At 33.3% G+C, this 1,153,433-nt stretch overlaps 15 protein-coding genes and 1 long non-coding RNA gene across 25 annotated transcripts in view; 7 read left to right on the forward strand and 9 right to left on the reverse strand.

The window, feature by feature from the left end:
- The first annotated feature begins 351,062 nt into the window (after positions 1-351,062).
- Positions 351,063-860,329, forward strand: LOC114342329 (cadherin-related tumor suppressor). Its single transcript, XM_050647448.1, has 11 exons — positions 351,063-351,336; positions 478,218-478,254; positions 545,088-545,118; positions 642,238-642,546; positions 666,984-667,217; positions 754,420-754,621; positions 787,254-787,441; positions 794,264-794,686; positions 802,665-803,178; positions 850,729-856,069; positions 857,525-860,329. The coding sequence occupies exons 1-11, from the start codon at positions 351,063-351,065 to the stop codon at positions 860,106-860,108; spliced, it is 10,137 nt and encodes a 3,378-aa protein (XP_050503405.1). The 3' UTR covers positions 860,109-860,329.
- LOC126878432 (serine hydrolase-like protein) lies at positions 580,155-587,353 on the reverse strand. 2 transcript variants are annotated; one of them, XM_050646444.1, is made up of 3 exons: positions 586,840-587,353; positions 581,869-582,414; positions 580,155-580,474 (listed from the first exon to the last, which is right to left on the reverse strand). In XM_050646444.1, exons 1-3 carry the CDS (start codon positions 586,934-586,936, stop codon positions 580,173-580,175), a joined length of 945 nt encoding a protein of 314 aa, XP_050502401.1. In that variant the 5' UTR covers positions 586,937-587,353; the 3' UTR covers positions 580,155-580,172. The 2 variants fall into 2 exon arrangements, with proteins under 2 accessions (XP_050502401.1, XP_028149124.1); XM_028293323.2 differs by having other exon boundaries at positions 581,869-582,424.
- On the reverse strand, positions 592,924-603,081 carry LOC114342495 (serine hydrolase-like protein). 2 transcript variants are annotated; one of them, XM_028293328.2, is made up of 4 exons: positions 602,855-603,054; positions 599,489-599,571; positions 598,456-598,989; positions 592,924-593,301 (listed from the first exon to the last, which is right to left on the reverse strand). In XM_028293328.2, exons 3-4 carry the CDS (start codon positions 598,904-598,906, stop codon positions 592,997-592,999), a joined length of 756 nt encoding a protein of 251 aa, XP_028149129.1. In that variant the 5' UTR covers positions 598,907-598,989; positions 599,489-599,571; positions 602,855-603,054; the 3' UTR covers positions 592,924-592,996. The 2 variants fall into 2 exon arrangements, with proteins under 2 accessions (XP_028149129.1, XP_028149116.1); XM_028293315.2 differs by lacking the exon at positions 599,489-599,571 and having other exon boundaries at positions 602,855-603,081.
- LOC126881836 (uncharacterized) lies at positions 719,927-725,182 on the reverse strand. Its single transcript, XM_050646443.1, has 2 exons — positions 724,758-725,182; positions 719,927-724,195 (listed from the first exon to the last, which is right to left on the reverse strand). Exon 2 carries the CDS (start codon positions 721,703-721,705, stop codon positions 720,308-720,310), a length of 1,398 nt encoding a protein of 465 aa, XP_050502400.1. The 5' UTR covers positions 721,706-724,195; positions 724,758-725,182; the 3' UTR covers positions 719,927-720,307.
- A 10,014-nt stretch (positions 860,330-870,343) lies between the features above and the next one.
- Positions 870,344-874,651, reverse strand: LOC126881837 (THAP domain-containing protein 2-like). The gene is made up of 3 exons (XM_050646445.1): positions 873,701-874,651; positions 873,405-873,585; positions 870,344-870,685 (listed from the first exon to the last, which is right to left on the reverse strand). The coding sequence occupies exons 1-3, from the start codon at positions 873,778-873,780 to the stop codon at positions 870,596-870,598; spliced, it is 351 nt and encodes a 116-aa protein (XP_050502402.1). The 5' UTR covers positions 873,781-874,651; the 3' UTR covers positions 870,344-870,595.
- Positions 874,652-874,745: 94 nt separating this feature from the next.
- LOC114342524 (mediator of RNA polymerase II transcription subunit 7) lies at positions 874,746-882,374 on the forward strand. The gene is made up of 3 exons (XM_028293339.2): positions 874,746-875,059; positions 878,038-878,306; positions 881,992-882,374. Exons 1-3 carry the CDS (start codon positions 874,868-874,870, stop codon positions 882,194-882,196), a joined length of 666 nt encoding a protein of 221 aa, XP_028149140.1. The 5' UTR covers positions 874,746-874,867; the 3' UTR covers positions 882,197-882,374.
- A 6,951-nt stretch (positions 882,375-889,325) lies between these two features.
- LOC114342534 (uncharacterized) lies at positions 889,326-917,147 on the forward strand. Of its 2 annotated transcripts, none has more exons than XM_028293355.2 (3): positions 889,326-889,534; positions 906,674-906,856; positions 916,925-917,147. In XM_028293355.2, the coding sequence occupies exons 1-3, from the start codon at positions 889,513-889,515 to the stop codon at positions 917,059-917,061; spliced, it is 342 nt and encodes a 113-aa protein (XP_028149156.1). In that variant the 5' UTR covers positions 889,326-889,512; the 3' UTR covers positions 917,062-917,147. The 2 variants fall into 2 exon arrangements, with proteins under 2 accessions (XP_028149156.1, XP_028149149.1); XM_028293348.2 differs by lacking the exon at positions 889,326-889,534 and adding an exon at positions 902,133-902,299.
- A 6,276-nt stretch (positions 917,148-923,423) lies between these two features.
- Positions 923,424-933,877, reverse strand: LOC114342556 (uncharacterized). Its single transcript, XM_028293374.2, has 4 exons — positions 933,497-933,877; positions 925,247-925,371; positions 925,116-925,186; positions 923,424-924,590 (listed from the first exon to the last, which is right to left on the reverse strand). The coding sequence occupies exons 1-4, from the start codon at positions 933,818-933,820 to the stop codon at positions 924,430-924,432; spliced, it is 681 nt and encodes a 226-aa protein (XP_028149175.1). The 5' UTR covers positions 933,821-933,877; the 3' UTR covers positions 923,424-924,429.
- A 1,086-nt stretch (positions 933,878-934,963) lies between these two features.
- On the forward strand, positions 934,964-974,849 carry LOC114342566 (protein arginine N-methyltransferase 9). The gene is made up of 6 exons (XM_028293385.2): positions 934,964-935,449; positions 959,429-959,808; positions 963,308-963,463; positions 966,935-967,524; positions 971,990-972,385; positions 974,519-974,849. Exons 1-6 carry the CDS (start codon positions 935,127-935,129, stop codon positions 974,819-974,821), a joined length of 2,148 nt encoding a protein of 715 aa, XP_028149186.1. The 5' UTR covers positions 934,964-935,126; the 3' UTR covers positions 974,822-974,849.
- A 3,777-nt stretch (positions 974,850-978,626) lies between these two features.
- On the forward strand, positions 978,627-1,008,204 carry LOC114342577 (uncharacterized). Of its 3 annotated transcripts, XR_007697031.1 has the most exons (5): positions 978,627-978,916; positions 985,724-986,166; positions 991,755-992,591; positions 1,000,687-1,006,606; positions 1,007,494-1,008,204. XR_007697031.1 is itself a non-coding variant. In XM_028293398.2 (4 exons), the coding sequence occupies exons 2-4, from the start codon at positions 985,733-985,735 to the stop codon at positions 1,002,944-1,002,946; spliced, it is 3,531 nt and encodes a 1,176-aa protein (XP_028149199.2). In that variant the 5' UTR covers positions 978,627-978,916; positions 985,724-985,732; the 3' UTR covers positions 1,002,947-1,008,204. The 3 variants fall into 3 exon arrangements, 2 of the variants coding, with proteins under 2 accessions (XP_028149199.2, XP_028149204.2); XM_028293398.2 differs by having other exon boundaries at positions 1,000,687-1,008,204; XM_028293403.2 differs by lacking the exon at positions 978,627-978,916 and adding an exon at positions 979,140-979,537 and having other exon boundaries at positions 1,000,687-1,008,204.
- LOC114342593 (serine hydrolase-like protein) lies at positions 1,008,057-1,020,504 on the reverse strand. Its single transcript, XM_050646447.1, has 4 exons — positions 1,020,385-1,020,504; positions 1,018,586-1,018,929; positions 1,016,188-1,016,721; positions 1,008,057-1,012,516 (listed from the first exon to the last, which is right to left on the reverse strand). Exons 2-4 carry the CDS (start codon positions 1,018,656-1,018,658, stop codon positions 1,012,212-1,012,214), a joined length of 912 nt encoding a protein of 303 aa, XP_050502404.1. The 5' UTR covers positions 1,018,659-1,018,929; positions 1,020,385-1,020,504; the 3' UTR covers positions 1,008,057-1,012,211.
- A 5,318-nt stretch (positions 1,020,505-1,025,822) lies between these two features.
- On the forward strand, positions 1,025,823-1,027,992 carry LOC126881841 (uncharacterized). The gene is made up of 3 exons (XR_007697032.1): positions 1,025,823-1,026,122; positions 1,026,758-1,026,915; positions 1,027,812-1,027,992. It is a non-coding gene; the product is annotated as an uncharacterized LOC126881841 (long non-coding RNA).
- Positions 1,027,993-1,031,429: 3,437 nt separating this feature from the next.
- Positions 1,031,430-1,064,130, reverse strand: LOC114342601 (serine hydrolase-like protein). 3 transcript variants are annotated; one of them, XM_028293424.2, is made up of 3 exons: positions 1,063,765-1,064,120; positions 1,040,932-1,041,541; positions 1,031,430-1,031,721 (listed from the first exon to the last, which is right to left on the reverse strand). In XM_028293424.2, exons 1-3 carry the CDS (start codon positions 1,063,826-1,063,828, stop codon positions 1,031,487-1,031,489), a joined length of 909 nt encoding a protein of 302 aa, XP_028149225.1. In that variant the 5' UTR covers positions 1,063,829-1,064,120; the 3' UTR covers positions 1,031,430-1,031,486. The 3 variants fall into 3 exon arrangements, with proteins under 3 accessions (XP_028149225.1, XP_028149233.2, XP_028149240.2); XM_028293432.2 differs by lacking the exons at positions 1,031,430-1,031,721; positions 1,040,932-1,041,541 and adding an exon at positions 1,041,992-1,044,098 and having other exon boundaries at positions 1,063,765-1,064,130; XM_028293439.2 differs by lacking the exons at positions 1,031,430-1,031,721; positions 1,040,932-1,041,541; positions 1,063,765-1,064,120 and adding exons at positions 1,041,992-1,044,098; positions 1,056,360-1,056,592.
- On the forward strand, positions 1,055,571-1,094,400 carry LOC114342623 (5'-AMP-activated protein kinase subunit beta-1). 3 transcript variants are annotated; one of them, XM_028293451.2, is made up of 5 exons: positions 1,055,571-1,055,610; positions 1,072,052-1,072,249; positions 1,075,372-1,075,661; positions 1,078,482-1,078,646; positions 1,094,078-1,094,400. In XM_028293451.2, exons 1-5 carry the CDS (start codon positions 1,055,586-1,055,588, stop codon positions 1,094,222-1,094,224), a joined length of 825 nt encoding a protein of 274 aa, XP_028149252.1. In that variant the 5' UTR covers positions 1,055,571-1,055,585; the 3' UTR covers positions 1,094,225-1,094,400. The 3 variants fall into 3 exon arrangements, with proteins under 3 accessions (XP_028149252.1, XP_028149249.1, XP_028149256.1); XM_028293448.2 differs by lacking the exon at positions 1,055,571-1,055,610 and adding an exon at positions 1,063,672-1,063,788; XM_028293455.2 differs by lacking the exon at positions 1,055,571-1,055,610 and having other exon boundaries at positions 1,071,936-1,072,249.
- Positions 1,094,401-1,100,447: 6,047 nt separating this feature from the next.
- LOC114342659 (zinc finger protein 28-like) lies at positions 1,100,448-1,112,040 on the reverse strand. The gene is made up of 3 exons (XM_028293474.2): positions 1,111,443-1,112,040; positions 1,108,726-1,109,494; positions 1,100,448-1,100,759 (listed from the first exon to the last, which is right to left on the reverse strand). Exons 1-3 carry the CDS (start codon positions 1,111,545-1,111,547, stop codon positions 1,100,503-1,100,505), a joined length of 1,131 nt encoding a protein of 376 aa, XP_028149275.2. The 5' UTR covers positions 1,111,548-1,112,040; the 3' UTR covers positions 1,100,448-1,100,502.
- Positions 1,112,041-1,134,631: 22,591 nt separating this feature from the next.
- Positions 1,134,632-1,153,433, reverse strand: part of LOC114342351 (neuroglobin-like) — a 688,855-nt gene continuing 670,053 nt past the window's right edge. The window contains exon 4 of the mRNA XM_050646450.1: positions 1,134,632-1,140,039. Within this exon, the coding sequence (XP_050502407.1) occupies positions 1,139,884-1,140,039 (156 nt within the window). The 3' untranslated portion in view covers positions 1,134,632-1,139,883. The remainder of the gene's footprint in view (positions 1,140,040-1,153,433) is intronic.

A 1,153,433-nucleotide genomic window follows, 5' to 3' on the forward strand; every position in this document is an offset into this window, starting at 1 on the left:
CTTTTTAATTTAAAATTTCTATCGTTGAATTAACTGATCCACCACTAATGTTAACGTAAGTGATAGAACGTCTATTGACGTCTACCTTTTTACAGACTAGAATATGGCAAAGGAGTGAAAAATAAGTAAAATATTCTAACTGAAATAACTATTATAATAGATTTTATGATAAGATGTAAAAAAAGAATTCGTGAAAGCATAAAGCAAAAAATTCAATGAATTATCTCTCTGTAGAGTCGGGCGGCGAGTCGAGTCCCACAGCATAAATTAACAATTAACCCGTTGTGCATCGCCCAAGGGGCCAGGGGGTTGTCGTCTTTAGCTCATTGTCCAACCATTTCCGGGAAGGTGGAAAAATCATCTCCTCTATGTCGGCAGGTGTAGGCACTAATTGTTTGGCTACAGTAGGAAAAATGAAAGAATACCCATAAACGAACATATAAAACACGCTGTATTTTCCTGTCACCGTGTCATACAAAAAATTGGCCAGCGCAAGTATATGTAATAATTATTATTACATGTACTTGCGCTGGGCAATTTTCTTTGTGACACGGTGACAGGAAAATACAGCGTGTTTTAAGAATACCCATGAACGAACATATTATGTTCGTTCATGGGTATTCTTTCATTTTTCCAACTGTATGTAGTTTTACTCCAAACACACTTGTACCTATCTTTTACTTCTTTATTATCTTTGTACAGTGGAACCTCGATAAGTCGGATTAATCGGGACCGCGGCCGATCCGGATTATCGAAAATCCTGGTTAGCCGGAGAATATGGTAAAAATTAATAAAATACTTATAAATAATAAAGAAGTACATATTATAATAATTGCAAAAACATGAAATACATATGCACAATACATCTAAATTACGTACAGTTGTGTACAGTATTGTTTATTTCTTGGTAAAAAACTCAGTCACAAAGTGAAAAAATGTTTGTTTTGTCTGATGAAAATCGGTCCGGGTTAGCCGGACTTCCGGGTTATCGAAGGCCGACTTATCGGGGTTCCACTGTAATATAGGTGTAGAATGTACAAATTTATTATGGACACGTCCAGAAGGCGAAAAAAGACTACTAAAGACAATCTTCGAGTTCTGCGACTTAAAAGTGGTTTTAGAATAGTTTTCGTACCAACAATCCACTCTTTTTGGTTATAGTAGGATATGATTTCTGCTTTATTAGTATTGAAATCATTGAGCTTTTGGTCATGCATTCTTTTTCTTAAAGTTCCTATCCGTTCTGGATGTTGATGATCATCATGGCAATCTTGACTTTGTTTACCGCATCGCTGAACAGTTCAGTGGTAGACCATTTTCGGAAATATTCTTCTTCTTCTTCTTCTTCTTCCTCTTTATAAGCAATTCTGCTTGTCCATTGGCGGATTGATACCTCTATGGAAGGTTGTCGCTCCATCTTTTGCGCGGTCGGCCGATACTTCTTCTGCCGATTGGTGATTTATCTATCTCTTGCTATTTTGACCACACGTGTCTCCCCCATTCTGGTTATATGGTTGTTCCATTCTTTTTTTCTATTTAGTGTCCATTCGTTTATACACTGTACGTTATATTGTCTTCTAATATCTTCGTTCCTCTTTCGATCTCTCAGTGTATTTCCTGTAATTCTTCTCAGTACTCTCATCTCTGCCGTTCCCAGTAGTCTTTGTGTTGTGGCTGTATCGGGTCTTGTTTCTGATGCATATGTCATTATTGGTCTTACACTGGCTTTATAAATTCTTGACTTCATCTCAGTGTTAATATGTCGGTTTCGCCATATAGTGTTATTAAGGCATCCTGCCAATCTATTTGCTTTTTGTACTTGATTTCTCACTTCTTTGTCTAGGTCTCCGTAACTTGACAATGTAATTCCAAGGTATTTTACTTCCATTACTTGTTCAATACTGATATCATCAATTTCTATTTTGCATCTGATTGGTTCTTTACTGATTACTAAAGTTTTAGTTTTTTGAGATGAAATTGTCATATTGAATTCTTTTGCTCTTATGTTAAATCTGTGGACTAATCTTTGCAGACTATCTTCATCTTGGGCTATCAATATTGCGTCGTCTGCGTAGCAGAGTATTTTTACTTCTTTGTTTCCCATTCTATATCCTCTTCCTTTGTTGACGTTTTTGATGATTTCATCCATGATTAAATTGAAAAGCAGAGGACTCAATGAGTCTCCCTGTCTTATTCCGCTGCCTATATCTACAGGTTCTGTAAGTTGTCCATCTATTCTGACTTCCATCTTGTTATTTTGGTAGATGTTCTCAATAGTTTTTATGATATCTAGAGGGATTTCTCTATTATACAGAAGGTGGATTACATCCCTGAGTCTTACTCTGTCAAATGCTTTCTTTAAGTCAATCAGACATAGAAATGCTGGTCTATTATACTCTAGTGATTTCTCAGTAATTTGCTTTATGACGAATATTGCATCTGTACACGATCTTCCAGTACGAAAACCCTGTTGTTCATCTGCTAAACTTATCCTCTGATTCATTACGTCTTGTAAGATTTTAGTTGTAAGTTTTAGGGTAGTATTTAACAAGTTGATACCTCTGTAGTTCTCTGGCTGCTTTTTATCTCCTTTTTTGAATAGTAGGATTAGTTCGCTCGTTCTCCATTCTTCCGGTATTTTACCGTGTTTTATGATTTTGTTAATTAATGTTGTTAATTGTTCTGTCATTGCTGCTCCACAATATTTCAGTAGTTTGTTTGGTATTCCATCCTTACCTGCAGCTTTTCTGTTCTTCAGCTTATCGAGTGTTTTTCGTACTTCCTGTGCACTTATATTAACATCTTCATCTGTGGTAATTTCTGGTGTTTCCGGTTCTAGCATTATTTGTTCTTCCTCTGCATAAAGCTTTTTTAGATAGTCAATCCATGTATCCTTTTCTATGTGTTTTGGTTCTATTAGTTCCTTTACCTCCATTCTTTGACCTCTTATAAAGCGCCATATTTCCTTTTGGAGACCATAAAAATCATGTTCCATTTCTTTCGAAAAACGTTCCCAGTGATCGTTTTTTATTCTTCTTACTACTGAATGTGTTTCGTTTCTTATGGTCTTATAATTATCGTATGCCTCTTGTGTTTTAGTTGACATGTATTTTAGGTAGGCTTTTTTCTTCTCTTTACATTTTTCCTTCACTTCTGTACAAAACCATGGAGTTCTTCGTCTTGGAAGCGATTTATTTTTATTAATGTTTCTTTCACCAAGAACTTCCTTGGCTGAGGCTAAGATATTAGACTTAATTTTTGCCCAGCTTTCTTCGACTCCGTCACTTTCTGTGATATACATGTTGCTGCTTTTTTCCGTTAGTCTTTTTTGGAATAGGTATCTGGTGGAGTCGTCCTGTAAGCTTTCGACTTTAATCTTGGTGGTGTATTCTGCTGTTTTGTTATCACATAGATGTGTTTTCATTCTGATTTTGCACAATACCAATTTATGATCGCTTCCTATTTCTGCTGATGTTAGTGCTCTTACATCCAAGATTAGAGACGGGTGTAACTCTCTATTCGACAGAATATAGTCTATCATAGATCTTTGTCCTCTAGTGTTTTCAAAAGTGTATTTGTATTGTTCTTTGTGAGGGAAAAATGAAATTCGGAAATATTGAAGCCAGGAAATGCGTCTTCTTCCCGTTCCACTTTTACCATTCACCTTCCCATTCAGTATAAACAGCTCGAGAAGGCCGTAACGTTCTTGATTTCTCATAACATGTCCTAGATATTCTAATTTTTTAGTTTTGATGATCATGAGAATTTCACACTCTTTCTCCATTCTACGCAGGACTTATACATTAGTAATTCAACCCAGAATATACGTAAGATGCGTCCATAACACCCTATTTCGAATATTTCGAGCCGATTCATACATGCAACAGTTAGTGTCCACGTATTTTGATTTTAATGATATGTCTCGACTATTGAAAATAGGTCTCATGCATTGAAGAAACTAATACGTAAATATAGTGGTTTTGCCAATTTTCTCAATGTAGGGAATCATTGTACATTCATCCCTATTATATTAACAATAGGAGCTAGACAAAAGCATTTAAGGGCTTATAGACAAAAATTCTAAAGAAATATGGCAATACATCCAGCAAAAATTGTAAGGTCTATGTGAAGGAAAAGTATGAAGTATTAAAGCCTCCACGAAATATAGAAAACCAAGTTTATTTTTGATGCCACTGTAGTGTGCGGTAAATCGTAGCGTTTCTGCTATAGCTTGCGGTCTACCTGTGTCGCCAAACAACACCATAATATTTTCTCAGAAGGGTTTGCACACAATAATGACAGACAACATACCGTGTGTATGCTGCATATAGATAGAGTATTTTTTTGAATTCTTGATTTGGCCACAGTAGAATGCTAAAGAATCAGTAGGGTCACTCCTCGAAAAATGATTTGTTCTCTAGTTCCATTTTGTGACAAAATTGTGAAATTCATCAAATATTTTAGTGCAGATGAATGATAGTTAATGGCATCCTACGTTTGCCGTTATTGGTCGTTATTGTCGCGCAGTCTAAATTTTGTCTCAGGAGTAGATTGCAAAATTTGAACTGTCAAAATTCGAGAGTGAAGTAACTGATTTTTTAGCATTAAACTATGATTTGGGTGCCTGCATGACTTTTTTAAGCTAGAATAATCAACAGCTTAAATTAAGGTGTATGAATTTCTTCTTTAATGACAATTAGGCTACGAGTATATCATTTTTGAATAATTAGGTTACATATAAATTGTTGTTGTAAATAGTTGGGGTGCATTTGTGAACAAAAAATATTTTTTTTCTTCAAGTTTTCTTACATTTCATTATTTTGTGCAAATCCTTCAGGAATTTTCAAATTGCGATCGGTACACCGTACACTATAATAGGTATATACACAGGTAGACCGCGATATAATATATATATACACAGGTAGACCGCGTCCTCGGGGTAGACCCCGTACTATAGAGGCATCATTTTTTTAAAGGTTTTTGCTTGAAATGTGACGAGTTTTAGTACGTTCTTTAAAGGTAAAAAAAAATATTGCAAAACTTCTAAATTTTAAAGAACCGCTTGGATTGACATGAAATTTGGTATACACATAGCTAACAAGTCAAAGAAAAAAAAGTGATATTGTGCCGATGTGTGCTTTTGACCTAGGGGTGAGTTTCACCCCCTTTTGGGGCAAACCAAATTTAAAAATATATGTTCGAAATAAGTCCGAAAATGGATAAAATTCCTAATTCTAAGCAACTTTTGCTCCATAAAGTTAATACTTTTCGACTAATTTGCGAGTGAATAATAATATGTTCATTTTTCTACAAAATAACCACGTTTTCAGACGGTTTTTTGCAAATAACTCAAAAAGTAAGTATTTGGTCGAAAAAAAAACTTCTTATCAAAAATATAGCACGTAAAAAATAAGTGAAAAACATGGTGTATATATTAGGTCCCTATACCTAGTAGAAGCAGAGTTATAGCCAATGAAAAATAGGTTCATATTCGTCAAATTCCAAATAGAACATTTTAACGTGCCATAACCAAAAAACGAAGCACTTCTTTGGGGAAAACTCATTTTAACTTTTTTAAAGTGTTTAAAAAATGTTTATGTTTGTTTTTTAAAAAAAATTTTAGCATCAAAAGTAAACAAGTTACGCTTAAAATAAAGTTGGTTCCTTTTCTTTTTCGTAAGAAATCGGGAAAATCACCCCCTAATTAGCATTTCAAATGAACTTAATTGTTATCACTTGATAAGTTTTTTACTCGCGTATGTATTGATCATATGATCTGTAAGTTTCATCGGTTCAAAGTCCTTATTTTTGAAAGAGCTGTAATTAAAAGGGCTTGAACGAGTCACTTACCACGAGTGTATGCAAATGTAGAAACACCGAATCTTAACCAATTTTTGTCTTACAGGAAAACAAAAAAATACAAAATATTCAAAAAAGTAAAGCCAACTTTTTTATTTTTTAAGATTTTTGGTATCTAACAATTTTTAAGTTATTTTGAAAAAAAAAACATTTTTTTAAAATTAAAATTTTTAAAAATTTTTCTTTTAAACCAAATTTTTTTAAAAATAAGCACTTTGAATCGATGAAACTTACAGATCATGTAAACACAACATAAGTGAAGTAACTTGTGAAGCGGTAACGATTAATTTCATTTAAGTTGCTAATTGGGGGTGATCTTCCTGATTTTTTTTACCAAAACAAAAGGGACCAACTTTATTTTGAGCGTAACTTGCTTACATTTGATGCTAGAATTTTTGTTTATAAAAACTGAAATAAAGCTTTTTTTTAAACACTTTAAAAAAGTTGTAATGTGTTTTCCCCAAGAATGCTTCATTATTTGGATATTGCACATTGAATTATTTTATTTGGAATTTTTCGAAAATGAACCTATTTTTCGTTAGCTATAACTCTGCTTTTGCTAGGTATAGAGACCTAATATATACACCGTTTTTTTCACTTTTCTATAGGCTATAGTCTTGCTAAGAATATTTTTTCGACAAAATGCTTACGTTTTGAGTTATTTGCGAAAATCCGTCTATCTGCGAAAAACGTGGTTATTTTGTTAAAAATGAACGTATTCACTTGCAAATAGCTCGAAAAGTATTTATTTGGTGAAAAAACTCTAAAACAAAAGTTGCTTAAAATTAGTCAGTTTATCCATTTCGGGACTTATCTTGGACATATATTTTTTCACCCCCGAGATGGGGTGAAAGTCATCCCCAGGGCAAAAGCACACATCGTCACCATATCATTTTTTTTCTTTGACATGTTAGCTATGCGTATGCCAAATTTCATTTCAATCCAAACGGTTCTTTAAAATTTACAGCAAAAACCGTGAAAGAATGTACTATTTTCTACCTAATTGTGAGTTATTTTTGACAGATAAGTAATACCTCCTATCATCATAACTGCAATTTTTGTTGACAGAAAAGGCACATACCTTTGTAACTACAATATGTTGAACCGTTATAAATGAAACCTGAGGAAGGCATATTATATTAAAAGTGGTGCTAACGGCATACTTTCAGAACGACTTTAACGACTACCCCTAGGGTTGCTTGACTTATTTTATTACTTCGAATTCTTTCAAGAACATCTTTTTAATAATCAACCTTTTAAAATTCCTGTCCCCGAATCCGTGTCCCCACTTAAATTTGAAATCGGGCTATTTCGTACGTGTGAGGAGACCGGGACCAATAATTGTTTAGCTGGTCCTGGTCTTATTAAAGTGCCGCTGCGATTTAATAAGGGGCGGAACAACAGTAGCGGTTGCCAGAGAGAGATAGCGACACCCACCGCCAAGAAAAATGGAGCGAGACAGTCAGATAATAACTACCTTCATATTTGATTAGTTGGATGAACGGTACATCCTGGTCCGATACGATGTTGTGGTTTTAGAGGTGGATGGAACTGTTACTTGTAATAGTTGAAGACCTACCACCTTTTTGTTAAAGAAGGATTGTACTTCCAATAACTAGGAAAAAACAGCATATTACGTAATTATAGTCACAATTCCTTAGAGCCATATTTACCAAATATAATAGGTATTAAAATAGAATCTTTATATTTTTAAAGCTGTTTGACTGTGGCATCATCATAAGGTATTTTAATATTTTTTAGGAATAAATCACATTCTTGTGCATAAATTTCTTCTGTACATAACTTTTGAATGCACCTTCAAGAATACTTCTTCTTCTTCTTCTTCTTAAATCAGACTACACTCGTTAGTCTCTGGTACTTGGTCGTAAGGCCTTTGTACCATACCCTGTTTTTTCCTTGAACTCCAACAAGTTCTGTGGCCTCAACGAAGGCCAACAGTTGTTATTTTTAGGATTTCTTCCGGTTCAAACCTCAGCTGACCAGTGAATTCCTGCCTTACACCACTTAGCACATTGCAATAACATAACACAATTCTTGATCTTGCAGTCTTGGTCTTGTTCTTGCGTTTTCGCAAGACCAAGACCAAGACCGCATAATTTTAGCAAGACCAAGACTTACCGTGCAAGACTTGAGCAAGAACAAGACTAAGCCTGCGAGACTCTTGCGTCTTGCAGTTAGAACTGAGGGTCGATTTAGGGAGTATATAAGTTCGGCTATATTCTCAGATACTCTATGAGAAACAAAAAAAATTGTAACAAAAATTTTGAAATTTGGACTTATGCGCATTACGAACACTACCATAAACATAGATAGCGAATCAAAATTCCATTAAAAGAACACTCGACACATTTGACATGTACTCAGAGGTCATTATTATAATGTAAAAATAAAATTTTTTAGTGCATTCTTTCTCAGCAGCCGACTTCTTTGCTCTGAAATTAATTGTCCTGGTTTTGAGAATAGTCGTCTTCTAATCATATTCATATAACACAACATTCCTGCGTTGCGACGCCTACAGTAATATCGAATATCGTATCCAAACTGTTTAAAAATATGTCACCTTAGCACTTATATAAAGGACATCGCACACATCTTATGGAAAATATAATGTCACTCAAATTCAATAAAATTTATACGAATAGATTCGTTTTAAATCAACGGTCAAATCTTATCATTGCGTTAACTCTATATTTTCAGTAATAAGAGCAGAAATTGATATAAATAAATCTGAAATCAAATGGATACGTACATAAGTTAGAGAGAGAAAAAATATTTTAAAACACCCAAATTGTCGGTACTCCATAAATCAGAGGATAGTTTCACTAATTCGCTTAGGCCCAGCGGGGGGTTTAAGCTCTTTTGAATAGCACCCAGAGCAATAATGATGGTAACTGACACTTTTACTGACTCAAAAAATGTGATTTCGATAAACTTTAATTGCAATTTGCGCCGTAATTAATCATAATTAAGAGTTGGCGCTGTGATAAGATTTGACCGTTAATTTAAAACGAATCTATTCGTATAAATTTTATTGAATTTGAGTGACATTATATTTTCCATAAGATGTGTGCGATGTCCTTTACATAAATAATTTTTTCATTAATAATTTTCTAGGAATCTAAACACCAGAAATCTTATCAGTATACATTATTATAGTAAGATTATTATGTATTGTTTCTGCTGACTGTGTTCTGTGTTATGAGGTCACTCGGCTAAACAAAATTTGCCGAAACAGCGCGGCTATTATTTATAAGTATCATAACCAGACAAAAGTATAGAGATAATGCCGGATATCGTGTAAACATACTACCGAAATATTATTTTGACGATATACACTTCTCCAAGAAATTAACGCACCTAAAAACGGGTCATTTTTAATGTCTCAAATTTCCTAAACCTGTTATCCAATTTAAGTGATTTTTTTTTTAATATTTCGTCTTATTCTTTATAAATATCGCAGTAATAATAGATATTGTTGCTAGACAGGTCAATTATTGTCAGTGTATACCGATCAAACTGTGTTTTTTCTCACTCTGTGAAATATTCTAGCATTATGCTTACTTATTATTCTAGCATTCAATAGCATACTGAAATTAAAGACCAACTATAGCCTCATATTTTCTTAACATTATGTTTTTTTATTCATTCGCTTATATTGGATAATAAAAAAGTTAGCTACTTTTTTAACTAGCCATGTTTTTCATCAATACAGAATGTTTTTCAATAAATATGGCAATGCTTTATAAATGCTTTGTTTACCAAATTGGGGGGGGGGGGGGTGTTGAAATTTTTCTTACAAACTGACGATTTATTTATTGCTCTAAAACCGGTTGAGATATGCAAATAAAATTTTATGGGTTTTAAGAGGTAATTTTAACTTTAGTTAGTTAGAACATAGGCAGGGATCACTTAGATCGTGGGTTCAAACCCCACCAGGTGTCAGTTGTTTAGATATTTATTAATTTAACTAGTCTTTACTATGGCTTATGATATTCAGGCTTAAAATGCACCTCTCTGTTACGTTGTTCTAAGATATGCAATATGCTAATGGGCAACTGCGAGACTTGCAAGACTCTTGCTGCAAGACCAAGACCAAGACCGGGAGCGCAATACCAAGACCAAGACCAGTTGTACTGGCGCAAGACCAAGACCAAGACTGTCTAATTCTCGTCTTGGTCTTGCATTTGGGCAACACTGAACACAATATGATGATAAGATGATCCATTGTACTTTCATATGTGATGGATTTCTGATTAAGAGGAGCAACTCCGCTCTAAATACCTTCAACTTCCATTTGAACTTTTTTGTGACAACGTCCCTGTCATCTTCCATTCCGTCGAACCTGCTTTAACTCTACTCACCTCTATCTATTTCCTTAATCCTTTAATTGCTGACGAAATGTGCCTAACGCGACCTGGGGTGGGATTCTGTGGGGAAGCCGTCATGCGCACTTGATAGTAGTAACGTTAAGACGTTTTTAGGCGTCATCAGTAGTCAAAAGGTTTTGCCAATAATGTACAAAATTACCTCTTTCGTACCCAATGAATTACAGTGAATGTTAAATCATCTAGAGCATCATTGTATTGAATCTCCCTTTTTCGATTTCCTGTGCAAATTATCTGGATGGTTTCCGCTGCCTGTGTCTTTGTGTACATAATATCTTCATATCAATATGGCTCTTAGGTTTTAACATTTTCTATCCACATTTTTTAATATAATTGGAGTTTGTTCTTCCTGCTACAATCCATATATTTCGTTTTCCGTTCATTTACTTCAAAACCTTTTTCTTTTGATTTGTTTTTCTATTTTGTTAAATATTATGTTTAGTTCTTCTTTGTCGCTTGATACTATCATTACGTCGGCTTCGTACGCTATTATTTGTGCAAACCTTCTGCATATTGTTTCTGGAACTTTTCTTTTGGTAATAATATTATCCAATATGTACTATTATAAAGACTGGGTAAGGCTGATAGCGCATCTCCTTGTCTAACTCCTCTTTAAATTTTTATAACCTTCTTTTCCAGCTTCTGATAGTTAACATTTGTCTAATGGTTTTTCTGTTTATCTAATTACGGTGTCTTCCTGTTTTGTGTCTTCATCGTCATCGTGTAAATTGTTAATATTCAATCCAGTGACTTTCATCTATTTGGTGAAGCATGAACACTTTTTATTAAGTTGTTTAAGATATTGGTATAGCGGTACTGCACTATTGTTATTGTTTCTGTTTCCATTTTCACTGTTTTCTAGTAAATTATCCAACCACTGTATCTTTTTAATTTTGCATATCTTCTTCTTCTTCTGCATGTGCCTTATCCGTTTCGAATGTTGGCTATCATTATAGCAATTTTAATTTTGTTTGCTGCGTTTTTGAATAACTCGATCCATGTTAGTGCAAACCATTGGCGTAAGTTTTGAAGCCATGAGTATTTTCTTCTTCCGGGTCCGCGTTTGCTCTCTATTTTACTTTGTATTATCAGTTGGAGTATATGATATTTATCATATCTCATAATATGACCGAGGTATTCAAGTTTCCATTTCCTAATTGTGAAAGAGATTTCTTTTTGTTTTCCCATTCGGCGCAATACCTCTACGTTGGTGGTGTGAGTCGTCCAGGATATTTTGAGGATACGTCGGTACACCCACATTTTGAATCCAGCTTCCTCATTAATGTGTCCGTTATTGTCCAGGCCTCTGCGCCATACAGCAAGACTGGAAATATGTAGCATTTTAGCAGCCGTATTTTTAGTGGGAGAGATATGGCGCAATCATTTTATTTTTGTTATTTCTTGGTCCAATTGTTTCTTCTGCTATGTTTACTACTGCTCCTTTGATTTGTAACCATTCGTCTCCTACACTATTTTATATTGGTGTTATTTTTAGTCTTTTGTCTAGTTTATTACTGTATGATTTTCTTACGCTTTCTTTTCCAGTTTTTTTCTATTTTGTAATTTAACTTCCTTTATATATTTCGTTATGTTTTGTGTGCGATATGTGTATATTTTGACAATAGTTGGGGTTCAGCAATAATTTTAATAAGTTGTGTTCAATTCTGCTTGTTTTCTTTTTGTGCACTTCATTTTACGTAACAGTCGATAAATTAATACATTTTCCTGTTGCGCCTTTAAGGCTTCTTTTGGTGGCCTACAAGGACTTTTTTGATTATATAAATCACTAAAAGAAATGAGGTATTGGTATAAATTATATTTTAATGTTAACCGAAGCAATACATTTATTATATTAAAATAAAGTAAAAATAAACCAATGAAATAGCCGAAGAAAACATGTAACTATAAGATATCTAGTTTCTTGAAGCAAGCGGTGGTTGTTACCTGACAAAGAAGCAACAGAAGAATAAAACAGGTATAATTCAAGCTCAAAAGGCCCTAGACCGAGTGTTTCGAAGAAGGGCATAAAGTAAAGGCTAAAATACCATACTTCAGTTTGAGATGTCAGATTAGAAGACAAATGGATCAGTGGTAGAAATCTTTGTGTGATACTAGAGGAGTGGCATTCTTATATAACTAGGAACTGAGTATTTTTGTTGTTAGGAATGTAATTTATGATTTTGACGGTATTTCGGAATTGGAAGGCTAAAGCCCAATGTATAATGCTCAAATGACTACATTTTATTAGTGTTTACGACATTCTGAACGGTTTTTCTGTAATCTTCTTCATCAAGGAAAAAGAAAGTTTTATAAAAAAATATGTGTATGTAACGGTAGTGTAGGTCATTATTTATTTAAATAGTGCTTATTAGTTTGATACTATACATCTATAAAAATGCAGTGTACTTATTTTTTATTATATATTATTCCAGATAAAGAAATAAAAAGCTAATACAACAAATATGGACACACAACACACTACCAGGGGCCTGATTCTAATTCATTTCGAGGTCGCACTACAATTTCGACCCCGCCATGATGGTCGCAATTTATAGCGATTCTTATTCATTTCGATATTAGTTACAACTGGGGATATTAACGTTATCATTTTGACACTGCTCAAAATTTCGGTTGGCGCTCCTGTTTATTGGATTTATTGGCTACGCAACCACCGCAACATTTGTTGATAGTCTGGGAAAATTATTGAAAAAATGCCATTTTTGGGAAAAGTTATTTACCAGCTATTTTATTGCTAAAATCGAATCTTAAGATTGCATATTAGTAATATGGGATGACAAGTTCGCAGAAAGTGTGTTATTTTATTTATAAACAAATTAGCACTCCTAAATCTTCTTTTTTTTTAATTAGTACTCTGTAATTCCTAAGATTTTTCCTTTAAACCAAAAACACCCAAATAAAAATTCACCGTAATTCAGTTCTGCACAAAGTTATTTTTTTCCGATTTCCTTCAACAAAAATTTTACTCGGAAAATCCGAGTTTTCCCAAAAAAATCTGCAGTTCTCAATTAAAATTTTAAGGAAGTAATTATTTATCAACAATTAAATAAATTGATGACATGAATCATTTTTTATAGTACATTATAATATCAGGAGGCTGGCGACAATCTAACCAATAGTTTAGCAATAATTAAAATGTTAATTAAAAAATTTCGGTCGAAATAATAACCAGAAAGATTATGATACACCAGAATAACCATGATTTTCGTATAAAAAGCACTATACCTATTCAACGTACTTTACAGAATTGAAATTGGACCATTTGAGCGGTCTCAGGAATGTTATAAAAAAACAATGTTTTGGCTTATATACAAATAGAACCCCTCAGAAAATATTAGATTAAATTAAATTAAGTTAACGCTGTTGAAAAGCTTTTCCAAGAAAAAAAAATGAATTGCGAGGAGTGGTTCCAGGTATAACCGGTCAAAACAACAGGATTTCAATCTTTGAACCATTATTACCTTTTTATTCCCGTCCTCTGTGTACATACAAATCTTCATATCTTCAAGACATTCATAACAAAAAAGATTAATGTCACCACGGTATTTAATTATTGATAAATATTTAGTTCCCTAAAATTTTAGTTGAAAATTAAAGAGTTTGTTTGGAAAACCCGAATTTCTCGAGGAAAATTTCCGCCGAAGGAAATCGGAAAAAAATTATGTGCAGAATTAAATTTTCTGAGTTACAGAGCAATAATTGAAAAAAGATTTCGGAGCGCTAATTTGTCTATAAATCAAATAGCACATTTTCTGAGGACTTTGCATAGCTATATTTTATAATATGATATCTTAAGATTTGATTCCAGCGTGTCCAGCAATAAAATAGCTAGTACATAATTTTCCTTGTTTTATACTAATTTTCCCAGATTATTACCTTACATCTTTCATTGTGTTGATAATTCACTTTGTGGAAATTCTCAATTATTATATTTCTAATTTAATACTATTCTATCTAATTCCTCCAAAACCAGCAAATTTCCATAAAACCCATCCATATAAATACCTTTAGCTTTAGTTTTCCTTGCAAGAAACAAACAAAACACATCTCCTAAACTAAACCTAACTATCGCTTTCGGCCATTCATTCATGTCCATGTCACAATAATTTCGACTCGAAATTATAATATCAACCACTTTTTTGGAGTCGCAATTAATTTCGATAAGTCGCTATTTTGTGACAACATTTCGTTAGTTCAACTAAAATCCACAAGGCTCGCACAGTCGCATTTCAACGTCGCCATATTGATTGCGACTTGTTTTGAGTCGAAATTTGAATTAGAATCTATAACAGGTCTATTACACCTATGTTTCGATCATCTGGACCAGATGATTGATATAAATATAACAGAGGTGTTATAGTGCCTCTCTATACAAATGGAGATCGAGAGGAGTGCGAGAATTACAGAGTAATAACTCTATTAAACACCACTTATAAAATTCCATCAAACATACTAAATATACATAAGCTTAATACTATTTTTTATAGAGGTTCTGAAAATGTTTTAATATATTTTCACTCTGGCATGACATAAATGTAGCATGGTTAAGTTAAATATTGTATTCATATGGGATTACATCATTATATGATAGAGCCCAGAACAGCTACTCAAACAAAAGTGCATCATTTCAGGAAGAAAAACCTGATATGAAAGATTATAACAAAAAATGATTATCCAATGTCAAGGAAGGAAACAATAAATCACCAAAAACATTCCAGAAATGCTGTCAAGAAGTTTAAGAGATGCCTATAAGCAGAGGAGTACTCCTAAGGATATGTACTGTCCCCTCTACTTTTTAATATATACTCAGAAGAGATGTATGTAGTACTGTGACAGGTAGGGAATGGATCTGAACACAAAAAAAAAACAAAAATCACGATGTATAATAATCTACGTTAAAGAAAAAGCTTTAGATAACGTAACCAGATGCAACTATTTGGGATATGAGCTAAATGACCAATGAGAGCCTTAAAATAAATGGACATATTGAGATGGCCAGAAGCGGTCTCAATAAGATGAAAGCACTATTACGTAATGAAAAACTGGGAATAGAAATTACAAGTAGAGTTGCCAGGTTTGAGATATGGTGGTACCGAAGAATGTATAAAATATCATGGACACAACACGTAAAAAACACAAAAACATTAAAAAAAGATAAGGAAAAATAAATAATTAACACCATGAAGGAATGAAAAATGAGCTATTTCAGTCATTTATTAAGAAATCAAAAATATGTGTTGATGCGACTGGTTATACAAGGGAAACTGGAAGGAAAAAAGGACCAAGGAGACGACGCACGCCCCGGTTGAAATATTTAAAGCAGTGGAGTTGAAAAATAACAATAAACTCTTCAGAACAGCTGCAGACTGTGTAAAATGGGCCATGATGGTCGCCAATGTCCTTAAAAGTTAAAGCACACGAAGAAGAAGAATGTATGGTATTTAAAAAAAAATTAAACAAGGAGTATATGGTAAAATAACCACCTCTGCTATCAATCTTTCAAGATTCAGTTTATGAGAGATAATTCCACAAAATTAAAGTTTATTATCGGCATCCTCTATTTTACCCCATTTAGAAAATGACTCTTTCGAGGAAGTACTTGATCTTGGCTGCTTCATTATGCTACACCCTGTACTTGTGCATGGTTAAATGTGTCTCCGGGCAGCGCGCAGTCTCAAAGAAGGTATAAATTTCATGCTGTCATATGTAATGGAAAATAACCGGGTATGCCAAAAATTACTCAAGGTTTCTTAGATGGAAATCTCTTCGCACCTTGAGCGTAATAACAGTTATACACATCGCGAATTGGTATCGCACTAATAAATTCATAATATGAAACGGTGTCTTCTGCGAAGGGACAAAATACCGGTGAAGATTGTCATTACCTTCGATTACCCCGTAAAAAATTAGCAAAAAAATCATAGCTGCATCAAGTCCTTTCATTTACTGGTTTGAGAAATGACACTTTTTATGATTTGGATACGCCCGAAGTCTTGCTTCTCAGTAGATATCTATTCAGTCCATATACTTTTTGCCTTTCAGAATTATTTCCTTTATTCGTTCTTTTCCGGTTTTCCCTATTGTTACTTCTAAGTAAAAAATCCACTAAAAGTGGATACAGTTTGATAGCATTTTATAGTTCTGTGTAATTAGATATTTCTGAGTTGTTCTGTCGTCCTTCCCCATCGTCATATATTTTGTGCTAGTTTCTCTCTAGCCCTGTTCTCCTTTCTTACTTATCTAATTTTTCAATGGCTCTTATAAGTGTCATCTTAGTTTTTGCTATGATGACTAGCTTATCTTCATATGCTATTACTTGAAGTTGATTTGTAAGAATGTCTTTGTTTAATAATTTTGTCCTCCTTATTATTTCTTCTAATAGCAAGTTAAAGAGTGTGGTTGAAATAGTCACCTTGTTTCACGCCTTTGTTTACTTTGATCTCCTTAGAAGTTATTTCATTGAAACTTATCTTTACTATGGTATTCTTTAGACTTTAGGCTCACTGTTAACATATGTCTTAATTTTTCTGAATTTGAAGATACTCTGGTTTTTCTATAGTTTTTGTCCGATTAATTGTATCAAAAACTCTTTTGAAATGTATGAATATATTACGTGAATTTCTCTGTTGTATTCTCTCAATTTTTGAATTATTTGCTTCAATACAACCGTTCTGGCATTTTCCATTAGAAGAATACCAAAACGAATATTAGGTAATTCGTTCAGCGCATGATTTAAATACTACTTTTTCAGTCCCAGTGTCTATCCGCGTTAATATTAAGTATACATATTTCACACGTTTTAGAAACTTAAAAAACATTTCATAAATTTTAAATGATTTTCGGGTATTAGTATCTTTTTATAATTTATTTGAAAATATATCATAAATTACAAAGAATTCATAGTTCTATTAAGAAATAGATTTTTTCTTCAAACGTCAAATAATGATGACATTACTTATCTAACTTGATCCTGTCAAAGTTTGATGTCTCCGCCGGCAGCAGTTTTTTTCCCATTTCTTTACGGCGGAGGGAAAAATGTTGTCATGGCAACAATATGAAACATGTCACAAAGCAACAATACAAATGTCATTAACAACAATTACACATCATTTTTATTTATAGTAATATTAAAAGTACAATTAGTTAATGAGGCATTTTCAAAATTGAAACCGTGCAAAAATGTTCCCGACTCTTGATACGCATTGGTAATTGTTGATGATACTGATAGTCGAGCACAACTTTCAGCAATCATTCCCGATGTTGGCGAATCATGAGGGTTTAAAATTTTTTGAGCATTATCGTTCTTATTTCTTATTGAATCCTCTATATATCCTTCGGCAACCGTGCTTGATTTCCAGCCCCCATGTCGTTTGAGGCATTCTAGATTTTGTTACGTTTGAAGAAAAAATAGTATACTTTATTCGACAAAGAAGCGACTTTTCTTGACTTGCCCTCTATTACGCGCCTCACTTCGTTCGGCGCGTAATATCGGGCGCGTCAAGAAAAGTCATGCTTCTCCGCCTCATAAAGTAATATACTATTTTCTACGAGCGTGCAAAAAAGTCTACTTTTCCGCACGCGTTTTAGTTTGGAAAGTTTTACTTTTCCGCACTGAATTTACATACATAATGTGCTTTTAATGCCCAATTGAATTATAATAATATAAATAATTTAATTCCAAATATTGCAGCTGCTTTAATCATTAAATATATATGTCATCAGGAGCTTCAGATAAAAATTTTGAAATTTCTTCTTTGGTGAAAATCTTTGCTTTTTTTGTCGTGAATCCTACGTTTTTTTTTCATTAAATGTGCTGTTAACTTAAAATCATCGCATATATGGACATTTTTTTTAATTTTTAATACTGCCTTGAGCACGGAATAGCGTGAACACAAAGTATTTGATTTGCAGATTTTGGATAGACTAATAAAATAAGCTAAAAACACTTCTTCTTTTAACCTATTTACACTTTTTTCTGTACACCAACTCATAAAAATGTTCTATTCTTTCTTGTACCTGTTTGCTGATTTGTCCCGTAACAGATCAAGATTATTGACAACGTCGAGAATAGCTGGGAGTAGTTCTTCGTTACTTGATAACATCTAAATCACTGAATTATTTTAAAATTCGTAAGTAAAGATGCGTGGAAATTTTAAAGTGTGTGACGTGCTTTTTGACAATAATTGCTTTGTTTGACATCGTTGCTATGACTTTAAAATATTAAAACCTGTATTGATATACACCATTCGATATTGCATAACAGGTATTTAGGCACCGCATTAACTTTAATTCCCGATTATTATAACTTATTTGCGTTATTTTTTAATCCAATTAATTGATTAAGATTTGGTCATTTTTTAAACGCTCGTAGAAAAAATATTGTTCCTAACTCTTGCGGAAAGTCTGTTTTCCGCACTCGACTGCTTGCCGAACTCCGCTTCGCGTCGTTCGCACTAGTTAGGAAAATAACTATTTCCACCTACCTCTACTGAAAGTATACGTTTCCAGACCTGGTTGTAGGGAACAAAGTTGTACTTTTCCTCCCTAGGGAGGAAAATATTTTTCCTCCCTAGAGAGGAAAAGTAAAAGTGACGTCATGGTATTTCATTCATGAAATATAACTTATTGGCGCCCTGTACAATATCTATTTTCTATTAAGTAAGTATCTATACATTTTAACGTTTATTTAAAAACTGTATTTTGCAGAATGGTAAAAAACAGTAAATTGTTATTCTGATTTAACAATGTTTACATTAATAATTTGACTTATATTTGACAGTTGACAGTTATATTGTACCTACTTGTTAGTTTTAGTTCTTATAAATTTTGTTGGTTAGTTACATAAATAAATTAAGTAAAAATGAAAAAAGGACTTGTTTTTTGAGGAAGGTGGAAAAACCATATGTATAACATGGGAGTAAAGTGCCTTTTCCTCCCTTGAATGATTACTGCCCTCCGCTACGCGTCGGGCAGTAAACTTCATTATCGGGAGGAAAAGTAGCACTTTCCTCCCTTGTTATACAAATAGCTATTGTATTAATCACGTGAAAAAAATCTGCACATATTTTGTTCCTAGTCTATTGGTAAAAATAATGGAACACAAAACAAGTTTTTGCAGACATGCAGACTAAATTAATAGTATTTTTTCTAGACTTGCAGAATAGATTTGTATCTTCTTAAGTATAGGGAGCGGCAGGCCAATATGTTAATGCACCTAAAAAAACCAATAATTACGATAATCATGACAATAAAACATTTGAAGGCCCCACATTGAAGTTATTTATAGTTTCGATATTGTCAAAAAGGAGCCCCGGGTGCGTTTCGGTGGCTGAGATATCAAAAACTCGACCAACCATTGTGCTTTTTTTCTTTAATTCGGACATTGGGAGTTATTTGTTATATAATTATATGGCACTTTATACTGTATTTTTTATTTTATTGGTACCTCCGCTGCCATAATTGCCTACCATGTGACTAAAACAAGGCAGCAAGAATGGCCTATAAATCAACAAGCTCCCCATAAACATTTAGAGAAAATTATAATGTTAGGCGATCAAATTAGTGAGGTGGTAAAATTAATTTGTACTTTGCTGGAATAAAATCGGAATGTCTGTCCGATTTAGATGATATCTTTGGTTGATTGTGATTTATATCGAATCGCTTAATTACTTATTCACAAGACAACCCGCATTTTGAAATTCTTTTACTTTTTCGGTGGTAACGCATAGTATTCGATGAGAGGATGTGGCGTCATATATTTAAGTGTGAACCGGGAAAAGGAAATTGTGTAAATTATGCAGTAGTATTTTTTAAACGCGTAGTAAAGTGCCCAGCAGTGATTTTAAATGCTGGTAATTATTATGATCCAAGAAGAAAAAACCACCAACCACTAAAAAAACAACAAAATGGAAGTCAGAATAGATAGACAACTTACAGAACCTATAGACATAGGTAGTAGAATAAGGCAGGGAGACTCATTGAGTCATATGCTCTTTAATTTAATCATGGATGAACCATCAAACACATCAACAAAGGTAGAGGATACAGAATGGAAAATAAAGAAGTGCGCCTGGACAAAGAAGTGAGAAATAAAGTACAAAAAGCAAATTAATTGTTTGGCAGGATGTCTCAATAACACTCTATGGCGAAACCGACATATTAACACTAAGATGAAGTCAAGAATTTATAAAGCCAGTGTAAGACCAATAATGATATATGCATCAGAAACAAGACCCGATATAGCCACAACACAAAGACTATTAGAATCGGCAGAGATGAGAGTCTTCTTCTTCTTAACGTGCCCTATCAAGTCCCCTTGACGTTGGCGATTAACATGGCGAAACTGTCTCTGTCTCGAGCTATTCTAAATAGGTGTTCTGCTTTCTTTATCCCTGTCCACTCCCGGATATTCTTCAACCAAGAGGCCTGCTTTCTACCAATTCCTCTGCGTCCTTCGATTTTACCCATCATAATAAGTTGAAGAATATTATACCGGTCTCCCCCTTACTACGTGTCCAAAATAGGCCATCTTTCTATATTTGATGTTATCAAGCAGCTCGCGGATAGCATTTGCTCTCTTAAGGACTGCCACATTTGTCAGCATAGCCGTCCATTGTATTTTCAGTATACGTCTGTGCAGCCACATTTCAAAGGCCTCCAAACGGTTAATGGTGGATATTTTTAATGTCCGTGCTTCGACACCATACAAGAGGACTGATCAAATGTAGCATTTAATCATGCGCTTTCGAAGTTGAAGTTGCAAGGTATCATTACAGAAGAATGACTTCATTTTTAAAAATGTCGTGCGGGCTATCTCGATTCTACATTTTATCTCTTTATCTGGATCTAGTTGTTCACTAATATGGCAACCAAGATATTTAAAACTGGGTACTCTTTGAATTATATGACCATCAACATATAACCGTGCATCTTGATGGGCCAAACGGCTAAATACCATGTATTTTGTTTTTGAACAGTTTATATTTAGGCCAAACTCTCTTCCCACTGTGTCAATGACATTTAAAAGGTGTTGTAATCCATTCATATCATCACTTAAAATAACTGTATCGTCTGCATATCTGATTTATCAGAATTCCATTAACTTTCACACCCCATTCCAAATTATGCAGCGCTTCCTTAAATATTCTATCTGAATATAAATTGAATAACAGTGGGGACAGTATACAACCCTGTCTAACACCCCTTTGTATTTTGCATATTTCTGTTAATTTTCCATTTATGCAAGCTGTCGCTGTTTGACGCCAGTATAATTTTTCTATGATTCGTACATATTGACTATCAACTCCTTTATCCTTTAAAATTTTAATTAATTTGTGATGTTGTACTCGATCAAAGGCCTTCTCATAGTCAATAAATACAGCAAAGACGTCTTTCCTTTGATCTCGGCATTTCTGCAATAACACATTTAGTGCAAAGAGTGCGTCCCGGGTTCCCAGTCCATTTCTGAAGCCAAATTGTGTTTCATCCTGGTCTTCTTCACATTTATCTCTGATTCTACTGTGGATGATACGTAGAAAGATTTTCAAAGTGTGGCTCATAAGGCTTACCATTCTATAATCGCTACAGTTTTTCGGACGTTGTTTTTTTGGTAGGGTTATGAATTCGGACTTAAACCAATCTTCAGGGATATCACCAGTCGAATAAACATCATTGAAAAGTTTGACTAGTATTCAAATGTTTTCCTCATTTATGAGCTTTAACATTTCTGTAGGTATGTTGTCGGGACCAACGGCTTTCTTGTTTTTTGCCAATTTTATAGCATGTAGTATTTCTGATTTTAGTATTTCTAGTCCTTCACCTTCATCTAAAGTCTCCAGTTCTTCGGGTCTATCATCATTATACAATTCATTTATATAATTATACCAGGTAGTTCGAATTTCGTGTTCGTCTATTATCATTTTTCCCGACGAATCGGTTATAGTATGTGGAGTTTTCTTATGATAAAGACCAGCTACTTCTCTAACTTTTTTAAACATATTAAACGGATCATATTTTTCCTTCAACTTTTCTTATTCCTTGCATTTATCCTCCATCCATTTTTCTTTAGCTACCTTTATGTTTTGTTTAATTAGTTTCTGTTTTTCTTTGTATTCTGTTTTGTTATCTTTCAGTTTTCTTCTCTGCTCCATCAATTCCAGGATTTCATCCGTCATCCATTGTTGTTTTTTGTACCTCTGCATCGTTGTTGTATATTTTTCCATTACTTTCCAGGTAAGATCTTTAAACGTGTTCCATATTTCTGTATTGTTTTCATTTGTTGAATTCTTTAGCTGATTATTCAGGTCATTTTCTATTAGCGTTTTGTTGAATGCTGATATATATAATTTTGGTGTTTTGGGGCTTTCTTCGACTTTTTTGAGCTTCACTTGGATGTCAGCTATTAGAGGGTTATGGTCTGAACCGATATCTGCATCAGGATATGTCGTTGATCTCTTGACACCATTCTTAAATCTCTTGTTTACTAGAATATAATCTATCCGATTTCTAATTATATGAAGTGAGTTATCTCCTGGTCCCTTCCATGTATATAATCTTCTTTTGTGTAATTTGAACCATGTATTTGCGATTTTCATGTCATGTTCTTGACAGAACTGGTATAATCTATCGCCTCTTTCATTGCTCTCCCCTAGTCCATATTCACCTATCAGGTCAGATCCTCGTCCTTGACCAATTTTCGCGTTAGAATCTCCAATAATATATGTGATTTCGTTCCTTCTTAGATTGTTAAGTGTGTGTTTTAATTGACTATAGAATGATTCAACATCATTGTCATATTTCTTTTCTGAAGTAGGGGCATATTAGGGTTACCATACGTCCGGATTTCGTCCGGACAGTCCGGATTTGAAAGACATGTCCGGATTGGCGTCCGGATATGAGAAATGTCCGGATTTTTTCTTTACTAAAAAAAATGGAAAACACTTGGGCCAGCGGTGGGAAATTTCATTCTGCGCAACACCTAATTAAGTTGGTTGCAATGCTTATCAACAGCGCACGAGCACTGAAGACAACAATCGTAATGTAATATTATTTTCTAGGTCTAAAGTATGTTAAAACATAGGTGTATATGTATTTTAAACTGGCAGATATTTTCGATATCAGTTGCATATTGTAGCGAAACAGCTGTACTTTTAATTGTGTCATATGCATTTCGCATAATATATGTACAATGTAGAGGTAGCAACACAATAAAATTCACATTTTACATTTTCTACAACCTCTTGGACTACCCCTGTCCGGATTTGGCCTTAATAAATTATGGTAACCCTAGGCATATATCTATTTACTATTTAATTAGAGTATCGCTAGTCTGTCGTTCACAGGTACAAATTTTTTTACATATTTCTTGAATTTAGATGTTATAAATATGCCAACTCCATTCCTATGATGTACGTCATCTTCTACACTTCCAGAATAGTATAGTGTGCCTTCATCTTGTTCACATGTTCCCGCTCCAGGCCAGCGGAGATCACTGATGCCCATTATATCAATTTTTAAGCGTTTAACCTCTTGAACTAAGTTACTGAGCTTGCCTGCTGCGTAGAGATGAGAGTATTGAGAAGAATTACAGGAAATACACTGAGACATCGAAAGAGGAGTGAAGACATTAGAAGACAATGTAACTTACAGTGTTTAAAGGAATGGACACTTTTTCTTCTTCTTGTCGTGCTTTCTTCTTTAGTGGAGGTTAGCACTAACATCTAAATGGAAAAAATTGATAGAACTAAACTAAATAGACATAGAAATAGAAATAAAAGAATGGAATAACCACATAAGCAGGACACGTGTCGTCAAAATAGCAGAACAAAAAGAAGAAAAAAAAAGGGATGCTCAGAACGAGACGGTTGGATGACGTGGAAGACGACTTGAAAACTATAAATGTAAGACAATGGAGGAGAAGGGCAAGAGAGAGATCTGAATGGAAAGGCATAACCAGATAGGCAAAAACCCATCCAGGGTTATGATGCCAAAAGAAGAATTATTATGGCCCATGTTCCATTGTAGTTTTGTTTTTAGGAGTAATATATTATCGTTTATCGAATATATTTGAACAGATAGAAGAAGTAAAAATATCTACAAAGAATGCTCAGCAAATACCCGGGATAAAACAGAAAACAAAGGGATAGGTATATTTGCCCCACAGGAGTACTGATTTAATTACAGAAACAAAAGTTAGTAAAGAGATCTTCTTCTTCATATACTTGTAAATCTGTCGATATGTTAATTCCGACATTGAAGTATTTCTTAAAAGGTAGATTGCCAGCTATCTTTCCATCTTTTTGGTGGTCTCCCCGGTGGACGCTTGCCAGCTGGTTTTCCTTCTAACGCAATTCTTGGTAGTCTGTGCTACCAAGTAAAGAGTTCATAAATTAGATTTCCTGTAGATTTTTCATCTTTCTCATGTCTGTTTTCCTCCTCTGTCAGTAGGGTTTTATTTTAATGGAATATGGAAACACCAGTCGTGTGAAGCAGAACGAAAACTGGAGTAATAATATAGACGAGAAATATCCACACTACGATAGGGAGGGGCATAAAACTTAGAAAATACAGAAAATCTGGAATTAACGGACAAAGAGGAGAATTAAAAAATAACAACATCAAAAAATACGAGAAGATTAAGCGAATGATTTCGAATAATATTAGGCAAATGTAGGAAAATGTAGCGAGACAGATAAAGAACTAGAGAAAAAACTTGACTTTAACCAATACAGAAAAGAAACATATCTTTTAAATATGACTTTTTTCAGATGATAAGAATTTACCGTCGCCAAAGAAGCGGTAGCCCTACATCAGTTAATGAAGCTTTACTACTTTCCCACCGTTTTCAATGTTAACATATATTGTGGCTCTTGGTTTAAATATGTTTTCAATATTAACATAAGTTCTTCCTTTTCAATTTTAGTTTGATGACAAACCAACCATGATACTTTACGTTTTGACTGATCAATGTTTCGATACCTGATAGACGTTAGTAAATTTTAAATTTTAGACAGAAACAAAATTTGCAAATTTCTGTTTCGCCTACATTTTGCCATGATGTCGACTTCGTCTCCAAAATAACAACACGGATATATTAATCGATTTCGCTAGAAGACAAAATATAGAGTGTTAAGCCGGCCACTCACTGTACTGCGGTATCATTCGACAAGATCGTCGATGATATCAATTTCTGCAGTACTGTAGCAGAGTGGCCAGTCTCTCTGCGGTTAAATTGTACGACTTCGTTGGATGCACACTCACACACGATCAAAAATTTTGCCAATTAGTCGAATTCGACAAAATTGAACGACGCCACAGTACCATGAATGGCCGACTTTAAACACAGTATTTTTTGTGAGAGATCAGACGGTAGAAGATCAGTAGGCCGTTAGAGAAAAAGATGGAAGTATGCTATTGAAGCCGATTTATCTAGGAATGGGGTACAAGACTGGGAAATGGAAACGCAAGATCCCCAAGATGGAGGGCTATAGTGGATGCAGTGAAGACTCATTCCGAGTTGTAATAGCAGTCAAGAAGAGAAAGACGATTTCGCTAGAAAGATAACAAGAGGCCAAACTCCATTATAAGAGCCTAGAAACTTGGAAGAATTATGTTAAGGAGCAGTTTGACGATAACGAAAGACAGTTGCAGCAAGAAAACCTTCCAGCTAGGACAATATAGACGTGTTTAGGCTAAACTAATTGTTGAGATAAAATTAATATCTGCATAAATAGGAAGAACCTCATAAAAGAGAGAGAGATGTACAAACATACGTTGCTGGTTGCAAAATATGAGACTCTTACCTGTAATATAGGATCTCAACACTATTGGTCAAAAAGCTTTTTCAAAGGGCACTAACAATTTATTGTAGAAAAAATACAAAATGGAGCAGAACTAGGATATAAAGAGAAATCATACATATAAACATATAGATTATACAGAGGAAAACAAAATAATGTTGAATGGGTTGCATGTGAGAGTTCATTTTAAATGAAGTAAAAGACAGACGTACTCTTAATCATTTATTGTAACTTCCAACGACCGGTTTCGCTCTCTAAAGTATGCAGAGCATCTTCAGGTCAACGGTTACAAGTCACCAAATGCTACAAATAAAAAACCAGAGTTAGAACAATGTCTGGTTGTAAAAGATGCTAAAGATCCATAAGATCAAGCCAATGTTGAACAACATACATAAAAGTAGTGAAAATAGCAGACAAATACATATTCATGTAAAATCGGGGGCGATAACAAACGTCCCCAAGCTTACAAACACATGCAGATGTATGCCGTCTATAGTCATGCAATTATAACGTGCCGTACTTACATTCGGATACAAGGAGCTACTACCTCAGTATTCATTAACATGATGTTTTTGCTTAAGTTATGCTAACGGGATATGGTGGAATAGACGGAGAATGTTGCAAAGGTAAACAAGTTTATGGGATTTGGGAATTCTTGAGGGTGAAGAGATAGTTGCTGAAACACAACCAACAAATCTGTGCCTGTTATTATGTTTGTGAAGTAAACTACAGTGAATGTCATATATACAATTTTTTAAAATGTGACGGTTTTATAACATTCACTGTAGTTTACTTCACAAACATAATAACAGGCACAGATTTGTTGGTTGTCTTTCAACAACTATCTCTTCACCCTCAAGAATTCCCAAATCGCATAAACTTGTTTACCTTTGCAACATTCTGCGTCCATTCCACCATATCCCGTTAGCATAACTTAAGCAAAAACATCATGTTAATGAATACTGAGGTAGTAGCTCCTTCTATCCGAATGTAAGTACGACACGTTATAATTGCATGATTATGGACGGCATACATCTGCATGTGTTTGTAAGCTTGGGGACGTTTGTTACCGCCCCCGATTTTACATGCATATGTATTTGTCTGCTATTTTCACTACTTTTATGTATGTTGTTCAACATTGGATTGATCTTATGGATCTTTAGCATCTGTTACAACCAGACATTGTTCTAACTCTGGTTTTTATTTGTAGCATTTAGTGACTTCTAACCGTTGACCTGAAGATGCTCTGCATACTTTAGAGAGCGAAACCGGTTGTCGGAAGTTACAATAAATGATTGAGAGTACGTCTGTCTTTTACTTCATTTGAAAACAAAATACTATAACTACAATAAGTACTTACGTGTGTAATGACTCGTTCAACAGTCTTTTGATTGTCTATGTGCACTATTTGTGTATCCAAACTTCAATGGTACGTAGATCCTGGCTATAGTGGTATGAGGAGGGGGTGGCAACGTTGATTGGGTCTAGATACTAAAAGCGATGCAACTTCTGAACACTTGTGTACAGAAGAGCGTACATTGAGGGTACTATTGAAATTCCTAATTGATTGCTCTTTCAGCAACAATGCACAATCTTTGTCAGATTGTAGAGAGTGAATTGGAGGTGGAGTGAATTGTACAGTGTGTACAAGGAAATTCTTGATGAACTCGTGAAACACTGCCAAATAGAGCTGTTGTTTGTTCAACGTCTTGATTTGGTCTTTTAAGTGGAGTAAAATCCGAGACGGATTTTATTGAACAGCAACAGGGAGGTTGCGTCTACTTCTTACACTTTTAAGAGTACGGCAACAGAGCAGGGCGCAACAGGGATGTTGTTTGTTGACCGCCTAAACTCATATTCAGGGTGAAAGGGTGCGGGTATCTGGTGAGAGTCTTTTTGAAACACAATGTCTTTTTGGATACACATTAAAACTAAACACTGGTTGTCTTTCATATGTTTAAACTGTTGACAGTGTTGCAGTTAAAGCTGGAGTTAAATACTTTACGGAATAATAATATTTTAAATAGTTTTATATGTTCGAAAATTTATTCTATCACTAATTTCGTCCCATAACAACATATACTAGGCTAATAATCCGATTAGTAAAGATTTAGAATCTTATTCTAAAAAGAACCTCTACCATGTATAAAAAGTTTTGTATCAAAAATCGGATAGGTAAACTGTAATAGTTCTAAATCGGTACCAAAGCCATTATAATGACAGGGGTTCAGACTTACAAACCATATGCTTTCAAACATAATTGATACTGTGGCCAAACGTGAACCACGTTTATGATGGTTTGGAAAACGATCAACCGATCATTATGCGGGTTCTACAAAAATCGTGCCCTATATTTTCGAATATTCAAATTTTTAAATTTCTTCAAAAATGACTTGGCGAAAATTTACCTAAAAAATTAGATAGTTGGTTTTGTTGCCCCAAAACTTCTACCAGGGTAAGTTTTAATGTTACACGTTCTAAGTGAACAGAAGAAACAAGTTATACCAATGGCATCCTGACCAATATTACAACTTCGATTAAGTCTCAATATAACACTTTTATATTTAAAATACGTGTTTGACCCACGATTTGTTTACCGTAAGTATACGTTGCTATAAAATATTACTTTAGCAACTTAAAATAATATGCGACGACACTTTCGATATAACTTTTTATTGATTGCTATACGTGTTTACAAGTCTAATTTTCGCTCGCTACTGAATACTACTAAAATTACAAAACGGCTCTCGATCAGAAATCCCCTGGTGGTGGGGAAAACAAAAAATGTCTATATGTGTCCTACAAAATTTCACTTTGGAAAAAAAATAATTAACTAATCGTCATCACTGTCCTTCTCAGAAGCAGACAATATCGCTTCACTCGCATAACTTTCCAAAGACCTACTTTCTAAAGAGGATTATGATAAATGTTACCCAGAAATATGGGTAAGAATGAATGTATTTTAATCGTTTAAGAGATTTCTGGAGAATAATTTACCCAAACTTTAAGAATGGTCTGATATGAATTTACATCGTAAAATAAAATCGAAAAAACTAAAATTAACTAAACTATAAGGAGAAAGAACAATACGTAAGAAACCGATTACATTTTAGTTTTCTTGTGCTATTTCTGGTGGCGAATAAAATATTGTCAATTCAAATTTCAGGGCATATATATTTCAATAATTGAAAATGCGTTGCAGAAGATTTATTGTCTGCTAAAAGCAGTTCCTTCCTATAATGTTCATAATTTTCTCTCTAAAACAACGTTGCACCAAATAGATGATTTTTAAAAGCTAAAGCCGCATCCTCACTGGTAAAAATTTGCGACAAACCAGCTGTTCGTCGCAAATATTTACGTCCTCGAGGTAAATTTTCGACGCACACAACGAACACGCTCCATAGGTTGTCGGTTTTTGAGCGAAGATCAAAGGATTTTCGTCGCATACGGTTTGCAGTGTTTAAGTTATTTCACACAACCTGAACAGACACAACCTTTCGCACAATGAACAATAAACAAATTTTCGATAGCCGAGCAGTCAAATTTGCGACGCAAATTCTTGTGACGAACCCTAAGTTCAATACAGTTATTCATCAGTTATAGTCACTTTCATTAACTTTTGAACGTAAATAACTAAATAAATTGAATTATTCTTGTCATTATATAATTTTATGTTAGTTTTCTACAATTTTTACATAATTTCTTTTTGTTACAGGTAAACGTTTACGAGTGCTCGGCTTAAATATCAAAGTTTGCGTAAGTAAATTTAAAACTTCGATACACAACGACCGTCTATTATGGACAGCCGATATAGGTATAGTCCATTGAAATGTTACATTTAGGGTTGCATTTCTTAGAGGAGTCAATTTTATTTTTTTTAATGTGTAGGGGAGTTCAGTAGAAGCTTAAGTTTAAGTTTTTGGGGTCGCTGCCCTGGTCCCCCGGCCGCCATCTTGGAAAAAGTGGTGCAAAGGGCTTTCGCGCCGTATCTCCTAAACTAGCAACCATACAGAAAATTTAATTACACATAAAATGTAGCAAATTAAATTTTCTACAATTTTATATGTATTACTTTTTATCGTCAAGTGACCAACAAAAAAGTTATAAACAAAAATAAGAGAAAAATTTGTAAGAAGTTTCCTTTTTTAGGTTATAACTTTTTTTCCGTTCATTTTACAATAAAATAACATCAAAGCGATTTTATAGAGGATTTCTCAATAAAAAATTTCCACTATATAGTTGTTTAATTTTATTTATTTATCTAGGTTTAACAGCGCTCCAAACTTGACCAGATTCTCGAATTCTCATAGGTATACAATAAAAACAAAAGCTTGGGTTTATTTTTCTATCTATATATTTATTTATTATGATTTTAACATTCATTTGCTATTATTAAGCTATTTTTGACCCTTTTCCCGGCCACCTATGAGGTAGAGTCTGGAGGCGCGTTTTTTGTGTGGTATCCCCGATAGGCCTAATCCAAGGACAATTTCTAGACAAAATAATATTATTTATTATTATATGTTGAAAAAAATCTATCGTAGTTATTATTTTTTCATGTTTTTCGATGGTCCAGGCTGCGAGTCAAGATCTGAATTAGTATCCGAGGTGAATTTTTGTGGTATAGTGAGAGTTAGAGTTGGCGTCATTGTCGGTATCTACCAATTCATTTTCTTCAATAATTAATATTGATATGTCCACGATGTTGCTGCAACTTTCACCACCACAATAGAAGCACACTGCTGGACATTTGTGGTCTGCTTTTCGGCAACCACATGCACTTCCAGTTTCCATTCTGCTAAAGATGAATTTCATAATCTCGGGGGTACTGGAGGCTTGGAAGTTTGGATTGGTATCCAAAATTTTCCATGCTTTTTGCAGCCCCAATTTTCTGGATCACAATGTTTACCGAGCCGTGACTGAATCTGGTGATACACTTGGAGTCTGTGGAAACGGGCTGCATCTTGTGTTGGAGGAAGTGAGAAGAGATTAAATGCATTTTTGAAGTTATACTTCTTTATCGGCGATATGAGGGTGAATTTTTATACGTTAAAACCTATGATCCCAGCGCATGCGCATTATAACTTTGTTCTGATTGGATGTTCAAATGACATGTCAAAAATTATTCAATATGGCGGCTGTGGCACAGCTGTAGTTAGATTATTTATGGTTGTTGCGTTTTAAAATTTGTGTGAAAAGAAACAACAAACAAAAGTTAGTTAATAGTTATACTGCCTTTTTAAATAGCTTTCATATACCTATATTTTTGGACTTTTGAACTATTTTGGACAAGGAAAACTCATTCTAATTTGGTAAGTAGTTTTTATTATAATCATATTCTAATTATACATTTGGATTAGGTTGAAATACAGTAGAGCGTCGATTTTGGGGGGACATAGGTGTTCGGAAAACCGATTTGTTCGGATAATCGAACTACAATATATTGATACATATTTATAGTCATACATATTTATCCACAAGTGAATAAAAGTCATATTTATATATCTACATATTTATTTATATTTTGATAATGACAACTAGCAACTAAACAAAAAAGTGCAGTCTTTGCAACAACATAATTATTTTTGGATACAATATTGAAGAAAATTGAAGATATTTTAAGCGTCAATTACTAACGCTTGCTCGGTATTCGAGTGCGGGACGCGGGAGTCGATAGTTCGAATAAGCGGTCGTTCGGTTGATCGACGTTCGGATAATCGACGCTCTACTGTACATTTATTTTCTCAAGAATGGGGATTTTAGAGAGAAATCCCAAATTAGGTCGCGATTTTTATTTTTAAATTATGATTTTTTGGCGTAGATTTATTTATCTAGTAGGTATGTAATGCTTTGATTTACATACTTAATTTGATTACCAACAAAAGTTCTACCAATCTTCATCTAATATATTGTTTTCTTACTGTTTTGTTATATTTTAATATTTTCTTCCACAAAATTTAAACTACATAATTTAATTATATTCAAAACAACTGTCAAACAGTAAAACGTTCAGTTACCCTATTTTTCCACATGACAAATAATGTGGAATTGGACGAGTGAGTCTAGGCTTCGATTACGAATCAAAGCGCCGCGAAATTCACGGGTTCGATTCCCGATGCAAGCTTTTATTTTTTTATTTTTTTATGCATTTTATGATTGTAAGTATATTTGTTATATAATTTTTTTTTCAGAAAATGCGTATTTAAAATTTTTGCCAACAATTATTATCGTTCAGAAATCATTTTTTCTTTGTGGCATTTTTCAATGTGTTTGTGTGCGTTTTATTTTTTTATTTTTTTTTTGAATTTTTGGTATTGTCTTAAAAATCACATAATATGTAGTAAAAGTATAACTTCTTACGTGCGTACAAAGTACACACACATTCTTTTTTTGTCACTGTTTTAGCGAATCGTTTGTATCTCAGGGTTTCCAGAGAATTGTCTTTATTTCCGCCATATAAAGGGACGAAAAACGTTCGCCTACAACAGTGAGTAAAGATGGCTCGACTTTCCCACTGACAAATAATTTTCCCTAGAGGTTTCTTACAAATAAAATAACCACTACTCATGATGCGCTCTTACAAAAAGCACAAAATGCTTATCTAATCACAAAAATATAAATTTTACCCACAAGACTCTCAATAGTATTATCTATAAAACTCAAAATACTTTTCACAATTTTTAATACGACTGCACGTGGTCAAACAGGTAACACAACTGTAAGAATAAGTTAAGTAGAGGGGGACCAACTGCTAAACCACCTAGGATAAATTATAATAAGAAAAGTAATAGCAGGCAGATATTCAGTCCGGTACGGAAGAAAAATGAAGTAACTGCAAATTTTGTCAATTCCTGTTGATTGCGCAATTAACTTCTAAAATACTATGCAAAGATGATACAAAAAGGCCGAACTGTAAAAATATGCTGAGCCACTATAGGGTAATTGCGTCGTTACTGAAATACGCGCTATGTTAGACCTTGCTTCAGATGCATAATGACACAACTGTAGATAGGGTTGAAAATGGGGCGATTAAATTAAGATAATGAAATTCGAACCAATATCGATGAAAATAAAAGCCATCGTTGTCAAAAAACAAACGTCATACCGATGCTCCTGGACGATTACTCTTCATTTAATCCCTATTTTAAATATTTAAAAATCGTTTTCTTTTCTGAAGAATTTTGCGGTTGCGTCATTCTTCTTCTGGACCGGCGAATTCGTCCTCAAACAACTTCTTGGGCCTTTTCTATATATGCTTAGGGTTCTAAGTTTTATAGTGGGGAGAAAGGTCAAAAATAGATTAATAATAGCATAGGAGTGTTAAAATCATAATAAATTGTATGAATAAAAAAATATTAAGATAGAAAAGTAAGCCTAACGTTTTGTTTTTATTGTATCCCTATGAGCATTCGAGAATCTGGTGAAATTTGGAGCACTGTAAAACCTAGATAAATAAATATAATTAAACACCTTTCTAGTGAAAATTGTTCGCTGAAAAACCCTCTACAAAATTGCTATAATGATATTTTATTGTAAAATGAACTGAAAAAAAGTTATAACATCCAAAAGGAAACTTGATAAAAAATGTTTACATATTTTTGTTTATATCTTTTTTGTTGGTCACTTGACGATAAAAAGTAATAGAAACAAAATTGTAGAAAATTTAATTTGCTACATTTTATGTTGTTTTAGATTTTTCGTAGGGTTGGTAGTTTACGAGATATAGCGCGAAACTCCTTTGCACCCCTTTTTCAAGATGGCGGCCGGGGGACAAGGGTGGTGACCCCAGAAACTTGAACTTAAGCTTCTACTGATCCCCCTACACATTAAAAAAATAAAATTGACTCCTCTAAGAAATGCAAGGTATGGCCTAAAAAATGTAACATTTCAATGGACTAGTACATATTTGATATAGCGATTAAAAAATTTAAAAACACAGTTTTTAGCTCCTTCACCTGTCGTAGAATGGAAATTATCAGCAGTAATATTGACCGAGTGACACTTTGACAGTTTTAATTTCTTAAAGAAATTTAGTCTCTTAAAGTCCTTTTAAATAGCTGTTTAGGGGAGCGGGTATGGTTTGACATCTTCAATTTTTTTGAATGAACGTGCATAACTTCAAGAACACTCTCTGAAAATTTCAGGTTGATCGGAGTGAACTTACCAGAAATATAGCATGTTGAATATCCCTACCTTCAACTCGCTTTGACGTGGTTTCGCGCCGGCACACTTGAGCGCAGTGAGAAAAGTTCAACAACTAGTGCCCTTCCCTTTTGTAGATTATTTCGCTATTCAAAAATATATTCCGGTGTGCATTACTTTACGCCAGGACAGACAAACAAGAATACGAAGACAAAGTTGTCAAAACTTTAAAACGCGTTTTTCTCAAAACTACTTTTTTAAAGGCTGTGGACATTGTAACTCAAGGAATTGACCAATCCGGCTGAAATTTTGCACATACTTTCTTTACGACATTTTGTGTGGTAACGCTGTTGAGGTATATTTGTTTTTATGCTTATTTTTTGTTACCAATAATAAATATATAATATGTTGATTTTTACCCATTTGTTACAAACTTCCAGTGATAATAATACTCAAAAATCGTTGAAAAAAAAACTCGACAGCGTTACCTCGATAAACCCATAAGCTAGTAAAATCTGTTTGAATTTTTGTTTCGCCGTTTTTGATGGCCACTACACCATCATCATTCATCATCATTCTCTTTGCCTTATCCCTATGCGGGGTCGGCTTCCCTAATTGCATTTCTCCACACAATTCTATCTTGCGTCATATCAATGTTAATCCCCTTTACCAACATATCCTGCCTTATCGCCTCCCCCCAGGTCTTCTTTGGTCTTCCTCTCCTACTCCTTCCAGGAATCTGCACTTCAGCTATTCTTCGTATTGGGTGATTAACGTCTCGACGTTAAACATGACCAAACCATCTTAACCTATGCTCTCTCATTTTGGCATCAATTGGTGCCACACCTAGACTTCCCCTAATATACTCATTTCTAATTTTATCCTTCTTTGTCACTCCACTCATCCATCTAAGCATTCTCATTTCCGCCACATGCATTCGTTGTTCCTCTTTCTTTTTCACTGCCCAACATTCAGTTCCGTACATCATAGCTGGTCTTATGGCTGTTTTATAGAATTTTCCCTTCAGCTTCATTGGAATTTTTCTGTCACACAACACACCACTCGCTTCTTTCCACTTCATCCATCCAGCCCTAAATCTACTGCATGCATCTCCATCTATTTCTCTATTACTCTGTAATACCGATCCTAGGTACTTAAAACTATTGCTTTTCACAATCATTTCACCATCCAAAGATACCATTTTATTTGTAGTAGCTCCATCTTTAAATGAACATTCCAAATACTCTGTTTTTGTCCTACTAAGTTTTAAACCTTTTTCCTCCAGAGCTTGTATCCACTGTTCCAGTTTTTGTTCTAAGTCTCTTTCACTATTTCCTACTAACACGACATCATCAGCATACATTAAGCACCATGGAATGTTACCCTGTAGTTTCGCTGTTATCTGGTCCAAAACTAATGAGAATAAATACGGACTAAGCACAGAGCCTTGGTACAATCCTACTTTCACATGAAATTTGTCAGTCTCTCCCACACCTGTCCTATCACTAGTCGTTACTCCCTCATACATATCCCTCACAATCTTTACATATTCACCAGGGACTCCTTTCTTATTGAGTGCCCACCACAGAATCTCTCGAGGAACTCTATCATATGCTTTCTCAAGATCAATGAATACCATATGAGCGTTTGTTTCTTTACTCCTGTATTTTTCCATCAACTGTCTTATAATGAAAATTGCATCTGTTGTTGATCTACCCTGCATAAAGCCAAATTGATTATCGGATATTTCGGTCTCTTCACGTATCCGTCTGTCAATTACTCTTTCCCATATTTTCATGGTGTGGCTAAGCAGTTTTATAGCCCTGTAGTTTGTACATTTTTGTATATCTCCCTTGTTTTTGTAAACAGGTACCAGTATACTGCTTCTCCATTCGTCTGGCATTTGTCCGACTTCCATAATTCTATTAAATAGACCTGCTAGCCACCTTGTTCCTGTCTCTCCCAATGCTCTTAATACTTCCCCAGGAATATCATCTGGTCCTACCGCTTTTCCTTTCTTTATTTTTTTAAGCGCTTGAGCCACTTCCTCGTTGGTTATTTTGGTGACCATTGCTGCTACTGTCTCCGTTGACTCTACAGGCTGTCTGTCAAATTCTTCATTTAATAAGCTGTCAAAGTACTTTCTCCATCTCTTTTTGACATCCCTTTCGTGAACTAGTATTTTATTATTTTCATCTCGGATACATCTAATCTGATTAAAATCTTTTGCTTTCTTTGCTCTCTGTTTGGATATTTTATATATCTTCGTTTCGCCTTCCCTGGTATCAAGTTGATCGTATAGGTTTGAATACGCTTCTGCTTTGGCTTTTGCTACTGCTACTTTCGCTTCCTTTTTCGCCACCATATAGTTTTGAAGATCTGTGTCGGATCTGGTTTCTTGCCACTTTTTATATAATTTTCTCTTCTCTTTTATTTTTCCTTGTACTTCGTTTGACCACCACCAAGTCTCTTTATCCTCAAACTTTTTTCCTGACGTTTTCCCAAGTATTTCAATAGCAGTCTCTCTAATACTACTGGCCATTTTTCTCCAAATTGTATTAGGGCTTCCTTTCATGTTCCAACATATTTTTTCTACTATTCTTCTCCTGATTAGACCTTTTTTCTCATCTTTCAGCAGCCACCACTTGATTTTTTGTGGTCCTCTCCGATATTTTTGTTTAGTTTCGCTTTTTATTTCGATGTCCAGAACAAGCAGCTTATGTTGTTGGCTTACTATCTCACTAACTATTACCTTGCAGTCCTTGCATTCACGTATGTCTTCTTTCCTTATCATGAAGTAGTCTATTTGGGATTGATGTTGTCCACTTTTTTAGGTAATAAGTTGAGTTTCTCTTGATGGTAGGTAATAAGTTGAGGTAATAAGTAGGATTTGTAGGTAATAAGTTGAGTTGATGGCCACTACACCGCAAAATCCATTTTTTATATGTGTCTGTAAAAATTTGCTACAGTTTTTTTTTCAATATTTTTCCTTGAAATTTTTTTTGAAGTTATACTTCTTTAGGCAAGAGGGTGAATTTTTACATTCCCTGGCGCATGCGCACACCGACAGTATTGTATTAGTCGCTCAAACGTTATACGGGATCTGATTGGGTGTTAAAATCATCTGTCAATAATTGTTCCATATGGAGATTATGGATAAAAAAATGTTGTGTATATTAGTTTTTATTGTTGTGATGGCAGAGAAAAAAGCAAGTTTAAATTTGTAGTGACGTTTTAAATAGTTTTTTAAAAGCGACAGGAACGTAATAATTGCAAATGTTTCAGTATCCTAATAAAGAATTACATAGGTACTCAATATTTGGAAAATTTAAAATGAATCTACCAAAATAGTATGTAATGCTTTGATATACATAATTTGATTACCATCAAAATTTTCTACCGATATTCACCTAATATATTGTTATTCCACAAAATATTTCTTTAATTCCACAAAAATCAAACTGATTTAATTAAATTCATATAAGTAATAAACAACTACTGCCAAAAAGTTTATGGTGTAAACGTTCAGTTGGTGTATATTCCCACATGACAGACACGCGAAGTTGGCGCAATGGGAAAGAACTTCGATTTTCGATTGGCGGGATCGACGGGAAGCGGTTTCGATCCCCAATGCAAGTTACTATCTTTTTATTTATTTTTTATACATTTTATGATTGTAAGTATATTATTATATAATTTTTTCAGAAAATACGTATTTAGTTAAAATTTTTGGCAACAATTATTGTTTAGAAATCATTTCTTTGTGGCATTTTTCAATGTGTTTGTGTGTGTTTTATTCTTTTATTTTTTTAATTTTTGGTATTGTTTGAAAATCATTTTTGGAAAGTAGTAAGTATTAAAATTAGTTTAATAGTTAAATTAAATATAAATAAACTGTTTAAAGTATTGGGACCGTGCAAGTTCGGCAAAGGGACACCTATTTCTACGCTCTGCAACTTTATTCGCACTTTTAATTATATTGGCCAATTATATTAGTCCTGGTTACTGGATAATTGTCAAGGCCATAGTAAAAAAAAATAATAAGAAGAAAAAATAAGATTCAGGTTATGTTATTAAAACGTAAACAATTGTATGTAGTAAATAAAATTAGTTATTTAAATGCAGTACTGCAAGCAAAATACAATTAATTAAATTTACCTTTATATAATAATTGCATATCATATCAATATTCTGGAGCAACATATAATTTTTCTTCTTCAATGACAGAAGATATGAAATGTACGTCAATTTGACAATTTCAATTGGACAGTATGAATTATTTAAGAAAGTTGCAATATTTCTCCGCTATTCGCGCACGATCGTTTCTCAATTCCCTTCCAAGTACTTGCACACCGCGAATATTGATTTCGTTGAAATCATATAATAGAAGTATAACCTCTTACGTGCGTACAAAGTACACACATTCTTTTTTTTTTTGTATATTCTGTGAATTGTACTTAATAAGACTATTTGATTCAAAAATAAAATAATTGTACCATAGTTTAAAAAAATTACAAAAATATGCTTGAAGTGTTAATTTCAAACCACACCCCCCTTAATTAAAATGAAAACAACGTTCAACAAAGTTTAGAACATTCAACAAATTTTTTCTGACGATCAGTGGATGGGAGGATGGGAGTCGGGCAGATGGTTCACTGTGTGTACTGTATATTGTACATATTTACCTATTGTTACTTTGGTAGAAATATATGTTGATAAAGCTAAAACGGAGAAAACATAAAACCAAATAAGAGGCATAGAAAAGGAGCACAATGTTAAAACGAGAGAAATTAAAACGCAACCTGATCAAGTATGATGGTGAAAAGTATTCAATTTGTAACGTAAATGTTGTAGCTAGAATTACATAGAATTATGCATATTTTCAGATTCCTTCAAAGTCATAATCACGCCAATAATTTTCATTCCTATGGGACATCAGAAATCGTAACTAAGTATAGTCTACAACCATTTCCTCGATCCATCCATCCCACGACTTTACAACTCGATAAACAAATGAATAATGTTCGGTTAGTTCGAGACGCCTATGACTATGAGTAGTTATTATTTTGTTTTTTTTTTCTTCATCTTCTATTGACCGCTGAGCAGGTTTGAACTCAGCGGGATTCCTAATGTCTGTGTCAGTTGGATTTCTAAGTTGTCGGTAGTAGAGGCAAAGATGGTCCAAAGTTTAATAATTTTGAGTTGTGGCTAACCTTCCGCCGCTGTAAAAATATCACAGTATTACTCGTTCTTTCTAAGGATTAATATGCTAAGTACATTCAGCCTTATAACTTATTTTTACAGTCTTATAAAGTCGTAAAGTTTTTCATTGTTCTGTATTTTGAATTTTTTGTCGTTTCCTGATATTTTTTGGATTTTTGTGGTTGTGGTAAGTTTTTAAAAATGGGAATAAGACCATATAAACCTAAATAAAAAAAAATATAAGCAAGGACCATTTGGTTGATTTTTTCGTTTCAAACTGTTAAGTTTAAATAATCGTCTTAAATATTTTCCAAATAGATCTCCAAAGATTAACACACATCTTCAATACAACAGCCAAGAAATACAATATGATAATATCAGCAGAAAAAACCAAATGTATGACAACATCTAATTACCCACTTCGATATAAAATCGAAATTGATGGGAAAGTAATAACGGAGTAAGAAAGGTTTAGATATCTGGGAACAGATATAATTAGTTACGGAGATGTTGAAGAAGAATTAAAACAAAGCTTAAAAGCAAGTAAAGCGGCGGGATCTCTTAATGACACAATCTGGAAGAACAAACACCTAAGACAAGACACAAAAGCAAGAATCTATAAAGCAGCAATTAGACCTATATTGACATGAACGGCTGAGACAAGACCTGACACATCTTAAACGAGACGACTACTATAGAAACAACAGAGATGAAAATACTTCGACGAATATCAGGGAAAGTCTGTTGGATAGGGGAGAAGCAAAAACATAAGAAGAACATGAAATGTAGAAGACATAAATGGATGGGTAAGAAAACGGAAACAGGAGTGGAGCGAACACATTAGTAGAATGGCAGAGGATAGGATAGTACGAATAGCACGAGATAAGTCACCAAATGGACGAAGAAGTATTGGCAGACCAAGAAAAATATGGTGCGATAATTTAAACAATTTAGGAGGCTAATATTGAAGAAGAAACAGGCTTTAAAGCCTACATACAAGAAAGAAGAAGAAGTCTTTAAAGATTAGTTAATACGCAGAAAAAGCTGTCAGTGACTATCAGGCAGGTCTTAGTAGGGGAAGGTCCGTTTCCACCAGGTTTTTATATTAAAGCAAGTACAGTGGAACCCCGATAAGTCGGCCCCCGATACCGATTTTTCTAAAATTTTTTATTTCATTAGTAGTTCCAAAATGACACAAAATCTAGGCATCGGTTAAAAAGTTTATTTGAAGAAAGTGTATTTTTTTGTTCTTCTTAATGGCGGTACAGGCTCGTTTTTTTAATATTGTATTTAATTACAGAGTAATTTCCACATATTAATATATTTTTCAAATTGGGCTCTGTACCGCCATTCTTTATTATATTACGAATACGTGTGCCAAATATCTCGAAAAAATATTCAAAACTACAGCCGCAATCTTGGAACGCGTTTTCGTTACCTGTTGATCGCTACTGTTTCCTCTTAAATAAAAAAACCTATTGTTACTACGTAATTGCCAATCACAACTAATAGTTCAGAGAAATAAGGGAAAAAAATATCGTGTTGGTGACACAACCCCCTCCAGGCTGAAACCAAATTTTTTGAGTAATATGGTCATCTACAATATTAACCTATATGTTTCCTGCAGCCGATTTTGATGATATACATAGTTATAAACAAATGAAGATCAAAAAACGGTAAATTTTCGCTTTTTTCGTCTATTACTAAAAAATTGGGCATTTTAAACAAATTTGAGAGTAATAAACTCATAAACCGTATAAAAAACTTCAATATGGCGTTCGCTGAATATGTCTATCCTTATTGGTTGCTTAGAAAATTGCCAAATAAATAATAAATTTTGAGTTTTTATAAATATTCATAACTCATGTAAAAATTAACTTAGAACCTTCTTATTACACGGAATGCTGAGACTTATGGTGCTTAAATCATAATCTAAATTTCAAAGCAATTGGTCAAATAGTTTAAAAGTTATTTAATTTGTTTATCCAAAATTAATTTTTTTTGCAACACTGTAAGTCAGAAAATGATGAAGTTAGAGTAATATTTTGGATAGTTTATGAAAGAAGAAAATTTACAGTATTTATTTAATTTAAAAAAAATGACAAAAAATAATTATAAATATTGCAAAATAATTTTGCAAAAACATGTGAATTAAAAAAATGGGGGGGCTAACTTTGTCCCTAAATGTCCTAGAACAGTTGTTTTTCTTTCTAAATGTGTATAAAAATTCAGTCTTTCTAAATGTGAAAAAATAATTTTTCTACGGGTAACGGTTAAAAAGTTATTCTAATTGTTTATAAGTAAGCAAAAAATCGACATGTTTTTGCAAAATAATTTTACACTGTTTAAAATAATTTTTTGTCATTTATTTTTAATTAAGGTAATAGTATAAATGTTCTTCTTTCATAAACTGTCTGAAGTATTATTGTAACCTTGTAATTTTCTGACTTATAGTGTTGCAAAAAAAATAAATTTGGGATAAACAAATTAAATAACTTTTAAACTATTTGACCAATTGCTCTGAAAATTAAAATATAATTTAAGTACAAGAAGTCTCGGCATTCCGTGTAATAAGAAGATTCTAAGTTAATTTTTACCAAAGTTATGAATATTTATAAAAACTCAAAATTTATGATTTATTTTGCAATTTTCTAAGCAACCAATAAGGATGGACATATTCAGCGAATGCCATATTGAAATTTTTTATACGATTTATGAGTTTCTTACTCTCAAATTTGTTTAAAGTGCTTAACTTTTTGGTAATAGACGAAAAAAGCGATAATTTACCGTTTTCCGATCTTTATTTGTTTATAACTATGTATATCATCAAAATCGGCTGCAGGAAACATATAGGTTAATAATATAGATGTCCATACTACTCAAAAAATTTGGTTTCGGCCTGGAGGGGGATGTGTCACGAGAAAACTCTTATTTCTCTGGACTATAACGAGACTGTGATTGCTCTCGTGTGCAGAATTTAGAAGTCTTTTATGTCGTACTTTAAAGGAGATCACGAAATCAAAAGCGTAAAAGATAAAAATCAGAAGCTAAAAATGTAATCACTTATTAAATCAAGATGGACTAATGCTGTTCAAAACAGACGGGAGTCAAACACAGAGCGAATGTACATATCCAATCATGAATGTTTATGGCTGATCAATAGTTAGCTAATGGTTATTTATGTACCATACCAAGTCAGTAAAGTTACTCTTTATCGAACGAGTCTGATATTATGAGCAGAGCGAGCATAGCGAGCGAGGCGAATAACAGACGAGTTCGATAAAGAGTCTTTACTGACGTGGTGCATACAACATTTTACCGCCAATATAATTTGATATTGGTTTTAACACTTACTTGCAATTTTTAGAATTTTAAGGACTTTTTAAATTTTAGACGTCATAATAATTTCATAACAGTATTGACAGATAACTTTTGCAAGATGGCCGCTTTCGATTTTTAATCGATAGTTAATATCAATATGGAATAATTACTAAATCAGTAAAGTTTTGATTTATTGTATATGAATATAATTACAAAATACTACAGAATTTCACATTTTGACATAAATTTAATTAACAATGTCATAAATTTTGTACAATATTTTTAATAATTAAAGTAATTAATTTGTAAGTTAACTCAAATAAATAATAATCGATTACTGTCATCGACCACTTATATTCAATTTCGATTAATCGCGGCAGGTAAAGTAAAATTCTTCTTTCAGTACAATAAAGTGTTACTTTACTGCCGCAAATGAGGGCAAATGAGTACAATAATGAATGATTTTAGTGACGATTGGCGATAAAAAATAAAACTTCCAAAAAGAGGATAATTGTGTAGACGCATAAAAACAACAATTCAGCTTGCCATCGTCCCACTACGAGTGAACCTTACAACGGAATTATCATCATCATCATCGTCCAGCCTTTTACGTCCAAAGTTGAACATAGGCCTCCACTATTTTCTTCCAGTTCTGTCGGTCGTGAATTACCTGTAGCCAATTACAAAGGAAAAAACAGGACATGTTCGTTTTTAAAATAAAATATGGATAATAAAATATTCTAGTTATAAAACGTTGACGTAAACTTAGACATATTCAAGCTTTATAAAACGACAGACATCAAACTGAAAATCACATTGCGCAATTGTTAAAATCTTTAAATCTTCTAACAGGTCGCTTGGATTTCGTGAGACACAATGTTTACGTTCTAAAAAAGAGGAAATTAATCGTAATCTGGTCAATAAACTGAAAATCAAGATGGCTGCCAGGTGATTACTGTTAGAACGTACCAAATTAGACAATAACTAACTTCATTTTTTAGATAAAGAAAATGTATTACTGCTCGAAAAGAAGATAATTAATAGACAATGCGAAAACGGCGGGTTCGTTGAAAAATAATATTTCCATGAGATTTTTTTGCATAATCACATTCGTGAGACATCTCAGAATAAGGTTTAAAAAGTCGCCCACGTGAAAAGTGGTCTAAATTTTTTTTAAAATTTTTTTTAATCAAATTGCAAAAATAAATATTTTTGGCCCGGACAATCTTTTTTAAGTGTTTTTGGACCATTCTGGACACAATAATAGTCTCTTATAATTATTCTCTATGATCGTTTTCGAGTTATAAGCAATTTAAAATTGAAAAAAAAAATGGCGATTTTCAAGGCTTAGTAACTCGGTTAAGAGTTATTAATATGAAAGTCAGCAAGTGACTAAATCAAAGTTTAAAGCACCCCCCGAAATTTTTGTCATTATTTTATTAGTACACTAAATTTACAATCAAGATGCAGTAGAAATAAACAAACCAAGACACGTTAAATGCTACTAGGAGAACTCCCGAATCATAATTTACAATGTATATAGAGTGTAAATCCCAAATCATGATTTCCAAGGTTTATACATTGTAAATTATGATTCGGGAGTGCTCCTAGTAGCATTTAACGTGTCTTGGTTTGTTTATTTCTACTGCATCTTGAATGTAAATATAGTATGTATAAGCATTGATTAATAACTACACATATGGCATAAGCTGTTATTTTTAAGTAATATTAATGAGCGCCATGCACATATTAATCGGCCGTCAATGATTAGTGCGAGAGAGATGGCATTCCGGCAGTCTAATGGGGCATCTTACTCACACTCACATGCAAACTCGCATTCCAAACTTGCGACCCCTGAAAAGGAAAAAGCTGAATAGGAAGAAGAAGCAGCTTAAATAGTAGGCAAATTATTATAGAAAAGTTGAAAATTACCATTAACATTGTATTTAATAAAGAAATGACTTATTTTGCGTATGAACTAAAAGAGAATCCTTTGTCGCTGCATTAAAACTCAAGGGAATTAAAAAATCTCAAGCGCTCGCTCGGGGTGCTCATAAACTACGATAAATGCAAGCCGCCTTAGAAAATTGTAAATATTTTAATCTGAAATTATACCTCTTTCCCACATACAATATTTACACTAACATTTAATTTCATCTCTGCGAGTGAGATTCGAAGATTAGAAAGACATGAAAAATAATAATCATTAATAAAAGACCCAAGGAATATTACGAGGAATTGCGCCGTGATTAAAATAACTTATCGAATTGACGCCTACTAGAAGCTGTATCTATTTTTCATACTATTTATTATATAGTACGGGTATTTTAATAATAAAATATGTTTAATAATAATTAAGATTTGAAAAGATATCTTTGTAAAGGCGGTAGAAATAAGAATTGATAAAGGAAACAGTTATTCCTAGGAACGAATGAGTTTCTAACCAAAATAAGTAGATTTCTAGCAATGAAATTTGGAGCAATTAAAAAAATTCAAAGAAATTGTTTACATTCATAATAGAAAATCACCAACCACTCGATCAGAGAATTCGTATTCATTTCAGAGCTCTTTTTAATATAATTTCCGATTAGACATTATGAGAATGTCTGGCAAGTAATCAAGAAGTACAACGTTAAATTACTAGCCACTGGGATGAATTGTTGGAGGAGGCCAGCAAGAAGATCTAGACTAGAACACCTAAGAAACGATGATATAGGCATAGGCAACAAATAGGAGTAGAAAGAACAAACATAAATGACATCGAATGACAACAGCTAGTATTGTACGACACGTGAGATGAATGGAGAAAAGAAGAGTCCATAAAAAAGTGTTCAATCGTTGTTTTAGTTGTCCAAAACATCTTTTAACTATTACACGCTCCTTTGTAAATAATTTGCCACAAGCAAGTTATGCGGGAGTATTCGGATATGTCTAAGGGGCACCATTAACCATGGTACGTCGCCATATTCTTCATCTCCTAACTTATTTATCTTATTTATCTTATTTATCTTATTTATCTTATTTATCTTATTTATCTTATTTATCTTATTTATCTTATTTATCTTATTTATCTTATTTATCTTATTTATCTTATTTATCTTATTTATCTTATTTATATTATTTATATTATTTATCTTATTTATCTTATTTATCTTATTTATCTTATTTATTTTATTTATCTTATCTCCTAAATTATTCCATTAGACGTCCTTAACTCATTTTTAGCAATGTTACAAATTTGTGAGTGGCTCCATATCCGTGAATCATGGACAGATCCTGGCCATGATGCGTCCACTAATATATTCTCCCAATCCTGCTTGAATTCCCGGATCACCTGCATATCTTAAAAATATTTTCATTTTATCAAAGTTACACATAGCCCCACCTCTTTTTTCGTCCGATTCTTCACCTAAAAGTTATTTGCGAAACTCAGCGATAGCTTTGCTACGATTAAACTGAAGTCTGGTATCTATTAGACCCCAAATTTACCCTAGAGAGCATAAAGATATTTTTATTCATATCAAAAATGAGTATATTCTCACATCAAACTGTACATAAGAGCACCTACTCAAGCCGAGTATCTACTTCTGTTTTTTATTCATACGGCATGGAGTATTTGCTACAAAATTTGGAGTATAAACTGCATTCTCATTTTTATTCCTACGAGCCATAATGGTAGTTTGTGATGTGTTGGAAACCTTCCGCAGGTAAGGTTGATAAAAGGTTAAAATGAACTTATGGAAGCAAAGAAAAGGAATGTCAAATAGCAAATAATTTCATAGATTTGAGTGGTTATGCCTATAAACTTATTCTAATTTCCTTTCATAATAAGCAATTAACAAAATGATATAATAAAAAAAATCATCATTTATATAAAGATTAAAGTGATCGCACTATAAATTTCTTTGCACATATTTTGACACAGGCGTAGGCTAAAATCTCTTATAAATACTTGTTAATTTTCGAGCTTTATCATTTTACAATGGAAATAACGGGAGCTGGGTTGTAATTTAGCGTTGCCCCGCCTCTTCTGGAATTAAATTGATGGTTCTTAAAGCTGACTCCAAATATTTAAACTCGTATTTAATGGTACTTTTATCAATTTATCTGGTTAACGTATTGTTGAGATCCCACTTAAACATGCCAAAAATGTATGAATGCTTGATCACAAGTAACAATGAACCATCGTTAATTATGTAATTTTTTTGTTAGTAGTGACTTTATGAACGCGGTTTTGATTGTTTAGCTCATTCAAAGAACTTGTTTGTCTTTTGCAGTGAATATTCTCAAATTTTTTCATAGTAAATTTTACTTATCTACTGGTAGTCTTTTCTATCATTCTTTTTATGTGGCCATACTATTATCGTTATTTATAGTTATGTAGCAAGATGCGTTGAGTACCATTTGTGTAGCAATTGCACATTGCGTTAGGGCATTTTTTATCAACCTTACTCCATTTTCGGATACAATTTTGTATCTTCAGTTATTGGAGGTAACTGCTGTCTTGGTCTCCATTAGAACAGTTTTGTAATTTCCACCAACATAATCTGTAGAAGAGGAAGTTTCAGCTCCGATTTTTTTCGTAATTTTCCAGTCAAATTACTTCTAGTAGACGTATACATAGACACACCAAACACGGAAAGACTTATTATCCAAGGAAAGGAAGAAGGCCGAATATCACGAGGAAGATATCCATTAAGATGGATCGGCCAAATTACAGCAATATGCAAAAGAGTAGAAATGTATGAGTTAATATAAATGACCAGCGATAGAGATCTTTGGAGACGGACAATACACGACTTTACGATGGCCTCTTCAATTCCTCCCGGAAGGTTAGGACTGTAGAGATAGATAGATAGAGAGAGACGGATACTTCTTAGCAACCTGTATCGTAGCAGTTGTCTCTCCAGAAGTGATTATGGTCGTGGTCTGATGAAGTTGCTAGTGTCAACACCCTGCTCACTTGTTAGTAAGTTTCCTTCTTTGAGTCCAGGATACGCACTCTCAAGGCACCTGAACTTTTTTGATGTTTTGTGTAAGAGTACACAAATCCTTCTCTATTATTGTTTCCTATCTCTATTCATTTTGTATGTACTGCTAAAGCTTTGTTATACGCTGGTCGTCTGTTTTGTACGTGTTAGTTTTGAGGTATTTCTTGAAGTTCTCCATTTTACTATTATCAGTTTGGTCTATTCGATTCTTATGCATATGGAAGAGATAAGGATCAGCACCTAATTAGTTCCTAATCCTCAAGTTACCTCCAATAGAATATTTCTAACGGTTGTTTTTAACATGCATTGTCATGTAGGTTTTCTTCTTCTTGTAGTGCCTATCCGTTTCGGATGTTGGCGACCATCATGGCAATCTGTACTTTGCACACTGCTGCTCTAAAAAGACTTGTGTTTGTTGTGTTGAACCATGTGAGTAGATTCTTCAGCCAAGAAATCCTTCGCCTTCCTTTCCAGCCATATCTTTCTAGTCCATATCTTTCGCTGTTTCTCATGATGTGACCGATGTATTCGATTTTGGCTGCTTTTATTGTGGTTAACTTTTTTTTTCTTTTTAAATTCTCAGCAAAACACCCTCATTAGTAACGTGGTCGGTATAAGATACCTTCAGGATTCGACGATAAAGCCACATCTCAAAAGCCTCAATTTTCTTGCAGGTGGCGTCTGTGAGAGTTCACGACTCAACTCCGTACAACAGTATAGGAAAGATATAACATCGCAGTAACCTGACTTTTATGGACAATGATAAATCATGACATTTCAATAACTTAGCCATTTTTTGAAATGCAGATCTTGCTTTCTCTATCCTACATTTAATTTCTATAGAATGGTCCCAGATTTCATTGACATTCGTACCAAGGTAGGTGTATGTTTTTACTCTTTCTATTTGTTGACCGTTCACACTGATTCGTCCAAATTACTGTTCCTTCTTAGAGATCATCATACATTTTGTTTTCTTAGTGTTTGAAAGTCCGTATCTCTGACTGACTTCTGTGATTCTGTTCATTAACTCCTGGAGGGCTTCAGAACTGTCAGCGAATACCACCGTGTCGTCTGCGTATCTTATGTTATTGATACATTCTCCGTTAATTCTAATTCCGGCTTCAACATCATCCACTGCTTCTTGAAAGATTTGCTCAGAGTAGATGTTAAACAGCAGTGGTGATAATATACATCACTGACGGACCCCACGTTTGATTTTTATATCGTCTGATTCTCCTGCCTCTGTCCGGATAGTTGATGTTTGATTCCAGTACAGATTGCTGATAATTCTTAAATCACAGGTATTTATTCCAATATTGGTTAGTATCTCCATCAGCTTGTCGTGCTTTACTGTATCGAACGCTTTATGTTAATCAATGGAGCATGCATAAATATCGCAATTTACGTCTCTACATCGTTGAAATAGCACTTGTATACTAAAGAACCAAACTGTGTACGGCTGATTTTCTCTTCGCACAGTCTATATCCTTTGACGTATAATTTTTAGAAATAATTTTAAAATATGGCTCATTAAGTTGGTGGTTCGGAAATCATGTAGGTTTTGCTACAGTACAATACTAGGTCTGGATCCCGCGTACCAAAAAAAGTTTATTAATAGCAAGCTGAAAATTTGTTAATAGCTTAACTGTGTCTTCATCTTGTGCTATCAACATTGCGTCGACTGCGTAGCAGAGTATTTTTACTTCTACTACTATTCTTATTCCATAGCTGGCTCTTACATAATCTTTCTAATGTCTCATTCTCTGCATTGTTCCTTAAATTGGCCCTTCGTTTACTATTCAATTCACATTACACTACAAAACTACTTCACATATTGGACAGTTTTATATCTAATACCCTAACTAAATAACAATTAGTTCCAAATAACCAATTAACTGTATATATTTCACGTAAGAAATGACTTGTTTTGTCTGATATCCTCAGACTGCACTTTCAAATCGTTTATCTTCTTTTTCTCTTTCTTTACAAAAACTAGTCCAATTTTCTTGACTGATAAAATTTTTCCCAGTAATTATCTCCGACTGCAATTTGCCTCGTGTTAGGTACCAAAATTACAATTGAATAGGCAATTTTTCGTATCGACTTTCACCGGTCAGCCGATGACACGATTTTTTTCGAAATAAACTGCCCATTTTTGGCGAGTTAATTAGGGATCTCTGGTACAAGAATTGATCATTGTTCCGACATGATTTGTGCGTTTAAGACAAAACAACGATAGCACTCATATCGCGAAAGTTGCTCAAGTGGAATTCGTAATGGAGAACACACAAAGAGATTTTAAAAAGTGAAAAGAATGTGAAAATTATGATGGCACTTAAAAGAGAGAAAATTGGTTGGTACTTTTAGGTTGGCCTACTTAGAGGGGAACAACTGTCCAAGTGTGAAACAAAAGTTACATAAATATTTAAAATATAAAGGTATATGTAGTATTTTTGCCTCGTCATCTTCATTAGATAGTGAAACTTTGCTATGAGACCACCGTAGCAAAAGGCTAATAATTACACTTCTCTAAGAAATTAAGACACCACCTTAAAAATTGGTCATTTTTATTGTTTCGAATTTCCTAAACATGTTGTCCGATTTAAGTGATTTTTTTAACGTATTAGAGCCTTATTCTTGAACAATATCGCTGTAATAATATTGTTGCCAGACAGGTAAATTGTCATTGTATACCTGTGAAATAAACTGCTCGTCAAAAGTTAGGGATATAGAAAATTCTGCTGAATTTTTATAGTAGATTTTTTCGTGAACAGATTAACGGATTCCGCTAATTTTTTTTTAATATTTTAGACTTTTCTTTAGTATTTACACAGTTATGCAAAGGTTTTAAAATTTTAAACGCATTCCAAAATTTTGAAAAATATATATAATACATTTACCACAGTAGGTAAATATGTGTGTAAAAGTTAGGCCACACGTTACTATTTAACTGACAGTGCTCACACCATTGACTGAATAAAAAATCTTTATTATTAATACTTTCTCCGCGACTGAGGGTATCTTATCAACTGTATTGTTTTTAGACAATAAATGATAAAATAAAAATATTGACAGTTCAAAAATGTGAAAATAATAACTTCATTGTGACACATTATTACACTGTGTGTGGCCTAATTTTGGGCTGAAAAACTCAAAAATAAATTACATTTTTACAAAATTTTGGAATATGTTTAATTCGTAAAATAATTTTAACAGTTGTTTTCAATACAGATTTCAATCCTCTACAAATAGTTTCTAATGTATTTTGATGTAAAATAATTAGGGAAGCAGGAATTTAACAGTTTAGAATTTTACATAGAGTTTGCTATGGCCCATTTTCCAATTCACCACCCGGTATAGCGTATAGATTGTATAAATGACAACGTGTGTATAAAAATATATTAAGATGAATTCACGGACACATTTACATTTATTATATAAGAAACCAAACAGGTTCTGATCCATCAGAAACTGTTAAAGTCCATCTCCGTGCGCCGTTTTGATTCTTCGAAAAAGTTTGTGTAGGCTATTTGAAAAAGTAAATGAAAGTAACGCTATCTGGTTTATTATGAGGTTTCTTTGATTCGACATGTTTTTAATGGCGTCTAATCTGAAGATGAATGGTGCAAGATACGTGATAGTTGTATGAGATGAATTTTCAATTTGGACGTCAAAAATCGTAAGAGGAGTCATACACCATCCAAAAAACCGATATAGTGCGGAGGAAAATTGCATATTCTTTTACCCCAGTTAATAAATACAATTTAGAATTTTAGTAATCATTCCTAGTGATAAATTTTTGATGATAGTGAATAACTTGTAATTCCTCTTAGGTTTAAGACAAAATTAACAGGCTTAATTAGCAAAATGGTGAAATTTTATTAGACAAAACGTAACAATTAATGAATACAATTTTGAAGTCGTCAAAGAATTTAAGTACTTGGGAGCGACCATAACATCTGAAAATAACTATGAAAAGGACGTGGCAGCCAGGATTATTGCAGGAAACAGGGCATATTACTCGTTAAGGACCCTACTTAAATCAAAAATACTCTCAAGACCAGCAAAAATAAGAGTATATAAGACAATAATTTGTCCCACAATAACGTATGGAAGCGAAACCTGGACTCTGAATCAGCGGGAAACAACAAAATTACTGGTACTTGAAAGAAAGATACTGCGGACTATCTATGGGCCTTGCAGAGAAGAGACAACAGGAGAATGGAGAAGAAGACACAATGATGAACTCCAGACAATATACACAATATACGGAGACGAAAACATAGTACGCTACATTAAATCAAACAGAATACGATGGGCGGGTCACGTACTAAGATCAAGTGACGAAAGACTTCTAAACGCCACATTCTGGGAAAGGCCCGATGGAAAAAGGTCAGTTGGTCGCCAAAGAAAGAGATGGAAGGACGGAGTAGCCAGCGATCTACGCAAAATGGGAGTACAGCAATGGGAAATAGCTGCTCAGGACCGACAACAATGGAGGGAAATAGTAAACGCGGCCAACACTCACATAGAGTTGTAGAGCCAAATGATGATGATGATGATGATGAAATTTTATTCAAAATTAATATAATTTTTTTTATTACCGGGACAGTGTTCTATTTTTGTGTGTCTTGACTAAATACCTTGTTACTAAATAATGTGGCTTCAATGCCTTTACAGAGTCTCTTACTAATCCGAACCTGAACTGAATACCAATTAATACCCAAGGTATCCGATCAATGCCACCAAGGCTTTAAAAACCTAATATTATTAAAATAGGAAGTGGTTGAATGCTCGAATATATAAATTTTTAGAAATAAAAGACAGATATCGAGTACTTAATTATATTTAATGCCCCTGGAGATGCTCTAGGAGCGAAAGTATACTTGGGCAAGATTAAGTAAAAGTCAGTGCTCGATATCTGCCTTTTATTCCTAAAATTAATATTATTAGTTAACATGACACCTTTTAATAACACCAAAACTGAACTACAAAACTGACAGCAAGCCATGATCCTCAATGAAACGGAATTTGCTATAAACTTGCAACATCTTGCACATTTCTGGTCACAATAGTTGTTCCTTCTGAGCTTTCTACCGCATTCATAAACCTTCCGACACAAAAATGACCAATTTTCTTCTATTGCATAAGTTTGAAAACCCAAATACGTCAAAACATATCACAGCAGATACATAGAAAAATACACAAAAAAAGCGAAGCTTTTTAACAAAATTTACAACGAAGGAAAAACCAGATGATTGGTTGGACACTGTTTATAACATTATCACAGAAAAGCAGCCCACCAGCACCAATTGTAGCGACTTTAGACTAATGAGGTTAATGAGCCACACACTTTATGAATTATACAATATGTACTGCATATTCCTTCTGTGCGAAAGTAGAATAAGCAATTTGTATGTAGAAATGGTCTAGTATTTAACTAGAGAGGCACTATTTTGCACGGTCATCTTGCAAGGTCTTGCATGGTCATCTTACAAAAAAGTTGTGGATTCCAGAATAATGTTTATGTTTGTTTGATGTACTTAGAAAAGGCATTCGACCGAGCCGCGAGCACAACATGATACACTAAAATTGATTGCCTGCTGCAGCAGTTGACCACTATTATGCAAGACTGCTAGAATACTTACAATCAAGTAGCCTCTAGCCAAATTTGAGATAGTCGTACTGAAAAACAATTCATTCAATGTGGAGTACGACATGGTTGTGTTTTGTCACCAGGTCTTTATAATTTAAATTTTGAAGAAATCTTTAGGGGTGCTTTGGACGACAGACAAAGGCTAGAGCGACAGAGCGACTAGGCTAGAGGCGACAGAGAGCAAGAGAAGTAATCAAGAATATCAGACATTAGTAAATTTAGTCAATGAAGCAAGTTATCGAAGAGGCCTTAAAATTAACATTTTAAACACGAAGTGAATAGTAGTTGGAAATATTCTGCCACAGAGAACGAGAAGGCAGAAAGGATATAGAGAAAAAGGTAAATTAAGAAATAAATAGATACAATGAGCTAAATAAATAAAATTATCAAAATATTTAAATATATAAATGTGTTTTTTCAGTACATCTCTTCTTATTGCACCAAAGTTAATAATATTTTTGCTCTATTTTAATTGTCTCCCTTTTTTTCTTTTAACTCTCATTCTATAATCTTGATATTCTTGCTTTAGTTGTGTCTGATATGACAGATATTATGTCATCTATATATAGTATATTTGAGCCATTACGCAGAAAATAATATGTTTGTATTGCTTGTTTAAATACGCATTCCTAATATATTCTGGATAATCTTGGAAGTATTGCGTACTTGTGGGATAATTATATTCTTATATAACGTTTTCTAATCTAACTGAATATATAATACACGATATATTTTATGTTAATTGAAAACATTTATTGTTTTCCTCACTTCTAATATTGCATTTCCATTGACTCCTTATCAAACAAACTTGTTCCAACTGGTCCTATTATCCTCAATTTACATCAAGAAGACATCGCACGGTACCGGTGTTTGTATCAATTTTTTTGCGCCATTATTTTCTCAAGCATGTTATAGAAACATTATGGCAACGTTAAAGCTTTGATGACAGTTAAGATAATGATGCGATTATGTTTGACTGCATTATATCCGAATAGAATACATTTCAAACTAATTTAATATGATATTTAGAAAGTTGTCTTACTAAACTCTAAGATATCAATACTTTTACTACGGTAAGTGCAAATTTAAAATAACTGCTCCGTAGATTTTACTTGTTGCCACATTTCGTATTTTCTCCATGTCGCCGGGAATTAAAAAAATTATTAATAATTAAAGAATTATTAATAATAATCGTCATCCATATAATAATAATAATAATAATAACGTTTATTTTCCATAAAAGTATACAATTAATAATAATACAATACTATACTTACATCACAATACAATAATTTAATATTACATTTATTTAATTGTTCTGTACTTTGTTCAAGGTAAATAAACAATAGTGCCCATTAATACAATGAAGTTGAGCATGGGCTTTTTTTATATTGCTTATTTATATTGAGCTTACATTAAATTTTTATTTAAGCGATTAAGCAATTTTGAATAATTTAACAATTCTATTAAGTTAAATGTTTTTTTTTAATAAGTGATTTTAATTAATTTAGCAATTCTATTAAAATTTTTTTTTACAAAAAGAAAAGAAAAAAACTGACAAAGGAGAGATATTTCATGCTTATAACAATTGATGCATATATTTCATCTGAGTCTATCAACTTTATTTATTAATTGGTTTCAAAAAGGTGGCTGAACATTTGCCTGTGATTTTGTTTCAAATACCGACTAAACAATTTCTTAATCATTTTCATGGAATTTATAGTGATTAGGTATGTTTTGTAAATTTCAGGGATCAAATTGTAGATTCTTCCCTGTAAATACTCAAAATGTCGTTTCCCAACTGTTTTCTTTGCAATATTTAATCTAACACAGGACTGTGCTCTTGTTCTTGTGTTGTAGGTATGCTCTAAAGGTGTAAGTAAATGTTTATTTTTGTATAAATTGGTAATTATAGTAAGAATATATAATTGTCTTGTATCTAACGTTTGAGATTCGCTATATTATCTACAAGTTTCATTGGTTCAAAGTTAAAATGAGTTTTGAAAAAAATTGGGTTTAAAATAAAACATTTTTTTTTTAATTTTGAAAAAAATCGTAATTGTTTATGGAATTAACTTAAAAACAATTAGAAATACCAAAAATCTCAAAGATTAATAAAATGTACGTTTTGCCTTTCTGAATAATTTTGATTTTTTGTTTTCTTGTTAGACAAAAATTGGTTATGCTATGGCTGTTCAAAATTGGCCTAAACTCGTGATTAGTTACTCGTTCAAGCCATTTTAACTACAGCTTTTTCAAAACGAAGCACTTTGAACCGATGAAACTTACAGATCATATAAATAATACATAGACAAAGTAACTTGTGAAGTGGTAATGTTAAAATGTATAATATGTGATGCTAATTAGGGGGTGATTTTCGCGATTTTTTTAACAAAAAATAAAAGGGACCAACAATATTTTGAGCGTAATTTACTTACTTTTAATAGTACAAGTTTTTTTAAAAAACAAAAATAAACCTTTTTTTAAACACTTTAAAAAAGTTAAAATGAATTTTCCCCTAAAAGTGCTCCGTTTTTGGGTTATTTCACATTGAAATATTCGATTTGGAATTTGACGAAGAAGCTCTACTTTTCATTTGCTTCAACTCTGCTTCTAGTGGGTCTACAGGCCTCATGTATACACCATTTTTTTCAATTTTTTATGGGCTATATTTTTGCTAAGAATATTTTTTTCGCTAAAATACTTACTTTTTGAGTTATCTCCGAAAACCCGTCCAAAAATATGTTTTATGTTGTTAAACATGAACATATTCACTCGAAAATAACTCGAAAAGTAATGACTTAGTGAAAAAACTCTATAGAAGAAAAGTTGTTTAGAATTAGTCATTTTATCCAATTCTGGGCTTATTTTGAATGCATTTTTTTTTCATCTTCGAGAGAGGGGTATTTCCCTCCATTTTTGTAAAATGGAGGGGATGTAGAATTGTAAACTTTTTTTATATAATAATAGACCATTTCAACTACCTGTTCCCAAATTTTCATCCTTTCTTTATTTTTTTGGGGTTAGATTGTTCTTTGATCGGGCTAATTAGTTAAATCTGACAGTTTTCAGAATATTTTTATATTTATATAAATAATAATATTTATATAAATATTTGCCAGAATATTAATATTTAAAATATTTTAAGGAAAAAATAAATAATTATAGAATACAATTTCACTATATAATGTCCGAATATACCAATGGCATAAAATATTTTATTTACGCCGATGACAAATTTCTAACCTAGAATTAAAATTGTCATTTTATTCGTTAACATTGTGAAAGTACTGTCACGATAGATTACTTTTGTTTCAAATGATCTTTATTCGCATCATGGATTGGTTATGAAAATACAATTCAACGAATACATCATTTTTGAAGTTCTATGTATAATAATCACGGACGTACGTTTTTTTCTGTCACTGCGAGCTTCATTCGTAAAAGCGAATTCGAAAAACTATGATGCACTGAAAGAAGGGTTTGGGATAAACTGTATCAAATGAATCTCTAGATACAACTGAGGATACTCTGGACAATAATAATATAGAAAAGGTCGATTCGTATATATACCTAGGACAAAAAATCGAAATATCAAAGCTTGACCTAAAGGTTGTTTTAAATATAATATTATGTTTCTTAGAATGAGCTGCATTTGGAAAATTACAAACAGTGTACTTAAATCAAACGAAATACTTTTAAGGCAAAACTTTCGTATTGCCGGTTTTGACATATGGAACTGAAACATGAGCTTTTAACAACAAGATAGTCTACAAACTCTAAGTAACTCAGAGAGCTATGAAACCGAGAATGCTCAACATTAAGCTCAGAAATCGCAAATCCAATGAAGAAATAAGCTTATCAAAAGTAACAAATTTAATCCAAAGAAATTTAGTCGCAGTTTGTCAATCAACAGATAAATAAAATAAGAAGTATTCACTTCAAAACAATTTTTGATTTTGTCAATTTAATTTGTGAATTAAAGATCTAATAATAAATTAGGAATCTACTAGACTAGAAGATCTAGAAATGACAATTTAACTAAAAAGCTCTCATATTTGTATTCCGGGGAAAATAGTGAGGACAGCCACTCTGATTAAAAAAAAAAAATTAAAAGAAAATATAAAGACTTACTGTTGTTCTGAAGCTATTTCAGTAATATTTTGTATTTTGACAACGGCACCCGATTTGGGCGTCGAAACGTTAATAAAATTATTTTTTTCATTTTAATTGTGGCTTATTTCCCATATAAATAATTAATCATAAAGACTTACCACGGGTTAATGGACGTTTTTGGGTTTGGTGGACTTACCACCAAAGCTAATTTTTTGAATATAATTAAGTAAGTGTCATCCTGTATAAAATTCTTGTAATGAAAATATCAATCGACGAGCATTTATAGTTGCAAGAGTTACGTTACATTACATACGCGTAATTGGGAGGTATGGTAAGTTACTAGTGCGGTTAGCCTTAGACCGGGATTACATAACCTAATATAGACAGAGACGGGGCATTCTCCGTTGCCCACGCCCGACTCTTTCTTTTCTTATTCGAGAATTATGTACTTGGTGCGAATACCACTAGCCTCAAGAATTTCTGAAGTGATCGGCGATTATTTGAATATATTGTGTGTATAAAGAATGGAGACATCTAGTCAAACAATCAGTTTTTTTATTATGCATATTTATTTAATAATCAGAAGATTTTGCATTGTGTGAGTGAAAGTGTTGACTAGATCAGGCAGTGCTTCTTATTAGCATTATATTGCCTTTGATGGAAGCATATTAATTGGCCATTATCTTTATTGCTAGTGCAGTGAAATTTACTGGTTATATTCATTATCTGTTGGTGCTTTGATAGTAGTTTAGACCAACTTCTTTTTATAATAGCAATACTAAATGATCTGTTGCACCTCAAATTTTAATTGCCAACAAAGCTTTTGGTTGCAGTTTTTATACCAAAATTATTGTGATTTACCATTCCTGAATTCGATAATGACTAAAGGGCGGATTATATGTATGAAAATATATGAAAATATGTAGGTACATATATATGTAAAGATTTTTTAAAATATATGTAAGCATTCGTCGAAAATATGTAATAAATAAATTAAAGCAATAATTATATAAAATATAATTATATAAATAATATATAATTATAATTTATAATTATATAAATATAATTATATAAATATATAAAATGAGTTAAAAACAAATACTCAGCAACTTTATCTTTACATGTTCTAGGGTAAAGGTTTATCTTTTATGAGAAAACATGTTGTGTGTTGTGTTTATATAAAGAGAAGCTTCGCTCCACATCTACTGAGGTAATAGGGGCATAATGGATTGTTTCAACAGGTTTCCATCAATAAACGTTTCTATATCAAAATGGCTTCTAACAATGTATGACACATTCTGAATAATTTTGAACCCTTCATTATTTTCTAAAACCTGCTTAAGCTTCCCCAAAACTTTTGTACAAATGTCGCCTTTTACTTTTTGGCATTCCTTCTAAAAATTTTCAATTAGTTTCACAGAATCAACTATAAGTTGCAACTTCTTTTCTAGTAACGTAATTGGTTCCAGGATAAAACTATAATTCGTTTTAATAAATATCAGACTTTTATGCACCTCCTTATTATCGAAAACTGCTTTTGATGATATGACAGCCTGTGAAGAGTCTGATATGTCGTTTTTTACGTTCTTTTTTCATAATTTTCAGCGTAAAAAATAGCTGCACTTAGCCATGTCCCCCATCGAGTTAATACAGGTTGGGGGGGGGGGGGGTAGCGGTACGTCGCGAAGTCTCTCTTTGTATAATTGAACTCTCAAAGGAGCCTTAAGGAACATCTTCTTTACATTGCTAATTAATTCGTTCACAAGAGGAAATTGGGCTCTGATAATCTGTGCAACTCATGTTAACTCCATGAGCTAAACAAGTAATATGAAAAAGATTCTGATAAAATATTTTTAAATTTTGCCCCACCTTAACCATAATGGGTAAGAAAATCACAAATTTATTTAATGGAATGGCATCTGGCAAAAAAAAGTTTGTCAAAGTGTCTTGAATGCATCGTGTAACAGTCAAATTGTTGGCTTTTTCAAGTTGTTTTAAAGATATTAAAAATGAGTTTCCTGGACCATGTTCCTATAGTGCGCCAATTAGCAGATGAATAATAGGTTTTTTCTAGCAAACAGTCAAACTAGTCAGAAACCGTCAGCAAACAGTTGGTCAGTGAGAAAGCATAATACAATCACCAGTGCTATCCCCTCTACTCGCGCTGGTCCACTATTCGCTGATGGTTTCAAACCGTTTGAAACTGATGCTAGAACAAACCTAATATATCTTATGCAGGCGTCTGTAGTTTTGTCCAAAATAACATAAAAGTAATTATCACGTGTGACTCCCCGTATTTGGATCATTATTGATTTATATTTAGAGTCGACACTTGATTTCCTCAACGTGGATTCATCCGGGACATTAAAGTTGCAATATTTTCCAAAAACCATCTTAGACGTTATTCAATTTTTTTAATGGAATGTTAGAAGCAACCGTTGCCTTGCACAGATCTTCAGCGTTTGTAATCGGATCGGCCACGATTCGTTTCGGGAGCTGTAAGTCTATTCAAATTATAAATGAAAAATAAATAATAGTCCATTTTCATGGATAGAAATAAACGGACAGGGCCTGCATAATTACATCTTAATGGTTTTCGGCTTTTCCATTGCAGAGTAAAGTGACGAAGATATGTAAATATATGTATTTACCACTGAAATATGCACTTTTTTCAAAAAAACTATAAATATGTAATATATGTAAAAATATGTAACTTACATATAATCCGCGCCCTAATAATGCTAAGGTTTCAATAATAAGGTTAATAGCTTAACGGTGTCTAGTTGGACAAACTTTGATGTACGGGAGTACTGGAACAGGGGAAGTTTTAATTGTGGAACAGGTTACAGTGTTACAGGTCTCGAACATCAGATAACGAAAACGTCCCATGTATTTTGTAGGACAGAACATCCAATCGATTTGTTACCCTTTCATTAAACTCTCATGCAAAAATCAGACTACTATTTACCACCTACATAATTAATGTCATTCGATATGTTCTTCGTGTTCCACTCATTAAAATGCCTAGTTGGTGACATACACCAGTCTGATTTAAACATGAGAGTTTAATGAAATGATAACAAATGAAAGTTCTGTCCGACATAATACATGGAACGTTTTCGTAGTCTGACGTTCCAAATTTTTAACCTGTTCCACAATTAAAACTTTCCCTCTCCCAGTTTTCCCATACATCAAAGTTTGGTCGACTAGACACCGTTAGCTATTAGCCAATTTTTAGCTTGCTATTAATCAACTTTTTTTTGGTACGCGGGATCCAGGTCTAGAAGTAATTTTTGGATTACACATATGTGGCATGTGGGCATATTTTAGGATGAAAAGTTTTCCTATGACGTTTGCTTCAAGTTTCTTTACTGAGTCACTACATATTTAACCTTGTTATGGATGTACTGGCGGAGAACGTAAGAGAGAATCCTTGGTCAACGCTCTTTGACCAACACGATATCCAGTGCAATACGATATGGAATGATATCGTGTTGGTAAAGGAAGAGCAAAAAAATGTTGGAGGAGAAGTTTGAGGGTTGGATAAGGGCTATTGAGGAGCGAGAAAGGGTAGCAGATCGAAAACGGAGTATATATGGTTTAGAAGAACAGGAATGGTTGGACATCGAATTGCTTGGGGAAAAACTAGGAGACGAATAGGAAGATTTAAATACCTTGGCTTCTACATAATGGAAAATGGTGCAATAGATCTAGAAATTGCCCGCAGGGTACTCCAAGCTCGAATAATCGGTGAAGGCCTTAAAGGAAAATGTACAAGAGCATGGTGAAGCCTACTTTAGTGAAGTGTGGCCAATAAAGTGGGTTCAGGAAAATAAGATAATGATAAGAACTGAAATAAAAATCTCATACAGAAGTAAAAACTTCAACTTGTATTCTGGTATAAAATCGTTTATTAAAAAACTATCTAAAAAGTTATCCAAATGGATTGCAAAACGTTTTCGTTCTAATTCAGAACATCTTACTGCCTAGAATGAAGTATTTCCACGTTAGATTAAAGCAAAAAGGTTAAAATTGTGACTATTAGAAAGAAAAAACATGTGGGAATACTTACATTCTGCTGAGTAGTTTGAAACTAGCACACTATTTAAGGTAGTAACCCCATAATATATGGTTTAAATAACTTAGTTTATTAAAACATGGTGGCTACAAGTCGATGTTGTTAGATATAATAGAACACATGCTCAAAGGGCAACATGGTTCCCTGCTCGAAAATGCTAGGTACTTGCCAGTTCAATGGGCACAGACCAACTGAAAAATTAGGAAATGGACATTTAATATGACAAGAGTGACATGACATGACAAGATAAAGCCAATTTTTGGTTAAAGCTTAAAAAGTGTAGTTTGGTTTTTGATTTTTAGTAAAATGTAAAAGTTGTTATTAAATATCTGAAAATGCGATTTAAATTATTTAAATATTATAATCTATTGTAAAGTCTTAATTAGCAACTCTATTCCAGAAAAACTTATGGATTTTATAGATTTAATGTGGGTATATTTCATGTTTCAAAATGTGACGTCATTGAAATAAAAATGTTACTGTGGATGTTGGGTAATACTAGAAGGGACTAGAGCAGGAACGATGTTATTGGGGAAATAGCAGGAATGACTACAGTCTCAAAAAAGATGGTTTGTGCAAGTCAGACGTAGACATTAGAACTATTTGGGAAGAAGAATAGATATGTTACAAGTTGGGACAAAGAGAGGTAGAGGAAAACTCAGGACAAGATGGAAGGACGGTGTGGCACAGAGAAAGGTTTAAACGCAAAGACGCAAAAGGGATGAGTGACGAAGAAAGAGTAAGGAAGAACAACTCCTGAAAAGGGGAAAAGGCGAGGAGGAAGAAGAAAAAGAAGTATGGGCATATTTTATATAATTCTCGTATGTGACCACGGCTTATTATCAAAATGCGATATATATATATATCTAAAACTTTCCTACTATTTCTTCAACCTAGATTATACGTTTTGGCGTGATTTCTCAGTTTTTCTAACAGAATTTTTCTAATAGTACTAAAGGACAGCATCTAAGCTAATAGTCTAAGAGCTAGTGAACCCTCCGACTAACGGTCTTCCTGCAAAGGCGCATTTAAATCAAAGCGAACACGAACGAACGAACGAAGGAACGAATTCGTAGATGTTCGCTTGGTCATTCGTTCGCTACAAAGTAGGGCCCTTTACATTGAAGCGAACGTTCGCATTCGTTGATGATCGGAAGTGCATATTGCCCGCAGATGTTTTTAAGATGGGCCAGTGCCAGTCACACATTGTGTTTAAGTTTATTTTCGTGTTTCTTGCTGGGTAAATTTTAATACAATAATAGCTTACAAAAATAGCAGGTAGCAGGTATTATACGCTGTTTGAGGGAGCTTAGAAAAAAAAAACATAATAAAGAACCAGCTTTCTTAAAATTCTTCATCGAAAAAGTTACTTGCTCTTGATATTATGACTATATTATGTTCAAATAATAAATTGTAAAAGTAGTGTATCAAAATAAATTTGCTTTTAATTAATTTTAGCAATTAATTTGATTTGGTTACCTCATTAGTGTTTCTGGGTTGAAATTTATCCAATAAAAACATTAGGCTTTTAAAAGCAAACCACTTCGATCCCTCTTTTTGTCTTTCTCGTCTAAATGATGCCAGAAGCTAATTCATTTTTTTAGTTCAGAGACATCACAACCCATTCCTGTAGAAATCTTAAAACAAGCATCAGTTTTTCTGTTTATTATTTTATATAGCTTCGATTTTGGGTTTCATAGGCATATTCCATATTGCAAAATAATGTTGTGTAACTACACAATAAACAACCCTCTCAAAGTAATGTTTGTAAATAAATTAAATCAGTACTTCTAAACGAATTCGTTCGCTACCGTCTATCCACTGTCCACATTGAACAACGATTTCCTTTGATGATTCGCTCACTTACCGACATCGGTTGGAACATGTGCGAATGCGAACGAATTCGTTCGGTCGTGCTCGATTCGCTGTACAAATACAAAAAAGTTAACGAACGAATTCGTTCGTTCGTTCGTGTTCGCTTTGATTTAAATGCGCCTTAAGGCTAGAAATTTGTATAGAGATAATTCATAGCACACCAAGGCTAAAAACCATGACCTGGAAGGCATCAGTCCTGTGACTACTAGTGAGTCCTGTAATACTAGTGACGTCATCCATCTGGGCGTGATGACGTAATCGATGATTTTTTTAAATGAGAGTAGGGGTCGTCTGATAGCTCATTTGAAAGGTTATTTAATTCTCTATTCAGTAATATAAACGTTAACATAATTATTTATACAGGGTGTACAAAAAATTGTTTCTTCTTTTTGTGTTTAATAAATTAGTTTAATAAATTTTTTTTGTACACCCTGTATAAATAATTATGTTAATGTTTATATTATTGAATAGAGAATTAAATAACCTTTCAAATGAGCTATCACAGAACCCCTACTCTCATTTAAAAAAATCATCAATTACGTCATCACGCCCAGATGGATGACGTCACTAGTATTATATGTATGCCAAAAAGTCCTAATTTAAAAATAAAAATCGACCTGTCTAATTTAAAAATAAAAATCGACCTGTCTGAGGATTTCCCTTCAAATTCGCTCATTCTCAAGATAATGAATTTATGCAAACTCAAACGTCCTCACTTATACTACAGTGCCGCTCCCACTTTAGTGCTCCCACTTATACTTCAGTAATCTTTCCCCTTGCCTGGCAAGGTCTTATGCGGTTCAGAATCGCCTGTCATTGTACACATTTCTTCTAAATGACTTACTCAAACACATACTTAAATTTCAACTTTACAGGAGAAAGTTTTTTTTCCCCTTAACTAGGCACTTTTCGATTCACCTGGTAGATACACGTGCAGGGCTGATGCCTGCCAGGTCATGGTTTTTAGCCTTGGTGTACTATGAAATATCACTATACAACATTCTAGCCTTACAGGAAAACCGTTAGTCGGAGGGTTCACTAGCTCTTAGACTATAAGAAGTGTATATTAAAACTTAAAAAGGGTAAACACTGCAGTTGGCTGTATATCTTTGATAAGACAACGTAGTATGAAATAAACAGTTCTGTTGTATGTGAACTTATTAATTTTTTTATAATTTATCCGAAAGATACGGGAAAACTACAAAAAACACAAAACATTTTCGGTCTAAACTGACTATCTTCAGTGTAAACGTCCAGTGTATATGTACAATATACTGTAGTAGGTGTGAAAACCTTTAAACCAATTTTAAAGATTTTTTTAAGAAATTCATATACCTACATACAACAGAAGTGTTTACCTACTTCATACTACGTTGAAATGTATATTACTGCTTGATACTTGAATTAATCATAGTTTGAGGTGTGCTTACAATTTCTGGCTTGTCATCTACCCTATATAAATTAATTTTTTTAAATATAAAATTAATAAGCAATTTCTAAAACGTGTATTTTCTATTTTTCTATTAACGCTGGTACCACACTGCTGTGGTATTCCAAGAATTATATGTCATGTTAATTAAATTTATAATAAGTTTTTGACTTTTTTCAATAACACATTTGTTATAATTGATTGGTGCTAGTGGAGATAGCTTAATATTGTCTCTACGAGCTAACTGAATAAATAAATAAATACACATACACTTAAAATAATATATTGTCAGTAAAAGCACGCAATTTTCAGATTTTCTGCAATTAAATTAATCAAAATTTGAAAAGAAACACTTCAAGCTCTATTCACAACATAAATTCGCAGATAGAAGATTCCAAAGGCAATTCTTTCGCAGACTTAACTCTTTTCTTCTTTGCAATTTTCTCAATAAAAGTACTAGTCCAACAGAATGTAATTACGGTGTTGATTGACGAAGACATTTATGACATACACCGAGAACCAATACAGTTAGTAATCCACTTCTTAACCGTGAGTTAATACAGCTTTATTCAATAGTAACTCATTAAAGTACAGCATTCTGTTCGTGATTTTTGCTGACATGCTATACGAGGTAAGCATAATTTTAATACGAACCTGCTATTGTTACACGAAGGTTGGACTAGTTGCTGAAATTTAATTTAATAAGTTATTTAATACATATGTATATACATATATTTATTAAATAACTTATTAAACATTTGCATCATATAAAAAATAATACTCCTGTTAAAATTGTTGTTAACAATGCAAAAACAGTTATGAATTTGTTCTCTAAAACAAAAACACCCTTGTCCCTTATGGAACAAGTGAATGTTGTCTATCACATACATTGTGCTGAATGTAACTCATGCTATATAGGCCAGACTGGATGTTCACTTAAAGGGTCGTTTAACCTCCCATTGGAGTGACATCAATCTATCGAAGCATTCTTGTGCTCTAGCACAGCATGCAATTAGTACAAAATATAAGCTGGACTTTATCGAAGCCATGATCCTATGCACTGAAAGCAACTATACCAAAAGGCATTTTAATTATATTGTTGGTTAACCCATTTACGTAGGATAATTTTTGTAGATAACTGGAACTGTTGGTCGGTTATCACATTGCCCGTCATATAAAACTATGTTGTCGATGAGTTGCTTGAGAATTTTGCTAGAATAGCACTTAATCAACAATATGTTTTTAAATTCTTTGGTATAAAGATATCATTGCTAATGTGCAAAATTTTTTTCTTTATCGCAAAACAGTGTTATGTTTTTGCTTTTTGAGTGCAAAATTTCACGTCGGATTCTCAAATATATCAAAAATGCCAATTTTTACGTTTTTTTCGTGATTCAGTCATTGTTTTAACAATATTTTGCTTTACTAAAGGCGGACCGAAATAAATCTTGTTTATTTCACTTATAAATCAAGAATTTTTTTATATGGCACTCTGTTATGCATTAGGTACCATAATTTTTCAATAGTTTTTCGCTAATTCTGCAATAAACGTACACAAATAAATCAGTAGAAAGTATATGTCTATTATATAAAGAAACAAGCGCACCAACCGTCTTAGCGAAAGAAACAATAAATTAAAAAATAGCGCTGAACACAACATCAACTACGAAAATGGTAACCTACCACGCAAATATATACCTATACAGTTAATTACTTACAAATGATATGTCTAGAAAGTTGAAAGAATTTGTTCTACTTATAAATAAAGTCAAACAACGATTGTGTAATGTTAATTCTGCAGTAACAACTCTGGAAACGGTGTTCTCCAATACGACGACTTGAGTTATTTATAGCCTTACAACCCATATAGTACCACGGTACCACACAGGACACGTTCAACAATAGCAAGAGAATTAGTTTCTGATCGCACACATTTCAGGAAAACATACAGACACTTCGTGTTCAACATAATTGGAATATCAAATAGAAAGAATCGAAGAGTAATCGCTATTGTTATATAGAAAGTTTTTTACAATAAAGAAGCAGAAGAACATATTGCTGAGAGACAAAGAAGTATGTATCAACGTACAAGCAGAGATGATGCTATGAATATAATCCGTGTAATGATTCAATTACTTAAATAATATACTGATGACCAAAATAATGCTACGCCTAGAAGGACAAATATTTTTTAAATATTTATTTATAGAAGTGTACGTTATAATATTCTTACTATTTGATCACATTATAAACAAACCATCATTATTTTCGTCAGAAAATTCATAATGAGTGGCTCCTCCTTAATTTTCTATACATTTAATTAGTCTATGGGGCATTGATCGAATTAAGTAGTCTACATCAGTGATTCCCAACCGGGGGGCGATCGCCCCCCGGTGGGCGATTTAAGATTTTCAGGGGGGGGATAGAGCGAAGGGGGCGATATGGGGGGCGATAGAGAAAAGGGGGCGATAAGGGGGCGTTTAGAATCCGGGAAACGAGAAATGGGTAGTTAAGAAAAAAAATACAATATTTCCGATCGGATATCCATAGGATAATAAAAAGTGAATGTGTATACCCGTGCAGGTAATATGGTAATAATAACACAAGCATCTCGTCTAGTAACAGAGGGCTATGAATCATGACACAATTTATTTCGATAGGTATAGTCGCCTCGAAAATGGACTAGAAAATTTAAACCGATTATAACAAAATTCAGTTTGGCAACATTGTGTAAATACCAAGTCTTCTCAGATATCGACAGAACCATAATTGAATCCAGACAAATTAAAATATATATTTGCCAAAAAACTGAGATGTTTTAACCAAATAATGTTTCAAATGGTAGGGGAGCCCAAGCGGGGATTTTTGCAGTTACTCGAGCGCGTCAGAAAATCACAGGGGAAAAAACCCTGTACCTGTAAATGTACCTCTACCATAAATATATTGGCTCTTCATCAAGGGTCTGAAAAAAAATCTATCCTTTCAAAAACCTATGTATTTCAAAAATCTAACGATTTGAGCGGGGTGTAACGAAATGGGTGAGTCACAAAGTTCCACAAAGAAAAAGCGAATATTTCGCAAAATGAACGTCAGATCGAAAAACCTCAAAAATACGTGTTCAATATTTTTCAATAATCTATCGAATCATACCAAACACGACCCCCTACGGAGAGGCGTGGGTCTAAATTTAAGATTTGAAATACGAACCCCGCAATATTTCGCGAAATGAACATCAGATCGAAAAGATGAAAAATGCAGGTATTCAATATTTTTAAAAAATCTATCGAATGACTTCGAAAGTGGGAAGTTACTTTAAAATCTTAAATTGGAGCCCTCATTTTTTTATTGCAGACTTGGATTTCTTACGTAAAAATAAGTAACTTTTTTCGAGACATTTTTTCGAATTATGGATAGATGGCGCCATAATCGGAAAAACGATTGTTGGAAATGAAAAATTAAATTAAAAATGGAAAGTCGCCCACTTATGGAAAGCTTGACTCAACTTTTTTGGTTTTAGGATCTACCCTTCACAACCCAATACTTTTCCATAAAGTTCGAGTAACTGAAAATTTAGCATACTTTCCTCCCCTACTAAAATTTGATGTGACAAATAATTTTTAATTCGATTCGCTAATTAATTTGTCTTTTTGTCCTTAAAAGTAGAAAAAACGTTCAATTTCTCTTGCGGAATAGTTGTTATAGTGTAATCATTTTAATTGTACTATGCGAATAATTAAACGAAATGAACCTGCAACTACAAGGGAAGAACATAAATATGGCCAAAGCGAAGGGAGTAGTCGGAGTATTTAGTGACCAACTATCTATTTTTGAACAAAATATGCAGAGAAGAGATCTGACCAAATTTTCCAACAAGAAATCCTCTTGTGGTTGTGGTAATTCTGAGGATCTTCAAACATATTGCCTCCACTTTCAAATATTGAAAGAAATCTGCAGCTCCGATTCCAAGATCTGACTAGTCTGAAAGTGCCAACTTGGTTTATCAATCCTTTTAGCGTGGAAGTTTCAACGGCATGTCCTTATCTTCAAGAAAGCTTGATTGATTTGGAACATGATGTTGAAATTGAAAGTCTGTTTCAGGAGTGTGGCTATGAAAGATTTTGGCCGCAGATAAAAGAAGTGTATCCAATCTTGAGGAATGCAATCAAATTACGATTATCGGCATTCCCCACAATATATCTAGTGGAGAAAGGTTTTAGTTCTGTATGCATATTGAAAAACAAACAAAGAAATAGGTTGGGCGTAATTTAAAGAGGGGATTTGAGGTTACTATTAACCAACATTAAGCCAGACATAAAGAAATTATGTGAGAGACACCAGTCACCAGACCCAAGGAAGCCATTACATATCGGTAAATAATTTTACGAAATGTAAAATTTTACGAAATGTAAAAATAAATAAATACAGATACGTACCTTTTTAGACAAGACGAAAACGGCGGGTTCGTTGGAAAAAATATTCCCATGAGATTTTTTTCCATAATCACATTCGTGAGACATCCCAGAATAAGGTTCAAGAAGTCGTCCACGTGAAAAGTGGTCCAATTTTTTTTTAACAATTTTTTTTTATCAAATTGTAAAAATCAATATTTTTGGCCCGGACAATTTTTTTTTTAGTTTTTTTGGACTATTCTGGACAAAAAAGTTCTCTTATAATTTTTCTCTAAAGTTGACTGTTTTCGAGTTATAAGCAATTTAATGAAAAAAATGAAAAATGGCGATTTTTAAGCTTGACAACTAGGTTAAAAGTTATTATTCTCAAAGTAAAAAAGTGACTAAATCAAAGCTTAAAGCCCTCCCTACAGGATCCTGAAGAAATTTTTGTCATTATTTTATTACTAAGCTGTTATTTTTAAATAATAATAATGAGCGCCATGCACGTGTTAGGCGGCCGTCAATGCTGAGTGCGAGAGAGATGCCATTCCGGAAGTCCAATTGTGCATCTTACTCGCACTCACATTTACAGCCGCGTCAATACGATCTAACCGCTCATTGTTACTAATTAAAAATAACAGCTTAGTAATAAATTAATGACTCAGATTTCTTCAGGATCATGTAGTGGGGGCTTTAAATTTTGTTTTAGTCACTTTCTGACTTTCATAATAATAATTTTTAACCGAGTTATCAAGTCCTAAAAATGGCAATTTTCGCGTTTTTCAAATTTTAAATTGCTTATAACTCGAAAAAGATCAACTTTAAAGAAAAAATATAAGAGCTCTTTTTTGTCTAGAATGGTTCAAAAAAAACTAATAAAAATTGTCCGGGACAAAAATATTGATTTTTGCAATTTGATTAAAAAAAATTGTTAAAAAAAATTGGACCACTTTTCATGTGGGCGACTTCTTGAACCTTATTCTGGGATGTCTCACGAATTGATTATGCAAAAAATCTCATTTGAATATTTTTCCCAACGAACCCGACGTTTTCGCCTTGCCTATTTGTACTGATTAATTATTTGTTTCAATTTAATTTTTAATTTGAGAGGGGGGGGCGATTGTAGTATTCATAACTGACGAAACATGTCTAAGGGGGCGATCATCGGAAAAAGGTTGGGAACCACTGGTCTACATCATATTGCGGAATACTCATCCAGTTTCTTCTAATGTCATGCCACAGCTCTTCTAAGTTTGCTGGAGGACGTGACAATCGATTTAGGTTTTGACCTACCATACCCCACAAATGTTCGATGGGTGACAAATCAGCTGATTTTGATGGCTACTTCAAAGTTTCCATACCAGATTTTTGTGTGAATTCCATGGTTTCACGAGCAATCTGAGGTCTTGTGTTATCCTGTTGAAAGATCGCATTTGAAATGGTTTGTAGGTACGGGTGTAAAACTGGTTGCAGTACTTCATTAATATATCGTCGAGCTATTACCATTGACATGTTAAGCGTAGACTCGGCATACTCACAAAAAAAGCGTAACGTGGAAACAGCATGGAAACAGTCGATTGGTAGTCTATCTATCTCTTTTAACCAAGCAATCCCGCGCATGTGACACACAAAGATGGCTAGACCACTCAATCCTATGTCGGCGTTACACCTCGATGCATTGAGTGGCATATCCCTAGCCAAGTCTATCCTTAACATGTCTCTGGCTATTACAGTGTTGCTATTAAGAACTAAATGTGATCTGATTCCCAAATATAGCACCCCATACCCTAATGCTTGGTTTTCTTGCTGTAGGATGTTCTATATTTCGTATCTTGATCTCGAAAACGTCTTACCCTTATGCGTCCATCAGAGCCATCCAAACAAAACCTAGATTCATCACTGAAACATTACATTACATACAGTTGAAAAAATGAAAGAATACCCATGAACGATCACATCAATCACATATTATTCAGATTATTAATAATCTGTCTCTCTCGTTTGTTATTTATGAAAAAAAAACAGCAAATGCAAAATACCTATGTGATTGGTGTAATCGTTCATTGGTATTCTTTCATTTTTCCGACTGTAACAAGTATTGTTAAGTGTATTTTTTAATTTGACTAACATAGTAAATTTTATTAATATATTAATCATTATATATAATATATATGTCTTTTCATATACCGGGTGGTGAATTGGAAAACGGGCCATAGTACGGACTCAATGTAAAATTCTAAACTGTTGAATTCCTGCTTCCCTAATAATTTTACATCAAAAGACATTAGAAACTATTTGTTGTAGAGGATTAAAATCTGTATTGAAAATAACTGTTAAAATTGTTCTACGAATTAAATATATTCCAAAATTTTGTAAAAATGTAAAACATTTTTCAGTTTTTCAGCCCAAAATTAGGCCACACACAGTGCAATAATGTGTCACAATGAAGTTATTATTTTCACAGTTTTGGACTGTCAATATTTTTATTTTATCATTTATTGTTTAAAAACAATACAGTTGATAAGATACCCTGAGTTTCGGAAAAAGTATTAATAATAAAGATTGTTTATTCAGTCAATGGTGTGAGCACTGTCAGTGAAATAGTAACGTGTGGCCTAACTTTTACACACATACCTACTGTGGCAAATGTATTATATTTTTCAAAATTTTGGAATGCGTTTAAATCGTAGAACGATTTTAACTTTTGATTTTAATGTTCAGTGAGCACGTAAAGGTTGGAATAAATTCATTTTCTTGAGAATGGACAATTTATGAAAAAAATCCCGAAACAGGTCGATTTTTATTTTTAAATTACGACTTTTTGGCATATATATCATACTAGTAACGTCACCTATTTGGGCGTGATGACGTCATCGATGATTTTTTTTTAATGAGAATAGGGGTCGTGTCATAGCTCATTTGAAAGGTAATTCAATTCTCTATTCAGCAATATAAACATTAACATAATTATTTATACAAGGTGTCCAAAAAATTTTTTTTGGATTAAATTTATTGACATAAAAAGAAGAATATGTGTAATTTATTTAATTCAAAATACATTTTACTGCTATCAGAAAACAGGAAAAAATGTTTATTTGACAAATAAAAAATATTATTTTTTGCAAATTCAATATTAAAGCAGACACCCACCTGCCTCTTGGCAATTTGAGCATTTAATTTAAGCTAAAAAAACTAATTCTTTTTCAAAAAAAAACATATTTCTCTGTTTTCTGAGAGCAGTAAAATGTATTTTGAATTAAATAAATTACACATATTCTTCTTTTTATGTCAATAAATTTAATTAAAAAAAAAAGTATTTTCGACACCCTGTATAAATAATTATGTTAATTTTTCGACCTCTATTCTCATTTAAAAAAATCATCGATGACGTCATCACGCCCAGATGGGTGACGTCATTAGTATGATATATATGCCAAAAAGTCGTAATTTAAAAATAAAAATTGACCTGTTTCGGGACTTTTTTCCAAAATTGTCCATTCTCGAGAAAATGAATTTATTCCAACCTTTACGTGCTCACTGTACTATATTTCAATTCTCTACAAATATTCTTTCATGACTTTTGATGTAAAATAATTAGGGAAGCCGGAATTCAACTGTTTAGAATTTTACATTGAGTTTTCTATGGCCCGTTTTACGATTCACCACCCGGTATATGGGGACTTCATCGATTATGTAAAGGATTTCGATAAGGTACAGCATGGAACGCTTTTGAACATATTAAGAACCTAAGGCAATGATGATAGAGATCTACGTGTCATAGAAACCTTGTATATTTCAATTCTCTACAAATATTCTTTCATGACTTTTGATGTAAAATAATTAGGGAAGCCGGAATTCAACAGTTTAGTATTTTACATTGAGTTTTCTATGGCCCGTTTTACGATTCACCACCCGGTATATGGGGACTTCATCGATTATGTAAAGGATTTCGATAAGGTACAGCATGGAACGCTTTTGAACATATTAAGAACCTAAGGCAATGATGATAGAGATCTACGTGTCATAGAAACCTTGTAAGTATTGGGAGCAGAAAACAGTCATAGGAGTCGATGGGAGATTGACCTACGAATATTATATTAAAAGAGGCGCCAGACAGGGATGCTTTCTATCAGGCTTTGCAAGATAAAAACTTTGTACTGAAAATCAATGGTGGATAAAACACGACATGCAGAGAAATGGGTTTAAAAATTAATGCTTCTAAAAAAATTCATGATTATTAGTCGCCAACCTCGAACCAACGCTTCCTTACAGATAGATCAAAAAAACATTGAGAGCATTTTTCACTTATGTAGCACCTTATGGTAGGGGAGCCCAAGCGGGGATTTTTGCAGTTACTCGAGCGCGTCAGAGTATTACATGGGGAGAAACCTTGTACCCTGAAAATGTACCTTTACCATATATTGGCTCTTAATGCAGAGGCGTTCGTTAAGGGGGGCCGAAAGAAAAAATCTATCCTCAGAAAAACTCGAAATTGTCAGATTAAGACAAGGTAAGTTAAGTACATGCAAAACAGTGTATATTTCAAAAATCTCACGATTTGAGCATGGCGTAAGGAAATGGGTGAGTCCCAAAGTTTCACAAGAAAAAAGCGAATATTTCGCGAAATGAATGACAGATCGAAAAACTAAAAAATACGTACTCAATATTTTTCAAAAATCTAACGAATGATACCAAACACGACTTCCCACAGAGAGGGGTGAGAGGTAAATTTAATATTTTAAATACGAATCCCGCGATATTTCGCGAAATGAACATGAGATCGAAAAACTGAAAAATACTTCTTCTTCTTTAAGTACCGTGCCCAAATTTTTAGGCGTGGGTAGCTTCCATAACAATTTGCCGATATCGTTCTCGATCTTGTGCGGCATGTAACAATTGATCTGCTGATAAGCCAGTCCATTGACGAAGGTTTCGGAGCCATGAATATTTCTTTCGACCATTTCCTCTTTTTCCTCGATCTTTCCATTGAGTATTAACTGCAGCATCCTGTATCTGCTACCTCTCATTATATGCCCCAGATATTCAAGTTTTCTCTTTTTTATCATCTTCATTAAGTCACCTTCGCCTTGACCTACTCTGTTTAAGACTTCTCTGTTAAAAATGCGTTAAACCCAAGATATTCTGAGCATTCTATGATATGACCACATCTCAAAGGCTTCTAATTTGTTCGTCGTGTTAACCTTCATGATCCAGGTTTCACATCCATATAGTAATACAGGATACACATAACATTTTAGGAACTTAATTCTTAGTTGTAAGTTCAGCTGAGAGTTGCTCAGAATAGATCTAAGTTTCATAAATGCTCCTTTTGCAATTTCTATACGAGTTTTAATTTCTTCATCCGGATTTAGTGTCTCGTTTATCCAACATCCTAGGTATTGAAAAATACACTTATTCAATAATTTTGGAAAATCTATCGAATGGCACTAAACACAACCCCCCACGGAGGTGGGGTGGGGGTTACTTTAAAATCTTAAATGGGAGTCCCCATTTTTTATTGCAGATTTGGATTCCTTACGTAAAAATAAGTAACTTTTATTCGAGACATTTTTTTGAATTATGGATAGATGGCGCTATAATCTAAAAAAACGATTGTTGGAAATGGAAAATTAAATTAAAAATGGACAAGTCCCCACTAAAATGAAAACCTTACCTAACTTTTTTTAGTTTTAGGACCTACTTTTCACAACCCAATAGGTCCCCAAAGCGATCGAGTGACTGCACATTTAGCATACTTTGCTCCCCTACCATTATGTAGTATATAATGAATTTTCTACAAAGCAATAAAGTAATTCAACCGGTGCTTTTATGGTTGGATGCAAAATTAAGACAATATTCTCAGCAGATCAGAAGGAATTGGAAGAAGGAAGAAACATACTTGGGGACTTTTTTAAAACATAAATTATATCTTTTAATTACCAACAAAAGAATGAGGAAATAACTTCAAAAAGGATTAGTTCCGTGAAATTAGAAATGATTTGATTAATTATTATAGTACCGTTATTTATAACATTCTTGCTATTGTACACTGCTCAAAAATCATAACACTACTTTATACAGGGTGTCCCAAAAAGATTGGTCATAAATTATACCACACATTCTGGGGTCAAAAACAGTTCGATTGAACCTAACTTCCTTAGTACAAATGTGCTCACAAAAAAAGTTACAGCCCTTTGAAGTTACAAAATAAAAATCGATTTTTTTCAATATATCTAAAACTATTAGAGATTTTTTCTTGAAAATAGACATGTATCATTGTTATGGCAGGAACATCTTAAAATAAAATTATAGTGAAATTTGTCCACCTCATAAAAATTTTATGGGGGTTTTGTTCCCTTAAACCCCCCCAAACTTTTGTGTACGTTCAAATTAATTCATTATTGTGGTACCATTAGTTAAACACAACGATTTTAAAACTTTTTTGCCCCTTAGTATTTTTTCTATAAGCGAGTTTTTATCGAGATGCGGCTTCTTTTTTAATATATTTACATAAAAATTGTATGGGGGTTTTGTTCCTTTAAACCCCCCAAATGTTTGTGTACGTTCCAATGAAACTATTATTGTGGTACCATTAGTTAAACACAGTGTTTTTAAAACTTTTTTGCCTCCTAGTATTTTTTTGATAAATCACCTTTTATCGAGATGTGGCTTCTTTTTCAAAATATACCTAAAAATGTAAATTATAAATAAATTTTCAGATTATTAACAGGTCTCCATAATCGTACTTAACCATATACAAATATATGTGGTGGATTCGACAAATACTCAAAATATCTCGATAAACTCTGGCTTATCGAAAAAGTACTGAGAGGCAAAAAAGTTTTAAAAACATTGTGTTTAACTAAAGGTGCCACAATAATAATTTAATTGGAACGTACACAAAAGTTTGGGGGGGTTTAAGGGAACAAAACCCCATAAAAATTTTATGGGGTGCACAAATTTCACTGTAATTTTTTCACTTGTGGAAGCTGCCACAAAGATGCCACATGTCCATTTTTAATGAAAAATCTTTAAGAGTGTTCGATATATGAAAAAAAAATCGATTTTTCAAAGGGGGAGTAACTTTTTTTGTGTGCACTATTGTATATAGGTAAGTGAGGTTCAATCAACCTATTTTTGACCCCAGAATCTGTGGTATAATTTATGACTAATCTTTTCGGGACACCCTATCTACAGTTCTAGTCAAAAGTCCGTACCCCCTCCTCTTATCTTTTGAACGGTTATACCTATAATAGGGAAATTTGAAGGGAGGAAATAAACGGACGTAAGCTTCTTAACTAGTCATGACAGGTGACGTAATAGTGACAGATGACGTTACAGAGCCACTGTGACCGATAATTTTAAATGGGACCTTATGACAAGTGATACCTCGTTTGAAAGGTATTCAAAATTCCTATTCAGTCATACAAATTTTTTTGGGTTTAAGTTGGTTTTGATTTTGGTAAATAAATTAAATAAATATAATATTGTAGTTTCGCATTTACTTAACAAAAATTCAAATATCCGCCTATGGTTTTTTTGTCAAAAAAAGTTGACGTTTTTCAATTATCTAGTAGTTTTTACGTCAACGTCAACCTTTTTGACAAGTAATCATAGGCGGAATTTTGAATTTTTATTAAATGAATGCCAAACTGCAATTTTATATTTACTTCATTTATTCATCAAAAATAGGTTAAACTTAAACAAAATTAGTATGACTGAATAGGTATTTGTAATACCTTTTAAACGAGGTGTCACATGCCATAAGGCCCCATTTAAAATTATCTGTCACAGTGGCGCTGTAAAGTCATCTGTCACTATTACGTCACCTGTCATAACTAGTTAAGATGCCTACGTCCGTTTATTTCCTCCCTCCAAATTTCACTATTATTGGTATAACCGTTCAAAAGATACGAGGGGGGGTACGGACTTTTGACTAACACTGTATATGAAATACAATCGGGAAAATGTAACTCAGAAGCAAAAAAATACAAACTAACTGTAAAATATAATAAAAATAATAAGGAATAAAATTGCGGAAAAGTTGTGTAGATAGATGTAGTGATGATAGACCAAAAAAAAATATCGGAGGAAACACCGAGGACTATCTCAAAAACGCAGTGGCATAACGGGGGGCGTTTGGTGTTGCAACCCCACTCCATTGGTATGTACTTTGAGCTTTATACGCTTAACACCATTACTATTCCATACCACCTAGAGACCCTAGAGACCCTCCAGTAGTTGTAACCCCCCCCCCCTTAGGATCATCTTGGTTACACCGTTGCAACAACGAACTAGATAGTACAGGAAAACTATTGCATTGTACAGGCATTAAATAGAGGATTCCTCAACATGAAATAAAATAAAACGAAGATGAAAGTTTACGAAACAATATAGGCCAACGTTGACATATACAGCAGAAAACTGGATTTTAAACAGAGAATAGAATTTAAGACACCAGAGTAGAATACAAGCAGCAACGATGAAATACCTCAAAAATGCGATAGGGACAAGAAGCAGAGACAAACTTAGAAATGAAGAAATAAGAAACACTTGCTTCACACATTTAGTATTGAAAACAAAAGTTGTCAGTGTTTTATTGTTAGATAAAATGAATTTTCAACGAGTAACGGTCGTAACCATCAACTTCTTTGTACAGGTATTGAATATAATACGTGAGCAATATTTTATAGAACACTTTCTATACCTACATAACACCACCGCAACAAATAGAAATCGAACAATAAACGCCCGTTTTTTCCGACCATTTACGATTTTGAGTAAAAATAAAAGTGACACCCATTGTGATTTACGTTGCGGCGCTGGAATGCAGAATTTTTTAAGGCTAGCACCGCCTACTATTGATCTAGATTTGCGTTTGCAAAAGCATTATATGTTGAATAATATTGTAAGCGACTTATTGGTTTTGTGCCGGGAGTCGATAATTGCATATTTCATGTTATTGGTCATTTGCATTGGAAGTGATTGCAGCATTTATTGCTTGTATACTGCACCAACAATGAAACTTGTTATGATGAAAGAATCGCTATCCGATCGGTACGGTATCTTTTGAAATGTATTCAGATTGCGGTGGTATTAATGATAGCCTAAAAATTGTGTCAGTCACGAAAAAAAATCGTTTTAAACTAGGATTCCATTCTTTTCTCCCCGTACTATTACGTATTTAATTAGGTACCTACCTAAAAAAATTAAATCTGCATAATTAGGTTAGGTCGTTCTAATACATACATATTTCGTTTGTTTAAAGTTTTCTTGGCGTTAGAAAGGTTCTTAAGTTTCTGTAATAATATATCACCTAAGAGGAAATGTTTGTCGCTAAACGGCAAAATAAAATATAATCGTTGAAAGTGAAAAGTACATTATAAGTTCGCGAAAGTTGGCCGAAAGTTTTGAGAGAAAAATTCTCAGAAGAATCTTTGGACCTTATCACGATTCTAATAGCAACCAATACCGAATGAGAACAAATGGTGAGGTCAAGCAGATATATAGCGCGAGTGACATAGCCCAAGAAATTAAATCTCAGCGTCTAAGATGAGCTAAACCACATTGAGATAGAAATTAAGAGCCTATATTATGATATTACTTCCTCGGGCAGTTCAATTATTTTATTTGTTGGGTTAGAGGACATTCTGGAATATTAGGAAATGAAGAAGTCGACAAATTAGCTAAATCTTCAGCATTAACCAAACGAAACATAAACAACATACTTCTACCCGTAACCGATATAGATAATATCAGTAAAAACAATTGCAAAAAAAATTGGCAACGTTTGTATAACCAAAGTACAACGGGAATAAATTTTAGAAATTGCCAACCACTAATTCCCAATGAGAGATGGTTTAAAAATGAGTCCAATAGGTTATTTATAAAAACATTAAATAGAATAAGATCAAATCACGCACGAACCCCAGCATATAAACACAGCATAGGTATCAGTGATAACCCAAATTGCGCCTGTGGTGGAATTGGAGATCTACAGCACCTCATATTGGAGTGTGTACAGTACAGACAAAATATTAAAATAATGTATGAAGAGTTAGTTGATCTAAATTGCCCTTTAACTATTAATTTAAATGAAATTATTTTTTCAAATAATAAGCAGACGTTAAAGTATCTTTACAAATATGTAACGTCCTGTAAATTTTAATTTTAAATAGGCTTAGGTAATAAAATTAAAAATAATTAAGCATTGCATCGCGATGGTTTGCCTTAAAAGAGGCAGAATGTTTATATTCACTTCAGAGTTGTGACTGCATAAACTTCACTGATGATGCATAAGGATGCTGAAATAGTTGCTATATGGAGATGGTAGTCCAACTCTGAATCGAATATAAACAAAACCTGCCTTGAACCCTTTTTTATCTTTTTCATTTTACTCAGTTTGTGAGTATTTAGAAACTGTCTTTCGGTCCTTTTCCTAGACGAAGAGAAGGTAAATGCGTGGCCTAAGTGTCCTCTATTTTCTTTCTCCTATTTTCGTCGTCTCTACGTGATTATATATTGTAAAATCCGGAGATATGGGATGCAGCCAGAAAGCAGTTTATTAACGAAAAGTCTTAGATTTAAAATATTGTTTATTATATTTTTATTTCAATTATTCTAATTGTTTAAAAAGTAGTAAACTTTGTATCTGGGGCTTTTCGTTGTTTTCCTCGTAATACGAGAGATGTCGCTAGATTGCGTCTCAAAAGGTGGGTTCATTGCATCGCGATGGTTTGCCTTAAAAGAGGCAGAATGTTTATATTCCCTTCAGAGTTGTGACTGCATAAACTTCACTGATGATGCATAAGGATGCTGAAATAGTTGCTATATGGAGATGGTAGTCCAACTCTGAATCGAATATAAACAAAACCTGCCTTGAACCCTTTTTTATCTTAAAAATAATTGTAAACATATCACACAAAATTGAAAAATGTATCCATGAATATTATAACACACTGTAAATTTAGATTATAAGTAGGCTTAGATGATTAAATTAAGTGTTATTGTAATACCATACAAAAAACAAATAGTCTGGCTAACTGGCTAAGCCAAAGCCATTATAAAATAAAAAAAGATGGGCTGGCCATGTCCATAGACTCCCTAAAGGCACGATTCCGACATCGATTGCAGGCGGCAGACGGCAACTGCAGGCGGCAGTTAGAGTTGTTATCATGACGACGTCATTACTTTGCACTATTAATTTGTATATTTATTAACAACTGCTGTCTGGCAGAACGACACTCGCTAATCATCATCATCATCAATGGTGCTACAGCCCTATGAAAGAGCCTCGACCTTCTCAAGTATATTACGCCAGTCAGTCCTATCCATTGCCAACCGTTGCCAGTTTGCTGCACCTATTTTTCTTCCATCCTCATCTACACCATCCTTCCATCTAAGTTTTTGCCTACCCCTATTTCTACTTCCCGCAGGTTGTGACATAAGGATTCTTCTAGGAGGGTTGTTATGCTGTGATCTTGCTAGATGTCCTGCCCATCTTAGTCTTCCTATTCCTATAAGAGATACTACGTCTTTACCACCAAATATATGTTTATATCTATGGTATACCTCGTAGTTGTATATATTCCTCTCAGGATCCTTCGTTCAAATATAAGTAGAAGGTTTTCTTCTACCTTGGAGATGGTCCATGTCTCCGATCCATATGTCAACACTGGTTGTATAAGGGTTTTGTATATGGTTATTTTTGTTTTTTGGCTTAAATTTCTGCTTCTCATATATCTACTCAGACATAACCGCTTCTTTAATATAACCGCTAGAAAATTTAACATGTTAATTTCTCCAAAAAAGACTAAATGCATGGTTATAACAGCAGATCTAATAAGGTGTAAATTAGAGCTGGAGGGTGAAATAATAGAACGTCATGGAGTTTAAATATCTAGGCATCACACTATGCAGCTACGGAAAGCTCGAAACAGAAGTGGAAGATCAGGTGAATAAAGCAAACAGAGCCGCAGGTTGCCTGAATGAAACAATATGGAGAAATAAAAACATCGGAAAAGAAGTGAAAGGCAGAATTTACAAAACAGTCATCAGACCAATAATGACATACGCGGCAGAAACACGACCTGATACAGAAAGGACAAAAAGAATGCTAGAAACAGCAGAGATGAAAACATTGCGAAAAATCGATGGTACGACGCTGTGGGATAGAGCTAGAAGTGCAGATATACGAAGGAGATGTAAGGTGGACAACATTAATAACTGGGTGAAAAGCAGAAGAGTAGAATGGAACGACCATATAAGTCGAATGACAGAAAATAGAGTAGTAAGGACGGCGAGAGACGGTTCCCCAATAGGAAGACGATCAGTGGGAAGACCACGAAAAAGATGAAATGACAACTTACTGGAGGCACACTAAAAAACAGACAGAGTAATGTCTACATTAAAAGAAGCAGAAGAAGAAGGATCCTTCGTTCAAATATAAGCAGAAGGTTTTCTTGGAGATGGTCCATGTCTCCGATCCATATGTCAACACTGATTGTATAAGGGTTTTGTATATGGTTATTTTTGTTTTTTGGCTTAAATTTCTGCTTCTCATATGTCTACCCAGTCCAAAATAGCATTTGTTCGCTAGGATTATCCTTCGCTTGATTTCTTCCGTCATGACGTTCTCCTTGGTGATCAGGGAGCCTAGGTATGTGAATTTGTCCAGCCCTTCAAAGGTAGAGTTATCAACAGTGAATTGGTGACCGATGTTTCTGGCTCTATTGTTGGGTGTTGATCTTAGTTTTCTGCTCGTTTACTTTCAGGCCCATCTTTTTTTTATTCAGTCGCTAATAATTTTGTTTTTAGTCGTCAGTCGCTAATAAATATACAAATTAATAGTGTAAGGTAATGACGTCGGTGACAACTCTAACTGCCGCCTGCAGTTGCCGTCTCCCGTCTGCAGTCGATGTCGGAATCATGCCTTAATAACCGCCTTGCCAAACTGGTCTGGGAGGAAGCTCCCACAGGAAGAAGGTTCTTAGGACACCCACGAATGCGATGGAGAGACAATATATGGTCAGATCTAAGAACAATGGAGCTACCCACTGACCCAACTATTATGGACGAAGGTTCGAGATGGAAGCGAGTTGTGCAGTCATCCAAGACCCACCCCGGGTTGAAGTGCTACCAGAAGAAGAAGAAAGTTGGCCGAAAAATATGGACCTGCTCGAAAAACTCAAATTAACGATATTATAAAAAATAAAAGTAAATGTTGAGGAAATATACAAACAAAACAAAAACAAAATACAAACCATCGAAAACATCTACTTCTTTTAATCGAATACAGGCAAAGATAAATGGAAAACTAACGCAGTTAATACCAGTACAAAGCGGAGTCAGACAAGGTGATTCGTTAAGCCCACTGCTCTTTAATATAATAATCGACGAAATAATAGAAGCAGTACGTAAAGGTCATGGTTAGAGAATGGGGAACAAAGAAATCCAAACATTATGATCTCCGAGATACAAGACGATCTCCAAAGATTAACACACATTTTCAATACAACAGTCAAGAAATACAATGATAATATCAGCAGAAAAAAAGCAAATGTATGAAAATATCTAAATACCCACTACATGTAAAATCGAAATTGATGGAAAAATAATAAAGCAGGAAGTAAGGTTCATATATCTAGGAATAGATATAACTAGTTACACATCTAAAACGAGACTACTACTAGAAACGACAGAGATTAAAATACTTCGACGATTATCAGGGAAAAGTCTGTTGAATAGGGAGAGAAGCGAAAACATAAGACGAGCATGCAATGTAGAAGACATAAATGGATGGTTGACAAAACGGAAACAGGAGTGGAACGAACACATTAGTAGAATGGCAGAGGATAAGATAGTACGAATACCACGAGATAAGTCATCAAATGGACGAACGAGTATTGGCAGACCAAGAAAAAGATGGTGCGATAATTTAAACAATTTAGGAGCCTAATATTAAAGAAGAAACAGGCTGTAAAGCTTACCTAAAAGAAGGAAGAATAAGAAGAAGAAGAAGAAGAAGAGGAAATATCAGTTATACACCGATCCAGATATGTATTCTGAAATTCGTTAAAAATAGACAGAGAGTTAGTAATTCAGAGACTTAGATAGGCTGAGCACATTAGGATACTTAACATTGGGTTGATGTCTTGCAAAGCCTAAAAACCATAACACACTGGTTATATGAGCACAAAGGTACAGTAGTACCCGCTAATCGGTTCTTCTGCAGGCTCATCTTCATCAGCCATGCAGGAAATGAATATTTGGTGTCTTGTAGCTTGCCTTAATCTAGAGATCCGCACAAGAATGCTACGTTGTTACGTTTTTTCTACTTTATTATACGGCATGGAAGCGTGGACAATAAAACAGTCCGAAATCAAAAAATTAAACTCCTTTGAGATGTGGTGCTACAGGAGAATCCACAGAATATCGTTGACTGAAAAAGTAACTAATATAGAGGTGTTACAAAGAATTAAGAAAGAATGTGAAGTCATAAAAACTGTTAAAATTAGAAAGATTCAATATCTGGGTCATATGAGGGGCGAGAAGTACGTATTGCTTAGGTTAATTATGCAAGGGAAGATACAAGGGAAGAGAAACCCAGGACGACGCAAAATATCCTGGCTAAGAAATTTGAGAGAGTGGTTCGGTTGCAGCTCATTAGAATTGTTCAGAAGTGCGGCTAATAAAGTTAAAATATCGATGATGATTTCCAACCTCCGATAGGGGAAGGAACCTGAAGAAGAAGAAGCTTGCCGAAACCTAGAAAATATTCGAACTCTTATGAATCCCGGTTCATCCATATTCTCATTAATTTGAAACTCATCGTCATTGTCTCTAATTATTTTATCTTGTATGTAAGACGGTGCCAGTTTAATTTGATATACATATCTCAATCGTAAGGTATTTTAGGTATTCTAAGTCGAAAACAGGAATGTTGGCAAACTTTGTGATTACGAAGCCTTTTCCATTGACCATTTCTCCTAATCAGATTATCAGTCTCAACTCTAGCTTGTACAAGATTGGGAATTAATAACCTCTGTAATAATTGTTGAGCATCTTCAGCTGTAGCACTTTCCATTGTACAATATTTTGTATTAAAAAGTTCATCATCACTGGCTCTAGAACCCCTGGTGGACCTCGGCCTGTTCAAGAATCAGCTTCCATTCCTTCTTATCCTTTGCCTTGGTTGCCTTAACACCCGTAACTCGTCTTTCACCTGGTCCTTAAATCGTACTCTGGGCCTACGTCTTTTCCTCACACAATCCGGTCTTTGGTTATAAATGTGTTTTGACGGCTCCATCTCGTTCATTCTCGTTAAATGAAGAACAAATTTTTCTTTAATTTTGGAGCATGTTACGGGTGGAATTACACCATCCTCCCCTAGATCCGCCACTGCTCAGTAGTATTCTAAACATAAGGCGGAGCTGCAGCTTTGCTGGTACATATTGCATAACTGAAGCATTCATGAAAACATGATAATTCTTACATCGCTCTAGTAGCACATTTTATATCGCACTACTTTATTTTTCTGAGGACTTTTCGGAGGTTTTCTGAAGACTAAAACACGATGCATCAATTTTTGGCCACGAATTCATATACAATACGCAAGTATGCATGAAGAAACTTATTCTTTCTTCTTCCAACAATAAATATTTTCGTTCACTTGACCGTGAATTAGTGCACTTAACGTAAACCGAGCACTCGAATCCAACAACTTCAGAAGTCTGTAGCTCGAGAATAGTAGTTATTCAGACTAGTAATACTACTAGTAATAGTAGTAGTTATACACATCGAGAAGTATCATTGACCAAACTTTCGGTAAATTTGACCGGGACCACTTTTCCATAAGGAGTGTTGCGGGATCCTTTTGTCTTCTTGATGTTCATTGATAGACCGTATTCTTGGCCACACACCGCTACCTAACTACATAGGTATATACCGAATGGTAGGTACATATTTTGGACATCTTGGATATTAGCCCACCCTAATAATATGTCTGTGTAGATATTGGCATTGGATCCGACCGTCACATGTAACACCGTTGCCGTATCCTCTATTTTTTCATACTATCACGTTACAATTTTTTGTGATATTATATTTGTGTGTGAAATGTATCATTTTTGTGTATTTTAGGTATGTTCTAATATGTTACGTATATATAGGTTTTTACTTGATTATTTTAAATAATTTATAATGTATAATTGTCATTATACCTAGTATAATGACGGAGAAGTAAACGTTATTATTATATTATTCTTGTAGGTACATTTAACATTGATTAAAATTATGAAAGAAATATATAGAAAACATCATGGCAACACTGTGACGCACAAACATAAAAATTCAGCCACATTCAGCTGTGCGTTACATAGGGTGGTTTAATATCCAAGATGTCCCATAATTTTATGTAGTAATATGTATTTTACTGTCTGTGCATGCACCCCAGCTAATAACTCTTAGTTTGCGAGTACATTTGCGTAAAAACAAAGTATATTGAGTATATTAAGTCTGAATGTACGCAATATTATTAACACAAATATATAATAAAACCAAACAATTTTTTAATAAGACATAAATATTCGAAGTAATTTTTAGCGATTCCTTCACCCGCAGTTCTTCTGCTTGATTGTGTACAAATGATTCTTGGAATTTCTCAGCGTGACGCAAAACACTCTAATATAAATGTCATTTATTCTTTTTACCTTTACAGGTTTAAGTAAGTTACGAGCTGCTGGAAAATCGATGTAGAAGATCGCTATCGCGGCCTTGTCCTTTCGATATCTTTTCGCTTTTTGCCTCTTTTTTATTGAGACATCATATTTTTCTCGCCGAGAACTTGGGAGCTCCGGGAGTTTTTTATAACTGAGTTAATTGTGACGTTTCTTTGTTTTCAACCGGAATTCCAGCAGATAAATAGGACTGATTGTGATCGTTGAGAATCGTATCTGAGAATCGTGGACGTTTGAGAAAACGACTTATTGGGAATGTAAGTCTAGTTTATTATATTCTAGTAAGTGTGATAGTAAAATTAAAGATTTTTGATAACCATTTAAGGAATATTTTCTTTTTTGAAAACTAGTTATGCTGTGATGTAGCCCTGTATAGGGATTTTAACAAATATACCTTTTATAAAGGATTTTATGGTTTTTTGTAATAAATGGTATACAGACAACTACAGGAAAATTTTTTCCTCTTGGATTTTCTTTTTTATTGTACTATGCCAGTTTATACCTTCTACATAAGTTTTATTAAACTTCACCTTACTTTTTTAAGTGCAGTCGCAAACAGAAACAAACTGCATAGCAGGGAACCTTCTAGCAATATTATTTCAAGCGTTATATGCCTGCTAGAATATATTTACAAATTTTGTAAAATATTTAACAAAGGAGTACGAAGTCAATATACAGTTGAGTCCGGGAATCTTTACCCGTGCGTTATCATTTAAAGCATACGAAATAAGTCGATGAAAAGTCGGAAATTAAAATTTACTAAACGCAATAGCAAGTCACTTATTGTCACTTGCTGTTGCGTTTAGTAAATTTCAATTTCCGACTTATCATCGACTTATTTCGTATGCTTTAAATGATGACGCACGGGTAAAGATTCCCGAACCCAACTGTATTTACTGTATTCACCTATTAGGAAAATCTTCTTGTTTTCAATGTTAAATATTATGTTAAAAATGTAACAGATATAATGTATGAGAGAAAACAGGCATCTTAAACAAATGATCAAGGACAATAGCAATAAAATTTGGGAAACTACATGCAATGCGATTGGCTATTATTTTGGAGGATAAAAATCAAGAGAAGCATGAAAACTGGTAAAAGCGCTGCGGATGGATACAAGCAATACCAACCAAAAGTTTATTTCAGGAAGGGAACACTACTCAAAGGAGTCCTAGAAGAAAGAGAAAAGGATATTCTATATTATAACGAGCGATCCACAATTATTGGGATCAAAGCTACCCTTGCAAAAAATTACGTATATCTTGTTTTGATCTGAAAGACCGCGGGAGTGTGACGTCACGGCCAACTGCGGCTATATTCAGTGTTGTTATGATCACTCTTCCAAACAAAGAATACATATTGAAAACACGTTAAAAAGATACCCAATCTCAAGACCTTTTAATTCGTATAAAGTTTAAATTTTAGTGTTTTTTTAAGTTTATAGTGTTTTTTAAGTTGACGTACATACACTGACAAGTATCTGTCAAAGTTGACGTAAACTGGAAAGTATATCTAGATTAATATTAGACATGCACTGTATAGCTGTCTCTGTCGTTCAGAGCCACCTATGGTGACAATAATTTTGGATCACACGTTATCATATATGTATTCACGTTCAAGGAACATATTAATGTGAAAGCATGATAGAACGAGCAGTAAAATCCATGAAAAATAATAAGGCACTGGGACCTGAATGTTGGCTTAGCACTGCTACCTGGGCACAGAGTAGTTCTGTAGTGTGGTTTAGTTGCGCTAAAGTCCTTCGAGCCCCATCTGCAAGTTTGGGAGGCACATCAAGCAAGACTCTCCTATACACCTACAAAACATACATAAGGCCATTTATCGACTACAAAGCTTGTCTCTATGCCTCACTCAACCACAGACACGGTGACACCATCCTTGGTTGTGATCGTAAAATCCTCAGAAAGTGCCTCAAGAGGCACTGGAGTTATCCGTCAGTGTTAGTACACCCACTCGCAAAATTTTCCCCCATAAAAGAGATAATTTGTTCTCTCGGCAACAAATATGTAACACGTACGATTAATGGTACAAATGTTAGAGCTAAGAACGTTCTGAACATCTCTTGCAATCTGCAAGGTCACATACTTACCAGGATTCCCAAAAACAAAGTTCCATTCCCTCCAGCCAATCTTCTACAATTTGCCAGAAACGAACTTCCTGATCAGTATTACGAAATTCTAGAGCAAATTCCTCTAATATATCACAGATAACATAAGCTGCATCCCTACACTCTGAATCCAAGAGCCGTTCCCGATTAGTGGCAGCTTGGCGTCCGGTTTGGGCAAGTTCATGGCAACAGTTCTTCTCCTTTTTAACCCCTATAGCTTCTGCGCTAAACAACACCACCTTCTAATGCCCCCGCTTCACTAGCAAATTTGCTTCTCCACTTACATCATGTTAATGTCCACACTTATGACCTACTCAATATCGTCCTTATACTCCTGAAAAGGAGTTTCTAGTACCCTGACACCCTGAAGAGACTTAAGCCTAAAGAAAGAAGCATGGATTACTCCAATTCGGAAAAAAGGCCTAAAAGACTACAAAAGATTGTGGAAACTACAGATTTATCTTAGTGACCAGTATGTTTAGTTAGCTAAAAAGGATTAAAAATTTTATCCGATGAGTTTGAACCGTATGAAATAGAGCAAGCAGGATTCTTAATTGGAAGATCATGTCTTCATCATATCTTTGCTATAACTCAACTGATTGAAAAAGTATCAAGGAATCAAGAGATCCATCTCTTATTTGTTGACTTAACAAAATCATACCCTGCTCACCCAATCTTATTCCAGTTTGGGACAACATTAAGTCATAGAAAATTCTCAAAAGATTAGCTGATGAATCGGTTACACATTATGAAAGTTCATTTCGAGGTTGAAGAATTAAACATAAGACTTACAATCCATTTATTATACCTTGGACGACCGGTTTCGAATGCTAAACTTTGCTGTTTATCGTCAGGTTTTCGAAAACGTTAGTTAAATGCTAAAATTACAAATTGCAACTACAAAGCCAGTATTATGTGTGCGTAGTTTGGAATAGTATATAAATTTTACTTACATGCCAATGCGAGAAAATGTATTTATATAGGTACATACTAAAGAACTCAATTTTTGAGCTTATTTGATTGTGAGTAGCCTTATTAGTGGTTTTGTACATAACACGTTCCTTTATGCAATACTTAATATAAACAGCTGTAAAAATAGTACCTATTACAACTTGATTCAAAAGCTTTGCAGATCTATATTGTAATAGTCCAAGTAGTATTGCGCAACACAACAATCACATCTTACAAAAACTGCGAACTTATCAAACCAAATGTAGAAGTCTCAAAACCCAAACAACGATTTTCAGAAATATGCTGTCACAATATGCATCACAATAGAACGTAGAACAATAAATTACGGGATTTATTTTGTTTATATTTTAAAAACCTTTTATCCCTACACCTCCAGAGTAGAAGGGATAAAGATTATATATTATTAAAAACCTTTTTATAAAATTAGCCCTATACGCGCGCCTCTGCTTTTTGTCTAATAAAGAAGTTTCGTAATCTCCCAACTGGTCCCCCACAGTTTTAGGCCGCGGATGAAATATATTCTTCTCCGTTTTTCTAGTTCTTCTTTTTCTTTTTCTGGTATCCCGCCGCGATCCAAATGCTCACCATTAATTTGGTAGCTTCAGAAGAATTTCCCAAAAGCCAGCTTAGAAGTTTATGATGTTCATTTGCATTAAATTCACATTAAAAAAATGGTAAATTATTTTTAACTAGCTGAACATCTTGTATATAAAATTCTCCTTTTTCAGTATCTTGTATAGAAGATAGGATTAGTTTTATTGTAGATGGGAATAAAAGTTTCTAGGATGTATATAAAAATCAATGATATGTATATATGTAGTAACTTTTCTACGAAATTCTTTTTACATCATTTTACTTGGCTTGGCATAGAGAAAGACATTTTTAAATTAAAAATGCCAAAAAAGAATATACGGTAAAACCTGTCAATACCGGCTAAAAGGTTTCTGCCCAGGGCTTTCACCTCTTTCCATTTTAACCCGTTGTCTTCTAACTCTCTGGTAATATTTCTTTTCCAGGATGTCATTGGTCTGCCTTGTTTTCTTTCTTTAGTTGGTTGGTAATCCAGGGCTTGTTTGGTTATATTATTATCATCTTCATTTTTCCTTGTGTGTCCAATAAACTTCCATTTGCGTCCATTTATCATTTTGGCTATCGGATCTTGATTAGTTTTTCTCCAAAGTTCCTTGTTACTTATCCGATTTGGCCAATATATTTGCAATATTCGTCTAAGACATCTACATATTTACAAATGTTTGACCCTTTTGTATAATCTTTTTCTCTAATTTCTAAATTTCTGCTGCATATAGCAAAATGCTCTTTACATTTGTATTAAATATCCTGATTTTGGTTTTGGTTGTTAACTTATTGAACTCCCATGTTTTCTTCAGCATATTAAACGCATTCTGGGCTTTAGTTTTCCTTCCATTCATTTCTTCTTCTATTCCACCGCTAGCATCAATTATTTCCCAGATGAAAAATTTATGTACATTTTCTACTTCTTCTTCTTCAATGAATATCCCCATTTCTCTTTCCGTACCTATTTATCTTCATAAGTTTGGTTTTTCTTGTGTTAATCTCTTATCCTATTTTCCTTGCTTCCCTGTTAATATACTCTTACAATGCATAAAACTACATCTAGGAAAAACAGTTGTTAACCTTTTTAAAGTATGCACACTATTTTGCGTAATAAATAATTTTCTGCGTCCTTCAATTATGTCATTATTTTTTTATGCAGAATTACTCCTTAAAATTTGTCATACTTATTTAAAAACACCCTGTATTGATGAAAAACAAGGCTAGTTGTTAAAGTACCTAACTTTTTTTATTATCCAACATAAGCGAATGAATCTAAAAACAGAATGTTGAGAAAACCTGGGGCTATAGTTGGGTTTTAATGTCAGTATTTTATAAATGCTAGAATAGTCCACAGGGTGACGCGAACTTTGAGAAAAAATCACAGTTTGATTGGTACACCAGGTATATAATACAATGATAATTGACCTGTCTAGCAACTAGCAACAATATTATAGCGATATTACAAAAGAATAAAGCTATATTATATTAAAAAAATCACTTAAATCGGACAACATGTTTAGGAAATTCGAGACATCAAAAATTACCTATTTTTAAGGTGGTGCGTTAATTTTGGTTAATGCGTTGTCCCTACATGCTGAGCGAATGCGGCTTTAGTCCCATGGCAACGCTCAATACAAACAAAACCTTGGCCATAGGGAACTTGCATTAAATTCGAAATACAGTAGGAAAAATGAAAGAATACCCATGGACGAACATATAAAACACGCTGTATTTTCCTGTCACCGTGTCACACAAAAAATTGGCCAACGCAAGTACATGTAATAATTATTGTTACATGTACTTGCACTGGACAATTTTCTTTGTGACACGGTGACAGGAAAATACAGCGTGTTTTATATGTTCGTTCATGGGTATTCTTTCATTTTTCCGACTGTAAATGGTATAAATCACAACAGAACATAATTTAGAACCTATATCAAAGATAAAAAAGTTTTGTTTGTCTTTCGTTTGGCCCCTAAAGACGACTAAAAATTCAACTTATACCAGCCACCCCAAAACGCATCGTGACGTCACGGGGTTGTATGTTTACATTTTTTCACCAATTGTATATATAATTTTAAATTAGACATTATAAATGTCAGTAAAAATACAGTTATGTGACGTTAAAAGTGTTTTTGATCGTTTGAGCTATTCATAGAAAATGTGTACTTTTACAATATGGTTTTATTTTCACTAGTAAACCTTCTTTCCTTTTCTTCAAAAACTGTATCAAACTCCAATCTCAACAAACTGGTATATATTATTACAACGACATACGATAAATGTTATTAGAATATATAAATATTTTTCCTTTATTCCCCGACGACAAGCTGGCCAAATACCCAAGTAGGTGGAGGCCAATAAACTAAATAAGAAGAATATACGTAAATATAACCATAAACGGAACCACATAGTTAAACTCTGTGACGTCACGGGTTGTTTTGAACTATTTTAAGATAAAGAAGACTTTAAATTTGTATTTCTAAGTTATTATGAGTTTTTGAAGCGTGAAATTTTGTAAATCTCATTTTTATGCAAAACTGAACATTATTATGTAATAAAAAAAATTTGCAAGTTCCCTATTGTCATAATTTTTTCGCTTGTCATTAAACGGCATCATATTTATCCAGCATTTTAATCTACTCCAAACGAGCAGATACCTACACAGAATAGTGACACTAGGTCTGCTCACCGTGGCTGTTCCAACCCATTAAAAAGTCTACAGTCCGCTCTCCACCTCAAAATCGAAAGGAACAGCCCATTTCAAATTTTGCTGCTTAGGTATATTATTTATTAATTCCCTATCAATGCAACAGCGCAAACACATTTACGCTATATTTGTATTTCTTTGGTATACCTCAAGTTTGTTATATGACACACCTTTAACAGTTCGAATAGAACTATAAATCGGTTAGCTCGGTTTACCAAGTTGAACTTCAAACGTCGAAGAAATGACCTGCAAAGCGCCATAAAACTCGGTCTGGACGTGTAATGAGAAACAGCCACATAAAATCTATTTTAACAATTAACTTAATAGCGCAAGTAAAAGTTATGATCGGCATGTTCTAACCAATCGAGAATGCTATTATATAATTTTATATCTCGCAAAGATTTTAATTGATGTGAGCCACGTCTCGGGGCGTTATTAGATTCTGAGGATTCTTCTCTAAAGGATGCGGGACAGTGAGGATCTTGAGATAGCGCTAGTTTAAATATAATCTAATCTTAAAATCATAATACAGGGGCATGCGAAAAGTTTAAAGAAAGCCAAATTTAACAACTATTAATTAAGAAAGGAGGTTGATTTCAAATGCAAAACTTGTTCTTCTTCTTATATTAGGCCTCTTGACCTGTTCTTAACCGATTTTAAGCTTGTACTCGTAGCTGTGATGTTGACTGTCAGCTACCTCGCCACCTTTTAAAGGGCCTTCCTATTGGTCTCTTGCTTTTTGGCTTTGAATCTCTGGCTATACGGGCTATTCTCTCGCTGTCCATTCTCGTCACATGCTGATTCCACGCTCGTCTTCTCTGTCTTGTCCACCGTGCGATGTCTTGTATGTTACACATAACTCTTATTCTGTCGGTCGGTATTCTGTCTCTCAGTGTTTTCCCAGATACTGACCTCAACGTTTTCATTTCTGATGTTCTCAGTATCCTCTTGCTTTCTGCTGTGTCACATCTTGTTTCTATCGCGTACGTCATAATCGGTCGGTCTTACACATGATTTGTATATGTTTACTTTCCCTTCCAGCCTCATATCTTTATTTCTCCAGATGTCATCCCTCAGACATCCTGACACGCAATTGGCTTTATTTGCTTGCTTTCGGATGCTCTCTTAACATCCCCATAACTACATATCTCGACTCCCAGATGTTGGGTGGACAATAAATTCCGCCTGCCCGCTGTTGGTTGGAGTAAGTAGCTTAGCAGCGGGTTGCCGGTCCCAAGCCCGGATAAAGGAAGAGGGTTCGAGGGTGAGACTAGCGACCTATCCCGGTAAAAACGAAAATGCTCATAAAACCGATCACCAAGCTTCGGAAAGACAACGCAATATGATTAAATACAGATTTACCAGGTCTTTTAAGTGGTCTGTGACTACAATTACTTACCGCCATTTGAAAAAAGTTAAATGTGTACGAACTCTCGTCTTGAATCACCTTATAACCCCCATAAAATTATTAACCTCTCAAAGATGTAGCAAACTGATCACCGGAATTTTTTGAAGACTCGTAAACTGATCACCTCGGATAGATAAACTCATCACCAGCATTTTTGCCCTAAGGCTCTAGTTCTAATGGGAAAGATTTATTGTTGCCTGTGACATTTTTTGTTTACGTGATAATCAATTAAATTCAGAAAATATTTAAGTAAATAAATCAGTAAATCAGACGTCTCGCGGTCAGTGGCTTATCAGACGTATCTGCTAATCTAAGCGAATTTGAAATCTGAACATTCTGCTGCTTGAGTTTTCCATAGAGAATTTTTTGAAAATTGAAGAGAAATCTTCTGTGTAAAAGGTATATTTATTTTAAAAACCCCCAATAAAGGGCTACAATTACAAAACAGAACGTTTTCGCTTTAAAGAGAGCATCATCAGTGTTCTTTGCAAGCTCTACATGCTAAGCCACCAAAAATACATGAGTTAAAACCCTTAAAATGTCGACTAAAAGTCCTTCATTGAAATGTGATCGACTACATCCTGACGATGGATGAAATTAATATATAACTACCCTAAGGCATTATATGACTAGTCCACGAAGCACGTGGGTGGTTCTTTGTAAATAAGTATACCTTTTACACAGAAGATTTCTCTTCAATTTTTTGTAATTAATGGTATACAGCCAGCTACAGGAAATTTTTGCTTGTGGATTTTTTGAAAATATTTTTGAACATGTTGTAATGATTAGTTATTTACATCGTTACTAAAATATTTATTCCAATAGGAACTAGGTATGCAACCAACTTTACAGACAATTGTATTGAAAGTTGCAGTTCATCGACGACAAAATTGGTAACTTTTGGGGAATTCGGAACCTAGAAGTTGGTTTGTGTGTCGATACAGCTTCCGGCTGACGTGATTGTCATTGCAGAAGGGGCTATTCGTCACTTCAATCTCGGCTGTTGTTGAAAGCACAACCATCACACCAGTGGCCATTACAAAGAATATAAAATTTTAGTTGAAATGTTTGAATAGAATATAAGTTTACGTGGGAAGAAGTTGTTTTGTTCTTGGTTGTTAAGTGTTTTGAAAAGAAGAGGTTTTTTTGTTTTCCAACACCTTTTTGAAGAGTAATGGGTATGTATTAAAAAATGATGTTTTTTCCTTAAATAAAAAATAACCCTTTTATTCATTTCAAATATCTTACATATATTATCTTTAAATGAATTGTTATTCTTCAATCATCAGATTTGCAATACTTCAATACCATCGCACTTATTTTTTCGACAGAGAAAAGAATTCTTTCTAACTATATACTTCCAGTTCAAAATCAGTTTGGAATCAATGACCATTCTCATTCTCTCCTTTATATAACTCCATAAAGTAATCTTGATTACCAGATTCATATTTACTTGTTCAAATACTTCCTTATAGTCGTTTAAAAAGGCTCTTTCCAGTCAAGGATAATCAAGGTCAATGATACTTCAAACATGTACATCAAACTCAATTTTTGACTTAGATTTTTTCTCTGTCAAGTTCTGATAAGGTGATACACCTTTTTGCAGAGGCCCTGTCTCTTTTGTGGTCAAGGCAATCAGCTGATCAAGTTTTTGTTTTTTAGCCACTGGTGGCGACCAAGATTAAGTCACTTTTTTTGGATATGGAATAGACAATCATTTTGGGTTCTTTTGGCATTGGATGGATTTTAGTTTTTTTGTTTTTTGGAGATAGTTTTCCCGGTGCTAGGAAGAACCTCCTTGTCGCACCTCATCGTCGTACCTTCTGGTTGGTGAGAAGTACTCCCCCTAAGGTAGGGAAAACCGGAAGATACCTTACTTGGCTCTCCCGCATCAACTTAACCGGAGTTTGGAGAAGCCACAGGCCTACTTTTTGTAGAAACGACAGGTTTTTATTATTAAAAATTACATCTTAAATTCTTTTACATAACTTATTTCAACTTTAACATTTTTTAATAACATAAATAATCTTAATAATCATATAAATTCATTTTTCTAAAATCAATTAACGTATCATAATCAATATTTTTCTTTTCAACAAATTTTATATGTCATTTTCATTATTGTATTTTTCTTATTTAAAATAGTCCGGAGATCATAACCTAACTGGTAAGATACTGTGCACACTATCTCGGTTATTATCACAATCTATCAGTATTGTCCGGTTTGTCATTCCGATCAGATGTGGGATTGTCAACCAATATTGTAATCCTCCTTAATAATAAGTTTTTGTACATACCTATTTAGATCAATTAACTGTCTTGGTATAATAAATTCAATACATTTCCTTTTTATACTGTAATATCTGTGTAATAGACAGGAGCGTACTAGCCTAGTACGTCAGGTGGTTAGCTAGTTTGTATAAAATTGTATATAGGGGTTATAGGTATTTTTTTTCATTAAATTTGTTGGTTATACATACTTATATGTTTTATTATCCTACCATTTTAATAGTATTAGTTAGGTACAGCAATATAGGTCACGTGGAGAAGAATATATTCAATTCTTCCCTGGCGCCCTTATACATTCTCTGCAATATCTTCTCGGTCAGTAGTTCCTTTTCATTTCTTTCCTTATTTTAATTTAGTTTCTAACACTCCAGTACTTCATTAGGTACCGTCTTATTCCGGGCGTGCAAATATGGCCTGATCCTCTCCTGAGTCCACTTGACACAGTCTCTTAAATATCCAGCTAGCCCATTTCTGTAAAACTTTAGTCATTTATTAAGCTATCCCATTCAAATAAGAAAACCATCCGTTACAATGTCTTGTGTACTGAAATATTGTCTTGTATACATTCGGTCTCGGTATTAGTTTCGAAGACATTTGAATTAAACCAATGTTAAGGCGCCTTTTTTGACGAGCTCTAGCTCCCTTGGGGAGCATTTTTCGATGATTTATGTCAAATCGGTATAAAACTCATTTTATGTAGATTTTGTAGTTTTCGTTTGCGAATACCATTTGTGGACACCTGTATACTGCAAAATATTGTTAAATTTCTTAAATGAATTCGATGTTACCAGAAAAAATCTGTTTTTACTTTTAGTTTTTTTACAAAACTTTAATAGTAGATTTTTGGATGACACACCTACACTGATGTACATTTATTTCAAGATAAATAATCGTATTTATATTTAATTCTTATTTGCGTTTAAACACCTTCTACCAATATCCCTAACTTTTGACGAGCAGTGTATTTCTGAAAAACTTAAAATCTCACGAAATTCGAAATTGAACCATACGGTCACGGAGTTCAAGAGTTGGCATAAACGAAAGTTATAAATTATCCATTGTTTTAAAGGAACCGGAATCTGGCATTTGTCAAGTTTACGAAAAATCCAGTCGGCCTTGCGGAGGCCATGTTAAATCCTCAATGCAAATGTTTTCGGTGGCATTACAGAATTACAGTCTGTTATATGTATTTTCGATAGCTTTTGTTTCATCTTTGTTTTATTCCTCATTGTTCTCGTTTTTTATGTGGTGTGTTTATTTTTTATCGATTTCTCGGAGATTGTTGACCGTGTCGGGCCTCTTAATTTGAGGCGATTAATCAGAATTCCATATAATCACATAAATCGTATTGGCCAAGTACGGAAAAAAGTCCAGGAATGTTGAACTGATAATAAACCATAGGCATTGTATTTGACCAAATAAATCGAAAAGTAACAGCAAAACAACAAATTTACAAATTAACGTACCATGTACGTATTTTTACTGTTTCCAACTTGAATTTTTATGTATGTATACTTAGTTGGTAGGTTGGAGTTTTTTAATTGATGTTTTGGCGGTATGTTATTATATTCCATCGTCTGGACTGAAATCAGAACGTGTTTTGCCTCCACTTTTCATTTTTGTCAATTTGTTTTAACCATACAACTTGTATGTATTAGAAATATAAGATAATAAAAGGTACAAATAAAAGATAAAAACTATTTTTATTTTAACCGAACCGAATTATTACAATAATGTATACAAAAAAATTAAGAGATGTGTTTCTTCTACCAAATATTCTAACAGACTAAATATCAAACACAAAACTAACACAGTTCTCACATTCATATGTAACTTGACACTTTTTCGCAATTTTACGCAAGAGGTATGTATATCGAATTGACTTTTATGCGTTCGGAGAAGTGGCCCACCCCTTGAAGACTGCATGTATATGCATACATATACATACTTAATGATAGTTAACGTGATTCATCTCAATTAAACCCCCTCTGTGGCTCAGTGGTAAGAGCGCCTACCTTTGGATCGAAAGGTCCGAATGATCGTGAGTTCGAATCTCACCAGGGTCAGGGATTTTTCGTTTATTATAAATTAATAAATGAAAATAGTTTCTGTCTTTGTGGGATCGGTACTCACCGGAGGGACCGCAGACGTTCGGATACAATTAGCGTCTCTTTGCAAAGACAATGACGTCGACTTTGCAAAGTAACAAAACACTTACTCAACACACACACACTACACATTACTCCCCTGAGTTAGTGATAAGTTATAGCCTAAAAAATCATTATGAAATTGACTGGCCAGTTGGTTGTGAAAACCAGTGCCAATAAAACACAAAACACACACATACACACATCTCAATTAAGGTTTTTTACGAAGGTTTTAATAAAGCTGTTATATTGCGCATTATTACAAGGTATATACGTAATGCAGTAGGTCGTAATTTTGTCTTTTAACGGTTTATGTCCCTTTTAAACTTAGCAATTTAGAAGTGGTCGTTATGATATATTTAGCAGTAAAGTAATGTTTTTATTCACCTTGGTTATTCATTTTTCCTATTATGGTGGGAGTATTCTTTAAAATAAAGGTAATGTACATAGACTACTGATCATTCGTTATCAGCAAATAGCAGCAAGAATTTGAAATTAGATAATAAATAAACTGCTCGTCAAAAGTCAGGGATATAGAGAATTGTGCTCATTTTCATAGTTGATGTTTTCGTGAACAGGTAACGGATTTCGCTATTTTTTATTATTTTATATTTTTCTTTTAAGTTTGCTTAAACTTTTTTTTGTACTTATACCGAGTGGAAGAAAAGAAATGTTTTTTTATGTTAAGTTTGTGACACCCTGTAGGGAGGACGACGTACAAATGTTAGTATACATCGGAATCGAATTGTAGTCTTATGTTTTGTGAACGTTTTGTTTTTTGAATGGTCCTGATATCTTTAGAAACAAAGAAAATAACTGGTTTTACTCTTTAACATGTGTTTTACCTGAAACCAAACTAACTTAACAAATAACAGTTAACAAAACGTAGGCACATAAAGTAAACAGTTCTTTTCGACATCTATAAGAGTTATTTATCGACCAGCTAAGCGATATACACAGCGCAACATAAGAGAGACGAGATTGTTTAATGGAGGCTCTTTGATGTTTTGGGTAAAATTCACTACGGGGTGGAAGCGTGGACACTGAAGAAAATTGACGTGAAGAGACGTGCAGATATATGGGATATGTGATAGGAGATAAATATCTAATACTCCAGGACTCCAGGTCATTATACAAGGAAAAATCCAGGGAAAAAGATCCATCCAGGGAAAAATATATCTGTCACTGGCATACTTCTAAACTTTTAAAGAGTTCTTACCCATAACTTTTTGGTGGCTCACGCATGCATGCTATTGTAAGTATGTATGTATACTTATAGTCCAGGGCGCATCTGTTTTGAGATGGACGTTGAGAGGTGACTCAAATTTTTTTGCAAAAATTTCTTGAAAATAACTCAAATAATAATATTTGAGTTATCCTCCCACTCAAAATGGTCCGGAACATTGTATAATCAAAATGTCAAAATATGAAGGAAAAATTCGATTTTTTCCTTCGTTTTATGATTATAACTATAAAAATATTCATTTCTGAGAAAAGTTGTACTGACATAAAAGTTGCCTAATTAAATTTCCTATAATATGAAATTGGTTAAAAATTTAAAAAATAGTCACCCTTGTTGCAAAATAGCAATAATTGCGAAAAAACCCATACAAAAACAAGTATTCGCATCTTACGTTTTTCAATCATTTATGCTATACTTAGGACCTTCATGTTTTACCCAAAAAAACTTTATGATATAGTAAAACAACACTGTAAATTTCATTAAGATCGGTGTAATAGATTTTGTAAAATAAATTTTGAAATCCAGCTTTCGCAAAAAAATTCATTTTTTTTTAAATATTGCAAGACTGAAAATAAAGCAGATAGCAAGTTTAATTTTTTTTTGCTTATAGAAGTGTACTGTAACTTTCATTTGCAATTTGCAAAATTAAAATCGATTGATTACCACGGCGACAGAAAAATTTTTAAATAAACATTAATTTTTGGTGCTACGCGCAGGACAGCGGTGTTCGATTAACACAAGATAATTTCCACCAAAATTTCTTTCAATCTTTATCTAATATATTATTTTCTTACTCTATATTTTGTTGTATTTTAATATTTTAATTCCACAAAAATCAAACTAATTTTTTTATTGTTTGTGAAATATTGTTTAAACCAGAGGTTCTCAATCTGTGGTACATGTACCACTGGTGGTACATAACATTATTGGCGGTGGTACACAAAACACAGAAAAAATTAAAATAGTAGTAGTTAGTATTGATAATATAATTTAAATATATAGGTGGTACCCAAAATAATAAAAATAACTGTAGGTGGTACATCACTCAAAAAGGTTGAGAACCGCTGGTTTAAACAATTGCATATGTTTAAAACTAATAAACTCTTATTCTCTAAGTTAAAATATATGAACAAAGAAAGTTGTTGCTAAAAAAAGTGTTATTTCAAAGGATAGAGTATGTGTTTTTATTTTGCAATAAAAATGTAATAAAAATTAAAATGTATCAATCATTATCAAAGGTCATTGGAATGCCCAATCAGAGCAAACTACAGTCGGAAAAATGAAAGAATACCCATGAACGATCACATCAATCACTTATTTTGTATTTGCTGTCTTTTTCTATAAATAACAAACGTTTGTTATAGAAAAAGTCAGCAAATACAAAATAAGTGACTGATGTGATCGTTCATGTGTATAGGGCTTTTCATTCACAGTCATTTGTTTCGAGCTTCTGTCAGATGTCGTATAATCCGTGTATATTAATATTATACACAGATTATACAACATATGACAGAAGCTCGAAACAAATGACAATCGATGAAAAGCCCTATTCTTTCAGTTTTCCGACTGTATGCGCTGTCCTGCGCGTAGCACCAATAATTAATGTTTATTTAAAAAAATTCCTGACGCCGTGGTAGTTAATCGATTTTAATTTTGAAAAGTGCAAATGAAAGGTACAGTACACTTCTATAGGCAAAAGAAATTTCAACTTGCTATCTGCTTTACTTTCAGTCCTGTAACATTTTAAAAAAATGAATTTTTTTTGCGAAAGCTGGATTGCAAAATCTATTGAACCGATCTTAATGAAATTTACAGTGTTGTTTTAATGTATCATAAAGTTTTTCTGGGTGAAATATCAAGGTCCTAAGTGTAGCATAAATGGTTGAAAAACGTAAAAGGCGAATACTTGTTTTTGTATGGTTTTTTCGTAATTATTGCTATTTTGCATCAACAGTGACTATTTTTTAAATTTCTAACCAATTCTATATTGTACGAAATTTAATAACGCAACTTTTATGTCAGTACAACTTTTTTCGGAAATGAATACTTTTAAAGTTATAATCAAAAAACGAAGAAAAATATCGAATTTTTTCTTCATTTTTTGACATTTTGATTGTTTAAACAATGTTCCGGACCTTTTTGAGAGGGAGGATAACTCGAATATTATTATTTGAATTATTTTCAAGCAATTTCTGCAAAAAAATTTGAGTCACCTCTCAACGTCCAAATGTACCAATATTTTTACAGATGCGCCCTGGTCTATTACTATTTTAGGGTTTAACACTGATGATGGATCACCTATTATTCCTAAAACGTTTTGTTTTGAGATGTAACCCTTATTGGAGTCTTTTTAATATAACTTTAAAGGATCTTGTATTTTTTTTTAATATACATTATTACATGATTGCATTACTTTTAAACATTTACATTGATGTACATTTTGAATAGCATTAAGACAATTCGAAATAAGATGAAACCAAATGATAAAAATGAATACCAAATACATACTTATACCAACGAAACCGATTCGTTGTATTGAAATTCATTTTTATGGGTACCATTCATATGGCAATAATCAAAATATCCACTTAAAAATGTGTAGGTATTTCAGACAGAACATCTGAATGGGTTAAAGACATCTCCAAATATCTCGACCCCAACGGGGGGTAGACTGTTTTAACTGAAATTTATTTAGGATATAAATTCGGCTGATTTACATCAGAATGTTTATATCGTGTTCGAAATGGTCTTAGTTCTGTTATTAATTTTTTAGTGACGGTCTGTCTCGTCTTGAAGGTTAAACAAATTGTTAAATTGTTAGAAAACACATTAATATTCGATAAAATGCTGTAGAGGTGATGATTAATTGGTAAAATGTACCAATTTTATTGATTAAATATTAACAACTATTGCTCACTAAATTTTTGACGTATTTAGGAGCGAAATTAGACAAATTGCGTTGTTTTTGAAGCTATGAACTAGACAAAAGACTTTTTAGTTTTGTTGTAAGAATTGAAACTACATCATTTGGTACCAAAGGCTTTAAATGGTATATGTTACAGTTCAAGTTGATTCTCAGTTAGAGTTGACTTTTCCTAGTTCGAGTCAACTCCAACTGAAACGAGCATTAAAAGTTGATTTGAAAAATTTAAATCAACTTTTACTAGTTGAAGTTGACTCTTCCTAACCCTTGTTAGTAAAAGTAGATTATACAATTTATACGAGTATAATCTCACGTGCATTTTTGATGAGTGTGCGTCTCTTTGTTTTGACCGTTTCAACTACTTATTAGCCTGTAACGTCACCCCCGTTAGGTAAATTATTCTGATTCGATTTTTTTGCACAAACTTACTCAAACAAATACATCCTTATAACAAATACACAGTGTCAGGCGGTACCGCGGTCGAAAAATTTTTTAACCAATTTTTGTTAACCAAATTCACAAAAATAATTCTTATCTACTCTACCTCATATTATGTATAAGTTTTTATTGTGGGAAAATTGTAAATATAGATAGCAGTACATGAATGGTTTAAAGTGTGCCTGAAGTAATGATGTATTTTAAATGGGATTTACTTTTTCGCACTGTTTTTTAGCACACTTTCATATAATCAAATATCCGTAACTTTCGCCTTGTCATGGTGATGACATGTGAGCAATAAATTACAAAAAAAGTTTTGACAGTTTTGTGGTTTGACAGAAGTTTGAATTTTTAAATGTCAAAGTTCTGAAAAATTGTAAAATAGGAATGTATTTCAGTGACGAAGAGTTGCAGTTTTTTTATTTGCTTTTTGGTAGATATAATATTGTATCAAACTGTGCGTGAAGTACTTTTTGCGCACTTAGGCGATGTATGTATAGCACTCGGCCCGCTCGTGCTCTAAACATCGCGCGCGTGCGCAAAAAGCATACTTCACGAACTGTTTTATAAATAACTAAGTATTTCACTCCGAATTTTTTTAGATTATTTTGGTCATTCGGAGCAAAAAAGGTCTCTTGTGATTTTTCTCTAAAATTGATAGTTTTCGAGTTATACGCGATTTAAAATATGAAAAATGCGAAATGACCATTTTTAAGGCTTAATAACTCAATTAAAAACTATTATTATGAAAGTCAGAAAGTCACCTAATCAAAGTTTAAAGCCCCCCCTACAAGATCCTGAAGAAATTTTTGTCATTATTTTATTACTAAGCTGTTATTTTTAATTATCAACAATGAGCGCTAAAAGCGTATTGAAGCGGCCGTCAATGTGAGTGCGAGTAAGATCCTCCATTCCGACCGTTCAATGGTGCATCTCAGTCGCACTCACATTGACGCCCGCCTCAATACGCTCCTAGCGCTCATTGTTAATCATTAAAAATAACAGCTTAGTAATACAATAATGACAAATATTTCCTCAGTACCTTGTAGGGGGGTCATTAAAATTTGATTTGGTGACTTTCTGACTTTCATAATAAAAATTTTTAACTGAGTTGATCCTTGAAAATGGTCATTTTCGCATTTTTCAAATTTTAAATCGCGTATAACTCGAGAACAATAAATTTTACAGAAAAATCACAAAAGACTTCTTTTGCTCCGAATGACCCAAATGACGCAAAAAAATGTCTGAAGTGAATTTATTTTTGTGAATTTGTTTAAAAAAAATTGTTTAAACAATTTTTCGATTACGGTACCACCTGACACCCTGTAGATTCGTTATAAGGACCTTTTTTGAGTAAGTGCAAAAGAATCGAACTGGAATAATTTACCTAACGAGGGCGACGATACAGGCTGGACTATAAATATCACGATTTGAAAATATTATACAGTAACATTTAATTTCTAGAATCGGTTGTTTGTGTGAATCAACTTTTACTAAATGGCATTGGGAAGAGTATACTTTAACTAGTTGGAGTCTACTTTTACTAGTAAATGTTGAATAAAAATCTTCATTTTATGTTTATAATCAACTTTTACTAAAACCAGCCGTTTGAGTCGACTCGAACTAGGAAAAGTCAACTCCAACTGGATAATCAACTTGAACTGTAACATATATACATTGTAAATTATGATTCCGGAGCGGACTGGGACGTTTCGCCGTCGCCGTTTCGCCGTCGCCATTTCGCCGTCGCCGTTTCGCCGTCGAGCCACTTCGCCGTCGGCCGTTTCGCCGTAGAGCCAGTTCGCCGTCGGCCGTTTCGCCGTCGCCATCCCGGCATTGGTTAAGTTTACAAGAACGTGATAACATACTAACTTTTTTTATAATAAATGTCGCAATAACGTGATAACATACTAACTTTTTTTATACTAAATGTCCCGGAAATAAACAATATTGAGAAAAGGGATTTCAATTTCAATTGTTTTTACTGTATCACAAATAAAAAACTTCATTGTGCAAAAGTGATAAGTGATAGTATATAATCGTTCGAATCGAAAACCATTCAAAACTTATATAAGTACAAGTAATGATCATCCCGAAATTATAAGTACGAATGCTAACAACGAAATGGCGACGGCGAAATGGCTCGACGGCGAAACGGCGACGGCGAAATGGCTCGACGGCGAAATGTGCTAGATCCTTCCGGAGTGCTTGTAGTAGCATTTAACGTGTCTTGGTTTGTTTATTTCTACTGCGTCTTGATTGTAAATTTAGTATATAACGCAAATGGACACCTATTACTAAATAGTCACCTTTCTGTGAGGTGTGCTTGTATTATCCATAGGTAGAAGAAGAATTTCCTGGCTGGGAAACTTAAGAGAGTGGTATAGTTGCATCTCAGTAGATCTTCTTAGAGCCGCCGCCAATCAAGTACGGATAGCTGTGATGATAGCCAACCTCCGATAGGAGAAGGAACTACAAGAAGAAGATAGCTACATAGGTTCGAGGAAATCTTTGTCATAGTCGTTTGCCATTGAGTTTACCTTCGACGATCAGTTTTCCTAGGGTTTCTGTTCTTCGCGCTAAATATCTGAGGTATAAGGTATTCATTTATGTTGACAGTTTAGACCAGAGGTTCCCAAACTATTTTTTCTCGTAGACCATTTTAAAAAATATACTGCTTTCGGTGGACCCTCTGCTGCTACATTTTTATCATATTTCCAATGAAAAACATGGGGGTAGGGGGTAAAAATAAGACATTAAAGGTCTTTTGCGTCTTCTTTTCTTTTCTCAAAATATCATTTTAAGTGATTTTACAGTGATTTGGAATCTATTTAAACAAATTTGCATTTTTTATCGTAAATTATCAATTGAAAAAATTGTGTTTTAATAGAAGAGTTATCCAAAATGTGATTATTAGGCATTATAACAAGTTTTTTGTTTTAAAACAAGTTGTTGATCAAACTTTAGCGTAGAAAATGATAAAATACTTTTTTTCCATTTTCCTCCATTCCCAAAATACATGTTCTTCTATTTGGCTGAAAATTTGCCCACAGATAGCCAAAACACAGGACTTTAATGGTTAAAAGAATTTGTATAGTTTTACAATACAAGAAAAGTTACATGCAATAAAGAGTCAAAATTATATAGTACAGTCGGGTTAGCATTTGATCTTGCATGCCGAGCTACCCAAGCAAGATTCTATTTTTCTAATCTTAAGGGGGTCAATAGTAGTATAAATTTAAAATCGCGAATAAAGGAGAACCGTTTTTGCTCAATATCTCCGCCATATTTAACTTTTCGACAACAAGTGTAAGGACTAAAGTTGTGGAAAATATGATTTCGTATCATTTATTCTATTATAAATTTTTTTTGTGCCGTCGATATTTTCACGAGTTATGGGGGAAAGAGTGACAGTTACAGCATAATTATTGAATTATCTCGTTTATTATTAGTTTTATAACAAAAATATACCTATACAAAAATGGAGAGAATTAAATTTTATACCATTTTTATCTCTTTCATGTTTTTGCTAAAATCAATATTTCAGGTAGTACGTATGAGGTAAAGGCGCGAGCATAAGCCCTGATTCTTTTTTAATATCTCCGCAATTCTCAACTTTTCGACAAAAATGGTAGGAACTGAAATTGAACCAAATAAATTGTGTTTACAATAATTAATATAATCTTCTTAACCATTTTTTTCGTATGGTCGATATTTTCCGAATGAATTGTACTTACAGTAGACGCCTATATTTTTGACTCTGATATTATTCCACGTATTTTTTTTGTATTGTAAAAGGATACAAATTCTTTTAACCACTTAAAGTCCTCTGTTTTGGCTATCTGTGAGCAAATTTTCAGTCAAATCGAAAGACATGTGTTTTGGAAATGGACGAAAATGTAAAAAACGGTATTTTAACGTTTTCTAGACTAAAATTTGATCAAAAACTTGTTTTTAATCAAAATAACTTATGATGCATCAACATTTTTGAGTCACTACTATTAAAATATTATTTTTTCCATAGATATTTTACAATAAAAAATGCAAATTTGTTTAAATAAATACCAAATGGCTATAAAATTTTCGTGGACCCCCACTCATAGGCGTAACCAGGGGAGTTTTGGGGGTTATAACCCCCCCATTGGGATGTACTTTGAGCTCTATACGCTTAACACCATAGCCCTCAGAGACCTTCCAGTAGTTGTAACCCCCCCCTTTCAGGTAGTTGTAACCCCCCCTTAGGATCATCCTGGTTACGCCTATGCCCCCACTTGCAACTTGTGAACCCCCATTTTTATTTCACGCCAACGTAAACCCCCGTTGAATCCCTTGTGGACCCCTGGGGGTCCACCTGGACCACTTTGGAAATCACTGGTTTAGACAATATTTTCTGTAAGGTTAGAATTCGAATGCATCTATTTTTCTTCGGAAACTTTCTTCGGACTTTTAACGTTCATGTCTGAGATGCATATTATGTAGTAATAGGAAAAATTAAAGTTTTTATTAGTTTTAGTTTACTTTGTTGGGATATTGCTGTTTTTCAATATACCAATTGGTTTTATTCCTTATTAATAATTGACATTGTCATATACAAATACGAAATTTCATAAGATTGAAGAAAAGAAACAAGCAAAATAAAATTGTGAACCTAGTTCGAAGCTTGTAATTCCGTCACAGAAAGTATATTATTTTGTAATTTGCTTTTACAGTAAAAGCATTTGTTTGCATTTGCATAACAACTGCAAAATGGATCTATTAGCTCTTTTAACAATAGCATCCTTAATCGGTACTTAAAGAACATTCTTCGTTAATTAAGACAAGAACATTTTCTATTTCGTTATCATTAAACAAACACTTATTACATAACAAACGCACAACCCATTTTTTACTTTCTTTGCTTGACCGTAGCAAAAACAAAAAGGAAATCATTTGATTTATTTCGTTCCCAACTTTCTTACTCGTAATTGCCGAAATCAAGAACTTGAAAGTCCATCATTATCAATCAAAGCGGACCATTCAGAAATATTTCCTGATTTCATCTAAATGATTTATATCAATAAATCTTTAATGGTGCGACCGTGCGGCAAAAAGAGAAAGGATGTTACGTCCACAAATGTACCTAGTCTTTGTTTCTGCGGAATAGTTTTTAGAAATTTTTTGTTATGATTTATTGAGTAGTGTAGAGACTAATTGAGTTGCAATTAAGTGCTTGAACTCAAGTATCATAACAAAACATTTTGTATATCACCATAGAGTATTAATTTATAAATGAAAGGTAAAAACGATCAAATAGGTAGAGTTCGTATATTGGTTTATGAGAACAAGCTCTTGCATAGGATTCAATTGTTGTCTCTATAAATAGAGAGAAAAAAAATAAAACACTAAAACACACGTCCTATTGTACGTTTTGTGTGATAGACTATACATTTTTCGATTTGACAAAACGTACGTTTTACTGTTTACACGCCACATTTTATTGTAGAAAATTATTTGTCCTATCACACAAAACGTACAATAAGACGTAGCGTGAAAACGACCCTCAATTTTTTCGATTCGACAAGACGTACGTTTTGCTGTTCTCACGCTACATCTTATTGTACGTTTTGTGTGATAGTATAAATCCTATACAATAAAATGTGGCGTGTAAACAGCAAAACGTACATTTTGTCGAATCGAAAAATGTATAGGATTTGTCCTAGGGAGCGTTCAAGTATTACGTAACGCAATTTTTGAGGATTTCTGACCCCCTCTCCCCCCATGTAACGCACCGTAACGTTTTTCTCTACCCCCCCTCCCCCTACCTAAACGTTACGTAACACCCAAGTGGCCATTTGAACCTAAATGGAAAACGAGGTTGCGAAAAGTACCGGAAACTTGGTAAAAGAACTTTGTTATTATTTTAATGGCATTTCAGGTAATAATAAAAACTTACAATCATCATTCAGCCTTAAATGTCCACTGCTGAACATAGGCCTCCTCCCCTCGTTTCCAACCACGTCTATCCTGCGCCGCTCTCATCCAGTTTTTATTTAGCTTTCTTAAGTCGTCAGTCCATCTTGTAGGCGGTCGACCGACGTTTCTCTTGTCTTCGCTTGACCTCCATTCCAATAACCTTTTTGTCCATCTCCCATCTGTCATTCTGGCAATGTGTCCTGCCCATCTCCACTTCAACCTGGGTAGCCTGTCGATGACGTCAGTCACCTTTGTTCTTCTCCTGATTTCTTCGTTTTTGATTTTGTCTTGCAGAGTTATTCCTAACATTGAGCGCTCCATTCTTCTCTGCGTTACTCTTAGTTTGGTAGCCGAGGCTTTAGTTAAGGAAGTGTTTCTGATCCGTACGTCAAGACTGGGAGGACGCACTGATCAAATACCTTTCTCTTTAGGCATGTGGGCAACTCACTTTTAAAAGTTTCTCTCAGTTTTCCAAATGCTGCCCACCCAAGAACGATTCTTCTATTCAGTTCATGTGTCTGGTTATCCCTGCCACTCGTAATTTCATGTCCCATGACATGAAATATGTTCAAAACTTACAATAATAATCTTTTATTATTAATTTTACATTTACATTTAATTTACATTTACATTTTCCCTACTTGGCCCCATCCTTACATACATTTTTGGTTTCATTCTTTATTGTTCTTCTCATGCATTCTTCTATTTTATCTTTTTTAATAAAAGCTTAAAATAAAATAACATTTTTATAATTTCAACATTTTATTTTGCTTAGTAAAAATTTTTGTATAACAAATAATATACGATGTTACCAATAGTTTCGGAAAAATAGTGAAAAAAATGTGTAAAACTTTTTGTTCTTCAACGCCCTGTATCGTGAATCCAAAATTATTTAGTAAGCAAACCCCAATTATTTTTTAATTTTTCACCTATCCTAGAGATCGTGTTACCTTTTTCTGAAACACCTTGTATATATATATAAGAAGGCACTTATGGAATAAAATTATTTCTGTCCTTGTTTTAAATAATTTTAAAAAACGCTGGGACCCGTAGATTTTCATATATAAAAATGTGTGCTTTTTAAACATAAATTTAAATGTACAGGATGATTCATGCAAGCCTAGCGTAGTCCATTATCTTTAATTTTAATTAAACACCCTGTATATTTTTGTTTTTAGAAGCTGCTTAACAACCTAATCTCAAAAATGTGTATTATGTAGGGTCTATTATGAATAATGCAAGGTGAAATTTTGAAATTATGTATGTATAATTTTCGTCAAGATGTTAATCACATAAAACTTTGAAATTAATAATTCAGGAATCACACTTTAAATAAGGGTATTATTTTTTAAAATATCTATCACTTTTCTAAACTAAATATCAATATAGTGGGTTTTGTATTTAATGCTTTTTATTTAGACATTTTTAAATAATTTGAAAATTTGCGTACATATTTAAAACATTTATGAATACCTACCTACTGCTGAAAACGATACTGCATGTTATGGACTTAAATTACCCATTTCATTTTTACCAAAATATAAAGTACCTACCTATCTATGCATCAGATAAACCCATAAATAACTCCGAGGGAACAGTTCCGGATAGTGGAAACATATGGTCTTTTGAAAACAAAACAATTCTCAACGAAAGAATCCCTTTAGGTTAGGCACTTGACATCATTTTGACTTGACCCTGAAAATCCTATGTCGCTAAACCATCAAATATAATATAGGTGAAGTGAAACGAAAGAAGATTATGCGCTGTTGGATGTTGGGCTTTGGGTTGTATAATATAAATGAGAAATGGTTTACATTTGAGCAAAGAATTTTTTTAGAGTTTTCGGTTGATTTTATACAGTTTTCAGTAGATAAGTAGATTGGAGTTGAAATCAGTAGGTTTTATACAGTTTTCAGTAGATCAGAGTTCAAATCAGTAGGTCTACTGAAAAATATGTAGACAAATAATATAATACAATTCAGGGGTCTATGTAAAACATAAAAGAAATTATGTAGTTTTTTTTATTAAAGTTAAAAAAGAATGTTACGTAACGCGCTGTTCGAACCCCCCTCCCTCCATGTAACGCCGTAACGTTTTACAAAACCCCCCCCCAAACTGCGTTACGTAATACTTGAACGCTCCCTTCACACAAAACGTACAATAAGACGTAGCGTGAAAACAGCACAACGTACGTCTTGTCGAATCGTAAAAATTAAATCCGCTTATTGACAAAACGTACGTTTTGTCGTACGTTTTGTATGACCCACGAAACGTACAAGAAAACGTAGCGTGAAAACGGACCTTAATGCTTTACTTCTAATGCATTTACTTCGAAAATATATCTATATATCTATCGAAAATTTTGTTTTAGAAAAATCTATCGAAAATTTGCGGTTGTTGGAAATGGACAGGAAAAACTGACAAAACAGCTTTGAGAAGGTCGAAGCGCAAATAGAACTATAGTATGTCTGATGATAACGATATGATTAATCTATAATAATATAACAATCATGTAGTCCTACGAATTTTTATTTTTTCTTCTAATAAATTAAATTGGGCAATTAGCTGAGACGACGTATTTGTGTGTATTGATTCTGTGTAGTAATTTATATAGGACTATATACTATATAATCTAACGCATGCCAAATATGTGCATTTTAATCACCAACCAGTGGCTCCTATTTTTATCTTTTTTTATATAATCACCAAGTAGCATGCCCAGCATATTACTTAATGCTCTGTATATCTAAATTCTAAAATCATTTAGATTAATTCTTATTTCATGATTTAAATTATTAAAATATTTTATAATTAACTTTGGTTTCTTTTTTTGCAGGTAAGCCCAATTTTCTAACGGAATAAATTTGTGAGTATTTAAGAAATCTGCATGTGATTAGATTCCTTTATATTTTACTTTTTATGAATATATTACTTTATAAAATATTTTCTATAATTGTGGACCAAAATTACCTTGTTATAGCAAAAATAATTAATTTTAAATTTCAAGTCTGACTGACAGACAAGATTGTATAATTAGAAAGCCAAGATAAATGCACTCAAGACGAAAAGGCTAAAAACCAAACGATACAAAAAAAAGAGCTAACAATGGCTAAACTGAAAAATAGAAAAGTACCAAGACTGGATAATATTGAATGAGCTGGTCAGATACGATGACGACACATTAACAAATGAAATACAAAATTTATTTGACAAGATTTATAAAATGACAAATGTACCAGAACAGCGGAAATAAAGTATAACTATCCTAGTCTTTAAAAAAAGGAAAAATAGACCCACAAAATTACAGAGGGATCATCTTTTTAAACACAGTTTCAAAGATATTTATAATAATTTTGGCATAAGAAGTATCACAGAGTGGCATCAATAAAGAACAGCAAGGATTCTGAGATAACATATATCCACCAAGGTGCAATATTCATTATAAAAAAAATGCCGAAACAACTAATGAATATTATTAAGTTGCCTTCATGTGCCTCATTGATCTCACGCGAGCCTTTGATAGGGTAAATCTTAGATAGTGTTGCCCAAATGCAAGACCAAGACGAGACTTAGACAGTCTTGGTCTTGGTCTTGCGCCAGTACACCTGGTCTTGGTCTTGGTCTTGGTATTGCGCTCCCGGTCTTGGTCTTGGTCTTGGTCTTGCAGCAAGAGTCTTGCAAGTCTCGCAGTTGCCTATTAGCCTATTACATATCTTTGAACAACGTGACAGAGATGTACATTTTAAGCTAGAATTTCATAGCCATAGTAAAGATCAGCAAAATTAATAAATATACCAGCGGTTCTCAATTTGGGGTGCATGTACCACTGGTGGTACATATCATTATTTGCGGTGGTACACAAAACGCAAACACAGCTAAAATCAGCACCACAATTATTATTATACTTAATTAGATTACCTAGCTAGATACCTATTTCAGTTAGTTGGTAACCAAAATAATAAAAAGTATTTTGTGGTTCATGACTCAAAAAGATTGAGAATTACTGGTCTAGACGACTACTGATACCGGGTGGAGTTTGAACTCATGATCTAAGTAATCCGTGCCTATGTTCTAACTAACTAAAGTTTATTAGAAACTTATATATTTTATTATATTAATACAGGGTAGAAAAGCCATATCCATGATGAACGGCATTCTGTGGGACCAGACAATATCTAAAGCGAACAAACAGCTCATATACAATAGCATACTTAAAAGTATAATCACATTATGGCAGTGAAGTTTGGCCACTGAAACAAAGAACGGAGAAAATGCTACTAGTAACAGAAATGGACTTCTGGAGAAGAGCAGCAGGCAAATCAAGAAGAGATCGGATACCAAATGAGAGAATATGAGAAATGATGGGAGTCACACCTACAATAATTGATGACATAAAAACAAAACAACTAGTATGACAGATGACAGGATCCCTAAGCAGATTTTTGCATGGACACCACAAGGGAGAAGAAAAAGAGGAAGGCCGAGAAGAAGCTGGAGGGAGGTAATTGAAAAAGAACTAGAGGAAAGAGAAATCCCTCCAGGTCTATGGTTAAACAGAGAAGAATGGCGGTTAGGAGTCGGAAGGCGTCGAAGAACCCTGTAAACCGATAGTAATAGTAGTAGTAGTGTATTTTATTATCCAATATAAGCGAATGCAATGTCCAATATAAGCGAAAATATGAGGTTATCGTTGTAATTTCAGTATTTTATAAATGCTAGAATATTCCACAGAGTGTGAAAAAACACACTTTTATTGGTACACCCGGTCTACAGTGACAATAATAATTGACCTGTCTAGCAACAATATTACACAGCGGTATTTATAAAAATAAGACAACATATTAAAAAATCACTTAAATCGAACAACAGGCTTAGGAAATTCAAGACATTAACAATGACCTGTTTTTAAGGTGGTGGAAAATTTTTTGGAGAAGTGTATATCGTTAATTTCGGTATTTTATTTACACTGTTCCTTTGTCTCGTAATCATACTTTTAAATAATAGTCGCGCTGTTTCGGCAAATTTTCTGTAACCCAGTGATCTCATAGCATAGGTCATAGCACATTCAGCAAAAACAATACATAATAGTCTTACTATTCTATATACCGATAAGATTAAATTTATTAGGTATATTTTTTATCAGCAAGGTGACATATTTTTAAAAAGTTTGGACACGATATTTGATATTACTATCGGCGGCGTCGCAAAGCAAGAATGTTATGTTATGATTAGAAGGCGACTATTTTCATAATAGGTCTGGATCCCGCGTATGAAAAAAAGTTGATTAATAGCAAGCTGAAAATTTGTTAAGAGCTTAAGGGTGTCTAGTCGGACAAACTTTGATATATGGGAACACTGGAACAGGGGAAGTTTTAATTGTGGAACAAGTTAAAAATTTGGAACGGTCAGACCACGAAAACGTCACATGTATTTTGTCCGACGGAACTTCCAATTGATTTGTTACCCTTTCATTAAACTCTCATGCAAAAATGAGACTGCTATTTATCACCTGTCATAATTCCTGTCATTTGACATGCTCTACGTGTTCGACTCATTATCATGCGCGTTTGGTGATAAATAGCAGCCTTATTTTTGCATGAGAGTTTAATGAAAGGGTAACAAATCAATTGGAAGTTTTGTCAGACAAAATATATGTGACGTTTTCGTGGTCTGACCGTTCCAAATTTTTAAACTGTTCCACAATTAAAACTTCCTCTGTTCCAGTGTTCCCATATATCAAAGTTTGTCTGACTAAACACCCTTAAGCTATTAACAAATTTTCAGCTTGCTATTAATCAACTTTTTTTTCATACGCGGGATCCAGACCTATAACCCGGACAACTAATTTCAGAGAAGTCATCTGATGGGAAGGAAAGAACAAAATATTTTATTTTTACATTGTAAACCTGAGTACGTGTCAAATGTGTCAAGTGTTCTTTAAATGGATATTTTGACTCGCTATGTATGTTTATGGTATTTTTCGTAGTGAACATAAGTCCAATTTTCAAAATTTTTGTTACAATTTTTTTTTGTTTCTCATAAAGTATGTAAGAATATAGCCGAACTAATATACATACTGCCTAAAACGACCCTCAGTTCTAACTGCAAGACGCAAGAGTCTCGCAGGCTAAGTCTTGTTCTTGCTCAAGTCTTGCACGGTAAGTCTTGGTCTTGGTCTTGCTAAACTTAGGCGGTCTTGGTCTTGGTCTTGCGAAAACGCAAGAACAAGACCAAGACCAAGACTGCAAGACCAAGACCGATTTTGGGCAACACTAGTCTTAAACTTAAACCATAAACAATTTTAATTATGGGGCAATTTAACACCGGGAACGGCACTTTTATAAGTGCAAACAATAAGCTGTCAAATAAGATACCAGTCTCAACAGGAAGCAAGAGGAGAGTATCAGTAACTTGATCTGCAGTTCCTTTTTGTTCGTTCCTGTAGGCACGTCTCTATAGCATCAGTTTCTGCTTGGAAAATAGTAGAGTAATTACCATTTTTCTTTTGCTAAGGGTTAGTATTTAGTATAAGTGAAGAGGGCCAGAAAACGAAGTCGATGACAGTATGAAGAGAACTCAGAAGATGTAAGTTAGCAATTTATAATAAATGTCAAGCAAGACATCTACTCAACTATTCAAGTGCTAATATTACAAGTATGTAATAGAAATCTAAAATAAGAAAAATATAAACACAAGAGATAACAGTGGATAGGGTATCAGCATTTCTTCGTGATACAATGTGGAGAAACCAATTTATAAGGATCGAAAGTAAAACATGAATTTGCAAAACCTGTGAGATAAAATGAGGAACAGCGATATCAGAACCCCGTATACAAAATGTTGTACAACGGGCTAGCTTCAGAAAGTGATTATAAATATTGCAAACGAAGAGAAATTAAATACCAGCAGATTACTCGCAAACCCCCAAACGCTGACTGGTTGAAAGTTGGACACCGGAACCTCCGCTGACACCGACTAAGCTGCGTTCAGAGTGGACGAGCAAAGAGCAAAGAGCAAACAGTGCACGTTCAGAGTGGACGAGCAAAGAGCAAAGAAGTGCTAATAGCGGGTAGTTACGCTAGACGAGAGTTTAGTTCTTTTCCACTCGGCAGTATGGATAGGAGCGGTAGGATATTTGCTCTTTACTCTCACAGTAGTCCATGTAGTGAGACCGCTCCCGTCTGAAAAAATTTCCGATTCGGTCTCTTTGTGGATTCCTATTTAATGATATTTTAAAATTTCCTTTAAACAAATATGAAGGGTGCCGGGAGGAATTTTTGGGCAGAAATTGTTTAAACAATTCTTTTAAACAAATATAAAAGATTACGTTTTTTGCTCTGGAACATATATTTTTAAGTTTTGTGGGTCATTCTAAACAACAAAGGTATCTTGTAAATGTTCTCAAAAATTGATAGTTTTCGACTTATAGGCAATTTAAAATCTGAAAAATGCGAAAATACGCATTTTCGAGGCGTAAAAACTCATATTTAAATTAGTATTTTTGAGGTTGCCAGATACTTAAATTGAAGTTTAAACATTGAGCTTCAAGACTCTGAAGAGTGATCGCGTCTAACCTTAATTTATACCGTTGTTTTTTAATTGTTAAATATGCGTGTTTATCCGATTTTTTTGCAGGTGCGGCGCGCTCTATTTCAAAAATCTCCTATTTTTCTCCGAAAATTATTTTTTATAGATTTTTTGGGATTTTCTAAATAAAATAAGTTTCTTAGCATTTTTCTCAAAAGTTAACAGTTTTAAAGTTATAAGCGATTTAAAATCTAAAAATGAGTTTTTTATTAACTTATAACTTTAAAACTATTAACTTTTGAGAAAAATGTCAAGAAACTTATTTTATTTAGAATGTCCCAAAAAATCTAGAAAAAATAATTTTCGGAGGAAATAGGAGATTTTTGAAATAGAGCGCGCCGCACCGGCAAAAAAATCGGATAAACACGCATATTTAACAATTAAAAAACAACGGTATAAATTAAGGTTAGACGCGATCACTCTTCAGAATCGAAGCTGAATGTTTAATCATCAATTTAAGTATCTGGCAACCTCAAAAATACTAATTGAAATATGAATTTTTAAGCCTCGAAAATGCGTATTTTCGCATTTTTCAGATTTTAAATCGCCTATAACTCGAACACTATTAATTTTTGGGAAAAATTAAAGATACCTTTTTTGTTTAGAATAACCCAAAAAACCTAAAAATATATGTTCCGGAGCAAAAAAACGTGATCTTTTGTATTTATTTAAAAATAGTTATTTATGAAACAGTTCGTGAAGTATGCTTTTTGCGAACGCACGCGATATTTAGAGCACGAGCGACAGCGGAGCGAGTGCTATACATCGCGTAAGTTCGCAAAAAGTACTTCACGCACAGTTTCATACAATATTTTATCTACTCTACCATAAACAAATAAAAAAACTGCAACTCTTCGTCACTGGAATTCATTTCTATTCTACAATTTTTAGAACTTTGACATTTAAAAATTCTAACTTCTTTCAAACCACAAAACTGTAAAAACTTTTATCGTAATTTATTGCTCATTATGTCATCACCATGACAACGCCAAAGTTAAGGATATTTGATTATATGAAAGTGTGTTAAAAACAGTGCGAAAAGTAAGTCCCATTTAAAATACATTGTTACTTCACGCTCACTTTAAACACTTCACGCACTGCTATCTAGAATGACAGTTTTCACAAACTAAAAACTTACACATAATATAACATAGAGTAGATAAAATTGTTTAAACAATTTCTGCCCAAAAATTCCGCCCGGTGCTCTTCAGATTTGTTTAAAGGGGACATTTTTAATAAGAATTGACAAAGAAACCGAATCAAAAATTTTTTCAGACGGGAGCGGTCTCACCACATGGACCAAAGAGTGGGAGCGGAGAAATCAAACTTGTTTGGTTTCGCCGCTTTGCTCTTTGCTAGCACTCTGTGTACCTCCATTTCCCAGTATGAGTTTGATTTCTCCGCTTTGCTCTTTGCTCTTTGCTCTTTGCTCGTCCACTCTGAACGCGGCCTAAAGCATTGTTTTAAAATAAGAAAAAGAAGAAAGATTTTGTTCATGCAGTTTATTATGTATTTTATTCAGCATAATAATAAATAACGAATAATTAAATTATTTTGATACGGTCTAAAGTATATTCACAAACCACTTCTTTTTGTTCATATTAATGTTTTCCTAATTTTTATATCGATGTTAATTATCTACTTGGAATAAAATATGTCTGAAACTTGTTTCACGCCACTGGTCAAGACAACCACCAAATGGGTTTATCTGACAAGCCATCTACCGTACGCGGCTGCAATTATTCTAAGTTGGCCCCTAAGGTGGTAAAAGACGGACAGATGCCTTGCAAAGTATCCGACAAAGACGCTAAATCATTTCGTAGTCTATAAAGCGATGGGGCGGGACAAGAAAAATCTTGGGGCACTTATAAAATAAAACCATTGCACACTGATATTCGCTACGACAATCGTACCGCGGGTAGATTCATCGGCGAAATTTGTGTCGATAAAAAGGCAAATAGTTTTTATTATTATTGTTACATAGTAATAAGGGCTGGGGTCATTAAGACCCAAAAGCCTATTTACAAGAAAAATGAAATAATAGTACATTACAAAATAATTATTTGCGAAAAAAAACTATGGAATAGTAGATTGTACACAATACTGTTCAGTATACAAACAAATAACAGTTTAGTTGGGTTTTAAATGCATTTATAGCCAGAGCATTAATAATTTCCGTTTGGAGACTGTTACACATACTAAAAATAAAATTACACAGAAAATGTTGATGCCTTATCGATGAAAAGTATTCCTTCTTCACTTTCAAACTATGTCCACGTAGTCTGCTGTGATCATCTAAAATAAACTGGTGTTGCAAATTTCCATATCCATACTTTTATTCCGGTTGGTGTATGGCGGAATTTAATTAAAACGACAAAGAAATAATGTGTACAACGAACGGTAATCTGTTTATTTATTTTGTGTGAACAAGCGGTGTGTTGTTGACCTATATCGACAATCGAAGGGTGTGTGTTGTGCAGACGCTGGTAGTAGACTGACTGGGTCGAACGAAACCCCACTGTTATGTCAACTGATTTGCGGTTTCTTAGATAAACCAGAGAAAGCCATAAATTGAGAAACTTTATGGATTTCAAGAATTTTGACATAACGAGGCTGGGGACATCGTAATAAATTAAGAAGTGTTTCTTTGAAAGAAACATTAATCTTATACAATCTGTTTAACATCTGCTCTGTATTTACATGTGAATTTATATGACAAATATTAGGTATGTCGTTTTGCGAAAAGTTATTAAAAATAAAAATTAAAATTAGCAGAAAATAGTAATTACAGCGTCATGCTATACTTTAAAATACGGAAGGTGATAATTAAGTCACCACGAAGTCGACAAGCTTCAAAAGTTGGTAACCCTGCTAAAGAAAGTCTTTGTTGGTAATCTGGCCTTCTTTGTTTGAAATATTCTGGTGGCTTTCTTTTGGATATTTTCGATAAGAGTTCTAGCGCGCACTGATTCTGGGCACCGAATTGTTCCACAGTTCTCCAGTAGGGGTCGGACATAAATTTTATACAAACGAATAGAACCCGAAAAGGATATTTTTGTTAAAATCTTATTATATAAGTAGATATAATTTACTATTCGCTTTTCTTTAAATGTTTGATATAATACTCCGACCAACTCAAATTTTCAGTAGTTGTTACACCAAGGTCACAATATGATCCCACAGTATCCAGTAAATGCCCGTCTATCGAGTAAGACAAACGCGGGTTATTTTTTCCCAAATGTAAAACTACACACTTATCTCTATTTAGAAGTAGCATCTAATCCGAACACCATTTGAAGATCGAATCAAGTCACTTTGTAAGTTTTGTCCATTCAAGAGTGGGTAAGCAAATATTTTTTCCACCTACCTCTACCGAAAGTATACTTTTCCGGACCTGATTATAGGGAGCAAAGTTGTACTTCTCCTCCCTAGGGAGGAAAAGTAAAAGTTACGTCATGCTATTTCATTCATGAAATATAACTTATTGACGCCCTGTACAATATCTATTTACTATTACGTAATTATCTATACATTTTAACGTTTATTTATAAAACACCCTGTATTTTGCAGAGTGGTAAAAAACAGTAAATTATTATTTTGATTTAACAATGTTTACATTAATAATTTGACTTATATTTGACAGTTGACAGTTATATTGTACCTACTTGTTAGTTTTAGTTCTAATAAATTTTGTTGGTTAGTTACATAAATAAATTAAGTAAAAATGAAAAAATGACTTGTTATTTGAGGAAGGTGGAAAAACCATATGTATAACATGGGAGTAAAGTGCCGTTTCCTCCCTTGAATGATACCTGCCCTCCGTTATGCGTCGGGCAAACTTCATTCTCGGGAGGACTTTCCTTCCTTGTTATACAAATAGCTATTGCATCGTCTTCGTAGAAAGCTTTCCTAGATTTGATATGAGATTCAATTTCCCTAGCATACAACACAAATAGTAGAGGGCCCAAAACAGATCGTTGTGGTACACCACTTAAAACTGGTTTTTTAGATGAAAACGATTTGCCAACTCATAACACAAAACTCCCGATTTGTTAAAAAATCATTAATCCACTCAAGAAGTTGTCAGCGAATGGTAAAGTGTTTTAGTTTATACATCAATTTTTTTCTTGATACACGATCAAATGCTTTTGCAAAAAGTCTAAATATATAACATCTACAGGTCGTTTTTTATCCCATGTTGCTGTCCATTCAGTAACATTCCACAGTAAATTAGTCATGGTTGATTGAATTTTCACAAATCCATGTTATTGGAGGGGAATAATCGTAGCTTTATCCTATTCAATCCTGGCCAACTGCACAGAATAGTACGGTATAGTTAGACCCAAACCCAGACATCCAAAGTGAAAGTTATCCTCCAACACCAAATTGTTCTATATGGTCCACATAATGTTCAGAAAAAAGTCACACCATTTTGAGCGTCGGGTTTCGGGGGGGAGAGGGGGGAGAAATCTGTAAATTCGTAGTTTTTTTAGGTTTTTCGTCAATATTTCTAAAACTAAGCGGTTTAGCATGAACAACCCTCTACACAAAATTGTTCAACATTAAATTTGAAATAAAAAAGGCCCTATGCATAATCCTTCTAAAATGAACGGTTCCAAAGTTGCGGAGGTAGTATAGTATAATTGGTCCAAAAAAAGGCCTAACCCAGACATCCAAAGTAAAAGTTTTCCTTCAACACCAAATTGTTCTATATGATCCACATATTGTTCAGTAAAAAGTTACACCATTTTGAGCGTCCGGTTTGGGGGGGGAGATGGGGGAGAGGTCGGTAAATTAGTAGTTTTTTTACGTTTTTCGTCAATATTTCTAAAACTATGCTTTAGCGGGAAGGAATGTTCTATGGAAAAAATGTTCTACATAAAATTTAAAAACAAAAAAGGTTCTATACATAATTGTTACAAAATCAATGGTTTCCAGAGTTACGGAGGGTGAAAAAGTGGAGGTTTTCGACACTTTTTATATTTACCGATTTTCTCCCCCCTCCTCCCCCCCCCCCCCCCGCAAACCCGATGCTCAAAATGGTTGTGACTTTCTTCTGAACATTATGTGGACCATATAGAACAATTTGGTGTTGGAGGATAACCTTCACTCTGGATGTCTGGGTTTTTGGTATAGTTATATTAGTCCAGGAACGGAAGCTTTTCACCTTGCAATTTTTACAGAATGGATCGATTTGCTTGAAAATTTGAGAATAAGTAGTGAATAGTCCAAGGATCAAAATCTATATGACGCGCGAAAGGGCGCTTTTTCTATACAGTTCTATACATTTTTTTTGATAAAAATTAATAGTTTCCGATTTATTCGCTATCGAAAGCGTTAGTTTTTATATCGAAAAAATCAAATGTTTTTCGATATATACTCATTTACCCTTCATTCAATTTTTGCTGTAGAAAAAATTTTTTCAAACCAAGTCCTTGGGAATTAAATAACCTACAGTTTCATATTAAAACATTTTTTTGTATGTCTGATGCTAATCTTTCTATTCTGAAGAAAATGATATTTACTACCAAACTACAAAAAGTCATTATTCGCTTTTAACTCAAGTTTTTTAAAAACTAATAGTTTTAAGCCAGTGAAATTTCTAGAATCTATTAATACATAATACATAAATAAAGAAGACTAAATAAGGCCAATGACTAAAAACACCGCTAACTTACATTATTGTGAGTCCAATTATTGGATTTCTCCATTTTTTTTCAAAAAAGTAAGTATATTGATTTTTTAAGCGCAACTTTTTTATTTTTTATCTTAGAAAGTTTGGTTGAAAAGAATTTTGTAGATTTTTATAAGATCTATAAGGCTGTTAATATTAAATTCTTTTAAAAACCTCAGTCGAAAATAGAGGTGACTTTTAAAGGGTTAGTAAAGGTTGTTTTTGCATGTTATTACAAGATTTAATTATCAATAGCTCACTCACTTTTTGACGCAGAAAAGATTTTTGCAAACCAAGTTCTTGGGAACTAAATAAGCTACAATTTCATATTGTAACATTTTTTCATATCTCTAATGCTAATCTTTCTATTCTGAAGAAAAGTGCATTTTTTATCAAACTACAAAAATTCGTTATTCGCTTTTAACTCCATTTTATTTAAAACTAATCATTCTAAGCCGGTCAAGTTTCTAGAACCTATTAATAATACACAAATGAAAGCCAAATAAGGTCAATGACTAGTTTTAATTAGGGTGGTGATTAGGAGGTTCTATCCTATCACTTTTTCGGTGAAAAAAAAAAATAAGGACTGGCATCGTCTTCATTATAAGTCACTTAATTTTTGAGCAAGAGACTTCTTTTGTATTTCTGAAGATAGACATTTTTAAATACTTTAAATTAGATTCAACAAGTTATCCTCGAAAAATGCATGGTTTATCCGTGTTTTGACTTTGAAACTACAATATTTAGCATTTGAAGAAGAAGAGCTAACATATAATAAACTGACTCGATTACTATTGGTCTTAAAAAAATTTTTAAAAAACCGTTTTGTTTATTTTTTCAAAAGGTACAATTTTGTTAATTAAAGTTGTTTTGATAAAACGAAAATTTTTGAGTTATTAGCAGAAAACTGATTGAAAATATTGATTTTTTTTAATACAAAACTAACATTTTCAATAGCGAATAAATCAAAAAACTATTAATTTCATCAAAAAAATGTATGGAACATTTTTTGCTTAGGAATTTTTTTACCAACTTTTGGGATCAAAATATAATAAAAAATGTCCACCCCCCAAGATGGGGTGGCAACCACCCCCATGGTAAAAGCGCCTTTCGTCATCATATAGATTTTGATCCTTGGACTATCCACTACTTATTCTCAAATTTTCAAGCAAATCCATTCATTCTGTAAAAATTGCGAGGTTTTGTCCCATTTTAAGCTTCATTACTTGGACTATATCACAAATACTGCCCAAAAAATATAAAAAGTATCGAAAACCTCGACTTTTCACCCTCCGTAACTCTGGAACCGTTGATTTTATAACAATTATGGATCCAACATTTTTTGTTTTAAATTTCATGTAGAACATTTTTGTATATAACATTGTTTACGCTAAAGCATAGTTTTAGAAATATTGACAAAAAACGTAAAAAAACTACTAATTTACCGGCTTCTCTCCCATCTCCCTCCCAAACCGGACGCTCAAAATGGTGTAACTTTTTACTGAACAATATGTGGACCATATAGAACATTTTGGTGTTGGAGGAAAACTTTTACTTTGGATGTTTGGGTTAGGCCTTTTTTGGACCAGTTATACTATACTACCTCCGTAACTTTGGAACCATTCATTGTAGAAAGATTATGCGTAGGACCTTTTTTATTTAAAATTTAATGTAGAACAATTTTGTATAGAGGGTTGTTCATGCTAAACCGCATAGTTTTAGAAATATTGGCGAAAAACTTAAAAAACTACGAATTTACCGATTTCTCCCCCCTCTCCCTCCCAAACCCGACGCTCAAAATGGTGTGACTTTTTTCTGGACATTATGTGGACCATATAGAACAATTTGGTGTTGAAGGATAACTTTCACTTTGGATGTCTGGGTTATGCCATCTTTTGGATCAACTATATTACACTAGAACGTGTTTGTGCGTGTCTTATCATCAGCCTGACAGGTAGGGATCCTCTTTGGATACCTAAAGTAATTTTCAGACCATTATTATTTATATCTAGCAGATCTTTGGAACACTTCTTCGAAACGTCATGACCGCAACAATAATGAAGAAAGTAGAGACCTTCGAAATATGGGCTTACCGACGTATATTACTTATATCTTGGACCGAGCACGTGACCAACAAGGAGATACTACGCCGGATAGGGAAAGTGAGAGAGGTAGGAATAACTATAAAGAAAAGAAAGTTGGAATACTTGGTTCACGTTATGAGGCATAGTAAAGATAGAGTACTTCAGCTAATTATCCACGGAAAAATAGACAGTAGAAGGGTTCCAGAGAGGAGGAGACATTCGTGGCTTCAAAACTAGCGGCAATGGTTCGGATTGTCGTCTGCCAAACTATTCAGGTCTGCCGTAAACAAAGTAAAAATAGCCATGTTAATTGTTAACGTTGGGAACAGAAAAAGCACATGAATAAGAAGAAGAGAATTAACAGGAGATCCAAACTAGAATAATAGCCTAATAAAATAAAAAAAAGTCAAAATGTAAATTCGTACAGGTTAAAACAAATATATCAAAGTTTAGGTGGCTACAAAAGATATTTTCAAGAAAGTATCCAAATCAAAAGGGGTCATTTTTGCAAAAAAAATTACTTTTTTAACTGCTTAGGTCATTCAATTACTAATGAAGGTCTATAGGATTGTTTTCTGCAAAGTTGAAGGGTAAATATTTCACATTAGACTTACTAAATTAAATTTGACCCTCTATTTATTTAAATAATTGTATATAAAACTTTAAAAACAAATTTGCAAACAATTATTTTTAGCGTTTTAAATAAGCACTATAAAATATCTTATTTTACAGACTAATTTGCGCTATGCAGCCAGTATTAAGCAAAAAAAGTTGGTCGAAAAATATTTAATATTTTTTGAGATATTGAATTTGTTTATTAAATGTTACTCTATTTTCAATTGAAAAAACGTGGTTGTTGCCAAAGAAATTTTCACCTGTATTAAATCTTATTATTTTTGGGATTTTCCCATTGATTTTTTTTTATTATTTTTATTTTTATGTATATTTTCGATAAATGTATTGATAAATTCAAATTTCAATTAAACTTCCCCCTAAAATGGCATTTGAAAATTATTCAAATTGTTTTTTTAATAACGTCGCGGGGATTAAGTATTTTGAAATGCCGTTTCGATAATTGGGTTCCTGAGAATTTTTTACTAATTAACAAAATTTTTTTGTCGTTTTTTTCTTCTTCTTTTTTTTCTTGGAGTTATATTACTACGGGCCCTTTTAGGGTTAAATTTTATTAAGAATGTCGAATCTCCGAGTTGTAGATTCTAGACCTAAAAATATTAAGATTTAACTAAAATCTCTTAAATAAAATGTGGCTACTTACTGAGTTACAGGGTATTTTATTTAAACATTTAAAAATTATTGTTACCAAGTACTTTAAAACTATTTGAGGTATCCTTATCATACTTGGCAGAAAGTGTGGCTATTATACACCCTACTAAATTGTGAATAATAAACGTTTCTAGCTAGTGCCAGAGGCGTATGACAGGGGATAGTAAATGATTGACCCTTTCCAAATATTGAATAACCAAATATGAATTACCATTTTAACGAAATTTTTCGATTCTTCAATACTTTGTATGTAAATAACTTTATTGTTATCGATAAAGTCATCAATTTGAGAGATTTTGGAAGTTTAAAATGGATGAATGAATGAATCAAAATAACTATGCCGTTTCATTTTCAACGTCCAATATCTCGAAAACTAATGACTTAATCGTTACCAGTAAAGAGTATATTATTTACATAGAAAGTATTGGAGAATCGAAAAATTTCTCTAAAATAGTAATTCCCTCAGTGGCGTAAAATTTGGGAAGGGTCAACCATTAACTATCCCCTGTCGTACGCCTCTGGTAGTAGCTAGAAACTTTTATTTATCACAATTTAGAAAACTGTATAGTATCCACACTCTCTGCCAAGTATGATAAGGATACGTCAAAAAGTTTAAAAGTACTTGGTATAAATTATTTTTAAATTTTACTCAGTAACTCAGTAAGTAGCCACATTTTATTTAAGTGATTTTAGACCAATATTAATATTTTTAGGTCTAGAATCTACAACTTAGAGATTCGACATTCTTAATGAAACTTAACCCTAAAAGGGCCCGTAGTAATTTAACTCCAAGAAAAAAAAAGAAGAGGAAAAAAAGACAAAAAAATTTGTTAATTAGTGAAAAATTCCCAGGAACCCAATTATCGAAACGGCATTTTAAAATATTTAATCCCCGCGACGTTATTAAAAAAATAAATTATAAACAAATTTGAATAATTTTCAAATGCCATTTTAGGGGGAAGTTTAGTTGAAATTTGAATTTATCAATACATTTATCGAAAATATACATAAAAATAAAAATAATAAGATTTAATACAGGTGAAAATTTCTTTGGCAACAACCGCGTTTTTTCAATTGAAAATAGAGTAACATTTAATAAACAAGTTCAATATCTCAAAAAATATTAAATATTTTTCGACCATTTTTTTTTGCTTAATACTGGTTGCATAGCGCAAATTAGTCTGTAAAATAAGATATTTTATAGTGCTTATTTAAAACGCTAAAAATAATTTTTTGCAAATTTGTTTTTAAAGTTTTATATACAATTATTTAAATAAATAGGTGGTCAAATTTAATTTAGTAAGTCTTATGTGAAATATTTACCCTTCAACTTTGCAGAAAACAATCCTATAGACCTTCATTAGTAATTGAATGACCTCAGCAGTTAAAAAAGTAATTTTTTTGCAAAAATGACCCCTTTTTAATTATTTAAACAATGATCCCCTTGTATGATTTGGATACTTTCTTGAAAATATCTTTTGTACCCACCTAAACTTTGATATAAAATTTGTTTCAACCTGTACGAATTTACATTTTGATTTACATGTAGTGTAATTTTATTTTACTAGACTATAAACCAAAATCTATTGGACCCTGTCGACGATCAAGTTTTATGTTCAGTTCAAGGCCACTCATGACAATTTATATTTTAGTACCCTCGTCTCCGCTTATGATCCCAAAATATGCATACATCGATATACATACATGGATGGCTCGCTTGATTTATTAAGACTGACAAGGGGGTACATTTAAAATTTGTCTCGAGGGAACAAATAGCGATCTTGAATATTTATAAAAAGTATTACGGCGATATCAAGTTGTTTTATTTTTTGCTTTTTCGCGACCATGATAAATTTCTTAATGCCTTGAAAAATTTAAGATGTCATAAACAATTTTATGGATGACGTTCGGAGTAGGGATGGGTAACGATTGGTTTTGTTACTAGGGGGAAAATAAAGTTGAGGTATTACATGTAATAAGTATGTATTATAATAATAATGATATATGTAGTAGAAAACAAAAAACAACTTTAGAATTTTCAGAAAGTCTAAGTGGATATATAATAATGTTGAATGGGTTGCATAATTAGACTTTCTGAAAATTCTAAATACATATTATGTGAGTTTATTTTAAATGAAGTAAAAGACATACATACTCACAATCATTTATTTGCTAATGACGACCTGTTTCGACACGTTTCGACCTCTACAATATTCAAATCATATTCAGGTCAGCGTTACAAGTGATTAAATGCTGGTTAAAATTCTCCTCTCCTGGTACTTACCAATTTTAAACTATTTGTTGTCTCGTCTGTGTAGTTTGTGATATAACCTGTGTTTTGCGTTAATTTATGTATTTTTTATTTAACAAACTTACTCAATGTAGATAACCACACTTTTTACTTATCTACTGCATTTCCATCTACTTTCAATTACTTAAACAATTCCTTTTCATATTTCTATTAACTTTAAGGTACTAGTACACAATATCTAACTCTTAGAGAATACAAAAAATATATCTTTTTTCATTTATGCACGTACACTAATATTGTAGAGGGCGCCAAAGTCGAGGCCTCGAAAAAAAGTAGTTTCGATGGCGGACAGTTAATCTCAGGATTGGGATATCTGAAACAAAAAAATCGTACGACATTTGAAAAAGGAAGGTTTCTTACGTGACAATTTACCACCGTTTGTGAAAAATTAGGCAAAAAAAGAGATTTTATGTAACTTTGAAAAAAGTTTGTGAAAAATCACTAGTTTTTCCTCAGTTTTTCATGGTTAAAAAATATTTATTTTTTATTTTTTGGTCAAATTGTAGTAAATTGTCACGTAAGAAACCTTCCTTTTTCAAATGCAGTACGATTTGTTTGTTTCATATATACCAATCCTGAGTTTAACTGTCCGCCATCATTTTTCGACGCCTTGACTTTTGCGCCCTCTACAATATTAGTGTACGTGCAATATTATATTGTACACGTGTAGTGTACAATATAAATGAAAAAAGATATATTTTATGTACTCTCAAAGAGTTGGATATTAATATGTAAAAAGTTTTATGTTCGTTTCTAATAAAGGTTCTGAGAAAAAAAATTCTTGAAAAAAAATGATTATTTTTGGTCTTCTAAAGTGTACTAGTACCTTAACTAAATTTGTCTTTTAACTTATCTTTCCCGTTTTAACCAATTTTTACAACCTGACTGACCTATTTTTTATTTGCTTACTTTTCTTCTTTTGTTTTCTCTACACAAAAAAGTTTTTCCAATATCAGGTACCTACATTGAGGTAAACTAACTGACATCCCATAGTCTTTTGACTGGGAACACACAATCAATCATTTATTTCCTATTTGCCTTTTCCTAATTACGACCTTTGCCTTCAGCTCAAAACGTTTAGGAATGACCTTTACAATTAGGTTACTAGTGCATAACCAGAGTTAATATTACTTCATCAGCATTTATTTCAACACAAACAATAGATAAACACACAAAGATCGAAAGATGGAATGTGGCGAAGTTGAAAGAAGAAAATAACCAAAGACAGTACCAAGTAGAATTAAGAAATAGGTTTCAGGTTTTGGAAATAAGTGAAAATGAAACGGAAGATGTAGATCAACGATGGAACTCCATAAAAACAACTATTACAGAAGCAGCAGAGAAATCTATCGGAAGAACGAAAAAAACAAAAAAGAAAAAATGGTTCGACGAGGAATGTGAAGGAACACTAAAAGAAACAAACAAAAGAAGAATTGATTATCTGTCAAACCCATCAGAAGAAAAACGTACACGATTCCACAGAGAGAGAGCCGTAGCTAGAAGAACACTTAGGCAAAAAAAGAGACAATATCTACAACAACAAATTGAAAAAGTAGAAGAAGAACACAGACGCAACCAAAGTAAAAATTTCTACAGAGAGATAAGACAACATAAGAGAGGCTCGTATATAAGGACAACCAACTTCGTGAGAGATAAAAGTGGAGAAATGCTGGCTGCCGAAAACAAAATAATAGAAAGATGGGCTGAATATTTTGAAGAGCTCCTGAATATCCAAAATTTCACTGATAAAAACAATGAAAATGGTGGAAACAACGGATAACATGAGTATCAAACGGCCGAATTAGAAATACCCCCACTAAGCATGGAAGAAATTACGCATGCCATAAAAACGCTTAAGAACGATAAATCCCCTGGTCTGGACAATATTGATGCCGAGTTAATTAAAACAGGCGATCATGAACTCATAAGTAAAATCCATCAATTAATAGAAAAGGCCTGGCAACAAGAAATAATGCCGAAAGAATGGTGTGGTAGTATTATTGTACCAATACACAAGAAAGGAAAAAAGGAATCATGCATGAATTACAGAAGAATCTCACTAATCAACACTACGTATAAAATATTGGCTTCGATATTATTAACAAGATTAGTACCATACGCCGAACAAATAGTTGGTGACTACCAGTGTGGTTTCAGGCCGGGCAGATCGACTATTGATCAAATATTTACAATAAGACAAATGCTTGAAAAGTATTGGGAATATAATCAGGACGTTCATCTGATCTTTATAGACTTCAAACAGGCTTATGATTCAATTAATCGTGCAACATTATGGAAGGCAATGATCGAGCTCGGCGTACCAAAGAAACTAGCTGCGGTAACACAAATGTGTGTAAGTAACTCCTTTGCACAAGTTAGAATAGGGGGAAAAATATCAAATGCTTTCTGCGTAAATTCTGGACTAAGACAGAGAGATCCGTTGTCCCCATAACCTGGCCTTAGAATATGTCATGCGAAAAATGTATCCAAAACTCAAACCAGACATAACTGCTCGGGGAGCAAAAATCATACTCGCCTTTGCCGATGACGTAGACGCAGTAGCACAATCAACATTAGAAATTAAGGATATTTTCTCGAGCTTTGAAGAAGCTGCATTAAACATCGGTCTAAAAATAAATGAAGACAAAACAAAATACATGGTCGTCTCAAAACAAGAACGACGGCGATAAGGCAAAATATTACTATAAACGATCATAACTTCGAAGTGGTTAAAGAATTTAAATATCTAGGAGCAACAATCACAAATGACAACAAATTAGAGCGAGAAGTTGAAACGCGAATAATGGCAGGAAACAGATCTTTCTTTGCAATGAAACATCTAATGAAGTCAAAACTTCTTTCACGAGGTGCAAAAATCCAGATATATAAGACCATAATACGACCAGCAGTCGCGTATGGAAGCGAAACATGGACGCTAACAAAAAGAGAAGTAAATAAATTTCTGGTGTGGGAACGTAAAATCCTTCGAATGATATATGGCCCTTGCAGAGACAGCGTGATAAACGAATGGATGCGCAGATACAATAACGAGCTAGAGTCTCTATTCGGAAAAGAAAATCTAGTCAGATTTATAAAGGCCAGATGGAAGAAGGTCTGTAGGGCGGCCTAGAAAAAGGTGGAAAGATGCAGTCAAAGAAGATCTAGAGAAAATGGGAGTGCGACAATGGGAATTAGTGGCACAGGACCGACAAACATGGAAGGCAATAATAAACGCGGCAAAGACTCACGAAGAGTTGTAGCGCCATTGATGATGATGATGATGATGCATTTATTAACAGTTTTATCCAAACGTTGTCTTTCTCACAACTAATAACCCATAACAATAAAATTAATAGTTTTCTCTGTTTAATAAATTAAAATAAAAATAAAACCTAAAATTTTGGCGTTCTTATTAACATCTTTTAGTATAACCAGGCATTGTTCTAGCTCTGGTTTTTCTTTAATTGTAACATTTAATCACTTGTAACGCTGACCTGAAGATGATGTCAATATTGTAGAGATCAAAACCGGTCGTCGTTAGTAATTAAATGATTGTGAGTACGTGTGTCTTTTACTTTACTTGATATATAATATTTTTTTGTTAGTAATGAACAGAGCACAAGAAATAAGTAAAGCACAAAGCCAAATTTTCCCTAAACAATATTTAAGTTAAATACAAGAAAATTTGCATGTAAACTTAAAGAAGGACCTTCTCTTTCACTCAATCCATAATTAATTATTTCAGATTCACGTCCTCAGTCTCCATCTCTTACTATCCCTCCAATTACTCTTGCTTAGCGAACTTTATGCTTTTCTTCCATAATAATGAAGATTTTCCCATTTTTCTTTGTTCACTACCGTAGTGTTTTCGTTGATCATCGCCCATCCTTTCATTCTCATTTAATGCCCAAATCATTGAATTTGTCTTCCTTCGATTCCCAGATTATTCATTAGTTGAAATTATTCTTGTAAAATAGTCCATTTATTCAGAATAACCCCCAATATGGGTGGAATTGTTGTCAAAGCATTTTGGTCATCTTAATTTGGATTATACGTCGGTTGAAAAGGTTATACATATTAATTTTTAAATTGGAATTTCCGTCCATTTCTTACACAGTAATTATCAAATTATCACTGTGTCCAGCAGAAAATATTTTGTATAACATATAGTTTACGTCACAAGAACATCTGCACTTAAATTACAAGTAACGCAATGTAGAATGGAGAGATTATTGTTGGGCATAACGTTGAGAGATGGGGTGAGAAACGAATGTGGGCAAAATAGAAATTTAAATAACCCCACACAGACTAGAATAGAATAGAACAGACTAATCCTAGGGATGATGGAGAACTAATTAACATGTGGTCATACACTTCGTCAAATCTATCATACATACATAGTCGTTCCTCTTCTACCGTTAGGTGCTGAGAGTGGTTCATCTAGCGTTTGATGAATTTTCTCCATTATTTTCTGTTCTTAGCCATTTTTGTTGCTTCTTGCGAAGATTTACCCTTATTTTTAAATATCTTTGCTGTCACTCTTCCACTCTTTTATTGGTCTGCCCCTTCTGTTTTCCCTATTATTCTAGCTTCCCACACTCTTTTCACTTGGCTGTTACTGTTCATCTATGTTATATGACCGAACCATGCTAATTTTTTCTCCTTAACTGTCAAAGCAACGGTTTAATTTTAAGTCGGTTTCTGATTTCTTCATTTCTGAGTCTGCCTTACCTTCTTACCCCTCTCGTTCTTCTGAGATATTTCGTCTCTGCTGTTTTTCCTATTTTTATGAGCGGGGCACGAGGATCATAAGGGCAATGAAAAAGTAGATGAAATGACCAAGCAAGGCTCATCAATAGCATTCGTTGCTAGAACCCTTCTGCAACGTTGCAAATACAGTAACAAGAACGGCTAAAAGAAAGAGGGTAGGTAGATCACAAATCTGTGATTCACCAGGACAAAGCAGGAACGGGCATGGTAGATGAATTCACCAGGATAAAGAGAGGCGCCACAGTTCATTATTGAACATTCGCCAAAATTTACGGCAGACCTAATAAACAAAGAAACAAAGAAAGGAAAACAGTCAAAGCCATAGTAGACCTGCTAACAAGGCACTTTAAACTGAATAGGCACTTGAAGCTGATATGATTGGCAGATGATGGCCTATGCAGATTCTATCACCTAGACCTAGAGAATGTCTCTGGAGAAGAAATCGAACAAGTCAGGCAAGTTAAATACTTTGGTTGTCTGCTGAACGAGGGTTGGGACACTGGGAATGAAATAAAGAGCAGAGTAGAACTAGCCAGAAATGCTTTTTTGAGACTTCTTATTTCAGACTGATCGCAAGTTGGATTTCAACCTCCGGTACAAGATGCTAAAGTGTTACGTTTGACCTGTGCTCTTGTACGGAATGGAAGCATGGACGTTCAAGTTAACAAACTTGAAGTGTTTGAACTGTGGTTCCTGCGTCGAATGCTTACAATATCATGGACGGACAAAGTCAGAAATGAGGAAGTACAGCGAGCTTCCAGAATAGGGAAATTAATTATGTTAAAAGTAAAAAGACTGCTCACTTGGGGCACATATATTACGAGCAGAAGGAAACACTTTTCAGAAACTGATACTCGGAGGAAAGATAGAGGGTAAGTCTCGGGACGTCTGGGACGTAAAAAGATGTCATGGCTGCGTAATACTCTCCAATGGACGGGAATCCACAGCTATGAAATGCTTCGTAATGCTACTAAAAACCAGAATATTGTTTAATTCTGACTATCTAACATCTCACCTGACAAGCAATGTACGGTGGACGCCTACGCAGAAATGCACGGTACCTTAAGAAGGAGAAGAAGAAATAGAAGTGAAAGAAATAGCAGAACACATCGTATGTTCGGTCCTTTGTATTATGCGAAGAAAAGCCACCGGCAAAGGGTTACATGGAAGGTTCAGTCTCGAAGTTGATCTCTTAAAAAAGGTCAGACTAGAGAATGTAATGTAGGACTAGAAAACCACAATAGATCTGAAAAGGTTGCAATGGTATATGCCAAAAACCATCTCATTAAATGTATCTATCTATCCTATGCTGGTGTTTTCTGCTTAAAATCCAGTGTTTCCGTCTGCATGTCAACGTTCCCCTATATATTGTTTAGTATATTGTTTCTTTGTTTTTCTTTGTTGTTCAGAACCTCTATTTACTTACTCGAATAGTTTTCCTGTACTCTCTAGTCTGTTAAGATCATCCTCCAAGCTTCCCCTGTTATTTATTACTGTTCCCATGTATGTGTATGTATATATTTATTTGCTTTATTTTTTATTGATTTATCACCAGTTTGATTAGGTCTTCCGTGCCTTTTTTCGTTGCTATTTTCATAATCTGGGTCTTATCATAATAGTACTATGTCATCTGCAAATGCGCAGATCTCCGCATTTATCATTTGCATGCTATTCCATCCTATACATAATTTTTTACATGTTTTCTTACATTCGAATATACTGGAGCAAGCGACTAATTGGACCAACTTAATACATTCTAAAAGTCATTATATCTATCATCTTCTCTCTGAATGGTTGAGCAAATTGTGCACATTTTTAAATAAAACACAAACGAAGGATGAAAATTGGAACTTCATTTCATTACTTTACCTTATTTCTTCCAATAATAGCCTTTAGTAAAACTCCTTTTATTAACGGGAAATCACCCACTGTGAGGTTCTTAGGTTGCCTTCCCGTCAGTGAACGAAATGACCGTTTCCAGACCAATCTTCATTTCTAATCGTTGTCGATAGCAAGCACAGAAGAGAAATTCCTTAAGCTATCGACGGTCCGACCTGTTCAAGAAGTCATCAGATGATAAATGAGCAATGGCTGGGCTGCGGCTAACACGAAAATTGCACTAATTTCGATGTATTATAAATTCTACAATAATTTGATGTGTTCGAAGATGGTGCGTGAGCAGGGTCGGGCTTAAGCATCTTGTTCGACATACTTTGCGGTCGAACAGAAAAAGTTGAGGTGCGATTATGTTGTTCGTATTTACATGAACGGAAGCTCAGCAAATTTTATTCAATTAACCGTAAACCGCCGCTTAGTAAGTAATGCAATAACAATGAAATTATTAAGTCATTGCAGTATGTCAGGGATACAACAAATAATATTTAATTTCATACTTGCACCGTGTATTTTACTATAATAATATTTTCATGTTTCCTCATAATATTCTTTTCATTTTATTTATTTGTGCTTGTATGTGAGTATAGCGTTAACATGCCTTTTAGGTCCATTGCTGGATGGATAATTTACATCGTTTTCTGTTCTTAGATGTCAGCTTCTAATCGCTGATTCCCATCTCTCTGATATCTTCTATCACTACATCTTTCTATCTCTTCCTTGGCCTTTCTCCTTTTTTCCCCATATATTCTCTCCAAACAATATTCTTCACTTGTCTATTACCTTGTATTCTTTCTAGATGCCCGAGCCATTCTAGTCTATGTTTTTTCACTACTTTTGTTACTGGAGGGTTAGCATACAATTGTACCCTTCTACATTAGTTCGTCTTCTTCATCTACTACTTTTCCACCAAACATTCTGCGAAGTATCTTTCATTCAGATGCTTCCAGTCTATTCTGTATCGTTTTGTTCATAGTCCATGTCTCGGCAGTGCATGGGGTTGTGGGTCTAATTATAGTTTTGTATACTCTTATTTTCGTATTTTTGACCAGATATATTTTTGGTCTTAATTATTTTGTTCATGGCCCCAGCACATCTGTTGCTATTGATTGGTCTCAGGTTTAATTTAGTTTCTTCCTTACATGTCTGGTCAATAAGGGTACCTAAGTACATTATATTCGTCCACCTTCTCTAATTGTACAACTGATCCATCCTCCACCTCTACACTGAGAGAGAAAAATTCTTGACATAGAGACCCTTTATTAATATTTAAGAAAGATCGACTTGGCATATTGCCTAAGAAATATATCTTTGTATGTAAGATATAATTTTCTAAAATATTTCAAATAAATTTTAATATACCCAAAGAAATATATATCTTAAACATTCATCAGAAAGAAATTATAGTTATCATAAGAATATATTTTCTTGGCATTACAAAACTCTTCTTTCTAAGTAATACTATTTCTTAGTAAGGCATATTGTTATCTAACCATTATTAAATAATGTATTTAATGTTAAGAAATATATTTCGCAGATATAATTGTATATTTAGAATTAAGTTATATTTCTTAAACACGGGATATAAAACGTTAGATATTAATACATACAAATAATTTCTCCATTATTAAACCACTGGCTTCTATACAATAATATAAGGATGAAGAGGCAAATCCAACTTCCTTAATTTTTCCTTCTTTTTGTTAATAGCACTTTATATATCAGCAATTACCTAAAACAAAACCGTTCTGTAGAAAGAGTAAACTTATTTTAACAAAAAAAATGTTTATAAGGATATAAGTATAAGTAAATACTTATTTTGACAAAAGGAAATACAAAAAAATCGAATACACGGCCTCACATAAAAACTATTAATTTTTTGGTATAAGAACGGTAGGTATCAGTAAAAAAGTCTACAATCCAAAAACATTTCTTGGCATTTCAACAAATAATAATCAATAGTATTTATAGTCAAGTATATTCAAATGGGAAATAAGCCACAATTTTACCTAAAAATGATATTATATTTTACCACATTTGAATATACAGTGGAACCCCGTTAACTCGGATTAATCGGGACCGCGGCCTATCCGGGTTATCGAAAATCCGGGTTAGCCGGAGAAAATGGTAAAAATTAATAAAATATAATATGCTTACAGATAAACTCCGTTATAATTGTCACACAGACACTGGTAAACCACGTTCGCATTCCACACAAAACCACACATACAAAGCGTCGTCAAGAGTCTCATTCTTAGCTTTATTAGCTTTGCACCGATTATCCAAACTGTCTTTTGTTATCATTTTGAAAAAAAAAAAATCTTCGATTTTAGTTCTATTTTTCTTCCAATCCGATACTGTAGATGTACCGACACCATATAATGCTGCAAGATTCACCTTTATCAATTCTACTTAATGCTTCTAGTTTCTTTTCCATTGTCACTACAACATTTTTACGTTTTGTTGCCCTTATAGACAAAAACACGCACACAAAATCTGAATAGATTTACGAACGATTGGAAGCGAACAATACGACTTTACTACACACAATACCGTCTCTGATGTTATGTTATTTAATAACAGTGATGACTAAGACCATTGTTAAAAAAAGAATATTAATGGTCTTTGTAATGGTATATGTAGTTCGAATTACACAAGTACCCATTATCTCTCAAATATTATATTACATAGCGTTGGTACAAAACCTCGTGAACCTTGAAAATGCGTATGTATAACCGAAATAAAATGAAGCCAAAAACATACGACTATTTTATTTGCTGCGAATTGCGCGACAGGGTCCCATCTGCACCCTGATATTTTCAGTAATGTCGGATTCAATCGTTTCGTTCGTATATTGACGTCACCAAATGAATTAATTAGGTTCACGAGATTTTGTAACAGCAATACATCTTTATTGTTGAAATTTTTGTCTGATAAAAATCGGTCCGGGTTAGCCGGAGTTCCGGGTTATCGGGGGCCGACTTATCGGGGTTCCACTGTACTTGATTATAAAAATGCCACAAGAAAATAGCTTCAGAACAACAATAGTATTTAGTTCAAACATGGCTTTACTTAACCTTCTTCTTCTTCTTCTTCTTCAGCCTGTGTTCGTCAACTGCTGGACATAGGCCTCTTCCATTTGCCTCCATCGATTTCTACTCTTGGCAATTCTCATCCACTGTTTGCCCGCGACTTGTTTGATATCATCTGCCCACCTCTTCTGCGGTCTGCCTACTCCTCGCCTGTTCTCTCTTGGTCTCCAGTTTGTTAGTCTCTGTGTCCATTTTTCGGGATTATCTCGGGCAACATGTCCGACCCATTGCCACTTGAGCCTTGTTATACGTTCTGCTATTACTTAACCTACACATCTTTATTTATTTTTTTCATTTTGTAAATTAAATATTAATTTTTTATCTGTATAATATTAAGTCACACACTAAATATTGTTTAGCCAAAACGTATGTAATTTTATTTATTTATATAATCTAAAAGAGACAGCATACCTAATCATTAAGACATTTTATCACGGGGAAGTATTATTAGTTTACATTTAAGATATTTAATACTTATTAACTTATTCTCAGTTTTCGGCAATAAAATTTCTTAACCATTTAAATCTTTCTTTTATCTTAACTAATTTCTCTACCACAATTAAATGAACCAAAATTTCCTCAGCGCAGCACTCGCTATGTTTGATATAAGTAGCGTTGAATTGCAATGTATATCGAATTATAGATATTGTATATCGAAGACCTGTATATTGTATATTCAAGAAACCTATTATAGTTTATACATAAGTATACACATTTTTAACAAGGTACTTACATGTATAAAGCTCTACCATTTTTGGAAGCCTCCAATTGGTTAATAGCTCATTTCTTAATATTGTTCTGAAGATATTACATCATATTATATCATTATGTCCGAGGTGGAAGTTCAAACGTCAATAAAATCATTTTTTAAGTTAAATTGTGGCTTGTTCCAGTTAGAATAATAAGCTCCATTCTTTCAGAGTTGTCCATCATTGTACCTAAAAGGCATATAAAGATATCATTGTGTGTCTTTTATAAATAACCATTCGGATATGCAAAAATATTATTATTATCTATTAAATTACTCAATTTAATTGCTTCTGTACGTACCTTCGAAATATCCGTTAATATTTTTTAAAGAAAACCAACAAATCCAAAATCCGTCTACCTATGAACATGAACTAATACCACGCCATCTTGTCAAACACTGACGATTCAATCACAAATAGTGAATAATGGTTAATCTGCGTATTTTTTGGTGGAAGAAAATCTCTTTGCAAGTAACATTTCGTCTTAGTGATAAAGTTTTTATTTTATTACACAGTTACTACAGAGGGTATTTCTGAAGAATTATTTCTTGTGGTTTAAAATATTTATTTCATTTCAAGAAAATTTCTTGTTCACAAATATAAATATGGATTAACCTAAAATATATTTCTTATACTGCAAAATATTTGTAGTTTTCAATTGAAGAAAACAAAACTTTAGGATAAGAACATGAAAATGTAACCATTAATGCATTTCTTAGTATTGAAGAAATTATGTGTAAGAAATTTTTGAGTTCTGTTTAAAAATCTCGTTTCTTTATACGTGAACCGGTATTTTTAAGGTTAGTATATGTTAAATTTTAAGAAAGATGGCTCAAAGAAATCAGTGTTTTAGGAGATAAGAAATTGTTCTCTCGGTGTAATTATTTAAAGGAGCTTCTGATTATTTTTCCATGTACTTGTATTTATTAACATTAACTTTCACTACTATTTTAGAGCTTTCCCAAACCAGTCTTTTTGCTGTACTTGCCAGTTCTTTTCCATTTCTTGCAATAATATATGAATTATACCATCAGCATACGCTAGCATTGGGACTCTCTGTAGAAAAGAGACCTATTCATCCCACCATCCCTTACAAATTTTTCTAGAACTATATTGAATGGCAAAGTAGACAACGGGTGTCTTGGCGAATACCTTTTTTCATTTCGAATTCTTCTGATACAATATCATTACATTTCACAGCACAAATGGTTTTTCTAATAATAATTGTCAATGTTTTGCCAATCTTACTATTTTTTTGGTACTTGGAATTCTTTTAGCGTTTCTATTAATTTGTTTCTGTCTAATTGTACCGTAGGCGGCCTTGTAATCGATGAAAATTACTTGTGCTGAATTTTATTCATAGCAATTGAGCAGCCTTTGTTTTAATATAAAAATTTGATGGGTTCTTCATCTCCCCCTTCTCCCTGGTAATTCTCTTAGAAACCCTAAAACCCGAGGAAGTGGTTTATTACGTCTACAACGATTACTTCTTCTTTATTTTGTTTTTTGTTTTATTCGTAATATAAAATAATCAAATTTTGTGTAAAATTCAATTAAACAATGGGATTGATTCAAATAGAAGAATTGGCACTTTGGTCAAATTAATTCTTTTGTCGAAAATAGTAACAATAATAGTACACAACTACTCATTTCATCATAATGATTATATTGCATAAAACTACACGCCATACATTGGAATTTATAAAATACCTACTCATTCTTTCTAGGCGCCATTGCCAAGGTGTTCAATACACTATAAAAAAAAATGGAACAAAATTAGAATGGACATGCAACCTTCAATTTATGTATTTATCTCAAAATAGTAATAAATTCGTTGATGGAATAATAAATCAAAGTAAAGTAATATGACAGAATACGGGAGGAAGCTGTAATTATTGTAAAATATGCACACTCAGAAAAATAAGATACCACCTACTATATTAATAATATTAATAAATACCATTTCTTTGGGATACATAAAAATAAAAAAGTTAAACATTGGTAGATACCTATAATACATTCAAAATAAAATTTTAGAAACATCTACCTGCTTTTACATGTTTAAGAATAATTATTACGACTGGAAAATTTTGTGGTCATACGCATAGAAAACTAACTAATTGTTATAAATTCGCTCAGGAACTCAAGAATGACGCACATAAAGTACTTTTAGTACTTTCCAACCTGAGAGTGTAATTTATATAGAACATGTAATGTTCTTGAACCTTTAAGTGAAGCCTAGAGCTTCAGTGAAAACGCGTCATCGAGTTTCATTTTGCGCTAATTGCAATGCTGGAGCTATTTTTTGGATTGTAACCGATACAATCCCTATTTCTAGACCTTATTTTTATTTTCTACCCTCTTTTATTCAGTCACGTGTAGCAGATCTTTGTTTCTGATGATGTTAGACCAGGAAATGCGAACAATTCTTCGTAAGCATTTACTAACAAAGGCCAGCAGTTTGTCTGTAAGGGTTTTTGTTACTTTCCAGGTTTCACATTTTTGTACAGTAGAACATCTTTCCATTTGTAGAGTAGAACAGACATAACATTTGACTGGAATATTCGAATCTTTGTCATTGTAGTATATTGGCCAGACCTCCAAATATGGTTGAGCATGCTGGAAACTTGTTGAGCTTTTCGTATCCTCATATGAATATCGTTTCCTCTACCTCCGCTTTCGGTTATGGCATTTCCAAGATACTATAATATTACTCGGTTGACTTTACTATTTTATTTGTACTGATTTATTATTTAATCACTAACTTATATTTATTTAAATAAAAAGACTTACTTTATATTATTCTATTTACTCTTTAATTAACACTTAATTACAAAACAATTGATAAAAAAAGAAACAAATAATTAAAACACATCTAATTTATTTACGACTACAATTTATTTGTACAAGTCTAAAAAACGCGCCCCATTAACTTGCACGACGTTCAATTTATAACTGAACTCCCTAATTCCAAATAGCCTCTTATTTATACAATACTCAATGCATCCCGAACACAAAAGAATTCTCCAGAATAAAAATAATATTTACATAATAACATCAAATAAACAACTTTGTCCAACATATCGATTAATCTCGAAAGGTTTTTGTTTACATCATAAATCAAACAGGTAATAAAATGAGGAAAGCAAAAATAGGCCGGAATCTTCGGCGGTCAATAAGGGTGTAGGAGTGTCACAATAAGTAACATTTTACACTTTAATCTACACGTTGTTAGTAGTTAATAATATGTTGTTTCTTGCATTTATTCTCATAGATTTGGATTTAATATTCTCAAACCTATTTTAATATCTTCAGTAGAAAGAGTCTCGAATTGGACAGCCACATCTTGAAACCTTTGTCCTAAGAGGCAGATATCATCGGCTCATTCTAGATTGCTTATACGAGTGGTTAACGTCTATTGTATCCCTCTAGTGTCGGAGTCTAGTTTGGAGAGAATATAGTCTACAGCTATTTTAAAAAGAAACAGAGAAAACACGCATCACTGTTGATCCCATTGTGTGCCACGCTGAATTTCGCCTCAGTGTAAATTGACTTTATAAAGGAAATTATTTTTTGTGGGATGTTTCTTAGCTCTAACATTCTCCATATATCAGCTTGAGATAAGCTGTCCAAGGGACGCATGAAATGGACAAAAACCATGTATAGGGGTGCGTTCGATGCAACCGATTGTTGCATTATTACCCTCACAGTATTAATGTGGTCTAAGCAGGAGGATTCTGGTCTAAAGCCTGCTTGATTAGCTCGAAATTCAACTTTGTTTGTTAACCTTTTCAATATGATGGTCGTGAAAATTTTATTTATGGTGGTAAGCAATGTTATTCCTCTTCATTCCTATATAGAACTTTTTTTTCCTCTTATGCCACTCTTATCGGAGATTGGAAATCATCAAGGCTATCTTAACCTTGTTTACAGCTGATCTAAAGTGTTCATTAGTGGTGCAGCCAACCCGCTCTCTCAAATTCCACAACCATGACATTCTTCTACGGCCTGGATTCTGTTTTCCTTCTGTTTTTCTATTTTTCTAAACAAACCGAATCTTTCTATTAAGTATTGATTTTATTAGTTTACCTTGCATCATTATCGTTCATATTTTCTTCTTGGTCTTTTTTGGCATGAACTGTACCTACGTGTTATCGAATTCCGGACCTGATTGCGCGAGAAAACTGGAACGACGACGAGGAACAACAACTAATATAGTAATGACCGAGCTACCGGTGTATTTTTACTCATTTATCAAAAAGATGACAGCGGCATTTTAAATTTTTTTCGTCGAATATTAAGGCGCGTCGTTATTAGATTTCAGACCAAGTGGTGATCTAACAAATAAAGGTAGTAATTAAGTAAGTACCTAAGCATTGTAATTAAGAAATGAGAACAACGGGAAAATTCGTGTGATGACTTTTACAATTAACGGGTTAATTAAGTTTGCAGGTATTGTAATGTATGGACGAAACGGGTCAAGGTTCGTTCCGCCCCCTTTGTTCACTCAACTTGATCTGGACGTAATGGTAGTGTCAGTTAAATTTAGTTATTTTGGGTGTTCGTGGTGTAATATCCATTAGTTTTGTAGATGTAATATCCCCATTTACATGAAAATGAGTTAATAGTATGTTATGCAACGAGCATTTAATGATGGTCATTATGATGTGAGTATGAGGGATACGACATGAGCTGCAAACCGGCGAATAATGTAGAGAATACGAGCATCATAATGCACTTACGTGCAAGTTGTAAACATGATTTTTTCTATGATCATTCACAACAAAAAAAAATATATATTCAATAGTTATTGCACGAGAGCTATAAAATTATCGATTTGTTTCCCGAGTGGCACTTTGACAGTTTTAATTTCACGACCCGAAGGGGAGTGAAATTATATCAAAGTGTCACGAGGGCAACAAGTCGATAATAATTTTAGAGATCGAGTGTAATTCGCTGAGATTATTTCATAAATAAAACTCTTTTTAAATCATCTTAACTAATATTTTATTGATATGTTCACCTGAATATTTGCTAAACCTGTTTCTTCTTCTTCTCTGTGACAAGTTGTAAAACATTAATTGTCATTAATGTCACTGAATGTTCATTTTGTGTAGTAACGAAGGGCATCTGACGTAATGCTTGACGACAAGATATTATCAAAAATTATCGTTTTCATTTTTATTGCTGTAGCTTTCTATTGGTCAGAATCTCCTATGAATGAAATAATCAAATTTATTTACCTATTTTGTAACAAAAATAAATTCAGTAGTTGATACGTTTATACACTTGAGAGCAAAAAAATCGACTCACTCGCTGAACTGTACACGTTAGATGTCTCGAATTTCCTAAACCTGTTTTCCAATTTGTATATGTACAAATTTTTTTAGTATGTTATAGCTTATAGCCTTATTATTTAAGTAACATTTTCTTTTTTGATTCAATTGCTTATGTTGGATAATAAAAAAGTTAGGTACGTTAACAACTAGCGATGTTTTTCATCAATACATTCTTATTTTCTGCTTAGTTTAATAAAAAAAAGCCTAAAGTAGGCTATGAGAAATTAGCAATTTAATGGATGTTTAATTGTTAACGGTCAAATAGTGTCTGGTTTGTTGTGAAAATTTGTAGATGTATTCTTTAAAGTTTCAATTAAGTCCGTATTTTTTTTTGTTGCTTGATGAAAATGGAACGCCCTACAAGGAATTTGACCCGCGATGAAAGTGTTCAAGCAATGATCTTACATAGGTAAACACTTAGCTACCATGCTATCGGCTCCTTATATTGGTAACAATTTTTTGCTAATGCACATAATGAAAGACCTCACGTTCACGAAGTGTAACCGAATATTCTGTCTGTAGTGTAACCGTGTATTCTGTCTCCTCTTTTGTTTAATTTTTATAGCGAAGTCATATTTAAAGAAGCTCTGTCGGACGTTAGTTGTGGTGTAGTGATCAACGGAAATACAATCAATAATTTGAGATACGCTGACGACACAGTGATATTAGCAGACAATCTTACAGATCTGCAACGACTGATGGAACGCACTAACCACTACTGCAACAGCTACGGACTTACATTAAACCTCAGAAAAACTAAATGGATGGTAATAACAAAAGATCCACACGCCAGGAATGATTTGGTTGTCAATAACACGGTTATAGAAAGGGTATCCTCCTATAAATACCTTGGAGCTTGCCTGGATCATACAGGCGATCAAACAAAAGAAATAAGAACAAGAATAGAAATAGCTAGATCAGCATTTAACAAGATGAAAATATTTCTCTGTAGTCGTGACAAATCTTGATCTGAGAGTGCGTATGCTGCGGTGTTATATCTTCTCCACTTTATTATACGGAGTTGAGTCATGGACCATCAAGATGGGCAGCATTAAAAACATTGAAGCTTTTGAGATGTGGTGTTACCGTAGAATGCTACGTGTATCTTGGGTGGACCACGTGACGAATGCCGAAATTTTACGTCGGATCGGAAAAGGATGTGAAGTTGTACTTACTGTTAAAAGAAGAAAGCTTGAATACTTTGGCCATGTTATGAGAGGTGACAAATACTCGCTGCTGAGACTGATCATTCAGGGTAAAATCAGGGGTAAGAGAAGTATCGGTAGGCGCAGAATATCTTGGTTAAGAAATCTGAGGGAATGGTTCGGCTGCAGTTCCATCGACCTATTTAGGGCAGCCGCCAGTAAAATAAGAATAGCTGTGATGATTTCCAACCTCCGATAGGAGACGGACTTGAAGAAGAAGAAGAAGAACCGAATATTTACAACATGTAAATCTTGAATTGGCCATCGCATAGTTCAGATCTTAACCGGATCAAACATTTGTGGGACATAATTGGCAGAAGACTACGACAGCGTTTGCCACGTCCTAGAACTTTACAAGAGGTAGAAAAAGTAGTTCTCGAGATTTGGAATTATAAGGCTCTAACATACAAAAAAAAGAATGTGAGTGTACTTTGTACGCACGTAAGAAGTTATACTTCTATTATATGATTTCAACAAAATAAATATACTTTCAACAGGTTATTTGTATTTTATTTAAAAATTAAACTAATTTTTACTTACTAGTTTCCAAAAAATTTTATTAAAACAAAACCAAAAATAAAAAAAATAGAAAACATACGAATTCGAACCGGGGATCTCTCGATCTTCGGTCACACGCTCTACCACTGAGCTGGACTCCCTTTACTTTGACAGATTACAAGATTTCTCATACATACTGAAAAATTTAATAGACCAAATGAAGTATACAAAAATAATTTAAATATTCTTACTATTATTATAAAATATCTTATTCCCGAGGAAGACAAATCCAAAGACACAAAAATTATAATAAATATATTTACTAAAAACAATAATAATATATTCCTTTCGCGCACACCTTATTTGCGCTACATAAAGACCATACTGTCGGTGTGCGCGCCAGGGAATGTAAAAATTCACCCTCGTGCCTAAAGAAGCATTACTTCAAAAATCACTCAAATCGGACAACAGGTTTAGGAAAATCGAGACACCTAACGTGTAAAATTCAGCGAGAGAGTTGATTTTTTTGCTCTCATGTATTTTGAATATTACAATTATTAAAATGTATTTGAGGTTAACTTTTCAATATCCCTATCGCACCAAAGCGTATGTATTCGACTTGACATTTTGGTGTTTTGTTGTTTGTGAATTATTGTTTTGTTGTTAAATGGTGACTTTGATTAATTCTTCTGTATTGTTGATGTCCATCAGAAATTCATTCAATGTTTCTAGTCCGTAGGCTAAATGGAGATGTAGATATCTGGACAAATGAAGCTCAAACTAACGGAGAGATGCTAACTTAAGAGACTATTCTTATCCAGATGATTGTCCGGAGCAGAAATGTTTCCTTCTTCTTGGTGAATGTTTGATTCATTGCATCATAAACATTGTTGGATTTCTCTTATTCTATCATTTATTTATTTCTCTATATTGACTGCCGCAGTGGTCTATTTTAATTCCTAATTTTTAAACAACGTCCGTTTGTTTGTTGCTTGTCTGCTAAGTTTATAAACGAATTTATTCTAGAGCACACCTTGTTTCAATCTGTTGTCATTTCATTCTACTGGTTGCTTAAGATGGTAGATGTTTTTGTGAAAAAGTTCGCTTGTGCTGTTTTGAATGTTCTTTTAATCTTTTTTACAATTTTTAAATATAAAATTTCAACCTAAGACCAAGTTTTCAAAAACTACAGAAGGAATTTTTTTTAATACAAAAAATGGGATCCCTCTCGGCGCTGACACGAACCGAGGCTGATTTTCAAGTTGGGTGCGTTTCGGTGATTTCAACTATTTCAAGCTCTGTGAACTGCTATTTTGTTTGACTATGACTATGATATTGCGAACAATGTGAGTGAATAGTAACTCAGGTTCGAGCCAATTGAACGGTTAATAATTTTAAACTGAAAACTTTTGAAAACTGTATGTATGTCCTACACTACTCACGACTTTTCAGTACTGTTTTACTTGCTGTCTATTAGGAAAGTGATTGCTATATATGTATTTCATTTGGAACGATTTCGAAAGTGGAAGTCGAGACGTCAAATAAATTTAATTTCTAACTAATATTGTGGCTTTTTCTCGGTTAATATAGTAAATTTAAATAAATACTATAAATTACAAGAATACCATGTATTCTTTTACATTTTTTTTCATTTAAAAAAATGTCTGAATTTATATGTATTATTTTAGCAGCAAATATTATTTATATGTTCATATTAAATACTTACGAAAATGCTTTCTGTCGCCAGTGGGGGTACAACGGCCTCCTTAATTCAGATGGACCTACCCAAGTTTTTTTATGTATTTTGACCCGTAGAACACGAACTTTTTGGGTAACAGTCGATCCGGATGTCGATAAGATTGTTATAAACACAGGACTTGAGGAATCACATAACAGCGATTTTTTGCAAAACAAAACATTTTTTTTTGTATTTTTTGGGTCATTTTAAGCAAAAAATGTTTTTACAAGTTTTTTCTTAAGATACTTAGTTTTCGACATAAACGCGGTTGAACTTTCAAAAAATCGAAAAATTGCAACCCGAATAACGTTTGATTGAAAAATAAAATAGGAATTCTGCTTACAGAATTTGAAAGTTCAAGTCAAATTCTATCGGTTTTGATTACTTTCATTGCTAAAAATTAATATTTTTATTGTTGAACAAAGCTATAAACACATAGTGATTTAATGATGATTTCAATGCTTTTCTCATTTGAAATCGAACGAGTAGGCGCGCATACAGCCAATTTCTACGTAGATTACGTACATTAAAACGCATGCATTGGGCACGGGAAACACTATGTGTTTATGGATTTGTTTAACAAATAAAAACTTAATTTTTAGCAATGCAAATAATCAAAACCGATATAATTTGACTTTAATTTTCAAATACAGTAAGCAGAATTGGTATTTTATTTTTTAATCAAAAGTTATTCGGGTTCAAAAATTGCACTTTTTCGATTTTTTGAAAGTTCAACTGAGTTTAACTCAAAAACTATGCATCCTACGAAAAAACTTGTAAGGCTATTTTTGCTGAGAATCACCCAAAGAATACAAAAAAATGTTTTGTTTTGCGAAAAATCGCTGTTATGTAATTCCTCAAGTTCTTTGTTTATAACAATCTTATCGACATCCGGATCAACTGTTACCCAAAAAATTCGTGTTCTACGGGTCAAAATACATAAAAAACTTGGGTAAGTCCATCTGAATTAAGGAGGCCGTTGTACCCCCACTGGCGACAGGACTAACAAGCAAATATGATTGCTTTTCGTGATTTTCATGAAAGCGTTGAATATTGCTAAAAAAGCAACTGTTATTAAAGTAGCAGCTATTTTTAACTGCTATTTTCATTGGGCAGTAGCAGAAGCAACTGCTATATCAAAATAGCGGGTCGTACATAATATATCTGCTTTCAAGTAAGCAAAACGTAAAATTTGAAAAATTAGTTGCTTATAAGCAATATTTTATTGTAGCATAGCTCTGAAGATGGCTTTGTAAACCGAAAGCGCTCAGCTAGGAAATTCATAAATTTTACCTACTTCAAAAATACTTTTCCTCTCCCAATCATTCCTTCAGTTGTCATAAGTGTGTACAAAAACATATCAGTATTTTCAATTGTTAATTATATGAAGATATTCTTTAAATTATTCTGATCAGAAAATATTCTCAACTGATACTCGGCATATACGCAATTCTAACTTATACTTATACCAATAATTATGATTTGATTTGATAAACCCTTGCCCGTACCAAATAAAAAATCTCGGAAACGCCTATGAGTATAACCTCGAAAGGCCAAGGCAATAATAAATTCAAAACTGAATCAGAAGGCGAAGCAATGGTTACGACAGTACCGAGAAACGCCAAAGTTATTAATCACATTTTTCAAAATGGCTAAAGAACGAGAAAGACGGGGAGAGAGAAAGAATGAGAGATAGTAATGCTTATTGGTACAGAACGTCTCAATTTTTCCAGAATAGTATTTATTACATCTTATTAATATCAATGAACGATATGTATGGCAGCGGTGTACAAAACGGCTGTAGACAGGATATAAATAAGCATCATAAAGGCAGAAAAGATCATCATATCCAATTGTGTAAATCATTGTTTTTGGCACAAAATTCATTGTCTTTAATTTTGTCAAAAATAAAATAATATCAAGTTGCCTATGGAAACAAAAGTTTGTTTACTTTGTCCAGTGTCCGTTGAGATTGAATACGATTCCTTCGTTTGGTTAATAATGCTTAATAATAATATGACCACAGTCTAAATCTCCTTTTATATTACCTATAAGTAAGGCCACGTTCGCATAACAAGCGCTTAAAGAATGTTTTGATAACGCGCGATTTGAACTAGGTACATACATTTTATTCGTTAATGGGCGTTTAACGTCATGGTGAACGTGGTCTTACTAGACTGCAAAAAGGTTCAACCCTACTCTAGTGGTACTTTTAGTGTGTTCAGGACAGTATTTTTATCAGATCATTTGTAATATTTTATGATATTTAATTTATTTAACACTTTTAACATACCGTAATTTAACTATCTAACCTAAATCATCCTTGCAATGGATTAACTGTGCAAATAAAATAAAGCATAATATTAAATCATAGATATGCAAAAGAGAATAATAGTATATTATTCAGCGAGCATATAATAGCAATAGCCATTACATGCAAGTAGAAAACCATACTTTTTCTACGACCTTTTTTATTTGGATTGGTAGAAAAATATAATCATCAACTGCTAACATTATTTAAAATCTAAAATTAAATTTTTCATAAGAAAACATATTTTATGCAACTATGCAACACTGTTAGAATTACCCCTCTAGTTATAAAACAGTTGTCTGTCATTAGTGTCATGGTATATAATGGCGGTGGCTTTGAAAAATAAGACATATTTTAAGTCAATTGCATGAAAAAGAACGTTTGCTCCCAATAAAAATCTATTGTACAATCAACAGTAAGTAAAACCGAATTCATTGTTATAAATTTCATATCCATACACCCTTTCACGCAATTAGTACCTTTGTTTATGTTTACCTTTTAATAACGTAAATCTTAAAATGTCAAATTTTGACATTTAAACGTAAAAAATATGCTAACCCATTGTTACAATTAAACAATCCTTTCAACATTTTTCGAAGTTATTTACGAAGTTATTTTCGAAGTTATAAATTACAATGATTATTTTATTAATAAACAAGTTTAAGTAATTTTATTTGCTAACAATAAGTATATTAAAAGTGCCATGAACCACTTGAATCTAACTTCAACCCGTGATTAACTTCAGCCCGTGAGTAATGAACTATTACTTACGGGTAAAGTAATGGGTGTTACTATCTATTCAAAAATAGTGAACAATGAGCATATTATTAAACGGTCGTAGAAAAAACAATTTATTGATTCGTTAATCAATTCCGATTAAACATGTTTAATAGAAACTTGCACGAAAATTATTATTTAACTCTCTCGTATTATTGTTTTATTTTATTAATTTGAAGTAATTTCACTTAAATCGACTGACAATACATGAGGAAACATACTCATAACAACTTTGAGCTGTAGACAGGATCTTAACCTTCTGTGTAGTCAACTCTTCAATACACGGAGGGCTCCATACTTAGCTGGAGGAAACGTGGTTGCCAATCTGGGCAAAACGTGGTATAGACTGGGATTACATTTAAAGCTAACTTGAAATTAATGTTGGAATTAACTTTGAACCACGATTGGATTATACTTGGACCCTAATTAGGTGAAAAGAAAAAACAAAATAAAAATAGACGAAGAAAACAAAAGTTAAAAACACAATAAAGAAATACGAAAGCTTTCAAAAATATCTTATCCCGTAATCCTGTGACAAGGCTCTACAAAAACATACTAATCGAACGTCGCTTATTTCATCTTGTACAGCGGAAAAATGAAATTAGATCGAGAAGATAGTCCTTTTTGTTGAGAAATATCTACAAAGTGAAAATACTGTTAATTATCCTGGAAGGTCTGAGAGGTTTTTAGAGAAAATATTTACTATATTTGTAAACAAAAATGGGTAGTTCTAATAATAAATTATTTGTACTCAAGCCGCGTTTTATTATACAAACAGATTATTAGGGGTAGCTGACCATTTTAACGGATTTTTTATTAGAAAGGCACTAGAGATTAGAGGCCAAAAATTATTTGGTGAGAAAATCTTATACTGGATTTACAGAATGTAATAAATTTAATAAACTGACGAAAATTGTACAGGCTATAACAACATATTTTTGACAAGTTACATAGTACAGGTACAGATATATGTTGTGTTTCTAATTATCATGTATTATATGTTTGACCACAAAAATTTGACCAATAACTGATATTTTTCGTATGAAGACTGTTCTGAAGCATCTTTAAAACATTTTATATACATACTTGAATTGTATTAATAAATAAGAATTTTAAAAGATTTCTATACAGAGGAGTAGAAGTTTTCGCGAATAAAAATGGCACGTCTGTAAGACATGCTGTAGCGTTTATCCCGATGATAACAGTGTTATTGCTTAAATAATAAAAATTAATTAACTGATTACCAGTGTCAGATTTATGAAATAACCCAAGCAAAATCGAATCCGCCCACACCCCGCAAATCCATCGGTTCAACGGTCGATAAAATCCAGTGGACGTGAGTGTGTGTATTTATTTGGTTTCTCGCAATACAAATTGTTAAGTTAATGCCTTCGAATGATCTGTGGCCAATGCAATTGCACCCATTGAGCTTGGGATTAAAACGAACAATAGTGTGATGATTAACCGGTTAAAATGCAAAATCCAATGAAGTAAAGGAAGTTTTGCAATTGACTTTGTTTGATAAAGACGACAAATAATATATTTTTTTATATTCACAAGGAAAAATGTTTTCCTGTAGCTGGCTCTATGTATACCATATATCACAAAAAAATTTAAGTAAAATCCTTTAGAAAAGGTAGGTACATAGTTTATTAGAATTTGCTAAAAAGAACTATTTGTATTTGTTGTTGTTATTGTTATTATTTTTTTTCTGACTATGTTAAGCTTTGTCCATAAAATTGTATAATTTTCAGTGACAATAAAGCATATTTCTATTCTATTCTACTACATCACATATGCAGAACGTTTTCGACCCTATTTATACCCACATATTTTCAATTTTTTACACTGATGATGATCTGTAATCAGATCGAAAAACCTTCTGCATATATGATGTAGTCCTTTTTAGGGAATTTTATTTTAGTAAATTATATACCATTTATAAAGGATTTTACCTAATTTTTTTTATATTACCATATGTTTTCCTAAGGTTTAAGAAGATAACTAAAAATCTAGATAAAGGAAAGGAAAGTTAGAAAAGTGAGATAGAAATCGGTTTTTTCTGGAAAATTTTACCGAGACATACAGTAGCGAAGGTGACATGCAGACCATATATTTACTTTTTGTTTGCTACTGTGTCAGTGTCATTAATTTCAAAGAACACCTGAACAGAAAACAATATATCGAAAGAGAAAATACCGAAATAAAATTTCTTGAAAGTTTCTTTCGACCAATCCATCCCTTTCCCCCACTTTTCCTTGTATTATAAGTAGATGGTATTCAGGTCCTCTAATTATATGGCCCAAGTATTTTGTTTTTCACCTCTTTATGATGTTTATGAGCATATGTTTAGAATTCATCATTTTACTTCATTGGAATTGTGTGAAACCTACGATATCTTTAGGATTCGTCGATAGCACCACTATCCGAATGTAATTTAATTGTAATTTTTAACGTCCATGTCGCATAACCATACAATAAAATAGATCACACATAACGTTTCAGGACCTTCTTGCGAATATACATCGACAGGTTTCTGTTACATGAAAGCCTTATGTGATATTTAGAGCCTAGTTATTTTCTCCTCATCAGAGCCAGAATTTAGACTTAACCAGCTGCTAAGGTATTTAAAATAGTTTATACCCCTCTCTGTGGCTCAGTGGTAAAAGATTCTACCTTTGGAACCAATGGTCGTGGCTGTCAAATGCTTGCTTGAAATCTATGAAAAGGGTGTGAAGTCGATATCATGTTCGTAACAATTCTCAATTGTTGATAATCTGCTAACCATGATACTCTAACCATGATATTATTCTTCTTTCAATTCCTCGCTTTCCAAATACTTTGCCTTTTGTGGTGTCACTTTTCTTCAGAATATGAGATATCCAACTTGTTTTCATTCTTCGAGCATTCTTTCTTCTTCCCTAATCCTTCTAAATAGATCATATATTTTTCGTTGCAGTTCTTGGCCGCCTCGTTTTATTAGCTCCGTTAGTACTTTGTTGGAGCAGTGTATTGTGATGTAACCATTTCGTCTTCTTTGTGCTTTTTTGGTATTAAGTAAGTACCTGTAAGGAATAGGAAACTGCAATCTGATCAGCAAATTCAAACAATATGAAAATAATAAAAGAGTGTGAGAGCTTCACAAGCTCGCTCAAGCTTCAGATATACTTTTAATAATAGAAAAAGATTTTGAAATAAAATGACAAATGAGGGTTTCTATTCTAACTGAGCATTGAATTCTACAATATAAGTAAGGATTAACTAGTTTTTATGGGGAATAAGCCACAATTTTACTAAAAAAAAAGATTTTATTAACGATTCGACGTCCAAATCGGATGCCGTTGTCAAAATACAAAAAATATACCATATTTTACAAAATTAAACAAATACTATTGTATATTTTTTGTATTTTGACAACGGCATCCGATTTGGACGTCGAAACGTTAATAAAATCCTGTTTTTAGTAAAATTGTGACTTATTTCCCATCAAAACTAGTGCCATTACAAGAATACCACAAGAAAATAGCTTCAGAACAACAATAAGTAAGGATATACTTCAGGTATACTTTTAAATAAAAAATATTTTTTTCTACAACCGTGTTAAAAATGCAATTTTTAGCACTCCACAAGAGCGTTAAAAATGCTACTTTAAGGCACTAGTGCTTTAAAATTTTTAAGGCATTGCAGTTAAAAGTGAATTGTCAAATTGTCAAACGTCAAAATATTTATATTTCATTTATCAACATTAATATTAATAGTACAACTTGCGCAATTTGAAAAAGTTGGTTTAACAGGTTTTTTAAAATTTAATTTAAACTTTATTATTGCATTTTTAATACGTTTGTAGAAAAAACTATTAAAATTTGTTAGAATATACAACAATAAAAGTAGATGTTATTCTATAGTTGTTATGATTTACGTATTGACAGTATAGGCAGTTTTGATGTAATGTCAAGAAAAATATAAAAATGGAATGTCAGTCAAGTTCAAGTAAAAGTTTTTGTAGGTATGTCCTGTAATTGAGAATGAATAAATTATAATTGTTGATATATAAGACGTTCGTAGAAAAAGTATTGTATGATATACGTGTTAAAAAGTACATTTTTAAGGCACTCATGTGAATTGCAGAATTCGCTTCGCTCATTCTGCAAACTTTCACAGGCGTGCCTTAAAATTGTACTTTTAAGACTTATATCATAAATAACTATTAATGCCATTAGGGTTTCTGTTCTAACTGAGCATGAGCATTGAATTCTCCAATATAAGTTTTACATAGTGTTAGTTGTTGTTCCCGCTTTCAGCCTCTTTAGATTCAATTAGTACTTTGTTGGAGCAGTGTATTGTGATGTAACCATTTCGTCTTCTTTGTGCTGTTTTGGTATTAAGTAAGTACCTGTAAGGAATAGGAAACTGCAATCTGATCCGCAAAGTCAAACAATATGAAAATAATAAAAGAGTGCGAGAGTTTCACAAGCTCGCTTAAGCTTCAGGATATGCTAATCTCGATCTAGTTCCATAAATTAGTGTGAAGCAGCGTGATACCGCCATTCAATTTCAACAATTTTCGATTGTGCACGATAGTCTTGCATCTGCTTTTTGTACTAATTGAAGAGTGCACGATGTAGAAAGTGCCACATGTTACAGAAGAGGAGAATGCATCGATAAACATAAATAAATGAAATGAATGCGCATTCCGACACAAAAACTGTAAACGACCGGTTACGTAACGATATAAATATTGTGAGAAAAAAATGTGGATTTACAAAAAATATGTAAAGTGACATAAAAATAATAGTGTACTTAAATTTAAACTGTGGATTACTGCGTTCTCGGCCGAGATATTATCTTCAAGTAAATTGATCAAGCGGACATCACAGAATTTTATTTTATTTTCAAGTTTTCTGATACCATCAGCTCATCTCAATTTTTACTACTCTATTTTTTCCTATCTTTTTAATATTTTACTACTAGGCATGATTTTAATTGTGATAATTCTTATAACTGCCTAAACTAAATTGATCTTAGTTTCTGCTTTTAGAGAAATGTTTATAAATTTGTGTTTTGAACACTATTCGCTCAATTTGAAATTTTTTGATCCAGATTTAAACCATATGAATCACTCTTCTCTAAGGAGAAAAAGAGTTTAGAAAATTCTAGGTATAGCCTGGACACTTTTCTTTTACCATTTTCTACTTATTTGTAATTCAACATCTTTATACTCAATAGATACTCAATATTTTTGTCAATATTGAACAATATTAAATATTGTACAATATACTAATCGTCTGTAGCTCACATTAAACCATCATTTGCTCCGAAAATATAAAGATACCCAGATGCAAAAAGTTTTGAAAATCACTTGGTTCAGCAATTCTTAAATCATTTAATAAATTTTCATGAGTGTACTTATTTCTTTATTTAAATTATTCCTTCATTCACCTGCGTTTATTTTCCTTCGTTTTTTTAATATATATACAACTAATGTAATAGCTTCACAACTTGCTGTCTTTTTCCACATGTTGACAGCACCAGTTTCAGTCGGGAACTAATAGTTCAGAGAAATAAGGAAAAAAAAAATAGCCTGTTGGTGACACAACCCCCTCCAGGCCGAAACCAAATTTTTTAAGTAATATGGACATCTATAATAATAACCTATATATTTCCTGCAGCCGATTTTGATGATATACACAGTTATAAACAAATGAAGATAAAAAAACGGTAAATTTTCGCTTTTTTCGTCTATTACTAAGAAAATAGTCATTTTAAACAAATTTGAGAGTAAGAAAATCATAAACGGTATAAAAAACTTCAATATGGCGTTTGCTTAATATGTCTATCCTTATTGGTTGCTTAGAAAATTGCAAAATAAATCATAAATTTTGAGTTTTTATAAATATTTATAACTTATGTAAAAATTAACTTAGACCCTTCTTATTACACGGAATGCTGAGACTTATGGTGCTTAATTCATACCCTAAATTTCGAAGAAATTGGTCAAATAGTTTAAAAGCTATTTAATTTGTTTATCCCAAATTTATTTTTTTTTGCAACACTGTAAGTCAGAAAATGATGAAGCTACAGTAATACTTTGGATAGTTTATGGAAGAAGGAAATTTACAGTATTAATTTAATTAAAAAAAAATTACAAAAAATAATTATAAATATTGCAAAATTATTTGGCAAAAACATGTGAATTAAATAAATGGGGGGGGGGGGGCTAACTTTGTCCCTAATTGTCCTAGGACAGTTGTTTTTCTTTCTAAATGTGTATAAAAATTCAGTCTTTCTAAACATGAAAAATAATTTTTCTACAGGTAACGGTTAAAAAGTTATTCTAATTGTTTATAAGTAAGCAAAAAATCGACATGTTTTTTCAAAATAATTTTACACTGTTTAAAATTATTTTTTGTCATTTATTTTTAATAATGGTAATAGTATAAATGTTCTTCTTTCATAAACTGTACGAATTATGATTGTAGCCTCATAATTTTCTGACTTGTAGTGTTGCAAAAAAAATGAATTTGGGATAAACAAATTAAATAACTTTTAAACTATTTGACCAATTGCTTTGAAATTTAAAATATAATTTAAGTACAAGAAGTATCAGCATTCCGTGTAATAAGAAGGTTCTAAGTTAATTTTTACATAAGTTATGAATATTTTTAAAAACTCAAAATGTATGATTTATTTTGCAATTTTCTAAGCAACCAGTAAGGATGGACATATTCAGCTAACGCCATATTGAAGTTTTTTATACGATTTATGAGTTTCTTACACTCAAATTTGTTTAAAGTACTTAACTTTTTGGTAATAGACGAAGAAAGCGAAAATTTAGCGTTTTTTGATCTTCATTTGTTTATAACTATGTATATCATCAAAATGGGCTGCAGGAAACATATAGGTTAATAATATAGATGTCCATACTACTCAAAAAATTTGGTTTTGGCCTGGAGGGGGCTGTGTCACGAGAAAAATCTTATTTCTCTGGACTATAATTTATTGTGCAATAATATTGCATCGTGTGGGTCGACCTACTAATATGATTGTACAGTATATTGTACAATATAATTCACGTTAATATTGACCGTCTAGCTAGAGGACGCTTTAAGGGGCGGAAAGGAGGAACAACTATCATTAGTAATTCGTCATATCCCGGCGAGAAGTCCTAGCTAACATTTTATGGTTATGGAGATATTTGAAGTTAAATATAAATTCACTATAAATCAGGTTTTTAAAATTTTCGATCACAAACTAGTTTAAGGTGTATTTACTGCTTTTATATTTATTAATCTGAAGTTACTAATACTTTGAAGCTACTCTGCTATGTATTTTGTGAAATACTATCAGTTAGTGATTTCTTGCATAAACAACAATTATTCCTCTTCATAAGGGTGGTGAAAAATCTATTGCCTGCAATTATAGACCTATTGCATTACTACCGGTACTCTCCAAAATTATTGAAAGACTCTTAAAAGCCCGACTTATGTCCTTTCTCGTTGATAACAAGATTTTATCACAAAATCAGTTTGGATTTTTAAATAATAAATGTACCACCGATGCCATGTTTTCTGTACTACATGAGGTTTATCAAGCATTAAACAATAATCTCCACACTGCCACTGTTTTTTGTGATTATGCCAAAGCTTTTGATTGTGTAAATCACGACATTTTGATAAAAAAACTAGATTTCTATGGAATTCGAGGTATTTCTTTGAACTGGTTTCAATCTTACTTGGAAAATAGGAAACAACTGGTTAGAGCAAATGATACAGACTCTAGTCTCAAAAATGTTGTATGTGGGGTACCGCAAGGTTCAGTATTGGGTCCTCTACTTTTCCTTATCTTTATTAATGACATCACTAGTTTAGAAATCGATGGAAAAGTTTTTCTTTTTGCTGACGATACCAGTATCACTTGGAGCAACTCAAATATCGCAACTCTTCATGCTACTATAACTTCTGATCTACTCACAATAAAATCCTGGTCAGATTCTAATTTACTCTCTTTTAACGTAGATAAAACAGTAGCATTACCGTATAAAGGAACTCTTCAACCCTTACCTCTTCATAACAGCCAGATCAGTATCGTTGATTCTGCCAAGTTTCTTGGTATTTTTCTAGATAGCAACCTTAAATGGTCCCTTCATATCGATGTGTTAAGCAAGAAACTATCCTCAGCTTGCTTTGCAATAAGATCTGTCTCTAAGGAAATGGATTTAGCCTCTTCCAAAATAACATACTTTTTATTGTTCGAGTCCCATCTTCGATATGGTCTGCCTTTTTGGGGTTTTGGTACAGCTGCCCAATCCGATGTTATTTTTAAATTGCAAAAAAGAGCAATCAGATATCTGTTTGGCCTCAGAAGAACAACACATTGCAGAAGCTACTTCAAAGATCACAGAATTTTAACATTACCTTCTTTATATATTTTAGAAACTGTTTGCTTAATTCGTAAACATCTACATGTTTTTCCAGAAAGACCTAGACATGACTATTCCACCAGAAATTCTACTTTTGACATCTATTTACCGATCCCGTCCAGTGAGTTAGTAAAGAAATCTATATTATATTCTGCAAAAAAACTATACAACCATCTCCCTCTACAACTTAAATCTGCAACATCTTTCCCCAAGTTCCGTAAAATGACTAAAGCCTATTTATCTGAAAGACCATATTATTCAATAGCAGAGTTTCTTAACCAATAACTAAGAAATTACAGTATTGTTATGTATAAGTAGAGTCTTAATCTATATTTGAGTGTCATATGCAGCAGCATAACTTATTAAATTACTTATTAAATTTCTTAAGGTAGATTACGCAATTTGCAATTTTTTTTTAAATTTTGCAATAGATTGTTACTGATTTTTATTTGACTTTATTATGTTTTATTTATATTGACGATTTGTATAATTTTAGTAAATTGTATTTGTTATTGTTTTTATTTATGATTCTTGTAAGCTTTGTCTATAAAATTGTTAAATTTTTCATGACAATAAAGCATATTTCTATTCTATTCTATTCTAACAATAATGAGGTTTGGTAATAACTATTTATTACATAATAATATAATTATTACATATTATATTATATTTTATTACATAATACATCGTAATAAGTTATAATAAAAAATATATTGGTTGGCTCGATTATTGTATTTGGTATATTATTGGCTGTTGGTAGAGAAGCATACTATCCATGCCGTTTCTCTGTTATAATTTCTTTTTTACATAACTTCATCAAGTCCACTTTTTTCTGGCTACTAATAGGCAGAACTTGATTGTAAGCTCTTTTAATATTAATTTATTTTAATTTAATTTAATTTTAATTTTTCCGACCTCTTCCGCATACATTCAGCACAATGTAGGACTCTGTGTGTCTATAGCGAAGTTTTATTATGTCTGGATTGGCTTTTTCATATCGCAAAGACTTGATTTTAAGCCATCTGACTATGTTACCATTCTCATCTTTCAGACGATTTTTAATTGTGCGTTTTGAGAGATCTTTAAGATCGAACAAATCAGAAAAATGCAGTTGTTTGACATGGTAGGGATTGGAGGAGCTTCTGTTTCGGTTTGATCTGACCCTTTTCATTATGTTCATCCACTCCATAACAGAACTAACAGACACATGCCTTTTTTCCCTTTCAATGGCACTATGCATGCTGTCAACTTCCATGAAAGAATGGTCGGATTCTAGGTATTTCTGTTCTATGATTTCAATATGAGTAGTTTGGGTCAAATACGACAGAAGCGCAGAGATGTGCTGATTGCGACTTTGACCCTCACAAGTATCTGAAAACAATGAAATCTCTGTAATATTCTCTGGAAATCCAATCATCCACTGCATTAAAGCTGTACTAATTTCATTGCTACCTCTTCTACCATTCACCTCAGACCACAGCATGCAATATGCTTCATTTGGAGACCGTGAGTCATAAACAGTGAAATTATAAAGACAGAGTTTACGACAGTAATATAACAGACTCTTCACCAGACAGTATCTGAAGAACCTGTAAGTCAAGCGTTACAGACATACATGAGGGGTCATTTTGAGATCTGATCTTATCTTCTTCTTCAGCAATTGTGGCCAGCCTTTTTCTTTCTAAGTGGGCGTTGTATATAGACAATTTTTGATCCAAGTAACGTCTGTGAGTATTTTTCCTACAATAATGGGACTGTATTGTAGAAAACATCTCGATATGTTGTTTCACAAAAGCCACATCTTCTGGTTTAATTTTATTATAAGGAGATTTTTTACCTCGTGTATCTTCTGCAGTTAGAACACCATCATTAGAATATTCAAAAGCTTTATTAATCGGATTGTTAAGGTTCTTTACTTAAGGTTATTCTGTACTTACTGTACTGTAAGTACTTACATCATTCAAGGCAAGTTGTACCAGCTTTAGGGATCGGGAACTCATATTTTTAACTATTAAACTTCAACAATTAGTTGTTATAACAATATCTAACAAGTAACGCCATCAAGAAATATTTTATTAGCGAAATAATACGTATTCACTTGCTAACTGCATATCAATAACTGAAAAATAGAAGAGTAAAATCAAACACAGCAGTGGTTTATTATTCTGGAAAAAATCACTAAGTGCAATTAATGAGTTTTGACGCATATCTCTACAATTTATTTATATGTAAAAAGTTACTAAGTCACTTACGTATTTTTGGCTGCTTAATATTTTCTGTATTAACGGGTTAGTGATTTTTCAACACACAGAAATAATCATTTAGTAACATATTTACCAAGTAGTGACTTTTATAATAAAAAAGATATAATGAATTTCCTTCGATCGGCGAAGTTAATGAGTTTTTTCACAAAATGTCAGTTAGTGACTTTTCGCCGGGATATGACGGTATGTAAAACTTATATGGGAGAATTCAATGCTCAGTTAGAACAGAAACCCTAATGGCATTTAAAAATCTTTTTTATTTAGAAGCGTACAATCCACATCAACAACACAGGCTTATTAGTGGATTGTATGCCTCCACATGTATGTTTATTAAATTCTATTTTCTCTTATATTCTATATTGTTATGATCTGCTTTCTATTACTTTTATATTAATTATTATTTATTTGATCAATTATTTAATTAACGCAAATCATACATAAAAATATTAAGAAAAAATCTCAGGGTGCCTTTTGTCAAAGAAAATTTATTTAAATTCTCTTAGGTTATACTTATCCTTTCTCGTGGTTTCAGTATCTCTTAGTTGATCCTTATCGGGATAAAATAGGAAAAGGAAATAAATAGAAAAATCATAAATAAACACATACAAATACCTTTATTATCAAAAGCAATGCTCTATAAATTTATCAATTAAATCCTGTGGGCATAACTGTCTAAAAGAAACTTTTACCATATAAATTAATCTAATTCAAACAAATAATTATCGCTTTGTTCTTGATACCCTTAATAAAAAAACAAGCTAAACAAACAAACTTGGTATTCTCAAATTACTTAAACTTCCTATTAAATTTTTGAAATGTTAGAATCTTAAATGCATATGCTTTTACGTAAAAACATTTTCCACCTACCTCTACCGAAAGTATACTTTTCCGGACCTGATTGTAGGGAGCAAAGTTGTACTTTTCCTCCCTAGGGAGGAAAAGTAAAAGTGTCGTCATGGTATTTCATTCATGAAATGTAACTTATTGACGCCCTGTACAATAGCTATTTTCTATTACGTAAGTTTCTATACATTTTAACGTTTATTTATAAAACACTCTGTATTTTGCAGAATGGTAAAAAACAGTAAATTGTTATTTTGATTTAACAATGTTTACATTATTAATTTGACTTATATTTTACAGTTGACATTTATATTGTACGTACTTGTTAGTTTTAGTTCTAATAAATTTTGTTGGTTAGTTACATAAATATATTAAGTAAAAATGAAAAAAATTACTTGTTATTTGAGGAAGGTGGAAAAACCATATGTATAACATGGGAGTAAAGTGCCTTTTCCTCCCTTGAATGATTACTGCCCTCCGCTACGCGTCGGGCAGTAAACTTCATTCTCGGGAGGAAAAGTAGCACTTTCCTCCCTTGTTATACAAATAGCTATTAACCTCTGATTATAAAGAAAATCTATCACATAGGTTATTGACTGACCTTTTTGATTCACACACAATGATGTCTCCTCTTGACCCAAACAGCTCCTCCTTGTTGAATATGTTAGGCTACCAATCAAAGCCCTCTCCGTTCTCAGCAAACAATCCAGCAGGATACCAGCAACTATTTCTCCAAAACACAAGCCAGGCCTCTTTTTGCCAGTACTCGTTCAATAAACTCCAAAACTCTCTCCTCTCTTTTTCTCAACAATAATCTCCTGAGACCAAAGTATCTTTTTTACTTGGTGTGACAAATAATTTTAATAATGATAATTCTTGTAACTTACTCTCTTGGACTTTACAGAATCAAAGAGGTATTTCTTCTCGATTTGATTTGTCTCTCGTTCCACTTTTCAGCTACTCGCACTATCAAAACAAAACACTAGTACTTGCTTCTGAACTACTCACGAAAACTTTTGACTGCTCCTCTCGGTTGCCGGTAACACGATAATCCCTCTTTCCAAAACTATCTGAAAATTCAACCTTCTCTTCTTCCCATTCCAAATTTCCAAACCAATCAGAGACATTTCTTCTTCCCCATTCTTTTTTTCATTCGAAACACCCACTCATACTTTCAAAAATATTCCTACCATCATAATAATTACTTTCCGGAAATTCTACAAAATTTACTCGGGGTTAAACAAAAAGAGATTAAAATTCCAAACTTTTTTTACCTTAATTTTCTAAGAACTAATTACCTATGGCTTCTTCCTTTCCCGTAATAAACAATCGGTTTAAAATAATAATCCTAAATAACTTTCACTTCACTTTTATTTACAAATGTTTTTAATATTCTTCATGGAAAAATTCATTAAGGAGAAACCACCTTGCGTGAAAGCTAACTTCTTATAAATATTTACAAATCAATATACAGGGTGTATCAAATTTATGTGCCCGCGTTATATTAAAAAAATTAAATTTTTATTCTATCTTTGATTGCCAAATTGATACACAATAGTATATTATATAGTTTTTTGTTCTAACCTCTTTGTATTATTTATCTCACAGTGTGAGACCGCAATAATATAGGTATATGAAAAATAATTATCGCTAAAACTCATCAAAGATCAACCGACAGCATACAACAAAAATTAAATAGTTTCTTTTAATAAAAATAAACGACGGCTTCTATGTAATGTGAATCAACAACTGCATGTTTAATTAATTTATAAGTATTAACTGTTCTTCTTCTTCTGCTTCTTCTTCTTCTAATGGCGCTACAACCCTTTGTGAGTCTTGGCCTGCTTAACAATGTTCTTCAATAGGGATGTTCACTAATTTTTAAATATAGTTAAATTCAATAGAAATTAGATTCAATAGATAGGCAAAGGTATATAAAAACGTAACAATCATAAAACTGTTTAAAAATGTATATTTTTCAAGATAAATGAGTTCATAATGTTGAATTTCTTGGAGGCTAGAAAAACGGTACCCTGCAGCGAGGCTACGGTCTGTGACGTCAGCAGTCGTAACGTCTTTGATCGACGACTAGTTTTGTATACTTATTTACTCAGTGTATTTGAATGTGCGCAGTTTTTTACTTATTTAATTATTAAAAATAAAGCCAAATAAGTGGTGTTTTGTTCCTGGGTGTGTAAATACATCAAAAAACAGTTGTGACAAGATTTTTATTACCGTTCCAGCCAATTTAAAACAGAAAAAGAAATGGTTTGTTGCAGCTAGAACTTAAAATAACTAACTTAAAGAACTAACTTAATAAAATAAACATTATAGAAGTTTTCGAGAGACTTTCGGCCCTTGGTAATAATGTAATTGTTCTTTCTGCATTTACATTTTTCAAAAATACTTATTAGTTTTCTCAGGATTCGAAAAAAATGAATGAATTTAAATAGCATTGGACCAAAATTTTGCACCTACCCCCTTAAAGAGTAAATGAAAAAGTTTCGGGACCTCAAATTTGTATTCCTTAAACTGGGATATTCCTAAAAAAGGGATTCTAATAATACATACAGTAAAAGTAAACCTTGAAATAACTACATGTGGATGTAGGTATGACTTTATATTATATTAAAATCATTAATAATTTAGTGAAAAGATTGGTTGAAAAATATTTTTTACCTTGGAACAGTTGTCAACTCGAAATACGAAACAACCGAAATAAGATCTAGAGTTGAAAAGGACATAGCAACATTTAACAACATGCATGAGAAATATTTTCACCCATTGCGACATAATATCTCTCCCACTAAAAATGCGGCTGCTAAAATGTTATTATTTCCGGTCTTGCTATATGGCGCAGAGGCCTGGACAATAATGGAAACATTAATGAAAAAGCTAGAGGCATTCGAGATGTGGGTGTACCCACGTATCCTCAAAATATCCTGGGCGACCCACACCAACGTACAAGTATTGCGTCGAATGGGAAAACAAAAAGAAATCTCTTTTACAATTAAGAAACGAAATCTTAAATATTTCGGTCATATCATGAGGCATGATAAATATCGTATACTCCAACTGATAACGCAAGGTAAAATAGAGAGCAAACGCGGACCCGGAAGAAAAGACACTCATGACTTAAAAACTTACGCCAATGATTTGGACAAAAATCGATCGAGTTATTCAGAAACGCCTCAAATGAAATTAAAATTGCCATGATGATAGCCAACGTCCACAACGGACAAGGCACATGAAGAAGAATAAAAATATTTTTAATACACCTAACCAAGGTAAAGTAATAACCAGCCAATGTATGTATACAATATGCATGCGTACAATGCATGCATACAACTTTCTCTATTTTTTTTTGTGGAGTATTAAGCATTTATTTTTTTAGCCTAAAGAAGACATGGAAAATTATATGGAATATACACTCAGTAAAGCTGTGGTAGATTTATTTTTTTACAAGATGCCAATAAATCATACACCATTGTTGCATCTACACTACAGTCGGTAGTTTATACGAATCGGCTTTCTGAAAACCTTCTTCCATTTTATTTGTTTATTTTTGTAAAACCCAAAATATGTCCTTACAAACAGTCTATCCATTTTAAACTAAACAAATTCACTATAAAACTCCACTTTAACCCTGATAAAACAAGAAGAGAACAAAATAAAATGACCTGAAACGTCAAACAGGTAAACAGTAACAGTATGAGAATGGCGCGCGCTTGGGGTATGCAACTAGTGACGTCAGGCCAATAGAGAAGCGTTCTTGAAATTTAAAATAATGCTAGATTTCTAATAAAGATTTTTTATAGAAAGGCTTTTTCAATTTTGTTGAAATTTTGGACAATTATTCCTAGGGTCTTTCTTAATCGTTTTACATGTTTGAAATGACTTTTTAATTTTTTGTGAACATCCCTATTTGAATACTTTTTTTCGTCACTGCCTGATGTTCATGGTTTTAAGATCCCCCTCTACGTCGTCTATCCATCTTTTAGGGGCCTTCCTCTGGTTCTATTTCCTTGGGGCTTCCATTTCTGGATTACTTTTACAGCTCGATTATCTGGCATTCTTTCTAGGAGACCAAGCCAGTTTAGTCTTTGTGACTTTACAAATCTAACAATATCTGCGCTCTGCATTAGTTCATCCTGCTCGTGGTTCATTTTAATTATCCACGAACAATCGCTGCATTGGGTTGGTCCAAATATCTTCCTTAGTATTTTGCGCTCAAATATTCTCAGTTGATTTTCATTAGTGGTTGAGAGGGCCCACGTTTCACATCCATATGTGACCACTGGTCTAATTACTGTTTTGTAGATTCTAAGCTTAGACTTACGATTGAGTAACTTACTTTTCATTAAGTCTTTGTATGCATAAAAGCATTTATTACCGCTAAGAATCCGTGCTTGTATTTCTTGGCTGGTGTTGTTGTCATTTATTATTAAGCCTAGGTAGGGAAAATTGGAGGCATAGTCGTAGGTATGGTTGTATACCTTCAGATTCTCATGTTGATTCGACTTTGTGCACTCCATATATTTTGTTTTGCTTTCATTTATATATAGACCAAACGTAGCAGCTTCCCGTTTCAGCTCTATAGCTTTTTCTCTTAATATCGTTTTGTTGCGGTTTGTTATGGCAACAGTATCCGCATATGAGCATATTTGCATACATCTTGTATTAATACAGTCGTTTATATCCAATTTTGTATTAACAGCTTCTAAAGTTAGACTAAAAAATGTTGTTGATAAGGCATCACCTTGACCAACTCCATTTTCAATATCAAATGCCTCTGTCATCTCCATCTCTTCTCACCATAGCTTTGGAACCTTCCACTCTTTTATATGCTATACAGTAGTTTTTGTTCTAATGTCACTATTTGTATTATTTTACTAGTGTTTTAAAGATGTCATACACGTTTGACTGTCTACTGTGAGACCGCAATAATATAGGTATATGAAAAATAATTATCGCTTAAACTCATCAAAGATCGACCGACAGCATACAACAAAAATTAAATAGTTTCTTTTAATAAAAATAAACGACAGCTTCGATCTGGATCTCCAAGAATGAAACTGCTGGCCGTATTTGGCAAATTATTAATGGTAATGTGAATCAACAACTGAATGTTTAATTAATTTATAAGTATTAACTATTGTGTGCTAAATAAGAAACAACATTTAAGAATCGGCGTGGATTATTTATGTGCGAATTGTTAATGGGTTCGTTCGAAGACGAGTTATGGACGTATTATTTTTGCCTTTTCTCTGTGTTTCGTGTTAATTGGTAAAAGGAATAAGTAGAAAAACAATGAAATCATTTTTATACTTTTAAAAGAATAATTAATAATAAAAAAAAGATGATTTTGTAATTCAATAATAGTAATTAAAACATGTTAATATGTTGACGAATGTAATCCTAATTTAAATTTAAAATATGTACCTACACTACATTTTTATCAGCTTATTTTAATTGGCCAGTAAATTGATCATACAATTTTTATACCAAGAAACAAAGAAAAAACTGTGTGATTTGAATTTATAAAGTTAATAACTACTACCAATCAAACTAGCGTTACTTTTTACACCAATCTGTCACCAAGGCATTCTAGTGCTCATAAATAAAGAGAATGATAGAAAAATGTGACCGTTAATTAAGAAATAAATAATACATCGTAATTGAAATGAAACTTTCGTAATGAAGTTTGTTATCTGGCGACTATAGAATTATCAACCTACATGAAATAGTTTCAAATCAAAGGTGGATTGGTATTTGAAAACGGCAGCAAAAAAATTGTCGCATGTCGTTCCTGAGAATTTGTTATAAATAATTCATACGTTGGTTTATTTACATACCATTTGCTCCCATGAAGTACAATTCATAAATCTGCCTCAACAGCAATGGGTCTGTATTAGACAATACCATTTAATACAGAGTGACACAACCAAGAAGTTTACAAAGGAAATTGTGGTTTCTTATTATTTCCCTTCAGAGCAGAGAGCTTTTGTTTCACTTTTTGCTTTGTTGTTTTGCTCTTCTTCAAAAAATCTGCATACTGTTTCGACAAGTAAGTCCAATATACAGCAGGGAGATACTGGATTTCATCAAAATAAGAAAACTGCAACACTTGGGTCGTATACCACGTGGTAACAGATATGACCTCCTAAAATTAATAATGCAGCGGAAAGATTCAAGGAAGGCGCAGCGTGGGTAGGAGAAAAATGTCCTGGCTGAGAAATCTCAGAGAATGGTTTGGATGCAGCTCAACTGAACTCTTTCGGGCTGTAGTGTCAAAAGTTAAAAGAGCAATCAGTGGCGGCCGGTCTGCGTCGGCAGTGCCGACCCACACATTTATAGATATAGATTTTTTTAATATTTGTATCTGTGAAGTAAAAAAAATCTGTCAGGTAATACAGACTAAATTTTATTCATGGTTTTTAAAAGGATTTGATCAATCCGAGCGTTAAGTGATCCCTGCGCATAACAGACTTCTCAAAAAATGAATGATCCGAGCCATTCATCTGACTTTTCGGCTAGCCGTACCCAACTCATCCGTAGCGTACGTAAAACTCAACGAAATACCAAGTCGATGAGCAAGCGAACATACATTCTCTCCGTAGGCATAAGCGGCAGGTACGGCACATTTTAAGTCTGCCGGTCGGTGTTTCATTTGGAGTCATCGGCAGAAATTGTCAAAAATAATCACGCCGTTTTACGTCGTTTAATTGATATTGTAATTTTTGTTGTCAGGAATTATCATTTAGTGGACATGATGGATCGAAGCATTTGTTAAAAATCAAAGTATTTATAGAGAATTAATAAAATTGTTTTAGAAATCTTTACTTTCTGATTCGAAGTGTATTCGAATACAGAATGAACTAATACACATAATCAAATAGTTACATTTTGAATAACGTTATTGAATCTGAGATTTAGAAAACCATTTGCTTTTCGCTGGAAGTAGATGAAACTTCTGATTATCATGTCATTCACAATGATCAATTATTGTTGTTCGGTACGCGTTACGTGATAATATTTATGAGAGGTTTTTAAGTTTTAGAGACGTGAGTAAAAGCAATAAGGCAGAATAGATTTTTGGTGTTTTAAAGAACAGACTAAAATTTTTTGATATCAAAAATAAATTGGTAGGGCAAACTGGGGCAATCTTATGACGGCGTTGCTGTGATGTGTGGTGAATTGAATGGTCCCCAGGAAAAAGTTAAAACTATTGCATCCCAAGCTTTATTTACTCACTATTATGCGCATATAATGAATTTAGTTTTTCATGTCTTTTCTTGCCAGTTTACTGCTTTAGAACAAATTTGTTTCGAAAACAAAGCAAACAGTTTGTCAGACGCGATGAAATTTTAAATCTCAGTTAGTTTTATCTAAGCAGATTATCTCATATCTCTGGTAGTTTTAGTATCTGTAGCAGATTTTCGTGAACAGCTTTTGGCAATTTTTGATTTTATTATCGAAGGCGACGATTTTGAAAGTGGCGATACCTCGATCCGTGAAGCAATCCTTGAGAACTTTATTAAATAATTACTCTTTTAATATTCTTTTAAATATTTTTAAGACAGAGTTTGCTTAAGATATTCATTGTTGTTCAAAATCAGTCAACTGACATTATTAATTCCAAAAATAGAATACGAAAGCTGGTGCAAAATCTCAGAGTTTCGTAATGATAGTAGTTTCCAATATATACGCAGTGACGTTTTGGATTCGCTTGACATTTCCGAACCATCCCAAAAAAGACAACGACATGATACATATCTCGAAAAACGAGTAGGTATATCTTGAAATTTTGGATAACTACTATTATATACAAATAGATACTCGTTTTTCGAATTTTAAGATTTGTAAATTTTTGACCTCTTTGACGATTTAAAATTTAAAAGTTACCTTCGCCAAAGAATTTCCAAGATATTTATTATTACAAGTTAGGTACTTAAAAATTATGCCGATCTAAATATTTTCAGAAAGTGGGATAAGTTACAAAAGATGTATGTATAATTCTATGTAGTAAGTACTGCAATTCATTACCTCAAACTGTTCATCAATTTTCTTATTACCACTAATTTTTGCCTCAAATAAACGGGATTTATCTCGTCTCAAAAGAATCAACACGTATTGTCGAAACACCATGAAACAAGAGAAAATGTCAAATGATGATTTAAGCCTTTTAGTTTGATGGTATACCTATATGAGGAGACAAAAAAAACCTTGCCGACCCTGTCTCCAAGACCACGAGCCGCCACTGAGGCAATATTGATTGCCAACCTTCCTCGCGGAGATGCCACGTAAAGAAGAAGAAGAAATACCTGATAAAAAACAGTACCAGAGAAAGGAATTAAGGAAAGTCTGAAAAACCCAAAAACAGGACTTGAACAACTCAGGATAGGCAGCTGAATACGAAAATAAATAAAAATGGTTAGTAACAATTAAAGTGAATTAAAAATATTAAAAGGACCGGCAGAATCAGAAAAATTTTCAAGGAAGAGTGGTCTCGCAACTTGGGACTATTTAGATACACAGGTACGACAAATTCCTTTTTTTGATTATTTTACCGTTTGTCAAAAGGAAGCTGGGAGAAGAGAAATTTCTAGGAAATGGCCAAATACCCCATGTTTAGCTACATTTATTTACTTTGCATACAAATTACTTTTTAAATACTTTCAAGCTCGATTTAACTATTTAGGTTTGAAATAATTACCACATAAAATTTTAAAATGTGTATACATACATACTACTAAAAATGCTGGTAAGATTCAGATGCTTTATATTACAGGTTAATTATAATATTTTATATTATTATGGTAAATGATTATGTACTTATGCATACAAAATATAGATATAAGAATTCCTTTTTTAATTGAATTTCAGAAGTTGTTTACATACAAATTACTCTCACTTTGCAGTAAAATAAGTTTTAAATATTCTTTTTCTTCTTCGGTTTAAATAATTCGGTTTTTAGCCTCAATAGACATTTAGGTCTGGATCCCGCGTATGAAAAAAAAGTTGATTAATAGCAAGCTGAAAATTTGTTAATAGTTTAAGGGTGTCTAGTCGGATAAATAGATATATGGGAACACTGAGACAGTGGGAAGTTTTAATTGTGGAACAGGTTAAAAATTTGGAACGGTCAGACCACGAAAACGGCACATTTATTTTGTCCGACAGAACAGACTTAAACTCTCCGAACAGAGATTAAACTCTCATGCAAAAATCAGACTGCTATTTATCACCTGTCATAAATCCTGTTATTTGACATATTCTACATGTTTCACTTAGTAAAACGCCCATTTGGTGATAAATATAGCAGTCTGATTTTTGCATGAGAGATTAATCTCTGTTCGGAGAGTTTAAGTCTGTTCTGTCGGACAAAATACATGTGCCGTTTTCGTGGTCTGACCGTTCCAAATTTTTAACCTGTTCCACGGTTAAAACTTCCCCTGTTCCAGTTTTCCCATATATCAAATTTTGTCCGACTAGACACCCTTAAGCTATTACCAAATTTTCAGCTTGCTATTAATCAAATTTTTTTTCATACGCGGGATCCAGACCTAATTGTCTGGCAATCTTTTCCTCGATCGTCCCAATGATCTTCTTTTATTTGGTGATTTGTCTTTTGCCATTCGTATTATTCTATTTTCTGTCATTCTTTCTATGTGTTGAAATGTGTTTTTTTTATGTTTATTTCATCATGTTTATTTCCTCTATACCACATCTCGCTCGTATTTCCTCACTTCTTACTCTGTCTTTTAGAGTTTGGTTTGTTATTTTTCGTAAGACTTTCATTTCTGCTGTTTCCAGCAGTCTTTTTGTTTTCGCCGTATCTGCTCTTTTTTCCGCTGTGTACGTCATTATCGGTCTTATTGTTGATTTATATATGCTGGTTCTCGTTTCCGTTGTGAGGTATTTGCTTCTCCAGATTGAGTTGTTGAGACCTCCTGTTGCTCTGTTCGCCATGTTCACTTGTTTTTGTACTTCTTCTTTCACTTTTTCGTAGCTTGACAGTTTTGTTACCAAGTACTCTGATTCCATCACTTGTTCTATTATTTTGTTATTTACGACCAGTTTACATCGTCTCAGTTCCGCTGATATCACTATCGATTTAGTTTCTGTTGAGATGACCATGTTGTATATGAGCGCCGTGTCTACGGATTCTTTAATTAATTTTTGTAGGTCATCTTCATTTTCAGTTGTTATTATGGCGTCTTCGGCGTAGCATATTATCTTTATTTCCTATTCTGCCATTCTATATCATCTACTTTTTTTTACCTTTCCTTATGCTTTCACCCATTATCAGATTAAATATTAATGGGCTCAGCGAATCTCCTTGTCTAATTCCAGTTTTAAATATTAGCTCTATAATTCTCTTTTGCTACATAATGTTTATAGTGTGGTTACCAGTACTAAAAGAAGAAGCCAACATGCCACAATTAAACCGTTTCAGAACTTCCAGTTCATCTTGCATTTCTTTTTCAGTTTATCATAAAATGTACAATTATACGCTGATTCCTTATTTTGAATCCTTAGTCCTCTAAATGGTTCTACAAAATGCATATTGTTGTTCTGAAGCTATTTCGTTGTGGCATTTTTATAATTAAGTATTTTCTATGGGAAATAAGCCACAATTTTACTAAAAATGAATTTATTAACGTTTTGAAGCCCAAATCGGGTTTCGTTGTCAAAATACAATTTTGACAACGAAACCCGATTTGGGCTTCGAAACGTTAATAAATTCATTTTTTAGTAAAATTGTGGCTTATTTCCCATAGAAAATACTTAATTATAAAATGCATATTATTAACATTACCTAATGCTTACAGGATAATAGACTTCAATGTCATGCGGTATAAAATAAAATTCTCTAGAGAGTTACGGCATTCATACAGCAGACTTTATTTAGTGTTTTCCTTTTCTAATATAATTTAAGTACTTCTTACTTTATTTATTATTATTCAGATTGAAATTTATTCTAAGGTTTCGTAGTTATGTACTTTTCACGACATTTTAAACACCGATGTCACGCAACGTTTTCAAGCAGCTTCTGTTTATGTTTATGTTTACAACGGTACCTCGCTGCTTCTAGTTCTAACTTTATGTGATTAAAATATTTCATGTTTAGAGTTTTACCATATCAGGTACCTAAAAATTGCTTCATCTTCCATACAACCTACTAAGTTACTAAGAGTCGCCATTTACCCTCTGTATATGAATCAATATCAATAGAATGTTACATGTTTCGGTATGCACTACTTCATCAGATCATCATCAACAGCTATTCCATCCATTGTCGGATGTAAGGCTGCCTGAGGGTGCGTTCACTACGGAGACCAAAGGATGGTATCCTAGCCTAGAGCATGGTATCGTAATCTTCGTATTCGTGAATTCTCCCATTTAAAATAATGCATTTATTTTACATAGCGATCGATAGTATAGTTTCGATCCCCAGGTAAAATAAATACATTATTATAAATGCGAGAATTCACGAATATGAAGAGTACGATACCATGCTCTAGGCTAGGATACCATCCTTTGGTCTCCGTAGTGAACGCACCCTCAAGTTGTGTTCACTACGAGGCGCCAAGCCTTACACGGATCAATGTATCGTACTGTCGGCAAAGGTACAACAAACACTGAGTAAATACGAAGGGGGACTACAACAATAGATACAAGGCAAGGATACAATCCATTGCTCTCCGTAGTTAACAAACCCTTAAGGTCGCCTCATATTATAATGCACGTCGCGTTTTCGTCACGTAGCGTTTCGTTTGCGAAAAATATAATTTAATGGTTTTTAAATTGAACCATTCATATTGTGCGTATAAGACACGTAACGTAGCGTATAAGACACGTTACGTCTGCGTTCGGTTCATTCAAAAACAATATTTTTCGGATGTTGACAGATACGGGTCGTTTTCCCCTTGTTGTTTATGTAGTTATTTCTTTGAATTTGATACCGAGTATTTAGACCGGTCAGTATCGTCGCCTTCGCTAGCGAAATTATTCCGATTCGATTTTTTGCACAAATTTACTGAAAGAGAGGTTCTTATAACATATCCACAGGGTGCCAGGCGGTGCCGTGGTCGAAAAATTGTTTAAACAATCTTTTTTAAACAAATTCACAAAAATATTTTTTCATTCGAGCAATATTTTTTTTTAGATAATTTGGGTAATTCTGAGCAAAAAAGGTTTCTTGTCATTTTTCTCTAAAATTGCGAAAAATCAAGGCTTAATAACTCGATTAAAAATTATTATTATGAATTTCAATAAGTGACCAAATCAAGTTTCAAACAACTTCTTCAAGGTCCTGAAGAGATTTTTGTCATTATTTTATTACAAAGCTGTTATTTTTAACTATTAACAATTACCGCTATAGTCCAACTGTATCGTCGCCCCCGTTAGCGAAATTAGATTTTTTTGCACAAACTTACTCAAAAAGAGGTCCTTATAACACATCAACAGGGTTCCGGGCGGTGCCGTGGTCTAAAAATTGTTTAAACAATTTTTGTTAAACAAATTCACAAAAATAATTTTTTATTAATAATTTAATTAAACCCAAATTAATAATAATTTGAGTTATTCTGGGCAAAAAAGGTCTCTTGTGATTTTTCTCTAAAATTGATTGTTGTCGAGTTATATGGCCATTTCCGCATTTTTACAAGATATGTTTTTTGCTAAGAATAACCCAAATTATCTAAAAAAAATCGTTCGTAATGAAAAAATTATTTTTGTGAATTTGTTTAATAAGAATTGTTAAAACAATTTTTTGACAACGGCACCGCCCGGCACCCTGTGGATGTGTTTGTTATAAGGACTCTTTTTGAGTAAGTTTGTGCAAAAACACTAATCGAAATAGTTTCGCTAACGGGGGCGACGATACAGTTGGACTATAGCGCTAATTGTTAATAACTAAAAATAACAGCTTTGTAGTAAAATAATGACAAAAATCTCTTTGGGACCTTGAAGAAGGGGTTTGAAACTTGATTTGGTCACTTATTGAAATTCATAATAATACTTTTAATCGAGTTATTAAGCCTTGAAAATGGCCTTTTCGCATTTTTCAAATTTTTAATCGCATGTAACTCGACAACAATCAATTTTAGAGAAAAATGACAAGAAACCTTTTTTGCCCAGAATGACCCAGTTTATCTAAAAAAATATTGCTCGAAATGAAAAAAATATTTTTGTGAATTTGTTTAAAAAACATGTTTAAACAATTTTTCGACCACGGTACCGCCCGGCACCCTGTGGATATGTTATAAGGACTTCTTTTTGAGTAAGTTTGTTTAAAAATATCGAATCGGAATAATTTCGCTAGCCGGGGCGACGATACTGCCCGGTCTAATTTAAAAAGTAGTTTTCGAGGCAATTTGTCATGTAAACATGTGTTGTGACAATAAACACATCTGCACCGCACCAAACTGAAACCAACGTAAACGTTCTATGTATGATAATGTGAATGGGCAGTCCGATTGCCGGTCTGCAAACGCTACGTGCCGAAAACGCGACGTGCATTATAATATGAGGCGACCTTTAGGGTTTGTTCACTACGAAGAGCAATGGATTGTATCCTTGCCTAGTATCAGTATCAATTGTTGTCGTCCCCCTTCGTATTTACTTAGTGTTTGTTGTACGTTTGCCGACAGTATACCTGGTATTGGATACATGGCTACGATACATTGATCGGAGTAAGGCTTGGCGCCTCGTAATGAACACAACTTTAGTAGGTGTGTCCATTCATATCTGATTGCTGTTTTTTGTATTAGTCCAGAGAAATAAGATTTTTCTCGTGACACATCCCCCGCCAGGCCGAAACCAAATTTTCTGAGTAACATGGACATCTATATTAATAATCTATATGTTTCCTGCAGCCGATTTTGATGATATACATAGTTATAAACAAATTATGAAGATCAAAAAACGGTAAATTTCCGCTTTTTTCGTCTATTACTAAAAAGTAAAGCATTCTAAACAAATTTGAGAATAAGTAACTCATAAATCATATAAAAAGCTTCAATATCGCGTTCGTTGAATATGTCTATCCTTATTTGTTGCTTATAAAATTGCAAAATAAGTCATAAATTTTGAGATTTTATAAATGTTCATAACTTATGTAAAAATTGAGTTAGAACCTTCTTATTACACGGAATGCTGAGACTTCTTGTGCTTAAATTATATTTTAAATTTCAAAGCAATTAAATAGTTTAAAAGTTATTTAATTTGTTTATCCCAAATTCTTTTTTTATTTCAGCACTATAAGTCAGAAAATTATAATGTTACAGTAACACTTCGGACAGTTTATGAATGAAGAACATTATTTATACTATTAACTTAATTAAAAAAAAATGACAAAAAGTAATTTTAAACAGTGTAAAATTATTTTGCAAAAACATGTCGATTTTTTGTTTACTTATAAACAATTAGAATAACCTATTAACCGTTGCCCATAGAAAAATTAGTTTTTCATATTTAGAAAGACTGAATTTTTGTACACATTTAGAAAGAAAAACAATTGTCCTAGGACAATTAGGGACGGAGTTAGCCCCCCTTTTTAATTCACATGTTCTTGCAAAATAATTTTGCAATATTTAGAATTTCTTTATTTTTTGTCATTTTTTTATATTAAATTAATAACAGGTGAACAGGGAAAGTGTACTTTTGAAGTGTGTAAAACAAATAATTCCTAGCTGAGCGCTTTCGGCCTATAAAGCCATCTTCGGAGCTATGGTCAAAAGGTTCAAAATACCACTATGAAGAGGGATGGATCCCATGTACGATATACAAAAAATACTTCTATTACTTGTGCAGTTTCTTAATGATGGAAAAAATATAGGAAAAAACCTTGTCTGTCTGTTGAAAAAAGGTGGTCAATTCTTGCTGTTCTTAGTCGGAAAAGTTAAAAAACATATATATTACAAGCACAAAGGACTTTCACGAAAAACTACATTACATATAACGAAAATTTGGTCGTGGTAAGGTCAAGAGACCTTACCATCTGATGTGTGCTGTGTCAGTATGAAGATTTCTTCATATGTGTCAATATGAAGATTTCTTCATACTGACACAGCACACATCAGATGGCAAAATTTCACGCCAATGTGTTTTGAATGCATTAATTTTGAAAAATTTAAAGGCAGAATGAACGATTACATTATTACCGAGGGCCGAAAGTGCCTGAAAACTTCTATAATGGTTTTTTTAATAAGTTACAGGTTTTGAAAAAAATAGAGAAAATTTAGTGTGATTTTTAATTTCAAATATCTCATTCAAAAGAAATTTTTGGCTATTCTAAGGGACTTTCGACCCTCGGTAATAATGTAATATTTCATTCTTCGTTTAAATTTTTCAAAAATACTTTGTCGAAATGTTTTCTTAGGAGTCGAAAAAAATGAATGCATTTAAAACACATTGCGTGCCAATGTCTACGCTCTTAAATAGCATAAATGAAAATGATTATCATCAAAATATAAATTTACAAAACTGAGACGGATGGATATAAAACTGACCCTTAATTACATGGAAAAAATAACTGATACTGATTTGTAGCGTGTGAGTGAATAATGTAACAGAAAATATTGGCCAATAAACAATTGTAAGAGGGAACTAAAATGGCTAATAAATCTATATAATTAATAAATTAAACATGCTCTAGTTAGTAGCCCATATTTTATAATTCTGATAAAAAAATTAACCTTCCTGGGTCTTGTTTTGGTGCTTCTTTTACTGGGAAAAATATTTTTCTTTCGCCATGCCTAAATAATAATGTTCAATAATTATATATGAAAAAATCACTGAGACTGATGTGTAGCAAATTAATGTAACAGGAAATATGGATGCATGAATGACTATAGAGGAACTCAAATCGCTACTAAATCCATATAATTATTGGATAAAACATGCTCTAGTTACTGGCCCATATTTTTCGAATTCTGTTAAAAAAATGGTACTTCCTAAGTATTGCCCAGAGAAATATGCAAAATTAAAACATATTCAGAACTTCGCAATATATACCTATAATAAGAAAACCCATATTATGTTTTCTGCAGACATTTCGGCTTTCTGTTAATTATTAAAGATTACTTTGTGATAACGAAATTTTTTGAATTTTAATTTACCATACTTAAATAAAAACATTTTATCTGTCAGGAGATAGAAAACCCTTTAGAATAGAATAGAAATATGCTTTATTGTCACTGAAAATTATACAATTTTATGGACAAAGCTTAACATAGAGTCAAAAAAAAGATATACATAACAATAACAAATACAATTTTATGAAATTAGATAAATCGTCAATAAAAAAAATATAAACAAGTTAAAAAATGTGAAGTAAAAATCACAACCAATATATTGCAAAATTACTACAAATTGCAAAATTGAACATACAACATATAATAAAACACAAACAAAGGAACTAATAAGTTTAAGCTGCTGTATGTGACACCCAAATATAGATAAATGCACTTTAGTTACTTGTACATTACTGTGATTTCTTAGTTAGTCATTAAGAAACTCTTCTACTGAATAATATGGTCTTTTAGATAAATGAACTTTTGTCATTTTACGGAACTTGAGAAATGATGTTGCAGATTTAAGTTGTAAAGGGAGATGATTGTATAGTTTTTTTTGCGGAATATAGTATAGATTTCTTTACTAACTCAGAAGACGGGATCGGTAAATAGACATCAAAAGTTGAATTTCTGGTGGAGTAGTCATGATGAGGCCTTGCTGGACAGACATGCATGTGTTTACGACTTAAGCAAACAGTTTCTAAAATATACAAAGATGGAAGGGTTAAAATTTCGTGATCTTTAAAGTAACTTCTGCAATGGGTTGTTCTTCTGAGGCCAAACAGATATCTTATTGCTCTTTTTTGTAATTTGAAAATAACATCAAATTGGGTAGCTGTACTAGTCCCCCAAAAAGGAAGACCATCTCGAAGATGAGACTCGAACTAAGAAAAATATGTAATTTTAGAAGATGCTAAATTGAGTTACTTCGAAACAGATCTTATGGCATAGCAGGCTGAGGCGAGTTTCTTACGTAACAAATCGATATGAAGGGACCATTTAAGGTTGCTGTCTAAAAGAATACCAAGAAATTTTACAGAATCAACGGTAGAGATCTGGCTGTTATTCGCAAGCAGAGGTTGAAGAGCACCTTTATATGATAATGCTACCGTTTTATCCACGTTAAAGGAGAGTAAATTAGAGTCAGACCAGGTTTTTATCGTAAGAAGATCAGAAGTTACAGTTGCATGAAGAGTTTCAATAGTTGAGTTGCTCCAAGTGATACTGGTATCATCAGCAAAAAGAAAAATTTTTCCTTTAAAATGGAGTAATCTAAATTTTTTGTAAACTAATTTGTTGCCACAGAAACAGCAAAATTGTTAGTTTGATTTTTGGATATAAGCATGATTTTTTTAACTTTTTTGTTTATAAGACTCTAAGACTTCTTCAGATTTCATGAGGTACCTATCCGTAGAGTTATCATAATCATGGGCGCCCATTCCCATGTACAGGGGGCCGTGGCCCCCCTAGCTTTTCGGGTGCTGTAAACTATATATGGTTATCCAAAGTATACAAAATATAATGTGCAACATCTTCACGTCTGCCCCGCCCCACTGAAAATTTTTATATGGGCGCCCGTGATCATAATATTATTATATTATGTCTTATATTATGCTATTATAAAAAAACATTTTTCCACCTACCTCTACCGAAAGTATACTTTTCCGGACCTGATTGTAGGGAGCAAAGTTGTACTTTTCCTCCCTAGGGAGGAAAAGTAAAAGTGACGTCATGGTATTTCATTCATGAAATATAACTTATTGACGCCCTGTACAATATCTATTTTCTATTACGTAAGTATCTATACATTTTAACGTTTATTTATAAAACACTCTCTATTTTACAGAATGGTAAAAAACAGTAAATTGTTATTTTGATTTAACAATGTTTACATTAATAATTTTACTTATATTTGACAGTTGACAGTTATATTGTACCTACTTGTTAGTTTTAGTTTTAATAAATTTTGTTGGTTATTTACATAAATAAATTAAGTAAAAATGAAAAAATGACTTGTTATTTGAGGAAGGTGGAAAAACCATATGTATAACATGGGAGTAAAGTGCCTTTTCCTCCCTTGAATGATTACTGCCCTCCGCTACGCGTCGGGCAGTAAACTTCATTCTCGGGAGGAAAAGTAGCACTTTCCTCCCTTGTTATACAAATAGCTATTTCCTTAACAAACAAACTATATTACCTTTATTATAGATAATGTAAAAAAACTAGCAATATAATAAAATACATTACATGCAGTGCAGATATATAATATTCCTAAAACCATAAAACTAAGAAATGTGTACTTTATTTTATCGATTTTTAAGTATAATAGAGCAATAAAATAAGATCGTTTAAAGACACTATCTTCTTTGCTAAAAAAAAAGTTATGTCGCCTATTTTACGACCGTGTTAAATACATATTTTAACAGTTTATTTTTATGATTCTATTATGTTCATCTTAAGTTGGTATTGGCATTGGCATCCTATGATACAGGAAATAGTATCTTTATGAAAAATAAAATATAGAGACTATCAAATATCATAATGTACCTCTATATTTCTATCTATTTTCCAACATGATTTATCTTTGTGCTCTGTTTATTCTAAAAGATATGAATTTATTTTATAGTTACAGTAAAATTCAATATCTTCTTTTTCTTTTATATAGACAGTACTGCCAGATTTTTTTCAACGGTGTATAGGTCAACTATACTTCTTTTCCCTAAAGGCGACTTGTCCCTGGCTATTCTTACTATTCTTGATTCAGAAATCCTTCTTATGTATTGATTCCACGTTTCTTTTTTGTTCTTTACCCAGGTATTTATATTTTCTACTCCACATATTATGCGTCTGATTTCCTCACTTCTTACCCTCTCCTGTAGTCCTTTTCCACCAATCCTTCTTAAGATTCTCATTTCGTTGGTATCAGTATTGGTGGAAAAGAAATGGACCTCGTAAATAAATATAAATAGCTAGGACATGAAGTTATGATACAGACCCATGAACTGAAGAGAAGAATCGGTCTTGGGTGTGCAGCATATGGAAAACCTAGGGAAACTTTTAAAAATTGAGCTGCCCACATGCCTGAAGAGAAAAGATATTTGATCAGTGCGTCCTCCAATTCTTGAGATATAGAGCAGAAACACTTACGTTAACAAAAGCCTGGGCTACCAAACTGAGAGTCACACACAGAAAAGAATGGAGCGGTCCATGTTAGGAATACCTCTGCGAAACAAAATATAAAACGAAGAGATCAGCAGGAGAACCAAGGTAACTAACGTCATAAAAAGAGAGACTAAAATGGAGATCGGGAGGACACATAGCTAGATTGACCAATGGGCGATGGTCAAAGAGGTAATTGGAATGGAGACTCGGAAAGCCAAGAGAAGCGTCGGTCGACCACCTACACGATAGACTGACGATTTAGAAGGCTAAATAAAAACTGGATGAGAGCGGCGCAAGATTGACGAGGTTGGAAACATGAGGAAGAGGCCTATGTTCAGCAGTGAACTTTTCAAGCTAGATGATGATGATAAAGTCGAACATTGTCCCAGATGTTCCCAGTTCAATAAACGTACGGATGCAAGTAGAATATTACCCTAAAACTGCAGTGGAACCCTGATAAGTCGCCCCCGATAACCCGGAATTCCGGCTGACCCGGACCGATTTTTATCAGACAAACATTACAACAGTAAAAATGTATGTAATATATTATTTGAGTGACAATGTGTATTTGTGTAATTTGAACTGTACGATAGTAAAAATGACTCATGGCACACGGCGGCAGAGCGACGTTGATTTACTCGGATTATCGGAAACAACAGGTACCTGTATTCCTTTATTTATTTCAAACTGTCTTAGCATTGTTTAAAAAAGACTAAAAGATTATTAAAAAAAAAAATAAAACAATGGTCTTAGTCTCCACTGTTCTTAAATAACATAACATCGTTCCGATTGTGACCGTATTGTCTGTAGTACAGTCGTACTGTTCGCTTCCATTCTGTTATCGTGATTCAAATGTTTGCGTGTTTTTTTGTCTACGTAATGGCAACAAAACGTAAAAATGTAGTGACAATGGAAAAGAGACTAGAAGCATAGGTATGATTGATAAAGGAGAATCTTTAAAAACAATTTCAGCATCATATGGTCTCGGTACATCTACAGTATCGGATCGGAAGAAAAATAGAACTAAAATCGAAGAATTTTGTTTCAAAATGATAATAAAAGACAGTTTGGACCATCGGTGCAAAGCTAAGAAAGCTAAAAATGAGACTCTCGACGACGCTTTTTATGTGTGGTTTTGTGCGGAACGGGAACGTGGTTTACCACTGTCTGGACCAATTATTCAAGAAACAGCACTCGAGCTGAATAAAATGTTGCCTGATTGTGAACCAAATTTCACTGCGAGTCAAGGTTGGCTCGATAGATGAAAAAATCGTCATAGAATACTCCAACTATCTATCGCTGCTAAGTATACTGTATTTTATTAATTTTTACCATATTCTCCGGCTAACCCGGATTTTCGATAACCCGGATCGGCGGCGGTCCCGATTAGTCCGACTTATCGAGGTTCCACTGTACTTACATTTTTGTGTACGGGCCAGGATAATTGGACGGCGTTATGCAGAAAGCTACCAACCCTCAATAGTGGCAAACTGAGATAATCAAGTTTAAGTTTTTATTGATTTAAAAAATCTGTAGGATATATTGCTACTAGTTTGTAACTTTTTTTTGACTGTGGATAAATATTTTGGTATTTTCTACATGTTCAAATATTTTAATTGTAAATCAAAAAGAGAAATGGCAAATTTTTGTGGGTTGGTAGGTTTCTGCATTTTGCAAAGTGGGAAATTAGTACCAACAATATTAAATAAAAACAACAGTAAAGTTAGAAAAATTATTTTTATTTACAGAAAGTTAAGGATATGAATATTTAACGTATTAATTTAATAAATTTTAATATTAATCTACTTCATCCACTTCAAAATCTAGATCTTCAACATTGACATTGTAACCCTCAACATCTTCAGTTATATTGGCACCCTGCAAATTTTGATAAAAAGTCAATGCATCAGCAGGAATAAAGTGCATCATTTCCTTTAACTTTTGTAATTTCGCCTCAGCGATAGGCTTTCCGTTAGGCCACAGTGGTATTAAATCGCTAAAGATTTCTTCGTTAGCAGTTCTACCTCGAGAAGATTTTTTGATAGAAATTTTTTGACACGGTTGTGAAAAATCGTGTTGTTGTATCATTAGCCTAAATGGGCCAGACTTTTCTATTTTGATTGACCTAATCTTCAACCAATTAATTTTTTCTTTATCTTCGGTCACTTTGCGATTAGCAATTTTTTTTCTCAATGTTTATTACGCCCCAAAAATCTTCGACGTGCATTTGGGTTACTACCAATGGTCTCTGCTTTCTACAAGAACACATGACCTCGATATAGTCATTTGAGTTATATAATGTTTGCTGTCGTTTAAGAGCCGACTCAATATCACTAAAATCAGTGTCGTTGGGCAAAGAACTATGACCAGAACAGAGATATTTTACGGTAATGCTTTCTAGGTTTGTGCGTGTCCCATGCAAAATTGATTTAAGAATAAGTAATAACTTAATATTTCGATTTTGCCCTAACGCAAGAATCACACCAAAGCGTAAAATGTTTGACTGCTGGAGTTAATTTAGTTGTAATATGTTTTATAAGGCAAGAGCCAATTTCTTGGGCGCCCCTTCCAGCCGAACCTTCTACCCAAACGTAGCAGTATCCTCTATTTTCTTTAGCACTGTGTATTCCTGCATTATGCACCTACAACTGACGCTTATAAAATACGATGCCTGTAGGTATTCTGGGAAGCGGTAGGGTTTTTTCCTAGTCAAAACTTAAACACTCTTTATCTGTTTGTTCAGTCACTATCTTGAAATAATCTTTTCTCATTTTCTGTGCCTCCTCTGCAACTTGCAAATGCTTCGTATGTTCCTGCTTGAAATCTTCTTTTTTTTTTCTTCATCCTTTTCATTATCTATTTTCATTTTAAAAGTATCGCAAACATTGCAGGTGTCTTTTTTTAATAGCTTTATTTTCAAATTAAATTTCGTGTAGATGTTCTTGTATGACATTAAGCTTACGGGATTGGTTTCTTCCTGCTTGTACATGTCATACATTTGTTGTAAAGTGATACCAGGTGGTAAATATTTCCCCTCTGTTTGTTCCCGACGGTAGTGTGAAATGTATTGAGGTATTTTATTAATATGACTAACAACTGCTTGAATTCGTTCATCTGCTAATTTGTTCTTGCCTCCCTACTTTAAACCTCTTTGATCACTAATAGGAGCCCGACCATGAAATTTCTTTAAAGCAGTGTTTACTCGAAATGCAGTTACCTTTAGAGTATTTATAAACATTTCTCTACACACTTTTGTGTCCTTTATTATATATACCATAAGACCTTTTTTTTCAATCTCGGATACACTAGCAGCAATAAAATTAGTTTGAGCATCATATGAATTCAGCGACCAAAACCTCTCAAATTCATATTTTCGACTTTCAACAGAAACATTTTCTGCACATTTAGATGTACAGTTACAATGGAAATCCCCAATATTTGCAGAAAGCTACCAACCCACTTGGATGCAAGTGGCGCTTTATTAAAATTCTACCAAGTGGGTTGGAAGGTTTATGTAAATTAAAAGTATACTACCAAGTGGGTTGGTAGGTTTCTGCAAATTAGAATATCAGATAAACTTAATATGTGGCTTAGCATTTTTATAGTTTTATAGGTTATATATTAATCTAGAGGTGGTAGGTTTTTACAGAATGCAGAACTCGTATTTTGTTGTCCAAATATGCATCCAACTCAATACCTGATATATTGAGGGTTGGTAGCTTTCTGCATAACGCCGTCCAATTATTGTAAGGACTGCCTGTCAGGTGGGCTATTGTTGCCTATAACCAGCCATTATAAATGATGTACTTTATGTAGGATAAGGATTACTTCTCGATTACTTGTCTCGAAAATTATAAGACGATAAACATGCAATATGTAGTGTACACGGATGTACGTACTTAGTATATCGATTATTTTTTAAGTAAAAAAAAGCCCTGCTATAATATTCTTCTATAAATAATCACAAAAACAGTTTAATTACTGACAACTTAACTGCCTGTGGGGATGTTGTGATTGGCATCACAATGTTACATCACGCTAAATCAGTGTAATGGGACTGTCAGTCATAATGTAATGACATTTTTTTCGTATAAGAATTGGTTTTGGGAAGAATTACAAAGAATAAGTTAGACACTAATAGTCCAGTAAATGAACGGGAAATTCGGCGGTACCGTGTAATTTTCAGGGGTAACTCCGAATTGCATGAAAATGTGGATTTAGGTTCTACAAAGTCAAAGTCTACTACAAGTCAAAGTTGAAATTGTGCCGTTGGTTGCTTTTAATTGGGGGATGACTGTCACCCCTTCTGGGGGGTGAAAAAATATACGTTAAAGATAAGACCGGAAATGGATAAATTGACTAATTTTAAGCAACTTTTGTTCCATAGAGTTTTTTACTTAAGTCAATACTTTTCGAGTTATTTGCCATTGAAAATGTTGATTTTTCGACAAAAAAAAAACTACGTTTTCAGACGGTTTTTCGCAAATAACTCAAAAAGTAAATATTTTATCAAAAAAAATATCCTTAGCAAAAGTGTAGCTTATGAAAAACCCAAAAAAATGGTGTATCAGTAAAGTCTATCAATCAAATAAAAACAAAGTTGTAGCTCATGAAAAATACGTTCTTATTCGTCTAATTCCAAATCGAATATTTCAAGGTGAAATCACCGAAAAATTAAGCACTTTTCGGGAAAAACCCATTTATACTTTTTTAAAGTGTTTATAAAAAGTTTTGTTTTAATTGTTAACAAAAGTTTTAGCACTAATCGCTACCGCTTTACAAACAATTTACTTACCTATCTATTTTTTATATGATCTGTCAGTCTCACCGGTTTAGAGTGTTTATTTTTGAAATGGTTATAATTGAGAAAAACTTGAATGGGTCACTAATCACGAGTGTATGCAAATTTTGAACAGCCATATCTTAACCAATTTTTGTCTTACGGAGAAACAAAATGAAACTAGCATAGTTATAATAGCAAAACCTACATTTTTTTACTCTTTAAGATTTTTCTTATCACTAATACTTTTTAAGTTATTTTAAAAAAATGAAATTTTTCAAAAATTTTTAGAAAATTTTTTTTACTATAAAACCAAATGTTTTCAAAAATAAGAATTTCAAACCAATCCAACTTACAGATCATATAAACAATACACATACAGTTAAAATAGATGGTAAATCCAAACGATCAATTTCATTTAGGGTGCTAAATAGAGGGAGGTTTTCACGATTTGTTTTACCAAAAAAAAGGACCAACTTTTTTTCAGTGTAACTCGTTTATTTTTGATGCTGTAAACTTTTGTAAAAACAAATAATAAGCTTTTTTTCGATACTTTAAAAATGTTTATAAGGTTTTCCCGAAAAACGCTTCTATCTTCGGTAATTTCGCGTTGAATTATTCGATTTGGAATTAGACGAATAAGAACGTATTTTTCATGAGCTACAACTTTGCTTCTACTCAATTTGTAGACTTTACTGGTACACCAATTTTTTCGTTTTTTTATAGGCTACACTTTTGCTAAAAATATTTTTTTCGATAAAATATTTACTTTTTGGGAAAAACCGTCTGAAAACGTAGTTTTTTTGTCGAAAAATCAACATTTTAAATCGCGAATAACTCGAAAAGTATTGAGTTACGTAAAAAACTTTATAGAACAAAAGGTGCTTAAAATAAGTCAATTTATCCATTTCCGGCCTTATTACGCGTTTTTCACCCCTCGAGAAGGGGTAAATGTCACCCCCCAAGAAAAAGCAACCAACGGCACAAATTCAACTTTGAAGTGGAGGGTAAGTAGAACGTAAATCCAAATTTTCATGCAATTCGGAGTTGCCCTTGGAAATTACACTCCAAAACGGTCATTTATTTGGCTATAAACGATAATATTGTATTTGTCACAGTTTATCATTTTTATAGTACTTTCAACATACCTTCTTATTTACTTACATTTCACGATAGTTTTCAAAGCTGAAAGTGGAAATTCATAAATATTAAACAAAACCAATACCTAGCAAATATTTTCTATTTTACCAAAAAGGCAAAGCCGTGCCCACATATATGTAAGTATACACAAGAATTTTCGCTTAATTCAACAAATTAAAAAACGGCTCCACTAGTTACAAAACAACTAATTGTATTTGCATTATAAACAAATAGAAATGCGTATATACAATAATTTCTAATAATATCAATTGGCATTCTTGGTAATTTTGTAATAACAATTTATACAAATTTGGCGTGAGTCGCTTGTTGTAGCGTTAAAAAATGCCAAGAAATCGACGATATAAGGCATCTGTGCTATCTTTATAAGAACGTTTGAACATTACAGTTAAAGCATTAAGGCAGTTATTATATACTGCTAGAGGTGCGACTAACGTGTTTTGAATTCTTTGCTTCGTAACAAACTGAAAATGAGAATTACAGCTATGCGTGCTATGGGCATATCCCTCCAAATGATTTAGCTTTTCTTTTATGTAAAATATCTGCTAGCCATGCATTGTTTTAATTTAGTGCGATATCAGTGTGTCTTAACGACTCTATGCATGGTTGAGTTTAGTTGGTTTTGAAAAATTTGGATACTATTTTCAACAAGGAAATAAAATCAAGTACCTACTGACTAGGCCGCGGACTATATATAAGTTACATATTTTTACATATATTACATATTTATAGAATTTTTGAAAAAAGTGCATATTTCAGTGATAAATACATATATTTACATATCTTCGTCACTTTACTCTGCAATGGAAAACCCGAAAACCATTTAGATGTAATTATGCAGGGTCTATCCGTATTTATTTCTAGCATTAGCTGAATAGGTTTCAATCAATGTTTCTAGGTACTATTTAAATGAGATCTTAACAAATCTTAATCTCCGCAAATTGAGTTGACCGACTTGGATGTGGGGCCTGGCATTAACCAGAAATAGTCATTAAATGCAAGGAATAAATGCAAGGAGGATAAATGCAAGGAATTAGAAAAGTTCAATGAAAAACATGATACGTTTAATATGTTTAAAAAAGTTAGAGAAGTAGCTGGTCTTTATTATAAGAAAACTCCACATACTATAACCGATTCGTCGGGAAAAATGATAATAGACGAACACGAAATCCGAACTACCTGGTATAATTATATAAATGAACTGTATAATGATGATAGACCCGAAGAACTGGACACTTTAGATGAAGGTGAAGGACCAGAAATACTAAAATCAGTAATACAACATGCTATAAAATTGGCAAAAAACAAGAAAGCCGTTGGTCCCGACAACATACCTACAGAAATGTTAAAGCTCATAAATGAGGAAAACATTGGAATACTAGTCAAACTTTTCAATGATGTTTATTCGACTGGTGATATCCCTGAAGATTGGTTAAAATCCGAATTCATAACCCTACCAAAAAAACGACGTCCGAAAAACTGTAGCGACTATAGAATGATAACCCTTATGAGCCACACCTTGAAAATCTTTCTACGTATCATCCACAGTAGAATCAGAGATAAATGTGAAGAAGACCAGGATGAAACACAATTTGGCTTCAGAAATGGACTGGGAACCCGGGACGCACTCTTTGCACTAAATGTGTTATTGCAGAAATGCCGAGATCAAAGGAAAGACGTCTTTGCTGTATTTATTGACTATGAGGAGGCCTTTGATCGAGTACAACATCACAAATTAATTAAAATACTAAAGGATAAAGGAGTTGATAGTCAAGATGTACGAATCATAGAAAAATTATACTGGCGTCAAACAGCGACAGCTTGCATATATGGAAAATCAACAGAAATATGCAAAATACAAAGAGGCGTCAGACATGGTTGTATACTGTCCCCACTGTTGTTCAATTTGTATTCAGATAGAATATTTAAGGAAGCGCTGCATAATTTGGAATGGGGTGTGAAGGTTAATGGAATTCTGATAAATACAATCAGATATGCAGACGATACAGTTATTTTAAGTGCTGATATGAATGGATTACAACACCTTTTAAATGCCATTGACAGAGTGGGAAGAGAGTTTGGCCTAAATATAAACTGTTCAAAAACAAAATACATGGTATTTAGCCGTTTGGCCCATCAAGTTTCACGGTTATATTTTGATGGTCATATAATTCAAAGAGTACCCAGTTTTAAATATCTTGGTTGCCATATTACTGAACAACTAGATCCAAATAAAGAGATAAAATGTAGAATCGAGATAGCCCGCACGACATTTTTAAAAATGAGGTCATTCTTCTGTAATGATACCTTGCAACTTCAACTTCGAAAGCGCATGATTAAATGCTACATTTGGTCAGTCCTCTTGTATGGTGTCGAAGCATGGACATTAAAAATATCCACCATTAACCGTTTGGAGGCCTTTGAAATGTGGCTGCACAGACGTATTCTAAAAATACCATGGACGGCTATGCTGACAAATGTGGCAGTCCTTAAGAGAGCAAATGCTACCCGCGAGCTGCTTGATAACCTCAAATATAGAAAGATGGCCTATTTTGGACACGTAGTAAGGGGAGACCGGTATAATATTCTTCAACTTATTATGATGGGTAAAATCGAAGGACGCAGAGGAATTGGTAGAAAGCAGGCCTCTTGGTTGAAGAATATCCGGGAGTGGACAGGAATAAAGAAAGCAGAACACCTATTTAGAATAGCTCGAGACAGAGACAGTTTCGCCATGTTAATCGCCAACGTCAAGGGGACTTGATAGGGCACGTTAAGAAGAAGAAGTCATTAAATCAACTATTATTTATTTTTCATTTATAATTTGAATAGACTTACAGCTCCTTGAACGAATCAGTATTGCTTTCTTGGACTTCAGTTCAGCGCTGCTTTTAGTTGAGTGTAAACGTGTTTAATAAATTGTTAAGAAAATGCCCAAAGTGAAATTTAATGTGCTGTGGATTAAACCGTACGCAGAACTTCTAAATGGAAGGTGAAAATGTGTTCTGCACGTCATGTTCAAAACTTGTAAGTAACTTTTAATGAAACAAAAGTTTGCATTTCGTTTATTTTTAATTCGCGTATTTATTAAACATAAATATATCACTTTAAATATTTATTCAATTTCTCCTTGCTTCAGATTAACGTCGATTCAGATTAACTTGCATCAGCATGTCAAAACAGCCAAACATACTGCAAATATAAAAAGGATTAGAAATGGGGAAAAAAGTCAACAATCATTGAAAAAGTGTTTTAATTCGGGTTCATTAAGCAACGATAAAACACAATTTAATGAAGATCTGTGCAAGGCAATGGTTGCTTCTAACATTCCATTAAAAAAAATTGAATAACGTTAATCTAAGATCATTTTTGGAAAAATATTGCAAGTTTAACATCCCGGATGAATCCACGTTGAGGAAATCAAGTGTCGACGCTATGTATAAATCAAAAATGATCCAAATACGGAAAGTCATACGTGATAATTACTTTTATGTTAGTGTGGACGAAACTTCAGACGCCTCTGAAAGATATATGTATTGTTCATTTGCTAATTGGCTCACTAGAGGAACATGGTCCAGGAAACTCATTTTTAATTTCTTCAAAACAACTTGAAAAAGCCAACAATTTGACCGTTACACGATTCATTCAAGACACTTTGACAAACTTCTTTTTGCCAGATGCTATTCCATTAAATAAATTTGTGATTTTCTTATTAGATGCTGCCCCATATAATATGATTAAGGTGGGGCAGAATTTAAAAATATTTTATCAGAATCAGTAACAACGAATTGTTTAGAGCCGCGGTCTCGAAAGAAAAAATCGCTTTGATGATTGCCAATCTTCGAAGCGGAGAAGGCACTTAGAGAAGAAGTAAAGATTGTTGTTTAATCTGAAACTATATTCTTGTGACATGTCTACGTTAAATCTGTTTATATGGAATTAAGCCACAATTATTGATTATACTGAAAATTGAATTTTAACTGTCGTTTGATGTATCGATTTCCACTCCGTAAATCGATATTACATACCTATTCGCGGTGTGCAAGTACTTGGATGGGATACGAGAAATGATCCTGCGCGAATACACCGAGAGAAAAAAATTCTTGACATAAAGAAACTTTATTAATATTTAAGAAAGATCGACTTGGCATATTGCCTAAGAAATGTATCTTCGTATGTAAGATATAATTTTCTAAAATATTTCAAATAAATTATACTATAGCCAAAGAAATATATCTTAAACATGATTGAACTATCACTTTCTGGCAAACTTCAAACCCATTTATCAGAAATAAATTACACTTGATGTTAATTAATTTTATTAGTCATAAAAATATATTTTCTACACATTACAAAACTATTCTTTCTGAGCAGTAATATCTCTTAGTAAGGAATATTATTATTTTACTATTAATAACTAATGTATTTAATGTTAAGAAATATATTTCGCAGAGATAAACGTATATTTAGAGTTAAGTTAATATTTCTTGAAAATAAAGTGATATTACATACGGCGAAATAAATCATTGTGTTAAGGTAAAATCATTATTTATTAATAAAACAAGATATAAAACGTTATTATTACATACAAATATTTTCTCCACTCTTAAACCACTAGCTTCTACACAAAAAAGGATGGAGAGGCAAATCCAACTTCCTCAAATTGTCCTTCATTTGTTAATAGCACTTTGTATATCAGCAATCCACTAAAACAAAATCGTTATGTAGAAAGAGAAAGAGTAAACTTACTTTAATAAATTTTTTTTATAAAGATATAGATATTTATTTTGACAAATTTAGGAAATACAAAAAAAACAAAAACACGGCCCCACATAAGAACTATTAATACTAATAATAATCAACCATATTTAGTTCAAACATGGCATTATTTAACCTACACATCTTTGTTTATTTTTTTGTTTTTGTTATTGAAATATGAATTATATATTTATCTGTATAATATTAAGTCACACAATAAACATTGTTTAGCTAAAACAAGAGGGAAAATACAACAAATGTAAAACATTGAAGCAGACATAATAATATGTAATTTTCTTAATTTTTATAATCTAAAAGAGACAGCATACCTAATCATTAAGAAATTTTATTACGGGAAAGTATTATTAGTTTACATCTAAGTCATTTAATACATATTAACTAATTCACGGTTTTCGGCAATAGCATTTCTTAACCATAAACATATATTTCTTTTAGACTAACTGATTTCTTTATCTCCAATAAATTAACAGAAAACATCCTCAGCGTTGCATTCGCCACGTTTGATATAGCGTTGTATTGTATATTTTTATAGAAGACGATATATTCAAGAAACCTATTATAGTTGATACATAAGTATACACATTTTTAAAAAGGTACTTACATGTATGAAGTTCTACCATTTCTGGAAGGCCCCGCAGTTGGTTAATAACTCCTTTCTTAATATTGTTCTGAAGCTATATATTATATCATTCTGTCCCAGCTTTAAATTGTGGCATATTTCCCAGTTAGAATAATAAGCTCCTTTATTTCAGAGTCGTCCATCATTATACCTAAAAAGCATATAAAGATATTATGTTTCCTTTTTAAACCATTCTGATACGCAACAATATTATTATTACATCTTAAATTACTCAATTTACTTTTATTTAATACCTATATATGTACGTACCATCAAAATATCCGTTAAGTTTTAAAGAACACCAATAAATCTAAAATCCATCTATATGAACATGAACATATCACGCCATCTTGACAAACACTGACGACTAAATCATAAATAGTTAATCTGCGCAATTCTTTTGTGGAAGAAAATCTCTTTGCAAGTAACATTTCGGCATTAATGACAAAGTTTTTATTTTATAACCACAGTTACTACAGAGGGTATTTCTGAAGAATTATTTCTTGTGGTTTAAAATATTTATTTGATTGCAAGAAAATTTCTTGTTCACAAATATAAATATGGATTAACTTAACATTATATTTCTTATACTGCAAAATATTTGTAGTTTTCAATTTAAGAAATAAAAACTTTAGGATAAGAAAATTAAATGTAACCATTAATGCATTTCTTAGTATTGAAGAAACTATCTGTAAGAAATTATTGAGTTGTGTTTAAAAAACTCGTTTCTTTATATGTGAACCGGTATGTTTAAGTTGATAGGATATGTTAACTTTTAAGAAATATTGCTCAAAGAAATCGGTGTTTTAGGAGAAAAGAAATTGTTCTCTCGGTGTAGCGGAAAAATGTTGCAACTTTCTTAAATAAATTCATATTGTCAATTGAAATTGTCAAATTGACGTATATTTCATACCTGCTGTCATTTAAGAAGAAAAATCATATTATGTTACTCCACAATATTGATATGACATGCAATTATTATATAAAAGTAAATTTATTAATTGTATTTTGCTTGCAGTACCGCATTTTAATAATCAATTTTATTTGCTACATACAATTGTTTACCTTTTAGTAACATAACCTCAGTCTTATTTTTTCTTCTTATAATTTTTTTGGGCAATGGCCTTGACAATTATCCAGCAACCAGGACCTATATGATTGGCCAATATAATTAAAAGTGCGAAAAAAGTTGCCGAGCTATGAAACCAGGTGTCGCTTTTCCGAACTTGCACGGTCCCAATACAGGCAAGATATCAACAAAAATAGCTAAACACATAAAAAAGAAAGGAATAACACCAGCTTTCAGAACAAATAACTTTAAATACATTAAGAACAATAAGAGCCAAAAGAAAGTAATTACAGAGTGGTGTATACAATTTGACATGTGACCGTCCAAAAACTTACATAGGTCAAACTGGCAGAACCTTTGACAAACGTATAGCAGAACATAAAAGGGCTTTCAATAATACACAAAGAGATTCTACGTACGCATTTCACCTTCTAGATCATAATCATTCTTTTAATGAACAGACTCAAATTTTACATAATATTCAAAATAAAGGCTTTGTTATCTTTATTAGAATCTATGGAAATTCATAAATTAAAAAATACAGATATGATGAATTTGTGACAAACAGCCCCCCACTCCTCAACCTATTCAATTAGAGATTTTAAAGTGCAGACACAATAGTAAACTACATCACTTGGGAAAGGTACTCTGTCGAAACAGCTGTAGTGACATTAACTCATAATAAATTTTGTGGATGTATTGAAAACATGGTGGATGTATTGAAGTTTTTCAGTATTTTATTGTTAGATATGTCAATCATATTGAGCAAGCAGACAGTACATCTCATACGCTTTTAAACGCTTGTATAGCATGACAGAAATTAAATTCCATACATAAAATAAGTTATCTATGCAATAATTATAATTAGAAAAATTATTATTCATCGCATATACCACTGTGCGTAAACCACAGAATAATTATAAGGAATCTAGGAATTCTATAAAAACTCCTGTCACATCCTTACAAGAACCGAATAACACAAAATGAATTTACAATTATGCCAACCTCATATATCAATCTAGTATGCTTATTGATTTTCGACTAGACACCTGGGACGCTCTTACGTGCATGCAAAAGTCTTGGCTTGACAGAGTAATTATTCCTTTCTACAAGGTCACCCATTGGCTATCACGAATAGATCTCATAAGAAGACATGTTCTGCGATTTTTCTTCGAATGTTACCGATTGAGTTTAGTAAATTCTTGTTTGAAGTTTATGTACAAGATCTAATACATTATAATTCTTGAAGATATGTTTATACAAAAGGCATATTGTTTTTAAGTTCATCTTTATCACCAATAGCGCTAGAACTGTTCGTGTGTCTTTGCCGCTGTTACTATTGCCTTTCCACTCTTCACGTTCTTCACTAACTTAGAGCTTCACGATACGATACAATATCGATACTTTTTAAGTATTGTGTTTTATATTGGTTATGTCAATGAAGTATCCTATCGTGTATTGATATCGCCAATACTTTCTTATAAAAATATCGTATTGATTTCGATACGATATCGATGAAATTAATGAAAAAACAATTCTTTATTCATTTCTCACTATCTTCAAAAAATCACTACAAAAAAATATATACAATAGGATAAATTACGTTGTAACCTCACAAAAAATATTATTCTTTATAGAGCTCTTCATCCATCTGTTTTCACAAATGCGTTCTTTGATAATTGTATCTTTTTCTATTCGTTAGTACCAGAGCTTCTTGGAGACTGCAGGTCTCGCAAGTTTTCAATTTTTTTTTTCAAAAACATCGATATTATCTGATGATTTTAAAAATAAAATATCGAAATTGATTGACTTATTGAGTTCATCGTTCTTCTCTCTCGCACTAATGGAGAGCATACGCGCTTGTGTGTCTTATAACTCTTATAATATTTTAAGTGTATAGTAGGCCTTATGCAGCACTCACGTGGCGTTTTATTGCTTTTTCTCGATATCGAGATTCTCAATAATATCGAGACAGGCGAAAGAGTATTGTATTGATTTCAGATAATGAGTATCGCATCGACATTAATATTGTTAAGGTATGTATTGTATCGGTATCGTATTGATTTTCGATACGATACAGATATTTTTATCGAATATCGTGAAGCTATTCACGATATACTCTAACTGCATCTTTTCACTTTTTTCTAGACCGTTCGCGTCCTTGGCTAGCTAATATTTTTTTCTCTGATGCGTCTTCAGTTGCTGCGTAAACTGAGAATATAGTTAAAAAATTACATTTACCCCGTCAGAAGATATCTTCAACTATCAATCTGTATTCCAAAATGTCAAAATAATGTATTTCCAATTTTGAACTTGTGGTTAATTGTTAATTAAAATGTAACTAAAACACAACACGTTAAAATATGGTACAATTAAAACACAACTCATAACTTTGAATTCTATCTAATATCTTGATTAACTATTTATAGGCCAGGAACCGAAGCTTTTCACCTCGCATTTTTACAGAATGGATCGATTTGCTTGAAAATTTGAGAATAAGTAGTGGATAGTCCAAGGATCAAAATCTACATGATTCCGAAAGGCGCTTTTACCATGGGGGTGGTTACCACCCCCTTTTGGGGGCGGAAATTTTTTATTATATTTTGACCACAAAAGTTGTTAAAAACATTCATTCTAAGCAAAAAATGTTCTATACATTTGTTTGATAAAATTAATAGTTTTCGATTTATTCGCTATCGAAAGTGTTAGTTTTGTATTGAAAAAATCAAATGTTTTTCGATATACTCATATACGATTCACTCAATTTTTGCCATAGAAAATTTTTTTTCAAATCAAGTTCTTGGGAATTAAATACCCTCTACAATTTTATATTGAAACATTTTTTCGTATCTCTGATGCTAATCTTTTGCTATTCTGAAGAAAAGGCCATTTTTTTCCAAACTACAAAAATTCGTTATTCGCTTTTAACTCCATTTTTTTTTAAACTAATAATTATAAGTCGGTCAAACTTCTAGAACCTATTTATAATACATAAATAAAAAAGTCCAAATAAGGTTAATGACTAATTTTAATTAGGGTGGTGATTAGGGGGTTGCTTGCGATCACTTTTTCGCGGAAAAAAAATGGGGACTGACATTCGTTTCATTATAAGTCACTTAATTTTTGAGCTAGAGACTTTTTTATTTCTAGAGATAGATATTTTTAAGTACTTTACATTAGTTTGAACAAGTTGTCCTCGAAAAAAAGGATAGTTTTCCCGTCTTTTACTTTCAAACTACAATATTTAGCATTTGATGAGGAAGAGCCAACATATAATAAAGTATAGCTCGATTACTATGGGTCATAAAGAAAATTACAGAACACGGTTTTGTTTATTTTTTCGAAAGGTACATTTTTGTTAATTAAAGTTGTTTTGATAAAACGAAAACTTTGGCAGTTATCAGCAGAAAACTTATTAAAAACATTGATTTTTTCAATACAAAACTAACACTTTCGATAGCGAATAAATCGAAACCTATTAATTTTATCAAAAAAAATGTATAGAACGTTTTTTGCTTAGAATGAATGTTTTTACCAACGTTTGCGGTCAAAATATAATACAAAATTTCCAATCCCGAGATGGGGTGGCAACCACCCCCATGGTAAAAGCACCTTTCGGCATTATATAGATTTTGATCCTTGCACTATCCACTACTTATTCTCAAATTTTCAAGCAAATCGATCCATTCTGTAAAAATTGCGAGCTTTTGTCCTATTTTAAGATTCATTACTTGGACTATTAGATGGGAAATAAGCCACAATTAAATTGAAAAAATAATTTTATTAACGTTTCGTTGTCAAAATACAAAATACTACTAAAATAAACAAAAATGTTGTTGCTAAGTAAAAAAATTCTTCTAATTTATTTAATCTGACTCATTTATATTGGCAATTCAGACGTATATTATACATTTTAAAGTAGAAGACTTTAAAATGATATCGCCAATATTTATGAGTTGCGTTCCTGGGACGACTTTACTAAAAGATAGTTCATTCGATTACATGAAATCAATCCCAACTCAAGAATATCCGTCACAAAAAAATCATAGCATGTGATCTGTCTTTAAAAAGACAACCAAATGTAACGATGACAGTAAAATTCTCGCGTTAGAGATTTCATAGTAAATTACGAGGGAAACCAGGAAAAACCTTGTGATACTATCCCGATATCGTAAGTATTTGGTCTTACATTTAATTTACTTTCAAAAAACTAATACCAAATTCTGACTTTAATATGTTTAAATTATAAATAATATTAATAATACATAGATATACAATAAGTAATACTAAAATATAAAATTTGTACTAACTCGATATGTTATTGACTTACTAATCGTGGTATTTTCTTTCTATTGACTTCCTCTTTCAGATGGGTAACCACTTCCTACTGCATTCTACTGAGGAATTTGCGACACAATTGGTTTCATTTAGCATAATTAGAGCTGCTTCTTTGATTCTTCTCTTTTTACTATCTGATTCTTTCAGGACTGTACTTGAATCTCTCCACTGAACTCTATGTTCATTATCCCATGCGTGTTGACATATTTGAGATCTATCAAATTCTCTATTTTTAATATAAGACTGATGTCCACTTATTCTTATATAGAATGCAGTAGGATGTGGTTACCCATACTGGAAGAGGAAGTCAATAGAAAGAAAATACCACGATTGGTAAGTCAATAACATATCGAGTTTTATAAACAAATTTTATATTTTAGTATTACTTATTGTATATCTATGTATTATTAATATTATTTATAATTTAAACATATTAAAGTCAGAATTTGGTATTAGTTTTTTGAAAGTAAATTAAATGTAAGACCAAATACTTACGATGTCGGGATAGTATCACGTGGTTTTTCCTGGTTTTCCCTCGTGATTTACTATGGAATCTTATTGTCATCGTTGCATTTGGTTGTCTTGTTAAAGACAGGTCATAATAAAATTATTTTTCAATTTAATTGTGGCTTATTTCCCATCTAAATAGTTAATCATAAAAATGCCACAAGGAAATAGCTTCAGAACAACATCTAATATCTTCTTTCTTTTACAGGTAAGCTGAGCTTATGAGATACTAAATGACTTTGGATCGTGTAAGTACTAGATATACATAATTATGTAATACAGATGTAATTGCTATTTCAAGTTAGGGACACATACTGTCCCCGGATTATATTCATTATAGTTATATTTATTTTCATCGACTTTACGTCGTTTAATTTAATACTTTTAAGTATGTAGTCTACAGTTTGAACCCAACAACTGTTTGGTTTAGCGGTTATTAGCGCAAGTTCTTCAAAGTCCACTGAAGATGGACTGATAAGTCCGTAAATGTTCGTTCTGAACAACTATTGTTATCCATTTGGATTTTTAATTTAATTTTTAGTTAAATATTTATACCAATTACAACAGAAGTTTTTTACTTCGATGTTTTTGTGAAGTGTGAAGTTTTTTAATAATATATATTAATATATTAATTTAGATCTATATTAAAAAACGTTTCTAATGAAAAGTAAATTAAATATTTATCTAACCCAACAAATAATTGAGTGAAATGAAAGGCGTATTTACTTTTTAGGCGAAAGTCTACACTTGATACAGTTAAACTTCATCTTCCGTGAACTGAATGCATAACTAACAATAAACAACGGTCATTAAATATAAAACACTTGACTAATTAACTCTGAATAAGTACCTGTTACTTTCTATTTCTACTCACGGATATCTCTTTTCAACCGTTTTATCCGAAAATTCCAATTCACCGATACAAACACTGCATTCTAGATTCAACACCCCGAACATTAATCCTTCGAGTATTATTGTCGGTATCTTTTTAAGAGAATACCTGACCCACCAGGCATAGATTTTTAATGGCACATACCCTGGTGGGTCTTCTTTAGGTGTACCCTATTAATGGATTTTATATTCTTTTTATGAATTTTATCAGTCTTAATGTTTAAGTTCACTTCCATTTGGTTAGCTTTCATTATTCTTCGATGTTGATGGTTATACTATTAGTGTAATCTGGAGACAGATTTCGAGGTAGACGACAAATATACAGGGGCTGTTCGATAAATAATTATATAGATTTTAAATAAACACATTAGGATAAAGAGTCCAGTAATGTTTGTTTAATTTTTATATTTTATTCTTCTCAACCATTTTCCATCTACTCCTTGCTGTAGGTTTCTAGCAATTGCTTTCATCTTTCTCTATCCTGAGCCAATCTAGTCCACCGTTTGCCTACCACTGCTCTTATGTCATCTACCCATCTCTTTTGAGATCTTCCCATGATTCTTGTCGTCCTCCTTGGTCACAGATCTGATATGAATGTTACGTGGCGCGAAAATGTATTTTCATTTTAATGAAAAACAAAATTCGAGTTTTGTTTTAAATGATTTTTTCATAATATTTGCTAAATTTGAAGTAAACGCGCCACAAAAGAGCTTCAATATTCACACTGTATCAAAGTTACTCTTTTGTGGCGCGTTTTACTTCAAATTGAGCAAATATTATGGAAAAATAGTTCAAAATAAAACAAGAATTTTGTTTTGTATCAAAATGAAAATACATTTTTGCGCCACGTAACATTCATATCAGATCTTTTGTAGCTGAAATATTGTATGGGCCACTCATTTTTACGGCGTTTAGTGGTTTTTTATTCTTGTAGATGCATGATGCGGTTATTTACTACGTTAAACAAGCAATTATTCTGGACCTCGGAGGTAAACTACACTCCGTCAATATGATGTTTTAAAAAGTTTCTTCAATCCACTTATTTTATTAGCCGGATTATACAAATTGGTGATATATTATCATTAGAATATGGTCATATTGTCTTTCAACCAATTAATGGGATATATCAGATTTTTATTAACATCCTAAGTACTCTAAACTTTGTTGCAAACACAGGCTAAACACAGTTGCTCGAAATGACATAGTGTAGTTTACCTCCGTTTACCTCCGACGTCCAGAATTATACTATCGTAAAAATAAAAGCTTGTTTGTTATTACTTGCATTTGACGAATAATCTGTTGGTACGCCACTGATGGAACCTTATGACATCTTGGCTATAAATCAGTCTCCCATTTAATGAGAAATTCTCGTCCAACAAGCAACGAGCAATTGAAAATGAATGATGCATTTCATATTTCTAAAAATTCAAAATCTTTAAGTTCAAAATCAAAGGCGGTAATGCACCGCAGGCAATAAAATAGAATACTAATTGATAATTATATATGAATATGGCGCTCTTGGCTTTTAAGAGGATTTAGTAGTAAACAAATACCATAAAGAATGTATTTAATGCATTATTATCTAAATGAATATAAAGAATTTTTATAAGAGAATAATTTCAATACATTTTAAAAATACAATCGTTTCTCAATGCAAATCTTTTCTTATTAAAACCATTACATTTACAGTTATATTAATTTTTACAATAATTGTAATTAGGTATTATAAAAATAAATATTACAAATAATTATTATTCTAAACAAATTTTTATTTTCAAAGCTCAACAGGCTTTGAAGCCCTATTGCTTAAAATAAAATTAAAGGTGACTTCTTGTCAGAAAGCCACGTGGCAGTCCTTACTAAATTGACTTACCATTCTCCTCAATTCATCTCTATTTGTTGCTCTTTCTTCAGAGTAATCAGAGTAATCAGAGTAATCAAAGTAATCAAAGTAATCAAAGTAGGTACAATAGTCGTTACTCGCTCTGATACGATTGGTACGAAGTAATCAGAGTAATCAAAGTAATAAAAGCAGATACAATAGTCGTTACTCGCTCTGATACGATTGGTACGAAGTAATCAGAGTAATCAAAGTAATAAAAGCAGATACAATAGTCGTTACTCGCTCTGATACGATTGGTACGAAGTAACGAATTAATCAGATTAATCAAAGTAATCTAAGTAACGATTTGCCTCTCTGTCTAGTAATCGTTACTTTAGGTATTCGTAAGTAACGAGTACTTTGTCACGAATAGTTACTTTTTCAACATCGCTACGATGTATATGTAATAACATTTGTACCTCCTTACAGGGTGTCTCAAACTTAACATAAGAAAAACATTCCTTTTCTTCCACCCCGTATAAGTCTAAAAAAAGAATTTGAGTTAGCCTTTGCACTACTGTGTAAATACTAAGGAAAAATCTAAAATAATAAAAAAGGTTAGCGGAATCCTTTAATCTGTTCACGAAAAAATCAACTATGAAAATGAACATAATTTTCTATATGACTAACTTTTGACGAGCAGTTTAAAATTCCACAATAAATAAAGCGTTAAAGGCGGGTACTTGCCTGTTGGGTCCACAAATGATACCAAAATATGCATAATTTTTAAACGCTTTTCTTTAGTTCAATCGTTAGGGTCAAATCTTTAGACGTTAATTTGACTGACTTTTCTTCAATGCAAATGAATGAAAATTTGCAGACATATGCATTCGCGGGAACGATATACGAATAGTCAATAAAAATTTTTTATGTTTATTAATTGTATAAGTAAAAAAAAACGATTTCAACGGAAAATGCTTAAATTCTCTTGTTTTTTACAATGTAGAAACTTAAAACTTTTACAGATTGTAGCTAATTATATGAACTATACATAATTTCACTTTTTACGTTAATTGTTTACGTTATGCTTCATAAATAAACAATCAAGTTTCAATTTATTTGCCGATTCCGACTACTTTTCATGTTTGTACATCATGTTTATAAACATCCTAAGCGGCGACGATTTTGAACGCTCATATCTTTGTTTATATAAACATCGGCGCTTATTCGTGTCAAATTTCAATACAATACGAAACAAAACTTCAACCAAAACTCGAATTAAAAAATTCGTGTTTTTAACGTAGTCTTAGAAAAACTACCGGTAGAGACGTTTCGTGCTATAATTACCATTAGAATTCGTCTTGACGTATTAATTCAAAGTTTGTTACGAACCCTTAAACATATTCAACGTTCATTTATAAACAAGTGTGTTTTTGTGACTATAATATAGGGACATATTATGTGCTGTGAATATAGCCTTTTCTTTAGATTTATTGGTATCTTTTTGTTTTTCAACACATCACTGAGTTTTCCTACTGCTGCCGAAGTCATTCGGATTCTTCTAATTATTTCTGCCGCCTGATTCTGTTTGCCTTATTCTGTGGCCTTATTACCATTTTATATATCCTTAACTTTGTTTTTCTCTATATACGAGTACATCCAGGTGCAAAAAAATCGATCCACTTAAAAATTTGGTCATTTTTGATGTCTCGAATTTCCTAAAGCTGTTGTCCGATTTAAGTGATTTTTTTACCATGTTATAGCGTTATTCATTAACAATATCGCTGTAATAATATTGTTGCTAGACAGGTAAACTATCATTATATACCGGGTGTACGAATCAAACTGTGTTTTTTTCTCAAAGTTTGCATCACCCTGTGGACTATTCTAGCATTTATAAAAGACTGCAATTAAAACCCAACTATAGTTTCAGGTCTTCTTAACATTCTGGTTTTAGATTCATTCGCTTATGTTAGATAATAAAAAAGTTAGGTACTTTAACAACTGGCCATGGTCGTCATTAGTACAGGGTGTTTCTAAATAAGTGCGACAAACTTTAAGGGGTAATTTTACATGAGAAAATGATGACAGTTTGCTTTATAATCGTATGTCCGCAAATGCTTCGTTTCCGAGTTACGGGATGTTAAGTTTTTTTTACAAACTGACGATTTATTTATTGCTTTATAGCCCAGTAAATGAACGGGAAATACGGCGATACCGTGTAATTTTCAGGGGCAACTCCGAATTGCATAAAAATTTGGATTTAGGTTCTACTTACCCTCCACTTCAAAGTTGAAATTGTGCCGTTGGTTGCTTTTACTTGGGGGGTGACAGTCACCCCTTCTAGGGCGTGAAAAAACATACGTTCAAGATAAGACCGGAAATGGATAAATTGGCTGAATTTAAGCATTTTTTGTTCTATAATGTTTTTTATGTAAGTCAATACTTTTCGAGTTATCTGCGATTAAAAATGTGTATTTTTCGACAAAAAAACTACGTTTTCAGACGGTTTTTCGCAAATAACTCAAAAAGTAAATATTTAATCGAAAAAGATATCCTTAGCAAAAGTGTAGCTTATAAAAAACCGAAAAAAATGGTGTATCAGTAAAGTCTATCAATCAAGTAAAAACAAAGTTGTAGCTCATGAAAATACGTTCTTAATCGTCTAATTCTAAATCGAATATTTCAAGGTAAAATCACCGAAAAATTAAGCACTTTTCGGGAAAAACCCTTTCGAACTTTTTTAAAGTGTTTATAGAATGCTTTATTTTAATTGTTTACAAAAGTTTCTAGCATTAAAAATAAGAGAGTTACGCTCAAAATAAAGTTGGCCCTCTTTTTTTTTGTAAACAAATCATGAAAATCTCCCCGTGTTTAGCTCCCCAAATGAAATTAATCGCTACCGCTTTACAAACAATTTACTTACTTATCTATTTTTTATATGATCTTTCAGTTTTGCTGGTTTAAAGTGCTTATTTTTGAAAGGGTTATAGTTGAAAAAGCTTGAACGGGTCACTATAATCACGAGTGTATGAAAATTTTGAACAGCCATATCTTAACCAATTCTTTTCTCACGGAAAAACAAAATAAAACTATCATATTTATAATAGCAAAACCTACATTTCTTTACTCTTTAAGATTTTTCTTATCACTAATACTTTCTCAGGTACTTTGAAACAAGTAAATTTTTAAAAATTTTTAGAAAAATTTATTTTACCATAAAACCAATTTTTTTCAAAAATATGCACTTTAAACCAATCAAATTTATAGATCATATAAACAATACACATACAGTTAAAATAAATGGTAAAGCGTTAATGATTAATTTTATTTAGGGTGATAAATAGAGGGAGGTTTTCACGATTTTTTTACCAAAAAAAGAGGCCAACTTTTTTTCAGTTTAACTCGGTTATTTTTTTGTGCTAGAAACTTTTGTAAAAAACAAATGTAAATCTTTTTTAAGATGTTTTAAAAATGTTAATAAGCTTTTCCCGAAAAGTGCTTATGGTAGGGGAGCCCAAGCGGGGATTTTTGCAGTTACTCGAGCGCGTCAGATTATCATATGCGGAGAAACCTGGTACCCTGCAGATGTACCTCTACCATATATTGGCTCTTAACACAGGGGAGTTCGTTAAGGGGGGCCCGAAATAAAAAATCTATCCTTAAAAAAACTCGAAATTGTCAGATTAAGATAAGGTAAATTAAGTACATGCAAAAGAGTGTATATTTTAAAAATCTGACGATTTGGGTGGGGCGTAAGGAAATGGGCGAGTCCCAAAGTTTCACAAGAAAAAAGCGAATATTTCGCGAAATGAATGACAGATCGAAAAACTAAAAAATACGTGCTCAATATTTTTTAAAAATCTCTCGAATGATACCAAACACGACTTCCCACGGAGAGGGGTGGGGGGTAAATTTAATATTTTAAATACGAATCCCGCGATATTTCGCGACAGGAACATCAGATCGAAAAACTGTAAAATATACTTGTTCAATATTTTTTAAAAATCTATCGAATGGCACCAAACACGACCCCCCGCGGAGGTGGGGTGGGGGGTTACTTTAAAATCTTAAATAGGGGCCCTCATTTTTTATTGCCGATTTGGATTCCTTACGTAAAAATAAGTAACTTTTATTCGAAACAATTTTTCGAATTATGGATAGATGGCGTTATAATCGGAAAAAAAGATTGTTGAAAATGGAAAATTAAATTAAAAAATGGCAAGCGCCCACTAAAATGGAAAACTTTACTTAACTTTTTTTGGTTTTAGGACCTATTCTTCACAACCCAATAGGTCACCAAAGCGCTCGAGTGACTGCACATTTAGCATACTTTGCTCCCCTACCATTAGTTTTTCGGTGATTTCGCGTTGAATTATTTTATTTGGAATTAGACGAATAAGAACGTATTTACCATGAGCTACAACTTTGCTTTTACTCAATCTATAGGCTTTACTAATACAACATTTTTTTCGTTTTTTTTATAAGGTAACAGTTTCGATAGGAACATTTTTTTCGATAAAATATTTACTTTTTGAGTTATTTGCGAAAAACCGTCTGAAAACGTAGTTTTTTTGTCGAAAAATCAACATTTTCAATCGCGAATAACTCGAAAAGTATTGACTTACGTAAAAAACTTTATAGAACGAAAGTTGCTTATATTCTGTCAGTTTATCCATTTCCGGGCTTATTTTAGACACGCGTTTTTCACCCCGCGAGAAGGGGTGCCTGCCACCCCCCAGGTAAAAGCAACCAACGGCACAAATTCAACTTTGAAGTGGAGGGTAAGTAGAACCTAAATCCAAATTTTCATGCAATTCGGAGTTGCCCCTGAAATTTACACTTCAAAACGGTCATTTATTGGGCTATTAAAACCAGTTGAGATAATGCAAATCAAATTTGATGGGTGTTAAGACGTAGTTATTGCACATTTTTTGACAATTAATAATTTAATATTCACCATTGGCGCGCAAACGGGTATTATGACCGATCATATTACCATTGTGCGCGCCAATGGTGAATATAAAATTCGTAATTGTATGTCAAAAAATGTGCAATAACTATGATTTAAAACCCACCAAATTTGATTTGCATTACTGAACTGTTTTAAAGCAATAAATAAATCGTCAGTTTGTAAAAAAATGAACGTCCTGTATGTTCAATTTTTTTGCATTTGCGGACATATGGTTATAAAGCAAACTGTCATTATTTTCTCATGTAAAATTACCCGCATGTATTTACAAACACCCTGTACTGATGACGAACATGGTCAGTTGTTAAAGTACCTAACTTTTTTATTATCCAACATAAGCGAATGAATCTAAAAACATAATGCTAAGAAAACCTGAGGCTATAGTTAGGTTTTAATTTCAGTATTTTATAAATTCTAGAATAGTCCACAGGGTGATGTGAACTTTGAGAAAAAAACACAGTTTGGTTCGTACACCCATTATACAATGACAGTTTACCTGTCTAGCAACAATATTATTACAGCGATATTGTTAATAAATAATGCTATAACACGGTCAAAAAATGACTTAAATCGGAGAACAGATTTAGGAAATTCGAGATATCAAAAATGACCAATTTTTTAAGTGGATCGATTTTTTTGCAAATGAGATTTGGATTTCATCAGTGGTCTTAGCCTAATCTGACATTTGGTTCCCATTCTTCCAGACCTTTCTGATCTTTCTTTCTTACGTGATTGTAGTAAAAGTTTCAAATTGATCCTCTATCTCGTCACCTCAAGTTTTTGTTTTCCAAGACAGTATTCCATCAGTTGATCGTGTTTAAAATCTTCCAATACTTTATTGTAGACTACGAATCAGATGTAAAAGTCAATAACTAAGTATACTTATTTCTTATTTAAATAAAAACAAAAGTATTAATTAGTGCTTTTTTGTGCCCTCGCCGTTACAGAAGCCCATTTGAGTTCCTGCCTGACGGTAACTGTTTTTAAAAACGAATAAAAGAAAGCTCACAATCTTAATCACAAACTTAATGTTTTGACAAAAATCCACAATTAAACCAGGACGGATATGTTTTGAGGTGGATGTGAGAGGTGGCATTCGGATTTTTGCAGATAAAGTTAGGTGACAATTTCAATAATTATAATTGACTTATGCTCCTTCTCAAATATGCCCGGAATATTAATAAAAACATTTAAATATTTAAAAATTTTGAAAAATATCGATTTTTTTCTACTTTCATTACTTATATAACTTTTAAAACGATTCATTTTGGAACAAAGTCGTACGGAAAGAAAATAAAGATAATAATTTATTGAATTTTGTATAATATACGACTGGTTTAAAATGTCTTAAATTATTACCCTTTCTGCAAAAAAACAATATGTAAATAGAAAATAAGGGGCCAAAAAACTGTTTTAATTCAATGTTTTTCAACCACTTTGGTTGCACTTGGAACCTTCATAATTGACTTAGAAAATTCTTACAGCATACTTAAACCGTCCACCAAATTTCATTAAAATCGACGTAATAGATTTTGCATAATAATTTTGCAATCTAAATTCTTTTAAAAGAGTTCAAATTTTTTAAAAACTTTCTGAACAAAAAGTAGACAATTTAGAAGTTTGCTAATTTTTTTTTTACATATAAAGAGATTCTCTACCTATCTAACACACTTTACTGAATTAAAATCGGATTATTTAAGCGGCCTCAGCACTGTTTTAAAGTTATAAACAACATTTTGGCTTATAAACAAATACAGTGAGGACGTTTAAGTTGGAATAAATTCATTTTCTTGAGAATGGGAGACTCTAGAGATAAATCCCGAAACAGATCGATTTTTATTTTTAAATTATAATTTTTTGGGTGTGATAACGTAATCTAAATATTGGAACTAATTTAATTCAAATTTTTTTTTAATTCAAACCCTATATATAGTTATAAACCCTATGTATAAATAGTTATGTTAATATTTATATTAGTGAACGCAAAATTGAATAGCCTTTCGGTTGAGCTATCACACTGCACCTATTCTCATTTAAAAAAATCATCGATTGCGTCATCACGCCCAGATGGATGACGTCACTAGTATGATATATATACCAAAAAATTAGAATTTAAAAATAAAAATCGACCTGTTTCGGGATTTATCTCCAGAGACGCCTATTCTCGAGAAAATGAATTTATGCCAACTCAAACGTTCACGCTGTATTTGTTATAAGCCAAAAAATTGTTTATAACTTTAAAACAGTGCTGAGGCCGCTTAAATAATGCGGTTTTAATTCTGTAAAGTGTATTAGATAGGTAGAGAACTTCTTTATATGCAAAAAAATTAGCAAACTTCTAAATGGTCTACTTTTTCTTCAGAAAGTTTTTAAAAAAGTTGAACATTTTTAAAAAAATTTAGATTGCAAAATTATTGTTAAAAAACAAAGCAAAGTGGTTAAAAAACATTGAATAAAAACAGGCTTATTTTGCCCCCTTATTTTGTATTTATTGCTATTTTGCAGAAAGGATAATAATTTAAGACATTTTAAACCAGTCGTTTATCATACAAAATTCAATTATCTTTATTTAATTTCCCTACGACTTTGTTCCAAAATGAATCGTTTTAAAGTTATAAGCAAAGAAAGTAGAAAAAATCAATGTTTTTCGAAATTTTTAAATATTTTAATTTTTTTATTAATGTTTCGGGTATATTTGAGAAGGAGCATAAGTCAATTATTATTGTTGAAGTTGTTACCTAACTTTATCTGCAAAAATCCGAATGCCACCTCGCACATCCAAAAATAGACCTTTTTTCACAAATCCGCCCTGGTCTAAATGAAAATTTTTAAAAAGCTTGGAATAAGATAGAAAGTAATTATCATGTTGATGAGGTAGGTACATGTTATATAGATTTTCCTCTCAGCTATTCGAAATAATAGTTCAAAATGACCCGAGGCCCTCAGCGACTGTTATTTAATTTAGCAATTATTTCTATATTTTCATAGAACGCAGAACCGTATTAGAAATGAGACGTCAACTACGGTAAAAGTTAATAAATCTGTGCATGTGGGCTGTGTTGGTCCAACTCGTACAACGTGAGAGCTATTGCGCTAGATGTGTAGAATAGAATGATATCAGCCATATTGGGTATAATTACACTAAGAAAATTATTTTCCTATACGAGTCCTGATAACTAAAATGTTCGGACAAAGGAAAATTTGTTGAAAACGTTCATCTTAACAACCTTGATTTTAGTTAGGGCTAAAATATGTAACTTGTAAGTGGCTAAATCACTAATGTGTATGCCATAAAAAACACCCTTGATTTTTGAATAAAGAACCAGATCAACAATACATTCAGGTATATCATTAATAACACAATATTTAAATTACTTGGTTTCTATAAACTTTGAATTGCAGTGATGACGGAAAAATAATTGAATATATTGCATAATGTAGTGTCAACTAAACTTTATGGGCCGGTTGTTCGAACGCTAATCAAAAATGGAATCAACTGATCATTATCAAATGTTTAATTGCTATTAACTTTGATTTTGTTGCTGAATTGTCACTATTATTACGATATATTTTTGGCAAAGTAACGTAAGTGACATTTTTGAAAATCATGTCTTTTCATTAAACTAACGCTATTATTAACATGAAGAGAAGTATCCATATTACTCAAATGTGGTCTCGAGCTAACCAGTTACAAAAAAACTCGAAGAGGTACCACAAGGTTATTTATTATTGTTAAAAATCATAAAAGGACGCGTTTCGGCTTTACACAGGATCAGCTTAAATACAGTTTACATCAGCTTAAATACAGGACATAGAAAACAACGGACTGACCTACAATGTAAAAATATCCAACATTACACATGAGAATAAAGCAAGTGGTGACAACGCCCACCTCAGTTAAGGAACTTACCAGAAAACAGGAACGAGGAAGAATCAGCTAGTTTACATTATATAGTATGGAGATGCACACACTTCATCATTAATATGTAGCTATTTATAGCATTTTGTTCTTATTGTACTGTAAAATCTTGAAGAACTTCAGCATGTAGAGGAACCATCATGTGAGCCGGTCAGGTGTAAAGACCTTCCGGTGAAAAGTCAAATTACTGTCAATGCTACATATTAATGATGAAGTGTGTGCATCTCTATACTATATAATGTAAACTAGCTGATTCTTCCTCCTTCCTGTTTTCTGGTAAGTTCCTTAACTGAGGTGGGCGTTGTCACCACTTGCTTTATTCTCATGTGTAATGTTGGATATTTTTACATTGTAGGTCAGTCCGTTGTTTTCTATATCCTGTATTTAAGCTGATGATGGCTTGTGTAAAGCCGAAACGCGTCCTTTTATGATTTTTAACAATAATAAATAACCTTGTGGTACCTCTTCGAGTTTTTTTGTAACTGGTTACCTCGAGACCACATTTGAGTAATATGGATACTTCTCTTCATGTTAATAATAGCGTTAGTTTAATGAAAAGACATGATTTTCAAAAATGTCACTTACGTTACTTTGCCAAAAATATATCGTAATAATAGTGACAATTCAGCAACAAAATCAAAGTTAATAGCAATTAAACATTTGATAATGATCAGTTGATTCCATTTTTGATTAGCGTTCGAACAACCGGCCCATAAAGTTTAGTTGACACTACATTATGCAATATATTCAATTATTTTTCCGTCATCACTGCAATTCAAAGTTTATAGAAACCAAGTAATTTAAATATTGTGTTATTAAATATTATATCATGTCTTTTCATTAAACTAACGCTATTATTAACATGAAGAGAAGTATCCATATTACTCAAATGTGGTCTCGAGGTAACCAGTTACAAAAAAACTCGAAGAGGTACCACAAGGTTATTTATTATTGTTAAAAATCATAAAAGGACGCGTTTCGGCTTTACACAAGCCATCATCAGCTTAAATACAGGATATAGAAAACAACGGACTGACCTACAATGTAAAAATATCCAACATTACACATGAGAATAAAGCAAGTGGTGACAACGCCCACCTCAGTTAAGGAACTTACCAGAAAACAGGAAGGAGGAAGAATCAGCTAGTTTACATTATATAGTATAGAGATGCACACACTTCATCATTAATATGTAGCATTGACAGTAATTTGACTTTTCACCGGAAGGTCTTTACACCTGACCGGCTCACATGATGGTTCCTCTACATGCTGAAGTTCTTCAAGATTTTACAGTACAATAAGAACAAAATGCTATAAATAGCTACATATTAATGATGAAGTGTGTGCATCTCCATACTATATAATGTAAACTAGCTGATTCTTCCTCGTTCCTGTTTTCTGGTAAGTTCCTTAACTGAGGTGGGCGTTGTCACCACTTGCTTTATTCTCATGTGTAATGTTGGATATTTTTACATTGTAGGTCAGTCCGTTGTTTTCTATGTCCTGTATTTAAGCTGATGTAAACTGTATTTAAGCTGATCCTGTGTAAAGCCGAAACGCGTCCTTTTATGATTTTTAACAATAATAAATAACCTTGTGGTACCTCTTCGAGTTTTTTGTAACTGGTAACGCTATTATTGTTCAGAAGGCACTGCCAAAGTGTAGTAAGCCTATACATATATTATGTTTAAAGTAATTCTAGGCTCACTACACTTTGGCAGTACCTTCTAAACAATAATAGTGTTAGTTTAATGGAAAAACATGATTTTCGCCAAAAAGTCACTTACGTTACTTTGCCAAAAATGTATCGATTAGTTATTCTTTGATTATATTATATTATTAGTTATTGGTTGATTATTTTTGTTGTATAAACGTCAATTTGATTGACGTTTATGCAACGCATCACAATGAATGATTAGTGTTTTACGTGTATTTGATATCTCGATTTGATTCCCATCAAGAAAATTGATTACAATCAACTGATCGGCGTACGAACAACGGATTTTGTTATTTGATGTGTGTTAAGGGGACTTGATTATGATCAACTTCTTGATTAGCGTTCGAACAACCGGCCCTAAGAATATTATCTAGTTCATCATCATCATCATCATCATCATCACTCAACCCGGATCTGTCCACTCCTGGAAATAGGTATCCCTCAGTATTTTCCATGTATTACTGTTTTGTGCAGTTTGCATCCAATTTTTGTCGATTCGTTTTTTGTCATCAGACCATCTTGTTGGCGGACGACCTCTACTTCGATATGCTTCTTGTCTTGGTCCCTAGTGTACTATTCGCTGTGTCCATCTGTTATCCGACATTCTAGGTATGTGCCTCGCCCAGTTCCACTTTAGGGCCATAATTCTTTGTAGGGCATCTGTCACTCCTGTTCTCCGTCTTATTTCCTTTTTGCGTAGTTCGATCCCTACGAGAAATACCTAACATCCAGCGTTACATGTTTGTTTCTTCTTCTTCTTGTAGTTCCTTCTCCTATCGGAGGTTGACTATCATCACAGCTATCCGTAACTTATTGGCGGCTGCTCTTGAAAGATCTACTGAGCTGCAACATGACTGTTTGGGTAACACAAATTTTATTTCTGACATACTTGGTTACTGTTAAAGTTTCTGCACCATATATAAGTACTGGCAACACGCACTGATCAAAGACTTTTCTTTTGAGACAAATAGGTAGTTCTGACTTTAGCTCAGCTTGCCGAATGCCACCCAACTGAGTCCTATGCGGCGACTTAGTTCTCACGTTTGCTTATCTCTTCCTATGCGTATCTCATAGGGCACTAAGTACTCTCATAAGAGGTGGTTTCTTCAATATGCATGCGGTTTATTGAAATTTTTTCGCTTAACACAAGATTTGTCATGATTTGTGTTTTTGTATGGTTGATTATTAATCCAACTTGTATGGAGGCTAGATATAGTTTCTCCAGATGCGTCAGCTAAAAGAATAATATCGTCAGCAAACCTCAAATGACTAAGTATTTCTCCGTTGACATTAATTCCTTTTTCACTCAGATTTGAATTCTTAAACATATGCTCTAATAATGTTGTAAACCATTTTGTCGAAATTGTGTCTCCCTGTCGCACTTCCCGTTTTATTTTAAATGCGTTGGTCTTTTTATCTGCCAGTTTCACACTTGCCATCGAATTTTGGTAGATGTGTTTTTTCATGTTTATATAGCGATGATTTATACGGCACTCTGAAAAGGCTTTTAACGTTTTTTGATGACTTATTGTGTCGAAAGCTTTTTCATAGTCAATAAATATCAGGACTAATGGCTCACTTTCATATTCAACGCATTTTCTATTAAGTTCTGAATTACTTATAAATGATAATTTGTGCTATATCGCCAGTCTTTCACTACAGCTAAAATGGGTCCTTTTAAAATCTGCACTAGGAAATATCACCATAATTGATCTTTGCTATACGTTCATTACATTAAATTTTGCATAATTTTTGTCTGATTAAAAGCAGTGCATTATTAGGAGTAAGTAGACAGCGCTTAGTTACCCAGTAATCATTTAGTATTTGCAATCCATCATTAACAGTTTTTATTGCTTCTTAAAAAGGGAACTTTCTTCCCCAAAGCTACTACTAAAAGACCATAGTTACTATCGTCGACGTATTACACAATCTGTTACAGTTTTCTGCGTGTACTGCGAAGAACTTTCATGTATATCCTGGGGATAGTGTTCGTGTTGCATATTACTAGCCAAACAGACGTATTTCAATTAGTGTGTGCATGAACCTTGCACTTTTAGTCTTTCCTTTTTCCGTTTCACTACGCGTGCGTAGCTGGAATTGAGTAGGCGATGGGAATGTCGAGAAATAGAAAATTAATAAAACCTTCCGACCTATGGGCTGTGGAAAATAATAATTAGCTATAAACTTTGATTTAATAATAAATGTATACCGTGTTTGATAAGCTGACTAGCTCCGAGGATTGAAGATGAGAAAATATGTCAGGGAATTGTATGCGTAAGTCATAATAGAAATCGAAATTTAACACTGGGTGTTCTATTAGTTTACTGTATTTCGACAGGATGAAGACATATGTATAGATAAATGCGTAGAAGCAAGAAATATATAAAAACAGAAGAGGAAGAAGAAATAAAGAGAAAGTTATTCCTATTTATGAGAAGGAAAATAATGATCATCTGGCAAATTTCACTCTGCTGACTCGATTTAAACCACCAGCATATTAAGTAGAACTCAGATGACGTAGACAAATGTAGATGGTACTCTACTGGAATCCCAATAACCCTTGGCTAGTAACACCATGGTTACTGGCAAGAAACCAAACGTTGGCAAGAAATTTCAAAAAGAAACTGGATGCGTTCGCTGCTCGAAAAGCCATAGTAGTGCTTACTATGACATATATGTATTGGCTGATACGTAGGTACTCTCAACTTTACATCCAGAATAAAGTACCGATTTACAAACATATATTGAATCTGATGTAGACCTACGGCCTTCAATTATGGGGCTGTAGCAAACAAAGCAATTATAGAAATTTAGAACCGAACACTAAGGACTATTAAAGGTGCTCCATACCTCCTTGGTATGTTCAGAATAACGAGAGCTTAAAGTCGAATCTATTCCAAATGAAATTAAGAAAGTCGCCATGAGACATAAAAAGAGGCTCCATCTCCATAAGCATCCCAACCATCAAGTACTTTAGCTTCTTTTCAACCAGCTCCAGATGCGAAGACTCAAGAGGACTAAACCGTTCGAGCTTGTGTAATGTGATAAGTTATGCAAGGCTTAGTTAGTGTTGTGCATTGTAGCCACAACAAGGACGTGAGCAGTTAGTGAAAAGCAGAGTCATTGCTGTGCTGTGTAGCCACAACAAAGAAATGGGCATTTCATGTCTTCATGCCAAAAAATGGATAAACCAGGTGACATCTAGATTACAAACAATTTTAGGAAAATCAGGATAAAGAAAAAAATGCTGATTAATCTTTTCGATTAGGTGTATTGTTATTATTTAAAAAAGTATACAGGGATAAGCACACTAATAACCGGCAAAATTGCTCAAAAGATGTAAAACATAATACATTGTGTAACAGAAAGAGATGAAACTAGTGGAGGTGGAAATTATCGTTATAAAAGTATTAATTAACATTACATAGTTTCCCACCTTTAGACGTCTGTGACAGGAGTATTAATTTTATAAAATTCTACTGTCACAGTGACAGTTGTCATACTCCTCTGATACGTCTAAAGGTGGGAAACTATGTAATGTAATGTTATTTTAGACGTTTATAACGATACTTTCCACCTCCACTAGTTTCATCTCTTTTTGTTTCGCAATGTATTATGTTTTCCATCTTTTGAGCTATTTTGCCGGTTATTAGCGTGCTCATCACTGTATATTACTAGTCAAACAGACGGATTTCAATTAGTGTGTGCATGAACCTTGCACTATTAGTCTTTCATTTTTCCGTTCCACTACGCGTGCGTAGCTGGAATTAAGTGGCGATGGGAATGTCGAGAAATAAAAAATTAATAAAACCTTCCGACCTATGGGCTGTGGAAAATAATAATTAGCTATAAACTTTGATTCAATAATAAATGTATACCGTGTTTGATAAGCTGACTAGCTCCGAGGATAGAAGATGAGAAAATATGTCAGGGAATTGTATGCGTAAGTCATAATAGAAATCGAAATTTAACACTGGGTGTTCTATTAGTTTCGGGATTTCTACAGTATGAAGATATAAATGTGTAGAAGCAAAAATATGGACAAAAGAAGAGGACGAAGAAATGAAGAGAAGGTTAATCCTATTTATGAGAAGGATAATAATGATCATCTGGCAAATTTTACACAGGTGACTCGATTTAAACAAGCGGCATTGGTTTCAATCTGATAAGCCTAAAAATCAGTTTGATTTTCAATAATCTTCTATAAACTAAAGATAAGTCTACAAATTTGTTTAGTTTCCAGTGATCTTATTAGGGCATTTAACTGCATTTACAATCATACATTAGGTAGAACTCAGATGAAGACACTAACAGCTATAACGGAATACATACTAATGAAAATCAACAAACGTTGAGATGGAGTACAAAACTAACAAAAGTATGAAAACCGCTTGTTAACAGGAGGACCACAGATTACCCGTAATAACCAACATATTATGGAACAACGTTCCACAATGGCGCTTATGAATGATAGAAAGGAGTACTACTTTAAGTTCATGGATCATCAAACTAATTAATCTGTTATTCACATTTCCCATCGTTGGCTTTTTGAGAAGTGGAATAAATGTTGAGAGTAGTCACTCTTTTGGTAAATGACCAGTCTCATACATATTGTTGAATAGCTTCGTAAGAGAATTTGGTGTGCCTCTAATAGCTTTAAAATTTCACCATGCACTTTATCAGGTCCTGGTGATTTCCTATCTTTAATTCGAGTAATGGACATTGGCTTCTTCGTTTGTTATTTCTGAGTCGTAGAGATAGTTCATTTCAGTCGATGTTCTTGCTGCATCTCAAATAATTCTTGCCTGAATTCTTTCCATCTTCTTAATTTATATTCAATTGTAATCAAAATCTATTATTCGATATCTGCAAGCATGCCTATATTGCGTTGTTTTTTGGTATTCTGTACATCTTTACTTAATATTTTTGTGCATATGAAAATCGTCGTGTATGCGTTTCAATTTCCTTACATTTCTCTATCAACTATGCGTCTTGTGCTCTTTCTATTTCCCAGAGTAATTCCTATGCAACTTTTTGTATTCATTGTTGTTTTTACCTTTTAATTTCCTTCGCTCTTTTCTATTTTGGACCTCTTTTTCTTATCAATTATTTTAAGTCTTATATTGATATTTGCAACTATAGACTATGATCTGAAAAGACATATCTGTTAGGGTGGTTCGAAAAAAACTTTTTTTTATATTTCAGATCGCTATAGTGCGCAAAAGTTGCCATTGGTATAGACTTAAAAAAGCACTAATTATTATTTGTTTTATTAATTTGTCTTCCGGTCGCGCAATGCCATCGAAGTTAGCAAAAATTGTGAAAAACCTTAATTTTTCATATATTTTTTTAACAGGACAGATGGTTTTAATTGCGTTCCTGTACAACTACTAAAAGTATGTAAAATCAATATAAATGGACTTATTATACATTTGTTTCATATCTTCCGGTCGCGCAACATAATACAAAATGAGTAAAATTAGTAGTTTTTGCAAAATTTCAAAGTTTGACTGTTTGGTACAATTTAATCATACGACTTTTAGAGATGGTATAGTTTAATTTAATTACGATAATATATTTAAAATCCAAGCATATAAAATAAATTTTGATATTCAAGTGGAATTCGGTCGCGCAGTTTCGTCAAAAACAGCAGACTACCGAGAGACGAGGCGAAAGTGACGAATGCCAGCGAAGCGCGCGCTACCACAAATAAAGATACATGTGGGAATACCTCTATAATGGTGTATTTGTCTTTTCCATTACCATTAACTGCCATTCCACCACCTTTTCCAATACTTAGATGAAAATACAACAGGCCCAATAGGATATTCCGGACCAATTGGAAAGGCCCTAGCTGATTGTGAAAGACTACCACTTATTGATTTTAATCCTATTGATTGTGAGATTCCAAAAGTTGACAAGCGTATTCTTAAGCTTGTCAACTCTTAAGCACCAATAATTGTACTTGCTTGAGATATCAGAAGTCATCAAGTCAGGACATTGTTCAGAAGACTTTGTAGTGGGTACGTGATCCTATCCCAACGTCACATTCAAGATGGCTTACTACTTCAAACCGAGTTTTGCGTTTCTACATCAGTGTGTCCAACCCTTCTGAAAATCTGGGAGAAATTGTCACATTCATTCTCAAATGTTATAATATGCCTATGTGGTTTGCCACAAAAATAAACCACAAATTCACAGACGGGCCTAGACATGATTACAAAATCATTGAATATTCAAGGTACTTACCAGTAGAGCTTCTTCAAGTTGTTGATCCCGTTTTACAACGGAATGCTTACTTTGGCCATCCCGAAAATTTACTTTTGGCTATAGTAACTGATGACAGAAACCATATCTGAGAGCTGGGCTTTAGGCGTATCATGAAGGAAAAGCAAGCAATATCTTAAAGTGACTCTATCAGAATCTTTAAACCACCAAACTTAAACTTTGAAGCTAAATAGTATTACGAAATTATCAAATGGAACACCAGTACACTGACTCCCCTCTACTGCTAAAATCATTGACTAATGAAGAGATAAAACAGTATGTGAGCAATGACTTCAAGCCTGTTATGAGTATAGATACTTTGCCATGCCATACACAGGCAGTTGAAAGATGCGTGTAAAGTGTGTGGACACAGTTCCAGAGACGGTTATATTAGAACCACATTATTAGGGCCACAGGTAGGGGCCACAGGTAGGGCCTTTCTAATCGGTCCGGATATCCTATAGATAGTACCTGTTGTATTTCCATCTAAGTATTGGAAAAGGTGGCGCAATGGCAGTTCGTTGTAATGGAGAAGACAAATACTCCATTGTAGAGGTCTTCCCACATGTAACTTTATTTGTGGTTGCGCGAGCTTCGCTGGCATTCGTCACTTTCGCCTCGCCTCTCGGTAGTCTGCTGTTTTTGACGAAGCTGCGCGACCTAATTCCACTTGAATATCAAAATGTATCTTAGATGCTTGGATTTTAAATATATTATTGTAATTGAATTAAACTGTAGCATCTTTAAAAGTCGTATGATTAAATTGTACTAATCAGTGTTGTCAACTTTGAAATTTTGCAAAAACTACTAATTTTACTCATTTTGTATTACGTTGTGCGACGGGAAGATATGAAACAAATGTATAATAAGTGCATTTATATTAATTTTACATACTTTTAGTACTTAATTCATGGTACAGGAACGCAATTAAAACCATCTGGCCTGTTTAAAAAAATTTTTGAAAAATTAAGGTTTTTCACAATTTTTGCTGACTTCGATGGCATTGCGCGACCGGAAGACAAATTAATAAAAAAATTATAATTAGTGCTTTTTTCAAGTCTATACCAATGGCAACTTTTGCGCACTATAGCGATCTGAAATAAGAAAAATTTTTTTTTCGAACCACCCTAATATCTGTGCGCCTGGATATTATGTTTTTGTTGAGGTGTTAGAATTTCGACACCTTTAGTTTATGTTTATGTTGATTAGCATTTTTTTCTGATTAGAATTGTGAATATGTACTATATGTACCTATATTACTATTACTTGTGATCAGTGTTGGATACAGTTCTAGAAAACGGCAAATGCATTAAATTTATTGCAATTTGTTGTCAGAGAAGGTCGACATGTCGATAACAAATAATGATTCAGATTACATTTAAATTGATTTAATGATGTATGCAAGACCCTAGGCGATATAATACAAGTTGCAGAAGTTAAACAAGAGTTGTTTTATAATCTAATACACAGGGGCGATATGAGACATTAGAAATTTCGAATATTTGCAAATTTTGTCTACTATAATGCTTTTGATTATTCAAAATGATCGGTTGTCCTTGTCCAATTTTATTACATATCGCGTCTATCATCTCTTTATAGGCCAAAAGCATTTTGTTAAACTAGGATCCTTAGAACAAAACCTATTAGATTTATCCCACTCTCCCCTATTATTGTAGTTTATGGATTAATTATTATAATACTGACAAGTTGTGGTAAAACTGAAACTTGTCCTATCGTAAAAGGAGTAATGGATAATTATGCTAGAATCATTTGAATACATAAAATTTTTAAGCACATACTAACTTATAGTCAATTATGTCAATAAATATGCATGGCCGTTGTGGTAATCTACAAGTTTAGTTAATTTATTAATTTATTTTATATATAAAAATAAAAAAAGGAATGTGCTCTAACTTAGTGGATACGTTCGTGCTTTATAAAAATATATGAATCAAGACAATAAACCAGAATGAATTTTTGTTCGCTCATAATTCGTATAAAGTAAAATAGAGTATAGACATATAAACGCTGTATAACTGATGGTATTACCTTTATAACTAAACCACATAAAACAACATCAAAAATGGGACACCTTCTCTGGTAACACCTCCGAGGCTTCTACAATTTGCAAACCATAACGGATGCTGAGACTAAGGAAGATGAGGAAATTTTACAATTTATAATTCACGTCCCATCTGCTCAGCGCGGTAAAGTTTCAACGAGAATGGTTCCCTTCGTACTTCAATCAGAGTAAACATGTAAATCAAAAATTAATAACCACTTTCAATTTCGTTGCAACACGAAACTACAGCCGCATCATTATTCTAGTCCAATCAGAGAGTGCAGCAAGCACCTCTACCGGTTTTGAAACTTATTAGTCTCTCATCAGGAGGCACATATGCTGCTCTCTGACCCCACTAGTACAAACCCCGGCGTGCAGTCACGGATTGCAACAATTGAAATGTCAGGGATGCCCTAGCGGCAACTGCTAGCCAAAACTAAGATTTCAATCTAATAGCACATAGAACAACATCAAAAGATGTTACTCTACATCCTACCAGATTGAAAACAATGGCACCCTTCACTGGTAACACCTCCGAGGCTTCTACAATTTGCAAGCCATAACGGATGCTGAGACTAAAGCCTAAATTCCCTCATCTTCCTTAGTCTCAGCATACGTTATGGCTTGCCAATTTTAGAAGCCTCGGAGGTGATACCAGAGAGGGTTCCCATTGTTTTCAATCTGGTAGGATCAACATCTTTTGATGTTGTTTTATGAACTATTAGATTGAAAACTTAGATTTTTGCTGGCAGTGGCCGCTAGGGCATCCCTGCCGTTTCGTTCGTTGCAATCGGTGACTGCACGCCGGGGTTTGTACTAGTGGGGTCAGAGAGCAGCATATGTGCCTCCTGATGAGAGACTAATAAGTTTCGAAACCGGTAGAGGTGCTTGCTGCACTCTCTGATTGGACTAGAATAATGATGCGGCTGTAGTTTCGTGTTGCAACGATATTGAAAATGGTTATTCATTTTTGAAAATCTGATGGGTTTGTTACACATTTTCCTTCGGTAAGTAGGATGAGGGCTCTTCTTTGGCTTTCTTCTTTTTCAAGTCTGTTTCTTCCATGATTGTTGTTGCATCTTTCTATTGTATTTTGTTTGTGCTCGTTGTACTAGGTATATTCCAGGCATGATATCTAGGTCAAATATGTCATGTTTTAAAAATAAATATGAAAAATAAGATTATACAATCTTCCCAGAATTATTAGAATATTTTTTTTTCATAACAATTCGTTTATTAAAAATCGAAACTTCAAGTATTAGTTGATTAAAAATATAATTTTCATTACGCCAATAATTGTGTAAACAAGAACGAATAAAAAAAAATAGAAAATAGAAAAGCACCTGGTTCTGATAAGATAAACAACGAACTGCTAAAATATGGAGGAACAACACTACACACTACTCAAATGGCTGCTAAAATTATTCGTGTATAGTCTATATAATAAATATAGGAGTATTTATACCAACAGAATACCAACGGAATGGAAGGAAAGTCTCCTGCTACAGATACTTAATCGAGGAAAAAGCGAACATGGCACATTACCAACAAGGCTTCCGGAAGAACCGCAGCATAATAGACAAATTTTTATTATCAGACAAATAATAGAAAAGTATGTTGAACATGGAAAACCAGCATAAATGTGCTTTGTAGATTTAAATGTGCTTTTGACAGGGTGAGGCGAAATGACATCTTAAATTTAAGCTGAACATTAGACCAACAGGTAATAAGGATAATTAATGAAATTAACAATAACAAGATCAGAGTTATAATGTCAACAGGAGAAACAGAATGCATAGAACTAAAAAGAGAAATCCGCCAAGGAGACTCGCTTAGCCCATTATTATTCAATATGGCGATGAATCAAATAATTCACGAAGTAAGAAAACGACATGGATAGATACCACATGTGAGTGCATAAAATTACGATGCTATGCCGATGATCCAGTACTAATTGTTGATAACGAGGATGGCCTACAAAGGCAGCTCCACACCTTCAATATCACAGCAAACAAACTTAATACGAGAATATCAGTAGAAAAACTAAATGTATAGTGATCAATAAAGAACCGCGTAGATGCAAACTTAAATAGACGGCAAAATTGTAGAACAAGTATTAGATATTACTGGTGACAGGAATATAAGAACAGAGACCACAAGGCAAGCCACAAAAGCAGCAAGCGTAAGTGGTTGCCTCTGAGAAACTATATGGAGAAGCAAATGTCTGACCACGGAAAGCAAAATGAAAGTATGCAAGACAACAGTAAGACCAATCCTAACATATGCAGCGGAGGCAAGGACCGATACAAGAGAGACGAAACAACAAATCAACAATATTGAAATGAAGAGACAGACAATGCAACAAAGTATACGCGAACAATGCAAAATTCAAAATATTAACAGGTGGATAAAAACAAGAAAAAAAACTGGAACGAACATGTAAACCGAATGGGAGCAGATATATTTTAGCGAACATCTGTAAAAACAACAAGCCTTATAGCAGAAGACCCGTTGGAAGGACGCCGAAAAAGTGGATAGGCAATGTACATTCAACAACAATTGAAACAGAATAAGAAGCAGACAAACAGGAGTAGTTCTATAATTTTACGCACTTCTTTTTTAGTCGCACGAACAAGTAGAAGAAGACAATAATTGTGGCTCAATCCCAAATACGAGTAAACATAATACAGTAGAACCCCGCTAATCCGAACGTTCGGCAAATCCGAACCAACAGAAAGTGAACAAAATTAAAAAATTTACGACAAAAACTTAAAAACATGTTTATTATACAGAGTAAAACCAGAAATTGAACAATGACGGATTAATAGGGCTTTGACAATTAAAAATTTCTTAAAAATGAATATGTACTTTATATATAGTGTTTATAAAGGTTACATATAAACTTACTTCAATTCTCTTGCAGTCAACTTAAGTCCAAAAATATTATCCACACTCTTGCGAGAACGTTTTGCGACTCAAAATCAAGGACAATGAAAGCTTTGAATTATTAGTTAGACTAACTTTCGGTTAATCCGAACTTTTCGGAATCCGAACAGGCTGTCCCCCCAATTAGTTCAGATTTGCGGGGTTCTACTGTACTAAAAAATTAGACTTTATGATTACTTTGTTAAGCCTACTTTATGATATTTAGAAAAATTAACCTGCATGCATTTGTAATTTTTATTGGATAATAGTGCTAAACCAATTAAAATTGACAATGGCACTGACGTAGGTCTACAAATTTATACTTTTTGTAAAGTTAACAAGTTTTGTACAACAAAACTTTGCATATAGAATCAACAACACATAAAATGTCTTGATAAAAAAATAAGTAAATGAGTGGTGACGATGCAAAAGGTTTTCACAGGGGCGGAATTACTATGGTACGGTTTAAGAGGCTGGTTCGTACTTTTGAACACGTAAAAATAAAAATATCGATATAGTTTTCTATGGTACTCTTAGAATTTCATTGATGAAAGATAAGGTGCCATTGCAAGAAATAATTTATTGTAAGCCGACGTCGAAGTCGCCATTTTCACATGGGTGGGACTAATAATAATTCAGGTACAGAAACCATTCGCAAATGATTCTTATAGGAACTTTTTCTGTCTATATAATCAGCCCTAAACATCCATCCTTGAATATAGGACTCCTCTTCCCTCTTCCATGCGTCTCTACCTTGGGCATTTTAACCATTCCATTTTGACCTGGCGTGTTTCTGCAGGTCATCTGACCATTTCATTTGTGGCCTTCCCCTTTTTCGTTTGTGGTTCCGCAGTCTCCAATGTAAAGTCATCTTAGTCCATCTTTCATCCTTTTACCTTAGGGTATGTCCGGCGGCCCAAGTAGCAAAATATAAACATTTTAGTTTTATTTAAGGTTTATAAAGGTTTTATTGTGGTAAATAAGAAGATTATGGTTTTAAAGTTACCTTGTAGATATACTGCCAGAACTTTAAAACTGTTAAGCATTTTTCACTAGTTTTAAAGTATCTAGTAAGAGTATCAACTAAGACTAATTAATCTTAATAGATAATTTGTCTTATTGTAGTTTTAAAATTGTTTATTCTCAGTTCACTTTAAAACTAATCAGTTTGGTGAAAAACTTCCGGACTGTTTGGTTTTATTAGATTCTAGTTTGTTACCTTTTAGTTTTATTGCAGTTTTAAAGATTCTCTTAATGTGACTAATAAAACGTATTATTCACACTACTTGATCTCAAGACTATTATGTCAGTAAAACATATGCCTTAAAACTATTTTCTTAGTTTTCTTTAAAGTTGCTTTCACAAAAGCAATTAGTAGGCTACATTAAAACCAAACGCTCTTAACTGAATCAATTTGGTTACCGTAAAGACTAAACTATGCTTCTTAAGTACGCAAGTACTTAAAATATAAACGAACTGGTCATTTTAAAAGAAAAATACAACACACACAGCACTATGACGTCTCGATTTTAGGTTAGATTCACAGTAAAACCGAGTGGCATTATTGATAGCAGCATTAAAACTAAACGGTTTTAATTGGAAAGTTATAAAATAAAACCATATGATCTTAACAATTCTCTGTCGATAGACCAAATAGTTTTATTTGGATTTCGGCCATACTGCTTTCTGGAGATGCTGAAAGCCATGATAGATTACAATATAAGGCTTACATAAAAATTATAAATAAGCGTCTTAAAGACATCAATTCGATTTATTTTAACATTAAAACATTAAAATTGTAGATAAAATTATTTTTCTTTCAAACTAATATTTTTCGGATTTAATTATTTTCATTTTATAATCGTCAAAAGTGAGAAATTTTAGGGGGCGTGAGTTATTTAGACCTATTTTTGTTAACATTATCAATAAAGTTGGGTACTCAAGTGTTTTTCTACCTTGAAAGTCAGAAATAACCAAGTACTTTTTATTATTTTATGGTTACAAATACGTATCTACCTATCATAACACATGTAAAAATTTGTTGGCCTATCTGGAATATAATATGGGTTTAAAGAATCATTTAATATGGTAAATTGACTTTAAAAGTCTCCATTTAAGAAACCTTTTTAAATTTGCTATAAAACTGTCTGCACTTAAAGTGTCTTTTAACATGGTTTTAAAAGCACCTTCACATCAGCTTTAAAACCAGTTGATTAAAAAAACAAAGTTTTAAAAAGGTTTTTATTTTTGGTTTTATTGACCTCTTTCAGAGTGGGCCCTTTTATGCTGAAAGCGGTTTTTTTGCAACCTTATGGTTTTAATTTTAGTTTTATTCTACAGTTTTAAAGAATCCTAAAAAGACTTAATAAACCCGTCCGGTGCTACTTGGGGAACTTCCATTAAGCTTTGCTACTTTGTTTGAGACATCTCTCACTTTTGCTTTGTTACGGATCCATTAGTTTCTTTTCCTGTCTGTTAGTTTAATGTTCAGCATTTGTCTGCCCATGGGTCTCTCTGTCTTTCCTTTTTTATTTTCCCTTTGTCTTTGTGTTTTTTACTTCCCATAATTAACTTTTGAGACAAACAATTTATTTCTAGCTAGACCAGCTATCAATAATTCACATAAAAAATAACATTTTTAAGATTATCTTTGAAGTCTTTTGGGCGAGTCCGTAACAACTTTTTGATTGACACGTTAATATAATTATCGCGAAGAGCGAAATTCTGATTCACAACAGACGTTAAGTGGGTACTCTTGTATAAATAAATTCTGTCAAGTTTATGCAGAGTGTTGGAATGCTGTTGTACGCAGCTTTTCTAATTACATATTTATTAAATATTCGAAAGACTTATACCTCAAATGGTTTCTGAAAAGAAGACGCGTCTAAAAAATCAACGGTGGTGTTGATTCTGTTTAGGATACGGTGATACTGATAATAGTGTTTAGTGGTTGATCTTGAGAATCCGTATTATCGAGCAACTAGAGCTCTGGTGCTTAAAGCTAATTAGAAAGGAATTTCCGGTGAGTATTTCAAGATTATATGGGAAATAAGAATATGATGGGGTGACAGGTGTAGGACAGACGGAGCAATTTCATATGATAGTACACTTTCTCAAGACTTATATTTATTCCCATTAGATTACTGTTGAATTCATATGTTGTATATTCCTTGATTCTTAATATAATACTGATGTGCTGGTAGTAGTGGAACATACTAAACGGGAAATAGAACAAAGACTAGAATAGTTTATGCTTTTGATGTGAATGGTTTAGGACCTGGTAGAACAAATAAAATATCTAAAATGCGCTCACTTGAAGAAGAAGGATATCTGTAATTATAGCCACTGCTTAACAAAACGAAGGATTGCTGAGCAGATCACCAAGAAAGATCTGGTGGGAAATGGTTAAGCAAAAGCCGTATGTTCAATTATTTCTCTGTAGTCATTTCTCACGATATTTTTTATGATCACTACAAATTTTTACAGTAATAACAAATACAAATATCTTGATATTATAATATTCTACCAATATTCAAAATAATCCGATTTTCAGATGTCAGAAAGTGTCCCTCTACCATTTGAACCGAACCGGTTTAGATTCAACCTTTATTGAAGCAAATTTTTAAAACCGTTAGTTCATCTATTTATGACTAAATTGTCAATATAAATATACCTAACTTGTCAAATCTAGCCAAATTAGGAAGCCAGTACAAATAATCCCGGACAAAAAATTTCCACAAATTATCCCCAGACAAAAAATCCCCAGACAAAAAATCCCCACAAAAAATCACCAAAAATAATCCCCACAAATCATCCCCGTACAAAAAATCCCGGACAAATAATCACCACAAATTTTTTTGAACAAAATAACCCCACAAAAAATGCCGGAATCCCCAAGAAATATTTGCTGCCGAATAGTTCTATAAAAGTTTTCCCGTGAATGCAATCGACTCAAATGTTTTTCATCCTCAGTGCATAAGAGTTATAGCAATCGCCATGAAACCTCTTTTTGGCACCAAAATAATGATTAGCAATTAAGATTAACCATGAATTGTAATTTCGATTACCTAATTTCGAATTCCAATTCCATGCCAAAAACAAATTTTACATGACAAAAGAGTGTGAGTTTTTTCAAAAATCGTGGAAGATATGGGGAATACGAATGAGCTAAGGCTGTGGGAATCATGTTGTAATTATTCGCTTAAATCTTTTGCTCTCCCTGCTTTGAATAACTGTTCAAAACATTGCCCATTCGTGATTATAACTTCGGTCCTGAAAACAATAATCTTGATTGTAATGCAAAAAAACCTGTTTATTTTTCTAAAGGACGGGCGCGCATCTTATGAAAAATATAAGGTCACTTAAATGCAAGAAAATTGCTCTACTACTAAATATCATTGCATCAGGTCTGAATTTTTTATAATAACGGAGTAAATTGTAAATTTCGATAAACTTCAATTCCAATTTACGCCGTTATTATATTATCGGAATGGAATTGGAATTCGAAATTTGGTAATCGAAATTACAATTCATCCTTAATCTTAATTGCTAACCATTATTTTCGTGACGAAAAACAGTTTCATGGTAATTGGAAAACTTTTAGAGAACTATTCGGGAGCAAATATTTCTTGGGAATTTTTTGTCCGAAATTTTATGTGGAGATATTTTGTCCAAGAAAAATTGTGGAGATTTTTTGTCCGGGATTTTTTGTGGGGATTTTTTGTCCGGAGATTATTTGTCCGGGGATTATTTTTGGGGATTTTTTGGGGGTTTTTGTCTGGGGATTTTTTGTCCGGGGATAATTTGTGGGAATTTTTTGTCTGGGGATAATTTGTGGGGATTTTTTGTCCGGGATTTTTTGTGGGGATTTTTTGTCCGGGATTTTTTGTGGGGATTTTTGTCCGGAGAATATTTGTCCGGGGATTATTTGTGGGGATTTTTGTCTGGGGATTTTTTGTTTGGGGATAATTTGTGGAGATTTTTTGTCCGGGGATAATTTGTGGGGATTTTTTGTCCGGGGATTATTTGTCGGAACCCCTAAATGAGCGCATAAAGCAGATGAGCAACAAGATTTCAGATGCAAAATTCATCATAAACCATATTACAGAGAGAGAATAGATGATAATATACGCGCATATCTATGTTTCATCGACTTAAAGAACACATTTGACAGAATTAGACTTAAAAATGTAGAACATTTCTTGTATAATAAAGAGATCACGATGGATATTATAAAAACAATTGGCATACGGAAAAAAGCACTACGTAACCCGGAACCTATAGATACAGGCAATGGAACAAGACTGGGGATTCACTAGGCCCTATTATATTTAATCTAATCATGGATAAAGTCAGAAAGAGCATCAATAAAGGAAGATGATACAGAATGGGAAACAATGAAATTAAAATTTTTATGCAGACGATGCAATTTGAAGATAGCCTTCAAAGACTAGTACACAAGAATTTGGAGTTGGAATTTTTCCTACACGAATAGACGGAATCTGACTGCATATTGTAGAGTCGCTTTCGTCTCTTTTATTCGTCTTCTCCCTGCCTTATAAATTGTAAAAGGCAGAGATTAAGGATGTTACCAGAAAGTGGTTCCACGAGAATTTCCAAATTTATTGTTTAGATCTGGAACTTCTCATTTCTCTTTAATTATTTTTTATTTTTGTAAATCTCTTTGTAAAATATCTTTCGGATATACTAATTAATAAAACTATTTTTCAAATGTAATTATTCCAAGAAAATATTCCGACCGCAGGGAAACTGAGTTGTATCTCAAAACATGAGCTCAAACACCTGCCCTAACATCAACACACCATTACAACGTCTACTGGTACATCAGTAATAATTTACAATTTTATTTATGATTGTGACACCCATTGCACTTAGAATTGAAATACCGTTTTCTCATCACAATAAATGTTAAAAGAAATTTAGTAAGCAGTTAAAGTTATAACAGGAGAGCACAATAAAACTTGACATGGTAATTTTCTCTGCAGTGGAATATGTCACTTACAACCAATGTTTTCCTCCCTTACTTGTCTCTGCGATTTGACGGTTTGAAGTATAACAACAGTATTAAATCTATTATACATGTATCGGAAAAGTCTAGGGATATTTTTTAGACAGAGGCATAATTTCTTCTTTAGTTGTTTTGGATAAATAATAATACTCGAATTGTTGTGATTAATTAATAGTATTTCATATACAAGAATATTTGTTGAAATATAAAAAATGACCAATATGCCTTTAAGTGAAATTAAATGTTCATTTATTATAAATAAAACTAGCCCAATAATTTGCATTACAGTTGTGGTATTCCTGGCATCACTCTAATCTTGCAGCGCGTTTGCCTCTGGAGATAGGTGGACATCTCATTGGCCTTCGACTGTGGTGATTGGTTTCATGGAAATGATTTCTTACAGTATCACTGCCTATGGTTATCTGGTGTGTCTGCTGCAAGTCGCTAATCAGTTCAGCTACTGTAATAATTGTTGGTTGTCTTCTAGAGGTTAACACTAAAATTAAGCTGCAGTTGTAACCAGTGACATGTTAACCGTAGACAGGGCATACTGAGCAAAAAAGTGTAACGCGCGGCAGTCGAACGGTGGTCTCTCTATCTCTTTTTACTAAGAGATACCGCTCATATGACGGACAAAGATGGCTAGACCACTCAAAATGAATATTGACTAATGGCGTCCTTTATATCTATAGTCTACAGGTTATTATATCCATGGTTGTAACGCCCTCACGTCCTGGATGGCGTTCGGCTGAATTTCAGTGTCACAAAAACGCCACCATAATCGACTAATAACACTTTGGGAAACTCCCATGCGCTCAGCTACATTAGTTTCCCGCTTGCCACCTTGAAGAAGACCTACAGCCCTATTCATCCCATCCAAAGTTAAATGACGTTGCTCCATGATTATGATAAAAAACAATATTTTCAATATACTAATTAAACAAGAACTTATAATTAGTGGTTTGTAAAATAATTTTGCTCTAAAATATTTTTGACTCTTCTCAGATTTCTGGAACGATTTTCAATAATCTAGTCACCTATAAATATTTAATGCATAGTACATTTTTGCTCCGTTTCTGCAAATTGAATAATATTAATTAAACTCGTCCAGTAAACGTTTAATTACAACTTAGATATCACTTAAAAACTGGTTAGCCCAATTTGCGGAAGATTAGTAGGCTAGTCACGATAGTATGAATTATAATAGATAGTTTATTTTTACCTTATCACTCTTCACTATTTCCAAGATAAACCATCATCTTAAATACCGTTAAAACGCTTCGCGAGACTGAATCTTTCAGTGGCGTTACATTTATAGTATGTATTACACTTTTCTACTTGTTTACATTTGAGACATTTTTTATTTATTTTTTAGAGTTAGTAGCTACACATCCATTCACATTACAACAGACGATCTCACGAAAAAAGAACGAACAAAATATTACAGTAAAAATGCAATAAAATAAAAAAGAATTAAAATATATAGAATTTAATAAAGATATAGTCGTAAATACATTTATTTGTGCCACTTAAAACACTTCCCCACTGATGCCAAAACCAATACAGCCCTATAAGTACACGACACAGTAATCTACACACCGTAGTCAAAGACAACAGGAGGATTGTCGAGAGATTTGAAAACCACCTAGAAAGAATTGCAGATTACATAGACAAGTAGGTAGAAAATAAAGATTAATACAGGCAAAATGCAGTTCATCGCATTTACACAGTAGACAGTATTAACTAGAAAAGAATTAACGATGAGAAGAAATAGAATCTAGTCAGAAAAGATCGGCAGGTATCTAGGAGCCCATTTCCACAAACGATTAACTTCACATAACACACCTAGGAAGTCATGAGAAAGGAATTGTCGACGAAGAGAATCAACACTACATGTACAGGACGAGTCCTCTATGGCAGGCCAAGAAGATTAAATTATACCAGGCCTACGTTAGAGCGGTGATATTATGCAGTCCCAGTATGGAGTTCAATAGCGGAGACCAACTGGAAGAAGCTTGTAAGAACAGAAACGGCATGCTACAGAGCCGTGGGGACCGTGGGGAGCCGTAAGGACCGTGAACAGGACCGGTAAATTCTTCCACCAGGCCACAAGAAGACTCTTTAAGACCAGAGATATTCTTGCCAGAAACAGAGTGCAGAGAATACATTATGAAACCCATAAACTGATCTACCATCTAATCAGAGTCTAGCCAGGTGATTTCCGAAGACAGCCAACGGTACCGTACCAAAATTAGCACAAAAACAGACGTCCAGGAGCCTAACAGCATAGACAATCAGACAGCTGGAGAACTCTGGGTGAGTATTGCCTTCCGGGACGGCTTTCTGCAAAACAGGAATACCAACCTATCAACTATAATATAATATATATTATATAATAAGCATTTTCACTGTATTCCTTCACTCAACCGTTTTCCCCAGTTCTTTCTGCTTTTCCAATCCCATTACTGCATATTTCTTCTTTCCATTGCTTCATCCACTTCATCTCTGAAATACCTTCGGGGTCTGCCTCTCTTCCTTTATTCTATCGGGCCCCAATCTGAAATTTTGTTTATCCGACGATTTTGGTCTGCTCTTCTGACATTTCCGTACCAGGTTAATCTCTTCTGTTCGGTGTGGTCGGTTATATCTGGGTTGATTCCCATTCTTTTATTTATATGTTATGTATTCTATCTTTTCTTGTTATTCTGCTGCTTCTCCTTAGGAATTCCAACTTTCTTCTTTGTTTATTGTCCAATTTTCACACCCATAAGTCCTCCAGACCTACCATTCTTGTCATGGTATTATATATTCTTCTTTCTGTTTTTATACTGATGTTCTTATCTCATAGTACTAGTTGTTTGTCATAGTCTATTATCTTCAGTTGTTCCTTTGTTTGATATGTATTATGAAACCTAATTACTTGTAGTTGTCTGTTCCTTTGATTTGTTTACCTTCGTCTATGTCCTGCTGTTTTATTTCTGTATTCTCCGTTGTTAGGTATTCAGTTTTCTTTAGGTTTATTTCCATTCGATTCTTTGTATGTTCCTATTCCAGTTTTCTCATCATAAAAGGTCATCATAAAAGTCATCATAAAAGGTCATCTTCGTCTTGTGTGATCACTATTTGGTCGTCAGCAAAACTTAAGATACATACTTATTCGTTCTTACTGGTATACCCATTTCTTCCATGGTTTCAGAGTTTTTTTTTAGAAATATTTTAAACCGGGTAAGGGATGTAGCAGCCCTATTGTAGCCCCTTTGTCTTCTTAAATGGACTGCATATTTTATTGCCCGTTTTGATAGCTACTCTGTTATTCTTGTAGAGTGGTTTTACTGCTTTTATTAATATTCGTGGAACTTGAATGTCTTCCACTGCTTCCCATAGCTTGGTTCTAGGTATCGAGTTTTCTCCTTTATACAGGGTGTCCCGGAAAATAGTGCGTTCCTTAAAGGTATAGGTAGAAGGCACCATCTAGAACAAAAAACTCTTATAACATTTTTTTCTAAATGCAACCGTTTGACCAAAAAATTAAAATACATTTTGGTATGAAAATTTAAATCTGACAACTATGTGCGGTACGCAAATTTAAGCATAGACAGTCCCATGTAAATAGATAGAAGATAGATAGAGATAGTAAACAGATAGTTTTAAAGAATGCTGTTTAGTTTAGTGTCAATGCCGAAAATGTTTTCGAATAGTGAGTGTATTACCTATTATGTTATTACCTATGTATGGTGTTTGTGAAAGGTTGAAACATCTATTCGGTATAATAATTATTTTCAAGTAAGTACAACTTAGTTATTTCAGTTCACAAGTAAACAAATTACTGAGACATTATCTGGTGTATTTAAGTTCCACTGTAAACTATTGAAACTATGTAATTCAGTTAAAGCCCTCAGCAATACTCAGCATTCAACCCATTTAAACCTTACTAAATACATAATACTAGTTCAGTTAAAAGATGTGTTTTTATGTTAAAAGATGTGTAATTCGTTTAAAATTATGCAATAGGTATTTCAATACATTTCAAAAGAAAATAATTTTAGTAAACAAATAGTAAATACATAAGTATTACCTACTATTAGGTTGGATTATTTTAAATACTGTATGTAAATCACAATCAAACGAGTTCTTATTATCTGTTATTATTCCGTAGTGCGTACGATGTTGCCAGTTTATTAAAATTTCCAAACATTAAAATACAGGTATATGGAAAACAATGTTAACTTTTTTTTGGAAACGGTTAACTTTAGAAAAAAATGGTATAGGACTTTTTTGTTCCAAATTGTGTATTCTCTCCATGCCTTAAAGGAACGCACTATTTTCCGGGACACCCTGTATGTATTTCTAATTTTTCTTTTATGATCTTTCCATACAATCTGCCCGTAGACGATATAATGCTGATTCCTGCTAACATTCAACGATGAATCACTTTAGAAAAATATAAAAAGGAAAAAAAAATGATACCTGTTTGTAAGATATTAACAGTAAATTCTTAAAATATCTTCTTCTTCTTCCTGCAGTATCGTCTCCTATCGGAGTTGGCTACCATCACAGCAATCTAAAATATCAACTTATGCCAATTATTACCATGCTTGTACGCCTCTGGAAATTGTTAGATTGTGACCAATAATTTAACGGCACTGCTATCAGATTTATCTATTTTCGAAATCGATTATTGTTAGACAATCGACAGTTAAAAAAGTAACATACTAAAGTTCGTGATAGGCCCCGGGTGAAAACGCAGAATATTTTCTAACCTTCAATTATTTGTTAGGTATGGTAGTACAGTTGGTCGAAGCGGTATGTTACATTAAACTACCACAGTTTCCCACAATAAATAGGTTAATGATTATCGACATTTAATGCCTTTGTTGTTTAATATTAAGGGAAAGACCACCCGTAATTCAGTAAAGCTAACTAGGTTGAAGAAAAACTTTGAATTAATTTTTAAAAACACTACTGTGCTTGTATTGGCCAATAGTGTGACCAATGCATTGCATTTGCAATCCTACTGCATTTCTAAAGTTTTCTCTTAAATTTTTTGTATTTTGCTACCCGTTTGATACACATGAATGAATTTCACACAAACATATTCTTGTAAAACAATACTACACTCTTATTACACAGAGGCTAAGAAGAATATGTTGACGTATACATTGTAGGACTAAGGAAGAAACATTTGGTTTTTATTTCGGTAAGATTAAGGTCTCCTTCATATGAGTGAAGGATTCACTGTGAGGTTAGGGTGAAGGAGTCACCAAATTGAATGAACTGCAACTTTTTATCGGATATTAACTAAAGAAAAATGAACTGAAAGAGCAATAGAAGATAAAAACTCCCATTTGCCGCACGTATCTTGGCTAAAAACCCTAAAAAATGGTATGATATGGTTGCAGCTCAAAACAAACTATTTAGAACGGTTGCTTGAAGAGCGAGAGTCGCCATGATAGTGGTTAACTTCCGTAATGGAGATGTCACTAGAAGAAGAAGAAGAAGAATTGAACAAGCAGTGATGTTTGAGATTTAATAAGCACACCTTGCAACAGTGGTTGAAAATAATCCTCCTGGTAGGAATCTAGTAGATGGATCATCTGATAGACGGATTTTTATTTGAATAGGGAATAGTACGTATGGACATGGACATGTTACTTTTTAAACGTTTGAAATAGAATAAAGTAAAAAAACGTGGATTAGGACTTAAATTTTTTATCCTCCACAATTCATCAACGATTGGTGTAAGTTGGTTTTGGACTCTTCCTACAAATTTTTTTATTTCTGCTAATTCGTTTTATAGAGGGCGGCGTAATATGCACCAGAAATTATCCATGCCTGTATTTTCTCTCTAAATGTCTATTTTCTCGCATGACATTTTTGATCTTTGGAGTAAGGACTCATTATCGGGAAGTATTTTCGGCATCTGGGAGATATACATATTTCAGAAGTAGCATCAGGAGTACATGAGGTATTTTCCGATTTTTCTATTATTATTATTTTTATTATCATATTGGAAATATTTTCAATATTCTCAATATCCAATATTCCTTTCTGAAGCCTGAGAAAGACTCCGAGCTACCGTCCGATAGGCCTTCGATGTCATCTGTATAAAATCTATAAACGACTTATTTTTAATTGCACCCAGGACCAATTAAATGCAAAAATAATTCCTCAACAAGCAGGCTGTAGACCAGGCAAACCCTGCACAGGCTAAGTACTGAATTTGAACATAAAAAAGGCTCCATACTTAGAATCGGAGGAACTTGAACCCCCAATCAGGATAAACATTGATTACCAATGGAATAGCCTGGGACTCAACGGGTTAACAATGGATTCCCAATCAAGGCATATCCTGGGACTAACTGGAGCAAATTTGGATTCCCAGTAAAATAATCCAGTGAGACAGTAATTAGATAACGAAAAACAGTAGATGCAAATATGAAAAAACAAAAGGTATCAAAAAAGGTCTGGCCCTTTGGCAGAGTTCTCGAAACACATATGTATAAATTTGCCGTTACTGGTTTATAACATTTCTTTAAGGATTATTCAGTGTGCCATTAAAACTCTTCTATCGATAATTATTTGTAATCAGAATATACAGATATTACGGTATTTTTCAAAAAGATAACTGTAGCTTATTATATCAAAACTACGTATATTATGTCCATATTAATTATATTTTTTGTTGTTTCAGGTAATAAACACTGGAGCTTTACAATTTTTGTAAGTATACACCAAACAGATAACATCTCTTCAAATCTCCGAACTTTAGACAGTTTATCACGTTTTGTACTCACATATATTTTAAATTTATGACTATCGCCAAGTTAGTAAAATATCATAATCGGCTTATGGTTATGTATAAGATAAGTATTCTGCCGGAAGATTTTTTTATCGAACGAAGCACAGAAAGAACATAATAATAACCCCTACCGTTACTGTACGGTGTGAAAATTGCATATATTTAGTAATTAACGTTTTTCGCGAAGATTTTTAATATTTCCCTATATTTACATGAGGTATGTCAGAATAGTTTTGGATTCAGCCGTATCTTAGACTCATTGCACACTTGCGTGTTTTCAAGTTGCGTGCACGCTGCGAGCAAGCTGCTTATTTTCAAGCCAAGTTTCCCGTCAATACGCATTTGGGCGATTTCTATATCTACATTAAAATCGATCGTGCGATCAACGTGTACTGAATGATTGCCCAGCACAGGCTGCCAAACCGCCTGACTTGTTTTCGAGCGGCGTGCACGTGGCGGCGTAGCAGAAACTGGCGTGCTCTAGGTCCACGCGGCTTGCAAGTCATAGGCGTGATGCACACTTGCGTGTTTTTAAGTTGCGTGCAAGCTGCTTGTTTTCAAGCCAAGGATATGTCAAGTTTCCCGTCAACACACATTTGAGCGGTTTCCCGGGGTCAATACATGCCAGAAATAAACAGCTCTGTATCTACGTTGAAAGCTATCGAGCGGTCAACGTGTACTCACTGATTGTCCAGCACAGACTGCCAAACCGCATGACTTGTTTTCAAGCCGCGTGCACGTGGCGGCGTAGCAGAAACTGGCTTGCTCTCGGTTCACGCGGCTTTCAAGTTACTTGCAAGCAGCTTGCACGCCGTGTGCAGTGAATAAGGCTCGATGCATATTTGCGTCTTTTCAAGCTGCATGCGATCGCTGGCGGTTCAGCAGTACGTAAGTTAAATTTATTCACTGCACACTCGAGCTGAGCCGCAGCGTGCAAGCTGCTTGCAAGTCACTTGCAAGCCGCGTGGACCGAAAACACGCCAGTTCACGTTATACACGTTTACCACGCAATGGATGTCAACGTAGATATAGAGTTGTTTATTTCTGGCGTGTATTATTGACCCCGAGAAACCGCTCAAATGTGTGTTGATGGAAAACTATCAGTTTTGCAGATAGTTAGTTAACGATAGAAGTGTGTCTCATACAAAATCAGTTTGTGTAGCATGTTCATTAACTCATGTACACGTTTATGATTTACCTAAATCTTTTTTTTACTTTGTAAATTCTGTTTTTTTCTCTCTTTTTTTCATGTTTAAAACCCTTTGTATATTGTTTTATACTGGCATTGTGCTTTTAATCTTTGTACCTTTGTATAGCCTTAGCGTACGGCTCCACGGGCGAGAAATTGACGCTAGCAATAGCCGTAAAGCGAACTTAAGGTTCCGCGCAACGGAAGAGGAATAGCCGAACTAAACCGACTACAGGATTTGTGCGTAGTTGGTTCAGTTCGGCTATTCCTTATCCGTTTCGCGGAACCTTAAGTTCGTTTTACGGCTACTGCTAGCGTCAATTTCCCGCCCGTGGAGCCGTAGCCTTACAAACATTGGATGTAACTTCATCCCTTAATCTATTATTTGGCTTTCCTCTTATCTGATTTGTTAAGAAAAATGAAAAAATAATAGCCAGAAACACACCGAATTCGATGAAGAAATGCACGAATTTGGACAATAGGTACATCAGTTTAGAAGTTTTGACACACGAATAAAGAAATGAACAAAAAAAAATTACGAAACGCCAAAAAGGGCACAACTTCGGAAAGATCAACTAATATAATATAGAATGTTAAACTAACGACTACAAAAAAGTAGGTAAAGATGAGTGTAACATCGTGTTTAGGGATTAAGCTCTTCCGTAATTTAATTAAACTATTTGAGCCTAATTATCAGCAAATTCAATTATCCAGTATTTAGTATTTCAATGTGTCTTCAATGTAATTATCGGATAAAGCATAAAGGAAATTCAAAGATACACTAATTATTTAATTGGCGCCAGATGTGCACACTTTCACACAGCACAAATTAAAATGGGTCTCTTTGGTTTTTATTAGTTAATTCTTGAACATAATCCCTTATTTACTTTGACGTAATGCCCGAGAGTGCGGAACACAGTAGCTTTGATCATTAAGCAATTTTACGAATATTTAACAAAGCTGTCTTTGAAGATTGCCCGGAAATTTTTTCGGTCTATTTCTACCAATCTAGGACACTAGACCTCTATTTAGTTCTATCAGGATTTACGTAATATCAAAGAAAAAGTTTGATTTTAATTTATAAAACATTTAAATGTTAAATTTTCAGTAGTAATTACACGAGAGCTCTAAAATTATCGATTTGTATCACAAGTGACACTTTGGCAGTTTATAATACCGATTTAATTAATAGTAATCATCCAGGAGCATCGGTATGGCGTTTATTCTTACAACGATGGCTTTTATTTTCATTCATATTAGTTCGAATTTTATTATCTTAATTTAATCCCCCAATTTTCAACCCTATCTACAGTTGCGTCATTGTACATCTTAAAATTTTTTTGTACAAAAAAAAAGATTTTTAAATAAATAGTATTCCGGTAGGTGTGAGTTGACGAAATTAACTAAAAAATAATAAAAATAAGTTAACGACGAACAGTGAAATATTTATTTATTTTGGTAACAAAAAGGTTACCAGCGGAGCATTTAAGCGGAGTAATACCAAAAGCATGGTTGAAGTCGACGTTTGTTGCTTTACCAAAGAAAACAAAGTCCGTATCCTGCAGTGATTTCCGAACCATCAGCTTAATGAGCCATATTTTAAAGCTATTTCTAAAAATTATACATCAAAGGATATATAGACTGTGCGAAGAAAAAATCAGCCGAACACAGTTTGGTTTTCGAAATGCAGTGGATACAAGAGAGTCTCCATTTAGTATACAAGTGCTATTTCAACGATGTAGAGACGTGAATTGCGATATTTATGCATGTTTCATTGATTACCATAAAGCGTTCGATACAGTAAAGCACGACAAGCTGATGGAGATATTAACCAATATTGGAATAAACACCTGTGATTTAAGGATTATCAGCAATCTGTACTGGAATCAAACATCATCTATCCGGACAGAGGCAGGAGAATCCGACGATATCAAAATCAAACGTGGGGTCCGTCAGGGATGTATACTATCCCCACTGCTGTTTAACATCTACTCTGAGGAAATCTTTCAAGAAGCATTGGATGATGTTGAAGCCGGAATTAGAATTAACGGAGAATGTATCAATAACATAAGATACGCAGACGACACTGTGGTATTCGCTGACAGTTCTGAAGCCCTACAGGAGTTAATGAGCAGAATCGCAGAAGTCAGTCAGAGATACGGACTTTCATTAAACACTAAGAAAACCAAATGTATGATGATCTCTAAGAATGAACAGCAATTTGGACGAATCAGTGTGAATGGTCAACAAATAGAAAGAGTAAAAACATACACCTACCTTGGTACGAACGTCAATGAAAATTGGGACCATTCTATAGAAATCAAATGTAGGATAGAGAAAGCAAGATCTGCATTTCAAAAAATGGCAAAGTTGTTCAAATGTCATGATTTGTCGATACCCATAAAAGTCAGATTACTACGATGTTATATATTTCCTATACTGTTGTACGGAGTTGAGTCGTGGACTCTCACAGACGCCACCTGCAAGAAAATTGAGGCTTTTGAGATGTGGCTTTATCGTCGAATCCTGAAGATATCTTATACCGACCACATTACTAATGAGGGTGTTTTGCTGAGAATTAAAAAAGAAAAAGAGCTGTTAATCAAAATAAAAACAGCCAAAATCGAATACCTCGGTCACATCATGAGGAACAGTGAGAGATATGGACTGTTGCAACTGGTCTTGCAGGGAAAAGTAGAGGGAAAGCGAGGACCAGGAAGGCGAAGGATTTCCTGGCTGAGAAATCTACGAAAGTGGTTCAGAGCAGCAGTGTGCAAAGTGCAGATTGCCATGATGGTCGCCAACATCCGAAACTGATAGGCACTACAAGAAGAAGAACAAAAAGGTGTTTTGCTTAGGTCTCGGAGTGCGGCTTGTTCGCATGCTGTGAAGAGACTTAAAAAAAGCCACAGATGCTAATCTGTTTGTGTTTCTTCTCTCTGACCAGATGGGCAATAAATTATTTAGATCTGGCAGATCACAAAACAGAAACACTTCTGTAGTTTAAAAACGATTGCATGTCCAAAGTGAGTTGTTGACATAATGGTCTGATATGATAATTAATTTATGGGGAATTCAGTTTGTTACACTGAACACACCAAAAACATATGGTTAGGGATGTATTTCGTTTTGTAAAACCATGTCTTTCTTAGCATCTGGTTTATATATTAACTGTGACTTTTATATGGCCAATATTATTTCGTTTTGAGAAAAAATTATTAAAATTAAAATTAGCAAAAATAGTAATTAAAGTGTATTGCTATACTAGTATGGAGTTTATTCTTACAACGATGGCTTTTATTTTCATCCCTATTGTTTAGAATTTCATTATCTTAATTGAATCCCCCTATTTTCAACCATATCTACAGATGAGTTATTATACCATGATAAGGAAAAAAGACATACGTGAATGCAAGGACTGCAAGGTAATAGTTAGTGAGACAGTAAGCCAACAACATAAGCTGCTTGTTCTGGACATCGAAGTAAAAAGCGAAACTAAACAAAAATATCGGAGAGGACCACAAAAAATCAAGTGGTGGATGCTAAAAGATGAGAAGGAAGGTCTATTCAGGAAAAGAATAGTAGAAAAAATATGTTGGAACACGAAAGGAAGCCCTAACACAATTTTAAGAAAAATGGCCAATATTATTAGAGAGACGGCTATTGAAATACTTGGGAAAACGTCAGGAAAGAAGTTTGAGGATAAAGAGACTTGGTGGTGTTCAAATGAAGTACAAGGAAAAATAAAAGAGAAGGGAAAATTATATAAAAAGTGGCAAGAAACCAGATCGGATATAGATCTTCAAAACTATATGGTCGGCAAAAAGGAAGCGAAAGTAGCAGTAGCAAAAGCTAAAGCAAAAGCGTATTCAAACCTATACGATCAACTTGATACCAGGGAAGGCGAAGCAAAGATATATAAAATGGCCAAACAGAGAGCAAAGAAAGCAAGAGATTTTAATCAGATTAGATGTATCCGAGATGAAAATAATAAAATACTAATTCACGAAAAGGATGTCAAAAAGAGATGGAGAAAGTATTTTGACTGTTTATTAAATGAAGAATTTGACAGACAGCCTGTCGAGTTAACGGGGACAGTAACAGCAATGGTTACCAGAATAACAAACGAGGAAGTGGCTCAAGCGCTTCAAAAAATAAAGAAAGGAAAAGCAGTAGGACCAGATAATATTCCTGGAGAAGTATGGAGAGCATTGGGAGAGACAGGAATAAGTTGGCTAGCAGGTCTATTTAACAGAATTATGGAAGTTGGACAAATGCCAATGGAGAAGCAGTATATTAGTACCTGTCTACAAAAACAAGGGAGACATACAACAATGCACAAACTACAGGGCTATAAAACTTCTTAGCCACACCATGAAAATATGGGAGAGAGTAATTGATAGACGGATACGTGAAGAAGCCGAAATATCCGATAATCAATTTGGCTTTATGCAGGTCAGATCAACAACAGATGCAATTTTTATTGTAAGGCAACTGATGGAAAAATACAGGTATAAAGAGACCAACGCTCATATGGTATTCATTGATCTTGAGAAAGCATATGATAGAGTTCCTCGAGAGATTCTGTGGTGGGCTCTCAATAAGAAAGGAGTCCCTGGCGAATATGTAAAGATTGTGAGAGATATGTATGAGGGAGTAACGACTAGTGTTAGGACAGGTGTGGAAGAGACTGTTAAATTTCAGGTGAAAGTAGGATTGCACCAAGGCTCGGTGCTTAGTCCTTATTTATTCTCATTAGTTTTAGACACGATAACATCGAAACTACAGGGTAGTATTCCAGGGTGCCTAATGTATGCTGATGATGTAGTGTTAATAGGAAATAGTGAAAGAGACTTGGAACAAAAACTGGAACAGTGGAGACAAGCTCTGGAGGAAAAAGGTTTAAAACTTAGTAGGACAAAAACAGAGTATTTGGAATGTTCATTTAAAGATGGAGTTACTACAAATAAAATGGTATCTTTGGATGGTGAAATGATTGTGAAAAGCAATAGTTTTAAGTACCTAGGATCGGTAATACAGACTAATGGAGAAATAGATGGAGATGCATGCAGTAGAATTAGGGCTGGATGGATGAAGTGGAAAGAAGCGAGTGGCGTGTTGTGTGACAGAAAAATTCCAATGAAGTTGAAGGGAAAATTCTATAAAACAGTCATAAGACCGGCTATGATGCACGGAACTGAATGTTGGGCAGTGAAAAAGAAAGAGGAACAACGAATGCATGTGGCGGAAATGAGAATGCTTAGATGGATGAGTGGAGTGACAAAGAAGGATAAAATTAGAAATGAGTATATTAGGGGAAGTCTAGGTGTGGCACCAATTGATGCCAAAATGAGAGAGCATAGGTTAAGATGGTTTGGTCATGTTCAACGTCGAGCTGTTAATCACCCAATACGAAGAATAGCTGAAGTGCAGATTCCTGGAAGGAGTAGGAGAGCAAGACCAAAGAAGACCTGGGGGGAGACGATAAGGCAGGACATGTTGGTAAAGGGGATTAACATTGATATGACCCAAGATAGAATTGTGTGGAGAAATGCAATTAGGGAAGCCGACCCCGCATAGGGATAAGGCAAAAAGAATGATGATGATGATCTACAGATGAGTTATTGTGCATCTGATACAAGGTCTAAAATGGCGCGTAGGTCAATAAAGACGCAACTACCCTGTGGTGGTTCAACACATAGTTACAGTTTTGTCGCTTTTGTATCATCTACACACAGTATTTTAGAAGTTAATTACGCAATAAATAGGAATTGATAAAATTTGCAGTTACGTCATTCTTCTTCCGGACCGGCGATATATTGAAATATACAGGGTGATTGATTAGTGTGAGGAAGCTCAGTAGATCTGTTATAGTAAAAATTAAAAAAAAAGTTATTGACAAAAATTGTAGGCAGCTTTAAACTCCACATTTTAAAATTAGTTACAATCTTACAGGGTGTTCCATAAGATGGTGGCAGACCAAACTTTTGTTTTTTTAAATGGAACACCCTGTATTTTATTTTAAATTTGAAATCTGCTTCACTTCCGCATCACAACAATGTAAAGTTTTATTATGTTATACCGGGTATTTAAAAAGTTATAACCAATATTACCTGAAAATCGTATCAAGTTTAACTCCCTCTATTATTAAAAAGGAGTATAGAAACATCGATCTATTGCAACCATAGTTTTTTAATAATTGTTATAAATTATAGAACATATTTGTTTTCATAATATTCGTTAAATCAAATACAGGGTAAGTCAAAATGCAAGTACATTATTTTCTTGGTAATTTTAAATAGAACACCCTGTATTTTATATCTCTATCGAAATGTACTACTATCGTACTTCAAATTTTATGTAGTACTCCCTATACCTAAAGTTATCAGTTTTCTAGATATTTTTATTTTTTCATCAAAGTATTAATTTGGTAGATATTTTAACGTTTACCAATAATTATTGTGAGTTGGCTATGATTGATTTGTCAGAAACTGACAGTTTGACATTATTGTTTATTAATTCAGTATTGGGATAAACCGTAAATTAGCAACAATTATTATTTAGTAATTCAGTAATTAATTCAATTTAAATTAGCAATAATGCATTTTACTACTGATGAAATGGTAGATATGATCTGGATTTTGGGGGAATGCAATAAAAAATCATTACTATCAGCTAGAAATTATCAATAACGGTTTCCAGATAGGCGGCAACCTAGACAAGATACATTTGAAAAATTGAAAGATCGATTTAACCGCACTGGTTCAGTGAATTATGAAAAACATGAACGAACAAAAACTAGTGTGACAGAGGAAAACGAAATGAGTGTGTTACAGAAAACCCACACACAAGTATAAGGAGTATTTCCAATGAACAAGAACTTAGTTACTACTCTGTTCAAAACATTCTATCTAAAAACAAGATGCACCCTTATCATATTCAAAAGCACCAAGAATTAAATAATGATGATTTTCAGAAACGAATAGTATTTTACTAATGGGCCTTAGAAAAAATTAATGAGCAGAGATTTTTTTGATTATGTCCTATTTGGTGATGAAGCTACATTCCATCGAAACGGTTCTGTTAAGAGGCATAACTTTCACTACTCTTCAATAAGTAATCCATACCACATAGTAAAACATAGTCAAACAAGATGGTCTCTAAATGTGTGGAGAGGTATCGTCGGTAACCATGTAGCAGGACCATATTTTTTTGAAGATAACTTAAATGGTGAGATTTATTTAGATTTTATCGTAAATCAGTTACCGATATTATTAGAAGAGGTTCCACTTAATATACGTGAACAAATGTGGTTTTTACATGACGGTGCTCCTGCGCACCACAACGAATTAGTACATGGTGAACTTAATGATCAATTTGGTGAAAGATGGATCGGAAGGGATGGACCGGTAAGGTGGCCCCCAAGATCACCAGACTTCAATAAAATGGACTCATTTTTTTGGGGTTACGTTAAGAACGAAGTATATAAAATACCTCCAACAACAAGGGATGATATGAAAAATAGAATCCGAATTGCATTTCAAAATATTTCTTTACAAATGCTTAGTAATGTAAGCAACTCTTTCAATGACCGCTTTCAAGTATGCATAGATGTTTTGGAAGATCATTTTGAACACCTTACTTAAGTAAGATAAGTTAAAATTACTGTTGTTTTTAATTTTCTGTGTTGTTATTTTTTTTTTTAATTTTCCGTCGGTTATTTTTTATAAATTTTGTTTGAAATAAATTGTTTTCTTTCTGTGTCGTTATTTCGTTACTGAATTGACAAATCTGTACATGTGACAAATCAATCATGGCCACCTCACAATAATTTATTGGTAAACGTTAAAGTATCTACCAAATTAATACTTTGATGGAAAAATAAAAATATCTAGAAAACTGATAACTTTAGGTATAGGGAGTACTCCATAAAATTTGAAGTACGATATTAGTACCTTTCGATGGTGATATAAAATACAGGGTGTTCTATTTAAAATTACCAAGAAAATAATGTACTTGCATTTTGACTTACCCTGTATTTGATTTAATGAATATTATGAAAGCAAATATGTTCTATAATTTTTAATAATTATTAAAAAACTATGATTGCAATAGATTAGATGTTCCTATACTCCTTTTTAATTATACAGGGAGTTAAACTGGATACGATTTTCAGGTAATATTGGTTATAACTTTTTAAATACCCAGTATAACATAATAAAACTTTACATTGTTGTGATGCGGAAGTGAAGCAGATTTCAAATTTAAAATAAAATACAGGGTGTTCCATTTAAGAAAACATAAGTTTGGTCTGCCACCATCTTATGGAACACCCTGTAAGATTGTAACAAATTTTAAAATATGGAGTTTAAAGGTGCCTACAATTTTTGTCAATAACTTTTTTTTGTAATTTTTACTATAACAGATCTACTGAGCTTCCTCACACTAATCAATCACCCTGTATATTGCCAGAAATCTGAATCATTAAAAGTTCTATAAAAAGCTCATTTCCCAGAACCACTACTTTTATTAGTTTAAGCGGTTTAAGACAGCATAAAATATCAGTTTCGACGCAATCCTTCAATCCTTGTTCTTCTCTACACGACCGTTGCCCGTTTATTTGCTATCTGCGACAAATTTTAATCTCTCAAAAAACAAAAGACCTTTTTCATTTCCTCTCAGTATTTGCTCTGAGCAATTATCATATCTGTGACATTTTTATAAGTTGTAAAAGAGGACGTCTGGAATGTACTAAAGAGGTGCTAAATAAAAGTAAATACAGGCTCTGTCAACTCGAGTTTTTCAGTTCAATAATGATATTTGCTTTTCTTTTTATCGTCGTTCTGTGTTGGAAGTACAGACCCTGTCAGACCAAAGACATGTTAATAAAAAGTTGTTTTGACGAATTCCCAACAGTTTTATAGAAATATTTTGCTCATGACTTCGCAGAAATAATTTTTGATTTTTTTAATAACGGTTTTGTTAGATTTGATCAAAAAAGTATTCTTTCATTGAGCGTTAGCCCATATTTTTTACTAATTTTTATCTGAATACCTGAATTCTACTTATAGGATAATGCTGGTGACATGTTACCAACTTGCCCACTTCTTCTTTTAATCACAGAGAAAATTCTCTATTCGCTGTGTGCAAGTACTTGGAGGGGATACGAGAAACGATCGTGCGCGAGTCGCGGAGAAACCTTGCAACTTTCTAACATATTTCATATTGTCAAATTGACGTATATTTCTGTCACTGAAGAAAATGGGATTTCGCAAATGCTGTTTTATAAATTGTAAAAATTATATGTTGCTCGACAATATTGATATGATGTGCAAATTATTAAAGCGAATTTAATTAATTGTATTTTGCTTGTAGTGCTGCATTTTAATAATTAATTTTATTTACTACATACCTGCAATGCTTACGTTTTAATAACATAACCTGAATCTTACTTTTTCTTCTAATTATTTTTTTGGGCTATGGTCTTGACAATTATCCAGTAACCAGGACTAATATAATTGGCCAATATAATTAAAACTGCCATAAATGTTGCTTAGCTATGAAACCAGGTGTCGCTCTTCCAAACTTGCACGGTCCCAATAGATCGGAATGCAGATTCCTTGGTATAGGTAATGGAATTTGGGAAGAGCTCTGACCTTGGGTCAGCCGATGGTGGTGGCTCCGAATCGAATTTAATCTAAAGCTGTCTTTCCTTCCTTCTTCTTTTAATGCTTATTTCTCCTATTGCTATTCCGTCATATTGTGCTTTTGGATGATAATAACAATTGATCATTTAGTAAGTTACCGGAGAGGCCTTAAAATCAACATTTCAAAAACAAAGTGGATGGCAGTTGGAAAGATTAATATAGATCAAGGTCAGCTTTCTCTTGATGGAGAGGCGTTAGAACGGGTAAATCATTTCAAGTATCTTGGCAGTTGGTTAAATGTAAATTGTGACTCTGATGAAGAGATAATGACTAGGATGGAAATATAACGGAAGGCTTTTATGACCTGGAAACCAATTTTATGCAACAGAAACCTGTCGATGAATATTTGAAAGAAGGTGCTGAAATGTTATGTGTGGTCTATTCTATTGTATGGTTGTGAGACATGGACGTTGAAAACCACAATGCTAAACAAAATAGAAGCATTCGAATTGTGATGCTATCGACAAATCCTAAAGATATCGTGGGTTTCGCACATTCCGTCTGCTCATAAGCATCGTAAAGAGGAGAAAAACAGAATACTTCGGCCATATAATTAGAGGACCTAAATACCATCTGCTTCGCCTTATAATACAAGAAAAAGTGGAGGGAAAGAGATGGATTGGTCGAAAGAAACTTTCATGGCTGCGTAATATTAGACAATGGTGTTGCTGCACAGTAGAATAATTGTAGAATAATAAAATTGTAAATATGATGACGGCCAACGTCTGAATACAGACACGGCACCTAAAGAAGAAGAAGATTAAAAATATAGCATCATTCAGTGTCTTAGTCAATCCATTTTTAAAAATGTTTCTAATTTTTTATATTTTTTCAAGCTGTCTAGTACTTAGCTACTTATCCTGTTTTAGCGAAAGGCCACAAGGGCGATAATTTACGGCACCGTAAGAGCAGTAAACCCATTGGTTGACTAACACCTCCACCAATTGTAGATGAAATAGGAGTTAGTCATCCAATGCCTCGTCAGGTTTACTGCTCTTACGGCGCCGTAAATTATCGCTCGTGTAGCCTTAGCCTTTAAAGCTTAAAATATACTCGCACAGCTTTGAAACAAATAAAAGGCTTTTCTACTTCGTCTTTATTGCACTCTTCAGCTATTTGTACTTGTTCGGCATCAAAGTTCGCTCTAACTGTGCAGAAACTTTAGTAATTTTTTAAGATCCTGTCTCTCGTACGGCGTACGAGAGACAGGATCTGTCTCTGACCTGTCTCTCGTACGGCGCTACAGCCTAAGTCGAACGCGTCCAAGTATCTCTCTCCCTGGTTGCTCTCCTCCAGTTATTCACTCTCAATATATCTTTAGTATCGGTTCTCACTTAGTCTATTGATTGACTCTTTCTTGATCTTCCTAGTGGCCGACGTCCCACCATGGTTCCGCCCGATGTTCTACTAGCTGTTCTGTCATTATTCATTCTTATATGGTGACCGAGAATTCTTTGTAATATTGGTATGACTCGTGGAATCTTATTCTCCATATACAAGTCAATCTTTTAAGGAAAAGGAAGTTTCTGTTTTTATTTGACTCAGAGTTGGACCACCATCTCCGGATAGCTATTTCTGCATCTCATGCGTCCTCGGTGGAGCTATGCAGACACAACTCTAAACCAAATATCAACAGCCTGCCTATTTAAGGGAAATCACCGCGAAGGAAGACGAAAAGCCCTAGATACAAAGTTTACTACAATTAAAACAATTAAAATAAATAAAAATAATAAACAATATTTTAAATCCAAGACTTCTCGTTAAGAAACTGCTTTCTGGCTGCATTACGTATCTCTGGCTTTTACAATGTATATCTAAGCACAGAGAGGACGAATATAGAAGAAACCAAATAAAAGACACGGTCACGTATTTACCTTCTTTTCGTCTAGGGAAAGGGCCGAAAGACAGTTTCAGGTACTCAAATCTAAGTAAAGATGAAAAAGGAAGAGCCAGTTTCTCTTTTTATTTGATTCAGAGTTGGACCACCATCTCCAGATAGCTCAATATTTTAAGATTACACACTGTAAATAACATCAAGGGGTAGGAAAATCCTTATTTTCCTAACCAGCAACGTTATTGATATACAGTGTATTAGGTATCTCTTAGGTCCCTACTTCCAAGAAGGTGACTTAACAAATAAGGAAAAAAAAAAGATATGTTTTGTATAATTCCGTTGTTATCATCATCCCATATCAAATAAAAAAATTAATATAGGTCCTGGTAGTCTTAATGTTCGTTATCTTTCAACCTGTTACTTTCATTGGTTAGAACTGCCTTGTACTTCAAAAATTTTCAATCGCCCATAAATTGATTAAAAATAAAGGGAATATAAAACAAAATAGAGAAATATTTCCCTCGAGGCCTTTTCATTTCACCTTAGGATGCTAAGAGAGAGTCATAAAACACTTTTATGAAAGCTGTTCGATAACAAATGCAAGACTCTAATAGCTTTTGGTGAGAGGATATAACTCACTAGATCATAGACTTTTTGTCGAAAGTCAGTCGTTCTTGTATTGTTTCAAAGAACTATGATATACAATCAAGTAATAATACGGGAAGTTATATTTTAAGAATGCATAGTTCCGTTAGAAGTTACAGATGCATTTAACATGATTTCTAATTTACTACTTTCTTCTTTCGGTAATAATAATTAATAATTAAAAGGGTTGGCAATAGGTGTGTTTATAAATAGTATGCTTTTTTTTATAAATATCACAAAAGAGTGAGAATAACTTGAAAATAATGCGACAATTTTTCGAAAACTTGTGTCTTGGCAATAGACACGAGTGCCCGCAGAGCTCGAGCGACTACTGCCGAATGGAAACAAGATTGAGAAACAATTTATTTTTACTATCGTGCGATATTCATAAGATTATTTTTTAATACTTATATACGAAATTCAAGTATTTGTAAATAAACGTTCAGTGACATTTATCACAATTAAAATGTTTTTCAACTTGTCAAAGTGAACAGCATAGTTTAGCAAATATTCAGACAAAGATATCAATAAAATATTAGTTAAAATTATTTATAAAAATACAGTATTATTCAAGAAATAATCTTTCCGAATTACACTCAGGCGCTTAAAATTGTTGATTTGTTTTTTCCTCGTGACAATTTGACATTAGATGCAGAACTAAAAGTTTATTATAATTCATTTATAATAATATTAATTATAATTAACCATAATTAAACATAATTAAACAGAAACAAAATACCTAAAAATTATTCCCATTATAATAATGTAGGTAGATTATTCTCGATATAATAATATGTAATCTAATTCGATAGAATTAAAAACGTAAATTTTTGCTTTTTTCGTCTATTACCAAAAAGTTAAGCATTTTAAACAAATTTCAGAATAAGAAAGTCATAAATCGTATAAAAAAGTTCAATATGGCGTTCGCTGAATATGTCTATCCTTATTGGTTGATTAGAAAATTGCAAGATAAATCATAAATTTTGAGCTTTTTCAGAATATTCATAACTTCTGTAAAAATTAACTTAGAACCTTCTTGTTACACGGAATGCTGAGACTTCTGGTGCTTAAATCATACTCTAAATTTCAAAGCAATTGGTCGAATAGTTTAAAAGTTATTTAATTTGTTTATCTTAAATTCATTTTTTTTGCACTTTAAATCAGAAAATGATGAAGTTACAGTAATACTTTGGATAGTTTATGAAAGAAGAAGATTTACACTATTAATTTATTCAAAAATAATGACAAAATAATTGTAAATATTGCAAAATTACTTTGCAAGAACATGTGAATTAAAAAAGGGGGGCTAACTTCATCCCTAATTGTCCTAGGACAATTGTTTTTCTTTCTAAATGTGTAAAAAAATTCAGCCTTTCTAAATATGAAATTGTATATTAAGTATGGAGAACGGTAAGGGTTTATACCGATCGAAGACAATTGTTTCGAATCCAATTATTGTCTGAGATCGGTTACCCTTAACATTCGACACGCTTATAACGTTTTTTGCACGATTGATACCATTATTTTTTTTTTTTTTTCATTTTATTAAGTGCAAATTTACAATCTACTCCAATTACAACACAGAGTATTTAGCAAATAGTAGCAAAGTCTTGAATCCTGGCATGCTTTGGGCACCATCCATCGATGGTTCTCCAATACACCTAATCAGTTAGGTCCTCTGGCCATGTCCTTTTCAGTCTTCTTCCCACAAGTAGCGGCTGGTAGAGTTGTTGAATAGTTTGACTTTCATGGGCGAAATTTCTTTCTTGGGCTTTGGTTGCCTGTAGTCTAATAACATCTTCGATGAATGGTATCCCAAGGTCATTATGGATAGTTATATTGGAGACGTACCATGGTGCATTCGCTATCATGCGCAGCGTCTTTGATTGAAAAGTTTGCAGTATTTTAGTGTTGCTCGGTTTGCTGCAGCCCCATAACTCTATACCATAACTCCATATCGGCTTTAGTATAATTTTGTATAATAATACTTTGTTTTCTAATGATAACTGGGATCTTTTACCTAGCAGCCAATACATTTGTCTGACTTTTAAATTTAGTTGAGCTTTCTTGGTTTTGATATGGTTCTTCCATGTCAGCTTTCGGTCCAAATGGAGTCCCAGGTACTTGACATCTGATTTTAAGGGGATAGGAATGTTGTTAATATGAACCTGTGGACAGTCGATCCTTCTTGTTGTGAACGTAATTTGTGAAGACTTTTCACCGTTTACTTTAATCTTCCATTTTGTTAACCATGTTTGAAGTGAACTTAAATAGTTTTGCAGTTTGTTAGAAGCTCTATCTGGGTTATCGTCTGATGTAAGGATTCCTGTATCGTCGGCAAATGTGGCCATAGTAATGTCATCATCAGCAGGTATATCAGCAGTGTAAAGGAGATAAAGGAAGGGACCGAGGACACTACCTTGAGGTACTCCGGATTGTATAGGATGATATTTGGAAAGTGAGGTATTTACTTTGATTTGGAAAAATCGCTCGTTCAGATATGATTTTAATATCAGGTATATTTCATTAGGCATATTCTTTTTCACTTTATACAACAGACCTTTATGCCACACCTTATCAAATGCTTTTTCCACATCAAGGAATACTGCCGCACACATTTTCTTTCCCTCTAAAGTTTCTTTTATATAATTTACAATCCTATGGCACTGCTGTATTGTTGAGTAGTTCTGTCGAAAGCCAAATTGATGGTCAGGTATTATGTTATTTATGTTTATTCTTTCGAGAATTCGGACTAAAAGAAGTCTTTCGAAAATTTTTGACATTATTGGTAGAAGGCTTATAGGACGATAGGAGGAGGGTTCTGTAGGCGGTTTGCCCGGTTTCGCAATCATAATTATTTGTGCGTATTTCCATTGAATAGGAAAGTGACACAGTCTTATCATGCTGTTATATACAATAGTTAGCAGGACTATCGCTTTTCTAGGCAAATGCTTTAGTACATCACCATTAATTAAGTCATAACCTGGAGCCTTATGAGGGTTTATTTTATTTATCGCCTTCCAGATCTCTGTTGGTGTACATGGTTTCAGTGGTAGTGATAATTGACAAGGAGCGTCGAGAAATGTGTATACTTCTTCATCTTCAGCATTGACTTCTGTATGTAGACTAAATACCTGGGCGAGGTGTTGTGCTAATGTGTTTGATTTTTCTTCATCAGTTTTTGCCCAGCTTAGATCCGATTTTCTAATTGGTGGAATAGATGTTATCGGTCTCTTGAATTTTTTGGTCGCTTGCCATAATGAATGGTCATTAGGTGTTAGGTTGGAGATGTAATATTTAAAAGTCTCATTACGGGCCTGGATTAAAGCTGTACGCAGTTGATGTGTTAACCGATTTAATTGTGTTTTATCCCGGGGATTCCTTGACCGCTGCCATTTGGCTCTAGTTCTTCTTTTTTCATTTAAAATTTCTTTAATTTGTAAAGGAATGTTATGATCATGGGTGGTAATTTTTTTATCATCTGGAGTTGACTTCCATGCAACATCTTGTATTACTTCTGTTAAATGTTGCACTGCTTTTTCTATTTCATGGGGTTCTTTAATTCGATGTTTTAAGTTTATATTTGTGTTAATAATAGCTTGAAATTTTTCCCAGTTGGTTCTTTTATTGCAGAGTTTTGCCACAGGTTCCTTCCAAATTACAGTTGTACTTAGTGTTATGATTATTGCGGTGTGATCTGAACTTAAATCAAGACTGGGTTCTATTTTGTAATGTATATTTGAGATACCTTTGATAACGGCAAAGTCTAGCAGGTCAGGAATCCTGTTTTGATCGGTCGGCCAATACGTTGGCTGACCTGTCGAAAGGAAGTTTAAATTATTTCTCTGCGAGCACGCCAATAAATTTCTACCCTTTGGTGTTATAAGCCTCGATCCCCATACGGTGTGTTTGGCGTTCCAGTCTCCAGCTGCTATAAATCGGGGTCCTAGTTCTTGAAAAAAGGTCTCGTATTCTTCAATTGATATGGAGTGTCTAGGAGGAGAGTAAATTGCTGCAATGGCAAGTGGCCATGTAAATGTTTCTATTTTTAGTATGGTTCCTTGTATTTTAGGTGTGGCGTAATTTTGTAGGAAATAGTGTTTAATAGAAGATTTAATAATAATTGCTGTTCCTGCGTGAGCAGTTCCATCAGGATGATGAGTAAGGTACGTTGTGTATAAAGGGATTTTTACTACTGTTCTTTCGGTTGAGTGTGATTCTGAGATGAGAAGAACATCTAATTTATTTACTTTTAAAAATGCTGTGATTTCCTGTACATGGTTTGGTAGCCCGTTGGCGTTCCAGGCGGCTATTCTAATTGATGGAGCCATTAATTCGTTATTTTACTAATGACTGTTGTTAGCATGTTCAGGATCATGCTATTTTGGTTCAGAAGTTGATTAAATAGATTTTTGAATTCATTTAAGAAGCTTGACATCATGTGTGTTAAATCTTCACCATTATTTGGTCTGTTGATGTTTCCTGAGGTTACTTGAGCATAATTCATTCCATTTTGCGCATATTGTTGAGCCATTTGGTGCAGTGCTGGATTGGGATTTATGTATCCTTGTGTGTTTCTAGGTCCAGTTGTGTCGTTATTCCTGTTCTTTGCTTTTAATAAGTCTCGATAAACAGTGCAGCCTTTATAGTTCGCTGGGTGGTTGCCCTTGCAAAGAGTACATGTTGCAGGTGTGTCTTTCGGCTTTGTGCAACTTTTAGTGTCGTGTGATCCTCCACATTTAACACATTTATAAGGTTTATAACAGTATGTCTTAGAGTGTCCGTATGCCTGACATCGAGTGCATTGCACAATGGTGTTCTTGTGTTTCGGAGCTTCTACTCTAATTCTGGTATTGTATATAAATTCCACATTAAAAACTTTATTATTGTTGTTTTTTGGTTCCAAATCGACGAAAAATAATGGTAGGGGCTCTTTTGTTACCCTGTGCCGGATGTTTAAAACATTTCTGACTGTGTGGCCTTGCCTTAATAATTCAGATTTTATTTGCTCTAAGGGTATAGAATGGTGTAAACCTCTTAGGACGACTCTATATGCTCTTTCTTGTTTGAGCTGATAGCTATGGTGTACTATTTTTTCTTCTCTCATGTAATTTATTATTTTTCTATAAGAATCGGGTGTTTTAGCATTTATTTTAACAACATTTTCAGGAAGAGTGGTAGTATAATATGTTTCATCTTCAGTAACTTGCGCTATAGAGTCAGTCATTGCTTTGTAGTCTATTACTCCGTAAACATAAATAGGGGGCGGCTTGGGATCTTTCGTTTGGGTATTTGGGTTGTCATCGTTTCTTTTACTGGTATGGATTTGGTTTGTATCTGCGTTTTCTTCTGAGAGAGTTTGAAACCTATTAGATGTGCTTACTGAAGCACCTTGCTCAGTAGTTTCTGCTATTTTTCTACGTTTTCTTTTTGATCTCGACTCTTTTAATTGTTGCCACGGACAAGCATTTGCATCACTTTCCATGTTTTCATCGTCACTTGATGAGGACGGTAGGGAATAATCTATTCCTTCTTCGAAAGTTTTTGAGTGTATCTCTGGCTGCGGAGGAACTGAGTTTTGGCTCATTTGAGGTAAGGATAAATTTTGGAAATTAGATGGATGAGTGTACATATTTGGAAGAGGTGGGAATTGATTTTGATAATAGTGCATCATGTCTGCTGATACAGAGTTGTGTTGTTGCATATATTGATGATTTGGTTGCATTGGTATCATTGTATTTGAGGGTTGATTCATTTGTGCATTATATATATTGTTGACTGGACCGGATCCGTTCCCATTTCCAGCCAAAAACATTTTTATAAATGGATGATTAATATTTCTTGTCTAGTGCAATTGAGTCGCACCCAAGAATAATAAAATAAAAACATTTGAAAATAAGTTGCTGATAAAAAGTCTATATAGTCTTTGTGTAATTCTAATTCTAATTAATAGTCTATTTGGACACTTTGAATTTGGCAAACACTTACCCAGCTAGTGGATAGTGTAATGTTCTTGCTGGACCACTTTCACTATTTTTAAACGATGCTAATTCACTATTTTTGAGGTATTCGTACTCAACAAACAATGGCTGATGTTTACCATATAGTGGGTCAACTGCACTTGATACCATTATAAAGTATAAAATTAAACATTTTCGTCATATTGACTAGTTTCATTAATTTTATCAAGATAGATACTGTGGTTGTTATGTAGTAACTAGGGTGCATAACAACAATGGAGAATTGAGTTTTTATTTAGTTGTCAATAATTTTAAGTACAATTTTGATTATTATAAATTAAAATATGAGCGAAAGTGAATTTGAAGAAATTGAACGGGCTTGGGAAGAAGGGTGTTCCGCAATTATTCCCGAAAAATCCAAAATCCGTTATCAAAATACCTACCAAAGTTTTAAAAAATGGTGTGAAGGCAAGAATTTAAGAATCGAAGAAAAAGTATATAAAACTTCGTCCATTACAAGTAAAATCAAATCATTTGTTCTTAAGATACGCCAAAGGAAAATGTTGTGCTCAAGTAATCGGGAAAGGGACAATCGGGGGCTGGCCTTCTCAAATTGCCAAATTCTTAAATTTGCCTAATTCCGAGAACTATACTGGCCATTCGTTCAGGAGGACATCAGCAACGCTTTTGGCTAATAAAGGTGATGATGTCCTCGGATTAAAGCGTCATGGAGGTTGGCGTTCATCGACAGTGGCAGAAAGCTATGTAGAAAATTCTCTTCAAAATAAAATAGATTTTGCCGAAAAAATATTGTGCAATACTAGTAATACTACTAATGTATGCGATTCTGCAGGAGTTTCTGTTAGAAGTGAAACCACAGCCCAAACAAGTGGGACTTCATTAAATAATTTAACAAATTGTACCATAAGTTTCAATATTAATAAATAATTCGTTAGTTTTCTTTATTCTTTCAAAAAATAAATTAAAATTAAGAGATTTTTTAACTCGACGGTAAGTGAATTACTTACCGTCGAGTTGGAGTACTTACCGTCGAGTTGGATTACTTACCGTCGAGTTGCTAGTAAATGTCACCTACTGACGTAAAATCTGTCACGGTAAACAGTCAAAAATGATCAATCGTGCAAAAAATAATATTTCGACGGGTAACGGTTAAAAAGTTATTATAATTGTTTATAAGTAAGCAAAAATCGACATGTTTTTGCAAAATAATTTTACACTGTATAAAATTACGTTTGTCATTTTTTAATTAAGTTAATAGTATAAATGTTCTTCTTTCATAAACTGTCCGAAGTGTTACTGTAACCTCATAATTTTCTGACTTTAGTGTTGCAAAAAAAAGAATTTGGGATAAATAAATTAAATAACTTTTAAACCATTTGATCAATTGCTTTGAAATTTAAAATAAAATTTAAGCACAAGAAGTCAACACCATTTTTATAAAATCTCCGAATTTATGACTTATTTTGACTATATTTATGTCCATACTACTCAAAAAATTTGGTTTTGGGCCTCTAGGGGGATGTGTCACGAGAAAAATCTTATTTCTCTGGACTATTCAGATGCTTTTTTCTTTTCCTTCCATTTTTTATTCACCTCTGTATAGAACCATGCAGTTTTTTGCTTTGGAAGAAAATTTATTTTATTTATTTCTCTTTCCCCCAGAGCTTCCTTGCTGAGTCTAAGATGTTTACTTTAATTATTGCCCTGACTTTCTCGACCCTATCGCTATCGATATAGCTCTGTATTGAAAAGAACATGGTCGATGTCCACTGGTATTTTCAATGGTATACCTATGTTGTTCTTTGTGAAGGAAAAAATGTTAATAATACGTAATTAATTTTTTGCAGAAGTCCGTCAGATCTTCTCTGCTTTCATTTCTGACATCCTTGTTGTATCATTGTTTCATCCCTGGTACTATATCATCACAAACACGGGTGTTAAAGTCACCTATCATGAAAATATATTAATTCTGTAAGATTTCGTTTATTGTGCTCTGGAGGCGTTCATAAATTTTCTGGAGTTGTCATCACATTTGAGGGCTTGATATCTAGTTTAACCAGTATGCGAACTATTCTTTCTGAAGCAAATTTACAGTCTTCAACTGGGTTTGCTAAGTTTCTGGTGTACTAATAGGGCGACTCCTTTTTTGGCTCTGGTTTATTTCGCAACACCACTATAGAACTATGTGTAATATCAAATATTGTGTACATAAAGGGTGAGTCATGAGGAACTGTACATACTCCTACCTCGTATAGAGGCCCCTATGGGGAATAACAAATGACCATTAAAAAGTATCTGCTCCCATTGTTTAATAATATACAGGGCGAGTTTCGGATTTTGACGGAAATTTGTATTCGTCATAATTTTTGAACGGTCAGATCGATGTGTCTCTTATTTTGGTCAATCGTTACACTATTACCACCTAATCAACTGATTTAGTCAAACTAGAAAAAAATCAGGTCCGGCTTTAAAAAATTAGTTCGTTTTGGTCTTAGAAAAAATTTCACCCTGTATATGCTTTTTGAAAACTCTAATATGAATTTTACAAATTAGACAAATAGGCCATTAAAAGGCATATTTATTTTTTCCCCACACTATTACGTAATTTTTTATAAAAAAATCAAGTTTGACTACGAATTAAAAGTTTGGTAAAGTGAACCATAGATTTAATAAAATTAACTTTTATTACAAAAATTACTTTTTTTTAAACAAATATTTAATTTATGTTACCACCCAATCAACTGACTTATTCAAACGAGAAAAAAATCAGGTCCGGCTTTAAAAAATTAGTTCGTTTGGGTCTTAGAAAAAATTTCACCCTGTATAAGCTTTTTGAAAACTCTAATATGAATTTTACAAATAAGACAAATAGACAATTAAAATGGCATATTTATTTTTTTCCCCACACGATTACTGAATTTTTTATTAAAAAATAAAATTTGTCAAAATCGCAATTTTACCATAAAAATAAAAAAAATTAAACAACGTTTTTCTTAAAATTAAAAGTTTCACCATTTTTTTTTCTATAACACGTCTAGATCTAGAACTCCCCATACACTTCTCTTTGGACTCTATAGTTTAGCCTAGACGTGATCAAATAGACAAATTTTACATTTTTTCACTTAATTTTTGCGATTTAACTTTGCAATTCACGAATCTGCACCTTTTATTTTTTTAAGTTCATAACTTTTACGAGAAGAAGACTGAAAGTTTACAACAATTTTTATAGTCTTCACAATGGTAAGAGATATGTGCCGTAAAAATTTCAGAAAAAAAAAATATTAAAATGGAACAGAGTTGTAGCGAGTTACCGTGATTTCATTTTTTTTTTCATTTTTAGGTTAAAATTCCCATTTTGACAAATTTGATTTTTTAATAAAAAATTAAGTAATCGTGTGGGGCAAAAATAAATATGCCATTTTAATTGCCTATTTGTCTAATTTATAAAATTCGTATTAGAGTTTTCAAAAAGCGTATACAGGGTGAAATTTTTTCTAAGACCAAACGAACTAATTTTTTAAATCCGGGCCTGATTTTTTCCTATTTTGAATAAATCAGTTGATTGGGTGGTAACATAAATTAAATATTTGTTCAAGAAAAAATAATTTTTGTAAAAAAGTTAATTTTTTTAAATGTATGGTTCACTTTACCAAACTTTTAATAATTATTCATAGTCAAATTTGATTTTTTTATAAAAAATTAAGTAATCGTGTGGGGAAAAAATAAATATGCCATTGTATTTGCCTATTTGTCTTATTTGTAAAATTCATATTAGAGTTTTCAAAAAGCGTATACAGGGTGAATTTTTTTCTAAGACCCAAACGAACTGATTTTTTAAAGCCGGACCTGATTTTTTTTCTAGTTTAAATAAATCAGTTGATTGGGTGGTAACATAAATCAAATATTTGTTTAAAAAAAATTAATTTTTGTAATAAAAGTTAATTTTTTTAAATCTATGATTCACTTTACCAAACTTTTAATTCATAGTCAAATTTGATTTTTTTATAAAAAATTAAGTAATCGTGTGGGGAAAAAAATAAATATGCCATTTTAATTGCCTATTTGTCTAATTTGTAAAATTTATATTAGAGTTTTCAAAAAGCTTATACAGGGTGAAATTTTTTCTAAGACCCAAACGAACTAATTTTTTTAAAGCCGGACCTGATTTTTTCTAGTTTGACTAAATCAGTTGATTGGGTGGTAATAGTGTAACGATTGACCAAAATAAGAGACACATCGATCTGACCGTTCAAAAATTATGACGAATACAAATTTCTGTCAAAATGCGAAACTCGCCCTGTATATTATTAAACAATGGGAGCAGACACTTTTTAATGGTCATTTGTTATTCCCCATAGGGGCCTCTATACGAGGTAGGAGTATGTACAGTTCCTCATGACTCACCCTGTATACTAAGTTATTACTTTTCTTTACTTAAACAATTATTTGTACGAACCCAGTAGTAATGTTTAATTTTATTTAAGTTTCATATAAAAAAGATATTGACTTGATCTGCATTATCAAACAGTAGCGAAAACGCTAGACCTTTAACCGGTTTTTGTTTTTTTTACTATTGTTTGGACTTAGTGGTTGTATAATGAAATATTTATCATAGTTGCAGACAGTCTAACCTGCCAATTAATCTTCGTTATTCCACCTTGTGTTAGGGTAACAAATGTAGTCAAGACGGTGTTTTACCGCCCACCACCCAGAGAGCATTCTAGGCCAGTAAATGGCCCTTTTGGACTGTAATTTTCCTCGTTACGACAGACAGGCTTAAAAATTTTGATTTAGGTTCCTCTTACCTCTTAGGAAAAAACTGAATTTATAAAGTCTGTAGACCCAATAGACCAGGAAGCAGAATAATTCAATTATTGTAGATCATAAAAAGTACATACACTGGGGTGCAAAATTAACCGGACACCTTAAAAATGGGTCATTTTTGATGTCTCAGATTTCCTGAACCTGTTGTCCGATTTAAGTGATTTTTTTGATATATTATAGCCTTATTCTTTAACAATATCGCTGTAATAGTATTGTTGCTAAACAGTTAAATTTTTATTGTATATCGGGTGTACCAATCAAACTGTGTTTTTTTCTCAAAGTTCGCATCACCCTGTGGAATATTCTAGCATTTATAAAATATTGAAATTAAAATCCAACTATAGCCTCATATTTTCTCAACATTTTGTTTTTTGATTCATTCTCTTATGTTGGATAATAAAAAAATTAGGTACTTTAACAACTAGCCATGTTTTTCATCAATACGGGGTCTTTTTAAATGAGTATGACAAACTTTAAGGGATAATTCTGCATGAAAAAATAATGACAGTTTGCTTTATAAACGTATGTCCGCAAATGCTTCGTTTCCGATATAGAGGGTGTTGAAATTTTTCTTAAAAACTGACGATTTATTTATTGCTTTAACCTTTAACTACCCGCGCATCAATTTATAACATAACTATGGGCCATTCCACGAACATACGCCTGTTTTGGATTATTTCGACAACGAATATTTTACTGTGCAACATAAGTAGTACGAAAGTAAATGACGCTAATAATTATTCCAATAAACAACAATGTAATTTGCAATTTACTTTCGTTCTTCTTATTTTGCACAGTAAAATATTCGTTGTCGAAGTAATCCAAAACAGGCGTATGTTCGTGGAATAGGGTATACACGCGTGGCGTACTTTATACGCCACAAGAAAATACACTTAAAAACAGCGGATTTCTTTATTTTTTTTTAAATACACTTGGTTGTTTGTTATAAACGGCTTCTCAGTAAGCCAATTGGGATTTATAACTGGAATCATGGAATAACTGGATTCCATGATAAATAAAATTACTAATAAAAAATTTTTTGAAATGTGATTTTTTTCAGGAGAAAAAGTATTGTTTATAAAGAAAAATATATTTTGTGCCATAATGACTAAAAAACACTTGAAATATGTACTTATATTACTACTTATATTAATATAATCGTGGCATATATTGTCCACCACCAGAAACAACAAATAATACACTGTAGATTACGATCTTCCCAGAACGCCGATTATAACTAAACTAAAACCAAATTGTTAAGCACATTCCACTGATAGGTTAGAGAGATAAACAAGGTCAAAAATTAAATTTTTAAATATGTTTGCGGTAGAATATAGTTAAAGGTTAAAACCGGTTGAGATATGCAAATGCAATCTACTGCGTTTTAAGACGTAGTTATTGTACATTTTTTCTCATACAAGTCAGAATTTAATATTCACCATTGGCGCGCATACGGGTAATATGACGGCTCATGTTACCCGTATGCGCGCCAATGGTGAATATTAAATTCTTACTGGTATGTAGAAAAATGTACAAGAACTGCGTCTTAAAACTCACCAAATTTCATTTGCATATCTCAACCGATTTTAAAGCAATAACTAAATCGTCAGTTTGTAAGAAAAATTTTAACATCCTCTATCTCAGAAACGAAGCATAAAGCAAACCGTCATTATTTTTTCATGTAGAATTATACCTTGAAGTTTGCCATACTTATTTAAAAATACCCTGTATTGATGAAAAATATGGCTAATTGTTAAAGTACCTAACTTTTTTACGGTCGAACATAAGCGAATGAATCAAAAAACAAAATGTTGAGAAAACATGAGGCTATAGTTGGGTGTTAATTTAAGTATTTTCTAAATGCTAGAATATTCCACAGGGTGATGCGAAGTTTGAGAAAAAAACACAGTTTCATTGGTACACCCCGTATACAATGAAAATTTACCTGTTTAGCAACAATATAATTACAGCGATATTGTTAAAGAATAAGGTTATAACATATTACAAAATCATTTAAATCGAACAACAGGTTTAGAAAATTCGAGACATCAAAAATGATCCATTTTTAAGGTGTCCGGTTAATTTTTCACCCCAGTGTATTTCAACTTAAATTAACCAAAAAATGAAGCACTCCTCTGAGAAAACTCATCAAAATGTTTTTAAAAAGTGCTTTATTTTTACTTTTTATAAAAGTTTATAGCATCAAAACTAAGCTAGTAATGCTCAAAATAAAGTAGATCCCTTTTTTAGTAGAAAATCGTGAAAATCACCCCCTAATTGCGAGAAAACTAAAAATCACTTCCTGAGAAAACTAATTGAAAAATTTAAACACAGAATGAAAGATTGCAATATTACCGAGGGCCGAAAGTTCCTGAAAACTTCCATAATGTTTATTTTAACAAGCTAAAGAGGTGAAAAAAGGAGAAAATTTAGTGTTATTTTTAATTTAAAATATTTTATTCAAAAGAACGTTTTTGGTTATTCTAAGAGACTTTCGGCCCTTGGTAATAATGCCATCTTTCATTCTGCGTTTAAATTTTTCAAAAATACTTCTCAGTTTTCTCAGGATTCGAAAAAAATGAATGCATTTAAAAATCCACGGGGAAAAAGTTTTCCTGTAGTTGGCCATATATTACAAAAACGAATAAAATCCTTTATAAAAGGTATATTTGTTAAAATCCCTAAAAAGGGCTACATCACAGAACTAGTTTTCGATCGGTTGAGCGATCATCATCAGTGTTTACGTAAATATAACATGCTAACCACCGAAATACAAAAATATATGGGCCCTTTAGAATTGATCCGTCATGGGAACATAGATGAATAATGTGAACTTAAACATGGATGTCTAAAATATCAAATGTATTATGCTTTCGTACCATTGAGCTCGAAATTGGCTTGTTCACATATGGATTATGAGTTGTTCACATGTTGAACTTGCTACCATATAGTCAACATGTGAACAAGTCAATTTCGAACAAAATATGACGTCACAAGAGTTAGTGTGCTTTTTCGATCGTTTGAAATGATTTAAATACAGAGACTATTTTAAATTTGTACTTCTAAGTTATTATGCGGTTTGACGAGTGAAATTTTGGACATCTTATTATTAAACGAAACTGAACGAACATGTACCTAATAAAACAAAAATGTGCAAGTTTCCTATTCGGTGGTGGCACGAAAATTTCACGGTATCGCCGTTTTTTACGTTCAGTAACAGGCGTATTCTAAAACCATCTTTAAAATGGCTGTTAATATGCCGATAAGCGGGATCCATACACAATTATCACAGATTTACCTATAGGGTTTTATTGCGTGGGACACAATGAGCAATATTCATTTTTCATCGCCAAGCCGCGAATAACAGTCTTATTAATTGAGATTTATTTGGTAACAGAAGGGAATATAACAATAGGGTAACAACGAAATCCATGCGTGTACTAATATTATAATAAATTCTAGATTCAATATACCTTGTATTCAAATCTTCAGGCATATAATGAAGGTTGTGCAAATTACTTGAAGTTTATGACGAGTTGCTAATTTTTAATAATTACAACAAATACGTAAACGTACGTAAACTTACATAAACGGATTTAGTTCGGAGAAATAAGGAAAAAAAATATCTTGTTGGTGACACAACCCCCTCCAGGTCGAAACAAAATTTTTTGAGTAGTATGGACATCTATAATAATAACTAGAGTTCGGATTTAAAAGCATAAAGAAACGCAAAAAAAGCACTTAAAAAGCATAACAATTTTACGAAAAAAAGCATTTAATTATACAAAAAAAGCATGAAAATAAGCATATAAATTTTGAAAAAGCGTTTTTTTTTTAAGAAAATATATATAATTATCTTTAGGCTTAGCTTAAGAACTAGTAAAGACCTATTATAAATTTAATAATAAAATAGAATAAACAAAAAAAAATAGTTATTTGAAAATCATATAACAATGAATTTAAAGAAGGGAATATGGAAAAATCCAGACCCTTTGAAAAGAGGATTCCCGTCCAGTTAGTCTAAATACGAGGACTGGCCAAGTACCTAAGAGGTGGAGGCCATGAAACTACAAGAAGAAGAAGAAGATAACTGAAACAAAAATGCTTTAACCTAATTTTTATCGACACGCTTTAGATGAAGGAAAATATATCATTTTTGTTTAAACCATGAAATAACTAATTACTCATTTAAATGTTCCATCGTAAAGTTTCGGTACCTATCACTCAAAACATTTTTGTATATCTAAAAGCTTCTTTCAACGTCCACACTGGTTATCGTTGCATATTTATACTTTGCCACTACTGCCGGATCCATTTATTTATAATCTTCAACGTGTTCTCAATTTAAAACTGAAAATATTTTCTTCATCTTTTGAAATCCTTCGTTTTTTGTTAATACATCTTTGAATTTTGTTAATATTATCTGAAAAATTTTTCCAGGGATACCTTCCATCTTTTTTTCAAAACTGTTTATTTTTTGGATCGACTCAACTAATGACATTTGCTGTTTCTCCAAACATTTTATTGTTTCACTCACAGAACAAAAGTTGCTTTTGATAAAAGCAAGATTGTTTTGTAATTATGTTTCACCTAAAACATCCTGACAATATTTTATCGATTTGCTAGCAGTCTCTTTAAGTTCCAATACGAAGCTTTTAAAATTTTCGAAATATTCGGCGTAGTATAAAGCTACATCTAACCATCTACCCCACCGAGTTAACACTCGTTCCGATGGTAATGGAGTGTTAGGGAATCTGTCTTTAAAAAGTTGCACCCTTAAAGGAGCTTTAATGAATTTTTTTTCCATTTTTTATTAACTCATTAACAAGTGGAAATTGCAGCCGTATAGTCTCAGCAACGCGATTCAGGCCGTGTGCTAAACACGTACAATGAATTAGATTTGGATAAAACACATTTGCTGTTTTGATCATATTATATGGTGCAGCGTCGAAAAGCATTAATGCTATTTTGTTGGTGGGCACAGCCTCGGGAAGATAAAAATTTGTTAAAGCGTCATTTACAAATCTTGGAACTGTATTGTTATGTGTTGCTTCTAGTTCTGTTGAGCACACTAAATAACCCTTCGTCAAGATTTCTTCGTGAAGTACACCTATGATTAAATTAGCGACGTATCTTCCACAAATATACGTAGTCTCGTCCACAGCAAACCAGGTGTAATTGTTTCCCACTAGTGTTTTTTTTGTGGTTATATTGTAAATGCAATTAATAACATATTTTTTCGCAGAGAACTTTCATATTATCGCAGAGTCAGAGTACTACCTTCGATAGTAGGTACTTTTCCAAAAATGATTTATAAAAAAGGGCTGTCAAAATGACTTATTTTTGCATATTTCATTCATATTTAAAAAGAAAATAGTCCTGCTTGTATTATTTAACATAAGCATTATGCTTAGAAATCCGGACTCTAATCTGGACCTTTATCCTGCAGCCGATTTTGATGATATACACAACTATAAACAAATGAACATCAAAAAACGGTAAATTTTCGATTTTTTCGTCTATTACCAAATCAAGCATTTTAAACAAATTTAAGAGTAAGAAACTCATAAATCGTATAAAAAACTTCAATATGGCGTTCGGTGAATATGTCTATCCTTATTGGTTGTTTATAAAATTGCAAAATAAATCATAAATTTTGAGTTCTTATAAATATTCCTAACTTATGTAAAAAACTAACTTAGAACCTTCTTATTACACGGAATTCTGAGACTTCTGGTGCTTAAATCATACCCTAAATTTCAAAGCAATTGGTCAAATAGTTTAAAAGTTATTTAATTTGTTTATCCCAAATTAATTCTTTTTGCAACACTGTAAGTCAGAAAATGATGAAGTTACAGTAATACTTTGGATAGTTTATGAAAGAAGAAGATTCAGGTAAATATTACAGTATTTAAAACAATGAGAAGTCTAGAGAACCGAAGACTTATTACGTTGAAAACAAAATTCTGGTGACAAACTGAATCCGAGCTTTCTACAATTTACAAGGCATGCGGACGATAAATGAAGAAGAAATATTTTTTCGCAATATCCATCTTTTTTCTTCCAGTTTTCTATAAGGCGAAGTAAATGGTATTTGAATTCTTTAATTATGTGTCCAAAATACTCCGTTTTTCTTCACTTTATGGAGTTCAGCAGCTGACGTTCAGTGTTTATCATTCTGATTATGAAGTCTTGTAAATTGCAAATTTAGCTTAGATCTAGCTTTGTTACCTTTATCTTTCTCCCTGTTAATAATACTCCTTCTGTCGTGGTCTACTTAGTCTGTGGGTAGTCACCCTGAACCAACCCTGGATGTGAAAAATTTTCTACTTTCTCTATCCTTGATTATTCGATTAGCTTCGTAATAGTCTTGGTGCATGGTAGGTTTTGTTAGGAGTTTATTTTTAAGAAATGTTGCTGGCTAAATGGGCTCAGCTCCCAAAGGCCATAAAAGAGAGAAAAAAAAAAAAAGTAAATTTTCGTAACATATTTAAGTAGTTTATAAACAACTCTCATACAATCTCGTTAATTAAAAGACTCATTCTTCCGGTGGTTTAATGATAGGATTTCTATTCTCATCATTTTACACTCCCGTGTCATCGAAAGTTCCCGTGTTTTGATTATAAAATAGCGTTTGCAGATATGAGATTAAAAAAATTAAAAACAGTAATGATAGCGTTCAAAACAAGCTATTAATTTCACTGCTTGGGATTTTTTTAGATAATTAACAATATGTCTATCTTCTTCACCAATAAAATAGCACTTTCTCTTTTTTATCGCACAATATACGTCCAAATTTGGATTTATACTCAATAACATAATTAATAATTAGGACATTTTTATTGATTGCAATCGATTGTGAGGCAATAAGAAGAAACGAAATGACCACTTGTGAGTCTTGGGTATTGTGCTTTACTGTAAATAAAAAAAAACAACTTTTAAGACGAATCACATCTTTATTCAATCCACTTTTCGTATATTATGAATGTATTTTCGTAAAGTTTCTATGCTTTAACCTTTAACTGTAACCCATCTCTTCTACAAACTTTGTATGCGATCGTTTAATAAATTGTCGGAAGTATTTTTTCTCATAATGGAAATTTATAATAGACCAATGTAACAAGCCTTCGTCAAGTTGGTATATTTGAATTAACTTCTTCTGTAGTAAACTTGAACATATTAGTATTAACCCTCCGTTAGTCGCTAGGATAAACGGAGCATCAAGAGTCGCTACGGTGTCAGAGACCGACAATTAAAAAAAAATAGTTATTGCTATAAAATTCATACAAATATTTTATATTGTGTATAGGAATGACTGAAAAATATTTTTGAATATTTTTTATTGAAAAACAACAGATATAAAATGAAAAACCCTAGTATAACAATTTGATCGATTTCATTTTCACTTCCCTCATCGTCAAAATAATTTTCATCGTCGCTAGGAACCATTTCCCATAATTCCAACAAACGTTTTTGTTCGGGTTCAAAGGACATCTATAAATAAGATTTGACCAAAACTTATCGATAAAATGCAATAATAAGATGCTAAATCTTTACCTGAACTGCAAGTTATGCCAATAAAATAATAACCACACCGTTAGTCGCTACGGAGTCTTGCACCGAAAGTAGCTATAAAACTCGCACAACTGTACCCAAGTAGGTAATAATGTATACTAACACGAGGTTAGTTGATAGGAAGAGGTACAGAAAGTGGCGATAGAAAAAACCAGTTAATTTGTAAATCCCGAATGAATAATTCTGTCGTCGGTGTGTGACACCGATAGCGACTAACAGAGGGTTAATTTCTTTTTCTTGAGATTCTAAACACTGAATAATTTTGTAGTGAACTTTTTATTTTAATAGTAAACAGTAGCGATCAACAGGTAGCAACAAAATATAACTTCGGGAGATAGTACATAAACTTTGGCAACAGTGGTAATCCTTGACATTATCTAAGATTAATATTTTGACAATATCATAGTCGCGCTAGATGGAAGTAATAGAAAACGATTTTATTATTAATAAATAGATATTTATAAAAATAAACCAAAATGGGTGAAAATTTTATGTTAAGATAGGTATTTAGAAAGGTATTTGCATGAAATATCTAATAATAAAACAATAATAAATAATCATTTTTTGTTGTGAAGCGAAACAAATTTCGATTTTCGCATAATTTTGGCACGGTTTTTAATCGACTTTTTCTGGAAGGTTTCACTTTATTTTTCGTTTGATTTACTTTTTCCATTTTGTTAAACTATTTATAATATTTTTAGAATAAAAAATCTTCCTAAAACTTTATATACTCGCATTAGAATTCGAAATATTTTTACGTAAAATATACTTACGTACCTACATACATACATATAACTAAAACTCACAATTAACAACAATCTATTCTTTCAAAGAGGCCAACAACTTATACAACAACAAATATATAATAAATTAACTATCAATAAACACTACTTTCCTATGAAACATCACTAACGAATTCTTAAATTAACACACTACTGCACTGAACAGATATCGATCAAGATGACAGAACAGATTAGAGAAAATCTGACGCAGGTTTGTCAAAATGACAGTGATAATTTCTCTATGTTGCGTAATTAGTTATTTAGTTATAATATGTTCGATTTCTTGTTAGAAATAAAAAATTTTTAGTAGTTCCAAAATTACACAAAATCTAGGCATAGGATAAAAAAGTTTATTTGAAGAAAGTTTTTTTTCTTCTTAATGGCGGTACAGGCTCCATTTTTTAATATTTTATTTAGTTATAGAGTAATTTCCACGTACTAACATATTTCTGAAATTGGACCATCTGTACCGCCATTCTTTATTATATTACGAATATGTGTGCCAAATATCTCGACAAAATATTCAAAATTAAAGCCGCAATCTTGGAACGCGTTTGTTGCTACCTGTTGATCGCTACTGTAGCCTCTTAATTCCAAAATGTACCCGTTGAGCTTCAAGGAAATATTTAAATACTTGACAACATTGCAATGGATTTAACGTCAGGAGCTCTGTCTCTTCCGCTTGACGATCGGAAAAGAAATGAATTATAATTATGTAATAATAGAAAATTTGGTCAACGTGCAACAAGCTACTTCTCGCTTGGCGTACTGCTTATATGAAAATAAAAATACAAATAACGTTAACTACAAGGATGAATACAAAGAAACGTAATGCTGCAACGTGCTTTTCAATATGCGATCGAATTTTAACTCAACAATAAGAATGTGAATAAAATATTATTGTTGTTGACGTCGATATATTTAGGCGGAAGAAATTGAAAACCTAAAAATGGAAATCAGCGCGGAGAAAAGTAAAATAATGATTATCGGCGAAACTGATATATGTGTATAAAAACGATATGAAACAATATGAAACAAAATACATATATGTATAAAATGGAAAATTATTGAGATAGAAATAGTTACAGCATATGAGTACCTACGAAGTATAATTACCAATGATGGTAAAGTAGACCTAGAAATATATCAAACAGAGCAATTAATTCGAACAAACTATACTACGCGCTAGCTCCAATCCTAAGCGAAAGAAAATGGACCCAAGAGAGAAAAATGAAGATATACAATACAGTGGTGATATCCACGTTACTATACGTAAGCGAAAATTGGACAGTGCAGAAAAAACGTAGTAGTAAGATAAACGCAATGAAGATGAGGCATCAAGAAAGCGATAGCTAAAAAACAAAATGGGACAGAATAAGAAATGAGCCAATAAGAGGAACGGCCGGACAGGAATCAATAATGAATCAAATAAAGAAGAGACAATTGAACTGGTATGGATACATGATGAGAATGCATCCCACTAGATTAACAAGAAAAATCTATAACACAAGGAGTATACCAAAAAAGAAAAGAGGCAGACCAAGGAAAGAATGGATACAACAAATTGTACAGGCGGGAAGGACTGATAGGAAAACACTTGAAGAAATGGAAATTTTGGCACAAGACAGGAAAGAATGGAAGAGAGGAAAGAATGGAAGAGATGGGTGAATAAGTAACGTAACGTAACTAAACCCAAATCCGACACCCTAAAGGGTAAAAAGAAGGGAAGAAAGAAAGAAAGAAAGAAAGAGAATTGAAAATAAATACTAGTTAACTCTGAATGTAGCAGTCTCAGACAGATCCTTATATTTGCATTCTGTTGTGTTTGGTACTCATATTATTCGAGCAGCAAAAAATGAAATTATTAGTTATGAAAAATAACAGTTTGCAGAATTGATGACATTATTTTAATTTTAATTTTAAAAATCGTGCTCTGTCTGTTTCCTTAAATATTATTCTTAACTTTTGACTGCGGTGCCTTAGGTATACTTTCAATATTTAAGCTAAAGATATTCAACTACCACAATAAATAAATTATACAGTTTTGGAAGTACAAAAATAATTTCGTGAGACCACGACTTGTTCTTCATTTACTTACATGGTTACATGGCGTTTTGTTTAGCTAACTATTGCATATATAGTTGATTTTTTCAGCAAAAGCAAAATTGCTCAATAATTTGCTGATTACAGCAGAAATAATTCGTATCTACTTATGGGAACAAACAGAATATCTGAATATTAACGAGTCGTTCTAGTTCTCCGGGCGATAGAGATTGTATTTTTTGACAAGTGACGACAGCATATAATCTTCTTCTTTTCATATTCTCAAGGAAGCCTAAACGACGATCATTTTATCGATAAACTGGGTCGAATATTCGCGAACCGTTTCCATAGACTTCACGTTTTCTCGTGATCGCATTGTATTAATAATGTCATCTCTCAAAGTTTCTCTTTGAAAAACTGATGCATACGAGAATGTAACAATAACAATTTATAGTTTGGCTGCTTCCCATGGTCTAACTCGTTAAATTCCAAACAAACAATGGCATTTAATAAAGAAAACATATACTTCAAAACCAAAACATACCTTATACGTAAACAATAAAAATATAATTCGAAAAGTAATATTTTATTAAAAAGGGTTCAAGGCAGGTTTTGTTTATATTCGATTCAGAGTTGGACTACCATCTCCATATAGCAACTATTTCAGCATCCTTATGCATCATCACAAAAAGTACTCTGTAGCAGGGACATTACAATTTCTTTAAAGATAAGACTTCTGAGATGCTACGTGTTCTCCGTATTATTCTATGGGTTGGAGGCTTGGCCATTAAAGAAGGATGTTTCGGACAGATTAGAAGCCTTCGAGTTATGGGCCTACAGAAGAATATTAAGAATAAGTTGGGTGGATAGAGTCACGAATATCGAGGTGTTGAGAAGAATGGGAAAAGATAAAGAGGTTTTAAATGCAATTAAAGTCAGAAAACTGCAATATCTGGGACATGTTATGAGGGGCGAGCGTTATAACTTGTTACAATTGATAATGCAAGGAAGAATACAGGGTAGAAGGAGTCGCGGAAGAAGACGCATCTCCTGGTTAAACAATTTGAGAGCTTGGTTTAATTGCACTTCTGCTGATCTCTTTAGAGCAGCGGTATCGAAAGTGCGAATTGCCGTGATGGTTGCCAACCTTCTTAGAGGAGATGGCACATGAAGAAGAAGATGCATCATCAGTGAAGATTATGCAGTCACAACTCTGAAGGGAATATAAACATTCTGCCTCTTTTAAGGCAAAACATCGCGATGCAATGAACCCACCTTTTGAGACGCAAATCAGCGACATCTCTCGTATTACGAGGAAAACAACGAAAAGCCCCAGATACAAAGTTTACTACTTTTTAAACAATTAGAATAATTGAAATAAAAATATAATAAACAATAATTTAAATCTAAGACTTTTCGTTAATAAACTGCTTTCTGGCTGCATCCCATATCTCCGGATTTTACAATATATAATCACGTAGAGACGACGAAAATAGGAGAAAGCAAATAGAGGACACTTCGACACAAGTAGCACTTCGACACTTCGAAAGCAAATAGAGGACACAAGTAGTAAACTTTGTATCTGGGGCTTTTCGTTGTTGTCCTCGTAATATGAGAGATGTCGCTGATTTGCGTCTCAAAAGGTGGGTTCATTGCATCGCGATGTTTTGCCTTAAAAGAGGCAGAATGTTTATATTCCCTTCAGAGTTGTGACTGCATAATCTTCACTGATGATGCATAAGGATGCTGAAATAGTTGCTATATGGAGATGGTAGTCCAACTCTGAATCGAATATAAACAAAACCTGCCTTGAACCCTTTTTAATCTTTTTCATTTTACTCAGTTTTTGAGTATTTAGAAACTGCCTTTCGGTCCTTTTCCTAGACGAAGAGAAGGTAAATGCGTGGCCTAAGTGTCCTCTATTTGCTTTCTCCTATTTTCGTCGTCTCTACGTGATTATATATTGTAAAATCCGGAGATATGGGATGCAGCCAGAAAGCAGTTTATTAACGAAAAGTCTTATATTTAAAATATTGTTTATTATATTTTTATTTCAATTATTCTAATTGTTTAAAAAGTAGTAAACTTTGTATCTGGGGCTTTTCGTTGTTTTCCTCGTAATATTTTATTATCGATGATATCAAGAGTTCCCTGAATCCCCAATTTTTGTATTCATTAATATTACCTAGTCACTCATGATGCCCAAGGTTTTCCTTGTTATATCAACGGAATCATCTGTTCAAATTCAGTAGAATCAAAACGATCTTTTAATATTATCATTAGCCCATAGTCGTTCATTGCTGAACATAGATCTTTTTAAAAACTTAAAAAAAAATTTTTTTTTAAAAACCCTCCTTTTAAAAACTTCAATTCAGATCTATTTTTTAATTTTAGTTCTTCTTTCTCGAAAAAAACAAGTTCTGCAAAACAAGTATGTGGAATAAGAAAGAATGGGAAGAATAATAAAAGAACTGGATGGTGGAATAAGGAAATAAAGCAAGCAGTAAAAAAGAAGAAAGAAATGTGGAAGCGATACATAAACACAAATGAAGAGCAAGACAGAGACGAATACAGAAGACAGAGAAATATAGTGAAAGAACTAGTAAAAGATGCGAAGAAGAAGAGCTGGAAGGAATTCGGTGAAGAATTAAAGGAAGGTTTTGGGAATAACAATAAACAGTTTTGGAATAAAATAAGAAGCACGAAAGGAACAAAAAGGAAACAAATAAGAGGAATTAGAAATCAGCGAAATGAATTGAAAACAAACATACAGGACATACTAACCATATGGAATAAGAATAAGCACTATAAAGAAAAATTCGAGGCAAGCAACCAACTAAATGAGGAGAGAGGACAGCAGGAAAGAGAAGAGGATAGGGACAATCGAGTAGACTAAATTGATATCAAAGATATTGAAGAAGGATTAGCAAGAATAAAGATTGGAAAAGCGGGAGATGCAGATGACATAAATCCGGAGATGATGAAGTACGTGGGAGAACGAGGCAAGTTTTGGCTACTGGAAACAATGAGGGAAGCATGGAGAACAGAAAAGATACCGAAATACTGGGAAGAAAATTTATTGATACTAATACACAAGAAACGAGATGAAACGGAATGTGATAACTATAGGGCTATATGCTTATCATCAGTTGCATATAAAGTCTACACCGGGATAATAGAAAGGAAGCTCAGGAAAGAACTGGAAGGAAAACTAGAAGAAGAACAAGCTGCTTTTAGGAAGGAAAGAGGAACAGCAGATAATATATACATCCTGAGAAATAAAATTAAAAGGAAAAACGAAATAGGAGAAGACTTATATATTACGTTTATAGATATTAAAGCTGCTTTTGATTCTATAAATAGAGAAGTAATATGGTCAGTAATGGAAGACCTACAAATCCCGCAAAAGATAGTAAGCGTGGTAAAAAGTACATATAGAAACGTACTTGCTAAAGTACAAATAAACGGAAACAGATCGCCAATAATAAACCTAAGGAGAGGAATAAAACAAAGGGACAGTCTCAGCCCAGTTTTGTTTATGTATATTAGTAATGGATAGAGTAATGAAGAGCGCTAAAAGAAAGTCATAGCAATAACAGGCAACAATAGGGTACAGGAATTTAGTACCAGTGAGAATGGAAGGATTACTATATGCAGATTACCTAGTAATAATAGCGGACAATAAAGAGAAAATGCAAAAATTAATCGATATCTGGGTGAAAGAAATAGAAAATTTGAAAATGGAGGTAAATGTAAAGAAAACGAAGACCATTATAGTAGCCTAAAAGAAGAGGGAAGAAATAAACCAAACGATATTTAGGTGCAAAAACGAAATAATAGAAACAGTCTCGACGTTTGAATACCTGGGAGTAATAATATCAGAGGATGGAAAGCTAGATCAAGAAATCTCATACAGGGCGAAAAAAGCAAATAATATCTATTATGCACTAAATAAAACAATATTTGGAAAGGAAAAAATAGATAAAGAAATAAAACTGAAGGTATACAATGCAATATCTGTACCAACTTTAATATATGCAAGTGAGACATGGGTAAATAATGCAAAAATAGACAGTACAATAAACGCAGCGGAGATGAAGCAGCTGAGAAAAATAGCAGGGAAAACGAAATTGGACAGAATAAGAAATGAAGATATTAGACAAAGACTGAAACAGGAATCGATAATAACCAAGATCCAAAAAAGAAAATTAAAATGGTATGGACACATTAACAGAATGGACCAAGGAAGACTACCAAAGCAGGCGATGAAATCAAAAAGATATGGTAAAAGAAGGAAAGGGAGGCCAAGGAAGAGATGGATCGATCAGATTATAGAAATTGGACAGGAAAAAGGAAAAACACGTCAACAAATGAAAGAGTTAGCAAAGGACCGCAAGAAATGGAAGATATGGATAGAGGATGAATAAAACCTCCGAGTCCCCTGAGGGGCATAAGGAGTTTCGAGAAAGAATTTTAGTTATGTGTGTTATAATTGTCTTAACACCACTTCTACGAAATTTCATCGTAACCAATACTATCTCCTAAAGCCGGTACACTACTAAACTATAAAAAACTTATAATAATAAAAATTGATTATATTGTGTTTCTCACGTTTCTTATCTCTAGGAACACGTCATTCACACAATCTCGATTCTACGAGATAATATCGCTGCGTAACCGTCCAAATTGAATTGCGAGTATCCTTTGTGTTCGTCCCAAAACCCGACAGGCCGTTGTTCGTGACGAGTGACGAATAAACAGCTCGTAAGTCGTTAGTCCTGCCGTACAAATTATACGAATATAGCGTTGACATACAGTCGGCTAGCATATGTGTATACTCTGGGCTAATTAGCAAAATTCATGGAAAAGTTATTTACCAGCAATTTTATTGCTGGAATCGAATTATAAGATCCTATATATTAATAATATAGGTATGCAAAGTCCGCAGACAGTGTGCTACTTTTTTTATAAACAAAATGGCGCCGACAAATCGTATTTTTTCAATTATTGCTCTAGAACTTCGAAGATTTTAACTTTTCAACTAAAACAGCTTAATAAAAATTCACCGCAATTAAATTCTGCATAGAGATATGTTTTTTACGATTTGCTCCGACGAAAATTTTCCTCGGAAAATGCGGGTTTTCCTAACAAAAACTCTAATTTTCAAATAAAGTTTTAGGTAAATAATTATTAATCAATAATTAAATAACTTAGTGACATCAAAGCTTTTTTGGTATAGATTGTAATTCCAGAAGCCGGTGAAAATTAAACGAATATTTTAGCAACAATTCAATTGTTAATTAACAAATTACGATCGCAATAATAAACAAAATAATCATGATACATTGATCAAACTTATAAAGATTATAAAGATGAGATGCTTGTTTAATATTTTATCGACAAAATATAAATTTTTCTTTTTTTTTGCATAATCTTTAAATTTTGAATAAAAAATAGTTATAATACGCTGGTCTAATTAGTAAAGTACAAAGAAAGGTTATTTACCAGCAATTTTATTGCTGGAATCGAATTATAAGATCCTATATATTATTAATATAGGTATGCAAAGTCCGCATATAGTGTACTACTTTTTTTATAAACAAAATGGCGCCGACAAATCTTATTTTTTTCAATTATTGCTCTATAACTCCGAAGATTTTAACTTTACACCAAAATCACTCAAATAAAAATTCACCCCAATTTAATTCTGTATAGAGACATGTTTTTCCCGATTTGCTCCGACGAAAATTTTCCTCGGAAAATGTGGGTTTTCCCAACAAAATCTCGAATTTTCAAATAAATTTTTTGGGCCAGTAATTATTTATCAATAATTATATAGCTTGGTGAAATAAAAGCTTTCTTGTTATAGATTATAAATTCAGAAGCCGGTGAATACGAAACGAATATTTTAGCAACAATTCAATTGGTAATTAACAATTTACAGTCGCAATTACAACCAAAATAATCATGAGACATTGATCAAACTTAGAAAGATTATAAAGGTGTGATGATTATTTAATATTTTGTCGACAAAATATAAATTTTTCATTTTTTTGCATAATCTTTAAATGTTTAAAAAAAATTGTTATAAACAAATTAACATTTCTCAGAAATTGTTCATTATATTCTAATTTAAAAAAATACTTAAAATGCGTATTTCATAGGTCTTAAAAATGAATGCTTTAAAAAAATTTTCCAACCATTTGCAAAAAAGTTATGAAACAGCAAAGTAAATATACGAAATCTCCGTTGTTTACAATTAGTTTTAATTGTTTCAAAGCTTAAAAGTGAGTCTATGGTACAACCTAATTACTCACAAAGAATGTCCAAAATTACTGCAATGGTTATATTTTAATCAAAGATTAAAAACACTTTTTTTTTTGTAATTTTTAGCGCAAACGTAGGCCTGATACAGAGTCGGAGCTAAAATGTTCACTCGAAGCGACTGACACGCAGCATGCATTATTTATTAAAAGTGTACATCACGCGGCCGGTCGTCGCTCCGAGTGAAAATGTTAGCTACAGTACTGTGTTACTCTACTTTCGCGCGTGTAAATTACAAAAAAATATATTTATAATCTTTAATTAAAATATAACTATTAAACTGATAATCGATATTTTTTTGTAAATAATTAGCTTGTACTTTAAACTCACTTCTACGCTTTGAAAGAATTAAAAAAATGTATAAACACAGTAGTAATCGTATGATTATTTTGATGTTTCATAACTTTTTTACAAATGGTTGCAAAAAAGTTTTAAAGCATTCGTTTTAAAGATATTTAAAATGCCCATTTTAGCTATTTTTTTAAATTATATTATAATAAAAACTTTCTGAGAAACGTTCATTTGTTTATAACTATTTTTTTTAAACATTTAAAGATTATGCAAAAAAATAAAAAAATCATATTTTGTCGACAAAATATTAAATAGGCATCTCATCTTTATAATATTTCAAAGCTTGATCAGTGTATCATAATTATTTTGGTTATTATTGCGACCGTAAATTATTAATTTACAATTGAATTGTTGCTAAAATATTCGTTTAATTTTCATCAGCTTCTGGAACTATAATCTAAACGAAAAAGGCTTTTAAGTCACCAAATTATTTAATTATTGGTAGATAATTACTTATCGAAAACTTTATTTGAAAATTAAAGATTTCTTTGGGAAAACCCGCATTTTCCGAGGAAAATTTTCGTCGAAGCAGATCGGAAAAAACGCGTCTCTATGCAGAATTTAATCACGGTGAATTTTTATTTGGGTGATTTGGGTGTTTTTGTTGTAAAGTTAAAATCTTCGGAGTTATAGAGCAATAATTGAAAAAAACACGATTTTCGTGCGCCATTTTGTTTATAAAAAAAGTAGCACACTATCTGAGGACTTTGCATACCTATATTATTAATATATAGGATCTTATAATTCGATTCCAGCAATAAAATTGCTGGTAAATAACTTTTCCCAAAAATGGCCTATTCTCCGATAATCAGCCCATACTAGTACCCGGCTTAACGTTATTTCCTGCAATGGTCTTTCCGTTCTACGTTTCGTCACTTGTAATTGACGTGCATATATCCTTGTGAGAGTACGTATCTTTGCGCCATATGTAAGAACACGAAGGACACACGGATCAAAGGTTCTTCTTTTTAACCTGATAGGTACAACACCTTTAAAAATACTACGCAATCTTCTATATGCAGTCTATCCCAGGGTTCTTCTCCTTAGCGGCTCAGCAGTTTGATTATCTCTGCTAATGTTTACCATAGTATGTCCGAGATATTTTCAGCTGTCAAGAATGTTAATTTTGACATTACATTACCTTCACACGATGGCTTGGAACTAAATTCGTCATTTGTATCTTTTGCTAATTATTATTCAGACCTACACCTTTCAGAAAACCCATTTTCCTATGTCACATCCGTTAATAATTAAAGTCCCAAGGAAAAACACGAATTTTATGAAATTCCCATTACCGATGATGCAAAAGCTTACATAGGTCAAACCAAAAGAAGAATTCAAAATCACATTTGGAATCATCCTGCTTTAGTCCGGAATTTAGAATTCACGTTCGTCCTAGTCCAGCAAAATCTCCATCTTTCATCAATGTGTTGGCGAATGTGCAAGGAAACATTATTTATGGTATGTGTTGGTTTGCGTTCAGTACTTCTAGGTAGGATTGAAAATCTACCCAGTTGGTGTTTTTTGACATGAGTCGAGGAGGGGGTGGGTTGTTTATGACTGTGGTATTTGTCAAAATATTAATATATTCTGAAAGAGTTTAAGTTTTTGGTTAAAATTTATAATAGTAGATATATATGCTGGATTCATTGGTTTATGTCTTTATTTGGAGACCATAGAGTCACAAATAAATGCAGAATAGTATTCCAGTTTTCCAGTAATAACTGTTTTGATAATAAAGTAGTATCCTCCAAATAAAAAATATTATCTTATCTGTTGGGAGCGTTAACTATGATTATAGGTCACGTCGTACATTCTGACGTCGCGGGGGACGATCTTATGTGTATGCTTTATGTGTGGTTTACAAAAACAAGAGTTTATTTAAAAATTTTCTATTAATTTTGTGCTAATGTATCAATACATTAATAGAAATTTGCTATAAATACCCTATATGGTAGAAAATGTCTGATATAATACATAAATATAGTTTAAATATAGAAAAATACGAAGAAATTTTAAGCTGAAGTGTGACGTCACGACTTTCATATTGTAATTTGTAAACAAAGGTTGAAAAGCCAGGATTTGCTTAATTTCAAGCCTTTTTAATTCCTATAAAGTTAAAATTTTGTTTCCTCTACTGCTTTTTCTGCTTAAATATAGTGTTTTTAAGATAATACCACCATAATTGGATCTTTTTATGAAATACAGTTTTTTAGTGTTATTCGCCAAACAAAGGTTAGGATCGTTTGTGAACCATTATATTTTGTATAATAAAAATGGTAATGTGCTTTGCCCCGGATTGTAAACACAACAACGAAAGAGGGATATGTAGATTCCTTGTGTTTTCAAAGGATCTGGTTGAAAAGAAGAGCTGGATTTCATTACTAAGGTAAGACAGTTTACAAGTTATGCCACCATGAGAAGCACTGTCGACATGTCATATCCCCTCCATGTTAACCCTCCCAACGCATAATGTTTTTATGATAATGATATATTCCAGATTTTTATATCTTTTATTAAAAACGACACTAGTGATTCAAAAAGCGCTCGAACTATAGATTGCATACGACAGAATGCAGCAATGTACTTCACCAATTAATTGAAAATTTCACAACAATGACTCCGTTTTCTTTTATTTTTACCCTCACGACAGCAACAGCTGTCAAGAGAAAGTCGATATGGCTGCGTGGGAGGTTTCGCGAGTTTTGTACATACAGGGTAAGTAGTTGATCGGGTAAAGAACATTACGTAAATTACTTGGCCGATACCTCAATCGATGTATATGGCACATTTTTGCCTAACCAGCTGGTTGGTTTTCTTGGCGTTTCTCTACGCTTATGGTAAAATGTATTTGCTGCGACTTTATGATGTAGATGTTGGTGCTATATTTGTATTTAAATTAGTATGTCTGAGGTCGTGTTCACAAATCCGCATTATTTTTAAAGTATCGCAATAAATTGATGACAAACCGGTTTGATAGACAATCTCACACCATACTTTTTTGTATTCGATTTAAATAAGTTTATTAAGCGTGTATATTGATATTTCTAGGACAGGAACTCCGTCGAGAATTACACAGTTTTCTTCTTCTATATATTTATGTTTCGTTACGTTTCTCTTGATTAGTTGATTTTGATACTACCCTTCAACTTGTCACTTTAAAACTACATGGACCGATATTCAATCGTGGATTCTAACTTGCAATATTTCAATAATTTCCATAGCTTTTTCTTGTTATCGACAACGATACATACAGATAGATACAACCAGTGAGACAACGGCCTAACCCACCATAAACCTTGGAGGTATTTTTTGAGTCCCTTTATCATTGAAGCTCCTTATTTATTTCGGCCCTCTTGATTAGGTTATACAGCCACGAGAGTAGTCTCTGTATAAATTTATGTTTCTGGTTTTCCTATTCAAATTTTAGAAAAAGATGTAATGTAAAAAGCTTTGTAGACATATATTTAGACATGTCTACAAATCTCTCTAGACATGTATGTACAAGAATTGTAAGTTCTCTCGAGACATATTATGTACAAAGGTTAAGATCTGTAGAACCTCCAACATGTCAATTGCAAAGTCCTCTTGGCTTTCGTAACACTCAAGTATGCAATCCTTTGAATCTTACAAGTCTCTCAGTGAGAATTTAGTCTTCATCGTCTTCAAAGGAATAAAATTTCCTTTGAAGACGATAGCCAGATCGTCTAAATATTCGATTACACAATAAAAACCGCTGTGTGGATATTCTTCCTCCTTGTGGACAACCACTTTCTATACTTACATTAATACTGGCTGCGTCCAATATGGATACAGTAATCCTCCCAATCACTCACTCAAAGCAAAATCTCTTTTTTTTTTGGACGACTATGTTATAGTCATTGTTTTTTATTATAGAGATACTTTGATCCCAAAGATTTGTATTCCCTTGTACTCCTGGTAGTTTTTTATTCATTGTTAATTTGCCAAAAAAATATTTTTTAATTTCTTTTGATAAAGTAAACAAGTGAGTTCGGTCGTTTAGAGGAATTCCCAAACCCCTTTAGTCTTTGTCTACATGATTTTAGATCCTATTCCAGATGTATTTTTAAATTTAATATTATAGAAACAAGCATATTATATTAACCAAATTATTTATGATTAATAAATATTTCTCATTGTTTGCAAATTTTTATTTCGTCTTAGCAAAGCTTGTCTTATTTTCTGGTGAGATTCAGCCAAAGGAAGGTTGGTCACAGGCACGTAGCCAGGAAATGTCCTTGAGGGCGGTCCAAACACAACTCAAATTTTAGATCCATATGCAAAATTTGAAAAAAACTATTTTAGCCCTAGAATACTAATACCGACTCTTAAAATATACGACGTCGAATTATTTTCTGCGAAATTTCTGAGCAACGGAAAATTCCAAGAACTTGGGTTACAGAGTTCTTTAGTACTAGAGTAACGTTGGTATATAAACGTCAGTTAAATTTTGTGCAGAATTGTGTGAATTAGGTATCCTGTCGTAATTTTTACGACGCTTTAGTTTTAACGATAGCACAACGATAGTAACATAAGCCGTCTATGTACAAGCATAAAGATTGCTATGCTTTGCGATTAATTCTCCAAATAGGTATATGATTGATGCCAGTCCCTATCTTTGCAAAAACTTTGATACCGGAGGATTACCTCTTACAAATTTTTATATGAAGGAATTGACAAAATCGGTCCATATCGAAAGAAAACGGACAGTATGCTACTTACGCCCTAGACGTCTAAGAAGAATGACAACAAACTTTTGTGTACAGTGTAAACGAGCAATCTGCGGACAAATGTTTCTAAATTTAAAATATTTTAACCATGTAAAACTTACATTTTTAAAATTTTTCAAATTACTTTTACTAAGTGCAAAATAGAATGTACGTAATCGGAATGTCGAACGGAATCCTATATTTTGTTAGTAGTCACTAACATCATCAGGGACGCTAAACTGATATTATAGCTACAATGGTGAAATTAGGTATTAAAAACAACTTACTAGGGTAAGACGTACATACATGACGACAATCTCACCCTAGTAAGTTGTTTTTAATACCTAATTTCACCATTGTATCTTTAATATGATTTTAGCGTCCCTGGCGATGCGCAATGTTAGTGACTACTAACGAAATATAGGATTCCATAGAATAGAGTAGATACACCTGGTCTTCTATAAAAAGTAAAAGGTAAAAGAATTTAAAATTCTGATAGAATATTTTCGTTTTTGGTAAATCTGATGTTTAAATTGGATATAAATTGATCCGTACATCCTGAATAAAAATAGAAATAACCCTAGTAAAAAATAATAATAATCTCGTTCACTAAAAAAATAATAATAACTTGGGGATAAACTTGCTGCCTTGGTACCAAAGCCGAGACAGTCCGGACCCCATGGACCCCTCCCTTGACTACGTGCCTGGTGGTCATTTATGGTTCAGCAGCCAAAAAAGTGTAAAACCATCTCTGTATCAACTTTCTTTATTATTTCCTACCAAACTTTTTTAAATCTCTAATTACGTGTATCTGACTTTCTGGTTACGAATGAAACGCATAAGGCCTAAAACTAATGATAATTTTCAAGTATTTCTGCAATAACTGATTGCCCAACATTTTTCATTAGGCTATCAGCAAGATATATCCTTTACCGCCTTTTAATCCGACATTATTTATACTCAGACATTATGGCCGGTTGTTATTAAATTAATACTCGGTATTTTCAAGAATGTTTCAATTAAGACTGGAAAAGCCTCATCTTAAAAACGTCTTCTTCTGCGAGAACGATCTTAACAAACATAAAAGTAATTGCCTGACAAAATTAAGCTAGTCGTGTTTTAGTTTGTCTGAAAAATTTAAGTTCAAGACAGTATTCTAATGAAGTTAAATATTTTTCCTTTCAAAAACATGAACCATTAAAAAAACTGGTCAAAGTTTCTCTAGAACGTGCTAATAATATAAAAATGTTGTTTATTTCCAAGTAAATGGCAAATACCTAACTCATGCCTTTTTGTCCTGTAGCACATCAGGCAGATCTCAATATTTCTCGACTTGCAACTTTAATAGTGGGACATAAAGTGAATTTAAAAAAGTACAATAATCTGCTGGAAGGATAAAAAAGTCTAAAAAAGTAAGCTTTGAATGATATATCGAGATCGGAGAAGAACGAGCAAGAATATGTTCACGCCAAGTTTGTTATTCAAGAAAGTAAAACATCTTTGTTTTCTGTGGGTGTCCAATCTAACACTTTTTGGGGATTCTTCTTTCCTCCCTCCATTAGTCTTACATACCAGCTGTTTTCTTAGGACGTCATCTATGATTGTTCTTTCTATTCCCATTTGTTGTCTAATGTCGTCGATTTTTATAATATGTAGATCTTCTAGCTAACCTTCTCTAAAAATCCATCTCAGTTGCTAGTAATTTAGTATTATACCTACTTCTTGGTTAATTGCCAGACTTCAGCTTCATAGCTTAATACTGCTTTTAATATTGTGTTGTAAATTCGTTTTTGTATTTTCTATTTTTATATGTGTTATTATCTATTAAAAAATAGTGAATAATGAGCATATTATTAACGGTCGTAGAAAAATTAATTTTTGTGTTTGCTTTGGTTATCTTCATGTTTCTCCCGTATCTAGTGGAATTACTCTATCGTTAGTTCAATGTTACAATGTTTACAACTCTTCTCGCACTCTTAAAAACTTATTGAATTATTAATTACACTTACTTTGCTATATAATTACTCATTTCGTTTCACTTTTTATCCATTAAAAAATATATAGCGTTAATGGTCAATCCCTAACAAGATTAGAAAACTTATTATTCTAAGCATGTTCTCTAGAGGCCGGTTTTCCATTCTCACTGCTAATTGAATTCTCTGGCATTAATTTACCATTCAATTCCCCGAACGCGTCAAAATCACGCGTTTTTGTTGCTTTTTCCAATACAAATGCATAATTAGGTTAAATGCCTTTATAGACTATACAGATTGTCCATCAATTTATTATCTTCAAAATAGAGAATAATCTTTTAATAGGGAACTTGCACATTTCTTTATTACATGTTCAGTTTTGTTTAAAAATGAGATTTCCAAAATTTCACGCTTCAAAAACTCATAATAACTTAGAAGTACAAATTTAAAATCTGCGATTTAAAATAGTTCAAACTACCCGTGACGTCACATAGTTGATTTTAGAGAAATATTCGGCACCAAATATTTCTTGGGGATTTTTTGTGGGGATTTTTTGACGGGGATTATTTGTCCGGGGATTATTTGTGGGGATTTTTTATCCAGGGTTAATTTGTGTGGATTTTTTGTCCAGGATTATTTGTCCGAACCCTAAAATTATAGATAAATAAACTATAACATTGTAGTAACTATGTTTATTAATATAACTTGTATATTCCATCAACGAACAAAGAAGCAGGCGTGCAGCATTGTAATAAATACCCGCTAAGACGAGAGAAAGCAAGAAAAAGAAAAGAACTTTATATTATTTATGAAAGTCATCACGAGGCCTCAAAGTTATAGTTCCAATCTTGCGAAAGCGGTTCTTTAGTCTAATAAATATATAACCATGTGTATTACATGAATAAGTGATAACTTAACATCAAATTAAAACGGATGCACGCGATCGTAAGGTTAAGTAGCCAAGTTCACGCTATTTTGGTATTTTCGAGGCGGGCGCACGCGCAGTAGGAGATCTATCGTTTAGAATTTTTAACTGTTTTATGACTTTCACATTTATTATTCGGTTTATAATTGGATAACTCCCGACTCCTTTGAATACATGAATCTCTGTTCTGTATAATAATATTCACAAGAATAAAAAACCTCTCAACCCGGTAAAAATGAGTGGCGCACACAATATTCCAGTTACAAAAGAGTCGATGTGAATATTACGTGGCGCAAAAATATATTTTCATTTTAATGGAAAATTCAATTCTAGTTTTATTTTGATAGCGTTTTCCATAATATTTGAGTGCCAACAATAGTGTCAACAAAATCAAAAATAAATTCTGTTATAAATAAATTTATAAATATATCTTATACAGGGTGTTTCATTAATAATTGTCCATATAGTAACTAGAGAAACCTTAGCACAAAATACGAAGATTTAACCTAAAACACTTAAATAAAGTTTGGTTCCTTACTGAGTTACAGGGTGTTTTATCTAAAAATTTGAAAATTATTTTTGCTCAGCATTTTAAAACTATTCGACGTATCCTTTTCATACTTGGCAGGAAGTATAGGTACTGTACAAACTACTAAATTATGTTAAACAAACGTTTCTGGCTATTACGAGAGGCGTACGACGGGGGAAAGTGAATGGTTGACCCTTTCCAAATTCTACGCCACTGGCGGAATTGCTATTTTAGTTAAATTTTTTGATTCTCCAATACTTTCTATGAAAATAATATACTCTTCATTCGTAACGATAAAGTCATTAGTTTTCGAGATCTTTGAAGTTAAAAATGAAAGGAGATGGTTATTTTGATTAATGTTGTGTGTCGCTTCATTTTTAATTTCAAATATCTCGAAAACTCATCATTTCATCGTTACGAATGAAGAGTATATTATTTACATAAAAAATATTGGAAAATCAAAAAATTACACTAAAATAGCAATTTCGTCAGTGGCGTAGAATTTGGGAAGGGTCAACTAGCCACTATCCCCTGTCGTACGCCTCTGGTAGTAGCTTGAGACGTTTGTTTATCTTAATTTAGTAGGGTGTACAGTACCTACACTTTCTGCCAAGTATGATAAGGATACGCCAAATAGTTTTAAAGTAGTGGGTACAAATAATTTTTAAATTTTAATCATATTAATTATGTCATAAATTAATCAAAATAACTGTGCCGTTTTATATTTAACTTCAAATATCTCGAAAACTAATGACTTTATCGTTACCAGTCAAGAGTATATTATTTGCGTAGAAAGTATTGGAGAATCTAAAAATGGTACTAAAATAGCAATTCCTCCAGTGGCGTAGAATTTGAGAAGGGTCAACAATTCACTATCCCCTGTCGTACGCCTCTGGTAGTAGCTAGAAACGTTTGTTTATCATAATTTAGTATGGTCCATAGTAGTTGCACTTTTTGCGAAGTATGAAAAGGATACGTCGGATAGTTTTAAAATGCTGAGCAAAAATAAGTTTTAAATTTTTAGATAAAACACCCTGTAACTCAGTAAGAAACCACATTTTATTTAAGTGTTTTAGGTTAAATCTTCGTATTTTGTGCTAAGGTTTCTCCAGTTACTATATGGACAATTATTAATGAAACACCCTGTATATCTTATATATCTTATATTATATGTTATATATCTTATAAATATATTTATAAATATATACATTTGATTCAATTGGTTTTTTATTATCACCAGAAAAATCAAATACAGTGTTATTTCATCATCATCGTCAGTGGCGTTACAGCTTTTTATAAGCCAAAGTCTTCGTCAGGATAATCTTCCATTCGCCCCTGTCTCTGGCAACTCTTCTCCATGCTCTGATTCTAATAATTTTTAAATCGTTCTCTAAGTTGTCTTGGTACCTTAGTCTCGGTCTTCCTCTTGCTCGTTGTCCTATCTGCCCTCTTCGGTCAAAAACTTCTCTGACTATGGCATCTTCCTCTCGTCTGATTACATGCCCTGTCCATCTAAGGCGTGCTACGTTAATGAATTTTACAACGTCAGAGGTTCTCCAAAACTTCTATACAACTGAAAGTTGTAACGCCTGTGCCACAATTCTTGATCATTCTCTTGATCAGTGACCAAGTGTCTGAACCATATGTTAGCACTGGTCTTATTAGTCTGAACCATATGTTAGCACTGGTCTTATTAGTATTTTGTAGACAATCAATTTAATTTTTCTAGGTATTTTTGAGGCCATCTGTTTTCTTAACCCATAGTAGGCTATTGATTATACTCAAAATAAGAGAGCTAAAAGGAACTACAACGCTAACAGGATTTTATTGTCTCATATTATCAAAGGATGTCTAAATTTGAAAAAACCGCGGAGTGCTACCATTTAAATTGGTGCGTTTTTGAGAAAGGGGTGAATTAGTCCCTAGGCACAGGGTGAATTAGGGAGAGTTCTATGCACTTATGGTACAAACACGTCTACAGTAAAATTGTTCTAGGTTAAATTTTCTATTGAAATATTACATTTTAAAGTCAAAAATATTTTTTTTTACAAAAATATATTCAAAATAAAAGCAAGAAAAAAACACGAAAGAAAGCAATTTTGTTTTTTGCCCCATAACTTTTTTCCACAGGAATATAGGTATAGGCATTGCTTTAGCAAATAATAACTTCCATCCTTCCTCTTTAAAATAAAGTTTGGTAACAGTCTCTAGGATTTACAGTTTCCGAAATAGAATTTTCCAAATTTCGTCACTCACAGCATTTTTGAGCTATTTTCCCCATTATTTCGCAAACATTGTTCTGTAACTTTTTTCTACGCATTTCTAGGTATATGCAATGGTGCATTTAGTAGAAAGAGAAGTCAATTACCTTTAAAATGGTCTATTGTATAAGTTTACACAACTCTTTTTAAGCAAGTTATGCTTTTTTAAGGTTTTATACTTTTAATGATTTTTAATAGTTGTAATGATTATTTTTTAAATATCTTATTATGACTTTTTTTCTTGTACATTTGGATATATACATTGTGAAATAAAAAAGCTTATTTCCTTTACTTTAAAATGGCGTATTACAAAAAAATTCTAGGACTATTTTTAAATAAGATATCCGTAGAATATCCAAGAGGGTATCCGTAATTTGAAAAAAATTTTAAATTTTTTTTATTTTTTTCAATTACAAGAATATAATTGCATATTATAACATAATTTTTAATTCCAAATAACTTTTCTTAATAACACTTTGCGATATTGTGAAACTAAAAGGTACTTTACTCTTGAGTGAAATTCATATTTTTTAACATACCTCGTAGACTATTGATAAAATTTTATATCTGATGATTGCATCTTAGGTTTTAGACTATGCATAGCATTTTATAAAGAATAATTTTTTTTTCATAAAGTTAATAATAAAAAAGTTTTCCATATGGTTCCAACTTAGTGGGACCTATTGCACGTGTATTATATGTCACATTTTAAAAAAGCATATTTTGTTTAAAAATAGTCCTAGAACTTTTTACATTATACCATTTTAAAGTAAAGAAAATAAGCTTTCTTTTTTATTGTACAATGTATATACCTAAATATACAAGAAAAAAAGTTATAATGGGAAATTTAAAAATAATCGAAAATATATCAAAAATCATTAAAAGTATAAAAGTTTGAGGAACCATATCTTGCTTAAAAATAGTCATACAGCCTTCTACAATAGACCATTTTAAAGTTAATTGACTTTTCTTCATATTAAATGTAACATTGCATATACCTAAATCTACGTAGAAAAAAGTTACAGAGCAATGTTTGAGAAGTAACAAGGATAATGGGCCAAAATCACTGTGAGTGGCGAATTTTGAAAAATCATATTTTGGAAACAGTAAATCATAGAGACTTCTACAACTCGTCATTTTTAATAAGAAGGATGGAAGTTTTTTTTCTGTGAAGCAATGTCTATACCTATATCCACGTGAAAAAAAGTTATGGGGCAAACAACAAAATTGTTATCTTCGTGTTTTTTTCTTGCTTTTCTTTTTAACATTATTTTTGTAAAAAAAAATATTTTTGACTTTAAAATGTGATGATTCGATAGTAATTTTAACCTGTAATAATTTTCCTGTAGATGTGTTTCTACCAAAAGTGCATAGAACTCACCCTAATTCGCCCTGTGCCTAGGGACTAATTCGCCCCTTTCTCAAAAACGCACCCATGTAAATGGTAGCACTCCGCGGTTTCTTCAAATTTAGACGTCCATTGACCATATCAGACATTAAAATCCCGTTAACGTTGTAGTTCCTTTCTACAATACATAATCAATAGCCTATAGTAACACTTATTGACGAGCACTATTCTTCTTTTAATTTTTTCACTGACATTGTTATATTTAGTTAGCGGCGAGCCCGGAGTGTCCCCAAACACAAAAAAGACACAGTTTGTGGTAATAACAAAAGCCCAACAGCGCCAAGAAAGTTTTTACTGAATCTCACCCCACCATGGCGAAAAGGGTTTAATTATTACCTTTTGCCCAATTGGACATAGGTGAATATTTTTGCGCATTACTTCAAAATATAATGCAAGGAAAAATAGAAGGAAAACGGAATCCAGGCCGTAGAAGAATGTCGTGGATGCGGAATTTGAGAGAGTGGTTTGGCTGCACCACTAATGAACTTTTTAGGTCAGCTGTAAACAAAGTCAGGGTAGCCTTGATGATTTCCAATCTCCGATAGGAGTGGCACAAGAAGAAGAAGAATATTTTTGGACCACACGCGTATGTCCGAAAGCAGAGAAATGTCCTTCAATATTAACAAACTAGTGAACTTTTAGGGCAGCTGGTTCTAAGATTTTGGTCTGGTTTTATAGTTACTAATAAACACGATATGAAGGGTTGTGCAAACGCGAAATAAAAATGTTAAGCGAACAGAACATTTATTAACAACAACGAGTTTAACAAATGCACGGAATTAACGATTAATTGTCTTAGTGGCGAAAGAGAGAGTATTTATTATACACATTAGGTACCGTCTTAAAATTTCGAGTACGAAGTAATCATTGCGAGCGGAAGAACAACAGAGCAACACACGAACTAGTCACCTTGGACCCTGAGAAGGGACTGCTAAGTTTTTATTCTAATCTGCATATTTTCTTAGTTCGCTAAGGGTAAGAAAGACACTTAACAATAGTGTATCCACATCCACAAATGTTTCTACCCTTGCGACCACCGAAGACGCTAAACAGCAACCATATTATGTCCGTTGTATCTTTTGTTCCTAACACAACACTTAAAAACGAAATTCTTAAATCTTATTATAGACCAGGGCACATCTGTAAAAACATTTGGACGTTGAGAGGTGACTCAAATTTTTTTGCAGACATTGCTTGAAAATAACTCAAATAATAATATTTAAGTTATCCTCCCTCTCAAAAAAGTCTGGAACATTGTTTAAATAATCAAAATGTCAAAAAATGAAGGAAAAATTCGATTTTTTTCTTCGTTTTTGATTATAACTTTAAAAGTATCCATTTCCCAGAAAAGTTGTACCAACATGAAAGTTGCGTAATTAAATTTCTTACAATATAGAATTGGTTAATAATTTAAAAAAAGAGTCACCCTTGTTGCAAAATAGCAATAATTGCGAAAAACCATACAAAAACAAGTATTCGTATTTTACGTTTTTCAACCATTTGTGCTACACTTAGGACCTTCATATTTCACCCAGAAAAACTCTATGATACAGTAAAACAATACTGTAAATTTCATTATTATCGGTTCAGTATATTTTGCAAAATAAATTTTGCAATCCAGCTTTCGCAAAAAAATTCATTTTTTCAAAATGTTACAGGACTGAAAATAAAGCAGGTAGCAAGTTGAGCTTTTTTTGCGTATAGAAACGTACCTTTTATTTGCAGTTTGCAAAATTAAAATCGATTAACTACCACGGCGTCAGGAATTTTTTTAAATAAACATAAATTATTGGTGCTACGCGCAGGACAGCGGATAGTTTGCTCTGATTGGGCATTCCAATGACCTTTGATAATGATTGATACATTTTAATTTTTATTACATTTCGATATAAATAAATTTGTTTATTGTAAAATAAAAACACATACTCTATCCTTTGAAATAACACTTTTTTAGCAAAAACTTTCTTTGTTCATATATCTTAACTTAGAGAATAAAAGTTTATTATTTTTAAACATATCCAATTGTTTAAACAATATTATACAAACAATAATAAAATTAGTTTGATTTTTGTGGAATTAAAATATTAAAATACAACAAAATATAGAGTAAGAAAATAATATATTAGATAAAGATTGGAAGAAATTTTGGTGGAAATCAACTTGTGTGAATCGAACACCGCTGTCCTGCGCGTAGCACCAAAAATTAATGTTTATTTAAAAAAATTCCTGACGCCGTGGTAATTAATCGATTTTAATTTTGCAAATTGTAAATGAAGGGTACAGTACACTTCTATACGCAAAAAAAAACAACTTGCTATCTGCTTTATTTTCAGTCCTACAACATTTTAAAAAAATGAATTTTTTTTGCGAAAGCTGGATTTCAAAATTTATTTTGCAAAATCTATTAAACCAATCTTAATTAAATTTACAGTGTTGTTTTAATATATCATAAAGTTTTTCTGGGTTAAATATGAAGGTCCTAAGTGTAGAATAAATGGTTGAAAAACGTAAAATGCGAATACTTGTTTTTGTACGGTTTGTTTCGCAATTATTGCTATTTTGCAACAAGGGTGACTATTTTTTAAATTTTTAACCAATTCTATATCGTAGAAAATTTAATTGCGCAACTTTTATGTTAGTAGAACTTTTCTCAGAAATGAACAGTTTTAAAGTTATAATCAAACAACCAATAAAAAAATCGAATTCTTTCTTCATGTTTTGACATTTTGATTATTTAAACAATGTTACGGACCATTTTGAGTGGGAGGATAACTCAAATATTATTATTTGAGTTATTTTCAAGCAATTTCTGCAAAAAAATTTGAGTCACCTCTCAACGTCCATCTCAAAACAGATGCGCCCTGGACTACTAGCAAATCATACAGATTGTCCCAACAAATTTAAAAGCGATATTTGTATATACATAAATACGAACCAATTTAACTGTTGTTTTCACAACAGAGAACAAATTCAAAAAGTTGAATAATATAAATATCTGGTTACAATAATTAATGAATACAAAGAAGAAAATAAAGCAAGAATACAGGCAAGAAATGCTTTCAACAAACTGAAAAAAAAAGTATTCTATAGCAGGAATATTACAATTTCTTAAAAGATAAGACTTCTGAGATGCTTCTTGTTCTCCGTGTTATTTTATGAATAGTAGGCTTGGATATCAAAGAAAGATGTTTCGGGTAGATTAGCAGCCTTCTAGTTATGGGCCTACAGAAGGATATTAAGAACAAGTTGGTTGGATAGAGTCACGAATGTCGATGTGTTGAGAAGAATGGGAAAAGAAAGAGAGGTTTTAAATACAACTAAAGTTAAAAAACTGAAATATTTGGGACATGCCATAAGGGGCGAGCGTTATAATTTGTTGCAGTTAATAATACAAGACGGAATACAGGGTGGAAGGGGTCGTGGAAGAAGGCGCATCTCCTAAATAGACAATTTGAGATCTTGGTTTACTGAACTTCTGCTGATCTCTTTAGAGCAGCGGTATCGAAAGTGCGAATTGCCATGATGATTGCCGACATTCTTAGAGGATATGGCACATAGAGAAAGATACGGTTCGTTCATGAATGGCGCCCATTGCTAGAGAGAGTTCTTGTTAACTGTATAGTGTAGGAAACAGAGGTTGAACCTTGCAAAATGGACAAAAGTCCGGTTGTATTTTTTTTCTGGCATATCAAGGGGTGCTTATTATAAGACTAACTTTTTCTGAAAAAATTTCGCCCCGGAACCCCCCTTTTCACCCCTTTAAAGGGAGTAATTTGTGGTTTTTGCGGAACGTAGCCCTTCCTGTACCTTTTACAAATAATTTGTTTTATAGAAATATGAAGGGGACTATATTTTCTACGATTTGTTTCTGACAGCATCTCTCTATCATCCACCGTTTAGCAAATGTGGCGCCCCAAAGTTGACAAGTTTTTAAAAAAGATGTTTTTAAAAAAAATATATTGTTCCCTAACTGTAACGGAAATTAAAAAAAATTCTGCGAAAATTATTCACAAATAGATGATTGATTTTTTGGTATAGGTTTCACTTAAGGGTAATTGAACTTTTTTTAATTACAGAGTGTTACATTTTAAAAAACACCTTTTTATACCATCTGAACCGTTTATGCTAGAGTAAAAAGACTTTCAGCGATTACCCATGTACTGGTGTTATTTACAAATTTGTATAATGCACCCCCATTTTTTCCCCGAAACCACCCCAAAAAAAGAAGAATTAATAAATAAAGTGATTTTCTTGGAATCCTTCACACACAATGCCCTTCATTAATATGCTTCATATATCATTTTGTGCACGTTATTATTACCCATGCATGGACACTAAAAGCGATTTCCTAGTGCAACCCCTGTAGCCAAAAAAAAATAAATAAAATGGGGGTTGAAAATTTTTTTTTTGTTTTTTGCTTTTTGAGCCATATGGGCATATGCTTCATTAATAGTGCTTTTCAAAAATATATATGGTTATTGCAACATCCCTCCAGAAACCACCCCTATCCTTGAAAATATACTGCAGAAACTACCCCTATACCTTGGCGAGCATATTTTTACGATTTTCTCATTACCTATTCATTTTTTTTTAAACAAAACTTATACAAGATTAAAGACCACTATTTACTCTCTAAAAATTAGGTCCTAGGTTTTTTTTTTCGTCATCTGTTCGTTTTATTGATAAAGTGCTTCTGTAAAATAAAACAATATGTTTTATTATAAATATATATATATATATATATATATATATATATATATATATATATATATATATATATATATATGAATTAAATGAAAAGATTTCTCTGGTATACAGAAGAAATCTTTTCCGTAGCGGACGCGAAAATGTAAATTTCAAAGTCTTCATAAAAGAGAAATTTACATTTTCGCGTCCGCTACGGAAAAGATTTCTTCTGTATACCAGAGAAATCTTTTCATTTAATTCATATAGATGTCGTACCAAGTGTACTGAAGTCTGGTTATTTTATTATTACCAGAAAGGCCAAAAGCATTTTCTTACACCTCGACCATCCACCTAGATGTTCCTGACGAGAGCTTGACATGAGCTCGAAACACGTCGTGTAGAATATCGGTGGTGGTCGAAGTGAAATAAAATGCAATTGCCGTTTCCTTTCATATATATATATATATATATATATATATATATATATATATATATATATATATATATATATATATATAGTGGATAGTGTGAGTTATTCGTAAGGGGATTTTTCCACATTCTCTATTTCATTTGTTTGATATATATATATATATATATATATATATATATATATATATATATATATATATATATATATATATATATATATATAACCATGTTATATATTTTTGAAAAGCACTATTGATGAAGCATATGCCCATATGGATTAAAAAGCAAAAAACAAAAAAAAATTTCAACCCCCCGTTTTATTTATTTTTTTTTTGCTACAGGGGTTGCACTAGGAAATCGATTTTGGTGTCCATGCATGGGTAATAATAACGTGCACAAAATGATATATGAAGCATATTAATAAAGGGCATTGTGTGTGAAGGATTCCAAGAAAATCAATTTATTTATTAATTCTTTTTTTTTGGGTGGTTCCGGGGAAAAAATGGGTGTGCATTATACAAATTTATAAATAGCACCAATACATGGGTAATCGCTGAAAGTCTTTTTACTCTAGCATAAACGGTTCAGATGGTATAAAAAGAGGTTTTTTAAAATGTAACACCCTGTAATTAAAAAAAGGGCAATTACCCTTAAGTGAAACCTATACCAAAAAATCAGTCAATTATTTTTGAATAATAGCCGCAGGATTTCTTCTTAATTTCCGTTACAGTTAGGGAAAAATATATATTTTTTAAAAACATCTTTTTTAAAAACTGGTCAACTTTAGGGCGCCACCCCCGCTAAACGGTGGATGATAGAGAGATGCTGTCGGAAATAAATCGTAGAAAATATAGTCCTCTTCATATTTCTATAAAAGAAATTTTTTATAAAAGGTACAGGAAGGGCTACGTTCCGCAAAAACCACAAATTACCGTCTTATAAAAAGTTCGAAAAAGTTCGTCTTATAATAAGCACCCCTTGATATACCAGAAAAAAAAATAAAACCGGACTTGTGTCCATTTTGCAAGGTTCAACCTTTGTTTCCTACACTAGTAGCATTCTCGTGATTCTGTTATTTTTTATGTAGTAATAAAGTAGTTTTTTAAGTGAAGCTTTGGTTTCATATGAATATGTAAATGTTGTTGGTAATATATAAACATTTTGAAATAAACTGTATTTATCACAATATAAAGAACAGAACATGTTTGCTTTAATCTTACCGACAATATTTTTCGTTAGTACTCAATTAAAAGTATAAAAATCTCTCGGAATTTCTCATCCTTAATTTATTTAACGATCTTATCTGCATAATTATCATTTTTTATAGACTGAGGGAAACATTCGGTAGACTTTTATTTTAAAAAATGTGAAGAAATATTTGGCCAACAAGGTGTAATTATTTACGTACTCCATCATTAACCAATTTACATAAATTAAATGATTCCGAATTAGATAAAAAACGTCGTACCTACTGTGGGTATAAAGTTTTAATATTCATCCGATAGTAAATGAATGTGGATTCTAAAATGCATTGATAAAAAACGCTGCAGGCTCATATTGCGATCGAAGAAAAGCGAATTGGTCGACGCTGTATCAAGATAAGCTGTGCTTAATTGGCAGCCCCAAAAATACAGAAAAGTAGATGAAAACATCAACATTTTATGTAAATGACATAAAATATTAAAGACGGGAGGCTTCTGACGTATCAAAATTCAGAAATACGTCGCTTTAATATTATGGTCCTTTGTCGATAACCTGAAGATAACACTGTAAGGCCTTGTTTAGATAGGGCGGTTTGCCAACGTAAACGTCGCGATTAACCTGTTTAAACCCTGGTAAACCGCGTAAAACTCGCGGTTGCATATGTACGATTATGAGCGATTGCATTTGTTTCTATTTTAACTTGAACCGCGGCGGTTGGGTTTTTCAGGTAAACCGCGACGTCGACGTTGGCAAACAGCCTGCATATAAACAAGCCCCTAAGGAAAAACCAGTTACGGTAGAATATAACACAATAATCATTTTTCTAAAATTTACGTATAGGCCATTGAAATGTTACATTTAGGGTTGCATTTCTTAGAGGAGTCAATTTTATTTTTTTTAATGTGTAGGGGGGTTCAGTAGAAGCTTAAGTTCAAGTTTTTGGGGTCGGCACCCTTGTCCCCCGGCCGCCATATTGGAAAAAGGGGTGCAAAGGGCTTTCGCGCTGTATCTCCTAAACTAGCAATCCTACAGAAAATTGAATTACACATAAAATGTAGCAAATTAAATTTTCTACAATTTTATATCTATTACTTTTTATCGTCAAGTGATCAACAAAAAAGTTATAAATAAAAATATGAGAAAATTTTGTGAGAAGTTTCCTTTTGGAGGTTATAACTTTTATTCCGTTCATTTCACAATAAAATAACATCATAGCAATTTTGTAGAGGATTTTTCAATGAACAATTTTCGGTATAAAGTTGTTTAATTTTATTTATTATCTTGGTTTTACAGCGCTCCAATCTTGACCAGATTCTCGAATTCTCATAGGAATAGAATAAAAAAAAATACTTTTCTATCTATAATATTAGTCGAGCGGCAGCAATCGTTATGCCGACCACGAAAATCAAATTTAAGGTGAACGACCAATTTTGGTCTATTTTTATGTTTTCGAGCTCGCTGAATTCGAATATAAAGTTTATTTTTATCTAGATTTGGTGGAACATGTTCAAAAATCAAATTTTATACAAAAATGCCGAAAATCAATTTTGATGATTTTTCAAATTTACGTCGCTGTATCTTTGGTTGCTGTAAATATTTCCTTTTGAACATTTTATTGTGTAATCTTTGAAGTATGTATGTAGATAACAATGGAATTTGTTCTAAATATTTAAACATATTAAAAAAAGAGTTGTTAGTTTTTAAACATTTTGTCATCATATTTCGTCAGCTTCATGCTTACTTAAAAAAGTTGAGTGACAAACTTTTTAGTTTATAATTTTAACCAACACCACAATAAAATATAATTCATGAAGAAGTTTTTTGGAAAATTTTAAGTCAAAATATACAATAGGAAAAAAAAGTTATGTTACTTCATAAACAAGCGGCACACCCCAAAAAACTCTTATATCTCGAGATCCTGACCACGGTGTGGTGAATGGCTAATTTTGATCATACTTTATGATTTTGATATAAAAAATTCGTTCTTTGCTCTTCTTAAGAATTTTGCAATATGCGGTTGCGTCATTCTTCTTCTGAACCGGCGAATTTGTCCTCAAACAACTTCTTGGGCCGTTTCTGTATATGCTTAGGGTTATAAGTTTTATAGTGGGGAGAACGGTCAAAAACAGATTAATAATAGCATAGGAATGTTAAAATCATAATAAATTGTATGAATAAAAAATATATATAGATAGAAAAGTAAGCCTAACTTTTGTTTTTATTATATCCCTACGAGCATTCGAAAATCTGGTCAAGTTTGTAGCGCTGTAAAACCTATATAAATAAATAGAATTAAACCAATTTATAGTGGAAATTGTTCGCTAAAAAACCTTCTACAAAATTGATATTATGTTATTTTATTTTAAAATAAACTGAAAAAAAGTTATAACCTCCAAAAGGAAACTTGTTAAAAATTGTTTACATATTTTTGTTTATATCTTTTTTGTTGGTCACTTGACGATAAAATGTAATAGAAATAAAATTGTAGAAAATTTAATTTTCCACAGTTTATGTTTAAACAGATTTTGCGTAGGGTTGGTAGTTTAAGAGATATAGCGCGAAACCCCTTTGCACACCATTTCCAAGATGGCGGCCGGGGGACAAGGGTGGCGACCCCAAAAACTTGAACTTAAGCTTCGACTGATCCACCTTACACATTAAAGAAATAAAATTGACTCCTCTAACAAATGCAAGGTACGGCCTAAAAAATGTAACATTTTAATGGAATAATATTGGTATACGTACAGAACGTATGAAAATAATAGCAGTATTTTAAGGTTAGATACCTTTTTAAGTTATGCAACATAAAGCTTCCAGCTTCTCAACATGTATCATAATATATCTTTTGTTTCAATCAAGTCTATAAACAAAAATAGAATTATGCAGTGAATATAAAAAAGCGACAAATTCGAACAATATCTACTTTCGATTCTTACGACAATTTCGACACTATAAAATCTATCAGAAACTCTCAATAATAACCAATAATTTCACGGTTTACTGTTTTTACAAGTTCCACGCCCGTATTCACTGCAACAAATTGAAATATATTTCATATCGATCAGGTTTCAGGTTTTTTCAGGCGATACATATCGACTTACCCCGCCGGGATTGCTCAACTGTTCCAGTTGTATAAGCTTATACAAAGGCAGCTCCGGGCTAGTTCATGATTCAGAATTAGAAACCGAAGACATGTTTACAGTTTACATTAATTTCTACTCCTGCATTTCTTCATTATCTCCGAGATTAAATAGGCCAGTAGTCTGAGTCCCACACACAGACATGATGCTTAATAGCGATTGGTTTATTATAACCCGGTCTATATAGACATTTGAAATAACAAAAATTTCCGGAAAGCCAAATTTTGGTGGAGAGCTAGGGTTTACCATAACAACAATAAAGTTTTAACAGTCCCATCGATCCCATGTGTGCAACAAAAGTTATTCGGGGTCAAAGGTCAAAATTTGAGATTTTTCGGATTTTTCTCGAAAACGGTAAGTTTTATCAAAAAATAACTTCGAACCAAAGTTGTAGATCTTAAAATTCTCTACAAAAATAGTCCGTACGATTGTTTTCCTAAGAGTTGTCATTCCTGAGATATCGCGATTCTAAGAGTCACATTATACATGACACGTTTCCACACCACCTCACCTACCTGTGAGGTAGTGTACTGGGCGCGTTTTTTACCGTGGTTTCTCCTGTAGGTCTACGCCACTAACTGTTTTGACAATTTTAGGATATTGTTCTGAAGCTATTTTCTTGTGGCATTTTTACAATTTTAACTATTTAGAATGGGAAATAAGCCACAATATTATTAAGAAATGATTTTTTATTAACGTTTCGACGCCCAAATCGGGTGCCGTTGTCAAAATACAAAATACTATTAATATAAACAAAAATGTTGTTGCTTAGTAAAAAAATTCTTCTAATAATTTATTTAATTTGACTCATTTATATCGGCAATTCAGATATATATGATACATTTTAAAGTAGAAGACTTTAAAATGATATTGCCAATATTTATGAGTTGCGTTCCTGGGACGACTTTACTGAAAGATAGTTCATTCGATTACATGAAATCAACCCCAATCAATTACTGGAATGCAGTAGGATGTGGATACCCATACTGAAAGAGTAAGTCAATAGAAAGAAAATACCACAATTAGTAAGTCAATAGTCGAGTTAGTACATATTTTATATTTTAGTATTACTTATATACCCATGTATTATTGATATTATTTATAATTTAAACAAAATTATAGTAAAGTCAGAATTTGGTATTAATTTTGAGAGTAAATTAAATGTAAGACCAAATACTTACGATGTCGGGATAGTATCACGAGGTTTTTCCTGGTTTTCCCTCGTGATTTACTATGAGATCTCTAACGCGAGAATTTTAATGTCACCGTTGCATGTGGTTGTCTTTTTAAAGACAGATCACATGCTATGATTTTTTTGTGACGGATATTCTTGAGTTGGGGTTGATTTCATGTAATCGAATGAACTATCTTTCAATAAAGTCGTCCCAGGAACGCAACTCATAAATATTGGCAATATCATTTTAAAGTCTTCTACTTTAAAATGTATCATATATATCTGAATTGCCGATATAAATGAGTCAAATTAAATAAATTATTAGAAGAATTTTTTTAATAAGCAACAACATTTTTGTTTATATTAATAGTATTTTGTATTTTGACAACGGCACCCGATTTGGGCGTCGAAACGTTAATAAAAATCATTTCTTAATAATATTGTGGCTTATTTCCCATTCTAAATAGTTAAAATTTTAGGATAATTTAAGGAAACAATACCGGTCAAGTTCTAGATATTACCTTATTATTGATATTGATTATTGATATTGCTATTGATTACACGAGTTTACAACCAATTTGCGACTCTGAATGCAAAATGCTGTTTTTTGTTAATTTTGTGCTCTTTGAATATGATTATGATGGTAAAAAGTTCCTAACATGTAAGATTTTTGAGTTATGATTTGTTCAAAAAAATCAGAAAAGAATAATTCTTATTTTCCCGAAAGCGACGAAAAGCACCTTATTGCATCCAACAAGCCGAATTACATGATTTAGTTCGAGACCTTCACTTGTTCAAAGGACATGCTTAACTCTTTGGATCTAGATTACAATGGTTTTTTTTAAATGGAATTTATTAGCCAGGACAACTTATAATATTTAGGAACCGTAACCAGGAGCTATCCTCGTTGTTTTTTACTATGCAGGATAAAATGTGTGTTTGTGGGAAAATTGGGATATGCACAAAATTGTGTACAAAAGAGTTGATATTATAGATTTTGTTTCTAGTTCTGAACTTATGTGTATATAAGTAGTATATAAGAATTTTTATAATAAACAGCCATATTCGATGCATTATATAACTCCAAATGTAACATTTCACCTGACCAGACAATGTACGGTGGACGCTTACGCAGAAATGCGCGTAGATAACTCAAAATATAGAAGAAGATAACTATATCAAAGAAGATAACTCAAAATATATACGTGGTGGAACATTTTGGTGTTTGAATTCGTATTCAGGACGCTTTAAATTCCCCTAGACAGCTATTTTAACATCAGTCGCAACTTTTTTCTGTTTATTTGTTGACTAGTGTTATTGGGTTAACTATTGTTTTGATTTCTTTAGATATTTTAACAGATTCATATTCTCGAAAGTCTACTTCAATAGTCAAAGTCTTCTTCGATTTCTTGACGCTTGTAATAAGTACTTATATTCACTTGAACTGAACTTTTAGCACTAAAAGAAACAGGTATATGAACAAGACCTACGGACAATACTGTAGCGATCGTTTAGAATAGACAATCCTGTTCTTTTTTAAACAATGGTATAGCCAAATGTTTTTCAAGGCCACGTGGATAGAGGAGATTCAGTTTGGGACTGATTATCTTTTGAAAAAATATTTTCAGAATAGTATAATATATTATATAAAAGAGACACAAATAGGCATTTATACTCGTCTTAAGTGCCTGATATGTATTATATACTGGCTTATATGTGCATATTATGTACAGTGGAACCCCGATAAGTCGGCCCCCGATAACCCGGAAGTCCGGCTAACCCGGACCGATTTTCATCAGATAAACATTTTGATTTTCAGTACATATTTTGTATTCTGACAATGACACCCGTTCTGGGCGTCGAAATGTTAATAAAATAATTTTTTCAATTTAATTGTGGCTTATTTCCCATCAAAATTATCAGATAAAAATTTCAACAATAAAAATGTATGTATGTAATATAATATTTGAGAGATAATGTGTATTTGTGTAATTTGAATTATACGATAGTAAAAATGACTCATGGCACAAGCCGGCAGAAACAACATGCACCTGTCTGTAGTATTGCTTTATTTTTTATTTCAAACTGTGTTAGCATTGTTTAAGAAAGACTATTTAAAAAAAGAATGTGTGTATACTTTGTACGCACGTAAGAAGATATTCTTCTATTATATAGGTAATTTCAACAAAGTAAATATACTTAACAGGTTATTTGTATTTTATTTAAAAATTAAATTAACTTTCTTATCTACCACTTTCAAAAATTTTTTATTAAAACAACCAAAAATAAAAAAATATGAATCGCCCAGGATTTGAACCCGCGTCATTCCAATCGCGGAGCTAACGCCCTACCAACTACACCAGCGAGGTCCTTCTAATTGACATGTAAGTTTCGGATATAATTACACAGCACGGCGACAAGTAGTGTAAAAATGTTATGTAGTGTAAAATAATTATTTTACTACAGAGAAAGACAAATCCAAAAACACAAGAATTATAATAAATAATACATTTACTAAAAACACTAATATATTCTTTTAATGACTTATTTGCACGGATACAGATACATAAATACCTATCTTGAAAGATTAGCAAGGAACTACATGCTCTCTGTGTGCGCAGGCGCGCAGATTTATGTATAATTTTACCCTCAATCGAATCGCGCCTAAACAAGAATATCTTCAAAAATTATTTTTTAATCAATGGTCTTAGTTTTCACTGTTCTTAATACATAATAACAAAACATCGTTCCGATTGTGACTGTATGAATACAGTATTGTATTGTTCGCTTCCGTTTGCTTAGGTTTGTGTTTGCGTGTTTTTAGTAATTTAGATGTGTAGGTACTGTGCTTATTTATATAATATATATCATGTTATTTCAATTCTAACGGAGTTTATCTGTAAGTATACCGTATTTTATTAATTTTTACCATATTCTCCGGCTAACCCGGATTTTCGATAACCCGGATCGGCCACGGTCCCGATTAATCCGAGTTATCGAGGTTCCACTGTATAATGTAACTTTTAAAATCGCGATATCTCAGGAATGGTAACGCTTAGGAAAAAATCGTAAGGACTATTTTTGTAGAAAATGTTAAGATCTACAGCTTTGGTTTGAGGTTTTTTTTTTGATAAAACTTATTGAGAAAAATCCAAAAAATATCAAATTTTGGTCTTTGACCCCGAATAACTTGTTGCACACATGGGATCGATGGGGACTTTTAAAACTTTATTTGTTATGGTAAACCCTAGCTCTCCACCAAAATTTGGCTTTCCGGCAATTTTTGTTCTTTGCCAACTATTTTGATGTCTAAGTTGACCGGATTATTAATAATATTCTAGCTTCGTCTCTTAATCGCAATTCTAGTGTATGCACTCTCTTGATTGATTTAGTAATTCAGTCGAGATATATGAAATAACTTGGGACCTAGACATATTTAAAGATACAGTAGACTCCCTCTATAACGAGAACTGAAATGGCGGACTAATTACCTCGTTATAAGCGGATCTCGTTATATTAGGTTCTTCGCGAAATGACGTTCTTCACCACTGAAATGTTTTGATGCCTCTTACGTAGTTTATTAGGTGTCGATGGTCGACCTTAACAATGAGACTTCGCCATCATAAATTGTAAATTTCCTACAATATTCAATATCGGTCGAAAAATAAACAGGAAGTTTATTACAGGCGGTGGAGTTTATTACAGCACTGGCCTTGAAAGGCACACAGATGTTGGGCATGTCTGTATACAGGCAGGTGGGGTATTTATTTATAACTATTACTGCGCTAAACACATTCTTCGATTTAATTTTTCCTCGTTATAACCAAAAGGCCTCGTTATAGAGGTGTTATAGCTTAACAGGAATTTCATGGGACATCTAGTGTACCTCGTTATAAGCGATACCTCGTAATATCCGTGTTCGTTATAGAAAGAGTCTGCTGTAGAATAAATACTTAAAAAATGACGAAACAGTTTTATATTGTTGATAATGAAGAACACGTTCCTCTTCGTCGTTTAACATAAACGTTTTTTTAGACTTCAAAATAACGCAAATTATGTAGCGTAATATTTAGAATGATCCATTGCTTTTATGGTTTACAGGCCGTGATCTGGAATTTGTTCTTTCTGACATTTTATATTGCTATTTTTGCTACTTCAAATGGGTAAAATCAACATGAACTGATTTGCCTTCATTAATTTTTATATTCCACTCCACCGTCTATTGTCTTGTTGCGTAAATGTTGAAAATTATCCCTACTTTCTCTATTATTTTGTCCACTGACAGCATAGCTCTACCATCAGCAAATGCTGTTATTTTAGTATTTCTTTGTTGAAGTATATAATGTGGGCATAACAAATGGTCCAAGCAAACTTTAATCAGAAACACCCACAACATCCACAACATAAATGCAGGAGGCCCTGCGGCGTCTTGAGACCAATTCTCAACATAATCTTTACAGCTAATTTCTGAACTGGAGAAGAATTCATAATCGCAACATTCGCAGATGACACTGCAATTCTGGTCAAAAACCAGATCCCATACAGGCAGCTGAAATATTGCAACAAAACATACATTTAATTGAAATATGGACTAAGAAATGGAAGATAAAGATCAATGAAGCAAAATCAGTTAACTTAGTATTTACTAAATGTCACAAAGAAACACCGAATATCTTATTTCATAACAAGAACATTCCTAAAAATGATGCTGTAAAATATATTGGATTACACTTTCACAAGAGGCTAACATGGAGAACACACATTTGGATGATGAGGAAGCATTTAGAACTGACATTCAAAAAACACTACTGTTTACTCGGCCGTAAATCCACAATATCTTTATGTAAAGGATCGTTTAAACACAGCGATATATCAAACAACTTATCAAGGTCAATCGAGTTGTTGCAACTTATCATTGTGTGTAAACGGTGCATCGCACGACTTATCAAAGTTGGAGTTGGGTTGAGGTTGGTATCAACTTATCACAAGGATCGAGTTGTTTTAATTTATCGTCGTGTCTAAACGGTACAGCGATTTATCATTGGACTTGGGTCGTATCAATTTAGGAGAATCTTACCGTATTAGAATTTATTTACATATATAATTAAATAATGTACAGGGTGATTGATTAGTGGGGTAAAGCTACGTAGATCCGTTATAGTAATAGATAGCAATAAAAGTTAATAACAAAAATTGTAGCCAACTTTTAGATTCACATTTATAAAATTAATTAGAATGTTACATAGGGTGTTCGATAACATAGTGGCAGAAATCATAGAGCAAAACAGCGAAACCAAACAAGTTTGATTTCTCCGCTCGCACTCTTTGTTATTTTTCCGAAAAATGAATCTCGATATTAGTTCTACGTTCTACAGTGTGGCAAAACCAAATGGAATAAATTCATTATTTCGTAAACCGACGACTAAAAAATCCGGACATATTTTTAAATTATGATTTTTTGGCATTTACATACTAGTGACGTCATCCATCTCGAAGCTGAAATAAAAAATATACATGCGGACCAATGTAAAAAAGGTCATTTCATTGTTGTCTTCTTACCGGCGTGAGAAATACAAAATAAGATTTACTATTTTATTTGGACATAAGTCACAATTCGAGTTTGAAATCAAGTTTACTTGACGTTTCGAGTTTCACTTCGGAAATCGTTATCAGTATATAAAAAAACATTCATAAATTAAAAATTTAACTTTTGTTTCTGGTGGGGCAACGCAGTTGGAACAAGCAGAATATTATAATTATTGTCACCGGAAAGCGAAAAAGGTAACGCACAACTTGAAAGAACTTATATATTTCTAACTTCGTTTCTGGTGAAGTAACGCAGTTGGAACAAGCAGATATATTATAGTTGTGTCACCGGAAAGCGAAAAAGGTAACGCACAACTTGGGAGAACCTATAGATTTCCAACTTGGTTTCTGGTGAAGGAACGCAGTTGGAACAAGCAGATATATTATAATTGTGTCACCGGAAAGCGAAAAAGGTAACGAATAACTTGGAAGAGCCTATAGTTTTCTAACTTCGTTTCTGGTGAAGCAACGCAGTTGGAACAATCAGATATATTATAATTGTGTCACCGGAAAGCGAAAAAGGTAGTCCCTGAAAACTATAGGTTTTTCCAAGTTGTGCGTTACCTTTTTCGCTTACCGGTGACACAATTATAATATATCTGCTTGTTCCAACTCGTTGCTTCACCAGAAGCGAAGTTAGAAAACTATAGGGTCTTCCAAGTTGTGAGTTACCTTTTTCACTTTCCGGTGACACAATTATAATATATCTGGTTGTTCCAACCCTGTTGCTTCACCAGAAGCGAAGTTAGAAAACTATAGATTCTTCCAAGTTGTGCGTTACCTTTTTCGCTTTCTGGAGACACAATTATAATATATCTGCTTGTTCCAACTCCATTGCTTCACCAGAAACGAAGTTAGAAAAGTATAGGTTCTTCCAAGTTGTGCGTTACCTTTTTTGCTTCCCGGTGACACAATTATAATATATCTGCTTGTTCCAACTCCGTTGCTTCACCAGAAGCGAAGTTAGAAAACTATAGGCTCTTCCAAGTTGTGAGTTACCTTTTTCACTTTCCGGTGACACAATTATAATATATCTGGTTGTTCCAACCCTGTTGCTTCACCAGAAGCGAAGTTAGAAAACTATAGGTTCTTCCAAGTTGTGCGTTACCTTTTTTGCTTTCCGGTGACAATTATAATATTATATCAGCTGCTTTTTCCAACTGTGTTGCTTCACCAGAAACAAAGTTAAATTTTTAATGTATGAATGTTTTTTGTTGATATTTTCAACTCAGGCGCTCCAAAACCAACAGGCGCTCCTTCAACTCAGGCGCTCCTTTTGTTGAAAAACCGACAGAAGTTGACGTGCCTGATCCCTTGATCACGCATTTTTAATTACTTTTTCTTTTGCGTAGACAGACGAATAGGGAATGTTGTATACAAATTAAAGTACGGTAATGGTACTTTTTAATAGTGATATAAAATACAGGGTATCCCATTTAAATTTTACTGAAAAAATAATGTACCTACCTACTTGAGTTTTAACTCACCCTTTATTAGATGTAAAGTAAATTAGCAATATCAATCATTTTTAAAAATTTTGACAATAAATAAAATATGGCATCAATAAACCATTGCCGTTGTGCTTATTTTTATTTATACAGTGAGTTGAACTTGTTACGATTTTCATATAAAATTGGTTATAACTTTGTAAATACCCTGTATAACATACCCAACCTTTATATTTTGAAAGTAACAGGATCTATTTGTTTACGATGAAAACTAGTTATAATTCATTGAAGGGTCTAAAAGGGTCTAATGTACACAATGGTCCCCTCTTCAACTTGTTGTGGTCAACTTATCGCAGCGTCATAAGGGTCGTTTAAACACAGCGATAAATCAAACAACTTATCAAGGTCAATCGAGTTGTTGCAACTTATCATTGTGTGTAAACGGTGCATCGCACAACTTATCAAAGTTGGAGTTGGGTTGAAGGTGGTATCGCATTGAATCGCAGCGTCTAAACAGTGTTTCAACTTGTCATCACAACTAGTTGCTGTGACTTATCGTTGTGTTTAAACGACGCTTAACAGCGTTTCAACCTCAACAAATCACAGCAACTTGTCATCACAACTAGTTGCTGGACTTATCGCTGTGTTTAAACGCCCCTTAACAAAAGATTAGTGTATCATAAAGCAATCATCCGGACCATCTGGGCATACGGGATTGAGCTATGGGGGACTGCATCAGATAACAACATATAGACCTGGATCCCGCGTACCAAAAAAAAGTTGATTAATAGCAAGATGAAAATTTGTTAGTAGCTTAACGGTGTCTAGTCGGACAAACTTTGATGTACGGGAACACTGGAACAGGGGAAGTTTTAATTGTGGAACAGTTTAAAAATTTGGAACGTCAGATTACGAAAGCGTCGCATATATTTTGTCGGACAGAACATTCAATTGCTTTGTTACCCTTTCATTAAACTTTCATGCAAAAATCAGACTGCTATTACTAATCAACATGATTCCTGTCATTTGACATGTTCTTCGTGTTCCACTCATTAAAATGCTCAGTTGGTGATAAACACCAGTCTGATTTTTGCATGAGAGTTTAATGAAATGGTAACAAGTCAATTGGAAGTTCTGTCCGACAAAATACATGGAACGTTTTCGTAGTCTGATGTTCCAAATTTTTAACCTGTTCCACAATTAAAAGTTCCCCTGTTCCAGTGTTCCCATACATGAAAGTTTGTCCGACTAGACACCGTTAAGCTATTAACAAATTTTCAGCTTGCTAGTAATCAACTTTTTTTTGGTACGCGGGATCCAGGTCTAATAGCAATACTAGGGCGATTTCAATCTAAGCAAAGAATACACCAACGTCGTTGGTGTATTCTTTGGTCCAAGGTTCTTCGTGCCATCACTGATATGCCGTGGTTCATTCAAAATGTAGACATTTACAGGGACTTGAAGATCAAAACAATGAAGTAAATAATCTATAAAAGCAGTGAAAAATATTTTAAACGACTGTAAAAGAACCCCAACCAGTTACCAGTGAATTTATTGGACAACTCCACACAACTAAATAGATTGAACATTAGAACCCCTCTTGACTTACCATTTAGAAAATAAGTGTCTATACTGAGCTTTAGTTATTAGTAATAAACTCACTAGGCATTGATAGTCATTGGACTAAAATTCGTACTTACATTATATTCGTTTAACAAAAGTACTTGGTGTTACTAATTATGCTGTAGGCAACAGATTGTGTTTTAAAACAAATAAAAAATAAAAAAATATATTCTTATCTGATCTTCTTTAAATCGAATTCCTCACCCAATATCTATGAGTCCTTCTATTTCTAGTAAGGACTTAACGGTAAGGTAATAACAAGCCACAACTTTTCTCCTATGATTTTTATTGAGATCTTGAAAATCCCATATAATTTACAAAGAAATGGAAGTTTGCTAAAAAATTTAGATACATATGGTAAAATAATTTTTGTTTGCATCTTCCAAGTTACAGATTATTTGTGACGCTGTGACAACAGTGCTGTCAGAGACACCTTGTCTCATGTGTGAGTAAACTCTAGATAGAGTCGCATAAACTCATGTAAGAGTCGCATGGATTCATGAGGTGTTTGAGAGAAATATCTCATATTCTGTGGAAACCATGGACGTATAAATAAAGATATCTTTATTTATACGTCCATGGTGGAAACATATCTGAAATTAATTCATCATGAGACAAAAATCTCAAGAGATTTTAACATTGGACACTTATTAAGCAAAACCAAGTATTATGCTATCAAATTTACATTATTATAAAAATACGGTATCTACTATTATACAATTTCCTATTTTTTTTTTAATTTGATTATCTCGTTTATTAATCACAATATACAACTTTTTTATACATATAAAAAAATTAATTAAAAGTTATGTTAACATTCATTGTATCAATCAAACGCTGAACATAATTTTACGAGTTTGTTGACTTTGTCTCATAAATAAGTCATTTTGAAACTGAAATATATCAGTAGTTGGAGCCGAACGTACCAGAGTGATATAGGAAGTTTAGAAAGTGATCATATTTTACCTTATAATTGCCCGTTTCTACTCTAATGAACCAAAACGTTGCTTATAGTATCAAGGACGTAGGTGCTCTATATGAAACCGAGGGAAACGACAATGACAAGGGTATTTGGTATCCGTGGCAATGTAGACATGAATATGTTTCACAACGTAGAATCATAAAAAAATTCTTATGAACGTGGAACAAAATTATTCACGTGTATATAGGTTTCTCAAGATATTTTCATAACTATTTAAAGAAGATTAACATATTGTTACGACAGTTCCGTGAAATTTACTAAACTTAGAAAAGTCCTTAGACGGAAAAAAAGATGTAATAAAGAAATCTAGAATATAGAAATCCTTGCTAATATAAAAATAAATTATATTGACATACTTCCAGAATTGAAAACCAGAATCAAAGAGAAACACAACAATTTCTGGAAGAACTCCATTCAATTGAAAGGGAAATGGTATGAAGAAATACAAAAATCATTCCCGGATATACCATGGTTTAAAAAGTTTCCATATATTGACAGAAGACACAACGAACCTAATAAGAATGAGAACAGGACATGGTATATTTGGAACTCATTTACATCGAATCAACATTAAAACACATCTATACTGTGAGAGTGGACAGGAAGAAGATCTAGAATCTAGACCACATTTTTCTTCATTGTCCAATTAATGATTAAAATCAATTCATGGGATATACGATATACATAAAGCGCTACAAGCTGCAGGAGCAGCTGACACTTCTAACATCAGTTATATTACAAAATATTAACAAAAAACAAATAGAAGTTTTAAATAAATTTTTAAGCATTAACAAGATGAACATATATAAATAAAAGATTATTTTAAAAGAATCTAACCCAAAGTTATAATTCTTTTGGATTCTTATAACCCTAAGGCTACGGCTCCACGGGCGAGAAATTGACGCTAGCAGTAGCAGTAAAATGAACTTAAGGTTCCGCGGAACGGAATGGGAATAGCCGAACTGTACCGACTACAGGACTTGTGCGTAGTCGGTTCAGTTCGGCTATTCCGTTCCGCGGAACCTTAAGTTCATTTTACTGCTACTGCTAGCGTCAATTTCTCGCCCGTGGAGCCGTAGCCTAAGCAACTTTTTAGACTGCGTAATTCTCCGCTGTTACCCTAGAGAGAGAAAAGTTTAAACTCCTTTATTGTGCTATGTGTGTTTTACTGAACGTCACCAATTCCATTAAATACAGCTAGAGCAAATGGCTGGAATGAGAAAGAAATGACAGCCTCCTTTGTGGTGTCGCTTCGAGGACAGGCATCTACGTTTTGTAATTTTAAATAAAGCGAAAGATGACAATTAAAATGCTAAAGGTTTCAAACCAAGATTTTCCTTAAAAAGTTAAGTATTTCCACATAAAACACATTCCTATAATTTGTTTTATAGGAGGTGGTAAATTACGTGGACAATCAAGCTTTTACTTTGTTTTCCTGCTTAAAAGTCTGGACCAATTTCGAATTTAATATCTGAAATATAAATTTTGACTCTTTGTCAGGAAAATTTTATTGTAGCAGGTTTTTTGGAACATCCCATTAGTTTTAAGGCGATTTATTCTCACGATTGTTAATAAATACTAAAACTTAATAAAATGTTGAATGTGTTGCATGTGAGAGTTCATTTTAAATTAAGTAAAAGACAGACGTACTCTCAATCATTTAATTGTGTACTTCCGACGACCGGTTTCGCTCTCTATAGGTTGCAGGACATCATCAGGTCACCGGTTACAAGTTACTAAATGCTACAAATAAAAACCAGAGTTAGAACAATGTCTGGTTATAAAATATGCTAAAGATCCATAAGATCAAGCCAATGTTGAACAACATACATAAAAATAGTAAAAACAGCAGACAAATACATATGCATGTAAAAACGGGGGCGGTAACAAACGTCCCTAAGTTTACAAACACATGCAGATGCATATTGTCAATAATCATGCAATTATAACGTGTCGTATTTACATTCAGATACAAGGAGCTATAACCTGTATTCCTTAACATGATGTTTCTGCTTAAGTTAAGCTAACGGGATATGGTGGAATAGACGGAGAATGTTACAAAGGTAAACAAGTTTATGGGATTTGGGATTTCTTGAGAGTGAAGAGATAGTTGTTGAAAGACAACTAACAAATCTGTGTCTATTATTGTGTTTGTGAAGTAAGATAGTGAATGTCATATATACAATTTTTTAAAATTGTTTACTATTTACAAAAAGTTTTTGATGGTTTTATTGGTTTTAAAGATTTATATTTCTACTTTTATTAAAGAATTTGTTTTTATTATTTTATTTATATTTATTAACAGACTTTTATTTATTAATGTATGTGTTAGTGCAAGATTGACAACGTTTGAATCCAGACGGGTAGAATGTGTATTATGTATGTTAGATGTAGATGTGCAGCTGTAACCTAAATTGTTAAGGCCAGTACTACTTAATGTTTTAATGAAAGGAGTAGTGGTCGTGTAAGGGAAGACCAATCAGAAAGCTTAAAAAACTTAAAAAGTTGTAGCTAAAATATAAATTAGCAGTCATATGTTAAAACAGTAATAAATGTTAATTAATAGAAAACAATGTAGGTACCTCGAACTGAGATATAAGTTAAAGGGTGGCGAAGTAGAGTAGAAAATAAAAGAATAGAAAGAAAGATAGGAAGTAAAATTCAGTTGTAAGTAATTGATTGCAAATTGTTACACGTTATAATTGCATGATTATTGACAGTATACATCTGCATGTGTTTGTAAACTTAGGGACGTTTGTTACCGCCCCCGTTTTTACATGCATATGTATTTGTCTGCTGTTTTTACTATTTTTATGTATGTTGTTCAACATTGGCTTGATCTTATGGATCTTTAGCATCTTTTATAACCAGACATTGTTCTAACTCTGGTTTTTATTTGTAGCATTTAGTGACTTGTAACCGTTGACCTGATGATGCTCTGCAACCTATAGAGAGCGAAACCGGTCGTCGGAAGTACACAATTAAATGATTGAGAGTACGTCTGTCTTTTACTTCATTTAAAACTTAATAAGTGAAAAATTAAAAACAATATTCAGTGGATGGAAGAGTTAAGCGCCAACTATTTCTAGAAGAAAAATAGGAAAATAAGAAGGAAAAAATAGGAAAACAGAATAAAATAATTTTTTAAAGAAAAATAAAATATGACGCCCATAACGTTATAAAGTACATATTATTATATAACGTCATTACCTATATAATTATGGTCGTAAACAAAGAGTTTATTTTTGATGGTATTGATTGGGGTACTACAAGTTTGGTACACATAATATGTCGTACAAGACTGTCGTCTCCGCCTCTGATTTTTGTAAATCGAATTCAGCTAGTTGTGATTTTGTACGCAGATCGTCTTATTTCAATCGAGGTATGGTTGTGTTTTCCAATTATCTCAAAAAATATCGTTATTTTATGCTGAGGGAGTTACGGATTTGTATTAAGGTCAATTTCGAAGAATGAAAATGAAAAGACATTGTTTATTTTTAAATGTGACATGTGAGAGCGTAGCCACGACTCGCATAATGTTGATGTATGTGTAGAAATATTGAGGTTAGAAACAAAGACGTAAAATAAAAATACTTGTATTCTTTTTGTTGCGAAATTTTATCCTCGTTTACTTCTATAATTAATTTATGATCTTGTTCTATTCTCCAGTTTTCTCTATACTATTGAAATTGGGATATCAAAATACAGAGAGGAATCCGCCAGAGTTGCGTGCTGTCTCCATTACTCTTTAATGTCTACAGTAAAGCGTTATTTAAAAAGCGTTCTCATCTTCAATAGAGGCTATATCATCAATGGAGACATTTTGAATAACTTACGTTTTGCAGACGATACAGTAATAGTGACGGATAATAATGATTTACAGAACGTAATAAAACGCCTTAACGAATGCTGTGAGGAATATGGGCTGAAGATGAATTTGAAGAACACTAAATGCATGATCATGAATAAATCAGCAGACGCAAATATCCAATTGATTAGTGAAGATGCTATACGCTCTGAGCTTCGCTGGTGTCGCTAACTAGTCGATTACTAATGCAAATTTCGCCAGAAATTTTTAAATTTAATATTTTATTTTTATAGCGTAATATTTACAACGCAAAAAAGTTATTAAATTGTAATCGATTTTTTTAAGATTTTGCTAATCATTTTGTTTGACGTTCTATTGATGAAATATTAATTTCTTACTGTTCTTACGATGTCAGTTGGACCAGAAGCATTTTTGGGGTCCGGTCAATAATTCTACGAAGAGCATAGAAATAAAGATAAACCATATAAACATTTGCTTGCTTCAAAATTGATCACTCCTTGTATTAGTCCACATGGACGCGGGTGTGGCTTACTACTTTCTAACGTATCTTATTGGGCAATACTGAAGAGTAATTGGTCAAATTGTTCGGAAGTGCTTAGGCTCAAATCATATCGTTATCTGGTCAAAATACCTTCTCATGTTTCAAAGGCGGCAAGCAATATAAACACTAAATAAACAGTGTCGTTGTCATAACTTACAATTATTTTATTTTTATAATACATTTTTTGTCTCATTTCTTTAGTACTTAAAAAATGAATAAGCACATTAAATTGCATTTGTAAGTATTATATACTTTTAATGATCAATTTTAAATTTTATTGTATTGTATTATACTGAAACTGTATTGTTTATACAGGATGTCCCATATATTATGCGAGATTTAATGACGTCAATTTGCTCAGTCCGCTGATTGGATAATGTAATTAATGGAATTTTTCATGTTTCATATTTTTATTTTTTCCATATTTTTCTTTGTATGTGTCCATGTCTAAGAGCCATATATGAGGAGAGGGAGTGTACATTGATTGGAGACTCTTGATTTTAGGTATTGAGGGTATTTTTTTTTTCTTTAGAATAAAAGACAGTTTTCCGAGTGATGCCCAGGCCAATCTTATTATTTTTTTTTATTTCTTCGGTCTGATTTTTTTTATTTAATTTAGTGATTTGTCCTAGAATATCTCTTTTACTTGCTTTATTCTTGTTTATGCCACTGTAATTATTGGTTCTCCTTGTTGATTGGTCATGGCTTTTGTTTTACTGTAAGCGATGTTCAGTCCCATCTTTGTCGATTCACTATCTAGTGCTTCCATCATTCTTGGTAATTCTTCACTATTTTCTGTTTTAATACAATGTTGAGATAATACCTATCACAACATGACAATAGGACGTCATAAAGATCGTCCTAACAAAGAGAGAGAGACTGTACTACTAAAGAGGTGCTGGTTCTAAATGTAATGTATGAGGTTATCTACAGTCGGAAAAATGAAAGAATACCCATGAACGAACATATAAAACACGCTGTATTTTCCTGTCACCGTGTCACAAAGAAGATTGTCCAGTGCAAGTACATGTAACAATAATTATTACATGTACTTGCGCTGGCCAATTTTTTGTATGACACGGTGACAGGAAAATACAGCGTGTTTTATATGTTCGTTCATGGGTATTCTTTCATTTTTCCGACTGTACCTGTATCTGTAATAAAGGGGGTGAGAGAGGGATATTTAAACACTAAGGTTTAAAGGAGCTTTTACCATGAGTACTAACATTTTATTAAGAGGAAATATATACAAAGTAGACTAAGAAAACCTAGGAGAGAAAGAGAACAAACATACATAAAACATAAATGCGTGGATGCAACACTAGTATTGATCCAGAGAAAACAAAATACCTACTACAAAACTACAAAAAGTACTTACGAGCTACCAATGAGTCTTTCAGTCCATGTACGCACTATATTGTCTGTCCAAAGTCACTTGTTCCACTATCCAGTCTGGAGACGATGTGGCAATGGTGTGGTTGAAGGCAACAGAGTGTTGCGTCTTACTTGGGCTTGAGAAACAGGTGAGTGATGCTACCTGACACTTTAAAGGTGCAAGAGATAGAGAACTGTTGCGTTGCTCGTAACTCTGTTGTCCCTGGAGGACGTATAACAGATCGAGAGAGAAGTTTTCACGATTCACACTTTACTTTATCCTTGACGGATTCACTTTTTAGCGTCGAGTCTGGCAACGGTGTGTTGCCCAGATCTCGTACTGATACACTTGAGTGGGGCGACGAGATGCTGCCCTGAGCTAGATTGATTCCACACTGCCCTTTTCTTTAACGGGCGAGTTACCCTCTTGGTACTTGGAGGGTGAGGGAGGTACCGGGATAGAAAGTTATTTTAAGGCACATGCCTTTTTAGGCGCACACATTAAAAACTAACACTAAACTTGTCCTTTGTACATATTGGCACTGTTGACAGTGTTGCAATCAAAAATGGAGCTAGAATTGAAAATATTATAAAATGTTCGAATAATTATTCAAACATACTCCCGGCCAGAGGGGCAGAGGCTAAACATATCCGGGAGGAAAGAGAAAGGAGAAACGACAAGTTGAGCAGGAGTCCATAACAGAGAAATGCACAAGAGAGTGATACCAAATATGAGAGTGACTAGTGACTATAGTGAAGTTATCCTAAAGTAGACTTATCCTAAACTTATCCAATAGGTATACTTAAAATATAAAACTAAAGTAGCTTATAAAACTAAAGCAGCTTAATGTAACGTATGTAATGTAACATTACGTACGAGAGAGAACCTCCATCACATATCTAGTAGATGCAGAGAGATAGAGGATGAGTTGGATGGCTCGGACCACATCTGCCATAAGTAGCCCTTGAGGTACGCCAATGTTTGCAAAGGTACTAAAAGAGCAGGTTGGGCGACTTTTGACAAGTCAGAGGTGACAGTGGCTATCATTAAGTGTAGTAAGTTCAAGAGAGAATAAGTAAATGTTGCAAATATTTTGAAGGAGCTGTCGCAAAATGTGTGGAGTTGAACATCTACAAACTTTTTATCTAATGCTAACCATCTGGGGAATTCTAAGAGGGGAATGGATTGAAAAACGTCAAGTAAAATTTTCTTTCAAAATCTAAATGATTAACCGTTTGGAGGCCTTTGAAATGTGGCTGCACAGACGTATTCTAAAAATACCATGGACGGCTATGCTGACAAATGTGGCAGTCCTTAAGAGAGCAAATGCTACCCGTGAGCTGCTTGATAACATCAAATATAGAAAGATGGCCTATTTTGGACACGTAGTAAGGGGAGACCGGTATAATATTCTTCAACTTATTATGATGGGTAAAATCGAAGGACGCAGAGGAATTGGTAGAAAGCAGGCCTCTTGGTTGAAGAATATCCGGGAGTGGACAGGAATAAAGAAAGCAGAACACCTATTTAGAATAGCTCGAGACAGAGACAGTTTCGCCATGTTAATCGCCAACGTCAAGGGGACTTGATAGGGCACGTTAAGAAGAAGAAAATTTTCCAATGACGTAACCATTCTGGACTGGGGATTGGTTCATCCCAACTAATGTTGGCCTGCCATAAACGTCGCAAGAGAATTTTGGAAGAGGCAGCCATATAACCAGCCAAGTTCATTGGATCGAAAGTCGACATTAAAATGGTCACTTTTGTTTTGGTGATTGACTGGCCTACATCAAAATTTCGTGGTGAAAATGAGAATGTGTCTGATAGTTGATTCCATTTAATGCCAAGAACATTCGGAGAGGGGTCACCCAAGTCATGAGTTAAGTGGGTGGAAGGGTTAAGACCGTGTCTTTTCAAGAAGTCTTTATTGTTTAAATCAAATACTAGTCTTACTGGAAAGTGTGGTAAATAATAATTTACCCTATTTTCAGAGGTTAGGGCTTTTAAGGGTACTCTTTTAATTTGGCCGTTGACTAAGTAATCTTGAGTGATCGTGCGGTAACTATTGAAGAGTTGTGGATCAGAGTGTAGTTTCCTCTCTAATTGGAGAAAACGAGCTGTAGCTGCTGGTAAAGAGCCTGATAAGTTAATATCATTAACAGGGCGGTTTAAATTTAACGAAACCTTGTATCGACTTACGGGAAGAATTTGTACAGATCGTAAAAATTAAGTTTCGGCGGGGTGTTCTGCATCTACAGAATCCTGAATATGTGGAAGCTGATCAGATTCGCAGCATCTCTCCACTGGTCTACCCAATACTTAATTAGACGAGAGTGAGGTATCAGAAACATTACTGATATGACATGTGACCAAATTGCTGAGATATGTGGAGTGTTGATATCCTTTACTAATAGCTGAGCTTGGAACCCTACCAAAAATGGTGTAACCGAAAAGAGTCTCCTGTAAAATTGGTAACTTGTGGCCAAGAGAGATTGTGTTATTTAAAAGAATATCCGAATACAAGTCAGCACCGAGTAAGAGATGAACCGGGCTGGGAATTGCGTATTGAGAATCCGCCAGAGTAACGGAACTAGGAATATCAATGTGCTTCGAGTTAATTCGAACTTGGGGTAAATATCCAGTGATACTCGGAACTACAAAGCAACTAGCATCTAATTTGTGATCTGTAGCTGCCGAAAAAATCTCCAAATGAGAAACTTGGTTAGAGGTGGACGTGCCAGAATTAACTCCGTTAATTTTAACGGTCTGAGAATCTGTGGTGATACCTAACTGATGTATTAAACCACTTGTTACAAAAGAAACTTGACTCGCATTGTCTAAAAGAGCTTTAACTTGGATTCTTTTACCAGAGTTGGAATAGAGATATACTGCAAGGGTACTCAATAAAACTATTGAGTCGCTATGTGTTGTGGAAAGAACGTTCGACAGTGTAACTGCATTTGTGCTATGTTGGACATTGTCTACAACCTCAGGAAATGAGCGGGAAGTAGACGGGTAGTTGTCTACCGAACCATGAGAAGAAGAATTCTGTGTAGCAGAATTTACATTACTATTCCGGGACCTTGATGGTTGAGAGTGAGCATGGGGTTGAGAGACTCTGATGTCCATATGTAACAGGGAATTATGACGTTGATGACAGTACAAACACGTTTTAGTGCTTGGACAGTCTTTGATTAAATGTTTACTCCCTAAACAATTAAAACATAATGAGTGCTGCTTTACAAATTCACGTCTAGAGGCAACATTTTGGGACTTAAACTCTTTACAAGCATAAATAGAGTGAGACTTGTCTTTACAATATCCACATGACCTACTAACGAAGCTAGAACGAGATGATGCCAAATCTTGATTAGCATCAGTAAGAGTGTGACATGAAAACTTTTCATCTTTGCTAACTGGGGGCTTGGACCTATTAGTGGTGATGGAAAGCATTTCCAAATGACGGACTCGATTTTCAATCGCACTCATAAATTTGGAAACATCTGTCTGCTCAAGTTCCTGTTCTTGAGAAAATTCCAATTGGCGAAGTGTAGCATTGTCTAATTTCTGGCTGATAAGATGTATGAAGACTAAATTAAACAGCTTCTCGTGTGAGAAATTGAGATTTGTTAGAGCTTTATATGCATTAGAGACGGTTGTGTGGAATTCCCTAAGCTGAGTGAACGTTGCATTATTAGGCAACCCTTTGGAATCAACAATCTTTGAGAATAGTTGTTTAATAACAATACGATTATTGGAATACCTATTCACTAATGTAGACAGTGCAATGCCATAATTGGACTCAACTAGAGCGAGGTTCTCTATCAACCGGAAAGGCTCTCCTTTTAACAGAGAACGCAAATAAATGAACTTTTCTATGGTACTGAGTGATGCATCTGCATCTATGGTGCTAGTAAATATCTGAATAAAGGTTTGAAAAGTGTTAAAATCACCATGAAAATTTTCTAATTGGATTTGGGGAAGCTTTATATTCCTTTGCGTGGGTATATTTGGAGGAGATGGATTACCTTGGGTAAAAGAAGTAGAAGAACTGCTACCATCAAGTTTAGCCAAATGTTCCTCCAGGTTGGTGAGCATTTTCAAATAAGCATCATCGATTAAGTCCGTATTTTCGTCATCTGCAACTCCTGACGAAATGATTTCGTCCTGAGCTTCCCAGTACGAACTGTATGAGTTTTTTAAATATAATATTCGATCCTTAGAAGCGTACAATGACAGACTAGACAGGCTATTCTCAAGATAGTTTTGCAATTTGGTTAATTTGCCTTTTGCAGTAGCTCTATTTTTCTTCGCTACCTCCATTTTTGATTGTCAAAATACAGACAAACAAAACAAACAAACAAAAAATAAATCGATATCAAATAAAAATAATATTTAAACTGCTCAAATGTAAATATATCAATCAAAACAGCATCAATTCAATTATTAAAATTGTGGTGTTCTACAAATATTTTATTATGTAACAATAGGTAAGTCTTAAACCAAACAAATAAAGGAAGAAACAGAGCGATATACCCATAAAATCTTATACAGAGAACAATGAAAAATAGCCAATAGGTCGACGGTCGACAAATAGCTACCCTAAAAGAGAGTGAAAGTGCCACTGTAAAAATACCGGCCTACAAAAATTTTACTTAACCATTCAAAAACTATTGATAAAGAGCTAAGAGAACACACATCTGTTTTGCATCGCCAGGGTTGATCTTTTAAACTACAAAATAACGAATTTTGAGAACGAAGGACACAGAACAGATGGCATCAAAAAATCAAAGCAGGTCGAAAATCACCAAAACTACTTCTGTTTGCTGAACTAGATATTGCGACGTTGTCAGACTTTCTGAACCTATCCGAGATCTACAGAAAATCTAAAAATATGGAAAAAATTACGGGATAAAAAATATAAGATATTTTTGTGAGACTTGAACTAAAGAGATAAAAGCGATTACAGGTAGATAAGCCTTGAGAGAACTAAAACAATCGAAGGACCACTCACTTAAGAGAGAGAGAGAGAGAGAGAGAGAGAGAGAGAGAGATTCGGGCTAAAAGATAGACCACTTACTACGCAACAGAGAGGCTACGAGAAAGAAGAAGAAGATCCGGCTCGAAGTGAACACTTGTTGAGATAATACCTATCACAACATGACAACAGGACGTCATAAAGATCGTCCTAACAAAGAGAGAGAGACTGTACTACTAAAGAGGTGCTGGTTCTAAATGTAATGTATGAGGTTATCTACCTGTATCTGTAATAAAGGGGGTGAGAGAGGGATATTTAAACACTAAGGTTTAAAGGAGCTTTTACCATGAGTACTAACATTTTATTAAGAGGAAATATATACAAAGTAGACTAAGAAAACCTAGGAGAGAAAGAGAACAAAAATACATAAAACATAAATGCGTGGATGCAACACTAGTATTGATCCAGAGAAAACAAAATACCTACTACAAAACTACAAAAAGTACTTACGAGCTACCAATGAGTCTTTCAGTCCATGTACGCACTATATTGTCTGTCCAAAGTCACTTGTTCCACTATCCAGTCTGGAGACGATGTGGCAATGGTGTGGTTGAAGGCAACAGAGTGTTGCGTCTTACTTGGGCTTGAGAAACAGGTGAGTGATGCTACCTGACACTTTAAAGGTGCAAGAGATAGAGAACTGTTGCGTTGCTCGTAACTCTGTTGTCCCTGGAGGACGTATAACAGATCGAGAGAGAAGTTTTCACGATTCACACTTTACTTTATCCTTGACGGATTCACTTTTTAGCGTCGAGTCTGGCAACGGTGTGTTGCCCAGATCTCGTACTGATACACTTGAGTGGGGCGACGAGATGCTGCCCTGAGCTAGATTGATTCCACACTGCCCTTTTCTTTAACGGGCGAGTTACCCTCTTGGTACTTGGAGGGTGAGGGAGGTACCGGGATAGAAAGTTATTTTAAGGCACATGCCTTTTTAGGCGCACACATTAAAACTAACACTAAACCTGTCCTTTGTACATATTGGCACTGTTGACAGTGTTGCAATCAAAAATGGAGCTAGAATTGAAAATATTATAAAATGTTCGAATAATTATTCAAACATACAATATATATACTTACAAGTCAAAAGTGACAATTGGAAAAATTGTGTAGCTCAAGTTCAAGTAAAATAAAAATATTATCTTGCTTTGTCACCAATATTAATGTCTTCTTCTTCTTTTCCTTCTTCTTCTTCTTGTGTAGACATGACTGTCTGTTTTTCAATGTGGCTCCAGTAAGTTGTCATTCCATCGTTTTCGTGGTCTTCCCACTTTGTTTTGGATCCCGCGTATGAAAAAAAAGTTGATTAATAGCAAGCTGAAAATTTTTTAATAGCTTAAGGGTGTGTAGTTGGAGAAACTTTGATATATGGGAACACTGGAATAGGGGAAGTTTTAATTGTGGAACAGGTTAAAAATTTGGAACGGCCAGACCACGAAAACATGTATTTTGTCCGACAGAACAGACTTAAACTCTCCGAACAGAGATTAAACTCTCATGCAAAAATCAGCCTACTATTTGTCACCAAATGGGCGTTTTAATGAGTGGAACATGTAGAATATGTCAAATGACAGGAATTATGACAGCTGATAAATAGCAGTTTTTTGCATGAGAGTTTAATCTCTGTTCGGAGAGTTTAAGTCTGACCGTTCCAAATTTTTAACCACAATTAAAACTGCCCCTGTTACAGTGTTCTCATATATCACAGTTTATCCGACTAGACACCGTTTAAGCTATTAACAAATTTTCAGCTTACTATTAATCAACTTTTTTTTTCATACGCGGGATACAGACCTAACTGATCGTCTTCCTATTGGGGAACCGTCTCTCGCCGTCCTTACTACTTTGTTTTTTGTCATTTGGCTCATGTAGTTGTTCCATTATACTCTTCTGCTTTTTACCCAGTTATTGATGTTGTCCACCTTGCATATCTCTCGTATATCTGCACTTCTACCTCTTCCCATATCCCATCGATTTTTCAAAGTATTTTCATCTCTGCTGTTTCTAGCATTCTTTCTGTCCTTTCTGTATCAAGTCGTGTTTCTGCCGCGTATTTAGGTATGTCATTATTGGTCTGATAACTGTTGTGTAAATTGCGCCTTTCACTTCTTTTCCAATATTGGTGTGGTAGTTATAAACACGACAAGTGTCGAATCAAGTTCTGAACACACGGATAGTAATATATTTCAACTTGTCAAAAATATGTCCTATGTATAGTATTTTTACTACAAAAGCGATATTACGTAGGTCAAAATTTTTGACGTAAGAGAACTGTCAAAACATTAGAATGTGAATTTTCATTATTGCCATGTTTATTATAAACATGGATATAATGAAGAGTCACATTCTAATGTTTTGACAGTTCTCTTACGTCAAAAATTTTGACCTACGTAATATCGCTTTTGTAGTAAAAATACTATACAGTAGTAAAAGTGATCTCTTCATTAGTCATGAATTAGACAATTCGACTGTAAGAGGAATTGTTCGTTTTAATGTATTTTATGTGTATATTCAAAGTGTAGTCTTATTTCTTTAGTTCTCAAATTAATAAGCACGTTAAATTTCATTTGTATTATGTATTTTTAATTATCTTTGGTGTCAATTTCATAAAGAAATGTGAACAGTTAACAACATTATTACTGTTTAACAAATATTGAACCATAATTTAAAAATAAAAGTTTACTCATTAATTTCTATTGCGCCGCCTATGTTTTACAAACGGTGCCGAAAATCGGTGTCGAATTTTGTTTTTATACTGGTCCAACTGACATCGTAAGAACAGTACTTTGGATACTTCCACAATTATCGTGTAGATGGCGCTTAGATTAATCTATATTTACATATTACGCATTATTAAAAAAACTTAAATTCAGTATTTAAAACGTAAGTATATTTAAGGTAAAAATATATGCCACAGCTTTGGCCAACTAATATTTTTTCCTATTAATGCTTTGACATTTATGTCAAATTTCCAGCCGAAGTTCAACGATTTGTCACTACTGGCGCTCACGAACTTTTATAAAAGTATCCCCTCTACGTACGAGCTCATAGCGTATTGGGACCGTGCTGAAGAGCGACACCTGGTTTCATAGCTCAGCAACATTTTTAGCACTTTTAATTATGTTGGCCAATTATATTAGTCCTGGTTACTGGATAATTGTCAAGCCATAGCCCAAAAAAGAATAAGAAGAAAAAGTAAGATTGAGGTTATGCTATTAAAAGGTAAACATTGTACTACAAGCAAAATACCATTGATTAAATTCACTTTAATAATTACATACCATATCAATATTGTGGAGCAACATATAATTTTTACAATTTATAACACATCATTTGCGAAATCTCATTTTCTTTAATGACAGTAGGTATAAAATATACGTCAATTTGACAATTTCAATTAACAATATGAATTATTTAAGAAATATATATTTAGTAAGTTGCAAAATTTGTCCGCTATACGCGCAGGATCGTTTCTCGTATCCCCTCCAAGTACTTGCACACAGCGAGATTGTGGATACCTACAAATACTTGGGAACATGGATAACAACAAATATAAACAAACCAAAGAAATTAAGACACGTATTGAAATAGCACGTGCATCATTAATTTATTGAACCTAAAAAATTTCTTTGCTGTCGGGATATAAAGTTAAAACTACTAGTCCTGTCGCCAGGGGGGGTACAACGGCCTCCTGTATTCAGATGGACTTACCCAAGTTTTTTTTATGTATTTTGACCTGTAGAACACGAATTTTTTGGGTAACAGTTGATCCGGATGTCGATAAGATTGTTATAAACCAAGAAGTTGAGGAATCACATAACAGCTATTTCTCGCAAAACAAAACATTTTTTTGTATTTTTTGGGCCATTCTAACCAAAAAATGTTCCTACAAATGTTTTCGTAAGATGCATAGTTTTCGAGATAAACGCGGTTGAACTTTGAAAAAATCGAAAAATTGCAATTTTTGAACCCGAATAACTTTTGATTAAAAAATAAAATAGCAATTCTTTATACCGCATTTGAAAGTTCAAGTCAAATTATATCGGTTTTAATTATTTGTATTGCTAAGAAATTATTATTTTATTGTCCAACAAAGCTATAAACACCTAGTGCTTGATTGATGTTTTCAATGATTTCTCATTTAAAATCGAACGAGTAGGTAGAGAAGGTAAAAGTGCAAGCGGGGCTATTTCTACGTAGCATTCATTAAAACGCATGTATTAAGCACGGGAAACACTATGTGTTTATAGCTTTTTTTAACAATCAAAAAATAAATTTCTAGCAATGCAAATATTCAAAACAGATATAATTTGACTCAAACTTTTAAAGGCGGTAAGCAGAATTGCTATTTTATTTTTTATTCAAAGGTTATTTGGGTTCAAAAATTGCAATTTTTAGATTTTTTGAAAGTTCAACCGCGTTTATCTCGAAAACTATGCATCTTACGAAAAAATTTGTAGGAACATTTTTTGGTTAGAATGGCCCAAAAAATACAAAAAAATGTTTTGTTTTGCGAGAAATAGCTGTTATGTAATTCCTCAAGTTCTTTGTTTATAACAATCTTATCGACATCCGGATCAACTGTTACCCAAAAAATTCGTGTTCTACGGGCCAAAATACATAAAAAAAAACTTGGGTAAGTCCATCTGAATTAAGAAGGCCGTTGTACCCCCCCTGGCGACAGGACTATACACCTTATGATGCTTCGGTGTTACGTGTTCTTTTTATGGCTTAGGAGCGTGGTTACTAAAATAAGTATATATAAATTAGTTGTACGCCTTTGAATTTTGGTAACACAGAAGAATTCTACGAATACGGATTCAAAGATTGTCAAACTTGGAAGTAACTGAAAGGATAGGAAATGTAGTGGAAATAATATTAACTATCAAAAGACGAAAATTTAAGTACTTAAGACATGTGATGAGAGGGCAAAAATACTTATTATTACAACTTGTTATGCAAGGCAAAACTTGAGGAAAGCGAACTGTGGGAAGACAAAGAAGATCCTGCCTTAAAACTTTGAGGGAATGGTTTGAATGCAGTAGTGCAGAACTATTTGGAGCGGCAGTCAACGGGGTCCGCATAGTCCTGATGATTTCCAACCTTCTATATAATAAGATGAAACTTGAAGAAGAAGAAGATTCCATTATACGAATTTTAGTACTTACTGTTTCAGCTAATATCGAAGTTGGTTTCCTCTGTGTGTTTACTTCAATACCAAACTCATTAAATAAAAAAAGTACAATTAACAGTAATAAAAGAAATCGTTTTTATCCTATTATATTTTAATTTGGTCGCCCGATCAGAAATACCCTATGGCTGTTGCAAGGCCGGTTTGAATTGGTTTCAAGAAACAAGGTGTGGTTAGTTTTTTAAGTTGTCGCATACCGAAATCAGTCTAATTCCACGGAAACAACCAATTTTTCAGATGATAAACGAATTCCACATTGGTCGTATTGTTGTTCAATGACAAGTGTCGTGTTTTGTTGTGGTAGGTTCTGCATTTAAAGCGACCGTTTATGGATATGTCACTTATAATTCTTTAATTATTTTTTCATGATTTCAAAATTGATAATTACAGTAATTACGCACAATCGATGTATTTTATGTATACAATACGCGTCTTTTGTTGTAGATATTTTGATTGTTCTTTATATTATAGTTTAAAATATTTGTTCATTTTCTGTAAAAAGAACGAGATGTGGCACAGAAGAAAAACCCAATAGAGTGTTTGGGCATATTATGAGAAATAATGAGAGATATGTTTTACTTCAGTTATTTAACGAAAACTGTCAACTGATAAGGGAGGCCCAGGAAGATGATAAGCTAAAAATCTAGCCCAATAAGCTAAGAAATAGTCAAAGCTAAAAATTGCCGTGATGAACGAATAAGCACCACAAGAAGAAAATATCTGTAGAATATTTGCAAAATTTCATCTTCACTTCATCATCTTCGTGAGCTTTCATTCTTCCATCCCTCCATGTCGAGTGCCTTTCTTCTCTATCTTCTCTATTTTTATTCCAATCTCCCTTAGGCAGATTATTTTAATGGCTTTCACCATATCCAAAAAGTCTCTAGAGTTTGAAATTATGTCGCCTTCTCCACAGACCCTGTTCGTTAACTCCACCATATATGGTCCTCAATACTTTCCTTTCAAAGATTCGTAGTAATCCTTCATCTTGAGTCGTCATTTATATTCAACTTTCCTCATTGTCATTTTGGTTAATTCTACTAATCCTTTTAGTATTCTAAATTCGAGCATAGCCCGAATATAATCGGGGTTCGTCAATAGTATGGTACGCTGCCTTAAATTCTTCGAATATGTAATGACAGTCTATGTCGCACTGCGACGTTTTTTGTAGTATTTGTCTGATGGATATATGTGACCAATGATAGATTTGTTTTTAAAAAAGCCTCTTTGGGAGGATCCTATTACATTGTCGGTATACTGTGCCAGTCGTGCTTTAAGTATCAGAGACAATATTTTGTAAGTTGTATTAAGAAGGTAAATCCATCTAAAGTTGGAACAGTCAATCACGTTTCTCTTCAATCTTCTGGTAAAGCTCGTTCTTGCCATATCTGTATTAATAGCTGAAAAGTGAAAGAGGGTTACAAATGTTTGACATTCAAATATTTCTGCGGGTAGTTTGTCTGCTTCGGTTGACTTGTTTCTGGCTAGAGACATTGATTTATTCATTTCTTCCAAAGTTAGTAGCTCAGTTTCCCTCTGTTCTACTTTCAATTCTACTCTCTCCATTAAGTAGCGTAGTAAACTGTCCCTGCCAACTTTTCAGTACTACTACCCTTTCGTTCAAAAGAATTCCATTATGAGCCTTGACTTGGTTCGCTTTTGAAAAGTTTTCTTTTTGTGTTAACTTATTTGTAAAATTTTCTGCCTTTTTCATCTTTTCTAATTACTGTCCGGTAATTTTTTGGTTGTAGCATACGTAAAAAATGAGGTTTTGTTTGGATATTTGCCAAAAAATATTAAACCCTATTTTCAACGTCCTTTTCCATTCCTAAAACATTATTTTATTTATTTCTCTGATATTATGTATATAATCAGCCCCATCTATCGTGAATCAAAATAAAATGTAAATAAAACTTTTTTGATTACTTTTTCACGAAGCTTCCGAATCTGTAATAAAAATAAAAAATGGGGTCAACTTTGAAATCTATTTAAGATTTTAAAGTTGCTCCCTTCCCACCCTCAGGGGCAGGATTGGCGGCTTGTGTTGAGTGTCATTTGCTATATTTCTGAAAAATATTAAACATATTGTAGTTTTTTTTTGTTTTTTAACTAGAAGTATATCTCTCGAGATATTAGACCGTTTCCATAATTTTCCTGGGGTATCAGGATAAATCATTTTTTTTCAGTTATCTATTAACAATTCCTGCCATCTATTAACCTTCGGAGTACGGAGATTATTTGACTTACTTAGATTACGAAGATGGGTCAAGCGTGACCCATTCTCATTTTATTTATAAGGATGTTTTAAATAGTCAGTATTAATAAACAGTATCTTTAATTTAACAAAAAACAAACAAACATAACAATTATAATCCTAAATTATTGTATTTAAATTTTTTAAGATGGTTTCCCATGGGTATATACTAGTTCGCTCCGGCGGCCAGATTTTAATACCTTACAGAAAACGGGCATAGGTAAATTCGCTCCGGCCATATATTTGAATACGTATACCCGTAAACAGAGACGGCTGCGATTTACGTGTACCTACAAACATATTAAAAATATTTTTCGAAATCCGAAGACCGGGTCAGGAGTGACCCGGCATCATAGATGTTACGTAGAGGAAAAACTGTAATTTGCATGTTCACGAATTATATACGAAAAAATAGATTGAAACAAATAAGGAAAACTTACGATCAATCGGATTTGTAAAAAAATTATTTCATAAAATATTAAGAAATAAGTGAATTTCGGGTCACGCTTGACCCAGTCTTCGTACTCCGAAGGTTAACAATTTTAAATAAAATGTTTCATATAAAAGTTACTTTTTGTTTATGAGCATTCCAAAATCTGCAATAAAAAATGATGTTCCTATTTAAGATTTCGTAACTGCCCCCAGCCCTGCCCAAAATAGTTTGGGGTGGGGATTAGTGTCCGATGTCATTCGATAGAATTTTGAAAAATACTGAACATGATGTGTTTTTCGATTCGGTGATAATTTCGTGAAAAATTCGACGGTCACGCTTTTTTGACACACCCGGTAGAATAAGTCATTAAGTTATGATCTACAAAGTGTCTTTTACGTACGGTTTGCATCTATGTAGACTCCTCTTTTTTAGTTCAAAATAATCTAGTTGCATAATAGAATCAAGTCGTCCGTTAACTCTTTCATTATCGTATTGAAACTGGATCTTGTTGCATGGTCTATAAATTGGCCTTGATACCAGCATTCGACATTTCCGTCTGACTGTTGAAGAAGCAATTTTCTTTCCTTACAATTTCGATTGGAATCTATAAGTGCCATTCACCTTGATATCAAATAATTAGGCAATTAAACGCAAACGCGTACATATAGTAAAGAACACAGAAACAAGATCGTTAAGATGTCAAAATAATGTTTTAATATTTATGTAAACTTATTTTTATGGAGTTTGTGATTTTGCGGTGTGTTTGGTACTATAGTTCGGTAGCAGTTTACGTTATTATATTATCATGAAATGAAACATTCTGCAAATTGGAGTAATGTATGCGAAAAGTCTTTCTTTTGTAGATTAACATTTATCATTAACACTAAAGAGAAAGAGGCTGTAAAATGTATTTTTAATCAAATTCTGCATAAAGAATGAATGAAACTATATAGGATATTTGATCAGTTTTTTCCTTTTATTTTGGTACATTTAGCATTATGTCAGCAAGCCAAATACTAATCGTTAATATCGAAAAGGGAGACATCCCATCCCTAAAAGTTCACATAAAAACCTACAAAAAGAGGCGTATTAGTCATGGGGCTATTTTTTATGGCTCATTTTTAATGTCAATTTGGGCACTATAATATCATCATCAACAGCTATTCCATCCATCGTGAGATGTAATCCTCCCTTAGGTATCTCCATTAATTTCTGTTCGTTGTTTTTTGCATTCATTAGTGGCCAGCCATTTGCTTAATGCCATCAGTCCATCTTGTTTGAGGTCTGCCTCTACTTCTCGTACTTGCTCTTGGTCGCCATTTAACAATTCGCTTCGTCCAACGGTTGTCTTCCATTCTTCCAAGATGTCCTGTTCAGTATCATTTTAACATGACAATCTTTTGATTATTAGAATAAATATTAGAGAGACTATAATAATTGAAAAGGAAAAAACAAAAATTTAAGAAACAAATCTAATTGATCAATAACACTAAAATCCGAAAATGTTTATAATAGGCAATTATAGAGAGAATATCGCGTATATAGTGCTAAAAAAATTACTTATAATGACACCATAGTGAGCTGTAATGTCAATTAATAGTATTAATTGACTGAATAGTATTAATTGACTGAATTGATGAAAAGTATTAATTCTTGTTTCAGGTAAATATCTGCACGTTCTTTAAAACGAAAAATTAGGTAAGATTATTATTCAATCAAATTCCATGTCGGTCGAAAATATACATCAAGATCTACATACAGATATACATGTTACATTTTGTAACCCACGAATATGTAGTAGCATAATTTAAGTGCTCCTGTTACGTTTATTTTAAATCATATTGATGATATGTCGCCTCTAAGTCACTTCGCTGTACAGCTACATTTACTCCTTCAGGAACTTGGTTCTTCAAGAAGCTTCTCTAAAGAGTTGACTTGAACTACGTCAAAACCATTCCCTTCAATTTCTGAGAAAGGATGTACGTGTACATATTTTGGTAAATTTTTTTGCACATTAGTTTCCTGCGTGATGGCGTCGTAGTATGCCGAATCTTTTACCGTGCATAGCATGTCCCAGATATTACAGTTTTCTTTCTATTACTGTATGCCTAATATCACCATAGCGCAGGACAAGTAGATGAAGACCTTAGAGATGGAGATTACTATAACAGTAGGTACATCCAGAACTCAAGAAGCATCCTAACATTTTAGCTCAGAAACTAAGGAGATCATCAGATAGACTACGACTCAAGCGAATTACCCCTACCTTGTCTCTACTAGATTATAGTGAAACATATAAGCAAGTCGTAAATAATTCTGTGCCATTGTTAAAATGCATGCATGCGTATATCACTGGACCTATAAGGTAAGTTGACCAAATAAGGCCCACTTAATGTTTGTTAGCTGTTTTTTGATAAATAAAATCACGATATAAATCTGAAAACCACAGAGAAGATAAATCACATATTTAAATTTAATATGAGATTGTTAAATTTTGTCAAATGTTTTATGAGTTGTTACTTTTTAGTCTTTAAAAAATGGTTGCTTCTGGGCCTAATTAGGAACACCATGTTCTTAATAAAGCCCACTTCATGTTCTTAATAAGGCCCACTTTTTAAATGTGACAATTATGCCTGGTTGCACCAACAGATCTTCGGCTCCAGTTTAGCCCAGTTCAGCTTATGTCGCATTGACGTTCCACGTCTTAAGCTTAAGGTCTATTGGTGCAACTATACATTAATCAAATTAAACAAAGGTGACATGTAGGACATTTATTTTGTAAAAAATAATAGGTACTTAAAATAATTATTGCAAACAGTCTGGACATATGAAAACTAAGTCTTTATCATCTGCTGAAAGTCCTACACACTCTTCATGAATATATCGTTTGCAGCTGTCACAAAGTCTCATATCCTTAACGACATCCTTATTGCAGACGAAACAATACCAACTATCTTTTCGTTCTTCTTTGTTTTTTGAGGTTTCAAGTGAGCAGTGTTTATTTTTCTCTTCTCCTTTTTTTAGTTGTTTTTTGACTATTTTTCCGTTTGCCAAGTTTTTTCCTTTTCTTGGTTGGTTTTTAGGGTCATTTAAACCAGCTTAATCAAACAATTATTTTGTGACTTCCTCTGCTCGATAGTTCAGGGATTTCTTTCTAGCACCTTTGCGTTTTCCAGTTTCCAATTCTGGTGTTATTAACACTGCGTTGAAACTTACTGACATTTCGTTTTCTTCTTCTGAGCTGTCATGTACTGAAAATTCATTGTCAGAACCGTCAGAACTCTCAGAGCTATCTTGCGTATTTTTCTCCTTTAGAGCTTTTATTTTCTTTTTTCTGTCTGGAGTGGAGCTGCCAATAGGATTATTCGTTGCGAAAGTCGAAGCTGATGGAATAGCAGAATCTTCTGAGTCTAATTTATTTTCTGTTATTTCTGATGGGCAAAAAGCTATGTCAGGAATGACACTCGGATCATACGGGTATATTCCCGTAGCACGAAAACCTGAAATAACATTTGATGCTGCAGTTGCTTTTGGCCATACTTTTGAGAAAATTGTGCCAAACGAAAATTTATTGATCGTTCGATCTGGTTTATTTGTCCAGTAGGTGATAACTTCGTCGTCCCAGTAAGATTCGACGGCTTTAAATACCGCCTGGTCCATAGGTTGCAGTTCATGTGTGCAATTACTTGGCAGGCAAAAAAGCGTAATTTCATGCGACTCGGCTTCATCAACAATACCTGCATCCAAATGGGACGATGCTCCATCAAAAATAAGCAGTACTCTTCCTATTGACTTGTACTTAGCAAAATGTTGTACCCACTTAATGAAAACTGGCGTAGTCATACTTCCTTTCTCGGTCATTTCAATAACTGTTCCAGCAGGAAGATTGTCATACCATTAATTCTTCTTTCTTTTTCCTTTGAACAAGATCATAGGTGGAATTATTTGTCCTATAGCATTTCCACAACCGACGATTGACACATTCTCAGCGTGCTCTTGCGAAATCAAATGAACTCGTTTGACACCTTTACGAGCATATACCTGTTGTGATTTATGAAGGTTTAGGCGGCCACCTTTCTCATCAATATTAAAAATGCGTTGAGGGCTTTGCAGGATATCAAGCTTCAACATAACTTCGCCGTAGCTTTTCAAAATAGTCTTTGACTATGAATCTGTTTAATTTGGCGGCTCTAGCTGGATTCATGAATTGAGATTTTCTTTTAACTACTTCGGGATGTCGATTTAAAAAAAGTTTGAGCCATTTTCGACTAGCTAAGTTTTTATCGAAAAAAGGTGCAGATATGCCATTTCTTTGGCAATATTCATGGACAAAACGTCTTATCACTGTTGATGTCAGAGGCATTCCAACGTCAGCTAGACTAAAAATTCTTCCACACAACTCAGATTCTTGGTGGGGGGTTAAACATGAAGGGCGCCCAAGTTTCTTTTCCGCTTTTCCACTAAGCAAATGATTCCTAAGTGTTCGACGGGCAATATTAAATTCTTTGGCGGCTGTTCTTACTGACATCCCATTTTTAACTGCTTGCAAGGCCAAAGCCATTTGTTCTTCAGTCCATAAAGCTCTAGGCATCTTAAGCTTTTTAGTATTCTTTCTGAAACAAAGTTAAAAACTTATAAAACGTGTTATTGTAGTGGTCTTAACAAGGCCCACCCGTAGTCTTAATAAGGCCCACCCGGGCCTTATTAGGAATACTGTAGGTGATCAATGTTTTTTTAGACATTACCATTATTTACGTTTTAATAAACATAAGGTAATTCAGGTACTATGAAAGTACAACTAATAAGTACACAAATGTCATGCAGAATAAAAAAAATCGCACTCATAATCGTATTAAATTACAAAAGCATACTAACCTCAATATTAGATTGGATATTTACCCATTGACCACTGTAAACGAATGATCATATAAAAGCGACAGTTCGCGTCGCTGCTCAACTTAGTGTAACAATTTGCACCTAGATGGCTCTACTGCGTCTGTACATTGCAGCATACTGCCATTATTTGTCCATCCTGAGGAATAAGGGCGAGTGGGCTTTATTAGAAACCGGGCTTTATTTGGCGAACCTACCTTAGAATAATTATCTTTAACTAGAATACGCTGACGTATCGGATCAACCTACGCATGAGTACTAGGTACGGCAATAGATGAGACCTTGCATTTCAGTGTTACTCATTCCATTCATCCCCACTGGAACGAAATGTGACAGAAGCTGTAGGACCCCCACACATCGATAGAACATGAGATCCGGCTCCATCTGAAAGACTGGTTATTCAAATTTGGTGGTAGTAATGTTTATCAGTATTTTAAGTAGACTTAAAATACTGATACACTATACTTGGAGGCATCGTTGCTATTGTCTGGGGCATTATGGGAGGGTAATTCATAGAGGTGAGAAGTACAAGAAAGAATTGATACAAAACAAAACAAAACAAAAAAGAAGCAGGGAAAGTAACAACTTTTCAAAATAGGGGCACCACTATTTTGAAATGTATGAATCCAAAAAAAAAGAAATAGGTTCTTCACAAAACAAAGACAAAAAGCAAATACATACATATTATTATAAGTATCGCAAAGTAATCGAATAAAGTAATCTAATCAAATTTTCAATTATAGGGTAACTAAATATCACATCAAATATCAATAAAGTTATATATTATCATAAACAACATAACCTAAGTCCTCTTTGCAATGGATTAACAAGTAATGACTATCCAATTAAATAATAAATACGAAAAACGAACCAAATATTTACTATTTAACTAATCCATTTCGATTTAAACATGTTTAAAATAGGGACTGTACAAAATTATTAATTAACGGTACCTATTTAATAATAATTATTATTAGTAAAGACATATGAAAATATTTAAAAAAATAACGCAACTATATTATTTAGTCTCTTGTATTATTATACAACTTTCTTACTTAAAACGTAACATTACTTGAATCGGTTTAGAATAGAAGGAAAAGTACTCACAATAAATTAGATAAATCTGCTAATCAGACCAACTAGATATTGACGTTTAATCAGGATAAAAATAGTTTCTCAGTGGACCAACCTGGGACTTATAACTACATGAAAACGAATTTCCAATGATGGCATAACCTGGGACTAACTGGGATATAAAAGGTATATAAAAAGATCTTACCCTTTGACAGGGGTCTCAAAACACACTTTTTTTTTTTTTTTTCGTGGAATTTATGGCTTTGGTGAGGACCAATTAGCCAGACTATGTCAGATTGTATAAATAGTTTGTGTAAATTGTTTCATAGTATCAAACTTGAGCATGATGTATTCATTTGTTTTGTTAGTAATATGTAGCATTAGTAAAGTGTAAGGTGTTTAATTTTTTTTTCCTTCCGCGCTAGAGCATCAACCCGGTTCAACGCCGCGGAGGTTTTAGCCCTCTTTGTGTGTATGTTTTTATTTTTTTTTTTGTTTTCTTTTTTTTTTGTTTTCTTTTTTTTGTTTTTTTTTTGTTTTGTTTTTTGTTTTTTTTTGTTTTTTTTTTGTTTTTTTTTTGTTTTTTTTTTGGTTTTTTTTAATTGGTTCATTTTTTTTACTTGGTTTATTTTTTTTTATTATTTTTTTTTATTTTTTTTGTATTCACCTTTTTTTTTCCTTTAATGTTTTACATTTAGTTTGTTTTGCAGAATTGCTTACAAAATTGGTTAGTAATTTTACAATTTTAGTTTACAGTTTATGATGTGTTGATGAAGTACATAAAGTATATTATTATTTCCTGAAAAAATAATACAATTTAGGTCTATTGGAAGGTTTATCTTGTAGTGAATTAAGTTTTTATATAGATTATTAATGTTTACAATATTTATTGGACATTCAAGTAAAACATGTACCAATGTACCCATTTTACCACAACTACACAGTGGATCGTCTGTAATTTTTATTTTGTGCTTATAATAAGGTGTTAGTGCATGGTTTGCACGTATTCGATTTATTGTGGCGACAAAGTTTCTGTTTGGTATTTTGTGAAACCATGGTTTTCTGGGGATCCTTGGCTGGTGTTTACAAAAGTTTGTTCCAGTTGTTGATGCACTGTATAGGTTTTGCCACATCTCATTTATTTTGTTCCTTTGATTTAAGAATAAATCGGACGGGGGTAGTTTAAGATTTAGTTCTTCTCCTGATGTTGGAGCTGTTTTTGCTAAGGCATCCACCATTTCATTACCTGTTATGCCTGCGTGTCCCTTTACCCATAGATATATGACGACTTTATTCTTGATGTGTATCTCATTATGTAAATACAGGATTTTTGCTTCAATATGATTAACTGATCTATTTATTTTAACATTTTTAAGTTTATCTACTGTACTTTTGCTGTCCGTACATATTATAAATTTGTCGTGGTTAGAGCCGAGTACGTATTTCATAGCTTGCACTATTGCTGTTAGTTCTGCAGTGTATATGGAAGCTTCCTTTGGTAAAATAAATTTTTTGTCAGTATTTTCCTCAAAATGGTAAAAGGCACAACTGGTATATTCTTTTGACTTTGATCCATCAGTGAATATAGAATCATAGTTTGGCCAGTATTTGTTTTTTGTTTCGTTGAACTTTGTTTGATTGATACTTGCTACTTCTTCACTTTCAAAATAGTAGGTTCTAATTTCACGTGAAAAAATTTGTTCAGGTGAGTAAATTAAAACTGGAGGGAGTTGGTTGGAATAGAGTATATCTGTAATGTCAGCTATTTCTGAGAAAGATTCTACTATGAGGGGGGTTTTCTTGAAGTGCCAGTATCTATGGGTCAAAACTTGAACTGTTAGTGACTGTACACTATTGAGGTAAGAAGTTTTTTTGAAATGGTTTTTATCATGAATTTTCTGCTCAATAGTTGTCTTCTTAGTATAAGAGGAGGTTCCACGGCTTCAGCTTGTATAATGTTTATGGGCGTTGACTTAAGATATCCCAGGCAAACTCTTAAGCATTTATTTTGTTGTATCTCGATTTTATTTAGATGTGTATCTGCTGCTGTTCCATAGAGTTGACTTCCATAATCCATTATTGATCGTACCATTGTTTTGTAGAATAGTAAAGCCGTATTTGGGTCTGCTCCCCACTTTGCTCTACAAAACGCTCTTAGGATATTTATAGAATTACTTGTTTTTTTGATAATTTGGTGGATACAGTCCTTCCATAATAGTTTTCTATCTAGATGCAGACCAAGATATTTTACAGAGTTACTAATACAGAGTTTATATTTTCCTATTGTTAATTGTCTTTGATAGTTGTTTCTGTTTCTAGAGAAAATACATATATTGGTTTTGGACTCGGATATGGAAAGTCCCATGTTGTCTAGGTATTTTTGGATTTTTATAAATTCAGTGTTGATATTTTCTATACATTTGTCCTCTGATTTGCTACTAGTGTAAATAACAACATCATCAGCGTATTGAATAATTTTAGACTTTTGTGATATAACATTTTCTATATCCATTGTGTACAGGCTGTAGAGGATTGGGCTCAGGATACTACCTTGTGGTAATCCAGATCTACATATTCTTGATTACGAAATTTCTTGATTTATCTTTAAGGAAACTGATCGATTAGAGTAAGCTGATTTTATGAAGTTGGCAAAGGAGGTTGGTAGACCAATATTGATGAGCTTCTCTTCTAGTATATTTATTTGAACATTATCATATGCTGAAGTTATATCCAAAAATGTGGCCAAAGTGCTGTATTTGTGTGTGAATCCTAGATAGATGTCATTTACTAGTATCGTTAGGGGTTCCAAGGAAGATCTTCCCTTTCTAAAAGCATATTGTGAGTCAGGTAATATTTTTTCATTTTCTAGCCAATATTCAAGCCTGTTCTTTATCATTCTTTCCATGGTTTTAAATATACACGATGATAAAGCTATGGGTCTATATGAATCTGCATTTCCATTCTGTTTTCCAGGTTTTTTGATAGGTACTATGATGTATTCTTTCCACATCGGTGGAAAAGTTCCACATCCAAATCGAATTGAACAATTCCAACAGGGCTTTCTTATGGTCTAAGGGCATTTTATGCAACATATTATATGAAATGTTATCCGCCCCGGGAGATTTATTATTTGTTGATTTATTGCAATGATCGAGTTCCCATAATTGAAATAACGATTGTAGGAAAGAAGTGTTCCTATTTACAGTAGCTATTTGTTGAGTAATGTTGTTTTCGACCCATGGAGGTGAGATTTTTGTGTGGAATTCGCTTATCCAGTCTTCTTTGGGGTCCATTAGGGGTTTATTCGCTTGTTTTCGGTTTTTATATCGGTTTACTTTGTTCCACACTTCTTTAATTGGTGTATTTTGATTTAGATTTTGGCAGTAATTTATCCAACTTTTTTCTTAGTTTCTTTAAAAGTTTTTTTAGCTACTGCATCAAGTCTTTTATATTCTGTTAGATTATTAAGATTTGGAGCCTGTGTGTAGGTTAAGAAAGCTTGTTTTCTTGCTTTATCAGCTATGTTACAGGTTTCGTTCCACCAGTCCTTTGAGCAATGATTTCTATTTTGTGCGTTTGATTTTCGTAACGGAATTGCTTTGTCGGCAGCTTTGTTAATATTGTCGATAATGCCCATTAGTGATGATTTTGGTTCTGTTGCTTCAAGGGTAGCGGTGTATACATCCCAATTAGCAGCCTTGAGTCTCCATATATTATGTTTTGTCTGTTTAATTTGCGCAGGTGGGATATTCCTTCCAAATTGTATGTGTATTGGTAAGTGATTAGAGCCATAAGGTTCTTCTAAAGTACACCACGTAATTAGTTGTGTCAGATCCTGTGTACAGAGGGTCAAGTCTACAGCTGACTTCTTATTGTTTGCTAATGTAGGTGATCCGTCGTTTATAATTACTAGGTTGCATTGTTCGATAGCTTCCAAAAGAATTTTGCCATAGATATCGTCATATCCATCGTTCCATGCCAAACTATGTGCGTTAAAGTCGCCCCCAATTATGAATGGTTTTGGAATTTGTTCCAAAAAGTTAATCCACTGTTGTAATGATATTCTAGTTCTCGGTTTAAGGTATACTGAAACAAAGTAAATTTTTTTATGTATATATGGAAAATTTACCGAGATACAAGTATGCTTAAAGTTGATTGTAGTTGAAATTGAGACTTCTTGGTATATTAAGTCTGATTTTAATAAAATGGCAGAGCCGCCGTACCCGTCGTCCCGGTCACAGCGAATATTGTTGAAGCCTTTAAAATTATAGTATTTTTCTGCTTTAAACCATGTTTCCGATAGAAGTGCAACGGAGTAGTTGCCCCTATCTAGTAGATATTCTAAGTTATTTTTATTAGAAACTGCCGAGCGGCAGTTCCATTGAAGGATATTTATTGCATGGTTGAGGTCTGAGAATGTGATGACGTGTTTCCATTTATAGTTAATTTGACTAAGTTTTCGAGTTCTTCCTTATTTATGTTTATACTTTTTGTTACTAAAACTTTTGTGACAATTTCTATAACTAATTCTAATATTGAATTTATCATGCTCAAGTCTGAAGGAGATGCAACTGGATTATTATTAATATTTCCCTTATAGTTAATGCTGTCTAATATTCCTCCCGTAGGTAATTGAGATCTAGGGGAAGATATAATTTCATTATGCAAAATTAATGTTGGATCTGGACTATTTGGTCTCTGTCTTTTGAATGTTCGAGAATTTGTACTATTTGAATTATTATTGTAGAATATATTATTAGTTGACATTTTGTTAATTGGATTTGATGGGAATTGGGTGGGTGTATAATTATTGGGATTTAATGGAGGGAAAGTTTTGAGGCAGGAGAGGTTTGTAGTTTGTTCCGTATTTATGGATGTTACTTTTGCATAGGAGTTTCTGGGGAACTGTTTGTTTGCGTCTTGATAACTAATATTATTGGAAGACATAGCGTCTTTAATAAGTTTTTGACGCTGAAATTCTTGACACGCGCTTAAATTTGTAGTAAAATGATCCCCCGAACAGTTAAAACATTTTGGAGTGAGATCGGTCTTTTTACAATCTTTTGAGTTGTGGGAATCTTGACATTTATCGCACCTAGCCTTGCTCTTACACTGCCCACCTGTATGTCCAAATCGAAGACAATTAAAGCATAATAGCACCTTTTGTTTGTATGGTTCGACTTCCTTTAGTACCTTGTTGATTGTTATATATTTTGGTAGCACTTGTGACTTAAAACTAACTACGCATGTTTTTGTTGGAATGTATTGAGTACCGTTTTCATCTACTTGTCTTCGATTTAATCTTGTGACTTGAAGGACTTCAAATTTACAGTGTAAATCGTACATTTTTATTCTGTTTTTAACATACTCTACTGAAAATTCTGTGGAAATATCTTTTATTACGCCCTGTCTAACTAAAAGAAACTTAGGAATGTATATGTCTAGATTATTTTTTATAAATATTGCTTCATTTTTTTTAGATATGATATAGTTAGCCGATTTATAATCTTTAAATTTTATACGTATTTTATTTCTTCCTACTGCGTCAATGCTTACAATTTTTTCATCAATTTCTTTAAAATTTGTGATAATAATGTCACCTATCCTTAACGCGTTTAATCTGCCTTTAAAATCGGGTGAATTATTTTCTAAATACGCGTAAAAAGGTCCTAGGTCGTTTTGTCGGTAAAGAAATTCCTCCCTTTTTGTTCCTACTTCTTTGTTAATGTTATTTGTTATTGAAGTGTGTACATTAGCAAAGTCATTATCGATAATGGGTTTATTATTAACAAGTTTTGTGGTACTTATCTGTGTAACTGGAACAAGATTTTGGAATCCTAATAGCTCCTCCTTTGAAGATGTTGCATGTTCTGTATCCATTTGTGTTTCTAAAACATTTTTATCGGGGGCGTCGCCCCCGCTAACTGCACTCATAACTTTTTAATGTTTTTATTCCGATTTCGCTTTTTTATTTGGTGTAATTAATTTACTTTTAAAGTTCACAAAATATTTATTTAAATATCTAATTTATAGACACCGGTTTTAAAAAACAAGCTTCTTTCCTACGCACGTCTGACTACCACGACGAATGGAAGCTAAGTGCAAAACACACTTAAAACGCTCTTACATCTTAATGCGTTGATTACGTCTGCACGTCTGAACTAAAAGTTATACCTTTTTATCGAAAAATATTGAAATAGACAAACGTACCGTTAGTGGGTGTTATTATGTGTTATTAAGTGTGTTTATTATAGATATTTTGGAATATTTAGAATAGTTGCAAACCAAAACGGGAAGAGACAGAAAAGCGGCACCTTTTAAGTAATTATAGCGCATAGATGAAGAGATTAGTTTCAATTTTTGCAAACAAAAGCCAACAGTGCTCTGACATTCAGAAGCATCTATAGATTATAGAAGCATCTGTATGTTATAGAAGCATCTATATATTATAGAAAGTTATACTTAATTAAATAATGCTTAAAAACAATAAATAAAGTCAAAAATATTACTTTACATATATTTTTATTGTTAAATAATTTCTGGGTCTTCTCATTCTCACGCAGCTTTATATCAGCCATCGCACTATAAACATATGTGTATAAATTGCGAATTGTGGAAAGAAAGTAACATTGACATTTTCAGACACGCCAATCGCTTTGGCATTGCTTGTTTTAATAAAGTAATAAAATACCCGCCGTTTGTTGTATTAAAATATAATTGACAAGTATAATAAATTATTCGAAAACAGAAATTGTTCATGACTGTGGCAAAAACTCAAAATGGTATTAGGTACTTATACAGACAGCGATTTTAAATGAAGCTATTGAATTATTGTTGATCGGGTATTGAAAATATCGATGGTAATTTAGGATGATTGATGATTAACAATTATAGTAATTAGGATTTAATTATTATTTTATGACGTGCGGTACTCGTCAAGTCGAGGAGTTGATACTCCCAAGGTCAGAGTATCGGACAATAAAAAGTACAAGTTTAGCACAAGTGTTACCTTCTTCTTCAGGTGCCATATCATAATTATCCGACATTGGAGATTACCATTACGCACGCTTCTCGATCTTCTGCAACATGGAATAATTTGTCTTGCATTTGACCATGATATTTGAATCCATTCTTCTTCTTCTTAACGTGCCCTATCAAGTCCCCTTGACGTTGGCGATTAACATGGCGAAACTGTCTCTGTCTTGATCTATTCTCAATAGGTGTACTGCTTTCTTTATTCCTGTCCACTCCCGGATATTCTTCAACCAAGAGGCCTGCTTTCTACCAATTCTACCAAATATTTACAATCTGTCCTTAACTAAGAACAATAGGTAAATTCTTTGACAAAAATTGAAAATTTGACCTGTAGAGGGAGATCCAGTGATCACCCTCTTTACATAAATTAAATTAAAACAAGTTAAAAGTTTAGTTATCACAGATTATTCGAATCTTCTTGCTAGGTCCACTACTTTGAATCTCTTCAGACGTCGTACATCATGTGGTCATCAGTGAGGTTGATGGCTAACTCGTTTGGATGAGATTCTAGTCTCTTGGAATATTTGTTGTAATATTCTGTTATTACTGTTTTTATGGATGGCACATTGAGGTCTTGCTCTATCACATAGTTTTGCACGTACCAAGGGGCATTCAGCATTGTTCTAAGGACTTTGTTCTGGAATCTCTGCAGTATTTCTAGGTTAGTTTGACTGGCTGTCCCCCAAAGTTGGATACCATAGGTCCACACTGGTTTTAATATAGATTTATATATCAGCAGTTTGTTTTCAATAGATTGTTGAGATTTACGACCGATGATCCAGTACATTTCTCGGAATTTTATTCCTAGTTGTTTTCTTTTTGTAAAAATGTGCTTTTGCCAAGTTAATCTCCTATCAAGATGGATTCCTAGGTACTTGACAGTATCGGTTTGTGGGAGTTGCGTTTCATTTAGTGTTACAGATGGACATGTTTGTCTTTTCATGGTGAACGTTACATGGATGGATTTACTCTCATTCGCATTTATCTTCCATTTTTTAAGCCATCTTTGTATATTATTAAGGTCTTTCTGAAGGATTCTGGATGCTGTATTTGGATCATGGTGAGAGGCTAGTACAGCAGTGTCATCAGCAAAAGTTGCACACGTTGTTCTGTTACTTGTGGGTAGGTCAGCAGTGTAGAGCAAGTACAATATCGGTCCCAAGACACTTCCTTGTGGTACTCCAGCTTTTATTGGTCTTAGGCTTGTGTATTCATTATCCTGCTTGACTAGGAAATGTCGGTTGGAAATATAGCTTTTTAGGATTTGATAAAAAGGATGGGGAAGGTTTTTCTTTAGTTTAAAGAGCATACCAGCATGCCATACCTTGTCGAAGGCCTGACCAATGTCCAGGAATGCAGCAGAACAATACCTTTTATTTTCTAGATCACTTCTGATGTGTTTTACCAGTCTATGTACCTGTTCTATCGTTCCGTGTTGTACTCTGAACCCAAATTGGTATTGGAGAATTAGTTTCCTTTCTTATATAACTGGAGATAATTGTTTAAGGAGAAGTTTTTCCAAGATTTTTGATAGAACAGGTAGCAGGCTTATTGGTCTGTATGAAGTCACCTGAGTTTTATTTTTCCCTGGCTTAGGTATGAGAATAATTTGAGCAACTTTCCATTGTTCTGGGTAGTAACCTCGCCTAAATATTGCATTAAATACTTGCGTTATCATTTTCAGACCTTTGTATGTCAATTGCTGCAGTACTTTCCCGTTGATCAGGTCATACCCTGGAGCTTTTTTTGGACTGATTTCATGCTGCATAATATTTCTAACTTCTTTAGTGGTGATTTTTTGTATAGGTAAGTCCATCTCGTAGGGCGATTCCAGGAAATCATTTATTTCTTCCTCTGTGTCACCATCATCCATGGGATGTGGATGGAATACATTTGTGAGGTGATTTGCAAATGCTTTGGCTTTTTCCTTATTATTTCTACACCAGTTTTCCTCTTGGTTCCGTATTGGTGGTATTTGTTCTTCTTCTTCTTCTTAACTCAGGCGAGACTCGTTAGTCTCTGGCACTTGGTCATAAGACCTTTGTACCAAACCCTGTTCTTCTCCTTAAACTTTAATAAGTCCTGTGGCCTCAACGAAGGCCAACAGTTTTCTTATTGGTAGTTTTAAGATCTCTTCTGGTTCAAACCTCATTTGACCAGTGAAGTTCTGCCTTACATCATCTAGCACACTGCAATAGCATAGTATGTGTATGGCAGTTTCTTCTTCCATTTCGCACTTTCTGCACCATGGTTCATTCACCTTACCTAGTTTGTATAGGTGATTTCTTAAACGACAATGTCCAGTCACCATTTCAGTGACCGTTTTGATCTCTCGTTTATTGAGGTTCATCAAACTGTTCGAGAGTTTTTTATCAATATTCTTGATTATTTTTTTAGTCTGGATTTGCCCTTGAGTGGTTCTCCATTTATTTTGATGATTCTTTATCAGCCATTTCTGAACCTCGTTTTTCATAGCATCTTTAGTGATGCCACAGAAAGGTTCTGGGCCTTCAAAAGTTTTTCTCGAGCCTTGTTTCGCTAACATATCTGCTCGTTCGTTCCCATGCACCCCTTCATGACCCGGCACCCATATTAAAGACACTTTGTTGTCTTTTGCCAGGTTATTGAGGAGAGCTTTGCAGTTTCTCACCAGTTTTGATTTGGTGAGAGGGTTCTTTACAGCCAGAATAGCCGATTGGCTATCTGTGTAAATGTTGATTCTCTTAGCTTTAGGGTCCTCATCAATTATTTCATCAATGCAGGCCACCAAAGCAAAAACTTCAGCCTGGAACACCGTTGTATGTTGACCTAGGCTGTAAGATTTATTATAGTTACATGTTTTCCCAAAGACTCCTGATCCAGTACCATGGGCAGTTTTAGATCCATCAGTGAACCATATTAAGTCTCCATTAATGTTTGGGACTTTTTGTTCTCTAGATGGTATAATTGTGTTAATCTTCTCAGTGAAGATTAGTTCTGGTGTCATCATATCTAAGTTCATCATAAAGATGTATTCCTCAAGTATAGTCCCAGTAATGTTTGTGTGGCTATTCAATACATAATTTGGCCTCCAAGTATTGTTTGCTTTGAGCCTCAGGATGGTCATAAAGGCTACCGCCGAAATATACAATTCCAGCGGAGGGAGACCTGTGATAGCCTCTAATGAAGCCGTTCCTGTACTATTCAAGGCTCCTGTTATATTTAGAAGCGCTTGTCTTTGTAGGGTGGTGAGAGTGGTCACACAAGATTGCAAAGCCGTCTTTCTCCACCAGAGTACTGACCCATAAGTAACTGTCGGTCGTATCACTGATGTGTACAACCAACATATCACCTTTGGTTTCAATCCCCAGGTTTTACCTACAACTCGTCTGCAGTTCCAGAAGAGTCGCTTAGCCCTATTGGTTATATTGGTAATATGAGTATTCCAATTGAGTTTCGAATCCAGGGTTACCCCTAGATACTTAACCTCATTGGTTCTTTCCAGTACCTCTCCAAATAATTTCAGCTCACTCAGTCCAGTAAGCTTCCTCTTATTTGTAAAGGCTACCAGTTTAGTTTTAGAAGGGTTCACGGAGAGGTTCTCTTTCAGACACCAGTTCTCTATGTAGTGAAGGGCATATCGCATCTGATACGCAACAGTGCTGGGAAATTTTTCCCTAGTTACTATCACGATATCATCTGCGAAACCCTGGACCCAGATTCCTTGGGCGCTTAGCCCATGAATCAGATCATCGACAACTATGTTCCATAATGACGGTGACAATACACCGCCTTGAGGGCATCCCTTAGTTGCCCTCAGATTTATGGTATCTTCATGCGTATCTGTGGATATTATTCTGCTCTGAAGCATCTGAATAATCCACTTGCATGTTGTGTTGTTGATTTTCTTCCTCACGAGTGCGCTTTGTATAGACTCGATTGAGGTATTATCAAATGCACCTTCTATATCTAAAAATGCAGCAAGGGCGACTTCTTTCTGATGCAGACTTCTTTCGAGTTCCGACACTAGATTGTGCAGGGCGGCTTCACCTGATTTCCCTGCCTGATACGCCCATTGCCGTTGGTACAGTGGATTTTCATTTAAATTGTTTTTCTTGATGTGTTCGTTCAAGATTTTTTCCATGGTTTTTAACATGAATGAGGTCAGACTTATAGGCCTGTAGGATTTTGCTAAGGTGTAATCTGTTTTTCCTGGTTTGGGAATAAACGCCACCCTTGCCCTTCTCCAAGCTTTGGGAATGTATCCCAGAGCATGGCTAGCTCTAAATATTGTGATCAGGGGACCCATGATTATTTCCAGACCCTCCTGGAGAAGCTTATTTAATATACCATCCGGTCCCGCAGTTTTATAAGGTTCAAAAGTTTCAATAGCCCATCTGACCTTGTGAGAACCAAAGATCTCGTCAGAGGTCAGCCAGTCCCTTTTGGTTGGGCTATTGTTTGCTTGATGATTGTTATTAGCAGTCAATTGCGTCGACCCTGGAAAGTGAACACTTAAAAGATGCTCTACAGCCTCCTTCTCTGTGTCCGTATACTTCCCATTGGGCAATTTCATTGACTTGGGTTTGTTAATGTTATCTCTTTTGAGGATTCTGTTAACCCTGGCGCTTTCAGGTACACTTTCAATGTTTTCACAGAATTCTCTCCAGGATCTTTCCTTAGCGGATTGGATTTTCTTATTATAGGTTTTCAGTTTAGCCTTATATGCTTCCCAATCACCTGATTTCTTCGCCCTATTGAAGAGCCGTCTTGTTTCTCTTTTGAGATCAGACAGCTCCTTATTCCACCAAGTTACTTGCCTGGGAGGGCGACTTTCTTTTAACGGGCAGTTTTCCTCATATGAGACGACTATTGCATGCTGCAACCAGTCTACTGCCATCTTAACCTCAACATTGTTTTTTGGCCTTTTAGGATAATTCCGTACCCTTGTTCCAAGATCCCTCTTAAAGGATTCCCAATCGGTCACCTTAGGGTCTCTATAGAACCTTGGTTCCGGTTTGACTGAGTTTATCTCAAAGCATATGTATGCATGATCCGATAAGGATAACGCATCCGACACATGCCAGTCAGATATTATGTTCCCAATCCCCATAGAGCATAGGCTTAGGTCGATTAGTGATTCTGCTCTTGATGTCCTGAAGGTGGGCTTATTACCCCTGTTCAGAAGATCAAGTTCAGTAGTGCAAAGGTACTCAAAAAGTAACTTACCTCTATTGTTTGTATCTCTGCTTCCCCAAATGATGTGGTGGGCGTTGGAGTCGACTCCAATGATAAGTTCTGTATGCTTATCATTGGTGTATTCTAGAAGGTTCTCTATGTTAGTCCCTGGAAGTTGTTCTTTACTGTCAATAGGAAGGTAAAGAGACGCAACAATCAACTCTGTAACCAACCCATTGCAATTCAGTTTAATTCTGGCAGCTGTCATGTCTCCCGTACAGAGCTCCATAACTGGTACCAGGTTAAGGTCAGATCTACAAAATATACAAGTTCTGATTTTATTGTCAGGTACTCCCAAAATTAGTTCCCATCCCTTAACATTTAATCCCCGTATCTTACCTTCATTTATCCACGGTTCTTGAATAAGCACCATATCAATGTTTTTCTCAGCTACTTCCTGGCACAAAAGTGCCGAAGCTGTTTTTTTGTGCTGCAAATTGATCTGTATGATCTTAATGTTGCAGTTTATTCATTTTTGGGGTCTCCAACAGACCCTCTTGTAATTTTTTCCACCTGCATAGATTCCCCTTCGGCCTCCTGCAGTTCGGAAGTAATCGTTGCAGGTTTTGGTTCCCCAATGTTCCCAGCCTGTCTTGCTTTACCCTCTTCCAACGGTATAATACTTGCTCGCTGTAGAAGGTAATAAGGCTTCCATTGAAGCCTTTCGAGCTGTGCCTCTGACTCCTTATCAATTCGGAGACTCACATGCAGTCCTCCGTCAGTTGCTGGTTTGGAACTCAGAATTGCCCAACGACTGGTCCTTAGTTCAGGATTTTGTTTTTCAATTCGTGCCAGTGGCACTTTCAGATCCTCATTTTTAGTCTCTGGAAGGTACATCAGTACACGCTTCGATTTTGGGAGTTCCTCAGCCTTAACGACCTTCCACTCCGTATTTTCTTCCAAGAAATCCTTTGTGATCTTAAAGGACTCCTCGTCAGCACATATCAACCCATAGTATCCATCCATGAGCCGATTACCTTCGTAACGAGGTGCGCAAGGAACCTCATCGATAAGTTTAATTAGGGCCTCTTTTATTGCCCCAACGTCTTTTTCCGTTACAGATATGTCTGGGTATTCTTTGGGAATTATTGCCGTCTTTATTCCCGTAAGAGCTGCTTTGTAGTTGCTGCTGAGCTTTTTGAAAGAGGCAGCAGCAGTTCTGCTCTTTTTTATTAATTTCTCCTCAGGAGTGCTTCTCTCAGACACAGTCCGCTTGACAGCTTGTGTGATTTCGGCATTTCCAGGAGTTTTATTTTGAGGTCTAGGAGGTAATTTGACCTTAGAAGTGTCAATTCCCTGTTCTCTCATTTTCCGAAGCTTTCTTCTCTGTGCCCCAGATATTTTTGGCCGAGAAACCTCATCCTCAGTATTTTTTAAATGAGTCCGCATTGCGTCCTCAGTATTTTTATTACCCGATGTGATGGGATTATTTTCTTCCAGATTCTGCCGAACAGTCTCAGTGGAAGTTTGATTGTTTGTTGGGTTCTCCTGCGAGACCCCTAGGGTTAAATCTTTTAAATTTTTGCATGGTTCCATATTGATCCCACGAGTATGGGAAAAATAAACTGTCCATACCAGCAGCGCTCCCTGTGCCGGTACAAGGCCTTAAATGAAAGGGGGTGTGGCCTGGTTCCCCCAGTCGACCGTTTGAGACAGTTCTATTTAGACACACAACTGCCATGCAGGCCTGGGCAGGGTACAATTACACCTTTACCTTGTGTGTTGGGGGTGTAGGTTTAGTGGGAAAAAGGATGAAGGAGGGATAGCATTTTCTGGTTGTACTCGGAGTGTAGGATAGATACAGCTGGTAGATAATATCGGGTCGGTTGACTATATATTGGCGATGTGAACAGTGCCGTAGAATGGAGATGTGGCAGTGAAGACCAGAGGGTCTTCTAATTAAATTTACGCCAGGGGAGTGGTACAACCAGACATGGGTGGGTTAACTTAGGGCGGGCTACTTCTTGGTCGCTGAAGCAGTTCATACATTCCTAGTCTCTCGAGTACCTAGGAAAGATTCCCAGATACTCCAGAGAGCTAAGTCGTGACAGGAACCGGTCTGGCGAGGTTGTTTCACATCCTTTCATACTTACCATGCATTAGGCCTTGCCCGTTTATAGGGGATGCCTTCTTTCATCGGAGAGCTCCTTATTAGGGAGATCCCATGCATTCGTACACACATACTTGATCCACTTCCTGCGCCAGACTACGGCCCTATCTGAACAGTCAGCTTAAGCCCCCGAACCAACGTCAAGGTCGTGAAGCCCCTATCGGGGGATGGATGTCCTATACCTAGGTCTAATAGTTTTTGCTTAATTTACAATTATTTAAATTCTTAATCTGTAAATCGAGTTTAAAACAAAAGATGTATCTCATTGTATGACATAGTCATTTTATGACAGTACGGTCTGATAATTATCAAAAATATAAACATCCGTGTATGATATTCAAATTTAATTGTTCCTAAAAATGAATAATCACGTTATCTACGAAAAAGTAGACATGGTACTTTGCATTGGGGAGTGTTTGCAAAATTGTATCTTACCTTCTTAAGTTTACGCTCAGAAGTATCCTGATAGAAGACATCCAAAAAAGGACGTTTTTGAGAGATTTCAATAGATTCCGTGCTACTGGTAATGTTGCATACGGAAAGTTAAATAAAAATAAACCAGTTATTTGTGATGACGTCAAGGAGCTTGATGTCCTGCTTTCTGTTACGGAAAATCCAAATACTAGTAAAGAAAAAATTTCGGGTAAATTGTAAATCACTTTAGTGACCATCCGTCAAATAAAATACCAAACGTCAGACCGCGTATTTTAAATTTAAGAAATATTTTCCAAAAATTTAATATTTCTAAACTAGACATTACGCTTTCGAGGTGTGAACAGTTTCTGTTTTGCAGCAGTTAAAGTTTGCCACTAGTTTAGGGTCTTAACCTAGCTAACAACCGCCGGTGTTGTTGCTTAAGTGTTTGCATATAGGTAAGTTGAGCATTTTTGCTTATATTTTTTTTAAGCGGCTTTCTTTTATGCTATTTTGCTTGCTCTTTTTATTTCTTTTTGCTTTCTAGTTATTAATACTTCATTGACTGGTTTTTTCTTACAATGAATGAGGAAAAGGGGGCTCAGTTCCCCCTTATCCTGATACTTCTTCTCCGGCTAAAATTGCAATGACTAATAATTCCGAAAAAAATCAAAATCAGACTTCCGACAATAATTCTCAGGAAGAAAAAAAGGTTAATACATACTCCGAAAAAGATCATGGACCTTTTGTAGTATATCTTGAATCTACAAATATACCGAATATAAAAATTGGCACATTCAATACAATTAAAATAGCTCGAGATATATTCAACCTCAAACTTAATGACGTTAAAAAAATAGATAGTAAAGGACTCAATAGAGTTTCAGTTGAATTTGCCAATTTTCACTCGGCTAACATGCTACTTAAGAACACTCAACTTCTAAATCAGGGATACAAGATATATATACCTTTTAACTTCGTAACCTGCAAAGGTATCGTCAGACAAATTGATACAGATATTGATGAAAAATAACTTCTTCGGTGTTGCGATACAGGAAATGACATTGAAATTTTACATATAAAAAGATTAAATAGAAGAGTAATTAAAGATGGAGTAACTTCTTATGAACCCACAGGTACGACACTATTTACATTTCGAGGCGTTATTATGCCCAAAACTGTGTTTTTTTTTATGGCATACCAAGACTAGTGGACACATATATTGCCCCAGTGACACAATGCTATAACTGTCTTAGATTTGGCCACACAAAAACAAACTGTAAAGGGAAAGAAAGATGTTTTAATTGCGGGGAAAACAAACATGAAGACGTATGCATGACAAAATGTTTTTACTGCAAGGACTCTCACAAATCTATTGACAAGAGCTGCCCAGAATATACAAGGCAAAAGAATATTAAAGAACTGATGGCGTATGAAAATTTGACATTTTTTGAGGCAAGTGAAGCCATTCCAAAATCATACATCTCAAATAATAAATTTATTTATAACCCGAGAGATTTTCCAAATTTTAAAAATAACAGCAGGCCGTTAGAAAATACTCCAAGTACCAGTACAAATAATTCTAACACCATAGAACCATCGCAACGAAGAACAAACAATTTTAGATCATCTACAGTAAAACGTTCCTTTCAACAGGTGGTTCTGAACTCCGACAACAAACGGAGAGTCGTGCAAAAACGTCAAGATAAGCAACCAAATGAAAAGAGTACATATACACAGCAATTAAGACCAGAAAAGCCAACCTCTTCCCCCACTAGCTCATTTTCTCGTTCAGAACCTTTCAAATCAAGAACCTCGGCTAATTTATCACAAAACTCCAATCAAGCCTGGCAATCCAGTGCATCGTAAAACTTTCAAAATATTGATACCTTTTCTTCAAATGACTTTTTAAACACATGCCTAAATTTTATTAGTAATACATCATCAGAAAACTTAAATTTACTTAAAAACCATTTATCTTCCCGATTAAACGTAGAGTCCTATATGGACCAAGAGGATAAATCTGATTCTGATTTTAATTAACTAAACATATCAAATCACATAATCATGAATTCAAAAAAGAAATTAAAAATTATTCAGTGGAATATTAGAAGTATTAAATCAAACAGGGAAAACATAACGAACTTAATTTTCAAAGAAGACCCTGACATAATTGCTATTAATGAAACTTGGCTTAAACAAGATTTTAATTTTTCTTTGAAGTATTATAATGTTGTCAGACAGGACAGAGATGACGGATATGGTGGAGTAGCCACTTGTATCAAGAAATCTATTATTTTTTCTACAATTCAGAAGTACAACTCAGACCAAATCCAATACATAACAACAAAAATTGGTAACTTATACATAATAAACATTTACTCCAATACAAATAATGCCATAACTCTTCCTTTCTTGAGCTCAACAATAGAAAACATACCTACAGAAAACTTAATTATACTAGGTGATCTGAACTCTCACCATCCCCTATGGGATAAATGTCCTACCAATAAGGGAGGAAAAATTATTTATGATTTTATTTTTGATAAAGAATTAATTATCCTAAATGATGGGTCAGCAACATTGTTTCAACCTCCTAATAATAATCTTAGCGCTGTAGATCTAGCCATAGCAAGTAATAATATGGCTCTATGTTCTACTTGTGGTGTCATACAAGATTGTGGAAATAGCAACCGTTTCCCCACCTTTGTCATAATAAACAACTGTGAGTTTAACAAAAATGATAGCATCTATACACAAACATACAAAATGAGAAATATTAAAAGAGCAGACTGGTATACATTCCACACTGGGATGATAACAGGAATGCTTGATTTACCGGTAAACTCTAATTACAATGAGTTTTTGGAGGTAGTTAATCAAGTAGCAGATAACTCAATTCCCTATAAAAACTGTAGAACACAGGGTAAACCTTCAAATCCGTGGTGGGATGAAGAATGTTCACTTTGGATTAAAAGCCGCAAACAGGCAATTCAAAACTTTAAACAATATGTTTCCTTAGAGAACTATATAAACGCTAAACGTATAATCGCCCAAACTAAACGAAACCTCAGAATTAAAAAAAGAAATAAATTATTTCTACACCAGTTTTCCTCTTGGTTCCGTATTGGTGGTATTTGTTGTTTCGGGTGTTTAATTTTTCTCGTGGCCTTCCAAAGGGAATATTCACTATCTGCGTTTGCTGATAAACCTGTAAGATATTCTTGTATTTTATTATTTTTGATATTATGCAATTGTAGTTTAATTTCCTTGGTGATTTTATTTAATTTTGTCTTGTTCTCAGGTGTTCTTTTTCTTCGCCACTCCTCCTTTATTTATTTCTCATTCTAGCAATCATTTCCTTTATTACAGTTGGGCAATGCACTTTAAATTCTGTTTGGTAGCAGTTAGGGGTAGCATACCAAGCAGATTCTTGTATAGATTTCTGAAGATTTTCTACTGCTGCGTAGATGTCCCTTTCTGTTTTCAATGGGATGTTTATGTCAATTAGTTCATCTGGTTTAGTCTTGAAAATGCTCCAGTCTGTTTTGTTACTGTATAGTGATGGTTGTTTAGTACTGTTTGTTATTTGTGCATACCATGTCGCGATTACGCTAGAGTGGTCAGAGGGTAGATTGTAACAAGATTCTACTTTTGCCAATTTAACATTAATTCCTTTAACAATATAAAAGTCGAGTAGATCAGGTATTTTTGCATTGTCGGTAGGCCAGTAAGTTGGTTCCCTTGTGCTGAGATAATTTGCATTGGTCGCGTTTATAGCTTTAAGAAGTTTTCTGCCTTTTGTGGTAATAATTCTGCATCCCCAGGAAGTATGCTTAGAATTAAAATCTCCTCCTGCTATGGATCTATTTCCTAATGTTTTAAAGAAATTTTCAAACTGTTCCGTTTTGTTATTGTGCTTTGGCGGACAGTATATAGCTAATACTGTTAGTGGGCCTAGCCTAGTTGATCTTCCACAACAATGCTGGTGGCCTGTAGATAGTGGCATTCATGTTTTTGTATTTCGTAGTGCTTTAGTTTATTACTAACTATTATTGCAGTGCCTCCATGTGCTTTTTCGTTGGGATGTTGCGTATGATAAGTTGTATAATAAATCGTGGAATATTAATGTGGTTTTTGGATGTAAAATGAGTTTCTGTAATCAGCATTATATCAATTTTTTGTGTGTTAATAAATAGTTTTAATTCTTCTACATGTTGACTTAAGCCATTGGCGTTCCATAATACTAGCTTTAGTAACTGAGTCATTTCTGGTTGAGAATCATGATTAGGAGGTTGAGCATAGTGCTCATTTGTTCCGTTAGTTTTTTTAACATGTCTTTCAGTTCTGACATGTCTGTGTGGTTATTAGTTTGATTTGGTATATGTTGTGTAGTAGTTTGGTTGGAGGCTTGCTGGTTAGGCAATTGTTGGTTTGGTTTAATTTTACATGCTGTACTTTATCGAATGCCTTTTCGCATTCTAAGAAGCATGCAAATATATCTTTTCTTTGATCACGGTATTTTTGCCACAGGATATTTAGCGCATAAAGTGCCTCCCTGGTTCCCATAGCATTTCTAAAACCAAATCGGGTATCTTCGCGATCTTCTTCACATTTGCGTCTAATTCTGTTGTGGAGTATTCTTAGCAAAATCTGAAGAGTGTGGCTTATTCTTCTTCTTCATGTATCCTGTCCTTTCAAAACGTTGGTTTGAATAGCATGATTGTATCAACACAATACCAATCTCGCAAGCTCTTCAACCATGAGGTTCTTCTTCGTCCTGGACTGCGTTTGACTGTGGCTTATTAGGCTAATTAATCGATATTCTTAATTTTCTAGCATTTTGATTTTTAGGTATTGCGACAAAAATGGACTTGAGTTTGCCAGTTTCCCGGACCTGAATAAGCTGTGTCCGTTCCAGGTGGCAATGTGTACTATCTTGCCACATATCTGGATTCTCTGTTCCCTTCCTTGGATCTCAATAGTAGTTGACAGGGGGACTCTTCGCACCCTCACCCCTTTTAAGGGGTGCCCTGGACTAATAGCCGTTTTCTTGTTTTCGTATGTCAAAATATGTTTGGGAAATATCTATAATGGGACGGTTTTCCCCTTGCCTTCTCTATTGCAGTACCACAAGCATTCAAACTGCTCCAGTCATGCTTGTGGTAGTGTAGTTTCAAGCCGATTCAGGTCATTTCTTCTGCGTCTTGAGCTGGTACTGATGATCTCTGCTGCCCTTCACCAGGGAAATAGATCTAATAGATCTAATTTTTTATAATACGTTTTCATTCTCAATAAAAATGGCAAATAAGAAAAAACTTTTGGATGAACGGGAGTTGACTGGCTTATAGAATAGTACTTCAAATGTGTTAGGTTAGCCTATACATATTATGTTATACAAAATGTTCAAAAAAATAAAAACAGGAGATCGAACAGGAAAGTTTAAGTATATATCCGGTAACTCTCTAATTTTGGAGAGCCGGTATTTTAATAAAAAAGGTGATCAGGAACAATTTTAATTTCTTCTTCTTCTTTCTTTAATTTCTCTATTAGTTTGATAATGCAGGTACTTACATTTGAGATGTACAAGCACTGGATTAAATACTTAACTTTAATTGAGACATGCTTTTATTAGAAAAGCGTCAGATTAAGTTCCGAAGATGGAGTTGAGGTCATTTGTTTTAGGGAAGTTTGGTATACAATTTTGGGTGTAGAAAAACTGATAGTCGCAGAATATACGATCTAGCAAAAAGACAGCATATATGTTGATCGCGTAGGGTGTTATTTAAGTTAGATGGAAATATATTAGAGTAAATTATTATTTAAATAAAATAAACTATTGTAGAAAAGACAATTTTCTACACGAACTACGGATTTGTTGTAGCCTATTATTTCCTGCAATCAATGGGATTTGTATAGTGACTTCTAACGGAACTTATCTCATATTTCTTTATCTAATTATTACTTAAAATTGTAGAAACGATTACTAAGAACTGTAATGAGCGAAAACTTCTTTGTTTTATTGTCTAGTGTGTTTTGTTTTATTGTTTTTGTAGTTTTACATATGTGTTTATTTAGAATGTTAATCTACGAAGAAATAACTGTTTTTGAGTTGTTAAAAAGTAGTCATAAATGTCAAAACAAGTATTTTAACGAAAAATAAACGACAATCTTTAACAAGATAAAATCACGAGATTCCCAGAATTCTAAACTTTATTAACAACCTTACAATGTAGAATAGTGTTAAAAAACAAATGGCCAAAAAAAGTCTTGTCTCCAACTTAATCACACCACGAGTAGGACCTCTGAGGAAGCCACACATAAAACCGAAAAGCACCAACGCAACACAAAAGCAAAAAATACAAAGAAAGGTCCAAAAAAGTTCTTGTTGTCCCACTAACCACTGTCACATCTCCTTTTTTATTGTTTCGTACAAACAAGGTGTTTACAAAGAGATGGGATTGCTATTTTTTTAAGTAACAGCGTATTATGGCAATATGGCTATTACTTTACGGTACAAAACGGTAGACCTACTTTTGCTTAAATATAATAATATAATAGATGTACTAATATACTGAGAATATTTGAGCGCAAAATACTAAGGAAGATATTTGGACCAACCCAATGCAGCGATGGTTCGTGGAGAGTTAAACGAGCTGGATGAAACAATGCAGATCGCAGATATTGTTAGATTTGTAAATTCACAAAGACTTAACTGGTTTGATCACCTAGAAAGAATGCCAGATAATCGCGATGTCAAAGTAATCTAGAGATGGAAGCCCCAAGGAAATAGAACAAGTGGAAGGCCCAGTAAAAGATGGATAGACGACGTAGAGGGAATCTTAAAACCATGAACATCAAGCAGTGGCGAAGGAAAGTATCCAACAGGGCAGAATTTAAGAACATTGTTGATCAGGCCAAGACTCACAAAGGGTTGTAGCGCTATTATAAGAATAAGAAGATATACTAATATATTTGCAAATGCGTAAATATAAGTACACTTCTCCAAGAAATTAACGCACGACCTTAAAAGTTGGTCATTTTTGATGTCTCGAATTTCCTAAACCTGTTGTTCGATTTAAACTATTTTTTAACGTTATGTTATAGCCTTACCTATGCTTTAACACTGTCGCTGTAATCGCACATAAGGGTCATATTACCCGTATGCGCGCCAATGGTGAATATTAAATTATTAAGTTTTTTCGTCGTAATCGTAATATGCAGTGTTCTTTATATATTTGGCTGATTTGTCTGTGCTTCCTTATTTATTAAAAAGTAGGTATCTTCATCTTCAACTTTGGACATAGGTCTTCCCCAAATTTTTCCATATCTGTCTTAGTCGAGGAAATGAAGCTGAAAAAATGGCAAAACCTCGCAATTTTTTCGTCCAGCATCGATTTGTACAAAAATTTGGGATTACGCTCATTACACCCTCTAGTTCATTTTCTATATTGAGCCGTTGTACGCTTTTGGTTTTTTAAGGGTGCAAACTACCCCTAATTGTAAAAAATTATAAAATAACATTTTAAACTATATTATTGTCAACATTTGGTTCCTATTAGTTACATAATGATTGTTTTATGCTTTAAGATACACTATCACAATATTTCAAGCCTTAAAACCACCCTTGTAGGAGCTATATATAAAAAATGTACTTATCCTAAAAGAATAATTTTGGCTTGCATCGATTTACATAAAAATTTGGGATTAGGATCATCTCACCCTGTACTTCATATTCTATATCATGCTTAAGGGCGTTGATTATTTTTAGGGGTGTAAACTACCCCTTATTGTCAAAAATTATATAAAAACATTGTAAACTTTAATATGGGTAAAATTTGGTTTTGATTGGTTAAAATAATGATTGTTTTATACTTTAGGATATAATATCATAATATTTCAACCCTTCAAAACAGTTACCCAATAACATTACAGTTTTTATAAGTAGATATTTTAATAGATCTATATACAAAAAAAAAGTAGAATTAAAGAATTACAAAAACATTTATTTACACAAAAATACGAATTTACAAATATGTACAAATACAAATAGTTTTTTAGTCATTTTCCAGTATACGAACCAGTTCTGTGGTATTATACATCCATTGAAAGTTATCCTTAAGCGGACTATCCGAATTTTTCGAAAAAAAAAATTGTTTTATAAACATAGCTCCTTCATTTTTGGCGATAAATTTTTTTTTAAATTGCTTTGTAGGAGTTTTAAAGAGTTATAAGACTGTGTAAACCAAATTCCGTAAGATCCCTTAGTTTTTAATTAGGGTGGGTTTAAAGGGCTCGAATAAGGGGGTGTTTGCTCGTAAATAGAGGTTTTAAACAGCTATATCTCGCTAACTGTTTACTGTAATGAAAATCTTCGCACAAGGGTATTTGAGTTATTAAATAAGCTAAAATTTAGTAATCTATCATTTTTTTCGTGTCTCCAGTATTTTCGGAGATATTTTGAAGTAAAAGCTGAAAAAGGGGAAATTCCAAAAAAATTTATTTTTCTTTAAACTCCAATTTTTCTAAAATTAGGCCTTTTAAATAGGTAAAACTTCTTGGGTGTATTGATAATATAAATATAAAATAAATTACAGAAAGGTGAAGACCAATTTTTAATTAGGAGGGTAGTTAGGGGGTTGTTTTTACTGATTTTTTCATAGAGAATAGCAGGTACCGACATTTTTTTTGATCATAAGTCGCTTGATTTTCAGGCTAGAAACTTTTTATTATTATTTTTGAGAGGCCTAGCTATATGCTTAAAAAAGATTATTTAAGTTTTCTTCGAGAAATGGAAGGTTTTTCCGTTATTTTACTTTGAATGTTTCAAATTATGCATTTGACGAAAAAAGCTAACTTTTAACATGCTGTATCTCGGTTTTTATTGGTCTTAAAGATATTATAGAAAAAGAATTTGGTTTGTGTTACCAAAAGATACAATTTTGATATCTACAATTTTTTTGATTAAATGCATATTTTTCGAGGTATTCTCAAAAAAACCCTCTAAAAAAGTCGATTTTTTCATCGAAAAACTGTTACTTTCAAGCGCGAATAACTCGAAAAATATTAGTTTTACGAAGAAAATGTAAAAAACATTTTTTTCTTAGAATTACTTTTTACATCGATTTACATTGTTAAAATGTAATAAAATATTCGCGCCCCCGAGATGGGGTGTCAACCACCCCCAAGGTTTTAGCGTACAGCAGCATGATATAGAAAATGATCCTTGTGCTATTCCCTACCTTCTGTGAAAATTTCAAGTAAATCCATGCTGGACGAAAAAATTGCGAGCCAAAATGCTTCATTTCCTCGACTATCTGTCCTTGGCTCCGCTCTTCCAGTGAGTTCCTGCAGGTTCTACAATATCGTCCTTCCATCGCATCTGAGGTCTTCCTCTTCTTCCTCTTCCTCTTTTCTCTTCTTCCGATCCTCGATCATGGTCCTTGATCTTTTATCTTCCTCTCTCGCATTGTGGCCCGCAAATCTCCACTTTAACCCTGTTATATGTTCTGTTGCATTTTTACTTTTGTTTTCTCTCTTATCCATGTGTTTGATTTTCTGTCTTAACAGTTTTATTCCCAACGTGGATCTTTCCATTTTTCTTTGAGTTATTTCTATTTTGTTTATATTTTGGCCTTTGTTAATGTCCATGTTTATAAGACATACGTTAGAACAGGAAGGATGTACTGATCAAATACACAAGTTTTTAGGTACTGTTGCATTTTTGTGCTTTTTAGTATCCATCTTAACATTCCAAACGCTGCCCACGCCAATCATATTCTTCTAATAAAAAAAAAATAAAATAAATAAAAAGTATAATACATATTTTTTAAAAACCGACGTATATGAAACAAAAAAAGTTCTCCAGAATGCCTCGACTTATTCAGAATCTATATGTTTTCGCACAAAAATACCAACGTTACAAGAGTTTACCAATCAAAACGTAACTTCTCAACTCTTCCAGCATCACATCTCTTTTTTTATTGTTTCGCATAAACAAGGTGTTCGGACTCAGATTTATGTAGGCTATCAGAGATTCAAATCTCTGATTCACCATTGAAGTGTTTAAACTTTCTATATATTTAACAATTAATTTTATGTACGAGCCTGGACGCGCTAGTAATTGTATTCAAATGTAATTTACATCTTTTACGAATGTGAACAGTGGTCAGAGTCGGAATCAGTAGCAGGAATTCAGCTTAGATGGATCATTGGCGCATTCGATATGGACTAAAAGAGTTTCAGAAATTAAAAAAGGGACAATAATGAACTCTTTTTTGTTATATAATCACTAAAACTGTCTTATGTTATATAATCAATCACGAAAATCGATATTCCATTCAGTCTAGATGAAGTTTAATTACTTCTTTCTATTCTTTATTCCAAAGTTTAGAGACTTCATCAGCCACAAACTTTTCTCCATATTTTCATAGACCATTCTGCAGTTCTTCCTTCTTCTTCATGTGCATATCCGTGACGAATGTTCATCATGGCAATCTTTATACTATCTGCAGCTGCGTGGAAAAGCTACACAGATGTTGGGTTGAATCAGGCTCTGAGGTTCTTCAACCAGGAGGTTCTTCTTCCTGGACCCCGCTTTCCAAATATTTTTCCTTGCATGATGGCTTATAGGAGGGAATATAAATTTTCGAGATTTAATGGTGTAGGGGAGACCGGGGTTGGTTGTTACAGATTTGGCTAAAAGAATAATATAACAAAAATTATTTTTAAGAAATGTATTTTAAATAAATCAAACAAAAGTTTAACACTTCTTTTACTTACTAAAGAACTGAAATTAAACTTAAACACTATTGAGTTAGACAAAAAGTGTAAAATATATGCTGACGACAAACGTAACAACCAACCCCAAAAGCATGGTTTGTAAAAAATGCTGAATAACTTTAACAAAACTATATTTATTGAGCAACTATATAATAAAAAAAAACATAATATACTCATGCATTTACACGTCAAAAGAATATTTAATATCATTATGAATTACCAAAGATATTAATACTTACTTCGGCACATTAAATTTTATTCGGAGGCATGAAAACACATAACCACACTCTACGGGATTATACGATGGACTGGCGCTGTGTCGTTTGGATATATTATAGGTAACAGACATGCGCGAAATTCTTCAAACTTGTTATGGAGTCAACGACTATTCGTAAGTAATAAAAGCGTCTGTAACAACCTGCCCCTGTAACAACCAACCCCGGTCTGCCCTATATGATATGTATAGGAATACTTCTCGGTTCTTCTTCATTCTTTTAAGGACCGCCTCATTTATGACTCGGTCAGTCCACGGGATTTTGAGTATTCTCCGAAATAGCCACATCCCAAATCCTTCCAATTTTCTGCACATATTTTCGTTCAAGGTTCACGATTAACCACCATAAAAAGGGCAGAGATGACGTAGCATCGCGAGACAGCTCTTCTTTACTGTTTGTAATTGAGAATATATATAATTAGTCGATTTTCACACATTCATAGAGGAGTGAGACATGGCGATACGATTTCTTAGAAGTTATTCACATTGGCTCTAGACCACTTTTTCAAGCAGCTTTAACTGGGAACAATAAGGTTTAAATATTCGTAGACGATGTCTGAGTCATCTCCGCTTTGCGGATGATATTGTCATAATTACTAGTGACCCTAACCAGCAACAAAAAATGCTTTCAGAATTAAGAAATGTTTCTGAAAGTATAGGCTTGAAAATAAATCTAACAAAGACCAAGATTCTTACTTTGGATGAATTATCAGTTATTGTGGGGGAGGAAGTGATAGAGTGGGCGAATATATTTACTTTGGTCATCTAATAGTTGAGCAGAGAAGACCAACACGTGGAAGTAGACCGAAGAGTCCGTATGACCTGAACTGCTTGCATGCTTTCAGTGATATCATACGGTCTAGCTAGAGTCAAGAGACAATTACGTTGGCAATAAAAGCCGCCAACGAAATGAGCCAACAAAATGAGACTAACACGGTGTGCAGTGGAACAACTTATACTGGGAATAGCTAGATCTGTCAGTTGTTTCATTGTTTCATTTTCGCAATAGTTACGATCGCCTTTTTAAACAGTGATATACAGCGTGTCTACTTAAGTTGGAAACATATGGGAAACTTTTTTGTTATGCATTTTACGAAAAAAAGTTATTCTTTATAAAAAGTTCTGCATGCTCTAAAACCTAAGATTCAATCATCAGATATCAAATTTTCTCAATATTATACGAGGTATGTCAAAAAATATGAACTTCGTTCAAGAGTAAAGTACCTTTATTTCTCTCAATATCGAAAATTCTTATTATGAAAAGTTGTTTGGAAATATAAACTAAGATCAAATATGCAATTACATGGTTCTAATTGGAAAAAAATATTTTCCAAATTTTTCTCAAATTTATTGATACTAACTTCGTTTTTATTTATTACACATACGATAACTCTTTTATTATTACTTTTACGAAAAAAAAGTATTCTTTATAAAAAGCTCTGTATGTCCTAAGGCCGAAGATGCAACCATCAGATATCACATTGTATTAATTTTATACGAGGTATGTCAAAAAATATGAATTTCACTCAAGAGTAAAGTACCTTTAATTTTCACAATATTGAAAACGGTTATTAAAAAAGTTGTTTAGAATTAAAAATTATGTTTCGATATGCAATAACATCCTTCTAATTGAAATATTGTGAAATATAAAGGTACTATAATCTTGAGCGAATTTCATATTTTTTGACACACCTCCTATAAAATTAATAAAAGTTGATATATCATGGTTGTGTCTTAGATTTTGGACCATGCAAAGCTTTTTATGAAGAATAACTTTTTTTCATAAAATGAATAATAAACGAGTTATCATATTTTTGTAATAATTAAAAACGATGTTGGGTATCCATAACTTTGAGAATTTTTGTTTTCCAATTAGAAGCATGTAATTGCATATTTGATCTTAGTTTTTAATTCCAAACAACTTTTTATCATAAGAATTTTCGATATTGAGAGAAATAAAGGTACTTTATCCTTGACCGAAATTCATATTTTTTGACATACCTCGTATAATATTGAGAAAATTTGATATCTGATGATTTAATCTTAAGTTTTGGGGCATGCAGAACTTTTTATTATAACTTTTTTCGTAAAATTAATAATAAAAAAGTTTCCCATATGTTTCCAACTTAAGTAGACACGCTGTATATAGCTTTTGCCATTTGCCACGTTTCAGGGAATTTTAAATTTCTCAAGAAACGTTCTAGAAGTTCAATGTTTATTTGGTATCTCTCTGTTACTTTACTATAGCATCCTGGTGCATTCTTTTAGGTCGTCTCCATAAGTTATTTGCTTTATTATACATTCAGTTTCATGCAAAGTTCATTTTAAATTAAAAGAGAACATATACAAAAAATTTCGGACGTCATCTATGACTATGACTATCTAAAACTTATTTACCTAAAATGTTCCCAATTCAAGTTATTAAGGGCGTAGGCGCAAAATTTCGCGCCAATGTGTTTTAAATGCATTCATTTCTTTTTCGAATCCTGAGAAAACTAATACCCAGTATTTCTGAAAAATTTAAACCCTGAATAAAAGATTGCAATATTACCGAGGGCCGAAAGTGCCTGAAAACTTCTGTAATGTTTATTTTAATAAGTTACAGGGGTGAAAAAAAAAAGAAAATTTAGTCTGATTTTTAATTTCAAATATCTCATTCAAAAGAAACTTTTTGTTTATTCTAAGGAACTTTCGGCCCTCGGTAATAATGTAATCTTTCATTCTACGTTTAAATTTTTCAAAAATACTTATTGGCTTTCTCAGGATTCGAAAAAAATGAATGCATTTAAAACACATTGGCGCGAACGCGGGTTCTGAAATTAAATTCATAAGATGACCTGCCTCGAAAAAGACGTCAGCTAAGTAGGCTATAATAGGATATATACTTTAGAAAGGAACTACACCATTAAAGGTGTTTTATATGATCAGTGAACCCTCAAATATGAAAGAACCGCGGAGTGCTATTTTGAATTTGTGTGCCGTTGAGTTTTTACGGATAAAGCTAACAAATCGTCTTACTATCATCATCGTCTTACCGAGGGGTGTGTGTAGGTACCGAGTGTTGTGGATAGATTTCAATTATCTTGCACTGGATTTTTTGTGGCCCATACGAATTTTGTTTTCTCCACGTGTTATGTATGATATATAATACAATAATAGTTTTGTTGAGTTTCTTCTTGTGAACAACTACTACATGTGCAACAATTCTGCTAGTACTGCTCTGGTTGCTGCTTTGCGTATGCAAGCAAGTACTAATTTCAGTTGAAATAGAGACTCTAGATCTGTTCAGTTAAGCAATACGGGAATATAAGCAGTCTGCTATTGTTCTACTTGTTATAAATATTTACTGCTGCTTTTATGGCAGAATTATACGTTAAAATAATAATTCTGCATGTTAAGTAATAAAGACCTCCAACGAGTTAAAGTATTCGGGTTATAATTTTATTGTGTGGTTTGTCATGAAACGCAAAGTAAGCAATAGGCGTAATAAAAAATATCTAAATTATACCTTAGCTGTTGCAGGAATAGTTGAATCGTATATCTACGAATAATACAAAAAAACTCACAATGAAGTAAAAACTTCTGATGTAAAATACATCTTTATTATATAAAAATACATATAAATGTACATCTTTATTATATAAAATTTAAATTATCCTCTTCTTCGTCTTCTTCTTTGGCATTTTCCCACTATGAGTTCGTCGTTTTCGTTCTCTACGGCACTATATTCTCCCAGTAACTTTCTCTGAGGTATCTTTGTATCCTAACATTTCCTATGTACGTCTTCCATCTCATAGCAGGTCTTCCTCTCCGTCTTCTTCCGGGAGGGTCCCAGTCCAATATTCTTTTCGCCCACCTGCGTTCTGGCATTCTTTGTACATGCCCGTACCACTGCATGGCTCTGTTTTCCAACTTTTTTGTAATTGAGCATTCTACTTTCATTCTGTTCCATATTTCCTCTGTTTTTATTCTATCATCTTCGGTGATTTGTAGATATTTTCACATAAAGTCCAATTCAACTTGTCCTTGGCCATGTGTATAGGGTGTATAATATATCCGCTCTATTGCATATGGTAATATTCAGCATTATGCTATGAAAGATCCTCTTTTCATATTATATGTCTTCTTTTTCAAATAATTATTCAATTCAAATATTGAATGGGTTGCATATGTGAGTCCATATTAAATGTAGTAATGAAACAAAGACTAACTCACAATCATTTAATTATACTTTGACGACCGGTTTCGATCTCTACATTATTCAGATCAGCTTCAGGTCGGCGTTACAAGTAGTTAAATGCTACAATTAAAGAAAACCAGAGTTAGAACATTGTCTGGTTGCACAAATGTTAATAGAAAGCTAAACCCGAAAACATTTTTGAAATAAAGGTTTGCAACTGTTGACAACTCAGAAATTCGATACATACAAATGCACACTTATGAATAACAGATACTCATAAGCATGCATAAGCAAATAGATGCTTGCAGTTTATGAATATTTGTTGAAAAAATTTTTTAAATAAAAACTAATGAAAATATTAATCAAAATTAGATATGCTTCCAAAATTCAAAAAATAATAATAATAGATAGTAATATTGCTCTGATCTACTTACATGCCGTTACAAGGGATGCGTTGCCACTTAGTTGTTAACATGTTAATACGTCCAACTTATGCTAATAGATTAGCTGGGAGAGGTATAGGGCAAACAGACATGTTACGTAGGTCAAAACACAGTAAATTTTTGAAATTTAAATGGATCCTGAAGGTAGATGCGTGCTGTGAAACAAAGGATGTTGTGTGAGACAGGAGAAAGACAATGCTCGAGTGGATGTGTTTTAAATGTAGCTAAGTTTGAAATCACTTTATTGTAGACTCTTTTACTAATGTGATGGTCTTTGCTCGCCGATGTTTTGCGATATGGGCAGAGGTCAAAGTATGGGAAATGACAAATAGGAAAGAATTTAAATTTATATTTAAATAGGAAAGAATTTAAAGAATTAAATTAAAATGTCTTGTTCCCGGTCAAAGGACTAAGGGATGTCACAAATTTAGTAAAAATTGTAGGTGCCAAACACCCTGAAATCTATGAAATGTATAGAATTATAAGAAGGCTAATTAGATGAAAAATGGTAAAAAATTGTAAAAAGAGAGTGGTTAAAAAACTGTAAAAAATAAAAATTGTAAAAAGATCGTAAAGAGGCAAGGTTATTTTGTTTGAGTTATTGTATGATGGAATATGTTCAGAGAGAAAGTTAATGGTAGCGTGTAGGCACTTACTTGAGAATAGTTTTTAAAAAATAGTTTTTAAAATAGTTTTTTAAAAACTATTCTCAAGTAAGTGCCTACACCCTACCATTAACTTTCTCTCTGAACATATTCCATCATACAATAACTCAAACAAAATAACCTTGCCTCTTTACGATCTTTTTACAATTTTTATTTTTTACAGTTTTTTAACCACTCTCTTTTTACAATTTTTTACCATTTTTCATCTAATTAGCCTTCTTATAATTCTATACATTTCATAGATTTCAGGGTGTTTGGCACCTACAATTTTTACTAAATTTGTGACATCCCTTAGTCCTTTGACCGGGAACAAGACATTTTAATTTAATTTAATTAAATTCTTTCCTATTTGTCATTTCCCATACTTTGACCTCTGCCCATATCGCAAAACATCGGCGAGCAAAGACCATCACATTAGTAAAAGAGTCTACAATAAAGTGATTTCAAACTTAGCTACATTTAAAACACATCCACTCGAGCATTGTCTTTCTCCTGTCTCACACAACATCCTTTGTTTCACAGCACGCATCTACCTTCAGGATCCATTTAAATTTCAAAAATTTACTGTGTTTTGACCTACGTAACATGTCTGTTTGCCCTATACCTCTCCCAGCTAATCTATTAGCATAAGTTGGACGTATTAACATGTTAAAAACTAAGTGGCAACGCATCCCTTGTAACGGCATGTAAGTAGATCAGAGCAATATTACTATCTATTATTATTATTTTTTGAATTTTGGAAGCATATCTAATTTTGATTAATATTTTCATTAGTTTTTATTTAAAAAATTTTTTCAACAAATATTCATAAACTGCAAGCATCTATTTGCTTATGCATGCTTATGAGTATCTGTTATTCATAAGTGTGCATTTGTATGTATCGAATTTCTGAGTTGTCAACAGTTGCAAACCTTTATTTCAAAAAATGTTTTCGGGTTTAGCTTTCTATTAACATTTGTGCAACCAGACAATGTTCTAACTCTGGTTTTCTTTAATTTTAGCATTTAACTACTTGTAAGGCCGACCTGAAGATGATCTGAATAATGTAGAGATCGAAACCGGTCGTCAAAGTATAATTAAATGATTGTGAGTAAGTCTTTGTTTCATTACTACAATTATTCAATTATTAATCGTTTGTCTTAAAGGAAAAGCTCTAGAGTATAAAAATGTGGTACATATATACTCCTTGTGATGTGAAGAATAAACCCTTAGGGTAAGAACATAACAAGTAAGTCGAGGTAGATGTGTAGGTCGCGGTAGATGCCACTAGTTAAGTCGCGGTCGATGTCGACAGCACATAGCAAGGAGGTCACCTGCGCTGTCAGTCGAGCTAGAACCACTATCAAGTGATGTAGTTTAATGAAATTTGAATGACAAAAATACTGTGCTTTTGCGATGTTGTGTCAGTCAAGTGATGATAGTGATGAAATGTCAGCTGTAAATAATCAGATCCTCCTTCATATTTCAAAAATTTACTGAATTTAATTACTTTAGAAATTCAAAAATAAACTGAATACAAAAGAGGGATTATATTATAAAAAGTATCAACTCAGATAGCGCAGTTAATGACAACTTGACTTCGAACGGACCAATCACAGAAAAGCATCCTTGTAGGCCGCGCAGTAGACATCCATGTAAAACAAACTCATTTTATTTTCAAAAGCAACGACGTAAACCTCCTGGATGGCATCGCGCTAAACCTCCACCGCGACTTACCTGCTCTGTTCTCTTCCATTCACTACAATGTGTTTGTTTTACATGGGTGTCGACATCGACCGCGACCGCGACCTCCACATCCACCTCCACCTCGAGTTACTTGTTATGCTCTTACCCTTATTGTCATATTCTGATGCCATTTTTTCTTGCGAGGATATCCTAGAATCATAAAGTTAATCAGAGCTTTTTATTGGCGTAAGAAATGACCCGATTCAATTTGGAATCAACATATTTTTTTCGCTTTCCCATGTTTTTTTTTTCATTTTCTTGAAAGAAAAGTTCTAGAGTGTTAATACCTATACACACGTTCGTCCTGACGGAAGGAAAAATCTAAAAATTTGTGTACGTCATCATCCGGAGGTACATAGGCTGACAGGCTGTTGCCTATAAGCAGAAACGACAATAATTCATTATTACAACATGTCTATTGCATTCTTAACACATTCGCGGACACGCTGTCATTTTATACACGTATTCTTATGGAGTAAATGACTTCATATGCAGTCATGACCGCGAATGTGTTAAGTTACTATTTTTTTCTTCTTTTTCTTCTTCCTTCTTGTATGTAGGCTTTAGAGCCTGTTTCTTCTTCAATATTAGCCTCCTAAATTGTTTAAGTTATCGCACCATCTTTTTCTAGGTCTGCCAATACTTCTTCGTCCATTTGGTGACTTATCTCGTGCTATTCGTACTATCCTTTCCTCTGCCATTCTACTAATGTGTTCGTTCTACTCCTGTTTCCGTTTTGTCACCCATCTATTTATGTCTTCTACATTGCATGATCTTCTTATGTTTTCACTTCTCTCCCTATCCAACAGACTTTTCTCTGATATTCGTCGGAGTATTTTCATCTTTGTTGTTTCTAGTAGTGGTCTCGTTTTAGATGTGTCAGGTCTTGTCTCCGCCGTGTATGTCAACATAGGTCTAATTGCTGCTTTATAGATTCTTGATTTTGTGTCTTATGTTAGGTGTTTGTTCTTCCAGATTGTGTCATTAAGAAATCCCGCCGCTTTATTTGCTTTTAAGCTTTGTTGTCGTACTTCCTCTTCAACATCTCCGTAACTGGTTATATCTATTCCCAGATATCTAAACCTTGCTTCCTGCTTTATTATTTTCCCATCGATTTCGATTTTACATCGTACTGGGTATTTAGATGTCATACATTTTGGTTTTTTTGGCTTTTTTCTATTGCTCTATATTATATTATTATTATAGCTTATTATTATAGATTACTATGGAGAGGATGCTTATTATACAAAAGAAGTATGGCGGGACTCGAAAACTGCTCCTTGTGTCGTACCCTACTTCACATTCAATTTGTCTCAACGATGCAAACAAATAGAGGGAGGTAGATTAAGGTGATGCCCTTTTCAAGATCGTGTCATGGTTTCTTGACAACAAAATCTTTTGATGGCTTGCGGTGACCTTCGCAATGCCCATTGTGCCATCTCTGAGATAGTGATGTTGAAAAAGTAACTATTCGTTACAAAGTACTCGTTACTTACGAATACCGAAAGTAACGATTACTACACAGAGAGGCAAATCGTTACTTTGATTACTCTGATTACTTCGTACCAATCGTATCAGAGCGAGTAACAACTATTGTGTCTACTTTGATTACTCTGATTACTTCGTACCAATCGTATCAGAGCGAGTAACGACTATTGTATCTACAACCAGTACACTTGATTACTTTCTAGCTAGACTGACCGGAAAAATGTGGAAATGATAATTTTTCTACAGTATGATCAACAACTTTAATTTTGTATGTATTGCATATTTTGTATGTATTGCATTGGTTTTATTAGAATTAGACCAGGGCATTTAGGGGGGGGGGGCATACAAAATACCTACCTACTGAGAAATACGATTTTCGATATGATTACCGGTACTTATATACAAAAGTAACAAAAGTGATCATAGTAATCAAAGTAACGAATGCTGTAAATTATTACTTGTTATATCGGATTACCTATACAAAATACCTACCTACTGAGAAATACGATTTTAGATAATATCATGATTACCTCATATATTATGATTACCGTTACTCAAATACAAAAGTAATCATAGTAATCAAAGTAACGAATACTGTAAATGATTACTTTATACGAAAGTAACGATTTGTACCGAATACTCGAAAGTAACTATAATCAACATCACTACTCTGAGAGTCCGGATTCGACACACACATAACCCACTTTAAAAATCTCAAAAACTTTTGATTTTATTTTCTTCGTGAGTGTTTGTGACGTGAAACTGCCGCATCCCTATTCATAATAATATTTTAACAAAAGAAAAAAAATAATCAGCCAATGGCGTATCAAAGATATTGGAATTTGATTAAATAAGTTTCTCTTTTATTTGTTACAGGTCCAAGAAATGTTTTTTCATAAATAATAAATTGTGGGTGTTATAACGAAATTAAGAAGAATAAGATACAATCTAAAAAAGTTCTATAAAGAAGATAAAAAATAGCATTAAACACCTTCTTACTACATACACACATAATGTGTTATAACTAGTCAAACAAAAGTGCATACATGTAATAATTTTCATTTGTTTCGTTTCTCATTTGAGACCATGATAGTCAGAGTGGTCTAACTGATAAGAGCATTACTTTACATAATAAAAAAGAAGGTGTGTGTACTTTGTACGCAAGTAAGAAGATATTCTTCTATTATATAGGTAATTTCAACAAAGTAAATATACTTAACAGGTTATTTGTATTTTATTTAAAAATTAAATTAACTTTCTTATTTAAATTTTCTTATTTTCTAAAAAAAATTTATTAAAACAACCAAAAATAAAAAAAATATATGAATCGCCCAGGATTTGAACCCGCGTCATTCCAATCACGGAGCTAACGCCCTACCAACTACACCAGCGAGGTCCTTCTAATTGACATGTAAGTTTCGGATATAATTACACAACACGGCGACAAGTAGTGTAAAAATGTTATGTAGTGTAATAGCTATTTGTATAACAAGGGAGGAAAGTGCTACTTTTCCTCCCTAGAATGAAGTTTACAGTAATCATTCAAGGGAGGAAAAGGCACTTTACTCCCATGTTATACATATGGTTTTTCCACCTTCCTCAATTAACAAGTCATTTTTTCATTTTTACTTACATTTATTTATGTAACTAACCAACAAAATTTATTAGAACTAAAACTAACAAGTAGGTACAATATAACTGTCAACTGTCAAATATAAGTCAAATTATTAATGTAAACATTGTTAAATCAGAATAAAAATTTACTGTTTTTTACCATTCTGCAAAATAGAGAGTGTTTTTAAATAAACGTTAAAATGTATAGATACTTACGTAATAGAAAATAGATATTGTACAGGGCGTCAATAAGTTATATTTCATGAATGAAATACCATGACGTCACTTTTACTTTTCCTCCCTAGGGAGGAAAAGTACAACTTTGCTCCCTACAATCAGGTCCGGAAAAGTATACTTTCGGTAGAGGTAGGTGGAAAAATAAGTATTTTACTACAGAGAAACACAAATCCAAAAACACAAGAATTATAATAAATAATAGATTTACTAAAAACACTAATATATTCTTTTAATGACTTATTTGCACGGATACAGATACATAAATACCTATCTTGAAAGATTAGCAAGGAACTACATACTGTCTGTGTGCGCAGGCGCGCAGATTTATGTACAATTTTACCCTCAATCGAATCGCGCCTAAAGAAGAATATCTTCAAAAAAAAGATAAGAAGCTAACAATGTTCGATTATTTTAGTAAAATTGTATGTTGACCAAGAATAATTCTGGGTCAACATACTATCACTAAAACAATCGTACATTGTTAGCTTCTGATCATTTTCTTTGATTATGTAAAGTAATGCTCTTATCAGTTAGGACACTCTGGCTCTCATGGCCCCATTTAGTCTTTATATATGTCCCATATTCACACTCCGTATCAACTTTGAACAAGCTACACAACTTTTTTCTATGCTGGTATTTCTGATTTTCGTCTGCCAGTTATCAATTCAAAATAATATAAGTGGGGAGTGGGGAATATTTTTCATCTATTTAAAGTGGTGTTCATAAAGTTCATAACCCGATTTTGGTTAGCTCAATCTTCTTTTAGGGTGAGTAGTTACAAATATTAAGTTTTATAATAATTTTTTGCTTTTTTTAGTTTAGTCTGTCTAACCTACTAAACCTCTATATGCCCATGCTTTCATGTACACTTTAATAAAGGCATATTTTCGGATTTCCACTCAGGAAATCGTTCTCAAAGAAATATTAAATATAATTTTGTTAAAAGCTATATATAACCGCCAATTGTTGTTGTTTGAAGTTATGTCATACCGCAGTCAACAAAATCGAGATTTCAATGCACTTTCCTTGATGGTTGTAGGTAACAGGCAGCTTTGGCTGGAAAGATATGAGGGTGGATGTTTTTTTATGCCCTTTGATACATCAAATTCCGATTATTGTTTGTATTTTGTGCAATATTCTATGTGTTATGTGATTCTGTGTTCGTAATAACGAGTTTTTGGGTAAAAATTGTGTGATTATGGATTGTGTGTTGTATTGTGTTGTTTTCTTGTTATTCACCTCTCTTTAAGTATTGGCAACCAAAGTCTGTTGCATTCTGCTGATGGATTTGGTACACAGTTTTCTTCATTTAGTAGGATAGTGGCTTCTTCTTTAATTTTTATCTACTTCATGTCTGTTTCCTTAATGACTATTGATTCATCTTCCCACTGTGGTCTGTATTCGTGTGTTCATCGTCCCAGGCATGTTTTCATTTCTGTGATTTCTCGAAATCCCTGTTTTTGATGTATGTTTCATAGTCGTTAATCCGAACGCTTAGTTGTCTTGCAGTTTCTTCCACATCGAAATTTATTTTATCAGCGGGTCTTTTGTAGATGCAATTCTTTGACCTCTGTTGTGTGTTGTTGGGTTTGGTTTTGGACAGGATAAACTTAAATAATCCACAAAACAACAGTTTCAGAACCTTATAAATTATGTTTTTGCAATTCTTGTACACAACTAAGATAAGACGGTCATCATCATCATTATCTTTGCCTTATCCCTATGCGGGGTCGGCTTCCCTAATTGCATTTCTCCATACAATTCTATCTTGGGTCATATCAATATTAATCCCCTTTACCAACATGTCCTGCCTTATCGTCTCCCCCCAGATCTTCTTTGGTCTTCCTCTCCTACTCCTTCCAGGAATCTGCACGTCAGCTATTCTTCGTATTGGATGATTAACGTCTCGACGTTGAACATGACCAAACCATCTTAACCTATGCTCTCTCATTTTGGCATCAATTGGTGCCACACCTAGACTTCCCCTAATATACTCATTTCTAATATTATCCTTCTTTGTCACTCCACTCATCCGTCTAAGCATTCTCATTTCCGCCACATGAATTCGTTCAGTTCAACATTCAGTTCCGTACATCATAGCCGGTCTTATGGCTGTTTTATAGAATTTTCCCTTCAGCTTTATTGGAATTTTTCTGTCACACAACATACCACTCGCTTCTTTCCACTTCATCCATCCAGCCCTAATTCTACTGCATGCATCTCCATCTATTTCTCCATTAATCTGTAATACCGATCCTAGGTACTTAAAACTATTGCTTTTCACAATCATTTCACCATCCAAAGATACCATTTTAATTGTACTAACTCTATCTTTAAATGAACATTCCAAATACTCTGTCTTTGTCCTACTAAGTTTTAAACCTTTTTCGTCCAGAGCTTGTCTTCACTGTTCCAGTTTTTGTTCTAAGTCTCTTTCACTATTTCCTATTAACACAACATCATCAGCATACATTAGGCACCATGGAATGCTACCCTGTAGTTTCGCTGTTATCTGGTCCAAAACTAATGAGAATAAATAACGACTAAGCACCGAGCCTTGGTGCAATCCTACTTTCACCTGAAATTTATGAGTCTCTTCCACACCTGTCCTAACACTAGTCGTTCCTTCCTCATACATATCTCTCACAATCTTTACATATTCGCCAGGTACTCCTTTCTTATTGAGTGCCCACCACAGAATCTCTCGAGTAACTCTATCATATGCTTTCTCAAGATCAATGAATACCATATGAGCGTATGTCTCTTTATTCCTGTATTTTTCCATCAGGTGCCTTACAATGAAAATTGCATCAGTTGTTGATCTGCCTTGCATAAAGCCAAATTGATTATGGGATATTTCGGTTTCTGCACATATCCGTCTATCAAATACTCTCTCCCATATTTTCATTGTGTGGCTAGTAGTTTTATAGCCCTGTAGTTTGTACATTGTTGTATGTCTCCCTTGTTTTTGTAAACAGGTACTAATATACTGCTTCTCCATTCGTCTGGCATTTGTCCAAATTCCATAATTCTATTAAAAAGACCTGCTAGCCAACTTATTCCTGTCTCTCCCAATGCTCTCCATACTTCCCCAGGAATATCATCTGGTCCGACTGCTTTTCCTTTCTTTATTTTTTAAAGCGCTTGAGCCACTTCCTCGTTTGTTATTCTGGTAACCATTGCTGTTACTGTCTCCGTTAACTCCACAGGCTGTCTGTCAAATTCTTCATTTAATAAACTGTCAAAATACTTTCTCCATCTCTTTTTGACATCCTTTTCGTGAATTATTATTTTATTATTTCCATGTCGGATCTAATATCTGATTAAAATCTCTTGCTTTCTTTGCTCTCTGTTTGTCTATTTTATATATCTTTGCTTCGACTAAGATAAGATAAGACGGTATTTATCATTTTTATGCTTTGAGCAGTTCTGTACAAACATCATTTTATCTATCATCATATATTTCCAAATCGACATACATACCGGAATACAATGTGTCAAATTAGAAAAGCAGTTAAAGTTTATGGGTTTATTTCTGCTAGTAATATTGAACGGTATGTGTTTTTTGTTGTGTATTTCCGACAATAATTTCTGTGAACATTTTCCCAAGCCGAGTGAATCGACTTCATTTTATTTTAGAGACTCATAATAGAACATGAAGTTTGCTAACATTTCGATGTGTTAAAATCGAATCGTGTTGTTTCAATGCAGATGGTGACAAATGGTGACATTTATTTTTCTTCATTAATATTTAAGTGGTTTTCCTTACTAGCTATAATTATATTACTATATACATACTCTTTTATGGGTTTCAACAACAATGCAAGTTGTACATATTCAATCATACATTTGCATTGCTAAAGTAGTCGTTTAGTAAAGAAAAGATTTAACTGACGAGAACTGTACGTCGTATTTATAAGCTGCATTTTTTTTAAGTAAAAAAACCTTTTACGTTATATATAATATAATAATATTATAGTAATTATGATTACTAAGCTTTTGGGAAGCAAGACGCGGTTAAATAAATATTTTAGCTTTAGATAATTCCACACCTAGAAAAAATCCGTAGTACCATTTATAGTACAGAAGAGAATTAAGAATGCATTTTGAAAATAAATGCATTTATACAGAGTGTCGCATTTAAGATGAAGACAGCCTCATAATTACGCTATCAAAACAAATACAGATTTAAAATTTTGCAGTCATACATATTGATGGTTCACATTTTTTTAACATAGTCAACTGAAATTTAAATTCTAAACGCGGCCTATATTGCTTCGCGGAAGTTAAATGTCGGAAAAAGTTATTTGGAAAGTTGTTCCAAATATTATTATGACCCTACATACCAATTTTCATGACAAAATTCGCACTTTTAGATTTTTCATTATTTGGCTGTCCCGTAAAATTTTCTGGGGTTATATTAAACTGGTGCAACATACGTTTTATGTCATCTTCACTTTGAGATATTGGTATGACATCGTCAGCATAGCAGATTTTAAGTTGTTTTTCTCCCATTTGGTACCCTTTTTTAGTTTTTACTTTATTTATTATTTCATCCATGATCAGGTAAAACAATAGATGACTCACGGAACCTTATCCCACTGCAAGTTTCAATGGGGTAAGTTAGTTCTTCTTCTTCTACTTTAATTGTGTTGTTCTGGAGATATTTTTGATCGTTTTAATTATTTGTAGAGGTCTTGCGTACAAAAAAAGAATGTGTGTGTGTACTTTGTACGCACGTAAGAAGTTATACTTCTATTATATGATTTAAACGAAATTAATATACTTTTTATTTATATTTTTAAATATTCAACTAATTTATACTTACTACTTCTCAAACATTTTTATTAGAACAGTGCCAAAAATTAAAATAATAAAAGAATAAAACACACACAAACACATTAAACAAGCCACAAATGATGTCTGAACATTAATTGTCGAAATTTTTTTTAACTAAATACGTATTTTCTGAAAATACAATTATATAATAAATATACTTACAATCATAAAATGTATTAAAAAAAACAAAAAAGAAAGTTTCTATTGGGACTCGAACCAGCGCTGATAAGAGCGGTTGGTATTGGAATTCATTCGCCTTCTCCGCTAAGCCACCGACACTATGTGTCATTATTTACGAAGATCGACTAACTAAACGGATTAAACTTGCGATATTTTGATATTTTGAAAATTGATCAAATTATTTTAATTTTGAATTGAAATGACTTAGAATTGAAAAAATACAACAAAACATAGAGTAAAAAAACAATATATTAGGTGAATATTGATAGAAATTTTGATGGTAATCAAATTATATAAATAAAAGTATTACATACTATGTATTTTGGCAGATCAAATAGGTAGGTTTATACCCATGATACATTAACAATTATTACGTACCTGTTGCTTTTAAAAACTATTTAAAAGTCACTACAATATTATAAACTTTTTTGTTTCTGTCCTCACAACAATAAAACTAATATATTATACATTTGTTTACCTTTACCTTTACCTCCAAACCACAGCTGCCATATCGGATAATTTTTGACATGTCATTTGAACATCCAATCAGAACAAAGTTATAATGCGCATGCGCTGGGCTGATAGGTTTTAACATATAAAAAAATCACCCTCTATCGCCGGTAAAGAAGTATAACTTCAAAAACAGAATACGTCCTTTAAATTAACCCCGTCAAATGCCTTCTTAAGGTCCACAAGACGGTTTGTTGTATTCTATTGATTTCTCTTAAACTTGCCTTATATTATATATATAAATTATGCTATATTATAAATATAGCATCGGTGCATGAGCTTCCCCACCTAAAACCTTGTTTTAGAAAAACATCAAAGATATAAAATATTTATAATTAGACTTAAAACAACATTTATAAAATAATAAACATTTTTTGTTCAGTTTTAAAGTAATTTTGCTTGATAATCTTTAAAAAATATTAATTGTGAAAACTATCTATAAGAAATGTATTATTAAATATAAATCAGCTCCACCACTGGTGAGCATTATTCGCGTTAATAACCCGACTATGAATTAGACAGGTTAACTTCAAATTAAAAAATACCTGGTCGTACACGGAACGTGAAATTGTGTTGTTTTGTTCTGTTAACATTTCATAGGCGATAACCATCAAAAATTATAATTAAAGTAAATTATTATTCTTGAGAAATATAATTACATCTCCATTGGAGACAGTCACAAACGCGTTCGACCCGGTCACAAAAATAAAATGGGAATGTTCTAAAATAATTACTGGAATTTAAAACAGTATGAATTTTGGGTGATGATCTAAGTCTTTGATTGCTTTAATGGTGTCAATGTCGATATTTTTTCAATGCTTTCCTCAGCTTTTGGTGTGACACGACACGATATCGTAGGTGTTTTTTAAGTCCTTGAGTCCTTTTAAGTCCTCAAGTTCTTAAGTAACAAAGTATGTATGTGCATTTCTTGATTCAACTCTGTTTTTCCACCACTTCGTATATACAAAGTGGTGGAAAAGCTGTAAAGTCTGCGTTTTCTTCAGCTTCTATATTGATTCTGCTGATGGTGCTGATAACCGAAATATCTCTGTAGATATGACAGCCATTGCTGTTTCTGCTTTATATATTTTCATAACTGTATACAACTTTTATTCTTCAGGCACTTCTGATTTTCTAATACAGACCTGAAATAGACGAGATGAGAGATGATAGTATAATGATTTCGTATTTGAATGATTTTTCTGGGATATTTTCCGGTCCATAAGCTTGTAGTGATACAGGTGCTAATCTTTTTTCTCATAGGCATCTTTCAGTGCGTCACAGTTTTTAGATTTCTTTCTAACGCATTAAATTGTATGTGACAGAAAAAAGGCACGTCCGTGATTACAGATATTTATAACATTTATTCTATAAATGAAATAAACACAATTGATTTGTTTTTATGCCAAATTGCAAATAAAATGTGACAACTGTCAGATTTAAGTAAAATGTCATGTTAGAATAAATGTTATAAATTTGTATTATCACGGACTTACCTTTTTTCTATCATTTGTGACGCACTGAGAAGTGCCTATGAAAAGGACCATATTATTTCTTATTTGTAGTCATATCGTAGTGTTTTAATCTGTTTCCATCTTTCCTTCTTTCTCCAAGGTATAAATTTATTTTGCTACACTTTCTCCTCTATTTTCATTTTCTCTTATACATAAGAGTATGGTGCAAATGAAAGCAATAAATTCGTTATTTCACAAGCCAGCGGCTTTAAGGAAAATTCCCGAAACAGGTCAATTTTTATTTTTAAATTATGATTTTTTGGCATATTTATATTTAATACTAGTGATGTCATCCATCTTGGCGTTATGACGTAATCGATGATTTTTAACCCTCGTAAGGCGTTGCTTGTACCCCATCTGTATATCAATGTTTTATATGTGAACGTTGGGGAAATTAATTTGAAAGATAAGACTTGAAAGAAAGATAAGATTTGAAAGATAAGAGGGACTTATTTATTATATATGTAGTACGAAACATAATTTTACAAAAAAAGTTCTCATTTTTCTTAAAAAAAATTATTATCGTCGCAAGACAAACACATAAAATTTTTTACAGAATGGGCAACACAAAGTTTTTAAACACAATACAGTTATGCCGGGACTTTCGGTCTTTTTTCTCTGACACAAGTAACACCGGCCTTGTCCCGTAGTTTTGTAAGCTCCAGGAAGAACATCGGTAACGTCCAATTCAGGATACGAAATTTTCATCATTTGCACCCAAAAGTCATTTTTTCAAAAAGCACGTAAACGCAAAGAGTTTTAAAAGCTGTAATGGGGAATACGTTTAGAATTGAATTTAATACGAATAAAAAAATTGACAAAAATAAAAAAATATATCAAAAAAGACAGGTGAGAAAAACGAGGTCTGGGGTGCAGCTGCACCCCGCACCGCCTTACGAGGGTTAATAAGAATGGGGGTCGTGTGCTAGCTCATTTGAAAGGGTATTCAATCATCTATTCAGTAATATGTATAAACATTAACATAATTATTTATACAGTACGTAATTTATTTAATTCAAAATATATTTTACTTCTGTCAGAAAACAAAAAAAAATGTTTATATTATTTGAGAAATAAACATTGCTTTTCGCTTAAATTCAATGTTCAAGCTACCACCCACCTGCCCCTTGGCAATTTGAACATTTAATTTAAGCGAAAAGCAGTGTTTATTTGTGAAATAAACATTTTTTCTGTTTTCTGACAACAATAAGATGTATTATGAACTAAATAAATTACATATATTCTTCTTTTTGTGTTACCCTGTATAAATAATAATGTTAATATTTATATTCCTGAATAGAAATAACCTTTCAAATGAGCTAGTTTACGACCCCTGTTCTCATTTAAAAAAATCATCGATTACGTCTCATAACGCCCAGATGGTTGACGTCACTAGTATGACATACATGCCAAAAAATCACAATTTAATAATAAAAATCGACCTATTAAGAGAGATCTTTTTCATTTTTAAAGTTTTCATAGAAAATAATTTTGTGGTGGAGAGAAAGGGTGGAGATGGCAATGCTTTGGGTTTGGACATGGTTGCCCCGGAAGTGGAAGACTGGGGATATCCATAAGCTCGCGTAGGTACATAATAGGTGTGCTATACTTGAAGTAGATCTATCCAGGGATCGCAGAGAAGTATCCACCCGCTATTCATTACTATCTATCAAATTCTATTTTAATTGATATCCTTCCAGATTTCTTTAACATCGATATTCTTACTCATCTTTATCTTCCTGTCTTGGATTCCCATGATATTAAAAATACCATCTAATTAAGATGTCGAATTTGAATCATGTTATCAACTTATTGAGTCGATTTCACCTCACACCTTATTCTACATATTTTATAACCAAGTATTCAATTAATCATTTGTTGATAATAACAAATTGAGGCAGGCATGTAAATGTTTAATACTATTTTCCTGTTAGCTGGCATTTCTGTTTGAATTGCAAAATTTGACATGTTAATCAGTATGCGATTCACACGTCCGCGACGCATACATAATAACAATTTATTACAATAATTCATGTGAAGATCAAGGGGAAAACTGTATGCCATGGTAACTCGGTGGCAAGGCCAATTGTGTTTAACAATCTATAATCTTTTTATAGAAGGGGAATTTTAATAAGAAACAATTTGTAGTGCAGTGATTAAGATTCTTTCATAACAAACTTTAAAAACATAAATAAAAGAAAATGCAGCAATAAGTTTTTTTATTATTTATTTACTTCAATTTAGAATCGCTCAACATAGGGTAATGGGTAAATGGGTTCTAAGTAAGAATAGGGCTTGTAGCACGTAGTACCATCCGTTGATGGTTCACTGGAAATGGATTACGTCTTCTGGCCAGAGTCGTTTCAATCTTGTTTCTATCAGCTGGTTGAAGAGTTCCCTTATCAACCGATTGGTGGTGTGTTCCGTGCTGCGGTTTCTATATTTCTCCGCAGCATGTCTAATGACTTCCGTTATACAAGATGTCCAGAAACTCTACCGACAAACGAAGACAGGAGATTTCTCAGATAATTTTAAGAGAATTTAACCAAATTCACCTAGTCCGAAAATACTTCCTAAGGGAGCTAGAGCTCTTTGAAGATGGCGTCTTGTAATTAGTTTTTCTTAAATACCTCCAGAACGCTTTTAGTCAGAAAAACGAAAATTGGTACACATATTTATCTTCCAGAGATAAATCGATTCCATCCATGGTGACTTTCTAGTACCAGTCATAGGCGTCCGTTTTGGGTGGGGCAACGGTTATTTCATCGCATAACTTTTTTGTCTTTAACTTTTAAGCACTTTTGATACTGGATTATTAAATTGTGAGGTATTCTAGTACTAAAAAGTACTCTTCATTTAAGTCGGTAGGTCACACCGTTTTCTAGAAAAATCGATTTGAAAATTTTTCGTTTCCTGAATTTGAAAAAAATTTTGAAAAATTAAAAAAAACGGTGTATTTTACCAAATTCAAGCAAGAGTAACTTTTAATACTAGAATACCTCATAATTTCATAATCTAGTGTCAAAAATTCTTAAAAATTAAAGACAAAAAATGTATGCGATAAAATAACCGTTGACCTACCCAAAACGGATGCATATGACCGGTACTAGAAATTCACAAGTAATAAAATCGATTCATCTCTGGAATATAAATAAATGTACCAATTTTCGTTTTTCTAAATAGTTTTTTTATTGAAATTTTTTTTTGACATTCAAACAACGAAAAATTTTCAAATCGATTTTTCTAGACAACGGTGTATCCTATCGACTTAAAGTGAGGGTACCTTTTAGTACTATAATACCTTACATTTTACTAATCCAGACTCAAAAGTGCTTAAAAATTGAAACAAAAAAGTTATGCGATAATATAACTGATGTCCTACCCAAAACAGACGCCTATGACCGGTACTATAAATTTGCAATTAATGGAATCGATTTATCCCTGGAAGATAAATATGTGTACCAATTTTAGTTCTTGTAAATAGAAGAGTTCTTGAGATATTTAAGAAAAACTAATTACCAGACTCCATCTTCAAATAGCTCTAGCTCCTTTAGGAAGCATTTTCGGACTAGATGAATTGGGTTAAATTGTCTTAAAATTATCTGAGGAATCTCCTGTCTTCGTTTGTCGGTAGAGTTTCTGGACACCCTGTATATGGAATGTTTATTAAGTCATTACGTAGTGTCTGATTTGAAACATACCATGGAGCAGCAATAATGTTTCTCAGCATTTTTTATTGAAATGTCTGAAGTATCTTCTTGTTTGATGGTTTTTTGCATCCCCATAATTCAATCTCGTATGCCCAGATAGCTATTAGTATGGCCTTATTATACTGTTCTTTTATTTTCAATTGACAGCTGCGATTTTTTGCTTACTAGCCAGCTCATATTTCTGATTTTGAGTTTCAGTTGGCGTCTTTCGGCTTGTATATGTTGGGGTTTCTTCGACTTGTGAATATTATTTGCGGACATTCGAGGATTTATTCTAGTTTTCCAATTCTCTAGCCAATTCTTGGATCTATCTCTGTGAATATTATAGCAGTATCATCTGCAAATGTTGCCCTGATTGTGTCATCCGTTTGTGGTACATCAGCAGTGTATATTAACTAAAGAAATGGTCTGAGTACGCGCAGCTGCGTCACTCCTGCTTTTACAACGCAATAATGTCGAAATTAGATCATCTACTTTGGCAGTTACAGTCCGTTCGTTAAGATAGGACTTAATATTATTACCGTATTATTTCTGACGATTCAATTCCATAAAGATTTTTTCTACTACTGATAAGTCTTGTACTTCATACATATGAATAACTTAACGTTTTTCCCATGACTGTAACAAAATACAGAATATTTTCTAATTAGTTATTTCATACTTACAGGTATGCATGAGTTAATTTATTACATCTGTTATAAATAATTATCCTGGTTCCGTGTATAATTCTATAAAGTTATGTCAGAGATAAGCAGTTGATTAAATGCTGCTACTTGATATTAGTCACTATCAAAACATAACCAAGCGTAAAAATATATGTTGAATTGGATGTCCATGAATCAGAATTAGTATAAATCTGTGGTCATATATTAAAGGTATATTCAAACGCTGCACGTAGGTATTCAAAGGTGTAGCATTAATCGTGGAAAATTTAATTAGGAGCTTTGTACACTTGACCGTTAAATCAATATTTAACATTAAATATAATCAAATATTTCATAATTATAAAATTTTTAAGTTCATCTGCGTGGCCAAGATCGTTCAAGAGTATTATCTTTTTAGAACATGGAGAACGATTTGAAATTATATTATAAAAACTTGTTTTTCTTCTTTTTGACTTGTTGTTACTCTTTTGTTTAGACATGACTGTCTATTTTTCAATGTGCCTCCAGTAAGTTGTCGTTCCATCGTTTTAGTGCTCTTTCTACTGATCGTCTTCCTATTGGGAAGCCTCTCTCACCGTCTTTACTTCTGTATTTGTTGTCATTTGGCTTATAAGATCGTTCCGTTTTACTCTTCTCTTTCTCACCTAGTCACTGTTCTGTATTGTTGTTGTTCCACCTTGCATATCCGTCGTAGATATGTATTTCTAGCTCTGTCTCATAGTCTCTTATCATCGATTTATCTAAGTGTTTTTTTCTTCTTTGCCATTTCTAGTATTCCTTTTGTTCTTTCTGTATTAGGTCGCGTTTCTGCCACGTATGTCATTACTGGTCTGATGACTGTTTTGTAAATTCTAGACACCTTTCATTTCTTTCCCGATATTGTTCTTTCTCCATAGTGTTTCATTCAGGTAACCTGCGGCTCTATTGGCTCTATTCACTTGATCTTCCACTTCTGTTTCAATCTCTTCGTGGCTAGATAGTGTGAGGCCCAGATATTTAAACTCGCATCGGTTGTTCCACTATCTGTCCCTCCAGCTCCAATCTCCATCTTAGTAGATTTGCTGTTATAACCATGCATTTTGTCTTTATTTGGGAAATTACCATGTTAATTTTTTGGCGGTTATATTATATTAGTGCAGCATACATTGTAAATCATCTTAACTTTGAGAGATTAGTATTGCGTCCCGACGCAATACTGCGTCGTTTGCGTAAAGCGCTGGTTTCCTCGAAAGCGGTGCCGACAAACTGCGACCGTAACACTGCGATTAATGACGTCATAAAAAACTGTACCATGCAAAGTAATAGCGGTGGTTTCCAAGGATGCGTTGGAAGCCACCTCTTGCTGAGTTTGCACATTCCATTGCCGCAGTGACGAACCTTAAATTTTTCACCGTAATCTGACGTAATACATCGCAGTGCTACGGTCGCTGTTTGTCGGTGCCGCTTTCGAGGAAACCAGCGCTTAAGTTGTTGTTCTCCCATTTGGTATCCTTTTTTAGTTCTTACTTTTTTTATTATTTCATCCGTGATCAGGTTTAATAGTAGAGGGCTCAGGGAATCTCCTCTCTTATCCCATTGCCAGCTTCAATTGGGTAACTTAGTTCTTCTTCTACTTTTATTTTTATTATGTTTTTTTAGTAGATATTTCCGATTGTTTTGATTATTGCTTATCTCTAGAGCTATTTGTCTTGCGTACAATAATTGCACGTCCAATCTCTCTTGCGTCTCTTAATATGAACCTGTCAAATGCCTTTTTAAAGTCCACGAAACATAAATATTCCGGTTTTTGTTTTTTGTATTCTAATGATTTCTCTTGCACTTGTCTGATTATAAATATAGGTCGGTGCATGATCTTCCCGACCTAAAACCTTATTGCTTCTTCTACTTTTGTTATAATTTCATTAAGTTTATTTGTAATCATTTTTTTTTTTGGTAATTTTAGTGTTGTGTTTAATAAATTTATTCCTGTGTAGTTCTCTGGATCCGATGTCTCCTTTCGAAGAGAGATATTAGGATGTTTGATCTCCATTCAGTACAAAAACTTTTTAACAGAAAATAGATCTCACATTGTTAGGCCGAATCAATTAAAAATAGATAATCAAGATGACCCACTTCCTAATGAAAAAAAGAACGTGTGTGTACTTTGTACGCACGTAAGAAGTTATACTTCTATTATATGATTTCTTAAAAATAAATATACTTTAAACAGTTTGTTTTAATTTTTTTAAACACCAAATTAATTTTGTGCTTACCGCTTTCAAAAAAATAAAAAAAATATAGGATTGCACTGGATTCGAGCTCAACACCTCTCGATCTCTGACCGAATGCTATACCAAATACGCTACGAGGACTGTCCGTATCGGTTCGGACGTACCTAATGACAATTCACGGTAACAAACAGACAAGGTGAATAAATATACAATAAAATGTTTTAATAATACTCATCTTACTCTTGAGGAAGACAAATCCAAAGACACAAAAATTATAATAAATATATTTACTAAAAACACTAATATATTCTTTTCACACTTTTTCTTGCACTGATATATTTATACATAACTAGAAAGATTTAGCAACTAAACGCCATACTGTCTTTAAGAAATTTGGGATGAGAATAAATATTGAAAAAACAGAAGCTTTAGTAATATCGAAAACACAAGAAAATATAAATGTTAAGTTGAATAATGAGACCATTACACAAGTTGAGGACTTCAAGTATCTAGGATCAACAATGAATGGGCAAGGAAATATAGAACCAGAAATAAACAGCAGGGTAATGAGTGCAACAAAATTATACTATGCACTAAATAAAAGTTTTATTAGGAAGAAAGAAGTAAGCCTGAAAACAAAAATGAAAGTATTTCAAACCGTATACGAGCCGGTGCTACTCTACGGTAGTGAAACGTGGACAGTGAACGACAACATCCGTAGTAAAATCCAAGCATGCGAAATGCGATATTTACGTGCGGTATCCGGGGTGACCAGACGTGATCGTATAAGAAATGAAGACATACGTGAAAGGTGCGGTGTTGGAAGGACCTTAGACAGACTTGAAACGAAACAGTTATCGTGGTTCGGACATATGGCGAGAATGAGTGAAGGTAGAACTGTAAAGAGTGTATGGAAAGCGGCATCTGACAACAAACGAAGAAGAGGCAGGCCAGCAAGAACGTGGAATGCAAATATTGGAAAGGCTTGCCGAAAGAGAAATATTGGGTGGAGAGAAGCAGAAAGACTAGCTACCGACCGAAAGGCATGGAGACGTCTGATTTCTCCACTTACCTCGACACCGTAAGGTACAAGAGGACGGCTTAAGTAAGTAAGTAAGTACGCCATACTGTCTGTGTGCGCTTGCGCGCAGTATTGTGAAATTTTACTCTCAATCGCGCCTAAATAAGTATAACTTCAAAAATCAAGAATTCTTTGAAATCAGTGAAAAATTAAGAAGTCACTAGATCTAGGAGCTATGTATATGCAACTCCAAAATATATACTTATAAATAAATAGAACTTTTTGATTTAACAAATGCCCAGATTTACTCAATCCTCTTCTAGTACCATCTACAGATTTCTGTAATCATTATGACCACTCTGAGTTTTGAAACAGCTATTCTAAAGAATTGTTTGGACCTACAACCATATTGTCTTAGATACCTCAGCCAAGATGTTCGTCTTCTTCCCACACATCTTTTGCCTTTGTGTTACGGGTTAAAAGTCGCTAAGCAACTAGAAACAATTTTTATAAATCAGATTGTCATAATTTTTGCTTTATTGTCACAAGTACTGGCCTAAATAATTATATAAATCAAGCTTCTATCTTGTCTTGAATATTAGCTGCTATCAAGCCATTTTTAAGTACGAAAAAGTATAGGAAATCAGGCATGAAGTAGCCTTTAGGTATAAATTGCTACCTGTCTAGTAAGTGTCATCTCTTTGTCTTTACCTGTCTAGTGTCTTATCTTGTTCACCCCGCACGACGGTGCGGGGTGCATTTGCACCCCACAGTCACTTTTCCAAAAAATCACGTAAACGCAATGGATTTTAAATACTGTATTGGGTGGAATGCGTTTAGAATTGAATTTAATGCAAATAAAAAAATGGACAAAAATCAAACAAAATTATTAAAAAATATAGGTGAGAAAAAGAAGCTCTGGGGTGCAGCTGCAACCCGCACCGCCTTACGAGGGTTAATTTCGCTACTTACGGACTTCTTCTCACATATCTGTGCCCAGATATGTGAAGGTATCCACATGTTTAATGGTATAGTTGTTTCTAGCAATATTTCCATTGTTAGCTGTTCTTTTGACATAACTTCGTTTTTGTTTCGTTTATTTTATGCACTCTCTTTCGTACTTCAGGATAAATTTCCTTGATCGCTTCCATTAGTCGTGGCTTGCTTCTACTAATTGTAGCTACATCATCTGCATATGCAGTAATTTGTACTGTTTTGGTATTTATATGGCCGGTTCAGGGCCGTCTCAACCCGGGGGTGCAAGGGGTGCGAGGCACCCGGGCGCCAAGTCCAAAGGGCGCAAGCCAAACACTTGCTAGGCTCAAACTTGGGCTTCTTGTCCTTAAAAAACTACAAATACCAAACATATACAAGTGCAAGTGCACTTTCGGTATTTTTTACAAAGGCTATTAATGCACTTACGATATGGAAATGAAATCTGAAACCCATTTAGATTATTCCGACAATAATTTCCAGAAGGTGACGCTTACACTATTTTGAATGTCGAGTGACAATGAACTTTTTTCTTTTTCTGTAGGACAAAAATTGGTTAAGGTATAGCTGTTCAAAATTTGCGTACACTCGTGATTAGAGACTCGTTTAAGTCCTTTCAACTACAGCCCTTTCAAGAATAAACCGGCGAAATTTACAGATCATTTAAACAATATATAAGTAAGTAAAGTAACTTCTGAAGCGGTAATGATTAATTTCATGTAGGATGCTAATTAGGGGGCGATTTTCAGCAGGACAAAATTTACCATTAAGAGGAACCCGTAAACGTTTGTATGAAGCGGATAACGGTAACTTTTTAAAATTAATCTAATGTATTTCCAATTTTGATAATGCGCTATCAGAACACATTGCACGAATTCAAAGTGTTCAGCATCATATTCCTCATTATCGTGGACATAATCAAAATGAAAAAATTAAATGCACAATTGTTGATCTTTTAAAACAACTTACTATTGTTGTTAGGTTTGTTTATCTCAATTCGTCAACAAAGCTTGCCGAAGTTAGAAAGCATTTTTTAGGTTTTTTACCGGTTACTGATACTACCGGACAAGTAGCATATTTATTATTATTTGTTAGAATTTTTGAAATTAATGAACATTGATTTAGATAATTTACGAGGACAAGGGTATGATAATGGAGCAAATATGAGAGGAAAAATATTAGCCTTCAAAAAAAATTTAAACATGAATCCTCGTGCATTTTGTGTTCCTTGTGTGGTTTACAGCCTGAATTTATGTTTTTTTTTGCGCCTCAGTATTACGGTGGAATGTCAAAATCATAATGAATGAGATACCCACTATTCTATTACATTAAAACCGCTTTTAAATACGCGATGGAAGAGTAGAATTGACTGATTAAAAATACTTCGTTTTAATATGGGGAATATTTATAGTGCATTATACTCAATTTTTGACAACAACAAATACGACAATGACACAAGAAACATTGCAAGCTCATTGATAACAAAATTAAGAACTTTAAATTTATCTGCTCTGTCGTGAACAATATTTTAGCAAAGGTTAATATTGTCAGCAAAACTTTGCAAACGAGCGATATTATTATTTCGGAAGCTGTTTGGTGCTGGATCAAGTTAGTAAAGATTTATCCAACAACCGTACTGACATTTTTTGTACTGTTCGTCCACGTCCCCGAAAAAAACTTTTCATTTACGAGGCTGCAAACGAGCCTCTTTTAGACTAAAAAACAAATTTTAAAATTAACTAATCTTATTATTTATTAAACATTGCCATTGAAAAATTAAGCAAAATATTTGAAATGTTGAGGGAACACTATATTGTTAGGATATTTTTTCTTTCTTGGAAAATATATTGAGTTGGAGAAACTCCTAAGAAAACTTAAAAAACCCGCAATGTTTAAATTTACAAAAAAAAATTAGCGCATAGAAATAGATCTGATATACATGGTGAAGATCTATTCCATGAGTTAGAATTGTTTCCAATATTTTTTATAAATAAAGACACAACTCCACTCGATATTTTGAGTTATATTTCTAATAAACTACTCTTCGTTTTCCCAAATCGTTTTACATGTATCAGGCAGGATATATTACACATTTCCAGTAACAGTAGCCGAAGGAGCGAAAGTCTTTTTCTAAACTTAAATTGATCAAAAAATTATCTGCGCTCAACAATGGGTCAAGACACCCTAGTAATAAAAACCTTTGCCAACTTAAAAAGCTAGAAAAGTAGACTTTTGATATAAGTATATTGTTATAAGATTGATCTTTTTTGAATACTGAAACCATGTTTTTTAAAAATATTATAAATAAAGAAAGCAGACACAATTAGTTTTAATTTTAGCGTACCTATAACCTATATAATCTTCTGACTAGATGGGGCGCAAAGATGAGTCTTGCACCCCGGCGCCGTGTATGCTTAAGACGGCCCTGGGCCGGTTACATACGTTTTTCTGATGACTGCCTCAAGAACTGGGTTTAACAGCATGGTTGATAGTGCGTCTCCCTGTCTCACTCTCACATTTATATCAAATAAGGAAGTCAGTTATCTATCTACTCTAACAGCGGTTTTGAACCCTGCAACGATATGCCACAAGAAAACAATTTCAGAATCTCTATCAATTTACAAAAAGGAGATTTCCTATTCAGTATCATCTCAGACATTAAAAATGTTTTGAATTAAAAAGCTTTAGAAAAAATGCGCAGATATCCATGTAATATGAAGAAAATAAACGGAATATAGAATTCAATAATTACTACAACTCTTACTTAAATTCTTTTAAAGCCTTTATTTAAGTACATAGTTCTAAAACCTGATAACTTACCTAACTACTAATAATTTTATTACAATTTGTAATAAACTTACAAGAATAAATAACTTTATTGTTTGTAATAATTATCCAAGATGTATTTTAACCCGAAGACCTCTTAATGGATCGTCATAAACACCTCATACTCCGCTCCCATACAACGAAGATGACCTACTGATGCGTAATTAATTCATCAACTTCCAAGCATGCAGGGAAAAGTTGCATAACGCGAGTCGTGGCGCCAGGTTTATTAGAAAAGAAACCTTGCGTAAGAAGCAGGGCTCTCGAACTAATAAACAATCCGTTCGCGACCCACTTTTCCAAGAACTTATCTAACGGCCGATAATGCAAGAGATCGCGGCGCAGTTGACATTGAAAAATATTCGCATAAGCCGACCGCAGGCACAGTGGGCGAAGAAAGTGAAACAATTAAAGGGGCAAGGTTGTGCAGACAACAAAACGTGGTGAAAGTTTCTACAATATCTGTAACTGAAACAATAATACCGTAACAACAATATATAAATAACATTTCACATTTCTGTTATTTATTTCCTATTGTCATTAATAGTGCAGTCACTGAAGGTGGATATGAGCTATTACCTCCGATTTCGTTGAACCTTTATCGATTTGCATGAATATTAGTGAGTGGATAGAGGATATCTCAAGGAACAAACGTGACATGGTGATAACTTGCTCTTTTGCCCTGGGGGTGGATGCCACCTCTTCTCGGAGGGATAAATTCTAAGCAAAATTTGTTACATAAAGTTATTAAAATAAGTCAAAACTTTTTGAGATATTACAGATCAAAGATTTTAATTTTTTGTGCGAAAAATGCATGTTTTTAACTGATTTTTCATCAATGCCTCAAAAACTATAACTTTTTACAAAAAAGTTATTATTATCAAAATTGAGGCTAATAAAAAAAGAAATAAACTCCTTACTAAAAAAACCTTTTAATGATGACTAAAAGTGAGTTATATGCAATTGAATGTATATTTTTTTCGGCGAGAACCCAAATCTAAATATTCAAGCTTCATTTTATAATATGAACTTATTAAACATTTGTCAAAGTACTTAGAAACATCTATCAAATGAGCCCCCGAACAAGTTGATAGCATTAAAATTTATGCTACAAAAAATTTTCAAAATTTATCTTTTAAAAATTTTTCCAAAAAATGTTATTGATTTTTTAAATAACTCCGTTAATTTGTACGCTATCAGGTTCACCTAAAAACCATTTGAAATTAAATTCCAAGGGCTACTAAACCACGGTGAATTTAATCTCTTAAACCCCTTACTTTTTTAAAAATAAAAGGTTAAGTGGACCCGGTTACATGGTCCTCACAGCAAAATTTAAGCTTCAAACGTTTCTATCTCGGTAATTTTTTACCTTACAGAAATAGTAAAAAGGTAAAATAGTTGATATAGAAAAAACTAAAATTTGGTAATATATCATGTTTTAGGTATAGTGAGTATTTTTGGAGTTGTTATCAAGAAAATATGAAAATTACCATAATTTTAAAAATTCTGATTTTTTTAAATTATATCTTTTTTTCAAAAATATGCATTCTAAACCAGTCGAATTTGTTGAAATCATTACTTATGCTAATATAAAGAAATTCTTGTAAGGATTACTATAAATTTAGATTTTTGTGGAAATACTTTACGTACGTACGTTTTATTTTTCATTTTTTTTCCAAAAAAACTCGAAAGAGTTCTCTTATTTTTATCATAACTTGCTGAATTTTGATGCGATTAACTTCTTCTGGAGCTCATTTGATAGGTATTCCGAAATACTTTGACAAATGTTTAGCAGATATATTTTATAAAATGCATCGTTTTCCCGTCATTCAAGCTTGACTACTTAAATTTGAGTACTTGTCGAAAAAAATATACATTTAATTGCCCATAACTCACTTTGAATTAACATTAGTTTAGTTCTGTAAGTGAGGAGTGTATTTAGTTTTTTATTATCTTTAATTTCGGTAATAACAATTTTCTTGTAAAAGCTTATAGTTTTTGAGTGAAAATCCGCTTTAAAACATGCATTTTTTTACGAAAAAATAAAATCTTTGATCTTTAATAACTCAAAAAATATTAATCTATATTAATAAAAGTCTAAGTTAAGTATTAAAAATGGTATACATTTTTATTCTATATTAATAACTTTATATAACAAATGTTGCTTAGAATTTGTTCCTCTATCGATTTATGGAATTATTTTTAATGAAATAATTTTCAGCCCCGCGAAGGGGTGACATCCACTCCCAGGGTAAAAGCGCAAGTTGGTATCATGTCACCTTTGTTCCCTGGGGTCTCCTCTAATTACTCACCAATTTTCATGAAAATCGACGGAGGTTCAACGAAATCGGAGGTGAAAACCTTCAGTGACTGCACTATAAAACTTCAAGGTGAATTCTTTTTGGATTTTCATTTTCATTCATTCAATCAGAAATTGATCAAATTTATTATCAGTTTATGTAGTAAAAAGTAATATTTACTTTCTATAAATTAATAAACAAAATATCAATAAAGATACATTATTGTAAATTAATTTAGTGAAGATCAATGGAAAGGTAAATTATAAATTATGATGATTCACTAAATATCATCAGTTCAACAAACCGCAACGTACTTTATAACTCTCCGCCAAATGCAATTTTAAACCCAAAGATCTTTTTAAAATAATTGCCAGCCATTATTAAACAACTGTGGACCACAGTCCAAATACTTGGGCTATGAATAATTGGTCCAAATACTTGGGCTATCATAATAGCGCGTTTCACACTCCAAAACATTTTTACACGCAATCTGATGAAAACTCCACTCCATTTACGACGAACAGCTCTTTTTACTATTAGCATACGCGGATGACATTGACATTGTGGGAAACACAGTCACCAATATAAAGGAGACTTAGATAAGTTAGAGGTAACTACAGGCAAAAAATCTGGTCTAAGGGTCAATGAATAGACAACTAAATACAATGGAACCTGCTTAATTCGAACTTCCATAATTCGAAATCTTCTTTAATTCGAATTTTTATTCTGGTCCCTAGCATTTCATAAGTAATGGTAAAAAGTCGTGAATAATTCGAATTATATTTTGGATAATTCGAACTTTTCTGCTATCTTTTCTGAATATCTTAGAATCTTTTGTCATTACTGAGAAGCTAAATTCTAAAAAGCAGCTAAAAATTTCGGATCTCTTTGGAAAAAATAAAGTCTGTCTTTTTTATACGTTGCAAATATTTTAATTGGTAGAATTTTGTAGCCAATTTATTTAGGTTGACAAAACTCGGGCAAGAATAGGAACAAAAACATCTCCAAGCGATAAAAATGATCAACTACTGTTGTTTTTTTGATCAACTACTGATATTTATCATTTGCAGATGTTTTTGTAGGTAATCCTTGTTTTTGTAGATCTATTATTTTTTAATTCGAATTTTTGGATAATTCGAATTTTTTTAACGGTCCCCTGAGATTCGAATTATCCAAGTTTCACTGTATATATGTATGTGCATTTAACAGACGATAGAGACGAGATAGAATTGGGCAAAATGATCACAATAGATCCACAGAACTTTGAAAAATTGTGCCCCACTGTCACTTATCTACATCAACAATTAACACTAGTTTTTTATTTTAAGGCTTTTTTATTCAAAGAAATTAAAATAAAATGTCATTAATATTATTTAGTCCATATTTTAATTTTATTGCAATAATCGACGCTCCAAGTGATTTGGAGCTTTGTACAATTCCTTCTTCTAATCATTTCTAATTCTTTCATCTAATTGATGGCGCGCAGTATCTCAAAGTAGCAAAATAATTATTGTTTGTAGGTGCAGTAGTGTAATAAAAAAATTCAATAATTTTTTGAGGTATTTTTGCAAAGACATCCGCGCTATATTTATACAGAAAATGAAAACGATACATTTTACATAATTAATTCCATTTATACCTTATTTATAAACCAACATGGGCGGGTCTGTATTAGTATTACATCTATTACCTAATGGTTGTTTATATTAATTTGAATTTTAACAAAAAGTTTCCGACCTTATATAGACATTAAGGAAAGCTTAATAACTTTATTTAGAATTGGAAAGTTACAAAACATAATCAAGAACTGTGTTTTTGGCGTATTAAGTTTCCCATAAACTTTATTGTGTAATATATTATATTAGTAGCACTAGGTAATCATCTTAACTGAGACATTGTATATTATAGAGTTTTATTGATGTCGTAAATATGATACATTATTTGAGGCTAAGTTTAAATATTTATTTTATTGCTGGCCTTAAAAAAACTAATTAATATTTAATATACAAAGTATAAAAAATAAAGTAATGTTGGCGAATTATATCTTCTATCGTATTAGTTTTATTACAGGTCAAAGGTTTGGATTACGTAGGCATATGCGAAAATGGTTTTTTATAAGCTTGCCTGGGAACGATCAAATCACACCTTCTCATAAATACTAGCTTAGATTCAATATTATTAAAGTCCATTCTAAATATAACTGTTGGACTATATAAAGCCCAACAAATATTAAGTCCAATAATTCCAAAACTAGTGAAACCAAAATCAACCGAAATATAGAACGTTGATTTTAACCCTAATAAATTACAATTTTGGGATTTTTGTGGAAGTAGCGGATACTGTTATAATTTTGACTTTTATACTGGCAAAAAAATCGCTAAAGAGATTGCGAATAATTGACATGTTAGATTGCATTTCTGAAACTATAAGCCACGAAGCCACTGGGTATTTTTTAATAATTTGTGTATCAGCACAAACGCAATTAAATCACTAAAGAGAAATAAATCCCCAGGCATTGATTCAATACCATGTGAAATACTACAGTTACTAGGTGACAAAGGATTACATATCATCCATTCTATCTGTGTCGGTGTTTGGAATTCAGGAAAATGGCCATCTGATTGGTGTACCTCAATTTATATCCCACTACACAAAAAAGGAACTACTACCAGATGTGAAAACTATCGCACACTGTCACTAATAACACATGTTAGTAAAATCTTGTTGCATATCATCAAACAATGTTGCATATCTACATTACCAAATACATCAGGAACAAGCGGGGTTTGTAAAGGGTAAATGTACAAGGGAACAAATCCTGAACCTGAGACAACTCATTGAAAAGACTAGAAAATTTCAAGTACCTATGATTATATGCTTCGTTGACTACCAAAAGGCATTTGATTGTGTAAGCTGGATAAATCTGTGGTCAATTTTAATAGAAATGGGCGCACCAATGCACCTGGTGACACTTATTAAAAATCTGTACCAGTTTAATATAGCGACAGTACGACTAGATCAGAAGGTTTCAAACCAATTCAAGATAGAGAGAGGTGTTAGACAAGGATACGTGTTGTCACCTGACTTATTTAACAATTATGGTGAACATGTCATGAGGATGGTTTTAGAAGGATGGGCCGGTGGAGTAACAGTAGCTGGTAGGAAAATCTCAAATTTAAGATTTGCTGATGACACTACACTTATAGCAGCAAATGAGCAAGAAATGTTTGATCTTCTGCGAATAGTTGAGTACGAAAGCAATAAAGTTGGTCTGAAAATCAATAAAGCTAAGACAAAAATAATGGTGGTCGACAGATTCGACACTATTCAACTGACTAACATGTTACAGGAATACCAGATAGTAAACACCTTTGTCTATCTCGGGTCTAGTATAACTAACGATGGTAACTGTGAAGCAGAAGTTCGGAGACGTATTGGTATGGCAAAAAATGCGATGAGTCGCCTAACTAAAGTTTGGAAAGACAGATCTATCTCTCAAATTTCAAGATGAGACTGGTGAATGCCCTTGTATTCACAATATTTCTACACGGAGCAGAGACTTGGACTCTTCGCGCATGCGAGCGACAAAAAATTGATGTCTTTGAGATGTGGTGCTGGAGAAGAATGCTGCTCATACCTTCGACAGGTCATAGGACAAACGTTTCCATTCTAAACCAACTCAATCTGTCCATAATATGTCTGCAACGAATTCTGCAATTCTTTGGTCACGTGGTTCGCAGAGATGACGACAGTTTGGAGAGATTAATTGTTTCTGGAAACGTTTCGGGGAGAAGATCAAGAGGACGATCACCAACTAGATGGTCTGACCAAATAAAGCATTCGGCTGGAAACTCATTCTGCGAAGCTCTTAGAGCAGCTGAAGATAGAGACCAATGGAGAAACATTGTTAAAAATATTGGAAGAAATCACGATCCTCAGTAATGGGGAAACGACAAGAGAGAGAGAGAACCAGCACAGATTTATCTCATTTACAAAAATGTGAATAGCGAGCAACAGAAACCTAAAGATGCGTATCCATACGTTGGTTCTACGTGCTCCAGGGAAGCGCATGCCGTATCCATTTGAGCAGATACACGGAGCAGCAACGTATGGATACGTACCTTTAGCGATATAGAAAACGAACCAAGAAGTATTGCGAGAAATGGGTAAAGAATAGGAAATAATAAACACAATAAAAATAATAAAGTTGCAATATATACGACACGTAATAAGGGGACAGCGATATGAAATGCTAAGGCTGATAATGCATGGAAAAATAAGGAGAGGAAGGAGTCTTAAGAAGAAGAGAGTGTCATGGTTAAAAAATTTAAGGGACTGGTTTAAATGCAGTTCCATACAATCCTTCAGAGCAACGTTAGATAGAGTAAAGATAGTATGACGATATTCAACCTCCGATTGAAGAATAAAAATAAAATAAAAAGGAAAAGATTCCTCTCATTGGCTGTATACCATAATAAACAACTTACTAAGGAAGTAAAGCTTCACTTGTAGGTAGATGGTATATAAATTTATTAAAAATTTTTATCTAAAAAGATCCAAATTGGATTGAAGTGGGTACATCACTAGTACAAGAAACACAAACGTTTTTGGACCAATCAGTCCATTATCAGGTTGAAAACTTTAGATCCAAACTAGACCAGTAGTTGGAACTAGCTACATAGTTAGGTCGAAAGACATTAGTAAAACAAGAATTAGGCCATTTCGGCTACAACAATGTCGACAATAAGTCGATGTTAAGTCAGTTTGAAGCCGAGATGACGACTCCTCTATAGTCTCATTAAAAATTTTTATATTCTTTTAACATCGACTTATTGTCGACATTGTTGTAGCCGAAATGGCCTAATTCTTGTTTTACTAAGGTCTTTCGACCTAACTATGTAGCTAGTTCCAACTACTTTGGATCTAAAGTTTTCAACCTGATGATGGACTGATTGGTCCGAAAACGTTTGTGTTTCTTGTACTAGTGTTGTACCCACTTCAATCCAATTTGGATCTTTTTAGATAAAATTTTTTAATAAATTTATATACCATCTACCTACAAGTGAAGTTTTACTTCCTTAGTAAATCAAGGGCGGATCCAGGGAGGGGGCCATGGGGGCCATGGCCCCCTCCGAGAATTTAATTTAAAAAATAGAAGTTTAAATATTTTTGTAGTTTTAAACACATACTTATATATGCACAAAACAGGGGATGCAGCTGTCTTCTGAACTATAATTGAACAAAAGCAGTAACGGAAGCTTCAAGAATGATATAGGATGTTTTGTAAATCAAAATATTGATAATTTTACAAAGTCACATTTGTTAAAACGACTTTGGCAGCCATCAATCGTATCATGTTCCATATTCTGTACACACAAAGAATAAAAAAGAAATTTAGCGTTACTTGGGTCACCAGCACTTAGAACAAAGGAGTTGGTAGGTACTTTCGCACATTAAAAAAGGGATTGTTTTGCAAGTATTGCGTTTTATTTTTCTAATAAAAATATGGTTTCAATAAAGGGATGACAACCAAAAGCCTTGTCGCGAAACCTTTAACATTTTTCGCCAAAGTCATGAGCAAAGACGGAACCATACAAAACCATGAAGTTATCGCAACCCGCAAAAGTCAGACATTAACCACGTAGACTCTCAGAGGTCTAGACACATACAAGAAAATAGAGAAAAACTACGACCAATAGTAGAGTCTATAGTGTTCTTAGGTCGACAAATTATTCCTCTAAGAGGCCATCGTAATGATGGCCTTCTGCTTCTGGAAGAAGATGCTGGACCTAGCAATGAGTGAATTGTTAAGGTTTCAAATAGCATCAGGAGATAAGACTTTTAAACAACATGTATCCATAGCATCTTCCCGAGCAACATACATTAGTAGCACCAATCAAAGTCAATTGATAACATGTTGTGGTGAATAAATGATTGAATAAATAATGAATCAGGTTCAAAGTGCAAATTTTTACCCTATCATATTTGACGAAACGGCCGACGTATCCTATGTGAAAGAGCTTTTTCTAAATTTGAGATACATACACAATAACAACATTCGTGAAGACTGTCAAGTTCATTGACGATTATGAGAAGATAAAAATAATTAGTGAAAATCAAGAATGAGTGTAGGAATCGGTACTGACCTTAATAATACTTTAAAAACGATAAGTTTTGAATGTATTTATGGCACTCAATAGTGTGTGAAAAGTACCTTAAAACTCACCATTGTAACCCAAATTTTTTAAAATTACCACCAGACCCCCCGGGTCACCCTCCCAAAAAAAGGTGCATGGCCCCTCCCGAAAATCGGTCCTGGATCCGCCCTTGTAGTAAATAAAAATAAGTTTCTAAATAAGTCCAATAAAGAAGAAGAATAAAGATAAGTTTATGATTTATCATATTGTATAAAAAACTTTTTACGCAATTTTATAATACATTTTCTACTTTTGGAATGTGTTGGTTTGGTTTGGCTTTACAATTTTCTTCTAGACATAGTCTCTGCTCTTCACAGTACTCCATGATCCCATCGAATTTTATGCCCGTAAATACTATAGACGTTGATATTCTCGATCCTCTTTCTATACTTCTTGTACTAAGAGTCAATTTCGAGTAGAGAACTGTTACAGATCGACGAAACTTTATTAAAGTAATACTTGACTTGTTGACCCTCTCTTAGAGAAGACATGAATTTACAATTATTCCATATCAATTAGTCGTATGGATATTGGCCAATATCAGTTTTTAGCTCGGATTTTAGTGGCATATTTTCCAAAAAACCCGTTGTGCTGATATGCCTCCTATATTCTATAAATATATTATATCCTTGCGGTTAAGAAATTAACGTTTTGCTTTAACTTGTGATTCCATCTACTTGCTCGTACGGTAAGTTGTGTATTATCAAAATTAGATGCTATAGTAACACACTTACCGTTCCATTCTACAAAAAGTATTTCTCCATTTACAAAAAATCCTAAATCATATGAACCACGAGCTTCTTTATCAAGAGTTTTTGTATCTTGTATATGACACTTCGCTAATATATTTAATTTAATTCGTTGATTATTAATTTGTCATTGTTTTCAGTGAGAACTGCTCAATTTTTTAGTGACACACTCACGGGTAGGAGGTTGGTCAATTAGACATTCCAATACAAGACTCAAACTGCAACAATAAAGACCGTCATTATAATCGCTCAAAAATTCATTTAATTTTCCTTAATCGAAAACGCGCTCACTTTGTTTAATAAACCATGCCATAAAGGAAACAAAAATGTAGTTCTTGACGTTTATGTGCCTTGTTAACTGAATGAATAAAAAATAAATTTGCCAAAATTGCTAGTGTATCTTCATATCAAGGTAATAAATATGTAAAATAATATCGGGCCAAGATGGTACTATCCTTTTTGTTTGCTTCAACATTTAATTTCGAGATTTCGACTTCATTATATTTTTGATAAAGGGGATACAACGAAAATATTTGTAATTATGTAAATAGTTTTAGTTTGTAAGAGAGAGTTTTTTCATTAGGGCCCGTCCATTAATCACGTGAGGCTCGATAGGGGAGGAGAGGTCCATAAAAAAATCACGAAATGTCACAATACACGTGATATAGGTGGTCTTAAACCTCTCCATGTATCACCAAGGGGGAGGGGGGTTAAAAAATGCAAAAAATAAACATCACGTGATTAATGGGCGACCCCTTATTCTGATCATGCAGTTATAGATGCAATTTATTAAGCAATTATAATATGCAGTTATAGTATGCAATTATAATATTTTTGAATTTTAAAACAAATTAGAGCATCGGGGCTAAAACGCATACATAAAGAATTAATAAGATATTATGTAAGTTACAAGGTATTAGCCTACTTGCTGAAAATATTTTCGATAAATAAGATTCCCCATATGCAGTAAAGAAAAAAGAAATATCCTAAAAATTAGACTTATTCTTCTTCTTCTTCTTCTTCTTCTTCTTCTTCTTCTTCGTGTGACTAGGATTATTCCTGTTTGTCTGCTTCTTATTCTGTTTCAGTTGTTGTTGACTGTACATTGTCTTTCCACCTGTTCGGCGGCCTTCCAACGGGTCTTCTGCTATACGGCTTGTCGTTTTTACAGGTGTTCGCTAATCTATCTGGTTCTATTCGGTTTAAATGTTCGTTCCAGTTTTTCTTTCTTGTTTGTATCCATCTGTTAATATTTTGAATTTTGCATCGTTACACTTCTGTTGCTTTGTCTGTCTCCTAATGATATGCCCGCTATTGATCTTAATACTTTCATTTCGATATTGTTGATTTGTTGTTTCGTCTTTCTTGTATCGGTCCTTGTCTCCGCTGCATATGTTAGGATAGGTCTTACTGTTGTCTTGTATACTTTTATTTTGCTTTCCATTGTCAGATATTTGTTTCTCCATATGGTTTCTCGGAAGCAATTACTTACTCTTGCTGCTTATGTTGCTTGTGTTGTGGTCTCTGTTCTTATATTCCTGTCACTAGTAATCTCTACTCCTAGGTAATTGAATTTCATTAGATACTTGTTCTACAATTTTGCCGTCTATTTAAAATTTAATAAAAATTAAACAGAAAACAAATAGCAAAATTAGAAGAGAAGCCGGTTATTAAGGTATAGAAAAAACAATAGAAAAAAAGGCAAGAATCTACAAAATAAAAATGGTATAAAATACTGAAACGGGCTATTGTATTGTAGAAGGTCAAAAGGATAATATTGAATAAGAAAACGAAGTAACGTCAGAATAAGAGTAGTTGTAAGAGGTTAGCTATAATAACTTATAGAACATAACAATATTATGATGTAATGGACAAACAGTTTGTATAGTAGGTACTGCAACGTACAAAAAGAGGGGAATACAAGAATCTTAAAACGATGTATTGAGTGGTAACAGCACTGGTAGCCACTGGAAATAAAAAGAAGATGAGGAAGATTCAGAATGTTAGATATGTAGGATAGATGAAAAAATAAGAAGATTGCAAAGACAGAGATGAATGGCGATTTTAAATCACATTATAAAAAAACATTTTAAAATGATTAAAATATATCACAGAAATGTTTTTCTTCTACTTTTTCTTCTTGTAGGATATGATCCTGTTTATTCTATCATCTCAGCTCTTGTGATATTGATGTCCAGCTGTCATACTACCTTTTCGAGTGTCCTCTTACATTATGTTTACATGACCTCTCCATTTGCGATATCCTGCTCGTGTCTATTGCACCAAATCCGGAACACCAGCGTCTCTAAATGTATCTTCATTCCTTATTCTTTTGGTTTTTAACTCAGCTCAGTTCCCCACTTTGTAGCCAATGTGGATTTCACTAACCCTTTCTATTATCTTTTCTATGATCATGTTAAAGAGATACGTACTAAGGCTATCCCCTACCTGATTCCTCCCGACATGTTTCTTTAGTCAGTCCATGTTCCACTTTTATTTTTGAAGAAATTCTTCTTTAATCGCGATTCGATTGAGGGTAAAATTGTACATAAATCTGCGCGCCTGCGCACACAGACAGTATGTAGTTCCTTGCTAATCTTTCAAGATAGGTATTTATGTATCTGTATCCGTGCAAATAAGTCATTAAAAGAATATATTAGTGTTTTTAGTAAATGTATTATTATTATAATTCTTGTGTTTTTGGATTTGTGTTTCTCTGTAGTAAAATAATTATTTTACACTACATAACATTTTTACACTACTTGTCGCCGTGTTGTGTAATTATATCCGAAACTTACATGTCAATTAGAAGGACCTCGCTGGTGTAGTTGGTAGGGCGTTAGCTCCGTGATTGGAATGACGCGGGTTCAAATCCTGGGTGATTCATATTTTTTTTATTTTTGGTTGTTTTAATAAAAAATTTTTGAAAGTAGTGGTAGATAAGAAAGTTAGTTTAATTTTGAAATAAAATGCAAATAACCTGTTAAGTATATTTACTTCGTTGAAATTACCTATATAATAGAAGAATATCTTCTTACGTGCGTACAAAGTACACACACATTCTTTTTTATTTTATTGCGACTGTTAAGTTTCCTGATTATTGCTATGTGTTTTTTATTAAATATTGTGTGCTTCATGATTTGAATTACGTCTTTAAATTGGACTTTCTAAACGCTTTTGTGAGATCCACAAAGCACAGGAATCGGATTTTGTTGAACTTTCTTTACTAGTTGTGGTAATAATATGAAGATCGCCTGGGTTTTAGATCTATTGAACCTGAATCCTTCTTGTTCTTGTGATATGCTTACGGTGGTTATTAACTTCTGTCACAGGATTTTTGTTAGCACTTTTGATGGAGATTGGAACAGCCTTATTCCTCTGTATCTCATCCTATAGAAATGTATAACTTTACTAAAAAATCTATTTATTTGTTATTTTTATAGCATTACTAATTTTATTTTTTCCATTGCAGGTTAGTCTACAAAGTTTATTAAGCAGTCTATAAGGACAATGACAGTAAGTAATGTTATTTTTAACTTTTTGGCATAATTTTTATTTAGACAGCATATTCGTAACTTATATAATATAATTTTCTGATTATCAATTTTGTATTATGATCTACTGTAGTTGGCATTGTTGATTGAGCACTCTGATCACCTAGAACCGACGTAATTCTTTTAGTCATAATAAATGTTCAATATTCATCTTGTTTATGTATTTTCACTCTTCTTTTATTAATCCAGTCTTTGAACTATATTAATGGCGTTTTATATTTGCCAATTTACCCAGGTCAGTGGAATGAAATACTCAGAATCTCACACAAGAGACGCGGTTTCAACCTGGATCGTACTAGATTACTGTGTTGTTTTCCTTTTCTTTTATAGGGATGCAAGGCGACGGTCTATGCATTGAAAGAAAAATGGATTGAGGCGTTCGTAATGTTTGCCTTTAGATAAATGTCCCATGTCTTTTACATGAAACATAAACCAATTTGTTTTTATCTGGTAGGGGAAAAAGAGACTGTTTAGGATAATCCAGAGAAGTATATTGCAGTGTCTGGTCTCTATTGCTAGATATGAGTGTTATCAGGCTGGCAGTTTCTGCATAGCTAAAAGATCTTTCGGAAGCAATCGACATTTTTGGATCCGTAGATCTCGTATAGTAATAGACAATTGGATGGCTAGCTTCCATATGGAGATAGCATGGAAAGAACAACTATGACACAGGACACGACTATTAAAAAATATATAGATATTACTAACTAATGTTTCTTAGTTAGCAATAGGAAATTTTCACATGCAGTCCATGAACTTTAACAACTGAATTTTTCATTAATTTCTTTACTCAGTTAAATATTTGGATTAAATGAGAAGAAGCAAATTTTATTAAGCTGGCACTAGGTCTAATAAGAAAAAGAACAAAGTGTTTTAATAGACTATATTAGTAGAAATATTGGGTGGTATGAATAAAAACGGAGTATAAACTCCTTGTATGTTCTCATGAGTATGAGCATAAAGTATAAGTTTATACTCTTTTTCGTATGAATAAAAATAATTTTTGATGTGACGAGTTTCTGCTCCCAATACATAAGAATACATAGATACTCTCTATTTAATTTTTAAACTTTTCAGAGTTTTGGAACATTTGAAACATTTTCTATCGACACCCGAACTTTATATTGAAGCATCGAAAATCGTTGTTTTAGTTGTCCAAAACATGTTTCAATTATTATATGCTCCATGGTATATAATTTGTTATAAGCAAGCTCTGCAGGAGTATATGGATTTCTAAAGGGCACCATTAACCACGGTGCTACGCCATATCCTTGATTTTTTAAATTTATTGAATTTGATGTCCTAAACTGATTTTTGTTAATATTAAAAATTTGTGAGCTACTCCATCTCCGTGACTCATGGACAGATCCTGGCTATGATGCGTCCACCAATATCTTCTCCCACTCCTGCTTAAAATCCTGGATCACCTGCATATCTTAAAAATATTTTCATTTTATAAAAGTTGCATGTAGCCCCACCTCTTGTTTCTTCAGATTGTTCACTCAAAAAGTTATTTTAAAGCAACTCGACAGTTTCTTTAATAAATCGATATAATACTTTAAAAGCCACGATCACACGTACTTACTTCTTGGTTTATAATATTTTTTTGAACGCAAATTAAACATGAACAAATAGCTTTGCCACGATCAAACTGAAGTCTGGTATCTATTAGACTCCAAATTTATGGAGTAAATTATCTTCCTATAGAGAGCATAAAGATATTTTTATTGATATCAAAAATGAGTATATTTTCACAAACTGTACATAAGAGTACCTACTCAAGCCGAGGATCTACTTCTGTTTTTTATTCCTACGACGTGGAGTATTTACTCCAAAATTTGGAGTATAAACTACATTCTCATTTTTATTCATACCACCCAATATTCTCTTGTCAAAGGGTTGAAGACTACAGATTGCTAATGTTATCCAATCCAATATACAATAACTACGTATATGTAATTGATGCTGTACATTTAGTATGTTTATTCTAGTTATCACTATCTCTACATAATTATTAACAATTTCTTTTTTAAATTTGCACCATATGAGAGTTTTTACTACCTGCATGAAAGTCTTGTTGACCTTTTATCTAAACGCTTTTTGTGAATATGCGTGTTCGGTGGATTTTCTAATACCTGAAATTTTACCTGCCATAAAATTAATTGGGAAATTAGTGGAAGGGACATGATCCACAAAACCAGTTCTTTCTCCGTGTTCTATGCCCATACCCATGCCCATGCCATGAATTGAATCCACAGAGAGAGAAGATAATGGTCGGAATTAAATTTCAAATCAACATGTGTAGTATTTAAGACTACAACTACAGAGGCGTAGGTAAAGGTCAAAGAGGTTGTTGATTAGTACATAGTTAGTAAGTGTATAATTAGAACACAGAGCAACACATATTATTTAAATATCCCTGATTTAGTAACCTAGTTAGTTTTGTGGAATTGTGTAATGTGTTAGCGCAGTCAATTGTATTTAATTTTTAATATAAAATAATATTTTAACATTGTCAATTTATGTAGTCGTTTACGACACTCATGGTAATGGCTGGCAGTATAGGCCTGGATCCCGCGTACCAAAAAAAGTTTATTAATAGCAAGCTGAAAATTTGCTAATAGCTTAACGGTATCTAGTCGGACAAACTTTGATGTACGGGAACACTGGAACAGGAGAAGTTTTAATTGTGGAACAGTTTAAAAATTTGGAAGGTCAGATTACGAAAACGTCCCATGTATTTTGTCGGACAGAACATACAATTGATTTGTAACCATTTCGTTAAACTCTCATGCAAAAATCAGACTGCTATTACTAATCAACATGATTCCTGTCATTTGACATGTTCTTCGTGTTCCAGTCATTAAAATGCCTAGTTGGTGATAAACACCTGTCTGATTTTTGCATGAGAGTTTAATGAAATGGTAACAAATCAGTTGGAAGTTCTGACCGACAAAATACATGGAACGTTTTCGAAGTCTGACGTTCCAAATTTTTAACCTGTTCCACAATTAAAACTTCCCCTGTTCCAGTGTTCCCATACATCAAAGTTTGTCCGACTAGACACCGTTACGCTATTAACTAATTTTCAACCTGCTATTAATCAACTTTGTTTTGGTACGCTGGATCCAGGTCTAGTAGATTACTGCGGGATCACGTGTAGCGCACGATCAGATACACTAACTAAGACAACAAACCCTTAATTGAAAGACCAGAACCATCGATTCGAGCTGTCATAAGAGGTGCATCTTTGAAAGGCTCTGAAAAAATGTGCTGACTTACGAATAATGGAGAAAAACGACGAGATATACGCAGGTTAAGATGATTTTTTTCAGATGTCAATTGTTTTTATACCCATTTCTACTGCAGATAATTGGTTTATCTTTGGTGTCTGCTGTCTGCACCAGAAATTTACAGTGGTGTCTTCTTCTAGGTCTCTATAAACAACTTGTTTGACTAGCATACGGTATAGGGTTAATAATTTTATCATAACATGAGAGAGGTGTCTTCTTCTTAAGGTGTCGTCTTCTTTGGAAGGTTGGCGATCATCATGACTGTATTCTGTTTACAGCTGTTTTAATAATCTGGTTAGACGAGGAATTAAACTATTCACTGAAATGGCGCAGCCAAGACCTTCTCGGTTTGGTAAAAAATCTTGCTAAATTTTGCTAAATCCGCACGATTTTCTGTGGAAGTTGGTATTTTGTTTATCTCATCACGTGGCTAAGACATCATAAATTTCGTATTTTGATTTCATTATTCAGTTCTGTTTCTTTTCAAAGTCTTCGCAAGTGTTCTTCATTCTGTCTACGTAAGATATTCTCAGGATTCTTCTGTAAAGCCACATCTAGCAAACTTCCACTTTTCTCATCATCGATTTAGTCATTAGTGGCTGCCTCTTATACCAGTTCTGTCAAGAACATGACATGATAATCGCAAATACATGGTTCAAATTACACAAAAGAAGATTATATACATGGAAGGGACCAGGAGATAACTCGCTTCATATAATTAGAAATCAGATAGATTATATTCTAGTAAACAAGAGATTTAAGAATGGTGTCAAGAGATCAACGACATATCCTGGTGCAGATATCGGTTCAGACCATAACCCTCTAATAGCTGACATCCAAGTGAAGCTCAAAAAAGTCGAAGAAAACCCCAAAACACCAAAATTACATATATCAGCATCCAACAAAACGCTAATAGAAAATGACCTGAATAAGCAGCTAAAGAATTCAACAAATGAAAACAATACAGAAATATGGAACACGTTTAAAGATCTTACCTGGAAAGTAATGGAAAAATATACGACAACGATGCAGAGGCACAAAAAACAACAATGGATGACTGATGAAATCCTGGAATTGATGGAGCAGAGAAGAAAACTGAAAGATAACAAAACAGAATACAAAGAAAAACAAAAACTAATTAAACAAAAAATAAAGGTAGCTAAAGAAAAATGGATGGAGGATAAATGCAAGGAATTAGAAAAGTTGAATGAAAAACATGATACGTTTAATATGTTTAAAAAAGTTAGAGAAGTAGCTGGTCTTTATTATAAGAAAACTCCACATACTATAACCGATTCGTCGGGAAAAATGATAATAGACGAACACGAAATCCGAACTACCTGGTATAATTATATAAATGAACTGTATAATGATGATAGACCCGAAGAACTGGATACTTTAGATGAAGTTGAAGGACCAGAAATACTAAAATCAGAAATACAACATGCTATAAAATTGGCAAAAAACAATAAAGCCGTTGGTCCCGACAACATACCTACAGAAATGTTAAAGCTCATAAATGAGGAAAACATTGGAATACTAGTCAAACTTTTCAATGATGTTTATTCGACTGGTGATATCCCTGAAGATTGGTTAAAGTCTGAATTCATAACCCTACCAAAAAAACAACGTCCGAAAAACTGTAGCGACTATAGAATGATAAGCCTTATGAGCCACACCTTGAAAATCTTTCTACGTATCATCCACAGTAGAATCAGAGATAAATGTGAAGAAGACCAGGATGAAACACAATTTGGCTTCAGAAATGGACTGGGAACCCGGGACGCACTCTTTGCACTAAATGTGTTATTGCAGAAGTGCCGAGATCAAAGGAAAGACGTCTTTGGTGTATTTATTGACTATGAGAAGGCCTTTGATCGAGTACAACATCACAAATTAATTAAAATACTAAAGGATAAAGGAGTTGATAGTCAAGATGTACGAATCATAGAAAAATTATACTGGCGTCAAACAGCGACAGCTTGCATAAATGGAAAATCAACAGAAATATGCAAAATACAAAGAGGCGTCAGACAGGGTTGTATACTGTCCCCACTGTTGTTCAATTTGTATTCAGATAGAATATTTAAGGAAGCGCTGCATAATTTGGAATGGAGTGTGAAGGTTAATGGAATTCTGATAAATACAATCAGATATGCAGACGATACAGTTATTTTAAGTGATGATATGAATGGATTACAACACCTTTTAAATGCCATTGACAGAGTGGGAAGAGAGTTTGGCCTAAATATAAACTGTTCAAAAACAAAGTACATGGTATTTAGCCGTTTGGCCCATCAAGATTCACGGTTATATGTTGATGATCATATGATTCAAAGAGTACCCAGTTTTAAATATCTTGGTTGCCATATTACTGAACAACTAGATCCAGATAAAGAGATAAAATGTAGAATCGAGATAGCCCGCACGACATTTTTAAAAATGAGGTCATTCTTCTGTAATGATACCTTGCAACTTCAACTTCGAAAGCGCATGATTAAATGCTACATTTGGTCAGTCCTCTTGTATGGTGTCGAAGCATGGACATTAAAAATATCCACCATTAACCGTTTGGAGGCCTTTGAAATGTGGCTGCACAGACGTATTCTAAAAATACCATGGACGGCTATGCTGACAAATGTGGCAGTCCTTAAGAGAGCAAATGCTACCCGTGAGCTGCTTGATAACATCAAATATAGAAAGATGGCCTATTTTGGACACGTAGTAAGGGGAGACCGGTATAATATTCTTCAACTTATTATGATGGGTAAAATCGAAGGACGCAGAGGAATTGGTAGAAAGCAGGCCTCTTGGTTGAAGAATATCCGGGAGTGGACAGGAATAAAGAAAGCAGAACACCTATTTAGAATAGCTCGAGACAGAGACAGTTTCGCCATGTTAATCGCCAACGTCAAGGGGACTTGATAGGGCACGTTAAGAAGAAGGCTGCCTCTATATTGTATACGACTTGTTTTATGGTTGTATTGTGGCTGCCTCTATATTGTATAGGACTGAACTAAGTCCAGTAAATTCCATGTATATTCAAAAGGAAGAAGTCTCTAGCAGACGTACACATTTTTTTCAGAACTCATAGCTTTTCTGCAGAAGATACACTCGCATTCTGTATGCAAAGCACAGCTTAGAGCATATATACCATTGTACAGAATTTGCAACGATTTTTAATGTGTGACTCATTAAACTTATTAGTCTGAAGTCTCTACATTTAGACACATTTACCTTTTTTGGTAATGACATGAACAGAGATTCTAGCCAGTCTAGGAATACGCCAAAATTTATAAACGGTCAATAGGATATCTTTTTTTTTGGAGAGTTTGATTTGTAAACATTTTTACCAATAATAATAATATTCTTTTTTTTAATTACAATTTATCCAAACTGCCTAAACATTTTTTTCAAAAATTAATTTAAGTTTATTTTGATTTAACAGGCACATTTTTTAAACCCCTTCCGTTTCCGGCACTGGTCTTCTTGGTTTCATAAATAAAAGATGCAATCCGTTCCCTTTTTATTCATAGGTATTTAAAACCTTTCTTTATATCAAAAAATGTTGGCTGTTGGTGTAGTGTTTATGGGTGTAGCTAATAAGAATTCAAATTTAAAGGTGTTTGGTTCAATATCGTACATACATGGTGGTTTTCCAAACCGCAATTAACTAAAACTAGAGTTTCACGATACGATACAATATCGATACTTTTTAAGTATTGAGTATTGTATTGGTTATGCTAATGAAGTATCATAACGAGTATCGATACCGACAATACTTTCTTATAAAAATATCGTATTGATATTGATTTCGATACGATATCGATACAATACTCGATAAAATATCGACATAAATAGGATTATTAAATATAATAGTTTGCCAATCTGTTGCCAAGCATGCCCACTTTTGCATGCATGGTAAATGGAAATTCTAAAAATATTACGAATATTTCTTATAATTTATAGATTCTTATAAAAATTGAATAATATGGCTAAATGCTTCTTTGAAAGTCGACTAATACTTACTATAATTCTGTATTGTTTAACCTTTAAACCCTACCCGGGGTACTGGAGTACCCCAAGCAAAATTAATTTTATTATGATTCTTGGAATTTTAAAAATTCAGCGCTGACCCTCCATCTACCTTCCTACAATGCTATAACGCTCGGCATAGTGTATCTGTATGTTTCGTTCAGTTGCTCCCGATACGCTAGGCTACATAGACGTGTTGGAGTACAGTAGTACTTGGCTTGGCCAACTTTAATAGTATATTTTCCGGAAGTTATCAAAGGTATTTTGAAGGAAAGTGGACCTAATGAAATTCAAGAAGAAACTCATGCAAATTCAGCCAGATGCAGTTTGTGAATGCAATCCCGAGACCATAGAGCTGAACGAGGTGCAATGTGTACAAAAAATTCATCTGCGCAGAACATCAAATTAAAGTTTGTCCTGGATGTTCTGAGAAACAATAATGTTCACAGAGTTATTAAAATCGTTAGTTCTATTTGTGTTAAAACGTTGTTTTTAATAAATTCATTCAAACATTACTTTTTGACTTGACCTTTTTGACTATTTTTTAATGGGATATTAGTATACCCCAGTGTAGTGTAAGTGTAATTTTAAATATGGGTAGGGTTTAAAGGTTAAAAACTATTTTTGAAAAGATAGGAAAATCCCGTAGATTCGGAATAAATCGCAATTTAGTATTTGTTGAAAATTATTTTTCCGTCATCATCACTCACTTCCACTTCAATATTGCCACAAATGCCACATGATATACACAGTGTAATCATTACAGTCATTTATTCACTCTCAAGAGTTTCAAGTTCAGGCTCTCGAGTGTAAAATATTATAACAGCTGATGCTTGGGTTGCAGATCACTTATACTTTTATGTAACTAGTTACGATCTGAATACCTATTCCACAAATTATAATCAAACAACTACTGAAGCGTTTTATTTTTTTTTTCTCGATATCGAATATCGATATTTTCAATAATATCGAGACAAGCGTATCGACAATAAAAGAGTGTTGTATTGATTTCATATAATGAGTATCGTATCGACATTAATATTGCTAAGGTATGTATTGTATCGGTATCGTATTGATTTGCGATACGATATCAATACAATATCGATATTTTTATCGAATATCGTAAAGCTCTAACTAAAACTAAAATAATCAAAAAACACTTTTTTACTTTCTTTTGTTTAAATTTTCTTGAGCACACATAGTGCACACACTCCATTTATCTCTTTTTTGTCGGTGGTTCTGTCATCTAATAGGAAAACTTTTTCTTGCCCTCCAATATGCAAGAATTCGTTTTTCTTTTTATTTATTTCCAGACATCATTTATAGTACTTTTCAATTAATTTTTCGGGTCCTATAGTTTAAATCGTTATAACCTTGAGCCAATATTACTTAATAGTTTGCAAAGTGTGACACTGGATACAAGCGACAGGTGACAAGAAGATCTTTTAAAAGGGAATTGCATTTAATATTATTTAATCAGCAAAAATGTGTCGGTTTTTGTTTGTTTTATTATGAACTAGAACATTTGAAATAACTAAACAGACCATAATGACGTAACAACGCAATAAAACAGAACAACATAATAAAAGTAAAAGTAGGGAATATCTAACTGACCCAATTGAAGCTGGCAATGGGTTAAGACAAGGAGATTCTCTGAGTTCTTTATTTTATTCAACCTGATCATTGATGAAATAATAAAAAAAGTAAGAACTAAAAAAGGATATCAAATGGGAGAAAAACAACTTAAAATAATCTGTTATGCAGACGATGCAACGCAATACTAAACTCTCAAAGGAACTTAATGTAACTGGTAGAAAATTTAACATGTTAATTTCCCCAAAAAACCAAATAATGCATGGTTATAACATCAAATCTACTAGGACGTAAATTAGAGCTCGAGGGTCAGATAATAAAACTAGTCATGCAGTTTAAATATCTAGGCATCACACTATCTAGCTATGGAAATCTCGAAACAGAAGTGGAAGATCAAGAAGTGGTTAAAGCAAACAGAGCTTCAGGTTGCCTGAATGAAACAATATGGAGAAATAAAAATTTTGGAAAAGAAATGAAAGGCAGAATTTACAAAACAGTCATCAGACCAATAATAACATACGCGGCAGAAACACTACCTGATACAGAGAGGACAAAAAGAATGCTTTACTGGAGGCACATTGGAAAAATAGACAGAGTAATGGCTCCACAGAAAGAAGAAGAAGACTACTCAATCGGAGAACTGTATTTTTTACCACCCTGTAAAACTGCTCCTAAAGGTGGCATAGAAATAAAAAGGTCTTTTGTAATGTGATATTATTTGGAGTAATGCATACCTACCTTTACTATATAAAAAACAAAAGGGATATAGCAGGAGAAGTGTTTAAACAAAAAGGGAAATGAAAACATCAGTGTAAGGTTATTGAGAGCCTTCTTATTGAATTTTGTGTTCGATGATGAAAAAATTTGTTAAAAACAACTAGTATAAAGAATTCTATTAATATATTCAGTCCAATCATTATTCACACTCACCATTAAAAGCGTTGAAAAACTGAAAAACTAAACTTTGAAAATTTTGGTTTTTTAACAATTACTAAAAATTTTAACCTAAGAATTGTGCCAATAACTGAGCGTTTGTAGGAGGACTCTAGATGCGTCTAACGGTGTATACCTCATATCTGGGAAAATTCGAATTTTTAGGTTATAGGCTTCATAAGTATAATCAAATCTATTTCTTATGGGGAAAACGGTTTTTCAAGTTCAATAATGCCTATAATACCTTCAGTTATTATACTTAACCTTGGATGCATCAGATACTACTTGTCAATATGTTTCAAACTCATGTTTAGTGATCAAAATCGGTTAAGCCGTTCAGAAGTAATCAAGCTCCAAAAGTATAATCCATTTAACCATTATTGCCGAAATGGTTTATGTAGTTGTAGTGGTTACGACGTTAAGATTGGTTGTGCAATCCGAGTTCTTATCCCAGCATATGAACTCGGATTGTCTTATCACAAGTCTGGTGTCGCAACTACTAGGTCATTTGGGCGAGAATGCGACAAAGGCGACCATTTATAACGCTTAATGTGTAATCGAGAAACATTACATTCAACTTCATACATTTCATTTATAAAAAAACTTTGAAAACTCCTGATACAAGAATAAAAAACCGCTAAACGCCGTAAAAATGAGTGGCCCATACGATATTCCAGCTACAAAAGAGCTGATATGGATATTACGTGGCGCGAAAATGTACTTTCATTTTGATGGAAAATAAAATTCTATTTTTATTTTGAAAGATTTTTTCCATAATATTTGCTAAGTTTGAAGTAAAACGCGCCACAAAAGAGCCTCAAAGTTACTCTTTTGTGGCTCGTTTTGCTTCAAATTTAGCAAATATTATGGAAAAAATCTTTCAAAATAAAAATAGAATTTTATTTTCCATCAAAATGAAAATACATTTTCGCGCCACGTAATATTCATATCAGCTCTTTTGTAGCTGGAATATTGTTACGCTACTCATTTTTACGGCGTTTAGCGGTTTTTTATTTTTGTATAATATACAAAAATTAATTATTTCACGAAAAAAATAAAACGTAAAAAATCATAAATGTTATTGATTGCCAAAAATTTCATTAAAAAGCAGTTCGGCAGTCAAATATAACTGTTGTTTAACGTTGAATTGATCTGATGTAGGTAGCCAAACCTAAAAAACCCAACACAATTATGGCAAGAGCTCTTTCAGTCATATCAGAACTATAATTTACAAAGAGGGATTGTTTTTCAGATTGATTAAGTACGAGTTTCGCTAGTATAATTTTCTCTTTATTTTAAGTATACGCTACACATACACACAAAATATACAGAAATATAAGCAATGCGAGAAATGGTATATTAACCTCAGTTGCTTTCAGGTGGATGCATAGTTGATGATTGTTAATATCATTCAGTTTAAAGGAAATATTTTTCCAACCTTTTTTAGTGGTTATCTTTAATCAATAAAGTTTAAGTGCTGGTAAAATCACCATATGCAATTATTTTCCTCCAAGAAATCAACCAGAGCCATCTTTTCTATTCCCTTCAAACACACTGAAAAGTCATATACTGCTTATTTTACGTAATATGTTGATCTACATTTATTTTTACCAAATTTCTAATAGTCTAGTATTTTTTGTTCTAATGATGTTTTAATACTGGGGAGATTCACCAATGTAAGGTCAATTGTGTCTTACCGTCATTGTGGACTGAAATTCTTAGTAGTTGAATCCGTCATTTCGAAAACAACACTTTGTTACAACATATAATTTTTTCAGGAAACGTAAAAATCTTTCCATTAACAGTTGGGTATTTTGAGGTAATACTTACTATAGTTTATATAAGTATTATGAGTTATAAATGCCTGTTTCTGAAAGACAAAAAAAAAGACCAAATGTTACTTAGTGTTTTTGATATTACGATTTTAATTTTGTGGATTTATGTTGTTTTCGAAACGAATCATAAGTTTTAATGTTGGTACTAAAACTTTAGCAAGAAACAGTCAAATTGCATAGAAACTTAATGGTCCTGGATCCCGCGTACCAAAAAAAGTTGATTAATAGCAAGCTGAAAATTTGTTAATATGTAGCATAACGGTGTCTCGTCGGACAAACTTTGATGTATGGGAACACTGAAACGGGGCTTTAATTACGAAACAGGTTAAAAATTTGGAAAGTCAGACTACGAAAATGTCCGTGTATTTTGTCAGACAAAACTTCCAATTGATTTGTTACCCCTTCATTAAACTCTCATGCAAACATCAGACTGGTATTTATCACAAACTGGGCATTTTAATAAGTCCGACACGTAGAACATGTCAAATGACAGGAATTGTGACAGGTGATAAATAGCAGTCTGATTTTTGTATGAGAGTTTAATGAAAGGGTAACAAATCAATTGGAAGTTATCTCCGACAAAATACATGGGATGTTTTCGTAGTCTGACGTTCCAAATTTTTAACCTGTTCCACAATTAAAAGTTCCCCTGTTCCAGTGTTCCCGTACATCAAAGTTTGTCCGATTAGACACCGTTAAGCTACATATTAACAAATTTTCAGCTTGCTATTAATCAACTTTTTTGGTACGTGTGATCTAGGCCTATAATATACATTATGTATGTATGTACAAAAAAAGACTAAATGTTACTTAGTTTTTTGATTTAAGTTTTTAATTTTATAGACTTATATTTTTTTTTCTAAATGTACTTTTTTGTCTTGCTAAAACTTTCTTTATTTTCAGCAAAAAGTCAAAATATACATAGAAACTTGCGTTTTAAACAGTAACTATATTGCTTTCACGCGAAATGGTTTCTCTCAATCTTGAAATCATCCTGGCGTCAAAAAGTCATTTTACTCAAAATAGGGACTTAAGCATGTTGTTTTCGAAATGACCGAATCAATTGTAAATATATTGTTCACTACTAATGGTAGGGGAACAAAGTATGCTAAATGTGCAGTCACTCGAGCGCTTTGGGGACCTATTGGGTTGTGAAGAGTAGGTCTTAAAACCAAATAAGTTAAGTAAAGTTTTCCATTTTAGTGGGGACTTTCCATTTTTAATTTAATTTTCCATTTCCAACAATCGATTTTTTAGATTATAGCGCCATCTATCCAGAATTCGAAAAAATATCTCGAATAAAAGTTACTTATTTTTACGTAAAGAATCCATATCTGCAATAAAAAATGGAGGCTCCCATTTAAGATTTTAAAGTAACCCCCATCCCACCTCCGTGAGGGTCGTGTTTGGTGCCATTCGATAGATTTTTCAAAAATATTGAATAAGTGTATTTTTAGTTTTTCGATCTGATGTTTATTTCGCGAAATATCGTGGGATTGGTATTTAAAATATTAGATTTACCCCCCACCCCTCTCCGTGGGAAGTCGTGTTTGGTATCATTCGATAGATTTTTGAAAAATATTGAGTAAAGTTTTTTAACAGTATATGGTTGACTTCAATTAGTGCGGTAGTAAATATTATTAAATTTATCTGACTTGGCCCATTGTTAAGACCAGTCCGGAGCGTTAAGCAAACGAGGTAGGCAGAATTGGTCTTTTGACAATTAACACTGACTAGACGGTACTCCTATAATAAAGCAAAGGATCCACAAAATTTACAATAGTTACGACGACAAAAACAAAAAAAGCGGATGTAAAATATATTGCTTCGCCTTATATAGGTACCCGAAATTAATATTTTCAAATGAGTTTTAAAATAAATTAAATCTATTTTAATTGCTAAGATTATAAAAAAACAAACATTTAAACATATTTAAATTTTACTTGAAACCGGGCCTTCTATACTATTATCGGTTAACCCAGGATGTTTATAGTCGGTTCTATTTGAAGTCAACCATTTACTGCTAAACAAACTTTACGTATTTTTAAGTTTTTCGATCTATCATTCATTTCGCAAAATATTCGCTTTTTTCTTGTGAAACTTTGGGACACCCATTTCCTTACGCCCCACTCAAATCGTCAGATTTTTGAAATATACACTGTTTTGCATGTATAGTCCGTCCGCTATAACTTTTCCCATGCGGTACGATTCATTTTCAATCAAATTAAGTCAAAACAGAAAGTGAAACGTACGCCGATGTGTGTAGTATATAGTATTCAGTATACAAAATGTATATACACATCGACGTTCGTTTCAATTTATGTTTTGACTTAATTTGATTGAAAATGAATCGTACCGCATGGGAAAAGTTATAGCAGACGGACTATACCTACTTAACTTACCTTATCTTAATCTGACGATTTCGAGTTTTTTTAAGGATAGACTTTTTTTTGCCCCCCCCCCCCCTAACGAACTCCCCTTCAAAAATCCCCGCTTGGGGATTTTTGTCTCCTACCATAAGGTTTTTATAAGTAAGTCGTTTTTAAAAATATTAAGTACAAAATAAAACAGTAATACCTACATTAATCCGAAGAATTAATATTTACTGATGTTTTTAACATATTGCCTACATAAAAAGGTTTTTTTTTTAGAGTAAATAGATACAGCTTCTACGAGATCATTTATGAGTATGAGCAGGACACGAAAATATTTTTTTATAGTTGTGTTTATAAATTTGGTAGTAAAAAACTAGTACCACAACACTCATCATCTTACACAAATTTTAATCATAATGGTCAAAACTTCCCACAGGTAGTAATTTCCTAGAACCCATCAAAAAGTTGTTACAACGTTACACGAAAAAAAGATCCAACTCGAAAGAGAATCTAGTTCTCGTTAAACTGGTCATCTCCTTCCAGAACTACAAATCATACAGAGTGTTGTACATTTACGTCAAAGAATGCGCAATTTATTAGCACGTAGGAGCTATAAAACAATCCAAAATGGATTTGAGAATACCACTAGGAACAAACAACTATTGACGCTTCAGTAGAAAGTTGTGATAAAATCAGCCTTAGCGATGATGTTATCAATGTAGTTATCCTCAGATATTTTTGTGCATTAACAATAAATATACAAGGAAGTTTATGGTTCTGAACGGTTCTATTTATTGGTTGCGGGGATTGTGTATGACAGGGTTGCATAAAGCAAACGAGGTGTGCAACAATGTGAATATATTCAATAAAAGTAAATGTCTTCTTGATATTTTTGAAAATGGAACTTTTGTTTGTCTAAATACATGACAATGGTTAAACGAATGGTACCAATAATTTTGTTAGGTTGATGTTTGTAATTTGTAAAAAACTTCATAAAATAGCCCATGCAGATTTTATCCCAGCCCAGATAATTTGACAGTCGCTAATAAAAACAAAATATCAATTTCCTATTTGGAACTTTTATTTCAAACATATTTCGATCGGATAGCCTAGCGGGACGAGCGGAGGGCTGCACATCACTTCGCCGTGATTAATGCGAGTTCAATCCCTAGCCTGGTGAACGAAAAACAAAAAGGCTAACGCAGCAGTTTAAAATTAATAGGAATCTGAGGTTTAGACTGGAATATACGGGCGTCTCATCGGCCTATGGGAAGCAGTACGGCAAGAGATAAGGGCTTGCGGCTCAGTTATACTCCCCCATGGATCCCTACCGGAAGGACGTGACGCCTAAATACCGGTGTATAATAATATAAACATTTCAAACATTTGGTTTGTTGATACTTCCAAATTTCTTAGATATAAACTTGGATACTTTTTTTCCCAAAAACACACAACGATTAGAAATTTAAAAGTTAAAATTGAAGGTGGATCTAGCTTCAGCAGGTTGGGGCTCTTCAAGAAGCATAACTTCTCTTTTAGTATAAAAGTAAGAATGCCTCGATGCTGTCTTCTCTCTCCTTTTTTATGGTATTGGACCTTGAAGGAAGATAATATGTCCAGAAGATTGGAAGTGTTTGATATGTGGCCATATCGTAGAATATTTAAGATCCCTTTGGACTGATCGAGTCACAAATGAGAAGGTCCTCAGAAGAATGAAGTAAAACCGAGGGATATGACCACCATCAAATCTCGAAAGTTACAATATTTAGGACACTTTATACAAAAAAACCAGATATGTTCTGCTACAAGCTCTTTTGCAAGGAAAAATATTTGGAAAGCGAGGTCCAGAAGAAAGAACAAAATCCTGTTTAAATAACCTCGAAACCTCGAAACCTCGTTCAACATACTGTATGTGCAGCTTTTCTGTGCTGCTGCTGACAAAATAAAGATTGGATAAATAAAGAATAAAAATAAAGATTGCCAACGTTCGTCGCGGATAGGCATATCAAAAAGAACAACATAATATAAGTCGTCAAGACAATAAATGAATATACAGGAACTGCAACGAAATGATACGAATAAAACTGGAAAACCTTTTGCTGATAATCATTCAGAAAATCGATTCAGATATCTCCTTCATTACGTTACGATTTCATCTTTTCATCATATTCTGCCTTTTTTTCTAATGTCAACAGTTCTGTCATGTTTAAATATCAGTCTTATAACGTTTTATCTACCCCTACTTTTGTGCGTATTTACAAATTTTTACTTTTTATCAACTAATTCAAAGTACTTTTATATTTTTCATTTGCAATTTTATTATTTTCCGTAAATTATCTATATATTTATTCCATTTAGTCTTCAACTAATTGACACATTATCTTTATTTTGGCTATATAATTTCCTTTATAGAATTTAAACTAGTTGTGACCAAAAACTGAATCAACCACCTCAGTCACTTGTCTTAGAATTGAAGTAGATCTGGGGATATTCCAGAATTATTGACAACGTTGCGCTGATCAGAAATGAATCTCCGATTAATTTATTAAACGACAGCGCAGCGAAGAAGCTCATCAACGGCCACTAAGCAATAAGAAACGCAAAAATGAGCATCAGACAATGTTTAACATAAATACAATGTATGCTTCTGTCGAATAAATTAAAAGGTACGAATCAGGTCCTCCGCGCCGAAAACGACAGAAAAACAAATTCCAACCGGTAACCATGGAAACAACCCGAAAAAACCCCATTGTTGACGAAACAAATTCAAAATGGCTGGCATGGACGTTGTCTCAGCTGCGAAGACGAAGATGTGGAGTAATTTCGTTTTTTGGCAGTGTGTGACAGAAATAGCCATCATCTTACAGAGTGGGATGGCCAAATAATAAACTTAGGTCCACACTTAAATGGTAATCGTTTCTATCGAACCAGTTGTCATTTTTATCAATAAAACAACCCTTAACTCATCTCAGATGAATAATGTACAGAACTGTCAAGTTATTATATAATCATCATCATCATCATCCTCCTCCTCCTCCAGCCCTTTGCGTCCACTGCTGGACATAGGCCTCCCTCATTTTTGTCCATTGTGCTCTGCACAATTATTAGATCACAATGGATATTATATAATAGTACCTACATATTAAATTATTCAAATACTAATTTTACTAACAAACAATTGATAAATATCTACTGTGAATACAGTTCAACTAGTGCATTGATCTTCATGAACAATAATTATGTCAAGTATTAAATGAGCTAAAAAAGTTTCAGTAAATGGCCAACTTATAAACCATATTAGATCTGCAGATGATACCGTATTGCTGACAGACAGTGAGCAGGAGCTCCAAAGGATAATGAGTAATGTAGAAACATGTTACAAACGGGTCTACCCCAAAATCCCGACAGCCACAATCCCGACTTCCAAAATCCCGACACGCCAGAATCCCGACAGGCCAAAATCAGGACAGGCCAGAATCCCGACAGTTTTGATAAGTTTTTTTTAGCATATAATTACATCTATTTCTTGTTTTTTGTTTATGGCCATTTGTTTTTATTTTGTGTTACTAAACAAACGTATTTACCATCGAATATGAACTAATTTTCTAAATAAAATTTCTAATATGGGTGTATGAATTAAATTATTTTTTTTGCCAATATGTATATAGTCCAATAATATGTATAATCAAATCCTGAATTCAAGTTTACTTTCATATAATAGATATTATCATGTCACTTACAACTTTCCATTTCAGTAAGTATAGCTTTTATATTATAAAATGAAGTGTCTAAATAATTTTTTCTTTTAAAATACATAATAATTAGTATATACCTGTATTACTAAGTAATATTTTTTTAATTTCAATGCTCTATAATATGATTTGGTATTGCATTTGAAAAGGAAACAATAAATCAAAAATGAATAACCATTTTCAATTTCATTGCAACACGAAACTACAGCCGCATCATCATTCCAGTTCAATCAGAGAGTGCAGCAAGCACCTCTACCGGTTTCGAAACTTATTAGTCTCTCATCAGGAGGCACATATGCTGCTCTCTCTGATCCAACTAGGACAAACCCCGGCGTGTAGTCACGGATTGCAACGAACGAAAATGGTAGGGATGCCCTAGCGGCAACTGCTAGCAAAAAACTAAGTTTTCAATCTAATAGCACATAAAACAACATCCAAAAATGTTACTCTACATCCTACCAGATTGAAAACAATGGAAACCTTCTCTGGTAACACCTTTTATACGGAAACAATAAATATTCAAAATGTAGTAGTCGGAATTTTTAGTTATGCGAGGATTGTTGCATGTCGGGATTTTGGCCTGTCGGGATTCGGGGTGTCGGGATTCTGGCGTGTCCGTGTTTTGGCCGTCCGGATTTTGGCTGTCGGGATTTTGGCTATCGGGATTTTGGCTGTCGGGATTTTGACTGTCGGGATTTTGGGCGTCACCGGTTACAAACATACCCATGGGCGCCCATATTCATGGGCAGGGTAAGCCGTGGCCCCTAGCTTTTCCGGCGCTTTAAACTATATATTGTCATTCAAAGTATACAAAATGCAATTTGTAACATCTTCACGTCTGCCCCCCCTAAAAATTTTTTAAACACGTATATGTTGCATATTTTTCTGAAAAATCCAAGACACTAAAATCGTCATCACTGTGGTCTATTTACTCAATGTTAGAAACGACATTATCTACAAAAAATGATATTGATATAAGTCAGTTCAAAAAGTTGACTGAATTTTTAAAAAAACAAGGTATTGGATATAAACTCAAAAAGTCAAAATCCTTTTTACAAAGCGAAATAATATGCAGATTTTTAAGCGAAGCCCGTGACGAAATACACAAGGTAAATTTTACATGCTGATTATTGTCAATATTTTAGTTTAGTGGAGGATTATTTTTTATATTTTTTTCTAATTATTAGAATTGCTGGTGCCTGTAGACGTGATTAATTGGTAAAAATGACTGTAAAGATATTGAAGACAAAGAATCTCTTTTGTTAGTTAGGTACTATTCCTGATTCAAAGGCACGAATGACTCGAGTTTTCACCATACAAGAAAATTATATTGGCAATTTAAGTTTTTTTAGAAAATACGTTGCCTTAAGACCTATGAATGAAAATACACCGCCAGATAATATTTTCCTTAAAATATACCAAGGGGGAGTGTTTCCATCAAGTTGTGGGAATGAATACTACCTATTGCCAAAATACCGAGCGAAATTGCTAAATATCTTAATCAACAAGACTGATATTTATACACAGGACACTGCTTCCGCCGATCGTCGCGACGGCTACTGTACTGGTAAACGGTGGAGGTGATATCACACAATTAAAGCGACACGGGGGTTGGAAGAGTTCGACGGTTGCCGAAGGCTATATAGAAATATAGATGATAATATTAATGAAAAAATTTAAACAGCAAAGAAAATTTTGCCTGGGTCATGGAATGGACAGATAGGAGATAATGCCAATCATCATCATCATCATCAGTAGCTCGACAACCCTTTTTGGGTCCTGGCTTGTTCTAGGATTTTCCGCCATTCTGTTCTGTTCCTTGCTTTGTTCTTCCAGTGGGTAATCTCAAGTGTTTTCAGATCTTGTTCCACTTGTTCCATGTATCTAAGTTTGGGTCTTCCCTTTGACCTTCTCCCTACTGGTGTTTGCCTCATTATATGTTTTGGTGTTTCGGTCTTCAACATCCGTTCAACATGGCCCATCCAGCGCAGACGTCCGATCTTTATGGATGTTATGACGTCGGGTTCGTTGTATGCTGCGTATAGTTCAAAATTATATCTTCTGCGCCATACGTCATTTTCTTTCACCCCCTTATAAATGTGTCTGAGGATTTTTTGTTCAAACGTACCTAAGAAGTTCTCATAGCTTTTCGACAGTGTCCATGTCTCTGATCCATATATAAGGACCGGTTTTATCAGGGTTTTGTATATTTTGCATTTGGTTTTTCCCGTGATGTTGTTAGATCTTAGATGTTTAATTAGTCCATTATATGTTTTATTAGCATTATCTATTCTTCTCTGAACTTCTTCGCTGACATTGTTATCTGCAGTAACTAGTGAACCTAGATATGTAAAAATGCCAATCATAATTATCCACAATATCGACCTAATATTCCTTTGGGGTCTGGAATAATAATTAAGGGCTGTACTCACTGAAAATGTTTGCCGGGGTCAACGAATGGGCAGATAGGGGATAATGCCAATCATAATTATCTAGAATATATACCTAATATTCCTTCGGGGTCTAGAATAATAATTATGGACTGTACTCACTGGAATTTCAATTTCCAAATTACAAAGTGAATTACTATTAATATTTGTTCAACATAATAAAGTTAATGATTTTTGAAATAGTTACAATAAAGTTAATGATTTAAAAATAGTTTCATTTTATTAAGTGATTGCAGAAAAAATGTTGAATGTATTACAAGCATAAAGTGACATTATTACTTTCGAGTAATTACCGCGCTCCGCTTCGCGTCGCGCGGTAACTATTACTTTCAAGCAATAATGTATCACTTTTCGCTCTTAATACATAAATAACTATTAAGTGTTTCAACAAATCACAAATAAGCAGGCAATTTAAATTTAATTTTTGCTTATAGTTTTAAACTAAAGTATCATAAAATAACAGTTAATACTTAAATGAAAGACAATTTTTTACACTAACTTCAAACCTATGTCAATCTTAAACCTTCCCACATTTCTAGCTGAATTAAAGCAAAGTAGTTTATTTATATCCTCAAACAATTACTTTGATGTCACGTATCGAATGATATCCTATTCAACGCAAATAATTATTATTTCCATTTGATTTAGCAGTACAATTTGCGCAACAAAGACTTTTTGTTGAAAGGAACATAATATACAGTGGAAATCTGGTAATAGATTTTATTGTTAGAAATGACGATGGGGAAACTTAATGGGCACACCAGCCACATGCCGCTAAGGAAATGAGTTCATTTTAATTTAAAGTTAGGTTTTGTCAATCAGTAAGTCTCGAAGGTAATATAAATAATTAAGTGTTTGTAAAACGCTGTAACGATATTTTCTATTTTCAGTTTGGTATTTAAACTATTGTTTGAGAGATAATGAACTCACCAGGGATTTTTAGAAATCAGTCGGTTAAATATATCGATGAAAATGGAAAGTAGGTACTTGGGTGTAAGCATTAACAATAATTAATAGGACTGTTCTTTGTAAATACAATAAAGAATCGAGAAAGCTAGATCGTCGTTCAAAAGACCATATTCTTAAAAGTTATGAATTATCCTCACCTTATATTCGCTTGTTTTGATGTAAATGCAGAGGTTTAATCGGTCAAATTTGTTGGCAAAAAAAATTCAGCTACTTCATTGATTTATTGAAAAGGTTTCGCTTTAACATTTTAAAAACTTTAGCACTTCACTACAAAATAAGATAAAGTCTATAAATATAAAATCTAGAATGGTGTGGTATATACTAACAAAACAATTTCTAGTTTGTTTTATGTGTTAAAAAAACTGTACAGCTACCAACATACAGAGCAACAATAAAAAGTAAACCGTGCACTAATGTTCAGTTATTTGGTGATCCGGTGATTTAAATTTCGCAGAAGGCTTCATTTAGTTTGTTCTTACACACAGTAAGACGAAATCCTACGACGAGATTTTGCCTATGCCAACGAGCTGGACACATGTGTGGATGATTTACAACCCCGGTGGACGCATCTAAGCGTTCGATTATTGACTATACGGGGTAGTTGAAAAATTTGTTCGAATGGAGGAACTGTAATGGCGGAACTATTTGAAGATTTGTTTACCTCACAATATAGGGTCTGATGTTATCTTATTTATTATGTAAGATGAGAGAGTGGTAAAACTTACTCAAATTATCGATGCCACTTCTATTGGATGGATGTTTAAGGATATGGCACATTTCAGGGAAGGATCGTTTTTGATAATTTTGTTGTTTGGTCAGTATTTTGACTTTTGTGAAGTCGATCTGATGTTTAGTGGAGATAACGTTTTGAGCAAGGGTCAAGAGAGTTTGGAAATCTTAGTGTCGCTTTTGTGAGAGGTTAGACGATCTTGAAGAGAGCGGCTAGGCTGGCCAATTTAGCTGCGGTTAGACTCTGTACAGAGTATATAATACACAACATTAATGTGTTCTAAAGGTGTCAATGGGGACTTGGAAAACAACTTTCTAACAGTTTTAGGGCTATTTAAACGAGTACGTTTTTAAAAGTTTAGTAAGCCTGTTTGTGATTTGTGGTAAATGCGAGAGAGACGTTAATTTTGTGGCTTGTTTAAGAGTGCTTGGAGAATTGTTTAACTGTATGCTCTTGGAAATTGATACTTCGGAAGCACCTAACAAGGACAGAAAATAAATGGATATATCAGAACATGGTTGTCCATACATAAGTACACACCAAAAAGATTATAGAATCTTTTATAATAATAGGGTCAAACCATTTTGTTTTCTCCCATCCCTTTGATCGGACTTGAAGTCTTCCGAATATATTCAAGTAAAGTTTTATTTTAACATCCACCAACAAGATAGTTATCTATATAATGGTTAAAATAAATACAATTGAATTTTTTTCAGTACTTTATACGCTTCAAAGACGAATCCTCCTTTATACGATACTAGCACCCAGCTCAAACGTAAAGATTCAATTAAGATATTTCCGTAAAATATTAACCAATAAATAATTGTTAATCGCTTACTAAGAGATAACAATTTTAATACTAATTAACACTTTATACTTGTTCTTAACGATCAAGTTAAAGATAGTGCTTACATCTTTAAGTCTCGCATTACATAAAATTGACTGTAAAGAAGTACAAGTGGGTAATGTTTTTGTCGTATCAATTCAAATTGAAGGAAGGATGTTTTTATCTATTGGAATAATTATTATGAACGTGTTTTAACAGAAGCTGATAATATTAACGTTTCATTTAAACGCAATAGCTGGTACCGAAGTCGGCAAAGTAGTAGAAAGCGAAAATTCTTCCGAAAATATTTTAGGCCTGAGAAATTATTTCTTGTATACTATGTTTGTGTGCAACAATCCTTTTATGTATATATTGGTGTGTTTGCCCAATATGTGTTGAATTGCAGTCTTTACAATTTACATTGCAAGCAACATCCGACTGTTGATCATAACATTGAGTTTAAATTTTGAAAAATATTTTCCGGATATTTTAGTTTAGACGATTTATGTTTTCAACATTTGTTCAGAGAATCCATTAACGGTTGTAAAATTCTGGTTGTTAATTATTTTTTTCTCTAAAATATCTTTAACTTTTTTTATATTTTTGGAATGGTATTGTGGACTGGAGCTTAAGAGGAAAGGAACATTTTGACGCCTGTCAAAAGTTTCAATGTATTTTAAATGTAATCATTTTTTTCGAATCCTTAGAAAACTAATAAGTATTTTTGAAAAATTTAAACGCAGAATGAAAGATTACTTTATTACAGAGGGCCGAAAGTCCCTTAGAATGAATAAAAATTTCTTTTGAATGAAATATTTGAAATTAAAAATCACACTAAATTTGCTCTTAGTTTCTCAACCCTGTAACTACTTAAAATAAACAATATAGAAGTTTTCAGGGACTTTCAGCCCTCGGTAAAAACGTTAAATTTCATTCTGCGTTTAAATTTTTCAGAAATACTTATTAGTTTTCTCAGCATTCGAAAAAATGAATTCCATTTAAATAGCATTGAAGCAGAAAGTTCGTACCCATCCCATTAATTGCTCTGTCTATGAAACGGAATACATTATTGTATGGCTTGCATGCAGTATGTCTTTTTCCCTTAGTATCAGTGTCTTTTATGAATTGTATACTCTCGTCATGGAAAATCCACTTTTAGCAAAAATCCACATTTCGTCTAAAGTCTAAATAAACAAATCAAGCGTGTTCTTTTTTAAAATTATTTTAGCTTCTGAAAAACTCAATTCTTTTGTGAATAACACTAACACTTTCACATAAGGCTTTTCTATTGTCTTCCATTTTGAACATAAACCCAGTCTGTTTCCAAAATCTTACCCTGGATATTTCGAATGTGTTTATCTCTAATTTTTAACACCGTTTCTGCATGTCAAGAAGGTTAAGATTTGACAGAGGCTAATTGCCTCTGTCAATTATTCTTAACCTTAGTCAACTTTTACAACATTGTCTTTTATTAATTAGGTTGTACTTATCATTTTAGGGCTCTTTAACACTGATGATGGATTACTTGTTAATCCGAAAACGTTTTATTTTGTGATGTAACCCTTATTGGGGTCTTTTAAATATACCTTTTACAAAGGATCCTGTATTTTTTGTGATTTATGGTATACAGCCAGCTACCGGAATTTTATTTCCGTGGATTTTTAATTTAATAAATAGGAAATGGCTATTGTTGGACGTATTTTATAAAGTTATAATGTACATTTTATATTTAGCTATATAATATAATATAATAATATAACTATATATAATATGTTATAATATATTTAACACAATATAACTTTATAAAATAAACACAATGTAAGTTATAAATTCCAATAGACACAGCACATGCGCTAATGCCACTGTCAATAAAAATGATAAAACGTCAAAATTCAATAGTAAACAAAGTATAAACATTGACCCATTGTTACAGTTTAAAATCCTTTCAAATTTTTTCGAAGTTAATTATTAATATAAATTACAATAATTATTGTTTAAATAAACAAGTTTAAGTAATTTTATTTACAGTTTATATACGACTAATATATTAAAATTGGCATGCACCACTTGAACCTAACTTCAGCCCGTGAGTAATGACCCGTGAGTAATGACCCGTGAGTACTGAACTATTACTCACGGGTAAAGTAATGGGTGTTATTATCTATTCAAAAATAGTGAATAATGAGCATATTATAAAACGGTCGTAGAAAAAAGGATGATTTTAATTCTATTTAGAAATTACTTGTTTCATATCCATTGGCTGTCGAGTGTCCGGAGATAATTCAAAACAATCGCCAACTCAAGAAATATATTTTACTATTATTACACTTAATATTAGTATAAATTCTTTCTTTTCAACAGCGTTTTAAAAGTAACAATGGTCACTGAATAATGTATGATGAAGTGGTAGGAATCAAAATAATCAAAACTGAAACTCTAACCATCTTTTAATTTGAAACATGTTATGTACGTTTAGATGATAGCCAAACTCAAATACTTCATTAGAACTATCCTGTTTTTGACTAAGCTTTATCTATTTTTTTTTCTAAATGTTCTTTCCGTTACAACTACAACTTCATTAATGTGTGTCTGAAATCAACACTCACTATCAGCCTTCAGTGTAGGTTCATTTAGCTGAGAAATTATATTTACAATTACTGCATCTGCATGTACTGACTTATCGCTGTGAAGTTAACATATACAGTGAGATAAAGAAAGCCACAACCATCCGGGAGTTATCTGCAGTATGGCATAATTGCGCATCTAATCAATAAGAATGATGGCATTATCCTGTTAATTTGTTCTTTTAATCGACGGAAGTATATTTCGTTATGTAATCATTTTAGCATGAATGATGACTGGTATCAGTAATATCTACAAGTATAAATGGGGTATCAGGCATACTGGTATTCTCTAACATTTAGGAAGGTGCAAAGGTATTCTTGATATATTTTGTAAAAACCAGCAAGCAATATGCGTGTAAAAACCAGCTAGCGTGGGCAATAAGCGCTGTTTCTGACCATGAAACTGATGACATGTAAAGTATCATTCCAATATAATCTCTTTTAAAGTTATCTAAACCTAAGTTAAACATTGTTTGTATGAATTTATAAACATTTGTCATTTGTCTTAAAAACTGACACTGTTTCACTATAGTTGACACTAAAACGATGTATGACTTCTTTGATGTATTCTAAACGGATATCATGTTGAATGAATTCGTCACTGACGTAGTAAGAAGCATCAACAATTGCTCGCAGTACATACTTTATTTTGGAACACCTGCAAGATGGATATGTTGGAGTTGCTAGCAGTTCCCCACAGCTGGATGCCGTAGGTCCACAAAGGTGTCAAGATTGTTTTGTATAATAATTTGTTGTTTAATGAGAGTTTTGATCTGCGACCGTTGAGCATGTTTCTTAGTTTGATGCCAAGTTGCTTGCGTTTTGTGAATATGTGTTTTGTCCAAGTCAGTCCTCGATCTAGGCGCATGCCGAGGTATCAGATTGTGGAAGTTGGTAATTAATAAATTGAACAAGTGGGCACGTTTCTCTTCGGAAGGTAAACGTTACGTATGTTGATTTCAATCCACCTGCTTTAATAAACCATCTTTTTAGCCAGTTTTGTACAGGCTAGTTTGCATATTTCTAGAGGCTGATGTTGGATCTGTGTGGGACGCAAAAATGGCTGTATCATCAGCAAATGTCGTATCAGTGGTAAATCGTGTTATTGGCACGTCTGCGGTATACAATAAGTACATGATTGGTTCAAGCAGGGTACCTTGTGGAACTCCTGAATTTATTGGATGCAACTCTGTATATTCACTTCCATGTTTTGTTTGGAAGTGCCTATTTGTCAGATATGATTTTAGAAGTTTAAAGTGGGGATGGGGCAGTAGCTACTTTAGTTTAACTTGCAATCCTTAACGCCACACCTTGTCGAAAGCCTGAGATATCGTATCGACGAAAACTGCTGGGCAATATATTTCACTATTCAGGTCCGTATTGATTTGATTTACCACTCTATGAACTAGCTCTATTGTCCCGTGTTTATCGCGGAACCCGAATTGGTGATCTGGAATAAATTATCTTATTTTCGTCCATTATAGTTTTTACCCTTTTAACATATAACTTATCAGAAATATTGGAAAGTATTGGCAGTACACTAATGGGTCTCCAGGAAGACAATTCTTCTGTTTTCTTCTCGGGCTTGGGTATCATAACGATCTGGACAACTATCCAGATGCTAGGGAAATAATTTAGTCGAAGTATAGCATATATTTACAATTTCTGCATCTGCATGTACTGACTTATCGCTGTGAAGTTAACACATACAGTGATATAAAGAAAGCCATGACCCATGACCATCCGGGAGTTATCTGCAGTATGGCATAATTGCGCATCTAATCAATAAGAATGTTGCTATTATCCTTTTAATTTGTTCTTTTAATCGACGGAAGTATATTTCATTATGTAAAACCAGCAAGCAATATTAGTTAAGTTTAAAATGTAACCGAAACAAATATACCTACAGATATATCTTCTTCCTCTTTATATGCTAGTATGCCTGTTCATTGGCGGATTGGTACCTATATGGAAGGTTGTCACTCCATTTTTTGCGTGGTCGGCCGATATTTCTTCTACCCATTGGTGATTTATCTCTTGCTATATGTATATTTTGACCTCACGGGTCCCCCATTCTTTTTATATGGTTATTCCATTCTTTTTTTATATTAAGTGCCCATCCGTTTATACACTGTATGTTTTGCTTCTAATATCTTCAATCCTCTTTCGATCTCTTAGCGCATTTCCTGTAACTTTTCCCAGTACTCTCATCTCTGCCGTTTACAGCAGTCTTTGTCTTGTGGCTGTGTCGGCGAATCATGTTTGTGACGCATATCTCATTATTGGTCTTACACTGACTTTATAAATTCTTGACTTTATCTCGCTGTTAATGTGTCGGTTTTGCCCTACAGTGTTATCAAGACAATCTGTCAGTCTATTTGCTTTTAGTACTTAATTGCTCACTTCTTTTTCTAGGTCTCCGTAGCTGAGCAGTGTAATTTCAAGGTTTTGTATTTCTATTATTTGTTCAATACTGATGCCATAAATTTTTATTTTATATCTGATTGGTTCTTTGCTGACTACTAGTTTTAGTTGTCTAAAATTGTTTTGCTCTTACGTTAAATCTGTGGACTAATCTTTGCAGACTATCTTCATCTTGGGCAATCGATATTGCGTCGTCTGCGTAAGAGTATTTTAACTTCTTTGTTTCCCAATCTGTATTCTCTTCTCTTATTGACGCTTTTAATGATTTCATTTATAACAGGTAACATACAGATGAATAAGTAAATAAATTAAGAATAGACTTCCATGAATTTCTAAAATTAATTTGAATTTTCTCATGTTAGGGTTATATGCTCGTAAGTACATATATCTAGCCACATGTTTATGTACTGTACAGTACTGACAGACAAAAAATACACAATAAACCAATAATAAGTAGAACAAGATCTAGGGAATTTTAAGAAATGTAAAAAACTGAGCTAGATATACTAGAGTAGAAGAGATAGAAAAATATGGATAGAAGTTATACCATAAGATTTGGATCAATAGGTCTTTTGTATTATTATATATAAATATATATAAATTATATATAAAGTTATATATAAATAAAACCTGTGGTAACTTGTCCTGATAGTGATAGATAATAATATACAGTGAGCACGTAAAGGTTGGAATAAAATCATTTTCTTGAGAATGGACGATTTTGGAAAAAAATCCTGAAACAGGTCAATTTTTATTTTTAAATGACGACTTTTTGGCATATATATTATACTAGTGACGTCACCTGTACGGGCGTGATGACGTCATCGATGATTTTTTTAAATGAAAATAGGGATCGTGTGATAGCTCATTTTAAAGGTAATTCAATTCTCTATTCAGTAATATAAACATTAACATGATTATTTATACAGGGTGTCCAAAAAATTTTTTTTTAATTTAATTTATTGGTATAAAAAGAAGAATGTGTGTAATTTCTTTAATTCAAAATACATTTTACTGCTATCAGAAAACAGAAATAAATGTATATTTGGTAACTAAATATTGTTTTTTTCTTAAATTCAATATTAAAGCAGCCACCCACCAGCCTCGTGACAGTTTGAACATTTAATTTAAGCGTTAAGCCATGATTATTTTTCAATACAAATAAACTTTTTTTTCTGTTTTCTGAGAGCAGTAAAATGTATTTGAATTAAATACATTACATACAGTCTTCGTTTTATGTCAATAAATTTAATCCAAAAAAATTTTTTTTTGGACACCCTGTATAAATAATTATGTTTATACTACTGAATAGAGAATTGAATTACCTTTCAAATGACCCCTATTCCCATTTAAGAAAATCACCGATGACGTCATCACGCCCAGATGGGTGACGTCACTAGTATGATATATGTGTCAAAAAGTCGTAATTTAAAAATAAAAATTGACTTGTTTTGGGATTTTTCTCCAAAATCGTCCATTCTTTAGAAAATAAATTTATTCCAACTTTTACGTGCTCACTGTATATAAAGTACTACAGCTAACTAGCCAAAGCTGGTGCTTAAATACTGAAATAGATTAATATAGAGAAGCAAAGGATCATAGATAATGATAACATAGACATTGATTTAAAATCATAGCAAAATACATCTCCGATGATTGTCATAATCCTCATGATTAAGATGCGTTTCCACATAAACTGGTTCTAAGAGACATTTAGCCATTTTTCGATTTCCTCTTTAGTACTATATATCCAGAAGGTTCTAATAGTATGTTCTGGAGAAAATTAACTTTATTACGAGGTTGTCTGATTTTTCTGTAAAATTAGTACATTTTTACGACTTACAAGATGAATAAAGCAAGATTTCTAAAAGAGCAATCTTGATAATCGTCTATTGTTTACTTCGTTATTGTGTAAGAAGTGTGAAAGGTGGGATCTGATGACTGCAGAACCATGACCGAAACGCCTACAGGCGTTGCTTAATACCCTCCGGCAATTTTCTTGATTTTTTTTGACCAGTCACATTCTGTGTAGAGGTAAATATGTTCTGTCTTAACGTACCTGTTTATTTTGTTCTATGTATTTGTGGAACATTTTTATTACATAAACGAGGATGTAATAATAATTATAGTCACATGTTGTGACGCCGCGCCGTTCCGTATAAAAAAAATTTGATTCGTTTTTTTTGCGGATTTCTGTTCAAAAATGTCCCCTTTAAATAAATCAGAAGAGCGCCGGGTGAAATTTTTGGACAAGCATTGTTTGAACAATGTTTTTAAACAAATTCAAAAGATTATTTTTTTACGCATAAAGAGAAAATACCAATACGCTTAATATATTGTGATGATTGGCATATTTAATTAGCACGATGGCAATGATTAATTTAATTAATACATAAATAACTTATTAAAAAAAACTAGTATGCGTTCTTCTGCGGAGATTCCAGGACTCCTGGACCTGTTGTGGAGGTTTTTATACAGGCCAGGCTCCACATAGTGGGGCCATCCAAAAGTCTCACAACCCAACCACTTATTCTAGATCGTAGACGATGCTCCATGTTGGTTAGTATGCTCACCGGCCACTATAGACTCCGACGGCACCGTCATCTGCTTGCACTGGCAGATGACTCACGGTGCCATTTATGTAATGAGGAGGAGGAAACCTCCTCACATGTCCTCTGAGAATGCCCGTCATTGGCCTATCATAGGTGGCAGATCCTGGGATCGGCATCTAGATAGCCGAACCAAATGAGGGAGTTGCCTCTTAAGGAGACTTGTGGCTTTCTGTGAGGCTACAAGGTTTCTGGGGGATTAGACGCTCTGGGTGGCATCGGCAGATTTGCAGAGACTGCTGATTCTGACAGACATGGGAGCCCGGTGCAGTCTGGGCCCCAGAAAGGCCGAATACCAGGTACCAGGTACCAGGTGATACAATAGACACGCCATAGGAGGTCTAAGTGTCTGAAAGATTCACAATTAAGCCCTGCCCGGTGTACCATACTATACCAAAGACGGACGGGGTCGAGTTCGCTCCCAATGGTAAGAATTTTACCTGAACTAAAAAAGGTAGAGTCCGAATTGGCTCCCATAGACAAAATTTATTTTACCTAAACATGTCTAAAATATCACTCAGCGTTGTCACTTCTTTCAAATTTTCTCTTTTTGTTAGAAACAGGTACCTTCCTAGAAATATCTATGGGAAAGGAGGAAGACCTAACCCTTCGGTCCTAACTTAACTTTCGGGTATTAGAGTGTAGAGCGCAAACCGGCAGATTTCAGCTAAGAGCGCAAAACGGTCGAGCGTATACTGGCCGACACCGATAATTTGTGTTAAAATTGCCACATATGCCAATGTTGAACTAAAACAAACTCTAAAAGTATTTGTCTAAAAGTATAATTTTCCTATAAAAAGTCTATATCACTATGTAAATTTCCTAAGCAGTATAAATATTACACGATTTGGCAACAATGTCTAATGTTTCCGCGATTATATGAGAGCCTACACGCATTCATGCGGGAGCCAATTCGTACCCTTCTAAAATATACCTGAACGAAGCGGAGCGAACTCGACTTCACCCCCAAAGAGTTCTCCCGGCAGTCTTCAGATTTGTTTAAAAAAGGGTAATTTTGAACAGGAACCCGCTAAGAAACTGATTCATAAACATTTTTCATACGGGAGCGGACTCACGACCTGGGCTATAAACAAAGTTTAATTTTGTTATAAAATAAAAGCGCGTTTTTCGTCCCACGTAACAGAAGACTAAAAAGCGTGCATAGGAGCCGCAAATTTTTCCTACATCATGTATGTAGGCATTCCAAACTAAAAAAATATGTATACACTTTCAGTCACCATATATTTTTTAAACTATATATACTAAGGATTTCCACAGTTTTCACTGTATTCCTTCACTCAACCATTCTCTCCAGCTCTTTTTGTCTTGCCAGTCCCGTTATAGAATAGAATAGAATAGAAATATGCTTTATTGTCATGAAAAATTTAACAATTTTATAGACAAAGCTTACAAGAATCATAAATAAAAACAGTAACAAATACAATTTACTAAAATTATACAAATCGTCAATATAAATAAAACATAATAAAGTCAAATAAAAATCAGTAACAATCTATTGTAAAATTAAAAAAAAATTGCAAATTGCGTAATCTACCTTAAGAAATTTAATAAGTAATTTAATAAGTTATGCTGCTGCATAGATTTGCTATTCCTGTAGATTCCTTCTCTCCATTGCTTCCTCTACTTCATCTCTGAAGGATCTTCGGGGTCTGGCCTCTCTTCCTTTTTCCTATCGGGCTCCACTCTGTTATTTGGTTTATCCACCGATTTTGGTCTGCTCTTCTGACATGTCCATACCAGGTTAATCTGTTCGATGTAGTCTATTATGTCTGACTTCACTCCAATTCTTCTCTTAATCTCTATGTTATTTATTCTATCTCTCCTTGTTACTGTGCAGCTTCTCCTTAGGAATTCCATCTCTGTTGCTCTTATTTTATTTTTGGTTTTCTTATTTATTGTTAAATTTTCTAGTGAAGATACTTCTTGTCATGGTATTATATATTCTTCTTTTTGTTTTTATGCTGATGTTCTTATCCCACAGTATCGGGTTCAATTTTTGTATGCAGTCTCTTGTTTGTCCTAGTCTATTTTTTATATCTTCCTCAGTTGTTCCTTTGTTTTAAAACCTAAATACTTGTACTTATCTATTTCTCTGATTTGTTTACCTTCGTCTATTTCCAGTTGTTTTATTTCTGTATTCTCCGTTGTAAGGTATTCAGTTTACTTTAGGTTTATTTCCATCCCATTCTTTGTATATTCCTGTTTCAGTTTCCTCATCATAAAACTGAGGTCTAAAAATTTTTCTTAGATTTTTTAAACTAAACGACACTAAATAAGTATACCTACATAATACTAACCTGTATGAATCAAATTCTTTGATGTATCGTTAATATTATAGAATTTGGAACAACTTTCAGCTGTCTGTCCGTTTTTGACAATTGTATATACATACATACAGTGTGTCAATTTTAAAACTTACAATGGGCTATATCTCACGAACAAAAGCTGATGTCGAAAAATGCTTGAAACCGTTTCTAGGAAAGTACGGGGGAACTAAAATGACATGAAAGAGAACTCACCCCCATCAACCCCCTAGGCCCCACCCACCACAACCAAAAAATTTTATATTGCAAACCCCTACTTGTGATACATCATTGAAAAGAGTATAAAAAATGCTATCCAATGGTATAAATAATATTTATACAGGGTGTTAATATCAGCCGGCTTTTTATGACTTTTATATTTGTAATGCTATCTCCCGGACTATTATTGTGAATGATAAATGTCCGTCGGTACATTTTTTTGTATAAAAACTTAATTTGCCGTTTTTGCAAAACAAGTTAAAAACATTTGTTTTTTGGTTTCTGTCAGATACAATAATTTTTGGTTTATTTGAGACCTTTAAATGTCATTCATTTTCATCATTTGTACGATCGGTACTGTCATTAAGCTGTAGTTGTCACAATGGTTTACAGTATACCTGAACGCGTGGAGATTATTTTCATATTTGCGTCCCAGAACCAGTGTTATTTACGAACAGCTCAAATATTTAATGAAAGGCATCCGGACAAGAATTTAAGTCACGCGTACGTCCGCGATTTAGTTGAAAAGTTTAGAGAAACGGGATCAGTGCAAAATAAAAAAAGGGATGCCCCAAGATTACTGAATGAAGCATCCCAAATTGAGGTCCTTGGAAATTTTGCAATAGAGCCTACTGCATCAACACGTCAAGTATCTGAATGACAGGACTTTCACATGAGTCGGTTAGAAAGGTGTTGAAATTACATAAGTTTCATCCGTACAAAACACAAATTCTTCAAGAACTAGGCGATGATGATCCAGACCGACGAATTGAGTTTTGTGAACTCATGACTGAAAGGATTCGCGTTGAACCGAGTTTGTTAAAAAATATTTGTTTCACTGATGAATGTACTTTTATGCTGAATGGTAATGTAAATAAACAAAACTGTCGGTACTGGAGTGATGCGAACCCGCATCGATTCAGAGAAGGTCATACTCAATATCCTGAAAAACTGAATGTTTGGGCAGGAATATTAGGCGATGCTATAATTGGCCCCTTGTTCATACCAGGCAATTTAAGTGGCGACATTTATCTCGATATGCTGGAAAACACCATCGAACCTTTAATTGTGCATGAACTAGAGAACCAAAGGGACGACCAAGACAACCTAGCTCTAGACGAAGATTTGCTGCACTTCCAACAAGATGGAGCACCTCCTCACTATGCAGCTCCAGTTAGGCACTGGTTAGATACTAACTATCCGAACAAATGGATTGGAAGGAGAGGTCCTATTGAGTGGCCACCGAGATCACCAGACTTACCGCCACCTGACTTTTTTCTATGGGGTTACCTCAAGTCAGTTGTTTATAAAACTCAACCTGCGTCACTTGAGGAATTGCGAGAAAGAATTACGCGAGCATGTCGCGCTATTACAAGAACAACATTTGTTAAAGTTCGTGCAGAATTTGAAAATAGGCTGTATTATTGTTTACAAAACAACGGAAGCCACTTTGAACATTTATTTAATTGACATTTTTAACAAATTTCTAGTTCAACAAAAACCTTATTAAATTTTTCATTTAAGCCAAAGTTTCACAATTATTGCTTCACCCTGTATAATTATTATTTATACCATTGGATAGAATTTTTTATACTCTTTTCAATTATGTATTACAAGTAGGGGTTTGCAATTTAAACTTTTTTGGTTGTGGTGGGTGGGGCCTAGGGGGTTGATGGGGGTGAGTTCTCTTTCATGTCATTTTAGTTCCCCCGTACTTTCCTAGAAACGGTTTCAAGCATTTTTCGATATCAGCTTTTGTTCGTGAGATATAGCCCATTGTAAGTTTTAAAATTGACACACTGTATATCAACTCGCTATTTTAATTAGAGGATATCTTATACGTATCCGGGAGAAATTACCAACGCCCTGGTAGCAACAATAAAAGAAATGTAATGGTGACAGCTTAATGTTCTATTATTTATTTAAGAAAAAACAAATATTTCCAAATTCGGCAGGTAATTAGTTAAAAATGCGATTGGTGTTAATTGGTATAAATATAAATATAAAATACATAAACATAAAAGATAAATATAAATGTAAAAATTTCTCTTCCGCTTAAATAATATATTATATTAAGGGAAAATGTAGATTTTTTTGGTAAAAAGTGAACGTATTATTTAAATTAGGTTTAAAATTGCTTTTTTATATTATTTTAATACTACAGATACTACATTCTTTCACGGTTTTTGCTGTAGATTTTAAAGAACCGCTTGGATTGACATGAAAATTGGCATACGCATAGCTAACATGTCAAAGAAAAAAGTGATATGGTGCCGATGTGTGCTTTTGCCCTGGGGGTGAGTTTCACCCCATCTCGGGGGTGAAAAGATATATGTCCTAATTTTAAGCAACTTTTGTACTATAGAGTTTTTTCACCAAATCAATACTATTCGAGTTATTTGCAAGTGAATATGTTCATTTTTCAACAAAATAACCACGTTTTTAGACGGTTTTTCGCAAATAACTCAAAACGTAAGCATTTTGCCGAAAAAAATTTTCCTAGCAAAACTATAGCCTATAAAAAAGTGAAAAAAACGGTGTATATATTAGGTCTCTATACCTAGCAAAAGCAGAGTTATAGCTAATGAAAAATAAGTTCATATTCGAAAAATTCCAAATAGAATAATTCAATGTGAAATATCCAAATAATGAAGCATTCTTGGAGAAAACACATTACAACTTTTTTAAAGTGTTTAAAAAAAGCTTTATTTCTGTTTTTATAAAAAAAATTCTAGCATCAAATGGAAGCAAGTTACGTTCAAAATAAAGCTGATCCCTTTTGTTTTGGCAAAAAAAATCAAGAAGATCACCCCCAATTAGCAACTTAAATGAAATTATTCGTTACCGCTTCTTTAAAGCTAAAGTAACTTAAAGCTAAAGTAACTCGTAAAGTTACTTTACTTATGTTGTGTTTATATGATCTGTAAGTTTCATCGATTCAAAGTGCTTATTTTTGAAAAAATTTGGTTTTAAAGTAAAACTTTTAAAAATTTTAATTTTGAAAAAAGTGCTTTTTTAGAGATACCAAAAATCTTAAACAATAAAAAAGTCAGCTTTACTTTTCTAAATATTTTGTATTTTTTGTTTTTCTGTAAGACAAAAATTGGTTAAGATTCAGTGTTTCTAAATTTGCATAAACTCGTGATAAGTGACTCGTTCAAGCCCTTTTAACTACAGCTCTTTCAAAAATAAGGACTTTGAACCCATGAAACTTACAGATCATACGATCAATACATACATGAGTAAAAAACTTGTGAAATAAATATTGTGGTTAGTATAGCGACCGTAAATTTTTAACTAACAATTCAATTGTTGCTAAACTGTTGATTCAGTTTCGATCGGCTTCTGGAATTATAATCTATAAGAAAAGAGCTTTTATATTACCAAGTTATTTAATTATTCATAAACAATTACTTATCTAAAATTTTATTTGAAAATTAAAGATTTTGTTGGAAAAACCCGCATTTTCCGGAGAAAATTTTCGTCAAAGTAAATCGGGGAAAACACGTCTCTATGCAGAATTTAATTAAGGTGAATTTTTATTTGGGTGTGTTTAGTGTAAAGTTAAAATCTTTGAAGTTGTAGAGCAAAAATTGAAAAAAATCGCGATTTTCGGGCGTCATTTTGTTTATAAAAGATTCGATTACAGGAATAAAATTGCTGGTAAATAACTTTTCCCAAAAATGGCCTATTCTTCGATAATCTGCCCAGAGTATTGATATTTATTTAATCTATTACGATCGTCTTGTCCTGGGAACAGCTCTGACCTAGTCGTTATAATTTAAAATAGTTTAACAGAAGTAAAGATTATCATTGTTCCATTTCTATGGGTTATTGCAATATATTGCGAGTTTGCACGACCGCATTTAAAATTCAATTAAATCCCAATTACTTTGCTCGTGTTATATTCAACTGACAAAGAGTCTTGTAAACGTCGCGAAGTATTCGGAAGGCAGCAAATAATAATAGCGACCGAGTACGGGTTGTATGAAAACTAGAATATAGCAGAAAATTTAATTCAAATTAGCACCAGGTTGCAGAATCAAGATTAACCTCAACAAATACGTTTGCACTAAACTACAACGAGACGAAGAGCACATTATTCTGCAAGCTCTGTGCCGGTAATTGACAATTACTGGTGACATTCCGAACTAGCCTTCATATCTCATAGCTGACAACACTTGGAAATACGAGCCGACGGCATTGAAATATGTGCGTATTGAAGAAGAAGAAGACGAAGAGAAAATAAACGAATTTCTTCAACTTTCAGTAAATGATGTAGGAGGGTACACTGCTCTAAATAATTAGATTAGATTAATGGATTTGCACCTTAACATTTTTTCATTTACACAAAAATAACATTTCCTGCTAGAAATATGTTAAATCTCTTCAATTTTGATAGTTTACTCAGAGAATATATTGGTACATATAGTACTTCCACTCTAACTTTTCCAATGCACGAAATTACCACGAACTACTTTTTATACTAGGTCTCTTTTTAACTCACAGAAACTAGTCGATGTCGGAAAGTTGGTCGAGAACACTTCGTCGAGATGGAAAATTAGTCGACAACATTTGGTCGACAAACAGTTGGTCGAATGCACAATTCATCGAATTTACAATTCGTCGGTGAACATTTGATCGAATGGATTTTTCATCGACAAACTGTTATTTATCTTGAGGATAAAGGGATTAATGGTGACAAATGAAGGATTATTGATTTTTATTTTTTTTTCAAGAGCTTGTTTAAATTTTCTGCTGTAGTCTAAAATGTTGATAAATATTAATTTAAAAGTACATACAGTAGGAAAAATGAAAGAATACCCATGCGTCATCGATGATATGCATACGAATCAAATCAAAAATTTCTAGTCAAAACAACGTCGAAACTAAGTTAATACTGTAAAAAAACGGATGTGACTACTACCCCACCTTACGATTTTTCACTACGTAAATGTGTCAAAAATTTTTTGTGATGTTATTCTTTTTCTGATAATACCTATATATTTATTGGAAACAAATATTACTTTTACTACCGTAATTAATTATTTGATATAGATTAATAATACAAAAATAACGAGTAAGCAAATATAGTATTATGAATTTCTCTATGTTAAATTTGCCGGACGTAAATAGTAACAGGAATTTAAAAAATGTCGTTTATGTCAGCTGCATTAAGTGACTTAAATGAAAGTAAACTTAATGAATTCAGATCAGTTTGGTATCAAGATAATTTTCCAGACATTATCTGCAAATAAATGTACATTCGTAAAAATATACTAATCTGTAATTTTATACACTATGATTGAAAAGTCACAGTAATATGTAGGTACACGTTTGGCAAACTCATAGACAGAAGTTAACCATATTGACAGATGATTACTTACAAATTTTATTGACTTATTTTAATTAAATAAATACTTACCAAACCAAAAATACAATATAATATCAAAATAGCTTTTAAAAGAACTGAGTTTATTCAAGTAAATACGACTGATTATTAAAATTTATAAACTCTACCGAACCTAACCCAGTTTCACTGTCAAAATGAGAGAAATTGAATCCGCCAGATTATAGTTGACCAGCACGATTACTTGAATAGTAGTTTATACAATCATTATCTCTACTGATGTTGAATGTTCTTCTAAGAATGACATTAGAAGTACAGAAATAGTCAAGTGTGAGTTTAAATTTTCTACTAAATTAATATAACCACGTTGAACAATTGTATCGCCGTTTCACTCTGTCAATTATAAATATGTAACTGCGTATGTCTTGGATAACGTTTTTGCTTAGTAGACAACACTTAATAATCTATCTATCTCGTTTGTTATTTATAGAAAGAGGCAGCAAATCCAAAATATGTGCTTGATATGATCGTTCATGGGTATTCTTTCATTTTTCCTACTGTACATATAAACTCATTATATTACATGGTATTCACACCCTTCCTTATCTGTGTTTACGATCCAAAGCATTAAGCCACATAAAGAGGTAAAGCAATAAACCTACTATAGTTATAGAAATGCTTTACTACAAATTTTTTAAAAATTTTAAATAATTAAGATTTAGAAAAAAAATTAACAAAACCCCCCAAAAAAAATTCAGATATATATAACACAATATTCCAGTTAACAAAATAAAAACCAATAATCCGTCGTTTGTCACCATTAATCCCTTTATCCTAAAGATAAATAACAGTTTGTCGACGAAAAATCCATTCGATCAAATGTTCATCGACGAATTGTACATTCGATGAATTGTGCATTCGACCAACTGTTTGTTGACTAAATAAATGTTGTCGACTAATTTTCCGTCGACGAAGTGTTCTCGACCAACTTTCATAGACCCGAAACTAGTATCGCAAAATTAAGCCGCTTTTCCCTAAAAATCACAATAGGTTAAACAAGGATAAACAATATCGAATGTCTTTGATAGCTTATGAATTTTGACGTTTATAATTTTCAATGACAGTGACAGTTTTTTGATTTATTTGCATTTATTGTTTATTTGGTTTTACATTTTTTTATAAAAAATAAATATAGGTAATATTTCAGTTAAATCAAGGAAGAGTTGCAATACTGACTTTTGGGTCTCGAGACAAAGACAAATATTAGTAATATCGTAGTGTTGATAACTGAATTTGTGAAAACTTTGCATTTGTACCACTGTTTCCCCAAAGGTTTGATATATTGAAAATATTGATTGTTTTTTTTTATGTAATTCACTCGATAGTTTTGTATTTAGTAGAACAATAGTAACTTTGTTGTTGTGATTTTTTTATTTAATTTATTTATTACCGTTCTATATTTATCTTTATATTCGTAATAGTCTGTATGGTGTTCAAGTTGTTTAATGTTGAGTCCATCAATTTTCTCAATTAGCGAAAAAAGATGAAACACTTCAATCAATTAACTTTATAAAACACGTTCACGGGATAATAGCCATTTCCTAATTATTACTACTGACACTTTGACAGTACGTATAAATATCACACATCGACGTACGTTTCACTTTATTGTTTGATTCAACTTGTTTGAAAATGAATCGTGACGCATGGGAAAAGTTAGAGTGGAAGAACTTACTATATTAAGGTAATTAATTCATTCCGGGCAGACGAAGAGTAAAAAGAATTTTGTAAACGACAACTAACAGATTTTGTAACGACCAATGAAACGAACAACTAAAAGAGTGAATGAAAAAAATTTAAATAAAAATATAAACAATACGAAAATAACTACGCACATATCTTTGTAGACCATTAGTTGTCGTAACCCGATTTTTCAATTTTTTACAGGCTATATTTTTGCTAGGAACGTTTTTTTTTCGATAAAATACTTACTTTTTGAATGAGTTGCCAAAAACCGTCTAAAAACGTGGTTATTTTGTTGAAAAATGAACATATTCACACGCAAATAACTCGAAAAGTATTGACTTGGTGAAAAACTCTATAAAACAAAAGTTGCTTAAAATTAGTCAGTTTATCCATTACCGGACCTATTTTGAACATATTTTTTTTACCCCCGAGGGGGGTGAAACTCACCCCAAGGGCAAAAGCACACATCGCCACAATATCACTTTTTTATTGTTAAGTTAGCTATGCGTATGCCTAATTTCATCATTAAAATTTACAGCAAAAACAGTGAAAAAATGTACTATACAGGGTGTTTGGTAAAGAATGGGCCATAGCTTAACCTTAGATTCCTGAGGTTAAAATAGGTTGTTTTAAGCTAACTTAGCTTAGTACGAAAGTTGATAATAACAGAAATACAGGGTGTCAAAGTTAAACTTTTATTTTATTTATTTATGAATATTTCCTGACAGGCATGACATAACAGCACGAGATTTGGTGAGTGGGGTTTTTTTGGGACGAGAAACCTAAATTCCCCACCAAAAATTATATTTTATCCAGAGGCGCCGCATGCGTCTTTCAGCGATAATTTAATACGTTCAAATTTTTTTTACCCCCATTCTACATAATTTTGAGATCAAAAATTTGATTTCCTTATTATTTTTACTTAAACAAATTTTACATTTATCTCACTAAACTCAACCATTTTCGAGATAAACGCATTTTACATCTACGATGCAAAATTCAATTGTTTGCATTTTATTATAGTTACTAAAAACTATTTGACATATCATTGTCATACTTGGCAGAAATTGTAAGTACTGTACACCCTTCTAATTTGTATTAAACAAACGTTTCTGGCTACTACCAGAGGCGTACACCGGGGGAACGGGAAGGGTCAACTATTCACTTTCCCCTTTTGTACGCCTCTGGTAGTAGCCGGAAACGATTATTTAACATAATTTAGTAGGGTGTACAGTACCTACACTTTCTGCCAAGTACTACACGGATATGTCAAATAGTTTAAAAGTATTATTTTTTTAAAATAATTCTTTCTTTATTTAAAATGTTAAGAAATATTTGTCCCCGGTACTTTAAAGCTATTTGATAAAACTACAATGAAATTCAAAAATTGAATTTTGCGTAGTAGGTTTAAAATGAGTTTATCTCGAAAACTGTGGAGTTTAGGGAGATAAAGTAGTATACCTTTTTTAAGTAAATTTAATAGAGGAATAACAGTTTCGATCTTAAAATTATGTAGAGTGGGGGATAAAAAAAATTGAACGTATTAAATGAGCGCTGAAAGATGTATGTGGCGCCCTCTGGGTAATATATAATTTTTGATGGAAAATTTAGATTTCTGGTCCCAAAAAACCTCCATCAAATTACCAAATTTCATGTTATTGGCCCATACCTGTCAGGAAATATTCAGAAATAAATAAAATAAAAGTTTAACTTTGAAACCCTGTATTTCGGTTATAATCAACTTTCGTACTAAGGTAAATTAGCTTATATCAACCTATTTTAAGCTCAGAATTCTAAGGTTAAGCTATGGCCCATTCTTTACCGAACACCCTGTATATTATGTATATTATGTTCTCATTTTCTGTTGGTTTTGAATATGAATAATAATAATACATTTTTGGAATTGTTTTGAGCATTGTATACACGAAATTCTGAAAAACCTGATAAAAGAGAAGAATAAATAAATGTCTTCAGCTGCTAGTCAGATTAAAAATACTTACGTTTGAAAGATGATTGGCTAGTGGAATCCAGATGATAAAACGGAATACTTTGAATCGTTTTATTAGAACTAGTTTTTCATTTTTATTTTGAAAGTTCGACGAAGGAATAACTTCTGATATGATATTTATAAGAAGCTTTAGATTATCAATTCATATCAAAAGAGAAACATATCTAACGGACTCTAACGTAAATAAATAAATAATAAGTTTGCCAAGCGGGACATTTTTTTTAAATGAATCAAATACATTTCAGTCGAGGCTGTATCGTCGCCCCCATTAGGTAAATTATTCCGATTCTATTTTTTTGTACAAACTTACTCAAAAAGAGGTCCTTATAATAAATCCACAGGGTGCCAGGCGGTACCGTGGTCGACAAATTTTTTAAACAATTTTTTTTTAACAAATTCACAAAAATAATTTTTGCACTTCGGGAAAGATCATTTGGGTAATTCTGAGCAAAAAAGGTCTCTTGCGATTTTTCTCTAAAATTGATTGTTGTCGAGTTATATGCGATTTAATGAAAAACGCGAAAATAGCCATTCTCAAGGCCTAATAACTCGGTTAAAAATTATTATTATGAAAGTCAGGAAGTAACCAAATCAATGTTTAAAGTCCCCCTACAAGATCCTGAAGAAATTTGTGTCATTATTGTATTACTAAGTGGTTATCTTTAATGGTGCCTCTCATGTAAGCCGTCCAATAGTGCCTCTCACTCGTACTTACATTGACGGCCGCCTCAATACGCTCTTAGCGCTCACTGTTAATAATTAAAAATAAGGAAAATTTTCCTTTCACCAGGAAAATGGTCCAAAAAGTTTTTCAATTAAATATCTTTTAAAAATATTTTTATTAGGTTGAAAAACTTAGACTTTCATTTAGCAGATGCCGCTACACACCCACTACCTTCACGTCAGTTGCAATGGGGGGACTAATAAATGTCGAAAATTTTTACCTGGAGTAGAGACAGCAGTCTATGCATTCTAGCCTCTAACTCAGCAACCAACTCTCTAGCTCAGCAAGAGCCTCTAACAAGAGGTGAAATCGTCGATAAGAGTGCTGGCCGCGCTCTCTAACCTAAGTAAAAATTAAGACAGTTTTGGCTTCGCATTGCAACTGAATAAAAATGGTATAAATTTTTATTTTAAAAGTAACAGCTTAATAATAAAATAATGACAAAAATTTCTTCAGGATCTTGTAGGAGGGGCTTTAAACTTTGATTTGGTGACTTTCTGACTTTCATAATACAGTAGAACGTCGATAATCCGGACGTCAAAAATCCGGACCGTCAATAATCCGGATTTGTATCTAGCAAAAATATCTGATTCCTTTAAAATAAATTAAGAACTTAGGTGCGAAAAACGAACCTCTACCGCAGTTCAAAAATATTTTACACATTTTTTAAAAGCCCAAATAATGTCTGATGTTTTTTACTGTACACATGCTGCTATTATAAATTAATTACAATACAGTGTTTGAACATAAAAAAAGTGTTTTGATTAATTTCACCTCTATTTTTAGACACTTTACTGTACAAGAGAAAACATACAATTTTAAAACGTTTGTTGTACTTTAATGTGTATACTGGCTTTTTTTAGGTAATTTCGATATTCCGGATAATTTGATAATCCGGATGGGGTCCGGTCCCAACTAATCCGGATTATTGACGTTCTACTGTAATAATTTTTAGCCGAGTTATTACGCCATAAAAATGGTAATTCTTGCATTTTTCAAATTTTAAATCGCGTATAACTCGACAACAATAAATTGTATAGAAAAATCACGAGAGACATACTTTGCTCCGAATGACCCAAATGCTCTAAAAAAAATTTATCCGGAGTAAAAACCACTTCAATAAATCAATTTTATTTGTAAACGGGCAAAGAATAAAAAATGAAACTTCTCCAGATTTATTCTACATTTTATTAGTAATTATAGCAATCTGCCAACCATCATTCAGGTTGAACTACAACAAAAAAAAATAAAACGGAAAATTGTAAGAAAAATAATGTTAAGAAAAGAAAACTAAAATATGAAACAATCTTAATAACGAGTGTTTCCACCTCTACAGTCCCACGTATAACAGCCACATATCGTCGGCCTATACGCTGTGAGCTCGTACGTAGAGGGGATATTTAAAAATTCGTGAGCGCCAGTAGTGACAAGTCTGTAAACGTTTACTGGAAATTTGACAAATGTCAAAGTGATTAATTTAAAATTAAAAATAAAAACATTAATTAGAAAAAATATTAGTTGGTCAAAGCTGTGTTATATATTTTTACCTTAAATATACTTACGTTTTAAATACTGAATTTTAAGTTTTTTGAATGTTCCGTAATATGTAATTATAAATTAATCTATGAATCTTAGCGCCATCTACACGATAATTGTGAAAGTATCCGAAGTAAGAAATTAATATTTCATCAATAGAACGTCAAAATGTTGGGGCTGCCCCAAGGATCAGTATTGAGCCCTTTGTTGTTTAATTTGTACACTGCTGATCTACATAATAGCCAAATTGAAAACTGCACTTTGAAGATTATACAATATGCTGACGATTTCCTTGTATACTCTTTTTCAAAAAAATTTGATAATTGTATACAAACATTAGGTAAAATGCACAACTTGTCAAACAATTGGTTCCAACAAAATGGATTTGAAATTTCCACAAACAAATCTAGTGTTTGCATTTTCACACGACACAACTTACCAAATATTGATAAATTACAATTAAGCAATCATGAGTATAGTTTTCAAACTTCTATCAAATATTTGGGGATGATACTTGACCGAAAACTAACATGGAAATCACATATTGAGTTTATGCTAAACAAATGTAATCAAGGAATAAATTTTTTAAAAGCAATTTCAAAAACGTGGTGGGGAGCAGATGTTGAAACATCATTACTTTTCTACAAAGCTTATATACGATCAATCATAGATTATGGTTTTGTACTCTATGGCTCTGCATCTGATCGGGTCCTAAGCAGAATCGACGTAACACAAAATACAGTTCTGAGGATTTGTTTAGGTGCTATGAAATCAACTCCAATTAATGCGTTACATGTCGAAGCTTTAGAGATGCCACTGAAATATAGAAGAGAATATCTAAGTAAAAAATTTATTATGAAATTACAACATAAAGATCCTTCCCTTCATATAAAAATAAGCAAATTGAATGAAGCTGATTTGACGAATAAATATTGGACACACAAGAATTCACCTCCACTTTGTGAAGCTTTTCGCAGTATGTCAAACTTTGATGTTACTTCTAATCCAGACGAAATCTTAGACTTTGAAGATTTTCCTTCTTTATTACATTTGGTAAAAGTAATTAAGCCAAGTTATCATGAAAATGCAGCTATCAGTCATAACATCTTAAGAAGTATCTTGGACGTTTTTTCGGAGTCTATAATTATCTACACAGATGCGTCGAAGTCAACGTTTGGCACTGGATGTGCCTTTTATGTCCCATCAAACAATACAGAAAAAATGTATAAAATAAATAATGCTTTCTCAATATTCAGCGCTGAAGCAATTGCAATTTATCAAGCTTTATTATATTTTATGAATACAGAAAATAAGTCTACAGTAATTGTTTCTGACTCACTTTCCGTACTGACAGCTATTCAGACAGTAATATTTCCAAGTCATAATTTAAACAACTATATCTTCCAAATTAAAAAAATACTTTATGAAATCTATAAAAAACGAAGAGAAGTGCATTTCCTATGGGTTAAAGCACACATAGGTATCACCTGTAATGAACATGTTGATTTATTAGCAAAAAAAGCCATCACACATGGATCGTTAACCGGACATAAACCTTCTAATCCAGATATATGTGCAATTGTTAAAAATGAAGTTAACGAACAATGGAGACGAACATGGAACGAATCTAGCAAACATAGTTCCTCACAATATGCGATGATTCAACCTAAAGTGCCTACTGAGTACTGGTTTAAAAATTATTTGGTTCCCCGCAGATATATAACTTCCATTATTAGAATAAAATTTGGGCACGCCTGTTATCCTTTTCATTTGGCGAAAATTAACATTTTATCTTCAAATCTATGTCTAGACTGTCAAAAAGAGGGAGACTTAAATCATATATTTTTTGAGTGCTCAAAGTATACTCAACAAACTAATAAACTAATTGAAAATTTATTAAAATATAATATATTTCCACCTCATAATTTATGTTACCTACTTTCTCTAAATAAGAAAAAAATATATGACTGTTTAATGGAATTTATTTGTAAAAGTAAAATCAACCTTTAAGCATTATCCACACATGATTATTTACCTTTGTTTTATCCCATATGTATTTACCTCCTATCCGCGACCTAGTCTAGTTATGTCTAAACGAAATGTCTTGAAGGGTCCCTAGACGAGAAGAAGCAAGTGACCCTGTCTTATTCCTACCTTAACTCCTGAATACAATAATTACAATATTAACAACCACCTTTACGGTAACGTTTCTTTATCTTTCTTATTTTTGTGTTGTTTTATATTTTTGAAATGTTTTTAGTTTTTAAAATATACTTATTGTGACTGGCTGAGTGGCGACAGCCCATGCCAAAAAAAAAAAAAAAAAAAAAAAAAAAAAAAAAAAAAAAAAAACGTCAAAATGATTAGCAAAATCTTAAAAAATCGATTACAATTTAATTACTTTTTTGCGTTGTAAATATTAAGCGATAACAATTAAATAATAAATTTAAAAATTACCGGTGAAAGTTGCATTACTAATCCGCTAGGAGCGACACCAGCGAAGATCAGAGCGTATACTTAAAATTAATTGCCGTATTTCATTTTGATCTAGTTCCCTCCAAATCTGGATCACCCTCTCTCCCACTTTCTGTAAGTTGTTTGGTTGGATCGGTGCCGCTCTTAATCGCCTACTAAGGATATCCCAAATATTTTGGATCGCTTTTATGTCCGGGCTACGTTTGGCCATCCCATAGTGTTAATTTCACCCGTGTTGAGCTGCCCCCCCCCCCCACTTGCAAAAATTAAAAAACAAATAGCCCTGATTTATGAGCTATTTATGAGCTCTCATATTCCGCAAACTAAAAATTTTGAGCTCGTTCCACTGAGCAGGAATTTAATACCCTAGTGGGGGGGGCTGAGTCAGCCCCCCCCACTACTTAAAAATAGGAATATTGAATCGGTTTTTGCGGCAGAATTACGAGCTATTTATGAGCTCTTGAAATTATATAGTTTCGATTTTTGAGCTCATCCCCTTCACCCCCAAACAACCCTTTAATTGATTTAACTTAAGAGAAAGATGCTGAGAAAACTTAAAATATATCGTATTGCGGATATAATTCATATAGCTTATATACTCTAAGAATAAACTATTAAATCAAGAGCATTCCGATTATTGAGCTACAACCCCTTCGCAAGAAAACCACCCTATCTTCCCGGCTTAAGAGAAAGTTGTACTTAAAATGCATTAAACTAATTATTTGGCGACTACATATCATTTAATAATTTATAAGCTTCCAAATTACGCGCATTTAGATCAGTAGATTGCAATTTATTTTGTATAGTGCAGTCACTGAAGGTAAAAATCAACGATTACCTTCAATTTCGGTGAACCTTCATCGATTTTCACGAAAATTGGTCAGTAGTTAGAGGATACGTCAAGAAACAAAGGTGACATGGTACCACCTTGCGCCTTTACCCTGAGGGTGGATACCGCCCCTTCTCGGGGGTGAAAATTATTTTATAAAAAATAAATGCACAAATCAATAAAAGAACAAATTAAAAGCAAAATTTATTATATAAAGTTAATAAAATAAGTCAATACTTTTTAAGTTATTAAACATCAAAGATTTTAATTATTTGTGAAAAAAATGCATGTTTTGAAAAGGTTTTTTGTAAATCACTGAAAAACTTTAAGTTTTTACAAAAAAGTTAATAGTACTTTAATTCGTATAGCTTATATTCTAAGAATAAACTCTTAAATCACGCGTCTTTCGATTATAGAGCTACAACCCCTTCGCAAGAAAACGACCCCATATTCCCGGCTTAAGAGAGAGTTGTTCCTAAAATAATTTAAATTAATTATTTGGCGACTACATATCGTTTAATAATTTATGAGCTTGCAAAATATACGCATCTCAATTATTGAATTGCCATTTTCTTTCTATAGTGCAGTCACTGAAGGTAAAAATCAACTAGTACCTTCGATTTCGGTAAATCTCCATTTATTTTCACGAATTGACAATAACAACTTGGGGTTTTAGCCTGGGGTATATGTCACCCCTTCTCGGGAGTGAAAATTACTTTATTAAAAATAACCCCACAAATCGAGAGAGGGACAAATTGTAAGCAAAATTTGTTATATAATGTGATTAAAATAAATCAATACTTTTTGAGTTATTAAAGATCAAATATTTTAATTTTTGGAAAGAAAATGCATGCTTTAGAGCGATTTTTCATAAATGACTCAAAAACTGTAAGTTTTTACAAAAAAGTTTTCATCACTAAAATTGAAGCTAATAAAAAATATAATAAATTGCTTACTTGAAAAACCCTTTAATGTTAATTTAAAGTAAGTTATTGGTAATTAAATGTATATTTTTTTCCGCGACTCTTAAAACCTAAGGGTTCAAGCTTAAATAACGGGAAAGAGATGCATTTTATAACACTTAGGTACTAAATACTTGTCAAAGTACTTAGAAATACCTATGAAAAATAAGATGCAGAAAAAGTTGATAGTATCAAAATCCGCTCACCAATTTTCGTGAAAATGAATGTAGATTTACCGAAATCGAAGGTACTAGTTGATTTTTACCTTCAGTGACTGCACTATAGAAAGAAAATGGCAATTCAATAATTGAGATGCGTATATTTTGCAAGCTCATAAATTATTAAACGATATGTAGTCGCCAAATAATTAATTTAAATTATTTTAAGAACAACTCTCTCTTAAGCCGGGAATATGGGGTCGTTTTCTTGCGAAGGGGTTGTAGCTCTATAATCGAAAGACGCGTGATTTAAGAGTTTATTCTTAGAATATAAGCTATACGAATTAAAGTACTATTAACTTTTTTGTAAAAACTTAAAGTTTTTCAGTGATTTACAAAAAACCTTTTCAAAACATGCATTTTTTTCACAAATAATTAAAATCTTTGATCTTTAATAACTTAAAAAGTATTGACTTATTTTATTAACTTTATATAATAAATTTTGCTTTTAATTTGTTCTTTTATTGATTTGTGCATTTATTTTTTATAAAATAATTTTCACCCCCGAGAAGGGGCGGTATCCACCCTCAGGGTAAAGGCGCAAGGTGGTACCATGTCACCTTTGTTTCTTGACGTATCCTCTAACCACTGACCAATTTTCGTGAAAATCGATGAAGGTTCACCGAAATTGAAGGTAATCGTTGATTTTTACCTTCAGTGACTGCACTATACAAAATAAATTGCAATTTACTGATCTAAATGCGCGTAATTTGGAAGCTTATAAATTATTAAATGATATGTAGTCGCCAAATAATTAGTTTAACGCATTTTAAATACAACTTTCTCTCAAGCCGGGAAGATAGGGTGGTTTTCTGGCGAAGGGGTTGTAGCTCAATAATCGAAATGCTCTTGATTTAATAGTTTATTCTTAGAGTATATAAGCTATAGGAATTATATTCGCAATACGATATATTTTAAGTTTTCTCAGCATCTTTCTCTTAAGTTAAATCAATTAAAGGGTTGTTTGGGGGTGAAGGGGATGAGCTCAAAAATCGAAACTATATAATTTCAAGAGCTCATAAATAGCTCGTAATTCTGCCGCAAAAACCGATTCAATATTCCTATTTTTAAGTAGTGGGGGGGCTGACTCAGCCCCCCCCCCACTAGGGTATTAAATTCCTGCTCAGTGGAACGAGCTCAAAATTTTTAGTTTGCGGAATATGAGAGCTCATAAATAGCTCATAAATCAGGGCTATTTGTTTTTTAATTTTTGCAAGTGGGGGGGGGCCAGCTCAACACGGGTGTTAATTTCTACGTCGTCTAGATAATTTCTTACTATCTGTGCAACTTGAGGTCTGGCATTATCTTGCTAGTAAGAAATTTTCGCCGATATAAGGGGCGAATAGTATAACATGTTGCCCCAGGATCTCCAATATGTAGATACCTTTCGGCTGTAACAGTTCCATTTTGTATGACCACTAGACCCGTACGTGCCGTCAAAGAAATACCACCTCACACCATAACGGATCCTCCACCAAATAATGTGGTGTGTGAGAAGTTACACTTACGCATCTCGTTCGTTGGGTCGTCGCAACATACGAACACGTCTGTTGTTATTCTACAAACAAAATCGGGATTCATCAGTAAATAGCTCTCGCTCCCAGTCAGCCTCTAACCAATTAACATGTTTTCTGGCAAAACGTAGCCTCCTTCTTCGATTCTCTGCAGTTAATAGAGGACTTCGGGCGAGGATCCTATACTAAATTCACAATCAAGATGCAGTAGAAATAAACAAACCAAGACACTTCAATGTTACGAGGAGCACCCTCGAACCATGATTTACAATGTATATACTGTTGTAAAATGTTTATGTGAAAATTTTGGAAAATAAATTTATATCAGAGACCACGAGATCATATATTTTCATCGCCCTGTATATGACCAAAAATTGTAAATATTATAATTTAGTTAGTAGACAGTGTTTTCGTGGAATGTGAAGTCTTTTTTTTTGAAAAATGGCTTTGGCAGAGCCAATTAGCCAGGAAAGTGAAGTCGTTAAGTGATTTGTTAATGGTTCTTTGAACGGATATACAATTATGCGATAAAAATTAGAAAGTACATTTATTTCGCGTTTGGACGAGAAGGACCTTTCGCTACATCCTAGGAGCAAGTGTGAGAGAATCGAAGGCTGCGCAATCCCAGAAGAAGAAGTAAAGAAGAAACAAAAAGTAGAGACCGACCGATTAATCGGCTTCGGCATCGGCTTCGGCCACCTTCGGCCAATATTTAAACCTTCGGCCAACATTCGGCTTCGGCCAAAACGAAGCCGAAGGTTTCGCCGAAGGTGGAATAATAAAATGCTCTGTCAGTATACTATACTATATAAATAATCTCTAAACAATATGCTTCGGCGAGTCTTTGATAATTTGAATATTATTTACACCCTATGTATTTTATAACCTAAACTAAAATGTTTTACAAACTTTCAGGTAAGTAGGTAGGATATAAATTTTAACAATAGGCCAAGATGTCTCAAAGATCTTCATTTGAATATTTCTCACGTAGGCGTAGTAAAATTCTGAGAAACTATAATAATTTTATGGTATTTGTTAAAACTCAAGATTACTGGTATTTTGACTACCTAAATATTAATGGCAAAACATCGACCATCGACTTACAATATATTTTTAGTCACCTTCGGCTTCGTCTTCGGCTTCGGCCGAAGGTATCCTACAGGCCGAACTTCGGCATCGGCTTCGGCTTCGGCCAAAAAAATCACATTCGGTCGGTCTCTAACAAAAAGGTTAGTCAGAATTTTTGTGAAACGGAGAGAGTTTGTTTTATATCCACACCATATTTGTTTATTTTTGTATTGAGCATTTCTATAGCATAATTTAGTCATTCCAAAATTTAAAGAAGAGATAAGTAATCAATTCAAAAGGAGAAAAGTAAATTTTAGTATTTTTGTAAGAATAGTCTAACAAATTATTTAAATAAAATTTTTGTTAAAACAAAGGAGATATCAGAATTAAAGCTTAATTTATTAGATGAGAAAAAGTTGCAACAGAATTAAATTTTAGTATAATTTTTAAATCTTATAGTTATGGTATATTGGATAAATAAAAAACATTCATAACATTTACATGACATCGAGTGTGTTTAATTTCCCTGTTTTGTCCCTGGATGAAGTAAGCAACTAGAGATACTAGAAGCCACAAACTTAAGGTAATGCATTAAAATTAAAATAGCCCTGAGAATAAAATTGATTAGAGAATTCAATTTAATTTTGGTGTTGTTCTACATAAGTAATAACTAAAATAATTAAGTAATTAATCAAAATAAGAATTTGCTGATCAATCTCATAAAAAGAGAGAAATACAGATCATAACAATACATAGAAAATCATAATTTTGGAGTGCTACTCGTAACATTGAAGTGTCTTGGTTTGTTTATTCCTACTGCATCTTGATTGTGATTTTAGTTTAGGTGTTAAATTGTATTCCCTAAGTCGCTGGCGAACAGTTTCAGTACAAATTTGTATAGCATGTAGTGTACGTCTCGAAGCTGAATTTGTCGAAGAGCAGAAATTCTTAAAAATCGATCTTAAATAGTACCTATTAGTTACCAGGTTTCGTCCTTGCTCTATTCTGAGAGTATGATCTCCTGTTTCGAGGACTCTTTCTAAAGGCTCGTTTTCAAGCTACGTCTTATTGTACGTTTTGTGTGTCATGCAAAACGTACGACAAAACGTACGTTTTGTCCAGTGTATAATGTGGCGTGTAGACAGCAAAACGTAAGTCTTGTCGACACACAAAACGTACAATAAGACGTAGCGTTAAAATTAAATCCGCTTATTCACAAAACGTACGTTTTGTCGTACGTTTTGCATGACACACAAAACGTACAATAAGACGTAGCGTGAAAAAAACCCTTTACATCCGTGAGACTGATGTGTGGGCCACATTAAGCGTCGTTTTCACGCTACATCTTATTGTACGTTTTGTGTGTCATTCAAAACGTACGACAAAGCGTACGTTTTGTCAATAAGCGGATTTAATTTTTTCGATTCGACAAGACGTAAGTTTTGCTATTTTCACGCTACGTCTTATTGTACGTTTTGTGTGTCGACAAGACGTACGTTTTGCTGTTTACACGCCACATTATACACTGGATAAAACGTACGTTTTGTCATACGTTTTGCATGACACACAAAACGTACAATAAGACGTAGCGTGAAAACGAGCCTTTATATCGACTACCAATTCTTCGGGACACATTAAATCTAGTTTAGGAATAGCATATACAAGGGGCTTGCAAAATGTAACATCATAATGGGAATTTTTATAAAATATTTTAATATTTTAAGTGATGCGTTAATTTCTTGGAGAAGTGTAGATATATACCTTCAACAATATTTACACGCTGTACAACGAAATGTCTGTTACCACAAGAAATACATTTTTCAGCCACTTTCTAATTCTAGTGTCACTGTCTCAGGTAATAACAGTAATACACTAATCTCATGACTCATAATAATTAATCTTTTTGTCACTAATAGTCCTCGATATCGTTCTATACAACGTAAGAGTCGTTACGAAACTTTCTACGGTCACCTCGTTAAATATCACATACTTTATCTTGTATATTTCCAAGGCAGTAAGCACTTTGGGTTGGAAGATAAGAAACAAGATGAAAATGAGTGTGATCTGGGCTTAGAAGTTGTGTGTAGAACGTGTGAATCATAATATGATTTAGTTTAGAAAGGACGTTATTATACAGGGTGATTGATTAGTGTGAGGAAGCTCAGTAGATCTGTTGTAGTAAAAATTACAAAAAAAAGTTATTAACAAAAATTGTAGGCAGCTGTAAACTCCACATTTTAAAATTAGTTACAATCTTACAGGGTGTTCCGTAAGATGGTGGCAGACCAAACTTATGTTTTTTTAAATCGAACACCCTATATTTTATTTTAAATTTGAAATTTGCTTCACCTCCACATCACAACAATGTAAAGTTTTATTATGTTATACCGGGTACTTAAAAAGTTATAGCCAATATTACCTGAAAATCGTATCAAGTTTAACTCCCTGCATAATTTAAAAGGAGTATAGGATCATTGATCTATTGCAACCATAGTTTTTTAATAATTGTTAAAAATTATAAAACATATTCGTTTTTATAATATTCGTTAAATCAAATACAGGGTAAGTCAAAATGCAATTACATTATTTTCTTGGTAATTTTAAATAGAACACCCTGTATTTTATATCACTATCGAAAAGTACTAATATCGGACTTCAAATTTTTTGAAGTACTCCCTATACCTAAAGTTATCAGTTTTCTAGATATTTTTATTTTTCCATCAAAGTATTAATTTGGTAGGTATTTTAGCGTTTACCAATAATTATTGTGAGTTGGCCATGATTGATTTGTCAGAAACTGACAGTTTGACATTATTGTTTATTATCAGTAACGAAATAACGACACAGAAAAGAAAACAATTTATTTTATATAAAATTTATATAAAATAACCGACGGAAAATTAAAAAAAAGATAACAACACAAAAAAAATAAAAAACAACAGTAATTTTAACTTATCTTACTTAAGTAAGGTGTTCAAAATGACCTCCTAAAACATCTATGCATACTTGAAAGCGGCCATTGAAAGAGTTGCTTACATTACTAAGCATTTGTAAAGAACTATTTTGAAATACAATTCGGATTCTATTTTTCATATCATCTCTTGTTGTTGGAGGTATTTTATATATTTCGTTCTTAACGTAACCCCAAAAAAATGAGTCCATTTTATTGAACTCTGCTGACCTTGGGGGCCACCTTACCGGTCCATCCCTTCCGATCCATCTTTCACCAAAGTTATCATTAAGTTCACCACGTATTAATTCGTTGTGGTGCGCAGGAGCACCGTCCTGTAGAAACCACATTTGTTCACGTATATTAAGTGGAACCTCTTCTAATAATATCGGTAACTAATTTACGATAAAATCTAAATAAATCTCACCATTTAAATTATCTTCAAAAAAATATGGTCCTACTACATGGTTACCGACGATACCTCCCCACACATTTAGAGACCATCTTGTTTGACTATGTGTTACTATGTGGTATGGATTACTTGTTGAATAGTAGTGAAAGTTATGCCTATTAACAGAACCGTTTCGATGGAATGTAGCTTCATCACCAAATAAGACATAATCAAAAAAATCTCTCTGCTCATTAATTTTTTCTAAGGCCCATTCCCAAAATGCTATTCGTTTCTGAAAATTAGCATTATTTAATTCTTGGTGCTTTTGAATATGATAAGGGTGCATCTTGTTTTTAGATAGAATGTTTTGAACAGAGTAGTAACTAAGTTCTTGTTCATTGGAAATACTCCTTATACTTGTGTGTGGGTTTTCTATAACTGCCATCAACACACTCATTTCGTTTTCCTCTGTCACACTAGTTTTTGTTCGTTCATGTTTTTCATAATTCACTGAACCAGTGCGGTTAAATCGATCTTTCAATTTTTCAAATGTATATTGTCTAGGTTGCCGCCTATCTGGAAACCGTTCTTGATAAATTCTAGCTGATAGTAATGAATTTTTATTGCATTTCCCCAAAATCCAGAACCTTACTTACTATTTCATGAGTAGTAAAATTCATTATTGCTAATTTAAATTGAATTAATTACTGAATTACTAAATAATAATTGTTAATAATTTACGGTGTACCCCAATACTGAATTACATAATAAACAATAATGTCAAACTGTCAGTTTCTGACAAATCAATCATGGCCAACTCACAATAATTATTGGTAAACGTTAAAATATCTGCCAAATTAATACTTTGATGGAAAAATAAAAATATCTAGAAAACTGGTAACTTTAGGTATAGGGAGTACTTCATAAAATTTGAAGTACGATATTAGTACTTTTCGATAGTGATATAAAATACAGGGTGTTCTATTTAAAATTACCAAGGAAAAAATGTACTTGCATTTTGACTTACCCTGTATTTGATTTAACGAATATTATGAAAACGAATATGTTTTATAATTTTTAGCAATTATTAAAAACTATGGTTGCAATAGATCAATGTTCCTATGCCCTTTTTTAATTATACAGGGAGTTAAACTTGATACGATTTTCAGGTAATATTGGTTATAACTTTTTAAATACCCGATATAACATAATAAAACTTACACTGTTGTGATGTGGAAGTGAAGCAGATTTCAAATTTAAAATAAAATACAGGGTGTTCTATTTAAAAAAACGTAAGTTTGGTCTGCCACCATCATATGGAACACCCTGTACGATTGTAGCTAATTTTAAAATGTGGAGTTTAAAGCTGCCTACAATTTTTGCCAATAACTTTTTTTTGCAATTTTTACTATAACAGATATACTGAGCTTCCTCACACTAATCAATCACCCTGTATACATATATTATTTCTGGTTGGCAAAGTTGTTACAAAACATCCGACAAATAATATAAAGTTTATTTACATAAGCTATACAGGAGATGTAAACATTAGTTGACAGCGATGTCGTCTTCGGAAACATGCGAGATGGCTATTTCGTTAAGTTTTTGAATATTTTTGGACAACAGTTACACTCAACGAAAAAGGTACGTAATATGAATAAAAATTTTAATTCAGACAACAAAAGCAATACTTAAAATTTGTCCAATTCTTGGTTTTATTGGAACAACAAAGCGATGTTCTTCAATTCATTATATTCGTTAGTTGATCTAATGTATTACGTTTATTAAATATATGAACATCCATTTATTAATATTACGAACACTGTTCACTGAGCCAACGAACACTATTCATTGAAACAACAACGTCGTTAATTGGCCGACAAAGACTATTCGTTGTGTCAATAACAGTGTTATTTCTCCTAACGTATTTAGTTTATTTTTACAATTATTTCCGTTTATTCTTACAATTAATTCCGTTCATTCCCACAATAAATACGGTTATTCTTACAAGGAATTCTGTTCATCCCTACTATGAACATATTTTATATTGATAATTACTGAATGCATTAGATCAATGTATGAAATTCATTGATTAATAATAATTTTACAAATCCCCCTTTTTTGTCCTAAACCTAATGGACTTTACACTGTGTGATTTCTCATATGTTTTCACTTATACAGTGCGCTGGAAAAAGTGTTGTCCCCTTATTAACTTATTTACTTTTAGCATATAAGCAAAACGCTCCGACAGGTCGATTTTTAAAATAATCAAAGTATATTATAACATCAATGTTTCGAACTATACGCGATCCCTCTTCAGGTGACAACCACAACTTTGTTTTTTTTTAATGGGAAAGTACATCATGTGACATCTTATTTAAAAGCGTTTGAAATAGTGATTCCAAAAATGTATAACACTTTAAATGTAATCCTTTTGGAAAGTGCAGGTGCAAAATTTCGATCGAATTCTTTTTAAACACATTCATCTTTTTTTTTTTGAAATCCTGAGAAAACTAATAAGTATTTTTGAAAAACTTAAACGCAGAATAAAAGATTACATTATTATCGAGGGCTGAAAGTCCCTTATAATAAACAAAAAGTTTCTTTTAAATGGTAAATTTGAAATTAAAAATCATACTAAATTTTCTCTTTTTCACCCATGTGACTTATTAAAATAATCATTATAGAAGTTCTCAGGGACTTCAGACCCTCGATAATAATGTCATATTTTATTCTGCGTTTAAATTTTTCAAAAATACTAATTAGTTTTCTCAGGATTCGAAAAAAATGAATAAGATAATAGACACACGAAAACTTCCTTCCAGTACGGACTACGAACTTGGAAACGAAATGAAATTATTCGGCACTTCGACAGAGGTAACAGCATTGTTTAACAAAGAACGATAAGGAAAAGCCGTTACATTTCAAATGGTCAAGCAAAACATTTATTGTTTCAACAACTTCGTTTATTGTTACCATGGACGCATTGATTGTGGTTATTAAACGCAGTAGTAGATTGATTAATGCATTCGTTGTCACAACAATCAGTTTACATCTATGGAATAATCAAATATTACTCTATATTAACAACATTTGTACATTGTTTTAATGAAATCTGTACGTTGTCACGATAAGCCAAGGTAATTACTTATCATCTACGAAATCAAGAAAGTGCTTTGCTGCCAGAATTACCATTATTTATTAAATATACGAAACTAACTTACTGTCTGAATAAATTCAGTGTTATTGATTAATGTACTCTAGTTATTTTCACAATTATTATTCAATCATTGTGACAATAACCAAATATATTGATCAATGTCTAAAAGTTCGTTGAAACAAAAAATTAAATTGGTGTTACAACGAAATACTATTCAATAATCACTGTTAATCAATATTACAAACTAAATTTTTTTGAGTGTATTTGTATAATCGCGTAAATTATTCATTAATTTGATTAGCATTATTTTTTCACTATCTATGTATTCATTGATTACAATAATTTATATAGGTACTATATTATGTACAATAAAAAATAATCGAGAAAAGAGAAAAAGTGTTTTAATAATGTACTGTTACTATGGAGCGAATAGAAAAATTTTGAACATCTTCAACAAATAAAATCGTTGTTGACATGCCGTGCATCTCTTATAGTCGAGGAAATGAAGCTGAAAAAATGGCAAAACCTCGCAATTTTTTCGTCCAGCATCGATTTGTACAAAAATTTGGGATAAGGCTCATTACACCCTCTAGTTCATTTTCTATATTGAGCCGTTGTACGCTTTGTCTTTTTAAGGGTGAAAACTACCTATAATAATTGTAAAAAATTATAAAATAACATTTTAAACTTTAATATTGTCAACATTTGGTTCTTATTAGTTACATAATGATTGTTTTATGCTTTAAGATATACTATCATAATATTTCAACCCTTAAAACCAACCTTGTTGGGGTTATATATAAAAAATTTACTTCTAAATTCTAAATACTAAAAGAACAATTTCAGCTTGCATCGATTTACATAAAAACTTGGGATTAGGATCATCTCACCCTGTACTTCATATTCTATATCATGCTCAAGCACGTTGATTATTTTTAGGGGTGCAAACTACCCCTTATTTTCAAAAATTATATTAAAACATTGTAAACTTTAATATGGGTAAAATTTGGTTTTGATTGATTAAATAATGATTGTTTTATACTTTAGGATATAATATCATAATATTTAAACCCTTAAAAACCACCCTTAATAACATTACAGTTTTTATAAGTAGATATTTTAATAGATCTATACAGAAAAAAAAAGTAGATTTAAAGAATTACAAAAACATTTATTTACACAAAAATACGAATTTACAAATAATATGTACAAATACGTGATCTCGTACACATACAAATAGTTTTTTAGTTATCTTCCAGTATACGAACCCACCGGTTCTGTGGTATTATACATACATTGAAAATTATCCATAAGCGGACTATCCGAATTTTTCGAGAAAAAAATTCGTTTTATAAACATAGCTCCTTCAGTTTTGGCGATAAAAAGTTTTTTCAAAAATGACTTTGTAGGATTTTCGAAGAGTTATAAGACTGTGTAAACTAAATTCCGTATCATTCCTTAGTTTTTAATTAGGGTGGGTTTAAAAGGCTAGAATAAGAGGGTGGTTTGCTCGTAAATAGAGGTTTTAAACAGCTATATCTCGCTAACTGTTCACTGTAATGAAAATCTATGTACAAGAGAATTTTAGTTATTAAAAAGCTACAATTTAGTTGTTTATAATTTTTTTCGTATCTCCAGTATTTTCGGAGATATTTTGAAGTAAAAGGTGAAAAATGGGAAATTCCAAAAAAATATTTTTCTTGAAGCTCCAATTTTTCTAAAATTAGGCCTCTTAAATAAGTCAAACTTCTTGGATGTATTTATCATACAAAGTAAAAGGAATTACAGAAAGGTGACGACCAATTTTTAATTAGGAGGGTAATTAGGGGGTTGTTTTCACTGATTTTTTCATAGAGAAAAGCAGGTACCGACCTTCTTTTGATCATAAGTCACTTAATTTTTAGGTTAGAAACTTTTTATTATTATTTTTTGAAAGGCCCAACTGTATACTTGAAAAACGATTATTTAAGTTTTCCTCGAAAAATGCAAAGTTTTTCCGTTATTTTACTTTGAATATTTCAAATTATGCATTTGACGAAAAAAGCTAACTTTTAACATGCCGTATCTCGGTTTGCATTGGTCTTAAAGATATTATATAAAAAGAATTTGGTTTGTGTTACTAAAAGATACAATTTTGATATCTACAGTTTTTGATTAAATGCATATTTTTCGAGGTATTCTCAAAAAACCCTCTAAAAAAGTCGAATTTTTAATCGAAAAACTGTTACTTTCAAGCGCGAATAACTCGAAAAATATTAGTTTTACAGATAATGTAAAAAACATTTTTTTCTTAGAATTACCTTTTACATCGATTAACATGGTTAAAATGTATTAAAAAAATTTCCGCCCCCGAGATGGGGTGGCAGCCACCCCCAAGATTTTAGCGTACAGCGGCATGATATAGAAAATGATCCTTGGACTATTCCCTACCTTCTGTGAAAATTTCAAGTAATTCCAAGCTGGACGAAAAAATTGCGATCCAAAATGCTTCATTTCCTCGACTATTAAGGTAGTCGCTCCTCCTTTATTAAAAACTAGTTTACTTATTAGTTTTTGGTAGAACTAGCACATTTGTTGAAGATATATCTATCTCAATAAAATTAATGGTTTGCAATGGCTCAAGTTCTCCTAGATTCTACTTTGCAAATTTCCATTATTTATTTTTATTATAACAACTCTTCAGCTATCGTGCAGAATTATAAACTATTAAACTAATATAAAATATCATATACAGGGTGAGTGGGAAGGAACGCGCCAAACTTTAAGGCTGTATAGTATACGTAAAAAGAATCAAAAATAACTCATATTATTCGATTTTCATTTGTTTCCGAGATACGGGGTGTTCAAATTTTTCTTACAAACTGACGATTTATTTATTGCTCTAAATTCGGGTGAGGTAACAAATGAAATTTGGTGGGGTTTAAGACATAGTTATTTCGCATGTTTTGACACACAATTAAGAATTTTATATTCATCATTGGCGCGCGTACGGGTTTCTGTCTGAAATTATTTAAAGAAAAAAAATAGTACGTCACTGAGATATTTCAAATTAAAAATTATTTTTGAATTCCCTGTTCAATTTCTGACAAGAAATCTGTCTTCCCCTTTGTTCATACAACGCTTCGTTTTCATGCAAAAAATAAAATATCTTAACGCTTACAACGTATCGAAATAAAATGTCTACACATTCATATACATAGAAACTTCGTCGAAAACTTTGTAAGCATTAAGATATTTTTATTTTTTGCATGAAAACGAAGCGTCGCATGAGAAAAAGGGAAAATAGTTTTTTTGCCACAAATTAAACGAGGAATTCAAAAAAGACTTTTAATTTGAAATATTTCAGTGGCATACCATTTTTATCTTTAAAAAATTTCAGACCATTACCCGTACGCGCGCCAATAGTAAATATAAAATTCTTAATTGTGTGTCAAAACATGCGAAATAACTATGTCTTAAAACCCACCAAATTTCATTTGCACACTTCAAGCGGTTTTAGAGCAACAAATAAATCATCAGTTTGTAAGAAAAATTTTAACACCCCATATCTCGGAAACAAATGAAAATCGAATAACAACATATGAGTTATTTTTGATTATTTTTACGTATATTATACAGTCTTAAAGTTTGGCGCGTTCCTCACCACTCACCCTGTATACCTAATTATGTATTCCAGTTTACGTGAACTTATTTTCAGCATCATTTCCTGATCGATTTATTTTAAAATTTATGTAGTAGCAAAGTTCTAGTAGCGACTTGATTATTACTTAATATTTAGAAAATTCCTTGCCGAATCACATTTATCGTTGACACTTTTACTTAAGTTATCGCACCATTAAATAAAATCTCCGTTTTATTGTTTTTTAGTAATCCTAAACGAATAAGACGTTCGCCTTATTAAAATCCCACAAATGACCGATAAATCCACATAAAACTTGTTAGTAGTACTTGGTACATTCTAATGTAATAGTTAGCAGCCAAAAGGTAATTAATAACATCGGTCTGTGATTATCCTGTCCTATAATATTCTTCTGTCGAGAGGATCAATAAAAGTCCACTGCAACTTTTCCGCACAAACAAGCCGACCCTATTAGTTCGAGAGCTGAAGAGCAGTTTAAACTGTTTTTTATCTGTAAGATATCTTAATTGTTGTGATAAATAACGATATTTTTTAGGTTTTAAAAAAACTTTATTAGATCGCATAAAATAAATGTAAAGGAAATGAAGCAAAATGAAGTCGTACAGGAAAAATGTCAGTAGACGTGTTTATCTTCTTTAGTGTATAACTTCATTTATATACCAGGGCGGATATGTTTTGAAATGGATGTGAGAGTTGGTATTCTGATTTTTGCAGAGAAAGTTGTGTGATGACACGCTTCAATTACTATTTTGCTAATTTTAATTTTTAATAACTTTTTCAAAATGAAATAATACGTTCCATTTTAAAATTCACAAACCATGCATAAAGGGCCTGTTAAATTTTAAGAAACGAAATATATCAGTATTCAGATAAAATGCCTTCTCAGCTTTTAAAACACCAGATCTTGATGGCCTGTTCAGTTTATGTATGGGAAACGCAAATTCCATAATAGATTACGGGACGATAAAGGGTCAGCCTCCTTATGTCAATAAATCAGTCTTCAACTTCTTTAAAAACCACAGAAATGTAAAACTAATTTTTTTAAAAAAAGATGAAGTAGTTTTCAATCCTAATAGCAATATTAATAATATTTAAAAATATTAAAATATTACTAAAAGATTTTTAAATTGAAAACTTATTGGTCCATTTCCTTGGTAACACCTCCATGGCTTCTAAAATTTGCAAGCCAGATGGATGCTGAAGCGAAGAAGACAAGAGGGAATTCAAAAAACTTACAATTCACGACCCCGTCTGTTCAGCTGGTAAATTCCAACAGAAAATGGACCTAGTTACTCAAAGAAGTAACGTTTTACTTTTAAAGATAAGTTTTCAATTTAAAAATCTTTTAGTAATATTTTAATATTTTTAAATATTATTAATATTGCTATTAGGATTGAAAACTACTTCATCTTTCAATTGCCAGATGACGCTAGTCACCTAGTCCATTCACGTCAGTTGCGGATAAACTCTCGGTGTTGGTCACTTAGAGTATGGAGTAGCAGGACTACGTTCTCTCCGATGAGACTCCAACAAGAGTCGAAAATCGTTGATTCAGAGTGCTGGACTGCGCTCAGTATTCTAAGTGAAAAATAAGATTGCTTTGCCTTCGCATTGCAACTGAATAAAAATGGAATTTTTATTTTATTTTTCTAATTTTTTTAGTTCATCCACAGGCAGTCTGACACAAACCCTCGTCCCGCAAAGAATAATAAACACTCTTACAATAGCAGGGGAGCAAAGTATGCTAAATGTGCAGTCACTCGAGCGTTATGGGGACCTATTGGGTTGTGAAGAGTAGGTCCTAAAACCAAAAAAAGTTAAGTAAAGTTTTTCATTTTAGTGGGCGCTTGCCATTTTTTATTTAATTTTCCATTTCCAACAATCGTTTTTACCGATTATAACGCCATCTATGCATAATTCGAAAAAATGTTTTGAATAAAAGTTACTTATTTTTATGTAAGGAATCCAAATCTGCAATAAAAAATGGAGGCTCCTATTTAGGATTTTAAAGTAACCCCCCACCCCACCTCCGTGGGGGGCCGTGTTTGGTGCCATTCGATAGATTTTTCAAAAATATTGAATAAGTGTATTTTACAGTTTTTCGATCTTATGTCCATTTCGCAAAATATCGCGGGATTCGTATTTAAAATTTTAAATTTACCCCCCATCCCTCTCCGTGGGAAGTCGTGTTTGGTATCATTCGATAGATTTTTAAAAAATATTGAGCACATATTTTTTAGTTTTTCGATCTGTCATTCATTTCACGAAATATTCGCTTTTTTCTTGTGAAACTTTGGGACTCACCCATTTCCTTACGCCCGATTCAAATCGTCAGATTTTTAAAATATACACTCTTTTGTATTATCTTAACTTACCTTATCTTAATCTGACAATTTCGAGTTTTTGTAAGGACAGATTTTTTTTTTTCGGGCCCCCCTTAACGAACTCCCCTGTGTTAAGAGCCAATATATGGTAGAGGTACATCTGCAGGGTACCAGGTTTCTGCCCATATGCTAATCTGACGCGCTCGAGTAACTGCAAAAATCCCCGCTTGGGCTCCCCTACCACAAGATATAAGCACGCCTTTTTAATCAAAAATAAATAAATATATTATTGCTCGTTGTGTTACACTTATTTTAATTCCATTTAATTGTTTCCGTAAACCACCAACGGAACAGATGTATTGTGACTTAAGTAATAATAATTGACTTCGTTGCTACGTCAACATGTGAACAACTCAATTGAGGGTCAGATGGTACCCGGGGCCTAATTCATGTGATATCTAATACATCCATGTTTATTTTAATAATTATAGTCAATGTTTCTATGACTGATTAAGTTTAAAGGGTTTTTACCCAACTATTTTCATTTTGGTGGTTAGCATGGGAGCTCCTTGTCAGCACTGATGGTGCTCTGTAATCAGATTGAACACTAGTTCTGCTTTTGTAATGTAGCCCTTTTTAGAGAATTTTAATAAATATACGAAGATTTTTCTTATTTTTTGTAATATATGGTATACAGCCAGCTACAGGAAAACCTTTTTCCTTGTGGACTAAAAATCAAAATATTTAAAAATTTCTAAAACATCGTTTTTTCTACTTTTCTTGCTTATAACTATAAAATGATTCATTTTGGAGCAAAGTAATGAAATCAAATAGAGCTAATTTAATTTTCCTATAAGATGCGACTCTTTAAAAATGTTTTAATTTATTATCCTTGCTGTAAAATAGCAATAAATACAAAAAGGGAGGGCACAAGCCTTATCTATTTTTTTATTTAGCTTAATGTCTCGAAAACTAATGGCCATTGGCATGGACAGTTGATTTTGCAATCATATACCTAGTGTAGTGTGTAGCGCGTGCGTTGATTAAATGTCTTGTTACTTTTAAAAGTCGACTTCATTGTCTTTACAAAGTGACTAAAAAGAATAGAAACCTGTTTTTTAACCATCTAGATTGCACTTAGAACCTTCATAATTCGCCTAAAAAATCTAAAAAATACAATAAAACATTCCACCAACTTTCATTAGAATCGATTTAATAGATTTCGCATCATACTTTTGCAATCGAACTTTTTTTAAATTGAAATGCTTTCAAATCTTACACAACGAAAACTAGATCATTTAGAAGTTTGCCAATTTTTTTACATATCAAAAAGCATTCCATCTAACATAGTTTATAGAATTGAAATCGTATGATTTTAACGTCCTCCGGTATGTTTTAAAATTATAAACAAGTTTTTGGATTATAAAAAATATAACTCAGTAATTATTACTAGAATAGACTCGGTAAGATGTTTCTTAAAAAAAAAAAGTTTAATTACGAGCAGTTGTTCCTGAGATACAACCGGTCAAAGCTCACTGGCATTTGCGACGAAGTTATAAATAATAAGATGGTAATCTTTGAACTATTACTTTTTTCTTTCGGAGATATCTTTCGATAAAAATTTTTATATCTTCAAGATATTTGTAACATATTATTATAATAATAAAAACGATCGGCATTGCGAGTGAAAAATACCAAAAAAACTAGGTTGAAGAAAATTGAATTTCAAAGTTCAAAATCGGAATACGTAAAAAATATATTTTCTCAGCTTTCAATGGATCAATTTTCTTCTTTTTTTAATCCAATGTAACTGCAATAAAGACACTTAAATAATGCATTAGAAAATAGCAAATATTTTTTAGTCTCGTTATAAATAAATAAATAAATTTATAACATATTATTAAGTAAAACTACATAATTTTCCTGTGTTGTAAACTTTTTTAGAAAAACTTACCTATTCTTTTTCTCATGATCATCTTTCAGTGCGTCACAGTTTTTCGATTTCTCTCTAACGCATTAAATTGTATATGACAGAAAAAAAGGCACGTCTGTGAATACTTTGGTAATTATTCTAGTTTGGTGATTATTCTAGTTGTCGATAGATGGCGCCATAATCAAAAAAGAATTATTTATTAAATAAAATAATACTATTATCAATATAATCTGTACAATTTATAAGACTATACAAATGAAAGAAAATACCATTTTGAAAATAAAATTTGACAACTGTCAGATTTAACTAAAATGTCACGTTAGAATAAATGTCATAAATGTGTATTATCACGGACTTACCTTTTTTTCTATTATTTGTGACGCACTGAAAAATTTTCATGAAAAGGAGAATAATATGTACCTTTTGATGCTGTCAATACAAATATTCTCTGTATGTGAAAGCTGTATAATAATTTAAACAATATAAATATAGTCGGTTGCGTTTCGATTCAATTCGAGTCTCTTACCATTCTGTTACACGTGTTTCTGGGTCTACCCGTCATCAGAGAGACTTGTAAGAAGAATGAACTGAATCAAAATGCACCGATTGATTGACAATTACAATAAAATAATATACTAAAGTATGCATTTAGCGCCCTCTAAAAAGAAAAGATCAATCTTTGTTTAAACAAATTAAATATTTTGTTTAATGTTTTTATGATAACTTGATAAAAATAAACTTCACAACAATACTTTTAATGTTATGTAGGATACGACTATCTAAATGCTATATTTGGCCAACTATGCTATACTGAGCAGAAACATGGAATTCTCCCTCACAATTCCAACCATGAACAAGATAGAGGCACGATGTGCACTATATCATTGTTTCCAAACATTGAGTATGGCACCATAAGAAGAAGATAAATTAGGGAAGAATAACAGAGACGATATTAAAAATTAAGTAAAAATTTGCCAGTCAGCTCTCTGACTATACGATTTTATTTAGCTAAAATACCTAACTGTTTCGAACTATCCTCTGTAATGTCATTTATGACAATTGTACTCGTACTAATTATGTAAAGCAGATATCGGCTCATTCTTATCGACCATCGTGCCAAGTGCAAGAATTTAAATTTGTAATTCACAGATGTTTAGGTAACGGAACATTCAATCTCCTTTTTAAATCATACTTATACGGGGCGAGGAGGCAAATTTTCACGTCAGCAATAAATGTATGCATTCTTCAGTTCAGGCTTCGCCGATAAAAGGATTGATAGTTGGAGTTCATTTAGTAGCCGATATGGTGGGAATATTTCATTAAAGCTTTTGTGTTGGTTTTATTTTATTAAACATAATATTATATTTTGTAAAATACGAGATGGATGAATGCTCAAATATATGAAATTTATGGAAATAAAAGGCGGATATCGAGCACAGGGGCGTCATTTGATAGGGTCAGGGAGGAGGGGCATTCGCCCCCCCCCTTCCGACCATGAAAATGACTGAAATTTACAAAAAATACTTCAATATTCATCATCACATCATATATAATATATTGTATATATAATGCTGGCCCCCCAATCAAAATTTCAAATGACGCCCCTGATCGAGCACCTGGTTTATTAAATGTTGCCCAAGTATATATAAGTTCTTTATGTTGCCAAGTATATATAAGTTCTTTTGCTCCTAGAGCATCGTCAGGGGCGTCTGAAATAAGCCAAAAAACGCCATTGTAAAAAAGAGTAAAAGTTGGAAAAACTTTGTAATAAAAAATTTATACAATAACGTTGTAGACTTCTTCTTAACGTGCACTATCAAGTCCCCTTGACGTTGGCAATTACCATGGCGAAACTGTCTCTGTCTCGAGCTATTCTAAATAGTTGCTCTGCTTTCTTTATTCCTGTCCACTCCCTGATATTCTTCAACCAAGAGCCTTGTTTTCTACCAATTCCTCTGCCTCCTAATATAAAATATTATATCGGTCTTCCCTTACTACGTGTCCAAAATAGGCAATCTTTCTACATTTGCATTTGCTCTCTTAAGGAATGCCACATTTGTCAGCATAGCTATTCATGGTATTTTTAGTGTACGTCTGTGCAGCAACATTTCGAAGGCATCCAAATGATTAATTGTGGATATTTTTAATGTCCATGCTTCGACACCGTATAAGAGGACTGACCAAATGTAACATTTAATCATGCGCTTTCGAAGCTAAAGTAGCAAGTTATCATTATAGAATAATGATCTCATTTTTTAAAATGTCGTGCGGGCTATCTCGATTCTAATTTTTTCTCTATATCTGGATCTAGTTGTTCAGTAATATGGCAAACAAGATATTTAAAACTGCGTACTCTTTGAAGTATAATATGACCATCAACATATAACCGTGAATCTTGATGTGCCAAACGGCTAAACAGCATGTATTTTGTTTTTGAACAGTTTATGTTTAGGGCAAACTCTCTTCTCACTGTGTCGATGGCAGTTGTAGACTTACTTCGTCAAATTAGGAAGGTATCCCACAATGTCGTAACATTTGTTTCATTTAAGAAATGATGGTAACATATAACATATAACAAATATAATAAGAAGAAGGTATATATACAAATATAATAATAATAACGTACCTACCACATAACTTCTACAAATGAAGTTGGCGATTTCTATCTGAGCAGAGGATAAAACAGAAAAATGTACAATATTGATCTTTATAGGACTTATAGACGATTAATAAGAGTTCTACTAGTCACTGAAGGGGTTACATAGGTCTTGCGGGTAAAAAAGTGACTTTTTAAAAAAATTATATCTCGAAAACTAAAAATTATTTTTATTTATAATTGGAACATGTAAAAGTATTGTACTTAAGGTACTCTCAAAAAAAGTTTCAGCCAAAAATATTCATTTTTGTAGAGTTGACTACAATTTTTCGGCAACAGCCCTTTTTCTTTGCGGTGGGCAGCATAACTAAGTCCAGTCTCATCTGAAATCAAAACATCAAAAGGTTTCTTGTAATTTATACCTCTGGCTAATAAATGAACGAACGAATTAAAAAAAATGAAATTTGAAGATTTTACATAAGTCTAAACACATTTTGGACCCCAATTTTTCTCATTTTTTCAAAAATGACCATTTTTAAAGTAGTTTTTTTTTATAAAACAAAAACAGCCAGAGGTATAAACTACAAGAAACTTTTTGATTTTTCGATTTCAGATGAGACTGGACTTAGTTATGCTGCCCACCGCAAAGAAAAAGGGCTGTTGCCGAAAAATTGTAGTCAACTCTACAAAAATGAATATTTTTGGCTGAAACTTTTTTCAGAGTACCTTAAGTACTATGCTTTTTAAAAGTCACTTTTTTACTCACATGACCTTTGTAAACCCTTTTAACAAAAGCGTTTTCACAAAGAAATTATGAATAAGTCCACCATTTAACACTCATCAGTTAAACTATTAACATATTATCGTTACGGCATTTTTAACTCTTCTCTCGCCCTGTATGTATAAGGCCCTCTCGGCCTGTGAAATATCAAAATACGTATCTCTAGACTCGTTAACGATCTCAGAGAAATGATACCAATCAGTGTCTCACAACGAATGCAAGTCATTCTTGTAGCTCTGGAGTTTGATTTGTTTTGCTTTAGTCATTGTTTCATTGGCGGGGAACCATATTTTTGATTGGTTTTTCTAAAAAAAAAAATCTTTCAGCTACTACACATCTGGTGTTACAAGAAATGTTTTATGTAAATCTTTAAATATACTAGTTTTTGATATTTAATGACTAAAAATCACTTTAAGGACACCCAAGTTTCTTCTGATCTATACTGGACTTTTAGAAATTAATCTTCTTAGTGTTAAAGGACAATGACACAACTTAACATACCTAGGTTGTGAAACTGTTTTCTTGTGGCATCGTGGCATGTCTAATTGAAGTATTATGTTTTTAAGGTTTTAGGTCAGAAAGATCATGCACCGACGCCATATTTATAATGAGACATTTATAATTAAGAAAAATTATAAGGATACAACAAACTGGCATATTTATGCTTCGTGTGCCTTAAGAAGGCATTTGAAAGGGTCAAATTGAAAAATGTTATCCATTTATTGTATGCAATAGAGATACCTCTAAAAATGATCAAAACGTTTAAAAATATATACCAGAACAACACAATAAACGTGACAGTAGAGGAAGAACTAACTGACCCAATTGACCTGGGCAATGGGATATCACAGAATTATTTCCTGAGTCCCCTATTGTTCGACCTGATCATGGATGGAAGAATAAAAAAAGTAAGAACTAAAAAAGGATACCAAATGGGAGAAAAACATCTTAAAATTATTTGCTATGCAGACGACGCAATACTAATTTCTTAAAGTTAAGATGATTTACAACGCATGCTGCAGCAATTTACTATAAACGACAGATTAACATGTTAATTTCCCAAAAAAGATAAGATGCAGGTGCAACAAGTGATGAAGTTTGAGTATCTAGGTATCACACTATCTAAATCAGGGATCAGGCATAGGCGTAACCAGGATTATCCTAAGGGGGGGGGGGGTTACAACTACCTGAAAGGGGGGTTACAACTACTGGAAGGTCTCTGAGGGCTATGGTGTTAAGCGTATAGAGCTCAAAGTACATCCCGATGGGGGGGGGGGGTTATAACCCCCAAACCCCCCTAGTTACGCCTATGGGATCAGGTGATTAGAGTAAACAGAGCCGGTGGTTGCCTGAATAAAACAATATTACGCCAGTCAATGAATGCAAAAACAGGATAATATAATTATTAAACAGGATAATATAATATTATTGCCTCCAAATTCTATTTTACTGCATTAATTTTAATGAAATTTTGTGTATAGCCTCTACTTATCTCCTAATTCAAAGTCTACCCTATGCCGATGTGTGCTTTTATCTTGAGGGTGGTTCCCACCTCTTCTCGTGGGTGGAAAATTGCTTGGTCAAAAAAACCACGGAAGTGGCTAGAGGACCTAATTCTCAGCAAAAACTGTTCTATAATTTATGTTTGAAAAGTCGATATTTTTGAGTTATTAGTGGTTGAAAATTTGCCATTTTCATTGAAAAATGTCGACTTTTCGGACGGTTTTAAAAAAAAAAACTATATAAAACATTTTTGTAGCTCATGAAAAATCAAAGAGTTTAGTTTCATAATAAATCTGCTAGTTATAATACAAAAAGAGATAGGTAATATATTATAGTAGGTGAAAAGAGATTTTTTTTGGTGCATGCTCAAGTCGGTGTGTTGAACTTAAAATAACAGAGAAATGGTCGATTTTAATGGTTACCAATATCTTTTATAGTGCTTGAAAATACGCTTAAAATGAGCACTGTTAAATGTCGATTACATCCAAACCAAGCGAGATATGGTGCAAAAAAATGACTAATTTATTTTAAGATAAAATGCGAAGTATAATAATATGTTACCCCTCATCCACTAGATTTAAATGCATCGTTTTACTTCTACAATACCTTTTATTACAGTGTTGTTTCTATGTTCAAAATGTTGGACGGGTTTAAAATTAATGGTTTTTGAAAAAAATAAGATCAAATTATAGAGAGTAAAACTATATAAAAAAATGTTTTAGTTTTTTTTCGTTAGATGCATAATTTTGAAGGTATTTGCAAAAAATCCTTCTAGATCTAACAGCAGCATATGATACTGTTTGGAGACAGGGATTAATATATAAACTGGCCCGTATTATCCCCTGCAGAAAGACAATTAACCTCATTGACAACATACTGACAAACAGAGCTTTCCAGGTTATAATGGGAAAAGAGACGAGTAGACAGATGAAACTTAACAATGGCCTTCCACAGGGTTCTGTCCTTGCCCCTTTACTTTTCATCTTCTATATTGCTGACATGCCTGAAACCGAATCTCGAAAGTTTAGATATGCTGACGACTGGGCCCTTGCAATAAGCCACCAGTCTTTAGAAACTACAGAAATCACTCTCACGAATGACTTATCCATCCACAGCGAATACCTTAAGAAATGGAGACTACAACCAAGTACTACAAAAACTGAAGGATCAGCTTTTCATCTCAACAACAAGCTGGCAAACAGAGAATTGCGAGTGTATTTTAATAACATGCTGTTGAAACGCAATAATTACTCAAAATACCTTGGGGTTACTCTAGACAGAACGTTCACATTCAGAGAACACCTGACGAAAACAGCAGCAAAATTGAAAACACGCAACAATATAATACAGATACTCTGCGGCACTACATGGGGGTCCACAGCATCAACTTTAAGATCCTCTGCTCTTGGCTTGATATATCCGGTGGCAGAATACTGTGCACCAGTGTGGCTAAATAGCAGGCACACCCACCTGGTCGACACCCAACTAAACCGTGCTATGCGTATGATAACATGCACAATTAAGCCCACCCCTACAATGTGGCTACCTACCCTTAGTAATATAGCACCACCCAACCTACGCCGCGAACATGCATTGGTTAAAGAATATAACAAAATAATGGACAGTCGCCAGCTTCTAGTCCACAACGACATCCCCGATATTCTTGGAAACCGTCTCCGATCTAGGTTACCCCCTCTACAATCTGCTCAAGCCCTGCAGCAATCCAACTTTGACTTAAATACCCGAGGAAATGAGGAGAAGATTGGGAAAGTAAGACAGATCCGCATTACTATAGTCTACCGGACATCATAGGAAAACCTAGCGAATTTGAACGTCCCCGTAAGATTTGGGCAGCCCTTAATCGAATTCGATCAAACTGTGGAAGATGTGCCGACTCCCTCTACAGATGGGGTAAACTTCCCTCGCCTTCTTGTGACTGCGGCGCTGCAAGACAGACGATCAGTCACATTGTTCAGGACTGCCCACGCAGAGCATACACTGGCGACCCTATAGACTTTGTAATGGCAACCGAAGGGTCAATCGAATATATAAAAAAACTGGACATCTGTTTGTGATGCAGTGTATAATGCATAAATCTAAATATAAAATAAAAATGTATACCATTTTTATTCAGTACTCATTATAGTACAGTACAGTATTCAATATTATACTTTACCTTTTAAATCTAAATATATTCTGTGATGTACTTAAGCCATACGCTAAATAAAAAAAAATAAATAAAAAAATCTGAGATTAAAGGTCTAAAATCTAAATAGTCTTATATAAAATGGAATAAAATAATTTATAGAATACATTATGGAGTGATAATATTTGTTTTGTTTTGGATTGAAAGCCGGTAATCCTAACTCAGGAAATATGCAAACTTAAAGAATCAAACTGGTGTTAATTGTAAGTTGTTGCCAACGAACGAAGAATTTATTTTTATTCGCTTGATAACATCAGTTATTAAAAAAGCTAGTTGTCATTTCTCATAAGACTATGCTACATAACACGATATAATGATTAGATCACTTGATAAAAGTATATAAAAGATGTGAACTCTTAAATAAAGCAACAACAGTTAGGTATTTGTCTGGTATACGAGTTGGTAAATACTGAAAGACCGAGTGCTTAGATTGGGACTTTACAGAGTGATTCAACGTTTTTCTTTGTTGTTGGCCAGTTGTACATTTTTTGCTGGTAATAAATGATCGTCCAAAATTACAGCAAGCTTATATGAAATATGTTTTATGCAAATTTTAATAGGAAACTTAAATTAGAGATATTATTATTCGTACATGAACAAATTACACAAATATTTTTTATTCGCAGTCCGCAAAACCCGTTATACCAACTTTATTATTCTTTTGTATTTAAAGATGTGTGAAGTATGGATTCATCATCATTATCAAACTGTTAATTTTAAATGATTGGAGTCGGAAAGTAACATAAATAAAAAAGTCTCTTCTCTCTCCCTCTGTTTTTTTTATAACTAAAAATAACTTCTTTTTGTTGTTCAATAGCTAATAATATGTGGCAAAAATTGCTCTTTTTGAATAATATCACAGCACTTGTTATGGTGCCTATCCATTCGGATGTCGGTGATCATGATGATTTCATGCGAATTAAAAAAAACTATTTTAAAAATTTTAATTAAACAATAAAGTATTTAACAAACAAATTGAAACTAGTTGTTTTAAAGTCAGTAGCATAAAAAATTTCAATATAAAACGAATAATGTTTAAATTGTTTTTATTTTTTTTTTATTTTTTGGTAGTTCGTGTTATCACCTCTAGTCCTTATGCAAGCTTCAGTTTGAGTGGGCACGCTCCTTATCAAATTATCAACATTTTATTTTGGTAGGTTGCTCCATTCTTCAAGAGCAGCTTGTACTAGCGGTGCGGTGTTTTGTGGATTATCCCGGCGAGCTCCAATTTTTCTTTTAAGCATATCCCACAAATAATCTATAGGGTTAAGCTCGGGTGAGCTAGCAAGCCACTCCAAACAAGGGATACCTTCTGCTTTAATGATGTCTCTAGTCACTCTAATGGTATGTGATGGTCCATTATCATGTATGAAAATTAAATTTTCTCCTGTTTTACCTCTCCAGTGCCTAACTACAGGTTATCAATATACCTGTGAGCAGTTGATTGGATGAAAATTAAAGGAGTTTTTTACGGATCACAATTCCTTTCCAGAACATTACACTTCCCCTTGTATATTTGTGAACAGATCTGACAGTTTTCGTTCTTGCTTGTCTTTCTCGACCTTTAAGTACACCATTTCGTGAGTCATCTGATTTTACACAAGTCCTGACCTTTTCTGAGAATAGCACATTTTGTCCATTCCCAATGTTCCAGTTTTGGTGGTGAATAGGGCTTTTCATTCACACTCATTTGTTTCGAGCTTCTGTCGTGTGTCGTATAATCCGTGTATATTAATATTATACACACATTATACAACTTATGACAGAAGCTCGAAAAAAATGACAATCGATGAAAAGCCCTATACACCAATTTAGGCGATCAATCTTCCCAAGTAGGGCAATAAAAACATTTTAGGTTTATTTTAGGTTCATAAAGGTTTTATTGTGGTAAATAAGAAGATATTGGTTTTAAAGTTACCTTGTAGATATACTGCCAGAACTTTAAAACTGTTAAGCATTTGTCACTAGTTTTAAAGAATCTAATAAGAGTATCAAATAAGACTAATTAATCTTAATAGATAATTTGTCTTATTGTAGTTTTAAAATGGTTTATTCTCAGTTCACTTTAAAACTAATCAGTTTTATAAATAACTTCCGGACTATTTGGTTTTATTAGATTCTTGTTTATTACCTTTTAGTTTTAAAGCAGTTTTAAAGATTCTCCTAATATGACTAATAAAACCTATTATTAAAACTACTTGATCTCAAGACTATTATGTCAGTAAAACATATGCCTTAAAACTGTTTTTGTAGTTGTCTTTAAGGTTGCTTTCTTAAAAGCAATTAGTAGGCTATATTAAAACCAAACGGTCTTAACTGAATCAATTTGGTTATCGTATAGACTAAACTATGCTTCTTATTAGAAACACTAAAACTTAACCCATAACCTCTTCTTTCATGTCCAAAATGATCGGCCAGTTTTTTTAGAGCGAAACAGTGGTGTAGTGTGTTGTAAAAAGTGGAATTACAGTTAGTATGGAAGAAATATGTCGCAAGTACCTAAAATATAAACGAACTGGTCATTTTAAAAGAAAAATACAACACACACAGCACTACAACGCGCGACGCCTCGATTTTAGGTTAGATTCACATTAAAACCGAGTGGCATTATTGACAGCAGCATTAAAACTAAACGGTTTTAATTCCAAGGCAACCTTGCTTTTTCGGCAATATTGCTTTCTGGAGATGCTGCAAGCCATGATAGATTACAATATAGGCTTACATAAAAATTATAAATAAGTGACTTTATTCCTGGTTGCACCAACAGATCTTAAGCTCCAGCTTATCTAAGCTCTACTTATAGATAGAGCCTCCTTGAGTATCACTTACGTTGCACCATAATTTTAGATTCTTACCTTTATAATCAAATATATCTATTATTATATTATGGTGTTCTTATTGTAATATATTATAATTATATTATATTAATTCTTATGATATTCTCGACTTAAGCTTAAGATCTGTTGGTGCAACCGGGCATCAAAGACATAAATTCGATTTATTTTCACATTTAAACATTAAAATTGTAGATAAAATTAATTTTCTTTCAAATTAATATTTTTCGGATTTAAATTTTTTTTATTATTTTTATTCTTTAATCGCCAAAAGTCAGAAATTTTAGGGCGCGTGAATTATTTAGACCTCTTTTTGTTAACATTATTAATAAAGTTGGGTGCGCAAGTGTTTTTCTACCTTGACAGTCCGAAATAACCAAGTACTTTTTATTATTTTATGATTACAAATGCGTATGTACCTATCATAACACATGTAAAAATTTGTTGGACTATATGGAGTATATGGGTTTAAAGAATCATTTAATATGGTAAATCGTCTTTAAAAGTCTCCATTTATGAAACCTTTTTAAGTTTGCTATAAAACTGTCTGCACTTAAAGTATCTTTTAACATGGTTTTAAAAGCACCTTCACAGCAGCTTTAAAACCACTTGCTTAAGAAAACAAAGGTTTAAGAAGGTTTTAATTTTTTTTTATTGACCTCTTTCAGAGTGGGCCCTTTTATGCTGAAATCGGTTTTATTGCAACCTTAAGGTTTACTTAAAAACCAAATGGTTTTAATTTTAGTTTTATTCTACAGTTTTAAAGCATCCTTAAAAGACTTAATAAACCCGTTCGGTGCTACTTGGGTTTGTGCTGCCTGGATAACTCGGAAACCCATAACTGTCTTTCGCTGGATACTTCTTGGCACGAACTCTTCTTCTTATCGTTTCAACTGAAATAGCTACATCTGTAGCTTCCAAAAGCTGCCTTTGGAGCTGCAGGTGAGAAATGGTTGGGTGTGAAATTAAAATTCTTGTTACACAGACGATGCAATATTGACGGCTCACAATGAAGATAGCCTTTTAAAGACCTTTTTTACTTTGTTTTTCTACTTGTTTACAAAGTTTTATTTATTTCATTGTTTGTGTTTTTTTATAGAAATAATGTTATTTAAGTTTTTTATTTTTATTGCCTTTTTCACATTTTTTTGTTTATAACACTAAATAAAGAGCTGATGCAGTTGTCAGTAAGGCCATCAATTCAACCAAATTTATTGACATACAAGACCCGAAAGTGTCTTTCAATGAAATAACTGAGGATTAGAAAAGTCATCCCCATTTTTGGTGAGTTGGATATATACCTGTGCCATCTTTGATTACTTCTAGGTATTTGATATACCTAGTTCTTATACCAAAATATGCATTACAATTCTCCAAGTTAAAATTTGGTAAATGTCAATACACACTTAAAAAGTTTTCTTACGTGAACTCCTTTATTAAACATGTATTTCTGTTTTAATAGTTAAAGATAATATAAGTAATAATTTTTCTTTTTTTTTTGCAGGTGAGTTCATAAAGTAACTTTTACAAAAAGGAGGAAATTATCGTAAGTTATTTTATTTTTATACTTTTATTTGTTCTGTCAGCCTCCAACTATCATCACTGAATGAAATTGAAGAAATAATATAGAAAACTGAAGTAATATATTGCCTTCGGTGCCAAGAATTAAAAAAAGGGACAACGAATATATGTCCTAGAAATTAGTATTGACATACTTTACCATCAGCATTTTCCCAATGTCGAGTCGAATTTTTCTTATAGTCATTGTATGCTATATTTGCAGTTACTAAAGCGTTATGGGACCAATTGAGTTGTGAAGATTGCGTCCTAAAACCAAAAAAGTTAAGTTAAGTTTTCCATTTTAGTGGGGATTTTCCATCTTTTAATCTATTTTCCATTTCCAAAAATCGGTTTTTCGGATTATAGCGCCATTTATCCATAAATCGAAAAAATGTCTTCAATAAAAGTTACTTATTTTACGTAAGGAATCCAAATCTGCAATTAAAAATGGGGTTACTATTTAAGATTTTAAAGTAACAGCCCCCCACCCTACCAGCGTGGGGATCGTGTTTGGTGTTGTTCGATAGATTTTTCGAAAATATTGAACACGTATTTTTCAGTTTTTCGATCTGATGTTCATTTAGCAAAATATCGCGAGGTTTCTATTTAAAATTTTAAAGTTACCCCCACCCCCCTCCGTGGGGTCGTGTTTGGCATTATTCGATAGATTTTTGAAAAATATTGAACACGTATTTTTCAGTTTTTCGATTTGATCTTAATTTCGCGAAACATTCGCTTTTTTGTTTGTTAAACTTTGAGATTTTTGAAATATACGCTGTTCTTCCGTGACCCGTCAAAATGGCCCGGTCAAAACAGCCCCGTCAAAAAAGCCCCGTCAAAATAGCCCGGATACAAAATAGCCTCTACAAAATAGCCCGCAAACAAAATGGCCCCGACAAAATAGATCGCACACAAAATAGCCCTGGTCAAAACAGCTCCGGCTCAAACAGCCCCTTAGAAAACACCTCCAATAAAAAGTTTTACCTTTTAACGGAGTACGGCTTATTTTAAATTACTATTCGAATTGAGAAATAAGCCACAATTTAACTTAAAAAATTTATTTTATTAACGTTTCGACTTCCACTTCGGACGTCGTTGTCAAAATACAAAATATTAATAAATTAAACAAAAATGTTGTTGCTCAGTAAAAAATCCTTCTAATAATTTAATTTAATCTGACTCGTCCATATCGGGAATTCAGACGTACAGTATGGTGCAAATGGAAGGAATAAATTCGTTATTTCGTAAACCCACGACGTTAAGGAGAAATCCTGAAATGGGTCGATTTTTACTTTTAAATTACGATGTTCTGTTATATATTATGTCATACTAGTGACGTCATCCATCTGGTCGTGATGACGTAATCGATGATTTTTTTAAATGAGAATAGGGGTCGTGTGCTAGCTCATTTGAAAGGGTATTTAATTCTCTATTTAGTAATATAAACAATTATGTAATTATTTATACAAGGTGTCCAAAAACTTTTCTTTAATTTAAAATATTTGACAAAAAAAAAGAAGAATGTATGTAATTTATTTAATTTAAAATGCATTTTACTGTTGCCCGAAAACAGAAAAAAAATGTTTATATCACAAATAAACATTGATTTTCAATAGTAATACCACTAGTGATTCAATTTTAGCGATAAGTCTGTCGATTTACTTCTAAACGAAACCGAGTTGCTTGAAAACACCACGAGTCCGTAGGACGAGTGGTGTTTTCTTTAAGCAACTCAGTTGAGTTTAGAAATAAAAGACAGACTTATAAGATAAATTAAATCACGAGTGGTATTTTATTAGACTATTTCACGAACAAAGTGATAGGTCAAAAATTCAGTAGAATGAGAGGATGGAATTTAATAATAATACATTTGATCTAGGTAACCCAAATCTACCCATTTTTTGAATAATTCACAATTAGTCATAATCATGAAATATTTATTATAACTATAAATAATTTGTTATAATTATTTTTTACCTATAACAATAAATAATTTGTACACGAAAAAAATACATTATTCTCGACTATAATTATTATAAACGGTGCAATTGTAAAAATTTTGAATAGTATGACCGTTATTAGGTGGATACAATGTATTGTTGCTATTATTACTTGATTTACTTGGAGTATTCCTAAAAGTATTCACTATGTTCTGATGATGTTCCTTTTGACGTATACGCTCTGAGCTTCGCTGGTGTCGCTCCTAGCGGTTACTAATTCAACTTTCACCGGTAATTTTTAAATTTTTTATTTAATTGTTATCGCTTAATATTTACAACGCTAAAAAGTAATTAAATTGTAATAGATTTTTTTAAGATTTTGCTAATCATTTTGACGTTCTATTGATGAAATATTAATTTCTTACTTCGGATACTTTCACAATTATCATGTAGATGGCGCCAAGATTAATATATAATTACATATTACAGAACATTAGAAAAACGCAAATTCAGTATTTAAAACGTAAGTATATTTAAGGTAAAAATATATACCACAGTTTTGATCAACTAATATTTTTTATAATTAATGTTTTTAATTTTAATTTTAAATTAATCACTTTGACATTTATGTCAAATTTCCGGTAAACGTTTACAGACTTGTCACTACTGGCGCTCACGAATTTATAAATATCCCCTCTACGTACGAGCTCACAGCGTATACAGCTACAATAATTTTTTTGGCAAACGTCAAACTTTGCTTTGCGATCGGTATCCATGGTTACGTCGTTGAAAACACGAAGCTGATAGACCAATCAGAATTAAAAGACAGTTGGTGTTTTCGCGATAACACAAGCTGTCTTTGGTTTGTGATTGGTCAGATTATGTGAAAATTTTAAGATGAGTGAAATAGTCGCTTAAATTAGATGTTCAAACTTCCAAGAAACAGAGAAGACAGGACTCGAGTTCTCTAAAAAGACCATTTTTATTTAATGTGGTTAAGATAAACATCTCAATAGAGGATAATTACCATTTCAGAAAAAAATGTATTTTTAAGGGATTATTTCATGATGAATTCTGAAATGAGCTTTTTTGTCGGGACTATTTTGTCGGGGCTATTTTGTCATAGGGCTATTATTTCGCGGCTGTTTTGTCTGTAGGCTATTTTGTCGGAGCTATTTTGTGTGCGGGATATTATATCGGGGCTATTTTGTCGGAGCTTTTTCGACGGGGCTATTTTGACGGGGTACCTTGTTCTTCATGTACTTAACTTACCTTGCCTTAATGCGACATTTTCGAGAAGGATATATTCTTTTTACGGACTGCCCCATAACGCACACCCCTGTATTAAGAGTCCATATATGGTAGGGGTACATTTACAGGTTACATTCTCCCGATGTGATTTTCTGACGCGCTCGAGTAACTGCAAAATTCTCCGCTTGGGCTCTACTACCACTATTTTTCTTTATTGGATTGCAATTAGTCCAGGTGGTATATGTTTTGAATTGGATAATTTTCAGAAGATCTATGTTTTGAGCTGGAATTACTGGGATACTGGGATCCAAAGATACTAGTAGACTTCAGAAGACCAAAAATAATAATTTTTTTAAGAATTTTTTTCTCAGAACCTTTATTAGAAATGAACATAAAACTTTTTACATATTACTATCTAACTCTTAGAGGATACAAAAAATATATCTTTTTCATTTATGCACGTACACAAATATTGTAGAGGGCGCAAAAGTCGAGTCCCCGAAAAATGATGGCGGACAGTTAATCTCAGGATTGGGATATCTGAAACAAAAACATCATACTGCTTTTGAAAAAGGAAGGTTTCTTACGTGACAATTTACCACAATTTGACCAAAAAATAAAAAATAAATATTTTTTAACCATGAAAAACTGAAGAAAAACGAGAGATTTTTTTCACAAAAATCTTTCAAATTTCCGTAAAATCTTTTTTTTGCAAAATTTTTTACTAACGGTGATAAATTGTCACGTAAGAAATCTTCCTTTTTCAAATGCCGTACGATTTTTTTGTTTCAGAGATCCCAATCCTGAGATTAACTGTCCGCCATCGGAACTACTTTTTTTCGAGGCCTCGACTTTGACACCCTCTACAATATTAGTGTACGTGCATAAATGAAAAAAGATATATTTTTTGTATTCTATAAGAGTTAGGTATTAATATGTAAAAATCTTGAAAAAATGTACTAGTACCAAACAAAAACTGCATAGAAAGAAAATGCGATTATTGACTGGCATTAACTGAAAATTTTCCGGTGTTTGAAAATTTCATATTTAAAATCCTTGTCGCCCAAAACAGCGGTTTAAAAAAAAAGTCAAAATCGACATAAGCGCGTTTTGATTTTGAACTCGCCAATTCACTTTTTGCTCGGCGCGCCGAGGAGCTACCTCCACCATAAATTTAAAAATTCTCTAGGCTATCCTAGTGGACCGAATTCAATTTTTTATCGTATGTTTGAAAGCTTGAACCTTTTTCTTTATATAAAAAAATATGTTTTAGGGGTCGAATAAATTTAAACGAAAAACTCAATTTTTGCACTTTTTACCCAATTATTGCTATTTTTCTATTTTTCAATTATTGCTATGGTCTGCTTTTCAACAGATCCCGCCTAGATTAAATCCCCTTTAAAGAAATTTCTTGTCTAACTGTCTCACATAAAATCTTCTTGTTGCCTTTTTGTTTTACTACTTTCAGAAATTGTGCACTCCTACCATCTTAACATATTTTATTTTCTCTCATTTTAACCACGGTCATTGTCACACGCCTAAACTAATTATACTTTATTTCTTCATGCTTGACAGCAGGATAAAAGGTCAGAGGTTGTAAACCAGTTAGAAACTGGTGCAATGCATAATTCACAAAAGGAGTTTATTTACTTTAATGTAAATACCTGGTGGAATGAACAGCAAGAAAACTACCCAACATTGATGAACGTATGCAAAATATATCTAATAAGACGAAAAGTGCATGCCCTTTATTTTAAGCAATAGATCCGAATACTTGATAGCAATACAATTTTAAAACGTTTGCATATACTTGGCTTTGTCTTTGTCACTATGTCCGAAGAATCTTGTAATCCATTTTAAACATATGTACTTTCAGAATACATACACCTGAAATTTTCAGAATAGCTCAGAGTTCGATTAAAATGTAATATTTAACAGCTTTTGTATAAATGCATTAAGAGTTATTTTTTATTTTAATCTATTTAGATTATTATTTTAATCTATTTAAACCATTTAGATCTCGTTGTAAATTGCGTAAATCGATGGCGGATCGATAGCTTAGTGGTAGAGCATTCGACTGCAGATCGAGAGGTCCCCAGTTCAAACCCGGATGTTCCTTTTTTAGTTTCCTTTAATTGGCAAGTTCATATGATATTAGCTATATTAAGGTATATCGCAATTATTCGTTCGAAACATGTTTCATTAATTTTTTACAATTTTAAACATTTTCTTTGATTATCATCAGCACCATGGCTTAATCACTCCTGGCAGAGTGTTGGGCTCTCTGATTCATTTGTTGCGGAGAATCAGTCCGCTGTTGTCTTTTATTATTATAGCAACGTGTGTGACTTGGCCCTGTCTACAATTTTCCTCCATTCTTTCCGGTCCTTACAACGCTCCTTCCAATTGTAGATTCTCAGCTTCTTTATGTCTCCTAAGACTTGATCTCTCCATTTTGTCTTGGGTCTTCCCTTTGGTCTCTTTGTTGTTGGTCTCCAGCCAGTTATTCGCTTTAGCGTAGAGTTTGGGTTAGCTCTTTCTGTGTGTCCCAGCCACCTGAGCCTTTGCGCCTTCACGAACCTGATTATGTCTTCACCCTGGATGACTTCTTTAATTTCTTCATTCGTTAATCTTCTAAATTCGCCTACACTTATCCTCACCGGTCCCATTATTCGTCGAATTATTTTTCTCTCTAAAATTTCTAACCTCATTTCATCTTTTTGTGTTAGGCACATTGTCTCTGCACCATAGGTGATTACTGGCCTGATTGCAGTCTTGTAAGTTTTTAATTTGGTTGTCTTACTAATGCGTTTTTCTTTCAAGAATTTTTGGTAGTTCCAGTAGGATGCGTTCATTTATTTCATCCGTTCTATCGTTTCTGGCATTCACCGTCACTCCCAAGTATTTGAAACGGTGTACTCTTTCAAATGTTTATGCACCAAGCTTAATTTCTTTCTCCATGTTCGTATTCTTTCTTGCGAACTTGAGGTATTTCGTGTTGCTTTGGTTTATTACTAGCCCTCTCTTCTTTGCTTCTTTATCTAGTATTAATATTATATTCTGCAAGGTTTTTAAATCTCTAGTAACCAGTGCAATATCGTCTGCATACGCTATCAGTTTAGCTGAAGATTCGATAATAGTTCCCGTAATTTTTGCTGCTCTTAATGCCCCCTCTATGGCAATGTTAAATAATGTTGTTGACAGGGAGTCTCCCTGTCTGACACCTACCTCCATTTGTACTTCATCTAACGGGCCTATCCTTGTTAAGATTCGTGCCTTAGATGCCTTCATCGTCATTTTAGACTTACTAGTTTTTCTTGAATACCTAGTTGATTCATATCATTAATTAGCTCCTCCCTTATTACACTGTCAAAGGCTTGCTGGTAGTCAATAAACAGTAAATGTAGATCTATTCCGTGCTCGTAACTTTTTTCGACGATTTGCGTTACAGTTACAATGTGTATTGCGTCTATTGTTGACTTACCTTCTCTGAATGCATGTTGGTATTCACCTATTTTTGTTCTTGTTTCTTTTTCTATTCTTTGTCTGATCAAATTAGCTAATATTTTGTACATTGTAATTAATAGCGTGATTCCCCTGTAGTTAGTGCATTTCGTCTTGTCGCCTTTTTTAGGGATTGGTGTTATCAGACCGCAATTCCAGTCGTTCGGCATGCATTCTTCTTCCCATATTCGTTCTATCAGCTTGTGGATTCTGTGGGCTAGTTCCTCTCCCCCTTTCTTAAAGAACTCATTTATAATGTCGTCTGGTTCGCCTGCTTTCCTTGTCTTTAATCTGTTTATGGTCGCCAATACTTCGTTGTATGAGGGTGGCTCTGATTGTTCTTCATTCCTATTTTCTGTTTGTTCTTCATTTTCTGCATTTTCAGCATCGTCTTTCTTTTTGAACAATTCTCTATAGTGTGTTTCCCATTCCTTTCTTCCAATATTTGCCGGTATCTTTTTCATATTCTGTGCTTTTATGTGTTTATATATTGTCTTGCATTATCGTTACTATTAGCTTCGAGTTCTAGCAGTACGTTTCAGCAGTTCAATCCATTTCTTCTTTTTAATTCTGTAACATTTGTATGACTCTTTCTTCTTCTCTTTCTAGTGTAGGAGATCTTCTTGTTTCCCTATGGCCAACCAAACCATCTGTGTCTTGCTTTGTCCTTGTCTTTACTAGCTTGTTCGCATTCTTCATGGTACCAATGTTTTCTTTTATTGTCTTCCATTAGTCCTATCGTCTCTTTGATTCTTTGATTATATGAGTTTAAAATTGATTACAAAATTCTTGCATGACATAGGGATTGAAACAACAATATAGTTAATAATTTTATATTGTGTCCCATATATAACAAAACCGTGGTATTATAAAAAGTACTTTTTTCATAAAAGTGTAATTTTTTAGTATTGTTGCACTAGACTTATATGTCAAAATATGTCAAATATTTAGCTTAATATTTCAAATCAAATACAGTCTAGTGGCTAGGATACCTGGCTTTTACCAATGAGGCTCGAGTTCGATTTCCGGAAATCGGAAATCCTTTTTGTTTTTAAAATTCACATTTGGATTTGAAAAATAATTGTTTTTATTATACTTTTTATATTGTGGCTTATAAGTAATAAAAACGTGGTATTTTAAAAAGTTCTTTTTATATAAAAGTGTAATTATTTGGTATTTCAAATATCTAGTACGTGTTCTCAAAAATCTTCGTCGTTGTCGAATAATAATTTTTTTAGAACCTGTGCTTTTTAAAGAGTGTCTATATTTTATTACACTTTTGTATCGTATTATGATCTCAAACACGAAATTCATCATCATTCTCTTTGCCTTATCCCTATGCGGGGTCGGCTTCCCTAATTGCATTTCTCCACACAATTCTTTCCTGGGTCATATCAATATTAATCCCCTTTACCAAACATGTCCTGCCTAATCGTCTCCCCCACGTCTTCTTTGGTCTTCCTCTCCTACTCCTTCCAGGAATCTGCACTTCAGCTACTCTTCGTATTGGATGATTAACGTCTCGGCGTTGAACATGACCAAACCACATCAACCTATGCTCTCTCATTTTGGCATCAATTGGTGCCACACCTAGACTTCCCCTAATATACTCATTTTTAATTTTATCCTTTCTTGTCACTCCACTCATCCATCTAAGCATTCTCATCTCCGCCATATGCATTCGTTGTTCCTCTTTCTTTTGCACTGCCCAACATTCAGTTTCGTACCTCATAGCCGGTCTTATGGCTGTTTTATAGAATTTTCCTTTCAGCTTCATTGGAACTTTTCTGTCACACAACACACCACTCGCTTCCTTCCACTTCATCCATCCAGCCCTAATTCTACTGCATCCATCTCCATCTATTTCTCCATTTCTCAAACACGAAATTATGTCAAAAAATAAAGTCATATGTTTGCTTTGGAATTAGAATTTTAGCAATCACTTAAAATTATGAGGACTGCACTTAAAAATAATGGTAAGAACATAATAATAATGATATTTATATCCTCTTCTTTTATATTTTCCACCTTTACTGTTCAACGTTCCAATCATAATAAATAACCTAACATCTAAAACTATCATCCCGTTTTAGAGCTAACACATTAGTGAACATCTTCTCTTTAACACAATGTAGCTCTATGAGACGTCGTAAGTTATAAAAATTTAATAGTTTGTCCATAAAAACTGTCGACAAACAAAGAATATAATAGCTGAAGTCGACATTCCCTCTTCGAGGTTTAAAACAAAAACGCTAATAAGCTACAAATCACCAACATCCTAAAATTTCATTCTCTATTCATTACACTGAAGACTCAAGGAATTATTCCGTAAACGATGATTTAAAGCCTTTAAAACAAACAATAAACCGTCATAGATGGAGCTGCATAGAGGGCGATAAATAATGAGGATTTACTACCAGTGACAGTGTCACTGCTTATTACAAGTTATTAGAAAGGGTTTCATATAAATTCCTCTTAATTACAAACGTTTATGTTACATCTTTTATTTTGGTTGTTACTGCATAAAATATCACTCGGAAATCTTTGAGTGAATTAACGCAAGTTTAATTATCTGATATTATTCTGAAGCTTTTTCTTGTCACATCTTATGCAATTTACTATTTTATTTATGAATAAGCCATAATTTATATTTGAAACTAAATTTATTTGAAAATATCACAAGGAAAAATTCTTATAACTGGCTGTATACCATAAATCACAAAAAATAAAAACCTTATCTTGTAAAAGGTATATTTAAAATCCCTAAAAAGGGTTCTATCACAACAAAACGTTTTCGGAATCAATATTCCATCATCAGTGTTATCACCTAAAATAAGTATAACTCTATAAGTACAAATGTGAGGTTTTTTGACAAAGGTAAAAAAGTTAATAGATAGTTATACTTACTGGTTTACATGCTTTAAGCCACCAAAATATACGGGTAAACACCCTTGAGTTGTTTTACATCCTTTAAAAATCTGACAATATAGGTAATGGAACCTCAACATTTTAAATGATCTGAGCAATCTACGGTCTTCGTTTGCCGGGAGAGTTTCTGGACATCCTGTATAATTATTATATGTGTAATACAGCTTTATATTTCTGGTTTGAGATTCATTCCTGAATACTCTAGGCTAGGAAATTTATAATAACGGCTGACATAAATACCATATTTATTTCGAAAGAATCTAAATTTACCGTATATGAAGTAAAAAAATCGAAACAATGATGTAGGTATGTATGTCCCCGTTCACTACACTACTGTTTCAAAGTAACCATAAACCATCATAGATGGAGCTCAACCACACGACGATAAATAATCAGAGTTTACTATCCGCGTATTTTCTGGTCGCATTGTTACCAACATAACAAATAGTACCCTTGACCTTCACAACCCGTCTGGGCATCTGAGGAACCCGACCGAACTAACCACGGTACCACAACAATGGTACCGGCAATGGTACTGATCGGTTTATTATTTTATCACCGCTAGTGGTTTATGGGATTCGTGTATTGAGCGGTTAGAGGTATTCTGAGGGGACATACATAAGAGAGACGACGTTTCCATTAATTATGGAAAAATAATTTAGTGTAGAGAAAGCGGTGGGTAAACCATGTAGAAATATTTTTTATATATTCACAATTTTTCGGTAAACTACATAGGTACATGATTCTGCTCAATCATTGAATTTCATAGTTGACAATGACATATTTATACATATTTATAGGAGGATTTAATCAGTTAAATCTGTGAAATTTGAGCATTCTGAGGATTTGAGATTCTGAATTTAACAATCCATGGAAGATATGCGTACTAGGTACTAGGGTATATAAGGAAAGACATTTTGGATTCATGACTAGGTGGCGCCCTTAAAGAGAAAGGACATATTAATGTGCTGGTAGGTTGCTTTTATACAGGGTGTCCCGAAAAGATTGGTCATAAATTTTACCACAGATTCTGGGGTCAAAAATAGATTGATTGAACCTCACTTACCTATATACAATAGTGCACACAAAAAAAGTTACAGCCCTTTGAAGTTACAAAATGAAAATCGATTTTTTTTTCATATATCGAAAACTCTCAGAGATTTTTTTTTTTTGAAAATGGACATGTGGTATTCTTATGGCAGCAACGTCTTAAAAAAAAATTAAAGTGAAATTTGTGCACCCCATAAAAAATTTAAATTTTATGGGGTTTTGTTCCCTTAAACCCCCCAAACTTTTGTGTACGTTCCAATTGAATTATTATTGTGGCACCATTAGTTAAACACAATGTTTCTATAACGTTTTTGCCTCTTAGTACTTTGTCGATAAGTCAGTGTTATCGAGATATTTTGAATATTTGTCGAATCCACCACATATTTGTACCTATATGGTTAAGTACGGTTATAGAGACTTGTTAATAATCTGAAAATTTATTTATAATTTACATTTTTAGGTATATTTGAAAAAGAAGCTACATCTCGATAAAAAGTGACTTATAAAAAAAAGACTAAGAGGCAAAAGTCTTAAAAACACTGTGTTTAACTAATGGTACCACAATAATAGTTTAATTGGAACGTGCACAAACATTTGGGGGGTTTAAAGGAACAAAACCCCCATAAAATTTTTACGTAAATATATTGAAAAAGAAGCCGCATCTCGATAAAAACTGGCTTATCGAAAAAATACTAAAAGGCAAAAAAGTTTTAAAAACGTTGTGTTTAACTAATGGTACCACAATAATGAATTAATTGGAACGTACACAAAAGTTTGGGGGGGGGAGGTTTAAGGGAACAAAATCCCCATAAATTTTTTATGGGGTGGACAAATTTCACTATAATTTTGTTTTAAGATGTTCCTGCCATAAAAATAATACATGTCCATTTTCAATAAAAAATTTCTTATAGTTTTCGATATATTGAAAAACAATCGATTTTCATTTTGTAACTTCAAAGGGCTGTAACTTTTTTTATGAGCACATTTGTACTAAGGTAAGTTAGGTTCAATCGAACTATTTTTGACCCCAGAATGTGTGGTATAATTTATTACCAATCTTTTCGGGACACCCTGTATAATCAGTCATTTTGTATTTTTTGGTTTAATATTCTTTTTAAAGGTTTATCTAGTGGTTCATTTGCAAATAAACTATCCATATCAAAATATTTTTATGATTAAATTTTTGGGGAATTCCAGTATTTTTTAAAATGTGAGCATTCTTTGCAAATGGTTGTACAATATCTTTTACAATTATGTAAAACCATTGTACTTTTTTTTTTTTTTTTTTTTTTTTTTTTTGGGAGGTGAGAATCTTCTAAAGACTTCTGGGAAGGTGTCCCAGGTGTGTTGGATTCAACTCTCTACGCCTAACCGTAGCAAGCCGCCTACCAACTAAACTCACCTCCTCTTTCTCCAACCGGCGGGCCAGGAACCGACCTTAGCGGGCATAGCTCTGACCCACCAGCTTTGCTCGTCACCCCATCTAGCACTCTCTGCGTGCGCTCTGTGACTGTCATGACAACCCGGTTTCGCCACCCCATCCACGCATGCAGCCAGCCAGGGTCCGTAAGGCAACCGACCTATCTGCATGATAATGGGTGAGGAGGCGCGACCACGCTATCATCCCATCCACCGTAAACTGGCAAAGAATTACTAAACAGCCAGTGAGAACAACTAAACTTTCATTCCCCACCCCCTGTAGGAGTGGCCCATTCATCTATACACTCACAACATAAGATATAAACACATGAAAAACAAAACATCTAACATTTACTAACACTAGGATTAAAAATCCTTTTATTTTAAAGGACACTGCCCCGGCAGAAGTGGGAGTTGTATATTGACTGCCCACCCCGGTCGGTGCAAAACGACACATGTTCAAAAGAAATACAAACAGATTATCTTTGTTGGAGTCTCCTCTCTCTTTCTTCCTTATGCTTCATCGTTTCAGTGACAAATCCAATGATCAAGTCAAACATTTTTTCATTCATAATGGCTTTATGCATTAATTCTTGGGGCTCACCCAGAGGGGACCCCATCCTCAGCTGCAGCGAGGTTCGCCCTGCATGATATACAGGGCATACGAATATCACGTGGTACGCGTCATCTACCACTCCACACTCGGTACACAGATCGTCCTCAGTCTTTCTTATACGATATGTATATGCCCGAAAGGATCCATGGCCCGTCAAAAATTGTGTGAAATAATAGTTAACGCGCCTGTGTCTGCATTCATACCACCTCACTACATCAGGGATAAGGGTCCTCGTCCAGGCGGCTTTGCCTGTTTCTCTTGACCACTGATCCTGCCAACTTTCCAGGCTTCTTCTTCTTTCTTCTGGTCCTGAACTTATAGCTCCGTTACCCCTTCGATGCATTCGTACCCTCTCCTCTGTCAGAATGTGCACCGGCACAGCTCCGGCCACTACCTGTAGAGCAACGGTTGATACGGTTCTGTACGCGCTGCACACTCTGATCAGGGGTTTTCTTTGTGCTCTGAGAAGCATGTCTCTGTATTTGGCTTTATTTACAACTTCATGCCATACTGGAGCCCCGTATAATATTATTGACATAATGGATTGTAGCATTACTGCCCGTTTGTGTGATCCAGGGCCTCCTATATTCGGCATTAATTTTTGTAGGACTGAGGTCCTTGCCTCCGCTTTCCGACATGCTTCATGTATATGTGGGCCGAATGACCTTCTGTCGTCGAAGATTATTCCCAAATACTTAACTGTTTTCTGGGGTTTTAGTTCGGAGCCTCTGAACCGAAAATTAATGTCTTTTCGATCCCGCCGTCCCCTCAAGATAATTATCTCAGTCTTTTCTACTGCCAATTTTAAATCGTTGTTCTCTATCCATTTCGCGGTTTTTTCTATTGCTGTGTTTACTTTATGTATGATGCCCCGATTCGTGTCGTCCTCGATTAGTAGGGCTAGGTCGTCTGCGTATGCTATTGCCCTTACTCCTAGTGTTCTATTTACCTCTAGTACCCCATTGTATAATATGTTCCATAATGTGGGTCCCAGGACTGACCCTTGGGGTACTCCAGCAGTCATATTCATCTTATTTTTCTTCGTTATGCATACGCTTCTTTCCGATAGGTAGTCCTTTATTATATTGGACATGTAATCCGGGGCCCCCAGCTCGACAATCCTGTCGATGATGAGGCCCCAGTTCGCCGAGTTGAAGGCATTTTTAATGTCCAATAGAACAAGTACCACCCACCTCTTTCTACTTATTTGTGCCGCGTCTCTAATCCAGATCGCTGCGTCTACTGCTGATCGACCTTTTCGAAATCCGAATTGTTGACTGGATAGAGCTCTCTCACTTGCCAATACCCCTTCCAGCCTCTTCTTCACAAGAATTTCATAAAACTTGCCAAGACAGTCTAGAAGGCATATCGGCCTGTAGGAGGATGCCGAGTCGGGGGGTTTCCCAGGCTTGAGTAGCAATACCAGATTTGCTTCCTTTAATTCCCTGGGAAACTCTTGATTCCGCAGTAGATTGTTAAATACTCTTCTGATCAAACCTGGTTTCTCTGTTGCTATTATCTTCAGTGCCTCGGGTGGCAGACCATCGGGGCCGGGAGCTTTACCCGATTTGATTTCCTGACCAGCGGCTTTTATTTCTTCCTCCGTAAACTCCTCCACTACCGTGGGGAAAATCTTCAAGAAAGCTTGCTCCTCCTTGGCAGGAAAGAGAAGTTCCGCGGATTCACGCCGCTGGTCTTCGTCTAGTCTGTATGGGGCGATCATTTTGAGAGACTTCATTGTTATTTTGTATGCGTCTCCCCATATGTCATTTTCTAGCGCGTCTATCAGATTCTGCCACCTTTCCTTTTTCTCTTTCTTTATTTTGTTGTTTAGATTCCTCTTCGCTGTTTTATATATCTCATTGAGCTCGGGGTTGCCCTGGCTTCTTGTGTAATTCCTCCGAGCTCGGAGGCACACTTCCCGTAGTTCTCTTATCTCATCCGTCCACCAATAGGGGGTTCTTTCGTTATTTTTTGTCTTTTCTGTGGCCAACTCAACGGCATTAGCGAGTGTCTTCCTAAGTTGGCCGAGATCTGTAATTGCATCTTCGTCGATTTTTTTAATCTCCGACAGGTACCTGTTTTTGTTTAATATTTTCTCTCTTCGACCTATCGGTTTTCTTAGAACCCTCCCTTTAACCATCACCTCGTACGTTATGTAACAGTGGTAGGTGAATAACTGTTCGTCGAGGACATCCCAATTTTTTATGCGTCTGGATAGCCTTTCGGTTGCAATGGTTACATCAATATGTGATTTGCTAGCCCCTCTTACGAATGTGGGTTTGTTGTTGTTGAGTACATGGAGGCTAGCCTGGGCTATCCATTCATTCCAGAACTCTCCCTTCTCATCATTCATGGGAGAGCCCCATGACCTAGATTTTGCGTTGATGTCCCCGACAATCATTATTTGCTTCTCTCTTGTAGCGATGCTCATTATTTCATCTACTTTTTGTTTGTAGTCTCTGATGGGTATGTTTGGAGATATGTAGCATGCCAGGAGACAAAAATCCTTCATCTTAATGAGAATATAATTTCCGCCCCTGACTATGCCACGCACGCCAAGATCTTTATTTCTGAAGAGCACCGCCACGTTTTTGTTTGTATCCTGCACCCAGCCACCGTCCGACGTTATTTTTTTGTTAGGTTCCGGGACGATGAGTAAGTCTATTTTTAGCGTGCAGGCTTTCGCGTGGACGAGATCGTGTGCCCGTTTTGCGCGGCCCACGTTCACCTGCATTATCCTTATACCAGGTTGATCCTTGAGGTTCATTTTTGGTTCAGTTCCCTAGAGAGTTGACCCGTATCCGTTTGTATATATTGAACACAATAAATATAAATAAAATAAAGGTGTAAATATAAAATGAATAAATAGGTAAATAAATAAATAAAAGATTAAAATGGTATACTGGACAATACACAACACACTAAGATTTTTAAAATTATATGTGAAATTAAATTTTATATAAATAAAATTTATATAAATAAAATGTGTATAGATAAAATTTTCAAATAAATCAAATAAGTAAATAAAAATATGTATGAATAAAATCGATAAATTTACCCTATAAAAGGTGATTTCCTGTTTCACTGGTGGGCTGTATACGGACCCACCTCCGTTCATCAGGAAACCACTTCTCACCCTTTCGCTTTTGTTTCTTTTAATGTTTTATGTGTTCCCTTTCCCCTCCCCTGCCGTACACCCACGCCCTATAGGCTGGGCATGTCATGCGGTCCATTCTATGACCCTCTTCCTTACAAGTTAAGCAGTACGCAGTGCTGCTACACTGCACCGCTGTATGCCCGTTTTTAAAGCAGTTGTAGCAGCATGCTACCCTGCTCTCCCCTGTGCACTCATAGGTGCTGTGACCATAATGGAGGCACTTATAACACCTTACTGGCGTATGGCGTTCCATTATGGGGCATATAACCCAACCTATTACTATCGTTCTATACCTCCGTAGCTCTTCTGCTTTTGAGGGGCGTACGGCTATGGTCGCCACCTGTTCCCCATGCCTATTTATACGTAGCGTTTTGACATCTATTTCGTCCTCGGGGATACCGGTATATGTTGTTATCGCGCTTATTAGCTGTTCTTCTGTAAACCCAGGGTCTATTGCCGTGATGGAAAAATAATTTTCTTTCTTCCGAACAGCCATGCTCATTCCCGTTATTTTACTGTCCATCTCCTTCTTCAGTTTCTCCGCTGCTCCCTTCCCCTTTAGTTTTACGAGGATGTCTCCCCCTTCTGTTTTTTTTAGCCTATTTACTTTTAAGCCAATCTTCCCTATATCAATTTTCTGATTCATCTCTTTTAATACATCAGTGTATGATTTCCCCCCCGTTTTGATTAGGAGCGCTTCTTCCTGCTCATGCCTCTCCCCTTTATCCATCTCCTTCCCTCTGATAACTATTTCCCATACTATATTTTCTTTTCTCCCCACAAATTCGAGAGCTTTTCTCACATCTTCCTTATTTATCTCGTTGTTAACGATGACTCTAACGGTTTCCGGGGGCTTCTCCCTTTTTTTTATTATATTTATGGCCTTTACAGCCATTTCATACATTCCCTGTTCACCCACTTTGGTTACATATGTGTACCACTGCCTCCTTTGGTTGGCCATAGAGCTTTTCTTTACATTTTCTATGTACTCTATGTCGCCCACTTTGCATTCCTCAATGATTTCTGCTACTTCTTCCCTGAGCGTTCTTATGACGCCCTCTACCCCTCCGTCTTTTATTTCGTTTTTAGTTATTATTATGCATTCTTTTTTTTCAATTGTCTCTTGCAGTCCCCCATGTTCCCACTTCGTTTTTTCAAACACCTTGTCCTCCCATTTCTTCTCGTGGATTTGACTAAAGGTGTCTATGTCTCCTCCCTTGTTTACAATTCCTATTATTTTTTCTGTTTCTTTTCTTTGTCTCTCTTGCTCGATCTTAATTTTACATTGTTCGCATCTTATATTTTTCTCCTCCCCTTGTGTTGTTTGATTTGGGCTAATTTTTCTGTTTTGCATAGAGTTAATTTCCCCTATGAGTTTTTTCATTCTTATTCTTTCGTCCTCTATTGGGCCTTCTGTATTAAGTATATCGAGTATTTGTTTCATTTTCCGTTGGACCTTTTCCCTGTCGGTTTCTTCTGGATATTTTTTGCTTTCTTCAAGTTTTTCTTTTTTGAATTTTTCATTTATCTCAAGGCTGTCCCCTTTTCTTTTTTTCATTTGCTGCATTTCTCTTCTGTCCTCTTCGTCGAACAAGAAGGCTGTTAAAACACTCTCCTCTATATCTTCCCAAGTTCCTCCCCTTTCTTCTTCCGTTTTTTCATCGTGACTTTCTGTGAAGGCTTTCGCTTCCAGGATTTTCACCGAGGGATCTTCCTCTTCTTTCTCTTCCTCCTCTTTTTCTTCTTCTTCTCTTGTATTAATTTCTTCCCCTACAAGTGTCGAGTGCTTTATGGCACCCGACCTGTTTAGTTTAGGCTGTTGATCGTGCCGTTGTAGCAATTCCCTTTCAAACTTTCTCAGCTCATCTTCATCTATTGTGCCGTCTTGCGACTGTTCTTCCCTATTCTCAATTTTACTAATTAATGCGTCGTCATTGTCCTTTTGCCTTTGGTCGTCGTTATTTTTTCCTTTAGGTTTTTTAGGTCGTAAAAAAACCTAAAAAAAAAAAAAAAAAAAAAAAAAAAAACCTAAAGGAAAAAACCATTGTACTACGGTGTAACTAATTTCCTTTTTTTAACTCTCTTAGTAAAATCAACTTGTACAAATAGTTCTGACAAATCAAGTCACCTCAATTATTTCTTCTACGCCTTGAACTGTTTTTTTAACACTTAAATGCCTCGCATTTCAGTGGCAACGCCCCTGCCAAGTAACCCGATACTAACTCATTGAAAGGCTTTTTTCTGAAGGTCTCAGCGCGAGTGCTGTTTTGTTATGGGCAATAAGAACATCACGAGGAATATTACTATCATTTGTTACCCCGCCTAGATTCTGATAATTCATAGAATGTCATTGGTGCAATTCCTGATGACATCTGCATAATGTATGGTAAACTACAGCGCTAATTACATTATTACTTGTCAGACCATTTGAAACACCTATTAAATTGATTAATTGCGAAAGAGGTCGAAAAAGAATGTAGGGAATTAAAGATGTTTAACGTGATTATTTGCTATTTTAGAATACGAGATACCTTATTTGGATAAGTGGAAATATCTGCTTTTTTACGTTCGTTCATACGGATTATAAAGATCACATATTTGTTAAATATGTAATAAGAAAAATCATTCGTCTTTGAAGATTACAAATAATGAAACAAAAATTTTTTAAAAAAGGTTATACGAATAGAGAATGTAAAAACTAAGTTGATATACATACCTATTACATTCTCGCCATGAAAATATTTTCTTCTAAAAGTTCCGAAAAGATTAGGACATGAACAAATGACTTAATCTCGATGAAGGAAAAATCTAAGTCTACACCTCCACCTGGTAGAAGAAGAGGACACTTCCGATTATTAAAAACAGTGTCGCCCATTTTTTGTGATCCATATTGGTATTCTTCTTTTCTTTTTTCTTTTTTTTTTGTTTATATCTATCGCGTGTTCCTCACCTCCCTAAACGACCCCGCCCATCATCTTCAACAACTGAGCAATAGTGCCTTCGAGTCACGAAGTTTTCTGAGCCTAGTTTTTAGTAGTTTGATTGGCTGAGTATGGTACATTATCAATAATCGTAATTCTGATACCGAGTATTGAACAGGCACTTTACCTATTAACAAATAAGTACCTATGAAGACGAACAAGATATGTAGAGTCATAAAATTATGAAATTTTTGGGAAATTAATGACATATTTCCTAACTTTTGCAGAAGCAATGACATATTTGCTCATTTTGTCCCCTTTAAGAGGGGATGTTTAAGAAAAATCCTAAAAAAACTTTATATTAGGTACTATAGTATATGATAATAACTAAAATCGTTGACAATAAATTTCTACTTTCTCTCGTAATTAGCATCCCATTTTTAGCCTTAACTAACTTTCAAAACTTTAAATACGTTTTCTCAACAATAAAGAAATTTGCACCTACGTCAGTGTTTTACCAAAGGTGCGATGCGGACGCTTTTGTCGAAATTTTCTATGACCGTTTTGCATAAATGTACAAGCTTAATTTCGTTGACGCAGCGTTGAATTTCCTCCTTGAATCCACAGGTAGTTGTAATATTGTTTTCATGGATCTTTGACTTCAATAACTCAATAAAAACAAATCCAATAGTGCTCAATCACCCCATCTTAGAGGCTAATTCTGATCACCTAAACGAGAGAGTTCACGACCAGGAAATAACTTACCCAGTAATTGAATTTTTCACGGGCTGTATGGTATGTGGCACCGTCTTGTTGAAACCACATGTCCTCATAGGGTTAATCCCAACATGAACCGCTCCATCGCCCTCTGTGTTGTTCGAATTTTGTTTGCGGACGTCTTAATGAGCGTTAGCATTTCCGCACCATAGGTTAGAACCGGCACTAAATATTGATCCAAGACCTTTCTCTTTAAGCACATGGGAAGAGCTGATTTGAAAACGTCTCTTAGCTTTCCATAAGCCGCCCAAGTCAACCCTATTCTACGTATTGATTCATTGGTCTGGTTGTCTCTACTTAAACGAATTTCGTGCCCCAGATATTTGTATGCTGATGTTTGTTCTATAGTGGACCCGAGAGTAGAACTCCCGGGTTTACACAGACTGAACTTTTAACTTTCAAAGAAAGAAAAAATCCAGTGTTAACTGAAACAAGTACTACCCCCATAGATGATATCGAGACTTTCTGGGGAGGTTTTAAAAGAGATATATTAGATACAGCTAAGCAAAGTCGCCAACCCATAAAAAAACAGTCGTAAACCATGGATCAGTGACCAAACATGGAAAATTATAGAACAAAAAAGGCAACTTAAAGTTGGCAGTTTTGATTTAAACGACTATCGAAGCTTATCAAGAGAAATCCAAAGAAATTGCCGGAAAGATAAAGGCAAATATGTGTCTAACATTTGCCAGGAAGTAGAAATCCACTTACATCGAAATGAAACAAGAGATCTCTTTCAGTAAGTAAAATTACTGGCTCGGGAATTCAAACCCAGAAATTACGCTATAGAGGATGAGACAGGTAATATGGTAAGCGATATGGATGCGGTTCTGGAGACTTGGAAGCAATACTGCACAGAACTCTATAAAGCTGAAACCTCTAACATTAATCATATAACAGCACTACAAGTCTCAACAACAACCCTAGAACCAGATATTCTAAGGTCTGAAGTCGATGAAGCCATAAAACACCTTAAAAGAAATAAATCACCTGGTTGCGATGACATCACGGCAGAACTTTTACAGAACATAGGTGAACATGGTCTCCAATTAATGTAGATACTGTGCAATCATGTATGGAGAATCGGCAAATGGCCCAGTGATTGGTGTACCCACTATTTACTCCCATTCATAAGAAAGACGTAACCACAAAATGTAGTAACTACCGAACCATCTCACTAATTTCACACCCAAGTAAAATTCTGTTGAGAATCATCAAGTGTCGCATGCAGACATACCTGGATAGACAAATACCACAAGAACAGGCAGGCTTCATGAAGGGTAAAGGCACAAGGGAGCAAATCCTTAATATGCGACAACTTATTGAGAAAGCACGAGAATTCAAAATTCCGATGATCATCTGCTTTCTGGATTATCAGAAGGCATTTGACTGTGTAGACTGGACAGTTTTGTGGAAAGTTCTACATGAGACGGGGGTTCCTGATCATCTGTCAGCTCTGGTGAAAAGCCTATATGAGAACAGTGAAACCAGAATAAGAATTAAAAACCATAAGTCCGATCCTTTTAAAATAGTTAGAGGAGTCCGACAAGGATGTATTCTATCTCCAAGTCTTTTTAATTTCTATGGGGAATATATAATGAGAAAAGCACTTGACAAATGGAATGGCGGTATTTCTATCGCACGAAAGAAGATCTTAAATCTCAGATATGCAGATGATACAACATTAATAACTGCATCCGAAGAAGAAATGTTCAGCCTGCTGCAGCCAGTGGAAGCCGAAAGCAATAGATGTGGTCTCAAGATCAATAAACAAAAAACAAAAATTATGATAGTAGATTATTCAAATTCACTTCAGACAACAGGAGCCTTAGACCAGTTTGAAGTGGTTAACGAGTTCAATTATCTAGAATCCTACATCAGTAATACAGGATCTTGTGAAACAGAAATACGTAGGAGAATAGGCATGGCCAAAAAACGCTATGAGTCGATTATCGAAAATCTGGAAAGATCGCTCCTTGTCGAAGAACACCAAAATAAGATTAGTACGTGCCTTAATTTTTCCCATATTTAATTACGGATCCGAAACATGGACAATGAAATCGGACGACAGAAAAAGGATTGACGCCTTTGAAATGTGGTGCTGGAGAAGAATGCTTCGGATCTCATGGACGGAACACAGAACAAATCACTCAATCCTCCAAGAGCTTAAAATTCAGACTCGACTTTCCTCTATTTGCCTCTCCACCGTCTTAAAAATTTTCGGCCATCTTGCAAGAAGAAGTGATGATAATCTTGAGAGACTTATAATTTCGGGAAACGTTGAAGGGCGCAGAAGTAGAGGTCGCTCACCTACTCGATGGACGGATCAAGTACAGAAAGCCAGTGGAAAAACATTCTCTGAATCCATGAGGGAAGCTCAGGACAAAAGCCGATGGAAAGAGATAGTTGCTCGTATTATAGGGAATCACGACACTCAGCAATGAGGAAACGACTGAGGAGGAGGATTGTTCTATACTTGTTCCAGCTATGTTGATGTTCTCACTTAGAACGAGGTTTGTCATCACCTGTGTTTTTGAGTGGTTGATCTTTAAACCCACTTGTGTGGAGGCATGGTATAGCCTTTCGCACATTTCGATTGCATGATGAATGCGATCTGTTATCACGACTATGTCGTCCGCGAACCTGAGGTGACTAAGTTGCTCTCCATTTATGTGTATGCCCTCTTCGTCTAGGTTTGCACGCTTACACATGAATTCCAATAATGTTGTGAACACTTTTGGCGAAATGGTGTCCCCATTGTTACATACATTGTGGCAAATTGAAATCCTGCGTGAATTTTGGAACACGCTTTATATAGATACCGACGAAATAAATTTTTTTCCAAATTTTAATTGGCTATAGTAAAATTTATTGAAATGTGTTCATTTTATTCTTCAAGCCCAACTGTAAGTACCTTCTTAGCAATTAGCTTAAGCCATGTAATATAAAAAATAGATTTATTTATAAAACTTTCAGTACAGTCAACTCAATACAGTCCTGTTGATAGAACAAAGACAGAAGTAGACCGAGTTGCAGAACAAGTGAATCATAAGAATGCCTGAAATGCACATCTTATCAGATTCTAACTGTTAGTTCGTTAGTTATTGTCTTCAAGCTGAGTGGATGGCCACGAGATTTGTATATCTTGAGACAAGTATTAGTAACCGTCGATGTAGAGCCATTGATTTCTGATAAGGAACTAAACTTTTAGAGCGGGAACGACGCAATCATAAAGGCATAGTTTTGTCTTTTGAAAATAATAATGAAAGGGGAAGATATAGAGAAATATTATTTCTCATAACTAATTAAGGTCCTTAAGGAATATTAAATGTACAAGTAGAGATGCATCAAGTCAAACTAGTTTGATTTTATTCAACAAACTTGACTTGACTTGAAAACCAAACTTTTTTTGTAAAAAAGTTTGACTTGACTTGATTTCAATATCTTTAGGTTTGACTTGAAATCAAACTTCTTCAAACAGTTTGAAGTTTGAATATCATATTGCGCAACGTGTTTATTTCCAATTCTAATTGAGAGCGTACCGACTTTTGTTTTGACTTATTTGGATAAGTCTGAATTTGCTACTCCGCAAATTAGATTGTAGTTCATATTATTAAGAAGTATATGCTTCGGTTGTTTATTACGTTCGTTTTGAAGTGTGTGCTTTGTGAAATAATATCTGAACCTGAATATCTTTCGGTTCAGAATAAGTACCAGATCAAATTGAGTCTGATTTTGAAGGTATTCCCAGTGCAAAAATTAAGAGAAAAAAATCTGCATACTTGTATTATGTAAAAATAAAGAACAGCGTTATAAAATGACAAATAGTCATTACTACTAATTCTTTAAGACGACATTGCAAAGTCGCAAAAAATTCATTAAATCTACTCTATCAAAAATGTAATATTTTGTTGTTCCTTCATAAATTTTTGTTAAAGGGGCTGTTCAAGTATTACGAAACGCAATTTTTGAAGCTATTACAACCTCTGTATCCCATCTGTACCTTCTCATCTTTTGTTGTGAAGAAAGGTCCAGCTATTTATTGCAAACATGTGTTACTGTGCTTGATCTGGTTAATACATGAGCGGAGCGTGAGGGGGGGGGGCAATAATTTCTCGTATAATACAATCTAGGGGTTCTCTTATGTAAAATATAAACGAAAGTTGAAAAGTTAAGAGATTGTGATTCCGTAGTTTTTTTTATTTAAGTTAAAAACAATGTTACGTAACGCGATGTTAGAAAAGGCAGATATGTTTCAAATGAGGACTTGCGAAACGGAGTTCGCCAAGCTTTTACGTCAGTACGAACATGGCGTCGTATCAAGTTGTGTTGCAACCATGGATGTATACACACCGATATTTTAGATAAATAAATAAGTAATAAATAACTTACAAACAAAATTATGTTATTATTATTCCCTCTGTAGTACATCAACAGAAATTCATTAATGTAAAGGGACTTTTCGGCCACCCTATACAAGGAGAACGATATTCTTTTCGACAATTAGTACTCGAAGAAAAGATAGAGGGTAAGAGAGGTCTAGGACGTAAAAAGATGTTATGGCTGCGTAATATTCGCCAATGGACAGGAATCCATAGTTATGACATGTTTTGAAATTCTGATAAAAACAGAATACATACTTTAATCCTGACTATCTAACATCTCACCTGACAAGATAATGTACGGTGGACGCTTACGCAGAAATTCATGGCACCTGAAGAAGAAGAAGAAAGAAGTACCTAAGGCTTTTCCCAGAAACAGTTGGAGTGATCTTAAAATATTTGTGCGTTTGATGAAAAAATTTTTATAAATTGCTAAATAATTTTGGCAATTAAATATTTACATATCAATGACCCCTAATGACCAAATACAGATTAAAATTAACTTACCCAGTGATTTAAACAGGAATGACAGGGATGCGTATTGTCGCCAGTTCTCTTTAATACCTACTCGAAAAGATCCTAAGAACTCTTGAGGGTGAAACACCTGGAATAAAGGTGAACCGAGTTCCCATTAACAACATTAGATATGCGGATGACACTGTCGTCTTAGCCGAAAATATTGAAGATCTTCAGATACTGGTTAACAGAATAGCGATATATAGTCAAGGATACGGTCTAACAATGAACATCAAGAAGACAAAATTTATGAGAATATCTAAAACTCAAAGAAATAACGAGAATCTCCTCATAAACGGAACCAATGTCGAACGAGTAGACCAATATGCACATCTAGGAACAATCATCAACTCCACAAACGATTACTTCCAGGAGATTAAAATTAGAATAGAAAAGGCTAGAGCGAATTTCAACAAAATGAGAAAAGTGCTCTACACAAGAGATCTAAGGTTAGGGCTAAGAGTAAGGTTGGCTAGGTGCTACGTTTTCGCGACTCTATTTTACGGAATAGAAGCTTGGACCTTGAATGCGGCATCAATGAAAAAACTGGAATCATTCGAGTTGTGGGTATATAGAAGAATTCTGAAAATATCATGTACAAAACACGTCACAAACAAAAAGGTTCTGAGAAAGATGAATAAAGAAATGGAAGTCTTAAATACAATCAAAATCAGAAAATTGGAATATCTGGGACATATTACACGTGGAGAGAGATACAACTTGCTCCAACTCATTATTCAGGGAAAGATTCAAGGAAAAAGAAGCATATGGAGACGCAGAATATCGTGGCTGCGCAACTTGAGAGAATGGTACGGATGTACATCAAATGAACCTTTCAGAGCAGCCGTCCCTAAAGTCCGAATAGCTATGATGATTGCCGACCTCCGTCGCTGAGATGGTACTTGAAGAAAAAAATAATGATTTCAGTTATTTATGATATAAGTGTTAAAAGTACAATTTTAAGGCACGCATGTGAAAGTTTGCAAAATGAGCGAAGCGAAAATTCTGAAATTCACATGAGTGCCTTAAAAATGTACTTTTTAACACGTATAGCATACAATATTTTTTCTACAAACGTTATAAATTTTAGTCCTGTCGCCAGAGGGGGTACAACGGCCTCCTTAATTCAGATGGATTTACCCAAGTTTTTTTATGTATTTTGACCCGTAAAATACGAATTTTTTGGGTAGCAGTTGATCCGGATGTCGATAAGTTTGTTATAAACAAAGAACTTGAGGAATTACATAACAGCGATTTTTCGCAAAACAAAACATTTTTTTATATTTTTTGGGTGATTCTCAGCAAAAAATGTTCTTACAAGTTTTTTCATAGGATGCATAGTGTTCGAGATAAACGCGGTTGAACTTTCAAAAAATCGAAAAAGTCCAATTTTTGAACCCGAATAACTTTTGATTAAAAAATAAAATAGCCATCCTGCTTACTGCATTTGAAAGTTCAAATCAAAATATATCGGTTTTGATTATATGCATTGCTAAAAATTAAGTTTTAATTAAGCCATAAACACAGAGTGTTTTCCATGCCCAATGCATGCGTTTTAATGTACGTAATCTACGTAGAAATTGTCAGTATGCGCGCCTACTCGTTGGATTTCAAATGAGAAATGCATTGAAAACATCATTCAATCACTATGTGTTTATAGCTTTGTTTAACAATAAAAAATTAATTTTTAGCAATGAAAGTAATCAAAACCGATAGACTTTGACTTGAACTTTCAAATGCGGTAAGCAGAATTGCTATTTTATTATTCAATCAAAAGCTATTCGGGTACAAAAATTGCAATTTTTTTATTTTTTGGAAGTTCAACAGCGTTTATGTCCAAAACTATGCATCTTACGAAAAAACTTGTAAAAAAATTTTTTGCTTAGAATGGCCCAAAAAGTACAAAAAAGTTCGTGTTCTACGGGTCAAAATGCATAAAAAAACTTGGGTAAGTCCATCTGAATTAAATAGGCCGTTGTACCCCCACTGGCGACATGAATATTTATAAAATACAATATTTTTGTTAACTGCTGAAACCATGAAACCTATGACCCGTAAAAGGTAGAACTGGTTGTCTACACTCGAGTGGAATGTATAAAAATTCTTAGCGAAAATATTATACCGTTACATAAACTTGTTTTTTCTACAAACGTGTTAAAAATTCAATAATACAGTTTAAATTAAATTTTAAAAAACCTTTTAAACCACCTTTTTCAAATCAGTCTCAGTGCCTTAAAATTTTTAAAGCACTAGTGCCTTGAGAGGCTACAGTAGCGATCAACAGGAACAAACGCGTTCCAAGATTGCGGCTCTAATTTTGAATATTTTGTCGAGATATTGGGCACACAAATTCGTAATATAATAAAGAATGGCGGTACAGAGCCCAATTTCAGAAATATGTTAGTACGTGGAAATGACTCTATAACTAAATAAAATATTGAAAAAAGGAGCCTGTACCGCCATTAAGAAGAAAAAAAAATAAACTTTCGTCAAATAAAATTTTTTATCCTATGCCTAGATTTTGTTTAATCTTGGAACTACTAAAAATTTTTATTTCTAACAAGAAATCTCCATATTATAACTAAATAACTAATTAGGCAACATAGAGAAATTATCACTGTCATTTTGACAAACCTGCGTCAGATTTTCTCTAATCTGTTCTGTCATCTTTATCGATATCTGTTCAGTGCAGTAGTGTGTTAATTTAAGAATTCGTTTTTGTTGTTTCATAGGAAAGTAGTGTTTATTGATAGTTAATTTTATTATATATTAGTTGTTGTATAAGTTGTTGGCCTCTTTGAAAGAATATATTGTTGTTAATTGTGAGTTTTAGTTATATGTAGGTAGGTAATTATATTTTACGTAAAAATATTTCGAATTCTAATGCGAGTATATAAAGTTTTAGGAGGATTTTTTATTCTAAAAATATTATCAATGGTTTAACATTAACAAAATGAAAAAGTAAATCAAACGAAAAATAAAGTGAAACCTTCCAAGAAAAAGTCCATTAAAAACCGTGCCAAAATTATGCAAAAATCGAAATTTGTTTCGCTTCACAACAAAAAATGATTATTTATTATTGTTTTATTATTAGATATTTTACGCAAATACCTTTCTAAATACCTATCTTAACATAAAATGTTCACCCATTTTGGTTTATTTTTATAAATATCTATTTATTAATAATAAAATCGTTTTCTATTACTTCCATTTAGCGCGACTATGATATTGTCAAAATATTAATCTTAGATAATGCCAAAGATTACCACTGTTGCCAAAGTTTATGATACTATCTCCCGAAGTTATATTTTGTTGCTACCTCTTGATCGCTACTGTTTACTCTTAAAGTAGCATTTTTAACGCTCCTATGGATTGCTAAAAATTACATTTTTAACACGGTTGTAGAAAAAAATATTTATTTATTGTTTGCTTACTTCCTATAAATATCAAGGTAATATTTTAATCATATGAAAGAACATGATCTCAACTATGTAATAGTCTTAAAGGTAATAGCCGAAACTGGATTTCTTATTCTTACCTTCATTATTGTTGCGATCAGAACTGGGGCAATCTTGCAACCTTGCTCTCGGAGTTGTCCTCGAGTAGTTTTAACAATGGGTTCAGTTGTAACAATCGTTTTTTGAGAAGCACGAGTTCATTATAAAGGAAAAGTGTTAAAGGTAGCTGGTCTATTGTTAAATATCCTGTTTAAACGATTTAATATCGTTATTAACAAGCGTGTTTCTGATTGCGTAGAGAACCTAAAGTGGGTGTTTAATGTTAACTTGCAGCTATACCTATTGAGTCTGTTATTATCGATTTAGATATATAACGATTACATTATATTATTATATAAAGATTAACTGTAACCATTTGTACCAGACGAACGTCTTAGCTCAAATTGAAATAATCAAAACCAATGGAATAAGTATTATTCCCAGGTTACAGTTCCATATCTTTCTAGCATAAATAAATTTCTGACCCACTGACTATTTTTTTCTAATATTCTCTATTATTTATTTTTCATTTTATTTTGAGGTTCCCAAAATATCAGTCACATTATTTTAGAAAAAAAATCCCAATTTTTGTTATTTGGCTCCCACTTTAAATCTGTAAATTATTAGTCTGGGAGATAGTGTCAAATTTTTACAGTGATTTTGGCACCGATTTTATGAATTTATTTTGGTGGTTAGTACTTGTACTTGTTTGATAACGAATATGTCTGTCAGCTGGCGCGCCTTCGGGGCTTTTAGGCAAAAAAAAAAGATAAAATATGAAAGTAGATGAAAAAACCCTACAACTTATATTATGTCAAATATCTATCTCCGTGCCTACATCCATAATGACCTAGTGGTTAGAATACCTGGTACCTGGCTTTCACCTAGGCGAGTCGGGTTCGATCTCCGGCTTCGGAAATCTTTTTTGTTTTTAAAATTGACATTTCGATTTGAAAAATAATTGTTTTTATAATACCAAGTTTTATTATTTATACGACACAATATATAGTATTTTTACTACAAAAACGTTATTACGTAGGTCAAAATTTTTGACGTAAGAGAACTGTCAAAACATTAGAATGTGACTTTTCATTATTGCTATGTTTATTATAAACACGGCAATAATGAAAAGTCACATTCTAATGTTTTGACAGTTCTCTTACGTCATAAATTTTGACCTACGTAATAACGTTTTTGCAGTAAAAATACTATAAAACAGTATTCTAACCACTGGACCATTAAGGATGTAAGGCACGGAGATAAATATTTGACATATAAGTTGTAGGGGACTCCTATCTACTTTCATATTTTATCTTTTGCCTAAAAGCCTCGGCTTTGAGCCAGCTGACAAATCATTTGTTAATAAGCTTTGGAACACCTAACTAAGTAAAAGAAACAGCCAGTGCCGGTTTAACCCAACTTCGGGCCCTGGGCGCCGGAGGTTTAGGGGCCCCCTTCATTGCTATTCGTTGTCAGTATTTTAACAAGAAAACACATGCATTAACTATAAAGGTCTATTGTGAAATCCATAAAATATTTTTTTAAACAAGCAAGAAGAATTAGCAAACGTAAAAAATAACCCAAAAAATACATTTAAAAACATAAATAAAAAACAGAAAGTTCCACAAAACAACACATGACAAGCAAAAAACATATTCTAAAAAATACACAAAGACAAAAATTAGATCACTTTTTTTCTTGACTTGGCATTCGCAAACTGTCATATAATATTATCACAATTCAGTTTCTCCAGTTCTTCACTCTCTATTACACAATAGTGATAATGCGTCTAGGTTTTCTTGACCCAAATTGAACCTTAAATATGTTTTTATTCTTTTTAAAGCCGAAAAAGACCGCTCGCCTGACGCATTAGAAATTGGTATCGTCAAATAAATTTGCAATAAAGTTAAAATATTGGGCAAAATTGCTTTTACATCCTGGAAGAATCAAATTTTTCATAAATTGTATGATGTTTATTCAAATTTTGGCGTAACGTTACAAAATGGGTAAGTTCATTACGCAAGTTCTATTTGGTTTCAGCAACATCGTTTTTATATTTCTCGCATAAAGTATTAATTGACGTCTTGACTTCTTACTTCTTCTTTATCTCTAGATTAAAAAAACATCTAAAAGCTGATGTTACATCCTTGTAACATTCAATTCGCGATTTTGAAAACAGCGACCAATTTTCTAGACTCTAGATTTTGTGCGACAGCGATTTTTTGTCGCTGCGACTACAAATCGCAAGTGGAGTGCTAGCCTTATCGCCGGACTCCACTTGCGATTTGTAGTCGCGCGACTGTTTTGTCGCGAAAATTGAACACATTGTTTTAAATACAAGTCAATCCATTTGCGACTAAATAATCGTGGATTGACTTGTATTTGCAACAATGTGTTCAATCTTCGCGACAAAACAATCGCGCAACTACAAAATCGCAAGTGGAGTCCGGCGCTTAGAGGCCACTGTATAATGCCAAATTGCAATTTTTATAATCACTTTACTTTTTAATGTTTGAAAGAGTGTGTACCTATTGTTTGGGCATTGGCATTTTCGAGAATAATCTATTCTTTATCTATAAATTAGATTTATGTATATCTATTTTTGTCTTTCGTTTAGCTATTTTAAAATGACTTATTTTGTTCCTATTTTAAAAGAAATTATTTTAAAGCCAAAAAGTGAGATACATTATTATTTAAGCCCCCCAATTCAAAATGAAATTATTAGAAACTAAAAAAACTCCGTTTGTGCCATTATTTTGGATACAATTCGAGACATGGCCATTGATTAATAACCTGCACAGTTTTTACCCACTACCTGGGTAGTTTTTAATCAATGATATGGCGAAATCTGACAACTTTCTGTAGTTTTTGAAAAAGGGCCCGCCACAAACACTGACACGGGGCCCCTGTGGGGCTAGGCTACGGCACTGTGTATAGGCGTGAAGAGATGTAACAATAGAACAAAGGCGTTTGGAGTGTATTGGAGTATCTGCGTATGAGATTTTTTTCGGAGAATATGTAAATTATATAGCGACTTTATTTTTTTATAATTAAAAGAAACAGGCCCCGTCGGGCCCCTACGGGGCCCGGGCCCCTTGGCGCCAGCCCCAAGCGCCCAGTGGATAAACCGGCACTGGAAACAGCCATGCTAAAATGCTCGGGTCAAACTTGAAGCTACCTCCCGGTCTATATGCATTCATTATACAAACAAAAAATAATAATGATCCTGCATCACGCTTTGTTTTTAGGGATGTTTTCAGAAAAAAATTGAATGTAACTTTTCATGCACGTTTATCTGACAGTTGTAGAAGATATAACGAATTTGAATAAAAAATAACAAACCCAAACTTTTGAAGTTACTTTGGCAAGCTTAAAGTTAGAAATAGAATTGCATCTTCAAAGGGCAGAAAGCCCACGTGCTGGAATGGTATCGGATTCAAAATTGGGTAAAATAGCTGAACGATGGAAATAGCCATGTAGAGAGCAATGCTAGGAATACTATTAGCAGGCAAAAAACAAAACGACTGGGTAAGAAATAAAACAAAAGTCAAAGACGCAGGACAACGTAAAGCCAGGCTAAAATGGAGCTTCGCATGTCATAACGCCAGACAAACAGACAATAGGTGGAATACCACGATACAACAATGGAGACCATGGTAGGAAAGAGAGCAAGAGGACGACCCCATATGAGATGGAAGATAACATTAGAACGATAGGAGGAACACACTAAAAACAGAAAGCACTAAACAGAAGCAAATGGAGAAAACTGGGAGAAACATATGTTCAAAATTGGACGAGTTAAAGGACAAAAGAAGAAGAGCTGAAAACGGTGTCACTGTAATAGCGTTTGATTTCATGTCTACATTATTTACACCTCATCTTTCAACTGGGGTATGTTACTACAAAATACAGTAGTTGTGAACATACTGCTTAGGTATCCACAACTTGTTAAGCAATAAGGTCCACATGTACGTTTGGCATGAAGCCATAGTATCTAGAGGACTTCAAGAGATTGGATCTTGTATACAGCAGTTATGTTAAAAACTATGTTAACACTCAAAATTAATTATGTATAATAACCAATGCCGAGGGCTGAATAGGAGTAATAAAATGTCTCTATTTTGTAATTACATTATACAAAATAAAATATCAAAAGAGCATCAAATTGAACGTACATTTTTGGTGTTGGGGCATTCATATTTTGCCTGTGACACCGTGACTTTGGTACCATAGAGAAGAACAAAAAACTTTTAATGATATTTATGTACCGGGATATTGGATTAAATTTGTTAATTATATCAAATAAAAAAAACTTAAATCGTCTTATTTTCAAAACAAGTTTTTACCAGTTAACCAGATATCGTCTTATTTTCAAAACAAGTTTTTACCAGTTAACCAGATAGGCCACTCTTGCACTATGCGCCTCATAATATGTAATATTGTTTTGCTTTTACACTTTTTCTCTTAATTAATACAAATAAATTATCACAATATGCAAACTTAACATCTATCTAAGCTATTACGTACTTTGAGACCTAACTGGAATGAAGTAGTAAAATATCCCAGCCATATTTTTACATCGTTATCTTCAGGATGTCGCAAGCGCTAAAAATATTAACAAGCCATCTTGTTCCGTCTCTTTTTAAAAAAATACAGTAGCTGTTAGTACAATAAATCCATTAAAGAGTCTACACACTTTATATTTACCTTAATGACTATTTAATTCAGTGTTATGTGAAGAGACAAGATCGCCGATAATGAGTATCTTGTTTTTGTTACTACATCAATCACTTAAGGTTTGTTATACTTCCAATTTAAAATGTTGCATTTCTCAATTATTATAATGAGCAAAAGAATGACACACGAAAAATTTGTGGCAAATATGCAACTAATTTAACACAGATAATTAAATAGGAATTCTCATGTACTCATATTCTCTTTTCAAGATGATGTATTTAATAAGAATAACATTAAAAATGTATAAACATTCTCACTTTCGTTGCAACCCGAAAATGCAGCAGCATTATATTCTAGATCAATCAGAGAGTGCAGCAAGAGTCTATACCGGTTTCAGGTTTTTTTGTCCTTCCATCAGTAGACCCATATGCTCTTCTCTCTGACTGAACTAGGATATCTCGACACGCGCTGTCCCGGATTACAACGAACGAAATGGCTGGGGTGTCGTAGCGACATCTGCTAAAAAACAAACTAAGTTTTCAATCTAATAATTAAAACGATAATAAATATTCTACATACCACCAGATTGAAAACAGTGGGAACCTTCTCTGGTAACAACCTCCGAGACTTTTAAAAATTATTAGCCATGCGGGTGCCAAGATTATTAGAAGATGAGAGAATTTTAAAATTTGTAATTCACGTTCCATCTGCTTAGCGTGGTAAAGCTCCAACGAGAGAAACATAGGTTCGTCCTACGTCGGAGACCATCTCTCATGCCTTCTTTAATGCCTTCTTTTAAAAGTGCCTATCTTCTGGAGATGTTGGCGACCACATTGACCCATCTTATTCTATTTACGGCAGCTTGAAATAGATCAGTTGACGTTAGACCAGTTCACTTTCTAAGTTTGGCCAGCCAGGATATACGTCTACGTCTAGGGCCTTTAATGCCTAGTCATGTTTAATAATCAAAGTCGGTTAAGCCTTTAGAAGTTATCGAGCTCCAAAAGCATAATCCCTTTAACCATTGTTCGTCGAAATTGTTTATGTAGTTGTAGTGGTTGACGCTAAATTTGATCGGGCAATCCGAGTTAATTTGCCGGAAAAAAGTATTAGGATGGCTGGGATATGAACTCGGATTGTGTTATCACAAGTCGAGTGATCCACTAGATCATTTGGGAGATAATGCGACCATTTATAACGCTTAACGCGTAATCGAGAAACATTACATTCAACTTCACACATTTAATGTATAAAATACTTTGAAAAACTCCTGATACAAGAATAAAAAAGCGCTAAACGCCGTAAAAATGAGTGGCGCATACAATATTCCAGCTACAAAATAGAATATTTTGCATACACTATTCCAGCGCATAGAATATTACGTGGCGCAAAAATTATTTTCATTTTGATGGAAAAAAATCTAGTTTATTTTAAAAGATTTTTCCATAATATTTGCCAAATTTGAAGAAAAACGCGCCACAATAGAGCCTCAAAATACACACTGTATCAAAGTTACTCTTTTGTGGTGCGTTTTATTTCAAATTTAGCAAATATTATGGAACAATTTTTCAAAATAAAACTAGAATTTTATTTTCCATCATAATGAAAATACATTTTTGCGCCACGTAATATTCATATTATCAGCCCTTTTGTAGCTGGAATATTGTACGCGCCACTAATTTTTACGGCGTTTAGCGGTTATTTATTCTTGTACTAAATAAACAAAGCTGTTGTTAGTTATCAAATTCAACAATTAAAACATGGCAGTGCAATTTTCGATTTCTGTGGTTTGTTTTTAAACCAAGAGGAGTGATTCAAATTTACGTGGTCAAATTCAAATTTAACTGTAATGCTTAACTGTTATAAAATTTTGATACTAATGACATTTATCAAATTTTGACACAATAATTGGAATTAGGTTAATTAAGTTATATCGGCGATTTTTTGTATTTTCTGCGTTATTCCTTTAATATTTAGATTTTTAGCCTGCATTTATATAAAAAGCAGTTGTTTTTAGAACTCTTTAGCGACATATTAATATAAGATAATATTTATATCCTCCTGGTTAAAAAATAAACCATAGTATGCAATTATCGGGTATAATATCACAAGACAGTGAGAATAAATTGAAAATAATGCGACAGTTTTTCGAAAATTTGTTGTCTGGCAATAGACACGAGAGCCCGCAGGGCTCGAGTGGCTATTGCCCAATGACAACAAATTTGAGTAAAAATGAAGCATTATTTTCTTATTTATTCTTACTGTCGTGTGATATTCGTAAGATTATTTTTTAATACGTATATTATGGATATTTTCTTAAATGTGACAGTTGTCAAAACTAGGAAATTGGTAAACAAAAATATTCTATCGGGAATTTTCTACAGTAGATAATTCTCAGTATAATTTTAATCTGATTGGACAGAATTAAACACGTGATCAAATATCTTACTATACGATTGGAAGTTAAAAATCATTAAAAAATAATGGCTGTAATCAAGCTATAATTGTCGACTAGACAAAAGGGAACTTGCATAAAATTTTAAATCCGAAAAAAATGTTATAAATCACAACAGAACATAATTTAAAACATGTATCAAAGATAAAAAAGTTGATTTTGTGTTCCGTTTGACCCCTAAAGACGATTCTAAATTCAAATTAAAGCAACTAGCTCAAAACGCGTCGTGACGTCATACGGTTAATGTTTACATTCTGCACCAACAAAGTAAACAAAATTGTATATAATTTTTAAATTAGACATTATAAACGTCAGTATAAAATACAGTTATGTGACGTCACAAGTGTTTTTGATAGTTTGAACTAGAAGACTTGTACTTTTACAAATTTTATTTTCCATAATAAACCTTCTTTTCTTTCCTTCAAAAACTCCAATATCAAGAAACTGGTATATATTACATTAGAATATAAATATTTTTCCCTTATTCCGCGACGATGAGCTGGCCAAATACCCAAATAGGTGGAGAATAATAAACTAAAGAAGGAGAAGAAGAATATACCTAAATATAACCATAAATATAACCATATAGTTAAACTATGTAACGTCACGGGTCGTTTGAACTATTTGACTATCGCAGTAGATTTTAAATTTGTATTTCTAAGTTATTATGAGTTTTTGAAGCGTGAAATATTGGAAATCTCATTTTTAAACAAAACTGAACTTTATTATGTAATCAAAAAAATGTGCAAGTTCCCTAATTTGGGTGAGTGTAATTTTCAGTAGTAATTGCAAAAGAGCTCTAAAATTCTATATTAATTTTAGAGATCGAGTGCAATTTGTTGCGATTATTTCATGAATAAAACTGTTCAAAACCAAAATTTTATTGTAATTTATTTATGTAATTACAAATTAGTACAATTAAACACACAGTTGTTATAAATATTTGACGGTTGAAAGTCATCACTTTTATAATTTTTAAAACATTGTCATTCATGTCACTGAATGTATTTTTTCATAGCAACGAAGAGCATCTGACGTAATATACTTGACGACGGGAAATTATCAAAAATTATCGGGTATAATATCACAAGAGAGTGAGAATAAATTGAAAATAATGCGACAGTTTTTCGAAAATTTGTTGTCTGGCAATAGACACGAGAGCCCGCAGGGCTCGATTGGCTATTGCCCAATAACAACAAATTATTTTACAATGCCCAATGACAAGCATTATTTTCTTATTTATTTTTACTGTCGTGTGAATTCGTAAGATTATTTTTTAATACGTATATTATGGATATTTTATTAAATTTGACAATTGTCAAAACTAGAAAACTGGTTGCCATTAAACAAAAACAATCTACTTAAAAAATTCTATCGGTAATTTTCTACAGTAGATAATTCTCAGTATAATTTTAATCTGATTGGACAGAATTAAACACGTAATCAAATATCTTACTATACGATTGGAAGTTAAAATCATCAAAAAATAATCAGTTTAATTTTTATTTCTGTAGCTTTCTATTGGTCAGAATTTCCTATGATTGAAGTAATCGCTGTAATTTTTATTTCTGTAGCTTTCTATTGGCAAGAATCTCTATAAATGAAATAATCTTTTTGGATGTACCCGTTTTTGTTATTTACTCTCATACTACGTAGTTTATTAAAGAGAACACCCAGTATATCCGGAGTGCACAAAGCCGTTAGCGAAAGCCGTTAACAGGGAGTTTTATACGGACTTAAACTTTACAGATAAACAGTCAGACTCTTTTATCTTTTCGGCAATTATTTCATCGGTCATCCATAATGGCCACTTAGCCGTGGCATTCTTTATTGTTTATCTGCGATTTCGACAAAACGTCGGAAAATTCAGTTTCTGGTTTTGTTTCCAGCGTTAATTAACGCGGTTGAATCAACCCATAAACATCACCAGATAGATAATCCAAAAAACTATCAGCGACCTTGACTGGAGTTGATCGCGTTAAAATAAATTGCGAATTTTTTATTACAGAAGAAGAAAAGTAAATTGATGAGGTTGTTAAATGCCCGAATGATATAAGAATAAAAGACAAGACAGTAAGAAGTACATTTCTAGTATCTGAAACAAATGATGATGTGCAAAGGAGATATTGTTATGATTGATGACAGAATAGAATACCAAGGTAAGCTCTAGAATAGCAACCAAGAGTGAGACACTCGGTAGCATAAAAACATAGTACATATCTATAATATTCATTTAAATTGAATTTGCATAGGTAAATGATGATTCTTCTTGTTCTTCTTTAGCCTGTTTGCATCCACTCCTGGTAGGGCAGTCAATGAGGGATTTGGCTCCGAATTCCATCCTACTGCATCGATTTACTTGATATTTCCACACTAAGTAGGGAATACCTCAAGAAACAAAATCTACCCTATGCCCATGTGCGGTTTTATCTTGGGGGTGGTTCCCACCCCTTCTCGGGGGTGAAAAATGTTTTGGTTAAAATAGCCACGGAAGAGGCTAGAGAACCTAATTTTAAGCAAAAACTGTTTTATAATTATTTTTTTAAAACTCGATACTTTTTGAGTTATTCGTGATTGAAAATTGGCCATTTTCATTGAAAAATGACACCTTTGCTGTCGGATTTTTGCGAATACCTTAAAAACTATGCATCTAACAAAAAAACTATATAAAATACTAGATGACCCGGTGAACTTCGTTGCACCTTAGATAGTGTGTCAGAATTAGATAATGTGTCATATGTTGATTCTAGATCAATTGCTTGAACGCAATTGCTAGAGATCAAGTACTCAAAATCAACCACTCGAAAATGAATTGTTCGACATAAAAATTAATTGAAATACAAATTGCTCGAATAAAAAAGAAAATGATATGTCCAAATATTCATTCATAATAATGCAAAGTTTGTAGGTACATAATAAAGATACATTTAATATGACAAATTATATGATATGCCACGTATACAGTACGTAAATCGTTCAGCTGAACATAGGGAACATACAATATAATATATATTTAGATACGTAAATACATACATTGTATTATTTTGAGATAATTGTGGTAACTGAGCTGTCTCGATGACAATATTTTCGGCCTCATATGAAAAGTGCCTAAGTCCCAGAATAAGCAAAAATGAGATTTTTTGCGCCATCTGATTAATATTTATGGTACGTATGCATAGCAAGGTAAAAAAAGAAAGAGTGTACTTTTTACGCACGTAAGAAGTTATACTTTTATTATATGATTGTAACGAAATCAATATACTTTAAATAGTTTATTTATATTTAATTTAAATATTAAACTAATTTTAATACTTACTACTTTCCAAAAATTAAAAAAATAAAAGAATAAAACACACACAAACACATTGAAAAATGCCACAAAGAAATGATTTCTGAACAATAATTGTTGCCAAAAATTTTAATTAAATACGTATTTCCTGGAAAAAATTATATAATAATATACTTACAATCATAAAATGTATAAAACAATAAAAAAATAATAACTTGCATTGGGGCTCGAACCCGCTTCCCGTCGATCCCGCCGCTCGAAAGTCAAAGCGACAAAGTATATGTCATGTGGAAATGTACACCAACTGAACGTTTACACCATAAACTTTTTGACATTGTGTTTATTTATATGAATTTAATCAAATTATTAGTTTGATTTTTGTCGAATTAAAATATTAAAATACAACAAAATATAGAGTGAGAAAACGATATATTAGATAAAGATTTGTAGAAAGTTTGTTCGTAATCAGATTATGTAAATTAAAGCATTGCCTACTAATAGGTAAGTACATTATTTTTTTTAGATTTTCCAAATAGGTATGAAGATAAGTTTTTATTGCAATACAACTGAAACATTTAGAATTACGTATCTGTGGCTTTTCAAAACTATTTAGAAAGTCACTACAATTGTAAATTTGATTTTATTTCTGTCCTCACGTCAATAAAAACTATTATAATATACAACATTTTTGTTTACCGATAACCTCCATATTGAACAATTATTGACAGATCATTTTAACACCCAATCAGAGCCTGTATAACGACTAATACCATACTGTCGGTGTGCGCATGCGCCCAGTAAAATAAAAATTCACTCCAAATCGCGCCTAAAGAGGTATAACTTCAAAAAGTTCAAAAAAGCCAATAGATGTCGCTAGAACCACAAAAAAGAATTCTATCCAACTCCATGGCGTTGATGACATTTGGAAACATGATTTAAATGTTCGAATTGTCTTCAGGAACAGATTAGAATCCAGATCTGTACCAGTTAGTATACCGTTTAATGGTTCCGGCGGTGTTTCAATTTCAGGAAGTTTCACCTTTCCTGATGCGCAACACATTCCGGCTGGCTCATTTTCAAATTTGAGGGCAATGCCGGCATTCTTTATCCATAGCACCAATTGTTACTTTTGAATGAGTATAATATTCAATATTTGGCTCATACTTGAATGCTAAACGCAGGAATGAATCAGACGTAAATACTCTATTTATCTGTTGGTGTTGTTGGTTATTGACCAGATATGCCAGATATGCGCCTCCGCCAAAATTTTGATTATTATACCAGAGATATGGTCCTTCGGCAAAATTTTGAAATATTTTTTGGTACATTAAAAATAGTAATCGTAAAGTTAAAACTTCATATTTTCACTGATTTTAGTACAATTTTCGCTTGTTCTTCTCGTGTGCTTAGTGTCGTCTCTCGTGCTCTCGTATTGTCCTAGGGCCTCGTTTTGCTATCTCGGAAACTAATTGAGCTAGAGAGACGATTTATACGCCGTTTTTTTCGCACTTAAGCAAGGAGTCCACCTGCGAAATTTCATGAAAATCGGTCAAGTGGTTTCGGAGGAGTTTGGCAACAAAGCCTGCGAAAGAGAATTTTATATATATAGATGTTAAACCACGAAATTTTTTTAAAAAAATAACGGTTAAAGACAGAAAAGTGAAAATTTAGGATTGTATGTATCTTTTGCTTCTGAATCATATAGAATTAAGAAAAATCGGTTTGTCGAAAAATAAAAAAAATTATTAGGGGGAGCAAAGCCCCCTTATGACGTACGGCTATGAAATATAGATAACAACCTACTCCCTGTCCGGTCGAGTCCACCTGCCAAATTTCATGAAAATCGGTCAAGCGGTTTCGGAGGAGTACGGTAACAAAGCCTGCGAATTAGAATTTTATATATATAGACTAGATGACCCGGTGAACTTCGTTGCACCTTAGATAGTGTGTCAGAATTAGATAATGTGTCATATTTTGATTCTAGATCAATTACTCAAAATCAACCACTCGAAAATGAATTGTTCGACATAAAAATTAATTGAAATACAAATTGCTCGAATAAAAAAGAAAATTATATGTCCAAATATTCATTCATAATAATGCAAAGTTTGTAGGTACATAATAAAGATACATTTAATATGACAAATTATATGATATGCCACGTATACAGTACGTAAATCGTTCAGCTGAACATAGGGAACATACAATATAATATATATTTAGATACGTAAATACATACATTGTATTATTTTGAGATAATTGTGGTAACTGAGCTGTCTCGATAACAATATTTTCGGCCTCATATGAAAAGTGCCTAAGTCCCAGAATAAGCAAAAATGAGATTTTTTGCGCCATCTGATTAAAATTTATGGTACGTATGCATAGCAAGGTAAAAAAAGAAAGAGTGTACTTTTTACGCACGTAAGAAATTATACTTTTATTATATGATTGTAACGAAATCAATATACTTTAAATAGTTTATTTATATTTAATTTAAATATTAAACTAATTTTAATACTTACTACTTTCCAAAAATTAAAAAAATAAAAGAATAAAACACACACAAACACATTGAAAAATGCCACAAAGAAATGATTTCTGAACAATAATTGTTGCCAAAAATTTTAATTAAATACGTATTTCCTGGAAAAAATTATATAATAATATACTTACAATCATAAAATGTATAAAACAATAAAAAAATAATAACTTGCATTGGGGCTCGAACCCGCTTCCCGTCGATCCCGCCGCTCGAAAGTCAAAGCGACAAAGTATATGTCATGTGGAAATGTACACCAACTGAACGTTTACACCATAAACTTTTTGACATTGTGTTTATTTATATGAATTTAATCAAATTATTAGTTTGATTTTTGTCGAATTAAAATATTAAAATACAACAAAATATAGAGTGAGAAAACGATATATTAGATGAAGATTTGTAGAAAGTTTGTTCGTAATCAGATTATGTAAATTAAAGCATTGCCTACTAATAGGTAAGTACATTATTTTTTTTAGATTTTCCAAATAGGTATGAAGATAAGTTTTTATTGCAATACAACTGAAACATTTAGAATTACGTATCTGTGGCTTTTCAAAACAATTTAGAAAGTCACTACAATTGTAAATTTGATTTTATTTCTGTCCTCACGACAATAAAAACTATTATAATATACAACATTTTTGTTTACCGATAACCTCCATATTGAACAATTATTGACAGATCATTTTAACACCCAATCAGAGCCTGTATAACGACTAATACCATACTGTCGGTGTGCTCATGCGCCCAGTAAAATAAAAATTCACTCCAAATCGCGCCTAAAGAGGTATAACTTCAAAAAGTTCAAAAAAGCCAATAGATGTCGCTAGAACCACAAAAAATAATTCTATCCAACTCCATGGCGTTGATGACATTTGGAAACATGATTTAAATGTTCGAATTGTCTTCAGGAACAGATTAGAATCCGGATCTGTACCAGTTAGTATACCGTTTAATGGTTCAGGCGGTGTTTCAATTTCAGGAAGTTTCACCTTTCCTGATGCGCAACATATTCCGGCTGGCTCATTTTCAAATTTGAGGGCAATGCGGGCATTCTTTATCCATAGCACCAATTGTTACTTTTGAATGAGTATAATATTCAATATTTGGCTCATACTTGAATGCTAAACGCAGGAATAAATCAGACGTAAATACTCTATTTATCTGTTGGTGTTGTTGGTCATTGACCAGATATGCCAGATATGCGCCTCCGCCAAAATTTTGATTATTATACCAGAGATATGGTCCTTCGGCAAAATTTTGAAATATTTTTTGGTACATTAAAAATAGTAATCGTAAAGTTAAAACTTCATATTTTCACTGATTTTAGTACAATTTTCGCTTGTTCTTCTCGTGTGCTTAGTGTCGTCTCTCGTGCTCTCGTATTGTCCTAGGGCCTCGTTTTGCTATCTCGGAAACTAATTGAGCTAGAGAGACGATTTATACGCCGTTTTTTTCGCACTTAAGCAAGGAGTCCACCTGCGAAATTTCATGAAAATCGGTCAAGTGGTTTCGGAGGAGTTTGGCAACAAAGCCTGCGAAAGAGAATTTTATATATATAGATGTTAAACCACGAAATTTTTTTAAAAAAATAACGGTTAAAGACAGAAAAGTGAAAATTTAGGATTGTATGTATCTTTTGCTTCTGAATCATATAGAATTAAGAAAAATCGGTTTGTCGAAAAATAAAAAAAATTATTAGGGGGAGCAAAGCCCCCTTATGACGTACGGCTATGAAATATAGATAACAACCTACTCCCTGTCCGGTCGAGTCCACCTGCCAAATTTCATGAAAATCGGTCAAGCGGTTTCGGAGGAGTACGGTAACAAAGCCTGCGAATTAGAATTTTATATATATAGACTAGATGACCCGGTGAACTTCGTTGCACCTTAGATAGTGTGTCAGAATTAGATAATGTGTCATATTTTGATTCTAGATCAATTACTCAAAATCAACCACTCGAAAATGAATTGTTCGACATAAAAATTAATTGAAATACAAATTGCTCGAATAAAAAAGAAAATTATATGTCCAAATATTCATTCATAATAATGCAAAGTTTGTAGGTACATAATAAAGATACATTTAATATGACAAATTATATGATATGCCACGTATACAGTACGTAAATCGTTCAGCTGAACATAGGGAACATACAATATAATATATATTTAGATACGTAAATACATACATTGTATTATTTTGAGATAATTGTGGTAACTGAGCTGTCTCGATAACAATATTTTCGGCCTCATATGAAAAGTGCCTAAGTCCCAGAATAAGCAAAAATGAGATTTTTTGCGCCATCTGATTAAAATTTATGGTACGTATGCATAGCAAGGTAAAAAAAGAAAGAGTGTACTTTTTACGCACGTAAGAAATTATACTTTTATTATATGATTGTAACGAAATCAATATACTTTAAATAGTTTATTTATATTTAATTTAAATATTAAACTAATTTTAATACTTACTACTTTCCAAAAATTAAAAAAATAAAAGAATAAAACACACACAAACACATTGAAAAATGCCACAAAGAAATGATTTCTGAACAATAATTGTTGCCAAAAATTTTAATTAAATACGTATTTCCTGGAAAAAATTATATAATAATATACTTACAATCATAAAATGTATAAAACAATAAAAAAATAATAACTTGCATTGGGGCTCGAACCCGCTTCCCGTCGATCCCGCCGCTCGAAAGTCAAAGCGACAAAGTATATGTCATGTGGAAATGTACACCAACTGAACGTTTACACCATAAACTTTTTGACATTGTGTTTATTTATATGAATTTAATCAAATTATTAGTTTGATTTTTGTCGAATTAAAATATTAAAATACAACAAAATATAGAGTGAGAAAACGATATATTAGATGAAGATTTGTAGAAAGTTTGTTCGTAATCAGATTATGTAAATTAAAGCATTGCCTACTAATAGGTAAGTACATTATTTTTTTTTAGATTTTCCAAATAGGTATGAAGATAAGTTTTTATTGCAATACAACTGAAACATTTAGAATTACGTATCTGTGGCTTTTCAAAACAATTTAGAAAGTCACTACAATTGTAAATTTGATTTTATTTCTGTCCTCACGACAATAAAAACTATTATAATATACAACATTTTTGTTTACCGATAACCTCCATATTGAACAATTATTGACAGATCATTTTAACACCCAATCAGAGCCTGTATAACGACTAATACCATACTGTCGGTGTGCTCATGCGCCCAGTAAAATAAAAATTCACTCCAAATCGCGCCTAAAGAGGTATAACTTCAAAAAGTTCAAAAAAGCCAATAGATGTCGCTAGAACCACAAAAAATAATTCTATCCAACTCCATGGCGTTGATGACATTTGGAAACATGATTTAAATGTTCGAATTGTCTTCAGGAACAGATTAGAATCCGGATCTGTACCAGTTAGTATACCGTTTAATGGTTCAGGCGGTGTTTCAATTTCAGGAAGTTTCACCTTTCCTGATGCGCAACATATTCCGGCTGGCTCATTTTCAAATTTGAGGGCAATGCGGGCATTCTTTATCCATAGCACCAATTGTTACTTTTGAATGAGTATAATATTCAATATTTGGCTCATACTTGAATGCTAAACGCAGGAATAAATCAGACGTAAATACTCTATTTATCTGTTGGTGTTGTTGGTCATTGACCAGATATGCCAGATATGCGCCTCCGCCAAAATTTTGATTATTATACCAGAGATATGGTCCTTCGGCAAAATTTTGAAATATTTTTTGGTACATTAAAAATAGTAATCGTAAAGTTAAAACTTCATATTTTCACTGATTTTAGTACAATTTTCGCTTGTTCTTCTCGTGTGCTTAGTGTCGTCTCTCGTGCTCTCGTATTGTCCTAGGGCCTCGTTTTGCTATCTCGGAAACTAATTGAGCTAGAGAGACGATTTATACGCCGTTTTTTTCGCAATTAGGCAAGGAGTCCACCTGCCAAATTTCATGAAAATCGGTCAAGCGGTTTCGGAGGAGTACGGTAACAAAGCCTGCGAATTAGAATTTTATATATGTAGATGTAAAACCACGAAATTTTTTTAAAAAAATAACGGTTGAAGATAGAAAAGTGAAAATTTAGGATTGTATGTATCTTTTGCTTCTGAATCATATAGAAATAAGAAAAATCGGTTTGTCGAAAAATAAAAAAAAATTATTAGGGGGGGCAGAGCCCCCTTTAGACGTACGGCTATGAAATATAGATAACAACCTACTCCATGTCCGGTCGAGTATACCTGCCAAATTTCATGAAAATCGGTCAAGTTGTTTCGGAGGAGTACGGTAACAAAGCCTGCGAAAGAGAATTTTATATATATAGATGTTAAACCACGAAATTTTTTTAAAAAAATAACGGTTAAAGATAGAAAAGTGAAAATTTAGGATTGTATGTATCTTTTGCTTCTGAATCATATATAATTAAGAAAAATCAGTTTGTCGAAAAATAAAAAAAAATATTAGGGGGGGCAAAGCCCCCTTATGACGTACGTCTGTGAAATATAGATAACAACCTACTCCATGTTCGGTCGAGACCACCTGCGAAATTTCATGAAAATCGGTCAAGTCGTTTCGGAGGAGTTTGGCAACAAAGCCTGCGAAAGAGAATTTTATATATATAGATGTTAAACCACGAAATTTTTTTAAAAAAATAACGGTTAAAGATAGAAAAGTGAAAATTTAGGATTGTATGTATCTTTTGCTTCTGAATCATATATAATTAAGAAAAATCAGTTTGTCGAAAAATAAAAAAAAATATTAGGGGGGGGCAACGCCCCCTTATGACGTACGTCTATGAAATATAGATAACAACCTACTCCATGTTCGGTCGAGACCACCTGCGAAATTTCATGAAAATCGGTCAAGTCGTTTCGGAGGAGTTTGGCAACAAAGCCTGCGAAAGAGAATTTTATATATATAGATGTTAAACCACGAAATTTTTTTAAAAAAATAACGGTTAAAGATAGAAAAGTGAAAATTTAGGATTGTATGTATCTTTTGCTTGTGAATCATATACAATTAAGAAAAATCGGTTTGTCGAAAAATAAAAATAAATTTTAGGGGGGGCAAAGCCCCCTTATAACGTACGGCTATGAAATATAGATAACAACCTACTCCCTGTCCGGTCGAGTCCACCTGCCAAATTTCATGAAAATCGGTCAAGCGGTTTCGGAGGAGTACGGTAACAACGCCTGCGAATTAGAATTTTATATATATAGATGTTAAACCACGAAATTTTTTTAAAAAAATAACGGTTAAAGATAGAAAAGTGAAAATTTAGGATTATATGTATCTTTTGCTTGTGAATCATATACAATTAAGAAAAGTCGGTTTGTCGAAAAATAAAAAAAAAATTTAGGGGGGGGGCAAAGCCCCCTTATAACGTACGGCTATGAAATATAGATAACAACCTACTTCCTGTCCGGTCGAGTCCACCTGCCAAATTTCATGAAAATCGGTCAAGCGGTTTCGGAGGAGTACGGTAACAAAGCCTGCGAATTAGAATTTTATATATATAGATGTTAAACCACGAAATTTTTTTAAAAAAGTAACGGTTAAAGATAGAAAAGTAAAAATTTAGGATTATATGTATCTTTTGCTTGTGAATCATATACAATTAAGAAAAATCGGTTTGTCGAAAAATAAAAAAAAATTTTAGGGGGGGCAAAGCCCCCTTATAACGTACGGATATGAAATATAGATAACAACCTACTCCCTGTCCGGTCGAGTCCACCTGCCAAATTTCATGAAAATCGGTCAAGCGGTTTCGGAGGAGTACGGTAACAAAGCCTGCGAATTAGAATTTTATATATATAGATGTTAAACTACGAAATTTTTTTAAAAAAGTAACGGTTAAAGATAGAAAAGTGAAAATTTAGGATTATATGTATCTTTTGCTTGTGAATCATATACAATTAAGAAAAATCGGTTTGTCGAAAAATAAAAAAAAATTTTAGGGGGGGCAAAGCCCCCTTATAACGTACGGCTATGAAATATAGATAACAACCTACTTCCTGTCCGGTCGAGTCCACCTGCCAAATTTCATGAAAATCGGTCAAGCGGTTTCGGAGGAGTACGGTAACAAAGCCTGCGAATTAGAATTTTATATGTATAGATGTTAAACAACGAAATTTTTTTAAAAAAGTAACGGTTAAAGATAGAAAAGTGAAAATTTAGGATTATATGTATCTTTTGCTTGTGAATCATATACAATTAAGAAAAATCGGTTTGTCGAAAAATAAAAAAAAATTTTAGGGGGGGCAAAGCCCCCTTATAACGTACGGCTATGAAATATAGATAACAACCTACTTCCTGTCCGGTCGAGTCCACCTGCCAAATTTCATGAAAATCGGTCAAGCGGTTTCGGAGGAGTACGGTAACAAAGCCTGCGAATTAGAATTTTATATATATAGATGTTAAACCACGAAATTTTTTTAAAAAAGTAACGGTTAAAGATAGAAAAGTGAACATTTAGGATTATATGTATCTTTTGCTTGTGAATCATATACAATTAAGAAAAATCGGTTTGTCGAAAAATAAAAAAAAATTTTAGGGGGGGCAAAGCCCCCTTATAACGTACGGATATGAAATATAGATAACAACCTACTCCCTGTCCGGTCGAGTCCACCTGCCAAATTTCATGAAAATCGGTCAAGCGGTTTCGGAGGAGTACGGTAACAAAGCCTGCGAATTAGAATTTTATATATATAGATGTTAAACCACGAAATTTTTTTAAAAAAGTAACGGTTAAAGATAGAAAAGTGAAAATTTAGGATTATATGTATCTTTTGCTTGTGAATCATATACAATTAAGAAAAATCGGTTTGTCGAAAAATAAAAAAAAATTTTAGGGGGGGCAAAGCCCCCTTATAACGTACGGCTATGAAATATAGATAACAACCTACTTCCTGTCCGGTCGAGTCCACCTGCCAAATTTCATGAAAATCGGTCAAGCGGTTTCGGAGGAGTACGGTAACAAAGCCTGCGAATTAGAATTTTATATATATAGATGTTAAACCACGAGATTTTTTTAAAAAAGTAACGGTTAAAGATAGAAAAGTAAAAATTTAGGATTATATGTATCTTTTGCTTGTGAATCATATACAATTAAGAAAAATCGGTTTGTCGAAAAATAAAAAAAAATTTTAGGGGGGGCAAAGCCCCCTTATAACGTACGGATATGAAATATAGATAACAACCTACTCCCTGTCCGGTCGAGTCCACCTGCCAAATTTCATGAAAATCGGTCAAGCGGTTTCGGAGGAGTACGGTAACAAAGCCTGCGAATTAGAATTTTATATATATAGATTTCTGTAAATTATAAAAAAAAAAACAAAGAGATTCGTTACTTCATAAATCTTCTAGTTAAATTACAAAGAGGGATATGGTATATGGTAGGTAAGAAGTGTTTGTTTTTTTTTGCTGCATGCTCAAATCGGTGTATTCAACTTGAAATAACAGAGAAACTGTCGATTTTTGGTGTATAATGATACTAATGACTTTTGTAGTGCTTGAAAAGACCTTTAAAATGAGCAATACTAAATTACGATTTACATTCACAGTAAGCGAGATATTCTGCAAAAAAGTTGATGACAAATATATTTTAAGAAGAAATGAGAAGTATATTTAATCCCTCATCCATCAGAATTTAAATACATCGTTTTCCTTCTACAATACTTTTTATTATAGTATTATTTCTATGTTCAAAAAGTTAGACTGGATTGAAATGAATGGTTTAAAAAAAATAAGATCAAATTATAGAGCGCATTAATAATTTTTTTAAATCTTAATTTTTCTCCATGTAACTCGAAATAGATAAGAGATACGGAAAAAGATACCACACAAAAATGTAGGGCTATTTCAGATAAAAATTTCCTTTTTGTTTTTCATTACTGTATCTCTTATCATTTTCAAGTTACATGGAGCAAAAGGAAGATTTTTAAGAAAATTAAAAAATGCTCTCTATAATTTGATCTTTTTTTTTTCAAAAACAATTCATTTTAAACCCGTCCAACTTTTTGAACATAGAAATAACACTATAATAAAAGGTATTGTGGAAGGAAAACGATGCATTTACATTTTGGTGGATGGGGGGTTAAAATTACTTCTCATTTTTTCTTAAAATACATTAGTTATCAATTTTGTTTGCAGCATATCTCGCTTAGTTTTAATGTAATGGACCTTTAGTATAGCTCATTTTAAAGGTCTTTTCAAGAACTACAAAAGGTATTAGTAGCATTATACACCTCAAATCGACCGTTTCTCTGTCATTTCAAGTTGAATACACCAATTTTAGAATGTACCAAAAAGCAAACTATTTTCACCTACCATATCTCTTTTTGTATTATAACTAGAAGATTTATGAAGGCAAGTGTCTCTGTGTTTTTTTATAACCTACAAAAATGTGTAATATAGTTTTTTTAGTTAGATGCATAGTTTTTAAGGTATTCGAAAAAAACCGTTCGAAAAGGTTTCAATGAAAATGGCCAATTTTCAACCACGAATATCTCAAAAAGTATTGAGTTTTCAAAAAAAAATTATAGAACAGTTTTTGCTTAGAATTAGGTTCTCTAACAAATTCCGTAGTAATTTTAACCAAAAATTTTTCCACCCCTAAGAAGGGGTGGGTTCCACCCCCAAGATAAAAGCACACATCGGCATAGGGTAGACTTTGAAATAGAATTCGGAGGTAATATCCTATTCTTGCTCCCATTGGCTGGCGTATGGACAATGGTCTTACCATGAGTTCTCCATTCTTCTCTGTATTGTGCTATTTGGTTTCTCCCCATTTTTGCTTTAATGTCTAGCCGTCGTTTTTGTGGTCTTCCTCTACTACGACTGTGTTCGCGAGGTCTCCAATGTACAATGTGTCTCGTCCACCTTTCGATGTTTTGTCGTGCCACGTGTCCTACCCAGTTCCATTTAATTTGCTCAATTCTTCGAATTACATTTTCCATCTTCGTTCTGCTTCGCACGTCCTTATTTCGTATATGTTCCCTCAGAGATAGTCCTAACATAGCTCGTTCGATCGCCCTCTGTTAGTGTCATCGTCTCCATTCCATAGGTCATAACTGGTATAATACAACTGTTGAATACCGTTTTCTTTAGATTGATTGGTTTTTTATTGTTTTTCAACACATCATTGCCATTGCTGCCGAGGTCTTTCTGACGTCTGATTCTGTTTGTCTAGTTTGATCGTGTGACCTAGGTATATATACTCCTCGACACTTTCGATCTCACTTCCATCTATTGTGATGTCTTGATTTGTTGGTGAAATTATTACAAAAATAATATTTTTAAATATTTAGAGTCGGTGTTACAGAGTAGTGGGTATATGAAGATGTATGCAAGTGAGTTAGAGCGAGATAAACGAAATGTAAGAAGGTGAGTAGGGTGATGCGTCAAATAAAGATTCCAATAAAACTGAAAGGCAAAATCTGCCATATAATCATTTATGATGTATGGCATTGTACGCTGGTTATTTCAGAAAGAAGAACATGTAGAACATGCTGAAATAATAATTATCAACGCTGAGTTTAAAGTTCCTACAAGAAGTAGAACAGGAAAAACAAACCTGGTGGAGGACCCACGGGATGGGAGACATATAGTTATTTATGAAACAGTTCGTGAAGTATGCTTTTTGCGAACGCACGCGAGTTTTAGAGCACGAGCGACAACGGAGCGAGTGCTATAAATCGCGTAAGTTGGCAAAAAGTACTTCACGCACAGTTTCATACAATATTTTGTCTACGATAAACAAATAAAAAAGCTGTAACTCTTCGTCACTGGAATTCATTTCTAGTCTACAATTTTTAGAACTTTGACATTTAAAAATTCTAACTACTTTCAAACCACAAAACTGTCAAAACTTTTGTTGTAATTCATTGCTCATATTGCCATCACCATGACAACGCGACAGTTAAGGATTGCAATTGCAGTTCGCAACAGTGCGAAAAAGTAAATCCCATTTAAAATACATTTAATTGTTACTTCACGCACACTTTAAATCCTTCACGCACTGCTATCTATTCGCGGTGTGCAAGTACTTGGAAGGGAATTGAGAAACGATCGTGCGCGAATAGCGGAGAAATATTGCAACTTTCTTAAATAATTCATATTGTCAATTGAAATTGTCAAATTGACGTACATTTCATATCTACTGTCATTGAAGAAGAAAAAGTATAGGTTGCTCCACAATATTGATATGATATGCAATTATTATATAAAGGTAAATTTAATTAATTGTATTTTGCTTGCAGTACTGCATTTTAATAACTAATTTTATTTACCTCCGACGCCCCTAAGGGGCATAAGGAGTTTCGAGAAAGAAGAATTTTATTTACTACATACAATTCTTTACGTTTTAATAACATAACCTGAATCTTATTTTTTCTTCTTATTATGGACTATATTTTGGACTATGGCCTTGACAATTATCCAGTCCCCAGGACTAATATAATTGGCCAATATAATTAAAAGTGCGAATAAAGTTGCAGAGCCTAGAAATCGGTGTCGCTTTGCCGAACTTGCACGGTCACAATAATGACAGTTTTCACAAACTAAAAACTTATACATAATATGACCTAAAGTAGATAATAGTATATTATGCAACGAGCGTTTAATGAAGATCATTATGAAGCGAGTATCGCGGCGAGTTTCGTATAGAGTACGAGCTTCATAATGATAATAAAATGCAAGTTGTATACACGATTTTTTCTATGATCATTTACAACAAAAAATATATTCAAATTTATTAATTTTGTAACGGAAACAAATTAAGTAGTTTGTCAGTTTGACAGTTTGTTTACATATTGAGAACTGGCAAAGCGTATGTATTTTGTATTTGACTCGCCATTGGCCACTGCGCGTGTGCCACCGTCATCGCGAATGCCATATCGCGATTCTATTGGTTAAAAATCTGTATCGTAATGAAAATCTGTATCATAATGAAGTTCATTATAATACAGATACAGGTAGTGAAATCATAATTGATATAATATTATAGTATGAGAATAGAAAATTAGTATATTATGTAACGAGCATAATTTATTGATAGTCATTATGATGCGAGTGTCGTATAGAATCCGAGCATCATAATGATAATTAAGTGCAAGTTGTATATATAATTTTTTTTATGATCATTCACAACAAAAAAATATATTCACATTTAATTATTTTGTAACAAAATAAATTAAGTACTTATATGATTAAATTAATTATTTTGTTGATACATTTATATTTTGAATATTAAAAATGAAATGAAATGATGTTGAAAATCATCTATTACGTCATCACGCCCAGATGGATGACGCCACTAGTATGAAATATGTATCAAAAAGTTGTAATTTGAGTGTGGACTCTTCTCTTTGGCCCACCATGTATATATCTTATAATATTATATTAATACCTTAAATATGCCTAATTAGAAGTTGTAAACGAAACAAAAGAATAATATGAAAATGTTTTTAATAATGTAATTTTAACTTTCGTGCTTCCAAGGTTTTTGTTGGTCCTTTAAAGGCTATCGTCATAACGGGTTATACTCGTAATCATTAACTCCAATGTATTCATCGAAAGCACCAGCATTTAGTTAGAAGAATAGCCTTTGTAATCTAAAGCAGAGAACGGTAATATGGCAAAATGGATTTAAATTGAATTTAATAACCAAAACTGGTACAATAAATCTGAAGTAGTCTTTCTTGTATAATCATAAAACCTTCAAAATCTCAGATTAAAATAATGTATTTGATAAACAGATTCCAATAAATATTTGATAAGCACTTGATACATGAAATGCTACTTAAAATTACTCCTTTGGTAGATTATCTGAGTTGAGCCGAGAGAAGGATTTACAGAAAGATCTACCTATGTAGATGGTTGGTTGGTTAAGCACATAAGCGCCGTTTCGAGGGGTATTAGTTTAACAAATACTAAATAAAAAATTTTTGGCTTGGTAAAAGGTATTTAAAAAGCACGCATAGGGCTACAAACATAGAAACAAAACGTTTTCCCTATGTAACAAGAGCATCATCAGTGTTACCTAAAATAAGTATAACCATATTAATTAAAGCAAAATGTTAAAGTTAAAATGATGACCAAGGTAAAAGCAAAGTTTGGTTATACTTACAAGAACATGGTGAGCCAACCAAAAAATACAAAGGTCAAAGCCTTTCAAAAACAGACTAAAAGTCTTATATAGATGCTAACATGGCAAAATCCGAGTTGGGAATATGGAATGGTTATGATTGGACACTAAACGAATACCAGGTTGAAAAAGATGATGTGAAGAGAATGGGAGAGATATTGACTACATATAGTTGTGTAAAAGTTGTGACAAATGGATGTTTTAAATATCGTTAAAATGAATTATTTGGGAGAAGATTTGAAGAAAGGATTAGATGATTATCGAAAATTGGGTGGCAGTGTGAATGTGGATAAGAAAGAAATAAAAGAAAGAAATAGGAACAGTATTAATGTAGATGAGAATAGTTAGGGGAAGCAATATTTCTCTTAACAATTTTACTCAACACTTATCTTCATCAGACCTCACTTTAGACATAGCTTAGATACTTTTATCCAATTGTATTAATTTTTCCTTGCCCTAGATGTTATTTAACATAAAAGGACAGAATAAAGAAATTTGGACTAAGCTTTTAAAACAACCAGTCTTTGAAATTTGTGTTGATGAATCCATCTACATCCTATAAACTCATAAACAAGTTTTGCATTTACAACATTTCACAGCATTTGATATCACAACCCCTATTTAGTTGTCTCATCTTTATTTCAGCCAGCTTTATCAGCCATCATTTGTGTTGGGTCACAAATATTAATTATCTATTTCCAATACAAACTACAAAACATACCTTCTGTATTTTGGTGTGCCTATCTTTGCTTCATCAATTAAAGTACACCTCATTGATGATTGCGGGTTTACAAATTCGCCAACTTTTTACATCGTAGATAATTTATTTTCACTAACTCGTGTATTTTTATAATTCCAACACACTAATGTTAGCTGTGATCATTGCTTGTACCATAAACAACTTTAAATTTAGTGGCTGCGTAACCAACATTTCATAAAACTTCAAGTTTCATTGACAATTGTTGCCCTGACATCGGACAGATTCGCTTTTGAAGTCTCATCTCTTAGTTGCCTGTCACCTCTTGTAACATAATGACCTACTGTTACCTATTGACCCACTTATCACGTGCGGGAGTCATGTTATGTTGCCGTAGGGCCGTAGCCATAAGAATTTTATCCATCCTTTGGATTTTGCCATGTTGGCATTTATATGAGACTTTTAGTCTGTTTTTGAAAGGCTTTGACCTTTGTATTTTTTGGTTGGCTCACCGTGTTCTTGTAAGTATAACCAAACTTTGCTTTTACCTTGGTCATCATTTTAACTTTAACATTTTGCTTTAATTAATATGGTTATACTTATTTTAGGTAACACTGATGATGCTCTTGTTACACAGCGAAAACGTTTTGTTTCTATGTTTGTAGCCCTATAGGGGCTTTTTAAACTAAATTAACCTTTTACCAAGCCAAAATTTTTTTATTAAATTTTACTTGTAATTACAGTAGAACGTCAATAATCCGGATTAATTGGGACCGGACCCCATCCGGATTATCAAATTATCCGGATTATCGAAATTACCTCAAAAAAGACCAGTATACACATTAAAGTACAACAAACGTTTTAAAATTTTATGTTTTCTCTTGTACAGTAAAGTGCCTAGAGGTGAAATTAATCAAAACATTTTTTTATGATTAAACACTGTATTGTAATTAATTTATAATAGCACCATGTGTACAGTAAAAACATCAGACACTATTTGGGCTTTTAAAAAAATGTGTAAAATATTTTTGAACTGCGGTAGAGGTTCGTTTTTCGCAGCGAAGTTCTTAAATTGTTTTAAAAGAATGAGATATTTTTGTTAGATACAAATCCGGATTATTGACGGTCCGGATTTTTGACGTCCGGATTATCGACGTTCTACTGTAATGGTATACAGCCAGCTACAGAAAATTTTTCTTTTTGGATTTTTAAATACTAAATGTATGAAATTGTGTGATTTTAACCAGAAAGTAAAATAAAGATAATAAAAAGATAGTATTATAACTTGCAGAATTATTGCTAATATTACTAGAGAGGGCACCACTATAGTATGCAGTCTACCAATAATACATGTAGCTCTATATTAGTGTGCGCTCTAGCGATCGCAATCTGAACATTCCTGAAGGATTTGCGCAAAATATCTTACAAAAATAGTATCTACTAACTTACAAAAAAAAATAAATAAAAAAAATATATCTAACCTAATTATTTACAAAACAATACAGCCTAAGTATTATTAACACGTTGGCTGTCGTGAGAGACAAATGTTGTGTCTCATGTTGTTGTTGATAGCAGCCGCGTGATACACCGCAGTTGTCTCAAAAGCATAGAAACTTGAGACTCGTGGCCATAGGGACCCACTTTTTTTAACATTATGGCAGTCAACTTGTTAAAGAAAACAATCATGCACCCTAATTTAAGTGAAAAAAGAAGTCAATGTTTCTAACTTAAAAAAGTCATGCAAGCACGCTAACCAAGAATTAAAAAAAATACTCTATTTATATATCTGTCTAACGTCTCTTAAAAACGCTAGAAACAGGTCTTCTTCATCTTTTCTCACAATCCTCCAGCAGTAGTCGTCCAAATGAGATTGGAAATTTTGATCGCATTTTGTTCATTATGCGAATCTTTGCATCTAACCACGACTGCTCGATCTCCTGTGTGTACGCTCCTGATGCAGGATCTATGTAGTGCCTTTGGTGGTTCACCGTCCGATGTTCGAATCGCAGTCAGATCAGGATGGATGACGGAACCTGCTTCAAAACTCCCTTTGGATAATAGGGACTACAGTTCAAATTCAATAGGATTGTCAGGGCAGACGTTTTGTAGTAAAAACCTGATGGTAAGAGGCTATATATTTATTTGTTTATTAGCCCTTATTTTGAAAATGTACACGCCATCATTGAACTACACTCGTCGTTCATCTCGGGCTCCTCCAGTGTGAACCTTCATAGAAGATGTCCAGAAGGTAGAAGAGTACCTACTCGATGATAGTGTACACACAGAAAATTCCACTAATTTTAAAGTATATTTTACTAATTTTTTATCCTGCGAAAATAAGAACCAGTTACGCCTATGCAATATTCAGTAGTCGGAAGAATGTGATGAAACTTCATTTGATAAATAATTCAGTTAATCTCTAAAGAATTAATAATGGATTGCTTAAATTGACTACTTGTATTCTGTAAGAAAATTATTTAAAACCTCAAACCATGTGCATTTCCTGGATATAAAAATATTGTACTAATATTTCTTTTCATGTTCGTTAAAAGTTACAGGTTTTCGGCCCACACTTAAAAAAAATTTGTACCTACTTCATGAGACTTTTTTTATTCAGTTATTCGTGTCGAGTCTGACAACTTTTATATTTCGGAAAATTTTCGGGAGGGGGATGTTTCGTAAATATAGAGGTTTCCGCAAAAATCAGCTGTGAGGGTATAAATTTTATGACTCTTTTATGATGAGTGCGCCTCCCTGTTGGAGGCGCACTGTGGAGTCATAAATAATAATGATTTTTTTGCAGGATTGTTTGATAAAAAAAACTTACAATTAACTGGTACTATTGTCCGACAATTTTTTAAACCTACTCTAGTTGTCGGACGCACCAAAGTTTAGAAAGCTCTATATTCACGAAACGGCCCCCGTCCCGAAAATTTTCTGAAATAGAAAATGAATAAGAAAAATCTCATAAGGGAGGTAATATTTTTTTAAATGGTGGGCAAAAGGAGTATTCGGTTAATTTTATTATTATTTTGCGATATTTGAATGTTAAAATAAATAAATTTTTAGTTAGTTAGATAGGTACTTAAAGTTTTTATCCGTAGTACGGGACAATCTTTGATATTTATGTCAAACCTAGTTCTGTTATATTTAACGATGAAATAATAAAAACTTCAAAATTATACATCAAAGAACAAAAATGTATTTGTCCTCTGTTTAATAATCCCATTAATAATAATAGGAATATAGTAAATAGGTAGCTCAATGCAGGTTAGCCTTGTAAGCATAAAGAGCGTGAAAAGCTTTGTAAATGTCTAATATCTGCTAAAAACCGTTGAAAAGTACGATTTCACGATTTTAATACTTTTTCGATGCTTTTTAAATCTTCCAATGCTCTTTAGAATCTTTTTAAGGCTTCTTCGTTACTTGATATTGCTTTTAAAAGATTTTTAATACTTCTTCGGCGCTTTTGCCTTATTTTTAACCATTAACACTTTTTTATGGCTACATAATTATGTTAAAAAGTGACTAAAAGCGTTAAAACACAATGGATAGGCGTAAAATTAAACGCGATAGTTGAGATTGAAGTTTAGGGTATATAACGCAAAATGCTATAAAGTTTGCTACCTGTTTACTATTTTGTTTTAGGGTTTAATAGTTTTTAATCAATGTTTTATTATTTTTAAAACGCTGAGTCTCTCTGAGTGAACAAAAATACTAATTTAGATCTATTGCTCATGAGAATCAACAAGGAAAGGGGCAGCAGAAGTCGGTTAAAGTGAAACTTAATGGTATAAAAATAAGTAGGTGCAAAATGTCGACTAACAAAATTATTAATCGATTTAGGAAACAAAGTGCAATATAGTGCACATGTCATAAGTCAAAATTGACAGTATAATTTTAGTTTAAAAGAAATTTATTTTGACATTTAGATTTCCACTTCGAAATGAAAATCTTTTTCTTCTTTTTGTGTAGACATGACTCTATTTTTCAATGAGCCTCCAGTAAGTTGTCGTTCCACCATTTTCGTGGTCTTTCCACTGATCGTCTTTCTATTGGGGAACCATCTCTCGTCATCTTTCCTACTCTGTTTGCTGTCATTCAGCTTATATGATCGTTCCCCTCTACTCTTCTATTTCTTACCAAGGCCTTGATATTCTAACTCTGTCCCATAGAGTCTTACCAACGATTTTTCTAAGGGTTTTTATCTTTGTTATTGTTTCTAGCAATATTTTTGTTCTGTCTGTGTCAGGTCGTGTTTCTGCCGCGTATGTCACTATTGGAGATCTATTCTCGGCGTTACAAAAAAAGACAAAATAACGAATCAAGACCTAAGGAAAAGATCAGGTATCACTGATGTCGTCAAACGTATAGCCAAGCTGAAATGGAATTGGGCAGGTCACGTAGTGAGATTAAAAGACTCAAGGTGGACCAGAAAACTAATTGACTGGCGCGCAAGAGAAGACAAACGCAGCAGAAGACGACCACCAATACGCTGGAAGGACGACAATAAACGAATGTCCGAGAAATGGCTACAAGACGCACAAAACCGTGGCGAAAAATGAGAGAGACCTATGTCCAGCAGTGGAAGGAAGAGGTTGCATGATGTCATTATTGGTCTAATGACTGTTTTGTAAATTGTGCCTTTTATTGCTTTCCCGATATTTGTATTTCTCCATATTGTTTCATTCAGGCAACCTGTGGATCTGTTTGCTCTATTCACTTAATGTTACACTTCTGTTACCTTTCCGTAGCTAAAATTAGTGTGACGCTTAGTGCTTAGATATTTATGGTGGTGTGTTGCTTAGTGCTTAGACATTCACCACCTTGTTGTATTATCTGACCCTCCAGCTCCAATTTACATCTTAGTAAATTTTCTGTTATAGCTGTATTAGCTATGCATTTTTTTTTTTTTTTGGAAACTAACATGTTAAATTTTCTGGCGGTAATATTAAATTGGTACTGCATACGTTGTAAGTCATCTTAACTTTGAGAGATTAGTATTGCGTCGTCTGCATAGTTCTGTTGTTATTTTCAGTTGTGTGTGAATTTTTTTTGTGTGAATTTGATGGCTTTGGCCGAGCCAATTAGCCAGACATTTTGTTATTTTAAAAACAATTTTTTTTTCAATCAAAGGAATTATTTCTGTATTTCTAACTCTAAATACATAACAAACTAACATATTACAATGATTATCTAAATAATACACTGTTTTGGTTGTAAATATTTTTTTGTAAATATTAATTTTTTTTGTATTTTTTTATGATATTTTTAATTTGTTTTTTTTTATTATTATTTTTTTAGTTTTTTTTTACTACGCTAAAAAATAAACCCGATCCAACATCTCTGAGGTTTACATCTTCTTAGTTTTTTTTTTTTTTTGCTTTTTTCTCTTTTTTTGCTTTTTTCTCTTTTTTTCCTTTTTTTTTCTTGTTCTTTTCTTTTTTCAATTATAATATACAGTAATTACTTAAATCTACAGGGTTTGAAAAATAATTTTTTCAGTTGTATTTCTTCTACAATACAATATACTTTTATTGTATTGTTCTCATTATAATTTATTTTTGGTTATTTTTAATTGAGTTTTGATTATTCCTAGAGGTATCTCTCTTGCGTACAATACAAGCGTCCAAGTGAATAACGTCCTTTAATTTGACTGATTTTTTTTTCTGTATAAGTATTCCGTGGATTCCGTATTTAGTTCTTCGACTCCGATTTTTGTTTGTGTTTGTGTGACTCTTGGGGTGAAGTATTTCATGATTTTTATTTTACATAATACTAGGCGATGGTCGCTACACACACGTGCTGAATTGAGGCATCTGACGTCGATTATTTTTGATGGATATACCTATATCGCTGTTAGTTATAACATAATTTATCATAGATCTTTGTTCACGGGTTTTATTAAATATATATTTGTGTTACACTTTGTAATTATTGTTTATTCTAAATTTGTTATTAATGCATAAGTTTATCATCAGTTCTTCATTTTAGTTTTTAACATTCCAATTGTATTTTTGCTTAATTGCAGGTAACACTTGGTTGCCTATTCGAGCGTTATAATCCTCCAGTATTATCATCTTCCTTCGGTGTAATAAATATTCCTTTGTAATTTTTGAAGGGAGGTATTATGATTCCTGATCTCAATTCTTGTGGCATTCTGATCTGTTCTATTATTTTTTGGATTAGTTTTAATAGTGTTTTTCAGATCTGGTCTTCCGTACTTCAGAAGTTCATTCGGTATTCTGTCCTCTCTTGGTGATTTTCTATTTTTTAATTTTCTTAATGCTTTCTTTACCTCTCCCTCTTGGAAGTCGAAACCGTAATGTCAATTTAAATTAATTTTAAAATAAAATTGTGATTAATTTCCAGTTAATTCGCATAATAAATTAGAGATAACATATAACTTTTTTGTTTGGCGGGTCCAAAAGGGTTAATCCCGTATGAAACTTTCCTTGCTTCTATTATTTCTTTAATGCTATACTTTTACGTTCAAGTCCCTTGGTATTATCTTTTTGTTCGCCTGTACGTGTTATTTCGATATCTTTATACTTTATCAAAGTATTAATCTGTTATAGCTTGTTTATATGCTTATTAAGAGGGTGAATAAAAGTACTTTAGTGAAAGCAGTAAAAAATAATTGATCATTTCGGTTTGCAGGTCCTGAAAACAGTAATCGTATCAATGTTTGCCGAAATCAAGGGTCATAAAAAAGAATTATTTCATGAACCCCCTTAGCGGTGTCAGCGTACCTCAATCTGTCTCGATGATCTCACAGCATGTGCCGCTCGGCTGTATTTCACCACGCGAAATTAGCCTCAAAACTTTTTATCATACCACCTACCGCTGCCATACATCACACAGCGAATCGTAGTAAAAAGCGTGCTCGAAATTATTGTACATTAAATATTCACAATTTAGGCATTATGCAAAAAGCTCCGAAAAAATGATCGTCACAGGAATCTGTAACGGCGGAATCGATAGATCACGGTCGATTCCAGCGCATACTTTGGTTTTGATAGAAAGATTATATCTGAACGTATCCGCGGGCCGCCGTTCCTTGCGAGATGCATTGCAACCATGAGACGGTAATAACCGTGTGTTGGTCAATGCTAAGTTCGAATGTGCTAAGGCAACAAGCAAGCGCACGGTTGTGCTGGCCGAACGATCAAATTAGCCATGCTATGTCATGTAGACAGTTGCAGCCGCGGGCTTTTCAAAGATTTTTCAACTTTTCTCGAAAATAAAACGACCTCAAGACGTTTATGCGTTTTATTCTGCCACATTGTTAAATAAAGTTTTACCGGCTCCGTTCACACGCAAATGAATTTTCTTTGTTAAAGATATACATATTTTTATGTATTTGGAGTTACTCTTCGTTTAATAATTTTGAAAGCATTATAATATAACTGGAAGAGCGGAAAAACTATTAATTAGTTTACAGGCAAAACCTTTTTCATGTTTATCAAATCAAGTGTTATTTTTTAAGAGTTTTATTTTATTTTTTTAAGAGTTTTAAGAGTTTCGAACCTCGAAAGTTCCTTTTACTTCCTAGAAAATGATTAAAGAACGTCATAGTAAAGATGACACATCTAATAAATGCTGCCTGCAGATTAATATAGCAAAAAAGCTGGATAGAAGCTATGGCGATACCAAAACCAGGAAAACCAAAGAAGTATACAATATCGCCCATTAAAAAATGAAGCCCATAATGGAAAAAAAAAACACTATGAGACAAATTCATCAATTTAGGTATACGATCCACATTTTGTCATACATAGAATAACCAATATAATACAGAATTTTTTCCAAAAAAAGAAAGTCTGCTTCATTATCTTCTACCTTATTTTAGCCAAAGCTTTTGTTAAAGTTTGGCATGCATGAAAGTTTAAACTACATATTGTACAATATCATTCTTACCTTAACAGTAGAAATAAATCTACAAGAATCAAAAATGAATAACCATTTTCAATTTCGTTGCAAAACGAAAATACAGCCGCATTATAATCTAGTCCAATCAGAGAGTGCAGCAAGCACCTCTACCGGTTTCGAAACTTATTAGTCTCTCATCAGGAGGCACATATGCTGATTTCTCTGATCCAACTAAAACAAACCCCGGCGTGCAGTCACGGATTGCAACGAACGAAATGGCATAGATGCCCTAGCGGCAATTGCTAGCTAGCTTCTAAATCTACAAGAAGTTTATACTGATTTGGCAGTTATTAGAACTAGAATACCTCACAAATGTGTGTTCAGTTCTTATTGAGAATTTATTAGAGCCAGAGTACTACAGCCTTAGTGGCCTACCGGTCTGATTATTGTGCGGAGGTGGGCTCCATACTGAGTAGGACTTCGCAAAGAAAACTAACAGCACACAAGAGAGCTCAAAGAACTACATCTACAAAATTCTCGGTGAATGTAATAATTTCTTTGTGGGAGAAAACTATACGTCAAGATAAACGAGTATGAAATATACATCAAAAACAGGAATTTCGACAAATCACAGATAGGTAAACATGCCTGGTATTACAATGAATATAGACTACAATGGAAAGATCTATCAATAATCGTGAAAGAAATATACATGCACTCAAAAAAAATTAGTTCGTAATATTAATTAACAGTGATTATTGAATAGTATTTCGTTGTAACAACAATTTGTTTCAACTAACTTTTAGACATTGATCAATGTATTTCGTTATTGTCACAATGATTGAAAAATAATTGTGAAAATAACTAGAGTACATTAATCAATTGAGTACACTCAATTTATTCAGCCAATATAGAGTAATATTTGATTATTCCATAGATGTAAACTGATTGTTATGACAACGAATGCATTAATCAATCTACTACTGCGTTTAATAACCACAATCAATGCGTTCATGGTAACAATAAACGCAGTTGTTGAAACAATAAATGTTTTGCTTGACCATTTGAAATGTAGCGGCTTTTCCTTATCGTGATACCCCGAGCTTCTCTGTGTTACCATTGTTTAAAAAAGAAATCTTTGTTAAACAATGCTGTTACCTCTGCCGAAGTGCCGAATAATTTCATTTCGTTTCCAAGTGTAGTCCGTACTGTAGTCTATTATCGTATTTATTTTTTCGAATCCTGAGAAAACTAATTAGTATTTTTGAAAAATTTAAACGCAGAATAAAATATTACAGAGTATTATCGAGGGTCTGAAGTCCCTGATAACTTCTCTAATGATTATTTTAAAAAGGCACAGGGGTGAAAAAGAGAAAATTTAGTATGATTTTTAATTTCAAATACACCACTCAAAAGAAACTTTTTGTTTATTCTAAGGGACTTTCAGCCCTCGTTAATAATGTAATCTTTTATTCTGCGTTTGCATTTTTCAAAAATACTTACTAGTTTTCTCAGGATTCCAAAAAAAAATGAATGCGTTTAAAAAGAATTCAATCGAAATTGTGTACCTACGCTCTTAAAAAGTTTTAAAGTGTTATACATTTTTGGAATCACTATTTCAAACGCTTTTAAATGAGCTGTCACGTGATGTACTTTCCCTTTTAAAAATTAAAGTTGTGAAACATAAAGTTCGAAACATTGATGCTATAATATACTTTTGATTATTTTAAAAATCGACTTGTCCGGGCGTTTTGCTTATGTGCTAAAAATAAGTAAGTTAATAAGGAGGGGGTACATAACACTTATTCCAGCGCACTGTATAAGTAAAATCATATGAGAAATCACACAGTGTAAAGTCCATTAGGTTTAGGACAAAAAAAGGGGGATTTGCAAAATTATTATTAATCAATTAATATCATACATTGATAGGTCTGGATCCCGCGTATGAAAAAAAAGTTGATTAATAGCAAGCTGAAAATTTGTTAATAGCTTAAGGGTGACTAGTCGGACAAACTTTGATATGTGGGAACACTGGAACAGGGGAAGTTTTAATTGTGGAACAGGTTAAAAATTTGGAACGGTCAGACCACGAAAACGGCACATGTATTTTGTCCGACAGAACAGACTTAAACTCTCCGAACAGAGATTAAACTCTCATGCAAAAATCAGACTGCAAACTATCACCAAATGGGCGTATTAATGAGTGGAACACGTAGAATATGTCAAATGACAGGAATTATGACAGGTGATAAATAGCAGTCTGATTTTTGCATGAGAGTTTAATCTCTGTTCGGAGAGTTTAAGTCTGTTCTGTCGGACAAAATACATGTGCCGTTTTCGTGGTCTGACCGTTCCAAATTTTTAACCTGTTCCACAAATAAAACTTCCCCTGTTCCAGTGTTCCCACATATCAAAGTTTGTCCGACTAGACACCCTTAAGCTATTAACAAATTTTCAGCTTGCTATTAATCAACTTTTTTTTCATACGCGGGATCCAGACCTATGAGCTAAAGTTGTAAGAATAAACGGAAATAATTGTAGAAATAAACGAAATTGATTGAATGCATGAAGCAGTATACGTTAGGAGAAATAACACTGTTATTGACACAACGAATAGTCTTCGTCGGTCAATTAACTACGTTGTTGTTTCAACGAATAGTGTTCGTTGACTCAGTGAACAGTGTTCGTAATATCAATAAAGTGATATTATGGTATATATATAATGAAAGTATTATATATTAATAAATGGATGTTCCTCCATTCAATAAACGTAATACATTGGCTCAACTAACTAAAATAATGAATTGATGAACATCGCTTTGTTGTTCGAATAAAACCAAGAATTGAACAAATTTTAAGAATTGCTTTTGTTATCTGAATTAACATTTTTATTAATATTACGTACCTTTTTCGTTGAGTCTGAAAAAGAAAAAAAACAAAGAAGCTGCCATCATCCTACCCAATAAAAGAGGTGTGCCAAACCCATCAGCGGAATGTAGCGCAGGCTTTGGTTACCAATACTAAAAGAAGATGTCAACAAGAAGGATATACCAACAATAAGATAAGAAAATTTTATACATTCATATGCAACATACAATGCACAATACGAACACTCACACAAACAATCGCAAAAAAGCGCAGAGAAATAATACAGAAACACACATAATCATCAGAATTGGATGTACCATAGGGCATAAAAAATCCACTCTAAGATCTGTTCAGCCAAAACATGGATGTTACCGTGGCCAAGTTTGTCAACCTTGATTTTGAAAGGACATACCTAATCTCCTCAACACCTTTGGCGATTATACACTATTTTTAATACAATTCTTTAATAATCTCTTAATATTTAAAACGATTTCTGGATTGGAAATCGAACCGTCAACAAATTTTTTAGGTAAAAATATAATAGTCATTACAATACGGTGGCTGATCCCATACAATCACAATATTTATAATAAAGTTTCTCTAATGAATTAGGGGAAGCTTAAAAATGACCAAAAAATTAACGACACGGCTTAGAAAAGATTTAGTACTTGTTGGAACAGAGTCTCGGCATAGAAGATGTTTTAAACACTTACACCTACCGAAATCATGGCCTAATACAAAAAATCTTTTAGTTCGTATTTTGAAAGGAACTACGAAACTAGACGCGTTGCCTGTATCTGTAATCTAAAAATACTAATCTATATCTACAGTTTTCTCATTTGTAATTCAATACACGTTTATGAGAATATTGTAATAAAATAAAAATAAACAACACACATAACAATAAAACATAAATAGCTTCATAAACTTGTCCGGACAAAAGTTTTAAACGCACATTCCAGAATCTATCAAAAAGAGAAACTCGAATATAGTGCTGACAACTACTTAGAATTCGGTAACCAGAGATGAATATCACACATTAATATCATTAAGATGTAGTTGTGAAAGTAATAAAAGTACTTTCCTATTGTAGTGCGTAGGCACACCTATACATCGTAACGATGTAAACACGTCGACCGAAAAATGACAACTGACTAAGACAGATCTCATGAAAAAGATAATGATCATAATAGTAGAAATATGTATAATGTGCTCCTAAAAGAATTGTCTATTTATATATCAATAATTTTAATTACATATCTGCCATTCTTCGTTGAAACGTCTTTAGTAGTGGTACTTTAAATTTTGACTTAAGTTAAACTATTGTAGTACTCAAGTTACTTACGTTATTATACTACTGTATAGCATAGTTCTGAAGATGGCTTTGCAAACCAAAAGCCCCCAGTTAAAAATTAAATATTTTCCACACTTTAAAATACATTTCTTTTTCCACTCATTCGATATAATAAAAGACGCAAAAAAATTGGGCTTATAATAAATAGGAAAAAGCCACAATACATTATAATGGGGCAAACAGATAAAGAAAAAAAGACAATTTCACATTCGAAGTAGATGGAGAAAATACATGCATGTTCGAAAAAGTTTCAGAATTTACTTGTCGGGATGTAAAAATAAGAAAAAGAAAAATTAGAATTTACAAAACAGTTAACAGGCCTAGAGCTATAGTTAAATCCATTCAAAATATGGCTGCTTAAGAAATTAAACATAGACCTTTTAGAAAGATGGGAGAGGAAGATACAAAGAGCAATATGGAGGTGTAAAAATAGATCGTCAATGGAGAGCAAGGAATAATAACGAACTTGAAGAATGATATAAAGAGCCAAAAATAACGACATTATAGAGAATTCGATATTTAGGAAACATTAAAAGAATTGGAAAGGAAAAAATGCCGAAGACGGTACTGTCACGAAAGGTAGTCTAAAGGGGAAGGACAAATATAATACCAAGAAATAGGCGGAAGGGCAACATATATGCAGACTTACAAACAAGGAATATTTATAATTTTAAAGAAAAAGCTTTGAACAGAAAACAATGGAAGGAAGTGGTTAAGAAATGTATGAAAAGATTATAAGAAATATTAAAGGTATATTATATAATCAAAACAAAATGACAAAATGTTATAAAGTTTAACAGACCTAGGCCTCTGTTCTTTATAAATAAATTAATTAATTACGTATAATGTTCTATCCAACTCAATATAAAATCTTTTACAATTTCTTCATTTTTGATAATATCTAACTAAAGTCTTTTTTTTTACAGGTTGGTGCATATTATTGATTTCCAGACATTTGTGAGTATATGAATACAATTTAATTATCAATAATGTTTTTTAAAGGTTTAGAATAAAAATTTACTACATAGATTTACCAAAAACGCTTTTGAGTCAATTTGGGGACAGTTTTTCTTTAAAACGAGTCTATGTGCTACTGTCTGTAACTGTGCTAGCTTAACACTGGCTTCTCCTAAGTCGTATGTTATGAAAACAATGTCATCGGATATGATTAAGTTTCTTTCCATCGATATTAACACCCTTTAAGTCCCACTTTAAACGCTTAAATCGTACTCAATGACTGTTATAAACAGTTTTGGCGACAAAGTATATCTCTGCAGTACCCCTCCGCCAATTTTTATCCTCTCAGTCATGCAATGACGGTTTACAGTTGTCGCGTTTTCGTATAAATTTCGAAAAATATTCGCATACCTGTAGTCTATTCTGCGTTCTGACGGGCTTTTAGGATAGCGACTGTTTACACTATATCAAGTGCTTTGCAGAAGTCAACAATAATAAGAACAAGGAGTCTATTATATTCAATATACTTTTCGTCTACAGTTTTAAGGCACTGCAAATGGGTATTTGTTCCGTAGCCTGATCAAAACTCTGCGTGTTCTTCTGACTGATAGAAATTAAGTTTTACTTTCAATCTGTTTGTTAGTATTCGAGTAAAGAGCTTGTATAGGTGGTTTAGTAAGTTATTGGGGTTATATATAGTTCTAGATCCATTAGTACTTTAAGATGCTAATCGGAAGTACTCTCAATCATATTGGAAGGTAAAGTAGAGGGCAAAAGATCAGTAGGAAAACGCCAGAACTCTTGGCTGAAAGACCTGAGGAGATGGTGTGACCATCCGCCATCCAGAAATCTTCGAAAGGAGACGGTACAATAAGAGGAAGAAGCACTTTGAGGCCTAATTTATCTCCTTTTGATGAAGGATGATTGTAACCGAATGTTTTAATTTATTTGCAATGTTTTCAGCATGAAAGCAAATCATGAATTCTGCTCAAAGACATCATAAAGAGCAGAAAAACAGAATATGTGGGTCATATTATTACAGGAACTGAATGCCATCTACTTCGCCTTTGAATACAAGGAAAAGTGAACGGACAGAGATGGATTAGTCGAAAGAAACTTTTATAGCTGCTTAATATTAGATAATGATATTGTTCCACAGTAGAATAATAATGTCGGGGAGCAGCCGATAGACAAAAAAATTTCAGGATATTGTAAACATGATGACGGCCAATATCTGAATACGAACACGGAACCTAAAAAAGAAGAAGGAATGCTTTGGTTATGCAGACATATATTAAAAAGTGTTTGGATTCGAAACATCAAAAGTGGAGCTTTTGGAGTGGCTAGTGGAGCTAGTTTTTGTCTCAATGAGTAAACCACCTTCTTTCGGAGATTCTTAGATGCTGCCCCATTAATGGGCCATAAATGGCTGTATTTGTTATGTATTCCACTGAACTGTAACTGAATGCCTAATAAAGATACACATACCAACAGTATTTTTTGCTCTAAATTTCCAATCTTTACCTAATCAAACTAATGGTTTAATTCTCTCTTGTTGTAATTAATTGATTAAATGAATAAAAAAGCAATTAATTATGGATTACAAAGTGTGCAATAGTTTCTTTCTAATCCATAATAGGGACGTGTGTCAAGGCTGTAAAACAAATTATTAGAGGATTATTCCTAAGCACACGCATTCGCCAAGCATAAGCATATTTTTTCAATTATGGTGCCGTTCTCTTTTTTATGGTGTTTGATTAATTGTTATAAAAAGAAAATTAATAAATTTTCTAGCATATATATTGTGTAAATTTATGAGCGAATAATTAATATTTATCATTAATTATAAAAATTAATTAATGCATAACCCACGCAGTTATTTGTTACTACTTATCACTTGAAAAGGTTCTGAAACTGGTTCGAAATGTCAAATAGCAGTTAAAAATGTTATTTTCATTACAATCAATTGTGGCTTAATTCCATATACATAAACATAATATTTTACTTATTTCTTGTTCAATTTTCAAAGGAAATGCAATTTTTTGCCAATCTGAGTTACAATACTTATAGCTTTTTCCGATAGCAAAGACCAAAAGATTTTAATTTTAATCGTTATAATTATGAAGCTGTTACAATTAAAAAGAGAGATACAAAGAATCAGAAATATGAGCCAATTAGGCATGGTCACAAGCTCGAGCTTAACTCGGCTCGGCTCGTATGACGAGCCTTTTCTTAATGAACTTTCCTTAATGAGCTTGCCAATATTTTAGCTAATACTTAACCCTTTTTCTAATTCATTTATTTCTGCTACCAGTGATACATTTGTTTGAGAATAAGTAATTCAGACTACAAATATGTATTCTCAATATACAGTGTGTCCGTGAAACATGGAATACTTTCCAGACGAGCCGACACGAGCCACGCGCTCAACTTGCAGCTCGAAGTTGAAACCGAGCTTCTTCTGTCGAACTCGGCTCAAAATCTGAAGCTTATCAAAAGCTCGGCTCGGTCTCGGCTCGAGTGCATCCCTAGAGCCAATCGCTAATTATCTAAGTCCTAAGTGAACTGACAGCTGATAACAGCACTGACTATTATTTATGGAAAGCCACAAGACGTCTCAAAAGACCAATTAATAATACAGAATCCGCCTATCAGGAAAAGTGATAGGAGTTAAGCATGCAATAATAATTAGTCTGGACAGATTATCGGAGAATAGGCCATTTTTGGGAAAAGTTATTTACCAGCAATTTCATTGCTGGAATCGAATCTCATGATTTTAAATATTCTGAGACACAAATATTAAAAGACACTGTACCTATCTAATGTACTTTACAGAATTGAAATTGGACTATTTAAGCGGCCTCAGGAATATTTTAAAATTATAAACAATTTTTTGGCTTATAAGCAAATAGAATATCTCCGGAAATATTAAATTAAAATAAATCATGAAAACGGTATTTCAAAAAAAGCGGCAGGACACTTCTTTTAAAACAAAAAACGTTTAATTGTGGTTCCTGAGATACAACCGGTCAAAGTTGACGGGCATAGGATCATAATTTTCGAACCATCACCCCTTTATTTTTGTCCTCTTTCTCCACACCAATTTTATTATCTTTAAAATACTCAGAACATATATAATTATAATAAAAACTATCGATATTACTAGTGAAAATTGCCAAAACTAGAAAAATTCAAATCAAAAATTAGGTTGGAAAAAATGTAATCTCAAAATTCAAAATCGGTATGCGTTAAAAAAATGCATTTTCTCGGCTTCCCATGGAGCAATTTTCTTCATTCTTTTTTTTTGTTCCCAAGTAACTCGAGAAGAGCCATCTAACTAACGCATTCTTAAATGTCAAAGTTCCTTTGGTTTTGTTATAATAAATTAATTTATTTATTAACAAATTTTTTAAATCTATTTAAATAAAGATTGTTCAAAGAACTATACATCTTTCAATTGAGAATGTTTCTGTTTTTAACGTTAAAAGGTACACTTTGTAGTGAGTAGCGAGGTAGTGAGTTTATCTAAAAAAAGTCTACAACTGAAAAAAATATGCAGCTTTCATTTCTTATAAATAAATTAATATATTATAACAAATCACAAGCAACTTTGACATTTAATAATGCGTTAGTTAGATGGCTCTGCTCGAGTTACTTGGGAGCAAAAAAAGGAATGAAGAAAATTGCTCCGTGGGAAGCCGAGAAAATGCATTTTTTTAACGTATACCGATTTTGAACTTTTAGATTACATTTTCTCCAACCTAATTTTTCATTAGATTTTTGCTATTTTTGGCAATTTTCACTCGTAATATCGATAGTTTTTATTATAATAATATATGTTATGAGTATTTTGAAGATATGAAAATTAGTGTGGAGAAAGAGGACGAAAATAAGAAGGTAATGGTTCAAAAATTATGATCCTTGTTCCGTCTTCTTATGGTTTAGTTAATTTTTGTTTCGGTTTTATTTTACATGTAGATGCATATCAGAACATTCCTAAAGCTTGGGTAAATTATTTTCCAGAAATATCTTAATAGATTAAAATATATTCATTCTTACCCATAGTTCTGGGTAATAATTGTCAATTGTATTCCTGATTCTCTTTATAAAGTTAGGTATTTGGAAAGTTTGTGCGAGGCAAGCTATGTTGCTGCTTTTTAGAAGGACAGTGATGACGATTTGTTAATTACGTTTTTTTTTCCAAAGTGAAATTTTGTAGAAGAGATAAAGACATTTTTGCTTTCCCCACCACACGGGATTTCTGGACGAGCGCTATTTGTAATTTTAGTAAGTAGTAGCGAACAAAACTTTGATCTGTGAACACCTCTAGCAATCAATAAAGAGTTCTATCGAAAAGTGTCGCCGAATATTATTTTAATTTAAAGTAATATTTAATAGCATCGTATATTCACGGTAAACTAATCGTGAATCAAAAAATCCTATTGCTTATATATTTGCCTAAATGTCTGTCAACTTTGACCGGTTGTATCTTAGGTACCACTCATCACAATTAACCGTTTTTTCTTTTAAAAAAGCGTTCTGCCGCTTTTTTTCCAATACCCTTTTCACGATTTAATTTAATTTAATATTTCCCGGGATATTCTATTTTTTTATAAGCCAAAAAATTGTTCATAATTTTAAAATATTCCTGAGGCCGCTTAAATAGTCCAATTTCAATTCTGTAAAGTGCATTAGATAGGTAGAGTGTCTTTTCATACGAAAATCATAGTTATTTTTATGTATTATAATTATTGTTGTTATTATAGCGACCGTAAATTTTTAATTAACAATTCAGTTGTTGCTAAACTGTTCATTCAATTTCCATCGGCTTCTGGAATTAAAATCTATACAAAAAGAGCTTTTATATTACCAAGTTATTTAATTATTGATAAACAATTACTTATCTAAAATTTTATTTGAAAATTAAAGATTTTGTTGAAAAAACCCGCATTTTCCGGGGAAATTTTTCGTCGAAGTAAATCGGGAAAAACACGACTCTATGCAGAATTTAATTTCGGTGAATTTTTATTAGGGTGTTTTTAGTGTAAACTTATTTGGGAGCAAAAATTAAAAAAACACGATTTTCGGGCGCCATTTTGTTTATAAAAAAAGTAGCACACTATCTGCGGATTTTGCATAGGTACCTATGTTTCTAATATACAATCATAAGATTCGATTTCAGCAATAAAATTACTGGTAAATAACGTTTCCTCGTATTTTGCTAATTAGCCCAGAGTAAATCAGGAAGCTGACAGATTTGCAGTATCATATAGAAAGTACGTTTCAACCAAATAACAGTGAGCCTGTATCTGATAGAATAGAATATGATCAATAACACATTGAAATTAAATTTACTAATCCGAAAGAGATTGCAACAGAAATAAGAGAAAATTTTATATCCTAAGAAAGCTCCCGGGTTTAACCTGATAACGAGAGAGGTATTAAAGCTATTATTTAAAAAGGCCATAATTAAACTTAATACCTATTTATTGCTACATTTAGGTCAAAATATGTACCTAAAATGTGGAAAGTAGCAGAAATGATTGTGATTTTAAAACCAAGCAAACCGCCACATGAGTTCAGAATCCTCTAGTCTTTTATTTATTTCTGTCTCTAGTCATTTTACTAATCTGATTTAATCTGTCTCTTTATTGGTTTTGGAAGTGAGCAAGATGACGTCATTGATAATTTTTTTTAAAAGGAACTTCTGTTACCATATATACAGAAACCATGACTTTGCAAAAATATTTCTGGCTAAAATACAGAAAAATCAACATTGCTGTTTAAAAAATACTTTTTAATCATGATTTTATTTAAAATATAATAAGTAGACATATAACTAAAAATATAAGATATAGCCAAGTTTTTTAACGAGTTCTTTATCGATTAATACCGAAATTAAAAATTATCTTTATTGATTTATTAATTAGTGGACTAATTGCACTATTTTCTGCAGAATCGGTACTAAAAAAACACACCGTCAATCAACATATCTCATTAACTTTAATTTAAATTGGATCACCCAGTATTTGAAGCGACAAAAATGATCAAAACGATCCCACAGACAGTGGTCATTCCATAGTGTCTCCAGATCTTCGTACGGCGAATTGTTCTGCGAAATCAACCGTTCTTGACTATTTGGCGAAAAAAACTTTGACCAGAAATGTGGTGGACATAATGGGGTACGAGTTATTCCGATGTTTTTGTCTGTATTAATTTTGTGATCGAATTTTTGAAATTCGCAAAACTACTTAAGATGATAGAAATGCCGAAGTCGTCGTTCGCAAGGAACGCATGGAAAAAACATTTACCTGTACCGGGAAAAGATATGTTAACCATTCTTTTATAGATTACAGTTTTTAGTAGAACTTGTTAGATTGACATACGTTTATCGTTAAATTATTTTTTTTATTTAGCTTAAATGCCTCGACAACTAGGGCCATTGGCATTGTACAATTGATTTCGCAATCAAATTATAGTGTAATGTGTAGTGTATGTGTTGAGCAAATGTCTTATTACTTGGTAAAGTCGACTTCATTGTCTTTACAAAAAGACGCTAGGTGTATTAGGGGAGTGCAATTAGGACGAAAATATGCATTGTTTCGGAAAAATTCAAACAAGCTTATATTTTTCTAAAACTTTTTTTGTTAGTTTATATACATGTTAAAGTAAAATGTTCTACTCGCAGATTTGGCCGCTAATTGTTTATTAATTGTTTAAACAATAACAATTGTTTTGTATAAGTAATTTTAAAAATATCGATAAATTCATTATTTTACTTTGATCAAATATGTTTTTATTTTGTTTTTGATTATGCTGAATCCAAATATGGCATTGCAATTTAAAAATTCTTGTACAGAAGCTCTTATAGAGTGTGTCTGCGTAGCTCGGAACCACATGGAAAACTTTTTTATTATCAATTTTACGAAAAAAGTTATTCTTAATAAAATGCTCTTGATAATCCAAAATCTAAAACTCAACCATCAGATATCAAATTTTATCAATTTTATACGAGTTATGTCAAAAATATGAATTTCGTTTAAGAGTAAAGTACCTTTATATTCCAGAATATCAAAAAATGCTATTATGAAAAGTTGTTTGAAATTAGAAACTATGTCTAAATATACAATTACATCATTCTAATCGAAAAAAAAATTCAACTTTTTCGCAAATTACGGATACTCATCATTTTATTACAATTATGATAACTATTTTATTATCACTTTTACGAAAAAAAGTTATTCTTCATAAAATGCTCTCCCTGGTCTAAAATCTAAGAGACAATCATCAGATATCAAACTTTTTTAATTTTATAGGAGGTATGTAAAAAATATGAAGTTTTCTTAAGAGTTAAGTGCCTTTATTATTCACAATATTTTAATTAGAAGGATGTAATTGAACACTAAAACAAATTTTTTAATTCCAAACAACTTTTCTTAATAACAATTTTCGATATTGTGAAATTTAAAGGTACTTTACACTTTAGTGAAATTCATATTTTTTGGCATACCTCGTATAATATTAATTAAATTTGATATTTTATGATTGCATCTTAGATTATATACGATGCAGGTATTTTATAAAGAATAACTTTTTTTCGTAAAACTGATAATAAAAAAGTTATCAATATGTTCCAATTTACGCAGACATACTGTATAAGAGCTAAAAAAATTTTTTGCTGAACATTTATTATTGTGGAAGCTTATTATTAAATGTATTTTAGGTAAGTTTTATAGAAAAAAGTTTTGATCACTTTGTATAAACATTTTTTTAGCTGGTAATTTTCGGTTTTTGTTTTACATTTTTGTTAGCTTTCTTAATTTTCTTAAAAATGAAATAGTTGATTTCATTTTTAAAGTAAAATAATTCAGTTAGTTTTAAAGATTACATCCTAAGCTTTAAAAAAGCACTTATAAAACTGTAATAGATCTGTTCAAACTTAAATAATACCGTCTTAAAGTGGTGGTAATTCTATAAAACTACGAAGATTTCAAAAATTACAATTTTTGAGACGTCATATCATTTGAATTAAATTTTTGAGATTTTTTTTGAATAAAACATCATTTAGTAAGATGCTTGAAAGATAAGTTGTGCAAAATTGAGAGTTTTATAAGAAAAATTGTATTAGTTACACATTTTTAAATCATTTTTAAACAAAATTCATGTAAGGCTCACTTTCCGCCCACACCGTACATTGATATGTCCATACATTTTATTTCTTTCTATTATAACCATAAGATGGCTTAATTATTCTTCTTTCATGTTCAATTTGTAAAATTTTATTTGATCAATTAGTTAAAGAATTACATTAAAATAACTCAACCGTGCACTTCGCCGTACGTTAGTTTGTCCACGTACGTTAGTTTGTACGCCAATGTTTGTGAGAAGGGTGACTTTAGCGTTATAAATAATAAATTATAGAAGATACAGATTTAATTTTAGAAAATTCTTTATATTCTTTATATAAGGTTTTTTTTGTAAAATATTCTGAATTTTTCAATGGTCAAGTCAGTTTTTTCTAAAATGTCTATTTTCGGAGTTATTTAAAAAACATCTGATTTCGTAGTTCATTTGTTTAATAAAAAATGAAGCACCCACTTCTCGAGTAAAACTTTTTGTTATGTTGTTTATTAAACATTTCTTAAGAGGAAACAGTAGCGATCAACAGGTAGCGAAAACGCGTTCCAAGATTGCGGCTGTAATTTTGAATATTTTTTCGAGATATTTGGCACACGTATTCGTAATATAATAAAGAATGGCGGTACAGAGCCCAATTTGAAAAATATATTAATATGTGGAAATTACTCTGTAATTAAATACAATATTAAAAAAACGAGCCTGTACCGCCATTAAAAAGAACAAAAAAATACACTTTCTTCAAATAAACTTTTTTATCCGATGCCTACATTTTGTGTCATTTTGGAACTACTAAAATTTTTTATTTTATTAGTAGTTCCAAAGTGACACAAAATCTAGGCATCGGATAAAAAAGTTTATTTGCAGAAAATGTATTTTTTTGTTCTTCTTAATGGCGGTACAGGCCCGTTTTTTTAATATTGTATTTAATTACAGAGTAATTTCCACATATTAATATATTTTTCAAATTGGGCTCTGTACCGCCATTCTTTATTATATTACAAATACGTGTGCCAAATATCTCGAAAAAATATTAAAAATTACAGCCGCAATCTTCGAACGCGTTTTGGCTACCTGTTGATCGCTACTGTATCACCTTAATGAAATTACAGAAAGTTATATCTTGTTTGATTTTTCCGAAGTGAAAATCTATATGCACTCCCCTAATTGACAACTTTGATTTTCTACCAAGCCGTTCATGTTTATCTATTTCATTTCGAGCTCTTCCCGTTTCTTTTTAACAGGATCTATATAAAGGTTGAAGAATGTTATGCTCCCTTTACACGGTCACACCGGATTGCTTTTGGTGGTGGCTCAGGAATGTTTTGGACAGGGATTTCTTTTGAGGAACATACGGATCTCGTCTTGATTGAGACGGGTGTATTAACAGCATAAATAAACATAACAAAAATCTTTTCAGGATCAAATTTCAAGGACAACTCGAAATCAAAACAATGGTTTTCTGCTAATGCAAGATAATGTGAGGCCACACATGGCAGGGATTATAAAACAGTATCTTGAAGATGTTGGTATTCCAAAAATGGACAGGTCTGCTCTAAGTCCAGACCTTAGTCATACTGAAAATATATTAAACCTTCTCAGAAGGTGTGTAAGACGTCGTATGTGTGCTCCAGCAAATATGAAGAGGTTCGAAAGGCTCTAATTGAGGAACGTACCATTTTTCTCCAAAGTCCTTTTCCTTATTTGTCCTTGTTTCTCATTTATATCAATAATAATGCCGGATTATGTTCTATGAGAGTAACTGACGCAATGCAAAAAGATTTACAAGTGATATTAATAAGAAAGAAATAAAAATACCACAAGGAAAAATTCCTGTACTGCTGTGTACCATAAATCACAAAAAATAAAAGCCTTATAAGCCAAAAAATAAAAAGGGCTGTATCACAACAAAACGTTTTCGGAATCAATATTCCATCATCAGTGTTATCACCTAAAATAAGTATAACTCTATAAGTATAACAAACGTGAGGTTAAATTTTAACAAAGGTAAAAAGTGAATAGATAGTTATACTTACAGGTTTACATGCTTTAAGCCACCAAAATGTATGGGTAAAAACCCTTAAATTGATAGTAAACAGTTGGGGTTACATTATATTATCTGATTTTAAAGGATGTTAAAAATATTTCCAGATTAACCCCTATTTTTATTACAATAAAATATTTTTAACATCCTTTAAAATCAGATAATATAATGTAACCCCAACTGTTTAATATCAATTTAAGGGTTTTTACCCATACATTTTGGTGGCTTAAAGCATGTAAACCTGTAAGTATAACTATCTATTCACTTTTTGCCTTTGTCAAAATTTAACCTCAGGTTTGTTTTACTTATAGAGTTATACTTATTTTAGATGATAACACTGATGATGGAATATTGATTCCGAAAACGTTTTGTTGTGATACAGCCCTTTTTAGGGATTTTAGATATACCTTTTACAAGACAAAGAAATAAAAAGATAAAAAATTTCTTATATTTTGTGGATGACCCGTTTTCTCTTACGCGCAGTGTATATAGGAATATAGGTACTTTTGTATCATAATAATGTCGGTATGCGTAGTCTTGATTAAGAGATCTTGATAAAGGCTGTCCAATTAAGCAAAAACAATAATTATTCCTTGCGACTACTTCAAGAAGCACAAAGACTATAAGTTACTTTTTTGTCTTTCATTGTGTTCATGCAACTTAATAATCCCGGGTATCTGTATAGACATAATGGTATCGTATGGTGGCTGTCCGGTTGATTTTTTCGAAATATATCAAATAAAGATATCTGCAAAGAAAATTCCAGCAAAATTAAAACTGGAAGGCGAGTGGTGGTTGTATATTTACGACATAAACGTTGCAAAATTATTGCATACAAGCACATAATTACATACGAGAAGGTACCTTAAGGCTCTAGGGCGATATTTATGTAGGCGATAGGCCTAAACGTAATTTTATCATCAATTATTTCAGATTTTAATACTCGATATCTTCAATATTTTAACCTTGACTTTTTCAAGAAATTACTGCCTCCGATGAACATACAAAGACAATGGCGGTAGCCATCAAAGAATCTTTTACAGTCACAGACAAAAATATTGTATATTATTATAATATTCGTTCTTTATGTCGTGATGGGCATCAGCAGGAATACTAAAATTATTCAACTTTATTATAAAATATATACGGTTTGCATTCTCTCTCCTCTGTCGTCACCACATCCTTCGTAAGGATGTGGTGACATTATGGTATTCGACGTATGGTTGCTATCCGTTCTTCTCTCCTATGCACCCAGTGTGCTGTATAAGAGAGAGATAGAGAGAGTAACCGGTGGTACTCTTTATTTTGTGCAACCTTCCTTGAGTTATTTTACCATATATTTTAACTTCAACCACCAACTCTAACCTTCGCAAATATGAACTAACACACTACTAGCTCATCTGCGAATATCCAATAATTCCAACTCTCTACTCTATGGTCGTTTGTGGAAGATCCCCGATCCCCATATGATTGATTTAGCGTTAAGGCTCCCCCAAACCAACGCGGAAAATTCGCATTACCTGCGGAATTCCGTACCGCATACGATTCGCATTGAATTGTTTCCACTGTGGTAAGTATACAAGTTCAGACAAGTACGATTTTCGTCGTTCGGGCATGCGTTTTGTCTGCGTATTTATTCGTCCGGAATCTTAGGCTAAGGCTCCACGGGCGACAAATTTACGCTAGCAGTAGCCGTAAAACGAACTTAAGGTTCCGCGGAACGGAATAGGAATAGCCGAACTGTACCGACTACAGAACTTGTGCGTAGTCGGTTTAGTTCGGCTATTCCTATTCCCTCCCGCGGAACCTTAAGTTCGTTTTACGGCTACTGCTAGCGTAAATTTGTCGCCCGTGGAGCCTTAGCCTTAGTTCGCACTCGACAGCGTTTTTATCAGTTTCGCAGTGGTTTCGCATGTGAAAAAATTGAAAATGGAGAGAATTATTGAGTTGGTTCGAAAGTATCCTATTCTCTATGACCTTTCTCATGAAGATTATAAAAATGTAAGGAAAAAGGACAAGATTTGGACTAGAATAGGAGAAGAAATAGGCGAACATGGTGAGTAGTTTTACGATTTGTATTGGTTTATTTTTCTACATCTAAGACTAAAGAAAAGCAGAGGCCTAAACAATACTATATTTACTGCAAGAAGAGTCCATTATTTTCATCGTGAACAATTTATTCATAGTCCTGAATTAAAATACGTGGCAAATTTTTCTCGAACAGAAAATGCCAGTCTTGCAGCTCTCCTTGGGTCATTGTCCAAATTTTGAAATGCTATAAGTTCAGGCTCTGGTGGATCTAAAAGTTCTATGAATCTATCATCACATTTTTTTGTCCTTAGAAAATTATGCAAAATACATGCAGTTTTCACAATGAGAATACTAGTATCAATTTTTGTTTCCATTGGTCTGTAGAATATACGCCATTTTTGTGCCAATATTCCGAAAGCGTTTTCTACTACTCGTCTCGCTTTACAGAGCCTCACATTATAATTTTCCTTGAAAATATCTGTTCTGCTTTGACTGGATGGAAAGGGCCTCAACAAGTATGGTTTTAGTGCAAAGGCTTCGTCTCCAATTAAGACATGGGGGAAAGTTCATTCTGGCCTGGGAGATTTTTCGGCTCAGGTACACCCATCTGATTTGTTTCAAATCTTCTTCCCATGTTGGAAGCTTCGAATATTCCACCGTCGCTGTTTTTACCAAAACCGCCAATATCAACTGAAATGAATCTATAATCTGGGCCAACAATAGCCATTAATACTGTAGAAAACTTATTCAAATAACACCAATAATTAGATCCTGTTTTGTCTGGACACTTGATAGTAACATGCTTGCCATCGATGCTACCAATACAATTTGGGAATCGCCAGGTATTTCTAAAACCTTCTTCAGATTTTTTCCATATTTCTGTAGTTGGTTCGGGCAAGTAAATATGTTGTAAATTTCTACATAAAGCTTCACAAACTTCTACAACTATGGCACTTACAGTCGAAAACCCGACTCTAAAACTATGGCCTATTGTATAAAATGTATCTCCGGTAGCCAGATACCTAAAAAAGAGTATTTTGTTTCAGGGGATGAGATTAAAAAAAAATGGAGGAATCTGCGCGATACGTACGCTAAGTACATAAGAACTAATAAAACTAGAACTGGACAAGCGGCAAGCGATAAAAAAAATGGATATGGGCAGATCATATGGAATCGTTCAAACCGTTCCTAAATTTTGCTAAGACTGCATCAAATGTCACAGATGTTGATACACAAGAATCTGAAGCATTCCCAAATATAGAATCACCCGAAAATATATTAACGGATGAAAAGTCCGCAGTACAGAAACCAACGTGTAGTAAAAATCTACTAACAACTCAGACAGATGATTCCCAGAATAAGATTCAACCCTCCTCATCGAAACCTACTCGAAATGAAGCTCATAGGGTTACTCTTTCAAATAAAACTCCTTCTACAGGCAGAACAAACAGAAAACGCAATTCTGAGCCATCCACATCTGTGAAAGATATGATCAGTTATTTTGAGAGCAAAAAGAGAGTAGTGCATGATGCTACCGATCAACTGTTTTTGGCTCATGCTTCTACGGTAAAATATTTCTCTCCTAGAAGGCAAATTGAAACAAAAATGAAGATTGCGCAAGTTATCATGGAGCAGGAGTTGCTTCAATTGGAGGAAAGTTCTTTGAATAGCCATCAATCTAGAGCTGAAAGTACAGACACCTATCAAAACCCCTCTTCCGTCGGAAGTATTTCGGTTGTATCCCTACCTTCATCAAATGACACTGCATTACCTAAACAATCCAATACTTCTGGGTTCTATGAAGTGAATTGTGAAAATAATTATATTACACTACACAACTTGGCGCAGAGTTGCAACCAAGCAGCTTCTCATAATCCATCAGTTTCCAACTATGTCAATTCCTTTGACCCTTACAATACATAAAGTATATTTTAGAGTTATTTTGATCCTTATTCTCTTTTACTGTAGTAAATTAATGATATAAATAATGCCTGCAGTTTTTTTTTTCATTTTCTTACCTTAATGTTATGGCCAACCGTTCGTCGGGAGAAATAGCTTCTCGGTAATTCGTGTCTGATTTTCTAATATCATTTTCTACAAGGTGCAACAGTTCATCGAAACAATCTATTGTCATTCTAAAATAAATGTAGCATATTTTATCGTCTTTTCGTAATTGAGGCATCAGCGTGTGATATTCCCCACATTTCAGTCTTTCTAGATTGATATCATGAACCCATTTTCTTCTTTTCCTAAGATTAAATTCATAATATAGTCCATATTGTTGTTTTAGGATAACTATAGATAATAATTTTACCTTGAATTGTCGTCCTCCATTGCTAACATTACAAGAGCTTCTTCTTCATCTGATGATGTATACATTTTTGTAAAGAATTGAGATCACTGAGTAGTATTCTTTGTTTTTCGTTGTCACCAACTCTTCTCAATACTAGACACATACGAGTATGACGCGAATATATTCGCTTCAATATGAAGTTCTTTACGAATTCCGTCAGGAATTCGACTGCGAACTTTCCGTCACGAATCCGCTGCGAATAATTAGCGTTGGTTTGGGGGAGCCCAATTTGGCGAAGTCGCCAGCAAGTGTAAAGTCTCGATGTGTTAGGGACTTCATTATAATATTCACTACCTGTTCTTGGTAGAGCATCAGGTTGATATTAAGATGTATGATGACCAATCATAGCCAGGCTTTCTATTTTAACTGACGCTAACAAATGCCCCTCTTTCTTGACAATCTTATGTGTGCACACTTTCTTATTCATTATAAGGGTTTACTTCATCGTAAGACTTTCTTATTCATTATGTATTAATATGATATTTTAATTTTGAAATTAGATAAAACAATAAACAAATTAATTAGGATCCAATTAGCAAATTCAAACAAAAAGATAATTTAATAAATTTTATTCCAGACGCCAGATTAATAAATAATATATGCTTTTCTTATCTCAGGGTTCTTAATTGAGTTCACAAAATACCTTTCCTGTTAATAGTGCTTAAGGAAAAAAAGAGGAGTCGAAGTAAATAAATAAAAGAAATCAATTTGTGCAATAAAATAAAATATAATGACCTAATACCTTGTAGATTTTCATACATGAAATAATTACCTTATAAATAAATGTTTCCCTAAAGTAACCTGTTGAAACACAATTAACAAAAAAATATCTTTAATAAAATTAGTTCATCAATGTCTATTTTCCACAATTTTCTCTGTACCTTTTGAAACGAATGTGCTTTAATTATTTCCCTGTCAAACAAACTCCTTCACTGGTTCTGTTTATAAAAACAAAAACTGTAGACAGTTCCCCATCAAACAAACTCCTTCTCTGGTTCTGCTTATAACAACCACACTCTAGACAAACTCCTAATCAATATTTATTGCTCCTGTTGGGCCAAAATTCTTCTTAGTTATGCTTCGTTCCAAGAATAGTAAATGATTTCTACTTACAAATACTGCCACTTTTTCATACTGCAACTCACAACTTTCAATAATTTTATTTGCACTACTTATCACGTTATCACAACAATACAATTTTCTTTTGTCCGCTTTTATTAAAAACAACTTGTCGGCACCTTCTTTTTATTCGATCTTTTCTTACTTGAAGTCAAACAGCAACTAACTATCTTCCTTTCCTTCGAAATCATTTCCGTCTCCTCATCCCTTCCATAATTTTTGATTCCCCAATTAAATCATTCTTTCTTTCACATTCAAACAAATTCCAAAATTTCCAAATTATCAAAAATCAACTACTTTCTACTTTTCATACTTGTTTACAAATCCTGCAAAACAAAAGGCCTTAAACTTTCTCCTAATACCCACTTAATTACTTGTTTCGTGGTAAGAGAAATTAATCCTTGAAAACGGTAGGTTGATAAGAAGACATCTTTCTATGCAACATATTATTTGCTTAAACTATTCTTAAAATCTATTGGTTTACATTGGAAATCCCCTTTCAAAATTAAATCTAAAGTCTCTTTTACACTGCACCAACATAATAAATTTAAACTATAAATCTAGACATAATATAACATAATTTTACAAATTTCTCTTCTTCTTCCTTTTCTCTTTACAGTTTTCTTTATATACCATTTCAAATGATAATAGTATATAGCGACATCTGCGTTTATATCAACTATCTAGCCTTTGTTTTTAACCATGTCTTATTGTATTAAGGCCTTAGAAACTAGGGGGGCTAACTTAGACAAGTAATGATAAAGCGGGCGGTTACGAATGAGTTTTGTCGGGTCCAAGAAAGGAGGCATGAAGCGTATTTATATCCACCACATCCGTAACTGGGCCCACCGCTCGTGGTGCTTGAGTGTTGGATGGATTCTTATCGGAATTCCAAAAACTGTTTGAAGTGCTGTCCTGAATTTAGGACAGTTCGTGGTGATCGTTCCCTTTTCACCGCAATTGAAACGGGAACCACTCTTGTCAAGCTCCTTACAGTTATCTTGGATGTGATCGAAAGCCCAACACCTGGGGCATCTAGACAACCTCAGCCGTTTTTTTTAGATTGCAGCGTATCATGCCTACGCGCAGGTGCTCCGTCTATAGGAGAATATCCGCGGCTGTCTTAGAAAAATCACTGAAGGCGCTTGCGCATCGCCTCTGCAATGTCTCATTTCTGAGATATTTTAGGATTCATCCCATGAACCAGACTGCGCCTAATAGTCACCAACCACACCACAACTAGCTGCAGGGCGACCATGCCCTTATTTTTGTTCGTTAAAGCAGCCTTCTTTTACACTATGATCCTTAACCATCCTCTGGATGCTATATCTTATCATGTTATTCTTTCCAGATAGAATCCAACAGTACTCAGGACATCTTTCCTAGTCATTTTATAAACTTCCGACATCAGTAAAAATCTTCTCTCCACTATAGTTGACAGATGATCAGGAATTTCCATCTTGTGTAGGAATTTAATAGGTAAAATATAGAAAAAGACAATATTTGTTTGCAGCTGGTTTTATTGTAACTTGGACGGCCGTTTTTGGACTCTATAATTTCAGCCCATCTTTAGGACCCGTATGAAAGGTTTCTTAACCATTAAAAACGAAATGTTACGGTTGTTATAGGTTTTCAAAATTTGAATATAAATTATGTCAATACTAAAGGTGCAACGAACATAATTATATGATATAACTGTATTATTATAAGTATGCTTACACAAAAATACGAAGGGAATGGTCTGAAGTAAGTGTACTAAGAGCTCGATTATGCCAGGGATTATGCCCAGGCATAGAATACAGAACTATATAATTTGAGCAAATAATTGCATTAAGGAATTTCTAATTTTATTTAAAATACTTTATTTACAGTATTTACTTTCTTTTGCTGTTTTGTGATTGCTTAAATGTTTATTTCCATATAGGCATAAAAAGCCAACATTCATAATGTCTTACATAATAATATATCTCATTATACTTATGATTCAAGTCAGTCGGTCGATAATGATATGCTTGTAGTCATGATTGTAGAAAGTTCTGTCAATTTACCACAATGAGTTTTGTCAACTACTTCATGTTACTTGTCATCAAAAGTCGTATTTACATACAAGGCTGTTTCTTATACGGTATATGCAAAAACTTGCTATTCCTGATAGATTTCTTTTCAATAAGATTTTTTTTAATAAAGGAGTCATTCAGATATATTGTGTGTACAAAATACCGGACATGTATTTTCTTAATTAATTATATAATAGTTGAAACAAAATCCTTACGACAAAAGAAAGGAGCCAACAGGTTGCTTAAATTATTAAAAACAATTTCAAGAAATTGAGGATAGCTTTAGAGGGACGGGTCCCGGTGAATTCGTAACTATTTTAATCCCCCGTTCTAATTACATGCCAATTGGTAACTCTGGCCCTCAGTAATTTTTCGGTAACCAATCAACTACCGGTGAATTCGTAACTAAACTGCGCGTCATAGAAAACGGGCACCCTAAAAAATGAATAATTTTTGAGATTGCGTATCTCCTAAACCTCTTATCCGATTTAGGTGATTTTTTGAATATATTATAGTCTTGTTCTTTGTCAATATCCCTGTAGTAATATTTTTGCTAAACGGGTAAATTTTCATTGTGTACCGGGTGTACGAATCAAACTGTGTTTTTTTCTCAAAGTTCGCAACACCCTGTGGAATATCCTAGCATTTATAAAATACTGAAATTAAAACTCAACTATAGCCTCAGGTTTTCTCAACATTTTGTTTTTTGATTCATTCGCTTTTGTTGGATAATACAAAAGCTAGGTACTTTAACAATTAGCCATGTTCTTTTTCAGTACAGGGTGTTTCTAAACAACTGCGACAAACTTTAAGGGGTCATTCTGCATTAAAAGATAATGACAGTTTGCTTTATAATCGTATGTCCACAAATGCTTCGTTTGCGAGATACGGGCTGTTGATTTTTTTCTTACAAACTGACGATTTATTTATTGCTTTAAAACCGGTTATGATATGCAAATGAAATTTGGTGGCTTCTAAGACGTAGTTATTGCACATTTTTTGACACACAATTAAGAATTTGATATTCACCATTGGCGTGCATACGGGTAATATGATTGGTCATATTACCCATATGCACGCCAATAGTGAATATAAAATTCTTGATTGCAAGTCAAAAAACTCGCAATAACTATTCTGTTAAAACCTACCAAATTTCATTTGCATATCTCAACCGATTTAAGCGCAATAAAATAAATCGTCAGTTTGTAAAAACAATTTAACATCCCGTATCTCGTAAACAAAGGATTTACAGACATAAGTTTATAAAGCAAACGGTCATTATTCTTTCATGCAGAATTGCCTCTTAAAGTTTGTCGCACTTATTTACAAACAACCTATACTGATGAAGAACATGACTAGTTGTTAAAGTACATAACTTTTGTATTATCCATTATCCATTATTATCCAACATTAGAAAATGAATCAAAAAACAGAATGTTCAGAAAACCTGAGGCTATAGTAGGGATTTCATTTCTGTATTTTATAAAGGCTAGAATATTCCACAGGGTGTTGCGAACTTTGAGAAAAAAACAAAGTTTGATTCGTACACCCGGTATGCAATGAAAATTTACCTGTTTAGCAAAAATATTATTGCAAGGATATTGACAAAGAATAAGGCTATAACACATTCAAAAAATTACTTAAATCGGATAACAGGTTAAGGAGATACGCGACATCAAAAATGACCCATTTTTTGGAGTGCCCGTTTTCTATGACGCGCAGTGTAAATAAAGGTATAATCTTTTAGACTTGAAATAAACATATGGAAAATATCTTTGCTTTTAAATTATCAGATGGATTTAAATAATTTATCATTCCTAAACATCTAAATATTGAATTTACAATTACTTGATAAAAACCAAGCTCGTGTAGAGCTATACTTGATGGAAATAATATTTATAACACGTGTTAATGAAACACTATAATATTGTTTCAATTATTTTATTAAGATATATTTCAATTTTTGCTATTTTCTATAGGTACATAATATAATACAAATATAATGTTTTTAAGCAAACCAAGAAACATTCGGTTTAGATTTAAGGTATTAGATTTAATCAATGGCTTCGAATTCACCTGACGAAAGTTTCAAGTTGGCAGGTCAGATAATAGAAAAGTTACGAATTGGCCGGTGTACATTTCGATTTGAAAATTTTTGTCATTAAAAGTTACGAGTTGGCGCGTGTCCAGAGGAACTTGGATTTTTATAAATATGTGCAACAAATAAGCAGTTTAATAAATATATTCATGGAAAGGCAATCTGATTGGACAAACATGAATTTATAGGAATATAAAATAAACACTTTGAGATTGTTAAACGAGGATCAGAAAACAGACACAATTTTTTAGAAAATGAACAAGCACATAAAAACTCTAAAATAGAGAATTAAATATACCAAAAGATACATAATGTGTATTTGCGGTCTAAAGATTAACGGACTCCAGGTAAAAACCAAATAACCAAAGAAAGTATAAAAAGTAATGGAATAATGTTAACAAATCGGATGATTTTAATAATAAAAGAAATCTATAAAAAAGAAAATGTGTGCTGAGAGTTCAGTAATCACCTTACGAAACCTTCGTAGATTGTTCGGAACTATGTATGTTTCTAAAAATTTACCTATATCTAATAAAATAGTAAAGATGAAAAACGAACATAATACAAATAACTTGTGCACTACTTTACCACAGTAGGACAACGCAACATTTGTATAGTCGCATTTACAATTCCAGAAAAATTTGGGGCCTAATGTAGCGCCATTTATTGGTTAATTACGGAAGGAAAACATAAAAAGAAAGAAATTGTGTAATTGACCCATAGATGGCACATGTAAAAACATTTTTCTCTATTAAACAACTATACCAAATCTTAGACGACGTATTTGATTTGGCAATGGTATTAAATAGCGAAAGAACTGGGAATCATAAGGCAAGGGGTCGCCAAATAACTTTTTTGACCAAAGATCTAAGAAAGTTTGGTAGTAGTCTGCTGTAGACTATTGTTAGACGTTATCATAAGAAACACTGAAAGTTTTTATTAGTCAGTTTGTACTCACAAAATTTCTAAGTAGTAGATAAATAAATCTTATCTAAGTGAAGTACTCTCTCCGAGAAAATAAATCGTCTTGAGATAATGGTACTGAAAACATTATTATTATAAACTCATTTGTAAACCTACCAGGAACTTCGAAATTCATAAACATTTTTGTGAATTTCTAAAATATAAAGTACTATACCAATTGTTTTGAAAATGAGCATTTATTATAAAAAGAAGTACATACAAAACAATTTTCATAAAAAAATATTGAAAATTAAACGATTTATACGCCATCAACTAGCACCGTGAAAATAAAAACATAGCTCCACTGCTGCAGTGATTGGGACTAATAGAGATCCCGAAACATAAAATTTCAAAGTTATTATTGAAATATAAGTTATTTTCCTATACCATCAACTAGGGTTTTTTGATAGGATGAAAAGTGTCGATTAGGCGGTTTTTGAAACTGAAAATGTGTTAGCTAATTTAAAAAAAAAAATCAACACTTCGTTATTTTTCCAAATTTTAATATTTTTCAAAAATCCTAGTTGATGGTATAAGAAATAACTTATATTTCAATAATCACTGTGAAATTTTATGTGTCAGGATATCTATTAGTCCCAATCACTGCAGCAGTGGAGCTATGTTTTTATTTTCACGGAGCCAGTAGATGGCGCATAATTCGTTTAATTTTCAATACTTTTTTTATGAAAATTTTCAAAACAATTGGTACAGTACTTTTTATTTTAGAGATTCCCAAAAAAAGTATATGAATTTCGTACCTTTACACTAGGATAGCCCCTTAAATATTGGTAAGTTCTGTTAATTTCATATAAATTGTAGTGACTACAGTGAGTCGTTCTTTTAATTATACCAGAATACAATCGAACGTATTATGCAATAGTGTAAATTTCATTAAGTCTTTAATATAATTTAGTCATGGAAAATAATATTAATATCCCATTATTATCAAATTACGACATTTAATAACATATTGTTATTATTAATCGAATTTATAGTTTTGCCAGCGGAAATTTATAGTGAGTAATGGAAATCAAACTAATATGTGACAATATTAATTTAGTTTCTAATATAGGACATTGCGAAAACTTCTTTAGCATAATTTCATATATTGAAAGAGAAAGTTCGTAGATATCCCAGAGCAGTATTTACAGAAGGAATCCTGGGTCTGTACAGAATAATGTAAGCGGTATAATATTGCACTTTGTATTAGTAATCTGTTGGTTAAACCGCGCTGGACATGATGCTGATAAAAATGATACAGATATCAAACGTCAGAAGATATTTTCAGGACATAATAATGTAGAAAATCCCTACAACATAAGCATTTGTCGATTACGAGAAAGCTTTTGATTCGGTAGAGCATGATACAGTTAAGTAGGTGGAGCACTAAGTCAAAGCCGAATAGACTACAGATACACGTCACTAATCAAAAACTACATCTATACGATTACACGAAGAAAAATTCAGCTTAGTCCGAGGAGTTAGACAAGGAGAAAATATTTCACCAAAATTGTTCACATCAGTTGTAGAGTCAATTTAAGAACATTCAATGGTATGATGTGGGCATCGATATAGATGAAGAAAGATTTAGTTCGTAATATTGATTAACAGTGAATATTGAATAGTATTTCGTTGTAACAACAATTTAATTTTTTGTTTCAACGAACTTTTAGACATTGATGAATGTATTTGGTTATTGTCACATTGATTAAATAATAATTCTGAAAATAACTAGAGTACATTAATCAATAACATTCATAAATGAAGTAAAGAAACACAGACTTACTCACAATCATTTAATAATACTTCGACGACCGGTTTCGATCTCTACAATATTCAGATCATCTTCAGGTCGGCGTTACAAGTTATTAAATGCTACAATTAAAGAAAGCCAGAGTTAGAACATTGTCTGCTTGTATCAAAATGCAAATAGAAAGCCCAAAAATTTTGAAAGGTATGTAACTGTTGACATTTCAGAACAATAACTGGTACATACGTATGCACACATATGAGAAACAGGTACTCATAAGCACTCATACGCACATAGATGCATGCAATTTATGACTATTTGTTAAATTAAGTTAAATTTTAAATTATTAAAAATTTTATAAAAAACTAAAAAACTATATAATTTTGATCCACTTGCATGCCGTTACAAGGGATGCTGTGTAAGTTCATCGATGACATGTTTAAACGTCCAGATTATGCTAATAGGATAGCTAGGTGAGGGACTGGGCAGGCGGACATGCTTCGTAGGTCAAAACACAGTGAATTGGAATGGATCCTGAAGGCAGATGTGTGATGTGAAACAGAGACAGATGTATTAGTTATGAGAAAGACAACGTTCGGATGGGAATGTTCAAAAATGCAGCTAAGGTGTAAATTGACTTATTGTAAACACGTGTACGATTGTGAAGGTCTTTGCTCTTAGGTGTATTGAGTGAACGAATAGTCTTCGTCGGTCAATTAACGACGTTGTTTCATTGAGTACTGTTCGTTGACTTAGTGAACAGTTTTCGTAATGTCAATAAACGTAATACATTTGAACAACTAACGAAAATAATGAATTGATGAACATCGCTTTGTTGTTCCAATAAAACCAAGATTTGAACAAATTTTAAGTATTGCTTTTGTTGTCTGAATTAACATTTTTATTAATATTACGTACCTTTTTCGTTGAGTGTAGTATTATTTTTTGTTTTTTATTTGTATGACGTAGTACATATTACAAAAACCATTGTCAAACTGTGGTTTAAAAGATTAACGGCACTCGAACAATAGTTTTTCATTAAATTTGAAATGAATAACTAGTTGATTTCAATTACAGTACAGTTGTATATGTATATGAATTTTTGATCTTCTAAGCCTGTTCAAGCAGCCGTCGTTCTGATTTACTATCAATCTTAGGTCTATGGATAGGCACCCACAAAGATAATGAACTGGTGGGTGATACACGCTTCAGTGCCACATTGTTTCTATGCAAATATTCCAGCAAGAAAATTGCTGGCGATTATCATAAAACTTTACGGGTTGTAGTAAAAACTTGAATAATAAAAACAACACACGCCTTCGTCGTACATAATTCTGGTGGTGTGGAATTTAAATACTTCCAAGAGGCGTTTTTTGGACATCAATAACAGTATCGATATGTTCAAGTTGACAAGCAATTATGCTATAAACGGTGATACCGGGGTTATTTAAATTCTAACTCAATTTGGGAAACACAAAATAGCACTGAAAAAGTTTGTATTGTTTTTCTTTATTTAATGGGAATTAAATACACTTTTTATTAATCACGCTTATATTGACGTTTCGATCCCTTCTTACCAAATTTTAAGAACGATCTCCGAAGTGGAAGACGAAACGTCAAAATAAACGTATTTTTAATTAGAATTGTGGTTTATTTTCTTTAACCCTTAACTTCTGACGTGAATGTTTCAGGACGTGGACTTTGACATGCGGTATGTCATACCGTTGCCTATTCTCCTTTGTTTTCAATGTGAATTTGTCTTTATTATAGCACTGTATTTGCTTTTATCTGTTTTTTTTTATATCAACTACGGAATGATTCTTCACACTGCTGTAGAATAAAATACTGCTCCAAATAGAATAAACTTTATTTTTTCAAGAAAATTATGAGCTCATGCACACTATTTTAAAAAATGGTGAAGGTTCTTTGAAAATCCTTTATAAACTGAATGAAAAAAAAACTTTAAGTATTGGTACCGTAAAATGGGGTGAATAGGAACAAAACTTTCCTAAACAATTACAATAATCTTCCTAAACATAAATATATATTATTTTCGTTGCGCTATTTAATTTTTTTCAAGTTGGCTAACGTGATATGGCTTTAGGAAATTTAGGTTTGTGTTGTTGGCGTCACTAGTTCCTATGTTCTCGGCGTGCAAACAAAGTCGTTAATTTTGAGGATATTTCTCATACTAAAAAACTTTCTCAGTAAGTACAAGAGTATTGTTTTTTTTTGTTTATTCTAACCTTTACAAAAATATAACATGATGATATTTTGATTTATCTGTTAACTTTTTTTGTTAACAACAATTATTACGGTTCACGTCACGATTTTGAGATATGTGGGGTGGATAGGAACATAATATTTACCGTGTTGCCATTCACCCCACATATTAGAAATTACTTTTTTTATCTAATATCTCCATAGAGTAAGTCTAAACGAAACAATATCTCATCTAACAACAACTTATACATATTATATTGATCCACACAAAGAGAATAGAAAGAACCATGCCTTGCAAAACGTGTTTCTAGCGGTTAGCTATCGTCTCCAATCCAAAACAAACTTCTATCAGGGTTCTCAACCACGCGTGATATTAATGAACACAATTTTTCCAATTATTATGGGCACTAATTATCAGCATCCGGCTCGAAGGACCAAATGTGAATTTCTTAAATTTGAAATAAATATTTATATGGTTTTTTGCAAACATTAGAACTGCTGACCAAAAAGTTTAAATGTATGTCAAGACGCAACAAGACCCATGAAGATTATGTCAGGCAGGAATGAATCCACAATAGCTAAAGACAAGTTTCCTAGACTATTAAAGAAACTGGTTAATAGTCTTTCAGAGAAAATGCCAAATTAGAGTTTAAAAAATACTTTTCATTTCAACAATATATTTTTCCAACAATACAAACTTTATATTTATTTGTGTATGTTACTTTACACCTTAGACACTTTTTACCTGTTTCTATCAAATGTACGAATAGGAACACCACAGTTTTTAATACAGCTGTTCCCATTCACCCCACTTGGTGGGGTGAATAGGAACACCAGGTTTTGATTTTTTTGTGATTAAAGTATTACCTTTTTAATTTATTAACATCTAAATGTCAAAAGAGGAAGGTAAGACCCAAATAACAATGCATAAGTTTTATGTTTGCAATATGTGTTAGTGACATTTTTTTGTTGAAAGTTGAAAACCGTTCCTATTCACCCCATTTTACGGTAACTCAAAAATAGTATAAAATATTGCTTTCCAGTTGAAGGTAGATCCACTGGATGAACTTGCTGCCATACTAATAGCGCAAGAATACACTGGACTGCTTTTAACTATAGAAACGTAAACATTGACATGCGGTACGTGATACCGTAAGAAAACTTTACGTCAATGTAGCTGAAAGACTAAACCATACTAATGTAGCAGTCGGGAGGAGGTACATTTACACACCACTTGAAGGTACACAGATGCTGTTACAGAAATATTTAATAAAACAGGTTTTATAACAAAATATATTTTTGGCACGGTATGACATACCGCATGTCAGCGCTTAAGGCTTAAATATAGTAGATAACATAAAAATGACACAAGGAAATATTTTCAGAATCAGTGAAAAAGTACTACCGCAAATAATAAAAATAGCAGGATGTCCATTAATTACATCTGAAGTTTTAATAATGTTTATGAGTAGTTCGGATATAGACTTTATTATTTCATAAATCAGTTTGTCCATTTTAAGTTGCAGATATCGATGGGTTTTTGACAAAACATCGTAACCGACAAAACGCACATTTTACAGGAGACGACTTTTTCTTCTACCGAATTTTTGGTTAATATAATTTAAATCTTGAACCTATGATAAATTAGTACATAAAAAAATTAATTAAGAGGAAACAGTAGCGATCAACAGGTAGCGCGTTCCAAGATTGCGGCTGTAATTTTGAATATTTTTTCGAGATATTTGGCACACGTATTCGTAATACAATAAGGAATGGCGGTACAGAGCCCAATTTGAAAAATATATTAATATGTGGAAATTACTCTATAATTAAATACAATATTAAAAAAACGAGCCTGTACCGCCATTAAGAAGAACAAAAAAATACACTTTCTTCAAATAATTTTTTTATTCGATGCCTAGATTTTGTGTCATTTTGGAACTACTAAAATTTTTTATTTCATTAGTAGTTCCAAAATGACACAAAATCTAGGCATCGGATAAAAAAGTTTATTTGAAGAAAGTATATTTTTGAAGTTATACTTCTTTACGGGCGTAATGACGGTGAAATTTTATATGGTAAAACCTAGCGACCGGGCGCATGCGCATTATAACTTTGTTCTGATTGGATGTTCAAATGACATGACAAAAATTATCCAATATGGCAGCTGTGGCACAGCTGTGGGACTGTGGTTTGGTTATAATGTATGCTTGTTGCGTTTTAAAATTTGTAGGAAGAGAAACAACAAACAAAAAGTTAGTTAATGGTTATACTGCCTTTTTAAATAGTTTTCATATTATATTTTTGGACTTATTTACATAGAAGAGATGATTGTTGCATGCCAATGTGAAAGCTCATCAAACTGTGACTAGTATGAGTGCCGCAGATCTCGCTTATAGCAAAGCTAAAGAATCTTTCACTGGTAAGTGTTTTATAAATAGTTGATCTTTTGTTATGATATTTGAACATAGCCACTTTGCACGACGCAAGTGATTGCGAAATTTATTAGTCGTTATACGGGCTCCGATACCTACCTTGAACCTACCAAAATACATAAGTAGTATGTAATACTTTTATTTACATAATTTGATTACCATCAAAATTTCTATCAATATTCACCTAATATATTGTTTTCTCACTCTATGTTTTGTTGTATTTTTTCAATTCTAAATCATTTCAATTCAAAATCAAAATAATTTGATTTACATAAGTTAAAAATGTCAAAAGGTTAATCTGTTTAGTTACACGATCTTCGCACATAATGACAAGCTGTCTCTGTGGCGAAGTTTTAATGTGAGTGAATCCCAATACAACGCAAATACCAGCCGCGTGGTAAGTTGGTTCGAATCTCAATAGAAACTTTTATTTTTTTATTTTTTTTTATACATTTTATGATTGTAAGTATATTTATTATATAATTTTATTTTCAGAAAATACGTATTTAGTTAAAAAATTTTCCGACAATTAATGTTCAGAAATCATTTCTGGCATTTTTAATGTGTTTGTGTGTTTTATTTTTTTATTATTTTAATTTTTGGCACTGTTTTAATAAAAATGTTTGAGAAGTAGTAAGTATAAATTAATTTAATATTTAAATAAAATATAAATAAAAAGTATATTAATTTCGTTTATAATCATATAATAGAAGTATAACTTCTTACGTGCGTACAAAGTACACACACATTCTTTTTTTTGTTCTTCTTAATGGCGGTACAGGCTCGTTTTTTTAATATTGTATTTAATTACAGAGTAATTTCCACATATTAATATATTTTTCAAATTGGGCTCTGTACCGCCATTCTTTATTATATTACGAATACGTGTGCCAAATATCTCGAAAAAATATTCAAAATTACAGCCGCAATTTTGGACCGCGTTTTGGCTACCTGTTGATCGCTACTGTATCACCTTAAAGAAAAAAAAACGGTAATATAACATTCTTTTATTAAATTATGTAACATACGATACTTTGTTAGACCTTGTGTGTGTAAATTTTAGTTGAAGCTTCTCGCTTATGATAAACATACGATAGTTTCTACAAGTTTGAAACTATGATAAATTAGTACATAAAAAATATTAATTAAAGAAAAAAAAACGGTAATATAACATTCTTTTATTAAATTATGTAACATACAATACTTTGTTAGACCTTGTCTGTGTACATTTTAGTTGAAGCTTCTCGCTTATGATAAACATACGATAGTTTCAAGGTATCAATCTATAAATAAATATTCATAAATAACGTAAGTATCTTAACAGAAAAAATATTATTAATAATAAAAATCGATTAAGAAAAATAAAATTTAATACGTATTTTAATCTGTGACATTCTGTGACACTGTACTAAATGATGTTCTATTCAAAAAAATCTTAAAAATTTTATTCAAATGATACGACGTAACAAAAAATGTAATTTTTGAAAACTTCGTAGTTTTACAGAATTACTACCACTTAAAGAGGGTATTACCCAAGTTTGAACAGATACTAAAATTTTATAGGTGTTTTTTAAAGCTTAAGATGTAATCTTTAAAATGCACTAAACTATTTTTCTTTAGACAGGAAATAAACAACTTTTTTTGAGAAAATTAAGAAAGATAAAAAAATGTAATACAATAACCCAAAAATATCATTTAAAAAATGCTTGTACAAAGTCATTAAAAAACCTTTTTCTGTACAACTTACCTAAAATACATTTAATAACAAGCTTAAAAAATTATAAATGTAATTTTTTTGAGCCCTTATACAGTAATATGTCTGCGTAACTTGGAACCTATTGATAACTTTTTTTATCTTGTTCAAGAGTAAAGTAGCTTTATATTTCACAATATCGAAAATTGTTAATAAAAAAAGTTGTTTGGAATTGAAAACTATGTTTCAATATTCGTTCTATATTGACTCCCCTGCATTTGTTTCAGGTTTCAGTGAACTTACTACAAGTTGATATATTTTTGTTGCAAATATAATGTTTATGATATTTGCACAAGAACAACTAAAAAACATAGGTAACATTACAAATTAGTAAATTAGACTTCAAATTCTATTAAAGAGATAATAAACCATAAAAACAAGTATTAAAAACTTACCGCATCTATTGAATAAGAGAGTCTATCAAAACTACCACTATTTTCGTTTTAAATTGTTCTAGCGAAATGTAATTTGCACTGAGTTCTAACACATTATTTAAGATAACACTGAGTAATCCTAACGGTCATTTTGGTCATTTAATCTTATCGTAAGCGGCAACATATGCAAACGCAACCGACAAGATTTATGGCGTTTACTATCATCTGTCGGTACTACCTTGCCGTTTACGATACCAAAGGCACAAAATGAGGTTGAAATGCGGTGGATACGATAAAAATTAAATTCAATTTTAGACACTTAGGATGTTATTATAGGAAAAATAATTTTGAATCAGCTGTAAACTATCGTAAGGAACCATTTAAGATAAAAATCCCATTTTCGGAAAATTAATGCTTACGATGTTTTGTCAAAAACCTATCGATATTACGAAATACCTAAGTATAGCGTCGATCGGGGATTCTAACAAATAATTTCTTGATTTGAGGTTTCTTGATACTAACATTCTCGGGCGTTTCGTAAATATAGAGGTTTCTAAACTTTGATGCGTCCGACAACTGGAGTACTTCTCATAATGTGAGACAGGTGTAATGGATTTTGACAAGAGCTAATGACCTTGTAAATAAAACGTAAACTTGTGTACTGCATCGACATGACTCATAGCTCTTGTCAAAATCCATTACCGCTATTTATGATTTTTTTAAGTGTGGGCCCAAGGTCTATGAGTAAAAATATCCCCTCGTAGATTCCAATCCGTATCTGATGAAATTAGGATCCATGACGAGCCCTGTACAACCGTAATTACTTACTCATTTTTCTTCATCGAAGAGTCCAATCGTCATTCAAAATATTACCAGTACAACAAATCAAACTCATCTTCGACCCAACAAAAGAACATCTTCCTATCCCGAAATAAAACCAACACATCCAAACAAACCAACCCACCACACACAATCCTTAATTCTTTTTTTCGTAAGGTCCAATATCGATAGTCGGGGAGTCCATCGAGCCCCCGAGGTGAACAATATATGATAAATAATCTTTGTAAAAAATATATGATCGAAATAAATGCCTAGATCGACTGCGGCGATGCCGCTTCTTCGTGAGTTTGAGAAAGATTGATGTATTCAGTGAAGGTTGGAGCGAGATGGGATATCGAAGAATAATGACTTTATTGATGTGTCACAGCCTGTAATGTTCACAGTAGATGTGCGCCGTGGCTGGTTGTCGGCAGTACTCAATAGTATTTGAGTAAAAAGTTAAAGAAAAATGTAGGACTTTATGCAAAACAAAAGTGGGTTGGCTATGTTTGCAAATTAAAATTTAATTAATATCGATTATAATCGAAGTGAAACCACCAATTTTAAAACAAAATTCATTTAAAAAATTCCAGGACACGTTTCGACATATATGTCATCTTCAGCTTTATAAATTAGGAGGAGTACATCTGAAATAACTCTTTTATAATAACTATTAAAGATCGCAACTGAAGTAATAAAAGAGTTTAAATATCTGGGGCGGTAATCACAGATGGACAACCACAGAGAAAAAGAGGTCTCAGCAAGAAAAGTTGCGGGAAATAGAGCATTATACTCCCTATTACCATTATGAAGATCTAAGCTGCCAAAAAGAAAATCTAAATTTAGATTGTACAGTACATGGAAGTGAAACATGGACTATACATCAGCGGGAAATAAATAAGCTCCTGGTAATTGAAAAGAAGCTTCTCAGAATGATATTTGGCCCCCAAAGAGATGAAGTGACAGGAGAGTGGAGAAGGCGCCGTGATGCTGAATTGGAGATTCTGTGGGATGGTGAAAACATGGTTAGACACTTGTTATACATATGAAAGCTAACCATACAGTAATACAGTATGGTGCAAATGTCTGGAATAAATTCGATATTTCGTAAACGGCGACTTTAAGGTAAAATCCCGAAACAGGTCGATTTTTATTTTTAAATTACGATGTTTTGGCATATATTTCATACGAGTGACGTCATCCATATGGACGTGATGACGTAGTCGATTATTTTTTTAAATGAGATTAGGGGTGGTGTGGTAGCTCATTTGAAAGGGTATTCAATTCTGCATTCAGTAATATAAATATTAACATAATTGTTTATACACAGTGTCCAAAAAATGTTTTAAATTATATTAATTGACAAAAAAAGAAGAATGTACATATATAATTTATTAAATTCAAAATACATTTTACTGTTGTCAGAAAACAGAAAAAAACAAAAAAAACTGTTTTCAGTCTGGTAGGATGTAGAGTAACATTACGTTGTTTTATATGCCATTAGAGTGAAAACTTAGTCTTTTGCTAGCAGTTGCCGCTAGGGCATCTATGCCATTTCGTTCGTTGCAATCCGTGACTGCAAGCCGGGGTTTGTTTTGGTTGGATCAGAGAGAGTAGCATATGTGCCTCCTGATGAGAGACTAATGAGTTTCGAAACCGGTAGAGGTGCTTACTGCACTCTCTGATTGGACTAAAATATGATGCGGCTGTATTTTCGTTTTGCAACGAAATTGAAAATGGTTATTCATTTTTGAGAAAAAAACTGTTTATTTGACAAATAAGCATTGCTTTTCGCTTAAATTAAATGTTAAAGAGGCAGGTGGTTGGCGGGAGAGGGTTTGAACATTGAATTTAAGCGAAAAACAATGCTTATTTGTCAAATAAACATTTTTTTCTGTTTTCGGACAATAGTAAAATGTATTTTGAATTAAATAAATTACATACATTCTTTCCTTTTGTAAATTAATTTAATTTAAAAAAAATTTTTTTTGGACACTGTATAAACAATTATGTTAATATTTATACTACTGAATACAGAATTGAATACCCTTTCAAATGAGCTACCTCACGACCCGTATTCTCATTTAAAAAAATCATCGATTACGTCATCACGTCCATTTAGATAACGTCACTCGTATGAACTTTATGCCAAAATATCGTAAGTTAAAAATAAAAATCGACCTGTTTCGGGATTTTTCCTTAAAGTCGCCGGTTTACGAAATATCACATTTATTCCAGACATTTGCACCATCCTGTATAAGATGGGCAGGTCATGTGGTAAGATCAGATTAAAAGAGATCAAACGCTAGAAGATTACTAGGCCGTCCTACCGAACCATATCGATAGTAGGCCAGATCCAAAGACGGAAGAGGAGACCTATATCCAAGGATGGATTAGATGGATGGTAGATTAGATAGATCAATTTTAATAACTTAAACTTTTATTCGCCAATTATATAAAATTATTAAGTTCATGGTTTCAAATTGATTTTTTTTAGTTTTCGATATTTTGATATTTTAATATCTCTTTTACAAGTACGTGCGAGAACACATAAATATAATGGCGCATTTGGTGTTTACTATAATAAGTCTGTAGCGTTGAATGTGTGTGGTCCAATAAAAAACTAATAAAACATGACAATTTTTAATGAAAATAAAATGGCAGTAAAAGTTTGATACTTTTCTATTCGTAAATCACTAAATGGTCAATACGTGTTCGGTTTCATTGATAGTAGTGTTCGTGGGAAAATATCTTCGTTCTAAATAACTGGCGTTGAACTTTTTGTGTTAAAACATTTGGAAAGACATAGTCGTCTCCAAAAATTTTTTAACTTCTAGAAAAAACTGGAATTATATTATCTATTCTATTATCATCTGTTTTTGATATTACTATTTTAAAAATTGTTCCTCTTTGGCCTTTGTATTAGTACTTGGTCGAGCTTGTGGACATATAATGTAGTACTAGTATTTCTCATTTTCTTTTTCGATTTTTATTTTTTGTATTCTTCCAAAAGGAAAGAATAATTATAGTTGAAGACCTTCAGAAGCTGTTACATGTTTTTGACAAAAAATGTATTCGTAATGTAAAGGTACATTTTGTATTAGCTTTTGCATACACTTCTAGGGATTTCGAGAAATTTCTTAAATCGAAAAATCCGTTATATTGAGGTCGTTATGTTAAGGTTACACTGCATGTAGATTAGAAGATGCGATTGTACTTATTAACTACAAATACCTACCAATAAGGTGTTGAGGAGTTTATGTATTATCAGAGTTGAGGTTGACATACTTGGCCATGGTGTTGTAGACAATAACCATGCTTTGGCCGAAAAGGTCTGAGGGTAGATGTTTTATGCCCTATGGTAAATCAAACTCTGATTATTCTGTGTTTTTGCATTATTTCTATGTGCGCTTCTGTGTATGGGAATGGTCGTCTTGTGTTATGTGTTGTGTGTTGTTGTTGTATATATATATATATATAAACAGATGAAATAGAGAATGTGGAAAAATCCCCTTACGAACAATTCACACATCCACCATTTCGGGCTGGGAAAAATTTTTTGAATAGAATCAAAGATCCAAACACCAGTTCTTAGAAATGTGTTTCGCCCTCTTCAACCCCTCTGGGCTCATCGGTAAAGATGGAGGTTGAATATCTTTAGACACATTCCAATCAAAAAACAACAATTGGATCTTTTGATCACTGAGTGTGTTTCAAAGATCTACATCTTATGTTTTAAACATATATTTTACTTACTTTAAGTAATTAGGGAATTAAAACTTGAGACTGTCATTGTTGGATTTGCCGTGGATTTACGCACCTTCTGTGTCTAGGTTTCGAATTGTTGTTTTTTGATTGGAATGTGTCTAAAGATATTCAACCTCCATCTTTACCGATGAGCCCAGAGGGGTTGAAGAGGGCGAAACACATTTCTAAGAGCTGGTATTTGGATCTTTGATTCTATTCAAAAAATTTTTCCCAGCCCGAAATGGTGGATGTGTGAATTGTTCGTAAGGAGATTTTTCCACATTCTCTATTTCATCTGTTTGATTTGGTACTAGTGGTCGTTAAACCATTAACCTTGGAACTTTTGATCACTGAGTGTGTTTCAAAGATCTACATCTTTTGTTTTAAATATATATATATATATATATATATATATATATATATATATATATATATATTATATGATTGAAGAGGTGCGTCTCACATTTTCTCATCCGCTATTGTTGATAGCTTGTTGTTCACTTGTTCTTCAAGTATTGGCAACCAAGCTTGCTGCATTCTGCTGATGGTTTTTTTACAAATTTTTCTTCATTTAGTAGGATGAGGGTTGCATCGTTAATTCTTCTCTTTTTCATGTCTGTTTTCTTCATGAATATTTATGCATCGTTCCATTGTAGTCTGTGTTCTTTGTCCTAGACATGTTTGCATATCTGTGATTTGTCGAAATCCCTGTTTTTGATATGTGTTTCATGCTCGTTTATGCTGGTGCTTAGTGGTTGCTCCCACATAGGTGCAGTTTCTTCCACATAGAAATTGCTGCATTCACAGGGTATTTTGTAGATGCAGTTCTTTGACTTCTCGTGGGTTTTTGGGTTTGAGTTGGTATTGTTATCTTCCCTTCGTGTGAGTGTTGCTAGACTGCTAGTCGTATTGTGTTGTTTTCTTTCTTATATCTTGTGGAATTCCTTGTTTATGACTATTTTTTGTTAAAATCTTTCTTAAAAGGTTTATTTTCTTCCTAAAATGCCTTTTCATTGGAGCAGGTGTTTTGGGTTGATTTGATAATTGCTTTTTCTATGTTTACGTTGTCATTTCCCAATATTTGAAAAAACTAGAATACTAACGATATACCAAATTAAATAAATAAAAAAAAACTTTCTAGTAGTTAAAAATTTATATTTTGGACTTGTTTTGTAAAAAATGTATAATATGACGTGCTACCAATTCCGGTCTGTTATTATGGACGTCGTGCTTTCCATCCACAAAAACAGTAGTTATGTTTTCAGTTTTCATCACTTCTTTAACCGTGGGTTTGAAATCTCTTAATAGACGCTGATTCTGTTTAGCAAGGACCATCAGAACAGGGCAGGAAAAAGAGGTCATCCTTAATAGGTCTCGCGCATAGCTAATGTCTTGAAGGGGGCCAATCATAAAGAAAACTCGTAGATCTGTTGTAAAGTAGTACCTGCCATTACCTAAAATAAACAAATTTAAATATTTAAATATAATATCGAATTAAAAAAACTTTGTTGAATTGGTATAAGTATTTAATTAAAAATTAAATTTAAAAATCCAAATGGATTACAATGATTATTCATAACGGTTTTCGGACTTATCAGTCCATCTTCAGTTAGGTCAAACTGGCAACAGGTGTATGTTTTAAAAAAAAATTATAGTGTGTAAAATTCTTTATTAAATTCAGCTACAGCACGACCAGTTTCACTTTGTATTTGAGATTTAGATGCCAACTGATTTTGACGTTTGGTTTCTCCGTTGACTGATATATTCCCATATTAATATTTCAATCAACGGTTTTTCCAAATTTTTTTAATTTTATTTTGGTAATATCTCCTCAAGTAAAATACCTGCACGGTACTAAAATAAAATTCAGAAAATATGGAAAATCCCAACGTCAATAACAGTGCCCATTCAAATCTCAAATACAAAGTGAATCGGGTCGTACTGTAATTACTTTCGGCAATATCACATGCCACATGCCATCATCAGAGCTTCGTCTTACAGGTCATAAATGCCTCACAGAAGAGAAATTGTTGAAATACGGCATATTACAAATTTTTAAAAATTAAATGCAGGGCTGGTCTAAACCTTTGATCTAGGGTGAAAACCCTTTCAAATATTAAAATTTTTTCACATCTAATGTGATTAGACTACAATGGCTACCGTATGGTGGCTACCATGTGGTAGCTGGCTATTTAACCCTTCAACTCTGACTCCTATATCCTAGTAGATTTGCTGTTATAATCACGCATCTTGTCCATGTGGTAGCTACCAATAGACCTATTTCCATCTTTTCTTTCTTATTTCCTTATGTATTGGTTCTTGCTTCATTTTTTCCATAAGTTTGAGTTTGTGATCCGGTTGGGCCAAAATATTCTTAAAATTTTCCGTAATCATTTATTAATGAAGGAATGAATCTTCCCTTCATATTTTCCGTCCCGACGTAGATAGGACAAAAGGAATGCTAGAAACAGCAGAGATGAAAACCTTTCGAAAAAACGATGGCAAGGCACTATTGGATAAAGCCAGAAGTAAAGATATCCCACGAAGATGCAAGGCGGATAACTTTAAGAACTGGGTAAGAAACAGAGGAGTAGAATGGAACGACCACATAAGTGAATTACAAAAAATAGAGTAGTAAAGATGGGGAAGATGGTTCCCCAATAAGAAGACGATCAGTGGGAAGACCAAGAAAACGATGGAACGACAACTTACACATTAAAAAAACAGAGAGAGTCATGTCTACACAAAAAGGGGAACATTTTAATAAATAAAATTTAACTAATTAAAGGGAAAAATCCCAATGGTTGGCTGTATACCATAGTTTAAATGATAATAAAATTTACTTTACCCGTCGGTTCCAGACATCGTTTTAACAGTGGTTCAGTGGCTTTTCTGGTTAAAACTTCGTCACCATATCGTCTCGTACTAACAATTTCAGCAATTTCATCATACGTATACTCCAAACCTTTCCCCTGTAATAAATACTGCCGCATTTTCTCCTGCTTCGACAGCATTAGTTTCAGGTATTTTATGCAGTCTTTAGCTTCCACAGTGAAGAAGTGCGACCCATCTATGGCTATAAATTTTTCGAACCTCTCAGGATATATTTTGCAGATCCAGAAACCACACAGGCCTCCCAGACTATGGCCGATGAAAATGTATTTGTCTTTATTAAAATAATCCATTATCATCTTTACAATTAAAATATAACCATTAGCATTTATCGGTATGGTCAGCGGAAGATGAGATGACTTGCCATGGCTTGGGAAATCTGTACAGATATAGTAGAAGTTTTTTGGTAAGAGTGCTAGCAAGTTGTCGAAACTACCTGCATTATCTCCTATTCCGTGGAACATAAGGACATGTTTGTGATGTGGTTCTCCCCAGGCTTTAACTAAAACAGGCTAATATATGGTTGCGAAAATATTTTATGTTTTTATACATAAAAAATATTGCGTCACTGTAAATATTGAGGTTAATTTTGTTATTTCAAATAATGCATTGGGATAAATAAAATGACAGAATGATTTGACCCCCAAAGAGATGAAGTGACAGGAGAGTGGAAGAGGTGCCATAATGCTCAATTGGTGACTGTATGGTACTGAAAACATCATCAAACATATAAAAACTAACCGGATAAGATGGGCAGGTCAGATAAAGACAGAGTGTTAAAGACAGTATCTTTTAAGAGAGAAACCAGACCGTAGAAGATAAGTAGGTCGTCCCAGAAAAAGATGGAAGCACGGGCCTTGTCCACTTTTAGTACAATTTACAGTTTAAAACCCTCAATAGAATTAGTCAAGTAATAAAATCTTAACATAAAAACAGTCTAAATAGAGTCTAAACAGTGCTTAGAAAAATAAAGTTAAAGTTAAAATAATAAACAAATACAACATTGATATATGAAACTGACAGGTACAAGATCATTAGTTACACGTTATTACAATATTGCTACACCATCACATTGAAAAATTTATATCACAATTTGCTTTAACAGGCTCACAAATTTACTAAAGCTTTCATTAAAAAAATCCAAACTATCAGCATAACAGTTAGCCATTCGTGACACTCTAGGTGTATAAGAATTACGGAGAGGGTATGGTTTGAAATCATAAATCAACATATCAAGCACATTTTTGTGATTTTTTTTGAAGCTATGGTACAATTATTTTATTTTTAAATTAAATAAACATATTAAGTACAGTTCAAAGAATATTTAGAAAAAAATTAAATCCAAAATATTGAAAAATAAGGCATTGGTGACAAATTTTGACAGGCAGCTCACAAAAAAATGGATTTTGCGGTGGACATCAGAACTAGTCACTCGATCATACGAAACAAAAAATTCAAAGAGATTTAATTAGCTTATGAGTTTCGCGAGGTCACAACGTTGATTTTATTTATTTTTAATGATTTTTGAATTGTTGGTATCACTCAGAAATCAAAAAATGAAGTCTTTGGTAAAATTTTTGTGAAAATCAACAGATTTATTATTGTTGAACAAGAAATAAGCAAAAAAAGAAAAATATCTCAACGTTGTTACCTCATGAAATGTCTAAAGAAAATCTGTGCAAAATATCAGCTAGATCGGCGGAGTAGTTTTTCAGTTACAATGTCCACCGCATTTGAAAAAGCAGTTTTGAGAAAAATGCGTTTAAAGTTTTGACAACTGCATCTTCATCTTCTTATTTGTTTGCCAAATCGTGAAGTGATGCACATTGGAATATGTTTTTTGAATCGAGGAGTAATCTACAAAAGAGAAGGCGAACAGTTGTTTAACGTTTCTCACTACGCTCAAGCGTGCTGGCGCGAAGTCGCGGCAAAGCGAGTCGAAGGTAGGGATATTCAACACGCTGCATCTCTGGTGATTTTACTCCGATTATTTTAAAATTTTCAGAGAGTATTCTTGAAAGTATACACTTTTATTTGAAATAATAAAAAAATTAAATATTTTAAACCATACCCCCCCCCCTTAAGGCCAATATTGGTTCTCCTAAATGGCTGATGAAATACGTTAACTGATCTGGTGTTTCTAATTGGAACTGCTAAGAACATTGTGGAAATCAGTGAAGGACAGTCAATCATGCTATTAATGAGTTTAAAAAATATTTTGAGATCTGCCTGATCCCTCCTCACTTTCAAAGTAGGCAGGGAAAATCTATCTTGTAATATTGCAAATTCATATGAAAACTCATTTACACGAGGTGTATTGGATTTATATGCTAGGTACCTAAGGAACTTTCTCTACACCTGCTCAATTCTGTGAATGTGTATAATGGGAGCTCCAAACTGAAGAACAATATTCCAACAAAGGCCTGACAAGACTACAGTACAGAGCAATCTAATAGCATTAATACTCCTAAAGTCATGTGTGCTTCGCTTAATGAATCCAAGCATCCTAAGTGCTCTAGAAACTATGCTCTGAAACCCTATGTCAATGTGATTGACAAAAGAGAGTGTGGGAGTCCATTGTGACTGCAAGGTCCCTAATAGATGAGACTTGGTACAATGGTATGGTGAGTATACAGTCCCTTTAATGCTGTATTCACAATTAATTTTATTAAGTTTTTTAGTAAAGGTTATGGAGTTGCACTTTGTGATGTTTAGATCCATGGCGTTGATCTCACACCACTCATCAATTCTGGCCAGATCTGATAGAAGTTTAAGACAGTCCTCTGGGTAGAAAATTTTAAGGTAGCATTTCAGGACGTCTGCAAAACACAAGAATTCAGCAAATCTAAAACAGTCCAAAATATCATTGACAAATAATACAAATAATTTAGCATTGAGGTACAACAATGGGAAAGGGAAGCACAAGGTCGTAGAAGGCTATAGTGGATACGGCGAAGACTCACCTCGGGTAGTAAAGCCAGTCAAGAAAAAGAAGATAAAGAAAATAAATATAATAATTACAGCAACAATACTTAAAAACAAGAGTGTTTGACCAGTGCATAATCCCAATTCTCACATACGCATGCCAAACATGGACCTTGACCAAAGCAAACATACATAAAATAATAAAGACACAAAGTGCCATGGAGAGAGAGATATTAGGAGTAAAATTAAAAGACAAAAGCAAAACAACTGGATAATAAATAAAACAAAAGTCAAAGTCGCAGGACAACATATAGCCAGGCTAAAATGGAGTTTTGCACGTCATAACGCCAGACAAACAGACAATAGGTGGAATACCACGATACCACAATGGAGACCATGGGCAGGAAATAGAGCAATAAGACAACCCCAGATGAGATAGGGAGATGACATTAGAAAGATAGGAGGAACGCCCTGGAAACAGAAAGCACAAAACAGAAGCAAATGGAGGAATATGGGGGAAGCCTATGTTCAAAATTGGATGAATTAAAGGGCAAAAGAAGAAGTACATAAATAAATCACAATAAAATTTTTGTTTTGAGCAGTTTTATTTATGAAATAATCTAACGAATTACACTCGGTCCCTTAAAATTACCGATTTGTATTGCGCTCGTGATAAGTAATTTCCCTCCCCTTTTTTCCCTCCCCTATTTTCGCAAGTGGCGACTTCAACCAAATGCATCCAAAACAGAAGTTAGTTGCTTTCACCTGAACAATAAACTTGCTGGAAAGGAACTCAACATACGGTTTGAAAATACCACACTTACCCACAACAAAACACCTAAGTACCTGGGCGTAACAATAGACATAACGCTATCATTTAAAGATAATCTAACAAAAACTGCCCAAAAGTTGAGTACAAGAAATAACATTATACAGAAGCTTTGTGGTACCACCTGGGGAGCATCGGCTTCCACTCTCCGCTCTACTGCCTTAGCCCTTATTTTCTCGACCGCTGAATATTGTGCTCCAGTTTGGCTACACAGCCCATACGTAAAAAAGGTCGACACTCAGCTGCACAGCACTATGAGGATGATAGCTGGTACAATTAAATCAACTCCCACCCAATGGCTTCCAGTATTAAGTCACATCCCACCTCCACATTTACGACGAGTTGACGCACTTACACGTGAATACAAAAAGATCATGAACAATATAGATCCGCCGATCCACCAAGATACCGAGGATGCACGAAATACCCGTCTCCGCTCTAGAAAACCACCAATAAAAACGGCAAGAATGATACATGAGGAGTTCAACATCACGAATGCATGGTCCCAAGAATGGAACGCATGGCAAAATAACATGCCCTGCATTACCCACAAGCCACCAGGTTTTGATCTTTCACGTAAAACATGGTCCACTCTAAATAGGATCTGAATCAGACATGGCAGATGTGCATACATGCTACATAAATGCGGAAAGAACTCTTCTTCTCAATGTGACTGTGGGGAGAACCAAACCATTGACCACATTATTGAAGAGTGTCCCTCAAGATCCTACAATGGTAGCCCTGAAGACTTCCTGTTTGCAATTTCAGAGTCAATTGATTATATTAATCCACTTGATGTTTGTTTGTAACTATTTAAAGTTTGTCATATACCTATATTACTAGTGTTTGTAATTTTGTTCTAAATGTGTTGTAATTGCCATACGATAAATATATATATATATATATATATATATATATATATATATATATATATATATATATATATATATTTATGTACAAATATATATATATATATATATATAAATCCCTCCCATTGGAAAATTAAAACTATCAAAGTTTTAAAAGGGATACAACTCGGTAATTTTAGAGCTCTTGTGTAATTATGTGATGATCACTTATGACAAGGAGGCTAAAGTGATGGAGCTTATGTTCCTTCCCTATAAGTGACAATATAAAGCAAACATTAAAATTAAAAGTTAGGGATTGACTCACCTGCTATATGTCCCCATGCAACTGGAATAGTAAGTTCGTTTATATTTCTACTTTCTTCGTTATTTTCGACCATGTCATTTAATGGCAAAAGATCCATAAACTAATGTAAATATCTGTGTAAATAGTAGTTTCCTTAAGAAATCTTATAATTGTATGCATGCTTTCGTTAAGTTCTATAAATTGGTCCAAAAAAATAATTATTATTAAAATCTATTTTTTGTCTGCTAATTATGTGAAATAGGTTATAATAGGAGTTTAATTGATAATGAGCTGCTTTATGCAACAAAAAATATTCATTTACCTATATATTAACATTAGCACCAGTTTGCATATGAATTATATTTACAACGTACACAACAACCTTTGTATTTAAAAAAAAAACTTACAGTGAAGTAAAAAACATAGTGTATAATGATATAATATTTAAAAAATATTGCTTTAAAAAATCTAAGTTTATCCATCGGATTCAGTCTTATCAGACCATCATCAGTAAAAAGATAGTTAGCAATTGAAACTTGGGCTTGAAAGGGGGTAATAACCTTTATATTACATATTAGATGTATTAAATTAAAGCGACATGATATCTCTCCAACACCACATCTCAAACGCATAAATTTTGGAGTTCTAATAAGCGAATAGTCGAAGTTTCTGTCCCATATTAGACCAGGGCGCATCTGTAAAAATATTAGTACATTTGGATGTTGAGAGGTAACTCATATTTTTTGGCAGCAATTGCTTGAAAGTAACTCATATAATAATATTTGGGTTATCCTCCCACTCAAAAAGGTCCGGAACATTGTTAAAATAATCAAAATGTCAAAAAATTAAGGAAAAATTCGATTTTTTTCTTGGTTTTTTGACTATAACTTTAAAAGTATTCATTTTCGAGAAAAGTTGTACCGACATAAAAGTTGCGTAATTAAATTTCCTACAATATAAGATTAACTGAAAATTTTAAAAATTGTCACCCTTGTTGCAAAATAGGAATAATTTCTAAAAAACCATAAAAAACAAGTATTCGCATTTTACGTTTTTCAACCATTTATGCCACACTTAGGACCTTCATATTTCACCCAGAAAAACTTTATATGATAAAACAATGCTGTAAATTTCATTAAGATCGGTTTAATAGATTTTGCAAAATAAATTTTGCAATCCAGCTTTCGCAAAAAAAATTCATTTTTTCAAAATGTTGCAGCGCTGAAAATAAACCAGACAGCAAGTTGAATTTTTTTTACATATAAAAGAATACTGTAAGTTTCATTTCTTCTTCAGCCTGTGTTCGTCCACTGCTGGACATAGGCCTCTTCCATTTGCTTCCATCGATTTCTACTCTTGGCAATTCTCATCCACTGTTTGCCCGCGACTTGTTTGATATCATCTGCCCACCTCTTCTGCGGTCTGCCTACTCCTCGCCTGTTCTCTCTTGGTCTCCAGTTTGTTAGTCTCTGTGTCCATTTTTCGGGATTATCTCGGGCAACATGTCCGACCCATTGCCACTTGAGCCTTGCTATACGTTCTGCGACATCAGTAATCTTTGTTCTTTCACGAATGTCGATATTTCGAATTTTGTCTCTCAAACTAATCCCTAGCATGGCCCTCTCCATCGCTCTTTGAGTTGTACTGAGCTGCTCTAAGGTTTTCTTTGTAAAGGCCATGGTCTCCAGTCCATATGTAGTTACAGGCAAGATACATTTGTCATAAACTCTACGTTTTAGACAAAATTAAAATTACAATTTGCAAAATTAAAATCGGTTAACTACCACGGCGTCAGGAATTTTTTTAAATAAACATTAATTTTTGGTGCTACGCGCAGGACAGCGGATACGTTCGCTCTGATTGGGCATTCCAATGACCTTTGATAATGATTGATAAATTTTAATTTTTAGTACATTTCGAAATAAATAAATAAATTTGTTTATTGTAAAATAAAAACAAATACTCTGTCCTATGAAATAACACTTTTTTTAGCAAAAACTTTCTTTGTTCATATATTTTAACTTAGAAAATAAAAGTGTATTATTTTTAAAGATATGCAATTGTTTAAACAATTTTTCACAAACAATAATCAAATTAGTTTGATTTTTGTGGAATTAAAATATGAACATACAACAAAATATAGAGTAAGAAAATAATATTAGATAAAGATTGGAAGAAGAGATTTTGGTGGAAATCAACTTGTGTGAATCGAGCACCTTATCCTGCGCGTAGCACCAAAAATTAATGTTTATTTAAAAAAATACCTGACGCCGTGGTAGTTAACCGATTTTAATTTTGCAAATTGAAAATGAAAGGTACAGTTTTCTTCTATTTGTAAAAAAAAATTAACTTGCTATCTGCTTTATTTTCAGTCCTGCAACATTTTGAAAAAATGAATTTTTTTTGCGAAAGCTGGATTGCAAAATTTATTTTGCAAAATCTATTGAACTGATCTTAACTAAATTTACAGTATTTTTTATTGTATCATAAAGTTTTTCTGGGTGAAATATGAAGGTCCTAAGTGTAGCAGAAATGGTTGAAAAACGTAAAATGCGAATACTTGTTTTTTATGTTTTTCCGCAATTATTGCTATTTTGCAACAAGGGTAACAAGTTTAACAATTTTTAACCAATCTTATGTTGTAGAAAATTTAATTACGAAACTTTTATTTTTGTGCAGCTTTTCTCGGAATTGAATACTTTTAAAGTTATAAACAAAAAACGAAGAAAGGAATCGAATTTTTCCTTTATTTTTTGACATTTTGATTATTTAAACAATGTTCCGGACCTTTTTGAGTGGGAGGATAACTCAATTATTGTTATATGAGTTAATTCCAAGCAATTTCTGCAAAAAAAATTAGAGTCACCTCTCAACGTTTATCTCAAAACAGATCCGCCCTGGACTATATAGAAATATTGAGAACACAAGTGCATTCACCAATCTGCTCTTGCTTATTTTCAGAGATACGTTTGTCTTTTCAAACTTTAGTTAGCTGCGACTTATCGCATATTTTTCCATACCAATCTACTTAGATTAAGATAACCCTAATAATTTTAAATATGCAAAACAACAATAATCTTCGCAGATAGGATTTAAGGCTTACAGGCACTAGTTACCAAGGTAGCATCATCCATTCCATTGACATCTCTAAACCATACACCTCCACAACGATTAATTTTAGTTAATTCGTAGACAATAACACAAGTTAACAGCTGCGTGTATTTGGGTATCAGTATACACGGTTAGTAGGATCATTTACGTAAAAATAAAAAGGGCATATAGCCTGCAGTCGTACTCGAATCTTTAGATGACGTCTTACAGAAGAATCTTTGGAATCTTCTGAATGGATCGTATAAGCAACAGAGAAGTCTATGAAGAAAATGAAGAGATAATATCTGGGTCACACAATGAGAAATCCATAGGGCTGTGGTCCATTACAGCTTGTATTGCAAGAAAAAGTAATAGACAGAATAGAGCACTGCACTGCACTATTTAGAGCAGCAGAAAATAAAGCGACAATAGCCATGTTAGTTATCAACATCCGTAGAGGATGGGTATATCTAGAGGAATAATACTAAAACTGCTTAGTGATCATCCGACTTTTCTACACAATATAACTCGATACGCTTTGATACCCTAACAAAAATTTGTTATTTTGTACTATTTGTTCTTAAACTTTTATCTAGGTTTTAACTTGCATTACTATACTAAAATCATAATAAAGATGCACTAGAAATAAACAGTGTGTTTGCCAATGAAAGTGAATGCCAAAGAATGTAGTGACTACCGAACCATAAGCTTAATGTCACATACCTTGAAAATTCTATTGAAAATCATCCACGCCACAATACACTCTAAACTGGAGCTGGATATTAGTGACACTCAATATGGGTTCCGCAATGGTATGGGTACCAGAGAGGCATTATTCTCCTTCAATGTGCTGACACAGAGATGTTTGGATGTTAACCGACCTCTTTACGTCTGTTTTATAGACTACAATAAAGCGTTTGATAAAGTAAAACATGATCGACTCATGGAAATTCTAAAAAATAAAAACCTAGATGAAAGAGATTTAAGACTAATAACACACCTCTATTACAATCAGCGAGCAATAGTAAGAATTGAAAAAGAAACATATGAAGAGATGGAAATAAAGAGAGGAGTCAGGCAAGGCTGCATACTGTCACCTCTATTTTATTTAATGCTTATTCTGAAGAGGTAATGCGAGAAACTCTGGAAGATGAAACAGTCGGCATAAGAGTAAATGGAGTCTTAGTTAACAACATCAGATATGCAGATGATACAGTAATAATTTCCGATAGTTTACAAGACCTGCAAAGACTCATGAGTAAAATAGTAAGGTGCAGTAGGGAGTACGGACTCTCTCTTAATATCAAAAAGACGAAGTTTATGAAAATTAGTAAAGACAACCATAATACTAACGAGGTCCTGATAGTATAGGGCCAGCAGATCGAAAAAGTAAAAAATACCTTACCTAGGAACACTTATAACAGAAAATAATGGCTACACCGCAGAAATCAAAGTCAGAATCGAAAAAGCACGTACTAATTTTGTAAAAATGAAAAAGGTCCTATGTAGCAAAGATTTAACATTAGCTCTTAAAGTACGCCTAACAAAATGTTACGTATACAGTGTACTATACTATGGAGTGGAATCATGGACGTTAAATATAGAGACAATGAGACGACTTAAATTATGAGGGTTTCCTGGGTAGATAGAGTTACGAACAATGAAGTACTGAGAAGACTAGGTAAAGAGAAGGAAGTTGAACTTACAATTAAAGAAAGAAAGCTACAGTATCTCGGACATGTGATGCGGGGCGAGAAGTATGGCATCCTACGACTGATAATGCAAGGAAAAATATATGGCAGAAGAAGCATCGGAAGAAGACGAATTTCATGGCTAAAGGAACCTGAGAGAATGGTTTGGATGCAGCTCAAAACAACTTTTTAGAGCTACTGCCTCAAAAGTTAAAATCGCTGTGATGATTGCCAAATTCCGTAGCGGAGATGGCACCTGAAGAATAAGAAATAAAGAAAATAAAACACGTCGAATGTTACGAGGAGCACTCCCAAATCATGATTTACAATGTATAAACTTTGTAAATTATGATTTGGGATTGCTTCTTGTAACATTCAATGTGTCTTGGTTTGTCTATTTCTAGTGCATCTCTATTATAATTGTAGTATAGTCGACTATGGTCGAACATAGAACAAAAAGATTCCAATGAAACTAAAAGGAAAGTTCTTTAAAGACCCATTTCATTGATTTAGTTTTCTATATCAATTAATGGAAATAAACCTAAAGAAAACTGAATACCTAACTACAGAAATAAAGCAGCAGGAAATAGACGAAGATAAACAAATCAAAGGAGCAGACAAGTACGAATAATTAAGTTCCATAGTATCAAACAAAGGAACAACTGAAGAAGATATAAAAATAGACTAGGACAAACAAGAGACTGCATACGAAAATTGAACCCCCTACTGTGGGGTAAGAACACCAGCATAAAAACAAAAAGAAATAATATAAATATATAACACCATGATAAGAAGTATCCTGGTTTATTAGTGTGAAAATTGGATAATAAATAAAAAAAACCAAAAACAAAATTAGAGCAAGAGAGATGGAATTCTTAAGGAGAAGCTGCAGAGTATCAAGAAGAGAGATAAATAAGAGATATAAATATTGGGAAAATAATGGAAATGAACTCAGATATAGGTTACATAGAACAGAAGAAATTAACCTGATACGGACATGCCATAAAAAACGTTGGATAAACAGAATAACAGAGTGGAGCCCGATAGGAAGCAGGAAGAGAGACAAACCTCGAAGATCATTCAGAGATGAAGTGGACGAAGCAATGGAAAGAAGAAATTTGCAGGTAGGGGACCGGCAAAACTGAAAGAACTGGAGAGAACAGTTTACTGAAGGAATACGTTGAAAACTGTGGAAATCGTTAGTATATTTATAGTTTGCAAGGTTAAAGTTACAACTACAAAAAAGCTTTTTTAAACGTGTTGTTAGCAATGGAATTTAGGGATTTATTGGATTTAAATAATTGTAATAAAGATTGATAAAAAGAACACGTAAATCTATTTTATTTTTCAGTTAAAAATCCTAAATACAAAACCAGTAATAAGTAAAAAAGCAACTATTACATTTTTGAATTTTGAGCTAATAAAAATTTAGAAACATGCGGTGCCACTAATTCAGGATTTTTATTGTGAACATCATGTTTGCCCTCAATGTATACAATATTGACATTTTTCAACTTCGGTAAGTGCTCGTAAAGTTTTTGAAAAGTTTTCCTTGGCCAGTCGTTTGATTTAGCGAAGATTATGAGAACAGGGCAGCGAATGGGATCCGTTTTGAGACTTGCCAGTTTATATCTCGTGTCGTTATATGGAATAAATGGCCATGATACCCGCGGATCTGTAGTCACCACAAATTTACCATCACCTAAAACAATATAATGTGTATTAGTATACTTAGATTTACATTATACAGGGTGATTGATTAGTGTGAGGAAGCTCAGTTTATCTGTTATAGTAAAAATTACAAAAAAAAGTTATTGACAAAAATTGTAGGCAGTTTTAAACTCCACATTTTAAAATTAGCTACAATCTTACAGGGTGTTCCATAAGATGGTGGCAGACCAAACTTATGTTTTTTTAAATGGAACACCCTGTATTTTATTTTAAATTTGAAATCTGCTTCACTTCCACATCACAACAACGTGAAGTTTTATTATGTTATACCGCGTATTTAAAAAGTTATAACCAATATTACCTGAAAATCGTATCAAGTTTAACTCCCTTTATAATTAAAAAAGAGCATAGGAACATTGATCTATTGCAGCCATAGTTTTTTAATAATTGTTAAAAATTATAAAACATATTCGTTTTTATAATATTCGTTAAATCAAATACAGGGTAAGTCAAAATGCAAGTACATTATTTTCTTGGTAATTTTAAGTAGAACACCCTGTATTTTATATCTCTATCAAAAAGTACTACTATCGTACTTCAAATTTTATGAAGTACTCCCTATACCTAAAGTTATCAGTTTTCTAGATATTTTTATTTTTCCATCAAAGTATTAATTTGGTAGATATTTTAACGTTTAATAATTATTGTGAGTTGGCCATGATTGATTTGTCAGAAACTGACAGTTTGACATTATTGTTTATTAATTCAGTATTGGGGTACACCGTAAATTAGCAACAATTATTTTTTAGTAATTCAGTAATTAATTCAATTTAAATTAGCAATAATGGATTTTACTACTGATGAAATGGTAGATATGATCTGGATTTTGGGGGAATGCAATAAAAATTCATTACTATCAGCTATAATTTATCAAGAACGGTTTCCAGATAGGCGGCAACCGAGACAAGATACATTTGAAAAATTGAAATATCGATTTAACCGCACTGGTTCAGTGAATTATGAAAAACATGAACGAACAAAAACTAGTGTGACAGAGGAAAACGAAATGAGTGTGTTGATGGCAGTTACAGAAAACCCACACACAAGTATAATGAGTATTTCCAATGAACAAGAACTTAGTTACTACTCTGTTCAAAACATTCTATCTAAAAAAAAAGATGCACCCTTATCATATTCAAAAGCACCAAGAATTAAATAATGATGATTTTCAGAAACGAATAGTATTTTGTGAATGGGCATTAGAAAAAATTAATGAGCAGAGAGATTTTTTGATTATGTCCTATTTGGTGATGAAGCTACATTCCATCGAAACGGTTCTGTTAATAGGCATAACTTTCACTACTATTCAACAAGTAATCCATACCACACAGTAACACATAGTCAAACAAGATGGTCTCTAAATGTGTGGGGAGGTATCGTCGGTAACCATGTAGTAGGACCATATTTTCTTGAAGATAACTTAAATGGTGAGATTTATTTAGATTTTATCGTAAATCAGTTACCGATATTATTAGAAGAGGTTCCACTTAATATATGTGAACAAATGTGGTTTCTACATGACGGTGCTCCTGCGCACCACAACGAATTAGTACGTGGTGAACTTAATGATCAGTTTGGTAAAAGATGGATCGGAAGGGATGGACCGGTAAGGTGGCCTCCAAGGTCACCAGAGTTCAATAAAATGGTCTCATTTTTTTGGGGTTACGTTAAGAACGAAGTATATAAAATACCTCCAACAACAAGGGACGATATGAAAAATAGAATCCGAATTGCATTTCAAAATATTTCTTTACAAGTGCTTAGTAATGTAAGCAACTCTTTCAATGACCGTTTTCAAGTATGCATAGATGTGTTGGGAGGTCATTTTGAACACCTTGCTTAAGTTAGATAAGTTAAAATTACTGTTGTTTTTTATTTTTTTGTGTTGTTATTTTTTTATTTTCCGTCGGTTATTTTTTATAAATTTTATTTGAAATAAATTGTTTTCTTTTCTGTGTCGTTATTTCGTTACTGAATTAATAAACAGTAATGTCAAACTGTCAGTTTCTGACAAATCAATCATGGCCAACTCAAAATAATTATTGGTAAACGTTAAAGTATCTACCAAATTAATACTTTGATGGAAAAATAAAAATATCTAGAAAACTGATAACTTTAGGTATAGGGAGTACTTCATAAAATTTGAAGTACGATATTAGTACTTTTCGATAGTGATATAAAATACAGGGTGTTCTATTTAAAATTACCAAGAAAATAATGTACTTGCATTTTGACTTACCCTGTATTTGATTTAACGAATATTATGAAAACGAATATGTTTTTATAATTTTTAACAATTATTAAAAAACTATGGTTGCAATAGATCAATGTTCCTGTACTCCTTTTTATTAATTATACAGGGAGTTAAACTTGATACGATTTTCAGGTAATATTGGCTATAACTTTTTAAATACCCGGTATAACATAATAAAACTTTACATTGTTGTGATGTGGAAGTGAAGAAGATTTCAAATTTAAAATAAAATACAGGGTGTTCCATTTAAAAAAACATAAGTTTGGTCTGCCACCATCTTATGGAACACCCTGTAAGATTGTAACTAATTTTAAAATGTGGAGTTTAAAGCTGCCTACAATTTTTGTCAATAACTTTTTTTGTAATTTTTACTATAACAGATCTACTGAGCTTCCTCACACTAATCAATCACCCTCTACATGATGTAGATCTAAGTAGAGAATCTTCTCAGAAACGGAAACAATGTCGAACAAGTAGACCAATATGCAATATATGCATATCTTGGAACAATGATCAACTTCATAAATGATTACTTCCAGGAAATCAAAATCAAAATAGAAAAGGCCAGACCAAATTAAAAAAAAAACAATGAAAAGAGTGCTCTGCACAGGAGATTTAACGTTGGAGTAAATAGTTAGGTTCGCTAGGGCTAGGTGTTACGTTTTCTCGACTTTGTTGTATGGAAATGAAGCTTGGACGGAAACACGTCACAAACAAAGAGGTTCTGAGAAAGATGAATAAAAAAAATGAAAATCTTAAATAAAATCTTGTTCTTTTCTTCTTCCTTCATGCATGTAGGCTTTAAAGCCTGTTTCTTCTTCAACATTAGCGTCCTAAATTGTTTAAATTATCGCACCATCTTTTTCTTGTTCTGCCAATACTATGATGTGTGTTAATCTTTGGAGATCGTCTTCTGCCTCGGCGATTAATTTGGCGTCGTCTACATAACATAATATTTGGATTTCTTTGTTCCCCATTCTGTAACCATGACCTTTACGTACTGCTTCTATTACTTCGTCCATTATTATATTTAAGTAAGAGCAGTGGGCTTAACGAATCACCTCGTCTAACTCCGCTTTGTACTGGTATAAACTGCGTTAGTTTTCCATTTATCTTTGCCTGTATTCCATTATGAAAGTAGATGTTTTCGATGGTTTGTATAATATTGATCGGTATGTTTCTTCTATACAGTAAGTGTAAGACGTCTTAGACTTAGATGCGATCGAAAGCCTTTGTCAGATCTATAAAACATGGATATGCTGGTTTATTGTACTCAATGGCCTTTTCTGTGATTTGTATCAGTACACATACGGCGTCTACGCAGGATCTTCCGGATCTAAATCCTTGCTGTTCATCTGATAAAGTTGTTAGTTTATTGATTTTGTTGGTTAGGACTTTTGTGATTAGCTTAACGGCGGTGTTCAGTAGATTTATACCTCTATTATTGTTGGGGTCTTCTTTGTCTCCTTTCTTGTACATTGGTATCATTATGCTGTTTTTCCATGTGTCTGGTATCTTGCAGTGCAATATTAATTTTTGTATAAGTTTTGTTATCTCTAGGTTTATATACTTTCTCCTTCGTATCTTAGAAGCTCGTTGGCTATTCCGTCGGGTTCTGGTGACTTTCTATTTTTGAGTGAATAAAATTTATGACTATCTCTACTTCCTGAAAACTGATTTCTATTTCGTGTCTTAATTCATGTACGTTATTGTGTTGATTATTATTTTTCTTTCCCTTAAACAGTTCCGTCAAGTATCTTTCTCTAAAAGATCCGTCAAGCATATTTCGCAGATCTCTGCCTGGGGGTTCGCCTGAGCTCGAAGACTGGGTGGATTGAGTAGCTCAGAAACCGTGTTTACGCTCACAGCCGGTCCCAAGCCTGGATAAAAGAGGAGGGGTGATGGGCCAGGTTAGCATCTTACCTATTGTAAATGAAAACAAGGCTCAAAGAACCGATATAAAGCCTCGGATCCCGACGGATCCTAAGATGACGAACCCCGCAAAGAAAAGGAAAACGAGAACGAAAATAAGCCCATAATCAGATTAGAAACTTGGAACATCACCTCTTTCAACAACAAAGACCAAGAGATAATAAAAGAACTGATAAATAAAGACATATACATTTATGCAATCCAAGAAACCAAGAAGAAAAGTAAAGGCCAAAGAGACTATGACCAATACATTTTAGCATATAGTGGAGTGCAGAAGGAAGAACGAGCTCGAGCAGGCGTAGGTATACTTGTCCATAAAAAAATTTAAATACAATCAAAACAAGAAAATCGGAATATCTCGGGCATATTACACGTGGAGAGAAAAACAGCTTGCTATAACTGATTATGCAGGGAAAGGATTCAAGGAAAAAGAAGCATTAGAATACGTAGAATATCAGGGCTGCGCAACCAAAGAGAATCGCACAATGTTCATCAAAATGAACTGTTCAAAGCAGCCGTCTCTAAAGTTCGAATAGATATTATTTTTAATAACCACTCTTAACACAGTATACAAAATATTTTCGAATATCCTATGTATATGTTCGTCTGAAGGCGTATTCAGAGGATCTTCTTCAGATGCGAATCATAAAGTGGTATTAGGTTTGGTCGATCAACAACCAAATTTTTTTACTGACACAGATACTGGAACAAATCAACGAATCCAATATAAATACCTACCAACTCTTCATAGTTTTTAAATTAGCCTAGGATAGTATGTTACGAAGTAAATTGTATGAAGCCATGGACGAATTCTACATTTCCGATAGACTAGTAGGGGCTACAATGCGTAAAATTGTCTGCAAAGTAGAAATACAGGGTGAACAATCACAGGCGTTTGAATCTGATTCAAGCGTGATCTAAATTTAAAAGGTAACTTACCTGTAGGCTCTAAACAACGTTTTAGTAATGGTTCAGCTGCCTCTGAGGTTAGTTTTTCTCCTTTATACCTCCTTTTCTTCGTAATCTCTAAAATTTCTTCATAAGTATAGCTGGGATTCAGCTTCTGCTGAAGTTCAACGGTTTTGTTTAATATGAGTCTAACATTAGTTATAGCGTCCTTAGGTTCTATGGGAAAGAACGGCAAAGCGTCAAGTGCTATAAGTTTATCTACTAGATCAGGGTATAACCTAGAAAACAAGTATGCTACTTGAGCGCCTAAGCTGTGCCCTATAAAAATGTATTTCTCTTTTTTAAAATAATCTGTCAGAAGTTTACAGGTCACTACATAGTTGACGGCATGAAGGGGTAACGCAGGAGGAAAATGGGATGATCTTCCGTGTCCTGGTAAATCTATACATATATAATAGAAGCTATTTGGTAAACGTGGCATCAAGTTGTCGTATGCTCCTGCGTTGTCAGATGTGCCGTGAAGTAGCAGAACGTGTGGATCATCTGGGCTTCCCCAAGCTTTCACTAAAATACAAAAAATTGTATGTAAATGTGTTATTTTTAACTTTAAAAAGTGGAAACGACTAAAAATAATGAAAATGTATCAATCTGGATAATACGAACAAGAATATTACAACAGGGAGATTAGCTCACCCTAACTATTCACCTTTGCGCTCCAAGGCATTTTTAAGAAACTAAAATGGAACACAAAAGTTATAAATATCTACGGAACACACTTATCTCACCTCTAATTTGCTGGTTACATAGTATTAATGAAGTAAATCACACTAACTGAAAACTTGTCTGCATTTTTAGCGGCGTACCAAAAGAAAAGAAAGCGACCAAGGGGGTATTTGTGTACACTTATTGACCAAAAATTAAAAAACAAAACAACAAATCGGAAGGATTATATGGAAGGATAGTAACTCCGAATCTTAACATTTACGGATACAAAATACTACATTAGGTATTAGGTATATATGCTCCAGATGAATATACTTCAGTACAAGAAGAAGATACTTACGTTCTACCAACTGCTGGAACACGTACTCTCAAACGTAGGCAATCAGTGAGAAATAATGATGATGGGCGACCTAAATGCAAGAACTGGAAGAAGACAAAATAATTCAGTAATAGGTAACTTCGGCGAAGAAGTGAAAAATAATAACGAAAATAGATTTTAGCTCTTTGCTTAATTCAGTAATAGGTAACTTCGGCGAAGAAGTGAAAGATAATAACGAAAATAGATTTTAGCTCTTTGCTAAAAGCTTTAGATATCATCCTGGCTATTTTTGTTGTATTCTCTTTGTTACTTTACCAAATAGTTATATTTTACTGCATCGGAATCCCGTCTTCATTTCTCATCTAGAGCAGCATTCTTATACTGCTTGCTTTTATTTTTCCCTATTTTATTACATTATGTTAGAATTCTTGTTTTCATAGTTGTTATCAATTAGCCCTTCTTTCCCATATTTCTCTCATTACCTCGATAGAGGTTTTTTTGGTAAATGATCCCAATATTTTTGTATTACATTCAGTTTATGTGATGATAAAATGTATTTATTATACTGTAAATGTAGAAGTCGGTAGACAATCAGAGATGCTTCCTTGAAGACACAATTCTGTTGTGGTACTGTTACTGTCAAAAAAAACTTTGACCCTAGAACAGGGAATCCATTCCTTACAATTTAGTATGTTGGAATACTAAATTAGAAAAAAGGAAACACTTTCCGCCCTGCCGGCTAAAACTACAGCATATGAGAAACTGTAAACTGTATAACGTTATATCAATATTAGGCCAGGGTAATAAGACAAAAATATACCCTGTTCGTGACACTTCAGCAGCCAGGGTACTGAAGCGTTTTTTCGACAGGTAATACCTATAGGAACAAATTATAACTATTTCCTGCGTAGGATCTGGCGGCCATTTTTATTTATAAACAATTAACTGTCAAAAAATGGCATTTTCCCCTTTTTTTTCAAATCAAGGGAAAACAGTGAAACTTATAATTTTTTTAGTACAAATATCTTCGACATTATGGAAAAAGCTTTAAAATGACGTATTACAAAGTTTGATATGCTCATTTATTGTTAATATAATTGCGAAAAAAAGTCGAAACTGCAAAAAAAATATTTTCTCAATAACTATTGTAAAAATTAGTATACAGCTTTGAAATTTTTGTCAAATGAGGGTCCTTTGGTGCTTAATATGTGATAAAAATTTTAAAGCGATTCATTCAATTGTTTAAATTTTATTCATTCATTATTCATTCAATTGTTTATCCCAGAGAGCATTTTTTTGCAATAACATAAGTCAGAAAAAAATGACCTGAGAGCCATTCCTGAGAGAAATGTCATTTCAGATAACCTACATATGTCTATACTGTCAATATTCCCTCTCAATAACAGAAAAACCAGACTTTAATTAAAAAATAAAAATTAGTTATTTACTGAATTGGGGAAATGTAGTGCTACCTCCCTTCTAAAAATTTTTACCCATTATTGTTATGTCTCTGTGTTTTTAAAATCCTATGTGTTATGTGTTAATTTATTTATTTATTTTTAAAACTATTCTCAAGTAAGTGCCTATTCCCTACCATTAACTTTCTCTCTGAACATATTCCATCATACAATAACTCAAGCAAAATAACCCTTGCCTTTTTCTGATCTTTTTACAATTTTTTACTTTTTACAGTTTCTTAACCACTCTCTTTTGACAACTTTTTTACTATTTTTTCATCTAATTAGCCTTCTTATAATTTCTATACATTTCATAGATTTCAAAGTGTTTGGCACCTACAATTTATTAAATTTGTGACATCCCTTAGTCCTTTGACCGGGAACAAGACATTTTAATTTAATTTAATTAAATACTTTCCTATTTGTCATTTCCCATACTTTGACCTCTGCCCATATCGCAAAACATCAACGAGCAAAGACCATCACATTAGTACAAGAGTCTACAATAAAGTGATTTCAAACTTAGTTACATTTAAAACACATCCACTCGAGCATTGTCTTTCTCCTGTCTAACACAACATCCTTTGTTTCACAGCACGCATCTTCCTTCAGGATCCATTCAAATTTCAAAAAATTTACTGTGCTTTGACCTACGTAACATGTCTGTTTGCCCTATTCCTCTCCCAACTAACCTATTAGCATAAGTTGGACGTATTAACATGTTAACAACTAAGTGGCAACGCATCCCTTGTAACGGCATCATTTAACTACTTGTAACGCCGACCTGAAGATGATCTGAATAATGTAGAGATCGAAACCGGTCGTCAAAGTATAATTAAATGATTGTGAGTAAGTCTTTGTTTCATTACTACATTTAATATGGACTCACATATGCAACCCATTCAATATTTAAAATATTTTTAATATTTAATTACATAAGGTGTTCAAAATTATCTCCTTTATGTACGCCTAAAACGATCATTGAATGAGCTACTTACTCTACGGAGCATTTGTAAATTAACACATCGAAATACACGTATTCTATTTTTCATCTCATCCCTTGTAGTTGGAGGTATTTTATAAACTTCATTATTAACGTAACCCCAAAAAAATCAGTCCAGTTTATTAAATTCTGGTGATTTAAGTGGCCACGCTACTGGTCCATTGAAAAATGAAAATATCTCGAAAACTAATAAATCTGGACATAGGGAATGTTATCAAAAAATTAAAGTACGGTAATGGTACTTTTCATTAGTGATATAAAATACAGGGTGTTCCATTTAAAATTACTGAGAAAATAATGTACTTGCGTTTTGACTCACCCTGTATTTGATATAAAGAAAATTAACAATATCGACCATTCTTGAAAATTTTGACAATACGTTAAAAAATATGGCATTAATAAACCATTGTTGTTTTGCTTATTTTTATTTATACAGGGAGTTGAACTTGTTACGATTTTCATACAAAATTGGTTATAACTTTGTAAATACCCTGTATAACATTAACAAACCTTTATATTTTTGTGATGGAGAAGTTAACAGGATTTCGAATTTAAAATAAAATATAGGGCGTTCCATTTAAAAAAACATAAGTTTGGTCTGCCACTATGTTATCGAACACCCTGTAACATTCTAACTAATTTTGTAATGTGAAGCTCAAAGGTGGCTAAAATTTTTGTTATTAACTTTCATTACTATCTATTACTATAGCGGAGCTATTGAGCTTTACCCTACTAATCAATCACCCTGTAGAAAGGAGAGTGTCATGGTTGAATAATTTAAGGGATTGATTTAAATACAGTTCTACAGAACTCTTCAAAGCAGCGGTAGATAGAGTAAATATAGTGATGGTGATATCCAACCTCCGATGGGGAGACGTCACTTACAGAAGAAGAAGGAATTAATATGATAAAAATATATGAAAATACCTGCTACATGTCCCCAGTGCACTGGAACATTAAACTCCTTAACAGTTTTACAATCCTGGCGGTTCAAGTTCATTTTCTATAATGTACACAAACTAATTAAAAGTAAAAATACACTTTAACAGTCCAGTTTACCTTGATGACTGATTATTGTAAATTATTAAAAACAGAAATGTTTTCGGTGAACGTTGTCTTAATAACTAAAAGTTAGGTTAACGAAATGTTATCTATGTAGATAACTAGTTTCACTTAATATTAATAAAAACAATCGATCACGTGACTTTAGATAAGTTGGTTACAATTTTCAAAGTAGATACAGATATTTGAATATATGGTAATGAATAATAATACGGTAATGAAAGATAAAATAAATTGTATCTAGAATAAAAACTTTAAATATTTTGTTATTTGATTGACTTACTCTTTTTCTTTTTTTTGTATCTTGCCAACTTGCGTTTTAACCTGGGGGTGGATGTCACTCCTTCTCTACAAATCTAAGCAAAATTTGTTATGTACTCAAAAGTATGTATTAAAATTAATCAATAATTAATGAGTTATTAAAAATTAAAGATTTATTTTTCGTGAATAAATGCATGTTTTAAAGTGTGCAAATAACTCAAAAATTACAAGTTTTTACAAAAAAGTTATAATTAAGTACCAGAATTGAAGCTAATTAAAAACTGAATAAATTCCCTGCTTAAGAAACCTTTTAGTAAATCAAAGTAAGTTATAGGTAATTGAATGTATTTTTTTTTCAGCGAAAACTCAAATATAAGTATTCAAGCCTACCTAAATAACGGGAAAACGATGCATTTTGTTAAAATATACTTACTAAACATTTTCAAATTATTCAGGAATACCTATCAAATTAATGAGCTCCAGTAAATTTGATATGGTGTATTCCACGAATAGGTCTGGATCCCGCGTATGAAAAAAAAGTTGATTAATAGCAAGCTGAAAATTTGTTAATAGCTTAAGGGTGTCTAGTCGGATAAACTTTGATATATGGGAACACTGGAACAGGGGCAGTTTTAATTGTGGAACAGGTTAAAAATTTGGAACGGTCACACCACGAAAACGGCACATTTATTTTGTCCGACAGAACAGACTTAAACTCTCGTAACAGAGATTAAACTGTCATGCAAAAATCAGACTGCTATTTATAACCTGTCATAATTCCTGTCATTTGAAATATTCTACATGTTCCACTCATTAAAACGCCCATTTGGTGAATAAATAGCAGTCTGATTTTTGCATGAGAGTTTAATCTCTGTTCGAAGAGTTTAAGTCTGTTCTGTCGGACAAAATAAATGTGCCGTTTTCGTGGTGTGACCCTTCGAAATTTTTAACCTGTTCCACAATTAAAACTGCCCCTGTTCCAGTGTTCCCATATATTAAAGTTTGTCAGACTAGACACCCTTAAGCTCTTAACAAATTTTCAGCTTGCTATTAATCAACTTTTTTTTCATACGCGGGATCCAGACCTAGAATATACGACTGTTTTGGATTATCGCGACAACGAATATTTTAGTGTGCAACATAAGAAGTACGAAAGTATTTTTCTAATAATTACTACAATAAACAACAATATAATTTGCAATTTACTTTCGTTCTTCATATTTCGCACAGTAAAATACCTATTCGTTGTCGCGATAATCCAAAAGGGGCGTATATTCGTGAAATGGGGTATAGAATCAAAATTTAACAAGTTATGATGAAAATAAGAGAACCGTTTCGAATATTTTAGGAAAAAGTAAAAAAATTAAATATACGCTATTTTCACAAAAATTAAAATTTAGGGTTATCCCTATAAGACTTTCTTTATTTTAGCATAAGTAATGACCTCAAAAATTTTGACCGGTTTAAATGCATACTTTTAAAAAACAAATACTATGATTTAATAAAATCAAAATATTCGATATTCGATAAATTTCAGCTCCCAAAATACTCGATATACGTAAAAAATGATTTAAAAGATAACCAAATTTTGGTTTTTTCCTTTGAAAAATATTTTACTTTTTTTATTATTTGTATGGGATAAAAATTAACCGATATATAAACGTTTAAATCGTAAATTTTACTGCGAGAACCATGTATCCAGGGCCCTTTAACCGTTTATCTGTAAAAAATAAGGGATTTAAAAGATTAAATTTAATATAATTTTATAGCCCTTGTATTAAATTATTTAAAAACGATTTAAAAATGATACTTCACTAGAAAAACTTTGACATGTCATTTACATTTTTATTGCCTTGGAAACCAAATCCACAGCTTTTTAAATAACACCATTTTTCTCAGTAAAAGTATTAATTTTAAAAAAAAATTAATAACTTGGTAGGTACCTATAGAACATTATATAACATATTTTTAAAAAATTGATCAAAAAATGGTTCAATAATCAAGGTGTTTTATTAAAAAAACAAAACTTTAGTGCATTCCGTTGTTCTGACTGACGCTGTATAATCTAAAATAATTTTAACTGTAGACGTCTTTGATATTCATCAGTTTTGTTATAAACATTTTTATATACTCCACAGTCGTCCGTAACAAAATAAAATCAGAGGTTTTGTGCACCCTTTATATAGTGTGTTAATTTGAAACGATGCCACCCTCTATAATTTAGTCCATACAGAAAATCTAAAAATATGCAAAAACACGCAAAATTTATTTGAGAGGTGTACTTTTTCCCTTTATAGACCAGTTTTTAACTAGATTACACCTACCCTCTAGCGGGAGCGGACACAACTCCCAAAAATTTTTAAGGGAAAGGGGGGTTGAGTAAAACCTCAATTTAAAAGTCGTTCGACTACCTTTTTCAAAAATACAACATACATTATATTTCTTTTCAGTACTTTTGGAAAAATAAACTAAAACCGTAAAGATATTAAGTCTCGAATTGAATTTTTTTGGAGTATTGGAATATTTTGAGTATTTTAGGAGTATTTTTTGGAAACATCAAGCAAAACCGTAAAGATAAGTATCTAGTTCAGAATTCCAAAATTTTTTTGGAGTATTGAATCCAAGATTTTTTCAAAAGTACTGAAAGAAAATATAACGTATGTGGTATTTTTGAAAAGATAATTTAACGACATTTAAAATGAGGTATCACTCAACCCAATATTAAAGATTTTGGGGTTGTGTCCGACCCATTAGAGGTAATTCAGTTGAAAACTGGTCTACAAAAGTGTTTTTGCATATTTTAGATTTTCTATAGAGACCAAATTATAGAGAGTGGCCCCTTTTCGAATTTACATATTGTGTATTTAATTATAAACCATTCATAACAGGTAATTAGATCAGTTTTAATTTTTATAACTATATCATTTGGATCAATATACCAAAAAAAACTTGGCTGTGGTCCTTGACGTTTTTTTACGTTTTTGTTGTTTATTTTTTATTCACTTGTTTTTGTTACTTAAATTGTGACTTCTCTGCCATTAGTGGATTCTCACATATATTTAAAATCTTTAGTTTCAGGCAAACAATGATTGTTTAGTTGCACTGGTGTACAGGTTACATAACAGACTGTAAACAAGTGAAATATACATTTTTTGACAACCGTGAGACCAGAATATACAGAAATACATAATTTAACAGGGAGAAACAATTAATAAATCGGAAAACTCAGTATCTTGCATTATTATATGAGACTTTCAAAATTCTAGTTTCAGTTCTACTTTTTGTCATTTTGACTGATCATTCTCTCATGATGGTATTGGCCTTTTGTATTTTTGGAGCAATTTTTTGCAGAATCTCTTGAAATTTGTCTTCGTTCAGTCTTAAGTGGTTTGTATATGAATCACAATCTTTCAAAGCTAATTTTTTCAATATAGTTTCACTGGCACCCCATTTATTTCTGCGCAATATCCAGGACCTGACCCACCATCTACGACCTTTTGTTTTCTTTTGATGCACTAGAATATTCTGTGTCTGTAACTTATTTACTAATTATTGTAAACATAAATACTTTGCGAACAACTGGTCTCAATTTTTTTAACACTTTTCATCACCATGGTAAAAAAGGTTTGGACTAACTGCATACTGAATGTAGCAAAACATGAAACGTGTGAATAAAAACGTCGCTTTTTATTTTTCATTATCAATGAATCAGTCAGATTGCTTCAGCGAAACTGACAAGTGAGAACCCGCCTTTAGCTCCAATCATTGCAGCAGTGGAGCTATGTTTTTTTCACGGTGCCAGCAGGTGGCGCATAAATCGTTTAATTTTAATCGTTAAATTAAAGTTTTTATGAAAACTTTTTTATATGTATATACTTCTAAAATGAATAATCATTTTCAATTTCGTTGCAACACGAAACTACAGCCGTATCATTATTCCAGTTCAATCAGAGATTGCAACAAGCACCTCTACCGGTTTCGAAACTTATTAGTCTCTCATCAGGAGGCACATATGCTGCTCTCTCTGATCCAACTAGGACAAACTCCGGCGTGCAGTCACGAATTGCAACGAACGAAATATCAGGGATGCCCTAGCGGAAACTACTATCAAAAACTAAGTTTTCAATCTAATAGCACATAAAACAACATCCAGAAATGTTATTCTACATTCTACCAGACATAAAACAATGGGAACCTTCTCTGGTAACACCTCCGAGGCTTCTACAATTTGCAAGCCCTAACGGATGCTGAGACTAAGGAAGATGAGGGAATTTTACAATTTATAATTCTGAGACTATGCTATATGCTTTATGATGCTTTATGTTGCTGAGACTAAGGAAGATGAGGGAATTTTACAATTTATAATTCACGTCCCATCTGCTCAGTGCGGTAAAGTTCCAACGAGAATGGTTCCCTTCGTACTCCAATCGAAGTAAACATGTAAATCAAAAATGAATAATCATTTTCAATTTCGTTGCAACACGAAACTACAGCCGTATCATTATTCCAGTTCAATCAGAGAGTGCAACAAGCACCTCTACCGGTTTCGAAACTTATTAGTCTCTCATCAGGAGGCACATATGCTGATGAGAGACTAATAAGTTTCGAAACCGGTAGAGGTGCTTGTTGCATTCTCTGATTGAACTGGAATAATGATACGGCTGTAGTTTCGTGTTGCAACGAAATTGAAAATGATTATTAATTTTTGATTTACATGTTTACTTCGATTGGAGTACGAAGGGAACCATTCTCGTTGGAACTTTACCGCGCTGAGCAGATGGGACGTGAATTATAAATTGTAAAATTCCCTCATCTTCCTTAGTCTCAGCATCCGTTATGGCTTGCAAATTGTAGAAGCCTCGGAGATGTTACCAGAGAAGGTTCCCATTGTTTTATGTCTGGTAGAATGTAGAGTAACATTTTTGGATGTTGTTTTATGTGCTATTAGATTGAAAACTTAGTTTTTGTATATACTTCTTTTTATAATAAATACTCATGCAAATTGGTGCAGTACTTTTTATTTTATGAATTTTGTACTTTTACACTAGAATAGTCCCTTTAAAAGTATATTCTAAATTGAATGTTTTTAATTACATTCCCTGTAATAATAAAAATGTTTTATCTGTTTAGCACTTTCTTTCTGTAAGTCACTTTGACTAAATATGGAAAAAAGCAAGTAACTCACAAGTACAACAACACGACAGACAGATAGGAATTGGGATTTTATTCTATAGCTACAGTCCGATTTCAAACATGCCCGGTAACTGCTATGAGTAAACGATACGTAGAAATATTCAGACAGAAGAATATTTCACTTGCGTCTAACAATTGAACGAGGAGAATGACATGACACCATCAACATTTAATGAAAGACTTGTAATCGCTACAAAAAATCGAGTAGGTACGAAGTTTATTGAACTTTAAACTGATGTAGGTATATGGTCGTACAAAACACAAAAGTTGTATACATTGTCTCAATGGTCGATTGAAATAAAGAAATCCATCACAATTAAAAATAACCTCAGAACAATGTTGAAGAGTAACTATTTATAAATTTTATATTTATATATAGTGAGGGGCAAAATTATGGAATACATTCATTTTTTTTAAGAATGGAGATTTTGAAGAGAAATCCCGAAACAGGTCGACTTTTATTTTTAAATTATGATTTTTTGGAATTTTTACATGTTCGATCCAGATAAGTAGTTTTGTTGATACCTAAGTCATCTGTGGTTATTCAGTTGATTCCCATTATATCTCTAATGCGTTTGTTGGTAATCCTTTCTTTTCTTTTCAAAAAATCCATTTCTATTGCTCTCAGCATTGCCAGTGTTCTTTCTTTCAGTGGTCATACCTCGCAGCTGTATAGAGTGCTACTTTTAACTATCATCATCATCAACCCGTACTCGTCCACTGCTGAACCTAGGTCTCCCTCAGCTCTTTCCACATTTCTCTGTTTTGTGCGGCTTACATCCAGTTGTTGACAATACTCTTCAGATCGTCAGCAAATCTGGTTGGTGGTCGTCCTCTGCTCCGTAGTGCTTCTTCTCGTGGCCTCCACTCGACAATACGTTTTGTCCATCGGTTGTCTGACAATCTGGCGACGTGTCCTGCCCAATTCCACTTGAGCGACCCGATTCTTTCGATGGCGTCCGTTGTTTTTGTTCTACGACGTATTTCTTCGTTTGGAATTCGGTCCCTCAGGGAGACAGCACTCCATAGCCCTCTGAGCTATGCGAATCTTGTTCACTACCTTTTTGTAAGTGTTAATGTTTCCGCTCCATAAGTGAGTACAGGCAATACTCATTGGTCAAAGATTTTCCTTTTCAGGCATATGGGTAAGTCCGATTTAAATACATAGCTCAGTTTACCAAACGCTGCCCAGGCTAAACCTATGCGACGTGGGAGCTCGCACGTCTGGTTATCTCTTCCCAACCAAATTTCATGTCCCATGTACTTATAAGATGCAGTCTGCTCAATACCCATTCCATCAACAACAATATTACGATTTAGCACCAGATTAGTCATTATTTGCGTCTTGTTGATGTTAATCTTTAGTCCGACCTATAAGTAAACGTCATATAACTTGTTCAACATTATTATTGCATCATCCATACGATCGGCTATAAGGACGATGTCATCTGCGAATCTCAAATGACTGAGCTTCTCTCCATTTATATTGATACCATATTCGTTCAGAGCTGCGTTCTTAAAAGTGTGTTCTAAAAGGGTTGTGAACAGCTTTGGTGAGATGGTGTCTCCTTGCCGTACTCCTCGCTGCATACAGAATTTATTAGTTTGTTGATCAGAGAGTCTTACGCTAGCCGTTGCATTGTGGTAGATATATTTTATCGTGTTAGTGTAGCGATAGTCTATTTGGCATTCTGTCAATGCTTTTAACATTTTCTGCTGGTTTATGGTATCTAACGCTTTCTCGTAGTCCACGAATATCAGTGCTAGTGGTTTGTTGTATTCCGTCGACTTCTCTATCAAGTTTTTTATTACCAGCAAGTGGTCATTAGTGCTACATCCGGATCTAAACCCAGCTTGTTCTCTAGGCTGATAGAAGTCTAACTTTTAACTATAGTTTTATATTATATCCTCTTTTTATTTTCTTTGCATTTTTTGGCTCCTGATATTTTTTTGGAAGTGTAATAATCTCAGACTTCAACCGTTCTGTTGCTATTTCTCCAGAATTACATTATGCTGTTAAGCATCTTTGTGGTTATTGCTATTGATTGGTTGTCCATTAATTTGATTAGTTCTGCTTGTATATTATTATCGGGGCCTGCTACTTTGACATTCTTTAGCTGTGTTATTACAGAATAAGCTACCTGCTGGAATGTCCTTGGTCATTCATTCACCTGTTCTTCTAGCTCAAAGATGTTATCTCTGTGATCTTCAAATAGTCTCTCTAGGTATTCTGTCCACGTTCTTATTTTACTTTTTTTTTGTTCCGTCTGAGTTCACTTGTGAGTTCCTTCACTTTTATATGTACATTGTGACTATCGTATTTTGACTGTAGAGTCTTAATTTTTTCGCATCTTTCCATTCCTTCTTTTTCTTTCGTTTCTCTGATTTTGCTTCTAATTGATATATTTATTTGTCGTTTTATATTTGTCTGGATCATTTTTGCCTTTTCTCCTTTTCCATTAGTTTTAAGATCTCATCTGTTATCCATGCTTTTTTTAATTTATCTGCCGTTAACTGTTTATTCTGTACATTTTGAACTATTTCTAAAATCTATTTGATCTTTTGTTTTTTGTTCGATTCGTAAATAATTGCAGTCACTTCCTCGTTTAAGGTGGCTTGGACCCTCATTAAGGTCTTTTAGCATACGTAGATCCAGGCGCGGATCTAGAAATTCATAAGGGGGGGGGTCAGACGTACCGCAAATATTTTTTTGTCCAGATTTAGCCATACGACTCACACTTACTCTAAGGATAAAATTCAGTCATCTCAGATACCTATGGTATCAAACGAATTGAGCTCTGGTTGACACAAAACAATAAAAAAAATACTTATAAACTAAATACAATAGGGGGGTCTATGGACCCCTTGACCCCCCTCTGTATCCGCGCCTGCGAAGATCGTATGACTGTGATTTTCTTTTCTGCATTCTTTTGAGTTTGACTTGAAGTATTTCCACCAGTGGAACGTGGCCCTTCTCCAAGTCTGCTTCAGGATAAGTCTTGACAGATATACTTACCTAAAGCTCTTTCGGAATCTTTTATTTACTAAAATGTAATCTATTTGATTTCCAATAATCAACCCAGATCTGATACCATAATAAATAGGTTTGAAATCTAAAGAACCTTTATCTGGATAATTTAAATGGTTTACTAACATAAGTTTTCGCTAAACGCTAAAAGAGTTTCAAGTACAAAAAAAAATAAGATTAGTAAAAGTCACACTTCGAAAAACCATTTATGCTGTGAAATAGTACAGTCTTAAAAAAATTCAAAGTGAAAAAAGGTGTTCGTCAAGGAGACCGTCAAGTCCGGAACTCTTTTCTACAAGAAATACCAATGCCTGGCGGTATGCTGATGATGTGGAAAAGTACTGACAAGTACGACAAAAAGACTGTTTCGGGCTAGCAATAAGATTAGACTGAAAGTGAATATAAATAAATCCAAGTACCTACATGGAAAATTGCGACGAAAAATGGAAGAAACAGCATCATAACACTTTAAAGTTAGAGGTGGAGTGTGGATCACAGGTAGAATTGAAGAGGGTGGACGAATATATGTATCATGTAAGAAAGAAGCAGGAATCCACCAAGAGCTGGAGCTATGGACAAAATAATTAAGGCTAAAAATATATTTGGTAATACAAAAATGAGAGTATACAAAACGATAATTGGACCCATAATGCTATACGGGGTCGGAGCATGGACTATTAATAAAACCATACAGAATAGATTGGAAGCCTGGGAAAGAAAGATACTTCGCAGAATATTTGGAGGAAAAGTAGTTGAGGAAGAACAGAGAAGACGAACGAACGAAGAAGTATATCAGCTGTATGCTAACCTACCTATATCAAAAATACAAACGCAGACTAGACTAGCTGGGTCATCTAGAAAGAATCCAGGAGAGCAGACAAGTCAAGAATATTGGCTGGAGACACCTAAAGGCAAAAAAAGAGAATTGGGAATCAGAGATTGGAAGCAGACAGATAAGAACAGAAAACGATGGAAATGATTCATCTAGCAATGAGCCTGAAGGCGCATTTAAATCAAAGCGAACACGAACGAACGAACGAAGGAACGAATTCGTAGGTGTTCGCTTGGTCATTCGTTCGCTACAAAGTAGGGCCATTTACATTGAAGCGAACGTTCGCATTCGTTGATGATCCGAAGTGCATATTGCCCGCAGATGTGATGGGCCAGTCACATTGTGTTTAAGTTTATTGTCTGTTTCTTGCTGGGTAAATTTTAATCTTGTTGGGTAATAGCTTATAAAATGCAATGTGTGTTCTGTAAGGAAAAAAATATGTCATATTCATAAATATAAGTAAAAATTTTGATACGACTTCAATAATTTCATATTGTTCTGTTTCTATTCTATAATTATCTATGTATTTAATTTAAACAATTTGATTTTAAGGCAGGCCGCACATCAAAGAAACATGAAACGTAAATTACGTTTCATGGAAATAAACCACTGCTAAACAAATATATGTCCGGCCGTTTATGAAACTCTCCGAAAATAAAAATGTGTCATGAGCATGAATCACACTCGTTTCATTGGTAGGCGGACTTTGAGATTTGTTTAGCAGTGTTTTCTTTTCATGAAACATGTTTTTCGTTTCATGTTTCATGTTTTTCGTTTCATGTTTCTTTGGTGTGCGGCTTGGCTAATAATTAAAATAAAATAAAAATTATTTCCAGACTCAAAAATATTATTATTCAGGTATTTTTTATTATTTTGTTGAAAATTTTGATGATAAGTTTTATTTATTAATATTTTATTTAAATCTGGCATTATCAACTAAAGTTGGAAATAAATAAAACGTCCAAAAATGTCTAGCAATTATAAATTCATATTTCTTCTTCTTCTTAAGATGCCGTGCATTTCTGCGTAGGCGTCCACTGTACATTGTCTTGTTTATAAAATATTACTGTAATTTATTAAAATATTATGTTTTTAGCATTGCAAAGCATTTCATAGCCGTGGATTCTTGTCCACTGGCGGTGGGGATTACGCAGCCATGACATCTTTTTTCCAGACCCCTCTTACCCTCTATCTTTGTATATCAGTTGCTGAAAAGTGTATCGTTCCCTCGTAATATATGCCCTAAGTATGCAATCTTCTTACTTTTAACATAATTAAAAAGTTCCCTATCCTGTAAACCCGCTCTTCTTAGTACTTAATCGTTTCTGACTCTGTCCGTCCATGATTCTAGGCATTGATACTAAGCATTCGACGTAGGCACCACATTTCAAACACTTCAAATTTGTTAATGGAAATGACATTTAACGTCCATGCTTCCATTCCGCACAAGAGCACAGGTCAAATGTAACACTTTTTAGCATATAAATTACTGGCAATAGATTTGTATTAATATTTCTAATAATGACAAAAGTATGACAAAAAAAATTATCTTCTTAAAATACTCTGGAATTCAACATATTTAGGTAGGTAAGTAGTACCTGTATAATGTGCTTCGAACTAATGCACGCAATCTGTATCAGCAGACAGGTAGTTGGTATTGTACGCTGTTTGAGGGAGCATAGAGAATAATATATTAAAGAACCAGCCTTCTTAAAATTCTTCCTCGAAAAAGTTGCTTGCTCTTGGTATTACATATGACTATATTATGTTCAAATAATAAATTGTAAAATTGGTGTATCAAAATAAATTTGCTTTTAATTAATTTTAGCAATTAATTTGATTTGCTTACCTCATTAGTCTTTCTGGGTTGAAATTTATCCAATAAAAACATTAGGCTTTTAAAAACAAACTACTTCGAACCCTCTTTTTGTCTTTCTCGTCTAAATGATGCCAGAAGCTAATTCATTTTTTTAGTTCAGAGACATCACAACCCATTCTTATAGAAATATTATATCAAGCATCAGTTTTTCTGTTTATTATTTTATATAGCTTCGATATCGGGTTTCATAGGCATTCTTCATTTTTATATAACTCAATTAATTGAAGTATCTTTTGATTGGTCCATTCCATATTGCAAAATTATGTTTTCACGTCTACACAATAAACAACCCTCTCAAACTAATGTTTGTAAATAAATTAAATCAGTACTTTAAACGAATTCGTTCGCTACCGTCTATCCACTGTCCACATTGAACAACGATATCCTTTGATGTTTCGCTAACTTACCGACATCGGTTGGAACATGTGCGAATGCGAACGAATTCGTTCGGTCGTGCTCGATTCGCTGTACAAATACAATAAAGTTAACGAACGAATTCGTTCGTTCGTTCGTGTTCGCTTTGATTTAAATGCGCCTTAAGAGGCATGTCACGCTATACATACAACTAAAGTGTTCGGAGAAAAGTACTTTACTTTTTTTTGTGACTGTAATTAATTAAAATTTACTACTTTGATAAGGAAAACAAATTTCTACTCAATAATTAAATCATATACGCTATTACACGTTTGGTAGGTATTTTTTACGATCAAGCAAATTCTTGATACAAATTCTAAGTAAAAAATCAATTCCTAAATCGGTACGAAATCTTTGGTAAAAAAATCTTTTTAGCATCGATGAATTGTCGTAGAAATCTCAAGCTCGCGAACAACTTTAAATATTTTGCTAATGATATCGCTCCAGGGTTGCCAGATGAAATTTCAGAATATCCCTAGACGGGAGCTTCAATTTCCCCTAGAAATCCCTAAATCGTATTAATTTGACCTAAAAAAGAAGAAATTGACAGATGACAGCTGTCAATTTAATTTATAACCTATTAAACACTATGTTTAATCCACTTTAATCATTGATTAGGTAATGTTTTAATGTTTACTTAGGAATATTTATGTCAGGGAACAATAAATAATGACAATAATAATAATATTTGAACAAAAAGATATTTAATAACAACAAAAAATGGCGCCAGCACAGTTTAATAAATCCCTAGATTTCAAAAAAAATCCCTCCAGCGCTCCAAAAGCTTCAAAAAATCCCTAGATTCGGGGAAAATCCCTAGACATGGTAACCCTGTATCGCTCATATCCAGTCCCTTTTTACTTTTCAGTCGCTTTCCGAGAACCAGAAATGTCAATGTTGCCGACTGGAACCAAATTGCAGTGGTTTCAATTGCTTGTAGATTTTATTATGACAATACAGTATTTTTATTATGATAATATAGTAGTTTTTTGCTTGTAATATGATACAAGAATAGTTTTCACTAGTTCTGTAAAAGTAGGTATCCTGCCCACTGTGGTTGTTTAATTATTATTGCAATAACTGCATGTATTATTTTACTACTGTTTAATTCTTATTGCAATAACTGCATGTATTATTTTACTATTTATTTATGTTTATTGTAAAGCTCGAATCACGCTATACAGTGATGAGCTCGCTAATAACCGGCAAAATAGCTTAAAAGATGGAAAACATAATACAGTACGAAACAAAGAGAGATGAAACTAGTGGAGGTGGAAATTATCGTTATAAACGTATTAATTAACATTACATTACATAGTTTCCCACCTTTAGACATCTATGACAGGAGTATTTTATAAAATTCTACTGTCACAGTGACATACTATCATACTCCTCTGATACGTCTAAAGGTGGGAAACTATGTAATGTAATGTTATTTTAGACGTTTATAACGATAATTTCCACCTCCACTAGTATCAACTCTTTTTGTTTCGCAATGTATTATGTTCTCCATCTTTTGAGCTATTTTGCCGGTTATTAGCGCGCTCATCACTGTATTCAATTCAATTAAAACATACAGGCATAGTCTTAAATATACCGGGCGCTGAATCGTAAAACGGCCCATAAGAAACTCAATATAAAATTCTGTGTTGAATTCCTGCTTCCCTAATTATTTTACATCAAAAGTCATGAGAGAATATTTGTAGAGGATTGAAATTTGTATTAAAATCAAAAGTTAAAATTGTTCTATGATTTAAACGCATTCCAAAATTTTGAAAAATATAATACATTTGCCACAGTAGGAATGTGTCTAAAAGTTAGGTCACACGTTACTATTTAACTGACAGTGCTCACACCATTGACTGAATAAAAAATCTTTATTATTAATACTTTCTCCGCAACTGTGGGTATCTTATCAACTGTATTGTTTTTAACAAAAAATGATAAAATAAAAATATAGGGCTTTTCATTCACCGTCATTTGTTTCGAGCTTCTGTCATGTGTCACGTAATATTAATATATCTACGACATACGTTATTGGTATATACAATAATACAAACCAAAGACGTATGACGTAGATATATTAATATTATGTGACACATGACAGAAGCTCGAAACAAATGACAATCGATGAAAAGCCCTATTGACAGTTCAAAAATGTGAAAATAATAACTTCATTGTGACACATTATTGCACTGTGTGTGGCCTAATTTTGGGCTGAAAAACTGAAAAATGTATTAAATTTTTACAAAATTTTGGAATATTCGTAGAACAATTTTGACAGTTGTTTTCAATACAGATTTCAATCCTCTACAAATAGTTTCTAATGTCTTTTGATGTAAAATAATTAGGGAAGCAGGAATTCAACAGTTTAGAATTTTACATTGAGTTTCCTATGGCCCGTTTTCCAATTCACCACCCGGTATACGAAAAGGCAACAACATTTGTCAAACTCATGAAACAAACTGAACCTATTAATATAAATCGGGGACTCACATGGGGGAGTTATACTGTGTCATCAAAATTTTTTACCATATGTTCCAGCTACTAACACTTGCCATTCTTCTAGTCATCTGCTTGAAGACCTTCACCTTCCATTACAACATTTGATTCTTTTATCCACGATCTTCTTGTTCTACCCCTCTTCCTGCGGTTTGTTGGGGATTCAATGTAACATTCTCTTAGGCCATCATCGATCATTCATCCTTTAAACATAGTCATGCCATTTGTCGATGTTTATACCCACATGTCCCATTTATTTCAGCCCGTGGTGTGCTCTGAATTGAAACCAAAGCAACAAATTCTGGTTACAACCTAAGTCCGAGCCTTCCATAATTTACAAATCAAACGGACCATAAATGTATAGACGTAGTACTAGTAAGTTATCCTGGTACATTTCCAAGCATGATCGAAGACCTGTAATTTGTCTGTAAGGGTTTTTGGTCACTTTCCAGGTTTCACATCTGTATAGTAGAACAGATATGACATTTGACTGGAATATTCGGAGGATCTTTGTCGTTGTAATATACTCGCCAGACCTCCAAACAGGGTTGAGCATGCTGAATCCTTGTTGAGCTTTTCGTATCCTCATATGAGTATTTACCTCCGTTTTCTCTCATGACACTTCCAAGATCCGTAAAGTTATCTACATTTTTAATCTGCATGTTGTCGATAGTAAATAGCGTGTTGTTCCTTGCATTTATTCTCATGGACTTAGTTTTACTAAGATTGATTTTCAAAACTATTTTATGGCTTCAGTGGAAAGTGTTTCCAATTGGTCAGCCACATCTTGGAACCTTTGTCCTAAGGGGCAGATATCGTCGGCGTATTTTAGATCGCTTAGGCATGTGGTTAACGTCCATTGTATCTCTCTTGTGTCGGAGTCTAGTTTGGAGAGAACATAGTCTATGGCTATATTAAAACGAAACGGAGAAATCACGCATCTCTGTCTGACTCCAGTAAGTACGTCAAATTCGTCACTGTTGATCCCATTGTGTGTCACGCTACATTGCGCCTCAGTGTACAGTGACTTTATAAAGGAAATTATTTTATGTGGGATATTTCTTAGCTCTAAAGTTTTCCATAGAGCAGCATGAGATAAGCTGTCAAAGGCACGTTCCAAATCAACAAAAACCAGGTATAGGGGTGTGTTCCATTCAACCGATTGTTTCATTATTACCCTCACAATATTAATGTGGTCTATGCAGGAGGATTCTGGTCTAAAAACCTGCTTGATTAGCTCGAAATTCAACCTTGGTTAATCTTTTAAGTATGCCATTCTGTAATAATCGTATAAATGGTAGTCTTAAGTAGGGATGGCGGTTATTGACAAAACACCGGTTTTCGGTTAAACCGGTTTTTTTAACTTACGGTTTAACCTGGCGGTTATAACCGGTCAAAAAACCGGTTATTCCAAAAACCGATTTTAGGTTTTTTGAATCAATATTCAATACCCAATAAGTTAAAACGTCACATTTATATTGCACTTTAGTTTGTGATATTCCATATGTATATTCCAACATAAAATCTCACAGTTTTCGATATATTTGAAAAAATCAATTTTCATTTGGTAACTTCAGAGAGCTGTAACTTTTTTAAGTGCACATAAATTTTGTACAAAGGTAAATAAGTTCGATCTATTTTTGGTCCCAGAATATGTGATTTAATTTATGACCTACCTTTTTGTTACACCTTGTATAATAATAAACTAACCAATGAAAGTTTCTGGTCCAAATAATACCAAATAATTGAAAAATACAAAAGTAATGAAATTAGGTACTTATTTAAAAGACTATAAACGTAATAAATATGAAGTAAATAAAACTATAACGTGTATACATGTATATGAATTATAAAACAAAAATGTAACATCAAAAATAGTAAAACTTTAAAAACAAAATAATGAATCATTGTTAAAATTCTGAACTGAATGTATTATTGTGATAAATATTTTTACAAATTTGTTGTATTTTCGAAAAAAAATCACATTTTATACAAGATACCCAAAACTATTTTATTTTTTTCATTTTTTTAAGTGATTCCACAGGGTCGTTTTTGTAGGTATAGCATTTATTATAATTATAAATAATTCAACTATCACTTCACATTCTGCACAGCACACTGCTGATTGATATTGATACTAATATATTTTAATATCTGTTTTTACTAGTATCCCCAATTCAGCAAAATGACGTGCTTATTCTCAAGTTCATCAAAATAGCTAGTTCAGCTTATCACATTTCTTAAACATATTTCAGTGAGCGTGAGAGTCATTAACGAATATAAACATTAAACAAATCAAGAATTATTGATGAATTTAAACAAACAGTATTTTTTCTCGGAATTTATTATTTTTTTATTATCCGGTAATTATTAAGGTTTTATTATCTAAAGTAACTTATCCGATTTTTCACCGGTTATTACATTAAAAAGAAAAAACCGGTTATAACCGTGACAAAAAATCAACCGGCAAAACCGGTTATTGCGAAGTAAAAAAACCGGTTTTAGGTTATAACCGGTAGGTTTTTCCCATCCCTAGTCTTAAGACCGAAGATTTATTTCATGTCTTATTAAATTAAATGTATTAATATTTTAGTCACCGTGATAGTTTTTCTTTTATTTGCTTAATTTTAAGAGACTAGAAAAAGAAATTTGTTATGCTATGATACGAAGAAAACATAGGTTCCGTTTTAAATATATTACATAATTTATGTTTAAAAAGAGGGTACTCAATATCCAAAATTAGCGAAAAGGCAGTAACGGTCGCATCACAAATAGTGAGGTACTGTTTCAGAAAAAAAAGAAGTAAGAAAAGTACAATACAAAAAATATATATAACGTGTAAATGCTAAGCAGTAACTTTGGCAACATTGATTCATCGGGTCGCAAAGTGACGAAAACAAGCATACTCTTAGTTAATACTTGCGGTCCTCATTAGTATTCTCCGCGAATTAATCCAAAAACAGAATTGCAAAAGAGACCGACTGTAGTGAAAAGAGAGGATGAAAGAAGAATACGGTTCTGAACATAGTCGCAGGCGGAGAATTATCACTGAAGGAAATATAATTTTTGAATATACTTTTTTGATTATTTCATTCATAAGAGATTCTGACCAATAGAAAGCTACAGAAATAAAAATTAAAGTGATAACTTTTGATAATATCCCGTCGTCAAGTATATTGCGTCAGATGCCCTTCGTTGCTACGAAAAAATACATTCAGTGACATTAATGACAATTAATGTTTTAAAAATTATAAAAGTGATGACTTTCAACCGTCAAATATTTATAACAGCTGTGTGTTTAATTATACTAATTTGTCTTCTTCTTCTCAACGTGCCCTATCAAGTCCCCTTGACGTTGGCGATTAACATGGCGAAACTGTCTCTTTCTCGAGCTATTCTAAATAGGTGTTCTGCTTTCTTTATTCCTGTCCACTCCCGGATATTCTTCAACCAAGAGGCCTGCTTTCTACCAATTCCTCTGCGTCCTTCGATTTTACCCATCATAATAAGTTGAAGAATATTATACCGGTCTCCCCTTACTACGTGTCCAAAATAGGCCATCTTTCTATATTTGATGTTATCAAGCAGCTCACGGGTAGCATTTGCTCTCTTAAGGACTGCCACATTTGTCAGCATAGCCGTCCATGGTATTTTTAGAATACGTCTGTGCAGCCACATTTCAAAGGCCTCCAAACGGTTAATGGTGGATATTTTTAATGTCCATGCTTCGACACCATACAAGAGGACTGACCAAATGTAGCATTTAATCATGCGCTTTCGAAGTTGAAGTTGCAAGGTATCATTACAGAAGAATGACCTCATTTTTAAAAATGTCGTGCGGGCTATCTCGATTCTACATTTTATCTCTTTATCTGGATCTAGTTGTTCAGTAATATGGCAACCAAGATATTTAAAACTGGGTACTCTTTGAATCATATGACCATCAACATATAACCGTGAATCTTGATGGGCCAAACGGCTAAATACCATGTACTTTGTTTTTGAACAGTTTATATTTAGGCCAAACTCTCTTCCCACTCTGTCAATGGCATTTAAAAGGTGTTGTAATCCATTCATATCATCACTTAAAATAACTGTATCGTCTGCATATCTGATTGTATTTATCAGAATTCCATTAACCTTCACACCCCATTCCAAATTATGCAGCGCTTCCTTAAATATTCTATCTGAATACAAATTGAACAACAGTGGGGACAGTATACAACCCTGTCTGACGTCTCTTTGTATTTTGCATATTTCTGTTGATTTTCCATTTATGCAAGCTGTCGCTGTTTGACGCCAGTATAATTTTTCTATGATTCGTACATCTTGACTATCAACTCCTTTATCCTTTAGTATTTTAATTAATTTGTGATGTTGTACTCGATCAAAGGCCTTCTCATAGTCAATAAATACAGCAAAGACGTCTTTCCTTTGATCTCGGCATTTCTGCAATAACACATTTAGTGCAAAGAGTGCGTCCCGGGTTCCCAGTCCATTTCTGAAGCCAAATTGTGTTTCATCCTGGTCTTCTTCACATTTATCTCTGATTCTACTGTGGATGATACGTAGAAAGATTTTCAAGGTGTGGCTCATAAGGCTTATCATTCTATAGTCGCTACAGTTTTTCGGACGTTGTTTTTTTGGTAGGGTTATGAATTCGGACTTTAACCAATCTTCAGGGATATCACCAGTCGAATAAACATCATTGAAAAGTTTGACTAGTATTCCAATGGAAAGTTTGTCAAACTGTCAAAATGTCAAACAAAAGTTTGACTAGTACTAATTTGTACTTAAATAAATTACAATAAAATTTTGGTCTTGAACAGTTTTATTCATGAAATAATCGCAGCAAATTGCACTCGATCTCTAAAATTATTATCGAATTATTGCCCTCGTGACACTGACATATTTTCACTCACCTTCGGCTCGTGAAATTAAAACTGTCAAAGTGTCACTCGGGAAAAATTCGATAATTTTAGAGCTCTTGTGCAATTACTACTGATAACTAACTGAGGTTGATTCAATTTACCAACTTTTACTTTTTGTAAGGGAAAAACTTAATAATCTGAAGGGACAGATCACAGGATGAATCTTCTTCTTTTGGTGAATATTTGATTCGAATATTGGCGATCATTCTGGCTATAATTATTTTATTAACTGATGCTTTAAATAGATTAGTTATTGTTGTGGAGAACCATTTCCTCAGGTTCTTTAACCATGATATTCTTCTTCTCCCAATTCCTCGCTTTCCGAATACTTTGACTTGAAGGATTACCTTCAGTAATCTGTATTTAGTGCCGTTTCTCATTATGTGTCCGAGATATTCTAACTTTCTCTTTTTAATGGTATACATCACCTCTCTTTCTTTCCCCATTCTTCGTAATACGGTCTAGTTGGTTATCTTGTCCTTCCATGATATCCTTAGGATTCGCCTGTATAGCCACATTTCGAAGGCTTCAAGTTTTTTCTACATTGCTTTAGTGAGTGTCCAGAATTCAACTCCGTAGTATAATATTGAGAAGGTATAACATAGTAGGAGCCTTACTTTTATCTCCAGATTAAGATTGTGTATTTTAAAGAGTTTGGCCATATTATTGAATGCACTTCTAGCCTTCTCTATTCTACATTTTTTATTTCTTGTGATTGATCCCATTGTTCGTTTACTATTGTTCCAAGATAGGTATACGGTTTTACTCGGTCCACTGGTGTATTCTTGATAAGCAGTTGGGCATCTCTAATTTTATTTTTGCTGATAATCATAAATTTAGTTTTGATATATTTACTTGTAGTTCAAATCTTTCACTTACTTCATTTACTTTGTTTATTAGTTGCTGTAAACTGTTCAAACTGTCTGCAAAAATAACGATGTCGTCTGCATATAGGATGTTGTTTAGGCGTGCTCCGTTTAGGGATATTCCATATTCGCAATTTTCCAAGGCTTCACTAAATACTTCCTCTGAATATAGGTTAAATAATATATGTTGTTCTGAAGCTATTTCCTTGTGGCATTTTTATGAGAAATAAGCGTTTGTTAAATAAATTGGGCGTCGAAACATTAATAAAATTATTTTTTTCATTTTAATTGTGGCTTATTTCTTAAATAATATAGGCGAAAGTATACATCTCTGTCTAACGTCTCGTAGTTCATCCTTCCCTTCCGTTGGTTCATCTCCAAGATTTGTTCTTATTATGGCTGATTGGTTCCAGTATAAATTTTGTATTACAGGATGAATAGATCATCTAATCTACCATCTACAATGAGATATTATCTAAATTACAAGATATAATCACAAATATAAAAAAGGAGGATGGGGTGAAGATCATCTCCTTATATCAAGGAAGGTTTTTTAAGTCTCATACCTTGTTTTATTAATTTCTAACAATTACACTAATATTTCTCTATAAAAACTTGTCTTAATCTAATAATGACCTCATCGTTGAATATATAGCACACTATCGTTTTCTTTAGCAAGAGATTGATGACGCCCATTATTCGCATCTTGTATTACATCACTTGTAATTACAGCAACTTTTATCTTGATTAAGAAAAGCATCAATCTCCCAGGTAAAGTCCTTCATTTTATCAACATTACAAATAAATTTAAAATATTGCTAAAAAATTTAATCAAACAAACGAAATACAAAATATATTTATTTACATAAACTGTTTGTGTTAGGCAAAGTGATTTAAGAATCTTATTTTTAACAATTAGGTCCTTTTCTTCTTCTTCTTCTTCTTTTTCCCCGGTAGCCATATTTTTTAAATTACTAAAATGGTTTATAAAAGGCTTTATATAAAAAGGTTTATAAAAGGCTAAAAAGGTTTATATAATATTTCGTTAAAATCCCCAAAAACGGCTACATCACAGAACGCTTTCGGAATAACAATTCCACCATCAGTGCTCTTTTTCTAAAATAAGTATAATCTTTTTAATGAAGACAAACGTACGGTTAAATTTTGACAGCTTGAAAATTACAATATGGTTATACTTACAGGTTAAAAGATGTGCTAGCGCCACCAAGATGTGTTGGTGAAAATGAAAATTCTTTAGATCTTATATAGTTGTAAGATTTTTTTATTATTGTATTAAAATTAATGTGATGTTTAAAATATTAGCGGATTTAACATCAGGTACCACAGGAATCTCCCCACTTGGGTTGCTTTACATATTGCTTAACATTAAATAGCAACTGAATTTAATGTCATTTTGAAGGATATCAGTAGTAAACTGTCAATGTACCATGAAATATGTAATAGTATATTAAGTATGGAGAACGGTAAGGGTTTTATACCGATCGAAGACAATTGTTTGGAGGAGGAGTGGAGCGACGACTCCAATTATTGTCTGAGATCGGTTACCCTTAACGTTCGACATGCTTATAACGTTTTTTGCACGATTGATACCATTATAAATTATAAAATTAAACATTTTCGTCATATTGACTATAGTCCTGTCGCCAGGGGGGGTACAAAGGCCTCCTTAATTCAGATGGACTTACCCAAGTTTTCTTTATATATTTTGACCCGCAGAATACGAATTTTTTGGGTAACAGTTGATCCGGATGTCGATAAGATTGTTATAGACAAACAACTTGAGGAATTACATAACAGCGATTTCTCGCAAAACAAAACATCTTTTTGTATTTTTTGGGTCATTTTAAGCAAAAAATATTCCTACAAGTTTTTTCGTAGAATGCATAGTTTTCGAGATAACCGCGGTTGAACTTTCAAAAAATCGAAAAATTGTAATTTTTAAACCCTAATAACTTTTGATTAAAAAATAAAGTAGCAATTCTGCTTACCGCATTTGAAAGTTTAAGTCAAATTATATCGGTTTTGATTATTTGCATTGCTAAAAATTTATTATTTTATTGTTAAACAAAGCTATAAATACCTAGTATGTGAGTGATATTTTCTATAATTTCTCATTTAAAATCGAACGAGTGGGTAGAGTAGCTACAAGTGCAAGCGAGGCAATTTCTACGTAGCATGCGTTAAAACGTATATATTAGGCACGGGAAACACTATGTGTTTATAGATTAGTTTAACAATAAAAAAATTAATTTTTAGCAATGCAAATAATCAAAACCGATATAATTTGACTTAAACTTTCAAATGCGGTAAGCAGAATTGCTACTTTATTTTTTAATCAAAAGTTATTCGGGTTTATAAATTGCAATTTTTCGATTTTTTGAAAGTTCAACCGCGGTTATCTCGAAAACTATGCATTCTACGAAAAAACTTGTAGGAATATTTTTTGCTTAAAATGACCCAAAAAATACAAAAAGATGTTTTGTTTTGCGAGAAATCGCTGTTATGTAATTCCTCAAGTTCTTTGTCTATAACAAACTTATCGACATCCGGATCAACTGTTACTCAAAAAATTCGTATTCTACGGGTCAAAATATATAAAAAAAACTAGGGTAAGTCCATCTGAATTAAGGAGGCCGTTGTACCCCCCCTGGCGACAGGACTACTAGTTTCATTCATTTTATCAAGATAGATACTTTGGTTGTTAGGTAGTAACTAGGGTGCATAACAACAATGGAGAATTGAGTTTTTATTTAGTTGTCAATAATTTTAAGTACAATTTTGATTATTATAAATTAAAATATGAGCGAAAGTGAATTTGAAGAAATTGAACGGGCTTGGGAAGAAGGGTGTTACGCAATTATTCCCGAAAAATCCAAAATCCGTTATCAAAATACCTACCAAAGTTTTAAAAAATGGTGCGAAGGCAAGAATTTAAGAATCGAAGAAAAGACTCTATTGGCATATTTCGTTCAAAGACATATGCAGTTGAAAGCTCCTGGAAGCCTCTGGGCAGAATATTCAATGATTAAATCCACCGTTTTTCTTTATGATGGCATTGATATTTCCAAGTTTTCAACTTTGATCGCGTATTTGAAGAGAAAAATGTTGGCTATAGGCCTAAGAAGTTTCAATATTAATAAATAATTCGTTAGTTTTCTTTATTCTTTCAAAAAATAAATTTAAATTTAAGAGATTTTTTAACTCGACGGTAAGTGAATTACTTACCGTCGGGTTGGAGTACTTACCGTCGAGTTGGTTTACTTACCGTCGAGTTGCTAGTAAATGTCACCTACTGACGTAAAATCTGTCACGGTAAACAGTCAAAAATGATCAATCGTGCAAAAATGTATATATTGTTACTTTAGCCAAATAATTAATTTATAGTGATATTAAAAAATTATAGTATACTCTTCCCTAAATATAAAAGATGGAAAATGTCCAATGATTGTAAAAATCAAGTGGGACTAAGTTAATATTTAGGTTGTGGGTAGGCAATCATCAATACTTATTGCTGGTAGAATGTAATACAGTGATGAGCGCGCTAATAACCGGCAAAATATCGCAAAAAATTGAAAACATAATACATTTTGAAGTAAAATGAGATGGAACTAGTAGAGGTGGAAATGATCGATATAAACGCATAAATTAACATTACATTACATAGTTTCTCACCTTTAGACGTATCGGAGGAGTATGACAACTCTCACTGTGACAGGAGAATTTTATAAAATGCTCCTGTCACAGACGTCTAAAGGGGGAAACTATGTAATGTAATGTTAATTTATACGTTTATATCGATAATATCTACCTCTAGTAGTTACATCTCTTTTTATTTCACAATGTATTGTGTTTTCCAAGTTTTGCGTTATTTTGCCGGTTATTAGCGTGCTCATCACTGTATTCGCTCCGTGCATAACTGACGCGACACCTAGCGTAGTCGCCTGACATTTTTGACGACCACAATTTGACGTTAAGCATAATTACATATTTGACGCATGACATATGACATATGACATATTTGACGTTAATATTTAATATTTATTTACCATTTTTGATAAAATTTGTTATACAAACAATGACACTGGCATTAGAAAAATTGTCATATTTCGCCGCTACGGACGTTGGCATAGTTTCGTGTATCCCCACCATCGTAACGTACGGAGCGAATATTCATAGTATTAATATTGAATTATTAAACCTAAAAAATAATAAGTTCATGTATGTTTAACATCTAGGACTGGAAAAACTTTAAAAGTGTATGTACTTGTATGGTTCGATGATATTAATTATTATAGGTACCGACTGTAAGTTATTAATTAAAATATTTTTGATAGAAGTTATTAATTAAAAGTGGACCCAACAAAATCAATCAAGTTGAAAGGTTTGGTTTGGCTCAAGAAAAAATGTTATTCTAAATTGAATCTCTAGATGAGGGGTAGTAAGTTAAGGAAACTGGCAGCTCCAGAGGTATGGCATCAAAATATCAGTTCTATTTTGGGCTAAGGCCTTCACCTCATTCCAAGACTTTCCTTGACCTCTTATCTCGTCCATGATGGATCTTCTCCAGGTTTGTGGACTATCACTTTTCTTTTTCCTTGGTGGTTCCAGTCTAGGGCAGTCTTTGCAATACTGAACCTATTTTTTTTTTCGGAGTATATGACCGATCCAACCCCAGCCTGTTGGATTATGACAGACAGTCTGTGGAGTTAACGAAGACAGTAACAGCAATGGTTACCAGAATAACAAACGAGGAAGTGACTCAAGCGCTTCAAAAAATAAAGAAAGGAAACGCAGTAGGACCAGATGATATTCCTGGGAAAGTATGGAGAGCATTGGGAGAGACAGGAATAAGTTGGCTAGCAGGTCTATTTAATAGAATTACGGAAGTTGGACAAATACCAGACGAATGGAGAAGCAGTATATTAGTACCTGTCTACAAAAACAAGGAAGACATATAACAATGTACAAACTACAGGGCTATAAAACTACTTAGCCACACCATGAAAATATGGGAGAGAGTATTTGATAGACGGATACGTGCAGAAACCGAAATCTCCAATAATCAATTTGGCTTTATGCAGGGCAGATCAACAACAGATGCAATTTTCATTGTAAGGCAACTGATGGAAAAATACAGGAATGAAGAGACCAACGCTGATATTGTATTCATTAATCTTGAGAAAGCATATTATAGAGTTCCTCAAGAGATTCTGTGTTGGGCACTCAATAAGAATGGAGTCCCTGACAAATATGTAAAGATTGTGAGAGATATGTATGAGGGAGTAGCGACTAGTGTTAGGGCAGGTGTGGAAGAGACTGATAAATTTCAGGTGAAAATAGGATTACACCAAGGCTCGGTGCTTAGTCTTTATTTATTCTCATTAGTTTTGGACCAGATAACAGCGAAACTACAGGGTAGCATTCCATGGTGCCTAATGTATGCTGATGATGTTCAGTGTTAATAGGAAATAGTGAAAGAGACTAAGAACAAAACTGGAACAGTGGAGACAAGCTCTGGAGGAAAAAGGTTTAAAACTTAGTAGGACAAAAACAGAGTATTTGGAATGTTCATTTAAAGATGGAGTTACTACAAATAAAATGGTATCTTTGGGTGGTGAAATGATTGTGAAAAGCAATAGTTTTAAGTATCTAGGATCGGTATTACAGAGTCATGGAGAAATAGATGGAGATGCATGCAGTAGAATTAGGGCTGGGTGGATGAAGTGGAAAGAAGCGAGTGGTGTGTTGTGTGACAGAAAAATTCCAATGAAGCTGAAGGGAAAAGTCTATAAAACAGCCATAAGACCGGCTATGATGTACGGAACTGAATGTTGGACAGTGAAAAAGAAAGAGAAACAACGAATGCATGTGGCGGAAATGATAATGCTTAGATGGATGAGTGGAGTGACAAAGAAGGATAAAATTAGAAATGAGTATATTAGGGGAAGTCTAGGTGTGGCACCAATTGATGTCAAAATGAGAGAGCATGGGTTAAGATGGTTTGGTCACGTTCAACGTCGAGACGTTGATCACCCAATACGAAGAATAGCTGAAGTGCAGATTCCTGGAAGGAGTAGGAGAGGAAGACCAAAGAAGACCTGGGGGGAGACGATAAGGCAGGACATATTGGTAAATGGGATTAACATGGATATGACCCAAGATAGAATTGTGTGGAGAAATGCAATTAGGGAAGCCGACCCCGCATAGGGATAAGGCAAAGAGAATGATTATGATGACCGATCCAACCCCAGTTTCTGCACTTTGTTCGGACAGGTGTAGCATATCTTCGTTTCTGATGATGTTAGAACAGAAAATTCTTTATTGTCATTTGTTAGCAAAGACTTGCAGTTTGTCTGTGAGTTTTTGTCACTTTTCAGGTTTCACATGCGTAGAGTAGAATAGACATGACATTTAACTGGAATATTCGAATCTTTGTGGATCTTTGTCTTTGAATTATACTGGCCAGACCTCCAAACAGGATTGAGGATGCTGAATGCTTGTTGAGCTTTTCGTATTCTCATACAAATATCTTCTTCTGTACCTTCGCTTTCTTCTATGACACAACTGAACGTAACTTTGTAAAAATATTTATAAATATCGTACCTGTCGGCCATCGACTTGGGACGGCTGTGTTTTTATCGAAAAGGAAGAAGATAGGACATTCGTCTGTTGGTTGAAATGCATTCCGGCCGCCGGACTCATTTCTGCCGCTAAACGACGTCACCGGTCACTGCAAATATTTCAAAATCGTCGGAAAAAGTGCTCGCCGGAACGAAGGAGACTCATAAACATCCAAAGGGGAATGCCTTAAGGACCAGGTCCGGACATCTTAATGTACTTTTTCTGATATTATTGAAAAAAAGTATTTTTACAGTATTATATCTTATATATTCAATATAAGGCTTAAACGTAGATTAAGGAGATAAAGGTATGGAAAAAAGTTTATGGGCTTCGTCTACTATATCTTGCAGATATACTTTGTTATTTTATAAGAGGAGTTTGTTACTTTGTTGACTGGTGTATAAGTTTTGGTGGATTTTGCAGTTTACTAATCTTATAATTTAACGCAAAAGTGCAATATTATGAATAAATTTTAAAATATTTTTACCTTCTTATGTTTTTATCTTCTTTAACCCAAATATACCCAGAAAAGCTTTGACCTCATACTCCCAAACTTCTTCTTGGCGATCCTTCTGTGAAGCATATCGATTAGTTGATGACGGTATAAGCTTTAGTAAAAGTTACTTATCAACGAAAAGTGAAAACCATTCAGCGGAACGCTTAGAATCATATTTTGGAAGTTCCTTTTTCACCAATACATTGACTTGCATGTTTTCTTTTACCTAGTGATATGTAATTTTTCTTTGATCCTTTACCTGTCCATTTATCTCTCAGCTCTGTGAATGGAATGTTTTACTGAGAATTGGGTAACAATATGCCTTCGTCATTATTTTGCACATATATTTGAGAACGAGGTTATAATTGCGAGCTAGGTAAATTATCCATTGCCTTATTTATATCTCTATCAGTCTTCGTCTCTTAGGACATCACATGCATTTACTGGAGACTCCAAAGCAATACTGTCTACAATTTCTACTAAATTTTCATGATTTTCCAACATACCAAGCGCATCCTCCAGTTAAGCGCCTAATAATAAATAGTATATTTTCCTGGCGTACAATATTGTGTACACTAAAATGAAATAGCCCAACGCATATTGTAGAATAAAAATTTAATCAATTTCTAAATCTAAATAGAAATATATACGTGTTCTCTACCGATATGTACAAAAATATATATTTTTTCTGCATAAATACAGGGTGAGTCATGAGGAACTGTACATACTCCTACCTCGTATAGAGGCTCCTATGGGGAATAACAAATGACCATTAGAAAGTGTCTGCTTCCATTGTTTAATAATATACAGGGCGAGTTTCGCATTTTGACAGAAATTTGTATTCGCCATAATTTTTGAACGGTCAGATCGATGTGTCTCTTATTTTGGTCAATCGTTACACTATTACCACCCAATCAACTGATTTATTCAAACTAGAAAAAAATCAGGTCTGGCTTCAAAAAAATTAGTTCGTTTGGGTCTTAGAAAAAAGTTCACCCTGTATACGCTTTTTGAAAACTATAATATGAATTTTATAAATTAGACAAATAAGCAATTAAAATGACATTTTATTTTTTTCCCCACACGATTACTTAATTTTTTATAAAAAAATCAAATTTGACTATGAATTAAAAGTTTGGTAAAGTGAACCACAGATTTAAAAAAAAATAACTTTTATTACAAAAATTAATTTTTTTAACAAATATTTAATTTATCTTACCACCCAATCAACAGATTTATACAAACTAGAAAAAAATCAGGCCCGGATTTAAAAAATTAGTTTATTTTAGTCTTAGAAAAAATTTCACCCTGTATACGCTTTTTGAAAACTCTAATATGAATTTTACAAATTAGACAAATAGGTAATTAAAATGGCATATCTATTTTTTCCCCACACGATTACTTAATTTTTTATAAAAAAATCAAATTTGACTATGAATAATTAAAAGTTTGGTAAAGTGAACCATATTTACTAGAAACCAGATTTAAAAAAAATAACTTTTATTACAAAAATTATTTTTTTTAACAAATATTTAATTTATGTTACCACCCAATCAACTGATTTATTCAAACTAGAAAAAAATCCGGCCCGGATTTAAAGAATTAGTTCGTTTTGGTCTTAGAAAAAATTTCACCCTGTATCCGCTTTTTGAAAACTCTAGTATAACTTTTACAAATTAGACAAATAGGCAATTAAAATGGCGTATTTATTTTTTTCCCCACACGATTACTTACTTATTTTTTTATTAAAAAATCAAATTTGTCAAAATCGGAATTTTACCATAAAAATAAAAAAAACAAACAACGTTTTTCTTAAAATTAAAAGCTTCACCATTTTTTTTTCTATACCATGTCTAGATCTAAAACCCATAACACTTCTCTTTGGACTCTATAGTTTAACATAGACGTGATCAAATAGATCAATTTTACATTTTTTCACTTAATTTTTGCGATTTAACTTTGCAATTAACGAATCTGCACCTTTCATTTTTAAAAATTTATAACTTTTATGAGAAGAAGACTGAAAGCCTACAACAATTTTCATAGTCTTCACAATGGTAAGAGATATGTGCTGTAAAAATTTCAGAAAAAAAAATATTAAACTGGAACAGAGTTGTAGCGAGTTAAACCGTGATTTCATTTTTTTTTCATTTTTAGGTTAAAATTAAGTAATCGTGTAATAAAAAATTAAGTAATCGTGTGGGGAAAAATAAATATGCCATTTTAATTGTCTATTTGTCTAATTTCTAAAATTCATATTAGACATTTCAGAAAGCGTATACAGCGTGAATTTTTTTCTAATACCAAAACGAACTAATTTTTTAAATCCGGGCCTGATTTTTTTCTAGTTTGAATAAATCAGTTGATTGGGTGTAACATAAATTAAATATTTGTTCAAAAAAAATTAATTTTTGTAATAAAAGTTATTTTTTTTAAATCTATGGTTCACTTTACCAAACTTTTAATTCATAGTCAAATTTGATTTTTTTATAAAAAATTAAGTAATCGTGTGGGGAAAAAAATAAATATGTCATTTTAATTGCTTATTTGTCTAATTTGTAAAATTCATATTATAGTTTTCAAAAAGCGTATACAGGGTGAAATTTTTTCTAAGACCCAAACGAACTAATTTTTTTGAAGCCGGACCTGATTTTTTGCTAGTTTGAATAAATCAGTTGATTAGGTGGTAATAGTGTAACGATTGACCAAAATAAGAGACACATCGATCTGACCGTTCAAAAATTATGACGAATACAAATTTCTGTCAAAATGCGAAACTCGCCCTGTATATTATTAAACAATGGGAGCAGACACTTTTTAATGGTCATTTGTTATTCCCCATAGGAGCCTCTATACGAGGTAGAAGTATGTACAGTTCCTTATGACTCACCCTGTATAACAAATATTTAATTATTTAGCAAATCGTTTTCCAAATTCAGCCGTATTATAAGACTTATAATCTCTATCACAACATTATCGTCAGATATCACACAGTGAGCAATTCACAACTACACCTTATTGTTGGGTAAGACTTACTTGAAAGTATTTAAGACAAAGAATGTGCATATATTATGTACAGGTCAAAACATGTTTATGGTGTACAATTTATTGTACGTCAGGCACATCTGGGTTAAAAAAGAACATCAGTGTTACATATCTACGTGTTTTGTACCCAAATTTCAGAAAAATCCAACCATTAGAAGAAATGTAAAAAATTCGTAATATACTGGACTCCCACGATGTCTTCTGCACTCAAAAATACGTCTGGTCTCCGTATACTCCTAATGAGATGATTGCTTTCTTCTAGAGGGGTATCTTAGCTCAGGTTACTTGCAACTCGTGCCAAAATGGTGCTAGAGTCGATGTAGGATGAAGTAAACAAAGTAATATTTTTCCATAATGTTCCAGACCTCTTCTTTCTTCTTTTTCCTACTTTGAAACGAAAACGACAAAACAAAAAGGCGATAGACTACCCCAGCTAATTGAAAATACCATCCGAAAATAATACTTCAACCAACTGAGATAGCTATCGTTCACCCCAGCCTAGTTCAGTCTCTCAGGGTGTGTTCGTCTTATCCTAATCTTAGAATATGAACTCTGAAAATTTAGAATTGAAGCAAACAAAACAGTATTTTTAACTAATCATGTTTATTGTTCAATAAAGATATAATAAAAATATGACTTTCAAATGCATTAACAAATATATTCAAATTCTTTGCCAAAAACTAACAATTTGTAGATTATACTTATGGCGTTTGGTATTGGTTCGATGTTAACTTCTTTATGTTGAATGGTACTGCTGTTTCTGCAACTGGCGCTGTGTTTCTGAATGCTGTATTCCACCAGGCCCAGGTTGGTCGTTGCAGTCCAGATGATATGGTCCTCGTTGTTGTATCGCCGTCGATTTGAGGATGCTTGAAACTCCCGGAGGGAGAAAAGTGGTTTTATTCGCAAAAACTATACTATAAGATAAAACGTGTATAAGTCAAATATCAAGAAGTAAAACCAAGAAAGAGCCTTTGTTAAATAATCGTAAAAAGTAGTAATTGGAAAAGGAATAAAATAAAATTAATACTGACGGGACTAGTCAAATAATTTGATTAACCATGCATATATGTAAGTTAGAAAGAAATATGTATTTAAAACTGACGACGTGGTCGTAGACATGGAAGGTTAGGTATAGGAAAAAATGACTATAAGAAATTATTATAAAAAGCTGTATGAAAATCTCACCCCAAAGAATATTAAGTGCTGATGGAAAATGTTTTAATTTTGAAGCTTCTTCGGCTTTTATACCGAAATTTATTTTCCACCACCATACTGAGAATTGAGAGACGAAGTGTCACTGCCATGACAGTGGGACGTAGGAGGTGGCAGGCATGTTCCGTATTAAAAGACAGATATCTACAGAGTAAGGATATACGGGGTACGTTCAGTATGTTCAGTTGATGATTTAAATATAAAGAGATATAGTAAATAGAAGATAATAAAAGAGGGGGCCAACGAGTTTTTAGCGAAGAAAACTGGTAAAACAAATAGAAGAACATAATTACTAATGAAATATTAAAGAAAATAAAGTAAAATAATTATTTAAAAATAAAATATTAAATCTGTGACGTTTGTAATGTTACAACTTTATAAATAGGCTTATGCCTGTTTTACTTCGGTTTTTAGCTCAATTGACGTTGTCTGATCATCTTTTCCTCGGTGCCAAACTTGTATATGTTATAATGTGTATAAGATCGGGATATTTAGGGAGCCAAGGCAAAAAATCGAAAAATGGGCAAGCCTAATTGCAGCTGTATGCGGTCGTAAATTATCTTGTTGGAAAAGGGGGTTGAGGAGAAACCGTATTTAAGGCGAACATTTGTGGATCCATCACCTCCTGTATGTAACGCACGGCGTTCATGTTGCCTCTTATGGCCACTAAAAATGTCCTGCTTGTGTGATGCAGCCTTGCCATAAAAAATTGAGTATCTCGTCTTTCATCCATCTCGCTTCTCATCCTTCTCAAAGGACATCATCCACGGTCAAATAGAATCTGGATGAAAACATGCTAAGAATTTAAATAACTTGGGACAGTGATAACGAAGGAAGGAACATCGAAAACGGATATCCAACAAAAAATACCACAGGGCCTAAATATGGTATAAATACTAAACTCATTACTAGGGAGCGGATTTATATGCGAGCAATTTTGATGAAATATGCGCATACATATATGTATTCAGTAAAAACTTACGAAATATGCGCAACACATGCACAAAAATTAAAAAAAATGCGCATTTTGAGAAACCAAATATGTATCTACAATAAATAAAATGAATGTATCGATTTTCCACTATCTTCTTGATTTTTTTATGGTATCGTTGTAAATTTCTGGTACGTAATTTTTTTCAATGAACTTTCATCGCCCCCCCCCCTTTTCTTGCAATATATTTCCAAAAAACTTTTAACCATAGGATTTTGCAGTTTTTTTAAATCCGACTTAAATTTATATTGATCATTGGATGAAGTCATCAACGATTGTCTACTGTCAATGGGTAACTGATCAAAACTACTTTCGATTTGCTCATCTTCTTGCATTTTGACTTATGTAGTTCTGTCCCGACGTGTTGTGTAACCGAAAATTTTCGCTAAGGTGGTCTCTACGGCAATAACACATACTTTTTCAAACTGTTACTTAAAATGTTGAGGTATCAGCCAAATATTATTTATTAAAGAAAAAAGAGGAAGTAAGCAATCTTAAACTCGCCATTCTATTACATGCTTTGAAGAATAATTTCCATTGGTCTACAGAAGCTGGGGATAGATTCTGATCTGGGAATAAACCAGGCTAGAATCTTTCGGCATATTGCACTATTCACAAACAAAAGTACTTTTAAATAACTAAACATTCGCATTGACTGACTAAAGGTGACTAATTGTACTGATTTACGGGATCTGATTTAAATCATATTTAAATTTCCGTTAGAGGTAAAACCAGGAAGGATTTACAATAACGTAGAAACGATAGGATCCAAACAACTTTTATGGACCGGGCATATAGTACAAATGAAAGACAAAAAATGGCCAAAACAGGCCAACTATGTTCCAAGAAATAGAAAAAGGATAGGAAGACCAGCATTAGAGTGGAGAGAAGAAAACCAAGGAATATGTTAAATAATTTTCTGCAGCAACACGCATTCTGCAGCAACATGCATAATCACGTGGTCTTGGTAGGGAGCATGGAGCATGCTCATGCTATATCGCCATCCTTTTTTAAAGTCAGTTTACAGGACAGTCTTGATATTCCAAAAAACTATCAACTTCAACAGAGAATTTCTAAACAGCTCAGTTTTTACAAACTGAACATTACTGCCATCTAATGGGCGTTTGTGAAAATTAAAAATCTGGCAGGTATTGAAACTCTACCAAGAAGTTGAATAACCGGATATTTCATCGTCTTAAAAATTAACAGTGATCTATATGTTAATTTATGAATAATTTGATTTTCTCGACAGCGTTAAGAAATTAATGATGCAATCCTTTTAAAAACCTATAAAATCTATTATAATGTAAAGTTCTATCAATGCAGCGCCCATAAAACTGTCTCGTCTTTTACTCAATTTACAAAAGCAGAAAGGATTATAAACATATAGTGACCTTGGCTTTTTATTGAACTATTTGTTCGGTCACTAAATTACAAATTATGCAAAATATTGGATATAGGTATACCAGGAATACTAAATTAGCAAAATAAAAAGTATGCTACAGGATGCGTGGTTGATAGGTAAAATGAAATAATCTTGATTTTTTCATTAATTACGCTGCCATCACTGATTTGACTTTCATTTTTTCACTATTTGACTTTCATCTTTCACTAATTGCCTAAGTTTTTTCTCTAACTTGGCTAGAAGTTACTATCTTTTATATTTGAACAAAAGAAACTCATATCAATGAGAGTTGGTTAAGTGGCTAACTAATGGCCGAAAAAAATGCAACACCTAGAAGGACAAATATTTTTTTTAATATTTATTTAGGTTTCGACCTACCAAATCTCAGACATGTTCGATAGGTGACAAATCAGGCCATCTTGAGGGCTACTGCAAAGTCTCTATACCATATTATTATATGAACTCCATGATTTCACGGACAATATGAGATCTTGCGTTATCCTGTTAAAAAATCGCATTTGGAATGGTTTGTAGGTAGGGATTTAAAAGAAGTTGCAGTACTTCACCAATATATCGTCGAGCTGTCAGAGTGTCGTTAATAATAACTAGAGGTGATCTGCTTCTCAAGCATATATCACCTCATACCATAATGCTTGGTTGTCTTGATGTATGACATTTAACAGCCAAATCTATAATAGATACATCCCTCACATCGAAAACGTTTTACCCTTATGCGCCCATCAGGGCCACCCAAACAAAACCTAGATTCATCACTGAAGCAGACAAAATTTGATTGGCGATTCCAGTTTTGCAGATTTCTGCACCATTCTAAGCGTTGAGCCTCATTTGGTGGTGTCAAGGATAACACCAAAAGCGGACGGTAAGCTAACAGTCCCATTCCAAGTTATCTTTGATTACCTGTTCTTCTTGAGACTAGCTTTCCTGTAGCTGCAACTAAACCATCTCTTACTTGATGTGCACTATCCCGTCTATATCTGAGAGCAAATTACAGCCTTGCAATATTCTAGGACTTCGAGATACTCCACGACGACGCCGTTAAGTCTCATCATTGGACCACCTCCTCGAAACTCTTAACACCGTTGATGCATTCGCTTCAACCCTTAAGGTCGCCTCATATTATAATGCACGTCGCGTTTTCGTCACGTAGCGTTTCGTTTGCGAAAAATATAATTTAATGGTTTTTAAATTGAACCATTCATATTGTGCGTATACGACACGTAACGTAGCGTATAAGACACGTTACATCTGCGTTCGGTTCATTCGAAAACAATATTTTTCGGATGTTGACAGATACGGGTCGTTTTCCCCTTGTTATTTATGTAGGTATTTCTTTGAATTTGATACCGAGTATTTAGACCGGTCAGTATCGTCGCCCTCGCTAGCGAAATTATTCCGATTCGATTTTTTGCACAAATTTACTCAAAGAGAGGTTCTTATAACATATCCACAGGGTGCCAGGCGGTGCCGTGGTCGAAAAATTGTTTAAACAATCTGTTTTAAACAAACTCACAAAAATATTTTTTCATTCGAGCAATACTTTTTTTAGATAATTTGGGTAATTCTGAGCAGAAAAGGTTTCTTGTCATTTTTCTCTAAAATTGCGAAAAATCAAGGCTTAATAACTCGATTAAAAATTATTATGAATTTCAATAAGTGACCAAATCAAGTTTCAAACAACTTCTTCAAGGTCCTGAAGAGATTTTTGTCATTATTTTATTACAAAGCTGTTATTTTTAACTATTAACAATTACCGCTATAGTCCAACTGTATCGTCGCCCCCGTTAGCGAAATTAGATTTTTTTGCACAAACTTACTCAAAAAGAGGTCCTTATAACACATCAACAGGGTTCCGGGCGGTGCCGTGGTCTAAAAATTGTTTAAACAATTTTTGTTAAACAAATTCACAAAAATAATTTTTTATTAATAATTTAATTAAACCCAAATTAATAATAATTTGAGTTATTCTGGGCAAAAAAGGTCTCTTGTGATTTTTCTCTAAAATTGATTGTTGTCGAGTTATATGGCCATTTCCGCATTTTTGCAAGATATGTTTTTTGCTAAGAATAACCCAAATTATCTAAAAAAAAATCGTTCGTAATGAAAAAATTATTTTTGTGAATTTGTTTAATAAGAATTGTTAAAACAATTTTTTGACAACGGCACCGCCCGGCACCCTGTGGATGTGTTTGTTATAAGGACTCTTTTTGAGTAAGTTTGTGCAAAAACATCTAATCGAAATAGTTTCGCTAACGGGGGCGACGATACAGTTGGACTATAGCGCTAATTGTTAATAACTAAAAATAACAGCTTTGTAGTAAAATAATGACAAAAATATCTTTGGGACCTTGAAGAAGGGGTTTGAAACTTGATTTGGTCACTTATTGAAATTCATAATAATACTTTTAATCGAGTTATTAAGCCTTGAAAATGGCCTTTTCGCATTTTTCAAATTTTTAATCGCATGTAACTCGACAACAATCAATTTTAGAGAAAAATGACAAGAGACCTTTTTTGCCCAGAATGACCCAGTTTATCTAAAAAAATATTGCTCGAAATGAAAAAAATATTTTTGTGATTTTGTTTAAAAAAAATGTTTAAACAATTTTTCGACCACGGTACCGCCCGGCACCCTGTGGATATGCTATAAGGACTTCTTTTTGAGTAAGTTTGTTTAAAAATATCGAATCGGAATAATTTCGCTAGCCGGGGCGACGATACTGCCCGGTCTAATTTAAAAAGTAGTTTTCGAGGCAATTTGTCATGTAAACATGTGTTGTGACAATAAACACATCTGCACCACACCAAACTGAAACCAACGTAAACGTTCTATGTATGATAATGTGAATGGGCAGTCCGATTGACGGTCTGCAAACGCTACGTGCCGAAAACGCGACGTGCATTATAATATGACGCGACCTTTAGTGAAATTTCCCGTAAACCAAGACCGGCCTATTTCATGTCTACAATGCGTTCTTTTTCGGAAGTCGATTGAATGACGAAATTGCGGATGACCGCGAACTCTTGGCATTTTTAATTTTTTGGGTAAACCAGAAAAAATCCAAAATGACTAGAAATTACAAATAAACTAAATATAAATACATAAAAATTTTCCACTGTGTCGTTTTCAATATTTACATCTTATTTGTTCTTTTTCATATAGCATTTGTTTAATAACGCTTTTTCCGCTATTCCTATTTACACCAAAAAGCAATTTAGTCTTTGTGAATGAATGTATCGTTTTAATGGTTATAGAAAACGGCGGTTACTCCAACCATATTTCAAAATTACTACTTGACAGTTTTTGCCAGTTTTAACCGCAAAATTGAAGACGGTCGAAATATAAAATGATTTATGCTGTCAACTAACATACCAGCGGTATCTGTTGTCGAGAATAATAATATGCATAATTTTTGTGTCTTTTTATTTCGTCTGCATATGTTTTATAGGCGTCCTAGTTTGGCCATCAAAGGGATCCAAAAAAAATTAAATGAAAATACCGGAAACTAGCGTTTTGTGTGTCTTATGGGGAGTATGGTTTGAAATCAACATTTCAAGCACATTTTTGTCTTTTTTTTTAAACTATGGTAGAATTATTTTATTTTTAAATTAAATAAGCATAGGTGTTCAGTACAAAAATATTGAAACTAAATTTCAAGGCAACATATTGAAAAATAAGCCAATGATGGCAAATTTTTACAGACACCTAAAAAAATGGATTTTGCGGTGGACATCAGAACTTGTCATTGGATCATGTGAAACGAAAAGCTCAAAAATATTTTATTAGCTTATGAATTTCTTGAGGTAACGCTGTCGATTTTTTTTTAGTTTTACTTATTTTTGAGCTTTTGGTATCACTCAGAAGTCAAAATACCGAAATTTTTTGTAAAAAGGATGAAAATAATCATATTTATTATTGTTAAACAAAAAACAAAAACTATCTCGACAGCGTTACCTCACGAAATGTCCAAAGAAAATGTATGCATAAATTTGCGCATTTGTGTAAAGAAAATTTATGCATTCAGGTGGATCAGTCAAGTAATTTTTGAGTTACAATGTCCGCCGCCTTTGAAAAAAGCAGTTTTGAGAAAAACGTTAAAGTTTTGACAACTTTTATTTTCTATTTCTTTTTTGTCTGTTGAATCGTAAAGTGATGCATACCGGAATATGTTTTTGAATCGCGGAGTAATTTACAAAAGAGAAGGGAACAGTTGTTGAACGTTTCTCACTACGCACATGCGCGCTCGCGCGAAACTGCTGAAAGCGAGTCGAAGGTAGGGATATTCAACATGCTGTATTTTCGGTAATTTTGCTCGGATCAATCTGAAATTTTCGAAGAATACTCTTGAAGTTAAGTGTCTCCATATAAAATCATAAAAAAAAATCGAAAATTTCAAAATCTTCAAACTATACCCCCATCCCTTAAACAAACGTCAAATGTCTTAAGTAAACTGATTGAATAAAGGCATACGCACTGAATATGAATATGTACTTATACAGCGTATATTTACTAGAAAATAATATCTTCTTCTTCTTCTTGTATTAGGCCGCTTGACCTGCTCTTAACCGATTTTGAGCTTGTAAGCATAGCTGTGATGTTGACTGCCAGCTATCTCGCCACCTTTTAACCTTACGTGACTAACATTGGGTCTGTGAGACCGACCACTTAGAGTTTTTATGATTATATCCAAATAGTTAGTTATTAATCTTCGCCGTCATCAGTAGCTGCCTGATTTAGATGCCTGTTTTTAGTGTTGAAGTTTGAGACTTCAGTTTCAACTAATTATGCAATTATCGGCAAATATTCTCTCATAGACCCATGTTAGACCCATGATCTACTCGATGAAAAAAATATTTAGATTAACGAAAGACCGTTCAAACAAGTGCTGATAATTTAGTAACCCAAATGCCAGGAGTAGAAAGTGAACCTAGGTACAAGAAAACAGCAATGGAAATATTGAGGCTGTTTTTGACAAATCAGATGTTATGTGATTGTTTTATTTTCTTTGGCACTTTGCTAATGTTAAAGAGGTTTAATAATTTAAAAATAGGTATCATTTATGTTTAATTTTACTCCTTCAGGGAGTAAACACAATCCTACGCTTGAAAGTGTGTCAATGGAAACATTTTTTATGTCGGTCTCTGAGACCGGGATGTTAGCTTTAATGTTCAGAAAACCTATGCTAGTTGCGGAAGGTTAAAGGGCCTTCCTATAGGTCTCTTGTTTGTTGGGTTTGAATCTCTGGAAAATAATATACCAGATACCAGTGGAAAATCCATGGTTTTCATTTATATTTTATGGGAAACTTAGGTTATATTTATTGTACTCACCAATAGGACTTTTCATTTGTTTCGAGCGTCTCTCATTTATGTCGTATATTAATATTATTCACTTATTATACGACATATGACAGAGGGTCGAAGCGTTGAAAAGTCCTATAGCAATAGAATGATCATAGAAATTGTATTGTTTGTATGAATGTATAATGAATTATAAAATAACAATACCTAATATAATTTATTGTTTTAGGTCCAAATAACGGTCTTGGATAAAAATGACAGTCCACCGTCCTTCAAAGACGCTCCCTTGCACTTTTCCGTTTCGGAAGATCTTGGTCCTGGCCAGTCTATCGCGACGATCAAAGCCGAAGATCCAGATACGATTGGATCTCTGGATTACAGTCTCCTTAAAGGCGACGATGGAAAATTTTCTTTGGACAAAACCACTGGAGTATTGCGCTTGATAGATTCTCTGGACAGGGAAACTAAAGACGTCTACAAGTTGTTGGTGAGATGCAGTGATGGAAATCAGTTTACAGATACTGTTGTTTCTATTGAGGTAAGTGTGTATCTTATTATCACGTATATAGTATATTTCTTCATCTGATACTGCATAATTATTAACTATTTTGCAATATTAGAAAACTAACTTAAAATATTTTTATATATTTTTTCAACTTGTGAGATGCTTTCGAGGTATTCGACAGGGATGCGTGGTTTTCCCCTTTTATTTAACATTTATTCGGAAGTCATATTTCAAGAGTCTTTGGAAGATGCAGAGATGGGAATCAAAGTGAATAGAGTATTGATCAACAACATACGATATGCTGATGATGGTGTCTTAATTTGAGACAGCATAGTCGATCTTCAACAATTTGTCACTATAATCGGAGAATACAGTAAGCGAATGGGATTAGAGATTAATACCAAAAAGACCAAATTCATGATCATCTCCAGAAACTTGGATGAACTTGAAAACTCCACCTGAGAACGTGGCTTTTTGAACACTGAGCATCAGGCAGGGAAGTAAAATGTCGCATTGAGCAGCAAGCTCAACAAGCTTTCGTAATATTCAGGAAGGTACTGACCTGTTCATAGTTCGATCTTCAACTGAGAACAAGGTTTACTAAGTGGTACATATGTGCGGCTCTGCTATATGGCGTAGAGGGTTGGACACTTCAAACGAGGGATACAAACAGATTAGAAGCCTTCGAAATGTGGTTTTATCGCCTTATACTAAAAATGCCATGGACGGCGAAAGTCACAAATGTAGATGTCCTTAAAAGAATCAACCAAGAACGCCAACTTTTCGAAACCATCAAGAAAAGGAAAACGGCGGTCACATCATGCGAAACGAAAAATATAAGTTCCTTCAACTTATAATCTTCTTCTTCTTCTTCTTCCTCTTTATAAGCAATTCTGCTTGTTCATTAACGGATTGATACCTCTATGGAAGGTTGTCACTCCATCTTTTGCGCGGTCGGCCGATACTTCTTCTACCTATTGGTGATTTATCTATCTCTTGCTATTTTGACCACACGTGTATCCCCCATTCTGGTTATATGGTTGTTCCATTGTGGACACTGTACGTTACAGTGTCATCTGATATCTTCAATCCTCTTTCGATCTCGCAGTGTATTTCCTGTAATTCTTCTCAGTACTCTCATCTCTGCCGTTTCCAGTAGTCTTTGTGTTGTGGCTGTATCGGGTCTTGTTTCTGATGCATATGTCATTACTGGTCTTATACTGGCTTTGTAAATTCTTGACTTCATCTCAGTGTTAATATGTCGGTTTCGCCATATAGTGCTATTAAGGCATCCTGCCAGTCTATTTGGTCTTTGTACTTGATTTCTCACTTCTTTGTCCATTTCTCCGTAACTTGACAATGTAATTCCAATCGAGGGTAAAATTGAAGGAAAGAGAGGATAATAATAGGATGCAAGAAAATGCCCTGGCTCCGAAACATAAAGCAATGGACAGGGATTAACAACATACAATATCTGATATACATTGCAAAAAATAGAGAGTTAATAGAAAATGTAATCGCTAAAATCCATTAGTGGGTTCGCATCTGAAGAAAAAGAAGTGAGATGCTTTAAAACACATTTCTTTTTTGTCCTTGGTTGTGTATGCGCAGTCTTTTTGTTGTCTAGACTAAAGGCAATGTGTGGCGACACTAAGTTTGATGTGATAATTGTCTTTTGACATCCAGGTTTATTGTTTCTTCCAAGTATGAGGAGAAGGGTCCATGCTTGTCAACTAGATGTTTGTCAGTCCAGGGATTCGACAGTCTCTAACCGAAGAAATCTCAGTGAATTATTGATCTGGTGATTTGTCGACTCAGCATGTTGTTTATGTGCAGGTGTTCAGGGTAATTTACTATGATTAGGATATTTTTTGGCCGGCAATATCTCCAGACTTAAACCCTCTGGATTACTTCTTATGGGATTACGCAAAACAAAGAGTTTACCTGCAATGCCCGTGTGAACATATTGATCATTTGGAGACAATAACCTCTGACGCATGCTAGGAAAGGAAATCGCTTCCAATATGATAAAGAGTGTATTACTAGAATTTAATAAACGGGCCATCAAATCCATGTAAAGAGATGGGGGTTGTGTGAGGGCTCTAGTAAATTGAAGAAAAATAATAATGATTTTGTATCCAATACTGTTAAGAATATTATTTATTAATCTTAGAAATTAACTTGTTATCGTCTGATTAATGTGCACAATAAATTATTATGATTTAAATGCATTAATTATAATTATCCAAATGCAATAAAAATTCGTTACAGAACATACTAATGAACCGAAAGGTTATCATGTTTTTAAATAAAATGCCTGACATTTTCCTTATAACAAGTGTCAATAAACTTGCCAGTTATATAAAATTCATATTTTTTAACAAACGGCGTATTTGGCTGAAAAAATTTAATATCTGGTGGTTTTAGGTTTAGGTTTTAGAGTATGCAAAACTTTTTATAACCAATAGCTCTTTTCATAACACTAAAAATAAAACAGTTTCCCATATGGTGCCGACTTAGACACTTTGTGTCCCATATGGTAAAATAAATGCATTATTTTAAATGCGAGCGTTCACGAAAATGAAGAGTACGATATTATGCTGTAGGCTAGGATACGATGCGATGGTCTCCGTTATGAACGCACTGCTATACTTCACGATGAGGAACAGGAAGAAGTACTATCAACTATTGATCGGAACATTATATTAATCAGAACATATTACATCCAGTTCTTTAAAGTTTTGCCAGAAGAACAAAAATCGCAAAGCAAATATTCAGGAATGACCAGAGATAAACTGAAGCTAGTATCCTGGAACTTAAACGGAGTTACTGCATATTTGAATGTTGCTCTACGAAGTAATCACTCCGTATATGCCATACTAGTTAGACATATGAACATTTCCGATTCAATCTCGCGTTCCATTCATCGTTCATTTGTAAGTCCGAACCCTCACAATAAATCATACATTTTTTAGCAATTCTTCTTCAAGTAACATACCGAAACCAGACGTTGCAGCCGTAAGATTAATACCGTGGCATTTCATGTTTTGCATTTTTCAATTTCGCCAACGGTATCGACGATTGATACTTATGTTTGACGAGACTGTACTACAAGTGATCATTTCTGTTTATTAATGGCATACCAATATATTCTTGTCATTTGGTATGCAGCGAAAGCTTTTTATAAATCAGTTTTATATGCTGAGAAAATTAAATTCAGATTATGTAATTATAATCATCTAGTGGTATAATATTTTATGCTGTTTTCCACGATTAATATTCAGTACCAAATTGATGGTAGCTTATTAATGGGATACTCTCTGTCCTTTATTTTTTGCATCATTATTATTTTTTAGGGACTGATTATGTATATTTATGTATTGTTGTATTTCAAAATTAAGTTGAAAAATAAAGTAATTTTTACGTCAAAGACCATGGGACCATAAATTTTCAAGACTCTCTATAATATGGCAAATTTGTAAATAAAATAAACAACTTGGTTTCTCAGAGAAGAAATTCAAAATAATGATTAGTGTGTAGAAACTTTTCATGTATTATTTAAAATAACAACCAGAGGATAATTTATAAATAGACAATGCCTTTTGTATTGTCTTCCTCGAAGGCAATGGTTAATAAACATACCTTTGCGGCTTAAGATATAGGGTTTTCTGCTTGTAAATAAAATGGATTTTTATTGTGATTATCTCCTACAAACTTGCGAGAAACCAAATTTGTATACGATATTGTTGTGTTCTTACGAAAATAAAGTAGGGATGGCTGACAAGGGGTATAGCATGATATAATGAAACCAAAGATTTGACACCACGCAGCTCCTTTCAAATGTCAAGTGACGTCAATACGTGACGATCCCGACATTTTTGTCATTTGTTTTTGTTTGTTTCTGCTATTTATATAACAGGTTAAACATTTGGAAAAACTGGTTGACAGAAACGAGTTTAATTGATAGATTGAACAGATCGATAGACAGATCGATACTGAAATAATCTGAAATCTTACAGAATGGTGAAGATGACCATAAAAGAATCGGTAGATATGGAAACAGGAAGATATAACCAAAGAAATTGTGATCAAACTAAAAAGCCTTCACACAAATTTCCACTGCAGAACAAGTTACAGATGTGATGACCAAACCTCTAACGAAAATAAGATTTCACATCCTCTCAAAGACGGGACTGATGTAGATGCGAAAAACCTTTTTAATAACGAAAAGTATTGAAATTTAGTAGGTATTAATAAGGTTTTTCTTATTGTATTCAGTGAATGTCCATAATTACGTTAGTGTGATAATAATTTTAATGAAAACATCACTATTTTAAGTGCACATTTGCCTATTTTATTTTCAATAAATCCATAATTCACAAAAATTTATATCCATTACTTTATCACTACGTTTCGTAAAAAGAAATTTAACATAAATAATCCGTAATTTTGTTACCAGAATGCTTCCACTCTTCATGTTATCCGTAGGTTATTTCAAATTGGCGCCGCTAACTAGTCACGTATTGACGTCATGCGCAGAACCGAACGAATTTGAAACACTTTGGTGTCATATCTCCTGGATATAGTCAGAATGAATGCGTGTAATTCGCTATGCTATGGAAAACTATAGAGTATAGAGGGTCGATGTTAAAATGGAATGAGAGAATTTTTAACGATTGTGTTTTTACCAACGAGAACAAGTAGTCCAGTTGAAAGTGTGTAACAAGATTAGTGCAAGTTGAGTTAAGTGGGTGATAGCAGGATCGTGGAAGACGAAACGAGACCAAGTCGAGAATTCCAAATTCCTTAGGTCTGAAGAGTTTCCAGTTTCTGTAAATAAAGAAAAGAAGTATTATATAAAATTTGCACGAGGTACCGTGGAAGTTGGACATGGATATGGAAGTTGGACAAATGTCAGACGAATGGAGAAGCAGTATATTAGTACCTGCCTACAAAAACAAGGGAGTCATACAACAATGTACAAACTACAGGGCTACAGAACTACTTAGCCACACCATGAAAATATGAGTGAGAGTAATTGATACATGGATACGTGAAGAAACCGAAATATCCGATAATCAATTTGGCTTTATGCAGGGCAGATCAACAACAGATGCAATTTTCATTCTAAGGCAACTGATGGAAAATACAGGAATAAAGAGACCAATGCTCATATGGTATTCATTGCTCTTGAGAAAGCATATGATAGAGTTCCTCGAGAGATTCAGTGGTGGGCACTCAATAAGAAAGGAGTCCCTGGCGAATATGTAAAGATTGTGAGAGATATGTATGAGGGAGTAACGACTAGTGTTAGGACAGGTGTGGGAGAGACTGATAAATTTCAGGTGAAAGTAGGATTGCACCAAGGCTCGGTGCTTAGTCCTTATTTATTCTCATTAGTTTTGGACCAGATAACATCGAAACTACAGGGTAGCATTCCATGGTGCCTAATGTATGCTGATGATGTAGTGTTAATGGGAAATAGTGAAAGAGACTTAGAACCAAAACTGGAACAGTGGAGACAAGCTCTGGGGGAAAAAGGTTTAAAACTTAGTAGGACAAAAACAGAGTATTTGGAATGTTCATTTAAAGATGGAGTTACTACAAATAAAATGGTATCTTTGGATGGTTAAATGATTGAGAAAAGCAATAGTTTTAAGTACCTAGGATCGGTATTACAGAGTAATGGAGAAATAGATAGAGATGCATGCAGTAGAATTAGAGCTGGATGGATAAAGTGGAAAGAAGCGAGTGGTGTGTTGTGTGAGAAAAATTCCAATGAAGCTGAAGGGAAAATTCTATAAAACAGCCATAAGACCGGCTATGATGTACGGAACTGAATGTTGGGCAGTTAAAAAGAAAGAGAAACAACGAATGCTTGTGAGTAGATGGATAAGTAGAGTGACAAAGAAGGATAAAATTAGAAATGAGTACATTAGGGGAAGTCTAGGTGTGGCATCAATTGATGCCAAAATGAGAGAGCATAGGTTAAGATGGTTTGGTCAAGACGTTAATCACCCAATATGAAGAACAGCTGAAGTGTAGATTCCTGAAGGGAGTAGGAGAGGAAGACCAAAGTATACCTGGGGGGAGACGTTAAGGCAGGACATGTTGGTAAAGGGGATTAACATTGATATGGCCCAAGATAGAATTGTGTGGAGAAATGCAATTAGGGAAGCCGACCCCGCATAGGGATAAGGCAAAGAGAATGATGATGATTGCACGAGGTACCAAGTCGAAGAGAAAAATCTTTGGGTCCTAAAGATTGCTTTTGAAACGAGTCGGAGATTTGATTTGTGGAGAGAGTCCGAACGAGTGCTGTTTTGAAACAGTTGGAAGGAGAAACAGAGTTTGCAGAAAACGTTCGTAGAGATTACATTAAAGGTTAGATTTGTGTTGGAAGGATGGCTAGTAGGAGGGCATATCTGGATTAATTTCGTATAATGTGTCCAAAGTATTCTAACTTTCGAGATTTGATGGTGGTCAGTACCTCTCGGTTCTTCTTCATTCTTCTGATGAACTCCTCATTTGTGACCCGGTCAGTCCGCGGGTTTTTAAGAATTCTTCAATATAACCACATCTTAAATCTTCTAAATCGCGACATAAACGATCATTGTTACTTTTAAATTATTAATTTAAGATATGTTTTACTCATACATCTTAACTTCTAAAACTTCTAAACTTAAGTAGAATGAGCATTGTTGTATTGAGTATTTAATCTTCGATAACTGTAAAATATTTTTAAGGCACGTTGTTCATTAAGCCTACACTAGCATATAAATACATTGCGCGGCACATTGTCATCGTTGAAGTGACCTAGTTACTTAGATCTTTAAGATACCGTAGGAGTGTCTTAACAAGGTGTGAACAAATAAGTACCTATTCTTCTTTTAAATTTAATTAATAAGTACAAGGAATGTTACATTCAATTTACGACGACACTTTTATAAACTGTAGTTCGGCATTTATTTTTGTTTTGTATTACTTTTGCTCTTTACAGTTAGATTATGCATCTATCAATTCGTAGTATTTTCCGATTGGTTATAGCAGTAACCGTCACGTTGTTTTTCTTTCATTTGAAGAGTAGTACCTCTATCGATTGCCTTTTCTAAATCCTCGAAGTATGCAAAGACATATTCTACTTAAATACGGCATTTTTGTGATAAGATATTTATTGCAAAAAGTGCATCCCTAGTAGGCAAGCGGCACGCACGCCCAAAATGACCAGGTACTGACCACGGTGTGGTGAATGGCTAATTTTGGTCATCCTTTATGTTTTTGATGGTGCTCAAAACGAAAATAAGGTGTATTTTGAATTTTATATGGGGGAACATTGTCAAAATTGCAATTTTACCCTAAAAATAAAAAAAAATTAAATCACGTTTTTTGCGTTTAACTCGCCACAACTCTGTTCCATTTTAATATTTTTGTCTGAAATTTTCATAGTATATATTTCCCATCTTTTTAAAGACAATGATACCTGTATCAGGCTTTCAGTCTTATTCTAATAAAAGTTATAAAATTTTAACGTAAAAGGTGCAGATTCATTAATTGCAAAGTTTAATCGCAAAAGTTTAGTGACAAAATTAGTTTTTAAAATAGAGAGTAGTTTTCTGGAAAGGTTTAGATCAAAATGTTTTTTAGGAAATAAATGGTGCAACTTTTAATATCGACCATTTTAGTGTCGTAACCACTAGATCTTTTGGGCAATAATGCGACAAAGACGATTATTTATAACGCTTAACCTGTTATCGAGAAACATTACATTTAAGTTCATATATATTTAATTCATAAAAAACTTTGAAAAACTGATAAGCCGCGTCCTCACTGGTTAAAATTTGTGACGAACCAGGTGTTCGTCGAATATTTGAATGCTCGAGGTAAATTGTGCTAATGTGGACGTGTTCGTCGCATGAATAAATCGGACGTAAGAATTTTCGACGCACACAACTCACACGATCCATCGGTTGTCGGTTTTTGAGCAAAGATCAAGTACGTTAAAATTTGTCGTTAAATTTTCGTTTAAAGCAGTTAAGTTTGCGACCAAATTTCTAAGACGGACCATAACTTTAAAACACAGGTAAAAATTTACCAATGAGGACACGGCTATACAAGAATAAAAAACCGCTAAACGCTGTAAAAATTACTGGCGCATACAATATTCCAGCTACAAAAGAGCTGATATGAATGTTACGTAGCGCAAAAACGTATTTTTATTTTGATGGAAAATAAAATTATAGTTTTATTTTGAAAGATTTTTTCATATTATTTGCTAAATTTGAAGTAAAATGCGCCACAAAAGTGCTTCAAAATGTAACTGTATAAAAGTTACTCTTTGGTGTTGCGTTTTACTTCAAATTTAGTAAATAATATGCAAAAATCTTTCAAAGTAAACTATAATTTTAGTTTCTATCAAAATGAAAATACATATCTGCGCCGCATAATATTCATATCAGCTCCTTTAATCCAGGAACCGAAGCTTTTCACCTCGCAATTTTTACAGAATGGATCAATTTGCTTGAAAATTTGAGAATAAGTAGTGGATAGTCCAAGCATCAAAATCTATATGATTCCGAAAGGCGCTTTTAACATGGGGGTGGTTGCCACCCCATCTCGGGGGTGAAAATTTTTATTATATTTTGACCGCAAAAGTTGATAAAAACATTCATTGTGAGCAAAAAATGTTCTATACATTTTTTTGACAAAATATATTTCGATTTATTCGCTATCGAAAGTGTGTATTTTATATCGAAAAAATCAATGTTTTTCGATATATTTTCATTTATGATTCACTCAATTTTCGCCGTAGAAAAAATTTTTTCAAACCAATTTCTTGGGAATTAAATAACCTACAATTTGATATTTAAATATTTATTCGTATCTCTGATGCTAATCTTTCTATTCTGAAGAAAAGGGCATTTTTAACAAACTACAAAAATTCTTTGTTCGCTTTTAACTCCAGTTTTTTAAAAACCAATCATTCTAAGCCAGTCAAACTTCTAGAATCTATTAATAATACATAAATAAAGAAGAATGAATAAGGCCAATGACTAAAAACACCGCTAACTTAGGTACATTATTATACTTCGTATTGGATTTCTCCTTAAAAAAAATATATTGATTTTTAACCGTAACTTTTTCATTTTTTGTCTTAGAAAGTTTGTTAAACAAGAATTTTGTAGGTTTTTACAAGATTAGGCTATTAATATTAAATCCTTTTAAAATCCTCAGTAGCAAAAATAGGTGACTTTGAAAGGGTTGATAAAGGTGGTTTATGCATGTTATTACAAGTTTTAATTATTGTCAATAGCTCACTCAATTTTTACCGTAGAAAAAATTTTTGCAGACGAACTTCTTGTGAATTAAATAAGCTACAATTTTATATTGAAATATTTTTTCGTATCTCTGATGCTAATCTTTCTATTCTGAAGAAAATGGCATTTTTTACCAAACTACAAAAATTCATTATTCGCTTTTAACTCCATTTTTTTTAAACTAATCATTCTAAGCTGGTCAAACTTATAGAACCTATTAATAATACCTAAATAAAGAAGACCAAATAAGGTCAATGACTAATTTTAATTGGGCTGGTGATTAGGGAGTGGTTTCCGATCACTTTTTCGTTGAAAAAATAGGGACTGACATTCTTTTTATTATAAGTTGTTGAATACCCAGTAAAAATAAGCAACGGCAAATCTAGGGGATTTTTGTTATTGTATGATGTAGTTGGAAACAATGTTATATAAGTGTCAGATGTCAACTGTAAGCAAAAATATGTGTCAAAGAAAAATAAATGTTGATTTTGATGTTTAAGTTATTTGTAGAATTATTGAGTTTTCTTTTAAAATAAAACTGACTAGAAGTACTTCGGTGTTTAATTAACATCCACGCAATTCTGCAAAACATCAGGTTATGGCCCAGATCACTTGTTTCGTGAGTATTTCGCCAGTAAAAAAGTCAGTGTTGAAGAGCCTGTGTCGGTAGTTTGCCGCGGCCAACGAAAATAAAAAAAGAAAAGCTGAAAAAAAGGTGAAAAAGAAGCTCGAGTATATATACATAAAAAAAGAAAAACATAAATCCGAAAAATGGAAAATTCATCGGCTGCGTTGAAACTTAGTGGTGGTGACAACTGGGTAGCCTGGAAATTTCAAACAAGGGTAGTGCTAAAAAGCCGTGGTTATTATGACATAGTAATAGGAAAGTCTGTGAGACCGAGCACTACTGGAGATGACCAAAAGAAATGGGATGCTGGTGATTCAAAAGCACAAGAATTTATAGTAACCAGAATAGAGCAAGGCCCTATGACACACATTTTATCCTGTGAGACCTCGAAAGATATGTGGACAAAGTTGAAGTCTGTCTACGACAAAGAGTCAGAGGTGAGCATTCATTTAATGCAACAAAAGTTTTTTCTCTTGGAGTTTTCATCAGGTAAAAATGTTGCCTCATTCATATCACAGCTTGAAGAGATAAAAAATAAGCTAAAGCAAGCTGGTGAAGAGCTGTCCGATAAAATGATCATGACAAAAATACTTATGGCATTGCCAGAGGAATATAAGCATTTTCGATCCGCATGGGAATCCGTACCATCTGATAAACAAACCCTAGATGAACTTACATCAAGACTACTTATCGAAGAAGAGAGAAGTAAGTCAGCACAGGGCAGCACAGCATTGGCGATGAAAAGTGATACAAGCAGAGAATTTAAAGGGCAAAAGAAAACCAGATTAAAGTGCCATTTTTGTGGCAGAGGTGGCCATATTGCGAAAAATTGCTTTTTCAAGAAGAAAGAGAGAGATAATAATAGCCAGAAAGACATAAAAGTATGCAGTCAATGTAAAAGACGAGGACACAACTTACAAGAGTGTTGGTTTAATAAAAATAAAAATGAAAAACAACAGACAAGCAGAGAAGAAAATAAAATTGACAGTAATGCATTCATGGTATATACTGGGAGTAAGAAAAATAAAAATGAATGGTGCTTGGACACAGGAGCTAGCGAACATATGTGCTGGAATCAAGATCTGTTTGAAGAATTGATAGAGATAAGCTATAAAAAACAAGTAAAAGTCGGAAATGGAGAAAAATTACCAGTTAAAGGTATTGGAAAAATAACTCTATGGGCATTTAATGGTAAGAAATTTATAAAGTCAACCCTGTCAGATGTATTATTTGTGCCAGATTTACAATTTAATTTATTCTCAGCTGGATGTGCTTTAGATAAAGGTTATAAGATGTTTTCAAACAATGAAAAATGTGAATTTTATAATGACAAAGGAGAAATAAGAGCATTGGCAACACGGGATAACAAATTATACAAAATGTTATTCTCACAAGAACAAAACACTGAAACCTTTGCAAATATTTTAATTTCGGAACGCACCCCTAACGAAAACTTGTCTGACGGTCAAGTTCAAGAAAACAGCTGTTTAGTAGATGTATTTTTATCAGAGTGTAATTCTGCAAAAACAACAGAAAGTTTGAGAGTTTGGCACTGCAGACTAGCACATCAAAATACTACATATGTGAGAAACTTTTTAAGGCAAAATAACATTGATTTTATAGACGAAAAATTCGTGTGTGAACAGTGTTTAACAGGTAAACAACACAGAATACCATTCAAGTTAAGTGAATCAAGAGCAAGTGAGCCATTACAATTAGTGCATACAGACGTATGTGGCCCTATGGAAGAAGAATCTTTAGGGGGAAATAGGTATTTCCTGTTGTTAAAGGATGACTATACAAATTATAGGTACGCGTATTTCATGAAAAATAAATCAGAAGTTAAGAAACACCTTAAAAATTTTATATCATTAGCCGAGAGAGAGACAGGCTGCAAGATGAAAAATTTACGATCAGATAACGGTTTAGAGTTTATGAACCAAGAAATAAAGGAGATGCTTGACTATCAAGGCATAAAACATCAGAGATCAGTAGTGTATACGCCTCAGCAGAACGGTAGGGCTGAGAGGGAAAATAGAACCCTAGTTGAATCAGCCCGAACTATGATACAAGGGCAAAAGTTGAATAAAAACTTGTGGGCAGAGGCCATACATACAGCAGTGTATGTTTTAAACCGAACAGGCCCTAGTAGCATAAAAAATGTGACACCTTATGAATTATGGTACAAAAAGAAAGTCAATAATATTTCTACACTCAAGAGTTTTGGTTCTAGAGTATCAGTGCATGTCCCAAAAGAGAAGAGATTAAAATGGGATGCAAAAAATATGTTTGGTTTCTTTATTGGCTACAGTGAGGATGTAAAAGGTTACAAAATATTTGTCCCAGACAAAAATAAAGTTGAAATTCATCGAGATGTCATATTTTTGCCCGAGAAAACCATAGAAATAAAAAATGGGGAGACAGACATGAATAAAAACATACAGATGATATGTGAGGAGATAAAGTCAGAAGAAGATGACAGTGAAGCAGAAGAACTTCAAAATAATAGAGAAGAAAGCAGTGAGAGTGACCTCGAAACTGATAGCAGTGTTGAAGATGTGAATGAAATAGAGCAGGAGCATGGATATGACCTGAGAAGACATATAAAAAGACCCTCAAGATATGATGATTATGTTCTGGATGATGACGAAATGAGTTTGTTGACTTTTAGTGATGATGAAGAACCCCAGACGTATGATGATGCAGTGGCCAGTAGTGAGTGTAAAAATTGGAAGAAAGCTATGCAATCAGAAATAAATGCGTTGCTAGAAAATGAAACATGGGAGTTTGTGCAAAGTAGTGATGGTCAAAAAGTCATTGAGTGCAAGTGGGTGTTCAAGAAAAAGAAAAATGAAAATGGTAAAGTAGTGAAATATAAAGCTCGTGTGGTAGCTAGAGGTTTTCAACAAATTGGTATGTTTTTTAATGATATTTATAGTCCAGTAGCAAAATTACCATCAATAAGGATTTTCTTAGCCATGTGTAATACTTTTGATATGAAAATTCATCAAGTAGATGTTTGTAGTGCATTTCTAAATGGGGATATTAAAGAAAATGTTTTTATTTCACTCCCAAAGGGATTTAAAGAAAAAGAGGGCACTATTTGCAAATTAAGAAAATCCTTATATGGTTTGAAAAGTTCACCTAAAAATTGGAATGACAAATTTCATAATTTGATGCAAAATTTGAGTTTTTCAAGATCTGAATATGAATATTGTCTTTATATTAAAGTAAATGAAAAAGGTAGGATATACATTTTGCTGTATGTTGATGATTTGCTGTTGGCAGGTACAAATGATCAAGAAGTTGAGAAAATAAAATACATTTTAAACAAAAACTTCAAAATGAACGACTTAGGTCAAATAAAACATTTTTTGGGTATGTGCATAACTCAAAATTTGTCTGAAGGCAAAATAAAAATTAATCAAACTGTTTACTTAAAAAATGTTTTGAAGAAATTTGACATGTCAAGCTGCAAACCATCAACAACACCAATGGATAATAATTTTCACCACGATTTTCTCAAACGAAAAAAATCTGAGAGCATAGAGATAGAAAAGAAATGTAGAGTTGCTATAGGATGTTTGATGTATGCAATGTTATGCTCAAGACCAGATTTGTGTATAGCTATAGGTATATTAAGCAGGTATCAAACATGTGCAAGTAACGATTTGTGGGTAGCAATAAAAAGAGTATTGAGATATATTCAAAGCACAGTTACTATGAGTTTGATATACTATAAACATAAATATAAACAGGAAAATTTGATAGTAGGGTACTCAGATTCAGATTGGGCAGGTGACCGTACTGATAGAAAATCTACATCAGGATATGTATTCAAAGTTTTTAATTGCACGGTGTCATGGGCATCACGGAAACAGTCTACAGTCAGTTTGTCCTCTACTGAAGCTGAATATGTTGCACTAAGTGTATGTGTGAGTGAAGCATGTTGGCTAAGATACTTAATGTATGATTTAAAAATAAAACCTGATTATGTAGCGGTTCTAATTCATGCAGACAATCAAAGCGCTATAAGGGTTAGTAGAAATCCGGAATTTCATAAGAGACTAAAACATGTTGATATTAGATTTCATTTTGTACGAGATAAAATTAAGGAAAATATTGTTGTATTAAAATATCTTAATACAAGTGACCAACAGGCTGACATATGTACAAAACCATTAGGTTTAACTCTGTTTAAAAAATTTAGAGAGTTGCTAGGTTTAGAATAAAAAATTAATTTAGATCTAGGAGATTTACCGTTGAGGGGGGGTGTTGAATACCCAGTAAAAATAAGCAACGGCAAATCTAGGGGATTTTTGTTATTGTATGATGTAGTTGGAAACAATGTTATATAAGTGTCAGATGTCAACTGTAAGCAAAAATATGTGTCAAAGAAAAATAAATGTTGATTTTGATGTTTAAGTTATTTGTAGAATTATTGAGTTTTCTTTTAAAATAAAACTGACTAGAAGTACTTCGGTGTTTAATTAACATCCACGCAATTCTGCAAAACATCATAAGTCACTTAATTTTTGAGCTAGAGACTTTTTTTATTTCTGGAAATAGATATTTTTAAATACTTTAAATTAGTTTAAAGAATTTATCTGCGAAAAATGCACACTTTTCTCGTCTTTTGATTTTGAAACTACAATATTTAGCATTTGACGAAGAAGAGCTAACATACAGAGTTGGGATAAAGTATGGAACCAAGCAAATATCTTTGAAACGAAAAGAACAATATTGATGAAACTTTGCATGCAAGTACAGTGACGCAAAAGACATCTGATGCCATATTTTTGTTACTACTCCACTTCCGGTTTCACCGGAAATACTCTTAACTTATTTACTTTAAATGGGGCACCCTGTATATTTTTGCAGATTTTAAAGGAACTTTTTATTTTTAATTCATACATACCAAGTTTGGAAGAAAAAACTATTAAAACAAGAAATAAATCTCTTTACTGTTAAAAAATAGGTTAATTTATTTACGTTAGACCAATGATATTAACAATAAAAAAAATAATTTCAAATGTTGAAAGTGTTTGCTGTTCACCTCCTGACAACGTGCAAGCCTATAAATAAATTCGTGAATCACTTTTTGCAAGATTTCTCCACGTATTCACATTCATCAGTTATTATTTGTCTCAAATCCTGTAAGCATGTTGGTCGCCTAACGTAAATACGTGATTTTAGATAACCCAAAAAAAATCTAACGGATTCAGGTCCGGAGAACGAGCGAGCCACTCTATGAATCCTCTACGTCCAATCCATCGATTTGAAAAATTCACTTCCAAAAAATGAAAATTCACCATAACCGATTATCATTAATATTTCAATACGATCTTTTTCACTTAAATGAACCATTTTTAATACAACTTATTTCTGTCAATTAGTTCAGTAACAGTTTTACCTACTATACTAAATTCAAATAATTCATGCAGTGCATGTAAACAACAATTTTAGTATGCAGTATAGATGGTACTCGTTTAACTCAAGTTTAACCTGATGATGGTCTGCTAAGAACGAAAATGTTCGTGAATCTGTGATGTAAAATTTTTGTCCAACTTGGATCTTTTAAAAAAATTTCTTAATAAAATTTATATATACCAGCTACAAAAGGAAGTCTTTTTTACTTCTACAGTATTCTTAATTATCACCTAGTAAAAAAGTACAACGCTCACAGCTGTTCCTGTTCAGTCATCCGTCATTTCTACGTCCGATAAACTGTGAGTGGTCGCAGTACTTTGAATGGAATTCGAAAATCGATCAACAGATGTTGGAAAGTAAATCAGAATTTTTCAGTACCAACGAAGGGACATTAATAATTGTATAGTAGAGTATAATCGAGCTGTACCATCAACAATTACGGTTCAATGCACTGTGACTGTTAGTCTGAAATCTGCCAGATCTGCATCTGTAGTGGCAACTATGATAAAGTACTAGCCGAGGCTAGTTTCTTCTCTGTGTACCGGTAACGGCATAGTGTTTGTAGTACGGGAGGATTTCATCAGAAAGAGAAATCCATCGCACAAAATACAGAGGGCGCCCTCAAAATAGCAGAGGAGGAGAGAGTACGACCTTCAGCAATAATACACAATCACGAACAAAAATATTGCCTATTTTGAAATTAACAAATGAAATAAAAATTTTTTATTATTATCGAATGAAGATATTGATACATGCTATAAAGGGAAAAAAATTAAAAATTTATACTGTATAATATAAATTATATTATACAGTAAGGGAAAAACCCCTTACTGTATAATATAATATGTATCAAAAATGTATATAATTTTAAGTAATTTAGGTTGTTACAAAAAGATATTGTTTCTAAATATGCAAACAAAACGAAGGTTGATTAACGCAGTTTTGTTTATGTAACCTCGTAGAGGCTCACGTATAGTTTACTTTTCAAATTCCAAATTATAAGGAGATATAAATAGCCCACAGAGGGATTATAAAAATGAATATAGTATGTATTGTTATTATCAAGATCGTTACTATGCTAGTGAGCCGTCCTACGAGAAGGGTGTCCTGAAGGATCACCCCGAGAAACAACATCTTAGTAACCTTATGTTGATTGATGTTGTAAACCGTAAATAAAGTAATAAAGTTAGTGTCAGTGTTTCAACTCGACATTCCTACCCTGCAAGATTATCATGGCAATCTACCAACGTAGCAGCAACGTAACAATATACACCACACAACTAACACAACCATTCTTCAGAGGCTAAGAAAAGACAAAGAACTAATTAACACCGTAAAGAACAGAAAGTTGGTTGACTTCGGCCACATTATGCGTAATAATAACTATGTACCAACTTTTACAGTTGATTCTGCAAGGCGAGATTGCAGGCAAGAGAGGCCCTGGACGTATGATATCCTGGCTGGAGTCAACTGATTTATTTCGAGCTGCTGTAAATAGAATAAGATGTGTCAATGTTGTCGCCAACATCTCCAGAAAATAGGAGAAGAAGCAAAATATCTATAAAAATCTTGTTAGCTACAAAGTATACATTAGTGACAACATTTTTTTTTAAACTCAAGCTTATACATGTGTACAAAATTCCAAAACAGTCGGATGCTTGTAAGTTGCAGTTCGAACCAATTCGAAATTATATTATATTCGAATTGTACAGTCCTTTAAAATGACTCTGTCAAATGCCTTCCTAAGGTCCACGAAACATAAGTAGACCGGTTTTTGTGTTCTAATGATTTCTGTTGCACTTACCTCATTATAAATATAGCGTTGGTGCATGATCTTTCCGACCTAAAACTTTGTTGTTCCTCTGTTAGTTATAATTAACTAGTTTTGATGGGAAATATGCCACAATTTTACTAAAAAAATTATTTGATTAACGTTTCGACGTCCAAATCGGATGCCGTTGTCAAAATACAAAAAATATTAATGAATTAAACAAAAATTCACCAGAGAAAAATGTTCCTGTAGTTGGCTGTATACCATTTATTACAAAAACCATAAAATCCTTCATAAAAGGTATATTTGTTAAAATCCCTAGACATCACAGAACAGAACTAGTTTTCAATCGGTTGACCAATCATCATCAGTGTTTGCGTGAATCTGCTAACCACCAAAGTAAACAATATTTGGGTAAAAACCCTCATTAATTAATCCCTCATAGGAACATAGAAATAAGTAAAATATTTTTTACTTTGGTGGTTAGCATGTTAGATTCAAGCAAACACTGATGATGATCGGTCAACCGATTGAAAACTAGTTCTGTTCTGTGATGTAGCCCTGTATAGGGATTTTGACAAATATACCTTTTATAAAGGATTTTATGGTTTTTTTAAACAAAAATGTTGTTGCTTAGTAAAAAATTCTTCTAATAATTTATTTAATCGGCTCATTTATATCGGCAATTCAGAAATATATTATACTTACAGTTTAAAGTAGAAGTCTTTAAAATGATATTGCCAATATTTATGAGTTGCGTTCCTGGGACGACTTTACTGAAAGATAGTTCATTTGATTACATGAAATCAACCCCAACTCAAGAATATCCGTCACAAAAAAAAATCATAACATGTGATCTGTCTTTTAAAAGACAACCACATGCAACGGTGACAGTAAAATTCTCGCGTTAGAGATTCCATAGTAAATCACGAGGGAAAACCAGGAAAAAACCTCGTGATACTATCTCGACATCCTCGTTTTATATGGTTTTCCCTCGTGATTTACTATGGAATCTCTAACGCGAGAATTTTACTGTCACCGTTGCATGTGGTTGTCTTTTTAAAGACAGATCACATGTTATGATTTTTTTGTGACGGATATTCTTGAGTTGGGGTTGATTTCATGTAATCGAATGAACTATCTTTCAGTAAAGTCGTCCCAGGAACGCAACTCATAAATATTGGCAATATCATTTTAAAGTCTTCTACTTTAAAATGTATAATATATGTCTGAATTGCCGATATAAATGAGTCAGATTAAATAAATTATTAGAAGAATTTTTTACTGAGCAACAACATTTTTGTTTAATTCATTACTATTTTTTGTATTTTGACAACGGCATCCGATTTGGACGTCGAAACGTTCATAAAATCATTTTTTTAGTAAAATTGTGGCTTTTTTCCCATCAAAACTAGTTAATTATAAAAATGCCACAAGAAAATAGCTTCAGAACAACACTGCTAGTTATGATTTCATTCTCTCTGTTTGTTATCACTTTGGTTGTCAATTTTAGTGTTATGTTTAACAAATTAATTCTTCTATTTTTCTCCGAGTCCGATTTGTTTCCTTTTTTGAAGATAGGTATTAGGATGCTAGATCTCCATTCTTGCATTCCTTTGCTCTTATTGTTTTCTGGATCAGTTTTAATAGTTGTTTGGTTAGATCTGATCCTCCTTACTATATTAGTTTATTCGGTATGATGTCCTCTCCTGGTGATTTTCTATTTTTTAATTTCATTAATGCTTCCTTTGCCTCTCCCTTTTCAGTGTTTATTTCTTCGTTTATAGTCACTTCTGGTGTTGGTGTCTAAGCTAATTACGGGGTGGATCGAGAAGCTCTGCGGTTATCACAGTCAGTGCCAAACCGGATAAAATGTGGAGGGTGATTGGCAAGGTTAGCAACCTATCAATCGTAAAATCGAATATTGCTTAAAGAAACAAAGCCTCGAAACATAAATGTTATATAGTCTTATTTTCCAAAAAAAAAAATGGGAAAATGACATGCCACAAGATCAAAGACACCAGCATTTTGATTGATATTATTTTGCGTATCTATCTTTGTGATTTAATACATTCTTTGTAAGTGTAATTAATATTCCGACTACCAACTTGGTGATAAAAGGCGACGTTGACATTTCGGCTGCCCCAAGTAGAAACACTGTATATCCATTTTTTTCAAAATCACTTTTATTGCATTTTTGGATTTAGGGTGTTGTTATCTACCAATTACCAAGGAAGAAAAAAATAAAAAATTAGTAGAACCACAATTTAACATTGCTATGAAACACATTATATCACATTATATCTTCACTTCACCAATTTAAAACACATTATATCAATATCCCCAAGTATAAACACTGTAAATACGGGATATACAGTGTTTTTATTTGGTTTTTGGAATTTACAGTGATTTACCGTGTGAATCGCATGATTTACCTACATTTTACATTTGCCAAGACCCAAGACCATTGATATTTCCAAGGCAATTTTTAGTTGTTTGTTAGTTAGTGATGGTTATTGTGACAAGTGCAGAAGAAATTTCTTCTTCTTCTTCTTCTTCCTCTTTATAAGCAATTCTGCTTGTTCATTGGCGGATTGATACCTCTATGGAAGGTTGTCGCTCCATTTTTTGCGCGGTCGGCCGATACTTCTTCTGCCGATTGGTGATTTATCTCGTGCTATTTTGACCACACGTGTCTCCCCCATTCTGGTTATATGGTTGTTCCATTCTTTTTTTCTATTTAGTGTCCATTCGTTTATACACTGTACGTTACATTGTCTTCTAATATCTTCGTTCCTCTTTCGATCTCTCAGTGTATTTCCTGTAATTCTTCTCAGTACTCTCATCTCTGCCGTTTCCAGTAGTCTTTGTGTTGTGGCTGTATCGGGTCTTGTTTCTGATGCATATGTCATTATTGGTCTTACACTGGCTTTATAAATTCTTGACTTCATCTCAGTGTTAATATGTCGGTTTCGCCATATAGTGTTATTAAGGCATCCTGCCAATCTATTTGCTTTTTGTACTTGATTTCTCACTTCTTTGTCTAGGTCTCTGTAACTTGACAATGTAATTCCAAGGTATTTTACTTCCATTACTTGTTCAATACTGATACCATCAATTTCTATTTTGCATCTGATTGGTTCTTTACTGATTACTAAAGTTTTAGTTTTTTGAGATGAAATTGTCATATTGAATTCTTTTGCTCTTATGTTAAATCTGTGGACTAATCTTTGCAGACTAATTTGCAGAAGAAATTTGTAGTGTATAAAATATTTAAGTTTATTGTATTAATTATTTAAAATATATTTTTGAAATTAAACTGGGTGCTACCTATTAATTATCAAATATGAATAAAAATCGGGTAATATTTTGACCTGCTGAATTCGAATTTATATCTTTCTTTTGCGCCGGAAGTGACGAGAATTTATTATAAACAACTTAATTGTTTATGTAATTATAATTCGTAAACTAAAAGATATAAATAGTCTTTACAAAATGAATTTTGTTCTTAAAAAAATCTATAAAATAATGTTTGGTAAACCTTGACTAATAAAATTAGAAACACACTGCTGCAAAAACATTGCAAAATTACAGAATTTAGTCGATTTTTCACTTGTAAGTCGGCTGAATTTTGAGTAAGATAACTTTATAATAGCCCAAATTAATAAAAAAAACTACAAGAGGTAAAACTAAACCTTAATATAAATATTATATATACAAAGTTATAACAATAAACGAAATTTTTTTTATTAAAAACTGCATAATATAATTTGTTAATATAGAGTATTTAATATAATTTGTATAAATATGTACCGATACAGAAATAATAGAGAAACTTACTTCTTTGATGCCTGAAAATGGATGATCGTTTTGGCGTAATTGGTCAGTCTCAGAGACACTAGTGAACAAGCCTTTCCGTAAACCTAGATGACAGCAATTACATGACCCAGACACTGACCATTAAATTGTTGCAATTTGTTATATATTTGTTAAAGGAACTTGAATAAAGTATCATTTGTGGTACTTAATGTCTCTTTGGTTTCCCAAATAAAAACACTGTATGTGTTCAAAACCTAGTCAGGAAATAAAATTCAGACATAAAAATATTTACTGAAAAACAGGAGTATTTTTTACTAAATTAATGTGTGTTCACTTTTATTTCAAAGAAAATAGAAATTTGAAAAGTTGAGTCCTTTACGTTTTCTACTCTGGTGAACATTTTTCGAATTGGCGCTTAGAGTGTTTCTACTTGGGACAGCCGATTTCATTTATTATATTGAGATGCTCAATTGATTTTACTTCATTTAAAATTACATATCACCAAATAACTTGGTTACGGTATTTACGCTTTAGCTAAAATAAGCTGTAGAGATGAGTAGTTGGTCATCTCTAAACCTAGGATATATCCGGTGAAAATTCAAATATGTTTTTTAACTTTTCTGAAGTTTTAAGTACCTCATTCTCATATATTTAAGATGGACTCGTTAATCTGAAGGTATTTGCTGTCAAGCACCTGTACTATATACCTGCATTTCTCTGTTATAATAGTCGGTATACGCCTCCTCCTTCTCTGCAGGTTGAGTGGTGTCCGAAACGAGTTCCGCATTTCTTCAAAATATCTTATCAATCTCTCTTTGTTCTTCTTGCGCTTTTAATTAACGATCTATTGGCTTTTGATGTCGTCACGATTAGATGCTCGATTAGGAAAATCTCGAAAACAATTATAAGTCGGTTTTTTTGTATTCTCTTTGTAGGTAGTGTGTTGGTGGTTCTAAAATATCTAGAAACTGTGTTTGATTGTACTCGAGCTCTTTTAGATTGTTGATTAGATATCATCTTTTTACTTATTTAGGCTCTTTTAGCTTTGTACTACCTTTTGCCGAAAATGCTAAAGTGGATATGTGCTATGCTCCGTTTAAAAACAACAAAAAATCTTGTGTCACTTGTGAAAAGGAGGTTAAGTGCCAAAATCGCATTTTCGAGAAAACGCAGTTGAATGTTTCATAATTTTTTCAGAATCTACGTATTGATGAAATGCCAGTTTTAAAGACTTAAAGTTTGGCAGTACTTTTTTCTGTATTATTGAAATGTTTTAGTTTTTTTTTTATATTAATAATTATAACCTCTATTTTTACAAATTGTTCTAAATTATTTCTACTTAGTGCGTTTTATACTAATTCTATTAGTGTACAATGTGTTTTAAAGTACCTCAAAATGTTAGCAATTTTATGCTATATTTGTCTTGCTAGAGCTTAAAAAAATATGTAAACAATCAACAATAATACATATAATATTCCTTATGTAAATTAATGTTTTTTATTGCAATATATGTTACATACGCATAAGTAGAAAAGAAAGAAAAATGAAATCAAATTAGAACACAACAAATAAAATGAATACTAAATGAATAGGGTTTTTCATTCACAGTCATTTGTTTCGAGCTTCCGTCATATGTCCTAAAATCCGTGTATATTAATATTTATACACAGGTTATACAACATATGACAGAACATATGACAGACCTATAAAAAGTGTGTTTCTACAAAAACAAATAAAGGATTACTACATACCTAGTAAAAGAAGTTAAAAATAATTGCTTTACTATCATAAAATGCCTATCTAGAGTTGGGCATCGGAGTACAAGTCGGATGCATTACCCGAATTAAGGTCCTCATAAAATCTCCTGTATGTTGGATCTATGTACTTAAGCAAGTAAATCCAAGAGATATTTTTTTCATTTGGTATCATTCGTGATCGCTGATACCTAAGAGGGGGCAAAAGTTTTACAACCTTTGCTTGTTTCTGGAAAGGAATAGTTTTAAATTCTTCTTTGCCGAGTTTTAATTTATAAAAAAGAATTCCAGATTTATCTTTGCGGTATGTTAGCCATCTAACCTGACCCCAATGTATCACGCCATGTTAAGTTAAGATTCATCCCATGAAACTCTTGTGCTACATGCTCTTGTGGTAAGTACAAAAATATGTACATAACTCACATTCCACAAATATTTAGGTGACGAAAAATTTGTGCAAAGTGAGCTAAGAACACTTGACTCGCTTTTCGCAGGTAAAAGTTGTATTTTGAAGTTTCAACCCATGATTCACAGTGGAATATTGACCATAGTAATGGCGACATAGAAGATTTTTGGGGCCGTAAATGAAAATGGGCTATGGCGTCGAAGATACAACTTTTAACTGTATCAGTTATAATACACCGATCCAGATATTGTGAAATTCGTTAAAGTGCAGAGACTTAGATGGGCTGGACACATTGCTAGGATGTCAGACCACGAATACACTAAGAGATTAACATTTTCAAAACCAGAGGGCACAAGAAGTAGAGGACGATCACGAAGAAGATGGATTGATGATGTGGAAGAAGACCTAAAAATTCTAGGGGTCAGAAGATGGAGGGAAGTTGCCAGGAATCGACAGGAGTGACGACTTCTTTGCGAGCAGGCCAAGATCTACAACGGATTGTCGAGCCACTTATGATGATGAATAGCGACATAAAATAGCCCATTAGACACAAAGAAAGAGCAAAAAATAGCTTTCTGCTCTTAGCTCCAAATTCACAAATTTACACTTAACCCACTTTTCACAAGTGACACGTGACACCGAAATTTAAAATATTGATTCACGCTGCGTGACTAGTAACTTTTGATGCGTGAATCACGCATCAAAAAGTTACTAAAAATCTCTTTGCATTCTTCTTTTTTTTTTGTCGACTTATTATTTTACTCGTCACTAGATTTAGCAGTGTGTTTTAATAGCAGGAGGTTTATATATTATAGGATGCTTCATTGGCAAACGGAAATACTTAAATGGTGAATAGAGGTTCTAGATAGATATAAGTACCACATTTTATTGGCGCTAACGCTTTTTACAACCGAGCTACACGGTTTTTTATTGTAAAAAATTAGTAGAATCCTTTATAAAAGGTATATTTTATTTAAAAATTCCTTAAAGGGCCACATTACAGAACGTTTTCGAACTAAAAAGTTCATTATCAGTGCTGTTGACAGGTTTTTTTGACATGATTGACAAAATATAGTAGGGCAAAAACCTGTAAAAAGGAATGATGATGAACTTTTTAGTTTGAAACGTTTTATGATGTAGCCCTTAAGGAATTTTTACAAATTTTTTGTGATTAATGGTATACAGCCAGCTACAGGAATTTATTTTCCTTGTTCATTATGTTTTTTATCGATTTCGCTAAGTTCTTTCTGAATCCATAACTTAACCACCCTGTATATTTTTTGATATTTGATACACATATATGGTTAGAAGAAAAAACAGAACATTAAAATTTAACTCATTGTTACAGGTAACAGATACGAACGACAACCCTCCAGTTTTTCTTGAAAGCGCTTACTCCTTCGATATCCCGGAAAATGCTCCTAGAGGCTCCAGAGTCGGTCAAATTAAAGCCACAGATCCAGATCTGGGAATCAACGCACAGTTGACTTATTCTGTCATCAGTGACTGGGCAAATGATGTGTTTTCCCTTAATCCTCAAACCGGTGTATTTACTTTGACTTCAAAATTAGACTATGAGGAGGTAAGTTTATTTTCTTATGTTTAAATATTTCATTTTTGAAACTGTTTTCTTGCGCCATGTTACAAGCTAATATTGTATGTATATGTGATTTATAATTCGTCTTAAATTTAACTTAAACTATTAAAGCACAATGTGATTACATAAAATAGTATATTATTCAACGAGCATGTAATGATGGCTATTACTCACGATGATGAAGTTTGCGACACGAGCCGTAGGCGAGTGTCGTAATTCATCAGAGTGAGTAATAGCCATTACGTGCGAGTAGAATACTATACTTTTTCTACGACTTTTTTTATTTTACTTAGTAAAAAATTTAATTATCAACTACTCGAAATTGAAATTATTATAATTTACAAAAATACCTAAATGCTATTTACCCCTAGTACGTGGCTGAATAATTGGTTGCCTACTATTACTAAATTCCCATTTATTGTAAAAATACAACTAGAAATAGTCAATATAAGTTCTATTCGTTTCCGAAAAATATAAGCTTAAATTTGTACTTACTGTCAGTGAATCTAATAAATAGGAAATGGTTGTTGTCGGTGGACGTATTTCATAATATATAGTTATAATGTATATTTTCATTTAACTATATATAATATAATAATATATAACTATACATGATATGTTATAACAAATTTAACACAATATAACTTGAAAAACAAACACAATATTAGTTATAAATTCCAATTAACATAAACAAAATGCGCTAATGTCACTGTCACTAAATTAAATGATAAACGTCAAAATTTTTAGTAAACAAGATATAAACGTACAAAATATATTGACATTGTTACAGTTAAAATTCCTTTAAAAAATTTGCGAAGTTAATTATTGGTATAAATTACAATAATTATTGTATTAAATAAACAAGTTTATGTAATTTTATTTGCAGTTTATATACGATTAATATTAAAAGAGGCATGCGCCACTTGAATCTAACTTCAGCCCGTGAGTAATGACCCGTGAGTAACTTCAGCCCGTGAGCAATGAATTATTACTCACGGGTACAGTAATAGGTGCTATTATCTATGAAAAAATAGCGAATAATGAGCTTGTTATTAAACGGTCGTAGAAAAAGGTATTTTAGATCTTATTCTTAATAGTCTCTACTTACTGAAACATGTTTTGCTGCTGTAAAGGACTGTGGGCTAGATCACTGTTGGTATAGTCTCAACTTTGTCTCTATGGAGATGTTTTTTGTTCCGACAGTCTTCCTTCCTCTTGAAAGTCGCTTCTCAACTTCTTGGCTGTCTCCCCGTTTACTTGTTTGGGTTACTCCTAGATACTCAAACTCCGTCACTTTTTTGAAGCAATACTCAATATTCTCTCGTTGTTTGTGGTAGTTTTCAGTTGTGTTTCTTTATATTATGTGAATAGTACAGGGGGAAAACAAAGAATGTCACTTTTTCATGAATTTTGGCTTTTCTTGCCATGTGGTAGCAAAAACTGAGTACTATCGACTAGACTATCGATTCAGAACAAAAACCAGAAAGGTCAGTCTATATGAATTTTTTAAGAATTTGTATCCAGGCGAAGGGCCAGGATTATCCGCACGACACTGGACAAAAATAAGGAATGTTAGCAGTTTTTTGGTGCATTATTAAATAAATAAGTTAATATAATTATATTAAGATTATAGACTAATAATTGCTAGAATTCTGCTAAGAATCTCCTAAGTAGTTTTTAGATATCATAAGAATTAAACCTTTATTGGTGTTTTTCTCAATATGTATAAAATGTGACATTCCTTGTTTTTCCCCTGTACTCTTCATGTGGTCTACCCCATGTCCATATACTTTGTTATTTGCTCATGAATAATAAGTCCAGTTTGAAAATCTTCAGCAGTTCTCTTTCAAGTTTTGCCATTAACACTACATCGTTTGCAAAGGCCAGGACCTGGCTTCTTTTTAACTTCAAATTTTCCTGTTAGGCTTCCTTCTACCCTTACTCTATTGTCGGTCTACATTAAGGATACTAGTCTAATTATCTGTTCCGGAATTCCAAGTACTCTTAGAACCTGGTACGTATTTACGCAGTTCTTATCACCCAGTTTTAGTCTTGTTTGAAATCTATAAACAGGAGGTTTAGTTTTAACTGTTGCTCTTACTGTTCTGAGTCATTTTCAACTCGAATACTTGATCTATGCTGAATCTGCCCTTTTTGAATCCTCTCTGGTATTCATAAACCTGCTGGTTATAAGTGCCTTTCCAGTCTGCTTCTTATGGCTCAAAATCAAAAGTCAAATCTAATTTCTATTACTTTCACTTGTCGTTTAATCCCATATAAATACAATATAATATATTTGATTTAACTTATTGAACATTCTCAGTACTCATCATTATTTTTTATATTATAATATGCTTGTGTAGTAGTACAAAGCTCTTATTAATAAATACTAAGGTCTTTACCATACTATGTTGGTACGCCAATGTTTCTATGTTCTTTTAATTCGCTTGAAGAAGTGCGTTGGGAATTATTTAACTAAATAGCTCTTGCTCTCTCCATTTCCTACTCCTTTATCTAACAATCCACGAAAAAATGAGAACAAAAGAGAAACAACTCTAGTATGACTCTATCTATCATAGTAGACACAAATTTCTTAATTATCATGGCCGCTGGCGATTTTCGTTGTCAGCCGAGTGTGAATAATTTACATAAAAATGTGGTCGATAGCTCTTGCATAAGATATTGTGCGACTTCTACGCACTGAGGATTGCTTTTGCACAATGGTAATCGTAATGCATTGGGGGCAACTCGGTACAATGCTACATATACATATATTAACTAAATCAAGGACGTTTTTTGTTTAATTCAAGCCATATAAATAAACTAGTATATTTGAACCAAATATCATCTTGCAATAAAAGTGAAATCTTTATCACTATTTTTTTGAAAAACATGAAAACAATAAATCAACTTGACATTTAACAGCAGGAGATCCATTAATTAAAGCCGATCCCTGAACTAATAGTAACTTGAAGCTCTAAGCAACATTGAAAGATACAAAAGAACCCTTGAGAATCTAGATAATATAGAATCTTGCCCAAAATATTTACATTCACATGCGTCCTAAATCTGCTTACTCTCATCATAATTATTCTCTTTACCTTTATCGCTATGCGGGGTCAGCTTACCTACTTACATTTCTTGATAAGTTTCTTCATCATCTTGGGTCATATGAATATCAATCTCCTTCACCAAACATGTTCTGCGCAGAACTTCTTTAGTCCTCCTCTCCTATTTCTTCCAGGAACCCCCAGATGAACAACTCTGTGTATTGGCTGATTAACGTGTCGACGTTGAACATGGCGAAGCCATCTTAACCTATGCTCTCTTATGTATTATTTTCCCCGTGTTCCCTAATATACCTACTCATTTTTAATCTTGCCTTCTTTGTCACTCTACTCATACATCTAACCATTCTCATTTCCGCCATATGCCTTCATTGTTCCTCTTTCTTTTCAGCTACCCAGTATTCAGTTTTGTACATCATAGCCGGTCTTATTTCTGTATGATAGAATTTTTCCTTCAGCTTCATTGGAATTTTTCTGTCACAGAACACACCACTCGCTTCCTTCCACTTCATCCATCTAACCCTAATTCCACTAATGTATCTTGATATATTTCTCCGTTACTCTATAAGGCTACGGCTCCACGGGCGAGAAATTGACGCTAGCAGCAGCAGTAAAATGAACTTAAGGTTCCGCGGAACGGAATGGGAATAGCCGAACTGAACCGACTACGCACAAGTTCTGTAGTCGGTACAGTTCGGCTATTCCTATTCCGTTCCGCGGAACCTTAAGTTCATTTTACTGCTACTGCTAGCGTCAATTTCTCGCCCGTGGAGCCGTAGCCTAATATCTATCCTAGATACTTAGAACTATTACTTTTTACAATCATTTCAGCATCCAAAGATATTATATTTGTAGTAACCCCATCTTTACATGAGCATTCCCAATACTCTGTATTTTATTCTATTAAGTTTTAAACCTTTGTCACCAAAAGCTTGTCTCCACTGTACCAGTTTTTTATGGCTCTGAGGTTTGTACCTACATTGTTGTATATTTCTCTTCTTTGGTAACAGGTGGGTACTAATAACTGCTTCTCCATTCGTCTGGTAGTTGTCCAACTTCCATGATTCTATTAAATAAGCATGGAAGTTGGACAAATACCAGACGAATGGAGAAGCAGTATATTAGTACCTAAATCTGCTTATCATTTAACCATATACATATACTCTATTGAGAAATATGCCTTGATTTCGAAAGATAATCTTTAATTAATATTTTATTTTGGAAAAATTTAAAACATTTTTCCTAGATATTTTCAACACAACTTCCTTTCTGGAGGCGAAATGTCACATAAACAATTCACAATTTTACAGTTGATATAAATTTCTGTTTTTTAGTATGTAATTACAAAATGAGAATGATACATTAGTAAGTAAACAAATAAAATAGCTTAGTACCATCCGCCAGTATATTTGGATGCTACTCTCAAAGATTTATTTATATTGTTTAACTTTATTTGCCTGTTTTTTCGATTTCGCTTCTCTCCCCCAACACAGAAAACACCAAAGAATATCAAGTTCATGAGAAAGTTGAGAAAAAGCTATTCTACATCGGTCACATGCGAGTTCAAGTTCATTGTTTGTTTATTTATTTACACCCAATTATTTTTATTCGGATATTATTCACCTCGTTGTGGTTGCATAATTTTAAAAGGACGATTAACAATATCGTTCAATGAATTACATTTAATTCGTCTTACTAATACGTTTTATTGATAATAACTTATTCTTAATGTATTTAACTTATTTGTATGCAGGAAATAAGTAGAATATAGTACCTATGTTAATAAAATTATCATCATATCATTTCAACGTGATTTAGTTGTTTAATACAAATAAAAGAGTACTCTTGAACTATGCAGATAAGTGTTTGGTCAACAAGGAGCTTAAACACAAAAATTGTTCTCTTCTTCTTTTGGTACACCTGATTCCTGGAGGTTTACGATTAGTACAACAAAATATTTTATACTCTGCGCTACTCTTAGTAAATTGTTCAAGAGTTATGTCTGAACAAACTGGGGTTAAATACCCAATTTTTTTTAATTAAAATGTGTTCTTAATGACCTTTGTGGACCGTATTTATTCACCATTGATTTGGTTTAAAATCACACCCCATAAAGAGGCGGTAAAAAGTTTTATGTAATCCTTCAAGAAAGATTAAAATAATAAGTAGATGAGTTGATTAAGTACAGGTCCAAAATATAAATTTGTTATTAGTTTTATATCCTTTTCAACCACTCCTGTACTATATACTGCTTAAGGCATGAATCCACTTTTCGTGATCATGACGAAAGCTTTTCCGTAATCCAGAAACCAAATATATGTGCATATAATTAACATCTCTGGATCATCTCCTCTATTAGGAACAGAATTGGTTGTTCCAAGGCCCGTATTCCAAGTGTTCCAATACCATTTCTGAACCCTTTTGAGTTTTTCCCATATTCTCTTCACACTTACTACATAATCGGGTATTAACAACTTTGAGAGAAATTTTAAGAACACGACTCATTAGACTAATTGGTCGAAATTGATCGCATGATGAAACAAACTTCAGCAAACAATATGACAAGGGTCATTTTCAAACGGTTTTCTTAATATATATTTGGCATCATTTGATATGGCTTTATTTAGCCTACAAATATCAAACTGATATCCAAATCTTCCACCATATGATCGAGCAAATTTATTATTTTCCCCTCTATATTTTTCCCATGTTTGTATCCATTACATAACATAACTGAAGGGGTACATCAAAAATGGTGAAAACTAGGGATGGACTCGAGCCGTGCCGAGCCGAGCTTCTGACAAGCTTAAGCTCGGCTCTAACTTTCCAGCCGAGCTCGAGATAGAAAAATTCGTAGGTCGTGTCGACTCAGCTGGAATTTATTCCATATTTTATGGACACACTGTGTATTGAAGTACACATTTATAGTTTGAATTACTTATTCTCAAACAAAAGTATCAGTTGTAGCAGATATACATGAACTATAAGAAGTATAAGAGTATTAGCAAAAATATTGACAAGCTCGTCAACGAAAGCTCGGCTCGTTTCGAATTCAGCTCGGCTCGGATCCCTAGTGAAAACACATGAGAGGGATGAGTGGATGCAAAACATTGTTTTCTAACTAGCTACCTGTGATATGTTGCTTTGGGTAAACATATGTACTTTAAATTTCATACTTGGAAACTACGGTATTATCGAATGCATTGCAAATCTTCTGGCCAACTAACTCATTTTTCTTTTTTTTACAATCTTTCTTGTGGTTTCCGTTTTTTATTTATTTATTTTTATTTTATGTCACAGTTTCCTTTTTTCAATGTAGTTTTACTATAACTATTGGCTATCCATTTACTATTCATTACTTAAACAAGTGACAATTGACGGAAGATAACTTGCAAAACAAATGAAAATAAAACTAGTATTGCAAGTGTAAATTATTATCAGAGTTATTCTGCGAATGGACATTGACTCCGAAGCCAATAATGCTCAACTATTGATATCAGGGATTATGGGCAATATTTCGGGATTTTTTGTTTTGTAAATATACAAAACAATTTTGGCATAATATTTTGTTAGCCATGGGAGTATTATTTATTCGAAACATCGTTTCTTCATTTTTCTCATTCTTAATAAAAAGTTCCTTTTGTTTACTTACTTGCTTTGTATATTCCTCATTTACGCATTTAAATGGTTGTTTAAAGAAGTAATATATTCATTATCGCAGCCAAAAACAGTATCTGTAATAACATTGCACGCCAAGTTACATTGCTCCCATGTGGGTGCCAGTCAGAATATGTTACAGCTCTATTTCTTTTCCTATTCAATCGAAGTCATAAACGAATAGCCACTCACCGATGTCCATAAACCACTTCATCGCAACATTTATATGCATACAACAACTGGATAGATTTTTTTGGATCATTTTATAGTTGACATATGACATTTTTTCACACGATTTATACCAGCCTCGTGTGTGGTAACGAATTTAATTTGTATTCTAACATTATGGTGTTAACCATGCGCGTACTGAGAGACGTCCAACAGAAATCCTACACTTATGTGCCGTATTGGTAATAGAGAAAAAAGAGGTGTATCAAATAGCTCCATTTTTGACTCGTTTTATCCTAGAATTCACTTTACTTATAAAAAGGAACATATATGATCTAAGAGAGTCCATCGACAGTGATAGCTAAGATTTATTTTATACAATTTCTACTTTTTTTTGAGAAGAATGAATAAAGAAAAGGAAGTCATACTTACGATCAAAAAACGAAAACTGCAGTATTTGGGACACATTACAAGAGGCGAAAGATATGAACTGCTTCGAATAATTATGCAGGGGAAGATAGCAGGAAAAAGGTCCGTAGGAAGAAGACGAAACTCCTGGGTAAAGAATCTACGGGAATGGTATAGCTGTAGCAACAACGAATTATTTCGGTCAGCAGTTTCGAAAATACGTAGCCCTGATGATCGCCAACCTTCGGAACGAAGATGGCACTTGAAGAAGAAGACTTTTTTGCCTACTATGTTTATCACAATAGTTTTTAACAATTATTCTTATCTGTGGCATCATGCTTTCCAGTATTTTCAAAATATTACATATTAAGCCGCTGAAATTTTCTGAGGGTAAACTATGTTATTAGTACACGAAACTTAGCCAGTGTTATTATCATCAAATGTGTTCACAGGGCTTTTTTTATTGAGAACATTTATATGTTAACAACTTTTTAAATATACCTAACTTGAGTTAGAGTATTCTCCTTATACGAAGTCGCCATTAGCCACTAGATATAGAACATAATACTTTATCGTGTCCGGACATGTCATTCATAAATATATTATGTATGAGACTATAGGCGAACGGCAGCAATCCCTAAAATGACGTTTTACCGACCACGAAAATCAAATTTAAGATGAATGGCCAATTTTGGTCATTCTTGATGGTTTCGAGGTCGCTGAATCCGAATATGAAGCTTATTTTTGTCTAGAATTGGTGGAACATGTTCAAAAATCAAATTTTATGCAAAAATGCGAAAAATCAATTTTGATGATTTTTCAACTTTACCTCACTGTATCTTTATAGAATAGAAATATGCTTTATTGTCACTGAAAATTATACAAATTTTATGGACAAAGCTTAACATAAAGTCAGAAAAAAAAATAAATAATAACAATAACAATAACGAATACAATTTTCTGAAATTTGATAAATTGTCAATATAAAAAAATACAAGTTAATAAAGTAAAGAAAATAAAACAAAACCGATATATTGCAAAAATTCATAGAACTTGCAAAGTGAACATACAACAAAGTAAAATACAGACATAGGAACCAATACGTTTAAGCTGCTGCATGTGACACCCAAATATAGATAAGTTTGGTTACATGTAAATTTCTATAATTTCTTAGTTAGTCATTAAGAAACTCTTCTACTGAATAATAATAATATGGTCTTTTAGATAGATGAGCTTTTATCATTTTACGGAACTTGGGGAAAGATATTGCAGATTTGAGTTGTAAAGGGAGATGTATAGTTTTTTTGCGGAATATAATATAGATTTCTTTACTAAATCAGAGGACGGGATCGGTAAATAGACATCAAAAGTAGAATTTCTGGTGGAGTAGTCAGGATGAGGCCTTGCTGGAAAGACATGCATGTGTTTACGAATTAAGCAAACAGTTTCTAAAATATATAAAGATGGAAGGGTTAAAAGGGTTATCTTTGAAGTAACTTCTGCAATGTGTTGTTCTTCTGAGGCCAAACAGATACCTTATTGCTCTTTTTTTGTAATCTAAAAATAACATCTAATTGGGCAGCTGTACTAATACCCCAAAAAGGAAGATCATATAGAAGATGAGACTCGAACAAGGAATAATATATTAGTTTAGAAGATGCTAAATTGAGTTCTTTCGAAACAGATAACAGATCTTATAGCATAGCAGGCTGAGACGAGTTTCTTACTTAACAAATCGATATGAAGGGACCATTTGAGGTTGCTGTCTAAAAAAATACCAAGAAATTTTACAGAATCAACGGTAGAGATCTGACTGTTATTAACAGTTATTTGGTGGCTGTAAATATTTCCTTTTGAAAATCTTACTTTGTCACCTTTGACGTATTTAGATAACAATGAGATTTGTTTAAAATGTTAAAACAAATTAAAAGATAAGTTGTTAATTTTTGAACATTTTGTCGCCATATTTCGTTAGTTTCATGTTTACTTAGTTGAGTGACAAACTTTTTAGTTTACAATTTTAACCAACACAGCAATAAAATATAATTCATGAAGAAGTTTTCTGGAAAATTCTCACTCAAAATAAATGCAATAGGAAAAAAGTTATGTGACCTTATAGACGGAGCGGCACACCCCAAAAAACGCTTATTTTTCGAGATACTGACCACGGTGTGGTGAATGGCTAATTTTGGTCATACTTTATGTTTTTGATGCTGCTGAAAAAGAAAATTAGGTTTATTTTGAATTTTACGCTGGGAAACATTGTCAAAATTGCAGTTTTACCCTAAAAATAAAAAAAAATGAAATCACATTTTTTTTGCATTTAACTTGCTACAACTCTGTTCCATTTTAATATGTTTCACTGAAATTTTTATAGTATATATTTCTTACCTTTCTGAAGACAACGGTACCTGCTTTAATCTTTCTGTCTTATTTAGATCTTCCGTAATCTAGACTCCTAAGTATTTCATTTTGTCCACTTGTTCGATATCTTCCTTTTTTATCTGGTTAATTGTTATGACTTTACACCTCTTGCTGATCACTATGGTTTTGTTTTCTTTTTGTTTATTGTTAGTCTAGTCCTTATGAAACATAATACCAATAATAGACAAAAAAGTATATTGCTATAATTTTTAATCATTAAAATTCTTGTTCTTCAGATGAAAATCCACTATTGGATGTTAGCGATCACATTTTCCATTAACTCTCTATTTCTTGCAATATCTATCAGAGATCGTATGTCGTTAATCTCTATCCATTGTCTTATGTTGCGGAGCCAAGACATTTTCTTGCGTCCGATTCCTAATTAATAGTTTTCGTTTATAAATAATCATTACTGGAAAAATAATTTTTCTTGAATAAAGCAAAAATTAAACAAACTGGAACATGAAGTAAAAACCACTTCTATGTAAAAGGTATATTTAATAAAAATTTTTAGAATCCCAATGGATTCAATAAAATGAGTTCATCAGAACGTTTTCAAACCTATCGGTCCATCATCAGTGAATCTAAAATCAAATAAGTAATCCCACTATTAAAATTGAAAAGATGGTTGAAATTGTGAAAGTTAAAAAATGTGGTTATGATTACTTACTTGAATACTTGCAAAATAGCCCCAGAACCAAACAATGGTTGTGATTATAAATAAATCTACATTATGTTGAAATAAATTTAAAATGGCTAAACGCCGATGTTCAGGGATTAAACCTCTGGGTTCTACATTGGTAGAACTTACAGATCTCTTTCCACCCGATCGGCAGAACACAGTAAGAGAGATACCACTTCAGCTTTTTCACACCATTTAAAAGTCAATAAACACGAACTTAAGATTCCTGATCGGGTCCAGTTGATACACAACATTCAACAAAAAAATACACTCCGTTTAGACTTATACGAGGATTTGGAAATTGTCAAAGACCTAAAGAAAAGTCCCAATTGTGTTAACCGACAAACATCCCTTAACCGCAATTTTGTCCCCATTCACCGTCAATTATTTTCATAATTCCTATTACTTTGTTATACCTTCCCTTTTCCTATCCTATCTGCTATCTTCTTTATCCTATTTACACACTGTCAACTATCTTCTTCGTTCCCTTACTGGCTCCAAACTCCTTTACACATACTAATCATTACTAACCACATGAACCCTTCTTAATCAAAACCTAATTAATTTACCATACCCCTTCTCTCACTTCTTTCATTTCTTTTCTTCATTCAGTTCAACCCTCATACCCAACTTCTCCAATCTTTCTCTTTCACTCATTTCACCTATGCTTTGACCCTACATCACACTCCTTTGCTTTTTGTCTTTGACCTTTTCCAAATATATTTTATCTCCACATCTAACATTTCATCACTTTATTTCAGTTATCACAGTTAAACTCAGTCATTCTTTAATCAAATTATAACAATATTCATTCTCTTAATTTTGTTTTATTAATTCTATTTTATTCATTACTCCTATTGTTTTCTATACTAATTAAATTTTAGTTTGTATCAACTGGGCAACCTATTATCCTACAATTATTTATTATCAATTTTACATATTCACCAGTTTGTCACAAGAATTTTCTCAATTTCATAAAAATTGTTCCATAATAATTGCATTCCTGAATCATACTTTCTACTATCAGATTGACTATAAATATCTTAACTCTAATCTATTTAAGTTTTTTAATTTTCACCTACATCCAAATAAAAATTTCCCTTCTACCTATACAACCATCAATACACATACTGTGGACATATAAATTTCTTGATATAATAATATCCCTTTTCAAAATTTAAAACTTCTTCTATATCACCACTTATTTAATTTTATTTCTGTCATTACTACTAATCAGCTCACTTTATCATATTGAAATTATTTGATCAGGTTTATTTTATTTGATACAGTCAATTTGTAGTTACCTACAGTTAAAATAATTTTTATTTTGTAAAACACATTTTCTTTTAATTTTAAAAAACAATAGATTTAATTAACAGACATTTTCAGATATTAAAATCTTTACCATATCTTCGTCTTGGATCATGACTTTGTTTTTAAATTTCCTTGAAAATCGACTACCTTCTTCCTCAACCGTCAATGTCACATCAAGCATTTCCTTACATAGCTTTGACACTTAGTAGTCATCGTTGACCGAAGATGGTTGATTGGGTCCGCGGGTAGAGTTTCACCATGTTCCCAGAGGTTTAATCCCTGAACATCGGCGTTTAGCCATTTTAAATTGATTTCAACATAATGTAGATCTATTTATAATCACAACCATTGTTTGGTTCTGGGGCTATTTTGCAAGTATTCAAGTAAGTAATCATAACCACATTTTTTAACTTTCAGAATTTCAACCATCTTTTCAATTTTAATAGTGGGATTACTTATTTGATTTTAGATTCACTGATGATGGACCGATAGGTTTGAAAACGTTCTGATCATTTTATTTATGATTCATTTTATTGAATCCATTGGGATTCTAAAAATTTTTATTAAATATACCTTTTACATAGAAGTGGTTTTTACTTCATGTTCCAGTTTGTTTAACTATAAGGTATACAGCCAATCCAGGGAACTACCCCTTTAAAGCAAAAATTATTTACTCGGTTACAGAAATTTATGATAAGGAATATTTTACTTACAGAAACTGCGATTAATCTATTAGTATCCGTTCGTTTCTATTAATCTACGAGCAGTTTTTCTGTAATCTCTTTAGAAATATCAGTTATAGACATATAATCCGAACAATATATAGTGATTATAGCCAAAGTGTTAAATGCAAACGGCGGTGAGATGAAAAAGATTGGACTAACATGATAATCTATAATTCCCTGATCGGCCACTATGGCGTGAGCGTGAGCTACGGCTGATTCGTACCTCGTAATGAACGTTCTAGAATAATTATTACAGCTGTTAATTTAACTTACTCAAACGATCTCTTAGAGTAGTAAGATCTGCAGAAACGTTTGCTTTATATGATTCATTGCTCTTTCCTGCTTTTAACGTAGTACGCCAGCATTTTTGAAGAAGTTTCGCATGATTTAAAAGCCTGATAATTGGTTGGGAAGTGTATTGAAGAAAACGCTAATGGTTTTCTTGATTCATAAATAGAGCTATAACTTGTAATGTTGCCGGTTTATCGAATACTCTGAAAGTCTGAAATTAGCTACAAACGTTATCTCAAAGCGAAGATCGTAAATTGACACATCGGGTAATTATTGCCAGAGACGCCTTAATCTGTATTTCTATTGCATTTTTTACATTAACGTGGAAGTATGTTGGCATCTGGAGACAAAAAAAACTTTATTATGTTTATGTAGCTCTGTTTCACACCCCGCTTGATTAAAATAAGAGGGCGATAGTCTCTCAGCTAAATTATTTCTAACGGTCCTCGAATACGCCTCTAAAATGCTAAAGTGGGAAAATAGAGGAATAAAGTAGGTGGGGAAGTGCTCAAAAATCTGCGTTTTGCCGACGATATGGTACTTATTACCGAAGGTCTGGATGAAGCACAACAAATGCTATAAGAATTAAAAAACGTATCTTCAACAATCGTATCTTCAAGATGTACAAATCACAGCAAAATTATACTGTCGTCAAACAGCGACAGCTTGCATAAATGGAAAATCAACAGAAATATGCAAAATACAAAGAGGTGTCAGACAGGGTTGTATACTGTCCCCACTGTTATTCAATTTATATTCAGATATAATATTTAAGGAAGCGCTGCATAATTTGGAATGGGGTGTGAAGGTTAATGAAATTCTGATAAATACAATCAGATGTGCAGACGATACAGTTATTTTAAGTGATGATATGAATGGATTACAACACCTTTTAAATGCCATTGACACAGTGGGAAGAGAGTTTGGCCTAAACATTAACTGTTCAAAAACAAAATACATGGTATTTAGCCGTTTGGTCCATGAAGATTCACGGTAATATGTTGATGGTCATATAATTCAAAGAGTACCAAGTTTTAAATATCTTGGTTTTCATATTACTGAACAACTAGATCCAGATAAAGATATGCAATGTAGAATCGAACTGTTCAAAAACAAAATACATGGTATTTAGCCGTTTGGCCTATCAAGATTCACGGTAATATGTTGATAGTCATATAATTCAAAGAGTACCCAGTTTTAAATATCTTGGTTGCCATGTTACTGAACAACTAGATCCAGATGAAGATATAAAATGTTGAATCGAGATAGCCCGCACGACATATTTAAAAATGAGGTCATTCTTCTGTAATGATAACTTGCAACTTCCACTTCGAAAGCGCATGATTAAATGTTACATTTGGTCAGTCCTCTTGTATGGTGTCGAAACATGGATATTAAAAATATCCACCATTAACCATTAGGTGGCCTTTGAAATGTGGCTGCACAGACGTACACTGAAAATACCATGGACGGCTATGCTGACCAATGTGGCAGTCCTTAAGAGAGCAAATTCTGCCCGCGAGCTGCTTGATAACATCAAGTATAGAAGGATGGCCTATTTTGAACACGTAGTAAGGGGAGACCGGTATAATATTCTTCAACTCATGATGTGTAAAATCGAAGGACGCAGAGGAATTGGTAGAAAGCAGGCCTCTTGGTTGAAGAATATCCGGCAGTGGACAGAAATAAAGAAAGCAGAACAACTATTTAAAATAGCTCGAGACAGAGACAGTTTCGCCATGTTAATCGCCATGTTAATCGCCAACGTCAAGGGGACTTGATAGGGCACGTTAAGAAGAAGAATCTTCAACAATCGGTCTAAAAATTAACCTCAATAAGACCAAATTTATGACAAATTTAGTTCCCTAAACGAACACCTAACCATTCAAAATCAAGTGATCGAATTGACAGAAAAATACATAGATATCTCGGTCATGAAATCAGAATAAGCAAGCATAGTCAGACCTGTGAATTTCAACGACAAATAACACTTGCTTGGGCGGCGTATGGTTCACTATTAAGAGCCATTTAAGAGCAACATCCCGATAGCTATAAAACGGAAGACATTTGGCCAATGCGTTCTTTCTATTATGACATACGGAACAGAACCTCTCACGCTCACAAAAACAATAGCACTAAAAATGCGAGTGGTACAAAGACGCATGGAACGATAGATTCTCGGCATGACAAAAAAAGACAAAATAAGGAACCAAGACCTAAGGAAAAGAACAGGTATCACTGATGTCGTCGAACGTATAGCCAAGCTGAAATGGAATTGGGCAGGTCACATAGCGAGACTAAAAGACTCAAGATGGATCAGAAAACTTATTGACTGGCGCCCAAGAGAAGCGCAGTAGACCACCACCAGACCAACAGGTGGATGGACGACATTAAACGAATGTCTAAGAGGCACAAGAATGTCTGAGAACAAAATGTAATGTCTTCTTCTTCTTCTTATACTTGTTGTAGATCTGTCGATCTGCTAATTCCGACGTTGAAGTATTTCTTGAGAGATAGACTGCCAGCTATCTCTCCATCTTTTGGTGGTCTCCCCGGTGGACGCTTGCCTGCTGGTTTTCCTTCTAGAGCAATTCTTGGTAGTCTGTGCTCCTCCATTCTTTTTACATGACTGAACCATTCTCTCCGTCTTTGCCTGCTCCATCTGACTACATCTTGCACGCCACATTGTTCCCTGATGATGTTGTTTCGTATTCTATCTCTTCTTGTCTTCCCTGCTATTGCCCTTAGTGTCTTCATTTCGGCTGTTCGTAGCATACTTTTGGTTTATCGGTGTCTTCTCTTGATTCAATGCCATAGGTCATAACAGGTCTGATGCAAGTTTTATAAATTCCAACTTTGCTGTCCATTCTCATATATGGGTTATTCCAGACAACATCTCTAAAACATCCGGACAAGACAGCGGCCTTGTTAATTTGTCCTCTTAGGTCCCTGGTTGGGTCATGATAACTTGATAACTCTACACCTAGATATTTGAACTGGTTTAGCTGTTCTATGGGTTTCCTCTCTATTAAGAGCTTGCATCTAACTGGGTCTTTCGCAATGGTAATGCATTTCGTTTTCTGCGTAAATATGTTCATGTTGAGTCGTCGACATGCTTGATAGAATCGATAAAGTTGTCTTTGTAGGTCATCCTCGTCCCCTGTAATCAGGACTGTATTCTACTGTGGCCGATTCTACTGTGGCCGAGTCTGTATCCTAGTTGTAGCGATTCCACATTTTCTATTATTTCATCCATTAGCATATTGAATAGAAATGGACTGAGGCTGTCTCCCTGTAATGTAATGTACAGGGTATAAATGAGTATACACTAAACAAGAAAAAAAGAATGACACAATCACATCAGTAGTAGAATGGCGGACACAAGAATGATGTTAAAATAGCATAGGACAAATCAACAAGTGGTAGAAGATGTTTCGGCCTACCGCTCAAGAGATGGTGTGACAATCTTTCTTAGAGGTAACAATTCACTAACGAACAAGCAAAATTGCTTATATCAAGGAAGACAACAAGAAATATCAGTCGATTAAACAAAGAATGTATCTAACAATAAAACACTGAAAACCTTTGTTTTCTAACAGGAACTAACAGACAACTTGACCAATTTCTATCATATATTAATTCACTTCATAATAATATTGAGTTTACAATAGAAACAGAACAGAATAACTCCATAAACTTTCTAGATGTAACGATTTCCAGAATACACAACAAACTTGAGTTCTCCGTATATCATAAACCTACCCATACTGACACAATTATACACAATTCATCATCCCATCCTACACAACACAAATTAGCAGCCTACCATAGCATGATACATAGACTGACAGAAATTCCCTTGACAAAAAATAACTTCGAGATAGAACTAAACATCATTAAACAAATAGCAGTAAACAACGGCTATAACGAACAAACAGTTAACAAAATTTTAAACCAAAAACTCCATAAGAAAGCCCTGAAATTAGTGTATCCACCACCACAGAAAGAACCCAGTACCTTCTGCTCTCTCACATATACTGGCAAGATAACAACAAAAATAGCCAGATACATAAAAAAGAAAGGAATAACACCAGCTTTTAGACAACAACTTAAGCAAATATATTAAGAAAAATAAAAGCCGAAAGAGAAAGCAACTACAGAGTGGTGTGTACAAACTAACTTGTGGTGACTGTCCGAAAACGTACATCGGTCAAACTAGCAGAACTTTTGACAAACGGATAGCAGAACACAAAAGGGCATTCAACATTAGAAAAACAGACACTTCTACATACGCACTTCACCTTCTAGATCATAATCATTCTTTCAATGAAGAGTTTCAAATTCTGCATATTCAAAATAAAGGCCTTAACCTATCTTTTTTAGAATCTATGGAAATTAATAAACTGAAAAATACAGATATAATTCTGAATGACCAACTCGAGACAAACAGCTCCCCACTCCTCAACCTCTTCAGTTGAAGACTTAAATAGGCAAACACATTGTAAACTATATCACTTGAGAAAGGCACTCTGCCGAAACAGCTTAGTTATAATAAATTTTGTGGAAGTATAGAAAACAAAGGTTTTCGGTGTTTTATTGTTAGATAAAATGAACTTCCATCAAGTAACGGTCGAATCCATCAATTATTTAAAGAATGATTAATTTAAAAATAGATAAGTATTAAACCAAAAAGCTCCAAAGAAGAAAATCTTCGTCTAATAAAAAAGTGACGATAGATAAATGTATGGAGGATGGATAATATGAAATATAATTTACACTTATACTGTAAAAAGAAAAGTGTCGCTACAAAAAAAAAACAAAAAGAAAAACATGTTAAAGATCAACGTTTGTGAAATTTCCAACTTGTTGCACGTTTCGCAAGGAGCGTTAAAGTATTTTTATCTTGGTATATTATTTTTCTAATTTGTAATGATACTCGCAGCGATAAAGCACTGAACCTAGAAACCTGAAAAAAAAACGACAAGACGGATCTTAATAATTCCTTTTGCATTCGATTCGTGAATGCGCCAGGAAACTTTAAGACCCATGAGATAATATTGAAAAACTGCATACAAAAAATGCATTCTTAAAGGGCATCTCAAACAGACAATAAAAAAAATTCAGAACTCGTCAATAGGGCTTTTCATTCACAGTCATTTGTTTCGAGCTTCTGTCATGTGTCACATAATATTAATATATCTACCTCATACGTTATTGGTATATAACATTGATACAAACCAGAGACGTATGACGTAGATATATTAATATTATGTGACACATGACAGAAGCTCGAAACAAATGACAATCGATGAAAAGCCCTATTATCGGCGGAAATGAGTTCATTTTGTTATTCGGGAGGTTTTTGTGATCGCTGAAAACGAATATGACCTCGTAAGTGATCTATGGAGTACCTGGTGCCCAGGATGCCTACTGTTTACTTTGTCTTGTGGAGTTTTCGGCAAATTCATTAAAAAATTAGCCAAAAATCAGTACTCGGGGGGTTTTTGGGGTCGCTAACGACGAATATGATATCGAAACTGATCTCGGGAGTACCTGGTGCCCAGGGAACCTACTGTTTACCTCGTCTTGTGGAGTTTCCTCGTCAAATTCATTAAAAAATTAGTCAAAAATCATTACTCAGGGGGTTTTGGGGTCGATGATGACGAATATGACATAAACAGTGATTTTCGGAGTACCTGGTACCCAATGTACTTACAGTTTACCTTGGCTTCTGGAGTTTTCGGCAAATTCATTAAAAAATTAGTTAAAAATCATTTCTCGGGGGGTTTTTGGGGTCACTAAAGACGAATATGACATCGAAAGTGATTTTCGGAGTACCTGGTGCCCAGGGTACCTACTGTTTACCTCGTCTTGTGGAGTTTCCTCGGCAAATTCATTAAAAAATTAGTTAGAAATCATTTCTCGGGGGGTTTTTAGGGTCACTAAAGACGAATATGACATCGAAAGTGATTTTCGAAGTACCTGGTGCCCAGGATACCTACTGTTTACCTCGTCTTGTGGAGTTTCCTCGGCAAATTCATTAAAAAATTAGTTAAAAATCATTTCTCGGGGGGTTTTTGGGGTCCCTAAAGACGAATATGACATTGAAAGTGATTTTCGGAGTAATTGCTACCCAGGGTACCTCCTGTTTACCTCGTCTCTGGAGTTTTCGGCAAATTCATTAAAAAATTAGTCAAAATTCATTACTCGGGGGGTGGGAGGGGGATGGGGGAGCGGGAGAGGGGGGTTGGCGTCTCTGACGACGAATTTGATATCGGAAGTGTTCTCCGGAGTACCTGGTGCCCAGGGTACCTACTGTTTGCCTCGTCTACTGGAGTTTTCGGCGAATTCATTAAAAAATTAGTCAAGAATCATTACCCGGGAGTTTTTGAGGTCGCTGATGGCGAATATGACATCAGAAGTGGTCTCCGGAGTACATGGTGTCCAGGGTGTACCCTCGGAGATCGCTGGGAAAATTTACACTCAAAATAACAAAATTCAGTTTGGCAACACTGTGTTAATGTTGATAGTAACATATCTCTTTTAAGAAAAACGGAACTGTAATTTAGTCCAGACAAATTAATATATTTTTTTGCCAACAAAAATGAGATTTTTCAACCAAATAATGTTTCAAATATGATGTGCAAAATAATTTTTAATTGGATTCTGCTAATGAGCTTGCTTTTTTTGTCATTAAAGTATAAAAAACTTTAAATTTCATCCATTAAATCATTATCGTCTTAATTATTTTGATTGTACTAATATCCATCCACTAATTCGGAATGATTAATAGGTTGTTAAAACATTTTATCTGTAGCGGCTTCTGGAATATCTTAAAAATATCGAATTTTATTGATAAAATGCGCATATCCCACCGATCTTCGCTTCGATCATACCTACTGTTTATGTCCTGACTAATGATTTTTGACTAATTTTTTAATGAATTTGCCGAAAACTCCAGAAGACGAGATAAACAGTAGGTACTCTGGGCACCAGGTACTCCGGAGATTACTTACGACATCATATTCGTTTTCAGCGACCCCAAAAAAGACGAGTTCTGAATTTTTTTACTTTATTGTCTATTTGAGATGCACTTTAAGTATGTATTTTTTGTATGCATGTATCTCATGGCTAGGAGTCACAAAGTTTCCTGGCGCATTCATGAATCGAATGCAAAAAGAATTATTAAATCCGTTTTGTCGTTTTTTTTTTCAATGGTAAGGCAGATTTTAGTCCTTTATTGCTTTACCTATGATTATACAAAAAAATATTCGTCATTTCCGTACGTTGAGTATTTAGCGACATATTTTAACCAAGTAAATTTAAACATACATTCAAAGTCAGTGGCTTTCAGCATCTATCGTATCGTATTTTCTGGAAAAAAGTAGACCAGCGTTAATGCCGCAACAAACGACGACCTGATCAGACCAGACCGGCTTTTGTTTCGGGACGACATTCAAGCTGCACTTTCTAGTTTTTGTCGTCGAAAGTCTTGTAACTAGCGGTGGTACCGAACGGATCACGACACATTTGGCCCACGTTCAATCATTCTTCAATGATATTCTTTCACGTTTCATCAAAATATACCTGCCAACTGACAAATGGCCTTTTCGAAATATGTGCCTCATTACTTTGTCAAATACGGGAATAATTGGGGAATTTTAATATAATTTAACGACGAACACCATTTATTTTGGAAACGTCACTTTGGAGAATGAATAACCGTATATTTGGTTTAAATTAATTCACTACCTTAATCATTCTCAATCAATTTATAATCATGAGCAAATATAGTTATTTATGTTAGTCCAGGGCAATAAGGTTTTTTCCATGACACTCGAGCAGCCAGGGTACTGAAGCGTTTTTTCGACAGGTAATACCTATAAGAACAAATTGTAACTATTTCCTGCGTAGGATCTGGCGGCCATTTTTATTTATAAACAATTTAATGTCAAAAAACGGCATTTTTTTCTTTTTTTTTTCAAATTAATGGAAAATAGTGGACCTTGTGAATACTTTAGTACAAACAACTTCGAGAGCCTGGAAAAAGCTTTAAAATGACGTATTACAAAGATTGATATACTTATTTATTGTTAATATAATTGAGAAAAAAGGTCTAAATTGCAAAAAAATTAATTTCGCAATAACTATTGTAAAAATTAGTACACAGCTTTGAAAGTTTTGTCAAATGAGGGTTCTTTTGTGCGTAATATGTGACAATAATTTCGAAGCGATTCATTCAGTTGTTTAAACTTTATTCAAATATTTTATCTAAGACAGCTTATTTTTGCAATAACATAAGTCAGAAAAACAGAATGTTAGAACCATTCTGCAGGTGTCAAATGAAAGACCATAAGCTAAACTTTCAAACTTGTTTAAAAAAAGTTAATAAAAAATGCATTTATTAGTAATAAATAATTATGCAAAAGTCTCGTCAATTTTTCCTTATAAACAATTTGAATAAATTTCTTGTTATGGCCGGTACAAAAATTTTTTTACACATTCTAAAAGACGGCGTTTTTACACGAACTTTAAAAAAGTAAGTTAGCTTAGGTCAATTAGGGCCAAACCAACGAAGTAGAAGCATAAAATCCGTGCGACCTAAAATTGAAATATCAACTTCAAAATCCTACAGTTTTTTGTATCTTGGGAACCAACCAATGGATTTTAATGTTTTTTTAAGTGTACCTACTTTTCGCGTACTTTACAAATATGGAGTCAGTTGATTCATAAATTATGTAATAAACAATTTATTGTGTTTAAAAAAAATTATTTTTAAAAAAAAAAAAATTTTTATTGTGTTTTAGGTGCACAACTATAATGTTATGTATGTAATAATTGATAAAAAATTGTAATAAATATATATGTATACAGAGTGAGTCTGTAATTTGGAATAAATTCAATAGTTCAAATACTGATTGTTTTTTTTAAAAATACTCAGACTTGTCAATTAGTATTTCAAATCTTAATTTTTTACATACAATAATAATGTATACAGGGTGTCCCAATTTAGAGATATTACGTCATCGTTGATTTTCTTAAATAGCAACACTGTTATTTTGATAGCTATTTAGATAGGGCGTGTAAAGTTATACATAACTGCAAAATTTCAAATTTTATTTACTACCATTTACATGATAATAAAAAATAAAGTTGTGTCTATAATTTGGAATTAATTTAATAGTTAAAATACTAATTGTTTTTTTTTTTGAAAAATGCTCAGACCTGTCGATTAGTATTTCAAATCGAATTTTTTACATACAATAATAATGTATACAGGGTGTCCCAATTTAGAGATTTAAAATTATGTTTTATTATCTTGTAAATGGTAGGGAATAAAAAATTCATATATTGCAGTTATGTATAACTTTACACACTCTATCAAAATAGCTATCAAAATAACAGTGTTTCCATTGAAGAAAATCAACGATGACGTCATATCTCTTAATTGTGACACCCTGTATACATTATTATTGTATGTAAAAAATTTCGATTTGAAATACTAATGGACAGTTCTGAGCATTTTTCAAAAAAACAATTAGTATTTGAACTATTGAATTTATTCCAAATTACAGACATAATTTTGTTATTTTTTATTATCTTGTAAATGGTAGGGAATAAAAATTTGATATTTTTCAGTTACGTATAACTTTACACACCCTATTAAAGTAGCTATCAAAATGACAGTGTTTCCATCTAAGAAAATCAACGATGACGTCATATCTCTAAATTGGGACACCCTCTATACATTATTATTGTATGTAAAAAATTTCGATTTGAAATACTAATCGACAGATCTGAGAATCTTTCAAAAAAAAAACAATTAGTATTGGCGCTATTGAATTTATTCCAAATTACAGACTCACTCTGTATAAATTACTATATAAAAAAGAAAAATTTTAATAAAAGTGCGACTTTTACTCTATAAATTTGTTTAAAGTTGCAGTAATTTGAATCTTTTAATTGACTATTTAACAAATCATTAACATGCCTTAAACCCCCTCTGTGGCTCAGTGGTAAGAGCGCCTACCTTTTGATCGAAAGATCCGAATGGTCGTGAGCTCGAATCTCACCAGGGTCAGAAATTTTTTGTTTATTATAAATTAATAAATGAAAATAGTTTCTGTCCTTGTGGAATCGGTACTCACCGGAGGGACCGCAGACGTTCGGATACCATTAGCGTCTCTTTGCAAAAATAATGACGTCGACTTTGCAAAGTAACAAGACACTTACTCAACATACACACTACACACGACACTAGGTACCTAACTGCAAAAATTCACCGTACCTACCATGCCAATGGCCATTAGTTGTTTAGTCATTAGCTAAATAAAAAAAATGCCTTACATTAAAAATGTATGTGAAAACGTTATGAAATTATTATAAAAACAAACATTAATTTTTTTTATTTTCAAATAAGTACAGTGTTTTACATTTAGAATTGTGCACCTAAAACACGGTAAAAAATTAAATAAAATGTTTTTTTTTGTACTTTGTTTTTTTGTAATAATTTACGAATCAACTGACTCCATATTTGTAAAGTATGCTAAAAGTACATACAAATAAAAAAAAACTTTAAAATCCATTGTTTGGTTCCCAAGATACAAAAAAGGTAGGTGTAGGATTTTGAAGTTGATATTTCAATTTTAGGTCGCACGGATTTTTGTACGGAATTTGTACTTCGTTTTTGAAGCTTTAGTGACGACTCCCTTGAAGAGCAAATAAAACCCCAAATTTTTTTTATGAATACTTCGTGTCTTTGAAAGCGAAAGAGCGCTATTTTCGATCCTAATTTATTATAAACAAATTAGTTGTGAATTTTTAAAAAAATGTTGCTAACTTTTGCCCTAATTGACCTAGGCTAACTTATTTTTTTTAAGTTCGTGTAAGCAGGCCATCTTTTAGTTAGAATGTGTAAAAAAAATTTGTACCAGCCATAACAAGAAAGTTATTCAAATTGTTTATAAGGAAAAATTGACGAGACTTTTGCATAATTATTGATTACTAATAAATGCATTTTTATTAACTTTTTTTAAACAAGTTTGAAAGTTTAGCTTATGATCTTTCATTTGACACATGCAGAATTGTTCTAATATTCTGTTTTTCTGACTTATGTTATTTCAAAAAAAGCTCTCTTGCATAAACAATTTGAATAAAATTTAAACAATTGAATGAATCGCTTCGAAATTATTGTCACATATTACGCACCAAAGAACCCTCATTTAACAAAACTTTCAAAGCTGTGCACTAATTTTTACGATAGTTATTGCGAAATTATTTTTTTTGCAATTTAAACATTTTTTCTCAATTCTATTAACAATAAATAAGTATATCAACCTTTGTAATACGTCATTTTAAAGCTTTTTCCATGCTCTCGAAGATGTTTGTACTAAAGTAAACACAAGGTCCATTGTTTTCCATTGATTTGAAAAAAAAAGGAGAAATGCCGTTTTTTGACATTAAATTGTTTATAAATAAAAATGGCCGCCAGATCCTACGGAGGAAATAGTTACAATTTGTTCTCATAGATATTACCTGTCGAAAAAACGCTTCAGTACCCTGGCTGTTTGAGTGTCACGAACAGGGTATATTTTTGGCTTATTACCCTGGCCTATGTACCATGTCAGTAAAGTGACTCTGTATCGAACGAGTCTGATATTACTAGAAGAGCGAGCGCGGCGAGTAACAGACGAGTTCGATAAAGAGTCTTTACTGACGTGGTGCATACAAAATTTTATCGCCAACATAATTTGATATTGGTTTTAACACTTATTTGCAATTTACAATTCAAGAACTTTTTAAATTTTCGACGTAATAATAATTTCATGAAAGTGATGACAGATAAGTTTTTCAAGATGGCCGCTTTCGATTTTTAATCGATAGTTGTCAATATTGAATAATTACTAAATCGGTAAAGTAAAATACCAGCTTTTGGAATATGTGAAAATATTTTTTCTACGGATAAATTTTTTTTATGAATGTAATTATTACAAAATACTACAGAATTTCACTTTTTGACATAAATGTAATTGATAATATCGCAAATGTACAATATTTTTAATAAATAAAGTAAATAAATGTTAAGTGAATTCAAATAAATAATCGATTACTGCCATCGACCACTTTACATTCAATCTCGGTTAATTTGATTAAAAATCGCGGCAGCTAAAGTAAAATTCTTCTGTTAGTACAATAAAGTGTTACTTTACTTCCGCAAATGAGGGCAAATGAGTACAATAATTAATGACTTTAGTGACGGTTGGTAATAAATAATATTTATTCCAATATGTATCTTTTGTTGTTTTTTTGGTCGGAAATCAGGCGTACACAGAATGAGCTATATATGTATTTTATATACTGTATTTATCGCCAAGCGTCACTAAAGTCATTCATTATTTTACTCATTTGCCCTCATTTGCGGCAGTAAAGTAACACTTTATTGAGAGTGTTTATAAAGAGTCACTTTATTGACTTGGTATATAAATAACTATTATTTATTATAGAGTCATATTATGAAAAAAAATGTGTTTAGGGGAGGTTGTGCAATTGTGAATGAACGATAACTCCATAATTTGAAGATATTGGCGCGCAGGCGATCGGAATTGAAAGATAGAAGAATGTTTGGACATCTTGGATATTAGTGCACCCTAATATGTCAGTGTAGATTTTGACATTGGATTCGACCATCACTTGTAACACCGTTGCCGTATCCTCTATTATTTCGAACTATCACGTTACAATTTTTTGTGATATTATACACGAGCTGGACACCCTCAAAAAAGCGCTTAGTTTTCGAGATACTGACCACGGAGGGGTGAATGGCTAATTTTATTCATACTTTATATTTTCGAGGGTGCTGAAAACGAAAATGAGGTTTATTTTGAATTTTATTTGGGGGAACATTGTCAAAATCGCAATTTTAACCTAAAAGTAAAAAAAATTAAATCACTGTTCCATTTTAATATTTTTTTCTGAAATTTTTACAGTATATAGCTCTAACATTTCTGAAAACAAAGGTACCTGCTTCAAGTTTTTATTCTTATCATGATAAAGGTTATGAATTTTTCAAAGAAAAAGGTGTGGATTTGTGCATTGCAAAGTTTAATCGCAAAAGTTGTGTGACTAAGTTCAAAATTTAGCTTCTTAATCACGTTTATTTGAAAGTAGAGAGTACAAGGAAGTTTTCTGGTAAGTTTTAGATCCAAATGTTTTATAGAAAGAAAAAATAATGCATCTTTTAATGTCGACATTAGAAATCCCCAATATAACGCTTATTTTTTGAGGGACAGACAATCTAGGTCTAATTTCTCACCCTTAGTATTATCCTTGGATTATAAGCTTTTATTTGACACCTCATTTGTCATTCTACCTAGTATAATGACGGAGAAGTAAACGTTCATATTCTATTATTCTTGTAGGTACATTTAACATTGATTGAAATTATGAAAGAAATGGCATGGCAACACTGTGACGCACAAACATAAGATTCAGCTGTGCGTGGCTGTGCGTTACATAGGGTGCACTAATATCCAAGATGTCCGAATGTTTTGACCGGGATAAGACTCACGAAGAACTGTAAGCGCCATCACATGATGATATGCTTAGTGAGTCAAATGTATTCTTTTAATCTGATTACATATTTGGTGTCGCGTTCTAGCTTCTATCGAAGAATTTTGGAACTAAAATAAGAACCAATTGTAAAGGAAAGAACTTAAAGTTTACTTGTAATGCGAGATGAAAGAAATCGTTAACAGATTGGAGACTATAAAAATAAAAGAGAAGATTAGGTTGACCTATATTCTGTATTAATATATCAATACCATGCATTTTTATGTTCCATGTATCTATTTTATTTTGTTTTATTGAGTTATAGTAACTTACAGTGAAAGGTGAGGATTCGCTGGAGGTTATTAGGTGCTGGCAATAAAAACCGAAATGTATGAAAATCTTTCCGTCATCACGTGGTAAAATGCAATAACGAAAGAGAATAACTAATTACATTTTATTATCTGTGGCTAATGAGAATATTTTTCCTAAACTCATTTACATTATAAGCATGTGAGAAAATAATAAGCTTTTGTGTTTGATGTATACTACGAATACCTACTAATATTTTTTAGTGTGTGTGTGTTTCTTTTATTTTTCCTTAACTAATAATTTGTGCTTGTAAAAAAACAAAAGTCGCTTTAAGTAAAAAATTGTGTAGTTAGCTCTTATTCGAGTTATTAGAAAATTAAATGATTGGTGAGGTAGAAAGACAAACAACTATTCTAATCGGGAAATAAGCCACAATTTAACTTGAAAACATTTTTTTTATTAACGTTTCGACATCCACATCGGATGTTGTCAAAATACAATTTTGACAACGACATTCGCTAACTTTGATGATTTTCAGCAGCTTCTTGTCTGTACCAATTCTCCTCAGAACATTTTCGTTGGTGGTGTGGGTTGTCCAAGGTATTTTCAAGATTCTCCTATAAAGCTAGAGTTCAAATGTTTCTAATTTATTCATCAGCTTTATTTTCAGTGTCCAGGGAGTCAATTCTCGAGAATGATCGTTCCCTGAGCGTACACGCTCACGAACGAATGAAATTGAACGTATAGTTCCCGCAATGTTAATTCTCGAGGATATTTTTAACTACTCGCTCCGACGAACGTATTCGCTCATTTTAACAGATCTATAGATTTGGCATCGTGGTAAATATTATTGAAAAGTTTGTGTTCCATGTGATAAAACTGTTTCGGTGTTTATTTAAAACCTGATTTGTCACATTCATTCACCAAGATTGAAATATATTACATTACGAAAATGGAAAATGATTCCAGTTTAATAATTAGTAAAAGTCAGTAAATTTTCAATTTATTTCTTTAATTGTGAAAATAATTCATAATAATATAACAGTACTAATTAAATCTTATTCTACTAATTCAGGGTGAATTCTCAGGCCTTGTGGTATATTATAAATACATTCTGACCTAATAGGTAAAATGACCTTGATCTTAAAAAAAGATTTCGTGGCACATTTTGGCAGTTGTATTGAGTATTGATTCCAAATAAGTTCATCATGTGTAGCGCCTGGATAACGTGTATTTTCATTCATTATCTTATAATTACTACATATATCTAAAAGTAACTTATTTACTGTACCAATCAATTTTTGAAAGAATGTAAAATTACCAGGAATCTAACCTAAATCTATCATAAAAATGTCTTTTGCGGCCGTCTTCCACTAAAATTTCAGCTTCCTTCACAACACTCATCATATTGTCTAATATCAAATCTTCCACATTCATTTTCCCAAAATCTTATTTACAACATAAAAACAGAGTTGAGGTTAAGAAGAACGCCATTACTATTATCGAACGTATGATGAAGACCACTCTTTGTCGAATGATCACTTTGAGCGATGATTTCGAACGAATCGTTCAAGATTCATTCCTCCAGAATTGCATTTTTTAGAAACGTTCGCTCATTACGTCACGAACGTATACGTTCAGCGAACGATCGTTCTCGAGAATTGACTCCCTGGTCTCCTTTCCATATAAAAGTACGGACCATACATTGCAATGCAGAAAACTACATCTAAGGCTGATATTAATGCTATTGTTACAAAATAAGCTTTTCATTATGATAAAACCTTGTCGGGCTGCCTCTGTTGTCACTCTTACTTCTTGTTTATAATCAAGTTGATTGTTGAACCAGCAGCCAAGATATTTGTTTTGGTTTACGTACTCCAGCTGTTGGTGGTTCACGTATATTGAAAGGGGTAAATTTTTGTTCCTTGATATTTTCATAACTTTGGTTTTTTGCAGTATTGATCTTCACCTTCATTTTTCGCAACTCTCAGTAACCCTATTTAACAGTATCTGGAAACGATGGTCCGAATTAGTCATTAAAACTGTGTTATCTGTATAGCGGATGTTATTTACTCTTTGATCGTTTATCATGATTCCTTCTGAAGAGTGCGATAAAGCGATGGCAAATATGACCGCAGAGTAGACATTAAACAGTATCGGTGATAGCGCGCAACCCTGTATGATACCTCGTTGTATTTCAATTGGCCTTAACGTTTTACCATTGGTCTTTTTGATTTTTGTCTGATTCCAGTAAATAGCTTCTATAATTTTAGAATCTCTTTTGTCGACTCCGATGTCGTTCAGTCTATATATTTACAAAAGTAACCAAACTTGTATGAAGGTGTTATTTTATTTTCTTTAAAATTATGTTTTAAAGAAATCGGAAAATGAGACATTACCAGTTAGGTTAGATGTATTATGAATTACTTATGTGAGAGTGACTAACCAGCCCACAGAAGGAAGGCTTATTCCAAGACCTGCTCATTACAACTCATACAACAACTTATTACCCAGACAATAATCAGCACGATATAAGGTAGGAAAGAAACCATAAAATATAAATAAAATCAGCAGGATAAGACAACATAAGACAAAAACCATACATAACATAACCATATATACTAAGGTATGTAATACGTATTATATTCGTTGTTCTTTGTCTACATTCTATAAATGATCGTAACTTGAAAACAAAAACCACAATGAAATGAAACGCTGTTTGCTAAGTGAAATAGCGACGACGATGACACTTTTTCTAAGTCTCCGTAGTTATAGCAGGTGGGATTACATTTGGCATTTTTTCAGACACTTTATCCACTCCCCGTGTGCGGTAAAGAATTTAATTGATATTCCATACTGGCGCTGATACGTCGTCTTCTTACTCGATTAAACAAGTTCTTACCTCTTCTTCTCTTTCTTACTTCTTAATTGCCGCTTTTTCATTAACCAATAAAGCCGACCACTTTGTGTACCGATATTAGAAAATCGAATTCGACTACAATTGTTGTGCGTGATGCAAAACGTTTGCTCGCGAAAAAACGGCTTTATAACTCTGTTACGATCGAAGAAAAAATATTTATGATTGAGACGACCGGGTTAAGAGAACTTAACGTCCTTGTAGGTCAGTGGTGTTCTATTGGAACGGCCAGAGAAGAGAATACTCGCTTTGAGAGAAATCACCGGTTATATAAAACATACATGAAGTTTTCAATTAACAACCATACAATATTGCTCTCTAACTTAACATTTTAATTTGATTTAAAAAAAATGTTGAAAACTGAATATTTTGAATCACAGCTTGATATCATAATATCATTCACGAAGCGTGAACTTCTTTTTATAGGACATTGTTCTTCTTCTTTTGGCATCATAATCCTGGATGGGTCTTTGCCTGTCTGGTATTTTGCTGTATCGTGTTCTTGTCCATCTCACCACATCCGGAACTACTCCTTTTTTCTTAATTTAACCTCATTCCTTATTCTATCTCTGAGAGACATTCCTCGTATGGATCGTAATACTTTAATTTCTGTAGTTCCATCAATATTTTTGTAAGCAACTTTTCAGCTTTTGTTTTCGCTTCGTATGTTAGCACTGGTAGTACACATGCTTTATATATCCGGATTTTGCTCTCCACTCTCTGGGGCTACCTTATTGATTTATTTTTTCTCTTCCTCTGTAGCACATCTATCATACAATACATCTATTCCGAGGTATTTGAAATTCACTACTTGTTGTATTGTATGTTTGTTAACCATTAGTTTACATCTGATGGGGCTCTTGGCTATAACCATTGACTAGGTTTTTTCGTGGAATATTAACATGTTTAACTTGTGTGTTATTATATTGAGTCTGTACAGTGGGTGCTGGAGGTCATCTTGATTTTTTTCCATGATTATTGCATCATCCGCATAAGAAAGGGACTCAAAGTTCGGTTTCCCATTTTGTAGCCAATGTTGACTGCGACAAACGCTCTTGTGAGATCCTCATAACATAGGAAAAGAAAATGGTTGAACCCTATGGACTTCCCTACTAATGTTGTAGCTCTATTGATCCTGAATCCTTGTTGTTCTTTTGATATGTCTACGGTGGTACTAACTTCCATTACAAGATTTTTATTAACAGTTGGTATTGGTGTAGAGTACTTCAATGTCTTTAATTATTTCGTTTCTGTTCGTTCTGATAAAACCTATCTCATTTTTGACACTGCCATCTGGGCTTCTCCATGTCCATTTACGCTGAGGATTTTTATCGAAAAAGGAGTTCATCATGGATAAATTTTCCTGGTGTATGAAGTTTTTCTAGTGTTTCGCTGGTGTACACAATCTTTGTCCTCGTTCATTTCTTTCACCATATCCATAATTGTCCTTCACTACTTATGCGTCATCTTGTTTAAAGCCCTTTTTGCATTAAAATCGCCCATAATTATTGTGTAATATATGCTGATGTATCATGCAATGCTGTTTCTACACGGTCATATTTCTACACGGTCATGTTTCTAAACTCATATTTCTATCTGGAAAAAAAGTATGACAAAAAAAAAAGAGATAAATGAAGATGACAATAGTTATTTACTCTGTAAAAAAACTACCACGCCGCTGGTCGAAAAGTATTATTCTTCATGAAATAACGCCATCCTTGTTGACTTCACCGAGACAGAATATTTCATGAATAACTCGATATACCGACATTACAAAAATAAACCAAACAAAAAGACCAAACTATTGTCAAGTTCGCCTCGTGCCTATATCGTACTCAAAACTATGACGACTCTTTGGAAAAATGTCTGACTTATGATTGCTCGACGTTTTTCTGTATAAACAAGACCACCTATGATTGAGTGTCTCTTGTCATTGAGACTGGCACTGACCGTAGTCCAGTTTGTGGTCTGTTTTTACGTCTAAAAACAGAATTAAATGCTGAATCTATTGTTTACTAATATATATTATGTTACCTCAAGAAAAAACTACAAATTTTAGATGCAGTAGATTGAACTTTTTATTATGGTAGGGGAGCCCAAGCGGGGATTTTTACAGTTACTCGAGCGCGTCAGATTATCATATGGGGAGAAACCTGGTACCCTGCAGATGTACCTCTACCATATATTGGCTCTTAACACAGGGGTGTTCGTTAAGGGGGGCCCGAAAAAAACATCTATCCTTGAAAAAACTCGAAATTGTCAGATTAAGATAAGGTAAGTTAAGTACATGTAAAAGAGTGTATATTTCAAAAATCTGACGATTTGAGCCGGGCTGAAATGGGTCCGTCCCAAAGTTTCACAAGAAAAAAGCGAATTTTTCGCGAAATGAATAACAGATCGAAAAACTTAAAAATATGTGCTCAATATTTTTTAAAAATCTATCGAATGATACTAAACACGATTTCCCACGGTGACGGGTGGGGGTAAATTTAATATTTTAAATACGAATCCCGCGATATTTCGCGAAATTAATATTAGATCGAAAAACTGTAAAATACACTTATCCAATATTTTTGAAAAATCTATCGAATGGCACTAAACACGACCCCCCACGGAGGTGGGGTGGGGGATTACTTTAAAATCTTAAATAGGAGCCCTAATTTTTTTATTGCATATTTGGATTCCTCACGTAAAAATAAGTAACTTTTATTCTAAACATTTTTTCGAATTATGGATAGATGGCGTTATAATCGGAAATAAGGATTGTTGAAAATGGAAAATTAAATTAAAAAATGACAAGCGCCCACTAAAATGGAAAACTTTACTTAACTTTTTTTTGGTTTTAGGACCTACTCTTCACAACCCATAACGCTCGAGTGACTGCACATTTAGCATACTTTGCTCCCCTACTATTAAGAGTACCTATCCTTAAACAACAAACTATAGTAGCTGTAGAAAAATAATAATAAAAATGGTAGGGACATTATATTCTACGAATACCAGAAGATATAGGAGTTAGATAAGATAATAATTATCTACATACAATTATTGTAGCTTATTCCCAGTAAAAATAGTGAATTGTACTAAGTTGCTGCAAGAAAATATCTTCAGAACGACATCACTCGTTTAAAAGAAAACGGGCAAATCTAAATTCAAAACCTGAAAAGCCCAATTACAAGCTTATATTCTCTAAAACTTTTTTTGTTAGTTTATATACATGTTAAAGTAAAAAGTTCTACTCTCAATTTGGCCGCTAATTGTTTATTAACTTTTTAAACAATAACAATTGTTTTGTATAAATAATTTTAAAAATATCATTGAATTCATCATTTTACTTTGATCAAATATGTTTCTATTTTGTTTTTGATTATGCTGAATCCGATATGGCAATACAATTTAAAAATTCTTATACAGAAGCTCTTATACAGTATGTCTGCGTAACTAGGAACCACATGCAAATCTGTTTTATTATCAAATTTACGAAAAAATGTTATTCTTCATAAAATGCTCTGAATAGTCAAAAATTTAAAACTTTACCGTCATATATCAAATTTTATCAATTTTATACGAGTTATGTCAAAAATATAAATTTCGTTAAAGAGTAAAGTACCTTCATATTCCAGAATATCAAGAAATGCTATTATGAAAAGTGGTTATTATCAATTTTATGAAAAAAAGTTATTCTTCATAAAATGCTCTACCTGGTCTAAAATCTAAGATACAACTAACAGATATCAAACTTTTGCAATGTTATACGAGGTATGTAAAAAATATGAATTTTACGTAAGAGTTAAGTGCTTTATTATTCACAATATTTTAATTAGAGGGATGTAATTAAACACTGAAACATATTTTTTAATTCCAAACAACTTTTCTTAATAACAATTTTGGATATTGTTAAATTTAAAGGTACTTTACTCTTGAGTGAAATTCATATTTTTTGGCATACCTCGTATAAAAATAATAAAATTTGACATTTGATGGTTGCACCTTAGATAATATACGATGCAGAGTATTTTATAAAGAATAACTTTATTCGTAAAACTGGTAATAAAAAAATTATCAATAGGTTTCAAGTTACGCAGACATACTGTATAAGAGCTAAAAAATTTTTTTGTTGAACATTTATAATTTTTGAAGCTTATTATTAAATGTATTTTATTTAAGTTTTATAGAAAAAAGTTTTGATCACTTTGTATAAACATTTTGTTTACTGGTAATTTTCGGTTTTTGTATTACATTTTTGTTATCTTTCTTAATTTTCTCAAGAAGAAATAGTTTATTTCATTTCTAAAGTGAAATAATTCAGTGCATTTTAAAGAATACATCATAAGCTTTAAAAAAACACCTAAAAAACTGTAATAAATCTGTTCAAACTTGAGTAATACCGTCTTTAAGTGGTGGTAATTCTGTAAAAGTATGAAGTTTTCAAAAATTACATCTTTGAGACGTTGTATCATTTGAATTAAATTTTTGATATTTTTTTTTTTAGAGAAACATCGTTTAGAAAGATGTCTGAAAGGTAGGCTGTGCAAAATTGAGAGTTTTATAAGAAAAATTGTATTAGTTACACATTTTTAAATCATTTTCACAACCATTAGATAGCTAAATTATTCTTCTTTCATGATCAATTTATAGAATTTCATTTGATCCATTAGTTAAAGAATTACATTAAAATAACTCAACCGTGCACTTCGCCGTACGCTAGTTTACAGTGCGCCAATGTTTGTGAGAAGGATGACTTTAGAGTTATAAATAAAAAATTATAGAAGCTACAGATTTAATTTTAGAAAAATCTTTATAGAAGGTTTTTTTTTGTAAAATTTTCTGAATTTTTCAACGGTTAAGTCAGTTTTTTTTTACAGTTTATATTTTCGGAGTTATTTAAAAAAACATCTAATTTCGAAGTTCATTTGTTTAATAAAAAATGAAGCACCCACTTCTCGAGTAGAACTTTTTGATATGTTGTTTATTAAACATTTCTTAATGAAATTACAAAAAGTTCTATCTTGTTTGATTTTTTCCGAAGTGAAAATCTATATGCACTCCCCTATTAGCATTTTTGATAAAATTTGTGTGTGTTCGCGGAGACAGTCAGGGACTAGTCAATGACAAGTGGAGCATGCGCACTGTAAAATAATAAAAACAATACCGTTGATAGATAAATATACAAGGTATATTTACAATTAATTAATAATATTAATTAATTATTAATATACTGGTATATTTATCAATAAACGATAATACATTACATAAATTTAATATGGAATTAAAGTGCGCATGCGTTGTCGTGGAATAAAACTCACCGACACGGTCCGCGAACGAACAAAATGGCACTGACATTCCAAAAGTTGGCCAAAATTGTCATATTTCGCCGCTACCGACGCTGGCATAGTTTCTTGTATTCCCACCTTGGTCACGCACGGAGCGAATATATTTTTGTAGTATTATTGGTATTACTTTTTGCATATACTTATAGCTAATAAAAGCCAAATGTTGCATAAAAAGTAAATGAACTATATATGTTACCGTAAAAACCCGATTTCAGTTAAAACCCGAATTTACTAGGAAAAACTAGTTTTAACTGTGGGCTTTAGACAATTCTAGTTTTTATTAGTGAAAACTAGTACTATCAAATATTTTCAGTTAATTCTAGTTGAGACTAAGCATCTTTCAGAAACTAGTTTTTACTAAACGTTTCAGTAATTTCCAGATTCAACGAAAACTCGGTAAAAAATTTGCTACCCCGGTTGTTTGCAAATAATTTCTCTAAAACGTAAAATACTCTGGACAAGATCGTAAACGTAAAAAACTCAAATCTTTTTGACCACGTTGTTGTGTTATTGTCTTGCATCCAGGCTGCTAACATTTTCTTGATATCTTGGTTAGCTCGCTCGACTGAACCTTGACTCCGGCTGTGCCTTGGTTTTCCATTAACTAATTTTTTCTCAGGCCAGTACGACATTACCTCATTTATAATTGCATTACCGAACTCTCGGCCAAATGCATGGTGCGCCAAAAGTCAAGAATATATCCGTTAATAAAATTGATAAGTAACTTCTTCCGCCCTCTTACGTTGTAATGGTCTCAACAAAACAAATTTTGTTAAATGGTCCTGATAAACCATAATAAACTTGTAGCCGTGATCCTCTTGTGATTGCATTTCGATCAAATCTACCTAACAGCGACTATTCATTTCTGAATGCAATATAGGTTTCGACACAAGATCCCTCTTCGCTCTACTCTTCTTCCGTTGGCAGGTTTCACACATTAATATAAAATTATTGAACATATCATTACATTATATTTGCGTATTTTCTGGCGGTTTTAGTCTTCAACCTATCCCAATAGCAACCATAACCAATAGCAACGTTTAAAACCTCCATAAGCAATAGCAATAGCTTCAATTATGTCAAAAATGTCTTCAGCAGCTACATAGGTAGCTGCTGAAGTTAGATATTATGTCACTACCTTCACTCTATATATATGAGACGCTGATTGAAATTCATTCCAACAAAAGTAAGTTTAACATAAACTCCAACTTCCATGATCACCATACAAGATCGAGCGATGCTATTAGAGCACAACGTTTTAGGTTGACGAAAAGTATAAAAAACTCAACTGATGTTAGTTTGTACAATTTTTTGCCAGATGAAGTAAAAAGTCTTCATTTACAGTCATTTAAAAATAAAATAAAATCACACTTTTTAAAACATTGTTTTTACACAAAGACAGAGTACTTAGGTACCGCTTATAATACATTATAATAAGTACACTAGTTTGGTCAGGGTTTTTTTGCCGATTATGACGATATTTCATGTTTTTAAGTTTATTTCATGTCTTTACGTTTTTACATAGTGTGTTAAATTGTTTAAATTTGTTAATACCTGTTTGTATATCTGTTCATTATAATTTATAATATTTATCTTTTAAATTTTGTCAAAATTTTATAATGTAGGTACGTACTCTTTTGACTTGTCAAAAACAAAAGAAATTTTGTATATTTGATGAAATAAATTCTATATTCTATTCTATTCTATTCTATTCTATTCTATTCTATTCTATTCTATTCTATTCTATTCTATTCTATTCTATTCTATTCTATTCTATTATATTCTATTCATAATATTGACATTTCTTCAAGATTTCTAGTTTTAACTGAATTTACCAGTTTAATGTAGTTTTGACTAGTTAAAACTAGAATTGTCTAAAGCGCGTAGTTAAAAAAACTAGTTTTTCCTAGTAAATTCGGGTTTTAACTGAAATCGGGTTTTAACGGTAACATATACACATAATTATTCCGATGTGATATAAATGCCGACAAAAATCTCAGAAAAACTTCACCGATTAAATGAGATATAAATCTTTTCAATCGCTCGTTGCGACAGGCCTATCGGTGGAAAACACAGGCCATACTCAATCGGTAACAGTAGAAAAATTTTTAATAGATGGTAAGCTTATTCCGGTATTTTACTTGAAACGTCGCATCTAGAAGGGTTTGCTAGTAAAATAGTGTTTGTGTTGTATAACAAACTTATTTACAGAAGCGGTATACGAATCAAGTTATTTTTGTACCTTTCTTTTTTTGTTTGTTGAAGACGCTAGCAAGATACCCGATGAACAAATCATTTGGTTGTACTTGCTTGTTTATCTATCTTTCCAATGTAGAAAAAAGTGAAGTAAGGGCTGTATTCAGTGTGACAAGATAAGGAGAAGAATAAAATTTTAATGATTATAATTTGATTGTATTGAAATCAATGGTAGCTAATTATTTGACGAAAGGAAATTTCAATATTACACACAAAAATGGCTGCTCTAAAGGCACGTATCCACTATGTTGGCGCTCCTGCAACTGTTCCACATAGTGGACACGTTGGTGCTTTCGGATCATATAACAGTGCGCGATACGCCTCGCCGTTCCAATCGGTGGCGGTTTAGAGCGCAGGTTTAGAGGAGCGCATGCCGTATCGATTGGAGCAGTTGCAGGGAACGCGGAGCTCCAACATTGTGGATACGTGCCTTTATGTACAGCTGGTTTCACATGCCGTGTGCCGTGACGAGAATTTCTCAAAAAAAAATTTTCTAACTTAAAAGCTAAACGCGTTAAATCCTCTTTTTGTCTAAAATGAAATATTGAGCTTAACTAGTTCCTCATAGTCCATTCTGTAGGTACAACACTTTATTTAAAAACGAATTAATTCCAATACATTTCAGTTGACTAAGGCCGTCCGCACATGGGTCGATCGAAGCCACAAGTTCGTCTTGTTCATCTTGTACGAACCCTGTGGCACAAGCGATTGCTCTCCGCACACTAGTCGATTCAGTTTGCTCACATCTTCCAACCAGGAAGATTATATATATATATATATATATATATATATATATATATATATATATATATATATATATATATATATATATATATATATATATATATATTGATGTGATCTTTATTATTGATATGAGATAATATTCTTATATGTTACTTAATTTAATCAATGTATTAATACTAATCTAATTAATTAACCAGATCACATATCAATATGTTTTCAGTCTCAGGGCGAATTATAAATTAATTACTTACTTCCGTGGCTTCTAAATATTTCTTAATGGTTCCTAATCGGGATAGAAAAGAAAAGAGTAAAAAAAATACACATATGGGTTACAATTATAATCAAAATATTTTTTATTTTATTTAAAAGGCAATCAATGCTTAATATTTGCTATTTCTTATTATTCTTAAACATAACATTTACAAATGGGAATCTTATTTCCTTTTGGTTTTCAATTGAAAGTGTTTATTAACATTTAACTATTAGGAGTTATTAGGAACAACTCTATTTAAGTTTGATGAAGCTTTTCTGATATTATTGATTATGTTATTCAATTTTTTATGTGGAATTTAATACGAAAACCCATACATTCATGTCCAAACAAATGAGACTGACCTTTTCCTGGTGAACTGAAAATGTCCTCACACAAGACCCTTTCCTGCTATCCTTGGCTGCGATCAAACCTCGTCCTGGCTTCCAGTGATGTTCTCCTTTGAAAAACTAGCTCGAATAGCTCTCGTTCCTGCTTTTGTCGTGATGCTGTGTTCTACCTTTTTCGAAACTGCTATCAGCTACCGGGACACTCTGGGCTCAAGGAGGTTCTTTTACTCTCGACCTGGCCTACTTCTCGTTCCACGATAGATACTCCACACTCACGGAACTACACCGGCTTTCTTACTCCTCGAACACTACCGTCTACTACTCGACTTCACTTCTCGACAGCTCAAAACATTCTGCCCTCACTTTGTCATCCATTCCCCTACTTTCTAAATATCCCTTCCAGATTCACAAATCAATCTTCCACCACCAACTCTCATTCGTAATATTCCTCAAAACCAATTTTTAATCTTTCTAAATATGCTTAATGGATTTCAAAAGAAAATATTTAATTCCCATTCTAAAATACTTTCTAACTATTTATTTAGCATAGGCTAATGATCGAAACCTTCCGCGAAAAACGATAATGAACTATCATCTATTTCACTGAGTTTTATTTAGCATAGGCTAATGATCGACCTTCCGAGAAGAACGATAATGGTACGCGTCATTCACTTTGTTTATCTAAGCACATTGTTCCGAGTTTCGTACGCTTATTCTAATCACTTCTTAAAATTACATATAACAATTTGTTGTATACAGGTTGTTTTAAATTTATATGCCCGTGGTTGAGAAAATTGAAATTATTTTATATTAAATTGAATTTTGTTTATAATTATCAAAATTTAATTTTCATATCAAATAGAAATATAACAAATCCCCGCCTTGTATTCGATAAAATTTATCTGCATTTTTAAATAAATTTTCTCGAGGCAAAACCAACTCCCTGTATATTTCCTTACTTTAATCTACTTCTTATATCCTAACTTACTATCTACTTCATGTAATTCTGTCTTTTATTCGTGATATTTGTATACATCGTGAATATTATAAATTCCTCGGATCTTTTCCGAGTTCCTGTGCCTCAACTCATAACTATTTATCCCATTTTCATTATTCACGATGTACGGGCCTTCGAAAACAGGCATCAACTTTGCGCAAATGCCCCCAGGAAGATTTGATACTCGTAATGCCCTCACGAGTACTTTTTCACCCTTTTGGAAAGTCACTGGTCTTCTTTTTCTATTTTGTTCCTGTCTTTGGATATATTTTTCGTTGCTTCGCCGTAATCTTCTCTGTACGGTTTCAATCACCTGTTGATATTCTTTTGGCTCTTGGTCTTCCCATGGCCTTATCGGCAATACACCCTTCATGATGTATTCTGGGGTCTCTTTTGTTACTGTGCTCGGAATTGTATTTAGATACCTTTCTATTTCCGCCATTTTCCTGTCCCAGTGGCGATGTTGACCATCTGTTGCAATGCGAAGAAATTTCGTCACTTCCTGTATGAATCGTTCCGAAGGATTACTCTGTGGATGCCTGATGCTGACAAAATTTGTCTCTATTCCTCGTTCTCGAAGTTGTCCCTTGAAACGATCATTTCGGAAATACGTTGCATTGTCCAGTAGGATCTTTTTTGGTGTTCCTACTATGGCTATAAAATTGTCGATTTTTCTTAATATTTCCTCCCCCTTTGTGGTGCGGCAACTATATAATTTTACGTATTTTGAAAACACATCCACCATTACCAGAATATGTTTGTTCCTTTTAGTGGTCATAATTAGATCGCTTAACATATCTATTGCTACAATGTCTAGTTTGTTTCGGGCTTCAATATTTTTGGCAACATTTTCGTTTTTGAAATTCCGACTCTTATATTTTTGACATACATCGCACTTCTGGGTAATTTCCTTTGCAATGCGGTAATCCTGTCGGCTGATGTAATTTTCCCTAAAAACGAGCCAGACTTTTCTGCTACCGATATGCCCATTGTCCTCATGTAATTTCTTTATTATCTTTTCGGCCAATGTCTGTGTCACTAAATATAGTTCCTTTCCGTCTATTCTCTTAAAATATATGTCATTTTCTACTTCCGCTCTTCTTTTCTCTCTTTCCTCTAGGTCTTCTTGGTTTGTCCTTATCTCATTTAACGAATATATCCCTTCTTCTTGTATTAATCTATTTAGTCCCACCTGTAGAGTAATTGTTTCCTTTTTTCCCGTGTCCTCATCCCGTGTTAGAGCGTCGGCTATTATGTTGTCTTTTCCTTTTATATATCGGAACTCAAAATCATACTCCTGTAATAATAGAATACCTCTATGTATTCTATTATTTACTAATATATTCTTCATGATATGTACTAAAGCTGCATGGTCTGTTTCGATTGTGAATTTTGCTCCCAATAAGTAAAACCTCAATTTGTTTACGCAATATAGTACACTGGCAAACTCCAATTCTGTAACACTATATTTTCTCTCATGTGTTTTAGTCACTCGCGATATAAAACATATCGGCACTTCTTGGTCGTTTTGTATTTGAGACAGAACTCCTGCAAATTTTTGTATGGACGCATCGGTTCGGAGTATAAAAGGTAAATTGTAAATGGGGTGGTATATTTTCGTTCCTTTTGCGAATTCTCGTTTTAATGTTTCGAAAGCTTCCTCCTGTTCTTCTTTCCAATTCCATTTTATTCCTTTTTTAAGCAACTTTATCAGAGGGATTTCCTTTTGGCTCAAATCGGGAATCAGTTTTTTAAAATAATTAATCGTGCCAAGAAAACCTCTCAATGTTTTCAAATTCGTTGGTCTTGGGTATTCATCTATGAGCTTGACTCTGTCTTCGGATAATCTTACTGTTTTGGTGTCCAATTGAAAACCCAAATAAATGACTTCTTTTTGAAAAAATTGACATTTTTCAATGTTTAATTTCAATCCCGCTGTGTCCAATTCTTCCAGAATTATTTCTATGTGTTTCAGATGACTCTGAGTATCTTGTGAAAAAATTAATAAATCATCGATATAATGAACTATGAAATCTTCGTGGCGATTCAAAATGGTATGTAGAGCTCGGACGAGTGCAGCACAAGCACTCTGCAATCCAAACGGCACTACCTTAAACCGGTAGACAATACCATCAATAGAAAAAGCGGTGTAGTTTCTACACTTTTCAGCTAACGGTATCAACCAAAAACTGTGTTTTAAGTCAATTTTCGAAAATATGTGTGAACCGGTGATTCTTCCAAAAATGGCCTCGATGTTTATAGGTGATTCATATTGTGATACAGTGTGCTGGTTGATATTCCTGGCATCTAAACATAATCTCAATTCTCCACTGCTTTTCTTTACTATCACAATCGGGTTAACATACGGTGAATCACATCTTTCGATGATTTGATCTTCCAACATTTTATTTATTTCTTCTTTCACCTCTTGTCGATACTTGTATGGAATCGGGTAAGTCTTTGATCGAAAATTTCCCAAGTTTTTCACCTCAAATGAATGTTCGTATTTTTTAGCCACTCTGTTTTCCTCATTGATCAAATTTTCGTAGTTTCTTAACATCAACCGCAATTCTTTTTCTTTTCCTTCTCCACATATCAATTTTCTGTCTTTTTTCTCAGATTCTTCACACATGTTTACCGTGCATTCTGCATCCTCGTTTGCATATACCTCCTCTTCAAATACCACTGTTTCAATCATATTCTTTTCACTTTCATTTTTTAGCTTTATTTCTTCTTCTCCTGAGCCCGTCTCTTCTTTTGAGGAATCCCAGGTTTCCTTTGTTTCTGATACTCTCAAATTTTCTTCTTCTGGGCTCAACTCTTCTTTTGAGGAGCCACAGGTGTCATTTTCTTTTATCTTTTTCTGACCTTTTCTCCTTTTTCTTCTTTGTCCTTGCTTCGCTGCCAAATTCATTTCCACTGTTTGTTCTTTACCTGATTCGTCCGTATTTTGTTTCTCATGTTCCTTGTCCTGTTCTTTTTCTTTTTCTTCTGTTAGTTTCATCGTATTATTTTTAAAATCTATCACTACATGTTTTTCTGCCAATTCGTCCACTCCTACTATCATGTCATGTGACATGTTTGGCATTATTACACATTGTAGTGCATACATATTCTTGCCCAGTCGTACCATTACTCGTATGCCTTCATTTATAGTTGCCAATGTCCGTTTGTTTGCGCCCACTAAATTTACCCTAGGTATTTTATAAATTAAATTTGTTAAGTTAACTTCTTCTATTAGTTTTCTGTTGACCAATGTTATTTCAGATCCAGTGTCTATCATAATTTTAATTGGTTTCTCGTTGATAAATCCATCCACAAATTTTAAATTAACTCCATTTTTCTTTTCGTTGTTTCCTGCCAATTTAATAAACTCCTTGGGGTGACAAAAGATTCCTGTTTGATTTTTGGTTTTTAGTGAGCGCCGTCGTGAAAAGACGCCGGTTATATTGTAAATGTTTTGCATTATTGTAAATTTGCAAAGCATATGTCCTTTCTGATACACCCATCCTATCATTGTATTTCCCATTTTGCAATTCCTTGTTAATTTCCAATTGTTGGACCTTTCCCCAGAAATAATTCAAAAATTTTTGTTCAAATTGTTGCCAATTGCCGAATTCTTCTTCTTTACTATCGAACCATAGGCTTGCTTCATATTTGAGATGGTTTCTGATAGTTTCTTTTGCTGTATCGAAATTTCCGATGTGTTGTATTTTCTTTTTCAGGCTATTAATGAACGGCACTGGGTGTAATCTTCTTACATCCCCGCCAAACCTTATCTTCACGTCATCTGTGCTATGTATAACCATTTCTCTTCTTTCTCCGACATTTTGTTGCGTATTGATTTCCGCAATCTTTCTTTCCACTTCTTCTATGTCTGCTTGAATAGCGTTTTGCAACTTGTTTTCCAAACTTTCCATTTCTTTTTTCTGGCAATTCGTTAACTCCTTCATTTTATTTTGAATTTTCATTTCTTGTTCTTTCATGTGGTCCTTCATTCTCATTTCTTGTTTTTGCATGTGATCTTTAATTTTTATTTCATACTTTTCTATGCGTTCCTCTATTTTCTTATTGTTCTCTTCTATCGCTTGTTTTGTTTCCTGTTGATTGTCATCCATTTTTTTCTCCACTTTATCCATTTTCTGATCCAATTTTTGTTGTGTTTCATCCATTTTTCGATCCACTTTTCGTTGATTGTCATCCAGTTTTTGTGACTGGAGTTGCATCAGTTGTAATAGTTTATCTATTCCTGATAATTCTTGCTGTTCTGATGCCATGATTGTCGTGTCTAAAATATCTTCTTGGTCTGAATGTTCTTTTTGTTTTTTGTTGTCCTTGCTTTGGCTTCTTGTCACAGACATTTGTTTTCAAGAAGTATTATCCCCGCCAAATATGAAATTTTACTAGTATGTTACCAAGACGACTTTTTTTTTACCCAAATATTATAAATTGTCAATAAATATATCAAATGTAAATATCGTAAAAATAAAATATTAAATCAGTTATGTAAAATTTGTACCTAAAGAGATCTAAAATTTTATGTTATCAAATGTAAGTATCTCACTTTTTACCACAGGCATATAAATTTTCAAATACCGGCTTTACTCTTTCTATCCTTCAAATTTGCCACTAGAAATACTTTACAATGCTTTCCACGTTGGACGACAGTTGATGTGATCTTTATTATTGATATGAGATAATATTCTTATATGTTACTTAATTTAATCAATGTATTAATACTAATCTAATTAATTAACCAGATCACATATCAATATGTTTTCAGTCTCAGGGCGAATTATAAATTAATTACTTACTTCCGTGGCTTCTAAATATTTCTTAATGGTTCCTAATCGGGATAGAAAAGAAAAGAGTAAAAAAAATACACATATGGGTTACAATTATAATCAAAATATTTTTTATTTTATTTAAAAGGCAATCAATGCTTAATATTTGCTATTTCTTATTATTCTTAAACATAACATTTACAAATGGGAATCTTATTTCCTTTTGGTTTTCAATTGAAAGTTTTTATTAACATTTAACTATTAGGAGTTATTAGGAACAACTCTATTTAAGTTTGATGAAGCTTTTCTGATATTATTGATTATGTTATTCAATTTTTTATGTGGAATTTAATACGAAAACCCATACATTCATGTCCAAACAAATGAGACTGACCTTTTCCTGGTGAACTGAAAATGTCCTCACACAAGACCCTTTCCTGCTATCCTTGGCTGCGATCAAACCTCGTCCTGGCTTCCAGTGATGTTCTCCTTTGAAAAACTAGCTCGAATAGCTCTCGTTCCTGCTTTTGTCGTGATACTGTGTTGTAACAACTAGCTGATGATTTTCTGTTGGAGTGAATGAAAAGGGAGTGGTAAACTCCAACAGAAGTAGTAAAAAGAAGAAGATCTACTTAATGTAGCCAAAGGACAAAAATGTGTGGCTTCTCCGTTGAAGAAGCTGGAGTAACTAAAATACAACTTTGTAGTAGTATTTGTATGGAAGGATGCCAAGACAAAGAATATCGAATTGATACAGGACTAGAGATGAGAAATCATTAATAGATAGATATAACTTGAATGGCTAGCTAAATATGTATGAGAAGGGCCACTTGACACTCAAGGAAGGATTCGGCCAATTTGCACGGCTATTTTTGGCCAGACAATAGATTAAAGGAAGTGACAATGATGGCTCGAAAAGAAGATATGAAGATAATGTTCAGAAAATAGATAGAGTAAATATAATAATATACTGAAAATAGAATGAATTTTTGGGCGCCAGAAGAAGGATAACTAGGTTAACGCTCTTCCAGGTATTCTACGCTGCTATAGAGTATGTTAAATTTGTAGTACAAGTATGTGAAAAGTTATTAAAGATTATTAAATTATAAAATATACTACTAAAAATAAAGGAGTAATAAGAAAAAAAAAAATCACAATAAATGTATATTTATTGAATGTAACTACTAGATCTTTTTAACAATCTCTGAGTTAGGACAAGTAACTAGTGTGTAACTCTAACATGACAGGAAAAAGTGATACTAGTGAAAGTCAATTACAAAATCATCATACAACTATGATCTAAGAATACTCTTTATAAGGTTAGAAAAACTGACTACGGGTACCTCTAATACAGGAAGTACAACTTACAACTAGGTTAGTAGAACCCTCACCAAATAATAATTGTACGTTTATAATACGTACACCTTAATTAAATACTACCTGATACTATATATAACATATAAATACCTCACTGTGAGTGGGACAGGCACAAGCCTTATTGAATAAATAAACCTACGAGTGGATACACAGATCCTTTTCCTAACTCGTGGTTTATAATAGTAATAATAACAAGTGAAACCAAAAACTAATCTGAGGGATTAGAATCCAGAAGTTCATATGAATTTAATAAATTAAAGTTAAAGTTAAATAAAGTTAATAAGTTAAAGTTAAGTAAAGTTAATAAGTTCAAGTTAAATAAAGTTAATAATTACAATTTTGACTAATATGTGAAGTTAATTTTTAAAAATTTAATTAAACATATACTAAAATAATGGAATGAGTTTAAATAATTATACAAAAGTGGAACACAGCCTAAAAATAATCAAGATAAGAGTACCGACTACTATTATCAGGGAAAATATCTGAGCTCAGAAATTTATACCTTTATAGATTGCAGAGTGTTGGGGAACGCTATCAATTAAATATTATGTTGTAAAGAAAAAAAACCTATAAAAAATATAAAGCAGGAAAATTGTGTGTGCAATTGAACTATAAAAAAAAATGTACTAAATATCACAAAACCAGTCTGTCTTTAATAAGAGCACAGTAAATGTTCCCAAACAAACCACTCTTTCCTAATCTTGAAGTTGATGTAATGAGCACCCAAGGGTGCTAACTCTCGCTAGCAGCTGTCCTGCTGGAGGTACAGGAGAGGAAGACTGGTAGAAAGCAGCTGAAGGTACTCAAAACTGTTGGAAAGCAGCTGGAGGTACTCAAAAAAAAGAAAATGTGGAAATAATCCAGGCTGGTCGCCTATTGATTGTTTCTCTCTGTGTGGTCTGGCCTTGGTGTTGTTGTAGGGTGGCTTTAAGATTTCATGGTAGGTGCTAAAAAAAACACAGTGTGGTGTTACTACCAATCTACCAATGTCAAAAAAAAAGAAGCAAGAGATACGAGGAGGTGTTTTTATTCCTATGGGAATAAGAAGAAATAGGTCATTAAGTCCAAAAACTTGAATGACTAGACAGCTTGACCTTTTATCAGGTTGCTATCAGATGACCTTGGTCAAATAACACAAGTAATTTCCAATTGAAATACAAAATATAATTACTGTGAAAGAATATTTTATTATAATATATACACCGGTATATAGATATATTATACAAGGATGAAATATAGTAAGACTAAGCGATGGATACTTATTTGATCATCGTTCAAAAGATAGGAGTTCTGTAGACTTGAAAGGAATATAAAAAATGGAGTTTAAATTAGCTCTATTTTCCAACTGGAAGCACAAATTAACAACGAATATTGAATTATCTCTAGATGAGTTTGATCCATGAAAATAAAACATAAAAACCATGAAAATAGACTATGTGAAACTTAGTTAGCAAATGTCAAGGACTTCCAAAATGGCTGAATAAAATACTTAATAAAATGTGTATTTACCGGGGTAGAACTCATTGGATATAGTATGCTCTAAAATTCTTCAAATCCACTGCTGCTGGATAACTTCACTATACTTTTATTGTAATATTTAATCAATTTGGAACTGAGAATTAGAGGTGAATAATTGAGTCTAATGACCCCGCACACTACGATTCAGACCGAACACTCGAGAAACAATGGCAATCCAAGGCTCACGTTCACAGCTGAATCCTTCGTACCCCTCTACTAAGCATTGGCTGTCAAAGTGGGGAAACCAATGTTGCCACGTTTTAAATGTGACGTCATCAAGCATTTAAAAATTCTGAGATGGGTTTAAGTTCTATTTGAATAAACATTGAAAGAAAATAATTCTGAAAATAATTAAATAATATTTTGGATAGTTAAATAATATCTTCCCATCAATAATCGATTCTATAAGGGGCGGAACGTCACATTCCCTTTCAACCACCAGAAAAAAAATTTTATTTAAAAAAAATTTTTTTTTTTTTTTTTTTTTTTTTCAAAATATTAAACTAGAGTAGTAGTGCTTAGTGTATCATTCCCCGTTGATTCGCAAGATTACAAATAATCACCACTAATAATCAAGGGAAAGTAGGATGGTCACTGCAGCAAATAACGGAAATTGCAAAATATGACCCGAAGTCCTAGTAAAAGTGCTAAAGATGAGACATAATTTATAATGACAAATAAGTGTCGAATTGGCAGTAAATCCAAAGTTGAACTATCCATGGACATCAGATTTATAAGGAGTATATCCAAGGACGAACAACCAGGCAAAGGTGAGAGCCAATTCATACCATAACGCAAGTACATATACTAAAGTCACCAATGAAATCAATAACTATAATAAGTGAAGAATCAAACACTCAATCCTAAATTGGACTAGCAATGGACACCAGATTCGTAATAGCATATCCAGAGAAGAACAACTAGGAATATTTATAGAATAATTTTCACCAATACCAACTAATATAAATAGTGAACATACCAAAGGAATGCAAACACATTAACCAAAATAAATGTGGAATCAGACACTCAATCCAAAGTCAGACTATCAATGGACAACAGATTCACAAAAGCATATCCAATGAAGAACGACCAGGAAGATTTATGGACCAATTCACATCCATACTAAATCATATAAATAAATTAGGTCTACGTACACCCACATCCGGTAATACGAACCTATACAACCAAATAAACAAAATAAGTGAAGAATCGGACACTTAATCCAAAATCGGACTAGCAATGGACACCAGATTTATAGGAGCATATCCAAAGAAGAACGATCAGGAAGATTTATGGACCAATTCTCACTAATACTAAATAACTAACTAAATTAGCTCTAGATCTACCCTCATCCGGTAATATGAGCCTATCGAAACTAAATAGTAAAAATAAAGGATGAACTTATAAGTTCTATGACTCCATGGTAAATACAAAATATGACGGGAACGAGCTCCCAATCTTTCATAAGACTGTATATTCATGTGAACATACATAGGATTATCCAGGAGATATTCCTGAATCTAAGCAACAATTAATGCCTAAGGAAAGAAGAGGGAATCTACTAAAAAGAAAATCAATAATTTGTCCCAGTGGGTTAATCACTAACATTACGACTCTACGTCTATGGAAAGTCAAGCATCAATATACTATGAACTAAGAGACATAAAATAAGCAAACTAGACTTCCCTATTATCGTGTGAAAATGTGCCTGGAATATTTGGAACAATTGCACAAGAATGGTTAGGAAGTGTTGTACACCATTTCCCAACCAGAAATATTATCATGGATAAACATCTGCCTACTCTGACAAGAAAGACATGGATTACGAAATCGGATAGCAGTGATCAGTTGCTGAACTTCGAACCCACGTATTCACCAACTTTGAGCATTAACAGACTAGTTCATAAGAAGAAATATGAAGGACTCAAGAATTCATTTATAAATCAAAATTCCAAATTCATTCCAGAATCATCCTGTGGAGGAAGTAAGAATCCGAATTAATATAAAGTATTTAAGGTACCTGTGACAAATATCAATAAAGTAACCCAATAACAAATTAACAACCACAACTTCTTTCCAATATGGCAAATCCAATGACATGATATAAAAACAATAAAAAAAAATAATAGGTATGTAATCAAATATCCAAGATATAACACATAATCTAAGATATGGTAGTGTAACATAGCTCCATCTATATTAAGCAAGAATACTTGTATGAGCCCACACATCCAAATATCTTAATATATAATAATCAACAGCCCTTTTATTCTGAGAGGTTGAGTACAAAACTAAGAGTACAAGTGGAGGTTATTAACTTGGTAATACTACTGGCTGGATTAGTATTTGAGAATATTTGTCGATAATGACTCAAATGCAATCTATAATACAAAAAAAATAATAATAAACTCATACAAGCGGTATTACACAAGAATTCGGTACCTAATAACTAATACGTGAGAAATCATCAAGCCATGCCGAAGGATAAAAATTGCTATGGTCAGGCATTATCTGGTGATTAACAATTTAAACTAAAATACTATACCATAATAAAACTAATTAAAGGCAAACACAGGAAGATATTAGCTTAAACAACCCTGTTAAGCTAATCTTCTTCCGATGAAGTTGAAGAATCCACATCGTCCATGGTGTTGTCAGGCAGTAAATCCTTTACATGAAATTGACCAATTCGCTTATTAGTCGAATTGTCCTTTAATTCATAAATCAAAGGAGATATTACCCTTGAGACAGTACATGGGACATATTTCTGGCAAAACTTTGCAGAAATGGCATCACCCTTATTGGATTTGACAAAATTGCGCTTTAAGACTCGATCACCAACAAAGAATCGCAGATCTCGTTTCCTCAAATTATAGTGCTGCTGGTTCCTTAGGTAAGAAGTTTTTAACTTCTTCCTAATGTCTGCGAAAATATGAGGTAACGTCTGGAGATCATCTAAGCGATGAAGTTTCTCAGATATTTGAGGAAGATTTTCGGAATTGTCTGAAATTACACCAAAATAATCACCTGATAAAGCCACATTCCTACCAAAATTCAAATATGCTGGAGAGCACTGGGTAACTTCATGGACAGAAGTCCTTATGGCTTGAGCTATGGAATGAATATATTGATCCCAAGCTCTGTGATCAGGGTAAGTATAGGACCTTAGAGCTGTGACAATACTGCGATTTACTCTCTCAGTATGATTTGCTTGTGGATGGTAGGCAGCATTATAAAAGGTCTTTTGAACCTTATATTTAGCTAGAAGATCTTTAAAGGCCTTCGATACAAACTGAGGACCGTTGTCACATGACACAATTTGAGGAACACCATACACCAAAAAGACTTGTTCCTCCAAATATTTTAAAATTGCTGGAGTTGTGGCCTGGCGAAGGGGACAAACTAAAGGAAATTTAGTGAAATAATCCACAACTACCAGGCAATAGGTATTACCCTTGTAACTCCGAGGATAAGGTCCAATGAGATCCATTGAGATCATCTGCCAAGGAAAATTTATGTTCCTGAAGGAACCCATAAGTCCAGCCTGTGGTAGGTTACTTGGTTTACAAGTAGCACAAACCATGCATTTAGAAATGTACCTTTTTATAGACTTCCGCATACCAGGCCAATAATATAATTCGGCAATACGGTGATAAGTCTTATAAAAACCAAAATGACCCGCCGTAACTTCATCATGAAACATATGCAGAATATTTTCCCTATTTGGCGTAGGTACAACTATTTTCCACTCCGACATATTGGATAAGGACTCTATCGGACTTAAGATGTGTTTGTACAGAATATTATTCTCTACCTTAAAATCAGGATATTTTTGTGGGTCTTGAGTGACCCTATCAATCATATTCTGATACCACATATCAGGACTTAAAGAGGACAGATCTAGGACATTAATATCATGGACACGTGAAAGAGCATCTGCGACCACTACCCCGTTTGCCTTTCTATGGACAATCTTATATGAATAGGCAGCCAGTTTGCATATCCATCGAGAAAGCCTCTGTGAAGGGTTTTTCATACTATGAAGCCATACTAAGGAACTATGATCAGTAATTATAGTGAAATTACGACCTTCCAGATAATAACGAAAAGCTTCTAACCCATGGATGATAGCTAAGAGTTCTTTCTCCGTAGTTGAATAGTTTTTCTGGGCCTTGTTCAACTTCTTACTAGTGTACGCTATGGGGTGTTCGGAGCCATCTTTCAACTGAAATAATACGCCTCCAGAAGCTGTATTAGAGCAATCTGTCATTAGATAAAAATGCTCATCAAAATTAGGTGACATCATAACCGGAGCGCTCGTTAAAGCATCTTTAACGCGCCTAAAAGCTTCGTCAGCCTCAGGAGTCCAAGTAATGGTCTGTCCCTTTTTCCTGTTCTTCAAAAGATCAGTAAGAGGTGACAACAAAGTAGAGTAGGACGGTACAAATCGCCGATAATAGCCACACATTCCCAATATCCTACGGACTTGGGTGGTGGTCTTTGGTATAGGAAAATTTTTGATAGCAACTATTTTCTCAGGATCAGTCCTCAGCCCCTGGTTATCCACAACATAACCCAAGAACTTAAGACTAGGGCGACAAAACTGACATTTATCCAGATTGACCGTTAGATTAGCTTCCTTAAGACGTAAAAATAACTTATCTAAAATTTCCATATGAAGGGAAAAATCAGGAGTGACAACCAAAATATCGTCTAAATAATAGAAAACATAGGGCTCTAACGGTGGACCAATGACTAAATCCATCAGACGACACATTGTCTGAGGAGCAGAAACAAGACCGAAAGGCATGGTGACAAACTGGAATAATCCTTTACCACTGACAGCAAAAGCAGTATACTTCTTGCTCTCTTCACTCAGTGGGATCTGTAGGAAGGCCTTAGACAAATCAATAGAAGAGATGTATTTGGCATTCTGAAGTTTGCTCAAAATCACATCTATTCTGGGGATAGGATAAGCATCCCTGTTAGTTGTGATACTGTTTAGTTTTCGACCGTCAAAGCAGATCCTGAAGGATCCATCCTTCTTCTTCGTTAACCAGAGCGGAGAACAGTAGGACGATGTTGAAGGTTCTATGATATTTAAAGCAAGCATCGAATCTACTTCCTTTTCTAAATCTGCCTGCCAGGCTTGAGGTATGGGGTACTGATATAATCTGAAAGGAGTGGGATTTCCCACTTCGATAGTGTGAGAGATTAACGACGTACGACCTAGTTTGTCTTTTGAAGAAAGAGTAGTAAATTTAGAGATCATACTCTCTAATTGCCTTTGTTCAGAGCTTGATAAACTAGCAAAATCGTGAATAGCACTAAGGGTAGATAAATTAAATTCAGATATGGAAAAAGAAAAATCAGAACAACTTAAGGTACTATTGAAAGCATTGAAAAAGTCCATACCTAAAATTATAGAATTCTGCACGGAAGGAATAACATAAAATGTAATTTCCCTACATAAATCTGCCACTGTGATTTTAATTTGGAGTTTGCCCGTAATGGACTGAACTGTACCATCTGCAGTAGATACTTGCAAAGATGAAATGGGCATAATGGGAATACTAGAATTTTTCAATAAATTTAACGAATGTGCCCCTATCAATGAAATATTAGAGCCACTATCTAACAAAGCTAAACACGATTGTCCTAAAATTTGAATAGGAAGATATGGCCTATTATCATTTTGTTTCCTAACTAATAACGAATTAATATCTAGATCTAAAGTATTTGGTTGTCTACAACCGTTATATGGAACTAACCCAGACGTATCATCATCATTAACAAAACTAGAATCTAATATAGATAATGGAACCACATTACTATCACAATTATTATTGTTACGTTGAACACTACCAATCAAAGAAGCGTTTGTAAATGACCATCTGTGATCATTTGAATCAAGCGAATCTAACGTATTATCTATAGAAATAAATTTCTGGTTTAATTTTGTTTTGTGGTGTGTGCTGCTTTCTTGAACGACACCCCTTTCCCTTTTCGTGAAGATGGGTTTGGGTTGCTGGATGTGCTTGGTCCAGCAGTTTCGTTTGACGATGGGGTTTGATTCCCTGATTGGATGTTGGACGGAGAAACGTTCAGGGGACGGACCTCCGACGTGTCGTTTCCCGAACACTTAGAACAGTTTCTTTTAAGGGTGTTCTCTCGGCCACAACCATGGCAGAAAATACGATTTTGAGGAATCCCACAATTGTAAAATGGGTGACCAGGCTGATCACAATTCCAGCAGACAAGAGAACTAACAACCGAAACATTATGTTCATGACCCTTATTTAGCCAAGAACGTTGCCTAAAGGAAGTTGGCTGAGAAGAAGAGTTAGAAGAGGATCGAGATGTGGATGGAGGTTGAGAAGACCAGGATAACGTTTCCTCCAAACGTTTGCATTTTATAGTAAGGTCATCAATGTTCTGAATGTCCATAAGAGCTAATTGTTGATGATAAAAGGGCAATAGACATTTAAGGATGATTTTAATTTTAGCTAAATCTGACAAAGGAGTGTCTAAACGACTACACATACCTAATATAGTATTAATAAACATAGTAACAGATTCCCCAGGTTTCTGCTTATGATTCTTAATTTGATCTAATAAATCATCCTGGAATGAATACGGAAGAAAATCCGACTTCAACTTTTTAATCAGATCAGACCAACAAGAAAAATTACCCCTGTTATTCATAAACCATGTAAAAGCGGTCCCGGTGAACAACTCAGCAGAAGCAGCAAACAAATCCTCTTCAGAAACACCTCTAGATATTCGAAGACATTCAACCCTTTCTAAAAATGACATCACATCAGTGTGCTGTTTTTCACCTGAAAATGAAATACCCCATTTGTGTACTTGAACAGGTTTGGAGTACGTAAAGCTAGGTACATTGACTGAAGCATTAGGAGTAGAGGTAGCAATGGGGTTAACTCTAGAATCAAGTTCACCCTCTAGTGTTAATATTTTAAGAGAAACAGACCTCTTGAACGGTTCCTGTTCTTCAGAAGGACAGTGTAGCAAGTGTACACGGGCAGAAATATGGCCTAGACGAGATGTTAATCGCGCATACTCTGTATCCTTTACAGTTCCCCTAAACTTTTCGATTTTTTTAGACAAGCTGTCCAATGTTTCAGTGATTCCTTTTTGTTGTTCCTCAAAAGGAAGGGATACAGCTGAAATTTGGAGAAAACTTCTATTGCCAGCTTCTTGTTTCAAAGCACCTCTCAAAAGATTGCGTTTTTTATCGACAGTTGTCGACTCCTCTGGCATTATGTCCCGAATCTTTAATTCATAATCCAATTCATCCACCAGAAGATGTTCAGCTTTAAAAGCACACATGATGAGAGCAAAGTTATTGACAAATAGTCCAAAGAACAGAAATATGAAAAATATGAAAATATGAAAGTTTGCACGCAAAATATATATAATATAAACCGAGAAAATATCAGCAACACACCAACAAAATCAAAATAGCCAGCAAAAAAAAAAATATATATATAATGCAGTATATAATCTAATAAATAAGATCAAATAAATATATAAGATCAAATAAATGGATAAATAATCCAATAAATATTGTATACTCAAGTAAACCTACTACCTAAATACTGGAAGTAAATTTTTTTATTTATATGTAACTTACCACCACTCTAGAAAAAATATATATCTATAATAATAATAATAATAATCAACACTTAGTTGTACCTCCAACTATACCACTATGGACTGAAGAAATAAAATTGTTATATGAATTATATTATTAATAGCAATATTAAATATAAGTTCCCAATAAAAATTCAAAATCTAACCCAGAATGTAAGCTGCACAAACATATACTATAATGAGGTCCCAAAATATAAACAAAAATCAAAACAGCGTTTAAGAATACCTGATATGTATCAGAAATTAAAAATAAAATAAATAAGTAACAATATGTGTATAGGATACCAAACGGAAATAACAAAGAGATTTCAGATAAAAGAGAAGAATTGACCTAAATGAATACTGTCTCAGACCAAAAATAAAGCCACCACGTTGGAAAGCCGATGTAACAACTAGCTGATGATTTTCTGTTGGAGTGAATGAAAAGGGAGTGGTAAACTCCAACAGAAGTAGTAAAAAGAAGAAGATCTACTTAATGTAGCCAAAGGACAAAAATGTGTGGCTTCTCCGTTGAAGAAGCTGGAGTAACTAAAATACAACTTTGTAGTAGTATTTGTATGGAAGGATGCCAAGACAAAGAATATCGAATTGATACAGGACTAGAGATGAGAAATCATTAATAGATAGATATAACTTGAATGGCTAGCTAAATATGTATGAGAAGGGCCACTTGACACTCAAGGAAGGATTCGGCCAATTTGCACGGCTATTTTTGGCCAGACAATAGATTAAAGGAAGTGACAATGATGGCTCGAAAAGAAGATATGAAGATAATGTTCAGAAAATAGATAGAGTAAATATAATAATATACTGAAAATAGAATGAATTTTTGGGCGCCAGAAGAAGGATAACTAGGTTAACGCTCTTCCAGGTATTCTACGCTGCTATAGAGTATGTTAAATTTGTAGTACAAGTATGTGAAAAGTTATTAAAGATTATTAAATTATAAAATATACTACTAAAAATAAAGGAGTAATAAGAAAAAAAAAATCACAATAAATGTATATTTATTGAATGTAACTACTAGATCTTTTTAACAATCTCTGAGTTAGGACAAGTAACTAGTGTGTAACTCTAACATGACAGGAAAAAGTGATACTAGTGAAAGTCAATTACAAAATCATCATACAACTATGATCTAAGAATACTCTTTATAAGGTTAGAAAAACTGACTACGGGTACCTCTAATACAGGAAGTACAACTTACAACTAGGTTAGTAGAACCCTCACCAAATAATAATTGTACGTTTATAATACGTACACCTTAATTAAATACTACCTGATACTATATATAACATATAAATACCTCACTGTGAGTGGGACAGGCACAAGCCTTATTGAATAAATAAACCTACGAGTGGATACACAGATCCTTTTCCTAACTCGTGGTTTATAATAGTAATAATAACAAGTGAAACCAAAAACTAATCTGAGGGATTAGAATCCAGAAGTTCATATGAATTTAATAAATTAAAGTTAAAGTTAAATAAAGTTAATAAGTTAAAGTTAAGTAAAGTTAATAAGTTCAAGTTAAATAAAGTTAATAATTACAATTTTGACTAATATGTGAAGTTAATTTTTAAAAATTTAATTAAACATATACTAAAATAATGGAATGAGTTTAAATAATTATACAAAAGTGGAACACAGCCTAAAAATAATCAAGATAAGAGTACCGACTACTATTATCAGGGAAAATATCTGAGCTCAGAAATTTATACCTTTATAGATTGCAGAGTGTTGGGGAACGCTATCAATTAAATATTATGTTGTAAAGAAAAAAAACCTATAAAAAATATAAAGCAGGAAAATTGTGTGTGCAATTGAACTATAAAAAAAAATGTACTAAATATCACAAAACCAGTCTGTCTTTAATAAGAGCACAGTAAATGTTCCCAAACAAACCACTCTTTCCTAATCTTGAAGTTGATGTAATGAGCACCCAAGGGTGCTAACTCTCGCTAGCAGCTGTCCTGCTGGAGGTACAGGAGAGGAAGACTGGTAGAAAGCAGCTGAAGGTACTCAAAACTGTTGGAAAGCAGCTGGAGGTACTCAAAAAAAAGAAAATGTGGAAATAATCCAGGCTGGTCGCCTATTGATTGTTTCTCTCTGTGTGGTCTGGCCTTGGTGTTGTTGTAGGGTGGCTTTAAGATTTCATGGTAGGTGCTAAAAAAAACACAGTGTGGTGTTACTACCAATCTACCAATGTCAAAAAAAAAGAAGCAAGAGATACGAGGAGGTGTTTTTATTCCTATGGGAATAAGAAGAAATAGGTCATTAAGTCCAAAAACTTGAATGACTAGACAGCTTGACCTTTTATCAGGTTGCTATCAGATGACCTTGGTCAAATAACACAAGTAATTTCCAATTGAAATACAAAATATAATTACTGTGAAAGAATATTTTATTATAATATATACACCGGTATATAGATATATTATACAAGGATGAAATATAGTAAGACTAAGCGATGGATACTTATTTGATCATCGTTCAAAAGATAGGAGTTCTGTAGACTTGAAAGGAATATAAAAAATGGAGTTTAAATTAGCTCTATTTTCCAACTGGAAGCACAAATTAACAACGAATATTGAATTATCTCTAGATGAGTTTGATCCATGAAAATAAAACATAAAAACCATGAAAATAGACTATGTGAAACTTAGTTAGCAAATGTCAAGGACTTCCAAAATGGCTGAATAAAATACTTAATAAAATGTGTATTTACCGGGGTAGAACTCATTGGATATAGTATGCTCTAAAATTCTTCAAATCCACTGCTGCTGGATAACTTCACTATACTTTTATTGTAATATTTAATCAATTTGGAACTGAGAATTAGAGGTGAATAATTGAGTCTAATGACCCCGCACACTACGATTCAGACCGAACACTCGAGAAACAATGGCAATCCAAGGCTCACGTTCACAGCTGAATCCTTCGTACCCCTCTACTAAGCATTGGCTGTCAAAGTGGGGAAACCAATGTTGCCACGTTTTAAATGTGACGTCATCAAGCATTTAAAAATTCTGAGATGGGTTTAAGTTCTATTTGAATAAACATTGAAAGAAAATAATTCTGAAAATAATTAAATAATATTTTGGATAGTTAAATAATATCTTCCCATCAATAATCGATTCTATAAGGGGCGGAACGTCACAGTGTTCTACCTTTTTCGAAACTGCTATCAGCTACCGGGACACTCTGGGCTCAAGGAGGTTCTTTTACTCTCGACCTGGCCTACTTCTCGTTCCACGATAGATACTCCACACTCACGGAACTACACCGGCTTTCTCACTCCTCGAACACTACCGTCTACTACTCGACTTCACTTCTCGACAGCTCAAAACATTCTGCCCTCACTTTGTCATCCATTCCCCTACTTTCTAAATATCCCTTCCAGATTCACAAATCAATCTTCCACCACCAACTCTCATTCGTAATATTCCTCAAAACCAATTTTTAATCTTTCTAAATATGCTTAATGGATTTCAAAAGAAAATATTTAATTCCCATTCTAAAATACTTTCTAACTATTTACAAATTTTAATGACCTATTCTCTCTTTCAAATGAGTCTTATTTAGCATAGGCTAATGATCGAAACCTTCCGCGAAAAACGATAATGAACTATCATCTATTTCACTGAGTTTTATTTAGCATAGGCTAATGATCGACCTTCCGAGAAGAACGATAATGGTACGCGTCATTCACTTTGTTTATCTAAGCACATTGTTCCGAGTTTCGTACGCTTATTCTAATCACTTCTTAAAATTACATATAACAATTTGTTGTATACAGGTTGTTTTAAATTTATATGCCCGTGGTTGAGAAAATTGAAATTATTTTATATTAAATTGAATTTTGTTTATAATTATCAAAATTTAATTTTCATATCAAATAGAAATATAACAATATATATATATATATATATATATATATATATATATATATATATATATATATATATATATATATATATATATATATATATATATATATATATATATATATATATATATATATATATATATATATTTGATCTGTAAACAATACGGTATTGTTACATTTTTGGTATAATTTGTATACAATGAGCATTATACAATTGAAGGTATTTTTCTACTTCTCCAACGAATTTTATAATAAACACCTAAAACAGAAGTTCAGTGTTTTCAGAATTTTATATTACAAACAATATACTTCCAAACAGCTACTAGCATTACAGTCAACGAATATAACATTCACCGATCTTAAAAAAAAACTAAAATTTAATTTAGCGCAAAAATCAATAAAAAACGAAGGAAACAAAAAAATAAACCATGACTGGAAACGTACGTCTCACTCGAACTTTCTCGTGCGCTACCGATCGCAAGGGACGAGAGTCGCACAAGACGAGGAGATTTGCAATCCTAAACGCCCCGTCTATGGAGCTCAATGCCACAACGAAGGAACTTGAGTGGCGAGAAGAGATCTACGCGACTGGAATTGAGTCGACTACTTCGAACGCCGACCCATGTGCGGACGGCCTAACAGTTACCTTTGAAGCAAAACAGATAATGTCCGGGCTGCTTAAAGACCAAAACAGGTAAAGTCCGCAGCAATGATTCCAACGAATCATAAGCATGTTTTAGACCCACGTGAGGTGGCGTTACATTTAGAGTATCAGTCAGCAATCAGTATTTTATCACGACCACGTATTTCATCTGATCACGTGCTGTTTTGCAGTTATTATTAGTAATTTTATTGATATTAATTTGTCTCCGGAAATGGAACAATCCCCTTCAGTTGTAAAAAATTAGTATTTTCGACAAATTTTTGTGCGTAAGTTTAATTTGGACTTGTTTCACCTCGAGGCTATGTATGCTCGACGTGCCTGGAACTTTCGAAAAAAACAAATAAAACAAGGACCTGACCCTCTGCAAACCGCACCTTTAAAGCTACCCAACCTATTCACGAGAAACCATGTTAAACTTTGTTGAAGTTATACTTCTTTAGGCGCGATTTGGAGTGAATTTTTATTATTTTGCGCGCATGCGCACAGACAGTATGGAGTTCGTTGCTAAATGTTTTAAGTTATGTATGTATTAGTCCAAAAAAGGTGTGGAAAGAATATATTAGTATTTTTAGTAAATATATTTATTATAATTTCCAAATATAATATAATAATATAAATCCAAAGTATTTTTATACTTCACTTGGTCTATTTGACACTATGTCTGAGAAATCTTGTAGTCTGCACCCGCACAAACAAAAGGAGCATAGCTCACTGGTAGAGCGTTCGATTGAAGATCAAGAGGTCCTCGGTTCGAATCCGGGTGATTTCCATTTTTTTTTAATATTTGGTATTGTTTTAATAAAAATTTTTGGAAAGTCCTACGTAAAAATTAGTTTAATCTTTAAATAAAATATAAATAAACTGTTCGAAAGTATATTTATTTCGTTGATATCATATAATAGAAGTATAACTTGTTACGTGCGTACAAAGTACACACACATTCTTTTTTGCATTACCAAAAGTACCTAAGAAAAATAGAACTCTGACGCTTTCATTCGATTGCTAGAAAAATTTGCATAGTCCCAAAAGTACAGATCAAGATAAGTACTATTGACGTCAACTTTATATCTTCAATTTTTCTATTATTGCTGGTAGTTCTCAGTGCAAAATTTCTCCAAATAATTGGTTTGGCTTCATATGGATTGGACGAATCTCACCAAAAGGCTCAAATGGAGTAGAGTCATAAATATGTATTTTAGTGTCTGCAAAACTTACACGCATCGTAATTTAAGAAGGTAACATTTTTTACTGATGGTTGCAGCGCTCAAAACCAAAATAAAACTATGATTTCTATGCTACAGAGATAGCTGCACTTCTAAGAATGTTGAAGAAGTATAATAGATATACCCTATTCCACGAATATACGACTGTTTTGGATTATCTCGACAACGAATATTTTACTTTGCAAAATATGAAGAGCGAAAGTAAATTGCAAATTACATTGTTGCTTATTGCTTATTGTTGAAATAATTATTAGAGAAATTTACTTTCGTACTTCTTATGCTGCACACTAAAATATTCGTTGTGGTGATAATCCAAAACAGTCGTATATTCGTAGAATGGCCTATATTTCCGGTACGAGGCCATTGTTTCATACCACCGGACTTTGCGAAAAGGAGATCAACAAACAAGAAATTATCGAGAATCCAGATGACTAAGTATTGAAGTAGATGTTTTTGATTGGAAGCAATAGGTAGCAAGAAAATATTTTAAGCATTAGGTAATCCTTCAAAAATGGCTAACGACAATACCTTAGTTAACAAGAAGAAATTGTCTGATGTCAAAAGGCTTCTTTAATTGCATTTTGGGTCTGAGTAACAATCTAAAATGCTTAAACTTTCTCGTGAATATTTTTGATTTTTGTAAATGACGTGAAGTTGGTGTAGAGGTGGAAGAATATTTATGTGGCATAACTGAAGAAGCCCCAGAATTATGTGAAGATGTTTTTTTATTATTAAGAATGTAGTGAAATCATCATACAACATGTTTTTAACAATTTGTTATCATTTACAAATGAAAGCAAAACGAATAAACTCCATAAACTGAGACTCAAAATGCAAAAATCCTACTTTTGGAAGAAAAACAGATAAAATCCATTTTCAAAATAATAATTGCGCTCCTTAGAAATTTTTTGAGAACTCAAGATTTGTTCACAACAATTTACTCAAACATCTAAACATATTTTACATGTTTCGAAAATAAAATGTTATGAGATGCAGCTAGGAAAAATTCGAAAGATTTTTACCTAGACAGATTATACAGGGTGTTTCATTGGGAAACGGAAATACTTTAATGGTGAATAGAGGTCACCGAGCCGGTTCTAGATATACTGCATTTTTTGCCCTAGCAACTTTTATAACCGAGTTACAGGGTGTTTTATCGATTTTACCCATTTCTTTCCTAAGCCATAACTTTAGAACCACCCTGTATATTTTTTTGATATTTGGTATACATATGTCTCATTCAAAACCCAAACGACCGACATAGAAACCCTAAGAAAAATGCAGGTCCGTATTAACAAAAAATTATAAAGTAATTGTGACCTTAAAACAACACCCTGTATATTCAAATTTTGAAAATCTGTTTGCATATTTGAAAAGAGCACAAAAAAGTAAGTTTAATGGTTCGCTTCAATTTTTCGGCCAGACAATTTTATGACTTTAATTTTCAAATTATATTAAATTTTTTAAGAACTCTGACATTAAAAAGCAGATATTATTAACTTTTAGTTATAAATTATTAAAGTTAATTAATAAATACTCATTTTAAAAATAATCAATACTTATTTACCACATTGGAACGACCCAATTACTAATGACAAGAAAAATCCAGGTCCGGATTAACAAAAAAAATATAAAGTAATTGTGACCTTGAAACAACACCCTGTATATTGAAATTTTGAAAATTTGTTTGCGTATTTTAAAAGAGCATAAAAAACTGCGTTAAAAGGTACATGTCAAATCTTTGCGCAGATAATTTAATTACGGCAATTTTGAATTCATATTGATTAATTCTGCCAAGTTGACAAGAAGCTGCCAGAAAAATGATGAATAATCCCAATGTAATTAGAAAATCGATTCGAAATCTTTTAAAACGAGCAAGGAAATGCATTTTTTAATTTGAGCAACTGTTATAGTTTAAATATTTTTAATTTATGTTAAATTGTTGAATTGTTTAAACGAATTTTTCTTTATTAGATAAGTATAGCTGTTTTTTAATTCTTTACTAAATCATTAAAATATCCCAATTATCGAAATTCTAATTTTTAATGATGTGCATACAGCTACAAATCCAGAGAATCCATGAAGCTAACGTAGTAAATAAGTATTAAGTATTTAAGTATGGATTGATTAACATTAAATTATTAAAAGTTAATAATACCCGGTTTTAATCTCAAGAGTTCTTTAAAATTTCAATATAATTTTAAAATTGTTGTAATTAAATCAAGGCGACAAAATTAAAATGAACCTTTAATCACAGTTTTGTATGCTCTTTTAAAATGCGCAGACAAATTTTCAAAATTTCAATATACAGGGTGTTGATTCAAGGTCACAATTACTTTATATTTTTTTGTTAATCCGGACCTGGATTTTACTTGTTATTAGTAATTGGGTCGTTCCAATGTGGTAAATAAGTATTGATTATTTTTAAAATCAGTATTTATTCATTAACTTTAATTTATAACTAAAAGTTAATAATACATGCTTTTTTATGTCAAAGTTCTTAAAAAATTCAATATAATTTGAAAAAGAAAGTCATAAAATTGTCTGGCCGAAAAATTGAAACGAGCCATTAAACTTACTTTTTTGTGCTCTTTTCAAATATGCAAACAGATTTTCAAAATTTAAATATACAGGGTGTTGTTTTAAGGTCACAATTACTTTATAATTTTTTGTTAATCCGGACCTGGATTTTTCTTATTATTAGTATGTCAGTCGTTTGGGTTTAGAATGCTACATATGTGTACCAAATATCAAAAAAATGTACAGGGTGGTTCTAAAGTTATGGCTTTGAAAAGAAATGGGCAAAATCGATAAAACACCCTCGGTTATAAAAGTCGGTAGGGTAGAAAATGTAGTAGTATATCTAGAATCGGCTCGGTGACCTCTATTCACCGTTAAAGTATTTCCGTTTCCCAATGAAACACCCTGTAGAATGCAATTGTAGATGCTTCCATGTCGATCACCATCTATCACTTATCGGTCCCTTTGGCTTACAAATTGTAGAAGGTTCGGATTTTAAGTTGTTACTAGAATTTTATTTTCCGGTGTAAGAAATGTAATGCTTCTTTATTTTAGAAGTACAGTTGTTTAAAATATGTTAATTTGAAGTGACCACCGTTTTTTGCCCCTTTCGCAAAAGTCACATCTTTGTACTTACGGCGTTTTGCTTTTAAACACCTCACTTATTACGTGAATTTATTATCAAGTATATTGTTCATTATCACTCAAGCATATTAAAAGTCGACATAAAAACAAACCTCGTCTTTTATTACTAAATGAGAGTAAATACTTCAGCATACAGATCTGACTTTTCTCTAGGATACCATTGAAAAAGAGGTCGAGATAATCGCGCCGACTATTGTCTACAAAAAGTCGTTCTCATCTTGACGTACACTAACCAGCTGGTGATAGAAATAACAAATCTTTTATTATACTTGCACGTTATAGTCCCAACGAACTGTTTGTTAAAACAAAGGTGTAAATTCTGGGAAATATATTCCAGTCAAATATGCAATTAACGCGGTATACTATCATAGCGGTAGACTGTAGTGAAATTTAGGGATTTCATTTTTCAACAAATAAATTAAGACTTAACAAATATTATATTGTTTGCATTTATTGTAAGCAAAATGGACTAAGACGATGGACTATCATGTCTCTTATTTAACCTAGCACTAGAAAAAATAATTCGAGAGTCCCAGATTAATACGAATGGTACTGTCTTTAACAAATCAGTACAAATTGTCGGATACGCAGATGACATAGTCATCATAGGTAGATCCACAGAATCTCTGACTGAAGCATTTCGGTCATTAAGAGTATCTGCACAGAGAATGGGGCTAAATATAAATAGCAACCCGATCCCTACAATAATAATAATTGACGACCTAGAACTGGAAGGTGTCGGCACCTTCATATACCTAGTCACGCTGCTAACTAAAGATAACAATGTCAGTGAAGAAATTAAAAGAAGAATAGTGTTCGCCAATAAGTGTTACTATGGCTTAAGAAGACAGATGCCAAAACACTAATAAAACCAGTGCTAACTGGTTCAGATACAGATGGTTCAGAAACTTGGTCACCTACGCAGAATGACCAAGAACTGCTCAAACATTTCGAGCGAAAAATCCTAAGAAGAATATATGGAGGAATAAAAGAACAATATTTGTGGCGCAGGCGTTACAACTTTGAGTTGTATAGAAGTTTTGGAGAACCTGACATTGTAAAATTCATTAAGGTAGCACGCCTTAGATGAATAGCTTATCGAATCAGGCGAGAGGAAGATGCCATAGTTAGAAAAGTTTTTGACCGAAGAAGGCTGATATGACAACGAGCAGGAGGAAGAGCGAGATTAGGTACCAACAAAACTTAAAAAATTATTTAAAATCTATTGGAATTAGAACATGGAGAAGAGTTGCCAGAGACAGGGGCGAATGGAAGATTCTTCTGAAGAAAGCTCTGGCTCATAAAGAGCTCTGACGGCACTGATAATGATGCATTTATTGTAAAAGTGTATTGAAATTTTTCTGCCAACAGATACGAGATTTGTCCTAAAAATATTTGTAGTTCAATCATAACTCGCCGAGACAGAAGACGATCTCCAAATATTTGCACATGTCTTCAATACAACAGAAAAGAAATACAATAAGAAAATATCAGCAGAAAATACCAAATTTATGACAACATCTAAATACCCACTACGATGTAAAATCGAAATTTATGGGAAAATAATAAATCAGGAAGCAAGGTTTAGATATCTGGGAATAGATATAACCAGTTACGGAGATGTTGAAGAGGAAGTACGACAACAAAGCTTAAAAGCAAGTAAAGCGACGGGATCTCTTAATGACACAATCTGGAAGAACAAACACCTAAGACAAGACACAAAAGCAAGAATCTATAAAGCAGCAATTAGACCTATATTGACATACACGGCGGAGACAAGACCTGAAACATCTAAAACGAGACGACTACTAGAAACAACAGAGATGAAAATACTCCGACGAATATCAGGGAAAAGTCTGTTGGATAGGGAGAGAAGCGAAAACATACGAAGATCATGCAATGTATAAGACATAAATGGATGGGTGACAAAACGGAAACCGGAGTGGAACGAACACATTAGTAGAATGGCAGAGGATAGGATAGTAGGAATAGCACGAGACAAGTCACCAAATGGACGAAGAAGTATTAGCAGACCAAGAAAAAGATGGTGCGATAACTTAAACAATTTGGAAGGCTAATATTGAAAAAGAAAACAGGCTTTAAAGCCTACATACAAGAAGGAAGAAGAAGAAGAAGATCATAACTCCTAGAACAAAACGTTCTAACTCCTGTGAGGTACGAGCGAAATCACTCAACTCTTCATAAACTTACTGTACAGTGTACAGTGTACATATACCTCAGTTACTAACGGGAAGTTCATAATATTTTTGCTTTGCTTTTGCTTACATTGAACGGAGAGCTGAACTGAAAAAGATGAGAGAAATGCGAACAACGAATCTGTTTTCTTGTTGTAAACTCCTCAACCGTTATGAAAACTATGCAAATAATAAAGTTGTTTGAAGGTGAGTGTATTTTCAAAATAGAGATACAAGAATGGTTCAATCGGTTTAGAAATCGTCCAATTTTCTACTTTGGTGTCAACCTTCCGGTACAACATTGGAAAATATCGAATGTATCAGACGTAAGTTTGAAGAAGACCAACACCAAAGGCCATAATCTCTATCTTATGGCGTTACAGCCCAAATCGAACTGTGTCCTCCCCCAGCATCCGCCTTTATGCATCCCTTTCCTTAGCTGCTCTCTTTAAGTTATCCATGCTCAAAATTTTCTTTAGGCCATCAACCACATACCATAATAGACTTTGTTAAAAAGACTGGGCTGAAAGGGCCAGTTTATCCTAGGGATGAGCCACAACAGACCTCTTAAGTCAAGTTAAAGGGTGGTTAGATGCCCACTCATATTGAACCTCATAATCATCATCATGCAAGCTGTTCCGTCCACTGCTGGACATATGTCTCTCCCATTTTTCGCCACTCTCCACTTCGACCACTTGATTTTGGATGGTTAGGTGTTCGGTGGGAACTAAACTTGTCATAAATTTAGTATTACTGAGGTTCATTTTGAGACCCATTGTTGAACATACGTTTTCTAATTCTTATGTTGTGCTTCACCCAGATCTTTGGTTATATTATAACTTATAAGTAGGTACTATATCGTCGGCAAAACGCAGATGATAGAGCATTTCCCCATCTATTTTTATTCCCCTAGTTTAGTAAAATTGTTGTTACTGAATTTTTCCATGTTTCCGGTATGTAACAATCTGTTAGACAAAGGTTAAACAACATTTTTATTTGGTTAAGGAGGGCACGTCTGCCCATCTTTATAGCTTATATTTACGACTACATTTTCTCCTGGTGCTTTGTTGTTTTTCATCTTCCTGATCGCGTCCTGGATTTTGCACAGTGTGATCTTTGGCATAAGCTCTGAACCCTGGTTGATAATTTTGCGTGATGCGGCGTTTTAGATTCTTGCCGGTGTTCCATCGATGGTAATGGTAGGCCGTTGATGTGAGTGTGGGTATACAAAGAAATGACCAGCTGATTGCAAGCGCTGACGGTTCCATGGTTACAGTATACATATCTCAGTGCCAATGTACAGCTGGTTCCTAAAAAAACTGATACAACTCTTGAAGCGTATTTTGTAGAAAATTGAGCAGTGTATTTTAAAGGATAAATACTTATTATCTGATATACATACTGTCACTGTCACTGCCAAATCTTAAAATTTGTCAGATAACTTTGTTTGCTCAACCTCAAAAAATGGCTCTACATGCTAGCAAAGAACTAAAAGCAAGAATTGTAACGAAATTAGAAGATGGTTGGTCACTATCTGCCGTAACGAACCATTTTAACGTAAGCAGGACAACAGTTTTTAATATTAATAAAAGATGGATAGAACAAGAAACTCTCCAAAGAAAGCAAGGTTCTGGAATTAGTTATCTTTTAATTTGGTTACAATTCTTGCTTTAATATATTGCTGAGTTAAGTCGTTTGTTTTATTCCTTAATAATAATAAAAAACTATAACAAGAACGCTATTTTATGTAAAAACTATCATTTATATACTCTTTATAAAGTACAGGAATTCAAAATAATATCAAAATTTAGGCCTTAATAATTATTACAATTTATGAGTTAACCTATGTAATCAGTTGTTTGTTGTTTGTGTGTAGATTGTACATAGGTACAATGTGAATGGATCTCATGGGCTCATTGATTAACGACTTCTGAAGTCTTTCACAGAATTTGAAAAAACGGAAATTAGAGTACTTCAGACATTTGAGAAATAATGAAAAAGGTTTTCTAGGGAAAAATGTTTTGTGAACGGCCAGGTAAGATGACGTATTATTTAAGATTATTATCGCCTCCGTTATTTAAGAGCTTAATTCGATATAATAATTGAATTAGTCATTTTGAAAAGGGGTCATCTCCACTTTTTTAAATTTTACAGGAGAGGTAAAAAATTTTTATCTTTAGGAAAATAACCGTTTTTATGTATTTTTTGGTTTTAATATTTACTATACAAGCTGTTGAATATTTTAAAAATGTTTTTTTAAATTTTAAAATATCTAGAAACCGCATTTTTTTTAAGAGATGGCCCTTTTTCAAATCGAACAGGTATTAAAAGAAAAAATAGTCATTATAATGTGAATATTGTTTATTACACACATTGAACTGCTAAATACGAGCTGATGAATATTTTAAAAATTGTTTTTAAATTATAAAAGACCTAGAAACCGCAATTTTTTTGAAAACAGGTGACCCGTTTTCAAAATGAACAGATTATGTTGTAGAATGGGTTATCTATAGATGACCCCTTTTCAAACTGAATGGTTTGAAAAGGGGGTATGCTGTTCTTGCGGTAATAATGTTGAAATTTGACCCGTTTTCATATGGAATAGACGCGTCTATGTGGATTAAATACAAACTCGACAAAAAGTGGAAATGTAAAAAAAATGAAGATAGCCCCTTTTCATAATGACCGATTCAATTGCAGGCCTTTTTCGAGCAGCTGTAAACAAATCCGTAGACATCCGGAATGGATAAACAGCAGAAAAGGAAGAAACTCCATCCGCAGGTTTAAGCTATATACAGCAAATGTGAGAACATCGATTACTTCCTATTTTCCATTTATATTGTTCACTTTTCATAATGAGTGTCAGAGTTTCATATTTTAAGTCAATAAAAATAGTCGTCTACTGTGATTAATTTGGTGTCTTAGATTTTGCTACATATGTCATGTTTAGGGAAACTGATGTTACTTTAATATTATTCCCCAAGAAATGATTTCTATGTTCGCCAATGTCTAGCTGTGGTTTTATGACTATTCAAATATACGAATTCTCCGTCCGTATAGCAATTGAATGGTGAAGTATCTGCATAATGAAAATACGTGAGCTGAACGATTTCGTCTGAATTTACTAAGACCCATGTCGATGGGGCGAATGGGAATTTCTTTTTCGAATTCGCCACCGTGGCAAATTCGTACATTTTGTATGTGCATTGTCTTAAGCCTTTTCAAGGAGCTCGCTGAAACAAGCAGTATAGTGCAGTCACTGAAGGTTTTCACCTCCGATTTCGTGGAACCTCCATCGATGTTCATGAAAATAGATGAGTAGTTAGAAAAGATATCAAGAAACAAAGTGACTTAAAGTCAACTCTCGCTTTAACCCTGGATGTGGATGCTACCCTTTCTCAAGGGTTAAAATTATTTTATTAAAAATAACCCCATAAATCGATAGAAGTGATAAAATTATAAGTACAATTTGTTATATCAAGTTATTAAAACAAATCAATAATTTTTGAGTTATTAAAGATCAAAGATTTTAATATTTAGATAAAAATGCATGTTTTAAAGCGGTTTTTTATAAATAACTCAAAAACTATACAAGTTTTTACAAAAGAAGTTATCATTTCCAAAATTGAAGCTAATAAAAACTCAAATAAATACTGAGTTATAGGTGACTGAATAAATACGATTCTATAGCCCTCGAAATTACCTTTTAAATGGTTTTTGGATAAACCTGAAATCATAAATATTAACGAAGTTATGTATTCTAAAAAAACAATACTATATATTTTAAATATTACCGTATTTTTGAGTGCTTTGACATATTATTTAGTAAGTATATGTAAAATGCACCGTTTTCCGTATACATAATATGTATATATTTTTTTGGCGAGTATTCAAATCGAGGTATTCTATCTTAAATAACAGGAAAACTGTGCATTTTACATATACTTACTAAATAATATGTCAAAGTACTCAGAAATTCGGTATTATTCAAATCGAGGTATTCTATCTTAAATAACGAGAAAACGGTGCATTTTACATACAGTAGAAAAAATGAAAGAATACCTATGAACGAACATAAAAAACACACTGTATTTTCCTGTCACCGTGTCACACAAAAAATTGGCCAGCACAGGTACATGTAATAATTATTATTACATGTACTTGCGCTGGGCAATTTTCTTTGCGACATGATGACAGGAAAATACAGCGTGTTTTATATGTTCGTTCATGGGTATTCTTTCATTTTTCCGACTGTATACATACTTACTAAATAATATGTCAAAGTACTGAGAAATACGGTATTATTTAAAAGATATAGTATCGTTTTTTTTTTTAGAATACATAACTTCGTTAGTATTTATGATTTCAGGTTTATCCAAAAACCATTTAAAAGGTAATTGCTATAGAATCGTATTAAACTTTATAAAGCAAATCCCTTATTTTTTAAAGATAAAAGGGTAAATTGTCCAGGTTACATGGTTCTAGGCTCTTTTTTATTCTACAAAAATAAAAAACAAGTAAAATCTTTGCTAACATAAAAAAACTCAAATTTTGTCCTGTATCATTTTTTGCGTATGTCGAGTATTTTTGGCATCCAAAGAAAATGAAAACACGCACGTAAGAAGTTATAGGTACTTCTGTTATTATGATTTCAACGAAATAAATATATTTTAAACAATTTAATTGTATTTTTATTTAAATATTAAACTAATTTTAATACTTAAAATAATACCAAAAATTAAAAGTAACGTTAATAGTTCCGTCATTTTTTATGAACTGTAGCCTTCCGCAGTTCATAGGAGGACACTAAAGACGTAACATCTAAGAAGTCTTATGCGTATATTGATACTTAAAGACAAGTTGCACAGAATCTTCCTAAGACTGTTAAAAGAGCTTCTGGCTTTTTCAATACGAGTTTTTATTTCGTAGCTATGATCCCAAGTATCCTTAATGTTGCACAAAATACTACGGAATTTTACTTTTTGGCATAAATTTAACTAATAGTAACGTAAATTTTGTACAATATTTTTAATAATTAGGTAAAGTAAATAAATTTTAAGTTCACTCAAATAAATAATCGATTACTGCCATCGACCACTTACATTCAAGTTAATTTGATTAATAATCGGGGCAGGTAAAGTGAAAAATCTTCTTTCAGTACAATAAAGTTGTCACTTTACTGCCGCAAATGAGGGCAAATGAGTACAATAATGAATAACTTTAGTGACGGTTGGCGATAAAATAAATTTCACTCCTGAGAAGAGGAGGCATCCAGCCCCATGTTAAAAGCGCAAGTTGGCACCATGCCACGTTCATTTCTTGAGGTATCCTCTAACCACTCACCAATTTTCATGAAAATCGATGCAGGTTTACCGAAATCGGAGATAATAGTTAATTTTTCCCTTCATACACTGCACTATAAGCCTTTCAAGGAGCTCAGTGAAACAAGCAGTAACTGTACACGGTTATAATAAAATGGCGTGTTTTTGCTGATTGAATTTTGACGCTACGACTAATGCATTACCATAAGGCAATTTAAAATTTTAATTAACAGTTTCCTTCTATTTAGTTTCGGTGATTCTTGAAAAATAGTTATAAAAAGTATATATTTTTATTTTCTGGATACTCCAATTTACGTGGGAGTAAGAAACAAAGCATGTGCAATTTGCAATAAAGGCAGTACGCAAAATTAAAATATGGGAGCATAAAGAGACAAGCTTTTTCAACAAATGATCAACTAATTCAAGTAAAACAAACAAAACGAACTACGAATACTACGAACGAACGAACTACATAATATCTCTGCATGAAGACCAGCAAGGGTTTCGTATCGGAAGAGCGTGTACGAATGCAGTTTTCATAATAAAAAGGTAGATAAACGAAAAGTCACTAAAATACAACAAACCAGAATATATTAATCATCAATGGTACTACAGTCCTATAAAAGAGACTCGAACTTCCCAAGTCTACTACGCCAGTGAGTTCTATCCCGTGCCAGCCGTTGCTAGTTTGCAGCGCCTATTTATATACCATCCTTATCTACACAATCCTTTCCTTTTTCCTACTCAATCCTTTCATCTCAGTTACTTCCCAGAAGTTGTGACATAAGGATTCTTCTAGGAGGGTTGGTCTGCTGTGATCTTGCTAGATGTCCTCCTCATCTAGTCTTCCTATTTTTATAAGAGATACTACGTCTTCACCACCAAATATATGTTTGTATCTGTGTTATATGTCGTAGTTATACCTCCTCCTCCAATGATCATTTTCACAGATGCCACGGAATATTCCTCTCAGGATTCTTCGTTCAAATATAAGCAGAAGGTTTTCATCTGCCTTATACCACCCAGAAGACTGGTTGTTATTTTTGTTTTTTTGCTTAAGTTTCTGCTTCTCATATGTCTACTCAGTCCAAAATAGCATTTGTTTGCTAGGATTATCCTTCGCTTGATTTCTTCCGTCATGACGTTCTCCTTGGTGATCAGGGAGCCTACGTACGTGAATTTGCTCACCACTTCAAAGGTAGAGTTATGAACCGTGAATTGGTGACCGATGTTTCTGGGTCTATTGTTGGGACCAGCATATATTATTTGCCTGATATTTTTAAAGAAGGCGTTTAGTACAATAATAATTAAACGCGCTACATTATGGATGAAATCGAAAAAGGTAATATAAAGAATGACAGAAAAGGAAATCATCATTATAAAATTAAGCCCTGATTTGTCCATCGTTGAATATAGGCTTCCTCCAAATGTTTCCATCTTCTGTTCTGCCCCTCTGCTATACAGTTGCTCTCAATTCTTTTGAAGTCGTCGGTCCATCACGTTGATGGTCTTCCTCGGCTTTGCTTGTCTGCTCGTGGTGTTCATGCAAGCAATTTTCTGTCCACCTACCATCTTTCATTCTCGCAACATATCCTGCACATCTCCATTTTGGCCTTGTAATACGTTCAATAATGTCTTCCATAAAGAGAAGAATAAGATTGGCCTGGTCATCATTAAAAACTGTCTTATACTCTAAAGAACAGAAAATACCACGAATACCTAATAACAAGAGTCTTCAATCAACGTATACTCCCTGTCCTAATATGTGGCTCTCAGGCATGGACGTTTACAAAGAAAAATATGGAAAAAATAGCAAAGACAGAAAGATCCACGGAAAGACAAATGCTGAAGATTAAATTATCAGACAGGAAAAGAAACGAATGGATCCGTAAAAAAACCAAAGTGAAAGATGTCTCAATCCAAGTAGCAAAGCTTGTAAGTTCGCCGGACACACCCTAAGGCAGAACAATGAAAGGTGGACTAAGATGATTATACATTGGAGACAGTGGAACCACAAACGAAAAAGGGAGAGGCCACAAATCGATGGTAAGATGACCTGAAGAAATACGCCGGGTCAAAATGGATGCAAATTTACCCAGATAGAGAGGCGTGGAAGAAAGAAGAGGAGGCCTATATCCAAGGATGGATGTTTAGGGCTGATTAGATAGATATTCTTTTTCTCATGATCATCTTTCAGTGCGTCACAGTTTTTCGATTTCTTTCTAACGCATTAAATTGTATGTGACAGAAAAAAGGCACGTCCGTGATTACAGACATTTACAACATTTATTCTCGTTATTCTAGTTGTCGATAGATGGCGCCATAATAAAAAAAATATTTTTTTTAATTAGATAATAATATTACAAATATAATCTGTATAATTTATAAGACTATACAAATCAAAGAAAATACCATTTTATAAATGCAAGAAGCACATTTGATTTGTTTTTATTCCAAATTGAAAATAAAATGTGACAACTGTCAGATTTAACTAAAATGTCATGTTAGAATAAATGTCATAAATGTGTATTATCACGGACTTACCCTTTTTCCTATCATTTATTACGCACTGAAAAATTCTCATGAAAAAGACAATAGAATGTCTTCCACTTCTGTTTGTCTACAAACTTCCTCGTTTCTTAGTATATTCCCCAAGCTAATTCCAAGGATTTATCTCTCCATTTTACGTTGTGGCCTTATCAATTTTTCCGCTGATATTTTTGTGAGAGTCAACAATTAGGCTCCGTATGTGAGGCTTTCCTTTTTAAATTGATTGAGTTTGTGATTGATCCTTTTTAAATTGATTAAACACGTCTCTGATTTTTCCAAATATAGCCTAGCCTAAACTAAACTTATTCTTTTGAGCAGTTCACATGTTTGGTTATCTCGTGTTAATCTTATTTCGTAACACAAATACACATATCTTTCCACAACTTCTATTGGCGATTCCTCAATTTCTATTAGCTCATTAGGGATGAGATTTATCATCATTTTTCTTTTTCCATGGTTTATTTTCAAACCTAAGTCATCTGTTATGAGAACAATGTCATCGGCATATCAGAGATGATTTAGTTTCTTTCCACCCATGTCATTATCCCTTTGAGTCCCACTCTAATCATTTAAATGCGTACTTCATGACTGCTATAAATAGTTTTGGCGACAAAGTATCTCCCTGCCGCACCCCTTTGCCAATTTTTATCTTTTCAATCAAGAAATGAAGGTTTACAGTTGCCGGGTTTTTGTATATATTTCGAATAATATTCGCTTTCGAATAATCTTCGCAACAGTTGCGTTACAGAAAAGTAATACACTACTGACAGAAACATGAGTAAAAAAGATCTTTATTTGACATATATTGCTCCAAATGATCTTGACACCAGTGCTTTGATTAGCCAAGAGCGCGTAATATATACGACTTGTTAGTGTAAGCGGACGTTCCTGAATGCGACCGTTAATGGTACAATTTTCATATTACCAGAATATATATATCTTCCAACATTCAGGCAAAGTGAGTTAACTGTGCAACATGTAGGTAGTTTAAATAATAGCACCGTTACCTTTATTTAAATATGTAACTTCCTATTCAATCGGACTTTTTCTTGATGTAAAGCAAGAATTTAGAAATCTATTCCTCGTGTCCCGAACTGTTCATTTATCTAACAATCCTCATATGTCATACTCACCTGACATCCGTCCTCTGAACATAGCAGCCAATTCTGAAAAAGGTAATATCAAGAAAATAAACATAAATTCAAAAAGGACATTAACTCAATCGTTCGCATTCTATAATATTAATAGAATACAGATAGATTCGTTGACGAGTTTTTGTACGCATTGTCACCTACGGATAGGCAGCGTCAATATGTTGCAAGGCGTCCACTTTATTACACATAACACTATGTGCACTCTTCTTCTGCTCTTCCCCTGCTTCTCTTCCTCAATCGGTTTTATTTCCACCAGTTTTTCTGTTAACATTCAATATAATTTATAAGGACAGGATTCGCCCGACAATATTTATATATTTTTACAGCTGACAATGACTCTATTTTTAAGAGGCCCCATCAGCGCGCCATTAAGACGGAAAACGCGCTCCAAGATTGCAGCTTTAATTGTGAATATTTTGTCGAGTTGTTTGGCACACATATATGTAATATACGTCTGATACGTCTAAAGGTGGGAAACAATCAATATAATGTCAGTTTATATGTTACTAACGCTAAAGTTAACATCTCTACTAGTTTTATTTCTTTTTATCTCACTATTTAATACGTTTTCCATCTTTTGCGCTATTTTGCCGGTTATTAGCGCGATCATAACTGTATAGTAAATAATGGCAGTACAGAGCCCAATTTGCGAAATATGTTAGTATGTGAAAATTACTCTATAATTAAATAAAATATTACAAAAACCAGTCTGTTCCACCATAAGAGGAACAAAAAAATAGGTTTTCTTCAAATAAACTTTTTTATCCCATGCCTAGATTTTGTGTCACATTGGAATTACTAAAATCGATTATCTATAACAAGAAATCGAACTTAACTGACTGATTTGGCAACATTTAGCGCGCCTATGTGTATAATGATATTATTATCACAATAATATGCCTTCGTCTTATATAGTGTCACGTACTGCCGACGCACTGTTGCCAAAGGTTCGCAGAACTTTCGAAAAACGGTGTTATCGGTGTTAAACAAAAAATATATAAATCTAATAAATGATTAATCTCATTGAGATAATGCCACACATCGCTATTTGTAATGATACTCCTAATATAATATGCAGGAGGTTTTAACATAAATATTTTACAATTCGGCTTTCTTTACTTTTTCCATAGACTGCTACCTACTGACTGAAACTATCCCCTTTTCGTATCGCATGTACTGGGAATGAACGATTTATCTATTTGGTCTGCATTATATCGACAATGTAATTCAGTATTGTAAGTATTATAACAATAATAGTACGGGATCCGACCGAATATAGGTCGATCTGTACCCATCTGTTTGCCGGACGAAACATTTTTTTATTAAATTTTATGCATAGACAAATATTTCTAGAATGGGTTGCCTTAGGCAACTTGCCTATCAAAATCGTGTCATAGCTATCCTTAAGGGAGGCCATAGGAGTTAAAATCAATATTTCCAGACATTTTTTTGAAAGTATGGTAGAATTATTTTATTTTTAAATTAAATAGGCATACTCAGTACAATTCATAGATTATTTAAGAAAAAATAGGTACAAAGAAAACTATAGAAAAATAAGCCAACGGTGGCAAATTTTTAAAGAAACCTCAAGAAACAATGAATTTTGCGGTGGACATGAGAACTCATGGTTGGATCATGGTAAATAATAAATTCAAAAAGATTTTATTAGCGTATGAGTTTCTCGAGCTAACGCTGTCAAGGTTTTTAGTTTTATCGAATTTTTACTGTTTGCTATCACTCAGAACAGAAGTCAAAACAACGAATTTTTTTTTGCAAAAAAGTGTGAAAATCAACATATTTATTACTGTTAAACAAAAAATAAGCATAAAACAAAAAATATCTCGATAGTGTTAACTCAAGAAATGTCTAAAGAAAATATATATAAAATTCCAGGTGAGTTGGTCAAGTAGTTTTTGAGTTACAATGTCTACACAGTCTACAGGTTTTGAAAAAAAACGCGTTTAAAGAATTGTCAACTTTTTCAATTTTTTTTGTCTGTCAAATCGTAAAGTGATGCACACCGGAATAAATTTTTAAATCGCGGGGTAATTTACAAAAGAAAATGAGAACAGCTGTTGACCGTTTCTCACTAGGCTCAAGCGCGCTGGCGCGAAGATGCTGCAAAGCGAGTCGAAGGTAGGGAGATAGTGTTTAATATCCCTATCTTCGACTCGCTTTGCAGCAGGTTCGCGTCAGCACGCTTAAACGTAATGAACAACGGTCAACAGCTGTTCTCATTTTTTTTTGTAAATTACTCCGCGATTCAAAAATATATGCCGGTGTGCATCATTTTACGATTTGACAGACAAAAAAATTGAAAATAAAAGTTGATAATACTTTTAACGCTTTTTCCTCCAAAACTGCTTTTTTCAAAGGCTGTAGACATTGTAACTCAAAAACTACTTGACCGACCCACCTGGAATTTTGTATGTATTTTCTTTAGACATTCCTTTTTTGTTTTGTGCTTATTTTTTGTTTAACAATAATAAATATGTTGATTTTCACCCTTTTTTTCCAAGAAAATTCGTTGTTTTGACTTCTGAGTGATATCAAAAAGTCAAAAGTCGATAAAACTAAAAAAACTCGACAGCGTTATCTCGAAAAACGCATAAGCTAATAAAATCTGTTAGAATTTTTTGTTTGCCATGATCCAATGATGAGTTCTGATATCCACCGCAAAATTCATTATATTTTGATGTGTCTTCAAAAATTTACCACCGTTGGCTTATTTTTCAATATTTTTTCTTGAATTTATTCTTGAATAATCTATGACTTATACTGAATATGCCTATTCAAATTAAAAATAAAATAATTCTACCATACTTTCAAAAAAAAAATTAATTGAAATATTGATTTCAACCCCTACGGCTCCCCCTTAAGGATAGCTATGACACGATTTTGACAGGCAACCCACGCTAGAAATATTTGTCTATGTGTGAAATTTAATAAAAAAAATGTTTCGTCCGGCAAGCAGATGGGTACAGATCGAGCTATATTCGGATCTTAGACTACAACAGTTGTTGAAATATAAAAAATTAATCATTTTTTATTTGGTTTAATTAATTTTTGGTTTGAATATTTACTGAGTCCTGCTCTGTAATCAGCATAACTAAGAACTGGTTACTTTATCTGTTACCAATTGCTTATATTGCACAAATTCCAATATTTTATATCTAGGGACAATCACCATTTAGTAAAACGAACGAGTCTCATCTTTGCTCCGACATTTTGATAGGTGAGGTAAATTATGATCTTATAGGAAATATTCTATTAATTTTAGCTCGATTCTAACTTACGAATAGGCATAAATGACAATTGTAATTCTTCATTATTATGAGTCGTGCTTTTCGTTGATTATGTTAGCCCAAGAGATGGTGATTATGATTTCACATAATAGCTACTAAGTATAGGGTTTGTTAAAAGAAGCTGGATGGTCTAATATTAGGCGAAATATACATCGGATCCAAAAACCAAAAAGCACGTTTCCAATATTTTTTAAAAACGTATCGAATGACACCAAACACGACCTTCCACCTCCACCCTCCACCCATCACGGTGGTGCGGGGAACAACTATGAAATCTAAAAATGGGAACACCCATTTTTTATTGCAGATTTGCATTCCTGGTGAAAAAGCGGTAAAACTTTAGAACGAGTTGAAAACTACAACTATCTTGGCACAATAATTAATCACACAAACGATTACTCCAAAGAAATCAAAGTTCGAATAGATAAAGCACGAACAAACTTCAATAAAATGAGAAAGGTACTTTGTGCAAGAGAACTGAAATTAGACTTGAGAGTTAGGCTGGCAAGGTGTTATATTTTCTCGACTCTGCTATACGGGATCGAAGCATGGACATTTAACGCGAGTTATACAACGACCGCTACCATACAGTATATTCTACCACGTGGATTTAACACGAGGCTACCGCCGCGTCGCAGCGTTGAATATTTTGGACTTAATTGCGACGTACTGGACAGCAAGATCAGCAATTATAAAATTATAAAACTCCATGTAAAACTCAATATTTTTCAGTCTGATAAATAAATCTCAAAATTAAAGTCTAATTTAAGTGTTAAATAAAACTCTGATTTTAATGTGTAATAAAAGTCTGATTAAAATCTCTAATTAAAGTCTGATTTTAAATTATTACGTTGTTACTAAAATCTTTGTAAGTCGAAAATAAAAGTTTAAATTTGTGAGTTAAGTTTTAAAAAAAGTGTTTTTCCCAAGAACCTTCATAATTCGCGTCGACTGCTAAAAAGTTGGAAGCATTTGAACTTTGGGTTCTATATAGAAAGAAGAATCCTGAAGATATAAATGGACCGAGCATGTAACAAACAACGAAGTCATGAGAAGAGTCAACAAAAGAATGGAAATAGTGGAAACCATCAAGACACGAAAGCTGCAATATCAGGGGCATGTTATGCGTAATGAGAGATACAGCCAGGCCCGGCCCTAGGGATTTTGCCGCCCTGGACAAGATCGGTGACCGCCGCCCCCCTCCTCTCTTGGTAGACCCATGACTCACCACCTTCCTTCAGCGAGTGCCACCTTAAACCACGATTGTATTTTTATTGATGTGTATTTTGTGCTAAATTATTTAATAGGCCATTTTCCACTTTTTTTGAACGCTATATACTTAAAAACACATATATTTTGCAATACTTTCATAAAATTTCACCAGATTACTATACATAATATATTAACACGCTTTAATATCCAAAAACTCACTATCCATAATTAAACCATTACTTTTTTAAGTAAGTAGCACTTTTATTGCTTTAACACCAGAAAAGTCTTTTAATAATTCTCCAAGATCCAGGGACTCAGCTATGTCGTGTTCAATAGAGATTGTCGCTAGAGCTCTCAAACGTTCCAGGAATATAGTTGATCTTAAGTAAGTTTTTATTAGTTTTAGCTTTGAAAAGCTTCTCTTTCCAGAGGCACTGTCAATAGTAGGGTTAATAAAATCCTCAAAGCAACATTAACGTTGGGTGCGAAATCAAAATCATACACTCTAATCATTTTCAAGGTATCTAGAGGTGTAGGTACTCTTGGGCTTCACAATCGTGGAAAGTACTTTGAGTTCATCTTTTATATCAGCATAATTTAGATCTTTTAACTCATTAAAAGCTAAATCATCACATAGCTTAAAACATTTATCTGATAAATCACTAACAATTATATCCTGAGTTTGGTTTATATCGTAAAAAAATTCAAAAATTTCACCACACCTCTTGATTTGCTGAAAACCATCGCTTGCATGCATTAACGGTTGTGTCTATAATTTTTAAATAGAAGTTACTTTTCTCTTTCTTGCTATGACTGTGCCTCCGATTTTTGAGTTCTCAATTTCTAACTTTGATGCCTAGCTCTTTTGCATCATTGTATCTGTCAAATAGCCCTGGAATTTTAAATCGCGTCTGAGAGACTTAAAATTGATTTCGGTTTTTTTCTAATAAACCGACTTGATACACTCCCATATCGATACTCTGCAGTGATTTGCTGACTACGTTGATGTGAAGTAAAATGTTATGCCATTTTATCACAGAGCAAAGAAAAGTAAAATAACGGATTTTATTTGCCAAACAGCTTGCCTCATGAGCAACCGTTTTATCGTTGTTATTATTGGCAGTAATTTCTATAAGAGCATCGTAGATTTCTTAAATTTGGTATCTGATGAGAGTAATTGCATTAATTCTACTTTCCCATCTAGTTTCGGACAAACGTTTCAATGTTAGGGTAGAAATATGATTTTTCAGTATAGCCCAACGATGAGTAGATGCTGAGAAAAAGTTGTACATTTTTGTCGCTAAGGAAAAGGAAGAAACTGCAAAGTGTGCGACTTTAGCAGCATTGTTCACGACTAAGTTGAGTGAATAGCTAGATCTTGGGACAAAAAATGCTCTAGGATTTAGTTTCAAAATTCTGTTTTGAACTCCCAAATTCTTCTCTTTCATGTTTGCTCCATTATCATACACTTATCCTCTCATATTGTCCAAAGGCATTCCCAATCCATTCAGTTTTTGGAAAATAACTCCTGCAAGTCCCAAGCTAGTGGTTTCCGGTACAGGCACAAATTAAAAAACAATTGTTCTGCAATTTTAACACTTTGTGAACAGGAACCTAAATCAACAAAACGTGCAAGAATAGTCATTTGTTCCGACGGAAATATCAGGTGTACCTACCTACAATCTAAAATTATGCTATAATACTTTGCTGATTTCAAAAAGTTTAAATTTTATTTTTGATTTGGTCATGGAGGAGCTGAATAATTTCGTTTTGAATGCGTTTTCCCAAGTAGTGATGCTGATCCCACTATTCTTATGCGATGAAGGAGAAGGCGGTGTTGTCGATTTCCCGTCGAATATACCTTGCAATTGTGATTGTTCCACTTTGTAATTCTCGTTTTTACAGTTGCATTTTTGCCGCTCTTGTTCATAATATTGATTTTTTATAATTTTAAAAACATAATAATTTATCATTTTTTCAATTCCAAAAATTGGCTGTCCTCTAAAATTTGCCGCCCTTAAATCTGCCGCCCTGGGCAGCCGCCCAGTTCGCCCACCCCTGGGGCCGGGCCTGGATACAGCATACTTCAATTAATTATGCAAGGGAAAATACAGGGCAAGAGAACTGTAGGAAGGAGAAGAATCTCATGGTTGCGTAACTTGAGGGAATGGTACGGAGTACGGATGCACATCAATCGAACTATTCAGAGCAGCAGCATCTAAGATCAGAAAAGCCATGATGATTGCCAACATTCGTCGGTGAGATGACATTCGTCGCGTAAAGAAGAAGATTCCTCGTGAAAAAATTAAGTACTTAACATTTATTCGAGACATTTTTTAGAATTGTTGATCCAATCTTGGTTTAGACGTTGTAGTACTATAATCGAAAAAAAAAACGATTTATCGTGATACTCTAAAAAAATTATGGAAATGGCCTAAAATCTCTAGAAATACACTTTCAAATAAAAACCAAAAAACAGGTGTTTATTATTTTTCAATAATTTATTGATTGACACCAAACACGGCCCCCCAACCTCACTCCGAGGGGTGGGGTGGAATCTTAAATAGGCAAATCCATTTTTTTGTTACAGATTCTGAATCTACATGCTACATTAAAAAGGAAACAATATTTTATCTAGATTTTCATTAGATTCACTGATGATGGACCGATAGGTTTGAAAACGTTCTGATGAACTCATTTTATTGAATCCATTGGGATTTAAAAAATTTTTTTTAGTAAATATACCTTTTACATAGAAGTGGTTTTTACTTCATGTTCCAGTTTGTTTAACTATAAGGTATACAGCCAACCCAGGGAACTACCCCTTTTTAGTTAATATTTTATCTGATTTTTTCTGATTCGCGATATTTAAGAGTACCTACCAAATAGATGAAACACAAAAAATTATAAGAAAAGTAGTCCACTATAAAGAAAATGATTTATTTACAAGCTGTAAGAGTAAGAAGTAATTTGAAAAGGATTTTAATTTAAACGATGATATTTCCAACATATTACAAGATAATATCACAAGAGTGTGAGAATAAATTGACAATAATGCGACAATTTTTCGAAATCTTGTTGACTGGCAATAGAGTATTGCCGAATGGAAACAAGTTTGAGAACAAAACTGGAGCAATATTTTCTTATTAATTTTTACTATCATCGTGTGAAAGAGAGCAAGAGGCTAGTTGTAACAATTTTCATAAAATCAAATATATCTTGACAGCGATTTTCCCAATTATCACTAATAAACACTAAACGCCAGTTTAACTCTTTCTGAATAAAATTGAACTGAAGAAAAGTTAAAAAGACTGGTATTTATTAATCAACTAACATTTTACCAAAAAAGTGCATTGTTACAACTTACCCCGCCCTTGGGGCTAGTTGTAACACCTAATGGGGTAGGTTATAACAGTACGAAAATTCGAATTTTTTGGTAAATTTCGAATAAAATACCAACGTTGATCCTATTGAAAGATGTTGCTCGACTTAATAACGTGACTTCCAGTGTTCCTAAATATAAATGTAGATTTCTACGCATAACAGTTTGGACCAAATCTAGACCAACTGGAAAATTTTGAGACCAGCAAGAAGTAAATTGCTTAGCTCTAAGTTTCACGGTGGTAAGCCAGTTTTCGCATCTTCATGGGAATTAGTCCAAAATATATTTCGGCGCACTTCAGAATTATGAAGCAATTTTACTTTCTTCTTCGGCTGTAAAAATTATCCCTGTTTTAGTATAGCCCACTTCTAGACTCTCATTGTTTTTCTTTTTTTTATATATCGGTATAGAGATACATGACACAGTCCGAAAGTTTTACTTGCTTGCCTTATGCTACGTTGATTATCTAAAGCTTCCGCTAAAGCTAACTCGTAGACTTCACTTCCTGGATTTTTGAGTTGTCTTTTCTGATTTTCTTTTATATTGTCTCATTCTGGAAGAAAAAAACTAAATAATACGTTTTTATATTGTATATCATAAATTTGGTAAGATTCGCCGCAATTTGTAACATGTTACAACAAGCCCCAAAGTTTTGTTGTAACAAACCCCGTAGCACACTTTTTTATATTTATTAAAATAACTGTAAAAATGGCTTTCCAATCGTAAAATCGTTGAGCAACATCAAAGTACAACTAAAGTTAGAAAAGAAATGAACAACGAAAGTTTCATTTCCGTTTAAAACAGCGATACTCAAACTTTTTTTTCCTGGGCCACATAGTAGATATGGCCACAGCTTGCGGGCCGCAATCAAGATGAACTCCAGGAACAAGGAAATACAGGGTGTTGGTCAGGAGATGATCAAGGAAATACAGGGTGTTTTATTGGGAAACGGAAATACTTAAACGGTGAAAAGAGGTAAATGAGGCGGTTCTAGACATAATACATTTATTGCTCCACCGACTTTATAACAGAGTTATAATATCGTGTTTTATCGATTTTGCCCATTTTTTTCTGGATCCATAACTTTAGAACCACCTTGTATATTATTTTGATATTTGGTACACATATGTCACATTTAGAACCCAAACCACCCAACTACTAATCACAAGAAAAATCCAGGTCCGGATTAAACAAAATTATAAATCCATTGTGACCTTGAAACAACATCCTGTATATTGAAATTTTCAAAACTCGTTTGCACATCTGAAAAGAGCTTTAATGGAGCTTCCATTTTTTGCGCAGACAATTCAATGATTTAATTTTAAAATTATATCGAAATTTTTAAGAACTCGAACTTTCAAAACAAAAATTTCGAGCAAGAAATTGAAGCGAGAAATTAAACTTAGTTTTTCTGATCTTTTCAAATGTGCAGACGAATTTTGACAATTTGAATAAACAGGGTGTTGTTTCAAGGTCACAATTATTTTAAATTTTTTTTGTTAATCCCGACCTGAATTTTTCTTGTGATTAATAAATGAGTCATTGCAATGTAGTAAATAAGTATTGATTATTTTTAAAATGAGTATTTGTTCATTAACTTTAATAATTTATTATTAAAAGGTAATAATACCTTGCTTTTTAATCAGAGTTCTTAAAAACTTCAATATAATTTAAAATTAAAGTCATTAAATTGACTGCCTTACTCCCAAACACGCCTCAAACACATCGGCACACTATCAAATAATCTGAAAAAACACGTGAAATTTGACAAAAAGTTTGATCACAGGGCCCTTTAGTTGGACTTCGGGCCGTATAAAAACACTAGAGGGCCGCATGCGGCCCGCGGGCCGCAGTTTGAGTATCACTGGTTGAAAACAATAGCGATACCCAAAATTTTATAAGTGTCAAATTTTATATTACCTCATCCAAATGAAGCAAGTGCACAAAACTATTATTTGCAACTATCAGAGGATGACGGGCTAAACGGTGTCATTGCAGGGCGATAAGAGAATTGGATTGAGTCAGCTAAATTAGTTAAAAACGGCCAAATAACCAATGAAAAAGCCGTGTTACTACTTACACCTGTTACAAGCCCCTTGTTCTCCTATTAATTTTTTTTACATTTTAGTAAAAAATACTTTACGCTGTCTAAATTTGTCTTCTTTAAAAATAAGCTTAAATTTATAGCATCCTTATTTAATAATCTATTATAGCATCTAACTTATCTTTTCCATAATTTCAGCTCTTACACTATACACTCATGGAATAAACGGTTATAAATTTCTGATACAATGACAGGAAATGCCCGAGGATACTTATTAGACTTAAACACAATAAAGTGTCTTTAATGAAATGCTGACATTCCCATCCGAGTTTTTGTAAATGACTATTTGAAATAAGTTAAAAATGTTTATTATCGTGAATTATTAACAAAATGGTTTTAATTATAATCCTCTGAGGAAAATATTTTGTTTACTTTTAGAAAATTATTTATGTCTTAATTGCTTGTATCAACTGGGATTTAATTGCATAATATGTTATTTTTACTGGTGATGTTTAAGATTCTTATTCTGTTTTTAAATTGAAAGAAATAGCGACCCACAACACATGAGGACACTAAATAAGGACATGTCGAATGCTGTGAGAATAGATATTGGAAAATTTATCAGCGAAAGAATTTTACAGAACTGTAGAACAAAATTTAAGCATGTACGTGATGAGACGAAAAGTAGCAGTAATTAAAAAAGAATTCTTTAGCCAAGAGTGTACTTCACGACAAAAATTGTACTTTGGCAACAGATAGAACATACCGTAACCGGTAATTATTGATAAATATCCTTGATAAATATACAGAGTATATTTATCAATCAACGTTATAACTGTATTCGCGAAGCAAATCCTGGACTACAATATTGGGCGTTCGCGGTGGTCGAATTTTTTCCTCTAATCTCTAAACACCCTTCGGACGTAAAATTGGGTGTTTGGCACTGTGCTGTTTTTTTTTTATTTATCTGTTGACTATTCTGTTGACTATGTGGCGTCTTCACTATAACTGTGAACTGACTGAATGAACAAAATGAATTCATACTGTAGTGGGAGCACGCAAAATAGAATTCTATTTTGTTGACGTCACAAAACGAATTTCACAATGCGAGAATCGACGGTTGCTAGGCAACGTGACGTCACTAAAATAGAATTATATTTTGCGTGCTCCCACTACTAACTGGTGTGACTTTCGTATAGTTGTTCTTGTTGCGTACAAATTTTTCTAAATAATTACAATACTTAAATTATTTTATAGTTATTTGTTAATGTTGAAGCTTAATATTTTGTAATATTTTATTATACAGGGTGGGCCAAAGAAAACAGTCCACCTCGATATTTGGCAGTAGGTATTAGATTTTAAGGAAATGCCGAAACAGGTCGATTTTTATATTTATATTGCAATTTTTTGGCATATATTTCATACTAGTGACGTCATCCATCTGAGCGTGATGACGTAATCGATGATTTTTTTAAGTGGGAATAGGGGTCGTGTGGCAGCTCATTTGAAAGGGTGTTCAATTCTCTATTCAGTAATATAAACATTAATATGATTTTTTATACAGTGTGACCAAAAAATAATGTTTGAATTAAATTAATTGACGCAAAAAGAAGAATGTATGTATTTTCATTAACTCAAAATACATTGTAGTGCTGTCAGAAAATAGAAAAAAAAATATTTCGCAAATAAACATTTCTTTTCGCTTAAATTAAATCACAAACAGCCTCCCACCTACCTCTTGGCAGTTTGAACATTTAACTTAAGCCAAAAGTAATGTTTATTTGTCAAATAAACATTTTTTTTTGTATTTTCTGACAGCAATAGAATGTATTTTGTGTTAAATAAATTACATACATTCTTCTTTTTGTGTCAATTAATTTAATTCAAAAATTATTTTTTTGGTCACACTGTATAAATAATGATATTAATGTTTATATTACTGAATAGAGAATTAAATTATTTTTCAAATGAGCTGTCACAAGACCCCTATTTCCATTTAAAAAATCATAAATTACGTCATCACTCCCAGGTGGATGACGTCACTAGTATAAAATATATATTAAAAAATTGTAATTTAAAAATAAAAATCGACCTGTTTCGGCATTTTCTTAAAATCCAATACCTACTGCAAAATATCGAGGTGGACTATTTTCTTTGGCCCACCCTGTATTTTGTAATATTTTTCTTAGATGCGAGTATTCAGTTTATTGTGGAGTTTATTTCCACATTCCACGTTAATAATTAGTTAAATTAGACGACCTTTATAAAGTTTTATTGTTGTTTCAGGTCCAGCATTACATCCTTGTCGTTCAAGCTCAAGACTCTGGCCATCCTGCACTATCAAGCACTCTAACGGTGTATTGCAACGTCTTGGATCTCAACGACAACGCCCCTCTTTTCGACCCAATGTCCTATAGCAATGAAGTGTTTGAAAATGTGACCATCGGAACTGCTGTGGTGACCGTTAGTGCTACTGATGCTGATTCTGGTAAGTACTAATGGCATTAAAAATTTGGTTTCCTTGAAAGCGGCACCGACAAACTGCGACCGTAACACTGCGATGAATGACGTCAGATTACAGTGAGAAATTCAAGATCCTTCACTGCGGCAATGAAATGTGTAAACTCAGCAAGCGGTGGCTTCCAACGCATCCTTGGAAACCACTGCTATTATTTTGCGTGGTACAGTTTTTTATGACGTCATTCATCGCAGTGTTACGGTTGCAGTTTGTCGGTGCCGCTTTCGAGGAAACCCAAGTTTAAACCTGAGAAATTACCACTACACCGTTATAAATATTACATAAGCATTTAGACAAGGCGAAAACGGCGGGTTCGAAGGGAAAAATATTCCCATGGGATTTTTTTGCATAATCACATTCGTGAGACATCCCAGAATAAGGTTCAAGAAGTCGCCCAAGTGAAAAGTGGGCCAATTTTTTTTTAACAATTTTTTTTAATCAAATTGCAAGAATCGATATTTTTGGCCCGAACAATTTTTTCTTTAATTTTTTGGACCATTGTGGACAAAAAAGGTCTCATAATTTTTCTCTAAAGTTGATCGTTTTCGACTTATAAGCAATTTAAAATTGAAAAAAACGAAAAATGGCGATTTTCAAGGCTTAATAACTCGGTTAAAAGTTATTATTATGAAAGTCAATATATGACTAAATCAAAGTTTGAAGCCCCCCCTACAAGATCCTGAAGAAATTTTTGTCATTATTTTATTACTAAACTGTTATTTTTAAGTAATAATAATAAGCGTCATGCACGTGTGCGCTGTGCGGGGCTGTAAATGCTGAGTGCGAGAGAGAAGCTATTCCAGCAGTCCAATTGTGCATCTTACTCGCACTCACATTTACAGCAGCGTCAATACGATACAACCACTCATTGTTATTAATTAAAAATAACAGCTTAGTAGTAAATTAATGACACAGATTTCTTCAGGATCATGTAACGGCGACTTTAAACTTTGATTTAGTCACTTTCTGACTTTCAAAATAATAATTTTTGACCGAGTTATTAAGCCTTAAAAATGGCCATTTTCGCGTTTTTCAAATTTTAACTTGCTTATAACTCGAAAAAGATCAACTTTAGAGAAAAATTATAAGAGACCTTTTTTGTCCAGAATGGTCCAAAAAACCTAATATAAAATTAGTCCGGGCCAAAATATTGATTTTTGCAATTTGATTAAAAAAAAATTGTTAAAAAAAAATTGGCCCACTTTTCTCGTGGGCGACTTCTTGAACCTTATTCTGGGATGTCTCACGAATGTGATTATGCAAAAATATCTCATGGGAATATTTTTCTCAACGAACCCGCCATTTCCGTCTTGTCTAATTAGCATTTGCTTCTATCTAGCGGTTAAAGATATATTATGGTCCAAGTAATGAAGCTTAAAATAGGACAAAACCTCGCAATTTTTACAGAATGGATCGATTTGCTTGAAAATTCGAGAATAAGTAGTGGATAGTTCAAGGGTCAAAATTTATATGATGCTGCAAGGCGTTTTTACCATGGGGGTGGTTGCCACCTCATCTAGGGGGTGGACATTTTTTGTTGTTATTTTGACCGCAAAAGTTGGTAAAAACATCCATTCTAAGCAAATAACGTTTTATATATTTTTTTGATAAAATTAATAGTTTTCGATTTATTTGCTGCCGAAAGTGTTAGTTTTATATCGAAAAAATCAATGCTTTTAATAAGTTATCTGCTACTAACTCAAAATGTTTTCGTTTAATCAAAACAACTTTACTGAACAAAAATGTACCTTTTGAAAAAATAAACAAAACCGTTTTTTTTTTAATTTTCTTTAAGACCAATAGTAATCGAGCTATACTTTATTATATGTTAGCTCTTCTTCGTCAAATGCTAGATATTGTAGTTTCAAAGTCAAAAGACGGAAAAACTATGCACTTTTCGAGGATAACTTGTTCAAACTAATTTAAAGTATTTAAAAATATCTACCTCCAGAAATAGAAAAATAACCTCGAGCTCAAAAATTAAGTGACTTATAATGAAAAGAATGTCAGTCCCTATTTTTTTCAGCGAAAAAGTGATCGGAAGCAACCCCCTAATCACCACCTTAATTAAAATTAGTCATTGAACCTATTTGTCTTCTTTATTTATGTATTATTAATAGGTTCTAGAAGTTTTACTGGCTTAGAATGATTATTTTTTTTAAAAAACTGGAGTTAAAAGCGAATAACGAATTTTTGTAGTTTGGTATAAATGTTATTTTCAGCAGAATAGAAAGATTAGCATCAGAGATACGAGAAAATGTTTAAATATGAAATTGTAGGTTATTTAATTCCCAAGAACTTAATTTGAAAAAAATTTGTTTACGGCAAAAATTGAGTGAATCGTAAATGAGTATATCGAAAAACATTGATTTTTTCGATATAAAACTAACACTTTCGATAGCGAATAAATCGAAAACTACCAATTTTATCAAAAAAATATATAGAACATTTTTTGCTTAGAATGAATGTTTTTATCAACTTTTGCGGTCAAAATTTAATAAAAAATTTCCACCCCCGAGATGGGGTAGCAACCACCCCCATGGTAAAAGAGCCTTTCGGCATCATATAGATTTTGATCCTTGGACTATCCACTACTTATTCTCAACTTTTCAAGCAAATCGATCCATTCTGTAAAAATTGCGAGGTGAAAACCTTCTGTTCCTGGACTAATAATTATTGTTTTGATATATTGAGTTCTAACTATAAAGTGTATAAGAATGAATAATCTCCCTAAAAATTCCATTTTGCCAATATCTAGAGACTTAAACAAATCTCGCATCATCTTTCTTTTGAGTCACCTGTCAAGTGTCTAAATTACCCTAAAGTATAACCTCCACCTAAATTTTTTGGTCTACGTTCAGATATATCTTTCTATCCTTTAGAAGAAATTGTAATGTTTGTTCTTATTTTCAAATTTCGTTTATACTTTCAAATATTATTAATTTGATGATGCTTCTGGGGTTTAACTAATAACTGTCAGAAATCAGAAAAAAAATTTATTTCACAAATAAACATTGCTTTTCACTTAAATTAAATGTTTTAGGGAGGTGGCCGGTGGGAGCTGGTTTGAACAGTGTATACTTCTATCCTACAGCTCTGCTGGACTCCGATGTTTTAATATAGTAAAGATAGAGTGCAGTGAAATTTTTTCCAGATTTTGTTAAATTTCTTCCTGATATTGAGGTGTCAATTTTTTTTTTTTTTCTATGGAGAAGTGTCCTATTTTTTCTACTTTTATAATGTAATTATAAATAATTAATTTTATAATACGAAACATCCTTTTCGTGTGATAAGACGGAACTTTTAGAGTTAAACAGGAAGGCGAATATTTAGAACAACGACCAATCAAAGCAGGAATCCCACAGGGCAGTGTTCTGGGAAACGTAGGTACTACATTTATTGTATTCCTGTGACATCCCTGTTACATAAAATATTAAATTGGCCACATTTTCAGACGACACTGCATACTCATGTCAGTAAAACATTTGAAGAAACAGCTAGAGATTCCTAGAATGTAGTGAACAAAGTGAACACTTTGAATAATAAATGGCGCATAAAAATTAATTAAGGAAAATGTACCCATATCGATTTCACTTACAAAAAAATAAAATAAAAAAATAATCACCCAGTTAGACTAAACAATAATATCGTCCCGTACAAGAAAACAGTTAAATACCTTGCGCTACATTTGGATAGCAAATTAAAGTGGCAGGAACATATCAGAAAGAAAACTGTAGAACTGAAACCAAAAAAACAAAAGTTATATTGGTTATTAGGTAGAAGGTCACAACTTACAATCAAGAACAAGGTATTATAGTTTAAAAACAAACTCGAAAACCAGTATGGTCCTATGGTCTACAGTACCTACTAGCGAGAATAACATTGCTTGCCTCAAATAGTCCAAAACCGAGTATTAAGAAACAGTCAACGCTCCGTGGTATATCCGCAACAAAGATCTACATCGGGAACTTCGTGTAGTAACAATTAAATAAGAAATAAAGAAGATTGCCAAGGGTCACGAAAACCGACTTCATGGCCATGGCCATACAAATAGGAAACTGTTAGAACTGTTAGATAATCAAGACCTATCCGCAGGCTCAAACGCACCAAACCTTTTGAACGTGTGTAATAGTGATAAATGTATAAATGTCAGTTTAAATTCAAGCAGTGAACCTAGCCACAACAGTGAAGTGTGCAAATTCTCAGGTGAACAGTTAAGAATGCTATGCTATTAAAATAGCAGATTAGGTTAAATATAAAATGCTGGTTAATCCTTTAACCAGAATTGGACAAAGGACGATGAATAAAGAATTAAGGGATTTAACAATCCTTTAAGGATTGTTCCTTTAATAAAAAAAATATATCGTCTTCGCTCCGTAGTGGGACATTTGGTTGCCCTCTAGTCAACTCTAGTGCATGCAAAGTGAATCAGTTTGGTTATCCAGTGTAACCCAATTTTATTCTAACTGTTTAAAAATTTGTTACATCTATAATCATATTAAGTAAAATATGTTCGTAGGAATTCATATCAAAGTTAGTGTTTGCCCATCAACAAAAACGCAAACCATTTTCCTTAGCTTTTAAATAAATCTATTCGAACTGTTTATAGAAAACAAGAAAAGTAGCTAAACGCTGCTACAAAAATGTATCTCTAACCATAGAGAATAGTTAAAGGTCGTTCTCGTCAATCGTAGAATTTCCTGGTAATCACCATCCTCTATCGTATATGGTGACTCTATAAATGTCTGCCGAACACCAGATCTATTAACCAGTGTCGTCCTTCATATGGTCGTGTATCAAACTAATAGTTTTTTATGTTGTTTATAAGGGCATCGTAATGAACATACTCATACTGAGATTTTATGATTAGTTGGCACGTGAATTTGATAGTAATGCAAAATGCTATTTAAAGAAACGTTGTGTGTTTGTCCAAAAAGGTCGATTTCATACCCACAAACTGAAACTTGTTTTAATCGACAGATTTCGAGTCAGGAAACTGAGAAGGCTTTGTTTTCTTCAGTTTCCAGGATGTTGTTAATGGTTTTAACTTAACCTACAATTTTAATATGCAAATGGTAAAAACTAACTATTATCTAAGAAATTTCCATTGATCCTTCTAATTTGTCTTTAAAATAGAGTCACAAAATGGAGTGTGGTATTTTTTTCAATATCACTCACTTGACACCAATTTGAATATTTTCTTTCTTTTGAGCTTTCTCAAAGTCTTGTATTATCAACAAATATTTCTTCCTTTTTATCAGAGCCTTGTATTATCAACAAACTCAGTTCCTCGGTATTGTGGTGGAATTAGATACATTTCTCGCACATTAGGTAAAGTTGAAAAATCATCAAAACTGATTTTTCGCATTTTTGCATAAAATTTTATTTTTGAACATGTTCCACCAATTCTAGATAAAAATAAACTTCATATTCAGATTCAGCGCCCTCGAAAACATAAAGAATCAACAAAATTTGTCATTCACCTTGAAGTTGATTTTCGTGGTCGGTGAAGTTTCGGTATAACGTAATTTTAGAGCTTGCTGCCGCTCGCCTATAAAAGTGTTCACTTCAAAAAAGTATAAAAAAAGAGAATTCAATGATTTTCTAGCGGAATTAAGCATACATACAAAATCAACAGCCTATTTACAATTTTTATATCTATTAAAATATTTGAACTGTAAAATCTATCTTATACTTGTATAGGGTGTCAATTTAAAAAGTTGCCACCCCTATAATTTGGTCCCTATAGAAAATCTAAAAATATACAAAAACACGTCAAATTTATTTGTGAGGGGGACATTTTATAGACTAGTTTTCAATTAAATTACACTAACCCTCTAGCGGGGGCGGACATAATCCCCAAAATCTTTAATGGAAAGGGGATTGAGTGATACCTCATTTTAAAGGTCGTTCGATTATCTTTTCAAAAATACCAAATACATTATATTTCTTTTCAGTAGTTTTAATTTTTTTTATAATTAATTTTAATAATTAAATATCGAGTTCAGAACTCCAAAAATTTTTTTAGAGTATTGAACGCCAAATGGAATTTTTTTTTGGTGTTGAAGTATTTAGAGTATTTTTTTGAAGTATTTTTGGAAAAATCAAGTAAAATCGTAAAGATATTAAGTATAGAGTTCAGAACTCCAAAATTTTTTAGAGTATTGAGTCCAAGATTTTTCCAAAAGTACTGAAAAGAAATATAAGGCATGTGGTATTTTTGAAAAGGTAATTTAATGACCTTCAAAATGAGGTATCACTCAACCCCCCTTTCCATTAAAGATTTTGGGGGTTGTGCCCGACCCCGCTATAGGGTTGATGCAATTTAGTTGAAAACTGGTTTACAAAATGTCCCGCTCACAAATAAATTTGACGTGTTTTTGCATATTTTTTGATTTTCTATATGAACCAAATTATAGGGGGTGGCAACTTTTCAAATTGACACACTGTATATAACATTATTGTGAAAAAATTGTTAACTACATTTCTCATATGACTATCGCTCCAGCACTGACCGCTGACCACTATCATTTGACAAGATTGATCTTATCCATCGCGAGCAAGTATCTATCTAGTTGGCTAAATTGATTTTACAGTTTTCTATTTTAACGAGGGAATACCGAAGATTGCAGAAGAGCAGACGACTAAGATCGAGTTGTTATGCCAAAAACAGGGAGTAGCAGATAGACGTTAATATAACTGTTCGTTAAGTGCTCCAGAAGATTTTTAGCAGAAGTAAATTGTTTGATGAATTAAATGAGAGCCTTCGAAGATTGAAGGCTTTGTTTAACGAAGGTAGATATATTGTTTGTGCATTTACAACTAGTAGAAGAACGGTTTGAGCGCAATGGTAGTCGTAAATTTTATGATGTATTTTAGTATGGTAGATATAGAGGTGTGTCGTTCTCGGTTGACTGAATCCTTTGAAATGAATCTTTGAAATTAAGCAGTGAATTTTTTGGTTTTTGGTGAGTTTAAAATAACGTTGTACCCAAAGTAAAAGTATTAATAGAGAGTTACATCAGATGACAGAATGTATCATTAAACTTGTATGCTTCTAATCATACTATTTTCCTAATCATCGCTTTTATCCTTAAAAAACGTTTATCTATATTTATTTATTGATAAAGCGCAACAGGCCTAGGGCTAAGAAGTTTAATTATCCATTACAATATTTACTATTTACATTTATTTATATAAAATATACTTACTTAATATATCTTATGGTCTTTCCATATATTTCATTAAACGCTTCCTTCCATTGATTTCTGTCCAATACTTTTTTCCAATTCTCTAAATTATATTTTTTGTGGGTCTTCATATACGCTGCCCTTCCATCACTTTCTTGATCTACCTTCTCTTCTTTTTTATTGGCTTTCGTGAAAGTACCATTTGTGGGATTTTTTCATTTCCCATTCTTTCAAGTGTCCTAAATATCGTATCATATTTGGTTCGTTATATAATTCTTCAAGTTCTTTATTATTTCTTCTTCCCCGTTGACCGTCTATTTTCACACCTCAGTTTTGTCCATGTCAAAGTTAATCAATATTTCTTTTCCCTTAATTTCTCTTTTTAAAAAACGTGTGTAACCAAAATAATTTTATACTGCTAATTATCTAAGCATAATAGCAAATACCTCAGTTTTATGATGAAAAAACGGGAACAGGAATATACAAAGAATGGGATGGAAATAAACCTAAAGAAAACTGAATACCTAACAACGAAGAATGCAGAAATAAAACATCTGGAAATAGGCGAAGGCAAGCAAACAAATCAGAGGAACAGACAGGTACAAGTATTTAGGTTTCATAATATCAAACAAAGGAACAACTGAAGAAGATATAAAAAGAGACTAGGATAAACAGACGACTGCATACTAAAATTGAACCGAGTACTGTAGGATAAGAACATCAGCATAAAAACAAAAAGAATAATATATAATACGATGACAAGAAGTATCCTCACTTATGGGTGTGAAAATTGGACAATAAATAAGAAAACCAAAAACAAAATAAAAGCAACAGAGATGGAATTCCTAAGAAGAACTGTAGAATAACAAGAATATATATAAAAAATCCAAATTTTCATTTAATCCAAATTTTCATTTAATTTAAGAAAATGTCAGTGAATTGGTACATGGAACGTCCAGGGACTGATCCAAAACCCTGGAAAGTTACACATCATTGAAAAAGAAATGGCAGACCACAATCTTTCGGTACTGGGACTCTCAGAAACTCACTGGAGAGGAAAAGGGCATTTTAAAACAACTGCTGGCAACGTTGTCTATTTTTCAGGCCCAGATAACAAAAGTACAAATGGAGTCGCAATAATTGTACCCTCTAAACTTAACGACTGCGTAATTGGATATAATACTGTTGATGACAGGATAATATCCCTTAAAATGAGAATATCCACCAATACCCTACACCTTGTCCAGGTATACGCTCCTACAACAGCTGCACAAGAAGAAGACATCAACAGGTTCTATGGTCGTCTAGAAGAAACTGTTCGCGCTATTCCGAATCGTGAACTCGTCATAATTTTAGGAGATTTTAATGCCAAAGTGGGGTCATCTAATGAAAATATTGAAGGAGTGCTGGGCAAAAATGGACTGGGACAGAGAAATGAGAATGGCGACCATCTAGTGGAGTTCTGTGTAGAACAACATCTTACAATTACAAACACGTTATATCAACATCATCCACGGAGATTATACACATGGCGCAGCCCAGATGGACGAACAAGGAATCAAATAGACTACATCCTAATAAGATCAAGATAAACTCTCCAATTTAAGATTTGCTGATGACACTACACTTATAGCAGCAAATGAGCAAGAAATGTTTGATCTTCTGCGAAGAGTTGAGTACGAAAGCAATAAAGTTGGTCTGAAAATCAATAAAGCTAAGACAAAAATAATGGTGGTCGATAGATTTGACACTATTCAACTGACGTAACATATTACAGGAATACCAGATAGTAAACACCTTTGTCTATCTCGGGTATAGTATAACTAGCGATGGTAACTGTGAAGCAGAAGTTCGGAGACGTATTGGTATGGCAAAAAATGCGATGAGTCGCCTAACTAAACTTTGGAAAGACAGATCTCTCTCTCAAAATATCAAGATGAGACTGGTGAATGCCCTTGTATTCTCAATATTTCTATACGGAGCAGAGACTTGGATTCTTCGCGCATGCGAGCGCCAAAAAATTGATGCCTTTGAGATGTGGTGCTGGAGAAGAATGCTGCGCATACCTTGGACAGCTCATAGGACAAACGTTTCCATTCTAAACCAACTCAATATTAAAAAAAGGCTGTCCACAATATTATGTCTGCAACGAATTCTGCAATTCTTTGGTCACGTGGTTCGCAGAGGTGACGACAGTTTGGAGAGATTAATTGTTTCTGGAAACGTTCCGGGGAGAAGATCAAGAGGACGATCACCAACTAGATGGTCTGACCAAATAAAGCATTCAGCTAGAAACTCATTCTGCGAAGCTCTTAGAGCAGCTGAAGATAGAGACCAATGGAGAAACATTGTTAGGAATATTGGAAGAAATCACGATCCTCAGTAATGGGGAAATGACAGGAGAGAGAGATATAATAAATAACATAGAGATTAGGAGAAGAATGGGAGTGAACTCAGACATAATAGACTACATCGGACAGAAAAGATTAACTTGGTACGGATATGTTAGAAGAGCAGACCAAAATCGTTGGATTATCAGTTGAAACAGAATAACAGAGTGGAGCCCGATAGGAAGAAGAAAGAGAGGCAGACTCCGAAGATTCTTCAGAGATGAAGTGGACGAAGCAATAGAGAGAAAAAATCTACATGATGAGGACTGGCAAGACAGAAAGAGCTGGAAAGAACGGTTGAGTGAAGGAATACAGTGAAAACTGTGGAAATCCTTAGTATATAATAGCAAAGCAAGGTAAGAGGCGTTCAACAAAGACATGGGCTACCTCTCTAACTTTTTAGATAGAGTAGTAAAGATAGAGTAGTAATGACAACTGGCTGGAGGCACATTGAAAACAGACAAAGTCATGTTTACACAAGAAGAAGAGGAACAAGGAGATTTACGTTGATTCATTTTCAAGATTCGGTGAAAGACATCTCTACAGCACCCACGGGAAGACATCATATATAATTTATGGTGATATATCTCAAACTACAACGTTTAATGGATGTTTTCTAATCAAATGGCGTTGTTAGTTTAAATATGCTTTGTATGACACGTTTATGCCAATGTAATTATTTTGTAAATCCTCTGGCGTAATAGTTATAACTCATAAAGCTTCACAGTTTTTCTTTTGTATTAATATTACAAACATATAATATGTAATTAGATTGTCGACAAGTATGGTTAGTACAGTATAAATCCTGATGCACGTCATTATCTACGTCAGAGATCTAAATTGACATTGTAGCCAAATTAAAAAAAAACCTAAATTCATTTTCAATCAAATTAATTTTAAATAAAATTAATTATTGCAGAAGTGCATTATTATACTTTCTTACGTTCTTACATTTTTCTTGTAAAGATGTAGTATCCGGAAAATTTTAATTATTTTTTGATCTGTTTGTCCTTCGTCCAGTGTGTGTTTAATGTTATTTATTAGTTGCAATTTTTTTTTAAATTACTTTCTTGCCATTCAAATGTTATCTACATTTTGCTGGGATATCTTCCTGTTTTGACGAAATGCCCCTGATGATGCTAAGTTAGCGAAAGTATACTTGGGCAAGATTTGATTAAACTATATGCTCGAAATCTGCCTTTTATTCCTATAAATTCCATATATTCGAGCATTCAACCTACTTCTATTTTAATATATTTGACACTAACTAAGATGAAAAGTCAATATTGTGACAATATACTCAGGCGCGCTAAATGGAAGTAATACTCTCATTAGAATTCGAAATATTTTTACGTAAAATATACTTACCTTCAAAACTCACAATTAATAATAATCTATTTTTTCAAATAATCCGATAACTTAGTTCTATTACACAAAAATATAATTAATTAATTATAAACAAACACTACTTCACTATGGATCAACACTAACGAATTCCAATATCTTAGAAAATAGAAAATAATACACTATTGCACTGAACAGATATCGATATAGATAAAAGAACCGTGCTAGATAACGAGAATCGTGCTATTACACTTAAACGGTGCAGGTTTGTCAAAATGGCAGTGACTGTTTCTCTATGTTGCCTAATCAGTTATTAGTTATAATATTTTCGATTTCTTGTTATAGATAATCAATTTTAGTAGTTCCAATGTGACACAAAATCTAGACATGGGATAAAAAAGTTTATTCGAAGAAAGTGTATTTTTTTGTTCTTCTTAATGGCGGTACTTTTTCTTAAATATTTTATTTAATTATAGAGTAATTTAATAAAAATCGTCAAATATTATTTCTCCGCGTATATTATAAAATATCGATAGTGGCTGTAATTCAGGTGTACTTCTCTAAAAGATTCTAAGAAGAAACAGACCTGTGAGTTAAAAATTGTGTTGGTATCATGTAACGTTACTTGCTATGACGCGGATGACGTGCATCGGAATTTATACTGTACCAACTGTACACGAAAATAATTAAAATCAACAAATTATTGGTATTTTTTACGTTACGATAGATAGTAACATTTTTACGTAGAAGTTCTTGGTTTGTGGAACAATTAACATTTCTGAAGAAAAATGTACATACAAGTATATAAACAATGAGGTTTTTATTTTACACGGGAGTATAACCGTACAATGTACCAACGGGGCATAGAAGTAGCCAATTAGAAGATTTCTACGGTGTTTATTTCTTAAGTTGATTAATCTTCTTCTTACAGTGCCGTCTTCATAATTGAAGTTTGACAAATCAGTCTGTATATTCGACTATACTTAAACCTACAAGAGTATTTTTCTTTGCCCTTCGCTTTCATTTATGTTTAGCTATAATTGGAGTATCTCGATAACATTCCAAACCTGTATATCTATTTCAAAGAGGCTATATTATAAGTAGATAAACAAAACATGCTAAAGCAGTCATATTCTAACTTTCTTCTTTTAATCGTTTACATAATTTCTCTTTCTTTGGATTACGTCTATTCATGATTTGGATTACGTCTTTTAGTTGGACTCTGTCAAAAATTTTTGTGACATCTACAAAGCAAAGGAAAAAGGTTTGTTGAACTCTATGAACTTATCTACTATGTAGTGGCCGTAATATGAAGATCGCGTCAATTTTAGATCTATTGGCCCTGAATCCTTGTTTGTTCTTTTGATATGAATACATAGAGTCCGTACGAGAAAGCTAAAAGGTGAATACCAAAAAGCAGGACAATGAACTTAAAGAAAACATCTGCGAAGCAAGCAAGTAATTTGATTCAACCCGACCTGTGGGAGATGTCCACCCTATCGAAAAAGTACATTCGGGTGTAACAATTCATTGGGGCGAGGTGTTTTGACCCGAGTTCAAACAGGGATCACCCCACCTCGCTCCAATGCCCCAGGCCATCCCTTTCCCCCCCATAGCACGCTGATGCGCGATGAGGGCACAACTATCGAAGCCAAATGCTCTTCACAATGGAATCCTGGGTAATAAGATTCCATGTGGTACCCTAATCGAATGCAAAAAAATTAGGCTCAGCGTGATGCGCTCTATGCCTTTATCCTCTTACTTACTTAACCGCGGAACTAAAAATTGCTTGCTTGGGCCCCAAGCCATTGTACCAAGCCCAATTGAGCTCGGTCCAATGGCTCGGAACTCAAGATTTTTATGATTTTTTTGTTTTTGTGTGATTTTTTTGTTGGCTTGCGCCTTTTTTTTGTTTTTTGTGTTTTTTTGTTTGGCTTACGCCTTTTCCTCTATTTTCTACTGGTTTGCTTACCTGGTCGTGATGTTGGAGCTACGCTTTGGTTGCGTCTTTTCTTCGGCACTTGGAGTTTCGAGCTACGAACTAACTACTATCACTTTTATTTGTCTTATTTTATTCACTTTAATCCACTATGTGCTGTTTAGGACGTCTGTGCTTCCATCGGTGGAACTCGTCATACCTTAGCATCTCTCGCAGTATGTGACTTGGGTGGTGCTCCAGTTCCGCGAATTTGACCCTTGTCTTGTCTGTCATAATTTCGGTGACTCTCACCTGTTAAAGTTCTCTAAACAGGAATCTTTCTGCTACGTATCTTGGGACTCTGGCTGCTTCTCTTAGGCTGCTGTTATGGACCGCTTGTATCTTCTTTTTGTGGGTGTTACATACTTGTCCCCATGCGAGAGATGCGTATGTTAATACCGGTAATATTATGCTGTTTATTAGTCTTAACCTTGTTTTTAGTCTTAGTTTACTTTTTCTGCCTGTGAGTCCTCTTAATGTTGCTCTCGCGATGTTGGCCTTCTGGACTGTGGCTTCTACTTGTTTTTGGAAGGTTAATCCTTTGTCCATGATGACTCCTAGGTATTTAGCTTCATTTTTCCACTCGATGGGGGTGTTCTGCACCGTCAGCTCTTCTTCTGGCTGTTGTCTTATTTTCTTGTATAGAACCGCTTGCGTCTTTTCTGAGTTGATGGCTATCTTCCATTTTATACTCCATTCCTCGATGTCTTCTAACGCTGTTTGCAGGTTGGTCACTGCTATGTCTACGTTTCTATGTTTGGCCGCTATCGCTGTGTCGTCGGCGTAGAGGCTCATAAGGGTACCTGGTGTTCTAGGTACATCAGCGGTGTATATTGTGTACAGCAGAGGTGACAGGACCGCTCCCTGTGGTACTCCAGCCTCCGGATTTCCGAGCTCGGACAGGACTTGTCCTATCCGAACCCTGAAACTCCGGCCGCCTAAGTACGAGGAGATTAGCCTCGTCATCGCTCCGCTGTACCCGTAACCCCGCATTTTGTATAAGAGCCCCTTATGCCATACTCTGTCGAAAGCTTTGCTTACGTCCAGGAATGCTGCTCCAGTGTACTGCTTGTCGTTGAATCCAGCTGCTATGTACTCAGTTAGTCTGAGTACTTGTAGCTCGCTGGAGTGTTCTGCTCTAAATCCGAATTGAGCTTCTGGGATTATCTCTAATCTGTTTGTTTCCGCTTGCAGTCTGCTGAGAATGACTCTTTCCACTATCTTGCTGATCGCTGGAAGTAAGCTGATTGGCCTGTAGTTCTACGGGAATGTGTGGTTCTTGCCAGGTTTTGGGATCATAATGACATGGGCCTCTTTAAATCTGTTCGGGAATATTTTATATCTTAGTATCGCGTTCACTATGTTTGTAAAGTACACTATAGCTCTTCTGGGCAAATACTTTAGGGCTCTGTTTGTTATTTCGTCTAGACCAGGCGCTTTTCTCGGTGAACTGTTTTTGATGTGTTCGTTGATTTCTTCCGGTGATGTTGGGGGAATGATGTCATCTGAGAAAACATCTGCGCTCATGGAAAGAAACAACAAATCTGATTTTAGTGGATGACGGAAGTGACAAAGATGTAAGAACTCATCATCAATATCTTTGCCTTATCCCTATGCGGGGTCGGCTTCCCTAATTGCATTTCTCCACACAATTCTATCTTGGGTCCTATCAATGTTAATTCCCTTTACCAACATGTCCTGCCTTATCGTCTCCCCCCAGGTCTTCTTTGGTATTCCTCTCCTACTCCTTCCAGGAATCTGCACTTCAGCTATTCTTAGTATTGGGTGATATTGGGTGATTAACGTCTCGACGTTGAACATGACCAAACCATCTTAACCTATGCTCTCTCATTTTGGCATCAATTGGTGCCACAACTAGACTTCCCCTAATATACTCATTTCTAATTTTATCCTTCTTTGTCACTCCACTCATCCATCTAAGCATTCTCATTTCCGCCAAATGCATTCGTTGTTCCTCTTTCTTTTTCACTGCCCAACATTCAGTTCCGTACATCATAGCCGGTCTTATGGCTGTTATATAGAATTTTCCCTTCAGCTTCATTGGAATTTTTCTGTCACACAACACACCACTCGCTTCTTTCCACTTCATCCATCCAGCCCTAATCCTACTACATGCATCTCCATATATTTCTCCATTACTCTGTAATACCGATCCTAGGTACTTAAAACTATTGCTTTTCACAATCATTTCACCATCCAAAGAGACAATTTTATTTGTAGTAACTCCATCTGTAAATGAACATTCCAAATACTCTGTTCTTGTCCTACTAAGTTTTAAACCTTTTTCCTCCAGAGCTTGCCTCCACTGTTCCAGTTTTTGTTCTAAGTCTCTTTCACTATTTCCTATTAACACTACATCATCAGCATACATTAGGCACCATGGAATGCTACCCTGTAGTTTCGCTTTTATCTGGTCCAAAACTAATGAGAATAAATAAGGACTAATAGGTCTGGATCCCGTGTATTAAAAAAAAAGGGTCTCTAGTCGGATAAACTTTGATATATGGGAACACTGGAACAGGGGCAGTTTTAATTATGGAACAGGTTAAAAATTTGGAACGGTCAGAGCACGAAATCGGCCCATGTATTTTGTCCGACAGAACAGACTTAAACTCTCCAAACAGAGATTAAACTCTCATGCAAAAATCAGACTGCTATTTATCACCAAATGGGCGTTTTAATGAGTGGAATATGTAGAATATGTCAAATGACAGGAATTATGACAGGTGATAAATAGCAGTCTGATTTTTGCATGAGAGTTTAATCTCTGTTCAGAGAATTTAAGTCTGTTCTGTCGGACAAAATAAATGTGCCGTTTTCGTGGTCTGACCGTTCCAAATTTTTAACCTGTTCCACAATTAAAACTGCCCCTGTTCCTGTGTTCCCATATATCAAAGTTTATCCGACTAGACACCCTTAAGCTATCAACAAATTTTCAGCTTGCTATTAATCAGCTTTTTTTTTCATACGCGGGATCCAGACCTATAAGCACCGAGCCTTTGTGCAATCCTACTTTCACCTGAAATTTATCAGTCTCTCCCACGCCTGTCCTAACACTAGTCGTTACTCCCTCATACATATCTCTCACAATCTTTACATATTCGCCAGGGACTCCTTTTTTATTGAGTGCCCACCACAGAATCTATCGAGGAACTTTATCATATGCTTTCTCAAGATCAATGAATACCATTTGAGCGTAGGTCTCTTTATTCCTATATTTTTCCATCAGTTGCCTTACAATGAAAATTGCATCTGTTGTCGATCTGTCCTGCATAAAGCCAAATTGATTATCGAATATTTCGGTTTCTTCACGTATCCGTCTATCAATTACTCTCTTCCATATTTTCATGGTGTGACTAAGTAGTTTTATAACCCTGTAGCATTGTATAACTAGCCTGTAGTTTGTACATTGTTTTATGTCTCCCTTGTTTTGTAGACAGGTACTAATATACTGCTTCTCCATTCGTCTGGCATTTGTCCAACTTCCATAATTCTATTAAATAGACCTGCTAGCCAACTTATTCCTGTCTCTCCCAATGCTCTCAAGGGGAATATGTCAAAGACAGATTATCTTAAAATAGGGGATGATGAAGAAGATCCAGAGTTAGAAATTAAAACCACAAAAACATGTAAAGAATATAAATGTCTTGGATCTATATTAACTAAAGAAGGCACTACCAAAAGAGACATCGACAACAGAACGCAGCTGGGCAAAACAGCGGTAAACATTCTAAACTCTCTACTATGGTCTAAAGATATAAGATAAAAAACGAAATTGACAATCTATCACACCTTGGTAGAGCTTATTATGACTTATGGAGCAGAAGTTTGGCAGATCACGAAAAAAGATAGAAAAAGAATAGAAGTGGTAGAAATGGATTATCTAAGGAGAGGGTGTGGTATATCCAAAAAAGATCACATCAGGAATGAAGATATTAGAAAGAGGACAAATACTGTATATTCCAGAGTAGATGGAATTGAAACGAGACAACTGTATGCGGTATGGTCACATGAAATGAATGAATGAAGATAGATAGCGAAAGAAAGCTTCAAATTACATACCACAACAAATATGAAGAAGGAGGCCTTCAGTTGCCTGCGAAGAAAATGTACGGCACATAATGAGAGATAGGGCCATCAAAGAAGACGAATGGATGAAGAGAAAACGATGGCGGTTGAAATCCGAGAAACGGCAGAGGCTGTAGGAACCTCGCTTATAGATAGATAGAAATATGATATAAAAATGTTAAACAAGAAATGATTGCAACTCGTATTAATTAATTTTGTACAGACCTTTCAAAAGAGCTTCAATCGAGCCTTCAGATTTTTAATAAAGGTTTAGTCGTGTTTAATGGTCAATAGAATAAATCTTAAAAGCTATATTTTTATTGTATCTTCTTTGACAAAAGCACACACAGGAAATGCGACCGAATCACATCCACAGCACAAGCGTCGTTGTCATTCTCTGAACTTGAGGTCAGCAATGAATGCAGCGACACCATGTAATTATTACAAGAACTGTTAGTTTAAGCCGTTGTATATTTCCTAGACATTTCGGCTCTATAATCTTGCACTTGCCGATAAAAAGTCGAAAGTAGCATGCGCATTTGGAATAATATTTATCATAAATATAGTATGCTGTTAGATGTGTTTCACTGTGCCAAGAAATGTCCGTTTTACACGGCCGGGGATATTCGATAATCACGAGAGATTATTGCTTCTTCGTGACATGATTTTTTATAAAGATCGAAGAATATGATTAATATTTGAATTACTGTAGATCTAAAATACATCTTCTCTTCTGCTTCTTTTTATATAGACATGGCTGTTGGTTTTTTCAATGTGCCTCGAGTAAGCCGTTCCATCGTTTTCGTTTTCTTCCCACTGATGGTCTTTCTATTGGGAAACCGTCTCTCGCCGTCCTTACTAATCTATTTGTTGTCATTCGGCTTACGTGGTCATTCCATTCTACTCTTCTGTTTCTTACCCAGATATTAGTGTTCTCCACCTTGTATCTCCGTCAAATATCTGTACTGTTCTGCCATATAGTGTTATCATCGATTTTGCGAAGGGTTTTCATCTCTGCTGTTTCTAGCAATATTTTTGACCTCTCTGTGTCATGTCGTGTTTCTGGCACGTATGTTATTATTGATTGGTCTGATGACTGTTTTGTCAATTCTGCCTTTCATTTCTTCATATTGTTTCAGTCAGGCAACCTGCGGCTCTGTTTGCTCTATTCAGTTAATCTTCTTATTATTATTGAAACGGAATACGCGATGGACTACCCCAGCTAATTAAAACAATATTCGAAAATATTATTCCAATCATGCAAGATATTCATCGTTACACCCTCAGCTTAGCTCAGTCACTCAGGTGTGTGTTCGTCTTGTCCTAATCTTAGAAATGAACTCTGAAAATTTAGAATGGAAGCAAACAAAACAGTATTTTTAACTAATCATGTTTATTGTTCAATAAAGATATAATAAAAATATCTTCTTCTTCTTCTTTTTATATAGACATTACTCTGTCTGTTTTTCAATGTGTCTCCAGTAAGTTGTCATTCCATCTTTTTCGTGGTCAATAAAAATATGACTTAGTAAATTGCATTAACAAAAAATATATTCAAATTCTTGCCAAAAACTAACAGTTCTTGATTATACTTATGGCTTTTGGTATCTGATGGTAACTTCTTGATGTTGAATGGTACTGCTGCTGGTTCTGCAACGGGCTCTGGGGTTGTAGGTGTTGTATTCCACCAGGCCTACGGATGTTGGTCGTTGCAGTCTTGGTGATGTGGGTGCAGCATGGATGACATGTGCTCGTTGTTCTATCGACGGCGATTTGAGGGTTGTTGAAACTCCCGGAGGGAGAACGGTGATCTTATCCCAAAAACTAGAACAGTAAAACACATATCAACAATCAAGAAGATAAACCAACGTGTGCCGTCTGCCATTCTAATCGTCAGAAAGAGTAGCAGATGACAAGAATAAATTAAATGAAATTTAGATGAGGAGAATAGTTAAAATTTGATTACCAAACGTGCATATATGTAAATTAAAAAGATAATATATTTAAAACTAAAATATCAGAAACCATGCTTTTGACATTGGAGGTTAGATATAAAATTTTTTAGAAAAATCCGTTAGATTTAGAAATGTAATTACAAAAAAATAATTAGAACACAACTCACCCCAAGAGAATGAAAGTCTGGAAATAGATAAGGCCTTATAGGCTCATCTCTTTAAATAGATAATTTTTCCCTTCCATTTTGATTTTGTGTCAGCGAGTAGGGATGAAATGTCACTTTCATGACAGTACGACGTAGGCAGTGGCGGGCATGTTCCGTATTGAAAAACAGATACTTACAGAGTAAGAATATACAATGTACGTTCAGTATGATGATTTAGATTTTAGATGAAAAAAGATATAGTAAATAGAAGATAATAAAAGGGGATAATAAAAAAGGGTAATAAAAGAGGGTAATAAAAGAGGGTAATAAAAGAGGGTAATAAAAGAGGGCACCAAACAAGTTTTTTTACTAAAAAGCAAGTTAAAACGAATAAAAGATAATTATTAATGAAATATTAAAGAAAATAAAATAAAATAATTATTTAAAAATAAAATATCAAAGATGTGACGTTTGTAACGTTACATTATTTCTTATTGAATTTGCTGTTATAACCATGCATTTAGTCTTTTTTGACGAAATTAATATATTAAATTTTCTGGCGGTTATATTAAATTGGTGCAGAATACGTTGTATATCATTTTCACTTTGAGAGATTAGTATTGCATCGTCTGCATAGCAGATTATTTTAGGTTCTTTTTTTTTTATTTGGTATCCTCTTTTAATTCTTACTTTTTTATTATTTCATCCATGATCAGATTGAACAATAAATGACTCAAGGAATCCCCCTATCTTATCCTAATTGCCAGCTTCAATTGCGTCAATTAGTTCATCTTCCACTTTTACTTTTATTGAGTTGTCCTGGTAGATATTGTCGATCGTTTTAATTATTCCTAGAGCCACCTCTCTTGAGTACAATAAATGGATAACGTCCTTTAATTTTGTCCTGGCAAATTCCTTTTTAAGGTCCACGAAACATATATACAGTAGACACCCTCTATAACAAGAACTGAAATGGCCGATTAATTACCTCGTTATAAGCGGATCTCGTTATATCAGACAACAATAATATTGAAATGTTTTGATGCCTCTTACGTAGTTTATTAGGTGTCGATGGTCGACCTGAACAATGAGTCTTCGCCATCGTAAATTGTAAATTTCCTACAATATTCACTATCGGTCAATAAACAGGAAGAAGTTTATTACAGATGGCGGAGTTTATTACAGCACTGGCCTCGATAATAACACACATGTTGGGCATTTCTATGTACAGGCAGTTGGGTTATTTATTTATAGCCATTACTGCGCTAAAAACAGATAAAGAAACATATTCTTCGATTTCATTTTTCCTCGTTATAACCAAATATGCCTCGTTATAGAGGGTTACAGTTCAATAGGAATTTCATGGGACACCTAATGTATCTCGTTATAAGCGAAACCTCGTAATATCCGTGTTCGTTATAGAGACAGTCTACTGTAATATGCCGATTTGTTGTATTCTAATGATTTCTCTTGAACTTGCCTCATTATAAATATAGCATCGGTGCATGATAAGCATAATCTTCCCGACCTAAAATGTTGTTGTTCTTCTGCTAATGTTATAATTTCATTCAGTTTGTTTATTATCACTTTGGTTGTTAATTTTAATGTTGTGTTTAATTTGTGTTTAGATTCCTCTGTAATTTTGCGAGTCCGATTTGTCTCCCTCTTTGAAGAGAGATATTAGGATCTGTTATCTTCATTCTTGTGGTATTCTGTTTTGTTCTATTACTTTTTGGATTAGTTGTAATAGTCGTTTGATCAGATCTTGTCCTCCGTACTTTAATAGTTCGTTTTCTGTCCTCTCCGGGTGATTTTCTATTTTTATAAAATATAAAATAAAATTAGTAATATTAATAAAGACGTTGGTAGAAGAAAAAAAATTCTTGGAAGGCCGAAGAGAACTAATAGTAGTCACGTGGAATATTCGAGGATGACGGAATAAAAATACTGAAATAACTGGAGGAATAAAAATACTGAAATGAAAAAAGGGAAGTGGGTGGGACGAAATAAATGAAAGAATTTTGTGCTGGAACGGAATTAAGTTCCAGAGAGCTAAGATAGAGCTAAAAAAGCACACTCTATTATAGAAATCTATAAACCAAAGACTAACAAAGATACAATTTAAGATGTGTGAAAACTATTACATATTAATATGTACTGTACTTTATCGAATGAATTTTCGAAGTCCACGAAGCATGAAAATACATATTTTCTTTGATCACGGCATTTTTCTAATGGCATATTTTTAGCGCAAAACGTGCCTCCCTAGTTCCAATAGCATTTCTAAAACCAAACTGGGTATCTTGGAGATCTTTGGATCTCTTCGACAAGTATTTTTAGGAAAATCTTAAGAGGAAACAGTAGCGATCAACAGGTAGCAAAAACGCGTTCCAAGATTGCGGCTGTAATTTTGAATATTTTTTCGAGATATTTGGCTTACGTATTCGTAATATAATAAAGAATGGCGGTACAGAGCCCAATTTGAAAAATATATTAATATGTGGAAATTACTCTGTAATTAAATACAATATTAAAAAAATTAGCCTGTACCGCCATTAAGAAGAACAAAAAAATACACTTTCTTCAAATAAACTTTTTTATCCGATGCTTAGATTTTGTGTCATTTTGGAACTACTAAAATTTTTTATTTCATTAGTAGTTCCAAAATGACACAAAATCTAGGCATCGGATAAAAAATTTTATTTGAAGAAAGTGTATTTTTTTGTTCTTCTTAATGGCGGTACAGGCTCGTTTTTTTAATATTGTATTTAATTACAGAGTAATTTCCACATATTAATATATTTTTCAAATTGGGCTCTGTACCGCCATTCTTTATTATATTACGAATACGTGAGCCAAATATCTCGAAAAAATATTCAAAATTACAGCCGCAATCTTGGAACGCGTTTTTGCTACCTGTTGATCGCTACTGTTTCCTCTTATGAGTGTGGCTCATTACGTTAATTAATCCATATTCTGAGCATTTTCTGGTAATTTTTAGGTATTGCGTCAAAGATGGACTTGAGCCAGTCCGTGGGAATCACTCCAGATATATTCCATTAAAAAGTTTTACTAATACTAAAAGTTAATAGTCCACAGTACATCGCCCTTTTTGGAAATTGATTACAAAAGTTAGTTAAAAAATGATTCTAACTGCTTCGTTTGAGCGAGTCTACCACTTTCTGAAAAAATTCAGAGCGCAGAGCATTAACATATTTACGTTGTCGGACCAACGAAACGAGGCTGTAAATTTGTCGGACAAGAGATCGACAATCTTTATTAATTAAGTATAAGTACTTTCAATTGCAAACTAAGAGTTTTGTAATAACAAAACTCTTTTGCAATAACACTCAAAGAGTGACATCTTGCGGGTGTCGGACTCTACGGTCGCGCCCTCTTTTTTGTCTGACAAAAATAATTTATTTTTTTATTTAAAATTTTTAAAATTTTTGTAATCACAAAACCTAAGGTTTAGGGATGCAGCGTGCGGAAACGCGAACGACTGAACTCTGAAATTTTTCAGAAAGTGTTAGGCTCACTCAAACGAAGCAGTTAAAACCATTTTTAAGACTTTTGTGATCATCTTCCAAAAAGGACGATGTACTATAACACTGATGAAAAAAAACTTTAAAAAAGTGTATCCTATATTTTACAACTTTTACTGTAAGCAGAGATGCGTTAAAAACTTAAATTTATTAATTCTCATTTTGACATTTCAACGCCGTTGTCTGACGGTCATCATCGTATATATCCACCCGATTTAGACGAACATCACAGCCGACGAACGTTATTTTCTTCTTTTAATATCTTCATTTGACAACCGACTTTCGTTTCGCCCTTCACGGCCCAAAATTAGTATTTAATGGAGAGCATAGACGTGCCTACATAATTCAGAGAGGAGTCTACGTAGAAGTTCTTAATGTAAAACTATAACTAAGGAACGCTTGATTAGAACAACAGTAGTAGAAAGTTTCATCTACGGTTAAACTGCGTTTGAAAAATGCAGAAATAATTCTTCTTCTTCTTCTTCCTTCTTGTACGTAGGCTTTAAAGCCTGTTCCTTCTTCAATATTCTTCTTCTTATGGTGCCTATCCGTTACGGATGTTGGACACTAACATGGCTATTTTGACTTTGTTGACTGCTGCCCTGAAAAGTCCGGTAGTGGTTAAGTTAAACCATTTTCGCAGGTTATGCAGCCAGGATATTCTTCTTCGTCCTGGACCTCTTTTCCCATGCACTTTACCTTGAAGTATGGTCCGAAGTAGGTCATATCGTTGTTCATTGCGCATTACATGGCCCAGGTATTCCAGTTTGCGACGTTTTATGGTTACGACTAGTTCGCGCTCTTTACCATTCTATGTAGGACTTCTTCGTTGGTAACTCTGTCTATCCAGGAAATCCTCAAAATGCGTCTATAGCACCACATCTCAAATGCTTTGAGTCTCTTCAGTGATGCTTCAGTTAAGGTCCATGACTCCACGCCATATAAAAGAACGGAGAATACGTAGCACTTTAGTAAACGAATTTTTATTTCCAATTTTATATCGTGACTGTTAAAGATTTTTTTCATTTTGACGAAGGCTGATCTTGCTTTCTCGATCCTTATCTTAATTTCCGTCGATTGGTCCCACTGTTCATTTAAGTTTGCACCCAAATAACAAAAGTTGGTGATTTGTGTTATAGGTTGTTGGTTAACTAGTAATTGACCAGGTGGTATCCAATTTTTGCTTATAACCATGTATTTGGTTTTTTTGATGTTAAAATCAAGCCCAAACCTGCTACTTACTTCTGCCACCCTGGAGACAAGTGTCTGCAGACCTTCAAGACTGTCTGCAAAAATGACAGTATCATCAGCGTATCTTATGTTGTTCAATCGTTCTCCGTTTATAAGTATTCCCTCGTCTATGTCCGTTAGCGCTAGGTTCATAATGTGTTCTGAATATGTATTGAACAATAATGGGGACAATATACATCCCTGTCGCACACCTCTTTTTATCTTTATGTCGTCTGTTAACTGATCCCCTACTCTAACAGCTGCAGTTTTTTCGTAATAGATATTGTTTATTATACGGCGATCTCTGCTGTCTAGACCAATTGAATTTAATATTTTCATCAGTTCGTCATGTTTTATTCTATCGAACGCTTTCTGGTAATCAACAAAACACACATATATATCACAATTCACGTCTCTACATCTTTGAAAGAGAACTTGTATTGCAAAAAGTGCCTCTCGAGTACCCAATGCATCCCTAAAGCCGAATTGTGTGTTTGTCATGTGTTCTTCACACTTTTTATATATTCTTTTATGTATAATTTTTAAAAAAGTTTTCAGGAGATGGCTCATAAGGCTTATTATTCGATAATCTTCACATTTTTTGGCATTGGGTTTTTTAGGGATTGTTATAAAAGTTGATCTTAGCCACTGTTGGGGTATTTTTCCACTTTGGTATATTTTGTTGAAGATCAAGGTAAGTCTTTTTACTTCGTCTTTATCCATAATTTTTAAAAATTCTGAGTAGAACTCGTCTGGTCCTGCGGCTTTTCCCTCCTTAATGTTGTTTATAGCAGCTTCTACTTCCGCTTCGAGAATAGGTGGTCCGGTATCGTCATTTTTATTTTGTGTGATGGTGACATTCCTATCGTCTTCAAATGTTGTTGTCACATAGTTCATCCATGTTGTTTTTGTTTCTTCAATATCAACTACTGGATTTCCTTGAGCGTCTGTTAAGTGTCCCGGCCTTTTTGATTTATAGATGCCTGCTGCTTCTTTGATCTTTTTGTGGAGGTTGAAGGAATCGTGTTTACGTTCCAACATCTCGATTTCTTCACACTGTTCTTCCAGATTTCTGTTTTTAGCTTCTCTGACAGCTTTTTTTATCTCTTTGTCTAGAAACTGATATGCAACGTAGTCTTTCCGCTTGGATTCTCTTCTTCTGTCCATCATCTGTAATATACCGTCGGTCATCCATGGCTTTTTCTTTACTGTCTTTTTCGGTCGCAGGTATTGGTCTAATATTTCCTTCCCAATGTTTTCTAAGTGGTTTATTTCTGTGTCAACATCATTAACTACTTCTGACTTGGATATGTTGTTCTTCAGATATTCCCGTACTTCTTGCTTTATGTCATCATCTCTTAGTTGTTTGAGATCGTATCTTATAGGATTAGGTTTGTGGATTTTTTTAAATTTCAGACGAAACTTACCGACAAGTGGTTATGGTCTGACTTAATATCTGCACCAGGGTAGTCTTCAATATTAGCCTCCTAAATTGTTGGAAGTTATCGCACCATTTTTTCTTGGTCTGCCAATACTTCTTCGTTAATTTGGTGACTTATTTCGTGCTATTCGTACTATCCTATCCTCTGCCATTCTACTAATGTGTTCGTTCCACTCCTGTTTCCGTTTTGTCACCCATCCATTTATGTCTTCTACATTGCATGATCTTCTTATATTTTCGCTTCTCTCCCTATCCAACAGACTTTTCCCCGATATTCGTCGGAGTATTTTCATCTCTGTTGTTTCTAGTAGTCGTCTCGTTTTAGATGTGTCAGGTCTTGTCTCCACCGTGTATGTTAATATAGGTCTAATTGCTGCTTTATAGATTCTTGCTTTTGTGTCTTGTCTTAGGTGTTTGTTCTTCCAGATTGTGTCATTAAAAGATCCCGCCGCTTTACTTGCTTTTAAGCTTTGTTGTTGTACTTCCTCTTCAACATCTCCGTAACTGGTTATATCTATTCCCAGGTATCTAAACCTTGCTTCCTGCTTTATTATTTTCCCATCAATTTTGATTTTACATCGTAGTGGGTATTTAGATGTTGTCATACATTTGGTTTTTTCTGCTGATATTATCATATTGTATTTCTTGGCTGTTGTATTGAAGATGTGTGTTAATCTTTGGAGATCGTCTTCTCTCTCGGCGATTAATGCTGCGTCGTCTGCATAACATAATATTTGGATTTCTTTGTTCCCAATTCTGTAACCATGACCTTTACGTACTGCTTTTATTATTTCGTTCATTATTATATTAAAGAGCAGTGGGCTTAATGAGTCACCTTGTCTGACTCCGCTTTGTACTGGTATAAACTGCGTTAGTTTTCTATTTATCTTTGCCTGTATTCGATTATGAAAGTAGATGTTTTCCATGGTTTGTATAATATTGATTGGTATGTTTCTTCTATACAGTAAATGTAAGACGTCTTCGACTTGGATGCGATTGAAAGCCTTTGTCAGGTCTATAAAACATAGATATGCATGTTTTATTGTACTCAATGGCCTTTTCTGTGATTCGTCTCAGTACAAATACGGCGTCTACGCAGGATCTTCTGCGCAGAAATAATTACGAGTAAAATATGTACTGTTAATAAGTACTTTCAAATAGCAGTATAAAATCTGACAAAATATTTCTCTAACATCTATCGCAAAATTAATTTGATTTTGATACTGCATACATACGTGATTTTGTGAACGTTTCCTTTTAAAGAAAGTATTTTTGCTTCGCAAGAAAAAAATTGTGCAAAATTTAACCAACATTGGTTCTATATCAAGTCTCAAAGACAGATTTAGTCTTTTGTATGTACAGTACTACATTTTGAACAGCTAATAAAAACCACTGAAGACAGAGAAGAGTTTGCAATTGTAGTAACCAACCTCCATTGAGGAGAGGCCACTTTACGAAGAAAAAGAATAGATCGCAAGTACTATGGAAAACAATCAGGAATGAGTACAGAATCATAACAGATTTCCTTAGTGCGCCAGTTATGGGACACCTGCATACAATGGGACTAAGCTGCAGATTGGGAGTGTGATAATGGGTCTTACCACACTCCCATCAGACCATTTACAGTACTACTAAGGAGAAGAGAAATCGACAGTCGGAGGCGTCGGTTTCTTTATTTACAAAAGAATTGCTAACAGAATTGTTTCAATAAACCAAATCTCAACATGACTGTTCTTAAACATCAAAATAAGCACAAGCTATCAAAACCTAATAAAGATACCTAAACATCATTCAAGTGTATCTACATCACATCCAGAAGAAGAAGTCCAAATATTCTACGATCGAATATCCTGTGCATTCAAGGAGAATCCTCGCAACATCTTAATAATAGGTGGCGATTTCAACGCCAAAATAGGCACTAAGGAAGAACCCTCTGAAATATTAGGAAATTTTGGAAGACACGTCAAAAGAAATGGACAAAACCAACTAATATTCAGGAGTTCGAAAAATATATTGATGATTCATTGAAATACAAAACAACAGCATACATCAATATATTGAACAAACAAATAGTCAACACAATGCAACAGGCTCAAACTAAATATTGTCCAACAAACCAAAAGGAAGTCAACCTACGGCAACTCTTATAGAACGAAGGCGACAAATAATAGAGCAAAATAAAGAAATGAAAGGGTTCTAAAACTGCTGACTTGTGGAATGTTTGAGTTAAATGTTATGTTTATATGGGATTAGCCACATTTAGGCTGTAATGACAATTACATATTTTTACCTAAAATACTTAACAAAAGACTAAGTTTTCAATCTAATAGCACATAAAATAATATTAAAAATATTACTCTACATCCCACCAGACTGAAAACAATGGGAATCTTCTCTGGTTACACCTCCGAGGCTTCTAAAATTTGCAAGCCATAACGGATGCTGAGACTAAAGAAGATGAGGGAAATTTACAATTTATAATTAACGTCCCATCCGCTCAGCGCTGTAAAGTTCCAACGAGAATGGTTCCCTTCGTACTCCAATCAGAGTAAACATGTAAATAAAAAATGAATAACCATTTTCAATTTCGTTGCAACACGAAACTACAGCCGCACTATATTCTAGTTCAATCAGAGAGTGCAGCAAGCACCTCTACCGGTTTCGAAACTCTAGTCTCTCATCAGGAGGCACATATGCTGCTCTCTCTGACCTAACCAGGACAAACCCCGACGTTGCAAATTTTAGAAGCCTCGGAGGTGTAACCAGATAAGGTTCCCATTGTTTTCAATCTTGTGGGATGTAGAGTAATATTTTTAATACTATTTTATGTGCTATTAGATTGAAAACTTAGTCTTTTGCTAGCAGCTGCCATTTGGTTCGATGCAATCCGTAACTGTACGCCGGGGTTTGTCCTGGTTGGGTCAGAGAGAGCAGCATATGTGCCTCCTGATGATAGACTAATAAGTTCCGAAACCAGTAGAGGCGCTTGCTGCACTCTCTGATTGAACTAGAATATAATTCGGCTGTAGTTTCGTGTTGCAACGAAATTGAAAATGGTTATTCATTTTTTTAAATACTTAACGTTTCGGTTTCTATTCCGGAAATGGTTGTCAAAGGATATTAAGAACAATAATTTTTTGATAAAGTGTGTGCAACCACAACCGCCAAATTGTTGTTAATATTGAGGTTGTGTCAAACTCCTGTCAACAGAAGATTGTACTTAGTCTGTGATGCTTATAGGCAACAGCCAGCTCTATGGCTGGAAAGGTATGAGGGTGAATGTTTTTATGCTCTGTGATACATCAAATTCTGATTGTTTTGTATATTTGTGCAATATTCCTGTGTGTTATGTGGTTCCGTGTTTGTAAGGGTTCGTAATAATGAGTTATTGGAGTCGGTTTGCATTGTGTGTTGCATACGTGTAGTAATGATGGTGATGTGTGCTTCACGTTTCACTATCCTCTGTTGGTGGTATGCTTTTGTTGTTCACTTCTTCTTTAAGTCGTGGCAGCCAAAGTCTGCTGCATTCTGCTGATGAATTTGCTACCCATTTTTCTTTATTCAGTAAGATCATCTCTTTTTCGTGTCTGTTTCCTTCATAACTATTGATGCAGCTTTCTACCGTGGTCTGTGTTCATTGTCCCATGCATATTTGCGTACCTATCTGTAATTTGTCAAAATCCCTATTTTTGATATATGTTTCATGTTCTTTGATCCTGACGCTTAGTGGTCGTGCAGTTTCTCACACGTAACATTGTTGCATTCACAAGGTATTTTGTAGATGCAGTTATTTGACCTCTCCTGTATGTTGTTCGGTTTAGTTTTGGACAGCATGGATCTGAGAGTGTTGGTGGTTTTAACTGTTGTTGTTATGTTGTACCTACCTATTATGTATGTTGTTGTTATGTTGTACCTATTATTAAAAAGGATAGGGAACACAATATATAACAGAATTAGACAAAAAGCATTAATGATGAATTGTGAATATTGAATGGAGGAAATTGAGTAATTTTTAAAAGTTCACTGTATATAACAATTCAAAATTACTTATAAATTTTAAGTCAAGTTAGTTGTATTTACCAAAAGGGTAATCGCTTGAAAACTACTTTGAAGTAATGTCGGCGCCTATGGCCATATCGAATTTGAGACGTTCGAGGCAATTTTAAATCTTTCGAGCTCATTGTGTCTTCATAATTAAATTTTCCAATTTCTTTTCCTTTGTTGGCTCGTAATTGGCGGTGTATGATTTCTTTCGGATTTCATTCAACCCCTTATTTATTTGAAGATTGAAAGTTTCAGTTCGATCTTGTTACGATTTGATTATTATTCTATTTTTTATATCTCTATCGTGTGAAAAGAAAACTCGAAGAAATTATATAAAAGGTAAAAGGATGTGGAATTTATTAACATCCAAATTACTATTAACTAGACTATTAAAGATGAAGGTGAAACAATTTTAAATAGTTTGTTTGTTTCGATATTGTTCTGATTTATACATCTTAACAGATGCGTAGTGACTATGCTGCCGTCCTCAATGAAAACGCGGTATCTGCAAAAAAAATTGAAAATCGAGTTTTTGCTATATGTGGTTTCCTTGTGACTTTATTTATGCTTCTGCAATGTCTGAAAGCCGTATCATTTTATTTACTACCAAAATAAACAAATTGGAATATGCCGTATGTGCTAAATTTCAATAGTTGCTTAATTAGAATGCGGTATCTACATTGTACTCAACTAAAAAGCGGTATGTGCTAGCGAGTATCATGTACTTGCTGCGTTTTAATTGAGCACAGCGCATTTACCTCATTTTAACTTAATTATTTTTTCATTTTTTAAACATTACGATTATTTCTATTTTGAACATTTATGACATGTAGGTATTTTTCATATATTATAAACAATTATAAGCTATTTATTTTTCTTGTTTGGTAACTATTCTTTCTTGTCAAAAATCCTATTTCTAAATAAAATGCAGATAAGGCAGTATTTCTGATCCAGTAAGATGTACGCTGCTCAATTAAAACGTGGTATATGACTTTTTATTTACAGCTTTGATAAAAACATGATTTTTTTTAAGAATATATTTTTAAATAATGTTCAACTATCGTTAGAACATGTTTTGCGTTAAAAAGTTGCTGAGAAAAAACTTTGAGAGCCGATTTCTCGGTTTTAAGTTGGCTGCACATACCGCGTTTTATTTGAGGACGGTAGTACAAATGTTGCGTTTCTTTCAGGTATCATATTTATTGCTCTTTTTACGATGTCTTTCATCCACCCCAATTTTGGGTGTCACGTACGTGTTTCATAACCTCGCATTAAAGAGAATAAAATTATTCATCATAATAAAAAGATAAAATGATTTAAAATAAAAAAGATTTATGAGTGGTACAGCTGTTCCTCGCAATAATGGTTTCAACTCCACAAAATCACAAAATGAGTGAAAGAATATTTAGGGAAATGCTGCTAAGACGCTAGATGACTCTTGTCTTTCCGGTAGGTTGGAGCGCGCTCGACCAATCGAATTGAACCAAATTGACGAATATTACCTGCCAAAGCGGATTCTACAAATTCGTCTTTTTTGGCATCATAAACCTGGATGGGTCTTTGCATGTCTGGCTATGTCTTTCCATTCAGATCTCTCTTGTGCCCTTCTTATACATTGTCTTATGTTCATGGTTTTCAGGTTGTCTTTCACGTCATTCAACCATCTCGTTTTGGGTCCTCCTTTTTTTCGCCTTCCTATCGGCTTCCATTGTAATATTTTCTTTGTTGTTTTTGCATCTTCTTGTCTCTGAACATTTCCCAGTAATGAGAGTCTTTTACTTTTCACAAAAATCTTCTCCTGATTCTCTATATGCCGTCTTCCTCGTGCACTGGGCCATATACTTTTCTCAGTATCTTTCTCTCGAATGTCCAGAGTTGGGCTTCATCGTTTTTCGTCATTACCCAGGTTCCACAATCATAGGCTATTACAGGTGTAATCAATGTTCTGTAGATTAATCATTCTGCCAATCGAGTGTTTTATTTTTCGTGCTAGAGCTAAAAGTTTTTGCCAGGAAATTTAATTTACGGGAGATGTTCCGTACAGTTTATAACGAACGATCGTTGGAGAAAACGATTCGATTCATTTCACTCAAATTCGATTCTCAGTTTGAACGTTACAACTCGGAAATACTTTTATAATATTTCCAGCAGAACTCAGGCACAAAGCGTTCAATTTTTAGATAATTTTAGAGAACAGTAGTCAGTACGTTCAAGATGTACTATTTCAAGAGAATTTTTAGCAAAGTAATTACCAAACAAATCCGGTAAATATTGCATTTTTTTTTCAATTTTATCGCGATTTTGATAGGTGTTTATATATTCCATATGTTTAAATCGCCATGGCTTGAAATCTGCGCTAACTTGATTCTTTAACGCTTTAACCTTTTATTCGCTTTTAATATCTTTAAGAACGTTTTCAATTTGACGCTGTTTAAGGGTATGGTTTAAAATGATGGCTGCTTGCGGGTCGTTAAAAAATCAGGTAAGAACCGCATGTGGTCTATGGTCGAGCTCTGCGCTCCTCTGATACAAACAACGCTAACAAAATTAAAAATAACTATTTATATGGGAAATAAGCCACAATTGTGGCATAAAAATGCCACAAGGAAATAGCTTCAGAACAACAAAATTAAGGTTAAATGTGTAGTATATAATATAGCAGGCTAGGAAATCGGCTAGCTAGAAAATTTAAACCAAATATAACAAAATTCAGTTTGGAACATTGTGTGAATACCAAGTCTTCTCGGATATCAAGAGAACCGTAATCTAGTCCAGACAAATTAATATATTTTTTACCAACAAAAATGAGATGTTTTAACCAAATAATGTTTCAAATATGATGTGCACAATAATTTTGAATTCGGTTCCGCTAATGAACTTGCTTTTTTGTCCTTAAAAGTAGAAAAAAAGTTTAATTTCTCTTGCTTAATATTTATCGTCTAATTATTATAACTGTACTAATGTGCAAGTCTTTACTGCGGGTTCAAAAATGACTAATTAACAATAATTAATGGGATGTTAAAATACCGACAACTAATTATATTTAAAGCAGCTACTTGAATTTTATAAACATTTATACCAAACATTGATACCGCCACTTTGTGGCGCATTCTGACCGATTTCCGTTTCTACTATAAATTACCAATTACTTATAATATTCAATATTTTTTTATTAAAATAAAAGTGCTGATTCAAATTTAATTTAATTCAAATAAAAGAACAATATCATAACCTTTTTTTTTTGTTTTAGGAAAAAATCGTCAAATCGTGTATTCAATTACTTCTGGAAATGAAGAAGACGAATTCGAAATCTTACAAAATGGCTCTATCGTAACGAGGAAATTGTTGGATAGAGAATCACAAGCTGTTTATAATTTGGTGGTAACGGCAACTGATCAAGCTGTCGCTCCGGAAAGAAGACTGTCATCTACTGTACAGGTGAGTTTTTCTACAGTAATAATAATTTTCCGGTTTTTCTGAAAGTTGTATCATACCTCGAAGATAAAACATGATTTTTTTGTTTAATAGCACTTTTACTTTCCAAATTGGAAAAAAATATAGTTTATAAACAGTTTAAAAATAAAACTATTAAACTAAAAGTCAAAGAATTCGGCATAGTCTTTTTCATGAGCATTTTTCAGTGCGTCACAGTTTTTCGATTTCTTTCTAACGCATTAAATTTTATTTGACAGAAAAAAAGTCATATTTGTGATTACAGACATCTATAACATTTATTCTAGTTATTCTAGTTGTCGGTAAATGGCGCTATAATCGAAAAAAAATTATTTACGAATTATATAATATATCTACGAATATAATCTGTACAATTTATAAGACTGTACAAATCAAAGAAAATAACATTTTATAAATAGGGCTTTTCATCGATTGTCATTTGTTTCGAGCTTCTGTCATGTGTCACATAATATTAATATATCTACGCCATACGTCTTTGGTTTGTATCACTGTTATATACCAATAACGTATGACGTAGATATATTAATATTATGTGACACATGACAGAAGCTCGAAACAAATGACTATGAATGAAAAGCCCTATGCAATAAACACAATTGATTTATTTTTATGCCAAATTACAAATAATAAAATGTGACAACTGTCAGATTTAACTAAAATGTCATGTTAGAATAAATGTCATAAATGTGTATTATCACGGACTTACCTTTCTTTCTATCATTTGTGACGCACTGAAAAATGCTCATGAAAAGGACTCTATACGTCACAGACTTAATGACATCATAACCCACCAGTACAAACTTGACGGCAAACAAATTCAACACATTTTTCCTCATATATAAGTTTTTTCGTTACGTCAAGTTTAACAGGAAAGCGCTGTTGCCAAATAAAAAAAATATGTGTTTATCACAGCAGCTACCGGCAACATTGTTTCTCTTTGTCTTTAAGAGTTTGAAACTAAGATAAATATCTGTAAATTACGAATCTAATCGACCAATCAACGATAAGGAAGGGAAAGTGAAGTTATTTTAAAAATAAACTGTCGTTAAAATATAAACTAAATAAAGAAAATATAATTTGAAAATAATAACTTGACATTATATTTTTAATCTCCAATATTATGACAGACGTCAGTTGTTACCATTACCATCTCACCAAATATAATAATGACGTTATATATACTCTTCACTACTTCTAGACTTCTAGCCAATGAAATGCTTGCTGTAATAGGGGCATGTCAAGAAAATCTGAGTATTCCCTATACAGGGTGTTTCATTGGGAAACGGAAATGCTTGAATGGTGAATAGAGGTCACTGAGGCGGTTGTAGATATACCAAATTTATTGCCTCACCGATTTTTATAACCGATTTACAGGGTGTTCTATCAATTTTGCCCATTTCTTTCTGGACCCATAACTTAAGAACCACCCTGTATGTTTTTTTGATATTTGGTACACATATGTCTCATTTACAACACAACCCATACAACTACTAATCACAAAAATATCCAGATCCGGACTAAAAAAATTATAAATTCTTTGTGACCTTGAAACAACACCCTGTATATTGAAATTTTTAAAATCCGTTTGCATATTTGAAAAGTGTACAAGAAACTAAGTTTAATAAGTTTAACGGCTCGCTTAAATTTTTCGGCCAGACAATTTAGTGTCTTTTATTTTGAAATCATATGTAAGTTTTTAAGAACTCTTAGATTAAAAAGCAGGTATTATTAACTTTTAATAATAAATTATTAAATTTAATGAACAAATACTTATTTTAAAATAAATTAATACTGATTTACTACATTGGAATGACCCACATACTAATCATAACAAAAATCCAGGTCCGGAAAACCCCAAAAAATTTAAAGTAATAGTGACCATGAAAAAACACCCTGTATATTGAAATTTTTAAGTCCGTTTCAACATTTAAAAACAGCACAAAAAACTACGTTTCATGGTTCGCTCCGATTTTTTGCGTAGACAATTTAATGACTTTAATTTTGAAATTATGGCGAAATTTTTAAGAACTCTGAGAGCTCTAACAAAAATTTCGATATAATTTCAAAAGTAATTTCATTAAATTGTCTGCGCAAAAATTAAAGCGAGCCATTAAACTTGGTTTTTATGCCCTTTTCACATGTTTAAACGGGTTTTGAAAATTTCAATATACAGGGTGTTTCTTCAAGGTGACTATTACCTTATATTTTTTTGTTAATCCGGACCTGGATTTTTCTTGTGATTAGTAAATGGGTCGTTCCAATGTAGTAAATGATTACTAGGTCGTTTAATTACGTTTAAAATGAGTATTTAGTCATTATCTATCTATCTATCTATCTATCAGCGAGGTTCCTACAGCCTCTGCCGCTTCTCGCATTTCGACCGCCATCGTTTTCTGTCCATCCATTCGTCTTCTTTGATGGCTGTATCTTTCATGATGTGCCGTACATTTTCTTCCCAGGCAACTGAAGGTCTTCCCCTTCTTCTTCTTTGGTGTGGTATGTAATTTAAAGCTTTCTTTGGCCATCTATCTTCATTCATTCGTTTCACGTGACCATACCACACTAGTTGTCTAGTTTCAATTTTATCTACACTGGAATATACAGTATGTGTCCTCCTTCTAATATCTTCATTCCTGATGTGATCTTTTTTAGATATACCACACGCTCTCCTTAGATAATCCATTTCTACTACTTCTATTCTTTTCCTATCTTTTTTTGTCATCTGCCAAACTTCTGCCCCATAAGTCATAATAGGCTCTACCAAGGTACGATAGATTGTCAATTTCGTTTCTTGCCTTATATCTTTAGACCACAGTAGAGAGCTCAGAATGTTTACCGCTTTTTTGCTCTGCTGCGTTCTCTTTTCGATGTCTCTTTTGGTAGTGCCTTCTTTAGATATTATAGATCCGAGATATTTATATTCATTACATATTTTCGTGGTTCTAATTTCTAACTCTGGATCTTCTTCATCATCCCCTATTTTAAGATACTCTGTCTTTGACATATTCATATTGAGGCCCCATTTTTCATATTCTTTCTTTAGTTTTCTAAACATGTAGTCCATGTCTTCCTCATCATTCGCTACGACTACCTGATCATCTGCAAAAAACAAAGTTGTTAGACATTTACCACTGCCTATGTCTATTCCCATTCCGGATACTTGTTTCCTCCACTGCTCTAGCGATGATTGAATATATATTTTAAATAAAGTCGGAGACAGACAACATCCTTGTTTAAGCCCCTTTGATATAGGGAATGATTCAGATATAAAGTTTCCTTCTTTAACGACACTTCTTGCATGTTTGTATATATTTGCGATAGCATCCACATACTCTCTACTGAGACCTACCTTCGTCAATGTTTGAAACAGTTTTTTCAAAGGTACCGTATCGTATGCCTTCTCCAAATCTACAAACAATAGGTGGGTAGATAGATTCCTTGCCTTCCGTTTTTCTATTACCTGCTGTAGAACGAATATATTATCAGTGCACGATCTTCCTGCACGAAATCCACTTTGTTCTTCCATGTCTTCGTATTTTGATTCTATTCTTTTCTTTATTATTCGACCGTACAACCTCCCTACTGAGCTGGTAACAGTTATTCCTCTATAATTAGAGCATATGCGTTTATCCCCTTTCTTGAATACTGAGCTGATGTATCCAACATTCCAATCATCAGGGATATTTTGTCCTTTTAAGCATTTATTAAATAGTTGAACCAACATCTCATGTAATATGTTTGGTCCGTACTTTACCAACTCAATTGGGATGTCTCCAGGTCCTGCTGCTTTACCGTTTTTAGATCTTTTGAGGGCTTCGCTTAACTATCCGGTTGTTATCTCAACTATTTGTGTATGTTCGGCTAATTCTTCCATTTCGATCTCTTGGAATTTACATCTATCTTCTGTCAGTAAAATCTCATAATGGTGTTTCCACTGTTTAAGATCTATTAACTTTATGTTAGATTTTTCCTTTCCTTCCCTCTGGAGAGACTTTATTACCTTCCACGCTTGCCCAACTCTTGTTCCACCCATATACCTATCTACTTCTGCGCATTTTCGGTCCCACATCTCATTTTTACTTTTCACTACTTCTCTTTTTACATCTCGATTTAATGCTGCATATCTCTTGTGATCTTCCTCCTTTCTTGTTGACATCCATTTCTGATAAGCAGTTTTCTTCTTGTTTACTAACGTTTGCATATTCTCCGACCACCATTCTGTATTTTTATTTCATGTTTGTATTTATACCCCAAAGCTTCACTTGCAGCCTCATGAATGTATTTTTTAATTTGCTGGTATAATTCTTCCGCTGTTATATTTTCTCGTCCCACATTTTGTAATTTTGTGGCCAGTCGTAATTTATATAGAAATTTCGTTGAGTCTTCTTTCAAGCTTTCTAGGTTATATTTATGAGATCTTACTTCTTGTCCCTTTTCTATATTCTGTACCTGAGTATTATTGTTTTTGCGATAGTTAACTATCACGTTGGCCATAAGTAAACGATGATCGGATCCACATTCTGATCCACGGTATACCCTTACGTCAGTGGTTTTCAGCTGGGAAGTTTGACGTTGAATTACATAGTCGATTATCGAGCGCAGATTCCTAGTAGGTTGTATCCATGTAAATTTGTGGATGTCTCTATGTTGAAAAAATCCATTCATAATCTTGAGAGACATTGTTTCACAAAAATCTCTAAGACGCATTCCGTTGTCATTAGTTATTTGTTCCCCATATCTTCTTACGACTCTATTATTTTCTTCTCTACCTACTCTGCCGTTTAAATCTCCTAGTACATAGATTTCACAGTTATCTTTAACTTGAGAGATTATTTCATTCATCTTGTCGTAGAAATCGTCTTTACTTTTTGGATCTGCATCTTCATTTGGGGCATACACTCCGACAATTACGATATTGTGCCCATTCTTTGTCATGTCCAGCATCAGCAGTTGTTCATTTACTTCAGTCCACGATTTAATATTATTTTTAAGATTTTTTCGAATAGCAATAGAGACTCCTCTCTTAGCTCTGTTATCTTTGCTCACTCCACTGAAGATATGTATATACTCTCCTATCTCTTCATTTCCTTTTCCCTTTTTCTTGGTTTCGGTAAGAACACATACATCTATTTTTCTTTCCGCTAATTCTTTGAATACTTTTGCTTGTTTGGTTTTAAGTCCTTGCACATTCCATGTAGCCAATATCATTTTCCTTTTCCGTTGCATTAGTCGTCTTTGTTTTGATCCGTCCGCATTCCGAGGCGTTTTGTCGAAATTTGTAGCATTTATTTCTTTTGACAAGGGAAGAGTTGCTAGCCCATCGCCTCAACCCTCCTCCTTTATCCGGGCTTGGGACCGGCACCGGCATTTACTGAGCTACTCAATCCACCCAGCACTTACCGGAGGCGGAGTAAGTCATTAACTTATTATTAAAAGTTACTAATACCAGTAATACCTGATTTTTAATGAGTTATAAAAAATTTCAATACATTTAATTTCAAAATTGAAGTTATTAAATTTTGTGTGCAAAAAATTAAAGCGAACAATTACTTTATGTTTTTTTGTTAATCCGGACCTGGATTTTTCTTGTGATTAGTAAATGGGCCGTTCTAATGTAGTAAATAAGTATTGATTGTTTTTAAAATGAGTATTTGTTCATTAACTTTAATAATTTATTATTAAAAGTTAATAATACCTGCTTTTTACTCTAAGAGTTCTTTAAAACTTCAATATAATTTCAAAATTAATGTCATTAAATTGTCTGCTCTGCAAAAATAGTTTTTTGTGCTCTTTTCAAAATATGTAAACGGATTTTAAAAATTTCAATATACAGGGTGTTGTTTCAAGGTCACAAAGAATTTATAATTTTTTTTAGTCCGGACCTGGATTTTTCTTGTGATTAGTAGTTCGGTGATTTGTGTTTTAAATAAGACATATGTGTACCAAATATCAAAAAAATATACAGGGTAGTTCTAAAGTTATTGGTCCAGAAAGAAATGGGCAAAATCGATAAAACATCCTGTAAATCGGTTATAAAAATCAGTAAGGCAATAAATGTGGTATATCCAGAACCGCCTCAGTGACCTCTATTCACCATGCAAGTATTTCCGTTTCCCTATTAAACACCCTGTATGTTTTTTTCAAATTTAAAATATGCCAACAAGGGGAAAATTGCGTGTGAGCCTTATTGTTTGACTTCGACCATACATTTATGATTATAATTTTTAGTAAATAGATACAGGGTGTTAGTAAATAAGTATGACAAACTTTAAGGGGTAATTCTACATGAAAAAATAATGACAGTTTTCTCGATAAATGTATGTCCGCAAATGTTTCGTTTTCGATATACGGGGTATTGAAATTTTTATTTCAAACCCCCAATTTATTATTGCCCTAACACCGGTTGAGCTATAAAAATGAAATTTGGTATGTTTTAAGAGGTAGTTATTTTTTGACTTTTTTATTGTTTAATGTGTAACACGTGCTCCCCTTATTTATAAGTTTTAAAAGCAACTACCGAGTTACAGGTGCACAGGTGAGGCGCCGCGCGCCCCTTCTTTTACACAGACGAATTTTAGCCCGTATAGGTAACGTTAGAAATACAGCTATAGTTTCGTTTCTATTTCGAATTACTTAGGACAGTATTTCTGTGATACTAGGAAATGTTTTTAGAAATAAAAGTCCCCTTAAACCTTTTAATCTTTTAGTTAAATCATAAATTAGTTCTGTTTAAATATACTTAAATCTAGTGAGAACACCTGTTAGAAAGATATATTTTATTTCCAGGTTACAATTCTTCTGAAGGACGTCAACGATATGGCTCCCGAATTCATCACCCCCAACGAAACGTCCGTCGCGGAGAACATCCCCATCAACACCGTCGTCATGGCAATCAAGGCAGTCGATAAAGACGAGGGAAGAAACGGCTACATCGAGTACTCCCTCTCGAATGATCCCGTAACCAATGGGGTTTTCTCCCTGGGTCCTGTGGACGGATTGCTGCGCGTTGGAGGAAAAATCGACAGGGAAATGACGAGCAACTATACGCTAGTAGTAACAGCGAGAGATAGAGGGGATCCTCCGAAGATGACCAATATGAAACTATTCGTCAAAGTATTGGACGAGAACGATAACAGTCCTATTTTCGATCCTAAACAATATAGCGCATCCATATCAGAAAACGCTTCCATTGGCGCGAGTGTCCTACAGGTTAGTAAAGTTTTTACATTTTTTTTATCTCATTTCCATGTTAATTTAATTTCCCTTGGTGCTCGTTTGCTTTTATTTAGATTTACATAAATTATTTTATATATTTCTACGCAAGACATGAATATAGAATATTTCTATATTATACGATACAGGATGGATAAAAGAAAATTGAGAGATTAACTCTTCTGTTTCTTTTTATGCCTTGTGCTAGCTACATGTTGGTGGTGCGTACTCTTCAAACCATTGATAGAGCGCCGTTTTCGGCTGTTCGAAATATTTATTCGGTTACGTCTTTGATGTTACACCAGTCCCTTAAGTTTCTTAACCAGAAATAGGTACTATTTTCTTCCACGGCCAAGGCGCCCATGAACCTTTCATTAAAAAATGCATTTGATAATTAAGTTTTTACTTCCTCTAAGGATATAATAATATGCCCAAGGTATGAATTTTTTCTTTCCTTGGTGTTGGGTAGTTCTTGTTCGCAACCGTCAGTTCTTGAAATTTCTTCGTTTGTGGCATGTGCTGTCCAAGGCACTCCTAAGAGTCCCCGTAAAGTTCTTATTTCAAATTCTTCCATTTCATACAGCGTTTTAATCTTAAAATAGATAACAAGCCTCTTAACCATAAAGTAAAATGGGCCATATGTAGTACTTTACAAGGCTAGGTCTGTTCTTGCATAATTGATTCTATGTTCAACTTCTTCATCGGAGTCCAATTTTTACCTCGTTACCCAGATATGTAAATATTGATCTCCATCGATACAGTATTTCTATCAAATTTTGTATCCATCCCAAGGTGGTATTGATTAAGGGTTATCGGAACTGTTAAATAGCATAAATTTGGTATGCTAATATATCTGTTTATTTGGCATATACAGTACGTAAATCGTTCTGCTGGACATAGGGAATTTACATAGAGATCATTGTCTCAACTGCGTTAACTTGTGTTAGTTGAAACTTCTGTTCGAGTACGAGTTTCTGGTGCAATAGAGCTGTTAGAACGAACAGAATGAGTGATTTTGAAGGCAGTCCATAAATAAATTAAAAACAAAGATTATGACTGATGAATTAATAATTTTACTTTAATTTTTAAAATATCTTTTATTTAAAAATTAATTTCCAAATTAAACACACAGTTTTCCCATTAGGTCAAAAATAGTTCTACTACAATGTCATGTTTTGACGTTTATTTGTGTCACCCAAAATTAATTGTCAATTTTGAGGTTAATGCCCCGTAATGCTAACAACTATATTATGTCATTGAGATAGCGAAGTTGCCACAGTTAGTATCTTTATATAATAGGGCTTTTCATTCACAGTCATTTGTTTCGAGCTTCTGTCATGTGTCACATAATATTAATATATCTACGTCATACGTTATTGGCGTACGTAGAGGGGATATTTACAAATTCGGGAGCGCCAGTAGTGGCAAGTCTGTAAACGTTTACCGGAAATTTGACATAAATGTCAAAGTGATTAATTTAAAATTAAAATTAAAAACATTAATTATAAAAAATATTAGTTGGTCAAAGCTGTGGTATTTACCCTGCAGGGCAGGGTATGGTGCTGATAGAAAAGGCATTCAGGCATCAAATATCCAAAAATCTTTTCAGGCCATAATAATGAAAAGACCTTCTCCAAACGCAGTAAAAACTTATACTGAAATGATGGCATCTCCTGAGGTAAAATGTTCCGGAAGTAAAATGAGCCTCCGTTCGGATCTCCGGGTGAGGACTATCTCAGGGGGAACACCATTGCAGGTTAGAAAAATCAGGATAGGGTCTTGGAATCTTGGTAGTCTTACAGGTAAGAGTCTGGAGTTAGTGGATGCGCTCAAACGAAGAAGAGTTCAAATTGCTTGTATTCAAGAAACTAGGTGGAAAGGACAAAGGGCGAAAGAAATAGGTGAAGGATACAAATTGTGGTATGTAGGGAGTAGTAACACTAGAAATGGAGTTGGTATAATTGCTGATAGTGAAATGAAAGGTAACGTAGTAGAAGTTGTAAGAACGAGTGATAGAATGATGTCAGTGAAATTTGTAATTGATAAAGAGGTATTGAATGTTGTTTGTGTGTATGCTCCCCAAACAGGTCTGGGTGAGAATGAAAGAAGAGCTTTCTATGATCAATTAGGAGACGTACTGAGTGATATTCCAGCAGAGGAGAAAGTTATAATAGGAGGTGATTTCAATGCACATGTGGGCCAAACCAAGACAGGATATGAAACAATACATGGGGGATTAGGCTTTGGAACTAGAAATGAAGCTGGAGATGACATGCTTGAATTAGCAACAGCATTGGATATGGCGATTGTTAACACATTCTTTAAAAAGAGAGAAACTCAACTTATTACCTACAAAAGTGGACAACATCAATCCCAAATAGACTACTTCATGATAAGGAAAGAAGACATACGTGAATGCAAGGACTGCAAGGTAATAGTGAGTGAGACAGTAAGCCAACAACATAAGCTGCTTGTTCTGGACATCGAAGTAAAAAGCGAAACTAAACAAAAATATCGGAGAGGACCACAAAAAATCAAATGGTGGCTGCTGAAAGATGAGAAAGAAGGTCTATTCAGGAGAAGAATAGTAGAAAAAATATGTTGGAACATGAAAGGAAGCCCTAATAAAATTTGGAGAAAAATGGCCAGTAGTATTAGAGAGACTGCTATTGAAATACTTGGGAAAACGTCAGGAAAAAAGTTTGAGGATAAAGAGACTTGGTGGTGGTCAAACGAAGTACAAGGAAAAATAAAAGAGAAGAGAAAATTATATAAAAAGTGGCAAGAAACCAGATCCGACACAGATCTTCAAAACTATATGGTGGCGAAAAAGGAAGCGAAAGTAGCAGTAGCAAAAGCCAAAGCAGAAGCGTATTCAAACCTATATGATCAACTTGATACCAGGGAAGGCGAAACGAAGATATATAAAATAGCCAAACAGAGAGCAAGGAAAGCAAAAGATTTTAATCAGATTAGATGTATCCGAGATGAAAATAATAAAATACTAGTTCACGAAAGGGAAGTCAAAAAGAGATGGAGAAAGTACTTTGACAGCTTATTAAATGAAGAATTTGACAGACAGCCTGTAGAGTCAACGGAGACAGTAGCAGCAATGGTCACCAAAATAACCAACGAGGAAGTGGCTCAAGCGCTTCAAAAAATAAAGAAAGGAAAAGCGGTAGGACCAGATGATATTCCTGGGGAAGTATGGAGAGCATTGGGAGAGACAGGAACAAGGTGGCTAGCAGGTCTATTTAATAGAATTATGGAAGTCGGACAAATGCCAGACGAATGGAGAAGCAGTATACTGGTACCTGTTTACAAAAACAAGGGAGATATACAACAATGTACAAACTACAGGGCTATAAAACTGCTTAGCCACACCATGAAAATATGGGAAAGAGTAATTGACAGACGGATACGTGAAGAGACCGAAATATCCGAGAATCAATTTGGCTTTATGCAGGGTAGATCAACAACAGATGCAATTTTCATTATAAGGCAGTTGATGGAAAAATACAGGAGTAAAGAAACAAACGCTCATATGGTATTCATTGATCTTGAGAAAGCATATGATAGAGTTCCTCGAGAGATTCTGTGGTGGGCACTCAATAAGAAAGGAGTCCCTGGTGAATATGTAAAGATTGTGAGGGATATGTATGAGGGAGTAACGACTAGTGTTAGGACAGGTGTGGGAGAGACTGATAAATTTCATGTGAAAGTAGGATTGCACCAAGGCTCTGTGCTTAGTCCGTATTTATTCTCATTAGTTTTGGACCAGATAACAGCGAAACTACAGGGTAACATTCCATGGTGCTTAATGTATGCTGATAATGTCGTGTTAGTAGGAAATAGTGAAAGAGACTTAGAACAAAAACTGGAACAGTGGAGACAAGCTCTGGAGGAAAAAGGTTTAAAACTTAGTAGGACAAAAACAGAGTATTTGGAATGTTCATTTAAAGATGGAGCTACTACAAATAAAATGGTATCTTTGGATGGTGAAATGATTGTGAAAAGCAATAGTTTTAAGTACCTAGGATCGGTATTACAGAGTAATGGAGAAATAGATGGAGATGCATGCAGTAGAATTAGGGCTGGATGGATGAAGTGGAAAGAAGCGAGTGGTGTGTTGTGTGACAGAAAAATTCCAATGAAGCTGAAGGGAAAATTCTATAAAACAGCCATAAGACCGGCTATGATGTACGGAACTGAATGTTGGGCAGTGAAAAAGAAAGAGGAACAACGAATGCATGTGGCGGAAATGAGAATGCTTAGATGGATGAGTGGAGTGACAAAGAAGGATAAAATTAGAAATGAGTATATTAGGGGAAGTCTAGGTGTGGCACCAATTGATGCCAAAATGAGAGAGCATAGGTTAAGATGGTTCGGTCATGTTCAACGTCGAGACGTTAATCACCCAATACGAAGAATAGCTGAAGTGCAGATTCCTGGAAGGAGTAGGAGAGGAAGACCAAAGAAGACCTGGGGGGAGGCGATAAGGCAGGACATGTTGGTAAAGGGGATTAACATTGATATGACCCAAGACAGAATTGTGTGGAGAAATGCAATTAGGGAAGCCGACCCCGCATAGGGATAAGGCAAAGAGAATGATGATGATGAGCTGTGGTATATATTTTTACCTTAAATATACTTACGTTTTAAATACTGAATTTAAGTTTTTTTAATGTTCCGTAATATGTAATTATAATTTAATCTAAAAATCTTAGCGCCATCTACACGATAATTGTGAAAGTATCCGAAGTAAGAAATTCATATTTTATCAATAAAACGTCAAAATGATTAGCAAAATCTTAAAAAAATCGATTACAATTTGATAACTTTTTTGCGTTGTAAATGTTAAGCGATAACAATTAAATAATAAATTTAAAAATTACCGGTAAAAGTTGAATTAGTAATCCGCTAGGAGCGCCACCAGCGAAGCTCAGGGCGTATATATCAATGATACAAATACATATTAATATTATGTGACACATGACAGAAGCTCGAAACAAATGACAATCGGTGAAAAGCCCTATACAATGTATGTATTTATGTATCTAAATATACAGGGTGTCCAGAAACTCTACCGACAAACGAAGACAGGAGATTCCTCAGATAATTTTAAGATATTTTAACACGATTTTAACTCCAGAACGATTATATTGTGAAAAACGAAAATTGGTACACCTATTTATCTTCCAGAGATAAATCGATTACCTGCATTGCGAATTTCTTGTACCGTTCATAGGCGTCCGTTTTGGGTAGGGCAACAATTATTTTATCGCATAACTTTTTTATCTTTAATTTTTAAGCATGTTTGACTCTAGAATATTAAATTCTAAGGTATTCTACAACTAAAAGATACTCTTGCTTTAAGTCGATAGGATACACCGTTTTCTAGAAAAATCGATTTGAAAATTTTTCTTTTTTGAATTTAAAAAAAAAATCAAAAGAACTATTTAGAAATCCGAAAACTGGTACGTTTATTTGTATTTCAGAGATGAATCGATTTCATTAATTGCGAATTTCTAGTACGGGTCATATGCGTCCGTTTTGGGTAGGTCAACGGTTATTTTATCGCATAACATTTTTGTCTTTAATTTTTAAGAATTTTTGACTCTAGATTATTAAGTTATGAGGTATTTTCGTACTAAAAGTTACTTTTGCTTTAAGTTAATAAAATACACCGTTTTTTTTAAATATTTTCAATTTTTTTTTTTTCAAATTAGAAAAACGAAAAATGTTCAAATTGATTTTTCTAGAAAACCGTGTGTCCTACCGACTTAAAGCAAGAGTACCTTTTAGTACTAGAATACCTCACTATTTAATAATCCAGTGTCAAAAATAATTAGTTAAAGTTAAAGACAAAAAAGTTATGTGATAAAATAACCGTTCCCCTACCCAAAACGGACGCCTGTGATCGGTACTAGAAAGTCGTAATGGATGGAATCGATTTATCTCTGAAAGATAAATATACTTACTAATTTTCGTTTTTCTAAATTGAAGCGTTCTGGAGGTATTTAAGAAAAACTAATTACAAGACGCCATTTTCAAGGAGCTCTAACTTTCGGACTAGGTGAATTAAGCTAAATTGTCTTAAAATTATCTGAAGAATCTTCTGTCTTCGTTTGTCGGTAGAGTTTCTGGACACCCTGTATACAATGTATGTTCCCTATGTCCAGTTGAACGATTTACGCACTGTATCTGTTTCACGTATGTATTAAAAATTATTGGCAACAGTATGCAGCCTTGACATACTCTTTTACATACATTGTATCTGTGGGACCAAGGTATCTATGTATCTGTGGAATCTCTGTTGAATCTTATTTCCGCCGTTTTATTCCAATACACTTCTCATATATTTTGATATCTTTGGCATTTACTCCTACCTGGAGTAGTATATTTAGTAGGTAACATAGTTTAACGTTGTTGAATGCTTTCTGATAATGTATGAAGCATACAAAAATAATATATTGGAAGAACTTGTGCATGCACATGAACTATTTCGATTTTTCATTAAGAAAGCTTGCTGAAACTCAGATTCAAGGTCAGACCATTCTTCCCTGTCGACAAATTATCTGGCTTCTTTCTGATCAGAAGAAGCATATCTTTTTTACGTGCCGTTTCATATCTACCGGGTCCACGATCAGTTTTTCATTTTTTGATCTATCTATGAAAATTTACAGGCAGAGCAAGCAGGCTTTTCATTTTTTGGCATTTTGCAATCCTTGTATCATCCATGAGGCACAACATCTTATAGGTCTCCAAGATTTATGTATACAGTGAGCACGTAAAGGTTGGAATTAATTCATTTTCTCGAGAATGGACAACTTTGGAAAAAAATCTCGAAACAAGTCAATTTTTATTTTTAAATTACGACTTTTTGGCATATATATCATACTAGTAAAGTCACCCATCTGGGCGTGATGACGTCATAGATGATTTTTATGAGAATGGGGGTCGTGTGATAGCTCATTTGAAAGGTAATTCAATCCTCTATTTAGTAGTGTAAACGTTAACATAATTATTTATACAGGGTGTCCAAAAAAAATTTTTTTGCATTAAATTTATTGACATAAAAAGAAGAATGTGTGTAATTTATTTAATTTAAAATACATTTTAGTGCTCTCAGAAAACAGAAAAAAATGTTTATTTGAAAAATAATCATCGCTTTTCGCTTAAATAAATGTTCAAACTGTCAAGAGGCAGGTGGGTGGCTGCATTAATATTGAATTTAAGCAAAAGACGATATTTATTTGTTAAATAAACATTTCTTTCTGTTTTCTGAGAGTAGTAAAATGTATTTTGAATTAAATAAATTACATACAATCCTCTTTTTATGTCAATAAATTTAATTCAAAAAAAATTTATTGGACACCCTGTATAAATATTTATGTTAATGTTTATACCACTGAATAGAGAATTGAATTACCTTTCAAATGAGCTATCACACGACACCTACTCTTATTTAAAAAAATCATCGATGACGTCATCTCGCACAGATAGGTGACGTCACTAGTATGATATATATGGCAAAATGTCGTAATTTAAAAATAAAATTTGACCTGTTTCGGGATTTTTTTCCAAAATCGTCCATTCTCGAGAAAATGAATGTATTCCAACCTTTACGTGCTCACTGTATATTGTTTTTGTTGTTTGAAGGTTCCAGAAGCACCTGCGAAAAAGTTTGAATATTATGTTTTATGCTTGAACAAACAAACACAAGCTGAAGCCTTTATTGAATTAAAGGAAAGATTATTTAGCTGAATTGAATTAAAGGAAAGATTATTTAGCTGAAGATGATGGAATTACACAAATTAACTTTAAATTTTCAGAAAACCTTGGTTTTGATAATCGAAGCCTGCTGTTCCCTTAAGCACAGATCTTGATTTTATTCACTACTCCTACCTTATTGAACCTTAACTTCTTCTTTTTTTTTGGGTAAGTTGCTAAAATTTAGTTTACGTCTCCGCAGGTCTCTGCAACGGATATTGACGACAACCTAAACGGACGTGTGAGGTATTCCATCAGCTCAGGTGATGCCAACAGAGATTTCACCATAGCTGAAGATTCAGGTGTGGTTCGAGTAGCAAAAAATCTCAATTACGAGCGCAAATCGCGCTACGAATTGATCGTCCGTGCCGAAGACTGCGCAGGAGATATAAACGGAGCAGCTGTACGTTCGGATACCGCCAAAATATCGATCTCTGTTTCTGATATTAACGACAATCCTCCCACGTTCTTGGACTCACCGTACCTTGCCTACGTCATGGAGAACACCGTCCCACCGAACGGTGGTTACGTCATCACGGTGAAGGCTTACGATGCTGATACGCCACCTTTTAACAATTTGGTGAAGTATTTTATCAAGGAAGGTGATACTGATATCTTCAGGATCAATGCTTCTACTGGAGATATTTCGTTGTTGCGGGCGCTCGACAGGGAGATTCAGGATGAATATATCTTGAGCTTAGTTGCCATGGATACTGGTAAGTAGAATATTATAGTAGTACTTATAGACATTCAACATTACAAATTTGGTTTTTTTGCATATTCTGCAGTTAAATAAAGAAAAAATTATTTAATAACAATATATATTATAGTCGAACTTTTTCATATTGTTTGGCTAAAAATTTTTTCTAGACAATTCGCGTATGTAAAAATTATAGAGTCGTACCTAGATTACGAACACAAGTCAGTTATTTTCAATTTATACTATGTAGGGTAGTTGCACTGTTCAGAAGAAAGAAATATGAATACATGATCAGATTTTCTATCCTCAACTTTTCATCGTTTCTTTACTTACTCGGTAAGGCGAAATGGGCACAGGCTTCGTTGCATTTTTTCAGTCGTCAGTTTCTTTATTCTGATAAGGCTTGCATTTGGAATGCCCGGCTAACGTTCGTGTGCCTCGTATCGAGCGTCTCCAGCCTAATTATATTTGAGGACACTGTCAGGTAAGGAATTTGGCTGTAGCGGTTCATCTGTTAAAGAATAACACAGATGTCCTAAGCCAGCTGCTCAGGGACGACAGATACCTCGCATAGAGCAAAAGGTCAAAAGCTGGATTGATCCTGATGTTCAGTATGCATAGGTACTGCGAAAGCACGGCTTTCAGAGTTTTCAGAAAGGGGTGTCGGAGAAGTTACCTCATGGATAATTGGCTTGTGGAGGTCAAGCGTTTTAACTAAATTCATAGCTGTCTGTCGATGTTAGCTCTTCCTATCATTCTATCTATTTTCGAGCCTTAATATATCCATCTTTGGACATAGGCCTCCCCTTCTCTTTTCCATTGGTTTCTATCCAACGCTGTGGTTATCCATCTAGATCCGGCATGCTTTTTAAGGTCGTCGCTCCATTTCATCTGAGGCCTTCCTATTATTAAGATTCTTCCTATTATTACGAAGCAAAAATATTGAATGGTACACTCATAGACAGGGAAAGTGAACTGGGTTTAGACCGTCTTGACAGGTTTAACCTACTGATGACTCGTTGATGCGATAATAATTCTTCTCAGTACGAGAGGAACCTCAGGTTTGGACATTTGGTTGATGCACTAAGTCGAGCAGCTAATGGTGCGAAGCTACTATCCGTGAGATTATGCCTGGGTGCCTATTTCTAGTATCTTTTCTAGTCAACGTGGAAACGATATCTCGAAGTTCTGAGAGTCTAAAGGCTCAAAAAATGCGATTTTACTAGGCAATCGTAGTTTGCTATGATCGTCGTACGAGCCCTTATTCCCGTTGAGATTATCGGTTTTTAATGGTATCGATCCTTGCCCATAGACTATATCTTTAGACGGGCGAACATGGGTATTATATTCTATTCGATGATGGAACTCGGAATTGTCTGTAGATGACTTATATACCTGGATGGTGTTGTTCTTGGTACTTTTTGCGACCTATTGAGACTCAGCCTGAGCTTGGGGATTCGTCTTTTCCGTTAGACGAGACCCTTTCTATATATTAAAAAAGCCAAAAAAATAATGACATAAGCACATAGAACAATGTCGTCGTCCATGTCCAAGGTTTTGTTTAATCCTTCCATAACTGATCACCGGAAAATACCGCTATTCTGATTGTACAGTAGACGGAAGAGAAACTTTTATACAAATACAACTAATATGTTGAGATCCTTTTGTTTTTTATCAATCTATCGTTCTACATGACTTAAATACTTCATCATAGGCACATGATTATTCGTATATCGTATTATATTATTTTTAATGACTTTCTAAATTATGATTATCTCTCTTGCCAGCTAATCTGCTACTGTAGCTTTGCTAGTCTCTTCTTTTCTTTAATCATGTCTTACAATTTTTTTCCTGCATTATCTGTGTCTGTTACCTTTTTTGTTAATTTGTTAGTTTTCTTATGTGCATTAAAGCTGTCATATTTGTTTCGTCGTTAATCAGTTTTTTCCTTCGTTCTACATATTTTTGGGTGGATCTATCTATTTATCTACGCAGTCTTAAATGTTGTTCTCTTACTTCTGGGTCTTGTTCTCTTACTTCTGGATTTCGTTTGTTTAAATTAATACGTTTCATTCAACGGCATGTTTTCAGTTTTTTTGTCAATTATTTTTTAATTTATTCCCAATTTAGTAACTTCAGAATTATGATCGTCGTTGCAAGTGTTTTTCAACGGTTTGATGACTTTGTAAATGAGCTAAGTAATAGCATGTGTTTGTCAATTATTTGCGTATAAATTATAGTTTCATTCACCCTTTGCTGTGAATTTGATCAATATTATTAACAAATCCCATAATGCAACTCTCAATGCGGCTCTGAGCGTTAGTTACAAACATGAAATGTCACGAAGTGGAGTTCTCACGATGGCGCGATTAGCATCTACATTACCGATTGCAACGAATGGAGACAAAGCGGCCTCTTCTTCTTCAATCTCTAACTATTTCTGGCCCAACGGATACTTTATTGAGGGGTGACGAAGTATTTTTTCGATGAGTCGTGGGTCGAAGTTTATTTACTCTACGATTAATTAATGTATCATTTAACAATAAAACACTGAAAACGTTTGTTTTCTATACTTCCACAAAATTTATTACAACTATGTGACTACAGCTGTTTCGGCAGAGTGCCTTTCTCAAGTGATTTAGATTACTATGGGTTTGCCTTTTTAAAGTCTTTAACTGAAGAGGTTGAGGAGTGGGGAGCTGCTTGTCTCGAGTTGGTCATTCAGAACTATATCTGTATTTTTCAATTTGTTAATTCCCATAGATTCTAATAAAGATAGCTTAAGGCTTTTTTTTTTGAATATGCAGAATTTGAAACTGTTTATTAAAAAATGATTATGATCTAGAAGGTGAAGTGCCTATGTAGAAGTGTCTGTTTTTTTATTGTTGAAAGCCCTTTTGTGTTCTAATATCCGTTTTTCAAATGTTCTGCCAGTTTCACCGATGTAAGTTTTCTGACAGTGATCACAAGTTAGTTTGTAAACACCACTCTGTAGTTGTTTTCTCTTTCGGCTCTTATTGTTCTTAATATATTTGCTTAAGTTGTTGTTAGTTCTGAGAGCTGGTGAAAGCAACAACAAAAATAGCCAGATACATAAAAAAGAAAGGAATAACACCAGCTTTCAGAACTAATAGCAACTTAAGCAAATATATTAATAAAAATAAGAGCCGAAACAACTACAGAGTGGTGACTACAAACTAACTTGTGGTGACTGTCCGAAAACTTACATCGGTTAAACTGGCAGAACCTTTGACAAACGGATAGCAGAACACAAAAGAGCTTTCAACAATAGAAAAACAGACACTTCTACATACGTTTTTCACCTTCTAGATCATAATCATTCTTTTAATGAACAGTTTCAAATTCTGCATATTCAAAATAGAGGCCTTAAGCTATCTTTATTAGAATATATGGAAATTAATAAACTGAAAAATACAGATATAATTCTGAATGACCAACTCGAGACAAACAGCTCCCCACTCCTCAACCTCTTCAGTTAAAGACTTTAAAAAGGCAAACCCATAGTAATCTAAATCACTTGAGAAAGGCACTCTGTCGATACAGCTGTAGTAACATAGTTGTAATAAATTTTATGGAAGTGTAGAAAACAAACGTTTTCAGTGTTTTATTGTTAGATAAAATGAACTTTCATCAAGTAACGGTCGAATCCATCAATAATTTATCATTTCTTGGTTTCGGAGGATATATGTACCTATATTATAAAATATTGAATATCTTCAGAGGCTGGTGACTAAAATAGCGGAGTATGGACAAGAATACGGTCCAACAATGAACGTCAAGAAGACAAAATTTACGAGAATTTTGAAAACTCAAAGAAATAACGAGAATCTTTTCATAAACGGAACAATGTCGAACGAGTGGACCAATATAAGCATATCTTAGAACAATGATCAACTCCACAAATTATTACTTCCAGCAAATCAAAAGCAGAATAGAAAACGCTAGAGCAAATTTTAACAAACTGAGAAGAGTGCTCTATACAAGAGATTTGAAGTTTGAGCTAAGAATTAGGTTGGCCAGGGTTTACTCATATTAGAAATAAAGAGAATTAAAGAAGTCTGCTATTACCACTAGCACCTCAGTACTACTTTATAATTGCGACAATTGCTTACGTTGGGTTACCAAGTAAATAATATATTTTGTTCTTAACATTTTTTATTAACTTGTATTTTATTTTATCTACTTTCTGAGATTACTCTACATACAAGAGGATATTTATTTGTTAAAAGGACGTCCACTTTTGCTCTTTTCTACTTTGTTCTTGATTCTGCAACAACTACATTTTAAGTTATATCGTTCTATGTTCAGCAGTCCACACAATAATATTGCTGGTATATATTTATATTACATTTTAAGACTTGTTTATATTGGAAGGCAGTAGTTCAAGATCTGGTACAGAATCGCCTTGATAAACCTTCGCAACTTTTCCAAAATAGAAAACCCTGAGTTTTTGTTCAAAACATATTACAATTTATTTCTTACAGATATGGCTACGTTTCCTTTAATCATACGAAAAGATTCCTTAACTTGATTAATCAATTCGACTGAGTCGCATAGAATCAAATTCTGTTTTACAAGTTTTTGTATCTTCGCAATAAGGGGACATTTATTTTACATCTTCGTGTAAAACCTCTATCATTAAAAGCGCCCCCTTGAATCAGTACTTTCTTCAACTATAAACTAAATCGAGATATCGGCAACGATTTTTCGAATTTTTTTTATGGTCTCATCGTAGCAAATCTCAATATATTTTTTTGTTAGGGTACTTTTATACTTTCTAAATCTTGTAGTCAGCAAAGATATATGCGTAGGTATAAGATCCATAGACCAGCTATTGGCCTATAAATTTCTAGGTCATGAGGTTCTCATAGGAAAATATAACCAAACCGTTGAATTTCTCCGTCGTATAAGACTGACTTGGGCAGCCTTCGGCAAGCTGAACAATATTTTCAAATCGTCCGACATACCAATATGTTTTAAAAGAAAAACCTTTAATCAGTGCGTTTTGCCAGTGTTGACTTACGGAGCGGAAACATTGACCATGACAAGGAGAACAGTGCAAAAGATTCGCGTGTCTCGAGGGGCGATGGAGCGTGCTATGTTAGGCGTTTCACCACAAGACAAGATCCCAAACCGCCAGCTACGACAAAGATCAGGAGTGGCTGATGTAGTAGAGAGAGTAACAACACTGAAATGGAACTGGGCATGTCACAGGGCTCGAATGACAGATAATAGATGGACAAAGCGGATACTAGAATGGAAACCAAGAGATGAAGCCTACTAAAGCAGAGGTCGTCCACTAACACGTTGGTCTGATGATCTAAAACGTTGGCATACGAATTGGATGCAAGAGGCACACCATCGGATTAGATGGAAGATTATGAGGGAGATATATGTCCAGCAGTGGACAAGCGAAGATTGAATAACTTTCATCGGAAATGTTAAATGTACAATATTTTAACCCGGTCTATATAGACATTTCAAATAACAAAAATTGCCGGAGAGCCAAATTTTGGTGGAGAGCTAGGGTATACCAGAACAAATAAAGTTTAAAAAGTCCCCATCGATCCTATGTGTGCGTCAAAAGTTATTCGGGGTCAAAGGTCAAAATTTTAGATTTTTTGGATTTTTCTCGAAAACGGTAAGTTTTATCAAAAAAAAAAACCTTAAACCAAAGTTGTAGATTTTAAAATTCTCTACAAAAATAGTCCTTACTATTTTTTTCCTAAGAGTTGCCATTCCTGAGATATCGCTATTCAAAGAGTCACATTATACATAATATGCACACGTTTCCACACCACCTGTGAGGTAGTGTACTCCGCGCGTTTTTTTACCGTGGTTTCCCCTGTAGGCCTACTCCACTAACTGTTTTGACAATTTTAGAATAATTTAAGGAAACAATACCGGTCAAGTTCTAGATATTACCTTATTATTGATATTGATTATTGATATTGCTATTGATTATTAGGTTAACTATTGTTTTGATTTCTTTAGATATTTTAATCAGATTCATATTCTTGAAAATCTACTTCAACAGTCAAGTCTTCTTCGATTTCATCTTCTTCCTCTTCCTCTTGCTGGATGTTCAAAAATTGTTCAAATGTGACTGAGTCATTGGTCTCTTCATTAAAATCACAGGAGTCTTCCTCTGTTGTACTAAACTGGACATTTGAGCAAGACTGACCTTGGCAGTTGGTACACACTAGAGAACACAGCAACCCGACTTTTTTACATCCACATTTGGCACTACAACCTTTTTTGCAATTGCAAAAAATAGTGTTAAGGAGTTTTTCTGGAGCAGGTGGGAGTAAGGTTTTAATCGGTTCCAGAGTATTATCTATTAATTTCCAACCCCAGTCTTCTGGATTCAGTTCATTGCCTAGCCATGTTTGAACTTGATAATATATTCGATACAAATGTTGAAAAGCAGATGCTGATGTTGGAGGAAGACATGATAGTTGTATGTGTGTGTGTGTGTGAAAAAATGGCTTGGATGCGAGTTCGTTAGCCACAGATTTTTATTTTATTTTTACCTCAATTTATTAGTTTTGTTATATTTATACGTGATAGTTGTATGATAGTTGTACTTGTTTCTTGTTTCGCGTATTTTTTACAAAAGTTAAGTATCGGTATTTATCAAGACAAATAATTTTTTTTTGGAGCTCCATAAACCGCAAGAAGAAAGCGAATTCCTTCCGTAATTATTGTTTGTGGTGTAGAATCAAGTTCTGTAAAAACTTTACAGCAGTCAGTCAAATCTTTTTTTTTTTTTTTTTTTTTTTTTTCGAATAATTTAAGTACTGACGTTTTGCCCCTTCTGTACATTGCGGACGTAGTGTCGCAGCCGGTTATCGCATGTAAAAATAAAATGTACTTTTGGCATTTGGGATAAGCCGATAAACTATTCGAAGAATATATCTCTGTTCGCTGTTGAGCCCTTCCAGGTTTCAGAAAAGAAATAACTTTATCTACTGGAGTCCTTGCAGTAATCAGTACCAACAAATCAACAGCTTCACCAACTACAACTGTTGTGTTTGTTGCCTTAAATTTTTCAATTGCTGTCTCAATTATAAGGACATCTGCGTCATTTTTAGCTTGTTTCACTTCAATATTCGCAGCAGTGTAACGCTAAAGGTTTCTTCTCGATCCCACACAACGTGATGTAGTAGGTACCCTCCATCAATAATGTAAGTAGCGTTTACTACGATCAACCTCAGTATTTACTGATTCAAAGCAATCATAAATTGCTGACTTTGTTGTTTTACGCATTCCAGCTGCATCGAAAAGTGATAAGGGGTAAGGAGCTAATTCATACTCAAAAAATTTTTCAATCTCATCCTCAAAAGCTTCAGTGATACTCATGCGTACTCAAGGGCCACATATGTATATACGTGGCTTATGTGCATATATAATGTATAAAGTAACTTTTAAAATGGCGATATCTCAGGAATGGTAACTCTTAGGAAAAAAATTGTAAGGACAATTTTTGTAGAGAATGTTAAGATCTACAACTTTGGTTTGTGGTTTTTTTTTGGTAAAACTTACCGTTTTCGAAAAAAATTCAAAAAATCTCAAATTTTGACCTTTGACCCCGAATAACTTTTGACGCACACATGGGATCGATGGGGACTTTTTAAACTTTATTTATTATGGTATACCCTAGCTATCCACCAAAATTTGGCTCTCCCTAGCTATCCACCAAAATTTGGCTCTCCGGCAATTTTTGTTATTTGCCAAGCATTTTGATGTCTAAGTTGACCGGATTAATAGGCTTTTTAGCTTTTTTCAACATTGTTTTAAAATGATAACCATTTTGCAACGCCATCTTATGTTGACCGGATTATTTCTTCAAAAATGAGGTAAAAGTGAATTTATCCTTCAATTTGTGACAACAAGTCTATCTTCCCTTTTTTTCATACGACGCAACGCGTCGTTTTCAGGTACAAAATAAAATATCTTAACTCTTCCAAAGAATTCGACTTAGTTTCTGAATGTATAGACACTTATTTCGAATACTTTGTAAGTAGGGATGGTCTCAAGCTCGAGCTTAGCTCTGCTCGGCTTGAAGCTCGGCTGGTTTGACGAGCTGAGCTTCGAGTTCAGGCCGGTTTATTTCTTGCGAGCCGAGCTTCGAACCGAATCAAATTTTTTCGAGCCAAGCCGAACTGAACTCGAAACGAGCAGAGCTTTCCTTAACGAGCTTATCAATATTTTAATTAATACTTTAATAATGTTTCTAATTTATTTATTTCTGCTACGACTGATATTTTTGTTTGAGTATAAGTAATTCAGACTACAAATATGTATTTTCAGTATACAGTATGTCCGTAAAATATGGAATAAATGGGCAGGTTGGAGCTCAACCTGCACCTCGAAGTTCAAGCCGAGCTTCTATCTCAAGCTCGGCTCGAAATTGTTTTTCGTTTTTTACCTATCCTAGAGACAATGTTACCTTTTTCTGAAACGGGTAATTTCTTGTAAAAATATGAAATGTGTGCAAAATATGCCACATAATATGAAAAAAATGGATTTTGCTTGGTCTCTACGTATTAGTCTACAAAACTCTGCCTATATTACAATATTAGAAAATATATATTTTTATAATCTTGATAGCATCTTTTGTGTCAAATCACACCATAACTTCAACCACTGAAGACAGTCACGTCCGTGCAACGGTTAAAGCAGTTACTTATAATCTCTCCTTAATAAATTCAAATGTATTCACAAAAAGAACAATTTTACAAGTGGAAATTCTTTCACAATCGACTCTGAAATTATCTCTAATTTTTTCCCGATGATCGTTGCCGTGTATACACATACACCGCTAAAGTGAGTGTTTAGGATAAAGCTGTGGAGTCTATAAATTGTGTTTGAATGTACCGTTGGTTCATAACGGCAACAAAATTATTAAAGTGTATCGAGATTAGAAGTGTGTTTGAATAGCCAAGACTGTACCCATATAATTGAACAGTGATTTATTGAATGCTCAAGTTGGGCTATACAGGGTTTAGTAACTAGAAAATAATAATAGTTTAATAGGTACGATTCGATGACAAACACAGTCGTGTTTTCCCTTTGTGTACTCTAGGTATTACATTATAAATAAATATAAACGAAAATTTACTGTCCATAAAACTATAGTTTCTAAGCCCAGTATTGGCCATGTGGTCCAATGCTAGTTGGTTGCCTGTCCATAAGTCATCGAGAGTACATCTATACGGGCAGTTTGGCCTAGTAGATGTTCCATGTATTGCTCCGCAGTCACACCCTTATCGTCATTTCTGTTCAGCAGACCCATAATAAAATTTGACTTGGTCAATGCTACGCCCCATGCTTAAACGATTCAGCAAGCGTCACACCGACCAGTAGCTTGAAATCCCCCTTTGAGGAGTTTCTGTTAGTGGATAACAGGATGGTCGTTCGTTTAAGAGGGATTACACTCGATTGTTGAGACTGTTGAACGGTCAAGGTTGAATTCATCACTGCATAAACTGTGAGCGCTTTGTCTAAGCGTTCGTACATATGAGGGCGGTTTGTCAACGTTGACGTCGAGATTTACCTAAAAAACCCAAACGCCGTGGTTCAAGTTACCAAAAAACAAATGCAACCGCAACGTATCGTACACATGAACCGCTTAACGTCGTCAAACCGCGGCGGTTCTAAGTTAGCGATTGTACATACGAGGGCGGTTTGCCAGCGGTCGACGCCGCGGTTAGCCGACGTTTGTACCGTACACATGACAGCGTTTGACTGGCGGTCCCATTCCTCCCCTAGTAACTTACAACCGTCGCAGTTTGACAACGTTGAGCGATGCATGTGTACGATACGTTGCGGTTAAATTTGTTCCTTGGTAACTTGAACCCCGGCGTTTGAGGTTTTCAGGTAAACCACGAGCGCCAGCTCGTACACATGCAAATAGTTACGCCGCGGTTTATCTGAAAAACTTAAACGCCGCGGTTCAAGTTAACATAGGAATAAATGCAACCGCTCAACATGCGTACACATGCAACCGCTCAACGTCGTCATACACTCAACTGAACGAAAATTTTATTTAAGGTGTGTAGAAGCCAAGGGAACCGTTCAACATGCGTACACATGCAACCGCTCAACGTCGTCATACACTCAACTGAACGAAAATTTTATTTAAGGTGTGTAGAAGCCAAGGGATACAATTGCATTTTTGGTACTTTTGAGAAAATCAAGTTTGAAGTTTGACACCTTTCCTAAATTCTACCGCTTGTTTTTCAAAATAGTTAGTGATTGGCTGGTCTTTTTAACTCTAAAAACTTTTATGTAATAGTATATTTATATATCAGATTGAAAAAACTTAGCATTTTATAAGATATTTTAGAATAAGAAACAGCACTTATTTATTTATTTATTTATTTATTTATAAAAATCCAAACAGGTCCTAAAACCTTTTTACATGGACAGTTATAATCATAAACTTTATATAACAAATATAACTAATATATACAGTCATTAGCACAACTATTGATAGGCAGATATAGAAGACTTTAACACAAAAACAGCTAGACTAATGATATCTATTATCCATCTACTAGTTTAAAGTGCTCTTGCACTATATGTCTATAGCAACCAACTGACATTGTAAAATCAATGTTTTTTACTAAATTTATATTGTTCGCTAGTTTCAACATGGCCTCTAGAGGAGAGCAAACAGATGTTCTTATTTTTCCAAACAACAACTGATATCTCGTTGCTTTTCGAGGAACATTAAATGGTATCCGCATTCGTAAATCAATTGTACCTGAAATATTATTAATTATTTTATATAAAATCATTGCCATTACAAATTTGCGCCTACTAGTCAAAGACAAAACTTCAAATTCTTCCCTTAGCATGGTTGATCTTATGGTTCCATAATCAGGCCATCGATGATGTTTTTTGAAATACAAATAACGAAGAAACTTATTCTGAACTTTTTCTAGTGCCTCTAAATGTACTTGAGGTTGTTGTCCCCAAATAATGGAACCAAATTCTAATATTGGTCTAACTAAAGTATAAAATCGCAAGTTTGTCGACATATAAAACCCAGCATACGGTTCGCTCGTTTTGCAGCTTTACCAATATGTGTAGCAAATGACAGTTGATTATTATAAATCAAACCCAAATCCTTGACCTCACTGGTCCTTTTTAAAACATTCAGTCCTATTAAATAATCAAATACTATTGGTTCTCTTTTACGGGTAATAGACATAACGTAGCACTTATTTATATTGAATTTGATCTTATTATTGTCACCCCATAATAAAATGTTCTCAATATCCCTTTGAATCATTACGCAATCCCTAACAGTTTGAATTATTTTGAATAACTTAAAATCATCTGCAAATAATAAATAATCTGAATACTGGATGACGTTTGCTAAATCATTTATAAACATTAAGAACAAAAGTGGTCCAAGATTAGACCCTTGTGGTACTCCCGAGTTAGCCTTAAATTTACCAGAAGTATTTCCATTGTGTTTTACAACAAAACTCCTATTCTGCAAATAACTTTTAAATAACTTTATTAGATTATCAGATAAGCCAAAATTACATAACTTTCTTAAAAGAACATCGTGTTTTACTTTATCAAAGGCTTTTTCGAAATCCGTATACACTACATCCAATTGCAATTGTTTTTCTAACGCATTGTTTGCAGACTCGGTGAATGAAATAAAACTTGTGTTTATCGAGCGACCCGACATAAAACCATGTTGATGATTATTAATACTATTTTTGACGTGATTATATACATGAGCATGCAATATTTGTTCGAAAATTTTTGATGGAGCACACATAATAGCGACTCCTCTATAATTTTCAATATCTCTTTTGTTACCCATTGTCTTATACCCATTGTCTTCCAATTAAATACTTGGACTGTACTTGTACCTTTATTCTTTTAAATACAATTTAATTAACGAAACACCGATTTTTTTTTAAACTGAACAATTGCCATATTAAATGTAAAAAGTAGGAAACACACTAGAAATACATTTAACTAGTCATCATCGCTTTGAAAGCAGTTATCTGGTTCGTCGGGTTCTTCCTGAATATTATCCTGAGTACCTTGACCTGGGATTTGTTGTCTTTCCCGTTGTTTGTAAGGCAAATTTCTGTGGAAGTTGTGATGGAAGGCATAAACTACACTCATTCCATAAGATTACCATATGTTGCCTGTTTTGATAATGGCTTTCTAGTTTCACGTGGTAGAATATTTTGTAATATTTGAGGTTTTCCCCGACGATTCGGTTTCATGCTCAAATTTTCGAAAAGAGATTCAGTTCCTACACTGTTCTTGAAAAACAATGTATCAGGATGATCTTTATATATTATAATATTAATCAACGTAAGATTTTTGTTATTTATGTTTGTTTACTCTTAATATTGGTTATGAACAATTGTGCTTGGTTGTACCGTAATTTTCAGCCACGTCTAAAATGTAACTAACTTCGCAAAAATATAATTATTAAAATTACTAGATAGGTATAGACAATAGATTTAAAAAGACTAAGTTTTCACTCTAATGGCATATAAAACAACATAATGCTATTCTACATCCCACCAGAATAAAAACAGTGGGAACCTTCTCTGGTTACACCTCCGAGGCTTCTACAATTTGCAAGCCATACGGATTGCTGAGACTAAGGAAGATGAGGGAATTCTACAATTTACAATTCACGTCCCATCTGCTCAGCGCGGTAAAGTTCCAACGAGAATGGTTCCCTTCGTACTCCACACAGAGTAAATGTAAATCAAAAATGAATAACCATTTTCAATTTCGTTGCAAAACGAAAACACAGCCGAACCATATTCTAGTCCAATCAGAAAGTGCTGCAAGCACCCCTACCGGTTTCGAAACTTATTAGCCAATGTAACAAAAATAAGAAAACTTCTGTTGGAGTGAAAGTAAAAAGAAAGATATACTCCAACAGAAATAAGGAAAAAGAAACTAGTTGTATACTAGTGGGACACAAATGAAGGGGCTTGGGACATAGAATGAAAATAGATGGGATGTAAAGAAAAGGGTGAAGTGGCTTCTACGTTGAGAAGCCGCAGTTGGAAAAAATACTACTTTGCAGTAGTACTGGAGAAAGGGAATAATAAGGGACAGGAGTAGAAGTATAAAGAGACAGGGGCAAACTGAATAAAATTGGCTAGCAAGAGATGCAAGAGAACAACTTGACACTCAAGGATGGATACGGCTAGTTTGCATGCCTGTCGAAGAACAGTAGCTCTAAGTAGATAGTAATGATGACTAAACGGTGAAATAATAAAATAAGAATAATGTACTGAAAATGAATGAACATGAATAATTTCTAAAGACGAACAAAATAAATAAGACTAACAAATCATGGGCGCCATGAAAATGATCTTCGATCATTCTCCCAGGTATCTTACACTGCTGTTAAATATTAAATAAATTAAATCTGTAATAATGAACATAAAGGAATAATAAAAATAAATGATATACAAAATAAATAAATATTTACTAAAAATAACTACAAGATTTTTGACAATCTCTGAGTTACACCAGGTGCATATACTGTGACTAACATGACAAAAGTTATACAAAAGTTAAGTTAAACATGATATATCATATAACAACAGTCCTGTTATATGTATGTACAAAAGATATACCTCTTACTTACATATAGGGTACAACTCACATGAGTCTTCTACCAAATGGTTATAGTACGCCTGCTACGTACCACTAAATTGAAACCGATGAAGTCGAAAATACTACAAATAAATAGGCCCAAGCCTCACTAAGAGAAAATACAATAATGAATAAGCAAAGTTAAATATACAAATGAATAAAAGTTATAGTAATGAAGTTAAGATAAATACCGAAACGATGACCTAAATTAACCGAGCAAATGCAATGAAATAAAGTAACGACGAATTAAACCGAACAAATGAAATAAAGCGAATAACAATAAAATATTTGGGAAACAAGCAAGTAATATTACAAAAATAAATATCAAACCAATAATAAAATACAAAACCTAATTTTCTAGGCTTATTACCTTGTGCACAATGTAACGTACCATATGATCGTAAATAAGTTTGGGAACCTAATACATTAATAAACAAATATGTTATAATATATAAAAAAACACAGGCAGCTAAATCTGAAAAAATATTAATAAACCTAGTGCATTACCAAAAGTCTGAAATATAAAACACAAAAGTTACTCAAATCACCAAACTGAGTGTTCCCAAACCAATCCCTTCATCGAAAGACGCATTCGTTCGTTGCAATCCGGGACTGCACGCTGGGGTTTGCTTTGGTTGGATCGGGGAGAGCAGCATATGTGCCTCCTGATGAGAGACTAATAAGTTTCGAAACCGGTAGGGGTGCTTGCAGCACTCTCTGATTGGACTAGAATATGGTTCGGCTGTGTTTTCGTTTTGCAACGAAATTGAAAATGGTTATTCATTTTTACAATAGATTTAGTTTAGAATTACTAGACAATTACTAACAAGTATTAACGAGTTGGTTGCCAAACGATATAACTAACACTTGTTTGGAGGCCAAGGGATATAAGCGTACTCATATCCAATGGCTGCCAAATGATAAACAAACTATTTTCAGGATAATATAAGTGAAATATCCATAGATGTCACTACTTGTATCCTTTGTCCATAACGTTAAAGTGAGTATTGACTATTATATTACTGTAATTATCTCCAACTTGACCAAAGATTGCACTTATACCCCTTGTCTTTTAGACGCCTCATTTGATATAGATATACATGTATATATAGATCAGTGGCGTGCTGGTCATATAAATGAATCGGTGCAATCACCGAGAGGCCGCGGCCTCTTGAGGCCGGTCAAAGAGGTCACAAAAAATTTTAGATATAACTAAAAAAATATTTTTTAAATTTTTAATCGAATGCTAATTTGGTTAATAGTATCTATTAAAAAACATTTCAAAAAATAAAAATTTTTTTAATTGTAAAATACAAGTTAAGTAGATCATTGAATAAGACTATATACATAAATAGATTGCTACAGATAATATTTATTTTCATGCCTACAAGTATATTTATGGTTGTTCAATTTTCTTCAAACATGTATGATGTATGTACCTACTGTGCAGAATAAAAAATGGAAAAACGTTTTGCACAATTTTGACCGAATTATTGGAAGTATCAAAAAACGATTTGATCAAGACAAATCGTTTTATGATGATATAATCACTCTACATCCTAGAAATTTTGATACAATAAAAAATGGTATACCTTTACCGGCATTTAAATCATTTACTGAAAAATTCAGAAATTGTTATCCTACCATATCTGGGACTTGGGACTGCAATTATAGAAGAATTCGTGGATTTTGCTGATAAATCGATTGTATTAAAAAATAGGATTTTGCAAAATACTGAAATTATAGAAGATCGAGTTAATGATGAATATGTTCAGTCTACAGAAAATATAAAGGATTATTAATCTAAGTGATAATGAACATGAAGTAACAAATGACAATGTTGTTGATATCGTGAAAACTTCACCTCCATGTGGCACTAAAAAGTGTAAAGATTGTATAGCTTACTATAACGCTGTTTTGCTTCAGTGTGCTTATCCAAATTTAAATAGTATATTATAAGCATTTACTAACTTTTTCAGTGACATAAGTATCTTGCGAAAGAAGCTTTTCAACGTTCAAATACATAAAAAAATCGGTTAAGAAGTACTTTAACACAAGATCGCTTGGAAACATGTATGCTAATGGCTATAGAAAAAAGAAGCTTTGAATGAGCTTAAAAATGATGAAATAATCTACGAATTTGCTCAAAAATTTACTTTAATGCGGAAATTATAAAATAATGTTTAGATTATTGTATTGTATTAACATTTTAAATATTGTTAAATGAAAGTACATATTTGCACTGTACTTGTATTTGTACTCTCTTGTATAATTGATTTACTAAACTCCAACTTAACACATAACTGAAAAATTCTCAAAATTTTATTTTACTTTTTTCTTAATTACATCAAATTCATATTATATTTTTTCAGGAAATTATGATTTCTGCCTTACTACATACAATATTGTCATACATGTCATTTACTATTTGTAAGATTGCTTATTCTTAAATAAAAAAATATAGCAAATTAAAAAAAAAATCATTGAATTCAAAGTTGTATGTTTGATTTCAAAATCATTTATATTTTTGTTTATTTGATTTTATAAATAACGAGTAAAACATCCTTATAATAGAAGGTAAAATGAGAATGGGAGGCCGCCTTTATATAAATTCACCGGGCCGCTTGACAAGTTCCAGCACGCCACTGATATAGATATATATGATATAGATGTATACTTTAGTAGCTTTTTAGACTAAATACTTTGTAGTGCTCTATTACTATTTTGTGCGTTCTATTACTATTTTTTAACTCAAATATCGGTTTTCGTTTGAATAAAAGAAAAGGATTCGTCATGTTTTCGTAACGTAAGCTTGCCTAAATTAATAAAAGATACTTATAAGAAACAGAATCACCTTGTTACTAACTGCACCGCAATTTATCAAGTTTTGATAAACGTGTGCTACAGAAAATTCTACAGAGACGTATAATTATCCCGCTTCGAGAGTACCTCGGGTAACAATATTTGTGGTTGTTGGTTTAAGATATAAATTACCAGCAAATACTAAATATCTATCCTAATGAGGTTTAATTAACCAATCAAAAGTTTATAAACGCGAGGACTTACACCGATACTTAATCACTTTAATTATCTTGTGACAATTAAATTATGCACAGCGGTCTTAGTTGAGATATTATCTATTTATAAGGTGAATTATGGGTTATGTCTATCTTATACTTATATGAATGAGTTTCATTAATGTTACTTAGACATTGGTTCACTGAGTTGTTATTATTAAAGAAAAAAGGATTTAATAACTTAGGCTTATCTACAAGTTAATTAAGTACCGAACAGGCGTTAAAGATGTGAAAAACAGGTGGATATTGTATTTTTTAGGAAAAAACACAATAGTCAAGTGAAGTCAAGTCGGCTTAGACGAAAAAATGGCCTAAACTTGCTTGGCAAGCTATCCCAAGTTTTATTATTCTAACCTTTAGGCGGGTCAATTAGTAGGTCCTAATTGATCCGTAAAAAAAGATCTATAACGCCGTAGTGAAAAGCATCATAACATACAGCTGCGAAGTATGGCTTATGAAGGAAAAAGCAAAACGAATGTTAGAGGTCACCGAAATGGATTTCTGGAGAAGAGCTGCAGGAAGATCAAGAAGAGAACATGTCACCAATGAACGAATACGAGAAATAATGAAGGTCACACATACAATAAATGACGAAATCAATGAAATACAACTACGATGGTTTGGTCACGTACAAAGAATACACGAAGATAGAATCCCAAAACAAATACAAAACTGGAAACCGCAAGGTAGAAGAAGAAGAGGTAGACCGAGGAAAAGTTGGCAGGCAGGAATAAACAAAGCCATGGATGAAAGAAGTCTGCAAGTAGATCAATGTGCGGACAGAGAGGAATGGCGAACGGGTATCGGAAGACGGAGAACGTTGTAAACCGATAATTTATAATTAGTAGGTCATCATGAATTTAAAGGAGAACCGTTTTTGCTCCATATCTCCGCCATTTGCAACTTTTCGACCAAAATGGTACTGATAGAAATTGTGGCAAATGCGGTTTCTACCATTTCATTTTTAGAAATTTTTTGGTGTTGTCGATATTTTTTACGCGCGAGCCTAATATCGGCCAGTTTAAACTTTTAGACGCGATTTTATTTTTTTAGTGTGGTCGATATTTTCCTTAGTTAAGGGGGAAAAGAGTGAAAGCATAATAATTATTGAATTATCTACTTTATTATTAACTTTACGACATGAATGTACATAAACAAAAATGGAGAAAGTTATTTTTTTATATAATTTTGATCTCTTTCATTTTCGTTGCTAAAATCAATATTTGAGGTGAATCTATCATAATAAGGAATAGGGTAGGGGACTGTACACAACCCTGTTTGGCTCCACTTTCCATGGATATTTCATCTGTTACTTCACCTTAATTTTCCAGTTTAGCTGTGTATCCTTCGTAGAAGAGTTGGTGATATCCCATATAAACTTAAGATTTTCCACATCTGTTCCCTATTTACACGGGCAAAGGCCTTCTTGAAGTCGATAAAACTCACATCTATGTATTTATTATATTCATTTGTTTGTTTCAAGATAAGCCTAGGGTGCAAATGGGATAAATGGTGAAACATTTGGCACGGAAGCCTGCTTGGTTCTGCTTCTCAGTTTTTTATCTAGTTCCGGCTTCAATCTTTCCAATATGATTTTGGTCAGCACTTTGGATGTGGCGCTTAGTAGTGTTATTACACGCCAATTGGTGCATCTACTCAGGTCTCTTTTTTTGATTATTTTTATAATCAATCTCTCCTTCCACTCCTTTGGTAATTCTTCGTCCGTCCATATTTTGTTCAAAAATTTATGTAGCATTTCTACTGATTGCTCGGTGTCTGCTTTTATTAGGTCAATGGGTATATTGTCGATTCCTGCGGCTTTGCCATTTTGTAGAAGTTTTAGGGTGTTTCCAATTTCGTCCCTTGTAATTGCCTCCTTCCCTCCCTTCTCCAATATTCACTTCTAGCTCTGGTGATTCTACTTCATCTTCTATGATTTGAGATATTTCATGTTTAGCATATATCTCTTCAAAGTATTCCTTCCATCTTTGTATTAATTCTTTTTCATTTTTTATTCTGTTTCCTTGTTTATCCTTTACTTCTCGTATATTTCGTTGTACTTTTCTTCTTAAGTTTCGTATGATTGTATGTTGTGTTCGTAAGTCGTTTTCTATCGCTGCTTTTTCTGATATATTTAGCATATCATTTATATGGTTTCTTTTATCTCTTCTGACTTGTTTTTTTACTTCTGCGTTTATTGTCTTGTATTTCCTTTCAAGTGCCCTCTCTTCTTCCGATCCTTACTTTTATAGAATTTCTTCTTTGATTTTTTTTTCTTCTATCAGTAGTAGAGGATCCTTAGTTATCCATTTCTTATTTTGTCTTCTTTTTAATCTGATTGTTTCTTTTGCTGTATTTATCATTAATTCTTTAAAATCCTTCCATGTTTCTTTGACTGACTCTCCAGTTTGTTGTGATACTGTTCGGTTAATTGCCAATTTCTCACTGAATTTAGTTCTTATACATTCTTGTTTTAGGGCATCGACGTTGTATTTGTTCATTCTGCTGCTTTTTTGATTTTTATCTCTGGCTAATTTCATTTTTGACCCCTTTTGACATCTGTCTGACCCCAGGTCACATAGCCTAGAATTAATAGAATGTTAAGTATTGTATGTGCAGTTAGAAAACAAACCCTGTTAACGGCAGAGAGTTCTTTTTCCTATTACTAAACTGAGTTGTCTTTAGCCTTTGCATATAATATGTATGTGCAGGTCTTAAATATCTGTTATTACCTCATATTTAATATTTTAAATTGTAGTATTGTATCTTCTTGCGTGTGTAAATGAAGTAAAAATGAATTCTTAGAAAAGAGATAGATCTCCGACACTGCGATCAAGAGAACAATAAAGCGCAAAAGACAATTTCATATTTTACGAGATACGACGTGTGTGGTGGTAAAACGGCAATTGTATTAGTTCGTTTTCTAACGTTATGGCGTAGGTGTCGCCTTTGTCCTGGCAGGGCTCGTAAATCAATCTCTTTTCATCTCAGATAATTTACGAATCTTGTAATCGATCTCGAAATGTTGCGAAAACAGGCAATGGTACTACAGGTACAGGAAGTGAGGATGTTTGAGTTTGGTGACAACAAGCGAAATCTACAGGATGATATTGTTAACATCCATAAGGAAAAATTTTCCTGTAACTGGCTGTATACCATTAATTACAAAAATTGAAGAAAAAGATCTTCTGTGTAAAAGGTATATGAGTTTGAAAACCCCAATAAAGGGCTACATTAAAATACAGAACGTTTTCGCTCTAAAGAGAGCATCATCAGTGTTCTAAGCCTAAAATAATTATAACCATAAATTAGTGAAGATAAGAGTAAAAAAATTTTTTAAAGGATGACCAAGATAAAAAATTAGGTTATACTTACAAGCTCTACATGCTAAGCCACCAAAAATACATGGGTTAAATCCCATAAAATGCCGACCAAAGGTCTTACATTGGCATATTATTTATTAAACCCTGGCGATGGGTCAAATTTAAAAAGGTATACCTCAAGGCACCATATGACTATACCACTAGCAACCACCCACATGCGCCACCCTCGAAGGCTTCAAATTTTTTTCTCCATCGCTTCAATGAGTGTCCAGGATTCAATTCCGTAGTGTAATATTGAGAAGATAGAACATCGTTGGAGCCTTACTTTTATCTCGACATTAAGGTTGTGGCTTTTAAAGAGTTTGGCCATGTTATTAAATGCACTCCTAGTCTTCTGTATTTTGCAATTTACTTCTTGTGAGTAATCCCATTGTTCGTTTACTATTGTTCCAAGATAGGTATACTGTTTTACTCGGTCCACTGATGTAATCTTGATAAGCAGTTGAATATCTCCAATTTTATTTTTGTTGATGACCATAAGTTTAGTTTTTGACATGTTTACTTGCAGTCCAAATCTTTCACTTACTTCATTTACTTTGTTTATTAGTTGCTGTAAACTGTTCAAACTGTCTGCAAAAATAACGGTGTCGTCTGCATATCGCATGTTGTTTAGGCGTTCTCCTTTTAGGAGTATTTCATGTTCGCCTTTTCCAAGGCCTCACTAAATATTTCCTCTGAATATAGGTTAAATAAGTGAAAGTATACATCCTTGTCTAACGCCACGTAGAATCTGGATTGCTTCCATTGATTCATCTCCAAGATTCGTTCTTATTGTGGCTGATTGGTTCCAGTATAAATTTTGTATTATATGCCGGTCTTTATCATCCATTTTGGGCTTTTGTTAGAACATCCATCATTTTTCGGTGTTGAACTGTATCAAATTCTTTTTGATAGTTCATATCTCTACATCTTTGAAATAATACATGTAGCTGTAGACTACACAGTGCATCTCTTGTACCTACGATTTTATGAATCCAAGCATAATAGTTGTCATCGGCGCGATTCAAAATAATGACAACTCTACCTTATCAATAATAGTCTACGAGAAATGCAGGGTAAATTGATGATGGAATTAAAAAATAAAATATGTATGTCTTTGTACTCAAATTATAATGCTCAAAAAATTACGGGATCTGGATTTCAATGCATATTTTTTATAATTCTCATATTAAAGTTGCTCGTGAAGTTAGGCGTGTTTAATGACAGTATTAATTTTGGGGGCGACCCATTTGTCATGAATATACCGTTTATTAAATGACTATTTGAGAATCGACATGTACGTTCACGAAAGTTTTATCTATGTACCTATGTGATTTACTAACACATTATTAAAGGCTCTAAGAAGTAACGTTATATTCAAATCCTTAATAAAAAGTCAACTTCGCCGGATATTCGATAATACTTATATCAAGAGTCAGGGTTAACAGGTTGGTTTAAGGCAAGCCAAAGCCAAGACGAGCGACGACGACTCCGTGCTAATGAGCCATCGAAGCCAAATTTATCTGAACGAGTTTACATTGATGTGTTTAATGCACACAATAAACCACGTTGAAAATATTTTCTTTCTCTTTCTCACTCTTTTCTTTCGCATTGATTTCTTTAGCGCAGGAGTGGACTACAAAATGTTTGTATTGTCCTAGTAGTCCATTGTTTTGCGGTGAAAATGCTATGTAATGGTAACATTCTTCTGGACTACACCAAATTTAATAATACGTACTTTATAAGTAACCTCATCTTACCCTCCTCTTCAATCGCAAAGTTCGGGCAGGTAGAGACCTATCTTCGGACAATTCCCGTTAGATATGGTGATACATTTTATTGTAATCTATTTAGCCACTGAAAAATATTATAAAAACGTCTGGCATTCACACGTCTCTCTCTTTCCTATGGCGGTACAGCCCAAGACGTGCCCTGACGAAGGACTTAGCTACCATACTATGGATAGGTTTTTTGCATTATAAAAGTACATATCTCTTTTGCTTGAACCCACTCATCACGGGTCAAATTCCTTGTAGCACGTTCCATTTCCATCAAACAAGAAAAAAAATTACGGAGATAATAGAAACTTTAAACATTAAATCAACTAATGTTTACAACAAACCAGACACTTTTTGATTATTAACAATTTGGCATCTATCAAATTGGTAATTTCTCATAGCCTATTTTAGGCTTGTTTATTAAACAAAGCAGAAAATGAGGATTTTTGATAAAAAACGTGACTAGTTGTTAACGTACCTAACTTTTTTATTATCCGACATAAGTGAATGAATCAAACAACAGCATGTTAACTAAGGCTACAATTGAGTTTTAATTTCAATATTTTTTAAATACTAGAATATTCCACAGGGTGTTCCAAACTTTGACGAAAGAACAGTATGATTGTTTGTTGACGTTTCTCTTCTACACAATATCCCACAAAGAGACTTCCTGAAGTTGGACTTGTACGAGGAGCTAGAAATAGTCAAAGAAAAACAATAAAGTCCAAATTGTGTCAACCGCCATGTTTCGTTCAACCGGGACTTCCATCCACTTCATCGACAACTTTTTTTCTTAACTCCTTTTTTAATTACAATAGTACTTCTCACCTCTTTATTACTTCTATCACTTTCATACAGTCACATTTACAGTTGATTTGACACAATCCATAATGATTTTTTTTCCTTATTCATCTCTATCCATTAACCACTATCATCTATCCAATTATACACACACAAACCAACATCTGTTGTCATCACCCACATACATACCTATTCATCTCTAAATTTTTATCCATAATTTTTCTATGACTATCTCCACCCCATATATTCATACTGTAACTAAATTTAATAGTCTCACTACTCTTTCTGGGTCCCGTTCATGTTACATTTTAATTATAATCTCGTAAACCTCTAACACCAACCCTCTCCCCTATGTTTAACTATGTCATATACTGGTCTGTTTTGTCGAACCCTTAGAGTTCCAGGCAGTATGCAGGGATCTTGAGAAATGGTCGCATGTATCTTGCTTGTATTATATATCCCTCCCAGATCAGAAAACAGTTCTACACCTCTGTCACCCACACAGTGATCTTTTATGGTACTTCCACATACTATAACAACTTCCAATTATTCTAATATAACTGATAACTTTAAATAAACATACAATTGCTTTTCTAAGCCCTAGATATCACATATAAAGGGTTTGATAACGTTTATTAAGTTTTCTGTATTACGTGTAATGTGGTTTGCCTACTTCTTTCATTACAATATTCTAACATTTACATCAAATCTATTTCCATTTTAATAGACTATTTACCACAGTGGGAACGACTGTTTTTATTGTTATTAATTTAACAAATTTTACAATAAATATAACAAAATAACAGGGAAATTATAACTTCCTGTGGAACTGTCATTCCTGTTATGTCACCATTCAGAATTTCCGTTATCAAAATCACTTGCTTCCATACAGCCATGATGTGAACTTGTCAAATTGAGCTCATTGGTACCTCGGGCGTAAAACATTGGATATTTTATACATCTATGTTATAAATCACATCTTTTTCATATGTTCCTATGACGGATCAATTATAAAGGGTTTATACCCAAATATTTTTTTATTTTGGTGGTTAGCATGTCAGATTCTAAGTGAGTATAGCCTATAACAGGGGTGGCCAAACTGCGGCTCGCGAGCCACATGCGGCTCTTTGAAGGATTACTTGTGGCTCTCGATAAATGTACCCGAGTTCCTTTTCAATTTTGTGTTAATATATTTAAAAAAATTATTATCGTGCCATATGTTTGAAAATGTCTTTTAAAATGATGTGACACATCAAAAACTGCACGAATGAACATTAAGAGTGGCGCAAAATAAAAGTCAGTAAATCAACCCACTCCAGACAGATTTGTATAACTCTTGCTACGGATATGATTTGTAATTTGGATTACACATCTAAAGCAGGCCGCACATCAAAGAAACATGAAACGTAAATTACGTTTCATGGAAATAAAACACTGCTAAACAAATATACGTCCGGCCATTTATGAAACTCTCCGAAAATAAAAATGTGTCATGAGCATGAATCACACTTTTTTCATTGGTAGGCGGACTTTGAGATTTGTTTTATTTTCATGAAACATGTTTCACGTTTCATGTTTCATGTTTTTCGTTTCATGTTTCTTTGGTATGCGGCTTGCCTTAGTCATTAACGAGTATATAGATTTCAAAACTTAAAATATTTTGAATAGTCCCTTCATTTTTTCTGAATTTGTTTGAAATGAACATAATATGTAATTCATAAGATGAATTTTTTATTACCAATATAATGACCTAAATATCCCAAAGATCAAGCTCGAAAATTAAAACTATATGTAATTAAGTTTTAATATTTCGTAAATTTATTTCTGTTTTGAATAAATAAAATTTCTGTTAAAAAATTTGTAAATACCTTCTTTACATACTTTTTGAATACGTATTTAATTGCGGCTCGCGAAAAATTTCAACTTATGAAAAGTGGCTCGGACTATCAAGGAGCTTGGCCACCCCTGGTCTATAACTTTTTATAACCTTAGTCAACATTTTAAATACTTTGCATGATTTTATCTGGTTATACACATTTTAGGATTACACTGATGATGATCGGTCAACCGATCGAAAACTAGTTATGTCTTTGATGTAGCCCTGTATAGGGATTTTAACAAATATACCTTTTATAAAGGATTTTGTGTTTATGAGTATGATTGTGACACCCGGTATACAATGGCATTTACCTGTCCAGCAACAATATTACTACGTCGATATTCTTAAAGAATAAGGCTATAACATACTAAAAAAATCACAAAAACCGGACAACAGGTTTGGGAAATTCGAGAAATCAAAAATTTCCCATTTTCAAGGTGGCGCGTTAATGTTGCTGTTTAGTATATTTTGAGATGTATCCATTTTTTAAATATCTCGGTAGTTATTTACTCTCGGCAAAAAAGTAGATCATAATTTCCTACTATTAAATAATTATAATACCTCAACAACTCCTGCGTATTCTTAACCGCAATTATTGTCTTATGTTATAAGTAATGGAGAATCCGTCTCTGGTGAAAAAATCAATGTTACCTTCCAAAGTGTGGCGGAATGGGCGGAGAGGGCTCTTCAGCAGAGTCACTCTCGTAATAACGGAGTCTTGGAGTCTCAGACGTCTAACGGAAATGACTGGATTTTAAGTAACAACTCGTGTGTATGTGTGTATCTCGAAATTTAATTGGGTTTTAATCAAATAAGAGGAGTTGATTGAAGTCATTTAACAAAATTTAAATCGAGACAATCTTCTTTTTGGATTATATTATTAATTATGCGTTAACGATAATAATGTTACATATCACATTTTTAGAGTTCTGCTTGATATTCTGCATTTAGTTCAGAGAAATAAGGAAAAAAAATAGCCTGTTGGTGACACAACCCCCTCCAGGCCGAAACCAAATTTTTTGAGTAATATGGACATCTATAATAATAACCTATATATTCCCTGCAGCCGATTTTGATGATATACATAGTTATAAACAAATGAAGATCAAAAAACGGTAAATTTTCGCTTTTTTCGTCGTTTACTAAGAAAATAGGCATTTTAAACAAATTTGAGAGTAAGAAACTCATAAACGGTATAAAAAACTTCAATATGGCGTTTGCTTAATATGTCTATCCTTATTGGTTGCTTAGAAAATTGCAAAATAAATCATAAATTTTGAGTTTTTATAAATATTTATAACTTATGTAAAAATTAACTTAGAACCTTCTTATTACACGGAATGCTGTGTCAGAAATTGGTCAAATAGTTTAAAAGTTATTTAATTTGTTTATCCCAAATTTATTTTTTTTGCAACACTGTAAGTCAGAAAATGATGAAGCTACAGTAATACTTTGGATAGTTTATGGAAGAAGGAAATTTACAGTATTAATTTAATTAAAAAAAAAATACAAAAAATAATTATAAATATTGCAAAATTATTTTTCAAAAACATGTGAATTAAATAAATGGGGGGGCTAACTTTGTCCCTAATTGTCCTAGGACAGTTGTTTTTCTTTCTAAATGTGTATAAAAATTCAGTCTTTCTAAATATGGAAAAATAATTTTTCTACAGGTAACGGTTAAAAAGTTATTCTAATTGTTTATAAGTAAGCAAAAAATTGACATGTTTTTTCAAAATAATTTTACACTGTTTAAAATCATTTTTTGTCATTTATTTTTAATAATGGTAATAGTATAAATGTTCTTCTTTCATAAACTATCCGAAGTATGATTGTAGCCTCATAATTTTCTGACTTGTAGTGTTGCAAAAAAAATGAATTTGGGATAAACAAATTAAATAACTTTTAAACTATTTGACCAATTGCTTTGAAATTTAAAATATAATTTAAGTACAAGAAGTATCAGCATTCCGTGTAATAAGAAGGTTCTAAGTTAATTTTTACATAAGTTATGAATATTTTTAAAAACTCAAAATTTATGATTTATTTTGCAATTTTCTAAGCAACCAATAAGGATGGACATATTCAGCGAACGCCATATTGAAGTTTTTTATACGATTTATGAGTTTCTTACACTCAAATTTGTTTAAAGTGCTTAACTTTTTGGTAACAGACGAAAAAAGCGAAAATTTAGCGTTTTTTGATCTTCATTTGTTTATAACTATGTATATCATCAAAATCGCCTGCAGGAAACATATAGGTTAATAATATAGATGTCCATACTACTCAAAAAATTTGGTTTCGGCCTGGAGGGGGATGTGTCACGAGAAAAATCTTATTTCTCTGGACTAATTATCAATTAATAATGTCACAGTTCAATTCTGCGAAAATTTATTTATTTATTAAGCTCAACAGGCCTTGTAGACCTAAGGCTAAAACGTTTACATTTCTGATTACATTTTATTTTAGTCTTATTTAATTTCACTTCAGTATTTTTATACACTTTTTACCACCTCCCTCCATTTCCTTTTGTCCAATGCTAGTTATTTCCATCTCTCAATGTTACTTTTTTTCAGGTCATCATACACACTGTCCTTCCATCTTTTGCTTGGCCTGCCTTTCCTTCTCTTTTGTATTGGTCTTCGCAAATATCGTATTCTTTGTGCTTTGATTGTCGTCGTTATCGTTGGCTCTTCATTCAGTTTTTCCAATTCTTTATTGGTTCTTCTTCTCCACTGACCTTCTATTTTCACACCTTCATATATTGCTCTTGGCATTTTTCTTTCCCATCTGACATTTTCAGCACCCATGTTTCGCATGCGTATGTTACTGTAGGTCTGTATACATTCTGATTTTTGTTTTTTTTTTTTGATACGTATTTTAGGGGAGTGCATATAGATTTTCACTTCGGAAAAAATCAAACAAGATAGAACTTTTTGTATCTTCATTAAGAAATGTTTAATAAACAACATATCAAAAAGTTCTACTCGAGAAGTGGGTGCTTCATTTTTTATTAAACAAATGAACTACGAAATTAGATGTTTTTTCAAATAACTCCGAAAATATAAATTTTAGAAAAAAACTGACTTGACAATTGAAAAATTCAGAAAATTTTACAAAAAAAGCCTTCTATAAATAATTTTCTAAAATTAAATCTGTATCTTCTATATTTTTTATTTATAACGCTAAAGTCACCCTTCTCACAAACATTGGCGCACTGTAAACTAGCGTACGGCGAAGTGCATGGTTGAGTTATTTTAATGTTAAATTTATTTATTATTTTGAGTTAAAATAACTTTAACTAATGGATCAAATGAAATTTTATAAATTGAACATGAAAGAAGAGTAATTAAATTATCTTTTGGTTATAACAGAAAGACATAAAATGTATGGTCATAAGTACGGTGTGGGCGGAAAGTGAGCCTTACATGAATTTTGTTTAAAAATGATTTAAAAATGTGTAACTAATACAATTTTTCTTATAAAACTCTCAATTTTGTACAACTTACCTTTCAAGCATCTTGCTAAATGATGTTTTATTCAAAAAGTCTTACTAATTTAATTCAAATGATATGACGTCTAAAAAAATGTAATTTTTGAAATCTTCGTAGTTTTAAAGAATTACCACCAATTTAAGACGGTATTACTCAAGTTTGAACAGATCTATTACAGTTTTATCAGTACTTTTTTAAAGCTTAGTATGTAATCTTTAAAATGCACTAAATTATTTTACTTTAGAAATGAAATAAACTATTTCTTTTTGAGAAAATTAAGAAAGATAACAAAAAGTGTAATACAAAAACCGAAAATTACCAGCTAAAAAATGTTTATACAAAGTGATCAAAACTTTTCTCTGTAAAACTTACCTAAAATACATTTAATAATAAGCTTCAACAATAATAAATGTTCAGTAAAAAAAATATTTTTAGCTCTTATACAGTATGTCTGCGTAACTTGGAACCTATTTATAACTTTTTTATTATCAGTTTTACGAAAAAAAGTTATTCTTTATAAAATACTTTGCATCGTATATAATCTAAGATGCCATCATCAAATATTAAATTTAATTAATTTTATACGAGGTATGTCAAAAAATATGAATTTCACTCAAGAGTAAAGTACCTTTACATTTCACAATATCGAAAAGTGTTATTAAAAAAGTTGTTTGGAATTAAAAAATTTGTTTTGGTATTCAATAACATTGTTCTAATTAAAATATTGTGAATAATAAAGGCACTTAACTCTTAAGAAAAATTCATATTTTTTACATACCTCGTATGAAATTAAGAAAGTTGGATATCTGACAGTTGTATCTTAGATTTTAAACCAGGGAGAGCATTTTATGAAGAATAACTTTTTTTCGTAAAAGTGATAATAAAATAGTTATCATAATTGTAATAAAATCAATGCTTTAGGTTTATAAACCAAAGGTCAAGGCCAAAGGTTTATAATCAATGCTTATGCTAACATAAAGAAGTTTTTGTAAAGATTACTATAAATTTTAATTTTTGTGGAAATGGCGTATGTTTTATTTTTCACTTTTTGCTTAAAAATTCGAAACGGTTCTTTTATTTTCATTATAACTTGCTTAATTTTGACGCTATTACCTTGTTCTGAAGCTCATTTGATAGGTATTCCGAAGTACTTTGGCAAATGTTTAGCAGGAATATTTTATACATTGCATCGTTTTCCCGTTATTTCCCGTTAACTTGAATACTTAGATTTGAGTACTCGTCGAAAAAAATGCACATTCAATTGCCAATAACTAACTTTGAACTAACATTAGTTTAGTTCTTTATGTGAGGAATGTATTTAATTCTTTATTATCTTCAATTTCAGTAATAATAACTTTTTTGTAAAAGCTTATAGTTTTTGAGTTATACGTGAGAAACCGATTTAAAACATGCATTTTTTTACGAAGAAATAAAATCTTTTTTATTTATAACTCTTTAATAACTCAAAAAGTGTTGATTTATTTTAATAACTTTATATAACAAATTTTGCTTATAATTTGTCCCTCTATGGACATATGGTATTATTTTTAATAAAATAATTTTCACCCCCGAGAAGGGGTGGCATCCACTCCCAGGGTAAAAGCGCAAGTTGGCATCATGTCACCTTTGCTCCTTGAGGTATCCTCTAATACTCTAATTACTCACCAATTTTCATGAAAATCGATGAAGGTTCAACGAAATCGGAGGTGAAAACCTTCAGTGACTGCACTAAGGAATATGTCACAAAATTTAGCATTGTATTCTGTAGCCGCCGCTAATCACCATCAAGGTGGATGCGGCTGTATTTTCTAAAAAATAAAAAAACATCGTTTTCTTTTACATCGTACTTATCAGTACGTCACAGGTAATATATGCATACATTTAAAGGTAGTGATACAAAGTATGTGACTATTTGAAGAATTTACAACAAGCGCGCCTATGCTTTCTGCTAATCCTGAAACGCGCACTTTGAGAGATAATGGCTCAGCTATTATCGGGAAAAATACATCAGCTTCCAAGTACCTTTATGTGTAAGAAAATTTCGAAAGATATCACTCAAATATATGCGTGTTCGGCCTAGTGGTATCTAGAATGTTATATGCATTCTTTCGTGGATGTGTCTCGCGGTATAAAAAATATTGTTTACGTTAACGATAGGCGTAATTGCGTGACAAGTTCACCGACGCGAGACCCGGCAAAATACGAACGGGAGAAGAAGAAAACATAAATTCAACTTACTAAAGAGATACTACACCAATACCTACAATGAAAGTTGCAATTTTTGTTAACTTAATTATTGTATATTCCAAGTATATAAAAAACTACTTATATTTCTTATATATTTCTCTATATTTCTTACTAGATATATTAATTTTATAAAACATGTAGATTAGAGATACTATCTTAGCCTACTAAGAAATAACTTATGTTAACACCATTCTTCTTCTGTGTGTGCCTCATCCTTTAAGGTCATAGGCGATCATTACGGCCCATTTGACTCTGTAGCGGTTCTGAAGGGTTAGATGGTTGCTTTCCGCTCCACTGCTTTAAATATTTCAACCAAGACATGTGTCGTCTCCCTGGTCCTCTTTTTCCTTCCACTTTACCTTGTACAACCAATCGCATCAACTCATATTTTTCATTGTTTAGTATGTGACCAAAGTAGCCCATTTCTCTTTCCTTCATAGTATTGAGTTCTTGTGTTTTTGTATGTAATTTTTAATATGAATTGTTCAGAATATTTGACAAGAGATAATGTAATACAATGATTAATAACTGACAACAATTTCCAAAACATCAAAACAATATTTCCATAATAAGAATTTCCATAATTTAAATAAAATGACATTGAACGCTTCCCCACGTTATTTTACATTTTCAATCTTTCCACCGGTTTCCTTTAACCTCGTCGCCAATTCTGTTGTGTTTTTCTATGTAATTTTTAATATGAATTGTTCAGAATACTTGAGATAATGTAATATAATGATTAATAACTGATATAACAATTTCTAAATCATCAAAACAATATTTCCATAAGAACACTAAATAATAATTTAAATAAAATGATATTGAACATGAGTATTTCTTTTTCTTTTTCCATCTTTCTTAATGTTTCCGTGTTTGTTACGTGTCGTGTCCATATTTCCACTCCACATCTCAAAGCTGACAAGCCTTTTTTCAGTTGCTTTGTAATTGTCTAGGCTTTAACTCCATATAAAAGAACAGAAAAAACGTAGCATCTCAATACTCTAATTCTAATTTATATTCCCACTTTTCCATTGCATAATACTACTTTCATCTTATTAAAAGCGTTTCTGGCTATCTTAATGTGTCGTTTAATTTCAAAGCTGCGGTCCCATTGTTCATATAGTCACATCCTATAGTCACATCCATTACTCACATCCCAAGTAATTGCATCTAGGTACTTTCTCTAAAGTTTTTCCTTTAACATAGATTATTCAGCCATCAATCTTGTTCTTACGAACAATCATGATTTTTGTTTTCTTTTTGTATTCAGAGCCATTCCGTACCTTGCCATTAATAAACTTTTTTTTTGGTACGCGGGATCCAGGCCTATATGTAGTACAGCGAGTGGCCCGTTATCGCCGGCCCTTCATCTAAGAAATATAATTTTTTTTGGCAGGGGGCGCCCGTCTGCAGTGGGGGGGGGGGCGTCCAGAGCAAAATTTTTCTGCCGGAGTTATAAAAATAATAATTTAAAAAACTGAAGGGCGCTTATGCTAGTTTTTCAAGCGGGCACCTTTTACCCTAGCGCCGAGACTGCTCAGATGACAAGCCATTATTTACACTAACTTTTTCACATCTTTAATTTTAATTATCTTACTATGAATATACAGGGTGTTTGGCAAAGAATGGGCCATAGCTTAGATTCCTGAACCTTAGATTCCTGGACCTTAGATTCCTGAAGTTAAAATAGGTCAATTTAAGCTAACTTACCTTAGTACGAAAGTTGATAATAACCGAAATACTTTTCGTCAAAGTTAAACTTTTATTTTATTTATTCTTGAATATTTCCTAACAGGCATGGGATAATAACACGAAATTTGGTAAATGGGGGTTTTTTGGGACGAGAAATCTAAATTCATCACCAAAAATGATGTATAGCCCAGAGGGCGCCACATACGCCTTTCAGCGCTTATTTAATATGTTAAATTTTTTTTATTACCCACTCTACATACTTTTTGAATCAAAACTTTTATTCTCCTAATATTTTTACTTAAAAACGGTATACTACATTCATCTCGCTAAACTTAACCGTTTTCGAGATAAACGCATTTTTAAATCTGCGAGGCAACGTAATTTTTTGCATAATATCCTTGTAGTTACACCCGAAAATAACTTAAAACCATAAAAAATTCCAAAAATTTATTGCAAATTTCTTCAAATGGAATTTGCGATGCAATGACATAAATATGAGAACTGGCACAATTATTATGTCCATGAACCTAGCAGAGCAAGGTTAGCAGAACGGAATCAGACCAAGTGCATAATTAGGTGCTAATTAGGTGCTAATTAAGTACACCAATCGCGAATTTAGTGCTCCTTTTTTTTTAAATTATGAAGTGTTCTGCCAGGTACATATGAACTCAGCAGAGCACAACCATAAAAAACATCAAATCGAAAAGTGGCCAAGCTTATAATTAAGTACTAATTAGGTGCTAATTTAGTACCCCAATCGCGAATTTAGTGCTCCTTTATTTTTTAAGTTATGACATGTTCTGCCAGGTACATATGAACTCAGCAGAGCACAACCATAAAAAACATCAAATCGAAAAGTGACCAAGCTTATAATTAAGTACTAATTAGGTGCTAATTTAGTACCCCAATCGCGAATTTAGTGCTCCTTTTTTTTAAATTATGACGTGTTCTGCCAGGTACATATGAACTCAGCAGAGCACAACCATAAAAAACATCAAATCGAAAAGTGACCAACCTTATAATTAAGTACTAATTAGGTGCTAATTTAGTACCCCAATCGCGAATTTAGTGCTCCTTTTTTTTAAATTATGACGTGCTCTGCCAGGTACATATGAACTCAGCAGAGCACAACCATAAAAAACATCAAATCGAAAAGTGACCAAGCTTATAATTAAGTACTAATTAGGTGCTAATTTAGTACCCTAATCGCGAATTTAGTGCTCCTTTTTTTTTAAATTATGACGCGTTCTGCCAGGTACATAATATGTACTCAGCAGAGTACAACTTTAATAAACGTCAAATCGAAAAATGACCAAGCTTATAATTAAGTACTAATTAGGTGCTAATTTAGTACCCCAATCGCGAATTAAATGCTCCATTTTTTCTTTCCTTTAAGCCATGTTCTGCCGGGTACATATGAAGTCATTAGAGTACTACCTCAAAAAATCAAAAAAGTCCAAACATACCTATCTTAAATTTAGGTGCTAATTAGGTGCTAATTAAGTGCCCTAATAACGAATTTCATGCTCAGTTTTTTTCCAAATTTTGGCGCGTACTGCATTCAAGTTTATGCGAGGTCAGTACAAAGTCAAGCCGTTGAAAAAATCATCAATACACTACATAATGTAGTGTATCTCGATAACCGCACTACAAAACTGTACATATGACGGTATAAAAGCAAGAAATAAAAGGAGCTCTAAATTTACGTTTGGGGTACTAAATTAGCACCTAATTAGTGCTTAATTATAAGCTTGGTCACTTTTCGATTTGATGTTTTTTATGGTTGTGCTCTGCTGAGTTCATATGTACCTGGCAGAACATGTCATAACTTAAAAAATAATGGAGCACTAAATTCGCGATTGTGGTACTAAATTAGCACCTAATTAGTACTTAATTATAAGCTTGGTCACTTTTCGATTTGATGTTTTTTATGGTTGTGCTCTGCTGAGTTCATATGTACCTGGCAGAACACGTCATAATTTAAAAAAAAGGAGCACTAAATTCGCGATTGGGGTACTAAATTAGCACCTAATTAGTACTTAATTATAAGCTTGGTCACTTTTCGATTTGATGTTGTTTTATGGTTGTGCTCTGCTGAGTTCATATGTACCTGGCAGAACACGTCATAATTAAAAAAAGGAGCACTAAATTCACGTTTGGGGTACTAAATTAGCACCTAATTAGTACTTAATTATAAGCTTGGTCACTTTTCGATTTGATGTTTTTTATTATTGTGCTCTGCTGAGTTCATATGTACCTGGCAGAACACGTCATAATTTAAAAAAAGGAGCACTAAATTCGCGATTGGAGTACTAAATTAGCACCTAATTAGTACTTAATTATAAGCTTGGTCACTTTTCGATTTGATGTTTTTTATGGTTGTGCTCTGCTGAGTTCATATGTACCTGGCAGAACATGTCATAACTTAAAAAATAAAGGAGCACTAAATTCGCGATTGGTGTACTAAATTAGCACCTAATTAGTACTTAATTATAAGCTTGGTCACTTTTCGATTTGATGTTTTTTATGGTTGTGCTCTGCTGAGTTCATATGTACCTGGCAGAACACGTCATAATTTAAAAAAAAAAGGAGCACTAAATTCGCGATTAGGGTACTAAATTAGCACCTAATTATGCACTTGGTCTGATTCCATTCTGCTAACCTTGCTCTGCTAGGTTCATGGACATACAATTATTATGGTTATAAGTTATTTTTCGGGTGTAACTGCAATATTATGCAAAAAAATATATTGTATCGCAAACTTAAAATGCGTTTATCTCGAAAACGGTCGAGTTTAGCGAGATGAATGTAGTATATCTTTTTTAAGTGAAAATATTAAGAGAATAAAAGTTTTGATTCAAGAAGTATGTACAGTGGGGGATAAAAAAAATTGAACGTATTAAATAAGCGCTGAAAGACGTATGTGGCGCCCTCTGGGTAATACTTAATTTTAGGTGGCGAATTTAGATTTCTCGTCCCAAAAAACCCCCGTTTACCAAATTCCGTGTTGTTATCCCATGCCTGTCAGGAAATATTCAAGAATAAATAAAATAAAAGTTTAACTTTGATACCCTGTTTTGCCCTCATTAAATTTATTTTATTCTAAGTACCTGGCCTATTTACTTGCCCAGATATTATACTAAATTTTTTGTTTTCTCGTTAATTACTTTTCGTTAATAGTAACTAGTAGTAGCCTCAGTTAGTAAGAACAAATTCAATTGTTAAGTCGTTTCGCATAGTTATCAAGTGTCGCCAAAAAACGCCCGTTTCAGTTATAGTAAAAAATAAATTAACCCTTTCTCCCTCCTTCCTTCACCTTACTAATAACTGAAGACTTCTCGACCTACCAGTTAAAATAAGGTAAGATTTTTTGTTATTCTTTCCCTACAGTCCACTTTAAATTTGATTGCGTAATAAACCAGCATTCGCGTAATCGCCACCCCACACCCTATATTTCGGTTATCAACTTTCGTACTAAGGTAAGTTAGCTTAAATCGACACATTTTAAGCTCAGGAATCGAAGGTTAAGCTATGGCCCATTCTTTACCAAACACCCTGTACATCTCACCCTGGCGGTAAAATATTCGCCGGACGCCCATGAAAATATATTTAAATGATTTTTTCTTTTCGAATACCGATGCCGTTAACTGGTGCAGATTTGCTCTCCACCCATTAGTTTTAAAATGGAAATGCTTTTTGAAACTGTCAGTCGATTGAATGCAACTTTTTTATTTTCGCTGACCTAATCGAACTGCTCTGTCTTAACTTTAATAAAAGTCAGGCTCGAATTGTCAGCGATTTTATCTGGTGCGTCGGAGATATGAAATTGACATACCTTTTAATGTTTTGTGTTTCAATTGATTTGTTTCATTTGCTTGAAACATTAAAGTTTTGTACACAGTAGTAGCAGTAGAGTAAAATTACATTTTAGTTAGAGGTAAAATAATCGGAAAATCGCTTGAATGGAACACACCATCATTATAAATGGATGACGACTCCAACAGAGACTCCCAACAGTATAACTTTACTCTGGGCTAATTAGCAAAATACAAGGAAAAGTTATTTACCAGCAATTTTATTGCTGGAATCGAATCTTATTATTGTATGTATTAATAATATAGGTATGCAAAGTCCGCAGCTAGTGTGCTACTTTTTTTATAAACAAAGTGGCGCCCGAAAATCGTGTTTTTTCAATTTTTGCTCTATAACTCCAAAGATTTTAACTTTACTCCAAAAACACCCAAATAAAAATTCACCGCAATTAAATTCTACATAGAGACTTGTTTTTCACGATTCACTTCTAACAAAACAAAAGCAAGTTTGACATTTAATAATGCGTTAGTTCGACGGCTCTACTGAGTTACTTGGGAACAAAAAAAGAATGAAGGGAATTGCTCCATGGGAAGCCGAGAAAATGCATTTTTTAACGTATACCCATTTTGAACTTTGAGGGTTACATTTTCTCCAACCTAATTTTTGATTGGAATTTTGCTATTTTTGGCAATTTTCACACGTATTATCAGGGGCGTCATTTGATAGGGGGCAGGGGGGGCATTTGCCCCCCCCTAACCCTGAAAATTACTGAAATTTACAAAAAATAGATCAATTTTGTATTATGTTTGCATATAAATGTATTGTATATATTGTATAATGTATATATTGTATAGTCGGTTCGCTAAACTCAGACGCAACTGGCTAGATATTTTAGTCGATATTTTTTTTGTTTTCAGCCAATTTTGCAAAAATTTGCAAAATTACTAACTATTTAGTGATTATTAACTATTTAGTAATTATTTTTTGCCAATTTTACTAAAATTGGCAAAATTACCGACTAAAATATCTAGAAAGTTGCGTCTGAGTTTAGCGAACAGACTATATAATGCATATATTGTATAATGCTTGCCCCCCCCTATCAAAATTTCAAATGACGCTCCTGCGTATTATCGATAGTTTTTATTATAATAATATATGTTATGAGTATTTTAAGGATATGAAAATTGGCGTGGAGAAAGAGGACAAAAATAAAAAGGTGATGGTTTGAAAATTATGATCCTATTGTTTATATCTTTGCCGTAAATTCCGGCCAAATTTGATCGGTTGTATCTCAGGAACTGCTCATCATAATTAAACGTTTTTTCTTTTAAAAGAAGCGTCCTGCCGCTGTTTTTCGAATACCGTTTTTATAATTTAATTTAGTTTAATATTTCTCGAGATATTCTATTTGTTTATAAGCCAAAAAATTCTTTATAATTTTAAAATATTCCCGAGGCCGCTTAAATAGTCAAATTTCAATTCTGTAAAGTACGTGATATAGATATAGTGTTTTTTTATGAAAAAATCGTAGTTATTCTTATGCATCATAATTATTGTCGTTATTATAGCGACCGTAAATTTTTAATTAACAATTCAATTGTTGCTAAACTGTTCATTCAATTTTCATCGGCTTCTGGAATTATAATCTATACGAAAAGGGCTTTTACATTACCAAGTTATTTAATTATTAATTAACAATTACTTATCTAAAAGTTTAGATGAAAATTAAAGATTTTGTTGGAAAACCCGCTTTTTCCGTTGAAAGTTTTCGTCGAAGTAAATCGGAAAAAACACGTCTCTATGCAGAATTTAATTGCGGTGAATTTTTATTTGAGTGTTTTTGGTGTAAAGTTAAAATCTTTGGAGTTATAGAGACAAAAATTGAAAAAAACACGATTTTCGGGCGCCATTTTGTTAATAAAAAAAGTAGCACACTATCTGCGGACTTTGTATACCTATATTATTAATATATACAATCATAAGATTCGATTTCAGCAATAAAATTGCTGGTAAATAACTTTTCCCAAAAATGGCCTATTCTCCGATAATCAGCCCAGATTCGACGTAGTACATAGAAAAGGGCGTCTCCATGACAATGCCGATATTCTTTCTAGGCGATCCTTTTTGGAACAGCTATGCCAGTACTGTAAAGCCACAGTAACCACAGTGAAACAGAAAGAAGGAAATAATCAGACTTCCCATGAAAACCTTAAGAGTCAAAATAAAGATAATTAATTAAAAGTTATATGAGAATAGCTTAAAAATGGAGTAAAAGTCTAGCATATCGGAAGTGGGAAAGTCGGAAAGTCCCCATGAAGTACGTACAGTTCAACAGGTATTAGTACTGTCAAAATCAGGCAATAAAAGTGTATTACAAAAACTTCATAGCAGCCTTTTTGGAGGACATTTTGGAGTAAAAAGAAATCTTGCCACAGTTCGAGAAAGATTTTACTAGATAAATTGTCGCCGAGATGTAGAAGATTGTTGTAGGAAATGCGATTTATGTGACGGTAGAAAAGATCCTAGAACAATAAGTCGTAGTAAAATGGTACAATATCTTTCCGGGTAGCCTTTTGAACGATTTGTAGTGGATATTCTCGGTTCACTTCCGATGACAGAGAGAGGAAACAAGTACTTAATGGTCGCAATTAATTATTATTTATATTTAATTATTTTTCAAAATAGCCTGAAATTGCACCCCCTCCTACAGCAGCAGAAGATTTATAACACACATTGTATGCAGTCTTGAAGATCCTCGAGTTATATTCTGATCAAAGGCGAAATTTTGAATCGGAATTATGGCAAGAATTAATGAAAATCAAAACAAAAATCGTATTATGAATAATTGATCAATAATTATGATATGTTTCAATTTATATTTCTTAGAAAGCAGTCAATTTAATACCACTTGTACTTCAGAGCCATAAAGTCATATTTTTCGTATAGTATATGTTTTATTATTTTTTTCTGGGTTCCCCCAAAAACTATCTTCCTCTATTTTCCCTTAGTAACGTCAATGACATTCGGTTGTTATGCAATAATCGACATCGTGTGGTAATATAGAACAATAAAACATTATAACTGAACGATAAATAAGTGTGATAGCAATCAGCTTAGTTGAGTTGAAAAAACTTTAAAGAGTAAAAGACCACTTGAACCGATGGGTCAACTATACCGGGTGGCGAGTCAAATAGGACTTTTATCTTTAATGCTAGAAATGTAGATACAATCTCTGTTGGTTGTATTGATAATTCTTATTATTTTTTGGAAATGTATTTGTATTGTTTGTACAAATTACCGAAAAAGTTGCAAAAATATAAAAAAAACCGTCATATTCTATGCTTCACAGACTTGATAGGGTGTTTTGGTCACATCTAAATACACAATATACAGTATGCACTAGAATATATCATCATCATTGGCTCTACAACCTCTTAGGGGGCCTTGGCCTGTTTTAAGATCAGCTTCCATTCCTTCCTATTCTTCGACTTGGTTTTCCAATTTCGTACTCAAATGTAAGTCATTTTCCACCTGGTTCTTAAATCGTGCTATGGGCCTGCCTGTTCTCCTCACTCTATCCGGTATTTGGTTATAAATGCGTTTTGACGGCTCCATCTCGTTCATTCTCTCTAAGTGGCCCAGCCACCGCAGCCTGTTTTTTATGGATCTACCAATACTAGGTAAAGCTAGGTACCTACCTATAAAGACGGTAAGCTCAAAATTATTGCGCCTATGCTATAATTCGTTTTTTTGCACGCTTTTATAAATAATATGTCTTTTATAAGTATCAGGATTTTACGTTCAAAACAGCCTAAACCTTCTTCACAGCTTTTTGTCATCGTCCACTTTTCTGACACGTAAGTGAGGACGGGCTTGATAAGATTAGTTATAAAAACTAACAAATACAGCTAGAATATACAGTGCTGGAAAGTAGTTAGCAATTAGTTGTCGGAATAATACTATAAATGTTTAAAATGTATTTCATTACGCTTTACTTTAGACGGTGTTCATGATCAATCAGATTTTGCAACATATGTTGATTCAGTTAAGTCCTAAACCAAGATGACCTAACCTGAAGTCATGAAATCCTTTATAAAAGGTATATTTGTTAAAATCCCTATATACAGGGCTACATCATAAAACAAAGAGAACTAGTTTTCAATCGGTTGACCGATCATCATCAGTGTTTCTTGAATTGAACATGCTAACCACTAAAGTAAAAATATTAGGGTAAAAACCCTTTAAACTTAATCCGTCATAGGAACATATAAGAATGATGCGATTTTACACATGGATATATAAAATATCCAATGTTTCACTCTCGAGGTACCATTGTGCTAAATTTGACTTGATTACATCATGGCTGTGTAGAAGCAAGTGAGTTGTTGACTTGCTTCTACACAGCCATGATGTGATCAAATCAAATTTAGCTCAATGGTACCTCGAGTGTGAAACATTGGATATTTTATACATCCATGTGTAAAATCACATAATTTTTATATGTTCCTATGACGGATTAAGTTTAAAGGGTTTTTACCCTAATATTTTTACTTTGGTGGTTAGCATGTTCGATTCAAGAAACACTGATGATGATCGGTCAACCAATTGAAAACTAGTTCTGTTTGTATTATGATGTAGCCCTGTATAGGGATTTTAACAAATATACCTTTTATAAAAGATTTCATGGTTTTTTGTAATAAATGATATACAGCCAACTACAGGAAATTTTTTCCTCGTGGATTTTCTAACCTAAAGTTATTCCGACACAGTTTTGGATCACTCTAGCTAGACAGCTGAAAATTTTATCCTTTAACATTTGACATTCTAGATGTCAGCACCAGGAGGTGTCAATCAATCAGTCTCACGTCAATCACATCAATCAACCACTGTCTATTCATCAGAATATTCGTGGTGCGACAAAACCTTTTTACTTCCTGAAAAAATTGCCTGACCACCATGTTCCTTGTAATACAAAGGAGCTTACCATCATCATCCTCAATGCAATACGAACCTAGCACACCGTTTCCTGACATTTCATACCAGATGAATATTTAGGGAGGTATTAGGAGGAAGCTATTAAAAGATAATAGTAAAAAAAACATCCTGATGCGCTTCTTCAACTCTTCTATATTATTCGGACGTCTTTGATGCACGTTGCTCTTCAAATATCCCCATAAAGTCTAACGGAGTCAAATCTGAAGATCTTTGTGGCCCTTCTAGCTATTCACCCACCTGGAAAAACGTGGTTTAAGTAATTTTGCACCTCTACGCTGTGGTAAAGGGGAGCTCCATCCTGTGAACACTACAAATCATTTCTATTTGGAAATATCTGGTTCAGTTGTGGCATCAAATATTCATAATCCTGAAGAAATTTCAGATAACGAGAAGCAGTAAAGTTTTCCTCAAAAAAATATGGCCCTATAACATGCTTTTGCAACAGTTTCTTGGCTTTGAGCCTATTGATTTTCTATCACTTCTGAAGAGATCTTTAATATGGCCCGCTTCTCGAATTCTTTTTTAAATTTTGATAATTCTTGTAGACTGAGAAATCGGTTTGCAATTGGGCTATTTAGCATTAATTAAATTACAAACTTCTGTGTGAGTTCTCACTGTATCTTCACAAGCAATCATGATTACAATTCTGATTCGTTCTGTTTCTGTAAGTTTCATTCTTGTTAATGTTGTTATTCTCAGCAAAAAACTCTAACAGTAAAATTTGATGTCATATATCATATATCGATAGTTAATGGAAATATTTTTATGGCTTAGTTTTGTGGGGCATATTGACCGAGTAAATAAAAAACCAACGTGCTCTATGCATTCCTTATCTTTTTTGGATTTGTCTTTGTCCACCCCGTACAATAAGTTGAAGCAAGTATAACAATACACAAGCAGCACGATCTGTCTTGTCTCTGTTAAAGAAACGTTGTTCTTTTGTAGATATGGCTGATTGAGGATTTCGATTTAGGCAGATATCTGGAGTCGAGCTGTGCTCTCGAGGCTTCCTAGTAATCTTACTTTTGACCCTTCTCTATCACAGAGGCGGATTTCATGAGTATAGGAGTAAAGTGTGATATTAAGATGCGATAATGCGATTATACACAACTCGGAAAAGTCTAGGGATATTTTTATAACGTACTCCATTAAAATGTTACATTTTTTAAGCCGTACCTTGCATTTGTTAGAGGAGTCAATTTTATTTCTTTAATGTATAGGGGGATCAGTAGAAGCTTAAGTTCAAGTTTTTGGGGTTGCCACTCTTGTCCCCCGGCCGCCATCTTGAAAATGGTGTGCAAAGTGGTTTCGCGCTATATCTCGTAAACTACCAACCCTACGGAAAATCTAATTAAACATAAAATGTAGCAAATTAAATTTTCTACAATTTTATTTCTATTACTTTTTATCGTCAAACAATATTATAGCAATTTTGTACAGGATTTTTCAGCGAACAATTTCCACTATAAATTTGTTTAATTCTATTTATTTATATAGGTGTTACAGCGCTCCAAACTTGACCAGATTCTCGAATGCTCATAGGTATATAATAAAAACAAAAGTTAGGCTTACTTTTCTATCTATATATATTTTTTATTTATACAATTTATTATGATTTTAACATTCCTATGCTATTATTAATCTGTTTTTGACCTTTCTCCCCACTATAAAACTTATAACCCGAAGCATATATAGAAACGGCCCAAGAAGTTGTTTGACGACAAATTTGCCGGTTCAGAAGAAGAATGACGCAACCGCATATTGCAGAATTCTTAAGAAGATCAAAAAACAAATTTTTGTTATCAAAATCATAAAGTATGATCAAAATTAGCCATTCACCACACCGTGGTCAGGATCTCGAGATATAAGCGTTTTTTGGGGTGTGCCGCGTGTTTATGAAGTAACATAACTTTTTTCCTATTGTATATTTTGACTTAAAATTTTCCAAAAAACTTCTTTATGAATTATGTTTTATTGTTGTGTTGGTTAATATTAAAAACTAAAAAGTTTGTCACTCAACTTTTTTAACTAAACATGAAACTAACGAAATATGATGACAAAATGTTTAAAAACTAACAACTCCTTTTTTAATGTGTTTAAATATTTAGGACAAATGCCATTGTTATCTACATACCTCAGAGATTAAACAATAAAATTTTCAAAAGGAAATATTTACAGCGACCAAAGATACAGCGAGGTAAATTTGAAAAATCATAAAAATTGATTTTCGGCATTTTTGTATAAAATTTGATTTTTGAACATGTTCCACTAAATCTAGATAAAAATAAACTTCATATTCGGATTCAGCGACCTCGAAAACATAAAAATAGACCAAAATTGGTCATTCACCTTAAATTTGATTTTAGTGGTCGGCATAAAGATTGCTGCAGCTCGACTAATTTTTTTATTGTATTCCTATGAGAATTCGAGAATCTGGTCAAGATTGGAGCACTGTAAAACCCAGATAATAAATAAAATTAAACAACTTTACAGCGAAAATTGTTCATTGAAAAATCCTCTACAAAATCGCTATGGTGTTATTTTATTGTGAATTGAACGGAAAAAAAGTTATAACCTAGAAAAGGAAACTTCTTACAAAATTTTCTCATATTTTTATTTAGAACTTTTTTGTTGGTCACTTGACGATAAAAAGTAATAGAGACAAAATTGTAGAAAATTTAATTTGCTACATTTTATGTAAAATTAAATTTTCTGTAGGATTGCTAATTTAGAAGATACAGCGCGATAGCCCTTTGCACCCCTTTTTCCAATATGGCGGCCGGGGGACAAGGGTGGCGACCCCAAAAACTTAAACTTAAGCTTCTACTGAACCCCCCTACACATTAAAAAAATAAAATTGACTCCTCTAAGAAATGCAACTTAAACGTAACATTTTAATGGACTAACGTAATAAAATTAATAAAAATAAATTCACGTAATGGTTTTATTTCAGAGTTGAATTTGTACACAGAGAGAGAATTATACTTTATTGATACAATGTACCAAAAGGCGATCGACGGAAGTGTTACAGCCAGAATTTGTACAGTGAAAACGAATATTTGACAAAGCTTTTTACAGAATATAGGTTTTACACTACAGTAAATATTCTGCTAGTTTCGATTTTGTTAATGCTATAAAGTTCTTGTTTACTTCTTCTTCTTCTTTAAGTTCCATCTTCTATCGAATGTTAGAAATCATCATGGCAATGCGGATCCTGTTGACTGCCGCTCTAAATAGCTCTGCACTACTGCATTCTAACCATTCCCTTAAGTTTTTAAGCCAGGATGTTCTTCGTCTTCCCACATTTCGTTTACTTAGTGCATTAAAAATACTGTTTTTTTGCGGCATTTTTGTGACACTGGAAGTCCAGCCTAACGTTATCTAGGGCGTGAGCGTACTGCAACTGCTGCTCAAGACCGATTTCGATAGAAGACAACCAACAATTACAGCACCTGAATTGGTTACCAACTTGTAAAGGGCACACCAGGTAACCATAGGCGGTGATACTGTAGTAAATCGTCTCCATGAAGCCAATCTCCACAATCGAAAGCCATTGAGATGTTCACCTATCTCCAGAGGCAATTGCGCTGCAAGATTAGGGTGGTGTCAAGAATATCAAAACTGGGCTGCAAATGATTGGGCTGCAGTTTTATTCTCCGACGAATCTAGATTTGGATTTCATCCAGATTCTCTTCGTATAAGAGTATGGAAGTATCTCGAAATGTAGAATCCTTAAAACATGTTCAGAACGTTTACACATACAGAGGTGGTGCAGATTTCTTTTGAATTTAGCAAATAAAAACTATATTAAAGCTTCTCAACTTGTATTTATATGTACTAAAGTAATCCTTCATTTTAATATAAATTCTAATGAAAGATCCAATACAACAGAAATCCTAAAACAGGGATAAATAAATAGTTTTTCCTAGTGTGTTTTTTCCAGTTGTCATCGTGTATCTGAGACGTTTGTGGGTATTAAATATATCACAAAAATATATTAAAATGAGATTAATATGAGTATACATATACCTAAGTGTACAAGGAAGTTAAAATTAGACTCTTTTGATTAAATGTACCATTATATACCTAAATAGATATACAAAAGTTATAGAACAGTGTGTGCGAAAAAAAAATAGAAAAAAATTATTTAAAAGTGGTGTGAGTGGCGAACTTTGCAAAATCCTCTCTCAGTTACTATAAATCCTAAAGACTTCTACCAAACGTTATTTTGAAAAAGAAGGATAGAAGTTTTACTGGGAAGCAATGCCTTACCTATATCCCCGTAGAAAAAAGTTATGGGACAAAAATAAAAACCGAGTTTGAAAGTGTCTTTTTTGTTTCGTTTTTTTTTTAATAAATTATAAAAAAATTATTTTGGATTTTAGAAGGTGACATTTCGAGAGGAAATTTAATTTTGAACAACTTTTCTGTAGATTTATGTGGACGAAAAGTGCATCTTATTTAACCTAATGCGCCCCAGTGCATAGAGGTACTAATTCATCCTTTCCAAAAACGCACCACCTTAAATGCGGATTTTTAATATTTGGGGGCCATTTACCATATTATGAAACGATAAAACCCCTTCAAGGGGTTCCCTTTAGCCATCTTTTTTTGGACATTCAATAGCATAATAATGTTGATTTGATTTATTTTATATAGTAAGTAATGGATTATTTCATAATGATGAGAATTTGTCCTATATTGTTTTAAAAATTTCGTTTTTATTGTATAAAACTTCAAAAATTGCTTGGAAAATTGTAGAGATTATCATTTACATTCAAAATATAACTACACTCCCAATAGTCCCAATTCTCATCAATTACTCGTATCTTTGGCATTCATTTGCTAGTTTGATGCCCAATTTTAAGCATATGTTTATTGATCACTAATTCGTATTTATCGACTGCTAAATCCTCCATTTCATCATGGCCTGAGGTCAAATCTTACAATGTTGCTTGTGAACCAGTTTGACCCTGTAATTTCCCTCTGCTCCATCTAATACCGACAAATTGGAATGCTGTATATCGAGATATGTGCTTAGGTATGAACTGATACGGTACAATGATTCATATATACACGCTCATGTCTTAAATTCTGCCACTAAATCACGATTGTTTCTATCTCTGTTTGATCTGTTGCAATAGATAACGATTTTTACAGATAATGATCGTTACGTTTGTTTCATAATTTAAGATTGTTTTGTTTTAAGTAACCGAAGACAAAGACAGGCTATCTGATATAAAAATCACTGCTTAGCTTTCCATGACATTTATTTATAATTTAGGTATAACATGAATGTACGAGGAGTTGAGAATCGGGACTGATGCTTAATAAAACATTTTATGTATTTTTGTTTCATACATATTTATTTATTGTCACCTTCAATATAAGCATCCCACATCCCTATAATATTACCAACAAATATTCCATAGTCCCAACAGTGTAGTATTCTTCCCTCCACTCCTTCAAGACTTCTTTAATTCTCGTGTGATCTTCTATCAAAAGTTTTGAAAATCATCAATCAGAGAACTCAAATCGTGTACCTTTTAATTTAGGTTTTATCTAACGAAGCAGACAAAAGTTGCGAATTATCTGTAATAACACTGACAACTTGACTATAAACTTAACGATATAACGAAATGCAAAATAAGCCGGCAAATTGTGGAGAACCTCTGACTTGTCCTTCCTCAATTTGGGTATTTTCCTTATTCCTTGTTTTTTCGGAAACTGCTGTAAACCGATCATGATATCTTGATATCCATTTCTGAATTCTGGAACCCTGTACCAGATTGTACACGTGTAGTGGATGAGTACGTATTCTTGCAAAATATGGTTGACTGTTTCAGGTTTTCTGCCACAGAGTCTGCAGATTAAGTCTCCATGAAACGGAGCCATTGTATGCAGGTGTCCTGGAATAGAGCATATCCAGTAAGGAAGCTTGTTATGATTAGGAGCTGATTCCTACTTGTCTTTCCAGCTTTCTCATTGTCGTGTACCTATTCGCCGATGACTTGGGACCCATAACAGTGTGACACTCTTACTTTCTGTCGTTATATCGAGTTCTGGTCATTGTTACACTAGCCTAAAGACTAAATGGGAGCTCCTGAGGAGGCCATGATCCCCATGGCCCTTCGAGTATCAGTGCATATATTTATCGGCTTAAAGTCCAATGCATACATTTGTCAGCCCTTATGTTAAGTTCTCTTTTATCACACAAGATGCACGAATCTCTCCTTGGAACACAAAGGTGTGTTCTCCTAGAGTTAGAGGAACAGAAATGTATACATTTTTACCACTACTGCAATTTACTGCAGCCGACACTTCTATAATCGAGAAAGTTACTTTAGGCCTGTATCTGGATACCATATGTGCAGAAGTCATCATCCATACGGTGTCACTAATCTCATTTGTGGTGTTACTATACCCTGATCTAACCACTACGTTACTGAGGTGTTTTTTGTAGTCTATGAGAAACTGAAAGATTGTGTATTTTCCACCAATATACGAATGGACATGTTTCTCATCGCGTCTGCAGGCAAGCTGTATCTGATGAAGTCAAAAGACTGAAATAGGTATAATACAGTGGCAGATCGACGAAATGTGAATATTCCTGTTCGTATATTCTTTGCCTATATATAAATGTACAGTCTTTTTATAATTAATTGTTTTTGGCCAAATTATTAAAGTTTTTGTAACTAATCGATTAAAAACATATTAAAACCCCTTTTTTTATTTTTAGGTTCACCCCCTTTGACCGGCACGGGTACTGTTCGAGTGGTTGTCCAAGACGTTAACGACCACAGCCCAGAGTTTAAGAGACAGTCCTACCATGCTATGATTAAAGAAAATCTACCACCTGGTACATGGGTTTTAACATCAGTGGCCACAGACAAAGATATCGGACTAAATGGAAAGATACGCTACAGCTTACTGGGTGATAAAGTCGAACGGTTTAAGGTAGATCAAAATACTGGAGTGATCACAACAGTCGTATCTTTAGATCGGGAAGAAATTAGTTCGTATTCTTTAACTCTAATGGCACAAGATTGTTCTTCGACTGAGCCAAGAGCTACTGCTGTAAATCTAACAATCAACGTTGCTGATGAAAATGACAACTCCCCTGCTTTTGATTCCAGTAAATATGAAGTATACATCTCAGATCAAACAAAATCTGGACAGTTCGTTTTTGGTGCTAGAGCTGTTGATGAAGATTACAGTATGAATTCCAAAATCACTTACCAACTGACCGGAGAACATGCTAGAAATTTTTCCATTAACGAAAGAACTGGAGTTATAAAAGCTGTGTATGATCTACAAAGATCATCAACCAGTATATTTAATCTAGAAATAGAAGCCACAGATGGTGGAAAACCATCAAGAAAAACTAGTACTGAACTACGAGTTTACTTAAAACCAGGACACTTCTTTCCAAGATTCGCCACACCAACAAAAACAAAGTTTGTTTTGGCTGAAAACGTTGAAGAAGGAAAGGTTATCGCTAGAGTTAAAGCTACATCACCAAAGAAGGGACCAGCTGCTGAAATAAGATATGCGATAGCTGGTGGCAATATGGGAGAAGCTCTTAAAATAGAGAAAAATAGTGGTGAAATCCAAATAACTGGACGTGGATTAGACTATGAGGTATCTCCAGTATACGAGGTATGGATTGAAGCTCAAGACTCTGATACTCCTCCACTAAGAAGCGTTCTTCAGCTAACCATAAATGTAACCGATGCAAATGATAATCCACCTATAATGAACAATCTTCTATATAACGCTTCCATTCTTGAAGAAGAGGCTCCTCCACTATTAGTTGTTAAAGTTTCTGCATCTGATGCTGACTCTGGAGAAAATGGACAGATTACCTACAAGCTTCTAGATGACTTTGAAGGAGCTTTCGAAATAGATGCAGAAAGTGGAGAAATATATACCAATACCCGTTTAGATCGTGAAGATATAGCAAGTTATGAACTCGTCGTGGAAGCTATCGACCAAGGAATACCTCAACTTTCTGGAACTGCAACTGTTCTTGTAACTGTCCTTGATAAAAATGATAATCCTCCTCGCTTCACAAGATTGTTTAGTGTCAATGTCACAGAAAACGCAGAAATCGGTTCGTTTGTTATTCGGGTTACCAGTTCAGATCAAGATATAGGAGAAAATGCTAACGCGACATATATTTTCACTGAAAATCCTGGTGATAAATTTAAAATAGATTCTATTAGTGGTAATGTAACCGTTGTAGGACACTTGGATCGAGAACAACAAGACGAATACATTCTGAAAGTTGCCGCTGTAGATGTCGCTTGGAGATCTGAAACTCCTATAACCATTACAATACAGGACCAAAATGATAATGCTCCTGAATTTGAACAGTCTTACTACAGTTTTAACTTTCCAGAACTACAACGAGCTGTAGTGTTTGTTGGGCAAGTAGCTGCTACTGATAGAGATAAACAAGGTCCTAATTCTGTAATAAGTTATTCGTTACAACAGCCATCTGATCTCTTCACCGTAGATCCAGCATCAGGTGAAATATTTAGTAAAAGAAGCCTTAGATACAAGTATACACCCATGGAATCTTCACCTGAGAACACCTACGCATTAACCATTCTTGCTACTGATAATGGAAAGCCTCCTATGTCTTCCGAATGTCTAGTAACCATAAACGTTGTAGACGCTAACAACAACGCACCTAGCTTTGAACAACAAGAATATTTGACACCAGTTCCGGAAGATGCAAATGGGGGGCAAGAAGTTTTAAGAGTTATAGCCAAAGATGATCTTGATGTCGGGGTAAATGCTGAAATAGAGTACTCCATATTGGGTGGTAATGGTTCAAACAGATTTATGATAGATAAAACGAACGGTTGGATAAAACTTAAAGAAAAGATTTCTGGAGTGGGAACAGTTTATAATCTGAGAATCCGAGCTACTGACAAAGGTATTCCTCCACAACAGAGTGAAACTGCAGTAACCTTAATAATAACTGGCGAAAACAGATTTAGCCCAGTATTCACAGCTTTGAGTTACCAAGTAATTGTTCCAGAAAACGAGCCTCTAGGTTCTACTATTCTAACAGTCAGTGCTTCGGATAGAGATCAAGGTCCAAATGGTATGGTCAGATATCGAATCTCAGCAGGAAACGAAAGAAAAGAGTTTTCTGTTGATACAGTTACTGGTGCAATAACCATACTCCAACCACTAGACTACGACACTATTCAAGAATATCGCCTAAATATTACAGCTGAAGATCTTGGATTTAAACCTCGTCGTACAACTGCAATGTTAACAATTACACTCACCGACATAAATGACAATTCTCCTACTTTTAACCAATCATCTTATGATGCTTATTTATCAGAAAACTTACCTCCAGGTAGCTTTGTTTTCAAAGTAATTGCTACAGATATAGACTCACCTAAAAATGCCATAATCGAATATTCAATCTCTGATGGTCCTGACAAAGAAATTTTTGACATAAATAAAACCACAGGTGTGATTACCTCAAAGATAACATTTGATTATGAAGAAGAAGACATGTACACTCTTAACGTTGTTGCTTCTAATCCAGACTCTTCTATGTTTAGTACCACCGTAGTTAAAGTTCATATAACAGGAGTAAATGAGTTCTACCCAAGATTTATTCAAGCCGTATTTCACTTTGACGTATCTGAGTCCACGGAAGTAGGTACTAGAGTTGGTACGATTCAAGCAACTGATCAAGATAGTGGTGAAGATGGCAAAGTTTACTACCTACTTATAGGATCCAGCAACGATAAAGGATTCAACATAAATGCGGAAACTGGTACGATCAGGGTGTCACGAAATCTGGATAGGGAGACTCAAAGTAGAATCGTATTGACAGTCATGGCAAAAAATGCAGGTGGAATACGTGGAAATGATACAGATGAAGCTCAAGTAATAATAACTGTTCAAGATGGCAATGATCCTCCAGAATTTTTGCAAACAATTTACGAAGCTGAAGTATCTGAAGGTGTTAGCATTGGCACAAAGTTGATATCTGTGAAAGCTGTAGACAAAGACGTACGAGCACAAAATAATCAATTTAGTTATTCTATAATCGGCGGAAATATCGAACAAGCCTTTAAAATTGATCCACAAACTGGAGAAATCCAAACCTCTCGGATATTAGATAGGGAAACCATACCAACGTATTCCATTGTAATTGGGGCAATCGACACCGGAATACCCCCGCAAACAGGAACAGCCCTAGTAAAAATTCAAGTAACCGATATTAATGATAATGGTCCTATTTTTGATCCACCGCCAGTAGGATACGTACCAGAAAATAAACCACCAAATACAAAAGTCATGGTACTCTCAGCTAAAGATCCGGATCTACCACCAAACGGTGCACCATTTACTTATAAACTAATAGGCGGAAAACACAAAGACTTTGTAAGAATCGACAAACATTCTGGAATAGTTGTTACCACAAAAGTGATAGATAGAGAAATTACTCCCGAGCTAAATATAATAGTTGAAGTAGAAGATAGTGGTACACCCAGATTGAAGTCTCAGCATATGGTTAAAATTCAAGTGCAAGATGAAAATGATAGTCCATCTAGTTCCAGATCCGTACACGTTCTAGTATATGTCTTCAACAACTCATTTCCTCTCGGAAAAATTGCAAATGTTCATCCTAATGATCCTGACTTGATTGGTGATTACAAATGTAAAATTTTACAACCTTCTTTACCTGGAGTATTAACTATTCCTTCAGGTTGTAACCTTCATACTTCTAGAATTACACCAGGACAAGGATATTCTTTATCAGTCTCTGGAAATGATGGAAAACATTCAGATGTTGTTTCTACTGTTACTGTTGAATTCTTATCGTTTTCTAATAAAACAGTTGAAAACTCAGTTACTATAACTGTATCGAATATTTCAGCTGAGACTTTTTTAACACACTATTATCGAGGTCTAGTTGATACTCTCAAAAATGTTTTAAATGCTGAAGAGCGTCTCATTTTGTATGGTTTGCACGAATATGAAGGTCATTTGGAGATCACTTTAGCCATCAAAAACAATAAAGAATATAAAACTAGATTACAAACCATAGCAAAAGTTCAAAGTAAGAGAGAAACTATGGCCAATATTTTCCAAACTAGAGATATAGTTATTGGTTATACACCATGCAGCGAAAACACCTGTGAAAATGGAGGAATATGTTTGGAAACATTAACTGTCAAAAAGACCACAATAATAACAGAAAGTCAAAACATTATACTTACATCACCACTCATTGTTCACGAATACAAATGCCAATGTGCAGATGGATTTACTGGCACCACCTGCAACAAACGACAAGATCCGTGTTTACCTAATCCTTGCAAATACGGTGGTCAATGTCGCAGGCAAGGTTTTAATTTCCATTGTATATGCCCACCTGGTAAGGACGGACGTCAGTGTGAATCCCAAAAAGATGACGCTTGTTTTGAGAACCCCTGTCAAAATGGAGGATCATGTAGGGAAAGTCCAGATGGATCATCCTTCTTCTGTCTTTGTAGATCTGGCTACAAAGGGAATCAGTGCGAAGTTCTTGCTGATTCATGTAGGCCTAATCCTTGCCTACACGATGGACTTTGCGTCAGTTTAAAACCTGGATATAAATGCAGCTGCGTTGATGGAAGATACGGTCGACATTGTGAAAAATCAACATTTGGTTTCAAAGAATTGTCTTACATGAGTTTCCCCTCACTAGATTCTGCTACCAATGATATATCCTTTATTTTCGCTACTACAAAACCAGATGCATTGCTTGTTTACAACTATGGTTTACAAACTGGCGGAAGAAGCGATTTTGTTGCTGTGGAATTGGTGCACGGAAAGGCAGTATTCTCGTTTGGAGGAGCTAGAACAGCAATTACTTCGGTTAGCGTCGGAGGAAAGACGGACAATTTAGCAGACGGCAATTGGTACAAGATAACAGCAACAAGAAATGGAAGAGTTGTCTCTCTTAGCGTTGGCAGCTGTACCGAGCAAGGAGATGTATGTGAAGACTGTAGACCTGGAGACAGTTCCTGTTATGCTGATGAAATAGGCCCTAGTGGGTAAGTGTCCACTTATACTATTGTTTTAAAATGTATGCGATCTATTTCTTCGACTATAGTTATTGTGATTCTCATATTTTGTAGTATTTGGTCATTAGGTATTTTTGCTTTCTAAGGATTTGCTTAACAGCCATACAGTCATCATCATCATCCAATCCGGATCTATACACTGCTGGATATAGGTCTCCCTCAGTCTTCTCCATATATTCCTGTTTTGTGGTGTTAGCATCCAATTTTTGTCGGTCCGTTTTATGTCATCAGACCATATTGCTGGCGGACGACCTCTACTCCGATATGCTTCTTGTCTTGGTCTCCAGTGTATTATTCGCTGTGTTCATCTGTTATCCGACATTCTACCTACGTGCCCCGCCCAGTTCCACTTAAGGGTCATAATTCTTTCTATGGCATCTGTCACTCCTGTTCTCCGTGTTATTTCCCTGTTCGTAATCCGATCCCTACGAGAAATGCCTAACATCGAGCGTTTCATGGCTCTTTGTGTAACACATACACAACGAGCCATACAGTACGATATTTTTAAAGATTAATGTAGTATTTAGTCATTAGGTATTTTTGCTTTCTGATGATTCACTTAACTGCCATTCCGTACGATATTTTTAAAGATTCAAGTTAAAAGAAGATATTTTCTTTCACGGTATATCCTTTTAAACCACAGTATTGCATTTAGATACATTGAAAACCTTTTGTCTTTTTATAAACCTTTCTTCTATATTAGCCCCTATAGTTATTTGTTGTTTTTAAATATTTTAATGTTTACCTAGCTTTTTGTAAGGCAGTAGTATGTCAGTTTGAAGCTTCTGTTCTTTAATGGTCTACCTTTCCTTGGATAATAAGTCTTTCATGTTTTCTGTGTCTGCTCTCATAAAATATCCAAATTATTTGAACTGTTGGAGATGGACTTTTGTTCTGATGGTCAAACAATGTCAATTGAGGCTAAAAACGAAGTATAACAGGTATTGAGTCTATTTATAAAGTAGAAAGAAAAAGAAGAAGTTTTCAGCCAGTCGTGTGAGATCAATTAACTCTTCTTGTTAAACTGATCGTTAATGGGCTTCTTGTTTTATGTAGCGCTAATTTTCGAGTTCTGGTGTCCAAAGTTATATAATTGTTTCTCTTATAAGATGCTTGGGTTATTTTACCGAGAGAATCTTGGGCTGCAGAGTAAAGGCACTGTTTTATGTGATTCTAAAGGTTATTAGTATCGGATAATTGGATGTACGATAATTATCATATATTTTTTGATTTAGTTGATTTTTATAAAGAGTTCTTATGCTTTTGTCCTGTAAACTCTTTATGTTATATCTTATTTTGTTCTATTTTTGTTCCAGTGTGTCTTTTCGATCTTCTGTGTGAACTTTTTATTCGTATGTTTTGGTTGCCTTTTTGTCAAAACTAAAGATGTGAGTATATTATTTTTTAATACTTTTTTCTTTGCAGGACTTTAAATTTCAACAACCAACCACTGCTTATTGGAGGGCTAATCAGTGCAGATCCAGTCCTAGAAAGACCAGGTCAAGTCCATTCTGACGATCTCGTGGGCTGCGTTCACAGTGTATCCATCAACGGGCGCCAACTTAACCTCAGCCATCCCATATCTTCAGAAGGAATAGAGAACAAATGTATCCAGCGTGGATCCTGTCAGAAACCAACCAACGATCCTTGCCTTGGGTTCGGGACTTGCATTGACCGTTGGAACTCCATCAGTTGCCATTGCGGATCCAACTTAATAGCACCTAATTGTCATTCTGCTCTACAGCCTATTAGCATAAGTGACGGAGGTTTTGTGGAATTCGTAATCTCCAAAAAGCATAGAAGAATGCAGCTCTTGGACAACATCTACAAAGGTTCTACGCTGTGGAGTCATCAAAGAAGAGTACGATCAGCTGTAAATTTGGGCACTACATCAGGATCTATTGGAAAAAGTATCAGTATTATGTTCAGAACAGTGCAACAAAATGGAATCTTATTCTATGCTACAAGTAACAAATATTACACCTCAATAGAAATTACAAACGGCCAAGTTCTATACATCAGTAAATTATCTTCCATGGTTAATATGACAGATATTCGTGTCATTAATGATGGTGCTTGGCATAATCTTACGCTGTATACTCACGGAAGAAGTATTAGAATAATTTTGGATGATGAAAAGTTTGGTGATGAACTTGATACAGCCGGTGTTCACGACTTCTTAGATCCATACTTAACATATCTTTCTATTGGAGGTGCTTCTCCAGAATATTACTACGCGCATGACACTTCTCCACATTTCTTTGAGGGTTGCTTGGTAAATTTCACTGTAAATAACGAAATTCAACCTTTTAATGGATCAGGAACCATATTCTCGGAAGTATATTATAAAGGAAGAGTAATGAAAGAATGCAAAGGTTCTATTGGTGTTGGTGCAGCAGCAGCTCCTGATCCTCTTAGTATTGGAATAACTCTAGTTATTGTTTTCTTTGTCGTTTTACTTGTTGCCATATTAGTCTCTTTTGTAGCTTTCCGACTGAGAAAACAATATAAAGAAAAAGGTAGTGCTTCAAATAGTTCTTCAGGTCTACAAACGAAACAAAATGGAAACGGCACCATGATAGGAGCTAATGGAATCAATGTAACAGCTGATAATGTTCTGAGTAGAGTAATGCACGCTGCTGAAAATTCAATGTCGTATCATACAGATGGAGATGTTATCAGAGGTATAGGAGGTCATCCGTTAGTTGGACCAGAATTGTTGTCAAAGAAATACAAAGAACGAGATATACTTCAAGGTGAATTACCCCGACCACAACGACCAGATATTATTGAAAGAGAAGTGATGAACAAGGGTCCTCCTATAAGAGATGAACATCACCCTCCTATGCCACCTACCTCAAACCATAATCATGATCATGTTCCTAACGATTTAAATTCGGAATTGCCCGAACACTACGACTTAGAAAATGCTAGTTCAATAGCTCCCTCAGATATAGATATAGTTTATCATTATAAAGGCTACAGAGAAGCCGGAGGTGTAAGAAAATACAAAGCTACTCCTCCTCCCGTTGCAGGTTACCACCATAAAGGTCCAGGCCAAGGCCAGCATCGGCATTCGCCTCACCATCCAGCAGGTTTTCCCCCGAGGGCACCACCCGTTACTAGTCCTAATGTCCGACCTCACCAAAGTACGCCCTTAGCAAGACTTAGTCCTAGCAGTGAAATGAGTGCTCAACAACCTAGAATATTGACTTTACACGATATTAGTGGTAAACCTTTACAAAGTGCCTTATTAGCAACTACCTCCAGTTCGGGAGGAGTCGGTAAAGACGTTCTGCATAGTAATAGTGAACGAAGTTTGAACAGCCCCGTTATGTCCCAACTAAGCGGACAAAGTTCTAGTAGTAGAAAAGCGGCTGCGCCCCCTCCCGTTACCTCATCTTCGCCTGGAATGGGGCTCACCGCCGAAGAAATAGAAAGACTGAATTCCCGCCCTCGCACCTCTAGTTTAGTATCCACCCTCGACGCGGTGTCGAGTTCCAGCGAAGCACCTCGCGGGGGTGGTAATAATCACTTGAACCATTTACGCCATTCACCAGTGCCAGAAACGCACCATAGTAGTACCACTACCGATGAAAGTGGTAACGATAGTTTTACGTGTTCAGAAATAGAGTACGATAATGCCAGCTTGACTGGCGACAAATACAAACCAAGTGAATCGGAGTCTAGACGAAATGACTCTAGTTCGGGTAACAAAAGCAACATACCACCACCTTCGTACGACGGGTTTGATTCGTCGTATCGAGGGTCAATGAGTACTCTTGTGGCTTCGGATGATGAAATAGGAGGTCCTATGTACAGACCGGGAACGGGTTCGCCTCCTACGACCGCTTTGGGTTGGGACTATCTACTCAATTGGGGGCCCAATTTCGAAAGCTTAGCGGGAGTGTTCAAAGACATTGCAGAGTTACCGGATTCTGTGAACGGTCGAGTGCCTTCCTCGTTACGTTTAACGAACGCTCCGAAACCGTCCGAAGAGTACGTTTAAATTAATTGTGGGTGCAATTTAGCTATAAAAAGACTTTTAAACGAATTATCAACCTTGTATCAAGGAGATATTGTAATTTTCTTGCCATACTTTTGTAATATGTTATTTGTAAATTGTTTAAATACTTTAATTGCGACATCTCAAATACCTGTGTAAATATTTTTATACTAAAGTCAACGAATCTGAATTTATTTAATAATTAAAAACTAACTTTAAAAATATCCCAGTGTACTACTATTTTTACCAACCTAAAGATCCTTACAAATTTTTTAAAAATAATTAGAGAAGCTGACCAAATTGTGATAGATATCTAGGCATGACTTATTTAAGTATTAAAGACCAGCATTTATATATCTGATTGACTTGAAGAAAGCATTTGACAGAGTAGACTCAAAGATGTAATTTATCTTCTGTATAATAGAGAAGTCCCCCTAGATATTATAAAAACTATTGAAAACATATACCAAAACAACAAAATGGAAGTCAGAATAGGTAGACAACTTACAGAACCTATAGATATAGGCAGCGGAATAAGACAGGAAAACTCACTGAGTCCTGTGCTCTTCAATTTAATCATGGATGAAATCATCAAAAGCGTCAACCAAGGAACAGGATACAGAATGGGAAACAAAGAAGTAAAAATACTCTGCTACGCAGACGACGCAATATTGATAGCCCAAGATGAAGATAATCGCAAAGATTAATTAATTAATTACTTTTAATGGGAAATAAGCCAAAATTTTACCAAAAAAATGATTTTATTAACGTTTCGTGATATATACACTGTGTCCGTAAAGTATGGAACAAATTCTTTTTTAGCTAAACAGAGCATTTTAAGAAATAATCCTGAAACACGTCGATTTTTGATTTTAATTTACCGTATTTTAAAATAATATTCTAATATACAGGGTGAATTACTTTTGAGTAATGACGTCACCGTCATTTTTTTTAAATGGAACACCCCCATTTTGTCTCAATTTTCGGATTACTCTAGCTGAGCTGATTCCAAAAATGTATCACATGTTGATTCAAATTGGTACAGGGTGGACAAAATACAATAGCTTTGTGTGTGTTCATAAAGTAACGCGTTAGTTAAATTAACAATATAATCAAAAATGCTTATTGTATTTTTGATATTTTCATTAATTTTTTATTTTAATTAATTTTTTATATTGTTTAATTTAATATTTTAATTTAATATCAAAAATTAATTAAAATTTAATATTATGAGCACACACAAAACTATTGTATTTTTGTCCACCCTGTACCAATTTGAATCAACATGTGATACATTTTTGGAATCAGCTCAGCTAGAGTAATCCGAAAATTGAGATCAAATGGGGGTGTTCCATTTAAAAAAAATGACGGTGACGTCATTACTCGAAAGTAATTCACCCTGTATATTAGAATATTATTTTAAAATACGGTAAATTAAAATCAAAAATCGACGTGTTTCAGGATTATTTCTTAAAATGCTCTGTTTAGCTAAAAAAGAATTTGTTCCACACTTTACGGACACAGTGTATATATTTTTTTAATAATTTTTTTTGGTAAAATTGTGGCTTATTTCCCATTAAAAGTAATTGATTATAAAAATGCCACAAGAAAATAGCTTCAGAACAACATTAAAGTCGCAAAGATTAGTCCACAGATTTAACATAAGAGCAAAATAATTCAATATGACAATTTCATCTCAGAAAACTAAAACAACAGTAATCAATAAAGAACCAATCAGATGTAAAATAGAAATTGATGGTATCAGTATTGAACAAGTAATGGAAGTACAATACCTTGGAACTACATTGTCAAGTTACGGAGACTTGGACAAAGAAGTGAGAAATCAAGTACAAAAAGCAAATAGACTGGCAGGATGCCTTAATAACACTATATGGCGAAATCGACATATTAACACTGAGATGAAGTCAATAATTTATAAAGCCAGTGTAAGACCAATAATGACATATACATATGTATCATAAACAATACCCAATACAACACAAAGACTACTGGAAACGGCAGATATGAGAGTACTGAGAAGAATTACAGGAAATACGCTAAGAGATCGAAAGAGGAGTGAAGACATTAGAAGACAATGTAACGTACAGTGTATAAACGAATGGACACTAAATAGAAAAAAGAATTTAATAAACATAACCAAGGGGGGACACGTGTGGTCAAAGTAGCAAGAGATAAATCACCAATAGGCAAAAGAAGTATCGGCCGACCGCGCAAAAGAGGGAGTGACAACCTTCCATAGAACTATCAGTCCTCCAATGAACAAGCAGAATTGCTTATAAAGAGGAAGAAGAAGAAGACTTATTTAACGTGCAAAAAAAAATTAAAAGAAATAAGCAAAATATTTAAAACAAGGAGTAGGAGTTCCATCTGTATTAGAAGAACAATTAGTTGACAATAACAACAAAATTGAAGATGACAGAAATAGTAAATAAATAACTATCGACAAGGAAGAATTTCCTGCAGCTGGCTGTATACCATTAGCTACAAGTAAATTTAATGAAAAATTCTTCTTGGTAAAAGGTATAATAATTTAAAAAGCCCCTAAAAGGCTACAAATATAAAAACAACGTTTTCGCTCTGTAACAAGAGCATCCATCAGTGTTACAAGAACATGCTGCGCCACCCAAAAATACTAAGGTTAAAACCTTTTAAAAATAGACTAATGCGTGGTTGTACCAACAGATCTTAAGCTTAAGACGAGAATAACATAAGAATTCTTCTTCTTCTTAAGGTGCCGAGACCGCTTGTCGATCGTTGGCTCTCATGTTGCGCAGCATATTAACAATCATTGTCTTATTTACAGCCGCACGAAATAGTTCAGTGCTAGTTTTCCCAAACCATTGGCGTAGGTTTTTAAGCCAAGAAGTTGTACGGCGGCCCACACTTCTTTTTCCCATTATTTTACCTTGCATGACAAGGTGAAGTATGTCATATTTTTCTGGGTGACGCATTATATGACCAAAGTATTCCAATTTACGCCTTTTAACCGTGTTCACTACTTCGCAACTTTTATTCAAACGTTGCAAAACCCTTTCGTTTGTGACTCTTTCTACCCAACTGATCTTCAGAATACGGCGGTAGACCCACATTTCAAATGCTTCTAGGTTTTTTAAAAGCGATTCTGTCAGTGTCCATGCTTCAACCCCGTAAAGTAGTACTGGGAATATATAACATCGGACCATTCTTATGCGAAGTTCCAAATTTAGATCATGACTGCACAGGATTTTCTTAAACTTCATAAAACTTGTTCTTGCTTTGGCAATTCTACTTTTTATTTCTGTACTAGGGTTCCAGATTTCATTAATATGAGTACCCAGATACACAAGATTACTTACTCGTTCAATTGAGTCATTACCGATTGTTACGTTATAGTTATTATTATTTACGGCTGCCTGTTTACTAATAACCATAAACTTTGTTTTTTTTGCGTTGAGTTTGAGTCCATATATCGCGCAGAATGCCACCATTCGATTCAATAACGCTTGAAGATGTTCAATTGGTCCAGTCAGCAACAAGGTGTCATCTGCGTATCTGATATTGTTCATAAGCATACCATTAATGAGTATTCCCTCTTTTGCGTTTTCCAAGACTTCATTTAAGATTGTTTCAGCGTAAAGATTAAACAACATTGGTGACAATATACAGCCTTGTCGAACTCCGCGCTTGATTTTTACTTCTTCAGAGCACTGATTCGCAACCCTAATACATGCAGCCTGGCCCCAATACAAATTTGCGATTATTCTAATGTCCCTACCGTCCAGACCGGTAGTTTTGAGAATATGTAGCATTTTTTCATGGCGAACTTTATCAAAGGCCTTTTCAAAATCAATCGCGCACATGAAAACGTCATGATTTACATCTCTGCATCTTTGAATTGAAACTTGGGTTGCGAATAGTGCATCACTATGCATCTATGCATCTATGTAGAATAACATAAGAATTAATATGATATAATTATATTATAATAAAAATATCATAATGTAGTAATATATATGATTGATAATAAGGTAAAAATCGAAAATTATGGTGCAACGTAAGTGATACTCAAGGAGGCCCTGTCTATATAAGTAGAGCTTAGCTAAGCTGGAGCTTAAGATCTGTTGGTGCAACCAGGCATAAATGTCTTATATAGTTCGTTCGCTAAACTCGACACAATTGGCTAGTAATTTTAGTAAGTAATTTTGACAATTTCGTAAAGTTAGCAGAAACGATTACTAAATAGTTAATAATTACTAAATAAATAGTAATTTTGGCAAAATTGGTTAAAATCAAAAAAATTACCTACTAAACTCACTAGCCAGTTGTGTTTAGCGAACGAACTATAAAAGTATATACATAATTAAATCCACAGGATGGATAAAATTCCTATGGATATGGCCTTAGTGCAATATATGACTCCCACACGTGGTACGTGGGTTTCTAGCATTGAATTATTACCTAGCAACCCACGTACCACGTGTGGGAGTCATATGTTGCCCTAAGGCCATATCCATAGAAATTATATCCATCCTTTGGTTTTAATTACGTATCCACTCTTATAAGACATTTAGTCTATTTTTAAAAGGTTTTAACCTTGTATTTTTGGGTGGCTCAGCATGTTCTTGTACCACTGATGATGCTCTTGTTACAGAGCGAAAACGTTTTGATTTTACATTTGTAGCCCTTATAGGGGCTTTTTAAATTAATATACCTTTTACCAAGACGAATTTTTCATTAAATTTAACAAATAAATCACTGACCGGAACTGAATATTAAAATACAGACGAGAAACAAACCGAATACCAAAAAAAAACTCGGAGCAAGACTAAGATCAATAGAGATACTGAAACAAAACTGGGTATAAGCGGACTGCCCAACAAAATAAAAGTAACCGTAACAACATCGTTTGAAAATATGCTCTAACACGAAAACAGCCAAAACGTCTAAACTCCAACCTAAAACACCAGAGAAACGAGACAAAACAGATCGAACTTTGCACAGCTTCAAAAGATTAAATAAGAACGCGGAAAAAAAATTAGCAACGATCATAGAAACTATGTAGAATAACGCTCCTTTCACACACTAAGAATTTGAAACATGCGATAGTTAGAACGCACGATGACATTCCAATAGGGGCTCAAGCAATCTTATGGTACCTTTCTCATTACCCGGCGTGGCGCGGCGGTAATGAGAAAGGTACCATAAGATTGCTTGAGCCCCTATTGGAATGTCATCGTGCGTTCTAACCCTCGCACGTTTCAAATTATTAAATAGTGTGTGAAAGGAGCGTCACTCTAATAAAAGATATAAGATAACGGCAATATTTATTAAGGTATGTACACAGAGCCGGATTTAAGCCTGTGGGGGCCCCTGGGCAGAATTGGTGTGGGGGCCCTACCTCCTACCATTAAAAAAATATTGACTACTTTTATAAATATAATTTAAAATAATAAAAAGTACAAGAGCTGTAACTTGTTACAGTAAAATATTAAAAATAATAGTAAGATGTATGGTTAAAGTCCGGGAACTTTTCGAGATATTTTAATTGAAAATTTCTTGATTATGTGGGACATAAGTTGCATTTAGACATCGTGGCCAATGCTCATTGTAGAGAGATGAGTCAAACACTCTTGGCCCATCATAGACCGAAGTCGATTTTTAATTAACTTAAATTTTAAGAATGATCTCTAACCACTGCAGTTAGTTAGCATCAGACCTAAGTATTAACAAAGTGTCACCTCAACATTTGGAACAGCATCATTCATATTCTTTTTTTAGCAGTTGGTACATTTGAAAATCTTTGCTTATATTTGATGAGCTGATTTCCTCTTTAAATGAATTGAAGAATCTTACAAACTGTACCAGATGGACACATAAGTTTTCATCTAAATAATTGCTATAAATGTTGGTAAGCTTTAGTGAGTGAGCTTTAATTTCATTCAGAGTTAAATTTTCCAATTTTCCAAAATGATGTAAAAATCCAAAATTGGAATAGATGGAATCATATGCAGAAAGCCTCTGACTTAGACGTAATCTATAATAGCGATAAAATTTTGAGTTCTAAACTTCCCCGATGTTCTCATATCTTTCGAAATTGTCACGTCTTGACTGTAAAATTTGTATAAGTGATCTAAGTGCTGCCACTCCTAAATTAAGGTCAATATTTGGATATTGAAGAATACGACTTGTGCTGTTTGTCCTCCCTGATATCCTCTCTGTTTCCAGTAAACACATTCGATTATAGGTACAACAAACCATTTGCAATGAGTTTTAGATTGTTGCTCATAGTCTTCCGAAATTTTGGACAATGCTCCTTTAATCTGATTATAACCTTTAACTAGTTCTTTTGTGGCATTACCTCGATGACCATCTAGTAGTATTTGCTCTTTTAGGAACAATAATATTTTTGGCACGGTCTGTATTGCTGTCGCTTTAAGACGCAGCTTTTAAACATTCTGTTAAGTTGTATCTATATGTAGAGGAAGTGAAAAATACATATAAGCTAGTTCTTCTAAGAAATTAAAGAATGCGGTGGTATGCTAATGCATGATAACACTCAGTTGCAGCTTTTGAAACTAAATTTAGAGAGTGGGCGACACAAGGAATCCACAACTCCAAGATGTTAAGGTACGTATCCATACGTGGGTGCTCCGTGCTCGGTGTAGCAGCTCTACATAGTAGATACGTTGGTGATCGCCAACCAGTGATTTAACCGGTTTGCTGTTTATATGTAGGGGAGCGCATGCCGTATCCATTTAAGCAGCTACACCGAGCACGGAGCACCCTTGTATGGATATGTACCTTTTTGTTCTATAATTTCAGCCTGAACACCATTGTATTTTCCATTGATATCTGACGCATTAACGTAGAACGGTCTCCTGCAGTTTTTCAGATCAATATCATGTTCTTGCAAAAATGTCATTAGATAATTAAATATATCTTCTGCTTTATGACGGCGATTTGGCAAAAATATGGTAAACCTTTCAACAGGAGTGAAACGTTCTATGTAACGAAGTATCACAGTTAATTGATTTGTATGAACTGAATAATATTTTGACTTCTTAATCCTTGAAACTACTTCATTTAATACGTTTTGACCCATCAGATGTACAATTTCCTCACATATGGTTGATGAAAGATAGTTGACAAGTCCGCTTCCAGGATTTGAATATTTATTAAAATATGGTGCTTCAAAAATTGATCATATTCAGCTAATAACTGGAGTATTTTCAAATAATTTTCATTTTGTGATGAACTCGACAACTCCTTTTCGCTGTGAAATAATAAATCTCGTTCACACATAAACTTTATAACTCTAAAATTAGTCTTTGAGTTACCAGTTTCCAATAATTTTTTATTTCTTCGGCCTGTTTTGATACTTCAGTATCAATACGCCCAATTCTTTCGTGTGCTTTAGACATTTCGTGATCCATAAGCCTACTATCTGCATCTGCATGTTTCCTATCACAAAATTCTCTTCTCATCACTTGATAAGAATTTACAAACGAAGCAATACACCCACCCGGTGGAAGGTCAAAAACATAACCATGAACAATGCAATATTATCACTCCTTCGTTCCTTCATTTTATACTTGTCATACATTGTTCCTGTATCTCCTGCCAATATCTGTTTAAATGAATCTCTTATGTTTGGGACTTTGTGGGTGCCCCCGAAATGTGGGGGCCCCGGGCAGCTGCCCAGCCTGCCCTCCCTTAAATCCGGCTCTGTATGTACATTTTTTAGAGTTTATACGATTTCTCAAGAGAAAAGCAATTGCGGGGAGGCTACAGTTGATTAAAAAATTATGAGTTTAACATATTTCTTCAAGAATTGACTCTTTTTAACGCTTTTAAAATTTGACCAAAATACCGCAGAAAATCAAAGGCCCATGATAAAATGATGGTATAAAATTCTTTGTAGAAAATCTACGTTTTCTAGAGTTTACAAGATTCCTCAAGAGAAAAGCAATTGCGGGGATGCTACAGTTCATCAAAAAAATGACGGGTTTAACATATTTTTTCAAGAATTTACTCTTTTTAACGCTTTTAAAATTTGACCAAGATACCGCAGAAAATAAAAGGCCATGAAAAATAATGATGTTATAACATTTTTTGAAGAGAATCTACGCCTTTTAGATTTTTTTAGACAAAGGAACCAGTTCCTCAAAAAATGACGGTTTAAAATTTTTTATCAAGAATTTATCATTTTTAATGATCTTAAAATTTGAGCAATTTATATATTTATATTTGAGCTATACCTATCCACGAAAAAATTTTGGAAAAAATATTCATTAACATACAGTGCACTAGTGCATAGATTCTGGTGCCTGTGGGGGTCGTCGGTGTATGAGAGAGAAATTATTCGAAATAATGAAATACCAATTTTTATATAATTTGTCATTTCATTATTTCAAATATTTTCTCTCTAATATACCGACTATAATACTCCGCATAGACGCCATCCCCCACCGGCACCTTTAGAACCTGTGCACTGTACCTAAATAATGTATTGTGAAAAAGATCCTTTTTCAAAGATTTTCTTCTGTGATGTTCCTTAAAACAGAGATTGTCAATATGACCCGATCAATTATAAAATTCTAATCGAATTATAAAAAAAGTAAATTGCTAAAATATTGCCCAAAATTACGATGTATGTACGTAAAAATGTATCTTCAAATTTACATTTGAAAGATTTTTTTTGTGTTCGTGCGCCTATGATATGTAAGAGTAGCTAACTTCATATTAGTTTATCTAAAATGACAGCTGACAGGTGACAGCTTCACAACGTCACATCCAGTGATATGAGAGAGAGGGGATTAGACGCAAGCGATCCGTCTGTATATTTTAGATGGGACCACTTGTCGGCTCTTGGTGCTCCATGTAATATGGCGACGGGCAGGTCCGGATTCAAATTAATTCAAGTTGTATTTACGATTTACTATTTTATTTTGGAATCAGCATCCAGGTAGATTAATAATAATAGTTATTTGGAATAAAATTAGTTTAATTTTTATTACTTTTGAAGTACAGTTTAATAATAATAAACAAATTTAATAATAATAAAATTTATTAAAGTTTCATAAAATTTTATAAAATGTACAAAGCCGGTCAATGATATGATTTAAAAATTGTATAATAATATATATTTAAAAAAAATAAAAAAGCGTACTAAATAAACATGAAAACTCACTGAATTAGAGCTACGTTTTATACAGTGCGTCCATAAAGTAACGCATAAATTCATTATTTCGTAAACCGGAGACTTTAAGGACAAATCCCGAAGCAGGTCGATTTTTACTTTTAAATTACGATTTTTTGGTATACATATCATACTGGTGACGTCATCCATCTTGGCGTGATGAGGCAATCGATGATTTTTTAAATGAGAATAGGGGTCATGTAATAGCTCATTTGAAAGGTTATATAATTCTCTATTTAATAAGATAACCATTAATATAATTATTTATACAGGGTGTCCAATAATGTTTTTTAAATTAAATTAATTGGTACAAAAATATCGTGCCAAAAAACATAAAAATGTTTTATTTAAAAAATAAATATTGATTTTCGCTTAAGCGTAATGTTAAACTTCCAAGAGGCAGGTGGGTGGCAGCTCTAGCATTGAATTTAAGCAAAAAGCAATATTTATTATTTGTCAAATAAGCATGTACATGTATTCCTGTTTTCTGACAAAAGTAAAACGAATTTTGAATTAAATAAGTTACGTACTTTTTTCTTTTTGTCTCAATTAATTTAATTAAAAAAATCTTTTTGGACACCCTGTATAAATAATTATGTTATTGTTTGTATTAGTAAATAGAGAATTACATACCCTTGCAAATGAGCTATCACATGACCCCTATTCTCATTTAAAAAATTCGTCGATTACGTTATGACGTATGACCCCCAGATGGATGACGTCACTAGTATGATATCTGCCAAAAAAATTGTAATTTAAAAATAAAAATCGACTTATTTCGGAATTTTTCGTTAAAGTCGCCGGTTTACGAAATAATGAATTTATGCGTTACTTTATGGACGCACTGTATATACTTCTAGTACTGAAACGATAAACTACTCCAGACAATTGAAATAATATAGAAAAATAACATTTCATCCAACTATGATAGTTATCATTTTTACCCTAGACCAGCTCAATCTGCCACGTTGTGAGTCCACCTTGTCTTAATCAAAAATATGAACACTGAAAATCTAGAATGGAAGCAAACAAAACAATATTTTAACTAATCATGTTTATTATTCAATAAAGATATAATTAAAATATGACTTATTAAATTCAATAACATAATATATTCAAATGCTTGCCAAAAACTAACAATTTTTAGATTATACTTATAGCTGTTGGTATTGGTTCGATGGTAACTCCTTGATGTCGAATGGTACTGCTGTCGACTTGTAGACCTGGGCAGATGTTGTGGCCTCAGGTCGCTGCAACTAGAGATGTTGGGTGCTGCTGTCTGTTGGATGCATCATGTTCCTTTTTGCCTTGAAGTGGCATCACCAGTGATGTATGAGGCTGGAGGCTCCCGAAGGGAGAAATATTGATTTTTTTCCAAAAACTAGAAAATAAAATACATATTTGACATCAAGAAGTAGAGAAACCAAAGTGTGCAAGTCTGCCATTCTTTAAGAAATAATCAGAAAGAGTAGCAGATGACAAGAATACATTAAATGGAATTATTATTAATTCTTACTAGTTAAAATTATCTGATTAACCACGTGCATATATGTAAGTCAAAAAGAAATATTTAAAATTAAAATATCAGAACACATGCTTTTAGAAGATGCGAGGTTAGGTATATAAAAAAACGGTTATAAAAAATTAATACAGGCTTAGGAAAATTTGTACAGTGTACAAGTAGTACACTAGACACTTACACCAAGAGAATAAGGTGATCTGATGAATAAAAATGTTTTATTTTTGAAGCTCCATTTGGCTTTTATAAATTAATTTTAACAAGAAATAAAGAAAACAAGAACAGAAAGTTCTAACCGGGAAATAATATAATATATTATTATATACTATGATATACTATTGCATATTATGCAGTAGTAATCGTTCAGTAGTTAAGTCAATGAATATAGTTAGTTTAAATTAATAATCATAAAAAATTTCAAAGTATCAAAATAATTTTCAGGTGTTACTCTGGGGAGAATAAAAAAACATTACCCAATGAATTGTAACGAGCGATCCAAAATTATTGGGATCAAAGCTAGCCGTGCAAAAAATTACGTATGTCCTCTTTTAATCTGAATTTATATCATTGGTTTATCAATTAATTTTGATTAACATTATAAAACATAAAAAATCAGTCAAAACCTTTAACACAGAACTTTAATCAAAAATAAAAAGAATTAACGAAATTATAAGTAACAATAATAAATAAAATCAAACAACTAACATCTCTATAACCTAACTTTTCTTGAAGTTGACGTACACTGCAAAGTTGACGTAAACTGGTAAATATATCTGAATTAAGAATAGACATGCACTGTATAGCTATCTCTGTCGTTCAGGGCCACCTATGGTGACAATAATTTTGGATCACACGTTAGTATTCATCACACTAAAATTATTCATTTATTATTAATAAATGACTGCAGAGAGTATCTATCTCTGGAAAAAAAATGAATGTGCTTTAAAAAAGTATGTAATTAATTCAAAATCATAAAGACTTATAGCATAAAGTCTAACTAATAATCAAAGTTAAAGTTCATCATCAAGTAATAATCAAATTTAATTAATAGGGCTTTTCATTCACAGTCATTTGTTTCGAGTTTCTGTCACATGTCGTATAATCCGTGTATATTAATATTATATACAGATTATACAACATCTGACAGAAGCTCGAAACAAATGACAATTGATGAAAAGCCCTATAATCCAAGTGTAAGTAATATTCAAAGATAAATAAGTTAACTGACTAGTAATCAAAGTTAAATAATGTAGGTATTTAACATTTAAAGTACATATAATATAATGGATATCATATCCTACATAAATTAATAGACAAGCTAGTGGAGCTGCTAACGAATGAATCTCAAACAAAACACCAGTACTCTGGATAACGAGTACCTAAAATAAGGTAATAATAATAATCAATATAATAATGTGAGTAAAATGATATACGCAGATAAAAATAATACAAGTAAAATATAATACAAAGAAATGCAAATTCAAATATAGATAAACCATTACAAAATAAGTACTAACTATACTGATCACCCGAATAAGACAAAGTTCTACACCAAAGGGTTTAGAAACTTCCTAAAACTAGTCCTAAAAACCTTAACCAATAAATTAATAAAGAAAGAGAGATAGTGATATATAAAACAAATGTTACTTCCATCAAATGCTTACCAAGGATCTACACCAGAGAACAAAATGTATGTATATGTATATAAGCATAAATATGATTTACAAAAGATAAAAAATAGCAAATCCTCGTAGCTAAACTACAATCATACTTCAAAGCACCATATTCCTACACCAAATTTCTAAAAGATCTCATTTCACGGTCACCTTTCAGTACAGACTCTTACGAAGAACAGTATTATATTTTAAGCAATTGATAATTTTTTGTTCTAAGAAGTAAATATCAGTAAACATAAAATAATAAAACAATAATATATAAATAATTAGGACATTGTTAAATAAAAAGGTTGTTAAATATAATGTTTATCATAATTAGATCAGTGTAATAATGCAAAAAGATGAAAATTGCAAAATATAATGCTTTACGAACAAAAATTATTGAGATTCAACACCACTAGAAGAAGTATGGTTTAAATTAATATCCTGAATATGAAAAGAAGAACAATAAGAATAAAAGAACTCAATTAAAGAACAGAACATGAAAATTGTCCTAATCTTTACCGTAAAAGTAAAGTAGGTACATCATATACCATCCGAATGAAAAGTTCGATAAAATGACAAAAGTTTTGGTAGCTATAGAAAATAGGTAATAAATACATGAAAACAACTAGGAAATGTAAGAATAAGTAAAAAGTAAATGAAACTAAGTGATAATACAAGATTCAAATGCACTTTAGAGTACACAGTAGTACACATAAAAAGAATGTATAAGGCTTGTATGTACTGAGAAAAAAGTACCCATAATATGACAACTTATGAAAATATCTCTTTTGTTTTGAAAAGTTACGACAAATCAAAAGTTATTGAAAAAAACAGAAAACATACCATGTGGAGATTAATATCAAGGTCTCTTACCAACCTAATAACCTATTTAATTTATTAATATGTATAATTATTGTTACCTGAGATTCACCAATTGTAGGGACTGCGTTTTCTCGCAAACGAATACAAACTAATGAAGTCCGATCTACATCCCTCTCGGCAAAATGTTTCGTACACAATTTGCTGCTGGTGGCTGGTTCCCAATTCTCTCTGTGTACAAACTGTACCCAAGCCTTTCTCTTTTCAACATCTTTGGGAAAACTACAACCATAATATCAACCCAGTTAAAAAATTACCTATTATTTTTACAGGCAGCATTACTACAATTGAAGTATTATAATACGGCTCTGTACACTGTTTATAGGTCCATACTAACCTATGAAATGTTATCCCCGTGGAGTTTTTCTGGTTCTTTCGTTTGTTATTTGTACACAGAGGAAAAGCACACGAAGCCATGGTACTATTATTATCAATAAATAACCCTAAACTCACTCAAAAACTTTAAAAAATTGAATTTTTACAGGCATCAACGCTACTCTACTACTAATGCTACATGAGCTCCATCCCATAGAAAAAAGTGTTGTGTGATTTGGTAGAATGCGATCTTATCCTTCAAAAAATATGTCACGTATTTCAGCACCTGGAAAATTGGAAGGATACTACAAATCTGGCCTCCACATAAGTGGTCTGTAGCTTCGACATGATAGGTGTGAAATTTTAAACGTTCTTGCTGTTGATTGGATAGGAAGGGTAGCGTTATCTAGCCTCCACGCTAGGTACACCATAGCCTCCATACGGTACTTCCAATATTTAATATTATGTTATTCAAGTGGACAATAAAGGTAAAACACAAACAACTTTTGTTTCTTAATTATTTATTTATACAATAATGTGACATTTTACATAGAAATATGAGTATTTAATTTCGATTAAATATATGTTTACTTGTTGAATTTATCGGCTGCACACAACAGCTGATCGGCCATTAGACCCAACAACAAAACGCGAAATAAAATGTGTATTTTAAAACTGTTGGATAAACAGTACCTACAATCAAAAAAGCTTACCTTTAAAAAGGTACTCGATTATGAAATAACAAAAATATCAAAAAACACGACTGAATATCAGCTTCTTATGGTGACACAAACTAAACACAAATACCAAACACATCACATAACCGACCATATTTATAAAATAAGTGAACGACAACGAACGAACGAACACGAACACAGATTACAGATTCACAGATAGCGCAGGATTTGTCAAAAGTCATGTTCCACCAATCACAATGCCGACATCAGCGCCTCTGACTAAACGGAAGGAAAATAAATACGATTACATGTTTTTTATTAGAGTTAGCGGGGCATGCTCCATCCAACATGGCGGAAGCGATCCCATCTGCGTCGCCGTAGGTCACATCCCCTCTCTCCCATATCACTGGTCACATCATACAAATGTCAAATGTCTAACCTGACAACAGCATATTATTTATATTTTAATAACAAAAACAGAAATCGTTAAAGTAGAAAAATATCTTATTAAAATGGCAAATTCTGACACAATTCAAGTTAGTTCACTACCTCTTCCTCCTATGCAATATGTAAGTCAATACACAGATGAAGCAATTAGAAGAGGTAGGACTCCAAAACCACCACCACCAATTCAAGATACCTATCATATGTTTGGCAATGCATTTAATACTGAAGAGAGCATTATTAGACCACTGGAAAGTCAAGTAAGTTTTTGAATTAATTCACGATCAGTTGGCTTTACAGCCATTCATGAGCCTGGCCTGCTTCAAAACATTCTTCCATCCTTAACTGTTGAGTGTCTGTCTGTCTTGTCCATCCCCTTCCTCCAATCTTCCTTTACATCTTCTAGATATCTGAGTTACGGCCGGCCTCTTCTTCTTCCCATTGGCTATTTCAAGAAAAAGTCTATAGAGTTTGAAATGATACTGCCTTCTTCACAGAACCTGTTCTTTAACTCTGCCATATATGGCCCTCAATACTTTTCTTTCAAAGACTCGTACCTTACTCTTCATCTCGAGTCATCATTGTTTTCGATTCTTAAGTGATCAATGGGCGTATTATTGTTTTACAAAGTTGGCCCTTTGTTGTTCTTAGCATACATTTTGCTATTAGTTGAGGGCCTAGGCCAAAATAACGGAGGTTAACCATGCATATTCTTTTTCTTATATCTTTGGATGTTTTTTTTTGCAATCTACCAGTGGCCCTAAGTACCAGCATCCACAATTTCTATAGTTGCGTGTTTGCACCTCAGTTATTTTATTTTAGCCAGCATATATTTAGTTTTCTGGATGTTACTCATAACTCTGATGTTTTCTATTGCGTTTTTGATAGGTGTGGAAGGTGCTTTATTTCGGGGTTCTTCCAATGGCCATGATGCAATGAACTGTCAACACCGATGGAATGGCCCTGTCCCATTCAAATAGTAAAGCCGGATTGTGGCCAACATACAAGAGAGAGACAGAGCTTGCAAGGGAAAATTTGACTTCTTCATTGGTTGGATATTCCTACAATCTACAACTACCACCAGAGTTGCCAGATGTGGTTTTATAAATCCCCCACTTAGAAACAGTAATTCCCTCAAATTAAGCTCAAATCCCCCAAATTAAAATGTTTTCCGCATGTTAATAAATTAGTAGTCAAATGTAGAGAACAGTAAACCAAAATTATACTGCTTATCAACAGAGGGCCCTGGAAATAATTCATAGGTCCTATCTTATTCGATTATATGAGAGTATAATATACAGTTCTATGTACATTCGCAAATTTAATTTCCCATGACTCCTTAAAATCTTCCATAACTCTCCCCCCAAAAATTTCTGCTTAGAAAAAATCCCATAGACACTTTTAAATTACTCCAGAATTGTAGGAAAATACCCCAATCTGGCAACCCTGACTATCACTATCAATTTGTTTGTTTACAAAAGATGGCGATTATCTTCCCTCTTTCCCTGGCTATTGCTCTCTCATCCTGGCCGTATTAAATTCGCTTCATGCCCATTCCATCCGTGTTGACAGTTCATTGTCATGATGTCATTAGTGAATGCAATGATTTGTATACTATGGGTATATATCGTACCAGTTAAGTTTATTCATGAATGTCTCATAACTTTTTCTAACACTAGGATAAACAGCATACATGAAAGCGCAAATATCCCCTCGTACCCTCACTTTATATTCGACTTTCCTTATTGTCATTTTAGTTAATTCTAACAATCCTTTTGATAGCATACGCTGTGTTAAAGTCTACTAAGATTGATTGGTTGGTTAGTCTATGTTGTACTCAGTTGTTTTTTCAAATATTTGTCTGATTAATGAGATGTGATCAATGATAAATCTGTTTTTTAAAAAGTCTCTTTGGTAGGATACTGTTGTCAGTATACAAGATATAGGTAGGATACTGTTGTCGATATACAAGATATAGGTAGGATACTGTTGTCAGTATACTGTGCTATAGTGATGTAACGAATGTCATTTTTTGAACATTCGCGAATATGAATGCGAATGCGAATATCTGCTACCGAAATTCGCGAATGCGGATGCGAATGCGAATATTCAGTTCTTATTAATATTTGTTTCTATTTTTGTAATGTTTCCTAAATTTGTAATGAAAAGTTAATTGATATTTAGTGTAAATCAATCTGAATCTTAAGCTTTATTGCATAATACCAAATAATAAAAAAAAGTGAAGGCTGATAATGTGATTATACAAGGTTCTTCTTCTTCTTGTGGTGCTTTCTCCTTTAGTGGAGGTTAGCGATTACACTGGCAAATCTATCTTTGTCCAATGCGGCTCTAAACAAAAGTGTTGAGTAAAGGCCGGTCTAGTCTCTGATGTTTCTAAGCCATGAAATCTGGCGCCTACTGGGACCCCATTTTCCTTCAATCCTACCCTGGATGATCAGTTGCGCGAGGCGGTACTTTTCGTTTCTTTTTATCTGTCCCCAGGTAGCTAACTTTTCTGACTTTAATAATTTTCAGCAGTTCCCTATCTGTACCCATTCTCCTCAGAACGCCCTTTGTTGGTGGTGTGGGTTGTCCAAGGTATTTTCAAGATTCTTTTATAAAGCCAGAGTTCAAAGGCTTCCAACTTGTTCATCAGTGTTGTGTTGAGTGTCCAGGACTCCGTTCCATACAAGGTTAAGTTCTATCTGTCTATTGCCCTTCATTTGTCCAAAGTTTAACGTAGGCCTACCCCTTATTTTTCCACTCTTCTTGGTTCAGTGCTAATGATGTCGCTCTGGTCCCTGTGTATCTTTTTAGGTCATCTGACCTTCTCGTCTGTGGTCTGCCCCTTCCTCTTTTGTAGTCCTAAGGTCTTCAATGAGTTATCGCTTTATTCCATCTTCCGTCTCTTTGTCTGCTGTTGTGTCCTGCATATTTCCATTTGAGAGTAGCTGCATGTTTGAGGTTAAGTTACCTTTTCTTAATAAAAAAAGATGAGAAGTGAATAGATTTTGATTTTATTAACCTAATTTTATCTTAAAATTATTTTTTTTCTGGTTTTCATATTCGCAAAACATTCGCACAAATTTTGCGAATGCGGATGCGAATGCGAATATTCGCGAATGCGAATGCGAATACGAATATTCGTTACATCACTACTGTGCTAGTTGTTCATTAAGCATCAGAGACAATATATAAATTTTGTATGCATTTGAATTAGTAATATAAAATATTTTAGGGCATCAAAAGGCTATATCCCCTACATTTTGATAGAAGAAGGGAACTAAAAAAGTTTAACCAGTCCCTATTGGCTAATTTCTTGGACTTACTGGATTTATTAGTTAATTGCCCAGACTCTCCTCGAAGAGCAGAAAAAGTGGAAGATTTAAGTTTGTTATTTATTCATATTCACCACCTTCTGAATGAGTTCAGGCCTCACCAAGCTAGAGAAACTTTGAGAGTTATGATGGAATTACAGAAAAGGCAAAGGATAGAAACTGCGAACAGGTAATAACTGTAAACCTATAAGTTCTAAGCAAATGACAATAATAAGTCTGTTTTTTTGGAAGAAATATTTTAATATCTTGGTTGCGGTTAGAGATATTTATAAACTTAGGTTGAGTGTGTTACGAGGCATTAAATATGTCCAGTAGTGAACCTTTGCCACAGTGCGTTTCGACACAGTTGAAGCAGCCAACCAATAGTGTAATACAAGGTATATTTGTCTCATAACGCAGCCAAGGTGTTAAACATGATATTGACAGAAGAAATTATCTGTATGCCGGAAGTAAAGGGTACTTTGTAACGTTGATATTTTACAGGAGAAGTGTTATATTTTTTTTGTAATTATTTATAGGATGTATTTTATTACACATTGTTTCACAAACTAATTTTTTCTTGAGATTATTAACTTTCTTATACCTACTATTCAAAAAATATATTGAAATACTAAACATGATTACTTTTTAATTAAATCAGTCGTTTGAGAAACCTGACATGTCCACAAAACCAAAGTTGTGGAAAAGTACAAAAAACATCTCAGGGTTGCCAGGTTTCTCTTGATTCCGAAAAATTTCTCAACTCTCCAAGTTCTTTTAGAATGTTAAATAGGGTCGGTTTCTCTTGAAACATTCGACTCTATATCTAAGGTTAGTAAAAATGCAAAAAAACGAAAATCGATTTTTTTGGACATGTATGTTTCTCAAACGACTGATTCAATTAAAGAAAAATAAAACACTGAAATGTTAAACTTTGATTTATTTTACCTTCACATTGTGGCGTAAAGTGTAAAACTTAATATTTGTTTACATTTAAAAAAACAAAATTTTGTATATCTGTCATGCATCAAAAACTTCGTCATCATCATCTTCTGGGTAATCACTAGAATTATAGATGTTAAAGTAGTTATATTTTATCTTTGCCCATATGGCACGATTCATTTTCAAAAAAATTAAATCAAAACATATAGTGAAACGTACGCCGATGTGTATAACATATAGTATACAGTATACTAAATGTATATACACATCGACGTTCGTTTCACTTTATATTTTGACTTAATTTATTTGAAAATTAATCGTGACGCTTGGGAAAAGTTATAGTGGAAGAACTATATTATAGATTTTTATAAAAATGATTATATACAGAAGATTTTTTGAATGATTTAAATCAACTGATAAACGATAGCTCAACATGTTTGGTTCAGAATCCATTAGATAATTTTTCTGATGCAATAAGCGTTCGAGTAGAAAACGTGGAACAGCAATCAGGCTGTTATGTCACTCAATTTGCTGATGATACCACAGTTGCACTAAATTCCAATAATTTTTTCATGTAGTACAAAAATCAAACTGTCTTGTAAAAAGTATGACTCATTACTGTTTAAATAATGCCCTAATCTTAAATGGATCAAAGACCAATATGGTAACCTTTTCACCTTCTAATATGCAGATGAGTCCATTAGTAAAACTTGACAATGGGTCAGTGGTAAATAGCCACTCCACTAAGTTGTTAGGTGTTTACCTGGATTCTAATTTGTCTTGGAGCTCTCACGTTGATTATGTAGTGGGAAGATTGTCTGTGCACTGTTATGTTCTATGGCAACTTAGGAATTTTGTCTCCCTAGATATCTTAAAACTTTACTATTTTGCTCATGTACAGTCAATTTTGCGATATTGCTTAATTTGTTGGGGAAATTGCTCACGAATTAATGAGGTGCTTGTTCTTCAAATAAAAATTATTTGTATCGTGACGCTTAGAAGGCGCTTGGATTCCTGTAGACCAGTTTTTAAACAATTAAATATTTTAACTGTAATTTCGCTGTATATTTTGATTTGTGTTGTTTATGTAAAGTCACATAGATGCAATTTTATTTGCAGAAATGATGTTTCCTTAATGAGTGGCTACAATTTTCGTTAAGGAAATGATTTGGTGACCCCTGCTCGCCACTTGACCGTTGTGGGCAAGGGTCCTTACCCAACATGCGTTCGTTTGTATAATAAATTACCTAATTATATTAAAGAGTCAAACATTTATGTATTTAAGAGAACAGTTAAGGACTTACTTCTGGTAAACACTTTCTATTCGTTAGAGGAATACTTGCAGGCATCTTTTTAACAATTTGTATGCTTTTGTGTATATTTTACCTGTTTTTATGTTAACTGTTTTTATGTACTTACAGTTTTTACTGATTGTATTGTATTTGACGCATTTCAATACTTGTAAAAGTCAGATGAAATAAAGAATATTGATTGATTGATTGATTGAAGATAAATATGGTGACAGTGACAAGTCATCCAATTTTTGGCAAGAAATTCGTCATGAGTCATTAGTAACAGGCAGTAAAACTGGCCTTGTAAATTTTTCACTTTTTCGAAATGAGTATCATATCAAGTTTTTTGAAATTATTATTATCAAAAGAGGTTTTAAGAAACAGTTTTCATATAGCCTCAAACCAACTTGAAGATTGACACAGGTAGACAATAAAACAGGTTATTTTTCAGTGTCTTAAAACAAAAGAAGCTTCTTTTCTGATAGACAATGAGTTGAATTGATTGAAGTCTCCACATTCCATATTTTGTACAGTGGATTTAGTAGATATTTAGCGCACAAGTTGTTGCCAGTCCCAAGGAGTTAGTATTGTTATGTTTGGTATCTTTTTCTGTTCAATGTGACCATGAACAGTGTCTGCTTCCGTATGGCCCTTCAACGAAAACTTGTGATTTATTTGCTGAATCTGTGGGAATGTCTTAAAAATCTAGAAATATGCAATCAGAATAAACATATTCTTATTTTAACCATAACAGTTGTCCATTCATATTGTTATTTGTTAAATGGTATAGTCAAGTATTACACAAGAAGCCATTTCTTTTCCACCACGAGCTGCTTTACTTTCATCCCCCATCTTGCAGTGTATTGAAGAGTTGAAGAAATCGTAAAGTTAAAATTCCATAATTTCGTCTTATAAAAGCTGACACTGCTTGTAATCAAAGGTGTATGTAGGTAAGCATCTATGGAGATCACAAGTCAAAACTTTAATATGTAGGAATAACCTTGGAAAGCTCGATTTTTTAAATCATATCTTTTCTTTGACCCTTCAATATGCGCCTCTTTATTAACTGTTAGGTTATTTCTTTGCACTGGGTTTAGTTCTTTATTTAGCCTAGCAATAAACGAATCAAAATGTCACAAGTGACCAGGTAATTTTAAGGAAATATATATTGTTTGTTAAATGCATCATTAAATACGAGAATGTTCTTTGTACTCCATAATCAGTTGTATTTATTTCCTTATTATAATCACTTATTTACTGTATATAACTAAACAAAATTGCAAAAAGTAAACACAATTTAGTCTACAATATATGATGCAAGGCACTGTCTCCAGATTGCACTGTAACGTTAGCAATGCATTCAGAGGTAGGTGCCCTATACACATTGGTACCCTTAGCCTCTAAGTAAAATGTGACGTGATACTTTTTATAAAGTGCTTATGTTTATTATTTTTTAAGGGACATAGTGTCATACACTTATGTGTAGAATAACAAAAGTGCAGTATAACTACAGTATCATCCCAATATTGGCAAAAATAGACATAGTGCTCTTTACCTCCGGTATACAGACATATGCTAAAGAACTGTCAACATTTTTCCCTTTAGTACAATTATAAAGTAATAAATATGTAATGTTTTTAGGTTTCAAAAACATCTGGACAGAGTAATGGATATCTTGCAACAAGCTATCCAAAATCTCCCAGAACCTATGGATTTAGACTCAAAAATCATGATAGACACAGATTTTTTGATGCATAGTGAAAACAGTGATAACTCAGAAACCTCACAAGATCCGTGCTATATTTTGGACAGGGTTATGTGTAATATAGTAGATAATATGCAATAAGTTTTATATCTTGTTACTATTATTATATTATTTATTTACATAGCTTCTGTTTTAAGCAGCTATGCTTTTAATAATGGGGTTTTAGTTTTAAATATAGTTATTATGATATTGTTAAAATGTATTTCTTAGTAAATTTTCCATTTGTATTAAGTTCATAGAATACAGCAAATTATTTCAACACGATGGGTTATATGGTTCTTTTCATGAGGATTTTTCAGTGCGTCACAAATGATAGAAAAAAAGGTAAGTCCGTGATAATATACATTTATAACATTTATTCTAATATGACATTTTAGTTAAATCTGATAGTTGTCAAATTTTATTTGCAATTGGGCATAAAAACAAATCAATTGTGTTTATTGCATTTATAAAATAGTATTTTCTTTGATTTGTATAGTCTTATAAATTGTACAGATTATATTCGTAGATATATTATATAATTATTAAATACATTTTTTTCTATTATAGCGCCATCTATCGACAACTAGAATAATAGAATAATCATCGAACTAGTATAATTACCAAAGTAATCACCGACGTGACTTTTTTCTGTCATATACAATTTAATGCGTTAGAAAGAAATCGAAAAACTGACGCACTGAAAAATGCTCATGAGAGAAAGCTTATCAGTTTTTTCTCATTTTCAAACATTTTCCATCTCACATAATCTCAACATCATTTGTATGAGTTCATAAATCATAATACTAAACTGCTCATCAGAGAGAAAACATTCCACGAACAAAATTTAGGAATTTTTATATATTTTTTATATATCTCTCTATTTTCTTTCAATTTGTTTTATGTTAATTAAATTAAATGAATTATCACGTGTACTGAGAAGCTAGACTGATCCTATAAGACTGTAGCACGACAAATTAAACAAACATAAAAATATACTTACGACATTATTGTTAGGTCATAGGCTTGATAAACTTTGTTCTACATAACTTTTCGTAATACCCCGGTAAGCTACAGTCTCAGAGAATTAAAGGAGTGAGTTTTTGAAATAATATTTAATATTAAGAAAAAAGTATTAATTATTGGGCGCCATCAACAAATCAAAATATACTGCCATGTGCCTATACAAAAATTACAAAAAAAAACTACTTGCAATGGCATTCCATTGAATAGAAATCGGTACTTACCATTGCGGTCTGAGGTAGTCTGTATGTTTTATGACAATAAGGATCAGAGGTAGATTGTGCAAAATAAAAAGACATATAAGTTTAAAACATATTCATTGTTTATTTATAGAAAAAAAAAATGGTTAAAAAGCAAAACTGAATTGACAAGAAGTGAATAAACATATTAAGTCCTTCACGTTTTCAAAAGTTCGAAGAAAAATAATTAAACAGTTCGTTACAAATACCTGATGATCTGCGCTTGTACTGTTGGCTGGAGCTGGCCTTGTGTAGCTCGGCTGGAACTCTGGTAAACAAACACTTCACTAACACTTTATAGTTTCTGATCGAAAGTACTATTACACAAATTGTTTTTATACGAAAGATAAAATTCCATAGTCTTGTTTTATTTTTCTTCTTCTTCTTTTTCGAAACTCCTTATGCCCATCAGGGGCGTCGGAGGTTTTATTCATCTTCTATCCATCTCTTCCATTTCTTGCGGTCCTTTGCTAACTCCTTCATTTGTTGATGTGTTTTTCCTTTTTCCTGTCCAATTTCTATAATCTGATCGATCCATCTCTTCCTTGGCCTCCCTTTCCTTCTTTTTCCATATCTTTTCGATTCCATCACCTGCTTTGGTAGTCTTCCCTGGTCCATTCTGTTAATGTGTCCATACCATTTTAATTTTCTTTTTTGTATCTTGGTTATTATCGATTCCTGTTTTAGTCTTTGTCTAATATATTCATTTCTTATTCTGTCCAATTTCATTTTTCCTACTATTTTTCTTAGCTGCTTCATCTCCGCTGCGTTTATTGTGCTGTCTATTTTTGCATTGTTTACCCATGTCTCACTTGCATATATTAAAGTTGGCACAGAGATTGCGTTGTATACCTTCAGTTTTATTTCTTTATCTATTTCTTCCTTTCCAAATATTGTTTTATTTAGTGCATAGTAGATCTTATTTGCTTTTTTCGCTCTGTATGAGATTTCTTGATCTATCTTTCCATCCTCTGATATTAGTACTCCAAGGTATTCAAACGTCGAGACTGATTCTATTATTTCGTTTTTGCACCTAAATATCGTTTGGTTTATTTCTTCCCTTTTCTTTTGGGTTACTATCGTGGTCTTCGTTTTCTTTACATTTACCTCCATTTTCAAAATTTTCTATTGTTTTATTTTTAAACTGCTTAATTTGATTATTATTGAAGCATTTCATCAATTTAATGATTAAAAAAAATTTTGTTTGGCATATTTTATTCAATCCATTGGGATTTTTTAAGTTTTAATAAATATACCAATTTACATAGAAGTGGTTTTACTTCTTGTTAGAGTTTTTTTTATCCTAGTTTACTCTCAGCTATACGCCCAGTGCCGCATTCAGCCGAAATCCCCGTGCCAGTCAAGGGGAATACGGATATGGTGCAGATGAAAGCGACTCTAACGATGAAGATTTCGAAATTGAAGATGACTCCGTACGTAATGGATTCGAGTAGCACGAGCTAAATGATTTGGTACGAGATTTCAGACTATCCAAAAAAGCTTCAGAGCTCTTAGCATCACGACTCAATGAGAAAAACTTGCTTGAAAAGGGAGCCAAGGTATCCTATTTTCGAGCAAGAGAAAGGGCATTTTTGCAATATTTTCAAAGTGAATGTGGATTTGTGTTTTGCCATAATGCAAGTGGTTTATTGGAAGAATTGGGAATTTCAAACTATAACGCATCTGACTGGCGACTGTTTATAGATAGCTCAAAGCGGAGCTTGAAATGTGTTCTCCTCTTTAATGGAAATGTATTTGGTTCTGTTCCAAATGGCCATTCAGTTTGTTTGCGTGAAGAATATGACGACATAAAGAAAGTCATTGATCTGTTGCAATATCACATGCACCAATGGATCATTTATGTTGACCTTAAAATGGTCTGCTTCCTACTTGGTCAACAACGTGGATACACAAAGTATCCCTGCTTCTTGTGTATGTGGGACAGCAGAGGTCTTGCGCAACATTGGGTGTCGAAATTTTATAGCCTGTCATTTGAAAAGATAAAGGCCGGTGTTTTTGGTAGTCCACAGATTCGGCAGCTTCTTTCACATGAACATTTCGCGGTCACAATGTCAGAAATTCAAAAGAATGCTTGGTTCGCATTAAAAAATATTGCTAAAAACTTTCTTGGAAATACACGAGAATTGAATTACGCCGACATTATCCAGCACCTCTTGGAGAGCTTCCAAAAGCTAGATTGCACCATGAGCATTAAAGTGCATTTTTTACATAGCCACCTTGCTAATTTCCCGAAAAATCTTGGTACGGTTAGTGATGAGCAGGGTGAGCGTTTCCATCAAGATTTAAAGGTCATGGAAGCACGGTACCAAGGTAGATGGGATGTACATGATCATGGGCGCCCATACCCATGGGCAGGGTGGGGCCGTGGCCCCCCCTAGCTTTTCGGGTGCTGTAAACTATATATGGTTATCCAAAGTATACAGAATATAATGTGCAACATCTTCACGTCTGCCCCCCCCCCCCCTGAAAATTTTTGTATGGGCGCCGGTGTACATGATGGCTGACTATTATTGGAGCATCAAGCGTGAATGTACACGAACTGAACACTCCAGAAAAGTCATAAACGCAAACTTTTGTCTTAATTTGTAAGTACTGTTCATTAATTAAACAATTTTATTTGTATGAACTCGATTTAACTTAAATTAAATAATTTGTAAACTGTATAATTGGTACGTTTTTATTTTATATTCCTTTATATGCATGATTTTTATAATTTTTGAGGATATCCTGTAGTTTAAAAAGTTGACGTGATAGACAAAATCTGAAGATATTCTGAGATTCAGACGCCAAAAATTAGTGAAAAACAAGTGTCAGATCTAACTCAACAAAAAATGTGTTCCCCAGTGTAATCTTTCAAGGATACAATCGAATCTTTCAAAAGAAAAAAACAAAAAGTTTCTAGCATAAAAATTGAGTGACTTATGATCAAAAAAAGGTCGGTACCTGCTTTTCTTTATGAAAAAATCAGTGAAAACAACCCCATTAACTCACCTTTCTGTAATTCCTTTTTTATTTTTATAATCAATACACCCAAGAAGTTTGACCCATTTAAAAGGCCTAATTTAGACTAAAGAGTTTAAAAAAAATTATTTTTTGCAATTTCGTATTTTTCACCATTATTTTCTAAATATCTCCGAAAATACTAGAGATACGAAAAAATGATAATTGCTAAATTGTAGCTTTTTTCGTAACTAAAATTTCCTTGTGCATAGATTTTCATTACAGTGAATAGTTAGCGAGATATAGCTGTTTAAATCCTCTATTTACGAGCAAACACCCCCTTAGCGAGCCCTTTAAACCCACCCCAATTAAAAACTAAGGGATCTTACGGAATTTAATTTACATAGTCTTATAGCTCTTCAAAAATCCTACAAAATCATTTTTGAAAAAACTTTCTATCGCCAAAAATAAAGAAGCTATGTTTATAAAACAAATTTTTTTTTTCGAAAAATTCGAATAGTCCGCTTTTAGAGCATTTTCAATGTATGTACAGTCGGAAAAATGAAAGAATACCCATGAACGAACATAAAGAATGTCATAAAGAAAATTGTCCAGTGCAAGTACATGTAATGTATGTGTGCGCATGCGCGCAGTATTATGAAATTTTACTCTCTTTCGCACCTAAAGAAGTATAACTTCAAAAAGAAAAAGAAATACTAAACACCATGAAGGAAACAGTAATGAGCTACTTTGGTCACATACTAAGAAATGAGAAATATGAGTTGCTGCGTTAGTTATACAAGGGAAAGTGGAAGGAAAAGGGGACCGGGGAGATGAAGCACGTCTCGGTTGAAAAATTTAAAGCAATGGAGTGAAAACCCACAATAGAACTCTTCAGAACTGCTGCAGGCAGAGTAAAATGGCCTATGATAATCGCCTTAAGTCCGAACGAAAAAAACGAGGAAGACCAAAGATAATGTTACAAAACTGTCTTTTCTGTTCTAAAATTTTTAGGCACTAATGTTTAGTTTTAGTTGACTTTATTTATTTTTAATAACTTACTTCTAAACAAATGAAAAACACTGAATTTATATCTTTTATTTTACAAACTACGATATCTAATTTATTTATTACACTAAATCTAATACTTTATCTACATAATTACAAATTCAAAAATATACCGCGCCCGATACATATCAAAGTACACCGACGTATTTAAATTCACCACTAAACTCTAATTCCAAAAATGTTTATATAGTTATGTACAATTAGTCTACTGATTTCCAGAAACATTGAAAGGTAAATATTATTTACAGAGGAATAAAAAAGGTTATCGATGGCCTTCTAGATACGCCGATTGTAAACAAGTTTATGTCGCCCATAGAAAGGGTCTCGCCGCGCCGCCAGAAGCTTCCGGAATTGACAGGGCCGGCATGGGACCGTGACAATAACATGACTTGACGGAGTCAAAAGGTAATGTCAGGGAGATCTACGGTCAGGAGACTGACCGTAGCTATTTGGACTTGGAGACGGCTGCTCTGATCCGTACCATTCTCTTAATTTGCGCAGCCACCATATTCTGCGCCTCCCTATGCTTCTTTGTCCTTGAATTTTTTCCTGCATAATCAATCGGAGCAAGTTGTATCTCTCTCCACGTGTAATATGTCCGAGTTCTTCTAATTTTCTTGTTTTGATGGTATGTATTTAAGATTTCCATTTCTTTACTCATCTTTCTCAGAACCTCTTTGTTTGTGCTTTCATTCTTTAAAACAAAGTCGAGAAAACGTAACATAAAGGAATATATACTCTGCTAGAAAGGTACGGCCCTGTAACGTTTTAGCATAGGATTTTGCGTTCCAACTGAGTAGGTGCCATGGAGGTGCATAGACCTGACAGCGACTAAGGACTACCACCGCCCACACTGCGGCTGCAACACAACATCCCTTGTCAACAAGCCTGCTTATAAACGTGACCATCTGTTTCATATAAAAGCTTTTTTTAGGAGCTACATATTCTTTGGTAGCACCTAGCCAACTTAACTCTTAGCACTTTTCTTATTTTGTTAAAATTTGGTATAGCTCTAGGATGCTATAACCGATTATAATACAGGAAAAGCTAACTAGGTGTTGAGGAGAAAGAAATAAGACGCTGAGGGTTTACTGTAAATAGACGAAATCATTAGACCGCAAGCAATAGACCGAAAAGCATTTTACCGAAACCTCACTAGACCGAACAGTAGGAGACCCAAAAGCAGGAGACCGAAAAGCATTAGGTACATAATACAGGGTGCTCAAAAAGGATTGTACTCTGAGTAAGGGTAACATCAAACTCCCTTCACCCTTTATCCATAATGGTTGTTGTCATAATCATGAAATTCAAATTAGAAGCAAATAAAATTTACCCTTAATTTCTTTTTACTTGTCGCAGTAAAAGAGATAAGACAAATGTAATTACAACTAAATGTCATTTGGATGCTTATAAGAAATAGTTAAAATGGTGTTAACGTCACTCTATCCTTAATTTATTATTACCTTCACTAATTTGTTTAACGGATGAAAATTATTTTTATATCAGACTGTACAGTACTGTACTGTACACAGCCTATAAAATAATACAAAAAAACACAAAAGCAAAAAGACAGATATACAAAATCTTAGCATAATTTACTGCAATCTTTTTTAATTTATGTACCATTTCAGTCTAATGCTGTTCGGTCTAGTGAGGTTTCGGTAAAGGGCTTTTCGGTCTAATGAGTTCGGTCTACTGCTTTCGGTCTAATTGTCGTGTACCGACGCGACGCTAAGACATAAAAAAAATTGACATGGTGTACTTGGTCACCACTTTATGTTTAAAAAACTGCCAATAACTCAAAAATAAAATTATGTATGTACATATTTAAACTCTACCTTGACTTACACATGACTAATATTAATTGAACCAAAATACATTAAAAAAATATAAAACAAGTTCGTGATTGCAACGTCTCCGTTTATAAGTAATTGTTTTGATTTAATAATGAAAACTTTTCCTTGAAAACAAAAATAGATGGTATATTGTTTAATTATAAGCTAAAACATTAACATGTATTAACACTTAGATAAAATTGTAATAAACTTCAAGTAGTAGTAGAACTTTATAGGAAAATAGTGTCCGAGAAATCTCTTGAAGTGACGGAAGCTCGTTTCATTTTGCAATATGGATGTGATAACCTTTCTCAGTAAGTATACTAAGGTTGTCGAATACACGCATATTATGTATTTATTCTATTATTTATTGTTTATTACATAGATGTATTTCTTCAGAAAATTTTTACCGCCTTGCTGCATCAATTGGTACTTTTCATTAATTTTCACACTCGTAGAGGATCCGATATAAAGTTCGACCTGCACCGATCTGTTTAATGGATAAAAATTAGTTGTTATGTAATTTAGTATGTTAAAAATTATAAAAAACAGGGGGGCCCGATATAATTTTTTTCTGCCTATAACTAATTAATAATAATATTAAAAATTACTTTTTTTTTATAAATTACAAAAAAAGTTATCATCTATTTCTGCGCATTGTTCTTTTAACCAATGTTCTTTTGCCTGTCTAATTTTGGATTTCATTTGTTTATGCACATTTTTGTACATCTGATTATCTTTGTTATTATGCTGACGTCTTTCTTCCATTACATCTAAGATTTTCTCCGTCATCTATTGTTTCTTTTTGTATCCGGTTTGTGTCAGAATTTCTTTTTGACTTTTATCTATTTCTGTCTCTATTAACCTTTCAGAGATAACGTAGCATGATGGTACATAAAAGGTAACGTCGGACCCACAGTCCGCAAATCCAGAAAAGGTCCAAAAAGCAAATATTTTCGGGAAACGGTCTGAGAACTTGTCATATATTTAAAAAAAAAACACGAAAAAAACTGTTTGCACAAAAATTTAGTATCATTTGTATATAAACTCGTGCTTTGAAAATCAAAGTTAACATATATAGGTATCTTTTTCACATTTTGGGTACTATAAAACACAAAAACCCAAATTATACAAATACAAAACACATATTTCTAAGAAATTAAACACAGACTTAATAAAAAACAAATGTTTGAGCTGCATAGTAGATACCTATACATGTAATGAAATTTGACACTCCTTTTGGAACATCCAAGACTTCTGAGATTGGCTCCTTAATTTTTTTTCCATGTCGGCGACGTGGTTCTGTACTTCGAAATCTCCTTCCAAACTAGCATCGTCATGGATAAGATTCAACTTTTGGCTCAGAATCAGACAGAAATTCCGCATGAAGCTTTACAAGATAGGCTTGTTTTTTTCAAAACTCATATTCAAAATATCTGTATAAAAATAAGTTTATAATATCATTCATATATACGTAACACATAATCAGTATATCACTCATAATTATAAATCACATAAATATTTTTATTTGCCCTAGAAATAAAATATTTTATAATTGGATCTTACCTGAAGATTTGTTACAACTTGTATAACGTGCAGACTGACACTCCGCAAGTCAATATAACATCAAATACACTAGACTCAACTCTCACACCCCTTCCTGAATAAAGTGTCCCCTTGCTTGAAGCTATCGAGCACCCCACGACCTAGACCGTAATTAATCGTCAGAAATCGACCAATAACTCGGCAAGCGGACTCATAGTCCGCACGTTAACTCTGAAAGGTTAATAACCATGTTGTCTCCGTTTCAGTATTTTGCAGAATTTATTCTTTAACATTAATTAATCCTGTTACGGAGATGTTGAAGAGGAAGTACGACAACAAAGCTTGAAAGCAAGTAAAGCGGCGGGATCTCTTGACACAATCTGGAAGAACAAACACCTAAGACAAGACACAAAAGCAAGAATCTATAAAGCAGCAATTAGACCTATATTGACATACACGGCGGAGACAAGACCTACACATCTTAAACGAGACGACTACTATAGAAACAACAGAGATATCAGGAAAATACTTCGACGAATATCAGGAAAAAGTCTGTTGAATAGGGAGAGAAGCGAAAACATAAGAAGATCATGCAATGTAGAAGACATAAATGGATGGGTGAAAAAACGAAAACAGGAGTGGAACGAAGACATTAGTAGAATGGCAGAGGATAGGATAGTACAAATAGCACGAGATAAGTCACCAAATGAACGAAGAAATATTGGCAGACCAAGAAAAAGATGTTGCGATAATTTAAACAATTTAGGAGGCTAATATTGAAGAAGCTTTAAAACCTACATACAAGAAGGAAGAAGAAGAAGAAGATATTCATAAATCGGTTATTGATTTTATTTGTCAGACGTTGTTTTATAAGTGTGTTCCTTAGTTAACTTGTATCGATTTTTACATCTGTTGTTCTTCGTTTTATTATTTTCATTTTGAGACTAATTTTGGTCACTACTGGATTGTGATCTGATCGTATGTCGCCATTTTGATATGTTTATGCAGATATAATTGCGTTCCCGTATCTTTGTCTAATTAATACATAATCTATTTGGTTTCTTACAATTCTCCCTTCTTGATTTGCTGGTAACTTCCAAGTATATAGGTAGTCTTCTCTTTGGCATTTCAAACAATGTATTAGTTATGACAAAATTATTGTTTTGGCAAAATTCGATAAGCCTGTCACCCCTTTAGTGTCTGTTCCCAGACCGTAGCATCCTGTACATTCTTCTACTTTTTCTTCCCCAACCTTTGCGTTAAAATCTCCCATTATAATTGTAACATCCTGCGTTTTAATGGATTTTAAAATATTGTAACGAAAGAAAACTCTTGATCGGCGCCCGTAATAGTAAACAACAAGAGAATGACGTAATCTAATCTTCGCGGCGAGAATCCCGAGAATTCTGGAAGGTAAATCACGTGGGCGTGCTGGCAGACAAACGGATCGACTGGTATAGAGATGGGAGATATCGAGATGGGCGCGGATATTTCTGGAATGTTCCATTATAACTTTATCGCATATATAAATACGGCATATTTGTAAATAGAGTTTAGTCTTAAGCTAAAGTTTGTAAAGTAAACTTGTATAAATAAATAATAAAGTCGTAAATAAATACCCGAACGCTCGTTTTTGTTACAGTTGGTGTCGGTGTTCGGTAAACTTAGTGCGATATAAATAAGTGAATTACAGAGAGACTTTAAAAGACTTTTGAACTTTATTCGTCGGGAATAACCGGAGTGCGTTGATTGTTCGGTATTCGCAAAGACTTAAAATACATTGTGAAAAGTACGTGTGTGCCGACTAAAGATGTTGCTAGAAGAACTTTCGCTAAAACAGCTCCGTGAACAATTAGAAGAGTACGAGCAAGATGCCAGTGGATCCAAGAAAGTCCTGAAAGCACGACTCGAGGAGGTCCTCAAGAAGAATGGAGAGGACCCAAAGACGTTCCACTTCCAGACAGCAGAACAAGCGATCTTATCGAAATTTGAAAGTGTTTCTCAAGTAATTAAAGAAGTTAGTAGACAGAACAACGAGAAACTTGAAGAAGTTAGTAGAAAAAGCGACGAGAAATTCGAAAACGTTGCTAAAAGATTCGACGAGACTTCTCAAAAGATTGATGAAACTTTTAAAGAGGTCTGTAGGCAAAACAACGAAAAACTTGAAGAAGTTTGTAAACAGAACAATGAGAAATTTGAAGAAGTTTCTAGAACATTCGATAAGATACAGAAAAGTGTAGACGACAATAAAGAAATGTTAGAAGAGAAGATCAAACAACTAGAGACTATGGTAACCAATACGAAAGTCCTACCTTCAGTTAATGCAGTAGTTTTGGCCGTAGAAGAGAAGATCAAAGAATTAGAGAGCATGATAACCGATACAAAAGTGCAACCGTCAGTTCATGCAGTAGCTTTAGATCCTGTAGTGAAAGATGAACTACCGAGAGAAGAAATGTCGCATAATATGAGATTCAAATTACCACCATTTGATGGAAAGTCCTCTTGGTCCATATACCTTAAACAATTTGAAGCTATTGCGACCGCCAATCATTGGACCGAACAGGAAAAGGCTGTTTCCTTGACTGCTGCTTTACGAGGTGATGCTGCAGATATATTAAGGTCAATTCCCAAGGGTCAAGAAAATTGTTACCAGACCTTGTTCACTCGTCTAGAAAAACGCTATGGAGATGCCCATCTACAACAAGTATACAAAGCACAACTGCGAAGTAGAAGTCAACGAGCAAGTGAGAATCTGCAAGAATTTGAAGCAGATGTGGCTCGTGTGGTGCGGTTGGCTTATCCAGAGGTGCCAGACAGCGTTTTAGAAGAAATTGCAGTAGATACCTTCGTCAATGGGCTGAAAGATAATGAATTACAGAAAGCTTTACGACTAGCAAGACCGAAAGTTTTAGATGAAGCACTTGCTATTGCATTGGAACACGAAACGGCTAGTCAAACTTCACGAGGCCATAGAGTAAGAACCATTGAAGAAAGTGACGAACACAACGATGAACGTCTGGAGGAAATGATACGGAAAGTATTAAGTAATCAGATGCCAAAGAGACGCGAGCCTAGATGTTGGAATTGTGGAGACGTAGGCCACATTCGTCGTAATTGTAAGAAGATCGTACAGCCGTCGGAAAACTAGAGCGGGTCGACACCAAGGGGCAACTGCCGACCTCGAGAACTAGAGCCCCCATAGTAACTGTCAACCTTACGTCCTCCGGTGGAATCCACAACTTATACATCGAAGGTCGTATCAATAATAGATGTAGATCGTTTTTGGTGGATACAGGTGCAACGAGAACTATCGCACGCCCAGACGTAGTACGAGGCCACCATAAGTTATCACCTGCAACAGTAAAGCTTAGAACAGCGACTGGTGAGCTAATTAACACATATGGCGAGGCTAATATGTCAATATCCATTGGCCAGACCACAGTTGAACATCAAGTATTAATTGCCGAGATCTCCGACGAGTTTATATTGGGGATGGACGTACTAAGAAAAGTGGGGGCAATATTGGATGTTCAAAATGGAGTTCTCAGGATCAATGGTGAAGAGTTGCCCTTTCACGACGACAAAGAAGATGCCATCCGCTTACTAACTACATGTGACGTAACCATACCCGGTAATAGTGAGAAAGTTCTGATGACCATGCTTGATGGACACTGCCGAGAGGGAAGTTTAAGGATGGTCGAAGATGTGAATAATGTCGAGTTCCTAACGGCGAAAACTTTGGTAAAAGTTCGAGATGTCATTCCTGTAAGAGTTATGAATGTAAGGGAAACTGCTATTAAGTTAAGTAGAGGAGCTTTGATCGGACAGTGTGTTCCCGTGGCTTCCATTTGCTCTATGAATACCAATGAGAAATCATCAAAGTCAAAGTATCCAAAAGACCTTGTCCAGATAATTATTGAAAGATGCCAAGATCTTGACCATGAACGAACGGAAAAAGTGAGGTCTATGCTGATAGAGTACCAAGATGTTTTTGCTATTGATAAGAAGGATAAGGGCAAAACAAGCATAGTAACGCATAAAATAAATACCGGAGACGCTCAGCCAATCAGACAACGGCCTAGACGGCTTCCATTTGCGAAAAGAGATGAAGCCGAAGAGATTATCAAGGATATGGACAAACAAGGGGTAATTGAACCATCGAACAGTCCATGGACATCACCAGTAGTTCTGGTAAAGAAGAAAGATGGTTCGACGCGTTTTTGTATCGACTACCGCCAGCTCAATGCGGTAACAAAAAAAGATAGTTATCCTTTGCCCCGAATAGACGATACATTGGATACTCTCTCTGGTTCTCGATGGTTTTCCACACTCGATTTAAAAAGTGGATATTGGCAAGTAGACATGGAGCCAGTCGATCGGGAGAAAACCGCATTTTCGATAGGATCAGGGCTTTGGCAGTTTACGGCTATGCCGTTTGGTTTATGTAATGCCCCTGCCACATTTGAAAGATTAATGGAGGCAGTTTTAAGAGGTCTAACATGGAAAACATGCCTGGTTTACTTGGATGATGTAATTGTGGTTGGAAAGTCATTTGATGAACACGCCAAGAATTTAATAGAAGTCTTTCAACGATTGAGGGCAGCGAACTTGAAGTTAAGTCCAAAGAAATGTCACATGTTTCGACGAGAAGTTAAGTACTTGGGACATATTGTATCGAGTAACGGTGTAACAGCTGATCCTGAAAAGATTGAAGCAATTAAAGATTGGCCAGTACCAAAAGATAAACATGAAATTAGAAGTTTCCTTGGCCTATGTACATATTACCGACGATTTGTCAAAGGATTTGCCAATATCTCCAAGCCCCTAACAAAGTTGACGGAGGAGGGCAAAGAATATATATGGAGTGAAGAGTGCCAAAAAGCTTTCGAACAACTACAAATAGCTCTGATCAGTGCACCGATATTAAGCTACCCGGTACAGGCAGGAAAATTTGTTTTGGATACCGATGCTAGCAACAGTGCCATAGGAGCTGTTCTCTCCCAAATCCAGGATGGACAGGAAAAAGTCATCGCTTATTTCAGCAAAGTCCTGTCGAAACCAGAAAGAAACTATTGCGTTACCAGAAGAGAACTGCTGGGTGTAGTGAAGGCTTGCGAACATTTCCATAAATACTTGTATGGCAGAAAGTTCCTTCTTCGAACAGATCACGCTGCTCTAAAATGGCTCATACAATTCCGTAATCCAGAGGGCCAGATGGCAAGATGGTTAGAACGATTACAAGAATATGACTACGAGATAGAACATAGGGCCGGAAGAGTTCATTCAAATGCTGATGCCCTTTCGAGACGACCATGCAGTGCAAATTGTAATCACTGTGCCAAATTAGAGGAACGATTTTGCCCCGTGAGACGAACCACCGTAGTTAATGAACAATGGCAGCCCCAACAGTTACAACACGCCCAAGAAGATGATCCATGTATAAAAAGAGTATTGGATTGGATGCGTCGAGGTGAGAGACCTAGTTGGCAAAACATCAGTGCATGTAGTCCGGAAGTCAAGGCCTACTGGAGCCAATGGAATTGCCTGATACTAAAAGATGATCTTTTGTACAGAACCTTTGAGAACGATGATGGTACAGAATCTAAGCTTCAGTTGATTGTACCTAAAAGTAAAGTGTCAGAAGTATTGCATCAGTTGCATGACGGTACATCAGGTGGACACTTTGGTATTACGAAGACTCTGCAAAAGGTTCGAGAACGGTTCTATTGGGTGAACTGTAAAGATGATGTAAGAAGATGGTGCCAGAAATGTGAACTGTGTGCATCCGGTAATGGTCCAGTTGGTAAAAAGAGAGCACCCATGAGACAGTATAATGTTGGCAGTCCTATGGAAAGAGTAGCAATCGACATTGCAGGTCCATTTCCAGAAACTGATGCTGGAAATAAATACATCCTGGTAGCCATGGATTATTTTACGAAATGGACCGAGGCCTATGCATTACCAAATCAAGAAGCTGCTACCGTTGCAGAGGTACTTGTTAAAGAATTCTTCAGTCGATTTGGTGTTCCCTTGGAGATCCACTCCGACCAAGGGCGAAACTTTGAGTCGGCTCTTTTCCAAAACGTTTGTAAATTGATTGGTGTCAATAAGACCAGAACAACACCCCTGCATCCTCAATCAGATGGGATGGTCGAGAGGATGAACCGAACGATGGGTAAACACTTGTCCAAAGTTGTATCTGAAAATCAGCGAGATTGGGACCAACACATTCATTTATTCCTGATGGCCTACCGCTCGGCCGTAAATGAAACTACAGGTCAAACACCAACCTGCCTGATGTTGGGTCGTGAAGTTCGTTTGCCCTGCGACTTAGAGTTTGGCTGCAGACCTTCCGAGGAACATGTTGCAGGCGAAGAATATGTCGACCGCCTGAAGTTACGAATGAACAACATTCATGAATTTGCCCGACAACACATCCAGATAGCCAGTGACAGAATGAAAGATCAATATGATTCTCGATGCAAGAATGAAAGCTTCGAACTAGGTGATCTTGTCTGGCTTTATAATCCACAACGTCGTCGCGGCTTGTGTCCTAAACTGCAAAGACAATGGGAAGGACCTTATGAAGTTAAGAAGAAAATAAATGACGTAATATACAGAATTAAGAAGTTGCCAAACGGTAAACCAAAAGTTATTCACATAAATCGTCTTGCACCATATGCTGGCTCAAATGAAACAGAAGAAGCCCGAGTCCTCCAACAGGAGATGAAAGACGCCGCACAGCCAAGTTTTAATCAATTTATGTCAAATTACGCAGCGAGAAAGAGTGCTAGATTCGGCGTGACCACAGAAGTTCAGCAAGATCTGTTTGGTGTTCCAGAAAACGTCTCTCTAGCCCACTGTGTTGCCCAAGACCTCGAGATGACTAAAGGAATCTCGTCCGTATTCAATAGAAAGTTCGGCCGCCTGGACGAGTTAAGAAATCAACAACCTAAAATTGGAAGAGTACTGCGATTGGAAGATGGTCCTCGATCCTTGCTGTATATGGTGACCAGGAAGTCTTATACGGACACGCCAAGCTACGAGAACATATGGCGTGCTCTAACTAATTTGAAGAAAATCGTGTGTAATTATGACATCAAAGATTTGGCTTTACCAAAAATAGGCCATGCAGTAGAAAATTTGGATTGGAAGATTGTGAGAAGCATGCTTGAAGTGCTCTTCAGAGAAACTGGCGTACAAATCACTGTGTGTTGCATGAACCCGAAGATGTCGTACCCTTCAAAGACAGTAGACTGTTATTTCTTCTTGAAGGGTGTATGCAGAGCTGGAGAGTCGTGTAGATTCCGCCATCCTGGGCCTTCATGTAGAGTTGCTGATCGGGACGCTCAGATCTTAAGAGGGGAGTAGTGTAACGAAAAAAAACTCTTGATCGGCGCCCGTAATAGTAAACAACAAGAGAATGACGTAATCTAATCTTCGCGGCGAGAATCCCGAGAATTCTGGAAGGTAAATCACGTGGGCGTGCTGGCAGACAAACGGATCGACTGGTATAGAGATGGGAGATATCGAGATGGGCGCGGATATTTCTGGAATGTTCCATTATAACTTTATCGCATATATAAATACGGCATATTTGTAAATAGAGTTTAGTCTTAAGCTAAAGTTTGTAAAGTAAACTTGTATAAATAAATAATAAAGTCGTAAATAAATACCCGAACGCTCGTTTTTGTTACAATATTGTCTAGGTCTTAGTAAAAAGTTTCAATCTCTGGTTTGTCCGCAGTTGGAGCATAAACTTGTACGATATTTATTTTTGGTTTATTCTGGTTTTTTTGTAAGAAGATAATTCTGTTGGAGTATGGAATGAAATTTATTACTGCTTTATCAATGTTTTTGTTTAGTATTACCCCGACACTATATCTGTGTGAACCGTCTTGACTTCTAAAAATCCAAGTCGCTACTTTGCAAGGTTTTTGCATGTTGACGACCGGGGGGTAATTCGGGGGGTTGTTAGTCATGATGATTAACAATGGTCTCCCGCAAGGATCGGTGCTGGCCCCTCTACTCTTTAGCCTTTGTATAGCAGACTTACCTGAAACCACATCAAAGAAGTTCGGATATGCATATGACTGGGCACTTGCTACGAGCCATGTAGAATTGGAGACTACTGACCAAATATTAACAAACGACCTGGTTACCCTCGAGAGAGATTTCCGTCACTGGAGATTACAGCCCAATACCTCCAAGACGGAAGTATCATGCTTTCATTTAAACAACAGATTGGCTAATTACCAATTAAAAATCCACTTTGAAGACAGATTCCTCAATCATACCAAGTACCCAAAATATCTAGGTGTGACACTCGATAGAACGCTAAGCTTTAAAGAACATCTTACAAAGACGACTGCAGAACTTAGAACACGAAACAATATTCTACAAAAGTTATGCGGTACCACATGAGGTTCCTCAGCGACTACACTTAAGTCGACAGCCCTGGGACTCGTGTATCCCGTTGCAGAGTACTGTGCACCGGTATGGCTCAACAGCCCACACACCAAACGTGTTGATGCCCAACTAAACTAGGCTTTGCGTATGCACTAAGCCACATACGAGTAACTCCCTCATACATCCGTCGAGAACATGTACTTGTCAGGGAGTATAGAAAAACTGTGCTCCGCTCTCACATTCGTATTAACGACAGAAACATAAGTAGGCTTCGTTAAAAAAAACCCTCTGGATTCTGCAAGGATACTAATTGAAAGGAATATCGAAATAACCGACCGTTGGCAAGAATATTGGGAGAAGAATGCTCCTCCTGACATCCGGAATATGCCATGTATTACAAGCAAGCCAGAGGGTTTCAGTCAACCAACACGGATCTGGGCGACACTAAACAGAATTAGAACCAACTGTGGTAGGTGCTCTGACTCACTTTTTAAATGGGGAAAAAGAATGTGTGTGTACTTTGTACGCACGTAAGAAGTTATACTTCTATTATATGATTATATGATTATAAACGAAATTAATATACTTTTTATTTATATTTTATTTAAATATTAAATTAATTTATACTTACTACTTCTCAAACATGTTTATTAAAACAGTGCCAAAAAACACATTAAAAATGCCACAAATGATTTCTGAACATTAATTGTCGGAAAATTTTTTAACTAAATACGTATTTTCTGAAAATAAAATTTTATAATAAATATACTTACAATCATAAAATGTATAAAAAAAAATAAAAAAATAAAAGTTTCTATTGGGATTCGAACCAACTTACCACGCGGCTGGTATTTGCGTTGTATTGGGATTCACCCGCATTAAAACTTCGCCACAGAGATAGCTTGTCATTATGTGCGAAGATCGTCTAACTAAACAGATTAACCTTTTGACATTTTTAACTTATGTAAATCAAATTATTTTGATTTTGAATTGAAATGATTTAGCATTGAAAAAATACAACAAAACATAGAGTAAGAAGACAATATATTAGGTGAATATTGATAGAAATTTTGATGGTAATCAAATTATGTAAATAAAAGTATTACATACTACTTATGTATTTTGGTAGGTTCAAGGTAGGTATCGGAGCCCGTATAACGACTAATAAATTTCGCTATCACTTGCGTCGTGCAAAGTGGCTATGTTCAAATATCATAACAAAATTTGATCAACTATTTATAAAACACTTACCAGTGAAAGATTCTTTAGCTTTGAATAAGCGAGATCTGCGGCACTCATACTAGGCACAGTTTGATGAGCTTTCACATTGGCATGCAACAATCATCTCTTCTATGTAAATAAGTCCAAAAATATAATATGAAAACTATTTAAAAAGGCAGTATAACCATTAACTAACTTTTTGTTTTGTTGTTTCTCTTCCTACAAATTTTAAAACGCAACAAGCATACATTATAACCAAACCATGCACAGTCCCACAGCTGTGCCACAGCTGCCATATTGGATAATTTTTGTCATGTCATTTGAACATCCAATCAGAACAAAGTTATAATGCGCATGCGCCCGGTCGCTAGGTTTTCCCATATAAAATTTCACCGTCATTACGCCCGTAAAGAAGTATAACTTCAAAAATCTTCTCCTCCAAATTGCGATTGCGGTGCTGAAAGACAAACGATTAAGCATTTGGTGGAGGGATGTCCCATCAGATCGTACAGTGGCAATCGGTCCGATTTTTTAGTGGCGACCAGTGAGTCGATTGAATATGTTTACCAACTAAATTTTCATTTATAAAAATTAATTATTATTTATAATGTATTGTTATCTTTATTTATATACAAAAACTGTGATATAGCGATACGCTAAATAAATAAATACTAGGGATGCTCTAAGAGCCTTTAATGCATTGGTTTCCCGTTGCCTTATGCATCTCCATGCTGTTGACCATTTCTGGTTCGCCCGCCTTTAGAACTGATTTTCCATTTCTAGGACAAGAAGATAACTTACCGACTCTTCCACCCAAAGCTGTTGGTCGGTAAGTGGGGGATTGCTTATACCGGCAATCACTCGGACGTCAGAGCCTCGTTTGTTATCTGGCAGGATGTGCCGCATGATCGTGAACGAGATCATCTCACGTGCAAGTGAGGTTGACATTTGTAGGAGAGGCTATATATTGCGCATCACTATCCCTTGCATCCCTACCCTTACCCTACTGCTGTCTTACCCTATCCCTACCCTGATGGCAGTTTCCTCAATTTTTCATGACTTCGGCCTTTCAAGGGAATTTTTCATTGCTTCGGCTTTTTCTTCTGTCGTGTATACTATCCCATTTTCTCCTTGTAGTGGTGGAATACGTTTGTTTTCATTTCTTGTCTTGTTTGGTAATAAATAGGACCTACAGTATGTACATACTAATGATGTAACGAATGTCATTTTTTGAACATTCGCGAATGCGGATGCAAATGCGAATATTCAGTTTTTTTCAATTTTGTTTGTATTTTTGTAATGTTTTCTAAAGTTTTAATGAGAAGTTAATTGATATTTAGTTTAAATCAATCTGAATCTTAAGCTTTATTACATAATAACAAATAATAAAATAAAGTGAAGGTTGATAATGTGATTATACGAGGTTAAGTTACCTTTTCTTAACAAAAAAAGATAAGATGTTAAATAGATTTTGATTTTATTAACCTAATATTATCCTCTATTTTTTTGATGTTCATATTCGCAAAACATTCGCACAAACCTCACGAATACGAATGCGAATATGCAAAAACATGCGAATATTCGCGAATGCGAATATTCGTTACATCACTAGTACATACCTTATTAAACTAAACAATAACAATAACTATAAATAATATTTTCATACCAAATCGGAGCCACACATGTATTATGACTAGACAACGAGTTGTTTAAAGTAGATTAGATAACAGAATCGTTATCAAACCGCATATTATACTTTTATCGCATTTATGCTTAATATAATGCTCATCAGTACATTTATGTTTTTACCTTAATGATGTGATGTTCATATTTTGATGAATTTTTTAAAGTATTTCCAAAAGACATGTGCCAGATATTGGGTGACAGTTTTTATACTATTTTGGGTATGTTGATTATTTTTTGGTTTATTTAAGATTAACTCTTTAAAATACTAAACTTGTTCACCAAACTAAAATGCAAATTCCAAAGGTCAATGAAAGTCATACAGACTTATGAGCAGAATATGAGATCACTCTGAATTTTCTTTGTTTTCTCGTTATCTGAACTCTTGCTTCACCAGTTGTTGTGTGATTTTGCCCAATTACTGACTAAGCTCCACTCTATCTATTTTCTATTTTTGTTGTCCAGTTAGGTTTCTTCGTTCTGGTGATATATTCCCTAAACTGATCTTGCTATCTGCAGTTTGGTCTTCCTCTAGGTCTTGTTTTTGTAGGTTTCCACTTTAATATTTTCTTTTTTAATTTATCTTCTTCTCTTTTTAGTACATGTCAGAGCCATTTCAACCTTTGAGCCTTTATATATTTGACTATATCTTCTCCGTTAATTTGTTATTATTTATCTCGTTGTTAAAAAAATAATCGTCTAACTAAACTCTCCGTCTTGGATTTTTTTTGGTCAAAGAATTCTTCTGCGGATCTTCTTTACTATGTTTCTTAGCTTCTCTTCGTCTTTATTAATCATGCATATTGTCTCTGCTGCGTATGTTACTACACGTCTGATTGCTGTTTTATAATATATTTTCATTTCTCCGGACAATGAACATTCCATTTGACCCTAGGTTGATGGAAGACCGAACAAATTGGAAGAAAGTTGTACAGTAAGCCAGGACCCACGCAGGGTTGTAGCGTTATTTCTACGTGATGATGATGAGATGTAAATTCGTAGCACTGCTCAATCAATAATCGTGTTAGTTGGTAAGTGATGTCTATGGTCGATTTTCCGTTTCTAAAGCCTTATTTGGTATTGTCCTAGTATTTCCGTAGTGTCTTCGTGATTTCTATATAGTTACTGGTATCCCTTAGGTCGTCTTTTTTATATATCGTTATGTTACCCTTTTTCCATATAGACGGTGCTGTACCGTCGCGGTCGCCACCGTTAGCGAAATTATTCCGATTCGATTTTTTTGCACAAATTTATTCAAAAAGAGATCCTTATTACAAATCCACAGGGTGTCAGGCGGTGCCGTGGTCGATAAATTGTTTAAACAATTTTTTTTAAACAAATTCACAAAAAAAAAATTTTATTTCGAACAATTTTTTTTTTAGATAATTTGGGTCATTCTTAGCAAAAAAGGTATCTTGTCATTTTTCTTTAAAATTAATTGTTGTCGAGTTATACGCGATTTAAAATTTGAAAAATGCAAAAATGGCCATTTTCAAGGCTTAATAACTCGATTAGAAATTATATTATGAAAGTGAGAAAGTGATCAAATCAAAGTTTAAACCTTCCTTCACACGCAGTGGTTCCAAATGCCGAAAACGTGGTCATGAACATTTAAAAGCGTATACTGTTTATACATTTCGGAATTACTTTCGTTCTTAAGGGTTTTTGGCATCGCTGATTACGAATCTGACATTATTTTTTCTGAAAAACAAAATGGCGGATCCAACATGGCGGAAAGAAATTGAAAATAGCAATTAAAAAGGAAATTTTTTTGTCAAATTTGGTAGGTTAAGGTCGCTAATTACAAATCTAACATTACTTTTTTTTAAAACAAAATGGCGGATCCAATATGAACGAAAGAAATTCGAAAATTTTATTTTAACCGCATTTTTGTTTAAAAATTTTTATTATAAGGGACTTTTGAAACTGCAGATTACCAATAGATTTTCTTTATGAAGTACAATATTCAGAACTTATTACATTACTTATGTACAACTGCCCATACATACTCAACAATCGCCAGAATCATGTAATATGCGTCATTTCTTCCCACTTTTGTATTCAAACAACTGCCAGCAATGCATAGACAGTAATAGGCAGCTAAACCAAAGTGATTTTGTATCTCTTTACTATATATTTTAAGATTAATAAACATTAGTCTCAGAATTGTGCAGAATTTTGTACTTTTTGAATGCATCTTTACAAAATTTTAATTATTTCAAGTATGTTTTCACTATTTATGCATTAACAAATTTAAGGCATTTATTGTTAATAAATGTTGATTTAACTTACATCTTACATTACTACATACTTAAAAAAGAAGAATCTGCTTTACAGCGATAAAATTGATAAACTACAAAACGTTTTACAGCGTTTTCAATATACGCGTTCTTTATAACATTCCCTGCCGGCCAAAATAACCTAGGACATGGCTCACTTGTTACTGAGCTGCGAACCAGAATACATCCAGTCTGATCGTCATACCTAAGTATTAGTTAGTACTCTACAATAGTATGAGAAAACAACTGTAAACAAGAAAATCCCTAAATAGGGACTCTTTTTTCGCGTCATGACTACGTTTTCAGCATTTGGAACCACTGTGCTTCAAGGTCCTGAAGGAATTTTTGTCATTATTTTATTACAAAGCTGTTATTTTTAATTATTAATAATTAGCGCTATAGTCCAAGCTGTATCATCGAACCCGTTAGGTAAATTATTCCGATTCGTTTTTTTTGCACAAACTTGCTCAAAAAGAGGTCGTTATAACAAATCCATAGGGTGCCGGGAGGCGCGCCGCGGCTCGAAAATTGTTTAAACAATTTTTTTAACAAATTCAAAAAATCAATTTTTTCACTTCGTACATTTTTTTAGATTTATGGGTCATTCTGAGCAAAAAAGGTCTCTTGTGATTTTTCTCTAAAATTTATTGTTGTCGAGTTATATGCTATTTAAAATTTGAATAATGCGAAAATGGACATTTTCAAGGCTTAATGACTCTGGCTTAAATGAAGTGTATAGTAGTGATGTAACGAATGTCGTTTTTTGAACATTCGCGAATACGAATGCGAATATCTAATAACGACATTCGCGAATGCGGATGCGAATGTTCAGTTTTTTTTAATTTGTTTCTATTTTTGAAATGTTTTCTAAATTTACAATGAGAAGTTAATTGGTATTTAGTGTATGTATTGCCTTAATTATTAATGTGTATTCAGTGATTGTAATAATTTATCTACTGTACAACAAAAACTAATAATCAATCGAGAAAAGAGGAAAAGTGATAAAGTGATTTTTTAATAATACATGTATGTATACACCGTTCTTAGGCGTCAACGCCCTTCGGTAGGGATCTATGGAGGAGTATCACCAAGCCGGAAGCCCTTATCCCTTCCCGTACCGCTCCTCCATAGGCCGATCAGACGCCAGTTTATTCCAGACCAAGCCGTAGACTCTATTGAGTTTTATACTACGACGTTGGCCTTTTATAAATTTCATGACCTAGCTGAGGCTCGAACCAGCGACCGCAAATCGCAAATCCACTAAACTTGTCGATCGACTGAGCCCCAGCTAACTGGACCGTCAAGACCGACTTAATAATACATTAAGCGTCAAAATTAACGCACCACCTTAAAATGGGACATTTTTGAAGCCTCGTATTTTCTAAACCTGTTGTCCGATTTTAGTGATTTTTTTAGTATGCTATAGCTTTACTCTTCAGGAATAGCTTTATTCTTCTATGTAATAATATTGTTGCTAAACAGGTAAGTGTAATTGTATACCTCGTGTAACAATGATAGTGTGTTTTTTCCTCAAAGTTCGGAACAACCTGTGAAATATTCTAGCGTATATAAAATATTGAAATTAAAACTCAACTATAAATCAATCTGAACCTTAAGCTTTATTACATTATACCAAATACTAAACCACGTGAAGGCTGATAATCTGATTATACGAGGTTAAGTTATCTTTTTTTAATAAAAAAAGATGAGAAAGAGAATAGATTTTGATTTTATTAATCTAACGTTATTTTCAAATTATTTTTTCTCTGATATTCATATTCGCAAAACATTTGTACAAATTTTGCGAATGCGAACGCGAATATGCAAAAAGATGCGGATATTCGCGAATGCGAATGCGAATACGAATATTCGTTACATCACTAGTGTACAGTATATAGGGTTGTTCGTCTTTTAATGGTATACCCATTCCAGAGCATGATTACTTCCATTTCGTCAATGCCTCATTCATGTATATTTTGAAGATGGGTGTCAGAATGTGATAGATTGCAGCTTTGCCTTAGTCCCTTATTTGCCAAAAAATTCTCGGAGAACTGGTTCTTATTTTTGGAGAACTTGCTATATTTTTGAAGCAAGGTCATTGTAGAATCGTTGTATTACTATCACAAGTGTAGGTAATATTAATAGATGAGCTTTCCAGTACTTGCCATAGTACTTACTGGAAAGCTCATCCCAACAAAAATAAAATTTGTTTCATTTATTAATGTTTTGTATTTTGAGAACAATTTCCAAAGTGGGATTCAAAACGTCAAAATAATCTTAATTTAAAGTAAAAATTAAAAATTATTTTTGTTTAAGGTACTTCACAAAGATGTATCAGACTTCTAAGAACGGGTCTACGAACTTTTAGCGCAGAACGTCCAACGGCAACCGTCTTGTTAATTATTAGTTTCTGTGTTACAGTGTTACCCTTCGTTACGGCTACAGCACTAATGCCCCTTACCATAATGCTAGATTTAAGTAATGCTTTATCTACAAAAGGTAAATATAACTTTATAATTGAGGCCTATAGAATCAAAACTTGCTAGATCCATGTTTTGAAATTTTTCAGGAGACTAAAAAAACATTAAAAATATAAATTTTAAATATCATGAATTATCACACTAATTTGGTATAGAATCATTTTTCTGCATGCACCTTACATCTTCAGAAAGGGCCTAGCCGGGTAAGATAGTGAAAAGTGCCCCCAACTCAATTTAAATTCCATATAGGGCACTTTTTAGCACGTATAGAGGAACTCACTTTCTGAAATTTTTAGCCCCCTAGGTGGTCACGTGACCCCCCTAGAGCCTAATAAGTCTTTTTATGTTTTTATTTTTTATCTCAGCCGCATCAAGAGCTAGCCAAATACTTTATTTAAAAAAGTTATAAGTTTCAAAAAGATCTATATGAAAATTTTTTTTAAAATTTTTTGGCGGGAAATTCGAATTTTTAGAACAATTTTAAACTTTTAAATAACTCTGAAAAAAAAACTAAGACACTCGTTTTTATGAAAATCAATTATAATATGTATTTTTGCACAATATTTCACCCTGAATTTTTTCAGATTTTAAAATTGGTGAAACGTACCTTTAAAAATAAAAAACCGCATTTTTTCGGTTTTTTTTTCGTTTTTTGGTATACAAATTTATACATATTTTTCCAAAAAGGTAACACCGTCACTAGAATAGGTAAAAAACTGAAAAATAATTGGGGTTTGCTTTATAAATTTTTTTTGTAACGCCTTCCATTTTTAAGATACAGGGCGTTGAAGAAAACAAAATTTTACACATTTTTTATGATTTTGCTGAAACTACTGGCAACATTGTAATAAAACTTGGCGGGTTTTAAGAGGTAGTTATTGTGCGTGTTTTGACATACAATTAAGGATTTAATATTCATTATTGGCGCGCATACGGGTAATGGTCTAAACTTTTTAAAGAAAAAAAGATGGTACGCCAGAATATTTCAAATTAACAATCAATTTTGAATTCCTCGTTCCATTTGTGACAAAAAATCTATCTTCCCATTTTTTCATACGACGCGCCGTTTTGTTGCAAAAAATAAAATATCTTAACGCTTCCAAAGTATTCAAATTAATTTTTATAATGGATGTACGAGTTTATGTATGTAGATTGTAGATAATTATACTAGAAGTTCGAATGCTTTGTAAGGATTAAGATTTTTTGTCACAAATTGAACGAGGAATTCAAAAACGATTGAAAATTTTAAAATTTAAAATATGTCAGTGGCGTACTATCTTTATTCTTTAAAAAGTTCAGACCATTACCCCTATGCGCGCCAATGATGAATATCAAATCCTTAATTATATGTCAAAACATGCACAATAACTACCTCTTAAAACCCGCCAAGTTTTATTACAATGTTGCCAGTAGTTTCAGCAAAATCATAAAAAATGTGTAAAATTTTGTTTTCTTCAACGCCCTGTATCTTAAAAATGGATGGCGTTACAAAAAAATTTTATAAAGCAAACCCCAATTATTTTTCAGTTTTTTACCTATTCTAGTGACGGTGTTACCTTTTTGGAAAAATATGTATAAAATTGTATCAAAAAACGAAAAAAAAAACCAAAAAAATGCGGTTTTTTATTTTTAAAGGTACGTTTCACCAATTTTAAAAATCTGAAAAAATTCAGGGTGAAAGATTGAGCAAAAATACACGTTATAATTTATTTTCGTAAAAACGAGTGTCTTAGTTTTTTTTTCAAGTTATTTAAAAGTTTAAAATTGTTCTAAAAATTCGAATTTCCCGCCAAAAAATAAAAAAAATTTTCATATAGATCTTTTTGAAACTTATAACTTTTTTAAATAAAGTTTTTGGCTAGATCTTGATGCGGCTGAGATAAAAAATAAAAACATAAAAAGACTTATTAGGCTCTAGGGGGGTCACGTGACCACCTAGGGGGCTAAAAATTTCAGAAAGTGAGTTCCTCTATACGTGCTAAAAAGTGGCCTATATGGAATTTAAATCGAGTTAGGGGCACTTTTCACCATCTTACCCGGCTAGGCCCTTTGTACTTTGAGTTTGGATTTAGCAGATTTTGATTCTACATAATATTGTCCAAATTCCTCATGTTAAACTACTTTTAGGCGCAATTAATGCACTAAAAGTGGGTATTGCACCATTTTGATAGGAAAACATACAAAATATATAAGAAAAAGAAGTACTTTATTCGCAGTGGCATAACTAGGGGAATTTTGGGGGTTATAACTCCCCCCTCATTGGAATGTACTTTGAGCTTAAATTGGCGGTATTCTATACACCTAGAAACCCTCCAGTACTTATAACCCTCCCCTTAGGATCATCCTGGTTACGCCATTGCTTTATTGTTCATAAAAGTAATGGACATAGCAGGGTTTAATACTAACGTCAATATTCCACTGGCATTTTAAAGCGGATTTAGAATGTTTTGAGCCGAAACCTTATGCCTGTAGATTAATATATACTTAAACTTTGAAAATATGTAAAAAAAACGAAAACGAAAAATTTGAATTTAGCAGGTTTTGATTCTGATGGGCTCAATTTAAAAAAACTTGTCAATGTCACGTTGAGTTCTTTCTCTTTGTAGCCGATAAAAGCCATGATTCTCCTGACCAATTTTTGACCATTAGTCCAGGCAGGATCTGTCGAAAAGCAGACCATATAATAGACATTTTCCATAGGAGTCTATTTTTTGTTGGAATCCAGTGGCGGCTCGTGATTTTTACAATAGGGGAGGCTATACCTAACTGTAAAATATCTAGACAAATTTGTACTAGCAAAAAAAATCCGCCAAAAAAATCTAATTAAGGCCCCTTTTTTTTGGCAATTTTTATTTACATTTTATAATATCATCATAATTTCATATCATTTTAAAAATAGTTAGTCTAATTGTAAAAGTGTATTACCAAAGTTTGTGTCGTTTATTTGTTAACAATTCTATCTCTATAAGTAGATATGTATATCAAAATAAATACAGAGTTGAACTTTTGCAGTCCATACAGGTTGAAGGTTCACATTTTTTAAGGTACTCAACTGAATTTTTTTAATTCTAAAAGCGGCCTACTGCGAATCCAAAAACACGGTAAATTACCGATATTTTGCTTTGCACTACAGATATCGGAAAAAGTTATTTGAACAAGTTGTTCCAAATATTATTCTAACCCCATATACCAAATTTCATCACAAAATTCGCACTTTTAGTTTTTTCATTATTTGAGTCAGGATCCTAAAATTGCAGAGGAGGCTGCTGGACTGCGCGGAGCATTTGCAAGTGAGTTTTTCAGGCTCCAGTTTTAGGATCCTGACTACAAATATTGAAAAAACTAAAAGAGCGAATTTTGTGATGAAATTTGGTATGTGGGGTTAGAACATTATTTGGAACAACTTGTTCAAATAACTTTTTCCGATATCTCTAACGCGAAGAAAAATAGCAAAGTAAACAAAACAGTGTAGCATGTGTAAAAAATTTATGGGGAGGCTAAGCCTTCCTTGCCTCCTCTGACCAGCCGCCACTGTTGGATTCACTTCAGGATGTACCCAGAGGCGCATTTGAAGATTTGTCGCACCTGGGCTATCCACGATGTGCCGTCCTTGAGCTATCGACAATTTGCCGCCCTCCCCTCCGCCATTATTTGCTTTTTACCAAAATTTGCCGCCCCCTGAATTCTGCCGCACTGGGCTATAGCCCATATGTAAATCCAGCCCTGGATGTACCTTGTATCAATTATTACGATATGAGCCAGTCGTCAACACAATCTGAAAAAAATAATCAATTTTTTTTATTCTTGCGCCAATATTTTCGCCTATAACTCGTCTACAAAAAATATTGAAGGTAATAGTGTCGCTTTTCAATTTTACATAACATTTGACTAACTAGAAATTGAAAACTTACAGCTCTTATATTCCTCCTAGAAAAACCTTATAACATGACTGAATTTTCTAAAAGTTTGCTAAATTTAGTTAGCATGTGTTTAATAGTTTTTGCCTAATTGTTATGCAATCCAGGGTTCGAAAAAAATTTGCACATTTACGAACTTTATTCTGGGTCCAAAATAAGAACTGTAAATAGTCATTTTTTACATATTATAAAGAAAAACTCAAACTTTCAAACGCACTTTGAAAAATTGAAATCTGTCAACTAGGAGCCTAGTGAGTTTTCAAAAAATTTTAAATCTTTCAATTTAGCGTAAAAAATCGCTGGAAGTGCATTTTTAAACATAAAAAATAAATTTTCAATTTTAGTCTAGTCGCAACATAGGGGGTCCCGTAGGAAATTCTAGCTCGCCGTGATTTGATGGTGGTATTATAGGTTTGTTGGGTCGCTGAATCTAATGGAAGTAGTCTGAAAGCCCAAATATGGTGCGTTTAATTGTTATTAACAAATTATGGTAAAATTAGGTATTTTTGAGGTATTATTAGAAGCCCTGTAGAGAAATTGATAGTATTAAGGTCCTCTCTGGTGTATTTTTGGTCGCTGAATCGAATGCGACTAGTCGCGATTACTCAAAATATGCTTTTATTTTGTTAATAACAAAATAATTGTTTATTCGCCGAAAAGATCGAAATAATGCGCTATCTACAGCAAGTTTGTAGTCTTTTTCATAGTATTTTTATACTCTAAATCGATTGCCACTATACTAAATTTAAAATCAAGATGCAGTAGAAATAAACAAACCAAGACAAGTTAAATACTACTAGGAGCACTGCCGAATCATAATTTACAATGTATAAAGTTTGGAAATCATAATTTGGGATTTACAATGTATATAAATTGTAAATTATGATTCGGGAGTGCCCCTAGTAGCATGTAACGTGTCTTGGTTTGTTTATTTCTACTGAATCTTGATTGTAAATTTAGTATAGTCGTGATAGCTTAAACCACGTTCCGACTTTGTTATTAATAAATTAATTATTGCAAAAATAACGGTTTATAGTACGTTTACTCGCGGTTTTTGCTCTAAATTTTAAAAAACCGTACACGTATCTAACATGTCAAACAAAACAAGTGATATTATGCCGATGTGTGATTTTACCCTGGGGTCGAGTTTCAACTCTTTTCGGGGGTGAAAAAAGAAACCTTTAAAATAAGTCCGGAAGTGGATAAACTAATTAATTCTAAGCAACTTTTGTTCTATACAGTTTTTTTCACTAAGTCAATACTTTTCGAGTTATTTGCGAGCGAATATGTTCATTTTTCACAAAAAAAGTTTTTGGTGGTTTTATAAGCACTTTCGAACTGATGGAACTTATATAAATACAACATGAGTAAAGCAACTTGTGAAGCGGCAACGATTAATTTCATTTGAGATGCTAGTTAGGGGGAGATTTTCCCGTTTTTTGTTACCAAAAAAAAGGGACCAACTTTATTTTGAGCGTAACTTGCTTATTTTCATACTAGATACTTTTTCAAAAAAAAAACAAGAATAAAGTTATTTTTAAAAGCTTTAATGAGTTTTCCACAAAAAGTGCTTCATTTTTTGGTTATTTTATGTTGAAATATTCGATTTGGGATTGTTGTTCATTAGTTACAACTCCACTTCTACTGAGTCTACGGACCTTAAACATACACCATTTTGTTCACTTTTTTATAGTCCATATTTTTGCTAAGAAAATGTTTTTGAAAAAATACTTACTTTTTGAGTTATTTGCGAAAAACCGTCTAAAAACGTGGGGTTTTTGTTGAAAAATGAACATATTCACTCGCAAATAACTCAAAAGTATTGACTTAGTCAAAACATTGTATAGAACAAAAGTTGCATAGAATTAATCAGTGTATCCACTCCCGGACTTATTTTAAAGGCTTCTTTTTTCACCCCCGAAAAGGGGCGACACTCATCCCCAGGGTAAAAGCATACATCGGCACAATATCACTTGTTTTGTTTGACATGTTAACTACGTGTGTGCTAAATTTCATGTCAATCCAAGTGGTTTTTTAAAATTTAGAGCAAAACCGTGAGTAAACGTACTATAAACCGTTATTTTTGCAATAATTTATTAATAACAAAGTCGGAACGTGGTTTAAGCTATCACGACTAGTGGCAATCGATTTAGCGTATAAAAATACTATGAAAAAGGCTGCAAACTTGTTGTTGAATAAACAATTATTTTGTTATTAACAAAATAAGTACATAATATTTTGAGTAATCGCGACTAGTCGCATTCGATTCAGCAACAAAAAATACACCAGAGAAGACCTTAACAATATCAATTTATTTACAGGGCTTCTAATAATTCCTGAAAAATACCTAATTTTACCATAATTTGTTAATAACAATTAAACGCACCATATTTGGGCTTCCAGACCACTTCCATTGGATTCAGCGACCCAAAACCTATAATACGACCATCAAATCACGGCGAGCTAGAATTTCCCACAGGACCCCCTATGTTGCGACTAGACTAACTCGCCTGAACCACATAATATATTTTATTTAAAGCAGATAAAAAACGTTGTTTGCTAATTTTTTTAATGCATCACTAATAATTATTTTCTTTAATTATGTAGATATACATTAAAATGACCAAGTCATTAGCAATATTAGTGTATTTAATTTTTTATAGCGTACAAAATTTAATGCACTTTATCTAACGCATATAAATTAGTATTACGTACACGTCACAGTTTTAAAATAAAAAATAATGTAAGCAGTAGGTAATATTTACTTACGTAGAATAAAAATTTTCTATTTGATTAGATTACCTTATTATAAGATTTCAAAAGAAATTAATGCCCGGTTGCACCAACAGATCTTAAGCTTAAGTCGAGAATATCATAAGAATTAATATAATATAATTATAATATATTACAATAAGAATACCATAATATAATAATAGATATAATTGATAATAAGGTAAGAATCTAAAATTATGGTGCAACGTAAGTGATACTCAAGGAGGCCCTATCTATAAGTAGAGCTTAGCTAAGCTGGAGCTTAAGATCTGTTGGTGCAACCAGGCATAAAAGACGCATTGAAATAGCAAGGTCTGGCTTCATGAACATGCGTAAAATGCTCTGTAACCCCAAGCTATCAGTCACAATAAGATTGAGAACACTAAAGTGTTATGTGTGGTGTCTATTACTGTATAGCTGTGAGACCTGGACATTAAAACAGTATGACGTCAACAAACTGAATTCATTCGAAATTTGGAATACAATAATGCCGAATAAGCTAGACCAGCAGAACTACAAATGAAGAAGTACTGGAAATAATGAACACACATCCTCATCTGGTCAATACAATCAAAATTAGAAAGACGTCATATCTAGGACACATAATGCGCCATAGGGAATTTGAGCAGCTCCAGGTAATATTAGAAGGCAAAATCGAAGGTAAAAGGGGTATAGGAAGGAAGAAAAAATCCTGGCTCCAAACCATCAGAGATTGGACCCACACAACAGGGAATGACTTAATTCATCAAGCACAGAACAGAGAGAAATTTGCCATATTGATCGCTAACCTCAATAAAGAAGGCACTTAGGAAGAGGAGGACCTTAATAGGTACTTTGATCTACGAACGGTTGTAAAGTCTATGTTGGTTATCAACAATGGATATAGTCGGTTCTCTAAACTCAGACACAACTGGCTAGTGATTTTAGTAGGTAATATTTTGGCCAATTTTACGAAAATTGGCAAAATTACTAACTATATAGTACAACTAGTTAGTAATGTTAGTAATTTTTTTTTGCCAATTTTACCAAATTGGCAAAATTACCTGCTAAAATCACTAGCCAGTTGTGTCTGAGTTTAGCGAACCGACTATAGAAACTATTTTTAATTTTTAATAAATGAAAAAATTTCCTTCCGAGCTGAGATTCGAACTCACAGCCCATGGATCCACAGGTAGGCTGTCTTATCACTGAGCCACAGAGGGGGTAAAATATATTTAAAAAGCGCACATTTGAATATACAGTGTGTCTGCGTAACTTGGAACCATATGGGAAACTTTTTACCAATCAATTTTACGAAAAAAAGTTATTCTTCATAAAGTGCTCTGCATAGTCTAAAACCTAAGACGGAATCATCAGATATCAAATTTTATCAATAATATACGAGGTATGTCCAAAAATATGAATTTCGCTCAAGAGTAAAGTGCCCTTATATTTCACAATATCGAAAATTGTTATTAAGAAAAGGTGTTTGTAATTAAAAATTATGTTATAATGTGCATTTACACTCTCATAATTGAAAAAAAATTTTTTGAAATTTTTCCTCAAATTACGGATACCCAACATCATTTTTATTTAAGATATTATTATAGATTTGAAGTCTGAATTTGATAAAATGTCTGAATAGTCAAAAAACTAAGATGCAATCATAACATATCAATTTTTTTCAATTTTATACGAGGTATGTCAAAAAATATGAATTTCGCTCAAGAGTAAAATAGCTTTATAGTTCACAATATTTCAACTAGAAGGATGCAATTTCATATTGAAACATAGTTTTTAATTCTAGACAAGGCGGAAACGGCGGGTTCGTTGGGAAAAATATTCCCATGAGATATTTTTGCATAATCACATGCGTGAGACATCCCAGAATAAGGTTCAAGAAGTCGCCCACGAGAAAAGTGGGCCAATTTTTTTTTAACAATTTTTTTTAATCAAATTGCAAAAATCAATATTTTGGCCCGGACTAATTTTTTTTAGGTTTTTTGGACCATTCTGGACAAAAAAGGTCTCTTATAATTTTTCTCTAAAGTTGATCTTTTTCGAGTTATAAGCAAGTTAAAATTTGAAAAACGCGAAAATGGCCATTTTTAAGGCTTAATAACTCGGTCAAAAATTATTATTTTGAAAGTCAGAAAGTGACTAAATCAAAGCTTAAAGTCGCCGTAACATGATCCTGAAGAAATCTGTGTCATTAATTTACTACTAAGCTGTTATTTTTAATTAATAACAATGAGTGGTTGTATCGTATTGACGCTGCTGTAAATGTGAGTGCGAGTAAGATGCACAATTGGACTGCTGGAATAGCTTCTCTCTCGCACTCAGCATTTACAGCCCCGCACACGTGCATGGCGCTTATTATTATTACTTAAAAATAACAGCTTAGTAATAAAATAATGACAAAAATTTCTTCAGAATCTTGTTGGGCTTCAAACTTTGATTTAGTCATATATTGACTTTCATAATAATAACTTTTAACCGAGTTATTAAGCCTTGAAAATCGCAATTTTTCGTTTTTTTCAATTTTAAATTGCTTATAAGTCGAAAAAGATCAACTGTAGAGAAAAATTATAAGAGACCTTTTTTGTCCAGAATGGTCCAAAAAATTAAAGAAAAAATTGTTTGGGCCAAAAATATTGACTTTTGCAATTTGATTAAAAAAAATTGTTAAAAAAAAATTGGCCCACTTTTCACTTGGGCGACTTCTTGAACCTTATTCTGGGATGTCTCACGAATGTGATTATGCAAAAAAATCTCATGGGAATATTTTTCCCTTCGAACCCGCTGTTTCCGCCTTGTCTATTCTGAACAACTTTTTATTGTAACAAACTTCAATATTGTGAAAAATAAAGGTACTTTACTCTTCAGAGAAATTCATATTTTTTGACATATCTCGTATAAAATTGGTAAAATTTAATACCTTATAATTGTATCTTGATTGTTAGACTATGATCAACTTTTTATAAAGGATAACTTTTTTTCGTAAAATTAATAATAACGGAGCTATCTTAAATAAAAATGATTTGGGTGTCCGTGACCTGAGGAAAATTTACCAAAAATTTTTTTTCAATTAGAAGAGTGTAAATGCTGGTTATAACATAATTTTTAATTACAAACAACTTTTCTCAATAACAATTTTCAATATTGTGAAATATGTAGGCACTTTATTCTTGAGCGAAATTCATATTTTTTGACATACCTCGTATACTGTTGATAAAATTTGATATTCGATGATTGCGTCTTATCTGAAAGTTTCCATATGGTTCCAAGTTACGCAGACACACTGTATAAGAGATGACGGCTCCCATCGTTTTTATTAGTTTTAAAAATAATGACAAAACCACAAAGTGGTTTCCACATTGTATACAAATGTATTTATACTTTGATTTTGTTTGTTGCAGGGTTGTTTTATGTTTTATACTCTCTATTCTTCCAAGTTTCAATTTTGATGTTGGTGATAGTTATACTTTTTGGTTTTGCTTTTACAATAGCAACATTAGCTACAATATTTCATAAATATAATATTATTCCGAAGTAAGATAATTGAAATATAATCACTGTGATATTTTTTATTTGATTTACATAAACTGTACCTGAACTAAATAAAAGTTATGTTTATATTTATGTCTATCTTTTTCTAACTAGCAACAGATAATTTTCTTAATAATGGTCTTTACAAAGAGCTTTTCTATAAGAACTTGTTTAGAAAGCAGACTGCCCAGACGATATTAATAAATAAAAAGTCTTATCAAGAAATTTAGGCACCAAACGGTATATCATTGTATTGACTTACTGTGAAAAATGTGTAAGTTCAAAATACCTGATTTTACAGGAAAGACAAAAAACTAACTGTGCATAACTCCACTTGTATACAACAAAATATAATGTGAAAATTGCACAACGCCCTAAACAATTTAAATTCTCGTTTTTAGAAATCAATTTATTGTGTCGATCTAACCTCTAACCTTTATAGTCTAAGGCCTTTTAGGCCGATGCCGCAGTGCAGGAAGTTTGCTAGGATGGTGGATGGTAGATACCCGCCTGGCGACCATCCAGCTACTTATACCACGAATAATACAACGACGGTAGCCGCAGTGGCCTCCCACTACCATCTACCCACCCGGTGGTCCGCCAGGCGTCTATCCACCCATATCAGTCGTGTTTGATAATTCATCCGGGTAGCCTCGCTATGGAGCAAAGCGTAATAGGTACTGTGCATAAAAGAAGGGCAATTTGGGACCCAGCAGACCCACTACGTGACGAGACATGGCTTAAAATATATGTTTTATTTATTCTTTGCAGTTGCATTAAAAAAAAATCCGATATTCAAGTCAGGTGAATTTAAAAAGCAATTTTTGCCTTTAAGTCGATTTTTCTCCACTTTCTGAAAAGTTTAGTGAGTGAGTTTTACCTCTAATATGACGACATGTTAAAGAACAATCCAAATGTAACGTAACAAATGAAACAAACGATTCCTCAGCAGTCAGTTGGATACTGACTTCATTTCACTCTTTCACTGCGTCCAGGATGCAGCGACCCTCCACCATCCACCTTTAAAATCCACCCTCCAAGCCACCATCTAGCATCCTGCAGTGCGGCATCGGCTTTAAGAGCTAGTGAACCCTCTGAGTAATGGTCTTCCTGTAAGGCTAGAAATTTGTATAGTGATAATTCATAGCACACCAAAGCTAAAAACCATGACCTGGCAGGCATCAGCCCTGCACGTGTATCTACCAGGTGAATCGAAAAGTGCATAGATTAGGGGTAAAATAAACTTTCTCCTGTAAGGTTTAAATTTAAGTATGTGTTTGAGTAAGTCATTTAGAAGAATGAAGTACAATGACAGGCGATTCTGAACAGCATAAGACCTTGACAGACGAGGGGAAATTTTAGGGTTTTTTCCTAAAATTTTTTTTTCATCGAACAAAGTTTTTTTAGGTTTTTTGAATCATTCCAAACAGAAAAGGTCTTTAGTGACTTTTCTCTTAGGTTAATAGTTTTCGACATATAAGCGATTAATAGTTATTGATGATATAAGTGTTAAGAGTACACGTTTAAGGCACGCATGTGAAAGTTTGCAGAATGAGCGACAGTGAGTTCTGCAATTCACATGAGTGCCTTAAAAATGTACATTTTAACACGCATATCATACAATATTTTTTCTTCAAACGTAATTACAGGACAATATCTACAAAAACTTTTACTTGAACTTGACTGACATTCCATTTTTATATTTTTTTGACATTACATCAAAATTGCCTATACGGTCAATACGAACTGCAATGCTTTAAAAATTTTAAAGCACTGGTGCCTTAAAGTAGCATTTTTAACGCTAGTATGGAGTGCTAAAAAATTGCATTTTTAACACGGTTGTAGAACAATATTTAAAAATTGCGAAATCGGCTATTTTTAACCCTGAATCGGACATTTAACTGAAAATTTCAATGTTGCCAAGGTAGGTAGATATTCTTTAAACATCGATTGATGAAATACCGAAGAGTTTTTTTCAATACAATATCGAAAACCCCTTTGTTTCTCAATTGCTAATCAAGCGGGCGCAACACTGTAGTGTGAGGACGTTTTAGTTTGCATAAATTCATTGTCTCGAGAATGGGCAAATTTTAAGAAAAAATCCTAAGACAGGTCGATTTTTATTTTTAAATTAGGACTTTTTGGCATATATATGTATAATACTAGTGACGGCATCCATCTGGGCGTGACGACGTAATCGATGATTTTTTTTTAAATGAGAGTAGGGGTTGTGTGATAGCTCATTTGAAAGGTTATTTAATTCTCTATTCAGTAATATAAACGTTAACATAATTATTTAGACAGGTTGTGCAGAAAATTTTTCTTCTTTTTGTATAAATTAATTAAATAATAAAAATTTTTGTTTTACACCCTGTATAAATAATTATATTAATGTTTATATTACTGAATAGAGAATTAAATAAACTTTTAAATGCGCTATCACACAACCCCTACTCTCATTTAAAAAAATCATCGATAACGTCATCACGCCCAGATGGATGACGTCACTAGTATTATATATTCCAACAAGTCCTAATTTAAAAATAAAAATCGACCTGTCCCAGGATTTCTCTTCAAATTTGCCCATTCTCGAGATAATAAATTTATGCAAACTCAAACGTCCTCACACTACAGTGTCGCGCCCGCTTGATTAGCAATTGAAAAACAAAGGGGTTTTCGATATTGTATTGCAAAAAACTCTTCGGTATTTCATCAATCGATGTTTAAAGAATATCTACCTATCTTGGCAACATTGAAATTTTCAGTTAAATGTCCGATTCAGGGTTAAAAATGGCCGATTTCGCCATTTTTAAATTTTTAATCGCTTATATTTCAAAAACTATTAAACTAAGAAAAGTCACTAAAGATCTTTTCTGTTTGGAATGATTCAAAAAATCTAAAAAAACTTTGTTCGATGCAAAAAAAATAATTTTAATGTTGTTCTGAAGCTATTTTCTTGTGGCATTTTTATAATTTAGTAAAATTGTGGCTTATTTCCCATAGAAAATACTTAATTATAAAATAATTTTAGGAAAAAACCCTAAACCTTAATCTTTCCCCTCGCCTGACAAGGTCTTATGCTGTTCAGAATCGCCTGTCATTGTACACATTTCTTCTAAATGACATACTCAAACACATACTTAAATTTAAACCTTACAGGAGAAAGTTTATTTTACCCCCAAACTATGCACTTTTCGATTCACCTGGTAGAAACACGTGTAGGGCTGGTGCCTGCCAGGTCATGGTTTTTAGCCTTGGTGTGCTATGAATCATCACTATACAAATTTCTAGCCTTACAGGAAGACCGTTACTTAGAGGGTTCACTAGCTCTTAGACTAATACTCACTCGTTTGCAATAGACACTTTTTGTTTTCATCCATTTTGAAATGTAAAAACCTTAATTATCCATGTCTGTCTATCCCAGAGACTTTGTAAACACAACTTCTCCGTCATTAGACCAGATATATAGAATATAGAATGACAAATGAGGTATCGAATGAAAGCTGATAATCTAAGGATTGCATTAAAGGTGAGAAATTTGACTTAGGACTTCCAGTTTCAGAGTTGCAACCAGAAGTACTGTTTTAAAGTCGCTGAAATAGTACAAGCGATATATTATTCGAAGCGCCTTAGCAAGAAGAAAACAAATATATGCTTCCGGTTTTCTGCCTGTCTGTCCGTCTGCGAATATAACTCCTGCGTTATTAGAACTGACAGAATGACAATTGAGGTGTCGAGTGAAAGCTTATAACTCAAGGATTATATTAAAGGTGAGAAATTTAACCCCGAACTTCCGGTTGCGGAGGTGCAACTCGCCGTATAACAGTACGTGTTTGTGGGGTGGAGTGCCTGAGGAGCATTGGAGGTGAATGATCATGGAGGCGCATGATCTTTTCAGTATATACAGTGGATCCCAAACCCTTTTTCAGTCATTAATTTTGACGTCATATGGGATTTTAAGAATGTCGCAAATCATTACATGACATTTTAGTTAAATCTGACAGTCGTCAGAATATTTATATTTATATAAACATTAATATTTAGACAAATATTTGCCAGAATATTAATATTTAAAATATTTTAATGTAAAAATAAATAAATATAAAATTAAATTTCACTACACAATGTCCGAATATACCAATGACATAAAATATTTATATTTACGTCGCTGAAAAATACTGACCTAGAAATTAAAATTGTTATTTTAACATATCGTCCCTGCCATTTCCAACTATCGAATGTAAAAAGTGGTACTTTTCAGGAGAGCAAAATAACTCTTTTTAGAGAATCCTAAATCAGCGCATTGACAAATGGGAAAATTTTTTGTATGTAATGTTTAATCCTTGTTAGATTGATAACAAATTTGAACTGCTTATAATTTTTTTCTTTCCAAAAAATCACATTCGTTACTTTGCTTTTTGTATTAAGGCTATGGGTACATAATTCGCAAATATTTTACGTGTGTTCCTACTTTTTCTGTCTTTACACGGCAAATTACGTGTAGTAAAATTCACACTGGTCTGGATATGTAAACATTACTAGAATGTCATTCTACTTGAAAATGTCATCACTAATTTAAAGAGATGGCTTTTGAATGTTCTTGGATAACTGTTATTTTTATAATTGCAAATTAATAATTCAGCTAATAAATGTGATAATTTTTTCACTAACTATGTATTCAGTGATTGTAAGAATTTATTTGTACAACAAAAACTAATACTCAATCGAGAAAAGAGGAAAAGTGTTAAAGTGATTTTTTAATAATATATTGTTATGGAACGCTTACAATTTTGAACATCTTTAACAACAAAATACTTGGATCACAGAATATATTATCCTAATGTATTCTCTACTTGGATCTTCCACAAATAATACACAATAAATAACTTTTTATTAAATTCACGTCTTAAATCAATTATTTATCAAATACACTATATATCAATAATATTTAATCAATAACTCAAAATATTCCCGATGCGATGTCAAATATTTAAAATTGTCACTGATTGTCAGTGTCTGACTGACAATATATGCTGACAATATTATATTGGGCTGAGTGCGTTGTAAGACAAAAATAGATTTGGAAAATATTACCACGGCATTGTGTTCATTTTTTTCGAATCCTGAAAAAACCAATAAATATTTTTGAAAAATTTAAACGCAGAATGAAAGACTAAATTATTACCGAGGGCCGAAAGTCCCTTAGAATAAATAAAAAGTTTATTTTGAATGAGATATTTGAAATTAAAAATCACACTAAATTTTCTCTTAGTTTTTCACCCCTGTAACTTATTAAAATAAACATTATAGAAGTTCTCATGGACTTTCGGCCCTCGCTAATAACGTAATCTTTCATTATGCGTTTAAATTTTTCAAAAATACTTATTAGTTTTCTCAGGATTCGAAAAAAATGAATCTCCATTTGAATAGCATTGCAGCCGAATATACGTACCGATCCTCTTAATCAAATATTTGTTTCGGTCCGATGATTCAAAGTAGCGAATGTATAATAGCGAATAACTGTATAATCAAATAATGAAAATCTGTGAAAATGAAATCATAAACTGCCCCACAAGAATTTCTTGGAAGCGATACTGAAACAAAATTCGCACAAATTGTAAACACGTGCATTTTATTCTTCTCAGCAGTTTAGCATTTTCGACAGTTTACAGATTATAATTGAATAACTATTAAATAAATAACAACACAAACTAACGAATGTGACATACTCGACATTTAGCGTTGTACAAATATACCTTTAGTTAGATTTATACAAAGTAAAGGTATCGAATTTAACCATTTTCGTCAGTTTGCAGTCAACCAAATGAAAGAATGTTCATATTCGATAGTTTAAACAGCATATTTCCCGCGCTCCTAATCAAGCTACAATAAAGAGAATTTGCCACAAGATGTATCACGTATAATGCGAGGGCAAGGTATCGAATCTGAAAAACTCGATTTTTCACATTCGATAGTTGGAAATGGAAGGGACGATATGATATTGTAAAAATATCGTCACGATCGATTACTTTTGTGTCAAATTATCTTTATTGGCATTATTGATTGGTTATCAATTTGAAGTATTGTAATCGCCAACCAATTATACATCTATAAGTATACCTAAGTCCGTTTTAATATGCAAATACCGTCAAGGAATACATAATTTTCTAAGTTCAATGTATAATAATCACAGAGGTACGTTTTTTTCTGTCACTTCCAACTGCAATGTGTTAGAGAGTATTCGATAATCTGTGACGCACTGAAAAGATGGTTTAGGATGATCTGTACGGTCAAACATGTTATAGTTATTATAGTATGACCGCAGCAGTGAGATTTGTTTTCTAAAGCTTACTAGTAATAAAAAACAACTTTCTAATTCAAATTGAAATTTTATTATTAACTAAAAAAATAGATCAAAGATCTCTTAACGTATAAATACTTAGTTTTGGAAAATGATATATATATATCGTACAATAATCACATATAGTATTCTAAATACAGAGAGGGGTAAAACTATGGAATAAATTCATTTTTTTTGGAGAATGGGAGATTTTGGAGAAAAATCCTGAAACAGGTCGGTTTTTATTTGTAAATTATGATTTTTTAAATTGAGAATAGGGGTCGTGTGATAGTTCATTTGAAAGGTTATTCAATTCTGTTTTCAATAATATAAACATTACCATAATTATTTATACAGGGTGGCCAAAATTTTTTAATTAAATTAATTCACACAAAAAGAAGAATGTATGTAATTTGTTTAATTCAAAATACATTTTACTGCTGTCAGAAAATAGAAAAAAAAATGTTTATTTGTAAAATAAACATTGCTTTTCGCTTAAATTCAATGTTAAAGCTGCCACCCACCTGGCTCTTGGCAGTTTAAACATCTAATTTAAGCGAAAAGCAATGTTTATTTGTCATATAATTTTTTTCTGTTTTCTGACCGCAGTAAAATATATTTTGAATTAAATAAATTACATACATTCTTCTTTTTGTATTAATTAATTTAATTCAAAAATAATTTTTTTGGCCACCCTGTATAAATAATTATGGTAAAGAGAATTGAATAACCTTTCAAATAAACTATCACACGACCCCTATTCTCATTTTAAAAATTACCGATTACGTCATCACGCCCAAGAAATAAACGAGGCCAAGGCTCAATTTGGGTTGTAGTGCCGTAGAAGAAGAAGAAGTCACCACGCCCAGATGGATGACGTCTCTGGTATGACATATAAGCCAAAAAATCATAATTTAAAAATAAAAATCGACCTGTTTAGGGATTTCTCTCCAAAATCTCTCGTTCTCGAAAAAACGAATTTATTCCATAATTTTGCCCCTCGCTATATATTAATCATAATGTAAGTACCTACAGTTATTGTTTTTCGTTCTCTTTGTCTTCTTTTCCTCCGGGACTCCGAGTGTTGCAGCAAGCTTTGAGTGCGTTGTATAAATTATCTGTAATTTTTTTGTTGTCCATTTGCTGGGGATTAAAATCAAAAGTTTTGGAAGAATCAGATGTCTTTCCAGTAACATCTATTAGTTTATTAAGGAAAATATCATAGCAATGATTCTTGCAAAGAGTAAATTGATATTAAATAATTTAATAAAACGCAACATTTTATTTATTACTTGAATGATGTAAAATTGACATCATGTAACAAGGGAAATCCTCGAATTTTTGCAAACGCTCACTGATATCTGGATGTGAATAGTTAATATCAATTATAATAGTTAATAATTGAAATTATTGGATGAAATATAAACCGCACAACTTCAAAATCGCATTAAAATAATCCGCATAAAAAGAGACCTTACTGCATATACTGCATCTACTTTGTTAATTTCTTTTGTTAATTTTCTACTTTAGCAACGCTGTTCTGACAGACATGCCTACGATATAGATTGGTTTGGTCGCCAGGCCTTCCTATACCTTTTGTACTGTTTTAAATACGCATTAAAATATATCTGTTGCTTCCATTAAAGGCGCCTACAATACAAACGTTAGATTCTTTCCCAATCTGAATATATTAAATTCATAAATTTACAAAAAAAGGATACAGCCCCTAACCTTTTTCGTATCATAACTAAAATGTGTATTGGTAAGCAGTTTAAAGACCAAGATCTCATCCCTAAAAATCAATTAATTAAATATAGAAAACTTTATAAATGTTCTTCACACTCTAGCTAACCTTTTCTTCTGAAAATGCTTTTCTTTTGCTTCCATGTGAGATATTTTATGTTCAAGAGCATTTATTTCTTTTTTGACATCTGTGCACTTCATTTGCAATTCATTCATTCTATTGTTAAGGTCATCCTAAAAATGAAATTAATATCGTAAAACATTATTGCCTTAGTAAACTAACAACTTATTATAGGTAAATAACTTATTATATTATACTAAAAAGATTTATATAGGGTGTGTCAAAAATAGTAGAACGGTTGAATATGTCACTAAACGAACATCAGATCAAAAAACTATAAAACATGTGTTCAATATTTGTCAAAAATCTATCAAATGACACCAAACACGACTCCCACTCCACGCCCTATATAATATAGTTCCGTGTATGCATGCTCACTCATTACTATAGTGAGCGATATGTGATGTAATATACAGGGTGTAACGAAAATACAGGTCATAAATTTAATCACATATTCTGGGACCAAAAATAGTTTGATTGAACCTAACTTACCTTTGAAGTTACAAAATGAAAATCGATTTTTTCCAATATATCGAAAACTATTAAAGATTTTTTTATTGAAAATGGACATATGGCATTCTTATGACAGTAGCATCATAAGAAAAAATTATAGTGACATTTGGACACCCTTTAAAAATTTTATGGGGGTTTAGTTCCTTTAAACCCCCCAAACTTTTGTGTACGTTCCAATTAAATTATTATTGTAGTACCATTACTTAAACACAATGTTTTTAAAACTTTTTTGGCTCTTAGTACTTTTTCGAAAAGTCAGTTTTTATCGAGATATTTTGAATATTTGTCAAATCCACCACATATTTGTATATGGTTAAGTACGATTATGGAGACTTGGTAATAATATGAAAATTTATGTATGATTTACATTTTTAGGTATATTTTGAACCGTATTAAAAAAGAAGCCATATCTCGATAAAAGGTGCCTTCTCGAAAAAATACAAAGAGGCAAAAAAGTTTTAAAAACACTGTGTGTAACTAATGGCACCGCAGCAATATTTTAATTGGAACGTACACAAACATTTGGGGGGTTTAAAAGAACAAAAGCCCCATAAAAATTTTATGTAAACATATTAAAAAATAAGCCCCAACTCAATAAAAACTGCCTTATCGAAAAAATACTAAGAGGCAAAAAAGTTTTAAGAATATTAAATTAAACTAATGGTACCACAGTAATAATTTAATTGAGACGTACACAAAAGTTTGGGGGGGTTTAAGGGAACAAAACCCCCATAAAATTTTTATGGGGTAAACAAATTTCACTATAATTTTTCTTTAAGATGCTCCTGCCATAAGAATGCCACATATCCATTTTCAATAAAAAATCTCTAATATTTTTCGATATATTCGAAAAAATCGATTTTCATTTTGTAACTTCAAAGGGCTATAACTTTTTTTATGTGCATATTTGTACTAAGGTAAGTTAGGTTCCTTCGAACTATTTTTGGTCCCAGAATATGTGATTTAATTTATGGCCTGTATTTTTGTTACACCCTGTATAAGATAATATCTATAGTATAGCTCCCCGTGCGTGACAAGCTTTGGAGGTATAACCGAGAAGACATTCAACTGAAAATTAAAAGTGTACATACTCGTTATAAGATATGCAAATGACACTGTGATAATGGCAAGCTCTGCCAAAGAACTCCAATTACTACTATAGAAAACAAACAGTTTCTGTGAAAAATATGGGCTAAAAGTGAATATAAAAAAGAATAAATCGTCGCCGTGGAGGTCAAGGGAGCCAAGCCACAAATTTATCGAAATTGAGGTAAGTGCATAGGATGTATTTAAAACCCTCAAAAAATGACGTGGTCAATGGATTTGAGCAATAAATGTCTTCTTTACTATTTTATAATACGCCAATAGATGTAGCACAAAACTTGTAAAACAGTCAACGACAATTATTGCTCAACGACAATTATAGCAGCTTATTATAAGCCGCTTTTATTCATTGACTTCCATAATTTATTTATTTCTATCTTAAAAGAATTCGAAGTCTACAAATCTGAGTGGTATATATCTGTTGACCACTCAATATAATTCAACCGGCCCACGCATCGCACAGTGGTCCAAAATCCCGAAAAGCTGGCCAAGTCAAAAAGGAAATTCAACGTTTCGAGAATATTATTACATTTTCTAAAAGATAATTAAATTCCCTATTCAGTGTTGGCAACCCTAGAGCTATATCTCCTATATCTGAATTTCCAGTTCAGTGCCAGTTTCCAGTTCCAGTTTTGTGCATATATTTCGAAAAGGAAGTGCGCGAAATCAATTCTGCAAAATGGAGGATATTCGTGGAGCTATCTTTAATAAAAGCCGATAATATAAAAATATTTGTATATGTGTTAGGTATATGTAGTAGATTTTAAGTTGAAGTTAAGTAATAAGAAAGTACCTATATATTTTGAAAAAATTAAATTTTCAGATAGCCAAATAGTTATGTATTCCATCGAATTCCAAAATGTTACTACAATCATCTTTTAGCTTATATTTCTCTCTTTAATATTAAAAAAGATTAGCTGCCACTATCTGCCCCTTTGGTTTTGCGAGAATTTTTTGTACAAGCGGTCTGTGCTATGAGTTTCAATATGATTCGTTCACAACGCAGAATAAACAGATTATGCCGCAGCATTTAGGTAGTTGTTATGACTGTAGATCTTTAGTTATTTCAGTATCGTAGGGTAAAATCGTAGATAGAAGGGTCAGGTACAGTATTGTTGAAAAATAAAGTAAAAATTAGTTTTGACTATCATATGATTAATAATCGAATTTAACGTTGGAATAAAAAATTGGCGGATTGTATCCGCCATTTTGTTTTTTGAAATTTCGACTTCGGATTCGTAATCAACAACCTCAAAACCCCCCGGATATCAAATTTCGACGGTATTACATATATTTAAAATACATTAACCCGCCATATTACATCCACCATTTTGTTGTTTGCAATTTAGACTTCGAATTCGTAATTCGCGACCTCAAAAACCCCTATACATGCCTAATTTCATGCAAATCAAAAAACGCTTTCATATTTTGGCCATCTTTTCGGGTTTTTGGACCACTGTGCATCGGTTAAATCTAAACGGTTTTTACACTAATAATATCCTTACCCTTACTAAGCAAATAATTAATAACTCCTTACGTAGGTAGGTACTCTTACTAAGCAAATTTAACAAGAATTTAATAGGAAAATTTATTTTTTATTAGTCGTCTGGCTTTGCTATTTGTGATTGGTGTGTTTGCTTTTATTTTTTGGTTCAAAAATGGTTAATTTAGTTAAACCCTTTAACGCTCTCTGGTAGCTATATATACCATAAGCTATTACGGCTTAATTTGTTATCAGAGTTGCGGTGAAAACAATTTTTATAGGCGAAGTCGATACACTGAATGCTTGCTGGTAGGTGTGAATACCGAAAACCTGTATGCGGCGTGGCAACCAAGTGCTCTTCACAAAGCTGGTATGATAAGCTACCAGTGCCCCTTTCTGCAAAAGTCTATGTAAAAAATCGTTCAATTTTATTTTTGTTTTTTGCACAAGTGTCATTTGGAATAAACTACTTCGACAAAAATTGAAGGTAAGTGTCAAGTGTACCTTTTTCATTATTTTTAACTAGCAGATAATTCTTTAAAAGCACTGGCATAGTTATTGCAATAATAAATATGTTTTAGGAGAATTGTAACCCCAAAATTCATTGTTTTTATTTATCCCGGCATACAAACAATTTTTATTTTTTTGTTTTGAAACTTATGCCAGTTATTGAACAATATTGTGGCAACAAATTTCTGTAAAAATCTTGTTGATTGACATTAGCGATAGGAAAATATTTTTAATCATTTTGAGGATTGTACCAAATAAGAGGTTATTTTTTCACATACTAAACCAAAAAATCTCGAGATCGTAGTTTACGCCCAATACTAAAATTTTTACGGATACATTAAAGCAAAGTTTAGTATTTATTTGCTAGACAAGGTTCTATAAGACTTTAAATTATTTATTAGACCTATTTGTCATTACAATTTTTCCAGTAGGTTTGGTTAGATTTTTCCAGTACATTACTCCTATGTTTTTTTAGATGTCTAGAAACCGACCGCTTACAGAAGCTGAACTCCAGTATATAGTAGACCATCTAAGCGATGAAGAGTATTGTCTTTCCGAATTTGATGGCGATGAGGATGCGGACGACAATTTCCCTGAGACAAGCTCAATTTCCAGAACTCAGTCACAATCCTCGACTACTAGTATCGACAGCCAGCCGACATGTTCCAGTACTTCAGTATAGCACTTGAAAAGGGTGCGCCAATGTACAAGAAAGACAAATAAGACATTTGTCTTACAAGGAAGACAAATAATTCTAGCGGAAACGAAGATTTTGATAATTCCGATCAAGATCCTCAGTTTGATCCAGATGACGGATTTGGTTTCAAGCACAACAAGCTGGCTAGGTTATTTCCTAAAAACATTTTTTCTGATAAAGACGACGAGGATGAACAACTGTTAACATTACCTCAAGCAACAAATTCTCTACCTTTTAGACGCAGCAATAGTAAACAGCTCTATTTTATATAAGGAGACTCTGAAAAAAAAAACTCAAGTGCTAAGCCTATGACTGCATAACAGTTCCGCAGTGAACTAGCTGATAATTTTATTAGCACTTTTACTTTCAGAAAAAAATCTGGACCACCATCAAACTCAACTTTGAATGCTGGTTCACACTTATCCACCAAAGGAACTTATAGGCGCTGTGCCCTTTGTGCTTCATCTAAAAAGAAGCAAACGCGCAGCAATTTGTTTTGTCAAGTTTGTAACATTTCTCTATGAAAAGACTGTTTTGCACCCTACCATAGTAGATAGAAAGTTCTTAGATAATAAATTTAAAACATTACTGTATTTAGTTTTTTTACATTTTCAAAATAAAGTATTTTTTTTATAAATTTTTGTAATTGTTTTTACTGGTCGTTATATATACCATTGCCCACTAAGTATTAGTTGTTTGTCAAAATGCACACTGGTAGCTATATCTACCACCCTTTCCAGCCCTTCTGGCGCAGAAAAATTTTTTAAAAACATTTTTTGTCTTATTAACGATGCATAATATACTACTTTTACTATTCAAAAGTATATTTTTACAAAAACAATAGTTCTGCCCGTTAAAGGGTTAAATAGTTTTGACCAAAATAAAAAAACCGAGATTATCTCAGAAGGTAAGTGAAATATTAATTTTTATTTTATATTTGTTTGGATTGATACCTGGTACCTGACTAATATTTGCGTATTTAATAAATCTGCACCTAAGTGGTAAAAATGTTATGATTTCAAAATTTTTAGAATGAGATTGATCAGGCTATTATATATATTGTGAAAGATCAAACTTTTCCTAATAATACACATCATTTTCAATGAGTCACTATGTAGCATCATAACAGACTAAAACTAATTCGCGTATGAGCCACATATCAGTACAACTACGTTCTCCCGGGGTTGGTTCTACTAACCTGGTGTCAGTCGCTATCAATAAATTTTCTAAGTGCTATTGGTGTTTCAATAACAGTCGATCAGCCTCCACTGAGCCCGAAGATTAGACAATTACCTATAGTCAAACTCTTTCCTACTTTTGACAAACTGTACACTTTTTTTAGAGTCCTGACGGACACAAATGAAAGGATGAACTGTAGGTAATGATGCTGGTTTATTTGTTCATTTACATGTATTTGTACACCAAGTGATATAAAATCTTAATTTTTTTAATTTTAAAATTCTAAAGGTAAAAATTTAAAAATTAAAAATTTTTGTTTATTGATTTTGAATTTATATTGATCTGCGCGCATGCGGCACACCGACAGTTTGGTATTAGTCTTTATACAGGCTCTGATTGGGTGTTGAAATGATCTATCTGTCAATAATTGAATGGTGGGCTACAACAACGTTGTAAGCGACAGATTGGGTCAAAGTGAGGTTTTAATGCAATATTATTGTATATCCAATGACCAATGCGAGCATCTTTTAATCAGGCTAAAAACATTTTACCTTCCCCGAGTTTTTCGTACCGCAATATTGGTATCCGTATTGTCATAAATGACTTGTTAATAAGTTTTTTCCATCTCCTGCATAATCTTAATTCTGTCGCTTACAACATTGTTGTAGCCCACCATTCAATTGTTCAATGTGGAGGTTATCGGTAAACAAAAATGTTGTATAATATATTAATTTTTATTGTTGTGAGGACAGAAATAAAATCAAATTTATAATTATAGTGACTTTTTAAATAGTTTTGAAAAGCCACAGGTACGTAATTCTAAATGTTTCAGTTGTATTCCAATAAAAAATTATCTTCATACCTATTTGGAAAATGTAAAAAAAATAATGTACTTACCTAGTACTTGCTATGCTATACCCCTAGTAGGCAATGCTTTAATTTACATAATCTGATTACGAACAATGCAAGAAAATGCAAGCAAGGGACAGAACAGAATGGAGTAGAAAGCTTGAGAAGGTCGAGGCCCTCTAAGGGCTGTAGCACCAAGATGATGATGATGATGATTACGAACAAACTTTCTACAAATTTTCATCTAATGTATCGTTTTCTTACTCTATATATTGTTGTATTTTAATTCGACAAAAATCAAACTAATAAAAATTCATATAAACAAAATGTCAAAAAGTTCTTCAGTTTGTGTATATTCACACATGACATATAGGCGAAGGTGGTGCAGTTTGAAATCACTTCGACTCTCGTACAGCGGGATACACGGGAAGTAGGTTCAAGCCCAATGCAAGTTATATCATTTTTTTATTTTTTTTATAGATTTTATGATTGTAAGTATATTATTATATAATTTTTTTCAGAAAATACGTATTTAATTAAAATTTTTGGCAACAATTATTGTTCAGAAATCATTTGTGGCATTTTTCAATGTGTTTGTGTGTGTTTTATTCTTTTATTTTTTTAATTTTTGGTATTGTTTTAATAAAAATTTTTGGAAATAGTAGAGAAACTGTTTAAAGTATATTGATTTTGTTGAAATCATATAATAGAAGTATAACTTCTTATGTGCGTACAAAGTACACACATTCTTTTTTTTACTTACAGATTCTGATCAGCTTGGTGTACAAGCCCAATCTGTCGAATCTTTTGAAATACCTGGACGAGATGAATATGTAGAACTCCATAATAACTCGCCCAGTCAGTACACTCATTAGAGAACACAGTCAGGGTATAACACAAGCACACTATGTCGATGTAGACGAAAGAGCTGATCAAGCAGAATATGCAGAGCTTAAGAATGTTACACTAGATAATATTGATATTATACACAATGAGGACTTAAACTTGGCACCGGGATTTCAACATCCATACCAAGTAACACCCCATAAAGCTGAAGTTCAACAAGACGATAATATCCCTGGATCATCTACATCTGTAATACACACAACCGAACTTCGCTAAAATTGTCTATTCGTTGTTTTGGTTTTAATACCCATGGTCGCACCCAACAATGACAACATTTCCTTTGCTTATTTTTCGATAATTCTTTTATAAAATGACCACACATACAACTTCTAAACGCACCCTTCATTCAAATTTCAACTACCTACATCTTTTGAAGAATATGTGTTGAACAGTTCACTTTCCAGATAATGTGTGCTCTTTCATTTCTGCTTCATTCAACCAAAGTGATTCAATTTCGAACCGTTTAATTTCACCTTTACAATAACACAGAAAACTACTAATGAAATGAATACTAAATAATTGAATACAGTGAAAAGATATACTTAAAAAGTTTTAGCTTTTTTCTAAATTTTGCAATGCAGAAATGAAAAAGAAAAGAAACACATTTAATTAATAATAGTTATTTATGATATAAGTGTTAAAAGTACACGTTTAAGGCACGCATGTGAAAGTTTGCAGAATGAGCGAAAGCAAGTTCTGCAATTCACATGAGTGCCTTAAAAATGTACTTTTTAACACGCATATCATACGATATTTTTTGTACAAACGTAATTACTGGACAATATCTAAAAAAACTTTTACTTGAACTTGACTGACATTCCATTTTTATATTTTTTTGACATTACATCAAAATTGCCTATATGGTCAATAGGAACTGCAGTGCCTTAAAATTTTTAAAGCACTAGTGCCTTAAAGTAGCATTTTTAACGCTTGTATGGAGTGCTAAAAATTGCATTTTTAACAATGTTGTAGAAAAATATAATAAATAAGTACATACTGCATTTGTTTGTGACTTTGCAACATAACTTTTATTATTCCTTGAAGTGTCCTTAATTCTATCGACATCCGCTGTTATCCCATCATTAAGGTTTTTTAAATATTCTAAACTCGTTGATTGTGAATGAAGAGTCCTTGTATTAATATTTTTATATAAGTCAAATTTAAATAAAGCTTCTTCTGTGAAAGGATTTATATTATGTTTTTGAGTTTCATTGCTTATGGAGGATATAATATCTTTTATTTCATCGACTGACACTACTTCCATTGTGAATATTTTAAAAATGTTTCTTTTTGTGATATAAAAACTGTTTACTTTTTGCATTTGCAGTATATTTTTTGATTTTTTGTTTTTTTTTTAAATCAAATCAAATCAAGTAACCGAATATGTCAATGTCAATGTCATTTTAGTCTAAAGTTGTAAGGTGTGTTCGGTATTTTCGTCTCAAAGACGAAGTTTTCAGGCCGAAATTACACGGTTCAACAAAATTGAATCAAGCTTGTCACTCACAGTGAGGTTGATTCATTTAGGCCCGGTACCTACTTTATGTCTCGATTAACAGCCAGTTAGTTCATGATACTATAAATAACATTAATAAAATAGCCGTTATTTGAATTGGGTTAGTTAACCGGAGTTTAATCGGGACCTCTTTAGGGTCTCTTGTTAGGTTGTAATCAATGCAATTACAAGTATTATTATAATTATAAATAAATATAATAATAATTATAATTACATTTATACATTTATTACAACGCAAGAGAACATAAAGAGGTCCCGATTAAGTTGTGAGATAAAAGAAATACAACTACTCGAGCTGGGGCATTTAGCGATATTAACTTATAGATTCACATTATATTGATTGTTTCTCACCTTTACACGTATCAAAGGAGTAAAAAGTAAATTGTATTCAACCCATTATTATTATACCTATTAGTATATTTGAATGATTTAATCACATATATACACAAGAAAGAATCTATTTCTGATTTAATTAAGTAGTAGGTAGTGCTATCTTACTGCAAATATCTAATTGCAATTATATTCTATGATTTTTGTAACTCTGCAGGTATCTCCCACATTTTTTAAAGAATATATTAAATAAATAGTCATTAAAAATCCAAACGTATTTTTTTTTTAAATTCATACATATTTCAATATACATAAATATATTTTCAATCATTCCTACTTTCCGAGTTCATTTCAATGAGAGAAGCGAATGAATTTGAATGTAGCATTCTCGGTGACGTCATTCCCGCCTTTAGATTCTCGACGCTGATTGGTGGAAAGTTACCAGACAACCTGACTATTTACTAACCTTGAAACCTCTTATCAGTGTTACACCTTACATATCTTGCCTGGTCTACCCTTTATTATGTCTATGGTCTTAACCCTGTCTCATTTTGACAGTCAAATGAAGTTCATTTTGACATACTAGTTTACGACAGCTGTTTTTGACTTTTGACTTCATTGCACACACTGACACATTAATCATCATGAAGGTAATAGTGACGTTTAAATGGACGGTGGTATTAAATTATTAATTTTTACTAATATAAGTGCTACTTAAAACAAATATACTGTTACATTAAAACAGTAAGAAGAACAAATACAAGCAAATAATTAGATTATAATGGCTGGACGAGTGCCTCGTTTGGGAGATTATCAAAAGAAAAACAATAGTATATATTACCTAAAAAAAGCTAAGCAGGCTTGTGTAAAAAACGATTTCGCCGAAGCCTATGAAAACTTTGTTTTGTATTTTGAAAGTTTAAATGATCCCGCTGAATCTACTTCTGCAGTGCAAACTGTCTTTACAAAACTCGTTTGCAAAATGGGAGCGGTTTTGGAAGAAACATCCAACATAGAAGAGCTCTTGAAATGTTATATTCAAGCTTTAAACCTATTTCCTGACAATTATGTCATACTAAATAATTTGGGCGCATACATGTTTAAGTAAGTGAAATGCATAATTATCATTGTTTTTGTATAATCAAAGTTATATCTATTTTTATCTCTTGTTTTGAAAATATAAACTAAAGGTGTGTCTCCACCAACGAACTGTCAATACTGATGGAATGGCCCCGTCCAAGAGAGGTCCTAGAGAGTCAGAGAATTTGTCAGGGAAAATTTGCTACAACTACAACCAGAGTTGCCAGATGTGATTTTATAAATCCCCCACTTAGAAACTGAAATTCCCTCAAATTGAAGCCTAAATCCCCCAGATTTAAATTTTGCTGCATTTTAATAAATTAGTAGTCAAATGTAGAGAACAGTAAACCAAAATTATACGACTTATCAACAGAGGGCCCTGGAAATAATTGATAGGTCCTATCATCTTCGATTATAGGTATGAAAGTATAAGGTTTGTTCCAACATGAACTTTTGGACGGTCCAGAAACTGTCACAAAACTACTTGTTTGCTGTGCGCATGTTCATAATTGTATTGCACAGTTATCGTCCCATGATGGTAATTTGGAAACCGATGTTGGAACAGTTATCTGACTCATAACTGATTTATCTATCATTATCATTTTTGTTGGTGACAGCTTGTGTGCTTTTAGTCGATCACGATTCCCGCTTTTGATTTGCAAAAAGGCTCAAAATTTGCAAGTCAGTCCAACCAGCACATACATTTGCCCGATTATGGCCCGATTACTGAAATGATCATTACGAAACTGTCACTGAAAGATCACAATTCTTGTTGGAACAGTGGGAAGGACGATCTGATGACGATCATATTTTTGTTGGAATGGATTTTGTTTACTGTGCAGGAGCGTTACCGTTTTGTGACGGTTCTCGGTCGTGTTGGAACAAACCCAATATACAGTTGAGTCCTCGAGTCTTTACCTGTGCGTCATTAATACCTCGTCAGATAAAACACATACTTTTTATTTAGCATCATTCTCTTGCACGCATTAAATTAATGACAAACCAGCTGCCGCCTGTTATTTAAGTAAAAACACATGTTATTTTTATGAACGATTTAGACTCAGTGTATTGAAAAGAGATAGGTACAAAGAAAGACAATTGGGGATGTCTTCACATATTTTAAGTACAATTTCTGACGTTTTGGTTTGTTTTACTATTGTGGCTGCCAGTTTGTTGAACTTTTTGCTGTTATTTTGTCGAGTTTTTGCATTTTGAAGTTTTTTATAGTATACAAACAGTTGTTTTCGTAACTAATTTTATATTGGAGTTAGAAGTTTTGTGATAAGTTTATGTTATTTTAAGATAAGTTTTGACGACATACAAAGCTAACCTCATAGTTGACACAGTTGAATGTTTGTGTTTAAGGTTCCGCCAAAGTGAATAAAATAACAAAAAGAAAATATGTTATTGAATTTTTTTATAAATTGTTTATTTATTTATTAATCAATGATAATAAAATAATTTATTACGCTACTTCAAATGTAGCTGTAATTATGCACCAAAATTTTAAAGCAAAACTTAAATTTGACATTATATTTATTTAATAACGTCTAATTTTATAATAACCCGTGATCGGAATAATATCCATTTGCCGTTGCGTTTAGTAAATTTCCGACTTATTTCGTATGCTTTAAATGATGACGCACGGGTAAAGACTCGCGGACTCAACTGTATACAGTTCTATGTATATTCACAAATTTAATTTACTGTGACCCCTTAAAATCTCCCATAATTCCCCCCACCCCAAAAATCCCCCAAACATATCTGCTTAGAAAAATTCCCCTAGACACTTTCAAATTACTCCAAAATTGTGGGAAAATACCCAAATGTGGCAACCCTGACTACCACTAGGTATCAATTTTTTTGTTTATGAAAGATGGCGAATATCGAAGGAGTTCCCTGACATCGCTCTCTCATCCTGACCTCATTAAATTCGCTTCATGCCCATTCCATCAGTATTTAAACTTCGTAGGTCTCCACTAAACATCCCAAGTAGCACCGAACGGGTTTATTAAGTCTTTTAAGGATACTTTAAAACTGTAGAATAAAACTAAAATTAAAACCATTTGGTTTTTAAGTAAACCTTTAGGTTGCAATAAAACCGCTTTCAGCATAAAGGGGCCCACTCTGAAAGAGGTCAATAAAACCAAAAATAAAAACCTTCTTAAAACTCTCGTTTTCTTAAGCAACTGGTTTTAAAGCTGCTGTGAAGGTGCTTTTAAAACCATGTTAATAGACACTTTAAGTGCAGACAGTTTTATAGCAAACTTAAAAAGGTTTCGTAAATGGAGACTTTTAAAGACGATTTACCATATTAAATGATTCTTTAACCCCATATACTCCATATAGGCCCACAAATTTTTACATGTGTTATGATAGGTAAGTACATACGCATTTCGTCGTCGTCACGGCAAAACTCACTAAGTCCACTTTTGTCAAAATTGAGGTCCCTGTACTAATCGATTCACAATATCAATTTTCATAGTCCGGCAGAAATAACGAAGTCCTAGAAAGTACGTAGAGATGATTGCCTAAATCACTGAATATGCATAAGTCCAAAATTACCATTCTGTTGTCAGATAGAAGCCACTAAATGTTCTTTTTCTCAGATCTGTTGATTTGGACTTAGTGACTTTTGCTGTGACGACGACGATTTGTAATCATAAAATAATAAAAAGTACTTGGTTATTTCGGACTGTCAAGGTAGAAAAACACTTGCACACCCAACTTTATTGATAATGTTAACAAAAAGAGGTATAAATAAATCAAGCGCCCTAAAATTTCTGACTTTTGGCGATTAAAGAATAAAAATAATAAAAAAATTTAAATCCGAATAATATTAATTTGAAAGAAAATTAATTTTATCTACAATTTTAATGTTTAAATGTTAAAATAAATCGAATTTATGTCTGTAAGTCGCTTATTTATAATTTTTATGTAAGCCTTATATTGTAATCTATCATGGCTTTCAGCATCTCCAGAAAGCAATATGGCTGAAATCCAAATAAAACTATTGGGGCCATTGACAGAGAATTGATAAGATCAAATGGTTTTATTTTATACCTTGCCAAGAGCATATATCCTACATAAAAGCAAGGTTGCCTTGGAATTAAGGCTGTTTTATCAGTTGAAGCACATTGCAATGTTAAGTGGGCGTATCACTTACTTTCGTAGACTGCTGACGTCAGACACACGTGACTCCCTACTTGAAATTGATTGGAAGTAGGGAGTGCGACCGACAATTCGATCTTTACTCAGTGGCGCCGGCGGAAAAGTATTTTAATGACAACAAAATGCATTATTCTCCATTCAAATTAGTTTTGTCGGGAATACCTTGTTAGATTGATTTTATCGTGGATAATATTTTAAAAAGAATTATCACATTTTTGTCACATAGTTTGGCCTAGGTCAAACTAGTTTATCCTGATATAATAAAGATTCACACTTCAGGATAAACTAGTACGGCCTTCTTCTTCTTCTTGTAGTGCCTATCCGTTTCGGATATTGGCGGCCATCATGGCAATCTCTACTTTTCACACTGCTGCTCTGAAAAGATTTGTAGTGGTTGTGTTGAACCACGTACGTAGATTTTTCAGTCAGGAAATCCTTCGCCTAGTACGGCCTAGCCTACACTAATTTAGCCGAGTCGAAAGTAATTTGACGAACATGTAAGGACTTTTACATGCGGGGAATTCCCAAATTACGTCCTTTATAATCCAAGGATGGTACTAAAAGTGAGAAATTTGACCTAGGCTGTCTGTCCGTCGGTCCGTCTGACCGCGAATATAACTGCTCCGTCACTATACTAGGTAGAATGACAAATAAGGTGTCCAATGAAAGCTTATGATCCAAGGATGGTACCCAAGGTGAGAAATTTGAGCTAGGCTGTCTGTCCGTCGGTCCGTCCGACCGCGAAAATAACTGCTCCGTCACTATACCAGGTAGAATGAAAAATGAGGTGTCAAATAAATGCTTTTAATCCGAAGATGTTATTAAAGGTGAGAAATCTTAGCGAGGCTGTCTGTCCGTCTTTCCGTCCGATCGCGAATGTAATTCTTCCGTCAATATACCAGATATAATGACAAATGAGGTGTCAAATGAAAGCTTAGAATCCAAGGCTGGTACTAAAGGTGAGAAAGGACCCCGCAGAAACCTTATGGGAAATGGCTCTCTGTCAAATGCTCTGATACTTTGGATTCTGGTAGTCCTTGATATGTAGAACAAAAGACTTCATGAGCGCGTAGCTCCAAAAAATTATAGTTTTGAGATATAAGCCTCTGAAGTTATAGGTACAGTGAGGACGTTTGAGTTGAAATAAATTCATTTTCTCGAGAATGGGAGACTCTGGAGATAAATTACGAATCAGATCGATTTTTATTTTTAAATAATAATTTTTTGGCGTATATATCATACTAGTGACGTCATCTATCTGGGCGTGATGACGCAATCGGTGATTTTTTTTAAATAGGAATAGGGGTCGTGTGATAGCTCATTTGAAAGGTAATTTAATTCTCTATTCACTAATGTAAACATTAACATAATTATTTATACAGGGTGGCCAAAACTTTTTTTTAATTAAATTAATTGAGACAAAAAGAAGAATGTATATAATTTATTTATTTCAAAATACATTTTACTGCTGTCAGAAAACAGAAAAAAATGTTAATTTGAAAAATAAACATTGCCTTTCGCTTAAATTAAATGTCCAAACTGCTAAGAGGTAGGTGGGTGGCAGCTTTAATATTGAATTTAAGCAAAAAACAATATTTATTTATCAAATAAACATTTTTTTCTGTTTTCTGACAGCAGTAAAATGTATTTCGAATTAAATAAATTACATACATTCTTCTTTTTGTCTCAATTAATTTAATTAAAAAAAAATTCGGCACCCTGTATAAATGATTATGTTGATGTTTATATTAGTGAATAGAGAATTAAATAGCCTTTCAAATGAACTATCACACGACCTCTATTACTATTTAAAAATATCATCGATTGCGTCATCACGCCCAGATGGATGACGTCACTAGTATGATATATATGCCAAAAATTATAATTTAAAAATAAAAATTGACCTGATTCGTAATTTATCTCCAGAGTCGCCCATTCTCGAGAAAATGAATTTATTCCAACTCAAACGTCCTCTCTATACCTACCTATATCTTCAGAGGCTTATATCTTAGAACTATGATTTTTTGGAGCTACGCGTCCATGGAGTCTTTTGTTCTACACATCAAGAATTACCACAATCCTAAGTTTCAGAGCATTTGACAGAGAGCCATTTCCCATAAAGTTTCTGCGGGGTCCTTTGTTCTAGGACTTCCGGTTCTAGACGCTCACTTCAGGCCAAACTAGTTTGGGCTTTAGTAACATTCTTGGATTATAAGCTTTTATTTGACACCTCATTTTTCATTCTACCTGGTATAGTGACAGAGCAGTTATATTCGCGGTCGGACGGACCGACAGACAGACAGCATAGGTCAATTTTGTCACTTTTAGTACCATCCTTGGATTATAAGCTTTCATTTGACACCTCATTTGTCATTCTACCTGGTATAGTGACGGAGCAGTTATATTCGCGGTCGGACAGACCGACAGACAGACAGCCTAGGTCAAATTCCTAACTTTTAGTACCATCCTTGGATTATAAGCTTTCATTTAACACCTTGCTGAAAAATCTACGTACGTGGTTCAACACAACCACTAAAAGTCTTTTCAGAGCAGCAGTGAGAAAAGTAGAGATTGCCATGATGATCGCCAATATCGGAAACGGATAGGCACTAGAAGAAGAATAAGAAGAAGGCCGTACTAGTTTATCCTGAAGTATGAATCTTTATTATATCAGGATAAACTAGTTTGGCCTAGGCTAAACTAGTTTGGCCTGAAGTGTGTTTATTTATATCAGGATAAACTAGTTTAGCCTACGCGTGATATGATAAACTAGTTTGACCTAGGTCATACTAGTTTATCCTAGGCGGTTAGGCCAAAGTAGTTTGGCCTAGGCCAAACTAGTTTGTCCCGAAATCGGGTTTGGCCGGTAACATATAGATTATTTTAATATATTTATAGGTTGCAGTTACATAAAAAAAGTATCCAATTGATGAATAAAACACAAATCGTGGATAGTAGTATAATACACCCTGGGACTCATTTCTTATCTTGTCAACTTATATCTCTAAACTAATGTAATACTTAAAAATACGTGTAAACTAAAGAACTTGTAACTTATACCACTAAACTAATAATATATTATGTACTTAAAATACCCGTAGACTAAATAAGTTTAATGTTTTCAAAATAATACTGTAATAAGAATACTGTAAACTGTAAACACTAAGAAGCAAGTTGATGAAGAAAATACAAGAATGAATAACTGGAAATGGATTCTAATAATTCAAGCGAACTGACCGACTGACCGTACGTTCATGAGATTTGTCGTCACGAAGGCGATAACGATGAAACTAAGCGCCAATGCTGCGTAACTCGTTTCATTATTAGATTTCAATATTTTTAGCAAATTTTCTTCAAAGTTGGAACACGCTTTTCTCGATTATTACTGGACACAGAAAGGTGAAAAAAGAATCAACGATTACAGAAAAAAAAACTCTTTCAAGTGATGGGAGTAAAAAGTTTGGTTATAATAGAACGTTAAACATTATAATCTAATTTTTCAACAGAATTTTCAAAAAAATAAAAAAAGTAAAACCATCATTTTAAAGGCAACATAATTTCGAACAACGTGTCCAAATTTCGAGACATTCTGTCGGTAAATAACAGAGAAAACACTGTCCCTAGGTTTTGGTGCACCGATAAAACAGCCTTAAAACCCTTTAGTTTTAATGCTGCTGTCAATAATGCCACTCAGTTTTAATGTGAATCTAACCTAAAACCGAGTCGTCGCGCGTCATAGTGCTGTGTGTGTGTTGTATTTTTCTTTTAAAATGACCAGTTCGTTTATATTTTATGTACTTGCGACATATTTCTTCCATACTAACTGTAATTCCACTTTTTACAACACACTACACCACAGTGGCGGTTATCCCTTTAGGTCAATTGGTCAATGACCTCCCTGTAATAATTGTACACTTCGCGTCAAAAAAAACTGGTGTCTTATAACCGAAAATCGTGTTTTTCTAGTTGTGTAAATTGGTCTTGTCACATATGTCATTCTTATTTCTAGGCAACGTTGCCAGTTCAACTAAAATATTATATCAAACCAGGTAAAAGCAGGGCTGTGCGGCAGACCGCAAATTTTTAGTAGGTTTACTAAAAATTAAAACAACATCGAGCATTCTCGATTTTGTCAAATTTATTTAAACATGCATCCTAAAAAATTCTCTTATTAATTTTGTAAAGTTCCATCATCTCAATTAAGTACCCATAAATTAATTCGTGTTCTATTATAATTTATGACAGATATGATATGAATGACAGATAATAACTCTAGACATGACATTCAATTATTATGTTTAATCTAAAATCGAGAAATGTGAAGGGTTTCTCGTAAAGTTGTGGGATACTAATAAATAAAACACACTGGAAAAATTAAAATTTGAAATTAATACAAAATGAATCACTTTTACAGTGAACAATTGTGAAACTTAAGGCCCCGTCTCACCATCAAATAATTGACAGTTATTTGATCAAACTTGACAGTCAAACTTGACTAGTGACACAAACTATACATACTAACTGTCACTTTGTGTCACTAACTGTCAAGTTTGATCAAATAACTGTCAATTATTTGATGGTGAGACGGGGCCTTTAAATATTATGTATTACAATAAAATTCGAAACTGCTGAAATATTAAGCACATAGGTGGAAAATGTCGCCTGTCAAAAATGTTCAATGTGTTTTATTATGCATTCATTTTTTTTTCGAATCATGAGAAATATAATAAGAATTTTTCACAGAAATACGCCAAAGTTAGGCCACACACATTACCATAATGTGTATCGGTTGCGTTCCGTCACAGTAAAGTTATTATAAATATTGACAATTTGAACTGTCAAAATTTTTATTTTATCATTTCTTGTTTAAAAAAATAATAAAATTGATAAGATAGCCTCAGTTGAGGAGAAAGTAATAATAATAAAGATGTTTTATTCAGTCAATAGTGTGCGAACAATAAGGTAAATAATAACGTGGGCCTAACTTTTACACACTGCCTACTGTGGCAAATGTAGGTATTTTTCAAAATGTTGGAATGTGTTTAAATCCTAGAACAATTTTAGCTTTTGTTTTTAATACAGATTTTAATCCCATACAAATAGCTTCTCATGATTTTTGTTGTAAAGTGATTAGGGAAGCAGGAATTTAATAGTTTAGAATTTTACATTGAGTTACCTATGGCCCGTTTTACGATTCACCATCATAATTTTTGAACGTTATTTTTTGTATTTAGATTTAGTGCAATTCCATTATCTGTGCTGGCAACAACGCCGTGATTCACGAGCCAGTGTCCAGTCTGAACACAGGTTTACATTGGGAAAAAAAAGTGTACCAGTTTTTTTTACGCGAAGTGTACAATCAAACGATTATAATGTAATTATTTCCTTAAAAAAAGAAAATTTTCTGTATTAAAAATGTTCGGAATACAACAGTATCGTTCAAAGTTAAATTTTGCTTTTATTGTATTGACTTTTCAGTCATTTTGTTGTTGTAAAATATAGCGACAAAGATGCCGCCAAAAGATTACCGATAAATAAACATGAAATACGAGCTGTTTGACGGTACCGAATAGCCAAATTTATCTTTGACTGAAACTACCGCAATATTACTCTTAAACAGCTAAATACGAACATTCACGATGGTCAAGAAATTTATTTGACCTCACTGTGAGAATACAGCACTTTGAATCCGAACTTTCACGATAAATACTTATATGCAAGTTGGTACTAAATCGTGGTCATTGACCGTAGACCGTTTTCGTTGTTAAGCGGTAGGTATTCGAACGATCACAAATTTCAACGAGCAAGTGATCGATCATTTCTCAAAATCTAAGGCCAGAAGAATCGATTTACTTTTTAAATCCGCATAAAAATGTAAGTTTTTATTTATTTTAGGTTTTGAGTTTAAGTAGTTTGTTGATATTCTGGCTGTTATAATTACATATTATATCATACTATTTATCTGATTTATTTGACAATTAGTAATGAGGACTTGTTCCTTTTACTTATTTCATATTTACTTGTCAAATAAAGATCCGCTTAAATTTAAACAGCATATTGCAAAATAAGTTATAAGAAACCAATACAGATGATGGAATAAGAAATTATTTAAAATGGGATTTGTAGGTCTTGTTTTTCCAAAAAAATCTTGAACCACCGGATATGACCTCCCCCTTCACTTACAGACCAGCCGCCACTGCTACACCACTGTTTCGCTCTAAAACAAATGAATGACCATTTTGGACATGAAAGAAGAGGGGATGGGTTTAGTTTTAGTGTTTCTAATAAGAAGCATAGTTTAGTCTATATGATAACCAAATTGATTCAGTTAAGAGCGTTTGGTTTTAATATAGCATACTAATTGCTTTTAAGAAAGCAACTTTAAAGACAACTACAAAAATAGTTTTAAGGCATATGTTTTACTGACATAATAGTCTTGAGATCAAGTAGTTTTAATAATAGGTTTTATTAGTCATATTAGGAGAATCTTTAAAACTGCTTTAAAACTAAAATGTAACAAACAAGAATCTAATAAAACCAAACAGTCCGGAAGTTCTTTATAAAACTGGTTAGTTTTAAAGTGAACTGAGAATAATCCATTTTAAAACTACAATAACACAAATTATCTATTATGATTAATTAGTCTTATTTGATACTCTTATTAGATACTTTAAAACTAGTGACAAATGCTTAACAGTTTTAAAGTTCTGGCAGTATATCTACAAGGTAACTTTAAAACCATTATCTTCTTATTTACCCCAATAAAACCTTTATAAACCTAAAATAAAACTAAAATGTTTTTATTGTGCTACTTGGGATACCTCAACTTTTGTGTTTTATAATGTTGAAGTAGGTTGAATTAAGTTTCACATTTTTGTAACAAAGTGCCTCCACCCAAGCAACTGTGTTGTACCAATGTTGGAGTTTGTTGCACATATTTGCGACTAGATGCATCATCATGTATCCACTGAAGCCACATTTGTTTATTATGCACGACGAAAGAGGCACCTGCTCCGTAATTCTTCCTCTCTCTGTAAAACCTTACAAATTTCTTATTTTTTGTTTTGCCTCTTCTATATTTTCACAGTTTATACTGCTACAAATCTTGGACCAGGCATCATGTTTAGCTTCTCTGCATGTATAATGTGCAAACACATGTAGGTACAGCTCCTGGAACGAACTATGGCTGATAACAAAAATGTTGTCGTCCGTCGTACACCTACCTAAACTTTATGCAGAGAGGATTTCTCTCACCAGGCATGGTTTGCCCCAGGAGCTGTATGTTGTTTATAATTGTCTATTAAATTAATGCAGGCCTCTATAGTCCATTTATATTACCATTTTAATAACCAAATTCAGTACTAATCAAATATATAAAATAATACTGAGAGCCTGGAATGAGGAACAAATCCCAGAAGAGTTTGCCCACTACACAAAAAGGGTGATCAATTGGAATGTAGAAACTATAGGGGAATAACCCTCCTTAATACAGCATACAAAATATTTTAGAGTATATTATATGGTCGCCTAAGTGCATATTCAGAGGAGCTTCTTGGCGAATATCAAAGTGGTTTTAGGTCTGGTCGATCAACAACAGACTTCGACAGTCTTTGTGCTAAGGCAAATACTGGAAAAAACCAATGAGTTCAATATCAACATAAATATACCATATTTTCGTAGATTTGAAATCGGTCTATGATAGTGTCCTGCTGATGATGTGGTTCTTATTGCACGAAGTGGAGAAGAATTGGCAAGCAAAGATACTGTTTCTGGCTAGCGCTAAGATCGGACTGAAAGTGAATATCAATAAATCCAAGTACATGGAAATTACTAGGAAAAAAGAAGGAAACAGCAGGGGACAGTTTAAGTCCTAGGTAGAGGATGGATCAGAGGTAGAATTTGAGAGGGTGGACAAATATATGTATTTGGGTACAGTTATCGGTCAGACATGTAAGGAAGAAACAGAAATCCAGTTAAGGCTGACCAAGAGCAGTAGGTGCGCAGGGGCTATATCACTTAACACAAAAATAAGAGTATACAAAACGATAATTAGACCCACAATGCTATACGGGGCCGAGACGTGGATTATGAATAAAACCATATAGAATAGAGTGGAAGCCTGGGAAAGAAAGATACTTCGCAGAATATTTGGCGGAAAAGTAGTTGAGGGAGAATGGAGAAGATGAACAAACAAAGAAGTGTACCAACTGTATGCTAACACGCTGATATCAAAAATTGTGAGAACACGCAGACTAGAATGGCTGGGTCATCTAGAAAGAATGCAGGAAGGCAGACAAGTCAAGAATATTGGTTGGAGAGCACCGAAGGCAAAAAAAGGAGGAGAGGAAGACCAAGAAGGAAATGCAGAGATGCAGTAATGGAAGATATCAGTGAGTTAAGCATCATAGATTGAAAGCAGACAGCTTGGAAAACAATGGAAATTATCCATCCAGCAGTGGGCTTAAAAGACCTGTTAATGCTATACATACGTACATGATAGTGTTCTAAGAAATAAATTGTATGAAGCGATAGATGAATGCCACATCCCCAATAAATTGATAAGATAGGTTAAGGATATAATGCGGAAAGTTGTTTGCAAAGTCGAAATACACAGGGGACAATCACAGGCGTTTGAAATGCATGTTGGGCTGTGACAAGGATATACACCCGTCAGAGATTCCCGAATAGACAACAGAGGAAATATTTTTAATAAAAATCATCCCAAATTTTGGCATATGCAGATGATGTGAACCTAGTTGCCCGCACAACACGCAAGCCACAAGAAATGTACACCAACTTCTAAAATGCCTCAAAAAATATGGGCCTACGAGTCTACGAGTAAATAAGGAGAAAACTAACATAATGGCATCAACACCCAATAATAGAGCCAGAAACATCTATCACCATTTCACAATTCACGGTTGATAACTCTCCTTTTGAAGTGGTGGACAAATTGACATACTTAGGCTCCCTGATCACCAAGGAGAACATCATGACAAAATGCTTTACATAATCATGACGGTCATACAAATGCTATTGTGGACTAAGTAGAGATATGAGAAGCAGAAACTTAAACCAAGAAACAAAAATAACCATATACAAAACCCTTATACAACCAGTGTTGGCATATGGATTGGAGACATGGACCATCTCCAAGTCACCTTCTGCTTATATTTGAACGAAGGATCCTGAGAGGAGGATTCGGTGGCATCTGTGAAAATGGTGTTTGTAGGAGGAGGTACAACTATGAGGTATGCCACAAATATAAACATATATTTGGTGGTAAACACATAGTAGGTATCTCTTATAAAAATACAAAGACTAAGATGGGCAGGATATCTAGCAAGATCACAGCAGAACAACCCTCCTAGAAGAATCCTTATGTCACAACCTAGGGGTAGGCAAAAAGTCAGACGGAAGGATGGTGTAGATGAGGATGGTAGAAAAATAGGTGCAGCAAACTGGTAACAGTTGACAATGGATAGAACTGACTGATGTAATAGACTTGGAAGGTCAAGGTTTTTTTATAGGGCTGTAGCACCATTCATGAAGAAATAGGGTTTACTTTTTGCAATTTACTTTATTTACAGGGTGTTTCATTAATAATTGTCCATATAGTAACTGGAGAAACCTTAGCACAAAATACGAAGATTTAACCTAAAACACCTAAATAAAATGTGGTTCCTTACTGAGTTACAGGGTGTTTTATCTAAAAATTTAAAAACTATTTTTGCTCAGCATTTTAAAATTGTTCGACGTATCTTTTTCATACTTGGCAGAAAGTGCGACTACTATACACCCTACTAAATTATGATAAACAAACGTTTCTAGCTACTACCAGAGGCGTACGACAGGGGATAGTGAATGGTTGACCCTTCTCAAATTCTACGCCACTGGAGGAATTACTATTTTAGTGCCATTTTTAGATTCTCCAATACTTTCTACGTAAATAATATACTCTTTATGGGTAACGATAAAGTTATTAGTTTTCGAGATAATTGAAGTTAAATATGAAACGACACAGTTATTTTGATTAATTAATTTATATGATTCATATGATTAAAATTTAAAAATTATTTGTACCCAGTACTTTAAAACTATTTGGCGTATCCTTATCATACTTGGCAGAAAGTGTCGGCACGGTACACCCTACTAAATTAAGATAAATAAACGTTTCTAGCTACTACCAGAGGCGTACGACAGGGGATAGTGGCTGGTTGACCCTTCCCAAATTCTACGCAACTGACGAAATTGCTATTTTAGTGTAATTTTTTGATTTTCCAATACTTTTTATGTAAATAATATACTCTTCATTCGTAACGATAAAATGATTAATTTTCGAGATATTTGAAATTAAAAATGAAGCGACACAATACATTAATCAAAATAACCGTGTCGTTTCATTTTTAACTTCAAATATCTCGAAAACTAATGACTTTATCGTTACGAATGAAGAGTATATTATTTTTATGGAAAGTATTGGAGAATCCAAAAATTGAACTAAAATAGCAATTCCGCCAGTAGCGTAGAACTTGGAAAGGGTCAACCATTCACTTCCCCCGTCGTACGCCTCTGGTAATAGCCAGAAACATTTTTTTAACGTAATTTAGTAGTTTGTACAGTACCTATACTTTCTGCTAAGTATGAAAAGGATACGTCGAGTATTTTTAAAATGCTGAGCAAAAATAGTTTTTAAATTTTTAAATAAAACACCCTGTAACTCAGTAAGGGACCACATTTTATTTAAGTGTTTTAGGTTAAATCTTCGTATTTTGTGCTAAGGTCTCTCCAGTTACTATATGGACAATTATTAATGAAACACCCTGTATATGCAGTTAATAAGTAATTATAATTAGGAAATACAACTGATAATTCAGTACAAAGATCATTCTCGTGCAACGGCGTCACCAGGATGATCCTAAGGGCGGGGGTTATAACTACTGGAGTGTCGCTGTGGGGTATGGAATAGTAATGGTGTTAAGCATATAGAGCTCAACGTACATCCCAATGGGTTACAAAACCCCCCTGTTTACGCCTCTGTTCTCGTGTTTAATGATGTGTTTAACAAACAAAAACATTTCCTTTAAATTACGTGGTACAGACAGTTGTGACATTTGTGATTTGTTTATTGCTAGGCTAAAGAATGAACTAAATCCAGAGCAAGGAAATAATCTAATGGTTGATAAAGAGGCATATCTTGTAGAGTCAAAGAACAGAAAAGATTAAGAGTAAAAAATAATCGTGTCATATGCTTTTCTGAGATCCACAAATAAAAGATGTATTACCTGGTTCTTGCAACTTTCTTTTCATTAAGTTGTGTTATGGTAAATATGTGGTCTACGCAAGATCTTCCAGCTCTAAAACCTGCTTGCTGTTCAATTTCATGAGGTTCGTATTCTTGCTCAGTCATGTTTTTTAAGATTTTACCAGCCTGCTAAAGGTAGGTACTAGTGACCGAGATACACCTGTAGTTTCCGCAGATATCTTTTGGACCTTTTTTGTGAATTGGAGTAATCCATGCTTCTTTCTAACTATTCGGGATTTCTTCCCCATTCAAGTATCACGATATACAGACACAGAAGATAAGATAATGCGCATAGTGGGCGGAGTCAATGACGGCAGCAACAGAGTTATCTCGAATTCTTTATGTAACTGTATCGCTTCTTTCGTGTCTTCAACGTCTACCGTGGTTTTCTTTTAAATATTTTGAATTTATTGTGTATAAACTATATCTACTACCCTCTTTAACTATAACTATTTAGATTTACCTTTCAGAAAGTCCCTTAGTTTTGTTATAGTCCGTCCGCTATAACTTTTCCCATGCGGTACGATTCATTTTCAATCAAATTAAGTCAAAACAAAAAGTGAAACGTACGCCGATGTGTGTAGTATATACATAGTATACAGTATTCAAAATGTATATACACATCGACGTTCGTTTCAATTTATGTTTTGACTTAATTTGATTGAAATGAATCATACCGCATGGGAAAAGTTATAGCGGACGGACTATACATACATAAGGGTGTGAAAAAAGAAAAAGAATACTTCACAAATAATAACCATTTAATAATGATAATTTGCAATACAATATTTTAAAAATATACATTAATATTCTTAAATAATACAAATTGTTACAAAATTATTTAAATTTAAATGATTGCTTGTTTTAAAAAATACATTACAAAAAGGTACAAATTTTTATAATTATTAAAATTAAAAAAATAAAATAACTCAATATGTAATTATTTGATAGTTAAAAAATAGTTTTTTCCACCTACCTCTACCGAAAGTATACTTTTCCGGACCTGATTGTAGGGAGCAAAGTTGTACTTTTCCTCCCTAGGGAGGAAAATATTTTTCCTCCCTAGGGAGGAAAAGTAAAAGTGACGTCATAATATTTCATTCATGAAATATAACTTACTGACGCCCTGTATAATATCTATTTTCTATTACGGAGTATCTATACATTTTAACGTTTATTTATAAAACATCCTATATTTTGCAGAATGGTAAAAAACAGTAAATTGTTATTTTGATTTAACAATGTTTACATTAATAATTTGACTTATATTTGACAGCTGACAGTTATATTGTACCTACTTGTTGTTTTAGTTCTAATAAATTTTGTTGGTTAGTTACATAAATAAATTAAGTAAAAATGACAAAATTACTTGTTATTTGAGGAAGGTGGAAAAACCATATGTATAACATGGGAGTAAAGTGCCTTTTCCTCCCTTGAATGATTACTGCCCTCCGCTACGCGTCGGGCAGTAAACTTCATTCTCGGGAGGAAAAGTTGCACTTTCCTCCCTTGTTATACAAATAGCTATTCCACCTACCTCTACCGAAAGTATACTTTTCCGGACCTGATTGTAGGGAGCAAAGTTGTACTTTTCCTCCCTAGGGAGGAAAATATTTTTCCTCCCTAGGGAGGAAAAGTAAAAGTGACGTCATGGTATTTCATTCATGAAATATAACTTATTGACGCCCTGTACAATCTCTATTTTCTATTACGTAAGTATCTATACATTTTAACGTTTATTTAAAAACACTCTGTATTTTGCAGAATGGTAAAAAACAGTAAATTGTTATTCTGATTTAACAATGTTTACATTAATAATTTGACTTATATTATTGACAGTTGACAGTTATATTGTACCTACTTATTAGTTTTAGTTCTAACAAATTTTGTTGGTTAGTTACATAAATAAATAAAGTAAAAATGAAAAAATGACTTGTTATTTGAGGAAGGTGGAAAAACCATATGTATAACATGGGAGTAAAGTGCCTTTTCCTCCCTTGAATGATTACTGCCCTCCGCTACGCGTCGGGCAGTAAACTTCATTCTCGGGAGGAAAAGTAGCACTTTCCTCCCTTGTTATACAAATAGCTATTAAGCAAAATGATTTAAAACATAAAAAACACACATAATTTTCAGGGTCAACTCCTAATTGCATGAAAATTTGGATTTAGGTTCTACTCATCCTCCACTTCAAAGTTGAACTTGTGCCGTTGATTGTTTTTACTTGGAGGGTGAAAAAAATATAAGTTTAAAATAAGTCCGGAAACAGATAAACTGACTAACTTTAAGCAACTTTTGTTCTATAGAGTTTTTTAACTTGGTACTAGGTACTAGGTTAATTCAGTAGTACTAGCGTCACTTGCGACTAAAAATATTTACTTTTCAATAAAAAAAAAAACACGTTTTCAGGCGTTTTTTCGCAAATATTCAAAAAGTAAGTATTTTATCGAAAAGAATATTCTTGGAAAAAATGTAACATATAAAAAAACGAAAAAATGGTATATTCTTAGTCTATAGAACCAGTAAAAGTAAATTTGTAGCTCATAAAAAAGACGCTCTTATCCTTCAAATTCCAAATCAAAAATTTCAACGTGATATTACCAAAAAATGAAGCTCTTTTCGGGGAAAACCCATCAAAATTAAAGTGTTTACAAAAAGCTTTATTATGTTTTATAAAAGTTACATACGGGTAGGAAAGACAACGGAACGAATTTTCTAACGTTTAAACAAACGACACCCCAGATTTACCAATTTCTGGACAATTGATCCAAAGGCTGGATTCTAACAACGAAACAGTTGTGGATTTTCAAGTTTTCAATGAGAGTCAGAATGAAAAAACATTAATGACCTCGAGTATGATGGTTTGGAGAATTTGACTGGTTATATCTGCCATAAATTGAAGGACTCCAGTATTCAATCCGAAGATGTTTCAACGTACACGTGGGTTGATCATTTGAGTGAGTGTGGTTTATGTAAACCATCAGACACTTTCTTGTCATATATTGAGCAACTTCGTTCCACAAATGGTGATTCCATTTTGGTAACTAAAAATTATTTAGAAAACCATATGTCCAAAAGTGTACCTGTAGACTGTTGTAATAAAGCGAAGAAGTTATTTTTTAGGTCTCAGATGTACTTCCGAATTAAAGAATTAAACAAGTCTCTTAACAACCTGACATTGTGTAAAAGAGAAATTATAAAAACTGCTGCATAGATGCTGTATGTACTATTTCACAAGCACAAAATTTGAATAAAGTGCATGGCATGAAAACTATAAAACTTATTTTTGTCTTTTCCAAGCCTCTCACTTAAATCTGATGAAATACATTACTTAAAAAGTAAAAATTTGGTTTTTTTATCAATCCATTAAATTTATGGTTTCAATTTTTGGAATTTCTCTTCCCCTTGGTAAAAATTATATTTACTAATGTGTAGGCCACTAATCAATTTTTGCCAACTAACGAAATATTATAATTTTATTAAATATCGATTATATGGATATTTTTATTTTCCGGATACCAATATAATCAAGAGACTGGGAACTTTGCAAATAACTGAAAATCTATTTAAATAAAAGGAAATAGTTTAATAATTTTCCTCTAAACTATAAAGTCACTTAGTTTCTTTTAGTCATAATTCATTCATTTTTACTATTCTGAAATTTCATTCGTGTTCGTATCACGAACGCGTAGACGGGATTATGCTTTACTCTGTTGCTGACGTCGTGCGCCAATCGGACGAGCTTACGTAAGTGGAATATCAGGGCCTGTTCAAGTATCTTGTGAATAGCACTTTAAGATACCTTATTAGTTTTGGTGTTCCGTGTTTTAGAAGTGCTAGATATATACGTCTGTTAATTTCAGCAGTTACTGTATTACTTTGGTTGATTTGTGAGCCTAGATATATGAACTGTCTGACTCCTTCGAAAGTATATGTTCCAACCGTTAGATCTTCGAGTTTTGCTACTTGATTATTATTTGTGACCTTATACTTTTTATTGGTGTTAACGGTTAGCCCCATTATTTTTGCTGCTGCTTCCAATGTCGTGAACGATTGAACCAGGTCCGCCTTTCTTCATGCAGGTCCAGGTCCCTAGGTATTTAAATTCTTCGATTTTTTTATATCCTTGATTTCCGCCAACAATTCTAGTTCCGATGGCTTTCCCGTTTTTCATTTCTCTTAAGGTTCTTCAATGTATAATGTCAGTGTATAATTTATTTCGCAATGTGATCTTGATTCGGTAAATAGTGATTTGTAATATTCTTCCCATTCTGAAATACCTACTGGGCAAATTGCTTAAATACTGGGCAAATAAAAATAACTGATTCACGTTGCTTTTTATATATTGTCCTTTAAGGGAGAATTCACTAATATACATACCTACATATAAATATGTATATCTATTTATGTATAAATATATTTTTTACAACCTTTTGAACTGAATCCGAAAAAAGGTATCAATTTTGATGTGATAATTGTATAATACGACCTACTTTAAACAGATTAATATTTTCATTTATATTAGGTATTCCACTTAAATGTAACTAATATTTTTCATGTCTTGAATATTTATCTTGAAAAGTGTTTTAACACTGATAAAGAACATTCTCTATAGAAACATAAGAACTATTTTTATTATCATATTAGTCATGGCGTTGGCCTTGGCGTTTTTGTATTGCTAACCTGTTTAAGAAAAAGTGCAACACAGCTGTTATCTATTTGTTTTAGTAATCGAAATAATTTGCGATCGAATCATCTTAATAATGTACCGGGTGTCCCAATAACAATAAGAATGGCCCTCGGCCATATTTCAGGAACCGTTTATAGTACAGCTTTGAGAAAAAATATTTATAACAAAAGTTGCCTCAGGAAAAGCCTGGAAATTATTTTCATAATTGTAGGTCCACCGCTAGAGGGCGTACTTGAATATCAAAAACTAAAAAATCTAAATTTTACAAAATTTGCCTAATGAAAGGGCACTGGAAATCCCATCATCGTATTCTTCATAGAATTCTGCGCACATTTGATTTCACAAGTTTAAGTCTACCGTTGCAAATAAGAGGTGAGGGTGAGTGGGAACCTTCTTATGAAAAAATGGCTGTAAGTCCGGTTCTGCTAAATCGAATTTTGCATACTTGGTCTTGTTGAAACAGCTCTTTTTCGTCAATGGAAGTGTCTTATTTTCGAAATAGCCTAATAAGTAATATGCAAGCTAGGAGCTGTTATTTAATTATTTTCAGAAATCTTCAGAAATTTTCTTTGGAAAATATTAAATACATGTATGCATTTTTAATCCTGTATTACAAAATTAGACCAAATTAGCAATAGAATACCGAAAACCGCATGTCGTTACCTTTTTTCTATCTCGAGATATCTTAAGAAATCTTAAGTTATCTTAAGAAATGTGCAAATATTAAACAACTGTTACTGTCACCGGTAAACGAGGTTAAGGAAAAGTAGTGTGCTATGAAAAAAACAAATAAACATTTTCCAGAGGTAAACGTATATAATTAATTAAAACCACAATAAGACAAACAACACTATAAAATATAACAAAGAAATAAAAGCAACTAAGTATAATTCAATAAGCGATGCAGGGCATATAAACAACGATAAATTTAACAGATAATTGTTAAAGATGTTCCAAATGAGTCTACTCGTTCCGATAAGTAACAGTAGAATTATGACACTTTATTAATTTTTTTCTTTTCTCATCTATTAATGTTTATTGCATAGTAAATAAATTATTGTTATCACTGAATACATAGTAAGTGAAAAAATGATCCGATTTATAAAATTAATGAATATTTTATGCATACATGCAGGTAACAGTTCTTCAAGAATATTTAAAAACTAACCGAAATGTCCATCTTTATTTCGTTACTGCCGACGTCGTCGGCAGCTCATACAGGTTCGGACAAGATTTAAGTAGGTATTATATTTCGGTATTAAAATTTTGTAATTTGAATGGATTTGTTAGTAAATTTTTAGTCGCCTTGATGCTTAAAGGACAATAAATTATATTTATGCTGTTAATGTTGAATTAGCAATTATTTGTTGTGCGATTTAAAACTATTTAAGTAGGTATATATTTTTATTTGTATAACGACCCTATCTATACGTCATTGTGATTACTCTAACAGTAACCACGTATTATTTCAATAACAGATATTGAAACCAAAAATGTCATCCACTGATTCTGCTGATGAATTGGTTGAAAATACATGGAGTCCTCCTCGAAAACGAAGTAAAAGAAGCCCTCGTAAGGCACATCAAAGAAACATGAAACGTAAATTACGTTTCATGGAAATAAAACACTGCTAAATAAATAAACGTCCGGCCATTTATGAAATTCTCTAAAAATAAAAATGTTTTATGAGCATGAATCACATTCGTTTCATTGGTAGGCGGACTTCAAGATTAGTTTAGCCGTGTTTTATTTTCATGAAACGTGTTTTACGTTTCATGTTTCACGTTTTACGTTTCATGTTTCGTTGGTGTGCCTTAGCGTTGAAGTTAAAGAAATAATTTTAAATGTTTTTAAATGTGAAAGACAAGAAAATCCCGGGTTAGTGGTTGAAGATATTGTGAAAAAAGTGGCCAATAAAGTTGAAGTTTGTGATAGAAGTGTGTTTACGGTGATCAAGGAATACAAAATGAATCATCAATTCACTGGACCAAAAGTATGTCTGACCCGGAAAAAGAAGTTTGACAAAAGTGATGATTTTGACAAAAATGCCATTAGAAGACTGGTGCATAATTTTTTTATGAGCAACGAAATACCCACCGTTGATAAGGTTTTAAAGAAGGTGAACGATGAACCTGATTTGCCAAATTTTCCGAAAACCACGTTTTACCGAATATTGAAAAAACCTAATTTTAAATATAAACGTAGGGAAAGAAACGCTCTTGTAATAACATGTTCATTATTCATTCTTGGGTGTTTCGCCCTGTATAAACGGCCCTATTATCGGATATCAACTAAAACAATCAGGTTCTTTGTCGAGCACTTTTGCAAATTTAAAATATAAATTTTGTATTTTATAACATAATATATTCTGACTAAACAAAAAGATAATCCTAAATGCGGCCCTGTTGAGGCCTACACGTGGTAATGTTTACATCGCCCTGCATTGCTTATTGAATTATACTTTAGGTACTTACTTAGTACTTAGTGACTGCCTAAATGTTCAAATTGTTGCCCATCATTTTCGAAGCAAGCATTTACTCTTTCAAGAGTAGATTGAATAGCAACAGTTTTAACTGTTTTAGACTTTTATTTATGGGGACGGATTAAAGACCTTCTTTTTACCACTATGCCCACTACTCGAGAAAACATGATCTAGAAAATACGAAACGCCATTCAAAGCATTGCGAAAGCAGAAATTGAGACTGCTGTTCAATCTACTCTTGAAAGAGTAAATGCTTGCATCGAAAATTATGGGCAACAATTTGAACATTTAGGTCGTCAGTAAGTAAGCAGTTGCTTTTATTTCTTTGTTATATTTTATAGTGTTGTTTGTCTTATTGTTGTTTGAATTAATTATTATATAGGTTTACATCTGGAAAATGTTTCTTTGTTTTTTCCATAGCACACTACTTTTCCTTAACTTTGTTTACCGGTGACATTAACAGTTGTCTAAAATTTACACGTTTCTTAAGATATCTCGAGATACAAAAAAGATATCGACATGCGGTTTTCGGTATTCTGTTGCTAATTTGGTCTAATTTTGTAATGCAGGATTAAAAATGCATACTTGTATTTAATATTCTCCAAAGAAAACTAGATTTCCAAAAATAATTAAATAACGCCTACTAGCTGGCCTATTAATTATTATTAGGCCATTTAGAACATAAGACTCTTGCATTGATGAAGAAGAGCTGTTTTAAACAAGACCAAGTTTGCAAAATTCGATTTAGCAGAACCGGACTTACAGCCATTTTTTCATAAGAAGGTTTCCACTCACCCCCACCTCTTATTTGCAAAGGTAAACTTAAACTTGTGAAATCAAATATTCGCAGAATTTTATGAAGAATACCATGACTGGATTTCCAGTGCCCTTTCATTAGGTAAATTTTATAAAATTTGGTTTTTTTAATTTTTTATATTGAATTACGCCCTCTAGCGGTGGACCTAGAATTATGAAAATAATTTCCAGGCTTTTCCGGAGGCAACTTTTGTTATAAATATTTTTTTGTCAATGCTGTACTATAAACAGTTCCTGACATATGGCCGAGAGTCATTTTTATTGGGACACCCGGTACACATTCTAAAGCCAATAAAAGGGGTATTTAGAGCCTCCATATACGGACTGCAAAGTGCAGTCCAGACCCAACTGCACGAGTGCGGTCATGTTGCGGTTGGACTCGTATTCAATCAGTTGCAATATGAATATGGATTCTATTCAAATTTTTAACAATGCTATCGCTGTATGTTTCACATCGATAATTATAATAATAGTAGTCTCCCGTTTTATACCGCTCACGTGGCTTTGGGAGTATAGCAGGGTAGTCTGCTATATCTAGGGCCTACGGTATACAAGGAAGGTAACAGGGCCAGTGCTACGCTTAAACCGCCTATTATTACCCCTGGTTTTACCCAAGGTACTTATTTTATTCAGGCTGAGTCGACCTGGGGCCTATAAACATTTTAAAAATGTCTAGTTGTTCTTGCCGGCGGCGGTAGGATTTGGAACTCCGGTCCACCGGCACGCTAGCCTAGCACACTACCACTCGGCTACGCCGGCCCATCGATAATTCCATATACATATATACTACAGATTCATGTGATTTAATTTAATTTATAAATAAATCATCATCCAAATCAGCTTTTCTTGATAGTAAACACAATAATAGTATACTGTATCGTGGTACAATGATGAATGATCTAATCGAAATGCTCGAGAGAAAAGACGCGGTTTGCAGTTTGACTGCAGATGCAGACTGCTCCACGCGGTTTTTTTATTAACTTAAAGCAACTGATTATTTATTCTAAGGGACTTTCGGCCCTCGGTAATAAAGTAGTCTGTGAATCTGCTCCGTTCCCCTTAAGTTGGATAATAAAAAAGTCTTCATCAATACAGGGTATTTCTAAATAAGTGCGACAAACTTTAAGAGGTATGAAAAATAGACAGTTTGCTTAATAAACATATGTCCGCAAATGCTTCATTTCCGAGATACGGAATGTTGAAATTTTTCTTACAAACTGACGATTTATTTGTTGCTCTAAAAGCGGTTGAGATATGCAAATTAAATTTGGTGAGTTTTAAGAGGTAGTTATTGCGCATTTTTTGACAAACAATTAAGAATTTTATATTCACCATTGGCGTACATACGAGTAATAAAGGTCACCTAGGTCCTAGAGGGTTAAAAAATAGATATAGGCTACTTTTTTAGAGTAGAGTAATATACTAGAATTTGGTAGAAATCCACGGACCCCTTACCCTCCCACAAAAGTGGGCGAAAAGTAAAAATATTGCTCATCTGTAATACTTAATTTGTTTTTTTAAAAAATATTTTTTTTTTAGAATATCGGAAGTAGATATCGCTCGAAGATATCTAGAAAGAGCAGTAAACGTCAACAAAAATTACCTTCCCGCAGAAATCAACCTGATGCGCGTCAAATGGCATCAGATACCAAGATGGCACTTTAGGATGCTTAATGACAAAGGTAGAAATCTGGCGTACGACGAAGCCATCAGAGAAGTCATTGAAAATGGATACAAAAATGTTATAGATATAGGTGCGGGATGTGGACTTTTAAGTTTGATAGCTGCTGAGATGCCCGGTACTTCTGTCATAGCCATTGAAGAAAATAAGCAGCTCTATAATTTATGTGTAGATATTATGAAGAAAAATGAAGTTTCCAATGTGAAAGTTCTGCAGTGTTATTCACTGGATATTGAAGGTAATAATTTTGTTGTGAAAAAAACATTTAAGTTAATTTTATGTAAATAGTGAATGGGTTGCATGTATGAGTCCATACAAAGTAAGTAATGAAATGACAGACGTTCTCACAATAGGGAACTTGCATAAAAGTTATATTCTAGAAATATTACTGATAAACGTTATTTAATGCTGTTAAAAGAACCCCAGTTTACAAAAAAAACTCATATTATATTATTATGAAATAAATATAAGCAATTAAAAACTGCAGAATTTAAATTATTCTTTCAACGGGCGGAATCGGTTGTGACGCCAGACAGTTTGTTGGTCGTCCCTATGAACGGGCGAAAGCGATAAGTATTGCAACGGTACATCATGAATAATATGTGATAAAATCATAAGGAATCATAAAATCGTAAAGAATTAAAAATAAATAGTATTAAAAACATAAGGTTCTTTGTAATACTATAGTAAATACCTATTATATTGAATATTGCATTAATATAATATATTATATTACGTATTATATACTTGCATTATATTATTATTGCATTGTGTAGCAAAGAAGTGAACATAAAATAAGTACTTATAATAATAATGTAGATCATTAAAATGATCCGTGGACTGTAGTCTTCTGTGAAATATCTTTCTCATTTCTTTTGCATGCCTTTAACCATTTTAAACGACGTTTTTGATCTTGAGGTACACAAATAAATAGTATTCAGGGCGTTTTATAAGTGGTATTAGAACACATGGGAACGGTACAATATTTGTAATATTGTTTTTGTGTTGCTTCTATCCAGATTTAGCCATACGGCTCACACTCTCTGTAAGGGGAAAATTGACTCATCCCAGATACCTACGGTATCAAAAGGATTGAGCTCTGGTGGGACTCTTTCCGTGTTATCGAGCCCTAGGTGACTTGGTATGCAGGTGCATCTCCCAAAAATTTTCGTACACATCTAGCAGTTGCGAGTAGTACAGCTTTCTGCATAGTCTTGTAAATATGTTCATTTAGACCCAGCTTTTTTATGTTTTCGAGGAGGTTCTTCGGAATGACTCCAGTAGTAGACATAATAATAGGTATCGTCTGGGTACTTTGCATTCTCCATTGTCGTCATATTTGAATTTCCAGATCTCTGTACTTGGCGATCATTTCAGTAAATTTACTACGTATATTATTGTTCTTAGGTATCGTCACATCAATTAGTGTTGTTTGTCTTGTTAATTTATTAACTAGTACGAGATCTGGTCTATTATGTGCCACTGTTTGGTCTGTGAGCACAGTGCGGTGCCAGTATAGCTTGTAGTTGCCATCCTCAAGCATACTCTCAGGGACGTATTGATAATATGGGAGATGGTCCGTTTGGAGAAGTCCCAGCTTGATAGCTATATCTTGATAAAGGATTTTTCCCACTGCGTCAAGCTTCCATTAGTTATTAATGTTATCCACCTTGCATCTCCGTCGTATATATGTACTTCTAGCTCTGTCCCATAGAGTCTTACCATCGATTTTTCGAAGGGTTTTCATCTCCGCTGTTTCGAGCAATCTTTTTGTCCTCTCTGTGTCGGGTCGTGTTTCTGCCGCGTATGTCATTATTGGTCTGATGACTGTTTTGTAAATTCTGCCTTTCATTTCTTTTCCGATATTTTTATTTCTCCATAATGTGTCATTCAGGCCATCTGAGGCTCTGTTTGCTCTATTCACTTGATCTTCCACTTCTGTTTCGAACCTTCCGTAGCTAGATAGTGTGATGCCTAGATGTTTAAACTCCATCACTTGTTCTATTATCTGACCTTCCAGCTCAAATTTACATCTTATTGGATCTGCTGTTATAACTATGCATTTTGTCTTTTTTGACATGTTAAATTTTCTGGCGATTATGTTGAATTGGTGCAGCATACGTTGTAAATCATCTTCACTTTGAGAGATTAGTATTGCATCGTCCGCATAGCAGATTATTTTAAGTTGTTTTTCTCCCATTTGGTATCCTTTTTTAGTTCTTACTTTTTTATTATTTCGTCCATGATCAGGTTGAACAATAAAGGACTCAAGGAATCCCCCTGTCTTGTCCCATTGCCGGCTTCAATTGGGTCAGTTAGTTCATCTTCCACTTACTTTTATTGTGTTGTTCTGGTAGATGTTTTCTATCATTTTAATTATTCCCAGAGGTACCTCTCTCGAGTATAACAAGTGGATAACGTCCTTTAATGTAACCCTGTCAAATGCTTTCTTAAGGTCCACGAAACATAAATATTAAAAATATTATAAATATTTCAATATTATTAATGTTGCTTTTAGGATTGAAAAACTTCATCATTCAATTGCCAGATGACGCTAGTCACCTACCCTATTTGTTTCAGTTGCAGTGTGTGGGAAAAGCTCTCGGTGCTGGTCAGTTAGGATATGGAGAACAAGTCCGCGCTCTCTCCGATGAGATTCCAATAAGAATCGAAAATCGCGATTCAGAGAGCTGGATTGCACTCCGTATTCTAATAAATTGAAAAGTAAGATTGTTTTGCCTTTGCATTGCAACTGAATAATAAAAATGGTATACATTTTTATTTTATATTCGTATTACTCCGTAGAGTAACTAGGTGCATTTTCCGTTGGAACTTTACCAAGCTGCAGACGGGGGATGTGAATTGCATAGTGTAGAATTCCTTCCCTTTGTCTTCACTGCAGCATCCATTTGGCTTGCAAATTGTAGAAGCCTTGGAGGTGTCACCAGGAAAATGTACCAATACGTTTTTCAATTTAAAAATCTTTTAGTAATATTTTTAATATTCTCAATATTATTAATGTTGCTTTTAGGATTGAAAAACTTCATCTTTTTATATTTATTATAATTTTTTTGTCTTTGGATTTGTCTTCGTAGGTAATAGGATAATTAGTATTAAAATGAAATGAAAAGAAAACTAAAAATTTGTAGAAAATCTGACGTTTTTTTTTTAGATTTTCTACGATTCATCAAGGGAAAAGTAATTGCGTTACAGTTCATAAAAAATGATTATTAACGTTATTTCTAATTTTTGGTATTATTTTAAGTATTAAAATTGGTTTAATATTTCAATAAAAGTACAATTAAACTGTTTAAAATATATTTATTTCGTTGAAATCATATAATAAAAGTATAATTTCTTACGTGCGTACAAAGTAAACAAACAATTTTTTTTGTTTTGGATTTGGCTAAAAACGACACAGAACAGACTAGAACAAATACATAGGAGACAAACACGACAAATGGTTTAAAAATGAGGGTAAATTGTTTTTTTCGCAATATATTAAGAGGACAGTCCTCTTAAATTATTCTAAAAGAATCAAAATGTAGTACTCTGTTCTGCTAATTTTCACAGATTTTTAAACCATTTGTAGTGTTTATCCCATATGTGTTTGTTTTAGTCTGCTCTGTGTCTTTTTAGGCAAATCCAAAACAATTTTTTTTACATTTACTTAAATTTTTTCAGTGTAAACTTCAATTTTTGGCTCACAAATAACACTCTTTTTGTTTTTATTTTAGAAGTTCTAGATAAATGCAATTTTCTGGTTACGGAGGTATTCGACTGTGGATTGTTCGGGGAACGAGCTCTAGAAACCATTTATCACGCATCAAAAATGTTACGTACCGAGGAAGACTATAAAATAGTCCCATGTGGAGCCAAATTATATATTACAGGTACGTTTATTTCATGTAAAAACATTTTATTTAAATATTAAATCAAAACTGCACAATAATGAGGAATATTTCACAACTTACGTAAGCTTTAAATTACTTAAATATTCAGCTCAATGATATTGTAATAGTTCAAATTTTTACGACGCGTTGACATATATCTGCTGTATTACATTCGCCAGTTTGTTATTTGCATTTTCGATTTCGGATCTGTAATCGGCGACCTCAAAAAGTCCCGAATACCAAGGTTCAACTGCATTAAATATATTTATAATACATATACCCGCCATATTAGATGTGCCATTTTGTTTTTTGCAATTTTGACTTAGGATTAGTAATCAGCGACCTCAACCCCAAATATATAATATATATAACTCAATACCAAATTTCATTCAAATCAAAAAACGCTTTCATATCTTGCTATATTTTCGGTATTTTGGACCACTGTTGACGGTGGCCCGATAAGTAGGTACGTACTTAGCTCCTCCGCTAGATGGCGCCACTAGTGCAAGCGAAATTCGCGATCGTATCCACTGGAAGCGTTAACTATGCTTATAGGTCACGTGGTACACTCTGGAGTTGCGGGGGACGATATTATCTGTGATTTGCAAAAACGAGAGATTATTTAAAAGTTTACTATCAATTCTGTGCTAATCTATCACTACATTATTAGAAATTTGCTATAAATACTCTATATGGTAGAAAATGTCTGCTATAATACATAAATATTGTTTAGATATAAAAAATACGACTTGATTTTAAAGCCGACAGCCAAAGTGTGACGCCACGACTGGCATATTGTTATTATCACTTTGTAAACAAAGGTTGTTTGTCCAATCTCAAGCCTTTTTAATTCCTATAAAGTTGAAATTTTACTTTCTCGGCAGTTTTTTCTGCTTAAGTATAGCGTTTTTTACGATAATACCACCATAATTCGGTCTTAAATTTCTATAAAATATAGTTATTTTAGTGATATTCCCCAAGCAAAGGTTAGGAACTTTTGTGAACCATTGTATTGTACATACACGGAATGGAGATCCTAAGTCTTGACGTCACAAACTTGGGAGGAGCTTTTATTTGACTCCAAACAACTTTGTTTATAATGTTAAACACTCATAAGGAATTTTTAATTTATTGTTTACGTGGTTTGCGTGACAAAATAAGACTTTTCATTTAGGTATTTAGTCAAAGAAACGTGTCAATTAAGAGATTTTTATTCGTTTTTGCCCAGGTGAGTTAATTTAATGCAATGATTAGAACGTACACAGTTTTGAGGTTATGTTTATTTTCAACCACTAAGGAATAAAAACCACCTGAGCGAAAACGAATAAAAATCTCTTTTAAGAGTCAATATAAGCTCCTCCCAATTTTGTGACGTCAGACTTAGGCTGTCCATTACTTTCGTATTTAGAGTTTTTGGCATTGCTGATTACAAATCTGGCATTATTTTTCTTTTGAAACAAAATGGCGGTTGCCAAAATTTTTTGTCAAATTTGGTAGTTTAAGGTCGCTGATTACAAATCTAACATTGTTTTTGGTTGAATATAACACGTGTTTTTACATTACGTCATATAGACGTCTTTTGTAGGTGATTTTAAATACGTAAGATTAATGACGTTAAAATTACGTTTAAAAAACGTTTTAATTTCAGACAGCCTAAGTCTGACGTCACAAAATTGGGAGGAGCTTGTTTGTTTGTATTGACTCCAAACAATTTCGTTTGGGTATAGATAACGCTAAATGTTCATAAGAAATTTCTCATTTATTGTTTACGTGGTTTGTGCCTTGTGTGATAAAATAAGACTTTTCATTTAGATATTTAGTTGAAGAAACGTGTAAATTAAGCGATTTTTATGTGTTTTTGCTCAGTGAGTTAGTTTAATGCAGTAATTCTTCTTGACAACTATTTGAGGTTATGTTTATTTGTTTTTAATTAAGCGTTAAATGAAGATATTAAGACAGCGTTAAATTAAGATATTAGTATGCTGGATAACTTATTAATAAATTATTTATTAGTTTCATATATATGTTGTTTCAGTTTTGACACAGTAAGTAGGTATATATAACTAGTGAAAATTCTAAAATGTGAGGGCTGGTACAATCATGCAGAATTAATGATGCTTCTAGCCTAGCGCACAAGCGATCTTAAACAAGTGGTAGTACTTATATCTTCGACACATATGGGACGTAGGCCTATAGGTTTCATGTTATGTACCTATTTTTTATATTATTTTGAAACATCTGAAAGAGGTCACTTTTTGAAAGTATTAAAGACGTGATTTTACCGACGTGAAAAAAACGTAGATACGATGTTTTAAAATAGTCACAATTATGACGTCAAATCGATGAGACAAATACACGTGATTTTCAACGTCAGTACTACGTCATAGAAACACGTCAATTGGTCATTTTTATGACGTGTTATCTACGTTATAAAAACGTCGTTTGGTTGCCTGGGATTCAGAACCTATTACTTATGTACAACCATACTTACTCAACAATCGCCAGAATCATGTAATATGGATCATTTCAAACTTTTTTATTCAAACAACTGCCAGCAATACAAAGTCAGTTAAAGGCAGCCAAACCAATGTGATTCTGTATCTTCTTACTATACATTTTAAGATTAATAAACAATAATCGCAGAAATATGCAGAATTATATACTTTTTGAATGTATTTTTACGAAATATTGATTATTTCAAGTATATTTTTACTTTAAGTTTTCAATTTAAAAATCTTTTAGTGATTTTTAATATTTTTCAATATTATTAATTTGCTATTAGGATTGAAAACTTGCTTCGTCTTTCAATTGCCAGATGGCGCTAGCCACCTATTATCATCCATTTGGTTGCGATGTGTCGGAAAACCTCTCGATGCAATTTAGTTGGATTATGGAGAACAGTGCCTACGTTTCTTCTGATGAAGCTCCAATAAGAGCAGAAAAACGCGGTTAAAGGAACTAGACTGCACTCCGTATTCTAATTAAAAAGTAAGATTGGTTTGCCTTCGCATCGCAACCGAATAAAAATGGTACACATTTTTATTTTATATTTTTACTGTTTATTCATTAACAAATTTTATGCATTTATTATCAAATCTTTGGTCAACTTTTATTTTACAATAATACATACTTGAAAAAGAAGAATCTGCTTTACAGCGATTAAATTGATAGACTACAAAACGTTTTACAGCGTTTTCACATTCCCTTCATAAATGGCTTACTTCTCTCTGAACTATGAATAAGAATAGATCCGGTCTGATCTTTGTACCTGCGTATTACGACTCTATGATAGTATGAGAAAACAACTGTAAACATGAAAATTCCTAAATAGGGACTTTTTATTTTACCTCATGCCCACGTTTTCAGCATTTACAGCATTTAGAACCACTGTGCGCCAGTATAAAAGCTTCGCTGTAAATATGTATTTTTAGATGATCTGAATGTATTTTAAAACCCCTTTTATATTTATAGGTATTAGTTGTGAAGATCAAATCAAGCGACATAAACTGGTCAACAAAAAATCAATCAAATTGCTCAATCTCCAAAATGTTTGTGTCACTGAATACGATCTAGAACCATACGAAGCAGAAAATTTACTAGACAAAGAAGTAAAATACGTGACTGATATTAACCAAGTGTTCGATCTAGATTTTTATAACTTAGAACAAATAAACGAACTCTTGAGCGAAGACGGACACGAGAAAATCATCCAACTGAGGTGCATAGAGCAGGGAATGTTGCACGCGTTTGCCATTTGGTTCGATCTGAATCTTACACCAAATACCTATATAACAAACAATCCCCTCGACGAGGATCAGGTCACTTGTTGGGAGCATGCTATCATTTGCCTAGACCATCCAGTGGAAGTTGTGGAGGGAACGATCATCACGGCGAAATTAACGATTAAAGACTGTGGTTTAAATGTAACATTAATAGAGACTGAACCTACGAATCACACTTGTTTTAAGGTTTCTAAAGAAGTTATAACGTTTTTAAATGATCAAAAGTTGGTTGACAATATAGTTGGATTGTTGAAAAAGGTTTGGAATGCAAACACGACGGTAAGTAGCATATAAAATTAAAATTAGATAGGTCATATGCTTTTTCCTTCAATTCTTCTTCAAGTGGCATTTCCGCGACGGAGGTCAGAAATCATCATAGCTATTTAGACTTTAGAAACGGCTGCTCTGAAAAGTTCATTTGATGTACATCCGTACCTCAGGTTGCGCAGCCATGACGTCCTACTTCTGCTTCTTTTTTATTGGATCTTTCCCTGTATAATCAGTTTGAGCAAGGTGTATCTCTCTCCACATGTAATGTATCCGAGATATTCCAATTATCTTGTTTTGATTATATTTAAGATTTCTATTTAAGAAGTTATACTTCTTTAGGCACGAGGGTAAATTTTTATTTTGCTGGGCGCATGCGCACACCGACAGTATGGTATGAAACGCTATGAGGGATCTGATTGGGTGTTAAAATCATCTGTCAATAATTGTTCAAATGGAGATTCTGGATAAACAAAATGTTGTGTATATTAGTTTTTATTGTTGTGAGGACAGTGACAAAAAGCAAGTTCATAATTGTAGTGACTTTTTAAATAGTTTTTAAACGGTATACTACGGTACATAGGTACGTACCTTATTGTAAATGTTTCAGTATTGTAATAAAAAATTACAAATTAGGTAAATACCTATTTGGAAAATGTACCTACCTAGCTAGTAGGTAATGCTTTGATTTACATAATTTGATTACCAACAAAAATCTCCATCTAATATATTGCTTTTTTAGTCTATATTTTGTCGTATTTTAATTCAACAAGAATCAAACTTATTTGATTAAACTATCAGAATAAGCAACTGTCAAAAAATTTTAAAACGTTTAGTTGCTAGGTATATCTTTCCACTTCATTCACATGTCTCGGTAGTTAAATTCTGCGTGGGGTGAGTTCAAAATAATCTAAACCTGATAGACGCAGGTTCAATTCCCAATGCAAATTTTTATTTTATTTATACATTATATGATTGTAAGTATATTTATTATATTTTTTTTTTTCGGAAAATACGTATTTAAAATTTTCTCAACAATTGTTCAGAAATAATTTCTTTGGTTTCATTTGCAATGTGTTTGCGAGTGCTTTATTCTTTTATTTTTTTAATTTTTCGTATTGTTTTAATAAAATTTTTTGGAAAGTAGTAAGTATTAAAATTAGTTTAAGATTTAAATAAAATATAAATAAACCGTTTAAAGTATATTGATTTCATATTGAAATCATATAATAGAAGTATAACTTCTTCCGTGCGTACAACGTACACACACATTCTTTTTTATTCATCCTTCCAGATTCCAGATCCTCTTTATTTGTGACGTGTTCTGTCCACGATATTTTCAGAATTCTTCTATACACCCACAACTCGAATGATTCCAGTTTTTTCATTGATACCGCATTCAAGGTCCAGGCTTCCATTCAATAAAACAAAATCGAGAAAACGTATCACCTCGCATACCTAACTCTTAGCTTCATCTTTAAATCTCTTGTACATATCACTCTTCTCATTTTGTTGAAATTTGTTTTAGCCGTTTCTATTCTGATTTTCCGATTCGATATTTCCGATCAATCATTATGCAATATTATCCACTCGTTCTTTGTTTATTAGAAGATTGTCGTTATTTCCTTGAGTTTTCGATATTCTCATAAATGTTGTCTTCTTGACTTTGTTAGATAGTATGTTCTGCCATACTCCGCTATTCGGGTTAACAGTCTTTGAAGTTCTTCAATATTTTCGGCTAAGGTGACAGTGTCATCCGCATATTTAATGTTATTAATGGGGACTCCATTTACCTTTATTCCACTTTTTTCACCCTGAGAGCTTTTTTCTGAGAGAACAGACCCAAAATTGGCATTGCAGATCCACCTACAGTGGACCTATCTTGGACTGTGAATAAAAGTGATCTAAATCGCCTTGTAGCTTTCGAAAGTGCTGCTATAGACGAATTTTCAAAGTTTCTTGGGTCGAGAAAATTCGAAGCCCCGCACTGGTAGAATGTCTCAGCAAGACTACTGAGATTATAAAAAGCATCAAGAGAAACTTGAGTACTCAGGATATGTAATGAGAGGTCCCAAATATAGGTTGCTACAAAATAATATGCAAGGAAAAATAACAGACAAACGAAGTTCAGGATGAAGAAAGACTTCATGGTTGAAGAACTTGCGAGATTGATATGGTATTGATACAATCATTCTATTTAGGGTGGCTATGAATAAAATGGGGAACTTGCATAAAAATTATATTCCAGAAATAGTACTGATAAACGTTATTTAATGTTGCTAAAAGAACCCCAATTTACAAAAAAAACTCATATTTTATTACTATGAAATAAATATAACCAATTAAAAACTGCAGAATTTAAATTATTCTTTCAAGGGGCAGAATCGGTTGTGACGTCAGTCAGTTCGTTGGTTATCCCTATAAACGGGTGAAAGCGATAAGTGTTGCAACGGTATGCATGTCTTATTCCAGCTTGAATAAATAACTAGTCATATAAAAATATGTGTTAGTATGAATAATATGTGATAAATATAGTAAGAAGTAAAAACATAAGGTTCTTTGTAATACTATAGTAAATATTACTGCATTGTAGCAAAGAAATAAACAAAATAAGTAAGTAAATACCTTGTAGATAATGATTGTAGATGAAAATAGAGTCTGATTTTTATAATCATTTGCAAATACTCATATACGCCAATTGCAAAATTTTTTGCTAATGTATCGCTCAAACTGTTTCCGAAATAAAGTTAAATTTCGATGGCTTAGTGTGAAAACCTCGTATCTCATTTTTTTCGAAAATGATATTTTGGTGGTTTTAGTTTGAAAACCTTGTATCTCACGATTTACAACTGTTAGAAAAAATTTAAATGCACTAGACTATTTTCTACAGCCGAAAAAAGAAACCTCGTATATCAATAATTGATCGATTGCGATTGATGATTGAGAGCAATTATTGCTCTCTTGATTTAGTGTGAATACCACGTATATTTATAACCAAGACTTTGGTACTTAATTTGGAGTGTTTGTTTGAGAGATTCGACTTGCAGAAATGTTTTTTGTGAACAACAAAAGGTAGTCCGGCATATAGAAACATTTTATGAACCTTAAATCAAAAGATTTGTATTGTATCGATCTAGTATTTGGAGGTGTGCAATAAGCGATGAAACATGAAAACTTCTTAAATAATAATAAACACGACCTCATTTGAGATGAAAAACACGTATATCAAGATATACGAGGTTATCATAGTTACTTGGGCAAAGGCTCTATATACTGCAAGGATATTTACGTGTTTTTCGTAGTTAATATTTGTATTTCCAATTTCCAATATCAGATATTTGTCTCAATGTGCTCAAATTAAAAATACGTAACGTAATTTTTGTTTGTAGGTTATATTATGCAGAAAACAGTTTTTGCCTCTCCTGTAAAATTGTAATTTAATGAGATACGAGGTTTTCACACTAAGCCATCGATTTGTCAATATTCGACAACCGTCTATTTCACGTTTAAAAATTATCTAGGCGTACTACCTCCCTGTTTTACGAATGCAATAAAAATGTAAACCTACAACACTGACTCTTCGCATACAATTTCCATCAGCTATCGTCATTCTCCGAACGCATAACAAACAAAAACAATCTACCTGCTACGAAGTGGTTTATTTTGGTTTATAAACATGGTTATTGTATGCGTATGAAAGGTGCGTTTTACTGTTTTGACGTCCGAATTGTGTTTGGAGTTGCATTAACAACGAAGAGTTTTTGCAATCTGGGCAAGTAATACGTAAGGCATTTTGTATGTCAGGGAAGTATCTAGCTTAGATAATTATTTTTAAAAATAAAATAGACGATATTTTCGAATATTGACAAATTTAACTTTATTTCGGAAACCTTAACAGTTTGAGCGATACATTATTAGCAAAAAATGTTGCAAATGGCGTCCCCTTGTATTGGGATAAACTGCATCTCAGTAATCATCTTATTAAGACAAATTCTTTTAATAATTAAATGTCTTTGGTAAAACAAATACGTTTGTTTATAATAAATACGATAGACCTATATTACCACATCAATGGCAGCCTTATTTTCGAATATTGACAAATTTAAGTTTATTTCGGAAACCTTAACAGTTTGCAAAATTTTGCAAATGGCGTCCCCTATTATCCCTTAAAAATTTTCCATCGACCTACAAAACACCCTGTATATGTAGACAAATACAATAAATAAATAAATAAATAAAATGTCAAGTTCCCTATTAAGATAGCTATGATGATGGTAACCAACGTTTTGAAAGGACATGGTACATGAAGAAGAAGAAGAAGAAAAGTCTGATGGTGTATGTCCTATTCTACATTTAATGACTGTTTAGACACTTTAACTACTTTAATTTTATTTATTTTAGTGATACAAAAGTTTGTGATAGTTTATTAAAATTATTAATTTGTGGTTGTTTATTAATAATAAAAAAATTATTCCAGGTGATCGACAACAACATATGCCCGCTGTTAGGTTTTCTTTTGGCAAAAACTTCTCCATGTACTGTATACCATCCAATAAAGACAGAAGCTGATAAAGCGTTTTTTGATTACGTTTTAAGCGTTAACAACATTCCCAAAGAAAATTTTCTCATAGTCAATGAATTAGAAATAAAAGGGCAAAACTCTTGTACTTTCTTTTTTGACACTGTGAACGTTGACGGATCTTTGGAAAACAGTTGTTTGGCGAAAAACGAATTAGGGAGCTCAATATACATTCCGCAAAGTGTAACCATCGTAGTACAACTTATTAGCTCGTCGTATATAGATTTTTGTAATAAAGTGGATGACGATAATGTCTTTGGATTTAATATCGCCGAATTTATCAACGATTATTCCGTAAGTATAAAAAATATAAATATAGGAACTTACAAATTCAGTGCCCTTTGTCCGTTGTTCTCACCATTTCATAACTAGTCTGAGTCTGGGCAGATTATCGAAAAAAGGAACTTTCAGGGAAAAATTATTCACCTGCTATTTTACTGGTGGAATCGGATCTTAATATTCCATATATTACTAACATAGGAATACAAAGTCTGCAGAAAGTGTGCTATTTTGTTTATAAACAAATTAATGCTCCGAAATCATTTTTTCAATTATTGGTCTGCAACTCCGAAGATTTTAACTTTAAACCAAAAACACCCAAATAAAAATTAACCGTAATTTAATTCTACACCGAGATATTTTTGCCTACTTTTGTATAGCATAGAGAATGCAGCAAACATTGTAACGGGCATGTTCTACGCAATGTAAACCTCTATATGAATTTGCCGTGGTCGTCTCAGTCGCTTTTCAAACGTTGATGTGTATGTACACTTCGAAGTGTGGTGAGTGAATATTTTACAAATGGATACTTCACCAGTAAAGGCGGCCCAGGCAATTGCATTATTACGAGAGGGCTATAGTTACAGTACTGTCGCCCGTCGCCTACTTATGACGCAGTCTGCAGTCTCAAGGGCTTAACGTCGTTACCAGGAGATCGATAGCTACTGTCGACGACCAGGTTCAGGTGGGCGACGTATAAGGAAAGAGTGCCTTGCGAAACGCGACAGGAGTTGAGCTTCAACAATCCTTGCTGAATGTACGAGGTGTCACCGTTACTCAGTGGACAGTTAGTAGAAGACTTAAGGCCGCCGCTTTGACACTCAGAGGAGCTAACACAGGGCCCAAATTTAAAGCACGTCAGAAACAAGCCCGAGAACACGTTAATTGGGACCTTCGTCAATGGAGCAGTTTTATTCTCTGATGAAACTCTAATGTGCTTGTATAGTAATGACAGAAGACGACGCGTCTATCAGATTCCTGGAGAACGATTTGTCCAGTTAGGCCAGGGAAATAAGGCAAAAATATACCATGTTCGGGACACTTGAGCAGCCAGGTTGCAAATGGGTTTTTGGGTACTATACAGGGTGTCCGGAAAATAGTGCGTTCCTTAAAGGTATAGGTAGAAGGCACCATGTAGAACAAAAAACTCTTATAACGTTTTTTTCTAAATGCAGCCGTTTGACCAAAAAATTAAAATGTATTTTGGTAGACAAATTTAAATCTGACAACTATGTGCGGTACGCAAATTTAAGCATAGACAGTCCCATGTAAATAAATAGATAGAAGATAGATAGTAAACAGATAGTTTTAAAGAATCCTGTTTAGTGTCAATGCCGAAAATGTTTTCGAATAGTGAGTGTATTACCTATTATGTTATTACCTATGAATGGCGTTTGTGAAAGGTTACTTGAAAGATCTATTCGGTATAATAATTATTTTCAAGTAAGTACAACTTAGTTATTTCAGTTCACAAGTAAACAAATTACTGAGACATTATCTGGTGTATTTAAGTTCCACTGTAAACTATTAAAACTATGTAATTCAGTTAAAGCCCTCAGCAATACTCAGTATTCAACCCATTTAAACCTTACTAAATACATAATACTAGTTCAGTTAAAAGATGTGTTTTTATGTTAAAAGATGTGTAATTCGTTTAAAATTATGCAATAGGTATTTCAATACATTTCAAAAGAAAATAATTTTAGTAAACAAATAGTAAATACATAAGTATTACCTACTATTAGGTTGGATTATTTTAAATACTGTTAATCACAATCACAAACGAGTTCTTATTATGTTATTATTCCGTAGTGCGTACGATGTTGCCAGTTTATTAAAATTTCCAAACATTAAAATACAGGTATATGGAAAACAATGTTAACTTTTTTTTGGAAACGGTTAACTTTAGAAAAAAATGGTATAAGACTTTTTTGTTCCAAATTGTGTATTCTCTCCATACCTTAAAGGAACGCACTATTTTCCGGGACACCCTGTATACCTAATACATTATAAATACAAAAATGTCCGTTACAGTTCGGACGAGAATTTTAGTTATTAACAAATAAGCGTCAAAAATGGCAGTTTTTTGGTATAAATCGCTACAGGTAAAAATAGGGTAATATATACATATACATATTCATCTTTTAGGGATATGAGCATCCCAATTTGGAAAGACTGATGTACAAAGAACATTCCCCACCGGTGAAATTCCCTTTAGAAGGAGATGGAGAAAAATCCAAAGATGTAATCGTCACTAGAAGTGGAGAGACGAATGCCTTATTGTTGTGGTACGAATTACAATTTTATGAAGACATAGTATATTCAACTTTAAACAGTATACATTATAAAAAGACTTGTTTTTTCTTTAATGAACCAAAGAAGATCGAATTAGGAGATGGTATCAGTATAAAAATGCAAATTAATGGTACCTATATGAAGTTTTATATTTAAATAATAAATGTTTATATGTAAAAAATAAGCTTTTTATTTATCTGGGGAGAGGTGGTATCCTTATCGAATTACTTGAAAAGAAAAACTTAGACATGAAAAAGATCAGTATCATTAACACTATCTATTATAATCAGATCGCTGTGGCAAAAGAGAACATCTTTTCAAATGAAATACAGATTGAGAGGGGCGCCAGGCAGATATGTGTCCTGTCTGATACGTTGTTCAATTTGTATTCAGAGAAAATAATCCAGGAAACACTAGAAGAACTAACTACGGGAATAAAAGTAAATGGTCGATTAATCAATAATATACGGTTTGCCGACGACACTATTTTATTAGCGGAATGTCTTGAAGATTTACAACAAATGGTTGACAGAGTGGTAGAAGTCAGCGAACAATTTATGGTAATAACAAAACCCAACAGCGCCAAGAACTCATAAAAATACATGGAGAACAAATTAAAAAGCTGAAAAATATAAATATCTGGGTACAATAATGAATGAAAATAATGAATACTTTTTCTGAGGATAGATTTTTTTTACTAATTGCCCTCAACGCACGACCCTGAGTCCATATATATATATATATATATATATATATATATATATATATATATATATATATATATATATATATATATATATATATATATATATATATATATATATATATATGGTAGGGGTACATTACAAGGTACAAGGTTTCTCCCCATGTGATTTTCTGACGCACTCGAGTAACGCGCAAAATCTCACCTACCACTACCTATTCTCGTTTCCTCCCTTATAACCATGTGCAAAGAGAGGAGAGGTGCAAAGAGATTCTAAGTCTTTGCAGCTTGATTGGTTTGAGAATGGCTCTTTTTTGCACCTTTTGTAACCATTCCACTGTTGCAGATGTAATTGTCGGTTTTACCACCATGTTGTCTCATGTCCGCGGTACAATACCACACGACAACCTGGGTAATACTAAATGAGCAAGAATGTTGTCAAGTCAGTGCAAAGACCTTTATCCTGACTGATGTTTACGAGAAAAATGAAAATTATATCAAATCAAAATCAAACACAATCGGAGTTTCTGGGAACCGACTGACTAGAAGCCTTAGAAACATTACCATTGTCAACTAAACAGACAGTACCTACTGCTTATTTCGAGAACAAAAGTGAACAATAGCACACCAACGCCGGTCGCCCCTATCGAATACAACTTAGTGAAACATCAATGGTGTTCCAATTAGCCAAGAGGTTTGAATCGGACAAATGTGCAGTTTTCTACGAGGAAACACATTTTTTATACTCTCTTTTGATGGACGATTTGGTTACAAATTCTAAGTTGTTTAGAATGATAAGATACACAATCGCTAGCATATAAAGAAGGAAACTCTGGGAACTACTCTGTTTATTTTTTTTTTAATTTTAGATACTTACTCTGTGAAATTTTTTTTGTTCACTTTCTTCTTTATGCGAGGATTTCAGATGCCATAGCACACTGACTACACCGGTTCTCGCCCGATCACCGCAGTCAAGCGGTTTCGAGCGCGGTTATGCGTTGGATGGTTGACTGCTTGGGAACACTTTATGTTGTTGCTCTTATTTTTTTATTTTTGGATTATTTTGAGATTTGTACCCACTGTAGGCCTTGCTAAAGCGCGTTGAATATTATATCGCTTGTACTATTCCGGACAAAACAGTACTTCCGGTCGCATTTCCAAAACCAGAAATCCTAGGTCAAATTTCTCACCTTGGATTATATAAGCTTTCATTAGACACATCATTTGTGATTCTAACTGGTATAGTGATAGTGACGGAGGAGTTATATTCGCGGACGGACGGACAGACAGTCATGAAACCTGAAGTATATATTTGTTCTCGTCTTGTGAAGGCGCGTCGAATAATATATCATTTGTAGTATTCGGGTGACTTTAAAGCCGGATTTATGTTATGATTTTTCTCATGAGGATCTTTCAGTGCGTCACAGTTTTTCGATTTCTTTCTAACGCATTAAATTGTATGTGACAGAAAAAAAACGCATGTCGGTGATTACATTTCGTCGGTGACATTTATAACATTTATTCTAGTTGTCAATAGATGGCGCTATAATCGAAAAAAAATATTTACTAATTATATAATATATATCTACGAATATAATCTGTACAATTTATAAGACTATACAAATCAAAGAAAATACCATTTTATAAATGTAATAAACAATTGATTTGTTTTTATGCCAAATTGCAAATTAAATGTGACAACTGTCAGATTTAACTAAAATGTCATGTTAGAATAAATGTCATAAATGTGTATTATCGCGGACTTACCTTTTTTTCTATCATTTGTGACGCACTGAAAATGCTCATGAAAAGAAGCATAGGACGGGGACGTGGACGACACGACTGTCTTACGGGATACGTTGAAGAATCGTTTGATATGAAAAGCATTGGCTAGTTTATCATACAACAGACGGGGCGGCACCGGGACGCCCGAGGAAGTGCGCTTTTTATTGTTCTACGGCACGCCCCGTCGTAAGATGAATCAGCCTTAATAAAATGCTCAAAAGATTACGGGATCTGGATTTCAATGCATATTTTTTTATTCTCGTCGTATCAAAGTTCCGCGTGAAGTTGGGCGTGTTGATGACAGTTGCGGCACCGGTTGCGGCCACCTTTACTTAACAAGCCATGAAGTTGAAACTTGGCAACATCTATTGGTAGAGCGATTAATTCTGACAGTTCTCATTTGTTTTTAAATAATTTTCACTGTATTTACAGAGAAACTGAAATATTTTACAATATTTCGTGCTCCAAATTATAAAGAACATTAAAAGGTATGTTATTAAGATGATTTTAGTTCAATATAATATATTTTTATATAAACTTGCGTGCATATAGAAATCCGTCCACTTAAAAATTTTGTCATTTTTAATGTCTTATATTTTCTAAACCTGTTGGCAGATTTAAGTGATTCTTTTAATATGTTATAGCCTAATTCTTTAACAATACCGCTGTAATAATATTGTTGCTAACCAGTTAAATTTTTGTGGTGTACCGGGCATTTATAAAATACTGAAATTAAAACCCTCTATAGCTATAGACTCCGGTTTTGTTAACATTCTGTTTTTTTGATTAATTCGCTTATATTTAACAACTAGATTTGTTCTTTATCAATTCAGGGTGTTTCTAAATAAGTGCGACAAACTTTAAAGGGAAAGGAACAAAATGCAAAATTTTGACGCCTGTATTTTAAATGTAATCATTTTTTTCGAATTCTGAGAAAACTAATAAGTATTTTTAAAAAATTTAAACGCAGAATAAAAGATTACTTTATTACCGAGGACCGAAAGTCCCTTAGAATGAATAAAAAGTTTTTTTTGAATGACATATTTGAAACTAAAAATCACACTAAATTTTCTTAGTTTTTCACCCCTGTAACTTATTAAAATAAACATAGAAGTTTTCAGGGACTTTCAGCCCTCGGTCCTAACGTAATATTTCATTCTGCGTTTAAATTTTTGAAAAATACTTATTAGTTTTCTTAGGATTCGAAAAAAATGAATCCCATTTATATTCTTGTTATTGGTTTTTTGTTTGTATAATAAACTTTACTTACAAGGAATTACTTTTAATTTTGTTTTGTACAAACTTCTAATTAATAATATTTTCTTGTTCGACTCAAAAAATACTATAAATTTTACCAGAATTTGTACTTTAAAATCGTAGTTTCGAAAGCGCTAGTCCGAAAGTCGGACTACGGACGTCTCAATTGCGACGTTGCCTTTTTCACTTCATGGCTTGTAAAGTAAAGGTGGCTATGGGTCGACCCTTTTTATTTATATTACTGGATAGCCAAACTGTGTTTCTAGCTTTTACATATACTTGAACTATGGTAAAAGAAGAAGTAGGTTAAGCTTAAGTCACCGCTTATCAAAACAAACAAACAACATTAACATTGTTATCATCAATACCAATCATTCAACAACCACAAAAATATATAAATACTCCCAAAATTATGAGATAATGTGAATTACGATTTACAAAAAAAAATATTTTACGATATAAAAGAAAGTGCTCTCGACTATAAGCAAGAAAGAAATTTCAGACAAGTAGGTTTTTATGATACTTCAATTTGTTTTATTTACATAATTTTAAGTGTGTGAGGATTAATTTGTTTTCTTACAATAACTAAACTAATTTACTCTGTATGTAGAGAATGTAACTTTACTAATATTTATTTGCCAGCAACAATTACAGATTTTAATTAAATAGTGTTATGTCAACTTCAGCATTGGATATTTTTCAATGTTACACAATATTTCCCCACTTTTAGACAACTGAAATCAAATGATATCAGGTTTGTTCTAGCAAACAGTCAAACTAGTCAGAAACCGTCAGCAAACAGTTGGTCAGTGAGAGAACATAATAGAGAGTCACCAGTGCTATCCCCTCTACTCGCACTGGTCGACTATTCGCTGATGGTTTGAAACCGTTTGAAACTGATGCTAAAACAAACCTAATGTTAACCCCTATAACTAGCATGCTGTCAGTTAACACCTTAAGTCCTACGTGTCACAGATGCTGTTCAGCTGTGATCTTGCCGAACCGTGTGAGATTACAGGTGTGTCTCTGACGGGATGTAAAGTAATGCAATATTCGCAACTAATCCTCAACACTTTGATTTAGTAAAATAAGAACCGACAAGCCACAACATCTGCACTCCAGACCAGGTGAGCCAGTGTCTCTCACTTTTATTGCTACATAAATGAAACACAATTGATAAATTCGAATGGAAATTATATTGTGGATTATTTTTAAAGGCTCATATTTGATCATTTATATATACAGTGAGCACGTAAAGGTTGGAATAAATTCATTTTCTCGAGAATGGACCACATTGGAAAAAATCCCGAAACAGGTCAATTTTTATTTTTAAATTACGACTTTTTGGCATATATATCATACTAGTGACATCACCCATCTGGGCGTGATAACATCATCTAAGATTTTTTTAAATGAGAGTAGGGGTCGTGTGATAGCTCATTTGAAAGGTAATTTAAGTCTCTATTCAGCAATATAAATATTTACAAAATTATTTATACAGGGCGTCCAAAAAAAATTTTTTTGAATTAAATTTATTGACATAAAAAGAAGAATGCATGTTATTTATTTAATTCAAAATACATTTTACTGCTCTCAGAAAACAGAAAAAAAAATGTTTATTTGAAAAATAAACATTGCTTTTTGCTTAAATTAAATTTCAAACTGTCAAGAAGCAAGTGGATGGCTGGTTTAAAATTGAATTTAAGGAAAAAACAATATTTATTTATCAAATAAACATTTTTTCCTGTTTTCTAAATGTATTTTGAATTAAATAAATTACACACATTCTTCTTTTTATGTCAATAAATTTAATTCAAAAATTTTTTTTGGACACCCTGTATAAACAATTATATTAATTTTTATATTTCTGAATAGAGAATTCAATTACCTTTCAAATGAGCTATCACTCGACCCCTATTCTAATTTAAAAAAGCATCGATGACGTCATCACGCCCAGACGGGTGACGTAACTAGTGTGATATATGCCAAAAAGTCGTGATTTAAAAATAAAAATTGATCTGTTTCGGGATTTTTTTCCAAAGTCATCCATTCTCGAGAAAATGAATTTATTCCAACCTTTACGTGCTCACTGTATATCCAATCTTGTTACTCCGTGAAGGAGCATAGGGCATCCATGAAGCTTCTCCATTCCCCTCTATTTCTGGCCATGGTTGCTATTTCTCCCCAAGTTTTCTTCATACTTTTGTAGTCTTCTTCAATGGTACTCCTCCATGTTTTGGTCGGGCGTCCTCTGCTTCTTCGTCCTACTGCACTCCATTTGAGTGCTTGTTTTGTTATGTCTGCATTTTCTTTCCTCAGGGTGTGTCGTCACGTATTTAGACACTTAGCCATTTAGTCAATGTAGCGGTCATGCTCCTGACCCTTTAAATTAATCACATCATTTACTGCCCCTTTCCAAATTTCATTTTTTATCCCAAATTTCATCCATATCCGCCACTTAAAAAAACTGGGTGAACACGCTGTTTTTTTTTAAATGACGGATATGGATGAAATTTGGGATAAAAAATGAAATTCGGAAAGGGGCAGTAAATGATGTGATTAATTTAAAGGGTCAGGAGCATGACCGCTACAGTGTGTCCCAGCCAGTTCCATCTTTTCCTCTTTATTGTTGTTCTGATGGGTTCTTGTTTGGTTTTCCTCCATAGTGCTACATTTGTTATGGTATTGGGCCAATATACCTTTAGAATTTTACATTTCCGTCAGTTATTGCCCATGCTTCACTCCCATAAAGTAGCACAGTTTTTACGTTACTATTAAATAGCCTTATTTTAGTATTTTGGGCTAATCTGTGTTGATCTCCATATATTTTCGAGGGTTACCAATTATATCCATCCTATGGAATTCCAAACAAACCTGCATTTGTAAAATAACTACATACCATTTAAAGGGTTCCCACCCTGGTATTTCTTTGGTGGCTCAGCTAGCGTTCAACCTGTTTATTTTAACGCTGATGATGATTTTGTAAGAAAATCGAAAACTTTGTTTGAAACTGCTGTGATATAACCCTTAAAAGGATTTTAATAAAAGGTTTTATACCTTTTACAAAGGAATTTTTTAATAAAACTCTATATATGCTCAATACGATTAAGGACTGGACTTTGAGAAGGCCAGCCAATTTTTGGAATACCAACATTTTCAAGATACTGTGTTACAATTTACAATCCTTGCAGTGTGTGGTCTCGCCTTATCTTGTATAAGCAGAAAACCATTGCCAATAAACCAGCATATGGCATCGCTTGAGGTTGTAGGATCTCCATTATGTATCTGCTTGCTGCTAATAAGCCAGTCTCAATAAGACAAGATCTGTGTATACCTCAAAAGAATAAGAAAATTGAGTTCAATGGATTTATTCAAACGATAGAACAATTGGAACGAGAAACCGAGCTATTTATGATAAACATCCAGCAGGCAGCGTGGAACAACACACCTATAATCCAAAGAAAAACAGTAGGAAACAATTACCCCAAAGAAATTAGAGACTTAATACAGGAAAACGGAAAGGCTCGGAAGGTATGGCAAAGAACTCAAATTACAGAAAATAAAAATAAGCTAAATAGGCTCACGCAAAAGCTGCAAAGAGAAATCTCGAAAATTAAAAACGAATCAATCAATAAGTACCTGAGAGAACTAACTGATGATGAATGCACCGATTACTCCCTCTGGAAGGCAGCCAAAAAGATAAATAAGCCAGTTCAGCATATACCTCCTTTACGAAAAGAAAACAGAACATGGGCAAGAAATCCCAAAGAGAAAGTGGATGCGTTCGCTGATTATTTAGAAAACATATTTCAACCAAACCCTGGGGAAACTCATGTAGACGATGAACGAGTAGCTACTGATTCTGTTAACATACAACTGACAAAAAAGCGCCTGGGTTTGACCTGATCAATGGTGAGATACTAAAAAAATTACCTAGAAAAGCCATAGTAAAGCTTACTACACTAATAAATGCATGCTTTAGGCTTGTTCCCATCCTTTGGAAAACTGCAGAGGTCATAATGATACCCAAAGTAGGACAAGATAACCATGAATTAACACCATACAGGCCAATCTCCTTACTATCCATAATCTCAAAGGTGTTTGAAAAATTACTACTACGAAGAATGAACCATACCTATAATTGAACAAAAAAATATTATTCCGACAGACCAATTTGGATTTCGTGATAAAGACTCCACAGTTGACCAGATCCATCGAATAGTAACTGAATTAGATAATGCATTGGAGGGAGACAAAATTTGTTCAGCAGTATTCCTGGATATCGCAAAAGCATTTGACAAAGTATGGCACGACAGTCTGTTAATGAAGCTAAAGAAAATATTTCCTATGCAACTCATTGAAATATTGCAGTCATACCTACACCAGCGAACATTTAGAGTTAAAATGGAAAACGAGTACTCTGAGTTAAAGCAAATAAATGCTGGGGTTCCACAAGGTAGCGTTCTTGGACCAATACTATACCTTTTGTACACATCTGACATTCCGGAGAGGGAAAACATCTAACTGGCCACATTTGCTGATGATACAGCAGTCCTGACAATAGGAGCAACTATAGAGGAATCTATGATTAACCTACAAAATGCAATTAATGGCATAGAACGCTGGTCCAAAAAATGGTGTATAAAGTTTAATGAACAGAAGTCAGTTCATATTAACTTCACTAACAAGAAAATCAATAATCTTCCCATTATCTTAAACAACAACGTTGTTCCTAATAAGAAAACAGCGAAATACCTGGGTTTAAATCTCGACGTCAAACTAAAATGGAAGGAGCATGTTAAAAAGAAAACTGAACAGTTGAAGATAAAGTACAAAAATATGTATTGGCTAATAGGTAGGTATTCTCAACTTTCCATCCAGAACAAAGTACCAATTTACCAACAGGAATTAGGTTAAAGAAAAAATACTGATTAATCTTGTAGATTAGGTGTATTTATATTGTTTAAATAAAAAAAATAAAAAAAAACTCAAAAGAAATCCCTGCCCAAAACATGACTGAGCTACCTTAACTCCAAACCAAAAATACCAAAAGCAACCTGGTGTGACCCAGTACAGGCAGCATTCTCCAGCCCATCCGTAGACCTTATTTCGACCATCTTTACCATAAATTGATATTCTACACTCATCCGTCAACAATACTTTTTCTAATAGTCTATTGTCCAATTGACATGCTCACAGGAAAATGAAAGTCAGCATCTTTTATGAGCAGCAGTAAGTAATGGTCTCGTTGCTGGATTGCAAGCTGTCAAATCCTGTTCTCTTAACCTAATATATGCCTTTGGAGCATTCTACCAGTTTGCATCTAGTCTCACATGCAGCAATAGTGAAAATGCGATCTTCTCTGTGTTGTCTTACTTTTGTCTTGGCATCCATCTGACTTGCTCCATTTTTCAGCAATGTACAGTGGAACCTCGATAACTCGGATTAATCGGGACCGCGGCCGATCCGGGTTAGCTGGAGAATATGGTAAAAATTAATAAAATACAGTATACTTACAGATAAACTCTGTTAGAATTGAAATAATATGAAATATATATAAATATGCACAGTACCTACACATCTAAATTACTAAAAACACGCAAACACAAACGTAAGCAAACAGAAGCGAACAATATACAAGACTGTACTACACACAATACAGTCACAATCGATGTGACGTTATTTAAGAACAGTGAAAACTAAAGGCCATTGTTTGAAAAATAATTTTTTAAATAGTCTTTTAGTCTTTTTAAACAATGTTGTTTGAAATATATAAAGGAATACTACAGACAGGTGTCTGTTGTTTCTGCCGGCGCGGCGTGTGCCATGAGTCATTTTTATTATCGTATAGTTCAAATTACACAAATACGCATTATCTCTCAAATATTATATTACATACATTTTTATTGCTGAAATGTTTATCTGATAATTAACTATGTATTTTGATAGGAAATAAGCCACAATTAAATTGAAAAATAATTTTAACATTTCGACGCCCAAATCGGGTGTCGTTGTCAAAATACAAAATACTGAAAATCAAAATGTTTATCTGATGAAAATCCACCTCACAGTTGGTACCACAAAGATTCTGGATGAGGTTATTTCTACTACTTATTTTTTGTACAGTTATTTGTAGATGTTTTTTAAACGAGAGAGTCCTGTCCAAGGTAACCCCCAGATATTTTGGGTAAGGTTGGTAGGGTAGTGCTACATTTCTCATTTTGACCTCTCATTTTTGGTTTGCCTGCTTGTTATTGAGGTGAAAACAGCTTACCTCAGTTTTATTTAAGTTGGGTATCAGGCGCCATTTTGTGAAATATTCATATAGTTTGTTGAGGTCGTTTGTCAGCACGTTTTGAGTAATTTCAAACTGTTTGAGTTGTACTGCTATTGCTAGGTCGTCAGCATAGCCAAACTTTCTTCCATCAGTGTCAGGTAGGTCCGATATATATATATATATATATATATATATATATATATATATATATATATATATATATATATATATATATATATATATATATATATATATATATATATATATATTATATAAGTTGAAAAGCATCGGAGCAAGGACTGATCCTTGGGGTAGTCCATTATTTAATTTCCTCTGTTTGCTTATGTCATTACCGTGGATTACCTGGAAGTATCGATCAGAGAGCATGTTGTTTATTAGTTGCAATATTCTTTGGCATGAGATTAGTTTGGTTAGTTTATAGAGGAGTCCCTCCTTCCATACTGTGTCGTAGGCAGCTGTCAAATCCACAAAGACTACAACCGTCTTTTGTTGCTTTTGGAAGCCGGTTTCTATATGCGTAGTTAGACTTAGAACCTGATCTGCGCAGCTTCGATTAGGTATGAAACCTGCTTGTTCGAGTGGGATATTTTCAAGAATTTGTGGGCCTATTCGGTTTAGGATACGTCGTTCCAGCAGTTTATAGCAGCAACTGGGAAGTGCTATAGGACGATAGCTTTCAACTTTATCGTGGGGTTTATTGGGTTTTAATACAGCAATTATTTTGCTCTTTTTAAAAGCTTTTGGTATGTTTCCAGTTCTAAGGATCAGTGATAATTCAGTTAATTTAATTAACAAAACAAATTAACCCTTTCAATTCAGAAAGCGCACAGCGCAACTCCCTACTATTTAACTCCGCACTGAAAGGGTTACAGGAAAATGGGGAACTATATAAAAAAGTATAAAATTTCCAAAATTTTGTGGGTGACCGTTTTCTCTGGCTCGCAGTATTTCTCTGACCCGTAGTGTATTTATAAAGAATATGAAATTTTAAAACAATCATTTTCAAATGTTTCAGTAAACCAAAATGGATACAGTTGATTTCTGCAGAAAGTTCACTGAATTGCAAGGTGATTTAATAAGTGAAAGAAGAGAATATTTATTCAGACTGATTAGAACACCCTCACTGTTTACAAGTGAAGCTCAATTAAAAAGTGCCTTACAAAATCTTAAACCTGCTACCTATCAACAACATCTATTCTATATAGACACATTGATATATTTCAGAAGGATTGATGAGCTTTTGGAAATATTCTTACAAGGGAACGTGATTTATACAAACAGGATTTTTAAGCAATCATGGTTTCTTGAGTTGATTTTAAAAGATAAAGAAGTTCATTGTTTTGTTAATGAGTTTTTGCCCCTTGTACCTTACTCTATCAAATGTAGATTGATTGTCACAGCTTCAAAATTATGGAACCAAGAAAAGAATGATGCTTTATTTGATGCTGTTTATATCAGGTTTGTATAAATATTTACTGGGTATTTGTATCAGTTACAATATAAAATAAAATATTAATAGTAGGGAAGACCGGGGCTAGTTGTCACAGTTTTTGGTTCAGGCTCTGTAACTCAGACTCTTTTTATTTTTTTTAATCAAACCCCTAGATGGGGCATGTTGTCACAGTACCTGGGGCAAATTGCCACAGTATATTACAAAAATAAAGTAAATGTGAAATAAAAAAGTTTTTATTCAAAGAAGAACTTACAAACTTAGAAATAACTACATATCGTCCTCTGAGTCACAATTGTGGCACACATAAAATTGATTTCCATTGGTGCAGCCTGTATGCGTCCATTGTTTGCATGCTGTACGTTGGTCCAACTTTCTATAGAATCACAATGAAGTTCTCCGCAAACAAACCATATACAGTCTTATTTGTTCGATGAAATGTCTTCTTTTCTTTTGGCCGTACTTTTTTGGGTAGAAGGAAGATTCATTTTAACGCTTTTCTTTTTTTGTATATTTTTTTGTTCTGTTTAGACTTTTCGTCCTGCACAATTTCATCCTTGACTGGAGTATCTGTTAGTATTGATGATGTGCGTTTTTACGTTGAATGCAGTTGGTCCTGTTCGCAGTCTTTGGGAAAGGACGAACCATTTCTACAGACAGCCCTGCATTAAATCCTCCGGGTGTTGTCATTTCCGACTCTCATTTTTTTTTTACCTAAGTATAGTAAATCCGAGGGACCTAAAAATTGGAACGTGTAAAATTCTTCAACTTTTGATTTGTTCAAGTTCAACACAGGGAGGATATACCTACCTGTTTTAAGAAAAGGAAATTATTAGTTTAAACGGCTCTCAAAGGATTCTTACCTGCAAGGTTTTCATTCGGATCTTAATTTTCTTGGATGCTGACAAATTGATTATTTGGTGTCTTTTGAATGTTCTCACTGCTGTCTTTAGGTTTTCTAAATTATCTAACCCACGATCTTCGTTTCCTGTACATATTAGTTCATTTTTTTTCCTAGGTTGTCAGGTGTGCCCACTTCCGTTTCATTTGGGTTCTTTCGATCGGTAACGTAACTGGGGAGGAAGTCTTGTTCTGAGAATATATCCCTGTTAAGGGGATAAATATATTACTTGGAGTTAAGTATCATAGGCCGAGATATTGCCACAATACCAGGTATATCATAGATAGTAATAGTTTTTCCAGGGGTTTGACTTCATCCATGCTATACAAGCAGAATAGCAGGATTTAGGTTAGAAATTAAATTTTAATCCTGTAGATATTAAATCACTTTTTCACAAATTTTTTCATAAATGATTTACCCTGTATTATTTAACAATTGAATATGATTTTAATACGGTCTAAAATCATTTCAACAGATTTACATGCTGAGGGGCAAGTTGTCACAGTGACATCTTGCCCCGTGTAATTTGTGACAACTAACCCCACATAACCTTCCGTAACTGAATGTCAAATCAAAAATATTCCAATGAATAAATATATCAAAATATGCCTACGTATGTAATCTATGGGATTGACAGTACCCTTTAAAATATATTTTTATTACCTTGGTTTCACAAATTCACTCACAGCACGAGTTGTTTGAAGATTAAAAATTTTACATGAGAAGCCTCAAAACACATTTACACAAATAAGAAAACTCGTTACTGGTCGATCTCTGTAATATTTTGTGTGGAATTGGTGATGAATAATAACTTTCGCATGTAGATGGTACAGCTTTCTAACTTCACAAATAAGGTAGAAATCGGCATTGTGACAACTTACCCCTGTGACATAACTAGCCCCGGTCTCTCCTATATATATTATACATTAGCACTTCGAGCCAAGTAGACTCATAACTTGGTTTACAATATTCCTTCATTCTTGCTTGTTCTTCGCTTTTTCTTTCCAATTGGTTGCATTGAGATACCTCAAATCATCATTAACTTCATGGCTCTATCTGATCCTATGTCTTCCTTTTCTCTTTTTACCACCTATTGTAGCGCTTAACATTATTTTGGGCATTCTAACTTGGGCCAGTCTTTGGACATGTCTCTTTTTCATCTTGGTACCAGGCAATGACACTAGAAACAGCATTTGAGTTATTCATTTCATACATATTCCCAAACAATAACAGACACCAACTAGAACTGGGGTTATCTGATGCATGACAATAAACACAAATGATTAATTTTTATTTATTTTACTATTTATATCGATGATGTAGTAATTCTATCCAGAAATAAGATATAATTAAAAGAGGTAGGTAGTAGAAAGACTAGAAAAGACAGCTCGAGAAAAAGGACTCTTTACAGTGATGAGCGCACTAATATCCGGCAAAATAACGCAAAATATGGAAAACATATTAAGTTGTGAGATATAAAGAAATGGAACTAGTAGAGTTGGAAAATTTAGCAATAAAAACGCATAAATTTACATTCTATTTATTGTTTCCCACCTTTAGTCATATCAGAGAAGTATGTCAACTATAACTGTCACAGTGGCAGTTGCCAGACTCGTCGGATACGTCTAAAGGTGGGAAACAATAAGTAGAATGTATATTTATATGTTTTTATCGCTAAACTTCCCACCTAATCTAATTTCTTAATGTGTCTGCCGGTTATTACCGCGCTCATCTCTGTAAAGAGTCCTTTTCTTCGAGCTGCCTTTTCTAGCCATTTTACTACCTATTTTAATTATTTCTTGCTACTCGATAGAATTACTACATCATCGATATAAGTAGTAAAATAAATAAAAATTAATCATTTGTGTTTATTGTCATGCATCAGATGAACCCAGTTCTAGTTGGTGTCTGTTATTGTTTGGGAATACATATGTATGAAATAAAAAACTCAAATGCTGTCTGTAGTGTCATTGTCTGGTACCAAGATGAAAAATATAGTATAAAACAAGACCCTTCACTGATGATAATCAACAAAAGTGCAACCTATTCACAAAAGATGAATAATTATCTCCTTTTGAACTTTTATAACTAAATAACTTAATTTTATCGTATGTAATATAAAAAAAATAAAATCCTAATATAACTCATCTAATAACTTAACGCAACATTTTTATTAATTCTCAGGCGTGTGGAGTTTGCTGGGTCAGCTGGTATAAATGTATAACCCAGTTTCCTTTTTTTAGACAGTGGATATATATTTAATACCAACTCAATACCACAGTGAGGTTTTTGGTATAATTTTTTAGTCTCCCATTTTAACAATTCAGCATTAATTGTGTCTGGACCTGGAGCTCTTCTGTTTAATTGTTAGATTGCCCTGTATCTGTAGAGTACAGAGGGCGAGTCAAGTCCCACAGTACGTAGGCCACAATAGGGCTTTTCATCGATTGTCATTTGTTTCGAGCTTTTGTCATAAGTTGTATAATCTGTGTATAATATTAATATGCACGGATTATACGACATATGACAGAAGCTCGAAACAAATGACTGTGAATGAAAAGCCCTATTGACCCATTGTGCATCCTCCCAGGGAGTTGTCGTCCTTAGCTCATTATCCATTCTGCCATTTCCAAGAAGGCGGATAAATCACCAGAAGACATCTTCCCTATGTCGGCAGGTGTAGGCCAAGGCTCGCCGAATGCATACTCTCGTATTGACGATAACTCCGGACATTCACATAGGACATGCTCAACAATTTCGTCATCTCGTTTACACTTTCTACACAGAGATGTGTCTACTAGCCCCAGTGTATGGAGGTGTTTTCTTAGTTGACAATGGCCAGTTAAAAAACCAACTGTCAAATGTAGGTTTTTCCTGGTCATTCTCAAGTACTTTTCTGATGCTGACTTCCCAAGGTTCCTTAGGCAAATCTACGTCCGGGCCCTTCTTCCCATCTTTTCATGGTTCGAGTGTGGGAGTGACATTTGGCAATTTCCGCGATTGTTGCAGTCGACCAGCCAAAAAGATCACCAGGTCCTAAGATTCTTAGGCCTGCTGTCTTCCTAGCTAGCTAGTCAGCAATGCGATTGCCTTTATTTCCGTTGTGTCTTTTAACCCACCTCAGGATGATGTTGTTATCATTCGAAGCTTGGGCTAGTGACTCATGACACTCCATTCTATTGCCATTACTAGCCCTGATATGACATGTGGTCTGTTCAGGGTTAGTAGCGCTTGTCTGCTGTCCGTGTAGATATTAGGGCTTTACCGGCTATATCTTTGCGGCTATGGAGATATCAGCCAGTAGAGTCAACTACGCTGGCATTGTTGCCCATATCCCATTTTATACTAAGGTTGAGTGATCTGGAGGATATCCCGTATCCTGAGCCTTCTTATATTTTGAAGATATCGGTGTAGATGCAATATGCATTTGCCACGTTTGTCAGGTTGCTTTCTCTCCCTTTATATTGTTAATTGATTCTCTTCTTCTCTATATATAAATATCGGTGTTTCTTTTGCATCTTGATAAATTTGTCTGTTTTTGGTGAGAAGCTCTTTAACTTGTTTGATCACATCTGAACATAAGCCTCTTCAAGTCTTCCTTTCCATTGTTTTTTATTGTACGCTACTTGTAGCCAATTTTTCCCGGCAGTCCGTTTCAGATCATCTGTTCATCTCATAGGAGGTCTTCCTCTGGGTCTTTTGTGTTGGTATGGTCTCCACTCTCCAGGTTAGAATTGTTCTGTGCCATTTGTTTAGATCGCTCCTAGCTACATTTCCAGCGTATTCCCATTTCAATTTTAATGATTTTTGTACCACATCGGTGACTTTGGTGTTCTGTCTTATCCATGTGTTTGTTTTCCTGTCCTTAAGTGATATGCCTAGCATTGTTCTTTCCATCGCGTGTTGAGTGACGCTGAGTATATTCATATTCTTTTTTGTGATTGTTCATGTTTGTGCCCCATATGTTAATATCGGAATAATCCATGCATCAAAAATTTTACATCTGAGATGTAGTTGAATTTGTTGATTTCTGAGTATATAGTTCAGTTTGCCGAATGCTGCTCATGCTAACTTTCTCCTTCTTTTTATTTCTTCCGTTTGAATTTCCTTATTTAGTATTATTTTTTGTCCTTGGTATACAGGGTGTCCAGAAACTCTACCGACAAACGAAGACAGGACATTCCTCAGACAATTTTGAGGCAATTTAACCCAATTCACCTAGTCCGAAAATGCTTCCTAAGGGAGCTAGAGCTCTTTGAAGATGTCGTCTTGTAATTAGTTTTCTTAAATACCTCCAAAACGCTTATATTTAGAAGAACGAAAATTGGTATGCATATTTATCTTTCAGAGATAAATCAATTCCATCCATTGCAAATTTCTAGTACCGGTCATAGACTTTCCTGTTTAATGGTACAGGGTTCGTGTATTCATTTTCATTTAGTTAGTATGTAGCTGTAGCTTGGTTCATAGTTCCTTTTATTAAGTTAATATAATATCTGCTGTCTAATCTACAATTTTGCATTGCGTTTATTACGGCCGTGTGTTCTATGGTGATCCATTGGCCGTACGTTCTATTTGATCCATTGTTGTATTCCAATACATTATACATTAAATATGTCTTTATTCAATGCAAATATTGATTAATACTTATGAAAAATCTTGCTGCATTTATTAATAACCTTATTTTGTTTTTAGATATGGTCTTACTTTGGCTGTACCCATATTACACCATTGTTCCTTACCAAAAGTAGAATTTCAAATTAAAGAAAATGATTTGAGGTTACGTTCCAAGCAAATACTTCAGTTGTATGAAAGAGATGAAAATTTCTTGCAGTTGTATTTGAATCATCACAAACGACTTAGAAACAACGCATACAATGAGAAGAGAGTTGTAAGATGTTTATTGAGGAAAAATCCTACATTATTCCTAAAAATTATAAAAGAAGATATAATTAAAACACCCTATTTAGGAAAAAGCTGTTCAAAACGTTTGTTAAAATCTGTTAGGGAAGATTTGTTTTTAAACGTAAAGTTTTATTTAACTTTTGTGAAAAAATCAGTTGTAATGTGGAGATTGAGAGCCGATTTGAAATTTGAAAAATTATATGAGCAAACTTTTGCAACATCTTTTACCGAAATTAGTAATAACCCCAGTAATTCATTGTTAAAGTACTACCCCAAGTCTCGTCACTGGAATCTATTCCTACAAACCTGTAATGAAAAGTTTCCCGATAAAAACCTAGAAGATATTCTACTTGCCTTAGATAATGTAGAGCAGTTACACCCTCCGAGAGACCTTGTATGGAAATGGGCAGAGCTAAATTATGAGAAGCATATGGGATATAAATGGGCATACCAGAAGTTTCTAGGGTACTTTGAACCTTCAAAGGCGATTGTTCTTATAAAGGAGAAGATTAATTTAACATCTGAAATCTCTGAAAGATGTCTGCTAGTTGATCTTATGTTGAAGTCTTGCCAAAGAAGTAATAATTTGACTGTACTAGAAGAAGTGCTGAAGTATATATGTTTTAGGTAAGTATATTACAATACAGTATTTTTGTCTAATGGGTATAATAGGGAATTTGCACATTTTTTTATTACAGAATAATGTTTTTGTTTAAAAATGAGATTTCCAAAATTTCACGCTTCAAAAATTCGTAATAACTTAAAAATACAAATTTAAAGTCTTCTGCGGTATAAAATAGTTCAAACGACCCGTACGTCGCATATTTTTATCATATTAGTTATGATTATGGTTATATTTAGATTTAGGTATGTATATTCTTCTTCTCCTTCTTTAGTTTATTGGACTCCACCTACTTGGGTATTTGGCCAGCTCATCGCCACGGAATAAGGAAAAAATATTTATATTCTAATTACATTTATCGTATGTCATTGTAATAAGATATACCAGTTTGTTGAGATTGGAGTTTGATACAGTTTTTGAAGGAAAGGAAAGCAGGTTTACTATGGAAAATAAAACCATTTTGTAAAAGTACAAGTTTTCTATGAATAGTCCAAACGATCAAAAACACTTGTGACGTCACATAACTGTATTTTCTACTGACGTTTATAATGTCTAATTTAAAATTATATACAATTTTGTTTACTTTGTTGGTACAGAATGTAAACATATAACTGGATGACGTCACAACGCGTTTTGGGCTGGCTGGTATACTTTGAATTTTTAATCGTCTTTAGGGGCCAAACGAAAGACAAACAAAACGTTTTTTATCTTTGATACATGTTTTAAATTATGTTTTGTTGTGATTTGTAACATTTTTTTCGAATTTAAAATTTTATGCAAGTTCCCTATTGTGTAGTTGTAGTGTATGGAGCATTAATTATACACTGGCGGGCAAAAAATTTAGGTCACTAGATGAATTATACACGTTTGATGCCTCGAATTTCCTAAACCTGTTGTCCGATTTGAGTGATTTTTTTAGTATGTTATAGCTTTATTATTTAAGAATCTCAATCTATTAATATTGTTGCTAGGCAAGTAAATGTCATTTTATACCGGGTGTAACAATCATACTGTGTTTTTCCTTAAAGTTAGGAACACTCTGTGGAATATTATAGCATAAATAAAATAGTGAAATTAAAACTCAATTGTAGCCTTAGACTTTCTTAACATTTTCTTTTTTGATTCATTTGCATATGTCGGATAATAAAAAAGTTAGGTACTTTAACAACTAGCCGTGTTCTTCATCAATACAGGGTGTTTCTAAATAAGTGCGACAAACTTTATGGGGTAATTCTGCATGAAAAATAATGACTGCTTGCTTTATAAAGATATGTCCACAAATACTTCGTTTCCGAGATACGGGATGTTTAATTTTTTCTTACAAACTGACAGTTTATTTGTTGCTCTAAATCGGGTCGAGATATGCAAATGAAATTTGGTAGGTTTTAAGAGGTAGTTATTGCGCATTTTTTGACATACAAATAAGAATTTTATATTCACCATTGGCGTGCATACGGGTATAAATATTTTAGATACATCCCGTGTGCACGCCAATGGTGAATATAAAATTTTTAATTGTATATCAAAAAAATGCTCAAAAACTACCTCTTAAAACCTACCAAATTTCAGTTGCATATCTCAACCGGTTTTAGAGCAACAAATAAACTGTCAGTTTGTAAGAAAAAATTCAACATCCCGTATCTCGGAAATGAAGCATTTGTGGACATATGTTTATAAAGTAAATGGTCATTATTTTTTCATGCAGAATCATCCCTTAAAGTTTGTCGCACTTATTTAGAAACACCCTGTATTGATCAAAAACGTGGCTAGTTGTTAAAGTACCTAACTTTTTTATTATCTACCGTAAGCAAATGAATAAAAAAAAATATTAAGAAAGGCTAAGGCTACAATTCACTTTTAATTTCAATATTTTATCTATGCTATAATATTCCACAGAGTGTTCCGAACTTTAAGGAAAACACAATATTATTGTTACACCCGGTATAAAATGACATTTACCTGTCCAGCAACAATATTAACACACTGAGATTCATAAATAATAAAGCTATCCGCTCCCAGCTTCGCTGGTATCGACACCTACCTACAGGATTACTAGTATAACTTTTACCGGAAATTTTCTGTAAAGAAAAAAGTGTTGCCTATACTCTGTGAGTTTCGCTGGTATGGCTGCTATCGCCATCTAACGGTTGACTAGTGCTCCTATTTCGGCCGGAATTTTAAAGAGGACAGTAGAAAAGCAAACAATAGTTGTTTCAAACTTATTATTTAATTCTTATCGTGTAATATTTACAACGAAAAGAAGTAATTGTATTGTAATCGATAATTAATAGCAGTAAGTACAGAATTTATTATTCATAGATTTTGCTTATCGTTTTGACGTTTATGTTGACAACTAATATTAGAAAAAATATATTCTACAAAAAAGTGTAATAATTTAATATAATTATAGTATAATACTTTTAAATATTATCTTATGAATGATAATTAACGGCATCCTACTTTTGCTGTGATTGGTCGTTATCTTCACACATTCAAATTTTGTTTCAGGATTGGATTGTAAAATTTAAACCGTCAAAATTCGAGAGTGTGCTAACTGATCCTTTAGCTCCTTTTCTACCGTTTTAAAATTAAAATTGTGTTTACTTACTTTTTTCTAATTGCATCAATCCATTTTTGTCGTTAAATCACCTCATGCTTAGCGACAGGAAAGTTGTAGAATACACAGTTACTATTGTAACCAGTATTTCGACACTCTTTAATACAACAACTTTCGTGAGACATTTAAAAGCTATAATATGCAAGTCTTAATGCAGAACGTCAAAAAGCAAATTTCCAGTAAAGGTTTACAAACTTGTCACTACTGGCGCTCGCGAATTTTTCATTATCCCCTCTAGCTACGAGCTCACAGCGTATAACATCTAAAAAAATCACTCAAATCGGACAACAGGTTTAGGAAATTCGAGGCATCAAATGTGTATAATTCATCTAGTGACCTAAATTTTTTGACCGCCAGTGTAGTTACAAAACCTTATAAACGTCTAACCATGCTGAACCATGCCTCCCATCTCTTAACAGCTATCATTTGATTTTTGTGGTTCTCCCCGATATTTTGATTTCGTTTCGCTTCTTCCTTCACTATCAGTTCACAGTTTCACTATTATCTTGTAGCCGTTACATTCGTGTATCCCTTTTCATACATTCATACCAGCTTTTCGAGGGTCTTACTGCTGGTCTGCTGATGTTTGCTTTCTATTCCTTCACAAGTCAATTATCACTCATTCCGTCAACGTGTCTCTCCATGCTATTTTTTTGACTTTATACCATATTTAAAACTTAGATGTACGCAAAGTCCTGATATCCCTGCTCCCAACTTTATCTCTGTTTTGCTAGTAATTGATTTTAGGGTTTTTATTTCTGTAGTTGTCAGTAGTGGTTGTTTCTGCTCGTGTTTCTGTTGTGTAGGTCATAAAAGGTTTTGTAAATTCGTGTTTTGCTTTCGATTCTCATATTATTTGTTTCTCCATATTACATCCCGAAGAAATCCCGATATCCTAGCCGTTGTTATCGCTTGTGTTTGTATTTCTTGTTTTAGATTTCTATTGCTTGTAATGTTAGGATTGGTTTCCAGTGGTCTGGTTTTTGAAATTTAAACACTGTGCTTGTTTTGCATGTTGGTGAATACTCATATTTATTACCACGAGTAGCTTGACCACTGGTCGATTCATGTAGAGCCCCGCGTAGGGGCAAGGCTAATATTCAATGGGATTTCGCCCAGTGTCCCAAGAGCATCGTAAACGGACGCGTGACGTGCGACCCTTCAGTTTTAGGCACGATAGCTTCCATCTTAACTTAGGGATTTTTTTGCATCTGGCTTTATCCATATTTTGTTGGGTAGGATGGGGAGGGAAAGAAAGTGTAGATAGGAAGAATATGCAGTTGAAAGAATAATAGTGATCCGTCTGCATTCGGAAACCTAATCGCCATTCGGGGTTGGAAGAAACAAGAGTTGGCCAAGAGGGGCTGATAGAAAAGATTAAAGACATTTCACTCAAGACAAGTTGGAGAAGAGTAAAATGTGAAGGCCCTTATGATCCTCCAGGTGCGTTTCATAAGCGCGTGAGTATTGGTACGCTTTGTATTAAGACAACCATATGCTGGAATTTTCAAGAATTGATAAAGAATACATCAGTGTATTTGCATATAACTTATTAATATCTGGGTTGGTGTTACTCAGATAATATAGTTGAAGATTAGGTTCTGCATTAAGTTTGTTTATGTATAAGTTCTTAATATTTAACATTGCGGAAATATCCATTCTCTCACGGACAGGTGTGTTGTCGAAATGGATATCAAGTAGGAGAAAGTGGTACACAGTGATACATGGTTCACAGTGAAACACCGAAATTTATTTTTAACTTTGGCGCTCTCGTAAAGCGCATTTGTGAAATCTACAGTTGCCCAGTAGAGTCGAATGTTGTTGTGAGCGTTCGTGTGCGTGGAATAAGTTTTGCGAATAGTAATTGGATTTTACGTTTTTTTAAGTTATGTAGTAAATTAATAACAGTAGTTGACATGTATCTTTTTATTTATTAACAGCCGATTTCAAGGATTCTTATTACTAAAATGGCCTTTTACCTATGTAGTAATATATCCTAAAACACAATTTGTCAGATAACGACTTGCATAGCAAAGATTTAAATTTTATTGTGTGATTAGAATATTGGTACACACTGAAATAATGTTATGTGGTACACAGTGATACGCGAATTGTGTACCGTAATATTATAAATTATTACCAACATTTATTATTTTGGTATTTCAGATGGTTAGATTTACCTCTCAAATGCATAAAACTTATAACGTTTATATTCAATGCCATATTAAACTTAGGTTACTTTCCTGATCAATGGAAAGTGTCTCAGATAATAACCATTCTAAAACCGGGGAAACCTCAAGAAGAAACTACATCGTACAGGCCAAGCAGCCTCTTGCCAATCACGTCTAAAGTTTTCGAAAAACTACTAGTAAAAAAACTCGAACCCTGGATCAAAAATCTAATTCCAGACCACCAGATTGGATTTCGGCCTCATCACTCAACAATCCAACAAGTTCACAGAGTGGTAAAACATGTAAATGCTGATTTTGAGGCCAAAAGGTACTTTTCAGCGGCATTTCTTGACGTTAGGCAGGTATTTGACAAGGTATGGCATGAAGGCCTATTATACAAGCTAAAAAGGACATTACCGCACAGCTTTTACATTATTCTTCAGTCATATTTGTTAGGTAGGTGTTATTTTATTAAATACCAAGATGCAATTTCCAAACTCTATTCTATCAAAGCTGGTGTACCACAGGGGACCGTGCTGGGGCCTACCTTGTATCTCTTGTTTACCGCAGATATACCTCCAACTCTTCAGGAACCACTAGAGGAGAGACCACCTACAGAAGAAATGATGCTAGGAACATTTGCCGACGATACTGCAATCCTAGCCTCACACACTGACCCTATTTATGCCTCGCATCTCCTTCAAGCGTATCTAGACAGAATACAAGATTGGTTTTTGGAATAGAAAATTAAAGTCAATGAAGGAAAATCTATCCATGTTACATTTACAACACGAAGAGGAACTTGTCCTCCTGTAACTTTAAACAATCACCAATTACCATCAATCAACGAGGTAAAATATCTTGGTATTCCTTTGGACAGAAGTCTCACATGGAGGAAACATATCTGGACCAAGAGAAAGCAACTAGGTCTCCAATTCAGAAATATGTATTGGTTAATGGGCCGTTCATCAAGATTATCTCTGGATAAAAATTGCTGCTCTGCAATACTTATGCCAATCTGGACATATGGGTTGGAACTATGGGGCACAGCCAGTCACTCCAACATCGAAATCATCCAACGCTTTCAATCAAAAACCCTCAGAACCATCACTAATGCACCTTGGTACATCAACAACAGGATCATTCATCGAGACCTCAAAATGGATATGGAGGGTCATGAAAACCAGTTTGCACTTAACCTCCTAGACAATTCCCAAGAACAACGTAGGTTAAAGAGGTTCAAACCACTGGACTTACCATTTAGAGTAAACTTTTAAACTAATTAGTTAGTAGTTATAAAATGTAATTATTTTCTACACAACTTTATAAAAATTGTACTTTGATTTTACCAGTGGGTAAAAGCTTTCTTGTCCTTAGTCCATGTCATTACTTTTGTTTATTGTTGACACTCAAAAGATTGCAAAATACTTTTAAATTAAATAAAAAAAAAGATGGTTAGAAAGCACACGCCTGCAAATGTAATGGCTGATGCAACAAAGTTGGTATTAGAAGAAAATTATTATTCTCTATGTGGAGCTGCCGAGAGATATAATATTAGTTTTGTAACTTGCAATATTAAAAAATACAATAATCTGGTTATTGCAAATTTAATAATATTGACTTTGGATCGTTAGATGTTCTATAAGAGTTTTACGTGGTCAAAACCTATTCTTAAGACACTAGATATAATATGTTTCACTGTGTACCGACTCTGGTACACAGTGAAACAATTTTAGGTATTTTTTCTTTGGGTTGTATCTTTTTTCATTATCTGAATTTTTAGAGAATTTCGTTCTTAGAATGTTAAGAAAGAGTTAATGTAATATACTGCTTTGAAAATTTTCCTTTTAATTCAAAAATAATTGTTTTGAACTCAAAAACTTTTTTTTGTTTCACTGTGTACCACTCTCCCCTACTTTAAAGCGCGTTTTGCGGATTTTGGCGCTATTTTTGTATTTTTGCGTTTTATGTACCACCACAGATAATATGATATATGTACCCTAGTGTTGGAAAATTCTCGAGAATGAAAAATCAGAGAATATTCTCGATATGGAGAATTTTCTGAGAATGAACCCTCTGACGCACTTGGGGATATTGTTGAAGATGAAATAGGGTATTAAAAATCATAAAATTATATACAATTATGAGACTAAACAACAGTGTTCTTTATATATAAACAAAATACAAAAACAACCGAGAACACAAAATTTATTTGATAATAAAATGAAAGTTTCTTCGTAACAACCAATAATGCAAGTAATGGATGTGGTGATTTAATCAGAAAAACATGAGGCCTTAGGTTCAGAATATATTTCTATCATTAGCTCATCCTGGTCATCTAGTCTGCATTTCAATGTACTGATGATAAGTTGTGGAATTTTATTTTTCACGAGTCGTCAGCCCAGTCATGGATTGGTCTACGTCTAAAGGGGCATTTAGACGGGCTAGTTTTTGAAGCAATATGTTGCCGCAAATATATTTTGGTATGTTTCTGGCAACATTACAGCCATATAATGAAAATATCGCCGTTTGGCTGAGCCATGTGGCCGAAATCTTACTGGTATTTGAACACTATTGCAGTGCCTGATGCGTTGCCGATAAAGTCGAACTGCTGTGGAAAATTTTGTAAGTTGCTCTGTATTTCCTCTTTATTTTCTGTATTCTGTTGAAATTTAATTTGGTTTTGTCAAAACATACAAAGATAAGATGAATATGTGGTCAAATGAAATCACAATAAGGTTTATTAATGCAGTACATTTACGTCCAGAGTTGTGGAACTTGGTATACTTCTGGAACTATGAGACAAATGGAAGAGTAGTGCACCCTGAATAAATACATTAAACTAAAACTGTTAGTATATATAAATAACAATTGCTAATCTGTTGAGATTGGTAGCGTTTCTCATGTTTGATCTTTCTTCTCTATTCTTGGCCCTATCATATTTATTAATAGTTTGAAATCAATTTTTGACATTCTTGTAAAATTCTTGAACAAATAATTGTCTAGTATTATTTCCATAGTTAAATTACTCATTGTTTCGCGTTTATTTAGAAAAGCTATATCCACATTTTCCGTTTTTCATTTTTTTTATGTATCGTCTTAGTACGATTAAGGACGAAGCAACTCTCAAGAGAATATTCTCAAGAACGAGAATATTCTGGCCGAGAATATTCTCGAGAATATTCTCTTCTTACATCACTATGTACCACCAGTGGTACAATCATGTACCACAGGTTGAGAACCGCTGCTCCAAACAAATCTCACATAACTAGTTTAAGTAACCCCTGTATTTACAATTTCTTTTTGTTGCAGGCACAGGAATGAAGATTTTGAATTCAGAAACACAATATTGCATAAAATACGGCTTTATTTTGATCCCCAGCAGTTTAACGGAAACCATTGGAAGTGTATTGACGAGATCATCCAAATTATGAGAATCCAAAAAGAATATAGTTACGCTGATCATCCAGACTTACAAGAGGAATACATAGAATTTTTATTTCTAAGCGGAAAAGACTACAAAAAGGATCTTATGGATTATATATACGACAATCAGTCTCATTATATACATCTAACACTGAAGAATATTTCGGTCCAGAAGCGTATCTACACTGCAGTATTAAACATTTTACCTGAAGTTACTTGCGAGGATCCATTTGTTTACAAAAAGATGAAATTTAACTATTTAAATATGGTGAAAAACTTCAGCATGAGGCATCCAGAACACTGTATAAACATATCCGATTTTCCTGTATATATGGATACGATTGAAAGTGTTGTGTCCAAAGTCAATAATTTTGATATCTACGATAGATCTTTGCTATTATTGACAATACAATACAACTACAAATTTCCAGACAACACAGTTTGGCTTAATGTTGATATTGTCGAATTAATAATGAAAATGATAAGTGATGCAGCACATATGTGTGGATTTGATGTATTATTTGAAGAGTTTCTTTGTAAGAAGCATCGAACACAGTTTGAACACGATCTATTAGAGCTTTATTTTAGCTGTTTAATAAATAATTACATGAATGGATATGTTGTTAATTGGTTCATAATGAATGAACCGAAATTTCTTGTACCTTACTTTAGAAAAATAGCATATAAAAGTATTTCTACAGTGTTTCTTAAACACTTAGACGTTATCAAGCATTATTCGCACTTAGGATTTGATGAAATACTATGTCGTATTTATAAAGAACAGTTAGATAATGATGATGTAGTAAATCATAAACGATTACTTGAAAATTTACAACTATTACTTCCTACGAGTGATTTCCTAGAACTTGTTAAGGAAAAATATATACCGCAACAAGATAAGTTCACAGAAACAGAACAGAAGATTGTCCTCTATATAAACTATCTGCGCTGTGATGCTGCTAGATTACTGGTTAGCGTAACTGAACCTGATAAAGCTATACCAATTGCCTTACAGTTTTGTAGAGGAGACTACCTCCGTTCAGGTATTAGATCATTATATTCAAGCTTCTATAAAACTGCCGAACAAACATTGTATCCTTATATAGAAGCTGTGTCACGTTTATCTGTTCCTATTAGAAAACATGCGATTTTTTTGAGCTGCGCATTGATGAACAAAGAATGCGTCTTAAACGTGCTCGAAGTAGCTAAAGAAACTGATATTTCAGTTCAAAAAAACCATTTTTCGGCATCTTTGAAATTTTTCTTGAAACATCCATCCCAAAAGTATTTAGATGAAATCCTAAAAGAAATTGGTGGAGCGAATGGATTAGATAGAAAGTTGGTGTACACTCTGGTGAAAGTGAAAATGCCTTTAAAGTACAGAACAGTATATTTAGAAAATAGCTGGAAATTTGTTGAAGGATTAAGAGAAGCATGGACGTTAAATATTACGAAGTATCTAGGTAAAATACTGCGCCAAGTACATACGGATATGTTGAGGTCATTTTCAGATAGTTTCATAGTGCATGTAGTCAAAAGTTATTTCACAATCACCGAACAAAATAGACCGGATAATTTTGATACATTTTTAGTACAACTCTTAAAGCATAGACCTGAAAATAGGACTCTTATATTAGATGTAATATTTTCAAACCAATCGAATATACCAAATCTATCACAAATACATTTCTTTAAGATATTGTGCAAATATATACGTAAGAAAGACATTGACACACAACTTATAAATTCAGTTCGGCAATATTGGAATAATTTTAGTGTGCTGGGCAGTTTTGATCAACATGTTCCTCTCAAACTAATTGCATTGCAAATTGACAGTTCCACTACGGCTGAATTTGCAATTGGTGTAATAGACTACTTAGAACAGTTAATGTCTGAATTTGGGCCTTCGATTTATTGGATTTTTGAGCAGCATATTCATTTTATTTGTATTAACATGAATGATGAGGAAATATTATCATTTTGTTCAGAGGCTATACATTATAAAATCAGTGCAACTGTCTGTATACTGATTATGAATCTTATTAAAAATATTAAAACAGAAAAGAAGAAACTAATAATGACAGAGTTGAAAAACATTGAAATACCTATTGTTCAGATTTATCTCAATCAACCATTAACCCATTAACGCCCAAGTTTTTTTTATTTAAAAATCTTTACTTTTCGGGTTAATTTGATGAAAATGTTAATAGTTTAATCCAAAAAAACAAGTTTTTCGGTTTCCTGTCTTTTTTTAAAAAAATTATATGGTGTTACCATATGGTAACGCTGGGCGCTTAAGGAATTTTTAGGATCGTTGAAACCAAAATTTTGAATTTTTTTTTTAAATATTTATTTGAGAACATTTTCGTCGTCTGGTGTGGTATCCTATAAAACAATTAACATACAAACCAACGTTGCATTTTTTACACATTGTTCGTCCAGATGTTGTACATCTGTCTCTAGCACATCTCCTTCTACTGCTTGATGTAACAAATGGTCGAGGCGATCAAAACGAAGATCTGGCAAGTTCTGTCTATGTAGACTAGGTCTTCCTGTATATAAGGGACGACTTCCATATCTTGCAAGAAGAACTTGGACCAATTCTCTCCTAAACAATAGCAAGGATATATTTTTTTTATTTTTTTTATATAAATGCCATGAATTACGGACTGCAACATCCAACAACCATGTTACAATTTGTCAGTATCATTTTTACTGCAAATTGCTACTCGGTAGGTTGAAACACCTTGATCCATCCAGTCGGTACCCACCATATTTGGTTGCATTCAGCAATATAGTGAGACCGACTTACTTGAATGTGGCCCTTGAACGGACGTCCATCTTTTTCTATAAATTTAAACCACACTGTCATATGATTATCTCTCGACGGTTGAGAAAAGGCTAAAATACGAATCTGTTACGTTTTATGGGTGCCTGAAGTATTCCTAGAAACGATGGTTCTGAAAATATATGGCTGACTAATTCCATGGGCTATAAAATATATGTTACGTATGGGATGTCCACGAGATACTTTACGTGAAGATCCCTAGGTTCATTAATATAAAAATACTCAAGTGCCGCTTAAAACCAAGTTTTTATTACTTTTTCGGTGAACTTTACAAGATGGACTTGACTTTACAAAATGATTGACGTTACTTATATTAACACACTTTTTTCAATTTTTTGGAAATATTGATATAAGGCATTCATATATATTTATTAAGAATTTTTAAAAATCATGTGTTTTACGTTACCATATGAAGAGCTCAAGAATAAAAGGATGAGGGTTCAAAAAGACAAGTTTTGAGATATTAAGTTTTTAAGTTTTAAAACTAGATATAAAAATAATTAACAGAAAAGGCACTTGATTTTGGTTACTAAATCATTCAATAACTTACAGGGAAGGTATAGGTTATGTTTTTGTGTTATCAATTTACAAATTACTATAAATATATTATCTTTTTATGTCATGAAATCTCAAGCTAAATGGATGAGGGTCCATTAACGTGTCTTAAAATGAAACTAAAAATACAGATAAAGTAGTCTATATTACAAATAGTTTATATTGCAAGTAGTTACAGATAATATACAATGAAAAATAAACGCTTTAAGCATGTGGCAGTGCGTCAAAATATGCTTGAGACTTAACAGAGCAAAATTTTTTCAAATGTTGGATATCGTCGAATTTTGCTTTATTTAAAGGTAAAAGTCCACAATATGCTAGCTCTGGTAGGTGAAAACAGCCTTCAGGTAGTGAAATTTGTTTCCTCTAAGGCTTAGTAACAATATTTTCTTCATTTAGGCCATTAACAGTTTGACGATGTAACATCATTCGAGGGTGATGAGAAACGATGCTTAGTTGCCGTACAGGTCGTGTTTTGAAATGACAACTTTTTGTATACAAAGGAGAAAGAAACTTAGTCCATGACTTAAATATTTCCTGGTTCTCGCAAGAAATAACTCTAAATGGTGTTGGTTTGGATCTGGAGTGTTCAATAATTTCGTTCCACTCCGAAGGGGTTTTAACCACAGATTTTTGATTGATTAAGCCCATGTTCCTGTCACACTCGAGGTACGAGTGGCCTCTGATTGGAAAAAACATTGTTATTTTATCAAGTCTCTTAGTGTAGTGTACAATGTAGTGAAGCATACGGAAAACGGCGTAATTTTTATCCTGACCTGCGCATGAATCGCAGAAAATTTTAAGCACTTTTACTTGCAAGTCAAGGTGATTAAAAATAAAATCCCAAAGCAAGGAACAAACCTCATCACCTCCTTTCTTGCCATAGATTTCTGCATAGGTATAAAAAAAAGATTCTGAGTCTGAAAGTTTATGTATGTTGAACATGTAAACTGATAGTTGCCTACGATAATACACATCGTTAGTACTAATATTTGGGACAGGCAAATTCTTTTGGAAATCCATTGCAATCGCTTCTTTTGTTTTGTCTTTTTGTGCTTCAAGCCTAGCACTTCAAAAATGTAATAACATCAATCTACACCAAAATAACAGAAAACTATAAACACAGATATGTACGTTTACAAACCTCTGGGCAACAAACAACTCTAATAGCAGAGATCTCTGTGGTCAGAAGTCTGAAGTAGGTGGACTGTCATCCTTTTAGCCTGCGTTTGTAGCACCTTCATTCTTTTAGCCTAGAAGACCTATTTTTCAAAGCTGAATGGCTAGTACACCGTCATCTTTATTGCTTAGTTAGATACCATACAATATTTTACATGGGATAAAGTACAAAAAATTCGTATTATCTCCATAATGACGTATAATGGACCCTCATCCTTTTAGCTTTGAGCCCTTCATATGGTAACGCTGGGCGCTAATGGGTTAAATCATGTGTCACTGCCCCAGACCTATTGGTAGATAGCGGCGATTTTTGCAGTTACTCGAGCGCGTTAGAAAATCACATGGGGAGAAACGTTATTATATTGAATCCTGTGTAAATGTACCCCTACCATATATTGAATCTTAATACAGGGGAGTTCGTTGATGGGGGTCCGAAAAAAATCTATCCTTAGAAAAATTCGAAGTCGTTAGATTACATGCAGAACAGTGTATATTTTAAAAATCTGAAATGGGTGAGTCACAAAGTTTCACAAGAAAAAAACGACTATTTTGAGAAATAAACTTCAGATCGAAAACCTAAAAAATACGTGCTCAATATTTTTCAAAAATCTATTGAATGATACCAAACACGACCCCCACGGAAGCGGGGTGGGGGTTACTTTAAAATATTAAATAGGAGACCCATTTTTTATTGCAGATTTGGATTCTTTACGCCAAAATATGTAACTTTTATTCGAGACACTTGACACTTTTTTGAATCATGGGTAGATGGCGCTATAATCGGAAAAAAACGATTGTTGGAAATGGAAAATTAAATTAAAAAAATGGAAAGTCCCCACTTAAATGGAAAACTGTACTTAACTTTTTTTGGTTTTAGGACCTAATCTTCACAACCCAATAGGTCTTCATAACGCTCGAGTAACTGCAAATTTAGCATATTTTCCACCCCTACTATATCTTATATATAAAAATCAACTGCTGTTCGTTAGTCTCGCTAAAACTCGAGAATGGTTGGAGCGATTTGGCTAATTTTGATGTTGAATTATTTGTGGAAGTTCAGGGAAGGTTTATACTGTATTATATCGTCATTTTAGTAGTCACCAAAAATTTTACATCTATATGTATAAAATGCTCTTTTTTACAATGTTTGTTGCCATACTCTTCCGAAACGACTGGCCGATTTTTATGAAATTTGGCAGATATATTCGACCGGACTGGGAGTAGGTTGTTATCTATATTTCATATCCGTGGGTCATAAGGGGGGTTGTCCCCTGATATCTTTTTCTATTTTTTCGGACAAACTTGTCCGAAACAAGTTTTTGTGACAAACTAAAGATGGAGTGCAATTTGTTGCGATTATTTCATGAATAAAACTGATCAAAACCAAAATTTTATTGTAATTTATTTATGTAAGTACAATTAAACACACAGTTGTTATAAATATTTGACGGTTGAAAGTCATCACTTTTATAATTTTTAAAACATTAATTGTCATTAATGTCACTGAATGTATTTTTTCGTAGCAACGAAGGGCATCTGACGTAATATACTTGACGACGGGATATTATCAAAAATTATCAGTTTAATTTTTATTTCTGTAGCTTTCTATTGGTCAGAATCTCCTATGAATGAAATAATCCACGTATATTCGACCGGACTGAGAATAGGTTATTTATTTTTCATATCCTTACGTCATAACGGGAGCTGCCCCCCTAATATATTTTTTTATTTTTTTGGTCAAACTGTTTTTTCTTAATTTTGTGTGATGTGGAAGGGAAAGGTAAATACAACCCTAAATTTTCACTCTTCTATCTTCAACCGTTATTTTTTAATAGCCATCTAAATTTTGACATCTTATATATAAAAATCAATTGCTGTTCGTTAGTCTCGCTAAAAGTCGAGAATGGCTGAACCGATTTGGCTAATTTTGATGTTGAATTATTTATGGAAGTTCAGGAAAGGTTTATACGGTTTTATATCGTCATTTTAGTAGCCACCAAAAATTTTACATCTATATGTATAAAATGTTCTTTTTACAATGTTTGTTGCTATACTCCTCCGAAACGATTTTTATGAAATTTGGCAGATATATTCGACCGGTCTGGGAGTAGACCGGGAACCGAAATTTTCTGACGAACGGCAAGTAGGAGAAAAGTTCTGAGCACACGAAAAGAACAAGCAGCAAATGATAAAATTTTATTTCATTTTATTAAATATTAAATATTTTTGTTAGATTCTATTTACTTACTTTTATTTAATTTAATTATTTTTTTGATTTATTTATTATTTTTAGTTTATTCAGTTTTATTTACTTTTATTAAATTTTATGAAATTTTATTTTATTTAATGATATTTAAGTTTAATTTGGTAAGAGCGCCTACGAATGGTGGTGAGTTCGAATCTCACCAGGGTCAGGAATTTTTCGTTTATTATAAATTAATGGATGGAAATAGTTTCTGTCCTTGTGAGATCGGTACTCACCGGAGTGACCGCAGACGTTCGGATACAATTAGCGTCTCTTTGAAAAGACAATGATGTCGACTTTGCAAAGTAACAAGACACTTACTCTACACACACACCCTACACATGACACTAAGTACCTAACAGCAAATATTCACCGTACATACCATGCCAATGGCCATTAGTTGTCGAGGCATTAGCTAAATAAAAAAAATTAGAATTTAAATTTGTTTATTGTTCATATAAATATCTGTAATACAAAATTTTATCCATCCACATAAAATAATAATAAAATTATTTGTACATTTTGTTATGTTTCTTTTATATTTGTATTTTTTAATAAAACATTTTATTACCGCTAACGGGTTTTCTTCTTTTTAAAACTATATCCACGGTTAATACAATGAAACTTACAGCTAGAATCAATATTATTACCTACAAGAATTAATATTAAAGTTAAACTCACCGGGCTTCCAGGTTTAACCGCGTGGATATTTTCTTGGTTGAGCTTTCGACGTCCTCTTTGACAAACTAAGACCCCGGAAGCCCTGAAGATGGCGTCGAAAGCTCGACCAAGAGAATATCGACGTGGTTCAACCCGGAAGCCTGGTAAGGTTAACTTTAATATTAATTCTTGTAATAAACGAGACAGTCGGCATAAAAGTGAATGGAAGTTTAATTAATAACATTAGGTGTGCCGACGATACAGCCATCATAGCCGACAATTTGAAAGACTTGGAAAGAATAATGAACAAAATATTAAGATATAGTCGAGTATACGGACTCTCTCGTTAAATATACATACAAAACAAAAAATACATAAAAAAACCAAAGTAACCCGCACAAACCTTATGGAAATTAGGTCCCAGTGAATTTAATTCATACTTTGGGAAAATACTCTTTGAATCATTGTGATGAAAAGTTCTCATGGGCACAACTCGATGATCGTATGGAGGATTTTCAAGATTTAGAGGCACAAACTCGGAAAATTATAAGATTTACTGGGTATTCCAATTCCCTGAGTTGCTGGTTATCTGGCAACATGTAGAAGTTTGGACCAAAGAAAAGTACTAGCAGTCTAGAATTTTTTCCTGGCTATCCAATGGCGACCTTTACTTTGATCTTGACCTTCAACGGACGTCATCTTCTAGAGTTTCGAGGGTTTTCGGCATTAAATTGATATAAACAGATTACTCATGGGCTTTTGGGATCGCTAAACACGAATATGCCATCAGAATTGACCCTCGGAGCACGTGGTGGCCAGGGTCACTGCAAGGGACGTCAACTTCTAGAGTTTCGATGGTTTTCGGCATTTAATTGATGCAAATGAATTGAAACTGGAGGGTTTTTTGAGGTCGCTAAACACGAATATGCCACCAGAAGTGACTCCCGGAGCACCTGGTTTTCAAGGTCAATGAAAGGAGCTCCTAAAGTTTCGAGGGTCTTCGGTACTACATTAATGCAAACGGATTAGTTATAGGTTTTTTGGGTAACAAAAAACACGAATACGTGTTCAGCACAGACACAGGAGCACCTGGTGCCTAAGACAGGTTACCTTCTGGAGTTTCGGAGGAATCAAATGGATTACTCTTAGGTTTTTGGGGTTGCTGAACATGCATACTCTATTACATCGGACCCACGAATCACATTGTGCCTACGGCACGTCATCTTCTGGAGTTTCGAGGGTTTTCGTCATTAAATTGATAAAAACGGATTACTCATGGCTTTTTGGGAGCGCTGAACGCTAATACGCCATCAGATCCGACCCACGGAGCACCTGGTGCCTAAGGTTATTCATCTTCTCGAGTTTCGAGAGTTTTCGGCATTAAATTAATACGAATGTATTACTCATGGCTTTTTGGAGTTGCTGAACACGAATACGCCATCAGAACAGACACCGGAGCACCTATCGCCTAAGGCACGTCATCTTCTGGAGTTTCGAGAGCTTTCGGTATTAAATTGATGCAAACGGATTGGTACACACCGAGTACTCGGAGGTTTTCTGAGTTGCTGTTCAAAAAAAGCGTACAAATTGGTGAAAAGTTCTTTTTTCTATTTGTAGATTTTTATTAAAATAACTATGTTGTGCTATTCAATTGTTTTAATTATTTATAAATATAAACTCAATTTATATCTGACAATGTTTTTCCTCCATTTATTTTAAGATCGATTTATTCTATTCTATTTTGATAGTGTTATTCATTTGAAATATATCTATATTTTGAAAAAGCTAGAGCTACTTTTACCAAAATGAAAACAGTTTTATGCGGAAGAGAGCTAAGTTTAAATCTTAAAATTCGCCTGATGAGATGTTACGTGCTGTCAGTTCTTTTCTATGGAATGGAAGCTTGGACACTGAAAAAGATCGATACAAGGAAAATAGAAGCATTCGAGATGTGGATGTACCGCAGGATACTGAGAATATCGTGGACAGAGAGAGTGACAAACATGGAAGTGTTGCGAAGGATGCAGAAAGAAAAAGAACTTGCGCTTACTATTAAAAAGCGCAAACTGCAATACTTGGGACATATAATGAGGGGACAAAAGTACCAGCTACTACAATTAATTATTCAGGGAAAAATAATAGGTAAAAGATCCATTGGCAGAAGAAAACATTCATGGTTGAAGAATTTAAGAGATTGGTACAAGTGCAGCAGCTGCCAATTATTTAGATCTACGGTATCAAAAATACGCATAGCCTTGATGATAGCCAAACTTCGGAACGAGGACGGCACCTGAAGAAGAATATTCATCGTGGTCACCAGATACTCCAGAGTCTTTTATCTAAGTCATATTCGTGTTCAGCAACCCCAAAAACGCAAGAGTAATCCGCTTGCATAAATTTAGTACCGAAAACTCTCGAAACCCCAGAAGATAACGTCCATTAGGCACCAGGAACCCAGGTGTCTATTCTGATGGCGTATTTGTGTTCAGCAGCCCTAAAAACCTGTGAGTAGTCAGTTTACATTAATTTAGTACCGAAAGCTCTCGAATCTCCAAAGCATGACGTGCCTTAGGCACCAGCTACTCCGATGTCTGTGGGGTATTCGTGTTCAGCAACTCCAAAAACCTATGAATAATCCGTTTGCATCAATGTAGTACCGAAGACCCTCGAAACTCGAGGAGCCCCTTTCATTGACCTTGCAAACCAGGTACTCCAGGAGTCGGTTCTGGTGGCATATTCGTGTTTTGCGACCTCAAAAAAGCCTCCAGTAATTCATTTGCATCAACTAAATGCCGAAAACTATCGAAACTGTATAGAAGATGACGTCCCTTGAAGTGGCCCTGGCCACCACGTCCTCCGGAGGTGAATTCTGATGGTATATTCGTGTTTAGCGATCCAAAAAACCCATGAGTAATCTGTGTATATCAATTTAATGCTGAAAACCATCGAAACTCTAGAAGATGACGTCCGTTGAAGGTCAAGGTCAAAGTAAAGGTCGTCATTGGATAGCCAGGAAAAAATCCTAGACTACTAGTACTTCTATTTAATCCAAACTTCTCCATGTTGCCAGATAACCAGTAACTCAGGGAATTGGAATACCCGGTAAATCTTATAATTTTCCTAGTCGGTGCCTCTATATCTTGAAAATCCTCCATACGATCGAGATGTGTCCATGAGAACTTTTTATCAGGATGCTTATTCAAAGAGTATTTTCCCAAAGTATGAACTAAATCCACTGGGACCTAATTTCCATAAGGTTTGTGCGGGGTACTTTATGAAAATTAGCAAGAACCACCATACAAACGAAATAATAACGGCTGCTGGCTAGCAGATTGAGAGAGTAAAAAAATATACTTACTTAGGAACGATAATCTCAGAAAATAACGATTATACTGCAGAAATAAGTGAGAATTGAAAAAGCACGTGCCAACTTCGTGAAAATAAAAAAGATTTTATGCAGCAAAGATTTGACTCTGGCACTCAGAATGAGACTAATTAAATGTTATGTACACAGTGTGTTTTTCTATGAAGCTGAGTCATGGTCATTAAACCGAAATGCAATAAATCGACTTCATGGGTAGATAGTCACGAATATATAAGTGTTAAGGAGAATAGGCAGAGAGAGGGAAATGGAAAACACAATAAAAGAAAGGAAATTGCAATATCTCGAACATGTAATGAGAGGCGAAAGAACACCTTGAGACTCATAATTTCAAGGAAAAATATAGGGTAGGAGAAGCGTTTCCTGGTTGAAGAACCTGAGAGAATTTTTTGGTTGCAGCTCGAGGCAACTGCTCAGAGCAGCTGACTCGAAAGTCAGAATAGCCATGATGATCGCCAACCATCGTCACAGAGATGGCACTTAAATAAGAATAATATTTATTGATTTTAGCTTTAAGTTTCATATTATAGACACCTTTAAGTTTATAACTTAGATTTGTGTGCCAATAAAAATTTATTAATATAAGGTGCCACTCTCCTTGGATTATTATTATGAATATCGTGGTGCCCGTCTACATAAGTGATTGTAATACTATTGCATGCCTGCCATTTACTAATAAGATCTCTGTATTTCTTTCGTGGACGATCGTTCAATTTGGATAATATTATTAAAGTCGGACATTTCAACGGATCTGTTTTGAAGGATTCTATCTCGTATCTCATATCGTGAAGAGGGTTGATATAGGCTTTTATACGCTCGTCTGTAGTAAAGATGTATCTGCCATTATCTAAAAATAAAATAATAATATATAATCAGCAATTGTAATTCCTATTTTAAAACCTAACAAAATAAAGACGGATCCAAATTCGTATCGACCTATATCTTTAACATCCACCTTGTGCAAACTAATAGAAAAAATACTTAACAAACGTCTGCAATACTTCCTGGAATCCAATAATTTAATATGCAAACAACAAAGCGGATTTAGGAAAAGCAGATGTACAACCGACAACTTGATTAAACTAGAATCGGTCATACACGAGGCATTTGCAAGTAATCGTCAAGTACTGGCCGTCTTCTTTGATATAGTAAAAGCCTACGATACTGTGTGGAAGTATGATGTCCTAAAAAGATTAAAACAATGGGGCGTGGACGGAAATATTCTAGCTTTTATCAAAAATTTTGTTTATGATAGAAATTTTAGAGTTAAACTCAATAATCATTTTTCAAGTTCGTATACCTAAGATAACGGAACTCCCCAAGGATCAACACTTAGTGTAACACTTTTCTTGATTGCAATGAATGAAGTTGTTGATAACATTAATACTCCTGTCCAAATTGGTTTATATGCAGATGACCTTGTTCTTTATGTAAGCAATAAAAATAGCCAGGTAGCTGCAACTATTCTGCAAGAGTCCACCAAAGCTTTAGAAAAGTGGTCAGAGAGGACAGGTCTTCGTTTTTCTACAAACAAAACAAAAGCAATACGTTTTTCAAGAAACAAACAAACAAGTTGGCCAAAATTAACACTATATAATCAAAATTTGCAGTATGTAGAAGAACATCGATTTTTGGGAATGATATTAGATACAAAACTCACTTGGAATACCCACATTCAACAACTTAAAAAATCTTGCATGCAGAATATGAACATTCTCAAAGTATTAGCCAATCAAAATTGGGGAGCTGATACCACACAATTACTAAATATATATAAAACACAGATTCGTAGCAAGCTAGATTATGAATCAATAGTCTACAGTTCAGCTAAAGATAGTTTATTAAAGCAATTGGACATCATACAAAATACCGCATTAAGGCTTGCACTTGGAGCCTACAGGACCAGTCCAGTAGAGAGTCTGTATGTAGAAGCTGATGAACCTCCTCTTTCAATTAGAAGACACAGCCTAAGCCTACAATATGCAGCGAAAATTGGAGCAAACTCTAATAACCCTGCTTACTTCTACACATTTTCTGACAATTTTCATTTAATTTTTGAACAAAAACCCTTTCTTTCTGCATCATTTAGTAAAAGAATTACAGGTTTCAATTTTCCGAAAGTTATTTCCAATGATATAAACTACCCTCCTCCTTGGACCATAAAACTCCCCAAATGTAATACAAATCTTCTACTGTATCCTAAATCTGATACTTCATCACATATAACTCTACAACGGTTTCAAGAGATTAAAGACAAGTACAAAAGATATTACCAAATATATACAGATGCCTCAAAAACTTCTGAAATGGAAACGGTATGCGCAGCTTTCGTTGACGAAACAACTAAACATCAGTTCCAGCTACCTAAGGATTACTCCATATATTCCTCCGAATTGTATGCCATATCTAAAGCCCTACAACATATATTAAACCAGCCCAAATTGGAAGCAGTCATTTTCACAGATTCTTTAAGCGCAGTACAAGGAATATTAAGGGTTTAACCAAACCACCCAATACTATGTCAAATTAAAATTGATCTAGAAGAACTTTACAGTAGGAATAAACGGGTAGAATTTGTTTGGATTCCATCTCATGTAGATATAATAGGTAATGAAAAAGCTGATCGGGAAGCTAAAGAAGCCTGCTATACGAATAGACCAGATAAAGAGCTCCTAGAAATTCCTCATTCCGACATTAAAATCACCATCAAAGAATTTTCAATGAGAATATGGCTCGAAAGATGGAAAAAACTTGACGACAACAAACTACAACGCATCAACCCAAATTTGTCACCAATAGGGATAATGCCAAAAAACGACGAGACCAAGTCATACAACACCGCTTGAGAATAGGACATACCAGGTTAACCCACCAGTACCTAATGAAGAAAGAACAACAAAAACTGTGCTGTGTTTGTGATATTCCTCTGACAATCGAACACATTATTGTTAGTTGCCCACTTTATCATCTGGAACGACTTCAAAGTGATTTACCAAGTGATCTGAAAAGTGCTCTGAACTATAGTAAATGTGATAAAGTGGCTAAGTTTCTAAAACTAACTAAATTGTACAATCTAATATAAAAATAAGCTTAAGTTCTCAATTGTAATTAGTTGTTATAAGCAAACATCTGATTTTATGTACAACTCTTCTCCGCCAATAACCTTTCATGGTTGACGCGGTTTACTTAATAAAAAAAATAATATATATGAATAGGTATTATATTATGTATAAACCCATTTGCATAATCAACATTTTATTGAGTAACGTAAATGATCCCGTTAAGATACGAAAAATGCCCTCACTCACAGAGTTCATTTTTTTTCATTGTTTTACGTTATATCTGATTAAAAAATAACACTCAGCTCAATCAACCCTTCCCCTTCCTCCCATACCACCAAAAACGTCATTTTTTCTTTTTTTTTTTTAGGTGAATCTATCAATTTCAAAAATTCACATGCATAGTTGAGGCTTTTAAAAAACATGACTATTTTTTATAGACCCGTAGGGTGAGTGTGTACATGATCTCAAAATATATCTGTATTTTTTAAAGCGTATAACTTTTTTTGGAGGTGGCTGCAGGTAAATTTTTTTAAATCTTGTATATTTTACCAAAAACTATATTTTTAGTTTTTTTTTTAAGATTTTACTGTAAGTTGCGCACCTTTAAAAAGCCAAAAAACTAGTCTTTAGGGGGTTTTTGGGGATTACTCCATCTTATAGACTTCAAAATAGATTAAATGAAGGTCTTTTATAAGTAGGTTATATAAGTAACTGAGTCCTGTATGTCATTCAAAAATGGGAGAAACGCGTTAAAGCTCCCCAAAAGAACTCAGTTACTTCAAATTATATATCCTATGAAAAAACCTTGATTTGATCTAGTTTGAAGTCTATAAAATGGGGGAGATACCTAAAACCCCTCTAAAAACCTGTATTTCGGATTTTATAAGGTGGCGCACCTTATGGAAAAATCTGAAAAATATTAGAAATATAGTTTTTGATTAAATACACAAAATAAAAAAATATACCTGCAGCTATCTCCAAAAAAAGTTATACGCTTTTTTCAAAAAAAAAAAAATTAAAGAAAAATGCATTTTGATTTTTTTTTTAAAAATGATTAGAATTATGTACACTCAACCTTCGGGTCTATAAAAAATAGGCATGTTTTGTAAAAGCCTCATCTATGGGTGTGAATTTTTTGAAATACATATTTAAATTGATTGAATCCCTCTTTAAAAAAAATAAAAACGAAAAAATTACGCTTTTGGTGTTGACGGGAGGGGGAAAGGGATGGAGGGTTAAAATTGTGCTGTCTTATTTTTTAATCACATAGAACGTAAAAAATGAAACAAATGGAATTCTGGCAGCGTGGGCATTTTGCCTATCTTAACGAGGGGTACCCTTTTCGCAATTTGCATAAAACGAAAATAAAGTTCTCATGATATTTTGATTAGTGAAAATATCATTAAAACGGAACTACAATAACATTATTCGACATTCGTTTGAAACAATATCTCACCTTGTTGTTGCAAACACCTCTTTAGGATCGGCTCTGCAGCTTCTTTGGTTAAAACCTCATCAGCATACCTGTTTGTAGAAAATGATTCCAAAGCTTCTTCATAACTGTAGCTAGCAGGTCCCCTGGATGCGATATTTTCAAATAATTCCAGTCTAGACTTCACATACTTGACAGATCGTTGAGCATCTGGAAGCACCGGTGGTATGAGTTCCAATCCAATAAATTTTTCTACATAGTCAGGATATACTCTGGCAAACATCATTGCAATCTGCGCGCCTAGACTGTGAGATAATATAATGTATTTCTTCTGTTTAAATTGTTCTGCTACTAATCTAAAAACGATTATATAGTCTGTCGTGTGTATTGGTAGGTTAGCTGGGAAATGAGAAGATTTGCCGTGTCCTGGAAGTTCTATGCAAAGGTAATAAAAACTATTTGACAAATAGGGCATAAGATTGTCAAAGCTACCTGCGTTGTCTGCCAGACCATGGAATACCAAGACGTGTGGGTTATCTGCTGATCCCCAAGCTTTCACTAGAATAAATAAAATATGTAAGTTGATAAAATTACAATGTATGTGGAATAAGTGAGTTAGATTGTAAGACAGACTGTAAGAAAGGAGCTCCTCAAAAAAAAATACAAACAAAAAACCCAAATTTTGGGACCAAAAAAGGGAAAATGGGGACCAGGGAAGGGCCTCCCTGCTGACAGTCTGTGGATGAATGAAGGTACAATGCTTCGGAAGCGATGTCAACCTTACAGCGGCCATTCCGCTTTCGGAGCGCTGGATGACACAGGAGGGTCTGGTTTAGCAGGAAGGCATTCGGCGTAGCCTCAGCGAAAAAAAGGCGTTTTAAAGTACCTACCTCGGGAATTATCGCTAGGACTACGAAGAATGAATCCTGCACTAAGGTCAGTCAGGCGGCGTTCTAGACTGAGACGTCTTTTGAAGATTCCAGACCTCCCCCATCTGAAGATAAAAAAGGGTGTTTTTGAATAAAAATTATTTTCCGCCTCGGGATTTACTTTCGCAAAATATGATTGTTCTGCGTAGGCCGTCTATCCTAGTTCCCATGGAAATCTTTACTCTAATGTTAGAATAGATGGCCATCCCGAAAATTTTACTAAAAGTGCCGTAGTTTTCAATAATCAATAAGATAATCTAAATGCAACTCAGAAGTGAAAAAAAAAAACAGTACCTATACCTATCTAATGAAGTCCGGATACTAGATTAGGTAAAAACTTTAATCCCCATGGTTTGCACAATTTTTACGAAACTATGGCCATCTATCCCAGACTTATAAATGGGAATTAATAAAATATTTTATAGATCGACTTAGTCTATCCTATTTTTAATACAAGTGCAGTTAATAATAATAATATCGTATGGCATTTTTGCCGGGGAGATCCTTTCGGATAGTTCCAGCGCCAATTAGGTACATCTTTAACCCTGTTTCAAGTAACTAGTGTCGATGTACACTGACCCAGGGGGACCGACGGCTTAACGTACTCTCCGAGGCACGGTGAGACGGCTCGTGTCATTATTGGAAATGAAAATGGTTTGTCTTTGGCAGGGATCGAACCCACTTACACTGGCGTATGAGGCCAGCGATTATGCCGTTACTCCACGGCCGCTCACAAGTGCAGTTAGAGAGTAGGAACTGTACGAATCTTAAAGTCGATGAATTCTGCTCAACGAATTGTCAATACTGATGATTTGGGCATGAAGTGAATTTAATGCGGCCAGGATGTGAGAGAATAGTCAGGCAAGGATAGAAGATAATCGCCATCTTTCGTAAACAAAAAATTGATAGTGGTAGGGTAGTCGCAGCAAATTTTCCCTGATAAATTCTCTGTTTATCTAGGACATCCCTCTTGTATGTTGGCCGCAATCTCGCTTCTCTGCTTGAATGGGACGGGGCCATTTCATCAGTATTGACAGTTCGTTGATTTTGCTTCAGTTAATGATTAAGAGCGTAGGCGCAAAATTTCGGGCAAATGCTTTTTAAACCCTTTTAATAATGAAGTTTATTGTAATCTCAATGTTAATTTTAATGTATTTTGCTTTTAAAGCGTTATAGTTTTTTTGCAAAGTTCTTTTTTAATTATAAACATATTTAATTAATTCCTATTTGCATATTTTGGCACTTAAACAGATTTTTAAAAAGTCTCACAATCATCTTTTACCGCTACTGTTTACCGCATGCAAAGAAATTACTTTTGGTTTACGCCTGGTATGAGTAGAAATTCAGTTCAATGCAACCGCGCAGCTTCCTCCGAGTCTGACAGGTCTTAAGTCTATCGGTAATCGGCGTAATCGGTATTTATTTATTTATTGGTTATGTTAATATGTTCTTATTTATGTTATGTTATTCATATAAATTAAAGTATTACTTACCTGTAATATGTCCCCAAGGAACTGAGATATTAAATTCCTTTACAGGTTTGTCTGCAGATCTGCGTGTATCCATTTTATATATTTATAGCTAAGAAATTTTGATACAGCTTTATTATTTTCCTTCAAATAACTATAACACCTAATTCTCACGCTCCACGAGTGATAGGTGAACAACTGAAGCGAATTCTTGAGTTGAGTTTAATCAACTTCAACAATCAACGTTGAATGTTGAATTCACGGTTGAATTGAATAGGACTAGGCTAGGACTAACAGTCCCAGTCTCCAAGTCTCCAGTCAGAAACATAATGATAATATGTGCACGTGTACACGTTCCCACGTTCGCTCTTTAAGCCTAATTCTCATTAGACGTGCAACGAACCGTACCGGCAACGGCAAGGCACGGGCAAGGTTTTCGGAGCCAATTCACACTGCGAAAGGCTTGCCATGGGTTGGTTGCTTTGTGTAGAGAACAATGTTGAAATTGAACGTTAATAAAAAATGCTCTAATATTAGACGAAGAAACAGAAAATGGAAACAAATATTGCAGAAATAGAAAAATACGTTGTTGGGTTCTTAAAATGCTCAAGAAACGCACAAAAGAATGAGAATTTGCAACCTTACACTCGGAACTTTTAGAAGATCAGACAAAATGTTTTAAATATAACCGAATGACAGTGGATAAATTTAACAACTTATTGCTGCATATTGAACCATAATATTCAACCTAGTTCTTGAGTCACTCATCAGAAAAACCAATGAAACACCAAGACCGTACAAATTACTGCATATGCAGACGATGTAGTTCTACACTTTAACACGACTAACTGAAGCATTCAAAAATATTGATCCTGAAGCATGAAATGGGGAGCTTTAAATTAACGAAGCAAAAACAAATTACATGACCGTCAAAAGAACACCTGACAATGAAAATTATATTACAATAGACAACTATAACTAATACTCTTGAACGTGTGGATGCCTTCACATATCTAGGCACAGAAATCAGAAGAATTCCGTAAGGATCGAAATTAATGCACGTATTTCCAGAGGGGAATCGTACATACTTCGAAAAGGGATGAAGCCCAACTCAGTACATTCTAGAGAAAAATACTGAGAAAAGTATATGACCCGGTGCAAGAGGAAGACGGCACATGGAGAATCAGTAGAAAGAACGAGGTTAATGAATTGAATGAAGGTTACGATATTGTACAATTTGTGAAAAGTCAAAGACTGACATGGCTGGGACATGTGCAGAGAAAAGAATCAATAAACAACAAAAAAAATATTACAATGGAAGCCGATAGGAAGGCGAAAAAAAAAGAAAGGGCCAGAACGAGAGGGATGGATGACGTGGAAGACGACATGAAAAACATGAACATAAGACAATGGAGAAAAAGTACACAAGAGAAATCCGAATGGAAGGACATAGCCAGACAGGCAAAGACCCATCCAGAGTTATGATGCCAAAAGAAGAAGAAAAAATTGAGCATACTGAGGGACCTCTTCAAAAACAAAATACTTCTTTTCTCTATCGTCTTTATAAAACTGCTTTTAAACAACCAAGATTGCAGATTGCTTGCCGGTGAGGTATTCACACTGTCGTGACCTTCACGGCACATGCTAGGTAAATATTGTTTCGAAAAGAACGTCGCATGCAAAGCCCGTAGCTTGCCGGTGCCTGGCACTCATAGTGTGAATTACATCCCGTGAAGTTCATAAGATTTTATGTAAAATGTATCTTGCCGAGCCGATGCCTTGCCCATGCCGAGCACTTGCTTTGCATGATAGTGAGAATCAGCCTTTAGTCTTTGGTTTCAACTTCAACGATTTTCATGTAGAGATGTTGCACCATGAATTCGTGAAGGTCGTTCAACGTACAATAATTACCGCTATATGCACTCAATTATTATTATTCTCCTTATCAAATCGAAACGTTTTGTTATCCTATTTAGGTACTTACATAAGTGGTTTAAATAAACATTAAATTATAAGTTATCATATTAGGATGATTTACGAGGGGTTTGAGAAAAATAAAACTTGAAACATTTTTAAGCGGGTGTAAAATCTTTAATAATTTTTTAAGACTAATAGGTATAGTAAACTATTGTAGTAGGTAGGTAACAGTGGCGTAACAAACACCGTCGGGGCCCCCCCGCAGAATTGGAAATGGGGCCCAATTTAAAAGATTACTAAATGCGACATGTGTAACAAATACCTATATGTGTTACAGCCCAGTAAGTCAATGTAAAATATGGTGATATTCTTTTTCTCATGATCATCTTTCAGTGCGTCACAGTTTTTCGATTTCTCTCTAACGCATTAAATTGTATGTGACAGAAAAAAAGGCACGTCTGGGAATACTTCGGTAATTATTCTAGTTCGGTGATTATTCTAGTTGTCGATAGATGGCGCCATAATCAAAAAAGAATTATTTATTAAATAAAATAATAATATTATCAATATAATCTGTACAATTTATAAGACTATACAAATGAAAGAAAATACCATTTTATAAATGCAATAGACACAATTGATTTGGTTTTATTCCAAATTGAAAATAAAATTTGACAACTGTCAGATTTAACTAAAATGTCACGTTAGAATAAATGTCATAAATGTGTATTATCACGGACTTACCTTTTTTTCTATAATTTGTGACGCACTGAAAAATGTTCATGAAAAGGAGAATACCGTGTAATTTTCAGTGTCACCACCGAAGTGGTCAACTCAAGACATTTCGAGTTATTTATGAGTAAAAATGTTTATTGTTCAACAAAAAAAAACATGTTTTTAGGCGATTTTTCGCAAATAATTCAAAGAGTAAGTATTCGATCGAAAAGAATATTGTTAGTGAAATATATCGACTCAGTAAAAGAAAACTTATAGCTCATGAAAAGTTTTTCTTATTAGTCAAATTCCAAATCGAATATTTCAACGTGAAATAACCAAAAAATAAAATATTGTTCGGGGAAACTCATTAGAACTTCTTTAGAGTGTTTAAAAGAAACTTTATTTTTTACAAAAGTTTCTAGCATCAAAACAAAATCTCCCCCTATTTAGCACCTCAAATGAAACTAATCATTATTGCCTTACAAATTACCTTTTTAGTACCTAATTTTTTTATACGACCTGTAAGTTTCACTGGTTCAAAGTGCTTATTTTTAAAAGGGTTCTAGTTGAAGGGCTTGAACGAGTCACTAATCACGAGTATATGCAAAGTTGAAACAGCCATGTCGTATCCAATTTTTGCCTTACAGAAAAACAAAATAAAGCCTAAATATTTATAAAAGCAAGACCTACCTACATTTCTTTACTCTTTGAGATTTTTCGTATCACTAATCCTTTTTAAGTTATTATGAAAAAAAGGCATTTTTCCAAAATAAAAAAACTTTAAAATTTTTTCAAAAATAAGAACTTTGAACCGGTCAAACTTACAGATCATATAAACAAGAAATATTTAAAGTAAATGGTAAAGCGCTAATGATAAATTTTATTTGGGGTGCGAAATAGCGGCAGATTTTCACGATTTTTTTTACCAAAAAAGGGGCGAACTTTATTTTGAGCGTGACTCGTATAGTTTTGGTGCTAGAAACTTTTATAAAAAAAAATAAAAATGAAGCTTTTTTTGAAACATTTAAAAAGAAGTTTTAATTTTTTTCGCGAAAATTGCTTCATTTTTTGGTTATTTCAAGTTGAAATATTCGATTTGGAATTGGACAAATAAGAATAATTTTTCGTGAGCTTCAACTGTGCTTTTACTGCGTCGATAGACTTCATGAATAAGTACACCATTTTCTGTATCTTATAAGCTACATTTTTGCTACAAATATTTTTTCGATATCTAATATTTAATTCGATAAATACTTATTTTTGGGTTATTTACGAAAAACCCGTCTGAAAACGTTGTTTTTTTTAGATAAACATTTTCACTCCCAAAATGACTTGAAAAGTATTAACATTAGATAAAGAAACTCTATAATAGAACAAAAGTTGCTTATAATTAGTCAATTTATACATTTCCGGACTTATTTTAAACGTATGTTTTTCACTCCAAGAAGGGGTGTCACCCCCCGAAATAAAAGCAACCAACGGCATAAATCCAACTTTGAAGTGGAGCGTAACTAGAACCTAAATCCAAATTGTCAAGCAAATACGTTCGTCGTGACGCTGATAATTTCACTCCAAAACTGTCATTTACTGAGCTATTGTTGTATTCATGCATTGTTTATGACCACTTACATTTTTCATCTTTATTGGTATAGAATAAAATAGAACAAAAATTACTAAATGATCACATTAGTATTATTCTATGAGATAAACTACTTTCTTCGTGCACTATCTACTATCAGCGATATATCAACAATTTTATTAATTCGGATGGACAACTTCATTTTCAATACTGCACTGCTTAAAAAACGTATGTATGCAAATAATATAACACATTTTTACATATATTAGACAACAAGATGGGGCCATTGGCATATTGGGGCCCCCGTAAGCTTCATGCTGCGGGGGCCTCTGTTACGCCTTTGGATAATTGTATCGAAATACTAAACGTAGGTAAAGATTAAAGAGAAAATCCATTTCTAGATTTAGAAATATTGCTCTAAAATTCGGCAAATTGTAATTTTCAAATCTTTCAATAGTCACGTACAAAGTATTATAGTTTATTGTCGTTACCATAAAATTTCGGTAAGCCGGAAGGGATTAAGTTACTAGATATTATGAGATGGTTCGCTTGGCAAATATGTTTATTTAGAAATTTACGTTTTTAATTTTAAACACACAACGTAAATTAATATAACAATACAAGATTTTTACATAATATCAGATGACAAGATGGGGCCCCTAAGCGATTGGGGCCCCCCCCGCAAGCTTCACGCTGCGGGGGCCTCTGTTACGCCCCTGGTAGGTAATGATAACAAAAGTTGTTACAGAAAGCTTATAATATCAAGAATTTCGAGAGGTTGAAAACTTACTAGGGCGGTCCGATAAGTACCTACTTAGCCTTCAACGAAAAACGAAAATTTTGGAAAAACTGGTGATTTATTTCTGAATGTAGTTTCCTTTTAGCTCGATACAGTCGTTGATCCAGCGATGTTACACCATTTATAACCCGTTTGAAAATGACGTTTTCTCCATGTCTGCAAAGTAGCAGGCTTCCGTGGCGGTGGTGAACTCCTCATTCGACTTAAAGTACCCCGCACAAACCTTATGGAAAGTAGGTCCCAGTGGATTTCGTTCATACTTTGGGAAAATACTCTTTGAAGCATCCTGATAAAAAGTTCTCATGGGCACAACTCAATCGTATGAAGGATTTTCAAGATATAGAGGCACAAACTCGGAAAATTATTAGATTTACTGGGTATTCCAATTTCCCGAGTTACTGGTTATCTGCCAACATGTAGAAATTTGGATCAAGGAAAAGAACTAATAGTCTAGGATTTTTTCCTGGCGATCCAATGGCGACCTTTACTTTGACCTTGACCTTCAATGGACGTCATATTCTAGAGTTTCAAGGGTTTTCGGCATTAAATTGATATAAACAGATTACTCATGGGTTTTTGGGATCGCTAAACACGAATATGCCATCAGAATTGACCTCCGGAGGACGTGGTGGCCACTTCAAGGATGTCATCTTCTAGAGTTTCGATGGTTTTCGGCATTTAATTGATGCAAATGAATTAATGGAGGGTTTTTAAGGTCGCTAAACACGAATATGCCACCAGAACCGACTCCCGGAGCACCTTGTTTCCAAGGTCAATGAAAGGAGCTCCTGGAGTTTCGAGAGTCTTTGGTACTACATTAATGCAAACGAATTAATTATAGGTTTTTGGGGTTGCTGAACACGAATACGTGATCAGCACAGATACAGGAGCACCTGATGCCTAAGACAGGTTATCTTCTGGAGTTTCGGAGGAATCAAGTGGATTACTCTTAGATTTTTAACTCCAGAAGATAATCTGTCTTAGGCACCAGGTGCTCCTGTGTCTGTGCTGATCACGTATTCGTGTTCAGAAACCCCTAAAACCTATTACTAATCCGTTTGCATTAATGTAGTACCAAAGACCCTCGAAACTCCGCCAGGAGCGCTTTTCATTGACCTTGGAAACCAGGTGCTTCGGGAGTCGGTTCTGGTGGCATATTCGTGTTTAACGACCTCAAAAACCCCCCAGTAATTAATTTGCATCAATTAACTGCCGAAAACCATCGAAACTTTACAAGATGACGTGTCTTGCAGTGGCCCTGGCCACCACGTTCTCCGGAGGTCAATTCTGATGGCATATTCGTGTTTAGAGATCCCAAAAACCCATGAGTAGTCTGTTTATATCAATTTAATGCCGAAAACCCTCGAAACTCTAGAAGATGATGTCCGTTGAAGGTCAAGGTCAAAGTAAAGGTCGCCATTGGATAGCCAGGAAAAAATCCTAGACTACTAGTACTTTTCCTTGATCCAAACTTCTACATGTTGCCAGATAACCAGTAACTCAGGGAACTAGAATACCCAGTAAATCTTATAATTTTCCGAGTTTGTGCCTCTATATCTTGAAAATACTTCATACGATTGAGTTGTGCCCATGAGAACTTTTTATCAGGATGCTTTAAAGAGTATTTTCCCAAAGTATGAACGAAATCCACTGGGACCCAATTTCCATATGGTTTGTGTTTCTTCCCGGCCAGTGACTTTTTTAAGTTTGGAAACAAAAATAAGTCATACAGGGCCAAATCTGGAGAATACGGTGGATGGGACAGAAGTTCCCCTAACAACACACAACATTCCAGGAATGTACTACCAAAGTTCTATCAATATTTGAATGTCCTGGACATTTAGGGAACATTCGGTGAACATCTGTTTAAATTATTCCTGGAATGTTACCATAAGACATTCTGTGAACATACTACCAATGTTCCTATATTTTAAGTTGCGAAATAATACATACGTGTAAGAGATACAACATTACTTATAACATACCAGACAAACTAAGTGACATTTTAGGCCTACAGTGCAATAATATGTCAAATTTAAAGAGTTTCCCAAGATTATAAACATACAAATGTAATAAAAATTATTGTTCGCGAATATTCAATTTGGAATGCGATTTTGTTAATAAAAAAAATACTTATAACTTATGCAAAACCCAAGAGAGGCATTTATATTTATTTCTTTTGCGTTCATTTTCAAATTCGCCGTGCATATATTTTTGTGCATGGCGCTTGAGAGGGCATCACGTGACTAAAAACGACCAACCAACGACCTCGCTTCGGCCATCTTGGCATCTTCATCTTGGCGACCTTGCCTTGCCGTGGATTGTTTTTAGTTGTTTGTATTATTTGTGCTTTTTAAGAATATTTTTTTAATTCGGATACTTTTATAATAGCTTTAATAGTATTATTAACATAGTGCATAAAATGGTGTCCTGTTTTTAACGCAGTTGGAGTAGCAGAAACAAATGTAGATAAAAAAATCTGCAGGAATAACGTTTCAATTATGACAGAAGCTCCAAACAAATGACTGAATGAAAAGCCCTATTAAAAGGTTAGTATGCAAATATGTAAACGAAAGCATGCCCTGTATTTCAGAAAATAAATTAATACTATTAATACCCTAATAATACTATTCATAAAAAATCTTTTAAGTAACGTAGATATAACAAAGTGAATAAAAGGCATAAATCAGAAGAATTATTATTTTATTTTATAAGTTAATAATTGGTCATATCCATTTATTATTTTAATAATAATTGTGAATAAGCCACAAACTTCGCTTATTCCTAACTAAAATAGTAAATAGAGATAGGTAATAACAAAAGGATTTATAAAACTAAAATAATTCTTTTTGCGTTTTTGCTAGTGTATGCGTTTATAAATAGGATGGTAGACCACACACTATAATATGCAGTACCAACTAATGAATACACAGAATATTATAGTCGATTTGCTAAACTCAGTCTCAGTACTAATTACTGTAATTTTGGCAAAATTGGCCAAAAACAAAAAAAATTACCTACTAAAATCACTAGCCAGTTGTGTCTGAGTTTGGGGAACCGACTATACTAATAAACAATTTCTAAGCTGTTTTATAATAATTTTGTGAGTTCATTAATCATATTTTTTATTTAAAACTAAAATTTGTTAATAATGCTTAGTAATGCATATATTTTGTATTTTTAGCTTTCCAGAAGATCCTGCGAAGAAGACATGAAGTATAGATCAGATTTGTTAATAGAGGAGTATGTTCAAAACACTTTTTAGAAAAAGATATTGACAGAACTTCACTTTCATCTGTTCGTTTGAGAGACTGTGCTGTTCCAATAGCTTATGTCACACAGGTATATGCATAACCTAATTAATAATACAGTCCGTACAATATAGATACTGTTGTAATTAATTATCTACATCGGAGATCTAAGTTGACATTGTTGCCCAACTACAAAAAATTTTTGAATTCATTTTAAGTCAAATATATCACATAATTATTGCGAAGTAGATTATACAACAAAACAGATTAATATTCAATGTAAATAAATAAAAACATCAGAAATCGAAAACAAGAATTAAGGTATAATCTTATGTTACAGTTATTAAGGTACCAAGGGTATTATAGGGATATACATTGACCGAAAGCGTTATTATTATAATACCTGTGGTGCCTTCAACGTTTAATGCCTGACTAAATTATTCTTTATATGCGAAAAATTTGAATGAATTTTGAATTGATTAGTTTTTAAATAAGTACATTTACCAGTAACAGTAGTAACGTAATTGTGGTAACCATAGTTTTACTTAGGTTGATATTTGTCAACTTGACAGTATCTAAGTCGTTATTTAAATTTAATGCCCAAGGGCGTTATATCGTACTTAACAGACTTCGAAATGTCATTATTTGTCAAATAATGTACCAGTAGGACATTAAAGTAAATAATAAAAACAATAAATATAATGAATACTAAATACTTATTTGTTTGTGAAAAATCTATTTCTTTGTGGCTTTTTTGTAATTAATTATTCTAATGGGGAAATAAGCCACAATTTACTTGAAAAAATAATTTTATTAAGGTTTCTACTTCCACATCGGATGTCGTTGTCAAAATACAAAATGTTCATTATTATTATTTTATTTATTAAATATTTATTATTTATGCATATTATTACCTGTAAATAATATTTCTTCTGATTGTTAATTGTAAAGGATAGAAAAATTACCTTTTATTTTATTTTCTTTTAGAATCAGCTGAGAGAAGTGGTCTACAAAAAACCAGAAAGGAAACGGAATATGTGGCTACGAAAAGCAAAAGAAAGGTTTACAAAGCAAATGTGACACATTTTTTTATAATATTTAGGAATGTCAGCAAATTACATTAAAAAATGTATGTAAAGATTTTTTGCAATAAAAATGTTTATATTTATCAAGGATGTATTATTTGGTATGGCCATATATCGTCAGTGATGTGACAGTACCTCCTATCTGTTTTTTTCAAGAGATTTGTAAGATAGACTAAAAACTTGTTTCGGCCACCTCCTGTTTTCATATATTTTTTGACTTGTTTTGCAGTAAATTCAACTATCTATTTACTACAAAAAAGTCAGAATACGTACGAAACCAGAAAGTGACCTTAAAAAATGTTTTTCGTCTCCTGCAAACCTCATGAAAAAACATATAGGAGGTATTGTCACATTACTGACGATATATTTCAGTGAATGTCTAAAAAATATACTGTGAATGTTCAAAGAACGTTCGTAGACATTCATGGAATGTTCTAACAAGACATTCAGTCTAAAAATATACTGTGAATGTCCAAAGAACATTCATAGAATGTTCCAACAAGACATTCAGTCTAAAAAATAGACTGTGAATGTCCAAAGAACATTCGTAGACATTCATGGAATGTTCCAACAGAACATTCTAAGAATATTTAAAATGCTGACACAGCACTTTCCTGGTACTTTCCAGGGACATTCGTGTGCATTTGGGGACATTCCAGGAATGTTTTCAATGTCCTGTGTGTACATTCTAGGAACATTCATGGAATGTTTTGTGTTATTAGGGTCGTAGCCCAATTAATTCCACCAATTTGACCATACGGCGACGGAGAAGGTGTTATCCGGTGCGGTGTTAACCAATTGGGGTTGTTTTTTCTAAAATTCGGCATCGAATCGGTCCAATAATGCGGCAGAGTAAATCTCTGTGACCGTTTTGTCCTTATCCAGGAAGTGGACACAGATAACAGAAATGTAATCACAGATAGTGAATACAGAAATGTAATCACAGATAGTGAATCCCAGAAAATGGTGGCTATCACCTTTCCGGCCGACAGGACAGTCCTATCGCCCTCTTCGGAGCATGTTCGCGGGGTGACGTCAACTGTATCGACTATTCCTTGGTCTCTGGTGTGTCCCAGTGGAACCGTGTTAAGTTAACGGTTATGCAACAACGTAAAAACTCATTTGGATTACGCTTAAACTTAAGCCTCAGATACTGCTCTGACGTGGTGTCATGGTTCCGCTTATTATCCAGAGTGAGAAAATGCGGCAACCATTGCGCCGACAGCTTTTTGATGCCCAAAATTTTAAGCAGTAGATGACTAACAAGATCGTTTGTGATGCCTACTGTGTCAGCTATCTTGCACATCGGTCGGCTATCTGAAAATACGAGACCGTGGATTTCTTTCACGTTATTCTCGTACAAACTATCGTACAACCACGTTCAAACTCGTTAAACCAATTTTTGACGATCGCCATCGAAAGAGAAGAGCCACTGTACACGGCATTCAAGCGCTTTTTAATTTCAGGCCTAGAAAAAAAATACCAACTTTAATTTTACATGTAGGTATGCCATTGTTTTTATTAGATCATGGCATTTAACACTAAAAACAGGAATAAATCTATTTTTAAATATAGTAGGTACCTAGAGACTTGCAACACTTTTTGCATTGTATTTAGGATTAGGATGATGTCTGGAAAAAAGTCTACAATAGAAAAGTGGGTGGAAATGCATTATTACATTTTAAAGTGTATAAAACGCATCATCATCAACCCGTACGCGTCCACTGCTGGACATAGGTCTCCCTCAGCTCTTTCCATTCATCTCTATTTTGTGCGGCTTGCATCCAGTTACCGATAACATGTTTCAAATCATCGGCCCATCTGGTTAGTGGGCGTCCTCTGCTCCGTAGTGCTTCTCGCGGCCTCCACTCGACAATACGTTTTGTCCATCGGTTGTCTGGCAATCTGACGACATGGCGAAAAATGCATAAACATGTTAAAATCAGTATATTAAGGGCCAGATTTTCTTATTTCGGGGTATTTGAGGTCACTGAACACGAATATGCAATCAGAACCGACCTTCGAAGCACCTGGGTGCCCAGGGTTACTGCTAAGGTACGTCATCTAGAGTTTCGAGGGTTTGTTTCTGGCACTTAATTGATGCAAACAGATTACTCAAGATTACTGATATTGTGAAGCAGCAATGACAGAACAATTAACAACATTAATTAAAACAATAAAATACCGGAAGAATGGAGAACAAGGGAACTAATTCTACTATTCAAAAAAGGGATAAAAAGCAGCCAGAAAACTACAGAGGTATCAACTTGTTAAATACTACCCTAATGTTAAAACTTAGAACTAAATTTTTACAAGACCTAATGAATCAGAGTTTAGCAGATGAACAACAGGGTTATCGTACTGGAGAATCGTTTAACGATGCAATATTCGCCATAAAGCAAATTACTTAGAAATCACTAGAGTATAATAGAGCAGCATTTCTATGTCTAATTGACTTGAAGAAAGCATTTGACAGAATGGAGTTCAAGACTCACAGATGTAATCCATCTTCTGTATAATAGAGAATTTCCCTTAGATATCATAAAAACTATTGAAAAAATCTACCATAACAACAAAATGGAAGTCATAATAGATGGGCAACTTACAGAATCTATAGATGTAGGCAGCGTAATAAGACAGGGAGACTCATTGAGTCCTATGCTCTTCAATTTAATCATGGATGAATGTTTATGTACTTTTGGATGCATTATACTGTAATTATGCACTTCCACCCATTTTTCTATTAAAACGTTTCCCTTTTTCTAAATGCCTTGGTCTATATATGTATTTTATTGTTATGATCCAAAAATCTAAAATAATATCTGCCCGGGCCAAAAAATTAGTATGATTTGCAAAAAAAAATCATTTTTAATTATTAATTAGCCTGGACAAAATTATGTCGGACACCCCTTGTTTTTAATAATTTTTAACATAATAGATTACATATCATTTAATTTCTATCCATTAAATAGATCTGTGAAGGTCGTTGTTATATCGGATCTTATACGAAATACTGAGAAATGCGATTCTCGATATGATTACCGTATTCTCAAATACAAAAGTAATCATAGTAATCAAAATACCCTACTAATACAAAATATGTACTGAGAAATGCGATTTTCCATATGATTACCGGTACTCAAATACAAAAGTAACAAAAGCAATCAAAGTAACGAATACTGTAAATGATTACTTTATACAAAAGTAACGATTTGTAACTATAATCAACATCACTAATCCTGAGTATCAGGTACCTCGGAAACCATCGCCAAAAACCCCCCGGGTAGAAAATTCATCATTTTTCATCTTTTCGAAATGGATGTTGGATTTCCACGTTCAATAACGCAATTTTGATTTCATCATCATTATTTGAGTTCACGGAGTTTACTATAAGGCTATTACAAATCGAATGCAAAAAGTTTCATTGAGATTCGTCCAACTGCAAAAATTTGGTAGGTTTTGGACTTTTTAGTGCTTCATTGCCTCGCCTATAAGAAAATGGTCTTAATACTAAAATAAATTTAATTCAGAAAAATTTTTTTATTAAAATTATAACATAGTAATTTATAATACTAGGTCATATTTTACTTGGTCTATATAACAAAAATTTATTTATAAATGGTGCAACTCTTTCTGGATAGTCATTATGTACATCGTGATTCCCTTCTGCGTATTTAATTCTCATGTTTCGTCTTTGTTTAAAATACTGAATAATTGAACTAAAGTACACTTGCTGAGCGGTCGATTCGGTTCCCAAGATAATTAATACTGGACATCGTACTGGGTTATGCATTATAGTTTCTTTGGTATACCTAAAAATAAAGAAAAAAATAAATGTGAATTAAAGGCAATTTATGTTTTATTTATATTCAGAGGCAAGGCATAATCTGCAAACAGCGCTGTTTCTGGTATAAACTTCGTCAGTCCAGATGCTTGCCCTCATCTGAATCAACACAGATGCCACTCAATCTGTTGATATGCGTGGATGTCAACAGTTGACACTCAATTATCAATATGTGAGGTTCATTCCTTTCATATCACATCCACGTGGGTTAGAGTCCTGTGTTGTCCTGGGTTATATCCAGGAATATTTGCAACATCCTTCTGTTTTATTAAAAATATGTAGTATCATTTAAGATCTTGTAACTTCTGAAGAGTTCTTACCCATAACTTTTTGGTGGCACACGCATGCATGCTATTGGCTAAACACTGATGATGGATTACCTATTAATCCGAAAACGTTTTGTTTTGTGATGTAACCCTTATTGGGGTCTTTTAAATATACCTTTTACAAAGGATCTTTTATTTTTTGTTTATATGTTTCTGTTATTGACTGGAATCCCCATCTTGCGACATTTTTCTTCTAGTTTATTAATAGCTGGTCACACAACGAGGTGGTTTTTAAAAGATTTGGACTGCTACCGACCAATCCATTTAAACCTCCTATTTTATCTTCACGTTTATACCTCCGGCATTCTAGATCGCTGATATATTAGATCTCCAGTAGTTTTGTTCCGTCGCTGGACTGTGTGTTTGTACGCCACAGAAGTTCAATCTCGTGTTTTTCTGGAATTTCAAGATATGTAGTGGACAAAAGAAATAGTATCCGAGATTATTGACATGTACCTACCTATAGACAAAGGCCCTGTCTGTGGAAAATAAAATATAATAGCTATTTAAACAAAAATTTATATATAACGTCAGGTGTATAGTGAACTATGATTTTTTCTGAAGAAGAAAGGCTTTGAAACTACTACGTTGAAAGAACTTAAAACCAAAATTCAAAATTTAAGAAATGCCTTTAGAAAAGAGGGTAAAAAAATTTGAAGATAGTAATAAAAGATTTGTGTCCATATTTTTTTCTCCTTCGTCCAATGTTTCAACCATTTTGAGGAATTTACTTGGTCTTTTTTCTTTATCATTTCCACCGTACACAACCCGAAAAGTGCTACTTTTCCCTTTTTGTTCATTTTAAACGACATTTTATTCCGAACGTGACAAAACACGTCTATATATTTTATATACGCATAAAATATCCCACGTCCATTCCAGTCACCAGAAAATATGAGGGAACTGCCCACTAACTAAGAGAACTGTTCCTCCGCATATCCGTACGTACTATGATAAAAATGAAAGGCGGAATATTTACGTGTGTACGCAAAGAAATATATGATCTAACGCAGGCCTAATCGGCGGATACGGAATCACGGATCTGATCCAAGGAATAGGTCGTTCAGAAATCCTCTTCGTGTGCGCTAAGCTAATGTATATTCCACATATATTTTCAATAACGAAGGGACGAAGAGCATCCTTTTTTAAGGCCATTAGAGGCATACAGAAAATATCATACACAGAGCATCGCGCCAACATTTAATTTATAAGGCAACTAAAAATGAACACAAGACTATCAACAAAAATAAATAATCAGTCCTATCTCAGATATCTCTGACATAACGAGATTGCTGACTAGCGAAAACTGATCAAAAGAAGATATTTTAGAATATTATTTTTGATAGATGTATGTGTCGATCGCTTACTCCTGTCTGAGCACCCATAATACATCTTGGTGTAACTTTTCTCTAATTCTATGACACCTAAAATATAGCAATACTATGGTCTGTTTTTAAACCAGGAGGAGTAATTCAAATTTACCGCGCCGTAATGCTTGTTTGTGATTGGTCCAACCTCAGGCAAGTTTACTACAACTTCCACTGTTATGAAATTTTGACACTAATGGCATTTCATAGGTTAATTAAGTTATATCGACGATTTTTTGTGTTTTCTGCGTTATTCCGTTAGTTTTTAGATTTTTAGTCTACTTTTATATAAAAAACAATAATTGTTTTTAGAACTCTTTAGCGACGTATTAGTACAGTGTGTCCACGGATGGGGTGCCCAAGATAAAAAACTTTTTTTGTCAATTTTAGCAAAAAATGTAATTCTTGATAAAATTTTTTTCAAAACCAACTTAATTTTGTAGCCAATTTTATATAAATCCCTATAGTCGAAGAAATGGCTGGCTCGCAATTTTTTCGTCCAGCATGGATTTACTTGAAATTTTCACAGAAGGTAGGGAATAGTCCAAGGATTATTTTCTATATCATGCCGCTGTACGCTAAAACCTTGGGGGAATTTTTTATTACATTTTAACCATGTAAATCGATGTAAAAAGTAATTCTAAGAAAAACATGTTTTTTGCATTTTCTTCGTAAAACTAATATTTTTCGAGTTATTCGCGCTTGAAAGTAACAGTTTTTCGATGAGAAAATCGACGTTTTTAGAGGGTTTTTTGAGAATACCTCGAAAAATATGCATTTAATTAAAAAAACTGTAGATATCAAAATTGAAACTTTTAGTAACACAAAGCAGATTATTTTTCTGTAATATCTTCAAGACCAATGAAAGCCGAGATACTTTTTAAGTAATAACTTAAAAAAAATTTTTAGAGAAAAACTGAAAAAATCATTTTTCAAGTATACAGTTAGGAGTTTAAAAAAAATAATAAAAAGTTCCTAGCCTGAAAATTAAGCGACTTATGATCAAAAAAATGTCGGTACCTGCTTTTCTTTATGTAAAAATCAGTGAAAACAACTCCCTAACTACCCTCCTAATTAAAAATTGGTCTTCACCTTTCTGTAATTCCTTTTATATTTGTATTATCAATACACCCAAGAAGTGTGACATATTTAAAAGGCCTAATTTTAGAAAAATTGGAGTTTAAATAAAAATAAATTTTTTGGAATTTCCCATTTTTTACCTTTTACTTCAAAATATCTCCGAAAATACTGGAGATGCGAAAAAAATAAGTGACTACTAAATTTTAGCTTTTTTAATAGTTAAAATTCTCTTGTGCATAGATTTTCATTACAGTGCAAAGTTAGCGAGATACAGCTGTTTAAAACCTACATTTACGAGCAAACACCCCCTTATTCGAGCCCTTTAAACCCACCCCAATTAAAAACTAAGGGATCTTACGGATTTTAGTTTACACAGGCTTATAACTCTTCAAAAATCCTACAAAGTCATTTTTGAAAAAAAATTTTATTGCCAAAATTGAAAGAGCTATGTTTATAAAACAATTTTTTTTCGAAAAATTCGGGTAGTCCTCTTATGGGTAATTTTCAATGTATGTATAACACCACAGAACCGGTTCGTATACTGGAAAATGTCTAAAAAACTATTTGCATTTGTATTTGTACATATTTGTAAATTCGTATTTTTGTGTTAATACATGTTTTTGTAATTCTTTAATTCTACTTTTTTTCTGTATAGATCTATTAAAATATCTACTTATAAAAACTGTAATGTTATTGAGGGTGGTTTTTAAGGGTTGAAATATTATGATATTATATCCTAAAGTATCAAACAATCATTATTTAACCAATCAAAACCAAATTTTACCCATATTAAAGTTTACAATGTTTTTATTTAATTTTTGACAATAAAGGGTAGTTAACACCCCTAAAAATAATTAACGCCCTTAAGCATGATATAGAATATGAAGTACAGGGTGAGATGATCCTAATTCCAAAATTTATGTAAATCGATGCAAGCCGAAATTATTCTTTTAGGATAAGTAAATTTTTTATATATAGCTCCAACAAGGGTGGTTTTAAGGGTTGAAATATTATGATAGTATATCTTAAAGCATAAAGCAATCATTATGTAAATATTAAGAACCAAATGTTGACAATATTAAAGTATAAAATGTTATTTTATAGTTTTTTACAATTAGGGGTAGTTTTCACCCTTAAAAATCCAAAAGCGTACAACGGCTCAATATAGAAAATGAACTAGACGGTGTAATGAGCCTAATCCCAAATTTTTGTACAAATCGATACTGGACGAAAAAATTGCGAGGTTTTGCCATTTTTTAAGCTTCATTTCCTCGACTACTATAAATTTTGACACGTATGTGTCAATGTGTATAATAACACGTATGTGTATAAGTTCAAAATCGTAACAATAATCTAGTGGTGCTGTGCTAAGCTACAATGTAGCTTAGTAACTGTCAACTCCGGTTAACAATTTTGTGAATTGTCATTTTTTCGACAATGTTAAGCGTTCAACAAAGACTTCAATATAACGTGGAAAATAGAATATTGTAGTGAAAGAAGCGGCCATTCATAAGTTTTTCACCAATTATTGCACAAAAGTCAAGCCTCATGACATAATCACAATATTGTAAGGTGTGAATAAATTTTGGTTTGAAGGGATGACTGTTGTTTTGCTCGAATATTTTCTGTAAGTGACGTTTGCTAAAATCAACTTCCGCTGCTCTTTTTCGTAAACTTAACTTTGGATTTTCCCTTACTGACTACATAGCTAGGGCAGTAGCTGCAGCATCATCCTCATTATACGTTGTTAGAGTTGCACAAGTTTGACTTGAATGTTTGAACTTGACTTGAGTTTGACTTAATTTCAAGTCAAACTCAAGTCAATCCTTCTGACAAATAATTCGAGTCAAGTCAAACTGGTCAATCGTACAGGTTTGAAAATTCAAACTGTTTGTCAAACTAGTTTGAAAGAGTTTGAAAAATAGGGGAATGGGGGGCATGACGGGGTCGCGAGGTAAGACGGGGTACCGCACAAAAACAAGAAACTACTCGTTGGTGAATAGCATGCAGTAACTCAATAGGAAGAGTCATTCGACTAATGGTCACTGCAAGAGAAATCGTGAATGAGAGTGCACGCGTTTTTTGTTTACAAACGGAAAACTGTTTTAGCGCTCCGTTGATCTAATTTTGTGCAAGGACAACCATCGTTATTTTAAGGTAATTATGATCACCTCATTAATGTCTTTTTTATCGTTGTTTACTAGTATTCTTATTTTGATAATGGCATATTGTTTGTGTGAATACGTTAAACATTTAATTAGTGAATTTTTTTTGTTCAAAGTTACCTTTTGAGGCAAGATGGGGTATTGGGTGCGGGGTATGATGGGAAATTGGTGGTAAGTCTGGGTTAATTTAAATTTCTTAATAAATAACATTGGATTATTGTTTTAGATAATACCATGGTACGTACTTACAAGAACAAAACAAAAAGAGGAGAGCGGTCAAGAGATACTATGAAAACAGCCATAGATAAAGTGACACCGTCAGAACCCTGGGTAGGCTGCCAGATCTGTGGATGTTGAGCTCACAATGCTTGTGCTGGGGTGGACAATGAAGATCTGGAGAAAATACACATTTTTGTTTGTTTTGTGAGAATTAATTAGCATCACCATCATGCCCAAATTCCATTACCCCATAGTATGGGGCAAGATGGTTTTTCATAATGTTCTTATTAATGGCTAATTGTTGAAAAATGTGATAGGTTGATTTTCCAAAGATTGTACCCAATCATAGTTAGATTAATGACGTAACGCACCATCAATTAGTAATAGTAATAAACGTAATTATTTTGTATTTTTGTTATTTTCCTTAGCTACCCTATCATACCCCTCCTACCCCTAATTTATTTAGTAGATATACTTTTTTGTCGAGATTGACATGTTAGTTGCTAATTAAGATAAGAAAATGAATATTACAATGAGTGCCACTTAAAAGTATCTTGATACAGGAAGCGATTATAGACAAATAGGGTAAATTTTTTGAAAATGATTCCTGTATGTATGCTTAGAATTGCTTGCTGGTAAGTTTCGTTTTATCAATATAACTTTTTTATATTAGAGTGTCACTAGATTAAAACAAAGAATTCGTTGGATAATTTTTTTATCATACCAAGTGTAATTTTATCTACTTTGTAAGCTTTAAAATATTAGGTACGTAACGCAAGTTGGGGGAGGGTAACTTAGTAAATGGACTAATTAAACATCTAAGATCGAACAACGCGAAATCGTGATCTAATCACGAGAAAAGCCAAATGCAAAATATACAAAACCCTGATAAAACCGGTCCTTATATATGGATCAGAGACATGGACACTGTCGAAAAGCGATTATAAGGGGGTGAAAGAGAATGACCTATGGCGCAGAAGATATAATTTTGAACTATACGCAACATACAACGAATCCGAGGTCATAACATCCTTAAAGATCGGACGTCTGCGCTGGATGGGCGATGGGCCATGTTAAACGGATGTTGGAGACCGAAACACCAAAACATATAATGAGGCAAACACCAGTAGGGAGAAAGTCAAAGGGAAGAACCAAAGTTAGATACATGGAACAAGACCTGAAAACACTTGAGATTACCAATTGGAAGAACAAAGCAAGGAACAGAACAGAATGGCGGAAAATCCTAGAACAAGCCAGGACCCAAAAAGGGTTGTCGAGCTGCGAACAGCGCGTTACATAACATTGTTTTTTAACTTAAATAAAAAAAATACGGAATCACAATCTCCCAATTTTTCAACTTGCGTTTATATTTTACATAGAACCCCTGGATTGTATTATATTGCCTCCTCACGCTCCGCTCATGTTACAATAGGACAATAGTATTCAAGTGAAAAAATCTTAAAATTTGTCGATAAAGATCAAGCACAGTAACACATGTTGGTGGCTGGACCGTTCTTTAGAACAAAAGATGAAAAGGTACAGATGGGATAAAGAGGTTGTAAAATTGTGTTACTACGATACTTGAACGGCCCCTTTAACAAAAATTTATGAAGGAACAACAAACACAATATTATATTTTTGATAGACTAGGTTTAATGATTTTTTTGCGACTTTGCAATGTCGTCTTAAAGAATTAGTTTACTTATTGTCATTTTATAACACTGTTCTTTATTTTTACATAATACAAGTATGTACTTTTCAATTTTCATTGTTTTGAAGATCAAGCACAGTAACACATGTTGGCAATAAATAGCTGGACCGTTCTTCACAAAAAAATATGAAAAGGTACAGATGGGATAAAGAGGTTGTAAAATTGTGTTACTACGGTACTTGAACGGCCCCTTTAACAGAAATTTATGAAGGAACAACAAAATATTATAGGTTTAATGATTTTTTGCGACTTTGCAATGTCGTCTTAAAGAATTAGTTCACTTATTGTAATTTTATAACACTGTTCTTTATTTTTACATAATACAAGTATGTACTTTTCAATTTTCATTGTTTTGAAATCACCTGCCTCAATATCAAATAAATCAGTATATTTATTTTTCTTAATTAATTCAACTTCAACTACAGATTTTTTTCTTTTAATTTTTGCAGCGGAAGAGAAGAGATATGTACCTTCAAAATCAGACTCAATTTGATCTGGTACTTGTTCTGAGCCGAAAAATATTCAGGTTCAGATATTATTAAAAGTAAGAATAAAAAAAGGATACCAAATGGGAGAAAAACAACTTAAAATAATCTGCTATGCAGACGACGCAATACTAATCTCTCAAAGTGAAGATGATTTACAAAGTATGCTGCACGAATTTAATATAACCGCTAGAAAATTTAACATGTTAATTTCCCCAAAAAATACTAAATGCATGGTTATAACAGCAGATCTAATAAAGTGTAAATTAGAACTGGAGGGTCAAATAATAGAACAAGTCATGGAGTTTAAATATCTAGGCATCACACTATGCAGTTACGGAAAGCTCGAAAGAGAAGTGGAAGATCAGATGAATAAAGCAAACAGAGCCGCAGGTTGCCTGAATGAAACAATATGGAGAAATAAAAACATCGGAAAAGAAGTGAAAGGCAGAATTTACAAAACAGTCATCAGACCAATAATGACATACGCGGCAGAAACACGACCTAATACAGAAAGGACAAAAAGATTGCCAGAAACAACAGAGATAAAAACATTGCGAAAAATCGATGGTAAGACGCTGTGGGATAGAGCTACAAGTGCAGATATACGAAGGAGATGCAAGGTGGACAACATTAATAACTGGGTGAAAAGCAGAAGAGTAGAATGGAACGACCACATAAGCCGAGTGACAACAAATAGAGTAGTAAGGACGGCGAGAGACGGTTCCCCAATAGGAAGACGATCAGTGGGAAGACCTTGAAAAAGATGGAATGACAACTTACTGGAGGCACATTGAAAAACAGAGTAATGTCTATATAAAAAGAAGAAGAAGAGAAGATATTATTTCACAAAGCACACACTTAACACAAAAGCACACAAAACGAACGTAGTAAACAAGCCAAGCACATACTTCTTAATATGAACTACAAACTAATTTGAGGAGTAGCAGAGTACAGATTCAGACGTATCCAAATAAGTCAAAACAAAAGTCAGTAGGTACCCTCTCAATTAGAAATGGAAATAAACACGTTGTGCAATATGATATTCAAACTTCAAACTGTTTGAAGAAGTTTGATTTCAAGTCAAACCTAAAGATATCGAAATCAAGTCAAGTCAAACTTTTTTACAAAAAAAAGTTTGGTTTTCAAGTCAAGTCAAGTTTGTTGAATAAAATCAAACTAGTTTGACTTGATAATCTCTATACGTTGTTTTCGATCTTTTTCTGTTTTCAACAGATCCTGTCTCATTGAATTTCTTTATCAGTTTGTTCAAACCATTCCGCGTAACGAGTCCATCTCAATATTTTTTATTTAACATTTCACAGCTCCAATTCCATAACACTTTACAATATAAATTCTATGTTGGATGGTTAACATTATCTTATCGAAAAAGAATCACAATTCGCAAAACTATTTATCGGAGTTGACAGTTATTCAGCTACATTGTAGCTTAGCAACACTAGATTGTTGTTAAGATTTCGAACTTAGTGCAAAAATTTATACGGATTTACCCAAAATTAACTACAAAATTAAGCAGGTTTTGAAAAACTTGAAGTTTATTTCGTTTTATGGGGTTTTAGAACAAGCAAAACTTTTTATAAAGAACGACATTTTTCGCTAAAATTGAAAATAAAAAAGTTTTTCGTCTTGGGCACCCCATCCGTGAACACACTGTATAATATCTATAATATGTATGAATTACCGCCGAAAGCCGATATGATCAACCAAAAAAGATTATTTGGTGATTTTTCTAGTGACTTTCTTGGGTGTGAATCTGTCTTTTTAGTTTACTCCTCCTGGTTTAAAAACAAACTAAAGCACTTACCTGAGATCTCTTACAAGTGTAAATGTATTTTTGATTCTCGGGTCTAAAGTAAATCTATATCGACCATCCTCAGTTTCTTCTATTGATCTCTCCAATAAAGCCTCCGCGCCTTCTAATTTAATCGGCGCATAACTCCTTCCTGTATGTAGTTTATGTAAAGCCTCTTCTTTCGTGTAGGTGGGTCGAGTCCCCGAAGCCATCTTGATCTCCTGTTGAAGGTAGTTATCAATTGTCTCACAAAGATACTTTTTAAAATTCCTAACAGACACAGGAAATAGCGTAACTGTGTCAAGCATTATTAACTTTTGTACATCTTTTGGATACACCTGAGTGTAAAGATAGCCTAACTGAGCTCCATAACTATGACCTAATATCACAAACTGCCTTTTAAAATGTAAACTAATGTACCTATATGCTAAAATATAATTTAAGGTATTTATAGGTAGATTTGGTGGAAAGTATGATGATCTGCCATGACCAGGGAGGTCTATACAGACGTAGTAGAAGCTGTTCGGTAAGTATGGTATTAACCGATTAAAGGTACCAGCATTGTCCAAAAATCCATGGAAGCAGAGTATTAAAGGGTCATCTGGTTCACCCCATGTTTTAGCTAAAAAAAAGTTATACTATAGCATAACGTAATAAATCAGACAATAGAGCATATTCTCTCATACTATTTTTAACGAAATTAAAAAAAAACCGAAGGGCACCTTTTTTACTCGTCTTATCGTTATTTATTGTTTTGTCTAAGTTTGTTTATCCGAGCATTTTTCTCAAATGTTTCTCACATTTTGATTGCGTGGATTTTGATTCATGTTTTTTTGTATTAATTTTCCAGTTTTCGCTTGCGTATGTTATTATTGGCATTGTTATCGTATTATGAATTTTTCGGTAGTAAGTTTATAATCTCTCGAAACAACAATATTTTTAAGTTTTATGTGAATATTGTATCAACTTGTATGTGTCTTATAGTCATCAACTAGTCATTATATTATCAGACATTGATAAAAGTGACATTATCAGACATTGATAAAAGTGCAAATAAAAATAAAACACTATCTTGCATTTCACTTTTATTCTCAATAAATACCAACAAAGATCAACTTAATAAGTAATAATATAAAAAGATAAAAACATGTAAAAAGTTATACATTTATGTACCTATTAACAAATAATAGTTTGTATTAGTTAATACCAATACCATACCATTGTTTTACTAAGAATATTACTATTATTTGTATTTATTATTTTGGCAGTTAATAAAAACAATCAACAATTAAAATACCTTGCAGGTTTCGTTATTTATTATAAAAAATAAAATACCCCAAAAACATGAACATTTAAAAGAAATTGGTAGTTTGATATTTATTATATAGTTAGGTATAGGTAGTTCATTTCATTTAGTGTGGTTTATCCTATAATATGGTTGTGAGACATGGACATTAAGAACCACAATGATTAACAAATTAGCAGCACTCGAATTGTGGTGCGATCCTAAAAACATCGTGGGTTTTGCACACGTCCAATGAAGATGTTCTTAAAATCATGAATTCAGAACGTGAGCTCATAAACATCATAAAGAGGAGCACAACAGAATATTTCGGCCATCTACATATTTGACGAACCTATATATCATCTTCTTCCTCCCAATATAATATAAAGTGGAGAGAAAGAGATAGATTGGTCGAAAGAAACTTTCATCGCTGTAAGCGTGTTTCAGCAAATTGTAAGCAGGATGACGACTAATGTCTGAATACGGACACGGCATCTAAAGAATAAGTCTTGCCTTACTCATGTGACACCTGAACTTTAAAAGCAACCACGATGGACACGTTGAAAGCATGAAAGCAAGAAATGGAAGATATGAATAGAGGATTAATAAAACCTCCGACGCCCTGAGAGGAGTAAGGAGTTTCGAGAAAGAAGAAGAAGAAGAAAGTTCGTTATGGTATAAATAACAATATACAATCTAAGTTGTATGAAAAAATAATAACCCTGTCTTCTACAGTTTTCCTATTGGTAGGTAATAATAAAAATTTGTTAACGTGATGGAATTAAAAAGATATGGTGAAAGAAGGAAAGGGAAGCCAAGGAATAGATGAATCGAACAGATTATAAAAATAGGACAGGAAAAAGGAAAAACATATTCAAAAATAAAAGAGTTAGCAAAGGACCGCAAGAAATGGAAGACATGGATAGAGGATGAATAAAACCTCCGACTCCCCTGAGAGGCGTAAGGAGTTTCGAGAAAGAACAAGAAAGTTCGTTATGGTATAAATAACAATATACAATCAAAATTGTATGAAAAAATAATAACCCTGTCGTCTACAGTTTTCCTTTTGGTAATAATAAAAATTTGTTAACGAATGGGGACACTCTATCTGGATAATCGTTATGGACATCGTGATTGCCTTCTACCATATGAAATTCAACATTTTTCCACTTCTTCAAAAACTTTATAACAGGTTCCATTACTTTCAATTGAAATCCATTCTGGTTCCCTAAAACCATCAATATTGGGCATTTTACAGGATTGACTTTCATACCTTCCATAGCTAACCTATGGTCTCTTAAAGGATTCACAAAGTTTTTAATTCTTTGGTCTAATGTAAACTTGTAAAGTTCTCCCTGTGGCTCTAAGGCCCTTTCTATTAAAGCTTCGGCAGATTCCCGCTTTATTTCGCTGTAATTTCGTCCTTTTTGTACCTTTTCCAAAGCTTCCTCCCACGTGTAAACTGGTGCTTCTTTATTATTCAATTTATTACAGATTTTAAGATGACTATCTATTCTTTCATCTAAAAAATCCATACAGTCTTTACTTTTTATCGGGTACATTGTCACTGTATCCAACAGTATAAGTTTCTCGACACACTCGGGGTACATCTGGGCGTACAAAAAGCCTAATTGACCCCCATAACTGTGACCCATGATCACAAACTTTCTCTTAAAGTACCTAGTTACGTGTTTATAAACCAAAAGGAAATTTAAAGTATGAAGCGGTAGATGAGGAGGAAAGGATGATGATCTTCCGTGTCCTGGCAAATCTATACAGACGTAATAGAACGTGGAAGGCAATTGAGCAATAAGTCTGTTAAAGCTTCCAGCATTGTCCATTATTCCGTGAAAGCAGAGTATGAGAGGATCTTTTTCTTCGCCCCATGTTTTCGCTGGAACAGAAAAATGAATCTGTCAAGTTTTTGTAGATTAAGATCATACATCTTTATATTACAAAATAATAAAGATTTGGACTTTGTGCAGACTAATGCATGCGTGCAATATTTACGAAGACCAAAGCGATATGTTATACTTAGATTAACTTAGATATACTTAAATTATCAATGTTGCCAAAGATATTGCAGTGACGCTCATCATTCGGAAAGAATTATGCCGAAAAAATTTTTACATTGGACTTGAAGACATTACGTCTCACAAAATCTAGGGACATAATTGTCTTATAGAATTCTGCCAGGAACACGAACTGCCTAGTAGAAAGTAATAACTATTAAAAAGCACCTAAAACAATATTAAGCTACAGGTTCTAACTGCGCCGAGAAGATTCTACGGAGTTCTAGGAGCTTCCGACCAGCGAGAAAAGTATACTCATATATAAGAGAAATTAGAAGCTAAACAGGTTAGTCGAAAACATAAATTTGTCCGGTTACGTGAATAAATGGTATACACTAACTGTGTTTAGTGTTAGAAAATTTAAAAAAAAACATTACACTGGTGTCAGAAGTGGATAATTAAATAAATTCTGTGAAAAAAAATGTAGACTTGATAAAAAAGTACCTAGACTTGGTAGTCAACGTTGGCCTAAGATGGTTGTTTAAGTTTCCTGGTGGGGTTTCACCATGTTCCCGGAGGTTATATCTTTTAACATCGGCGTTTAGCCTGTTCAATATTACTATGACATAATGTAGATTGAATTGTAAATTCAACCATTGTTTGATTCTGGGGCTATTTAGCAAGTATTCGAATTCACTAATGATGGACTGATAGGTCCGAAAACGTTCTGAATTAAACACATTTTATTCAATCCACTGGGATTTTTAAAATGTTTAATAAATATACCAATTACATAGAAGTAGTTTTTACTTCATGTTTTTTAGTGATTTTTGAGTTACAATGTCCACTACCTTTGAAATAAAAGCATTTTTGAGAAAAACGCGTTTATTTGACAACTTCGTCATCGTGTTCTTATTTATTTGTCAAATTGAAAAATGATGCACATCTGAATTTGTTTTTAAATCGCGGAATAATCTACAAAAGAGAAGGGGAACAGTTGTTGAACGTTTATGAACGCGAAGCGAGTCGAAGGTAGGGATATTCAACCTGCTGTCTCTCTGGTAATTTTACTCCGATCAATCTGAAATTTTCAGAGAAAAACATAATCTTAAAGTTATGTACTTTCATTAAAAATAATCAAAAAAATTTAAAACTTCAAGCCATACCCTCCCTTAAGTGAAACTTTATGCTTTTTAATCCGAAGTGAATAATAATCACTATTCCCAATTATATAAATGATAAAACACTATATAATTAAGTTAAATTGTGTTTTTTACTAGGAAAGTTTTAGGACAGTTCTGATTTCTTTCATTCCGTATGTATTTTGGGTTGCTGAATCCGAATATTAGGTTTGCGGACAAAATTTCGTGACGCAACATTGAAAAAAGCCAAAAATTTCTGCTTTTTCCGCTTTTTTTATTAAATTTCGAAAACGTTTAACTTTTAGTAAATTATTTGTTTACAGAAATTAAAGTACTCAAAATTCTCTACAAATATCACTATTTGTAGAGAATTACCGCGTAGTTTTTTTTTTGTCAGACGAGCCGTTCGGTCTGAAGTGCGAGTTGAAAATGAGCAATTTTCAGCGGTCTCTGCAAAGTCAACTTTTTAGGCGAGAAAAATGTTAAAAACTTATTCATCTATTAAAAAAAGAAGGAATAGTTGCCAGGGAAACGAGTCAACAATAAGTTTTGGAAAAAGACAGAATATTTTTATTTGAATTATTTACATGTGGGCGTGATCGTCTAATGGTTAGGACCCCACGTTGTACAACTGCCTCATCGAATCTACATGCTCCTACAATCATACCTTACCGGCAGATCGTATCAGATAAAACTATAAGAGGCCCTCACTACTCTACACCCCATCCACTCTGGCGTACCCCAAGGAAGTGTCCTTGGACCCACACTGTACCTCCTGTTCACAGCAGATATACCAACTTCAGATCGTACAACACTTGCAACATAATATGCTGATGACACTGTCTTAATGGCCTGCCACGAAAATCCGACCCTAGCTTCTCAGATACTACAAAGTCACTTAAATAGACTTGAAATATGGTTTAAACTGTGGAGAGTCAAAGTTAATAGCTATAAGTCAACACATATTACGTTTACACTAAGGAAGGGGATCAAATCCACGAGGAAAAATTTCCTGTAGTTGGCTGTATACCATTACAAAAACATAAAATCCTTTATAAAAGGTATATTTGTTAAAATCCCTATACAGGGCTACATCAAATACAGAACTAGTTTTCGATCGGTTGACCGATCATCATCAGTGCAATCCTAAAATGTGTACAACCAGATAAAATAGATAAAATGATGCAAAGTATTTAAAATGTTGACTAAGGTTATAAAAGTTATAGGTTATACTCACTTAGAATCTACATGCTAACCACCAAAGTAAAAATATATGGGTAAAAACCCTTTACAATTGATCCGTCATCGGAACATATGACAAAGATGTGAATCTGAAGTGAATGTGAAGGGGATCAATCCAGCTGTAATCTTTAACAACACACCACTGCCAATAAGAAGTGACGTCAAATACTTGGGAATTTACCTAGACAGCCTATTAACATGGCAAAAGCATATTTGGAACAAACGACTGCAACTGGGACTCGTATATAGAAAGATGTACTGGTTCATGAATCAAAAATCACGCATAAGTCAATAAACTGCTGATCTACAAATGTGTACTTAAACCCATCTGGACGTATGGCACCCAAATCTGGGGAAATGCCAGTGAAACAAATCTACTCAAGATACAGCGCTTTTAATCAAAAGTTCTAAGGCAACTGTGCCAAGCTCTTTGGTACATTTCTGACGATAATATACATAGGGATCTCCAAGTCCAAACCGTCAAAGAAGAAATAATTTCTCTGTGCTCCAAGTACCACAATAGACTACAGGTTCACCCAAACATATTAGTCACCAATCTCCTGACACCCCTACAGAACAGAAGACTAAAAAGAACACACACTCTTGACCTAAACACTAGAAACTAATTAATCATTCCAACTTATTACTATTGTACTATTCAAATTAATTCAATTAATTATTAATAACTGTATTAATTCAATTATTATTGTACTCCTTTTTTAGGTATTCACCACTGGGTGAATACTGACTGTGCCACTTTCCTAACACTCATATATGTATTGTTTATTATTTTGTATAACATAGATTGCAATAAAACGGACGGCGCGTAAAAACGACGCATACCACCGCGTACGAGTGCGAAATCGCAATAACGCACTAAAACTTGGTAATGGATGGCACCGCACATACAGACACGGAACTTGCCCCAAGACGAGTCGCAAAACCTCTACAACCCTCATCTGGCTGCTGAGAAAATCCTAATGGGCCATATATTATTATTCCTATATGCGATGAGTGTTTGTGCTACTACTTTTGCATTGTTTAATCATGGGAAAGTGAAATTTCTTAAAGTGCTGCAGAAGAACACAGACTTGCAACCAACCACTGAGGCTTTCAAATCTCATCAAGATGAGATGGCCACAGCAGGAAACATGTTTCCCATGGCTCTATATGGAAAAAAGAGACCGATATGAACGATTTGAGATACATACAATACACAATACGTATCTTCATCATACAAAAATAAGGCCAACATTGCCTCATTATCCCCTACCGAAGGTGCTACCCGAGAACATTCACTATTAGGTGCGGCAGTCAGTGGTTATCCTTATATCAAGCCACACCTGACGTGCAAAAAAAAAGGTCCAAGTGAAAGGGGGTTGAAAAAAACTACTAAGGGTCTCATGCTAGTGCCAACCACTTTGGGCCCTGCACCAAACTCAATACTCCGGTATATTTCATGTAAATGTAAATAGGGCTGCCAACGCAATTGTGGATGCCGGAAGGCGGGTCTTCATTCATGAATCTCACAAGTTATTTTGTAGTCATTCATCTCTCCTTGATATATGATCACAAGTCAGTATCTGACCACCTTTATTATTATCCAGGAGAACGATCCCTGATGCTGACGATGAAGCAGTGGCGGCCGGTCAGGGTCGGCAGTGCCGACCCACACATTTATATAGATAGATTTTTTTAATATTTGTATCTGTGAAGTAAAAAAAATCTGTCAGATAATACAGACTAAATTTTATTCATGTTTTTTAAAAGGATTTGATCAATCCGAGCGTTAAGTGATCCCTGCGCATAACAGACTTCTCAAACAAATGAATGATCCGAGCCATTCATCTGACTTTTCGGCTAGCCGTACCTAACTCATCCGTAGCACTCCGTAGCTTGACGATTTACGCGTAAAACTCAACGAAATAACAAGTCGATGAGCAAGCGAACATACATTCTCTCCGTAGGCAGGTACGGCATATTTAAATCTGCCGGTCGGTGTTTCATTTGGCATCGCCAGATCGCATCGGCAGAAATTATCAAAAATAATCACGCCGTTTTACGTCGTTTAATTGATATTGTAATTTTTTTAAGTTGTCAGGAATTATCATTTAGTGGACATGATGGATCGAAGCATTTGTTAAAAATCAAAGTAATTATAGAGAAAATAATAAAATTGTTTTTGAAATATTTACTTTCTGATTCGAAGTGTATTCGTAATACAGAATGAACTAATACATATAGTGCAGTCACTGAAGGTTTTCACCTCATTTCGTTGAACCTCCATCGATTTTCATGAAAATTGGTAAATAATTAGAGAATAACTCAAGGAACAAAGGTGACATGATGCCAACTTGCGCTTTTACCCTGGGGGTGGATGCCACCCCTTCTCGGGGGTGAAAATTATTTTATTAAAAATAATAACATATGTCGATAGAGGGACAAATTATAAGCAAAGTTTGTTATATAAAGTTATTAAAATAAGTCAACAGTTTTTGAGTTATTAAAGACCAAAGATTTTATCTTTTTCGTAAAAAAATGCATGTTTTAAATCGGTTTTTCACGTATAAATCAAAAACTATAAGCTTTTTCAAAAAAGTTATTATTACGGAAATTAAAGATAATAAAAAATTGAATACATCCTTTATATAAAGAACTAAACTAATGTTAGTTCAAAGTGAGTTATTGGCAATTGAATGTGTATTTTTTTCGACGAGTACTCAAATCTAAGTATTCAAGCTTAAATAACGGGAAAACGATGCAATGTATAAAATATTCCTTCTAAACATTTGTCAAAGAACTTCAGAATACCTATCAAATGAGCTTCAGAACAAGGTAATAGCGTCAAAATTAGGCAAGTTATAATGAAAATACAAGAACCGTTTCGAATTTTTTAGGAAAAAGTGAAAAATAAAACATACGCCATTTCCACAAAAATTAAAATTTACAGTAATCGTCACAATAACTTCTTTATGTTAGCATAAGTAATGTTTTCGATAATTTTGAACGGTTTAGAATGCATATTTTTGAAAAAAAAGATGTAATTTAAAAAAATCATACTTTTTAAAATTATTGTAATTCTCATATTCTTTTGATAATAACTCCAAAAATACTCAATATACGTAGAAAATTATATATAACCAAATTTTAGTTTTTTCTGTGCCAAATATTATACCTGTTTTACTATTTCTATAGGGTAAAAAATAACCGAAATAGAAACGTTTAAATCTTAAATTTTGCTGTGGGAACCATGCAACCGGGGCCATTTAACCTTTTATGTTTAAAAAAGTAAGGGGTCTAAAAGATTATGCTCAACGTGCTTAAATAGCACTTGTAAATAACTTTTAAACAGTATTTAGATGAACCTGATATCTTGAAGACGAACGGAGTTATTAAAAAAAAACAATTACAGTGGAACCCCGATAAGTCGGCCCCCGATAACCCGGAAGTCCGGCTAACCCGGACCGATTTTTATCAGACAAACATTCCAACAATAAAAATGTATGTCCTTTATGCTGGATTTTCCAATTTCTTTTCAACATCTTAAAATATTTTCTTTTATCTTTCCTTATAAACATATTGTTCGAATACTATAATATCTTATATTTTTCAGGCTAATTTTATTATCATAATAAACTTTCTTCGTAAAAATTTGTCGGTTTAGCGAATTCCTATGTAGTTCATTCGTTTCAATTTTCAATGTCAAACACATTATACAATGAGAGATAATGCGTATTTGTGTAATTTGATACATAATATACCTTAGTAAAAATGTGTTATCGAAACCAACAGGTATCTGTAGTATCCTTTATTTACTTGAAACTGTCTTAGCATTGTTTAGAAAAAACTATTAAAAAATTATTTTTCAAACAATGGTCTTAGTCTTCACTCTTATTGAATAACATAAGTTGGTTCTCGTTGCGAGACGGTATTGTGTGTAGTAAAGTCGCATTGTTCGTTCCGTTCTGTAATGGTTCGTAAATATATTCAGATTTTGTGTTTGTAATGGCAATAAAACTTAAAATGTTGTTTTTGTTTCAAAATGATAACAAAAGACAGTTTGGACAATCGGTGCAAAGATAAGAAAGCTAAAAATGAGACTCTCGACGACGCTTTGTATGTGTGGAACGCGAACGTGGTTTACAAGTGTCTGTGTGCCAATTATAACGGAGTTTATCTGTAAGCATACCATATTTTAATAATTTTTACCATTTTCTCCGGCTAACCCGAATTTTCGATAACCCGGATCGCCCGCGGTCCCGATTAATCCGAGTTAACGGGGTTCCACTGTACATTTTTTGGAAAAATTTTTAAAAGATAAATTTTGAAAAACATTTGGAGCATAAATTTTAATGCTATCAACATGTACGTGGGCTCATTTGATAGATATTTTTAAGTACTTTGACAAATGTTTAATAAGTTTATGTTAAAAAATGCATCAATTTCCTGTTATTTCAGCTTGAGTACTTATGAGTTTTTTACTCGCCGAAAAAAATATACATTCAATTACCTATACCTCACTTTTAGTTAAAATTAAAAGGTTTTTCTAGTAAGGGGTTTATTTCATTTTTTATTAGCTTCAATTTTGATAATAATAACTTTTTTGTAAAAACTTACACTTTTTGAGTTATTGATGAAAAATTGGTTAAAAACATGCATTTTTCTCAAGAAAAATTAAAATTTTAGATCTTTAATAACTCAAAAAGTTTTGATTTATTTTATTAACTCTATATAACAAATTTTGCTTCAAATGTGTCCCTCTATCGAATAATGGGGTTATTTGTAATAAAATAATTTTCACCCCCGAGAAGGGGTGGCATCCACCCCCAGGGTAAAAGCGCAAGATGGCACCACGTCACCTTTGTTCCTTGAGATATCCTCTAACCACTTACCAATTTTCAAGCAAATCGATGGAGGTTCAACGAAATCGGAGGTAATAGCTCATATCCACCTTCAGTGACTCCACTAATATACCTAATCAAATAGTTACATTTTGAATAACGTTATTGAATCTGAGATTTAGAAAACCATTTGCTTTTCGCTGGAAGTAGATGAAACTTCTGATTATCATGTCATTCACAATTATCAATTATTGTTGTTCTATACGCGTTACGTGGTAATATTTATGAGAGGTTTTTAGGTTTTAGAGACGTGAGTAAAAGCAATAAGGCAGAATATATTTTTGGTGTTTTAAAGAACAGATTAAAATTTTTTGATATCAAAAATAAATTGGTAGGGCAAACTGGTGCAATCTTATGACGGCGTTGCTGTGATGTGTGGTGAATTGAATGGTCTCCAGTCAAAAGTTAAAACTACATATTGCATCACAAGCTTTAATTACTCACTATTATGCGCATACAATGAATTTAGTTTTGCATGATACGTGTAAAAAAATAAAGAATATCGTCTTTTCTTGCCAATTTAGCTCACCTAAACGGATTACTGCTTTAGAACAAATTTGTTTCGAAAAAAAGCGAACAGTTTGTCAGACGCGATGAAATTTTAAATCTCGATTAGTTTTATCTAAGCAGATTATCTCTGGTAGTTTTAGTATCTGTAGCAGATTTTCGTAAACAGCTTTTGGAAGTTTTTGATTTTATTATCGAAGGCGACGATTTTGAAATTGGCGATACCTCGATCCGTGAAGTAATCGGTTTGAGAACTTTATTAAATAATTACTCTTTTAATATTCTTTTAAATATTTTTAAGACAGAGTTTGCCCAAGATATTCATTATTGTTCAAAATCAGTCAACTGACATTATTTATTCAAAAAATAGAATACGAAAGCTGGTGCAAAATCTCAGAGATTTTCGTAATGATAGTAGTTTCCAATATATACGCAGTGACATTTTGGATTCGCTTGATATTTCCGAACCACCCCAAAAAAGACAACAACATGATACATCTCTCGAAAAACGAGTAGGTATATCTTGAAATTTTGGATACCTACTAATATATGCAAATAGATACTCGTTTTTCGAATTTTGAAGATTTGCAAATTTTTGACCTCTTTGACGATTCAAAATTTAAAAGTTACCTTCGCCAAAGAATTTCCAAGATATTTATTATAACAAGTTAAGTACTTAAAAATTATGCCGATCCAAATATTTTCAGAAAGTGGGATAAGTTACAAAATATGTATGTATAATTCTATGTAGTAATGTACTGAAATTCATTATAACAAACTGTTCATCAATTTTCTTATCACCACTACCACCAATTTCTGCCTCAAATAAACGGGATTTATCTTGTCTCAAAAGAATCAACACGTATTGTCGAAACACCATGAAACAAGAGATAATGTCAAGTACATCAAATAAAAAAACAAAAAACAACAAAATCTCCTATAATGATTTAAGCCTTTTAGTTTGATGGTATACCTATATGAGGAGACAAAAAAAACTTGCAGACCCTATCTCCAAGGCCACGAGCCGCCACTGCGATGGAGCAATCAGACCCTGAACCAAATGCCATCGAAGAACCTCAGCACAATGCAGAAGGTATATTTAATCTCACAATACATTTTGCAGTCCTCATCTCTCCTTTAGAACTGACATCACCTCTTTTATTTTCCAGAACAAGCAAAGACCAAAGGACCTTCTAAAAGACAACGGCTCATACAATTTTGTATTTAACAACATTTTGTATTATAATTTGTAATATTAATAATCACGATATTTTAAGTTTTGTTTTGTTAGAGTTTTACTTACCTTTTGTTATACTGAATTTGTGCAATTTCGACCTTTTTTTCTTTTTAATTATTTGTGCAGAAACTTGGGAGAAATTTATTAAATGACAACATTCTATTAAAAAATAAAGTTTTGGAAAGTAAAAAGTGGGTTTTGCAGAGACCGTTAAAAATTGCCAATTTTCAACTCACACTTTAGACCGAGCGGTTCGTCTGAAAAAAAACTAAATAGCGATATTTGTAGAGAATTTTAAGTACTTTAATTTTTGTTGACAGACCATTTACTAAAAGTTAATAGTTTTCGAGATTTAAGCAAAAAAATCGGGAAAAGGCAGACATTTTTCGCGATTTTTTCAATATTGCGTCACGAAATTTTGTCCGCAAACTTCATATTCGGATTCAGCACCCTAAAATACATACAGTCGGAAAAATGAAAGAATACCCAGGAACGATCACATCAATCACATATTTCGTATTTGCTGTGTTTTTTTCATAAATAACAAACGAGAGAGATAGATTATTAATAATCTGAATAATATGTGATTGTTCATGGGTATTCTTTCATTTTTCCGACTGTATGTAATGACACAAAAATCAGAACTACTCCAAAAATTTCCCACTGGGGGGCTCCTAGAGCACAAATTGACTGAATTAATATACACTGGGGTGCAAAATTAACCGGACACCTTAAAAATGGGTCATTTTTGAGGTCTCGAATTTCCTAAACCTGTTGTCCGATTTAAGTGATTTTTTAGTATATGATAGCCTTATTGGTTAACAATATCGCTGTAATACTACTGTTACTAAACGGGTAAATTTTCATTGTATACCGGGTGTACCAATGACACTGTGTTTTTTTCTCAAACTTCGCATCACCCGGTGGAATATTCTAGCATTTATAAAATACTGAAATTAAAACCCAACTATAGATTCATGTTTTCTCAACATTATGTTTTTTTATTCATTCGCTTATGTTGGACCATAAAAAAGTTAGGTACTTTAACAATTACCCATGTTTTTCATGAATACAGGGTGTTTTTAAACAAGTGTGGCAAACTTCAAGGGGTAATTCTACATGAAAAAATAATGACAGTTTGCTTTATAAACCTATGTCCGCAAATGCTTCATTTCTGAGATAGAGGGTGTTGAAATTTTTCTTACAAACTGACGATTTATTTATTGCTTTAAAACCGCTTGAGATATGCAAATGAAATTTGTTGTGTTTTAAGACGTAGATATTGCACATTGTTTGACTTACAAGTAAGAATTTAATATTCACCATTGGCGCGCCTACGGGTAATATGAGCGGTTATATTACCCGTATGCGTGCCAATGCTGAATATTAAATGCTTAATTGTATGTAAAAAAATGTGCAATAACTAGGTACCTACGTCTTAAAACTGACCAAATTTCATTTGCATATCTCAACCGGTTTTAAAGCAATAAATAAATCGTCATTTTGTAATAAAAATTTCAACACCCCCTATCTCGGAAACGAAGCATTTTCGGACATACCGTTTATAAAGCAAACTCTCATTATTTTTTTATGCAGAATTTCCCCTTAAAGTTGGCCATACTTATTTAAAACACCCTGTATTGATGAAAAACATGGCTAGTTGTTAAAGTACCTAACTTTTTTATGGTCCAATGTAAGAGAATGAATCAAAAAACAAAATGTTGAGAAAACATGAGGCTATAGTTGGAATTTAATTTAGTATTTTATAAATGCTAGAATGTTCCTCAAGGTGATGCGAACTTTTAGAAAAAAACACAGATTGATTGGTACACCAGGTATACAAGGAAAATTTAACTGTTTAGCAACAATACTATTACACCGATATTGTTAAAGAATAAGGCTATAATATTTTTAAAAAATCACTTAAATCGGATAACAGGTTTAGGAAATTCCAGACCTCAAAAATGACCCATTTTTAAGGTGTCCGGTTAATTTTGCACCCCAGTGTAGTTAAAAATTTTATACACATAAAAGCTTGAACTGGAAATATATGTACTAAACTTGAATTTATGCTCATTACTTAATAGAAGGCCTATAAAATTATAGTAATCTAGAGTCATTAAAAAATTAATGTACACGTTATTTTTATTTTTCAAGGGTGGATAAATCTCATAAAACTGTTTTTGCCACACTCAACAATATACATTTACCATTTTTGTAGGTATACTAATAAGAATTACAAATAACGTTGTGTTTAAACAACAATTAACTCGATATCTGCATATCAAAACTTTTAAATAGTTTCATTTGCATTTAGTTTTTCTCATACAGTTTTAGAAAATGTTATCCTCAAAATATTTTTTAGGTAAGTAATAATTTAATTTTTGTAATAATTTAATTTTTTGGTTTTCATTTAAGGAGATTTCTCACGAATTATAAAAAAAGAAACATTTTAAGATTTTTTAAAGAAAATATATATTATAACAAGATTTCTTTTGGATGCTATTAAATATAAGTTTGAGTACCTACATAAAAAATTATTTTTGCGATATAATTTCTCTTTACTGGTGTAGATGGCGCTTTGCAAAAAGTGTTTTTTACTGTAGGACTTTTTGTGGACATCCTGTAAAAACATTTCTGACAGTTCAACAACTTAAATCAGACTCAAAACTAGAAAATAGGCCTAAATCCATAATGTGTTATATTCTCACGCATTTATATGAATATTTTGGTAAAATTGAAAAACAGCCTTATTTTTTTGTTGACATATAAAACAGGGTAATAGTTTTTTAATTGTCACTTCTAAGTGACTAGAATAAGTTAAAGGTATGTAATTATCACTATTCGGGTTTCTCATGTCTTCATGTCCATGATTCTGGAACTCATTTGATGTCGATTTGACATAAATCACCTCATTTAAACATCGTGAGCTAGCCTCTAGGGTGCCCCTAAAGGTGAATGAGGTCTTATTGTACTTTAAAATTTACTATAAATAGTTCTACTGAAAATTGTAAAACAGCAAATTCACAATACTAAACCATTGTACTTTTTAACTATGTATATCATAACGCACTAAAGCAAAAACTTCACAAAAAATGTCATATGTTTACTCACCTTTTAAACAATTCACTAAGGCTCTAAGTACTAGGTACTCAAATTATAGAATTCACTCTTCTAAATAACACACACTATTTGAAATTGATGGTCAAGGACCACCTTTAATGATTAACGTAAGTGTGAATGTATTGCATATCTTTACTAATATAATTGTTTTATAATAAGGACAAAATTTAGAAACACTAAATTTGATAATCCAAAATTATTTTTAAGGTTTCTGTAACAATTTAAAGATTTTAGTTTCAATTTATGTAGATTTTATATTTTTTGCTGGATTCAAAATAATGTGCATACAATCCGACAAGAGGTAGCTGGTGGGTCACCTTCTCGTATTGTGTATTTCTCATTGTGTATTTTCGAGTAAGGTCACCCGTCAGCGCTCGCTTGTCGGATTGTACTTCTAATTACACTACGACGCATAAATTAGGGATATAGACAATTATGCTCATTTTCAAAGTTGATTTTTTCGTGAACAGATTAATGGATTCCGTTATTTTTTTTTATTTTAGATTTTTCTTTAGTATTTACACAGTTGTGCGAAGGTTTACCTAAACTTCTCTTTGGTAGAGTTGGTGCAAAACCTCGTGAACCTTGAAAATGCGTATGTATATAACCGAAATAAAATGAAGCCTAAAAACATACCACTATTTTATTTGCTGCGAATTGCGCGACAGGGTCCCATCTGCACCCTGATATTTTCAGTAATGTCGAATTTAATCGCTTCGTTCGTATATTGACGTCACCAAATGAATGAATTAGGTTCGCGAGATTTTGTAACAGCAATACTTATACCGGGTGGAAGAAATGAAATGTTTTTCGTATGTTAAGTTTGAGACACCCTGTGTGACAAATGTGAGAATACATCGGAATCATATTGTAGTCTTATGTTTTGTGAACATTTTGTTTTTTGAATCTCCCTGGTATCTTTAGAAACAAAGAAATCGGTGGTTTTACTTTTTAACATGTGTTTTAACTGAAACAAAAAAGTTAACAAAACTTAAAAAACAGAAAGGCACATAACGTAAACAGTTCTTCTCGACATCTATTAGAGTTATTTATCGACCAGGTAAGCGGTACGCACAGCGCAATATAAGAGAGACGAGCTTGTTAAATGGAGGCTCTGTGATGTTTTGGGGTGGAATTTCCTTGACAGTAAGTACGGATTTGGTGTTAAGGTGGAGGCTCTTCAAATAGCGAGAGGTACATTACACATATTATTTTCTTTGAACACTCTGTTTCTTTCGCACTATATATAGGAAATAATTTCATCATAGTGGTATGATAAGACATGGCCACCTCACTTATCGCATGTAATCAGTTAAAACACATATTAAAGAGTAAAACCATTTGTTTCTTTGTTATTAAAGATATCAGATAAATTAAAAAAATAAAATATTAATAATATATGAGACTACAAGAAAATAATATTAAAGAGTAAAACCATTTGTTTCTTTGTTATTAAAGATATCAGATAAATTAAAAAAATAAAATATTAATAATATATGAGACTACAAGAAAATATCGATGTATACCCCACCTTTGTACCTTTTCCTCCCTACAGACTGTCTCAAACTTTTGTTTCGGTTAAAACACATGTTAAATTACAAAACCGTATATTTTCTTTGTTTCTAAAGATATCGGGGACATTCAAAAGCCAAAATGTTCACAAAACATAAGACTACAATATGATTGCGATATATACTCACATTTGTACCTCATTCTCCCTACAGGATGTCTCAAACTTAACATAAGAAAAACACTTCTTTTTTTCCACCCGGTATAGGTAAGTACCAAAAAGAAGTTTGAGTAAGCCTTTGCACAACTGTCTAATTACTAAAGAAAAATCTAAAATAATAAAAAAAATTAGCGGACTCTGTTAATCTGTTCGCGAAAAAATCAGCTATGAAAATGAGCATAATTTTTTTATATCTTATGCCTCGCAGTACATCTCTAGGTAAAGTGTGTACTTATATTAAATCAAAATTATTGCCAGCTTATGCTTTTTTACAACAAATAAATCAAGGTTCAAGCTAACATTTATGTATACAATTAATATTTACCAAATAATAAAAACATCACTAAGTGTGTGTATACAATGGTTTAGATATACAATCCAGATTCTGCTTGAATTTTATACAGAGTGTTTCATTATTAATTGGAAATATTTTAACTGCAGATTCCTGGGCACAAAATATTTTTACCCAAATTACCTATTTAAATAAAATGTGGCTCCTTTCTGAGTTACAGGGTGTTAGTTAACAATTAAAAAACTATTTCTACCCAGTACTTTAAACCCATTTAACATATGAATGGCTTAAAGCACACTTAATGTATGCCCGTGAATGTACCTTTTGAGAAAATCGATTTTGAATGTTGAAGCTCTTGTAGAACAGCGTTACATTATATATTAAACTTTACGTAATTGTTTTTATGAAACGTCATTAAATGAACATTGAAATGAGTAATAAAAATAAATACCTTTCCTCATAAAAAAAAGTTAAGGAAGACTTAAAAAAAAAACATGGACATACAATGGTTGGCAATAAAAGAATGGACATACAATAAGTGTATATCATGATTTTGATTTAATTATTGGACGTTTTATGTAAAAAATAGAACATAAATGTATTTATTCATGTTAACACAATAAAGAACGTCAACGTAACAATGTCCGTCGCTATATTACAATAATCAAATATTGTAAAGCTATAGACAGAATGTTTGGGTCTGTAGTAGATTTGAGCATCACCAGTATAGGGCATAGATAAAACTGCCTGCAAGTCAAATGAAACAGATCGAAATGTTACACCTTTGTCATCTATTGACCGTTTCTTATCATCACCCTTCATTTTAAGAATGTCAGTTTCTCTCTCCCTTTTTATGATATTGAAGGTCATTTTCTAAGGCAGACTTGTCTGAAGCATTTTTATAACTAGTGCAGAGAGAACACTGATCTTTTTTTGGTTTAAAAAAACCTAATGGAGACTCTTAGCTATTGAAAATAGATCTGTATACATTTATAGTACACTTGGGTATATTATTCTCCTGGCCAAATTGTTCATAGAGTCAAAGACAACCGCAAGACAAGTAAAACTTCTTTAAGTCTTTTCTAAAATAGTGACTTTCCATACGAGGAAAGGAATCGATGTGTTCCTAAGCTTTAACCATTATGTGTATTTGCATCTGTAGTATTAGGAGCCTTACCACCTTTTCTTTTATCTGTCCCTGCATAGGCTCCTGAATTTTATCTCCTGATCTTTAACTTAATGCTTAAAGTCTTACAGAAAAACTTAAGAGATACTCTTTGATTTTCTTTTTTTTCGTCTGGTAAGTAATAACACTTTGAATAATTTTTATGTCTTCCAGAGTTTTCTATCTGCAGTATAACTTTTGTTCTTTCTAACTGCAACAGTTTATAATTTCTAGGACGTTTTTCCATTAGTATTATCGATAAAACAAACAATAAATTCACTTGACACCAAAAAAGAAAACTTTCAACAATAACCTCAAAAACGCACACCACACAAGGTGCTAATGTTCCAGCCAGCTTGTTGATAGTGACACATTATTTGGTGCACAATTATTGCATGACCTGAACATACAATATTCTGCACTCAGTCTTTTGATATTGCTAAGAGCACAGATATTGTATCTGGACATACAACAATTGTTCCCTTCGAAATACATTTTTGAGCTTAATTCACAGTTTTGAAATGTCATTTATATCACACCAAATGCCAAATGCTTTAGGACATGCAATATCTATGCAGGATGATAGACTGCTAGTAGGTCATCAAGGTACAGTGCATAATAGGGTGGGCCGAAAAAACTAAAATTATTTTTTTCAAGTCGTAATACCGCGGAAAAGTTGCGAATGTATGAGGCTAAAAAGGGGTAAAAATTTAAAAAATATCGGTTTATATCTTCCATTCGCGCATGAGCCATAAAGTTTGCCAAAATTGGTAAAAAACTGATTTTTTTGCGATAATTTTTAACAGATTAAATTTAGCGTTGATGCGTTTGTAATAGCTCATTTTCTCATTCTTAATAACCATACTAAATAAATTTAACCGTGTTATTAAAATCTCTTAACATTTTCCGTTCGCACATAAGGCATAAAAATTGGCAAAATGTGACAAAATTGCATATTTCATATATTCACGTATTTCACGTTTAATTTTTCGTAATTAAGAGTTTAGTTGAATGAAAATAATACTCACATATACATTTTGTTGAACTTGTATTGAGAACACTTAAATACACTTTAAACACATCATTTTCAGAACTTTAGTAGGCTATTATTTAAAAATATTTTGTGAATATTTTATAATATTTTTTATAATAATTATATTATTTTATTTAAAAAATTAATTTTTAAATAAAAATTATTTGTGAATATAGAAAAAACCAAATTTTTTTATGAGATGCAAGTTTTCAATTCGACAATATGGTCCAATGTCCACCAGTCCATTGTCCGTCCAGTCCATCTTGTATTATTTTAACACCTTTTTGCTATTACATAGTAGAAGGCACTTTAAACTGTGATTTCTGTGTAAAGTCCGGCATTGCAGACCTTGATAACAATGTTGTTCTTATGAAGCCATCGCAATTCTCAGCTCCGCAAACTTTTCCAGCGGCTTCTGTTGCGAGTTTTACACATAGTTCTACTGCTTGTGTATGAACAGGAAATGGCTTTAATATTACATCCCAGTTAGTGGCTGAATCACTCTGAATAATTAATGTTATTTCATCATTTATATCTTTTAATAATGGAGGAGAAGATAAGTCACAGTCTAACCAATGAATTATTTCTGAATAGTCTCGACATTCAAAATTTAGTTATGGTGGTTTGAATATTCTAATGTTAAATCTTGTTTTATCTAGCTGCCTAGCTTTCAGAATTCTGCGAAGTCCAAGCTCTCTTATATGTTTTCTGTTATCTTGTGTCATGGCCAACATCAAATGTTCTGGATGAGCGAAAAAAGCATTACGCTCAATAACTGGGTCAACAACATTATGCAATTCTTCAGGCAGGTACCTTGTAGTTTGTATTGATTGGTGTACAAGTTTTGGTCCACCTGTAAAGCTGTTACTATTTTTTATACAAAACCACATGGGCATGTATGATTTCAATATAAATTGAACGATTTCTTTGAGATTAGAAGTTGGATTCTCTTCACTTAAGTATAACCTGAGGGTTCGGTTTGCTGTTGTTAACCACCTAGAATGCGACAAGGGACCAGGATCTCGTATGGACAAGTCTTCTTTAAAGATCCCTGAATGTACTGCAATGGAAATATCAAGTAGATATTGCTGATCCTTGCTTAGTTGACTTCTGTCAATTGTAGGTATCTGGCACTCAATACTATTGAATGCAACTACTGGACATTTTTCACAGTCAATAAGCTTTTCTCCAATCGGTCCTTTAAGGGATTTTGGTCCCGTTGATTTACCATCTAGGTGCTGGAACAAATGCCTAAATGGGAACTCCAGCAGGCACAGAGCGTGACAGTTTTCTGACTGACTGATAAACAAACAATGTCGCGTTGCAGAGTTGGCGGCGCAGTTGTTTGGAAAAACTTTTAATACGAAAGATTTAACGTGTATGAAATATGCAAATATTTTACATTTTGGCTATCTTTACGGCTTATGCGCGAACTAAAAATGTTAAGGGATTTTAATAACACTGTTAAATTTAATAATTTAATTAATTTCGACTTGGGCGTCGAAACGTTAATAAAATCATTTTTAGGTAAAATTGTGGCTTATTTCCCATTTGAATATACTTGACTGTTAAATTTAGTTAGGATGGTTATTAAGAATGAGAAAATGAGCTATTACAAATGTATCAACGCTAAAGGACATCGCACACATCTTATGGAAAATATAATGTCACTCAATTTCAATAAAATTTATACGAATAAATTCGATTTAAATTAACGATCAAATCTTATCATTGCGCCAACTCTTAATTATGATTAATTACGGCGCAAATTCCAATTAAAGTTTATCGAAATCACATTTTTGGAGTCAGTAAAAGTGTCAATTACAATTACTATTGCTCTGGGTGCTATTCAAAAGAGCTTAAACCCCGCTGGGTCTAAGCCGATTAGTGAAACTAATCCGCTGATTTATGGAGTACCGACAATTTGGGTATTTTAAAATATTTTTTCTCTCTCTAACTTATGTACGTACCCGTTTGATTTCAGATTTATTTATATCAATTTCTGCTCTTATTATTGAAAATATAGAGTTGGCGCAATGATAAGATTTGACCGTTAATTTAAAACGCATCTATTTGTATAAATTTTATTGAATTTGAGTGACATTATATTTTCCATAAGATGTGTGCGATGTCCTTTAATCTGTTAAAAATTATCGCAAAAAATCAGTTTTTTACCAATTTCGGCAAACTTTATGGCTCATGCGCGAATGGAAGATATAAACCGATATTTCTTAAATTCTTACCCCTTTTTAGTCTCATACATTCGCAACTTTTCCGCGGTATTACGACTTGAAAAAATAATTTTCGTTTTTTCGGCCCACCCTAGTGCATAACTCAATAATGGAAAAAAGTGGACATACAATAAGTGTGCTTTCAGCCATCGATATATCCTTGTCATATTTGGCAAAAAGTGTATGTACTGTACAGGTACACCCTACTAAATTATGTTAAATAAACGTTTCCGGCTACTACCAGAGAAGTACAATAGGAGAAAGTGAATGGTTGACCCTTCCCAAATTCTACGCCACTGACGGAGTTGCTATTTTAGAGGAAGAAAATAAAGTAAGAAGAAAATGCAGAGAAGCAAAAGTACCACTGTATATAGGTGTGTGAAGTGTAAAATCCATCTAGACATACAGAGTACTTTGAACAACTTCACAGTAATTAAAAATTTTTAAAAAATTTTGTTCTGGGAAATCTCATTGTTGCGTACCTACATGCAACATTTTGTTATGAAAAAACTAAGGACATTTATTTTTTTTAACTTGATAGATGAGTAGTGTACCTACTTAATAAGTAGGTATATGCTTAGCAATAAAATGCAATAAAAAACACAATTAATTTTTTTTTCTAAGCTTGGGAACTAATGAGTTAATGAAACACACTGTACAATTAATGTTAACAAAATAATAAAAATATAGCTAAGTGTGTGTATACAATGGTTTAGATACACAATGTAGTTTCTGCTCAAATTTTATATGAAACAATGCAAATACTGGTATCAAGTGGCTTGTTTACCAGTTGTTGACCTAACTTATCAATATTTCTACTGACTAATTAGCGTTTTGAGATCAAGTCTGTTGTTGTTCGTACTTAATGGTGTTAATGAAGCATTTTACTCCCTACACAATTAGTCAAAAATGAGAAGAAAGTGTAAAAAATAAAGTGATATGTTACCTGCTAGCTGTCCCCAAGGCACAGGTATACTAATTTCTCCAATTTTCTTCACATTCGTGGTCATTTTGGTAGTATTGAAAATACTAACTTTTTAGTATATCACAAAGCAATTTATTTGCTGAATTAATTGATATTTTTTTATCTTAGTTCAGGGTTAAGTACCATCAACTATCAACTGGAGTTTATAATTTGAGGTAGTGGTAATAAAGTGTAAAGGTCACTTATTCCTATTTTACACATATATTTTATATGCACCAATAATCAAAACTATAAATTACAACAAAATATCACAGATTATACATATTACTCCTTAAAAAAGTTGGGTTATATTGTTATGAACGATGTTTAATTTTCTGTCACTGTCAATATTCTTGATGACAGTGACAGATGCGATTTATAACGCTGTGTCTAGGTACACGCTAACGTGTACGTAAATAAAAAAAGTTAGGTACACGCTTAAATGTCATCAAGTCAGCGACGTCATTATTTAGCCTGTACTATAACTGGGTTTTTTGGTACACGCTAATTGCTAATTTGAGCCGCGTGTATGCTGTGGTATTAAGTATCTGTAAGTATCACGAGTGTCAGAGTGTGGTTAGAATTTGTCTAATCGCATTATGTTTACACTTTAATATTGATTTGTAAAGAGTTTCCTTATTTTTACTTGTTTAGTGTTTTTTTAATTGACTATGGAGCATGGACAATTATTTAGTTCTTTTAATGAGTTTAACAACATTCTAAAACAGTATGAAAAAGAAATCAGACAAAAATTCGTGATTAAGGGTAGCAGAAGTAAGATAAAATATATGGGGCGATTGATTAGTGTGATAAAGCTTAGTAGATCCGTAATAGATAGCAATAAAAGTTAGTAACAAAAATTTTAGCAAACTTTGAGCTTCATAATACAAAATTACTAAAATAAGTTAGAATGTTACAGGGCGTTCGATAACAGTGGCAGACCAAACTTATGTTTTTTAAATGGAAATGGAACATCCTATATTTTATTTTATGTTCGAAATCTTCTTAACTTTCATATCACAAAAATATAAAAGTTTATTATGTTATACAGGGTATTTATCAAGTTACAACCAATTTTCTATGAAAATCGTAACAAGTTCAACTCCCTGTATAGATAAAAATAAACAACACAGCAAAAATAAACACCAATATAAACTGGTATAATTAACACGTTTAAAAATTATTTTAGCAGTATTTTGTTAACTAATACGCTGTGTCTAGGTACACGCTAACGTGTACGCAAATAAAAAAAGTTAGGTACACGCTTAAACGTCATCAAGTCAGTGACGTCATTATTGAGCGTGTACTATGACTGGGTTTTTTGGTACACGCTAATTTGAGCCGCATGTATGCTGTGGTATTAAGTATCTGTAATATGTAAGTATCGCGAGTGTCAGAGTTTGGTTAGAATTTGTCTAATCGCGTTATGTTTACAGTTTAATATTGATTTGTAAAGAGTTTCCTTATTTTTACTTGTTTAGTGTTTTTTTTTTAATTAAGTATGGAGTGTAGACCATTATTTAGTTCTTTTAATGAGTTTAACAGCATTCTAAAACAGTATGAAAAAGATAAGAGACAAAAATTCGTGATTAAGGGTAGCAGAAGTAATAAGACAAAATATACGGGGCAATTGATTAGTGTGATAAAGCTCAGTAGATCCGCTATAATAATAGATAGCAATAAAAGTTAGTAACAAAAATTTTTAGCAAACTTTGAGCTTCATATTACAAAATTATTAAAATTAGTTAGAATGTTACAGGGCGTTCGATAACAGTGGCAGACCAAACTTATGTTTTTTAAATGGAAATGGAACATCCTATATTTTATTTTATGTTCGAAATATTCTTAACTTCCATATCACAAAAACATAAAGGTTTATTATGTTATACAGGGTATTTACAAAGTTATAACCAATTTTCTTTGAAAATCGTAACAAGTTCAACTCTCTGTATAAATAAAAATAGACACCACAGCAAAAATAAACACCAATATAAACTGGTATAATTAACTTACGTATAAAAATTATTTTAGCAGTATTTTGTATATAATATCATGTTAACTAATATTTATTTGCTAACCTGAATATATATTTTATATACAGTTGTTTTATTACAATTGCACCTATGTACGCCGTTTCTCCCGCTTGGCGGCGCTAGTGTAGTTGGAGGTCAACGTTTTGACTATTCGTGAAGATTGTATATGGTGTTTTTGATTACGATTTAATAAATAATAAATTATGGCCGAAATATATGGATCTTGGAGACTGTTTCTGCGTTGAAAAACGAATTGAGAAGGAATGCGAGAGTTACTGGAAAAAGGAAGCCCTTATCGAATCATAAACTATATTAATCATCGTCTCAATGTTTTATTTCTATAGCTCAGAAGAGGGTATTTATTTAGTATTGACTCGCTCCCCACACGAGTCTGACAACTGTGAATAATATGATATGTGCGATCTGCCTTACTTTTTATCAATTTAAAATTCACAATTAAGTGCGCTCAGCATTAATTTTTGTTTTTATCTCATTTAAAAATGCGATATTTTCAAAATATGGCCGCCATGACAGTTGCGCATTTGGTGTAAATTTGGTTTAAGTATGGGTTGAGCGCAGTCGATTGTGCAATGTTGTCTTATTTAAAAAAATTATAATTCCTTATGGAAATATAGAATGTGTTAATTTAATTAAGTACAATTATTTGGGTGTTTGTCTACGTGAAAAGCGACCTTAAATTTAAGATCAAATTAGAAAAATTTAGGGTTTAGGTTTGATCAGGTTATGTTTTAGTCACTAAAGAATATTGGAATGGTACCTACTAGGTCTCTTTAATTTTCAGTCATTAACTTGTTTATATTATTTTCGATTAAGTTAGGTTTGATCAGGATATGTTTTAGTCATTTTAAAGCATATTTTAAAGATAATATGTCACTAAAATTCAGTTATTAACTTTTTTATATTATTTTCGATGACGCTAGGTTAGGTTTGGTCAGGTTATGTTTTAGTCTCTAAAAAATATTGAGAACTTGAGAATTATTTAAAATTAGTATTTCACATTTTTCTATATTATTATTATTGCTTCAAATATAAATTTTTTTATATGTTTACTCCATAAAAAGCGATTGTAGATGTGGCAACAGTGTGAATGTATATAAAATTGCATATCTTAATCCGTGCGTTTATAATAAATTTTGATCTGAATTTTAAAGTGAATTTTTTTTACAGTCGAATCTAGGGGCAATACGTAATCTGTTTCAACAAAATGTTTATTGCAGATACGTGCATTTATTGTCGGCACATATTTATCCCTTCTTATTGCTACAATCCATTTTTTTCTCTTCAGAATATCTTTGAGAACCCTGTGTCCTGATGTTCTCGATAAGCACAAATGCATAGCACAACATTGAGGGATTTTATTTTCTCGAGTTTAATTCACACAGCGAAACAAATATGCAATATTTACTTGGAAATAGATTGATTTGAAGTGTTGACATAAGTTGACGTGACCTCCAACTACACGAGCGCCACCTACGTTGAGCTTTCCAGATTAGCTGCCATTAAGTTTGAAACATCTGAATAGTTTTGCTTCCCTTCCCCTTTCCTTAATAAACATATTTTATATCAAACAAACACTAAGGCCCGGTACTTTATGTCTAGATTAACAGCCGGTTAGTTAACCGAAGTTTAATCGGAACCTCTTTAGGGTCTCTTGCGTTGTAATAAATGCAATTATAATTATTATTATCCTTATTTATAATTATATTTAATAATACTTGTAATTGCCTTTATTACAACCCAAGAGACCCTAAAGAGGTCCCGATTAAACCCCAGTTAGCTAACCGGCTGTTAATCGAGACATAAAGTACCTGACCTAAACATATCAAAATAGCGTGTACCAAATCAAAGAATACATATCTCTCACAAGAACCGACACGGACGGCGATTCTTTTGTTGTTAGCATGTACTTAATTTTAGTATCGAGTTGGCAAGTGTACACGCGAGTACACTGAAAAAAGTCTCGCACATTTCTGGCGTGTATCAATAAAATTTTAGTTGCACTGAGAGAAAGGTTGCATGCAGGGCCGGCTTTTGTTGACATTCTTAATATGTTGGAATTATTTTTGATTTACAAAAGGTTGCAAATACAACACAAAGTAATGGTGAGAATTATATTGATTAAAACCATGGATAAAATACCTTTTTTATCCTGATTTTAGCATTGAAAGACCAATAATAAAATATATTATAGTGGCGTGACATTCACTAATTATTATTTTTGGCTTATATTGATACAACGATACAAAATATAATTTGTTGTTTTCACCAATTTTGAAAAAGTGTGAAGAAGTTGGTAAAAATTTGAACGACTTGGTGTGACCTAATAGGCGGTATGTCCGTCCGACCGCGAATATAACTCCTTCAGTCACTATACCAGGTAGAATGACAAATGAGGTGTCAAATGAACGCTTATAATCATGGATGGTACTCAAGGTGAGACATTTGACCTAGACTGTCTGTCCGTCCGACCGGAAATGTAACTCCTCCGTCACTATACCAGGTAAAATCACAAATGAGGTGTCGAATGAAAGCTCATAATACATGGATGGTACTAAAGGTGGGAAATTTGACCTAGGACTTCCGGTTTTAGAAATGCGACCGGAAGTACTCTTTTAAAGTCACCGCAATAGCACAAGTGATATATTATTCGACGCGCATTCGCAAGACGAGAACAAATATATACTTCTGGTTTCATGACTGTCTGTCCGTCCGACCGCGAATACAACTCCTCAGTTACTAATACAGATAGAATGACAAATGAGGTGTCGAATGAAAGCTTATAACCCATGGATGGTATTAAAGATGAGAAATTTGACATCGGACTTCGGTTTTAGAGTTACAACCGTAGGTACTGCTTTAAAGTCACTCAAAATATGATATGAATGTAAAACAAGATGACAAAATTAGTAAAATCGTAGATCAATCGACGCAAAGTTACACGAAGAGTTCCAATATCGACTTCCAGTTCTACTTTCGATTACTTTGGGTGAAAACGTAGGACCAATTACTTGTTTGTCGAGGTAATTCCTAATTCATTATATTCGTTATTTCGTAAAATAATCGAAAAATAACAGCCGTTGTAACCGTCACGGAATCCAATTCTTTTTGGATGACAAATGTTCGTGATCAACAACAAGAAACTGTATGTTAAAATCGAATGTCAATATTTTCAATTTTTATTGTCTTAGAAACCAGCCAAAACATTCCGTACATTCCAGCCAAAACCAGCCAGTACATTCTTTAAAGTCGAATATCGGGGTAAACAAATAAAAAACCAATAAGTATTGTACTATTTTATTTCTATAAATATAAAGATGTATTACCTGAAAAAATATATATAGTATACAATAAAAGCTAATAAGCAATCGAGAAAAGAGGAAAGGTAATTTTTTAATTATTAATTAATATACACTCACCGGCAGAGAAAACGGGCACCCCAAAAAATGGGTCATTTTTAATGTCTTGTATTTCCTAAACTTGATGTCCGATTTAAGTAATTTTTTTAATATGTTATAGCCTTATTCTTTATCAATATCGCTGTAATAATATTGTTGCTAGACAGGTACATTGTCATTGTATACAGGGTGTACGAATCAAACTGTGTTTTTTTCTCAAACTTTGGAAAACCCTGTGGAATGTTCTAGCCTTTATAAAATACTAAAATTAAAACCCAACTATAGCCACAGATTTTCTTAACATTCTGTTTTTTTATTCATTCGCTTATGTTGGATAATAAAAAAGTTAGGCACTTTAACAACTAGCCCTGTTTTTCGTCAATACAGGGTGTTTTTCAATAAGTACGGCAAACTTTAAGGGGTAATTCTGCATGATAAAATAATGAAAGTTTGCTTTATAAACTTATGCCCGCACATACTTCGTTTCTGAGATAGGGGGTGTTGAAATTGTTCTTACAAGCTGACGATTTATTTATTGCTCTAAAACGGTTTGTGATATGCAAATTAAATTTGGTAGATTTTAAGAGCTAGTTATTGCGCATTTTTTGGCATACAATTGAGAATTTTATATTCACTATTGGCGTGCATACGGGATATATCTAAAATATTTATACCCGTATGCACGCCAATGGTAAATCTAAAATTCTTAATTGTATGCCAAAAAATGCGCAATAACTATCTCTTAAAATCTACCAAATTTCATTTGCATATCACAAACCGTTTTAGAGAAATAAATAAATCGTCAGTTTGTAATAACATTTTCAACACCCCCTATCTCGGAAACGAAACATTTGCGGGCATACGTTTATAAAGCAAACTGTCATTATTTTATCATGCAGAATTACCCCTTAAAGTTTGCCGTACTTATTTAAAAACACCCTGTATTAACGAAAAACAGGGGTAGTTGTTAAAGTGCTTAACTTTTTTATTATCCAACATAAGCGAATGAATAAAAAAACAGAATGTTAAGAAAACCTGAGGCTATAGTTTGGTTATAATTTCAGTATTTTATAAAAGCTAGAACATTCCACAGGGTGTTCCAAAGCTTGAGAAAAAAACACAGTTTGATTCGTACACCCTGTATACAATGACAATGTACCTGTCTAGCAACAATATTATTACAGCGATATTGATAAAGAATAAGCTATAACATATTAAAAAAATTACTTAAATCGGACATCAGGTTTAGGAAATACAAGACATTAAAAATGACCCATTTTTTGGGGTGCCCGTTTTCTCTGCCGGTGAGTGTATAGTGTATATATGGAAACATTTTGATCATTATGGTCAGAAGCTTATATTCCATATGAAAGCAGCCTTTAGCTTTTTTTGTTGGAACGCAAGTATAATCAAGAGAATGTAAACCTATTATGAAGAGTGTATTGTCAATTATCAAGCATTAACTTGAATGTTGAAACAATTTCAAGTGATATTGGATCAAACTTTTTGAATTAGCTAAATTATATAATGTTACTCCTGAAAATCCTGAATTTCAAGTAGTCAGTCATAAATTGTTTTATATATTTGACCTAAGTTATTGTTTTATACAAACTACAGAAACAATTTAATGAAACATAGTTTATTAAATTTAATTTAGGTTTGCTGATAAAAGTACTGTATGGAAGTTTTTGTGAGTATTGGATTCTCAACTTTTTAAACACAGCACGTGGCTTGTGGAATGAACACATATAAAATATGACTTTGTGCTCTTCCTGCAGATGCATTTGGTACAGTAGAGGTCAAAGAAAGGTTAGAGAATTTGTATGATATTTTAGATTCAAATTCTTTGTGAAATCCCAATAAATACAAAATTAATTTTTTATACGATAGTTTATAGTTCATGAAAAAGCTTAAAATAATTAATTCACATAATCAAGATATCTCAAAAAGAATTAAATTGTATAAATATTGGAAAATAACAATTAATAGTTGTAGGCTATATAAGAAAATATATATAGAAAATAAGTCTATACAAAAGATTATGAGCTACAAACTGATACAAAAACAAAATACTAACGCCAAGCCAAGCCAAACAAACAACTGTGGCAACAAACGCCGATCCTGTACAAGACAAATGTCACCAAAATTATTTGCTATTCATACAAATTGAGAAATGGCCGATCTGGCACATGCGCATAAAAATTTAGTTCATAGATAATCCGTTTGTGTCGGTTCTTGGGAGATATGTATTCTTTGACCAAATTATAAAGTCGCTGCGCACGCTAAATAATGACGTCACTGGCTTGATGAAGTTTAATTCGCGTGTACCTAACTTTTTTATTTGCGTACACGTTAGCGTGTACCTAGACACAGCGCAAACAAACAACAAACACAAACATATCAAAATAGCGTGTACCAAAATATAAAGTCATTGCGCACGCTAAATAATGACGTCACTGGCTTGATGAAGTTTAATTCGCGTGTACCTAGACCTAACTTTTTTATTTGCGTACACGTTAGCGTGTACCTAGACACAGCGTATTTATAACTACTATTTTTTTTCATAACTTTAATTCATTATTGCAATTAAAAATTTTAAAATTAAAATTTAATTTCATTATACCTTCAATTTCTCAACATTCTTCAAAAATTAAAAGATTTGCAATTCTTCAAAATTTGTTTAACCTTGACATATTTTTGACACAGTGTGATGTCTGACATGTTTGTCACGTTTCCAATTGTCAAAATTGCTCAAGTTATTGGATTTTTAATATTTCCTAATTTTATGAGTGTTTTAATTTTTCAAAATGGGTAATGCAGGAAGTAGTGGACCTACGCGAGAACGGCAAAAATCAGGTGAAGTAGTCCCTGCGTCACCAACCAAAGAAGGACAAGCATTTACATTCGACAAGAAGCCTGAAAATAAATTGCAAATTCAAAGTTCGCAGGACGAAGAGGAGCCCTATTTTACAAAGCCCGCTTCGAGTTATGATCAACCTCGACCCAGAGCTAATACAGGTCAGTATCTATATAAATTCTTCTTATTGTGTCATCTTCTAAGGAAGGTTGGCGATCACTTGTATCTTTTGCAAAGTGAAATATCTGTTTAACACTGAGGTTAGTCTAATCTCTGATATTCCTCAGCCAAGATTTCGTCTTTCTTCCCTCTACTCTTCTTTGCAGGATGGTACCTACTAGCAGAGAGTATTTATCCTTTCGAAGTAGGTATGTGGCCCAGATACCATGTTTTTCTTATTTTAATTATATTTATAAGCTTTCTGTTCTGGCCAGTGTGTCTTTACACTTCTTGGTCTGAGACTTTTGCTGTCCAAGGAATTTTCAGAATACATCTATATAGCCCAACGAACTGTCAATACTGATGGAATAGGCATGAAGAAAATTAATGCCGCCAACATACAAGAGAGAGATCCTAGAGAGACAGAGAATTTTTCAGGTAAAATTTGACAGGCCGTGTAATTCCAGTTGCCTATATCAACTTAAATCGGGAAAATAGACCTCATATTTTTTTAACTTTATTAACTTACCTTCATTTTTAAATACTGCCTATCAGCCCTGATACCAAGTTAAAAAATATGAGGTCCATTTCCCCGATTTAAGTTGATATATTATATGGCCTGTCAAATTTTACCTGACAAATTCTCTGTCTCTCTCAGGACCTCTCTCTTGTATGTTGGCATCAATCTTGCTTCACTATTTGAATGGGACGGGGCCATTCCATCCCTATTGACAGTTCATTGATATAGCCACATTTCGATAAATCCAATTCTACGATAGGTTGAGCTTTCAGAGTCAAGTTTCCACCCCGTATATTAGTTGTGACCAAACATAACTTTCGACAAACCTCAATCTGATAGCTATACTCAATTACTTATGATTTGTAATTTATAAGTCCTTTTTGAGCTATTTCTATTGTGACATTTATCTCCTCATCTTGATTTAACTGTGAGTTTATAATTGCTCTGAGGTATTTATACTTGTCAACTCTCTCCAATGATTTGTCCTCCAATGCCAGGTGGTTGTCATTTCGAGATCGCCATGAATTTAGTTTTATTTACCTATATTCATTGTTAATTTTATCTTTTTGCTTTCTCTTAATGATCTCTAGGAGAATTTGTAAAATGTCTATATTCTCTGCCATGATTGAGGTACCATCTGCAAATCCTATGTTATTAATGATGCTCTCTCCACTCCTTACACCTTCAATATTAGTTGGGAGTACCTACCCATTAAATAATTGTGGAGACAGCAAGCATCCCTGTCTGACCCCTCTTTGAATATCTACTTGTAGCCAGTTGCACCAACAAATAAACGATTGATTTTTTGATTTTAATTGCTCGTTTATTTTAAAATACGTTGCACTGACCATTACTCGGTTAAAACCGACAGTTTTTGATCTGTCAAAATTAACCACCCGATTTTCTGCGGTTATGTTAAAAAATCAACTGTTTTTTACCTGACGTTTGACGTTTATTCTGTTTATGTTGTTAAAGTGTTCTTATTTTATAATTATTATCTAATAAAGTATCATAGTATCATCATAGATTATAATTTATAAAAATGTATTTATCACCATCGTCGTTGTTGAGTTCATCTTCTGACGATTTGGAAGATATAATGCATATTATGATACCAAATATAAAATCTGTAAGATATCGCAATGATTTGTATACGTATAATGAAGATGAATTTAAAGCAAGGTACCTATGATATTTTCCCATATAACAAGCTAATATTTTCCCATGCAATGGCTTTTTGTTTATTTGTCACACCATCTGTTTGTTTATTTTCTATTATAAATTTATATTTAATAGCTAAATCTAAAATTATATCTTTCTCTAAACTAGAGAAGTGGCTTCCTTTATTTTCCATCATAAGTATGATAAGTTAATACAAACAAAATTGAAAGAAAACAATGTAGTTCAATTCAATTGACATAACCTTACAAAACTTTCTTTGAAAATCTTGTTTGGCAGACGACACTCGGATTTGAATGAAATAATCGAATGAAGTACGATGTTGCCACTTATATATTGTCGGTTTGTAAACCAACAGTTTTTTTTAATGGTGCAACCCGTTTGAAAAATAACTATTGATCATTGATTTAAATCGTCGAATTGACGGTTAGCAAATCAGTTGATTTACAGTCTGTTGGTGCAACTGGGCATTAATTTGTCTTACTATCTTCCACCTGTACAACCACTGTTTGATTGTAGTATAGATTTTTTTATTATACAGTAGAACCTCACAAATACAAACCCCGCTAATCCGAACGTTCAGCAAATCTGAACCAACAGAAAGTGAACAAAATTAAAAAATTCACGACAAAAATTTAAAAACATGTTTATTATACAGAGCAAAACCAGAAATTGAACAATGTAGGATTAATAGGGCTTTGACATATAAAATTTCTTAAAAATGAACATGTACTTGATATTTAGTGCTTATAAAGGCTACATATAAACTTACTTAAATTCTCTAGCAGTCAACTTAAGTCCAAAAATATTGTCCACACTCTTGCGAAAACGTTTTGTGACTCAAAATCAAGGACAATGAAAGCTTTGAATTATTAGTTAGGCTAACTTTCAGATAATCCGAATTTTTCGGAATCCGAACAGGCTGTCCCCCCAATTAGTTCGGATTTGAGGGGTTCTACTGTATTAATATCCTAGAGATTATGTGTGTGCATCTCTTGTAATCTCCACACATAAAAATCGGACTTGTGTCCATTTTGCAAGGTTCAGCCTCTGTTTCCTACACTATAATAGTTTTCATTGGTTTTGTGAAAAGGAGATTTTTATACATTTTGTATAATTTAAGTATACATGGGGAAACAGAAGTATGTTGATGTTTCAACAATATGTTTCAGTGCATGTATGAGTTTACTATGTTGAACTCAGTCAAAACGTTTTCTTTTGGAAATCTATATAACATATGAAAACGTTTTTAATATATTCCCTGCATTTTTGTAACAGTATTATCATTGCGCACAGTGCCTCTCTTGTTCCCATTCCACCTATAAATATAAACTGTGTGTTATCTACTGAGTTTTCCCTTTTTTTTACCCTACATTACAACAACACTACATTACTAAAATAACCTCTCAACTCTTTTTATTATAGTATCTGAAGGAACCCAACCAGTGCGAAATGCATCTAAGACACCCACTGTTTTCCGATGGGAAGGAGGAGGTAAGGACGTATGTATCTGCGGTACCTTTTCCAACTGGGAGACTATTCCCATGGTAAAAAGTTATGGAGACTTTGTTGCCATAGTCGACCTCCCAGAAGGCGAACACCAGTACAAATTTTATGTTGACGGAGAATGGAAGAATGATCCCGGTAATAAAATTATAGAAGATGATAGCGGGGCTAAGAACAATCTTATTGTTGTAAAGAAATCAGATTTTGAGGTGTGTATTATCAAAGGTTTCTGTTACGATGCTTTGATTCGCAAAATTGAAAGTAAGCAAAATATGAAAAACATATGTTGTGAAATAAAAAGAGATGAAACTAGTTAAGGTGGGAAATTTATAAACCTATAAATTTACATAACATTACGATATTTCCCACCTTTATTTCTAGTTGACTTCAGTTGACGTTTTGTAAAATATTTTAGTTTAGTATTTTTATTATTAGTTTGATTTATAATTAAAATGGCTATTAATTATTAATGTTTTTTTACTAGCATTTGTCTTAATTTATTCAATCATTTGTTCTAACATGGGAAATTAAAATAAAATGTTTTTTGATGTCATACCTATAATTATGATTGAAGTCAACTAGTTCTTAAGCTAATGTATAGAGGTGGGAAGTATCGTAATGTAAATTTCTAGGTTTATACCGATAATTTCCCACCTCTACTAGTTTCATCTCTTTTTATTTCGCAACATATTATGTTTTCCATCTTTTGCATTATTTTGCTGGTTATTAGAGCGCTCATCAAGTGTATACTAAACTTTTAATGTGAGCCATAAAACCATCCTATAAGTATTATGTTTTTTTTTGAATGGTCATTAACACCTTGGCAGCGTTACAGGACAAATAGACCTCGTATTAGATTAACGGTTGGCTGCATTGACTTTGTTGTAACACACAGTGGCAAATGGGGTATACGGGACATATATGCCTCATAACATACTCAACGTAAGTTTATAAATATCTCTAATCGCAGCCACGTTGTTAATAGTTTGGGCATCAATTTAAGTAGTTGTATACAATAATCGAGAACTTGTAACCACTACTGACTTTTATCTTTTTAAGCAATTTTTCAAGAAAATTATAAAGGAATTATTCCTATAAAATATTAATATCTAATACATTATATTGATATTAAATTCACCTAATACAGGGTGATTGATTAGTGGGGTAAGTTCAATAGATCCGCTATAGTAATAGATAGCAATAAAACTTAACAACAAAAATTGTAGCCAACTTTGAGCTTCACATTTTAAAATTAATTAGAATGTTACAGGGTGTTCAATCGTGACAGACCAAACTTATGTTTTTTTAAATGGAACACCCTATATTTTATCTTATATTCGAAATCTTAACTTCCCCATTACAAAAATATAAAGGTCTGTTATGTTATACAGGGTATTTACAAAGTTATAACCAATTTCCTATGAAAATTGTAACAAGTTCAGCTCACTGTATAAATAAAAATAAGCACAACAGCAATGGTATATTGATGCAGTATTTTTTTGTTCATTGTGTAAATTTTAAAAAATGGTTGATATTGCTAATTTTCGTTATATCGAATACAGGGTGAGTCAAAACGCAAGTACATTATTTTCTCAGTAATTTTAAATGGAACACCCTGTATTTTATGTCACTATCGAAAAGTACCGTTACCATACTTTAATTTTTGTATAATATTCCCTATGTCTACATTTATTAGTTTTCGAGATATTTTCATTTTTCAGAGCAAATTATTAATTAGGGGTCTAAATCTTTCAAAATTTTAAGTAAGCCATGACTGATTTAAATTTTAATTTTTTAAAACTGATAATTTAACATTACTGATCATCAATCCGGTAATCAATGTAACAATGTAGCAAATAAAGAAAGAAAAATAATTTATTAGTAATAAATTTTACAAAAAAACCACAACCACAACATACAACATTTTTGAAACAATTAAAAACTACTTTTGTATGTAAATGTAACAAATAAAGAAAGAAAAATAATTTATCAGTTATAAATTAAAAAAAACACACACACAAACACAAAATACAACATTTTGTGAAAACAATTAAAAACTACTTTTGTATGTAAATGTAACAATGTAACAAAAAATAATTCATCAGTAAAAAATTTTACAAAAAAAAAACACAAACACAAAATACAACATTTTTGAAAAAATGGGAAGCTATTTTTAGTAAAATATTTTATATATTTAATTACATAAGGTGTTCAAAATGAGTTATGTGAATGGGTTACTTAAACTACGAAGCATTTGTCAATTAACACTTCCAAATACACTTTGTATTCTATTTTTAATCTCATACCTTGTTGTCGGAGGCATTTTATAACCTTTATTCTTAACGTAAGCCCAAAAAGTCAGTCCAGTTTATTAAATTTTGGTGATCTGGGTGGCCACGCTACTGGTCTATTGAAAAATGAAAATATCTCGAAAACTAATAAATTTAGACATATGGAATGTTGTATACAAAAAGTACGATAATGGTACTTTTCAATAGTGATATAAAATACAATACCATTTAAAATTACTGAGAAAATAATGTACCTGCGTTTGGACTCACCCTGTATTCGATATAAAGAAAATTAGCAATGTCAATCATTTTTAACAATTTTGACAATAAATAAGAAAATATGGCATCAATAAACCATTGCTGTAAATGTAAACTTTGTAAATACCCTGTATAACATAACAAACCTTTACATTTTTGTAATGGGGAAGTTAAGATTTCGAATATAAGATAAAATATAGGGTGTTCCATTTAAAAAAACATAAGTTTGGTCTGCCACGATGTTATTGAACACCCTGTAACATTCTAATTAATTTTAAAATGTGAAGCTCAAAGTTGGCTACAGTTTCTGTTATTAACTTTTATTGCTATCTATTACTATAGTGGATCTATTGAGCTTTACCCCACTAATCAATCACCCTGTATAAGATGGTTTTTGACATTTTTATGTTGTTAACAATAAAAGTAATGAGTTCATTACTCTTATTATTATGTATAGAAACTAAACTATCGTTTCGTTAGGTGTTTCAAGCATTAGCTAAAGATAGTGAAAATGCAAAAGATGATTCACAGAAAGAATTTGGACAGGATATACCACCAAACAAACCTTGGGAAAAAACAAGTGGTCCACCTATATTACCACCACATCTTCTTCAGGTTATTCTAAATAAGGACACACCATTATCAGTAAGTATTTGTGTAAATCCATGTTAAAAACTATACATATTTTTATTTATATCCATTATCAATGAGAAAATTGTTATAATAAAGAAATCCCAATTTATGCTAATGTTCATAACTAATCTAGCGATCTGAAGCTACAAAAATATTTATAAGCTATAAACTGATTACAGAAAGATAAAAATATAATCAACATTTTGATACAAGGCTTATTTTTTATGTCAACTCTTTCCAGCATGTACGATATATATTATTCAATTAATCGGAACAAAATTCGTCGGTATTTTTCTATGACCTTGTCCATCTTTTGCACACAGATAAAGTTATGTAGTATGTACCTAGTTAGGTGTTGTTCTATTGTGCCTTGTAACAAGGATGTGTAATTTGATATGTAGTTGTCATTTTGTTTTATTTTATGGGAGCAACTGAACTAATAGTGATAAAGGTACCTAATTTTTTCCTGGAGCAATGTGGATTTTTCTTTCACCCCATTTCTTTTAGAAGTGTGTAGGTTTCATCATCATCATCATTCTCTTTGCCTTATCCCTATGTGGGGTCGGCTTCCCTAATTGCATTTCTCCACACAATTCTATCTTGGGTCATATCAATGTTAATCCCCTTTACCAACATGTCCTGTCTTATCGTCTCTCCCCAGGTTTTCTTTGGTCTTCCTCTCCTACTCCTTCCATGAATCTGCACTTCAGCTATTCTTCATATTGGGTGATTAACATCTCGACGTTGAACATGACCAAACCATCTTAACCTATGCTCAGTCACTTTGGCATCAATTGGTGCCACACCTAGACTTCCCCTAATATACTCATTTCTAATTTTATCCTTGTTTGTCACTCCACTCATCCATCTAAGCATTCTCATTTCCGCCACATGCATTCGTTGTTCGTCTTTCTTCTTCACTGCCCAACATTCAGTTCGGTACATCATAGCCGGTCTTATGGCTTTTTTTATAGAATTTTCCCTTCAGCTTCATTGGAATTTTTCTGTCACACAACACACCACTCGCTTCTTTCCACTTCATTCATCCAGCCCTAATTCTACTGCATGCATCTCCATATATTTCTATATTACTCTGTAATACCGATTCCAGGTACTTAAAACTATTGCTTTTTACAATCAGTTCACCATCCAAAGATACCATTTTATTTGTAGTAACTCCATCTTTAAATGAACATTCCAAATACTCTGTTTTTGTCCTACTAAGTTTTAAACCTTTTTCCTCCAGAGCTTGCCTCCACTGTTCCAGTTTTTGTTCTAAGTCTCTTTCACTATTTCCTACTAACACGACATCATCAGCATACATTAAGCACTATGGAATGTTACCCTGTAGTTTCGCTGTTATCTGGTCCAAAACTAATGAGAATAAATACGGACTAAGCACAGAGCCTTGGTGCAATCCTACTTTCACATGAAATTTATCAGTCTCTCCCACACCTGTCCTAACACTAGTCGTTACTCCCTCATACATATCCCTCACAATCTTTACATATTTACCAGGGACTCCTTTCTTATTGAGTGCCCACCACAGAATCTCTCGAGGACTCTCATATGCTTTCTCAAGATCAGTGAATACCATATGAGCGTTTGTTTCTTTACTCCTGTATTTTTCCATCAACTGCCTTATAATGAAAATTGCATCTGTTGTTGATCTGCCCTGCATAAAGCCAAATTGATTCTCGGATATTTCGGTCCCTTCACGTATCCGTCTGTCAATTACTCTTTCCCATATTTTCATGGTGTGGCTAAGCAGTTTTACAGTCCTGTAGTTTGTACATTGTTGTATATCTCCCTTGTTTTTGTAAACAGGTACTGCTTCTTCATTCGTCTGGCATTTGTCCAACTTCCATAATTCTATTAAATAGACCTGCTAGCCACCTTGTTCCTGTCTCTCCCAATGCTCTTCATACTTCCCCAGGAATATCATCTGGTCCTACCGCTTTTCCTTTCTTTATTTTTTGAAGCGCTTGAACCACTTCCTCGTTTGTTATTTTGGTGACCATTGCTGCTACTGTCTCCGTTAACTCTACAGGCTGTCTGTTAAATTCTTCATTTAATAAGCTGTCAAAGTACTTTCTCCATCTCTTTTTGACATCCCTTTCGTGAACTACTTAGTATTTTATTATTTTCATCTCGGATACATCTAATCTGATTAAAATCTTTTGCTTTCTTTGCTCTCTGTTTGGCTATTTTATATATCTTTGTTTCGCCTTCCCTGGTATCAAGTTGATCGTATAGGTTTGAATACGCTTCTGCTTTGGCTTTTGCTATTGCTACTTTCGCTTCCTTTTTCGCCACCATATAGTTTTGAAGATCTGTGTCGGATCTGGTATCTTGCCACTTTTTACATAAAAAAATAAGTTTTCTGGTGCATAATACAAACAATGATTATTTTGATATTTTCTACACATATGTCAAGGATACTACTATTTATTGATTTTGTGTGCATCAGTATTCATATGTATGTTAAATGGAGATCAGGAATTCTACGGTAATCATTTCATTTATGCATCGTGAATAACATGCAGGTATTTCAGCACTTTGTCCAGCTCAATGGGAACTTATATTGGATAAACTGGTTTATCCAATTACTAAATGACTCTCCAGTAACTTTGAGTAAGGTTGGATTATCATTTCACCTAATTCGCCATGAAGAAAAGTCTCATTCATGTTTTGCTATTTACCGGCCATATTGGATATGGCAGATTTGTGCTAATGCATGATAACGCAAGTCCTCATGTCGCTAGAATAGTGAATGCTTACTCAATGAGGTTCAATTTGAAAGATTATATTGTGAGACACTTTAAAATGTCGCATTCGGAAAAGAAATCCTGTTCATATGATACTGGGAGAGCTAAGGATTGCAGCACAAGAAGAAGCGAATGCAATTCCTCAAGCATATATTTAACATTTAATTCAGAGCTTTTCAAAACGGTTTCAAGCAGTAGTCAACGCTCGAGGAGGGAATACTTGCCATTAATTTTATTGTTTTTCTTGAAGCGTTTTACATGTCTGCTCAAATGGGAACAGGGATAGAACCAACTATAAAAATACTTTGGGTCGAAATGGGGCTAAAGAAGAAGGAACAGGCATATAAAGCTTCTTGCGTACGACAGCTCATTTTTTGTGCGGTGGCAGGTCGTGGAATCGTTAGGGGGGGGGGGGGAGTAAGAGGGTTTAAAGAAGACTAACTACCATATCCAAATAAGCAAAGGATACTTACACAGACTTGAGGACTTTCCTACTATTTAAAGAAATTTGGACGCCGTTTGAAAAATCCTCAAATTCACATATCGAGTACTTACTGGACATATTCCCTACTTATGGGAACCAATTTAGGGACATTCACCTTAAATTCCTCGTTTGGGTTAAACTGGGCTATTAATTACCATCCTATGGCTTCTATGCCATTTCTTTTTCTTTACTCTAAAACTTATTTCACTTGTATTAGACATCTGGTTAATAATTTTTCAAAAAAAAGGTTACAGAAATAAAAATAGGTACGTTTTATAATGTTTATTTAAAACTTTAGACTTTATTTTTATTATGAGAATAAACATGTTCTCAAACAGGAAATGAATAATAAAAATAACTATATATTTTTAATAAGACTTTACCGTGGACAATTTAGATTTTACAATCTTTTCTATTTATCAAACGAAAATACTCAAAATTTATTATTACACATTATTTTTACATACATAATAACTTTTTAGAGCAGTGTATCAAAACAAAGTTTGACTTATGCTGTCAAGTCAAACGTCACTGCCATCTTATCTAATTTACATAAAAATTTCCGAGAATCCATGTTGAAAACAAACTATTAAAATATTCAAAACCTTTACCAAATTAATATCCACTTGTGAATTTAATTAAAACAATTATTATTTCATACCTTTTTTTAAAACAAAATCCATCGTCACACGTCACACTTGGAACTTAACCAAAATTTTCCATCCAAGATTGGGGAAGACATTCAATCCTAACCAAACAGGAAACAGGAAAAGTTGATACCAAATCAAAAATCTCATCATGGAATCAGGAATTGAATACAGGAATGTTACCATAACATCATAAAAAACTGGAAAAGCTTCTCAATACCATAGAATCGCACACTACTTTACCGGCATAACTACGACACAATACTTTTTACTTGATTTTCACATAAATATATCCAAGTAATGCTGTGAAATTTTGGTACAAGTATTCCTTAATATTTACAGGACAAATTGCAAGTCCTTCACTTCGTTTACCATAACAAAAAAAGCCATTTCCAAGCCGGAAAGTGCGATTCTCTGCGAGTCTGTTGAGTTCTACCGGAAAAATATGTTCAACCTTCAAACATACTTTTAGAACTAACTATTTTTACTTTGTCTCTTCTCACACTCTCGCGCGTCATACCATTGCTGCTACTGTCTCCGTTAACTCTACAGGCTGTCTGTTAAATTCTTCATTTAATAAGCTGTCAAAGTACTTTCTCCATCTCTTTTTGACATCCCTTTCGTGAACTACTTAGTATTTTATTATTTTCATCTCGGATACATCTAATCTGATTAAAATCTTTTGCTTTCTTTGCTCTCTGTTTGGCTATTTTATATATCTTTGTTTCGCCTTCCCTGGTATCAAGTTGATCGTATAGGTTTGAATACGCTTCTGCTTTGGCTTTTGCTATTGCTACTTTCGCTTCCTTTTTCGCCACCATATAGTTTTGAAGATCTGTGTCGGATCTGGTATCTTGCCACTTTTTACATAAAAAAATAAGTTTTCTGGTGCATAATACAAACAATGATTATTTTGATATTTTCTACACATATGTCAAGGATACTACTATTTATTGATTTTGTGTGCATCAGTATTCATATGTATGTTAAATGGAGATCAGGAATTCTACGGTAATCATTTCATTTATGCATCGTGAATAACATGCAGGTATTTCAGCACTTTGTCCAGCTCAATGGGAACTTATATTGGATAAACTGGTTTATCCAATTACTAAATGACTCTCCAGTAACTTTGAGTAAGGTTGGATTATCATTTCACCTAATTCGCCATGAAGAAAAGTCTCATTCATGTTTTGCTATTTACCGGCCATATTGGATATGGCAGATTTGTGCTAATGCATGATAACGCAAGTCCTCATGTCGCTAGAATAGTGAATGCTTACTCAATGAGGTTCAATTTGAAAGATTATATTGTGAGACACTTTAAAATGTCGCATTCGGAAAAGAAATCCTGTTCATATGATACTGGGAGAGCTAAGGATTGCAGCACAAGAAGAAGCGAATGCAATTCCTCAAGCATATATTTAACATTTAATTCAGAGCTTTTCAAAACGGTTTCAAGCAGTAGTCAACGCTCGAGGAGGGAATACTTGCCATTAATTTTATTGTTTTTCTTGAAGCGTTTTACATGTCTGCTCAAATGGGAACAGGGATAGAACCAACTATAAAAATACTTTGGGTCGAAATGGGGCTAAAGAAGAAGGAACAGGCATATAAAGCTTCTTGCGTACGACAGCTCATTTTTTGTGCGGTGGCAGGTCGTGGAATCGTTAGGGGGGGGGTAAGAGGGTTTAAAGAAGACTAACTACCATATCCAAATAAGCAAAGGATACTTACACAGACTTGAGGACTTTCCTACTATTTAAAGAAATTTGGACGCCGTTTGAAAAATCCTCAAATTCACATATCGAGTACTTACTGGACATATTCCCTACTTATGGGAACCAATTTAGGGACATTCACCTTAGATTCCTCGTTTGGGTTAAACTGGGCTATTAATTACCATCCTATGGCTTCTATGCCATTTCTTTTTCTTTACTCTAAAACTTATTTCACTTGTATTAGACATCTGGTTAATAATTTTTCAAAAAAAAGGTTACAGAAATAAAAATAGGTACGTTTTATAATGTTTATTTAAAACTTTAGACTTTATTTTTATTATGAGAATAAACATGTTCTCAAACAGGAAATGAATAATAAAAATAACTATATATTTTTAATAAGACTTTACCGTGGACAATTTAGATTTTACAATCTTTTCTATTTATCAAACGAAAATACTCAAAATTTATTATTACACATTATTTTTACATACATAATAACTTTTTAAAGCAGTGTATCAAAACAAAGTTTGACTTATGCTGTCAAGTCAAACGTCACTGCCATCTTATCTAATTTACATAAAAATTTCCGAGAATCCATGTTGAAAACAAACTATTAAAATATTCAAAACCTTTACCAAATTAATATCCACTTGTGAATTTAATTAAAACAATTATTATTTCATACCTTTTTTTAAAACAAAATCCATCGTCACACGTCACACTTGGAACTTAACCAAAATTTTCCATCCAAGATTGGGGAAGACATTCAATCCTAACCAAACAGGAAACAGGATAAGTTGATACCAAATCAAAAATCTCATCATGGAATCAGGAATTGAATACAGGAATGTTACCATAACATCATAAAAAACTGGAAAAGCTTCTCAATACCATAGAATCGCACACTACTTTACCGGCATAACTACGACACAATACTTTTTACTTGATTTTCACATAAATATATCCAAGTAATGCTGTGAAATTTTGGTACAAGTATTCCTTAATATTTACAGGACAAATTGCAAGTCCTTCACTTCGTTTACCATAACAAAAAAAGCCATTTCCAAGCCGGAAAGTGCGATTCTCTGCGAGTCTGTTGAGTTCTACCGGAAAAATATGTTCAACCTTCAAACATACTTTTAGAACTAACTATTTTTACTTTGTCTCTTCTCACACTCTCGCGCGTCAAACCGATCATTCTTTCGGCTGAAGACAATTGACCAATCGGCGGAGAGAACTCGACGATCTTTCAAAATTCACACCAATAATACTAAAAGATGCTTCGCGCTCAAAAGAAAGGGAAAAATACTCGGGACTTTTCAAGGAATTCTTCTAGAATAAGGAATGTTTTCACAAATAAACAGGAAATTTCCTAAGTTTTACAATGTTGTGAAATAAACCGTAATACTCAGAACCAGGGGCGGTTCAGAATATTTTAATGATATATAAACTCACAAAATAAATTAGAAAAATAGATATGTTTCTTGGGATACGATATAAAATTAATGGATACTATTTACAAAACATTGTAGCGGAAATCCATCTGCTACATTCTAAACAAAACATTAAAACGCCGGTCCGGAACAAGAATGACGTAATTGCAAAAAACCAAATTTCTCATGAGAGCAAAAAAACAAACGATTTTTAAATATTTAAAATAGGGATTAAATGAGGAGTAATGGTCCAGGAGCATCGGTATGGCGTTTATTGTTACAATGATGGCAGTTATTTTTATCCCTATTGGTTCGAATTTCATTATCTTAATTTAATTCCCCCATAAATAAAGAGTAACCGTCCAGGAGCATCGGTATGGCGTTTATTCTTAGTGCTGTTTCACATTATAAGAATTTTGAACGTGCGAGGGTTTTCTCGTGCGATAGTTTTGACGCACCTATCCTTTTCACACAATAAGAATTGAGTCGCACGAAGATATTTTGCTGGGTTGTTTGGTATATTATTTTTATTTACACTTTGTGTCTGAGGTAGGTACATGATACGATGTCGACTATGTATCATTACAAATGGGTATTTTTTGTCCATACTTTTGTATTAATGTACTGTAATGCGTATTTAATTCATTTGCAATTTCTATTTTGTCAGTTATTATTTCTTATGTTTTTAATTACAAGCCTTAATTTGTTTTTACAATCGTTGTTCTACTAAGTTATTTGTGGGATCTTGGATTAGCTCATCTAATTAGCTCATACAATATATGTAATAAACTATTCTAAATGGGAAATAAGCCACAGTTGAACTATAAAAATGATTTTATTAACGTTTCGACATCCGATTTGGGCGTCGAAACGTTAATAAAATTATTTTTTTAGTTAAATTGTGTCTTATTTCCCATTTAGACTAGTTTATTATAAAAATTCCACAAGGAAACAGCTTCAGAACAACATTATGATCTGTGTTTTTCGTGTACAGAATTTAAAAGACCCTCTTGTCATCCCTTCATTTTTAAATGTAGTTCCCCTCGTTTTAAATGTTGTTTTTAGATAATTTCACACAAAACGTGACCGCCGCCCTACTCCAGTTTTCACCGAGTTGATTACCCTATAAAACTAAATATAATTTCGTAGAATAAAAGTTATATTTTATACGGAGCGAAATCAAATTACATATAGCGTTGTGTTTACTTTATCGTCGAAGAAAGAGAAATAAGAGGAACCGAATTCATTGGGTCCATCCTATTAACACAAAAAGATACGATTTATATATTTTTATATTCACACATATTGATGGAACACCCTCTATACTCAACGTTAATTGCAACTGTGTAAAATAAAGTTTATTATAATATACTTAGCAGTTTTTTCTTTATCACCTAATTCGTCAAATTAATCCGTGCACTGTTAAGTGCAGGGCATACACCATTCCAAGCATTTTTCGTCAAGTTTCTATCTTTATATATTTCTATTGTTTTGTCCCAATGAACAGGTCTCGCTTCAATTAATGTTATAAATATTTCACTATCAATCTGAGACCTTATAATATAAAATATATGCACCTACTTTAAACAGCCACAAAGTGTAAATGAAAATAATGTACCAAACAACCAAAGAAACTACCTTCGTGCGACTGAACGACAGTATCATATGAAAGAATGCATTAAGTCCCATATGCTACTGGGTGCTTAAAGACGGCGCGGCTGCCGTCTGTTGTTGTAAGCTAGGGACGGCATAAACACGGCGACTTCGCCGAACGTTCCAACCACCGTCTAGAGAGAAAGGCTCCATATGATTACATGCGCCACCATTGGAATGTCGTCGTGCGTTCTAACCCTCGCACGTTTAAATTCTTATAATGTGAAACAGCACTTACAATGATAGCTTTTAGTTTCATCCCTTACTTAATCCAGAAGTATTCTACCTTTTGGTGTGAGTTATTGCGGAGTTGGGTTCTCCGTCGTTTTCTTCCATTTCCTTCTATCCATGGCCAATGCTTTTGTTTTCTCCCATGTTATTCCTCTTTTGTCGGCCGCTTCCGTCACTTCTTCTGTCCACGTCTTTCTTGGTCTTCCTCTCTTCTTTCTTCCCGTATCTTTCGCTTCATATATCTGTCTTACTATTTTTTCTTCTCCTCTTCTCAGTACATGTCCGAGCCATCTAAGTTGTCCTTGTTCGATTGTTGTTGTAGCTGGGTGTATTTGCAGATTTTCTCTAAAGGTTTAATTTCTAATTTTATCTTTCCTTGTTTTCCCCTCTATTGTTCTCAAAAATCTCATTTCCGTACTTATTAGTCTATTCTTTTGTCTTTTTGTTAATGCCCAAGATTCACAGGCATATAATAGATTAGAGTGGGTTTCACAATCTTTTGTACTATTTCCGTTTTTATATTCTTAGGTATTTCTTTCTTATTTAAAAAGTTACTCTTGATATTATTGTACAGCTTACCAGTTTTTGCAATTCTTTCATCTATTTCATCTTCTAATTTTCCATCCCGGCTTATGATTACCCCCAAATACTTATATCTGTAAGTTGCTTGCCATCTACTTCTATTTTATGGTTTTCTTTTTGTCTTCCAATTATCATTGTTTTTGATTTTTCTTTGTTTATTTTCATGTTTCTGATTTTTAGCTCTTCATACAGTATGTTTATATTTTTATAGTTTCATCCCTATTGGTTCCTGTACAAAAAACGATTTTTAAATATTTAGTATGCCGAGTAACCGTCCGGAGCATCGGTATGGCGTTTATTCTTAAAATGATGGCTTTTAGTTTCATCCCTATTGGTCCGAATTTCATTATCTTAATTTAATCCCCCATTTTCAACCCTACCTACAGTTGCGTCATTCTTGATCTTAAAATTTTTTCTGTACAAAAAAATTATTTTTAAATATGTAGTATGCCGTTTATTCTTACAGCGATGGCTTTTATTTTCATCCCTATTGGTCCGAATTTCATTATCTTAATTTAATCCCCCCATTTTCAACCCTACTTACTGTTGCGTCATTATTCATCTGAAAGAAGGTATTGGTCCAAGAGCTGTGAGACATTTTTGAGTAGGTATTTTAGGCAACCTGAAAATTGTTCAGGTGACTCTTCCATAATAGCCTAATACAAAAATGCCGGTCTGGCTGGAGGGTAGCGGTTATTTTCCCCAAAAATCCCCCCAAAGTTAAAAAAAGGGTAAGAATTGTTATTACAAAAAATATCATTGACGTGACTTTAAAGTAAATTTAAATATTCAAATATGAAGAAAATAAACAGGCCAGGCTATTTGAGGGCGATTTTAACTCTGCATGATACTTGCATGGGCGCCCCAGGATTATTTTCAGGGGATGCATCTGAATTTCAGAAGATTTCATCTGAATCTGTACATACTATTAACGAGTATAAAATATACAACTACACATGCAAAGCTATGTACGCGCCTTCCGGACAGGGAAGTACAATTATTATTTTGACAGGGTATTTTTTAATATTAAAAATAAATATTCTAAAACAGACAGGTTTTTTTTTTGGTGAAATTTTCCAACTGCCATGTGATCAAACAAATTACGCGTGCATATAAATGAAAAGCGCTATAGGTAAGCAGCAGTGTGAGAAAGCGCGTATACCGATAGCTGTTTGCGTCCTCTGTTGTACCTGAGCGAGTCCGTTCGCTCGAGAAAAATCACGTGGCCTGGCGATCCCATGTTGTTGTGCCTCGAAACGTTAGAGTAATGATTATATATTATAGTTTTTTAAGTAACTTTTTCTTAATTAAAGGAAAATAATACGTACTATACAATAGATTTTGCAAATATGATAGAAAAAGACAGATTTATTATTATAAATATATAGGTAAAGAAGTATAAAAGTATAAACTAAATTAATTCTGTGTCCGAATCTTGTACTTCTTCTTCAAACTCCTCATCTGAGCTTAAATATTCACTGTCTTCTTCTTCGTCAGACTCCCATCGAGACTCAGATTCTTCTTCTACATGATCAGTAAATAGTTGTAATATGTATTTAGAAATAATTAAAAATTAATTAGCCATAATTTAATTAAGTTACTACGTATTCTGTGTCCTTTTATACGGAGTCGAAGCCTGGACAATCACGGGCGCATCTGAAAAAAGACTTGCCATTTTTGAGATGTGCTTTTATTGAATAATGTAAAAAATATCATGAACACAACACGTAACAAACACGGACACATTAAGAAAGATGAAAAAGGCAAAAGAAACACTGTAAAGGAAAGAAAAATGAGCCAAAATAATTATTCATTCTCTTCTTCTTCGTCAGACTCCCCTCGAGACTCAGATTCCTCTTCTACCTGATCTGTAAATAGTTGTAAATATGTATTTAGAATTAATTAAAAATTAATTAGTGATTAATTAATTAAGTTGCTACGTATTCTTACTTATATAACTAATACTTAATACTTATCCTTATATTATAAATCACATCACGTTTTTTATTTTTTAGTATATGAGCAAAGTAGCTAATTTTTCTTTCCTTCATAGTGTTGAGTATTTGTTTTGCCTTTTTTATCTTTCTTAATGTTTCCGTGTTTGTTACGTGTTGTGTCCATGATATTTTTTACATTATTCGATAACACCACATCTCAACAATGGCAAGTCTATCTTCAGATGCGCCCGTGATTGTCCAGGCTTCGACTCCGTATAAAAGGACAGAGAATACGTAGCAACTCAATTAATTAATCAGTAATTAATTTTTAATTAATTCTAAATACATATTACAACTATTTACAGATCATGTAGAAGAGGAATCTGAGTCTCGAGGGGAGTCTGACGAAGAAGAAGACAGTGAATATTTAAGCTCAGATGAGTAGTTTGAAGAAGAAGTACAAGATTCGGACACAGAATTAATTTAGTTTATACTTTTATACGTTTCTACCTATATCTTTATAATAATAAATTTGTCTTTTTTTATCGTATTTGCAAAATCTATTGTATAGTACGTATTATTTTCCTTTAATTAAGAAAAATTTACTTAAAAAACTATAATATATAATAATTACTCTGACGTTTCGAGGCACAACAACATCGGATCGCCAGGTTACGTGATTTTTCTCGAGCGAACGGACTCGCTCAGGTACATCAGAGGAAGCAAACAGCTATCGGTATACGCTCTTTCTCACACTGCTGCTTACCTATAGCGCTTTTCATTTATATGCACGCGTAATTTGTTCGATCACATCGCAGTTGGAAAATTTCACCAAAAAAACCTGTCTTTTTTAGAATATTTATTTTTAATATTAAAAAACACCCTGTCAAAATATTAATTGTACTTCCCTGTCCGGAAGGAATGTACATAGCTTTGCATGTATAGTTGTATATTTTATACTCGTTAATAGTATGTACAGATTCAGATGAAATCTTCTGAAGTTCAGATGCATCCCCTGAAAATAATCCTGGGGCGCCCATGCAAGTATCTTGCAGAGTTAAAATCGCCCTCAAATCGCCTGGCCTGTTATTTTTTTTATATTTGAATATTTAAATTTACTTTAAAGTCACGTCAATGATATTTTTTGTAATAACAATTTTTACCGTTTTTTAACTTTGGGGGGATTTTTGGGGAAAATAACCGCTACCCTCCAGCCAGACCGGCATTTTTGTATTCCGGCATTTTGTATGACCGGCTATCATGGAAGAGTCATCTGAAAAATTTTCAGGTTGCCTAAAATACCTACTGAAAAATGTCTCACAGCTCTTATACTATATAAAATGGTGCGTATTTCAATAACGACGCAACTATAGTATTTTTACTACAAAAGCGATATTACGTAGGTCAAAATTTTTGACGTAAGGGAACTGTCAAAACATTAGAATGTGACTTTTCATTATTGCCATGTTTATAATAAATATGGCAATAATGAAAAGTCACATTCTAATGTTTTGACAGTTCTCTTACGTCAAAAATTTTGACCTACGTAATATCGCTTTTGTAGTAAAAATACTATACCCTGTAGTGGTTCAGCACATAGTTACAGTTCTGTCGCTTTTGTATCATTTGTACACAGTATTTTAGAAGTTATTTACGCAATAAATAGGAATTGACCAAATTTGCAGTTACGTCATTCTTGTTCTAGACCCGCGAAACTATGACATCTTCAGTAATATGTACTTACTTTCAAGCCATTTTTTGTTTCCATTCCAAAAACTTCTATGTTAAGTTTTTTTAATTGTTTACTTAAAATGCGTTTCATTCTTTTAATTATCTACTTAGAACGTGTTAAATAAAGTTTTCTTTTTAGAAAAAAGTGTTTTGGTAACATAAATACATCATATTGACCATATTTTCTATAATTTCAAAATATTCCATATTTTTGTCTATGAATGTATATGTAATGTTTCATTGAGATTAATTTGATGTTATTATGTAGACATTTTCTTTGTGCCTTTTATAAATAAACTGGCTTTACGTAAACTAGCCTTTTAGTCGTAGCGGTTTAATTTTTGCTATGCTTAGGGTCGATTTCTCATACCTGCGGTAATCTGTGGTTCAGTTGAACCAGGTTCACCGGTGAACTTCGGTTTTGTTTGGAATGCATTTCTCATTGCACGTTTTACAGCTTTCGAGAAATGCCAATAGATGGCAAAAGGTAAAAAACTGTCGCCATTTTGAACTACCTTTTTTATGCTGTTTTTGAATAAAGTTAAATTTAAGTATTTATAGTCAAATAGCCATTTTAGTAATTATAAATAAATGTTATAAAAACAAAAACAATGTTATCTTTTATTGTTAGGCTTAATATAATAAAATACGTTATATTTATATTATGACAGCGTTTCGTGTTAATACAACGCATGCGTAATCCATGAAATCATCTGAACTGGGTTCAGAAATCTTTGAACGGCCATCTTAGAATAGACATCCTAAGTCTTGACGTCACAAAATTGGGAGGAGCTTATATTTGATTCCAAACAATTTTGTTTATAAGGTTAAACACTCATAAGGAATTTTTCATTTATTGTTTACGTGGTTTGTGTGACAAAATAAGACTTTTCATTTAGGTATTTAATTAAAGAAACGTGTCAGTTAAGAGATTTTTATTCGTTTTTCCCAGGTGAGTTAATTTAATGCAATGATAAGAACGTAAACAGTTTTGAGGTTATGTTTATTTTCAACCACTAAGGAATAAAAACCACCTGAGCAAAAACGAATAAAAATCTCTTAATTACCTAACACGTTTCTTTAACGAAATAAAAATTAAATAAAATGAAGTCTTATTTTGCCACACAAAGCACATAAATCAAAAATTCCTTATGACTATTTCACTCATCTTAAAATTTTCACATAATCTGACCAATCACAAACCAAACACAGTGTTATCGCGAAAACTCCAACTGTCTTTCAATTCTGATTGGTCTATCAGCTTCGTGTTTTCAACGAGTAACCATGGATACCGATCGCAAAGCAAAGTTTGACATTTGCCAAAAAAATTATTGTAGCTGTATACGTCAAAATGAGTCGTTTCGGTGGTACTTCAAACGAAGTTATAAACCAAAACATTGAAGAAAATATACCGAGTAACACAAGAAAATCTAAATCTTATATATGGAGACAATTTATGATGTTCTGTGTGGATCGCAACTACAAATTAGATGCAGAAAATAACAACGAAAGACTAGCATTCATTCTAAAAGACTGGGCCGTCAACTATTTATTGTTATAGGTAAAAAATAATTATAACAAATCATTTATAGTTATAATAAATATTTCATGATTATGACTAATTCTGAATTATTCAAAAAATGGGTAGATTTGGGTTACCTAGATCAAATGTATTATTATTAAATTCCTTCCTCTCATTCTACTGAATTTTTGACCTATGACTTTGTTCGTGAAATAGTCTAATAAAATACCACTCGTGATTTAATTTATCTTATAAGTCCGTCTTTTATTTCTAAACTCAACTGAGTTGCTTAAAGAAAACACCACTCGTCCTACGGACTCGTGGTGTTTTCAAGCAACTCAGTTTCGTTTAGAAGTAAATCGACAGACTTATCGCGAAAATTGAATCACTAGTGGTATTACTATTGACAATTTAACGTTACAAACAAAATTGTTTCGAGTCAGTATAAGCTCCTCCCAATTTTGTGACGTCAGACTTAGGCTGTCCATTGCAGCGTTCAACCATCGTTCAAGTTTAAACTGCCATCGGTTGAACGTGAATTGACAAAGACGATTTTGACTTTAAACTGACGTTCACTAAAAGTTCAGGTTAAACTTTAGTTGAACTCGATATGAGAAATTTTCCCTTAGATGGATTTTTGTACTGCTAGTCACAAGATTTAAAAGTATTTTTTTTTTGTAAAGCTTTATTACTTACATTTATATATTAACGAATATTTAAATTCTTTTTAGTGTGAACCTACTCTTCTCCCGGAACCCAACCACGTCATGTTAAATCATTTATATGCACTATCTATAAAGGACGGAGTGATGGTACTAAGTGCTACGCATAGATATAGAAAAAAATATGTTACCACTTTGTTATACAAACCTATTTAATGGGATTTAATCTATTTTGTACATAATGTAGATGGTATTTTAACTGCGACTTCTTTGAAATCTTGGTATCTAATATCTAATTGTTTTAGGGATTTTTTTTGTAGATACAAGGCTTTCAATTTTTGTATATTATTGAGATAAGTATTAAAACATTTAATTTTATTTAAATTTAAAAAGTAATATTTTTTCATCCTACTTTCGTTTTTATTATAAGAAATAAATAATATGAGGTTGTGAATGATCTTTGACAAAATAAGCCTTATTAGTGACAATGAGGAACGTGGCCAGCAGATCGCAAATAGAATCAAATTTTTCACAAGCCTATGAGATTTATATGCGGTTTTGATATAAAGACATTCTGGCATATTTTGTTTTCAATATTGCACTAGAAAAGACTTTCAGATATAAAAAGATATACAATAGGGAAATGGTAGATAGATATCGTTTCTGGACCACTTCTCAAGAATGTAACCTTCAGAATGCAATATCACGTTTATATTTTAAATGGAAAATACATTCAAACATATGTATAGGGCTAGCGACGTACTTCAAGATCATGATTCTATAAATAACAAGATAGCATCTTTCCGTAGCTCAAATTCGTCACGAGTTCGCGCATGACGTAACTGTAGACCGGAATTTGAATTCTTGTTAAAGTTAAATGGGATTTGTATGCATTCTGTGATGGAATTATTCAATTAGCAAAATAATATTAAACGACTTTTTTGTGTTATTTGTTTATAAAAGACATCTTACTTTTACAAAAAATATAAAATACACTTAGCTTACAACCACGAACGATTTAAACTAATCCGACCAAATCGGACATTACGAACTTGCCGGTCTCCAGTTACGTCACGATTCCCCTTCTCTTAGGAACCGTGATAAGGATTCCCTTATCACGATTCTCGATAGGAAGAAGGTGGTGATGACATCGACGAATGTGATGGAGAGGTAATTGACCCAACTATCATGGACGACCGTTCGAAATAGAAGTGAGTTATGCAGTCAGCCAACCTATATTATTAGTAATTAATTAATGGAAAAATTATTAGAAAAAAATGATACTGTGAACTACAATCTGAATCATAATCTGAATTATGTTGTATTTTCATCATCATGCAGCCTCAAAAGTCCACTGTTGAACATATGTCTCTTCTTTCTGTTTCCAACCCCGTCTATATTGCACCGCTCTCATCCAGTTTTTATTTAGACCTCTTAAATCGCCAGTCCATCTTGTAGGTAGACGACCGACGTTTCTCTTGGTTTCCATTCCAATAACCTCTTTGCCCATCGCCCATCTGTCATTCTGGCTATGTGTTGTGCCCATCCCCATTTTACTCTGGCCAAGAACCGACACGGACGGCGATTCTTTTGTTGTTAGCATGCGTTAGCATGTACTTAATTTTAGTATCGAGTTGCCAAGAGCACACCCGAGTACACTGAGAAAAGTCTCACACATTTCTGGCGTGTATCACCAAAATTTTAGTTGCATTGAGAAAAATGTGGCATGCAGGGCCGGCTTTTGTTGACATTCTTAATATGGTGGAATTATTTTTGATTTACAAAAGGTTGCAAATACAACACAAAATAATGGTGAGAATTATATTGATTAAAACCATGGATAAAATACTCCTGACTATCCTGATTTTAGCATTGAAAGACCAATAATAAAATATATTATAGCGGCGTGACATTCACTAATTATTCTTTTTGGCTTATATTGATACAACGATACAAAATATAATTTGTTGTTTTCACTAATTTTGAAAAAATGTGAACAACTTGGTGAGAATTTGAACGAGTTGGTGTGTTCTAATAGGCTGTCTGTCCGTTCGACCGCGAATATACCCTCCTTCGTCACTTGGTATACCCCTCCTTCGTATACTTCGCGAATATACCAGGTAGAATGACAAACGAGGTGTCAAATGAAAGCTTATAATCCAAGGATGGTACTCAAGGTGAGAAATTTAACCTAGGCTGTCTGTCAGTCCGATCGCAAATGTAATTCCTCCGTCACTATACCAGGTAGAATCACAAATGAGGTGTCGAATGAAAGCTCATAATCCAAGGATGGTACTAAAGGTCAGAAATTTTACCTAGGACTTCCGGTTTTAGAAATGCGACCGGAAGTACTCTTTTAAAACCACCGCAATAGCACAAGTGATATATTATTCGACGTGCATTCGCAAGATGAGAACAAATATATACTTCCGGTTTCATGACTGTCTCTCCGTCCGACCGCGAATACAACTCCTCAGATATTAATACATATAGAAATTTGACATCGGACTTCGGTTTTAGAGTTGCAACCGTAAATACTGTTTTACAAGTCACTCAAAATATGATATGAATGTAAATAAAGATGACTCAAAATTAGTAAAATGGTACATACAGAGTGAGTTTTTTGTCTGGAAACCTCGGAATTATCTCGGAAACGGCTTGCACGATTTCTATAAATTTTGGTAAGTAAAGGCACAGAATAGATAACCACACAGAAGCGAAACTCCTGCCGAAAACGGTAACATAATTTTCATGCTCATGTGTCAACGTAACTGGTGCAACCTCACTTTTGCGACTGACGTGACAGTTGTTTATAGTTAAATTTTATATTTATATATGTTTTATTTTATATTTTATAGTTAAATTTTATATTTCATATTTAATTAATAACTACTTGTCAAAAATATTACCTAATTTGGAATGGTCTATTTCTTAGAACAGTTCTATTCTGTAACTGGTGCACAAGGTCAAAGATTTCGGTCCCAACAAAATCAATGGAAACGACAGTCAGATTCGCTTCTGTGTGGTTATTTATTCTGTGGTAAAGGTTTTCTGAGGCGGTCGATATTAAAGTGGCAACTAAATTGTTGTCAGATTTTCCATCTTTCTGTAAATCTAATGAACTTTCTGATTTCAAACGGAACACCCTGTATATTTTTTGCATTTTGAAGTCCTAAAGAAATACTGACTGTTTTTCATGTTATATTCCCTATACCTAAATGCCACGATTTCGGAGTTATTGCTACATTTATTAAAATTTTTTTTTTAAATTTAAACAAATTATAAAAATTAATTTTCTCGGCTCAGGTAAATTACTTTAGGTTCTTTGGATCATTGGGAACAAAAGAGGTTTTTGTAATGTTTCTATAAAATTAATTGTTTCCGAGTTATAAACAATTTAAAACTGAATAAAGACGATTTTCAAGGTTCAAAAACACAAATAAAAAATATAATTTTAGAAATCACGAAGTACCTAAATTCAAATTCAACCCTTTTTCTAGGAGCTCTCCATAAAAGTTTTTGGCACGTTTTATTCTAAAACATCGCTTTTTAATTTGTTAATAAAGCGCATACGAGAGGTCGGATGATCGGGCTGTATTAACAACTAAAAAAATATTTTAATATAAAACAAGTTCAAATTACTTATCGGTATCTGATAAAATGAGACTTGAACTTGAATTTGGGTATTACTCAGTTTCAAAACTAATAATTTTTATTTGTGTTTTTGAACCTTGAAAATTGTCATTATTCGATTTTTTTTTCAGTTTTAAATTGTTTATAACTCGGAGGCAATAAATTTTATAAAATAATTACTAAAGATTTTTTTGTTCCCAATGATCCAAAGAACCTAAAATAATATTTACCCGAGCCGAAAAAAATGATGTTTATAATTTGTTTAATTTTTTTTTAATAAATGTAGCAATAACTCCAAAATTATGGCTTTTAGGTATAGGAAATATAATATGAAAAATAATCAGTATTTTTTTAGGGCCTCCAAACGCAAAAAATATACAGGGTATTCCATTTGAAATAAGAAAATTCATTAGATTTCCAGAAAAACGGAAAATCTGACAACAATGTAATTGCCACTATGATATCGGCTGCCTCAGAAAACCCTTACCCACCAAAATATAAAAATCGTTAAAGCCGTTTCTGAGATAATTGAGTGTTTCCATACATAAAACTCACTCTGTATATCAATCGACGCAAAGTTACACGAAGAGTTCAAATATCGACTTTCAGTTCTACTTTCGATTACTTTGGGTGAAAACCTAGGACCAATTACTTGTTTGTCGAGGTATTTCCTAATTCTATTATATTTCGTAAAATAATCGAAAAATAACACAGCCGTTGTAACCGCCACGGAATCTAATTCTTTTTGGGTGACAAATGTTCGTGATCAACAACAAGAAACTGTATGTTAAAATCGAATGTCAATATTTTTAATTTTTATTGTCTTGGAAACCAGCCAAAAATAGGTACATTCTTTCTTTAAAGTCGAATATCGGGGTAAATAAATAAAAAACCGAGAAGTATTGTACTATGTGTTTTATTTCTAAAAATAACTAACGCCAAGCCAAGCCAAAAACAACAAACGCCGATTCTGTACAAGACAAATGTCACCAAAATTATTTGCTGTCAAAAAACGTCAAATTCGAGACAATTTGAGAAATGGCCGATCTCGCACATGCACATAAAAATTTAGTTCATGAAAATCTCCGTTCGTGTCGGTTCTTGTAGTCGGTATGTATTTTTTATCTTGGTCCTTCCCCTGATCTCTTCGTTTTTTACTATCTCACAGAGTTATTCTTAACGTGGACGGCTCCATTCTTCTCTGTGTGACATTTAGTTTGGTAGCCGAGGCTTTTGTTAAGGTAAATGTTTCTGCTCCGTACGTCAAGACTGGGAGGATGCTGTATTTTAGTTTGTCCCAATACATGATATTCGGGTTCGTAGTACGGCCAATGTTTACACAAAGGCTCAATTTTTGGTTTTGGGACACTCAAAAAAGATCGTGACCACGCTGCGACCAATAATTTATTGCTATTTGAAAATATTAGAGCATACACCTAAGATTCTACCTCTTGTTCTGAGTTCAGTTCAAACTGCAGAAATAACCAGAATAAGAACGACTTGGATATCAGTAGGTAACCTAAGCTTCAAGGCGGCGCCAGATATGCGGTATTTGCCAAATACCGAACAAATGCTTGCTATTTGCCTATTAGTGTGGAGGGTTTGCTTGCTATTTGGCATTGACCAATTTGAGTGCGTGTCGAATATTTGTCGTGTTCCCGTACGTTGTCGGTCTTTTCCAACACTTCAAAGTAAATAAATATTCGCCGTGGTGAATCTCGAATATGTGGTGCAGGGTGCTTGCCGTTTAACGAACACTTTCATGAGCACTCAAATATTTGATATTTAGCAAACACTTGTTCAGTAATTGCCAAATACCGCATATCTGGCGCCGCCTTTATTATTGTGAAAAATCTCAAAAAAGAAAGAATTTTGAGACTTTGGAATGGAGACCATGACACTTACTAACCAATCTTTCTATAGACTTATAACAACTCAGAGCTATTGAGAGGCTCATGATAAATGTAAGCTTAAGAGATCATATGAGAAACTGATATCTGAGAAGAGGAACCCAATTAAAAGGTAACCGAGGCTATCGCAAAATCTAAATGAAAGTGGACAGGGCATGTGGTAAGAGAAAGCGAAGAAAAGTGGACAAAGAGAATAATACAATGGCAAACAAGAGCACATAAACCAGGCATAGGAAGACAACAAAAAAGATAGATCGAAAACATTAGAGAAAAGGCAAGAAGAACCTGGCACCAGATAGCTAAGACAGGCAAATATGGAAAATACAAGGGTAGATACCTCTTGTTCAGTTTTATAATAACACTGACTGCCCTGTCGTTTCAATTTTTTATTGCCACATGATTTAAAGATCTTTTAAATAATATGAATGGTTCATTTCGTATCGATTTAAAAATTACGCTAAGAATTGCTGTAATAATGTACATATTTAAAATGGTGTTGTAATGTTAATTTACGTTATTTATATTTAAATAAAAACACATAAATTTATATTTTTTTAATTACACACACTTATCATTTAATTCATCTAATATTTTCAATAATTTATTTTACACTAAAAATATATTCAAAAACTAACACATAATATGTAATGAAATTTATTTTACATTTCAAATATCGCGGCGCATACATCCAAAACTAAACTGAGTTCGTATTTGACGATCTGTTCTTTATATAGAGTCCTATCCTGCTTCTAGAATCCCATCGATCTTTTTGAACATTTACCAGAATGTTCCGCAGGCGATTGGGCGCTCCCTCATAACTCGAACTGGTTCATCGACGACACGACAGCGACTGCAGGGGCGATCGGCGTAGCAGTATTAAAAAATAACATCACAGCATTGTTTTACATATATTTATTTAATTTGAAAGATTTACATTTTTTGTACTAGACATTAACTGTGAGCTTTAGATTTAAGATGTGTCAAAAGCGAAATTTTTTGGGCGAATCCTTTACTACAGTATTCACAGATAAAAGGTTTTTCATTGGTATGCTGCCGAATATGTAGTTTAAGAGCATAAGTGGTCGTTAAACCTTTATTGCAATGTGGACACATAAAAGGTCGTTCACCTGTATGAGTTAAAAGATGCCTCTGAAGATCCCTTACGTATTTTCCACATACAGTACACATCTTTTTACGAACATTCGGATCTAAAAACACAAACAAGATACGATTTAGTTTAACAGAAAAAAAAAAATACTCAGAATGCTTATCACAGATGAAAATAAACAAAATATTTCATTCAATTCAAAGTTTTATTTCCGAAGAAATAAACTTTTAATGAGACCTATGTTCTAGTTACACCTTTTTGGTTTCTATTATGTATTTGCAAACTATAAGAATGTTGGATGAAGGAACACAAAGGGGAGATCTAAGATTGCATCTCACTATCTGTCTATCCAACGTGGCAAAATTCCAACGAAAAGTAGGTCTCGATACTCAGATAGGAGTAAAACTAATACATGTTGTGAAACGAAAACATGTGTAATATATATTTCAATTTGTTCAGAGAGTGCCTTAAACAATCTTACTAGTTTCATTCTTATTCAAGAGAATCTATAACACCAATAGCATGCTATGGCAGTGAAGCATGGGTCCTGAAGGAAACATCCAAAAATAAACTCGACCACAGCCTCCTACAGTTACAAGCCATGAAGTAGAAATTTGGCAACGTCAATGGGTAGTCCTATTCGAATGTGGCCAGCTGATTGCAGTGCATTGAGAGCTATGTATAATTTATATTTCTTTACTTAATATTAAGTGTTTTTATATATGTCTAGGCAGTTATTTAAGTTATATTATTGGACTAATATTATTGATATCGTAATTGTACTACAATGTAAGGGCTTATAATATGCAGCTACGGATTATGTAAACTTTACAAAAATAACGTATTTGTGAACAAAGCGCAAAATATATTTATCTTGTTGCATAAAAAATCTTAAGCAATATATTTTAAATAATTTTACTAAACATGAAAATAATAGTAAACATGCAAAAAAAGCAGATAAACGTAAAAATAAAGAAATAAAAGGAACTGTTGAAACTGTACCCAAAGAAAGAAAATTATCAACGTTACCAAAATAATAGTCATTTTTAGTCAATTCCAATTTAAGCGGTGTTCAGACTGATTGGTATCTCTCAATATGTTTCAAATCAGTATCGTTAACTTTGTAAAAATACGGACTTGATCTCAATACGAAAAAAAAAACAAAGTACATGGTAGTCAGTAAGCGCGAAATATTAAATGCACAGCTTTTGGTTAACCAACAACTAATTGACAGGGTCGACAGCTACACATACCTTGGTACCAACATAAACAGCCAGTGGGACCACTCAAGTGAAATAAAACAACGCATAGGAAAAGCGAGATCAGCGTTCATAATGATGAAGTCTCTTTTCAGAAGCCACGATTTACCTCTTGCTACCAAAATCTCTATCATCAGATGCTATGTATTTTCTGCGTTATTATACGGAGTAGAGGCCTGGACACTTTCCGAGGCTTCTTTGAGAAAACTCGAGGCATTCGAGATGTGGTGTTACAGGCGCATTTTGAGAATTTCGTGGGTGGATCGTGTGACTAATGTTGAGGTTCTACGTAGAATAGGCAAGGAATGCGAGATTATTAACACAATCAAAGAGCGCAAACTGGAATATCTTGGCCATGTTATGAGGAATGAACAGAGATATGGCTTGTTGCAACTCATTCTTCAGGGCAAGGTATTTGGAGAGAGGACCAGGGAGAAGAAGAATATCTTGGCTTCAAAACCTGAGAAAGTGGTTTAATACATCGACAACCGGACTGTTCAGAATAGCAGCAAGCAAAGTTAGGAAAGCCATGCTGATCGCCAACATTCGGAACGGATAGGCACCTTAAGAAGAAGAACTTCGTAAAATTTACTAGGTATTTTTATTGACAGTAATCGTAAATGGTCCTTGCATACTGATTCCCTAGAAAGAAACTAGCCACAGTAACTAGCCTTCTTTAAGAAATTTACTTTGCAATAAGATCTGTTTCAAAGGAAATACATTTATCATCTGCAAAAATGGCATATTTATCATTGTTTAAGTATGATCTTCGATATAAGCATAGTTTTTGGAGTTCTAGTACAGCTGCCCAATTTTATACTACTTTTAAATTACAAAAAAGAGCAATTCGTTATCTATTTGATAGACTTTCCTCTTTATATATTTTAGAAACTGTTTGTTGGATTCACAAGCATCTAAACATTTTTCCTGAAAGACCTACTCTTTTTAATTTTACTAATTTAAGATTGTTTTGTTCTGTTGGTTTATATTTTTATATTATTTCACTTTTTTGTTAGCTTTGTCCATAAAATTGTACAATTTTCAGTGACAATAGTGATTACAGTGTTAATTTAAGTTAGAATATAAGCCCTCCGTTTGTTGGTTTGTTACTGTAATAATAAAATTAATAACACATATAAGTTGTGGACTCGGCTAGAAAAGTATCGAATTAAAAGTGTTTTTTATACTTTAAACAATATTGTAATTCATAGTGCTTGATTTACGACTCCCTGTATTCGTTTTTTATTGCTGGTATACTGAGTATATACCCGTATTTTCTCTTAATCTGTTAGGTACTACACATTGTTAATTATTAAAACACTAGATTTTAAAAATAAAAAATATTGACTATTCCTATACATTTCTAACATTTGTATGAAAAATAAATATTATTACTAGCAAGTTTAACTTATTTATTTCATACCTTCATTTTTAAATTTTAATTTAGTTAAAATTTCTCTTATTTGAACAATTTTAAAAAGAGATTCATGCATTTTATTTAAAATATTCCGTTATGAAACGGACCACCAATTCTCCTTCGTAGGACTACCTAAATCATATGTTGCGACGTTGCCTTTTTTACTTCATGGCTTGTAACTGTAGGAGGCTGTGACTCGACACATTCAAAAGGAAAGTACTGAGGAGAATACTAGGACCTGTGAGCGAAATGGAATCTTCAGAATTCGATACAACAACAAGCTTTATCAACGTTATAAGGAAACACCCCTGTCAGCCTTCATTAGAATGCAAAGATTGCAATGGGCCGGACATGTCATAAGAATGGGAGAGGATAGGCTACCAAAAAGAGCACTCAACGCTAGAATGTAGAGAAAGAGACCAGTTGGAAAGCCAAGAAAGCGCTGGGAAGACACAGTAAGCGGCGACGCCCAACCACGTTTAGGATTCCATGTATGGAGAAGAGCAGTCACAGACAAACAAGGTTGGAGGCAAAAAATAAAGGAGGCCACGGCTCAATTTGGGCTGTAGTGCCGTAGAAGAAGAAGAAGTAGGTAGTGATGACAATAGAAATATTGGTAGGTATTTACAAAACAGATAGATATAACGGCACGTACGCATACAAGGGTGCATCCCGCTCGTTGTAGCAGCTCCGCATAGTGGATACGTCGGCGAACCCCGCTCGAAACTCACCCTCTTCGATCCAACCCGCTCCGACCGAAAATTGAAGACATATCTGGAGGTATTTCAAAGTGAAAAATTTGAGAAGTGTCAGTAGCGTACTGTAGTTAGTGCACAGTGAGCGTTTGACTTTTTGTTACATTTAGTGAATAGTGGAAATTTTACACTGGAAAGCGTAGTTATAGAACTCTATTATTATTGTTATACAGATATTTCGTTATTTCTAGGTGAGTACATTATACAGTTCTAGAAATCTAATGGAAGGAGAAGATATAGTGAGATTCATTAAAGCACAAAGGTTAAAATGGTTTGGCCACATCTAACGAAGAGAAGCAGATGCACTAATTAGGCAGATAACAAATTGGACGCCAGTAATAAACAGACCTAGAGGAAGACCGAAAATAAGATGGGAAGACCAACTGCCAGAGGATATATCCAATATGGAAATTACAGGCTGGAGAGAAAAAATACAGAATAGGAAAGAATGGAAACAGATTACAGAAAAAGCAAAACAACACGAAAATCTATAAAGGATAATGAAGAGGAATTATGCGGACCAATCCACCGCATGAAATGGATTAAAAGAGCTCATGAACCTGAGCGACCTATACTCTATACTAGAGTGACCGGTCTATATATATATATATATATATATATATATATATATATATATATATATATATATATATATATATATTATACAGTTAGCTGTGACATTTAGATTTATTGATTGAAAATACTTCTTGTCTTAAATTAAATCTTGAAATGACAAGTAAACACATTAAACGCATTGTAAAATTTAATACAAAACGATTAGAATTAGATTTCAAATAAAAAAATCAAGAATTAATTATTACATTGTAATAAAACAAAACCATTAAGTAATACTTATTATTTTTAATCGAAAAAGTCAATAATTATTAATGATTGTATTATCAATAATTCATTTTTAAAATAAAGAAAATTTCGAAAAGTGTATAGAACAGGGGCCGATAAATAATTTCAAAAGGGGTCCAGATAGTGTTAAAAACTTTTGTCGCTTGATTCAAGTTAAGGTAAGAAATATTGTTCATTATGGCCTTTCAATTTCTAAACAAATTTCCTGAGTAATAAAGCAACATTCAATAATAAAAATACGCTAATTGACATTTCATAGACTTTGTTAAACACAGAAATTAAAACATGTAATAATAATAAAACTCGGCAATATTAATGAAAGTATATGTTTGTCTTTATAGAATAAAAATGGAAGCGGCTGCTGGCACAAGTACGACAAAATCTCGTCGACACAAACCACTGTCAACACCTGAGAAACAAATCGTGTGGAAAGTGTATGATGGGCTTAAGAAAACACATCCTACAACCGAAGCTCTAGATCGCCGTTCGTTATTAACAGGAGTGTCAGCCAGCACAGTTGAAAGTGCGTGAATTAAAAAGCACAGAAACTTTAAGTGCGCCAAAAACTCGCCAGCGTGGACGAAGGTCTTTTCAATTAAGTGAATCACAAATGAATATAATCCGGATCACTGTGCATACGTTCTTTTTAGAAAATAAGCTACCAACTATCAAAAGTGTTCAGGTCAAGTTGCTGGAGAACGATATGATTCCTCAAATGGGCCATGAAACGCAAAGAACAGTTTTGCATAAGTTAAATTTTCGTTACATGAAACGGTCTCGGAAATCAATGCTAATAGATAAAGAGGAAATTGTATCATGGCGACGAGGATGTCTGCGCTCTATTAGGAATTATCGTGTTTCCAAAAGAAAAATATACTACCTTGATGAAACTTGGCATACTGCCGGGCATACGGTTTCAAAATTTTGGCACGATACAACTATAAGAACTCCTCGTCAAGCATTTATAGAAGGCTTATCTACAGGCTTACGAGCACCATCAGGCAAAGGTCAACGTCTTATTGTAGCTAATATCGGTAGCGATACAGGTTTTCTGAAAAATAGTGCTCTCGTTTTTATATCAAAGAAAACTGGCGACTATCACCAGGACATGGACGCTGTATGCTTTGAAAGATGGTTCGAAAACGTTCTTCAGCATCTCGAACCTAACTCAGTGGTAGTATTAGACAATGTATGCTACCATAGTCGACTTGTTGAACGAATTCCTACTATGAGTGACAAAAAAACAGTTTTGCAACATTGGTTGAGGGAAAAATCCATTGCATACGGCGAGGATATGGTTAAAGGAGATCTTATTGGTATTATTAGACAACATCGTGGTACATATCGTCAGTATGCTGTAGATACAATGGCCAGACTTCATGGCATTACCATCTTACGACTACCGCCTTATCATTGTGAACTGAACCTAATAGAAGTAATTTGTTCACATATGAAAGGATATGTGGCTCGGGAAAATGTCACATTTAGAATTAGTGATGTCCAGCGCCTCTTGCAAGCCAGTTTGGACAGTATTAATTCAACTGATTGGAAGAATGCGATATGCCATGTTATTAAAGTAGAAGACGATATGTGGAGGTTGGACGGCATGGTGGATAATGTTATTGAGCCTGTGTTAATACAATTAGGATCAAATGATTCAGACAGTTCTGCAGAATCAATGGAGTAAGATGATTTGCAAAATTATGAGGTACATATCTTATTCTTCTTCTTCTGTGTCTGTTTTTCAATATGCCTCCAGTAAGTTGTCATTCCATTATTCTCGTGGTCTTCACACTGATCGTCTTCCTATTAGTGAACCGTCTTTCGCCGTCCTTTACTCTATTTGTTGTTATTCGGCTTATGTGGTCGTTCCTTTTTACCCAGTTGTTATTGCTATCCACCTTGCATCTCCGTCGTATATCTGCACTAACCCTCTCTAGCTCTTTTAGCTCTAACTCATAGTGTTTTACCATCAACTTTTCGAAGGGTTTTTATGTCTGCTGTTTCTAGCATTCTTTTTGCCATATCTGTATCAGGTCGTGTTTTTTCCGCGTATGTAATTATTGGTCTGATGACTGTTTGGTAAATTTTGCCTTTATCATCCTTATTGCTTCGAGCTTTCTATAGCTAGATAGATGAGATGCATATATGTGCTGTTAAAATTAATTAAACTAGTCGCATTTTTCAGTGTTGTAAAAAAACTTATTACTCTTATAGTAATACAATATCTTTCAGATTCATGACTCTGATTGAATATTACATTGTGGATTAGGCCTATTGAGGATACTATATACAAAAAAAAACGCACCGATAACTTTACCTCATGGGTGGTCTGGAAAGAAGTTAATTGGAGAGGTTTTAACTCCACGTCTTGAGATTATTAAAAAGTTGGTTCAGTTGTGATTAATTGATTGTATAATATGCGTATTTCTCTTATCATAAATTGATTAGTTCTAGAAACACTAAGGATTTTATTGAGTAAATTCATGAAACAAAATAAAATACCTGAAAATGAAAACATCTTAAAGGCATGAGCGCAAAATCTCGCATGTCTAAATGTTCAATGTGTTTTAAATGTATAAATTTTTTTCGATTCCTGAGAAAATAATACATACGTATTTTTTAAAAATTTAAACGCATAATGAAAGATTGCTTTATTACCGAGGGCTGAAAGTCCCTTAGAATAACCCAAAAGTTTCTTTTGAGTGAGATATTTGAAATTAAAAGTCACACTAAATTTTCTTTTTCTTTTTTCACCCCTGCAACTTATTAATCAACATTATAGAAGTTTTCAGGGACTTTCGGCCCTCGGTAATAACGTAATCTTTCATTATGTGTTTAAATTTTTCAAAAATACTTATTAGTTTTCTCAGGTTTCAAAAAAATTGAATAAGTACTTTTAAAACACATTGAATATTTTGATAGGCGATATTTTGCGCCTATACACTTAAGGCTTTTATAATAAAAAAAATCACAAATTCAGTTACCTCTAAGCTGGAGTCATTTTATCTTAAAGTAATTAGTTTGTTACGTGGTTCAGTTGACTTTGGAAATAATATTTATAAAAATTAGTATTTTAAAAATTGCAACCGCACTCTATAAGTAGTAAGTAGATCTAAGTAAGATAAGAGACTATTGTTCTATGAAAGTGACAACTGTACTCTTTATTGACCACACAAATTCATTTTTTAAGAGTTACACAATATCTACAACATAATAAATTATTCTAAGGTTAGACATACTAAATATGTCATGTCTATGGGGATACGCCACTGATTAAAGGGTGGCTACTGAAATTTCAATATTTACCTGAATTTTTGGGTTACCAGATATGCAACAAATTATTTACTTAAAAATAACATGCGTTCTGTAGTTGACACTACAGTTGGATAACTTTACTTTTGATAAGAGAAGAGGAGCAATTAAAAGATTTTCAAGTGATTAAAGTCGGTTTTTAAGGGCCGGTACTTTCTGTCTCGATTAAACCCCGTTTAGCGAAATTTTGCACGACAAAAACGACAAAGTTCCTCTAACCAAGGTTTAATCGGGACAGAAACTACCGGCCCTAAGTCTTGTAAACCACAATATATAAACTTCACCTGGTATACTATTTTGACGATTATCGAAGGGTCTTCAAAAACTGTTTGTAGATAGGGGAGCTCATAGCGTATCCACTCGAGCAGGTTCGCCCTTTGTATGCATACGTGCCATACTATATTTTTCATATATTGTTCTGACAAATTGTACAATGCTAAACCTAACAGTAAAACTCACCTGCATGCTTTTTCAAATGCCTGTGATATTCAGATTTCAGTCTGAATGTCTTATCACACTTGTCACATTCAAATGAAGTACCTTTGTGAATTAATAAGTGACCTCTTAAAGATTCTGAATTCTTTAACACTTTCATACAAATTTTGCATGTAACGGGTTCTTCTGAATGTCTTTGAACATGTTTCTTCAAGTTGTCCGCTCTAAGAACAACACCACATATGTTACAAATTCCAGGAGCTGTATGCACATTTCGTCTATGATTTGCTAGTTCATTTTGGGAGGAAAATGTTAAATTACATTCAACACAGTTTAATGGTTTTGGTTTCTTATGTCTATGATATATTTTATTATGTTTATATAACTCTATTTTAGTGTCAAATGTTAATGAACACTCCTTGCAATTGAAATTGACATCAGGTGCTTCTAATTCTTCTTTAAATGTTTGCTCATGATCAGCATTGTCATCTTCGTGAATGTATAACCTCTCTAAGACACTATCTTCTTCAGCAGCTGGTTCTGCTTTGATTTCATCTCCATTTTCAACTTTATTTGTTACTTTTTTCCTTTTTAATACTCTCTTTCTTGGTTTACCACTGTTTCGTGTCCTTTTTGTACTAATTTTATTTTGTGAATTTGTTATTGCTTCACATTTTTCTTTAAGTTCAACGTCACTATTGATGATTATTTTTCGAAAACAATAAAATTTATTGACTTTTTCTATGCAGGCTGCACATATAACTGCAGGATGATTCGGACTATCTAGTGATATCTAAAACACAATTTATTCCATTAATTTTCTTTTTCAGTATATTACAACGCACAGCAAACAATATAACAAAACCAATAGTGTTGTTTTCCTTAGAAGATGAACATGAGTTTAGATTCAGGTAAGTAGTGTATGGATGCACATTCTTAGGGAAATAACTGGAAAATCATTTGAGTAAAATAATTAGTTCTACTATGTATCATTGATAGAAAAAGTATTTGATTGTGCCTAACTGAAATGAGGCTATCAGAGCAACAGTGGACTAACAAAAAAAACGAAGTTTTGAGATAAATGCAATTTTTGCGTTCCCAAGCAACCAATACTTGAGACCCTCTACATCTGAAAATACTTAAACAAGGGATAACTTTAATGTTGTAATAAAAGCATTTTAGTAAAATTGTGGGTTGTGCTTCTTCTGTCTGTTTTTATGTTTCACAAAAAATACAAAAAAATCAGGTGTCCAATACCAAATATTCAGAATTAATATCCGATATTGAACAGTATAATAATATCACCCAGTAGATTGCACGAATTTATTTGTTATAATATTCACACATGTGGATTATTAGTTTAGATACAAATTGGTCAATTATCAACAATATAATTTGGAAATGATACAAAGTGCTGACGAAAGTAAAACTATTTACCTTAATTATATATACAAATCTAATCTATACAATTTAAGCTTCTATAAAACTATGATATCTCAGCTAGAGAAAGAGTCTTCAACTGAATCGCGTACCAGTCACAAGTCACTACTCAAAGCTCTCCTGGGGTAATTACCCTTAGTGTCGGCCGTATAAATAAACTCTCGTATTGCTATTCGGTGTTTCCTTTATCTGAAGAACAACCACCACTGAGCCAGTATTATACATCAGGAGAGAAATATCATCTGGAGCATCCATGGTGAACTGACAAACCTGCCAGGTATACGTATACCTGAAGAGTGCATGTACTCCTCATAGCTAATCGTGAGTGACTGGCCTAAATATCTGGACACGATGGGCAGTTCTAGCACATACTTAAGAATATCCTATATAGTAAAACGTCAATAATCTGGATTAATTGGGACCGGACCCATCCGGATTATCAAATAATCCGGATTATCGAAATTACCTGAAAAAAAGGCCAATATACACATTAAAGTACCACAAACGTTTTAAAATTTTATGTTTTCTCTTGTACAGTAAAGTGTCTAGAGGTGAAATTAATCAAAACATTTTTTTATGTATGTTTTATGTATTGTAATTAATTTATAATAGCAGCATGTGTACAGTAAAAACATCAGACACTATTTGGGCTTTTAAAAAAATGTGTAAAATATTTTGGAACTGCGGTAGAGATTTGTTTTTCGCAGCTAAGTTCTTAATTTATTTTAAAAGAGTCAGATATTTTTGCCAGATACAAATCCAGATTATTGACGGTCCGGATTTTTGACGTCCGGATTATCGACGTTCTACTGTATATGCAAATGGCAGTGAAAATAATTTTCCAGTCATTCACAAATAAATCTCAATACTTTTCGACAATCTACAATCTTAAATATTATGTTATGGATAAACTTATTTAAGTTAATCTTAAATATCTTATGGTTCATTTAACATGTTGGCTACCACATAATGTTAAAAAAGTGGGTCCCTACAGCCACAAGTCTCCCGTTTCTATGCTTTTGAGACAACTACAGTGTGTCATGCAGCTGTTATCAACAACATGAGACACAACTTGTGTCTCAAGGCAGCCAACGTGTTAATTTTATTGTTTATTCAAATAGAGGTCTACCAGACAAACTTACAAGTTATTACACAACTGTTATACAGTCCTACATACATTGTTCAATATGTAAAATATGAGCCAGTAGATATTCCAGACCTAGTGTAGGTATACTTTTAGCAACATTCTTCTGTTCTTCCTGAAGCAAATAGCATTCTGGAATTAAGGATTATTTACTTACATTGATTGATGAAATGACTTCAATTTTTGTTATAAGTGTATCATCATTTTTCAATGGAAAAAGGTTGGTTGTGCTGAGACAAGTTCTACATAAGTTATTCATCATTAAACTCTATGAATTGACTTCTTCCTATGTTGTTTTAATCTTATTTCTATTATTTTATTTAAAAATACATCTTTTTTTGAAATGTTTACCAAATTTGACAGTATTCAGATGATTGATCATTTAAAATCTTAGAACATGAAATGAAAGATGACCTTTTAAGGCAATTTTTCGAGATAGATTGTGTTGTGTGTTGTCTGTCGAAATATCAAAAATTGCATTCCATGTCACAGAATAGGAAATAATTGTTTCCTATTCTGTGTCCATCACAGATCACCTACTACCTAATAGAGTTAAGTGATCTGTGGTGTCCATGTCATGTATGTTCATATATTTTATTGCGATAGTTTGATTCTTATTTTATCTATTAGTCCTAAATACTGCTTGGCATTCTTCTCACTGCTGGTATTTCCTTCACTTTGTATTTTGTTGGCTTCTATAATAATTGTAGAGCTGTTTCCCTTGTGGCAGCTTTCCATAACACCATGCACCATGCGTCGCTAAACTATGAACTATGGTTCTTCTCAGAGGCTTTTTTCAGAGGAGCGGCTAAAGATACAGTGCGGCTCCCTAATTTGCGCATGCGTCAAAATATTTACAACGTTGTCATGTTGTTTACACATTGACATCGCCGGGAAATTCAAAATGCTAGCTCGCAAGGAATCTTTTATTTTGACAAATGACATAATAATATTTTTGTTATGTAAATGTAAATATAAAAATAACCTATAAAAATAAAATTCTATTTTGTTTTACCTGTACCTGTAAGGGTATTAAGAAAATATATATTATAAGATCATTGAAAAGAGTAAAACGTTGAATTTAATTATTTTGTCAGATAAAGAACAACATAACCATCATACAATATGGAAGTGCTATAGGTTTAGAAGTTTTTAAATACTTTTGCATATTATGATGGGTATATAAAATGGAGAATTATGGACAAATGACACCATTGCAGTGCAGAATCTTCAGACAGTAGTTGAAGTGCTGTATAATCAATCACAAATTGCCTCAAGAATTGTTATTGAAAGAATATTTGGTATTTTATGAAGAAAAGATTCCCAATATTAATATGTGAAATGAGATGCAAGTTACCTTTTGTTTGAAGAATAATATCGGCTTGTATACTTTTACATATTGCAGTTGTTAATAGAGAAAACATTGAAATACTGGAAAAGGAGGATGCTGTTAGTTAATCAAACAAGCTGTGGCAGTACCTACATTTTCAACCAGGAGCAAATCTAGTGCAACTAAATTTTGTGTGTGTTTGTTTTAAAAGATTATTCTCCATTTAACTCAAGCCTAAATGGTTCCCACATAACAATTTCATGTTCTTGGTAGGTTTGATATTCGATAAAGGTTTATTCCAAGACTAAACTTTTATGAATATTCTAAGTAACTATGTACATGAATGTGTTCAGTATATTTGGTCCGAGGATATTCTTTGAAGTATATGCAAAAAACATGAAATTTAGAATGTTTTTATAGTATATACTATGCTTCTACTACACACATACTAAAAAGAATATATTCCGACGAATGTTGGTATTATAATATGCTTCAAACATGATCAAAAGATCATTGTAATGTAGTATAATGTTGATAATTTTATTTTTATTGGACTGCAGTTTGTTAATAAATTTATAAATAAATAGGTATATTATATTGGTGACTGATTTAAGTACCTATTTTATTATTATTGGCAGTTTATTAATAAATTTATAAATACATACATGATATTGGTGTTTGATTTTGAGTATCCTTTAAAATTTATTTTATATCTCATTCTGTTAAAAGGACTTCCACAACTAGCAAAAATGTATGAACAAAGAAGTTACAGTAGAGCGTCGATTATCCGAACTAATTGGGGGACATGGGCGTTCGGAAAACCGATTTGTTCGGATAATCAAACTATATTGAGATTGTCATACATATTTATCCACAAGTGAATGAAAACCATATTTATATAACTATATTTGTTTATACCTTGATAATGACAAAAAGCAATTAAACAAAAAAGTGCAGTCTTTGCAACAACATATTTTTGGATACAAAATTGAAGATTTTTAAGCGTTAATTACTAACGCTTGCTCAGTACTCGAGTGCGGGGCGCAGGAGTCGGGAGTTCAGATAACCGGTCGTTCGGATAATCGACGCTCTACTGTATTTTAAAGGACAAAAATAATAATAGAAAAATTAGCTTTATGGTGTTTTTTTTATTAATTTTTTTGACAGTATGTTTAAATAAACAAATGCTGATGACACGAAAATGAAAGTGTAATACATACTTTTGGTTGAAAACTTTATAGATTATGGGCCCGTACTTTCTGTCCCGGTTAGCTAATCGGGAAAGAAAAGTACCTCTTTGGGCCTCTTGCATTGTAATATCATGTATAATCATAATATCATCATCATTGGCTCCACAACCCATGGTAAGTCTTGTGACCTCATCCAGAATCAGCTTCCTATCCCTCACCTTGGTTTTCCAATTTCGCACTCCTAATCATAATAATAAGTATGATTGTGTTTATGTCTATGCTATGCATATATTTCTGTCCTGATTAAACCTGGTTAGCTCATGGCGGTTTAACCGGGACATAAAGTACCGGCCCTATATCTAATATAATAAAAGATTAAAATTCCAAAAACCTTTGTTTTATTGTATTAACCTGTTTATATTGTTAATATCATAGGTATATTATGTTACATCTGTTGAATTGAACTGTACTTTCGAATCCCGAATTTTAACAAATCCTAAACTTTTCCACAATTTCTCAAGCATGATATTTGTGCATTCAAATTAATTGAAATTGCATCTTATACAGGGTGTCTGCGTAACTTGGAACCATATGGGACACTATTTTAATATCAATTTTACGAAAAAAAAGTCATTCTTTATAAAGTGCTCTGCATAGTCTAAAACCTAAGATGCAATCATCAGATATCAAATTTTGTCAACAGTATACGAGGTATGTCAAAAAATACGAATTTCGCTCAAGAGCAAACTACCTTTATATTTCAAAATATCAAAAATTTTTATTATGAAAAGTTATTTGTAATTAAAAACCATATTCAAATATGCAATAACAGCCTTCTACTTCTGAAAAAATTCTGAAATTTTCCTAAATTACTTATTCCGAACATCATTTTTATTTATTAGACATGTAGACATAACTCTTTTATTAATAATTTTAGGAAAAAAAGTTATTCTTCATAAAAATCTGTGCATGGTCTAAACCTCAAGATGCAACCATCAGTTATCCAAGTTTCTTAATTTTATACGAGGTGTGTCAAATAATATGAATTTAGAAAGAATTCAGAAATTCATATTATTTGACACACCTCCTATAAAATAACAAACTTGGATAACTAATGGTTGCATCTTGAGGTTTAGAACATGCACAGATTTTTATGAAGAATAACTTTTTTTCCTAAAATTATTAATAAATGAGTTATTACATGTCAAATAGATAAAAATGATGTTCGGAATCTGTAATTTAGGAAAATTTCAGAAATTTTTTTTTTCAAGTAGAAGGCTGTTATTGCCTATTTGAATATGGTTTTTAATTACAAATAACTTTTCATAGTAAAATTGTTTGATATTTTGAAATATAAAGATAGTTTGCTCTTGAGCGAGATTCATATTTTTTGACATACCTCCTATACTGTTGACAAAATTTGATATCTGATGATTGCATCTTAGGTTTTAGACTATGCAGAGCACTTTATAAAGAATGACTTTTTTTCGTAAAATTGATATTAAAAAAGTTTCCCATATGGTTCCAAGTTACGCAGACACCCTGTATATCTATACCTACTAAAATTATTTTTTATTTCTACACAAAAATGTCTAAATTAATTATAAAGAATGTCTATGTGATTCTTGTAATTAACAGTTTAAAATTATATAGCTTCAATAATGTCCTTTTTTCATATTGATTTGGGTCAAACCATGAATAATCTGTATCTGAGAATAAACTTTTATTTAGGAGTCCTTTTTAATGAATAAAACAGGACATGACATACACATAGAACTTAGATCCAAAATATAAAATAAAAAATATCCAACAAGAACTAGAACAAACAACCAAAGCTGTGACAAATATACAAAATACAAGTGAAGTTAGACGCGTTTCTTGCAGGGTTGCCAGACCGATTTATACAATTCCCCCAACCTGAACTACAAATTCCCCCAAAAATGACATTTTTTTAAAAAAATCCCCCAAAATTCATCTGCCATTTCTTCTTCTTTTTTCTGAGCTGACATCTGTCATTTCTTCTTCTTTTTGGGCTGTCATCTGTCATTTTTTCTTCTTTTTTGGCTGTCAAGTGTCATTTTACCAGCGTAGAATTTTAGTAGATTTTATACAATATATTGTAAATCTGCCATTTACATATCTTACAAAATGATTTTGTGTCATCTTCTGATACAGGACCAATCCATCATACATAGAATAATTAATTATTAATGACCCACACCATTAAAGTTCTATTAAACAGATTACCTTTCTTTAAGTTCAGCATCCGATTCCCAAGCAAGTCGGTATTTTCGGGTATACTCCTTTTCTTTAGGCATATTTTTAGATTAACACGTCTACAAACACTAATTTAAATTATTTATGCGTATTATTGAACACACCAGAAATATAACCTTCAAAGTTAATTCTAGAAAAGTAAATAAAGTTAAACATAAGGAGATACTATTTTCTGTGTTTCACATAGGTACCAGTGGTGTCATGGCAAAATTAGCAGTGCGGGAACGCAGTGCCGGAACGCATTGCTAATTTTTGTTTACAAAACCTAAATTCTCTATTATTTTTTTTCTTTTCTTAACCAGTGTGGGAACGGCGTTCCCACGCGTTCCCACACCATGACACCACTGATAGGTACCACTATGAATATTTAAATACACCATCAAGCGCCCAAAAACCAAATTTTGTTGTGTCGCTATTGAAGAAAACTGTAATGCTTTACAAAATAAGTTAAGTAGTTTGTACTAGATGGCAGAATCGACTGTAAATGAATTTATATTCAAAGATTTTTGTGAATCACAGTTTAACTTGAAATTCAAAATCGGCCAAGCAATGGAATGTGTTCTTAAAATTATACCCCAAAAAACCCCAATGCGAAAAAATTTTCCTCCAAAAAATCCCCCATTCAGTGTATACCCCCAAAAAATCCCCCAAACAAGAAAAAATACCCCAAATTTGGGGGAAATTCCCCCAATCTGGCAACCCTGGTTTCTTGTTCTAAACGTAATTTGTCTTTCAAACTATCTCGGAACCGGCAACGTTGGAGTTGAGGAAACGCATGCGCAAATTAGGGAGCCGCACTGTATCTTTAGCCGCACCCCTTTTTTCAGTGTTAGGCAAGTGACAGAAAAGAAGGCACACCCGATACGGGCACGCGAGCTTTCCCCAACACGACTCTACCTTATCGGCAGAGTCTACGAGAAGTGTACGGTAAATTGAAACTGTAATTACAAAAAAAGAAATATGTATGTCTTTGTACTCACTTTATAACGCTCAAAAAATTACGGGATCTGGATTTCAATGCATATTTTTTTTATAATTCTCGTATCAAAGTTACGCGTGAAGTTAGTCGTATTGATGACAGTTGGGGAAATGTCCGCGACTTGTCCGTGATACATATACATACACATGTATAACAGTTATTCCAGTTGTTGATAGATGGCGGCTATAATCGAAAAAATAGATTGAGGTTTACCGATTTACTAGAGAAGTCTACGAAGATAAGTACCAGTGATCTATTATATTCTATCGATTTTTCTATTAAGAGGCTACAGTAGCGATCAACAGGTAGCGACAAACGCGTTCCAAGATTGCGGCTCTAATTTTGAATATTTTGTCGAGATATTTGGCACACATATTCGTAATATAATAAAGAATGGCGGTACAGAGCCCAATTTCAGAAATATGTTAGTACGTGGAAATTACTCTATAACTAAATAAAATATTGAAAAAAGGAGCCTGTACCGCCATTAAGAAAAAAAAAACTTTCTTCAAATAAACTTTCTTATCCCATGCCTAGATTTTGTGTAATCTTGGAACTACTAAAATTTTTTATTTCTAACAAGAAATCGAACATATTATAACTAAATAACTAATTAGGCAACATAGAGAAATTATCACTATCATTTTAACAAACCTGCGTCAGATTTTCTCTAATCTATTCTGTCATCTTTATCGACATCTGTTCAGTGCAGTAGTGTGTTAATTTAAGAATTCGTTATTGGTTGTTTCATGGAAAGTAGTGTTTATTGATAGTTAATTGATTATATATTTGTTGTTGTTGTACAAGTTGTTGGCCTCTTTGAAAGAATAGATTGTTGTTAATTGTGAGTTTGAGTTATATATAGGTAGGTAAGTATATTTTACGTAAAAATATTTCGAATTCTAATGCGAGTATATAAAGTTTTAGGAGGATTTTTTATTCTAAAAATATTATTAATAGTTTAACAAAATGGAAAAAGTAAATCAAACGAAAAATAAAGTGAAACCTTCCAAGAAAAAGTCCATTAAAAACCGTGCCAAAATTATGCGAAAATCGAAATTGGTTTCGCTTCACAACAAACAATGATTATTTATTATTGTTTTATTATTAGATATTTCATGCAAATACCTTTCTAAATACCTATCTTAACATAAAATTTTCATCCATTTTGGTTTATATTTATAAATATCTATTTATTAATAATAAAATCGGTTTCTAGTACTCCCGTTTAGCGCGACTATGATATTGTCAAAATATTAATCTTACATAATGTCAAAGATTACCACTGTTGCCAAAGTTTATGATACTATCTCCCGAAGTTATATTGTGTTGCTATTCTTTTTCTCATGATCATCTTTCAGTGCGTCACAGTTTTTCGATTTCTTTCTAACGTAGTCAATTGTATATGACAGAAAAAAAGGCACGTCGGTGATTACTTCTAGTTCTGTGATTATTCTAGTTGTCGATAGATGGCGCCATAATTAAAAATAATAATTTTTTTTAATTAGATAATAATATTACAAATATAATCTGTATAATTTATAAGACTATACAAATCAAAGAAAATACCATTTTATAAATGCAAGAAACACATTTGATTTGTTTTTATTCTAAATTGAAAATAAAAAGTGACAACTGTCAGATTTAACTAAAATGTCATGTTAGAATAAATGTCATAAATGTGTATTATCACGGACTTACCCTTTTTCCTATCATTTGTGACGCACTGAAAAATGATCATGAAAAGGACAATATACTACATTCGCTCTCGCGAGATTTTTTTTGACACTGACGTTAGTAATTTCTTTTTTGAAAAATTCAGTTGTCAGAAGTGACTGGAAATTACTACAAAACCAACGCACCTGCTCATATCCAATATTATTAATAGTAAACAGACATAAAAATAACATAAACCTTACGCCAATCAATATTTATTTATTTAAACCATTATAATGCAAATGAGAAGCAAATGAGAAAATTATTTATTGTACAAAATAAAAATATTTTGTAGAAATAAACTTAACAAAATTTTATGAGATTAGTAGACACTCCCACTATTTCTAATAATTCTTCTTTTTTTAATGAAAGATTAAGTTGATTTGAGTTGATTTTAGCAGTTAATAGTGTGAGGTAGGAATTTTTGTGTTGTACGTTTCCTATTCCGAATGTCTCAAAAAAAATCTCGCGAGAGCGAACGTAGTATACCTGTTGATCGCTACTGTTTACTCTTAAGAGGAAACAGTAGCGATCAACAGGTAGCAACAAACGCGTTCCAAGTGTACAGCTTGTTTTCGGGGCTGGTAGAAATCAAACTTTTTTTGTAGTCTTGTAATTATTCGGGTAAACATTTTATATATGTGGCGTTCAATAAGCTGATTGGTCTCTATAGTTTTCTAGGTGCGCCTTGTCTCTTTTCTTGTGTAGTAAAATTGTTAATGCATTGTTCCATGTTTCCGGTAAGCAACAATCTGTTAGACAAAGGTTAAATAAAATTTTTATTTGGTTAAGAAGGGCACGTCCGCCCATCTTTATAGCTTCTATTATGACTCCATGTTCTCCTGGTGCTTTGTTGATTTTCATTTTTTCATTGTGTCCTGGATTTCGCTTAGTGTGATCTCTGGCATGAGCTCTGAACCCTGGTTGATAATTTTGCGTGATGCGGCGGCTTCCAAGTTCTTTTGGTCTTCTCTTTGACTTGTGTATAGTTCTTGATAGAAGTCTTCAACTATGTGTAGTAGTTCTTCCCTATTTTATGTGGAGACTCCTTCTTTGTTCTTTAGTTTGTGTTTTTCCAGCAGGACCTCCAGTCCTGCCACCATAGTTACGCCACTTATTAGTGCAGTCACTGAAGGTGGATATGAGCTATTACCTCCGATTTCGTTGAACCTCCATCGATTTGCATGAAAATTGGTGAGTGGTTAGAGAATATCTCAAGGAACAAAGGTGACATGGTGCCAACTTGCGCTTTTACCCTGGGGGTGGATGCTACCCCTTCTCGGGGGTGAAAATTATTTTATTGAAAATAACCCCATAATTCGATAGAGGGACAAATTCTAAGCAAAATTTATTATATAAAGTCATTAAAATAAATGAAAACTTTTTGAGTTATTGAAGATAAAAGATTTTAATTGTCCTTGAGAAAAATGCATGTTTTTAACCGATTTTTCATCAATAACTCAAAAACTATAAGTTTTAGCAAAAAAAGTTATTACCAAAATTGAAGCTAATAAAAAATGAAATAAACCCTTTGCTAGAAAAACCTTTTAATGTTAACTAAAAGTGAGTTATAGGTAATTGAATATATATTTTTTTCGGCGACTAAAAAAATCTAAGTATTCAAGCTGAAATAACGGGAAAATGATGCACTTTATAAAATAAACTTATTAAGCATTTGTCAAAGTACTTAAAAATATCTATCAAATGAGCCCCCGAACATGTTGATAGCATTAAAATTAAAATGCATCAAATTTTTTTCAAAATTTATCTTTTAAAAATTATTCCAAAAAATGTTATTGTTTTTTTTATAAACTCCATTAAATTTTTACGATATCAAGTTTATCTAAAAACAGTTTAAAAGATAATTCCAAGGGCTATTTAACCACGTTGAATTTAATCTTTTAGACAACTTACTTTTTTAAAAATAAAAGGTTAAATGGCCCCGGTTGCATGGTTTTCACAGCAAAATTTAAGATTTAAACGTTTCTATCTCGGTTACTTTTTATCCTATGGAAATAGTAAAACAGGTAAAATATTTGACACAAAAAAACTAAAATTTGCGTATATTTCATTTTTTACGTGTATTGAGTATTTTTGGAGTTATTATCAAAAGAATATGAAAAAACAATAATTTTAAAAATTACGATTTTTTTAAATTATATCTTTTTTTCACAAATATGCATTCTAAACCGGTCAAAATTATTGAAATTATTACTTATGCTAATATAAAGAAGTTCTTGTAAGGATTACTATAAATTTTAATTTTTGTGGAAATGGTGTATGTTTTATTTTTCACTTTTTCCTAAAAAATTCGAAAAGGTTCTTTTATTTTCATCACAACTTGCTTAATTTTGATGCTATTAACTTGTTCTGAAGCTCATTTAATAGGTATTCCGAAATACGTTGAAAAATGATTAGCAGGTATATTTTATACATTGCATCGTTTTCCCGTTATTTAAGCTTGAATACACGTCGAAAAAATTTGAGTACACGTCGAAAAAAATACACATTCAATTGCCAATAACTCACTTTGAACTAACATTAGTTTAGTGCTTTAAGTGAGTTATGTATTCAGTTTTTTATTATCATCAATTTCAGTAATAATAACTATTTTTTAAAAGCTTATAGTTTTTGAGTTATACTTGAAAAACCGATTTAAAACATGCATTTTTTTACGAAAAAATAAAATCTTTGGTCTTTAATAACTCAAAAGTATTGATTTATATTAATAACTTTATATAACAAATTTTGCTTATAATTTGTCCCTCTATCGATTTATGGTATTCTTTTAAATAAAATAATTTTCACCCCGAGAAGGGGTGGCATCCACCCCTAGGGTAAAAGTGCAAGTTGGCACCATGTCACCTTTGTTCCTTGAAGTATCCTCTAATTACTCACCAATTTTCATGAAAATCGATGGAGGTTCAACGAAATCGAAGGTGAAAACCTTCAGTGACTCCACTATATGTAAAAGCAGGCAAATGAAACAAAACTGTTTCTTTATATTTAATTCTAACAAATAATACAATCATTACAAATATAAAATATTATAACTATATTTAACTTTAATAATTGTACATTTATTCCTTAACGCAAATTTACAATTTATACAATTAACACTTACGGTAAATATGCCGAGAAAAATATTTAACACCAATAGAAGTAGTACCTATTAAAACAATTGCTGCTTCGAAGAAAAGCAAATATCCCTAAATCAATCGAATTCTTATATAGAGTAATTTAGTTATAAAAGTCTAGATGATAATTTATGTTTCAAAAGATATTTACAAAAGTCACAATATACGCAATCAAGTTAAGAATTCAAAAAGATTTACGCTAACTATGGATTTTCAAAATGCGATTAGTAGAATAGGAGTAGAATATTTTGAAGTTTGAAAATTCGTTTTGCTAAACATTACATCGCAAACTCAAATGTTCGTTGATCCAATTGTTGGTGTTCATCATATACAGACTGTTTAGTTTTCAATTAGATATACGCACTACAAATGGCAACACTGCTTCCCCAATACCCACATAATGCACATGATTCCCGCTGATTCATTCAGTCATTCCTCACTTTACAGTGGCAATGGAACTCATTCTCATAAGCAATGTTGCCGATTTTAGCGCTTACTTCATTGGGGTATACCTAATCAAACACTAAACAGTATGTATGAACATATACTTACACAAATACACGTTCAAAATCAATTTAGGCGTTTCCTTCAAGTTTACTAGTGAGATAATCTAAAAAGACACTTAGGTTACTGTTACTATATGTATGTGTATTTAAAAATTCTCTAATCTGCGTGACGTATGTGCTTCGTTTCTCCAGCAGAGGGCTGGTGAAAAGTGATTAAATTTTTTCGCCACTTTGATCTGTGATGTAGGGGAGTATTATATTATAAGAGATTGCATAGTTAGAGAAAAAAAGAGAGAAAGAAAGACAGACAGAAAAAGCAGAGGTAGACCACTTGCACGATGGACAGATGATGTTAAAAGAATCGATGTGAATTGGCCGCAGGAAGTTTAAGGCCGACAGAACTGAGAGCAATTAGGTGAGGCCTAGGGGAGAGTTGGACAAAACGGGATACCATTCTTGTTTACTTTTACTACGGAAAATATGTTAAAGAAATTATCATAATATTATTTTTTATAGGTAAAACATTTATTGCAGCACGCAAAACACATATCTTTAGCTATTTTAAATAACTGGAAAATAGTAAAAAAAAAATTTAAGTCCTGCACATCCCGTTTTATCGAACCACTGTTGGATAAAACGGGATAGGTTTATATTATTTAATTTATTTGTATAAAATTATCTAAAACTTAATTTATGTCTAAATTAAGTAGACATTAAACTGTATAGTAAAATTTACTCTTGAAAGAATAATATCTTCAGTAGCCAGAAACTTAAAAATAGACGTTTTTTATGTTTTACGGCAAAATGGGAAATAAGACCTTTTATCTAGGACTATAGGTACGTATATCAGAACAAAAGTCACATACAAATATGTTGTTCTTCTCTGCGGTATGAGAAAACGCTTCATATCTCTATTTAAAAATTAATAGGCCAACAAATAAATAGGTAGATAAAACGGGACATAAGAAACTGTATCCCATTTTATCCAACTTATAAGTGTCCCGTTTTGTCAAACTCAGACATTTTTCAAAAACAAAAATGGCTGCTGCCTAAATGTGAAAGTAAAATTAGGTAGACTACACATGAGAATATTCGTTAATGACTGCTTAATTAAATGTAATAGTCACCGGAATTATAATTTTATATATGTAGGCAGTATAATGTAGAAAACAACGCACTTTAAAGTACAAAGTATCAAAAAAATAGAGTCAAACAATTCTAAACACAACAACTTTTCATCAAATAGTGGCATCGAGGTAAAACGAACTCAGAATGTTAAATTGACGACTGATAACAAGTTTTCGTCGTTGTCTGATTGATAGCACCACTAGTTGGGTCTCTAGGCTAGGTATCCCGTTTTATCCAACTCTCCCCTATGTTCAACTTTATATGCAGAAGGCTAGATGATGATGATGATGATGAAGCAGATGAATAATCAATCAAGGTAGCTCAACGCGTTGACAATGACAAGTGTAACCTTTTAGACACATGTGAATAAGTATATCACAGTATATACACAATCTCTTCATAGACTTCCGACAGGCATATGATAGCGTAGAAAGAAGCCTAGTATGGAATGCCATGGCGGAGTTCTCAATACCAAAAAAACTCATTCGGATGACTAAAGTACCTATGTATGGAGGGTGGAATATCAAAAGTACGTGTAAATAATAAACTGTCTGACAGCTTTGAAATCAACAGTGGACTCAAACAGGGTGATGCGTTATCTCCACTACTTTTTAACCTTGTATTAGAGAAATCCATGAGGTCGGCCGAAATAAGGACAGAACTGCTGTCGGTTCAAGGTCCCAAGTTATTACTAGCTTACGCAGATGACATTGATCTCGTTGGAGACTCCATCCTATCCACAAAAGCCATTTTCAAGGTGGAAGGAGCAACAAGCGAAGTAGAGCTGAGGATTAATGAAGAGAAGACGAAATATATGTGTATAAATAGAACGACACGAAGAGACAGGATAGGACAAAATGTGACGGTCAACACCTTCAATTTCGAAGGAGTACAACGTTTTAAGTATCTGGGGGCCGTAATCACAGGTAACAACGATGTTACTGAAGAAATAAAAGACAGAATCCAATCAGCAAATTGCTGTCTATTCGCACTGGATAAGCTTATAAAATCAAAAAATCTTACAAGAAGTTCCAAGATCAAAATTTATAAATCCATCGTCAGACCAGTACTAACATATGGATGCGAAACGTGGACCATGACCAAATCAAACGAAGAAAAGCTCAGACGTTTTGAACGAAAAATACTTAGAAAAATTTTCGGACCTCACCACGACATTAACAGAAGCCAGTATAGGATCAGAACCAACATCGAATTAAAAGCACTTTACAATGACACCGATATTGTCCAAGAAATTAAAACACAGCGACTAAGATGGGCAGGCCACGTGCACAGACTTCATAACGAAAGACGTGTAAAACTGGTATGGGAGGAGATTCCTACAGGCAAAAGACCACTTGGACGTCCCAGAATGCGATGGAGAGATAACATGCAAGCAGATATCCGGAAAATGAACATTCCATTTGACCCTAGGTTGATGGAAGACCGAAGAAATTGGAATAAAGTTGTACAGTCAGCCAGGACCCACCCAGGGTTGTAGCGCTACGTGATGATGATGATGATGAATAAGTATATCAGCAAAGGCGAACACCTTAAAACCTCAACAACGAAATCTACACAAAAGCATAAACTGAGCTAGCTGAATTCATTACTTAAGTATGTATTTATCTCCATAGACCACTCGATATCTTGATTATGTAATAATTCTAACCAATGGGCAATGGCGGATATACAGAGGAGGAAAGTAGGGAAATTCCCCCCAGCAAGGTAAAAAATTAAAGAAACAAATTGTTGAAACATAAAAATATATTAGCTGACATGAAACTTAAACCAGTGACAACAGACAAGTTAATATTTATGTCTTTTATGATGTAGCTTGGGTTTATCTTTCTTATGTCTTTTGATTGATGTTTCATTGAAAGTTCCCTCCCAAGGCAATTCTGATTCTGGAAGAATTCGAAGTTTGTATTCTTCTCCTAAAGAAGTATTTTATAAGTTAATAAAATACGATTTATAAATCTCTTTGTTTTCTGGGTAAAAGTAGGTAGAGTGAATTGTTTTATATTGTGACTTAATATAAACATATACGAAGTAACATAAATTATTTTTTTTATAAAATAGTAAAATTGTGGCTAAAGTAATGTTTCCATTTATGTTCTTAAGTCAATAAGTCATTCTATTTAAGAGATCTTGTAGATTTCTTACATATAATATCTTCAATTTAATACCTCTGAAATTTGATTAATAATGGCCTAAATTGATATAAATAAATCTAAAATCAATTATAAGTCTAGCGACTAGACCTATAGTATATATGAATATGGCCGTTTTATGGACTTCAAAAATGTGATTTCTATAAACTTTAATTACAATTTACGCCGTTATTAATCAAAATTGAGAGTTGGCGCAATGATATGAAATCATTGTAATTTGGAGACGAATCTATTCATGTAAATTTGTGCGGTAAGATGTGTGCGGTGTCCTTTCTTGGACCGTTTGATCTTCAAGTTATTTTACGGAAACATTACTTTTGTGCAACAAAATTACTAAACGCCATTAACACAATAAAAATCGTTACGAGCATACTTCTTTTCTAATTTAATTTCTCGTAGGTAATTTACTTTACATATTTATAAAAATAATATGCTTCTAAATATCGTGTCAGTAGTACATGAATCAAGTATAGTGCAAGAACGTATGAAATACGTTATTTAACATGAATTCAAATATCAATACAGGGTAGTACATTCGTTAAATGCGAAGAACGATCATATAAAAAGATTAAATAATTATTGAATATTAAAACCCATTTAACAAATAGCCCAGTAAATAAACGTGAAATTTTTCAGTGTCAACTACTAATTAAAAAAAAACTACTCTTTTAACTACTTTTTTAAAGTCAAAACCATGTGCCAGTTTCTCGTGACTTATATTGTGACTAAGTCAATACTTTTCCAGTGATTTATGAGTAAAAATGTTTATTTTTCAACAAAAAAAAAACACGTTTTCAGGCGGTTTTTCGCAAATAACTCAAAAAGTTAGTATTTTATCGAAAAAATATTTAGCAAAAATGTAGCTTATAAAAAAATGGTGTATTCCTGAAATCTTTAGAAAAGCAAAATTGTAGCTCATGAAAAATACGTTCTCATTCGTCAAAATTATAAATCAAATATTTTAAAATGAAATAACCAAAAAAATAGTAAATTGTATTAAGATGCCACAAGAAAATAGCTACCTACTAAACAATATTAAAAATGACAAAATTTAAAAAGTAGTTGAATTTTATAATCAATTTTAAAATTATTAATTTAGGAGGTAACTATTAAATTGACAAGTCGTAATATGTTAAATAACGTATTTCTGCCACATTTATTAAAATATTTATGATTCAAAGTAAACTGAGAATACATATTGTAGCATTCACTGTTATTCCTTAAATATTAGGGATGATGGTTGTTGACAGAACACCGGCTTTCGGTTATACACGTTTTTGCTTACGGTTTAATTTGGCGGTTATAACCGGTCATAAAAAATCCGCTTATTCCAAAAAACGGTTTCGTTTTTTTTTAATCAATAACCAATAGCCAATAAGTTATAAGTTATAATGGTACATTTATATTGCACTTTAGTTTGCGATACTCCATTCGAATCGATAGCAATATTAACGATATCGATACTATCCAAAGAATATATCGATACCAATATACCTAAACGATAATCAGTCGATACCTATATAAACGGCGTCGACGTGTATTGGGTATTGTGTAGTGCAATAGGAAAGAGGAACTGGAAGTTGGAACCAGCCAATTGGGATTTGGGATCGAAAATAGAAATCAGTCATCAGTGTTGTCAAATCAGTTTCAAGTAGTCAAATAAATATGATAAAAGAAGAATAAGTTATCGACAAGGAAGTTAAGTTTAGTGGATACTTACAAAAACTGTTTTGTAATGTAGCAGATAGTAGGTACGTATTATTTCACCATTATTTATAGTCAGTAAACGTTTACTTAAAAACTCGTTTGAAAGACTAAATATTTTCCAATAGTTTTTTGTAAAAACAATTAAAAAATACTGTTTATTTAGAGTCACATTAATTTACAGGAACAAGATCAGACACAGCCAAAACAAAGAGGGAAGGATTTCCTGAAGAATTACAGGAAACAAGCTGAAAGACTAAATAAGGAATGACAAGATCAGGACAAAATGTAATGCACAGGTTGTAAACCAGTGGGCACCAAACAGAAATAAAAAAATGGAACAATCACACCTGTAGAATGGCGGACAAAACAGTTGTTAAAATAGCACGGGACAAATCATCGTTTGGTAGAAGAAGTATTGGCATATGGAGTGATATTCTTCCATACACTATAATGACATTATAATTACATACAATTTTTACATTATGTACTTTTACATTCTGTAAAAAACTAATACCTTATAACTATTAGATACAGTAAACCACTATCAAATTATGTACATTAAATAGCTTACCCCACCACTGTCACCTCTACAGAGGAGGGGTAAATATTTAGTATTTTTATCGACCTTCGACCTATTGACCACAAATTCAATAGTGGTTTTTCTTGAAACAAGGGATAAGTAGTTATAATATACCAAGTTTCAAGAATTATCTCACAGAGAGACAAACGGACAACCAAACAAATGACGACACGATTTCAAGAATAGTTGGTATTTCATGAGTGGTAATGTCAATGGGTAAAACACCCTCAAATAATAATAGTCAAAACAGAAGCCTACTGGTGCACATAAAATAAAAAAATAGAAAAATATCTTGTTGATCTCAAACCGAATAAAATCATCAACTTTTTGGAAGAGTCCATTCTCACCTATACAAGATATACTCAGATACGTCGATGACACGGTATTGATTGTGGATGCCCACTTGGGTCTACACGACTTATCGACAGGACCAACTTGATCTGTGAGCAATTCGACATGAAAATAAACATTAAGAAAACGAAGGTGATGTCAATCCGAAAAAAACTAGAATGTACCTAAACCTTGCAAAATAAACGGGCACATTTTAGAAGAGGTGAATAAATTTAAGTACCTGCGGTGTTGGATCAATAGCAGCCTAGATCCAGATACAGAAATAATATCGACAATAGAACAAGCCAGAAAATCTTTCGAAAGATCAAAAGACTGCTATGTGATTCTCGAATAAAGCTCGAAATTCGACTACGTTTATCAAAATGTTACGTCTGGTCGACTCTTCTCTATGCAGTTGAAACATGGACCCTTAAATCAGCAACCGTAAATAAATTGGAGGCCTACGAAATGTGGATTTACCATAGAATCCTCAAAATTTCATGGACATCACATACCTCAAACGAAGAAGTGCTGTATAGAATAGGCAATGAACGAGAACTTTTCAACACAGTGAAAGTTAGAAAAATATCATACCTAGGCCACATACTGGGAAACAATAAGTATAATACCAATATGCTCAACTAATAGTGAAAGGAAAGGCCAAGAGAACGAGAGGATTAGGGAGGAAAAGACTATTGTGGATAAGAAACGTCCGATAATGGACAGGGCTAAATTTTGAACAGCTAATAAGAACAGCTGAAGACAGACAACAATTTGCTATTGTACTAGCCAACCTCCATTGTGAAGAGGAGAGAACATTTTCAGAAGAAGAATAAAAGAAGAAAAGTTATTACATTCGCCGTATGTTATAATAAAGTTATTAAGTATGTTTAAAATAAAAGTAGCAATAAAAAATCAAACAAAAGTATATCAATATACAAAATTATTGAATAAAAGAAGAAAAAATGGATGTAGTAATAATGGTAAGCACACACTATCAGAAATCGTTATAATATGCCAGTAAGAAATTAATATTCCAAATTTGTATCAACCATCATAATCTATAACTATTGAAATAATGACAAAAACAACTTGAAACCAACTCTAAGTGGCAACAAATACTGTAAACATAATAAGCTTGAAGAAAGGAAGAAAACGTCAATATATCAGAAATCAAGACGATAAGGAACTGTAAATAATTGCTATAAAATAGATTGAGGAAGAACTAAGATGGAAGAACCAGTTTTCACGTTTTTATAAATATATACAGTAGGTATTCGAAATCTTTTTTCGGAACGTAGGAACTTTCAATGCAATAAGTTAGATTCTTGATTTGAAATTCCACCTCCTCCTAAGTGCCTTCTCTATTGAGGTTGGCGATCAATATGGCAAATTTTTCTCTGTTCTGGGCTTGATGGATTAAGTCATTCCCTGTCGTGTGGGTCCAATCTCTGATGTTTCGGAGCCATGATTTTTTCTTTCTTCCTATACCCCTTTTACCTTCGATTTTGCCTTCTAATATTACCTGGGGCTGCTCAAATTCCCTATGGCGCATTATGTGTCCTAGGTATGACGTCTTTCTAATTTTGATTGTATTGAGCAGATGAGGACGTTATTTCCAGTACTTCTTCATTTGTAATCGTGCTGGTCCAGCTTATTCTTAGCATTCGGCGCGGTACAATTAACCAGTGTAAATTCGGATTTGCAATTAACCAGTGTAAATTTCAAGACAACATCGCCATGTTTTATATTTAATTCATTTGTTCGACTGCACCGAATTGAGATCTCTGATTTGCAATTAACCAGTGTAAATTTCAATATAACGTAGCAATGTTTTAAAATTAATTCGTTTGTTCGACTGTAATCCCTTTAGCGCTAGCTATCGCACAAACGATGCAATCCGATGGGGCACATCATTGCAACCGAAAACCGAACAAATCAATTAAATATGAAACATCGCGTAGGAATGAAAAATTTAAGTGATATTTCTTATTATTGTAAGAAATTTGATTTCTGTACGGATTTAAAAATACTATAGTACAATGGTTTTAATAACTCGTTTTATTTGTTATCCATTATTTCCCACTTATGGGTATATCGCCTTTCTGCTTGTGCTTCTTTATAATTTCAAATGTGACTAATGACATAACAGCTTTTCGAATCATTGATTTTTTTTTAAATAAACTTTTGGAAGTTTGGAGCTACCTTCTTACAAAGATGTATAGAAATACATATTAATAAAGTATAAAAAGTGTCTAAAGTATTTCTTAGTTTACTTTGAATGACCAGTACAAAATATTTACGTATAGTATAAGTAATATATATATAGTAGAACGGTCAGATTTGTAGGTTTTGTTAGTTCCGTTTTAAGCTATAGTGCGGCGGCTGATTTTTTCTGGTAAAATATTTATTTTTTACTTAGGTATATACCGTTAAAGCAGGATATATCATATAGCCTAAAATTAATTTTGGCCATTTTTTATTTACATTTCAATTTACAGAGACCCTCTCTCGTACCGCATGCTTGTTTTGATAACTGATGTAGAACAGCCTGAAACTACTCTTGTTATTGTTAGAATTATTGATCGTTAAAAAGTTTATAAAAATATAGTAAAATCTAAAATTTACGTAAGTATAGGTACAGCTCACAATTTCTAAAATTAAAACCTACACTCTAGTAAATAACCTCTTCCCAACTAAAACTCAAAATGCTTTACACAGACGAATCACTGTGCGAACCGGTCGGTGTACATAAAAAGTGTTTATTTTTTATTTAAGCCGGTTTTTGTAAACAAAACAGGGTCTTAAAGTATTTCTACTATATCTCTTACTTATACTATACCTAATCGAAACACTAGGTACACATCTTTCAATATATCAAGAAAACACTATCATAATGTTAGAAGAAAAATGTATGTCCCTTATAAACACTATTACATAGCTATATAATGAATATTTTTAAGAAAACAATATTTTCCGTCGTTAGTTGGTTGTGGCTATAACATAAAAAATAAGCTCATAAAATACTAATTATTTATTACATCTCTATAATACAAATGAGACTTCTAATTCCAAAAACCTTTTTAAATCCAATTTTTTTGAAAATTCACTTATTGTCGGTGTTAATTTCTTAAACGCCATAATTATTCGTGAAGAGAACAGTTTGAATCCCTACGGAATAGTATTACAAATATTAGATATGGGAGTAAATGTGTTTAAGCCTAAGTAAATATTACTCCAAAACTCTTTAGTTCCATTATTTCTCCGTGAATCAAAACTTGTTGAATTCAATCTACTAAATTTATAGTTCTAGATGTGTAATTAAAACTTGATTTTTCTGGAATATGTATATGTTTCTAAAAATATGTTTAAAGCATAAAAAAACTGCTAGATGAATCAAAAGAAAAGACACGAGAAAGGTAATTTTTTAACTCAAATTGTTCGACTAGCTTTTAAGCTTTTAGATGTAGATCTAAAAGTTGAGGCTTCTCCATAGTCTAGTCTAGAAGATTTCTATTATCCATTGAATCAGAATTATTCCAAACATTTTTGTAACAAATTTTGAGAATTTCATGAATAACCAAAATATTATTGCTCAAAATCCTTCCCAATAAAACTGGACATGCATAATTCGTTTCTAGCTTTCTGAAGTATAGATTTAAGAATATAATATAATACAATTATAGATGTAAGTCTATACACTTTAAGTTTAATGTATTTTTTATCATACAATAATTTCTTTAAATATTGTTTTCTTAAAAATAATCTTTTTCTTTTTCAAAATGATTTCAAATCGTTTTCCTAATGTTAATCAATTGACATATATGAAAAGGCTAGTCTATAGTACATATGAAAAATATCTTTAATATTCAGATACTTGAATTTGTAAACAACTTCTTAAATTTTAATTTTAGAGAACTTTAATTTTTATGTTTATTCAAATATAAAGTTGGTTTACATTTTACAATTTTGCACAGAAAAATAGTATAGAACAGCAATTAAAAATAAAATTTATTCAATGACATATTAGTATTTAGGCGTCTTTAATTATTTTTTTCTAATGTTTTGTGGCTGCGGAAAATATCGGCAAGGGCACTGCGAAAAATGTCGGAGTCTTCTTCTGGACGACTCATACTCATAGTTCATTCATGGTTCATGCCTTAGACAAGGAAAAAGAGTAGACTATCTTTCCTTGTCAAAGGTTCATTCTACACCGCGTCCAGAAGAACACAACGATCTTGCCTCATCGCCATTGGCAATGGTATGGTCTCGTTGACCAAGGTCTATATATTATATAATCTACCATTACAAAACACTGACCAGCAAACGTTCCTGATAAAAAATATTTATATTCAATCAGTCTGAATACTAATTATAAACTATTTTACAGTTGGTCCAAAAAACTGACTCAATTCAACAAAAGTTTACAATTAATAGATATTTTTGAATAAAGTTGTTTTACATAGAGAACTATATATTTTAACGAGCATCAAGAGAAATCGACCAAAAATCGCCCAATTGTGACAAAAAAATATAAACAGATTCAGGCAAACCAAACGGAGAGAGAAAAAAACAAAGAAAATTTAGTGTAATTGTTAATTTCAAATATCTCATTCACAAGAAACTTTTTGTTTATTCTAAGGTACTTCCGGCCCTCGGTAATAATGTAATCTTTCATTCGGCGTTTAAATTGTTCAAATATATGTATTAGTTTTCTCAGGATTGTCCAGTCAGGAGACTCTATGCTTGTCCGGATATATAGGGCGTCCCAACAACGTTGGCAGCGCCTATATCAAATTAAAACATTAATTTACATTACTCTGTACACTACGATGCCTAATCATCATAGTTTGAAGTAAAAATAGTTTCCGTTGATATTTGGCCATAACAGTATTTTAGTAACCATGCAAATAAATACCTAAGTGCCATCATACATAGTGTGACCAACTCCAATTCAGTCGAATCCGGGACAAGGCTGAAAAAATACCTGATATCCGGGATTTTTCAATGAAAATCGGGCCATTGTTTTTTTCAGAAGACGATAATTATAATACTTCTTCTTCTCGTTGTCCTTATGCCCAATAAGGACTTTGCTAGATACAGAATGTCAGACTTTGCTATCACCTATCCATTTGTTACACATTTCTTTCACGCGAACTTCCGGTCTCCTGCCATTTCCTTTATCTGTTGCACTGTTTTTCCTCTCTTGGTAACGATTTCCTGGATTTGTTCCATCCACCCCTTTCTAGGTCTGTCCCTTCATTTATTCCCCTGTCCCTTCTTTACTAGTTGTTCTCGTTCATTCTAGTTATATGTATGTCCAAATCAATTCGGTTTTCTTTTTTCAATTTTTTTCTCTATTGCTTTCTGCCTCAGCACGTTTTTGATGTTTTCGTTCCTTTCCCTGTCGAGCTTCATCTTTCCAGCTATTTTGCTCAGTTGCTTTATTTCTGCTGCATTTATGGCACTTTCATGTCTTTTATTTGTAGGTAACTCATGTCTCGCTTGCATATAGAAGAGTTGGTACTGTGATTGTATACCTACATGTATTTTAGTTTCCTGGCTGATTTCCCTTTTTCCCAGTATCGTATTATTAATCGCATAATATATTCTTGTAGCTTTCTTTGTCCCATTTGCAATTTCTAAGTTTAGATTTCCGTACAGAAACGAAAAAAAGTCCACCGTTATAGGTTTCTTCGAACTATAATACCACGATATAAAATACACGCGCTTTGGATGTGGTGTTAGTATTACACTCTAGAAATTGTAGACTTTTTTTCGTCCCACCAATTCAAGTTGCTGTGAATTATTTGAAGAATAACGTATTCAAAATTTCAAAATAGAATTTTACCAAAACGTTGAAAATTCGGATGGCCCGAAAGACTCGTCCGGGACGCCGGGACACTACTTTTTATTTCGGACCATCTCACGGATTTTTCGGACTAGTGGGTCACACTAATCATACAGATTGGAACTCCACCCTAGTGGAGCTGTCGGTTGTGGAAGGGAAAAAATTTCACAAGATATGATATAGCCTGTAGCCAATCTAATTTGAACACTCTGTATGTCATGGAGGAGTATATCGTAAATGATTAATCAGAATATTATTATAATAAATATAAGATAATAACAACAATATCATGCACTCAAAAAAATTTAGTTCGTAATATTGATTAACTGTGATTATTGAATAGTATTTCGGTGTAACAACAATTTAATTTTTTTTAACGAACTTTTAGACATTGATGAATGTATTTGGTTATTGTCACAATGATTGAATAATAATTGTGAAAATAACTAGAGTACATTAATCAATAACATTCAATTTATTCAGCCAATAAGTTAGTTTCGTATATATTTAATAAATAATGTTAATTCTGGCAGCAACTCACTTTCTCGATTTCGTAGATGATAAGCAATTACGTTGGTTTATCGTGACAACGTACATATTTCATTAAAACAATGTACAGTTGTTAATATAGAGTAATATTTGATTATTCCATAGATGTAAACTGATTGTTGTGAAAACGAATGCATTAATGAATCTACTACTGCGTTTAATAACCACAATCAATGCGTTCATGGTAACAATAAACGCAGTTGTTGAAACAATAAATGTTTTTCTTGACCGATTGAAATGTAACGGCTTTTCCTTATCGTGATACCCCGAGCTTCTCTGTGTTACCATTGTTTAAAAAATAATTCTTTGTTAAACAATGCTGTTACCTCGGCCGAAGTGCCGAATAATTTCATTTCGTTTCCAAGTGTAGTCCGTACTGGAAGGAAGTTTTCGTGTGTCTATTATCGTATTCATTTTTTTCGAATCCTGAGAAAACTAATAAGTATTTTTGAAAAATTTAAACACAGAATAAAATATTATAGTATTATCGAGGGTCTGAAGTCCCTGAGAACTTCTATAATGATTATTTTAATAAGTCACAGGGGCGAAAAAGAGAAAGTTTAGTATGATTTTTAATTTCAAATATGTATACCATTCAAAAGAAACTTTTTGTTTATTATAAGGGACTTTCGGCCCTCGGTAATAATGTAATCTTTTATTCTGCATCTCAATTTGTCAAAAATACTTATTAGTTTTCTCAGGATCCCAAAAAAATGAATGCGTTTAAAAAGAATTCGATTGAAATTTTGCACCTGCGCTCTTAAAAAGGATTAAAGTGTTCTGAATTAACATTTTTATTAATATTATTAATTTTTATTAATTTTTCGTTGAGTGTGCTAACCGTTTTCAAGACCAACTGTAATAGGAAAAGTTTTTATATCTAAAACCATTTTTCTTCTAACTGTTAACGTCACCTATCTCTTACAGCAAATAAATACATACATACGTACGAATATTTACATGATACACTCAGGGGTGGGCTTTTGGTTCACGGACAATAATGTACACTTGAACGATTCGTTCCCGGAAACTGCTTCCACGCTAATTACAAAACTATTACGTAATTAATATCGATTATACTTTCAATTCAATTTTAAATCAGTTAGACCCTGAATATTTGGTGTATATGCATGAAGCAATAAACCTACCAATTTTTTGCAATTGGATGGATCTTGATGAAACTTCGATTCGTTTGTAACGATATCCTTCCGCTCGGCATTCAACAACTCGTCAGAAGACAACTTCGTGCCACCTCTCCGACGGGACCAATGAGTGATAGCTACCGACAGTGTACTTAAGAAGAGAAGGGAGAATCAGGAAATCAGTTCACCACAGACATACCAAGAACACCTTGGACCATGTTGAGCCTTTATGCAGACGATACAGCGATAGCGGCCAAACACAGAAACATAGAAATATTAGTAAACAATCTACAAATGGCACTAGACAACATCGAAGAATGGTGCATAAAATGGAAAATCGCCATAAATTCAGAAAAGATACAAGCGGTGATGTTTAAGAAACGTCGAGAACAACCAGAAGAACAACTGACGGTGCAAAACAACCCCATGGAGTGGAAAGGCGAAGCAAAATACTTAGGAGTTACCACGGACAAGGGCCTAACATTCCAATAACATGTAGAGGCCACAGTAAGAAAAGCAAACGCAGCAAAAGCATCGATAAGAGGACTAATTGGCAGAAATAGCAAATTAAAAATAAAAACGAAAGTAAGATTAATAAACAGTATAATAATCCCGATCCTAACATACGCATTTCTCGCACGGAGACAGGTATGCAATACATCAAAGAAGAAAATACAAGCGGTATACAACAACAGCCTAAGGGAAGCAGTCAACGTACCAAGATACGTAGCAGAGAGGCACTTATTCAGATAACTAAAGCAAATAAGAGTAATGGACACCATGAAAGAAAGAGCGAGGACAAAATTCCCAGAACTGGAGAACCACCCAAGCCCCATAGGTACTGCGAGAGATCATGCAATACGACGCTTTCCACCGATGGAAGCACAAACGTCCCAAACAACAGATAGTGGAATAAAATAGTATACAAAGAAGAAACATAGAAATAAAATAAATAAAAATAGAAAGACAAGAAATAAAAAGATCAAGTAGTAAGTGATAAAGCAAAGAAAAACAAAATAAATAAACACGAGAGGCTAAAAATAAAATAAAATAAAGTAGATAAATAAGAAATAAAGTGAGAAATAAGTAAGTGGACAGTTCGTAGCTCTATTCAACGAAGAAAATCACAGCACTGTGTGGGCCCCAACCAGCGACGCACACGTAAAGTAACTAACGATGATTTTATTTTCAGGACACCTACAAAAAAAATATATAATACAAATACAAAAAATCGGCCTCGACCACCAAAAAAATGCAAAAAATTATTAACCCGGCGCAAGCCAACAAAAAATACTAACAAAACAAAACACAAAAACCCGGGCAAGTAGGGCCCAACCCTTGAGCGCTAAGTCTCTGGGCCGAGCTTTATGGCTCGGCCAAGAGGCTTGGGGCCCAAGCAAGCAATTTTTAGTACCGCGGGCAAGTCACAAGAAGATAACAGGCATAGAGCGCTTCACGCTGGCCTTATTTGCAAACCGATTAGGACACCACGTTGGAATCCTATTACCCAGAATTCCCACGTGAAGAGCATTTGGCTGATAGTTGTGCCCCTATCGCGCATCAGCGTGCTATAGGGGGGAAAGCGATGACCTGGAGCATTGGAGCGCGGTGGAGTGACTCCTGTCATAGACTCGGCTTTATACACCTCGCTCCAATGAATTGTTACACTCGAACGTACTTTCCTAGGGGTGAACAAGTCTCACAGGTCGGGTTGAAAAAAAAAAAAAAAAACAGGAAATCTGATCCATTCGGTGTACTGAACTGGGAAGGAACTCAAACGGCAGTTATGCAATAGAACTCTGCCGTGGCAAAGGTACTTTGGAAAAGATGCTTTGCCGGAACTGTAACCGCAGTGAGCGAAAGCTGCCATCTCCGACCCGGAGCTGGAGGGTAAGTAGTTGTGTGTCGATGTTTGATTGTGATTACATTGGATTGAAGTGTGATGGGCTACGATGTCTGTTCCAATGAAAATTTGACCCCCCCCCCAGAAACTCAGAAACCAAGCGCTTCTTTAAAATTTAAAAAAGCACATCAATTTATCAACCCCCACTTTTTTTTAAATAGCAAGTGTGGTCGAGTGGCACATCATTTGAAAGGTATTTGTTTTCTCTACAGGACCCTCTATTTTTTTTAATTTACGTAATAAGTTTAAAGATCATTTTGGACTTACCAAATGTATTATAAATTAGTTAAGTCCAAAATTGTCTTTAAAGTTATTCCGCAAATTAAAAAATTGAAGGGTCGTGTACAGAAAAAAAATACCTTTTAAATGATGTGTAACTCGACTACACTTGCCATTTAAAAATACTGGGGGCAGTATATATAATATATAATGTTCTTGAACTCCTAAGTGGAGCATAGAGCCTCAGTGAAAACGGGCCATCGGATTCTATTTTGCGCTAGGGCCTTCACCTCATTCCAAGACTTTCCTTGACTTCTTATCTCGTCCATGATGGATCTTCTCCAAGTTTGTGCTGGGCGACCTCTTTTTCTCTTTCCTTGGGGATTCCGCTCTAGGGCAATTTTTGCAATATTGTTGGGTCAGGTGTAGCAGATCTTCGTTTATGATGGTGTTTGGGCAGAAAATACGGACAATTCTTCGTAGACATTTGTTAACAAAGACCTGAAATTTGTCTGTAACGGATTTTGTCACTTTTCAGGTTTCACATCCATAGAGTAGAACAGACATAACATTTGACTGGAATATTCGAATCTTTGTCCTTGTAGTATATTCCCCAGACCTCCAAACAGGGTTAAGCATGCTGAATGCTTGTTGAGCTTTTCGTATCCTCAAATGAATATCGTTTTCTGTACCTCCGCTTTCTGTTATGACACTTCCAAGGTATAGTATTTTCAAAAATTTTGACCTACGTAATATCGCTTTTGTAGTAAAAATACTATACGTGAAGTTTTCCACATTTTCAATCTGCATGTTGTCGATATTAAATAGCGTGTTGTTCCTTGCGTTTATTCTCATGGATTTGGTTTTACTAATATTGATTTTTAAACCTATTTTATTGGCCTCAGTGGATAGTGTTTCCAATTGGTCGGCCACATCCTGGAACCTTTGTCCTAACAGGCAGATATCGTCGGCGTATTCTAGATCACTTAGGCGTGTGGTTAACGTCCATTATATCCCTTTTGTGTCGAAGTCTAGTTTGGAGAGAACATAGTCTAGAGCTATGTTAAACAGAAACGGAGCAAGCATACATCCCTGTCTGACTCCAGTAAGTACGTCAAATTCGTCACTGTTGATCCCATTGTGTGTCACGCTGCACGTCGCCTTAATATACAGTGACTTTATAATGGAAATTATTTTATGAGGAATGTTTCTTAGCTCTAAAATTTTCCATATAGCAGCATGAGATAGGCTGTCAAAGGCATGTTCGAAATCAACAAAACCCATGTATAGAGGGGGGCAGTAGGGGGTTACATTTGAGGGCATGAATGTTGCATGAAAATTCGTCCCTCTTACAATTCAAATTGAGATGTTTTTTTAAATTGTGAAGAAACTCTTGGTTTCTGAGTTTCTGGGGGAGGGGTCAAAGTTTCGTTGGAACACACTGTATAATAATAATATAATAAAATATAAATATAGAGAAAAATACAAGCACATTTATCAGTGTGAATTTTAATTTACATAATATGTCGCCTTCTATATAAAAATCATTACAAATGAAATAAGTTAATACATAAAAATATTGATCTTAATAACTTCGCCATCTCTTTTGTAAACAAATTTAATATGAATTCCCTGTTGACACGTGGCATAATAACAATAGGAATTAATGAATTAGTTTACGGAAAATATGAAGCGAGCAAACAGTCGAAACGTTTTTTATAGCTTCCGGTATTCATATTGTCGTGCTGAACTTTCCAGCGTTTCCGGGAGCGAATCCCCAAGGGTTGAACGTCCCGAGAATTGGATATTTTGGTTCTATATATAAAAATCAAATTGGTATTTTTAGCAGTACACATTAATAATTAGATTCAGTCGGTTAAACTTCACGTGGGCGCGTTCGCATTATTGGCATTATCGTATCCTTTAATCAGCGTTTCTATGATGAATTTTATTGTAATTTTGTATATATTTTCTACGTTTTCGGTGTATCTATCTCCTAATGTTAGTTCTACGGCTTCCAGGAATGGTTTCTCGATTTTCTGAAACAAAAAAACAACTTTTAGTTTATAAAATGATAATAATGGTAGGGATGGCCAAGTGACGATTTTTGCAGTTTCTCGAGCGCGTCAGATTATCATATGGGGAGAAACCTGGTACCATGAAAAAGTACCTCTACCATATATTGGCTCTTAATGCAGGGGAGTTCGTTAAGGGGGGTCCGAAAAAATCTATCCTAGAAAATCTCGAAATCGTCTGATTAAGATAAGGTAAGTTAAGTACATGCAAAAGAGTGTATATTTCAAAAATCTGACGATTTGAGCGGGCGTAAGGAAATGGGTGAGTTAAAAAGTTTGACAAAAAAAGCGAATATTTCGCGAAATGAACATCAGATCGAAAAACTAAAAGATACGTCTTCAAAATTTTTCAAAAATCTATCGAATGGTACTAAACATGACCCCCACGGAGAGTGGTGGGGGCTAAATTTAACATTTTAAATACAAACCCCGCGATATTTCGCAAAATGAACATCAGATCGAAAAACTGCAAAATACACTTTCAAAATGTTTTTGAAAAATCTATCGAATGGTACCAAACACGCCCCCCCCACGGAGGTAGGGTGGGGGGTTATTTTAAAATCTTAAATGGAACCCCCAAATTTTTATTGCACATTTGGATTCTTTACGTAAAAATAAGGAACTTTTATTCGAGATATTTTCTCGAATTATGGATAGACGGCGCTATAATCCGAAAAAACGATTGTTGGAAATGGAAAATTAAATTAAAAAATGGAAAGTCCCTATTAAAATGGAAAATTTTACTTAACTTTTTTTGGTTTTAGGACCTAATAATCACAACCAAGTAGGTCCCCATAACGCTCGAGTGACTGCAAATTTAGCATACTTTGCTCCCCTACCATAAGAGATAACTTGATGAGAATAATTATTATAATAGATAACATTACAATGTTCCCTATATTCAGGGCCGGTTCTAGAGTTTTGAGCGTCCCGGACAAAATAAAATTTGGCGCCTTTTCATACAAGAGTATACAAATTTCTGTACTCCAATTCACAAAAAAGGTCCAAAAGGTATTTGCGGAAACTACAGGTGTATCTCGGCACTAGTATCTTCAGGATGTTTGGTAAACTCTTTAAAAAAATGATTGAGAAAGAATACGAACCTCATGGACTTTAACAACAAGAAGGATTTAGAGCTGGAAGATCTTGCGTAGACCACATATTTACCCTAACACAACTTAATGAAAAGAAAGTTGCAAGAAGCAATAGAAGGAAATACATCTTTATTTGTTGATCTCAAAAAAGCGTACGCCACGATTCCTGTGAGAAAGCTGTGTCAATCTCTTGAACGGTCTTCGTTAAATAGCACGATCATCACCGCAGTCATTTAATTATACAATAAAGCAACATCAGAAATCAAACTAAACATCACCTTATCAGAAGAATTTCCAGTAACAAAAGGATTACGACAAGGATGCTGCCTCTCTCCAATACTATTCATGATCTATTTAAATGAGTACTAAAACACTGGAGAAGATCTTGTTCAGAGTTGGGGATCCAACTTGACGACGATACAACATTGTGTACTCTACACTCTACACTTTGCGGACGACCAAGTAGTAGTGGCAGTAGACAAGGAATATTTAGAATTCATGATACAATACTTATGCATCGTGTTTGTGTGTGTTTTGTGTTTTATTGGCACTGGTTTTCACAACCAACTGGCCAGTCAATTTCATGATTGTTTTTTAGACTATAACTTATCACTAACTCAGGGGAGTAAAGTGTAGTGTGTGTGTTGAGTAAGTGTCTTGTTACTTTGCAAAGAGACGCTAATTGTATCCGAACGTCTGCGGTCCCTCCGGTGAATACCGATCCCACAAGGACAGAAACTATTTTCATTTATTAATTTATAATAAACGAAAAATTTCTGACCCTGGTGAGATTCTAACTCACGACCTTTTCGGATTTTTCGATCCATAGGCAGGCGCTCTTACCACTAGCCACTTACCACTTATGCATCGGGAATGAAGTAGAAGACCAAATGGTCAACGAACACGAAACAATTAAGAACTTTGAGGAATATATATTTGGAAACAACAATCAACAAAAGTGGACGCACCTAAAAAGAGATAGGGCAAAGAATCGCGAAAGGAAAAAGGGTGATTGGATGCCTTAACTCGATGCTATGGTCACAAGAACTATCAAATCAAAGAAAACATCTCATCTTTAACTCCATCTTTAAAAGTATAGTGCTCTATGGATGGGAAACATGGCAACTTACTAAATCCCTAGAACGAGGCCTACTTGCATTGGAAATGAACTTCTGGAGAAGATTGGCTAGAAAATCAAGGCTTGAAAGAATACAAAATGACCAATTCAGAAATATAATGGGAGTCAAGTCAACCATCATAGACGAAATTCAAAGGAGACAACTGATCTGGTATGGTCATGTGGAAAGAATGGATAGGCGGCATTCAGAAGGCAATGTCGAAAAGGAACCTTCACCCTGGCAAATGTAACGAGCGACGAAGCTGGAAATTAGGAACCGGAAGGCGGAGAACGCTATAAAAAAACCGGGATAATAATAATAATAATTATTTTTCTGTGTATCTTGGCATATCTTGTATTGTCTATAGTTTTAATGATTTTTTGCAACTTAACATTAACTTAAGTATTTAGTCGGTCATCCAGTCTTTTCTTCTGTTCCTGGCACTTTTTATTGAGTTCATCTTTACTTATAGTCGCAGAGATAGAAGCGGATTTTGCTCGTGATAAGTAATATAGACAAACTATATGGGGATATCTTGAATCAGTTGTGTACATGACTTTCCCCTACTGGTGGAAACCAGAGTGGGGGACGAGGATTTTTATAAGGAGTCAAAGTCGCGATTTTTATTATTAGTACGTTCTTTAACGGTAAAATATTGCAAAACCTCTAGATTTTAAAGAACCACTTGGATTGACATGAAATTTGGCAAACATATAGCTAACATGTCAAAAAAAAGTAATATTGTGCCGATGTGTGCTTTTACCCTGGGGGTGGGTTTCACCCCTTCTCGGGGGTGAAAAAATATACTTCCAAAATAAGTCCGGAAATGGATAAACTGACTAATTTTAAGCAACTTTTGTTCTATAGAGTTTTTTCATTAAGTCAATACTTTCCGAGTTAATTTGCGCGTGAATATGTTAATTTTTCAACAAAATAACCACGTTTTTAAACGGTTTTTCACAAATTACTCAAAAAGTAAGTATTTTATCGAAAAAATATTATTGACAAAAATATAGCCTGTAAGAAAGTGATAAAAATGTTGTATATATTGGGTCTCTAGACCTAGTCGAAGCAGAGATATAGCTAATGAAAAATAGGTTCGTATTCGTCAAATTCCAAATCGAATATTTTAACGTGAAATAATCAAAACACGAAGCACTCTTTGAGAAAAACTTATTACAAATTTTATAAAGTGTTTAAAAAAAGTTTTTTAAAAAAAATTTCTAGCGTCAAAAGTAAACAAATTACGCTCAAAATAAAGTTGGTCCCTTTTTTTTGGTAAAAAATCGGAAAAGTCACCCCCTAATATCATCTCAAATGTAATCGTTACCACTTCACAAGTTAGTTTGTGTGTGTGTTCACAAAGAGGGGATGGCATTAGATAAACTTTTTGCCACAGATATTCACAAGTTAGTTTACTCGCGTATTTATTGTTTATATGATCTGTAAGTTTCGTCGGTTAAAAGTCCGTATTTTTGAAACAGCTGTAGATGAAAGGGCTTGAAGGAGTCACTAAACACGACTGTACTCAACATTTTGAACAGCCATATCTTAACCAATTTTTGTCACAGAGAAAAACAAAAATACAAGATATTTAGAAAAGAAACTGCGACTTTTTTTACTATTTAAGATTTTTGGTATTTCGAATAATTTTTAAGTTATTTTGAAAAAAGGCATTTTTTTCAAAATAACAAGTTTTAAAAATGTTGTTTAAACCCAAATTTTTTTAAAAATAAGCACTTTGAATGGATGAAACTTACAGATTATATAAACATAACATAACTAAAGCAACTTCTGAACCGATAACGATTAATTACATTTTAGTTGCTAATTAGGGGGTGATTTTCCCGATTTTTTTTTGCCAAAGCAAAAGGGACCTACTCTAGTTTGAGCCTAATGTGCTTAAATTTCATATAAAAACAGAAATAAAGATTTTTTTAAACACTTTAAGTTGTAATGAGTTTTCTCCAACAGAGGCTTCATTATTTGGATATTTTACGTTGAAAGATTCTATCTGAAATTTGGCGAATATGAACATATCTATCATTAGCTATAACGCTGCGTCTACCAGGTCTAGAGACCTCATGCATAAACAATTTTTTTTCACTTTGTTACAGGCCATATTTTTTCTGAGAACGTTTTTTTCGACAAAATACTTACTTTTTGAGTTATTTGCGAAACACCGTCTAAAAACGTGGTTATTTTGTTAAAAAATTATCATATTCACTCACAAATAACTCGAAAAGTATTAACTTAATAAAAAACTCTATAGAACAAAAGTTAATTAGAATTAGTCAGTTTATCAATTTCCGGACTTATTTTGGGCGTATGTTTTTCGCCCCCTAAAAGGGGTGAAACCCACCCACAGGGCAAAAGCACACATCGGCACAATATCAATTTTTTCTTTGACATGTTAGCTATGCGTATGCCAAATTTCATGTCAATCCAAGTGGTTCTTTAAAATTTACAGCAAAACCCGTGAAAGAATGTACTATATTTTTTTTTTGTGACGCTCATGATCGAGATGGTGCACCAAAATTTGGAAATAAGTGTATCATGACGTAACTAAGCAAACTTTATACTCCATTGTTCATTTAGCTCACATCCTTACTTTTACCACAGGTTCACCTTTAACGTAGATTGTTTCGTCATCAATCTCGTTCTTACTGACAATGGTGATTTTTGTTTTTTGCGTGCAGAGCCATTCCATATCTCTCGCAGTACTGCGTAGTGCGGTCAACCAAAATTTGCAGGCCTTCTCTACTGTCTGCAAGGAGTATTGTATCGTCTGCATTTCTGAGATTATTCACTAGTGTTCCCTTAATTGATTTGCATTTGCCTTCATTGATATCTTCTAGAGTCTCTTTAAATATTTCTTCTGGGCACATAGGTATTAAAAAGTAAAGGAAATAGTACACACTTCTTATTGAAATCTCTTTAGATTTTTATTCTACTCGAATTATGGCTTTCTGATATCGGTATAAATTTGTAATGAATCTCATTTTCTGATCATCTATTTCTGTGTTCTGTAATATGTTTGTAAGCCTTTTGTGTTGTATTTTGTCGAAGGCTTTCAAACCTATGAATACGTCACAGTTGACATCTGGACACTGTTCTATGAGTGTTTGTATAGTAAATAAGGCCTCTATAGTGCCAAAGCCTCTTCTAAATACCAGTTGGTTTTTTAAAAATTCACAAGGAAAAAGTTTTCCTGTAGTTGGCTGTATACCATATAATACAAAAAACAATAAAATCCTTTATAAAAGGTATATATTTAAAATCCCTGAAAAGGGCTACATCACAGAACTACTTTTCGATTGGTTGACCAATCATCATCAGTGCTTACGTGATCTAACATGCTAACCACCAAAATATAATATTACAAAAATATGTGGGTAAAAACCCTTTAAAAGTAATCCGTCAAGGAAACATCGATTAAAAATGCGAACTTAAGCATGAGTGTTTAAAATATTTAATTAACTTAAACATCCATGCTTTAGTTCGCATTTTTAATCGATGTTTCCTTGACGGATTACTTTTAAAGAGTTTTTACCCACATATTTTTGTAATATTATATTTTGGTGGTTAGCATGTAAATATTACGTAAGCACTGATGATGATTGGTCAACCAATCGAAAAGTTGTTCTGTGATGTAGCCCTTTTTAGGGATTTTAAATATACACCTTTTATAAAGGATTTTATTGTTTTTAGTTGTTTTTTTTTCTTCTGCTGTCCTCTAGTTTTTTGAAGACACGTTCATGGATCACTCGCAAGAAAACTTTTAAAACATGCTTCATTAAACTGATCGTCCTATACTCCTCACATTTCATTGCGTTGGGTTTTTTGGGTATTGGGATGAAATCAGACATTAGCCATTCTTTCGGAATTTCCACGGTATATTAAACTTCATTGAATAATTCTACTATCAGTAATTCTACCATAGTGTATCCATGTGGTTCTCTGTTAGTAATCGTAAAATTTATCATTTTTTATACGTTTCAGTGTTTTTTAAATGTCCTCTTTGATAATTGCAGGTCCATTTAGGTCCATTTAGGTCTTGGTTCTATTGTCTCCATTCTTTCGTCGTCTTCAAATACCAAATACCTCCTTTATATATTCTTCCTATCTATTTATTTTCTCTGCACTTTTAATTATTATTGTGTTGTTTTTGTCAATTATGTTTCCAATACTTCTTTTCTTGTATCTGCCAGCTGCTTCTTTAATTTTTCTGTCCATGTTAAAGTTGTCATGTTCTTTATCTAATATTTCTAAATCTGAACATTTTTAGCAAAGTTTTACCAACAAATATAGACCGGGAGGTAGTGTCAAATTTAACCAGAGCATTTTAGCATGGCTGTTTTCTTTTTATCTAGTTAGGTGTTCCAAAGCTTATTAACAAATGATGTGTCAACTGGCCCAAAACCGGGGATTTTAGGCAAGAAAAGGTAAAATGTGAAACTTGATGGAAAACGCTACAACCTATATGTCAAATATTTTTTCTACAACCACTATACAAAATGCACTTTTCTGCACAGTTTTATGTTAGCAAACTTGATATTTACTCACAGTATAAGATATTTGACATTAGTGTGCAGAAAAGTGACGTTTCTGTGCCGCAAAGTGACGTTTCTGTGCCGCAAAGTTCTTTTCTGCACAGTTGACTACCTCATTATGAGTAACGTTATATTCTGTTTACATCCGTGGTTAAAGTTTAGACAAATATATGACCTATAAGACAATTATTATATTTAACTATAGCATAGAAACTAAATTATGGATGTTACAACTGTTTTATTTTACAATTTTATTCTTATTAAACATTTTATAATTATCAAATAACCAATAAGGATTTAGCAACATCTGCAAGAGACGTCGAATGAAGTAGGTTTTGTGTAAATCCGTGACTGCATAAATACAACGTCAATAATGTGTACCGAATAATTTTTTAAAATAGTTTAAATTTAAACAAATTAAGGCAGTGCATTAATTTTTTAACTGATTTCTGTGCAATTTATTTGGGTATAAGAAATTTAAATTGATCAGTATTAATTAAATACAGTTTAAAATTTATCACATAGGTACCTATTATAATTAATCTTCGTTTGGAAATTGTGATTTTTATTTTTAGGAAAAACTGTGCTTGTAGAAAAAGTATAGTGTGTAACACGTGCAGAAAGGTAATTTCTCACTCGTTTGAATTGCGGCACTCGCTTGCGCTCGTACCGCAACTTTTCAAACTCGTGAGAAATTAGTACCTTTCTGCACTTGTTACACAATATACTATATCTCCGTGACTTGCGTGTATTGTGGTTATTGTGGTTATTGTTCTCTGGTATAATTGCCAAGAATACCTAGCTACTAGCTTTCACCCAGACAACTCGGGTTCAATTCCTGGCCCTGAAAATCTTTTTTGTTTTTAAAATTGACATTTTGATTTGAAAAATAATTATTTTTTGATAATATCACGTTTTTATTATTTATACGACACAACATAAAAAAAGTCCGTATGTATTTTATAGAATCGTAAACTTTGCATTTGATCATATTATATTCAGCTGACGCGTTTTTCTTACAATCTAAAATTCATAAATTAATGATTTAGGTATACTTTTTAATATTTGCCAAACTACATAGTTCAAGAATAAAGGGGGAAGGGGGGGCAACCCCCTTTTTCACTTAGATTGGTCGTACTAACTCGGGAAGCTTCAGGGGATTATGTACAACAACTTTGTTTATTAAGGAGGTCAATCATAATAATATTATGATATTATCGTAATATTATGATCAAATGCTTAGTTTACGATTCTATAAAAGACATACAGACTTTTTTATATTGTGTCGCATAAATAATAAAAACGTGGTTTTATCAAAAAATAATTATTTTTCAAATCAAAATGTCAATTTTTAAAACAAAAAAAAATTTCAAGGCCAGGAATTGAACCCGAGTCAGTATTGGCCAGGAATTGAACCCGAATTGAAAGCCAGTAGCTAGGCATTCTTGGCTATAATACAGCGTGTGTCAGCCAAATGGAATAAATTCAATAGTTCAAATACTAATTGTTTTTTTGAAAAATGCTAAGATCTGTCGATTAGTATTTTAAATCAAAATTTTTTACATACAGGGTGTTTTTAAATAATGTATATAGGGTGTCCCAATTTAGAGATATGACGTCATCGTTAATTTTCTTAAATGGCAACACTGTTATTTTAATGGCTATTTAGATAGAGCGTGTAAAGCTATACATAACTGCAAAATGTCAAATTTTTATTTTCTAACATTTACAAGATAATAAAAAATAAAGTTATGTCTGTAATGTGGAATAAACTTAATAGTTCAATTAATAATTGTTTTTTTTTTGAAAAATGTTCAGACCTGTCGATTAGTACATATTTCAAATCGAAATTTTTTACATAAAATAATAATGTATACAGGGTGTCACAATTTAGAGATTTAATGTTATTTTTTATTATCTTGTAAATGGTAAGGAATAAAAATTTGATGTTTTGTAGTTACACACCCTATCAAAATAGCTACCAAAATGACAGTGCTGCGTGTTGCCATTTAAGAAAATCCAATGATGGCGTTATATCTCTAAATTGGAACACCCTGTATACATTATTATTGTATGAAAAAAATTTCCATTTGAAATACTAATCGACAGACCTAATCATTTTTCAAAAAAAAAATTAGTATTTGAACTATTGAATTTATTCCAAATTACAGACATGACTTTGTTATTTTTTATTATCTTGTAAATGGTAAGGAATAAAAATTTGATATTTTGCAGTTATGTATAACTTTACACACCCTATCAAAATAGCTATCAAAATGATAGTGTTGCCATTTAAGAAAATCAATGATGACGTCATATCTCTAAATTGGGACACCCTGTATACATTATTATTGTATGAGAAAAATTTCCATTTGAAATACTAATCGACAGGCTTAAGCATTTTTCAAAAAAAAAACAATTAGTATTTGAACTATTGAATTTATTCCATTTGGCTGACACACAGTGTACACGTAAGTCACGCAGATAAATATTTGACATATAAGATGTAGCGTTTTTCCATCAAGTTTCACATTTTACTTTTTCTTGCCTAAAATCCCCGGTTTTGGGCCAACTGACACATCATTTGTTAATAAGCTTTGGGACACCTAACTAAATAAAAAGAAAACAGCCATGCTAAAATGCTTCGGTTAAATTGGACATTGCCTCCCTGGCTAATATAATAGTCATTAGGAATCTACTATTTTCACCAATATCACTCTCTAAACGTTCTATAAGGTTTTCTTAGCACCCCCTATCCAAATTTTAAATTCACAGTGTATTAAAACCATAAGGAAATGTAAACACATTTTATTTTTCATCCAGCAATATCGAGTTTTCGTAATCTTTCATTAAAAACGCGATCACGAAGTCTTCCCCGAAGTCTCAGAACGAATTTCTGCTGGATGTACACAAAAATAAGTAAATTAGTACTGTGACAGAACATCTCGTTAATTCCAAACACCATCTCGATATAAACTCAACAAGTTTCAGCGAAAACGTCTAGCAAAGCAGTGGAAAAATCGAATGAACCTCGAATATCCCTTAGGTGACACCTTCGGAATACAAAATTTCTGAAATGATTTTCCTGGCGTCTCTATGTAAATAAGTAAGTATAACTTATACATGTTTGTGAATGTTGGTGAACTTTTCTGACATGAATAAATAGTATTTATTAGCAACCCGATTTTAAGAGTTGGCTTAGCTTATAAATAAATCATACTTAAAAAAATATGAAACTTTTTGTTTTTAATATCTATGTAGTATATTATGCAACGAGCATTTAATGATGGGCATTATGATGCGATAAGACTAGAATAAGAGCATCATAATGGCAATTAAATGTGAGTACATAATTAGTAAATTAGTAAATTAAAGTAAAGTAATTAGTACTGATGTTAATGAATTGAATGTAGGTTATGATATTGTAAGATTTGTGAAAAGTCAAAGACTGTCATGTCTGGGACATGTTCAGATACAAGGAGATGCAAAAACAACAAAAATATTATAATGGAAACCAATAGGAAGACGAAAAAAAGGAAGGCCCAGAACAAGATGGTTGGACCTGATATTAGTGTTCAGCGACCCCAAAAACCCCCAACGAATTTTGCATTGATTTTATATCAAATTTCTATAAAACTCCACGTGCCTCGAAGACCATCCCCGACGTGATATTAGTGTTCACCGACTCCAAAAATATGCCAATATTTATGAGTTACCTTCCTGGGATGACTTTATTGAAAGATAGTTCACTCTATTACATGAAATCAACTTTAACTCAAGAATATCCGTCACAAAAAAATCATAGCACGTGATTTGTCTTTAAAAAGACACCACATGCAATGGTGACAGTAAAATTTTCGTATTAGTGATTCCATAGTAAATCACGAGGAAAAACCAGGAAAAAACAAACCTCATGATACTATCCCGACATTGTAAGTATTTGGTCTTACATTCATTTTACTCTCAAAACTAACACTAAACTCTGATTTTGTATGTAGGTATGCTATTTTAAATTATGAATAATATTAATAATAGATAGATATAAAAATAATACTAAAATATAAATTATGTACTATCCTCGATATGTTGACTCACTCATCGTGGTACTTATTTTCTTTCTATTGACTTCCTCTTTTTCTACCTCTTTCTACCGAGGAGTTTGCGACACAATTGGTTTTATTTAGCATAATTAGAGCCGCTTCTTTGATTTTTTAATTTTACTATCAATCTGTTTCTTTCAGGACTATACTTGAATCTTTCCACTGAACTCTATGTTCATTTTCCCATGCGTCTTGATATATTTGAGATCTATCAAATTCTCTATTTTTATTATAAGACTGATGTTCACTTATTCTAACGTTTAATGGTCTTGATGTTTCACCTACATAAATAAAATTGTTCGCATTCACAAGGTATTTTATAAATACAATTCTTTTTGTTTTTTCTTGTTCATTGTTAGGTTCAGTTTTAGATAAAATAGATCTCAATGTGTTTTTGTCTTGAATGTTGTTGAAATGCTGAATTTATTTCCTATTGTTTTAAGTTTCTCAGATAGTCCTTTTATATAAATGGTATTGATATTTTCCTCGTATTATTTCTTGTGAATGTTATAGGATTTCGTTCTAAGTTGTTCCGTTCCGTTCGATCCAATCTTGACAATTCCTTATTTATAAACGACAAAGGATAATAATTTTTTAATAAAACAGTGATGTTAATAATTGTTTTTCTTCTAAGAATGAATGTTCGTTAGATCAAATAATTTTGGCTCTATCATATAAGGATCTAATCGATCCCTTTTTAACGTCGATGTTGTGATTTTATTTGTAATTTAGATATCTGTTGGTGTGTGTTGGTTTTGGTTCAATATCCTTCTTTGAGACCAAAACATCGAGGAAAGGCAGGGTGTTATTATATTCCTTTTCCATTGTAAATTTTATTGTCTCTTTTTGATCGTGTATAATATTTAGGAATGTGTCCAACAATTCTTATCTATGAGGCGATATTGAGAGCACATTATCTACATATCTCCACCATCCTGTAGGTTTTAAAATTTGTTTAGAAATGATATTAGTTTCGAAATCCTCCATAAATATATTAGCCAATAATGGAGATAAAGAAGAGCCCACTGCTAGATCACAAATTTGTTTTTAGAATTCATTATTTAGTTTAGGTAGGTATTATTAGTACATAATCTCAATAACTCCATTACAGTTGATACATTAAGTCTTGTCCTAGTTGTCAATGTACGATCATTCCCTAATTTCGTTTTGATTATGTTTAAAGTTTTATCTAATGGCACACTTGTAAATGGTCCAAGAGCTGTAAGACATTTTTGAGTAGGTATTTTAGGCAACCTGAAAATTTTTCAGGTGACTTTTCTATAAAAGCCTAATACAAAAATGCCGGTCTGGCTGGAGGGTAGCGGTTATTTTCCCCAAAAATCCCCCCCAAAGTTTAAAAAGGGTAAAAATTGTTATTACAAAAAAATATCATTGATATGACTTGAAAGTAAATTTAAATATTCAAATATAAAGAAAATAAACAGGCCAGGCGATTTAAGGGCGATTTTAACGCTGCAAGATACTTGCATGGGCGCCCCAGGATTATTTTAAGGGGGTGCGTCTGAACTTCAGAAGATTTCATCTGAATCTGTACACACTATTAACGAGTATAAAATATACAACTATACATGCATAGCTATGTACATTCCTTCCGGACAGGGAGGTGCAATTGTTATTTTGACAGGGTATTTTTTAATATTAAAAAAAAACATTCTAAAAAGACAGGTTCTTTTTGGTGAAATTTTCCAACTGTCAGGTGATTAAACAAATTACGCGTGCATATAAATGAAAAGCGCTATAGGCAAGCAGCAGTGTGAGAAAGAGCGTGTACCGATAGCTTTTTGTGTCCTAGTTGTAGCTGAGCGAGTCCGTTCGCTCGAGAAAAATCACGTGACCTGGCGATATCCATGTTGTTGTTCCTTGGAACGTTAGAGTGTTTATTATAATATATTATAGTTTTTTAAGTAACTTTTTCTTAATTAAAGAAAAATAATACGTACTATACAATAGATTTTGGAAATATGATAGAAAAAGACAAATTTATTATTATAAATATATAGGTAGAAAAGAATAAAACTATAAACTATATTAATTCTGTGTCCGTACTTCTTCTTCAAACTCCTCAGCTGAGCTTAAATATTCATTCTCTTCTTCCTCGTCAGACTCCCCTCGAGACTCAGATTCCTCTTCTACATGATCTGTAAATAGTTGTAATATGTATTTAGAATTAATTAAAAATTAATTAGTGATTAACTAGTTGAGTTGCTACGGGCGCATCTGAAGAAAGACTTGCCGTTGTTGAGATGTGGAGTTATCGAATAATGTTAAATATATCATGGACACACGTAATAAAAGCGGAAACAATAATAAATATGAAAAAGGCAAAAGAAATACTCAACACTATAAAAGAAAGAAACATGAGCTACTTTGGTCATACCTACACTAAGAAATAAAACACGTGATGTTATTGGTTATATAAGGAAAAGTATTAAGCGTTAGTAATTTTTCACTAATTCTAAATAAGTATTACAA

The sequence above is a fragment of the Diabrotica virgifera genome, chromosome 3 (genome assembly GCF_917563875.1).
Source record: "Diabrotica virgifera virgifera chromosome 3, PGI_DIABVI_V3a".
Taxonomy (NCBI): domain Eukaryota; kingdom Metazoa; phylum Arthropoda; class Insecta; order Coleoptera; family Chrysomelidae; genus Diabrotica; species Diabrotica virgifera.

Bases quoted from the DNA above. Each gene is read 5' to 3' on its own strand.
- LOC114342556 (XM_028293374.2), bottom strand. From the start codon at position 933,820: ATGCAAAAAGTAAACAGTTTTTATATCACAAAAAGAAACATTTTTAAA. The intron at 925,372-933,496 runs GTATGTACTTAT...TTTCATTTTTAG, and splicing joins CAAAGTCACAAACAAATGCA to GATGACCTTAACAATAGAAT. The intron at 925,187-925,246 runs GTTAGCTAGAGT...ATTGATTTTTAG, and splicing joins AAGCATTTTCAGAAGAAAAG to GGATGAGATCTTGGTCTTTA.
- LOC126878432 (XM_050646444.1), bottom strand. From the start codon at position 586,936: ATGGATCTTTTGCCATTAAATGACATGGTCGAAAATAACGAAGAAAGT. The intron at 582,415-586,839 runs GTGAGTCAATCC...AGCCTGTTTTAG, and splicing joins TGCATGGGGACATATAGCAG to TTAAAGCCTGGGGAGAACCA. The intron at 580,475-581,868 runs GTAAAGTAAATT...TGTTTATTTTAG, and splicing joins ACGATGTCTGGAACCGACGG to GTAATGGCAGGTACTACTTT.
- LOC126881837 (XM_050646445.1), bottom strand. From the start codon at position 873,780: ATGGCTTCGTGTGCTTTTCCTCTGTGTACAAATAACAAACGAAAGAAC. The intron at 873,586-873,700 runs GTTAGTATGGAC...TTATGGTTGTAG, and splicing joins ACGGGGATAACATTTCATAG to TTTTCCCAAAGATGTTGAAA. The intron at 870,686-873,404 runs GTAACAATAATT...TTTATTTTCTAG, and splicing joins CTACAATTGGTGAATCTCAG to TTTTTGGAAAAAAATCAATA.
- LOC114342623 (XM_028293448.2), top strand. From the start codon at position 1,063,758: ATGTTACCTGCTAGCTGTCCCCAAGGCACAG. The intron at 1,072,250-1,075,371 runs GTCAGTATCTAT...TTTTTATTATAG, and splicing joins TCGACCCAGAGCTAATACAG to TATCTGAAGGAACCCAACCA. The intron at 1,078,647-1,094,077 runs GTAAGTATTTGT...AATTCTTTTTAG, and splicing joins ATAAGGACACACCATTATCA to TGTGAACCTACTCTTCTCCC.
- LOC114342577 (XM_028293398.2), top strand. From the start codon at position 985,733: ATGGATACAGTTGATTTCTGCAGAAAGTTCACTGAATTGCAAGGTGAT. The intron at 986,167-991,754 runs GTTTGTATAAAT...TTTTGTTTTTAG, and splicing joins TTTGATGCTGTTTATATCAG to ATATGGTCTTACTTTGGCTG. The intron at 992,592-1,000,686 runs GTAAGTATATTA...TTTTTGTTGCAG, and splicing joins CTGAAGTATATATGTTTTAG to GCACAGGAATGAAGATTTTG.
- LOC126881836 (XM_050646443.1), bottom strand. From the start codon at position 721,705: ATGTGTGCTTTTAAAGCTGAACATCTTCTGGTGGATGAATTGGATTAT.
- LOC114342566 (XM_028293385.2), top strand. From the start codon at position 935,127: ATGGCTGGACGAGTGCCTCGTTTGGGAGATTATCAAAAGAAAAACAAT. The intron at 935,450-959,428 runs GTAAGTGAAATG...TTTTTTTTTTAG, and splicing joins TTGGGCGCATACATGTTTAA to AATATCGGAAGTAGATATCG. The intron at 963,464-966,934 runs GTACGTTTATTT...TTATATTTATAG, and splicing joins AGCCAAATTATATATTACAG to GTATTAGTTGTGAAGATCAA.
- LOC114342495 (XM_028293315.2), bottom strand. From the start codon at position 602,927: ATGAACTTGAACCGCCAGGATTGTAAAACTGTTAAGGAGTTTAATGTT. The intron at 598,990-602,854 runs GTATTTTCATAT...TTTGTATTTTAG, and splicing joins GCACTGGGGACATGTAGCAG to TGAAAGCTTGGGGAAGCCCA. The intron at 593,302-598,455 runs GTAAGTTACCTT...ATATTGTTTTAG, and splicing joins ACGTTGTTTAGAGCCTACAG to GTGATGGTAAATTTGTGGTG.
- LOC114342534 (XM_028293348.2), top strand. From the start codon at position 902,260: ATGTGCCAGATATTGGGTGACAGTTTTTATACTATTTTGG. The intron at 902,300-906,673 runs GTATGTTGATTA...TTTTTGTTTAAG, and splicing joins CAGTTTTTATACTATTTTGG to GTACTTCACAAAGATGTATC. The intron at 906,857-916,924 runs GTAAATATAACT...TGTTTGTTGCAG, and splicing joins TAATGCTTTATCTACAAAAG to GGTTGTTTTATGTTTTATAC.
- LOC114342524 (XM_028293339.2), top strand. From the start codon at position 874,868: ATGGCAAATTCTGACACAATTCAAGTTAGTTCACTACCTCTTCCTCCT. The intron at 875,060-878,037 runs GTAAGTTTTTGA...AAAATATTTTAG, and splicing joins TTAGACCACTGGAAAGTCAA to GGCATCAAAAGGCTATATCC. The intron at 878,307-881,991 runs GTAATAACTGTA...TAATGTTTTTAG, and splicing joins AGGATAGAAACTGCGAACAG to GTTTCAAAAACATCTGGACA.
- LOC114342593 (XM_050646447.1), bottom strand. From the start codon at position 1,018,658: ATGGATACACGCAGATCTGCAGACAAACCTGTAAAGGAATTTAATATC. The intron at 1,016,722-1,018,585 runs GTAAGTAATACT...TATTTATTCTAG, and splicing joins TCCTTGGGGACATATTACAG to TGAAAGCTTGGGGATCAGCA. The intron at 1,012,517-1,016,187 runs GTGAGATATTGT...TTTTATTTTTAG, and splicing joins GAGGTGTTTGCAACAACAAG to ATAATGGCAGATACATCTTT.
- LOC114342659 (XM_028293474.2), bottom strand. From the start codon at position 1,111,547: ATGATGAATAACTTATGTAGAACTTGTCTCAGCACAACCAACCTTTTT. The intron at 1,109,495-1,111,442 runs GTAAGTAAATAA...ATTGTGTTTTAG, and splicing joins AAGTCATTTCATCAATCAAT to ATATCACTAGATAGTCCGAA. The intron at 1,100,760-1,108,725 runs GTGAGTTTTACT...TTGTGTTTTTAG, and splicing joins GCATTTGAAAAAGCATGCAG to ATCCGAATGTTCGTAAAAAG.
- LOC114342601 (XM_028293424.2), bottom strand. From the start codon at position 1,063,828: ATGACCACGAATGTGAAGAAAATTGGAGAAATTAGTATACCTGTGCCT. The intron at 1,041,542-1,063,764 runs GTAACATATCAC...ACTTTTTTTTAG, and splicing joins GCCTTGGGGACAGCTAGCAG to CTAAAACATGGGGTGAACCA. The intron at 1,031,722-1,040,931 runs GTAAGTGCTTTA...CTTTATTTTTAG, and splicing joins ACACTTGTAAGAGATCTCAG to GTATACCAAAGAAACTATAA.
- LOC114342329 (XM_050647448.1), top strand. From the start codon at position 351,063: ATGAGAAATATTAAAAGAGCAGACTGGTATACATTCCACACTGGGATG. The intron at 478,255-545,087 runs GTAAGTTATTTT...TTTTTTTTACAG, and splicing joins ACAAAAAGGAGGAAATTATC to GTTGGTGCATATTATTGATT. The intron at 787,442-794,263 runs GTGAGTTTTTCT...TTTTATTTCCAG, and splicing joins GACTGTCATCTACTGTACAG to GTTACAATTCTTCTGAAGGA.